Raw genomic sequence first — 1,060,500 nt, 5'->3', positions numbered from 1 at the left:
AAACAAGAGCACGAACACAAAATGCCATTTGGCTGTATCATTCTATGGATTGCTTTTGTTGAAATAAATACCATTTTGGAACTTCCGTGGTGGTCCACTGCCTAAGACTCCCATGCTCCCAATACATGGGGCCCGGGTTCAATCCCTGCTTGAGGAACTAGATCCCACATATCACAACTAAAGATCCTGTGTGCTGCAACAAAGATCAAAGATCCTGTGTGCCCCAACTAAGACCCAGTGCCCCCAAATAAATAAATATAAATATTTAAAAAATACACCATTTTGTTAAATTTGATCCACAACACTTCTGAAATGTATTTAAGATATTGTGTAAATGAGCATTTTTCTGATAAGCATATCCACAGTTTTCACCATGTCTCACAGTAGTTATCTGTCCCCACACTGACGAGCTCGAGGGGCTCAAGAAAGTGGTACTAGGTCAATGCCTTAACCATATCAGAGTTGCTGGTAACTTGTTATTTTCTTTTAATAAGTTGTCTAAAAGTGTTTGAGTTTTCGTGAAGAGTCTTGGCACTGAGTATTTGCTAAACTGATTGCTGTAGGAATGAGTGGGTGTGTATGGATGGTAGCCAGAAGACCTAGGTGTAAATGTAATAGCTATGTGTCCCTCATCTCCACGCAACTCCTCAAACCCATGCACCAAGATAAAAAGTGTTTAGCAAAATATTTGTGGTCATATAATTGCAGGGACAAATATAAACAACCTCAGATATGTAGATGATACCACTCTAATGGCAGAAGGTGAAGAGGAACTAAAGAGCCTCTTGATGAGCGTAAAAGGGGAGAGTGAAAAAGCTCGCTTAAAACTCAACATTCAAAAAATGAAAATCATGGCATCTGGTTCCATCACTTCATGACAAATAGAAGGGGAAAAAGTGGAAGCAGTGACAGAATTTATTTTCTTGGGCTCCAAAATCATTGAGGATAGTGACTGCAGCCATGAAATTAAAAGACATTTGCTCCTTGGAAGGAAAGCCCTGACAAAACTAGATAGCGTATTAAGAAACAAAGACATCACTTTGCTGACAAATGTCCATATAGTCAAAGCTGTGGTTTTTCCAGTAGTCATGTACAGATGTCAGAGTTAGACCATAAAGAAGTCTGAGTGCTGAAGAATTGATGCTTTCGAACTGTGCTGCTGGAGAACACTCTTGGGAGTCCCTTGCACAGCAAGGAGATCAAACCAGTCAATCCTAAAAGAAATCAAGCCTGAATATTCATTGGAAGGACTGATGCTGAAAGCTGATGCTCCAATACTTTGTCCACCTGATGTGAAGAGCCAACTGACTGGAAAAGACTCTGAATCTGGGAATGATTGAAGGCAAAAGGAGAAGAGGGCGGTAGAGGATGAGATGGTTAGATAGCAGCACCAACTCAATGGACATGAATTTGAGCAAACTCTGGGAGATAGTGAAGGACAGGGAAGTGTAGCATGCTGCAGTCTGTGGGGTTGCACGACTTAGCAACTGAACAACAACAGCAACAACAAAGCAGTTCCCTACCAGAGTCAGTCATTTGCCTCTGCTTATTTTTTTATTCCTCAAAGAAAAATAGTTTATTGGTCAATGGAGATGCTAGCCATATAAAACTTTCTATGTAAACATATATCAAAAGAGTTCATTTGTTAGGGTAATGTGAGCCAAGCTTCTTGTGATTACAGAAAGTTTCTAGTCTCCTGTGAGTGTCACCTGTGACTCATTTTCCTCCAAGAGTTCCTGGTTTGTATCAGGTCTAGGTTTCTACAGATTGCAACGTCAGCAGCTTGCAATGTGAGGGATAAGCCATAGAACACTCTTCTCTTTTTGATTCACTAACCGAAGAGTGGGCTTTGGTTTCTGTGGAACTGAAAATAACCTGGTAGATAGCTATCTTAAAAACCTGCATATTGACTCGATTATAAAAGAAAATCCTTGGTAATAAGCACCTTCATTTTTAAAAGAGGGTCATGTAATAGGAAAAATAAAATGCCCATTTAAGATGCATTGGCAGCGTGTAGTTGGTTTAAATTATCATTTACTGAGTTCTTACCATTTTTCACTCTCTCAACTTGGTTAGCATTGGAGACTTCCTTATTGATGGTCTATAAACTACCAGTAGTTAGCAATATGACTGCAAGTGAAAGACTGAATAGCAAAATAATCTTGTCTTTAGAAAGGAACTTTTAACTTCTCCCTTCTTGTATTCCCAGTGGAAACACTGTGTTCTTTGGTAGAAAAACTTATGTTAGGTAAAGAACTGGTTAAATAAATCATGACACATCCATATGATGGACTGTATGTAGCTGTTCAAAATTATGACATGGACTCATAAATATTGACATGGAAAGTTATCCAAACTGAATTATAAGAGAAATAGAGCAAGTTGCAGAACAATATGTAAAGTATGATCCTTGTTTGAAATATATATTTTCTTTTATATGTTCAGAAAATAAGATCTAGGAGATTATTCACTAATTTGCTTAAAGTGGATTATTTATGTCGTGAGGAAGACAGTATATTGCAGTGCAAGGGGACTTGTATTTTCTACTTTATATGTTTTTCTGTTGTCTGGATTTTTTATGAGAATGTAATCTGAATAAATTGTGATATAAAGGAACATATGTTGGCGCAATCCTGTGAGACCTTCATAATGCTGAATATAATTGTTGCTCAGTATAATCAATTCTGGCATTCATCTTGAATAGACCAAAGCTAAAGAAAACCAATTAGTTAACTTATATCCTTTGTACATTTGAAGCTGTTTACAATATTAAAAGACCTGAAGTGGAACAAGAAAAATAAATGTATAAACTAAAAATGACAAATTGTTGAGAAGAAATGAAATAACCATTTGGAGGGAATGAGATAACTGTATTGGAAATATGGAATGACTTTTCTATTAAATAAAACACAGGGTTTAGCTCTGAGGTTTCTGGTTCCGAACCAAAAATGGTAATTAGGTTTGCTCGGTTGTTTGTATATATATACTGAAGGAAAATACTTAAAGAAATTTATTGTATGGTGTCTTATATAAGCAACATTAAGTGACATATTAGACAGTAGTTTTTATGTTTATCAAAGACACAGAAACTTCTGGCTGAATGTTTTCTTCACTTACCCTGTTAAAAATGGAGCCAAAATGTCAAATCATAACTCTGTCGCAGAAAAAAATCTCTTTGTGGAAACTGAGGGGATATAGTCCAAATACATATTTATTTTCCTGATGATTCAAACAAATTGTTGTGAAATGAGGATTCACATCAGAATCAACTAGGGGGAGGCATTTAGATATTCCAGTTCCCTGGTTCACCGTGCATCTTTAGAGATTCTCATTCTGAAGATCTTGCACTGGGCTCGAGAATCTGTAGTTCTTGGTGTTTTGTCCATATTCTAGTGCAATCTTGGTTTGAGAACCATTGATCTGTGATACACAATAAGCATAGCACATTTGCCTTTAGTGTATGTTTTATTCAAAGATAAATAATGTTTACTCTATTAAAATGGATTAATTATTAAGCTGAATTCAAATATTACATTAATTTTTGAAATAAATATCAGCCTTAGACATTTGATGCTTTCAAATTGTGGTGCTGGAGAAGACTCTTGAGAGTCCCTTGGACTGCAAGGAGATCAAACCAGCCCATCCTAAAGGAAATCAATCCTGAATATATATTGGAAGGACTGATGCTGAAGCTGAAGCTCCAATACTTTGGCCACATGTTGTGAAGAGCTGACTCATTAGAAAAGGCCCTGATGCTGGGCAAGATTGAAGGCAGGATAAGAAGGGGACAACAGAGGATGAGATGGTGGGATGGAATCACTGACTCAATGGACATGAGTTTGAGCAAGCTCTGGGAGATGGTAAAGGACAGGGAAGCTTGGTGTGCTGCAGTCCATGGGGTCACAAAGAGTTGGACACAAAGAGTACATCATGAAAAACGCTGGGCTGGAAGAAGCACAAGCTGTAATCAAGATTGCCGGGAGAAATATCAATAACCTCAGATAGGCAGATGACACCACCCTTATAGCAGAAAGTGAAGAGGAACTAAAAAGCCTCTTGATGAAAGTGAAAGAGGAGAGATAAAAAGTTGGCTTAAAGCTCAACATTCAGAAAATGAAGATCATGGCATCTGGTCCCATCACTTCATGGCAAATAGATGGGGAAGAAATGGAAACAGTGATAGACTTTATTTTGGGGGGCTCCCAAATCACTGCAGATGGTGACTGCAGCCATGAAAAGAAAAGACGCTTGCTCCTTGGAAGAAAAGTTATGTCCAACCTAGACAGCATATTAAAGAGCAGGGACATTGCTTTGCAAACCAAGGTCTGTCTAGTCAAAGATATGGTGTTTCCAGTAGTCATGTATGGATGTGAGAGTTGGACTATAAAGAAAGCTGAATGCCGAAGAATTGATGCTTTTGACCTGTGGTGTTGGAGAAGACTCTTGAGTCCCTTGGACTGAAAGGAGATCCAACCAGTCCATCCTAAAGGAAATTAGTCCTGAATATTCATTGGAAGGACTGATGTTGAAGCTGAAACTCCAATACTTTGGCCACCTGATTGGAAGAACTGACTCATCTGAAAAGACCCTGATGCTGGGAAAGATTGAAGGCGGGAGGAGAAGGGGACGACAGAGGATGAGATGGTTGAATGGCATCACCGACTCAATGGTTATGAGTTTGAGTAAACTCTGGGAGTTGGTGATGGACAGGGAGGCCTGGCATACTGCAGTCCATGGGGTTGCAAAGAGTAGGACATGACTGAGTGACTGAACTGAACTGATAAAATAGCTAACTCAACACTAAAATAAGCACAGCTGCCCTTAGCACACAGACATCTGGCACAGTGTTGCTCCAGTAAGGCATCACTAGTACTTTGGGAAGGGGCTTCCCAGGTGGTGCTAGTGGTCAAGAATCTACCTGTCAGTGCAGGAGATGTAACAGATGTGAGTTCCACCCTTGTGTTGGGAAGATCCCCTGGAGGAGAGCATGGCAACTTATTCCAGTGTTCTTGCCTGGAGAATCCCATGGCTAGAGAAGCCTGCTGCTGCTGCTGCTAAGTCGCTTCAGTCGTGTCCGACTCTGTGCAACCCCACAGACGGCAGCCTACCAGGCTCCCCCGTCCCTGGGATTCTCCAGGCAAGAACACTGGAGTGGGTTGCCATTTCCTTCTCCAATGCAAGAAAGTGAAAAGTGAAAGTGAAGTCGCTCAGTCGTGTCCGACTCTTAGCGACCCCATGGAGCTGCAGTCCATGGGGTCGCTAAGAGTCGGACACGACTGAGTGACTGAGCATGCATCATGTTGTACTTTGGGAGAGACTGTCCTTCATTGGAAAAAGCTGTCCAAAGTAGCTCTGAAACCATCCCTTGGAGAAGCTGGGGTTCTGCTCTCATCCATGGTATGACTCTGAATAGGGATGCTGCTTCTCTGGTGCCCCCCCCACCACCAATTTAACTGGGTATCCTAGATTTTTATTTGCTGAATCACTTTATATTCTAGATGAATTTTGGAAGTTTAAGCAAGCATCTTATATTGTGCTTTTTTCCTGAGAAGTCTTGTAGAAACATTCAGGTTATTTTATAGACTGAGGCATCTGCAGGGATGGCACCATGAGAAGCCCTTCCTGTGACTGACTTCCTACTTTTCTTATTTGGCTCAAGGGCTGGCTGATTAGGAGACCTGATCAAGGTCAGAGGCTTTAGTTAATAAATGGATTTCCCATATTGGGTTTTTTATGTTAATGAATGAGTTTCCCATATTTTCAATCAGTCTCTCCCAACAGGAAGCTTCCATAAGCCTCTTATCCTTATCTGTCAGATGGAAGACAAGATGAAAACCACAATCACAGAAAACTAATCAAAACAATCACATGGACCACAGCCTTGTCTAACTCAGCGAAACTATGAGATATGCCATGTAAGGCCACCCAAGATGGACAGGTCATAGTGAAGATTTGTGACAGCACATGGTCCACTGGAGAAGGGAATGGCAAAACACTTCAGTACTCTTGCCTTGAGAACCCTATGAACAGTATGAAAAGGCAAAAAGATATGACACTGAAAGATGAAGTCCCCTGGTTGCTAGGTGCCCAATATGCTACTGGAGAAGAGTGGAGAAATAACTCCAGAAACAATGTAGAGATGGAGCCAAAGTGAAAACAACATCCAGTTGTGGATGTGACTGGTGATGGAAGTAAGTCCAATGCTGTAAAGAACAATGTTGCATAGCGACTCTGGAGTGTTAGGTCCATGAATCAAGGTAAATTAGTAGTGGTCAAACAGGAGTTGGCCAGAGTGATCATGGACATTTTAGGAATCAGTGAAATAAAATGTTCTGGAATGGGCGAATTTAACTCAGATGACCATTATATCTACTACTGTGGGCAAGAATCCCTTAGAAGAAATGGAGTATCCCTCATAGTCAACAAAAGATTCCAAAATGCAGTTCTTGGGGTTAAACTAAAAAATGACCGAATGATCTCTGTTTGTTTCCAAGGAAAGCCATTCTATATTACAGTAATCCAGGCCTATGCCCCAACCAGTAATGCTGAAGAAGCTGAAGTTGAACGGTTCTATGAAGACCTACAATACCTTTTAGAACTAACACCCAAAAAGTATGTCCTTTCCATTATAGGAGACTGGAATGTAAAAGCAGGAAGTCAAGAGATACCTGGAGTAGCAGTGAAGTTTGGCGAAAATGAAGCAAAATGAAGCACGGCAAAGGCTAACAGAGTATTTTTGCCAAGAGAATGCACTGGTTATAGCAAACACCCGCTTCTAACAACACAAGAGAAGACTCTACACATGGACATCACCAGATGGTAAATACTGAAATTAGATTGATTGTATTCTTTGCAGTCAAAGATGGAGAAGTTCTATACAGTTAGCAAGAGCAAGACCAAGAGCTGACTGTGGTTCAGATCATGAACTCCTTATTGCCAAATCCAGACCTCAATTGAAGAATGTAGGGAAAACCATTAGACCATTCAGTTCAGTTTAGTTCAGTTCAGTCACTCAGTCATGTCCAACTCTTTGTGACCCCATGGAGTGTAGCACACCAGGCCTCCCTGTCCATCACCAACACCCAGAGTTAACCCAAACTCATGTCTACTGAGTTGGTGATGCCAGCCAACCATCTCATCCTCTGTTGGCCACTTCTCCTCCCGCCTTCAATCTTTCCCAACATCAGGGTCTTTTCCAAAGAGTCAGCTCTTCACATCAGGTGGCCAAAGTATTGGAGTTTCATCTTCAACATCAGTCCTTCCAATGAACACTCAGGACTGATCTCCTTTAGGGTGGACTGGTTGGATCTCCTTGCAGTCCAAGGGACTCTGAAGAGTCTTCTCCAACACCACAGTTCAAAAGCATCATTTCTTTGGTGCTCAGCTTTCTTGTAGTCTAACTCTCACAATCATACATGACTACTGGAAAGACCATAGCCTTGACTAGATGGACCTTTGTTGGCCAAGTAATGTCTCTACTTTTTAATATGCTGTCTAGGTTAGTCATAACTTTCCTTCCAAGGAGTAAGCATCTTTTAATTTCATGGCTACAGTCACCATCTGCAGTGATTTTGGAGCCCCCCAAAATAAAGTCTGAAACTGTTTCCACTGCTTCCCCATCTATTTGGCATGAAGTGATGGCACCACCTTTATGGCAGAAAGTGAAGAGGAACTAAAAAGCCTCTTGATGAAAGTGAAAGTGGAGAGTGAAAAAGTTGGCTTAAAGCTCAACATTCAGAAAATGAAGATCATGGCATCTGGTCCCATCACTTCACTTTCCTGTGGTCATGTATGGATGTGAGAGTTGGACTGTGAAGAAGGCTGAGCGCCGAAGAATTGATGCTTTTGAACTGTGGTGTTGGAGAAGACTCTTGAGAGTCCCTTCGACTGCAAGGAGATCCAACCAGTCCATTCTGAAGGAGATCAGCCCTGGGATTTCTTTGGAAGGAATGATGCTAAAGCTGAAACTCCAGTACTTTGGCCACCTCATGCAAAAAGTTGACTCATTGGAAAAGACTCTGATGCTGGGAGGGATTGGGGGCAGGAGGAGAAGGAGACGACAGAGGATGAGATGGCTGGATGGCATCACTGACTCGATGGACGTGAGTCTGGGTGAACTCCGGGAGTTGGTGATGGACAGGGAGGCCTGGCGTGCTGCGATTCATGGGGTCGCAAAGAGTCGGACATGACTGAGCAACTGAAGTGAACTGAACCAAACTGATGGGACCAGATGCTATGATCTTAATTTTCTAAATGTTGAGCTTTAGGCCAACTTTTCACTCTCCTCTTTCACTTTCATCAAGAGGCTCTTTAGTTCTTCTTCACGTTCCGCCATAAGGGTGGTGTCATCTGCATATCTGAGGTTATTGATATTTTTCCTGGCAATCTTGATTCCAGCTTGTGCTTCATGCAGCCCAGCATTTCTCATGGTGTACTCTACATATAAGTTAAATAAGCAGAGTGACAATACACAGCCTTGATATACTCCTTTTCCTATTTGGAACCAGTCTGTTGTTCCATGTCCAGTTCTAACTGTTGCTTCCTGACCTGCATACAGATTTCTCAAGAGGCAGATCAGGTTGTCTGGTATTGCCATCTCTTTCAGAATTTTCCATTTTATTATGATACACACAGTCAAAGGCTTTGGCATAGTCAATAAAGTAGAAGTAGATGTTTCTCTGGAACTCTCTTGCTTTTTTGATGATCCAGCAGATGTTGGCAATTTGATCTTTGGTTCTTTTGCCTTTTCTAAATCCAGCTTGAACATCTGGAAGTTCACAGTTCACATATTGCTGAAGCCTGGCTTGGAGAATTTTGAGCATTACTTGACTAGCATGTGAGATGAGTGCAATTGTGTGGTAGTTTGAACATTCTTTGGCATTGTCTTTCTTTGGGATTGGAATGAAAACTGACCTTTTCCAGTCCTGTGGTCACTGCTGAGTTTTCCAAATTTGCTGGCATATTGAGTGCCACACTTTCACAGCATCATCTTTCAGGATTTGGAATAGCTCAGCTGGAATTCTATCACCTCCACTAGCTTTGTTCATACTGATGCTTCCTAAGGCCCACTTGACTTCGCATTTCAGGATGTCTGCTTCTAGGTGAGTGATGACACCATCATGATTATCTGGGTTGTGAAGATCTTTTTTGTATAGTTCTTCTGTGTATTCTTGCCACCTCTTCTTAATATCTTCTGCTTCTGTTAGGTCCATATCACTTCTGTCCTTTGTTGAGCCCATCTTTGCATGAAATGTTCCCTTGGTATCTCTAATTTTCTTGAAGAGATCTCCAGTCTTTCCTTTTCTATTGTTTTCCTCTATATTTGCACTGATCACTGAGGAAGGCTTTCTTATCTCTCCTTGCTATTCTTTGGAACACTGCATTCAAATGGGTATATCTATCCCTTTCTCCTTTGCTTTTCGCTTCTCTTCTTTTCACAGCTATTTGTAAGGCCTCCTCAGAGAGCCGTTTTCAGATTTCTTTTTCTTGCAGATGGTTTTGATCCCTCTCTCCTGTACAGTGTCAAGAATCACCATCCATAGTTCATCAGGCACTCTATCTATCTATCTAGTCCCTTAAATATATTTCTCACTTCCATTGTATAATCGTAAGGGATTTGATTTAGGTCATACCTGAATGGTCTAGTGGTTTTCTCAGGTATGACCTAAATCAAATCCCTTATGATTATACGGTGGAAGTGACAAATAAATTCAAGGGATTAGATCTGATAGAGTGCCTGAAGAACTATGGACGGAAAGTCATGACACTGTTCAGGAGGCAGTGATCAAGACCACCCCCAAGAAAAAGAAATGCAAAAAGGCAAAACGGTTGTCTGAGGAGGCCTTACAAATAGCTGAGAAAAGAAGAGAAGCTAAAGGCACAGGAAAAAAAGAAAGATATACCTATTTAAATGCAGAGTTCCAAAGAATAGCAAGGAGAGATAAGAAAGCCTTCTTCAGTGATCTGTGCAAAGAAATAGAGGAAAACAATAGAAATGGAAAGACTAGAGATCTCTTCAAGAAAATAAGAGATACCAAGGGAACATTTCATGCAAAGATGGGCTCAATAAAGGACAGAAATGGTAGGGACCTAACAGAAGCAGAAGATATTAAGAAGAGGTAGCAAGAATACACTGAGGAACTATACAAAAAAATCTTCATGACACAGATAACTATGATGGTGTGATCACTCACCTAGAACCAGACATCCTGGAATGCAAAGTCAGGTGGGCCTTAGGAAACATCACTGTGAACAAAGCTAGTGGAGGTGATGGAATTCCAATTCAGCTATTTCAAATTCTAAAAGATGATGCTGAGAATGTGCTGCACTCAATATGCCAGCAAATTTTGAAAATCTCAGCAGTAGCCACACTGGAAAAGGTCAGTTTTCATTCCAATCCCAAAGAAAGACAATGCCAAAGAATGTTCAAACTACCACACAATTACACTCATCTCACATGCTAGTAAAGTGATGCTCCAAATTCTCCAAGCCAGGCTTCAAAGTACATGAACCAGGAACTTCCAGATGTACAAGATGGATTTAGAAAAGGCAGAGGAACCAGAGATTAGATTGTCAACATCTGTTGGATCATCAAAAAAGCAAGAGAATACCAGGAAAACATCTACTTCTGCCTTATTGATTATGCCAAACCTTTGACTGTGTAGGTCACAACAAGCTGGAAAATTTCGACAGCGATGGGACTACCAAACCACCTTCTCCTCCTGATAAATCTGTATGCAGGTCAGGAAACAACAGTTAGAACTGGACACGGAAAATTGGTTCCAAATTGGGAAAGGAGTACATCAAGGCTGTATATAGTCACCCTGCTTATTTAAGTTATATGCAGAGTATATCATGAAAAATGCCAGGATGGATGAAGCACAGGCTGGAATCAAGATTGCCAGGAGAAATATCAATAACCTCAGATACGCAGATGACAGCACCCTTATGGCAGAAAGTGAAGAAGAACTAAAGAGCCTCTTGATGAAAGTGATAAGAAGGGAGTGAAAATGCTGGCTTAAAACTCAACTTTCAAAAAACTAAAATCATAGCACCCATCACTTCATGGCAAATAGATGGGGAATCAATGGAAACAGTGACAGACATTATTTTGGGGGGCTCCGAAATCACTGCAGTTGGTGACTGTAGCCATGAAATTAAAAGATGCTTACTCCTTGGCAGAAAAGTTATGACCAACCTAGACAGCATCATAAAAAGCAGACACATGACTTTGCTGGCAAAAGTCTATGTAGTCAAAGCTATGGTTTTTCCAGTAGTCATGTATGGTTGTGAGTGAAAGTGAAAGTCACTCAGTCATGTTGGACTCTTTGCAACCCCAGGAACTATACAGTCCATGGAATTCTCCAGGCCAGAATCCTGGAGTGGGTAGCCTTTCCCTTTCCAGGGGATCTCCCAACCCAGGGATTGAACCCAGGTCTCCTGCATTGCATTCATATTCTTTACCAGCTGAGCCCTATCCCTTCTCCAGGGGATCTTCCCAAACCAGGAACTGAACCGGGGTCTACTGCATTGCAGGCAGATTCTTTACCAACTGAGCTACTAGGCAAGCTCATGGATGTGAAAGTTGAACTATAAAGAAAGCTGAACGCTGAAGAATTGATGCGTTTGAACTGTGGTGTCAGTGAATACTCTTGACAGTCCCTTGGACTGCAAGGAGATCAAACCAATCAATCCTAAAGGAAATCAGTCTTGAATGTTCATTGGAAGGACTGTTGATGAGACTGAAATTCCAATACTTTGGCCACCTGATGCGAAGAACTTACTCACTGGAAAAGACCCTAATGCTGGGAGGGATTGAAGGTGGGAGAAGAAGGGGATGACAGAGGATGAGATGGTTGGGTGGCATCACTGACTCGATGGAAATGAGTTTGAGTAAGCACCGTTAGTTGGTGATGGACAGGGAAGCCTGGCGTGCTACAGTCCATGGGGTCACAAAGAGTCAGACATGACTGAGCGACTGAACTGAACTGAACTGAACTAAAAAGATAAATCAAAGGGATTCAGGACCCCAGGCCCTGTGTTGACCCCTAGTTGACACTCAGATAAAAGTTGAGGAATATAGACTTCGCCTTCTCTTTAGCTTGGCTTAGAGTCACTTTCTCAAGTGCCAGACTTCCATAAGACAGCAGATTTGACTGTCTTGTCCCCAAAGCAAAATATAACCCCCAAAAGAGGTGCTTGTACTTTCTAAATGAATTCATACTCTATCATATTTCATGCTTTCCGATGGAGATGAGGATCCAAAGAGTTTATGAGATGAGTAGTTTAAAACGGAGGCTTGGCATTTCTCAAACAAAAAGAGCTATATTTGTTCATTGTGGTTGCTTTACAATTATAGTGACAAATCACACGAGGGAGCTGTGGGCAAAGGGAACTAACAGAGGGTGCTGGGGAAGAATACTTCACCGTGGAAACAGTAACAGACACTGGCCGACTTGCTGTTTGAGCAAGGGTGACTGCTTGCCCTTGATTGCACAGCTGATCTGAAAATAGAAGAACAGTAGGAACCTCTGCCAACTCCTCAATCCCAAATCCAAACCGATTCAAACAACAGGTAGCTAGGGCCCAAATGCTAAATTTTGAGATGACATTTTCCTCCCAAATTAAATACAAGGTTATGTGACTATCTGATGTTTATGGCTAGGATTTGAAAGGATGGATTACTGAATTCTGACACATTGCTATTTGATTAACAAACATAATAATGTTAAAAGACAAGAATAGAAACCCAAAGACTCTATCAGGAGGTAACAAAAATCACATTTGTGCCTAATTGTAAGATTATTCGCTGTTAATCAGCCCTTTATAGTTTGCAAGTATTACCCAATCATTAATTAATTAATGTAATCTAGCAAACGGGCGAGTAGTTTATTATGCTTTGCTGACCAGAGCCTAATCAGTGCAGAAGCCATTTTACTTTAGATAAAACCATACTCATGTGGAAATTTTCTGCTTTATATTTTACTGCCACATAAGTTCATCCCCCATTGCATTTCACAGATCAGGTGAATTTATCAATATTAATCACAGAAGTGGAATAGATCTCAGCCAATTATCCAAAGTAATTAACCAGCAAAGAATTAAAAAGGAGCTCTGTGTTTCCCTGTGCCCAGAACCCACACACAGCAGAGACCTTTGTCCCGGTTGCAAATTTGATCATGAGGAGAAATTTGCTAAAGCAGCTTTTGCACACGCAGTGGCATCAGTGGGTCTGGCCACTGCTGTGCTTCTTTGCCAACAACAGCTATTCAACATTTGCCACCTTCCCTGCTGTTGTCGAGGTTCAGGATTAGATGCAGGGAGGCCAGCAGCCCTCACAACTTCATCTGTTGGCTCAGCAGGCAGGCAGGAGCCAAGCAGCATGGCAGAGGAGAAACCTTTGAAATCATCAATTTGAAGACCCTGCCTCAAATAGGCAAGTCTGGAGGGGAGGGGAATAAACAGCACTGGAAGTCAAAAGGCCAACAATGGCTCCTGAGAGAGAGAGGGGACAGGTCTTGGGGAGCAGGTTGGGTAGAGTGGGACACTCTTCTGATGGGGAGAGTAGTGGAGACAGATGCAGTTTGGATCCTGTAGCACAAAGGGTCTCAGCTTGGGCACCAGGGGCCCATACTTCTCTTTGTGCACTCTAGCAGGTTTGGCAGCATCCCTGGCCCTTCCTCACTAGATGCCAGTAGCACCTTACAGAACTTTTGCTCCACCAAACGGGAGAACAGAACTGTCTCCAGACACTGCCAAGTGTCTCCCAGGGATCAGAATCGCCCAGGTTGAGATATTCTGGTGTGACATAGTAAAGCCTTTTCAGCAGGCTGTGTTTTGGATTTTTGTACCAAACGTGGCCTAATTCACCTCTGTTCTAAGTTGAACTGAGTCACCCCCAAAAGATGTTGAGGTCCCAACCCTTAGTACTTCAGTATGTGACTTTACTTGGAAATAAGGTTGCTGCAGATGTAATTAGTTAAGATGAGGTTATAGTGGTATAAGGTGGGCCCTAATCAATGACCAATGCCCTTATAAGAAGACAGAGAGCCACAGAAGAAGGCCATGTGAGGAGGGAGGCAGAGGTTGGAGTGAACACAGGGACTGCCAACAGCATGAGAAGCTGCGAGAAAGTGCCCTGCTGACACCTTGGTCTGGGACTCTGCCCTCCAGATGTGTGAGATGATCCATTTCTCCTGTTTAAGCTGTTTTGTGGTACCTGTTTTGATGGCAGCTCTAGCAAACAAATACAACCTTCCTGCTAAGGTTGGTGTGTTAACAAAGTCACATCACAGGGAAGATGTTTCCAGGCAGGGGTTTGGAACAGTCTCTCAGCGGCCTGCTAGGTCTCTCCTGCCCCTACCTGGCATGTGGCCTCTTAATTTAACTCCTCCTCTGCCTTGGCACGGCCACCTGGGCACACAGACAAATCTATTGTTTCAAAGTGGAATAGAAGTAGCAGTGGGAGTAATTATATGGAGCACAGTCTTACTTTTTTTCCTCAAAAATTGGGATGTGGGGACACATGATAACAGCTCCCATTTCATTTGTGCTTTCGATGGGCCAGGCACTTCACAGACTTGCCTCGTGGAGTTATGAAAACTACCCTTAGGAGATGGAGATCTTAGGATCTGTTTTTAGATGATGTAACTGAGCCTCAAAGCTATGGTTTTTCCAGAAGTCATGTATGGTGAGAATTGGACCATAAAGAAGGCTGCTGCTGCTGCTGCTAAGTCTCTTCAGTCGTGTCCGTCTCTGTGCAACCCCAGAGACGGCAGCCCACCAGGCTTCCCCGTCCCTGGGATTCTCCAGGCAAGAACACTGGAGTGGGTTGCCGGTTCCTTCTCCAATGCTGGCTCGCCCTTACCTCTCCTGCAAGGCCTAGAGGTCTCCCCATTGTGGGTGAGTGGAGCGACCTGGAGAACCTGGATGCAGTAGGTAGAATGCTCCACCCCGACAAAGATGTCCAGAACCTGTGAATACGTTACCTTACAGGGTGTTGGGGGTTAATTGTGTCCCCTCAGAAGATATGTTGGTGCCCTAATCCCAGACACCTCAGAGTGTGACCTCAGTTGGGAATAGGGTCCTTGCAGATGTAGTTACTTAAGTTAGGTTGAAGTCATATGTTCCCCTAGCCCAGAATTACTGACATCCTTACAGAAAGAGGGTAGTTTGGACACAGGGATATAGAGGAGAATGCCACATGACACGGGAGGCATGGAGACTGAAGAGATCAAGGAGTGCAGCCTCAAGCCCCAGAACACCTGCGACTGCCAGAAACTAAAGAGGCAAGTGAAAGGTTGTTGCTACGAGCCTTGAATGATGCCAGGATTCTTGGCCTCCAGAGGAGAGGAATTCGATCTGCAGCCACTGACGAGGCTTGATCACTCAGAGCTTTTGTGTAATAAAGTTTTATTAAAGTATATAAGAGATAGAGAAAACTTCCAACATAGACATCAGAAGGGGGCAGAAAGAGTGCCCCCTTACTAATTTATAGCATAGAGACAAGAAATGCCTCAAAACTGAGAGAGCCACACCAGACCCCTCACCCACAACATGCATTTTGAGATAGCACTGGCATGAGGTGAGTCATCCTGGGCCATAAAACAATTGACATGAATCTTGAAGATAGGCAGGTTTCCAAGCAAATACATAGTTTCATTAACACAGCTTAAGAGAATATTTCCAGTGTGTCTGCCCTCTGATGCCCTCTTGCAACACCTACCGTCTTACTTGGGTTTCTCTTACCTTGGACGTGGGGTATCTCTTCACAGCTGCTCCAACAAAGTGCAGCCACTGCTCCTTACCTTGGACGAGCGGTATCTCCTCACGGCCGTCCCTCCCGACCTTGAACGTGGAATAGCTCCTCTAGGCCCTCCGGCGCCCACACAGCCACCGCTCCTTGGACATGGGGCAGCTCCTCTCAGCCGCCACCCCTGACCTCGGATGTGGGGCAGCTCCTCTCGGCCGCTGCCCCTCGGGCATGGGGTTCTCCTGGTTTCTGCCCCCTACCTCGGACATGGGCGGCTGTGACAGTGCCATAGGACCCAGCAATCCCACTGCTGGGCATACACATTGAGGAAACCAGAACTGAAAGAGACACGTGTACCCCAATGTTCATCGCAGCACTGTTTATAATAGCCAGGACATGGAAGCAACCTAGATGCCCATCAGCAGATGAATGGATAAGAAAGCTGTGGTATATATACACAATGGAATATTACTCAGCCATTAAAAAGAGTACATTTGAATCAGTTCTAATGAGGTGGATGAAACTGGAGCCTATTATACAGAATGAAGTAAGCCAGAAAGAAAAACACCAGTACAGTATACTACGCATATATATGGGATTTATAAAGATGGTAATGATAACCTTGTATGCGAGACAGCAAAAGAGACACAGATGTATAGAACAGTCTTTTGGACTCTGTGGGGGAAGGCGATGGTGGGATGATTTGAGAGAATAGCATTGAACATGTATATTATCATATGTGAAACAGATCACCAGTGCAGGTTCAATGCATGAGACAGGGTGCTCAGGGCTGATGCACTGGGATGACCCTGAGGGATGCAATGGGGAGGGAGGTGGGGGCGGGGTTCAGGATAGGGAATACACATACACCTGTGGCTTATTCATGTCAATGTAAGGCAAAACCACTACAATATTGTAAAGTAATTAGCCTCCAATTAAAATAAATACATTTAAAAAAAAGAGAAAACTGAGTTTCAGAGAGGTTAAGTTACTTGCTCAAGATCACAGAGTTAGTAACTGGCAGAGCTGGGACTTAAAGATACACACTCTCATTCTAAGTAGAAGTCTTTTCTACTAAATCACACCTTCTGCCAATATAGTAATGTTTGCTGAAAAATACTCATATAGTGGATACAAATTTCATAGTGCACACAACTCAGTTTCTCGACTTGGTTTACTATTTTTCTAAGTGAATTTGGCTTCTTTCTCAAGTCCTGAATTTGCTAGATGGTGCAAAGTGCAATGTCAGTTACTTTTAGGTCTTTGCTCACATCAGGATCCTTCTTCCCATTCCCTCCCCTTGACTGCCTTCTAGGTTATGAAAGTGAAAGTGAAAGTCCGTCAGTTGTGTCTGACTTTTTGCGACCCCCATGGACTATACAGTCCATGGAATTCTCCAGGCCAGAATACTGGAGTGGGTAGCTGTTCTTTTCTCCAGGGGATCTTCCTAACCCAGGGATCAAACCCAGGTCTCCGCATTGGAGGCAGATTCTTTACCAGCTGAGCCACAAGGGAAGCCCCTAGGTTATAGGGGGTTTATGAAACTTTATGGCATGGGTCATGCCAGCTGTTCCCGTGAGGTCCATCATCCCCTATGATTTTTGTCCACTGTCACCTCCATGGAGCATCCTCTGAGACTGTCCCCATGGCCTCCCATTGTATGGTGCATGCTACTTTATCCAGCATTGTCCCCTCCTCACAACGATATGATTCTTTTGGGCCCACCAGCTCATACTTTCTCTCGGGAATAAGGGGATATCCTCCTCTCTCTCTCACACACACCATTTCTGGTTATCACAGGGTTTAATTTCACCCCTTTGTAATCTGTACTGTTCTGGCACTAATCCGTATGGTTCCTATGCTGTGGTAGTACAGGGAACTCCTGCCAGACTGTCTCCTTACAGGTATGTCTGCCATGGGCTTCAAAAGCTGAAATTCAAGAGGGGACCACTCGCGTCTCTCTTCTCTACCTCTCTGCAGTGACAGTACTAACTCGAAGGCAGTGTGTGTGGAATGCTCCAGAAGTTTGGGCTTGTGTAGTGCAGGGATATGTGAATGTGGAAAAACACCAGGGAATATTTCAGAATATTCTACCAGCAAGTCATCTTAGCTCAGTTAACAACTATGTGGAAATGTGGTCCAGTTCAGGATGTTTTGCCATGACAGCCTATGAAAAAACACTCACTTCAGAATAATTAATTGGTCTTGCTCTATACACATAATTTAATGGCCATTATATCTTGGTGAAATCACTTAATTTCACTTAGCCTCAGTTGCTGTCTGGAGGTTATCAAGGTCAGATCCAGGTTTTATGTGGCTCAAGATTACACTGTTTGGGTTCTCCTCTTGAAAAAGTAATAAAAAAAATCACAAAAACAAAGTGAAGTGTAAGAGAGGGATATTTGATTCATTAGTACAGAGAATCCACCTCTAGGGAAACAACAACCTCTGAGTACCTGCTTCAGGATTGGTGAGGATCCCAGAAGTAGTGAATGTGAGAATGCTTTGTAAACTGCAGAGTGTGGTAGGTCTATGAGAGTGGAACAAACTTTAGAATGCTTAATTTGATGTCTTACATAGAAATTTCTAGTTGAAGTGATGACATGGAGGACATTTTAACTGATCTCTTTTCTGAGATATCATTTCATGTTATCTCAGAAATGATAGTATGAATGCAAAAGTGAAATCAGTCAAAGGGGACCTTAGAACTTAAGGATTAAAACAGATGATTTATCTCAACAAACTATTATGAAATAGAAAAGAAAAAAAAAAACAAAAGAAAAATGTACAGTTTGGGGAGGTGGCAGTACCATTTCTCTGTATAAGGAGCATTGTTTCAGAATTGGAGTGCAGTGGAGTGAACCTGGAATTGCGGGTCAGAAGAGTTGAATTCAAGTCTGGTTTTGCCCTAACTTACTGTGTGACCTTGAAATAGTGTGTTATCGGATCTCAGTTTCATTTTCTTACATGTAAAATGAAATAGTTATACTAGATAGTCCCCAAAGTTACTTCCTCATTCATCATTCAAAATTTTTAAACAATTAGAAATGTTTTGTTATAAAGGAAAATTTCTAATTATAAATAACGTAAAGAATACAAAAAAGTACAAAAAGAATGTTATAAAATCATCTTAAAATAATTGGAATTAAAAATTCAGTGACTATATTAGAAGATTAAACACAGTTAGAAAACAAACTCATGAATTGTAAGATAGACGTGAAGAAGTCCTCCATAATATAGTTCAGAAATACAGAGACGGGAAACATGAAAGCTATACCAAAGACATGGAGGACTAAATGAGAGGCTTAATGTAATTGGTGCTTTTGTTGGAGATAATAAAGTAAAAAGCAATATTAAAGAATTAACTGCTGAAAATTTTCCAAAATTGCTGAGAGAAACCAATCCTCAGATCCAGTAAGCCAAAATGAATTCTAAGCAATAAAACAAAATCCCCATCTAGACATATTGCAGTCAACCCACAGAACACCTACAGAACAATACATCTTCACACTTCCTACTCATTAGACAGCTTTCTGAGACTCAGGAGAGGCCTGGGAGACTAAAGTAAGAGCCTTCTACTTCAAAATACAGGGACATGGGAGCTTGTATAAGGTTTCAGTCCCCCCTTTTCTTAGATACTCCTCAATCTTGAAAGAAACAGATTAGGATAAGAAAAGGAATAATGCTTTGGATACAGATTGTGCTCAGTCGCTCAGTCATGTCCAACTCTTTGCAACCCCCTGGACTGAGGCTCCTCTGTCCATGTAATTTTTCAGGCAAGAACACTGGAATAGGTTGCCATTTCCTCCTCCAGGGAATCTTCCCCATCCAGAGATCGAACCCATGTCTCTTGTGTCTCCTGCATTGGCAGGCAGATTCTTTACCACTGAGCCACCTGGGAAACCCCCTGGATAGAGAAGTGAGTGAAAGTCTTTCATTTGTGTCTGACTCTTTGCCACCCCATGGACTATATAGTCCATAGAATTCTCCAGGCCAGAATACTGGAGTGGGTAGCTGTTCCCTTCTCCAGGGGATCTTCCCAACCCAGGGATCGAACCAAGGTCTCCTGCATTGAAGGCAGATTCTTTATCAGCTGAGCCACCAGAGAAGCCCCTGAATAGAGAAGGGTTTCACAATCATAAACTCGGCAAAGGGACTTGCTTTTAGGGGCACTCGGTTTCAAGTTTAGTGTTGTTTTTTCTTTTTTTTCCAGCACTGTATAGTCTCCTTGCTTTTACGACAAAGTAATTTTCCATCCATACCTCTTTGACACCCAAGTATTTGGTTAGAAGGTAGCATTTGGATCTGATGTTGGACTCCTGTCTGTTGATTATCATGTCAGTGGCACTGAGTCTACAGCCACCTCAGGGGGATGAGCTCAGGATATCTGAGCAGATTAGGCAATTTGAGATCGCATCTTCATGACTTGCACCCCACTCTGAAGGGAGCCTCCAGTGAACTGGAAAATAGCTTTCTTCCTCCCAGGAGTCACTTCAAACACCAGGTCTCAAAAGTCTCTGACCCTTGACTGCCTGAGGGTCATGTAACCTTGGAGTAACCCAAGACTGTTGTTTGCCTAATTGACAAGAGAGATCCTTTTAAGTTCGTGAGACTCTGTAGATGAAGGTCAATTGTCTGGTGTAGCATTAGAACAGTGGTTAACTTCTGTGGTAGTTTTGACACTTTTAATGAGAGATTTGACATTTGATGGAGAGGTTGGTGAGGAACCTGTTGGGGACTTTGGTGGTCAAAACAGCAATAAAATATTGTTATAGCAATAGTTTATGCTGGCTTGAGGTAGGAATGCTGGCTGCAGAATTTAGAAAGAAACCACCTGTGAGTTAATCTTTAGAGATTTTAGGAAATGGGACTCTCCAAGACACCAGCTAGATGACTGGCATCCATTGGAGATAATTGAGTTGGCTATACCTTTGAAATAAAAGTTGCTCTTGGATGGAAGAAAAGGTCCCCAAAAAACCTTGACATTCTCGTAATGATATTTACTCACACAACTCAACTTGACTCTATATCATGTATGAATTTTTACTTAAAACAGGTCTTGATTAGCTGTTGCATATTATTTTAAAAATATTTTCCTTGCTGATTACTTCTACTTATCTTTCTCATACTCAGCTCAGATGACACTTTTTGTAAGAAGTATTATCAAGCCTCCATGTCTGGGAGAGTTGTCCCCTTTTTATGTTCTCATACTTACTAGCACGGAATACTATGGTGTAATTTTCTCTTTAGTTGTATCTGTACCCCTGAGCCCTGTGCCTGGCACATAGCCAACTTCAGTGAATTATCAGTTGAATGAATGAAAAAAATGAATAAGTGAATTGAATGGATTGCAAGTAAATTTTTGTGAGGGTTTGTAGAAGAAAGAATTTGCATCTAATTGGGTAGAATATAGGATACTCCTTAAAGGATATGAGAGTCTCTTGGACTGCTAGGAGATCAAACTAGTCAGTCCTAAAGGAAATCAGTCTTGAGAATTCATTGGAAGGACTGATGCTGAAACTGAAACTCCAATACTTTGACCACCTGATACGAAGAACTGACTCATTGGAAAAGACCCTGATGCTGGGAAAGATTGAAGGCAGGAGGAGAAGGGGACAACACAGGATGAGATGGTTGGATGGCATCACTGACTAGATGGACATTTGAGTTTGAGTAAGCTCCGTTAGTTGGTGATGGACAGAGAAGCCTGGCATGCTGCAGTCCATGAGGTTGCAAAGAGTCGAACATGGCCGAGCAACTGAACTGAACTGAAAGGATATATCATTAGACATATGTTTCAAGAATATGTAGGCGTTTAAAAGACTGTTCTATACAGTCTTTTGGACTCTGTGGGAGAGGGCGAGGGTGGGATGATTTGGGAAAATGGCATTGAAATATGTATATTATCATATGTGAAATGAATCACCAGTCCAGGTTCGATGCATGATACAGGGTGCTTGGGGCTGGTCCACTGGCATGACCCAGAGGGAGGGGATGGGGAGGGAGGTGGGAGGGGGTTCAGGATGGGAAACACATGTACACCTGTGGGGGATTCATGTCAATGTTTGGCAAAACCAATACAGTATTGTAAAGTAATTAGCCTCCAATTTAAAATAAATACATTTATATTAAAAAAGAATATGTAGGAGTTTATAAGGGGGAAAAGGCAAGAGAAATTCCGAAGGAAACATCATTAGGGAACCACAGAGGCAGAAGTATCATTATGTAACAGCTAGTTCAGCTAGGTTAGATTAGTGCTTCATAAACTTGAGTTGCAGTAGGACCCCCTGAAAGACTTCTTAAAACCCAGTTTTCTGGGCTCCACTCCTAGAGTATTTGACTCAGTGGTTCTGTGGTGGGCTCCAGTAATGTGCATTTTTAATACTTTCCCAGGTGCTGCTGGTCCAAAGACCACACTTTGAGAACTACTGAGCTGGAGAGCAGTATATTTGGAAGGAATCGTGGCAGATAAAGCTGGAAAGGTAGATTGGGGTGCACTGTGGAAGGTGTTTAAATGATAAGTTGATGTTTTATTTTGTTGATTTTATTGGTGGAGAGGAAGCATTAGTGATTCCTGAATGTGGAAGTGATTTGATTAGAGCTATTGCTTTAGGAAGGCTTCCCTGGTGGCTCAGTGGTAAAAAATTCACCTCCAATGCAGGAGCCACAGGAGACCTGGGTTCGATCCCTGGGCCAGGAAGATCCCCTGGAGGAGGAAATGGCAACCCACTCCAGTATTTTTGCCTGGAGAATTCTGTGGACAGAGGAGCCTGGTGGGCTACAGTCCATGGGGTCGCAAAGAGTCGGCCATGACTGAAGTGACTTAGCACAGCAAATTATTTTAGGAAAATTAATCTTGTAGTAACCCAAAGAATGACTTGATGGAGGTGGGTAGTTGGGGGCTGGGAGGAGAGACTGGACACAGAAGACTAGGTAGAAGGTGACTTCAATAATCCATTCTCTATTGCTGAAATTTACCTTTTAAAATGTTAATCATTTTGGATGGCAATCTTCCTAAAATATATTTCACACTCTCTGCTCTCCTACAGAGAGAATCCTGAATATAATGCATTCTTTTGGTGACTCCAAGTTATCGTTCTGAACATTGATGATTGCACTGACTTGTAACACAGTGTGCTCTCATGGGTATGGAGGTGTAAAGAGCTTTGTGCCCAATTCTAATGCCCTAGAACTGCTGTGAATTTTTAGTTTCGTGTTTTCTATTGATAATATTTCTATCTCTCCCTTGGTAGCTCCTCTTTCCATTCTAATTGGCTGATCCTAATCTGCAATGGGCTGGAAAACCAGATATAATTGTGTAATGTAAGAGTACGTTACACACAGTAGAGTGTGGCTGAAGTACTCTTCTATGAATAGTCTATAAGCTTTGGAGTGTGAACTCTGCAACATTTATTTGGGCAGCTTATAGGTCTCTCAAAGTTCTTCCTATTTATGGCTCCATTCTGAGTAAGTGAGATTGCCAGGAATATGAGAAGCAATGTGTTGTCAATGGGAGTATCATGTATTTTTATTTTTCAAATAAGAATTCTTGGAAGACTTCATAAAAGTCATGATCCTGAGTAAATTGAGTTCAATAAAAGGAGGATATAGCATTTTAATAGATAAATTGGTTGTTTTCAGATCACTCACTCCACCCCCTAGTTTTCCCTACAGTGGTAGTCACTGAAACTACAGTCTAGACCAAGGGTTCCCAACGTCTGGGTCACAGACCGGTACCTCCCATCAGATCAGTGGTGGCATTAGATCAGAAATAAAGTGTGTGCACAATAAATTTAATGCACTTGAATCATTCTGAAATCATCTCCCCCTACCCCAGTCTGGGGAAAAATTGTCTTCCACAAAATTGGTCCCTGGCGCCAAAAAGGTTGGAGACTGTTGCTCTAGACCACAAGTCATTTGTGATATTCCTCTTGAGAAGCCACCATAAAAGATGAAGAAATGTTTCCAATGTTTGAGATTATGAGAATGCTTGTTAAAGTGATAAGACAAACCATTTCCTTGATAGATTGTTGGGAGGTAGGAAGGTAGGGGAGAATACCATTTGGTAGCATGTTGAGTCTCCAAATAGCCTGCCTCTTTTCAGAGGAAGTCAGTCCCGTGGAAAGTCTTTAGACAATTGCATATGGGCCCTGTGGAGTTTATTAACTTGTTTTCCACCAAAGTGTAAATGCTGGAGAGCCAAATAACAGCAGTTGGGGGAGGGGAAGGGAAGAGAGGATGCTGGACTGGAATAGTTATCACCACAGTGACATGGTAAAGAACTTGGGCACCATTTATGTTTGATTTTATGTATATACGTATATATATGAAATTGCTTATGAAGTCATCAAATTTTTATCCTTAAAAGAAAAAGCCAGAAAACAAGACCACAAATGACAAAACATCCTAGTTAGAGCCCAGATGGCTGCATAAAATAAATAGCCATTTCCTTGATGGAAGCATAGGCAATTTGGCTGTGTGAAGCTGCAATTCCAGCAGAGATCCTTGAAACAGATGTTGATATTGCTTGTGCATCAAAACTTTCCAAAACAACAAGATGTTCAGGTACTATGAGAACAAATAACTGGTGCCTTCAAATCCTTACATCAGTATCATGGGGAGACAGTGTTCTCCCAGAGGAAGATTGCCTTGAGATACCTGCAGAGGAAAAAAATCTAGGAAAGATGGAATTTTTCTGTAGTTCTGTTAAGGACTGGGAACATCTCCCAAATCTCCACGTTCCTCCTGCTCATTTCCATCCTCCCATTCTACCTCTCTGTATCACGCTGTCTCTCTGAAGTCATGTCGAGAGCATACTACATCAGCTGTCCTTTGAGGAGGATACAGGGACTGTAGGAAGGAGAGTGAAATTCTCTCATTTCAGGGTTAGTTGCCTATGTAAGGATGGTTAGGACTCTGCTAGATGGAGATAGGTGAGGAAAAGCCTTCCAGGTAACAGGAAGGGCAGAAGCATGGACCAGAGTTGAATAGAGTGTGATATGTTCATAGGTTGGTGACCAGAGAAAAATTTGTAGGAGGGAACAGAAGGTTGAAAAGAAGACTGGGAAAACAGCATGAAAAACAATGATTGGCAAAAAATAAATTAAAAAATATTATTTCAAGTAATCCCATGAAACGTGATAAATTGCTTATCATTTCCCATTTTACTTGGGAGAATCACTGGATTTTAGTAACTTCAAAAACACTTACCCTTAGAATTGAAACAAGTATCAAAATATTTAAAAGTATGATGTATTGTAAAAATAAATAAAAGTAAGATAAATTTAGAAAGAATTCAGTTATCAGAATAAGTGTTTTTTTTTTTTTTTAACAAATGGAAATCATATATCTTTTTATACCTGTCCTGTAAAATAAATATGATTGGCTATGAAAAAGATGTCACTAAATATGCCTCAGATACTTAAAAGAATAATACATTATTATGAGGAATAGGATGTTGATAAGTTAGAAAATTTAGATAAAATGGATGAATTCCTAGAAAACATAACATACCCAAATTCATTTGACAAGAGTTAGAAACCAAAGAATTGAATCACTATTCAGGAGCCTTCCCACAAAGAAAACTCCAGGCCCAGATGGCTTCACTGGCAAGTCCTACCAAATATTCAAGCAAGAAAAAAATCCAGTTTTGCACAAAACCTTCCAGAGAACACAAAATGAGTGAATAGTCCCAGACTTACTTCATGAGGCCAGCTTAATTCTGATGGACAAAAACATTAAAAGAAAGGGAAAATGGAGGGTGACCTCATTCATTGTGATAGATATAAAAACTTTAACCAAATATTAACAAATAGAATTCAGCAACATATAAATAGGATAAATCATCATGACAAAGTAGGCTATATCCCAGGAATACAAGATCACCATTAGAAACTCAAACAGTGTCATTCACTACATCAGTAAATTAAAGGGGGGAAATCACATGATCATCTCAATAGATGCAGATAAACCATGTGATAAATTCAACATTCTTTTATGATAAAAATTCTTAGCCAACTAGGAACACAAGAGAATACTTAGGAGGCCAGGCCCATGTGGTAGGCTATGAGAAAATCCTGACTTCAAACCAAAGGAGATGAGATATCACTTTTAGTGAGAATAAAAACTGATGGGACTACTTTGGAAAATAATTTGACATTTTCTAAGAAGTAGAAAATGAAGTACAACTATCACTCAGAAAGTCTATTACTATGTATATTCCCTAAATCCACACATGCTCATAATCATGGTAACATGATTCCCAATTGTGAAAAACTAGAAACAAACCAAATGGCCATCAATAGATTGTGTAGGTAAACTGTGGAATATTAATAAAAACCAAATTAAATACAGCAAAATATGGCATAGATGAATCTTATAACATTATGCTGAGTGAAAAAAAAAGCAAGACCAAAAGAAACACATGGTGATTTCATTTATAGAAAATTCAAAACCATGGAAAACTATACTGAAAGAATTGGTACTGCATATATATGTGGTTAAATCACATAGAAAAACAGGGAACTAGTTACTGTACAATTTAGGATAGTGACATCTGTCATGGTCCAGGCGCAGGCTGGAAAATAATTTCCAGACATGAGACAGAATGAGAGGGAAATAAAGTTTATTAGAATGGGAGACGCTATTAGAACAGCGGGCCAGCTCAAGGGAGAACCAACGTTGAACAGGGCTCCTTAGTCCAACTTTATACCCAGGGTACAAGGAATGGGATAGGGGTCTTGCAGGTCATTTGCTGACTGGATGAGGCATGTATACTAGGTGGGGAAGAGTATGACAAATACCTTCTCCCTATGGGGTAGGAGGGGAGACAGGTCATACTGCTCAGGAGTACCTGAAATCCGTTAATAGTTACAACATGGGGGAGGGAAGGACAATAAGGGTCTCTGGTTTTTCCATTCTTGCATTCCAAGACCCTCCTTAGTTTTATCTGCGCTTTCATCCTTGAGTCACCACAACATCTGGGACAGTGATGATCTGTAGAGGATACAGGGGCTTCTGGGTAGCAGATGTGATATTGTGATTTATAAGAAATATACATTTGGTCATTCAGGTAACCAAAATATTGTTGTTGTTGTTGTTGTTCAGTCGCTCAGTCATGTCTGACTCTTTGTGACCACATGGACTGCAGCACGCCAGGCTTCCCTGTCCTTCACCATCTCCAGGAGCTTGCTCAAGCTCATGTCCATTGAGTTGGTGATGCCATCTAACCATCTCATTCTCTGTCGTCCCCTTCTCCTCCTGCCTTCAATCTTTCCCAGCATCGGGGGCCAAAATATATTTCTCATATATAGCCTTAAAAACATTTTTTTTAATGGAAAGATAATTGCTTTACAGAATTTTGTGGTTTTCTGTCATACATCAACAAGAATCAGCCATAGGTACACCCATGTCCCCTCCCTCCTGAATCTCATATATAGTCTTTGTTCATGGATCCTGGCTCTCAGATTCTAAAACCCTTGGAATGTCCGGTGATAAGAGCCATAAAAATTGATGGAGAAGGTTCTTAAGAGTCCCTTGGACAGCAAGGAGATCCAATAAGTCAATCCTAAAGCAAATCAGTCCTGAATATTCATTGGAAAGATTGATGCTGAAACTCCAATACTTTGGCCACCTGATGCAAAGAACTGACTCATTTGAAAATAAATGTGATTGGGAAAGATTGAAGGTGGGAGGAGAAGGAGATGACAGAGGATAAGATGGTTGAATGGCATCACTAACTCAATGGACATAATTTTGAGTAAACTCTGGGAGTTGGTGATGGACAGGGAGGCCTGGTGTGCTGCAGTCCATGGGGTTGCAAACAGTCGGACACGACTGAGCCACTGAACTGAACTGAAGAGCCATAAAGGTGTTGTCTGTTATGTTAATGAGGTAGCTCTTGGAAAGCCCTTAGGTGTAGGAGGCTTCTTGCCAGGAGCCTTAACCAAGTGATTAGAGGGTTGCAACTTTCAGTCCTTTCTCCCCCACCTCTGGGAAACAGTGATGGGTTGTAGATTGAGTTCAGTTACCAGTGGTCAGTAATTTAGCCCATCATATGAATACAAAGAAGTCTCCATAAAAACCTGAAAAGACAGGGTCGGAGAGCTTCTGGGGTGGTGACTACATGGAGGTGAGGGGGGCACCTGGAGAAGTCATGGAAACCCTGCTTCCATTCCCCAGGCCTTGCCCTCAGCTTCCCTCTCATCTGGCTGTGCCTGAGTTATATCATTTTATGATCAACTGAGGGTCTTGTAAGTAACATGTTTTCTCTGAATTCTGTGAGCTGCTTTAGTAAATTAGTTGAACCTGTGGGGGCTGGAGTGGTGGTGAATCACTGGGACCTTCAGTCTGTAGCTGATTGGTCAGAAGTGAGGGTGATAACTTGGGCTTGAAACTGGCATCTGAAGTGGTGGGAAGGCAATATTGTAGGACTGAGCCCTTAACCCGGGGAATCTGCTGCCTGGGGAATGCAAGGAGGGGAGTTTCAGTAGCAGGGAGCCTCTGCCAGGACTGACTCTGGAACTGAGGGAGGAGCTGCCAAATTCTATCAGCACTTGGATAGTGCCCAGTAAAGAGCTCTTGACAGAGAGCTGTTCGGTTTGTGGACTGCAGTTCCATGGTGAATGGATGACATCCTGTTTCAGAGGCCTCCACTCCAATAGAAGAAGGTAAAACAAAATCAGTCATCTCAGTGGGCTGAATTGCATGCTATTTTCCCAGCAGTGATGGAAGAACTGAAAAGTGGTAAAGAAAAAAAAAAAAAAAGCCCCTGTGTTTGGCTCTTTACTGACTCCTAGGCAGTGGCCAGTGGTCTGGCCCTGTGGTCAAGCAGAAGGGTGGTAGAAACCTGGCCTATTACATGATTGTCTGTGTGAGACACAGCCCTGCGGAAATCGGAGGGCTACATCAAAGTAGGAAAGTTGAGGCCCATCAGAAGCACCCCTTCAGGTTGGGAAGGTGATTGGAATTCTCAAGCAGATATTCCCATGTGCTCACTTAAGGCAGCTGCCTGGGTCCATGAGATAAGTGGACACCAGGGGTTGGCAGCAATGTGCAGACAGACAGACTGAATCTAGACATAGTCCTCTTGCAGCCTCTGAGGCAGAACTTGCCAATAAGGACTGTTGTGTGTGCCAGCAGCAGACAGAGACTGCAGATGGCTCTACGGTCAGACTGTGGCTGGTGGCCCTGGAGGCTGCTAATGAGTCCTGCCAGCAATAGACAGAGACCCTCGATGGGGCTTACAGGTGGCAGATGCAGATGCTCTGAGTGCCCTAAAAGAACCAGAAGATGGTGCACCAGTTTGGACTGCAGAGCGTCATTTCTTCAGAGCAAGGACATCACCTTATAGCTGATAATGTCCAGTGATGGGCAGAGAGATCTCGGAGAGTAATAGTTTGGTGGAGAATGGGAATGGGCAGTTGAAACGTTGGTTGTCTAAAATGGAGAAATCAAGGCATGAAAGGCTGGGTTACAGGCCTTCATGAGTGTGTACTCACACTCAACATGAATAGGAGTGGGGCTAAAGGATGGTCTCCACTGGAGAGATTTCCATCTTCCTAGTGGATCTGGGGAAGACGGTGTGAGGAAGGTGTGTGTACATCCTTCCCTGTATCACTGCAGTTTTTTTTTTCTCCTTACTTGGTGCTATGGTCACAGGACCAGGGCTGCAGCTATCACACAAGGTCTGGAAACAAGGATGACCCCTTACCGCCTAACAATCCTGTAAGTCAAGATAGTGACACCTTCCTAGATTCTCACTCAGTCATTAATAACTCTCCAATCCTTCATCACGTCTTATGAAAATGTCTCCCAGGATGAAGCCACTCAGGTCTGCACGTTTCTATTCAATCTGGTCAGGTTCCAGGAGAGGAGTAGTCTCAGCAATACACATGTGTCTGATCTTTAGACACAATTCCTAAGGACCTGAAGGGGCAGGCTGTGCCTTCATCCCATCTGTCAAATTGGGACTAACAGTAATTCAGCCTGGCCGTAAAAATAGCCCACTAGTTGCATCTTTGTAACCTATGTAATGTTACTCTGTGTGAACAAGAGTGTTGCTGCCTGCTATTGCTTTCTATTACTTGCTAAACTACTATTGCTGCCAGCACAGTGTCTCTTAGGTTTGGGACATTAGGTGGAAAAGTGTGGGTATAAATGGAGAGAAGAAAAAAAAAAAAGTTGCTGATGAATAAATAAAAGGGTTATGTTATGTAATGAGGGAAATCCAATATTACAGTAACATCTATTTCAAAAGAGGGTCAGAACCGGAGATGATATTGTCTCTTAGCTGGAGTACGTCAGGTGCCTGAAAGAATAAAGCCATGTACTGCCAAGACTACTCCTGCTTTTGGAACCTAACCTAGACGGTAGGGTAGACAGGTCATACTCGTGAGCGAGGCCTATTAATGGAGTGATCACTGCTTTTAATGTATCCAACACTGCACTCAGAATCCCACTTCTGATTTCCAGTACATATAAAACACTTTATAAAATGCTCTTGAGGGCAGCCAGGAAGATTACTATAAAAAACATGAGCATTTTTCAGCACTGTCCCTAAGTTATTCTCAGGGGAAAGATGTCTGAATGTAAGGCAGTATCTTTAAGACCCTGGCTTGCGCTAACTATCTGATTTTGCCCTTTCCAAACATTCACCATTATAAAAAGCTCAACCTCAGATAATGCCTGCCCGTCCACTTTTAGTTTCTGATCTTCAGCTACTAAAGCAGTACTGGAGACTGAAACACAAATGAAAACACATTTTTTTCCCCACCATTCTAACCTCTGACCAGGCTGCCTCCACTCAGAAGTAATGTAGTTGGCTCGAGGTGTCTTTAGAGCACAATTTCATCACTGGTGCTTCTTTGAATATCCAGAGAAAGAATTCTTTCTGGGATAGGGTTAAACTGGTAAGGATTTCAGGCTCTCAAGTCTGATCTCTTGAAAATCTTCTGTGCATCCTTAAGTTTTTCCCTTGATCTTCAAATAGGCACTGATTAGATTTGTGGTGGCAAGGAACAGGGCATGGGCAGATAGAAATCGGAGGACCAAGGAGGGGCCGTAGCTTTGGAATATCATCTTACTTCACACAATGCACACCACTGATGCAATGTGAATGATCCAACTGAAAAGAGGATGGGTCCTAGGGTCACCATGCATCCTTCACATGGGCTCATATTCTCTCTCCTCTTTTCTCTTCTGGGGAAATGTGAATGGATGAAAATGAAATGAGATGAACTACATGGATTTCTTTGCTGATATTCAGTGTAAGTACTTAGCTTTTTCCTCTTCCTTTTAACAAATCCATTGCAGGATAAGTCTGGTGGATCATAGTGCCTATCCTGGTGTCTATCCTATTGTGCTCTCAGATTTCTGCCTGCAGTGTGGGAAACCTGGATTCGATCCCTGGGTTGGGATGATCTCCTGGAGAAGGAAATGGCAACCCACTCAAGTATTCTTGCCTGGAGAAATTCCATGGATGGAGGAGCCTGGCAAGCTACAGTCCATGGGATCACCAAGAGTCGGACACGACTGAATGACTTCACTTTTACTTTCATCCTGGTGCCTATCCCATTGTGCTCTTAGGAGATTTCTCAGAACCATAACAGGGGATACTCTGGACACTCTATCCCAATGTAATGAGAACAACTCCACTTCCTTCATTTAGTCATTGAGGAAGTATTTTCATGATGAGTATTGTATATTGGTCCCCCCTCTTTCTGTATGTGTGTGTTTGTGTGTGCATACATGAGAAGTCCCAGTGGCAACAGAGAACACGAGTCTTTGGGAGCACTGAAAGGGGGGCCAGGATGCCTGAGTGAAGTGTAAGCATGGGGAAGGTGAGAGGGAGCAGTGAAAGTATGCTTTATTATATGTGATGGATCCCAGGTCTTTGGACTCACTAGATGTTATTTTCTTGGCACTGGAGAGACTTATCCACGTCTGTCTCAATAGTCTGGTATCTCCGAATACATTTGAGAGAATAACTAGGAGGGGGTGAGGTGCCTTCAATAAAAGTGATTTATTTTATTTTAAAACTAAATTAAAAAATCATATTTAAAATTTAATTTGTAACTATTTCAATTTGTTGACCAAAGCTTTATGCCCACTGATTAATAACTTCTCCCTTTCTGGGAAACCACCATTCTACAGCTTGACTCTACGAATTTGACTACTTTGATACATCATATAATGAAAGTGACCCCGCAAGAGACTGACCCAGACTTGCCTGTGAGTGTCCAGGACTCTCCAGCAGAGGTGTGGGTCGGCGGTGGCCTGCTGCAGGGTGGGGGGCACTGAGTGTAGCAGTGTCTGAATGGGACCTTTTGAAGGAGGTCGCCATTAACTTCATTACCTCCACCATAGTTTGGCCCCAGGTGAAAAACAGGGGGGGAACACAGCCCCACCCATCAACAGAACATTGGATTAAAGATTTACTTAGCAAGGCCCCGCCTATCAGAACAAGATCCAGTTTCCCCCTCAGTCTGTCTCTTCCATCAGGAAGCTTCCATAAGCCTCTTATCCTTATCCATCAGAGGGTGAAGTGAAGTGAAGTGAAGTCACTCAGTTGTGTCCGACTCTTTGTGACCCCATGGACTGTAGCCTACCAGGCTCTTCTGCCTATGGGATTTTCCAGGCAATAGTACTGGAGTGGATTGCCATTTCCTTCTCCAGGGGATCTTCTCCACCCAGGGATTGAACCCGGGTCTCCCACATTGTAGGCAGATGCTTTACCGTCTGAGCCACCAGGGAAGTCCTTATCAATCTGATGACATGGACCACAGCCTTGTCTAACTCAATGAAACTATGAGCCATGCTGTTTAGGGCCACCCAAGATGGATGGGTCATGGAAGAGAGTTCTGACAACACGTGGTTCACTGGAGAAGGGAATGGAAAACCACTTTAGTATTCTTGCCTTGAGAACCCCATGAAGAGTATGAAAAGGCAAAAAGATAGGACACTGAAAGATGAACTCCCCAGGTCTGTAGGTGCCCAAAATGCTACTGGAGATCAGTGGAGAAATAACTCCAGAAACAATGAAGAGACGGAGCCAAAGCAAAAACAACAACCAGTTGCAGATATGACTGGTGACAGAAGTAAAGTCTGATGCTGTAAAGAGCAATATTGCATAGGAACCTGAAATGTTAGGTTCATGAATCAAGGCAAATTGGAACTGGTCAAACAGGAGATGGCAAGCATGAATGACGACATTTTAGGAATCAGCTAACTAAAATGGACTGGAATGGGTGAATTTTACTCAGATGACCATTATATCTACTACTGTGGGTAAGAATCCCTTAGAAGAAATGGAGTAGCCATCATAGTCAACAAAAGAGTCCAAAATGCAGTAGTTGGATACAATCTAAAAACCACAGAATGATCTCTGTTCATTTCCAAGGCAAACCATTCAATATCACAGTAATCCAAGTCTATGACCTGACCAGTAATGCTGAAGAAGCTGAAGTTGAATGGTTCTGTAAAGACCTACAAGACCTTCTAGAACTAACACCCTAAAAAAATGTCCTTTTCATTATAGGGGACTGAAATGCAAAAGTAGGAAGTCAAGAAACACCTGGAATAACAGGCAAATTTGGCCTTGGTGTACAGAATGAAGCAGGGCAAAGGCTAATAGAGGTTTGCCAAGAGAATGCACTGGTCATGGCAAACACCCTCTTCCAACAATACAAGAGAAGACTCTACATATGGGCATCGCCAAATGGTCAATACTGAAATCAGATTGATTATATTCTTTGAAGCCAAAGATGGAGAAGCTCTATACGGTCAGCAAAATCAAGACCAGGAGCTGACTATGGCTCAGATCATGAACTCCTTATTGCCAAATTCAGACTGAATTGAAGAAAGTAGGGAAAACCACTAAACCATTCAAATATGACCTAAATCAAATCCTTTATGATTACACACTGGCATGGAGAAATAGATTCAAGGGATTAGATCTCATAGAGTGCCTGAAGAATTATGGACAGAAATTCATGACATTGTACAGGAGGCAGGGATCAAGACCATCCCCAAGAAAAACAAATGCAAAAAGGCAAAATGGCTGTCTGAAGAGGCATTACAAATAGCTGAGAAAAGAAGAGAAACTAAAGGCAAAGGAGAAAAGGAAAGATATACCCATTTGAATGCAGAGTTCCAAAGTATACCAAGGAGAGATAAGACAGCCTTCCTAGTTATCACTGCAAGGAAATAGAGGAAAACAATAGAATAGGAAAGACTAGAAATCTCCACAAGAAAATTAGAGATACCAAGGGAACATTTCATGCAAAGATGGGCACAATAAAGGACAGAAATGGTAGGGACCTAACAGAAGCAGAAGATATTAAGAAGAGGTGGCAAGAATACACAGAAGAACTATTCAAAAAAGATCTTCATGACCCAGATAATCACGATGATGTGATCACTCAGCTAGAGCCAGACATCCTGGAATGCAAAGTTAAGTGGGTCTTAGGAAGCATCACTGTGAACAAAGCTAACGAAAGTGATGGAATTCCAGTTGAGCTATTTCAAATCCTAAAGGATGATGCTGTGAAAGTGTGGCACTCAAAATGCCAGCAAATTTGGAAAAACCCAGCAGTGGCCACACTGGAAAATGTCAGTTTTCATTCCAATCCCAAAGAAAGGTAATGCCAAAGAATGCTCTAAATACTGCACAATTGCACTCATCTCACACACTAGGAAAGTAATGCTCAAAATTCTCCAAGCCAGGCTTCAACAGTGCATGAAACATGAATTTCCAGATGTTCAAGCTGGATTTAAAAAAGGCAGAGGAACCAGAGATCAAATTGCCAACATCCGCTGGATCATCAAAAAAGCAAGAGAGTTCCAGAAAAAATATCTATTTCTGCTTTATTGACTATGCCAAGCTTTTGACCGTGTCGATCACCACAAACTGTGGAAAATTCTGAAAAAGATGGGAACACCAGACCACCTGACCTGCCTCCAGAGAAATCTGTATGCAGGTCAGGAAGCAAGCGTTAGAACTGGACATGGAACAGCAGATTGGTTCCAAATCGGGAAAGGAGTATGTCAAGGCTGTATATTGTCACCCTGCTTATTTAACCTATGTACAGAGTACATCATGAGAAGCGCTGGGCTGGATGAAGCACAGCTGGAGTTAAGATTGCCGGGAGAAATATCAATAACCTCAGATATGCAGATGACACGACCCTTATGGCAGAAAGCGAAGAACTAAAGAGCCTCTTGATGAAAGTGAAAGAGGAGAGTGAATAAGTTGGCTTAAAGCTTAACATTCAGAAATCTAAGATCATGGCATCCAGTCCCATCACTTCATGGCAAAAAGATGGAGAAAGAGTGGAAACTGTGTCAGACTCTATCTTTTTGGGCTCCAAAATCACTGCAGATTGTGACTGCAGCCATGAAATTAAGACACTTACTCCTTGGAAGGAAAGTTATGACCAACCTAGACAGCATATTAAAAAGCAGAGACATTACTTTGCCAACAAAGGTCCGTCTAGTCAAGGCTATGGTTTTTCCAGTGGTCATGCATGGATGTGAGAGTTGGACTGTGAAGAAAGCTGAACACTGAAGAATTGATGCTTTTGAACTGTGGTGCTGGAGAAGACTCTTGAGAGTCCCTTGGACTGCAAGGAGATCCATCCAGTCCATCCTAAAGGAGATCAGTCCTGGGTGTTCATTGGAAGGACTGATGTTGAAGCTGAAACTCCAATACTTTGGCCACCTGATGTGAAGAGTTGACTCATTTGAAAAGACCGTGATGCTGGGAGGGATTGGGGGCAGGAGGAGAAGGGGACGACAGAGCATGAGATGGCTGGATGGTATCACTGACCTGATGGACATGAGTTTGGGTTAACTCCGGGAATTGTTGATGGACAGGGAGGCCTGGCATGCTGCGGTTCATGGGGTCACAAAGAGTCGGACATGACTGAGTTACTGAACTGAACTGATTTATTTATTTATTTATTTTTCCTCCCCATTATGTTGTCGTTTGAGGTTCCAAAACTCCCCACAGACCTGCTGGTGAGAGGGTTTCCTGGTGTTTGGAAACTTCTCCTCTTTTAAGACTCCCTTCCCAGGACGGGTCTCCATCTCTAACTCTTTTGTCTCTCTTTTTATCTTTTATATTTTGTCCTATCTCTATTTGAAGATAATGGGCTGCCTTTCTGGGTGCCTGATGTCCTCTTCCAGCATTCAGAAGTTGTTTTGTGCAATTTGCTCAGTGTTCAAATGTTCTTTCGATGAATTTGTGGGGGAGAAAGTGGTCTCCCTGTCCTATTCCTCTGCCATCACAGGACTGCCCTCGGTTCTTCAAAAATTAAACACAGAATTGTCATATGATCTAGCATTCCCACTTGTAGGCATTTATCCAAAAGAATTGAAGATATCACAGTGGTATTAGTGTTCCTGTGTCCATTTTAGTACTGTTCATGGTAGCCAAGATGTAGGAAACAACCTACATGTCCATCAACAGAGGAAGGGATAAAGGGCTCTTGATAATGAGATGGTGTGCAGACAGGGAGAGTACTATAGATCATAACCTCCAGGTCTTAGATTTAATAATCTGAATTTTTTGAGTTGGTTCAAATCCAGCCATGTAATTTGCTTAAAGTGTGTCTCCTAATGTAGCTTTTTGTATGCAAGACCCATGTTTGTGTATTTTACTTATTTACTGCCTGGCTACACACTAGTATTCAGTAGATGCTCAGGAAGTATACTAGTTGGATGAATGAATAAATGGATGAATGAATGAATATTGTCCCAGAGAAATTTGTCAAATGCAAATGTGAAAATGTGAAATTTCTAGAAATCGATTCCATGGGAATCAGGTACCAAAGTGAATACATTGCTTTGGCACAATGGATCTATTTCCTCCATAAATGGAGTGATTGCAGGGTTTTAGGGATGACTTCATGAAGGAGGGGATGACTAAGATAAATTTTAAAAGGTAAGAAGGAGTGAGATGGTAGAAAGGATGGTCGAAGGAGTGGCAACCTAGCATGAGAAAGGTGTGTGGAGTATGAGACAGTATGGTGCAGTCAAGGAATTGCCAGGAGTTTGGGATGGTGCTCATGAGAAAGGGGACAGAAGTGAGACTGGAGAGGTGATGAAGGCCAGATTGTGAACAGCCTCAGTGCCACATCTTGAGCAACATGGAGCCACTGAAAAGTGTTTTAGCTATGAGAGTGACACAATCACATTTGTGTTCAGGAAAGATGTAAGGTGGAGAGTATATTGGTTTCATAGGAAAAGGGCAAGACGGGAGGCAGAGAGAATATTTATGAATCTAGGGCAGTGCTAGAGGCAAGAGTTCTGTTTTGGACATTCTCAATTTTATGTGCCTACATCATAGTTACACAGAGCTGTCTAGTACTCTGTTGGATATTTTGATAGAGGCTTGTAGTCCTCACCCATATCCAGTTTGCCTGTTCTTACCAGCACATTGGAGGATTCCATTTGAAGTTAGATGGGGTGTTGTGACAATTTCTAACCAACAGGCTATGAGTGGTAATAATGTGAGTTGCTTCTGGGCCAAAGTATTGATTTAGCAGCATAACTCTCCAGTCTCTCTTCCCCTGTTGCATTGACCAAGCAGACTGAGTCTCCTATCACATGTAAAGTGAAGGTGAAAGTCGCTCACTTGTGTCCAACTTTTTGAGACCCCATGGACTATATGAAGCTTCCCAGGTATCTCAGACAGTAAAGAGTCTGCCTGCAATGCCAGAGACCCAGGTTCGATCCCTGGATTGGGAAGATCCCCTGGAGAAGGAAATGGCAAACCACTCCAGTATTCTTGCCTGGAAAATCCCATGGATGGAAGAACCTGGCTATAGCCCATGGGGTCACAAAGAGTCGGACACGACTGAGAAAATAGTCCATGGAATTCTCCAGGCCAGAATACTGGAGAATAAAGGGAATAGCCTTTATTCAGAATAAATGGAAAAGCCTTTCCCTTTTCCAGGGGATCTTCCCAACTCAGGGATCGAACCCAGGTCTCCCACATTGCAGGTAGATTCTTTACCAGCTGAGACACAAGGGAAGCCCAATAATACTGGAGTGGGTAGCCTGTTCTTTATCTAGTAGATTTCTGACCCAGGAATTGAACCAGGGTCTCCTGCATTGCAGGCAGATTCTTTACCAACTGAGCTATCAGGGAAGTCCCATCATGTGTAGGTCCAGATAACGGCATTTCCATCACTCTGAACACTTGGAGGACAGAGCTTTGGAATGTTATCCAGATGTATGTTACAGTGTCCATAGGAAATCAACATTTGTGAAACCACTGAGGTTTTGAATTGTTTAAACCAAATTGTAACCTATTGCATCTTGACTAATGCAGAAATGCATATCTAAAGTTAAGGAATGATATCTGGGCTATCCATGAAGATTGAGAATCACTGATATACAGATGTAGCTGAAGCCATAGAGATGTATGGGACCACTCTGGACAGGGAGATGGGTAGAATAGAAGAGCCATGGGCTGAGAACAGGAACAAAGCTCCAGAATTTAAGGATAAGGTAGAAGAAGATAAGCCAACAAAGAAGAATTAGAACAATGAGTCAGAGAGATGGGAAGAAAGAAAAGAGAACTGAGGTGCCATGGGAATGAAGTGAGGAGTGAAGTGAAGTTTCCAGACGAGTGGTCAACAAAATCAGATATAGCAGGGAGGTCAAGTCTGATGAAGTCCCGGGACACGTGCAGATGACTTGGCAGCTAGGAGATGTTTAGAGGGCTGGGTGGGACCATTTTCAGAGGATGACTGAGAATCCAAGTTCACTTTGAACTGGTGAATGGGGATCATGATAGTGACTAAACAACAACATAGATGAAAGGAGTAAGTAGAATGTAGGTGAGTGAGTGAGTGAGTGAAGTCGCTCAGTTGTGTCCGACTCTTTGCGACCACGTGGACTGTAGCCTACCAGGCTCCTCCGTCCATGAAATTCTCCAAGTAAGAGTACTGGAGTGGGTTGCCATTTCCTTCTCCAGGGGATCTTCCCGACCCAGGGATCAAACCTGGGTCTCCCACATTGCAGGCAGATACTTTACCATCTGAGCCACCAGGGAAGCCATCTGTAATAGCTGAAGTGACTTAGCTTAAGAGATCTTAACTGCCATCGGTCTTTAATTAGTCATGTAATTTGCTTAAAGTCTGTCTCCTAATGTAGCTTTTTGTATGCAAGGCCCATGTCTGCGTATTTTACTTATTTATTGCCTGGCTACACACTAGTATTCAGTATATGGTCAAGAAGTATACTAGCTGGATGAATGAATGAATGGATGAATGAATGAATGTTGTCCCAGAGAAATTTGTCAAATGCAAATGTGAACTTCCAGATGACAGTGGAGGACAAGATTAGCAATTGTTATGAGATCAAGTTTGTTTGGAGCCAATATGACTAGCTTTTGTTTTTCTTGATCATAAAATAAATATATGCTCATTGTAGACAAAACATATAAAGTCATAAAGTGATTTAATAATTTCACCACAAAGAAATACTTATTGATACTTTGGCTCTTTCCTTCCAGTCTTTTACACACACACACACACACACACACCTGTACACACATTTTCTTCTTTGTGAATTGCTCTACCTTGATCTCTCTTTCTGTTGGGGTCATAGTGTTTTCCTTTTCAATTTGTATTTGTTATTTATATATTAAGGATAATCACCTCTTCTACATTTGTTATTAGTCATTTCCTTAGTTTATTATTTGCATTTTAATTGTTTATGGTCTTGGACATGCTGAAGTATAAGATTTGCATGCAGCCAATATCTGGCTCTTTTTCTCAAAGAGGTGTAACTTTTTTTTTCATCGAGAGTGTAACTTTGAGTTGGAAATTGGACTCTGCCAACTGTTAGCTTGGTGACCTCGGGCAACTACTTACCTTATATTTCTATGAGTTGGCTCCATTACCTATAAAATATGGGTGTGCTGTGCTTAGTTGCTTAGTCGTGGCCAACTTTTTGTGACCCCATGGAGTGTAGCCTGCCAGGCTCCTCTGTCCATGGGGATTCTGCAGGCAAGAATACTGGAGTGAGTTGCTATGCCCTCCTCCAGGGGATCTTTCCAACCCAGGGATTGAACCCAGTCTCCCACATTGCAGGCAGATTCTTTACCATCTGAGCCACCAGGACTACCTAAATTATGGTTTGTGGGGAATATATATTTTGTACTTCCTAGCTTTAATGTGAAAGGTTAAATGAGATAATGCACACAAAAAGTTAGTGCAGTGCCTGGTACATGATGTGTTCAATGTGAGCTATTATTCCTCTACTGAATTTACCCATAGGGATTGTTTTTCATTCTGTCAGAGAATACTCATATATATATATTTTTTATGTTTATCATATATATATATATATTTAAAAATCGTTATCTATTTTTCCTTTGTCTCTTCAATCTATTTGGAATTTGGTTTGGAGTGATATAGCTCTCCCACCTGAATTACTGGAAAGTTTATTGTTTGTTGTTTGGTTGGTTGAAAATCCTCCAGCTTTTTTTGGTCATTTCTGAGAATCTGAGACGTTTTCTAAATTTTGTGTTGATGTTTGTAGGAGCTGATGAATCAGAATCTGCTGTGGGTATAGGTTTGTGACAAGGTATTCATGATGTAGGTTTTTTTTTCTGCGGTGTATGTCACTAAAAGTAATTGTAAATGGAACAACACATTTTCTATTCAGAAAATCTATTTGGTCATTGTTTGGGGTTTGGCTAAGCAAGGCCCGAGCTCCCATAATGGACCTGCAGTATCAGCATAGTGTGGGAGCTTGTTAGAAATGCAGAATCTCAGGCTGTGCTCTGGACCTGCTGAATCAGAATCTGCATTTTAACAAGAGCCCAGAAAAGTCTGAGTAATAGTAAGCTAGACCATACTTTAATATGTATAAATGCACACATATAAACACACTCCTCCAACCACCTGTAGTTAGTTCCTATGAATACTGTATTTTCCTCTAGAGTTTTAGTCATTATTTTTAAATTGGCATATCAGTGTTCATATGGCTGTGCATCCAGATTATTACTTGGCATTTCCACATGTACCAAGTGTTCTTTACAATAATGATTTTTAGTGGCCACACAATGACCCATCCTGTGGATAAGGTGTCATTTTCTCAGCCTTAACTCCGTTGTTAAATAGTCCAGTTGTTTCCATCTCTTTGGTATTGTGCTGTAAACACTCTTGAACATGTATTTTGAATAAATACCTCATTGACTCCTACAGATATAGTCCTATAGGATTAAAGAATAGGAATGATGGTAGGAATCTCGATATATATATAGCCTAATGGTTGCAACAATTTGCCCTTCATGGCAGTGAACAAACATGTCTGCTATGATATCTCTACCAGCCAGCATTTCTTTAAGTTCTTTATTTTGAAATGATTATAGATTCATAGGAAGTTGGAAAAGTAGTACTAGAGTCCTTTGAGCCCTTCACTCAGTCTCCCAATGGTGATATCTTATATAACTGTAGTACAATATCAAAATCAAGAAATTGACATCCACTGGTACAATACAGTTGACTACAGATGTTATTCAGATCCTTGCCAGTTTTTATGTGCACGTGTGTGTGTGTGTTTGTGTGTGTGTGTATGCATAGGTCTAGGCCATTTGATCCGTATATAAATTTGTGTAATCTCCACCATAGGCAGGATATGGGACTGTTCTTTCACTCTAACAGAACTCCCTTGTGCGTCCCCTTTAAAGTCATGCTCGTCTCCTGCTTCAGTCTCTGTCCCCTGACAACTATGAATCTCTCTTCCAGCTTTATGGTTTTGTCATTTCAAGGATGTTATATAAATGCAAGCATACAGTATGTAACCTTTTGAAATTGGCTTTTTTTCCAGTCAAAATGATGCACTTGGGATCCATTCAAGCTAATGCATGTATCAATATTTCATTCCTTTTTATTGCTAAGTAGTATTCCATTATGGATATGTAATAGACTTTCTATCAGGGATGTTTTGGTTGCTTCTATTTTTCAACTACTATGAATAAAGCTTCATGAACATTCATGTATAGGTTTTTGAGTTGACCTGAGTTTTCATTTCTCTGAGATAAATGCCAACGAATGCAATCATTGGGTTGAATGGTAAACGGATATATAGATTTATGAGAAACTGCCATACTCTTTCTAGAGTGGCTATGCCATTTTACATTCCCATCAGCAACGTATGAATGATCCAGTTTCTTCACATTCTCACCACTTTTGGTGTCACTCTCTTTGATTTTAGCCGTTCTGATAGGTAGGTATGATACCTTAATGTCCATTTCCCTCCTAGCCAGTCTTCATATTTTCCCATGTGTTTATTTGCCACCCATAGCTTCTTCTTGGTGAATTATCTGTTCATTTCTTTTGTACAATTTCACATTGGATTTTCTTTTTATTGTTGAATGTTAATAGTATTTATCTACTCTGTTTAAGAATGCTCAAACTACCACACAATTGCACTCATCTCACATGCTAGTAAAGTAATGCCCAAAATTCTCCAAGCCAGGCTTCAGCAATATGTGAACCGTGAACTTCCTGATGTTCAAGCTGGTTTTAGAAAAGGCAGAGGAACCAGAGATCAAATTGCCAACATCCGCTGGATCATGGAAAAAGCAAGAGAGTTCCAGAAAAACATCTACTTCTGCTTTATTGACTATGCCAAAGCCTTTGACTGTGTGGATCACAAGAAACTGTGGAAAATTCTTCAAGAGGTGGAAACACCAGACCACGTGACCTCCTTTTGAGAAATCTGTATGCAGGTCAGGAAGCAACAGTTAGAACTGGACATGGAACAACAGACTGGTTCCAAATAGGAAAAGGAGCACGTCAAGGCTGTATATTGCCATCCCGCTTATTTAATTTATATGCAGAGTACATCATGAGAAATGCTGGACTGGAAGAAGCACAAGCTGGAATCAAGATTGCCAGAAGAAATATCAATAACCTCAGATATGCAGATGACACCACCCTTATGGCAGAAAGTGAAGAGGAACCAAAAAGCCTCTTGATGAAAGTGAAAATGGAGAGTGAAAAAGTTGGCTTAAAGCTCAACATTAAGAAAATGAAGATCACGGCATCCGGTCCCATCACTTCATGGGAAATAGATGTGGAAACAGTGTCAGACTTTAATTTTTGGACTCCAAAATCACTGCAGATGGTGATTGCAGCCATGAAATTAAAAGACACTTCTTGGAAGGAAAGTTATGACCAACTTAGCATATTCAAAAGCAGAAACATTGCTTTGCTAACAAAGGTCCATCTACTCAAGGCTATGGTTTTTCCAGTGGTCATGTATGGATCTGAGAGTTGGACTGTAAAGAAAGCTGAGTGCTGAAGAATTGATGCTTTTGAACTGTGGTGTTGGAAAAGACTCTTGAGAGTCCGTTGGACTGCAAGGAGATCCAACCGGTCTATTCTGAAGGAGATCAGCCCTGGGATTTCTTTGGAAGGAATGATGCTAAAGCTGAAACTCCAGTACTTTGGCCACCTCATGCGAAGAGTTGACTCATTGGAAAAGACTCTGATGCTGGGAGGGATTGGGGGCAGGAGGAGAAGGGGACGACAGAGGATGAGATGGCTGGATGGCATCACCGACTCGATGGACGTCAGTCTGAATGAACTCCGGGGGTTGGTGATGGACAGGGAGGCCTGGCGTGCTGCGATTTATGGGGTCGCAAAGAGTTGGACACGACTGAGCGACTGAACTGAACTGAACTCTGTTTAATGTCTGTAGTCTAGTTAACAGTATTGTACTGATGTCAGTTTCCTGATTTTGTTGCTGTTGTAGAATTACAGAAGACACCACCATTGGTGGAGACTGGGTTAAGAGTACTGGGGACTCCAGTACTGAAGTGGTTAACTTTTTCAGATATGGTGTTGCAAATACTTCCCCCAGTTTGTAGTTTTGCTTTTTTTTTTTTAAATTTTATTTTATTTTTAAACTTTACATAATTGTATTAGTTTTGCCAAATATCAAAATGAATCCGCCACAGGCATACATGTGCTTTTTAATCGTCCTAACAGAGTCTTCACTTTTTAAAAACAGAGCAACCATTTTACCCAGTTTACTGAGAAGAATGGGCTTCCCTGGTGGCTCAGACGGTAAAGAATCTGCCTGCAATTCAGAAGACGCTGGTTCGATCCCTGGGTCAGGAAGATCCCCTGGAGAAGGAAATGGCAACCCACTCCAGTGTTCTTGCCTGGAGAATCCCATGGACAGAAGAGACTGGTGGGCTACAGTCCATGGGGTTGCAAAGAGTTGGACAAGACTGAGTGATTAACACATTCACTTTCACCATGAGAAGAACAGACAGGAACCTGCACGTGGAGTGTGGAGAAATGCAAAGAAGCACTACTGTTGACCAGCTGAACCGATATCCCTCTTGTAGTCTCCTTAGCAGATGTGCAAACGTCCCTCATCATCTCAGTGGTGTTGCACTGATGTGGTCTTATCTGCCTCCCTTGCAGGGCCCACGCTGCTTTGAGATTCCTCCCTTGGGCAGAGAGTATATAAAGTTCCCCTGCCGCAGGAAGCCTTCAACTTCTTGTCCAGTTCCAATCTTCTTTTACTATTTTTTCATTTTCTATTTTTAACTTTTTGGCCGCACTGTGCAACCAGGGACTGAACCCGAGCCCCTCACAGTGGAGGCCTGGAGTCCCAAGCACTGGATGACCAGGGAAGTGCACTGCCCCCCCACTGCCCACCTCACCCTGGTTCCATTCCTTCTACTAGACGTTTCTCGATCTCTTGGTGTATAAATCTCTCTGCTTGGCATAATGCCTCCACAAGCCTGTGTTCCTGCCTCTCTCTGGTGGCTGGCACTGGCCCAGTGCCAGTCTTCTTCCTTTGCTTACTCCTCTGGTCTTGGCTTCTTACACACCTAATCTGTGGTGTCTGCTGAGCTGAACTAGAATCATCCATAGTTACACAGACTAGTACAATAGTGATTTTAACACTAGACAGCTCAGGCTGGGAAAAACTGAAAGATTCAGTTCCAGTCTACACGATGGTCAACGTTGAGGATGGCATCTGTGCTTCACCCACCAGTGGCCAGGGATAAAAACATAGAAGGCGCATGGACATGACACCGCACCTTGTAGGTTCCCTGCCATTCTCTACTTGAAAGAAGAGAAAATATACGAGAGAGACAAGTGCATAGATGGGGGAAACAATCACATCTGCAGCACTTGGGCTTCCCAGGGGGCTCAGTGGTAAGGAATGCGTCTGCCAATGCAGGAGATTCAGGAGATGCGAGTTCTATCCCTGGGTCAGGAAGATCCCCTGAAGGAAGGTAAGGCAACCCATGCTAGTATTCCTGCCTGGAAAATCCCATGGACAGAGGAGCCAGGTGGGCTATAGTCCATGGAGTCACAAAGAATCGGACATGACTGAGCACTCAACGCTCATTCAATCATATTTATTCTGTGTTCAGTTATCAAGAAGCATATACAGAGCCAGGATCTGCTTTTGTTTAATTAACATGATGAATCCTACAAATGAACAGTCATTAATTAGAGGAAAATGCATTCCTCCTCCCTGTCTTCCAATCCCAGACTTAAGGCTAATCTGTGAATGTAGGAAATGGTTCTAGAATGCCAGTGGTGTGCTGGACCCAGCTTGTACCTTCCAGCAAGAACTAGCTGTGTGCATCTCTTCCCAGTTCTGCCTTTAGGGACGTGATATTGGTAACGTAAACCAGCCATGGTGGGAATATTTACACTGTGAAATCAGCAAACACCACATATCGGGGTTTTTATTTTTTCTTGGAGAGTCAATTGAGCAACACACAGCAGGTCATTCCTGAGTGCCTACCAGTGGGTGTTGTATACACTCTGGGACATGAGACACAATCTCACTCTTGGGGGCCTCAATATCTAGGAGTCACAGTCTTCTTTTGGATCCCCAACCTCTTCTGTCAGCTCTTCTCTGCAGTAGCCCCACCTTGGCCCACCTCCCTTTCCCTCTTCTCAGTCCTTCCTCTTTGCATCCGAGAACTCCCTTTTCATGGTGAAGCAGCTTCCTTATAATCTCAGACTTTCTCTAACCACTTCTAGCATCTCCTCGCCTTGACTGAAGGTTGGATTTTTGAGGGAACCCCCTTTTTTTGCCATTATAATAACATTATAGCCCTCTCAAGTGGAGCCCAGGCTCCCACGCCCCCGGCAGCTTCCATTCTGTTGGCCTCCAGTGGCTGTTTCCAGACCGTTATGACATCATTTTTATTTAACAGTCCCTCTTCAAGTACTATCCAGTGAGACTTATTGTTTAGTCATGTCTGACTCTTTGCAACCCCATGGGCTGTAGCCCGCCCGGCTCCTCTGTCCATGGGTTTCCCAGGCAAGAATACTGGAGTGGGTTGTCATGCCCTCCTCCAGGGGGATCTTTCTGACCAAGGAATAGAATCCACATCTCCTGCAATGGCAGGCAGATTGTTTATTGCTGAGCCACCAGGGAAGCCCTCCACTTAGACTACCCTCCTTTTATCAACCCAGAGAGGGAGCACAGTGGGAGGAGCAGGAGATTTTGACATGGAAGGTGCTGGTGGCAGGTTCTGCTAGGACATCCAGGTGGAAGCTGTGTAGCTACCAGGGGTCTTTGTAAGCAAGCAACTTGGTGAGATTCTCCTGGGATCAGTCTGGGGGATCCATTTATTCTTCCTACTTTTATACTCATGGTAGTGGATAAGGAAAAGACAATGGTCTATCAGAAATAAGGCAAGAGTTTGTTTTATTCTACAGATAATTAAGTTACAATAAATTTATATTCAGGGTCATTTCAGTGATGTATATTTTATTTTCCCTCTTCAGAAATGGAGAATTCATTGGTATATGGCATTCAGTGGTAGTTCACAAATCATAGTGCCTTTCTGAATCATCTGGGATGGGTATAAAAAATTCACATCCTTGGCAGTAGATGTTCACTTCACTGGAAAAACATTTTCTGACTCTTCTGGTTAATTAAAGTACACTTCAGTGCATAGGTCCAGGACAGCAAAATTAAAGATTGCACTTTGATAACCACAATTTATTTCATCACAAATAACACAGGAAAGAAGAGAGGGCATCACACTGTCCACTGGGACCTGGCCCCCTTTCAGCTCACAAGTTCATCCTGAGAATGCACAGCTCTGTTTGATACAGGCACTTTAGCGGCTCCCCTCTTTTTTCCCCAGGAGTGCACTGAATGACATTATAATATCGAGAACTTTTTGACAGATTTCTTAGGGGAAAAATCCTTACCTCACAGCATTATTTTCCCCGTCCTACTAATTACTATCTAAAGGCTTTCAAATTTTGAAAGAGCTAGGCGAGAACATGATACAGTTATCAGTCCAAGTGCTTTAAATACATTCTTCTGTCACCAAAGTGGCTTTTGTTGTTCTTTTATCAGCAATCCAGATTTTATAAAGTGTGTGCTCTATTAATAATAGACCAGGTTGATGAGTTCCCTTGCTATCAATCCATTTGCTGAGCAATCATCATTACAAACCACTTAATCTCCATTGTGACAGCTTGTGATAACGCCAGAAGAACTTCCACGATTAATTTACAATCAGTTTGCAGTCCATATACATCAAACAGATAGTGCATGTAGTAACATTTGCCACAGTTAATACAAGAAGTGAAGGCAGTAAAACAGCTTCATTATGATGTGGAAATGCATCATTCTAGGGAGAAACAAGGATCTGAAGTAGAGTCATATATCTAGCTTGTATGGGATTCTCCCTGTATCTTTTGGGTTGTACATGCCATTCAGCCTTACACATCCATGTCTCATGAATATTTAGCATCCTAAAAAATATTGACCCCATTTTACACAAATCGAAATCAAAGCACAGAAAAAAGTTTTTCAACATCTTATAGATAAGTAGCATATAATTCTACATTCTTGCTTCTAACCTAGCTTTTGAGTGGTATTTTTAAAATATTTATGTATTTATTCATCTGTGTTAGGCTTTAGTTGCATTGGATCATGTGGGATCTTTCATTGCAATGCACAGACTCTCTAGTTGTGGCCCACGGGCTTAGTCGCTCCATGGTATGTGTGATCCTAGTTCCCCTACCAGGGACCAAACCCACATTCCTTGCATTGCAAGGCGGATTCTTAACCACTGGACCACCAGGGAAGTCCCTGAGTAGTATTTTTTTTAATTAACTAACTTATCTGGCTGCACCAGGTCTTACTTGTGGCACGCAGGATCTTTCAGTTGTGGTGGCTGGGATTTAGCTCCCTGATCAGGGATTGAACCCTGGGCCCCCTGCATTGGGAGTGTGGAGTCTGAGCCATTGGACCACCTGGGAAGTCCCTTCTGAGTGGTATTGATGAGATAGAAATGTAAGCCCCAACAATAATTGTACTGGCTTAGAGGAAACCTGGAGACATTTTATTTTTCATTTCCTTTGCAAAACTATTAGGATGAGATGAAGTATAAAATAGTGGTTAAGAGAATGGCCTTGAGCAGGACATCTTCTGGGTTCAAATTTCAGTTCCAATATTGCTTAGTGTGATTTCTACATGTCTTAGTTTCTTCATCTTCATAGCGATGATGGTGATAATGGTGATGCCTGCATCATTGGATTGCTAAAAAATTTAAACAGTCAGTATTTAAGGTGCTTAGAACAGTGTCTGGCAAATGTTAAGTGCTGGATAAGTTATTAGCTTACATTGAGTTGGCCAAAAAACTTTGGATTTTTGGAAAGATGGTGTATATATATATTGCAGATCCCTTAATTTGTTGGTAAATGTCTTCTGATTGATTTTTGTAGCATGTCGAGACCAATTACTTTTATTTATTTGTCTTGTTCTAACCAGAATAGTCATTCTTGTTGCTATATGTCATCCTCCTTCATTTACTTCTTGAAGATTATTAAGTTCCCTCTTAGAGTTTCTTGCTTCAGGTTTAAATAACTACAGACCTTTTCATTTCTCACTATAGTATGTACCTTCTTATGCCTTCTCCATCTATTTCTTGTGCCTTTAAGTCATTCTTAGAAACTAGTTTTCCCTTTGAGTATAAGTCTGGAGGGCTTTTGTAATGGAATAATGGCCTGTCAAAACTCATGAAAGGCCCATGAAAGATGGTCTAAGGCCATGTTCCTCCAAATGTGGTGTGTGTCAGAGTCACAGTGCTTCTCAACACCAATGAGGCTGCTTTGGAGCCACTCTGAGAATTCTGGTTCAGGAGATCTGTTGGGGGGCTCAGACAGCAGTGTTTTACCAACCCTTATAGGTGATTCTGAAGTAGAAATGTTGAGAGCCACTGCACTAGGGTATATGCTTCTCTATAGACAGAACCAGCCAGAACTACTAGATTCAAAACTCAAAAGATACTCTTCCATGGGAAGCTGACACTTAATAGAGTCAGCCATTACCATTTTGTGTTCTCAAGGGGTTCTGTGATTATCATCGTTAGTGTTGTTGTTGCTGTTCAGTTGGTCAGTCGTGTCTGACTCTTTGTGACCTCATGGACTGCAACAGGCCAGGCTTCCCTGTCTTTCACTGTCTCCTGGAGTTTGCTCAAACTCATGTCCATTGAGTTGGTGATACCATCCATCCATCTCATCCTCTGTTGCCCTCTTCTCCTCCTGCCTTAAATCTTTCCCAACTCTTCGGACTAGGTGGCCAAAGTATTGAAACTTCAGCTTCAGCGCCAGTCCTTCCAATGAATATTCAGGGAATCTCCTTGCTGTTCAAGGGACTCTCAAGAGTCTTCTCCAGCACCGCAGTTCAAAAGCATCAGTTCTTTGGTGCTCATCGTTGTCTATAGTCCAACTCTCCCATCGGTGCATGACTACTGGAAAAACCATAGATTTGACTAATCATAACTACTAACAGTATAAAATGGAATAATAAATGTTTAACATTTATATAGTACTTAGTATGCACCATACAATGTTCAAAGTAGTACATTATGTTGACATACATAAATCAAGACACTTTAATCTCCAAAACCGTGTGGAGGTAGGAGCTCCCTATCTTATCTTATTCAGCAGAACTACCTACCATCCTTGTTTTCAAGTACAGAACCAGAGATCCAGAGAAGATACTTGCTGACCTTATTGATCACTGACCCTCTGCCAGGTGCTGGGCTCAATGATTCCTACACATGCATTTAATTCTCACAGCAATTAATGAGGACAGTGAGGCCTCAGTGAGGTAAGTTCTTTTGCATAGTTCGTGCTGCTGGTAGGTGACAGCACCATGATAGGAGCTTAGGTTTGCACTGATCTGAAAGTCTGTGGGCTCTGCTTGTCAAAATAGGTTATTGGTTTTTTCTTTCAATAATATGGAGAGTAATAATGGGAGTATAATTGTCACTGACTTGTAGACTCTTTCATGAAAAGATAAAGGAGTTGGGGAAAACGGCATTCTTTGAAAATCCTTTGGAAGTCCTGTCTTGATGAAAGTGGGAGGAATTTCATTCAATATGTTCTGGAGCCAGGTCCCCCTGAGTGTGATTCCAACAACTTAAGACAGGAACCTCTGTCATGCCTCCTTCAAAGGGGTCTTTACAGAAATTTTCATGAAACCCTGGCATTTTAAGAAAAGGAAACTATAGAGGATGCTTCCTGGCTGAGAGTTTTCACTTCCTCCTAAGTCCTGAAAATTTTCTGAAACAAATCTCAGAACACATGACAAGTCTTTGTGATGTATCTAGATATAAGAGGCAATACTGTTGGGTGACAAAATGCTGAAATTTAGGGAAAATGTTTTGCTGGCTTAAGGAGACTGAAAACCCTTGAAGTTGGAACTGGACTGGGAAATCAGTTCACTGTGTACTAGTTGGGAGGCTTAGTCAGGAGAAAGATTTTGAATTCTTCCTCTGAGAATTGTGTGCTCTAGAGACACAACAGGCAGGCCCTTTGTGTAGTTCTTGGAGTGCCTCGAGGACCGGCAATATTGTTCTCCTGGGCAGAGTTTTGGATTACAGTTAGTTGCATTTTGGGACTGGACATGATTCCACAGACTCAAGGAGAAAAAACAATTTCTTTGGGATAAAGGTATTTGTTGTCCTCCAATAAAGATAAGATCATAAAAAAAGCACAGACAACATGAATGAGAAGCAATGATAGATAAACAGTAGAATAGCATACAATAAATAAATAATCTATCAATGCATGGCAGAAAGAAAGAAAAGAAGCCAACAGGGTAAAAGAACAAATAAGCTGGCAAAGGTCACATACATCTGTGGTGATGAACCTGGGCTCCTTTGCAGGAGAGTGTAGACGGCTTCCTACTTGAAGTATGATCCGTAGACAAGCCATATTGGCCTTACATGGGAGCTTACAATGCAGAAACTCAGGCCCTATCCTAGACCTACCAAATCCATGATCTGCATTGTAACAGGCTTGGCAGATCGTTTGCTTTCACATTAAAGTTTGATATGTACTGGACTAGAAGACTTATTTAAGGTCTCTCTTATGTTTGTGGTTCCTTTTTGTATTTCCTCTAGGAAGAAATTCTTTTTTCTAAAACAAACAAAAAATTTTTAATTAATTTATTTGGCTTGGCTGGGTCTTAGCTGTGGCTTGTGGAATTTTTAGTTGTGGCATGCAGGATTTTTTCAGTTGCAGCATGTGAACTCTTAGTTGCGACATATAGGTTCTAGTTCCCTGACCAGGGCTTGAACCCAGGCCCTCTGCATTGGAAGCAGAGTCTTACTCACTGGACCACCAGGGAAGTCCCAGAAATCCCTTTTTGTGGGGTAGAATGAACCTCTTGAGGGGTGAATGTGGAGCCCAATCTTGGAAAAATCATGAAGACTTATTACTGTTTCCTTCTCTGGTCCTGACAGTGAAAGAAAAACCAGGCAATGACAAGGCCTTTCTGTTTACATTACTCTACATGTTGTAAATAGGAATACAAAGAGCATCATCACCCTCACTCTCCACAAACATCTATGGGCAAGGCTTTGTGGCTGTGACAGTTACTTGGCTGTGACAGTTCATAGTGGAAAAGTACTGAGAAGCATCGCTAAATTGGCTCCAATCTTGGAGTAGGGGAGGAACTGCTGGGGGGAGTTAAGTGAAGTTGGTAAAAAATCATTCTGACAGGATAGGTGTTAAGACTAAACAATTGTGGGATGCTGTGGGAGCCTGGAGCACTGATATAATTGAAAACCTGAAGTTCCCTCTTGTAACACAAGTTGACAGCAATGGCTTCATAGTTGAAAGTATTCTAAAGTTGTTTTCAGCATATATAGGGATTCTGTCTTATATTAAAAGGCACTGCTATGAAACCTTTTGTTTTTATTTAGTAGACTGTTGACAAATGGGATCTGTGTGGCTTTCTCATCACAGAACTGAAAGAAAATACCAGCTACATGGTTTGGATTCTGACTGTGGTTAAGTATATATTTTAGTAAAGTGGTATGGGCAGTCAAAAATTCAAGGAATTTGGAATTCTCCCTAGCACTGGGAATGGAGCTGTACTTCCAAATATGATGCTATTTTGAAGCAAAGAATACCATGAAACAAGGCTTATAAGTCCATTGTCATATTGAGGCAGTTTCTAAACAGCATCTACATACAGATGATAGCTGGACTTCAGATATTCAATAAAGTGATAAAGTTTGTTGATAGTGTTGCTAAGTCTGTGACTGCCAGGGATTCAGCCACAGCTGAAGTTTCTTGAGAATACTTTGGGGGATGTGATCAGGATTTGAATTCAGATCCAACTTATTCAAGACCTCACAGCTGTTTTCTATAAGAGAGTCATGAGCAATGGATGAATGACCTTATTTGGTTAGACTTCCTGAAAAGAACTGAAGAAGTATACTTTCACCGAGGAAAACCTACCAATGAGCCAATCTACCAACTATCCAGTCAGTTTACCTGAATACCAACCACCCACCCAACCGACCAAATCAATTCAATTACACAAAACAAATTCTTAAGCTCTTATACAGGATACTGTGCTAGGTGAGGATAGTATAAAATTCAATAAGGTAATATTGCTGCTCTTGAGAAAAATATAGACATTTAATGAAAATATTATATGCTAAATGATAAAATAGAGGAAACAAGATTTTCTGCCTGGAAATAGTGATGAGGTAGGAGGGGACAGGTTCGGGTAAGACACAGAAAGGAGATGACATTTCAACTTTTTTTATTTAATTGATTGTGCTGGGTCCTTGTAACTGTGCATGGGCTTTCTTTACTTGAAACAAGTAGGGGTTACTCTCTAGTTGTGGTTATGTGGCTTTTTGCAGTGGCTTTTCTTGTTGAGGAGCATGGGCTTTAAGGCATATCAGTTCAGTTCAGTCACTCAGTCGTGTCTGACTCTTTGTGACCCCATGAACCACAGTACGCCAGGCCTCCCTGTCCATCACCAACTCCCGGAGTCCACCCAAACCCATGTCAATTGTGTCCGTGATGCAATCCAACCATCTCATCCTCTGTCGTCCCCTTCTCCTCCTGCCCTCAATCTTTCCCAGCATCAGGGTCTTTTCAAAGGAGTCAGCTTTCTGCATCAGGTGGCCAAAGTACTGGAGTTTTAGCTTCAACGTCAGTCCCTCCAATGAACACCCAGGACTGATCTCCTTTAGGATGGACTGGATGGATCTCCTGGCAGTCCAAGGGACGCTCAAGAGTCTTCTCCAACACCACAGTTCAAAAGCATCAATTCTTGGGTGCTCAGCTTTTTTTATAGTCCAACTCTCACATCCATACATGACTACTGGAAAAACCATAGCCTTGACTAGATGGGCCTTTGTTGGCAAAGCAATGTCTCTGCTTTTTAATATGCTGTCTAGGTTGGTCATGACTTTCCTTACAAGGAGTAAGTGTCTTTTAATTTCATGGCTGAAATCACCATCCACAGTGATTCTGGAGCCCAGAAAAGTAAAGTCAGCCACTGTTTCCACTGTTTCCACATCTATTTGCCATGAAGTGATGGGACTGGATGCCATGATCTTAGTTTTCTGAATGTTGAGCTTTAAGCCAACTTTTTCACTCTCCTCTTTCACTTTCATCTAGAGTCTCTTTAGTTCTTCTTCATTTTCTGCCATAAGGGTGGTGTCATCTGCATATCTGAGGTTATTGATAGTTCTCCCGGCAGTCTTGATTCCAGCTTGTGCTTCTTCCAGCCCAGCGTTTCTCATGATGTACTCTGCATAGACGTTAAATAAGGCATATGGGCTTTCATAATTGTGGCACGTGGGCTTAGTTGCCCCATGGCATGTGGGATCTTCCCAAATCGGAAATTGAATTAGTGTCTCCTGTATTGCAAGGCAGATTTTTAACTTCTGAGGACTAGCAGGGAAGCCCTCAACTTTGAGGAATGGTTTAGAAAACAGTAAGGACTGAAGGTAACATGGGTGTGAGAAAGTCATGTCCAGTAAGTGCCATCTTCCACATGTTAAACAGGTTAATCTGAGCTCACATTACAGCTCTTCTGTAGCTAGATTTCTCTATAATAATGTCATCAGGCATGAAAAATTGTCATTTCCCACATGGAAGGATTAAACCCCCTATTAAGCCAAGTGTCTTCATCTGAATATTGAGGGGTTTGAGTAGCTAGGTCATCTCTAAGAGCTCTTCCAGCCTTGCCATTTTCATCCATGTTTATGTATGAAAGGTAGGTAATTTCATGGAAATGTTTAAACCTTAAAGGAAGAAAGGTATATTTCAAACTGAAATGTATCATTAGACATTTTACTCTGTTCTCGATTTCTGTCTCTGTGTCACAGCTCTGAGATATTAGTTTGAATTCTTCAGTTATTCTTAAACTTGATAAAGATGTAATGGAGTATGCATTGGTAACCTTTTTCTCTATGTTGTGTTTAATTTTTCTGGTTTAAAGAATGGGTTGTAATGAAAATACATTCAAGTGTCCCTGGTGTGTATGGTGTTGTGCTGATTTGCAGGAGACCTCTTAGCTGCATGATGATTGGAGATAAGAAAGAACTCCTGGACATAGAATAGAGAACTGTTATAAAACGTCATTAAAGATGATTCATCATACAGATGACCAGGCTTGTGTTCAGGCATATTGACCAAGAGGAAATTTACCTGTGATACTGTCTAACTTCCCCTTTTGATATTCTTGTCTTCTTCATTTTCACTTTCCTTGGATAGTACCATGTAATCATCTGGAGAGAAGAGATATTTTTGACGAGAAATTCATTGGAATCCCTTGTGTATCATTACATGGATAACCACTTATTCTACCTACTTACACGTTGAGCCTTGGAGAGGCTGGCCTGCTTGTTAAGATAGTCAGATGTCTTGACAAAGATTTCCTTCTTAACCAAATTTTGGTCAGGTTCCTCTGATCCCTCTTCTCCATTAGGCCTTGACCTTGGCCTGCCCATCCCAGTTTTAGCAAAGAATCTTGCTAAGCCAGCTTACTGTGAACACCCTCACCTTGGATATCTAATCAAGCCCTTTTCTCCTATCTTTTATGTATGACCAAGCTCCTCATCCTCTACCCTCTATACGTAAGTTTTTGGCCTGCCTTTAGCAAGAATCCTATTCAGTCAGTTTAGTAAGACTCTCCCTAACTTTGACATCTAATTAAGTTACTTAGTAATTTTCCATCCACTGATCTCTTCACTATTCTCATTGACTGTAAATCCCCAACTAACTTTGCTGTATTGAGAATTGAATCCAGTTTCTCCCCTTTATTGCAGAAATCTCTCCCCTATTCCAATAATCTTGAATAAAGTCTTCCTTACTATGTTATAAGTGCCAGAATAATTTCTCTTTGACAATCTGCATGTCTTTACAGAAGGCAGAGTTCCAAGATAGTGTTCATGACCTTTACCATCCCCACCCGGTGTTGTTGTTGTTCAGTTGCTAAGTTGTGTACAACTCTTTCTGACCACATGAAATACAGCACACCAAGCTTCCCTGTTCTTCACTATTTCCCAGAGTTTGCTCAAACTCATGTCCACTGAGTCAGTGATGCTATCTAACCATCTCATCCTCTGTTGCTCCCTTCTCCTCTTGCTCTCAATCTTTCCCAGCATCAGGGTCTTTTCCAGTGAGTTGGCTCTTTGCATCAGGTGGCTAAAATATTGGAGCTTTGGTAACCTAGTGTTACTCCCGTGGTTATATTATTACATGGCAAAAGGAGTTTTGCAGGTGTAATTAAGGTTATTAATCAGTTGATCTTAAGATAAGGAAATTGTGCAGGCTGGCCTAGCATGATCATTTGAGTACTTTAAAAGCAGAGTTGTTTTTTTTTTTTTTTCCATCTGGTAACAAAAGAGCAAGTCATTCATACAGATTTCAAGCATGAGAAAGGATTTGATACTCTTCTGCTGATGTGAATATGGAGGAGCTGTGTAGGAAGGATCTCAGAGTGGCCTCTAGGAGTTGAAAGTGGTCCCTGGCCAACAGCCGGTAAGAAAATGGTACGCCAGTTCTATAGCTACCGAAAACTGAATTCTACCAACAACTTGAATGAGCTGAGAGGTTCTGCCAGAACCTCCAGATAAGAGCCCAGCCCAGCTCACCTTGATTTTCCAGTTGTTGCTACCTTGATTTTGGTCTAGTGAGATCCTAAACAGATAACCTAGATGATAAGCCTGCCTAGACTCTTGAATTACACAACAGTGAACTAATAAATAAATGGGTATTGTTTGAACTCACCAAGTCGTGGTAATTTTTACATAGCAATAGAAAGTTAATGTATTTTGATCGTGTATCAGGGACAGAATTGATTGACTGCCAACTTCTAGTCAGCTCTACAGTCCTCTCTGTATGTCATGAAACCATAAGGCCAGGTTTTCCTTTAATTCAATTATCTCAGCTCTCTTATTTAAAAGATAGGTAAACTTTAGTGTCTAGGATTAGATATAGAGATTTAGCTGTGCATGCATGCTCAATTGCTCAGTTATGTCCAACTCTTTGTGAACCCGTGGACTGTAGCCTGCCAGGCTCCGCTGTCCATGGGATTTCTGAGGCAAATTCCATGAGTACTGGAGTGAGTTGCCACATCCTCTTTCAGGAGATCTTCCCAACCCCAGGGATCGAACCCATGTCTCCTGCGTCCCCTGCATTGGCAGGTGGATTCTTTATCACTGTGCTACCTGGGAAGCCAATAGAGATTTCAGTTCAGTTCAGTCGCTCAGTCGTGTCCAACTCTTTGTGAACCCGTGAATCCCAGCATGCCAGGCCTCCCTGTCCATCACCAACTCCTGGAGTTTTCTCAGACTCACGTCCATTGAGTTAGTGATACCATCCAGCCATCTCATCCTCTGTCATCCCCTTCTCCTCCTGCCCCCAATCCCTCCCAGCATCAGAGTCTTTTCCAATGAGTCAACTCTTCGCATGAGGTGGCCAAAGTACTGGAGTTTCAGCTTTAGCATCAGTCCTTCCAATGAACACCCAGGACCGGTCTCCTTTACAATGGACTGGTTGGATCTCCTTGCAGTCCAAGGGACTCTCAAGAGTCTTCTCCAATACCACAGTTCAAAAGCATCAATTCTTTAGTGCTCAGCTTTCTTCACAGTCCAAATCTCACATCCATACATGACCACTGGAAAAACCATAGCCTTGACTAGACGGACCTTTGTTGGCAAAGTAATGTCTCTGCTTTTGAATATGCTATCTAGGTTGGTCATAACTTTCCTTCCAAGGAGTAAGCGTCTTTTAATTACATGGCTACAATCACCATCCACAGTGATTTTGGAGCCCAGAAAAATAAAGTCAGCCACTGTTTCCACTGTTTCCCCGTCTATTTCCCATGAAGTGATGGGACCAGATGCCATGATCTTCGTTTTCTGAATGTTGAGCTTTAAGCCAACTTTTTCACTCTCTACTTTCACTTTCATCAAGAGGCTTTTTAGTTCCTCTTCACTTTCTGCCATAAGGGTGGTGTCATCTGCATATCTGAGGTTACTGACGTTTCTCCTGGGAATCTTGATTCCAGCTTGTGCTTCTTCCAGCCCAGCATTTCTCATGATGTACTCTCCATATAAATTAAATAAGCAGGGTGACAATATACAGCCTTGACGAAATCCTTTTCCTATTTGGAACCTGTTGTTCCATGTCCAGTTCTAACTGTTGCTTCCTGACCTGCATATAGGTTTCTCAAGAGGCAGGTCAGGTGGTCTGGTATTCCCATCTCTTGAAGAATTTTCCACAGTTTATTGTGATCCACATAGTCAAAGGCTTTGGCATAGTCAGTAAAGCAGAAATAGATGTTTTTCGGGAACTCTCTTGCTTTTTCCATGATCCAGCGGACGTTGGCAATTCGATCTCTCGTTCCTCTGCCTTTTCTAAAACCAGCTTCAACATCTGGAAGTTCACGGTTCATGTACTGCTGAAGCCTGGCTTGGAGAATTTTGAGCATTACTTTACTAGCGTGTGAGGTGAGTGCAACTGTGCAGTAGTTTGAGCATTCTTTGGCATTGCCTTTCTTTGGGATTGGAATGAAAACTGACCTTTTCCAGTCCTGTGGCCACTGCTGAGTTTTCCAAACTTGCTGGCATATTGAGTGGAGCACTTTCACAGCATCATCTTTTAGGATTTGAAATAGCTCAGCTGGGATTCCATCACCTCCACTAGCTTTGTTTGTAGTGATGCTTTCTAAGGCCCACTTGACTTCACATTCCAGGATGTCTGGTTATAGGTGAGTGGTCACACCATTGTGATTATCTGGGATTTAGATATAAATATATATAGATAAATGTAGATTAATGTATTTATTTTTATCTCTATATCTACCTATCTATCCAGCTATCAAGAGATTTATTTTAAGGAATTGGCTCATGTAGTCATGGAGGCTTGGTAAGTCCAAAATCTGCAGGGTAGATCATCAGGCTATAGATTCATGAAAGAGTTGCAATTCAAATTTAAAAACCACTACAATATTGTAAAGTAATTAGCCTCCAATTAAAATTAATTAATTAATTTAAAAAATTAAAGGCAGTCTGCTGGCAGAATTTCATATTCTTTGGGGGAGGCAGTTTTTTTTCTCTTCAGTTCAGTTCAGTCACTCAGTCGTTTCTGACTCTTTGAGACCCCATGGACTGCAGCATGCCAGGCTTCCCTGTCCATCACCAACTCCTGGAGCTTGCTCAATTTCATGTCCATTGAAGTGGTGATGCCATCCAACCATCTCATCCTCTGTCGTCCCCTTCTCCCACCTTCAATCTTTCCCAGCATCAAGGTCTTTTCCAATGCATCAGTTCTTTGCATCAGGTGGCCAAAATATTACAGTTTCAGCTTCAGCATCAGTCTTTCCAATGAATATTCAGGACTGATTTCCTTTAGGAATGACTTGTTTGATCTCCTTGGAGTCCAACGGACTCTCAAGAGTCTTCTCCAACACCACAGTTCACAAGCATCGATTCTTTGGTGCTCAGCTTTCTTTATAGTCCAACTCTCACATCCATACATGACTACTGAAAAAAACATTGCTGTGACTAGACAGACCTTTGTAGGCAAAGTAATGGCTCTGCTTTTTAATAAGCTGTCTAGGTTGGTCATAACTTTTCTTCCAAGGAGCAAGCATCTTTTAATTTCATGGCTGCAGTCACCATCTGCAGTGATTTTGGAGCCCCCAAAATAAAGTCTGACACTGTTTACAATGTTTCCCCATCTATTTACCATGAATTGATGGGACCAGATGCCATGATTTTAGTTTTCTGAATGTTTAGTTTTAGGCCAACTTTTTCCCTCTCTTCTTTCACTTTCATCAAGGCCTTTTTCTCTTAAGGCCTTCAACTGAGTGGTATTCTGCTTTCACAAAACAAGGGTGTGCATATCTACCTCACAAGGCTTTTGGGAGCATGGTTTGAGACATCATATGAAAAGCACTTCAGACAGTGCTTCGAACATGCTAGGAGATCAAACTGAAGTTTCTGTTAAGAGAATTGTAGCGGTTCCAGCAGGAGAAATACCAGAAACGGAGGGCGTGTGAAATGAGTTTATTCTTTAACACCTACTGATGAGTGTTGGCTTATTTATAGATCCACTCACCTTTGCCAGTTGATAACACATGGCAAGCAATGGATCTTTTCTCAATCCTTCCTTCTTTTCTCATAAGTGACATTAATGGGATGTGTACACAAGAAATAAATATGAAAAATCAAAAGTACATATATAATTTACCCAGCACATATTTGCTATCTCATATTATACCATGACTTTTGTATCAAGCTCTGACCTTGAATGAAAACAGCAAGTTACTTTGGATTTAATTGTTATAATTTATTGCTTTTTCTACCTTCAGCTGCTGACTGTAAATTTTTGTAGAGAAACACAAAATCACTTCCTGTTCTTGACACATAAAGGGCTTTTTCCTCCTAGTTATGCTCATAATTTTATGTTGGGTGACCTTTGCATCTGTGGCTTGGTTTTATGATTTAAAAACTGTGCTTTGGCTGACAGACAATTCTGGAAATGATTTTCTTTTACCTAATGCAAATTGCCTGGACCCAAAACATAATGCAAGTTCCTCTCTTTATATTTCCTGTTAGTATTACCAGCACCGTGTGGACTATAAATCAATTAATCTGCCTTGGATGAGAAGCTCAAGTTCTGTGAAAACGCGGCTTGAGAAAGTACCTTTGTCTCTACCACCTTTCATTTCCAACATGGAATTCCTATAAAATCACACTAAAAGCAGTTGGAAATTAGAAACAATCAATGCATTTCTTGTTTAAATAAAAGGCTCAGTTCTAATCTATAAGAAGGTCTGTGAGAGTGGGGGAGAAGAATTTCCTATTGACATTACTTGCTTGTGCCTCAAACCTGACCCTCTCTTTCCTCCCCTGTTGTGTGAAGACAAGAAGTACCATAAGTAAAGGGTACGTGTAACTCCTGCCAGCTTTTGAATGTGAAACACAGTCCAAGGCCTGAGCATCTTTTGACTCAGTTGAACATATGGAAAGCTTGGAGATTCACCCTCATCAGCAGGTTAAAATTTGGCAACTTGAGTTTATGAAATTTAATATGCATATGAATAAATAATAAGGAAGAAAACATATTTATCCCCTAAAAACTTAAATATTTTTTTCCTTTCACAAAAATGTAATAAAAGCAAAATTAAAAGAAGTATTTTATTTCCTCATAAGCACTAATGAACAAGGGCAAAGTGCTCCTGGACTGGGAACTGTAGCTCATAAGTCCTGGTTAAGGCTCTATCACCCATAACCCCTTAGCAGGCCAATTTCCTGTTGAAATCCATGGGGAATTCACAGACTTCTGGAGGAGAAGATCAAGTCCAGGAGAGACTTTTGCTTGTAAATTCATTCACTCCCTTCTCCTCTTTTTATGGTCCATATATTATGATGATCACTTGTTATTACTGCTAGAACCATTTAAGAGAAAAGAGGCTGGCAGATGATAAAGGAGGGCCGTGTCCAATGGTGAAGTTAGTTGAGTATCTCAAAGGCCTTGCAAAAGCCCAGTGCTGACTTACATACAGACTCATGGGATTTTGTATTCATTTAAAGATATATACTTAACATGGGGAACAAAATATGAAAATAAGGGGGCAGAGCAGACATTAAGGGGTTGAAAGCAGTTTCAGAGCAGTGTCTTGTCAGCTGTCCAGCACCCTCTGACTTAGCAAGAGCCAGATACTCACAGCTGGTGCATATTTTGATGCCAGATGACTGGCATGGCTGGAATTGGAAGTCACCATATCTCCCTATATCAGTTTCCTCATGGCTCTATGTAAACTTCTGAACATAAGTTTGGATTTTAAAGAGAAAATTTTTTTTGAGGCTTTTGAGCTCAAGTCTAGGCCAAGTGAATGTATAGCTGAGAAGTAAAGTGAAATGAAAATCCTGCTAAGTGCCTGCTTTAAAGTTGCCAACCAGGGATGTGCTAGAGCTATTGGCAGAATTTCAGGCTTTTCCAAACAAGGTCAGCCTACCAATCTCTGAGTCAAGGACAGCAAGAGAATTACATGCTTGCTCTCTCTCTACATGGCCCATTTAAGTTTGGGTCACCCATTTTTAATAGGAATCATTCTTTCAGTTCAGTTCAGTTCAGTCACTCAGTCATGTCTGACTCTTTGAGACCCCATGGACTGCAGCACAGAGTCATTCTTTAATAGGAATCAACATCCACCTAAAAAGAGCATGGCCAAATTTGGAATTCTTAAGGGCCACCAGGAGAACAAGGGAGCAACTGCAATTATACAAACAGAGTGGTTGAGTTAGATGGGGACAAGAGTGGAGGTGTGTTTATCCGAGAAAAGGTGTTCTTTGTGTCTGTGATTCATGGAGTCAGTTTGAATAGTGAGAATGAAAGCATAAAATGATCTTGGAGGTTTCCAAATCACATGTGCACAAATGTATGTGTGCATATGCACACTCATGATGTCTATGTTTACAAAAGTGTGTATCTCATGATGTCCTGTTGACATCATCTTTTGGAGAGAAATACCTTTATTTGGACTATCTATGGGGTATGATCTCAGAGAAGGCAATGGCACCCCACTCTAGTACTCTTGCCTGGAAAATCCCATGGACGGAGGAACCTGGTAGGCTGCAGTCCATGGGGTCGCTAAGAGTTGGACACGACTGAGCGACTTCACTTTCACTTTCACTTTCATGCATTGGAGAAGGAAATGGCAACCCACTCCAGTGTTCTTGCCTGGAGAATCCCAGGGACGGGGGAGCCTGGGGGGCTGCCGTCTATGGGGTCACACAGAGTCGGACACGACTGAAGCAACTTAGCAGCAGCAGCAGCAACGTGGGGTATGGTCTATGGGCTATCTATGGGTATCCCTGGTGGCTCAGCTGGTAAAGAATCTGCCTTCATTGCAGGAGACCTAGGTTCAATCACTGGGTCAGGAAGATCCACTGGAGAAGGGAATGGTAACACACTCTAGTATTCTTGCCTGGAGAATTCCATAGACAGAGGAGCCTGGCAGGCTACAGTTCATGGGGTCACAAAAAGTTGGAGATGACTGAGAGACTTTCACTTTCATGGAGGTACTGAAGCCTAAGTCCAGTCTAGATTCTGAGCCTCCTAAATGTGAGCAGGGCCAAAAGACCCTTGTTGTTGCTGGATTTTAGAATTAGCCTCATTTTCGTTAACCCTGAACATCTAGTGTGCTTGGTGGTGTTCCATGTTCCCTCATGCTCACCAAATAACAGCCTGCCCATTTCCACCATGTTAGTCTAGTCTCTCTGCCTGAGTTCATGTTTTTGTTTCAAGTTCCTCACTGGGACTAGGTTCGTTTTGAATACTTGCCCACTTGGCTGGGTTCTTATACCTAGATATTGACTCTTCCTTTACCACGCCATGCATTTAAGAGCTCCTATAAACTTAAGCAGGGACATTACTTTGCCAACAAAGGTTCGTCTAGTCAAGGTTATGGTTTTTCCTGTGGTCATGTATGGATGTGATAGTTGGACTGTGAGGAAGGCAGAGCGCCGAAGAATTGATGCTTTTGAACTGTGGTGTTGGAGAAGACTTTTGAGAATCCCTTGGACTGCAAGGAGATCCATCCAGTCCACCCTAAAGGAGATCAGTCCTGGGTGTTCATTGGAAGGACTGATGTTGAAGCTGAAACTCCAATACTTTGGCCACCTGATGAGAAGAGCTGACTCATTTGAAAAGACACTGATGCTGGGAAAGATCGGGGCAGGAGAAGAAGGGGATGACAGAGGATGAGATAGTTGGATGGCATCACCGACTCAATGGACATGAGTTTGGGTAAACTCCAGGAGTTGGTGATGGACAGGCAGGCCTGGTGTGCTTCAGTCCATGGAGTCGCAAAGAGTTGGACACGACAGAGCAACTAAACTGAACTGAACTGAATGCTCTTCAGGTCCATACATGTTGTTGCAAATGGCAAAATTTAATTCTTTTTTTTTTTGGTTGAGTAGTATTCCACTGAGTGTGTCTCTGTGTGTGTGTAAACACACCTTTATCCATTTATCTGTTGATGGACAGGTAGGTTTCTTCCATATCTTGGCTATTGTAAATAATGCTGCTATGAACATTGGAGTGCATGTACCTTTTTGAATTAGTGTTTTTGTCTTTTTTTTCAGGTATATATCCAGAATGGGAATTATATGGTAGTTCTATTTTTAGTTTTTAGAGAAACCTCCATACTGTTGTCCACAATGACGGCACCAATCTACAGTCCCACCAACAGTGTACAAAGGTCCCCTTTTCTCCACATCCTCACCAGCACCTGTTACTTGTGGTCTTTTTGATGATAGCTATTCTGACAGGTGTGAGGTGATAACTCACTGTGGTTTAGATGCTCATTTCCATGATGGTTAGTGGTGTTGAGTGTCTTTTTGTGTGCCTTTTGGCCAAGTCTGCAGAACAATTCTTGTGCAGACTCTGGCTCTGTGTGTGCTTATGTTTACTTGTTGAAACTGTTTGTTTATGCTGTTGACTAAGAAGAGCTAAAATTAAGACTGAATGGGGCTAAAATGTCAAGCTGAGACAGATTCCTGAGCATAGAATTGTACATGTGAGGTCACTACTCCAGTACTTGTGTGTTGGGCTCAATTAAATGTCAGGAGAGGCTCAGGTACATGCTCTCCTCCAGGTACGAGGGGAGGGACATTGTATAATCAGAAAAAGAGGGCGTGGAGTATATCCCATGGTGATAACACTTTACCATTTGGTGCTGAGTCCTGTTTGGTATACTCTTGTCTGAATTTTAACAAGCAGAAGGAATACAGTTAGGCAATATGTGCTTATACTCTTACAAGACTTACAGTTGTAATTTTAACAATGAAATGAAGACCTAAAGTTGAAGTTGTTATGGAAAACAAAAATAAATTTGGTTGTTTTGAAATTTCCAGGGACTACCTGATAGATAGGCCCTGAGATATCACATATATTTTTATGAGGATGCTGTCTGAACAAGGTATATTAGGAAGCCAATTTTGCCAAATAGTGAAGATTTAAACTGGTTCTTGGGTTTTCCAGGTGGTGCAATGGTAAAGAATCTGCCTGCTAATACAGGAAACATAAGAGATGTGGGTTCAATCCCTAGTTCGGGAAGATCCTCTGGAGAAGGAAATGGTTACCCACTCCAGTATTCTTGCCTGAAAAATCCCATGGACAGAGGAGCCTTGTGGGCTACAGGCCTTGGGGCCACAAAGAGTCAGATATGACTGAGCACACACACAAGCTGGTTCTGATTTCCATTCATGGTTTAAATTCATATTTAGCATTTTTCAGTTCAGGTTTTTAGCAGTTGCTAAATCATGTTGCTGATTCAACTTCCAAAGAAGCATTTCCTCTGTAGAAGGCAATGGTTAAGAGCACAGATTCTGGCAGCAGACTAGCTGTGTCACCTTGAGTATATTTCGTAATCTCCTTTGTCTTAGTTTCCTTATCTTTTACAAATGGTGAGTTTAGACACAACTACCTCATGGGTTATTAGTAGAATTCACTGAGTTAATATACATGGAGTCCTTGGAAAAACACCTGGTACATAAGGAATATTTTGAGCAGTGGCTATTGTTATCACCCACTGTTCAAGCTTTTGGATCACTTTAGTTGAAGTACAATGCTGATATTTTGAGGCAACTTTAAAAAAAAGCTATGGTGGCTCAGACAGTAAAGAATCCACCTGCAGTGCAGGAGACCTGGGTTTGATCCCTGGGTCAGGAAGATCCCCTGGAGGAGGAAATGGCAACCCATTCTGGTATTCTTTCCTGGAGAACTCCATGGACAGAGGATCCTGGTGGACTATAGTCCACGGACTCACAAAGAGTCGGACACGACTGAGCGACTAACGTTTTCATTTTCATGTCATTTACAGATACTTATCTATATGAATTATACTTTTCTGATACTAGGCAACCAAAGGAAGTCCAGAAACAAATTAGATGTTGAGGCTAATGTCAGTTCAGTTGACAACCATGACCCAAGATTTCAAAAGTTCATGTATATTCAGACAGTTTTATTCTTGTCATTAACTGACTTAAAGAAATAGTTAGGGACTTTCCTGGTGGTCCAGTGGTTAAGACTTTATCTTCCAATACAGGACATATGGATTTGATCCCTGGTTGGGAACTAAGATCCCGTATGCCTCATGGTGAGGCCAGAAAAAAGAAGAAGAAATTAATATGAAATTGGAAAGCAAATGTACTTCAATAAAATTTAAAAAAATAGTTACACTTTTGAACTTGCACAGTACGTGTCTACTAATAAAATCAGTTTGATAAAGTTCCACGTAAGATTATGTTTAAAAAAAAAATCCACTGGTGAAAAACCAAAAAGCTTTAAGGCTCACTGATCTAAAGAAAATAGTCTTTTACTGTAATGATAATGATGATAATAATAATATTATTTTTATAAAGTACGACCTTAGCTACCATCTCATCTGTTACAACAAACTGATAAAATAGGTAAGGTGGGAATTATCATTTCTACTTTAATGATGAGAAAATTAAAGCTCACAAAATTAAAGTGACTGAGTCACATGGTTATTGTGGCCCAAAGCCAGGATTCCAGTCCAATTATTCATTCTTTCATTCAGTGTTTTTTACCCTTCTTGTCTCACCTGCCTAAGTATTCCCATTCTGAAGTGGAAGGCATTTTTTTCGTGGATGCTTTTGATACTATGGTTCACAGTGAGGTGCTCTTTCTGTCCCAACATGAGGGAGATTCTTGGTGCACTTTGGTTCTGATGGCCCAGAGAAGTGAATTGGGTGGTGCCACGCTGGACTTTAATGGTAATGTGAGCATAAGATGAAAAATTAATTAGGCCTTTCGATATCCAATGACATTTCACATAATTTATCACCAGTAGAGAGCACTATAAGATTACAATTAATGGCAGCCCTTGGATAAAGAAAGGATTGTTTGTATCATGAATGTATTACAGAGGTAGACTTCAAGTGATTGATTTTAAGCAAGCATGATCTGCGCTTGTGATAGTAGATCATCTCCCATCAGTTGAATCTTTAGAGAACAGTCATTGCAAACTTGGATTTCCATGTAATCACAGTATGAAAATAAATAGGCACTATTTGCTTGCTGAAGTTAAATTGAAGCGGTTCAATTCTGAATCAGAACCCAGGCTCGCCTGCTTTCTCCTGAAGATCTTGCTTTCAAAGCACTGTTGGAGTGTTCATAGCATAGAGCACCTCCTCTCCTCCAGCTCCTGAGTTGCATATGGGACTTTACACATGCTGAATAACCTCTAATGTTGGTTGAAAATATTACAGGACTTCATTCTGACTGCCTTTATTTCTCTTGCTTGGAATTTGTGACTGTTGAGTTTTCTTCGAACCTTGTTCTCGTTGTAAATACAAAATCTAGATTCATTTCATAAGTAGCCTTGAGTGTATTCATTGTATTCATATAGTTTACCGACATGCAGTACATACAAATCAGCGCCCAAAGTCGATGGACTGAAATATTGGCATTTAGTTGCAACCCTATTACATTATTTTGCTCCTCTAAACACTCAGATGCATCACACAATGACTTTTGTGCTGCAGAAAGCTTTGAAATGGATCTGCCTTAAAGATAGATGCATTTACACTTCATATGTTTTCCATCATTTTTTTTTACCCTTTTGCCAGTTTCCCCAACTAGCTGTATTTAAACAAATTCTTCCCCCACAGCCATTTTGTTCTCTGATTTCACCCTCCCGTGAAGTCTCAATGTGAAATTGGCGATAGCATGATTGATCATTTAGCTGACAGCATGATCATGAGCATGGGCAGAAACTTAGCTCCACATCCAGTAAGAGGAGAAGCTGGAATGCAGAGGTATTAAAATACGAACATCTCAAATGAAAACAGAGGTAACAGGAGAGCTTTAATGTTTGCATAAATCTTTCCCCCCTGATAAATGTGCTTTCCTCTTCAGTTTGGTTTTAGTACTTAGGCTTTCTTATAAATAGTATATTTATTGAGCAATGCTCTCTTCCTTGCCCGCCTTCTCTATAACAGCAGTAAATGAATACCCCCTCCAGCCCCTCCTTGCAAAGGAGCCTGAGAATTCTCTCTCCTCTGAGCCCTTAGTGACTTGTTTGCCCGAATGAGAAAGGGGCATGTCTGAAGCAATATTGCATGTTGGATGAGCCCCACTCAGAAAACAATCACAGCCAGGGTTCTGTTTATACAGGTGCCATTAGGTGGACTTACTATCACAGCCAGAAGTTAGCTAGCTAGCCAGGTGCACTGCATATGGGAGTGAAGATTTTTCATTTTTAAAAAGTGTAAAGAAGCTAACTGCTGGCATGAAAATTGTGTCCCCCAAACATAGGTTCTATTGTTTCATTTTCCCAAAGGGGCTCTATCTTCACTTTACTATAGTATACTGAGCCACTCTACCCATTGTTGCTATTGAGTACCAAGTCCATTAACAAAGATTTTTATGGCCTCCAATGGGGCTTTCAATTGGGAGTTGTTTTTAATTTTGCCTTTCCTGTAAGGATTGGCATTTTAAATCTACTGTGAAAGTTAATTTAATGACAGTAATAGAAAGCATCTATGAAATATGGAATATGTTTGCTTAGATATGTTAGTGTGGGCATCCACATATCAGAAGACTGTATGACAAAAAGTTTCAAATTATCTGTGTTAAATATCCAGGGAGACAATGGCTGTGAATGCCCTTTATGTCCTCTAGAGTGCCACTACAGCAAGTGCCACTATAGCATTTTTAACAATGATTTTTTGAACCTTACATATTTTGAATATATTATTTGGGGCTGACAATTTTATGTATCAATGTGCGGCTCTGAAGTGAAGGTGTGATCAGACATTACGTGATAAGCTGACATGGCAAATGATAGGTACTTCCATTCACTCTGCATGGAGAAAGAGGGTATGAAAATCTGGAAGGTATTGTGAGGTTTTCCGCAAGGTGCAAAACCCTTGGTCTTTCTAGCCCTTTTGAATTCACTTTTACTCTTATTCAAGTTGTTCAACAATTGCTTACTGTTTTTGTTTCTATTTGACTTATTGTCTTGTTTCCACAGTGAGCTTATAAATGATGAATAAAAAGTGTGAGCTAAGAAACTTACCAGAAGCTTCCATCACTAAACAGATTTTGAGGGTGTGGTTCACTTGCTTTTATGTAATTTTTGTTCTCTTTTCAGGCCAACCTGGTTTTCCTGAGAACTTGCAGCTACTGTTATTCTAAGTAATTTCTTAGTTCAGGTTCCAGCAATACACATGTGTGGGGCTTTAAAAAAAGTCCTTCTTGTGCTTGAACCTCTAACATTACACCTCAGAGTTCTGGGCATCAGGAGCAGTAGACAGGACTTGAGACAGCTCAATGTTTTTCTTATCTGGAAGATCTTACATTACATGCTAATAGGAAAGTAGAAGATTCGGAGTCAGAACATGACATATGGGTCTTCAAACATCTGTAGAGGTCATAGAATGGAAGTTGGCAGAATGCACTTGGACCAGGTCCAGTCGTGTTCATTTACTGGTGGTGCTAGAAACAATTTGGTGAATCATGAACTTGCTACTACCAAGCAGTTCCGTGGCTCTGACCCTAAGGATGGTGTAACAATGGAACTTTAGTGGGTTATATAGAGGGAAAGACAGAAAAAATATGTATGGGAATGTAGGGAATGACCTTATCTATGTCCTTGTCATTGCCCGCCCCAAGCCCCTCCACAGTGTTTAAACACTTTCTTTTGTTTAGTTGTTCACATCTGTAGACTAGAATTTATGTTTGTCTCAGTGACTCTATGACTCTTAAGGTTTTCTCAAAATTGACTTCAGGAAAAATCTGTTACATCTTTCTGCCATCATAGGCAGGGCTACTTAGTAGGTACTCAAAACATTTTCTTTCTAGTAATTAATGAAAGCATCTGTCAAGATGAAAACAAGAATTTCTGAATTATATTCATTTTGCTGACCCTTTACTTTTGGTACATCTAAGTTTCTTTTCTCCCTTGAAAGATCATTCTTAAGCAATATTATTGCTGTTTCTAATTTTAAATTAGCCACCTCCTACATTAACAGAGAAAATGTTAACGGAGTGCTGGTACAAATCTTGACACAGGGTAGGCAGGCACTGTTAGAATCAAAGTTTGTTGACACTCATGTGACTTCTACTGATAGGTTCAATTGTATTAAATAAAGCAAACAAAAAAAGACTCCTGATTATGGCATCTAGAAACTGTAATGCAAAGAAACTGTAGAGATACTGATTAGCCTTATACTACATTGAAAGAAAAAAAGATGAAAAGGAAGAAAAGTCAAGAAAAGAAAGGAAGGAAAGAAAAATTGTTTCAGCCTCCTTTTGGTTAAAATTCCGCCTCATTTTGGACAAAATATTGTCTTTCGTTATTCTTTTTGTTTAAATTTATTCTTTAATTGGAGGAAAATTGCTTTGTAATGTTGTGTTGGTTTCTGCCATATAAAATGCAAATCGGCCATAATTATATATATACATATGCCCTCCCTCTTGAACCTCCCTCCCCTCCCCTTATCCTATCCTTCCAGGTCATCACAGAACATTATACTTTTCTGACATTTAAAAAAATGTGATACATTACACATAATATAGAATTTACCATTTTAGCCTTTGTAAAGTGTAGAATATAGTACATTCACAATGTTGTACAATAGTCACCACTGTCTAGTTCCAGGACACTTTTATCACCCGAAAAGGAAACCCATTCCTATGAAGCTCACTTCCCATTTTCTTTTCTCAGTCCCTAGTAACCACGAATCTGCTTTCTATTTCTATGGATTTACCTACTGTGAATATTTGATGTAACTGGAATCATACTGTATGGGAAATTAAATAATTTATATATAACATATATAGTATATATAATATATATATATATCATATATAGTATATATATATACACACATATATATATATATATATATATATAATGTTGCTGTTGTTAAGTCACTTCAGTCATGTCCTGTAATTTCCCATATTATCTGATTCCAGCCACAAATTTTCCCATATTACATGATATATATTTTTATGGGAATTTTATATATATATGTAATTTCCCATATTGTCTGTGTGTGCATAGGAGTGGAATTTCTGGGGTCATATGGTAACTCTATTAAAAGCTTATTGTGGAACTACCACAGTGTTTTCCAAGGCAGCTGGATCATTTTACATTCCAGCAATGTTTGAGGGTTCCAAATCCTCTGCATCCACATCCACACTTATTCTTTTCCATTTTTTAAAAATTGTACCATCCTAGTGCATGTAATTCTTCCTTACAATAAATGTTCTCCCCTACACTCACATAGGAAGTGTGTAGTATTGTACAAGGCACGCATGAGGTAGTTTGGTTGTCCCTTCGTATCTGCAGGTTCTAAATTCTTGGATTCAACAAAGTGTGGATTGACAATATGTTTTTAAAAATTCCAGAAAGTTCCCCAAAGCAAAATTTGAATTCGCTGTGCTCTGGCAACTACTTACATAGCATTTACATTGTATTTACAAGTATTTACATAGCATTTGCATTGTATTAGATATTATAAAGAATCTAGAGATTATTGAAAGTAGACTAGAGGATGTGCATAGGTTATATGCAAATACTACACCGTTTTATATAAGGGACTTGAGCATCTTGGATTTTGTTTTCCTTGGGGTTCCTGAAACCAGTTGGCCCTGCCGATATCAAGGAATGACCATATGTACCATCAGTGCTGGCTGAGGGCCAAACGGTGAAGGTGGCACTATTTGGCCTTCATGCCTCTACGTCTTCATCGTGAATTACATTATTTTTTAAGAGCTAGGGAGTAGACAGTGGCTCGCCATAAGGGACTATCATACACAGTGGTCATGAGCTCATGTTTGTTGACTGGATAAATGAGTGATGCCCAGTGTGAATAAGGATCACACCCTAAAGCATGGAAAGGAATCTTCATCAACTGTCGGGAGAGCAGTCAGTTGTTGAATAAAAATTGGCCAAATGCTTACTTTGTGTCAGGCACTGGGCAAGGAACTGCTGGTTGAATTGAGGCTGGATCTTCCCCTCAAGGAGCTTGTGTTAGCATGTTTCTACAAGCAGTCGGGCTTGTGTTATGGGGGTCCATGTTATTCTCTGATAGGACTACCTTGTGAGTTGTGGTGAACACATGTTCAGTGGCTGGCCATGTATACAAATATAGTCTGTGCCCCTGGAAAAAGCAAAATTAACTCAGCGATACTGTGAACCTATGACTCATACACCAACACTTTGACTGCCATTTCTCACACCCAAGACCTGTACTATCTAATGCAGTACCCGTATGTGGCATTTGAGCCCTGAAATGTGGATAGTGCAAATGAGGAACTGAACTTTGAATTATAATTAATTAAAACATTTTCAATTATAAAACACAGTGTTATCAACTATAGTCACCATGTTTTACATTAGATCCTCAGACCTTATTTATGTTTTAGCTAAAGTTTGTATCCTCTTACCTCTCCCTATTTCCCTATCCCCAGCCCCTGACAACCATTCTTCCACTCTGTTTTTATGAGTTTGACTTTTTATTTAGATTCCACATGCAAGTGATAGCATGCAGCATTTGTCTTTCTGGTTTCTTAGCATCATGCCCTCAGGGTATTCTTGCCTAGAGAATCCCATGGACAGAGTAGCCTTGGTGAGCTTCAGTCCATGGAGCTGCAAAGCACTGGACACAACTGGCCAACTGAGCTCACAATAAAACAAAACAAAAAAAAAAACAAAAAAACACCAGGTTTCAGAGATTTAGTGTGAAAAAAGAATGGAAATGGTATCCTTAATAATTTTTATACACATTACATTTGAAATGATAATATCACCGATTCAATGGATATGAACTTGGGCAAACTCCAAGAGATGGTGAGGGACAGGGAGGCCTGGTGTGTTGCAGTCCATGGGGTCACAAAGAGTTGGACACAACTTGGCAACTGAACAACCACCACTGAGTTAAAGAAAAAACAAATTTATTTTTTTCTATTTCCTTTTCCTTTTAAAAATCTGGCTACTAGAATATTTAAGATTACTTCTGTGACTCACACTGAGTTTCTAGTGGACAATACTGCTTTAGAAGAACACTAGGGTCAGACTTTATTTTTTGGGGCTCCAAAATCACTGCAGATGGTGATTGTAGCCATGAAATTAAAAGACGTTTACTCCTTGGAAGAAAAGTTATGACCAACCTAGATAGCATATTGAAAAGCAGAGACATTACTTTGCCAACAAAGGTCTGTCTAGTCAAGGCTATGGTTTTTCCAGTGGTCATATATGGATGCGAGAGTTGGACTGTGAAAAAAACTGAGCACCGAAGAATTGATGCTTTTGAACTGTGGTGTTGGAGAAGACTTTTGAGAGTCCCTTGGACTGCAAGGAGATCCAACCAGGCCATTCTGAAGGAGATCAGCCCTGGGTGTTCTTTGGAAGGAATGATGCTAAAGCTGAAACTCCAGTACTTTGGCCACCTCATGCGAAGAGTTGACTCATTGGAAAAGACTCTGATGCTGGGAGGGATTGGGGGCAGGAGGAAAAGGGGATGACAGAGGATGAGATGGCTGGATGGCATCACTGACTCGATGGACATGAGTCTGAGTGAACTCCGGGAGTTGGTGATGGACAGGGAGGCCTGGCACGCTGTGATTCATGGGGTCACAAAGAGTCGGACACGACTGAGCGACTGAACTGAACTGAGGGTCATCTAATCCTATTTAATGCAAGTGTATCTGGAGTAAAGCTCCCCTGTGGAATTCTACCTTCTTCCATTGTAACTCCAAGGATACCATCACTTTACCAAGCTTCTCAAAATGACAAAGAAGTGAAGCTATGTCTGAGGGGTCTCTCAGAGCCAGCTCTCTAAAGGCATCCTCACCCTCACCCTTTCAGCGCATGCCCAGGCTTACTTGTAGGTTCAATGTGCTCAAATCAAGCCCCCACCCACCCTTGCCAACCAGGTTCTACTTTGGTGATGAAGCCATCCAGTAGAGTAATTCACACTAAAATGATCTTAGTTGAATGTGTTGTTACTCACATACTTGCACTTAAAATTTTTTAGCCACACTGTGACCTCTAAATTTGAGAGCTACTCTGTCAAGGGGACCTTCTTGACTAATTTCCTAGTTATAATCAAAACAAACAAAATCCCAGGTCTTCCTCAAGATTCTTTCCCTGTCCCTACCTCCTGCCTCATGAGATACTAGCCATTGGTAGATAAATGATCCTTTGCTTTAGATAAATTTATCTTTTTCATATTGATAAGTGGATATTTATGGCTACTCAGAGGCAAGATGTAGAACAAATTAATGTGCCTTTAATTTCTTTCTCTGTTTTAGAAATGATACTGATGAGCAGTTTCCCTTTCATGAGACTGCCAGCTCCTCTAGGGTTGTCTGCCTGGAACTGAAAATACCAAATAAGTATTCAGTCAATTCATTTGACTTTATTTTTTATGAACTCATTTATAAAAAAAAAAAAATGCATCTAATCTCAGTGGAGCAAAACCTGTTAGCATGAAGAATTCAGGGGAAAGTGATGGTCATTCTTTACTCTTTCCAAGCTCATTTATGGCTGAAAAACTGGACGACTGTTTAAAGTATAACCTACAGCATGGACTGTGTCTCCGTATTTTATTAGGGAATATGTGATCGTAGGTATGATGGAATGGAGAGTGTCCTTCCCAATATAGGATAAATGTGTATTATGTATGTGAATTTCTCTTAGTTCCTTAAAATACTTTCTTTTGATGGAAGACTGATCTTTTGTATTTTTCTTTGAGAGTTGACAGAGAGTGAAAGAATTTATGTTTCTTTTCTTGGAGCTGACCTGGAGAAGGAAATGGCAACCCACTCCCGGATTCTTGCCTGGAGAGTCCCATGGACAGAGGAGCCTGGTGGGCTACAGTGCATGAGTCGCAAAGAGTCGGACATGACTGAGAGACTTCACTTTCACTTTTTTCACTTCTTGGGGCTGAAGTGGGGGGACCCCTTTGAACTGCAAAGGCAGGAAGAGCCTTAGGACTTTGTGGTTACATCGTACCTGTCAAGAATACACGGATGTGATTTGGGAGCACCCCTGGGAGTATGTATTTTTGTACCCACTGCCAGTGGAGAACTTGAGACAGAATAGGGTTAAGCAGTTTCCCAGTGTTCCACAGTAAATTGGCAGTTGAATTGGGATTAGAATCTAGGTCTCCAAACCTTGGGGACTTCTCCATTAGCTCAGATCATGTACGGCTCAGCAGTTTCTTTCACAAGACCCTCCTGACATGACACATGCCATCAGTCTTATTTCATAACAGATGTTTTGAGGGTGGAGCAGATGGTCTCTTCCCTTCACCCTCCTAGCCCTTGACTCCAGAGAGTTGGATCATGTCAGAGATGGCACTCACAGCCCTCTTTCCCCAGAGGTCCACCTCCCCTTCTGCTCATTCTTTTCCATGCGCTCAGCTTTCCCATGCTCAGGAAAACACGGTTCTTACTGTTCCGTTTTCATATGAGGCTGTGTAGTTCCCCCTGAAGCTTTTTCTGTCATGTGTGTCCTTGTCCTGACTCTTGAATTTTTCATAGTCTGGTCAGTGGGCAGATCACTGCCCTCTCAGACCTGGGGCTCCACATCCTATCGTGTCTCTTGATGTCATGGGGGATTGTGTGACGCACTGCTTTCTTCCTTCATGGACCAACTTTGAGTCTGTGGAGGACCCCTGGGAATACCACTTGAGGAACCTCTGTCCTAAAGTGCTTTGAAGTTCAGAGAAAAACACCAAGGCTCCACTGACAGGTTCCTGATGGTCCATTGAATGTTTCTGCCATTGTTTACATGGGGGAGGGGCTTTACTCTCTACAGGACCACTTTTGTTTGTGAATGTCACTCTTCCTACATTCTTCATCTTGAACATCTTAAAATGACCTACTGACATTTATTTCTTTTCTTTTTTTTGCTAACCAGCAAAGCTTACTTTGACTTGAGGGAACCCAGATGTATATGTGTGTGTTTGTGTGTGTGTGCCTGCATGTTCGTGTGTTCATGCTTGTCCACTCATTTCAGGGGATTATGTTTACTTGTAGAGACCTTGATTCTGGAGATGCTTTTAGTGCCCATCTTGATGCTTACAAGCCACGTGACTTTGGGAAGGTCCTTTTACTTCTTTCCTATGTAGACAGTCAGGGCTTTGTGTTGTTGTGGGGAAGCAATAGAAGAAACAAGCTGTATTAGGAAAAGCATGCATGACAAAAAGAGGAAAAAGGATTCCTCACTGGTGAGCCATGGTCTTCAGTAAGGAACTACTACCTACTCCCCGTCCCCCTGCCTCAAAGCGGGCAGTCCTGAGTGGATGAAGAAATTAGGTTACATGTGAACTTGTTTCATTCTGAAAACTCTTAGAGAAACTAGTCAGGCTTTCTTTCAATACTATAAACATACTATCTCATTTACATTTTAATGCAAGCAGTGGTTGGAAATGATGGCTGTTTGCCTCTGACCATAACCAGGCTCATTCAGTTTTTTAAAATTTTTGCTATGTTATTACAAACAGAACAACCTTATAATTAATCCCAATGTACTTTCCTGTGTTGGGCTGAGTGGATGTAATCAGAGTCGGGATGTTGAATTATAAACCAAAAGATCCTCATTTTCCTGGCGAATCTATCACAAAGCCCTCGTGTGCCCCTTTGTCTTTTATCTGCAGCCAGTAATGGGCCTTGTTTCCACTCTCCTCTGTCCTAACTGGGGATTCAGTTGCCTTTTATTCTCTGCTTATCTTTGTTTGAGGAAGTACGGAATGCAGATGGAAAGGGCTGATTCTCCTTGGACATAACCTTGAAGTTGGACCCTAGAGGGTCCTAGGAATTTTCTAATTATTTATTCCAGTGTTAACATGTTTTATGATCTCCCTGGGCTCTTCTCTGCTCATACTATCTCTGGTTAGGAGATTGGATCAAGTGACCTCTCATTAAGTGAATACTATTGCCCTTGGTTTCTTAATTAGGCTGCTGGCCAGTATCTGTTCCTTTCTACCTTTGGGTCTAAAGTGTGTCACCTTTGGGTCTGAAGCTGATGCTTGGATTATTTCAAGTCAGAAAGGTTTGTTTAAAACAATTGAAAGAATCTTTCATTTTTAAAGACTTCATATTATTTGGTCATTGCTTCATACTCTTTTCAAAGTCTTTTTTTAAAAAAATTCCTGTATAATGGCCAGGAAACCTTGTGGGAGCACTGGCTCTCCTGAATGTATAGCCACCTTGAAATACACTGATTAAAAAAAAAATTTATTTATTTTAATTGGAGGATAATTACTTTACAATATTGTAATGGTTTTTGCCATATATCATGAACTGGCCATAGGCATTCATTTGTCCCCTCCATCCTACACCCCCTCCCACCTCCCTCACCATTCCATCCCTTCAGGTTATCACAGAGCATCGGCTTTGGTTGCCTTGTGGAAATATACTGATTTTTTATTTTTGTATGATCTTAAGAACTAGAGGATATTTCATGATATCATTGAAGCCAGATTCTGCTTTTGAGACCTCTTCTTAAATTCTCCATGATAGATAGTTGCTCTCTGAGGGTTCACAATTCTCTAAGAACATTTGAGAGCATATTCCAGTGTCTGGGCAGTTGAGAAGTGGAGACTCCTCAGATCTTGTTGTGGTGCACTAGAAAATAAATGAGATTCTCACTCAATTTCTTTGAGTTAACAGAACACCAGCCAATCATCTGTTCACAGAGCCTCAGCTGTAAGGATTGTGACATTGCTCACTAGAGTTGATTCAGCTGCTCTAGCAGACTCAGAGGCTGTGCTCTTCCTCCCTTGGTGCTCTGGGCTCAGCTGAAGATCAGCCTTCCTAGTTATTTACAATGTCATGGTAACAGGTCATAATACCAAGCATCAGCCTGTGAGCTCGAGTTCGTGAAAGTCTTATTATCCTACATAAGGGCATACCAGGAATTTGAGTCCTTACAAGCACCAGAAGGGCCGCATAATGTTGCTTGTCTTGCCAACATCGACTCCTGTGGAATGCATTTGGTGTGCAGTTTTCCAATGGTGCTCCAGGGACTCTCTACTTCATTACTTCCTTTGGCACCTTCTCAGTTCTTTACAATGCAACCCACTCCAGTACTCTTACCTGGAAAATCCCATGGATGGAGGATCCTGGCAGGCTACAGTCCATGGGGTCATGAAGAATCAGACACTCACTGAGTGACTTCACTTTCACTTTTCACTTTCATGCATTGGAGGAGGAAATGGAAACTCACTCCAGTGTTCTTGCCTGGAGAATCCCAGGGACGGTGGAGCCTGGTGGGCTGCCATCTATGGGTCGCACAGAGTTGGACAAGACTGAAGCAACTTAGCAGCAGCAGCAGCAGCAGCATATCTTTACTGATTTGGGCCATGCCTCAGTGCTCCCAGAAAGAAGGCTTAGAATTGGTTTCCATGTGCTAGGCTGCTTGGGGGGCAATTTTAATACTTCAGAAAATTTTCCTTCTGGTCCTTTATTAAGTCCCACAACTTTCAATTTTTGTGTGTTACCCTGAAGAGTTGGAGAAGGAAATGGCACCCCACTCCAGTGTTCTTGCCTGGAGAATCCCAGGGATGGGGGAGCCTGGTGGGCTGCCATCTATGGGGTCGCACAGAGTCGGACACGACTGAAGCGACTTAGCAGCGGCAGCAGCAGCAGCACCCTGAAGAGACGACTTGCATGAGCCTTGCCATTGCTGATGATGTGGTGGAAATAAAGATGTGGCTGTCCTCAACTTGGCCGTGGATCCCTAACTTGGGGCTGACCTACCTCTCAGGCCATGCCTCTCGTCACTTTCTTCATTAGGGATATTCTCTTCATAGGCCTTCATACCTGTTGGTTTCCTATTTCCTTGTTTTTGAAGTGCTTTCCTTTTTATTACCTGACAGTCTCATCTGCCTGGTTAGTTCCACTGTCCAGACTTATATGCCACCTCCTCAAGGCTGCATTTCTCAACACCAGAGATTATGTCAGGACTTCCTGGACCATGTATGTCCTTGGGAGGCCTTGTCTGAGAGGGCAGTTATAGCTTTAGTTGCATTATCACTTCATATGTTGAGGAATGGAAAGCAGCAAAGCTTCCCCTACAGTCGGATGCTGGGCTGGGCAAAGGGATATGCTTTTTTGTAGCTCATGCTAATACACGTGTACTTCTGAAAGATTCTTGGGTCACTAAAGACACTTGCTCCTTGGAAGAAAAGCTATGACAAACCTAGACAGCATATTAAAAAGCAGAGACATCACATTGCTGACAAAGGTCCATATAGTCAAAGCTATGTTTTTTCCAGTAGTCGTGTATGAATATGAGAGTTGAACCATAAAGGGGGTTGAGTGCTGAAGAATTGATGTCTTTGAACTGTGGTACTGGAGAAGACTCCTGAGAATCCCCTGGATTTCAAGGGTATCAAACCAGCCAATCCTAAAGGAAATCAACACTGAATATTCATTGGAAGGACTGATGCTGAAGCTGAACTTCCAATACTTTGTCCACCTGATGTGAAGAGCTGTCTCATTGGAAAAGACCCTGATGCTGGGAAAGATTGAGAGTAGGAGGAGAAGGGGACAACAGAGGATGAGATAGTCGGATGGCATCACCAACTCAATAGACATGAGACTGAGAAAACTCTGGGAGATAGTGAAGGACAGGAAAGTCTGGCGTGTTGCAGTCCATGGGGTCGCAGAATCAGACATGCCTTTGCGATTAAACAATAAAACCAACATTAAGTCTTTGAATGCCAACAGACTGTGAGGGTCTGTTGTATGATTTTAATCTGGATGGCATGTAGAGGAACATTTGATATGTTTTGTTTCAAGTTAAATCAGTGATTATCAAACACCCATGTGCAGTTCTGTGCTAGGTATGTTGAAATAGAAACAAATATATAAGACATGAGTCCTACCTTGTGCGCTGCTTGTGTTAGTTTTGTGATTTGGTTGAGATGAGACAGACAACACACTCAAAAAATTAATGACTAGTGTAGGTTATTTACTTTCATAGCACTTTGAGCTTTTCCTTCATAACACTCTTCCAGTTTGCTACTATAGTGAGCAGAATTCTATGGTGGTCCCCATGCTCCCCACCTCCTGGTGATCAGACTTTCAAATATTATTCTCTCCTTGAATATGGGCGTGGCTTATGATTTGCTTCTTACCAATAAAATATAGAAAAGGAGATGGTTTGTCTCTGACTACATGTCCATGATCGCATAATCCAGCCTGTCTTGATAGAGTCTCTTTGTGTTTTTGGCTTTGAGGAACCAAGCTACCATGAATCCTATGGCCAGGTGCAAAAGAAATTAATTTCGTCAGCAACCGGAGGGACCTTGAAAGTAGATCCTTCCTCCCTGGAGCTTTTAGATGAGATCCCAGCCCTGGTCAGCACCTTACTTGTGACCTTGTGAGAGACCCTCAGCAGAGGGCCTGGGAGCTTTGTCCAGACTCCTGATCCATAGAAATTGTGAAATAAGTGTGTGCTGTTTTAAGCCTCTGAGTTTGTGGTAATTTGTTACATAGCATTGAAAAGTAATACAGCTATTGAATACTTATTTGCATAATTACAGTCCAATGTTTATCTCATATTTTATGAGTCCTTTGTGGAAAGGAACATGTCTCTCTCTCTTACTGCTTTATCCTCTGTGCATACTATAATCCCAGACAGTGTTACCATTAAGTAAATACTGGCTGAATGGATACACTTATGAATATATGAACAAACGAATTGAAGCATCAGGCTTGTTTTTGTGCATGGAGAGACACATTTAGCCAATTTTTGGATCTTCAATGGAAGGTTGGAAGATGCTGGATGTAAAGTAGAGTGTGTGTGTGGTGGTGGTGGTGGTAATGGGGTTAATGATTATAGCTGTCCTTTAAGGATTATTCTGTGAGGTGGTACTAAATTCCATGTCACTTGAGGTGCTTAATAAAAGAAGGGCAGAGGAGGCAGTCCTAAGAAGGCAGAGGAATAGGATGGGGAGACCACTTTCTCCCCCACAAATTCATCGAAAGAACATTTGAACGCTGAGAAAATTCCACAAAACAACTTCTGAATGTTGGCAGAGGACATCAGCACCCAGAAAGGCAGCCCATTGTCTTCAAAGGAGGTAGGACAAAATATAAAAGAAAAAAAGAGAGACAAAAGAGGTAGGGACAGAGATCCATCCCGGGAAGAAGTCTTAAAAGAGAAGTTTCCAAACACCAGGAAACATTCTCATCGGTGGGTCTGTGGGAAGTCTTGGAATCTCAGAGGGCAACATAACCTGGAGGAAAAATAAATAAACAAATAATTAAACCCTACAGGTTATGTGCCTAACGGCAACTCCCAGGGCTCGCAGCCGCCACCAGCAAGTGGAGGCTGAACAGGGAGGCGTGGGATGCATTGCTTAGGGTAAGGACCGGGCCCGAATGCCCTGAGGGCAATCTGAGGGAACTAACATGAGATAGCAACCCAAACTGCTGGACAGCCAGAGAGAGACAGAGAGAAAAAAAGAGAGAGAGAGAGAGAGAACTATCCCACAAAAAGCCCTAACCTAAGACACTGCCAGGCCCCCTCACAGAACAAAGGACTGAGCAAATACCAGAGGAGAGCTAGCCAGCTGAGGACCGGCCCATCCCCCACCAGAGACAAGCAGGTGGGGGATGGGGGTGGGGCAGCCAGAGCCAGAAAGGGGCAATTGCAACATCAGAGAGGCATCCTCTACCAAACTGAAAGCAGGCTTCATTGCTAACCAAGACTTCTTGGGATTCTGGAAGGTTGACATCCACCAGGAGGGTCGCAGACAGAGATCAGCTCCCCAGAAGAGACACAGGGCACACCTGAGAAGGCACGCCCATTGTACACCCAGAAAACCGAGTGGCTGGGACTGGGGAGGCAATAAGACGCACCGCCCACCTGGGGATGACTGCACTCCTCAAGCACCTGGTCACCTGAGCTGCTCGGACCTGGGAAGGGCACAAAACGTAGGCCCAACCGAGTCTGTGCCTTTGTGGAGTACCTGAGAACCTGAACCTGAGTGGCTTAGTCCTGGGAAATGCACGCAACCCAGGGCCTGCCTCAGACAGTTCCCAGCAGAGCAACCTAGAGCCTGACAAGTGTACACCATGAAAGCACACATGCTATGAGTGGGGGCAAACCCAGTGTGTTTGAAACACTGCAAGCACTCCCACACAAATGCCGGAGATATTTGTTTGCAGTGTTCCTCCCTCCCCACAGCATGGCTGAACAAGTGAGCCCAAATAAGTGACCAACATCGCCACCTTGTGTCAGGGCGGAAACTAGACACTGAAGAGACCACCAAAGAGAAGAAGCTAAAATAAACAGAGGGAACAGCTTTGGAAGTCACAGGTACAACAGATTAAAACCCTGTAGTTAGCACACACTACATTGGAAGGGGCCTATAGATCTTGAGAAGTATAAGCTGGAACAAGGAACTATCTGAAACTGAACTGATCCCACTGTCCACAACAGCTCCAGAGAAATTCCTAGATATATTTTCACTATTATCAGTTTTTAAATTTTTTCTATTTTTAAGTCCTCTATTACTCCTTTAATTTTCATTTTTATAACCTACTATTACCTTGGAAAAAAAGACCCTATTTTTTAAAGCAAACTTCATATATATACTTTATAATTTTTGTGACTTTATTTTTTTTTAATATTGTATTTTTGAGAGTCTAACCTCTACTCTAGATGTTTAATCTTTGCTTTTTGGTATTTGTTACCAATTTTGTACCTTTAAGAACCCAAACTTCAGTATCCATTTTTACTTGGGAATGTGATTACTGGCTTGAATGCTCTCTCCACCTTTGGACTCTCCTTTTTCTCCACCAGGTCATCTCTATCTCCTTACTCCCCCTTCTCTTTTCTACCCAACTCTGTGAATGTCTTTGTGTGTTCCGGGCTGTGGAGAACACTTAGGGAACTGATTACTGGCTGGATCTGTCTCTCTCCTTTTGATTCCCTCTTTTCTCCTCCTGGTCACCTGTATCTCCTTCCTCCCTCTTCTCTTCTCTGTGTAATTCTGTGAACATCTCTGAGGGATCAAGACTGTGGAGAGCATAGAGGGAATTGATTACTGGCTAGCTTGCTCTCTCCCCTTTTGATTCCAGCTCTTCTCCTCTTGGTCACCTCTATCTCCCTCCTCCCTCTTCTCTTCTCCATGTAACTTATTGAACCTCTCTGGGTGTCCCTCACTGTGGAGAAACTTTTCATCATTAACCTAGATGTTTTATCATCGGTGCTGTATAGATGGAGGAGTCTTGAGGCTACTGTATGAATAAGACTGAAAACCAGAGGCAGGAGGCTTAAGTCCAAAACCTGAGAATACAAGAGAACTCCTGACTCCAGGGAACATTAATAATTAATAGCTCATCCTAAAGCCTCCATACCTATACTGAAACCAAGCACCACCCAAGGGCCAACAAGTTCCAGAGCAAGACATACCACACAAATTCTTCAGCAACACAGGAACATAGCCCTGAGATTCAGTATACAGGCTGCCCAAAGTCACACCTACTGATATCTAAAAATTCTCTACTGGACACTTCATAGCACTCCAGAGACAAGAAATCCAGCTCCACCCACCAGAACACCGAGACAAGCTTCCCTAACCAGGAAACCTTGACAAGCCACCCATCCAACCCCACCCACAGCGAGGAACCTCCACAATAAAGAGGAACCACAAACTGCCAGAGTATAGAAAGGCCACCCCAAACACAGCAATATAAACAAGATGAAAAGGCAAAGAAATACTCAGCAGGTAAAGGAACAGGATAAATGCCCACCAAACCAAACAAAAGAGGAAGAGATAGGGAATCTACCTGAAAAAAATTCAGAATAATGATAGTGAAAATGATCCAAAATCTTGAAAACAAAATGGAGAAACAGATAAATAGCCTGAAGACAAGGATTGAGAAGATGCAAGAAATGTTTAACAAGGACCTAGAAGAAATAAAAAAGAGTCAATATATAATGAATAATGCAATAAATGAGATCAAAAACACTCTGGAAGGAACCAACAGTAGAATAACGGAGGCAGAAGATAGGATAAGTGAGGTAGAAGATAGAATGGTAGAAATAAATGAAGAAGAGAGGAAAAAAGAAAAAAAAATTAAAAGAAATGAGGACAACTTCAGAGACCTCTGGGACAATGTTAAATGCCTTAACATTCGAATCATAGGAGTCCCAGAAGAAGAAGACAAAAAGAAAGGCCATGAGAAAATACTCGAGGAGATAATAGTTGAAAACTTCCCTAAAATGGGGAAGGAAATAATCACCCAAGTCCAAGAAACCCAGAGAGTTCCAAACAGGATAAACCCAAGGCGAAACATGCCAAGACACATATTAATCAAATTAACAAAGATCAAACACAAAGAACAAATATTAAAAGCATCAAGGGAAAAACAACAAATAACACACAAGGGGATTCCAATAAGGATAACAGCTGATCTTTCAATAGAAACTCTTCAGGCCAGAAGGGAATGGCAGGACGTACTTAGAGTGATGAAAGAGAAAAACCTACAACCCAGATTACTGTACCCAGCAAGGATCTCATTCAAATATGAAGGAGAAATCAAAAGCTTTACAGACAAGCAAAACCTGAGAGAATTCAGTACCACCAAACCAGCTTTTCAACAAATGTTAAAGGATCTTCTCTAGACAGGAAACACTGAAAGGGGGTATAAACTTAAACCCAAACCAACAAAGTAAATGGCAACGGGATCATACTTATCAATAATTACCTTAAATGTAAATGTGTTGAATGTCTCAACCAAAAGACAAAGACTGGCTGAATGGATACAAAACCAAGACCCGTATATATGCTGACTACGAGACACATACAGACTGAAAGTGAAGGGCTGGAAAAAGATATTCCATGCAAATAAAGACCAAAGAAAAGCAGGAGTAGCAATACTGATATCAGATAAAATATACTTTAAAATAATGGCCTTGAAAAGAGACAAAGAAGGATACTACATAATAATCAAAAGATCAATCCAAGAAGAAGATATAACAATTATAAATATATATGCACCCAACATAGGAGCACCACAATATGTAAGACAAATGCTAACAAGTATGAAAGGGGAAATTAACAATAACACAATAATAGTGGGAGACTTTAATACCCCACTCACACCTATGGATAGATCAACTAAACAGAAAATTAGCAAGGAAACACAAACTTTAAATGATACAATAGAACAGTTAGACCTAATTGATATCTATAGGACATTTCACCCCAAAACAATGAATTTCACCTTTTGCTCAAGTGCACACGGAACCTTCTCCAGGATAGATCACACCCTGCGCCATAAACCTAGCCTTGGTAAATTCAGAAAAATTGAAATCATTCCAAGCATCTTTTCTGACCACAATGCAGTAATATTAGATGTCAATTATAGGAGAAAAACTATTACAAATTCCAACATATGGAAGCTGAATAACATGCTTCTTAATAACCAACAAATCACAGAAGAAATCAAAAAAGAAATCAAAATATGCATAGAAATGAATGAAAATGAAAACACAACATCCCCAAACCCATGGGACACTGTAAAAGCAGTGCTAAGGGGAAGATTCATAGCAATACAGGTTTACCTCAAGAAACAAGAAAAAAGTCAAATAAATAACCGAACTCTACATCTAAAGCAACTAGAAAAGGAAGAAATGAAGAACCCCAGTGTTAGTAGAAGGAAAGAAATCTTAAAAATCAGTGAAGAAATAAATGTAAAAACCAAAAGAGACCATAGCAAAAATCAACAAAGGTAAAAGCTGGTTCTTTGAGAAGATAAATAAATTGACAAACTTTTAGTCAGAAGCCTCAAGAAATAAAGGGTGAAGAATCAAATCAACAAAATTAGAAATGACAATGGAGAAATCACAACAGACAACACAGAAATACAAAGGATCATAAGAGACTACTATTAGCAAAACTATATGCCAATAAAATGGACAACTTGGAGGAAATGGACTAATTCTTAGAAAAGTACAACTTTCCACAACTGAACCAGGAAGAAGTAGAAAATCTTAACAGACTGATCACAAGCATGGAAATCGACACTGTAATCAGAGATCTTCCAGCAAACAAAAGCCCAGGACCAGACAGCTTCAAAGCTGAATTCTACCAAAAATTTAGAGAAGAGCGAGCACTTATGCTACTCAAACTCTTGCAGAAAATTGCATAGGAAGGTAAACTTCCATACTCATTCTATGAGGCCACCATCACCCTAATACCAAAACCAGACAAAGATGCCACAAAAAAAGAAAACTACAGGCCAATACACTGATGAACATAGTTGCAAAATTCCTTAACAAAATTCTAGCAAACAGAATCCAACAACATATTAAAAAGACCATACATCATGACGAAGTGGGCTTTATCCCAGGGATGCAAGGATTCTTCAATATCCACAAATCAATCAATGTAATACACCACATTAACAAATTGAAAGATAAAAGCCATATGATTATCTCAATAGATGCAGAGAAAGCCTTTGACAAAATTCAACATCCATTTATGATAAAAACCCTCCAGAAAGCAGGCATAGAAGGAACATACCTCAACATAATAAAAGCTATATATGACAAATCCACAGCAAACATTATCCTCAATGGTGAAAAATTGAAAGCATTTCCCCTAAAGTCAGGAACAAGACAAGGGTGTCCACTCTCACCACTACTATTCAACATAGTTTTGGAAGTTATGGCCACAGCAATCAGAGCAGAAATAAATAAAAGGAATCCAGATTGGAAAAGAAGAAGTAAAACTCTCACTGTTTGCAGATGAAATGATCCTCTACATAGAAAACCCTAAAGACTCCACCAGAAAATTACTAGAGCTAATCAATGAATACAGTAAAGTTGCAGGATATGAAATTAACACACAGAAATCCCTTGAATTCCTATACACTAACAATGAGAAAACAGAAAGAGAAATTAAGGAAACAATTCCATTCACCATTGCAACAAAAAGAATAAAATAGTTAGGAATAAATCTACTGAAATAAACAAAAGACCTCTATATGGAAAACTACAAAACACTGATGAAAGAAGTCAAAGAGGACACAAATAGATGGAGAAATATACCATGTTCATGGATCGGAAGAATCAATACAGTGAATATAAGTATACTACCCAAAGCTGGATTAGGGTTGAAACGGAGAAGGCAATGGCACCCCACTCCAGTACTCTTGCCTGGAAAATCCCATGGATGGAGGAGCCTGGTGGGCTGCAGTCCATGGGGTCCCTAAGAGTCGGACACAACTTCACTTTCACTTTCACTTTCACCCAAAGCAAACCATAGATTCAATGCAATCCCTATCAAGCTACCAACGGTATTTTTCACAGAACTAGAACAAATAATTTCACAATTTGTATGGAAATACAAAAACCTCAAATAGCCAAAGCAATCTTGAGAATGAAGAATGGAACTGGAGGAATCAACCTGCCTGACTTCAGGCTCTACTAAAAAACCACAGTCATCAAGACAGTATGGTACTGTCACAAACACAGAAATATAAATCAATGGAACAAAATAGAAAACCCAGAGATAAATCCACACACCTATGGACACCTTATCTTTTCAAAGGAGGTAAGAATATACAATGGAGAAAAGACAATCTTTTTAAAAAGTGGTGCTGGGAAAACTGGTCAACCACTTGTAAAAGAATGAAACTAGAACACTTTCTAACACCATACACACAAACTCAAAATGGATTAAAGATCTAAACGTAAGACCAGAAACTATAAAACTCCCAGAGGAAAACATAGGCAAAACACTCTTTGACATAAATCACAGCAGGATCCTCTATGACCCAACTCACAGAGTAATGGAAATTAAAGCAAAAAAAAAAAGACAAATGGGACCTAATTAAACTTAAAAGCTTTTGCACAACGAAGGAAACTATAAGCAAGGTGAAAAGACAGCCTTCAGAATGGGAGAAAAGAATAGCAAACAAAGCAACTGACAAAGAATTAACCTCAAAAATATTCAACTAACTCCTGAAGTTCAATTTCAGGAAAATAAACGACCCAATCAAAAAATGGGCCAAAGAACTAAACAGACATTTTTCCAAAGAAGACATACAGATGGCTAACAAAGACATGAAAAGATTCTCAACATCACTAATTATCAGAGAAATGCAAATCAAAACCACAACGAGGTATCATTTCACACCAGTCAGAATGGCTGCTATCCAAAAGTCTACAAACAGTAAATGCTGGAGAGAGTGCAGAGAAAAGGGAACCCTCTTACACTGTTGGTGGGAATGCAAACTAGTACAGCCACTATAGAGAACAATGTGGAGATTCCTTAAAAAACTGGAAATAAAACTGCCATATGACCCAGCAATCCCACTGCTGGGCACACACATTGAGGAAACAAAAACTGAAAGAGACACGTGTACCCCAGTGTTCTTCGCAGCACTGTTTATGATAGCTAGGACATGGAAGCACCCTAGATGTCCATCAGCAGATGAATGGATAAGAAAGCTGCGGTACATATACACAATGGAGTATTACTCAGCCATTAAAAAGAGTACATTTAAATCAGTTCTAATGAAGTGGATGAAACTGGAGCCTATTATACAGAGTGAAGTAAGCCAGAAAGGAAAACACCAATACAGTATACTAACTAGTGAAAATCAGGAAACTAAAAGATACGAGATATTCCGAGTGCTTTTGAAGGTCACAGTAAACATATGCCGGATACAGTTATTTTATCAAAACCCTTTTGCAAAAAAAAAAAAAAAAAAAAGCATATATATGGAATTTAGAAAGATGGTAGCGATACCCCTATATGTGAGACAGCAAAAGAGACACAGATGTATAGAACAGTCCTTTGGACTCTGTGGAAGAGGGCGAGGGTTGGATGATTTGGGAGATTGGGATTGAAACATGTATTTTATCATATATGAAATGGATCACCAGTCCAGGTTCGAAGCATGAGACAGGGTGCTTGGGGCTGGTGCACTGGGATGACCCAGAGGGATGGGATGGGAAGGGATGTGGGAGGGGGGTTCAGGATGAGGAACACATGTACACCCGTGGCAGATTCATGGCAATGTATGGGAAAACCAATACAATATTGTAAAATAAATAGCCTCCAATTAAAATTAAAAAAATTATAAATAATAAAATAGCAAAAAAAAAAAAAAAAAAGAGAAAGAGAGAGAGAAGGGCAACCACGTTTTAAGGCTGTTCTAAAGGGGATAACTACTTAAGTGACTTACTGTCCAGTTTGGAAAGAAGAAATATATGGATAGAAGATAAATACCAGCAAGATGTTATACTGTATGTCAAATGATATGCAGACAGCAACTCAAATCTGAAATACTTTGTAGGGTGACATGGCCTGTAAGACTGAGCAATTTGTGGAATAGTTTGTGGAAGAGACTGTGTTTGCAAGAATACGCCTCAGATACGTGAATCCAATGGGTGGGGGGGCGGGTAATTTCATCCAAGAGTAAGAACGTGTACAAAAGGTGAGCACACTCTAACAATGTAACTAGATCTACCTGGCCATGTCCTGTTTAAAACCATTAGTTTACAACCATTAGTAGGCTGTATTCTCTGATTGCCAACCCTTTCTCTAGAATGCTTGGTGGGTACCCCTCTTCTTTCCACTCAGATACCCCAGCTTCTCTGGGCCTAAAATTGCATAGACTACCAGAACTTATTGGTAGCTATGTGGGTTTCTTTTTCAATTATGAATGAGATTATACTTCAGCTGAAAACACAGAGTCATTAGTCATGTGCTTTTCCAGACACAGCAGTGAATGAATGTGAGATTTGAATACATTTCTTAGCTCCCTGATTTTTTAATTTTTGTTACAAAATGGTAATGCATCTTGGTTTCTCACTGAAACCTTAGTGTGCCAAGTATTAACTAAGGAGAAATAGCAGTAACTGGCACGCTCTCGGTTAACTCTATTACCAAAGATGTCATCAACAGGCATGATTCCTAGGCCTTCATTCCTATCCACCATGGTGGGTTTTTTAGAGAGCTGGGATTCCAGGGAAAGAATTGCTGAAGGCTGGTGAGGAAGTATTCTTTTCAGATGGAAAAAAGAATTTTCCCTATTTCAGAGTGATTTCTTGCCTTTTAATGTTGGGTTAGTTACTGATTTATGGAGGAGCTTCTGACAACACTGAGGCCTAGAATTCTCTTTACAGCGTGGTTACCAGCAGCCTGAACTTCTTCCCTACCCTACCCCCAGGAACTTTGACCCCCAAAGGACCGTCCTCATACTTCTCCAAAGCGAAACATATATGTCATTCTATGTTGCCAGACCATGTTAAAGCAAAATAATGTAATTTAAGATCACCTGTCTGGGAAAATATCTATTTGGGTAACAGCCAAATTCTTAATGCATGGACTTTCCCACTGATTGGAAATTTGGAACTGTCTTTTCTTGTGTGGTGGCAAGGGGCTGTGTCTGGGAACACAGATGAATGGTCTTTGTCCAGAAACTTTCTCCATTAACTTCCTTCGGCTTTTACCTAGATTTTGTTGACTTCATAATATAGTTTATATTGTTTTTCATATTTCTATCCTTGAAGTCAAGCACTCCTTGTACTATTTTAACTTAGATGTGATATACTGCCTTAATGTATTATGAGCTTATTTTTTTTTTTTTTATGCAATAGGTTTCAATCCTATGGAAAGAAAAAAAAATTAATAATTGAAGATCAGCAGATGGTGACTTCAGCCATGAAATTGAAAGACGCTTACTCCTTGGAAGGAAAGTTATGACCAACCTAGATAGCATATTCAAAAGCAGAGACATTACTTTGCCAACAAAGGTCCGTCTAGTCAAGGCTATGGTTTTTCCTGTGGTCATGTATGGGTGTGAGAGTTGGACTGTGAAGAAGGCTGAGCACCGAAGAATTGACACTTTTGAACTGTGGTGTTGGAGAAGACTCTTGAGAGTCCCTTGGACTGCAAGGAGATCCAACCAGGCCATTCTGAATGAGATCAGCCCTGGGATATCTTTGGAAGGAATGATGCTAAAGCTGAAACTCCAGTACTTGGCCACCTCATGCGAAGAGTTGACTCATTGGAAAAGACTCTGATGCTGGGAGGGATTGGGGGCAGGAGGAGAGGGGGACAACAGAGGATGAGATGGCTGGATGGCATCACTGACTCGATGGACGTAAGTCTGAGTGAACTCCGGGAGTTGGTGATGGACAGGGAGGCCTGGTGTGCTGAGATGCATGGGGTCGCAAAGAGTAGGACACGACTGAGTGACTGAACTGAACTGAAGTAAACATAGGGATATTACCACTAAGGGCAAATAGGGAGGTCTGTGTGAGCAAGACAGAACAAAGAGATGTGTATAGGTGGGCAAAGATTAAGAAGGCAAGAGTGTGGTCTATTGTTTGGGTTAAGCTAAATAAGCTTGATCTAGCAACACTTAGACTGGAAAATAGATGCCCCTTATTAGGTCAAGCATGATTCTTCAATGATGAAACACCATTCTTTAGAACGGAAATGTTATTCTATCTCTGGCATCTATCACAGTGCCTGGAACACAATATAGGCTTAGAAAATACTCAAAGAAATAATGAATAAGTTAGTCTTTCAATTTATTTGTAGCTCTGGCTGTGACTTCAGTCTTGAAAATACTTTAGATCAAAAGGATTCTTTTTACAGGAAGTGGTGACTAGAATATTCTGGTCTTTGAATCTATGAGTAATTGGTACATACTAAGTTTTGATAATTATTTTCCAAATGTAGCTTTTAGTGAAGATTCTTACTGTTCTTCAACTTCCAAGATAACCCCCCTCCCAATTTTGTTTGGTTATTCCCATGAACTTTTGTGCAAAGATCAAGTTATTTTATACCCAAAGGGAGAAAAATCTCTTGGTGTATGTAGTATAGAGTATATCATGGATTGGACTGGTACTCCCACTCCAATGATAAAATGAATGCACATACAAATTATGCAGAAAATTAAAATTGGGGGTGGGTCAGGATGCTGGTGAGCTAAAAATAGTGGTTGTGGCCAAAAGAAAAGAGATGAGTGGAGAAATGTTCTCTTTGTTGGAAAATATGGGTAGTATAAATAACATTTCATGAATAAAAATCATATTCTTCAAGATGCTCTTTATATACATACCTGTCTTTACCAGTTAGATGAATGGGCAGTGATGAATGTCAGTCATGGGTGATTTAAACTTGCACTTGCATCACGCCAGTGGCTTGTAACAAGAAAGTAATTGCAAAAAGTCAGCATCCATTGTTAGATGAATTTAGGAAATAAGTTCTTAGTGCAATTATAATGTAGTTTAGAAGGATAGTCTTGGATTTTCTCTAGTATCTGTGCTGAAAAAGCAATGGTCACCTTCATGGCCCTCATACTCATTGAAAAACAGCAACCATTGTTTATCTAGAGCAGATTTTCTCAAAATGTGATTCTCCATTGGAACCAATGGCAAACATATTAAAAGTGCAGATCCCTTTAGAGAGAGAATTAGAGAAATGCAAATAAAACCACAAAGAGATACCACCTCACATCCATTGGGATGGCTGCTATTTAAAAAAAAAAAGTCAGAAAATAAGTCTTGTTAAGGATATGGAGAAATTGGAACCCTGGTGCACTGCTGGTGGGAATGTAAAATGGTACAGCTGCTGTAGAAATTAGTATTGTGGTTCCTAAAAAAACAAACAAAAAAAAAACTGTTGCGTAATCTGGAAACACTACTTGTATATATTCAAAATAATGGACAGATCATGAAATATTAATATTACACATCTATGTACATAGAAGCATTATTCATAATATCCAAGAGGTGGAAGCAATCCATTTGTCCATCAACCAATGAATGGATAAATAAAAATGTGATTTTGATATATATACAATAGAATATTACTCAGCTTTAAGAAATGAAGGGAATTCTGATCCATCCTGTAACCTGGATGGACCTTAAGGATGTTAGACTAAATGAAATAAGCCAGTCACAAAAAAAGAAATGTTATATGATTGCACTTGTATGAGGTATGGAAAGAAGCCGAATTTATAAAAAGAGAAAATAGAAAGGAGGTTGTCAGGGGCTTGGGGGGAAGGGAAGCAGAGAGCTGGGGATCAAGCTCTGTAAATCTGTTGTACAACAAAGTGAATATACTTAGCACTACCGAACTGTACACTTAAAAAATCAGTGAAGATGGTCAATTTTATGTTGTTTTTTAAACCACAATTTTTTTAAAAAAAAGAAAACCCCAGAACCCTATTGCCATCCTGCTTACCCAAGTCTCTGTGGCAGTGGCACTGGGAATGTACATTTAAACAAGCTCCCTAGTAGGATTTCCCTCAGGGTCCAGTGGTTAAGACTCCATACTGCCAACAAGCACAGGTTCGATCCCTGGTTGGGGAACTAAGATCCCACATGCTGTGCTGCACAGCCAAATGATTAAAAAAAAAAAAAAGAAAGAAAGAAAGAAAGCTCCTTGGTGATTTCTAAGGACACATCAGCTTCTGAGAAGAACTAAGCTTGGCCTTTTCAATTCGCAGGGTTCTTTCCGCTTGAATTTTCTCATTTGATACACCAACTCTGTAGATGCCTGTTATTGTAATCATTATTTTGCTAATATGGAGGGTCAGAGAAGCTAAGTGGGTAGCCTCAGGTCCCCGAGTGCTGGAGCTGGGGTTCACCTGTCATCACACTCATCTTCCTTTCGTGTGTATTTCAACTTGCGATGCCTGCATGCTTAAGTTTCACTTTGGACATAAAATTTAGACTTGATCTGATCGCCTTCATGTGTCTGACAAAATATTGAATATCTCAGTGGTTTTTGTTTTGAATTCTTGTGGTTACTCACATTAGCATTTTTAGAGGATGCTCATTCTTATTTATTACCGTGTCACTCGCTCTGATGCATAGGTGGTTTTGATTGTACCTGAGTTTTTCTTCTATTTGGATTGATTATCTCCATGTTTGATCACTCCGTGTATGTAACTCATGTGGTTCCCTATGTAGATTCATCTGAGGTTTCCTGTATTTTTTTCTCTCTAACTTTTAGATATAACTTTCAGTTCTGTTGATATCTCTCACAAGTAGTTACTGTAATTTATGTCAATCTACTCACAAATCTTTAGTGACTCTTGAGTAAAATTCTACCAAATTGACTACTTAATACAGTAGTGTCCAAATTCCTAACCTGGTATGAGGGACCTCTAAAATCTGCCTTTCAGATATTTTTGTAGTTTTTTCTTTTCCATGTGCCCAACATTATGTCTAATTGCATCTGGAATATTTCTCATCTCATGAATATGCACTGGATTTTCCTACCTACCTGCATTTGCTCCTAGAATCCCCAGTATTTAGAATATTCATCTCTTACAACCATATTCACTCATCTTTAGAAATCTGACCCAATTCTATTTCTCTGTGACTTTCTTTGCATATTACCCCCTCCTAAAGTGATTCCTCATCTCGTGTATTTTTACTGCATTTAATGTGTTCTAGGCATAAGATACTTTTAATCAACTGCCTTATATTATTGCAGTTTGCATGTGTACCCAATTTTCTCTATTCAAATATAAGAACTTCAGGACATAGACCTTGAATTTACAGTCCTTAGTTGAACAGCATTACTTTTGATCCTAATATGTGTCACCCACTCTGCCATGAGGGCCACTGAGATGAAAGGCAGTTTCTGCCTTCATGGTGTTCAGAGCCTAAAAGAAGAGGCACAGAAGTAAAAAAATTGTTTATTTTACACAAATATACCCCCTTGGATTCACCCTTAGAAATGCCACTCTGTACATATCCTTAAACTTTAATAGGCTGGTCAATAATTTAATTTCTTTGATAATTGATTAAATGTTTCCATCAGATCAAAAACTAGTCAGAAATGACTTAGAACTTCTGAGCTGACACCAAATTTAAGTGGAAATTCACTTAAGTGGCCTCAGGTAATTGAATTCACATTTCTAAACTTGAATGTGACCTGCCAATCCCTCTTCAATAGTGAATAAACTTTTTGCACTGAAGAATAAACATTGGAGAGTGACTATTTCTTATGTACCAATAGATGGCTATGGATCTGATATTGACTTATTTAGTCAGATTTTCTTTATAACATATGATTGTGCTCACATGTAAGTATGAAAAACAAATCAATATGGTATTGGACTGGTTTTGGATGGGAGGAGGGTGGATTGGGGAAACAAGAAAAGATCAGACCCAAATACAGTGACTTCATGAGAAAGAATTACAAACAGATAAATACAGGCTGAGAAAGCCCTAGAGTGAAGCTGATATCCCTCCTGTATTCATGTTTTTTTTTTTTTTTTTTTTTATCATTTGTAATGAAGCTTAACAAAACCTTTCTTAGGCCTAAGAAAATTGTCCCCATGGACCATACACTTAAGATATGTCTGTTGGTTTAGCAGTATCTATATTCTAAGTGATGGAAAGTTTATTGTAAACGAAAAATAACAAGAAGCTTGGAGTGTTTGGAGGCTTTTGTTACTGGAAATGGCAATAGGTAGTGTTCTTGGGTGTTGCCCTACTATTTCTCGAAAAAGAGCGAGGCTGTCATTGGGGCCCCAGGCCCTCTGGGGGAGATGGTTATCTCTATTACTGTGTATTTGTTTAGCACTCCATGCTGTCAAAGCCCTTTCTTTGTTCACTTGCTGGATATGTCAGATGTATTAGTGAGATGTTTTAAGTCACAATTCATTGGTTTCTTTCCATTTTTGGCTCATGATGAATGTTAAAGGTGGAATTACTGACTGGGTCTAAGATCACACAATATCTTTAATTAATGGAGTGCCTTGGCAAACAGAAACACTTCTGACACACACACACAAAACTGTATTTAATGATACTCCTCAGCTTGCTAAAACTCTTTGAGATTTTCCCAGGGAAACTGATTCTATTTTTAGGCTTCATGTTCATCCATTTAAGTCCCAGGTAAATGATGAATATGCACACATGTTTATATATGTGCACACATATGCCTCTTTTTTGTTTTGCCTGGCCCTTCAAACTCAGCTAACCCATTTGCATGCTCCATCTGGAAACTGTGGAATATCTTTGAAGATTCTAGATATTCAGTGATCACCTAGACTGGCAGTCCCCAACCATTTTGGCACCAGGGACTGGTTTTGTGGAAGACAATTTTTCCATGGACTAGGGTGGGATGGGGATGGTGTCGGGAGGATTCAAGTGCAGTAGGGTTTGAGCTCCTATGAGAATTTAATGCTGCCACTGATCTGACAGGAGGCAGAACTCAGGTGGTAACGTGAGCCATGATTGGGAGCAGATGTAAATACAGTTAAGTTCAGTCACTCAGTTGTGTCTGATTCTTTGTGACCCCATGGACTGCAGCACACCAGGCCTCCCTGTCCATCACCAACTCCTGGAGTTCACTCAAACTCATGTCCATTGAGTCAGTGATGCCATCCAACCATCTCATCCTCTGTCGTCCCCTTCTTCTCCTGCCTTCAATCTTTTCTGGCATCAGGGTCTTTTCCAATGAGTCAGTTCTTTCAATTAGGTGGCCAAAGTATTGGAGTTTCAGCTTCAGCATCAGTCCTTTCAATGAATATTCTGTACTGATTTCCTTTAGGATGGACTGGTTGGATCTCCTTGCAGTCCAAGGGACTTTCAAGAATCTTCTCCAATTTGGTAAAATTAATACAATTTTGTAAAGTTTAAAAATAAAATAAAATTAAAAAAAAAAGGAAAAAAAAAAAAAAGGAATCTTCTTCAACACCACAGTTCAAAAGCATTATTTCAGTGCTCAGCTTTCTTTATAGTCCAACTCTCACATCCATACATGACTACTGGAAAAACCACAGCTTTGACTAGATGGACCTTTGTTGGCACAATACTATCTCTGCTTTTTAATATGCTGTCTAGGTTGGCCATAACTTTTCTTTCAAGGAGCAAGCGTCTTTTAATTTCATGGCTGCAGTCACCATGTGCCGTGATTTTGGAGCCCTCCAAAATAAAGTCTGTCACTGTTTCCTCTGTTTCCCCATCTATTCACCAAGAAGTGATAGGACCGGATGCCATGATTTAGTTTTCTGAATGTTGGGTTTTAAGCCAACTTTTTCACTCTCGTCTTTCACTTTCATCAAGAGGCTCTTTAGTTCTTCACTTTCTGCCATAAGGGTGGTGTCATCTGCATATCTGAGGTTATTGATATTTCTCCCAGAAATCTTATTCCAGCTTGTGATTCATCCAGCCCAGTGTTTCTCATGATGTACCCTGAAGAGGAAGCTTCAGTCACTCAATGACTGCTTACCTCCTGCTGTGAGGTCCTGTTTGTAACAGGACATGGGATGTTTCTGGTCTGTGGCTTGGGGGTTGGGGACCCCTGACCTAGGCTGTCCTCCTACTCATTCCCCATTTGATTTTGACCTTGACTCTTTTCTCCTTTATTCTATAGCCTGCCTCCTTTCATTTCTCTGGTCACCTTGGGCTTTGACATCCTTCCTTTTGGATCCTCGTCTCACCCTAATATATTGTCATTTTCACATGATGTTTTAGCTCTTGTGAGTTCACTTAACCATAGTGTTTTTGTTACCTTATAAAAGAAACCTCCTGCTCTAGCCTTGCTGGTTGAGTCAGAAAATAAGAGGGGTAGGGGGTGAAAACACGGAAACAATATGGCATTTCACTTTGTGTGGGGCCTCAATCTATATTTAATCACTGATAAAATCGTTTATTGAACTGAACAACCATCTGGAATACTTCTGTCTTCATTTCTTCAATCCTTTAGTCCAAGTACCACACAGCAGTAGAGTGATTTTATAACCATAGAAATCAGATACTGCCACTCACTGGAGCTGAACCCTCCACTGGAAAATGGGATAAGAGCAATTTCTTAACTGTGGTCTATGAAGCTCTATATGATGTGGCCCCTGCCTACCTCTCCACCTCATCCTTGCCCTCTCTCCACTCTGCTTGCTCTGCTTCAGCCTCCATGGTCTTCTTGATGTTCCACAAAAACACCAAACTGTTTCCTACTTGAAAGCTTTGCATCTGCTTTTTAGTCTTTCTGAAATACCCTGCCCTCTGATCTTCACACAATGGATTCCTTCTTGTCATTCAGATTTCAGTTAAGATGTCACCTCTTTGGAGAGTTTTTCAGCCACTTAATTGGTGTGCCTCCTAGTCACCCTCTACCACACCATCCTATTTTCATCATATGTTCTTATTCATTCATATATTAAACTGTTTACTGTCACTAGTGTTTGAATTCTTTTTTTTTTTTTAGTTTTTTTCTTTTTTTTAAATTTTATTTTATTTTTAAACTTTACAAATTGTATTAGTTTTGCCAAATATCATCTTATAGAATTCAAACACTAGTGACAGCAACTAGAACAATGCCTGGCATTGAGTGGGATTCAACAAGTATTCTTTTTATTAATTGCTTCTCACAATGGGCCTGTAAGATAATGACATAATCTCCATTACATAGATTAGGAAACTAAGGTCCAAAGTGTGAAGTGATATACATGCATAGGAGGAAGTGGTGCTAGCGTTGGACTCCAGGTGTATATGATGCTATATTAGTTTTCTGTTGCTGCATTACAAATTTCCACAAACATAGCAACTTGACATGACATTCATTTATTAACTCACAATTTCTGTAGGTCAGACATTCAGGTGTAGCTTTGTTAGGTTCTCTGCTCAAGGTTTCACAAGACTATAATCAAGGTATCGTCTGGGCTGCATTCTCATCTGGAAGTTCACTTAGGGAAGGACCCACTCTCAGGCTCTGATTGTTGGCAGAATTAATTTCTTATGTCTGTAGAATACATGCCAGCTTGCTTCTGCTAATCCAGCAATGAATAGAGACAGTGTCTCTGGTCCTTCAAGTCTCTGACTTCCAGGAGAGTTGAGATCGTGCTTTAAAGGGCTCACCCAGCTAGGTCAGGTCCACCTAGGATTATCTCCCTTCCAACTAACTAAAGTCAACTAATTAGGGACCTTAGTTACATATGCAAAATTCTATCACCTCTGCCACATTCTACTGATTAGAAATAGGTTACAGGTTCTGCGCATACTCAAGAGTAGGAGATTATGCAGGGATGTGGATCAGTGGGGGTCATCTTAAAATTGTGCCTACCACATGGTACCAAAGACCATGCTCTTTCTATTCTATTCTAATCTGGGTGAAAGACTGGGATCAAGATCCTTTAGAATTTTTTTTAAATTTTATTTTATTTTTAAACTTTACATAATTGTATTAGTTTTGCCAAATATCAAAATGAATCCGCCACAGGTATACATGTGTTCCCCATCCTGAACCCTCCTCCCTCCTCCTTCCCCATACCATCCCTCTGGGTCGTCCCAGTGCACTAGCCCCAAGCATCCAGTATCGTGCATCAAACCTGGACTGGCATCTCGTTTCATACATGACATTTCACATGTTTCAATGCCATTCTCCCAAATCTTCCCACCCTCTCCCTCTCCAACAGAGTCCATAAGACTGTTCTATACATCAGTGTCTCTTTTGCTGTCTCGTACACAGGGTTATTGTTACCATCTTTCTAAATTCCATATATATGCATTATTATACTGTATTGGTGTTTTTCCTTCTGGCTTACTTCACTCTGTATAATAGGCTCCAGTTTCATCCACCTCATTAGAACTGATTCAAATGTATTCTTTTTAATGGCTGAGTAAAGATCCTTTAGAATTTTAAGATATTGTAATTGCATCAATAAAAATGAGAAGGAATAACTCCCAAGTGAGTGAATGGTTTGAGAAGAGCTTCCCCAAACTGTTGTGCTTAAACAAAGAATGCAAATCACAGGAACTGGATGGAATGTTGTGGAAGATCCAGTCTAAGAGAATGACCCCCACTTTGCGGTTTGGATCACAGTTTGCTTTGCAGTAGTCCAGTCTTCCTGGCCATCTCATTTTGTCATTTGAAATGGAGCCACTCCACTTTAGAGGTAAACTCGTGTTGTCAGATGTGTGCCTTACTGAAGCAAAAAGATGGCCTCTATGAGAAGTGAGCAGATTTAACCAGGCAGCTGCAGTAAAGACAGGCATTTGAAATGCCTTTTTGAATTTTCTGCTTTGAAGACTAGAAAAAAGGGATGAACCGTGTCTAGAGAGTCCACCTGTATTCATTCAGTGAACTTGTGCAGGATACCTACCAGGCACCAGACCCATAGAGCCTAGGCGCAGAGGCACAGAGATGTAAGAAGAGGGCGCCTCAGTTGAGGAGCTTTCTGTTGAGTGGGAGAAATAGACCTGTCAGATGTGTGTGAAAAGAGGTCTGACACTGTGGGAGTGGCCCTGGATTGTGCTATGAGTGGCCTCATTCAGGAGTAAGCCCCCCGATCACACTCAGTGATGACGGGTCATAGTCTGCCATTATATGCTCCTGTTAAGAATTATTCGGAGAAGGCGATGGCACCCCACTCCAGTACACTTGCCTGGAAAATCCCATGGACGGAGGAGCCTGGTGGGCTGCAGTCCATGGGGTCACTCAGAGTCAGACAGGACTGAGCGACTTCACTTTCACTTTTCACTTTCATGCATTGGAGAAGGAAATGGCAACCCACTCCAGTGTTCTTGCCTGGAGAATCCCAGGAACGGGGGAGCCTGGTGGGCTGCCGTCTATGGGGTCACACAGAGTCGGACATGACTGAAGTGACTTAGCAGCAGCAGCAACAAGAATTATTTGCTAATTTAAGTAGCATGGTGCCAGCGATGCCCAAGGATGCCCTGTGGAGGGTGTGGTGATGTTGGGGACTTCCTTCTATAAAGCCAATCAATGAAACCTGTGAAACTCCTAACACTGCTTTTGCTTTTCATACCATTTCAATGGAAATCATGTATTTGCTCCATCCTAAATAACCAACACTGACAGTTTTATAAAATTGCAGTGTATGGGAAATAAAAGATATACTTTATTTCTATTAATTTCTTACCCAATGAAGACCAAAAAAGTTATCCATTTGAGTTTATAATATTAAATGTCTTTCAGCATGAATGTGCTTGCTTTTATATTAATAAGAAATACATGAAATTGATGGAAGGAACTGAAAGAGCACGCAAGACCCTGGTATGCCTCTTAACGCTCAATGGGTGATTCTCATGGCGGTGCTGTGAATGAGTGATGCCGGGCTGGGGTTTGCAGTAGGGATTTCAAATGACTCTAAACCTGAAACTCAGGAGGCCAATAGCCTGGGTATATGTGTCTGCATTTACAGAGGTGTGAGAGGATGGCAGCAAAGTTGAAAATGAGCTCAAGACACATAGCTCCATCACTTAAAGTAATGTTCCACAAAGATTCCTTTTTTCTTTTTCTTAAAGAGTAATTCATAATTGACAGATAACATGAAAAACTTGTAAGAAGGTCAGGATTGGGAACGTGCCAGATTCTCCCATTTCCTAGCTATTTTTTCTTGTGGATTTGGGGAAGCCACTCACTCACCTTCAGCAAATTCCCACTTCCTTGATTCTAAAATGTGAATATTTGCTTCAAATTTTCACTAAATTATGTGACAGCATCAAGAACAATGAGAGCACACACTTTGGAATTATTTCTTTATTCAGTAAGCACTGAGAACCATAAGAACTTATGGTTACCTGGGGGGAAGGGTAGGGGGAAGGGATAATTAGGGAGTTTGGGATGGACATGTATACACTGCTGTATTTAAAATGGATAACCAACAAGGTCCTACTATATAGCATAGGGAACTCTGCTCAATGTCATGTAGCAGCAGATGGGACGGCGGTTTGGGGGACAAGGAACACATGTCCCTTCACTATTCATCTGAAACCTCTCAACATTGTTAATTGGCCATACCCCAATTCAAAATAAAAAGTTAAATCCCATTATTGCCATGAGAAATTTAAAGTATTTGGGGCTGATACTACAAACTATTCTGGATTGAGGTTCTGTGGATTTTCCAGTGCCTTCTCTGGTGTTTCAGAACATTGAGGCTCCCCTCTACTCTGCCCTCAACCCATTTAAGCTCAAGGGATAATATTAACTTCAGCATTCTAAGACCATGTAATTGTAGCCCCTGCAGAAGCTTAATATGAAATCTGTTCCAACCTCCTTAATTTACCAGTGAGAAACAGAGGGTGATTGATGCCAGCAAGGACCATAACCCTGCCCTTCTGACTCTAAGTTGACTGATCCTTCTACCTTCTCACGACTGCCTTACACAATGAAGGAAAAATGTAGCAGATGTCCTGCAAACAGTATATGACACAAAGTGAATGGTGCCTTAATATGCCCGCATGTAGACTGATAGCAAAAAAGGATTGCTTTTTAAAGGGATGTTTGTCATCAAGGTTATTGATACTGACTCTAGTTTTGTAGTTTTTGTGTTGGGGAGGCTCAACTGTAGTTGGTTTCTGCTTTCTGTTTAGTTATTGGGATCTAGGACATCAACATAAGTCTGGTTTGTGATTAGCTAATTTATTGAGTTGGCCAAAAAGTTCATGCAGGTGTTTCAGGAACATGTGATGGAAAACCCAAATGAACTTTTTGGCCAACCCAGTATATTTTCTGCTGCCTATTTTACTTTGACCTTCAGCTGTAGAATGGCATCGTGAAAACACACAGATTCTGAAACCAGTGACAGTGTGGACTCAAATCCCTGTGCTCTCATTTATCCCCTGTGTGGGTGACTTGAGGCATGTTGCATAACATCTCTGAGCCTCAGTTTCACATAAGTAAAACCCAATTAACAGTATTGTGCGGTTGTGGTAAGGGATAGATGAATTAATCCATGTAATGTGCTTAGACTATTACCTGATACCTAATATGCACTTAATAAATATTAGCCATTAAGAGCTTCCTGTCCGTGGGGTCGTGAAGAGTCAGACATGACTGAACGACTTTCACTTTCACTTTGGGCTTCCTTCATAAGTCAGTTGGTAAAGAATCTGCTTGCAGTGCAGGAGACCTGGGTTCAATTCCTGGGTCGGTAAGATCCCCTGGAGAAGGAAATGGTAACCAGTATTCTTGCCTGGAGAATCCCATGGACAGAGGAGCCTGGAGGGCTACAGTCCATGGGGTTGCAAGAGTCAGACATGACTTAGTGACTAAACCACCATTGTTAATGTACCCATATTTATGTACAAGACCATCACTTGGCAATTGCTACCATTTTAGATTTGATGCTATATTGAGAAGCATGGGCTTTGCTGGTGGCTCAGTGGTAAAGAATTCGCCTGCAATGCAGGAAACGCAGGCGATGCAGGTTTGATCCTTGGGTCAGGAAGATTCCCAAAGAAGGAAATGGCAACCCACTCCAGTATTCTTGCCTGTGAAATCCCATGGGCAGAGGAGCCTGGCAGGCTACAGTCCTTGGGGTTGCAGAGTCAGATGCAACTTAGTGACTAAACAACAATTGAGAAGCATGAAACTTTGAAACTCTTTTGCTATGGAGATATGTTTTCATATCACCTTAGCCTTGGACAACACTCTCACTTTCTAATCTTTCCATGTGTTAGTAAATATGGATTGAGTGCCTTGTCTGTGCCAGGCACTGTTATATCCCTGTGGAAAGAGGTGGGATCAGTGTAATTATCTCCATCTGAAAAAGGAGAAAGCACGTATACCAAGAAAGTAGTGGATTTGCTTCAGGTCATGCTGTTTTTAGTGGTCTGGTGGGGCTGGAGCTCAGATCTCCGGACTTTCTATCTGAAGCCCTTCCAGCCTTATCCTGCTTTTGAGCCTAGCACAATGGGTCTGGCCAGAGGCAAGCTAAGTGAGTATCAGGGATGCTCCAAGGGGACTGCTAATAAAGAAGGCTAGGAGCCACAAAGAGCTAGAGGAGAGTCAGAAAAGTAAAGTCCGGGAGGAGAGTAGAGTTCAGAGGAGCAGGGAGCAGTCAGGTGCCCAGAGTGCAATAGGGGGATGATTGCAAGGTGAAGCCGAGGACTTTTACGGATGGCCTGGCTGACGTGGGTGGGCTTCCTGTCTCAGCGGCAGCTTTTGTCCTGAGGCAGAGCAGGACTTCTGGCCCTGCACAGGTGCTTGCTTTTCCTTCAAATCTGCCTCCACGTCGAGGCAAACCTTTCTCTTGGCAGGGTTTCTATTGCCTTGATGACAATAAAACAGACTAACATCACTACAAATCCACAGAGTTTTATCATTACAGGCTAATTACAGGTGAACCCAGGAACTGCAGACAACTCTGGCAGTCATGATGCCAGTGAATGAAGTTCAATGTGGGAGAGGAAAATCCAGCAAAATGAAATGAGCTGTCCTGCATGTCTCAAGATGGCTCTCCTGATTTCCCATCGTCCCTCACAGCCACAAGGATGGGCTGTACGGATCTGGCCACATTTTCCTCTTAGCTCCCGTGGTGACCAACAGCACCATTTGCCAGATGGTTCAGTGGGGTGAGGGGACAGCATGCGGCTGTGACATGTGATGGAGTGAAGTTCACTGACCCATATGGGAATTGGACTGATAGCTTTCATATAAGGCTTTCAGAATCTCATTTCACAAAAACTATAGAATTAAACCAAAGGTTATGTAAACAGATCCAAACCAATTAACTTTGGAGTGAAAAAAAAAAAACCACAACAGCATTCATTTTGACTTCTAATTCTTGTCAAATTTTTAGACAGATGTCTGGGGTTAGGGGTCTAGACGAAGACTTAGTTTGAAAATGACTGGGCCCTCATATGGACGTCAGGAGGCCTTAGGTTCCTATCAGTTGCTAGCTAGTGAGAATATACTGTTGGCCCTGAGCAGGCAACTTTAAATGTCAAGAGGTTCAGGAGTAAAGGGCTGAATATCCCCTAAGTCAGAGTCTTCAAATCTCAAGATTCTTAACCCAATTGGTCTTGATCCGCGGCGTCTCTGCAGAAGAAAACACTGGCTTTAAAGAGCTTCTTGAATTTCTTGAAGTATGAAATTCCTCTCCACGTTGTAAGTTCTTTTCCATTTCTGTGCTGCACATCTACAGAAGCATGGGAAGCAAAGCCAAACACACAGTCGCACAGAAAGTTCAAGTTCCACATTTTGTGGCAGGTAAGGAGTCTGCTCCGGAGAAGGCAATGGCACCCCACTCCAGTACTCTTGCCTGGAAAATCCATGGACAGAGGAGCCTGGTAGGCTGTAGTCCATGGGGTCGCTAAGAGTTGGGGACGACTGAGCGACTTCCCTTTCACTTTTCACTTTCATGCATTGGAAAAGGAAATGGCAACCCACTCCAGTGTTCTTGCCTGGAGAATCCCAGGGACGGGAAGCCTGGTGGGCTGCCATCTATGGGGTCGCACAGAGTCAGACATGACTGAAGTGACTTAGCAGCAGCAGCAGCAGCAGCAAGGAGTCTGCTCTGCAGTTATCTCTGGTGTCTTCCCACCCCCAGTCCTACTCTTGGGGCTCACAAAACACAAAGCCAGCAGCAGCATTTTCAGGGGCTCTGTGGTGTCATCCTTACCCCTGGCCTCCTCCTCTTTGCCTTCCTCCTCTGCCACCCCTCACCCCGACTTGCAGGGGTAGAGACTGGATTGAAATTCACTTGTCCTTCCATGTCCGTAAAAACATTTCCTCCTTTCCTTCTCTACAGTGTCTCTAAATCTAGCCCAGTTTTTATAGTAAGGCTTCCCCACCTGCTTTCAGTTGCAGAATGACCTTGAAATCTTTCTCTGGGGGACATCTTTTGCCTTGTGGCTAGTCATTAGTGTCACATGATGTAAAGTGCACAGGTTATGGATAGAGCTAGGAACGGTGAGGCATGCTTTTGGCTTGGAAATGTTCACATCATGCGATAATTGGGAAACTTGAGCGGTGATCCCATGCTACTATATGTATAGTACAAACATGTATATAGAATGTGTACATGTAAATATGCATACCTCTCTACATACACACATACACATCTAATTTGTGATAGGATATGGCTAAGGTGAAACTCGCCCTCATCCTTCCATTTGGAGCCTAGTTTCTTCACACTGCAGTATTCGTTTGGATAACCGTGCAGAGACAGATGGCATTTTGTCCTCCTTCCAGAACAGAGGAATAGTTTGCCGAGCTATAGCTGGTATAATGAGGAGCCGTGTAAGTTGAAGCTGAGGTGAAAGCAGAGCATCTGTCAGTCCTCGCGTGCCAGATTGGAGATGCTGCAGACAAACTAATATTTCAACAAAAAGTTGAAGCGAGTATAGATTTGTGACCAAAATGATTGCATTTGATAACAATGCCATAGCAGATGTCCTAGAGTTCATGCTTGGTTTTTATTACTGCTCTGTGAGTGTTTTTGGAAGCGAGACCTACCGGCACAGCTTGTATGGAGCGTGTTCGTTATAAAATTTTATTTTACAGAAAACAATGAGATGGAAAATTTGTAGCTAATTTGGTACTTTCCTACTCTGTCATGTTTCTTCACTTATTATTTAGGGAAAGAGTCTATTCTTGTTTGATTTACATTGGCGCTTCCTTGCCTAATGAAAGAACATCATGTTAATTTGAAATAGAGAATGAGAAGCCCACATTAATGTTCATATCTAATATTATGTTTTTGGTATGGACCCCGGGAAGACGTACCTTAACCTCTTCAGCACCCTCCTGTTCAGCCTTTCAGACTTTTGTGTTTTGTTACTGAGGATAATTTTCTAAATGCTTTTTTAAAGGATTCCCTGATTAGAAGAGAAAGTGGGGAAATATGATTTGCCGACTTTCATCGATAGTGTGATTAATAGTTGATATTGCCTCAGGAAAGCACTTGTTTTTGATTCAGATGATTTAAGGTCTTGGCATATGGTGAAGAATGTGTTGTAAGTGTACAACATCCTTTTGGGGCTGAGTGCTACACAAGGCAGTGTTAACATGACCATGTAGGAAAGTCCCTTACTCAGAACCCAGTTCCCCCAACGTGTGCATTATAGGAAGGGCCTTTACTCTGGGTTGCGGTGGAATGGGAAATAACTATATAACCTGATTGCTTTCGAACAGATTCCTTATTGGGAGAAGGCAATTATTTTCAAAGGTTGTTGAATGTTAATAAAATGTTACACATGGTAGTCAAAATATTACAGCATCAAGTTTCCAGATAGGGAGATAGTCCAGTTCCATAGAGAAATGTTCCCTATTCCAGGGCTGTTAGGACCATGCCTGTGCCATCTCTTGTAAGTGAACTGTATTCACAGACTTGTGTTCCTGTCTTCGTACATCTCAATGGCTTTGGGGAAACATATGTTTTAATTTCTGGCAGTCTTCTTTTTGTTTCCCTTTGAGGTCTTATATTATTCTATGTCCTGGCATTTTGGGGTGTGGAGTCTTTGGGTTACTGTGAAAGCAATAGGGCATAGTTTGCCTGAATGGGTTGATATGCAGTTGTTTTGTGAAGTGCTAAACCATACTCTCGACAATTCTCAGTTTGAATTGGAAATGTTATGATGTGGTAACACACTAGTGTGTTAAAATAGATATGTGTGTAATTAAATAAACATGTCTAAGCTGAAAGAAAAAAAAAACAACCCATTCAATTTTACTCTCATCTACTTAAAGACAGTCTCTCGCTTGTCTGTTGTCCTTACATTGCCTGTTTTCTCAAAGCTCTTTTATTAAATGATTTTTTGTTTTGTTTTGTTTTGTTTTTTTAAAGGATTGACTCTTGTGTTTTTTTAGACAATGAATCTACCCTGAGTAATTATCAAATACATCTAATGTTATGAACAGCATATCTAAGGCATGAGGCTTCTGCAGCTTTTAAGTAATTTAAATTTGTTTTTCTGAAAATGTTTACATTGCATTGCAGAGAAGTTTGGTGTAGTTTAAACTGTCATACTATAGAGAAATTCCTTCTCCTTTCCCTGGATCTGATCAGATCACTTACTTGCTTATAAAAATTCAAAGACCAGAGGAGAAACCCAGCCTAGAGGAGAAGCTTCTTTGTACAGCATTCAGAATCTTTCACACCTGCCTCCTACCTTCCTAATCGGCCCTGACTCTCACCACCCTCCTCTATCCATCTCCCACACGTCACACCCTGCCCTCCAGTCCTCAAAACCCAAGTCACGCCAAGGCTTCCTCATGCTCCAACCCTCCCACCTAGGAACATACCATAGCCTCTGAGTAAATTGTCCTTTCTCTTCCCTACCCTCTGTTCTCTCCTTTAATTGCCCCATGAGACATGATGGGCTTCCCAGGGGACGCTAGAGGTAAACTACTTACCTGCTAACGCATGAGACATAAGAGACACAGGTTCGATCCCTGGGTAGGGAAGATCCCCTGGCACAGGGCATGGCAACCGACTCCAGTATTCTTGTCTGGAGAATCCCATGGACAGAGGAGCCTGGCGGGTATGGTCCATAGGTTTGCAAAGAGTCAGACACGAGTGAAGTGACTTAGTATGCATGCATACATAGATGAAAAAGTTGGGGCTCAAGGAAGTTAAGTAGCATGTTTAAGGTTAAAAGGTAAGTTAAGTCCTATATTTGGGGCCAGAACCTGTTTCTGACTGTGCCTCTCCTTTAGATTTCTGCTTTTGGATTTTAAAAATATTTATTTATTTGGCTGTGCCAGGTCTTAGTTTGCGGCATGTGGGATCTAGTTCCCTGACCAGGGTTGGAACCCGTGCCCCCTGCATTGAGACTGCGGAGTCTCAGCCACTGGACAATCAGGGGAGTCCCTGCTTTTGTATTTTGGATTGTTTTTTTGTTTTTGCCCTCCAGTCCTTGGCTCTGCCCTTCCCTCAAACCTCGGCCCATACTATGTGCTCTCTGTTCTCTCAGCTGCCTGGGAGGTGCACTCCATCTGGCTGACCCCTCAAGGTCCAACTCTGACCACTGGGCTCACAGCAGAGGCAGGGAGGGGTGGGCCAGGCCACTTTTGGACCCATTTTGATTAAAAAAAAAATACAAACAACTGGAAGACCACTTTCTCCTAAATGACTTTTCATGTTATGATCAAATAGACATCATTTTTCCTTTTCCTTTTCCTCCTTTTCCTCTAAGTAATTATTTAAACCCAAGATAGAAAGTAAATTGTTTTTCTGCTATATCTGCCCAGATGTGAGTATGCAACTAGGAACCAGGTTGATGATTCTCTGTCCATGTGGACAGTTGCCGTGCTCAGGGACTTACCTTTAGAATGACTTTTGCCGTTTGGCCACTTATTAAGCAAAACATGCTAATTAAAAATAAGAAATCAAAGACAGTTTGTGAAAGGAACTGCCTGCAGGGTAGGAAGAGGGCAGATTGTACTCTCTCAAGGCCAGCCCTCAGGTGTGGTTTCTTATTAGATAAATAAATGGCATAGGCACAAGGATGACCCAGGAAAATAGGAACAACCTCATTTCGTCTTCTGATAACTTAATCCTGTGCATAATGTTAACCTCAGGCCTTGCGGTATTGCTTTTGCAAGACCAGGGCTGGCTTGAAAAACAAAGAAACAGTACATTAAATTCAGAATTGAAAGAAATTATTTGAATCTCCCCTTTTGTGGGGTCAAGATAGGCATATTCACACCCCCAAAATAAACTCAGTGATACTAACAAAGTTTACAAATAAGTGACTTGGCAGAATCTATCCATTCTTTCCTCAAAGTAACATAATTTTAGATTGGGTAAGATTCTCTTAGGAGTGCTATAAAGGAAGTTTCACATAAAAATGGGTAGCGATATTAAAGAGATATTTGTACCCTCCATGTTCAGTATTATTGACAATAGCCAAGATATGGAAACAAGAGTCCACCAATGGATAAAGAAATGTGGTATATGCATACAATGGAATGTTTTTCAGCCACTAGAAAGAAGGAAATCCTGCTATTTGCAATAACATGGATGGACCGGGTGGGGGGGGGGGGCATTATGCTATGTGAAATAAGTCATACAAAGAAAGACAAATACTTTATGGTATCATTTATATGTGGAGTGTTTAAAAAAAAGGTAAAAATCATAGAAACACACAGTAGAAAAGTGGTTGTCAGGGGGAAATTGGGAGAACTTGGTAAAAGGGTACAAAACTTTCAGCTATATGATGCATAAGGTCTGAGCATCTAATGTGAAACGTTACTACAGTTGATGACACTGTATTGTATAATTTGCTAAGAGTGTGGAGTCTTTCCACAACATATCTGTATATTGAATCATCACTACACACACTTTAAATATCTTACAGCTTTGTAAATTATACCCTCAACAAAGCTGAAATAAAAACAAAAACAAAAACAAAAAACTGGGTAGCATATCTCAGAGTTATCTACTGTATTAAGTTTGGTGAGTCTCATTTCTGGGGATCTGCTGAGGCAATTCTGGACTGTTTACAGTGAAGAGCTCACAGCCAGCCGTGGTCCATGTCACCATTCCTTTACAATCCCTGTGCCTTAGTAGTAACACATGGCCACTATTAGAAGAGTTTCCATTATTTAGATCACCATTTTAGACTAACATTCAGATGACTTCTTTGCATGTTGCTGACTTTGGGTAGATCACGTCTTTTCTTTGCACCAAGTATGGCATTTCTACATTTTACTTTGTTAACTCCTATTTTCACTATTATTTTTTATTAGTGTCCATTGAAAGAAATTGACCTGTTAGTTTGGAACAAATATTTAAGTGTTTCTACAAATAATAAAATATATATTATGCAAATCTGTAGTTTTGTGCTTCAGAATGCCAAGTCACATGGATCTGTACACTAGGTGCAAATCAATGGAGAACCAGAGAGTGTGCACATGTTTTAGGTAAACGGTAGCACACTTTATATTTATTTCTGTATCCTACTTTTATCATTGAAAAAACTCAGAAAGTGGGGGATGTTTGCAGACATACTTCCATGTCCAAAAAAAGAAAATCATCTTTTTTGTTGGCTACATGCTAGTCCAGTGTGTAATTTATTTAACCTGTCCACATTTGGAATTTTTTTAGTTTTTTCCTATTCATAACATTGCTATGAATATGGGTTTTTGTTTTTTGTGCTTGCCTCCTTGGGGCTGACAGAATTCACGCTTGCTTACTGGGGAAATAAGTGAGCAAAAATATTCAATTGCAGTTTTTAATTTGTGCTGTTTAGATGATTATTGAAGTTGAGTATACTTTCATATGCTTTCCACTTGCTTTGCTATTCTTATTTTATAAAACACCTTTTGGCATTTTTTTCAGTTTTAATATTTTTCTTCTTACATTTTCAGTTTATAAGAGCTTATTGTATATAATACCAATATACAATGAGCTTCTTAAAATACAATTAGTTCTTTTGTTTTTATCATGTGGTTGAAAATATTTTCTTCAGTTTGTCATTTTCCTTTAAATTTTGAGATGTTGTTTAACTCTATATTAATTTTTAATCTCTGTATATTCAAATTCTCCAGACTTTTAAATTATGGTTTCTGGTTCTTGTGACATGTTAGGCATTTCTCACCTCAAGCTTTTGAGAAAAATTTAACCAAATGATCTTTTATAACCTTGATGATATTGTTTTTTGTTGTTATATTTTAGATCCATCTGAATTGAATTTGATATGAAGAATCAGGAAGAGTTTTAACTAGTATGTAGCTTTTGATTTCATCTCATACACAAAATTTAGTAGTTTAGTTGAGGCTGACTTTTTAAAAATCTTGACTTTTCTCCCATTTGCTATCCAGTTAACCAAATATGATTTATTAAATAATAATTCTTTTCCTAAATGATTTATTATATATGTACATATGATAAAATTACCATATATGGTAGGTTCTATTTCTAGACTGTATTTAATGTAATTTTTGTATTTACTTTAGAAGACTGTATAACCTATTAGAAAAAGCATAAGTTTGAGGCCAGTCATATTAGGTATGTTTATATCATTTTGAAGAGAACATTTTTTGAGTGCCTCCTACCTTATATATGATTTTATAATCTCTAAACTCTTTGACCTTTAGCTAGGTACTTAAGTTCCCTGATCTTCCCCCGTGACATTTGGCTCATATACCTACACCCAAGGCTTTTTGTGAGTCTCACATGAAATAATAGAAGGCAGTCCTTGCTTTGCACAGTAGTGCAGAACCATACAAGTGACAAGTGGTAAGGTGAAACCATGCCACATGTTCCCACTGATTAATGGGAAAACCATGACAGTTCTGTGACCTTTAAAAATTTTGTAAAAACACTGCAGACTCTTTTATTGTCAGCTACAAATATATAGGGGAATTAAATAAAACTGTAAATGAATATGTATTTAGTATTCTATGATTTAAAACAGTAGAAACATTGCAAGTAAAAGTCTTTATTAAATTTTTCTTTACTAAAGAAGTATCGAGAGTACTCTAAACAGTGTTTGCCTTTTTCTTGTGTAACTTACAATAGGGAGCAACCATCTTTTCTATGCCTTGGTGAGTTGTCATACTCTTTTTCAAGTTTGGATCAGTTTTCAGTATTTTAAACTTTGTATTTTCAGTATAGTGAAATATCTCCAAGAGTCTCTTTGATGTGAAAATTTCGCCACTGTCACTTGCTCCAGAACAACTACTTTTCATGGTTTATCAATAGCCCAGACGGAGGCAACACAACAGGGACACACTTTGCTGTATGTCCTTGAACTAAATAACACACTCAGTGACCAACCACAGACTTTGAAAGAAGTGACGTAATTCATCACTAGTCATGAGGCACAGGTGTTATTTCTGTGGTGATTTATGGGCTGAAGAGCTAGCAGTGAAGTTTGTACTTCATGTAATTACTCACAACTCGTAAACTGTAATAACTGAAATTCGAACTGTGTTGTTGGGGACTATTGTCCCTTAACTGAACTGAGGTGACTCAAATTTGTGCATATCAGAATTGTGTAAAATAAGGACTACCTGCAAAATATATACCACAATGCTTGACATGCAGTGTTAGTCCCTCAGTTGTATCTGATTCTTTGCAACCCCAGGGACTCTAGCCCACCAGGCTCCTCTGTCCATGGGATTCTCCAGGCAAGAATGCTGGAGTGGGTTGCCATTCCCTTCTCCAGGGGATCTTCCCCACCCAGGGATCGAGATGCTCATAAAAGATAAGCTCTCTTTTTGACTCTAAATAGCCCTACCCAGAACTTTGGTGTTGATTGGGGTTAAGTCATTGAGTTATTATTTGAGTAAAGGAGATAGATAAGTTTGGAAGGAAATCTGTGAGTATATGACCTAAACCATATGTTTCTATTTCCATATTATGCATGATTTTTGCACCCTAAATATAGCCTTTTTCTTCAGCTACTACTAACGTCCCCACACTCCCTCCTATCTTGGGGGTTTCCTTCCCCAGTTTGGCGCATTCATTTATAATATTTTCAGGTTGATTTCTGCTATCCAGCCTGACAATTTTTGACAAAATTCAAGCACATATTGGGCTTCACATCTAACATTTTCCAACCATCATTTAGAAATACGTGAGTTTTAAAATTAAATCTTCTCCCTCAGAAACCCAAATGTTCTCCAAATCCCATATGCATTGTTAAGAGAACAAGTGTGTTTTATCAATAGGAGCAGAACGAGGTAGGTGACCAAGCAGGAAGTTAATTCTAGTGACAATGTTTGAAAGTATTACTTTTAATGATATTGGATTTGAATTATTTATGGGCTGTAGGAGACTAGAGTCTTGAATTTATTGTGGACCTTTGAAATGTCTTACTGTTCTTTTTGCTAGCACCTTGGGACAGGTACACTGTTGTCTCAGTGCCACTTCTTCCCCTGTCAGTTTTCATTTAGTGTAAGAAATGACTCCGAAATACAAATTGGAGACACATCACGGTTTCTCTTCCACAGAAAGGTAGACCACCATTTTGCCATTCTTCCCTGAGATTCCAATTGCTGTTAAGTTAAACTTGCTAGAAACAATAGTAGTTCTCTGGCATGATGACTCTCATGGCCATCTGTTAGGGTGGCACTGTGCCCACCCATAGGGTGGTATGCCAGTTTCAACAGGGCACAGGTGCCAGCCAAACATAGGTTTAGAAGGATAGCCTGCAAGAACTCGGCAAGGAGATCCTCCAAGTGGTTAGTGATGCCAAATTAGACCCACATGCTTCATTACAATGGAGCACATCTGTTGATGCTTGTGGGCATTATATTGTCAATTAAAGCTTTCTTGTTCTGTTTCTTTATTCATTCCAACTCTGGACAGGGAATACAGAAAATCTGGGGCAAAATTCATCCTTGGCCAGCAAAACAATCAGTATTTCCCATATCTTCCCCTGATGTCTGTCTTCTGCAAACCCAAACTTTATTCTGAATTATGTGACTACTAGGGGACAGATGACATTAGCTTACGAGGCTCTCTGTTATTAAAGATAACACTTAGGAAACAACCAACCAACTCAGTCTCAGATTATCAGCAACATTTTCAGAATTTATCTGCTAGAACTAGAGACCGTGATTCCAGTTAAGCATGTGTCTTATGTATAATCTGTTATTTCATTATTGAAAGATTATTTTCAACCAAGAATGAGACAGACCATAATGAGTCATTCATTATCCAGGGTTCTTGTTCAGGTCTGGGCTGCAGTGCATGGCTTGACTCCAGAAGAGTGTTATTACACCTTTGTGTGTTTCAAATGACATTACAGGTTAGGTACATGAGGCATAAGGGAAACACAGCTATCTGTGCAATAGAGAAAGACAGAAAGCTTGAAACAAACATTTTGGAGATTTAGTACAGGCAGGGCGACGGTAGGAGGTCTTATTACTGCGGTAGTAAGAACCCATCCTTTAATTATGGGGTGAAATTTAAAAGGTTATGTCAGCCACTTTCCTCTCCTCCAACTGTTTGTGCACCCAGATTACAGATAAATTCATGAAAAGTCAATAATATCATAACTTTCATGGAAAAGACCCGACAGGATTTGGGGATTTATTCCTGACCTTTGTAGCTGCTACTTTGCTGTGGCAAGTTTTTTTTTTTTCTTTTTCTCTTCCCATTTTCCCTGGTATCACAACCATAAGCAGAAATCAGAATTAGCATGAAAACAGCCTCAAGGGATGTGGATGGTGGGATGGAGGAGAAGAAGGATACAATGGTAAGCACACCAGGCATTGGCATCGCAGAGACCTGGGTTTGATTCCCAACTTTATTAATTATGAATGCTCCTATTAAGGCTACTACCAGCTTGGGGAAACCATTGAAACTCTCTGGTCCTCAGTTATCTTATCTGTAAAATAAAGAAAATAATACATATATAACGTATCTGGCACATAGTTGGCACTCAACAAATAGCAGTTATTAGTATTGTTTGTTTGTTTGTTGTTTGGTCGCTTCAGTTGGGTCTGGCTCTTTGCAACCCCCTGGACTGTAGCCCACTGGGCTCCTTTGTCCATGGGATGCTTCAGGCAAGAATACTGGAGTGTGTTGCCATTTCCTTCTCCAGGGGATCTTCCCTACCCAGGGATTGAACCCAAATCTCCTGCACTGGTAGGCAGATTCTTTACCACAGGGCCACTGGGTATGAGTATTAGGGCTATGATTATTAGTGTGTAGAGTCAGGAAAGGAAGGGGTGGCAAAATAATGATTTGTTTTGTCAGCATAGAGCCCAAGAGAGCCCTCTGGGCCCTTCCCCAGAAGTATTTTGGAAAGCTGGTGATTTCCTGTGACATTCCCCACACCCACAGTGGTTGTCCTACGTGCTCGTCCTTCTCCACCAGCCTCTAATCTGAGCATGATGCCTCTCACCATGCACAGCTGACCACTGTCCTTTTCTGTGTAATTACCCTCTCTATTTTTTGTTATATTGGGTTGGCCAAAAAGTTCATTTGGGTTTTTCAAGACGGTACAGAAAACCTGAACAAACATTTTGGCCAACCCATTATTTGATACACAAGTGAATATATAGACAGATATAATAATGTTTATTATTATAAACATTGTTGGAGAAGGAAATGGCAACCCACTCCAGTATTCTTGCCTGGAGAATCCCATGGACGGAGGAGCCTGGGGGGCTATAGTCCACGGGGTCGCAAAGAGTCGGACATGACTGAGCGACTTCACTCACTCAATAATGTTTATATTGGGTATAAAGAAAATTGATGGGCTTCCCAGGTGACACTAGTGGTAAAGAAACTGCCTGCCAATGCAGGAGATGTAAGAGATGTGGGTTCAGTCTCCGGGTTGGGAAGATCCCCTGGAGGAGGGCGTGGCAACCCACTCCAGTATTCCTGCCTGGAGAATCCCATGGACAGAGGAGCCTGGAGGGCTACAGTCCATGGGGTTGCAATGAGTTGGACATGACTGAAGTGACTTAGCACACACACACTCACATAAAGAAAATTGTGATGAACACCCATGTACCCCTCCTGAAGCTTAAGAAACTAACATTACAAACATCACCAAAGCTTCCTGTGTGCCACCTCAACCTCATTTTGCCCTCTTTGTCCCCACAGTGGCCAGCACTGCTCTGAATATTTGTTTTAATCATTTCTGTTACTTTCTGTTATAATGTTATCACATACATGTGATTACTTGTCTATGCTTTTGAACATTATATGCGTGGTGTCATACTGCCTCTTTTTTCTTCTGCAAGTTGCTTTTCTCAACATTATGTTTGTGCAGTTCATCCATGTAGTTCTAGTTCATCTATTCCCATTGACACAGTATTTCATAAAAATAAGTGTAACATGATTAACTATCCATTCTTGCCTTGATGGCCATTTGGATTGTTTCATACTTTTTTTGCTGCTAGTGAAACTCAAACATACGTCTTTGTATTCATGTGCAAGAGTTTATTTAGGTGCACACCTAGGAGAGAAAACAATGAGTTTTAGGGTACATTTGTCAGTAATTTTTCAAGAAAATTCCAAACTGTTTTAAAAAACAACATCAGTTAATACATCCACCAGCATCACACAAACTTCTCTCAGCTCCACAGCCTTACCAGATCTTAGTCTTGTTGGACTTTGAAAGTCTTACAAATGTGCTGTTGTAAAATCACACTTCATTGTGGTTCTAATTTGTGTTTCCCTTATTACTAAAGAGAGTGGGATTTTCCCACATTTATTGGCTATTCGTGTTTATTATTTGGTGAAATGCCTGTTAATCTATTTTGCCCACTTTTCTGCTGGCTTGCTTGAAGTGATTCTCTTCAGTAATATTTTTGCCTAATAGTTGATTTTATCTGATGTTAATGAATGATTCCAGCTTTCTTTGAGGTAGCAGCAGCACAGTGCAGCTTTTCCCTCTCTGTCATTTTAAACATAAAAATGTTTATTTTTATTTATTTGTGCCCAGTGTTAGTTATAGCACACAGGATCTTTGATCTTCACTGCGGCATGTAGGATCCAGTTCCCCAACCAGGGATTGAACCCAGGCCCCCTGCATAAGGAACCCAGAGCCTTAGCCACTGGACCACCAGGGAGGGAAGTCCTCTCATCGTATGTTTTAGATAAGTCTCCTGTAACTAGTAGATAGTTTTTTTTTAAAAATTCAGACAATTGTTAACTTTTAACTGAAGCATTTAGTTCATTTATATTTAATGTAATTAATGACATATTTGAGTTTAAAAAAACCTATTGTTTTTATACTTTAGTCTTGCCTTTTCTATTTAATTTTCCTTGCATTAATGGCTACCTTTCAGAGTGCATGCTTGTATTTTCATTCTGTCTTCCCACATCTACTTGTTAAGAAGTTATATGCCCTATATTTACTATGCTAATTATATATTTTACTTCTATTAATTTAGGTTATCATAAGCATATCAAACTTAATAAAGCCTAATGGCAATGAATAATTTTACCTTTCCCCTGGGGAGTACAAAGAACGTCAGACATTTTTACTCCTTTCATCCTCCTTCCAACTTATACTATGATCAAATATTTTATTTCTGTCTTGTTTTTAAGCCTACTAGATGTCATGACTAGTGACAGTCAGTGCTCATTACATTTGCCCACACATTTACTATTTCTTTTTTTAATACTTCTTGCAGCTCAGACCTTCCATCTGTGATCACTACCCTTCTGCTCAAAGTATATGTTTTTGTAGAATTTCCTTTAGTGAATCTCTCTCTGCTGGTGGTAAATTCAGTTTTGGTTTATTTTTAAATGTCTTTATTTCTCCTTCATTCTTGTAATATATTTTTCTGGGTAAGGCACTTTTTGGCATGTTGAAATTTTTATTACTCTCTCCTCTGGCTTCCATTGTTGGTATTTCTCTGGTTTCTTTAAAAGATTTCTCTTTGTCCTGTGATGTGTCTGGGTATAGATTTCTCTCTCTCTCTCTCTTTTTCCTACTTAGGAGTCGTTGTGCTTCTGGAATCTGCAGATTAGAGTTTCTAGTTATAGAAAATTCTCAACCATTATTTTTCAGACATTGCTTCTCCTCCATTCTTTCTAGTTTTCCCCTCAGAGTAGACTTAGGCTAAACCTTTTTATACTGTATTCCAGAACTCTTATCTTCTCTTTCATATTTTCTCTGTGCTATAGTATAGATTATTTTTCCAATCATTGTTTTAGTTTATCATTTCTATCTTTAGCTATATTTAATCTGTTCCTTAAACCACCCGTTAAAACTTTATATGAATGGTTGTATTTATTTTTAGTTCTGTTTTTAATTCTCATATCTTCATGTTCATTGTTGATAGTCTTATTTTCTCCCATTTTTTGTTTCTGTGTTGTTTTTTCAAGATTCATATTATTGTCTATTTTCCCTTATAGTAATATTTATATTCCTTAAAGGTTTAACTTTGTCCTTTCTTGTTTCTTCTGAGTCTTGTTCATTGTAACTTGTTCCTTGTGTGTTGGTGATTATTACTGTGTGTTTCTATTTAGCTGAACTTACTCGTCTGTGAGACTCCTGTAGATCTGGGTTGAGGAAGCTTCAATCATAGATGATTTATGTGCTTTTGCTGGTTAACCAAGGTGCTACTATACTGAAATAACTTCTAGGCTTGGTGTTTCTCAATCATGGTGGTTGAATAAATTAAAATTTCAATTTCCTTCTGAAGCAGATCTCTAGAAACAAATTCTTGGGGTATAGTAGAGACTCCTACTGCTATTACTATTACTGATTTCTGTTCATCTGTTACTGAGGTGAAGAAGGGTTTCTTTGTGGCCTTGCTCTGCAGGCTACCAGGTTTTGTTTCTGGACTGCCTTTCACTGATGAGGGTGTGCCTTCAGGAGGGTCAGGTTTAAGTAAGGATCTCAGTGCAGTTTTTCCATTTGCCTAAGCCCAAGGATTCAAACTCATTTCTAGCTCCCAAAATTCTAGGTTGCTGGATTCTTGTCAGACTGGGTCCTATTTGCTTGCTACTCTGCTCTGCTTTCAGATTTCTCCTTCTCCTATTTCCAACTCCTCCTGCCTTCCCCTGCCTCTCTTCATCCCCTGTCTCCCCTCTTCCCCTTCCCATTGTCCTTCCTCTACTCCACCAGCTTGGGTTTCCCTGATTTTCCTGTGAGCTCAGCAATGCATTTAAAAATATATTGTTATAATTCATCCAGCATTTAGGAGTTTTGAAGTAGGAGGGCTATTTAGAGTATCTTATTCACAGTGTTGCAAAAGCAGAAGTCTACTTTTCTCTTAATTTGCAACTCTCAAATTATAGTGCCTTTTTCTTGCAAGGTAACACCTCTTCTTGTGTTCTTGATCTTGTCTCTCCTACCTCCTCTGGAACCTCATTTTATTATGTCTCTCACAAGTCTCTTTCACTTTCAGCCTTCTTCCCTTCTATATTCAAACACACTTGGGTCTCTTCCCTCCCAAGATAAGTTTCCTACAACCCTGGTACCTATTAAACTACTGTTATCTCTCATTTAATTAATTAATCAATATTATTATTATAAATTTGTTATGTACTAGGTACTACACTGGGTTTTAGATGTTGTCAGATAAGACAGTTAAGGTCCCTTCCAAAAGTGGAACTCAGGTTTTTCTTACTTTGAAGTCTAGAATCTTTCTGCTACAGCTCACTTCACAGTTTAAGAATGTTCAGATGTATATTAACTTAAGCAAATATTTAATGAATGCCTATTGTGTATCAGATAATCTAGGGGTTATAATACAATGGTCAGAAAAGATGAAACATGGTCCTCACTCTAATGGAGCATGTGGGGAGCAGTTAAACAGGAGATGTACAAGGTGTAGAAGTAGAAAGCGTATATCAAGAGTGGTTGATCCTTTTTACTTATACTTCCTTAACACTGGTTCAGCATGTCTCTAAAATGCTGTCTTGAGGGTTATTAATGAAGCTCAAATGTCTGAATCTCATGACTTTTTTTCTACTTTGCTTTTTGAATGTCTCTGTGGCAGATAGTGTTATTTGACACCAACCCTAACCTGCCTGCCAAAGCAGGAGATGAAGGTTTGATCCCCAGGAAGATCCTCTAGAGGAGGAAATGACAACCCATTCCAGTATTCTTGCCCATAGAATCCTGTGGACAGAGGAGCCTGGTGGGCTATAGTCCATGGGGTCGCAGAGAGTCAGACACAACTGAAGTGACTTAGCATGCATGCATGCTCTCCCTTCTTTAAGTCCTTGAAATTAGTCTTTGAATTTCTCCCTTATTTATATGCAGGTTGCTCAATCTTATATGAAAGGCCTTCCTCTGCAACATATTTTATAGCCAGTATTTTCTTTTAAAAAATTATTGATTTTTGCCTGCACCAGGTCTTCATTGCTGTCAGGGCTTTTCTACAGTTGGGGCGAGCAGAGGCTACTCTCTAGTTGCGGTGCTCAGGCTTCTCACTGTGGTGGCTTCTCTTGTTGCAGAGCATGGGCTCTAGAGCACAGGCTCAGTAGTTGTGCATGGGCTTAGTTGCCCCATGGCATGTGGAATCTTCCAGGACCAGGGATCAAACCTGTGTCCCCTACATTGGTAGGCATATTCTTTACCACTGGACCACCAGGGAAGTCACCCTAGCCAATGTTTTCTGTCCCAGAAAATGGCTCTAGTTAGGGAACTTATCATCCTTGGACTAACTTTTTGTTACATTTTTTGATTCTAGCATGCAGCTCTGAATGTGATCTGTTGCTCTAATCTCATGGCTCTCACACTTTGAAGTGCATCAGAATCCCCTGGAAGGCTTATTCAGACAGAGGGCTGGCTCGACCCCCAGCTTTTCTAAGTCAGTGAGCCTGCAGCAGGCCTTCAGTTCTCACAAGTTCTAGAATTAGGAGGATGGGGCTGGGCCAGGGACCACAACTCTAATTCTGTAGCCATTGCCAAGTTTTCCTAAACAAGAGGTCTCATAGTGTCACTCTCCTGCCATAAAACCTTCAAGGGCTGCCTGTGAGCTATCAAAATAAGTACAGACCATTCATCATGGTTTTCAAAGCATTTTACCACCTGGTCCTCGATTCCTATCCTGTTATATTTCCAGTTATTTCTCTGCACCAACCATGCAGGAATATTGGCCCTTCTTTAAACACACATGACACTGTCTTAAATTCATGTATCTGCTCATGTTGTGATCTTGGCTGATACTTATTCCCATGTGTTCACCTGTTGGAATTCCAACCATCCTTCAGGTTATGTTGTATACCTCCCACAATGATACTTGCTTACTTCACTCCCCAGCTCCCAATACACACATACCTATTCACATCCTCTCTCAGTCAGTCACTCAGTCATCTCACTCAGTATCACAATTTTCCCATTCCTCAAAGGGATCTCCCAGAATCTTTGTGCGAGAGCTGCCCAACATAATCTTCAGCCTTAAGCCTGTCTTCAGGCTTAAGCTTCCTCCATCCCAGCCAACTAAATTATACATGCCTTGAAGGTAAGGAAAGTGTCCATACTCAGTCACTAAGTCATGTCCAACTCTTTGCTACCCCATGGACTGTAGTCCACCAGGCTCCTCTGTCCAGGGGATTTCCCAGACAAGAATACTAGTGAGTTACCATTTCCTTCTCCAGAGGTTCTTTCCAACCCAGGGATTGAACATGTGTCTCCTACATTGGCAGAAGGACTCTTTACCACTGAGCCACCAGGGAAGCCCAAGGTAAGGAATGCTTTGTATTTATTAGGTTGGCAAAAAAGTTTGCTCGGGTTTTTTCCATACAATCTTATGGAGAACACCAAACAAAGTTTTTGGCCAACCCAATATCTTCTTATCTGGGGCTTCCCTGGTGGCTCAGATGGTAAAGAATCTGCCTACAATGCGGGAGACCCAGGTTTGATCTCTGGGTTGGGAAGATCCCCTGGAGAAGGAAATGGCAACCCACTCCAGTATTCTTGCCTGGGAAATCCCATGGACAGAGGATCCTGGTGGGGTATAGTCCATGGGGTCCTAAAGAGTCAGACACATCTGTGCAACTAACGCTTTCACTTTCACTCAAAGTGTGGTCCAAGGCCCAGGAGCACTGGCTCTCCCGCGAATACTCACTAGGGATGTGAAATCCCAGATCTCACCCCAGAAGTACTGAAACAGAATCTGCTTTTAGAGAATCTCTGGGTGAATCTTATTAAAGCGTGAGAAGAGGCGCTATAGTGCCTAGAACAGCTTGGCACATAGTGAGTCGGTGGTAAACATTAGCTGACTTGAATTACCCAGAATAGAAAGGACAGCAGAATAAATCAGTGCTTTTCCCACCTCCCTCGGGGATGCAGCTCTTCAAACTGCTTCCTGCATCTTTTTGGCAATAAACAGTAGGACTCATGGAGTCAGGACTGTGTCAGCACCCAGGATTAGGTGCACTGGGGACATAACCGAAAGCAGGACTACTTCTCTGGAAGATTGTGTGATCTAACTCAGCAGGTTCGCTGGAAGGAGCATGTCACTTTGGGGCGACTAGATCATAGCCTGGTTACAGAACATTTCTGCCCAAACATGCCAAGGCCCCACCACCTGTGGGCCTGAAGCACGATGAGGAGTGTTTCTCTCTTTCTGGAGTTTTGGGCACCTCTCTTCTTCAACTCTTTGACTTTTTATTCAGAATCCTAGGAGAGAGAAATTAATCAGCAGGAGTATTGCCTGGTACCGGTTAGCCCCTCAGAGTAAGGGACTGCCCTGAATTTGTACATATCAAGTCAATGAATAGGATTATCTGCCAGACATTTTCTTGTTCCACACTTGGTACAATCTGTGTACACAGTCCCCATTGCTGGCTTTCATGGACAGAGATAAAATGTTCACTTAATTACTTTTAAAACATTTATTTAAACTCTTTCATTGAAAACATTTCAATGAACATTTCTGCAAAGGGCTTGAGACAGTTTACAACTTAACCATCTCTATGTGAATCATGTGTGAGGAAAGTAGACATGAAACATTTTAAAACTCAAGTCTGTAGAAAGAATAACACTCAGACATAGACATATTCTGAATCTATCCATACATGAAGCTTTTAATAAATATTTGTTAAATAGGTGAAAGCAAAATTTGTATGGAAGATTAGGTCAAAATAGGATACTTCAAAATAGTTCATGCTTGTTGCTGGTGTCATCACAGGAAAATACAGTTAGACCCTTCTGCAGCTAGGGCACTTTAGTGGGAAAATTTAAGACATACTGAAATAGTTGTGACTCAACTCAACAAAGCGACCACTTCTACTCATGTGGAAGGCATAGTTCTTCCTTCATTCATTTACCTATTCCTTTGTCTACCCAACCATGAGGTCAAAAAAGATGTATTACGTACCCAGTTACTGGTGCCCCAAATGAGAACAAATAAGTTTTGATGATCATATATCTGCTTTTTGTTATAAATATTACCAGCAAGAATGGTGAAAAAATAAATGAACTAGCTATTTGATGTGCAAACAACTAAAGTTCGATGTACAAATTAACTGCTCTTTTTCTCTCATTGAGATGATTGGCCTCATACAGTCACCAAAATAACTTGCATTGGTTTGCTGTTTTTATCTTTTACTTTTTAAGATGGCTCCCTTCACTGTTTTCTCAGTGTCATGGCTGTATCTCAATATTAGAAGAGACATTTCCATCTTTCATTGGCTGATATCCCCAACTGCCTCCAATTAACTTGTGGAACCTAGTGACTTTTTTTACCCTCTTCATGCTACAGACGGAGAAGGCAATGGCACCCCACTCCAGTACTCTTGCCTGGAAAATTCCATGGACGGAGGAGCCTGGTAGGCTGCAGTCCATGGGGGTCGCTAGAGTCCTACACGACTGAGCGACTTCACTTTCACTTTTCACTTTCATGCATTGGAGAAAGAAATGGCAACCCACTCCAGTATTCTTGCCTGGAGAATCCCACGGACGGGAAGCCTGGTGTGCTGCGGTCTATGGGGTCACACGGAGTCGGACACGACTGAAGCGCCTTAGCAGCAGCAGCAGCATGCTACAGAATGAATTTTCAATGGCTGTGCTTCTTAAATAACCACACAGCATTTTTTGAGAGAGGAGATAAGTGGGACATCAAATAAAATAACAACAAGATAAGGTGCTGTACTCTAAAAGATTGGAAATTACTCATGTTTTCTTTTTAGAGTCAGCTTCCATCCACGATCCTCTCTCTCTCTCCTTTTGTCTCTTTCAGAAAAATCACAGCCTGACCCTGTCTGTAAACAACGAATATGTTACTCTAAATTCAATAATATTTCAGCTTAAAAAATAATACATGATCACTTCTTTGTTGTTAATCACTTGCCCTACTTAATTCATTCATTATACTCTGTAGCTCTGAGATTAAGCCCCCAGGCTGGAGAGCTTCATATGAATCCTTTCTGTTTTATCTGTTCCAAGTTAGATTAAGTCTAGGTCCTGTTTAATGAGGTGCCACTTGCTGGGTTTTCATGCAGAAAGAATTCCTCATCCTCAATGATATGTATATAGCAAATAAATTATCATTTTAAAAAGATTTCCGTCTACTGCTTCCTGTAGGAATGACTATCATTATGAGCTCCCTGGGATCTGGGCAGCTGGATTGCTTTGATTTGGATTTTTTTCCTTTCATGAAAACCCTATCCTGTTTTTCATTATATTTAGGGGGTGTGAGATTCTGAAGTGATTTCTAGGCAGCATTAAGCTCCATGCCATGGTGAACATGGGGAGTGGGGTATGGATATTAGAGACGAGTCAAGTTATGGGACTCCCCATGCTCCAGGATATTTGTACTCTTTTTGGTAAAACTTCCTTTAAAATGAGCACAACTGCTTCATGTTTCAGCCCCAAATCCTATCATGTGTGTGTGTGCGCATGCACATGTGGATGTTGAGGGGAGGAGGTATTTTTTCACTCATTATTGTACACACAGAGTCAATAAATGGATTTCCCCTTAAATGCTACCCTTTGCTGAACATCCTGGCTCCAGACTCAGAAGGCCCACGTGGGAGTGTTTGTAGAGTGCACCACATCCTGTCAAAGACTAGACTCATAAGGTTCTATTATCACAACCATGAGTCATTGTCCTGGCTCTGCAGACGTGTTCATGCCAGCTGCCGACACAATGGTGGTACTTCCCCATAGGCTTGCTTGGCTAGACTGGGACTCAATAGCACCACTGTAAGGCTGGAACTAGTCAGGGAGACAGAAAACAGAGCAAAAGCATTGAAGGTGGAGGTCAAAGAGAAGAGGTTCCTATGACAGGCACCAAGATCCAGTAGTGCCCTCCCATGACCCCCAGTGGTACCACTCCCAGCCCATCCTAGACAACCTGGATCTTCAGCTCACATTACTGTGTTTGGTAAGAACCCAGTAGTAATGCTTCCGTGGTGGCTTTCCTGGTGGCTCAGACAGTAAAGAATCTGCCTGCAATGTGGGAGACCCAGGTTCAATCCCTAGGTTAGGAAGATCTCCTGGTGAAGGGAGTGGCTACACACTCCAGTATTCTTGTCTGGAGTATCCCCTGGACAGAAGAGCCTGGTGGGCTACAGTCCATAGGGTTTGCAAAGAGTTGGACACGATCGAGCAACTAACATTTTCACTTTCACTGGTGATGAGGCCAGCATCACAGGTGATGTTATTATATGGTCTACTTAGTTTTGTATAAAGGAAAAATCATTTCTACACACTGTTACTGCCACTAATCACCAACTAAGAAAACCAAGAGAAAATGCAAATGGTGGAGTGCAGACTACCAGTCACAACTGGAAACCAAACCTAGAAGCAGGATATATATGATTAAAGCCTGTTCTCACAAAACAAATTGTAAAACAACAAATGGATATTACCATGCTTAATATTCAGCTGTTTTAGGGGTCTGTCTTAGCAATGGCATTCTAGAGCAGTGCTTCCTCAACTTTTTCACACGATGGAACAGCTAGACTGTAATAGTGTCTTTTCAGCCTTCATGGGTAGCCAGAAGAAGCTGCACATGATCAGAAAAGACAGGCCCAGGGGCCTGACTGCCTCAGGTCTCAACCCAGCACCATGAAGACTGGAGGGATCAACATAGGGGCAGTGTAATAATGCTAAAGCTGAAACTCCAGTACTTTGGCCACCTCATGCGAAGAGTTGACTCATTGGAAAAGACTCTGATGCTGGGAGGGATTGGGGGCAGGAGGAGAAGGGGATGACAGAGGATGAGATGGCTGGATGGCATCACTGATTCGATGGACATGAGTTTGAGTGAACTTCGGGAGTTGGTGATGGACAGGGAGGCCTGGCATGCTGCAATTCATGGGGTCGCAGAGTTGGACACGACTGAGCGACTGGTATGATGATATGAATCACTAACTGGATGAGCTCTGTTCTACAGCATTTCAACACAATGGGGTTCTAGCACTTCATTTTGAAATCAGTTTTGAAAGGATTACTCTACCAACCACATTTATCTATTAATATTTAACATTTTGGATTGTGTGTGCATTCATGTGTGTGTGTGTGTGTACATATACGTATTTCTGTGAATACATTTTTATTTTCCCTTAAATCATTCCTCTTTCAAATTTCTACTTCCAAGACTGAGTCAGTCATGAGGTTTATTGCCTCAAGGAAGGAGAGGGCCAAAGCTGCCCAAAGCAAAGAGGTTGTTGATCAGCTTTAAGTCTCAAAATTGACTATTTTAAAACCAGAGAAAAAGCATTGTTTTGAAAGCCCTGCTCTGTTGAGAGAGAAAATGATTTCCTAAATCCCTTTAGCTCTCATTTAACATATGACAAACTGGTCACAGCTGACTGGATCATGGATGTTTACTATATTCTCAAAATAGAACTCAGGATATGAGAAAAGAAGTAGAAAACCTTTTCCTTCTGGTCCTGGTGGAGAAAGGAGAGAGGAGGGGAGGAAGGAGTTCGATGTGGGGGTCTTTGTTTTCCTACTCTCTGGGAATGCAGGTTAGAGTAAGTTGGGCATCTAGAAGTCTCTGAGTTGGTATGGAGGAATCTGGAAACCTCAGGAGGTAGAGTCAAGGTATTCTTGTTGTAGTTTCAGGAGGCCTCAGGTGACTGGTGGAAGGCCTACCCAGGGCCACAGCCAACATGCTGAGGGAGGACCAGTGCTGTGGGAGGAGCAGTGCAGCACTAGCTGAGGAAGGCAGGCAGACCAGAGTTCCTGTGGACGGACTGCAGAAGCTGGAAGATTGCTGTACCTGAGCTAGGGAGTGAGGTCGGGCCAAGGATGCCTGGAGTTAGAACAGAACTGACTTTCTGAATGAGGAACCCAATTTGGAGGAAAATGACGATGGATGTGAGCTGGTTGCCCCAAACCGTCAGATGGAGCTCAGTCTACATGAGCAGATGTCATCAGGCCAAGGAGCAGAGCACAGTGCTCTGCTAGAGATACTTGCTAGGATCTGGGGGACACTGTATGGACCCCAGACTCTGTCTTTGCTACTGCCGTCATGAATATGACAAAGAGGCTCTAAGATGGTCCCCCTGTGTCCCAGCTGCTGGTTCACAACCTTGTATAATACTCTCCACCTGAGTGTGGTGGGGGTGGGGGCTTGTGATTTGCTTCTAACCAACAGAATGGTGATGGGGTGACACTCCCATCATAATGTCAACAATGAAGTTATGTCATGGCTGTGATAATGCTACATTATGTAAGACTTCATCTTGCAAATTATCTCTAGTCTCTTAGCCCTGTTGCTGACTTTGAAGAAGAAAGCTGTCATCAATTGTCCCACCAGAGAGAAATAAATTCTGGCGATAGTCCAAGTGATCTTGGAAGCCGATCCTTCCCCAGTTGAGCCTGAGATGAAAAACCTCAGCTGCAGCTTAAGGAACAGCTTAATTGTAGACTTGTGAGATACTGGGCAGAGGACCTAGTTAGGCAGTACCCAGACGTCTAACTCACAGAGACATTCAGATAATGAAAGTGTTTTATTTTAAGCCAATGAGGTTGTGGTATTTTGTTACACAGTATAGGAAACAAATATGCATAGTATCATATGACCCTCAGCCCTCTTACACACCATCTTTAAGAGAAGGCGAGTAGGAGAGAATCTGGAAGATCTAAGAGAGACTGAGTTAAAAAGAGACAATTAACAACAGACTTCCCCAGAAGTCCAGTGGTTAAGACTCCATTCTTTCAATGCAGAGGTCGAGAGTTTGATCCCTGGTTAGGGAACTAAGATCCCATGTATTGTGTGTCATGATGAAAAACAAAACAAAGCATCTGAAGAGACTGGATCAGACTGAGTTTATGCAACTGCAGAGAAATTTGTTAGAATATCCAGGAATGTGGGATGGCTAGAATAATGGGAAAGTTTTGATCAACTATAGAGAATTATGGCAACTTATGTACATCTGAGACTACTGGGAGTCAATGATACACACACACACAAACACATGAGCCATAGTATTACAGTTGTCTTGGAATTTATGTCTCGGGTCACTTAGGGGGCAGCCATCCTTCTTGGATCCATTGTTATGTCTAAGATACCTCTTTACTACAACCTGATATTACATAGAGATCAACCTGTGAATATAGAGGAGAATGAAATAGATTAAAGAGCCCCATAAACATACTGTTTCTTTGAACACAGTTCAGTAAAATGAATAAAGCCCAATATTGATGGCTTTTGTTTGTGAGATTTGGACACCTCAGTATAATGAGCCCTCATTTGGGAAATTGTATCTTCATTTGTAAGAAATCTTAAGATATGGAGAGAGCATGAAGTTGATTAATTTACACTTGGATGGAGTTCAGATTTGTTCATGGCAGTGCATCTGGGAAACAGGACCCAGTGACAGAGTTCAGGCGTTCTTCAGCAGCCATGTGGCTCGTGTTGACAGGGTGAAATGAAGGTTTTGCCCTCTTACAGGGACACCAGGATAGATCACAAGCAGAGTTCAGATTGTTCACTTGGCTGTCCCTTGGCAGATGTAGATCTCTCCAAAAATATAGCAGCTGATGGAGTGGTGTTGTTGTTCAGTCGCTCAGTCACGTCTGATTCTTTGTGACCCTATGGACTGCAGCACACCAGGCTTCCCTGTCCTCTATCTCCCAGAGTTTGCCCAAGTTCATGTCCATTGAAACAGTAAAATGAAGGTTGGCACAGTGATTGGTTTTCCCACCCAGCTCTCCTCCCTGTCACATTTCAGAGGGTCTAACTGTTGTTGAATGCTGGGTTCTGTGCCTCCCTGACACCTCGCTTCATGTGGGCAAGATCAGTGAGTCCCCATCCATCTGATACCTGGGGAAAGATTCATTTCCAGAATCCTCCAGTGATGATCCAGGATCCCGGGGAGACCTGGGCTAAGAACACGTCTCTGGGCAAGCATGGGCTGGAAGGAGACAAGAGGATGTACCATTGTCCTTACAGAAATGGACATTAAAATGAGGTAGAAGGACTCAATGGTGGAGGGTGCACCTGTCAGTGGCCACACCAGCAACTGGCAACTCCACCAGGTGGCAAGCCGTGGGCGCCGCTCAGGGCCGTCAGTGAGGAGAGCGAGGGGAGGACAAACCAGGCACAGGGTTCTGTTGTGAGGGTCTTCCACCTTCCAGTTCACATTCAGCAAAGTTTTTTCTCACATTTATACACATCACTAAGAAAGAAGGACTGCTGCACAATAGATGCGCCCTGAGTTCTGTTCATTTCCTCAAAAATAGCATCTTGAATGAGAAAATGGTCCTGTTGAGACAGTGTGATGGTAAGAGAGAGGATGCTTTAAGATATCTGAAAGTACGATGAGGGTTTCCCTGGTAGTCCAGTGGGTGAGATTCTGTGCTCCCAATGCATGAGGCCCGGGTCTGATTCCTGGCCGGGGAACTAGATCCCACATACCACAACTAAGTTCCTGCATGGCACAACTAAAGATCCCAGACACTGCGAGGAAGATGGAAAATCTGTGTGTCACAACTAAGACCCAGCACGGTGTAGCCAAATAAATAAGATATTTTTAAAAGGTACGATGAATTGATTTACTTTTCCATGAAAAAGTTTAAGTTAGAGATGGTGGCCATAAAGGTATGGAAAGGAGAAATAATTACTTATCTCCATGTGTCTGTGTCCGTGACTGTGTCACGTGTGTGTGTGTGTGTTTGTGTGTGTGTATTTTCTAAAAACAGCTACACTGCTTTGGGTATTGCCCCATTCATATATTACCTTTTCAAGAGCTGAAGCAGTCTGTTTGTTCAGGAGGAATAGCAAAACCTTCACCTCATTCAGTGTCTGGGTACTGTATTGGCAGTGCTGTGCAGGAGGCCCGCTTCCCACTGACTTCTTTAGAGAAAAGAACAGTAATATTTCAGCTCCATAGTGGGCTGTTATCAAATATTTTGAACTATAATCTTGTAATTACTATTAATGTTGCATTAAAAGATTATTTAATGAAGGAGATCATGCCGGGAATAAGCATTATAATGGCTCCAAGCAGCCTGCCTCCCACATACCTGGAAGAATTCCCTACTGTTGTGGAAAGTGAAGACGAGCCAGTTCTAAACAATAGGCTTCGTACTAAATGTGTTAAGACCTGTTGCTTTTGGCAAACACACACACAGGCACACAGACACACACCTTGAAGACATGATTAAAAAAATTGATACTGGTGGCTCAAGACAAGTTGACACAACTTCTAGTGTCTAAAATCTCAGTGTTTATTCTGAGGTTGTTGTTGTTTAGCTGCTAAGTTGTGTCTGACTCTTTGTGACCCCATTGGCTATAGAGTCCACCAGGTTCCTCTGTCCATGGGATTATCCCATGCAAGATTACTGGAGTGGGTTGCCCCTTCCTTCTCCAGGAGATCTTCCTGACCCAGGGATTGAACTTGTGACTCCTGCATTGCTGTCAGATTCTTTACCACTGAGCCACCTGGGAAGCCCCTTAATCTGAGGTAGTTAGGCCAAAACTTCACATGGAGAAACTTGGTAGAGTTGTCTTCAGGTGCATTTTATCGCAAGAAGGATTTCCCCAGGGACTTCCCTAGTGGCTCATTGGTAAAGAATGGAGGAGACATGGGTTCAGTCCCTAATCCGGGAAGATCCCATGTGCCATGGAGCAACTAAGCTTGTGAGTGTCAGTTGCTCAGTCGTGTTCAACTCTTTGCGACCCCGTGGACTGTAGCCCACCAGACCCCTCTGTCCATGGGATTTCTCAGACAAGAACACTGGAGTGGGTTGCCATTACCTTCTCCAGGGGATCTTCCCAACCCAGAGATCAAACCCAGTTCTCCTGCATTGCAGGCAGATTCTTTACTGTCTGAGCCACAATATGTGACCTGCCATAAATAAATAAATAAAATTGGGGGGAAAAAGTGGATTTCCCCAGCTGATCTCCACCAGTCTCTGGGTCCTATTTTCTTTCAGAGTCAAGTTTTCAGAGCCTGGTGCCTAATTTTGGAGTAAACGCCATGGCTATGTGTCTCATAGAGGAACTGGGTGACAAGGCAGGGAAACTGCCCAACTGCAAACTAGTAGAGGTGTTTATTTCTGCAGAAATTGGTTTCTGTTTGGGGCAAAATGGCTTTTTAGGACGTATGTTTGATCGGTGTAGTTTACAATCCTTGCTTGGGGATCTCAGTTGAACATTCACTTGTGTGGATGGAGAAAAGAAATTTCTGCAGACCAAGCCGGGAGTTTGGTTTCTGTAAGCAAGTCCTCTGGGCACCAAGAGCTTGCCTGTAGGTGCCAAGGGAAAAGGAAAGGGACCATCCTTTACTGAACACCGACATGTTCAGTAGCTGTGCTGTGCCCTGTTGATATCTGGGGCTAGATGACTCTTTGTTGTGAGAAACTGTCAAGTGCCTTGTAGGATATCGAGAGGATCAATGATCTGCACCCACTAGATGCCCATAGCAGTCCCTGCCCAGTCCTGACAACTGAAAACACCTCCAGACTTTGTCCTCTAGTGGGCGGAGCCAAGGTGCCCCCAGTGGGGAAGCACTGTTCTGGTGTGATCCTCCAACTTTTTGGAGCGTGTGCTATGATTTGCCCCATTTTCTGGATAGGGCAGCTGAAGCTCTAAGAGGTGGTGATTCACCAAGGTCACACAGCTCATGTGTGGCAGAATCCCCAGCTCCTTCTGCTCTGCTGGTGTCTCCAGGCCATCAAATCATGAGGACAGCAAAGTGGGCCTGAGTGTCAGCTTTCAGCCACCTGGAAAGCAGGTCACTTCACATGTTGAGGCCTGAGTTTCTGTCCAGTGGAGGTGAGGTGACTCTGGCTTTAGAGGGAGAGCCCTAGAATCACAACTAGGAGCTTGGGGTCCTGCCCAGAATCATGTGCTTCAGATTCAGCAGTGGCCGTCATCATTGTGATCATCATCACTGGGGTGAATTCCTCTCTAGAGCTAGGTCCTGTTGTCTTTCTGGATGTCTGGGATCCACTTCAATCCAAATAGAAAGAAGAGGGGTGAAGCCTTAGGAGGACTGGGTTCTGATCCTGTGGGACTCTGTACAAGGTCTTGCCCTTCTCTGGACCTCACTTGGACATGCGTATAAGGATAGGGTGAGATTGATCTCAAAAGGCCATTTCAGGTCCATTTGTCTTACTAGAAGGCTTAGCCAGTATTAATCCTACATGTCTTAGGTGCCCCTGGGGTCCCACATTACTGGCTTACTGGCTATGGATTGGGTGAGTAGCTTGGTGAAGACTTTTTTTTTCTGGCCACACTTCATGTGGGATCTTTGTTCCCTGACCAGGGACTGAACCCATGTCCCCTGCACTGGTAGCTGGGAGTCTTAACCACTGGACTGCCAGGGAAGTCTCGAGACTTATTAAAGAGTGATTGAAGATCCCTCTCTTCAGCAGGACCTAGGCACAATCCAGTTCTAGGAAAAATGCACAGAGAGGAGAATTCTGTGTCACTGCTTGCTTTTTCTATGTTTTTAAAACTCTCACCATCAACCTGGGGAAATGCCACTGACTTGGTGTCATAAAAAGAGTGTAAAGACTTTTTCTCATACAGCTGTGTTTTTTTATTAGGGTGCTAGGGAAAGAGCAACAGAGCACTTCTTATTATATATCTTCAGGTCAGAATTTTATTGCTTTTGGCCAAAGGCCATTGCAAGACATATAGAGTCAAGAGTACATACGATAGGATTTTTCAAAAGAAATTAGATTGAAGCAAAATTAAGTTACAGTCAATCTCTGAGTGTAAGAGCTGGAAACATTTTAGCATTGTTTTCAGAAAAAGAATCATCCTCTCTAGGTTTTAAATAGGGTCTATAATAGCTCAGGCTTCAGTAGTTGAAGAATTCAATACACATAGATGCTTGAAATATATGCCTGCAAAATATAATGAGTGGTTAAAATTAGCCCCCAAACTTTTTAGTTATTTCCAGAAACGGATCTTTTTGTGTATAAGTAGGGCTTCACACATGTGTGTGGGTTACCCAGGCTAGGGGATTCTGGTTGGCATTGCCTTCCATCATGGAAGTGAGGGTATTTCAGCAATAGAGTTCTGTAATGCAGTGGTCCTCCACCTTGACCACTTATCTGAAGCCCCTGGGGAGTTTTAGAAACTACTGTTGCCTGCGTCCCACTGCCTGTGATTCTGAGTTAACTGGTCTGGCATGTGGCCTAAGCATCAAGGTTTTAAAAAGTCTTGCCAGTGACTCTAATGAACAGCCAACATAAATATTTGTGCTTATGAAGGTTTGTCTCTGAAAGGTAAGCTTTCCCAACTAATTTCTTTTCATTATTCCACAATTACCTGGGAAATAATAAGTGAAAGTTGCCCAGTCATGTCTGACTCTTTGTGACCCCATGGACTATAAAGTCCATGGAATTCTCCAGGCCAGAATCCTGGAGTGGGTAGCCTTTCCCTTCTCCAGGGGATCTTCCCAACCCAGGGATCAAACCCAGGTCTCCCACATTGCAGGCAGATTCTTTACCAGCTGAGTCACCAGGGAATTCCAAGAATAGTGGGTAGCCTATCCCTTCTCCAGCAGATATTCCTGACTCAGGAATTGAACTGGGGTCTCCTGCATTGCAGGGGGGTTCTTTACCAACTGAGATATTAGGGAAGCCCTGGGAAATGATATGTGGCATGCTAGTAGTTCTGGGCACATAAGGAGTACTGAGTCAATGTGCATTCTGTCTGCAACTCCATCAAACGGGTATGTGATCAAAGATCTCTTTGTGCTTCCACTTCTCACCTCAGCTCCATTTCTCTACATGCAGTTTTTCAATGGACACCCTCTTCCATTCTGTATGCTTGAGCCCCAGCTCATGATCATCCTTCTCAAAACCTCTTCCTCTTTTGGGACTCTCCATGGGCAATGAGAGACACTATCACCTAACCATCGTCTGACTCTTGAATCTCAACTCTCATATCCATTCAACCAGAGCCTCTTCAATTCTACATTAGCAATGTCTCTTTCATTGGTCTCCTCTTTCCTTTTTTCTTCATCTCCATTATCGTTGTTTTAATACAAGCACATCTCCTCATTGATTGTTGGAGTCCCTGGAGATCACATTTCTGGCTGTTCATTGGAACCATCTAGGGGAAATTTGAAACCATCCTGTTGTCTGAGATCACTTCCAGATACTAGTTGCAAATGCTCTGACATGGGTTGGTGCATAGGCATGTTTTAAAAAACTTCCTACTTTCTAATATGTGACCAGGGTCATGTAAACTTCTTTTAACAGCCTCCCTGCCCCCAAACATGTATATTCTGTTACCATCAGACATGATCTTAGGCCAATTCCCATTTATGTCCTTCAATGTCTCCTCTTGACCTCTACGGTAAAGTCCCCACTCCTTTGCATGGCACTAATGATCCTTGGAGATCTGGACCCAGACAACTTTTTGTCCTGTCCCTCACCATTTCCCTTTCACACTCTGCTCCATTGGCTCATATACCTATCAGTTTGTTCCCACTGCGCCCTCTCCCCTGAGTGCCTTTTCATCCTTCTCTGCCCAGCATTAATTCGTCAAGATCCCTATTGGGATCCCCAAAGCACATTGCTCGTCCTTTCTTTTAGTAATGATTATACTGAAGACTAATTAAAATAGCTTACATGTTTATTTCTCCACCTCTTTCCACTCCAACTGATTGTGATCTCTTCGAGGATGGGGACTATGTTGTATTCACTTGGTATTCCCATTGCTTGGGTCACGGCATTGTGCATTGTAGAGATTCAATAAATCGATTTAACTAATAAGCTAGTGCCTACCCTGACCCTTAAATCAAAGATAATAGAATAGAACTGACACAACACACAAATTATTCATAAAATTTGTTCTTCCTATTGTGAAACAGAAACCAACATAAATTTAAGACTTAGTTCTCGAGGGAAAATGGCTAGATTTTATTATGGTCCCATGAATACAGAGTCTGATATAAATCCAAAAAGACTGAATTAGTGCTTCTGAGGTACTGAGAGGTGGTGGTGTTGGTAAACACAAGTGTTTTTAGGAACCATTTTGTAATGTTTCCAGGTTTGCACTCTGTTGATTGTCCCAGTCCCATTCCTTTGTTCAGATAGAATTTGGGTCACTAAATATTACCATGGAAGTGTTTTAGAGAAAGATCGATTAAGTGGCCCCCCTTCGATGCAAGAGAGTTTCTGTCTGTCTCCTCCAGCTTTAGTGACTGTGGCCTTTAATGTCTTAGTATGTCATTTCCCAGAAAGTGCTTAGTTAAAATAAATACCTAGCTGCTATTTAAGTACCCAGTGCCAATCAATTGACTGATAATATAGAGCTCATCAAATTGCTGGTTTGCCCCCTCCAAATCATCAATTTTCTTTTTGGGTAATTAATATTTAATGAGGATTCTTTAAGTAAATCATACCACCTGGAAATATATATATATATATATATATATAACACATATTCCTAAGTGAATATGTTTAGATATATTTACACTACTCATTTTACACAAGACAAAAATTACATAAAAATTAGGGAAAAATAGGGAATTGTAAAGGCTATAAGCTGTTATAAAATATTAGCAAACATGAGGGTAGAGATTCTAGATAAAGTTGAGTGAGGAAAAATACTGAGCAAGGTATCATAGCTTTGACAATTTGTCATTAGATGATTACCCTGGATCTTATAGAATAAATTATGCTGGCTGTTTTATAAAATATTTGTTAAGATGGAAAAAGTTTCACAGCTGCTTAGTCTGTATTGTTTTGATTTACACATTAAAGTTGCAAACAAGGATGATTAGTAGTATCCACTCAGTGCTTTTTTAGGATCCCGTGTCCAAGCAACAAGTTGAAATGCTCTTCACTGCTACCTTGGCAGGCCAGCCCAGGACTGGGGATACTCACTTTTTTAAAGAGACAGAAAATATAAAGAGCAGAGAAAAGTCATGAGGAATAGCTACTGCAGTAAATAAACTGAATAATAAAAGCAGACCTAAAACTTAAATTTTATATCTTACACACAACAGCGATTTAGAAATTGTATTGAGGTAATGAAATACCTTGTAATCTGATTTCAAGATTAAGTATGTCATTAAGGTGAAGGTTGAATAGAAGCTGGATTATGATATGCCCTTGCTTCAACCCTTGGTCAAAGAACTGGAAACTCCTGCCATTATTTTATCAGGGGTGCCAGTGAGAACCTGCTAAAGGAGAACTAAGAGATGCCTACCAATGATGCGGCAAGGCCATCAGGCCGGAGCTGATTTCTGGTAACAAAATCAAAGACTGCGGTGAAATCTACAAATGCAGCAGAGTTGTGTTTAATAGGGCTTCGTGTACTTTGTTGCACAAAACAGCAAAGAATTGTTTTATTATCTATAAAATTCCATGGGCACTGAGAGCAAGTCATGCTAAACTAAACTTAATGCCTTTAAAAAGAGTTTACAAGGCTATTACTGGACCCTTAGGTCAGCAGAATGCTATAGATGTAATATTTAATACATTAAGTTTTCTGCACAGTGTTTGATATTTAGTCATTCAGAAAATATTTATTAAATCACTACTATCTGCTAGTCTGTGCCACACACTCTTCTAGGTACTTGTTGTACAGCAGTTTACAAAACAGTCCAAAATCCATGTTTCTTGGAGCTGACATTCTAGAGGGGAAGAGAGAAAACTAAACAACCAAATTGTATGTCTGTTGATGTTAAGTGCTGTGGGCTAGAGGGACCACAGGAGCTGAGGATGGAGCAGGGGATACTATTTATTATAGGGTGACCAGGGAAGGCCCTCTAATAAGGCGCCTGTGAACAGAGACCTGAAGGAAGGGTGAGAACAAGACACATGTGTGTCTGGGTAGAGCATCCAGACCAGAGGGACAAGCAAGTGCAAAGATCCTGAATTGTAAAGGTGGGCATTTCAGAACTGGCAAGAAGGCCAGCATGCCTGGAGCTGACTGAGCCAGGAGGAGAGTGAAGGGAGAGGAGGAGGGGGATGGCAGGCGATGGGAAGTAGGGGGCACGTCAATTTGTTCAGTCATTGTGGGAGCCTTGGACTTTACTGTAAAGAGAACAGGGTGCTGGGGTCTCTTATGGCATCTTGAAGATGGAGAAATGAATACTGGCTGGAAGTACATTAAGTGAGTTTCTGGCTGGTGGAGCCACTACATCCCATGTTGATTACTGGGACAATGTAAAAGTAGAGGGAGATCTTTAAGTGGCGTCCCCTGAAGCTCTGCACTTAGCTACACCATCATACACGAGGCTGTCCATTGACTTGGGTTAAACAATCGTGCTTATACTAATAATACGAATACTTAAATAGAACCTAGTTCAAGCCAAGTACAGTTCCAATTGCTTTACATGTATCCACGCATTAAATTCTTACAGCAGCTGTGTGAGTAAGCAGTATTGTTAGCATCCCTTCACCAGTGAGGCAACAGAAGTACTGAAAGGCAAAACAAAGAGCCCAAGGTCACAAGGCTAGCAACATGGTGGCTGGGCTCCAGATGCCATCCTTGTAATCATCCTACCGTACTCTCAGTATACAACACAGAAATGGTCACCAAATTTTCAGATAAAACAACACTAGACTAAGTGCTAATGTATTAGTTGACAAAAGCAGGGCTCATATGAAGGACACTTTTACACTGTCATCTAGAACACAAACACATATACACACAATCTCTTAAACACAAGTTCTATATGACAGTACTTACTTATACTATGTGAGATGATCTCTGATTCCTTCTTCTCTAATTTTATTTTGTTTAAAGAGGACATAACAGCCAAACGAATTTCACATTTCAGTAATGGGTCCCAGCCCACAATTTGAAAAACACTGACCTAGAGCAATGTACTTGTGGAGCCTAATCCTCCCAGGATGCAGCTTACCCTTGCATTTGTCACCTGACCCACCAACACACTTCCTATCCAGGTATTTTCTGGGAATTGCATTCACTAACTGAATAAAGAGGAGCTGTATGAATGGGATGAGTGGAGAACAGCATTTTGACGATATAGAAATTTGCCCCATGGAGTAGAGGGACAATGACCAGTTTTCTTGTTAGCATAGCTGAACCAGTGGGGACAACAGGAAGGCATTTCTGAATCTATTTGTGTAGCACAGGATGGACCATGGACTGTATTGTCCCGTCCAGTGTCAATGACTTGGCAGTTGCAGTTGGTAGACATTACCTCAGGATTTTGACAGTAGACCTGCCAACAGACTAGTGTTTCATCCTTTCTTGAATGTCTTTATAGAACTTTTAAGAGAGAAAAAGCTGATGATCTCTATTGTGATGTGGTAGATGATTTTTGCTAAATTTCAATATTTATTATTGAATTCAGTAGTAATATAATTTGGTAGTTTTAGATTCCAATTCCTTCCCTCCCTCCCTCCTTTCCTTTGTGACATAGCAAACCATCATCTGGGTCCCAATCATTAATTTTTACTTTACAACAGAGAACTAGATTTGGGGTGTCTCACTGTGGCTCAGACAGTAAAGAATATGCCTGCAATGCAGGAGACCCAGGTTCGATCCCTGGGTTGGGAAGATCCCCTGGAGGAGAGCATGGCAACCTACTCCAGTACTCTTGCCTGGAGAATCCCATGGACAGAGGAGCTTGGTGGGCTGCAGTCCATAGGGTCACAAAGAGTGGGACACAACTGAAGTGACTAAGAAGCAGCAGCAGATTTTGGGTTATCATGTATTCATTTGAAGAAACAATAAATTTAATATCCTTAAATACAACATATTAATGTAGAAAAATGTCATTTAATGAGAACTTCACCTTTTACATATTTAAAAATACCATTAATTTAACAGCTTGGCAGGGACATCTCTTTGCAGAGTGAGTGTGCAGTGCCTGCTTTGCTGCAGCAACTTGGGTACTTGCTGCATCTATAGGACCAAGGCCATGTGGCATCTCCACCCTTGTTGCCCTTGGTCCTCTTTGTATTACCCTCTTTTCTCTTGGTCTTCCATCATGGCATTTGACCTTCACTTGGTACCAAAGTTCTTATATTAAAACTCAAGTGTGAGTTTTGAGAGTCTATTCTAATACTTAGCTATGAAGTGGCCACCAGATGAAAGTGATTCCTTTAGATTATAATAACTAATGAAAATACACAACTAAAAATTCTTATAAAGCTTCAGGATCCTGGAGATTTTGTCATCTGATCTCAGTTTCAGATACATCTAGTTACACAAATCATGTTTCTAAGGAAAGACACTACTATTTCTTCAAAGGAAACAAAGCATTTCATGGTGAGGAAGTTTAAGTGTCTCCATGGTTGGTACAGCAAAACCAAGGCTGAGTGTCATATAGTTCTTTCTCATGACATTATGAGCTCATTGAAAATGACTTTGATGGGGCAAAGGCATAGTGGTTGAAGCAGGCACCATGCTGGTGGCTGGGCTTGATCTCAGGGGAGAACACAGAGAAGGAAGAAAGGTGTCTGGTAGGTAATTCAGCATGGGGTCAGGGTGACACTGTGCTTTGAGAGCAAAGGCTGCCAAAAAAAAAAAAAAAAAAACCAACAAACAACCTCATAGGTTATAGAGTCACAGATGAGTTTTAAATCCTGGCTCTATATCCTAGGCCAGTCTCTGTTATTTTCTCATTAGCCTGAGACACTTAAAATATTTTTAATTGGCACCAGTGTGACTGTAAAGACAAAAGCCAACATGGGAGCTGAAATCAGAAGGCAATGCCCAGCTAGAGGTGGTCATCCAGATAGTTGGTAAAATGCTTATAGGTGATATAATTTTTTAAATCTTTTGATTGGAATTAAAACTCCTGCTTTAAGACATTATTATGGAATTACAGAACCCTAAGAACATGACAGTGGACTTTAGGTAACAGTGCATTAGATAAGGCTTGTTAGACCCATCAGAGTTGGATGACCAGGGTCCAGCTCTAGAGCTAGAAAGAGAATTTAGTCAACCCTGAAATGGATAAGGAGTGGGCTGGGGGAAGCCCTAAAATTTTGTGGCAAACCTTGAGTCAAAAGGGACCTTGCCTTTTTTGAGGATAACTGAACTGAACTGAATGAAGCCTAAGATCTAACAAAACAATATATTTAAACAAGACCAAGAAAGAGTATACCTTACAGCTTGGCTTCTCTCACTGTAATGTGCACAGGAGTCTCAGTGCCTCTTGTCAGATGCAGATTCTTATTCTGTAAAACTGGAGCTGAGCCTGAGATCCTGCCTTCCTGAGTCCACAGGTCATGTTGGTGCTGCCAGTCTTGAGTAGTGATGGTTTAGAGCTCTGGTTCTCATATTTGACTACCCATTACAATCACCCAGAAAGATTCAAAATACCCTGGGGTGACATCTGAGGCTCATCTCCGGTGATTCTGACCCAACCGATATGGAGTTTGACCCGGGCATCATGATTTGTAAAAGAGTTCTGAATGATTTTTATTATGCAGCCAAGTATGAGAAACACTGCATTATAGACAGCTTACAAAAATGGGCAGACGGAGGGGTGACAAAGGTCTAGAAATCATGCGACATACATCACACAAATTGATGGCTTCTGACCCATTGGGCTGTCCCACAGAGGAACAAGCTATCCCAGAAGGTGGTAAGCTCCTTATCACTCGAAGTGTGGTCCCCTAGCTGGGTTTCAGAAGGATTCGCTTCAGAGCACAAGGTTTTGGACTTGTATGACCTCTAAGGGGCTCGTGGAAACCCCTGAGTGGACCCCAGCATCTGCCCTAACCATGCATGTCAGGTTTTCACTCTTGCACTTATTTTATTTTTCACAAGTTTTAGTGACTTGGGATATAGATATAGCCAAAGAGACCTCATTATCTGACTAGGCCTTTAATTATACAATTACTTTCTTTTCTTTTAAATTTGAATGGTACATCATTTTTATGCAGTTGATTAAATAATAAACCTACCTTCTCACCCTTATTTGTGATTGCATTCATAAGCCATGAATAATTAGAAATAATATTTGAAACAAAGGCCTTCTGGGCTTATCTCTTGAAAAAAATAATTAAACCATAATGAAACTTTGTAAGAATAATCAGCTTCCCTACCCCCACTCCTAAAGACCACACACACATGCACATACACCCCACTATGTTTAATATGTCTCAGAACCAGGAGAATCAGTGTAAGTAATTTGTTATTCCTTGTGAGGCATGTGTTCTGAGCACTGTAGGTGATTCAACTGAGCCCTGTTAGAGTCACCTTCATTTTGTGTTGACTAAGTGGGCCAGTCTCAGCCCTCTCCAGAGAAGTAGTGCAAAGGAAAGAGACTGGGGCTGGGGGTCAGAGGGTACTGGGGTGAACCCTGGGGCTGCCATCTCTTAGTTGCCCCATGGTCTTGGGCACTGCTTAATGCTTCTAAGTCATGGCAGCAATACTGCCTTTATAGGGCAGTGTCCATGATCACCGACATAACACCAGGTAATTATCTAGTGCAGTGCTGGGCATGTTTTGGGGCTCAACCAAGGGCAGCTTGTGCTACACTGACATTAGTGTTTAAACCCCTGACTCCCAGACACCTCAGACATATAAATGAGTGCTGCAAAATACTGAATTGTAGCTGCCCTTCTTGCCTCAATGTGGCCACTGTTTTTCTGTTGCTGATTGAGAACACCTGGAAAGTGATGAACCTAAAGATATGCCTTTACTGTGCAGATATGGAAAATTAACAAATCCTCCTATCTAGGTCTCTTCCAGTTCCTACTGTCATGGAGGGCAGAAGTGATGCTAAAGATGAAGTCAGCAGCAGTAACCACGGACTTAGAATTCCTTCCTTTCCTTTTCAATTTTTTTTCAGTTTTATTGAGATATAACTGATATACAGCACTGAATGAGTTTCAGACATACAGTATAAAAATTTGACTTACTACATACATTGTGAAATGATGATCAAAGTTAGTTAGCATCCATCATCTCATACAGATTGGATAACAAGAAATGGAGATTTTGTTTTTTCTCCTTATAAGAGAACTCTTAGGATCTACTCTCTTAACTTTCATTAAAGCATACAGCAGTATTAACTGTCATCAGCATGTTATGCTTTACATCCTTAGTATTTCTTTGTTTTTTAACTGGAAGTTTGTACATTTTCACCACCTTCATCCAGTTCCTCCACTCCCCTCCCCCTTTCTCTGGGAACCACAAGTGGGATCTTCTTATATGAGTATTGTTTTCTTAAGATCCCACATACACATGGAGCATATAGTATCTGTCTTTGTCTATCTGGCTTATTTTGCTTAGTATAATGCCCTCAAGGTTCCTTGCATGTTGTTAACAAATATCAGAATTGGAAGATGGTGGAGGAATAGGATGGGGAGACCACTTTCTAACCCACAAATTCATCGAAAGATCATTTGAATGCTGAGCAAATTTCACAAAACAAATTCTGAATGTTGGCGGAGGACACCAGGCACCCAGAAAGGCAGCCCAATCTCTTTGAAAGGAGGTGGGACAAAACATAAAAGATAAAAAGAGAGACAAAAGAGTTAGAGATGGAGATCTGTCCTGGGGAGGGAGTTGTGAAGGAGGAGAAGTTTCCAAACATTAGGAAACCCTCTCACTGGTGGGTCTGTGGGGAGTTTTGAAATCTCAGAGGGCACCATAACCTGGAGGAAAAAAACAAAACAAAACCACAGATTATGTGCCTAACTCCAACTCCCAGGGGAGAAGTAGCCCAGATGCTTGTGTCCGCCAGCAGGAGCAGGGGCTGAACAGGGAGGTGCGGGCTGCATGCTTAGGGTAAGGACCGGGCCTGAATTCCCTGAGGACAATCTGAGGGAGCTAACGTGAGATAGTAACCCAAACTGTGGGATAGCCAAAGAGAGGGAAAAAGAGAGAGAGAGAGAGAACTTTCTCGCGAAAAGCTATAAGGCACAACCTGGCCCACTCACAGAACAAAGAATTGAGTGAACACCAGAGGAGAGCTAGCCAGTTGCGGACTGGCCCCTTCCCCTGCCAGAGGCAGAGAGGCAGGCAGGTGGAAGGTGAGAGGAAATCTCGGCCCCAGAGATGGCATCCTCCACCAAACTGTGAGCAGGCTCCCAGTTGCTAACCAAGTCTTCCTGGGATCCTGGATGGTTGACATCTGGGAGAAATCAGCTCCCCAGAGGAGACACAGGGCACACCTGAGATGGCACCCCCACTGCACACCCAGGAAACCGAGGGGCTGGGAATGGGGAGGTGATAAGATGCACTGCCCACTTGGGGAGAGTGCGATCGCCAAGTACCTGGTTGCCTGAGCTGCTCAAACCTGGAAAGGACACAAAACGCATGCCCAACCAAGTCTGTGCCTTTGTGGAGTACCCAAGAACCTGAACCTGAGCAGCTTAGTCCTGGGTAATGCACGCAACCCAGGGCCTGCTTTAGACAGTTCCCCTGCAGAACAACCTGGAGCCTGAACAGACTAGACTGGAAAAGTACACACGCTGTGACTGGGGGCAAACCCAGTGTGGCCCAGACACTGTGAGCACTCCCCACACATGCCAGTGATATTTATTTGCAGTGTTCCTTCCTCCCCACAGCACAACTGAGCAAGTGAGCCTAAATAAGTGATCACCTTCACCCCCTTGTGTCAGGGCAGAAATTAGACACTGAAGAGACTTGCAAACAGAGGAAGCCAAAATAAACAAAGAAGAGGGAACAGCTTTGGAAGTGACAGGTGCAACAGATTGAAACCCTGTAGTTAGAACCAACTACATTGGAAGTGGCCTATAGACCTTGAGAAGAAGTATAATCTGAAAAAAGGAACTATCTGAAACTGAATAGACCACACACTGCCCTCAACAGATCCAAAGAAATTCCTAGATATATTTCCTTACTATCACTTATTAAATTTTTTTTAAATTTTAAAGTTCTTTATTACTCCTTTAATTTTCATTTTTTAAACCTATTACCTTGCCAAAAAAAGATGCTATTTGTAAAGCAAGCTATATAAATTTCATATATATATATTTAAAATAATTTTTGTGATTTTTGTTTTGATTTTTTAATATTGTATTTTTGAGAGTCTACCCTCTACTCTAGATTTTCAATCTTTGCTTTTAGGTATATGTTATCAATTTTGTACCTTTAAGAATTCAGTATTCAGTACCTATATTTACTTAGGAGTGTGATTACTGACTTCATTGCTCTCTCCCCCTTTTGATTCTCCTTTTTCTCCCCCAGGCCACCTCTATCTCCTCCCTCCACCTACTCTTCTCTACCCAACTGTGTGAATCTTTCTCGGTGTTCTGGGCTGTGGAGAACGCTTAGGGAACCGATTACTGGCTAGATCTGTCTCTCTCCTTTTGACTCCCCCTCTTCTCTTCCTGGTCACCTCTATCTCCTTCCTTCACCCCCTTCTCTTCTCTATGTAACTCTGTGAAACTCTCTGAGTGTTCCAGATGGTGAAGAGCACATAGGGAACTGATTACTGGCTAGATTGCTCTCTCCGCTTTTGATTCCCCCTCTTCTCTTCCTGGTCACCTCTATCTGCCTCCTCCCTCTTCTCTTCTCCATGTAACTGTGAAGATAGGATAAGTGAGGTAGAAGATGGAATGGTGGAAATAAATGAAGCAGAGAGGGAAAAAGAAAAAAGAATTAAAAGAAATGAGTACAACGTCAGAGACCTCTGGGACAATGTCAAATGCCCAAACATTCGAATCATAGGAGTCCCAGAAAAAGAAGACAAAAAGAAAGGCCATAAGAAAATACTTGAGGAAATAATAGTTGAAAATGTCCCTAAAATGGGGAAGGAAATAGTCACCCAAGTCTAAGAAACCCAGAGAGTTCCAAACAGGATAAACCCAAGGCAAAACACTCCAAGACACATATTAATCAAATTAACAAAGATCAAACACAAGGAACAAATATTAAAAGCAGCAAGGGGAAAACAACAAATAACCCGCAAGGGGATTCCCATAAGGATAACAGCTGATCTTTCAATAGAAACTCTTCAGGTCAGAAGGGAATGGTAAGACATACCTAAAGTGGTGAAGAAGAAAAACCTACAACCCAGATTACTGTACCCAGCAAGGATCTCATTCATATATGAAGGAGAAATCAAAAGCTTCTCAGACAAGCAAAAGCTGAGAGAATTCAGCACGACTAAACCAGCTCTTCAACAAATGCTAAAGGATCTTCACTAGACAGGAAACACAGAAAGGGGGTATCAACTCAAACCCAAAACAACAAAGTAAATGGCAACAGGACTATACTTATCAATAATTACCATAAATGTAAATGGGTTGAATGCCCCAACAAAAGGACAAAGACTGGCTGAATGGAGACAAAAACAAGACCCCTATATTTGTTGTCTACAAGAGACCCACCTCAAAACAAGGGACACATACAGACTGAAAGTGAAGGGCTGGTAAAAGATATTCCACACAAATAGAGACCAAAAGAAAGCAGGAGTAGCAATACTCATATCAGAATAAATAGACTTTAAAATAAAAGCTGTGAAAAGACCCAAAGAAGGACACTACATAATGATCAAAGGATCAATCCAAGAAGAAGATATAACAATTATAAATATATATGCACCCAACATAGGAGAACCAAAATATGTAAGGCAAATGCTAGCAAGTATGAAAGGGGAAATTAACGGTAACACAATAGTGGGAGACTTTAATACCCCACTCACACTTATGGATAGATCAAATAAATAAAATTAGCAAGGAAACACAAGCTTTAAATGATACAGTGGACCAGTTAGACCTAGTTGATATCTGTAGGACATTTCACCCCAAAGCAATGAATTTCACTTTTCTCTCAAATGCACACGGAACCTTCTCCAGGATAGGTCACATCCTGGACCATAAATCTAGCCTTGGTAAATTAAAAAAAAATTGAAATCATCTCAAGCATCTTTTCTGATCACAGTGAGGTAAGATTAGATGTCAACTACAGGGAAAAAACTGTTAAAAATACAAAGATGTGGAGGCTAAACAACACGCTTCTGAATAACCAACAAATCACAGAAGAAACCAAAAAATAAATTAAAATATGCATATAAAAGAAGGAAAATGAAAACACAACAACCCAAAACCTATGGGATTCAGTAAAAGCAGTGCTAAGGGGAAGGTTCATAGCAATACAAGCTTACCTCAAGAAACAAGAGAAAAATCAATCAATAACCTAACTCTACACCTAAAGCAACTAGAAAAGGAAGAAATGAAGAACCCCAGGGGTAGTAGAAGGAAAGAAATAATAAAAAATAGGGGAAAAATTAATGAAAAAGAAACAAAGGAGACCATAGCAAAACTCAACAAAGCTAAAAGCTGGCTCTTTGAGAAGATAAATAAAATTAACAAACCATTAGCCAGACTTATCAAGAAAAAAAGGGAGAAGAATCAAATCAACAAAATTAGAAATGATAAATAAAATTAACAAACCATTAGCCAGACTTATCAAGAAAAAAAGGGAGAAGAATCAAATCAACAAAATTAGAAATGAAAATGGAGAAATCACAACAGACAACACAGAAATACAAAGGATCATAAGAGACTACTACCAGCAACTGTATGCCAATAAAATGGACAACTTGGAAGAAATGGACAAATTCTTAGAAAAGTATATCTTTCCAAAACTGAACCAGGAAGAAATAGAAAACTTAACAGATCCATTACAAGCACAGAAATTGAAACTGTAAACAGAAATCTTGCAGCAAACAAAAGCCCAGGACCAGATGGCTTCACAGCTGAATTCTACCAAAAATTTAGAGAACAGCTAACACTTATGCTACTCAAACTCTTTCAGAAAATTGCAGAGGAAGGTAAACTTCCAAACTCATTCTATGAGGCCACCATCACCCTAATACCAAAACCAGAGAAAGATGCCCCCAAAAAGAAAACTACAGGCCAATATCATTGATGAACATAGATGCAAAAATCCTTAACAAAATTCTAGCAAACAGAATCCAACAACATATTAAAAAGATCATACAGCATGACCAAGCGGGCTTTATCCCAAGGATGTAAAGATTCTTCAATATCCACAAATCAATCAATGTAATGCACCACATTAACAAATTGAAAGATAAAAACCATATGGTTATCTCAATAGATGCAGAGAAAGCCTTTGACAAAATTCAACATCCATTTATGAAAAAAAAAGACCCTCCAGAAAGCAGGCCTAGAAGGAACATACCTCAACATAATAAAAGCCATATATGACAAACCCACAGCAAACATTATCCTCAATGGTAAAAATTTGAAAGCATTTCCCCTAAAGTCAGAGACAAGGGTGCCCACTCTCACCACTACTATTCAACATGGTTGTCAAAGTTTTAGCCACAGCAGTCAGAGCAGAAAAAGAAATAAAAGAAATCCAGATTGGAAAAGAAGTAAAACTCTCACTGTTTGCAGATTGCATGATCCTCTACATAGAAAACCCTAAAAACTCCACCAGAAAATGACTAGAGCTAATCAATGAATACAGTAAAGTTGAAGGATATAAAATTAACACACAGAAATCCCTTGCATTCCCATACACTAACAATGAAAAAATAGAAAGAGAAATTAAGGAAACAATTCTATTCACCATTGCAACAAAAAGAATAAAATACTTAGGAATAAATCTACTGAAAGAAACAAAATACCTATATATATAGAAACCTATAAAACACTAATGAAAGAAATTAAAGAGGACACAAATAGATGGAGAAATATACCATGTTCATGGATCGGAAAAATCAATATAGTGAAAATGAGTATACTACCCAAAGCAATCCATAGAGTCAATGCAATCCCTATCAAGCTACCAAAGGTATATTTCAGAGAACTAGAACAAATAATTTCACAATTTGTATGGAAACACAAAAAACTTCAAATAGCCAAAGCAATCTTGAGAAAGAAGAATGGAAGTGAAGGAATCATCCTGCCTGACTTCAGACTATGCTACAAAGTGACAGTCATCAAGACAGTATGGTACTGGCACAAATACAGAAATATAGATCAATGGAACAAAATAGAAAACCCAGAGATAAATCCACTCACCTATGGACATCTTATATTTGACAAAGGAGGCAAGAATAAACAATGGAGAAAAGGTAATCTCTTTAACAAGTGGTGCTGGGAAAACTGGTCAACCACTTGTAAAAGAATGAAACTAGAATACTTTCTAACACCATACACACAAATAAACTCAATATGGATTAAAGATCTAAATGTAAGACCAGAAACTATAAAACTCCTAGAGGAAAACATAGGCAAGACACTCTGACATAATTCACAGCAGGATCCTCTATGACCCACCTCCCAGAGTAATGAACATAAAAGCAAAAATAAATGAATTGGACCTAAATTAAAGTTAAAACCTTTGCACAACGAAGGAATCTATAAGCAAGGTGAAAAGACAGCCTTCAGAATGGGAGAAAATAATAGCAAATGAAGCAACTGACAAAGAATTAATCTCAAAAATATACAAGTAACTTCCGCAGCTCAATTCCAGAAAAATAAACAATCCAATCAAAAAATTCGCTAAAGAACCAAAATGTACTAAAGAATTAAATTTCTCCAAAGAAGACATACAGGTGGCTAACAAACACATGAAAAGATGCTCAGCATCACTCATTATCTGAGAAATGCAAATCAAAACCACAATGAGGTACCATTTCATGCCAGTCAGAATGGCTGCTATCCAAAAGTCTATAAGCAATAAATGCTGGAGAAGGTGCAGAGAAAAGGCAATCCTCTTACACTGTTGATGGGAATGCAAACTAGTACAGCCACTATGGAGAACAGTGCAGGGATTCCTTAAAAAATTGGAAATAGAACTGCCATATGACCCAGCAATCCCACTGCTGGGCATACACACTGAGGAAACCAGAATTGAAAGAGACACGTGTACCCCAATGTTCATTGCAGCACTGTTTGTAATAGCCAGGACGTGGAAGCAACCTAGATATCCATTGGCAGATGAATGGATAAGAAAGCCATGGTACATATACACAATGGAATATTACTCAGCCATTAAAAAGAATGCATTCAAATCAGTTCTAATGAGGTGGATGAAACTGGAGCCTAACATGCAAAGTGAAATAATTGAGAAAGAAAAACACCAGTATAGTATACTAACGCATATATATGGAATTTACAAAGATGGTAACAATAACCCTATATGTGAGACAGCAAAAGAGACACAGGTGTAAAGAACAGTCTTTTGGACTCTGTGGTTGAAGGTGAGGGTGGGATGATTTGAGAGAATGGCATTGAAACATGTATATTATCATATATGAAATGGATCGCCAGTTCCAATTCAAAGCATGAGACAGGATGCTCAGGGCTGGTGCACTGGGATGACCCTGAGGGATGGGATGAGGAGGGAAGTGAGAGGGAGGTCCAGAACGGGGAACACATGTACACCCATGGCTGATTCATGTCAATGTATGACAAAACCACTACAATATTGTAAAGTAAGTAGCTTCTAATTAAAATAAATTATTTAATTAAAAAAGCAAGTATCAGAATTGGAAATACCATTTTTCATGGCTGAATAATATTCCTGTGTGTGTGTGTGTGTGTGTGTGTGTGTGTGTGTGTGTGTGTGTGTGTATACATATATATATAGTATATATACGGAGAAGGCAATGGCAGCCCACTCCAGTACTCTTGCCTGGCAAATCCCATGGAAGGAGGAGACCCTATATGCGAGACAGCAAAAGAGACACAGATGTAAAGAACAGTCTTTTGGACTCTGTGGTTGAAGGTGAATGTGGGATGATTTGAGAGAATAGCATTGAAACATGTATATTATCATATGTGAAATGGATTGCCAGTTCCAATTCAAAGCATGAGACAGGATGCCCAGGGCTGGTGCGCTGGGATGACTCTGAGGGATAGGATGAGGAGGGAGGTGAGAGGGAGGTTCAGAATGGGGAACACATGTACACCCATGGCTGATTCATGTCAATGTATGGCAAAACCACTAAAATATTGCAAAGGAATTAGCCTCCAATTAAAATAAATAAAATAATTTAAAAAAATATCAAAATTGGAAATACCATTTTTAGTGACTGAATAATATTCCACTGTGTATGTGTGTGTGTGTATATATATATATATATATATATATAGTATATATATGGAGAAGGCAATGGCAGCCCACTCCAGTACTCTTGCCTGGCAAATCCCATGGATGGAGGAGCCTGGTGGGCTGCAGCCCATGGGGTCGCTAGGAGTCTGACATGACTGAGCGACTTCACTTTCACTTTTCACTTTCATGTATTGGAGAAGGAAATGGCAACCCACTCCAGTGTTCTTGCCTGGAGAATCCCAGGGATGGGGGAGCCTGGTGGGCTGCCGTCTATGGGGTCTCACAGAGTTGGACATGACTGAAGCGACTTAGCAGCAGCATAGTATATATATATATATACATATATATGTGTATATATATATACATACATATATATACACATATATACATACATATATACACATATATATACATGTATATATATACTATATATATACATGTATGTATATATCACAACTTCTTTAACCATTAGATAAATATATATAGTATATATTTATATATAGTATAATATATTTATAATATATTATATATAAATATAAATATTATTTATATATTATTCACATATAATATATATATATAATATATATAAATAAATATATATAAATATAGGTGTATATATTATATATAAATATATTTATAATAAATATATTTATTTATAGTATATATATACATACATATATACATACATATATATATCTATACACACTATATATATACAATGTATATATATATATCACAACTTCTTTAACCATTAGATAAATGATTGTCAATAGACACTTAGGTGCAATAACGTTTCTTGAGCTCTTTTTATATCAGGCACTGCTCAAAGCTTTCTGCATATTGGCTCCTTTATTATTGCATTTCACAGATGAGGCAAATGAGGCCCAATTAGGTGAGGAAATTGCCCAGGAATGAATAGTTGGTAATGTGTACATGAAGGTATAGCGTCACAATCTCTCATCTATAATTCTGAAATCCAATGTGGATAGGAAGCTGGATCTTTTGGCAAGTTTCCAGCAAACTTGTTTCATGGCAAAAGTTGACCTGCACTGACTGTAAGTTTATTTAGAAACTGTTTATCCTATTTCATCTGAGAAATCACCTTCTTCACCTCAGGAAGGTTATTTACTGTATTGATTACTGGATGCTGCTCCCAATCCCAATTGGGCATTACATCATATAAAGTATATATATTGAGCTCCATTGCTGAAATCCAGATAGTTCTTATTTCTGAAACATTAGGCAGAAAGCATTTTAGGTGAGGAATTGTGACCCTGCTATTGGAAATATCATTATTTAGGCTACCTGTAGGTCAGTTCAGTTCAGTCCATTCACTTAGTTGTGTCCGACTCTTTGCGACCCCATGAACTGCAGCACACCAGACCTCCCTGTCCATCACCAACTCCTGGAGTCCACCCAAACTCATGTCCATCAAGTCGATGATGCCACTCAACCATCTCATTCTCTGTTGTACCCTTCTCCGCCTGCCCTAAATCTTTCCCAGCATCAGGGTCTTTTCCAGTGAGTCAGCTCTTTGCACCAGGTGGCCAAAGTATTGGAGTTTCAGCTTCAACATCAGTCCTTCCAATGAATACCCAGGACTGATCTCCTTTAGGATGGACTGGTTGGATCTCCTGGCAGTCCAAGGGACTCTCAAGAGTCTTCTCCAACACCACAGTTCAAAAGCATCAATTCTTCGGCGCTCAGCTTTCTTAACAGTCCAACTCTCACATCCACTGGAAAAACCATAGCCTTGACTAGATGAAAGACCTTTGTTGGCAAAATAATGTCTCTGCTTTTTAATATGCTGTCTAGGTTGGTCATAACTTTCCTTGTGGGTCAGTTAACCATTTTTGAGCTGGACTGGTGAGCTTACCATGTAAGGTAACGACTGACCACTGGAATTTTGGGACAGAATCCTTCTTTAAATTAGCTTCTCTACCTACAAAATCCAAGGAGAATAGATTATCTGAGCCCTGTCCTCTGTAATGTGCTGGTGTTGAAGAAAACTTCTACTAGGATACAAGATCAAGGACAAGGAAACCCAACTTGCAAACAGCTGCAAGGAACACAGTCTTATTTCCATAAAGTTAAAGAGGTTTGGAGAACAAATATCCTATGACATTGCTTATATGTGGAATCAAAAAAGAATTGTACAGAACAGAATAGAGTTACAGATATAGAAAACAATCTTATGGTTACAAGGGGGAAAAGGGTGGGGAGGGATAAACTGGGAGATAAGGATTGACATATGGGCTTCTCCGGTGGCTCACACTGTAAAGCGTCTGCCTACAATGTGGGAGACCCAGGTTTGATCCCTGGGTCAAGAAGATCCTCTGGAGAAGGAAACGGCAACCCACTCCTGTATTCTTGCCTGGGAAATCCCATGGATGGAGGAACATGGTAGGCTACAGTCCACGGGGTCGCAGAGAGTCGGACATGACTGAGCGACTTCACTATACACACTACTGTGTATAAAATAGATAACTAATAAGGACCTACCCATATAGCACAGGGAGCTCTACTCAATACTGTATGCTGCTACTGCTGCTGCTAAGTCGCTTCAGTCGTGTCTGACTCTTTGTGACCCCATAAACGGAGTGGGTTGCCATTGCCTTCAATACTGTATACCACATAGGTAATGACCTATGTGGGAAAAGAATCTTAAAAAGACTGGGTAGAGTGGAGATATATATATATATATATATATATATATATATATATATATATATATAAAAGTGAAAGTTGCTCAGTCATGTCCTACACTTTGGGACCCCATGCACTATACAGTCCACGGAATTCTCCAGGCCAGAATACTAGAGTGGATAGTCTTTTCCTTCTCCAGGGGATCTTCCCGACTCAGGCATCGAACCAGGGTCTCTTTACCAACTAAGCTATCAGGGAAGCCCTAATATATATGTATATATATGTGTGTGTGTGTGTACATATATATATGTATATGCATATACATATATGTGTTTGTGTGTGTGTAACTGATTCACTTTACTGTGAAGAAGAAACTAACATGACATTGTAAATCGGCTATACTCCGATTTAAAAAGAAGAAATTTGGGAAGGTTAGAAGTGCAATTTCATTCCTCAGCTTCTTGAAATACTTCTACATTTCCTGTTAGCCTTTGCTGCTAGGATTGTGGTAGAAACTAAGTGGTGTGCAGAGAGAGGTAGCACAAAGCTGTCATTTCTTTTATTTTTTTAAATTGGATATATAATTGCTTTACAATGTTGTGTTAGTTTCTGCTGTGCAGCAACATAAATCAGCTATATGTATACATATATTCCCTCCCCCTTTTTAAAATTTTTATTTATTTATTTTTGGCTGTGCTGGGTCTTCATTGCTGTGCGAACTTTTCTCTAGTTATGCAAGTTGGGGCTACTCTTAGTTGCAGTGCATGGGCTTCTTCTTGCAGTGACTTCTCTTGTGGAGCACAGGTTCTAGAGCACACAGGCCTCAGTAGTTGTGTTGTGTGGGCTCAGTAGTTGCATCTCCCAGGCTCTAGAGCACAGGTTCAGGAGTTGCAGCACATGGGCTTAGTTGCTGTACAGCATGTGGGTCTTCCTGGACCAGGTATCCAACCCGTGTCTCGGCAGGAGGATTCTTTACAACTAAGCCACCAGGCAAGCCCCATCCTGTCCCTCTTGAGCCTCCCTTCCTCTGTCCTCCATCCCCCCCCACCACCCCCCCAACCCCAAGATGGTCACTGAGCCCTAGACAGGGCTTCCTGTGCTATACAGCAGCTTCCCATAGGCTATCTATTTTACACATGGGAGTACATATACATCGATTCTATTCTCTCAATTCATCCTACCTTCTTTCCCTGCTGTGTCCACATGTCTGTTCTCTACGCCTGCAGCTGTGTTCCTGCCCTGCAAATAGGTTCATCAGGGCCATTTGTGTAGATTCCAAAGCTGTCCTTTTTTTATCCCACAGCTACAGCTGTCCCTCAGCCAATCAACACCTGCTTTGGGGGCATTCTTTTGGGATTTACCTAGGACCACGCACTAGGAAAGTTGCTGTCGTAAGTTGCTGCAACATGTCTGCTCCTATCTTGTATGTGAACTTCTGCTTTGCAGATTTCAACAGGATTTATTTGGCTGAGGAAGTAGCTCAAGGTTTTGAAGGAGAGAGAGAGGGAGGGCAAGGCGTGGAGGAGGGGCCACCCAGGCAAGACATAGGCAGAGCATCTCCCTGAGGATTAATCGATTCCTTAAACACAAACAGGATGAGGTCTTTTCCCACTGCAGTTGGTATTTCCCACCAAAATATTGGTTTTATTTTGCTTCTGTTTTTCTCTCATTTCTCCTGGGCGACTTGGCACTTCTAGCTGTGTGTTTCAGGTGACAGGATGAAGGGGACTTAACGACTTTCAGGAAAACACAATAAAATCAGGAGTGAAAATTGAATGTGATTTCTTGTGGTGCCCAAACAAGAACCAATATCCCGAGTCTGTTCTAGTACATTCTTTCTAAACTTTTAAAGTGTAAAAACAGCTAACGTGTGCTCAGAGCTGATCTTGTGCCAGGCATGCTTCTTGGTACTTTATTTATTTATGCCAAAAAACAACCTAAGGCAGTGAGGCAGTATTTTTTTTTTTTTTTACACAGATTCATAGAGGCATAATTCACATACAATCTGATTCATCTATTAAAGTATACCATTCACTATTTTTTAGTGTGTTTACAGATATGTGTAACAGTCAACACAAGCAATTTGAGAACTGTTTATCACCCCCCAAAGGAACCCCATATTCAATAGTAGTCACTCCTTAGTACCCCTCCCCTCACCCCTAGAAAACATGAGTCTATTTTCTTTCTCCATACATTTCCTTACTTTGAACATTTCATATAACTTGAGTCATGTAATATGTGACTATTTGTGCATGGCTTCTACCATGGAAGATAATGTGTTTGAGGTTCATCCATGTAGTAGCATGTACCATACTTCATTCCTTTGTATGGCTGAATAATATTCCACTAGCACATTTGGGTTGTTTCCAGTGTTTGGCTATTGTCAATAATGCTGCCATACACATTCCCATCCAAGTTTTTGTGTGAAGGTGAAGTTGCTCAGTCATGTCCAACTCTTTGCGACCCCATGGACTGTAGCCTGCCAGGCTCCTCCGTCCATGAGATTTTCCAGGCAAGCATAATGGAGTAGGTTGCCATTTTCTTCTCCAAGTTTTTGTGTAAATAAATGTTTTTATTTCTCTTGGGTATAGACTGAGGACTGGAAGAGAATATCTTCATTATCCTTATTTTACAGATGAGAGAAGTGGATAGTCGAGAGCAAAAGGCATGGAACCCAGGAATGGTGGTGTGGGAACTCACACTGGCTATAATCCACTAGGTTGCAAATCTCTTTTTCATTGGAAAGGCAGTGCATTGAGTTTCATGGCTCTAGTTGAGCATACTGGCTTTAGAGTTACACTGATGTGATTTTAAATGCTGACCGTCTCACTTAATTACCATGTGATGTTGGACAAGTCAGTTTATCTCCATGAGCTTCGGTTGCCTGTTCTGTAGAACTGCACTGAAAACAATATTGCTGCATCATGGACCACTGTTTCTGTGAGGATTACAGGAGATATTACATGTGAAATGCTGAGCATAAGACTTGCCTGGTGCACAGTGCTCAGTAGGTGTTAGCTACGATTATTGTCTGCCTCTCCCACAGCACTTAAGATGGTACCAGTAAAGCTCAGTTGGAAGTAACATTATCAATGTTGAGCTGTCACTGAGTGGCAATGGTCTCTGTGCTCTAAAGGAAAATGGTCTTTATGAATTGCAGGAAATCCAGTAAGCACCCTCTGAGCTTGAAGACTGATCCAGAGGCAGAGGAGCCCACGACTGAGCCATCAGGAACACCACTCTGGATGGACTTGGTGAGCAGACCAGGAGGCCAGCTCAGTAGCCATCATAAAGGCTTTCCTACCAGCCAATCAGTGTTTTCAGGAAGTCCTGGCACCTCAGTAAGGTTTCTCGTACATACTTGATGTACGTTGTTGACACAAGTGATATTGTATGATGGGATGCATAAAGGCAGAGACTCTGGCATCACAGCATTTGTATTCAATGCTGCTTTATCACTTACTTGCTGTGGGAAGTTGGGTGAGTCACTTAACCTCTCTGTGCCTCACTTCCCTCACTGGTGAAGTGAGAATAATTATACTGCCTACGTCACAGGCCTGTTGTGCGAATTAGAGGAATTCATAGATAGAAATCAGTAAGAACACTGCCCAGCACAGGTTAAATCCTATATTCGGGCCCATTGTTGCCACAGTTCCAGACCCCTATCCTGTTGACTTGTAGCCGAGGGTTCTAAAGGCTTGTGGGCCCTGTGAGATGATGATTACGTGGATTGCTTCTTCTATTACTATTGTGCTGCATGCTAAATCACTCAATTGTGTATGACTCTGTGCGACTCTATGGACTGTAGCCCGCCAGTCTCCTCTTGTCCATGGAATTCTTCTGGCAAGAATACTGGAGTGGGTTGCCATGCCCTCCTTCAGGGGATCTTCCCAACCCAGGAAGACCTGTGTCTCTTGCATCTTCTGCATTGGCAGGTGGGTTCTTTACCACTAGTGCCACCTGGGAAGCTGTAGCCCCTGTTACTCTTACTGCAGAATAAATGACCCCAAAACTTAGTGGCTTAAAATTAACAACCATTTTATTAAGCTGCCAGATCCTGTGGGCCAAGAATTAAGGTGATGCTTTTCCTCCTCGTGGCATCAACTAATGTTCTTTAATGGCATTCAGCTAGTGTATAGATTGGTCTGGAGTACTTCTGATGCCATTGCTTCTGTCTCCAGTGGCTGGACGGGGATGGCTCCAACAAGAACCGCCCCCAGAGCACCTTCACCTTGCCTCCCCTTGTGGCCTGGGCTTCCTCACAGTGCAGCAGACTCTTACAGGGAAGCTCATAGCTCTGTACATGAATGCTCACTTGCACAGATAAAAGGTGCATGACCTTTGTGACTGAGCCTGGGCAGTCACACAGCATCACCTTGCCATGGAGCTTATAGCTTGTAAAGCCAGGATTTGAACACCCATCTGTTTGGCAGCAGAGGTTGTATTTGTAATGAGCCTTTCTCCTTGCTCTGGGGAAAAAATAGGATGTGTAGAAAGATTTCTTATTGATATGGTATAATGACAACCACACATGGCAGTTTTCACAGAAATTATTCTCTTGATTTCCTCCCATGGTCACTTTATTACAGATAAATTCAGCTGATAGTTCCATTGCATGTGATATGATTTTGAGAGAGGGGGAGGGAAACAAAAGGAATTCCTTTTTCTCAAAGACAGTCAGGTTTATTCTTGCTCCCAGAGAGCTCTTAGTTTTCACTTAACTAAAAAGAGAGAGAGAGAGAGAGAGAGAAACCCATGAACCAGTTTAAGGAAGCAGCAGTTGGGAGCTGCTAAGATACATTTCTCTGAATTACCAAGTGTTATGTGTAAGGGGAAAATGGATTTATTGAAATGCAAAAATATACAGTACATGTTATGCTAAAAAGTGCCTATGGTGTAATTTAAATTTGGTATGCTACCTCCCTGCCCCCCAAAATGTATTGTGGAGCAGGCTCACTTTTTCTGTCTTGAGATTGTCTGTCTTTAGATTGTCTGCCCCTAATATAATAATTATCATGATTACAGAATAATTGTTTAGAGGAATCAATGATTTTTAATATAACTGATGTCATGTGTAGTGAGGTCTTTGAAAACATTATGCTTGTGAATGACACAAGGCCACGTGCTGTTGAAATGTGACTATGTTCAGGTTTCTTTGTTTCATTAAGAAGACTTTGGTAACATGAAAAAGCAATTTATATCATCTGTTTAGCAATTTTAGTACATAGGGTGTTGAATGTGAGCTTCACCAAGCCCTCAAGAAGAAGAGGGTTGAGGATTTAAGGTTATCAGATTTTATTAGGTGATGGTTCAAGAGACATTCTCCGTGGATTGAGATTCTGGTAATATTTCTTGAGTCCCTTCTTTGTTCCTGGCACTATGCTAGGTCTTTTCACCTGTGCTAGCTCAATGACCCTTCCTCACAACTGTTGGTGATCACCATGATCAGCTCTGGTTTTGTAGATGAGGCAACTGAGACTCAGAGGACTCTTTTGGTGGGGAGTACCACCTTTGTGATCCTGAGCAGCCTCATTGTCCTCAGTCTTGTTTCACCTCTGCTCCTTCTTCAGCTGCTCAGAGCTCTCCACTCTGTTTCTTTTTTTAAATTTTTATCAGAGTATAGTTTGTTTACACTGCTGTGTTAGTTTTTGCTGTACAGCAAAGTGAATCAGTTATACATATATGTATATCTGGGCTTCCTTGAAAGAAAAGCTATGACCAATTTACACAGCATACTAAAAAGCAGAGACATTACTTTGCCGACAAAGGTCCATCTAGTCAAAGTTATGGTTTTTCCAGTGGTCATGTACGGATGTGAGAGGTGGACTATAAAGAAATCTGAACGCTGAAGAACTGATGCTTTTGAACTGTAGTGTTGGAGAAAACTCTTGAGAGTCCCTTGAACTGCAAGGAGATCCAACCAGTCAATCCTAAAGGAAATCAGTCCTGAATATTCATTGGAAGGACTGATTCTGAAGCTGAAACTCCAATACTTTGACCACTTGTTGTGAAGAACTGACTCATTGGATAAGACTCTGATGCTGGGAAAGATTGAAGACGGGAGGAGAAGGGGACGATAGAGGATGAGATGGTTGGATGGCATCACCAACTCAATGGACATGAGTTTGAGCAAGCTCTGGGAGTTGGTGATAGTCAGGGAAGCCTGGCGTGCTGCAGTCCATAGGGCTGCAAAGAGTTGGACTCGACTGAGTGACTGAACTGACTGACTGACACATAAATCCACTCTTTTTCAGAATTCTCCCCTCTTGAACCTACTCTGTTCTTTTTCAATTCTCAGTTTCAGACCTTGGTTTCCTCTGCCTGGAAGACTTTTCCCAACTTGCAGAGATCCTTCAAGTCTGGAAATCTCCCTTCTCCAGGGGATCTTCCCAATCCAGGGATCAAACTCAGGTCTCTCCCACATTGCAGGCAGATTCTTTACCAGCTGAGCCACCAGGGAAGCCCAAGAATACTGGATAGGGTAGCCTATCCCTTCTCCTGTGGATCTTCCTGACCCAGGAATGGAACTGGGGTCTCCTGCATTACAGGGAGTTTCTTTACCAACTATCAGGGAAGTTACGCATATACATATATTCACTTTTTCTCAGAATTCTCCACTCTTGAACCTACTCTGTTCTTTTTCAATTCTCAGTTTCAGACCTTTGGTTTCTTCTGCCTTGAAAGGCTTTTCCCATCTTGTGGAGATCCTTCAAGTCTCGGTTTGAATGATCCTGTCCAAAGACCTCTTCCCCAACTCCTCAGATGGAGCTAGGCCTTCCTGCCATTTGCCTCCAGAATGTCCGTACTGCGTGTTCATTCACAGTTCTTTGCATAATTATTAAAGGACCTGGGTGATTCCTTGGTTACTTTGTTTCTCTCACTAGCATTTATTGTCTAGCATTTCAGGGGCTTTTGCCTGCCTTGTGCTTCACTGAGTCTTCAGTACCTAGCCCATTGTCTAGCACATGAAATTGTTAGTCGCTCAGTTGTGTCTAACTCTTTGTGACTCCATGGACTGTAGCCCACCAGGCTCCTCTGTCCATGGAATTCTCCAGGCAAGAATAGTGGAGTGAGTAGCCACTCACTTCTCCAGGGGATCTTCCTGACCCAGGGATTGAATCCAGGGTCTCCTGCACCACAGGCAGATTCTTTATCATCTGAGCCACCAGGGAAGCCCTGGCACATAGTAGGTGCTCAGTAGATATGAATTGGCAAACTGATCCATGGAGAATGATTGACTTATCCAGGACCACATAGTTGGCATCTGCAACAAGGAAGAAAAATTAGCAAATTAATGATTCATGTTTCTGTGCTCCATGATTCATTGCTGTACTCCAGCAATAAACTAATAGTTTAAGGATTAGATTCTGCCTAATCACAAGTGTAAGTTCCAGTGGCTGAGTCAGGTTTCAAGCTAAGAAGTGTTGAGGCATGAAAAATAGAAATCAAGTTTTCTTTTTTAAAAAAACTTTTATATTGCAGTATGCTATGCTATGCTATGCTAAGTCACTTCAGTCGTGTCTGACTCTGTGCGACCCCATAAACGGCAGCCCACCAGGCTCCCCCATCCCTGGGATTCTCCAGGCAAGAACACTGGAGTGGGCTGCCATTTCCTTCTCCAATGCATGAAAGTGAAAAGTGAAAGTGAAGTCGCTCAGTTGTGTCCGACTCTTAGCGACCCCATGGATTGCAGCCTAACAGGCTCCTCCATCCATGGGATTTTCCAAGCAAGAGTACTGGAGTGGGGTGCCACTGCCTTCTCCGATATTGCAGTATAGTTGATTTATAATGTTGTGTTAGTTTCAGGGGTTCAACAAAGTGACTTAGTTTTACATATACATGTATCTATTCTTTTTCAGATTTTTTTTCTGTGTGGGTTCTTACAGAATATTGAGTACGATTCCCTGTGCTATATAGTAGATCCTTGTTGGTTATCCATTTTATACATAGTAGTGTGTGTATGCTAATCTCAAACTTCTAGTTTATGTCCCCCCTCCAACCTTCCCCCTTTGGTAACCATCAGATTGTTTTCTAAGTCTGTGAGTCTGTTTTGTAAATAAGTTCATTTGTGTCATTTTTTAGATTCCAAGTTAGTTTTGATGTTAGAGAAGGTTCTTGCAGTGGTTTAGAACATGGCTTTTGGAGCCAGACTGGGTTTGAATTCAGTGCTAGTATTTGCTGTGTGTGACCCCAGGCAAGTTACTTAGCCTCCCTGTACCTCAGTTTCCTTATCTATAAAACAGGGATAATCATAATAGTATCTACCTCATAGGATAAAATGATTTAATACAAATAAAATACTTAGAAACATACTCGGCATAAAGTGCTTTACAAGTGGTATTTGTAGTTCGTTGAATAGTGTCCCTCAAAAAGTTGTGTCCAGCCTGAACCTCAGAATGTAACCTTAGTTAGAAATGGTGTTTTGGCAAATGTAATTAGTTAAGGATATTGAGATGAAATACTCCTGGATTTTCTGTGGGCCCTGCCTCCAGGGACTCATGCTCTTATAAGGAAGGGAGATGATGCAGACACACAGAAAATGGAGTCACATGGAGATGGAGGCAGAGACTGGAGTTACACATCTATAAACCAAGGAGTGTCACGGATTGCTGGCAAGCACTAGAAGCTGGGAGAGATGCCCGGGACAGACTTCCCCAGTGAGAGGGAGGGGCAGCTGAGTGCCAGATTATCAAATAGAGTGAGCTGTTACCCCTGTGGCCTTTCCAGCTCCACCAGTGCCCACCTTGCAAGGCCTCCCCAGCCAGCTCCTCTCTGCCTTCTTGTCACCACATTCCCTCTGTGTTTCCTTCTCTTCACTTTTACTCCCTTGGCAACCTGACCTTCCTGCCAGTGGTTTTCGCTGGGCCCCATTGCAGGCTTTGACCTGGGCTTAGCTGCTTTCCTTACAGAAACAACCTCTTCATGGAATGGTCTCCTCACTTCAAACCTGCCTCCAATAGGAGCTGCCCATTGTTCATGGGGTTAGGAGTCCTTTCCCCAGTTCCCCGTTGACACATGTTTCCTGTGGTGCTGCAACCAAGTGCCATCAATTTTGGGGCTTAGAACAAAAGAAATGTATTTTCTCACAGTTTTGAAGGCTAGAAGTGTTAAATAGTTTCAGAGGGCTGAGATCAAGATGTCGGCAGGTCTGTACTCCCTGTGGAGGCTCTAGGGGAGAATCATTCCTTGTCTCTTCCAGGTGGTTGCCACCAGTCCTTGGTTTATGGCCCGATCACTCCAATCTCCACTTCTGCAAGCACGTTGACTTCTCTTCTTCTGTGTTTCTGGTTGTCTCCCTCTGCCTCTGTCTTAGCAGGACTCTTGTGATGTCATTTAGGGCTTGCCTAAGATATTCCAGGATAATCTCATCTCGAAATCCATAATTTAATCATATATGCAGGATCCCTTTTTACCAATAAATCAGTATTCCTAAATTCTAGGGATTAGCCTGCAGATAGATGTTTGGGAACCACTGTAGTCCTCTCACACAACTTCTTATCCTCCTTGGTGGCAGACACCATCACTCTGGTGCTGAACCACCTCCCGGCAGTCACCTGTGGTGCTGTGGTCCTGCCCTCACAGTTCCTCCTCAGGGGCTTATTCTCTACTCTAAGCCCAACCATGTCCTGGGTGGCTTCAGTCTTCATGCCAATAGTCCACCCACCAGGCATGTCTCTCTGGCCCCTTACAGCCTCATGAGCATGTACACTCTATGAGACTGATGTGCTACCTACTGTACCACTGAGGCACCTATGAGCATCTATATTCTAGGTGCTTCTCAAATTCATCATCAATATCCCCTTGAAAATGGAAACAGCAGCATTTCATTCTCTGGCCACTCCACTCATCTGTCCTCTTTCTCACACCCTTACCTCTCTATTCCTGCTTAAAAAAATAAAATGTTAATAACATTTAGCCAAGTATGAGGCCCCGACGGCTCAGCAGATAAAGAATCTGCCTCCAATGCTGGAGGCACAGGAGAAACAGGTTTGATCCCTGGGTTGGGAAGATCCCCTAGGGAGGAGGAAGATGCCAATATACTCCAGTATTCTTGCCTGGAGAATCCCATGGACAGGGGAAGCTGATGGGCTATATAGTCCATGGGGTTGCAAAGAGTTGAACACACCTTAGTGAGTAAGCACACACACACACCCAGAGTATTATCATTTCCATGTGGAATCCATTTACAAAAGTATTAATGAGAGATTTTACTTTGTTTACTTTATGCAAAATGCTTAAAATTCAGAGTGTATGTTGTACTTATGGCATGTCTTAATTTGATGCTAAGTTTTCATTGGAAATACTTGATATGATTTTCAATGTGGTTGGCTAATGCACCTGAGGAACTAAATTTTTTATTTTAATTTTAAAAATTAGACTAGATTTAATTTTAAAAATTGCAATTTGTTCCATTATTGGAACACTTGCAACTCTCTGTCTGGGACAACTCAGATATATGAACCTTTTGCTGTTTGTTTGATCACTATTTGACATCTGGTCCAGTTACCCCCCATCTTGGCTTCACTGCCATGAATGGTCCGGCTTTCCAATGATCCTTTTTGCCTTTTGGCACATGTGTCTCTTCTTTTTTTTGTGACATCTACCCTGTAAAATTCAGGATTAGCTCAATCATCCAAATTCTTGGCCCCCATACTCACTTGGGCCAGTGAGGATGGCCAGAGGAAAAGCACAGTTCTGTGGAGAAGGGGCCATAGTGACATCAGAGGCCCCAGCATCACCTGGGGCCTGGTAGTCCTTCCCTGACTTCTAGTTAGTGTCCTTGTCCATGCCCCAGAGCAGTGAGTTCAGATACCTGTTTCCTACTAAAGCCATATGCCCTTGGGCTATGATGACCTTACTGGGCATCTGGATTATCTGGGAGAGGTTTTATAAATCAGAACTCTCAGCTCCTACTCTAATAGACCCTGTACTCTCTCGACTTAGACATTCCTAGTGGCTTTTAATCATCCCTGATGTGTTTTATATAAGGAGGTCAATGCATTTGTGTGTGTATATGTGTGTGCTCAGTCTGTTCAGTCACGTCTGATTCTTTGCAACTCTATGGACTGTAGCCAACTGGGCTCCTCTCTCCATGGGATTCTCTGGCAAGAATACTGGAATGGGTTGCCATTTCCTTTCCAGGGGATCTTCCCAACCTAGGGATAGAACCCACATCTCCTCCATCTCCTGTATTGGCAGGCAGATTCTTTACCACTGAGCCACCTGGGAAGCCCATCAGTGAATTTACATTTTGCTAGTTATCCTCTTACTATCCTATAGGGGAAAGTAGCAATTGAGCACTGTTAAAATACAAAACAACAAAGCTGAACTGTGATATTTGAATCCCAACCGAACTTGGGTAAAGATGCAAATACCTAGACTCTCAATATGTTTAACCTGGCCTCCTACAGGATGAGAAAAATACATATAAGTAGGAAATGGTTGTTCTATATAAATGTAACTTTAACTTTATCAATTGGTTCTTCTTCGTTCTGTGTATAAGTCTTCCAAAGAAAGTTAATGTTTGAACTCCCCTGGCAGTCTGTCCAATGATTAAGATTCCTTGATCCCACTGCAGGGGGCAGGGGTTCTAACAATGGGTGAACTAAGATACTGCATGCTGTGTGGCCAAAACAAAGAAAGGCAATGTATCTTTATTTTGCAGCCTCATTTTACTGATGTAGGGAGAGGTGGGAATGTTGGAGTCCAAACAATTTCTGTAGCAATAGAGCTCTGCAACACCATCCTCTGTCCCTTTGAGCTACCCCTACTGCTGGAATTGGTACCTCTGAAACAGCACATGGAAGTTTCCTTATACAGTTTTATCTCATCCATTGCATTCCCCGTTCTTGATTTAGACTTGGGGACATTCCAACAAATGAAATAAAAATAACCCAAAGAATTCCTGCAGTGATAAAACCAGGCCTCCAAGACCGAATTGCACTCTGTTCTGGTGCTGAATTTACTGTGAGCCTCTACCCAGCAATGCAAGCCCTTCCCTCCATTCTTGGTCTTTATGGATAGCTTGTTTTAGATCTTCCCTCAAAGATATGGATTCAGCTGTCCATACTGGGGCTAGGTTTCATATACAAGGCTTTCAGTATTCTAACATTTTATTCAGAACCTGCCTTGTCCAAGGTACTGAGCTGGGTACACAGATATGACTAAAGATATGGCATCTTCCTGCAAGGAGCCTGTATAGTTCTATGGGGAATGGTAGCAGAGATGCGCTGAATCTAGTTTGAGCCAGCTCAAAAGACCTCATCATTAAATTTTTAGGAATTTTGAGAACAGGTTGTTAAACACATCTATTATTGAAAATTAGATTATGTAAGCCTATAATAAATATGTTTTAAAGAAAACAGATAATTCATTCATTTCTCATTGTTTTCCTCTATTTTATTATTGTCTATACTCTTGAGAGTATTAACCTCTATTGTATCTGCATGGTGGAGATACTATATAATTGTTTACTACCAAACATTTTTTTCTTCATAACTCTGTGTTCAGTGAGTGACATCAGATTGATAACTTGAGATTGACCACAGTGGAAATATTTCCATCATGGAAATTGGCAAACACTGTAAATAAGGGCTTTTTTCCCCCCAGAGTCTAGTGTTAAATATGTACAAGTGCACCACTGGGTTGGGTGGGGAAGGAGTGAGAGAAATGTCTCAGTAAGGAGTGCCATTATAGAAGTTCAGAACAACTTCTCTGTTACAATTAGGGAAAATGCTTCAGGGAGGTGAAGATATTTGAGAAAGACCTTGAAGGACGGATCAGATTTTAGCAGGCAGAGATTGATAGGTCTGGTATTCTTGACAGAGGGAATACTGAATAAGTTCATGAAGGTAAGAAAGCACTGGACACACTTGGGGAAGAGCTAGGAATGTATATGGCTGACATATGAGGCTAGTGTAAGGTGGTGCTAAAGATAAGGGTGGGAAAGCCTGTCGAAGCCTAATCGGGGAGGGCTTAACAGTCACAGTGAGGAACTTGTACAAAAGTCAGTGGGAAATGGAGAATCAGGAGATTTCTGAGCAGAAGCATAACCACTTGAAAGCTGTGCGTTTGGATGATTACTGTCCCCAGTATAATCAATGGGGCTGGAAGTAGGCGGTCCTTACCTAGTTGGAAGTCATTGCTTCAGTGCTGTGCAGTTAATAAGGACATGACTAGAGGTACTGGTTTAAGAAGGAGAAAGGAGATCTAGATTCAAGAGACATTGTCAACGTAGATTCCACAAGTCTTGGCTTGTGATCATCTACCTTGTGATGCCAGCAGTTGTATAAATTTGCACTATTATCTGGTCTCTTGGCCATTTGATAAAAATATATATCATCAGATAATATTCATGCTTTTAATGGGAGCTATCAAAGAGTGTTTTAGTCATCACTTTTGATTCAACTTTCCAAAAGGAGATGTGCCTGATACCTTTAAAATGCGTTCAGGAGAATGAATAACAGGATTTAAAATCTTTTGTATGGCTAAACTAATTCTAGGAGTCAGCATATTAGGCAGCTCCTATGGCCATGGTTCCATAACTTGACCTTTAGAAAACTAGTATGGTAAAATGTTAATGTGGGGCCTGGAAAAACTTCTCTGTCCCCCTCTTCCTCCCTGTCCCTCTCCCCACCTCCTTTATTTTTCCCTGAAAATTACATCCATGTTCTTTTTTCTTTAGCAATATCCATGTGGAGCCATTGGATTCCAGGAGAGGGGTTTGGGTGTCCTCACCACTCCCTAAGAGGGGAAAAATTAAATTAAGTATCAAAAATTTCATTCCAAGAAGAATTGTGTGTACAATCTATCTTTTTTGCCTCCTTTCTTCCCTTTTATTGAAAATTCAGGAATCTCATTTGTGTCAAAAGGTGGTGGTGGTTTGACAAATTCATCACCAGACATCGGCAGACATGCATTTGGCACATTCAGTCCCTCAAGAACACCAAGCTTCATGCTTTACTTCTGAGATTTCTTAGCAAAGGCAGCTCCCCATATTCCTCTATCTTAAAACATAGATAAAACTGTTGCTGGCACCAAGGATGATTGTGCCTACATTTAATGAAGGGACTTCTGGAGAAAGGATATGAGGAAGACCTGCTGGCCTGGTGGTCTGTTTGACATTTGAGTCCTGGGACCTGGCACCCTGGAAGTAGGGTTGTTTTCAGAAGGTTGCTCTGGGAAGTAGATTTCAGGAGGGATGTGACAGACTGAATGTTTGTGTCCCCTATCCCAAATTCACATGTTGAAATCCTAATCCTGAAGAGGATGGCATTTGGAGATGGGGGCCGTTGGGAGATGATCGAATCATGAGGTGGTGCTGTCATGAATTAGGACTCTTAGAAGAGGAGGCCAGAGCCCTCTGTTGTATTTTTCCATCTTGTGAAGTTGCACTGTAAAGCTGGTAGTCTGCAACACAAAGAAGGTCCTGACTAGAATGCCGCCACGCTGGCATCCTGACCTTGAACTCTGAGAAATACATTTGTTATTTAGAAGCCACTCCGTTGGTGGTACTTGGTGACAGCAGCCTGAATGGGCTAAGACAGAGGGTGATGGGGGCGCAGGGGGAACAGTTAGGTGACTACTGGAGAGAGGCCTGCTGACAGTGGTCGGGAGCCTGACTAGTGAAGCATCTCGAAGCTGGACAGTAATCATTGTGACAACAGGTTCTGAGGGCCGTGAGAAGAAGGGAAGCTGAAGAAAGAAATTTTAGAAATTTTAGACATTGGATACATCTATTTGATGCTGGAAAGGGTCAGTGGCACATACAAAGCTAGGACCCTCAGTGCCAGAGTGTGGTAACTTCAGGTAATGACGGTCATGGTCTGTGTGACTGGTGGCTCATGGGCCATGCACCATCTTTGAACCCTGTTTTCCTGAACTCACCTGGACCAGATGTGCTTCCAAATGGCAGTTACCTCTGGAGTGGGTACCAACCTTTTCCTCTTTGTGTTTCATTTATTCCAAAGCCGACCTCAGGTTCTGTCTCCACATGGTTTCCTAAATTCCTGGCCTGATGTCCTTGGGGCCGCCCCTGGAGAGGCCCAGAAAGCCTCAGCTTTGGCAGAGAGTTGGGTGGGATTGTGGAAAGCCCAGCACAAAAACACTTCTTCCTTATGTGTCAGGCTGGCTTTGGGCTCTATATGTGAGCTTCCTAGAACAATTTGAGAAAACTCCTTTGTCCTTGGCTTACAAAGGTAACATAGTGACAGGGTAACCCAGTTCTCTTTCCCTGAAAACCAGATTTGTGCCTGCTGTCACTGTCTGTATGTAATTCAAGGTGCAGGTTTCACACTCCAATTCCCAGAATAAAACTGCCATTCCAGCAGGAATCTCTGTGACAGAGTCCCCAAACCTAGTTGGTGGTGTACTTATTCCAAGTAGCCATCAGTGTACTTATTCCAAGACACCATCATGACATTCCAGGGCCATAGAAGTGCCTGGACCATGTCTTGGACTTGTTATAACCAAATTTAGTTGTAGAGTCAGCCAACGCCAAGCCAGCTTGGATCCTCCACTGAATTGGAGCATGGTTCTCACCTGAGGTGAGGAAGCTTCTCATTGCCTGTCCCTGAATTGATCACAACGGTAGAAAAGTCCACCTTTTCCAGTATTGTGTTGGGCAGCGGATATAGTTACCTGGTAACCTTTATTTCATCCTGAAGCCAGGCCTTGGTTTGGCTTCTGTTATTCCAAGAGCAGGTGGCACTAGTGATAAAGAACCCGCCTGCCAATGTAGGAGACATGAGATGGGAGTTTGATCCCTGGGTTGGGAAGGTTCCATGGAAGAGGGCATGACAACCCACTCCAGTATTCTTGCCAGGAGAATCTCATGGACAGAGGAGCCTGGCAAGTGACAGCCCACGGGGTCACAAAGAGTTGGACATGACTGAAGTGACTTAGCACACAGTACATAGCACATTACAAGAGCCATAACAAGAGGAGCAGTGAGAAGAGGGAAGGGAAAGTTTGGCAGCAAGAGATATTAGTGGAGGGGAGAACTTCCCTGCTGGTCCAGTGGTTAAGATCCCACGCTTCCATTTCAGGGGGCCCAGAGTTTGATCCCTGTTTAGGGGACAAGATCCCACCAGCTATGGGGTGCAGCCAAAAAAAAAAAAAAAGAGAGAAAGACTATTGGAGATTTCAGAGGGAAATCATTTGTGAACTATGTCTTTTATAATAATTTCCTTTGTTCTCATTATAAACCTTGCATTGCAGATTCTTAACCTCTCCTACCCACAGGAGATGGGGAGTGTTTTGCTACTGTTCTTTGCTTATGCCTTGGCCACCTGAGTGCTGCTTATTTGTTTGATGACTTTTCAGTGGTTGCTTCTTGATGGCCACAGTTCACCAGCATTTATTTTGGCTTAATGGCTCATCACCCCATTTTATGTTTCCTAACACAGTAAAACCTGAATTATTAGGTGAAAGAACTCAAATTTGCTTTAGGTCATAGTTTCTCCATTCACAGTGATCTCCTACCCCTTTGCTGGAGGGGCTGGTTTAGGTGCAAAAGTGAAAGAAGTGAAAGTGTTAGTCACTCAGTCCTGTTGGACTTTTTGCGACCGCCATGGACTGTAGCCCACCAGGCTCCACTGTCCATGGAACTCTGCGGGCAAGAATTTTGGAGCAGGTTGCCATTTCCTACTCCAGGGCATTTTCCCAACCCAGGGACTGAACTCAGGTCTCCAGCTTGGCTGGCAGATTCTTTACCACTGTGGGAAGTATAAATGGGTTTCCCTGATGAATGAATGAAAGTCGCTCAGTCGTGTCCGACTCTTTGCAACCCTATGGACTATACAGTCCGTGGAATTCTCCAGGCCAGAATACTGAAGTGGGTAGCCATTCCCTTCTCCAGGCAATCTTCCCAACCCAGGGATCGAACTCAGGTCTCCCGCATTGCAGGCAGATTCTTTATCAGCTGAGCCACCAGGGAAGCCTAAGAATACTGGAGTGGGTAGCCCATCCCTTCTCCAGCAGATTTTCCTAACCTAGGAATTGAACCGGGATCTCCTTCATTGCAGGCTGATTCTTTACCAACTAGGCTATCAGGGAAGCCCAGATAGCCCATAGTGGGTAGTTTCATATAAACCTTGATTATTTTCCATTGCTGAGCTTGTGCAATCATAATCTTTTCATCTAACATATACCATCCCCTTAGACTTATTAACCCCCTATTTTTAGCCCAGCTTTCTTCTTTGGTATAGCAAGGTTGTGACATTTCCTCTATCAAGCTTAGGACTTTTAAAACTGCCTGTGTTTTATTTGTTGGTATGTAAACTGCTTTCTTTGCTTCTTGGTCAGCTCAGTGATTTCCCTTTCCAATTTCAGACCTGGGAATCTGAGACTTATGTCCCCTACAATGAACAACAGCTATTTCTTGAGGATATTGTGTAGTAACCACTGCTGGACCTCTTGGGCCAGACCTGGAACCTCGATATTCCACATTCCAGGGCCTATTAAGTCTTTTATCTCAACTTCAGATTCAAGCTGTCCCTTTCTTTTTTCCGTTAAAATCGTTTGATGATGAGGGTGGTTCCTTTGCCCTTCCAGAAACAGAGTGGCCCCTAACTTAGTTAATAAATCTCTTCTCATTAAAGGGATGGGGCAATCAGGCACAAACAGAAATGAATGTAAAACCAACTGACAATTAGCATTGCACAAAACAGGCTCCAGAAAATTGTCCCTGACAACCCCATTACATATTCTTATGATTGCTAAGGTTTCCAGTCATTTAGGTTAAGACTGGGAAGGTTGGACCAGTGTCTATAAGAAATTATATCAAGTGTCCAGCCACATCAATGATCACCCAAAGCTGGACATTAATTATGTAGACAGTATCTCTAGGCAGAGCCACTTTTGGCTTTGGGTCCCATTGATATTCTGATTGCAAAACCATCAATGGCTGAGGAGCCCCCATCACTTTCTGGTGTCTAGGGCATTCCCTGATGGCTCAGTGGTAAAAGGGTCCGCCTGCCAATGCAGAAGGTGCAGGAGATGCACATTTGATCCCTGGGTTAGGAAGATCCCCTGGAGGAGGGCATGGCAAGCCACTCCAGTATTTTTGCCTAGGCAATCACGTGGATGGAGGAGCCTGATGGGCCCCAGTGCATAGTGTCACAAAGAAGTGGACACAACTTAGCAACTGAGCATGCACACAGGTTTTAAGATGAGCTGTGCCAATAGCTATGCAAGGAGATCCAACCAGTCCATCCTAAAGGAAATCAGTCCTAAATATTCATTGGAAGGATTGATGCTGAAGCTGAAACTCCAATACTTTGGCCACCTGATGTGAAGAACCAACTCATTGGAAAAGACCCTGGTGCTGGGAAAGATTGAAGGCAGGAGAAGAGGATGACAGAGGATGAGATGGTTGGATGGCATCACTGATACAATGGACATGAGTTTGAGTAGGCTCCAGGAGTTGGTGATGAACAGGAAAGCCTGGCATGCTGCAGTCCATGGGGTCACAAAGAGTCGGACATGACTGATCGACTGAACTGAACTGTGCCAATAGAGTCCTTTATTCTTCCAAGGTAGATAAAGGGAACAGTTGATTCTTTCTGTCTCGGGTGACTTCCAGAGAGTAACTTAAAGACAAAATGCATTCATCTTCGAGTAAACCTTACAAAGCCTAGGCCCCTTCTCCCAAGGATATTCCTTATACCTCTTGAGTTTGCCTTTCCCCAAATCATTGAGTTGGCCACTTGTCATTCATTGCCTGAGTCACATACCATTGCTTACTCCAGTAGTAAATTGTGCCCTGTCTTTTTTGTCCAAAACAATCTCTCACCCCATATGTAGAAGTTCCAGTGGAGGTGATGGCCACGTCTGTCCTGAGAGATGCTGAGGGAGGCTGGGCCACGTCCCAGGACAGGCTCCACATACATCCATTGTGGCCACAGTAACACTGCTGTGTCACTGAAGGCTCATGAACTTCCCAAAGGCTTTCCCATAAACTGTGCATTTCCTTGAGGACTGTTTGAAGAAGCTGACTCCCAAATGGGATATGTAGGCTGCTTACTGACTGCAGAAAGGAAAACTAATTTTGTATCTCCTAAAGCCACTAAACCTTGACTATAAGAACTTAGGAACCCTGATTTCTAGCACTCAGCTGTTTGCTGCCTGACAAACAAGATTATTCTTCTCATTGTTCTTGAATTCCCTTTTAGGTTTCTATAAATATATTTGTACTATTTGTTGGAATATAAATGTGCCTCCCAAGAATATGATTTTCTGTTGCCTTATTCCTTTAGCGATGGTTATTGTTACTGTGGTGAACCTTACAGAAAGACAGGGTATCAATGGGAAGGTTGTGTTCATTTTCAAAGGAATGAAAGCACAGAACACCATTAAGCTCAGGCAGCCTATAATATGAGCTTACAGCTGCAAATTTCTTACAATCTTAATTATGTTTATTTATGTTCTTCGTGTTTTATCACCTTTCAGATGCCATTGTCAAAGCAATTAAGACTCCTAGGAACTTAACCATTTGAAGATCTCATTCCTGATCTGAGGAAACTGATAAGTGACATCATTTATTGTGAGAGCAGTTTGAATTTTTTTTTTTTTTGCTTCCCAGTCAACATATTTGCAAGCATCCCTGTACTTCCGGCTATTAATTTTAGGGATTACCATAGTTAGTATTCGGCCATTCTTCACTCAAGAAATTAATGTCCTTCATGAATGAGAAAGTATGTGCCAAACTGGAAAGTACTGGATAGCTACGAGGATTTGGAGAGTCAGGGAAACAAAAGCCCAAATCCTTGCTAAAGCAAGCTGTTCTGATCTCTTTCCTGCAAAATCTCTCCTGTTTCCTCTTAGCCCCCATCTTGTATATCCCAAACCCAAATGCCTTATTGCTGTGAATAAGAAATCCTCTACAAAAAAGACAGGGCACGATTTACTACTGGAGCAGCCAATGGTATGTGACTCAGGCAATGAATGAAGAGGAAGTCCTGGCAGGGAGGGGAGAGCCTGGCCTGGCTGCAGCTGTGGGGGTTCTTCAAGGCTGAAGTCTGTGGGGGAAGTGTGTCTTGCCCAGAACATCTGGGGCCAGGAAAATCAACGAGGGGTGCATCCTGAGGGAGAGGGTCATGGCTGAGGTCAGGACACCAGAGCAGGTCATTAGAAATAGAGAAAGGTTGAGAAGTTACTGTGGCGACAGAGAAGAAGGGAGCTGGGTTCGGGGGGAGGCGGTGCGCGGTCAGAGGTCATGGGTTCAGAGGTAAGCGAGTGGGTGGGCCTGGGAAAATTCTTATGTGGTAGGGGCAGGGAGTTGTGACATACATCTGGCTTTTTATTTGCTTTTCTTGCCATGTGCATGGGAGAACCAATCACATTTCCAAGCGTGGTCAATGACCCCAATCAACTCTGTCCTGGACAGGGCAATCACATGCCTTCCTCCAGGGGCGAGCAAACCTTTGTTCATGGGAAATCATTTTAGAAAATAAAAGTATCTCTTGACTTCATGTTTCCCCATTCAAAATGAAAATTGCTATATGGAGTTCATGGTAAAAAATTCAAATGCTTAAAACTTAGCTTGAAGTGAAGTGAAAGTCTCTCAGTTGTGTCCAACTCTTTGTGACCCCATGGACTATACAGTCCGTGGAACTCTCCAGGCCAGAATACTGAAGTGGGTAGCCTTTTCCTTCTCCAGGGATCTCCCCAACACTGGGATCGAATCCAGGTCTTTCGCATTGCAGGCAGATTCTTTACCAGCTGAGCCACAAGGGAAGCCCAGATTTCCCTCTGCTCCAGCTAAATTCATCAGAGGAAAATGAGATTTTAGAACATGGTCTGGACTTTGAAAATTTCATTCACAGTAACTCATTAGGTCATGTCCCAATCTAGGGATCGAACCTAGGTCTCTCACACTGCAGGTGCATTCTTTACCAGCTGAGCCACCAGGGAAGCCCAAGAGTACTGGAGTGAGTTAGCCTATCCCTTCTCCAGCAGATCTTCCTGACCCAGGAATTGAACCAGGATCTCCTGCATTGCAGGCGGATTCTTTAAAACTTAGCTTCCCAACTTTATTAAAGAACATGTATGAGAAAATCAGCACTGCTTTTGAGTCACTGAAGTGAGTATCTGGACACACTTGAGAAATTGCTCACTGGATGGCTCCCTTATAATATTTCCTCCTGAGGTGGGAGAACAGGCCCTCCATTTGCCTACAAGTCCTGAGTAGCTCCTGGGGTTTCCCAGGTGGTGCTTATAGTAAAGAACCCGCCTGCCAATGCAGAAGACATAAGAGATGCGGTTACATCCCTGTGTTGGGAAGATCCCCTAGAGGAGGAAATGGCAATGCATTTCAGTATTCTTGCCTGGGAAATCCCATAGGCAGAGGAGCCTGGAAGGCTACAGTCCACAGGGTCACAAAGAGTCGGACACGACTGAAGCAACATAGCACACACATCTGAGTTGCTCATCACTCTCGGTTGCACCAGAATGAGTGCTGGATATACTCCGAAATGGTTCCTGATTGGTTGCTAGGGCAATAATGGTCTCCAGAGTTCTGGAAAGCAGACCTCAATGAGAAGGTAATATTCAAGGAAGATTTATAGGAAGTGAGGACTTGACCCAAGAGGACGTCTGTGGAAGAATATCCCAGGCAGAGAGAATAGTAAGTATAAAGGCCCTGAGACAGAATCTTTCCTGGCCTCTTTGATGAACAGTAAGGAGGCCAATGTGATGTGCTCCCTGGGCACTCTTCACAAAGATGGGAGTGCTACCAAGTGGGGAAATCCTTTGGCCAAAAGCATTTTTCATTCTTGTCATTGGCACCATCTGAGGCCCTGAGTAGGTGAGAGATGGAGGACTCTGGAATTCACTGGTGACAGACAGTTAAAATGAAGAGACACAGAAAACTGGTGAAAAGCAGAGGCTTTGTAAAATTTTTTTCCAAGTTGCTCTGTAGAAGACATGTAAGAGAATGAAAAGATAAGCCAAGACTAAGAGAAAATATTTGCAAGTTGCACATCTGAAAAAAAGACTTGTGCCAAGACCATATAAAGAAACCCAACAGCAAGAAAAGAAACCAAGCAATTTTTAAAAGGGCAAAATAGATACACAGATGGCCAATAAGCACATGCAAATTAAGACAACAAGGAGATACTAGTACATACCTATTAGAGTGGCTGAAATCCCAAACACTGACAGCACCAAATGCTGTGAGGATGTAGAGGAACAGGAACTATCATTCATTGCTGGTGGAGATGCAAACTGGTACAGCCATTTTGGAAGACAGTTTGGTGGCCTATTATAAGGTTGAACATATGACCTAGCAATCACACTCTTAGATATTTATTCAAGTGAATTGAAAACTTATGTCCACAGCTCTTGAATGTTTATAGTAGTTTCATTCATAATCACAAAAAAATGGAAACAACTAAGATGTTCTTTTCAGTAGGTGAATGGATAAACAAATTGTGGCACACCCAGACAGTGATATACTAATCAGTGATTTAAAAAAATAGAATGAACTATTGGGACTTCCCTGGCAGTCCAGTGGTTAAGACTGCAGGCGTCCAATGCAGAGGATTCAGGTTTGATCCCTGGTCAGGGAACTAAGATCCTATGTGCCATGAGGCAATAAATAAATAAAATATAATCATACATCCCTTGTATTAAAAAAGAATAAGAATCTTATAGAGCTTTCCTGGTGGTCCACTGGTTAAGAATCTGCCTTGCAATGCAAGGGACACTGGTTCGATCTCTGGTCCAGGAAGATCCCACATGCCATGGAGCAATGAAGACCATCCACCACAATTACTGAGCCTGAGTGGCCTAGAGCCTGTGCTCCTCAACAAGAGAAGCCACGTCAATAAGAAGACTGTGCACAGCAACAAAGACCCAGAGCAGCCAAAAATAAAATAAATAAATTTTTAAAAAAATTAAAAGAAGATTCTTATAAACTCAAAAACTTGAATGAATCTTAAGTGAATATTGCTAAGTGAAAGAAATCAGCTGAAAAGTGACAGTTTTGGAAAAGCAAAACTGTGGAAACAGGAAACAGATCAGGGGTTTCCAGGGATTTGGTGAAAAGGGAGGGTTACTAGATGAAGTGCAGAGAATATTCTTGAGATGGTAGAACTATTGTGTGCAATATTATACTGGTGTATTTGACTATCTATTTATCAAGACCCACAGAAATTTACAACACAAACAATAAACCTTAATGTACACAAATTTTAAAAAATCATCTTGAAAGTGGGAGAATCCCAGGGTAGAACACAGACCATCATAGAAGACTCTAACTGCACTGATAAGTATATGAAGTCACTTCATTGTAGGGGATGGGGAGGAAGGTACTGACCTGGGTAACTTTGGAAATTTGTGGAATTTTTAAGAATATGGCCATAAGCACTAAATTCTAGCTAAGAAGTTGTTTACTACAGAGATGGTGGTTGTTTAGTTACTAAATCCTGTCCGACTCTTTGTGACTCCATGGACTACAGCATACCAGGCTCCCCTGTCCTTCACTGTCTCCTAGAGTTGGTTCAAATTCACGTCCGTTGTGTCGGTGATGCTGTCTAACCATCTCATCCTCTGCTGCCCCCTTCTCCTTTTGCCTTCAGTTTTTCCCAGCATCAGGATCTTTTCTAATGAGTTGGCCCTTTGCATTAGGTGGCCAAAATATTGGAGCTTCAGCTACAGCATCAGTTCTTTCAATGCATATTCAGGGTTGATTTCTTTTAGGGTTGACTAGTTTGATCTCCTTGCAGCACAGGAGACTCTCAAGAGTCTTCTCCAGCACCACAGTTTAAAAGCATCAGTTCTTCACCACTCAGCCTTCTTTATGGTCCAACTCTCACACCCATACATGACTACTGGAAAAACCATAGCTTTGACTATATGGACCTTTGTCTGCTAAGTGATGTCTCTGCTTTTTAATATACTGTCTAGATTTGTCAGCTTTCCTTCCAAAGAACAAGTGTATTTTAATTTCATGGCTGCAGTCAGTGTCTGCAGTGATTTTGGAGCCCAAGAAAATAAAATCTGCCACTGCTTCCACTTTTTCATGGATTAACAATTCAGATACTACTAAACATATATCCTGGAATAGCCCTGCAAAGTAAATGGATGGCAGGTGATGGGCACCAGGATCTCCCTGTTGGAATGAGAGGAATTCAGATGAGCAAAGGGAGAAAGCTAGAATGATCCATGGGATAATGAATTGAAGTTGGAGACATCAATAGGAGCTCATGTCTAGCTTTATATATATATATGAAGATGGTTACACACAGAGCTGTTTACAAATATGTGTGTATCCATGGATAAACTATTCCATCTCATTGGGCCTTTGTTTTATTCACAAAATAAAAGTAGAAGAAATTTGACCTGATAGAGTTGTTGTGAGAAATGTCATGAGGCAAATGGGACAGCATGTGTAATCCACATGGCCATGTTAGAAAACATTCAATGAGTGGTATGTATGGGTTCAAGTCATGGGTGTTTCTGCTCCCCAGTGGGGAAGCAGGGGATCCTGGGGTACCTGAGGGTCACCCTAAAATGGAGTCAAAGCAGGGAAAAGGGCCTGCCAGCAGCATCACCCTGAAGCAGAGTATGGAGCCAGGAAATGGGGATGGAGTTGAGAATCTGAGACTGTGTAGTCAGTCCAGCCCAGTTTAGCGTCTCTCCAAAGTCTTGCTTACTGGAAGGCCACCTGTGTTTACACACTCCCTGGTGGGTGAGCCAGTGAGCAAACTGCTTAAAGCGGCACTGTCATTGTCTCAATCAGTCTTTCTCTCATCTGCTCCCTCTTTTATTATTCTTTAATCTTTTGGTCTCATTCGATCCGATGCCAGTCTTTCTAGTGGGATGAAAATAAAGCCATGGCTCAGAGATCTGAAGATCTGTTGCTTATTTATATTATTTGAAGGGAAGTGTCATGGGCAATATATTATATGGTTCCAGCTTGGGTAATAGTAGCCAGGGTCTCAAAATATACAGAGGCCAGGCTCCAAATTTGCATGTACAGAGTTACTCTTTGAAAATGAGCTCTACCGGTCCTTGCTTCATTAACTTTGTGGTGCTTACTTCATTAACTAATCTCATTTTCACTTCATTAATTTGCCCAGAATCTCCTTAACTTTTTCCATGCCAGCAGCAATTCCTTGTCCACATCTACATAATGAAAATGCACCCTTGCATTACCCTTCCCCCCTTTCTCTCTTTCTTCTGAAGTCTCCTATGCATACCATACTTGATTTTGCAACTTGCTAATTATCCCTGGGAAATATTTAATCCCAGTGTTTGTTCTCAGTGTTCCCAGGATAGTTTTTTTTTTTTTTTTTTCCCCTGTGTTTAGTTTTCATGTGCAGGGGCAGAGCCTAAAAAAAGACCTAAAATGTTTTGGCTATAACATCAAGGTCAATGCCCCTGAATTAGATGTTTCTGGGACTTTGAATCTAGTTTCTTACCTCTTCTAAAAAAGGGAGAATGTCATTTTGCTCTTTTGAATTCATGCTGTGCCTATAATGTAATAATGACCCACGCAGATACTAGGCATCCATGCTCAGTCTCAGTTGTGTCTGGAGCTTTGTGACCTCATGGACTGTAGCCTGCCAGACTCCTCTGTTCATGGAACTTCCCAGGCAAGAATACTGGAGTGGGTTGCCATTTTCTACTCCAGGGTATGTCTGCTGTGTCTCCTGCATTGGCAGGCAGATTCTTGACCACTGCACCACCTGGAAAGCCCCAGATACTATGCATCAGGCACTAAATACTAGCAGGGGGAAATCCCTTTATAAAATCCAAACCTAATTTGCAATGGGAGAAGAGAATTATAGAAAAGCTCAGAGTCTGCACTTGAAGGTGACAGTTCAGACTGTGCTTTTTATACAGTGTGTCTCACTGGGTATCTAGAAGGAGGTACGAAACAGGGAGAAGTCAGGTGCACAAGTTGAGCACTTCATACTCACATGAACTCAGCCCATGGGATAGTATCCGCCCTATAGAAAAAGTGTTGGTCTTCTGAACTCTATTGGGATTCAAGTTGCTCAGGAACAAAAGGAGTCCCTTGTTATCTCATTGCTTCACAGCAAATGCTGTTCTTTGCCAAAGAACTGAGCCAAGACCTTCTTTGGTGGGCTTTTATAATTTAGACTTGATTATTCGTTGTCAGTTCTGCCTAGTTTTTTTTTTGAAAGAACATTTTCTGATGTATCCCACAGCTGAAATCAAAGGCTGAACTTAGTAGAAATTTTCAAAGAAATATCATCTATTTTAAGAAATTACTATGGGAAGCCCCACATACCAGACTGGATGGATGATTTGCCTGACCTGCTAGGGCTTTCCTATTTGCAAAATAGCCCACCATGTGTGTTCCTCAACAGGGGTGGTATATATGGGAGTATGCAATAAATCTTGGTAGAGCAAATGGAACTATTATAGAATGCAATTTGGTGCTTGTTATATATGCTATAGAAAATTGACATTTGAGAAGTTTTAGAAGAATTTGCATCCTGGCTAAAGACAGATTAAAGGAAGAATAAGTAGCAACATATTAGATTTCCTTCCTGTACAAGTGAGACTCTGTGTTGAGAACAGCCTCTTAGTCAATGAAAGCTGCTTCATTTCCAAGCTGAGTTTGATACTCACTGGTGAAGCATTTATAATATAGGCAGGTTCATCCCATTTTTCTTGGTTTATGACATTTTGTAATGCAGGAGGACCTAATTAAACAATAGCTAGCTTTTAGACTAGGAATATATTCTCAAACCCAGTGAGTTAATTAAATGCAACAAATTAATTTGATCTTTTTTTTTTTTTCTACTTGGCTAATATTTGACATTTGGTATATTAGTTGTAAAATTATCAACTCCAAATTTTGACTACAAAATTAAAGGGTTGTTTTCTTGTCCTTTTCCTTTTTTTAAACCAAAGAACCAGAATTTTTTTCACTCTAAATGAGTATCATTCTTCAGACTAGTCTCCTTGATAAAAACACACTCATTCCAATGATGTCGCAATTGGGCAAACCATTTTTGGAGCTCTTCTCTTCATCTGTTTATCCCATAAGCATTTATTAAGTGCCTGCTTTGTGTCAGGCACTTTGATGGGTCCTGAAGACAGGAGAACAAGACCTGGCCTCTGACTTCTCACTTTTCAATCTAGCCTCATAGTACTGCCTCCAGACAGCTATGGTCCTCATAAGAAAACTACTTCATCTAACACTTTTTCTTGCCAAATTCTATCAGATGATTCCCCACCTGATTCATTACACATGTGTCTGAGTCAGTTTTTACAAGACAACAAAACAAAAAGAAATGACCACTTTGGTATCTTTGTTTCTTTCTAGTACCCTGCCTCTTCTGGATTAATGTGACTAGTCTCCCTACTCACTACCATTTAAGCACCTTCAAAGGCTCCCCATTCATTACTCAAAAGAGAAAGTAAGCACTACATTTCTGGTATCATCTCTTGCCTCATCTCCTTATTTTCATGCTTAGTAATCTGGGCCACCTCTTTATTGGGCCTGGTGCATTATCTAAGACCTTGAAGACCTCAGGCTACCCTTCTCTTACTTTTACATGTTTTTTTTTTTTTTTCCATCACTGTTTTTCTCCAAATTTTTTTTTAAATTTTATTTTATTTTTAAACTTTACAAATTGTATTAGTTTTGCCAAATATCAAAATGAATCCACCACAGGTATACATGTGTTCCCCATCCTGAACCCTCCTCCCTTCTCCCTCCCCATACCATCGCTCTGGGTCATCCCAGAGCACCAGCCCCAAGCATCCAGTATCGTGCATCGAACCTGGACTGGCAACTCGTTTCATACATAATATTATACATGTTTCAATGCCATTCTCCCAAATCTTCCCACCCTCTCCCTCTGCAACAGAGTCCATAAGACTGTTCTATACATCAGTGTCTCTTTTGCTGTCTCGTACACAGGGTTATTGTTAGCATCTTTCTAAATTCCATATATATGTGTTAGTATACTGTATTGGTGTTTTTCTTTCTGGCTTACTTCACTCTGTAAAATAGGCTCCAGTTTCATCCACCTCATTAGAACTGATTCAAATGTATTCTTTCTAATGGCTGAGTAATACTCCATTGTGTATATGTACCACAGCTTTCTTATCCATTCATCTGCTGATGGACATCTAGGTTGCTTCCATGTCCTGGCTATTATAAACAGTGCTGCGATGAACATTGGGGTACATGTGTCTCTTTCCCTTCTGGTTTCCTCAGTGTGTATGCCCAGCATTGGGATTGCTGGATCATAAGGCAAAAGCTTTGCTGAGTCTAAATTCTTAGGTCACCAGAATGACCTACTCTCTCAAAATCCTGTGGATATTGCTCCTTTGTCTTTTGGTGATTTTCATTAAGAGTAAAGCATGGCTACTTTGATTTGAGTGTTTATTTATTACTTGAATGCCAACAGGAGTCTTTTCAACAATTTTCCAGGACATATCTGGATATATACTGATCTCTGTTTCATAATTTTGTTTATAATATGGAACATGGTGAGGTTCTCCGATATCCAATCTCAGTAATTTTTCTAAATGAGAAAGCTTTCTTGTATTATAACCTTGATTATTATTTCTAATTCATTTTCTCCATTTACTATGTCAGAGACATCTGGTACTGGTAGGTAGGTTGTGTGACCTACCTTCCACAATGATTATTTTTTCTCTAATCTCTACAGAGCACTTTAGTGATATGTCTTGCATTGATTTGTTTACTTCAGTAATAAAGATTTCTGTGATGTCTAGTATATTCAGTGCTTCTGATTAATTTTTTTTCATCTTGATTATTGCAGTTTTTTGTTTGGTTGCATCACAGGTATGGAAGATGGATAAATGTCTAAATAAATATATAATATGATCGTTTTCTGTTTTTACTTTGGTTGCAGAGAAGACTCATTTTCCCCCCGATTGTCTCAGTTCAGTTCAGTTCAGTCGCTCAGTCATGTCCGACTCTTTGCAACCCCATGGACTGCAGCACACCAGCCTGATTGTCTCATAGCATTATTAATGGTGATTTGGGGGAGAGATTTTAAGGTGACCTCACTCATCTCTCTGTCTTCTTGGAAGACATTTAAACACAATACAAGTACTGAATTCTGAAAATTGTATTACCATATTTTAAAAGCACAGGTATGCGTTTGCTGCATGAGCCATCACCTGGATAGGGCCCCCATTTTCTGTAACTATATTGCTAGCCCTTCACTGTCAGTTATAGTACTTCATTCTGGTTATTATCTTTGGACAGATCATACATGGGCACAAAATCATTTTTCCTCTCCTTGTTTGTACTATTTTCTTATCCTCTCCATGTCTCTGTTCCTTATTTCATAATGATTTCAGCACCATATGTAATTCTGCTAATAGCTCTATTAAAATACTACATGAAATTTTGATCATTTAATTTGCCTTTTCCCAGTTGAAAGTGACTTCATTGTTTTTCTGATTACAAAAGTAATACATACATATCCTATAAAAACAAACAATATGGAAGCAGATTACTTGTTCTAAAAAAGTTCATAGAAGGGATAAATGATATAATATAGATGATAATTTTACTTCTGGGGAGGTATTAATGGAAATAAATTATGATGCCTAGGAAAGAAGTATTTAGATAGGTACTGTTTTTATTCATTGTATGAAAGCCTTAAAATAATGTTTAGGCTTCGAGAATAATCAGGAAAATCTTTTGTCTGGCAACTCTCAGAAACTGCTAAATGTTTAGAAAACACAAATATATAATGCTCAAGAAGTATGTAATTCAGCTATCCATTTTAAACTGTGATCCTGGGCATGTTTCTAACTAGCTAGGCTGCCTGCATGTTTATGAGAGAGTGAACATTTAATGGGGTTGGACAGACTGGAGTTCTCGACTCCAAAATACAGATGATGAATTGCAAATTCCTCAACTTGATCCCTATGGGTTATGGTTTCCTCCTTAAAAGCTGTATTTGAATGATATATAGTGGCTAGTAATAGCATCCGGCTCTAACCTTGGAACTCCCTTTGGGACTTTGTAAAGCTTATGGGTTTTGTTCATATTCCTTTATTTTAAAACTATAGCTTCCATGTTCTTCTCCAAATGAGTATTATTTGAGGCAGCAGTTAGTTGGGCAGTTAATAAGTCCTTTCAGACATAAATGTGTATGTATGCAGATGTAAATGTAAATACATATATTGATAATGTACATTTTCAAGAAACACAGAAACTTACCTTTGACCAGTTGCATGATAGCTTAGCACCAACTGAATGACTGATGAAGTCATTCTGATCTTATTTTCATTTTTAATGTAAATGTATACCTTTTGCTACCCAGTTGATTATCCATAACTTCCAGAGAGCATGAAATTTGCCATGGTAATGTTGTTTCTCTGCTCATTCATTCCTTTACTTATCCATTTAATGAGACCCTGTTATGTGCTAGGCAATATGGCAGCTTCTGGGTAAACAGACATAAAGGAGAAGGGATTTTGTTTTCTGTAAGCTAGTAATACTCTAATGGAGCCTATGGATAATCACAACACAGTGTGCTAAATTCAAGGACAAAGATGGCTCCATGATGCCAAGGGAGCACATAGTAGGGACATCTCAGAATGAGAGACTAAGATGCAAAATGTCTTCTTATCAATGACAACCATTGGTTGAGTTTCTATCATAAGAAGGATCCCATGTGGAGTTCTGAGTATCCAAGGGCTATGTGACCTCAAGTTGCTTAAGACCAAGTTGGTGAGAAGGAGGATTTTCATGTTTAAAGAGTAATGAATAGAGAGGTAGTATACAGGACTCTTGTAGGGTAATGCTGCTAAGTCGCTTCAGTCGTGTCCGACTCTGTGCGACCCCATGGGCTGCAGCCCACCAGGCTCCTCCGTCCCTGGGATTCTCCAGGCAAGAACATTGGAGTGGGTTGCCATTTCCTTCTCCAACGCATGAAAGTGAAAAGTGAAAGTGAAGTTGCTCAGTCATGTCCGACTTAGCGACCCCATGGACTGCAGCCTACCAGGCTCCTCCATCCATGGGGTTTTCCAGGCAAGAGTACTGGAGTGGGGTGCCATTGCCTTCTCTGTGTAGGGTAATAGTAGGAAATAAAGTTGAGGAGGTATTTTAGGGCCACACTGTGGAGAGCCCTGAATGTTACACTAAGAGTTTTATACTGTATTCAGTGTGCTCACTAGTGAGGGCGAGTTGGAGGATTTTGAGAGGGGATGAACATGAACATCTAGTTTCTCTGCTGTAATACAACTCGAAGAATTAAGAGGCCATGCCTCCCTTGCTTATCACTGTCAGTCCAGAGCCCATTGTAGTACTTAGCACATACTATGTACTCAATAAATATTTGTTGAGCAACTGTATTGCCTGTATACAAAAGTGTGTCTTAGGAAGACAAGACTTGCTACTGTTAATAGCATGTATTGAGTGACAGACTAGAGTCAGGAAAACCAGTCTGGGTGCCTTTGAGCAAGTAATGAAGACCTGGACTTCAGTGGCATTATCAGAAATAGAATGAGGAAATGATTGCGAAGAGGAAATGGATAGTACTTTATAACCGGAGAGGTAGTGGGCAAGGGACCTGGAGGAAACAAGGATTATCCCAAAGTTTTGAGAGGGTAGCAGAAATGAGGTGTTGGCAGAAATGGGGAGCCCAGTGAGGAAGCTAATTTGGGGAGAAAGATTATGAGCATAGAGTTTAAAAATGTGAAGACATAGCGTTAGATACCAGTCCACAAGTTTTCCACTAACATTCAATAAACTAGTCATGGAGATTGCAAGTTACTTGTCTTGTCTCTTCTCATATGACATAGTGGTTATATCTGAGCCATCAGTTATAGGTATGGCCTGATGCCAAGGCCATAGTATTTTTCACATATGTGACAGTAGGCAGAAAGGCCAATGTGCCTTCCAAGATTGAAGCTTTTGAAATGTGAAAAATGAAATGAAAGTTGCTCAGTCATGTCCGACCCTTTGAGAGCCCTTGGACTGTAGCCTGCCAGGCTCCTCTGTCCATGGAATTCTCCAGGCAATACTGGAGTGGGTTGCCATTCCCTTCTCCAGGGGATCTTCCTGACCCAGTGACTGAACCTGGGTCTCCTGAATTGCAGGCAGATTCTTTACCATCTGAGCTACCAAAGAACCCAATGTGGAACAAACTGATCGATTAGGTGAAAGTGGAAGCAACTCCCACAGCAACTCAGTAAGAATGATAACAATAATAACAATAATAAAAATCACCCACTATATTTGAAAAGCCTAACCATTGGAATACCATCTTTTGAAATGCAGTACTGTAATTTCAAGGTCCAGTTCCATTAACTAGCATAATGAGGAAAAAATGCTATGTATGTCCTTATAGAGAACTAGCAGTTGAATAGTGTTTAAAAAATAGTAATAAAAAGACAACAGCCATTTGCTAAAGCAATATGTCATAACTTTGATTATACAAACAGTGAAGTGGAGTGTAGTGAATTTGAGGTCAACTTTTTAAACAAGTCATCAGGGGGAAAATAAGAAAAGTGCCAAAGAGCTAAATATGCATGAAGCTGCTATTGAAGTTTAATGGAAAAACGGGGCTCTTGTTAGCTAGCTGAGTACTTAATAATGTTAACACCACTACAAACAAGTTGTGGTTTATTGCTTCAATTTCCTACGTACTGGCAAGAGAATTAACAAGACTGATGTATTAAGATCTTAGATTTCAGTCAAATTAGGTGACTAAGAGGGTGATGAAAAAACACTTGTTCTCAAAGGGAACACAACTCTATCAGGAACTTGTTACATTCTGCCTCTGATCATTGGATGAGCTGCTGATTTAACAGTTATGCTGAAAAGGAAACCCCTTAATCAATTTTTTTTTTTTGGTACTGGAGCTATTATGTATTAGGTGATTTAAAGGAATACTATGCAGAAGTAGGGAGCACAGGTACATCTCTGAATATGTGTGTGTGAATTCAGAGAGATGAATAAAATAACAGAGCCTTTGTGAATATCCCTGTTTCATTTAGAAGGTAAGATACTATCAAAGTAGAGTTTTTAAAGGTGAACTTGCTTTCATTTTCTCTCAGATTTCATGGGGGATCTCCAAGCAATTAAATGACTCATCAGGAATCTCTAGGTCAGATAGAGGCTTTTGCCTTCAAGTCCTTTCTCAGAGCCAGTGTGGATGACAATTGTCTCTGTTACCCTCAAGCATCTACCTTTTCTGGTTTGTAAACTAGACAGAGAAAAAAATGGATTGGGCCGTTATAAAATAGAGCACACATCTGACCTCTTCAGAAAAAAAGGGGGTGCAAACAAAAGATGAGAATAGTAGACTGATTGATGGAGGGTTTAAGATGCTGATGAGACAATGATTTCAGCTTCTTCAGTGAAAAATATCCATGTTGTGTACTTGAATCAATTAAAAATCACTTCATCATAGTATGTGGAGGGAAAAAGAGACTGTCATTGTCCAGATATTAAGTTTCCCCTGTAGAATATGGGAGACCTATCCTAATTTGCAAGTTGATATTTTCTCTGCAAGATTCATCGTTTGATTCTTTTATTGGAATCAAAGTTACAGATTCATTGATTCATGAATTGTTGGACCTTAAAGGCCAGTGATTTAAAATTTTTCATGGCAGAATTCTTTGTAAACCAAGACCTTGCACGAAAGCCCATTATATGTATGGATGAAAAGAGAGCTGCTTCAGGAAAAATGGGGGAGAGCTCTGTATCCAACAGGTGTCCCTCCAGTTCTGCAGCATCTTAGAGGAGCCATAAACTAGCAGATGTGAGTAGGAAACACCAATTTCATACATGATCAAACTAAATCCCAGAGTAGTTAAATGACTTGGCTAAGGTCATACAAACAGCAAGGTTGGGGTAGCAGTTAGCATTAGACGCCAGGTCTTCTAAGTTTGGATAAAGATAAGATGTTAATGGGCTTCCCTGGTGGCTTAGATGGTAAAGAATCTGCCTACAATGAGAAAGACCCGGGTTAGATCCCTGGGTCAGGAAGATCCCCTGGAGAAGGGAATGGCAACCCACTCCAGTATTCTTGCCTGGGAAATCCCATGGACAGAGGAGCCTGGCAGGCTACAGTCCATGGGGTCATAAAGAGATAGACACAATCAAGTGATAAACATTTTCACTTTACTTTCACTTTGAAGATATTAACAGCCACCTGCTGGATAGTGAAAAGGTGGCTTACTTTTCTAGGCTTCTCAAGCTGTCAGTCTGTGGCACTTTTAGAAATGATGAACACAAAGGAGAAGTCATGTTAATTTCTGTCCCCTTAAATAGGTGCTTTAGGAGTAAAAGGCAAAACAGCTTTAGATTAGTGTGTGTTAGCTCTCAATTGCATGGAGGAAAGGAAGAGGTCAGGCCCAGTCATTAAAAAGGCTTCTTAGAGAAGCTGAAGTTGCTTGGGAAATTGCAGAACCATTGACTAGAATACATCAAGTACAAAAGGGAGATGTAATAATAGACGTTATGTGCCTAAGTCCTGAAATGTAATGTTACATCCATCCTGAGAGGTAATAACTCCTGTCATTACTAAGCTCTACCATTGCTCAGTCTGGCATGACAGACGGTTTCCAGCTCAGCCTCATCACAGGTGGATCTTGCTTCAGAACCCCAGGCTCTTATGGCTCAAATGGGGTTCAGGCAGAGGAGAGGAATAGCCACCCTGGCAGTTTTCCACTGACCTTTAGGTATTGGTTATAGGCCTACTTAATTGAAATAAATGATTTTATTTCATTAGTGCTTTATGGAGCCATTTAAAATTATAATCTTTCCTGTCCAAGAATTAGTTTAATATGATCCACTATGATTACTTCTAATTGGATTTAATTTAGATTGAAATGTTTGAGCTCCTATTATGGAGAGGTCTCTATGGCTGTGTGTGTGTGTGTGTGTGTCTATGTTTTCAAATTTCAGGAGATTGATTTTTCTTCCTATCGACTGTTGCAATTGTATGTTACTAAACCCTGGGCTAGCAAAACACCCAGAATGTTATTTTATTCCAAAGATAGTTTGTCCTTGTTGAAAGTTGTAGTTAGAGAACATACAGTGTACTAAAATTCTATCTTTGGAAGGAACAAAATCGGAGTTGCAGGATTCTCTTGTCTCCCTCCTCTTACTCTCAGCCCTGAGGGTACCTTGTGAAGTGTATTTTTGTATCTTCACATCTCTCTAAACTCTGGAGGGTTGGTTGGCCATCTCTAGCGTGGCAGAAGCATTTAACTGGGGGAATCGACTTGGAGAAAATAGTCCAGGGCTCTAAACACTGGAGAAGGAAATGGCAACCCACTCCAGTATTCTTGCCTGGAGAATCCCATGGACGGAGGAGCTTGGTGGGCTACAGTCCACGGGTCGCAAAGAGTCGGACACAACTTCACTTTCACTTCTAAACACTGGTAAAACGCTCTTGCTTGTGAAAGACCAGGGTCTAATGGTTGGTGTTACGTGAATCCGCTCCCAGCACCTAACAGCGCTGTTTGCTTTCTGCTTGCTTCTAGGTGCTGAATAGATTTTTCCTTGTGTCTTGCTGTTTCTTTCCTGTATGAAGGCTATAAAATGACTTTGTCTTACCATAATCAAGTGACTAAAACATTTTGGTGCTTTTCCAAACATGTATTTTTAAAGCCATTTACACAGTGACACTGAGTCTTCAGAGCTCGGAGTCTCACCAGGGGCCTGGCCCTCACAGCTCACTAATGTGCTGACCCAGCTCCCTTTCTCACAGGAGGCACCAGCTAAAAGCCTGTTCCCACCTCAGGTTCATTGGCGCTAAAATCCAACTGGCCCAGACAAGAATTATTTTAGTGATTAAGACTTCACATGGATTACCCCCGACTCGGGTGCGTGGGTGAATTTGGTTATCACAGTGTGCAGATTGAAGGCTTGCTATTGAAAACCACAGAGATGAGTTATGAAGACGGCTCCCTATAAGATTGGAAGCACTGTGTACCAACCAGACCTTCAAATGACACCAAGAAAGGGCAGGAAGAGAAAATCTGGTTCCAAACCCAATGGGTTTCTGACCAATCTTTCCTAGCTTTCTGGGAGCTAGAATTCACAGCCTTGGAAATCTATTATAATGGGTTTCAGAATATTGTAGGATTGAAAAAATAAGAAATTGAGGGGGAAAGTCGTACCTTCACAGAACCAGGCAAATATACTGTTACTTCCTTTACTGTGACTTTGCTCCACCTGAAGACATTCAGGCACTAGGGCAGTAGAGAAATAATTTTATCTGGACAAGTGAGTTGCTAGCATTACTACCGACAGGTTGGTCCTGAAAACCCAGAAGGAAGAGCAGAAAGTTGATAAATTGTCTTTTATCTTTCAGAGACTGATTCTCCTCAGAAAAAATTACCCTCAGGGTGAGATGCTGATAGTAACCAGACTTTGCATTTTACCATGGGATTTTTCTCTCTTTGTTTAAGGATAGACAGGAGGCCTCAAGGCAGATGCCATTGTTGTCAAGAGGAATGGGTGATCCTCATTCACTATGGAGAGAGGAGGTAGTCCAGTTTTCTTTTCCTTCTGTGAGATGGAATAAATAAAAAACTGAACAACTCTCAAAGACCGTCTGGATGCTTCTATTTACAGCCAAGGGTAAGGTTCAGTATGAAGGGAAAGGTAGGTATATATTTTGGAACTTAGATAATTTAATAAACTAGCTACTGAACAAAATAAATGAGGGAAAGTAGAATTTTAATAGTAGTAAGGAACTGGTAGCACAAATAAATAGTTTTCTGGGTGGTCAGGAACTTAGTTGTTCATATAAATCCAATCTATATTGTGAACTAGGGATTCCATTTCTTCTGTAGTTGAGATGCTGTGTTCAGTACCCTTCATGCCAGCCCCTTAACTCTGAATCAGAGTAGTAAGTGACATGTATATGTTAAATTTCTCATTAAAGTGAACATGCATTATTGTCAGATGGACAAATAGAATCTTAACATTCTCTTTAAGATAATCAGAGGCACTCTGAGGTGTCACAAAACCAATATTGGGAAACTGAACTACGTGTTCTGTTAAATTTGGTTTAAAGGGATGGTGACATTCAAATTTGTAATAAGTATGTTTAGAAATCATGAGGACACACTTCCTTTGGGTTTTAACCAATTTCACCTTTTACTACAGCTCTTCCAGAACTGCAGCCATCTGTTTTGAAGTGGGACTGATTAAGTCCCACAGGGAACTTCAAATTTTTATCTTTTTTTTTTTTTTTTTGGTGTAAGAGACATCCTGGTCTTGGATCCAGATCTTCAATGAATAGCATTCATATTAGAAGTCACATTTGGTGATTTTCTGCATCTGAATGGACAAAATAAGGACCTGCCATGTGGTACTGGTTGATTATTAGCGCAGCCAGTCGCAGAGACCGTAGCCATGACACATCGTTTGATTTTGAAAAGGGTGAAAGGAAGATGAATATGACCAGTGGAAGCTGTTATTGTCATGTTTATCATCATCATTGTTATAAAATAATGCACATATCAAAAATTCTAATAAATCTTAAAACATAAAAAGTAAAGTCTCGCCAACTCTCACCTCCTCCAGTATACTTCCCAGAGAAGCTACTTAACGGTTTTAAAGATTCTGGAAGACATCACCAAAATGATAAATAATATGACACTCTTTGTTGATTTGTCAATTTTCGATATTACATAGTAGCTATGTTTTCTATTGGAATGACAAATGAGGAATTTCACATACTACACTATTTTCCACATCTCTCCTTCCTTCAACATCTTTTATTTCAATATTTATTTTTCCATCAAATGTATTGCAAACTGTTTTTTTTTTTTTTTTAATTGGCCATGCTGTGTAGCTTGCAGGATCTTAGTTTCCCAACCAAGGATCGAACCTGTGAACCCTGCAGTGATTTCATGTGCAAACTTTGAACAATGTCCATCTAGTTCTATATCTTGTTTCATCCAATGTTGACACTGTGCATTTGCTGCATGCCTTGTAAACAAAGGAAGCTAGCAGGTGCACACCTATCACCACATCCCCTTCTCCCCTCTGCCTCCTGATGGTTGTCTCCCATGTCATTACTTTTATGTTGTCAAGGTTTATAACATTTACAATCTATTCTGTGACTGCTGAGTTGAATCATATGAAGTTATCATTTTTGTATATCAAAATAGCCAAACCCCAGACATTTCCTGTGGTTCTATCTAATATATTTTCTGTGCTTCTCAATAGCTTAATTCTAAACATTGAAAACCAATAAACATTCATAATAATGGATACTTGGATGTAAGCAGAGTCATTGGACTCATGTTTTTAAATGCTATTTAATGCCTCCTAAATATAGATCCTCACAAACAACCTCTATTGTGAAGTACAGACTCATCATCTAATTACCTATTTGATACATGTGTGTCTACCTGCCATCTTAAACCTGTCAAACAGTTTTTCATGTCTAGCCTGCAAATCTCTCCATTTTTTTTGCCATTAAATGGCACTATTACCATAGCTCAGTTGGTAAAGAATCTGCCTGCAATGCAGGAGACCCTGGTTCGATTCCTGGATCGGGAAGATCTGCTGGAGACGGGATAGGCTACCCACTCCAGTATTCTTGGGCTTCCCTTGCAGCTCAGCTGGTAAATAATCCGCCTGCAATACAGGAGACCTGGGTTTGGTCCCTGGGTTGGGAAGATCCCCTGAGAAGGGAAAGGCTGACCATTCCAGTATTCTGGCCTGGAGAATTCCATGGACTGTATAGTCTGTGGGTTTGCAAAGAGTCGGACACGACTGAACGACTTTCACTTTCACCCATCAAACTCCATACTCTGAGATCAGAGTCGTCTCAGATGGCTACCTTTTGCACCCTACTCTGCCCTTAGATGAATGTATTGACTCCTCCTTTAAAATATATCCTGAATTGGTGAATTCTCAGTTCTTCTAGTACAACACCCTCATTTGAAAGACCGTCATCTTTCCTAGCACACTCCAATAGTCACCTAACTCCCTGTTTCTATCCTTGTTCCCTCCCTACAATCCCTCTGCAGTTCATATTTCAAAGTGTAGTGACATGGTTCAGAGAAGGTCCTTTATATTTATGAATGAAGAAGTACATTGGTTAGAACAGTAGCTGGCGTGAGTTTCTTTTATAGTAGGGTGTGTACATATCTTCAACAGGCTGTTCTCTGGACTGGGAGTACTGAATGTAGACTGTGGAAGGGAGCTGGGCTGGTCAATTGGCAGCTTCTCTTTATGGTGTCTTAGTGGATAGAAGGTAGGCTGACTGAGGAGTCCTCCACAGAAGTGATAGATTAAGGAGGGCTTGGAAGTGTTTCAGAGTATTTCAGATTTTGTTCTAGAAGTAGAAGACTTTAATGTATTTCATTTCTTGGTGGGGTTGCTTTTCCTTGTTTTCTTTTTTTCTTCCCCAGATGAGGTGTAGTGTACCCTAATCTGTACCCTGCCTTTTTACTTATGGTAACACCCATACTGTTGGTCCTCTCCAGACAGATATTCTACTCTGATAAGGAAACTGTTCTTGGGAGGCAAGCTTGGAGCATATGTTATAGTTAACTACTAGTGTACATGAAGGGGAGCAGAGAACAACTGGCTGTGTTACCCATTGTCAGTTCTCTAAGGTGACCACCCCGATTGCTGCCCCACAGCCATCTTTTGCTCCTATTATCTTCTGACTCTGAATTCGGAGCCTCTCAGGGGCTCTGCCAAAAATGTATCTCCCACCTCCCTTAAATCTTCTTCCATATATATATTTGTCTGACACCAGGGAGTTTGGTCCCAACCCATATGCTATGCTGCTTCTCAACAGGGCATCACGTTAGTTCCTAGGTTTTCTGAGCCTCTGCTTCCTCATCTGGCAAGTGGGGATCTTCAGATCAGATCAGATCAGTAGCTCAGTCATGTCCGACTCTTTGCGACTCCATGAATCACAGCACGCCAGGCCTCCCTGTCCATCACCAACACCTGGAGTTCACTGAGACTCACATCCATTAAGTCAGTGATGCCATCCAACCATCTCATCCTCTGTTGTCCCCTTCTCCTCCTGCCCCCAATCCTTCCCAGCATCAGAGTCTTTTCCAACAAGTCAACTCTTTGCATGAGGTGGCCAAAGTACTGGAGTTTCAGCTTCAGCATCATTCCTTCCAAAGAAATCCCAGGGCTGATCTCCTTCAGAATGGACCGGTTGGATCTCCTTGCAGTCCAAGGGACTCTCAAGAGTCTTCTCCAACACCACATTTCAAAAGCATCAATTCTTCGGCACTCAGCCTTCTTCACAGTCCAACTCTCACATCCATACATGACCACTGGAAAAACCATAGCCTTGACTGGATGAACCTTTGTTGGCAAAGTAATGTCTCTGCTTTTGAATATGCTATCTAGGTTGGTCATAACTTTCCTTCCAAGGAGTAAGCGTCTTTTAATTTCGTGGCTGCAGTCACCATCTGTAGTGATTTTGGAGCGCAGAAAAATAAAGTCTGACACTGTTTCCACTGTTTCCCCATCTATTTCCCATGAAGTGGTGGGACCAGATGCCATGATCTTCGTTTTCTGAATGTTGAGCTTTAAGCCAACTTTTTCACTCTCCACTTTCACTTTCATCAAGAGGCCCTTTAGTTCCTCTTCACTTTCTGCCATAAGGGTGGTGTCATCTGCATATCTGAGGTTATTGATATTTCTCCCGGCAATCTTGATTCCAGCTTGTGTTTCTTCCAGTCCAGCATTTCTCATGATGTACTCTGCATATAAGTTAAATAAACAGGGTGACAATATACAGCCTTGACGTACTCCTTTTCCTATTTGGAACCAGTCTGTTGTTCCATGTCCAGTTCTAACTGTTGCTTCCTGACCTGCATACAAATTTCTCAAGAGGCAGATCAGGTGGTCTGGTATTCCCATCTCTTTCAGAATTTTCCGGTTTCTTGTGATCCACACAGTCAAAGGCTTTGGCATAGTCAATAAAGCAGAAATAGATGTTTTTTCTGGAACTCTCTTGCTTTTTCCATGATCCAGTGGATGTTGACAATTTGATCTCTGGTTCCTCTGCCTTTTCTAAAACCAGCTTGAACATCAGGAAGTTCACGGTTCACATATTGCTGAAGCCTGGCTTGGAGAATTTTGAGCATTACTTTACTAGCATGTGAGATGAGTGCAATTGTGCGGTAGTTTGAGCATTCTTTGGCATTGCCTTTCTTTGGGATTGGAATGAAAACTGACCTTTTCCAGTCCTGTGGCCACTGATGAGTTTTCCAAATTTGCTGGCATATTGAGTGCAGCACTTTCACAGCATCATCTTTCAGGATTTGGAATAGTTCAACTGGAATTCCATCACCTCCACTAGCTTTGTTCATAGTGATGCTTTCTAAGGCCCACTTGACTTCACATTCCAGGATGTCTGGCTCTAGATCAGTGATCACACCATCGTGATTATCTGGGTCATGAAGCTCCTTTTTGTACAGTTCTTCTGTGTATTCTTGCCATCTCTTCTTAATATCTTTTGCTTCTGTTAGGTCCACACCATTTCTGTCCTTTATCGAGCTCATCTTTGCATGAAATGTTCCTTTGGTATCTCTGATTTTCTTGAAGAGATCCCTAGTCTTTCCCATTCTGTTGTTTTCCTCTATTTCTTTGCATTGATCGCTGAAGAAGGCTTTCTTATCTCTTCTTATATTATTCACCTCATAAAGCTGCTGAGGATCTTAAATGAAATATCCATGGAGGGCACAGACCAGTACTTGTCTCCCCAGCCCTAGCATCCATTTTCATTCACCAGAAAGAAAGCAAAGGTGAGCCTGTGGTGGGATCTATAGCTGGAGGTTAAGGACAGAATGTTAAAGAGAGTTTGATAGAGTAAACATACGACTAAAAAATTGGAAAGACAAGAAAACACTGTAGTTAAAATTGGAACATGGCCTCGGGACTTCTGGTTCCACATGGCTGTCTGAGCACATGTGTTTACTTCTCTGTCCTGCAGGACAGAGTTTATTCATCGTCAGTGGCTGACCGGGCCTGGAATCCAAGTCTATTCAACTTCATTATTTTTTTTAATTTATTTAATTGGAGGCTAATTACTTTACAATATTGTATTGGTTTTGCCATACATCAGCATGAATCAACTTCATTCTTCTGTACGTCCCATTACCTCCTACTCCTTCCCCGCCTCTTTACCATTGTCCTCCACCATAGCATACAATTCTGGTCAACTTAACTGTTATCTTTGTCAGCATTCAAAATAAAAATTAGAGTGTGAACTTGGTTTGTCTGAAAACCATTTTTATAAGCTTTAATTGGTGACTGTCTAGGTTTCTTAGTATTTTACCATCTTTATTCTTCATCTATGAAACATTTGTTGTTGGTTCAGTCACTAAGTTGTATCTGACCCTTTGCAACCCCTTGGACTGTATGTAGCCCACCAGGCTCCTCTGTCCTCTACTATGAAATACATTGTTTCTCAACTTTTATGTTTTCTCTGTGTGGTGGCTGATACTCTGTGCTCCTTCTTTCTTTCATAGATTGAACTAATAGTCTATGAAATTCTACTGAAGAGGATGGTTGTGTTAGTACTTCTGGTCGAGCATAGTCCAAGTTTGCATTTCAGGCAGTGGCTCAGTTTTTCCAAATAGACAGCTTTTATTGACTAGGAGAGTGGCTATCCTAAAAGAGGTCGGTGGTTGCTGTCCAGCCGTAACCAGCCAGATTCTCTGGACATGTGCTCAGTTGTGGAGCTTTGGCCATACCCAAAAAACAAAGATCCAAATAGATCAAGAGAAGTGTGTGTTGTACAACTCAGAAAAGAATGCCGGCTGTAGCAGGAGTGACCCCCGTATCGGGGCCGCAGAGGGGAGCTAGTCACTCCTCTCCATTTTGCAGCCTCTTCACTGACTGTTACTGGACCCCTCCCAGTCCCACGTGCAAGCACCCAGAGAACCCAGGGCGTGCACCGTACAGTGACTGCAGCAGCCACTCGTAGTTGCTGGAACAGTGACATTTGGGTGTTGGTGAGGCTGCTTCTGGCCCTCTGTGACTCCCTTTCGTGCCCCCATTTCCCTCTCCTTCAGTGAATTTTCCTATGTTATTGGGGACTGTAGAGTTCAGGTGCAACGACCTTACGTCTGTTGTAGACCTTATATCGGGTTGGCCGAAAAGTTCGTTTTGAGTTTTCCCAAAAGATAGTATGAAAAAACCTGAACGAACCTTTTGGCCATCCCAACAAATATTTATTCCGTGCAGGCTACTTGTCAGGCATCGAGTCTGAGGACAGGATGAGGTGAGTGAGGCACTCCACTCTGGGGGCTAAATTGAAGGAGTGCAAAAAAATAAAAACAAACTCAATCATCAAGATGATACCACCTAAATTCAGTAAAATTTTAAAAAAAATCAAAGTGAATGTAAAAAGTTTCATGATGAACAAAAATCCTACAAAGTCAAATAAAGACAGGATGTGACAGGTCTGGGTTGTTGGAGAGGTGAGCGAGAGAAGCTGCACAAGTGCAGCCGCTGATCCTGTCAAAATGCTTTCTTAAAACTTGAAACAAGAGCAAGAAATGTCCTTTTAGGACTTTCAATGAGAAAGAAATCTCCAAGTGTTTTCAAAAGATCTTAAGTGTGATAGAAATGCAAAATATCACTGTGTTGCTATAATCATTTGTAATCAATAATGACTGCCTGGTTGGATTGACATTTTCAACAAGTCTGTTCAAGTCTTTGTATCACCAAAGATTTACACTAATTTGACTCTTTTTTTCCCTCTAAGTCATACAGAAAACAATGAGGTGGCAAATGTATGCTGTAAATGTCACTCTAAGTAGGAAGAATGCCATCTATTAGGGAGCCTTCAATTCAACTTGCCACCCCTTCTTTCTTTTCTTAATTACCATTTACTTAAAACTCCAAACAGAGGGCAACCGGCTGCTGGCTCCCAGTCACAGTTAGGCAGATGCTATTTGCAGTCCCACACTGAGAACAGAGAAGATGGCAGTTGCATTTTATAAGTAATCAGAAGAACCTCTGGACTTTCCACACTCTCTTGTGACTTGGCATCTTGGTGAAATATAAAAGATTTTAATGTTATTGCTGAAAGATGGTAAGAATCATGTCTTGTGATGTAGAAAATGGAAGTTCCTTCCAAAGCGGTATTAATGAGCCAATTTACCTAAACTTCATTAAGCCAACTGTAGCTGCTGTTCAGTTCTGGCCTGTCCTGTGGTTATTAGAAAATGGTGTCAAAGCAGCAAAGATTTAGAATTGACAACTTAAGACTTAGTGTTCAACTCCAGCCTTTGAACTACCTTGAAGTTATCTTCTAATTTAATTAAGGGTATTTGTGAATTCAACAAGCTACCTGTCTCATGTCTTGGAGTGCATTGCAGGTAGTCTAGGAAGAGAAGAGAGAAATGAAATTATGTTTATACAAATACAGCATACCACAGGTGTTACTGGCTCCTAGAGATACTGGATTCCTGTGAATGAACATACCATAGCAGGGATTTCAGACAAGCCTAGAAAATTACAGACTAGATAATTATAAAATAGTGAAAAGAGCTAAAGCTAATGTAAGGAAATCAAAATTAGCATTAGAGTGGGGAGTGTGTTCAATGAACTGTATGTAGCCTGAAAGTACAAAATAAAACTGCCCCCCTAATTGAGATAGCTCAGATGGACAGGGAGGCCCGGCGTGCTGCGATTCATGGGGTCACAAAGAGTCGGACATGACTGAGCGACTGAACTGAACTGAACTGAAGTTTGTCTCTGCAGAAGCATGGCATTCTCTGTTGTTCCTCTTGTGATCCATTACCTAGGGGCATTCAGAAGAATGAAGGTCAGCCATCTTCCTTTACATCAATTATAGTTGTAAGGAGGCCGGTTCTTAAAGATGCTCATTTCTATGTTCCTGTGTTCACACTTGGAAATGAACATTTCTACTAAATATCCATTTAAACAATCCTATGTTTTACTGGGCATTAAAAACACCTCATTTATATGCATTTCTAGTTTTTAAATTGGAGTATAGTTGATTTACAATATTTTGTTAGTTTCAGGTATACAGCAAAGTGATTCAGTTATACATATACATATATCTATTCTTTTTTAGATTCTTTCCCCATATAAGGTATTACAGAATACTGAGTAGATGAAAACTCAGATAATACTTCTCACTGGTTCTCATGCATTCATGTAAAATTTATTGGGTGCCTCCTCCATCCTGTGCCCTTTGCATACAGAGGTGAATATGCTACGGTCTGAACTTTTAGGGGATCACAGTCTAGGGAGCAGTCAGACTTAGAAATGGATAATTAAATAATAGTGTGATTAGTTCTATTAGTCTCTGCCAGGTTGGGACAAGGCTGAGGCATATGAGGTGCTTGCCTAGGACACACAATTTAAGAAGGCTTCAAAACTCACTATTGATCATGGAGTCATTTCCTTTGATGATTAACAACATTTTAATGCAATATTTTTTAAAATTCAAAATTACTGCCAAAAAAAATCCATGATGAACAACAGTGCTCTTTTTTGACTTCTAGGGTAACACATTCACTGGTTCCAGGGATTAGATCAGGGGCATCTTGGCAGAGGAGGCAGTATTCAACCTCCTACAGATACTGAAATGAGGGAGGTACTTTGTGGGACAGTGCCTGTGAGAGGCAACACTTGTCTTCCCATTGAGTCTTCTAGCTGTTAGGGGTGTTGGCAATGGCTTAGCTTTGGGTGGAGGTCTGTAGGATTGTTTGTCTTGCCAAAACAGACTAGGCAGTGATCGAATTTGGCAATCGTTGCTCTGGGAAATAAAAGCAGGGGCTTTCTTAGAAATGCTCCACCTTGACAGGATGCTAGCTAAATGCAGCATGACGGCCATCTGGAGAGATGACTAGCGATGGGGGTTCCATATGTGCTCAGGGGAATATTTTTTTGGATTGGTCAAGGCAGCAACTGCTGTGGTGTCTGAAAGGGGCAAGACTGAAATGTGTGAGTAGATCAGAGCTGTTGCCTTCAGAATGGCATCCTTCGGACTCTGTTTCACTAAGTTACTGAGGGCCATAGTGGACAAGGGGATGCGTGTGAATTCAGAGGCAAATTAGTGCAAATTTTAGAGGCAGCTTCTAATTGGCAGCAGCTTGAATTGAGTTCTATAAGGTTAGCTTGCTTGCATCAGAGAAGGCAATGGCACCCCACTCCAGTACTCTTGCCTGGAAAATCCCATGGATGGAGGAGCCTGGTAGGCTGCAGTCCATGGGGTCGTGAAAAGTCGGACACGACTGAGAGACTTCACTTTCACTTTTCACTTTCCTGCATTGGAGAAAGAAATGGCAACCCACTCCAGTGTTCTTGCCTGGAGAATCCCAGGGACGGGGGAGCCTGGTGGACTGCCATCTATGGGGTCGCACAGAGTCGGACATGACTGAAGTGACTTAGCAGCAGCAGCAGCTTGCTTGCATTGAAAAGAATTGGTCTTAGTTTGCTTCACTTTCAGCATAAGATCCATAGCAGTGTGATTCTGATCCAGTTAGAGCAGATCCTGCAAAGGGCCAGGTTCCCTAACTCACATGTCTCCTCTCCTGCCCTGCTTCCACACTCCATCCACATGGCATCCACCTGGTGGGGAAGCCTATCAGAAGGTACGAGTTTCATTTCCCCAACAGAAATGATTTTCACAGGCTTCTAGAAGATCCTTATTCATACTGCATATCTACTCCAAGTCAGGGCCACCTCAAGATCAGCTAAGAAACCTCTTATTTTTTTAATGCAGTTTTCCATTACAAAAGTCACAAATATTCATTATAGAAAACTGGGCAAACATAAAAAAAATGAGACAAAAGGAGAGATCATATAATCTGACCTTTGAAAGTTGATCATTGATAATGTTTTTTAGAAGATTTTTATTCAGTTATTTTCTATGCATCAGAATATATGCATATATGTATATGTAGCTATAGATTTGCATATGTATATATATGTATATATGTGTGTCCAAATAGTTTATAAACACACACATATGTATAATTCAGGATGGTTCCAATTTTTTGCTTTATTTTTTTTAACTTACCGTTCTTTGCTCTCATCAGCCCACACAGTCAACCACTTCCTTCTTGAAACTCTCACTTCCCTTGGCTTCTCCTAGGTTTCCTCTGATTCACTTCTGACTTGTTAAGCGTCGTTTGTCTGACCATCAAATGTTGGGATTCTGCAGAGCCAAGGTCTTCCCCTTCTTCTCTTTTTACTTTGCATTCATGTTTTCAGTGACTTTACCCATTGTCATGACTTTAAATATAATTGACAAACAGATATGTCCCACATTTCTATCTCTAGCACAGACTTCTTTAAGATCCATGTTCACACATCCTGACGCCTACTTGACATCTCAACCCTGAACGTTTCCCTGGCATCTCAAACCTAGCAAGTCTCCAGGGAGATCTTGACTTCCTCTTCTTGTTCCTTGCTCCTCAGTCTTACCCATCTCAGCAAATGGTACCACTCTCCACCAGTCACTCCATCCAAAAACTAAGGAATCATCCTTCATGTCTCTGTTTCCTTTATGTCTCACATCTAGTCCATCACCCACTCCAGCCTTCTCTACTCTAAATTATATCTTGAACCGACTCACTCCTTTAGAACTCAATTGCTACCCCTTGGGCTTAAGAAATATCTTTTTTACCTAACTGTTATCCCCTCCAACCCATTCCCTACACATTCATAATCATCTTTCTAAAAGATAAATCATATTATGTGATAAAAATCCTTAAATAGCTAACCATTGACTGGTTAAATGTGCCGTGCTACAAATGGAAAGAGCTCTAGGATATATTATCAAGTGAAAAAAATCAGTGTATAGAGGAGTATATATGGCATGTCACTTCTGGCATATGACATAGAGACAAATCAACAATATGTATTTGTATCTGCATTGAAATTCTGAAAGGATTCATAAGAAACTAATAAAAATGGTTACCTGTGAGAGAATTCAATGGTGGTCCAGTGCTTAAGACCTTATGATTTCACTGCTGAGGGTCCAGGTTCAATCCCTGGTCAGGGGAGTAGGAGCTCATAAGCCATGGTGTGGCCAAAAAAATGGTTGCTTGTGGATGAGTAGGGAAAAATATCCAGTGGATAAGTACAAGGGCTGAGAGAGAGCAAGATTCATCACTAATCAAAAAAGTAAATCTTTTTTATACTGTTTGGATTTTTGAACCATCTGGATATATTCCCTATTCAAAAAATAAAAAATAGAATTATCCTCCCATTGCACTTAGAATTCAACTAATACTCTGTGCCATGACCTACAAAACCCTGCCTGGTCAAGCCTCTGCTCACCTCTCTACTTTTCTCTTCTATCATCCCTGTTACTTTCTTACTGCTCCCAAATTATCTTCTTTCAATTAATCAAACTCAGCCTTTGTGTTTTCCTCTCAGTGCTTTTGCACTGTCTTTTTCCTTTGCCTTGACTGCCATTTCAACTGATCTTCACAAGTCTATTATCTTTTCATCTGTAAATCTCTGCCATCTAAGAGATATCTTCACTGGCTGCTTCATCTCAGTATATTCACCCCATCCTACCTTTTATTCTCAGTCATAGCACCATGGTCTCTTTCTCTATAGCATTCCACACCATTGTTTATTGTTGATTTAAGTGAATTATTCATTTTGTTGTTCATCCACCAGAGACTAAGCTTCATGAGAGTTGGAACCATTTATATAATTTTCACTGCTGTATAACCATCCTCTGCCCAGCGCTTGGTGCATAGTAGGTGATCAGTAAGTGTTGACTCAATGTATAATTGTAGATGTCTATGTCATGAATGATCTTACCTGGTGGCTCAGTCGGTAAAGAATCTGCCTGCAATGTGGGAGACCTGGGTTTGACCCCAGGGTCTGGAAGATCCCCTGGAGAAGGGAATGGCAACCCACTCTAGTATTCTTGCCTGAAGAATTCCATGGACAGAGGAGCCTGGTGAACTACAGCCCATGCAGTTGCAAAGAGTCCAACATGACTGGGAAACTAACACACACACACACACACACACACACACACACACGTCATGAACATTTACCCATGTCATTACAAAATTTTTAGAAGTATCCTTGTAACAGTTGCATAATATTCCATCCAGTGGATTTAGCACAGTTAACATAACCATTTTTATATTTGTTGACAATTAGGTGGCTATTGAAACTATATAAGAGTAGGTTTAACTTCAAAATTGTTAGTATGCCATATTGTTGCATTTAAAATATTTTGATTCCTATAATATCTTGAAAAGTGATATCTTCAAAAAATTTTAATTTGTATTTCGTTGATTACTGATAGTTCTACTTTTTTTCCATATTAACCACTCAGATTTCTTTTATGGATTATCCACAACACCTTTTGAATTACGTCCTTCTATTTCCCCAGTGCTGTTGTCTTAAGCCAGGTTCTTACCATTTATAACCTGAATTGCTTTCACAACTTCCATATTGGTCTCATGACCTCTGATCTTGCCTCCCTCCAATGCATCCTTTCTCCTGAAGTCACAATTGTTTTTTCTAAAATGCATATTTGTTTATAGTTTTGCCTACTTACAACTCTTGGACTCTCCATTGCCTAGAAAATAAAAGGTAAGGTCTGCCATGTTCTGGCCTATAAGTTTAGCTTTAGTGGGCTCCAGCTGAAAATCTCACCTTCATCTAACCTCACACATCATGCCTCTTGATCTACTTAAAGTTGCTCTTTCTTTCTGAAATATCCTTACGCAGCATCTCCTGTACAACTATGGAACATCTACTCATCTTTCAAAACTTCTTCCATGAAACTTGAGTTCCCCAAACTTGGTAAACCTTCTTTTTGTTACACTTCTACCTCATTCAGGCTTCTATCATCACAACTCTGATGCTTGGTTGTGCCACTTTTTAAAATTTAAAAAAAAAAATTAATGTTTAATCTCTCTGTAGATTTTAAGCACTTCAAGAGACAGATCGGTTTTTATAAACTTTATATAAACTTTATATTCTCCAGTGTCTAGCACATGTCTTGAAATATAGTCTGTATCCAGTGACTGTTTGTTCAGTTTTGTATCTGGTTATTTGAGTATTAGTGCTTTCCTTATATATTTTGTATGAATTATTTAAATGGTTAAAATAATACTATTTATTATGAATTTTTTTAATCAGTTTTCAAATTGCCTTTTATGTTTAATTATGAGGTGATTGAATAGCTTGGTCTTAAGAGAAGTTTTTAATAGGTAAAAAGTCAAATGTATTAATTTTCTAAGTTATTCTTCCATTATTTCTAAATTTAGAAATTTTTATTTCTATTAGTGATTTGATAAATACTTATTTCTGTTTTATTCTGGCTTTATCATTTGAAGTTTGTGAACATTTGATTCAATAATTCATCTAAAAATTACTTAATGCTGTTTACTAATAATTTTATTTATTTTTCCTGAGATATTTAACCACATTTTCCAATATCATTTATTCAGTTCAGTTCAGTTCAGTCGCTCAGTCATGTCCGACTCTTTGCGATCCCATAAATTGCAGCACGCCAGGCCTCCCTGTCCATCACCAACTCCTGGAGTTCACTCAAACTCATGTCCATCGAGTTGGTGATACCATCCAGCCATCTCATCCTCTGTCATCCCCTTCTCCTCCCTCCCCCAATCCCTCCCAGCATCAGAGTCTTTTCCAATGAGTCAACTTTTCACATGAGGTGGCCAAAGTACTGGAGTTTCAGCTTTAGCATCATTCCTTCCAAAGAACACCCAGGACTGATCTCCTTTAGGATGGACTCATTGGATCTCCTTGCAGTCCAAGGGACTCTCAAGAGTCTTCTCCAACACCACAGTTCAAAAGCACCAATTCTTTGGCGCTCAGCTTTCTTCACAGTCCAACCCTCACATCCATACATGACTACTGGAAAAACCATAGCTAACCTTTTTCTTCCTCCTTTTTTGAGATGCCTTCTTTATCAGTATTGGTTTCAAATATGTAGTAGGATCAGCATTGGGGATATATAGGATTCCATTGATTTGTATGTCTAAATTTGTTCCAGTATCCTAGTCTTTTAATAATTGTAGATGTATAGTGTGTATTTTGAACGCAGTAGACTATAAAAAAAAAAATAATGTCTGATAGGGCTAATTCCAGGGTTTTCCTGGTAGTTCAGCTGGTAAAGAATCCACCTGCAATGCAGAAGACCCTGGTTTGATTCCTGGGTCAGGAAGATCCCCTGGAGAAGGGATAGGCTACTCACTCTAGTATCCTTGAGCTTCCCTGGTGGCTCAGATGGTAAAGAATCCACCTGCAGAGCAGGAGATCTGGGTTTGATCCCTGGGTCGGGAAGATCCCTTGGAGGAGGGCATGGCAACCCACTCCAATATTCTTGCCTGGAGAATCCCCATGGACAGAAGAGCCTGGCAGGCTACAGTCTATGGGGTTGCAAAGAGTCGGACATGACTGAGTGACTAAGCACAAGCACAGGGCTAATTCCATTCCATTTCATTACTTTTCTTTTTCAAAAGTTTTCTGTGCACTTTTATTGCATTTATTTTTCCTACTAAATCTTGGGATCATTTTGCTAAGTCCCCCAAAGAATCCTGTTAGTGTTTTGATTGGAATTCAACTAAAATTATAAATAATTTAAGAACAAATTGATTTCTCTTTACCACATTCAGCCTTCCAATTGCAGAACATGGTATGTCTCCTTACTTATTCAAGTCTCTTTTAATATATTTCTCAGTAAAGTTTTACAGTTCTCTTTTTGTAGGTCTCACATGGTTCTAATTAAAGTTACTCCTAGGCATTTTGGATTTCATTTAGCAGACTTCTCTGGTATGACTGAGAATGCCCATGCAGCCCACATAAATCTAATCCAGAGTATTGGGGTGCATATTTTGTAGGCCAGGTGGTCTGACAGTAATTGAGGCCATATAGTATAGTGGCGTCTAGGCAGATCTGTTTCTGAATCCTGGTTCTGTCACTTATTAGCTATGTAACGTTGGGCAAAATACCTAAACTCTCTGTAAACTCTGTCTCAGTGGATTTACCTGTAGAATGGGCTACCCCTGCCAGGAGCTTAGGGTGTGCAGGTTAATGAAAGGGAAGGTTTAGCCTGGCACTTGGCACATGATAAGTGCTCAACAAATGTGAACTATGGTGCTGATGATGGTGATTGATAGGAATTGAGCATTCAGAGCATTCAAACTGGAAACAGGACTGTCTAGAGCAGTTCAGATTGTCAAAATCATAGAGAAGTGAAAAAGAAGAAAGACCTAAAAAAGAATGAAAGACGAAGAGAGAAGAAAGAGGGAAAAGGGAGTTGCTTGGGGTTGGGAGTTGTAAGACCCCTCTTCTCATGGGAAGAGCATGTATGGGAAAAGACTGCATTATTGTTGAAACACATAGGAGGACCATCCTGGGGCAACCCCCAGAGCCTGGGGAGAGGTAAAGGGAAGCAACAAAACACCTGGAGAGTTGTTATTCACACAGCTGCCCACCTGCCCACTCAGCTGGGCCTCCATCCAGGATGGAGAGAGAAGCTCACCTGAGAGTTGGTGGAGGGATGTGTCCTGGTAGGCATGGGAAACTGCAGAGCCAGATTTCCACTTGCAAGAGATGCTTCTTTGGGATTGTGGAAGTCCGAGTGCAGCTGACTGATTCTCTGAGAGCAGCTGCAAAGGGAGGCCAGCGTGGCTCTTGGAAAGAGATGGAAAAGATAGCCCAACCCTTTAAGCTGGGAGGGCATGGATTTGGCTCATTATGATCTTACTAATCGGGCTTCTCTGGTGGCTCAGATGGTAAAGCGTCTTTCTGCAATGCGGGAGACCCAGGTTCGATTCCTAGTTCGGGAAGATCCCCTGGAGAAGGAAATGGCAATCCACTCCAGCACTCTTGCCTGGAAAATCCCATGGATGGAGGAGCCTGATAGGCTACAGTCCATGGGGTTGCAAAGAATCATAGCATATGTTGCTTGAGAGTGTTGGTGCCATTTAACTAGGCCAAATCATTTCTTAAATGGTGATGAGCATGAGGTAGGGAGTGGGGAGGATGGAAGGGAGGGAGGAGAGAGAAAAGAAGAAGAGAGGTTGCTGTCTCTATGGGAATGCTTACATAACTATAGATTCGATTTAGCTGTATGCACAGCACAGCATGAGTTTTCCTATGTAGGTGTTTTTACACAGCCAGCTGCAAGCAGGAAGCTTTATTTACTGTGTGTGGCATTGTTTTGGGACAAATAGAACTAACATCCTTAATTTAATTGGAGGTACAAATGGGAAGCTGAAGGGCAAAGATCCCTGTAAAGAGAATATGAGAAACATCCTATTGCCTAATGATTCCTGTTCTAATTCTGTTATATTCCCAAGAACATCCTCAAGACGCTAGTCAACAATGATTTTTCCTGATAAAAGTTCCATTATTAAAGAGCAGATATTTGAGAGATTCTTGGATATCATCATATCCTGTAACATTAGCACTGGAAATGCCCTTTGAGACCAACCAGTGGAGCCAGTGAGCCCCAGCAGAAAGAAATGACTCATGTATGGGTGTGTAATGAGCTGGTGGCAGAGCCACAACCAAAACTCCTGGCTCACAGTGCCCTTTCTTTCCTCTGTGACATTGAGTCCATGTACTTAAAACAAAACAAAACAAAAAAACACTTTTTATTTTGTATTGGGTTATAGTTGATTAACAATGTTGTGAGAGTTTCAGGTGAACAGTGAAGGGACTCATATATGATGTATATGTACATATACATGTATCCATTCTCCCCAAACTCCCCTCCCATCCACATAACACTGAGCAGAGTTCCCTGTGCTGTACAGCAGTTCCTTGTTAGTTATCCATTTTAAATATAACTATATGTACATGCCCAGCCCAAACTCCCTAACTATCCCTTCCCCTCATCTTTTTCCCCTGGGAACCATAAGTTTGTTCTCTAAGTCTGAGCCTCTTTCTGTTTTGTAAATAAGTTCATCTGTATCATTTCTCTTTAGACTCCATGTATAAGGGGTGTCATACAATATTTCTTGAATTTGCCTACTTTTGGAAGCTTCTAAGACATCCTGTCTCTTAGCACTTCCTCAGCCTTTGCCCTGTGACCTTCTAGAGCATTTGGAACCTGTGTTATAAACCCACCCATGTGATTTTCTTTCTTCGGAGGAATAGGGTCATGGGAGCATCATATGGCCCACATATGGAAAAGGAAGGAATATTTTCCTGAAGCTGAATTATCTTTTTATCTTCTTTTCCCCTCTAGAGATATTTCTGAAGAGATACTTTACATTGTATAAACATTTTCATTTCACAGCATAAAGACTGGCTCGTGCAGGTAAGGTTTCTCATGTGGTCTGGAGCACAACTTCTGATGTTACCTGTCCCACTGTGCACTCCAGTACTCTTGCCTGGAAAATCCCATGGATGGAGGAGCCTGGTAGGCTGCAGTCCATGGGGTTGCTAAGAGTCGGACATGACTGAGAGACTTCACTTTCAATTTTCACTTTCATTGGAGGAGGAAGTGGCAACCCACTCCAGTGTTCTTGCCTGGAGAATCCCAGGGACAGCGGGGCCTGGTGGGCTGCCATCTATGGGGTCGCACAGAGTCGGACACGACTGAAGTGACTTAGCAGCAGTAGCAGCAGCATAGCACTGAGCACAGCATTCTCAGTCTTTGACCTAGCTTTGATCTCTTGCAGGACCAGCATGGGGCCTGATTCCCTATCCCCAGTGAGGGGCAAGGACCCAGGAAATAGCTTTGAATTGAATCCAGGAGCAGAGGGGATGTTAGGAAGAAGCTCAGATTTTAGGCTTGTAAATTTGTCGTGTAGCCTCAGGTCAGTCCATGAACCCTTCTCAGCATTGTTCTCCTTTATGTAAAGGGATATTGATGCTAGCACCACCACTACCTCCAAGAGGAATGTGAGGATGAATGAGACTGTGGTTACCAATACTCTCTGTGAACTGAAAGGGCCACCTACAGAAAAAATAGCGTTTGACAGTAGTGGCTAACATTCTAGGAGCACTTGTTGAGTGCCAGAAAGCACCTTCAACTAGCACAAGAGTCCTATGAGGAAAAGGCTACTGTTATTCTGTTTTATAGATGGGAAAACTGAGGTACATGGAAGTGAGACAATTTTTACAGGATCCTATATCCCCAAGGACACAGAGCTAGTAAGTGGTTATGATATTATAAGCTAATGAGAGGTTATAACTTGCTCAGACTGACACAGCCAAGTTTCAGAGACAGCATTTAAATCTAGGTCTCTTCGAAAAGGGAGCCCTCTTACATTGTTGGTAGGAATGCAAACTAGTACAGCCACTATGGAGAACAGTGTGGAGATTCCTTAAAAAACTGGAAATAGAACTGCCATACGACCCAGCAATCCCACTGCTGGGCGTACACATTGAGGAAACAAGAACTGAAAGAGACATGTGTATCCCAATGTTCATTGCAGCACTGTTTATAATAGTCAGGACATGGAAGCAACCTAGATGTCCATCAGCAGACGAATGGATAAGAAAGCAGTGGTACATATACACAATGGAGTATTATTCAGCCATTAAAAAGAATACATTTGAATCAGTTCTAATGAGGTGGATGAAACTGGAGCCTATTATACAGAGTGAAGTAAGCCAGAAAGAAAAATACCAATACAGTATACTAACACATATATATGGAATTTAGAAAGATGGTAATGATAACCCTGTATGTGAGATAGCAAAAGAGACACAGATGTATAGAACAGTCTTTTGGACTCTGTGGGAGAGAGCGAGGGTTGGATGATTTGGGAGAATGACATTGAAACATGTATAATATCATATGTGAAACGAAACACCAGTCCAGGTTCGATGGAGAATACAGGATGCTCAGGGCTGGTGCACTGGGATGCCTCAGAGCGATGGTATGGGAAGGGAGGTGGGAGGGGGTTCAGGATGGGGAACCGTGTATACTCGTGGCAGATTCATGTTGATGTATGGCAAAACCAATACAATATTGTAAAGTAATTAGCCTGTAATTAAAATAAATAAATTTATATTAAAAAAATCTAGGTCTCTTGACTCCTGGTCCAGTGTTCTGTCTACTGAGCCTGATGCATGATGTGCTGGGAAAACCATACCTGGTATGTCCTACGGAAGCATGCTTGGGGTAAGGTACTCCTCTGCTCTGAATATGTCCTCTTGCCTGAGGAAAAGGTATAGCAAGTGGAAATGAAAAGTTCTCCCTGGGTTGAAGAACTTCAAATCATGGGTCAGTTTTCAAAAGGAGCCACTGGGGGCCTGGGGGAAGGTGTGTCATCCCAGGTGGGTTGGTGAAAATGAATAAGCGCAGTTGGTCTAGAAAGAAATGACACATTTCTCTCTTATCTGTATTTCTATCCTAAACAACCTAGGTCCGGATCATATATATATATATATTTTTTTTTTTCATGTCAACTTGCTGAAAGGATATTTTTAAATAAGATATGACACCAGTATAACTTGGCCAATAGCAAGCACCTTTGTAAAACAATTTGACATGCTTCCCTGGTGGCTCAGAGGTTAAAGCGTCTGCCTGCAATGTGGGAGACCTGGGTTCGATCCCTGGGTCGGGAAGATCCTCTGAAGAAGGAAATGGCAACCCACTCCAGTATTCTTGCCTGGAGAATCCAATGAACGGAAGAGCTTGGTGGGCTACAGTCCACGGGGTCACAAAGAGTCGGACACGACTGAGCGACTTCACTTTCACTTTCAATAAACACCCAATGATGTGGGGCTTATTACCTGGCCTTTGTGTATGAAGCTAGGACCTTCATTCTGTTTCTGAAAATAAAGCCCACTGTTTGGTGCCAATCTAAAGATCCTTTACACACTGTAAGGGCATACAGTCACACTGTATGCCCATTTCTGGGACACCTACTCTGAAGTCTGTATGTTGAGGATACAGGGGTACAAGGAAGTGATGTACAGTTCCTGTCCTCTCAAAGCTCAGCATTAAGTGAGAGTGAAATGGCTCTTACCCACAGAACACTAGTTTTCTTCAAAGTCTGTAATAAGAATTATAATAATGGTGCCCACAGAAGGATTTACAGGTTTCAAAATACACACATTCTATTCTAAATAACTGTATTGATTTTCTGCTTACAGATGTGTTTTGTCTTTTAAAAAGTCATGAGGACTATAGTAACATACAAGATAGACAGTGAGTGTCCTCCATAATCCCACATCATCTGAGGTAGTCATCTCGGTTAACCATCTAGGGTGTATATCCTGTAGACTTTGTTCTCTCTCTCTCTCTCTCTCTCTATATATATATATATATATATATATATATATATAGTTTATGGATATTACAAAAAGGGGAACATGCAATGTAAGGAGTTTTGCACTTGTTTTCTTTCACTTATCTCAGAAGGCTTTCCATCCCCTTAAGAGGTGGGAAGGGAAGAACAAGCAAAGGGAAGAGATTGTGTTGTTGATCTGAATGACAGCAAAAAGACCTTAATGGCAGGCACCAGTGGGGATCACTTCCTTTAAGCCAGGCACTGGGTCAAGAGCATACCTGCAATTACCTTAGTGAAGCAAATCCTGGCCTTGTGCTTTCATGGCAGAGTGGCCTCAGCTCAGTCCCATAACCTGTCTGGGCCTCCCTTTCTTCAACTATAAAATGGGAACAATGTCACAGGCCTCACAGGTGGATGTGCTCAGTGTGTGCTCAGTTGTGTCTGACTCTTTGTGGCCCCATGTCCTCCAGGCATCCCCATCCATGGGCTTTCCCAGGTAGGAATACTGGAGTTGGGTGCCATTTCCTTCTCCAGGTGATCTTCCCAACCCAGGGATTTAACCTGCATCTCTAGCATCTCCTGCATTGGCAGGCAGATTCTTTACCACTTGCGCCACCTGTGAAGCCCTCACAGGTGGATGGAGAGGGTTAAATAAATAAAGTACTTGTAAGAGTGCTGAGAACATTGCCCGGTGCATTCCCAGTACATGTTACCCATTGTCATCTTTGTTGCTATCATCATTATAGTTGTTTGCCTAGGACTTGGGGTGCTTTTATTATTCCTGCTTTACAGATGATAAAACTAAGGTTCAGGGGATTTGCAGGACTTCTCCGGAGTTTTATGGCAAGTATGTTAGAAGAACAGTGATTCTGATCCCGAGTGAGAGCTCAAACACTACTTTCTACTCCAGGCCTTCTCCACCTTCTGTGTGCAGATATATCACCCATGTGGCCTGTTTAAATGTAGGTTTTTGGTCTTCAGGCCTGTGGAGGGGCCTGAGAGTGTGCACTTCTGAGGGTCTACAAGGGGATGCTGAGGCTGCTGGTCCTCTGGCCATGTCTTGAGGGGCTGGGCTCTGTTGCCTCTCTGTTGGAGACCTGAGTCTTCACACCAAATAGATTCTTCTTAAGAACCTCTAGCTGAATTTCCCAACTCTCTCTTCATTGAGTTTAGAACATTAGCTGTCAGGGTTTCTGCATGTAGATAACAGGTCTCATAGGATTCAATTCAGCTTATCCTATAGGTCGCCTTCATTTTCAGACGTGCCGTTTGAATCAGCAATACATTAGCACTCACTGAGCTATCCCTGCTTTGTCTGTCAATTGCTTTTAGTACTTATCAGATTCATTTCAGCAATGACAGTTTCACGTTGTTAATTAATACCATTTTAATTTTCTGAAAAGTAATGCTAGGTATTTTCTTTGCTTCTTTTCCTAATCCTTCATTTAACAAATCCATATTATGTCCCTATGGTGGGCCAGGCACTGTTCTAGGCACTCAGGATAGACCAATGAACAGAGACAGAAGTGCCTGTGTTCAGGGAGCTTACATTCTGCTAACAGGGAAGGCATGAAACAGATCAGCAAAAACACTGAATAGTGTGTCAGATGAGAAGTCCCAATAGAAATAAGTTAATCAAGGCTGGGTAGGGAGAGAAGGCTGGGTTGGGAGATGCTCTTTCCTGTAGACCAGTAGATGGTAGGGAAGGCTCACAGCTAAGAGGGTATTTATGCAGGACCCTCAGGGAGCTGAGAAAGCATGGAGTGTGCATGCTTACTGTGCCTGACTCTTTGTGACCCCCCTGGACTGTAGCCCGCCAGGCTCCTCTGTCCATGGGATTCCCCAGGCAAGAATACTGAGGTAGGTTACCATTTCCTTATCCAGGGGAAAGAGCATAGCAAATGGCTATTTGGGAAAAGAGTATTTCAGGTAGGAGGAGCTGCAAATGCAAAGAACCCAGAGCAGAATTCTGCTAGCCAGTTTGGAGAACAGCCTGGAAGAGATTGTGGGGGTGAGAGAGAGAAGAGGAGTAAGAAGCAAGTCTGCAGAAGTCCTGGGTGGTGGGTCAGGCTGGAGAAGAACCTTAGAGAGCCTTGTGAGGATCTGGATTTTTTTTCCTGATATGGGAACCATGGCAGGATATATATATATTTTTTTTTTTAATGTATATTTATTTATTTGGCTTTACCAGGACCTTCAGTTACAGCATGTGAATGCTTAGTTGCCTCATGTATTCCCTGACATGGGATCAAACCTGGGCCATCTGCCTTGAGAGCAAGAAGTCTTAGCCACTGGACCCCCAGGGAAGTCCCCATTGTAAGATTTTGAACAGGCAAATTTCTGTAAGATCACTGTGGCTTCTGTATGAAAAATAATGGGAGGGGAGAGTTTGTGTTGTCGGTTCGGAATGGAATAGAGACAGCAGCAAGAGATTGGAAATATTTGCTTTACAATCTTTCCTGATGTAATTAAGCATTTAAAAACTGACAGAGTGACTGGGACGAACTCTGTCTAAAGCATTCACAGTAAGGACATTAACAGCTAGCACTAACTGCAGACCTACTCTCTTCTGAGCACATGGATTATGGCTTCACATGCTGTGATTTCATGGAATCCTTGCCACAACTTTATCTAGTAGGCCACTGCCCCTTTCAGAGAAGTAAACTAAAGTTCAGAAAGGTTAGTCCATTTGCTCAAGGTCACACAGCTAAGAAAGGGCAGAATCAGGAGTCAAGCTTTGGTCTCTAGTCTACAATGCTTCCCTTCCATCTCTCATCCTAGGGATCACACTTGAAGAAAGATTGAAACCACTCTCTACTCTGCAATTTATCTTTATTATCTATCTTTAATACTTAAAAAAAAATATCTATGTCTACTCCCCTGATTTTATGACTAGCTTTTAAGTTAGAGTGCTGTAAAAGAATACTATCAGTGCAAGGCCCTAGGTTGGGAAATTGGGCCCAGTTTCATCTGGCGCATCCCCTGGCAAAGGAGAAAAAGACTCTGTTCTTAGCTGACAGATGAGCTTTCCCAGGCCTTTCATCAGGACAAGCACATTTGTGTGTTTCCTTGACTCGAATTCAGGTAATTTCCTCAGCTACTTATATGAAAAGTAAGTGACCAGTCCCCCCTCTAGACACTACTGGTTAGTGTATGCTGGAGACCTTGTCGTCAGCTTGGCTATGTAAGTGTATTACCTTTCTGAAATGACATTAAAAGAAGGCAAAAGCAAAGCAAGGTTCATATTGTTTTTGAAGCCTGCTGTTGGAGTAGTATCCACAGTGGGTCATATGCTCATAGAATTTGCTGTAACTTTTTAAGAACTCTATAGTGCACCCGCTGCATCTTGGAAATTTAACTTAGTTATCAGAAGTGAAATTTACTGCTATAATTTTTAAGGTCACATCCAATTGGAAAAACTGGAAACTTAAATAGGGAAAAGATATTTTGCTTCTAGGTAGAATAAATATACTAAGAGATCCACTTAATTCAATCCTTCCCTGCTCTTTGGAGCATGTGTGCACACTTGCACACACACACAGACACAGGCACAGACGCACACACAGGAAAGGCTGCAAGCTGTCTTTATAGACTTTCTATTGCTTCAGAAGCCACTTCCTGGCCTGCACTTTCATCTGAAATCTCGGTATGATATCTCGGCCCTGAAGGCAGTTATTTCTGTTGGTCTCTGGTTGAGAGATAGGCAACGTCCCGTCTTAGAAGCTTTACTCTGAGGGTTGAATAGCCATGCTGCCCCTCACCCCCACCCCATGAACGTGAAATGAAGAATGAAAAGTGTGTCCACATAACTTTTTTCTAAGACTGAAAATCCTTACTATCTCTTGCCAGTGAATCAGCATCCTGTGGATTTGCATGTGTTTTTCTGGCAAATGCTCAGACATACATGCCCAGCTGTTGCCTAAATTCCAGGGCCTAATGTGTTCCTTCTGGGCAAAAACTTCAAACCTTTTATCTGGAAGATGGCAAGCAAACCTTAAGGCTTTGTCACTTAACTGCCTTGTGACCACAAGCATGTCACTTCAGCTCTCTGAGCCAGTGACCTCATTGGTAAATGAGGGAAATGGTGCACTGCTCATCTGTACCCTGCTGGCCCTCACTTGCTCCAGGGAAGGTCTTCTGGTTTGGTGGTCAGTTTCCCACTCTGACTTATCTTGAGTGCAGTCTACAGATAAAAGGAAAGGAGGAAGTGGCAGGCGAGAGCAAAGACCTGGTCGGCCATATGCTCCTTGAAGCCACAAGAATCCTTGGGCCCACATCATGTCCCTTGGTTAGAACACAGGTCTCCTGCGACCTTGCAGAGACACTGAGAACTCAGCCTGTGGAGGAGGGTGTGCTGTGTCAAGTGATCCGAGGGCAGAGCCCCACAGGCCAAGGTAAGGGTATTCTGGACTTCTGGGCAGAGCTTTTCACTTTAAACTTTTACCATTCTCAATCTCTTTTAAGCCTTCCAGAGTGCATGACAGAGGCAGGGCAGGTGACACTATGCCCATTTTTACAGATAAATAACCTGATACACAGAAAATTGAAAGGATTTGCTCTTGGACACAAGAGTCAAGTCCTGGAGACCAGCTTCCTTTACCATAAAGGAAGTGCCTTTTCATTGGATCCCTACCTCACTGCTATGTCTGTCCATAAATCTGAAATAGTAATGTGGCTCCTTTCCCTCCATAATGTGTGTGGGAGAAATGATGGGAGCTTGAAAGTCTTCTCTGTCTACATTTAGTTGCTCATGATCTCATGGCTTGAAATGCTATTGACATACTGATGGCTCCTCCAGTGTGGACTCCTCTAGAGCTCCTGATTAATCTATCCAAAACTGCCTACCTACTGGGCATCTCCACTGAAGTTGCTAGGAGACATTTCAAATTTGTCAGATCCCAAACTAATCCTGATCTTCTCCAGCCCCGTGCCCTCAATGGACCATTTCTACAGTTTCTCAGGCCAAAACCCCTGGACTCACCTTTTGTCACCTCAAGCTCTCACATCCCACATCCAGGCTATCAGCAGGTCCTATTTTTCTATACCTTCAAAGCATATTCCACAGTCTAAGCATTTCTTCACCCTCCACTTCTGCCAGCCTGGTCTGAGCCACCATCATCTCTCACCTATCAATACATCACTGTAGTAACCTCCTACTCTTCTGCTCTCCCCTCCTCAACACTTTATTTCTCCTAGTCAGTCAGTTCAGTCATTCAGTCGTGTCTGACTCTTTGCAACCCCATGGACTACAGCATACCAGTCTTCCCTGTCCATCACCAACTCCCAGAGCTTACTCAAACTCATGTCCATTTAGTGAGTGATGCCATCCAACCATCTCATCCTCAGTTGTCCCCTTCTCCTGCCACCTTCAATGTTTCCCAGCATCAGGGTCTTTTCCAGTGATTCTTCCCAAAGCAGCCAGAATTCATGATAAAATGTGAATCAGAGCATGACCCTCATCTATGCAAAATCCTCTTGTGGTCTCCCAACTCACTCAGAGTACAAGTCACCAGTGGTGGCTGCTGAGGCCTAATTTGGTCCAGCCATCTTATTACCTCTCAGACCTTCTCTCCTATTATTCCTCCTTCGCTGCTCTTGCCACTCAGTCTATTCTGCCCATCGAGCCCACCAAGCATGCTGCTACATCAGGGCCTTTGCCTTACTCAGCTGGTCCCTTTGTCTGGACCACTTACAGTCTTCACCCCAGTGTCCTCAGACCTACCATCCTCAGCTCTCAACTGTTTGCTCATGTCTTACTAGGTCAGCAAGACCTCCCCAAGTTATCCTACTTATAATGTCACCTATATCCAATCAGGCCTCACTGTGGTCTATTTTTCTCTTAGTCCTTATAACTCTCTAACATATAGAATTAACTTGAGTATTTGTTGTCTGTCTTACACCTCCCATTAAAGTATAAGATCCACATACATGGATTTTTTTCATCTTGAACACTGATGAATCCCAAATGCTTAAAACAATGTCTTCCCCCAAAATTGTGACTTGAGACATTTTGTTGAATATTTTTTGAAGGTAGAAAGAGAGAGAGAAAGCCAGTGAGTGTCATAGATGAAGAATGAAGGGCACCCTGTCATGCTATTCATGCTGATATCTTAGTATTTGCCCTGTTGCATTGTAAGCTATGGGTTTGCATATGTGAATGAGTCAAGGTTAGGGTCATGATTAGAGACAGACACCTTCTAGGCTTCATCTTTGAAACCCTGGCTTCTAGCACAGTTATTAGGGTACACTGAGTGCTGTAGGAAATGTATTTTTTAAAGTGAAGAAGTAAAAGTCACTCAGTCATGTCCAACTCTTTGGGACCCCATGGACTACACAGTCCTTGGAATTCTCCAGGCCAGAATACTGGAGTGGGTAGCTGTTCCCTTCTCTAGGGGATCTTCCCAACCCAGCGACTGAACCCAAGTCTCCTGCACTGCAGGTGGATTCTTTACCAGCTGAGCCACCAGACAAGCCCAAGAATACTGGAGTGGGTAGCCTATCCCTTTTCCAGTGGACCTTGCTGACCCAGGAATCAAACCGGGGTTTCCTGCAATGCAGGCAGATTCTTTACCAGCTGAGCTACCAGGGAAGTATTTTTTAAATGTATTTATTTATTTTTATTGGTGGATAATTGCTTTATAAGAATCATTTTAATAAAAATAAAATTCAAAAATAATAGCAATATTTACTTCTAAATAGTATGAGGGTTAAGAACATTTATCCTGGATCAGACTGCTTTATGTATATTAACTCATCTCATTCTAAAGTAACCTTCTGAGTTACATATGTATTATTATCCTCATTTTCCTAATGAAGAAGCTCAAGTACTTCAGAGTTAAGAAACTTGACCATGACCATGTGTGGCTAGTTAACTTTAAAGGTAGGATTTGAACCTAGGCAGTCTGATCCAGAATAAATATTCTGAACTCTCATACTATTTAGAAGTAAATAGTGTTAATATTTTTGAACTTTATTTATTATTAAAATGATTCTTATAAGATTATTATAAAGTATTTACACTATTTTCACATGCTAGAGAAGATTAAAGAGGTGGTAACACTAGTAGACTTCAGTATTTTCCACTGTTTTTGATACGTTTATTAGACTGAACTTTTAGGTTGCCTTCTTGTCTAATGTTTGACAAGCTGTGGTATAATGTTTTTTTCTTGACTAATGTTTGACAAGCTGTAGTATAGTGTACTATTTTACTTGCTGTTTTTTAAGCTCATTGAAATGTATGGGTTTGCATACTTCTGTGAGTCAAGGTTAGGATAATATTTGGAATTAGGGTTAGGAGTTGCCCCTCAAGAGCAGGAACCTCATTTGCTTCATCTTTGAGACTCTAGCTGCTAGCACAGAGGAGCCATTGTTAAAAGAAGGATATAAAAGTAAATGGCTTTGTTCATATGCCCTCCTGAAAATATCATTGCTGGACCATGAAATGGGCTGCCTTTGACCTAGACTAGAATGTCATCTATCAAAGTACAGGAGTAGAAAGTATGTAAACTTGGGAATTGTTTTGAGGCCCAAAGACTAAAATGCTATGGAATTGCCATACAGTAAAAAAACTCCACCAAGATGAGTACATATTTATGCCAAGCAAGAGGAAATTATTGGTGTTTTACTTTTGGTGTTTGTTCTTTGAACATCCTGGGGAGATAGGTTAACAAAATTTATATGCATTCTTTCGAAGCCTTTTAAAAACATGGCACTATTACTGGAAAGATGAAGGGACTCAGAAGTGTTCAATGTTGTTATCTTTAGATTGCATGATTTAATGTACGGAATTTTAAAGCTAGATTTCCATTATAGTATTCCTTTCAGCTGGTAAAAACATTACAAGTGCAGTGAAAATTGTATCAATGAGATCATATTATATATAGTCTGTTGCACACCTTCATTGACCAAAGTACAATGAAGAGGGCTGTGTTGTGGTTTTATGTGATTCTGTCTGGGTGGTTCTCTTGAATAAGTATATTCTTAGACAAGTTAATACTTTCTGTTAAATATGTATAGACAATAGTGAACAATAGGTCCAATAGATTACAACCTAAGCTTCGTGCTACATTCTCTGTTTCTATGGCCATCTGTGCTTCAGTAGAAATGACTGGACCAGGTGATTTGGACACAGGAGGTGTCCTGTGCATTATGTTGAGAGACAAAAAGAATGAAAGAGTTGAACAATACCCTTGGGTAGTGGCTCCTGCAACTTGCTCTGGTTTTGCATTCCAAGGTACTGGACCTATGGACAATGTTTTACTAACTTGGCAGAATGTATTTCTGTTACGTGTAGTTTCTGATGTAGAGGTTGTCCTCGTACCTCATATACAAATGACGTCATTCATCCCCATTCAACAGCCAATTACATAGTGTCTGCTCTGTGCCTGGCCCTGTGCTGGGCTCTGGGGGCACAGAGATGGAAAGGCTTAGTCCTGGTCCAACTTGCAGCACTTCTCTGGGCTTTGAAAGAGTATCTAATAGCTTTAGCGTCCAGTGAGAAGCTGATTTGTTGCTCTGAAAGGTAAAGGTTTCGTTTGCCTTGAGGAGGAAGGACTTATCAGGATGTTCTGATTCGATTGCCTGACGTTTTCTCCTTCACATTTTCACCAGTGAACAATGGCTTTCTGTGCAGAAGTGAGACAAGTTGGCAATTTGTAATGTGGGTGATTAAGGATTTTCCTAAGACATGTGGAGTTGACAACAGCTATAAATAAAGGTTTAACTATTCATAATTAATCTAGTCATAGTTTATGTACTACTACAAATGTTAGTAATGTCACTTGTAAATGTATTATTGACTTGAAAATAGAAATGACTCACTGAATTTTTTGTTCATTCTCTATCAATGCAAAATTGTTCCCCCTGTGTTTTCTTAATTGTTTAAATCAATCAGTCATGTTCTTAATGACTTGATATATTAATAAATTAAGGTTTGGGACCCACAGAGGGAAAATGTATACACATATTAGAGTTGGATTATCCTTACAGGAGATTATATTTCTGCCAATATAGGAAATATTTGCTTTGAAGAAAAACAAAGGAGACTAAATTTTGGAAATGATGTTGAGCTTAATATAAAGGCTAGCAAGCAAATTATAGTTATTTATAGGCCTTTCATTTGAGTAAAATGAACACAATTTAATACTTTACCTAATCTTGTGACAATATTTTTGTTCCTTTTAGTATTGTGGTTACATTTTGGGTACCATGTGCCTCGGGAGTTTTTCAAAACATCCTTGAATAAATGAAAGAACAATTGATTGCTTGGGATATGGGGTGATTCTTCATCTTTAGTATCCCTGCCTTTAGCTAATACACAGTAAAGTTCCAGGTTTTTCACACTATTCTCATGCTGTGAACTCCAGTATCCTAATTATTACCCCTAAACACAGTCTGTTGTGTCCTATGGGTCACTAATCAATCAATCTCTTTCTTTCTCTTTCTCTCTCTCTCTCAGTTGGTTCCCTTCTTATTTCAGTACATCTTTCACCTTCTCAGCTGGTGCCCAACGTAGAAAAATAACCTTTGGACAGAGCCAATTAAGCAACTATTAATACAAATCTCAAAAATTAGTCCAAGAATAAATGAATAGAAGGTCAATGATTGGACTTGAGTGTAATAGAAAGCATGAATTAATTGGGATACATATAGTCTTTAAAATACGGGGTGTTCAGTGCTGTGTGACAACATAGAGGGGTGGGATGGGTTGGGAGATGGGAAGGAGATTCAAGAGGGAGGGGACATAAATGTATACCTGTGGCTCATTCATGTTTATGTATGGCAGAAACCAACACAATATTGTAAAACAATTATCCTCCAATAAAAATTTTTAAAAACAACATGGGATATTTCCCAATACCCCAAATCATTAGACATTTATATGAGACTTTGTTTTCTTCAACACTTTGAGTACAAAGAACTTTGTGGGAAACAAAAGCAAACATAAAGACCAATGGATGAAGTTCAAGCTGGAATCAAGACTGTGGGGAGAAATCGCAATAACCTCAGATATGAAGATGACACCCTTATGGCAGAAAGCAAAAAGGGTCTAAAGAACCTCTTGATGAAGCTGAAAAAGAAGATTGAAAAAGCTGGTTTAAAGCTCAACATTCAAAAAAGGAAGATCATGGCATCTGGTGCCATCACTCTATGGCAAACAGATGGGGAAACAATGGAAACAGTGACAGACTTTATTTTCTTAGACTCCAAAACTACTTTGGATGGAGACTGCAGCCATGAAATTAAAAGATGCTTACTCCTTGGAAGAAAAGCTATGACAAACCTAGACAGGATATTAAAACCCAAAGACATTACTTGGCTGACAAAGGCCTGTAGAGTCAAAGCTATGTTTTTTTTTTTTTTCAGTAGCCATGTGTGGATGTGAGAGTTGGACCATCAAGAAGGCTGAGTGCTGAAGAATTGATGCTTTCAAAGTATGGTGCTGGAGAAGACTCTTGAGAGTCCCTAAGACTGCAAGGAGGTTAATCCAGTTAATCGTAAAGGATATCAACCCTGAATATTCATTGGAAAGACTAGGCTGAAACTGAAGCTCCAGTACTTTGGCCACCTGATGCAAAGGGCTAACTCACTGGAAAACATCCTGATTGTGGGAAAGATTGAAGGAAGAAGGAGAAGGGAGAAACAGAGGATGAGAAGGTTGGATGGCATCGTCGATTCAATGGACATGAGTTTGAGCAAACTCTAGGAGATAGTGAAGGACAGGGAAGCCTGGCATGCTGCAGTTCATGGGGTCACAGAGACAAAGTGACTGAATAACAACCAGTCAAAGGGCAGAAATTTTCAGTTATAAGAAGAATAAGTTCTAAGGATCTAAGATACAACATGGTGACTCTAGTTAATAATATGGTATTGTGTACTTGAAAATTGCTGAGTAGTCTGAAGCATTCTCGTCACATACACACTGTTTCAAACACACTTCTTTTCAAACAGTGAAAAGAAGTTCACTGTTTGAGCTGTTGGATTGTGCTAATTATCTTGATCTTAGTAATCATTCTGCAATATATGTGTATATGAAATCATGTTTTAGACTTTAAATGCATACTATCATGTTTGTCAATTATTCCCAGTTATACTTCAATAAAGTTAAAAAAGAGACTGTGGTATATAAACACAAGGGAATGCTATTCATCCATAAGAAGGAAGGAAATCCAGCCCTTTGTGACAAGATGGATGGACCTTAAGGCCATTATGCTTAGTGAAATAAGAGAAAGACAAAGACTGTACGATCCTACTTATATGTGAAATCTAAAAAGAAAACCACCAAACTTGGGACTTCCCTGGTGGTCCAGTGGTTAAGACTTTGCCTTCCAATGCTCGGGATGTAGATTTGATCTCTTGTCAGGGACCTAAGGTCCCAACTTCCTCGGGGTATGGCCAAAAATTAAATAAAACAAAACAAAAACAAACTCGTAGAAACAGAGAGTAGATTGGGATGGGCTGTGGGGGAAATGGGTGAAGATGGGCAAAGGGTACAAACTCTCAGTTATGAGTAAGTTCTGGGGATTTGATGTACAGCATGGTGACTGTAGTTAACAATGCTGTACTGGATACTTGAAAGTTGCTAAGAGAGTAGACCTTAAAAGTTATCACCCCCCCAAAAAAAGTTAACTATGAGATGATGGATTTCTTAACTAACTTCATTGCGGTAATAATTTCACAATATATATGTATATCACATCATCACATTGTACACTTTAGTGTTAGTCGCTCAATCGGGTCTGACTATTTGCAAGCCCATGGACTGAAGCCTGCCAGGCTCCTCTAGAATACTGGAGTGGGTAGTCATTTCCTTCTCCAGGGGATCTTCATGACCCAGGGATCAAACTTTAGTCTCCTGCATTGCAGGTGGATTCTTTACCTTCTGGACCACCAGGGAAGCCCTGTGTATACTTTAAACTTATACAATGCTATATGTCCATTATAAGTTTAAAGTGTACAATATGATGATTTGATATAAATAAATATTGTGAAATGACAATGTTGTATGTCCATTATGGGTTTTCCAGGTGGCGCTAGTTGTAAAGTACCTCCTGCCAATGCAGAAGACATAAGAGATGCAGGTTTGATCCCTGGGTCAGGAATATCCCCTGGGGAATGAAATGGCAACCACTCCAGTATTCTTGCCTGGAGAATCCCATGCACAGAGGAGACTGGTGGGCTACAGTCCATAAAGTCACAGAGTCAAACGTAACTGAAGCAACTGAACACACATCCACACATGTCATTTTGAATACTGTAGCTTTGTAGTAGAATCTGCAGACAGGTAGTGTGATATCCTCCAACTTTGTTCTTCTTTATCAAGATTGTCTTGGCTATTCAGGGTGCTTTGTGGTTCCATATGACTTTTAAGATTATTTGTTCTTAGTTCTGTGAAAAATGTCATGGGTATTTTGATAGAGATTGTATTAACTGTGTAGATTGTTTTGGATAGTATGACCATTTTAACAATATTAATTATTCTTATCCAAGAGCATAGAATATCTTTCCATTTCTTTGTGTCATGTTAAATTTCCTTCATCAGTGTCTTATAGTCTTCAGAGTATCGGTTTCACCTTCTTGGTTAAGTTTATCCCTAGGTATTTTATTTTATCTTTAACATGATTTTAAATGTTATTTAAAAAAAACTTTCTCTTTTTGATATTACATTATTAGTGTGTAGAAATCTGACAGATTTCTGTGTGTTAATCTTGTATCCTGAAACTTTGCTGAATTCATTTATTGGTTCTAATAATTTTGAGGTGGAGACTTTAGGGTTTTCGATATAAAATATCATGTCATCTGAAAAATAGTTTTACTTCTTTCCTTCTAATTTAGATGCATTTTATTTATTTTTCTTTTTGGATTGTTGTGCATAGGACTTCCAATATTATGTTAAATAGCAGTGATGAGAGTGGACATTGTTGTCTTGTTTTTGAATTTAGAGGAAAGACTGTCAGCTTTTTACCACTGAGCATATTAGTTGTAGGTTTGTCATAATGGCCTTTATTCTGATCTTCAGAACCATTTTATCTTCCAGCTCACTGATTAGTTCTTCTGTTTCAGATATTCTGCTATTGATTCCTTCTAGAGTATTTTTTAATTTCAGTAATTGTATTGTTTGTCTCTGTATGTTTATTCTTTAATTATTTTAGGTCTTTGTTAATTGATTCTTGCATTTTCTCCATTCTGTTTTCAAGGTTTTTGATCATCTTTACTACCATTATTCTTTTTCAAGTTTGCCTATTTCTGCTTAATTAATTTGGACTTCTGTGTTTCTACTTTGTTCCTTCATTTGTGTAGTATAGTATCCCTCTGCCTTTTCATTATTTTTTTTAACTTCTTGTGTTTGAGATCTCCTTTTCCCAGACTTCAGGGTTGAATTCTTTCTTTCTTTTGGTTTCTGCCCTTCTAAGGTTGGTCCATTGATTTGTGTAAGCTTTGTATAGGCTGAGATTTGTGCTGAGTTTTTTTTTTTTTTTCCCTCTGATAGGCAATCCTGTCTGATGATGATTGGGTTTGTATTTTTGTTTTGTTTGTTGTTTAGATGAGGCATCCTGCACAGAGTGCTACTCGTGGTTGGGTGATGTCAGTTCTTGTATTCAAGTGGTTTCCTTTGTGTGAGTTCTCACTATTTGATACTCCCTAGGGTTAGTTCTCTGGTAGTCTAGGTCTTGGAATCAGTGAGCCCATTCCAAAGGCTCAGGGCTTGATCTCTTCATCTAGGACTGATGAGATGAAAATGACTTCTTTGTTTTTTAGACTTCTTGTTGTAGTTATTTCCAAAATCTGGTTCACTATATCTTCAGTTTCTCTACATCCAGTGTGCCTCAGCCTTTATATGATCAATGGCCTTTATTATGTTGAAATATATTCTTTCAATACCCAGTTTGATGAGAATTGGTATCATGAACTACCATATGAACAAGCAATTCCACTCCTGGGTATATATCCAGAAAGAAACAGAAACATCACTGGAAAAGATACATGTACCACAATGTTCATAGCAGCACTATTTATAATAGCCACAATATGAAAGCAATCTAAGTGCCCAGCAACAGATGAATGGAGAAAATGTTTGTGTGTATGTATATATACAATGGAATATTAATCAGCCATAAAAAAAATGAAATTCTACAATCTGCAGCAACATGGATGGACATAGAGATTATTATGTTCAGAAAGACAAATATTGTATGACATCAGTGGGAAGAGGGACACTTCATCCATATTTGTCTAGGCAAGAAATAAGATTCTAGGATATTGGTACAGGAATCAAAAAGTCTTTGTCACTCGGATGGTCTCTTCCCTCCATGCAGATTTTCCCTTGTATTGCTCTTGTTGTGTCCATTGGACTCAAGGAGGGCATCATGCGTTGGTTCTCTATGGCCCATGGCAATGATGCACTTTCAGATAGAACTGGCTTGGATTCCTAGGACCCTGTTCTTTTGCCACACTATGCTGTTTCTGTTGAATACAGTGTTATTTTAAAAGTTGTCTTCATTATTTGTAACCCCTGGAATAGGAAACAGCAACTTGCTCCAGTATTCTTGCCTGGAAAATTCCATGGGCAGGGCTGCAGGGCCGCAGAGAATCAGACACGACTCAGTGACTAAACACATCATTATTTTTAAATTGCTGATTAACAATTTTCTCTGTACTTTGTACATTCTGTCTGACAGTTTCATTTGGAGCTGGCGTCTGCATATGAGATCAATCTGAGGGCCTGGGTTCTCCCGGCCCAGATGTCTAAAACAGTCTGCCTTTTTCTCTCCACTCCCCATGCACCTCTTATCACTCAGGTCTACTGTCTTTAAATACTTATCACCACTTAAAATTTTCTTAAGTTTTTTACTTATTCATGATCTGACTCCTCTACCAGACTTTGAGCCCCATGAAGATATGAAATTTCTCTGTTCTATTCCTACAACTATATCCAAAATTCTTAGAACAGTGCCTGGCACCCAGAAAGCCTTGGATAGGCCATACCAGGAGTCTATAAGAATTTGATACTTGTCCATTCCCAAGGAATAGAATTTGTAATAAATACAGAACTCCATAAAAGGTGATTTTTATAAAGTGTCATGTGTGTTTGTTTATTCATCCTTTAAATAAATTATTGAATTAACAGTATGGGGTATATACTGAGCCAGGTGTTTAGAGTATAACAAATATATGACATATATGACTGTCTTCAATGAAGGCTTCCCTGGTGGCTAAGAGAGTAAAGGAACTGCCTGCAATGCAGGAGACCCAAGTTGGATCCCTGCATTGGGTAGATCCCCTAGAGGAGGGCATGGCAACCCACTCCAGTATTCTTGCCTAGAGAATCCCATGGCCAGAGGAGCCTGATGGGCTACAGTCCATGGAGTCTCAAATAGTCAGACATGACTAAGAAACTAATACACACACTACCTTCAAGGAACTCATACACTAAGAAGGAAAGAGACATAATAAAAAATGGATATAGATGATAAAAAGTACCATCTTCAAAGTCTCTTTGACTTCATTAGAACTATCCAGAGAGGCTTAAAAGATACTGATGCCCAAAAGAAGCCAGACACAAAGTACACATTCAGTTGCTCAGTTGTGTCCAACTCTTTGTGACCCCAGGGATTGTAGCCCACCAGGCTTCTCTGTCTATGGGATTTTCCAGGCAAGAATCCTGGAGTGGGTTGCCATTTCTTTCTCCAGGGGATATTCCTCACCCAGGGATCTAACCTGCATCTCCTGCATTTTATGCAGATTTGTTACCACTGTGCCACCTGCAGGATCTTAGTTCACAGATTAGGGATCAAATCTGTGCCCCTTGCATTGGGAGCTCAGAGTCTTAAACACTGGACTACCATGGAAGTCCTTCTTCAGCCTTCTTATAATCTTGAAGCACTAAAATATGAAGTTCTCAAATAGTTCCATATTGATAATGTTCAGCCCTCACTTCTCTGTTGGCATGCTGCCTTCTAACTATAAATGCCATGCCAGAGGTCCCTTCTAGCAAGCCTACATATTTTGAAGGGAGCCATGAAGTGACCAGGGAACTGGTGTCAGAATGTTTTTTTACAAGTCTTATAATTTCCTCATGACAAACTGCCAAAGCCTCCAGATTTCACTTCTTTTCTGCCACTTTTATTCCTGTGCACCAATGTCTTTTAGCATCATCTTCCCTTATACACAATTGTGAAAGATTCTGATGAACTCTTCTTCTATGTGTGCCTCTTCTGCCCTGACACTTTTCCATTTGTGTCCCATGTTTATAGGTCCGTGCTTTGTTTTAGCAATGTAAGCCTACTCTAGACATTTTGAATCCATGCTGCCTTTCTTCTGCTGCTCTTGCCACAGTGATGTAACACATCAACTCAGTCAGCTGTGACTGGGGTGGCTGGTCAAAGGAAGCAATGACCTGGGCCAAAAAGGAAACCTCCTAGTGCAAGTGTAGAAAAGTGGAGATTACCCCATGAGATTCAGCCAAGTAAGAATTTCAAGTTTTCAAAAAGTTGACATTGGGTCCAGATATACACTCTGTATAGTGTAAGTTATCCCTGGGTGCTGAATACTAAATGTCTTAGTCATCTCAGGCTGCCATGACAAAATACCACAGACTGCATGGCTTAAACAACAGAAGAGTATTTTCCATGGTTCTTGAGGCCAGAAGTCTGAGATTAGGGTGTTGGCAAAGTTGGGTACTAGTTAGGACTTGCATTTCAGCTTGTAGGTGACCATCTTCCTGTTGTGAATGCACGTGGTATTTCCTCTGGGTGCATGGAGAGAGGGAGAGTGAGTTCCCTGGTGTCTGGCACTAATCCCATCATGAGGGCCCCACCCTCACGACCTCACCTAACCCTAATCACCTCCCAAAGGCCCCATCTCTAAATACCATCACATTGGGGGTTAAAGCTTCAACAGTGAGGCTCTGCCTCACTCCTCACTTCCCATTTATTTCTCTTCCCACCCACTTTTATAACTTTTCTGACTGTCGATTCTGGGCATGTAATTGCTTTGACATTGACTAAGTCATTTATTTATTCATTGACTAAGTCATTTCGCCTCTCTTGAAATATTTTAAGTATCTTATATGTGTTTTGTATGGTTCTGTGCAGAGTGTAGAGCTGTCAACAACAGAGGCAAAAACTCTTCCCTTGTGACACTGGCATTAGATAGAGGTATTAGATAGACTGTACCAGTGTGGTGGGGGAAACGATGCAAGTGGGACTGGCTGGTAAGAAGTTCTGGGGGTTACTTTAAACAGGGTGGTCACTTCACCACAACTGGAAGAGAAAGTCAAGGTTTGTTGAGGATCAGATTAATTTTTCTTTACTTACCCATAGTATCCTTTCTAATCTCCCTCTGTGTACATTTTCTACTGTGTCTCAAGTTCAAGCCTACCAGTTATCTCTGGATAAGTCCCACTGATAGCCTTGCCTGATCTTGGGTCTAGGTTTGCTGCTAATTTAACGTAGCTCACATTCAGTAATGCCAGTGGTATCCAATTTTTTATATCCCTCATCTCTCTGTGAAAAACTGTTGTCAAACCCAATAGCAACACCAAGAGCTATTATATAACAAATGCCTACCCTGTGCTAGATACTTTACAGATGCTGTATCACCCAACAATTAATCAACAATTTAACATTTAAGATAGTTATTGTTATTAACCCTTTACAGATGAGCATTCTGGGAGAATGAACTCCTTGTCCAAGTTATAAAGTCAGACTAGAAACCCACATCAAAAGCTTTTTTTCTTTTCACCACACCAGGTTTCAGTTCTCCTAAGATAGGTCAGTTCCCCATACTAGAGTTCCACAGAGTTCATCCTGGAGACTAGCTCTTAATGGTGCATATCTTGAGACCTTGACAACTTTGTATTCTCAGAGCAGGTCCTACCACTCCCTAACATCTTAGAAAACACATAAGCTTCATGTTCTTTGATCTTTTCTATCACCATAATTTAAATTCTGCTCTGTTCTAATAGTAGTGTATATCTGTTCCCTATATCCATGTCAAGTGTCTGTCTTTTGAGAATTTCATTTCAGTTATTACTAGATTATAATCAGAAAAGTCAGGCCCTTTCCCTTTTGATTACACACTACCTATTCTAGTATTCATTTCCCAGTCATTCTGCTAACCTACTTATTTTTTTGGTAACTTTTTTCCACAGAGGATATTGGTAGATAGCCTTCATTTCCAGATTCATATATGCCAATTCTAAATCTTTGGCATGTTTTTGCTGCTTTCAACATTATCATCCTTTTTTCATTGATATAATTAATGATTGCCTCCCACCGTCACTCTTCAATCAAGAAACCTGTGATATATCTCCTATTTACCGTGCTGCTACTGCTGCTAAGTCGCTTCAGTTGTGTCTGACTCTGTGAGACCCCATAGATGGCAGCCCACCAGCCTCCCCCGTCCCTGGGATTCTCCAGGCAAGAATACTGGAGTGGGTTGCCATTTCCTTCTCCAATGCATGAAAGTGAAAAGTGAAAGTGAAGTTGCTCAGTCGTGGCTGACCCTCAGCAACCCCATTGACTGGGGCCTTCCAGGCTCCTCCGTCCATGGGATTTTCCAGGCAAGAGTACTGGAGTGGGGTGCCATTGCCTTCTTCCCTCTTTGCCATACATTTTGCCTTTTCATACTGTTCATGGGGTTCTCAAGGCAAGAATGCTGAAGTGGTTTGCCATTTCATTCTCTAGTTTGCCTACAAAGATCTGTATAGTCAAAGCTATGTTTTTTCCAGTAGTCATGTATGGATGTGAGAGTTCGATCCTAAAGAAGGCTGATCACTGAAGAATTGATGCCTTTGAACTGTGGTGTTGGAGAAGACTCCTGAGAGTCCCCTGGACTGCAAGGAAATCAAACCAGTCAATCCTAAAGGAAATCAACCCTGAATATTCATTGGAAGGACTGATTCTGAAGCTGATCCAATAATTTGGCCACCTGATGTGAAGAGCCAACTCATTGGAAAAGACCCTGATGCTGGGAAAGACTGAAGGCAGGAGGAGAATGGGATGACAGAGGATGAGATAGTTGGATGGCATCACTGATTCAATGGATATGAATTTGAGCAAACTCCAGAAGATGGTGACTGACAGGGAAACCTGGCACGCAACAGTCCATAGAGATACAAAGAGTCAGACACAACTGAGTGACTGAACAACAACAACAAGCACACATTTTAGGGATTAAAGGGTGATATCCATTCCCAATGTTGATCTTTTCCACTCTCATATCTGTGTGCATGTGTATCAAGTACCCAAGCAATATACCTTTCCTTCTTCTAAAATCATAATGCCCTGTTAAATCCTCCATCACCCTCTGCCATTAAATCAGTGGATTTCAGTGCTTCAAAAAGGAGCATTACTTTTTAAAAATAGTCATTACTAGGCTTCCATCATCAAGTTAGGTATGTTTACGTCCTTTGGGAGACAGTGGCCTTTAGAGTCAGGAAACTAAATTTCCAAAATTCCTTTTATATGTCAAAAGGAAAAACTGTGATATTCACTTGGACAACTATAGCAAAAGACTGATCATCTAAGTGCTGGTGTGGATACAGGGCTAAAGCTGCATTGCTTGTGGGAGCATAAAATATTGCAGCTACTTTGAAAAAGTGTCACAGTTCCTCAAAAATTAAACATGGAGTTTTCTATGACCCAGCAATTCAGTCCTTGATATATTCCCAAGAAAAAGGAAAATCTATGTTCAAAGAAAAGCCCAGATATGGATGTTCATAGAAGCATTATTTATACCATCCCATACACCTGTCTATCAGCTGATGATTGGAATTACAACATGTGATCTGTCAGCACTGTGGAATATTATTCAGCCACAGAAAGGAATGGATTCTGGTACAGGCTGCAACAGGGATGATCCTTGAAAGCATTGTGCTAAGTGAAAAAAACAGCCACTAAACGTTGTGTATTGTGTGATTCCATTTATGTGAAATGTCCAGATTAGGAAAATCCGTAGAGACCAAAAGTAGAATAATGGTTGCCAGGTACTGTAGAGGGAGTGGAATAGGAACTGCTAATGGATGTGTGGTTTCTTTTGAGCTTTTGAAATTGTTCTAAAATCAGATAGTGGTGAGGGTTGTATAACACTGAATATACTATAAACCTCTGAATTGTATTTTTAAAAGGGTAGCTTTTATATAGTAAGTGAATTATATCTAAATAAGGCTGTGAAGGAAGGAAAGAAAGAATGGCAAAAGGGAGGGATAGAGTGAGGAGGGGAAAGGGAAGAAACAAAGGAAGGGGCAAGACTTCTTAAATGGGGCCCTAGAGCTTTACTCTAAGGCATCAATTGAGAAAACCCAGAATATCTATGAGGCAAGCAAAGGAACAAAAGTGGAGTACACTGAAAAGTGCCAGAGAGAGAAGTGAAAGTATGAGTAAGAAATCAGATAGTGGTGTGCCACCTCTACCAGCCACTCCATATTGATTAGTGCAACCTGGAAGATGAGAGGTGGAGGTCTGACCAAAGTGTTGCCTACAAAGTTTAAGGAAGAATTGACAACAGACTGGACTGAAGCCATCTTTTCTCTCTAGGACCCTGGAAGACCACTGTTCAGAGAGCTCCTCCTCAACAAGGAGCAATCATAATAGAGGAGAAATCCATGCACAAGGGAGAGCCACTTGTCCCTCTGCTCCTGCCTGGCACAGAGGGATCCAGATGTTTCCATGTGATCCCAGTGGAGGACCTGGAAGGGCCCTGAATGTTGAGATCCAACAGGTCTGCCATGGGACCACTGTTGGGAGGGGAGAGGTGGCCCCAGGGCAGAAGCTGCAGGTGGACAAATTAATCCAGGGGCTGAATGGAGGATGTGCTGAGACTCTGAGGACCTGAAGGATAGTCATAGGCTGAGGTAGAGCCACGTCATCCATGTGGAACACAGCATCGGGCCAGCACTGGCCCATGAGAATGGACTCTACATTTTGCAAGCCCTGAATCTCATCATTGGATGCCAGGAAGGTGCTCAGTGATAGAGTGGGGATATCTGGGGGCATTACTGTAGAGGCTAGTGAGTAGCCACAGAGGGAACCCCATATCTACCTCTGTCACCATCTTGGGGAGATTGATATATAAGGTTAGGCTTGGAAACCCTGTAACACTGAGCCTTTACCCAAAGGTACTGAGTTAACCCAGAAGAGACTCTCTCTGATGGACAGAGAACTGAGTTTACATTCATTAGGAGGTTGAAAGATACCCCTTGTCACCACCATCCATAGGAATAGCGATTCCACGTGGAGATGAGAATACTTACCAAGGTTTCTTGTCCTTGGCACCACTGATGCTTTTGGTTCCATTAACCTTTGGTGTGTGGGTGTTCCTGGGCACTGTAAGATGTTTAGCAGCATCCGTGGCCTCTACTCACTAGATGCCAGTAGCACCCACCCTACTCCAGTCATGACCATCTGACTTCTGGGGGACAAAACTGCTCTCAGTCAAGAACCACTTCATTCTTGCAATAAAGAAGGTTATGCATCATAGACATCTCTCTACATACATGTGCTGCTCCGGTCTCAGATATGCTGTATGATGTGAGCCAGACAAACTTCCTCTCCTGTCTGACTTCCTCCCCCTGTTGACCACTGCAAAGAGCCTGCAAGCCACGTCCTTTCATACATAATACATGTCCTTCTTTGTATTCAGTCTTGTTTTTTACACTAAAATTACATCCTTTTTCTTTGCTCTCAGAGCCCCACAGGCTCTGTCTTGAGCTTCCAATTATTTGTACTACCTGTTCTAAGATGCACCCCCAAGCCCTACCCCATGGTGTTATTTTAATTAGCCCTTCCAGGTTTCTTCTTACCTCTCCCATCTTTCCTCCTCTTGCCTCCACTTACCTGCTACCCTTCCTTCTGCCTCTTCCTTCTCAAACTGGGCCCTTCTCTATGGGCTCATCTCCATTCTCTTCTTCTCTCTGGGTTTCTTGGATGCCCCAACCTGCCCTACCTCCATCTGCTGCCTCCTCTATGGATGAACCTTCTCTTCCCAGGGAAGGCTGAGCCTGCCCTGCCTGTCCCCACCTCTCCTCTTTCTCCCTAGCTTCTTTCTCTATTTTTATTCTTTGTTTCCCTGCAAGCTGAAATTCAGCTTCCTTCTTCTTTTCTATTTGTTCTGTGTGTCTGTGGCCCTCCCTGTGTCTGCAGCCAGAGATGGCCAGCCAGGTGCTGGGAGGAGCACAGTACTGGTGTCAGTCACGCAGATATACAGAATGAGACTGTACACTTGATGTCAACCGGATGTGCAGTGAATATTTGTCAAGTAGCTGAAAAGTCTCATCACTAATATCTTGCCCAAGGCCTGGAGCACAGGAAGTGCTCAAGGCAAAAATGCCCTTGAATTGAACTCAGTAGCACTCTCCCTCTCACATTAGATTAGACAGTCCCGACCTCAAATCCGAATCATACTCTCTTCCTATGTCACACAGCCTCTTCTTTTTTAGGTTGAACCTTTCCTGCATCTATGATTTGACTCCTCAAAAAACCAAAGACATTGCCTGAACCTACCACACAGAATCCTCCTTAAACCATCCTGCTGCTTTTTCTCTCAGTGCACTTTCTAAAATCAATTCTTCTGCTGATCTGAAGCTTATATCAAATGCCTTTACTTTCTGGGAATTTAATTATGACAAATATGTCCCCAGGGTTCCCGCCAATTGGATTAGTAATCTGTGTCCCCAGAACAGGATCTCCGTGTACCGTTGGAAGTAGACCCGCTCATCAAATCTTCCCTTGAAGGACTATCCCCACTCACCACCTCCCCACTTTCCTCCGTGCAAAGGCTTTCATATCTTCTCTCCTTCTCTGCCTTCCTTTCTGCCTGCAGCTCTCTCAGATGCAGCATTACCTGCTTTTTTGCCTCTTCCTTCTTGTTGCTCCTCATTCTTTACTTTTGTATCCCCTCCTCACCCTGCTACCATTCTCCAGCTTTTTTTTTTGATTTTTAAAGTCTATTTAATCCCCTTGGATAAATTAAGCAGTTGGTATTAGCTCCATTGGCAGATGAGGAAACTGAACCAAGAAGCAATTAAGTGACTTGGCACATCACTGCCAGAGCTGAGATTACAAGTGAAAGCCCTGCTGCTTAGCCTGTGACTGTTTCACTTTGTCTCACCTATATTGCTGTGTTTATTTATTTATTTTCTGTGGCCACCCACAACCTGGTATGTGGGATGTTAGTTCCCCAACCAGGGATCAAACTCATGCACCTATCAGTGGAAGCACACGGTCTTAACCACTGGACCACTAAGAAAGTGCCCCAAATGCTCTGTTTTTATTCTTTTTTTTTTTCTAGACTGTCCTTTATTGACAAAGTAATGTCTCTGCTCTTTAACATGCTGTCTAGGTTGGTCATAACTTTCCTTCCAAGGAGTAAGCGTCTCTTAATTTCATGGCTGCAGTCACCATCTGCAGTGATTTTGGAGCCCCAAAAAATAAAGTCTGACACTGTTCCCCATCTATTTCCCATGAAGTGATGGGACCGGATTTTTTTTTTATTCTTAAAGGTTAATACCAATAATAATGAAAGAATTTGTGAATTCTCTCTAATATTTGTATAGAGTGGTGCTCAAGATCATTAATTATTTCCACCCACTTTTGTCATTTGTTCTTTCAAAAATCATTTAAATAGTAAATAAGAAATGGTTATTATAAATTCATAGCACTTCAAATCAATAAAGTCCTTTCAGAAGCCATCATTTCATTAGAATCCTCAAAACAATCTTAAAAGAGGGCCTTATTAGATCCATTGTACAGATTATGAAACTGAGGCTCAGAAAACTTCAATGATTAATGTAAGACGCAGCTGGGACATGCAGTGCAGTGAGTTCAACACTTTTCCTCTTGACTCTGGAGTTCATATTCTTTCAATTTTAGCATCCTACTTCACACATGAAGGGGCTGCATTTGTAAAACCCATTTAGCTTAGAGTATGAATATTTATTGCTAAGAGTAGAAATGCATCAAATTTACAGACAAACAAGGTAAAGGCAAGCCAGTAATATTATGTTTAGCTATTGATATAAGATGGAGCTGCTTGCAAAATTAGAATTCATTAGAGGCAATAGATCTTTTTCATGACTAAGCTGTGCTGGATCTTATTATCTTGTAAATAGCACCAAAATAAAAGACTTGGGGTTTAATAGGGTAATGAGACAAGGCGATTTAGGCCCCAGTTGAGCGTGGTGGGCCAAGGTCTGCCTGAAAGCTCACTCATAGTTCCCAAGAGGGCTGTGGCAGAGCCTGGGGGACGAGACTGGGCTCTGCTGAGTTGTATGTGAGTCACCTGCATTTTTGCCACTGGAAGCTTGATCAGGATTTCTGTAATGAAGTAAGAAGCCATGAAGATTGGAAACTGGACTATATAGCTGTTTGAAAGTTTAAGATTCGTTTCTATAAATCAAAGAAATAGAGTTATACCCCACGTTAAAATACCATATGCCTGAATCCACTTGGTACAAGATGTGGTTCCCTCTACATCAGAGATTCTGCATGTTTGGTCTGTGGATGGACTTCAGGTGGCATGTGAAAGCGCTGGCCATTAGGGGCCCCACCGAGTGGGCTTAAGTGTGTGTTTCTGCATAGAGCCTTTGTAACGTTTGTCTGTCCCACCAAGGGGGCAGTGAATGGTTACCCACAACTAGAGAAAGCAGTGGGAGCCTAGGGCACGAGTGAGCCCACCTGAAGGGAGTGGGGTCAGGAGAGGGTCCAAGCAGAACCTTGGAGATCAACCAATGATATGCCAGATGTTTTCATAAAATGATTCTCAAGTCAGTGTCACATCAATCATTTCATGATGAAGGGTGATTATTGGTAACTCTTGACCTGGGGCCTATGCATGCTCCGTGGGAAGTTCATAAACTCCCTGAAACTCAGAGGTGACATTTTGCATGTCTGTTTGTGAATGAATTTCTAAGACGACCTCCTGCTTTTATAAGAGGCCTAGGGAGGCTCCTTGGTCCCTGAAGTTTAAGAACCACTGAAGTGGAAGAACTGGTCATGAAGCTGGGAGCTTCTGGCAATGACAGTGATTTGGGCTCCTTTCTTTCTTTTTATTTTTTTAAAATATAAATTTATTTATTTTAATTGGAGGCTAATTATTTACAATATTGTACTGGTATTGCCATACATCAATATGAATCCGCCATGGGTGTATACATGTTCCCCATCTTGAAACCTCCTCCCACCTCCCTCCCCATACCATCGCTCTGGGTCATCCCAGTGCACCAGCCCCGAGCATCCTGTATCATGCATCGAACCTGGACTGGCGATTTGTTTCACATATGATATTATACATGTTTCAATGCCATTCTCCCAAATCATCCCACTCTCGCCCTCTCCCACAGAGTCCAAAAGACTGTCCTATACATTTGCGTCTCTTTTGCTGTCTCACATACAGGGTTATCATTACCATCTTTCTAAATTCCATATATATGCGTTAGTATATGGTATTGGTGTTTCTTTTTTTTTTTTTTCTGGCTTACTTCACTCTGTATAATAGGCTCCAGTTTCATCCACCTCATTAGAACTGATTCAAATGCATTTTTTTAATGGCTGAGTAATACTCCGTTGTGTATATGTACCACTGCTTTCTTATCTATTCGTCTGCTGATGGACATCTAGGTTGCTTCCATGTCCTGGCTATTATAAACAGTGCTGTAATGAACATTGGGGTACACGTGTCTCTTTCAATTCTGGTTTCCTTGGTGTGTATGCCCAGCAGTGGGATTGCTGGATCGTAAGGCAGTTCTATGTCCAGTTTTTTTAAGGAATCTCCACACTGTTCTCCATAGTGGCTGTATTAGTTTGCATTCCCACCAACAGTTTAAGAGGGTTCCCTTTTCTCCACACCCTCTCCAGCATTTATTGATTGTAGACTTTTGGATAGCAGCCATTCTGACTGGCATGAAATGGTACCTCATTGTAGTTTTGATTTGCATTTCTCTGATAATGAGTGATGTTGAGCATCTTTTCATGTGTTTGTTAGCCATCTGTATGTCTTCTTTGGAGAAATGTCTGTTTAGTTCTTCAGCAAATTTTTTGATTGGGTCGTTTATTTTTCTGGAATTGAGCTGCAGGAGCTGCTTGTATATTTTTGAGATTAATTCTTTGTCAGTTGCTTCATTTGCTATTATTTTCTCCCATTCTGAAGGCTGTCTTTTAACCTTTTTTATAGTTTCCTTTGTTGTGCAGAAGCTTTTATTTTTAATTAGGTCCCATTTGTTTATTTTTGCTTTTATTTCCAATATTTTGGGAGGTGGGTCATAGAGGATCCTGCTGTGATTTATGTTGGAGAGTGTTCTGCCTCTGTCTTCCTCTAGGAGTTTTATAGTTTCTGGCCTTATGTTTAGATCTTTAATCCATTTTGAGTTTATTTTTGCATATGGGGTTAGACAGTGTTCTAGTTTCATTCTTTTACAAGTGGTTGACCACTTTTCCCAGCAGCACTTGTTAAAGAGATTGTCTTTAATCCATTATATATTCTTTCCTCCTTTGTCAAAGATAAGGTATCCATAGGTGCATGGATTTATCTCTGGGCTTTCTATTTTGTTCCATTGATCTATAGTTCTGTCTTTGTGCCAGTACCATACTGTCTTGATGACTGTAGCTTTGTCCTATAGCCTGAAGTCAGGCAGGTTGATTCCTCAAGTTCCATTCTTTCTCAAGATTGCTTTGGCTATTCAAGGTTTTTTGTATTTCCATACAAATTGTGAAATTATTTGTTCTAGCTCTGTGAAAAATACCATTGGTAGCTTGATAGGGATTGCATTGAATCTATAGATTGCTTTGGGTAGTATACTCATTTTCAATATATTGATTCTTCTGATCCATGAACACGGTATATTTCTCCATCTATTAGTGTCCTCTTTGATTTCTTTCACCAGTGTTTTATAGTTTTCTATATAAAGGTCTTTTGTTCTTTAGGTAGATATATTCCTAAGTATTTTATTCTTTTCATTGCAATGGTGAATGGAATTGTTTCCTTAATTTCTCTTTCTATTTTCTCATTGTTAGTGTATAGGAATGCAAAGGATTTCTGTGTGTTGACTTTATATCCTGCAACTTTACTATATTCATTGATTAGCTCTAGTCATTTTCTGGTGGAGTCTTTAGGGTTTTCTATGTAGAGGATCATGTCTTCTGCAAACAATGAGAGTTTTACTGCTTCTTTTCCAATTTGGATTCCTTTTATTTCTTTTTCTGCTCTGATGGCTGTGGCCAAAACTTCCAAAACTATGTTGAACAGTAATGGTGAAAGTGGGCACCTTTGTCTTGTTCCTGACTTTAGGGGAAATGGTTTCAATTTTTCACCATTGAGGATAATGTTTGCTGTGAATTTGTCATATATAGCTTTTATTATGTTGAGGTATGTTCCTTCTATTCCTGCTTTCTGGAGAGTTTTGATCATAAATGGATGTTGAATTTTGTCAAAGGCTTTCTCTGCATCTATTGAGATAATCATATGACTTTTATTTTTCAATTTGTTAATGTAGTGTATTACATTGATTGGTTTGCAGATATTGAAGAATCCTTGCATCCCTGGGATAAAGCCCACTTGGTCATGGTGTATGATCTTTTTAATGTGTTGTTGGATTCGGATTGCTAGAATTTTGTTAATAATTTTTGCATCTATATTCATCAGTGATATTGGCCTATAGTTTTCTTTTATTGTGGGATCTTTGTTAGGTTTTGGTATTAGGGTGATGGTGGCCTCATAGAATGAGTTTGGAAGTTTACCTTCCTCTGCAATTTTCTGGAAGAGTTTGAGTAGGATAGGTGTTAGCTCTTCTCTAAATTTTTGGTAGAATTCAGCTGTGAAGCCGTCTGGACCTGAGCTTTTGTTTGCTGGAAGATTTCTGATTACAGTTTCAATTTCCGTGTTTGTGATGGGTCTGTTAAGGTTTTCTATTTCTTCCTGGTTCAGTTTTGGAAAGTTGTACTTTTCTAAGAATTTTTCCATTTCTTCCAAGTTGTCCACTTTATTGGCATATAATTGCTGATAGTAGTCTCTTATGATCCATTGTATTTCTGTGTTGTCTGTTGTGATCTCCCCATTTTCATTTCTAATTTTATTGATTTGATTTTTCTCCCTTTGTTTCTTGATGAGTCTGGCTAATGATTTGTCAATTTTATTTATCCTGTCAAAGAACTTTGGCTTTGTTGATTTTTGCTATGGTCTCTGTTTCTTTTGCATTTATTTCTTCCTTAATTTTTAAGATTTCTTTCCTTCTACTAACCCTGGGGTTCTTCACTTCTTCCTTTTCTAGTTGCTTTAGCTGTAGAGTTAGTTATTTATTTGACTTTTTTCTTGTTTCTTGAGGTATGCCTGTATTGCTATGAACCTTCCCCTTAGCACTGCTTTTACACTGTCCCACAGGATTTGGGTTGTTGTGTTTTCATTTTCATTCATTTCTATCTGTAATTTTGATTTCATTTTTGATTTCTTCTGTGATTTGTTGGTTATTCAGCAGCGTGTTGTTCAGCCTCCATATGTTGGAATTTTTAATAGTTTTTCTCCTGTAATTGAGATCTAATCTTACTGCATTGTGGTCAGAAAAGATGCTTGGAATGATTTCAATTTTTTTAAATTTATCAAGGCTAGATTTATGGCCCAGGATGTGATCTTTCCTGGAGAAGGTTCTGTGTGCACTTGAGAAAAAGGTAAAATTCATTGTTTTAGGGTGAAATGTCCTATAGATATCAATTAGGTCTAACTGGTCTACTATATTATTTAAAGTTTGTGTTTCCTTGTCAATTTTCTGTTTAGTTCATCTATCCATAGGTGTGAGTGGGGTATTAAAGTCTCCCATTATTATTGTGTTATTGTTAGTTTTCCCTTTCATACTTGTTAGCATTTGCCTTACATATTGCAGTGCTCCTATGTTGGGTGCATATATATTTATAATTGTTATATCTTCTTCTTGGATTGATCCTTTGATCATTATGTAGTGTCCTTATTTGTCTCTTTTCACAGCCTTTGTTTTAAAGTCTATTTTATCTGATATGAGTATTGTTACTCCTGCTTTCTTTTGGTCTCTATTTGTGTGGAATATCTTTTTCCAGCCCTTCACTTTCAATCTGTATGTGTCCCTTGTTTTGAGATGGGCCTCTTGTAGACAACATATGTAGGGGTCGTGTTTTTGTATCCATTCAGCTAGTCTTTGTCTTTTGGTTGGGGCATTCAACCCATTTATGTTTAAGGTAATTATTCATAAGTATGATCCTGTTGCTATTTACTTTATTGTTTTGGGTTAGAGTTTATACCCCCTTTTTGTGTTTCCTGTCTAGAGAAGATCCTTTAGCATTTGTTGGAGAGCTGGTTTGGTGGTGCTGAGTTCTCTCAGCTTTTGTTTGTAAAGCTTTTGATTTCTCCTTCATATTTGAGTGAGATCCTTGCTGGGTACAGTAATCTGGGCTGTAAGTTTTTTTCTTTCATCACTGTAAGTATGTCCTGCCATGCCCTCCTGGCCTGAAGAGTTTCTAGTGAAAGATCAGCTGTTAGCCTTATGGGAATTCCCTTGTGTGTTATTTGTTGTTTTTCCCTTGCTGCTTTTAATATTTGTTCTTTGTGTTTGATCTTTGTTAATTTGATTAATATGTGTCTTGGAGTGTTTCGCCTTGGGTTTATCCTGTTTGGGGCTCTCTGGGTTTCTTGGACTTGGGTGATTATTTCCTTCCCCATTTTAGGGAAGTTTTAAACTATTATCCCCTCAAGTATTTTCTCATGGTCTTTCTGTCTCCTTCTTCTGGGACTCCTATGATTCGAATGTTGGGGCGTTTACCATTGTCCCAGAGGTCTCTGAGATTGTCCTCTTTTAATTCGTTTTTCTTTTTTCTTCTCTGATTCATTTATTTCTACCATTCTATCTTCTATCTCATTTATCCTATCTTCTGCCTCCATTATTCTACTGTTGGTTCCCTCCAGAGTGTTTCTGATATCATTTATTGCATTATTCATTATTGATTGACTCTTTTTATTTCTTCTAGGTCCTCATTAAACCTTTCTTGCATCTTCTCAATCCTTGTCTCTAGGCTATTTATCTGTGATTCCATTTTGTTTCCAAGATTTTGGATCATTTTCACCATCATTATTCAGAATTGTTTATCAGGTAGATTCCCTATCTCTTCCTCTTTTGTTTGGTTTGATGGGCATTTATCCTGTTCCTTTATCTGCTGGGTATTCCTCTGTCTCTTAATCTTGTTTATATTGCTGTGTTTGGGGTGGCCTTTCTGTATTCTGACAGTTTGTGGAGTTCTCTTTATTGTGGAGTTTCCTTGCTGTGGGTGGGGTTGTATAGGTGGCTTGTCAAGGTTTCCTGGTTAGGGAAGCTTGTGTCAGTGTTCTCGTGGGTGGAGCTGGATTTCTTCTCTCTGGAGTGCAATAAAGTGTCCACTAATGAGTTATGAGATGTCAATGGGTTTGGAGTGACTTTGGGCAGCCTGTATATTGAAGCTCAGGGCTATGTTCCCGTGTTGCTGGCGAATTTGCATGGTATGTCTTGCTCTGGAACTTGATGGCCCTTGGGTGGTGCTTGGTTTCAGTGTAGGTATGGAGGTGTTTGATGAGCTCCTGTCGGTTAATGTTCCCTGGAGTCAGGAGTTCTCTGGTGTTCTCAGGATTTGGACTTATGCCTCCTGCTTCTGGTTTTCAGTCTTATTTTTACAGTAGCCTCAAGACTTCTCCATCTCCTTTTGAAGACAATGGGCTGCTTTTCTGGTGGCTGATGTCCTCTCCTGGCATTCAGAAGTTGTTTTGTGGAATTTACTCAGGATTCAAATGTTCTTTTGATGAATTTGTTGGGGAGAAAGTGGTCTCCCTGTCCTATTCCTCTGCCATCTTCCGGGCTCCTTTCTATGTTCCAGTCCCACCTTGATAGAATCACTTTTCCATCTCTCTTTTCACTGGCCAAAGCAGTGTGCTAAGTGCAGAATAATGCAGTCCAACTACAATACATAAGAGCTGAGAAGGAAGAGCTCAAGGGGAGATTCTGAAGGGGTTAATCCAAGACTTCTTAGAAGAGGCCTTTTTTGAAGTGAGGTTTAGCGGATCTGCTCAGCAGAGTCCTGAACTAGCACACCAGAAGAAGCCATGTGGGCTGAAAGGCATGGACGGGTGGGCTGGGGCTGACCATGGAGTTGAGTATTGAATTCACATGCAAGACGAGGGTTTTCCCCTTTGACTGTGCAAGACATTTGAAATGAGGAAGGTCATTGCCACACGGAGCACTTCATGGGCTATTTATCACTATAAAGCATTCAGGAGAAATTGTCTGACCTGGTGGGTTAATCAGAATTCTGAGCAATGGCTTCATTACATGATAATTCAGCACACAAGATTTATACAGCCCCTGACTTCATTAATGATATAAATATTTCTTTAAAGTAACATTTTGGAACTGAACACAGAATCATAATATGTTTCTTCCCTCACTGAACTGCTCTGAATTGATTCTCACCTAGTTGTGGGGATGGAACTTTGGCTCCAGCATTCCCAAGAACCAGCTACCAGGCATGAGTTACTGTGCTATCATTCATTCCTTGCCAGGGTTTCTAGCTCTCATAAAAGAGTTGTCTTTGGCATCCACGGGTGATCTCCAGGAAAAGACTGGCTCTGTGACAGGCCTGCCTCAGAATAATCTGGAATCCAAATGGTGCTCTCGAGCATACCGATTCATTCCCAGTAAGAGCTGGAGGCTGCTGCTGGTAATGTTCTCATTTATGTCATAGATGTGCTTCTGAAAATAATGGAGTAGATTACAAACAGATACAAATATCATGAAGCTTTGAGTTAAGAGAATGTAGTCCCTATTGCATGACAAGGTTTTGAAAAGTGCACTGGCTTTCTGTATTGTGAATCTCACCACTGATTTTATAAGCATGGGTTTTTGTATACTGACTTTGCTTAAACTGAAAACAAGTTATATGTGCTGTCTTCATGTGTTCAAGCTGATTGGGTCAATATTTTCATAGACTCTCTCACTGTTATAAATTGGGAGCAGATAGTCCTGTCGCATGAATAATAAGATGAAAATTGAGCACAAAAGAAAAAATTAATATTTATTTTCTCCTTGCAAAGAAGAAAGGGAAAAATATACCCAACTGAATTCAGAGTTCCAGAGAATGGCAAGAAGAGATAAGAAAGCCTTTTTAAGTGAACAATGCAAAGAAATAGAGGAAAACAATAGAATGGGAAAGACTAGAGATCTCTTTAAGAAAAGTGGCGATATCAAGGGGAAATTTTCATGAAAAGATGGACACAATAAAGGGCAGAAATGGCAAGGACCTAACAGAAGCAGAAGAGATTAAGAAGAGGTGGCAAGAATACACAAAAGAACTATACAAAAAAGATCTTCATGACCCAGATAATCACAGTGGTGTAGTCACTTACCTAAAGCCAGACATCCTGGAGTGCAAAGTCAAGTGGGCCTTAGGAAGCATCACTATGAACAAAACTATTGAAGGTGATGGAATTCCAGCTGAGCTAGTTCAAATCCTAAAAGATGATGCTGTTAAAGTGCTGCACCCAATATGCCAGTAAATTTGGAAAACTCAGCAGTGTCCCCAGGACTAGAAAAGAACAGTTTTCATTACAACCCCAAATAAAAGAAATGCCAAAGAATGTTCAACCTACCATACAATTGCACTCATTTTGTGTACTAGCAAGGTAATACTCAAAATCCTTCAAGCTATTTTTCAACAGTACGTAAACTGAGGACTTCCAGATGTTCAAACTGGTTTTAGAAAAGGCAAAGGAACCAGAGATCAAATTGCCAACATCTGTTAGATCATAGAAAAAGCAAGGGAATTCCAGAAAAACATCTACTTCTACTTCATTGACTACACTAAAGCCTTTGACTGTGTGGATCATAACAAACTGTGGAAAATTCTTAAAGGGGTGGGAATACCAGACCACCTTACCTGTCTCCTGAGAAACCTGTTTGCCGGGCAAGAAGCAACAGTTAGAAGGATGTGGAACAAAGGACTGGTAAAAAAGTGGGAAATAATTACATCAAGGCTGTATCTGGTCACCCTGCTTATTTAACTTATAGGCAGAGTACATCATGTGAAATGCCAGACTGGATGAGTCACAAGCTGGAATCAAGACTGCAGGAAGAAATATCAACAACCTCAGATAGGCAGATGATATCACTCTAATGACAGAAAGCTAAGAGGAACTAAAGAGCCTCTTGATGAGGGTAAAAGAGGAGAGTGAAAAAACTGGCTTAAAATTCAACATTCAAAACTCTGAGATCATGGCATACAGTCCCATCACTTCATAGCAATTAGATGGGGGAAAAATGGAAATAGTGCCAGATTTTATTTTTTGTGCCTCAAAATCACTGTGGACAGTGAGTGTAGTCATGAAATTAAAATATGCTTGCTCCTTGGAAGAAATGCTATGACAAACCTGGTTGTTATTGTTGTTCAGTCACTCAGTCATTTACAACTCTTTGTGACCCCATGAACTGCAGCATGCCAGGCTTCTCTATCCTTCATCATCTCTTGGAGCTTGCTCAAACTCATGTCCATTGAGTCAGTGATGCCATCCAACCATCTCATCCTTTGTCATCCCCTTATCCTCTTGCCTTCAATCTTTCCCAAGATCAGGATCTTTTTCAGTGAGTTGGCTTTTTGCATCAGGTGACCAAAGTATTGGAGCTTCAGCTTCAGCATCAGTCCTTCCAATGAATATTAAGGATTGATTTTCTGACAAACCTAGACAGCATATTAAAAATCAGAGCCATCACTGTGTTGACAAAGGTCTGTATAGTCAAAGCTATAGTTTCTCCAGTAGTCATATACAGATGTGAGAGTTGGACCCTAAAGAAGATTGAGTGCTGAAGAATTGATGCTTTCGAACTGTGGTGCTGGAGAAGACTCTTGAGAGCCTTTTGGAAGAAAGGAGATCAAACGAGTCAATCCTAAAGGAAATCAACCCTGAATATTCATTGGAAGGACTAATGCTCCAATCTTGAAGCTGAAGCTCAAGAAGCTGAAGCTGAAGCTCCAATACTTTGGCCACTTGTTTTGAAGAGCCAACTCATTGGAAAAGACCCTGATGCTACTAAAGATTGAAGGAAGGAGGAGAAGGGTGTGACAGAGGATGGGATGGTTAGATAGCATCATTGACTCAATGGACACATGTTTGAGCAAACTCCAGGGGATAGTGCAAGACAGGGAAGCCTGGCATTTTTCAGTCTATGGGGTCACAATGAGTTCAAACATGACTTAGAGACTGAACAACAGCAGCAACACTCTTCACTGCCACTCTACCCAGAGTCTCACATTCATTTCTGGATTCCTTCATTTGTTCAAAGCTTAGTACTCAACACCTACCAGGAGAAAGCACAGAAAGCTGCATGGGAGATGCAGCAGACCTGGTGCTCCAGCAGAGAAGGTCACAGTCGAGGGACGCACATACCAGCGGGGATCTAGGTGGACAGTGCCAATTGGATACAAGAGGTTCAACTGGTCCAGTGATGCTCTCTTGTTACCTCCCCTTTCCCAGATGAGTTTCACACATTCTTTTTCCAGAGTCCTTCAATACCTCTTGCCCCATCCTCGCTCTCAGTCAGTGACTTTACTTTTTTTTTTAACTTCATTGAAAACAGTACAAAGAGAACTTTTGCAAGTTTCCATGATCATCTCTCCCCAAATACCAGCATTTGAACCATGTACTCACCTTCTTTCCCATTATACTGCATAAGTTAGTCAGGGTTCTCCAGACAAACAGAACAATAGGTTGTGCACATATGTGTGTGTGTGAGAAAGATGTATATAATTATATATGCTTGCCTGCCTGCTTAGTCACTCAGTCATGTCTAACTCTTTGCAGCACTATAGACTATAGCCTGCCAGGCTCCTCTGTCCATAGGATTATCCAGGCAAGAATATTGGAGTGGGTTGCCATTCCCTTGTTCAGGGGATTTTCCCAACCCAGGAATCAAACCTGAGTCTCCTGTGTCTCCTGCATTGCTGGCAGATTCTTTACCTGCTGAGCCATTGGGGAAGCCTATGATTATGCATATTTATATATAGATATATTTTAAATATTTATTTTATTATGTTGCCTTGGCCAAAATGTTCTAATTCTTCCAGAAGGTGTTTCAGAAGCATCTTGAGCCTTGAGAGGGAGGGGAGCATGGGGACTCAGAGGACCTTGGAAAACTGTTGTGACTGGAGAATCAGGGCAGCACAAGAGCATGCCAGATGAGACTGGTCAAAGATGGAGGGTCTTGTGTATTTCACAAACAATGCCTAAGGCAACACTTCCACAGCTTTGTGTCTAAGAGCCAAGTGTTAAAATGCAGGTTATGGTTCAACAGATCTGGAATGGGACTTATGATTTGCATTTCACACAAGCTCCAGAGTGATGTCTAAGTAGCAAGTGTCACATGCCATCTGGAAAGTAGAAAGGCATGGTCTCATTAGAGCTGAGTGTTTGGATGAGGAGCTTCAAGGGGAGGAAGGAATCAAGGATTATTCTGGGCTTCTAACTTGAGTAGCTCTCTGGTGTCTCTTACTGGGAAGGGCAGACCAGGGACCAAGGAAGTTTCAGTAGGAGAGGATGAATTAAGTCTTTGAGTTGAATGTGTGATGTCTGTGGGACATTTACATGTAGATGAGCAGGTAGTTGAATATTCAGGATTGAAGCTAGAATGTGGGAAAGGGAGGTTGGATTAAGGAATGGTTTTTCAAAAGTAGATGAGTGAGACATGAATATTTTTATAGGCTTAGAGGAACATATCAGTGATAGGTCAGAATGTTATGAGGGGAAGTCCAGAGAGTTTGCTACCCTTGGGCAGAAAGGGGTGGGGTATGACAGGTATGAATAGGTATGTATGCAAATGTGTTGGGTGGGGCTTGAGAATATTCTCACTGCTAGCCTCTAATTTTGTGACAAAGGAAGCAAGGCCTATGAAGGGATAAGGTTGATAAAAGAAGAAGGGGAAGAATGAATTTATGGCATGTGTACATGTGTCAGTATATGCACTAAATATCAAAAATTTTCATCATCTTATAAATTTGTATTTTATTATACTTCAAAGAACCTGGTTAAGTGGTGTTTTGGAAAAACCATGGAACTTAGAAAGAATCAGCAAAATTGCTATTGTCCTACTATTTGACCCTTGGCAAATCCTTTCCCTTCTCATTCTGGGCCTCAATTTCCTCACTTGTAAAATGAGAGAAAATATTGCTCTCTAAAGTGTCATTCAGTTTAATGGTTCTGACTCAATACAACAAAAGATTTTAAATTTAGCATAAAGATAAAGAAATAATAGAAATATTTACATTTTATCTTGGATCTTAATGAGGAATACTTTCTCTGCCTAGAATTGGATGACAGTCAAATAAACATTTCATTTCAAATCACCCTAAAGGGATTCAATGCATTATAAAGGATAAGAAATATGTAGGGATTTAAGTCTTGCAGAATTTTCTGACTAAGGGTACATGATACTATACAACACTTATAATCTTCAAAGTGTTTGGTAATTGTGAATCTGTCTTCATGAAATGCCCTGGGAGATTGTTACTTCCTTTTAAAATGGTGTAACTGAAACAAGGAAATTGTGACTTGTCTAGGGCTTTGGAGGGAATCTTGCAATCCTGTTCATTAAAAGTAGGGACTGAAGAAGAGTCATAAACATGGCTGATTTTCTTTACTTGAAATGACAGGGCTCTTATGGAAGCCCATGGGGGACCTGGGCCCCATCACCTTCACCTTCATGTAATGACATAAAGTATATCCTGTCAACAGGGTTTCCTTCTTTCAGGGGTATTTGAGAAGCTCCTGTAGAGCTGGCACCATGTACAATTCATGTTGGTATTTCCTACAGTAGTTGAATAAGAATGTTTTTCTTTTTAAGCACTATTTTTTAGAATGAGAAAATTAGATTTTTCCCAGTTAAGGTCTGGCTACAATCAGAAAAGCAATGACTATTCCTCAGGTTCTGAGTTTTGCTTACAGAGAATGTGGTTCTTAAACTGAGTTCCTGGCAAGAAACTGGTTTTTGCCCAGTCTCCTTTCTGGAATAAGAAAGAGGATTGGTCTTTCTCTAAGTTCTATTTTCCCATCTAGAAATCCAGAGCTATAGGGCTTCCTTCTGTCGACCTCAAAGGCTTTTGTGAAGATATAACTATGCTGAGCTCTTAGGAAAAAAAAAAGTGTTTTATCTATATGCAAAGTATTATCATATATACACACTAGTTTATATCCAAGATAAATTTTAAAACCAAAATTAAAAAAAGTTTGTAAAGTACTTGTTAATAAATATAACTGGATATACGGGGACGTATCTGTTTCACAGGGGAATTGAAAGAAGTAATTGATGCTTATAAAGTTCCTTGAAGTCTTTGAATTACAGAGTCTAGAATTTGCAAGCTATGATTACCTTCTGTATTATAAATGGTATAATTAATATGCACACATATTTTCCTCAGATGCAGAGCTAGGACTTGTTCATAATGAACAAACCATTTAAAATGAATATTTTGGGGAGTAGCCTCTGTACCCCTCCAGAGTTCTGACTCATTTGGGTGGGCATCAATTGATAGGGATTCTGGTCTCACCCACCAGAATTTACCACCTGTATTTTGTAATTTTAGTAATCTGCCTTGCATTTGCATCAGGAAGAACTGAAATAACCTTGTGTTATGATTTATTCAAACTTGACAGAAATCAGGAGCTAAATAAAAGGGAAAACAGTTATTTCTCCATCTAACAAGGTTACCTCAGATTGCTTGATGTTCTCTGTGACATTTGCTTAAAAAATATTCCTCCAGCTTCATTAAACTGTCTTTGGTAGGCAGCAACTAAATATTCCCTGGAGTTTACATTTTCACATTCCCAAATGCTTGACCGTGGAGTTGGAAGGAGAAGACAGATACACGAGTGGATGGGCTGGAATTGAAACAGACAGTGGGGCCAGTCATGGGGCTGAGTGACCAGTGGTCTTTAATCAGCAAAGACCTTTGGAAATTTTGAGGAAAAACACTCTAATATTTACAGTCATTTGCTGAGGAAGTAGATACATTTTGTTCAGATTACAAACAGCTGTCCAATCTAGCTACATACTGTTCAGGACAGAGAATGGAATGCCTCTGTGCAAGCTCGCCTGGTCAGTGTACTAGAGCAATATCAGAAAGAGACCATTGCTTTTCTCATTCCAAAACACTTGAATGCTGTTTGTTGTAGAAGTCTTTCAAGGTGGCTATAGATTTGAAGGTTTTTAAATATTGGAAGAAAAAGATAAAATAATACCTCATTACTTCTATTCCAAGACCACTTCTCCTTGCCCGAGACCTCATCAAATACATAGAATAGGAACTCCCCAGTGGCGCAGTGGGTAAAGAATCTGCCTGCAATGTAGGAGACACAGGAGACATGGGTTTGATCTCTGGGTCAGGAAGATCCCCTGGAGAAGGGCACGGCAACCCACTCCAGTGTTCTTGCCTGGAGAATCCCATGGATAGAGGAGACTGCAGGCTACAGTACATGAGGTCACAGAGTCAGACACAACTGAAGTAAAAGACTATGTACACACAGATATATTTAATTGAATTGTAAGTTATATATTCTAGAATGTTCTTTGCACTTCTAAAGTGAAGATTAGGCATTTCTCTTCCATCATCTATGGTGGTGGTGGTTTAGTCACTAAGTCATGTCCTACTCTTGCGACACCATGGACTGTAGCCTTCCAGGCTCCTCTGTCCATGGGATTCTCTAGGCAAGAGTACTGGAGTGGGTTGCCATTTCCTTCTCCAGGGGATCTTCCTGACCCAGGAATCAAACCTGGGTCTCCTGCATTGCAGGCAGATTCTTTACTGACTGAGCTTTGAGGAAAGCCCATCATCTAAAGAAATGACAGTAAGGTTATTAGAGGCATGCATGGTAACAGGTCCTTAAATATATTAATCATACAGGAAATAGGAAAGATAATGACAGACCTTCACATACCTATTATTAAATACCTAAGTAGCCAAAGGTGACCTGAGATTTTCCTTTTTGGAGATGGGTGAGAGGGAAAGGGGGAGGGGGAAAACAGTTTGACAGGACATTTAAAAAGGCAGTGGTTGTCATTGTATCGTGTACCAGGTGGGTTCTTTAAAAACGTGGATTGACTATTTAAAAAGTCAGTTAACTGAATCTCATTGTTGAATTATTTTTGAAATTATGAATACTGTATTTTCCAAACCCCAAACTGGGACACATACTTTGAAAATTGGACTACCTGTAAAATTCTGGATGGGTGATATACCAGTGCTCTGATTCCAGCCTGTCTCTTTGGACTTCCTAGGGATGAAAGAAAACATTTGCAGTGAAGTTCTAGGAAGATTTGACATGAATCTCATTTTATATTGAGGGACAATTGGCGTTTTGAATTGGAGCCCTGGAGCTGAAAGCACGTGTGCCTAATGTAAATATCTTAATTATCATTCATTATGTGTCTTCGGGAGGTACATTATTATACATAATTATGCATATGCTTCTAAAGAGGTAAGCTCCTACCTACAAGTGACCACATTTCCCAAATCCCAAACCACGAAGTGTAATTTCAAATGTGGTCTGACAAAGAGATTGGATTTTTTAAAAAACTCTGGGCTGTCCTGGAAAAGCTCAAATATCCCTTGGCAGTCGCTATGCCCCATGTGCATGCACTTTTTCAACTAAGTACTAGGAGACTTTAAGCTACGCTCAAATCTTCAAGACCTTAAAGCAAGGCGGAGAGGGCCTGTTCTCCACTAGGAAAAGGTCAGAAGGAGGTCATGACTGAGTGACCCCAGAGCCATTTGGTTGTGTATCCTTTGCAGCTGGGGAGAGTGGGGGAGTCCCATAACGGAAGTTTCAGGAACCAAAGAACAAGGTCTCCTTTCGGAAGGGAGGAGACAGGCAGAGGAGGAAAAAGCAACTAGTATTTCCAAGGGCAGGCAGTGCCATGGGAAGAACCTCAGTGAGGCTGGGGCTGGGGCCCTGGGCTCACTCTGTATGGGCATGCCAGCTGTTATGTGCAGAATCACACCCCCTCCCCCGGACTCCAGATCCCACAAAATTTCTATGTGGAAGTCCTAATAGCCAGCACCTCAGAATGTGACTGTATCTGGAGGCAGGGTCTTTAAAGAGTAATTACATTAAAATGACATCATTAGTCCGGGCCCTAATTTAATCTGAATGGTGTCTTTATAAGAAGAGGAGATTAGGACACACACACAGAGGGAAGAGCACGTGAAGAAACAGGGCAGAGAGGCCTCAGAAGCAACTGACTCTGTCAAACCTTTGATCTCCAACTTCCAGCCTACAGACCTGGGAGACAATATATTTCTGTTCTTTAAGCCCCCCAGTCTGTGGGACTTGGTTACGAAGCCCTAGTGGACTACTGCATAGGCATAATATTGATGCGATGCAGAAAGTCCAACAGGAAGGAAGCCACATGCCCCTGGGACGGAATAGGCTGTCCGGGCTGGCTTGGCCCTGATGTTGTCCTCAACTGTTCCTTACAGCAAACTTCCAGGAGAAACTTCTTAGAAAATGGAACACTTCCTGAGGCCTTACAGCCTGTGAGCTTTCTACCCCTGGCTTCAGCTTCTCCAGAGTGATTTGAGCATCAGGTGCATCCCGTATGAAGCTGGACCACGACCCACAATGTATATGAAGCCAACTTGCGAAGACTCCGAGAAGCTTGTATGGGATCCACAGTGATCAAGGTGATAAATGTTCCCCTTAGGACCCTTAAAGAGGGCCACGGGATTGTGAAATGGCATCATCTTCAACTGACACTCCAAGAGCTACATGTGTTTGATCACGCAGAAAACACTGTTTTGTTTTAGTTAGCTCACTTTCATCAGTTCCTAGGATACCTGCTTTTTCCCTGAAGATGTGGGATTGAAGTTAACCAAGACATCTCTTGACTGGGCACAGTGTGAAGTCTGGGCTTGTCAGTATGAGAAGACAAAGGCTGAGAGGGAAAAGGATGCAGGGAGGCAGACAAGAAGGAAGGGAATGAGAGGTGCCTCCTGACCTCCCCTTTCTCCCTCCTCCAAGTGTCCCCTGTACAGGGCTGCTCTAGATGTGCTCTGTCTGCTTTCCTTCTCCCATCCAGTGTACAAAGTAAGGTAAGGTAAGTCACTTCAGTCGTGTCCGACTCTGTGCGACCCCATAGACGGCAGCCCACCAGGCTCCCCCGTCCCTGGGATTCTCCAGGCAAGAACACTGGAGTGGGTTGCCATTTCCTTCTCCAATGAATGAAAGTGAAAAGTGAAAGTGAAGTCGCTCAGTCATGTCCGACTCTTAGCGACCACATGGACTGCAGCCTACCTGGCTCCTCCGTCCATGGGATTTTCCAGGCAAGAGTACTGGAGTGGGGTGCCATCGCCTTGGAGGCTCTCATAATCCACATTTTTTAGGCGAGAAAACAGAGGCTCAGAGAGTGAAAGGACCAAGGGGCAGAAGACTGATCCACATGAGTCAAAGTTTCTGCCCCTCATTACACTGCTTGCCACCTTCCCCCTTAACGGATGTAAATAGATCATCCTAGACATAGTCATTAAATGCTGGGATACTGAAACAAAAGACCAACTTCCTTCTGGAAACTCCTTGTACCTATCCTGAAACTGAAAGGAGATACTTGAGGATTAATTAAAGGTGGTCGGTCATCTTTGTGTCATGGGAAACAAAAATACTACTTGTTTTTTTAACCTCAAGTTGTAAAGCCTCGAAAGATTGGCTTGAGAGGGTTTAGATCAGGCCTCTGGACACCAAGAGGGTAGAAATGGGGGAATGGCTAAGTCTCAAAGCAAAACAAACAAAAGCGCTCCAAACCTGACAGAGGATTTATATATAATCCCCCTAGGACTGTGCAGGCAGCCAAAGCCACAAGTGCTTTGACCTTGGGGTGAAGTTTTTGTTGAGTCCATCAATTCGGGCTTTAGACTGGTAATTTAGCCTCATCTTTGCAACTGTCATAGCTAACTGGTCTTGGGCTCTCCCTGCATGCCAGTCTCTGTTCGACCTCACTGAATCTTCTCAGCAATCCTGAGACCCTGACTATCATCGCCTCCATGGTACAGATTGAGAAACTTGAGACCATCTCACTCTGACAAGAAACTGATTGGGAGCTCCCCGATTCTTTTAGAATTCATTTTGTTAAAAGGGAAAATTTAATTAATTATTACTCCAGAAGTGCAGTTAGTAAAGAAAGTTATTCAAATAATTAATTGCAGGTTGATACAATGAATCGTTTTAAAATGTCTGCCTCCCAATGGGGGGAAAAACCTAAAAAAAGATGATGATGAAAAGATGGAGCTGTTTGCTGGCTTAGATCTTGTCATGAGTGATAGCTTCACCCTGGACTAGTAGGAGGTCCAGGAAGTGTAGAATAAACCCCAGCTTTGAGGGGCCACTTCTAGGAGAGCAGCGATCACATTCACTTACAACTCGTCCCATGGAGTCTCTGAGCTGGCTGAGACATGGAATGACCTATTTCTGATGTAAAAGCTCAGAATATACGAGATCAGTCATCCTATACCACCAAGATAACTCTAAGATCCAGAAACATGCACAGAAAGATCAACATGTACAATAAATCTGTGACTCGGGCCTCATTCCTACACTAGAATTCACCACTCTCACCCCCTCTTCTACTTACTGTCACAGGCTACACTTTGATCTAAACCTCCGAACCATTGGGGGTGGAAATCCCAAGCATAGCAACAGTGTCCAAGCAGAAGCAGCAGTCAAATGTCCTTAACTAGCAGGGGGAAGGCCTGAGTAATGATAATTAAGCTCAGAAGCTGGATCAGAAGTGGGTTCAGTTATAGCAGAGATGACTGGGGAGCCATGGGGGCCATGAGGGAGAGGAATATGAAGGAGGGGCAGGCAGGCCGTGGCTTTTAGGTTTTTGCACTGAATCTAGGAAAATTTTGTGCTTCTTGGCAGCCAGTTGAATGCACCCCAGCTAGCCACGAGAAACCACTGTCAGAGAGGGCCTAATATTCCTCAGAAGTAACAATAATTGCCATTGAGAGATGACGTACCATATGCCAGATATTATTGTAAGCATGCATTATCTCATTTAATTTTACTAAGGGATAAACAACAACCTTATGAGTCAGACACAGGTGATATACCCCATTTTACATATGTGGAAACTGAGGCTCAGGAAGGGCAAGTAACTTCTGATGTGACACAACTTCACAGTAGCAGGATGAAATTTCTAATCTTGGTATATGTGAATTCTGAGTCCAACTCTTTACCCACTAGGCCAGGGGATAGCAAACTTTTCTGTAAAGGACCAGGTAGTAAATATTCTCAGATTCACAGACCACATGGTCTCTGTCACAGCTACTTAACTCTGTTATCACAGTGCAAAAGCAGCCAGAGACAGTGTTAACAAATAGGTGTGGCTGTGTTCCAATAAAACTTTATTTAAAAGGACAGCAGTGGGCCAGCTTTGGCAGTAGTTTGCCAAGCCCTGAACTAGGTAAGACACTTCCCTAATTGTCTACAGCAGCAAGTTATTGTGGTCCTGGAATTACACATTCTAAAATCAGAGACAGTGATCTAATGGAATGAAAGTAAACTGAACTGAAGAGTTTGGGCTCAAGCCCCAGTAGTGCCACTAACTTTCTGTGGGAATTTTGTCAAGTTAGGTAAAGCCTTTGTGCCTTAGTTTCCCTATTTGCAAATTAAAACAATCACTCTCTGGAATATATGTTTTCAGGAGGATGGGAAAAACACAGATGGCCTGCATGCTGAAAAATGGAATTACCTTTCAAATCTTAGGTGCTTACTTTTCTTTTTTTTTTTTAATTTTATTTTATTTTTAAACTTTACATATTCTTAGGTGCTTACTTTTCTTAAACTGGGGAGTGGCCAGCTGTCTGAAGCCCCAAGCCGCAATTTTCCCAGATATCACATTCTAGGCCTGGTGCCTTTGGAGGAGCAGCAGGTGAGTATCCATATGAAAGTCAATTCCTATGGCAACAAACAGAATCAGAAGCTGCTCCCATGCTGTGCCAAAGAACAACGGGAGGATAGCAAACCCAAAAGCAAAAATCAGACAAGATAGGGAATTGCACGGAGAGACGGTTGAGCCCAGCTTGAGTGGCTGGTGCTGATACCAGAGTAAACTGCTGATGCTGATAATGTGCCATCTCACTAAGTGATAGCAATTGTTTTCATCGAGTGAGAGAGAGCTCTTGCTTTGTCAAAGCATGTGTTTGTGACACCATTAAACACTCAAATAATATACTCCTTCCTGTCTGAGGAGCTCTCCTCAGAGCCAGTCACCAAAAGAAAGCATTTCCTTTTGCATTTCTGTCACATCTGGGCATGGGGACGAAGCTCTCCAACTAGTCCCAGAAAGCTCAGCCCCTAGAAAGACGTTGCAGAGAGGGGCTCAGAAGACCAGCACACTTGAGTTGTAATGGCCTGGAGAGATGATTTGTCTAATGCTTTATGTTTCCAGTAGAGAAACTGAGGCCTGAGAAATGATTGGTTGAAGTCCGTCAGGTGTGAATAGCCCTTGCATTAGAACCCAGGTCTCCTGACTCTTCCTCCCGGTGAATTGTCCCATAGTTGGAATCTGAAATATCTGTTTCAATATACTTCTGTGCATTGCAGATGTTTTCACTGACACTCGTTGATATTGGCAAGCAAACCCAAGGCAAGAATTTCCATACATGTGATTTATTTCTGCAGATTTTCAATGCACAGCCAATTATTGGACCTCTTTTGTTCAAAAGAAATACAGGAAAAGGTTTTCTACGCCTCTGTGTTCCCATGAAGTAGTCTGAACAATTAGGTTGTAAGCAGCATCTTGTTCTTTTCTCTTTGTTCCAGTTGTTATTACTTAAGGTGACATTGAAATAGTTGACACTACTCTTCAATGTTTTAAGAGAACAAGTAGTATTGACTGTAAGATAACTTTGCTAGAACTTTCCTTAACTAATAATTGGTAGATCCAACTACTGTGCAGTACCTTTCAACTAATAGTCTATTAGGCCATTGAAGTTACCAAACAATAAAGTATTTTCTCCCAGCTCTGATGGTCTATGAAGAAAAACAACAAACCCTCTCAGTGTCTGGACATAGCAAGCAGTGAGAGTTCACTTTTCTGCTAATTAGCTTCTTGACATCTGTGCTTGTTTGCACAGAGCTTCATTTTTTTTCTAATATATCCAGGTATGATATTTTCTGAATATTGCCAAGGTGTTCATTTGTATCTTATGCATTGTATACTTGGGGAAATGTGGGATCAAGAAGAGGTTAAATACAGTGGTTAAATATTGACATGTGGGATTTGGAATCAGAGTGGAGTTCAAGCCTCAGCTCCTCTATTTTCCTAGTTGTGTGACTGTGGGAGAATCATTCAAATGGCATCCTCAGTTTTCTCAGTGATGAACTGAGGAGAAGGATTGTACCAGCTTCCTAGGATGGAGTTGCAGGTGAGATGAGCGGATGCAGGCAGGACTTGGTGGAGGTGTGCTCAATAGTGGTAGCCATTTTCTCCTTGGGGAGCCTGGGAAGTTTATAACTACTGATTTTCTATGATACAGGAAGAAATAGAAAATATTTATTTGAAGCCATGAATAATGTTTGATGAAAATATAGAAATGCCGACTGTTAGTGCTGACATACACACCCTCTGTGTTAAGCCTACTTAAAGTCAATTTCTTCATCAAAATTTCCGTGCTGTGAAACAATTTTTTTCTCTTTCAGCCGAATGCCTTCCTGTTTTCAATGTAACTGGTGTGCTTTATTATTGCCACATTATTTTCCACTGAAACATCGTTCCTCTGGAGCATATGACGTCATTTATAGCTATTGGCAAACATTTTTTCCATAGTTTGTCAATTAAGCATGTCACAGGATTTAATATTTACAGTCTTGTATGGTTCACTGAGCTACTTGGAGGAAAAGACAAGGAGAACAAAACCAGAGATTCTACTCTCAGCACCAAAGAACTGAGGATAGAATCCTACCCTGTTGATTTCATTGTTCAGTCACTAAGTTGTGTCTGACTCTTTGCAACCCCATGGACTGCAGCATGCTAGGCCTCCCTGTCCCTCATAATCTCCTGGACTTTGATTTCATTAGTGAATATTAAATATAATTATGAGGCTTGTAATGAACATACTCATAACTTTGGTAAGCATTTCAAATAACAAATTAATATTTGATATCTGGAACTCAAACTTTTACACTGAAGCTTGCCAGTTTTCTCATAACAGACAAGACTTGCCTTGAGAAGCAGATGGCACATCATGCTCGTGCAAGGTAAAATTGCTTATTGCCAAAACCTGGGTGGTACAGAGGCAAATTCATGTTGGTGAGATTGGTGTGGTAACATGGGCAGGTCACAGAATTCCTTGGTTTTGATGTAAGTAGTTATGTCTGAAATATTTTCCCTTTTACTTCACGTGTTGCAATCCTAATTCCCAGTACCTCAGAACAGAGCTGTGTTTGGAGACAGGTCTTTGGGAGGTGATTGAGTTAAAATGATGTCATTAGGATGGGCCCTAATCCAATATGGCTGGTGTCCTAAAAAAAGAGATGTCGCCACAGACAGAAACAGAGGGAAGAGCATGTGAAGATGCAGGGAGAAGACAGCTGTCTACAAAGCAAGGTGAGAGGCCTCAGAAGAAATCAATCCATCTGACACTTTGATCTGGGACTTCCAGCTTACAGAACTGTGAGGAAATAATACATTTCCGTTGTTTCAGCCACCCAGTCTCTGGTACTTTGTTATGGCAGCCCCAGGAAACTAATACATAAGCCCAGTCACTGATACCTAGACTGCTTCAGTTGAGGCAGAGAGTCATGTTGGTTTTGTGTTTGCATATCCTCTACTTCAGTGACTCAGTGAGTGAGGAGGAAAGCTGTCACAACACTCATCCAGCCCTGGCTGAATGGCTGCCCCTCAGATAACAGAAGAGCTGGGTGTTTCAAACAGAGGTCAGGCATGGGACACCAGAGAAGGGTCAGGAGGTCAAAAATCGAGGTGGGCAAGGCACAGGCTAAAGCAACAGGAAGTGTCAGGAGTCAAGGTAGAAAGAAGGGCTGTGTTCCAGGGTGGTGGTGGGGGGAGACTAGTGACAAACCCTCCCCCATAGAAAATGTGAATCTCAAAGGATTATACTCTGATGGAAGGTAGAAACCAAAGGCACTCTTCTTCAGGATTAGCAAGGGCAGTGGAAATATAAGAAGGAAAACTTGTCACTGAGAATTGTGGCCACGGTCCTGTCCTCACATAGCCTGGATTTGCATTGCCTGAGTTGTTCAAATATCAAGCTGTGAACTTGATTGAAGATGGTACTAGACTGGTAATGCTCCCAAGCACATGGCAGAAGTGTACACAAATCCTTCGGGAAGAAACTACCTTCATCTTCAGGCTAAAAATTTTCCATAAGTGATTCTTTTATCACAAGGAGTTGTATATTCCTATTTACTCCTATTCTGGTTTAAAGAAAAATATTTAGGCAACACATTAACCAAATGTGACCTAATAGATTATATATAAAATATGAATATTCACAGCTTTAGAATGTTCATTCTTTTCATGCACATATGGAATATTTAAAAACTTTGACAACACCTTTCGCCAAAAGCAAATCTAAACACATTTCAAAGTACTGCAGTCAGCTCAATGCAATAAGTAGAAATCAATAGGAAAAATACAACTAGCATAGCCCCATATGTATGGGCTTTATATTTTTTCATCACTTAACTTTAATTTAAACTGTAGACATTAAAGTATGACACCATTTTTACATTCTTTTGAAATTTCTTCATTTTCCATTGAACTACAATATGCATACAGTCATATATAAAGTGCCATATTCTTTGGTGTATGGCTTTATTTTTTATTTCTAGAATTGTTGTTGGTCGCTCAGTCGTGTCTGACTCTTCTGTGACCCCATGGACTACATTCCACCAGGCTCCTCTTTCCATAGAATTTTCCATGCAAGAATACTGGAGCGGGTTGCCATTTCCTTCTCCAGGGGATCTTCCCGACCCAGGGATGAAACCTGTGTCTCCTCCATTGGCAAGGGAGTTTTATTTACCATTGAATGATGAGGGAAGCCCATTTTTAGAATTAACAGAGAGCAAAATGGATTCTTTTGGTGTACAGTTATATTAATTTTATGCCATTTATAAATTCATTTAACTGCCACCACAATCAAAATACAGAATTGTTCTATCATGCTACCTCTAACCCTTGGCAACCACTGATCCCTTCCCCATTATTAGTTTAAATTTTGTCTTTTCAAGAATGTCATTAAAATGTCACAGAAATACATATATTACATAATCTTTGAAGACTGGCTTTTTTCAATCAGCATAAATCCCTCCAGATCCATCTAAATTGCTGTGTATATCAATAGTTCATTCCTTTGCATTGCTGAGTCATATTCTACAGTATGGATATATTAATAGTATAATTTTTAAAAGTTATTTGCTCATTGAAAGACACATGGGTTTTATTTTAAGTTTCAGTTCATTTCAGTTCAGTTGCTCAGTCATGTCCGACTCTTGGCGACCCCATGAACTGCAGCATGCCAGGCCTTCCTGTCCATCACCAACTCCCGGAGTTCACTCAAACTCATGTCCATCTAGTCAGTGATGCCATCCAGCCACCTCATCCTCTGTCGTCCCCTTCTCCTCCTGCCCCAGTCCCTCCCAGCATCAGAGTCTTTTCCAATGAGTCAACTCTTCACATGAGGTGGCCAAAGTACTGGAGTTTCAGCTTTAGCATCATTCCTTCAAAAGAAATCCCAGGGCTGATCTCCTTTAGAATGGACTGGTTGGATCTCCTTGCAGTCCAAGGGACTCTCAAGCGTCTTCTCCAACACCACAGTTCAAAAGCATCAATTCTTCGGCGCTCAGCTTTCTTCACAGTCCAACTCTCACATCCATACATGACCACTGGAAAAACCAAGTTTGGGGTGTTATTAATAGAGTGATTATAACCATTTATGTGCACATTTTTATTTGGATACACATCTTCATTTCTCTAACCTAAATGCCCATGAATAATTCAATGAGTTATTTAATTACTGGGTTATATGTCTTATCTATGTTTAATTTCATGGGAAACTGTCAAACTGATTTCTAGAGTGGCTGTAACATTTTAAATTCACACCAGTAGTATCTGAGTGATAACAATTGTTCTGTATCCTTGCCAGTACTTTAAAATTTCAATATGCTTTTTAAAAAAAAATTTTTGATGTGAACTCTTTGGTTGCTTGGATGGTAAAGACTCTGCCTGCAATGCTAGGAGACCTGGGTTCAATCTCTGGGTTGGAAAGATCCCTTGGAGAAGGAAATGGCAACCCATTCCAGTATTCTTGCCTGGAAAACTCCATGGATGGAGGAGCCTGGCAGGTTATAGTCCATGGGGTCACAAAGCATCAGACATAACTAAGCAACTTTCACTTTTCATTTTTAAAAAATCTTTATGGAATTTGTTACAATATTGCTTGTGGGTTTTTTATGGTTTAGTTTTTTTTTTTTTTTCTTTTTTGGCCACAAGGCATATGGGATCTTAGCTCCCTAACCAGGGATCAAATGTGCACCCCCTTCATTGGAAGGTGAAGTCTTAATCAGTGGACATGAGGGAAGTTCCTAGTTAGACTAGTTTGTACTGATCTGCTTTCCATCCTAGTTTCTTCTGAAATCCTTTTTGAAATTTTTTATTTGCATACATTCTTTGTTATATATATTTCTATGGTCATGCATCCACAACCATTGACAAGAAGGAAAAGACCCATCACTCTAAAGCTTCCTTTGTACAGCTCTGGTTGCATTCAGTTATTCCTGACAATCACTGATAAGTTTTCCATATCTAAATTTTCGCCTTTTTCAGAATATCATATAAATGGAATCATAGACTATATAGACAACATATAGTCTATCTGACCTTTTTTCACTTTGCAATATACATTTATGATTCGTCCATGTTATGTGGATTAATAGCTCATTCATTTTTATCACCAAATAGGAAAAGGAGTTCGTCAAGGTTCTATATTGTCATCCTGTTTATTTAACTTCTATGCAGAGTACATCATGAGAAATGCTGGACTGGAAGAAACACAAGCTGGAATCAAGATTGCCGGGAGAAATATCAGTAACCTCAGATATGCAGATGACACCACCCTTATGGCAGAAAGTGAAGAGGAACTAAAAAGCCTCTTGATGAAAGTCAAAGTGGAGACTGAAAAAGTTGGCTTAAAGCTCAACATTCAGAAAACAAAGATCATGGCATCCGGTCCCATCACTTCATGGAAAATAGATGGAGAAACAGTGGAAAAAGTGTCAGACTTTATTTTCTGGGGCTCCAAAATCACTGCAGATAGTGATTGCAGCCATGAAATTAAAAGACGCTTACCCCTTGGAAGGAAAGTTATGACCAACCTAAAAGCAGAGACATTACTTTGCCAACAAAGATCCATCTTGTCAAGGTTATGGTTTTTCCAGTGGTCATGTATGGATGTGAGAGTTGGACTGTGAAGAAAGCTGAGCGCTGAAGAATTGATGCTTTTGAACTGTGGTGTTGGAGAAGACTCTTGAGAGTCCCTTGGACTGCAAGAAGATCCAACCAGTCCATTCTAAAGATCAGCCCTGGGATTTCTTTTGAAGGAATGATGCTAAAGCTGAAACTCCAGTACTTTGGCCACTTCATGCAAAGACTGGACTCATTGGAAAAGACTCTGATGCTGGGAGGGATTGGGGGCAAGAGGAGAAGGAGATGACAGAGGATGAGATGGCTGGATGGCATCACTGACTCGATGGACGTGAGTCTCAGTGAACTCCAGGAGTTGGTGATGGACAGGGAGGCCTGACATGCTGCAATTCATGGGGTAGCAAAGAGTCAGACACGACTGAGCGACTGAACTGAACTGAACTGAATGACTAATGAGGGCTTCCCTGGTGGCTCAGTGGTAAAGAACCCTCCTGTCAATGCAGGAAATGCAAGAGACAAGGGTTCGATCCCAAATAGGGAAGATCTCCTGGAGAATGAAATGGCAACCCACTCAAGTATTCTTGCCTGGACAATCCCATGGACAGAGGAACCTGGCAGGTTACAATTCATGAGGTTGCAAGAGTCAGACATGACTTAGCAATAAACCACCACCACAATGGCTGATGAACATCTTTTCATGTGTTTATTTGCTTATATCCTCTTCAGTGAAGTTTCAGTTCAAGCATGTTGCTGATTCCTAGTTGGGTAGTTGTTTTCTTACTATAGAGTTTTTAGAGTTCTTGGCATATTCTGGATTCAAGTAATTTGTTGGATATGTGGTTTATAGGTATATTATCCCAATCTGTGGTTTGTCTTTTTATTTTACTGACAGTGTTTTTGACAGAACAAAAGTTTTTAATTTTTACAAAAGTCAACTTATTTTTTGCCATGTTTGAAATCTCATCTCCTAACTATGTCATGAAGACTTTCTTCTGAGTTACTATTAAAAGTTTTATTTCTTAGGTTATGCATTTAAGTTTATTGTCCATTTTGAGCTAAGCTTATATAAAATGGGATCTAGATTCAGAATCGTGGGTTTGTTTGTGTTTTGCCTGAGTGTGTATATGTTAGTTGCTCAGTTGTGTCCTGCTCTTTGCGATCCTGTGGACTGTTGCCTGCCCAGCTCCTTTTATCCATGGAATTCTCCAGGCAAGAATACTGGAGTGGGTAGCCATTCCCTTCTCCAGGGGCTCTTCCCTGTCCAGGGATCAAATCTGGTTCTCTCGTGTTGCAGGCAGATTCTTTACCATCTGAGCCACAAGGGTTTTGTTTTCCTTTAGATATCCAATTTCTCCAGCATCATTTGTTGAAAAGACTATCTTTCTTCCATTAAATTCTCATATTCTCTTGTTAAAAGTCAGTTGGTCATACTTGGAGGGTCTATTTCTGGGTTTTCTATTCTGTTCCACTGGTCTATGTATTTATTCCTCAGCCAGTACCATGCTCTCTTGAGTGCTATACACTAAGTCTTAAAATCAGATAGAATGGTTCCTCCACTTCATTCTTTTTCAAAATTGCTTTGGCTGTTCTTGTTCCTTTTTTGTTGTTTTTCAGTTGCTAAATTGTGTCTAACTCTTTGTGATCCCATGGAGTGGCAGCATGCCAGACTCCTCTGTCCTCCACTATCTACCAGAGTTTGCTGAAATTCATGTCCATTGACTTGGTGATGCTATCTAACCATCTCATCCTCCATCATCCCCTTCTCCTCCTGCCCTCAATCTTTCCCAGCATCAGTGTCTTTTCCAATGAGTCAGCTCTTCTCATCAGTTGGCCAAAATATTGCAGCTTCAGCATCAGTCCTTCCAATGAAAATTCAGGGTTGATTTCCTTGTTCCTTTACCTTTCCATATATATTTTCAAATCATCTTTTCTATATCTACAAAATAAGCCTTCTGGCATTTTGATAGGAATTGTATTAAACCTATGTATGAATCTGGGGAGCATTGACATCCTTACTATGTGTGTGCATGAATGCTCAGTTGCTTCAGCCGTGTGTGATTCTTTGCAACCCCATGAACTGAAGCCTGCCAGGCTCTTCTGTTCATGGAGATTCTCCAGACAAGAATACTGGAGTGGGTTGTCATGCTGTCCTCCAGGGGATCTTCCAGACCTGGGGATCGAACTTGCATCTCTTATGTCTCCTGGATTGGCAGGCATGTTCTTTACCACTAGTGCCATCTGGGACGAGTCTTCCAATTCATGAACATAGTCTGTATCTCCCTTACTTAGTTTTTTTTTCCTCTCTTTCTTTCATCATCATTGTTTATTTTTCAGAATATAGATTTTGTGCATTTTTAAAAATTGGATTTATACATAAGTAGAGAAAAGAGGGGGGCTTCCCAGGTGGCTCAGTGGTAAAGAATCTGCCTGCCAATGCAGGAGACCCAGGTTTGATCCCTGGATTGGGAAGATCCCCTGGAGAAGGAAACGGCAACCCATCCCAGTATTCTTGCCTGGGAAATCCCATTGACACAGGAGCCTGGTGGACTACAGTCCATGGGGTTGTAAAGAGTCAGACAGGACTGAGCAACTGAGCCCACACAAACACACACACATAGGAAAGAGCAGGGCAATAGTGTTCCAATTTCTGGTAGGATAGTCAAGGTGATATTTGCAAAATCATTTGAAACACATGAGACAGTTAGTCATGGCAATATCTGGGAGAAGAGCTTTTCTAGTAGTGCAAAAGCTTCGCCAGTGCAAAATCTCCAAGGCAGGAGCATTCTAGCCATGGGGATACCAAGAAAGCTAAGGCAGCAGGATAGGGTGAATGAAAGAGAGCGTAGTAGGAGAGATATTGAGAGAGAGAATGGAGCGGAAGGACTGTAGCAAGGGTCCCCAGCCCTGGGCCATAGACTGTATCAATTCATGGCTTATTAGGAACCAGGCTATATAGCAGGAGGTGAGTGGCAGGTGGGTGGGTGGGCAAGCAAAGCTTCATCTGTATTTAGAGTTGCTCTCTATTGCTCATATTGACACCTGAGTTCTACCTCCTCTGAAATCAGCAGTGGGATTAGATTCTCATCAGAGCTCGAACACTACTGTGAACTGTGCATGTGAGGGATCTAGAATGCATACTCCTTATGAGCATCATCCCGAAACCACCCCACTCCTCAAGTCCATTGAAAACTTGTCTTTCTCTTGAAACTGATCCCTGGTGCCAAAAAGGTTGAGGACTGCTGCTTTATGGGATCTTCCAGTTCAAGCCTCATGTAAGACTTTGGCTTTTATCCCTATCCTGAGTGAAATGTGAGCTCCTGGAGGAATCTGTGAAGGGCATGGCCATGATCTGACTTTGCTTTTAAGAGAAGCCCTCTGGCAGCAGTGTTGAGAATGGACTGTAAGTGATTAAGGATGGAAGAAGCAACACTATTTTAGGAGGCAATCGCAGTGAGCCAGAAGTGTTAGTTCATTCAACCAATAAGCACTGACCAATGGTGGAGGCTGTAAGAAGTTATCAACATAGCCACCAAAACTCAGGCAATGATCTGGTAAGTGACAACTGTGAAACCAAATTAGGGAAGGAAAAATACAACAGCATGAATAAACCATCTAATTATAGGTGTTAAAACTAATTAGTATTCAGTTTATCACACCTAAGGTGCAAACAGCAGCGTGTGGGAAGCCTCGGATGCTGTTGGTCCCAGCCTCTTCACTTGGATTAACAGCAGAGTCTCTATTGTCTGCAATGGATCTCTGCAGAACTATGTGTAGTGTGTCTACTAGCTTTGCAAAATGGTAAGGACTCAGCAGGAGAAATTAGGCAATTGATTTGTTCAAAATAGCACTATGCCATTGGGTTATTCCTTAAGAAAACCAAAACTTGAATTAAACTGAGGCAGTCCTGTTCATTTGAGGAGAAAAGCAGAATTTTACTTAGCTTTGTTTCTAATCCTCAGCTGATGATTTGTGATCCCAAATCACACCTCTGGTTTTTGGTGTGTGCATTCATAAATGCTTATCAGGGGCCCTGATATAATTAAATGGATTTTCAAATGTTTTTCGAGGTACATTGCCCCTCCATCCTCAGAGTACTATGACCATTATATCATAGATCCTCATTAGGCAAAAGCTTACAAATCTTCAGTGACTTCATAAGGATGAATTATAAAATTAAATCAGGGTTTTTAATGTTGAAACTTATGAGCTGTAATTTTATTAGGGCATATTTTTCTTCCTCCTTCTTCACGTATCTGCAAATAGCATATACTCTTTGTATAATCCCAGTACTAGTTATAGACTATTTACTTCTTTTAAAAAGTAATTTAAACTGGAATGAATAACTGTGCCTTAATGGATATAAAATATGTTGCAGTTATTTCTTTGATTAGTTCATCATTTTTTTTTTGGCATGGAATTTTCCATAAGGTGACTTAAAACCTAATGGAAGCCCCCTGAAATAATGAAATAATAACTGGATTCTCTAGCTCGTTATGGAGTCATTGGGTAATACCATCTTAGAAAGACACTTAACTATTATCTAGACCAATATTTTCCAAAGAAACGAATTCTTCCCCCAATTTCCCTAAGAATTAGTCATCAAGCCTCTGTTCATACATTTTCATCAATGGGGAGCTCACCATTGGAACAATCCAGTCTTATCAAATCTGTCTTGCCAGCCCTTCCACTTACTGGCCCTGCTGGAATAAATCAGAGCTGATCTACACCATCTTCCACTGGAGAGGTCTTCAAATACTTGAAATCCACTGTCATTGCCGTTGAGAACTTTCCCCAAACTGGTTGTCTTTTATTGGAGGTGTGTATGGTAAACTTTCTTCCTCCCTATTGATATCCTTTGTTTGATTTTTTTGGAGGGAGTTAATTGACATACAGCACTAAGTTTAAGGTGTACAGCATAATGATTTGACTTACATGCATCACAATATCATTGACTTTGAATACCAAACACTTTGGTATCTCAGTTGAACCTTCCTGGAGCTCCCTATGGTTTCTATATCAGAAGTCCATTTACCTTAATAAGAAAAAAATTTCTGCAATGTTTTCAGCTCTGAAAGGGGAGGGAACCCAACCATCTCAAAGCCAACCTAGCTAAGAATAATGCAGGATAGTCTCCAAATGTGCACAAGAAGCCAAAAAATGAGAGTACAACAAAGTGTTTGCATACTCCTACACCAGAGAAGGCACTGGCGACCCACTCCGGTACTCTTGCCTGGAAAATCCCACGGACCAAGGAGCCTGGTAGGCGGCAGTCCATAGAATCGTGAAGAGACGGACACGGCAACTTCACTTTCACTTTTCTCTTTCATGCATTGGAGAAGGAAATGGCAACCCACACCAGTATTCTTGCCTGGAGAATCCCCGGGACGGAGGAGCCTGGTGGACTACCGTCTATGGGGTCACACAGAGTCAGACACGACTGAAGTGGCTTAGCAGCAGCAGCACTCCTACACAATGCCCTCCCCAAGTCTAATCAACCAAATGCATTTGCTTGAATCTTCTGAAACCTTCCTGTACTGTAGCTAATTGCTAGCTGTTTTATTTGATGGTAGTGAATTAGACAAGTAAAAGTCCTATTTGATTACTAAGGTGATATAACTGGCCCATAAATAGTTAGGGTAAGGTTACCTTAGGCTTCTCAAGGGCTGAACTGGATCAATTAATCAGCCATTTGGTCTGTTCTTCAGTGACTGACCATCAGGAGCAAATGCTAATTAGTGTGGTTTGGGTTCATTAATAATACCTAATATTTATTTATTGCTTATTATGTGCAAGATAATGTGTTAAGCATTAGGTCATGTAATTCTCATAACAACTTTATTAGGGAAGTTTCATCATCCACATTTTACAGATGAAAAACTGAATGTTCAGAGAGGTCAAGGGACTTGCCCTGGGTTACACAGTCAGTAAATAGCATACAGAGAATTCAAATCTGAATCTGTCTCACGGCAGAAGCTCAAGCACTTGATCTTTATATATTTTGTCATACCGTGTGGAATACAGTTTTATAGTTGTAACATCAGGCTTAAAGCTCATTGTGCAAGTCTGTGGCTAGGGTAGAAGTAGAGAGTTCTGAATAAGTGAATAAATAGCAGAGATTGTGTTAGTTCATCATTAACTTTTTTTTTAGCTGTGCCTCAGGGCTTGTGGTATCTTAGTTCCCCAACCAGGGATTGAACACAGGCCCTTGGCAGTGAAAGCGCAGAGTCCTAACCACTGGACTGCCAGGGAATTCCTAGTTCATTATTAACTATTTTTCTATTTTCACCCTCAGTGTCATTATTCAGGACCTGCTAGGGCATCATTTCCACTCCCACCCCTCATTACTGGATATCATCCTTCACCAAAAAGTTCTCTCTGAATTCCAACATGTGAAATATATCATAGGATAAACAAATTCATCCTGATATGTGGACAGGAGATGGCTAGAGTACATATAAATCAGACTCTTCCTTCCCCTCTCTGGTAACATGTTCATATTTAATGGGAGACTTCTGGATTCATGCTTCCATGTTAGATATGTAACCTTCAACAATGACTTAAATGCTGAGAGTTTCAATGAGGGAAACTCCCCAGCTAGTAGGTGGAGGAGGTATGTTGGATCAGGTATTCCTTTGGGAGCCTTCATTGATTGAATCTCTTCATAAAACTATGAAGGTCATCAGTTAAGAATTTGTGTATTACATCCACTTTGCATAAGGACATACCTTTTACATACAGAGGTTGGGCAATATTTTCATCTGTGATAAAGCCACTGATCAAGCAAGCCACTTAACTAGGTTAATCAGGTTCTTTGGTTTCCTATCACAAAAATTATACTGAATAATAATGCTAGCTGGTTGTTTACAGTATAAAAGACAAGATGCTATGTGTGTGTGTGTTTAAATACATTTTGGATAATAAGATAACCAGATTATTATCACAAAAGTCCAGGGTATATTGGCCATAAAGTAATATACTAAATATCACTTCCCAATTTTCAGTTGTAAGGTATGAAATAGATAAAGTACATACTTTTATCAACAGCATTACAAAATCAAATCTACTGGAATAGCAATAAGAAGTACCTGGTGTTAATGAAAAGAAACCCCTTTAAAAGAAATAATAGATGTTGGGAATTCTTTCTTACCAAAGATCTGTTTCAGAAGGTTAAAGTTTATTTTTGCAATTGACTCCATGTGGAGAACAGTTTTCCAGGAATGGTTCTCATGTTGTTCCAAAGTGAGCAAAGGGGGATATGTAGAAACTAGGATTCTAAGGAAGCAAAACAACAGAAAAATGATAAACCCAGGGGAGCAAGTGGAATTAATGTAACAAATAACAAATACTTTAGCTTGAAGGTCCACTCTGCATAGTGGATATCTCTAGATAGTTTATTATGAATAAACACTATAACATAATTACAGCTTCATGAGAAGTTTTAAAAAATGATGTGATTACACATTTGGGGCATCCATCCAGAATGGCTTGGTATTACAACTCCATTCTTAAACAGAAAAGCCAAAGTAATTTTTGTTCAATGGGACACTAACTTTGTTCCATAAGGCAAGCCAGAACAAGTGTCTATTAATTTCCTAAGGTTGCCATTACAAATTGCAGCAAACTTTGGTGGATTATAGCATTAGAAATTTCTGGTGTCACAGTACTAGAGGCTAGAAGTCTGACCGTGTCAACAGGGCCATGCTGCTCTGAAGCCTTTAGAGGGAGGATCCTTCCTTCTTCTTCTAGGTTTAGGTGTTGCCTGCAATCCTTGGTATTCCTTGGCTTGGAGATGCATCACTCTAATCTCTGCCTCTGTCATCACATGGCCTTTCCCTCTGTGTGTCTGTGTTTCTGTGTCTACATTTCCACTCCTCTTATAAGGACACCAGTCATTGGATTTAGGGCCTACACTAATCTATTACGATCTCATCGTAACTTGATGATATCTACAAACAACTTGTTTCCAAAAAAGGTCACATTCATAGGTACTGGGGATTAGGACTCCAATATATCTTTTGGTGAGAGACAATTCAGTTTACAAGTGTCCTATAAAAGAACTGTCTTAATGGCTGTATCAGCTTACACGCCTATCAACAATGTAAGAGGGTTCCCTTTTCTCCATACCTTCTGCAACATTTGTTGTTTGTAGATTTTTCGATGATGGCTATTCTGACCAAAGTGAGGTGACACGTTATTGTGGTTTTGATTTGCATTTTTCTAATAATGAGTGACAGTGAGCATTTTTTCCTCTGGTTTATTGGCCCTCTGTATGTCTTTTTTGAATAAATGTCTGTTTAGGTCTTCTGCCCATTTTTTTTTTTTTTTTTTTGTTTGGGCTATTTGTTTTTCTGATACTGAGCTGCATGAGCTGCATATATAGTTGAAGATTAACCCTATGTCAGTTGCTTCCTTTGCAATTATTTTCTCCCATTCTGAGGGTTGTCTTTTTTTTTGTTTAAAGACAACTATAAACAACTATAGATATAAACAAGATATAAACAACTATATCTTATTTATAGTTTCCTTTGCTGTGCAAAAGCTTTTAACTTTTATTGGGTCTCATTTGTTTATTTTTGTTTTTATTTCCATTAATCTAGGAAGTGGATCAGAGAGAATCATGCTGTAATTTATGTCAGAGTGTACTTTCTATGTTTTTCTCTAAGAGCTTTATAGTTTCTGGACTTACATTTAAGACTTTAATCCATTTTGAGTTTATTTTTGTGTATGGTGTTATGGAGTGTTCTAATTTCATTCTTTTACATGTAGCTGTCCAGTTTTCCCAGCACCACTTATTGAAGAGGCTGTCTTCTCTCCATTGTATATTCTTGCCTCCTTTGTCAAAAATAAGGTGCCCATAGGTGCATGGGTTTATCTCTGGGCTTTCTATCTTGTTCCATTGATCTATATTTCTGTTTTTGTGCCAGTACCATAATGTCTTGATGACTGTAGCTTTGTAGTATAATTTGAAGTCAGAAAGGTTGGTTCTTCCAGCTCCATTTTTCTTTCTCAAGATTGCTGTGGCTAATCAGGTTCTTTTTTGTTTCCATAGAGATTGTGAAATTTTCTTGCTCTAATTTGGTGAAAAATGCCATTGATAATTTGATAGGATTGCATTGAATCTGTAGATTGCTTTGGGCAGTATGGTCATTTTGACAATACTAATTCTTGTAATCCAAGAAGATGGTATATCTCTCCATCTGTTTGTGTTGTCTTTGATTTCTTCCATCAATGTCTTATGGTTTTCTGCATACAAGTCTTTTGTATCTTTAGGTAGGTTTATCCTTAGGTATGGAAATTCCTTAAAAAAAACTAGGAATAAATCTACCATATGACCCAGCAATCCCACTACTGGTCATATACTCTGAGAGAACTACAATTCTAAAAGATATGTGTACCCCAATGTTCATTGCATCAATATTTACAATAGCCAGGACATGGAAGCAACCTAGATGCGTGTCAACATATGAATGGATAGAGAAGTTGTGGTACATTTAAACAATGGAATATTACTCAGCAATAAGAAGGAATGAACTTGAGTCAGTTGTATTGCAGGGAGGTGGATAAACCTAGAGTCTCTTATACACAGTGAAGTAAGTCAGAAAGAGAAAAAGCAGTATCATGTATTAACACATATATATGGAATCTAGAAAAATGGTCCTGATGAACCTAGTAGAGAATGGAGTTGTGGACACAGTGGGGAAAGGTGAGGGTGGGACGAATTGTAAAAGTGACATTGACCTATATACACTATCATGTGTAAAATAGTGGGAAGTTGCTAAATAACACAGGGAGCCCAGCCTGGTGCTCTATAACAAGCTAGAGGGGTGGGATGGGGCAGGAGAAGGAGGCTCAGGAGGGAAGGGATATAAAAATATATAATTATGATGTATTTGTCTTGTTGTACAGCAGAAACCAACACAAAATTGTAAAGTGATTGTTTACCACTTAAAAAATAAAGAAAATGTAAAAAGAGAAGAAATTTTTAAATATATGTAAATGTTCTTTCTGTATAAATATAAATATTCCCAGACACACACACACACACACACACACACACACAAGCACTGTCTTTTTGGAAACCTCTTTATGAAAGAGATGACAAAGAATTGCCCTTCAAGGATGGGGTATCTGCAGGACAGACTTGAGAAACTTGAATGAGAAATTAATAAAGGGCAAAAAATAGAACTTAGAGGAAAAAATGGGTAAATATCTTTGAAGTGACCACACATCCCATCTCTGAGTTTTATCTGATCCCCATTTCTTATAGCACTCCTGATTAAGGGCACTGGCACTGGAGTCTGATTATTTAGCTTCAAATTTCAGCTCCCCCTGAACCTACTAACTGATCCTGCCTCTCAGTACCAAGTACCAGGCAAACTGGACGGGCTGGCACTTTTTTTTTTTTTTAAGTTGGATTTCTTATAAATTAAGTTGTTTAGTGAATTCCATCATCTGGAATCAGACTAACTGCCACAAACTCATTATCTTTGGGACACTTAATTTTTTATTTTTATGTTTTCATCAAAGAAAAACACAGTTCTTGATGCAGTACATTCTTTTATTCACACAAGACTGGATGTCTAGCTCTCTGTTCTAACCTGCTGTTCAGCGTGTGTTCTGGCCCACTGACCTTTGCAATCTTGTGGAGATCAGCATAAAAATATTTGGGGGTGAGTTCTTTTTTCTAAATATTATTTTTGACAAGTGCTGGATATTTTAACTGATCTTTGCCTTAAACCCTGGCAGTCTTATCTTTTATGTCCTCCTTTGCTCTTGTGGATGCGTTAGGATAATTATTCTGAAAAGAATGTCAAAACATAGCAAATGGTTTAGAATAACTCTGTTTATATCCCTTAGAGTGAGAGGGGAAAGGTCTTGAGAGAGAATTTATAATGTCCTATAGCTGCTTGCAGGGGACATCAGACAAATTGATAGTGATCTTGTTTTTACTGCAAGATCGTACTAAATTCATAAAGACAAAGTAAAGCTGCAGAGACAGAGGCTCAGACCAGATGTAGGGGGTGTTCTGTGTGGGTCTGGGCTGTTCATTTGCGTAGGATGGGAATTCAGAGACGAGATGGGTGGTCAGTAGATTCATTGGAAAAATATATTTATGGATGAGAATTTATAGTCAGCAGCAGAGTATATTTGCTTTTGTCGACATTGTGAAATTATTCTGAACAATTTTGAAAATCACTGGCTTCCATCTGCATCTCATGGGAACGCTTCCAAGCCACTTTGAAAGGAGCTTTATCTTGTTCTTCTCCTAGGTCACTGCGGATTAATGGGACAGATCATCATTCCATGGCATGAGTGTGTGTATCAGAAAACAGGAAGTCGCCCTTTAATCAAATAAGAAAGCACCGATATTTTCTCAGAAGGAATCACAATCTTTTTTTTTTTTTTTAATGAGTTCTGATAAAGTCACAGAAGATTCAGGGCTTTCTTCGCTTCTCTCAGGTCAGTTGGGGATCTTTGACTATTATTTCCAGGAGACCTTCTCTGCCTCCTGGCCTTCCAAAGAACCCCACCTCTACCCAGGGAACCCTATTTTACTTCTAAAGCACAAAGTGCCATGAAAGCTTGACCTCCAGGGCAGGAAATGGCATGAATGCACCCTCAGTTCAATGTAGATGTTGTAAGAAGAAAATAGTTGTCATTTCCCAACAAAACTTGCCCCTGGAGGGGGACAGCAATTTCCAGAGACCTAGGTAGAGAGGCAGGTGCCCAGGTTCCCAATTCAGCCTTCTCATCGGTGCCCTGTGTGACCACATGCAGGCTGTTGTTAGTTTCCCCACATACAACATGAACAGGTTTGACTACGTGAAAGAGAAGGAGCTTTCTAGCTCTAAAGCTGAGGAGCATCTGGTGTCCTGAAGTGGATTTTTGGGTTCACTTCTGGAGCCAGGCTCTGTCCCAGGCTTCTTCAGAGCCTCCCCGTGCTCTACCATCTTTCTCATGGTTCCGTTGCTATGGTTGGAGTGTGGGGAGGCGGTTCCCCCAAGTCAGCCAACCATTGTAGCCTGTTAGGCTCTGGAGCATCATTCTATAAAGGAGAAACCAAACTAAATGCATACCAGGAGAATCCCAGAACTGTCAAAAATGGCAGGGAAATCATGATACCTAAAACCTGGGCTTGAGTCAGAAACTAATTTGGGGTTAAAAAAAAAAAGACTCAGTAAAATAGACTTTTAGCATTCATACAATAAACTATCAAATAAACTTGGCAATTGTCATAATATTTGGTTTCATTGAGAACACAGCCTGTTAGCAACATGGAACAACTTAATCTGTTAATTGAATGCAAAATTCAGTTCTCATAAAAACATAATAATTAGCCTTTTCTTACCTTAATATATGTTTGTCAGCAAACAAGAATTTCTCAAGAAGGGAAATAAGGATGTTCTTAGGTCTGCAGTGCTCAGCATGGCTTTGGCACTGTAGCTTTGCAAGTTCAGTACTCAGACTTTTCCTTAGATGCTTTTCTTGCAATTAGGGTACGCTACGTGACAGTTGATGACTCAGTTAAATTCATCTTGGTTGAGCTACAAAAGATTCATATATTTTAAGCAAGAGTCTTGCTGAGAATTTCTACTGCTTTTAAACCCAACCAACCTGTGTGTGTGTGGGGGGGGGGGGTGGTTAGTCGCTCAGTCACGTCCAACTCTTTGTGACCGCATGGACTGTAGCCTGGCAGGCTTTTCTGTCCATGGGATTTCCCAGGCAAGAATAGTGGAGTGGGTTATCATTTCCTTCTCCAGGGGATCTTCCTGGCCCAGGTCTCCTTCATTTCAGGCAGATTTATTTTACATCTGAGCCATCAGGGAAGCCCAACCAAACTTTGCCCACCCCCTAAAATTCATATTAACTTTAAGAAGCAAATTAAGTGACCATTAACTGGTAAAGTGGCTAATTATGTAGAATAAGATTGAAAGGATAAACATTTGACACTGAGAATGATTTGTAGAGGAGGAGTGGTACTGTGGCTATGCAGCCGGGAAATAAAAATATCTGGCTTCACAACTGAACTCTTCCACTTATTTAGCCTCAAGGCCAGAGGTGGGCCACTTCTATAACATCTTGAAGCCTCCTCCCCTGTGTGTGTGTGTGCTAAGTTGCTTCAGTTGACTATGGACTGTAGCCTTCCAGGTTCCTCTCTCCATGGGATTTTCCAGGCAAGAATACTGGAGTGGGTTGCCATGCCCTCTTCCAGGGGATCTTCCCAACCCAGGGATTGAACCTGCATCTCTTGCATTGCAGGTGGATTCTTTACCCACTGAGCCACCTGGGAAGTCCCTCCTCCCCTGGTCTGTGGGTAATTATATGTATGTCTTGTAGTACCACAGTTGTGAAAATAAGCAAGAGAGGGTGAATGAAGCTTTGGCACAGAGCCCTAGGAGCACAGTGGTGGCCCTGTGTTCCCATCTTTGAACTACACGTGGTTTTCCACAAAATCCAGGCTCTCTCTTGTCCTTCTCAAGGTCTTATAGTCCTTTTCTACTCAGCCAGAAACAGAAATTGCTCTGCCCGTCGCTTTCTCCTGGCTCCCTCCTCTGTGTTCACAAGGCATGTCTTTTTGTGCCACCGTGCTTAAGAAGTCTTCCTCACTATGAATTAAGAAGTCTTCCTCTTTGTGAACTGAGTTTTCCACTTTCCTCAAAGAATGGAATTTCCAACTTCTCCCAACAACTTTAAGCTGCAGCTTTGGTTTAACAGATGTGTTCAGAACACTTCCTTAACAGTTTCCCAGCAATGACTGTGGCTTCCAGAACCATCATTTTCTAGGTTTTGAATATAAATTTAAGGCATGTTTATGACAGTGTTGGTAGTGCTGCCTATAGGTCTCCCAAACATCTGCTTTCCTGGCACTTTTAGATTATGAATAAAAGCATAAAAGTATATTGATAATACATAGTGTGTTTCTGAAGATCCAAACCCTGATGGCAGGATCCATTACATTTTGTTGTCAAAACTCTCTAGCACTGTTTTGCCCATCTTGAAGCACTGAGGTCTTTCATTATCACATAACTAAAGACAAGTCGGTCAGTCATTTAACAGATGTCTTTAAACTCGTGTGCCAGGCTCCATCCTAGGGACCAGGAATATAGTAGGGGACCAAGCATACAAACGCCTCTGCCCTCATGGAACGTACATTTTGGAGAGTTCCACCAGTCTCATTTTAGAGATGCAAACATCACAGTCGACTAAAGAAGATGCACAATGTAAGAGTTGCGAGTTAAGTTTTATTTGGGGCAAAATGAGGCCTGCAACCCAGGAGACAGCACCTCAGATAGCTCTGAGGTATCGGGGGAAGGACAGTATATACGATTTTGGTGAAGGGGGAGTTCATGCAATCAAACTCTTATTTTGCAAAAGGTTTTCTGCTAGTCACAAGGAGCTGATGTCACCATGAAGGGATTTAGTGCTTTTCTAGATACAAGGAGATGCAAGGATTGGAGTCATGAAATCAGTTCCTGAAAATATCCAGCTATCTAAAGCCCTGTTCCACCAGCTTTCCTGGAGCAAAGAGTGCCTCACTGTCCACCCTGAACTGTCTTCAAGGCATGTTGAAGGTCAGTAGCTGGAGAGGCACAGGGATCAGTCTCCTCAGAGGCAGATGGCATATGTCCCTTGGCAAGTGCCAATTTGTAGTTGACCCCTGGTATTGGAAGTTCTCATTGGAGTTGTTCATTCTTTTTTTATTATCTCTCTCTCTTTTTTTTTTTCCTTCTTCCCATGCCGCTCGGCTTGAGGGATCTTAGTTCCCCAACCAGGGATCAAACCCAGGCCCCAACAGTGAAAGTGCCAAGGCCTAACCACTGGACCACCAGGAAGGTCCAAGAGTTGGTCATTCTTACACTACACTCCTCCCTTCTCACCTGCTGGTCAGGAACCTTGGCATCATCATTTTCTCTCCTTTCTGCATCATCCATTTTCTTTTCACTACTGGATCATTTGCATCCCCATCCCCATATCACAGTTTTTCTCAATTAAGGAAGAACTCTCGATGCCACCTTCCTCTCTGGTTACCACTCTTTCTTTACCTCTCAACAGAGTAAAAACAGGAAAAACTCCCAAAAGAAGTTGCCTGTGCTCCCCATCTCCATTTTCTCTCCTCCTGGATGGTCACTTGCTCTTCTCTCATCTTCCCTAGAATCCAGTTGTCTCAGCCTTTCAACTCCACACAAATGGCTTTTCTCATGGTCCCCTCTGACCTTTACTCTGTTAAACCCAATGATCCACTCCAAGTTCTTATTTTAATTGACCCACCAGAAGCATTTGACTAAGTTGATCAGTTTCTTCTCTCTGAAACTCACTGAGAACACCACAGTTTCCTGAGCTTTCTCTTCCCTTACTAGCCATTCCTCTTAGTTTCTTTTGCTGGCCCACCCTCTTCTCCCCATTTTTTATCTTACTCCATCTGCACTCCTCCCCTCCTTCTGCTCATGGCTTTAAATACCATCTTTGTGCCCATATCTCTCTCTCCCTGAGACCTCTCCCACGAGCTCTCAGTGCAGACTTCCATCTGTTTGCTTACCATCCCTCCCTTGGTGTCTAGTAGATGTCTTCAGCTTCACAGAACTCCTACTGACCTCCTGATCCTTCACTCCCCAAATATGCTCCTTCTGGAGTGTTTTCCATCTCTATAAATGGCAATTCTCTCCTACCATTTTCCCAGTCAAAAAACCTCAAGTCCTGCCTCAATCCCTTCTCTCTCTTGCCCATGTCCAATCCTCTGGCAAATCCTTTCAATATTCTGTTAAAAATATATCTAGAACTCGACCATTCTTCTGACCTCTGCCTCTCCCATGTTGGTCCACGCCAGCATCATCTTTTGCTTGAATTGTTATTAATACAGTAGCCTCATAAATTACCTACGTGCCTTACTCTTACCCTCTGCACTTAATTCTGTTCAAAGCAGCCAGAGTGGATGTGTTAGAATATAAGTCAGATCCTCTCATTCCCTGCAGAGCCTTCCCATGGCTTCCTATCTCATTTACAGTAAAAGTCAAGTTTCTACAATTGCCTCTAAAAGCCCCTGCATTTGTTGTTCCTTCTGCCTCTAATACTTTTCCCATACACAGGAAGCTTGATCCTGCTCCTCCTTCTGGTCTTCATTCAAATGTCACCTTCTCAGTAAGACTTCCCATGACCATCCCATTGAAAAGTACCACCTTCATATCCACCCCACTTCCTACCCCCTCCGCCATTTCATTTTTATCCATAGCACTTGCCGTCATGTAACATACTGCATATTTTATTTTCCTGTTTATTGTCCACTCTCCCCACCAAAGCACACACTGAGAATGTAAACACCAGAAGTGTTAGGGATCTTTATCTGTTTTATTCATTGCTGAATACCCAGTGCATAGAACAACGTCTGGCACTTGGTAGGCACTCAGTAAATAGTTATCAATGACCTATATGAATGAGTGGGCACTTATGCATAGGAGATACAGTAATTGACAAGACATGGTCCTTGCCCCAAGAAGCTCACAGTCTAAAGAGGAAAAATAGAAAAAGGTGAACAGCATTTCTTCTCAGTACGTTAATTGCAATACTAGGGATGCATGTCAAGAGGGCTATGGGACTACATGGTAGACATTCTTGTTATATGTTGAAAGAATGATTTCTGATTAGTTTTATTAATATCAACAGAAATGCTTCTCCTGAAACACTAGCACCCTCCTAATGACTTCTGTCCTTTTTGGCCCCTGGGGAATGGCTAGAAGCAAAAGAAACTCTATTGATACAACCTTGTCCAGAGCTTCCGTGCAAAACCTAAGGCATTGATCTTTGTTACTTGTTAAAATCACAAAGAGGAAATAGAGTGAAACCAAAAGCAAAAGACAAAAATGTGCCACAATAGGTGGTTTGCAAGAGAATTGCAAGGGGACATATTACTCTGCATTAAGATGTAAATCGCATAGTCCTTTGAGTCAATGTGTGCTGATTGTATATTTCTTTTAGCCAAAGGTGAGTCAGTTTGAGGAGGGGAAAAGAAAATAAGAGCTTAAATTGCTGAAATGGAACCTTCTCCCTGCTGCTAAAACTTTGCACTGAAGCTGTGTCTGACAACAAAGCAATAGGTTGAAAAATGAAAAATTGAGTCAACCAATTGTTCTGTCCACATGACACATCCTCTGACTTCTTTCTCCACTGAATTGATATTGTGTATATGTGGTTTGAAGGGTAGAAAATGTGCCAGTGGAGAGGAGGGTATTATGAGAGGTATTTGGTTCCAGATCCTTCTCTGTCTCCCATTGTCTGGCTTTTTCTGGGTGGTGGGAGATTGGGAGTCAACAAAGTGTTCTGCAGCTATCTTGAGCATAGTTTGCAGATTGAGGTCCCAGGTATTCCTGTTTCACTTTTCTTTACATCCTGGGAATAGTACACCTTGATCTGTACTAGAAACAGAACAAGATGTTGCCTAGGCCATTGGTAGTTGGTGTGATAGAATAGGGATGCAGAGTGCAGAGAGTGGAAAAAGAAGAGGACTGAGGCTGGATTCTTGGGAACATGGATGTTGAAGGGGCCCAGAAGAGAGTATGAGGAGAGAAGTCAGAGGAGGTGGAAGAGTGGTCCATTTCAATAGGCAAGGGAACAAAGGATTGATAAGGGAGGAGAGCAGTGTCATATGCCTCTGAAAGGGCAAAAAAGACGAAGACCAGCCAAAAAAGAAGCAACATCAATTTGTTGTTGTTTAGACTCTCAGTCATGTCTGACTCTTTGTAGTCCACTAGGCTCCTCTGTCCATGGGATTCTCCAGGCAAGAATACTGGAGTGGGTATCTTCAGTATTTTCCAGGGCATCTTCCGGACCCAGGAATTAAATCTGGATCTCCTGTGGCTCTTGCATTGCAGATTCTTTACTGCTGAGCCACTAAAGATGCCCCATATATGTAATCTCTTCAATAGGTAAATCCATACATACAAGAAAGCATATTCTTGGTTGCCAGGAGCTGAGGGGAAGGGGGGGGCGGTCTGGGGAGAGACTGATTATTGGTTACAGAGCCTCTTTTCAGTAGGATAGAAAATGAAAGTACTAAATGCCACTGAACTGTACCCTGTCAAATGGTTCAGTTCAGTTCGGTTCGGTCCTTCAGTCATGTCCGACTCTTTGCGACCCCATGAATCGCAGCACACCAGGCCTCCCTGTCCATCACCAACTCCTGGAGTTCACCCAAACTCATGTACATTGAGTCGGTGATGCCATCCAGCCATCTCATCCTCTGTCGTCCCCTTCTCCTCCTGCCCCCAATCTCTCCCAGCATCAGGGTCTTTTCCAAAGAGTCAGCTCTTCACATGAGGTGGCCAAAATATTAGAATTTCAGCCTCAGCATCAGTCCTTCCAATGAACACCCAGGATTGGTCTCCTTTAGGATGGACTGGTTGGATCTCTTTGCAGTCCAAGGGACTCACAAGAGTCTTCTCCAACATCACAGTTCAAAAGCATCAATTCTTCGGTGCTTAGCTTTATTCACAGTCCAACTCTCACATCCATACATGACCACTGGAAAAACCATAGCCTTGACTAAACAGACCTTTGTTGGCAAAGTAATGTCTCTGCTTTTGAATATGCTATCTAGGTTGGTCATAACTTTCCTTCCAAGGAGTAAGCGTCTTTTAATTTCATGGCCACAGTCACCATCTGCAGTGATTTTGGAGCCCCCAAAATTAAAGTCTGCCACTGTTTCCACTGTTTTCCCATCTATTTCCCATGAAGTGATGGGACCAGATGCCATGATCTTCATTTTCTAAATGTTGAGCTTTAAGCCAACTTTTTCACTCTCCTCTTTCACTTTCATCAAGAGGCTTTTCAGTTCCCCTTCACTTTCTGCCATAAGGGTGGTGTCATCTGCATATCTGAGGTTAACTTTATCTAAATGTGAATTTGACCTCAATTGAAAAAAAAAAAAAAAGGTGAGGACTGAGATGTGGTCATTGGATTAAGAAGTTGTGAAGACTTCTGTGAGAGCAGCATCAGTGATGTGGTGGGAGCAGAAGTCAGACTCCAGGCAGGTGAGGCATGGCTGAGGTTGTGGAGAATGGGGATACAAGGAATACAGAGAAATCTTTCAAGAAACAGGAAGATAGCATTAGAGTTGGAGAAGGTTAAGGGAGTGTGTTGTTTCTTGGCTCAGTGCATGTTAGTCGCTTAGTCATGTCCGACTCTTTTTGACATCATAGACTGTAGCCCACCAGGCTCCTTTGTCTATGGAATTCTCCAGGCAAGAATACTGGAGTGGATTGCCATTTCCTTTTCCAAGGGATCTTCCTGACCCAGGGATTGAACCCAGGTCTCTTGCATTGCAGGCAGATTCCTTACCATCAAATCTTTGTATTAAACAAAGAGAAGGAGCCAGTAGAGAGAGAGGGGTTGAAGGTTCAGAGTGACATTGGCTGTGTGATGAAGCAAGGTCCCTATGGAGGGAGGAGCCTTACTTAAATGGAAGGCAGGACTATGCCTTCCCTCACAGGGAAGGCAGGAAGAAGGGGTACCAAGGTAGATGGGAATGTGGAAAGGAACTTGAGGATGTTCCCATCTACTGGCATTGTCTCCATGAGATAGGGAGCCAGGGGAATATGAAGGTGAATGATTTCAGCTGGCCACTTGACATACCTCATACGGTTCCCACAAGCAAAGTATCTTCCTTTCCTATAATCCTTAATGAGGGAACGAAAATATGTCTCCAGAGTCTTTCATTTTGGTTTATTTCAGTTGTCTTTATTGGGCTCATATTTTTTGATCTTATAACTCCTTAGGCCACCACACATATGAATTTAAATTTTGAATTCCATTTGTCTCATGAACAAACATAATTGTAGTGATAAAAATCACAGTAAGTTCTGTGAGTACTCCAGTTGTAATAATCTTAGAGTACAGCATCTGAGGCATCTAAAGTTCAGTACCTTAGAGAGTTAATTAAGCCAAGTTAATTGGAAAAGGTCTAATCTCCAGATAGGTAGCATAGTTGATTATCTTATTTATGCTTAAATAGAGTAGCAGAGGTCATTACAAGACTTTAGAAGATTATTGATTGATATATAATTTCTTAATTAATTTTTATTGACAATATCTCTTGCTGCTTGAATCCACCGTCCCCCCTTTTGGAATCTCCTCAACATGACTGATCTATGGAAATCATGATGATTTAGTGAATGGTTTATTTGTATAAGCTAGTTTTAACATATTCAAAACCCCTGGCATTAGGCCTTTGACTGACTCTGTAAACCAGCAATATCACACACATGCTCTGCCCAGGGCAGAACTGGGAAGACGGGAATTTCTTGGAGCAGTGGAGGTATCAGTGGGTGGTTGGAACAAGACTTTTAGTCAACTTTAAGGTTCATGGCTTTTCCCCACTCCCCAGCCACGTCAAGTAAACACACACTCCATGGTAAGCACAACATGCTTGCTTGGCAAGTGCATTTTCAAGACAAGTCTCCTCTTCCCAACCAGTCTGCTCTAGAGAAATGCTAGTACCATTTCTGGCTACTCTGCAAGGCACCCATTTCTAGCAATGGATCTGGAACAGGCTGCTCTGTCATTGGATGGTGCTGTATGCAGGACACAGCATCTGCTTGGGAGCCTCTAGAAGCAGTTTCTAGTTTGGATAGGAGTCTAGACTAACGTGATCTTCTGGGTGCGTTTCATTTTTAATTCTTTATTTCCAAGATTGACGATAAAATTGAAGCAAAGAGGTCTTGAAATCATTCAAATTTAACTATGTGTGTGTATCTGTGTGTGTGTATGTGTGTATTTCACCAAGATCTCAGCAGTATGATGTTACAACTATTAAGATTCTTGGTCATCTAGATCCCTCTTTTTTTTTCCAAAATATTACTTAACCATAACATTTATTTTCCTTTTTAAAAAAATAACAATAGCTATTTATAAAAATAAATCCCTAAAATAAGTTCTGAGGGCAAATGAACTTTCTTTTCTGGAATATTCCATATATGAAGGATAATGATTTCAAAACATTTATCTGGGAGAAACTTTTGGAGTAAAGAACCTCATGTGAATTCTAACTCGCTTTGGAGTGCTCACTTCCGCATTTGCCTGTTACCTTCACTAAGTGTCTGCTAGTCTGGCCATTTTCAAAGTATAAAAGCTGCAGTCCAAAGGATCAAATTGAAAAGATTGGAGAAAATTGAGAATAATACATAAAGCAGCTGTGTGTTGAAAAAGAAACCTTGAAATATTCCCCACCTCATCACTGGCACAGCTGTAGGGGAAACTGCTGTAAATGAGCTTGTTTTACATTTGGACAGGATAATGAATTTTCCCATAACACTTAAGCAATTAACTAAGCATTGGTGTTTTACATAGGATTTTGTTCTTGTTATAATAAAAAAATTTCTTACATGTTTATATCACTTCAGAGTTTACAATGTGCTTTCATGTATATTGTCTCACTTTAACAAGTTATCCAATGATTTCTCTGTGCCAGGCATTCGAGGCACTGAATCCTCTATCTCATTTAACCCTCACAACAGCCCCAAGCAATACAGCCTGTGATCTCAGCTTAGGAACGGGCAGACTGAAGCATGGCTTGGCTGAGTGCCTTGTGCCTGCTGATGCAGGTAGGAGGCATTGCCCGACTAATAACTGATCCACATGACCCATGGCCCATCCTCTTCACCACCAGGGTCTATGGCCTCTGAACTTTGACCTCTCTTTTCTGCCTGATTTATCCCCACCTCTTACTAACTGGGGGTCCCTTTTACTATAAAAGCTTTATTGCTAGTCACTGTGGAGAAGGAGTCCTATGAAAAAGAAAAGTGCTACACAATGACAAACTGAATTATAACAGTAATAACAGTAGTTAATATTTATTGAGGGCAACTGACCATGTGGCACTGAGTGGGGGCTTTTGATTTATCTTATTGAGTCCTCACATCATCCCTGTGTTGCATTTGAACCTTACTCAGTCCTAGAAGGCTGACAGAGCTAGCATCATCCTTCACTGTACAGACCAGAGGTTCCTTGAGGTTAAAGGACATGTCTAAGGTCATAGTCCTTAGTAGGATGGATACGAGCATCTACGTTGTGTATCTTCCTGTCAGCTACCCTTCCTCTCTGTGTACCTCTCACAGATGCCAGCGCTTGGCCCCTGGGTACTGCAGATGATACTCTCTATGTTTGTTTTACCATTTTATTGCTACAGCAGGCACCAACAGTAGAGCAAAATTAATGATTGTGTTCCTTTTTAGTGCTCATCTATTCAAATTGCTTTTGCCCCAAGGATAAGCCAGTGATGTCCTCTCTGCGCATCTGTGTCTCTTTTTCATTTCATCTTATTCCCGACAACAAATTGAACTTCTGATGGGGATAGATAACGATTCTGACTCACTGAGCTGTGAGGTAAGAGTGACTCAGTAGATTGAATGTGTTCTCTGGTAAGTCTAGAGAAGTGCTCTTAAGAAGAGTATGTACTAAGAAAACTGTTTTTCTCCCCAGGAAGAGTGGCTGACTCACTGCCCCAAAGCATATAATCCATTCAGTCCAAGGTTCCGTGAGACACTGAAGTACTTTGTTTCCCTTGTCAAGGAGGAAGCAAAAGCTCAGGGGACAAGAGAAATGGGTTCTAGGCCCAGGTTCAAACATACTAGCTGTTTGAGCTCTCCTTTAAGCCTAAGTCTCTTCACTGGTAAAAGGAAGAAATTGTACTAAGTCAGCCCTAAATGCCTTCCTGCTTTAAGCATAATGATAGCTAAAGTGTTTTACAAAAGCTTTTTTTTTTTTTTACTGTTATTTCTTTCTTTATTTTTTTGCTGTGCTGGGTCTTCCTTGCTGCATGGGGCTCTTCTCTAGCTTTGGTGAGCAAGGGCCCTAGAGCATTCAAGCATTAGTAGTTGTGGCACATGGACTCAGTAGTTGCGGCTCCCGGGCTCCAGAGCACAGGCTGAATAGTTGTGGCACACGGGCTTAGCAGCCCCGCAGCATGTGGGATCGTCGTGGATTAGGGATTGAACCCATGTCCCCTGCATTGTCAGGCAGATTCTTTACCACTGAGCCACCAGGGAAGTCTGATAGCTGAGGTTTGTAGAAGTCTTTATAAGCCACTTCCATAAACCCCATCTCCTTTGCTCATCATTACAATCTTGTTTTTCTCCATTTTACAGATGAGGAAAAGAAAAAGACAAAGGCTCAAAAGCATAAGGAACTGATCTAAGGTCAGAGTTAGAAGTGGTGGAGTTAGGAATTAAACTCATCTCTCTTTGATCTTGAACTCCATCTTCTTTTCACTATCACACATCTACATCTGCTTATCCTATTTTCATACAATTGTGCTAAATATTTGTCTAGATGTTACTGATTGATGTGACAGTCCCAACAGTAGATTCAGTTGTTTGTATAGATTTTTCTTTTGCTAAATGGCCAATCATTACCTTAATTTGTTCACTTTCAAGGTAGTACAGAATATGCTATAATTTTGTGGGAGAATAACCTTTTTAGGTAGGGGCAACAGAGAAAGTAAATAATCTCCTGAAAAAAGTTGATTTTTAAAATTGGAGTATAATTGCTTTACAATGTTGTGTTAGTGTATGCTGTACCACAGGGTGAATCAGTTATTATTTTTTTTTACTTTTTGTTAGTCACTCAGTTGTGTCTGACTCTTTGTGACTCCATGGACTGCAGCCCACCAGGCTCCTCTGTCTGTGGGATTCTCCAGGCAAAAATTCTGGAGTGGGTTACCATTTCCTTCTCCAGGATCTTCCCAATCCAGGGATCAAACCCAGGTCTCCAGCATTGCAGGCAGATTCTTAACCATCTGAGACAAGTATGCATATATCCTCTTCCTCTTGGACTCTCTCCCATTCCTCTAGGTCATCACAGAGCAGTGAGCTGAGCTCCCTGTGCCATAGAGCAGCTTCCCACTAGCTATCTATTTTACAGACAATAGTGTATACTTGTCAATCCAGAAGCTGATATTTACAAACATTTTCCTATATTTGGGACTTCGGCTTACTCAGAATGCAATGCACACAGAAGAGAATTTCTCCCTTGCAAAGCCAACCAAGAACTTCTTCTCAATTTATTGCAACCTCTACTTTCCACACAAAAGCCTGAGATACAGACTCTGGCTGATACATAGCACATCATTCATATCTGTGACAGAGCCCTGGGGGATGCAGGTACAGCCAGAGAAACAGCTAGATGGATTTTGGCTGAGTTTCTATAAGGGAATTCCATCTTCTCTAAAGCAGAAATAGAAAAGTCACTCAGTCGTGTCTGACTCTTTTGAGAGTCCATGGACTGTAGCCCTCAGGTTCCTCTGTCCATGGGATTTCCCATGCAAGAATACTGGAGTGGATTGCCATTTCTTCCTCAGGAGATCTCCCTGATCCAGGGATCGAACCCTCATCTCCTGCATTGGCAGGCGGATTCTTTACCACTGAGCCACCAGGGAAGCCTGTGGTCCATGTGGGGTTTAAGAAAGAAAACCTAGGTAGTAGAATGGAAAAAAGAATTAGTGGGCAGGGGAGATACAGGGAAAATTTAAAGTAATTATGAAATTATGGGATGATGAGGAGATTTTTTTTTGAAAGCCTGAATGGCAGTCATGATGGACATATAGATATGAATGCATTTTTTTCAGTAGTTTTACACTGAGTGGAATAATTTAATCATTTGGAGATGGATGTGATCTAGAGTGACTTTCAGATTTGGGGCCTTGGGAAGTGGGTCAGTGACTTAATTCCACCAACAATAAAAATAATGACAATTTTAGCAAAACCCCTACACAGTACTTACTCTAAGCCAGATCCTATTCTAAGTGCTTTATGTAAATGAACTTATTTCATCTTCACAGACTACTATGAGATAGAGCCAGTTATCATCCTCACTTTATTGCAAGAAGAAAGTGAGGTGAAGAAAGATATGATTATCTGACCAAATTCACACAGATAGCTTTCTGATAAAATTGGGATTAGGATCCAGGCATGTTGATTCTTGAAATCCATGCTTTTTAAACCACTGTACTATGGAGCCAATTGGAGAAGGAAATGGCAACACGCTCTAGTATTCTTGCCTGGAGAATCCCATGGACAGAGGAGCCTGGTGGGCTACTGTTCATGGGGTCACAAAGAGTTGGACACGACTGAGTGACTAAGCACAGGACAGAGCCAATTGTATGTGAGAGTGCCTGTAGACCTATAGCTTTGAATATACTTTATATAATGTCAACAATGAACGCTGATGTAAGTATAAACATCTTATTGTTCTTTGAATTTATATATTTGGTTGATCGAAAAGGTTGTTAAGGTTTCCCATAGTATCCTATGGGGAAATGTAAACAAAACTTTATGGCCAATCCAATATTTTTATTGTTGGTAAGATGCAACAGCTTTCATACACTTATTTGCCATTTAAAATGTGTACTGCCTGGTTGTATTTTTTGCTCAGTTCCTTACTGGGTTTTTTTCAACATTGTAGAGCTCTTTATAAATGAAGAACATTAGGTCTTCATTATATATATATATATATATATATATATATATTAGATTGAATAATATGGAATTGCCAATATTTGACTGTTTGACCTACAAAAATGGTAATTTCATATGGCTGGCCTAATGTAGTCATTTAATTAGTCATAATAACTGATATTTACTTAGTACTTATTATGTACAAAACACTGTGGTTTCTTTACATGCATTGCATGCATACGTGCTAAGCTGCTGTCACATAACTCCAGTAACTAAGCCCCTCTGGTTACTTTGTGCCACTTTCTTCTGGAAGAATCTATTTGGCTTTGGTTATTTGGCAGCCACTATGCTGTGAAACCTCCTGCAATGTGGAAGACCTGGGTTCGATCCCTGGATTGGGGAGATCCCCTAGAGAAGGGCATGGCAACCCACTCCAGTATTCTTGCCTGGAGAATTCCATGGACAGAGGAGCCTGGCGGGCAACAGTCCATGGGGTTGCAAAGAGTCGGACATGACTGAACAACTTAGCAGAGCAGGGCACATGCTCAGAGGGCAGGGAGAGAGCTTCACTAGCTTCTCTTATGGTCTTTGGCTCTTCTTTATATACCCTTTACCTCCACACATCTTCTCAGGATGGTCCTTTCTAAGGGTTTGGCTAGTATCTTAATTCTCTTGAAATGTTTACTCTTATGCTGGGATATCTAGAACCAGGGCAGGCCTGGATTGGGATATTGACCATTTCCTGGCTATCTGTTTTCCTTTTGTTTTGGTAGCTTAGATGTCTGTTCTGGTAATGGGAAGACAGAGGGAGGGAGAGGTGAGAATGAACAGGTCACTGTTTTTTTCTTTTTTAAAAGAGATCAGTCAGTAAAAATATAGACATTGGAGAGAGATCCAGGTATAGCTCCAGCTTCTTCCACTTTTTAGGTCTGTGGTGTGGGTCTGGTTACTTAGTCTTTCTGACCTTCAGTTCCCTCATCTGTATAATGAAAATGACATCATTTTATGAGCATGGATATGAGCAAACAAACTTACCAAAAATGGTGAATATTTTTTCATCTTGTTATAAAGAAATTTTTTATAAAAAGCACAAATGGTCACAGAAGTTGTCTAGTTGAAAGCACTGTGGATTTGGGACACACACAGACCTGGGCTGTTGTCTGGGCTGCGTGACACTGAGGCAGTCACATAGAATTTCAGAGCCCTAGTGGCATTCTGGGTGTTCATCTTCTTACATTGAATTGAAGTCAATATAAAGGACACAGGAAATCTCTAGTGCAGCTTTTGACACATAACAGGCCCTCAGCAATTGTTGTTCAGTCGCTCAGTCATGTCCAACTCTTTGTGACCCCATGGACTGCAGCACACCAGGCCTCGCTATCCTTCACCAACTCCTGGAGCTTGCTCAAACTCATGTCCATCAAGTTGGTGATGCCATCCACCATCTCATCCTCTGTCGGCCCCTTCTCCCTCCTGCCCTCAATCTTTCCCAGCATCAGGATCTTTACCAAAGAGTCAGCTCAGCAATTATTAGCTATTATTTTGATCACCATCTTCATCCTCATCATTGTAGTCACCATCATCATTGTTTATGAAAGGTGATCCAAGCAGGGAGATTATGAGTTTTGGAATGTACACTAAACATCTTCGCGTTGCCAGTTTGAGTGTGTCAATAACAGCAACAAACATTTATTTGATGCTTATTCTATTCAAACACGTATCTTCTGTCATCCCAGTTATTAATTAATAGTTGAATAGTCTTGAGTAATGGGGGAAAAAAGCTCTGTAGTGGTTTGGTTTGTGATATCTTGTCATCACCTGCCAAGATGACATACTATATATAGAAAGCACCTGGAAGTCTTTGTCCTCAAAAACATGAGTCCTTCAGCATCACAGGGAACAGGTAGTGTCAGCAGATCCTGAAGCAATTGCTATCTATTTTTAGTTCCTACATTAAAGGGTTTTCTTCCCTGCTCTTTTGTATGCATATGTGATGAGTGGAGTTGTTCAAGAAACCGAGATTGAGGATGGAAATGGGCTAGATCTCTTCCCTCTTTGTCATTTAGGAAAATGATTCAACTTTCCATTTTGGGGTATATTTAAGGGTCACCTTTAGCCAATTATGATTCATTTTCTGTTTTTGTGTTATATTTTAAGACTTGAAAATTTATACTAATGGGATCTTTTCTATATGTATTCTTAATGTTGGTGGTGACTAAAACTCACTAAAAATGAATGACTTGTGTGAGGGTGTCACTTAAATTTGGAAAAAGGATATGTTTTATAGAAAATGAAATTCTTTTATAGGTAGTAGTAATTCACTCTCCTCTGATAATGCCAAGGGAGTGAAAGAATTATTTCAGATATTTTAAAAAATGGATAGGCTTAATTTTTCACATCCTGAATTGTTAACAAAAGAACAATAACAAGAAATGTTTCAGTATGCAGACATGTGAATCCACCTGGGACCAATTAAATATTTTTCCTTCCTCTTAATCAGAACACCAGGGCTCCTGTCTCTCATAGCGGACCTACATTCTCCAATTTTTAGTTTTTGTAAAATGCTGTTTTTAACAAGCCAAATTCACTGGATTTATTTAAATCTAATTTAAATGTATTTAAATCAAAGACGAACACCTCACATTTGGATTGATTTTACAAATTTCAAATGTCTTCCATGTGTTATTTCATTTGATATTCAGGATAGATCACAGACAATAATAATAATACTCTTGTAAGGTAAGCTGGCCAGGCAGTTTTATCTTCCCATTTTATAGGTGGAGGAAACAATTTTACACAGTATAGGATCACACATTACAGAGAGTCAGGCTCAAGTCTGGGTCATGTGACTGCCTAACCCAGGGCTCTTCCAAATGCACTTCCACACTACTTCTTGGTTATTCTTTGTTTCCTTTCTACTTCTTTAAAATCTTGAGAAGGAATTGTATTAGTTTTCTGTAGAGTCTATAACCAAGTGTCACAAACTTGATGGCTTACAACAAAAGTGTATTCTTTCATGGTTCTGGAAGCCAGAAGTCCAAAATCAAGAGTGCAGTAGAGCTAAGCTTCCGCTAAAGACTTTTGTTGTTGTTCAGTCACTCAACTGTATTTGACTCTTCAAGACCCCATTGCAACATGCCAGGCTTCCCTGTCCTTCATTATCTCCCAGAGTTTGCTCAAACTCATGTCCATTGAGTTGATGATGCCATCCAAACTGTTCATCCTCTGTCGTCCCCTTCTCCTCCTGCCCTCAGTCTTTCCCAGCATCAGTGTCTTTTCCAAGGAGTCAGCTGTTTGCATCAGGTAGCCAAAGGATTAGAGCTTCACCTTTAGCAACAATCCTTCACTCAAGAAATGAATATTTCCTCTCTTCTTCCTAGTTTATGGTGGTTCCTGGCAATCCTTGTCATTCCCTGGCTTAAAACTGCATCATTCCCCTCACTGCCTCCATTATCATATGACCTTCTCCCCATTTGTCTCTATGTCTGTGCCCAACTTTCTCTCTTTTCCTAAAATCACTCAGTCAGTTCATTCAGTCAGTCCTGTCCGACTCTTTGTGACCCCATGAACTGCATCACGCCAGGCCTCGCTGTCTTTCACCAGCTCCTGGAGCTTGCTCAAATTCATGTCCGTTGCGTCAGTAATACCATCCCACCATTTCATCCTCTGTTGTCCCCTTCTCTTCCCGCCTTCAATCTTTCCCAGCATTAGGATCTTTTCCAATGAGTCGGTTCTTTGCATCAGGTGGCCAAAGTATTGGAGTTTCAGCCTCAGCATCAGTCCTTCCAAAGAACATCCAGGACTGATCTCCTTTAGGATGGACTGGTTGGATCTCCTTGCAGTCCAAGAGACTCTCAAGAGTCTTCTCCAACACCACACTTCAAAAGCATCAATTCTTCAGCGCTCAGCTTTCTTCACAGTGCAACTCTCACATCCATAGGTGACTACTGGAAAAACCATAGCTTTGACTAGATGGACCTTTGTTGGTAAAGTAATGTCTCTGCTTTTGAATATGCTGTCTAGGTTGGTCATAGCTTTTCTTCCAAGGAGCAAGCATCTTTTAATTTCATAGCTGCAGTTACATCTGTAGTGATTTTGGAACCCCCAAAACTAAAGTATCTCACCGTTTCCACTGTTTCCCCATCTATTTGCCATGAACTGATGGGACCAGATGGCATGACCTTAGTTTTCTGAATGTTGAGTTTTAAGCCAACTTTTTCACTCTCCTCTTTCACTTTCATCAAGAGGCTCTTTAGTTCTTCACTTTCTGCCATAAGGGTGGTGTCACCTGTGTATCTGAGGTTATTGATATTTCTCCCAGCAATCTTGATTTCAGCTTGTGCTTCATCCAGCCTGGCATTTCTCATGATGTACTCTGCATATAAGTTAAATAAGCAGGGTGACAATATACAGCCTTGATGTACTCCTTTCCTGATTTGGAACCAGTCCCTTGTTCCATGTTCAGTTCTAACTGTTGCTTCTTGACCTGCATACAGATATCTCAGGAGGCAGGTCAGGTGGTCTGGTACTCCCATCTCTTGAAGAATTTTCCACAGTTGGTTGTGGTTCACACAGTCAAAGGCTTTGGCATAGTCAATAAAGCAAAAGTAGATGTTTTTCTGGAACTCTCTTGCTTTTTCAATGATTCAGTGGATGTTGGCAATTTGATCTCTGGTTCCTCTGCCTTTTCTAAATCCAGCTTGAACATCTGGAATTTCACGGTTCACATACTGTTGAAGCCAGGCTTGGAGAATTTTGAGCATTACTTTGCTAGCATGTGAGATGAGTGCAATTGTGTGGTAGTTTGAACATTCTTTTGCATTGCCTTTCTTTGGGATTGGAATGAAAACTGACCTTTTATAGTCCTGTGGCCACTGCTGAGTTTTCCAGATTTGCTGGCATATTGAATACAGCACTTTAACAGCATCATCTTTTAGGATTTGAAATAGCTCAACTGGAATTCCATCACCTTCACTAGCTTTGTTTGTAGTGATGCTTCCTAAGACCTACTTGTCTTCGCATTCCAGATGTCTGGCTCTAGGTGAGTGGTCACACCAACATGGTCATCTGGGTCATGAAGATCTTTTTTAAAGTCACTAATGACATTGAACGAGGGCCCACCCTGATCCAGTATAATATTATCTTAACTAATTACATATACACCAAAGCTGTTTCCAAATAGGATCACATTCTGATATACTAGGGGTTAGGACTTTACTTCAATCATATGGAGATGCACAACTTAACCCGTAACAGGAATGAACCTTGGCTTCTTTTTCTGAAGTATAATTTGATAAATTATACTAAAGACCATAATATGTTAAGACAGATAGAATGGGAGGACAAATACAAATACTGACAATAATCACACAAAAATAATTTAATCAGAGGTAAGTTGTTTGGTGATTGGAATCAATACCACAAATGACAAGTGGATTGGTACTTTCTGGGCATTCTCTTGTGTGGGAGCATGCTTTCTCCCATCACTTGTCCCATCTTCTTTAAAGGGTACAAAACCCTTTTAGTTCCCAATGGGCAGGGATGTTACTAAGTTTGGATATTTTTTGGAAAATTTCTTAGGTATTTATTTGCATCTTTCATAATGCTTATCTGGATATCATGGGAGCTGGAAATGATTTGGTGTGGGTATCATTTCTCTTTGAGTATGATTCTTTGAAACAGTTGCCTTTGGAGGGTGCTTGGACAGATTTTGTAGTTAAAGAGCAGTCATCAGAAGGTGTCACCTTCCAGCTGCAGCAGGAGGGAAAGTTCAGCTTTGAAGGATGGCCCTGGTCAGGGTTTTGTAGTGCAAATCTCCATGACATCAGTGACCTCTGGCCTCACAGAAGGCCTCTGTATAAATAGCAGGATTCAGTGTAATGAACATTTATTGAGTAGTTATGTTGTGGCTACTGAAAGGAGACAACCCTGGCCTTTACCATCCAGAGAATCTACCCATCTTTTGCTTACAAAATACTGGCAACTTCCTGTGTGTCACAAACTGTAAAGGCACCAGTGATGTGAAGGAGAAGAAAGAGGCAGGAAAACTTCCAGGAGGTGCTTGACTTCTAGTGGGTGGGGGAAGGCAAATCAGAGGTCATGTAGAATGTTCTGGACCTACCTAGAACAGTAGGTCTAGGCTATGGGAGGACAGAAGAGGTGCATGTAAGAGAAGCTGGGACCTCAGGCAGGGCCACTGCATTGCATGACTCTGAGGGACTTCAATCACATGACTGGGGACCTGAGAATTTCTGCTTAGTAACAGGTAGAGGGCAGAGATACCTGCCACTAGCTCACACCTTTCTCCATAGTGGTTGCACCACTCCCATCATCAATGCAAAAGGGCTCCCTTTTCTCTTCACCCTCTCCAGCATTCTACCTTATGTAAAGCACCCTCCCTATTGCTCTGCTCTTACCCACCTCCAGTTGCCTGCATAGTGTGAAGCTCCCCCTTCCTTCTTAAGAGGACACTGATTTTGTTCATGTATTTACCCCTCTGAGTCTTAAGGGAAGAGGTCCAGGGATGGGCATGCTTGTTCTACAGCTTACTGCATTTTCCTTGCCAGTGATTGATGGAGGAATGGGCATGTGAACCAACTCTGGAAAACTCATTTTTCACTCAACAGGTATTTTATGCACACTGTCCTATGTCATGGGGATATAGAAATGAACAAAACAAATAAAAATATCTGCCTTCATGAAGCTTACATTTTAGTAGGGGAAAGAGGCAAAGACCAAGGGCCAAAATACGGTGAGTGACTGGAAGTTTATTGCAATAATCCAGGTCAGAGATGATGACTGTGGTGACAGTAAAAAGTGAGAAGTTGTAGATTCTGGCTATATTTTAAGGTGTGCATCTGTGCATGCTAAGTACTTCAGTCGTGTCCGTCTCTTTGCTATACAATGGACTGTAGTCCACCAGGCCCCTTCATCCATGGAATTTTTCAGGCAAGAATACTGGAGTGGGTTGCCATGCCCTCCTCGAGGGGAGTCTTCCTGACCAGAGGTCAAACCAGTGTCTCTTATGTCTCCTTCATTGGCAGGCGGGTTCTTTACCACTACTGCTACATGGGAAACCCCATTTTAAGGTATAGCCAATAGAATTTCCTGATATATTCAATGTGAGGAACAAATAAAAGAGAGAAGTCAATGATGATGCCAAGATTATTTTGCTGTCAGTAACTGGATGAGGCAAATGGAAGCTGCAATGGTCTGAATGCTTATATCCCCCTCAAAAATGTAAATGTTGAAATCCCAGGTGGGGCTCCAGGTGATGGTATTAGGAATGGGGCCTTTGGGAGATGATTAAGTCATGAGGGCACAGTTCTCATAATTTTGATCAGTTCCTTGATAGAAGATGCCACAGAGTCCTATCTGTTGCCCCTCAGCTATGCGAGGTTATAGTGAAAAGTCAGCCATATATGAGGAAGTGGGTCTCAGCAGACACTGAATCTGCCAGCATCATAATCCTGGACTCCTCAGTCTTCAGAACTGTGAGGTGTAAATGTTTGTTGTTTGTAAGCCATCTAGTTTAACATATTTTTGTATCACAAACAAAAAATATGTCCAAACAGACTTATGGCACGATAGGCTGGGTTTGGGGGCAGGGTGGGCTGGGGTGGTCAGGAGTTCCATTTCAGACATTTAAGTTTGAAATGCCTGTTAGACATATATAGGAGGAGATGTCAAATAACAATTGGTTATAGAGGTTCTAAGGATCCAGATTGGAGATATAAATTTGAGAGCCACTAGCATTTAGGTGATGATTTAAACTTGAGACTAGCTGATAGGACCATGACACTGACTTGATGGAGAAGAGAAAAGGACTAAAAAATGAACCCTTAAGCTCAGATGTACAGGAAATGAGAACGAGCAAAGGCAACATGAAAGATGATCAGAAAGGTAGAAAGAAAACTAATATGGGCTCCTGCAGGTCAAGTGAAGAAAGTGTTTACAGGAGAACAACGTGATCAATTGTTTCAAATGCTACCGAGAGGTCAAGTCAAATGGAAATGGCGAAATGACCATCAGATTTACTCACATAGAAGTCACTGTTGAGCTTGACGAGCATTTGGGTTACAGGTAGGGTGAGTTTGATTGGAAGGGATGGGAAAGAGAAGTAATAGAAGAGAAACTGAAGACTAGGAGCATAGGCTAGTCTTTCAGATGTTTCACTGAAAAAGGGAGGAGAGAAATTTGGTAGTACCTGGAGGGGAAATCAGCTTCCCAGGAGGCGCAGTGGTAAAGAACCCACCTGCCAATGCAGGAGACACAGGTTCAATCCCTGGGTCGGGAAGATCCCCTAGAGTAGGAAATGGCAACCCACTCCAGTATCCTTGCCTGGAAAATTCCATGGACAGAAGAGCCTGGCAGGCTACACAGTTCATGGGGGTCTCAAAGAGTTGGACATGACTCAGCACGCATGCACAGAGGGGAAATTAGAGTCAAAAGAAGGTTTAGGCTTTAAATACAATACTGTAAAGCTAAAAAATAAAATAAAAAAATTTGTCAGATGGGAGAAATAACAACATATTTTTATGCTAATAAGAATGATCCAAGAGAGGAGAACTTGAGATGGAGGAGAGAGGAGAAATTTGTAGGAACAAAGTTTCTGGTTCTGTGAGAGGGGACAAAGTCTACTGCACACTCCATTCATAGCATCTGAGCAGAGGATCTGGGTGCAAATGCAAGTATTAATAGGTGGGAGCCCATGGAAAGCCTCTTCTGTTTTCTCATTGAAATAGGAAGCAAGGTCACCAGGTAAGATGGGGCTCTGGGAAGAAGGGTGGGAGGTATGAGGAAAGAAAGGAAGCTATAAAAGAATTTTCCAGGACAGTGGAAGAGAGACTGGACTAGGAAAATATGATTGCCAGGCAACATTAAGTGTTCATGTATGGTAAGGACCATCAGCTTCAAATGAGACCAATCACTATGGTTGCAAGGTTTTCTGCTGGGACATTCTACCGAGAGGGTAGAGGGTAAGTATGAGAAAAGACGGATAGGATGAGACACGAGGACAAGCCTACCACAGGACTCTGGGAAAGTGGTCCTCTCATTCGAGTAGCACACTCAGGTGGTGTAGGAATTGCAGCTTTCATAGTTTGAGGTGGGTATTCATTGTGAAAAACAATACAAAATTGCAAATATAAAATTATTTCTAAAACTTGATATTTAGATGAGACAATATATCACAAGTTAAGGGCTTTGTGAAATTTGATCTCACAAGATTAGCAGAACAACTACCCAGCAGATTACTCTAATTTTTTTTCTGAATATTCTTTGATCACCTCTTTTAAGGATAATGATTGTATAATATTTTCTTTGCAAAGATGAACTAGTCCCTTTCTCTAATGTGATTAAATTTTTATTTCTCATCATTAGCAATTTAAAAACAATGCTTTCAGCATTACCGCTTGATGTTAGTAACATCAAATAGATTTTTGGAACTGTCATATTTGGAGAAAACCTCTATCAAGTTTCTTTCATATATGATGAAAGACTTTCCAGGTTTTCTTAGGCAGAGGTCACTATGAATTGATCACATTCATGCACGTGTTTGTGGAATGTCCTAGTAGTGGCAAATCAAGTTTTATATTTTCTTAGTCAATGTCCTAATTTCATGGCAAGTCAAAAAAAATTTTACTTTAAATATTTTCCTATATGCCTATGTGTTTCATTCCTCTTCATTAAGTGGAAATCAAAAAATCCAAGGTTTTTCCTTGGATGTTTATAATTAGTGATCATGCTGATGAATGAGAACTTCCTTTTTGTTAGTTTTAAATGAAAACCAAGTTTTCCCTTATAAGTTTACATTTTTGATAGTTGGAACAGTTTTCCACAGACTAGCTTCTAGCTCTGAATGTACCTTGTTTCTTCTTCAAAATCCACATGTTTCTGGGGCTGGGCTTGGTAGGACCTAAAATACCATGATATGATTTTTGTCCAACACCTTCATTTCATGATACAATGTAAGGCACTGCAGTGGTCAGTGGGATAAGTTAAGTATGTGCAAAAGTAACTGAGAAAACATAAAACTGTATCGCTCAATCCATACTAAATGTATCAACAAGTCAGCTCTCCCCTAGTAAGATCCCCAAAATTCCCATGGCCATTCCAGTGCCACCTGTCATAAGGGAAAGTGGGACAGAAGGGATGTGAGTGGAAGGAGACAGAGGACTTAACTTAAAGTGGTTAAAATCTCTTATCTTTTAAAATTTTACAAAAACCTATGACCATGTGAACACATTGCTAGGCCCTCCCCAGGGCTTTGGAAAGAGTTGGTGCCCATGAAGGATCCAAAGCTTCACCAAGCTTCATTAGCAGCACAATAAACCTTTCTCTGGTCTTGTGAGAGGCCGAGTAGAAGGATGTTTCACTCTCCTGGACATTGTCCCATCTCCTGTTAATACTTAGAACTGGAGCAGCATCTTGCTTCCAAGCCAGAGAATGAAGCCAGTCTTAAAATGATAGAGCAGAGATGGAGACTATTCAGATCCTCGATGGTATTGTTGAGCCATCAATGAAACAACCTTGGAGCCTGTCTTAGTTCTGGATTTCCTGTGACGTGAGATAATGCATGATTTTACTGTTTCAATCATTTGTGTTTCTGCTAAATATATCTGAAAACATCGTGATTCACTATTTATTTTTGTCACAGTATTTATTATTCCTTAAAATCATCTTTTGAGTTTACTTGGTGTTTTAGGGGGCTTATTTTGGTATACCTAAATGTTAGTTCCATAAGACTTTATCTTGTTTGATGTGGTATCTATATAACTTAAATCAGTGCTCAGCTCATAGTAAGTGATAGGTAAATATTTGTGGAATTGGACGAGTGAATGGAGTGCAGCATTAGTAGTGAGGGAGGCTGGCAATCAGTTTTCACTTTCATTATGTTTTACACTCCCAGCTATGGACCTTCACAGAAGGGAACCCATGTCACTAAAGATATTCTCCTGGTATTTTGAGGTTGCTATGCTGAGGCGCTGTCATTGCAGACATTGCTCCACTCAAGGCCAGTGACTCATTGATTTCATCCTGTCGACAAGGCCCAGAGCTGCATTGTTTTGTCTCCTATGAGAACTAAATTATGGGCTATCTAACAGTTAAAGAAACTAGACTTCTTGGTGGGGGAAAGAAGCAAATTTTCTTCGGTGAGTAACTTTTGGCTCTTAAGTATGCTTTGTTCCTCACATCCCATCTGTCCACCATGTTCTGACATTTCTCCAAACAGAACATCATCTGTGTTTGCCCTCTTCTCTTTATTCCCTGAGTTGGCTCCTTTCTGGAATTATCTAGTATCCTTAGCACTTTCAGAAATATTCTCCAGCAATTCACTCTCCATCTTTGGCCAGTTTCCCCCTTAGTTTTCTACCTCAATAAGTGCTTTCTAAAAGAGCCTTTAGTCGTTCCCTGGAGTTTTGGGGGTTAAGGTCACATTTGTTTCCTCTCAGCTTTAAGAAAAAGTTGTTGGATTCCCTAGAAACAACGACTGGGGTGTGTAGTGCTAGTGCTAGTGATGACAGGCCATTCCTATTAGAAGCTTAGCAAGGCATAGGACCATACTGCAGACTGGAGAATACCACCTAGGTATGGACCTGTCTCTTTCTTCCTTCCTCCCTCTCTCCATCTTTATGACCCTCTGCATCTCTTTCTTTCTTTCTCTTTCTTTCCTTTCTCATTTATGATGTGTCAGACACTATGGTCAGAGCTGAGGATACAGAAAAGAATGACAGAGTCCTTGCCATTAAGGTGCTCACTGTCTAGTGAAGGAGACAGACACATAAGCTGTTGTTTACAATGCAGTGTGATGAGGGTATGCATTAAGTTTTATGAGATCCTTTAGAAGGGGCATCAGGCCCACTTCTGGTTACTCAAGGAGTGTTCAGAGAAGTTGAATACAATGGTAATCTATCTATCAAGGATGAGTAGATTAGTTCAGTTTTGGTAGAGTATTGAGAGCTTCCCTGGTGGCTCAGATGGTAACAAATCCACCTGCAATGGGGGAGACCTGGGTTCGATCCCTGGGTTGGGAAGATCCCCTGGAGGAGGGCATGGCCACCCACTCCAGTATTCTTGCCTGGAGAATCCCCACGGACAGAGGAGTCTGGTGGGCTGTAGTCCATGGGGTCACAAAGAGTCTAAGGGACTAAACACACAACATAGAGTATTGATGGAAGATATTCCAGAAAGACAAAGCAGCATGAACAAAGGTCCCAAGCAAGAAAGTATATGGCACATTCAAGGAACTAACAAAATCACTATATCACCATAGTAAGTTAAAGAGCTGGGAGAATAAGGTTGGCAGAGTGGCATTGGACAAAACAAAAGAGGGATGAAAAACCATAGCCTAGAAGACTCCAGGAGAAATGGATAGGCATTCATGGGTTTTCAGCAAGGAAGAGACATGGTAAGAGTGGTGTTTCAGAAATGTCATTATGGCTAGTGTAGAGAATGGATTGGAAAGGATTCTCATAATAGGAAATCTAGTTAGGAAGTTGGTGCAGTAGCTTAGGTGAGAGATATGGTGGCTCGACCTGGGATGATAGCAGTAGATGTAGAAAATACTGAACATATTGGAATTTATTTTGGAGGCATGGTTTATGGAGGAATTGGTACTAGTTGTTGAGTTGAAGGAGAGGGAGAAATCAAAATGAAGATGCAGGTAGGCAAGCATATCTTAAATGTGACATACATTAAAAGCTATAAAATGAAAGATTGATATATTGACTTCATTAATGTTAAGAACTTCTATTCATCCAGAGATGCCATTCAGAGAGTGAAAAGGTGAGCAAAAGACTAGAAGACACCCACATACCTATGTCTACTGGATAATTCATGTTTGAATATATAAAGAAATACTACACATCAAGAAAAAAAGGCAACCCAATTTAAGGTTTGGGTAAAAGAGTTGAATAATCACTTAACAAGAAGACTTTCAAATGGCCAATAAAAGTATGAAAAGGTGCTCAGCCTTATTAGTCACTAGGTAAATATGCATTAAAACCACAATGAGATACCACTACCCACCTACCAGAAAGCTGAGCACCGAAGAACTGATGCTTTTGAACTGTGGTGTTGGAGAAGACTCTTGAGAGTCACTTGGACTGCAAGGTGATCCAACCAGTCCATTCTGAAGGAGATCAGCCCTGGGATTTCTTTGGAGGGAATGATGCTGAAGCTGAAAGTCCAGTACTTTGGCCACCTCATGCGAAGAGTTGACTCATTGGAAAAGACTCTGATGCTGGGAGGGATTGGGGGCAGGAGGAGAAGGGGACGACAGAGGATGAGATGGCTGGATGGCATCACTGACTCGATGGGCGTGAGTCTGAGTGAACTCTGGGAGTTGGTGATGGACAGGGAGGCCTGGCGTGCTGCGATTCATGGGGTCGCAAAGAGTCGGACACGACTGAGCGACTGAACTGAACTGAACTGAACCTACCAGAATGGCTAAAATGGCTACAATAACAAAATGTTCATAAGAATGTGAAACAATTACCCCTCTCATATACTTCTGTAGAAGTTTAAATTGGTACAAGAACTTTGGAAAATTGTTTGATAGCATCTACTAAAGGTAAACATATATATTTTGAGACTCAATGGTTCCACTTCTGGATATATACCTGGGATAAATAAATGGCTGTGCTTACCAAAAACTTGTAAAAAATGTTCATATCGTTGTTATTCACAAAAGTGCCAAATGTCCACAAACAACCCAAATGTCTATCAACAGTGCAATGGATAAATGAATTTGGGTAATAGACATACAATGGAACACTACTGAGCAACACAAAGAACAAGCTATTGACAAAAGCAATAATGTGGATGATTCTCAAGGATAGAAAGTTAGTGAAAGACAAAAGAGTACCTACAGTGCGAACCCACTCATGTGAGCTGGGAAAACTAATCAAATGTGATGGAGTCAGACTAGTGGTTATCTTTGGATGTTGGGAAGGGGCACTAGGGCACCTTCTAGGTACTACAAATAGTCCATATCTTGATACAGGTGGTGGTTACATAGGTGTTTATATATGTAAATATTCATTGAGCTTTATATATAAATTGTTTTCATTTTACTTTATGTATATAATACCTCAGACATAATGAAATAGGAATCAAGGATGATTTGCATATTTCTAATTTGAGCAACAGAGTGGATGGCGGTGTCACTGGCTGATTTGAGGAATATAACTGTACTAGGCTGGGGCCAGCAGAAGGGTTTCAGGGAGAGGAGGTCAGATGTGGACACTGAGTTGTAGATGCCTAAACATCCTGAGATGTATCCAACTGAAACTTAGGAGAAAGACCCAGGCGGGATTCCTCAAATTAGTGAGTATTTTCACATACAAGTGTATATCGCAGCCATAAAACCTGATAAAAGCATGGAGCCCCTAAGATTCACAGTCATGAATGATCTCTGCTTTTACACACCTTCATGCAGAAAATAGCATGGAGTAATGAATAACACTGGTGAAAAATAGTGAGGCTAGTTGATGAAGGGTCTTAAATCTTAATCTGAGGAATTGAGAATTGATTCAAGATGTTGTGGGAAGCCATTATGGGTTCTTGAGCCTATGGAGGAATCTAATCAAAATTCTCCTTAAGAGAGATTATCCTTGTAGCCATATGAAAGATGTGCACAAGACGGCCATGACTGGAAAGGAGAAGGCTAATGAGGAGGTCAGTGGTCATTCAGGCTTGAGGTCAGAGTGCCTGGCTGGAGGAGTGCCACCAGTAATGAAGGGGAGAGGATACCAGACCCAGAAATGGTGAGGAAGAGTCAATAGCACTTGATGGCTGATGATGTAGGGATGTGAGAAAGAAACAGTCTAGCTGCACCTGAAATAATATGAGTTAGCAGACTTCTTCAAACCAGCACTTGAACCTATTTCATAATTATTGAGCATATTTAATAAGGTAACACGTGTAGAGTAGTTAGCACAATGCCTGATACATGCTAAGCATTCAATTAAGTTAGCTGCTATTATTCTATCCACAGCTGCTTACTGCTGGAAGAATTCATACAACAAGACAAGTTGGTTTCGCTTTAAATTCATTGTTACCAACCTCAAGTGGGTCTTCAACACAGCTTACTCCTTCACTCGCTGTACCCACTGTTTCAGATCTTTTCTGCCTTCCTCAAGGGGCGTGCCCCCACTTAACCCTTTCATTCTTGATATATGACCTAGCCTCTTGCATTACAGGCAAAATAGATACCATCAGAAAACAGTCTCTGTCAACAATTCACCACCCCATTCACGTGTTTGACAGCATCTGTCCCCCCCTCTCCCCAACACTTGCTGTTTCCATAGAGAGGTGTGGTACCTCTACTGCCTGCCTACTCTGGATCTTTAGGAAGCCATGGATCAACCTATCACCTTTATCTTTAACCTCTTTGTCTCTAGAGCAAAGGGAGTAAATGCAAGGGCTCTTACCACCTGAGTTCACACTCTGACTCTGTCACTTACTAACTGTGGGATCCTGGGCCAGTCTCTTAATCAGTGCCACCATGACCTCAAACTGTCAACAGTTATCAGCTGTGAACAAGCACCACCTTATTGGGTTGCTGTGAGCCTTCGATGAGACCATCCATGAAAAGTACTTAGCCAGTGACCTGTATGCATGGTATTCATTACTGCTTGGGTCTATCAGAATTTGAATATTCTCAAGTGTTTCCCATCTAAAAACAAAAACTAAAAGCCCTTGTAGACCCCACATGCTCCTCCAACTATTGCCTCATTTATTTGTTGTAATATAACAAATGAATGAATAAGCTGTACATATTATACATGACTCCTCCCCTCCAATTCGTTCTTTAAATCTTTCCAGTTTTTTCAGGGTTGTGGGATCCAACAGACACCCCTCTGCCCTCATCTGATTTTACCTTTCAGCAGAACTTCCATGCCTTTTGAGCATGCCATCATGCTTTACTGTCTCAATAACTTTGTTTTCAGAGTCTACCATGATCTTAGTTCTTCTTCTACTATTTTGGCAGGTGCTGCACAATTTCTCTTAAATTTTATTATTTTTTAAAGACTTCTTTGATGTGAACCATTATGAAAGTCTTTATTGAATTTGTTACAGTGTTGCTTCTGTTTTATGTTCTGGTTTTTCGGCCAGGAGGGGTGTGGGTCCTTAGCTCCCTGACCAGGGATTAAACCTGCACTGCTTGCATAGGAAGGTGAAGTCTTAACCACTGAACCACCAAGGAAGTCCTGCTGCACAATTTTTGTTGCCCAGTGTTCCTCTAGTTCTCAAAGTTCTGTCCTAGACCCTCCTGTCATTTTAATTCTCTTTGGCATTAGTATGGCCTGTGTTATGCTATGGCCACAAATTAGTCTTGAAATCTCAGGAGCTCAACATTCAGAAAACGAAGATCATGGCATCTGGTCCCATCACTTCATGGGAAATAGATGGGGAAACAGTGGAAACAGTGTCAGACTTTATTTTTGGGGCTCCAAAATCACTGCAGACGGTGATTGCAGCCATGAAATTAAAAGACGCTTACTCCTTGGAAGGAAAGTTTTGACCAACCTAGATAGCATATTCAAAAGCAGAGACATTACTTCGCCAACAAAGGTCCATCTAGTCAAGGCTATGGTTTTTCCAGTGGTCATGTATGGATGTGAGAGTTGGACTGTGAAGAAAGCTGAGCACCGAAGAATTGATGCTTTTGAACTGTGGTGTTGGAGAAGACTCTTGAGAGTCCCTTGGACTGCAAGGAGATCCAACCAGTCCATTCTAAAGGAGATCAGTCCTGGGTGTTCTTTGGAAGGACTGATGCTGAGGCTGAAACTCCAATACTTTGGCCACCTCATGCAAAGAGTTGACTCATTGGAAAAGACCCTGATGCTGGGAGGGATTGGGGGCAAGAGGAGAAGGGGACGACAGAGGATGAGATGGCTGGATGGCATCACTGACTCAATGAACATGAGTTTGGGTGAACTCCAGGAGTTGGTGATGGACAGGGAGGCCTGGTGTGCTGTGATTCATGGGGTCTCAAAGAGTCGGACACGACTGAGCAACTGAACTTAACTGAACTGAACTGAACACATAACCTTGTGAAACACAATTTTTCACAAACTTTTCACACTTCCTCCACCAACCTCTATCTCCTTCTTGGAGGAGACTATCCAGTCAATCACCAAGTTTCTATTTATTTCAAAGCCAAAATAGTTCTTGAATCCCACCTCTTCTCACAGAAATGGTCACGCTACTCCCCTACCCCGCCGCCCCGCTCAAAACTATTGAAGGACTTCTCGTTACTCCAGGATAAACCCAAACTTTCTCCCATGAACTGCATGGCTATGAGTGATGCCAACATTTCTTCAGTTCCTTGAACACACCTCAGACTCTCTCCTTTGGACCTTGTTTGTTCTTCCCCAAATACTCCTTTTCCACCTCTGTGCAATTTAATTTCAATAGGCAGTGTAGCATCCTGGTGGCAAGAGCAAGTTCTTCAGCTTCAGAATCTAGGAGAACTACCTACATTTTCTATGCCTCAGTTTCTCCATTTGTGCAATATGACACACAGATGCCTTCTGTGAGGGTTAAATGTAAAGCCTGTAAAGCCTGGCACATAGCAAGTGCCCAGTAAACAGGTTCTTTTCTTATTCATTCCTTTTGGCCCAGTTTCAGTGTCCAGTCTTTAGGGATGACCCCTATATCAGGACCATGGCAGATGTGACTGCAGGCCTCTCTGTGTATCTTCACCTCCCTGAAGTGAGAGTTCATCCCTTCACAGGTCATATGCTTCTGGTGGTTAAACACAACATTTTAACACAAATCATGAAACAAAGTCATACACATACCTCACACCACTCACTCCACTGAGATATCATCATACACACTAATATGTGCCCTGAGCTCTGTAACAGAGTTTCAACACTTATCTTCAAATAAAGTAGTACATGGAAAAAAAAGTAGTATCCTATGAAACACAGGGTATCACAGAGATTTTACCAGAATGAATCATTTGTATGCCTAGCTCTGTGAAAGAGGCTTCCAGGTGGCTCAGTGGTAAAGAATATTCCTGCCAATGCAGGAGATACAGGAGACAGAGTTTCCAGCCTTGGGTCCGGAAGATCCCCTGGAGGAGGAAATGGCAACCTACTCCAGTATTCTTGCCTGGAGAATCCCATGGACACAGGAGCCTGGCAGGGCTACAGTCCAATGAGTTGCAAAGAGTCAGACACGACTGAGTACACATGCACCTCTGTGAGAAATGGTTTCATTGTGTGTCCCTTACTGAAGTATGGTGATTCTAAACAGTTTCACACAGATACCACTGTAGGGAGGCATTCATGCACCTGGCTGTGTTAAGCACTCTTTCAGTATATGTCATTAGAGACAATAGTGTGTGTACCACTCATTGCAAAACACAGCATCTCACAGAGATCACACTATGTTGAATAACACATGCATATAGTTCTCTTGAACAGAGTATCTTTGGTGGGAATATTTGGGAAGGAAGGAGTGGTCATTGTGTATTCCTGAGGCTGCTGCTCCTTTGTCTTGCCTATACCTTCTTGCTGCTCCCATTTCCACTGGCTGCAGCTCCCATAGGACTGTTTCTGTAGTCCACGTGACTATCAGTGAAAAAAATTAATCTACAGTCTATGTAAGAAAGAAATGGAAAACTTTATTTGAGCCAACCTGAGGATTATAACTTAGGAGACAGTCTTTCAGGAAGCTCTGAGGACTATTCCTCCTGTTAAAGATCAAAGCACAGCTATCTAAGTTTTGGAGACAAAGAGTTGTGTGTCAAATGACTTATTGATAGTTTACACAATTCAGATCGACATGTACTAAATGAGTAGTGTGTCATCATGATCTCTTAGAAGATTAATGAGGAAAGTAGGTTCCTAAGGAGTTACAGAGTTGAGTTGTGGGTTGCCGTGACTCTATAAGATTAAGAAGGTATGTCGTGTCCTAAGGAAGTCTGGTGAATGCAGATGAACAACACACACTGAAGGGGAGGGAAGAGGCCTGGCTGAGCAGAGAAAATTTTTGTGTTTAAATTTGTCTTGGCTTGCCACCAAAAAAATGAATTTTATTTCAACAGGAAAGCTTACATAAGCTTTCATAGGACATCCACTTGTGGGTTCACTCCAGTGCTTAGGAATGTTTCATGGTCCTCAGGCTGGAGCCCTGCACAGCCCCCATCTCCACAGAGAGTACCTCCACCATCATATCTCATGTGTGGGCCCCCACACAGATTTAGAGATGGTCACCCTTACCCAGAGGGACTGAGCAGGCCCTCAGTAGAACCCATGCCTTCCCCACTGGGCAACAATGACTGCCCACAGCTCACATCCCAAACTGAGGTCTTGTTTGGGAATAAACCATGGGGCATAGGTCAGGGGCTTCCTCAGAACCCCCAGACAGGTGACAGCTCTCTGCTGTCAGGCCCTGTGACAGCTTCCCCCTGGACTGAAAGGCTCACTTCATGCCTTTGCCTTCCAGGTGATCTGATGGGTACTTATTGGAAAGAGACACAAGCATGTTTACAGACCTATGCACATCCCCAAAGGACCCATACAGCTTCTCCAAACAGGGTTGTCTACATCCTTATTAAGGAAGAGTCACATTTCCTGATTCCAGTGATCAGCCCAGCTGACCCAGGAACACCGTGGAGGTAGTATTTACTCTCTTATGCAGAGCTGGGTCAGTCCCCTTTGTTCCTTTTTAGTGGTTCCAAGATTTTGCCTGGGGGGCCTGTAGGCGCAGAAGAAATGGAAGCCATTACCAGGCTGCTTACCTCTTAATGGCTGTCACTTAGCTACACAAACACCTGGGAAGCCTTAAAATGAGAAGGGTTTCCTTTGTCTGGCCTTTTTGAGTGTAGTCCCTTTACTGGGCAGGGTGCTCAGCTGTCATCTCAGTGGGCCCAGGGGACTCCAAAATGAGAGGTCAGTGTCTCGTTGCCTAAGTAACTGCCTAGGGTGGAGATGCTGATGCAACAACCTATAAAGTGATTTCAATGATTATCTGTCTTTGCCTCAGACTGGATCCTCCATGTTTGTCCCCATCTCCTAGTGCCTGGCACATAGTAAGTGCTTAAAGAATATTTAGTCAGTGAACGAATCCCTAGAAGTGTGAGTAGGTGATTATACTTTAGAGATAAGTGATGAAAGAATTGGGAGACTTGAAGTCTCAGGCAGGGCTGGTGGTACAGGCTACATAGTGAGCAGAAAGGAGACTAGCTGAGTTCACTAAGTGTTAAGGACCAGGTGGTAAAGGACTCTAGCTAGGAGGTGATTTTGTATAGGATTTGTGCTGCCAGTCATCATTAGTCCAGGTATGGAGGTCAAGTCTAGAGGTTCAGGGCTGGAATGAGGACAGAAACTCAGCATCATGAAGTGGCAACTTTCCCAGGGAGTAGATGAATGCCAGGAGGAAACGGGTGAGTCTCAGAGGCTTGAGCAATCAACCTGGTGGAGAAACAGTCCTGGAAAACACAGAGCTGGATGTTGGCACTCAGAGAAGCTGGTAACAGGAAGCTGATCTGTAGGCCCAGATCAACTCATTGACAAAAGTCACCAATTCGTATATCCAGAACATGGATCCTAAGCATAGAAGTATGGTGTCTGAGCAACAGGCCCAGAGCAAGCAGCAACACTTAATATTGTTGTGAGATGGAGGTTGTGCATCTGGTCTAAGGACAGTACTAGGCACCAAGTGTCAGCTGCATGGAGCCCCCAAGTGGAAACTGGCTTGCCTGTGGGTAAGTTTACCAATGGAGGGCAGGGCCAGCAGAGGATCATGGGATTAAAAAGAGCACCTGAATTTTTCTGACCTCTTTGCATGGTCTCTTTATTCCTACTCATGTTCTTTTGCTTTTGCTCTTCTCTTTCCACCTTTACATCAATTCCGTTCTGTTACTTCTATTATTATTAAATGGGTAATCTATGAATACCTTTTTATATTCATTTATAGAAGATTCTGACTTACTGTTCCTCCTCTGAAGTCTAGTTCAAGATCAATTTGTTCTCAGAAGCCTTTCTGACCCTGACCCCATTCTGATGTTTTCACGTGTATCCTTGGAACTTCTGTGAATAATTCTATTCTTTGTTGGGGAGTTCCCATTACTAAGAAAGAGGAGAGTGAAAAAGCTAGCATAAAACTCAACATTCAAAAAACAAGATCATGGCATCCAGTCCTATCACTTCATGGCAGATAGAAGGGGAAACAGTGGAAACAGTGACAGACTTTTTTTGGGGAGGCTCCAAAATCACTGCGGATGGTGACTACAGCCGTGAAACTAAAAGATGCTTGCTTCTTGGAAAAAAGCTATGATAAATTTAGACAGCATATTAAAAAGCAGAGACATTACTTTGCTGACAAAGGTCCATCTAGTCAAAGTTATGGTTTTTCCAATAGTCATACACAGATATGAGAGTTTGACCATAAAGAAGGCTGAGCACTGAAGAATTGATGCTTTTGAACTGCAGTGCTGGAGAAGACTCTTGGGAATGACTTCGACAGCAAGGAGATCAAACCAGTCAATTCTAAAGGAAATCAACTCTGAATATTCATTGGAAGGACTGAATATTTATTGGAAAAGACCCTGATGCTGGGAAAGATTGAGGGCAGGAGGAGAAGGGGATGACGGAGGATGAGATGGTTGGATAGCATCTCTGACTTGATAGACATGAGTTTAGCAAACTCATGAATACTGAAGGAGATACTGAAGGACAGGCAAGCCTGGAGTGCTGCAGTCCATGGGGTTGCAAAGAGTCGAACATGACTTAGCCACTGAACCACAACCATTACTATGATGTCAATTACTGTCACTTTGGAAATTTTCTAGAATTTCATTTATGGTCACCACAAGCTTTCAAGGACAGAGTCTATTTCCTGAGTAAACCCATCATCAATTCATTCATTCAAAGTATCTGTTGACTATTCTCTACTGGGTGTTCTTCAATCTTCAGATTGTTTTCAGAAGGAATAGCTGCTGACTAACACAAAATATATTTATTGTCAGATCTCTTTTTTAAAAAAAACAATGAAAGACGAATGTAGTTAATATTGTGAATGCTGATTAAACAACCAGGATGAGTCCCATTTTCATTAAGGAGTAATAGCTGGTCCAGCCTAACTGGTTTGGCCTTTTGCCAGTTCTTTTAGCACAACCTCAAGTCAAGCCCTTTGATACCTGTTCCCCAACAGGAAAGTTAGCTGTTCTTGCTAAAGGTCATCATTATTGCAGGCTGCTGTAGTTTATTGCTCTTAACCTGGGAGAATTCCCTTTAAGAGGTTCAATTTTCATAAAGTCTTTTCTCCTTTTTGGAGCAGCCATAATTTAGTGCCCCTAATTAATCGAGGAAGCTAAAATTTCATACATAGTTAACTACACCTTCAATCAGTATTTGGTGCCTAGAAAATAAGTCCCCAATGGACATTTGCCCCTATGAGTCATGCTGCACTGAAATATTGGGGCCCGATTGCAGACTGTTTCTCCTTCAAATGTTCAAGTTCAGCAATGATAGCAGGAGGCCAGGTGGAGAGTATTTCCAAGAAAAAGAGCACTCAATGCCACTCTAGGGTATCTGGCAGAGAAATGGAAGTGACTTTAACTTCCTCCAGGTAGATGAGTCAATGGTTGTAATGTCCACTCTTCAACCCATGCTAAATGAGTGAAGGTCCCCAAGAAACTATTTTTTTCCAATGGGTTACAAATGTTTGGTAGAAGCAGTTACTCAAGCCAGTGGCTGACAAGCCCTCACCCATTATAGAGTGTTCAGATATGGCAGCTTACCCTCTGTACTCCTTCAAACTCCTGGGAAGAAATATTTTTGAAATGTTCACACAAATCTCTGACCAAGATGGCCACTGTGCGGCAGGGACCGAGTCCTGGCTGGGAACTCAAGAGCTCTGGGCTCTGGATACATCCCTGCACTGACTCCTTGCTTGAGCTTGAGTCTGGCCCTTCCCCAAATCCTGGCTCTTTTTCCCTAACTCCAGGACACTGATCTCTGCCAGCCATCACTACTCACTGTGAGAGGATTTAAAATAGGCCCACACAATGAATGCTCATAACTGCATTGTTCATAATAGTCCAAAAATGGAAACAACCGAAATGTCCATCAACTGGCAAATGGATATACAAAACACAATATGTCCACACAAGGGAATATTATTCAGCCAAAATGAGGAATGGAATTCTGGTACATGTAACAACATGGGTGAGGTTTGAAGACATCGTGCAAATGGAAAGAAGCCAGATACATCCTATGATTCCATTTACATGAAGTGTGAAAAATAGGCCAATTCATAGAGACAGAAAGTAGATTAGTGGTTGCTGGAATTGAAGGAGGGGGAATGAGGGGCAACTGCCCAGTGATTATGCTGTTTCCTTGTGGGGAAGATGAAAACGTTCTGGAATTGGACGCTGGGGATGGTTGCACAACTTTGTGACTATACTCAAAACCACTCAACTGTACTCTTTCAAGTAAAATACTCCCCAGAGAAAATTATTGAAAACTGAGATTCCAGTCCCCTCCTTTATAGATATGGTGGGGAGAAAATCAAGGGTGGGTGCTCAGTACAGTTCAGTCACTCAGTCGTGTCTGACTCTTTGTGACCTCATGGACTGCAGCACGCCAAGCTTCCCTGTCCATCACGAACTCCTGAAGCTTGCTCAAACTCATGTCCATTGAGTCAGTGATGCCATCCAACCATTTTATCCTCTGTCGTCTCCTTCTCCTCCTGCCTTCAATCTTTCCCAGCATCGGGGTCTTTCCTAAGTAGTCAGTTCTTCACATCAGGTGGCCAAAGTATTGGAGCTTCAGCTTCAGCATCAGTTCTTCCAGTGAATATTCAGGACTGATTTCCTTTAGGACTGACTGGTTTGATCACCTTGCTGTCCAAGGAGACAAGGGGGTGGGTGCTGGATATGCTATATTGTTAACAAGTGGCCTGGTAACTCCAATGTCCAGATAGGTTTATAAGGCACTGTGGTAATGACTTTTTCCTGAGGGTTCATTCAGGTTTCTACTACTTTTACAAAATAAATATTTATTTATTTGGTTGTGTTGGGTCTTAGATGTGGCATGTGGGATCTAGTTCCCCAACCAGGGATTGAACCCCAGGCCCCCTGCATTGGGAGCATGGAGTCTTAGCCACTGGACCACCTGGGAAGTCCCCAGGTCTCTATTTGACTTCTTTGCTAATCAAATAATTCATTTGGTTATGATGTGCCATGCTCTGTGCACTTGAATCAGCATACCAGACACCTCTCCTGCCCCTACCCCACTCCTGCCAGAGGTAGAGGTGGATGGTGTCCACAGTGTTTTTCCTCATGGAACTTACATTTAGTTCTTTGAGTACCGGGGATGCTTCTAAATGCCTTTTATATTTTAATTCACTTTCTTTCAAACACCCTACCAAGCTGCTAGAAAGACAGAGTCCAGCACATCTACATCTACTTAATAAAATCTTTTTTAAGTGGAAAAAAAAAAGATTCAGGATATCCAATGTGGCTTTCAACCAAATTATTCTCCTTTGGTCTAGTGCCGCTGAGTTCATGGCTGACTTTCACAATCCCTTTGGTTAAATTACTGAGAGGCTGCCTGGTCTTTTGGGGGAGCACAATAATATGGACGACTCCACACTGAGACATCATTTCTGAGGCAGCTTTAGTCGCTGGCAGCACAGAAAGCTGAATACATTGGAGCTTTGGGGGAAAGCCGCCCCAGCTCCCTAGCTGGAGGGGGCTTGTAGCAGATGCCTCTCTTGGCTCTCAGAAGGAGCTGCTTCTCACAGTATCAGTCGCTGTCACAAAGCCTGGAAAATTCTAAGGTTGCCTTGAGAAAGATATGAAACCGCTACACAATGGTGAGATGGAAATTTCAGAAAGGGTGTCATTCTATTAATACTTAAGGTTTGGAGACACATTGCCTGCAATGAGGCTGATAGTTTCAAATGCAATAGAAAAACGTCTATTCTCAATCAAGAGTATGCACTCAGTAAATTTTTACAATTGAGGAAAAAGACAATAGAAGGCTTAAAATAAGGGAGGGGGTGCTGCTCCAAGGATTCACAGAGTACCAAATTCCTGGTTAATTCTGGTGTCCATTTTCTGGGCATTTTGTGACCTGTGTGGTCTTCACAGGGGCTCTACATGGCTATAGGAGCAAGGTTACAGGAGAAGGAGAGAATGATGTAACCAAAGCATTCACTTTTCCTGCAAAGTGTTCTGCTTTGGATAGAGCTATTGAAGACCATCTTCTTTTAAAACTAGAATTCTGGGAGGCTCAAGAAGCTCTTCTGGTTCAATCCACTCTGTCTCTTGACAGAACTAGGATGGGCAAACTGCAGCAGGAAGACCCTATCCGGGGACTTGTATCACTGTGCAGGGACCAACCCTATTTCTCTGCCTGCCCTTTCTCCCTCTGTTCCACTTCTCTTCTTCCCTTTTCTTTTTGTCTGTGATCTGGGGAGCAAGGAGCCAGAGATGAGTTACCCTGGTCCTTGACCATAGGGAGACCTGCCGTCTGTGGAGGGATACAGCAGACAAATGAATACCAGGCAAAATGATCCCTGCCTAACAGCCCTGTGGATAGGAGCCTAGACCTTTATGCATTTGTGTGAGTCTTTCCAGGAAAGTAAGATGCAAAGGAAACTGACTTACCGGCTTCCACTGGGGACTAGTAGTCCAACTTTTTTTGCTTCTTTCTTTGCTTTTTTGCCAGTTTATTGCTGCAAGCATCTTAGAAAGTATTGTTTATGGGCGATTTATTAAACATTTCAAATTAAATGCTGGAAATAAAATGGTGGAAAGAAAGTGAAGTCGCTCAGTCATGTCTGACTCTTTGCGACCTCACGGACTGTAGCCCACCAGGTTCCTCCATCCATGGAATTTTCTAGGCAAGAGTATTGGAGTGGGTTGCATTTCCTTCTCCAGGGGATCTTCTCCACCCAGGGATCAAACCCAGGTCTCCCATGTTGTGGGCAGATGCTTTACCATCTGAGCCACCAGGGAATCCCACTGTCTGTGGAGGGTTATAGAAAGTTTGTTTTAAGCAGCAGGGGAGTCTTTTCTTTTTAAAGAAAAGGCTGCCCTAATTCCCAGAATGCCATGAAGTAAGGACACCTGTTTCTTTCCTTGGAGGCAATGCTTTTCAAAAGCAAGACACCTTTCAAATTGCTGAAAGCTCCTTGGTTCTTAGATGGTTGTTACATGAATGTTTTCAGGATAGGAATATGCCTGGGCTTCTCAGGTAGCTCAGCTGGTAAAGAATCTGCCTGCAATGCCAGAGACCTGGGTTCAATTTCTGGGTCTGGGAGATCCCCTGGAGAACGATAGGCTACCCACTCCAGTATTCTTGGGCTTCCCTAGTGGCTCAGATGGTAAAGAATCTGCCTGCAATGTGGTAGACCTGGGTTCGATCCCTGGGTTGAGAAGATCCCCTGAAGGAGGGCATGGAAAGCCACTGCAGTATTCTTGCCTGGAGAATCCCCATGGACAGAGGAGCCTGGAGGGCTACAGTCCATGGGGTCTCAAAGAGTCCGACGTGACTGAGTGACAAAGCACAGCACAGCACAAAAATCATAGAATAATAAGGCATCTCTCTGACTACTAGATACTTGGGCTGTGGACTCTTCGATGTGACAAGCTAGAATTAAGGCCCTGAAGTTCGCCTTCTGTCTCGTGTGCTACAGATCTGACAGTGCTGGGGAGCTTGGTAATTCACACAGGGCTGTTGTGTCACCCCCAGCTAGTTCTGAGAAGTCGGAGCAGGCTAGTACGCATTGTCTGAGAGCTTACCTCTAGCCTGACTTCGAGTTCAGGTCGATTCATATTGGTTCAGATTTTATCTAGCAGAATCCTTGATTGTAGAGAATTGGGAAACTTAGGCCTGGACAAACCCTGCAAGATCTTCTTCCTGGGACTGAGACTGTTAATTAGGTCCTTTCAGTCTACTTTAAGCTCATCAAGCCCTGCTTACATATGCGTTATTATTTTCCTCTTTAGATAAAATCTGAAGAAATGGTAATACAGTCATGAGATACTGCAAGTAATTCGATGAGAAAAACAGAGACATATTGCTTATTTCTCACTTTTTTCTCATGTTACTGAATGCCCTTCCCTCCTCTAGTTGTTTCCTTGTGATTTTGTGCCACAGTTTAACACTGCACATGTCCTAATTCTTCAGTACGGTTTGCTGGGTATCTCTAGGCGTGGAGAATAGAGCTGAAATAAAATGTATTTTTAGCCCACAGTTAACTCCTGATTGACTGTGCACAGAGATGCAGTGCTACCAAGGACATGGGCTTTGGCAGGGAGCAGAAGCTGTGTAAGGACCTCAGTCCTGCCCTTCAGGTAGCAAATATTCGTTGAACAGCTGCCATTTTTCACTTCTTCATGTGTAACATACTTAACCTTTCTGAAACTTGGTTTCTTCATCGGTAACATGTAATGGTAGCTATCACTTAGTATGTACTGGGCATTGTTCTGATTCCTTTATATACATAAAGTCCCTACATCAGAAAAACAACTCTATGGTGTAGTTATAGTTAATATTATTATTCCCATTTTACAGGGGAAGAAACAGACACACAATCAAGTTTCTTCCCCAAGTATGTAAATTACTTAATCTTTTTGAACCTCAGTTTCTTCATCTATAACATGTGATAAGTGCCAAATTTATGAGATTATTGTAAGGATTAAGTAGGCTAAGTAGATTAAGCCACTTAAAACAATGCTTGGCATAGAGGTCTACCAGATATCTATTTTATTAACTTTAAGGCACATGGCACTTTCTGAAATTACCTTATATATATATATATATATATATTTACTTGCTTATTTTCAGTCTCTTTTACTAACTGTGAAGTCCCATCAGATCAGGGCCTCTGTCTGGGTTCTTCCCTGTTATATCTCTAATGCCTACAGTAGTGGCTGTAGTTATTAATTATTTTATGAGTGAATTTATGACTATGTTAATGACTTCTACAATTATCTGTCAGGGAAATGACAAATTTGCCACATTTCCATTTCATTCCTCCACCATAGCTAGCCTGACTCTTTGCAACCTTATGGACTGTAGCCCTCCAGGCTCCTCTGTCCATGGAATTTCCCATGCAAGAATACTGGAGTGGGTTGCCATTTCCTTCTCCAGAGGATCTTCCTGACCCCAGCATCAAACACATGTCTCCTGTGTCTCCTGAGTTACAGGCAGATTCTATACCAGCTGAGCCATGGGGGGACCCCAACGTAGTACATAGCCCAGGACAGATGTAAATTTGAATCACAGCAAGGCTCCCCAAGGTTGGAACCATGAGTCCAGGGAATCTGGCAGGGGAGCATGGATAAATGATTGGAGATAGGGATATGTTAGGGACCCAGTCACTTTGGGATGTGAGTCCAAAAGTACAAGCAAGATCTGGAAATTAATTTATGACAACAAAGGATAGGGAGTTTGGTCCAGTGGCCCAAATTTTGGAAGTGTAGTTGATTAATGAGGAACCAGGCCACTGATTGGTGAGGAGAGGTCTAGTGAGAAAATTAAGGATAGGGGTAAAAATGCACTTGCTGGGATAAACTGGGTTGTTGTTGTTGCTCAGCCACTAAGTCATGTCCTACTCTTTGTGACCCCATGGTCTGCAACATGCCAGGCATCCCTGTCCTTCAGTATGTCCTGGAACTTGCGCAAACTCGTGTCCATTGAGTCAGTGATGCCATCCAACCATCTCATCCTCTGTCGTCCTCTTCTCCTCCTGCCTTCAATCTTTCCCAGCATCAGGGTCCTTTCCCAATGAGTCGGCTCTTCACATAAGGCGGCCAAAGTATTGGAGCTTCAGCATCAGTCCTTCAAGTGAATATTCAGGGTTGATTTCCTTTAGGATTGACTGGTTTGATCTTCTTGCAGTCCAAATTCTCAAGAGTTTTGAGAGTCTTGATGTGCCAAGGTCTTCTCCAGCACCACAATTCAAGAATATCAATTCTTTGGTGCTCTGCCTTCTTTATGGTCCAAATGGGTTACTTATCATAATGAACATCATTACGTCCCTTCCATGTTCAGACTCCTCCAATGTCTTCCCATCACACTCAGAATAACATCTGAAGTCCTTAACATGGCCTGGGCAGCGTTTCAGAAACTATCCTGGAGGTAAGAACTATCCAGAGTTTTTGTTAAAAGTTTTTAATATCACTCCAAAAGACAGTATCTCCCCTGTACCAAAATGTTGTTTTCTTCTCCCAGTCCTTGGGTGACTAGACCTAGTTTCTTTTTTTCTTTTTTGATGAGTTTAGCTCCTAGCTCACTGTCACTCTCTAATACTACTCTTGTATTAATTATCGTATTAATTATTGGTGATTTCAATAGTGACATAATTAATCCTTTTGACACTCTGGCCTCTCAGTTTCTTGACCTCTTCTGTCCTCAGGTGACCTGGATCCATGGCCATACCCTTACTCATGTTGTAACAAATAACCACAATCCTTACAACTACAGTTTTTTTTTACATCCTATTCTCTTCCCACCACTTTCTATCTTCAAGGCTTATTCCCTCCATTGCCTGATCGCCAACCATCTCTTCAACCATAGCAGACCCTATCACCCATTGATTCTAAAAACTTTTCACTGTCTTTCACCCATCTCATATCCTCTCTCCTCCTGAATTCCATGGTCAAGCACTATAATTGCTTTGTGTATATATCCTCAATAACTGTGCTCCCCTATCACTTTTCTTAGGAAGACTACCACCTACTTTGCAACTGTAAATGACTAGGGAAAACCTCACCAAGATGCTGGCTGGTCTTACTTGAATTTCACAGTCATGTGCCTAAAGTGGACCCTTAATATTGCTCAGCAGTTGTGCACTATTTGTTAGGTCTTATACTCTCCACTGCCCAAGATGACCATTTCATACATTCTTCTCACTCCCCAAGTTTCTATCTCTTCCTTTCCATCTTAACTTTCACCTGATAACCATGCTTCCTCTCCCTGGAGAAAATGGAGGCAGTCAGAAGAGTTTCTGTAGACTCCACCCCATCCACCTGCCTGTCTTCCCTCCTGTTAAACTCATAAGATCTTGGTGCCAAATCTCATGGACAATTTTTAGTTCTCTTCTTACCTGACCCAGAAACAACTTGTTGACACAGCTGAGCATTTGCTTCTTCTGGAAATGCCTTTTTCACTTAACAGTCAGGACACCAGACTCTTGTTTTTTCTCCTCACTCACTTGCTGGCTACTTGTCCTCAGTCTCTTTTACTGACTCCACCTCACTCCCCCAATCTCCAAACACTGAAGTGGCCCAGAATCAGTCCTTGGACTTCTTCTCTATCTATGCTCATCCCCTTGGTAATCTTAGCCAGTCTCACAGCTTTCAGTCCTCATCTACATGCAGACAACTCCTCAGTGTCTATCCCCAACCCAGACTTGATCATCCTGTACACAGTTGCAACCCATGGACCAATATCTAATGTACAATATGATTTTAAAGATGTTTATATTCTGTCTTCCCTATTAGACTATGCCTCATTGAGACAGAAAATTTTTGTCTGTGGGTTTTTTTCTTTTGACATATCCTTAGTGCTCCACATGGCACCTCCCATATAGTATGTGTTGACACTATTGAATTCAAATTTCTAGAGGAAAAGCCCTTGTAATCAGTTTATTTAACAGGGGCTCAAGGTAATTGCCATGCATATCAGGGAAGTTGGGGGAATCCTGACCTAATCAACTCCTCTATTAGCTAGTTTCTCCTATTCTCCCTGACCTAATTTTATCCTTTCTCTCCACTGCTCATATTGCTTAATACCCTGAAATTTTCCTGCTTTCTATAGCATTCCAAATATCTTCCTAACCCCAGGGCCTTTGCACTTGATAGTCTCTCAGCTTGGAATGTTCTTTACATGACTTGCTCATTCAGGTTAATCAGAATGATATTTAATTTATTCACTTGAATTCAGTTTATTTACAGCTAATAAATATTCAGGACTATGCTTAAAAGACCTCTGTGGGGATCTTTCCTGTTCCCATCATTCTCAGTCTCCTCTGTGCTTTATTGTTCTTCCTAGCACTTTTCACTGCCTGGAATTAGGTAATATGTTTGGTATTTTGCCCTTGTAGATAACATTGTAAAAATAATACTAGCTAACAGTTGCTACTGTCCAGATACTATTAAGACTCCTTTGCATATAATACTTTCTTTTTTCCTTCACAACAACTCCAACGTCAATTATTACTGATACCATACTCATTTTGTAGATGTTGAAATCTACACAGAGAGGTTGAATAGCTATCCCAAGGCCACATAGAGAGTCAGTATTAGAGCCAGGGCAATTTAGTGCCTGAGTCAGCCTCTTGTTAGGTGACTTAAAAATCAGCATTTATGTCTATTTTCTTTTCTTTTAAATATTCAGCAATTATTTAATTAATTATTATCATTTTTTTATTTTTGGCTGCATCATATTTGGGATCTTAGATCCCCAAGCAGGGATCAAAACTGTGCCCCTTACACTGGAAGTGCAGAGTCTTCACCACTGGACCACCGGGGAAGTCCCTGTGTCTATTTTCTTTACCATTGTCTCTCCATGTGCTCCATAGCTGGGCAAATAAGAGGTGCTCAATAAATAATTGTTAAATGTTGAATCACTGTGTCTTTTATTAACTTGTTAGGGCTGTTTTAACAAAATACCACAGATAAGTGTTTTTTAAAAGAGAAAGCTATTTTGTCACAGTTCTGGATGCTGGAAGTCCAAGAAAGTGTCCTGAAGTTTGGTTTCTCCTGAGGCCTCTCTCCCTGGCTTGCAGGTGGCCACCTTCTTACTGTGTCTTCACGTGGCCTTTCTTCTGTGTGTGATAGACCCTTGGTGTCTCTTCCTCTTTTTGTAAGGATACCCGTCCTATTGGATTAGGGCCCCACCCTTAAGACCTTATTGAACTTTAATTAATTACCTTTTTAAAGGCCTTATTCCAAATACAGTCACATTGGAATTAGAGCTTTAACATATGAAATCCGGGAAGATACAGTTCACTCTGTAATAGGGCTGAAACCCAACTCCTGGAGAATTAGGATACCTGGGTCAGAATTGCTACCAAGGACAGGACATGCCAGGACATGTAGAGAAATTTCTACACTATGTAGTCCATTGGTTTTCAAGCTTTTGTTTTTTAGAGACTTAGTCCTTTCTCAAAAGAATCCCCCCATGGAAGCCTACCATAGCAAAGATGCAAACAGGGGCTGCAGTACCGGGAGCTGAGGTGGGTGGTCACATAGACCCTCTGTGAGCACTGTCACTGGGAGGTACCCTAACAAGTCCTGGCACTTCATGTTATAGAAAAGGTGTGTGAGTCTATAAAGCAACTCAGGAACTCCACATTTCCTGTGTCTAACAACAGGCTTGATTTTGGCTCAGAGAGGGTGGCCTCACCCCCAACTCTGGATCTGCCCACTCCAGCTGGAAGCCTGGAGACCTTGGCAGCAGGATTATAGGTGGCCTTTAAACCTAGGGAGCCAGGAAGGTGCCCATCATGACTGTAGCAGGTACAGCTGCAGAAGATCGACCTCGCCCAATCAGAATAATGACCAGGCTGCTGGGCCCTTTGTATTATTAGCAAGTCATCATTTTTAATGAAAGGTTTAGGCTGGATTGGAGTGAGACAAAACACTTCAGTTCAAGTTCTCCGATTGTATAGCTCCATATCGCCTTCATTCGAAAGCACAGGAACTGTTGAAAACATTATAAATCACTCCCAAGTGCCTCAGTTCAAATATTATTTCAGTATGCAAATTACAGTCATAAAGCATAATGAAGCACATTTGAATATCTAGTACAAAAGTCACCATATAAATATAAAATAGGAGTGAATGAATATGGTCAATGTTTTATTTTATAAATGCAATTTGCCTCCTGAAGCCTTTAGAGAGCTTTTGGCCAATATTTGGAGGGCCCAGCCAAATTCCATGACCAGAAATTTCATTGCTGTAATTATGAAAGAAGAAAGAATATGAATATATTTTTATCTGTGTATGCATAAAGATATAGATATACACATCATTTTGCCCTCTTCTCTAAATTTCATACTACCTTCTGGATTTGAGGTAGATTGTCTTGGCTGTTTCTTGACTCAGGGATTCTTACTTTGGAAATCAGAAGTATACCTTGGACCACCTTGCTGGCAGGGCTGGGATGTGGGGAGATCTCAGAGAAGGAAGGCTGCAGGGACATGTGAAAGCACTGAATATGAGGCTGCCTTGTGGAGTGGGCTCCCGAGTAACAGCCGTCACACTGAAGAGCCCATGGGGACTGGGACAACTTTTGTCCCAGGAAATTCTAAAGGCATAATCTAGAATCCTACTCAAAACTTGTGTGTTAAGTCCCTTGGTGCGTGTGTGTGTGCTAAGTTGCTTCAGTCCTGTCTGACTCTTTGTGACCCCATGGACTGTAGCTTGCCAAACTTCTCTGTCCTTAGGATTCTGCAGGCAAGAATACTGGAGTGGGTTGCCATTTCCTTCTCCAGGGGATCTTCCTGGCCCAGGAATTGAACCTGAGTCTCTTTTGGTTTCCTGCATTAGCAGGTGGGTAATTTACCACCAGCACCAACTGGGAAGCCCTAAGTTCCTTGGATTTTTGTTTAATTCCAATTGGAATTAAAAGATGACTGAGTTTGGAGAGCCTACCATTCCAGGAGCATAGCATCTTGGAAGTGGAATTGAGATAGTTTAAAGAGAATATTAAAAAGATATGACTCCAAAAAATCTCTCATGTCCTCCTACCCATATCTGTGTCCATCTCTGAACATAAATGAGAGTGAAGGTCTTATCCTTGGTCTTAGATTTGCTTTCATTCTTCTTTTTCCTTCCTTCTCTTTGTCAATTATGTCCTATTATATCTCTTATATTGCATTCATATTATATAAGATTCTGAACTTACCATTGCTTCTGTCAAGACCCAGCTCAAGATTGATATTTTCTAAGAAATCTTGCCCACCCTGATCCCTATCTCATGTCTTAATGTCTGGCTCTTTGGAACTTTAGATATTAGTTTATTCTCTATTATCAAGATTCATTATCTATCATTTTGAAAATATTTTGGAGTTTCACTCACACATTTTATCTCTCAGATTATCATCTTTACAAGCAAAAGGCTATATAAGAGCCTTTTATTTAGTAAATAAAGTCTTGTGCTCAAGTCAGTAATTCAAAGCATTGTGGAGAGCTGGTTTTGTGCAAAACAATGCATTAGATCCTTTTAAAATTAATGAACAGAATAATTGTTTATGGAAAGAGAAGCTTATGATCCGGTTTGGAAGAAGAGAGCCTCGAGGACCGAATTATTCAAGCTTCATGACCTTTGCTGACCTTGTGGTCACTCCCTTTGCCCCTAGATCTAGAAGGTTCTATGTTTCTTGGCTTTAGACAATCTATCTTTGTCCCTGGACCATTCTCTGTCCTTTACTATTTGTCTGAAGCTGAGTCTCTGTTCATTGGTAAAGCCAGCCAAGCCATTACGAAATGTATCTTTACTCTTTGTTCTAAACTGTGGTTTGGATCACTCTCTCTCGTATGAGTTCTCTTGAAATGTGGTCCAATCCCTTAGTATGCTAATGCAGATTCCCAAGCCCACTCCTGGACCTTCAAAATAATACCTGTGATGGGACCAGAGGATCTGCATCTTCACATATTTACCCCAAGTGATTCTAAAGCACACCAGTATTTGAGAGCCCTCTCTAGTAGCTCTGTAGCCACTGTGGTGAGGTCTGTTCGATTCTCACTGTCACTGCTTTGTCTCCTCTTCCTTCACCCAGAGAACATACGGCCTCCTCTTTCTGAATAGCTCTCTCTAGTCTGGGAAATTAGCTCTTGCCTAGATGCAAAGCAGATCTGCCAAACAAAGAATGTACTCAGTGGCCAAGCAAACCCATGGTTGATATAGCCATGTCTACTGCTCATTTCTCTGGCTATTTTTCATGCATTTCAGAACCCAGCTCTTTTCAGGGGGATGGTCTTCCAGAGGCTTTCATAATTGGGGCTATACTCTAATATTTTAAACGAGCATTAGCCATGATGTAAGCAGCAATCTCCCCAAGGAAAGAGGAAGTTCTATGGATGTTTAAAGTCATATACTGACACAGAAACCATTGCCAACATATTCAAAGCACTGTATATGTGCAGTAATTTCAGTACCATTTATCTTGGGTGCTTTAAGTGCTGGATAATATGCTAGGCAATATGGAGCTTTAAAAAAGTATTAAGGAGCAATTCTTACACGTGGTCAATATCTTCACATTCTGATTGTTGTTTGGCTTCTCAGCTTCTGAAAGAGTTGAGTCAAAAGGAAAGAAACCGATCCTTTATTCAGTAAATATTTAACAAACACCAGGCACTGTGTTGGGTCCTGGGGGCATGGTGGTAACCAAGACAGACATGATTGTGGCCCTCTTGGAAATGACACTGTAATGTGGTATATAGGTAATAAATAGACAAATGAACTAAAATGATTACATGTTGTGAAATGCATATATGCAATACAAAATACTATATGGTATATTCTACAGGCTAGAGCAGAGATGAAGAGAAGTGGATGGATTCAAGGTATATTTTGGAAATGGTGCCATCTAGAAAGATAACCCACATCCAAGGGCAAAGGAGAAGACCCAGCAAGACAGTCCATCAATCAGTCAGCCAGTTCTGTCTCTCAGTCGTGGCTGACTATTTATGACCCCATGGACTGCAGCATGCCAGGCTTCCCTGTCCATCACCAACTCCTGGAGCTTGCTCAAACTCATGTTCAGGTTCCAAATCGGGAAAGAAGTAAGTCAAGGCTGTGTATTATCACCCTGTTTATTTAACTTATATGCAGAGTACATCATGAGAAACTCTGGGCTGGATGAAGGACAAGCTGGAATCAAGATTGCCGGGAGTTCCAGATTTGGAACCAGTCTGTTGTTCCACGTCCAGTTCTAACTGTTGCTTCTTCACCTGCATACAGATTTCTCAGGACGCAGGACAGATGGTCTGGTATTCCCATCTCTTGAAGAATTTTCCAGTTTGTTGTGATCCACACAAAGGCTTTGGCATAATCAATAAAGCAGAAGTACATATTTTTCTGGAACTCTTCTGCTTTTCGATGATCCAATGGATGTTAGCAATTTGATCTCTGCTTCCTCTGCCTTTTCTAAATCCAGCTTGAATATCTGGAAGTTCACAGTTCATGTACTGTTGAAGCCTGGCTTGGAGAATTTTGAGCATTACTTTGCTAGCTAGTGAGATGAGTGCAATTGTGCAGTAGTTTGACCATTCTTTGGCATTGCCTTTCTTTGAGATCAGAATGAAAACTGACATTTTCCAGGCCTGTGGCCACTTCTGAGTTTTCCAAATTTGCTGGCATATTGAGTGCAGCACTTTCACAGCATCATCTTTTAGGATTTGAAATAGCTCAACTGGAATTCCATTACCTCCACTAGCTTTGTTTATTGTGATACTTCCTAAGGCCACTTGAAATCGCATTCCAGGATGTCTGGCTCTAGGTGAGTGATCACACCATTGTGATTATCTGGGTCATGAAGATCTTTTTTGTACAGTTCTTCTGTGTATTCTTGCCACCTCTTCTTAATATGTTCTGCTTCTGTTAAGTCCATACAATTTCTGTCCTTTATTGCGCCTATCTTTGCATCAAATGTTCCCTGGGTATCACTCATTTTCTTGAATGGATCTCTGCTGCTGCTGCTGCTGCTGCTAAGTCGATTCAGTCGTGTCCGACTCTGTGCAACCCCATAGACGGCAACCTACCAGGTTCCCCCATCCCTGGGATTCTCCAGGCAAGAACACTGGAGTGGGTTGCCATTTCCTTCTCCAATGCAGGAAAGTGAAAAGTGAAAGTGAAGTCGCTCAGTCGTGTCAGACTCTTAGCGACCCCATGGACTGCAGCCCACCAGGGTTCTCCATCCATGGGGTTTTCCAGGCAAGAGTACTGGAGTGGGGTGCCATTGCCTTCTCCGGAATGGATCTCTAGTCTTTCCCATTCTATTGTTTTCCTCTATTTCTTTGCAGTGATCACTGAGGAAGGCTTTCTTATCTCTCCTTGCTATTCTTGAGAACTCTGCATTCTAATGGGTATATCTTTCCTTTTCTCCTTTGCCTTTTGCATTTTTTCTTTTCTCAGCTATTTGTAAGGCCTCTTCAGAAAACCATTTTGCCTTTTTGCATTTCTTTATCTTGAGGATGGTCTTGATCCCTGCCTCTTGTACAAAGTCACTAACCTCCATCCATAGTTCTTCAAGCACTCTGTCTATCAGATCTAATCCTTTGAATCTATTTCTCACTATCACTGTAAAATAGTAAGGGATTTGATGTAGGTTATCCCTGAATGGTCTAGTGGTTTTCCCTACTTTCTTCAATTTAAGCCTGAATTTGGCAATAAGGAGTTCATGATCTGAGCCACCGTCAGCTCCTGGTCTTGTTTTTGCTGACTGTGTAGAGCTTCTCCATCTTTGGCTGCAAAGAATATAATCAATTAGTAAGCAAGATGGTAGCAGGGAGGAAATTGCATTTAGGATCAAACCCCATACCTACCAGAGATGCTCAGAGGGCTTAAACAAATCTTGTGTGCACCAGAACCCAGAGACCCCAAAGAGACTGAGACAGGACTGTGTTTGAGTGTCTCCTGCAGAGGTACAGGTCAGCAGTGGACTGCTGCAGCGGCAGGGGTTCTACTGCATGCAGTAGACCTGGGTATGGCATAAGCCTTCTTGGAGCAGGTCTCCATTAACCCCACCATAGAGCTGCCAGAACTTACACAGGACTGGGGAAAAAGACTCTTGGAGGACACAAACAGGACCTTGTGTGCACCAGGACCCAGGAGAAAGGAGCAGAGACTGACCCAGACTTGCATATGAGTGTCCAGGAGTCGCTGGTGGAGGCCTGGGTCAGTGGTGGCCTGCTGCAGGGTCGGGGGAAATGAGTGCACAACTGCGTGCATGGGACCTTTTGAAGGAGGTCGCCATTATCTTCATTACCTCCACCATAGTTTGGCCTCAGGTCAAATACCAGGGAGGGAACATAACCCCTTCCATCAACAGAACATTGGATTAAAAATTTACTGATAATGGCCCTGCCTTTCATAACAAGATCCACTTTTCCCCTCAGTCAGTCTCTCCCATCATGATGCTTCCATAAGCCTCTTTTCCTTCTCCATCAGAGGGCAGACAGAATGAAAACCACAGTCACAGAAGACTAACCAATCTGATCACATAGACCACAGTTCAGTTCAGTTCAGTCATTCAGTCGTGTCCAACTCTGTGACCCCATGAACCGCAGCATGCCAGGCCTCCCTGTGCATCACCAACTCCCAGAGTTTACCCAAACTCATGTCCATTGAGTTGGTGATGCCATCCAGCCATCTCATCCTCTGTCATCCCCTTCTCCTCCTGCCCCCAATCCCTCCCAGCATCAGGATCTTTTCCAATGAGTCAACTCTTCCCATCAGGTGGCCAAAATATTGGAGTTTCAGCCTTAACATCAGTCCTTCCAATGAACACCCAGGACTGATCTTTAGGATGGACTGGTTGGATTTCCTTGCAGCCCAAGGGACTCTCAAGAGTCTTCTCCAACACCACAGTTCAAAAGCATCAATTCTTTGGCACTCAGCTTTCTTCACAGTCCAACTCTCACATCCCGACTTGACCACTGGAAAAACCATAGCCTTGACAAGACAGACCTTTGTTGGCAAAGTAATGTCTCTGCTTTTGAATATGCTATCTATGTTGGTCATAACTTTCCTCCCAAGGAGTAAGCATCTTTTAATTTCATGGCTGCAATCACCATCTGCAGCGATTCTGGAGCCCAAAAAAATAAAGTCTGCCACTGTTTCCACTGTTTCCCCATCTATTTCCCATGAAGTGATGGGACCAGATGCCATGATCTTCGTTTTTTGAATGTTGAGCTTTAAGCCAACTTTCTCATTCTCCTCTTTCACTTTCATCAAGAGGCTTTTTAATTCCTCTTCACTTTCTGCCATAAGGGTGGTGTCATCTGCATATCTGAGGTTATTGATATTTCTCCCAGAAATCTTGATTCCAGCTTGTGCTTCTTCCAGCCCAGCGTTTCTCATGATGTACACTGCATATGAGTTAAATAAGCAGGGTGACAATATACAGCCTTGACGTACTCCTTTTCCTATTTGGAACCAGTCTGTTGTTCCATGTCCGGTTCTAACTATTGCTTCCTAACCTGCATACAGGTTTCTCAAGAGGCAGGTCAGGTGGTCTGGTATGCCCATCTATTTCAGAATTTTCCACAGTTTATTGTGATCTACATAGTCAAAAGCTTTGGCATAGTCAATAAAGCAGAAATAGATGTTTTTCTGGAACACTCTTGCTTTTTCCATGATCCAGTGGATGTTGGCAATTTGATCTCTGGTTCCTCTGCCTTTTCTAAAACCAGCTCGAACCTCTGGAAGTTCACGGTTCACGTATTGCTGAAGCCTGGCTTGGAGAATTTTGAGCATTGCTTTACTAGTGTGTGAGATGAGTGCAATTGTGCAGTAGTTTGAGCATTCTCTGGCATTTCCTTTCTTTGGGATTGGAATGAAAACTGACCTTTTCCAGTCCTGTGGCCACTGCTGAGTTTTCCAAATTTGCTGGCATATGGAGTGCAGCACTTTCACAGCATCATCTTTCAGGATTTGAAATAGCTCAACTGGAATGCTATCACCTCCACTAGATCTGTTCGTAGTGATGCTTTCTAAGGCCCACTTGACTTCACATTCCAGGATGTCTGTCTCTAGGTGAGTGATCACACCATCGTGATTATCTGGGTTGTGAAGATCTTTTTTGTACAGTTCTTCTGTGTATTCTTGCCACCTCTTCTTAATATCTTCTGCTTCTGTTAGGTCCATACCATTTCTGTCCTTTATCGAGCCCATCTTTGCATGAAATGTTCCCTTGGTATGTCTAATTTTCTTGAAGAGATCTCTAGTCTTTCCCATTCTGTTGTTTTCCTCTAATTCTTTGCACTGATTGCTGAGGAAGGCTTTCTTATCTCTCCTTGCTATTCTTTGGAACTCTGCATTCAGATGCTTATATCTTTCCTTTTCTCCTTTGCTTTTCACTTCTCTTCTTTTCTCAGCTATTTGTAAGGCCTCCTCAGACAGCCATTTTGCTTTTTTGCATTTCTTTTCTGTGGGGATAGTCTTGATCCCTGTCCCCTGTACAATGTCATGAACCTCCATTCATAATTCATCAGGCACTCTGTCTATCAGATCTAGTCCCTTAAATCTGTTTCTCACTTCCACTGTATAATCATAAGGGATATGATTTAGGTCATACCTGAATGGTCTAGTGGTTTTCCCTACTTTTTCAATTTCAGTCTGAATTTGGCAATAAGGAGTTCATGATCTGAGCCACAGTCGGCTCCTGGTCTTGTTTTGGCTGACTGTATAGAGCTTCTCTTGGAGAAGGCAATGGCACCCCACTCCAGTACTCTTGCTTGGAAAATCCCATGGATGGAGGAGCCTGGTAGGCTGCAGTCCATGGGGTTGCTAAGAGTCGGAGATGACTGAGCGACTTCACTTTCACTTTCCTGCATTGGAGAAGGAAATGGCAACCCACTCCAGTGTTCTTGCCTGGAGAATCCCAGGGATGGAGGAGCCTGGTGGGCTGCCGTCCATGGGGTCGCACAGAGTCGGACACGACTGAAGTGGCTTAGCAGCAGCAGCAGCATAGAGCTTCTCTGTCTTTGGCTGCAAAGATTATAATCAATCTGATTTCAGTGTTTGCTATGACCAGTGTGTTCTCTTGGCAAAACCCTATTAGCCTTTGCCCTGCTTCATTCCATATTCCAAGGCCAAATTTGCCTGTTACCCCAGGTGTTTCTTGACTTCCTCCTTTTGCATTCCAGTCCCCTATAATGAAAAAGACATTTTTGGGGGGTGTTAGTTCTAAAAGGTCTTGTAGGTCTTCATAGAACTGTTCAACTTCAGCTTCTTCAGCATTACTCGTTGGGGCATAGGCGTGGATCACCTTGATATTGAATCGTTTGCCTTGAAAACGAACAGAGATCATTCTGTCATCTTTGAGATTGTATCCAAGTACTGCATTTTGGACTCTTTTGTTGACCATGATGGTTACTCCATTTCTTATAAGGGATTCCTGCCCACAGTAGTAGATATAATGGTCATCTGAGTTAAATTCACCCATTCCAGTCCATTTCAGTTCACTGATTCCTAGAATGTCGACGTTCACTCTTGCCATCTCCTGTTTGACCACTTCCAATTTGCCTTGATTCATGGACCTAACATTCCAGGTTCCTATGCAATATTGCTGTTTACAGCATTGGACCTTGCTTCTATCACCAGTTACATTCACAACTGGGTATTGTTTTTGCTTTGGCTCCTTCCCTTCATTCTTTCTGGAGTTATTTCTCCACTGATTTCCTGTAGCATATTGGGCACTTATCGACCTGGGTGCTCAAACTCACTAATGATAAAAATGAGATCACCCAATGGGAAACATAAACTTTAAAAAGTGAGAAATGCCAATTATCAGTGAAGATGTAAGGTTTAGTAGCCCTCAGGTACTACTGGCAGGAGTGGAGACTGGATCAGCCATTTGGGATGGCAATGTGGTAATACATAGTGAAATTAAACATGTACTCCATGACTTATCAGTTCAGTTCCTGGTGTGCAGCTGAAAAGGTCGATGGGAGACACTTGCAAGGATGTTCAGGGCAGCGCTAAAAATCACAGTGGTTGTGGTGACCTGGCGATAATCTATGTGCCTACCTTCGGGGGAGTGGACAGGCAAGACGTGGTGTGAGTAAGCACCCCATGAAATAGCACGCAACAGTAAGGAACAGACCATATGAATCTAACTGGTGTTGAGTAAAAAAAGTACAAAACAGTATGCCACCTATAAAGCAATACCATTTACGTAAGTGAAAGTTTATATATACAAGATGACTCTCTGTATTTTATAAGAACACATGTAAATAAAAGGATAGACACTGAGTACATAAGAATGGTTGTCCACGCAGCCAAAGGGAAATGATATTGGGACATGGTGTTGAAAGGGAGTAAATATATAAAGCAAGAAAAGGGCCTTGTGCAGGCTAGTGATAATGGGCCATGACCTGAGGACTAATAAAGCCCAATCTTCCACAGGTTCCAGTAAAAATGAGAAAAAAAAAATGAGAAAAGCAAATTCCAGAGTGAAGAGAAGCAGCTTTTAGAAGTTAGAAGAGGTGAATGCATGAGTTCACTGGGTAGGTGTCATGTCCACTAGGCCTAAGAATACATGCATGAAGTATTTACGTGTTGGTTCCCTGTGGGAGGTCAGTGGTTTCTCCCTTCCTGTTTTTTGGATCTCCAACCACTCCCACCCCACCAAGGTATTTATGTTTTAACTCTGGAGATAAACGATACATAAGTCAGAATAAGCATTTCTGATTTATCTCAGGAGACACTACCCTTCAACATTGTAGGAATAAATGCTGTAGTGTGCTAAGTCCATCTGTTGTGACTGACTCTGTGCGACCCTGTGGATTATAGCCCACCAGGCTCCTCTGTCCATGGGATTCTCCAGGCAAGAATACTGGAGTGGGTTGCTGTTTCCTACTCCAGGGGATCTTCCCAACCCAGGGATTGAAGCTGCATCTCTTATGTCTCCTGCATTGGCAGGTGGGTTCTTTACAATTAGTGCAACCTGGGAAGCCCTAAGAGTAAATGCGGCTACAAAAATAGGTTTGTGCCCCAATTCTCTCAGACATGAAATGGCAATCACTTGACCCTCCTAATCTCTTGCCTGGACTATACCAACAGCCTCTGAATTGATTCTCTTGCTTGAGAGTTCTCTCCTCCAATCCACCCTCTACGTTGCGAGGATGAAAGTTCTAAAATTACAAATGCGATCTAGTCATTCCCCTCCATAAAACTTGTGTGACTCACCAATGTCTTCAGGAAAAATATGCCCTGCCTGGAGCAAGGCATTATGATATCAGAAGACCAGGGTCTTGGGGGTTAGACAGGGCAACTCCACCATTAATTGGCTGTATGATCTATGTAAGTTATTGCACCTCTGTGAATTTAGTTTTTATACCTGCACAATATGAGATAGGAATTCCTACTTAGAAGACAGTGTTACTCACATTGCCTTAGAAGCCACTGGAGGGCTTGCTAAAAGAGTACTGGGACCACCCCACCCCCAGCCCCTCCCAGAGCTCCTGGTTCTGTAGGTTGGGGATGAACTTAAGAAGCTGCATTTCTTATAGGTTACCAGGTGATGCTGATGCTCCTGGACCCAGGATCGCATTTGCTGAACCACTGTTCCAGGTTATTTTGAGTAGGAGAAATGATGCATGTCAAGAGGCTCCCTGCTCTGCTCTCTGTAAATGGAAGTGGCTCTTGGTGCTTTCATGCCCCTCCACTGCGTGGTCTCCACTTCTCCAGTTTCATTGCCCACCACCAGCCTGCACACATCCTGTTCCCACTCATTGTTCCCTGAACCTTCTGTACAGTTTTCACCCTTGGGGGCCTTTGCCCATTCTAGTCTTTCTGACAAGAAGGTCCCTGCCCCTTCTCCCACACACTTTGGAAGAACCTCCTCCTCTTCAAGGCCAAGCTCAAATGCCCAGGAAGTTTTTGCAAAGCTTCTCCAGTTGGGATTAATTGGTCTTTCATCCATCTGTTCATTTATTCATGCATTTAGTAAATATTTAGTGAGTGTCTACTCTGTGCCAGCCTCTATGCTAGCTGCTGGGAATGCAGTGGTGAGCAGAAACAAAATCTTTACTGCTCTCAAGGAGCTCAAAACCTTAGAGGAGAAAAGGGATATTATTCAAATAAACACAAATGATTTTCATATTAGAGTAGTGAGAAGCAATTGGCAGGGATCAGTGGGAGCAGATTGATCCCCTTGAAGCACTTAGAGGAAGGGTCACAGAAATTTAAAATGGGTCTTTCCACATATAAATTGTTGAACTTTGTAAGGTTGGAATGGAAGAACCATCCAAAATTGTTTGGGCTGGTTTAGTGCCTTTTGTAGCCACCAGATGGTAAAGAATCTGCCTGCAAGGCAGGAGACCCAGATTCAATTCCTGGGTGAGGAAGATTCCCTGGAGAAGGGAATGGCTACCCACTCTGGTATTCTTGCCTAGAGAATCCCATGGACAGAGGAGCCTGGCAAGCTAGAGTCAATGGGGTTGCAAAGAGTCAACACATGCCTTTTATGCAATGAACTTATTTTTTCTGGCCCATTATGAAGTGTATTTCATTAATTCTCATAATAGCACAATAAGTAATCTCCAGCTAACACTTAACACATACTATGTCCAGAGTGGTATTCTTGCTAGTGTCAGAGGTGTCAAGAGAACTGAGACATTGCTCTTGCTTTCAAGTTGCTCATAGTCCAGTGGGAGGGGCTGTACTGCACACCAAACTCAGCCTCAAGGTGTGACAGGAGAAAAAGTGGAATCACCTCCTCCTCCCATTCCCCATCACAGTTCAAGCCCCAGGCAGAGAGTGCTGGTTTTCTACTTGGTGTCAAGACCAGTACCTAGCGGACAGTGGACACTCACTCACTCACCTCTGTGAGGTGAATGGATCCATCCCTATCTCCCATACTTGCTTCCCTAACTCTTCATGTTTCACTGAGACTGCAACCTGGAATACCTGACTCTGGAGGTGCTGCCTTCAATCCATCCCTCATTAAAAAGCAAAAACAAAACACAACCAGGCAACTCTCCCTTTATGCAAAAAAAAAAAAAAAACCTTTCAGTTGCCTCCTCAGGGTTCTCTAGATTCCTCAGGTGGGCTATAAGACCCTTGAGGTTTGGATCTGATATGTAGTTTCTGCCTCTGTGCTCCACATGTATTCCAGTCAGAGTCGTGCTCCCTTGAATGTGCCAGACTCTTTCTCTTCTGGAAACTCCACCCCTCACTCCCATGTCCATTGGCCACTGCTGGTGAATACAAGTTAAAAGCTGAATTTCCCTACTTTGGGAAAAATGTGCCAAAGACTTCCTCCTATCCTTTCCTACATTCTCTCTTTCAATCTTGGGGGTGGGAGAATGGAGTTATTGATTAATGATGGTGTCATTAACAAGGGAAAGAGAATTCCAATGTCTTACAGAACCCCAGTCAGTTGTTAAGTTCAGTTCACTTGTTCAATCACGTCCGACTCTTTGTGAACCCATGGACTACAGCACGCTGGGCTTCCCTGTCCACCACCAACTCCTGGAGCTTGCTCAAACTCATATCCACAGAGTCGGTGATGCCAGTCAGTTGTAGCTCCTGATTTAACAATCCTTTTCTCAAATTCATTTCAGATGAAAATGCAATAGTTTGATGAGTGAACACAAGAGTCTCCACAGAAGTGAGGTAAGTAACAATGACCAGTCTTTAAAGAGAAGCTTCCCTACATGGGAATCAATAATGGACCTACAGCCTTGTCCCCTGGGCTCTGCTAGGGACAGAGAATATCTCTGCATTTCAATTTTCTCAACTTACATATGGAAAATCGATGTCTCTTTACCCACAGAATGCCTTAGGATCCCAAAGGGATCTCCTCCATAAATTCAAAGCCTAGTATAGAAAAAGGCAAACATGAAAGTCATGGCCAGATCATGTGGCTGCTCCTTGAGGGAAGGTTCCAGTCTCTTAGGAATGTCTGTACCCTCTTCCTGCCGTGTTGTTGACTGTTAGCAGCTGGTTTCCAGTGCCACAAGAAGAAACTGCATTAAAGTATTTTGGCACTTCTGCTTTTAGTAGAACTGGAAGGCTGTGAAGCATGCAAACAGGGCATGAAAATAAAATACATCCTGAGGAAGGTTATGAAACTTTTTCAGACCCAAGAAAAGTTTCACTTCAGTCTGCATTTGGTTTGGGTGGGAATCTGCACAATTTCCTTCACTTAAGCCCACAGATCCTCAGCTATGTTCTGACTAACCTCTTCTTGGCTAGGATGGCCTATTGACATTCTTGGGAAGGACTTGGGCCCAACAATGTAGAGAAAGGCCACTGTGGTCCATCATCCCTGTCCTAAAAAGTCAGACTGTAAAGACTGATTCACAGACTTCTGAGCAACAAGTCTGTGAGCTTAACTAACCCTGAGTGATCAGGTTGCTGTTGCTGAGTTGTGTCCAACTCTTTGCAACACCATGGACAGCAGCACTTCAGGCTTCCCTGTCCTTCAGTGTTTCCTGGTGTTTGCTCAGATTCACGTCCACTGAGTGCAGGATGCCATCCAACCATCCCATCCTCTGTTGCCCCCTTCTCCTCCTGCCTTCAATCTTTCCCAGCATCAGGAACTTTTCCAATGAGTCAACTGTCTGCATCAGGTGGCCAATGTATTGGAGCTTCAGCTTCAGCATAAGTCCTTCCAGTGAATATTCAGAGTTGATTTTCTTTTAGGATTGACTGGTTTGATCTCCATCAGGAGGGTACCCTCAAAGGAGCCGCAGGCACCAGTCAATCTTTATCTCACAGTAGGGTTGTCTGTGTGCCCGTTTCTCCACTAGCATGTGAGACTTGGTAAGGCAAGGGTTCTCATCAGTCTTTGAGTTTCTTCTCTTTCAACCTTTACCACAGCCACTCCACTCCCACCTGCTACTCTCCGTTTCTGCACAGTGCCTTATAGATCTTCAGGAAATTTGTTTAATTTAAATAGGTTATATTTTGGACTTCCTTGGCAGTCCAGTGGTTAAGACTTTGCCCTCCAATGTAGGGGGTACAGGTTCAATCTCTGTTTGGGAAGCTAAGATCCCATATATCTTGTGACCCACCCCCCAAAATAACAACAACAAAATAAAACATAAAGCAGAATCAATATTGTAACAAATTCAATAAAGACTCTAAATAAAACAAAATAGCTTCTCTTCATGTTGATACACTGACCCCTTACCACAGATCCACTTGCATTTGTTGTAGAGTAGAATATTGTCTGGGACCTCATTCTTCCAGTGGGTTAATAGTGAAGCTCCAGAAAGATTTTTCAAATCACAGCCCCTGAGTCTAACATAGTAGGGAAGCTTCCAAATGGCAAAAGTATGCCTATTTCCCTCAAGGTTTCCTTTTCATTCAATTAGCAAAAAAAATCTGGTTACTATTTTTCTTACTTTCTTGTAATGATGAGAAATATGATTGCCATATCATCCACTTATAAATATATTGACAATGAAATATCGGGATGCTGAATTTTTCTATTCTTTTGTCATATTTGAATCCTCTTTATGAAATCACTTCACCTAAACAAAAGAAATGGTCCCTGCCATTCCTCTGTTACTGCTAGTCTGGAAGGTGACACATGAGTTCCTGGACACATCCAGGCAAGACCTGGAAGCATAGAATGTTCTAGGGTTGCAAATGATGTGGGGAAACCATTCTGCCACAGCCAATAGGTAACAGCACAAGAAGCCCTGGACACTGCATTCTGATAGGCTGCTGGTGCTGAAATGTACACAGTATTCCATGTCCTCTCTGTTTCTAATGATGATGTAATGATTATGAAGTGGCAAACCATAACATTTGGATGCTTAGATAACTGCATTTTTGATGAGCATCCATTTTATATGTGAGGGGGGCTGGGAGCTAAATCAGATGAAAAGGTTCTAGAGATTCCCATTCAAAAACCATTTTGGAAGTTTGAACTTGTTATGTGCCTGGAAATACCCTGTGAGTAATTTTCATCTTACCTACTCATTGTTGCTCTGGTTACCAAATGCTAGCAGTGAAAACTAACACAGAAATAGATCTCTACATCAGAAAATTGAAAAATTGTTGGCTCACATCTGAGCTGATGGTTCCTAGTCTGACTGGGTCTTTTATTTCAGCTCTCCAGTTCCTCTGATCAAAAATTTTGGAGTGATCCTTGAATCCATCACACAGTCCAAATCCAACACATCAAGGAATCCTATTGGGTTTACCCTCAAAATATGTCCAGAACCTAACCAATTCTAACTACCTGTACTGCTATTACTCTAAACAACTATGGACTCTCACCTGGATTACTCAGTGGCCCCTTTCTTAGATATGTGGGTTTATAGTTTACGTCAGAATTGGAAATTTTTTGATGATTAACTCATCAAAATGTTTCCTGCCCCCTCTCTCTTCTCTTTGGGGACTTCAATTACATAGACACTAGGCAGGTGGAAGTTGTCTCATGGCTCATCTATGCTCTGCTTACTTTGGGGGTGGCTTAATTCTAGGTTTCACTTTGGATGATTCTTATTTCCTTGTCTAACAAATTGGTTAATCTTTTCTCATTCAATGTCTAATCTGTTGTTAATCCTAATCCAAGGTATATTTCATTGTTTTCATCTCTAGAAGTTCAATTTGTATCTTTTTTATATGCTTCACTTCTTTATTTAACATGTTCAGTCTTTCCTCTGGCTTCTTGAGCATATGGAAAAAAAAAATGAAAGTTAATCACTCAGTTGTGACCAACTCTTTGTGAGTTCATGGACTGTAGCCTACCAGGCTTCTCTGTCCATGGGATTCTCCAGGCAAGAATACTGAGCATATGGAGTACAGTTTTAATGTCCTGATCTATTGGGTTGGCCAAAAAATTTGTTCAGGTTTTTTCGTAACATCTTACAGCCAACCTAATACTAATTTTGTCATCTGTGTTAATTCTGGGTCAGTTTCAGTTGGTTGATTTTCCTCCTCATTCTCTATAGTATTTTTCTCCCTCTTTACATGCCTGATCATTTGTAATAGGATGCCATACTTTGTAATGTTTTTCCTTTGTAAGGTGCTGTGTATTTTTGTTTTCCTATAGAGATTCTTGAGCTTTGTAATGACCACAGTTCAGCTTTTGGTTGTGGGGGGGTGGGGCGTGGGTTGCTATATTTGTAGGCATCGCCATGGTACCTGCAAACTTTTCCACTAAATACCTAATGTTACTGTGGGGTTTGGGGCTTTGGCAGAAACAACAGTCTACAAACTATCTCATGCTCCTTGATTGCTTTTCACATCTTATGGGGGTTTTTATACTGGCATTGGCACTTCTCAATTTACCTCCTTTCCATCTTTGCCTCTTCCCTATGCATTTATCCCCTCATGATCCATGCAGTTGTTTGTGGTCCTGGCCTGTGAGTGTTAATGAGCAGGGCTAAAAGGCCTGGCCAGATTCAAACTCTGTGATACTACATGTAGGTATTCGATAGTCCCTGAAAGGCCTGAAAACATCAGGAGTATCCACTTCAGGTGCAACATTTAAGGCATCATTAAAACAAAACAAAACAAAAAGACTAGACGTGGATATCTTAATACAAAGAACATGATTATAAGCAGGATTTTCCACATTTCTAGAAAATATCTACTCTATCTGCTTCTGATGCATTTATCATAATCAGTATTTTAGTAAGGACTGCACTTTAAATATTCATCATTTTCAAGCACACACACATCATGTTTGTTAAGGGAGGAATGAAAGATGACAAATGGAATGGAACCGTAGCATTTCTTGAATCCAGACTATTGAAATCTGCTGTAATGTGTAAAACAATAGGTGTCACAAATGTATTCCATCTTGAAAGGCTTGAGTTGTATAATTTCTGTGTGGGGGGAAAAAAGGATAGATGACAGTTAATACTTTTTGTAAATGGAAACAGCATGTAGTGTCTGCCTGAGGAAGAATTGTCTATGAAGATTATATTTCTGAATAAAAACAGGATTTCCTTTGTGGTTTAATTCAATGAGCAATTATGGTACAACATTATTAATTCATATATACTCATTTTCAAAATGTGGTCTTTTGGACACAGTGGACTGAAGCTTTTCTTTTTGTCTAGCAAACTTCTTCATTATGATTTTTAGATACTTCTCATTGCTGCCATTTCTTTGGTAATTATTCATAAGTTTGTCTTATTAAGGTCCCATTCCTGATAATCCTGTTTTCTTTGTTACCATGCTAGCTGCCTACCCTTCCATGTGGTGCCTTTGTGACTCATGTTCTTATCTTGATATCAAAGCCAGGACCCTATGAGCCACCTTGATAGTGATCCTTCAGAAGTAGAGTACTTTTCACTTTCCAAAGACTTTAAATTTGTATTTCATTTAATCTTCACAAGTTCTTCTCCTCCCCATTTTACAGATGTCAACACTGCAATTCCATGTGGTAGTCATTAATACCGCTCACCAAATGTTTCTACTTCTCCCCCTCACATGTAGCTGCTAGGATGGCATTTCTTAGCTTGTTATGGTTGTGTGACTGATACTCACCAATAAGTATTGGGTTGGTCAAAAAGTTTGTTCAGGATTTTCCATAACATTTTCTGGAAAAAATGTAAACTTATTAGCCAACCCAATAGTTAGTGGAAGTAACACACATGTCTGGGCTGAATACTCAGTTACCAATGCCATACCCTCTAGAACTCTTTTCCTTTTGCCGCAGAGACTGGCAGTGTTGGCACCAGCATCTCCTAATACTAGCATGAACTATTGGGATTTGGGGGTTCTAAAAAAGCCTTCCTCAGCGATCAGTGCAAAGAAATAGAGGAAAACAACAGAATGGGAAAGACTAGAGATCTCTTCAAAAAAATTAGAAATACCAAGGGAACATTTCATGCAAAGATGGGCTCAATAAAGGACAGAAATAGTATGGACCTAACAGAAGCAGAAGATATCAAGAAGAGGTGGCAAGAATACACAGAAGAACTGTACAAAAAAGATCTTCACGACTCAGATAATCACAATAGTGTGGTCACTGACCTTGAGCCAGACATCCTGGAATGTGAAGTCAAGGGGGCCTTAGAAAGCATCACTACGAACAAAGCTAGTGGAGGTGATGGAATTCCAGTTGAGCTCTTTCAAATCCTGAAAGATGATGCTGTGAAAGTGCTGCACTCCATATGCCAGCAAATTTGGAAAACTCAGCAGTGGCCACAGGACTGGAAAAGGTCAGTTTTCCTTCCAATCCCAAAGAAAGGCAATGCCAAAGAATGCTCAAACTACTGCACAATTGCACTCATCTCACACACTAGTAAAGCAATGCTCAAAATTCTCCAAGCCAGGCTTCAGCAATACGTGAACCATGAACTTCCTGATGTTCAAGCTGGTTTTAGAAAAGGCAGAGGAACCAGAGATCAAATTGCCGACATCTGCTGGATCATGGAAAAAGCAAGAGAATTCCAGAAAAACATCTATTTCTACTTTATTGACTATGCCATAGCCTTTGACTGTGTGGATCACAATAAACTGTGGAAAATTCTGAAAGAGATGGGCATACCAGACCACCGGACCTGCATCTTGAGAAATTTGTATGCAGGTCAGCAAGCAACAGTTAGAACTGCACATGGAACAACAGACTGGTTCCAAATAGGAAAAGGAGTACATCAAGGCTGTATATTGTCACCCTGCTTATTTAACTTCTATGCAGAGTACATCATGAGAAATGCTGGACTGGAAGAAACACAAGCTGGAATCAAGATTGCCGGGAGAAATATCAATAACCTCAGATATTTAGATGACACCACCCTTATGGCAGAAAGTGAAGAACTAAAGAGCCTCTTGATGAAAGGAAAGAGGAGAGTGAAAAAGTTGGCTTAAAGCTCAACATTCAGAAAACGAAGATCATGGCATCTGGTCCCATCACTTCATGGGAAATGGATGGGGAAATAGTGGAAACAGTGTCAGACTTTATTTTTCTGGGCTCCAAAATCACTGCAGATGGTGATTGCAGCCATGAAATTAAAAGAAGCTTACTCCTTGGAAGGAAAGTTATGACCAACCTAGATAGCATATTCAAAAGCAGAGACATTACTCTGCCAGCAAAGTTTCATCTAGTCAAGGCTACGGTTTTTCCTGTGGTCATGTATGGATGTGAGAGTTGGACTGTGAAGAAGGCTGAGCACCAAAGAATTGATGCTTTTGAACTGTGGTGTTGGAGAAGTCTCTTGCGAGTCCCTTGGACTGCAAGGAGATCCAACCAGTCCATTGTAAAGGAGATCAGCCCTGGGATTTCTTTTGAAGGAATGATGCTAAAGCTGAAACTCCAGTACTTTGGCCACCTCATGCTAAGAGTTGATTCTTTGGAAAAGACTCTGATGCTGGGAGGGATTGGGGGCAGGAGGAAAAGGGGACGACAGACGATGAGATGGCTGGATGGCATCACTGACTCGATGGACGTGAGTCTGGGTGAACTCCGGGAGTTGGTGATGGACAGGGAGGCCTGGCGTGCTGCGATTCATGGGGTTGCAAAGAGTCGGACACGACTGAGCGACTGAACTGAACTGAACTGAACTGAAGTTATTGTAAGCATCCTGATTGCTTTACTTTGTAATAAATATAAGCTGGACCATAATGCAAGTGTCCTTGCCCATTCTACTTCCCACTACACTAGTGTCTCCAGAAAACAAAAATGTCTTTTAGTTGACAATACAGTGTTCTGTTTAACTTTGTATGTCCTGTTCTCTAAATATAAAGATGAACTGTGGATGTCTAAGATGTAAATAGCATACAAAACTTTCCAAAATTATTTAAGCAGAAAACCTATCTTTTCTTGCATAGTAACTTGCAGGATTAGCTTCTGAAGAGCATAATTTGGGATATGGTGCACTAGATGCCCTGTGCTAGTCTTCATGTGCCTCTCTTCACCTTCCTGTGGTTAAGGGCTTTGGTTAGAGATCTGGTTAGGGAAGTTAAGTGGAGGTCTAGAGGGAGAGTAGGGTTAGAGTGAAGATCACTTACCAGCAAGATCAGCTCAAGCTGTGTAGGGCAGTGGCTAGGGGGAAGATCTAAAGAAGCAAGACTAAGACAAGCTGTCAGTTAAAGCACAGGGTGAACGTGAAGGGAGGAGGGCAGTGGCCTCGAGAAAAGGACAGATGATGACCCATCAAGTGATCCTCCAAAAGACTCTGTTTATGGAAGAATCTGTGGATAAAGCAGTATGCCCATCAGTCAATGAGCATGGGAAAGGCAGGGTCAGAGATGGAGCCTTACAAACAGCTACTATAACAATCAGGGAAGTCCCCATTTGGAGAACTCACTCAGTGCTAGCTACTTTGATTAACACTTTACACATTTCATCACTTAATCCTACAGGCACCGTTAGTAGCCCCGTGTTACAGCCCAGGAGCTTAGCCAGTATCACCCGCATCACGACTTGCATCCATATTGGTCTAATTTCAACACCAGGTTTTTAGTCACTATGCCCTACTGTCCCCTGCCCCCATAGTTCATAAGATACAGTTCTTACCAAAGATATTTCCTGCTTCTTTGGCTTTTCTCCTAACTAGCCCAATTAGTGGCATCTGTGTGCATTAGCAATGGAGAACCTAGAACAGTAGCTAGTTTTCATCTCAAAAGTCAGTCTCACAGATAAATAATCTTCCAAAATGGTGGTAGGCAGTAAACAAAATACCTTCAAAATACCTTTTATGAATAGAATCACTTTCTAATTTAAGTCAAATTCATTTTGATGTTGAAAAGAAACTCCAGTGTGGTTTATGACAGAAGCAGAAACCGGTGACAAACCAATCTTTCTTCTGCAGATGGTTTTGGTCATTTGTAATTGGAAAAGTAAGTTTTAAATTGCTAGGCCTCTAAAACAGGTGATTTTTTCTAATTCAAAAACTCTTTATTCTTTCTGCTAAAAGGCTGGATTTGGATCATTTAGTTTCCCCCTCTACATTTAGTTTCTGTGATTAGGTTCACAGAGGTCAAGAGACATGAGTCATAAACTTTGAAATTAAAAGGTCTCTGATTCATCTAGAATTTGTTGAGTAGATGAGTCAGTGTATTGATTAACTTGAGTGGCTACTGGACTTTTCCCTTTCATTACTGGTCATCCAGACCCAGAATTTGTGGTGAGATACTATTTTGTACTTCTTAATCCTCAGATTTTGTTTGCTTGGTTTGGTAAGGTTTTTAAAACTTTCTTGGTTGGCTCTTCAGTGCTGAAAATCAAGCTACAAACTAAGGGATTGATTGACTCGGTAAGTTGAATCACTTGGTGTTTAATTACAAACTACTTGGAGATGGTTAAAAATTCATGCAGTCTTGTATTTGTGGCAGTACAGGTTTAAAAGTCATTAAGAAACAGCATGACTAGCTTAGATAATTAATATTTGGCTTGAAAAATAAAAACACTGCAATTATGAACAGCATGACCCATGGTCAATTATCTATCACATTTTTTTTTGCAGTGAACACCACAATTCAAAGGGGCTTCCCCAATGACTCAGGTGGTAAAGAGTCTGCCTGCAAGAGACTATTTTGAAAGGAGACCTGTGTTTGATCCCTGGGTCTGGAAGATCCCCTGGAGAAGGAAATGGCAACCCACTCCAGTATTCTTGTCTGGGAAGTCCACCAGACAGAGGAGCCTGGCCACTGTATGGTCCATAGTGTTGCAAAGAATTGGACATGACTGAGTAACTTTCACGCACATCCACAATTCAAATAGATTTATGATGAAATCATTCATTCAACAAGCATTTATTATTAATTACTAGATGTTAGGAACTGTGGCAAAGTTTCAAGGACATAGAGACAAACAAAATCCTCTCTTGTCCTCAAAGAGCTTATCTAGCAGAAGAGTTAAAATCTCTCCCCACAAAACACACTTTAATACAAGATATATGTAGAAAATTATTAATAACAGTAAAACACCAAGGTAGTTCAGATATTGTACTTGTGAGGGGAGAGAGAGAAATAAGAGAATCTTCATAGTATATATTTGATTCTGAGAAGCAATAATAGAGAAATCAAGAAGTCATGAAATGCAAGGAATATTCAGGAACCAAAACTATAATATTTTAACAACTACAGATGCATAGTGAAGGGCAGTGCCTGCCAAACTCTATCATTTGTAAGAATCATCTAAAGATCTTGTTGTTCATTTTTTTATGTTTTAACATTTTACTCAGATTCTTTTTTGGTCAATCCAGAGTGGAGTATACAAGTGTGTATTTCTAACCAGCTCCCAAGTGATATCCATGCTTTTAGTCCATGGACCACATTTTGAGTAACAAGATCCTGGAGAAAAAGTGTAAGTGTTAGCCGCTCAGTCACATCCAGATTTTTGCAACCCCATGAACTATAGCCTGGCTATAGAGGAGAACCATGCTCCTCTGTCCATGAAATTCTCTAGGCAAGAATACTGGATTGGGTTACCATTTCTTTCTCCAGGGGATCTTCCAAACCCAGGGATCAAACCCAGGTCTGCTACATTGCAGGCAGATTCTTTACCATCTGGTCCACCAAGGAAGCCCAGCAAGGTCCTATGGTACTGCATTAGGAGTGAAAGACCAAGGTGTGAGGGTGGTCAGCAGTATGAGATAGATGGTAGGAACTATCAGATTGTATACAAAGGTGAAGTTAATGAAAACTGGAGTGGGTAGAGAATGTTTCATAGAAGTAGAGCTAGGGTGAAAGTGTGAAAGAATAGAGGACTCAGTCAAACATGTTGAGGAGGCAGAGATTCTAGGCATGTAAAATATGGTAGATGAATATACAGAGGAAGGGATGTATAGGATGTATCCAGGCAACAATAAGCAGACCAGTTGGACTGGAGAGAAGGCATAGTGGAGGGGATTAGTGGATTATAATGCTAAAAGCATAAGGTTAGTCTGGATCATGAACGGGCTTGATAGACTAAGACGCTTGGATATGAGCTTATATACATCAGGCTTGGCATGATGAGAGTACTCATCAAAAAGTCAGCAGAAACTGCAAAAAAGTACCATCACATTATTAAGCCATGTACCCACCGTGCTGTGCCTGCAAGAAAGGGGCACTTTTTCTATTTTGTACAGAGCTGCCAATGTGAACATGGCAAGGAAGATTAGTTAAGTGAGGCTGGTTAGTCTGAGTATATTCGCTAATACTTAATACTACTGTCAGAGAAGGCAATGGAACCCCACTCCGGTACTGTTGCCCAGAAAATCCCATGGATGGAGGAGCCTGGTAGGCTGCAGTCCATGGGGTCGCTGGGAGTCGGAGACGACTGAGCGACTTCACTTTCACTTTCCACTTTCCTGCATTGGAGAAGGAAATGGCAACCCACTTCAGTGTTCTTGCCTGGAGAATCCCATGGACGGAGAAGCCTGGTAGGCTGCAGTCCATGGGGTTGCAGAGAGTCAGACACGAATGAAGCGACTTAGTAGTAGTAGTAGTAGTAGTAGTAATACTACTGCATATTAGGAGGTCACATTAAGAGTCAGCTAGACTTAAAGGACTGAAGATAAGGAAGAAGGTCAGATGGAAAATTAAGATTTAGAAGGCTATCATTTCAGCCTTGGAGGATGATGAAATTACCCAAGGAGGAAGTAAAGAACAGGAGTTAATAAATTCTGGAGGATCATGGACCCTTCTGAAATCTGATGAAAGTTTTGGACTCTTTTGCCCCAATGAATACACAGGTGCATATGCAAACACAATCTGGCATAAACTCACCCAGGTTTCCTAAAACTTTCTGAAGCTTGTTTATTCAGAGAATAAACTGTCTGAAGCTTGTTTACTCTCTTTATTTCTAAGTTTAGAAACTCTAGCTTCTGAAAAGGAATAGAAAAGAGGTGGAAGTATGAAGGCTTGGAAGAGGAAGCCATAAAAACAAAGAAGAGTAAGAAGAGAATATAAATACTTTAGTATAGGATTTCTAGAGCCAAGGGGAAAGAAGAGTTTCTAGAAGGGAACAGGGCATGTCAGTATTATCACGGGTCGGTAAGGAAGAGCACATTGGATCAGGCAAAGTCAAGGTTGATGTGCAAAAGAAATTTCAATAACATGTTGAGAACATAAAACCCTACTAAGAGTTAAGGAGTAAGTAGGCAAGGAGGGAGTAGAGTTAGAGAGAAAGGTTTGAAACAGAGAGAGATCCTAGAAGAGATGAGCAAGACAGAGAGGAATTCTATGAAGAATAGAAAGAAAAAGTTCATCTCAGTCATTCAGAGGGAGAAGTCAACTGTGGATGGTGTATAGAATTGGCAGCTTGAGAAAATATTGGAACTGGCCATTGTGAACCTAGGGAGTCCATCTCAGATGAAACAAAGATTTGCTGTCAATATTTGATAGAATACTAAGGAAGAAATGGCTCGTGCATTTGAGTTTGCAATGTTTTTCTGTGCCAAGTGCTTCCCAAGGATCAACCACATATATGTAATGTGGCCAAATGCAGGGCTAAATTCTTGGGACAAAATTCTGGGCATACGTGCTCCAAGATATACTCATCTCATGTTTCTGTGAGTCTGTTTTCTGTAAACAACTTTCCAAGAGTGGTTACATCATCCTTCTAGTCAAATTCTCCCCATGGCAAGGCAGCGTTATCTGTATAACTGACCCACTGGAGAGGGGGCCATTGTCAGTGAAATAAATACCACACCTATTGTACTTAATTCACTAAATTGAAATGACTTTATAAGCATGCATATGGGGTACACTTTGATATAAAAGTGTGAATGTAAATCATGAGACTCAGATAGCCCATCAGCAGGAATTTGGAAGATATAATGGTTATTGGCATACTACCCAGTGTAGTGATAACAGTCCAATTTGGAGAGGACTGAATATAGGCAGATTTTGGCTTCCTCTGCTTCCTGAATATGGGTCTGAAGGTCCTGAGGGGGATGTTATGTGGATCAGAATGGATAAGGGACTGATCCTGGCTAACACGGTGAGGCACACATGCATTTTGCAGACAGAATATCAGTTTGTGCCTTCCGCAATTGGGAATGGATTTGTAAGATTGATTGAAATGTAACAATTGCCTCCAGTGTAGACAGTCTAAAATCATCCCATTTGGCTGTTATCAGCTCTGATGTGCAGTGCCCACGAAGAGGGTGTGCAGAAGGCACCTGGCTTGGGCTTGGTATGCACTGCAGATTCTTAAGGAGGCCACTTTTTTCATTCTCCCTTTTAATTGCTGATTGCAGGAAGAAAGTGCTGCTGTTTTGATAACAGCACAGTGAATCCAGCTTCAGCAATTAAGGTTTCTACCCCTGGTAAAACTGAAATTTAATTTTAATTCATAAATAGTTAGATTTTTTGAGCCTCCACACAAATTTTGTCGACATTTGTCCACATTACAAAAACACGACGCCAGATGACACATCTTGGCACTGCATTTCATCTCCATTTGAGAGACAGAGAATTGTAATGGGGAGTTGGCAGAGGTGTGTATCTGCATTTTGAGCTGGTGGTAGCATTCTGTTCCTCTTTGAAGCTCTAAAAATTCATCAGTTCTCTAAAGCTGTGAGACAACGACTGGACTCTCCAAGGTGTCAATAGTTTACCAGAATCAATTCATCCAGGACCTGAGAACATGCTCCTCAGCCATCTCTGGCATTCTAACAAAATAACCAAAGCAGAGAGCTGTAAAATTTGGTGCCGCAGCCTACTGACCACTCAGCACAACATTGTCTCCATCAAAAAACATTTGCTAAACACCTAATTGCCATTTTGGGGTGATTCTAGGAAGACAAGGGCATAGAACCAAAATCTTTCAAGAGGAGAACATGGGCCCTGAGCCCTTGGAGATGACAAATGCCCACAGGGTCAGTGAAACACAGTGACAGTGGGCTCAGGAAACGTGCTTGGCCATGTGTGACTGTCTAGTCAAGCATGTGGCATGGAGAACTTCCTCATTTGACATCTTCTCTCCTTTCTGGTGTCTCACAATCAGTTAAAGATTATTTTTGAGGGCCTGCTACGGGCCAGGTCCCAGGTTTGTTTCTGTGGTGATCTCCTCAACTGGCTGGACTCTGAAAAGACAACCTGGTGGCCCTTGTTAAAACGTACACTATTTTCTCTGGAATTTTCTAAGCTTTGGATGAAAGGATAAGGAGGAGTGATGGAAACATGAGCTTGATGTTTTCCTTAATTTAAAGAAATATATAAGGCAGACAGAATCTTGTCATTAAAATATTTGTTATTAATGTTAAGATAGGCTTCCTAGGTAGTGCTAGTGGTAAAGAACCTGCCTGCAGGAGACTTAAGAGACACGAGTTTGATCCCTGGTTGGGAAGATCCCCTGTAGGAGGGCATGGCAACCCACTGTAGTATTCTTGCCTGGAGAATCCCATGGACAGAGGAGCCTGCTGGGCTACATTCCATAGGGTCACAAAAAGTCAGACATGACTGAGTGACTAAACAACAACATTTATATATATTCAGGTCAGGAAGCAACAGTTAGAACTGGACATGGACCAACAGACTGGTTCCAAATAGGAAAAGGCGTATGTCAAGGGTGTATATTGTCACCCTGCTTATTTAACTTCTATGCAGAGTACATCATGAGAAACGCTGGGCTGGTAGAAGCACAAGCTAGAATCAAGATTGCTGGGAGAAATATCAATAACCTCAGATATGCAGATGACACCATCCTTATGGCAGAAAGCGAAAAACTAAAGATCCTCTTGATGAAAGTGAAAGAGGAGAGTGAAAAAGTTGGCTTAAAGCTCAACATTCAGAAAACGAAGATCATGGCATCTGGTCCCATCACTTCATGGGAAATAGATGGGGAAACAGTGGCAGACTTTATTTTTCTGGGCTCCAAAATCACTACAGATGGTGACTGCACCCATGAAATTGAAAGACACTTACTCCTGGGAAGGAAAGTTATGACTAACCTAGAGAGTATATTAAAAACCAGAGATATTACTTTGCCAGCAAAGGTGCATCTAGTCAAGGCTATGGTTTTTCCAGTAGTCATGTATAGATGTGAGAGTGGACTATAAAGAAAGCTGAGCACCCAAGAATTGATGCTTTTGAACTGTGATGTTGGAGAAGACTCTTCAGAGTCCCTTGGACTGCAAGGAGATCCAACCAGTCCATCCTAAAGGAAATCAGTACTGAATAATCATTGGAAAATCATTCAGCTTCATGCTGAAGCTGAAACTCCAATACTTTGGCCACCTAATGTGAAGAACTGACTCATTTGAAAATACCCTGATGCTGGGAAAGATTGAAGGCGGGAGGAGAAGGGGATGACAGAGGATGAGATGGTTGGATGGCATCACTGACTCAATAGGCATGAGTTTGGGTAGACTCCGGGAGTTTGTGATGGACAGGAGGGCTTGGCATGATGCAGTCCATGGGGTCACAAAGAGTTGGACAAGACTGAGCGACCGAACTGAACTGATACATACAAACATATACATACATACATATTATATATATATTTATACATAAAATACTACACCCATATTCCATTTTCTTCATGGCCATAGTGAAAGGATGCTACTGAGGAAATGAGATCCAAATTCTGAGCTTCAGAATTTCCGAATCAGTTCCCCATTACCCACTCCCTGGATATATATTCTCTGAGAGGTGAAACATGACTGGCAGATACAAGCCGTATGAATTCAAATCCCTTCTCCACAACCTACTAGCTTCATGAGCTTAGCAAGACCCTTAACCTCTCTATGCCTCATTTCCCTGTCAGCAATATGGTGATAACAGTACTATATACCTCAGTGGGTTAGTCTGAGGATTCAGTTTGTATTTAAGACAGTACATGGTGTATAATAATAGCCATCATTCTATCAGTGCTGATCATTCTTAGGTGGGGGGAAAGGAGAGGGAGTGAGGGGAAGCAAGAGGGTCTGTCCCTGAGATGTTGACCCAGATCCCCAGCTTTGAGGTAGGGGTGGAGGAGGATAGGATTATGGGAACTGAGAGAAAGTTCTGGGATTTCAAGAACACACATGACTTATGCTGCAGTTTGTAGATGGTGCTCTGGGTGTTAGCAAGCCCCAGGGTAATTTTCCTCCTAGCCCAGCATGACTCAGGAGAAAAAGTTTAGAAACTCCTGGGGGGAGGTCCCTAGGCTGAAGACACAGAGGCAGACTTACAGTCTCCATCAGCTAAAGAGCAGCCCAAAAAATCAGTTGATGCAGAATTCACAGCTGAGAAAGAGCCAGGGTGGGGAGAGGGTCCACAGTGGGGTGTGAGGGCTAGAGCAGTGGCAGCTTGTACAGATGCCAGCAGGGGAGGAGACTTCCCTCCCATGACTGGATGCACTTCATCCCGGCACCCCAGTGCTAAGTGAGGAGAGAGAACCCCTGAACTGACTGAGACAATGTGTCTGCCACAGAGAAAAATAGGGATCAGAAAAGAATTAATTTATAGAAAAAGAAGTCACAAATCCTGCACACCTGTGTTGAGGCCTGAGAGTCACACCTGAGATGCATATTTAGTTCTTTTAATAGTCACAACCATGCTAGGCGTTGGTTATTACTCTCCTCACTTCATAGATGAGGGATGTGAAGCCCACCCAGGAAGGTGTAGTAACTTACCCAAGTTCATGAGGCTAGCAAGTGACAGAGCTAGGACTCGGCCAAGTCTTAGCACCCTAAGGCCTAGAGGGACTGTGCGGGTCCAGATCTCAGTAAAGTCGGACTAAGTTGTGTGCATGTGTGCTCAGTCACTTAGTAGTGTCCAACTTTTTGCAACTCTATGGACTGTAGCACGCCAGGCTCCTCTGTCCATAGAGTTCTCCAAGCAAGAATACAGGACCAAGTTGGTCTCCACCAAATGACAGGAAGCACACAATGTGCCTTCTGCCGGGTTTGTGTCAGAATGAACCACCCAGCCAGGCGAGTCACCTCCGCTCTGTTCGCCTTTCAAAGCTCATCTGGCAGGTTTCCCAGAACAAAACAAGGCAGGGTCATTTCATTGCCCAGAAAGGAGCTAGATAACACTCATTCGAGCTATTTTCATGTGGTGCTATTTCTCACTTTATGAAATAAATATGTCAGGCATAAGACTCTCAGTGACAAGAAATCTCCAAGAACATCTTGGATACTGTTTTTGAAAAAAGGTTTAATCCAGAGATCGGTGTGTCATTGGAACAAAGATACCTTAAACCCTTAAGCCTAGAATTGTTTTGGCAGCTAAGCTGTGTGCCACCTTCTGATTCAGACAATTCCTCTGATTGATTTGTATCTCTACAGGCCTCTGTCTTACCTTTAATGTTGTGCCTTCTTGAATATAGCTTCTGATAATTTCACATATTAATGTACATATGAATCATAGCTCAAAAACTTGATTAAAAGACATTGAACACTGGACAGGAAAAATTTGATACTAACACAATGATCTGGTAACAAAGGAAACCCCAGTTCCAGCATCCACCCTGATAATTAGAGATTGGGTGAACCCAAGAGGAGAAGGGCAAGCATTGGAAGGCATGGGCCACATGTCTGGCATTGAAAAGGCCCCTGGTAGATAGTCATTACCTCAGTTGAGTTTACTGGATTTTCATCAAGCTCTACACAGATATTAGTATCTAAGCCACAGAATTTAAACACATGGTAGAAGCACACATAATACGTGAGGCGTTTTTATTTGTAAAAATCTCCCCAACTTATGCACAGAATCGAGTCAGTTCAGTTCAGTTGCTTTGTCGTGTTCAACTCTCTGCGACCCCATGGACTGCAGCACACCATGCAGCCCTGTCCATTACCAACTCCCAGAGCTTGCTCAAACTCATGTCCATTGAGTCAGTGATGCACATAATATTGAAATTTATTTCCTTTCTGTTTTTGGAATTCTGGCTGAGCTTATTTAAATCTTCCCTGATGTACCTTTAAGCAGAATCTCATTTGAATGCTTTCATTGCCTAATGCTAATAGTACAGTTTTTTTGGCAGTGGGGTGGTGGGAAAGAGGAGAAGGAAGGATTTATTACTTATATCAAGTGAGGAGAACCACAAGGATCTCTTCCCAAAGCAGCATCTTCCCCCAATAGTAGTGTTTTTCTAGATGTTTTTGGTTTTATTTTGCTTCATCATAGGCTATGTCATTTACAGGTGTAAATGATTAAAAGCAAAATAATGCAATAAGGGATTTAGATACACAGATAAATACTTTGTGCTTTCTGTAGATGGTAAGACGCTCCCCTCAGTTATGAAGGCATAACAAGAGTGAACGGATATAACGCTCACCTTCTGCCTATAGTATAATAGAGTCAACTCCTGCCTAGCCTAGATCTTCTCCCCTATGTGAATTGAGTTAATTTTCGTAGTGCCTGTATCATCTTCTCACAACCCCATTCTCTTTTCTCCCAGACCATCTCTTCCCATTAACTGGAATTGTTTACAGTCTCGTTTAATGGGGATACCGACTAAAGTTAAAAACATGAGACAGAATTAGGAAAGTAGGATAAATTAAAAGACAAAATGTCCTAACCTAAGATAGTACACTTCCAAAGCCAAATAGAAATGACTTTGGGCTTCAGACATCTTGATTTATCTGTACTACAATTCCTTTCCCTTTTATGGGTTATGGAGCATTGGCTGCAATTGCCATTTGGTGTCGAATCATGCACATATGAGCAGACTTAAGCCAGGAAACATGTACATCTTCCATATGGAGCTGTTACAAAAATTACCTAGCTGATGTTGAAACAGTGAAAATAAGAGGCTGATCTTGCTGGAATGGTTGAAATAAAGATAAAAGACCAGAGGATAGAAAAGTTGACCTCCATTTTCTTCTTTTTCCTCTGTTACTCATTTTTGTTCTGCTTTTCAAATAAAAATACCTGTTAGATATATAGATTTGGGTGAAAATTCATTAAAAGCTGCATTCTAATTCTTCAGCCACAAAAATGAAATATTGCCATTTTCCACAACAGAATGGACCTACAAAACCTTATATTTAGTGAAATAAGTCAGACAGAGAAAGACAAATACTCTATGATATCACTGATGAAAGTGTTAGTAGCTCAGTTGTGTCCGACTCTTTGCGACCCTATGGATTGTAGCCCACCAGGCTCCTCTGTCCATGGAACTCTCCAGGCAAGAATACTGGAGTAGGTAGCCGTTTCCTTCTCCAGGGGATCTTTCTGACCCAGATATCAAACTCAGGTCTCCTGCACTGCAGGGAGATTCTTTGCCATCTGAGCCACCAAATGTGAAACTAAAAAATAATACAGATGGGCTTATATACACATGTATACCTGTGGCGGATTCATTTCGATATTTGGCAAAACTAATACAATTATGTAAAGTTTAAAAATAAAATAAAATTAAAAAAATAAAAATAAAAATTAAAAATTAAAAAAAAAAACACAAAAAACAGAAACAGACCCACAGACATAGAACACAAAGCAGTGGTTACCAAAGGGGACAAGGAGGTAGGGGAAGGAAAAATTAGGAATATGAGATTAACAGATACAGACTACTATGCATAAAAGAGATATGCAACAAGAATTTACTTTATAGCCCAGGAAATTATACCCCAGATCTTGTAATAAGCTATAATGGAATATAATGTGCAAAAAAAAAAAAAAAAAAATCAAGCACTATGGTGTACATCTGAAACTAACACAACATTGTAAATCAATTATACTTCAAAAAAAGTTGAATGCTAGAGGGCAAAGAAAAGAGAGCACTTCAGCACCTGTGCACATGTTGGCATCTCTCTGAATAGCTGGGCACAGTGAACTAAGTAAACTGTGTTTGTGCCATGATTAACTTAGAAAACCATTCTTCAGGTATCTGTGAAAAGTTCAAATGCCTTTTCTCAAACTCTGTTGTATATGGAAAAGTGAATCTGCGTATCTGAGAAAAATACTTAAGGAGATGTTATGTATTGTCTAAGTAATGTGTTAAGCCTTTTAATAAGATTTTTCTTGGAGACTAGTCATCGTGTTAGGTAAAATCATACAGACTTAAAATAAGTTTATGTTCATCCAAGACAAACTTGGAAACTGGTATTGGTTGTAAACTTTGGTTAAATTCATTCTCACTTTTTTACTCTGGGTCTTTTTTTAGAAGTCCATTAAGAACATATTTAGTCAATACCTTTAAGCAGTATCTCAGTTGAATGGTATCATTGCCTAATACTAATTTTACAAGTTTTCTTGATGTTTTTGGTTTCACCTTCCTATTACCAAGGAGAAGGAAGAAGAAAGTCTAACAGTGGGGTTTGTTTTTCTATCTATCTTGGTTTCATCTGACCTTACATGGCTATGACAGAAATATCAGAGTTATTGTTTTTTTGTATTATCTGTTGACATTGCTTTTATAGGTAAATAGTATCATGATTGTGCTATTGGCAATCAGTTCTTGCCTTTGGGACCTGTCTAGCTTATGTCCAACTGGAAAAGCATGAGAGCTAGCACAAGAATGACAAGATGTTTTCTTTACTGACAGGAACAGTGAGCCAAAACACTTGATGTTGCATTAATTCCTTTGAAATATTGGTTCCAAGCAGACCACAGGATTGAGACTTGAAGTTTTGCAGCATGAGAGAGGAAGTAAACAAGTCCGAAGCACATCATTTCAAAATGACCCATGAAGTGGTCCAGGAAATAGCCTGAAGGGGTGGAAAGAGCAATGGGTGAGGACCCAGGAAACCTGAGGCCAAACCCTATTGCTTTCACTAAGAAGCCAGAGGACTTTGGACAAGTCACTTCCCCTCTCTGAGTTCAAGTTTCTCATCTGCAAAGTAGATGAGAAATGTCTCCTGTTTTCTTGTGAGAGTAAAATGGAAGAGTTTTGCAAACCATAAAATACCAGAGAGTTGTACTGGATTCTTATTATTGAGAAAAGGTATTGCTATTCTTCTAAGAGAATGAAGAAACTGTTTGTTGTTTATCTTTATGTCAAATGTAATATATGACATGTTGTTGTTTAATAACTATAGAATGTTTATACTCCACTAGGATGCCAGCTGGCGGAGTTTACACTGAAGTCAAAACAGATAAATAAGGAAATGGATCATATTAGAAGGAAGAGGAGGAGGATTCTTAAGTGTTATATGTTAATGGTTATACCTAAATCAGTTTTTATGTCTCATTGTTTAGTTAATAATTTATGAAAAGTGGTTTGGTTTCTTTGACCTTCTAAATTCTATTCGGATGCACTGTTGTTCCCCAATTGAAGTTCCCTCATTTTGAAAGCTTATAAACCATTAATAGCCTTTGCAATTCAGTTCCCAGAATTTGCAGTGTGCTCTAGGTATTATCAATTGATGTTACTCAGGAAGGAATCATGTCATTTTTGTCCTCATCTTTTTTTCCAGTGGCACAATACCACTGTGACATTCTCAGCCTCTTAATCACTCAGGTCAGACAGTGTCACTGTTTCTATATGCTGTGCTTTACATGCAAACTCCCCACACTTCCACTGAACACTCCATGTCACCTTTCCAAACACCCACACATCTGGGTGTGGCTTGGTACCCCTTCCTCAAGTCACTTTAGTCTTAAGTGAAACAGACTGGTCAGAAGGAGAAAACATTTGAAACTCCATGTCTTGGTTATAGTAGGTAGTCTTAAAGGATTAGTTACAATTGCTGTTATTTTGGAAGCACTTGAGCTGATAATATCCTTTGATGTATTTTCTAGAACTCCTAGTGACAACTATTCTGGAAGCATTAGCAGATATTGCTGGTTGGCAAATTCAACAGCCATTTTCAACTCCCTTTTCACTGCTGCCTGTAGATCCTGGAAAGTGAGGTTTGGCCACAGGATTCAGTTCTGACAATGAGACATAGAGAGAATCTGTTGTATGAGTTGGAGGAATGCTTGTTGTCTCCTGATAACAAGACACATATGACTTCTCCTTTTCATTCTTTCTACTAAAATTCAGACAAGATGTCTGAAGCTATGGCAGCCTTCTTGTAACTATGATCTGATAAGACATCATCACCTCCTACACATTTATACACTTTGAGTGTAACATAGAGATGAAAAGAGCCAAAATCCGTGAGTCCGTGAGGACATTGTTGAGCTATCTGCCCAACTATGAGGCTGCCTTACTTCATACCTGCTTTTAAATGGCAGGTAAATATCCTTGTACTTTCACCTAATATTCATCAGGTATTAGTTACTTTTAGCCAAAAACATTCCCAATGAATATATAACCCAAGACTGAATGACAGTTTCAGAAATCTGAAGATACTTTTCCATATAAATACCCATGACTTCTAGCTCCTGGTTTGCCAAAGAAGCTATACAAAGTATACTTCAAGGATATGTCTGATGGTAGAATGTTTTCATGAGACATAATTTTTATATCTAAAATGTAAATTGTCTCTTGCCAGTGGGTAGTCCTCCTACCCCAATTTTAAATCCTTATACCTTATTCTCTTTATTCTCCATTGAATTGTAGGAACATTGCTGTTCTTTATTATTCCCATCTGCAAAAGGGAGCAAAGTTAGTTTTTTGTAATTTGGAATAAAAAGCACCCTTAAATTGCTTTTTAGTTAGTAAACACAGACATCAGGTATATGACAAAGATTACAGCATAACTACCTGCTTCCTAATACATGCTACCACAGTGATTAAAAGAAAAAAAAAGATATTTGAAAGGGAATCTACATGAAAACCAGACTGATGCTGAAGCCAAATACTCTGGCAACCAGATGCAAAGAGCCAACTCATTGGAAAAGACCCTGATGCTGGGAAAGATTGAAGGTAGGAGGAAAAATGGGTGACAGAGGAGGATATGGTTGGATGGCATCATCGACTCAGTGGACATGAGTTTGAGCAAGCTCCAGGAGATGGTGAAGGAAAAGGAAGCCTGGTATACTGCCGTCCATGGGGTCACAAAGAGTTGGAGCCAACTGATGACTGAGAAACTACAACATGAAAACCATGCCTTTTTTTTTTTTTTTTTTTTGAAAACCATGCCTTTAGCATAACTTGAAGACAAAGAATGTGCCCAAACTTCAAACAACTGTAAGTGAAAAGAGAAAATTCACCAATTCCCACGGTGTGATCTGTTATAGTTCTGGCACTTGCCTGGACTACTGTGAGGCTCTATGGCAAACAAAGATAGACCAAAAAAATCTTAAAGGAAAACCGAACAGAGAAGTTAGCAAAAGGTCTCAAGTTTATTGTAAATCTAATGCCAGAATGTCTAAGTCCACACTGAGTCTGAAAATACTAGAAGTAAAAGGTTCTAGGAAGACCAGAGCTTGAACTGTAAAGAAGGAACTTCGAATTATACATGATTTAGAGGGGGTACATGTGGTTTAAAGTGTTCAAGCCCTATCTAAACAAGGAGGAATGATGTAAAAGGACAGGCATGATGTGAATGAGCAGTTTTCAACATTCATAGCTTTGATGGGGGAAGAAAAAGCACAACAAGGAAGGAAGTATTCAAAAGGACTAAAAAGGAAAAGGGGGAAGTTTAGGGTCCTGCAAGAAAAAGAGAACCACAAGACCTAAAAACTTCCAACAGCCACCACCACTACAGAATTAGATGCTCTTCTTTCAGTAGAGCAAAGCCTGTATTAAGGCAGCTTGGGCTATCACAAGAAATACCGTAGACTGAGTGGCTTCTGAACTATAGACATTCATTTTCTGATAGTACTGGAGCCTGGAAAGTCCAAGAACAAAGTCTGGTAGGGTTCAGTTTCTTCTGAGAATTCTCTTCCTGGCTTACAGACAGCTGCCTTCTCACTGTATCCTCACGTGGCCATCTTCTGTGTCAATGAGGGCTCTACTCAAGACCTCTATTAACCTAATTACCTCTTTAAAGACCTCATCTCCAAATACAGTCACACTGGGGGTTAGGGCTTCAACATATAAGGCTTCCCCTCGTGGGTCAGATGGTAAAGAATCAGCCTGCAATGTAGGAGACCAGAGTTCAATCCCTGAGTCAGGAAGATCCCCTGGAGAAATAAATGGCTACCCACTCCAATATTCTGGCCTGGAGAATTCCATGGACAGAGGAGCCTGGTGGGCTAGAGTCCATGGGGTTGCAAATAGTGGGACTTAACTGAACGACTAACACTTTCATATAAATTTTGAGGGAACACAATTCAGTCAATAGTGGCACCATTAAATTAGTCTTGTAAAAAGCCTTAATACCATAAAAATGAACAAGAAAGCTATGGCAGAAAATCAGGAAATAAAATATTATATACATGAACTGAGGATAATATCACTCTTCAAATAAAACAAGACAAAACACGAAGCATAAAAAACCTATATGTCATCCACCACACATCCAAAAATATACTCAAACAAGATCTTAATAAGGTTTTAAAAAACTATGTTGAATCAAATTCAAAAACTAAAAGAAGTAATGGATTGAAAATAAGGAGAAATAGAGAGATTTGAATGGACTTTGGAAATAATGAAAGAAAAAACCAAAATTATCTCACAAAAGAAAAATAAATTTAGAAAGGGCTCAAGGAAGGGAGAATTGGTTGAAATGAAAAATTTCAAAAGGAAGGGATTAAAAAAAACAAGAGGATAAAAATGCCACAAAGAAATAAGTAAAAATGGTCAGAGAGAAGACAGTGGAAAGGGAAGAGATACAAAGGCAAAGATTAATATTTGTGTTATTGGAGTTCATGGAGAAAAAAAAGCAGAAAAACTGATGCCAAGCTAAGATTTAAAATGATAAAGCAAGAAAACTTCCCAGAAATAGAAAAAGACCTGAAATGACCCATGGGTACCTAGAGAAATTAATAGATAATGATCAGCTCCATGACATGATCCAATAAAAGTATTAGATTTCAAAAACAAAAATAAAATATTCAAGGGCTCCAGACAAAAAAAAATCAATTAACATATGAAGCAATTAGACTGACTTTCACTTTTTTCAAAACCACATGCAAAGCAGGGCAACAATGGAGCAACATTTAAAAGAAAAACAATGAAAGAAAGTATATATCCAGTCAGGCTGTCCTTTGAGTTTCAAGACTGTAGAAGAATAGTTTTCAACATACAAGAACTCAGGGAATTCAGAAGTCATCAGCTTACTTTGAGGATATACTAGGGGATGAACTTCATCCAATCATGTTACTACTGGGAAACTTCTGTAAAAGAACTAATGGTAAGCATATAAAAATATATCTAAGACCAAAAGTAAGAATGATGGCAGATTATTAATGCAAAGAATTATGAATTTTGACAAAGTAGAAATAATACTGGAAAAGAGGAAAAGCTCTCTGCTATATAAGCAATATGGCTTCCCAAGTGGCACTAGTGGTGAAGAATCCACCTGCCAATGCAGGAGACATAAGAGATGCAGGTTCGATCCCTATGTTGGAAAGATCCCTTGGAGGAGGGCATGGCAACCCACTCCAGTATTCTTGCCTGGAGAATCCCAAGGACAGAGGAGCATGGTGGGCTATCGTCCATAGGCTCACAAAGAATCAGACATGAATGAAGCGACTTAGCGTGCAGGCATGCATATAGGCAACAGGTATATTTTAAAGGAATTGGAAAACAAACAGGTAAACCAAATAGTAAAAGGTGAAGTGAGAAATCCAGGCAGGAAGTACATTTTTCAAAGAAGTGTAACAACAACAGTATATATAAAATTAAAGTACAAACTTTGGTACACAATCAGTTCAGTTCAGTTGCTCAGTTGTGTCCGACTCTTTGTGACCCCATGAATCCCAGCACACCAGGCCTCCCTGTCCATCACCAACTCCCAGAGTTTACCCAAACTCATGTACATTGAGTTGGTGATGTCATCCAGCCATCTCATCCTCTGTCATCCCCTTCTCCTCCTGCCCCCAATCCCTCCCAGCATCAGAGTCTTTTTCAATGAATCAGCTCTTTGCATGAGGTGGCCAAAGTATTGGAGTTTCAGCCTCAGCATCAGTCCTTCCAATGAACACCCAGAACTGGTCTCCTTTAGGATGGACTGGTTGGATCTCCTTGCAGTCCATGGGACTCTCAAGAGTCTTCTCCAACACCACAGTTCAAAAGCATCAATTCTTCATGCTCAGCTTTCTTCACCCACTCCAGTGTTCTTGCCTTGAGAATTCCAGGGACAGGGGAGCCTGGTGGGCTGCCATCTATGGGGTCGCACAGAGTCGGACACGACTGATGTGACTTAGCAGTAGCAGCAGTAGCAGCTTTCTTCACAGTCCAACTCTCACATCCATACGTGACCACTGGAAAAACCATAGCCTTGACTAGACGGACATTTGTTGGCAAAGTAATATCTCTGCTTTTTAATATGCTATATAGTCATAACTTTCCTTCCAAGGAGTAAGCATCTTAATTTCATGGCTACAACCACCATCTGCAGTGATTTTGGAGCCCCAAAATAAAAGTCTGACACTGTTTCCATTGTTTCCCCATCTACTTCCCATGAAGTGATGGGACCAGATGCCATGACCTTAGTTTTCTGAATGTTGAGCTTTAAGCCAACTTTTTCACTGTCCTCTTTCACTTCATCAAGAGGCTCTTTAGTTCTTCTTCACTTTCTGCTATAAGGGTGGTGTCATCTGCATATCTGAGGTTATTGATATTTCTCCCGGCAATCTTGATTCCAGCTTGTGCTTCTTCCAGCCCAGCATTTCTCATGATGTACTCGGCATATAAGTTAAATAAGTAGGGTGACAATATATAGCCTTGATGTACTCCTTTTCCTATTTGGAACCAGTCTGTTGTTCCATATCCAGTTCTAACTGTTGCTTCCTGATCTGCATATAGGTTTCTCAAGAGGCAGATCAGGTGGTCTGGTATTCCCATCTCTTTCAGAATTTTCCACAGTTTATTGTGATCCACATAGTCAAAGGCTTTGTCATAGTCAATAAAGCAGAAATAAATGTTTTTCTGGAACTCTCTTGCTTTTTCGATGATCTAGTGGTACACAATAGAAGAAAATTATTTTAAAAGAATTTATATCTTATAGAGAAAGACAGAAATATAGCAAAATTAATGATACAATATCAAAGCAGATTTGAGAAAAAATTAATAATATCAGTAAATGAAAACAAGTAACTCAATTAATTCTTTTTTTTTTGTCCCAGCCACATGTCATGTGGAATCTTACTTCCCCATCAAGGATTGAACCTGGGCCCCAGCAGTGAAAGTGCTTAGTTCTAACCACTGGATTACCAGGGAATTCCCCAGTTAATTTTTAATTAACACTTTAATTGGCTGGGTTTCCCTGATAGCTCAGTTGGTAACGAATCCGCCCGCACTGTGGGAGACCTGGGTTCGATCTCTGGGTTGGGAAGATCCCCTGGAGAAGGAAAAGCTACCCACTCCAATATTCTGGCCTAGAGAATTCCATGGACTGTATAGTCCATGGGGTCACAGAGAGTTGGACATGACTGAGCGACTTTCACTTTACTTTCATTGGCTCACAACAGAAGATACTACTACAAGCCGTATATAAAGCTGGACCTTAAACAACCTGACTTGGAAAGGCTAAAAATAAATAGATGGATAAAAAAATAGCAGACAAATGGCAATCAAAGGAGATAGTTAGGACTTCCCTGGTGGTCCAGTGGTTAAAGACTTTGCCCTTCCAAGATGGGGGCTCCAGTTTTATCACTAGTTGGGGAACTAGGTTCCCATAGGCTGTGGTGCTTGGCCCCCAAATTTAAAAAAGATAGTCATACTGATACCAGACAAAGATGATTTCAGACCACAAAGCATTAAATGTAAAGTAGTAGATGACTTTATTCTTGTTAGTTTTTTCTTGGCCAGAGTTTTATCAATTTTATTACTCTTTTCAGAGAACCATCTTTTGGTTTCATTGGTTTTTCTTTATTCTGTTTCTGTTTTCAATATAATTGATCTCTGTTCTAACATTTATTATTTACTTTCTTTGCTTTGGGTTTTATTTGGTCTTCTTTATCTAGTTATTTAAGGTGAAATCTCAAGTTACCAATTTTAGATCTTTTTTTCCAGTTTATATGTTTACTGCAAAAAATTTTCCTCTGCCACTGCATTAACTGTGTCCCACAGATTTTGATATGCTGTCTTCTTACTTGTATTCAGTTCCAAATACCTTTTTATTTTCCTCTGAGAATACCTCATTGACCTGTGGGATATTTAGAAGTATATTATTTCCAAATACTGTGTATTTTCTAGGTATTTTTGTTATTTGACTTCTATATAAAAACTGTTACAGTCTAAGAACATGCCTTTATTATTTCTATTCTTTTGACTGAATTAGTTTTGTCTTTTGGCTCAGAATATAGTCCGTCATCATGAATAGTCCATGTGCACTTAGAAAGAAAGTATATTGTGTTGTTGCTAGGTGGAGCATTCTATTAATATCAGTTAGGTAGAGTTGGTTGATAGTGTTGTTCAGGCTAGTTCGATGCTTTCCGATTGTCTGCCTACTTGTTTTATCAATTACTAAGAGAGGAATATTGAAGTCTCCAACTCTAAGTATGGATTTGTCTACTTATCCTTTCAGATTGATCAGTGTGTTTGCATCATGTATTTTGAAGTTCTGTTTTTGGTGTATAAACATTTAAGATTGTTCTGTCTTCTTAAAGAGTTGATTTTTTATTGTTATATAATGTCACCTTTTATCCCTGATAATGTTCTGTAGTCTGCTTTTTCTTTGAAGTTAATATAGCTTCCTTTTAGTTGGTAGTTTCATGTTATATTTTTCTACTTATTTTAATTTTAGTCTATTCATTTATTTATATTTAAAGTGGGTTTTTTATAGGCAAAAGAATACATATTAGTGCAATGTCATAATTCACAATAGATATATCAGTTATGAATATTTATGCACAAAGTAAGACATCAACCACCTTCATGAAGCAAAAACTACAGGAGATGACACTAATAATGGAGAGATGAATAAACCCTCCCAGTACAAAAAAAGATGAGGTGGAACAAAATTAAGTAGGTAGAAAGAAGATCTAAATAACATAATCAATTGGGTGGATTTTATAGTGAATTCCATTATAACAGCAAATACACATTCTCTCAATAAACCATGGCAGAGGCATTATATTGATCAATGCTAGAAAGTAGAGAAAATATCAGTAGCTTCTATAAAATAAAAATATTACATGCAACACTCTCTAATCATAGTTTAATTAAAATAGACTTGTGGCCGCACCACACAGTGTGAGGGATCTTAATTCCCCAACCAGGTTTTGAACTCATGCCCCCTGCAATGGAAGCACAAAGTCTTAAACACTGGACCACCAGGAAAATCCTGTAGACATTGTTAAAAAAAAAACACAAAAGACAGGAAATGCTTTTCAATCTTAAATTGAACAGCTATTAAAACTATCTCAGCTCTTGAGTGAAATAGACACTCAATATTTAAGCTTACATTACAGAATTAAAATAATACAATAACTACATTGAATGTGCTACATGTCAGAATCTATGGAATTGATTCAAAACAGTGATCAGAGAATAATTCATTGTACTATACACTTTAATCAATAAAAATGAAAAAATTAATTGCTTGCCTTAAAAAAACTAGAAAAATACTAGACGCAAACCAAAAAATTGAACAAACAAGGAAGAAAATAATAAAGTTAAAAACAAATTTATGAGGCATAGAACAGAAAAAGAGTAGAATTAATAAACCAAAATCATTGAAGATTTTTCCTTTAAAAATGTCAAAATTAAGTCAATAACTAAAGGAAAAAAGGAGAAATTAAAATTGTACAAAACAAGTAATGACAAGATGGAAGAAATCTAAATACAGCCTGAGATATTACTTTTTAAACCTATGTAAATATACTTGAAAAACTAAGTAAAATGGATGATTTCTTATGAAAATTCAGGTTACTGAAAGTGAAGTTTTGGATTTAGAAAGCTTAAATCTTAAATAGAAGAAAGAAATTTTAAGGATTTACGACCACCTGCCCCCAACCCCCCAAAAAAACCAAATACCAGGCTCAGACAGTTTTACTGGGGAATTCTACCAAATCTTCAAATATCTTTTTGTTCCAATGCACTGTAAATTATCCCTGAGGCTGAAAAGGAAGAAAATCTTTGTAATTCCTTTTATGAAGTGAGTATAGCATAGATACCTAAATCAGATTCAGTTCAGTTCAGTTCAGTCGCTTAGTCATGTCCTACTCTTTGAGATCCCATGGACTGCAAACACGCCAGGCTTCCCTGTCCGTCACCAACTTCCGGAGCTTGCTCAAACTCATGTCCGTCAAGTTGGTTATGCCATCCAACCATCTCATCCTCTGTCGCCCCCTTCTCCTTCTGTCTTCAATCTTTCCCAACATCGGGGTCTTTTCCAATAAGTCGGCTCTTCACATCAGCTGTCAAAGTATTAGAGCTTTTTCATAAGTATTTCTGGGAAAACTGGGAAGTCATTTTAAAAAAGATGAATTATATACTCATCTCACGTAAAAAATGTGAACAGACTCCAAATGGATAGGGATTAAAATGAAACCATGTGAGTACTGGACAAATACTAAATGAACACCTCTTTAACCTTGGGGTATGGAAGCCTTTCTAAATGTGACTCAAAATTCAGAACCAATAAAATAAAAGTTCAATTAGCTTGACTACATACAATAAAAAATCCATGGCAAAGAACAGTATATACAAAATCAAAGACAAATGATAAACTTAGAGAAAAATATTTGCAATGTATACCATGGGCAAAAAGGCTTCTGCCATTATGTAAATAACTCTTAAAAACTGAGGAACAAACTATGCAAGAACCCAATATAATAATGGGAAAACAGACAAAAAGAGAAAATTCACACACATACACACACACGCTTCCTAGCTCTGTCTACAGAGAGGATCAAGGTGCAGTGATACCCCAGTAGCGATGAAAGAGATATTGTACCGTGGTCTCTTGGTCTCTAAATACCTTGCTCCCATAAAATAAGTCAGGGATCCTGAAAGAAATGGTTGATTCCAGAGCTGGAGCAAAGAAAATACAAGACAAGCCTGGAACATCTTGTGATAATGAAAAATAATGATGCACATAAGAAGGAAAATAGATTCCAAAAATGGAAGAGCTCTCCATGGCCAAAGGTGAAACAATGTGAGAGAGAAACCAAAGAAATTATGACAGTGTTAGATTATAACTCATAAAATATGTGTCTGTGAGTCTAAATAATTCCATATATGGGGAGCAGCTTTTCCTTAGAGAATGATGCCAAATCATAAATGTAGAAGCATCAATTCCCTGGCTGTCCAGTGTTTAGGACTCAGTGCTTTCATCACCGAGGACCCCACGTTAAATCCCAGTCGGGGAACTAAGATCCTGTAAGCTGGTGTGGCAAAACAATTTTAGAATAACTGTAGAAGCGAAGAGGGAAATAAAAATTTCCATGATAACATCACAATAATAAGTGTTGCAGCAAAATCCACTGCTAGATGTTAAAATTAGTGAGCAAAGATTTGAGGAGAAACATGATTTCCATAGTCTGAAAGTATCTTCCTTCAGATATTTATTAATTACAAAGGGAAAATCATTACTTCAGAATTGGTGGGAAACCCAGCGGATATTTTAAATACGTGATCATAGTGATAATCAGATAGTATCATGAACTAAGAAAGGTACAGTATTACTCGTGTAATATTCTTGGCAGCAATGCATGACCTCAGTCTAAACATGAGAAAATATAATATGAAGCCAAATTGAAGGACATTCTCCAAATAAGTCATCAGTACTCTTTAAGACTGCCAAGGTCACAAAAATCTAGGAAAGAGTGAGGAACCATCATAGATTGGAGATTAAGGTCACAGGATGTCTAAATACAAAGTGGGATCTCAGATTGGATTTTTGAACAGAAAAAATTTGACATTGAGAGAAAAGTAGTGACACCAGGATAATTTCTGTAGTTTAGTTACTAGTATTGTACCAATTTTAATTTCTTGTTTTTGATCATTTATAAGATGTTGACATTATGGGAAGTTGGTTGAATGAAGGGTATACAGCAGCTTTCCATAATGTTTTTACAATTGTTTTGTATGTCTAAAGTCATTTGAAAATAAAAAGTAAAAAACTAAAAAGAGAGACATCAATACTCCCCTTCTGAAGCTATCATCCTGATGGGAAAAACAAACAAACAAACAAAAAACCTACTAAGTTAAAAAGAAAACTGAACCTACCCTCTCAGGAAATACAGAGATAACCTGGGGTAATGGACAGTCTTAAGCCTTTGGTGTGACAGGCAGACTGGAATTCCTGCACTTTGATAATTTCTGTTTGCAGACTTGAGTTGCTCTGTGGTTCTTTTAGGAATTTTTGCTGAGTTTTTGACGTTAATATGAATATATGGGGGCTTTCCAGGTGGCACAAGTGGTGAAGAACCTGCCTGCCAATGTAGGTAGAGGTAAGAGACGTGGGTTTGATTCCTGCTTGGAAAGATCCTTTGGAGGAGGGCATGGCAACCCATGCCAGTATGTCCTGGAGAATCCCGTGGACAGAGAAGCCTGGTGGGCTACGATCCATAGGGTCACAAAGAGGCACGACTGAAGCGACTTAGCATGCATGCACATGAATATATGGAACTCTAAAAAGTTTGCATCAAGAGCAACAAAGACGTTGTTCCTGGTTTCCCCCACCTCTTTCAACTTTCTTTGATGGAGTCTTTCTGAAATCTCCTAATATCCATCTCTTAGAGAAAAGGAGGCAGATTCTTGATATCCAAAAATTAGAAATTGACCCTGGGGGATTCTGAGGAGGCCCTACTGAATTGAATTTTAGAGCATAATTAAAATTTTCATATTAAAGCTTATTGTAAGTTTTTTTTTTTTTAAGTTTAAAAGGTAATACAGGAGAATTATAAAAACTTTGGAAAACACAGAAATGTGGAGGAAAAAAGATCACCAAAATGTCACTTTCTCACCTCCTGAGAGAGACTACTGTTCACTTTTTGGTATATTTGATTTTTGTCTTCTACCTATGTATCTGTTTTTTGTGTAGTTCAGAAACATAATGCTTATATACTTGTGTAATATACATTTTACCTTCAGTAAAACAAAATAAAACTTTTCTTTTGGATTACTACAAATATTTTGTAAACAGACTATAATGAATGAATGGTATTAATATTTCTTCTTGTGGCTGTAGCCTCTTATGGAGGAGTCACTCAGCACTCTTCCAGAGGATGTCAATTACAGGAGAGTTTTCTGGACAAGCATGTGAAGGAGAGGAATGAGCACTGGATTTGACCCAGGAGACAGAGGTCCTATAATAAGGATATTTTTTAGTTAAACATTTCTGTGAGGTTGTCAGCAATTTCTAAAATTTTGTATATCATATGTCAATATTGATATTGACATGTTGATACATCAAAGTTTATTTAGGACATATTTATATTGTTCCTAAGGCAAGGGAATGCTACCTATGTAGTTTTTGTTTTGCTAGGAGGCACACTCTTTAGCACCTGAAAACTCAAAAAACTTTGGAAGGTTTTATATATATTATCTCCTATTTTATAGAAAGCCCTAGGTTTTATATTCCACCAGGTCTTTTGACTAATGGACTCACCATGAGAAGTTTGCTCCTTGTTTTATGGTTATCTTCAAGCTTCCTAGAGACTGGGAACTTCTTGTCACTATAAACCATCCTGATGCCTCTTTAACTTTAAAAAATGTTAATGATAAGCACAATTCTTAGAGAAAGTTTCTATCATCATCTTACCAGTGAACTTCTAGAAATTACATTTTGGTGAGTGCTATGCATAGATTCTAATCGGCTACTTGGAAGCCTATTAATATAGGTTGATGAATCTGTAAAAAAAAAAAATCTACACGCTAATAATTGCTTTAGATTGGAGGCAGATACTCTGAGCCAAACTGTATCTGTGCATCCTTCACTAGCTCTTGAATATGAGATTACAGGAGTAAAAATAAAAAGGAAAAGATTTTCTTCACATATATCACCTTTGTCTCTGATACACTTGAAGTAGAGAAGAAAAGCAAGCAAATGTTTTGCCTGTCTCAGAGATAGAATATTACTGCCAGTTGGTCTTGACGAAACACTTGCCCAAATATAATGAGGTAAAGCAGAATGGAGAAGGAAAAATTCTATCCTGATAGAAAGGAAAGGATGGATTTGGGGAAACAGAAAGCAGCCTGTGTATGGGTCCTACATTGGCAAGATTTTTATCACCCACATATACTCTGTAAAAGGTACCATGTTGGAGAAAACACATTATTGACGAGATTGATGGAAAACGGAAGTCTAGCCAGAACATTTCCCTCTCCAGAGACTGTGGCTTTGCTTTTGGTTTTCTTCTTAATTGAGAACGATTGATACTTTGGCACCTTACACTCAATAGAGCCAGTATAATTAATTCCAGGAAGACCTGCTTTAAATAAAGGGAATTGGATGTCTTTTCTAAGTAGAGCTTACCATTTTCTTGTTTCGAGCAGTGCTATGGGGCAGTGTCTGCGGTACTTGGGAACTTTAAGAACTTAATGAACACTTGTTGATGATTATTGACTAGAGAGAGTATCGACCTTCAAAAAATACCCCACCCCAAACCAAAACAAAACATCAATAATTATCTTACAGACACTTATGTAGAAATTTGAGTATTTTCCAAAGGTCAAGATTTTCCTTAATTAATAGGTCAAATAACAATTATTTTATGATGTAATTAAGAATAGTGCCAGTTGCAATGTTTTAAAATTTCAGGATTGCATGACAGATATTCAACTGAGACTTAGGAGATCTGGTTATAGTTCTGACTCTGATGTAACTAGCTGCATGATCTTGGTGAGCAATCTGGGCTTTTGTTGGTCTAGAGATAGTCAATAAGTTTCCTGGTCATGCTGATAGCCTATGATTCCATGGTATATAAAACTAAGCTCTGGTTGAAATTAAAAAGGTGATGTTGGAGGCACCATCCTGCTGATAAATTTAAATTTAACTTTGAAAATGTCATGATCTAATAAATCACAAAGTGTGGAGAGTTGACATGAGGAAAATACTACTGAGGCTGAAATGGGACACCTTGGAGTGTAGCTTGGTTAGGAGTGTGGTCCCACTTTTGGCTGTAGTGCCTCAGAAGTTTGTGAAGATACTATGGGGATTGGAAGACATCCTTTAATTAGATCCCTTAGAGCAAAGCAAAGTGGACCCCCAGGTAGATGCACTTGAGGCTTCACAGTAGATCCTGTTGTCATTGGCAGTGGATCCAGAGGCACCTGATTCATTGAAGTGGTTGGAAGTTAAGGGAAAAAGGGCCCAAGTGGGGCCATTGGGTGAGTGGTGGAAAGCCTTCTCGACCACGCATCTGCAATGGTCCAGGCCAACCTGGGTCTCTTCTCCATGATCTGCTTCAGTTGCTGTGAAAGAACCACTGAGTGGAAAGGCACCATGGCCTCTTTGTGTTTTCTCATTTGTTTGTTTTCTCTTAAATTTTATTGGAATAGAGTTGATTTACAATATTGTTTTAGTTTCTGATGTACAGCAAAAAGATTCAGTTATGCATATATATATATATATATATATAGTTTTTTAGATTCTTTTCCCATATAGGCCATTACAGAGCATTGAGTAGAGCTCCTTGTGCTGTACAATAGGTCATTATTAGTTATCTATTTATATATAGCAGTGTGTGCATGTCAGTCCCAATCTCCCAATTTATCACCCCCACCTACCTTATCCCTCAGTATCCACGTCTGTAACTCTATCTCTGTTTTGTGGATAAGTTTATTTGTAGCCTTTTTTAAAGATCCCACACACCAGCAATATTATATGGTGTTTGTCTTTCTCTTCTGACTTACTTAGGTCCATCGACATTGCTGCAAATGGCATGATTTCATTGTTTTATGGCTGAGTAATATCCCAATGTAGACATATACCACATCTTCTTTATCCATTCATCCATCAATGGACATTTAGGTTGCTTCCATGTTCTGGCTATTGTACATAGTGCTTCTATGAATATTGAGGTACGTATATCCTTTTGAATTATCGTGTTGTCTGGGTATATGAAAAGGAGTGGGATCAGCATGGCCTCTTTGGAGCAGCAGTTCCCAGGAGGTCATGTGATTAGGCAAGAGTTCCCTAGGCTGAAGCTTCTGCTCTCCCTTCTTCCAGGGAAAAATTGTACTATATGTCCATCTCTGAAACTTTCAGTTATAAGATGAATACGTTCTGGGGATCTAATGTAGAAGGAATGTACAGAGATCTAATATACAGATCTAATGGTATCCATAGTTAATAATGTTGTATTGTATACGTGAAATTTGCTAAGAAAGTGGATCTTAAGTGTTCTCATCATATACACACACACACACAATGGCAACTGTGGGAGGTGATGGCTGTGCTAAGTAGCTTGATTGTGGTTATCATTTCATGATATATATACATATCAAACCATCACTTTGTACACTTTGCATGCTTAGTTGCTCAGTCATGTCAGATTCTTTGCAACACATAGACTATAGCCTACCAGGCTTCTCTTCCCATGGGATTCTCCAGGCAAGAATATGGGAGTGTGTAGCCATTCCCTTCTCCAGGGGATCTTCCTGACTCAGGGATTGAACCTGGGTCTCCTGCATTGTAGACAGATTCTTTACCATCTGAGCTACCAGTGAAGCCCCTTGTACACCTTAAATATGTACAAATTTTGTCAACTATACCTCACAAAGGCTGAAAAAAGAATAATTCAAAGCTGGAGGGCCTTATCAGTGCATTCTACTTTCTGAAAATAGACAGAAGCAGCTAAAAGTTGACTTTAAGTGATCTTTTCGTTTCTTCTAATGTCATTAGTGATGATTTGGTTGTTAGCAACTTAATAGAAAATCCAGGTTCATGTGATACTAAGATATGGGAAGTCTTAAACAAAATCACTTTTAAAAGTTTCACTGTGAAGATCAGTGGCCTGAACTGCCTCCAAAAAATGATTGGTGCATAAAAAGAAGCTTAAACTTCTTAATACTGTTTTGACAGCATCAAAACTTACAACTTATTAACCAGGCTCTGGGACCCATGGCATGTGTCCCCATTTGCCAGACAAACAAACAGAAATAAAAATCTAAAAAGAAAGAAAAACCTTACAAGTACAGCCAGCACACTCAACACTGCTGACCTCAGCTGACAGAGAAAGCTCTGAGATAGCAACCCTAGGGATGGTGAGAGCGTGCACTTATATGGGGCTTTTTACCATTTACAAAGCACTTTTGTATACATTAGGTTCCCTCTCTGGCTGCTGGGAAAATGCTTGACTTTCCTCTGGAATCCAGCCCTTCAACCCTGCAGAGGGGGCTCTGGGAAGAGACTCTTGGCAGCCACAGTGCAGAATGGGTTTATAAGGGCAGCCTGGGGACAGGGCTCTGAGCTGCAGGAAGCAGATGTCTCAATCACCGGATCAGGAATGGAGATGATGTATCTGGGTAATGGAGGTGAGTCTTCACTTTACCTCCCTCATCACTATAAATGAGCAGTCTGCTTTGGTCATGGACGGAAGGTTGAGTAAAGGGACTTCAAATCAAAGAGGCATAGAATGTCAGAGCTGGAGTCGTTCCCAATGCCCTGAATTTATAGACAAGGGAGTGGAGCCTTCGAGAAGTTAGGAGAGAGCCACAGATTTGCAGTTCCCCAGCTACACAGTCTTGCCCAGAAGAATTCCCCATCACCACCAGCAGCCCACTACCATGCCCTCCCGCACAGTAGACTGAAGAGGTATCTTAGCTCTAGATTTCTAATCTCCAGGAAAAAAAGCCCATCTGAGTCTCCTTAAATGATGAAGCAAGAATTACTCCACCATCTTCTTGCTTCCTGTTGCCTATCTGACTGACTTTCTTTAATATGAGGGCACGGGTCAGCCAACTGCCTTCCCCCAATTCAGCCACAGTTGAGATCAGGGAAATTGCACCATGATAGTTTTTTTTTTTTTTTTTTAATCCAACAGTAAACTGATGCCACTGCAGTCCCAGACTTCCAGAGTGTTCACTAGAGTGGCCTTGGGATTATAAACAATAACGTGGTTCACAGAATGAGCACTGAACTTGTGCCTAGATGACAGCTGCCCGCCCCCCCCTCAGCAGCTCTACCAACTTGTGATCCTGGCAACGTCACTTCACTTGTTTCCTCAACTGTCAAATAGAGATGATGGTTCTTTCCTTGCTTACTTTCCCTGGGGTATAGTGATATGAAACCCTTCATTCGGACAGAATGGAGACACTGGGGAAAGCTTGGATAAATACAGGTACTTAGGTAGGGAATAAACTTGGGGCCAGCACCCAGCTACAGCACTTGTGAGCTGTCACTCTGGGCAAGTGCTGAGCCACTTAGAGCCTCAGTTTCCTGTTGCAAAATAGGTGTGATACTAGTGACTACCTGAGAGAATTATGGTGAGGTGTAAATGAGATAATGTCTGTAAAATGCTGAGCACTCTGTCTGATATGTAAAAAGACTCAATCCATGTTATCTCTGTTTATTGTTATGCTCAATATGTACAAGGAATCATAGCAATACAGCATATAAAATCTGAATAGCATCATCTTCAAGTACTGTAAACCTAGTTAAGAAGTGACTGACATAAAATTATATGGTCTTTCTCCCTCACACCATACACAGAATAAACTCCAAATGGCTTAAAGACTTAAATTTAAGATGTGACACCATAAAGCTCCTAGAAGATGATATAAGCAAACCATTCTCTGATATAGATCGTACCAGTGTTTTCTTAGGTCAGTCTCCCAAGGCAATAGAAATAAAAGGAAAAAATAAACAAATGGGACCTAATAAAACTTACAGGTTCTGGAAGTACTGACATGAAACAAGTAAGAACAGACATTCTCTGAAGTTAGAAAAGAAGATGCTCCTTCCGTAAAGGATTGTTCTAGATACTGTGGATCATGTGTGGAAACTGCCCCATGTTCACAGTCTAATTGGTCCACTGAAACTCACAGCAGTACCATGCTGCACTACCAGAGGGAGATCCCCAGTAATGGGAGTTGATACTTCCCAAAGGAGCCCATGGAATTTTTCAATCTTCCTCAGATGAGCTGTAACCTTGATCATAATTTTCTCCTAGAAAGTAACTCAGCCTGACTGCACACCAGGTCAGAAACAAATACTTAATATTTTAAGTTGAAATCACAGGTATGATAGGATGACACATGAATCATATGCTGTCAGTTTGTTCATTTCGTGGAGCTGACATTCACAGTGAAATTTTCTTAAATTAATCTTAATTTGTAGACACTATCTACCAGATTCAGAATGACAGTGCCTTTATTCCAACTATAAGAATGGAGGAGTTCCAGTTCTTTGAAATGAAGATCAGTACCTGGAGACTCCAAATTAAACTCCTTTGAAGTAATTCAAGTCCAAAATCCCAGTTCAGAAAGTCTGAGAATCATCATTTGCATACAATCAAGCCTCTTAGAATGATTTCTGGTTTTACCTCAAGAGATTGGGCCATGGAGTCTTACTTTTGATTCTGTCCTCTCTGAAACAATGGTTTGCTCTTGACCCAGTGGTCCTCCAGGAGGTCTCTGATGAGGAGATTGGTGAGGTAAGGAGGGGGCCCTAAGAGAGAGCGTGGGAGAAGCCTACAGAGAGCAGGGTCAAAGGGGAGAGGTTACAACTGCAGAAATACTGGGTTGAGCTGAGAGTTGTGTTGTGAGATCGGAGAGGGGCTTTTCCAGGCAAAGCCAGGACAGAAGCCTGAGCCACAGGAACCTTCCACCTTTGCTAAGATGCCCCAGAGAGTGGAATGAGAGGGCAGCAACCTGACCTGTGGGAACTAGATGGCAGAGCTGCCAGAGTGACAGCAGCAGTGAGCTCTGATTCCAGATCGCCTTTTTACTTCCTGTTGATTTTGCTCTCCCTGCAACTTGCTTTTCCTTCCCTCCTGCCAGTATGCTGGAGGATACAGGGCTTGGATGGCTGTCTGAAGGTTCACTGAAGAGCCCAGTTCTAAGGCTCCTGGCTCCATTAGAGTTGAGAATGGGCAAGAAGAGGAGGAGGAAGAGAGAAGGTGAAGGTTGTCCTCTGCCCAGGAGCAGATGTTCAGACGGTGAGCTGGGCTTGGGCTGGATGGCTGGCCTTAGAGATAGCCTGGTCCCTTCAGAGCTGCCTCTCCCAGCTTCCTCCCTGTTCCAGGAGGGTGGCTGGGAGTGGGAACTCCTTCCACCCAGAGCAGCCTCCCCTCTTGGTTTTGATCTCTGGAAGGAAAAGCCCCAGCCCCTTTTTTGAAATGGCAGCCGGCACCACTTGTCTCTTCTCTCCTTCCCGCAGGCACTTCTGTTCCGAGTGCTGCCTCTCGCTGGTTCCTTCTGCTTCTGCTTGGTCCTCCCGCTGATTGGGAAGAAAGTGCACCAGTGGGGTGATGGGGGTCTGGAACTCTTAAAGGAGCAGCTTTAGTTCTCTTGAAAATTTATTTATCTAGCACATAATTTTTTTCTGTCTTCCTCCAATCAATATAATCTGGCGAGAAAAGTGAATCAGATACAAAGTGACCATAATCACCATTTAAATGTTAATTGTAGATGTTCTGGTTTTCCTCTAAAGATTTTCAAGCAGATCAAGCATTAGCCCAGGCGACAATCATTATTAGCAATCAAATCCAATTGGAGGATCATTTACTAAGGGAATTAAGGTTGGGAGCTGTGGATCTGAGCAAGGAAGTCTCTGTTGCCTCAAGGGCTCACAGTCTCCAGCTGAAGACTGGAACTCCACAAGTAAAGAAGGCACAGACAGAATCTGAAAATCTCTGGCACCATTTTTACCAATAGCTCTTTTGCCCTGGAGTCTTTGACTAGACGAGTTTACAAGTAGCCAAACTGAAAAGGCGATTTGAAATGCAGTCTTCCCTTGGCTGCCCATTGGTTGATCTGCAGTCAGTTAACTAGTTCTGTTAAGAACTTGGCCCTATGGAAAATAAATAAACAAAGCAAAGTATCATCGGATGCCAGAGTTGCAGAATCTTAGTGTCTTGTCTGTGTATGTGGGTGATGTGCTTTTTCCCGTACAAAGAATAGGAGAGAGACGGAACTCGGGGCTCCTTCAAGCTAAGATTCTCAAGTCCTCCACCTCTTGGAGCTGTAGCACCTTTCACTGAGTTCAGCCCTCCCTAAATGGGCTTCCCAGATGCTTCGTTCTAATCTCTGTTCCCCCTTTAGGAGAAATGTCAGATCCTGGGCAAATTACCCAGTCTCAGAGCCTCAGTTTCCTCCGGAAAAAAAAAAAAAGTAAAGAGAAATTATTAAGATGATTTTGAGAATACGAGATAATATTAGAGAAGCATGTTCAAATAGAAAGCAGAAAGCTGGAGGTGCAGGAGCCAGATGGCGGCTCTGTCAAGTCTCTGTCTTTTACAAAACGAGCCTCAGAGAAGAGACTTGCTAGAGTCACACGCAGAGCCAGTGACAGAATCAGAGTCAGAACTGGCACCCAGCTCTTGTCAGCACTCAGTCTACCGCTTTGCTAGAGGGTCCTCACCTTAGAATTTCAATGATGCGCCAATACTATCTTGCCTGCGCAAGGACCTGGGGAAGGTCTGGGACTCCGGGTGCTCCTGCTCCCCGAAGTGTCAGACTCCGCCCCTTCTGACGCCGCTTTGGGCATCAGAGGCTGGGAAAGCTTTCCCAAGGGTGTTGGCTAAAGAGGTCCACCGGTCCTGGACCACCAGTGGAGGCTGAAGGGAGGGAGGCGGCTGCACGCAGAGAGAGACTCTCTGGCCAGAGGGAGACAGGCAGCCAGAGGGTGGGACAGTGGGCACACTCTGTGGGATTTCCCATCTCCCAGAGTAGGGAGTGCTGACGCCTTCTGCCCAAGGCACGTGGTGGTTGTGCCTAGAAGGTGGTAGTGCCACCCAGTTTCCAGGGTCCTAAGGCGAACCTGAGGATCGCCCAGGGTGGTCATTTATGCCGACCCTTGCAGCCTACAGAATCCAGGGCCCAGAGCTTGCGGACCTACTAGGTGCGCACCGCGCCCTGCAGTGCGGCCACGGCGGCACTGCGGCATGCCTGGCCGGCCTGGGTGCAGACAAGCGGCTCCGGGGAAGGTGAAGGTGACCGCCTTCTTCTTCCTGGCCTCGAGGGCTGTGCGCTGCGGGGCCGAGGGATGCTCAGGCCCACCAAAGTTTGCTCCCAGTGGTCGGGGGTCCCAAGAAGCGTCCCGGGGCAGGGACTGTGCGCGCCGCAGCGGGGGGTGGACCCCCATCCCCGCGGCACTTTGTGCGCTCTTTTCGGGTTCCGAATCTTAACTCGCAGGGGTGGGAGTAGGTGGGGGTTCCGAGAGAGGTTCTCCTTCCGGAAGCAGGTCGCCTGGCCCCGCCGGGCCCCCGCCCGCCTCAGTGCAGCTGCCCCTCCGGCCCGGCCCCAGGGCGAGAGTCCCCAGGTCTGCGGCCGCTCCCACCAGCTGATTTTGACAGAGGGGGGTCTCGGGCGGCGCGGACGGAGGGGCGAGCCCCTGCCAGATCCGGGGATGATAACGCCGGCTCCATGTCGCGGCTTCGGGCTGTCCAGGCTCCGCCCCCTGTGAGTGTGTAAGTGTGTGATGCTGCCGCGGCCGCCGCCGCCGCCGCCTGTGCAGCCGCCGCCGCTGCCGCCCCGGCTGCCGAGCCGCGCCGCGCCGCTGCCGCTGCCCCGGCCGCCCCTGCCGCCGCCACCGCCTCCGCCAGCCCGCAGCCCGCCAGGCGGGCGGCCCCGCCGGCTCGAGCCCGCCGCGCCTGCCGCCGCAGCGTCGGGGCGCTGGGCGCGCGGGCAGCCGCGGACCGAGCAGACCCGAGCGGGCGGTCAGGCACTTGCCCGCCCGCTGCCGCTGCCGCCGCCGCCGCCACCGCCCCGAAGCTCAGGACCCGGCACCTCCGGCGCCCGCCCTCGCCGCCCATGCGGCCCGGGCACTTTTAGCCGGGCAGGAGGGCCGGAGATCCGGACTGCCGAGAGCAGCGCGCGAGCCGCGCCGAGAGCCGCGCAGACCCGCCGCGAGCAGCGACGGACGCCCGCCCGCCGCCGCCACCGCCGCCGCCCGGCCGTTATGGATCTATTCGACTTTTTCAGGGACTGGGACCTGGAGCAGCAGTGGTAGGTGTTGCTTTTTGCCTTCTCCTTTGCTGCGCGGGTCCCCGCGCTGGGGCTGGGCTTTCCGCCTTTGTTAAGAGGAGCCGGGGCTTGGTGGGGGCGCCCCGGACGCCCTCCCACTTGCTCTCGGCCACCTCTGGCCCCAGCCGCCGCGACTCCTCGGTCGGGTGCCCGGGTGGGGGTAGGTGCGGATGAGGGGGGAATGCGGGTCCGGAAGGCGTCGCTTTGCACTCCAAGTCCGAAGAGTTGCGTTTGGCCCAAATCGGATGCACTGCTGTCCGGGGTCTGAGCCGCGCGACCTCCGCCCGGGATTTTCTCCCCTAACAGCTGGCTTGGCGGCCTCCCAGCGCACCGGATGCTGCCGCTCGAAATGCCCCCAACTTTCCCAGGTGCCCGACGCTGACGGCGGGTCGCGGGGGGACAGGCAGCGGCCAGGTGTCACCGGCGGCCCTCCACGTCCCCGGCGGCCACCGCCCCCGCCGCCACCTCGGTCCCCGCGCGGCGCGGTGCGCACACCTTCCCTTCCACCCGCTCGCAATCGGGAGCCTGGCGGCGGCTTCGGGAGCCACTGCGTGGGGGACCCCGGGGTCCAGGCCGACTGCGGCGTTGGCTTTCAGTATTGCGGGGTTTTGAAGTTGGCCCCTAAAGTTGGCTGCTCCGAAGTCAAAGCACATTTCATTAACCCCTGGGTCCTGTCCGCACCACCGCCCCCCACCCCCCACTGGGAGGCAGCCACCCGTTTGTGTCATGGGTACCCAGCTCGGATTCAAAGGTTTAGTCAGCTCTTCTCCAAATACCGTCAACTTGTCGCCGAGAGGGCTGTCTGTGAAAGACGGTGCAGAGGTGACTGAGAGCTGGAAAGTTGTTACTCTGCGTGCTGTGCGCGCGCGCGTGCATCAACAGCGATGCACATATCTATTAACTTTTACAAAAGCCTCACCTCCTGCACCAACGTTATCACTGTTCATTTGTCATAACATTTTCTCCTATCAGTTTGCCCCCACAGCCTATGGAATTAGATGAGGGGAAGGCACTGCGGTAGCGCCTTAGACTTAGAATTGCACACTTCGCTATTGGCTTTTTAAATGGAGTTGGAATAATCTATAGTACCGACCGGCAGTGCGAAATCTTTTGCAACGTTAAACTCCTGGCAGCCGTTGACTCTGAATGCTGTGTATTTTTACAAGGATTTCCCTCGCTGATGTGATATTTTAGGCAATTTCCTTCTTTAGAAAAGGGTCACACTCTTAGCCAATAGCTTCATTATGCCAATCATGACTCCTTTAGTTGAAAATCCAAGATAATCAGAACTTTAAAACATTTTATTTTATAGCAATTCGGGGTAAATCCTTGAAGCCACAAATCACGCTGTATCAGTATTAATCTATAAGGCATTTTTGATACCATGCAGGGTTTTATCAGCTCTGCAGAAGAACATTTTGCAATTTTTAATAACCACGCTGTTGTTATTTAAAAGTAAAGATCACAATAAAATTACTGCTCCATTAAATATTACGCTCCTGCACACAGCCTTTACTCTGTTTCACTAATTTATTTTGCAGGCACCTGATAACCACAGCATTACTATTTGCATACAATTTGCCTAATATACGGTGTGGGTAACATCATTAACAGACGTTGTTATAATTGCTTTTGTGGGCGTAGTTCAAATGTTAAACATATATACAATGTATTAGGTTTTTTAAAAACATGTTTATTATACTATTTTAATTTCAGTTTAATCTTAGGCACATGCAGTTGCATATTTAAACGGGTGGGCTCTTTTGATTTGTCTTTTCAGAAGAATACATCTCTCTCCCTTTTCGGAAACTATCTTTTATTATATTAAGGAAAATGCAAAACCTGATTTCCTCTAGATGCCTAACTGTGCCACATCAGTTAAGAAACATGTGGACTCAGACACTCCATGGATATTATGTGAATACTGATGAATTAGTATAACATGTCTGCATAAATCAGCCAGCCTTTTCCCTCTGTGCACACATCCCAGGAAAATTTCTCCTTCGATTGTGAGAGGCAAGCTTCCTTCTACATCTGTGTTTGTAAACATTTGTAATGCTGCGGTTGTGCATCTGTGTGTTGTACACCCCCACAGAGAAAAGGAACAGAAATGTGAATAGTGGGTGAACTAAAGAGCTTGCTATTGCCTTGAATGAAAGTCTGTACCTTTCCAAACTCTCTTGCATATCCAGAGCATGGCAATGGCATGTTCATTACATGTTTACTTCCCCTCCTGGGGAGTAAGTCGTTGATTAGAGTGATGGCATCCATTGCTCCCCACCCCAAACCTTCCAAGGAGGCCTAGAAGGAAAAAGGCACCAGCCAAGTTAAGGATCTCATTTCCATTGGACCTCTTCTCAGCATTCACTTGTGGAACAGAGAGCTCTGAGCCATCTCTACCGCAACCTTATATGTCTGACATAATAACCGGATCAGGCCAGCTAAAAAACAAACTCATCTTCCAAGATCTAATGGAGAAAGACTTTACAGAAACAGGCATATGTGTCACTTACAGACAGTAGACTATAGTAAACAAAAAGTGTGTGCCCATTTAGAAACATCCACATTCCTCAGGAGGAATGCAAATGGGCTGCACGAGGCATGGGTGACACTTCCCAGCCTGGGTGGCTAAGAGTGCTCGGCAGTAACGGAACAGAGCCCTGGACTTCATACACGACAAGAATCTCTTAATGGGTCATGCTCTCGACTCGATTAAAGGGCCAAAGCTCTCATTCTTGAAGATTCCTGGGTGAATGAGCAGTGTTCACCTATGTCTGAATTTAATATGAACCATTCTGTTGAAAAGAGGAAGGTGCAGATGGCTGTGTGCACCAAAGATACCACTTGCTCTTAAAAAGTGAAAAAAGGATAAAGGAAAAAATAATCAAATTTGATCGTTTAAATCATTGCATACAGTTGCCTTGCTAACCCAGTAAATGAATTCTTGAGGTGTCTGGAGATCACGTGGCTAGATTTGGACTCCTTTACCAGCAGGATCTGAGGGCCTGCCAAGTGTCCAGCCTTTCTGTTGGCAGGCACCCCTCCCGTATTGATGAGATGTTGCTTTGTGACAGGCCGAGGTTCTTTGCAGGGGTGCTTATCATCATTTTATTATTGAAAAAGAAAGACAGAAGGAAGGAAAGACAGATACAGGAGAAGGGAAGACAGATACAGGAAGGGGCTCACACTGAAAAATAAAAATGGACAAGCAAATCACCATGAGAGCAAAATCACCATGTTCCAAAGCTTGATGACAATTGTAGTTAAGCCAGGATGACAGTGGCCGACTTTCTGCCTGTGAAGGACAGAGGCCAGCATCCATGGTTTGTAGTTTTTATGTGATGTCTCACAAGTAGCCTAATTAGAGGCAAGCTTGCAAACGGGCAGTTATACAGGAAGAGAGTTAAACTCACTAAACTGTTAGATAAATAGAAAGTTCAAAGGTCTGTGTGGGGCTGTCTAGGCTGGGAAGGGGCCATGTGCGGGCCAGGCTTCTCCTCCCCTCCCCCTCATTCGCTGCCCCAGCGGCCCCTACTTTGCCCAGGTTCCCTCAGCCTTGTGGGAGGCGGGGACCCTGCTCTCCAGACAAAAGTGAACTGTTTCAGCTTCAGTTGGGCATGGCCCATGCATGGCGGCAGCCCGGCTGCCTCTGCCCGTTCTACATGCAGAGATCTGGGAGGCCTCCTTCTCTTCCATCCTCTGAAAGAATGACAGAAGCCTGTTGGTGAATGGGAATGTCAGGGAGAGACTGAGAAGGCAGCCCACCTCTACCTGGGGTTGGCAGGAATGTGGAGGGGGCCGAGGGGTAGCCCCTGGATCTTGTTCTGACCAAGGCCTACAGGTCGCTAGGGTCTCTCTTTCTCTACCTGCATCTATTTATCTTTCCCCCTTCCCCTCTGTTTGTTTTCCAATGAAATGGAGACAGTCAGTGGTCTCTTTTTTCTTGCTGGTACAATATTCATTCTCCAGTGTGTCTAAGCTTTCATTCCGAAAACCGCTTGAGCTTGAGCTTATGGTGGGGTGGAGAGTAAGACTCAAGGTGGTGAAATTAGCTACTGATAAGGTCTGCTCTACACCCGGCTGAAACCCCCCAAAGAATAAATGCTATCTCTGTAAATCTTAAAACGCATGTCTGTTGGACAAGGAAGAAAATTATCTCATGTTAGAAATCAGTTTAATGATACATGAATTGTTTTGCTAATGATTCAGTCAAGCATTTAACAAGTCTAAAATATACAAATCAAGATTGAAAATGACTGCCTCAAATATGAATCTGTCATTATAGACATAAACGAGATTCCAAACATTTAAGCATGTTGTAGATGGATAAAAATTATATTGTATTTAAACATGCTAATTATTGTTGAATAGAAGTGGTTTTAATGTGCTGAACCTTTATTTCATGCCCATTATTCTTAGCTAAGACTATTGCTTGCATGCAGAATCTGCACATATTTAACACAATTGAAAAAATCATAAAAGCCCAATAAAATGGCCATCTCTGGAACAAACTAGGAACTGTACTCCCATGAGCTTATAGCTGTAGGTTGTACCTCAGAAAGGGAAACCGCCACATGCTTGATGAGCTTGTCACATAGACAAAACAATTGGTACAGTGAGTACATTTTTCACTCTTAATTTTGTTTTTTTCTGATTCCTGTGGGATAAAGAAAGAGATTTAAGACTTGTTTACTGAGAATAGAAAGAAGTTTATTGCTAATATAAGAACCCAAGACCACAATCTGGAGAAATCTTTTTGAGGAGTGTGTGTATGTGTGTGTTTCACCCGTGTATGTGATAAGTCGCATCATCATCATTGTTGCTGTTATTTGGGTATCTACTCAGTGCCCCAAACATGACTGACTAGCTCATGCTTTAAATACTCAATTTTACTTAATCCTTTAGACAACTTTGTAAGATGGGTCCTAATACGACCTCCATTTTTAGATGAAGAAATGGAGGCACTGGCTCCTCATTTATGCAGTTCAGATTCCAGCCTAGATGGAGCTGACCCCTGAGTCTGCATCAGCAACTGACATCTTATCTGAGCCTTTCCAACAGGTGCCATCCTTCCTTGTACATCATCTCTTTCCATCATTGTGCATTAGAATGCACAGGTGTTATTCCCATTTTCCAGACGAACAAACAGCGCTAGATAGGTTGATTGACTCACCTAAGTTCACACAGCCTGATTTGTATCAATGGTAGGGCTGAATCAGAAATCCACGTCTCCCACTTTCCAGCTTAATTGCCTTCCCGCACACTCTCATTGCCTATTTTTTATTATTATCGCCTAATATTTATTGTTACTGGGTGAGCTGGAGCATTTGGCTCTCACTGAAACAAACGGATTGGATTGTGTATGTTATGCTTGTGTAAAAAAAAATTGCTGTGGAATGACCATGTAATCAACTAGCCATGGAACTCTGCTTTTTTCTCTTAATCAAATAAGGAGCAGTTTATGTAATGATACAATCTCTTAGCACTTTTTTATGGATGCTTCTTTAATGAGAAGGTATGAATAGCACATTATAATATATGTATGTTGTAATTTTCCATTCATATATGTATAGTATGTATCATATATATATATATATATATATATATAATTTCCATATATATATATGGCAAAACTCAAATCCTTGAGAACTGTCTATTTAAGTTCAAATACCCTAATTTTGAAGATTCAGTACTTGAACTTAAAGAAGACCACGGTATATCTGTCTACTTAATTGGAAGCCTCAATGCTGGGTGTAAGGGGTAGATTGCATTTATTTCCAAAGCTTTGTAACTTACCACATCTGTCATTTGATTTGATCCTCACAATAACCTTGTGGGTTTTCCATGACTGGTCTTACTGGCTTCATTTTGTAGATGGCAAAAATGGCAGTTCAGAGAGGTTAACTGGCTTGCCTAAGTTTTCAGTGTGTGGATGGTCTTAGGATTTTTGTTTATTGTTTTTTTTCACTGTGTCACTACTGTTGCATTAAGTCATTTGTGTTTAAATATTCACACACCCTCTCACATCATCTCGGACAGTGCCTTTTTCATTACAAGTGCTCAAGAAACATCTGTTAACACGAGAACCCCATCAGCTCCAAGAGTGGTCTATGCAAATACTCCTGTCATTCAAAGATAGTTGCAAAAGTTCTGGTGGTAATACCACCCCTCTACCTCTTTGATAGTGTTTCAATTGTTTTGTAATTTTTTGAAGGTCTCTTAGCCAGTCTGGTCTCTTTTGAGGAAAGGAATGAGAAAGAATGATGGTAACCCAAAAAATGCTTAATAGGAAAAGGCAAAATTAGAACTCCTGTTACTTACCCGTGTGCTTAAAAAAAGAAAACCAGATTCCTATAAATTCTAAGATATGCTTAGAACTGCAAACTCCAGCTTTGAAGGTTGAGGAGTCCAGGACTATATTGTGTCTCAATCTGTGTGGAGAACGTTAAAGAAGAATGTGTGATAAAAATCTGAAGAAGAATTGACTGATCGGAGGCTTGGGATTCCTCCAGCTTTCCTTGAGTTTCAGCCTTTATGACTTGTATTTCATCATGAGAAGGCTGTTTTTCTACTTAACTGTAGCAGATCCACGCCATAAATTATCATGACTGTTAAACAAAGGTCCAGCACTGGGTTCCTCTAATGTAAAACTTTTATGTTGCACTTTAATGAAATTTTATATGCATGTTCAAAGCGAAGCACACTTTATACCATGGAGAGGGCAATGCTCTGAATTGTTGAATTTATTTTAAGGTAAATCTTTTCGATGACCTTAGCTGCTAACATCCACCTACTTACTGAGCTGAGAAAAATAATCTGAGTGCTTAAATAAAATGGCATGATTTAAGCAGAGCTGACACTAGCCCTCCAGCTAGAATCTGATTTTTATTATGGATTGCTTAGTTTATGGAATGCTATTTTTCATATACCTGTGCATTTTGCTTCATTTGGAAAAGAAAATCAGCCAGTGATTGAAAGTTATCTTTGATGTGGTTGTTTGATAGGCGTGTGCTGGTCTTGGAAGGTGTAAAGGCCACACACTGGGAAATAGCTAAGGAAACTTGAAATCGCTCATCTGTTTATTTTTTCAATGTTCATTTTATTGGAGAAAAGGAAAAGAAGAAACACATCACTTCCATCCCATAAAGAGTGGTTTGTTTTCTTAGATTTCTAAATAACAGTTGTCTGTATCATCGACCAGCTTCAGTGAAAACCAGATCTCAATAGCAGGTATGTATGGTGGCATTGATGAAACCCTATTTCTGGAATCCAAATTTTGTGTTTTGGAGGCCACATATCTCCTGTCAGTAGCATTGAAATGGTCTCTTTTTTATATGAATAAAAAATAAAATCCTACTCATCTTGTAGTGGCACTGCAGTTGCAGCCTGGGTTTTGATAGTCACCAGGAGAACTTTCTTAGGAGTCTGACGTCTCCTTGGTCTTTGGGTCTCTAGTATGATTTGATCAAACCACCCTGCTGGAAGGAGTGTGTTTTGAGGACAGTTTAACCTTCTGACTGTGGCAATATGTACAGGATGACCTAACTGTCTGCTGAACAATGAGAAATGCAATTGCAGAGGCTTTATTTCTCCCTCCAGGATGTCAGTCAATGAATTTTTTTAATAAATTAATTTTCCAAAGGGACTGGTGGTTTCACACCAGGTCGGCACAGCCACAGTAACTAAATTAAATTCCAGCTTGATGGATGTTTCTGATGAAGTGCCATGGAATCCTGGAGAGGTCTCATCAATTAGCCATTACTTATTTGCTGGCAGAAGTCTTGGCTTAGGTGTGTAGATATTAATCAATTCCTTGAACCTGTTTCAAGACTGGAGGGCTTCACCATCATCTGGTTCAGCCTCTTCATTGTACAGATGAGGAGACTGAGGCCAAGGATGGGGAAATAACTTGCCCAAGGATGTATAGTCCACATGTGACATTGTTGGGTTGGGTCTGGAGCCCTTGTGCCCTGGTTCAGTATTTGTCACTCTCTCCAGAATGGTTTCCAGGGTTTCCCAGGTGGTGCTAGTGGTAAAGAACCTGCCTGCTACTTCAGGAGACATAAGAGACTTGAGTTCAATCCCTGGGTTGGGGAGATCCCTTGGAGGAAGAAATGGCAACTCACTTCAATATTCATGCCTAGAGAATCCCATGGACAGAGGAGCCTGGTGGGCTGCAGTCCATAGGGTTGCAAAGAGTTGGATGTGACTGAAGCGACTTAGCATGCACGACAGAGGTGTTTACTTCGTGTACCAGCTCTGTGCCCAGTGCTTTGCTAGGCAGTCACTCTTAGGGGGAGAGGAAAGGAATGTAGAAGGTGACCTCTGGCCCCAGTGACTTGACATTGGAATGTAGAACTAGTTTGGGGGAAATAGTAGGACATGGATGTAAGTAAAGTAAGAATTCAGGGAGAGAGAGACTGTGGGCTAGAGGAGGAGAAGCAGTCTTCCTCAAGGCCAAGAGTGAAATGGAAAACCAGAAATGTGGGCTGTTTAGAAGACCAGGAGCAGCCAACACTTGCTCTTCAACAGCTGTCTTTGGACCCACAGTTATCTGGTTGGATAGTCACTCACAGTCATCACATAATTGCTGAAGTTATGTTTTGCTATGTGAACAGAGTATTGTCATCACCCACTGACCACCACTGGCTGTGAGATAACCACAAAATTCTGGACAATTATTTAACTGTCTGAATTATGTAAATATTGATGCAAGCATTCTTCAAAGAAATACCAAATTAAAGTTTGTTTTCCCGAATCAGTTGAAACAAATGTTTGTCAATTGGCACCACTGCTGGCAAAGTTGCTATTTTTGAAAGATGCATATATTGTGGCTCTTGAGATGTACCCAGATACATTTGTTCTTTTGTTCTTTTTCTTTTGAAAAAATTATTAGCTTATTTTTCTGAAAGGTGTGTATTGATGTTTTTCCTTTTGCCGTTTTTTTTTCCCCTAAAGGGTAAGTTGGTGCCTTGGTACCATCTGATTGGCATTTATGTCTATGTTTATAATGGCCACCAAATAATTCATTGTCTGGCTGTCTCCTCCTTTGAATCTGAGCTCTGTCTTGGAGAAGCCACTGGCTATAATTCTTCTGCTTCTCTGCCCCTAAACTCACATACTCTTGTCCCGTTGGGTTAGATACCCCTCCTCTGAGCTGCCACGCTGCCCTGACTAGATTTCCAGTGCATCTGAGTTGTTTAGAGGGATGAGAACATGTCTTTTATTGATGTAATCCTAGTTAGTGTCTGGCCCAGAGTAATAGCCTAATGAAGCCAATCCAAGGTGCACCATCCTTTGCTTATCTGAGTCATTCAGGCATTGCACTAGGTCTTCCAAATATTATGTCTAGGTGGGAAGCCATCATAATAAGTCATATTAATAATAGTGAGTGAAAATAACAATCAGAGCCAGCATTTCCTCTGTGACAGGCTCTGATTTGTGTTCTCTGAGTTCCCCATTTTGCAGGGCATGGAATCTGGGACAGAGAGGTTCGGCAACTGAGAGTAGGCTGCAGAGCTGAAATGAACACACAGGCTGTGTGAATCCTTCACTGCACTGCTTGCCCATGATAATACCCTGGCAGAGATGCTAAAGTAGTGGCAAGCCCTGCGTGCCGTGGGGCTTGGCAGCGGACGAGGCTGACGAGGCCTTTGTCACTCTTCTTTAGCATTTACAAGCCAGCATCGGGTTTTCATCCATAACCATATACAAGATCTAACTGGCCTGATATCTACTTCAGCAAGAGACACTCAATTCTGCTCCTCTTTGGTGTAAGCATGAGATTCAGTGCTTGGGAGGAAGATGCATTCAATATGGGCTCCATGAAGGTGGAGTCTTTTTAGGGGTGGTATGATTTACTACTGCAGCTTCACTGCTTAGAACAGTGGCACACAGTATACTGTTTGATATACAGTAACCTGCTTAATGTTTTGTGTGATCAGCTTTGTGAGCAGAGCTGAGAGGTGCAGACTGAGGTCTAAGAGAAGAGCTAAAATCACGGTGGTCAGACAGGCCAGTACAGGTAGATATGTTCCTGAAACAGCATGCTTATTAAAGTTTTATAAAGTCAGTCTCTCTATGTGCATCTTGCTTGCCAGAAATCCTGCGGGGAATTCTTTGTTGATGAGAGTAATCGCTCCTAACAACCCTAAACTTACCAGTTTTGTGATTTTAGGTAGTTACGCAGAGCATTTTCTTTCTGCGAGGTATACCTACATTTAGTATATACAACAATACCGTGAGGGTAATTTTGTGAACTTTTTTTAAAAAAAAAGGTGTCTTAAATTGTTATTGTCACCAGAAAGAGGCTTTCCTCTAGTTCAAAGTGGGGGGTGGGTGGTGGTAGAAGAACATGCCTTCAACATTTGCTCAATATTTTTCTCCCCACTTTTATACCATGGTCTCCTCTGAGGTAGATGCCTTATTTGTTTTTTGTTCGTCTTTCTTTCTTTTAAAAATAGCTCCTGCTTTGGAGGCTAACCTGGGATTTGGATTTTCCTAGCATATTTGGGGCTTCCCAGGTGGCGCAGTTGTAAAGAATCTGCCTGCCAGTGCAAGAGATGAAGGAGACATGGGTTCGATCCCTGGGTTGGGAAGATCCCCTGATGGAGGAAATGGCAGTCCACTCCAGTATTCTTGCCTGGAGAATCCCATGGACAGAAGAGCCTGGTGGGCTACTGTCCATGGGGTCACAAAGAGTCAGATATGACTGAGCAACACACACATGCAACGTGCAACATATTTTTAGACCAAACACATTTTATGCCTCTGAAGGATTCAGATTGCAATTTCATCTCAAGGATGTGCAGGAACATTTCCCTGTGTGTTCATTTTGCAGCACTCTGTAAGATGGTTTGAGTGCCAGCATAAGAGAAGTAGCATATTTCCAAGCACTGTGTTCCATGTTTTACACACATCACCTTATTGAGCAAGCATCCCCAGAAGATAGATGTTTTTTCCCACTGCTTTCAAAGAGTTGGACATCAGCTGTCTCAGAGTTCATGGGTAACTTCAAACTTCAAGATTAATTAAAGTTAATCTTGGGGGGGAACCCTCTAAATGCTATTTATTGTTTTTACAGTATACATTTAAAGGTCACGAGATTCAAGTCAAGAAAGAAAGATAAAAGGCGTTAAAGAAATCTAGGACATTTTTGTAGAGATAAAGTACACAGTTAAATTAGCTTGACATTAAGGTACATATTTTGAGGAGAAATTTTAGGTACTTACGAGTTTTTTTTTTTTTTTTTTTTACTTACGAGTTTTTAATAAATTAGGTCTCATATCAGAAAGGAAACATATCCAAGTATTAACAATCCAGGAGGAACGCAAGAGCCATGACAGTCTTTAAAAAAAAACTGCTAAATATTAACTATATCCCTTTTGGTATAATTAGACATTTTGGCTCATTAGTTTTTTGCAATTCTAAAACAGTTTAAACTTCAGTGGTGCACGTATATTCAGACTGCGAGGGATAAAGTTCCTATCAAGAATGATGAAGACTGTTATGGCTGGATTCTGATTAGCATTTTACCCTGAAATTACAATGAAATGCCAATGCACACTCTACTGCCATTGAAAAATGACACCCATGGCAGACTTATACCATACAGGCTTTTGTAAACAGTTGCAGTTACTCACATTATTTTGAAAAAAATTGAAATGTGATGAACCTATCTCAAGAGGCTTGAAAAGTTAAAGTGAATTTTAACTGTAGATTAGTTGCAAATGGTGACAGCAGCACCAGCATTACCTCAGCTGATTAATTTGTAGGGATACTGGTCAATGATTTTAACCAACAGCTACGCATAGTAGAATCCTAATGGGATCTGTCTGTTAAAATTACATAAAGTAGGGCATTTGATTTATTTCATAGTTTCTCAAAGCTCAATTTTAACTTCATACAAATAATGCATTAGTCACCCAGAATAAATGACACATTGAATAAAGTTGTGATTTTGTCTGCTTCTCCTAATCTGATTTAGCACAGGACCACATCTGGCTCCCTAGTGTCTTCCTATTCTGAACGTTTGTAGTAGAGTGGGATCTTTACATATCTCATCAGAGGGGACTGGATCATGTAGGCCTTGCCCTGACCCTGGGTTTCTTGGGTGTGTAAAGAAGGCTTACTGCTTTGGGTGTAGCATTAACAACTGCCATTACTACAGCGAGATGCACAAGTGTTTATAGACATTGCTGCTCTTAGCACACAATCAACTGAAAGATTGCATTTTAAGTTGGTAACCAATTTGAGACTGGTTAAGTATCAAATCTGAAATATGTATTATGAAAAGTAAACTTAGTAAAATAGGACTAAAATCCCTAAAATTCACTTTACCATGTTAAAATGTGAGAGTACACCAAACTTTGCCTAGGTGCCCAGACCAATTCTAGCCCACCAGTTATGCTTGTACCCTTGACCCTGGAGCTGGGGAGTCTTTTCCTTGGGCTGTGAGTGCCTCACAACATCACCTCCACCATCCAGTTTTAGTGCCCGAGATGTGACTACCTTGTACACTCTGATCGCTGTTATTGTCATCTTTCTTTCGGTTCATTACGTCCATGGAAGATGGAAAGGTGAGTTTGTCCAATAGAAAAACTTTGAAATCTGCTCAGCCTGCAATTGCACACCAAAATTGGAAGGTGGCGGGGGAGGTTTTAAATTCATGGCTGGCTGGAAATATGTAGGTTTATATTTTTAAGATTTGAAAAACACGATTAGTAAAAAGCCCGTAGAACTTTGTGGACGTCAAATAACTCTTAAAAAACGAAGGCAAATGATGAAGTATGGGGTAAGTTTCCTGAAATTGAACATAATCATAAAAATCCAAGGAAAAGCAATATATTCTGCAAAATTTATGAGTTTTTTGGTGGGGAGAGTTTGCAAAGCTTGACAACCCCCAGTGCATCTGGCCTGGCACATTCCTATTTGTAATGAGAACCTTATGGGGTGCCGGGCCTCAGTTTTCTTAGGCAGGCCTGCTCCCCAGGGGTATCATAAATGATACGCGAGTCAGAAACTTCATGGCTCATGGCATTTCGCAGAGATGTTTTAGTTAAGCTGCCTCACCCAACTACAGGGGCAGAAGGTGGGAAACAAGTCCCCTCGTAAATCTTCATTGAGCTTTAATTAGTTAATTTTGTTTTTTCTGTTGTTCATAGGAATTAGAAAGGGGAAGAGTAACTGAGTGAATGTGCCTACATGACTCCACAGATATGGTCCAAGTTATCGGGGGTTCCTGTGGCTTTTATTATTTCATGGACACACATTCATTTAACAACAACAATGACAAAAACCCAGAAAACCTCAGAGGTGTAAATACTGGTAACAAAAAGTTGCCAAAAACAGAAGAAAAGGGGCAATGCTAGTGTTAGGGCTACTTTTCCAGTTTTCTGCAGTCTCCTCTTTCCTTTTATTCCCCACATGCTATGCGAGTTTGAAATGTGTCCCAGTCTTACTTGTGAACTTGGGCCTCACCTTGTGGGCTGTGTGGGGTGGTATGGCTGGTAGGTCATGAAATGGAGATTTGTGAATTCGTGTTTGTTCAAATGCGTTCCAGCACCTGGATTTCCTGAATGAAGTTCTGATGTTACTTTTTTCTCAAAAGGAGTTCCAGCCATGTTGGTGGTGTGGTTGGGGGTGGGGAAGTTCCACCTTGAATGGGCCTGTATATTATCGATCCTTTAACTCACTCTGCCTCTCCTGTGACTTTGGGCTTCTCTCTCAATAGGCCTGGAGAAGCCCAATGTTATTTTTGACTCCTTAGTGCTCTGTCACCTCCCCTTCCGTCTCTGCCTTTTGGATTCCTGACATTTATTCCTATGAATGGCTTAGTAGCTGCAGTTTTATTCCCTTCTTTGGGTAGGTCTAATGCATTGAGAACAGGACTGCCCATCACATGAGCATCATTGACCTCCTCATTGTCTTCCTTTTAATCATATCTGTTACATGCGATAAATTTTCAGACTTGTTTACCCTCTATTAGTGAGCTGGGATACTTATGGCAGTTTTTTGAAAGGGGAAAAACAACAATGCTTTCTGGGAGCCATTTAACTAATTTCTCCTGAAGACTATTTATGCATTTTATGAGAGGAATGTTTAAAAGGTTGTCGTGAATGAGGCAGCCGACACTGAATGAGAAGATTTGACAAAAGGAAACATTTTTTTTTTTTCAGAGGAAAAAGAAGCAGTTTTTACATTTCGTAAGCTTATTTTGAAAGGGTAATAGAGAAATTGCTCTGTTTCCTCACTGGAAAAAAAAAGAAAAAAGAAGACATATTCTGGGGACAGAAGCCTTTAATATCTTGCAAGCTGTTTCAATGAATTCCAAGTTTCAGGTCCAAAACTCTTGTGGCTAATGGAGATTTATGCTCCATCAGTTTTAAAAATCCAAGAAGGCATCTTGAATTTAAATTGTCAAATTATTAGACCTTCATTTTCAACGAAATGGAAAGACATTGGAAATTCTAGCCGTTTTGCCCTGGCAAATTAAGCCACACTTGTTGGTGTTGATGGAGTTTAATAATAAGGCAGAATTTTCATAAATAGACAATGGGTATTGAAGCCTTCCTCCATGACAATTAAGTAGAAAATTAAGGCTCTCTGTGTGCCTCAGTTTTTTTTTTTTTTCCCCATAATGATAATCTCCCATTTAAAACCTGAATTGTAAGAATTGGAAAAGGTATAAAAATCTAAAGAGGAATAGGATCAGTTTTCATGAATCAACGTGAACTCCTTAGAGTTGTGTGATGGTGGAGGGAGAGCAGATGTGGGTCTGCTTCTCTGGAACACTGGCTCCCAGGTCCATGTCCCCATGCTTTTCTTAGAGCTTCAGACCTTCAGGGGAATGGGGCCTCAGTGGGGGCCTCAGCCAGCTCCTTGGCCATGCCCTTCCCTTGCTCTCCCTAGCAGTGCTTACCCAGCTTCTGTCAGCCCAAAAAGCAAACCAGAAAATGGGAGGAGAATAAAACCTCCTCTCAAAGCAGCCAGTTCTTTCCTGTCTGGGAAGTTCAGCTACACATTCCATCATCTGTGTGAAAAGGCCTCTCAAGCTTCCAGCCCTTGGTTCTAGTTCTTCCCTGAAAGCCACACAAAGGACGTATCATTGCCTTGGCTCACGTCAGCCCTCCTGGGTCTGAGGGCAGCCCTCCTGTGTTCACTGTGTTCTCATTTCTCAGGGTGGAACATTCCAGTATGAAGATAACGACCTGCAGGGACTCATGGTTGTCCTTGTATAGATATGTGGAGCGGAGGTGGCCAGGCCTGGCAGGCTGGAGCATCTTGTTCCAAGATAGGGATTGGATCTGAATAGCATCCCATTCTGACCCTACATTCTTGAATGGTCCCACTCTCCTTGCAATATGTGCCACAGCCAACCTTTGCAATGGGTAAAATCTTAAGTGTTATGGGGATCTTAGGGTTTCCCTGGTGGCTCAGATGATAAAGAATCTGCCTGCAATGTGGGGGGATCTGGTTTCGATCCCTGGGTCAGGGAGATCCCCTGGAGAAGGAAATGTCAACCCTCTTCAGAGTTCTTGCCTGGAGAATTCCATGGACAGAGGAGCCTGATAGTCCATGGAGTTGCAAGAGTCAGACACGACTGAGTGACTAAACCACCACCTCCACCATGGAGATCTTATGTGGCCATTGCCTACATGGCCCCTGGAGCCAGATCATTAAATGCTTAAACTAGGATGAGAGTTGGGCAGAGGTCCATTGCTTCTGCAAGGCACCCAAGGTCATATCTGAAGATCCTTCCAATTGCAGGGATTACAGCCCTCTTTAAGATGACAAAAACAGATACTCCTTGCCCAGCCTTCAGGACCAGGGCCCTGGTTGATTCCTGCAGGAGATTTACGTGAAGGAGATTGACATGACAAAGAGGATTGGCTGGAGCCACAGCAAACCATTTCCAAAGACACTGTTCTGAAAGGGCTTGAGTCATCAATCATATGGTGAAACGCATGGCACAGGGCATCTGGCTTTCTTTTTGGCTGCCAGGAAGCTAGGCTGACCCAGCACTGCCTTGAGTAATTTCTTCAATGTCTAGTACTCATTATTTCCACCTGCTGCATGAGAGGGAGCTTAAGTCAAAATCTAGCCCCCATGACATTGCACCAAATTGTTGATTACTGCAACCTTTCCGTCAGTATTCAGCAAACCACTTCCTGTACTGCACTATTGATGAGTATTGTCAACTTTTGAATTCAGCTGTACAGTATTGAGTCTTTTTGCTAAAAGGACTCTAAATTGGAAAAGAATTTTTTTCACTCATCTTTTTCACAGCTCTTCATGGGGCATCCTAAGATGAATTTTTTTTTTTTTTTTGCTACCAAATGCCTTTTAGAAATATTCAGTTTAGATTTCAGACTCAAGACTCGTCTTGACTTGGGCGAATACTCTTTTAAAGAGACTTTAGATTCCATTTTGTTCTGGGCAAGTTTTGGCACTGGAGTGTGGATTTTGCTAATAAGACCGAACAGAGCCAGCTGTGTTCTTCCAGAGGGCCACCTTGAGTATCAGCGTGGATGACAGATGACAGCCTGTGCATTAAGAAGTTTATTGTATGCAATTGGGCTGCGGTCTGTTGTATTTGCAGTGCTTGGCGTGGTCTGTCCCTCCCACAAGAGACAGAATGACTGTGGGTCATTTATTTCAAGAGCATAAGCATCTTCTTTGCTCTGCCCAGAACAATGACCCCACAGATGACTGCACTTTGATGGGGAGGGGAAGGGATAGTGTGTGGTGTCAGGTCACTTTCCACTTGAGTGGATGTTACCTTGTGGAGTTTTAGGTAGAGAAGTATACATGTCTGGTATTTAAGCTAAGACTAGATGACCCTTATCAGGAATGCTGTAGAGGGGATTCCAGCATTAGATAAAGGCTGAACTAGATGACCTTTGAGGTTGTTTCAACTGCTGAGTTTTTATGATGCTTTAAAATTCCTCAGGAGAAAAGTTGCAGCAGAGGGCACATTGGCTGTGAATCTCAAGCTTGCAATTGTCAGAAAATAATGCTTACATCAGATCACCTTAAATTCACTTTAAATTTCAAAAATAGAGAGCTCACAATGTTTTGCCTGATTTGGGGGAGGAAATGTGAGCAGGAAAACATGAAGAAGATTACTGCCACATAAAATACAACAAACCATGAAAATAGCATCAGCAGTCCAAATTAAAAAAAAAAAAGTTTTAATTAAAAGGATTGGGAATCACTGACACATATAGGCTTTTAAAATTTTTCTTGGCTCATTTGTGAGCTCAACACATGGAGCCTATTAATTCCTATTGCCTCCTATTGGCATTTTAATGGCACCTTATATAAATAGAGGCAGAGAAGCTAGTGGCTGCTCTGCCCAGACTCCTCACTTTTGCATTCCTGGCTTCGTGCTGGAGCCTGACTCCATTTTGCTATTGACAGACTTGTTACAGAAGGTGTTGACCGTTCTCTGGTCAGGAGTGATGCGTCAACATCCTCCACAAAGGAGAATGGATATTTATCTCCTCCTTCTCCACTCACTTCCTGTGTATCTGTGAAATAAAACCTACACATCTTTTTCATCTTGGTTTGTCACATCATGGAATAAATATTGCAGTCTTTAAACACATTTTTTGGTGAAATCCCTGATAGCCATTTCCAGTTCAGATTGGCTAGTAATGACTTTCTGTCCTCCAGTTGTATAGATGTGAAAATAATACAAAGCAGAAGGGACTACAAATTTAAGAAAGCAAAAATGATAAAAAGAGAACTTAAACATTCAAAGAGGGATTTGAACTGTTCCTTGTGTCCATGGCTACAAACTCCGCATATAGCAGTAGAATGGGCCCTTCAAGACCTATCTAAGGAAATAAGTTAATAATGTTTACCTATCTGTGTATATGTGTGTGTGTGTGCATATATATATATATATATATATAGGTACTTACACTCACATGTATATATACACATATCTGTACACACACAGACGTGCATGCCTCCCTAAGCTAGCTGTGGATTCTAGGCTTTTGTGAAACTTGAACTCTTAAGATATATGGCCCTGATACCATATCCCACCACCCTCCTCCGTATATACAAACAACCTTTCTTACTCTGTTAGCCTTTGTCTGGTTGAGGACTGTTTTGTCTAAACAAATTATGCCATTATTTTATTTTAAACACTTTTTTTTAGAATAAAATAATCATAATCAATGCCAGATGCCCTGAACACTTGTGCATTGAAGGGAAAAAATAATCAAATAAAACAAACTTACATCTGAGATGCTTCAAAGAGGGAACCTTAACTATCCAACATTTTTCAAACGTATAAAATCCATTAATGTCCAGGGTGCATTCTGGGCCTACTGCCTGCCTAGAACTATTTTCAAATACTTTTGCATTCAGGGAAACCCAAATGCATATTGCCTCAAGCCCTTTTCCCCCTCTTTAATTTTGAGACCCCTCTGTGTTCAGAGGGAAATGTAATCCATATGTTTTTGATTCATTTACACTTAACTCATCAAAATGTTGTTTGTAAGAGCCATTTGATGTTCTAGAAGCATCTGTGCATTTAAAAAAATAAGCTTTTTAGAACTCCTCCCACCAACCTCCCTCCCACTTCCCACAAGAAAGGTGTATTTGGCCAGGGGATAAAATATGATGCATAAATGCCCAAACAGATCAAGTTCACTTCTGAATTCATTAGTGTGTCAGGGGCCTTCAGGTGGCAGATACTGGGCTGCCATGTTTCTATGCTGGGTTGACCAGACTTACAGCTAACAGGCCTCTTTTGGTTCTTCTTAACACTAGCTCAGCTGCCTCTGTTTTGAATGTAATAGAATGCTTTCTAAATAAATTAAAATGGAACAGGGAATTGACTCCCCTCTACCAGAACTTTCATTCAGCTCTTCACAGAGGGAAGGCATTTGTCCTAGTTCGCCATCTGAAATTAAAGGTCTTAAAGTGGAAATAACTTCCATGCCTCATTATAGTGTGTCTTTTACTGTAGACATTAAAGCTTTTGCAAAAATGGTTATCACTTCACCTGCAGTTACTTCTCTTTTTTTTTCCATTTAATAAGGAATCTGATATAAAATGATCAGAAACAGTCTTGACAAATCTTTTTTGGCTGCTGGTGGCTCTGGTCTTTTTCCTAAAGTAATTTGTTTATGGTTACAATTACAAAGCCCTCTGACAAGCCCATTCTGTAATGACCCAAACAGCGCCCCTGAGAAGAAGTCTTTGTGTGAAAGTCAAACAGTTGAGTGGAGCATAAAGGCGACACCCATGGCTCAGGCCGCTGCAGTCTGTCTTCTGTGTGTGGCCTACTATGCACTGGAAATGAACTTTGAATAGACGCGGCCCTAAACCTGCTTCCTGCTCACGGGCTGTGGTTTGGGAGAAGCTGGCCTTACAAGACACAGACAAGGGAGGGTAGAGGCAGAATACCAGACCAGGTAACGTCCCAAAGGAGCCTTGGATGGTGCCACTGTTACCCTCCCTGCCCCCTCTTACAACACAGAGGACTGGCCAACGGCAAACCCAGTGCAGCCTCTAACAAACACTCCAGCTTCAGGTACATTCAGGTGTAACTCAGGTTCTGCAGCCTGTGGGGTGGGGTGGGGCACTTTTAGCCTCCAATTAAAGTAAATAAAAAAAATAGTATTTCTGCTTTCAGGAATTAACACTTAAACATATTTCATATGAGGTCATTTTTGTTAACAAGACATAGTCACTCTAGATCATAAACATTAAGAAGGTCTAGAACCAAGTTATATATCCGTGCTCGTGTGAGAAAGAGAGAGAGAGAGAGAAATAGAGAGAGAGAGAGAGATCTTCAGGGATTTCCAACCCTGCTAATGCCAGTCCTTGGACTTGTCCTGATGTGAGAGCCAGTGATGTGACGTGACCACTGAAGTTCTCAGTTGGGGCCACGGGGAATTGCACTTGAATATTTCAAATCAGACTGGACCTCATTGTAATTCTCATTTTTCTGCTTTTGAGTGTGTGGATTCCGTGTAGAAGAGGGAGAGAGCACAGGTTGGGAAGGCACTGCGTCTGTGGACCAGGCCTTGCTCCCCCAACGACCAGCCTGCAGTCCCCTCTGTTCCATCCTTTTTCTGCAGAGTTCATGCCATTGCCAGATCAGGGCAGTCAACAGGGACAGGGAGTTTCCCTTGTGATCTCTGCCAGGGCACCTTGCCTGGGGTGCTGAGGGCTGTCCAGACCCCACAGCTGGCTTCCCTGGGCCCCAAGGGACTTGAGCATGCCTTTGGACGCCCTTAGCCTCCCCCGCTGTTCTTTTCCTAAGTGTGCCCTGAAAAAAATCTCATGCAAAAGAGTCAAACTGTGGTTGCTGTTTGCTGGCCACCTGTCCTGATGACAAGAGGAAATTGGGTTACCCCGCTGGACCTCAAGTCTTCACTTCTTCCCCAAAAGTTGCAGGTGTGCAGCATACTATCTTTAACCCTGTGGCTGTCACAGGAGCACTTGACAAGGCTGTGCACCCATTTGTGTGGGGCATGATGACCAGGTCATCTCCAACCCATCTGTTGATAAGCACAGTTTCACATTCTCTGTGTTTTCTCGGGCATTTTGTCTCAAGCGGTGGGCATGCGCTGTCTTGTTTATGGAAACAGGCATACCTCATGTCTACAAAGGACAAAAAAAAAAAGGCTTTGAGGGAAAACCTCAGTTCCTTCCTGCTGGGGGACCATGCTGCAGGACTTTGTCAGTTTTGTACTCACTGTTTTACTATTTGTTTTAGGGCTACAGCGAGTAGGCATCCAATTTTAAATGCACATCAGGGCTTTCAAAAGACTTTTAATGTACAGTGGCTGGTGCAGTTCCTTTGCATTGTAAAATTGCACCGTTTCTTACGGTTCATGTGTATTTCCAGTGATTCAGGCCAGTGGCATCACTAGCTTTGTCCCAGTTTTTGTCAAAAACCCTCAGCAACCCGATTTTATTAAGATATTCCTATCTTGTTGATATGATCATGTTTGTATGTTCATTTATTGCAACTTAAGCCTTTTGGCATATATTCATTTATGAACCATCCCAATACCTTAGTGTAAAGAACCGGGCTATGTCATCACACACACACACACACACACACACACACACACACACACACACACACAGACTAAAAAAAAAAAAAAGAGAGAGAGAAACTTAGGCACAGAGAAATCATTGAACTTTGCTGAGACCGAAATTTCGTGTCAATGAGAACATGGAGAAAACATCTCTGGTGAAATTGGAATTTGACTCCAGTCGTTAAAACACTCGCTCCCGGCAGCATCTTTGTGGAATGCAAAGGTGATGTATATGCATATAAATCTTTATTAAGATGAAAGTGAGATATTATTCTGTTAATGTTAATATGTATTTTCAACATTAATAACCAAATGAGCAAAACGAGGCCAATAGATCTACGTTCTGTATGTGATTAAAATGATATATTTTCATTTTCAGTGAAAATGTTAAGTCAACTGCATGGTTTCCTTTGGATTTGTGATAGCGACATTGTAAAACATACACGTACACACATACCCCATTCATGTAATGAAATCGATTCATCAAACATACTGTTAAAGAATCTCTTAAATGTGTGGGACAGAGGATTAATTAACTCAGAAGCATGTAAACTCAAAAAGTTTGTCAGTCTATTTTCATTATACATATGCTCCTCCATGTATGATTGGTGACAGCTTAAGGACAGATGGCCCAGTGATTTAAAACTCTGACTTCAATTATATACCATGGAGCTCAAGCGAAAATAGCTCTCTTGCAGCACAGATAGAGATGTTAGCAGCCATTTATAAGAAGGGTCCTGAAATTCAGATCAAAGTCGAAGGCTGCTTGGTTTGATTTCATGCAAAAAGAAAAATTTGGGAATGCCTGTTCCTAAAATAATCCCCCAATATTAATCTCTGTTCCTTGGTGGCTTTAAACTTTTTCAAGTTTAAAAGTGAATTATAACTTCTTTGCTTATCTTTCGTGTAGTTCATAACAGAGATTTCAGCCTTCTCACTGCTTCAGAAAATCTGTGGATCCAGTTCCTCCAGATTGAGAAAGAAATAACATACTCCTGAGGGTCATCATCTGGGCCGGGAGGAGGAGGGTGGGAGAGGGGAGAGAATTCTCTTCTGTATACCAGACCCTTTGATTTTGAAAGTGGCTCTTAGCTGTCAATGTGATTCACATTCAAAGCATGGGACACCACAGAAGAAGAGCCTTGTTTCTTGCCATTTAAACTTACTGTTAGCATTTCAGTACTAGTCAGCAACATAGCTTAAAGTACTCTGTGTGTGGTTGAGGTGGTCATCGTGGTGATGGTGGTTTGAGAATTTTCTGTGTCCCTCCTACAGACTTTAACCTAGACTTTCAATTTGGGAGAGGGGAGGTTAAAAAGTACATAAATGCCCCCAGGGAGAGCAGGAGTCATATATTTTTACCTTTCCCATTTTTAATTTGCCCATTTTATAAATATTGTTCCACAAGGCTTTGTATGACTTTATACTTTCCAGAAATAGTCTATTTTGGGAGGCTAATGGTTTAGTTTACTTCTCATTTCTTCATTGCCTTTCAGATAAGTACTTCCCCAGGAACTTAGTATTAAAATTTGCCTTTCCAAATGTACCATATGGAATTCCCAAAGGAAATTATTTTTAAAGTGTCAGTCTCACTCATGAATTTGGCTGTAGAATTGAGTTCTTTTCCTAGCACAACCCCTCTCCTCAATTGAAAACGTTTTCATAAATAAAGATACAGAGGGACTGAAAAAAGGATCCCTGGTACTTGATTTCCATGCACATTTAGTCGTGTCAAATTTTCCAGAATATTTCCACCATAAAGGGAATGTAGAGACAAAATCTGAACTGACAAACTTACAACTACACAAGAAGCCAGGTGTAAAGAACATTTTCTCATTCTCAAGGCTGTTTTCATACAGAAACTAAGAGGCATTTTATACCCAGGCTTCTGCAAGCAGCAAGCAGCATGCCTGTCTTCTTGACTCGGAGCTGTGGCTGCCACATCACCATTTGGAGCCACGACTTATGAAGTACTCAGTCAACTTGTCGACAACTGTTGTGGGCACCTCTCCCTTTTAAGTGTTGTTCTAAAGTAACGAGTTTTGAGAAATTAGGTCAGTTGAATTTTCTAGTATTTTTGGAATGCAAATTACCCATACAGAAAGATTCAACTGCAGTTGTAATTGTAGCTTGTTAAAAGTGAAAAACAGAGATGTCAGAATTCTATTAGGAAGAAATAGTTTGAGTAATATTTTCCTGCTATATTGGCCATGCTAACTGTATAAAAGCAAGTAAGTACAAAAATTTCATTTGTCTCTGTGTGTGTCTCTGTGTGTGTGTGTGTGAGAGAGAGAATGTAATTAAGAGTCAGTCACTGCCTTCCTTTTCTTCCTTTCCATAACCAAACATAAAACATTAAAAGAGCTTTGACATAACATTTAAAATCTAAACTACAGCCAATGTCAATATTGTACAGCTAATATTGACTTTAATCAAAAAGGTCTGGCTAATGTTAAAGCTTATAAAGAATAAACAAAATTGAGACACTTATCACTAAACTACCAATGTACAAGTATGTGGGTGATAATCTCAGTCCAGTGAATGAGCCGACTTTCAGAGAGAACAGTGACATTAGTCAGATTGGGGCATTTTCCTTATCTATATTATATAGAAATAGTTTATATTTAAATAATCTGAATGGAAGACTTCATAAATAGATATTGGATCTTTGGCTATAGATTTCAACACTATCTGCCTATAGATATGACTACTATAAAGAGATGGAGGTTGTAAGTTAACACTCATGTGTTTTTTAGTATCATTGAAAGGGATCACATCTGAGCCATAATTATTAAGATTTTAGATGTTAGAAAAACAAACGAATTGTGAAATCCACAGCCGAAGACTGGAAGGACATTCTGAATAATTCATCCAGTTTGGAGATGAATTAAGGAAGCAACAGGACTATATTTCCATATGTGTGTATGAAGACCCAGAGTTAGCAGGCTAAAATGACATGAGGATCTGGAAGTCCTGAGTGCTGTGATGTTCAGAACCTCTGCAGAGTACCAGATCTTCATTGCCAAGTTCACGACTTCCAAGACTCTGAAATCACCAAGGCATACCAGTCACAACTTAGAGAGACCAACCCTTAGATCTGGTGACATCTGCAGATGTTTCTGAGAGCAGTTGCAGGAATTGTTTTGATTCAATGAAATGATCTTCAGAGCACAAGAAAATATTGGCAGAAACGGAAGAGGAAAAATGGGCAAAAAGCTTGGTTTCTACTCTAAGCTCACTCTTGGATTTGTTTCTGTACTTAATCAGTGGATTATTATTTTATTCAGTCAGTTAATATATAGATATATAGTACTATCATGAGTTATATTTATTTGTTTTTAAAATTTGAGATAATTGTAGATTCATTTGCAGTTGCAAGAAATAATATAGAGAGATCCTGTGTACCCTTATCCAGTTTTCCACATGATAATAATATCTTACAAAACTATAGTACAATGCCACAACCTCATTTTTTTTTGTTTGATGTATAAATTATCTCAGACTTCACGCATGGGAGCACCTTCAAGTTGGCTTCTGTGTCCTTTGAACACTTAATTTCTGGCATAAAAAATAGCTCCAGGCTCATCATGTGCTTCTCTACTACAGCTCTGAAATCAGCCATTTCTCTTAGGACCCTTGATTCCTTTTATTGGAAAATGGTTTTAGAGAACAAAATGTGGAGGCCAGGTGTGCATTTTACTACCAGAGTGTCATAATTTCTAAGCCACTCTGCAGACACAGGTAGGAGATATTTATATATGCATATTCACATACTTATACACATACTTATGTTTCTATATATGTATATATATGTTTCTATATATGTATGTGTGTGTGTGTGTGTGTATATATATATATATATACACACCATATTGACATAGGGATACCACCTATTTCAAACACATACTACTACATTGCAGTCTTCCTCCTTTTCTTACTTGTAACTCCCTTCTATAAAAGTGAGAGACTTAGCTCTCATTATCCACAGTATACTTATTTATGTGCTCAGTCCACATGTACTAACCCAGACTACTGTGAGAAATTGATTCAGGCAGGAATCATTGATGGAATCTAAAGACAGTGGTTGAAAGTTTGAGGAGTAATGGGATATTTACATAATTTCTAAGTAGTTCCCCACAAAACATATATTAATGTCAGGAGGAAGAAATAGTAATCTGAGGGTAAAGAATCCTGGGAGATACTACCTTCCTCAAGTGATCAAAGGTACCACCCTCATATTGACTTCATGTGCCTCCTGACTGAGGTATTGAAAAGGACACATCACTTCTGCCAAATGTGTGTAACCTGAATCTAATCCTGAAGATACCTCAGACAGCAAGCCCAAATTAAAGAGCATTCTACAAAATAAGTGACCTACATTGTTCAAAATTGTCATGGTCATGAAAACCAGAAAGGAACAGAAGAGCTTGCCCAGGCTAAAAGAAACTAAAGAGATGTGACAACTGAATGGAAGGTATAAACCTATATGGGGGCTTCCCAGGTGGCTCAGTGGGTAAAGAATCTGTCTGCAATACAGGAGATATGGGTTCGATCCCTGGGTCAAGAAGATCCCCTGGAGAAGGGCATGGTAAACCACTCCAGTATTCTTGCCTGGAGAATTCCAGGGACAGAGGAGCCTAGTGTGCTGCAGTCCATGCAGTCACAAAGAGTCACACGTGACTGAGCACAAGGCCATCTTGACTAAGCACACATGTGCAAGGCCATCTTGACTGCTTGCCTTAACTCTGGTTTTGGCTCAGATGAGCTGACCTCTAGATTGCATTTCTCCTGTTGACTTCATGCCTCTCTGGACTGCATAAAAACAATTGACGGGCAATGTACATACACACTGCCCCTTCCCTTGCCTCTCTTTACCAGCTCTAAAGTGACCATGTGCCTCTGGGTGGCCCATGAAAGTGATGATGCTGCAAACCATAGGTAAATAGTCCTGTAATTGCAGATTATAGCTTCTTTGATATATCCAAAGTAGCATGAGCAGGTAACCATTGTGCCAGGCGGAGAGGACAGAACATGGTAATTCACTTTACTTCTTAAGTTCACCTATGCTGCTGCTGCTAAGTCACTTCAGTCATGTCCGACTCTGTGCGACCCCATAGACGACAACCCACCAGGCTCCCCCGTCCCTGGGATTCTCCAGGCAGGAACACTGGAGTGGGTTGCCATTTCCTTCTCCAATGCATGAAAGTGAAAAGTGAAAGTGAAGTAGCTCAGTCGTGTCCGACTCCTAGCAACCCCATGGACTGCAGCCTACCAGGCTCCTCCATCCATGGGATTTGCCAGGCAAGAGTAAGTTCACCTATAGTAAAGGAAAAACAAAAGGGCAAATAAAAACTGGAGTGACTTGTTAGTTTATTAGATATTTGCCCTCACAGGTATACCTTAGTTTATGTATAATCAGCTTTGGGAAATCTTTAGCACATTAATAAATTGTATACTGCTTTTAACTGAGTGTAGTGGGCTTCCTATTTAAAGTGGAATTTAGATACATACTTTTGTAAAGGGCTTCCCTGGTGGCTCAGATGGTAAATCGTCTGCCTGCAATGTGGGAGACCAAGGTTTGATACCTGGCTCAGGAATATCCCCTGGAGAAGAAAATGGCAACCCACTCTAGGACTCTTGGCTGGAAAATTCCATGGACGGAGGAGACTGGTGGGCTACAGTCCATGGGGTCGCAAAGAGTTGGACATGAGTCAGTGACTTCACTTCACTTCTTCACTTTTGTAAAACTAGTCATCCCGTCCTACTTTTGACAACAGAAATCCTCATGGTATTCTTGGTGTCCAGCCTGAGACCCTAGACAGACTCCTGCTCACAGGGTCTTGAAAGGTAGAGAGTGAAAATTGGCACTGGTCATGATGCTATAGGAATCATCTGGACCAGAAAACATTCTAGAACTGGTGAAGGGGTGGGGAGACAGAGCCTTCCCAGTAACATTTTGGATTCATTTCAGTTTATTGTTTTCTGTTAGTAGTTATAGTTGTTTAAAACAATGAATATTTCTAAAAGAAACTATTGGTTCTTAACTCACTTAATCCAGGGTATTTCAAAAGCCACCTAGGTGCTATTTTTCATTCAGAGGATTACACAGCTGGCTAGGAAATTTGCTTCAACTAGGAATTTGCTTCAACTTTACCATGAATGCAAGTGGCCCCTATTTTTTTTAATGTGTTTTTTTGTGGAGCTGGGAAAGAAAAGGAAGATACCCAGCCTGTGTGCACATCCATACAGACACCATTCAAATGACTGAACTGGAAAATACCACATGCTGATAAATTCTTTTAGAGACTTTGCTTCTGTAGTTTCTTCACTTTCATTTCTCTGCTCATAAAGTAGAAACTCATAACCTAAAATTATATTGATACAAATTTTGTCAGAGATTCCACAAATGAAATCTCACTCAATATCAAGGTTTTCACATGAGCAGCTGAAAAAAGCTGATCTGCTCCAAGGGTGTCAGAAAGTCCATACTGTGTTCATGGGTTGGAAGAATCAATATAGGGAAAATGAATATACTACCCAAAGTAGTCTATAGATTCAATGCAATCCCTATCAAGCTACCAATGGTATTTTTCAGAGAACTAGAACAAATAATTTCACAATTTGTAAGGAAATACAAAAAATCTCGAATAGCCAAAGCAATCTTGAGAAAGAAGAATGGAACTGGAGGAATCAACCTGCCTGACTTCAGGCTATACTACAAAGCCACAGTCATCAAGACAGTATGGTACTGGCACAAAGACAGAAATATAGATCAATGGAACAAAATAGAAAGCCCAGAGATAAATCCATGCACCTATGGACACCTTATCTTTGACAAAAGAGGCAAGAATGTACAATGGAGAAAAGACAGTCTCTTTAACAAGTGGTGCTGGGAAAACTGGTCATCCACTTGTAAAAGAATGAAACTAGAACACTTTCTAACACCATACACAAAAATAAAGTCAAACTGGATTAAAGATCTAAACATAAGACCAGAAACTATAAAACTCCTAGAGGAAAATATAGGCAAAACACTTTCCGACATAAATCACAGCAGGATCTTCTATGGCCCACCTCCCAGAATATTGGAAATAAAAGCAAAAATAAATAAATGGGGCCTAATTAAAATTAAAAGCTTCTGCACAACAAAGGAAACTATCAGCAAGGTGAAAAGACAGCCTTCAGAATGGGAGAAAATAATAGCAAATGAAGCAACAAAGAATTAATCTCAAAAATATACAAGCAACTCCTGCAACTCAATTCCAGAAAAATAAATGACCCAATCAAAAAGTGGGCCAAAGAACTAAATAGACATTTCTCCAAAGAAGACATACAGATGGCTAACAAGCACATGAAAAGATGCTCAACACCACTCATTATCAGAGAAATGCAAACCAAAACCACAATGAGGTACTATTTCACGCCAGTCAGAATGGCTGCTATCCAAAAGTCTACAAGCAATAAATGCTGGAAAGGATGTGGAGAAAAGGGAACCCTCTTACACTGTTGGTGGGAACGCAAACTAGTACAGCCACTATGGAGAACAGTGTGGAGATTCCTTAAAAAACTGGAAGTAGAACTGCCTTATGACCCAGCAATCCCACTGCTGGGCATACACACTGAGGAAACCAGAATTGAAAGAGACACGTGTACCTCAATGTTCATCACAGCACTATTTACAATAGCCAGGATATTTAAGCAACCTAGATATCCATCAGCAGACAAAGGGATAAGAAAGCTGTGGTACATATACATAATGGAATATTACTCAGTTATTAAAAAGAATACATTTGAATCAGTTCTAATGAGGTGGATGAAACTCGAGCCTATTATACAGAGTGAAGCGAATTGAAGTGAAGTCGCTCAGTCTCGTCCGACTCTTTGTGAACCCATGGACTGTAGTGAAGTAAGTCAAAAAGAAAAACACCAGTACAGTATATTAATGCATATATATGGAATTTAGAAAGATGGTGATGATAACCCTGTATGTGAGACAGCAAAAGAGACACAGATGTATAGAACAGTCTTTTGGACTCTGTGGGAGAGGGCAAGGGTGGGATGATATGGGAGAATGGCATTGAAACATGTAAATTATCATATGTGAAATGAATCGCCAGTCTAGGTTCGATGCATAAGACAGTGCTCTGGGCTGGTGCACTGGGATGACCCAGAGGGATGGGATGGGGAGAGAGGTGGGAGGGGGGTTCAGGATGGGGAACACATGTATACCCGTGGCAGATTCATGTCAATGTATGGCAAAACCAATACAATATTGTAAAGTAAAAAAAAAATAAATAAGAAATAAAAAATAATAATAATCAGAAAAAAAAGAAAAAGAAAATCCATGCCAGCCGGGAGCTGGGAGAGTGATGGCTGCAGCCAGCCCCACAAGTTTCGTGCCAGTTCGGCCAAGCTTTCCTTTAGTCTTCCTCATCCTTCATGGGTGACACGTGGCTGTGTCGACTAGGCGTCAAGAGGCTGCCACCCGCTGGCCCTGGGCCTCAGCTTCTGGTGGGGGATCAGAGAATTTCTCAGGCACCTTTTCTGTTTCTATTTAATGGGGCCTTTCTACACAAACACAAGGTATAGATAAACACAGCCCTGGCGACTGGCCGAGGAGGAAATGAGTAGACAGTCACTGTGTTGACATTTCTGTTTCCAAACCTAATCATTTGTTTGTTTAACTGATGGTTGTTAACATATCACAACTGAGCTTGAGAAAGTGATAAATCGGGTGCGTGTTTATTCTCTTGTCTCTGATGCAAAATGAGTTTTGAACAACCACTTTTTGATGTGCCCAGATCCTCCAGTGGGGCAAGAGGGGGAAATGAATGATGCCCCTAATAGGCGGGGTCCCACCATGTGGCAAGGTGCTTTGAAGTTCCAGGTACCCTCAGCACCAACCAGGTTTCCAAACCGAAGAAGGATGCATCTTGGAAACCCATCCAGGTTTTCCTAAGCATTACCAAGTGGTCTCAAAGATTATTAAAACAAAATTGTAATGCCTTTTTTTAACCTCTGTTGCTGGAAACGAAGAGACATAAGTGGTTCTCTGGGAACAGCTCACTGCTTCCTTGTCACCCTGGCTCATGGGGTGCTTGTGGCTATTGAATATGTAAAAATACCAAGAAGCATGCCTGGAAGGTGGCAATAGCAGGACCTTCCTCACAGGGCTTTTGCGAGTGTTAGATTCCGAATTTGGAGAAGGCGATGGCACCCCACTCCAGTACTCTTGCCTGGAAAATCCCATGGACAGAGGGGCCTGGTGGGCTGCAGTCTGTGGGGTCGCTAGGAGTTGGACACGACTGAGTGACTTCACTTTCACTTTTCACTTTCATGCATTGGAGAAGGAAATGGCAACCCACTCCAGTGTTCCTGCCTGGAGAATCCCAGGGACGGGGGAGCCTGGTGGGCTGCTGTCTATGGGGTCGCACAGAGTCGGACACGACTGAAGCGACTTAGCAGCAGCAGCAGCAGCAGATTCCGAATTTATACCTGTCAAGCGTCTAGAACAGTTCGTGGGTCATACTGAACACTCAAGAAATATTAGCGGCTGTTATAATTATTATCTTTTTCAGGTCATCTGTGGGCAGGTTTGCTGCTGGTTTCAACATAAGAGTAGGTGCTCGATAAATGGTAGCTATAATTATTCTATAATCTTATGCTTGGCAGGTAATAACTCCTCAATACATATTAGCATCATTACTATTAAAGTTATTACTGCACTAAGAAAATGCCCAAGAATATCCTGTTTCATTGGGCTGAAGACATTTTCCAAAGTAGATGACCCGACAAGTGTCACCACTGTATTTATTTCCCTGTGATGTCTTCTGAGAGAATTAACTGTGTTGAGATCTCCTTGATGTGGTTGCCTTTAGCCTGATTGCAGTGTATAGTACAGTGAAGCTGCATTTCCCTGTGTCTCCAGCAGGGGCTGACGTCTACCCCTCAGATTTCAGCCTCAACATTTAAGATTGGAAGCTCGGAATTCAGGGAAACAAATAACGGTTGTACTTGGTCCATGATGGAACTTGTGTAAAATGAATTGGCCCACGGCAAGGAATGCTGTAGGTGTGGTTCCCTGACTATTTTTGTGAGAGTATTTAAAGCTGAAAATCTCTGGTTTTTGTCTGTTGGGTCACTTAGCAGATGTTTGAGAGTCTACTGTCTGCAAGGTGCTCAGCTAAGTCCTCTGGGAATGGATGATAAGGAAAAGTAGAAAATAGATATTAACCTTGCCCTGGGTTTTTCTTTCTCTATAGGCACACACACAGGAAAAGTGGTTTTCATGGTATTTCATTCAGAAAAAATAGAGCTTCTGTTTATTAAAACAGACTTTCTTTTTTAAAAGTATATCAGCAAGATGAAAGCAAAGATATATAGTACAAGTCAGAATATAACATTCAAATGGACCTTGGGATGGTGAGGTGGAGGTGAATCCAGGTGCTGCAATATCTCTCCCTCCCCCATCTGAAATAGTCTTCACAAAGTACTGAATTTACTAGGAGGATATTTAGTTTCACAAAAGAAGGCAGAAATAAAATGACCAAGTAAAATGAACGATCTGGAAATTTTCCTACTGTAGCTTTCATGTGGCAATGATATATATCTCAGTTTTCTAACCTGTCCTTTGTATCTTATATAAGATGAAATATTCTTCAGCATCACCAGGAATGTTACCATGAATTCCACTAGGGCAAGAGGAATATATTAATAAATATGCATTCATTTGTGCATGACCACTTCCTATAGGGAAAGCCTGATGTACAGGGAGGTACATGGGACCTCTATGAGCCTGAATCTTTTCATCTGTGTGATGGGATTGTTGCGAAGGTCCTAGAAGGCAGGGTAGGTGAAAAAGCACTTGTAGACTCTTAGGTCAGAGAAGGCAATGATACCCCACTCCAGTACTCTTGCCTGGAAAATCCCATGGATGGAGGAGCCTGGTGGGTTGCCATCTATGGGGTCGCACAGAGTCAGACACGACTGAAGCGACTTAGCAGCAGCAGCAGCAGCAGCAGCAGACTCTTCAGTAATATACAAATATGGAGGGGTGGTTAAGGGGTTAATGCTTTTCCAAGTATTGGTTTTGTATTTGGAAACATTATGGTTGATTATACAGCATCTGAGCAACTTCACTTTTCACTTTTGTGCATTGGAGAAGGAAATGACAACCCACTCCAGTGTTCTTGCCTGGAGAATCCCAGGGACGGGGGAGCCTGGTGGGCTGCTGTCTATGGGGTCACACAGAGTCGGACACGACTGAAGTGACTTAGCAGCAGCAGCAGCAGGGCTTCCCAGGTTGGGCAGTGGTAAAGAATCTGCCTGCCAATGCAGAAGACACAAGAGACACAGGTTCAATCCCTGAGTTGGAAAGATCCCCTGGAGAAGGAAATGGCAATCCACGCCAGTATTCTTGCCTGGAAAATTCCATGGACAGAATAGCCTGGCAGGCCACAATCCATGGGGTCACAAGGAGTCGGACACAACTGAGCACGCACCCCATGCTATGCAATACAGCATCTGTCCATCTATGTAAGTTGGAAATATCAGTATTTGTATTACCAGAGATCAGATATTTGGTTGCTTTAAAATCTACAGAATTCAGCTGGATTTCCTCAACTTTTATTTTTATTTAATTTTTATAATGCTTGTGTAAGCATGTGGGAAGAATAAGTATTTACAAGAGATTGTGATTTGCCCTTTAAAAAACAAAATATTGGACAAGCATCTGCCTGTCTTATTTGTTCAAGTGTTGTCAACATTCTTTGATGGTGGTTTTTAATCAGTTCATCACCACCACCAAAAAGTACATCACTGAAATCTAGATTTAGTAACAAAGCAAGGCAGGACATACCAATTGACATTTGTACATTTTTTTTATTCCCATTTTGTGCAAAGCTAACTTAAGATGCCAATGACTCATAAAACATATTGTTTAAACATGTTCAGATTGCTAACAGACCATACTGTTATGCCTTTTAGATTCCAATAAACCATATGAAAATGCTAATTATTGAGTCTACATTAATTTGTATAAATTATGCAAATTGAGTAGCAATTAAGCACTACTGTGGTTGAGGTGGATTCCATGCTATTTTTTAACTTAATGTTGGACTGACATAGACTCTGTTCACTAAAATAAATTGTTTTATTGTTGAGTGTTTACAAAGCAATTGCTGATGGTAATTGGTTGTAGATGACACTATTGTGCATTTCAGTAAGATTTATTTAACCATATGCACCACAACCAAAACACACACAGAAAGAGTGGTCAAGGCATGGATTTATGGCCGTTCATTCAGAAAAAAAATAGAGCTTCTGTCCATTAACAGAGGCATTCTTTATGAAAGTTACTTTAGAAAGATGAAACAAATAAAGGTAAACGGAGAGTGCCTGAGAGATGTAGTTAATAATATTTGAAAAAAGTAGAATGTAGCAAGAGGTCAAGGCATCTCACTCAGTCTTTTGAGTAGAATATTAGGAAGTAAGTGTAATTATGGATGCCTCCTAGGTTTGTGGATGAGACATGCAACCCTGATTTGGTAAAACCAGTTGTGTGTTTTTATTTGGGCACATAATGGTTTTTTCCCAAATCACTTAGGAATATTCAAGCAGATATAGCGTGCTTGAATGCACTCCTGTGTGTGTGTTTGTGTTTAGCAGTGAATAGCACACCATCATTATACTCTATCAAACGTAAGTTAAATTAAGTGTTGGTGTCTTGGGAGCAGCTTAGCCAGTTTTCAGTGGTGGTTCCCAGAGGGCTAACTTTGGAAGACATCATCTCAACCCATTTGTTTGGGAAATAGGAATCTGCAGACCTGTTCTGTTATCTCTGAACAGAACTCAAGGCCATCTTTCTGTCTCTGAAATTCAGATTGCATTTTTCAGATGCAAAGGTTAAACATGTTGATGCGATAATTATGAAAGGAAAATAAATCCTTCCTTTTGCCAAAAATTATTGTGTGAAGGAGTGTGTGACTCATGATTTGCAAGCGTTGGTAATGGCTTTAATGTTGAAATGTGGCATTGTGGTGTTGAGTAGATCATGTCAATCTTTGGTAATGTATTTCATTTTAGCTTCTCTAATTGGCAATGAATTTGGGGAATCTAGATTCATAGCAAGTGATCTTCCTGAGAGTTTAACCGAAATAAGGAGAATATGTTATGGATTTCCCACTAAGGTCATATTTATGCCATTATTCTAATAAGAACTTTAGCAAGACAGATCTACAAATTGATTAGTTTTACTGCCTTCATAAATTTATTTTCCATAATCTCAAAACCGATTTCATTTGCTTTGGGTTAAAATATATCAGTACTCAGAAAAATGTGAAGAGTAAATCATTATATTCAGTATTTGTTACTTAATATCTTAATAATGAATGATAAATCTCCTGAAGCACTTTTTCAGTTAAATTTTATGGTTTGACATACAGCTCAGTACATCCTTTGGTTTTCTTTTACAAGCCACACTTAAATTGTAATCTCTGTTGTTTAAGTGAAAATTACTTAGTCATGTCCCACTCTTTGGGACCCCATGGCCTGTACAGTCCATGGAATTCTCCAGGTCAGAATACTGGAGTGGGTAGCCTTTCCCTTCTCCAGGGGATCTTCCCAACCGAGGGATCGAATCTAGGTCTTTCGCATTGCAGGCAGATTCTTTACCAGCTGAGCCACAAGGGAAGCCCCGATTTCCCTCTGCTCCAGCTAAATTCATCGGAGGAAAAAGATTTTAGAACATGATCTGGACTTTGAAAATTTCATTCACACTAACTCATTAGGTCATGTCGAGCCAAAGGATTTGAGAGGAATTTAGCCTTTGGTGAAAGGGGTATATATGGGGATATGGGTCCGAGCTTTGTTGCCTTCCTCAGATAGGATAACTGGATGCTATGGTGGGCCAGCCCTGAGCCAAGAGACCAAAGACCTCTGTCTAGCACTAGCTTCCTGGATTTAGGCAGGTTGTTCAAAACTCTCTGTGCCCATGTATCCTCATCCATGGTGAAGCTCTTTGGAAATCTGTAAAGGATGTGTAAATGCACAGATGACGTATGACTTAGCTAATAGAGCAAGGTTTTGCAAAGCAGGCATCACGTGTTGGATAAAGATCTAACTCTAGCACCCGATAGCACTCCCCCTGTTGAGATGTGCAGTCATGGATGTGTAATTTAGGTCTTTCGGCCTCAGGTTCCGTGTCTGTGAAATAACAGTATCCACCTTTTAAGATTGTTTTAAGTATCGAACCAATTGTTGTGTGGCACGTAAAAGGCACTTAATAGAGGTTAGCTGCTACTCCTGGGACACACGGTGTTGATGATGACAGAATAAAACTACTTCTACTTTGATAGGTACTGAAAGATGTCTGATAAAGTTTTATTTCTTTTGTATTCATTGTCTACCTCCCAGGAGTCTAGATCCTCACAACTTGATGAAATTCTCTAGGCTATCCTAGATTGGCCAGCATAGTTCTGTTTTGTTTCTAAATCAGGGATCCCGTCTCGTGATCTGTTTGCTCACTGGAATAGGATGGCTCCACAAGGGACATCCTGAGAGGTTGTATAAAGAAATGATAAAAAAAAAAACATGGCTCTGTGGTTCAAGAGACAAGAATGCAGATGCCTGCTCTTCCCCTTACTGTCCAGGAGACCTTGGAAAAGTTGCTTCAATTCTTCATGCCTCAGTTTCCTCATTAGTAGAATGGAGATACCTAATGGTACCCAAGACATAGGACTCTTGATTGTGAGGTGATTGACACAGAGACTTGCCATAATACTTCATCATGATCACTGCTCCCATTATCACTGTGGTTATTCTTCTAAAGATAATATTTTGATTAAGAATTATCAGTACATCTGAACTCTGGAGACTGGCATTTCATAGACAGCATTAACTTACATGCAGCTTTGTTTTTTCATTTTACCTTGTTGCCCCAGGTCCTGTAAAAGTTATTTCAAAACCAAAAGAGGAGATATTGACCTGGCCTAATTTTTTCTTTGGTCTCTGTACGTGACTCATAGATACCCATTATGACATCTGCACTTTTGTTTAAAAGAGACTAAGCCAATAGAAAAAAAAAAAAAAAAAAAAAGATCTTTACCCATCTCAGTGAGCAGTGAAATCTGAATCTATAGCTTGCAATTGAAACTATTTTTTCCAAAGCCTTTGAGGGCTGTTAATCAGTCTGGTGTAAACAATTTATTGTTAAAGTCCTAGAATATTTGCATTTTAATTAAGGAAAAGTTTAATTAAACTGGAAACTTTACTCAGAAAAGGCAAGTTCGGGCAGCTAGTGCCCTTGCATGCTAAGGCACTTCTTCAAAATGCCACCTACTCTGGGAATTCTGTGCTTGTGTAAGACCACATGCATGCGTACATGCTAAGTCACTTCAGTCATGTCTGACTCTTTGTGACCCATGGGGGGATCTTCCCAATCCAGGGATCAAACCCTCATTTCTTATGTCCCCTGCATTGGCAGGCAGGTTCTTTACCACTAGAGCCACCTGGGAAGCCCCCAAATGGCATATGAGTCTGTCTTGCTAACTTAGGTGAAAATATCTCTCGGGAGCCTTTGGGGACACTCGGGTGAGGGAGGCTGACCCCTGAAAGACTGCAGACTGACTAGGGGCTGAGATGTTTTAGACAGACAGATAAGGAGATGACAAATCAAAATATCTTTTGTGTGGCTAAGTTAGATATTGAAAATATTTATGCCTACCTTCACCGTGAAAAATAAATTTGATAGTCCTGAAATTAAATATTCTTGCTAAATAGCCTCATCAACAATTGCTCAGCATGACCTGGAGGTATGGAAGTGGCCCAGGACCTCTAAAAGGGAGGAGGCAACTTTCAGGCCAAAGTTCTGCCCCTGAAAAGCTGTGTGACTTTGGCCAGGCCATAGAATAAAGATTGTAGAGCTCACACCCCTCTGGACTTTGGTGTCCCCAGCAGTGAAATGCAAATGGTAACTTTTGCCCTGCCCACTCCACAGAGGTTGTGTGATATTCAAAGGATATCACGCATCTAGAGACACATGCAAACACAAGCACAGAACGTGTGTGATACCATTTAAAAATATTTTGGTAAGATGTCTGAGCAAATTTAACAGAAAGTACAAAAACGGAATTATTTAACCTTTAGGGGGAAGTTGCTTTTGTTTCTAAATGTAGTCATGAGACTGAAAATTCTTAATATCCTGCAAGCAAATTCAGTAGAAAGGGCAACAGATATCAAAAAGAGGGCCTGGTGAAGCAAGAGTGAAGTTCAAGGACGGACAGAGCTTGGGACAGTGGTCTGTATACACAGGGACAAACATTTTCCGAACATCCAGGCCCTTGGTTACAAGAGATCAAAGATAAGACTTTCTGAGATGATTTGCATGGTTCAGGTGTAAGCCACTGAGAGCCTGCTCTGCGATGGAAGCTGAGGGATTGGAAGTTAAAGGAGGAGGAAGAGATGCCTAAATTTGGTTTGTCCACCATGTTCTATCTCAAGAATGCTTATGTAATTGGGAGCCCTTGGATCCTACCATGGCGCTTCAGGGAAAATAACACGCAGTGGAGGTCCTTGTTTATTTCTAGGAGCTTTGACTGAGGTTCATTCTGGCCAGCCCCTGGCGGCAGCTCTGCGTCTCCTCCCTGCTGCTTAGCTCCCAGCTGTGGAGAGAGCTCAGCTCTGTTGGGGACGTGGGAATAATGAGGGAGACCCCTTTGTCCCATCCTCCTGAAATGAAGCACTGAGAGAAGAGGGGGAAAAGGCAGTGGGTTAGTGAAAAGCAGAAATGGCCCCATCAGTAGCATAAGATTAAACAATTCTCACATCTAATGATAGGAAAGGAGGCATTTTCTGTGAGGCAGGCTCTGATAGCCATGTCCTTGTGTTCCCGCACAGGACGTGATGGGGTGTAGGTGGTTTGTAATGAAGTAAGTTAAGATAGACTCAGAAGTGGGCCATCTTTCTCCTCCCCCAGAGGCGGATTGAGGTGTGATTAGACCAACCTCCCACCTACTATCAGAGTCTCTTAGAGACATTGACAGATCTTTGACTCAATCCAAGAAAATCTACCCTTTCTGATATAGGAACTCTTCACCAGGAGTTGAAATCAAACAGATGTTATGGGGTATGTATTGAATGTTTGGGCTTCCCTGGTAGCTCAGATGGCAAAGAATCCACTTGCAGTGTGGGAGACCTGGGTTCAATCCCTGGGTCAGGAAGATCCTCTGTAGGAGGGCATGGCAACCCACCCTAATATTCTTGCCTGGAGAATCTCATGGACAGAGGAGCCTGGCAGGCTATAGTTCACAGGGTTGCAAAGAGTCAGACATGACTGAGCGACTAAGCACACGCACACTGAATGTTTACTATGTGAAAGGTGCTGGCCCTCACACAATTCCAACCGCCTCCCACCCCGGACAACTAGAAACATACAGATTGCTGGGACCAGCCCCAGACTTTCTTGGTTCACTGGATCTGGGTCAGAGCCCCAGAGGCTGCTTACAGTTTTCAAGATCTATTGAGTTGTGATCTGCTTTTTTTTAACCCCTTAAGATCTGCTGGATCATTGAAAAAGCATGAGAATTCCAGAAAAAACATCTATTTCTGCTTTATGACTATGCCAAAGTCTATGACTGTGTGGATCACAATAAACTGTGGAAATTCTTCAAGAGATGGGAATACCAGACCACCTGACCTGCCTCTTGAGAAACCTGCATGCAGGTCAGGAAGCAACAGTTAGAACTGGACATGGAACAACAGACTGGTCCCAAATAGGAAAAGGAGTACATCAAGGATGTATATTGTCACCCTGCTTATTTAACTTCTATGCAGAGTACATCATGAGAAACACTGGGCTGGAAGAAGCACAAGCTGCAATCAAGATTGCCAGGAGAAATATCGATAACCTCAGATATGCAGATGACACCACCCTTATGGCAGAAAGTGAAGAAAAACTAAAGAGCCTTGATGAAAGTGAAAGAGGAGAGTGAAAAAGCTGGCTTAAAGCTCAATATTCAGAAAACTAAGATCATGGCATCTGGTCCCATCACTTCATGGGAAATAGATGGGGAAACAGTGGGAACAGTGGCTGACTTTATTTTGGGGGGCTCCAAAATCACTGCAGATGGTGACTGCAGCCATGAAATTAATAGACACTTACTCCTTGGAAAGAAAGTTATGACCAACCTAGACAGCATATTAAAAAGCAGAGATATTACTTTGTCAACAAATGTCCGTCTAGTCAAAGTTTTTTCCAGTAGTCACATATGGATGTGAGAGTTGGACTATAAAGAAAGCTGAGTGCTGAAAAATTGATGCTTTTGAACTGTGGTGTTGAAGAAGACTCTTGAGAGTCCCTTGGACTGCAAGGAGATCCAAACAGTCCATACTAAAGGAGATCAGTCCTGAGTGTTCATTGGAAGGACTCATGTTGAAGCTGAAGCTCCAATACTTTGGCCACCCAACGTAAAGAGCTGAGTTGTTTGAAAAGACCCTGATGCTGGGAAAGATTGAAGGCAGGAGAAGAAGGGGACGACAGAGGATGAGATGGTTGGATGGCATCACCGACTCAATGGACATGAGTTTGGGTTAACTCCGGGAGTTGGTGATGGACAAGGAGGCCTGGCGTGCTGCAGTCCCTGGGGTCACAAAGAGTCGGACACGACTGAGCGACTAAACTGAACTGAAAGTTTGAGAAGTACATTGGTGCTTCTAACGGGCCCTACAGCCTTGCTATTCCAAGTGTGGTCCAGGGGTTAAAAAAATGCAAAGCCCATTGATGTGCTTGGCAGACCAGTTGGATCCTGATCTGTCAAGACCAGCTTTTAAAAAGACTGGACTTCCCTGGTGGTCCAGTGGTTAAGAATCTGCCTACCAATGCAGGGGTTGTTGGTTAAATCCCTGGTTTGGGAACTAAGATCCCACATTCCATGGGAAACTTGTGCACTGTAATAAAGACCCAGTGCAGCCAAAAAAAGTGATAAAGCAACCTTCAATCCCCAAATTACTAATTATGAATCCTTACAGGGGCAAAATCTAGTGCTAGATGCCCTGTGTGCCTTATCCCATTTAGTCCTGACTAGAATTTATTAAATGAAGACAACCTCCATTTTACAGATGAAACAACTGAGCCTCAGAAAAGAGATCACTCAGGCTACGCGCATGTGTGCTCTGTCGCTCAGTTATGTTTGATTCTTTTGTGACCCCATGGACTGTGTAGCCCACCAAGCTTCTCTGTGCATGGGATTTCCCAAGGAAGAATACTGGACTGGGTCACCATTTCCTTCTCCAGGGGATCTTCCTGACCCAGGATTGAACCTGCATCTCCTGTATCTCCTACATTACTGCTGAGTGGGAAGTCCCCACTCAGGGTGCACAGCTAAGGAAATGGCTCCAGGTCTGAATGCAGGTGTGGCTGATCTTAAAGTCCCGTGACTTCTCTTTGCTACCATCCTCTTTCCCTTAATAGCTATGCAGTATCCACTCTGAAGACATTCATTTGATATTCAAACTATCTGCCCTCTGTCAGTCATGTCCCTTTCTGGTCCCTCTTTGACGTGTTCTCAGCTAAACAGAATCTTTATGGCTCCACACAGATAAACAGACAGCCTCTGCCAACTAGATTTTTTTTTTTTTTTTGATCCTCCAATAAACATGTGGTGGGTTATAGAACTGTCATTTTTCTTAAACTCTAGGCAGTCTTCAAATTTAGTTTGTTGTAGGATAATTATGGGCAGAGAAATCAGTATCATGTATTAAGCCTTATTATATACCTTGTGCTTACCTGTTTGCTTTTTTAACTCTGCTTACCACCCTGAAGGTAAGAATTATCTTCCCCATTTTACCAATAACAACTAGAGACATTACTGACCCACTCAGTATCATACAGCTAGAGAGAGCCTGAGGTGTGACTGGAAGCCAGCTCCCTGGGATTCCAAGGCCATTCTCTTTCCCCTGTGCCGTACTGCCTCTCAGTTTCCTCATCTGTGAAATGGGCACAATAAAAGACATTACACACAAATCATAATACCTGGCATTCATGTGGTGGTCAATACTGGTAGCTATGTTTTGCTTTTATTATTTTGATGAGACTCAATGTGGACTGGAAGCAGAATAGATCCACTGAAATTCTCCACCAGAGTCCTCACTCCTCCCCCCACCCAAGAATCTCTAAGATTGAAATATACCCTCCCTAGCCTACAGTTGGGCTTCCCTGGTGGCTCAGCTGGTAAAGAATCTGCCTGTAATGTGGGAGACCTGGGTTCGACCCCTGGGTTGGGAAGATTCCTTAGAGAAGGGAAAGGCTACCCATTCCAATATTTGGCCTGGAGAATTCCATGGACTGTGTAGTCCATGGGGTTACAAAGAGTCGGACACGACTGAGTGACTTTCACACAGCTTACAGTTTGGACATACGTGTCTTCAGGTTAGTAGCTTTTACTCTTGCCCTCACAACTTCAAAGAGTACCATTTGCTTCCCATTGATGAAGGGCAAATGCCACATGTCACTTTGAAAGTTTCAGTGTTACATTTTGCTTGTACTTGAAGGACACGATCTGAGTCGCTAGATATGAGACGTCATTTGTTTTCTTCTCCCATAGCCCACCACACCAGCTTGTTTCAATTAGAAATAACTGTAAGGCATCTGCCAAAAGTATGTGCACTTTCGTTAATCTGGGGTTACTCAAGAGAATGGCAAAGGGGTTTATATATTACATTTGCTAATAAAGAGAAATGTTAAATATAAACAGTATTTCAAGATGAGGACGAAAATGAAATACCTAAAACCTTACCAAGTCCAGCTGGTTCATATTTACATTGCCAGAAGGAGGGATTAGGGAAGCACTGCAAATACGCACCACCTTCTGAATTCTTAAAATTAAAGGGACAAATCGTTATCTGCCATGAGCTGCGTGCCAGAGGGGGAAACGCTAACGATATCAGCAGGAACAAAGACCATCACTGACCAGCTCAAGATTGACTGGTTTTTTTCATTTTCTCTGATTCTGAAAGAATAAATCCCATTAAATTGCATTGTAAGATAGGACCAAAATATAACAAAGAAAAGCCGCTCCAGTCACAGATGTCAGGTTTCTACTCCTCACAGCAGAGATCTTCCTGGAGTATAATTCACATCAACCCAGCCCCTCCCTCCCTGGAGCAGACACCACTTCCTGGGAGTAAATGAAGCATTTTTGGTAGCTGCTTTCCCTGTTGGCCTCAGGTCACCAGGGTCCCATTCAGTTAGTTATTGCTTCAGGACACTTAACAGTGCCCTAGTGGCCCAAAGTGAATGAATGCAGCTTCTGAAACGTCCTAACTACCAGGAGAAACCTGAGTACTGGGAAAATCGGTTTCCTCCAACGGTGTGCCAAACACACACCAAGACATACTCCAGAAGCTTCCAGAATCCTGTTAGTTCCAATGCAGAGCTATGAAGCAGCCATACTGTGTACCTTGTTTAATAAGAATCACTGATATCCTTGAGGAAAGTTGCCAAGATGTATGGAGAAAAAAGGGGAAAGGAAAGGTCTACAGATTTAAGACCTTTCAGCTACACCAGATGCTTTTGAAAAGAAAGAACTCAGTCATTCAAACAGCCTGATTTTATGAAGTGACATTTTAGATTATGATATGACATTGCAGATTTGACATGATTGTGCTAATTGTGAGAAAATATGCTACTCTGATCAGACTAAAAGGAAGGAAATAAAAAGACATTGTGGTTCTACTTGTAATAAAGAAAAGCTCATCCTCACAGCTTTTTGATTGTTGCCATAGCTATCTCTTCAACATGGCATGTATAATACACTTAACATTGCATTACCAGTAGCCTGTTGCGCGCTTATTGTTAAAAGAAATTTAACTTACAAGCTTTCGTACGGGTGGTTCTCCTAATTCTGATTCTTCATGTTGACTGGCATGGGACAAGGAGCTGGACTGTATTTAACTGGTTTTATTGTGACGTGACTATGATGGATGTGACAAGGGCCTCTATTATTCTCTGGGGAGCGTGGCCATTAATGAAGCCATTAGCTGAGCTAAGGGAAGTGAAGAAAATAGGGAAATTACCATTATTCTGAAGCCATTAAGTTGTAATCCACCACTTTCTCTCCTTTCTCAGAAAGGCATCTTTTTTTTAAGGCCTCCCTGACTGTCCTTTAAAGATTCATTAATTCATTAACTTTCCAAGGAGATGGGGGTGGATGGCAGAGTTAAAATTTTAATCAGTCTGGCATATCATATTATTACCATTCTGCTGGTGTCTGCATTCATTGCCTGGCACATCAGGTTAATTTTAAACAAACCGAGTTATAGCAGATGTTGTTCTGTTCCACAGGTAACAGAGAGAGCTTCCATTTGTAGCGGATTTCAGAATTCACAGAGCTCTTTCAGGCTCAGTAGGTACACAGGGCAGGCTCTGTGGTCCTGTTACAGATGAGCGAACTGGTGCTCAATGAACCTAAAGGGCCTAAGGAGTGGCGGTGAGCTGGGTGGAAGTGGGCTTCACACTTCCATCCTCCTGGAACCTTTGCTTTATGACGTGTGCCTTCTCCACGTGTATTCTTTACCGGAAAAGGAAACCAACCTCTAGTGAGCACAGCTCTTTGGAAAATGAATGACTTGTGTTGTATTCTGTGCTCAGTGTATGCCACCCATCATTAAATCTCTCTTTAGTCAGAGGCTAACCAGAGCTAGGCATGTTTTGTTCAACAATGGTTGTGTGCTAGTTTTGGCTCCTAGGAGCACAGTCTGCTACTTCTGCATTTATTTTGAGGACAGGCATTGCTGGGTACACGAGTCATATATGCAGCACCAGGAAGCATGGTCTATGGGTGGTTTCAGTTGCCTCCAAAAAAAGGTGTTTTTTTTTTTTTTCATAGTCAAATTGAGTGAAGTCTTGTTTAGTTGCTAAGTCGTATCTGACTCTTTGCCACCCCATGGACAGTAGACAGCCAGGTTCCTCTGTCCATGGCATTTCCCAAGCAAGTATACTGGAGTGGGTTGTCATTCCCTTTTCCAGAGGATCTTCCCAACCCAGGGTTTGAACCTGTGTCTCCTGCTTTGGCAGGTGGATTCTTTACCACTGTGCCACCTGGGAAGCCCTGTGTCTACTTCTTGGCAAAGCAGAGTGTCCTTAAAGACATAGACCTGGGTCCTAAGCCCTTAGGAAGTCATCATTTCCCAAGCCGCATTTAGAATACTTTCTCCTTTAGAGAGGGGATGGTAACTCACTCCAGTATTCTTGCCTGGATGGAGGAGCCTGGCAGGCTACAGTCCACAGGGTCTTAAAGAGCCAGACACGACTGAGTGACTAACACTTTGACTTTTTTCTCCTTTAGAGGGAGGTGCAGTTGGTCCCTTGCCGAGTCATGGAGGTACTCAGGAAATTTGCCCCCAGGAGCCCAGGCCTCAGCTCACTATCCTAGCATGCCCCCAAATGGAGTTTTCAGACCCAGGAGTGAAGGTGCATTGCACATGTAATGATTACACACTTCAAGGTAGCTTGTCTACACTGGGGCATGGTTCTTTCAAAAGGGAGGTAGTGGATCCACAGCGCCCCCCTTTGGTTGGTATCCATCTGTGCACATACGTTCTGGTGGGCTGAAGGGCAGTCAGAGGACAGTAGGAAGTGGGATGGGAACTGAAACTTAAGAATATTTCTCGTCTTATTTTTATGAGTTTCCCTTGGTGGAGCGAGAGCCTAGCCCCAAAGAGCAATTCAGTACATATTTGTTACAGAAATGCACGAGAAGGACAAGGACATTGATGAGAGTTCAGCCAGCCATCAGTATTTTGGGGGGCCATCCCCGTCTTCTTCACCAGAGCCCACGTGTGGAAATGGAGCTGGGTCCCCCGCATCACTTGGTGAATCACCTGGGGTAGAGCTGCAATGAAATCCCACATTCCCCTCAGGCCCGAATCTCACCACCTGGCCTTGGCATCATAGTGTGAGTTAATGCTTTCCTGACACTTTCCCGACAACTTTTCATACTCTGCACACAGAGCCGTGGCTGGAGTGTGGGCTTCCTGAATTCTAGACCCTGGCTGTTCAAAGCAACTCATAGATCAGCAGTGCCAGCCTTGCTTGGTGTAGCTTGTTAGAGACGTCCAGCATCAGCCCAGCCCAACCCCCTGAGCTGCCAGCAGTGTCACAAGACCTGCAGGTGACGTAGATGTCGCACTTTAGTGCACTCTGATGATAAAGCTTGACATCCATTGAAACCTAAATCTTGTAGCAAATGAGCAAAGCTTACGTCCTTTTGCTTTACTTTTGAAAAAGAATGGAAAGGGAGCTGATCTTTAAAAAACATATATTTTATATTAGAGTATAGTTGGTTTACAATTTTGTGTTAGTTCAGGTGTACAGCCAAGTGGTTCTTCTATACATATGCATATATCCATTTTAAAAATGTTTATTTTATATTGGAGCATAGTTGATTAACAATGTTGTGTTATTTTCAATTGTACAATAAAGTAATTCGATTATACATATACATATATCTACACATATCCATTCTTTCCCCTTATATGTTATTTCCCAATATTGAATATAGTTCCCTATGCTCTACAGTAGGACCATATCTATTTTATATGTAATAGTGTGTATCTGTTAATCCCAAGCTCCTAATTTATCCCTTCTCCACTCTTTTCCCCTTTGGTAATCATAAGTTTGTTTACTTTGTGAGTCTGTTTTCTTTCTGTTTTGAAAATAAGCTCATTTGTATCAGTTTTTTTTTCAATTCCACATATAGGTGCTAACGTGTGATATTTATCTTTCTCTGTCTGACTTAACTTCGTTGAGTATGATGACCTCTGGGTCCATACATGTTGCTGCAAATGGCAATATTTCATTCTTTTATGGGTGAGTAGTATCCCATTGTATACACACACACACACACACCACATCTTCTTTATCCATTCATCTGTCATTGGAAATTTAGCTTGCCGGGGCTGATTTTGACTGAGCCCCAGTACCCAAATGTTCTTGGCTTATTAGAGACGTGTTTGTCAGCCTTCCAACTACCCTGTGTGTAAGCATTAAATTTCTCGTTTTACAGGCAGGGAACCGAGGCTGAAGGGCACAAAGCAGCATGCCTATGGTCCCAGAGGATCTGGCAAACCTGGGATTTGAACCCACTTTTGTGAGACAAGGTTCTAAAGCCTTCCTAGGATAGCATGCAGTAGGAGGGAGCAGAGAGACACCATTTGGAAGACACAGAATGACCTAGTTCTTCAGGGGATATCTCTGGAGGAATGATGTCATTATTGTTATTTACTAGCCCCAATGATTAGGGTGATATTTTTTATAGCAGCTTTCAGCATCTGCTGATAAACATGCAAGAATCGTTATTTGGTGGTATTGTGAAAAATCCCGTTGGGCTCAAAAGGTGTTTGAGGATAGATGCTTCAGCTGAGTGCTCAATTATCTGCTCATCTTACTTTCCACTCTTTATGAACAGGGTTAAAGTAGGTGATCAAACCCTTTGCTGCCACCATCTCTTTCATTTATTTATTTTTGTCCCTCCATGTTTCATGAAGGCAGAAGTCTTTTAAGCCACAGCATCTAATTACCTCCCATGGGAGGGAGCTGGAAAGACAAAAAGTATATAAAAGGGCAAGTCTGTTTAAGCTGAGGATTTGCCACTGTCTGAGGTGAGGTTGTCGCTTTCAAAATTGAAGTGAATGGTCAGTAAGCAGGAAGACTCACAGGGCCATCCTCTGCATCAGGCATTGCATTGTATTTCTTGGCCTCTCTGCCCAAACTCATTCTATGGTTACATTTTTCCTGAACAAAATACTTACTGCTTTAAAGTTAAACGAACCCTTTCCTGCTGCTGCTAAGTCGCTTCAGTCATGTCCAACTCTGTGCAACCCCATAGACGGCAGCCCACCAGGCTCCCCCGTCCCTGGGATTCTCCAGGCAAGAACACTGGAGTGGGTTGCCATTTCCTTCTCCAATGCATGAAAGTGAAAAGTGAAACTGAAGTCGCCCAGTCGTGTCCTACTCTTAGCGACCCCATGGACTGGAGCCTACCAGGCTCCTCTGTCCATGGGATCCTCAAGGCAAGAGTACTGGAGTGGGGTGGCATTGCCTTGGGATTCCGTGTTTGCATTACCCACATGATTTCTTTCTTTACTTCTAACTATTTCTTAAAGGCATCCTGAGAGGGGGGCCTTCCCTGGTGGTCCAGTGCTTAGGGCTCTGGGCTTCTACTGCAGGGGTCATAGGTTTGATCCTTGGTTGGGGAACTAAGATCCCACATGCCACATGGCATGGCAAAAAAAAAAAAAAAAAAAAAAAATCATCCTAGGATCCTAGGTGGGAAATGACTTGATGCTCTAAAAACAGACAAGCAGGTGAGTTTCTATCTCTTTTTGGTGGGGAATTTCTGCCACCAAAATCCCCTGGGATTCCCTGGTAAAGAATCTGCCTGCAATGCAGGAGACCTGGGTTCAGTCCCTGGGTTGGGAAGATCCCCTGCAGAAGGGAATGGCTACCCACTGCAGTATTTTGGTCTGGAGAATTCCAAGGACTATTCCATGAGGTCGCAAAGAGTCAGACACAACTGAGCGACTTTCACTTTCTGCCACTGAGACTGAGTCAGAATCTCAAAATGGGTACCTGTTTATGGGGGTGCCTGTCTGTACACATCTGCATCCCAGTCTTTGTTTAAGGCTTTGGGGCTGCTGCAGAGCAGATTGTGACAGCGAAGTTCCCCTACATGTTCATTGCTCACAAGTTTAGTATTTTCTTTTGCATGATATAGGACAATTCTGTACGAACGATAATCTTTTTTTTTTTTTTCATATTTTGAGACTTTGCCAGCTGCCATGCTACCAGGCTCAGGAATTTCTAAGAAGTCATCTTCTCACAAAGTTTTTAGTGAGAAAGACATGAGACTGGGAGTCAGTCCACTGAGCTCTGTTTGTATGGCTGTTGGCAGAGCGAATGGCTCCATGGGACAGTCTGCACAGTCAAGCGCTGTGCCCTACCTCCACAGACTCTCTCATTAGGTTTGGGGTGGGGCCCTAGAATGGATGCTTACAATAAGCTCTGAGGTGATGCCAGTGCTGCCTTTGGGGGACCCCTTTGGAGAATGGTGCCCTAAGCCTTGGACAGCCATTCACAGGGGAATGGATGAATGGATGTATGAAGGCTGTCTGCTGTGTGACAGGCACTGTCCTGCTTGGTGAGGGGCAGATAGTCAGTGAGGCAAGTGAACAGTGGCAAGCACAAAGTGCCCTGCGAGTGGACGCCAGAGGCCCCTGATGTATTAATAGATCTGGGACCCCTGTACCTGAACTCTGAGAACAAGGCAATATTAAGGTTCTGGTACCTTATGAAAATTTTTTTCTAGTCCATTCTACAAGTATGGTGACAATTCAATTAATTGGACACCAGCCAACTGAGAATCCAAATTGACATTTTTCTACTCTTGACTTTTATTTACATTCAGGAGATCAGGAAACAATTGCTATCAGTGGCTCCCAGCATGGGCAGGCAGTATTCATCTCAGTTCTAAGCACAATAAATAAATACATAGATACTTGCTAAGTTGAACTGGATTCTATTTCTCTGTTATGTCATGGAATAAGGCTAGACTTATTCTGTTCTGCTCCCCATCTGCATGTACAGGATGATACATACCTTATTACTGGTCTTATTAACGCAGAAAAGTAGAAGGGATATGACACGTTTTCAAAGGAATTTTAACAATAAGGCATGGAATGAAAATTTTTCAAGTCTTTCACCTAACAAGAAAGTGCATTAGGACAACCTATCTTTCAAACACTGTATTAAAATTAGCTTTCCTTGGGGCTTCATAGCTTATATATAGTGATGGGGGTGTTAGTTTTTCATAATACCACCAGGAAGAGTATTTCACAGGTCAATCACTCTAGCCATGTGTATTTGCAGTAAGAGTCTAACCTTCAAACTCTGTTCTCAACAGGATTTACGTTTGCTTTGGAATCTTCCTTGAACATTATTTATCCTTATATCACCTGGTTTGTGGACACAGTGATAAGATCTCAAGCTGACATCATGGTTGTTGGGTGTCTAGGATCTTGCTTGTGTTAGGGATACTTTTTCAGGGCTGAGTATTTGTCATGGGCTCCTTCCCTGTCAATTAACCAGAACTAACAACAGATATTCTGTACTGTGCCTGTTTTTTACAGCTGACATGGAAACAGAAATGGTGGGCCTCATCACCTCCAGAGCTAGAAACGTACTGTGTGATGAGTATGTTGATTAGCATCAGGAAACTTTTAACTTGTAGGTAGTATTCTTTGTTACTAGAATGTAATCTTTTATACCTTGGCCTGATGCCATGGGATATATTTATTTTAAAATATTCTTCACTTTTCCCAACTAGTAAATTATGTTTATAGAGATATAGTTAGTGATACAGGTAAGATAGTAGTAATAGCACTGCTAATTATATTATTGTACATAAAAAGTGATATCAATATTTTCAAGTACCATTAATAGTCCTAAATGGTGTCAGATACAGCCACCTTTGATTTAAATATAGCTTGTAAACCTTGCCAAACCTTTTCCTCTTCTACAGATTTTCAAGTTTTCATTGGCTCTCATTTTTGTTTAAAGGGAAACAGAATCACTTAGAAGAACCAACATATCTGCATTTATAGCAGTGGCTTTGGGGACACAGTTGGCACCTGCCCTCCTAGATGGCCTGGGTAAATGGCTGTTCTGTCTGGTTGGCTAAAGACATAAACTAATCTTGTGCACTGTTCCTCATGTGGAGGAGATGCTCAAGATGGATGTGTGTACACACACCACTGACTCTGATGATGACCACACACTTAGCAATCTTTCGTTTTGCTTTTCCTTGATAGAAGCCAGTGTTCTCCAATGGCATCTCCAGCTTTTAAGTGGCTGCCATATGTGTTTTGCATTGCTCCCCATGTAGGAGAAGAATGTACAAGAAGAAACTAAAGCCAGAACTGAATTTGAGACTCAGCGTTTATTGTTTTCTCTCTTGGACCATGCCACATGGCATGTGGTATCTTAGTTCCTTGACCAGGGATCAAACCTGGGCCACATCTGTGGATGTGCAGAGTCCTAACCCATACTGGACTGCCAGAGAATTCTGAAGACCTACTGTCTATTGTATCCATCTGGAAGTTCTCAATTCGAGAACTATTGAAGCTCTACTTGAAGGGTTTTGAGCATAACCTTACTAGCACGGGAAGTAAGCACAATTGTTTGTGTGTTACCAGATGTGCATTTATTGAGCAGCTAGTAAGTGCAAGGGGCTGTGAAAAATAAACACATGACTAAGACATTGACTTTGCCTTCAAGGAATTTACACTCTGGTCAGAGAGATGAGACAGCTCACAATCACATAAAAGTAGACAGAGTTAAGAGCTGTTACCAGGAGCTTCAAAGAGCCTGCTGGGAAATCAAAGGAAGGGCTGCTCCCTTCCCATGCAGAATGGCCCTGAGATTGACTTTGTCCATGAGGAGATAAGGAAGGACAGTTTAAGTAGAAGCTACAGAGGGAAAAAGGCAAAATATCTATATCTATATCTATATCTATATCTATCTCCAGGGAGCTGTTGCATATTCATTTGGCTGGCTGCAAGAGAGGGACTGTGACAGGAGACCATGGGTCCATGGTGTGTGTGTGCATGAGTGTGTATGTGAGTAGGGAGTTGTTGGCTGCAGGCAGACAGTAGCAGAAGGTGAGGGTAGCATGCAGCATTGTGGCCACACTGTTAGCAACCTTGGCTATTCAGGCCGAGAATGCAGACCCTAGGAGCTACTGTAAGTGAGCAGGGAGGGGCATTAGACCTGTGGTCTAGGGCAATTTCATTTATGTCCTGAGTCAGAGGGATGGGACCAGGAAGTCCAGTTTGGCAACTAGTTGGAAAAGGGAAGGTGATGGTTTTAGCAATCAATATATTTATAAGTATAGGCATTCAGAACCTCCCTGTGGTTTTGGAATGAGCCATTTCTCCTCAGTGGAGGTTTCTGTCTGAATATAGTTGTTTGAAAGTGTAATATAAATGATCTGGAATAGGGAACTATGTGCGTGCTTGGGATCCATCCTGATTGAATGGGTCTCAAGCCCTCGGGAGAATTTTTGATTCTCTGATATGGGGGGTGGCCCAGGCCTCTGCACATGGGTCATTCTGAGGCTCTGCCCTTGGCACGTTGAGAAATATTGTTCCTGGCTACTGTGCATGTAAAAAGGCATGTGTCCCTACCTACCAGTGACCCACCTGCCACAGAGGCCGGAGAGACCTGGACATGTGGAGGACCAGTGCCCCTGCCATGGGTCCCTGACTGTGCTAGGCGTCTTCTATACCTTCTCTCGTTTCACTCCCACAGTGGTTCTGAGGAAGGAAATTCTTTATTCTCACCTTTCAGGAAGGCCTGTGAATACTTTTCAAGAGCAGAGCTCCCAACATACTTCCTAGAAGAATGTGGGGTCATTGAGCAGTGACCCAGGAAGTTTCCATGATGTGGGTCTGATTCCCAGGCTCCTCTATGAAGTTGGATGTGTTCAAGAGAGAAATGTTGACTTTTCAAGTGTCCAGGTTTAACCAAGTTCAAAGAAAAAAGCCCTTCCTTGGAAACAGGATTTTAGCTGGAGGCATTACCTTTGCTTTGGTGCTACCCAGCCAGCTAGCAGTGTCCCAAGAAGAGAACCCCACCTCCTCTTCATCCTCCATCTGTCACTCTTGTCTGCTCTCACTGCCGAGCTCTGGCCACTGGACATCTCCTTGCGATTTGATCAGAGGCCATGTGCTAAGCAGGACTACAGTGCTGTGTGGCCCATTTGACTCAGTCCTCTTGCCATTGCAAGTCTATCGCGGTTGCCTAAAATAGCTCAGCAAGCTTTGTGCTATCTCCATGTCATGCTTTGGGACACTCCTGGGTTGGAGGGCCGAGATCAATTCCTTCTGTTCCTACCACCACCCACGGCCATCGAACTGTGCCCTCTGCCCAGTGGGTCTCACCAGCAGACATCCTGTGGTGGGGAGATTGGAGAAAATGTTTGATTTCCAGACACTCCTTTCCAGTGATGGCCATAAACAGAGTTCTCATGATTTGCATTTTGTCTCTGCCTGCTTCTGCAGTGTTCATACATGTCTAAGGATGCGGCCATATAAAGAAGCCATTTCCCATTTCCTTTGAAACATGTCTAGTGTTCTGGTCAGCATCACCATAAGACAGGAGTACCTTTAATGGAATGGATTCTCACCAATTAGCTCATAGACTCAGGACAAGGCTCAAAATGTCATCTTTTTACATGTGTGTGCCTTCACGTACACTGGCTAGATAGATCTTTTACTTTTTTTCCCCAACTTTACAAAGATCTTTGTTTCATGGATTTAAGCCACTCATTTTGTCTGATAAAAAATTAGAGGTGAACAATGGATTACATTTTAAAAATAGATCAACAGTGTTACTCCCCTAGTTCCATAAAAACAGTGTTGATAAAAGAGATTTGTACATCTTGCTGATGAATTCATATAATGCTCTAATTCCTTGATCCTTTGATTTCCTCTCTTCTACCATTTTTTAAAAGACTTCAAATATAATCTCTCATTTAAAAATTGATTGGTATAAAATATTTGTTTTTTATAATTTTTTGTTTTGCTTTGTTAAACAGTAAGCTTCATACAACTTAAAGGAAGTTTTAGAGATTATCTGACTTGTCCTCACAATATAGGGCTTAACCATTCTAGGCAAGGCTTCTCAGGTGACGCTAGTGATAAAGAACCCACCTGCCAATGCAGAAGACATAAGAGACATGAGTTCGATCCCTGGGTCGGGAAGATCCCCTGGTGGAGGAAATGGCAACCCACTCTGGTATTCTTGCCTAGAGAATCCCATGGACAGAGGAGCCTGGCGGGCTATAGTCCAAAGGGTCACAAAGAGTTGGATATGCCTGAAGTGACTTAGCACACATGCAGGCATTCTAGGGAAATGGAAGTGCCCTTTGCTTCCAAAGGTGTCCTGAGAAAGTTTTCATAACCTTGAGGGTGGGGCTATGGCAATTATTTCTGTATTTCCTTTCTTAACTGAAAATAGCAGGGGCTCACATATGTGAACAAGCCTTTATTGGAACCGTATTGAATTGTCTAGCAAGTAAGTTTTGAGCGTTTATTTGTGGAATGGATGCCCAGATGAAAGAAAGGATGGACAGCCACTCGGATATTTTCCACTATAGCTAAGCCAATTTCCTCATGTCACAGATAAATCAATTTCTTCTTATTCTGTTTGCTGAGTGTTTAAGTTAATCTCTGCCATTGCTCACCACCCTTTCTGTGTTTGAAAGAAGTTATGAATTCTTCCCTTGGTCTACACTTCTGGCTGTATCATCACAGCCTTGTTTCCCTTTCCTCATAGGTTCATCTTTCCAGGCCTGTAGCTGTCTCTGTGGCTCTCTGATCCCTGGGTACATGGTAATACTGTCTCAGTTGTGGATTCCAGGCCTGGATATGCCAAAGCAAGATTTACAGAGGATTAGTGAGCATTTTGCATCTTAACCTGGATGATGACAATCAGTCCTCATTAGTACATGAAGATAATCATAAGACAGTGGAGGTTTTGTGAAGAGTTTTTTCAAACTCTGGTTTGACCATTCTTGGCTCTTCCTTTCCCTAGTTGCTATTTCTAGAACTCATGATTTTGATCAGACAGCATCAGAAAAGGAGGCTCCTGCCTTTCCCTCTTGGTTATTGAAACCGATATGCTTAATAGTTTATTAAGCATCTTCGAATAGCTTCCTCTAAGGACTGGAGGAAGATTTTCCCTCTCCCATATAATTCTGTGGCTCCAAAATGGTCCTTTAACTTGAAGATATTGATTTGCTATTGTTTAGCCCCTAGTGAATTGTTTCTTATCTCCAAGACTGGATTTTTGTTAGAATGAGAGTTGACAGAATTCAGATTTAGCCTAGTGAAGTATGTCAGGGTCAGTAAAATGTTAAAGATTGAGAACAAATGGAATATTAACCAAGAAATTCCATGTGAATGTTGTGAAAAGAAGTGATATCAGGAATCAAGACCTTTGTGGTGTACATTTGTAGAAGATATTTAAATGCCCAAGTCTCCTTGCAGAGGTAGGGAGTTGATTTCCATGGCTGTGTTTAAGCAAGTTCAATCATAAAGCAGGCCTAAAATGGGAAACAGTCCAAAGTTTCAGCAGTCACAGAAGAAACACATCAAATTTGGCACATCCATATACTGGGCATTGGATTTTCTTCTTTGGACTTCTTTGAAATTTCTGATGTTGCTTGACAATGACTGTATGTTACTTGTATACATACTGATATAATAAATGAGTGAATTCTAGTGAATGAGACCTTGTTCCTGAGGCTGGTCTCAGGTACCCCTGATCCAGCCACATGCCCTCTAACTCATAGACAGTGAGCGGTAAGGTTACAGTTGAATCGTGGTGTGAAGACCCCACACCTGTGGCCTTGCCCCATGTGTGCCAGCTCCAGTTTGCTGGCTGGCTGGCCAGAACTGGCCACTTGGCCCTTCTGGAGTCAGGGTCTTCCTGGGCCAGAGGGTTGGTGGACTAATGGCCCCAGTGGGAGCTGGCTTCTGGCCAAGGACCCCGTCTTTCCCGTGGAATCACAGCCATGAGGGTGCAGTGGCCACATAGCCTTTGCCAGGCAAGCAGGGCGAAAGTGGGGTCTTTGGTTCTAGTATGTTCTGAGCGGGGTTCCTGATGGCCCACCCCACTCGCTGGGCTGCTCAGTTGGCTGCTTTGTGTTCAGGTGGAGGGACAAAATTTAATATGACAGACTCAGTCCTGGCTTCACAGTGCAGATTCCTTTGTATGAATGAAAAATCAAATCTAGGAGGACGGAAGACTTTCTGGTTTTCTAGTTATCTCAAATATGTTTTGTTCAAAGCCTGTTTACCTCTAGATGTGGAAATCAGTACATCCCTTACTCATGACCTCTGTGGGGATGGCTGCTAAGTCAATGAGGGTCTTGGCTCCATTCTGAGTATTTGTTGCCTTGTGGGAGGTAAAGCAAAACAATAGGAAATGAGAGAGTTTTCCCTCAGTAGTTTGATCTTGGTGGTGAGGCAGGGAATTGCACCAAAGACCTAACATCTAATAGGATTTTAAAAATGCACAGGGTGGTTTTCCCCTTTATGTAAGAATAATCTTTGAGGATGAAAAAAAGATTAAGATTCTTCTGTAGCCATCTTTCTCTCTCTGCCATGTATGTATGTGTGTGATTTTTTAAAACTGAACTTTAACACACACAATAAAATGCACAGATCTTAAGTCTTCAGTATAATTTTTGACAATTGCATGCACCCAGGTGACTATCACACCAAACAGCAATCAATGCAAGCCACATATGTCATTTAGAATTTTCTAGTAGCCACATTAGAAAAAGTAAAAAAAGAAACAGGTGAAATTGAGATACTCTATCTTTAATTCTGTGTATTTAAAATGTTATTATTTCAGCAGAAAATTAATGTAGAAATTATAACAAGACATTTTATACTTCTTGGGTAACACGTCTTTGAAACTTGATATATCGTTTATACTTATAACATCTCAACTAGGATGCTGACTTAAAAAAATGTATTAACTACATGTAACATCAAGTTTACTATGACCGTCTCTGAAAGGGCTATAGTAAAGTGCAGGAGCTGGATAAATAGCGACTTGCTCAAACAGAATGCTCTCCCTGGATTTCCATTTTCCAGTGACACTGAATTTGAAGTCCCTGTGAACAGAGGCAGACATGTGACACGATCTGAAGACCCAAACTGTACCTGAGCTGTTCATTTCATCCCCATTCTCACTCCTCAGTTTCCTTCTACGAATATTCCTGAATGCTTTCTAAGTACAGGGCATCCTTGGAGTACTGCAAGAGAAAAAAAATCACCTTGTCCAGGCCCCAGAGTGGCTCACAAGCCAGTGGAAGAGGATACTTCTAAGCACCATTTCAGAGAAATATGACACAGCTCTTGGGCTAGAAGAAACTTCTGGAACACCTTTAAAACATGGTCAGAAATTGATGAGGCAAAGGGACCAGAGAAAGAACAGGGACTAAGAATGAATAGAGCAAGAGTTAACAGTCAGACTGATGGCCAGCTCTACCATTTACTGGCTGTGTCCTGCCTTGGGCCAATTGATCACACCTCTGGGCCTCTTTTCCATCATCTGTAAAACAGTGATAATGATACTTACCTACCAGAGATGTCAAACAAGAAATCAAACAAGATTGTTAAAAATCTGTTACCATTATTGGCTCCTGCATTCATTCATTTAGCAGATACTTGAAAACACCTACCCTGTGCCTGATGTTGGGCTAGTTGCTAGGGATACCACAGCATGGTCTGTAGCCTCCTAAAACTTGATATCCATTTGAGGGGTTAGTGAACAGTAGTTGTTTTCTCAGGAGGAAAAGCAGACCTGAGAAAGGCCATGGGCTACTGGGGAAGACTTGAGAGATTTCAGTCAGGTTTACATGTGCCTGGTGTGTGTGTCGGGGTGTTGGGATTAGTGGAGGGAGGTAGCAGTGGAGAGGTAGAATGGGGACCCTCTCACAGTCTCACTCCTACTGAAAACATTTTGAAAATCTTCTTCAATATTTACCAATAGTTGGGATTATTCAAGTATTTAAATAAAACCAGAATAACTTGTTCACTTGTAGGGATAACGGAGAAGACACTGGGGTTGAATTTGCATTTGCCACATTTTACCTTTCAGATTTCAGACTCTCTGCGCTTAGGGACTATACCATACTCAGTCTGTCACCCCATTCCTCTACACAGTCCTTCTACAGTGCTGCCTGGGTTTCAGTTTTGATTGACGTCACTGAAGTGTAACCATTGGCACCAAGCCTGGCACACGATGTTTGCTCTAGATGTGTGTTGGACGGCTACATGGGCCAGTGGGTGGACTGCTGCCCATGACCATCAGCAGAGTCAGTGAAGCACTTCCAGGGTGCTCTGCTGATTCAGCACCTACAGAGGTGAGGCCTCTTGCTGCCCCACAAATGGAACCCTGGCCTGGAAGTTGGGATATCTGGATTCTAGCCCTTTTTCTGCCACTCACTGGCTTTGTGATCTGGGGCAAGTCACTTAACTGTTCTGTGCCTGTTCCCCAACCTGCAGAATAATGGGTTCAACTCCATGACCTCTGGGATCATGTGTCACTTTCCATGATCACCTGGCTCCCAGGATTCATTTCTTTCACTGCCCAGCCTCTGGCTTCCACACATTGTGTGAGAGCTCACAGTGTTCTAGTCTGGGGAACTGAACTCCTGCCAGTTAAGAACAGAGCACGTTCAGGAGAATTTTGGTGGAGATGGCTGATTCCACTGTTGCTACAAAGGCTAGTGAAAGGACAGCAAGAGGATTCTAGGCTCTCTTGGAACCTATGTTTTGCCCTTTCTCTTCTCATCATTCATCTACTGAATACCTGATCATTGATGTGCACCATGAAGAGGGAGAATGCCCCCTCATCTGACGTGTGTTTGAAAGTACATATTGTCTTAGAGTGAGTGGAAGTTCTGCCCTGAGAACGTGGTTTCCTCCACCTTTTCCATATGTAACAAGTTCTGCTTCCTGACTGGAGCACCAGGCTTGGATTCGTCAAGATATGTTCTAAACCAAGACTGACATTTCTTTTTGGGGACAGTGACAAAACTGTTTAAGCTCCCAACACTGGGGAGATGGGCATGGAGAAAAACCACAAAACCAAAAGATGACAGCAACCAATGACTTTGTGTCCCATCCCAGTCAGTCCTCCCATGAAACACTAGCATCACCAAAAAAAATTTTCTGCATGTGTAAGAGCCTGCATTTTCAGCCCTGGAATATTCATTCAGTTTTTATGCATGAAATTATGCACATACCAATAACCTTCTAATTTACTGATGCTTGCTATTAGGTTTTGTTTAAACGAGTACTTTCCAAAAGGAACCAGCTTCTGTTCTGAAGAAATGAATAAACCACACAAGGTGAACTTTCATACAACTGATTTTCTACACGGAGTTTTCAGGTGTAATTTAGACATAGCCCTGGTGGTTTATGAGCACAGAAAGTGTGGGAGGCTACACGGATGTACTCGTGAGTGACTGGAAGCCAGAGGGCAGAGGGAGAGATCCAGGGATGGGGATTTCAGCTCAGTTTCACATTCTACCCTAAGGCATTAGATGCTGCTAATTCTTCAAAAGCCGAAGATTTGTTTTACAGAAAAAATTCTGATTTGATTAAGATATTGCTTCCAGACCTAATGTTCCTTTAGCAAATCATGCCTACATCCATGATTGGAAATAAACTGCATGTTATCTAAGCATAAAAACCACATGATTTGGAACTATTCTACAGAAGTAACATTTAGTGTAATTACAGTACATTTAGATTAATTATAGCACTGGTTCAGGGTGCCACCATCCTTAAGGTCATATCAGCATTTTCGTTATTAACCCTGTATGGAAGAAGTTCTCTTCTTCTGTGTACTGTTTCCTTCAAAAATATTTGCGTTCTATATATCTGGCTAGATCTCAGTGGAATGGCCTTTCCACTTTAGGGTAACTTTAAAAAGAGATGATTTCAGAGGGATTATTATTGCTGAGATTGCTGTTTCTATGTAGATGCTCAAAGTAGGCAGAGAATAATTTTCAAAAAGTGGAAATGGTCACAATGTTTAATTAGGAAATAGACTTGCTATAAATGGCTGTAGGTCTCCTAATGTTAACGGGAAAGTGGCTGATATTTAACAGCCACGTTCAGAACAAAGGTACCTGTCCAGCCTGAGTTTGGCTCTATCCAAAGTGATATCCTCCAGATTGGTAAGAGTTGGCAATTTTGTCTTTGTGAGTGGCTTTTGAAATCTGTGCATTGTTCTTTTTGAATATCATTCTCGGCCTCAGATTTTCATCTCCTGAGAGCAGTGTTTTGTTTTGTTTTGTTTTGTTTTTTCCATGAAACAACCAAATGTCATTTGGAGCCAGATTTGGCCAGTAAGGAGGCTGATAAGGTCGAATACACATTTTACTGAAGAATGAATGAACTGGAAAATAATGAGCCTCATTTTCATGCCTGGTTCATAACTATTCTTGAAGGTAATTCCCTCGGAGGAATTCCAAACTCGGTTGAGCAATGTCTGTCTCCTTGAAAACAGGGTACAGTTTCCTCATGGTGCTGCTTGGAAGGTGCTGGCATTCATTTGAATGTCAAATGTCTGCTAGTTTGTTATCTGAAGAGCCTCATTAATTTATGATTCTACTCAATTTAAATAAAAGGAGGTTTCTTAATTCTCAGTGGTAGACTGTCATGACACTAAAAATTGTCGTGACCTGTTGTACCTGTTAAGAACAGTTCCTAAAGTATATCTTTATATAAATGAATGTAAATATTCTCAAAAGTGTCTGTTAATAGTAGTAGCATTTTGTTGAATATTTACCATGACTCAGGCAGTGTGTTTGCTATGTTTCATTAACCCATGGCTTTTTGAGAACCTTAGGCACTCATCTTTTCCAAAGGTGCCAACATTAAGTAACTTGCCCAGGGTACACAGCTCATAAAGGGCCAGGGTGAGATTTGAACTCGGGCTGATGTAAGCTTTCACCCCATCTGATGCTTAACTGCCTTTAACAAACACGTGGGTCTTGGATAGAGTCACATCTCATTGGTCCCCAGCATTTGAGCTGGTCCCTTGGAGGATGAAGGCAAAAACTGGGACTGTTGAGGCCAGTTTTACAGAGCAAGTTGTATTAAATGAACAAAAGAAGCAGAGCAAGAGCAGTGAATTTGTCAAGTCCTCACTTGGTTTGATTTTTCTTTTCCCTTTCTAGTTTGCCCTGCTAGGTTATATTTTACCTTCTCCTGGTAGAGTTTTGCAGGCGAGTAGTTCTTATCAGGAACAAATGATGCCGTAAATCCGGACTGAAATCAATGAGGTTATGAGCTCTAAGAGTGAGAGGCAGTTTTGTGGGCCTAAGTGTTTTCCCTGCTCACCATGCTGTATCTTTGAAGCCAGAAGCCAGAGGCTCATTTACAGACCTATCTATAGCAGCTCTGTCATCAAGCTGGGTTCCCAAGGCCCACCTTCCCCTTTTAAACAAGAGGAATATTTAGAAGAAATAATAGAGAGCACATATGCTCTCATGTCTGTCTCCAAATGTATAAGAAACGGAAAGGGATGTGCCAAACAAAACCACCTCTTGGTAATAAGATTGTAATGTAAAAATTATAGCCTGGAATTCTTGGAAATGACTCTATCCCCCCTCCCCCTTGAAGAGACTGGCACCAGCTCTTTAGCTTTACTTAGCTAAAGGGAGCTTCTTTACCAGTGCCAAATGTATTCATATAGTAAAATGGAGGAAAATAGTAATGGATGCCATTCAACTTTCTGATGAGGAGGGATGACCATTTTTTTGGAGTACTGACTTCACTTAGAGGAAAGCCATTAAGAGACACCAGAAATCCAGGGAGCTGGCTGTTGAATGCTGTGTGTTCAGTTCTTGGTGCCCTGTGTGTGTTAGATAATAGAGGGCACATAGGATTTCCAGGTGGCGCTATTGGTAAAGAACCCCCCTGTCAATGCAGGAGACATAAGAGACCCAGGGTCGGGAAGATCCTCTGGAGGAAGGCATGGCAACCCACTCCAGCATTCTGTCCGTGAAGAATCCCATGGACAGAGGAGCCTGGTGGGCTACAGTCCATGGGGTCACAAAGAGGCGGACATGACTGAGCGACTAAGTATACACGAGTGATCAGTGAGGTTCCTACATCAAGAAGCCAGGTTTGACTCTGCCAAGTAGTGCCAGGGAAGTGAGTTTAGTAGTTCTTGTTGGTCTGTTCTAGTTGACTAGGTGGAAAAATGGACTGATTGTCTACCCCTCATCACACACATTGCTTGGCTTAGGGAAGGTCTATGACTAGGGGGAGGCAGGTCCATCACCCCAACCCAGCATTTCAGGTAGCATCAGTCATTGAGACAGTAATATTTTAATAGAGTCTTTGTGAAAAATCAAAATTAAAAAAAATCCACAATGAAAAAAAAAAGATCTAATTTTTAAATGATGACAGAATCAGAATGTTCTCAGGGACATTGGAGCCTGAGGCAAAAGGAAAAAAAATTGCATTAATTTTGATTTTTAAGAATTTGCCTTAAAATTCTAATGTACTTGATGACTGAGTTTTGGGTACCTCCTGCTCACCCTGAAAGCCCAATTCTAATGCCCCCTCTCTCGAGTTTTCCTAATTCCTTTCTCTCCCCCTCCATGGGCTTCTTGGTGACAGTGTATTTTACCTCTGGGCTTCCCTAACACTTTCTGCAGCTCTCCCGACAGCGTGATTATTTGTTTGCAGTATTTTCCTCTTTCAGAGGACTCTGGCTTCCTTGAGGATCAATGCCATGTCTTAGGCTCTTTGTATCCACTGTGCCAGCCTGACATTCAGTAGGTACTCAAAAATATTTCATGGTTGTTCAAAACAACAACTGAGTGAAGAAGGAGTTCAGTGAATAAGTGAAATCAGCCTTTGAGTCTTTGAGAACTTGACCTGTTTTCCATGGTGATTCCTATATACAGCCCTGGTTCAGGTGGCGACGCTGTTTGGGAAACACGAGTCCCATGGAGGGAACCACTTCTAGAGACTGTTCCTTGTGAGGGTGCACAGGGAGTCAGGTTCAAGGAGTGGTGATGATGTGCCCTTGGTGACCCCATTCCCATGCCCATCTTGCTTCCTAAGAAGGATTCAGTCCCAGCTCAGGGGGCAGGCAGGGGAGGGGCGGTTCAGAGATGGGGTAGGGGTTTCCCCAACGTGCCAGGAACTTGGTGCTTGTTTCCATGGAGCTTACATTCTAGTCCGAGTGGGCAGATGTGAAAAAAGCAACAGATGCTCTCATTTTCGATTTCTGTACATTATTTGAAGACAGTCAGATTGGATGGTGTGATGCAGTTACGGAAGTGGAGGAGGCCGACTATAGCCGGGTGGTCTGAGAAGACCCTGGTGGAGCTGAGACCTCAATGATGAGAAGAAGCCAACGAAGCAAGGATCTTCAGGCAGCTCTTCAAGGAGATGGCAGCACAATACAAAAGGCCCTGAGGAAGGGGCATGCTTGGCTTTTTCGAGGAAAAAAATGAACCTTGTTAAGGAGGGTAACCTTCCAGAGGCTGAGGTCATGGAGGTACACAAGGACCAAATTGGTGGGTACTTCAAAGACTGAGATGAGGAAATTGAATTTTATTCCATCTGCAGTGGGAAGCCATTGGAGGAGTTGAAGGGGGAAATATCATGAGGCAATTCACATATTATAAGGGCACCTTTGGAGAACACACTGGAGGGAGGCCAGATCTTGAGGCTGTTGCAGTGGGGCAGGCGAGTGATGATGCACGTGGATGGAGAGAAGTGCATGGATGCAGGAGAGGTGTTAGAGGTGGAGTCAGTAATGGTTGCTGATGGATCCCATGTGTGTCTCTGGAGGGGGAAGGTTGACTGAAAGGGAGGAATTGAGCATATCCTCTCAATTTTTGTCTTGAGTGGCCAGGCGGACTGTGGTGCTTTATGTCTATATAACTACAGGCTCTTGAAATGTTTTTTTTTTTCTATAATAAAGGACTAGCCTTTGCAAAATAGTGATTGAAGTTTTATCTTTGGTGAGACAAGAACAAAATAAAACTGTTTGTAAGCAAGCCAGTGGGAAAAACCTTTTACCCCTCCATTCCATGCACTCATTTGTAAACCTGCAAACATCTCTGTACTGAATTTCACCCTAGGCTGTCTCCCCAACAAGACTGCTTGAGGGTAGAGTGGGAACACTTTCTTATATCTTCTGGTGCATCGAGTATCCAAGTTGGTGTCTGGCACATGACAGGCATTTGGTAAATGCTTGGTGAAAGGCAGGAAGGAATGACAACAGACCCTCTTTGAACTTGTCTACCTCTTCTTTCCAGAGGTTAACACAAAACTGAAGGTGATACCAAAAAGTTAATCAAGTTAGGGAAACTCTGCAGACTGACACAGAAACCTCCATATACCCAGAAAGCTACAATTGAAGAAAACAGCAAACATGCTGTAAATGATGTTTCTTTTACTGTGGAAAGACTTAATAAATCCATCGTGACAGTTACCTGTCTGGCAGTAGCAGTGTTTTAGGACTAAATTGCAACTCTATTTGATCATTTGAATTCAATCCCAGATATATTTTAAATATACATTTTGGTCATGTCTAAGGCACTTAGGATGACAGATATACTATATCATTAGACTGTAAGTAAGTAAGTGAAGTCATTCAGTCATGTCCGATTCTTTGAGACCCCATGGACTGCAGCCTGCCAGGCTCCTCTGTCCATGGGATTCTCCAGGCAAGAATAGTGGAGTGGGTTGCCATTTCCTTCTCCATCATTAGACTGTATTCAGTAACTAATAAAGAAATTGGTAAGAAAGTGAAGTCCAAAATGCCTTTAATTATAGAGGAGCTGCCTCATTCATTTGATGCAAGAGAGGCAATGAACTGTCTGGAAGACAGGTGTTTTTCTACAAAGCATTTGGTAGTTCTTTCTTGATTAGAGAAAAAAGCATTAAGAGTACTCAGCATACTATTTTGGAGGCATTGATGTGGCCTCATCTGCCCTTTCTCACCACACCTTTTGCTCTGCCATTTCATACTTGTAATTACTTATTTTTTGTTCTTTCCTTCCTCATCTGTGCCTTTACTCTTGCTCTTCCAGTGGTCAGGAAGAGGTCTTTCTCACCTTCTCCATCACTGCTAACCTAATCATCCTTCAATGTTCAACCCAAGCGCAGCCTTCTCCAAGCAGCCTTCCTGGATTTCTCCAAGCTGAACTTATACCTTCCTTCCTCCATGTTTCCTCTGGTTTATGTTTTGTTGAGCATTATGCTAATGACTGGCCAGTTATTGTCAACCCGGGAAACTCTCAGTGCTTGACTTTGTGACTACAGCCTAAGAGTTTGCCATAGTATATAATTGAACATTTCTCTGCTTGAAGGAACATTAAGTTATTTATTTTATATATATATACACACATATATATGTGTGTATATATATATACACATATATATATATATATGATAAAAACTCATGCTATCTCCCCTGTATTGTATTTTCTTAGGTTGTAGGAGACTGATTCTTTCAAACACTTTAGTCAGTATTTCCCTAAAGGCAGCAGCAGCAAAAATTTGTGAATATATTTTTATCAGAGATGATTAGGTTTTTACTCCTAGGAAACAGAAAAAAATTTAAGGTCATTGTTATTGTTGTTTAATCACTAAGTCATGTCTCTTTTCTACCCCGTGACCTGAAGCATGCCAGGCTTCCCTGTCCTTCACTACCTCTTGGAGTTTGCTCAAACTCATGTGCACTGAGTCAGTGATACCATCCAACCATTTAATTCTCTGCTGCCCCCTTGTCCTCTTGCTCTCAGTCTTTCCCAGCATCAAGATATTTTCTGAGTTGGCTCTTCCCATCAGGTGGCCAAAATACTGGAGCTTCAGCTTCAGCATCAGTCCTTCCAGTGAATATTCAGGGTTGATTTCTTTTAGGATTGACTGGTAGCCATAATAATTTATAATACATAGTCATTTGAGGATGTTAGCTTTAGCTTTTAGGTTCTTTTGCTATCTTTAGCTTTCTCCATTTTATTTTAATAATGATAAAAATGTCATATTTGTTAACTTTTTTCATTCTAACCTGTTTACCAAACTTTAAGGATGCAAATACAATGTAGTTATTCATATGCTTGCAACTAGGTTTATGGCCCTGAGAGCATTCAATTACAATGATTTCTATTTCATTGATGTTGCTCAGAGTCAACAGAAGGATTGGGTCCCAAGGTAATGGGTTGTATTTAAAAATAAGAAAAAAGAGTGCAAAGGTGGAGGTGTTCAGCTGCACTAATATGGTTATTGTTAGAGAATGTTTGAAACAACGTATGGGAACACCTGGCTGTAATAGTCTAACCAGATAGGTAACATGCATAGGCTAGTGAGTATAATTGACAGTGGCATTTGGGACTAAAGAGAAATTGGTTACAGATAAAATCAAGGGATCACCAACATTGTGAACAGATCAGAGTTTCTGCTGACAGATCCAACACTCAGAAATGTTTCCTCCTTTCTTAGGAGATTGGAAAGGCAGGTAAGAGTATTGTCTTCCCAATAAAGAGAAGGAGAAAATCAAGTGAGGACCAACAGTGAAAAATGGGTATACAGGCCTGGTCTGGTTATCTTGAGAAAGCTGCCTCCTTCAATGGCTGTTCACCTCAAGTTCTGAAAATTTGTATTTTTAGGTCAGCAGTTTGTGTGCAGGTCCAGCCAGGGCTTGACACTTTCTTTAGATGTGATACGTGAATCCAAGTGTGTATTCCTTGGAGTCTGGCAACACAATTGGTTAATAGTATCTGATAGGGGCCTTCCCAACGGGGCTGAAGGGAGTCTTTCTGGAGGTGTATTGTCCAATAGATGAAATCTCTAGGTTGTAAGGAGTGATGTTTAAGGTCTTCGTCTCCAGAGAATATGAAAGATGGGAGACACTGTGAAAAGACTGTACTTCTAAAACATGGTAATTTTCAACAGAAGCAAGCAATTAAGCCTTTACAATATTGAAGTCTGATCTCCTTTTATCAGTTGTGGATCAAAAGAAGCAGAAGCCAGGTGCATTGGGCATCCTGTGATTATCTCAAAAGGTGAGATTTTATGGGTTCCAAAAGGGTTTGGACCTGAGATTTAGAAGGACTGATTACAGCGCCTTTGGCCAGGGTACTACAAATGGAAAGGTTTTTCACAAATTTTGTGAATTGAGTCTTAACGTTGCCGTTAGTGCATCAGACCAGCCCTGAGGATTGAGGGTGAGAAGTGTGGTGAAAATGCGGTAGGACTGGCCAAACAATACAGACTTGTTGTGATATTTGACCAGTAAAATGAGTTCCCTGGTCACTATGGAGCTCAAGAGGAGTTCCGCAGGTAAGGATAATCTTTTCTAAAAGAATTTTACGCACAGAAGAGGCAGTAGCTTGTCTACATGGGAAGTCTTAGACCCAGTGGGAAAACATATAAACGATGACTAAAGCATATTTATATCCATGAGATGGGGGAAATTGAGTAAAATCTACTTCCCAAACCTCTAGTGTCCATTGGACAATTTAAAGCGTTCAGGAACACTGCCAACAGGTTTTCCTGAATTATATATGTTTTGGGCAGATGGGACAAGCAAAATAGGCACTTTTTGTGGCCTTATTGTTATCTCCCACCAGTGTTGATCATTTTATCTGTGTTTATCATTTTATCTGTGGACCAATGGTTTAATGCATATACAGTAATGAGAATTTTAGAGTCCTTGGCTAGACCGGATTGTTACTTGGCCCAAACCAGAGTTCTCCCTTTTATTGAGCCAACAGTTACTAGATTTCCAATCTTCTATTTCCTTTTCTGGAGCCAATTCTTGGGCTCCTCAAACTGATTTCTCTAGGTTATCATTTGTCAATTTGGACATGACAGAGGTTTGATCTTTCATTCCTTTGAGGGCAGCATTCTTGGTGGAAATGTCAGCAATGTGGTTTCCTTTAGCTTCCAGGGAGTCAGGTTTGGAATACCCACGGACCTTAATCATAGCTGAAGTGGCTGACAAGAATGTGGCCTCTAATGGACATAAGAGCCATTGAAAATTTTATCGCCACTAGAAGTAAAGAGGACTTGCTGTTTCCACAGCACTTTGAAGTCATGGGCTACTCCAAAGGCATATTTAGTGTCTGCTGTTTTGCCCTTTGATGAAATTCTGTCCCAAGTAGGATCATATATTTCAACCTGTTGGGCTGAGGTAGCCAAAGGCAAAAGTCCCACCTTGATGATTTTAAAAGGAGTTGAAACTACATATCCAGCACAATATTTACCATTTTAATTCTTTAAGAACCATTTGTAAACCATGAAAACAGCATTGGTTAGAGGAGTTTCCTGTGTATCGTGGCAAGGGGGCAAAAGATGATCTGTCAGAGTCAGTCATGAGGAGTGTAGTCCTTAGAGGAGGGAAGAAGGGTGGCAGAACTAAGGTGATCACAATGAGAGAGTTATATGAAGAGTGATTACTATGAGGATTTCCTAGAAAGTAAGATGACTGGCTGAAGGGTTTTGAGACTGATGAGAATTCAGGAGGGCTCTACTGCATGGGGTACAAAGATGGTTAGAAGGGATCCCATGACTATCTCTTGGTGGCCTTAAGTAAAAGGAATGTGACAGAAATGGCTCCGAGGTGAGGAGTGTCCTCATACCATAGGCTCTGTCTGCTGGCTGTAGTACCTTATGGGGTATTGGTGAACCCCGTGTTTCTGGGTGACTATTCCGAGAGTACTTGTCTCCTTCTCCAATATAAAGTTGATAATTAGAATGTCCATGGGTAGGAAGATGTATTAAAAGCTGGGTCATGCAGATCTTCCCAAGCAGTAAGAGTCAGGTTTGCTGTTCTTTAGTGGGGCATATAAAGACTGGGCCGTGAAAGAGTTCAGAATCCAGTTCTAACAATAAATAACCAACCCAACCTCAAAACTGAGTTTGGTATTGGGCTTTGGGAAGTTCAGGATGCCATGAAGCTTATCTGGGTTTGGGTGCCCAGCTGCTCTCCCATGACCAGGTGCCGCAAATAACGAACTTGGGTTTGAACAAACTGTAGTTTCTCCCAAGCTTCAACAGGTGGATGCTGTCTTCCTAAAAAAAGATCTGGGAAGGGGAGCAGAGAAGCAAGTCATCTATATACTGTAATAAAGTAGAGCCTCCAGAACATTTTATATAACCTCAATCAGCTTTCAAGATTTGTGAGATGTAAGAAGGACTTTTGGTAAAATCTTTGGTCATTACTGTCCAGGTATATTGTTGTCCTTCCCAAATAAAGGCAAAGAGATATTGACTAGCATTATCTGTAGGGATCCTAAAGAAGGTGCTACATATTAATAAATCACTCACAGTGAGAAATTTGCCTTTGGTGGGTATGAGGCTGCAAAAGTATTGGAATTGGAAACAACAGAGTGACAAGGGATGACAGTATAGTTTATGGCCTGGAGATCTTGGACAAATCTCCATCCTTGGCCTTTGGGTTTCTCTTCAGGTAAAACAGGGATGTTGCAGGGACCATTTTTGTTGTTTAGTTGCTAATTTCATGTCCAACTCTTCGCAACCCCATGATCTGCAGCCTATCAGGCTCCTCTCTCTATGGGATTTTCCAGGCAAGAATACTGGAGTCGGTTGCCTTTCCTTCTCCAGGGGATCTTCCTGACCCAGGGCTTGAACCCACATGTCCTGCATTGGCAGGCAGATTCTTTACCACTGAGCCACCTGGGAAGCCTGTTGCAGGGACTAGTGTACCAGATAATGAGACCCTGGGCCATATAATTATCCATTATTGGCTTAATGCCCTGGAGGGCCTCTTTATTTATAGGGTATTGGTTAATTCTGGGGAGAGGCTTTGACGGATCTATTTGCATCTTAATAGGAGGGATCTGCCAATATCAGTTGAGGATTTTGCCCATAAGGGGTGGCAGCTGATCTTATAGGGACAAATGATTAGTTTCCTTAGAATTAGGTTCAGTGCCATCAGAGACAGAGAAGGCAATGACACCCCACTCCAGTACTCTTGCCTGGAAAATCCCATGGACGGAGGAGCCTGGTGGGCTGCAGTCCATGGTGTCACTAAGAGTCGGACACAACTGAGTGACTTCACTTTTACTTTTCACTTTCATGCAGTGGAGAAGGAAATAGCAACCCACTCCAGTGTTCTTGCCTGGAGAATCCCAGGGACAGGGGAGCCTGGTGGGCTGCCGTCTATGGGGTCGCACAGAGTCGGACACGACTGAAGCGACTTAGCAGCAGCAGCCATCAGAGATGGAGCAAATAAAAGATGTTCAAGGGTCATATGATTCACTAAGTAGGTGGCTATTTTGGTTGTTGTTATTAAATTCTAGAATTATTCTCCATTTTTGGGGAGAAAGAAAATCCAGAATATTTTTCTAGGAAATCTCAACCCAGAAAATGAGTAAGAGTGGGGGAACTAAGAAGCAAATGCTGGGTATCTTTTAGAGGGCCTAAATCGAAAGAGATAGGTTTATTTTTTTTAATTTTATTTTATTTTTAAACTTTACAAATTGTATTAGTTTTGCCAAATATCAAAATGAATCCGCCACAGGTATACATGTGTTCCCCATCTTTTAGAAACAAGAACCTGTTGACTTTTATTTGGGATCACCACTATTTGACCTTTTTAATACTCTGAGGCAGGCACTGGTTAATAACAGTGGGGTAAAGCACTGAGAGTGTAACTCTGGTGTCAATTAAGGTCATAGAAATATTCATTCCCAATCTAGAGAGTGATTTCTTCAAGCTGATTAAGAGGGAGGATTTGGAAGCACACTTAAGGCTTCCCAGGTGGTCCTCTTGGTAAAAAACCTGCCTGCCAGTGTAGGAGACATAAGAGACACAGGTTTGATCTCTGGGTTGGGAAGATCCCCTGGAGGAAGGCAAGGCAACCCACTCCAGTATTCTTACCTGGAGAAGCCCATTGACAGAGGAGCCTGGCAGGCCTACAGTCCATCAGGTTGCAAAGAGTCAGATGCTACTAAAGGGACTTAGCATGCACTCACGCTGTAGTTCCTCAAAGCCCCATCATTGGGGGTTAGGAGGGCATTGGAAAGGCTGGTTGGAGGGCTGAAGGTACCTGGAGTGCTTAAACTTGTAACAGTCTTTTTCCCAATGTCCTGGCTTTTGGCAGTGATGGCTGAAAAACCAGGAGGTTTGTTTTATTTGCTTATGGACCTCCATTAGTTGGAGTTAGAAAGTGAAGATTTTAGTGGTCTTCCTTTTAGTTGAATCATGCTGGATTTAGACAAACTTGTTTGCTAAATTAATTAAATGTGGCATAGATGTAGTTTCCCATTCCACCCTGGTCATTTTAACTGGAAGAGAAAGATCCTGGTTTAGCCCTTAATTAACATAGAGTTAAAGCCTACCTGAGTGGATTCAACATCCATAGACCAGAATTGTCCTTAAAAATAATTTGGAGTTGACTGTGATAGTTGTGCAGAGGTTCATTTGGGTTTCTGAGTTCAAGTCTGAATCTCATTTCAGTTAATAGGTTTTGGGAAAGGCCTAGAAGTTGCCAAATGGTGTCACTTGGCAGTTCCCCGAGTTTGATCATATAATAGAGAATTGGCCTCCTGGTTGTACTCCTAGGAACTCTTTTGGATTTACCCAACTAGCAGTTTTTAATCCAGTATTCAGCTTGATCTTCACTGACACGCATGTGAAATAGCAGATATAAGTCAGAGAAACCAGGCTGATAAGTATGAATGTCCATATTAAATTCCTCAGCAAATTTGTGGGGATCCTCAATTACTTTGGGAAAATCTGACTATAGCTTGTAGTTCAGCATTAGTACAAGGAACACAAGAAATTACAGATTTATCATTTGAATCTTCAGTGGGCCTAATTTAAAAGGGAAGATTTTAATAGGTTCAGGTAAGGTGGAAGTAGGGAGAAGTTCATAGAAAATAGGAAGTTCAGTGAAAAGAATAGAATGAGAAGGTAGAACAGCACTGAGGAAAAAAGGAAAATGGCACCAGGGTAAAGACCTTGGCACAAGATGGCTCCTGTGTACCTGGAGACATAGAGGGTAGGGGAGGGCGAAAAGAGACCTTAGTAGCTTTTTAATTTTTTCCAATTGTTTATTTTCCTCAATTAATTTAGAAATAGTATTTTGTAAAGAGGTGATTTTAGAGTCTTGAATGCATTTGGAAGCCTCCTGCTGCTGCTGCAGCTAAGTTGCTTCAGTCATGTCCGAGTCTGTGCAACCCCATAGATGGCAGCCCACCAGGCTCCCCTGTCCCTGGGATTCTCCAGGCAAGAACACTGGAGTGGGTTGCCATTTCCTTCTCCAATGCATGAAAGTGAAAAGTGAAAGTGAAGTCGCTCAGTCGTGTCTGACTCAGCGACCCCATGGACTGGAGCCTACCAGGCTCCTCCGTCCATGGGGATTTCCAGGCAAGAGTACTGGAGTGGGGTGCCATTGCCTACTCTGAGCTGTAATTTGAGAGATGTGGTCTTCTAATTTAGTTTTGAGAAAAACAAATTTGGGGAGGTCAAAAGTTCCCCATAATGGCCATTGGAATTCTAAATTATTTTGGTCAAATTGGTCCATTTAGTTAAAATGTGCATAAGGAGGGACCATAGCTTTTAAACATAAAACCAGCTGGGGTCCCAGAAGGGGGACACTCTCGAGATAGTTGAGGAGAGTTTGATCCCACTGCTCAAAACTCTGAAGTTTAGAAAACAGAAGAGTACTCACCAGAAAGGGAAGTGCCTTCATGAAAACAAAAACTGGTCCCAAATAAAGTCAGAGAGCTTGACCAAAGGAAGGGAGCTTGGATCAAAGAAAAGGCTTACTCAATTTAATAGAAAAAGATAACTCACAGAGGGAGAGAGTACGAGCTGCTCAAGTGGGTACTCCAGACAGTTCTAGGAGTCATTATTTCCTCAGGAGATTGTCATCTTTGGATCCCACTTCTGACACCATGAAATGTCAACCTTAAAAATAAAATAGCTAGTTATTTTACCAGCAAAATTAGTTTGAGAATAGCAGAGGAATTGCAGTCAGCATAAGCAAACTATGTCATGCCATAGGCAAGCCTGGAGAACAAAGAAGAGGAGCATACTTTTATAGAGGAAAGGAGGAGGTTGGGAAGGGTTGTTTACAATGAAAGTTCATTGGAGTAAAGCATGAGTTCAAGGTGGTGGCGACTTCTGATTGGCTAAATGTGGTGTTTTCTTATTGGCTGGACTGTTGCTAGGCCAAGAGAAAATCTCTCTTCCTCCAACAAGAATGTGTAAACTTCTTGTAGTTTGTAAATATAAGGTACACTTCTTCCTGCTGAGGTCTGCAAGTGGCAGAGAGTGGTAGTGCAGTGGCAGAGAGTCCCCTTTCAGGGCTTCCTGACTCCATTTTAAATGAGGTTTCCTTTATTTTCACAGTAGCAATAAGGTAGGAAGAAATACACACATACATGTTTATAAAATATGTATAAAAGTATAGGTCAGTTAAAAGTGCATTTTCAGGTGTGTGCATATCCTAAGCCTTTGTTTTCTGTATGTTTACTCTGTGCCAAATAGTTTACATGTATTATCTCATTTAACATTTGCAACAACCTCATGAGTTATTATTATCCCCATTTCACAGGTACAAAACCAAGACTCAGAATGTTGTATGATTTACCCAAGTTTATACAGTAATAGGTGGTGCAGTTAGGGTTCAAACTCAGTGTGTTTGATTTCAAAGTTCATGCCCTTTATCAATATACATTTGTAAGTGTCTCTTTTTTTAACCAGATACCAACTTTTATTCAGAATAAAAGCAAAAGAATGAAAAATATGAAAATGATTATGGTCGTGTGAATAGCAAAACCGGATCACCATGAATACCAAGTATTTATTTTATTGTTTATGTGTTTTATGAGTAGAGAGTTAGTCCTCAGACTCTGGTGCTCAGTCTGTATTGGATTCAGAGCATGTAATACAGCATTTTAGTGCAGTTGCATCCCCTCCTCTCCGAGTTTAAGACCACTTTATGGGTGAGTTACTTTATGATGTGGTCCTTTCGATATCTTGGTAGCTAAGATGCAATTCTCAGAGTTATAATATGTTTAAACACCAGATGAGCCACCAAAGTCTGAAAGCCTTCATTTTTAAGAATTTCCAGATTGAGAAAGCCATTATCCTGAACAGCTGAATCATTCACCTGTCAAAATTTCTGATAAGTCCCGTGATTTTGCAAAACAGGTACACGTTTCAGGATAATTTTCATCTGAAGCCATTCACCTCTCAAGATCTCTGACAGTTCCACGATTTTACAGTGCACGAATTTCAAGTTAATTTCATCTGAAGTGAAAACCCTACTTTATATCTCTTTATAAACAATGTGCTAGAAAAACACCCAGGTATCTCTGTGACCCCTTAGACCCTACATTAGAGTCCCTCTTAGGCAGTCGGTCCTTTTGCTTCATAGGTTTTCTTACTGTTGTAGTTCATTGTGTGAGTATTTGTTTAATGCCTGTCTCCCATGCTGGACTATGAACTCCGGGTGGACAGGGACTGTGTGTATTGCTCAATGCCACATGTTACCTACAGTGCTTGAAACCCCATGTGTGGCAAATAGTTGACACTCAATTTTTATTGAGGCAGGAATAAATGAATGGAGTGTGATAGAAGAGTAGACACATGCAACCAGGTAGCGGATTTAATCTTGATTTATGCCACAGAGATTCCCATTCTTAGTTTTTAAGCACGACCCTAGTTCAGTACCTCTTTCATGACCTAACAGCTCTGGGGGTTTTCTGTGATGGAGGGAAAGTCTGTTTGCTTGATGATTACAAGAGGACAGATACAATATTTACTAGACTTAGCAACTCTTGAGCAAATGTGGTCCCTGGAGAAGGGCACGTGATAATAATTCAGGGAAACCCAGTTGTTATCTCAAAGCTAAGCCACACAGGCATCAAGGCCATGACTCATGTTCCTGTGGTCAGGAGCCATAGAGTTTTCAAGGATAATTTATGGTGATGCTGATGAGACAGAGTTCATTTAAATACTGTAACTGCTGAAGTATTCTGAAGTGGAAAAGTCAGCCTGTGGTGGGGTAAATACCTTGTTGACCCCTTTTCCCTCTCCAATACACTATTGTTTCAAGTATTTACTCTAAAATACTTGAGTCTTAAAGTGACCCAGGAGAGATGAACTGACCATGGCTGCTTAATGCACGTTAAGATTTGATTTCTGAACACGAAGGACACGCTCATCTTTACTCAGCCCATTGTTCTTTGATCGGTTAAATGATGCTATAAATGGAGGAGAGTGATAGCAAAAAATAAATGTTTTATACAGTGCTAGAAAAAGCTTTAGGGGAAAATTTTCGCAAAAGAACAGATTCTTTCTTGTTTCTATAGAAACCAGTAGCGATCAGGAGGAGCGAGGTGTTCTTTCAAGTGTACATGGTGGTAAGGCCAGCTCAGCAGTCCCCAGCACACTAGAGGGCTGGTTAAAGACTCACTGTCGGGCGGGGGGGAGCCTCTGTCTGTGTCCCTTTGATCTCACTGGCAGTAGGGGACGTCTTGCTGGAAATCCCGGCTTCCCCATGGGCTGAGTAGGGCTGCGGTCCACAGTCGCTCAGCATCATAAAGCCAGAAAGACTCTTAACAGGAATCTCTTGTTGAAAGAAGAAGAAAAAGATAAACATAAGGAAAGCTCTAATATCAGTTGTCAACAGGCCTTTCAATGTGCTCCTTACCATCGAGCAGTAAATGTCCTGGTCATCTCCTGCCCAGATAACTGATAAACTGGCAAAAGCAGGCATTTGAGCCCTTGATGGTAAGATAATTTGTTGCTCTTCCAATTTGTCTCCTTCTATAAAATCTTTTTTTTTTTTTCAAATGAAATTAGAATGAAATGCCTCCTTTTTGGTTTCATTTGTAAAGCTGTTACCTTCCTGACAAGTGAATGTTGAGCAAGACTTAAATCAAATTCCAAGGCAAATACTTTTCTAAAGCCTAATCAATACTACAGGTTTAAAATGAATTCTCCAGTCTTTTAAATGAAGTTTAGGTCAAATGTAATGACAGGATGAAGCAGGCACATTTTGCTTCAATTTGACAGGTCCCAGAAGGTAAGAGGAATATCTAGTAACTGACAAAAGGGTTTTCCCTTTGTTTGACATTTACTTTGTATGTAAACAATCCAGTATATTGGCATGTCAATGTATTAGTTGGTGGTGGTCCCAGAACACAATGTAAATTCAGATAGTATTTCTTTCTGCTCACAAATACACTCTTGATCAACAAGAATGCATTTATTGCAGTCTTGCCTTGCAGTTGGCAGAACAAAATGAATCATTTTGAAATATAAACTTTCTCAGATCTAAAATATATCACTGGAAAACACAGACATAGGAGGAGAAGATTATGAAATAAAAGAAAGGTATTTAGGAGTCTATAAGTCATAAACATAATACACGTTCACTAATAAAGTACTGGGGTTCCCTGGTGGCTTAGACGGTAAAGAATCTGCCTGCAATGTGGGAAACCCAAGTTCGGTCCCTGGGTTGGGAAGAACCCCTGGAAGAGGGCATGGCAGCCCATTCCAGTATTCTTGCCTGGAGAATCCCCATGTACAGACGTGCCTGGCGGGCTACAGTCCATGGTGCTGCAAAGAGTCGGACATAACTGAGTGACTAAGCACAGCAATAAAATACTGGGACAAATGTACAAGACTACATATAATGAGGAGGTGTTAAAAGCTGGATATACCTTTCTTGAAGCTGTAAGTTTGAAGCAGCATTTTGCAGTGTGGGAGAGTATGAAGTGGCCTCTTGCTGGGTGTGTGACCTTAGGGAAGTCACTTCCCCTCTCTGAACTTCAGTCTCCTCATGGTAATAATGGTAATAATACAAATGATGGCGATGGTGATGATGATGAGGAGGAGGAGATGGAGGAGAAAGGTGTCTCCCTCCTAGGGTTCTATAAGGTTTAAGAGAATTCTAGAAAACTCTGCACAAAAGAAGTACATAATATATGCCACATTCCTTTTCCCCTACCCCAAAAGTAAACAGGTTAGTATTGAGCAGTTCTTTTTTACCAAGCTTTCAGCCATCGTTTTTCTGCTGTTCAATGAGAACTAAATTTTTGTTAAAATATATTTTGTCAGAAAAGTAAGCAAACTTTCTTAAATTGGAGACATACATGGAATGAGAAATACCATGTGTTTTCTAGACACGTTTTGTTTTGGTTTCTTTTTCCCTGGGAGTAAAGTTTGGGTGAAAATCTCTTAAGTCCTTATACGTATTTAAGATGAAAAAAACCTTTAGATTTGCTGTGACAGACCCAAAGCTTTTCTGGAGAACTGTGTGTGTTTGACCTCTCAGGCTGAAGTCACCATATCAGCTTCATCTGACATCATTATTTAGAAGCTCTTCTTACTGGGTGTGCCTTGGTTGCCTATTACATGTAATAAGGGCTCAATAGATAGCTGCCTAATGAATAAATGACAATATCATGAAATAAAGTTAAGAATGTAATGCTTACCAAACAAGTCTTGATAAATTTGTTTCAGTGATCTTTTTCTTCCCACACAATTGTGTGTAATATCATCCTACAGGCAATGTATGAAAAAGGGGTAATGGTAGATAAAATGGAAAGAATCCTTGCCTCTATTTAACTGGCCTCATTAATTTATAGCAGTACAGACTTGATTCATTGTAGCAGTATTTGGCTTAAATTTGACTGGATCAGGATGCAGATTATTTACAGTTTCTACCAACCCAAAGTGCCTAGTATATATTTGCAGTGATTTATAATCTACAGACAGTCATTATCACTGTCATTTAGCTTTATTTTGATCCCCACTAGTTACACAGCCTCACAATACCTACGTGGTTATAGCCCTTCAATATGCCTATGATGAAATTTCATATCACCCAATAAGACATCCTCATTATTTATAAAGAATGAGTTGGGGGTGAGAAGGCGGTGATGATTTCTTCACTGATTTCTTGACTTATTTAGCTCACAGCCTCATCAATTCGACCCAGACAACCATTACTCTTCCTTTATTACACACCAGACACACAGCCAGAATGAGACTTAAAGTCTCAGAACATTTAGTAAAGTAAAAATGTGCATCTTCAGACAAGAAATGTGGGGTGTATACCATGTATTGTTCCTTTTCATTTCCAAGATGTTACTACTGACTGTGCTGATGGTCTTGGCGTGCCAGCAGCACTGGAATGACCACAATCCTTCCACCTGAGATACCCAAAGTCCTTCCTTTGCATGCTGCACGGAGCTGTGAATTCATTTTCTTAGGCTGCCATGACAAAACACCACAAACTGAGTTTGTGGGTTAGAACAGCAGAACTGTTTTGTCTCCCAATTTTGAAGGCTAGAAGTTTGAAGTCAAGGTGTTAGTGTGGCCATGCTCCCTCCAAAGGCTCTAGAGAAAGAGCCTCAGCTGTTCATTGGCTTGTAGATACATCACGCTAATCGTCTTTCACATCACCACCTTTTTCCTGTGTCATCACATGGATTTTCCCCTGTGCATGCCCATCTCTGTGTCCCAATCCCCCCCCCCCCCGCTTTTTTAAAGGACACCAGTCATTTTGGATTAGGGTCCAGCCTAAGGACCTCATCTTAACTTGATCATCTCTGTAAAGACCCTGCTTTCAAATAGTTAGATTCTGAGGTCTTGGGAGTTAGGGGTCCAACATAGTGTTTCTTTTCAGAGACAGACATAATTGAATCCCTAGTCTGTCATCCCAGATGTTTATGTGCAGCTATGCTTCTGATACTTGTGGTCCATATGAAGCTGTAGATGAGAAAAGCAACTCCAAGCCTGTGGGCTACTTCATTGTTTCCCAGGCCCTACAGTTTGGCCACTTGACCTGAGACCTTGCTTCTGTGGATCCTTAAGAGGGATATGATGACCATGCCTAATTAGCTACTGCAGTATTACTTTCCAAATATGCTGAAAGTCAGTTTGGTTACAAATTCAGCCTGGATTGCTCTCTACCCTGCCCCTCAGTGTACTTAGTCTGAGTTGGTAAGCTTAACTAGATCCAAATGATAGCAAGAAATTTTAAACTTTTAGACAAATTTAATTTAATGGGAAACCAGATGGTACAGCTGTCTTGGAGTGTAAAGTAAAAGGTAGTATTGATTAAAGAGAGGATTTCTAAAAGTCTTGCAGCTAGACTGCATTCCTATGGGAAAAGCTGCTAACCCAAATCCTCCTGGCCAAATAACACCAATTTTTTAAAAAAAGTGCTGAGTTTACTTGCTCAAAAGCAGGTATTCACAATGCAGCATGATCATTGTAAAGCTACAAAAAGTTTTCTGGGAAGTTTGAGGCATTTCTTTGTCCTAAGGACAGATGGACACCTCATAAAGTATTTATGGTCCAGTCTAACTAACTAGGATGGACTTGCCAGGTGGCACAGGGGTAAAGAATCCTTGCTTGCAATGCGGGAGGGATGGGTTTGATCCCTGGGTTGGGAAGATCCCCTGGAGAAGGAAATGTCAACCCACTCTAGTATTCTTGCTGGAAAATCTCATGGACAGAGGGAGCCTGGTAGACTACAGTCCATGGGGTTGCAAAGAGTCAGACATGACTGAGTGACTGAGCAGGCACTAACTAAGGATTAACACGGGGTCAGAGGGTCATTGTTAGTAAAACTATATCTCTAGGTCCATCTACATATAGGAAGCACTTTTAGAAACTATGAAAAAATATTATTCGGCCTGAGGCATTAGAGATTATTTTAATTAAAATTATGTGTGTGCATCTCCTGTGTCTTCTGCATTGCAGGTAGATTCTTTACCACTGGTCCACCTGGTAAGTGCCAAAGCACCTATCAAAAAATTGATAGGGAACTTCAAACAACATCATCAAGAAAGTAAAAAGATGTTTTAGAATGGGAGAAAATATTTGCACATATCTGATGAGGTATTGGTATATAAAGAAAAAATATAACTCAATAATCAAAAGAGAAATGACCCAGTCAAAAATGAGCAAAACCTCTGAATAGATTTTTTTCCAAAGAGGGTATGCAAAGGACCAAAAAACACATGAAAAGATGTTCAACATCCTTAGCTATCAGGGAAATGCAAATCAGAACCACAATGAGCTACCACTTCACACACTCTAGGATGGCACTGCTCTAAGAGATAAGACACTAAAAAGTGTTGGTAAAGATGCAAAGATATTGGAATCCTTATACATTGCTGATAGGAATGTAAAGTGCAGCTACTGTGGAAATTAGGCAGTTACTCAAAAAGTTAAACACAGAGTTACTTTGCTTTGCTGTGCTGTGCTCAGTCATTCAGTCATGTCTGACTCTGTGACCCCATAGACTGCAGCCTGCCAGGCTCCTCTGTCCATGGAGTTTTCCAGGCAAGAATACTAGAATTACCATATGACACAGCAATTCTACTCCTAGTTATATATCCAACAGAGTTGAAAACATATGTCCTCGCAAAACTTTGTATACCAGTGTTCATAGCAGTATTATTCACAGTGGCCAAAATATAGGAACAATGCAAATGTCCATCACCTAATGAAAAGATATGCAAAATAATATTTTATCCATACAATGGGATATTATCCAGCCACAAAAATGAATAAAGTATTGATACATGCTACAACATGGATGAACCTTGAAAATGTTATGCTAAGCGGTAGATGGCAGATCCAAGGGTGATATATTGTACAATTTCATTTATGTAAAATAACCAGAATAGACAAATCCATAGAGTAGTTACCAGGAGTTGGGGAAAGGGCCGAATGGAGGGTGACTGCTAATAGGTACAAGAATTTTTTGGAGGGGGTGATGGAATGCTCTGGAACTAGATAGTGGTGTTGAGTGCACATCTCTGTGACTGTACAAGAGCCACTGAAGTCTATACTTTAAAATGGTGAATTGTATTTTTATGAATTATATCTCAGTAAAACTGTTTCTGTTGCCAAAACTCAGCCTCTGTTCACCAGTGCTGAATAGAAATATGGAGATGGACTTTTGGGTGAAGTAGAAAAGAGTAGCTTTTATTGCTTTGCCAGGCAAAGGGGGCCACAGTGGGCTAATGCCCTAAAGACTGTGTGACCCACCCTGGAGGGGGTAGTGGGGAGTTTTATAGTGTTCAAGGGCGTGATCAGTTTGTGGATAGTTCTTGAATCCGTTGGCATCAAGGTGAAGTTTCAAATATCATCAACCTTCTGGTTTCAGCCAGTCTAGGGTCTATGTTCTTGTGGTCAGTAGTTTTCATCTGGAGGGGGGTCTGCTTCCTGTGAAAACAACTTAGGAATGTGTGTCAAGCCTTTATCTGTATCTTTCAGGGAACTGGGAGTTTGGGGGTGGTTCTGCTATGTGGCAGAATTATAGTCTAAATTGTTACCAGTTCCCTAGTCCAACAGCACTTCTTTGTTTCTACATCTTTACGTTTCCCAATCATCACCTCTTGAGTCAGCATTTTACTTCAAAGTACAAGGACACAGAGGCTTGTACACAGTTCCATTGCCAAAAAAAGTTTCACTTGCTAGTTTTACTGTTCATTGATGATTCATTGAAACAGTACCTAGATTCTTTGCTTACAACTTAGCCCAACACAATTTTTTCCAAGGAGGGGTATTTTATCACTGGCATTTAGAATTGCTACAGCATAGTGATAATAAATAGCAGGCAGAGTTAGAAATTTGTTAGGGAAATCACATTGGAACACATTAAGCAGTCTAGTTAGATAAGAGTCACCGTCTTCCGGAAGAAGATAGACAGAAAGGTTTCAGTGTTGGGCCAGCGAGCAGTGGCAGTCAACACGCAGTGGTTTGCTGTCTTTCCAGTTGGACAATCAATTTAGCCTCCTTTAAGCCTCTGGGACCCTGGTGCCCAGCACCTCCACTAGAGGGGGAGCAAGCTAGATAAAGAATGCCTCAGATGGGTGTGGTGAGTTAAAAGCCTGGGGGAAAGATTGTGGAATGGAGAGGAACTTGGAATTCTAGGCTACTGTATAGCTTCTTATGTGTGTCTGTGAAATGCAAGTCGATACCAACCTTGTGCTCTTTAAAATGGTGATAAAAATTTTTGTCCCCAAGAATAGCATAGAAAAGACATTGAAATTAGAATCTGTTTGAATTAAACATCAGGTTTATTATGGGTTACTTTTTTGTTGGTTTTTTTAAAGCATGTGCGGAGGAAGGTTACCATCTCTCTTATTTCCACACATGGGGAACTTTAGTGTTTTTTGCAGTCCTGGAAACAAGTTTAGGTTCAATAATGTCAAGATTTTAAATTTTATCCTCTAGAAAGTGAAGCTTAAAAGATGCCAAACATTGGAATATTTTGTATAATTTGAGGAGAAAGAAAAGTCATAATTTAACAAGAAACTCAGTGTTAACCGTCACATTCTGATCTGACAATTGTAACTAAAAATATTTGGCAAATTTTCATTTCATGAAATCCATACTGAAAAGCATAGAGCTGTATTTTTCCCCCTTAGCCTCATGTACTCTGCGCTGATAAGGAAGAGACAAAGAATAAGCCAACAATCTTTTAAGAGAATAAATAGAGGTTATATCAGAAGGATAGTGGAGATTTAGCCCAATCTCTATTTCCCACAGCAGTGTCAGGGTTTATGATGACCTGAATCATCCAAAGAGAGGATAAATAATGTTCAGTAAGGATTTAGCCACAACTAGATTTTATTATTGTCTGAATCCTAAAAATCAGTAACCTGTCTGTTGTGTCCTGATGGCTCATGAAAATATGCAGTGATCTGCAATAGCTTGTTCATTCTCGACAGTATATCTTTAATTCTCACCAATATATGAACCAAACTGTCTGATATGTGGAGTACTTCTGGCTCTTCCACCCTGGTGACAAAAGGGAGTACTGGGGCTTTGTGAATGGAGCTGATTGAATAGCCCTAGAAGTGCTGGTGTTGACAAAGCCAAAGTTAGTGGCTTCTTCATTATGATTCATGGCCTCTTGTAGGCAGCAGCACAACAAACTTAGCCCTGGCCACAGCTCTTGGTCTTGTCGCTTTGATCCCCGTCAGTGACCTGGAAATTGCTCTTTATAATAGGAACGCAAGGACTTGTTCTGTAGCCCGGCAACTTGTTTATTCTTGTTTGGGTCAAACTGTTCATGGAAGGGGATGTGACTGAGTATGCTGCTTCTCCGACAGGGGATGGTGGGCTGAATCGGTGGTGCTGTTCCCTGCCTGCATGTTTCGTGAAATGACTGAACAATTCAGTGCCAAGTGGCTTTGACCTTAGCCTCACTCACCTGTTAATATCTAATAATAACTACAATTTCCTGGTACTGGACCATGCTTTTTACTTACCTTGTTATTTAAGGCTCAGCAAAAAACTAAGAAGTACACATTAGTATTTCCATCTTGGAGATGATGAAACAGGGTTTCAGAAGTCCTTATGGAAAGTATTACCTGCCCCTGTTGGGATATTGTGCAGATTAGTGAATACATGCATAGTGCTGATGGACTGGGGGTGTTTGTGTGTGCCTCATAGCTGAGCACCATGCCTGGGACATGAGAAGGACACGAAGCCCCTCAGTAAATGAGAGCCATACTTCTTTTGTCTTGAACAGCACTGAGTATTTTGCCTAACAGGTTCAATAGATAGTAGTTGAATTGAATTAAAATATCACTAAATAGATTTTGCAAGTTGGCTTTCCTGCTGTAATTAGCTTTCTGACAATTTGAGTGGTAATTGGTTGATGGGAAGAATAATTAATAATAAAGGCTGTTTATTTGTGGGGTAAGCATTTATCACAGTTTTCACTCCTTTCCATCAGCATTTAATTCACAAAAAGGCTCATAAGTTAACTATAGAGAAATTATATTACTAAATATTGAATAGTAATTATAATACACGATATGTTTTCCCTTTAATTAGCAAATAGACTGTTCATTATGTTTTAGATAATTGTTACATATCATTTGATTTTATTTCTTTATCACTTGTGGCAGGTGATTACATTTCCACAGGGTATAATTTTTTATCACATTATTTTGAAATTTGATTACAAGATTATGCAGTGCAGAATTCAGTGTATTCAAATCACCCTGATTTCTCTCACATTCTTTGCTTCTGGAAAATTTGCACTCCTTTTTTCCACCCTGTATGTGCGTGATAAATAAGAACACAGTATTAATGAAGCTGAATAAGTGTGTAAATCTCTGTAAGTGTCTTAAATTAGAGACCTTGGAACTTCTACTTGGAAATTTTGACTCGTGTCTCATTGCAATAGTAATCTCTTTGAAAATCAGTCTCCTTTACTAATAAAGACAAAGAATAATATAATATCTGGTAATCTAAAATGATATATAATAATATAACATGTCATATAAGCATTACACAGTACTCTAATGCAATATACAATTATAATAAATGCAAATGAAAATAAATGCAAATGTTGTATCTAAGCATCTGTGACCCTGAAGGAGCTCAAGAGCATGTAGTGATAGCTGCTCGCTTCCCTCCTCATCTTTGAGTAATTGGGCTGATAACACCCCTCATTGCCCTGCTGCAGGTTTGACACTGTGAGTTTAGCTTTGACAGGAAATCAGTAGCAGTGTGCATGTTGCTTGACTACGCTCAGACCTCCCTGCCTCTGCTTTGATAATGTTATTTATGATGAAGGCAAGATCACAGGCTGTACAAATTATGGTTATTGTGGTATTCAGCCATTGGCGGGTATGGCACCCAGCTGCCTAGTCACAATTTGTCTTATTAACTTGATTATCTGATTTCCTCCAAGTTCTGCAGTGTTGAAATGGCAGCCTTTGAGGGGAAAGTTTCATAGAAATGAGTGCTGTCCTATGCAAGGCAACCGAGTTGGTTGAAAATAAGATCCTATCAGAGGAATGAGCAGAGGCTACACTTTTATGGTCTTACAAAGATTGTAAAGATATTAAATGTGAAGCAAAACTCTTGCATTTGCTCATTGCATTTTGTTTCAAGGAGTTTAAATAATACTGCTTAATGCTATCAGGACGATGTCAGGACTTAGAGGGAATAACTTTCCTATTTAGGTTTGGTCATGCAGTCTGTTTAACAGCTATTCCCTTTCTAACGGTATGTTGCAGTTCACAGCATTCCTCAGGGCATGCAGGGAGAATGGCATGGACCTCTTGAATAATTAATATGATTTTCAGAGCAGTAGTCATGGAAACCCAAGCAGTGCCACATATTTGGATTATAAGAATTAGGCACATTTTGAATATAACATTTAACCAAAAGAGGTGGCTGTCCCCTAAAGACAAATGCATTCTCCCCAATTCCTCAAGCTCAATGCAGTGAATATGGGCCTATTTATATGTTTGTTTTGAAGAGTATGAAACTAATCCATGCTTCATCATACATTATTTTCGTATCTTCGTGTTTGAATCACTTAATTGGTTTCTTTCCCTGTGTATTTGGACTCTGTTTAATTGAGATGTTTTCACATGCAAACTTCTGTTTTCATACTTTCTCTAGTGCTGTTCATGATCACAGGTTATTACTTTTTTATTAAAGAGAAAATGTAGAACTTAATTTACAAGAAAATAGCATAGACCACTCACTGTGTTGAGTATCTCTAAGGTATCACATCCTTTCTAACACTGCCCCAAACCTCTGGTGATATTAGGATGGAGGATTTTCAAGTATTAGACAATTGCTATTCACCAAAAAGACTACAGTTTTCCCATGAAGTTTATAGACTGTTCTGTTAGAGCAGTTGCATGGCTCTTTTATTTGTCTCAAAAAGTGTCTCTTCAGAATCAATATCATCATTACCTTGTGTGTGTGTGTGTGTGTGTGTGTGTGTGTGTGTGTAAGAAGTCAACCAGGCAAGAGCAAAAAGCTATCATCCAGTCTTCAGTAGTAGAGTACGTGTAAAGAATAAAAATAAATGGAAGTTATTTATAGAGTACAAACCCTCTGGTTTCATAAACCATGTTATACTGTTATTTGCTCAGGTTTATTCCACAAACAGCTTCCAGTGTCTAAGACTCCCAAGCTTCTGCTTTCCTAGACTGATAAAGGAAGTGATTAGCAAGACCATTAACCAAGACTAGAAGATTAAAAAGGATTAAGGAAAGCAAAGACCTATTTTTGTTACTACTTCAAGTTTTCTGCTTGCATTTAAAAAATGGGCTTTCTCAGGGAAATGTGGACTATTTGGTTCTGTGGTCCCGCCTGCCAAGTACCCCTGAGCCGTGGGGTCCTCCTTGGAGCCCTTGATTCTCCTCTTGTCTTCGGAAGATCCTTTCGCTCCGGTGAATTCGTGCAGCTGTATTGTCTTTCCCCCAGATGTCCTGACAACAATGCCACAGTGTCTCACTTGCTTGAGGCCCCACCTCCTTTGCACCTCTCAGACTGCGCCTGGGCTTTAATTAGGATTCCGACTGCATTGCTGGCCCGGCTTCCATCCATCTGTTGATAAGTTGCAGCTCCTCTGCGATTCTTTTTGGAATTACCAAACGCTGTGCCGAGGCTGCAGCAGAAGCCCCCAGTCCTTTCTCTGGTCCCGCAGTCAGTGCATTATCTTACAGTTTCGATTTAGTCATGTGTTTGTGTTGCACTTAGTGTAGCTTTTTGGCCTTTTTAAAAAAAAATATATATATATGAACTGATTCAGTCAGAAAATTCCAAATACCTCGAATTCCAAGTGCTCTTTCTGGTATCATTTTGCTCATGGTTTTTGGTTTTGGAAATGTGAGCTGTGTTTATGCAATTTACCTGTTTGCAAGGGCTTGTTGACTTATTCCCAGGTTCCTCTGCTGTATCCTTAAGGCCGTGTCTTTATACTCCCTCACCCCAATCCTTCCTCTCCTTCATTGTTTCTGAAGGACAATGGCGGCCCAGCACCTTCCCTCTCCCTCATCACTTTTTCTAGCTTTTTCCTACTGATCTGGGAAGGTAGTGTTTGAGGATCATCTCTTCTTTCTCGTGGTACCCACCCCTCCCATACAGAACCAGATGCCTGTGAGCAGCCTCTGCCCAGCCCCGGCAGGTGTGTGAAACTGCAAGGTTCTTAAGGACAAGGACCTTTCTTCTTTCTTTTTCTATCCCTACCCCTTTAGACAGTGTCTAGCATGAAGGAGTTGCCCCATATCGCTCCTAGCCCTGTTGGTTCCATTTCAAACTCTGTGAAGATTTGTCAGGCTGGTTTTTTTTTCTGACCTTGGGTGATTTGGGCGACCTCTAGATGTGGTCTAGTTTGGGGAAAAGAAAACCACATCATGGGACATCAGATTTGTCACCTAGGTAGCACTCTGCAAGACAAAGATATTTAAATACAGACTGTGAAACATATTGATTTTAAAAATGGGGCTATTTTGAAATTTCTCACTGTAGGACTTTTCACTGAAGGAACAAAAAAAAAAAAAAGGTAGAGAATGTCCAGTGACGTAAATATTACTAGAATCTGAACTCTTAAGCAAGTGTTTTAGAAAGATACGCCTCTCCCCCCAAAATGGCCACTGTCACCTTAATTAATTACAAGTGAAAAGATCTCCCCTGGAGACCTGCTCTAGGAGCTCCCCAGGAAATGACACCTTTTCCCAGAGGCTGAGCTTGAGTACTACCTAAGTTGCAGACTTTGTTTCTAGGCTGGGGTCAGCTCCCCTGGAGCCATGCCGCACGAGAGCTGTAGCTGACCTGTTTTGAAGGATCAGACACCAGGGCCCTTGTAAACTTATGGAAAATGTGTCTCTGATCAGAAATGCAGCCGCAGACACAATCAAAGAGTAATTCGAAATAAAAATGTTTTTGTTGTGACAGTTAAGCACCACTGTTAGTCTCCATATGTTGAAGTGAAAATCCAAGTTTGTCTGTAATTGATGACTGAAATGGCTGAATATAGCCTCTGTATTTGTTACCAGATTGTCTCCAATATATTTTGTCTGTAAATAACATTGGAGTCATACACGCATCTCTGTGGAGCTAAATTTTACCTGAGCTGCATGTGCACAATTTTCTCTGAGTTCAGTGCAAGGCCAAGCACAATTTAGTTCAGGGAATAACAAGCTTTTATCAGCGACATGTATATCACAGCCACCCGTGTTCGGAAAAATAAAGTGATTGTTGTCATTTGCCATTGTAAAAAGAGAGTTGTCTGTAGTAATATATTTAAATGATGCTATTAGTCATTTATGCCCCCAACATAAATGCTGTTTCATGTTTGTTAAACATAATAGTATAGCAAGAATCTTTTGATGCACACAGACCTACATGAAAACTGGACTAAATAAAATTAAAGAGCGATCATGGTACACAGCGTGTGGAAACCAGGTTAAAGATAGTTTTATGTTTTGTGACTGTGCCTAGAAAGCTTGTCATGAAACTACTGGCTTGGCTTTATTGCATTCAGTCTGCAAGGTAGTTGAACAACCATGATAAAATGTGAATATTTCTTTAGCGTCAGTATTGTGAGGTGCTATGAATGACAAGCAGAAAGGGCAGGATTCGGTGTGGGGTTCTTCTTGTGCTGGGGGTGACACAGAGAAGATGGGAAGCATTTCTTTTGCAGTTACGTTAAGCTAATTTCCTTTGGGCTCTGAATCTCTAGCATATATTTTAGGGATAACATGTGGCTTTAAAATTTTTCCAATGCTAAGCTATCTCCTCGCCTGCCAAGTTGGTATTTGCTCAGAGACTTCAATCTGAGCCAGACATGCTCTGCTGCTTATAACTAAGGTACTGCTATGAAACTAGCACTTAAGTTGTTTCTCCAAGAAGGGCCAGATTGGCCTGGGTGAACTTGTCTGTTCATACTCAGTGTCCTTGTGCCCAATGCTTCCTAGTTGCCAGATGGCTGCTACTGGTTATGAGCCATTGAGGTCTGTGTTTATCACACTGAGCTCGGCTTGTGAGAGTCTCAGCTTCTAGGGGGCTTATCCTTAGAGTAAGCACATGCACTTTTTGTAAAAGAATCCCCTCCCCCCAAAATTCAGGTCATTGGATGTTTCTTTTAAGGTAAAAATTGTTCAAATGAAAAATATAATTTTCATGTTCTTTAAAATGATGGTTTAATCGAGTTGTGGAAAGGCCAGAATTTTTTTAAGGAAATTACTTGAAGTTAGTAACTTTGTTGAAGGAAAAAGCTCCTAACAGCTATATTTGAAAAAGAAGAACTTAGTGGGTAAAAATTAAACAACTTAAATCTTAATGTAAATAACAAGAAAGATGAGCTATACACTATTATTAAAGTTCACTTTTTTCTTTTTTTTAAAATTTTATTTCATTTTTAAACTTTACATAATTGTATTAGTTTTGCCAAATATCAAAATGAATCCGCCACAGGTATACATGTGCTTTCAGACATACAGAAAAATTGCAATATACATGTGCTTTCAGACATACGGAAAAATTGCAAGAATTGTGCAAAGAATTCCCATATACCTGTCACCCAGCTTCCCCTGGTGTTATCATTTTACCACATCTGCTTTCTTCTCTGCCTCTGTCATTTATCTAACTTTTTCTGAATTGAGAATAAGTTATAAACATGGTACTCTTTACCCCTAAATAGTCGAATGTATATTTCCTGAAAAGAAAGACATTCTCTTACATAAACAAAGTTAATAATGGTATAATATATTCTCTAATTTAGAGATAGTCAGGTTTTATAAACTTTCCCAATACTGTCCTTTTATAGTAATAGAAACTTGAGGAGCATGTGTTACATGCAATCTTTATGTCCTCTTTAGTCTCCTTTAATCTGGAAACATTTCTTAGTTTTTCTTTGTTATTTTGTGACCTTCATATTTTTGAAGATTACAGGCTGGTTATTTTTCAGAGTGTCCTTCATGTTGGGTTTGTCTGACGTTTTCCTATGATTAGATTCAGCTTATGTACTATTGGCAGTAATATCACAGAAGTGAGCTTTTGTTCTTCTCACTGCTTCATGTCAGGGGGCACATACTGTTGGCTCGTACCATACTGGTAAGATTAACTTTGAGCACCACGTTAAGGTGTTCCCCTGTACAGATTCCTACATGTAAAGTAAGTACTTTCTCTTTTGTAATTTATAAGTATCTTGTAGGGAGATACTTTGAGACTATGTAAATTATCTTGCTTCTCCTCAAAGCTTCACCCACTACCCAATTTAAAAATGGGTAAAGCATGTGAATAGACATTTCATCAAAGAAGATATACAAATGGCCAATAAGTACATAAAAAGATACTCAACATAATTAATCATCAGGAAATGCAAATCAAAACCACAATGAGATCTCTCTTTACACCCACTGGAATGACTAGAACCCAAAAGATATTCAATAAGAAGTGTTGATGAGGAAATGGAGAAATTGGAGTCCTCATAAATTGTTTGTGAGAATATAAAGTGGTACAGCTGCTGTGGAAAAATGTTTGGTGGTTTATCAAAAAGTTCAATGTAAAATTTCCATATGATCCAGAAATTATTATACTCCTAGGAATATATCCAAGAGGATTGAAAACACACATCCACACCAACCCTTGTACATGAGCATTATTCATATAGCCCCAAAGTGGAAATAGTCTAAATGCCCATCAGTTCATGAATGGATAAAAAATACTATGCTGTATGTATAAAATGGATTATGATTTACCTTAAAAAGAAATGCAATTCTAATACATGCTACAACATGGATGAACCTTGAAAACATCATGCTAAGTGAGAGAAGCCAGTCATAAACAGCCATATATTATATGATTCCATTTATGTGAAATGTCCAGAATAAATAAGTCTATAGAGACAGAAAGTACATTTGTGGTTGTCAGGAACTGAGGGAGGAGGAGTAGGGAGTAACTGCTTGATGGGTACAGAGTTTTCCTTGGAGTAATAAAAAATGTGCTGCAATTAGTGGTGATGGCTGCACAATCTTGTGAATATATTAAAATCCACTGAATTAGCATTTGTTGATGATTCATTAATGATTCCATTGAATCAGTTATTGTGGTGGATGCCAAATGCTGATTTTTAAAATTTCATAGTTCTTTTGATATTTCTGTTTGCTCTCTACAGTGAAGACAAACTTTCTTCTCTTCCCTTTCCCCTCCCTCCCTCCTTCCTTCCCTTCCTTTTTTTCCCTGTCTTTCACTGTGGATTCTGACATTTTTCAATGGGTTGTAATCCTTTATTGTTATGTGTTTTGATGCTCGAATTGTTCCCAGTTTGAGTGAGAGCCCGAATAACGTGGTTTGCATGTCCTTTTGACACAACTCCATCATTCTTTAAGTCTTTCTTTACTTTATGCATAAAATACCCTGGGTCATCTTGTACTTTCTCTGTTCCAGCCCTGAAATCAGCTGTTTTTCAAAGAAGACCTTCAGTGGAAAATGACATTTAAAAACCAAGCTCTGGGCACTCCATGTGCTTATTGCTACTAAGATGCAATTGGTTCTAAGCCTTTTTAGCAGATAAAGCTAGAACATACATGTGTACAGATGTATACATATGTACATACACACATGTATTCATACATCTATTATGCATTTCTGTATTTATCTGTCTTTCATGTAGACTTCAGTATATATTCATATAAACTTCAATATGTATATATTGTACACACATAGGCACCACACGTTAAAAACCATGAGTTTGGACTCATTCCTCTAATTACCATCTGACACCACAGAGTTCACTCTGTCCTTTTCCTTATCCATATTTATAATCTTATTTTCTGATATAAAAAAACCTGGATCCCATTACTTTCCATATATTATTTGCTCAATTCTAGAATACACCAAAAGAAGTTCCAGAATTGGTAACCCATGGCACTATGAAAAGAAGCCTACTGACTAGAATACAGCATTTACTTAGATTTTTTTTCTTTAGCCTAAAGGTACATTGTAAAAACTGTCTCCCCCCAGCTCCTTGCACAGTGCGGTTATGTTATTTATTTGAAATACAGTTCAGTTCATTTGTTTCTTTTGGAGTCTTGGAATTTATTATTCTTCTTTTGAAATCATTGTGAAACATTAACATGGTTCCAAGTGTTAGAACTTTTCACTTGAAAATATTATCCTGGACCTTACTCCAAATCAGTTCATAGAGCTTGTCCTCATTTTAAAGCTTATTTTAATTAAACAAAGCTCTAATAAAGGAATTTCAAATAATTTATTGCTTCTTTACCTAAAAAGGTCATTTTGTCTTCTGAAACTTATTTTCAAATTCCAGAATCCAGGACACGTTTTAAACTGATAGCAGATAATACAGAGGAAACAATATCATCCAAAAGAGAAAACTAGGAAAATGGCTGATGTAATAATTGAATAATCAAGGAAAGAATTGAAAACCTGAATTTTATTACGTCTGCTTAACAGCTGCAAAAGAGTGGTGCCAAGGTCAGCTTGACCTAGTTATGTGTCCCGGGGGTTAAATCAAATCATCACTTTTTTACTGAGTTTCTACTTTGTGCCAAGTGCTCTTTAGGATATAAAAGAAACATGAGATGCAGGCCCTGACCTTAAAGAGCATCAGATCTAATTGGAGAAAGAAGCCAAACATGAACAAAAAGAAAGTCAGATCTTTCAGAATTCAAGAAAACAGAGGCTCTGTTCCAGGATATTAGATAATTATACGATAAATGGAGCGTCCCAGTTTCCAAGGAGGTCATGAGTTGAAGAGCTCCAAGGACTGGCCTGGGAGGCGGATGTCCAAAGGATGAGATTTGAGATGATTTGCAGAGCACACGGATAGGTGAGGGGTAGGGAAAGCCGTGGAGGGAGGTGGGACAGAGAGTGGGTACCAACAGAGGCAGTATATCTCAGTAGTTTTGAGGAGAGCACGGGAGCTGGTCTACCTGGATTTCACCATTGGCTCTGCCATCTTTTAACACAGTTGTTATAGTCAAGTCCCAGGTGGCACTAGTGGTAAATAACCCACCTGCCAATGAGGGAGAAGCAAGAGACACAGGATCCCTGAGTCAAGAAGATCCCCTGGAGGAGGGCGTGGCAACCCAGTCCAGTATTCTTGCCTGGAGAATCCCCATGGACAGAGGAGCCTAGCAGGCTACAGTCCATGGGGTCACAAAGAGTTGGACAAGACTGAAGCGATCTAGCATGCATGCATGCATGGTCAAGTCTGTTACCCTCCCATGTGTCAGTTACCTTCGTCGGTAAAATGGAAGGAGAATGGTGCCTTTCACACAGAGATGGTGTGAAGATTAAATGAGGTAATCCATGCAACATTTAGCACAGTGCTTGGCACATAATATGCTCTCCATAAATATTTGCTATTTATAGCACAAAGCACAAAGGTAGGAAAGCAGGGGCTATACCTTAAGAAGCATGAATAAGCCAGAATGTTCAAGATGGGAGCAGTCAGAAACAGAGCCCCAAATTATGTTGAGACTCCACTGTGATGGGAGCAACATAGAAGCTAATATTTATATGGGGCTTCCTGTGTGCTGGTCACTCTTCTATGTGGTTTCCATGTATCTATTCACTTACTCCTCTCACCAACTCTGTGAAATAAGTATCACTGGTATCCCCAGTTGACAAATGAGGGCAAATTGAGTCACAGGGACGTTAAGTGATTTGTACAAGGTCACACAACTTCTAAGTGGAGGATCCTAGGTATCAGATCAAGGAGTTTGAATTTATTCTGTGGGTAATGGAGTGCTATTGGTGACTTCGAATTAATGTATAGGTGTCTGTGTCGGGGGGTGGTATTTATATGAACTCCCTTGAGTTAAATCATTGCTTAACCAGCTTCTGCTGTTACATGAAGAAAAGAGAGAAGGAGAGAGAAAGGGAAGGAGAGACCAAAAAAGACAGAGAGAAAGAGAGACAGAGACATAGAATGAGAGGGAAGTAAAGAGATACCAGTCGGTCAGTGGCCCTAGGACAAAGCAGATGAATGAATAATGCTAGTTCCTCACTTCTGGTCAATTCCTTTAGCACCTATCAAGTGAAGTGAAAATCATTCAGTTGTGTCTGACTCTTTTGGCCACCCCATAGGCTATACAGTCCATGGAATTCTCCAGGCCAGAATACTGGAGTGAGTAGCCATTCCCTTTTCCAGGGGATCTTCCCAACTCAGGGATCAAACCCAGGTCTCCCTCACTGTAGGTGGATTCTTTACCAGCTGAGCCACCAGGGAAGCCCCTTAGCATCTGTAGTGGGATATAATGGAGAAAGCATCTCATTGGGATACCGTACAACTGTGAGCACACCAGGAACCTGGTTTTGGTAGATGTGCATTCAGATGAACTGTATGATTTTAGAATATTTTTCTAAACTTGAGCAAATATTCATGTTGTAATATAAGTACTAGATCTGCAAACACACAGTATCAACTAGCCTTGACTTCTAGTGGTTTTGGAGACTTGGAGAAACTTAAATGTCCTCACTTCTGGGAGATGACCATTTTGGAAGTGGGGGAATTAGTGGCAGCAGTGCTTTAAATAGCAGAAGATAATCTCAGTCACACCATGATGAAAATGCTTTTTAAGCTTTGTGAGTTTCAGGAGATTGATATTCCACATGTGTTCATTTCAGGAGACATGAGCTTTCTTTCTTCTTATTAGTATACATTATTTCAAGAGGATGATACTGAAATTGTTGAACTTGAGTAGTGATAAGTGTTTTAGTAAACCTATGGAAACACTTATGAATCTGAGCTCTGTCAGTCTACAAATTAAGCAAATATATACCCAGTTCATCTTTCCAGTGCAGTTTAAATATTTGAAATAAAGAATTCTCTAGTGTTTGGAAAATGGGACAGATACTGGACTAATAAGGGGTGCTCTTCTGAATACTTTTACATATTCATGAGTGAGCAAAATACTTTTTTATTATCTGTATTCCATTGACATCAGTGGACAATTTACATCTCAGAATCATAGATGTAATTCTGTAAATCATAGAGGTAATCCACCTTTTAGAGGTGGCAGGATTAGAAATAATCTGGTCCACCCTCCTCATTTGACCCAATGAGGGGTGAAGCTTAGATGATCAGTGACTTGCCCAAAGCCACACATCAAGTTCAGCCTTTCTTCCTTCCCTTTCTCCCTCCCTTTCTCCTTCTCTCTTTTTCTTTCCTCCCTTTCTTCTTTCTCTGTTCCCTCTCTGTCTTCCTCCCTCCCTTTTGTTTCCCTGCTTCCTGAGTTTCTTCCAAGAAATGTTTGTGAACTGGGCACCTTCTAGGAGGCACTCTATTCTGGGTACTGGGGATCCAGCAGTGAAGGAGGTGGCAATGCCCACTACTCTTACAACCCCAGCCGGAGATTCTTACTGCCTGTCTTCTACACTGGAGCTCACACATTCGTCTGTCCCTCTGCTAGGGATTCACTGACTAAGACAACCTAGAAGGGGAGATGGCTTTTGTATTAAACAAAAACACTTGTAACATAATGTGACCAGCACTTTGCATATTTTAAAAGATTGGTAGGTACAGGCAGGAGCTATTAGTTTTACCTTGATCCTAACGATATTTTCAAAGCCAGAAAGGCCGACCACTCCAAAAGTGGATGACCAATGGGAAATTACTTCTAAACATATTACTCATGATGAAAAAGCATGCATTTTACTGTATGAATATTTTATTGATCAAAGTGCCCGTGAGTAGCTTCTGAATTTTTGTAATATGCAGCATGAAATATGTAGTAAATTTCATAATTGAAAAAAGAAAGGAGATTATGAAAGTATGGCTTTACAGGGGCTAATAACCCTTAAAAAGCACACAGCAGTGCATAACTGTGGAGCATTACAGCACTAGATCACAAAAAAAGGGCCTGTCCTGAAAGTTTGAGTCCTTAAAAGGAAACATCACTCTGAAGTTACATTCAGGTCTTTGCCAAGGGAAAGAAGCTCTAGGGTGGAAAGTGGCTGAACTCGACTGCACAGCCTGGCTCACCCAAAACACCTTTGAGAAAGGACAGATAGAATTCAGAGTTCTGAGCCCTCTTATTGAAAAAAGCAGATGTATTGGTTTAGAGATTTGTTTGTTTTCCATGCATGCTTAGAGGTCCACTCAGTGTTTTCTTAGATGTTAGTCCAAGTCTGTGTGTTCACGTCCCATACCCTCCTGGTTAGCCTGCATACATTTGGCAGTAGGAGATGTCCCAGGCAGGCTTGTTGATTACGTCTGATTTTCATGGAGTTCTGCTTCCCCTCAAGGGCAGTCTGCAAGGTCGTGTTCAGGGAGCAGCAGTGTATGTCAGCTTTGGTGTCTTCACAAGTCCTGACACTGTTTTTTTGGATGTCGTTAGTGACTTTTTAAATTTTCTTTTTTAATTGGAGTGTAATTGCTTTACAATGTTGTGTTAGTTTCTGCTCTACAACAATGCGAGTCAGCTATATGTATACATATATCCCCTTCCTCTTGAATCTCCCTCCTATCCCCCCATTGCTCTAAGTCATCACAGAGCCCTGAGCTGGGCTCCCTGTGCTAGACAGCAGCTTCCCACTAGCTATCTGTTTCACACATGGTAGTGCATATATGTCAGTGCTACTCTCTCAGTTCATCCCACCCTCTCCTTTCCCCTACCCCTGTATCCACAAGTCCGTTCTCTATGTCTGCATCTGCATTGCCACACTGCAACTAGGGTCATCAGTACCATCTGATATATAGATTCCATATATATGCGTTAATGGACAATCTTTTTTTCTCATTCTGACTTCTTATTTTGCTCTGTATAACAGGCTCTAGGTTCATCTACCTCACTAGAACTGACTCAAACTCATTCCTTTTTATGGCTGAGTAATATTCCATTACTATATATGTAGCACAGCTTCTTTATCCATTCCTCTGTCGATGGACATCTAGGTTCCTTCCATGTCCTGGCTGTTGTAAATGGTGCTACAATGAATTTTTAACAGCAGGAAAATAGCATGCTCTTTTGCTGTCTCCAGCATCAGCTCTTGGGCAGTACATGTATTTGTGTGGACATATACATAGCATAGGAGAAGGCAATGGCACCCCACTCCAGTACTCTTGCCTGGGAAATCCCATGGATGGAGGAGCCTGGTAGGCTGCAGTCCATGGGGTTGCAGAGTCGGACTCGACTGAGCGACATCACTTTCACTTTTCACTTTCATGCACTGGAGAAGAAAATGGCAACCCACTCCAATATTGTTGCCTGGAGAATCCCAGGGATGGGAGCCTGGTGGGCTGCCGTCTATGGGGCCGCACAGAGTCGGACACGACTGAAGTGACTTAGCAGCAGCAGCATACATAGCATAACTTTCCAAGTTCATAAAATGTCAATATTAATACAGAAGCAGCAATATTTGTTCATATGTGTCAAATGTAGACATCTCTAATGCAGTTATGGGAGGCAGCCATGGTCACTATTTGAAACAATGGAGTCTCAGTAGTGCTGTTGCTTTAAGAGTTTCATTTTAGGAACCTGGCAGAGGCCTGATTGTGCTGCAGGCAGTGCGAGTCCCACAGCTGTCACTTCATCAGGCCTCCCCTTTGTTAGCCCTTCTGACTTTTGAATTTGCCACTTTGCACCAAGAGATCAAACCAGGAGGAACATTCTGTAAGCAAGAGAAGGGACTGACCTATGACTTCTAGATTCCAATAAAGAACACTGTGAGGCCGTGCAGTTGTTCAGTGATTCAAGATAAATGGTCACGTGAACTTTTTTCCCCCAGACCAATCATTTCCTGTCCGCATGAGAGAAAAATCACAACTTGAGTGTAAATGGATGAGTAGGCTTTCCTTTCACTGGGAAAAGTTGTGCTATAAGTGAAGACAGAAATATCAAAGCATGAGACACTTGACACTAACTTACCAGGGCAAAGTCATGTTTATTTGGTCACCTGTGGGCCCCTGTCTTCTTTTTTCTAATCATCTGCCCTGGAATTGCCTGGAGAATCCCAGGGACGGGGGAGCCTGGTGGTCTGCAGTATATGGGGTCACATAGAGTCGGACACAACTGAAGCAACTTAGCAATAGCAGCAGCAGCAGCCCTGGAATGTTTGAGAGAACTGATGTGAGGCTACATTGAAGTGTGTACTAGGACCCCTGGTCTGTCTTTCAATGGAGAGTCACCAGTCAGGCTTGTAGGAATGCAATGAGGTACTCAGAGTTCGGCCCTCCATGCTCACCGTGCAGATCAGATGGGCCTCTGTCTGTCATTGACTAAAACAGACAGAGCCCAGGCCATCCATGGATGTTTGTGGCACATGGCCAGTGAAGAGCCAAACCAGGTTGGAATTCACAGCAGGAGAGTTGGAAAAGTGCCCTGCTCCTACCTAGCCCAGCAGGTCTCAGTGCAGTGACAAGACAATCACTGTGGCAGGCTTCAAGAACTTTCCTCTTTCAACAGAAGGGGGAAACACGGAGGCAGTGAGGGGCCTTGCTCTGTGCTGATGTGACTTTTTCAATTTGCTGTCACTGGTGCCATGGATGTTAATTCTGGCAGGGTTAATTGTGAGAAATTAAAAAGCCACTCTGAACAGACTGTACCCTTCGCTCTCAGAGAAAGAGTAGGCTCTGGCATGAGCACGTTTCTTCATTAATACCTATCCCCAAAGGGCTACTCCATGCAGGTTCCGAATATGAATGCACAAGCCAGGGAGCTCAGACTTAGAGGAGGGTGACTGTCACTTCTACCCTTTCAGGAAAATACGGCAGCGCCTGCGTGGGAATCACCCAGCTGGTGACATTTGGAAAGGAGAATTTATTTATTTGCATGTTGGCATGTTATGAGGTTTGAAATATGGTTTGTACTGTGTTTCGTGTAGATACCACTGCATCCGGGTTCTTGGGGTGGCCGTGTAATCCATGCACCCACTCACAGGTAGGTTTGTGGAAGCCCTGGGATTGTCTGCCACTTAGTCTATCACCTGGGGCTCTAGAGTATGCATTTCTTGCTAGGAAAATCTCACCAGCTCCTTAATAACTAGGCTGTCTTCCACCAGCTTCATATTACACTAAAGAACAATCTTGTTACCCCAAATATGTTGTAGAAAGTCACCTGTGAAAAAAATACCAATATAAATAGTGTAGCTGTGAGGCAGATGCTTAATTTATAGGATTGTAACCTCAAAAGGCCACATTATGGAGGAACCCACCTAGAAATGCAGGAAGGTAAACCAATCAAACGCTGCAGCATTTACCTTTCAGCAAAACCAGTGGATTCGGCACCGAGGCGGGTCACAGAACTGCTCTCCACATCAAGAAGGTTCCAGAACATGAGTGTAGTTCTCCCTTAGCAAAGACATCTGCTAATCATTACCACAAAACACGCAGTTGGATAGACATTAAAATATACTACCTTCCACTGAGAGCTGAGTTGGCAGTGTGAACAGAGCTATTCTTGGATTTGCTGGCTGTCTGAGAAGACGAGACAGCCATTGGCTATTCGGAAAAAAAGGAAAGAAGCAAATCCATCAATATGTAATTAGACCTTCCCTTTTGTCTAAAGATTAGATTGCTCAGGGGGCCTAGACAAGACACCACTGCTTTTCTATCTCTGTGTCTCTTTAAGCCTCTCCTGTCCTGATGAGTGGGCATCTGCCCAGGCTTGGCTTCTGGCTCTGCACCATGTGCTGTGAGTGCCACGCTCTCTGTTCACTTTTAGGTGTTTCTTTCCCTCTTTCCTTCCTTCTCTCCCCCCCTCTCTTTTCTTTCTGCCTTTCATCTCTGGAGCCCTGGGAATGTTGGTGATTCTCCATGAACACATTCTCTCTTACCCCCATTCTCTGCTAAGAACTGGTGGTGAACACTGACATTGCCTCACTCAGGGCCCCAGACTGGCACAGAGTGTGGGGTTGCTCTCTTTAGAAGCCCCAGAGAATCATGAGGATGAGGCAGAAGAGAGCCCAAGGGGAACCAATAACCAAAGTAAGGAATTTTCACCTTTAATTTGTTTCTTTTCTTTAAGAAATGCTTCCTACCCACAAGACTCAGGAAAATGGATACTTTTCATTATGATTTGATAGAAGGGTAAACATAGGCAGGGGGAGGGTCACATGTGCAGAACGACTGGATCATCATCTGGAAGCCACACAGATGTTACGTTCAGAGTATTTATGCATGCCGGTCAGCGAGGGGGTGCACTTTATATTCTAGAACCCCTGTTTCTGATTGCCTGCAATGCAGGAGATGGTTCTTTTTCTTTCTCTTTTAATTACTCTTGCTGCCAACCTGGTGTTACAGAGATATCCATATTAATGAACTTGTACGTTCATCAAAACATTAACAATCCTCATCTAAAACTGTTCAGTCTAATTTTCCTTCCCCTGAGCTTCCTGTTCTTGCTGTGCAGCTGTCACTGGTGGTGCTATCAAAAGATAATATTTAATCGAAGGTCCAGCCACACACATGAGCCACCAGGAGTAGGGGAAAATTGTTGTTGTTGAGTTGCTAAGGCTTGTCCAACTCTTTGTGACCCGCATGGTCTATAGCCCACCAGGCTCCCCTTTCCACGGGATTTCCCAGGCAAGAGTACTGGAGGGGAGCATATTTCCTTCTCCAGGGGATCTTCCCAACCCTAGAATTGAACCCGTGTCTCCTGCATTGGAAGGTGGATTCTTTACTGCCGAGCCACCAGGGAAGCCCAGGGGGAACATAGGTTATCATAGTTAGCTGATGTCAAGTTTTGTAGGCAGTGCTTGAAGTGAGAGAAGACTTAAATGTGTCTGGAAGCTTATCCACAAGTCTGTCCCCCTGGCTCAACTGTAAGGGCAAAGAGTTCCAGAGCTCTGGAGGCTGGAGTCCTGGGTTCCAGACCCAGCCCCAGTCCTAACAGCTCTGGGTCTTCAGCTAAGTTAATTCTCTTATAAGAGCCTTAGTTTCTCTCTGTCTGGAATCAAGCTGATAGTCATTTCTACCCTGCTCTTCTCACTAAGCTTGAGACCAAATACAGTTCCAAGTGCTTTAAATAGCAAAAAGTGCCAGGCATATGTTGGTGATTCTTGTGGCATGTATATTATTATCTAAATCCTTATGTAATGGCTTCCAACCATGATCAACTCCTTCGAGGCATGTACTGGATTTATTGCATCATTAGCGAAGAAGCTTCCTTTTCTGAGAGGGCCAAGATGACGTTCTGTGTCACGTGGCCTTCTCTAGAAGCGCCCCCTTTGAAGTACTAATTTTATGTGCTCTTGAGCATTTGGCCAATGAAGTGGAACTGTTTGAAACAAACATCTTTCCATTCAGACAATTGTTTCAAAACATGGACCTATCATTTCTGATCAGAGCAAGACAACACACCATTTTCAACAGGACTTCTTTTTTTTCCCCTCCCGTTAATAATGCAGCTCACTCACAACTTGTTCCTGTCTAACGAAGACGCTTACCGCCACATTTCCTTGTTAGCTTTGCCTAAGACAGACGCCGGTGTCACAGCTGATGGAGCCTTTATGAGCCTTTTAGCCAAATGACTGATGTTTGCCTCGTTATGTCAGATCTGAGGTTACTCCTGGCATCTCTCTTTATTCCCTGTCTAACACCATCAATCGAGCAGCTGCCGTGCACCCATGATCAGGCTGATTATGAAAATGTGCTCAGGAGCTTGACGCTGCCAATTGTCTTTTATCCTAAGAGGCCAGTAGATGCTGCCTAGGGCTTGCAGTTCTGTGAACAGCAGATTTTGTTCCAAGATGGGCAAATGAGAATCACCCGGGGCTGGAGGAACTAGGTGAAGGCCCTGCAGCTTCATTTTGGTTTAGTATGGAAGAAGCTCCTTGAAGGATGATGTTCCTTTGAGCCATTTTTCTCTTCACCCCACAGAAGATACTTTGGTCCTTTTATTTTGATTTCATGTGTGGACAAGGTCACTATGCTGAGGGTCATGGAAAGAAAGCTTGTTAAGCCCATGGCCCATTAATAGGAAATCTACTTTTTTTCCAAGTGCACTTTTCAAAAATGAAGAGAAACATTTGTTAATGGAACATGTCAAATTCCAGCTGGACCTTCATGAAGTTTCCCTGAATGTATGACGGCAGCTTTCGTTTGTTGCTAAAGATATGAATGTGAGGTTCTGGGATTCTGGGCCTGCTCCAGGCTGGCCTGACCATATGTGATGGGTCCTGAGTTTTCTTTGGACCCCCAGGTTACCCCTCCCCACCCCCACAGCTATGTACCTCCCGGGGAGTCAGTTCTGTGACCTTGACCTCCTCAACTGCATGTGCTCTCAGCTGTGCTCAGCCCCTGACATCAGTGATATTGGGCTGCCCATTGCTTTTCCGCTTCTGTCTTCTTTTCCCCACAAAGTGGCCATGAGGTATTTTCCCCCTTGCCCCCTTATCCAGCTTCCCTTTGTATCCTTCTGGCTTGCAAGACCAGAAGCCTGTCTGAGATAATTTAGTTCAGCTCCTCAGCCTGCCCTAACAGTGTTTGCAATAGATCATTCTGCAGACCCTGTAGGGGGCCCAGGCTGACCACACAGAATGACCTCCCCGTGTGTTCAGGAAAACTTGGCAAGACCGTAGCTGGAACTTGACATGCTCATTTCTACTCATTTCTGACCAGCTAGGACTTGTTGAGACCAGCGAGTTCCTGCAGTGGTCAAATAGTGGGCAGGGGCAGCACTTTTTATGTTTGTTTAACACTTTTTTCTAAGTAGTATATCAGGATCACATTTCTCTGTACTGACCAAGAGTCTAGAACACAGGTGTGAATAAGGGCCTGGTGGTAGATGAAATACTCAGTTCAAGGCCACCTGTGAACTGAAGAGGGAGTTTGGTAAAGAGCATAGCTTTGCAATGTGGACGTAGCATCAGCTCGCCTAGGGAGCCTGGGAAATACACTCGTGTCCAGAATCCATCTGGAGCAGTTAAGTCCAAATCTCTGGGGAATGCCTTTCTGTGGAGGTGTTCCCCCAGCTCCCTGGGAAATTTGATTGTGTATCCAGCCTTGAGAAACACGTGTGTGGTAGCCTGAGGTTCTGAGTCAAAGACGAGAGTTCTTAGCCTGGTCTCTGTCCCTGGTTGGCATTGTGAACTTTGATAAACCATTTCATTTAAAAACTCCCTTTTTAAAAAGGTTTTTTAATTAAAAAAATATTGAGATATAACTGCTTTACAATGTTGTGTTAGTTTCTGCTACACAAGGAAGTAAATCAGTCATATGTATACATGTATTTGCTCCCTCTTGAGCCTCCCTCCCATTCCACCCTGTCCTCCCCCTCACCCAGGTCATCACAGAGCACCGAGCTGAGATCCCTGTGCTATACAGCAGCTTCCCGGAAGTTCTCTATTTTACACATGGTAGTGTGTATGTGTCAATCCCAGTCTCCCAGTTTGTCCCACCTTCCCGCCTTGTCTATGTGTCTGTTTGCTACGTCTGCATCTCTAGTCCTGCCCTGCAAAAAAGTTCTTGAATACATTTTACTAGATTCCACATATATGTGTTAATATATGATGACCCTGTTTTGACCGTCATAGTGGCTGAGTAACATCCCATTGTGAATCTCAGGATTTTCATTTGTTGAATGGGAATCAGGGTAATAGCTAATATGTATCCAGGGCTCCCCATGTACCAGCCACATGCTGACTGCTTCGCAGGTGTGATTGTTTTCAGTCTTCCTCAAACCCTCAGGATGTTTGAATATGATAGCCATCTCCATTATATAGGAAGCTCAGAGACAGTGGCTAATTTGTCCAGGGTCAGGGTCATACAAATAATGAATGTGAAAGCCAGACTCTAACCCAGGTGATGCCGAGTCCAGAGCTGAAGCTCTTAACCATCATTGTGGAAAGTAAAGATGACCACCATCATGATGGTTTCTATGAGTCGATATATATTTTAGTACTCTGTAAACTGTACAAGGATATGCATGTGAAGTGGTTTATTAGCAGTGATCATAGTAGGAAGAAGACCAGTCTGGGGATTTCAGCTGATGAGATGTCAGCCTCAGCTGAAGAGCTGAGGACATGTGTGCACAACTGTGAGTAGGATGCCCTCAACATCCATGGACTCTGTGCCTCACTTCGAATTACAGGACAGCCCTTTGGAGCCATTCCGCCTGGGCCAGGCTCAGTAAGGTCTGGAATCAATTCAGAAATGCATCTGGGACATTCGCTTCAGGACCTCCTTTATATTTATGTTTATGTCTGCTCAATTTCAGGTTCTTGCTCAGTTTACAAAGCTAACTGTGTAATATCAAGCACATAATTAATGTTTGAGAGAGAGAGAGGCTTATGATTGTCATATGTGAATTAGCTGCTTTGAATTGTTTCAGTGGTAGATTGATCACATACATCTAATTTCATTCCCTCTCAAAACTACACTAAAACTACTATAAAGGGACATTTCAAGGGAATAAATCCCAAAGGACTTGGAAGATGGGAGAGGAAATAACAAAACTTGGGAAGTTTGAAAACCTTGGACAAATAGTTACCTAGACCCAGATCTAGGAATTGTAGTCCTAAGTTGGCAGAGGGAAAAGCTGATAATTGATCCATGTCACACAGCTGTTAAAAGCCCAGTAGTTGGTGGTACCAGATTTCCCTGCAAGTGGGAGTGAATAAGATTTAAAATATAGAGGACTGGTTGAAAGCTGTGTAAGACCTTAGATCCCTAATTCCCCTCCCTCACTCTTGGACCCTTCCATCTCACCCCCCCTGGCAGAAAATGGGGGAGAGGGTAAGGCAGAAGATGGTTGTCTTGGGGTTCTTCCCTCCTAACAGGAACATGAGTGATCATATGCCTCCAGCAGCACTGCATTCAGAGACTGCCAGTCTGGTTCCCCCAGGCCTCATTGTCACATTCCAGACAAAAGGAGATAAAGAGAAATTTCCAGAAGCTTCCAGTGGGAAGGAGGGAGAGACATGGAGGGGGAGGAAGGAATGGAAGGAAGGAGGGAGGAGAGAGAGAGAGTGCACGCAGGAGAGCAAGCATGTATCATACAAAGTGATGGAAATCAGAATGGGTTTGACTATATAGCAACACTGGAAGCTAGAAGGCACTTCTCAAGGAAAACCCCTTCCACCCTAAGAGTCCTACCTATCCAAATACTCAGTCAAGTGGGAGGGTAGTAGGAAGACATTTTCAGACACTCAGGATCACAAAGCAAAATTTACTGCCAACCAGTCAGTAAGCTATCAGATGTCTTTGTTCAGCAGAGTGACAGTGAAAGCTCAGTTGTGTCTGACTCTCTGCGACCCCATGGACTGTAGCCTGCCAGGCTCTTCTGTCCATGTGATTCTCCAGGCAAGAATACTAGAGTGGGTTGCCATTTCCTCCTCCATAGGATCTTCCCAACCCAGGGATTGCACCCTAGTCTGTTATGGCTCCTGCGCTACCAGGCAGATTCTTTAACACTAGAGCCACCTGGGAAGCTTGTTCAGCAAAATAAAAGAATAAATTAAGGAACAGGATGGCTTGTGTACAGGAAACAGGAGCACCAACACAGGCAATATTTGCTGCTGCATGATGGCAGAGAAATAGAGGAAAATAACAGAATGGGAAAGACTAGAGATCTCAAATAAATTAGAGATACCAAGGGAACATTTCATGCAAAGACGGGCTTGATAAAGGACAGAAATGGTATGGACTGAACAGAAGCAGAAGATATTAAGAAGAGGTGGCAAGAATACACAGAACTATACAAAAAAGATCTTCACGACCCAGATAATCACGATGGTGTGATCACTCACCTAGAGCCAGACATCCTGGAATGTGAAGTCAAGTGGGCCTTAGAAAGCATCACTATGAACAAAGCTAGTGGAGGTGATGGAATTCCAGTTGAGCTATTTCAAATCCTGAAAGATGATGCTGTGAAAGTGCTGCACTCAATATGTCAGCAAATCTGGAAAACTCAGCAGTGGCCACAGGATTGGAAAAGGTCAGTTTTCATTCCAATCCCAAAGAAAGGCAATGCCAAAGAATGCTCAAACTACCGCACAATTGCACTTATCTCACACGCTAGTAAAGTAATGCTCAAAATTCTCCAAGCCAGGCTTCAGCAGTACATGAACTGTGAACTTCCAAATGTTCAAGCTGGTTTTAGAAAAGGCAGAGGAACCAGAGATCAAATTGCCAACATCAGCTGGGTCATCAAAAAAGCAAGAGAGTTCCAGAAAAACATCTATTTCTGCTTTCTTGTATATGCCAAAGCCTTTGACTGTGTGGATCACAGTAAGCTGTGGAAAATTCTGAAAGAAATGGGAATACCAGACCACCTGACTTGCCTCTTGAGAAACCTGTATGCAGGTCAGGAAGCAACGGTTAGAACTGGACATGGAACAACAGACTGGTTCCAAATAGGAAAAGGAGTACGTCAAGGCTGTATATTGTCACCCTGCTTATTTAATTTATATGCAGAGTATATCATGAGAAATGCTGGGCTGGATGAAGCACAAGCTGGAATCAAGATTGCCAGGAGAAATATCGATAACCTCAGATATGCAGATGACACCGCACTTATGGCAGAAAGTGAAGAGGAACTAAAAAGCCTCTTGATGAAAGTGAAAGAGGAGAGTGAAAAAGTTGGCTTAAAGCTCAACATTCAGAAAACAAAGATCATGGCATCTGGTCTCATCACTTCATGAGAAATAGATGGGGAAACAGTGGAAACAGTGTCAGACTTTATTTTTGGGGGCTCTAAAATCACTGCAGATGGTGACTGCAGCCATGAAATTAAAAGACGCTTACTCCTTGGAAGAAAAGTTATGACCAACATAGACAGCATATTAAAAAGCATAGACATTACTTTGCCAACAAAGGTCCATCTAGTCAAGGCTATGGTTTTTCCAGTAGTCATATATGGATGTGAGTGTTGGACTGTGAAGAAAGCTGAGCGCTGAAGAATTGATGCTTTTGAACTGTGGTATTGGAGAAGACTCTTGAGAGTCCCTTGGACTTCAAGGAGATCGAACCAGTCCATCTTAAAGGAGATCAGTCCTGGGTGTTCATTGGAAGGACTGATGTTGAAGCTGAAACTCCAATACTTTGGCCACCTCATGCGAAGAGTTTACTCATTGGAAAAGACTCTGATGCTGGGAGGGATTGGGGGCAGGAGGAGGAGGGGATGACAGAGGATGAGATGGTTGGATGGCATCACTGACTCAATGGACGTGAGTTTGAGTGAACTCCGGGAGTTGGTGATGGACAGGGAGGCCTGGCGTGCTGTGATTCATGAGGTCACAAAGAGTCAGACGTGATTGAGTGAGTGAACTGACTGACTCACTGAACTGATGGCAGAGAGAAGCCCAGATGAGGAGGGGACCAGACTAGGTTAGAGCAGGTCCAAAAGCTGTGGATGAAATTTATCAAGAAGATGAAATTGGTCAAGAGTTGGGGGTTTCATCACTGATAAGTGCACAGAAAATTAAGCCAAACACCAAAACAAGCCAAAGATGATGAACTCCAGAGAGTTGTGCAGGAAAGGAAAATCATGGCATGGTATATGGTTTAGTGGAGAATAGCATATTAAGGATGTAAAAATAAATGTTCAGGTAACTGAGCTTTTGATAGAAATATGTTGGAAAGCTAGAGGGATAGAAAGAACTTCACTGTGCGATTGGCGAAGGGGAAAGGAAGAAGGCTAAGTGCTCATCTTCTGCACAGGGAAGTCAGTAGAAAATACCTGAAACTGGAAAATCGAGAAACAGCAATAGAGTTGTGTTATTCAGAGGAAGGGGGGCAAGTGATCCCAAAATGACCAGACGAAAAGTTGCACTAGTTGCCTCTTGAGAAGGGGGAGGAAGACCGGGGTGATGTGCAGAGCGGGAGACAGCAGTTCATCTTCACAAATCTTTTTGGAAGGACTTGATGCTTTATCTCCATGTGCGTACAGACATTGGATAAAATCCCAAGCATCTGCTGCTTCCTTTGGAAAATACAAAAATAGAAAATACCCTAAGATAGAAAATGAACCAAGTAACAACAGAAACTTCTACTAAGCAGGTGATGACCAGTAAGAAAGAAAGAAGGGAGGAAGGAAAAAGAAGCAGAGAGTGAAAAAAAGATGAAAAGTCCACCAGCAGAGAAGCAAAGCCTTCCTTAAATGTTAATTCTGAAGGAGAAACCAAGGAAACGGTTGCCAGTGCACCAAAGGGAGCCCACCCCACCACTTTAGGGCCACTAGGTTTGACTGTGTAGCTCAGGGAACAGGAAAACGGCACAAAGAGCCCTTCTTCTGACCAGGTCTCTCCTTTAATTGTTCTCAAATCCAATGGAACCAACCTGAATATAGTGGGCACTTGAGAGGTTGCCTCTGAAAAGAGCATGGAGTGGATCTGTGATGTCTCTACCTCCTCTGTCAAGGATTCCAGGCATTTCAGCTCTCTCAATTAGCCCACCTAGTGACACCTTGAACCGTGGGGCACACCCTAACCTCCAATTAGCAGAGTTTAATGAAATCTAAGAACTCAGTGTTCTTAGTGAAAAATGCTGGGCTGGATGAAGCACAAGCTGGAATCAAGATTGCCAGGAGAAATATCAATAACCTCAGATATGCAGATGACACCACCCTTATGGCAGAAAGCGAAGAAAAACTAAAGAGCTTCTTGATGAAAGTGAAAGAGGAGAGTAAAAAAGTTGGCCTAAAACACAACATTCCAAAAACTAAGATCATGGCATCTGGTCCCATTACTTCATGGGAAATAGATGGGGAAAGAGTGGAAACCGCTGATTTTATATTTGGGGGCTCCAAAATCACTGCAGATGGTGACTACAGCCATGAAATTAAAAGACACTTACTCCTTGGAAGGAAAGTTATGAGCAACCTAGACAGCACATTAAAAAGCAGAGACATCACTTTGTCAACAAATGTCTGTCTAGTCAAAGTTTTTCCAGTAGTCATGTATGGATGTGAGAGTTGGACTGAGATGTGAGAGAAAGCTGAGCGCCGAAGAATTGATGCTTTTGAACTGTGGTGTTGGAGAAGACTCTTGAGAGTCCCTTGGACTGCAAGATAGAACCAGTCCATCCTAAGGGAGATCAGTCCTGGGTGTTCATTGGAAAGACTGGTGTTGGAGCTGAAACTCCAATACTTTGGCCACCTCATGCGAAGAACTGACTCATTTGAAAAGACCCTGATGCTGGGAGAGATTGAAGGTGGCAGGAGAAAGGGGATGACAGAGGATGAGATGGTTGGATGGCATCACTGACTCAATGGATATGAATTTGAGTAAACTCTGGGAGTTGATGATGGACAGGGAGGCCTAGTGTGCTGCAGTCCATGGGGTCGCAAAGAGTCAGACACAACTGAGCGACTAAACTGAACTGAAGAACTCAGTGTACAGGCAAATTATATTGACAGATATTTGTAGACGTTCACATCATTGGCGCAACTCAGTAGTTTTAACTGGGAGGATATTGGAATATTTGTTCCTGTTTTCACTTCCTTATGTATTACTGCACAGTGACAACTGACATGGTGATGGCGATAACCGTATATATTGTCTAGCTCCTTGGGGATTGTGATATATCTTGTGACAGTGAACACTTCCTAGTACACTCAGGGTCAGTAATGAATGACTCAGTGACAATGTGATGTCAACACTTCCTGCCTGTCCCCAGGCACAACCAAGGGGTTACTACAGCTGGCCTCTAGAGAAAAGGGTTAGCAACATGGCATAATGCTGCTAAGGATGAAAGAGCTGCCATATTTCCTAGGCTGAAATTCCAGTCGGTTTGGTGGAGTTTACCAGGAACCTCTGCTCCAAAGCCTTGCCACATAGAGAAGAAACTTTTAAGCTGAAAACTGCTTAATAGCATTGAAAACTCTCCAGCCCTGCTGTTTTGGTGTGTTGCCAAAGAAAGGCGCTAGAAGCAGGTGGGGAAGCAGAGGTGAGTGAAGAAGGCAGTGCCAAGGAGCTGGCCAGTGACTTCCTCCCTGTGCACCAGGTAAAATCCACCCAGGAACCCTTAATCGCATGTTGTTCTATGGTGTTATTAAGTGAATACATTTTTCATGGCCCACCTGCTAGTGTAACTAATTAACAGCCATTCTCATTAATTACATTGATCGGGATCATAAAATAATTTCAGATTGCTGAACATGATCAGCAGGAGTAAAATGATTTCACTTTAATCCCTGAATGATTTTTTTCATGTTTAATCAAACGAAATATATGTAGTTATTTGAGCCACTTTTTTCATCTTGGAACTGCAACTCAGGGCAATTACAGCAGACATAAAGTTGATGCAAACAGAACTGCATTTCAGGCAGTGGCTAATTAAGCAATAAGGCACAATGGGGTGGGGGTGTATGATTATCAGGAGATAATCACCCCCCTGAGGAGTCACAAAGCGAAAGGTGCAGTTGAGTACCTCTTCTGCCATGGGCCTCTGATTACTCTGGATCACCTCACACCCTGCTAATCGGAAACTCTTTCCATTTTATGCAGAAATAAATTGAGGGAAAATGAGTTTGATCATAGGTAATGGTTCACTACTGCATAGTGAAAGTGAAAGTCACTCAGTCCTGTCCAACTCTTTGTGATCCCACAGACTATACAGTCCATGGAATTCTCCAGGCCAGCATATTGGAGTGGGTAGCCTTTCCCTTCTCCAGGGGATCTTCCCAACCCAGGGACAGAACCCAGGTCTCCTGCACTGCAGGCAGATTCTTTACTGGATGAGCCATAAGGAAGTCCACTGTATAGGGGTTTCATCTATTAATAGGGATAATGCCCATGCATGATTCAGAAGATTGAAACAGTCCATCGTGCTGTTCTCACACCACCTGTGAGGGTTCAGGGCAACTTTCAATTTATCATTTCCACTTTGGCAAATGTCTGCATTTGGTGGTTTGGGTGTGTGAAGTGTCACCTTCAGATATACAGACATCTAATCATGTTTTATCCAATGGGAAAGTTCTTGCATTGAAGGTCCTCAACCTTTTTTGGAATGAAACCATAGAAGAATAGGATGGTCACTTATAAAGTCGAAGAAAGAGAAAAAAATCCATCTGCTCGGTTTCAGCCATGATCTCTCAGGTTGCTTCCACCTCTGAGACTTTTGATGCACTCTAGCCAGCTCTGGATGTGACAACAGGCAAGCATGGCCCTTTAAGCAGGAGAGAAGATCCTGGCACTTTCTAGGACATAGTTCCTCTCCCTTTCTTCCAAAGGAAAAAGGAATGAAAAAAAAAATCAAACCCACACAAACCAAAACACAGTAAAATGACCAATATCCTTCCTGTGTCAGTGCCAGCTGGTAGACACTGTTTATGCACGAATTTCTCTGTCCTGGCCTGAGTTCAGCCCAACAACCAGGCCTAATTATTTCTTCCTTTAGGGAACATCATAGGCTTAGAGCAGGGGTCACACAAAAGAAAAGCAAAATAAACAAAACTCCCACCGCTCTCACCAGCGGCTTATAAACAACAAAAAGGAGGGACTAACACCTGACAGGGTACCTGGCAGTGCAGTGTTCACATTTACTGTCCAGGAGAATTTCATTCTTGTTGACTATAAAGATAGAAACCTCGTAAACTTTTTATAAACCTTGTAAACTTTATTTTGACCAATTACACTTCCCTTTGTATTATTAAAAAATCACTATATTTATCTGAGTTGTACCTAAAATGATCAGATTTATTTCATTTCACATCCATCCTCCCAAAATCATTAGGGCTTTCTCAAAAGTGTGTGTGTTTTCATTTTGTTGTTGTGCTCAGTCGCTCAGTCGTGTGTGACTCTTGGTGACCGCATGGACCGTAACCCGCCAGGCTCCTCTGTCCAAAGGATTTCCCAGGCAAGGATACTCGAGTGGGGAGCCATTTCCTCCTCCAGGGGATCTTCCTGACCCAGGGATCAAACCCAAGTTTCCTGTGTCTCCTGCGTTGGCAGTCAGATTCTTTACCCCTGAGCTACCTGGGAAGCCCTTGTTACTCGAAGATGTTCTTCCAAATTGGCCCAGGCTTGTTTGCAAATGCAGATGCTGTGTGGTTCAGTGTCTGTGGACATCCTGAGTAAAATTTGGCCATGTACTTATTGTGACCCTGTGAAATGAAGATGCATTGTCACATGCAGGATGCATTACTGATTTTATGACATGCGATGTGCAGAAATTTGACAGTTGAGTGCATGCCTTCCATAAAAGTACCCTTTGATTGCTTGTGTTGTACTTTTAGTGTAACTTTGTTAACAGTGTAATGCGTTGAAAAATATGTAGGTAAAGCAGTTGGACATCAGATCCAGGGTTTTCCTTTTAAGTGTCGGTTAGTGCTGTTTCCAAAAAGCAGTCTCCTTTAACCTCTCTAAACATTCAGTTCAGGCCGTATGGCCTGATGAAGTCAAAGCATTTGGCTCTAAGTGGCTCTGCTTGGCACGGGGTTCTGTACCACACAGAAATACTCTTTGGTCAGGGTGAAGAATGAACTAGACGTTATTGAAAAACAAAATAGGCACAAGATGGGTGAATAGTATGATCTTGAAACATTGGCTTCATACGGAGTCTCCTGGTCTCTTGGTCTCCAGGCTTATCTCAGGCTCACAAAGGTCCTCAGACTTACATATGCATTACAAAAAGGAAATGCCAGTCATTAACTTAAGTAGCATAGGTGCGAATTGTTAAAGGGCTTTTAAAGTGCCAAACGCTAAAAAAGGAAATTAAATGTAGTTATTTATGATAGAGTTTTAGAAATACTTTGAATTGTTCTTGGGAGACCTGGCATTTTTGCTTGTAAATTGCGTGTGGTCTTCAAAGTGGCACAATTCATGTAAAAATAATAATAGGCAGTTTTCCCTATAATCATCTTAAGTTTGCAAGTGTGCATTTGGTCAAGGATTTTTCTTCCCCAAAGCAATCAACCATCACAACTTTAGCCTTCTCTAAATGTAAAAAAAACATCATTGTATCTGATGAGTTGAAATACGGCCAGGTGAAACTTAAACAAATGAAAAGCTTTGTCAGTTGAAAGTAAAGTTTTTGGCTTTAAGTCCTGCTACTCATCAACTTTTGGTAGAGATTGTCTAGAGCAAGAGTCCCCAACCTCTGGGATCTAATGCCTGATGATCTGAGATGGAGCTGATGTAATGATAATAGAAATAAAGTGCACAATAAATGTAATGTGTTTGAATTATCCCCAAACCATCCCCACCCCAGTCTGTGGAAAAATTGTCTTCCATGAAACCCTGGTGCCAAAAAGCTTAGGGACCAATGCCCTAGAAGAACATTTGCACCTGTAATCATTGCAGGGGTTTTGATCTTTCTAGGCTAACTAAGCAGAGCTGAGAAAGTCTTGTGCAGAATCTAGCAACACAATACGTCTTTAGGTAGATAGCCTGCCTGGTAATGAAGTACCATTGAGCAATTGCTCATTGGCCCAAACGAATAGGGGAGGGATGGCCTGATGAGACAGATGGAAAGGGCTGCTTTAAGAAGGGATCAGAAAAGGCACTGCTCTTCCGCTGGCCTAAATCCACTAATCTGATGTTATTATTAGCGATAAGGAGCAGTGGCCAGAAGAAAATCTCATTCTCTGCAAATGTCATTTAAATAGGACTCTGATATTTTCCGATCAAGTCTACAGGCTTTAGTCAAATAGTGAGCACTTTATTTGTAAATGCGGGAGGGAAAGAAAAGCTTCAGTTCAGCAGTTCTTAGGATGTCAGCTTACCAGTATTGATTAATCGTTCAGTAGTGGCAGCTGCTTCGTTATTAAATGTGCAGCTCGCCATACAAAAGATATCAGGTGTAGGAAATGTTTGCTGACAATTCACCTCTTCTCCTGATGTGGGGGAATAGACTTCTACATGCTCCTCAATGACCATTCTTGGGAATTCACCTCCTTCCCTCTCTACATGTCCCCCACCCCCAAACTCCCAGCTGACCCCCATGAGTTAGTTACTAGGGTGAACCTCCCCTAAAGAATTAAAAAAAAAAAAAATCTTTGGAAATATTCAATCTCTGAATTCAAATCTTTGGATAGTCAAAAAAAAATCCAGTTTTTTTTGGGGGTCATTGTTTTGCTCTGTGTGAAGATCTTGCTACTTAAGTACTAGTTATAATTACAGATCTAGCACATATATCAGTGAGGAATCATGTTATCAGAACTGTGATGCTACTCCTGGCTTGTGGAATGAAGCATCCTAAAAAAGCTGAAGGAACTCTTTGAAACCACTAGGGGTACTATTTAGCAAGCTATCTGCTTCATGTTTTTAAATTGTACCCCAGGAAGGGCAAAGCCTTTCTGAACTTTCCTAACACGGTTGGAGGAGATTTTTCACACTTTAGAAGAATCTGGCATATATGTAACTCTTCAATGGGTTTACCCCAAATGCACATTTAAGAAACACAAATCCAATACAAAAACTTTCTAACCCTTTACCATCCCATCAGTTTTCCATTTGTTTGCCTTTAGGATTTCCCAGTTCCTTTAAATTCCTTTGGCATTTAACTTCTGTGGCCCTCACTTGGCACTCAGTGTAAATGACATGTGCATGTATTATAGGAATCTCTTCCCCCCTTCCAATTAGAGTGTCAGAACTTCTTCAAGCAATGGCTTTGACACTTGAAATCCATATATTATGAATTTCTAAGTATAGTTTATTTTAGAAGATTTTAGCAAAGTTCCATAAACCATCCAAATGACTCAGAAATTTCCATGTCTCAGTATGCTAACAACCAATTCTAACCAAGCAGACTAACAGCTTGCTTCTTTCAGCAGGCAGCGCTAAGATGTTTTGTTAGGCCCTATTTCTCCATTGAAAAGACCCTGATGCTGGAAAAGATTGAAGGCAGGAGGAGAAGGGGATGACAGAGGATGAGATGGTTTGATGGCATCACTGACTCAATGGACATGAGTTTGAGTAAACTCTGGGACTTGGTGATGGACAGGGAGGCCTGGAGTCCTGCAGTCCATGGGGTCGCAAAGAGTCAGACATGACTGAGAGACTGAACTGAATTGATTTCTCCATTATTGATATACAAAATATGGCCAATATATTGATTATTCATTCCTCATTCAATAAATTTATATTGAGTGGCTACTGTCTGCTCCATGTTCTAGGTACTTGTTCTTCAGTCACTCAGTCGTGTCCAACTCTTTGGGACACCATGGACTGCAGCACCCCAGGCTTCCCTTGTCCTTCACCATCACCATCTTCTAATTTCATGGCTGCAGTCACTATCCACAGTGATTTTGGAGCCCAAGAAAATAAAGTCTGTCACTGTTTCCATTGTTTCCCATCTATTTGCCATGAAGTGATGGGATCAGATGCCATGATCTTCATTTTTTGAATGTAGAGTTTTAAGCCAGCTTTTTCACTCTTCTCTTTACCTTCAACAAGAGGCTCTTTAGATCTTCTTCAGTTTCTCCTATAAGAGTGGTGTCATCTGCATATCTGAGGTTATTGATATTTCTCCTGGCAATCTTGATTCCAGCTTGTGCTTCATCCAGACTGGCATTTCATATGATGGCTTCTCTGGTGGCTCAGATGGTAAAGAATCTACCTGCAATGTGGGAGACCTGGGTTTGATCCCTGAGTTGGGAAGATCCCCTGGAGAAAGAAATGGCAGCCCACTCCAGTATTCTTGCCCGGACATTCCCCATGGACAGAAGAGTCTGGCAGGCTTCAGTCCATGGGGTGCCAAGAGTCAGACATGACTGAGCAACAAAGCACAGCACTTTGCATATAAGTTAAATAAGCAGGGTGACAATATACAGCCTTGATGTACTCCTTTCCCACTTTTGAACCAGTCTGCTGTTTCATGTCCAGTTCTAACTGTTGCTTCTTGAGCTTCACACAGGTTTCACAGGAGGCAGGTAAGGTGGTCTGATATCCCCATCTCTTTAAGAATTTTCCACAGTTTGTTATGATCCACACAGTCAAAGGTTTTAGCATAGTCAATGAAGCAGAAGTAAATGTATTTCTGGAATTCTCTTTCTTTTTACTATGAGCCAACAAATGTAGGCAATTTGATCTCTGGTTCTTGTCCCTTTTCTAAATCCAGCTTGAACATCTGGAAATTCTTCGTTCACATACAGTTGAAGGATCACTTGAAGGATTTTGAGCATTACTTTTCTAGCATGTGAAATGCATGCAATTGTATGGTAGTTTGAACGTTCTTTGGCATTGCCCTTCTTTGGGACTGGAATGAATAGTGGCCTTTTCCAGTCCTGTGGCCACTGCTGAGTTTTCCAAACTTGCTGGCATATTGAGTGCAACATTTTCATAGCATCATCTTTTAGGATTTGAACTAACTCCACTGGAATTCCATCATCTCCACTAGCTTTGTTCGTAGTGATACTCTCTAAGGCCCACTTGACTTCACACTCCAGGATGTCTGTGTCTAGGTGAGTGATCACACCATTCTGGTTATCTGGGTCATGAAGATCTTTTTTATAGTTCTTCTGTGTATTATTGCCACTTCTTAATATCTTCTGCTTCTGTTAGGTCCCTACCATTTCTGTCCTTTATTGTGCCTATCTTTGCATGAAATATTCCCTTGGTACTGTAACTTTCTTGAAGAGATCTCTAGTTGTTCCCATTCTATTGTTTTCCTCTATTTCTTTGCATCATTCATTTAAAAAGGTGTTCTTTTCTCTTGAGGATACAGTAAATGGCAAGATACAGCAAAAGGTGGTAACTGCCATGGACGAAGAAGCATTGGCTAATGTGCTAGGGAGGGATTGGGTGAGATGGAGGAGTGGAGGCACTACCTTCGATAGAGTGCTCAGGAATGGTCTTTCAGAGGAGGGGATATTTGAGCAGAAATCTGAAGGAAGAGCCAGGAGAAGAGTATGGCACCAACTGTACAGCAAAGACAAAGGTTCTAAAGTGTGAGTGAGCTTAACATTGTTGACAAAGAGAAAGGAGGCCAGTATTGACAGGAAGAGAGTTGAGTTGGAGTTGGAGTTGGAATGTGGTATGAGATGCAGTGAGGAGGGAAGTAGGCAGGGACAGATAGATTTCATTCTGAGCACCATGGGAAACCATTGGAGAATTTAAGTCAGGCAGTGACAAGATTTGATTTCTGTTTTATTAATAAAAATTTGCTCCGGCTTCAGTGTGGAGAATGAACTGGAGGGGGTGATAGTGGAAGCAGGCAATTATTCAGATGAGAGTTGATTCTGGCTTGGACCAGTCATGGAATTACAGATGGAGGAAAAAGGAATCCATTTAGGAGAGAAATATGAAACTTGCTCAGGGGGTTGAGGGAACATGAGGAATTAAGGGCGACTTGTGTGTGGCTGTTGAGGCCATGTAGTAAGCCGAGGATGAAAAAAGTGGGCAGTGTTGAGTCACAGCTAGGAGCTCCAACTTTGGAATGGAATGGCCTTGTTTTGGATCCTTGGGCAAGTTAATTGGCTTCTCTGTGCCTCATTTTCCTCATCTGTAAAAGGTGGATAATAGCAGCTATTCCACAGATTTTTAAAATGTAATCTGTAGGAACTAATGCCAATAAAATGAGCACAGTTCATCATTAATACATGCTCAGAAGATACTTAACAACCAAGTATTAGGAGACAGACAGCTTTGAAACTTTGTGTGAATTTTATTAAATAACTGATGAGGACCCCCCTCAATGTAAAATTTCTCGTGTGGCATATTTAAGTCAAGTCAGAAATTACACTGATCCGAGGGCAAATGTCAGCAGCGTAGCTGGCTATCTTGAAATATTTTCCCACAAACCATGAGAAATCACAACAGAAGAAAAGTAAGTTTTACACTAAACCAGACACCCAGCATCACTGGGAGAAAGGTAATGCCAAAAATGTGAAAAGGCTGTTAAGTAAAAAGGTAAAAACTGCCAAATCATAGCACATGATCTCAGGCTTCTGCCCCACCCCTGCTGTGATACAAGGCTTTGCATTGATCAACGGGAGACTGAAAAAAAGTTCAAAAAGAGCTGACGACCACAGAATTCCCTAACTTCATGTATGATGAGACATTTTTCTGTCTGTAGCCTTGATATAACAGACTTGAATTGCATACTGGCTAGATACAAAATCTAGTGACTTTATTTCATTGAATTTTTTTTTTTTAATGCTGCTCCACTGTTCCCTTGGTTTTGTAAACTCTGATACCAGTCTCATTCTCTTGCTTTTGTAAGTTATTTGATGGTTTTTGTCTAGAGGCCTTGAAACTTTGTCTTTGTTTTTCAAATCTAGTAACTTTACTACCGTATATCTTTACACTGATCATTCTGGATAATTTTCCCAAGTATGTCGTGAGCTCATTCAGTGAATTGATTTAGGTCTTTATCTATGTTAGGAACATTTTCTTGCATTATAATTTTAAATGTTATCTGTTCCAGCATTTTGTTTTTCTTTTCTAGGAACTCCAGTCATATGAATATTATTTTTTCTTTGCCTTCCTTCCATTTCCACTACTTTTTCTTTAATACTTTTACTTTTTTCCCCCTGTGTCATTTAAATTTTCTTGGTTGTTTCCTACCTTTCTTCAATATCTCTTGTTAAATTGTTATTTGAATATATTCTCCCCTCTGCATCTTTATTTGATACTTTGATTTCTTCCATATCTCTCCTGTATTTCATCAACTCACTTTTCATTCTTTTCTGTTTTTCTTGTGCATTTAGAAGTTTAATTTCTGAATTTCTGATTCATGGTGGTTTTTCATATCTTCAGATGCCTTTTTTATAATAATTTTTGAGTATATACCATTCTTTTTCAGTGTTGGCTTACAGTTTTTTTGTGCTTTGTGATTATTTCTTGAAAGGGGAATTTCCTCAGTTGATAAGTGTAAAATTTCACTTTCATGTAATGACACATTCACAAAAAAATTTATTATGTATTATGTCACAAAGCAAACACCATCATTTTCATAAAGTAGAAATGGTATACATAAGACTCTCCAACCACAATGTAATAAAACTAGAGGCCACTAATAAAAACTAGAATTCCACTTTTATCCAGAAATTTTAAAAGTTCCAGTTAAACAGCTCCTGCATGGAAGAGGAAATACAAAGATTATTGATTGAAAAAAATGGAAGCTAAAAAACTACATATAAAAATCTATGTGATGCATTTGAGACAATGATCAGAGGAAAATTAATTGCAGTGAACACTTTTACTAATAAAAATGAAAGACTGGAAATAAATGGGAAAATACCCAGATCAAAAACTAGGGAAAGAACAACAAAGTACATCAAAAGAAAGCACAAGGAAGGAAGTAACAAAGATTAAAATGGAACATAATGAGATAGAGAACAGAAAAAAAAAAGATCTAATCCATAAATCAAAATCCATATCTTTAAAAAATTATGCAAATAGAGAAATCACTAGTGAACTTATCAAAGGAGAAGCAAAACTAGCAAGTGAAATATGAAAATAAAGAAATATCCACTTGAAAAAATAATTTAACAAATCACAAGAGACTATTCTGACATCTGTGCAAACTTAAGCTTAGATAAAATTGATAATTTCCTAGACAAATATGGATTGCCTAAAGTTAGATCATTTAGAAAGTTTAAACAGATCAATATCCATAAAAGAAATAGAGAACATTATTAATGAATTACCTCACAAAAGAGCACCAGGCCCAGATATTTTCATAGTTCTGAAACTATATGTATATTAAGGTTGATTAAACATGTGAGTATATTGTAGATAACAAGTATAGTTTTCTCACTGTTGGAAAAGGGAGTTACAAACAAGCAAAGAGTAAAAGCTAGAATCAAGCTTGAAATTGGAAGTATCAATATAAACTCATGTATTTTAGATAGATAAATAGAAGATAGATGAACAGCTGATAGATAGATAGTGTACATTCATATTGTGTTTTCTAGCTTGATCTGCTGTTGAGAGCCTAAAAGTAAATAACATGCTCATAGCAGTGAGAGTACCTAGCACTCAGATCTTAGTTTCAAAATGCTATATTTAATAAGTTGAGCCAGGAACACTTTGTAAAGTGATTGATTTCAGCTGGGACAAGAAAAGTATAAAGTAAGTCTGGATGATCTTATGGTGCTAGAAGTACGTGAGTCTAAAAAATGATCAAGGCATGTCAAAAGGTCACAGGAACCAACATGTAAAAGTGCAAAATGGTCAAATCCTGGACAATGTAAACAATAAAATAAATAATGATAGTAATGGGGTATAACTCATAGAACAAAATAAGTATCCATGAGTCCATAGTGCTGTGAATTGAGTGAATGAATGATGAATGAAATACAAAGTCATGATTTGAGAAGAACCATGGTATAATTGTGGTAGGCATTATCCACCAACAGATACTAAAATCTTTGAATGAATGAGAAGAAGCAAGATGTTAGTGTAATCTCAAAGTATCTCCTCCAAATTTTGATCAGTTGCAAAGGAAATGAATAGTAATTTTAGCAAACTAGCAGACATCTCCTTAACAAATGATGAAGGTTCACATCACCAGTAATAAGGTATATTGACATCACAACTCCCTGTGGTGATGTACTGAGAAAAGGTACGATAACTTCAATGTCACTGCTGTGGTATACTTGCTGAAATTCATAAGCCCCATATAATCATGATAAAATGCCTGATAAACCAAAATTGAGAGACTTTTTGCAAAATAATTGACCAGTATTCATCAAAAAAGTCAAGGTCATGAAAGACAAGGAAAGATGTAGAATTGTCACAGATTGGAGGCGACCAAGGAGACACAACTAAATAAAATTCAGAATCCTGAATGGGATCTTGTAATGCAAAAACAGACATTAGGGGGAAACCTGGTGAAATGTAATGGTGTTTTAATAATTTTGACTCCCTGTTCTTTTGATAATTGTATTGCAGTTATGTACGTTGTTAACATTATGGGCAGAGGATGTACGTGAATTCTCTGTACTATGCTTGCAACTTTTCTATAAGGTCTAATGTTCTTTCAAAATAATAAAAGAAACTAAGTCAGCTTTGCAGATAGATTTATTACACTTTTTAAAACCAGCTCACTTTCTAGCAGCCTTCATATTTTACATTATGTTCCCAAGCCATAGTGTATTGTTATGAACAGAATGTTTATACCTTCCGACAATTTGTATGTTGAAGCCCTTCCCTCCAATGTGATAGAATTTGGTGGTGAAGCCTTTTGGAAGTCATGATGACGTCATGAGGGTGGAGCCTCTTGAATGCGATTAGCGCCCTTAAAAGACTTGCCTCCTCTGTGCTCACCTCCTGTGGGGACACAAGAAGGTGGCTGCCTGCAGCCCTGAAGAGGGCCCTCACCAGAACCTGACCATGCTGCCACCCTGATATTGGATTTCCAGCATTCAGAACTGTGGGAAATAAATGTCTGTTGTTTAAGCCACCTGGTCTATGGTATTTTTGGCATAGCAGCCCAAGCTAAGATACATACCAAGGGCCTGAAGCAAATTTTTTTCAATTTCTGTACCATACAAAGATTCCCCATTTTCAGTCACTTAATGCCAAAACTTGATTGGATATAATTGAGTCTTTTGCCGATTTGGGTGACACTTGATGTCTCAGAGGGTAAAGTGTCTGCCCACAATGCAGGAGACCTGGGTTCAATCCCTGGGTGGGGAAGATCCCCTGGAGAAGGAAAAGGCAACCCACTCCAGTACTCTTGCCTGGAAAATCCCATGGACGGAGAAGCCTGGTAGGCTACAGTCCATAGGGTTGCAAAGAGTCGGACATGACTGAATGACTTCACTTTCCAAATTTTGCAGTACCTCCAGGTCATGATTATGAGCCTTCAATTATCATTGTACTGCAGAAGAGATACACACAGCAGTGCCAATTAACAGAGATTGCTGGTTGACACAATGCCACATAAATGAGATTTTTCCTTATTTAGGCTTGAGTTAATGAGAGTGAAATAAATAACTTGCTCTCTTTTTTTAAAAAAAAGCATTCATTCTGAGGGCACTTGACCTCATTTCTGGGCCTTCGACGCCTCTATTGCTCTAAGGCCATGATAAGAATTTGGCTTCATGTGACAAGCACTTTTTTAGGGTTACATGCATCAAGATGGAAAAAAAGATCACTGAGATCTTACTGTGAGCTGAGTATTCCAAGAGGAGGAAACAAAATCTCAGAAAGGTGGAGTAACTGACTGCCATGCTCACTCAGCTAGTATATGAACCTTTCACCCAAATCTTCCAGATCCGCAAACCCAGGTTCTTTGCATTATCCCAGGTTGTTTCTAGAATGGGATACAAAATCTTTTGATGACTTGGCTCATCCAGACTAGAGGGCAACATCAAAGTAGCACACCCACCACTCTTTCCAAATGCCTGAGGAATGTCCTATGTGTCACGGATACATGATGTACTACCAACCGTTTCTTTCATCGTCTGAAAATTCATATCAATGAGTTTATTTTGTATTTCATTGTAGGGGAACAAGTCTCTTTGACACGGTTCTAAAACTCTGTGTGGTTTCTTTTCTCTTCCAGAAGTTCTATACTGGTAGCATGCCTGTAGGCCTTTGCTGTCTGATCATACCTAGAAGAGGGTTTGGACTGAAAATGTCTTTTATCCGCCACATGCAGTTTTTCTAATAGGAAGAATAGGATGAGTTCTTGTAAGAAGTTGATGATGCCTTGCTGTCTTTAGAACTTCAGCTGAAAGGGAATATTTAACATATTCTGTAAAGAGGACATTGTATTATGTGCACTGCTGCTGCTGCTGCTAAGTTGCTTCAGTCGTGTCCGACTCTGTGGGACCCCAGAGACGGCAGCCCCCCAGGCTCCTCCATCCCTGGGATTCTCCAGGCAAGAACACTGGAGTGGGTTGCCATTTCCTTCTCCATTATGTGCTCTAGGAGTCAACATACAGCTGTAATCTAGCCTTGTTGTCTTTATGGAGACCCAGGGGGAAATAGACCCATGAGGCTTGGGTCCTCATCATTACTGACCTCTCTCTCTATCTGGTATTTGATTAGGAAGGTTAACAACAGAGTCATGATTGGTTATTGGATTATATAGTCTGGCAAGGCTAACTCTGGAATTCTCAGCCCTAGTTTGAACATGCCCCATTGCATCAATGGATTTGCCCACATGGTGTAATAAAGTTATCCGAAGATTCTCAAAGCAAAATTAATTTTAATTTTTTTAAAAGATATATAAAACCATGAAGTATCTCTCTAAAGGAATGGGGAGGGTGTCATGAAATCTGAGAAACAGGGAATTTGAAGTCTGAGAAACAGGGACTGCTGTCCACAGAATCGCTGGGAAATTCCAGCTGCCTGGTGACTTTGGGAAAGTTGCCTGGCTCTGGAGGAGGCAAGGGTTTTGTTTGTTTATTTTTGGTAGATGAGTTGGTGAAATACTTTAAACTCTTCTGCAGTTGCCCCTGACGCCTGTATTTTACATCTTGTCCTGAAATTCGATCTTAGTTGGCATATATGTGTAAAGGTGCTTTTAACAATAGGAATGTTTAGTGCAGTGTAGCAAGTCTTTGGGCCAAATCCTGCCTTCAATGTGCACTTAAGTTTCCATTAAAGGAGAGCAGCAACTGAGCTTACAGAGCTGAGGGTAAAATTTGAATTCTGTTGTAGGAAATCAGAGTATTAGGACCTGGGATATTGAATTTCACTTTTCCCCATGCTGACATTGACTTTCCTCTGGAGCATCACCAACTAGTGAGATCTAATTCAGTTGCATGATTTTTTATTTTTTTCTCCACTAACCCAAATCCAGAGATACAAATCCAGAGCTTAGGGGGGTCTCATGTAGATTTGTAATATTCCTGAGGGTCTGTGGGATCTTAATCACTTTCATATTTTATTTATAAAGCAAATGTTCCATGACATTGAAACATTAAATGGATTATACTCAGCCATGTGCAATGTATAATTTTCTAAAATCTCTGATTAATTTAATATGGGTGATTTTCATTCTTTGATATGTGACCTTGCTGTAATTTATAACAACCTATAAATATTTGAAATGCCGTGGAAATGTGGTTTGGGGAATAGTATTAACACCTGCCTTATATGCTCGTTGGGTTCTGTTGCTCTGAATGTTCATGGGTTTGTTTCTGGGATGCTGTTTGTTCTGTGCCCCATCTGAACCTCTGTGTATGATTGGCTGGATTATAAGGGGTTCTCACTCTTTTCTTAGCTTTTCATCCAGAACCAAGACTAAATTTGGGGAACTTTATGACAACATTCCTTCTTTTCTGCACATCTTAATTCTTGTCAAAGCAGAGCTGCCAGAGGACTTCCCTTGCAGACTTTTCCCTACTTCCCACATGCTCCCAACTCAGCCTGCGCATCAGAACCAGGACAGAGGAAATGCAGTCCCTGGCTGAGCCTATACCCCGAGACACAGACAACCGGGTGACCCACCCTGGGAACAAGGATGAGGACCATCACCCCATCTGATCCTTCCCTCCCTCGCTGGAAAGGCAGCTTCCAGCCAAGGAGATGAGACTTCTCTCTGAGATCAGTGGCCTGCCCCTCCCACATCCAGCATGTCCTTAGGAAGACACGGAGTGAGTGCAAAGCAGGACACGTGAGAGCTTTTGGCTGTTTCCTCAGTGCTTTCCTGGCCCTGCCACTGAGTGATCTGAACTTCACAGAACCTCACATCCCTTATCTTGTAAACTCAGCTGGATTGTTCTAAGAACTGGGACTGCACACAAAGAGAGAGTGAGAGCCTAATCCATAGTATGGGTGCATTATTATCATTGCTGATGTTCATTTTCTGATTGGAAATGACTTAGTACTGAGTCTCAGGTGGTGCAAATGGTCTGTGTGTTATGACTTCGCAACTTGTAATAACAGCCAATCCATTAAGAGAATCTAGGATGCCTGAGTCCTGGTTCAGGGTTTATTCTACTTAATCATGTTGTTCTCTGCCCTCTCAGTGTTCAGTGGCAGGTGATGGCTTTTTATGTATTTCTTCTCAAAAAAAAAAAAAAAAAAAACCAGAAAACAATGGTCCTTGCCAATAATTAACATTTAGTGAGGGTCTGGAGAGTTGTACTTCTGTTTTCTGCTTTTTACCTTTTATTTTGAAGGAGCATAAAAGATATGGCATTACTTCTTTTGTAGTCTGCAAGATGAATGATTTATGGAATCAGCTGGGGGTTGATTCCGTCAAGTGAATTTCTGCCTTTCCAACTGCATGTCTAGCAGGTAATGTGCCTGAGAAGCTTGGGAATTGATGTAGCCAATATGCCAGGTGCTGCTACCACCTGGCATTTGAAAAATGGCATCAGGTTATCACTAGTCACATCAGCCTTTGTGATGTCCTCTGTGTCAAGAGTTAGAATAAAATCTATTTTTCATATATGTTAGTCTCCACATAAACAATACCTTCCCTTTAAAAGGTAATTCAGGGAGCTTGTTAAACAGGAAATAAAGCTAAGGAAGAAAAAAGCCTTTAAAGAAACCGTATGAGTGAGCCCTGAAAGCAGTATCTTATTAAAATTCTTATTACTCAGCACAGCGTGTTACTCTGTCTTCCTAGTGTTCCCAGTGGGAAATAGGAAACACACCCATTTAGGAATCACATAACATGACTTTGATTAGACAGACAGCTGAAGCTTGAACATTCAGGGTCTAGTGTGCCAGCAGGCAGGGAAGGCCTTGGCTGAGTACCTGTTGCTCTAGGCAATGGAGAAGTCTCCATGCTGCATTCTTGAGATACAGCTTTCTAATTCATGCGAATTGACAACAGCTGATGCTCTGAGAGTGGCATGACCTTGAGGATGTTATTCCTTGGAAGGTGACACTGCCAGGAAGGTGGTTGAATTTTGGAAGGCATTCTCTTGAGAGAAGCTGGCTTGTCACCTCTTCCTTCTGGATGGCTCTCAATCAATATCTTCTTGTCTTGTCTATAGTTAGTCACATTTTTTTAAAAAATCAGGTACTGTGTTCTAATGATTAGCATCATAAATCTATGAAAATGAGGAGTATGTGTGTACACACATAGGCAGTATTAGTTTTCAATGGCTGCTGTAATATCACCACACAGTTAGTGGCTTCAAACAACACACATATATTATCTTACAGTTCTGAAGGGCAGAAATCTAAAATGGTTCTTCACGGCTGTGTTTCTTCTGAGACGCTAGGGGAGAATCCCTTTTCTTGCCTTTCCCCCCAGTTCCTAGAGGCTGCCAGTGTTTCCTGGCTGTTGACCCTGCTTCCAACATTTTTCCTTCAGGACTCTGCTTTACTCTTAGACACGCCCATGTGATAACATTGGGCTGCCCAGATAATCCAGGATCATTTCAACACATCGAGATTCATAACTTAATCAATCACCTCTGCAAAGTCCATTTGGCCAGGTAAGGTAACAGGATGACAATGTCTAGGGATTAGGATGTGGATCTCTTTTGGGGCTTCCCTGGTGGCTCAGCTGGTAAAGAATCCACCTGCAATGTTGGAAACCTGGGTTTGATCACTGGGTTGGGAAGATCCCCTGGAGAAGGGAAAGGCTCAGTATTCTGGCCGGGAGAATTGCATGGACTGTATAGTCCATGGGGTTGCAAAGAGTCGGACATGACTGAGCGACTTTCACTTTTCATCTTTTGCGGGGACATGATCCAGCCTGCCAACAAAGGTCCGTCTAGTCAAGGCTATGGTTTTTCCAGTAGTCATGTATGGATGTGGGAGTTGGACTATAAACAAAGCTGAGTGCCACAGAATTGATGCTTCTGAGCTGTGGTGTTGGAGCAGACTCTTGATAGCCCCTTGGACTACAAGGAGATCCAACCAGTCCATCCTAAAGGAAATCAGTCCTGAATATTCATTGGAAGGACTGATGCTGAAGCTGAAACTCCAACACTTTGGCCACCTGATGCGAAGAATTGACTCATTGGAAAAGACCCTTATCTGGGAAAGATTGAAGGAGGAGAAGGGGATGACAGAGGATGAGATGGCTGGATGGCATCACCAACTCAATGGACATGAATTTGAGCAAACTCCGGGAGTTGGTGATGGATGGGGAGGCCTGGCATGCTGCAGTCCATGGGGTCGTAAAGAGTTGGACACGACTGAGCGACTGAACTGAACTGATCCAGCCTGCCACACATACAACTGACCTTGTACCCCCATTTTCTTCATTTGTAAAGGACTGGCTCAAACGCCCATTCATCTTCCCGTTTCCTTAAGGTTTAGTGAAATACCTTTCTTGAAATGCCATAAGCACCTTGGAGGATGATTTCTATGTAAATAAAAAGTGGTTAATGATGATACACCGGATGAAATCTGAGAATTGGTCAATCCAGACGTTTCTTGATCTCTCCCACTGACCATGTGGTACTGCAGCTTTTTTCTGTTTGTCCTCTCTTTCTCTTCCTGTTGTCTCTTTCCAAATAGGAAAAAGCTGTAGTGTGACATGGTCAGTGGGAGATATCAAATAACAAGTGAAAGGTCAGGAAATAAAACAAGGTGAAACAAGATGCACCACCCCCCAGAAAAAACCTTGACTTTCCCCAACTTGTCTTCCTCTGCTGCCCTAAATTGGCTCTTTCTTTAGACAGGTTCGGGTGCTCGGCATTCCCTGAGCAGGCTGGGTGCTGTCCTAGCCTGGGATCTCGTGGCATCTCTGTCCCCAGGCCACCTCCAACATCCTGCCCATCTCGCGCGGCTCCAGTTTCGACTCCTCCATGAAGCCCACTCCAGCCTTCAAGGATTTTCCCTTTTCTGAGACCTCCGGTAGTGATCTATAGCCCTCATTTGGCAGTTGTGAGGAGGTGTCTAATTTGGTTAATCATCTTTATGTGTCCGTAGGTCTTATTTCTCCAAATAATTATAATCTTGAGATCAAGGGCCAGATCTTCCACATTGGCAAACTCTCCACTCAGCATTTAGCACCCAGTAAGCCTTAAATACATATTTCTGGATAGCAGTTGTGTGTGAATAGGGATTAGCTTTGCAGGCCTTTTCTTCTGGGATTTATTTTCCTGTGCTTTTAATCAGGCACTTTATGTCATTTACATATATTGACATTTAATTTCTTAGCTTGCACATGGAGGCCCCCCTCTGTCTCCTATAGAAAATGATGTCCTGGCTCATTTTTAAGACTGCACAACTATACAGAAGTTCATGTAAGTTCTACGCTAAGCTAGACAGACACCTCTTAAGAGTTCTGACAATAGAGACCTTGCCTAAGCTTCAGTCTATATGGACAGACGAGACCCATCTAAGGAGATTTTGAATCAATGAAAATTTGTTTCCCCAGCTGAATATGTCTGAATCCCCTGTTAACAAAGTCCCCTCTTCTTTTTTTTTTAAATATGTATTTTTTTTTTACTTTACAATATTGTATTGGTTTAAAAAATTTGTTGTTGTTGTTCAGTCACTAAGTAGTGTCAGATTCTTTGCAACAATTTAAAAATGGTCCACATAAAAAAAATAAATATTTTTTAAACTCTGTATTGAATTTGTTACAATATCACTTCTGTTTTATGTTTTGGTATTTTGGCCATGAGGCATGTGGGATCCAGTTTCCCAACCAGGGATCGAACCTGACCCTCCCACCCTGTATTAGAAGTGCAGAGTCTTAACTGCTGGACTGCCAGGGAATTCCCAAAGCCCTCTCTTCTTGAGCACTGTTTCTGTAAGGGGAGTCTTGTCATTCCCTCCAAGGATGCTTCCCATATAAGGACATCAACTCTCTAGTCTAACAAAGTTATGAAAGATGCACCACTGTCTCCAGAGACCTGCCGCCGCTGCTATTGTTGCCAAACTGAAAAGTCTATACAGCCATAGTAGCCACTGGGGAGACTTTAAAGACAGACACTGAATGTGGAGGAAAAAACATCTCTGGAGGTTCTGCCCTAGGTCTGTGGCCTCTTTAAGAGTTGGGTGTGTGACTTGCTTCTTCTCTGGTGGCAGCCCACTTACACAAGAAGACAGGACTGGATGTTTGGTACAAGGCGATTTTCTGTTCAGTAAAAGACATAGGTAATGTGCACATATTTATGAGCCTGTGGGTGAAAATCCCCAGCTCTTTTGAGGCCCTGGAAAATGCAGCCTTCATGATAGGCGCTTTTTAAAAATGTGGCCCTTGAAAAGGAGAAGGGGAAAAAGGGAGGTGGTGGTCCTCCACTGAAGTTACAGAATAATTGCTGTATTTGTGTCCAAGCTGCCTTTTGAGGCTCTAATAATGATCACAACGCCGATTTTAAGATGGTCTTTCATTCACATTTGTAAATTGGAGAGGTTCTTTCTGGGACACTCAATGGTGACCATAAGGATCGTTTTTAGACTTCATTATGGCCTGCCTCCATTTTACACTCTCGAATATACGAGGCCATAGAAATCAGAAGTGTGAATACAGCTTTTCATTTATCATTGCCGTTCCCCACTTATCGTTAAATCCTTAATTTTGAAGGCTCAAGTGGCCTATTGTGCTGGCAATTAGCCAATTGCAGGTGCAGAATCTTGAAGGCATCTGTCGGGAGGTCGTGGTGGGATTCGTCTGAAGAAATGGATTAAGATGCCGTCCTAGGAAAGAATTGCTGAAGCGAGTGAAAATGAACATGAAATGCCTTGTCTGAGGGTTGACCTTATTTGACGAAGCCAAAGAAACCATTCACCCTAAGTCCTTTACAATGGAGACGTTTAGAGGTGTACTCCGGCTCTGCCATCTGTCTATAAGAGCTCAGTAAGGGTGCAGCCTTCCACCCCTCTCCCTCTCATTCAAAATCAAGACCAGATGTTTGGGCTTGGAATTTGAACCCCAGCACAGCTTTGTCTCCCATCACAGTCTCTTGGGAATCCTGTGCTCTAGTCTCCCTTTTTTCCTTCAGCTGTTCCCTGTTTGGAAATGCTTTTCCCTGCATTATTTGCCTTAACTAACCTGTCAGGATCCACCTTAAATCCCCATTTCTTCTGAGAAAGTTTTCTAGGTCCTTCTTGCCAAGGGGAAAATCATCTGCTATGTTCCTGCAGCACTTGGCACCTTTTTAAAAATTCTTGTTCTTAGCCTGAATTAGAGCGATTTATGTCTCATTCATGTGTATGGTCCTGTAAATCCTAGCCTGGTGCTTTGGCACCAGTTCATTACATTAATAACAACAACCATATATCCAGCTTAGGAAAAAATTGGCATAAGCAAGTCTGAGCACATTTCTTTAAATAAAATATATAAAGAGTTAGCAGCTCATTAAGGATAATGGAAAGGCTGGGGATGAGGGAGCACATCTGAGACACAGAACTGAATGGGCAGGATAAACTATCAATTGGTGATCAATTGGAAATAAAGACCAACCATTTTAAAAATGATGGTGAATGAGAAGGTGGAAATTGACGATAGTTTAAATTACATTCAACTTTGCAAGAACACAGCGTCACATGGACCTGTGACACCGATGAGCTATATTTTATTTGTTTTTAGCCTCCTATGCCTTTCTGAAATCACAGGCATTGTAGAGTTAGATGGAAAGCTGACTTGTCCTTTTGATGAACAATAGTGTATGTTAATTTCATGTGTGGATCTGATGCTGTGGGCCAGATTTAACAAATGAGATACAGGAGTCCAGTTTGCACCCCCTCTGAGGAATGTTCCCCTACTTGTAGGGTGAACATTTACCAAAATTCCCTCTTACCCTTCTTTCCAGGCAAAGATAAAGAACGAATCCATTTTCTCAAATGAATGATTCTGTGCAAGAGATATATGCCATTTCCCCATACTCGCTTTCTTTTTATATTCTCCCAGTGAAAGTTCATTTCTGTTAACTAGAATTATTTTTTGCTCAGCTCGAAAAATGTGGTCGTCAGTTCTTGAGTGTCTGCAGCAAGTTTATATGGCCTTTGCCACCTGGTACAATCTGTGCCTGCCTCTTCCTCCTGTCATTTCCCTGCTGAGGGAATTCAAGCCCATTTTTGGTTAAGAGAGTAAATACACAGTAAACAGAATCATAAACCCCAAGAATGCTCTCAGAAGCCAAGGACAAGCTCTGCTGAGCTCAGGCACTATTGCTGAGCCTCTTTGTCACTGACTGACTTGCATGTAAGAGGCTGGAAAGAGTTACAGTGGAACTTTACACTGGCAGTGTCATTCTGGGCATTTTCCAGTTTAGACAGAGTTGTCAACCCATTATCATGGCTTTGCATCATAATCCCCAAAAGAGAATTACGGTATGTGAAATTAAAATGAATCGTTTCCGATTTTCCCATCTCTTTTCTATTTGTGCCTTTAGGGGGCCTTTAAGGACTAGAAGGCAGAATATTATGAAAGGAGATATATTTATTCTACTCATGAGAAGGCTGGATGCTCTTGGCTTCACAGCCTGTGAATCATCATGTCTTTCCTCCCTTAAAGGATAAATATGGCATTCATTCCAACCCATTTAGCCCATTATTCTTTTGTATATAAAATAGGCCCAATTAAGACATTCTTGTGTTAATTTCTGCATTCTATGTATAGCTAGAAAGAGTTTAAAAATATCCATCACAGCAAACATCTCAAAATGCTTCATGCATACAGAACATACCACCCTGGCTCCCCTCCCCAACCAAAGGCAATAATTCACCCAGTCATGGAGATTTATGATTTTTCTCTTTTCCACTTACCTACATTAAGCTTTGTCTATGCACAATCCAATATTTAGATGAAAACATGTATTTGTAAATATCTGGAGTTTCGATGAAAAAATTTCAGTTTTCATCCAGATGTCTGGCATTGTAGAGACCCAGACTAAGATTCTACTCTGCATGCGTTAACTCATTCATGGTTACCCAAGTGCACAAACAGAAAGTGACAGGCCTGCCTTGTCCTTCCTTCCCTCATCTGTCTCTGCCCCCCTCCTTTCCTCACTGATGAGAGGGAAGGCTCATCACTTTCAGAGGTGTCCAACTGAAATGCCATTTGGGGTCTCCCACTGGTTATGCTAATTCATTAGACAAACCATATTGGGCAAGTCTGGAAGCCTGAGCTCTAATCCTTCTCCCACCACTCACTAGCTGTGTCATCTTTGGAAACTCATTTAACTTCTCTAGAGATCTGGCTTCTTCAATTTTGGAAGCTGTGGGGGCCCATGGAAGATTTGGGACCCTATAACCGCTGAGACCCCATTTCTACCCAAAATTATGTGAATCTGCTTTGCTCTACCCTGCATATGGAAATTGTTAATAAAAATTACCATGCAAGTGTCCTTTCTGGGATCCCTTATCCTACTTTGATGTTGTTTTGGCATTTTGTGGGTAAGTTGCTGGAGGATACAATAACTGAGAACATGGGTTTCAAAATTTTAAAATGAAAGGGCAGCATTTTTAAAGACACTTGGGTTTTTTAATGTTGATGTGATCCACAGTTGCCTTACATTACTACTTGTAAAATCTTTCTCCTGTATACTTTTTGATGAACTCCACATATAAGAACCTCATAGAAAATATCTATCCCCAGGATGCCCTAATATTTTGTTACTAGAAAGATCAGCTGCCAGAAGAGATCCAACATAGTTCTTCTGAATTAAGATATAAAGCTTTGAATTTCAAAATGTTGCTTTCCATTGAAAAGTATCTTACAGGGAGAAAGCAATAAACCTTTAAAGAGACGTGACATTCCGTGAGAGTATGTCGAGTATGTACAATAAACACACAGCTCTCGCTCTCTCTCTCCCTATATATGTATGTGTGTGTGTGTGTGTGTGTGTGTGTATACACACACATATAATTTGTATTTATTCTATTTCTCCTGTAACTAACTTTTACAAAATTCTAAATATCCATTTGAGCCAGTAAACATAACTCATTTTCTTATTATGGGACAATTGAAGCTTATAAGATTTGAGACTGAATGAATCTAATTTTTTAAAAATGTACCTTTTCATTCTTTTATGGATCTTTTCCTGTCTGATGAAATCAGCAGAAATTGGTACCTGGTAGATTTTACAAGGGGGCCTCGTTTTACCTGGGAGGGTTTATTTAGGCTTGGTTGTAATGTTTAAATGAAAAAAACAATTGGACCAAACAAGTGGATTCTGCCATTGGAAGACTTGGGTAAGTCATACACAGAAGTGATTTCTACCCCAAATGGATGCCTACTGACCAAGACTTTGGGAATTTAACAGTTTGTAGCCCCTTGTGTTCTGATCATAGACCCACTCACTGCCATCAGGATAAGAGGATTATCCATGCTACTGAGGGGGGTTAGGGCCCAACTGTTCAGAGGCAAAACCTGTTCAATGCGAATCCAATACCCAAGGATTTTGGAGGCATTGAGATGATGAGTGTTTTCTGTTTCTTCCTCAGTGTCTTATATTCTGTTTTCCTTCACCAAGGCTGGTTATTCCTCTTTGAAATCCCTCAAGCTAGGAGTTTTGGAGGATTCCACAAATAGCCCTACATACAATCCCTTCTGGCTTTCAGAAAGATCCAATACTTTGTCCTGCAGGAGTCCCTTCTGACCTCTCTTATCCTAGGACTACAGACTTTCCTGCAAATGGCTCAAGTGCCAATGTCAGCAAGGCAGAGCCGGCCATGGCTGTGGATGCTGAACTGGACTGGAGCAGGGACTTTTAACCAAATGCATGGCTGAGCCCTGAGGTTGCACGATGCAAATGAAATCCCCAACTGTACCTCTTGAACTGATTTTTCCAGAAAGCTCCAATGTGTTTGCTGTACAATCTGTGTAGAAGAGCTGTTGACAAAGAAATGGAGAGAAAAATGAGTTCCAACTTTCATTCCTGCTCCTAATCTTCTAAAAGGTGGTAGGGTGGCCAGAAGATGAGCAATGGGTGAAAGAGGAAATGCAGTGTTAATCGAAGACTTCTCTATGTCTGTCCCCTGCATATGAATGAGGTCTGTTTCGAGAGTGCATTCGTTAAGCCTAATTTGTTCATAAGTCCAACAAAGTTAGCCTAGGTGCCCAACTAACATAGTCAGCTACATAGTACTGCACTGTAATAGGTTTGTAATACCTTTCACACAAATAACACATACAAGACAAACACAAAAGATAGAGAAAACATTTTTAATCTTACACTGCAGTACCTTGAAAGGTGCACTAGTACAGTACAACAGCAGCACTTCTTAGCAGTACCAGCCACATCACCACTGCTCTTATGTTTTCTTCCAGACATCCTGGGCTTGAAATGAAGACACTGCACTACTGTACTCTATATAGTACTGTACCGTAAAGTACACAAAAGCACAACCATTTGTACAGGATGCACATATGTGACAATGTACACCAGACCTGTGAACTAACTTAACTTGCCTGGACACACAAACACACGTTTGCATCTTTGAAAGTTCACAATTTGAAGGCTCTTGTGTAAGGGACTTGGGCTTCGCTTGTGACTCAGCATTAAAGACTCTACCTGCAATGCAGGAGGACTCAGGTTTGATTCCTGAGTTGGAGAAGGAAATGGCAACCCACTCCAATATTCTTGTCTGGGAAATCCCATGGACAAAGGAGCCTGGGGGCCATAGTCCTTGGGGTTGAAAAAGAGATGGACACTACTGAGAGAACTAAACCAACATCAACAACAAGGCAGGGGACTTACAGCATAACCCACATGTATATTCTGTAAACAGCCACGTGGGAAAGATGTATTGTCTGTGTATCTGAGCTCCCAGCTACACCAGCTCCATAGAGAAATCAAGGAAAAGATATATATCGAAATACATAGCACCTGTTTTTTGCCATCTTGCCTCTCTGGGTGACTCACCCAATTGTGACTGCTGTTTCACACTCGACTATAGGGTTTTCTGAGTTCTGTGTGATCTACCAGCACATTTTTGTTTGTTCTAGCAATTTTGTCAAGAAATTCTTAATTGGGATTATTGTCCTGACAAAGCATTTTGCTCAATGTGATTACAAGTTCATCATTTAGGAGAATAACAGTAACTACCACCTCAACACAGGTCCTTTAGTGCTTAGCTTGGGCGGACTGAGTCCTCAGCCCATCACTAACATGAGCGTGCAGATATAGTCAGTTTTGTCAAACTCTGATATTCGGTCTGGGCAGAACCATCACCAGGACAGGAGCCAAAGGCGTTCGTTTTTCTTGGGGAACTGTGCCTCAGGCCACTCACTGGTTGTCAAAAATAAGGCTCATCTCTCATTCCTACTTGTGGTCTAGTAAGTGATTTTGGTCTAGTAAGTGATTTTCTTAGGAAATTCATACTTGGTGGTTTGTGGCTGGCAAATGTGAAGGGACTGAGCAAGATGGCAGGAGACTTCGGTTTGTGATAAACATTGTTTTCATTTTCTCAAGAATTCTTCTCTCTCATTGCATTCTTCTTTATAGCTCTACCTTGAAACTCTCCTCTAAGTATAAGGTTAAGATCATAGAAAAAAAAAAATCTGTGTTAATCCATTAATTTAGGAGACACTGAAATTATACATTGCTGCATTTTTTTCTCGCCTGATTAATTTCTGAATCACTTAGCATAGTTATGGGTTCAATATAGAATATGGCCAGATCCTCTTTTTATGGTGATTTTGGGTTGTGACTTAGAATGGCCTTACTCTGCAAAAGATGTCCAGATTGGAAGAGCTGGATTCTGCTAAGATTGTGATCATGCTTTGTGATTTTGAGCAAGTTAGTTTGCATCTCTACTGGGTCTTAGCTCCCATGCCTCTGCAGGGGCTCTTTTTTTATTTTTTCATCTGTAGATTTCAGCCCCCTCTTGTCCCTAATGTAAAAGCAATGCCTATTTATTGTCCAAATTTTAGCCCCAACTGTGGTAACCACATGTTTCATGAAAGCCTTTATCATAGCTGCTGACTTATACCAGAAAGGATGGATGGGCCTTGTCAATTCTTCTCTTTCCTGGTCTGCCCTCCGTTGGTGCTATCAATGAGTGTTCTAATGATAGAAAGCACTCACAGGAGAGCTGTCCAAGGCAGTTAACATTTATGGACCAAACAGACTTCTGGGGTCAGAAGAGGCAGTCTCAGAAGCTGGCCTGGTCATGCAGGAGGTAAGGACATCCTGTTTCTGAACTATGATCCCTGTATTAGAGCAGATGCCCTCCTATTGGATGAGATCAGGTCCAGTAGTTGGTTGACTAATCAAAAAGTCAGAGAAGGGAATTACTGAATGATGGTAATATATAAAATATTTTACTTTAACTTAACATGTGTAGCATATGTCTTTATATGCTATTTTTTAAAGCATTGGTGTCTGATTAGTGTTCCATGTTGACTCATGTATGAACCACAGCATAATCCATTTCCAGTTTATTTCTTTGAAGGGCAACAAATGCTTAAAGACCCTTAATAGGCCACTTCATCCCTGAAGTCTTCTGAATTTTTTACCGTTTTTTTTTTTTAAAGCAATCCTTGACAGTTGTCTAATCCACAACTAATTTGACAGCAATTAGTGATTATTTCCGAAAAGGCAATGGCAACCCACTCCAGTGTTCTTGCCTGGAGAATCCCGGGGACAGGGGAGCCTGGTGGGCTTCCATCCATGGGGTCGCACAGAGTCGGACACGACTGAAGCGACTTAGCACCAGCAGCAGCAGTGATTATTAAAAAAAGAAGTTTTTCCAATCATTAAGCTCAGTTTTTAACAGTAAGTCTGTTTTTCCACTCTTTTAAAATCAGTATTTACTTAGTATTTGTTTAGTTAGGTAATCATGCAAGCAAATACAACTGGCATAAACAAGTTGGAGAACAAACAGAAAATCCTTGTGATAAGCATTCAACTCAACTACTGGGAATAGATGTGCCCAAGTACTCTATGGAGGTGCCCCATAGCAATGGTTGTTGGGCGTTTTTTTTTTTTTTTTTTTTTTTAAGCAAATTAGTTAAGATAATCTGTTGGTGTATTCATCCTATTTATTGAGCACTTACTCTGTATCAGGTACTCTGGTAGGTGCTGGGAACATATTTGTGAATGAAACGAACAACCATCAGCCAGGGGGTTACGTTCTTGTGGGACAGACAGAAAATAAACAACTCAATATAGATGTAGAGGTTTATCTGATTTACTTGGGTTCATGTTGTATGACTTACAGTTACTATTTTATGATGTCAAATAACTTTGGGAACAATAAGTCTGGACCACTAATTTCCCCTTAACATTTTAAGTATTTAAAATTTTAACTATTTTCCCTTTAACATTGTCAATTCTTTACTTAAAATATAGCTCCTGAGTGACTAAAAAGTTATGTATTCTCAAACTGGAAAAAGTCAAGGTGAGGTGCGATGTGTTCCTTATGTATCTATACCATGATGCTGAAGGAGGAAGTGGAGGCACAGCTGAGGTGGGCCCTTCTGAGAGCTCTGTCAGTGGTTTCTGTTTATTCAGTGCACACAGGTTGAGCACTGTATTAGTCAGGGTTCTCCAGGGAAACAAACAACAGGAGATATTATCTATATGTGTATGTAAAAAGTTTACAGACAAGGAGAGAGAGAGATTGAAGAAATTGGCCCATGCAGTTGTGGGGGCTACTAAATCTGAAATTTGTATGGCAGGCCAGCAGCCTGGAAATTTGGATGAGACTTTATGTTACAGTCCTGGGTCCAAAGATTGGAAACTTAGAACTCCTCTGTTGCAGTCTTGAGACAGAATTCCTTCTACTCTTGGAGACCTCAGTCTTTGCTCTTCAGGTCATCAACAGATTGGCTGAGGCTCACCCACATTATGGAAGTTGATCTGTAGTCAAAGTCCACTGATTGTAAACATTAATCACAGCTACAAAATACCTTCATGGCATCAATTAGACTAGTGTTTGATCAAACAACTGAGTATCATAGTCTAGCCAAATTGACACACAGAATTTCACCTTCTCTCTGACGGTGCAGTACTCAGTGCTGGGAGCAGAGAAACCAAGCTCAGTCTCTGTCCTCAAGGGTTGGGGCCTTCTAAGTCTGGATTCTCTGTCATGAGTCCCAGAACCCTTCAGCGTAGAAGAAGTCCATTACCAATAACCTGTGCTGATGCGGTGCCTAGACAGCTGTGCTAGAATGTGACCTAGGCTGTGTTTTCCTGCTTCTGTCTTCCTCCTCTTCTCCATGTCTCAGCTTCATTCTCTTGATCCTTGCACTCAGCACACTGTTGGCCAGCCGAGCTCAGTACAGTGCACCAGCTCAATCGTCACTAACCTTTCCTTCCAACTATACTGTAAGCACCTCAAAGACATTGTGAGTTGGCATCCAGGTAAGGGGATGGATGAAGTCGGGGTTGGTGGCATAATTGAGATGCATTGTATAGCCACTAGTTCTAGGAGGAGTTGCCCAAAATTAAAAACATAATAAAAAGCTTTCAAGTTAGCCTTAAAGGCTTATGATGGCTTCATAAAACATAACAGTAGGGCTCAGGAGATCTGAACTGTCTTTCTGGTCAAATCAGTGCCCCCTCTCTGGCCCTTAGTCTTCTCACAAGTGAAATGAAAAGTCCAGATGAAGTATTCTCTTAGCTAGTGATTTGAGTTGACTTCCATGCAGAAGACTGTGAATAGTCACTAATACTGGGTTGGCCAAAAGATTCGTTTGTATTTTTCCATAAGATGTTAGGGAAAACCTGAATGAAATTTTTGGCCAGGCCAATGTTAAAAGACTCACAAAGACTTTGTTTTCGAAACATTTGAGAAGCTTAGAGCTTGAAAGACATCGTTGTACTTAAGATATGTAGGAAGGCGTGCATAGTTGCTCAGTCGTGTCTGACTCTTTGCAATCCCATGTTCCTCAAAAAGGTGAAATGATGCACGCTTCCTCTCGTTCCATTGTGCTGACCTTAGTACCTGGCATGGGGAAGATGCATGTTACTGTTAGCAGAGACTGACTGAAGGAGGAACCTAGGAATTGGAGAGTTTCTTTTAGTTCTAATGTTTTATATGGATGTATTATCATGTCCATTAGGTAGTGTGTATATATCTCCCACTCCAGTATTTGAATAAAGATATGTTCCTTTTCCACTTGGTCTAAAATGAATGATCATATGTTTAAAACCACCTCAAGTAATTTGAGGAACAGGGGAAGCTGTAACAATAAAGGTAAGTAAAATAATAAAGATAAACAGATAACCCTAGGTAGGGAAGACCTACATAGGGTAGAGTCATGAGCATAAAAGAAGCTGCAGCTTTTCATAGTCTGTGGAGTAAGCACAGCTCCTGTGGAAACCCGGCCTCTTTTAACATGAAGTTTCATTATTTGGCCAACACGTGTGCCCTTTACAGCCTCCAGGGTCGGTGGAAGGTCTGCCATAAGCTGACAGTTTTATATTCAGATCGTGATTCTGTAAGTGCAATTTGACAAATGCCACACATTTAATTTAATTCTTAAGTTGTTTCTAAACCAGTAGCTCTAGACGTAGCAAGCTAATGATCAATATCGTAGGATAGGCTTTATTTTTTAAAGGGCCAAGTCTTTAAAATTTGTGTTTTATTGGGCAATTTTGAAGTGTTGAGTGATGAGTCTTCTCAAAGTTAAGCTCTTTCGAATCAGCAGAGGTTTTGCAGTCCGCAGCCCCTCCCCCATCAACACCTCTAAACTTGTCACCAGCCACTCTTTCATTTAGATTGCTCTCCTTTGAGGCTTCCCTGGTGGCTCGGATGGTACTTTTCCCAAAAACTATTGTACATACAAAACTGTAATGATCTAGTTCTAAATGTTTTTGGTTCCAACACGAGTTTTTTTGTTTTTTTTTTTTTTAAGATTTCTCTGAATATAATATCATTAAAGTTGCTTCCACCTTTTAAAGGCAATGAAGCCATATTGCCAGCATTATTTTACTTTCTAAACCTGCATCAATATACCTCTTATATTGCCTATGCAGATCAAATTTCATTTTCTGATCATAAAAGGATGAGTTTTAACTGATTTTTACATTTTTCCCTTTAGGTATAGGTCTACTTTTTATAGGACAGTAATGATCAGAAGGAACTAAGACTAGATTGTTCAAAATCAATGCACTTAATCTCCATTTTTCTTTACATTTCATTTTGCTTATACATCAATAGGATTTATAATGCCAAAATAATATTCACAGTCACTTTCAATATAAGAAAAATGACTGCTGCTGAAAGCAGACTACAGGGCACCCAACATCCAGATTGGAACTAAAATTTCTGTCATGTGTCTAATTTCCTCTATATGATGACAATCCTCTTTATATTTGGAGATTATCTACATCTTAAAATCATATTCAGAAAAATAGAGGCACCTCAGAACAAAGTTACAAAAACTGCCCAGGATGTCTTCAATTTTGTTTGTACTCAGCTGAGAACAAAATACAAGTGGACAGAGGAAACCACAAATCACTTGCAAAATGTTGAATCTCTGGTTAGGAACTTCATTTGCTCCACTGTTCTCACCCTTCCCATGTTAATCAGATGACCTGCCCCTTGTAGGGTTACTAGGCTTTTGAGCAACCTCCTTGCAACTAGGAGGGACCTAGGGCTTCCCAAGTGGCTCAGCAGTAAAGAATCTGCCTGCCAATGCAGGAGACCTGGGTTCCATCCCTGGGTCAAGATCCCCTGGAGATGGAAATGGCAACCCACTCCAGTATTCTTGCCTGGGAAATTCCGTAGACAGAGGAGCCTGGTGGGCTACAGTCCACGGGGTCACAAGAGTCGGACATAACTGAGTGACTGACCATGCAGGCACAGAAGGGACCTACCACTCTTCACTGAATTTGTCCTAGTAATTCGCTTCCTGTGCAGGCTTTGCTTGTCCACAGGGATGAGCTACTCCAAAGAAGGGAAAGCTAAGTTGGATCTCTCAGCCCAGCAGCCTGGTCTGGTCTTTAGCTGTGAATTCAGACCTCTAGGCATTGAGCGGCAAGATTGATGTGTCTGTCACCAGTTGAACGTGCTGGGCACTTCTGAAACCAATGTGACTTGTGGAATTGTTATTTTGTCAGTGATAGATACACTTAGTGGTGGTGACTTTTGACCCACTTCTCCCCTGTAAAAGGTCAAAGGAGCAAAAGGAAACTTCAAAGCACAGGAGTATCGTCAGCCTTTGCAGACAGAAAGAGCATGCCCCATCATCAGCTTCATTATCAGTCACATCTTGCCTCGTGCTAATCGGAAGACACTTTATTTAGTGATCAAGTACTGCATGTCCTTTACGCCTCTGGACTGGACATCAAAGACTTCAGATTCTTTCATTTCTCTAGTCATACTAATATGCTGCAAAAAAAAAAAAAAACTCATGCTTTCTTTCCACTGTTGGAAAAATACCTTTGTTCCTAAAGATAGAGGATCCTTCAGCCATTCTGACTTCGAAGGAGAAGGTAAAATGCATTAGTTCAATTTAAGCACAAAAGCCAGTTATCAGCGATGACCTGTTTCAGTAGGGCAGATAGTAGGGATTAATGACAGACTCAGGGGAGCGAATGACCCACAGTAAAACCAAAGGGCCATTAACCCCCATCAGTCATTTAATTCCAGGGGAAAACTCATTCAGAGGTAATTATTGCTGCTATAACCCCCCCCCCCCAAAAAAAAATCAGAGGTGCATGGGTTATGTGAATAAGCCCTGATCATTTTCTTTTATATTGTTAGCCCAAGACAAAAGTAAATGGATTTTTAAAATGAGAGTTTCCCTCTTTAATTTGGAAGGAAATACTCTTCCAGAAAATTTGGTTGTCCCAAGATAAGCCTCAAAGTTTGGCCACTCCCTTGCCTCTTCTCGGTTCAGCTCCTAATCCCAGACATCATGGACCACAAAGACATTGACGCCAGGTTGTGTTGTTTTCAAATGTCATCTCTGTACTGTTTACTTTGGATTGGATGTTTGGGTTCAGCATAGGGCTGAGGAGTGTCAATTTCAGACACGCCTTCTGCTTTCCAGCTTACGCGCAAGTCTCTTCCCCCTACTGGAGTGGATTGAGGCCTCTTCTTCACTCCTTCCTGCTTTCTCTCTTTTGCTCAATGATATTAAGTGAACATCCATACTCACTGAAGGTGCTGTGGTCTGTGGGGTGGGGCTGATGAGAAAAATGCATTATAAAGGAAAAGGAAGTTAAGGGCTAGGATTTCTGAGAAGGAGGGGTTTATTCATTTCGTAGGATGGCTATAACAAATTGACACAGACCTGGTGTCTTAAATAAGATATCTGTGTCTCCTTCACAGTTGGGGAAGCCAGAAGTCCAACATAAAGGTGTTGGTAGGGCCTGCATCTGGTGAAGACTCTAGGATAGAATCATTGCCTGTTTCTTCCTGCTTATGGTGGCCCCAGGTGTTCCCTGACTTGCATCCACATCAGTCTGATCTCTCCCTCTGTCTTCACATCACCCTCTTCTCAGTGACTCCAATCTCCCTCTGATTAGAACACCATTTGAACAGTATTCAAGTATACAGTTTACTGTCATCAAGTGTCTTCACATGTACTTGGACATAGGGCCCAGGAATTCCAGGATGTTTTTACTGACCCCCTTAACTGATGCCATCTATACTGAAATGACCTTATTTCCAAATAAGTTCCTGTTCACAGGTTCTGAGGGGCCAGATCTTTCGGAGGTTTCCATTCAACATGCTCTAAGGAGCACACGCTAGGCGTGGACATCAGAGAAGACTGAATGGAAGAGGTGTCCTTGTTTAGACATGTAGAAGAAGGGTCTTTCCAGGTGGGAGTTCATGAATACAGAGACACGACAGTGGAGGGATTGGGGCAGGGTTGGATGGAGAAGGACTGGATGAAGATCAAGTTTCCTGGGCCCAGGATAGAGATACTGGGGGGAGACAGACTGGGTCCATTTCATAACCACTGGCCTGGAAAAGACTGAATGCTGTCAAATCAGGCAGGAGAGTGTGTGAGTACTTGGAAGAGAAAGGTAACAGAAACTTGAATGAGAGCAATAGCACTAGGACTGATGGGGAGGTTTGGCTTCTGAAGGTGAAATGGCCTGGAAACATGTACATGTCCTAGAAGGAGGAGAGGGTGGCCTGGGAAAGAGCAAAGGAGGGGAGAGAGGCCCGGGTGACTGTGAAATCGATGAAAGGAATGAACAGCACAGGAAGAGGACCAAGCAGGGGCAGAAAGGTAGACAATAGGAACATGGAGTCATTGGAAGGTCAGGCAGAGAGGCCTCTCAGCCAGATGAGATGTAGGGGCTTGAGTTCAGGAGGGCAGGAATCTTTTATGTGCACTCCTCCTCCGAGCCTTGAGACTGGCCGAGGTGGGAAAGTGTGAGACTGGAGAGAGACAGCAGGTACAGAGAGAGGCTTGGGGACTTGGTCACTTATGGGATGGAGGAGCAGGCGCTGTCAGGATGCACAGCTGCTGGTCTCCACTTTCCAGAAGCCAGGCATGAGCGTGCCAGGAAAGTGGGGGAGGACAGATGTTTGGAAGTAGACAGTGGTGATGGCTCCCCGACCTTGTGAGTATACTCAAGGCCAGTGAACTGTATGCTTGAAAATGGGTAAAATGGTAAATTTTCTACATAAGTTATAGTTTATATATATATATATATATATATCTACAATTTGAAAAAATTAATCATGTAATATACCACCCACCCCAAAGTGGAACTGCTTAACAGTGTCACATACTGTGGATGAGTTTGAGGGAATGAGAATTAGAAAGAAGAAGAGGAAGCAAACTACTTTGACAGTATTTGCCAGGATATTTGCCAGGCCTGAGAACCAGGATTAGAAAGGTCATTTAGTTGCCCCCACTTGTTCTACTTTCTTTGGTCATTCAGGAAACATACTTGCATAGTGGGTTGCCTCCTGTGTTGCATAGCTTGCCTTAGCACAGAGTACTAAAGTCCCCAGGGCTGTGGATTCATGGCCTCTTTAGAGCCAGAGGGGTCACATTCATGTTTAAAGTGCAGAGAAACAGAAGGTAGCTGGGAGACAGGACTTTGGAGCAGCATGCCAAGGCTTCTAGATAATGAGATGCTAATTGCCATAAAGATAGAGCAGCAGTTTCTTCAAGACTTTGCCACCTTCTCTGGATTGATGTAACAGCTGCACTGTAGTGGAAAACTCAATTTTGCCTTGGCAGATGAACTGTGGCAGTCTCCAGCAGGCACTTCTTGGTATGCTAAGATGCCAGTTTTACTTGAACTTCTTTTTGATGTGTTAGCTGGCATCGCCCATAGGAACAAGTATTTACAACATATATAAATGTACTTTTAAAAATAACTATCATATTTCTATTCAGTTCAGTTTAGTTCAGTCACTCAGTTGTGTCCGACTCTGTGACCCCATGAACCGCAGCACGCCAGGCCTCCCTGTCCATCACCAACTCCCAGAGTCCACCTAAACCCATGTCCATTGAGTCGGTGATGCCATCCAACCATCACATCCTCTGTTGTCACCTTCTCCTCCTGCCCTCCATCTTTCTCAGCATCAGGGTCTTTTCAAATGAGTCAGCTCTTCACATCAGGTGGCCAAAGGACTGGAGTTTCAGCTTCAACATCAGTCCTTCCAATGAATACCCAGGACTGATCTCCTTTAGGATAGACTGGTTGGATCTCCTTGCAGTCCAAGGGACTCTTAAGAGTCTTCTCCAACACCACAGTTGAAAAGCATCAATTCTTCGTTGCTCAGCTTTCCTTATAGTCCAACTCTCACATACATACCTGACCACTGAAAAACAATAGCTTTGACTACTCGGACCTTTGTTGGCAAAGTAATGTCTCTGCTTTTTAATATGCCGTCTAGGTTGATCAAAACTTTCCTTCCAAGGACTAAGTGTCTTTTAATTTCATGGCTGCAATCACCATCTGCAGTGATTTTGGAGCCCCCCAAAATAAAGTCTGACACTGTTTCCACTGTTTCCCCATCTATTTGCCATGAAGTGATGGGACCGGATGCCATGATCTTAGTTTTCAGAATGTTGAGCTTTAAGCCAACTTTTTCACTCTCTTCTTTCACTTTCATCAAGAGGCTCTTTAGTTCCTCTTCACTTTCTGCCATAAGGGTGTTGTCATCTGCATATCTGAGGTTATTGATATTTCTCCCAGCAATCTTGATTCCAGCTTGTGCTTCCTCCAGCCCAGCATTTCTCATGATGTACTCTGCATATAAGTTAAATAAGCAGGGTGACAATATACAGCCTTGACATACTCCTTTTCCTATTTGGAACCAGTCTGTTGTTCCATGTCCAGTTCTAACTGTTGCTTCCTGACCTGCATACAGATTTCTCAAGAGGCAGATCAGGTGGTCTGGTATTCCCATCTCTTTCAGAATTTTCCACAGTTTATTGTGATCCACTCAGTCAAAAGCTTTGGCATAGTCAATAAAGCAGAAACAGATGTTTTTCTGGAACTCTCTTGCTTTTTCGATGATCCAGTGGATGTTGGCAATTTGATCTCTGGTTCCTCTGCCTTTTGTAAAACCAGCTTGAACATCAGGAAGTTCACGGTTCACATATTGCTGAAGCCTGGCTTGGAGAATTTTAAGCATCATTTTACTAGCATGTGAGATGAGTGCAATTGTGTGGTAGTTTGAGCATTCTTTGGCATTGCCTTTCTTTGGGATTGGAATGAAAGCTGACCTTTTCCAGTCCTGTGGCCACTGCTGAGTTTTCCACTGCTGACATATTGAGTGCAGCACTTTCACAGCATCATCTTTCAGGATTTGAAATAGCTGAACTGGAATTCCCTCACCTCCACTAGCTTTGCTATTTCTATTAGACCTATTGAAATAAAATATGCATTTCACAAAGTATATCCTTTTTTAAAACAATTTTCTAAGGTCTATAGAAACCTCATAAAAGTATTAATTGTCCTCATGTGATTTACAAGAGCATAGTGAGAATTTGTGTGTGAGGGGCGGGGAATTACAGGGCTAAGAGGTGATGAACTTTTTGGGTCTCAGTTTATTCTTATCTGTAAATGAGGGTATAGGACCAATTGACCTCTGAGAATACTTTCTACTGTAAATATTATGTGCTCCTAATATTGTGAATAGAGGCAGCCACAGATACGCCTCAGAGTTTGAGATAAAGCTTTATAGGCTTTCAAGTGGCAAATTGTTATTTTAATGAATCAAAACTTAAAAAAGTCAAATATTTGATGAATTGCACCATTAATCCATTAATCTGTTCCTATAAGTCGATTGAAATAAATTGTTTATTAAGTTAATTTCCAGCTGGTAATACGTAAATGTGTACTTTAATTAAAATCCCATTATGTATTTTCTTAAGATCAAAGGCACACTGATACATAGTTCATTGAGTGAAGCATAGCTAATACTGAGACTTCAGCTCAGTTGCCAGAATCGTGGTCCCTTACCAAGTTTTCTGCAGAGCAGAGATGGGCCAGGCACCTCTAAGAATTGTAAAAAAGTAGCTTTTTAATGAATATGGGTTCCATCTCACACTGACCAGGGAGTATGGCTCACACTGTCGTCGGAGAATCTGAAAATGACAATTGCAGAAGCCAGTAGCCTTCCCAAGACTCTTAGGTTCTTGCCTTCTTATTGGATTCAGTCCCTCCCAATCTAGCAGTCCTGCCACCTGTGCTGGAGCTCCAGTGTCACCTCTGTCCCCTCTCCCGTGCCCTTCAGAGATGGAAATGCAGAGCCCCCCAAGTCTTATCTTTTTTAAGGCAAAGCATCCCCAGCTGCTCCAACCAGCATCTACAGACCAGTGTTGTGAGCCATGTCTGCATCTTTGGAGCTGAGCACACCCTGAGAATGTGCTAGTGCCCCCTGGAAATGCTCCCTGTGGGGAGTCAGAGCAACAGATTTGACTGACTTCCTGAGGGGCCTTCCTGTGAGTCTGGACAGCTTTCTGATGAGGGGGCAGATTGCCTACAAAACACCCTCAGTGAGGGTTTTTGTTCCTCACTGGACTTCTAAATGCCCTGTGGAGTGGAGGGCTGGCTTCAGTTTTGATTTTCTGGATAAGCGTGGGGACCAGTTGTTGGGGACATAAACAGCATTTGTGCTTCCTGTGTAATTAGAGGCCTTTGGAGAAATATTTCTCTTTGTTGTCCTCAGAGATGGCCCTCCCTAATTCTTGCAGCAGAGAAGGCAATGGCATCCCACTCCAGTACTCTTGCCTGGCAAATCCCGTGGACGGAGGAGCCTGATAGGCTGCAGTCCATGGGGTTGCTAGGAGTCGGACACGATTGAGCGACTTCACTTTCACTTTTCACTTTCATGCATTGGAGAAGGAAATGGCAGCCCACTCCAGTGTTGTTGCCTGGAGAATCCCAGGGATGGGGGAGCCTATTGGGCTGCTGTCTATGCGGTCGCACAGAGTTGGACACGACTGAAGTGACTTAGCAGCAGCAGCAGCAGCAGCATTCTTGCAGGTGGAAACACTGGAGGCCACCTGGGTGCCGGCTCTAGTGATGGATGTTGCCAAGATGGGGGACAGCTGCCCCCCACCACTCCATCCCCCTCCCCAATCTGCTCTAGGTCAAGGTTACAAAGTTTCCCTGGGCACCTCCCTTTGCTTGCAGGGTCCCATTCCAGAGGAACCTTGCAGACAGGCTCCTGCCCCTTCTGGAACCTTCCTGTCCCTAGCCAGACAGACACCCTTGTTTCTTTTCACTCAGGTTTCTGGGCAGAAAGAAAGGAAAACCTTCTGGCAAAGTCTGGATAGATTCATCCTCACTAACATTCCTGGGCCCTTCCTCCCTGCTACTGGGCAAGTCTCTTGTTCAGCCTGAGGTTGTCTTCATAGCTGTCCTTCCAGACCTCCCCTCTCCCCATGATCCAAGGTCACCCCCTCTTCCTGAAGCCGTGAGCAGATGAACTCATCTTCTCTCTCTCAGGAGATCAGAGCTGTTTGGTCATCGACCATAAGTTTGTTAATCTTTGTTCGTCTCCACAAGACACAGTACCTTGCACTGCTGCCAAGTAGCTGTGGCTCGCTGGCTCCCTTCTCACTTTCCACCTCAGGACAAGGATCCTGCCACCTTTTCCAACTGACCCCTCTGTTTCAGAATGCTGGGTTTGGGTTTCCCCTTTTATTAGGGTTCAGGCTTCTAGAGAATTTGATTTGCTTGAAGACTGACCACTCAATGCTGAATGAAGAAACCCTTCTCCAGCTAAGAATGTGTAGTAAGATTATATCAATAAACTGTTTCTGCTTTTACCCATGAAGAAAGGAGAAAACAGATTCCTACTTTTGCATAAGATTGCTTTAAGGAAGTTTTCATAGAGGCATAACACATGTGACTGTCAAGCGCACACACACACACACACACACACACACACACAAGACAAGGACAAGACAAAGGGTGATTGACCTGGTTGGAAAAAAGTACAGCAAGACCCCTTCAGATTGAGCTGCTTCAGTCCTTCCATAGACAGTGGGATGAAGGATGAGCCAAAGAGGCCAGGGCTCGACCTCCGCACCTCCACACCCCCGCACCCCACACATTTAAAGGGAAGCAGAGAGAGCCATGGGATACCCCTTGGCTGAAGAGTTCCTTCTAGATGCAGGTAAGGGATTTTTCACTCCACAGCGCCATTCAAAGGGGGCTGGGGAGTGGATTGTCCAGAACCCAAGAACTGATGAAAAACTGCCTCCTGACAGTCTTCTGGAGGAGACAGGGAGGTGAGTGGGACAGGCCTCAGGGCAGCTCCTCACAGGCCTCAAGCCCTCTCATATTTTCAGAGGATCCCAAGGCTTTTAACAGTCACATCAGCTGTGGGTCACGGCGTTGCTTACGTGCAAGGTCACCAGCTCGCTGTGGCAGCGCCATGTTCCTACAACAGGAAAGGAGCAGATAAAGCATAGATAGATAACAATGTTGTGTCTTTAGTGTCTGTTTAAAAGCCTGCCTCTGTGAGCCGTTGATTGTGTTGAAACGAGGCTATCATTTTGGGTTTCCCGCACTATGAGCCCAGTAGTGACAGATCCCAAACTAATTTCTATCTAACTTAAATGCTAACTTAATAATCATATAAATACCTTCATGTTTAATGCTTAAGCAGAATGTCATTAAAATGTCTTTGACGTTAAGCCAAATTTTGAAGTGAATTGGAACTGGCTTGCATTTCTTAAATTGGTCTTTCTTTGGAAATAATGAAAAAGTGTTAGAGTCTTGGCCGAATTCCAGTGACTGTGACTCAACTTGTTAAAGTTAAATTTTAATATTTACACATTACATAGTATAATATTTATACTAGGAAACAGATTGGGAGTGTAGAATTCAAAATAGGATACACTTTGACTTGGAATTACAGTGTGGTAGTCATTACACCCAGAGGATGGGGGGTTATCTAATACTGAGACTGGGGCAACTTGAGCAATGGACTCTGATATATGAAATAAACACTGCTAAGCATGCAGTTCTAGCTCATACTTGTGTGTTGGGTTTTGTGGTCATGTACACTTTGTATTCTGGCTGATTTCTGTCCATTTTTTTTCTTTTTCCTTTTTTTATTTTTAAGTTGAGGTATAGTTAATTTGTGCTCAGTCATTTCAGTCATGTCTGATTCTTTGCGACCCCATGGACTGTAGCCCATCAGGCTCCTTTGTCCATGGGATTCACCAAGCAGGAATACTGGAGTGGGTTGCCATACCCTCTTCCAGGGGATCCTCTCGACTCTGGGATTGATCCTGCATGTCCTGACCCTCCTGCATTGTAGGTGTATTCTTTACCCACCTGCAAATGTATGTATGTATGTACATACACATATGTATGTACACATATGTACACACACACATATACATAAACACACACACATATATATGTATTCTTATTCAGATACTTCTCCCTTATAGGTTATTATATGATATTGAATATAGTTCCCTATGCTATACAGTAGGTCCTTTTTGGTTATATATATAGTAGTATATATCTGTTAATCCCATACTTTTAATTTATCCCTCCCCCTAACCTTTTCCCCATTGGTAATCATAAGTTTGTTTTCTTTGTCTATGGGTCTGTTTCTGTTTTGTAAATAAGTTCATTTGTATGATTTTTTTAGATTCCACATATAAGTGATTGTTATATGATATTTGTCTTTCTCTGCCTGACTTACTTCACTTAGCATAATAATCTCTAGGCCCATCCATGTTGCTGCAAATGGCATTATTTCATCCTTTTTATGGCTGAGTAGTATTCCATTGTATATATTTACTACATTCTTTATCCATTCATCTGTCGATGGACATTTAGGTTGCCTAATGTTTGGGCTATTGTAAACAGTACTGTGATGAACACAGGGATGCATATATCCTTTTGAACCATGATTTTCTCCAGATATATGCCCAGGAGTGGGATTGTAGGATCATATGGTAGCTCTGAGAGGGTAACAGTCAGAAAGGCCAGGGGTCTCCAAATGGAGGAAATAGGCTGCAAGTGTAAGACATTTTTTTTTAATCTCTCTCTTAAGTGGCAGGAAGAAACAAACTAGTGTAACATTTTTTCCCCTTCTCTATACAAATTTAAAAAGAGATTTCTCTTAAAATTCTGTGTTGCCATAATGACACCTGGCTCCCCTTAAACTTAACTTTTCTCAAACCCTGTGCTAACCAATGCATTTAATGTTTGTCTTAAGCTATGTTAATGTACTATGCATTTCCCCGACTCTGTCTTCAAGTAGGTTCTGCCTAAAGGCTCAGAAAAGACTTGACAAACCAGTAAGTTATACTCATACTTGTTCTCCTAATCTATATTAATGAAACTATGTATTTGTATGGGAATCTGCCTTTCTTCAAGATTCATGTCAATCGTTTTATGGCCCAGGATGACTCACTTGGTGCCAAGATTATCTCAAAATGCATCTTGTGGGTAAGATGCTTGGTACCATTCTCTGAGTTTTGAGACATTTCCTTTCTTTAATTAGCAGACTGCTAGTAGCTATAACATCCACCTAAGGACTAGCAGGGGAGTATTCTGTCTGCCCCCTTCTGATGTCTATGTCAGAAGCTTTCTCTATCTCTTTTATACTTTAATAAAACTTTATCACACAAAAGCTCCACGCGATCAAGCCTCGTCTCTGGCCCGGTATTGAATTTTTCTCCTACGGAGGCCAAGAATGCCAGTGTCTTTCGTGGTTCAGCAATAGCCTTTCAGCTCTAGTTTTAGTTTCTTCAGGAACCTCCATACTGTTTTCCATAGAGGCTGTGTCAATTTACATTCCCACCAATAGTGTAGGAGGGGTCCTTTTTCTCCACATCTTCTCTGACATTTATTTGTAGACTTTTTGATGCTGGCCATTCTCACCTGTGTGAAGTGGTACCTCATAGTTTTGATTTCCATTTCTCTAGTAATTAGCGGTGTTGAGCAACTTTTCGTGTCCCTGTTGGTCATCTGTGTGTCTGGTTTCAGTCTTATTGAGATACTTAGGTGCATACACAACACCATCCACTAGTTTGGGTGGTAGTGGAGTCTGTGAGGCCTTGATGAGCATGCCAGGAGCTAGGCTGGCTCAGGGGTGGTGCAAAAGGGACAAGCTTACAGTCAGAGGAGGTAGAGGAAGTTACCAGAAGGTGAGTGCAATTAGAGAAGGGCCCTGGAAATTATCCAGTACAAATGCTGTGTTTTCTATGTGAGGACACTGAGGTCCAAAGGGGTTAAGTAATTAGCTTGAGGTCACCAAGCTAGTGAGTGATGTATCTGAGATGGGAACCCAGGTCTCCAGACTTCAATCAAGGTAGAAGCCCATGTGCACTTCCCTGAGGTTTATCAGTTTGCAAATGTAAAAATAAATGGCAGGGTCAAACACCCTTAGATTCCTTGGAAAGGATGTTGTAAAGGGCATTTTCAGAGTCAGTTGGAGGGTGTAGTGCAAGTGGATGACATATCTGTTCCTCTCAAAACCCTCAAAATCAGGGTTCCAGGGGTGCTGTGGCTTTCCCTGATAGCTCAGTTGGTTAAGAATCTGCCTGCAATGCGGGAGACCCGGGTTCAATTCCTGGGTCAGGGAAGATCCCCTGGAGAAAGGATAGGCTACCCACTCCAGTATTCTGGCCTGGAGAATTCCATGGACTGTATAGTCTATGGGGTTGCAAAGAGTTGGGCATGACTGAGCAACTTACAGTTTCACTTTCAGGGGTGCTGTAAAAAGTCCCAGCAAGTGCTAGTGGGTGTGGTCTCCGAACTTTGGGTGCAGGGCCAGGAGGGGCAGGGTTTTCACCCAGCCACAGGCATGTGGACATGGATCTCTGGCCAACCTATGAGGTCATGAGCACCCTTAGCATGCATTTGCCACTTATTAGAAGAGGATTTGGGGAACTGATTTCTGTGGACTTGTCCCTTCAGAGAGGCTCTCCTATAAATCGGCCTTGTCCCTCAGATGTGGGTGTGTATGCGCACACACACTCAGGCTGGATATTGGAGTGATGCAGCTGACCTTCCGTCGTGTTAGTGTGTTTAGTTGCTCAGTCGTGTCTGACTATTTGTGACCCCATGGACTGTAGTTCACCAGGCTTCTCTGTCCATGGGATTTCCCAGGCAAGAACACTGGAGTGGGGTGCCATTCTCCAGGGAATCTTCCCAACCCAGGGATCAAACCTGGGTTCCCTGCATTGAAGACAGATTCTTTACTGGAGTGTACCAATCCTGACATTCAGCCAGGTCCGTGGCCTCAGGCTGTGCATACTATACGGCACGGAGACACCAGTCACCAAGGTGACATTCAAGGCCCTGCTTGGCCAAAGAGTCCACACCTCTTTTATTTACTAACTCTCTCTGCCTTGTGCCAAACCATGGGCTTTCCTGGGCAGCTTCCAAGTTGCTCCTCTCCAGAAGGAATCCCACACAGTCTGGAATATGACAGCCTTTTCACATGCAGTGGGTTGCTTGCAGATGCTGAGTCCTGTTTAGTGATTCACGAACACATTCCCAAACCCATTTGATATGTCTGGCCTCCTCTTAGAAACCACAGGAGAAAGGGCACACTCCTTTCACTTCCTCTTCCACTTCCCGTTTCTCTGCCAAAGCAGTGAGCTGAGAGCACAGAATAAGGGTCAGGAAGCCCAAAGCATGGTACAGTGAGGAGAGCTCTCCATGAAGAGTCAGGAGACCGGGGCTCCTGTCCAAGTCCAGGCTCTGACCAGGTGGATGACATTGGGCAACCCGCTTGTCCTCTTTGTACTTGATTTTCCCTGTAATAGAAAATGAAGGCTTTGATCTCCATCCCCTCTAAAGACCCTTTGATTGAAGGTTGTTTTCATGCTCAATTTTCTCCTGTTTTCACGCTCCCGGTTGAACCACAATAAAGTGTTTTGCAGGTGTGTGGTGCCTTTCAGGATAATTTCACTTCTGTGGGAAGATGTATTGTCATGTCTGTTGTTGTAATGTCACAGAACCCTCTTATTAATCAATAAAATTGATGGGTTAATGTGTAGGGTTTTATAAATGCGTAACCACAGATTTCATCCTGCTGGAATATGTAAACATGACGAATCCATCTTGTATTGTTGTACTCAGCTACCACATAAGAGGGCAAGTGTGGCCCCACTTATCTTGAGCAATTGAGCATCTAGTTATTTGAAGTAATTTCAATGTCTTGTGTCAGTCTTTTAAGCTGCTTGCATATGAATAGGAAACATAGTTTCAGGTCACTTTCAGATGGTTATTTCTATTTAGTTTTACTGAGTAATAACACCTTACATCTCTATACAAGTGGGACCTTTCCCTCTTATGTCCCTCTCTCCAAGATCTAGTGTCTCTTCTCTTAGTGATGCAAGGATGATGCTGAATATCATGGAGAAAGCCATTTACCTTCATAGGCATAGTCACATATGTTCTCTTATTTGAGGGTCACAGCAGTTCCCAGAGACACTTACTGGCGAGCAAAGTTGCACCTCGGAGAGCTGAAGTGGCAGTACGTGACAGAGCAGGTGTGGATGAACAGGGGCCTCACCCACTGGGTGCTCTTCACATGTGAGATACTTTTCAGAAGAGACATTTGAAAGCTTTAATGAATCATTTTTATGAGTTCATTCAACTCTGCTAAGAATATCTCAGCCCTAATATTTGTCATGTAATGGTCTTAGGCAACAGGAGGATAAGAGTGATGCAAGTGTTGTACCTTTGGTAGGCAGAAGAATATCCCCCTGCAAAGGTCCATGTCCTAAACCCCCAAACCTGTGAAAGTGTTAATCACTCAGTGGTGTCTGACTTCACAACCCAATGGACTGTAGCCCACCAAGCTCCTCTGTCCATAGAATTTTCCAGGCAAGGATACTGGAATGGGTTGCCATTTCCTCCTCCCAGGGAATCTTCCCGACCCAGGGATAGAAACCAGATCTCCTGCATTACAGGCAGATTCTTCACTGTCTGAGCCACCAGGAAAGCACCGAAGCCCCAATGCCCCCAAACCTGGGAATATGTTATTTAAAAGAGGGACTTTGCAAGTGTGATTAAGTAAAGGGTCTTAAGCTGGGGAGATGTTCCTGGATGTTCTTATAATCACAAGAGTCTGCATAAGAGGGGGGCAGGAAGGAGGGTCAGAGTCAGAAGAGATGTGATGCTGGAAGCAGAGGTGAGAGAGAGACTTGAAGATGCTCTGCTACTGCTCTTGAAGATGCCAGAAAGGGCTGTGAGCCAAGGAATGAAGGCAACCCTTAGAAGCTAGAAAAGACAAGAAAACAGACTCTCCCTCAGGACCTTTAGAAGGAACAAGCCCTACTGACACCTTTGTTTTTAGCTTAGGGAGATCCATTTCAGACATCAGAGCTGCAGAACTATAAGAGATTTGTGTTGTTAGAAGCCATCATGTTTGTGTTGACTTGTAACTGCTCCAATAGGAAATGGACACAGTGCCTGTCTCAAGAAACTCACCTTCTGTTTGGCAGTGGACAGTTTCCTGAGGTGGGAGAGGAGCTTCAGAGTGCTAGGAGTTGAGACGAGCAAATCCATACCCAGCCTGGATGGAAGGTACCATGTTAGGTGCGGCTTGCTCAAGGAGGCAATGAGGAAGATGAGTCACAAACCTCTGGGCACAATTTTTTTGTGTCACTGTGCCCTAGGTAGAGCCACTCTAGAAGGAAATGAATAGCCTGAAGTTTCCATTTGTCCGCTGGATGAGGGACAGAGCAGTAAAGGACCAAATGTACCTGAGAAATCTGTACCCTGGCCCCATCGTGGCAGAGTAATCCCACCTGTTTCCTTGGAGGCAAGTCCACTAGGTGGTCATCAATTATAGACCTGTGTGAAATCTACAGACGTGCAATATATACGAGTGGCATATATATAACTCTCTAAAGGTCCATCTAGAGCAACACAGAATATAGATCAGCATCATATTCAACATCCATTAGCTTACAGACACACTGTGGAACTTGAAGCAGCTGAAGCTTGAAGTTGATCATCTCCTTGCATTACGATGAATGGAAGCAATTATAGGCGGATTCAATGGCAGTGCCATCATTTATTGAAGTATAATTCCTCTAGCCAATCAGTGCTCTAAGTAACAATAAATTATATTAGATTTCCAGTACTACTTGAACATGTAAGGGGCTATGGATCAATGGGTAGCTGATACTGGGAAAGCTTCACCATTCAGTTCTTGTTGAATCTGTAATTAACAAATGAAACTCAACTAATCATCGTAGATTGTTCATCTGACGACATTCTTGTTTTTGAGCACACTGTGTGCTGGAGAACAGGAGTGTGAAGTGCCACTGAGTGTGGGCCTGTGTTATTCCCTGTCGTGGTGCCCAGCAGCAAATGAATGCATCTATCAGTGCATTCGAATGGTGTATTACTGTGATAAAACGCTTCATCCTTGCAGGCTGCTGATTCATCTGGCTTGAACAGTGTGTGCTAATCAATGATTGTTTTATATTAAAAGGCAGAGTTTAATTTTGCTACAGATTGGTTGGCAGTTTCCCAAGAAAATATCAGTAAACTGAGGAGTCTTGAAAGTAATGTGTGAAATATATGTGAAACAGGTAGAAAGAAACTGCTGGTGGCTTCTGCTAATCAAAATTCTTCCCTGCTCCTCCAAGCACCTGGGGAAGAAAAGAAGCATAAAAAGCTTTACAATCGCACCAAGTTTCGACTTAAAGACACCGTTATTGGTAGATTAAGTTCCACTCTATTATTTATTCTCTCTAGTTTCTCTACCTGAAAAATACCTTCATCTTGTAAAATGATATTTACGTTAAGCCTGAATAGTGCTTAGGCTCACTGCAAGTTTCAGAGAAGGGTGGGTGCTGAGGCCCACATGCTAGCACAGTGTTTGCAATGCTCGTTACAAATATTAGGGACCACGATGTTCAGTAACTACTTAGCATAATTTTGTTTCACTTGTTTACTATGCACCAGTGATACTCAATTGAGTCTTAGCATTAATACACTCATAATATACAGTGCAGTGCCTCCATATGGTGCATTGGGTAGAAGCATATTAAACATATTACACAAACAGAGCTCAAAACCTCACATATTATTGATCAACAATGCACCAATTAGACAATACAGCAGTCATGAAAATAAACACTGGCATATGTGCCCAAGGTCTAAATGAAAATCAGATGGAGGGGAAAAATGAGAATAGAGAAGGGGGAATAGCAGAACAGGATCACATAGGTTAGATTGTTGCAATGAACCCAAAGGCACAGGGTCTTCTGTTGTCTGGAGACAGAGCACTGAAACCAGTGTGGTTTATGTGAAGTGGGTTATTCAGTAGACCTAGAAAAATCTCTCTTTTTAGGCCAGTACTGCCCAGCAGAAATATGATGGGAGCCACAAACATAATTCACATTCATTTAGTTTCAATTTTCTAGTAGCCACATTTTTAAAACGTGAGAAGAAACAGGTGAGATTGCTTTTCATAACACTTGATTGAACTCAATGTATGCCAGATATCATTTCAACATGGAATCTGTTTAAAATTATTAATTCTAAACTTAATACTATTTTCATACCAAGTCTGAAATCCAATGTGTATTTTATACTTATAGCACAGCTCAGTTCAGACTAGGCATGTTGCCCATGCTCAGCTTGGCTAGGGGCTACCGTGTTCATGCAGTTTTCGATTTGCCATTATAGTTCATCTCCTCCTCCCATACTGTGTGTTCTTCTGGATCAGTGGCTCTTGGAGGACTGTGAGCAGCCCAGTGACTTGCTCAAGGTCGTTCAAACTTTAGGTGGCAAAATCACTCTCTGAGGTCTTTCCACTAGAGAGTCTCCTCCTTGCATCCATCTGGTATGCGTCTCTCCATTTCATTGTTTTTCAACAAAGGCACATTTATGGATTATTAGTGCATTAATAATGATGATCCATCAAAAGCTATTTTCTAAAACCCTTAAAATAATGACCCTTTGCTCTAACACTTAGCAACTTTTCTAGAATTAACAAGCATTTTACAGTTAGAGCACAAAGTCTTATAGTAGGAAAAAAATAAACTGCTCCTGCATACAGACAGCTTGTCTTCGTTTCTGTTCCTGCCCTTCACTAGCTGAGCGACAGTGTGAACATTGGGCAGTCAGCCCTTCTGGGTCTCAGTGTCTTCGTCTGTGAAATGGGAGGTCATAGTGCCCAGCCGGCCTATTTGCCAAGTTTGCTGTAAGTCTCAGATCAGATCAGACTTGTGGCAGTGCTTTGTGAAGTGACAAGTACCATGCAAATGTGAAGGTCTGTTGCTTTTCAAGAGAGAAGTCAAATGTTTAAATCCTGGTATACACCAGATGCATGCATTTATTTTTTTGTAGGGAGATCAATGATATATGAATCCACTCACCGACAAAAAAAATTACACCACTATGAGAAGACTAAGCCTTTCTCAACCAGCCCCCACTCTCTGCTCCTCCACCTTAGCACCCAGTGCCAGTCTTTCCTAGGCAGGCATTTTGTCAAGGTGTGGACACTTGGGTGAAGGCCCAGCTCTAGATACGAAACAAGCCGTCAGCACACGCATGCTTTTAAATGGGGTTGAGCTGGTAACCTCAAGTGAGCAGAGGGCCCTCACCTCCACAGCAGGGCATATCTATACCGATGCCACGTGGAACCTGCTTACTATGTACAGATGGGGATGTGCACAGGCACTGTGCTGAGACTTAAGCATGGCTTACGTACTGATGGGTGAATCCCCTGGATGAGACGCCAAGGACAGACCTGCCTCTTGTATTGACTCAAGCATTTGTCTCAAGATCTGGTAAAAAATGAAAACCCGGAGCTTTTGTTCTTATATTAATTGGCAGACATGTTGGCTATTACACCTACAGTGGCAGTATTTGCTGTAGAGAATTTTTTCTTTATTCCATGAAGACAGCAGAGCGGAAGAAAAATCTGCTACTCACCACTATCATGGCATCTTAAGTAGTAATAAAGATAATGATGATTAGAATGATAAAAATAGGAGCTGTTATTTGATCAACAATAAGAAGTCCTTTAGGTTTCAATGTGAGATACTAAAATCTTAAATTGCAAGGTATTGTCCGTTTTCATTCACTGCTCCTCAGAGAGCCAGTGCAAAGCGACAGAAGGATTTTAATAACAATAGCAAGCATACCTAGAATGAGCATCGTTAACCAAATTATTATCACAGATGTCATTAACGTGTGTCATGTTTGAAAAGATGAACGTGTTGTTTTAATTCACTTTTGAAATATCCGCAACTGGGTCTCCAAGCACTTAAATAAAACAGAAACAGTTCATTAGAACAGAAGGAAACTATCCGGATGCATTGGTCACAACTTGCTTGCAAGCATTTCTGACAGCAGCCCTCCGTTGAAGGGGAAATTGCCCAAATTGCCAGTTATTATCATTTTTGATAAATAAGCCTTCTATCTCCTCCCGCCCTCCTTCTCTCCCTCCCTCTGGCTTCTCAGCAATTGTGTTCAACAAGCATATTTTCAGTGGGACCATTTCTATTACCGAGTGATTGAGCTCTGATTTACACATCAATTACCCACCTTCATGGAGATTTTCATGCTCCCCGAGCTGACATCAATGAAGCATAACTGCGTAAACGCTTTATTTCATACCAGTTTTGGATAACTGAGACTGATAACTAATCATATTGAGAGACAATGTGCTCAAATACAGGAAACAATAAACGCTTCCCTTGGAAATCTCATCTATTCTTTATGAGCTCACCATTCACATGCTTATCTCAATCATCCATTTCTCTGTGTGCAGCTCTTCTTCTCACTGGGTATCACAAGTGCAATTTGGGTTTGACCCTTGAATCCAAGCATTTGCAAAGACCAAACTCCTTTTCCAGCTTCCTCAAACAGCAGCAAATCTTGCTGTCTTCCCACCTCTGTTGTAGGCCAGTTTTGCCAAACACGGCCAGTCAGAGAGACTGAACTTGGTTGCATCTTTCATCTCTTGTTTACTCACCTGTGTTTGTCCCATGGGACCTTCTTCAGTGTCACTTGGTTAGTGTGTACTTGAACAAGCTGATGTGTAGACTGGGGACTCTTCTGCTTAAGGCCTGGACCGCAGCAGCCTGGTTTTGCCTCTCCACCCCAGGCCAACCTGAGAGTGTGCACAGGACACTTTGTTCCTATGGCTACAATGTGTGTTACCCTGCATGGTGATGATTTTAGAATGGACTTGCCTCCTCTCCTGGCCTTTGAATTTCCTGAAGACTCATACTATTCCTTATTTTTTTTTTTCTGAGCACCAAACATGGTCTGTGGTGTGATGTAGGCACCCAATAAATGCTTGTTGATTAAATAGACAAATTAATTAATAGCTTTGTCAACATTTGTCACTGAACTTGGGCAGATAAAAATGTTTATCTGTCATTTGTTCATTCATTCAGTCAAATAATATTTATTGAGAGCTGAACACTGAGCATGGCACGTTTCCAAATAAATGGGAAGCAGAAATGCGTGATTCCTCTCCAGTGACAGTTTCATTTAGCACCCATGGTTCTCTTAGAGCAGGAAAAGGGAAAAGAAGCCCAATAGGAAAGTCTAAGGAGATTTGCGCTGGGATTGAAGCGAGAGGGGTGGGTGTCATGTCCCTGGAGTAAAATATATCATTTCTAAGGTCTTTATTATTCATATTTACTGTAGTGAGGGCTGTGAACTGACTCAGTAATGCCATCCAAGGGTGTAAGGGGTCTGCCAGCACCTCCATAACTGAGTCCCATAAACTGGGAGGCTTAAACCACAGAGATTTTTCTCTCTTGGTTCTGGAAGCTCAAAGTCTGAATTCAAGGCTTGGGCAGGGTTGGTTCCCTCCAAGGGCTGAGAGGGAAAACATGTCCCAGGCCTCTCTCCCAGCTTCCAGTGGTTTACTGGCCACGTGGCATGTTCCTTGGCTTGTATAAGCACTATCCCATCTGTCTTCATCTTCCCATGTGGTTCTCTCTCTCTCTGTGTCCACGTTTCCTCTTTGTATAAGGACACCAGTCATGGTGAATGAGTGACCACTCTGCTCCAGTATGACATCTCATGTTTACTCATTACATCTGCATGATCCTATTTCCAAAGAAGGTCCCATTTGGAGGTCCTGGGGGTCGGGACTCCACTATACGAGCATTGAAGGAATACACTTCAATTCAAAATGGGGGGAGAGGCGGTAGCACCTTGTCTGGCACCTCATCAAAATAAGAGGGAGAAGTGTGACCCAGGAGCAAGTCCCAATTAGGTCCATGGGACCAGGTGGGAAAGGAGCCGGGAGTCATGAGGATGCAGAAGGCAGGAGAAGCAAACAGTGCCCGGGGGCTCTTTGCCATGGTCCCCATCTCATGCCCCGGCTGTGTGCTCAGGCTGGAGCTCCATGGGGTGGATGTGCCAGGGAGGGGCAGGGGCCCAAAGAGGAAGCCTTTAGGGGGTGGAATTTGCCTGGGCCGAGTTTAGTGAGTACACATGGATCAAAGGGTTTGGTGAGACATGAAAATGGAGTCCGCTTATGACTGTCAATTGTAAACTGCTTGTTAAGAGCATTAATTTCCTTAGTTTAAAAGTAATTAAGAATGCAGTTTCTGAGAAAATATTGCTTTAAATTAAGTAGTTATTGAACTCGTCTTGCTCATAGCTCACTGAAAATAAAACACCTTTTAAAAGTGTCATTTATGAGAAGCCAGGTTATATTAAGACTTTGACTTGCAAAAGAATTCCTGATATTTAATGGGGATGGAGAGGAAAGACTTCAGGCAGCTTTTTCCTAATTTGAAAGACAGAGTTGTTCTGTGTAGGTTGGCAGCAGAAGCAACAGGTACTGAGCAGGGGACGTGGCCCATGGGATAGCGCCAGGATCCTCAGAGGCTGGACCAGGGATGATCAGGGGCAGAGGGCCAGGCCAGGCACCCTGCCTGCCACGAGGCAGAGTTGAAACCACTAAGAATAATCAAAGCGGGACACCGCCTCCTCTTGCATGGATCCACAGAACCGTTTCTGATTAGGAAAAATGAAGGATCAAGATTTAGATCTTGCAGCTCTTTAAAGCTCAGCATTAGCATGGACTCTGATTCATTCAAAGAGAGAATTAGAAATGAGATAATTTCAAGTTGACACTAAGAAGCACAGGAGGAAGCACTGGATGAATACAAAGAGGACAATGAAAATTCTTACTTCTGATTGTCATTGGGGAACAGGGTAGATGCTGACAAGAGGGGCAGTGAGAATATTCTATCATTTTGATTTTTCTCTAGTTTTAATTTTTGAAGCAATCCAAAGAGAAACACATACATAAATATACTTACTGTGTTCACTCTCAGAGTGTATATTACTTGGCTTGTGTTATCCATTCCGGGCCCCTACTTGTCTTCAGGAAGTGTTTTTGAAAGCTTTTGAGTCATGCAATTATGCAGCTCTCTCGGCATGGCCACAGAGAATGTTAGATGCTTGTAAGACATTGGTTTGTGTTACCGATAGGTCGGTGAGCCAGAAGGAGTGATGGTGAAGTCTCGTTTTTAATGGATAGGTCAGAACTAGAGTTCTTTTTAAACAATTTTCTATGAAAATGGAAATCAGACACCTAGGCTAAGAAAATATCACAAAAGCGGAAAAGGAATTCCGGCTGCATAGATATCTATGGTGCAATGGTGTCTTCTTGTACCGTGTGGTCCCTGAGTGCAGAGGAGGAGGGTGCTTGAAGGAAGATTCAAAGGAGATAAGGCACAACCTGGGCTGCTGGTGGAGGAGGGAAAGAACACTTGTTAGGGAGACAGATCTCTCTCTCCATCAGACAGGGATATTGTCTAAGGACAAAAGAATTTAATTTTACTGGAAAGATTGCTTTTAAAGTGCATTTTAACAGACTTCTAGAAAGTTATTGATATGTTGAGTACAACTGCAGGCAGACCTTTGGGTTGCCAGAGTCATGGTCATTCTATAAAAAAGTGGCATTTCCATTAAAATGGAATCCACTCAAAAATGAAAATTTTGTGCACTCTTACAATACTGTTGCCAATCATTACCCATCTGAGTATCTACCATGCTCCAAGAGCCCCCTCCAAGCTGAGGTTTCTGCTCAGATCATCTGAAGCAGGGAGTTGAGATTTTTGATGACCCACCTTGATCAACTGTTCTGTGCTGTCCTGTGTGTGTGTGTTAGTCGCTTCAGTCATGTCCAGCTCTTTGCAACACCATGGACTATAGGCCACCAGGCTTCTCTGTCCATGGAATTTCCCAGGCAAGAATACTGGAGTGGGTTGCCATTTCCTTCCCCAAGGGATCTTCCTGACCTGTCCCTGATCGAACTTGTGTCTTTTGCACTGGCAGGCAGATTCTTTACCACTGCACCACCTGGGAAGCCTTTTTACCATTCCTAGATATATTCAATTATCTTCACACCTTGAGTTGGTGTATGTTAGAGGTATTGCATCATTTGGGGAGTTTGGTAGGCTAGTCAAAATAATTTTGCCCTAAGCTTAAAGTCAAATACTTTTTAAAAGTGTCTTCCTCACAATATCTATATTTAGCATTGCTTATTTATATATAAGAAGATTTGCTGTGCTCAGCTGTAGCATGCTGTCAGTGACTTAGAAGTCATGGACCTTTTCCTTAAAGAGTAAAATGTCTAATGGGACACATAGAGAACCCCAGTTAAATCATTATCAACGCACAATATTGAACCTCCTGAATGAGCATGGTATAACTTAGGACCAGGAATCCAACAGTAGAATATTATTTAGATATGAAAAAAAAAAAAAGGAATGGAGTATTGATCCATGCTACAACGTGGATGAACCTTGAAAACATTTTGATAAGTGAAAGAAGTCAGGTATAAAAGCCTACATCATGTGAATGAAATATCCAGGAAAAGCAAATTCATTCAGAGAGAAAGGAAATTAGTGGTTGCTTTGGGCTGGCCTGGAAGGGAGGATTCAGGTTGCAGAGTAATGCCTAAAAGGTACATGGCTGCTTTTGGGAGTCAGACAAATATTCTAAAATTATATCATGGTGATAGTTGTGAAATGTTATGAATATACTGAAAACCACTGGTTATATACTTGAAATGGGTGAATTGAATGGTTTGTGAATTATATCTCAATAGAGTTGTTATAATTATTTTTAAAACTGGGTGGGGAGTAGAAGAGAAGGAGGGTAGGAGGGTAGGTGAGACAAAAATAAAACATTAGGGGTGGTTCCTGAATTATCTGCCTGACCCCACTGGATTTGACAAACCTCCAGGGTGAACTGAATCTGCTTCGTCTTTCAGAAGTAGAGGAACTGGGGTCTCCTCAAGGTGCCAATATTCAGGGGAATATTAAACCTGTTTCCATGCAGGACTTCTGGAAGCACAGATTTAAGGGAACTCTCAGAATGAGCACTGGCCTACTTCCCTAAGACCTAAAGAAATTGGCATGACTGGGTGGGCAGCTGGATGTGGAGAGTAAATGTCTCGTGTATTTTCTGTCCTTTCATTCCTATCTTGATTTTTTTTTTTTCTTTTTAATGAGAACCATTGTCTGTGAGGATGAGGGTCCATTTGCTGAAGAGAGTGGTTGTATGTATGTTTGTATGTATGTAACATTAGAGGTTCTACCAATATTATTAGAAACCCATTTTCAAGGTCATGTTCATATCTCCAGATCCAAGGTTCTCTTGTATTTTTCCCTATCTGTGCAAAATAATGATAGCCTGTTTTTAGCTTTTTAGACTAGTTTGCAAATAGCACTTCACATTGAAATGCTCATGGATATTAGCAGATACAATGAGAAGTTAACTTGAAGTTGATTTTGAATGTATTAAATGGCAGAGGTTTTCTTTTTAATTAATTAATTTATTTTAATTGGAGGCTACTTGCTTTACAATATTGTGGTGGCTTTTTATCACACTTCAACATGAATCAGCCACAGGCATACATATGTCCCCCCATCCTGAACCCCCCTCCCACTTCCCTCTCCACCCCATCCTTCTGGGTTGTCCCAGAGCCCTGGCTTTGGTTGCCCAGCTTCATGCATCGAACTTGCACTGGTCATCTATTTTACATATGGTAATATACAGGTTTCAGAGCTATTCTCTCAAATCATCCCACCCTTGCCTTCTCCCACATAGTCCAAAAGTCTGTTCTTTACATCTTTGTCACTTTTGCTGCCTTGCATATAGGATCATCGTTACCGTCTTTCTAAATTCTGTATGTATGCGTTAATATACCATATTGGTTTTTCTCTTTCTGATTTAATTAACTCTGTATAACAGGCTCCAATTTCATCCATCTCATTAGAACTGACTCAAATGTGTTCTTTTTTATGGCTGAGTAGTATTCCATTGTGTATATGTACCACATTTCTTTGTCCATTCATCTGCCGATGGACATCTAGGTTGCTTCCATTTCCTAGCTATTGTAAACAGTGCTATAATGAACATTGGGGTACATGTGTCTCTTTCAATTCTGGTTTCCTCAGAGTGTATGCCCAGCAGTGGGATTGCTGGGTTGTGTGGCAGTTCTATTCCCAGGTTTTTAAGGAATCTGCACACTGTTCTCCATAGTGGCTGAACCAGTTTGCATTCTCACCAACAGTGTAAGAGGGTTCCCTTTACTCCACACCCACTCCAGCATTTATTGTTTGTAAACTTTTTGATGGCAGCCATTCTGACCAGTGCAAGATGATACCTCGTTGTGGCTTTGATTTGCATTTCTCTAATAATGATTGATTTTTTAAAACTGAGAGAAGCTGTATAGACATTAGATCAGTGTTAAATTCAAAATAGGGCTAGATATTGAAAAAATATGAGATGGTTGGATGGCATCACTGACTTGATGGACATGAGTTTTCACAAACTCTGGGAGTTGGTGATGGATAGGGAAGCTTGGCATGCTGCAGTCCATGGGGTCGCAAAGAGTTGGACATGACTGAGTGACTGAACTTGGAAATGGATTGAAAAAAAAAGTGCCACTTGGAATTCTGGAACATGCAGTAAACATAAATATCCACACATTTTATAGAAGGCAGAAATTCATTCAGGAGAACCACAAAGAGTGAGTTATAGCTTATGTTTTTCCCTCGGGTGAATTAAATATGTATTTTTATGCTTTTACAAAGACATTAACCAAAATAAAGGTGTTTTAGTTCCAGCTGGATTAGAAAACAAGTGAGACTGAGTTATTTACCTCCATGTACATTGTTACTACTGTAAATCCTATATTAGCAGTATAAACAACCTTGTTTTAAAATACCAGTTTTTTTTAATGTTTTCCCAACTAGCTTTGTAAAATAACCAAATTAGGTAAGCAATGATGATTAAACTTCATGAAATATACAAACCAAATGGACTTAAACTGGTTTTTACTCTCACTTGCTCAGCTTCTTCCCACAGATGTAGTTAATTTTTACAATCCCTTTAGGCTCTGTACATTTTGGTATAAGGAAACTAATGGTTTTTCTATACTCACTTGCATCCAAATTAAACTCCTAAGTTTTTCCTACTGGCAATTTCCAATAAAATACCATCCTAAGGAAAGTTGACCAACAGTGTAAATGGGACTAGTATTTATTCTTGAGGGTGATGCAAACATGGAGTCAGAAGGGACAAACCTTGGGGTATTAGCAAGAGGGCTAGTTTGGGAATCAGAAAACCTGAGTTCTACCTCACAGTTCTGCTACAGACATCTTGTGAGGCCCATTGCCTTTCTGAGCTCAATTTCCTCATCTGGAAAATGAAGAGACAAGAACAAGATGATGGTGACAGCTGAGTCTGCATTGTCAGCCCGGGTGTTCTACTGCTGTGAGCTAATGAAGACAGCAGAATTGAACTTCCTCCATCTCAGTGAAGCTATTTACATGTGTCCTAGCTTTTATCTCCCCACAAATGCACCTGTGGCTTCTAATGATGAAAGTAGGAATTGCCTGAGTCCAAGATCTGGTTTAAGGATGAAGATAGGAGAATATCTGAGAGAAGGAGAAGAAATCACTTGAACTTAAAGATGAAAGAGACACGGATTGGCATCTTCCTTTGCCACTCCCCTGATGAGGCCTTGGGCTGGCTCCATTCCTATCCAGAGGGTCATATTTCCCTCTTGTGTTAGGAGGGCAGGTTCTCTGTAATTGGAGGCCAGGGAGACCAATGGGTGGGTGAAACCAGAGCTAATATGAAAGATCCATTCTAGAGAGTAACTTCTCATCACTGCCTTGTGTTGGAATGAGTAACAGAGTACAGTTGGCCTTTGAACAAGGCAGGCTAAGGGGCACCAGCCCTTTGTATCTTCAGTCCCTTTCTATTTGTGATTCTGCATCGGTGGATACAGCCAACCTTGGGTTCAACCACCTGTGGATTGTGTGGTACTTTACTATTTACTATTGAAAAAACCCACATGTAACTGGACCCATGCAGCTCCAACTGGTGTAGTTCAAGGTCTTGGTGACTTAACTGTATTTAGTTGAATGGAGCTTGTTCTTTTTTCTGTCCTTTCTCTGTCAGCTAGTAGAGATGTCAGTGAAGCAGAGACTCCAAAAAGATAGGCTGTACAGAGAAAAAACCAAGGCCTTTGTTCAATGAAGAGTAAACTGAGGTGGCTTTTTTTAAATGCATGTTTAAATTGAGATATAGTTGATTTACAATATTATATTTGTTTCAGATGTCAAACATGACAGGCTCAACATTTTATAGATTATACTCCATTTGGAGATATTATCAAATATTGGCTATAGTCTCTGTGCTCTATAAAAGATCCTTTTAGCTTGTCTATTTTACATATAGTAGTTTGTATCTCTTGGTCCCATTCCCTGATATGGCCCTCCCCCTGGATTTTGAGTGTTCAGTGTCACCATAATGTGCCAAATTCCCTTCTATCCTGTAGGAAACAGTTGGAAGAACATTCTTCCTTGTTAAGAGTGTAGAGGCCTCAAGTTGTGCTTTGGGGCCCAACTTCCTAATGTGAAAGTGAGTTTTCACACTGAGAGGACTAGTTCACTCTGCCTTCATCAGTGTGAGGAAAGTTGAATTGTTCAGACCAGTAACGTGGGGATGAATTCTGATTTCTGGCTTGAGCATGTCTTCGTGGGCCACGGAGCAACCCCCTGCCTTTTTTTCATGGGAAGACAAGCCTAGGCGTGTAACAGGGCATCAGATCTTCAAGGGACAGACATCGACTTTCCTGTGGTCTCTGTGGGGCTCACAGGTTCAAACACAACCTCCCAGAATCTGAAGAACTTTAATTGAGTAGATAAAGGGGTCCTCGTGATTATAAACTGCAGTAGGTGCAACAAGAGGCTAAATACATAGATGGGGTTTTAATTAGCTGGTGCTTCATATTAGTCATTTTGGTTTCAGTCAGAAATCAGTGACGTTCTGTACTGTGAAAGCCTCATCACCATATAGTTCGTTCCTCATTATACCTCATCGGGTGAAGCTTTCAGTACAACACCGTGCTGAGTGAGAAAGGAAAAAATTGGAGAGAGTTGGTTGCCTTCCAGGAGCAGCAGAACTCAATGGAGATGAAATTCACTCTCGCCAGAGATATGAGAATTAACTGTTCTTTGTTGTATGTGTTAAAAAATGCAGCAGGCAGTTTGCTCGCCACAGATAACACCCATGTGCACGCTCAATCTACTATTCAGATTTCTCGTCTGGAATCTGGTAGCTTAATGAACTGATGCAAAATGCAGTCGAGAGCCTCCTAACATGTCCAGCCTGGGTTGAAAGCACCAAGTGCCCTGAGTGCCGGCCGTTGAAAGGGTTGTCATGCATGTTGAAGCACATGTCCTTTCTTCTTGTCCTTTCTTTCCTTCGGGATTTTAATTATCTTGGCCCTTAGAGCCGGAGAGAGGTAGTTTGCAAAGCCAAGAGACCGAAGTCCTGCCATGCTCCTTGTGGGAGAATGAAATGCAATCCCCGGGCCTGTCATTCTGGGCTGTCAGGTGCATAGAATGGAAAACTGACATCTTGCTCATGTTCCTTGGAAGCATGACGCTTTGGTGCTCGTGTTTACGTGGAGGGTCATGGCTGCTGAGGGCAAAGAAATGAAGCATCTTTCTTCTCTGCAGCAAACCTTCCTCCCAGCCTCCCGCTCCCACTAAATATTGCTTTAACTTGTCCCCCATCCCACCCTGGACACCCCATCATTGTTCGGTTTTGGCAAATTGATGATGGGCTTGGGTTACACATGGCCAGTACGTGATGCTGAGTCTTGTGCTCCACCCTTCACGCACCCAAAATGTTACTGTTGACCACACGTCAGCATCCAATACGAAGACACTGTGTCACATGGAAGAGGTTTGGGGTTCTGATCTCAACTTGTGAATGGAAATGACAGGTGATGCCAACAAACGTAGTATCTGTGGATGGCATCTAGGCTGTGAAGGATGGGCCAGCTTCCAGTACCTGGACTCGGTGTCTTTTTTGACCAGGCAGGGCCCAGATGTAGGGCCTAGGCTTTGGGTGGACCTCTGGATGATCTTTGATTTTCCGAGGCAGTGATAACATTTGCTGGGCATACTCATGAGTGATCCAGGGAGCTCTTTTGTACCTGGCGTTTTTGCATTATGAAAGGATAGCTGTTGTTGTTGTTCAGCCATGTCTGACTCTTTTGCGACCCCATGGACTGTAGCCCACCAGGCTCCTCTGTCCATAGGATTTTCCAGGCAAGAATACTAAAGTGGGTTGCCATTTCCTTCTTCAGGGCATTTTCCTGACCCAGGGATTGAACCTGCATCTTCTGTATTGGCAGGCAGCTTCTTTATCACTGAGCCCAAACATCCTATAAACATTGCCATGATTTTAAAATGGGGAAATGAAGTGTTGTTTATACAGGAGATAAAACTGTCAAAGTCACTTAGAGTTTGTCAGTTCAAGTATTCTTGTGGAGAAAGGTGGATGGTTAAGTGTATTGTCCTCTTCCACTCCATCTATACCAATATCTAGTTAAACTGCCATGGATATCACATACTCTGGGCTCTTATTTTGTAAATTAACATTATGTGATACTCATGGGCAAAGTGGAGAAGGCAATGGCACCCCACTCCAGTACTCTTTCTTGGAAAATCCCATGGATGGAGGAGCCTGGTAGGCTGCAGTCCGTGGGGTCACAAAGAGTCGGACACGACTGAGCGACTTCACTTTCACTTTTCACTTTCATGCATTGGAGAAGGAAATGGCAACCCACTCCAGTGTTCTTGCCAGGAGAATCCCAGGGACGGTGGAGCCTGGTGGGCTGCCATCTACGGGGTCGCACAAAGTCGGACGTGACTGAAGCGACTTAGCAGCAGCAGCAGCAACAGCAGCAGCATGGGCAAAGTAGGCTACCAGTGATAGGTATTAAGGTTTGAAATGTATTCAAAACCTGTTGACTGTACTTATATATTATATCAGTATATCTCTTGTAGTTCCTTTAGCTACTATGTTCTCTTCCATGCTAATTACCTAATTAAATCTTCACATGACATTACAGGTTTCATCCGGTAGCTGAAAGTAGAGTGTTACTATAAAAACTTTAATAAGCAAAATGGTGTAAAAGTGAAGAGTATCCCCCACTTTCTGAAAGTTCTCATTATGCTACTTTGCTTTTATTAAAGACCTACATTAGTAAGGGAATGATGTTTTCTGTAAAAGTGAAAATTCCCTTTGAATTACTTTTGGTTAGCGCAAATAGGTACTAACATAGGTCTCTTGTAAAAGTGGCTTAAGGCAAACATTTGGAAAGCAGGGGATACCTGTATTAACATGAGCAAGGAAAGCAGCATTAATTCAGCACCTTCTAGGCACTTTATGTACATGTATATAATTAAAATTTTCCCAGCGTATGTGTGCTCACCTTGAGTAGGATTATAATCAAAAGCAGGAGGGAAAACCCAATGAACAAAATAAAGCCCACTAGTGGGAGACTCTTGCCTGGCAAATCCCATGGACGGAGGAGCCTGGTAGGCTGCAGTCCATGGGGTCGCTAGGAGTTGGACACGACTGAGCGACTTCACTTTCACTTTTCACTTTCATGCATTGGAGAAGGAAATGGCAACCCACTCCAGTGTTCTTGCCTGGAGAATCCCAGGGACGGGGGAGCCTGGTAGGCTGCCGTCTATGGGGTCGCACAGAGTCGGACACGACTGAAGCGACTTAGCAGTAGCAGCAGCAGTGGGAGACTTACAGATTATAGTTTAATACACATAGTCTTGTATGATGAAGAAAATAATTGTGTTCTTATTGAGGAAGTATTCCATTCTATAAAGTCCAAGGACCCAGAATGTATCTTTGATATAGTACTGATTTTCCAAAGGGAAAGCCTGAAATGTGATGAGAGTCAGAGTAACATAGTGTTCATAAAACATTTGTGCCTTAAGGTCATTTAAATCTTTTGGCATCTCTTTTCATTAATGGCAATTTGTTGATCAACTCAGACCCCCTAAAAGACTTCTAGTCACCTATGATGCAAACTGTGGGAAGAATAACAACAAAAACAAAAGGAGTGTGACTCACTGGGTGATTTGGGTTTTTTGTGGACTTTCAAAGATGTTCTTAAACTCTCCTTTGAGTTTTTCTTTTGGCCATGCCATGTGGCATGTGGGATTCGTAGTTCTTTAACCAGGTCTGGAACCTGTGCCCTCTGTGATTGAAGCTTGGAGTCCAAGTCCAGTAGTTAGGACTAACCACTGTCAGGGAAATCCTTCTCCTTCGACTTCATTACAACAGACTATTACTGGCTGTGGGCTCAGGACAGAATTCCCGTTTATCTGCAATAATGTGTTTGATAATTCCTTTCCCTTTGGACTTGGTGACATCTGTGAATTCTGAGCCCTAGATAGTTGGCAACAGTGAAACCTGAATTCAGTACTCTTTTGCACAGTGGACTGACTTCGGGGTAGGCTGTAGTAATCAAGCCAGGACAAGGGAAGTGGATTATACCGTACTTAAATGGTCATGACTACAATGTCTCATAAGCCAATTTCTGTTTCCTTTCGGATTCTGAAGAACTGGTCAGGATCTGTAATCTACTAGGAATAAAGAAAAGGAGGTTGGCTCTCAATACAGTATCAGTTTGGGTAGCCTCAACTTGGTTTTTTTCTTCTTATTGATAACATGGCTTCCATGACTAATTCATCTTTGTCTCCTTTTGTCTTTTTCTTTGCACATCAGTCACTATGAACAAGACCGTAATGCACTTAAGAAAAGGGAATGGGAGCGGAGGAATCAAGAAGTCCAGCAAGAAGACGATCTCTTTTCTTCAGGCTTTGATCTTTTTGGGGAGCCCTACAAGGTAGCTGAATATGTATGTAATTTATCTTTCTGCAAAATGGTTGCTTGTTATATTTTTGAATGCACTAATCAACAATCTATTTTTAAAACACCCAAATCATTTCCAAGAGAATCTATTTTATGAATGAAATATATACCTGTGTATTTGGGGCCATGACAAGTTTCTGAGGAAGTCTTCAGAGACAAATTCCATCTTCTTGGGGGAACACAGTAAGATTTGAAAAGGACTTATGAAACTGCCTGTCTCCAAGGGATTCTTTCCTGCCCAGCACTACCTCTAGCAAGGAAAGCCCCCTGATGCTTGATCTCACTTTGATTATCATCAGCGAGGCAGCCCCTGAAGACTTCATCAGAAAGTCAGTGGAGATGTCTGTGTCTCCTCCCAGTTGGTGCCATACATCGCAAAGCCACTGCTGTTTCCATTTCAGGTTGTTAGCAGCTGTTCAGTGGTTTGAGGGCTCTTTGAAAATCACTGTTCTAGGACAAAGGGAAAAAGCCAATCATTTTTTGCTGGTGATTAATAATCATGGGTTAGGCGATTGCCTCAACCACAGGGGGTAGTGTAGCTTGGTTGATTTTCTAATGGACTTCTGGCTAGTGTGTAGGTCCAATAAAGATCATACTTCTAATCTTCAAGTGTCAATTTCACAATGACTGCCTCTGAACTTTCTATTTGGAGTGGAGGTTGGGAGAAGAATCCTGTTGAATTGCTAGCAGCTGATTGGATTTTATTGAAATTTAGTAGCAGTGTAATTTTCTTCAGTGAAACAAAAATGGTGTAAGAGGTAAAACAACCATAGAGAAAATGATCAAGAGCTGTAATGTTAGAAGAGCACCATTTAGGGGATACTGACTGATGTAGACAGTGAGCTGTCTGGATCAGTGACTAGTGAGACCAGAGTCTTTGCTGCCCTGTTCAGACTAAGCAAGAAGCTCTTGATTGAGATGCTCAGGTGCTTTCCAAATTTGGTAAGTCTGACAAAGAGACTACTAGTCTTCAATTTGTCAATAGTAGTGTAATTTTTAATGATCCATTTTTCCTATTTCAATTGGTTTACTTTCTGTATTGCTATTGAATGTGTACGTGGTGAGATATGGTTAGTTTGACCAGCATTTATTGAAGGCCCATTGTGTGTCAGCCATGTCTTAGACTAGTGTCCAAAGGGAAATAAGATCTAGTTCCTGCTTCAAGGAATTCCTTGTCCAGTGCAGAGATCATCACGAATGAGTGAGGGCATGACTGCATGGTAACTGCTGAAGAGATAGGCAGGAGAACAGATGCCTGAAGACTTTGAATACCTAGGTGTCTGGACCTGAGTCTGTACATGAAGAGAAGTCATCGCCAATTTTAAGGTCAGGAAATGGCAAAGACAGATGAAGACTTGTAAAGATGATGTTGGAAGTGTGGGGAGTGGTGGATTGGAGAGAAGGGAAACTAAAGGGTGAAGACACAGGAGGGAGAGGTACTGATGAGCAGAGCAAGGTCCCAGAGCAGATGAGTAAATACAAAATTGAGAACATGTGTTGAGTCATGAGCCTTGGGTAGGAAAGTGGGAATGGAATATTAGGATGAGAATAAAGAAGGAGTGTGGAAGACAAGAAGTTGTGGCCTCCGTTTTTCTCAGAAAATGGAAGCGAGGTCAAAGGATGACAGATACCTCCTCCCTTCTTTGGTGTTTTTGTTTGTTTGTTTGTTTTTGCCACACCATGCGGCATGAAAGAACTTAATTCTGTGACCAGGGATCAAACTCATGCTCCCTGCTGTGGAAGTTCAGAGTCTTAACCACTGGACACCAGGGAATTCCCAACCTTATCCCTCCTTGAGAAAGAGGAATGGCCAGCTGAGTTTCACCTCTTATCTTTCAATGGGTTAGAAAAATGAGCTTTAGTCAAGGGCTCATTCTTAAAATTCAGTATCTACTCCATACTTGACACTATTATGAGGTGTAGAGCAGTTTAATTATTTCCCCCTTTATAATTTAAAGTCTTGTTGAGTTAATGTCCTTGTACCTTTAAGGGAAATGCCATCTCTTATTAATAAGCCTGTAATGTAGATGAATACTTATTTTTATTTTTTTTTGAATACTTATTTTTAGATATAAATAGTGTCATTTTGAGTAGGCAGTTAAAGAACCTGTTATCAACATTGTCATAAGTTTTCAAAAGCCATCTGTCTTGATACAACAGGAGTCTGTCAGGTAGAGACACAGATGGGACTATTAGTCTAGGGCCAGGCCAGGCCAGGCCTGATGTGTGATTAGTAGCCTGGTGCCTTTAGGCTTCTTGATGGGGAAGAGCCTTTGCTTTGGAGTAGAGACTATGAAGGAAAGGAATAATGCTAACAGTTGATGACCTAGTCATTGTCTTTCTTTCACTGTTGCTTTGATGACTGACTGCCATCTTATGCTGTGTACATGTTCAGGGTTCCCTGGGAGATCACTGGGCAGTATGCTTCTCCTTTTCCCTATATCATGATACTAGAAGCGAGGTACACCTCCAAGAGCTCCCTAGACCCAACTGGTGTGGACACCCTTGAAATATCTGGACATGCTGGTGGCAGTGGGAGTTCTAGAGCTGGCCCACGTCAACTGTAGAAATGAAGATTTTCCTACACAACTCTTGCTGAGGGTTGTGGCAGGAATGCTTGCAAAATTAAAAATCAAAATTCCTGGTGGTTCATCAGGACTTTCAGGAAACTTCTTGCTACTCTAAATCTTAAAGCATGACCTGATTGCTTATCTGATGGCATTGGTAGTTCATAAACTGTCCAATGAGCACCTGTCCCTAGGACCTGCTGTCCTTTCTTGGCTTCACTTCTATTACTCCCAGAGTGGAAAGAATGCTTACCACCTCTCAATTGGGGTGATGGTGGGTAACATCCCTTTGTGGCTGCTTTTTTCATTTATATTAGTAACTTTCAAATCTGAGTTTGTACTGTGCTGCAGAAAAGGATGTGTTCAAAAGTGCTTGAGAAATATGAAGCCATTTGACATGTGTAGATTAGTGTGGAAAGATGGGGAAGGACGAGGAACTGGCATGTACCAAGTGCCTCCTCTGTGCTAGAACTTTCTACAGATGCTTCTTTAGTCCCTACAGCAACTGGCTACACATTTTCCTCATGTTTCCCATGAGGAATTCAAAGCTCAGGAATTGAGGTGGCTTCTCTGCAGCTTTATATCCCCATAAGTGTGCTTCTTTACCTGTAACAGGAAGCTGTTTACCCTCTGACAGGAAGTCAGAAGACCCGATAAGCTTACCCTGTGTCACTTTAGGGAAGAAACTTTATTTCTCTGACCTAAAGTTTCCTTGTCTCTGAAGTGAATAATAATACCTGATAGAAAAAATGATACCTGTTAATAGCAATAGCAACTGACATTTTATGGCTCTTCACAGATCAACAAGAATGAAGAAAGTGAGACACAGAGACGTTAAGTTGCTTATCCATGGTCATTTGGGTCCGGGCACGTAGAAGGCAGATTAGACCAGAACGGCTCTGCCGACTCACATGGTGGCTGTGAGAATCAAGCCAAACAGCCAGGGGAAGCCTTGCTTTGAAATATGTAATGTGCTGTACAAATTCAAGGTATCATGGTTATTATAATTAGAGAAAGAAATAGCAACTCACAGCTTAAAGAGATTAATTGTAAAAATATTAGAGTTCAAAAAAAAAAGGAATTACTAAATCACATACATTAGCCATAATGAAATAAAAGAAAAAAATAAACCCAAAAACTTAAATTATTTTGCTACTTTTATTAAAAAGAAATACCCTGGTACCATAATCTCCTAACACATTAGTCTTGCAATGAAATTATACTACTGATTTGTAGATAACATTAGAAGCAAACTGAGGCAACTCTGTGTTTCTCAAAGTAATGAGAGGCAAAAAGCTTAAATGAAGGAGTGCTGTTAGTCATGAGCCACAAACCAGACACGTAATTTATGCCTGAAAATACTTGGAAATGCATTTCCTTGATGATTGAGAAATTGTGATTACTTAGAAAATAATGGCTGTGGAGGTTACCTTTAAGGTATCAATCAATTATCTAGAACGGGAAGTAAAGAATTGGCCAAATTGAAAGAAGCCTATAATTGATTGAAATGGCTAAATTTCCATTTTTGCCATGCTTATAATGTGCAATCAGGACTGCTAAGAATCCCTTGCTACTTAAAAGGGTTGCTAAGACTCTGGAGGATGAAGAAGATTTAGTGTGAGCCAGAAGTTGCTATGGTATATAATGAGCATCCATCATGCAAGTATAAATAAATGGATTTTCTATCCAGTGGATCTCATCTTGACATCTTGAGAAATTTAAAAACTGGTTGACAGTTACCTACCTCCTGTGGTGACCACCTGGTCTGTATTGTTAATTATTTTGAGGTTGTTGAATGGTGGACTTCTTGAAGCTGTGTGTCTATGTGTCCTTCATGCCTCACCCTGGCTCTTGAGTGTTTGAAATTTACCAGTGTGTGTCTGAAGAATGACCCTGGTAATTGCTACTTGTAGCCACAGCACGTCTGTTACGGATCTTCCGTCAATCAGCAACTCAAAACTGTCTCCAGTGAACTCAACCTTGAACTATCTGCTATCCAGTTCCAGTCACAAGTCCCTCTGACAGTTGCTGTGTGGGGAAACTAGTCGAAGGGAGCTGACCTCCTTCCACTCCCCCAGGTTATCCCAGCTTCATCCGTTATGCCATTAGTGTACAGGAAAGCCCCACACTTGGAGCTGTGAGCCTGACCTCTAACTCCATGTGCAGACATGCACTGAGTTAGACTTCAGCAGTCCAGTGCTCTTGCTTTTTAGTCATCATAAGGAAACGTGAGGAACATCTTTGCATCTCTTGTAAAACTGGTACTGAAAAAAAGACCTATTTTTTTCCCCAAAGGTTCTTGTAACCAAACCAAACCAAACCAGTGAGAGGAATCCCTTTTCACTTGTTGGTATCCAGCAAACATGGGTTTCATTTAATGAATTAGGATGTGCTTCCTGCCATCAGACAAAGAGAATTCTATATGCTATGAGAATTTCCTGTTGGCCTTTAGCTACCAAGCAGCTCAATCTGATATTCAATCACAGTAACCAAATTAGCTTAACTTTTGCTTTTCTAATTATGTACCTTTGACTCCAAGCCATTGCAAATCCTTTTTTTTTTTGATATAAACAGGGTATGAATTATTATTTGATTCTGTTCAATTTAGCAGCATTTTGCTGAGGACCTCATATGCACCAGACATGGTGCTAAGTGTTGAGGGTATGATGAATAAAAGGTGGTCTCTAGTCTTGACGAAAAGCTCATAGTTTTGTGCTGGAAGAGAAATCACAAGTGTAGTAGACCTTGAACAGTAGGAGGTGAATTTTCTATTTTATTCAGAACTTTCAGTTTTCTTCTAATTTTAATCATGTACACAACAGTTTTAGACATTGGCCAGCTTAGAAATTCTCCTAATTTCAAGCATATTTTAAAACCTGGAGATGGAAAAAAAAAATTTCTAAGCAACCATCAGAAACCCAGGTCAGTATAACAATAAACTGAAGAGATGTTAAAACCTAACCAGGATCTCTCCACTGAAGATAAAATGAACATGTCCCTTTTATTTACTGCTAAAATAGGAACAGGGATGTGACTAGCTTACTGGCAAACCAGTGGGCCTTGAGATTCTTGAGTCCTGATGATGTTGGCCTAGAGAGAATGAATGTCTTTTCAGAACTTTGAGATACTATGGCATTCTCTGTGACATCAGGGGGCAAAGTTTTTATTCCAGTACAACTGTCTTTCAACGAAAGTTCAATGAACTTTCAATGAGAGGTCAATAACTGAGCTTCCTGGTAGCTAAGACCAAAAGGTAAAGGTTATAGAATTCTCTTTGTCTAATGTAGGAAGCTTATCTTATTCATTAAAGGAGACAGTAAAAATGGAAGCATTTAAAATGAGGAATAAAATGGTCTTGTTTCCCCTTGTTGGGTCACATCTTTGAAGACAGCAAGTATTAGTGTTTATTAGGCAGTCATCTGACGTAAGAGGTTAACTATTTCAGGGACCAGAACAACCCTGCAAGTTTAAAAACGTGCATCAAATTCTACTGGGCCTTCACAACGATGAAATCTCTTTGTTCTGAATTTAGGGATTGAATAGAGGTCTGGATTTGGCTACTGCCTAGCTGGTTCGTTGTGCAACTCCATTGAAGGAGAACACTGTGTACAATGTGTTTATTCCTGCCTTAGCTGCAAAATAATTTCTGCCTTTAAAATTGAAAAGCCTAGGGACTTTCAGGGAATAAAAGTGATTTCTCCCTTTATTTATTAAATTAGGCCTTTCAAATGCACTTCTGAAAATGGAGTGATTATTCAGGTAAAGATTATTTGGAACTGTAATTGTTTAATCACTTCTTCAGCACCGAGGTTGCATGTGATGCAGTATAAGATGTTCTTGATAAGAAAACTGAAACTGACAGGTATTTATTTGATTTCTAAAATTTCCCATCCCCCACAGAGCCCTCAGTATACATTTTGCATACTTTTCCTTAGTCTTTGAAATCATATTTCTGTACATGCCCTCATTTCTTTGAAAGTGTCCTATATGATTTACCATGTGATCTGTGTTGAATACTATATACAATCTGTGGCAGTTATGCTAACAATGAGGCCAAGGTTCTCAGCTTGATTCCCTCTCTGGTTGCTCTTTCTCATTATCCTTTGCTGGCTCCTCCTCTTCTCCTGAGCCTGGTGATGGTAGCTCAGACAGTAAAGAATCTGCCTGCAATGCAGGAGACCCAGGTTCGATCCCTGGGTCGGGAAGATTCCCTGGAGAAGGGGATGGTCTTCTCCTAGTCTCTTAAAGGTTGATGTTCCACAGGGCTCCCTCCTGAGCCTTATCTTCTCATTCCTCATTTCCTTTCCCTGTGTGATTTCATTCATTTCCAGCTCTTCACCCTCTATTTATTCACACACTCTCCCATCTTCATTTACAGATAACAGCACTCAGCCATACATCTGAGGCTTAGCCTGAGATGTCTGGTGTGAATAGGCATACTCCTGGGCTCCACATTAGCTGTTAAGGGCAGTAAGCAACCTTATATGTTAAACGTCAATCTCCAATGGTGGTCATACTAATGAGGAGAAGGTCATCCCCTCCTGTTCATGGAGAACATGCATCTGACCCTTGGGACAAGGAGACTACCAGGGTGGGCATTTTCCCCATGCACTGGCCCTGCTGCCAGATGGCTCCACAGATGCAAGCAGCTTTCCTTCATTGCAATGGTAGTGCAGCCTAGGCAAGAAGCCCTTTGCCTTTCTGACTTCAGCAGCTGGTTTTGATAACACCTTTGGCAGGTAAAGAGAATAATAAAAAGGCATGTTCAAAGATGAAGAGCCAAACTTTTGACAGTCATTTCCAAGTATATGGAGCTCCACTTTTTAGCTATGAAAGCTATTCTTTACTATGTTACAAAAGCTCATGGAAATCTTAATTATTTAAAAAAACAATCACAACCACTTTGGTAGGTGGTGTTGTCCATAGAATGATGTAGTTGCCAGCCTCACTTTAAAATTTAACTTTGTTTTAATTTAAACAACAGCTTAAATTCTTGAATAAATTTTTCTAAACCCTTGAAAAGACACAGGCGAGCTTGAGTCACTGTTGATGAACAATTGCACCATTTTAAAGTAAACGAGTATGAATCACCAATATGTAAACATGGTTGTCCCCAGAATATGTAGGCAGACACCAATAATTTACACACTCTTTGATTAAAAGGAATTGGATTCACTTTAGTCATAAGTTAGCTCAATTTGTTATTGTTTAAGCCCATGCCTTTTCTAAACTGAACATAGCCATGATAGCACAGTTTAATTGACTTCCTTATCCAAAGGGCTAAGAATTTTCATGGTATAATGTAGCACAAAGGGCTACATTATATGTCAAGAACAAATATTAATTGAACATTCTATTATAATTCCAATGATCAGTAAGTGGAAGTTGTTAAAGTGTAGCATGTAGCAGTTCAACTCATTGGACCTAAAATAAGTTATTTTGCTAATAAAATTCATAAGCAACATAATTTAAAACTCTCCCCCACCCCATGAGCATATTTAAGAACAGGCCAGGGAGTATATAGACATTCATCACACAGTTCATTCCAAGAGGCTCTTTCAATAGTGTTATTGATTTTTTTTCTTACATTGAACATGAGAAGTATGAAATTCTATGGCAGCATGAGAATTTTAAAGAACCCTATATGTTAGTCTACTTAGGACATCGGTTTGAAACATGAACAGTAGGAAACACAAACCTATTCATTCTCTCTCCTCCCACCCCCATCTTTTTGTTATTTTAGACAAACAAAGGTGATGCACTCGCGAACCGAGTCCAGAACACGCTGGGAAATTACGATGAAATGAAGGATTTGCTAACTAACCATTCTAATCAGAATCATCTAGTGGGAATCCCAAAGAATTCCATGCCCCAGACTCCCACCAACAAAAATGAACCCAGCTTTTTTCCAGAACAAAAGCACCGAATGGTCCCAGTGCACCAGCAGGACAACACTCACTCCTCGGCGCCAATGCCTCCACCTTCTGTCGTGATACTGAATTCAACTCTAATACACAGCAACCGGAAGTCAAAACCTGACTGGTCACGAGATAGTCAGAACACTAGCATTGTAGCAGCCAGCCAAGTCACTAGTCAGCCCAACAAGATGCAGCCGCCAACCCCAGACCAGCCCCCAGCCAGATTGGAAGACTTCTTTGTCTACCCAGCTGAACAGCCTCAAGTTGGAGCAGTTGAAGAATCAAACCCACTGGCAAAGGAAGACAATACTCTCAAGTCCAGTGGAGGGGATACTTTCAAAGAAATCTATCAGTCCAACTCACCAGAAGCAGCGGAATTTACAGTGCAAGCGCCTGGATCTCCCCTAGTTGCCTCGTCTCTATTAGCTCCCAGCAGTGGCCTTTCGGTTCAAAACTTCCCACCAGGGCTTTACTGCAAAACAAGCATGGGGCAGCAAAAACCAACCGCCTATGTCCGACCCATGGATGGTCAGGACCAGGCCCCGGACATCTCTCCCACACTGAAACCTTCGATTGAATTTGACAACAGCTTTGGGAATCTGTCGTTTGGATCACTCTTGGATGGCAAACCCAGTGCACCCAGTTCAAAGACTAAACAGCCAAAGTTCACGATTCTTCAAACAAGTGAAGTAAGTAATTTTTAAAGTTTTGCTTTGTTTCATTTCTTCTTATTTATTTTTTTTAGTTCATTGCTCTAACCTCTATAATCGGGGCTTCCCAAGCAGCTCTTATTTACCTTCTGGAGCTGTAGATGAGACTCTTCAAGGTCAGAGTCTTGATCTTCTGTTGCTTGTGACTTGATCTATTTACACTCTGCAAATACAGCTAAATCTCCATAATTTGGAATGATAAAAGACAAGGTCTGTCTGAGTGAATGAAAAGTTGGAGTTATAAAATAGTTTCAGAGACAGCATTTGTAGTAATATTACGTATAAATGAATCACATTGGAGATTTTCATTGGTCTTAAGCAGGATGAGATACATGAAAAGATAGTGGGTCACCCTAGGCCTTCACTAACAGATAGCATATCAGAAACATAAAATGTAGAAGTTTCTTAAGGTACAAGGATGTGAAAGTGTGATTTTCTGGAAACAGAAGTGTAAGGCATTCTTTAAGAACCATAGTTTCTTGAGCACTTGCAGGGCTGTTCCATGGCGAGACCTTAATATTAACTTCCGTATCCCTCAGTCTTACCTTCTGCATCACCTTCTTCAAGTGCCTACCTAACCCTCTTGTATTACCTTGATCCCTTCTGTCAAAGCCAAAAGCATGATCCTCAACCAAAATCCCACTGGGTTTAGAATGACTAACAATTTTACCTATCTCAGGAAGCATTGCCTTATAAAAGGGAAGTCCAGGGGGACAAAAACCTTTCCCAGAGGAATGAATCGCTTAATGATTGGATCCCAGGCCTTATGCTCCCTGGGTGGGGGGTAGAGATTGGGTGCCCCTCAGAGGCCACCATGTAAGCAGCTGTCTACTGCATCTCAAGCGCTTGATTGGAAGAAACCTCTGCTTTTACTGGTGACGAAAGGCTTGAAAAGACACAGAGGAAGAAAGTAGGTTGAAATTCTCACTCGCTAGGAGTCACAGTGTGTCTGATTTGTCGCAGAGTCCAAGTTAGTGGTGTCTGAATTAGAGAAGTCTGACCCTATGTGCCCTCCAGCTCTTCTTCCTTTATTCATGCTCAGCAGATGCACTGATTGCGTGGGATGATGGGCACCCAAGGGGTGGGAGGACTGGGGCTGTTGGCTGTATTTTCTGGATGCATGTTTAGAGTATTGTTTCATTTCTCAGACAGTTCTGCTGTTTGTATCATCATGCCTCATCAGTTCAGTTAGTTCAGTTCAGTCGCTTAGTCGTGTCTGACTCTTTGCAACCCCATGAACTGCAGCACTCCGGGCCTCCTTGTCCATCACCAACTTCCGGAGTTTACTCAAACTCATGTTCATTGAGTCAGTGATACCATCCAAACATCTCATCCTCTTGTCCCCTTCTCCTCTCATCTTCAGTCTTTCCCAGCATCAGGGTCTTTTCCAATGAGTCAGTTCTTCACATCAGGTGGCCAAAGTATTGGAGTTTCAGCTTCAGCATCAGTCTTTCCAATGAACACCCAGGACTCATCTCCTTTAGGATGGACTGGTTGGATTTCTCTGCAGTCCAAGGGACTCTTAAGAGTCTTCTCCAGCACCACAGTTCAAAAGCATCAATTCTTTGGTGCTCAGCTTTCTGTATAGTCCAACTCTCACATCCATATATGATTATTGGAAAAACCATAGCTTTGACTAGATGGACCTTTGTTGGCAAAATAATGTCTCTGCTTTTTAATATGCTGTCTAGGTTGGTCATAACTTTCCTTCCAAGGAGTAAGCGTCTTTTAATTTCATGGCTGCAATCACCATCTGCAGTAATTTTGGAGCCCAAAAAAATAAAGTCTGACACTGTTTCCCCACCTATTTGCCATGAAGTGATGGGGCCAGATGCCATGATCCTAGTTTTCTGAATGTTGAGCTTTAAGCCAACTTTTTCACTCTCCTCTTTCACTTTCATCAAGAGGCACTTTAGTTTTTCTTCAGTTTCTGCCATAAGGGTGGTGTCATCTGCATATCTGAGGTTATTGATATTTCTCCCAGCAATCTTGATTCTAGCTTATGCTTCATCCAGCCCAGCGTTTCTCATGATATAATCTGCATATACGTTAAATAAGCAGGGTGACAATATACAGCCTTGATGTGCTCCTTTTCCTATTTGGAACCAGTCTGTTGTTCCATGTCCAGTTCTAACTGTTGCTTCCTGACCTGCATACAGATTTCTCAAGAGGCAGGTCAGGTGGCTGGTATTCCCATCTCTTTCAGAATTTTCCACAGTGTATTGTGATCCACATAGTCAAAGGCTTTGGCATAGTCAATAAAGCAGAAGTAGATGCTTTTCTGGAATTCTCTTGCTTTTTCCATGATCCAATGGATGTTGGCAATTTGATCTCTGGTTCCTCTGCCTTTTGTAAAACCAGCTTGAACATCTGGAAGTTCACGGTTCATGTATTACTGAAGCCTGGCTTAGAGAATTTTGAGCATTACTTTACTAGTGTGTGAGATGAGTGCAATTGTGTGGTAGTTTGAGTATTCTTTGACATTGCTTTTCTTAGGGATTGGAATGAAAACTGACCTTTTCCAGTCCTGTGGCCACTGCTGAGTTTTCCAAATTTGCTGGTATATTGAGTACAACACTTTCACAGCATCATCTTTTAGGATTTGAGATAGCTCAACTGGAATTCCATCACCTCCACTAGCTTTGTTCGTAATGATGGCCCACTTGACTTCACATTCCAGGATGTCTGGCTTAGGTGAGTGATCACACCATCGTGATTATCTGGGTCATGAAGATCTTTTCTGTTCCGTTCTTCCATGTATTCTTGCCACCTCTTCTTAATATCTTCTGCTTCTGTTAGGTCCATACCATTTCTGTCCTTTATTGAGCCCGTCTTTGTGTGAAATGTTCCCTTGGTATCTCTAATTTTATTGAAGAGATCTCTAGTCTTTCCTATTCTATTGTTTTCTTCTATTTCTTTCATTGATCGCTGAGGAAGGCTTTCTCATCCCTCATCACGTCTTGTCAAGTATCTCTCCAGTCTGTGGCCTCTTCACCCTCACCACCTTCCAAGCTCCTGTGAGTGTCTCTTGCCTAGGCCATCTCCTGTCTGGTGTCCCCCCTTCTAGTCTCACCTCTCTTTCAAACCATTCTCCATTTAGGCTGATCTGATGGGAAGATCTGATCATGTCACTCCCTCCCTTGGAGTCTTCCATGTCTTCTCATTGTTTCCAGGAAAAAGTCCACTTTCTTAGTCCCACATTCAGTGCTCTTCACTCTGTGATTTCGTACTCCTTACCTGATCTCATATCTCACCGCTTCGTCATATGAAGATGAGATCTTGGCCATGCAGAGAGACTTGTGGCTCCCCATCATGGCATGCTTTGTCACACTTCCTTGCTTTTGTGCTTGCTGTCTACTCAACCTAGACTGTCTCTCCCTTTGCTCCTCAATCTTCCCAGTGAAGTCTTGTTTCTTCTTCAAGTCTACTCGGTCATCACTGTCTTCATAAATGCTTCACTGATGCCACCAGGCTTAAGGACAAGCTCCTTTCTCTGGGCTCACCCAAGCGCCTTCTATACACTTTGGCTCTTCTCTCATTGTATTGTAGTTATTCATTTATGTGTCTGTCTCTTCTATTAGACTGTGAGCTCCCTGAGGACAAGGAATATCTCATTTCTTTTCTGTATCCCAAGTGCCTAGCAAACACCTGACACATAGTAGATACTCAATAAATGTTTGTTGAATGAATGAACTTCAAAAATGGTTACTTGATTACATTTTCTAAACCACAGTGTTAATCAAATATGCGGACAAAGGTAAACCTTCGCTAGAAAATCCATCCTCGGATATATTTCCTTAGTTTCACCCAGACTGCCTGTGCCTTACTTTGCTCTTGTCCTGCATGGTCATTTGGAAATCCTAAACTTCATTTTCCCTGGATGACTTTATACAGGAGTGTGATACTTAAAAGGCAGAAAGCAACCTACTTTGAAAGAAGGGGCATCTAATGGGAGGCTGCCCCTCCCATTCTTGCCCCTTCTCTTGTCCTGGTATCTGCTGCTGTTCCCTCTTTACATGGCAGTTCCGTGACTAAGGACTAGTTTGGAAATAATAGCACTGGCCCATCAAGAGCTGGCAGCATGTATCAACACCTCACTGACAGAACAAGAGGCACAGAAACAGTGAGATCCACTCCAGTGTAATCTTCTCTCTTACACATTCACAACACAGTTGTCCCAGATATGGAAGAAACCCAGTGTTTTCGCTCAGTGCTCAGGTACACCAACTAGATGTACATTTCCAAAAAGAGTCTGAGCTGTCATCTGCTCTAGAGATGATGACCCAGGAGCAGCCTGTGTGCACGCATAATATGGGTCTCTAGGAAGGACTTGAGGGAGGGCTGGAGAAAAGCTTGGGCCCCTAAGGTTAGGAGAATATACAGGCTTCAAGGGCAGTGTGGAAACCAAAAATAGGCAGAAAGGGAATGAGAAGCTAGCTAGCCTAAGAGACAATTTAGAAGGGTGTAGATTAAAACATGGGCAGCAATATAGACAGGGTGGGGCCTTATGGAGCTTTGAACCTAATGGAATTGATGTGGCTAAAACTCTGACCAAGTCTGGAAATTCATCCTATTAAATCTTGATGCACTTTTCAAAAGCACTTACCATTAGAATTCAGCCCCAGTTCCTGGCGCCAAGAGTTCCAAGCGTGAGGTTCTGAGTCCCTAGTCAAAGTAGCCATCTTTGATGACTTGTAGCATTATTTTGAATTATTACTGAAAAAGCTTGTCCATAGAGAGGTCATGATATTTCTTTGAGTTTTCCTGGCTCTTGCTAGGAGGCTGATGTGTGTTTGTGAAGTGCATTTGGCTGCAGTAAGGGGTTGAATCATCAGGAAAAAGAGACATTCTAAGATATACAAATAAGCAGATATGATGATATTAGTGTGTTGAGAGACCAGAAACGATTACTGAAATTAAATGTACATGCGTGTGTGCTCATATTTGTTGCTGTGTCTATACTTATTTACATAGTGGGGACATTTTAGTTTCCATCCTTGAAAGTTTCCTTCCTTCTTATAATTTCTGTGTTGATAATAATGATATTAATAAATACTAATAAAATCCAACCCACTTTATTGCCAAAGGTCAGCATTTCAATTGAATCATGCTTTTTAAAGAAATGACATATTTAAAAACAATCTATTATCATTCCAGGCAATCAAAAGAAAAAAAAAAAACTGTTCTGCAGTTGCACTTAGAAGAATTTTTGGGGAACTACATCTGAAAATAGTAAAAGACCTATTTATATCAAGTGGAAACTGAGGGTTGCTCGCAGGTGGTGTTTTATTAGGAAATGAATTTGCTAATAAATGTAACGTTATACCTGGTTTAATTACAGATGTTTTGCTTCTTTTTTCATTAGGATTAAAAAAAATCTGGTGTAGATAGTTTTGCATTTTGGTACAATGTGTTATTAGTATCTTTTGGGACGTAAATAATTCCATGCAAATGGAAGGATCAGTGACACATTAAGCATTTTCATCCTAGCTCAATAGGCTTTCAGAAGTACAGTAAGAATGTGTAGAGTGTCATCACCATAAAGGATCATTTGCCCTCCAAGGTGCTCTTGGCTGTGACCTAAAACTATCTGAGGCTCCAACTGCCTCCAAATTGGAAGCCTTTAGAAAAGTTGAACGAAACTGATATGAATAATGGGATTTGGCTTTAGCTTATTTTAGTGGCTAGCTTTGTCAACCAGCTGAAAAGTTATTGTTCACAGTTGTGACTGCGCTTGCTTTGTTTTATATCAGATGCAGTGAACACTGGGGGGTAATTAGCTTTATGTATTGTAAGTGAATAGGAAGCTCAGGTCCCTCATGCGAGAACAATAGAGAATGCTGGGAACTTACCATTCGTGTACTGGTTGCATCCGAGCAGCTACACAGAAACCACTGAGGCAGATCCTTCAAAGAATGGAAGGCCATTTAGCTGCTGTGTGCAAGCCATGCTAAGCATTTCTTTACTTGATATACATTGCGAATTTATTTCTTTGTCCATTCTTATGGAAATAAGATAGTATTCAGTCTATGACTGTAACTGGTGTAATTCCCACCTCATTGGTAAAAAATGGAGACACCTTGGAAAGGCCTCACATTTCAAGGGTGCCAGCAGAGACTTTGACCTTCAGATTTATTCCATTGAAGTATAAGAACCAGAAAGCTTTGTATATTCTCTGCCAGTCCATTATCTAGTGGTTACTTTTTTCTTTATGCTTTGGACTAACTCTTCCAATTTCTTGATCTCATTGGGATTAAAATTCCTTTTCCTTACCACACCTCTTTATCTGCCCCTGCCTCAACTTTAGTGTCCCCCTAAGCTGAATGAAGTGACCTTCACTGAGCATCTGAAAAGAATAGTCAATAATGGAAGTAGGACTTGGAGCCTCACATTCTTTGTGATGGAGAGGTCAGAGCTGCTAGGAGAGGATTTAATTAAGATTGTCATGTTTCAATAATTCAAAAAGATGTTTTGGGGAGGGGTGGCTGAGACCCTCCTCACATTCATAAAGCTGTCTCACCAGAAAGTGATGCATAGAAGTAACCCTGGAAGGTTTCACAGAGATGGAATGCAAGATAGAGGTTTTAATTTAATTTTTTATTTTATATTGGAGTAGAGTTGATTTACAATGTTGTGTTAGTTTCAGGTGTACAGCAAAGTGATTCAGTTATACATATACATATATGTATTCTTTTACAGATTCTTTTCCCTTATATTCCTATTATAGAATATTGAGTAAAGCTTGCTATACAGTAAGTCCTTGTTGATTATCTTTTTTTATATATATAATAGTGAGAGAAGGCAATGGCACCCTCCTCCAGTACTCTTGTCTGGAAAATCCCATGGATGGATGAGCCTGGTAGGCTGTAGTCCATGAGGTCAAGAAGAGTTGGACACGACTGAGCGACTTCACTTTCACTTTTCACTTTCATGCATTGGAGAAGGAAATGGCAACCCACTCCAGTGTTCTTGCCTGGAGAATCCCAGGGATGGAGGAGCCTGGTGGGCTGCTGTCCATGGGGTCGCACAGAGTCGGACATGATTGAAGTGACACAGCAGCAGTGTCTATATGGTAATACCAAGATCCTAAGTTTTCCTTACTCCCCTTCCCCCTTTGGTAACCATAAATGTTTTCAAAGTCTGTGAATCTGTTTCTTTTTAGTGAAGTCAGACAGAAAGACAAATATCATATGATATCACTTATATACAAAATCTAAAAAGATGATACAAATTTACAAAGCAAGATAGATTTTGAACTTGACCTTGAATACTGGGTGGAATCACAATAGATGAAGAGGGATCTGGAGGGCAGAACAGTTCACATGTATGCAAATGAGTGATGGGTGGAGAGACTTGCAGGTAAAAAAAAAAGATAAGAACATGCGAGATATATTCTGATGATAGACTGCTGTGTCTGCAACTGCGGGTTGGGACCAGAGTGAGACAGAGCTCAGAAAGCCAGAGTTGGTAATGTCTAGAATGCCTGGGCGATGTGGCATCCAGACTATGATGCTGGACTTGAAGCTCCATTATCCCAGTGGCTTCATGGGGGCTGACCTAGGAACTCAGGCCAGTCACTGTCACCGACTTGAGCAGTTATTTCTGAGCTACTGTGTTCTCCATTCCATTACCTGAAAGCACATCACATTTCTTGTTCTGTGGGCATCGGTTTCCTCACATGCTTTCTGGAGGCTCTAAAGTCGTGCTGAAATGGTTGGTCTAAACCACTCTTCTCCCTTGTCCTCTGTTAGCCCATCTCCCTTCATTCTCTCTAGCCAAACTCAGGAAGAGAGGTCAACTTTGGCTTCCTAAAGATTATGTAAATACCTAACTCTCTTTTTTTTTTCCTTCTCATTTCCTCAAGTCCTCTTCTTTAGCATATATATATATATTTCTTTTCTAAGGCTGTATGTAACTGACTCCACCATTAGCATCCCAGAACCAAGTTAGCTATTTCAACATTCCATTTTTTAAAAATTAATTTCAATGATTTGGTTCAATGCAATGATCTTGGAGTTCTGTGCTTGTAAATCCCTTGTCACTTTGAACATTTTTTTTCCAGTTGGAAAGATTGATTTATTCTTAATATGAAAAAAACCTTTAATTTTTATACTATGCCAATTTAAATCATCACTAATAATGATAAAACATCATGATTTATTAGTACTTGTATTAATTCTTTGTGAGCTAACTGGAAGTAAGTATTATGGGGATGAATGTGTGGTGTATCACAAAGTATAGTTTGAATGAGGTTTGCTGAGTTGTGGTTCCTATTCTAGCCTGGACTTGCTTGGTGAACTTGAGTGATTTTACCAGTGTAGGCCTCTTGTTATTGGGGGTGTTTAGATTAGCTCATCTGTGAGGTTTCTTCTAGCCGTACATCTCTTAGGATATGCTTCTCCTTTGTGGTTAAGGTGAAGGCCACCTTGTTTGTAAATTTCCTTCAGCCATTGCCTCCCTCCCACCTACCCTCTAAGAGCATGTGCCTCAGAATGACATGGAGGGTGTGAGGCCTGCCTGCCTGCCGCTCACTACCATCCTTCAGAACACTTGGGAGATTTTGAAGACTATGTCAATACAGGCAAACAAGAATTGGATCTTCTTTTGGGGTTGGATGCCAATTCCTCCTGGATTATTAGTATATTTCAACTCATTTTTTTTAAAGAAAAAAAATAATAAAACAATTATAGGCTGCATTTTACTGGAAAACACCAAACTGTACACTCAGGAAATAGCCTGCTAATACTTTTGTCACCACCCACTAACATAATGAAAGATGGAGAACTTCTATTTTCACATTACTTCTAGGAAAATATTTTGACAGATTCAGTATGCAGTAAAGTGATAAGCTTTTGTTCCGTGTGTTCCAAATCATCCTGTTATCACTGGATATATCGATTAGCTTAGTACATTCTGAGTCAGTCATAAAACAGACTGCTCACATTCTGTGTTCAAGAATAAGAAAAATTGACAGGTAGATAACCATATTGATTCATGCCAAATAGTGAATGTGAAGGGTTTTATAGAGGAGTTATAAAAGTCTTTATGGCTATTGTAAGTCTCTTAAGCATTTTTTAATTGCCATGAAAGCAAATGATCTTTAATTATCTTTTTAAAAAGTGCTATGCTTTGGTTACTGAATAGAGTTTATAATATAGGTGACAATAACAAAAATCTATTGCCTTTTATACTTAGAGTTTAAAGTCATTTTCATATAATTTTTCTAGCTTTATTGAGGTATAGTTGACAACTAACAATTGTATATGTTTACAGTGTACAGCTTGATATTTTGATATACATAAACATTGTAAAATAACCTCTACAATAATGCTAATGAACATATCCATCACCTCACACAGCTACCATTGTGTGTGTGTGTGTGTGTGTGTGTGTGTGTGTGTGTGCACATGTGGTGAGAATACTTAAGATCTATCTTCTTAGCAAGTCTCAAGTGTACAATATGGTATTATTAACTAGAGCCACCATGCTATATATTGTCTCTAGAATTTATTCATCCTGCATCACTGAAACTTTGTACCCCTTTACCAATATCTCCCCATTTCCCCAAACCCCAGCCATCCTACTTTGACTAGATTCTCACAGAGCCTGGGATTATCATCATTCTCTTTTCACAAGGGCAGACATGTAGACTCAGAGAAAGTAAGAGTTACTAACCTATAATCACTCAGTCAGCAAATGGCAATGCTGGGACAAGAACCCAGGTCACTAGTGCTATCTCCATGATGCTATTTGGTGTCCAGTGTGCTGCTTAATATGTATGGATTAATTTTCTAAAATCAGCTTCTCTAATGGCACATGAGGGGCAAGAGAATAATGAGCTGAATCCAGCTTAAGTTGAAATTCCCCTGATGGGTTCATATTTCAAAAGTCAGGGGCCAAACCTTCCAACAGAGCAATTTTCCCTATGGTAGTACAGGTTACACTCATGTGTTTTTGATTTACAAATATGGTGAGAAGTAGTGCTTTTGCAATATTCCTCAATGAGTAACATATGACACAACTTGTTAGAGGACCTTTTCTTGGTTCATAAAGTTTTGTTTTTTTGTCTATTTGGTAGGATAATTTTAGCAGAATGCTCAGACAACAGAGCTAAAATCTGGATTTCTGCAGCTGAAACAACTATATTCTAGATAAACATTAGATGTGAATGAGGGATCAATTAAAAGTGGGCATGTAAAGAATTGTTATAGGAGGAACAAGATGTATCTCAAATGTTTGAGGCCCCCCTGAGTACAGTAATGGGAAAAACTTACAGATCATTGAATTCCAAGAGTAGTCAGCAAGGAACAGGAAGGCTCCCTTGCTTTTATCTACATGTTGAATAGGTAAGTCTCCCTGTACCTTAGCAAAAGAGGACAGGGAATCCATATACTGCCTACTCAGAAAATCACTGAGAATCCATGAACTAAATAGTTGTGAAAGGTCTTTGAAATTTTTACCATATTCTGGAAATGGGAGATGTATTGGGTTGGCCAAAAAGTTTATTCAGAATTTTCCAGAAGATGTTAGAAAAATGCAAATGAACTTTTTGGCCAACACAATATTAGTTTTCCATACGTGGTGTAACAAAAGTATCATAAACTGGGCAGGTTAAAACACCAGAAGTTATCCTTTCACAGTTATGGAGGCTATAAATCCAAAAATATATTGGCAGGGTTGAGCACTCTCCAAAGGTTCTAGAACAGGATCCTTCCTAGCCTCTTCCAGTTTCTGGTGGCCCCAGGCATTCCTTGGCTTGTAGCCACATCATTACACTCTCCACCTTTGTCTCCACATGGCCTTCTTCTCTGTATGTCTCTCTGTGCCCTCTCCTTTTCTTATAAGGGCATCAGTAATTGACTGTAGGGCCCACTCTGTATCCAAGATGACTTCATGTCTAGATCCTTAACTAATTACATCTGCAAAGCCCGTATTTCCAAGTAGTGTTACAGTTTGAAGTTCTAGGTAGACATGAGTTGTAGGGGGCCATCAGTCAACCCACTATGAGAACTGCAATCCTTCACATTTCCCAGACTGAAGATGGAGGGGGGCCAGCAGAGTTCATTAGGAAAAACCTTAGCCAGTCCACAAGAGGGAGGTGGGCTTCCACACCTCACAACTAAAATCAGGTTTACTCCTCAAAGGTTCTGAGCCAGATTCTCTTTAAGCTCTTAAATTTGACTGTGGATAAACTGTTAAATCCAATTGTGGAGAAGTGACTTTTAAAAATCCTTTAGAATAGTAACTATAATGTTTCTTTCTAATTAAGTAATAGAGAAAAAATAATTTTTCAATGCAGTTGCCTTGATTATGAGCTTGAGCTTAGGTGGGCAATTTTTTTCCATGAAGTAAATATTTTCAGTCATGTAAGCCATACAGTCTGAGGCAGATCCTCAACTGTGTCACTGTAGCATGAGAACGGCCATAGACAATACATCAGTGAAAGGGAAAGGCTATATGCCAAAATTTTATATGTGAATACCAAAACTCAAATGTCCTCTGTTTTCATGTGTCACAAAATATCCTTTTGATTTCTTTCAACCATCTTGCAATGTAGAAACCATTCTTAGCCTGTGAGCCATACCAAACAACAACAACAACAACAAAAAAAAAACCAGGTGGTTGGCTACATGTGACTTGCAAATCAATGTGCTGACTTGTGGCCTAGATCAAGACAAAGCTTCAGACAAAAAACATTGGCTTGCTCTACTTGTCATCAATAGGAAGATGGCTTTGAGTAGAGAGGTGAAGAAGGTCAGTTGTGCAACTTGCAGAATCCTAGAGAAGAGAGGTGTGTCAATAGTGGAGGTAGGACCTGCCAGTTGAAGACAGGCTCCCTCAGGCTTATAAGCAGATGGAGGAGAAGGCTTGATACTCAGGATTATAAATAGTCTTCACACCACAAATCACATCTCTGTTCAAGGGGATTCTCTTTCCTTATTGACTCATGGGAAGAAGGGCATTTGATCTTTTGCTTTCTTAGAATTGGCATGGCTCAGCCCCTAGGGCAGGGGACCATTTGTGTGCCCACGCTGGGCTTAGAATCACAGGATACAGAGATGATCTCAGAGATAACCACTAAAAGGAAGCTGATCATATCATTTTGTCTAGGGAAAAGAACCTAGTGTAAACACAATTAGGATTCTGGAATCCCTTATGGATTGGGAGGATTAAAGTGTGTATTTGACTTGGATGTGGGGTGGGAGGGATTTCCAAGTTTCGAGGAATAGCAAGTCCTCTCACACAGCCTGAGAATTTGGATTAAATGGAATGAAAAGGCCGCTGGTTTGTGGAAGCCTCTTAGACTCTTTGTAACTGGCATGTGGGGTATTGTGTATGCATGTGTACATATACATGTGCCATTGTCTGTGTGTCTCTCTAGGGGAACCACAGAAAGCCAGTGGAATTCTGGGAGGAGAAGGCTAGAGAATGATGGCTTTCTTGGTACTTCATGAAGTTCTTGCCCAGCCTCCAAGGCAGTACTGTATCTAAGTTTTGAGGTGACTTGGAATGAAGAAATAATGGAGGAAAGGATCTATTCTGTTGACGTTTCAAAGGTGAAATGAGGTTGAGCTAAAGCTTCAAGCTAAGATGCATGGGGAAAAAAAAAAAAAAGATATCGTATCTTAGCCAAATGAATGAATCTGATAGCCCACTGCTTAAAGACTGTATCATTGAAGAATGTTACAGCTGTGTTGCAATTTCATTAACTAGGTTGGCAAAGGGAGAAGTAGCTACCATCTTGCAGTTTTAGGCATCATCATTCACATAGGCTACAGTGGGACTGATGACTTCTGAAACTGGTTAAGGAGATGACCCTGGCTTTATGGCAGACCTTACTCTGCCTGTCATCATCTCCTGTTCATTCAGGTCTTGATGCAAACTTACTGGGGGAGCCAGCTTCCCAAGGGACATCCAGATATGCCCTCCTGGACACCTGCTGGAAATGAAGACCATGTTGCTGCTCTGAGTGGAGTCTTGTCACATGGTCTCTCCTTTGTATTGAGACACGGAAACAATATCTCTGCGGCTCTGTGATATGTATTTGAACAAATGTGGCCTCAGGATCCTTGGAAAAATGGGAAGATGTAATATCCCTTCCCAGGCAAGATTGATGGGTAAAAAGGACCCATATGAGAGAGCTAAGTCTGAATCCACAATCCACCTAAAATAAGTCTCAAAGAAAATAGTTTTTTTTGGATATACAAGTCCAAAACCTGGCCCAAGGACAAACATATAAACAACAGTGTAATATTTCAAGTTGTTTATATTCAGCCTGATGTTATGAATTGGGATGATTTAAATCTGAAAATATTATTATATCTATTGTTGGAAAGACCCATTAGAAGAGAATGCCTGTAAGACCTCATATCTTCTTTGATTGATTGATTGATTGGATTTATTTACTGTGTTCCTCCCATTGTGCTAAAAGCTGGAAAACTGAAATGCTGAAGGCATGTTGCTTGATATTAAGTAGCTTAAGTCAGGGAATATGGACACAAAAGCAGAAAAATCACAGTGAAATATAATATTAATAGATGATTGTTCAGTATTATGTGGGAGTGGAGAGAGCGACTAAGGGTGTGTGAAATGTTCAGGAAAGCTTCTTAAAGGAGGAAGTACCTTGCAGTGTGATTAGAAGTTCTCTTGGTGAAGAAGTGGCTGTACAGGCATTTCCTACCATGTAAGCCCACATCAAGTTATAAGTGGGCCCATTGACTCCTGGGATTCATGAGACACAAAACAATCAGCTGTGTTTGGGGAGTTAGGAGGGGATATTGCTTGGGAAGATCAGGATCTTCATGTCAGCTCTAGGTAAGGAGGAGACTTTGAATGCTACAAGTATAGCAGATAATGTTTTAGAAAAGTCACGCTGGTGGGGGAATTGCCTGGGGAATGGGGGTAAGGGGTGGTCAGTGTGATAGGGCTTGTAAGGTTTGAGGCAGAAAGACCCTGAGAAGGCTGTTGAAATATTCCAGGCCAGAAATTCTAGCAGTTTGAATTAGAGCCAATTTTGAGATAGATTTTTTTTAATATGAACCATTTTTAAAATCTTTATTGAATTTGCTGCAATATTGTTTCTGTTTTATGTTTTGTTTCTTTAACCATGAGGCATGTGGGCAAGGCTCCCCAACCAGGAATCAAACTTGTACCCCTGAACTGAAAGGTGGATTCTTAACCACTGGACCACCAGGGAAGCCCTGAGATAGATTTTAAAGGTTGATTTGATGAGATTTGATGCCTAATTCAGTTTCAGTTCAGTCGCTCAATCGTGTCCGACTATTTGCAACCCCATGGAATGCAGCACGCCAAGCTTCCCTGTCCATCACCAACTCCCAGAGCTTGCTCAGACTCATGTCCGTTGAGTCGGTGATGCTATCCAACCATCTCATCCTCTTGTCGTCCCCTTCACCTCCTGCCTTCAATCTTTCCCAGCATCAGGGTCTTTTCCAATGAGTTTGTTCTTCCCATCAGGTGGCCAAAGGATTGGACTCTCAGCTTCAGAATCAGTCCTTCCAATGAAATTCAGGACTGATTTCCTTTAGGATTGACTGGCTGGATCTCCTTGCAGTCCAAGCGAATCTCAAGCATCTTCTCCGACACCACAGTTGAAAAGCATCAATTTTTCGGTGCTCAGCCTTCTTTATGGTCCAACTCTCACATCCCTATGTGGCTACTGATAAAGCCATAGCTTTGACTAGATGGACCTTTGTTGGCAAAGTACTATCTCTGCTTTTTAATCTGCTATCTAGATTGGTCATAGCTTTTGTTCCAAGGAGCAAGCGTCTTTTAATTTCATGGTTGCGGTCACCATCTGCAGTGATGTTGGAGCCCAGGAAAATAAAGTCCCTCACTGTTTCCATTGTTTCCCCATCTATTTGCCATGAAGTGATGGGACCGGATGCCATGATCTTAGTTTTTTTTCAATTTTGAGTTTTAAGCCAGCTTTTTCTCTCTCCTCTTTCATTTTCATCAAGAGACTCTTTAGTTCCTCTTTGCTTTCTGCCATAAGGGTGGTTTAATCTGCATATCTGAGGTTATTGATATTTCTCACAGCAGTCTTGATTCCAGCTTGTGCTTCATCCAGCCCAGCATTTTGCATGGTGTACTCTGCATATAAGTTAAATAAGCAGGGTAACAATATACAGCCCTGACATATTCCTTTCCCAATTTGGAACCAGTTTGTTGTTCCATGTCTGTTTCTAACTGTTGCTTCTAGACCTTCATACAGATTTCTCAGGAGGCAGGTAAGGTGGTCTGATGTTCCCATCTCTTGAAGAATTTTACAGTTTGTTGTGATCCACACAGTCAAAGGCTTTAGAATAGTCAATGAAGCAGATTTGGTGAGATGAGAGTTGATTTGATGAGATTTGGTGACTAATTAGATGGGCCATTGAGAGGAAGCCCACTGAGAGGATCTAAAATGACTCAGGTTTCAGGCTAGGGCAACCAATGGCTGGTAAACACCATTATCTAAGATTCTTTTCTTTGACACACAAATCTTCACAAAGCAGAAAAGCTTCTTCTTTTATCTCTTTTATCGTCATGCTGTCATGATATTATAGACTTTGAATGTCATGATATTTGATTAATGTTTGCACAGTGCTGTTTGTTCAAAGCTTTGTTTGAAAAAATCATGATTATTTTCTTATGCTCCAATGAAGGATTTCCTATAAATGGCCTTTTTTGATTCACCACTTAAAATTAATAACTCATAAAGATTTTATTAGTACTTTAGAAAGCATAGGAAAATATGCTGAATACCTTCTTAGAAAGCACAGAAAATAAGTGAATTTTCCTATAAGTTATTGAGTATATTAAATGTTAAATTATGTTTTGTATTTTGTAATTTTTGGAAGTCAAATGAGCACATTACCAGTTGCGTTTCTCTTGTAGTGATAGCTGTGGGCTTTGCTATGATCTTTCCTGAGTTTTTTTTTTTTTTTTTTTCCCTTTGGACTCAAGCTGTGTACACAGGGCATCTGCTTCAAATAGAGAGTTGGGGTTAACTTCCAACCCTGCATCATTCTCCCCAACCCCCCACTCTAAGAAATAATCTTTAGTAATAAAGCACATCTTTTGTTTTTGGCAGACTTGAGAGTGAAAGTGTTAGTCACTCAGTTGTGTCCAGCTCTTTGTGACTCCATGGACTGTAGCCCACTGGGCTCCTCTGTCCATGGAATTCTCCAGGTAAGAATAGTGAAGTGGGTAGCCATTCCCTTCTCCAGAGGATCTTCCCAACTCAGGGATCGAACCTGGGTCTCCTGCACTGCAGGCAAATTCATTACCATCTGAGGCACCAGCAAGCCCTGGTAGACTTGGTGTAGGATTATTACAACTGACCATCTGTATAAATTGTTACCTGGAAAATTGTTCAGCTCAACTTCCTTGCCTTTGTTTGGTGGACATGTAGATTGCCATTCAGTTAAGGTCATGAATTTCTGGAGTGGAGGCAGAAGAAAGGACTAGAATTGAGTTTACAACATTTTTGCAGTTCATAGTTACTGGGATTAAAATTGTGTTTTTCAATTATTGGAGAATTAATCATAATATATTTACCTTATTTTGCTTATCTACTCCTTTTCTCAACTGTTTGAAATTATCTCTGTAACTTCTTGATACTTTCCTGTTCAGAAAGTATTCTAAACAGGGAGAGATTGGGAGCTGAGAGCCTCACATTTTGCAGTGAAGAACATGGAAAGCAGGTGTGAGAGGTCTCAGTGAAGACCACACCATGACTACTTACTGAGCTGAGCCTTGAACTCTAGACTTGTAACTCAGTACATTAAGTTCAAAGAACAAAGCCATCAGCATCTTAAAGAACAATGGTGCAATTTATAGAATTACAGACTCTTGATGCTGGAAGGAGTCTGCAAAGCCAACAATGTCAACTGGCTTAATAGAATTGCATTAGTTGGCTCTTCAGTTCAGTTCAGTTCGGTTGCTCAATCATGTCCGACTTTTTGTGACCCCATGAACTGCAGCATGCCAGGTCTGCCTGTCCATCACCAACTCCTGGAATTTACTCAGTCTCATGTCCATTGAGTCGGTGATGCCATCCAACCATCTCATCCTCTGTCATCCCCTTCTCCTCCTGCCTTCAATCCACATAAATATGTTCATTCCTCCTACCTTCAGTCTTTCCCAGCATCAGGGTCTTTTCAAATGAGTCAGCTCTTAGGCTGCACATTTCTCACCCAGGAATGGGAAAGTCCTTAAAAGCCACAGATGATAACTTCATGTGAGAGCACGTGCATCAAAAATAATCAAGTGCAAAGTGGCACTTGGCCACTTTCCACAACTCAAAGTTATGGATAAAAGTCCTTAGTTGGGACACTCCAGCAAATATGTTAGTCATAGGAAAAAAACAACATCTTGCTTCTGTATTTTGACTTATGAAAGAAGCAGCATGCCCACCACATAAATATGTTCATTTCACCTTCTGGGAAGAAAAGAAATGAAATTGCAGCTGCAGTGTGTTATTGAATCTTCCTGAAATTAGCCTTTAGAGTTTGCAAGATTGAAAGATTGAATGCCAGTGCTTTCTACACAGGCAAAACCACAATAAAAAGGCATTTTCTACATTTTCTTATTACTGTTTCAACTCTTAAGTAGAATTAATGCAAATTGCTGTTAAAAATCACCATGTGTTATATAGCAATGCTTTATCATGTTAAAATACATATTGAGTTGGAGATAAATTATGAACAAACATAATAATAGATTTAGTTTGTGGATTTTAATTGCTACATCATTCCTTAAGTGATTTACATAGGTAGACATAAATATATTTCTCTCCAAACCATATAACAATATACACATAAAAGCCGTATAATAAAACAAGCCAAAATTACACTTAATCACTGCTGAGCAAAGATGACCGTTAATTTTTTAATGGTAATCTTGTAGTAAAGTCAAATGGTATAGGGAAAAAGAAGCTTCACCAAGAGAAGTTTTTAAAAAATTGCATCTTCATAAATCAAGAGGAGATAGCACTTCAAGCTCAGAATAACAGTGTTGTGCTTCCTGTTTTGAATAAGCCATTAGGCATTTTTGTCTTTGCATTTTCTATTTAACCTGTACAGCATTATTTATTGCAATAATTAGTGTTAACTTTCTTGGCAGTAGGCAATATAATTACCTTTAAAATTTAAATGGGATTAAAAAAGCCTTGAGAACATGGTTTAAGAAAACTCTTAATATGTATTTTCAGTCTCCTCTTTAATTATTCATTTGTGTAGTATTTGAAAAAGAAGACTCTTGAGAAGTGGAAGGGCCCTGACAGAATACCATCCCAGATGAATGGCCTCAGTTTTTCTGTTGGTTGGGTAACATCCTGGACAGCTAAGATGTTAGTGATGCCGAGTGGAAGCTCCACGACCCGCTCACCTTGCCAAACTAAACACATTTCATTAGAACACTCCACACTGCTTTTTCTTATTCTGATTCTTCTTAAAATAAGTTTCCATCACCCCTGCTCTCCTCCCTTCCTAGGTATGTAAAATCCCAAGGTTGTAGGTCACAGAATTATCAGCTTTGACACCTCCATCCCCAAGGTAAGGAGGCAATAACTTCAGCTTATTTGAAGATTCTCAGTGCCATTTATGTGACTCCAGATTTCAAATATAAATATGAAGGTCATTACTTTATTAACTCTGTAAATTAATTAGAAAGTGTTTTTTAAGTTTAATAAATCCCATAATCCTGAACAATCACACTAGTTTCAGAGCAAATCAATGTTTCTAAAGATGGAAGGAATAAAATGAGCCCATTCTGAACTATTAGGAAGAACAAAAGCAATCTCAAGGTAAGATGGATAGTTATTCATTCATTTATTATGTATCAGGCACATTTACATGCATAATGTAATTTCAATCTTTATCAGGTATCTGAAGGTGTTAGAAGAAGAGATGACTGGATTTTTGCCAATTCCAGTCAGAGTTCTTGGCAAAGAGTAGGTGTTCATTAAACATGTGCCGAATAAGTTAACTAGGCCTCTGAAGAATGGATGAGTCCATAGTATATTTGAGGCAATTAGATGGTAGTCAGAAGAACATGTATATTCAGTTGTGTGATAACAAGGTACAGATATCAGGGCATTTTGCATGCAGCCCTTTCTTGAAGATGAAGGCCCTGAGACTGGCCAACAATGCAGGCTAGGATTTGAAGAGGTGAGGTTTCTGGATGAGGGGAATTGGATGACCCAATAGCAAGAAGAGAAGTAAGAACAGTTTTGATAACAAACCAGTCACAAAATCAGCCTCTTTTGACCTTTGTCAAGGAACACTTATGTATAGAGGACTGTTCTGGGGCTTTGAGGGAGACGAAGTTAAGCAAGATTGTGCCCTATATTCCAGAAATTTACTTCTAGCAAGGCAGCTGAGATTCATATTCAAGTAACAAAGCAAGGTAAAATGTCAGGGAATATGCAGAGTGCTATGGGAGGCCAGAGGAAGTAGAGGTGCAGGCTGGTCTAGAGAAGTATTGCCATGTGCACCAGGTCCTGTGGAGCATTAGGGTGAAGTCACTGTAGCTCACTGTTTTGTGTGGTCTTAGGCATGAGGTTGCAAAGTCAGGCCTGACAGAGTGACTAAACAATAACAGCAAGACTATTTTGAGAAGCTGATGAAATATATAGCTATCCCATCCAGCAAAATGGGCAAAAGGATATACCCAGTTTTGTATACCATTGGTTAGACTTTCTGAAAACAATCTGTGGACCCTTCGAGGAATCCATGTGTACAAAATGAAACCTTTGGTATAATGGAGGAAAATGGTGGACGGTAGAGCCATATTTGAACAGCAGCTCCATCGCCTCTAGTTTTGTGACTGGGGTAGGTTTCTCAAGCTCTCAGAGTGTCAGTTTCCTCATCTATAAAGCAAGGACAGTGACCCCTACTTCATGGTACTGAGGCATCACATGAGATCACTGAAGTCACATGGGTCCATGGCTAGGTGCCAGGCACATGCTGCTTCTCACAATGCTGAGAGCAGTGGCTTGGGGCTTACTTAGGGTATTTTATTGAGAGCTCTTTCTCCTCTTTCTAGTCCCACCAGTCAACAAACTACTGGTGCTTTAAAAGAATCCCCAATATTTAAAAGAGAAATTAACAAATAGAATCCCACACTGGATTCCTAACATAAGCAAATTCTAAAATGAGCCTTCTATTTGGATGTTGATCGTCATGTGCTCCATGGGGTTTTAGGGTCTGTCTCCCCCTCTACTGAGGGCTCTGTGCTTTCAAACCTTTCACAGATACCCACGATCATCATCTGTGTTTGGCATGTTTTTGTTTTGATGTACTGATGGATACCTCAAGATTTAGGTAGGAGCACCCATACTCACACACACAAACCCAAATGTGTACACATATACACACAAAAACCTGTGTAACAGAACAGAAGCAGCAGGTGACAAATGCATACTGTAGTTGTTGTACAAACTTATTCTGTAGCTTTACAAACATGATATTTAGTGAAGGAATAAAAGGAGGGTGGCAATGGGTGGTTGGGTTTCAAATCAAAAGTTACTCAGCTGGTCATCATACAGGTGACTCAGGTTGGCTTTGTGTATGGTGAACGTTTTGATTGCAGGGCTTAAACATATGTAATCCTAATTTTAAGAAAATTGGTAGAATAAATACTCATTATACAAACAAAAGACCTTCCATTCAGCTTTTCATTGCTTTGCACTTTTTTTGTCCAAAATAAAACGAGTAATTATTCGAAAAGACTTAGCACACACACACCGTGTGGGCTAAGCTTGTTCCTGACATCTACAATCCTTTGAATGGAAGTGGCAACGGCCCCCTGCCACCGTGGGCCACAGCCAAGAGTCATGTGAATGAGTTTCTCAGATTACCTGAGCAAGAAAGGGCTGCTGGACCAGTCCGCTCCTGAGAAAGATGCAAAATGCAGGCACTAGAGAAGAGCAATGAGGTCTTGTCCAAGACTAGACACCAAGTAGGTATTTCATAGCTGTACGTTGGTGACTGGGTGCATGGGTGAACAGGTGGGTGGATGGATAGATGGATGGATGGATGGAGGATGGTAGGCGTTTCAAGCAAGGATACTGATATAGCAAGATTGAAATCTTCATTATAGATCAAGGCATGCTTATTCACTTCCATGAAAAAGGAAATGCTTTTTCAAAACAAAATTTTTGTGATTTGGTTTACAATAGTTAACTCTGTACTTTTGAATCAAAAATTTATATTAAATGATCCTTACCTCTATTATTTCAGAGAGTTTTTTGGCTGGTGATTTGGATAGGCCGTAATTCCTAAACCTCAGGTCTTTGGTAAACTATCTTGAAAAATATCTGCTCAGGAAATAGCAGATATTATTATTTCCATTTTTGTTATTATTAGAAGGACAATAGTTCTGGAGGGACGGGAATGACAGTGGATATGCGTCTTGCCACACCAAACCCTTGCTGGAGGCGAACTGAGTGGAGGGATCAGAAGAGAACTTGACCATCCATCATCCAGCTGATCTAAGTTGAGGTTTGGGGTCTTCTGATATTGGTCATACATACCAAATCCCTTCTCTGAGCTGAATCTTTCTCACCTCTATCAGAGGGAGAAGGAATCCCAGCTCTAATTTTCTTAAAAGGCTATATGAAAATATACTGAGGTCATGGATGTTCAAGCTCTATTTAAACTGTAAAGTGAATTGTGCATGCAAGGCTAGAGCTTCCCAGACCCTTTTATCTGTCCAAGAGGAGTGCCATGTGTGTTCTTAATCACTGTGGTGTTATGAGCAGGACCATATCAGTCTAACGGAATGGATTGACATTTGAGGTTAAAATGCCGTGTATTGAACTCTAACTTGGGGTGTTTATGAACTCCGAGTTGCCCATGTGGAATTACTTTTTTCCATTTTACTTTTTTTGTGTGTGGATAGGGGGCAGGGTCTGGAGTGGCACTGAATGACTGCTATGTTAATTTTGCTCATACCAGTGTTAGGTAGGAGATATGTCTTTTAAGCATAGAGTTTGTATCCAGGGCCTGTTTCTCCCATCTGCATTGTTAAGTTGTAACTGCAGTTCTTGTTTGGAAGGTTTCCAAACCTGGCTGACCTTCATTCCACTCAGCCTTCATCTTGAGAAAACACCAGCCCCACATGCTTTGCTTATCCCTTGTCAACGTTTAGCCTTGAGCCCTTCCAAGGGTGAGAGACTTTCAGTTGGCTTGTTGCCTCTCAGAAGACCACTTTTCTGGCATCACTGACTTGTGCTGGCTGTTGAGATTTGGGGAACTATTTAAAGCATTTCTCCTTATGAGGCAACTTGTCCAAGAGAAACTTGCTTTCTGTTGACTTCTCATCATTAAAATGAATTTGTGCCTGACATATATTACTTCCACCCATACCTAGCTGCCCAGAAGTTACCCTGTGTGTAAGCCTTTGCAAATATTTTAAATGAAGATAGACTGATGTACAAGCTAGATCTGAAAAGCATTTAAAAATGTAAAAGCATCATCATTGAGAGGACATGATGGAGGCTATCTTTTTAAAAAGTAGAATCATTATTGTTATAAAATAATGAATGACTAGACTTACCCCTTACTAATCAGAAGGCTTTTGAATTGGTTAGAGTCAGCCCTTAGAATTACAGCTTCTTTGAATTTAGCCATGTCTAATAGTTTTGATTTTGAAGGAAGCTTTTGGTTGACCTTTAAATTTGTATGTGTGGCTTCAAATACAGAATGTTTTTGCAATGTTACATGGGAGCCCCAACAGCATTTGTGAGAAATGGAATACATTTCTGCAAAACAGTTTTAGAAGGTGAGATAGCAAGTCTGACTGATTAAAGGGATCACCTGTAAGCACACTGTTAATGAGCCAGAGTCCCAGTTTCCTAACCTGGGCCCTCTATTCAGAGCACAAATTCCTGTAACCACTCAAAACAGCGGCAAGGCACTTAGAACAAATCTATGCCTGGCCACCTACACACGTATTTGATTTTCAAAATGTCAGAGTGGTGCTTCTAAGTTTGAAAGTGTCCCTCAGTCAGCAAGTATCAATTTCCAGAGTGAGCACCCCAGTAGCTAAATTGAGAAATGCAATTGTAATTATTTGGTAAAGTAGAAATCAGGTCATTGCAGCTGCACTTTGTTGTACAATACACTCAAAAGGGAAATGTCTTCATTTTGACTAACCTTGCTCTCTTTTAACCTTGAGTTTGTTAGAACCTGTTTTTCCATAGGCATTATCTGTATTATACATGTTTAGAAACCAAAGCAGTTCTTAACTCCAGCGGCTAAGTGGAAGTAAATGTGTACTTGAAAAAAAAAATAAGCTTTTCCGATTCAAGTAGCGTAAATTAGAAGAGGATTCCAGGTTAGACATTTCTGTCTAAAGGCACTTCTGGAGGTGCTTAAGTTCAAATGAAATGTGTTAAAACCCAAATTAAAGTCCACACCAATGCAAGCCAATTGACTCTGAACCACAATACTGAGCAGTGTGGAGTGATCTGTTAGGTCATGGTGAACTCAGATCCCGGTGCTGACTCCAGCCAGGAGAGTGGGTGAAGGAGGTGGAAGGGTTGTGACCAGTGGCTAAAAGGAATTTAATAATTACCTTCATACTAGTTACTTCCCGCGTTATTTAAACAAAACTAGGAATGTTCTCAACCTAGTGAGTTGTGCCTATTTCATGGCAGGACCTAGCGGAGTATGCCAAAGGGTCATGTAGACTATTTGATAGCAATGTTAAGGTTTCATTCCTGATTAGCACAATTACTTCAAGTGATGACTTAATTTTGGGATGAGTTTGATTTTTTAAACATTGGATAAGGTATTCAGAATGATAAATACCTAAATGAAAGCCCCAAACTCTCGAATTGAAGGATAAAATACCATTGAACACATGGCTATTCTTTTTATAATGAATAACAACAATTCTGGTGAACTGCCAATATAAATGTGAGCCATTTCCGAGTTTACATTCACATGTGTGTAAGGATTTTGGAATTTAATGCTCAAAACTGCCAAATATCTTTCATGTAGTTCATAGCTCCCTCCTAGATTCCTACCAGAATATGACTATCTTTCATTTTTAAATTGCAGTTCTATTTAACAATTTTGTAAACTTTTGGAACTTTAATATAGAATGTGCCTGGTAAGAAAATCTATTCTCTCACCCTCCACTCCTCTCTTTTTCCCACCCTCCCCCACACTCACACATAGGTATGTATTTCCATTTGTTTCTTTGAAGCCCAAAAGCCTATGCTTTTTTCTTTTTTGTTTTTTTTTTTTTTTTCAATTTCAGAGACTGCTGACAAAGAATTAAGTAGAATATTGGTGGTAGAAATGTTCAAATCTATGATTTTTAGCAAAAATTGAAACGATTCTGTGATAACTAATAAAAATGATAATGAAATGGTAAGTTTCTGTGATGGTTTGCATCCTAACCAACTCCTGACAATTTCATATATATCTGAAGCCGAAATTATGGAATGAGGTGAAGTCATTGATCTCATTTTCCAGGTGATGGATAATAGACTGGGATAGAGAAATGCTGTGGAGTTTACATCAGCGATGGGCCCTTCTCTTTGCTGTCTATATGGAATCAGGGAATCCTGCCACATGCAGGAACTGAGCACCCCATTCTGTGCTAAATATTGAGTGCATAGAACCATATGAGTTCTTGTTCTCAGTGGGACACTTTTCAAAGCAAAAGGGGACGTGAACCAGTCCAACAGGCACTTGACCTCAGCTGAAGGACATTCAGACAAGTGATTTAGCATCTCTGAACCTCACTTTCTCCAGCTGTGGGTGAGAATAACATCTGGTATGTGGACCATGCCCAACCATGCCCCGTGCAGAGTATCACCTCCAAAAAAGAGTTCATTTCATTCTCTTCCTTGGAAGGATTCCCATGCCTGGAATCCTGTACAGTTTTGTCCCATGCTTGATGACACTTAGTGAAGGCTCCTTCTGTTGGGATACTTTGGGTTTCTTTGTGTTTTTTTCTAAGGCTGCATGGATCATAATTCATGGGAGAGCTGGGTCTATGCCTTATTTATCTTTGCATTTACTATCAAACCATTGGTTAATTAATTTATTAGGTAGCTACAGATTACCCACTCCAGTGTTCTTGCCTGGAGAATCCCATGGACAGAGGAGCCTGGTGGGCTGCCGTCTATGGGGTCGCGCAGAGTCGGACACGACTGAAGTGACTTAGCAGCAGCAGCAGCAGCTACAGCTTGAACACCTTCCTTTAATAAGCAAAAATGTTTTAGAAACAAGATAGGTATAGATACACAGGCAGGTAAAATCTTTATTTTTATGCATGCCTGCATCGAAGGAATATACAAAGACCTGGAGGCTTAAAAAGTTGATGTGATCTCTAAAGACACTTTAGTCTAATGCTCAAGCAGTCACTTATGACGAGGGCAATTTTCCTGACTTCATTCAGACTTAGGAATCATCAGTTTTGTTTTCATAAAACATTCATTGGCATTTTCATTGGAACAGAGAGATAGTAAATAACTAACCACCTCTATATCACAGGGTTGCCATTTCTTAAAAAAAAAAAAAATTATCAGGTTTCAGTTTCAACTCTTTAAAAAATATCTTGCCAACAGCTTGTTTTAAAACCTGTAATTTTGTCCATTTTGGGATGGGTTTGAACTTTTTAGACATTTAAAAATAACTTAACAGAGATGACAGATATTGAAAGTTTTCTCACAGTGGTGGTGTTGTTTCTTAATTTTTAATTAAAGTCAAATTAGATGCACATCAACGTGTTGATTTGGGAGCAGCAGAAAATTTAGTAGTGCCTTTCATAGTAGAAAAAATAATGTTAAAAAGTGCATCTTCAAATGTCATTTAGTTGATGAGATTTAGAGTTTTCTACATATTTAGTTTGCTCCTTAAGATGATATTGGTACTTAGGTAAGAGCTCATTATCTAGAGACTTTGATTTCCCTTCTACTTGTTCCTGCTGTGAAAGCAGAGGCTTGTGTCTCTAACTTCCTGGGCTCTTTCTATACAGGGTTTTCCCTTCGTGACACAGTTCATGATGTAGGGAGGTGTGCCAACGGGTTTCGTGGACATTGATGTTGAAACACTGAAAGTTTTAAAGAAAACCAGCAGGGTGATGGATTCAGACTTAATGTAGGGTAAATCTCGTGACCTTCCGCCTTTCTCCTCCTCCCCGCCACCTGCCTCCCTGTCCTCTGTAGAATACCTGCTACATGCTAGACATCAGATATGCATATGCAGCTGCCATGGAGACATCTGGACTCAGATGTTCTCATAGGCACCCCCAACACAACACAGCCAGCACTGAACAGTTGATGGCACTACTGTCAATTCCAGAAACTGGCGGCATCCCTCGAGCTCCCTCCTGCTCTCTCATCTACCGTCAAGTCCTCCCTCCCTCGTTCACTTGGCAACTATTGGCCCTCACCTTACACCAGCTGAGCATTGTGTCTCACCTGGTTTCTGCACCTGGTTTTCTGGCCTCTGGTCCCGCCCGTCCCCACTGTACCTTCTTCACCTGACAACCAGGCTGAGCTTTTAGTCCCTTCCAGTGCCTAAGGACATAGATGAATGTCTGGAAATGCCTTGACCTGACCTGCAACGACTGGCTTCTTCTCTCAGCACTTCCTCATCCACTGCCTTCTGCCCTCACTCTGCACTTAACACTCTCTCGGAAGACTTCCCAAGTCAGGCACTCCTCTTCACCACATTCTATTTTGATTGCCTCTTTATATATGTTTCTTTTCCAATAGCCTGGAAACTCCTTGAAAGCAGAGAGCGTAGATCAGGTGGCTGATCACTGTATACCCAGCACCTTGCACAGCACCTAGCACTTCGGTGGGGCCCAGTCAATGCTGGCCACTGTGTTTTTGCTGTATTAGTCTACTTGGGCTGTCAGGACGAAGTACCACAGACCAGAGGGCTTAAACACAGACATCTATTTTCTCCCAAAATCAAGGCTAGAAATCCAAGATCAAGGGGTAGGCAGGGTCGGTTTTTTCTGGACCTTCTCCCTGTGTCTTCACATGGTCTCCCATCGTGTGTCTTTGTTTCCTGGTCTCCTCTTATAAGGACACTGCTTATATTGGATGAAGGCTTGCCGTTGACCTCATTTTAACTTAATCATGTCTTTAAAGACCCTGTGTCCAAACACAGTCACATTCTGTGGTCCTGGAGATTAGGGCTTCCGCATATAATTTTGAGCAGGCACAGTTCAATTCACACTTGCCTTTCTGATACAGGCAGTCTGGCAGACAATTGTCCTGCCTAAGGCCTGTTTTCATATGTATGGGAGTGAGATTCTCACAGTGGGCTCCTGGGGTGTTGGGGAGGCCCCAGGTTTTAAGTGCATGTGTGCTCTGCAAGACCACTGCCAGGCAGCGAATCTCCCTTTTTCTAGTTCAGCTGAGTTGGCTCGAGCAGCGATGCCACTAGGTTGTTGTGGACACCAGAGGTGGACTACGGATGTCCCTTAGTGATGTCAGTGGTACTGCCGGTTGCAGAGGGCTGTGCCCTTACCCTCAGTACCCAAAGCTATTTTACCTGTTTCATATGTGCCTATTAGCAGAATGCCATCTTTACATGATCAAATCTTATCATTTACTCTTTACAAGGATATTTGGAAAACTTTATCCTTAACTCCTCTGAGTTGGCTTGCTGCTGTAGAGCACACTTGGATACTCAGAAAAGAGTTGGCTGACCTTGGAACATTTGTCACCTTATAGATGCATGGGATCTATTGGTTATTTGTTCATTGGGAAACATTATCAATAACCCATTGTCTCTCTGGTGTATTTGATTGAATGGTGTTGTGTGCAGTCTCTAAAGGATTCTTGGTGTGCATAAAATTCCAGACATACCTGCAGATGAGATATGAAATTAAAATGTTACTGGAAGACTCAGCCTTTCTCAACCAGGCCTGGCAGCTAATCCAATGGAAGGGCTGTTTGAATCAATGGGCCCCTCATGTCATGTGACCCAGATGGCAGAAGAAAAACTGCCTAGGATCATAGCTCTTCTAGAGGAAAGGGGATGGTTGCCTGCACTGACTGACATTTGCAGAGAAGGATTGTCAGCAAGAGGGAACCTGGTAAATGCAGCTGTAGTCATCAAATAATTGGGAAAGAGGATGATTCAGATAAGTTTTTATTCAGTACCCTGGGTAAAAACTTTTGGTTTCTCACTGGACCTATCCTTACAATCAGTTCTTTAGCCATTTGGACTGTTGACTCCTTGAACCACATGGAATAAAGGAAGGATCCATAGGAAAGCCATCTAGTCCAAACCTCTCACTTAGGCATTTGAGTAAAATGAGGCCCAAAGAGCATCAGGGAATTCCTTGCAGCAATGTGTTGCACCAGTAAAAACATCAGGAAACAGGATTTAGGTGTCATGACCCTCAGTTCAGCCATCTTTCTGCATCATGTCAGAGTGTTTGGAACTCTGCCAGCCCTCACTTGCGGGAGGGTGGCTGAGCATCTCAGCTGAGAGACAGTAGAGCATGGTGGATAAGAGCATTCACTCAAGAACCAAGCTACCTGAGTTTGAATCCCATATTAGCTGTATGACCTTCAACAATGTACTTCATGTCTGTATTAGTTTGCTAGGCTGCAGACTGGGTGACTTAACAAGCAGTAATTTATTTCCTTATGGTTCTAGAGGCTAGAAGTCCAAAGTCAAGGTGTTGGCAGAGTTGGTTTCTTCTGAAGGCCCCTCGACTTGTAGATGGCAGTTTTGGTCTCAGGTTTTCATGTGGTTCTCCTCTATGTGCCTGTGTCCTAATCTCTTCTTATAAAGATACCAGTCCTGTTGGATTAGGGCCAATCACACTGACCTTATTTAACCTTAATTACTTCTTTAAAGACCATGTTTGCAAATATAATTACATTTTGAGATGCTGGAGGTTAGGATACCAACATATGAATTTTGCAGGACTCTGTTCAGTTCAGTTCAGTCACTCAGTCGTGTCCGACTCTGCGCGACCCCATGAACCCCAGCACGACAGGCCTCCCTGTCCATCACCAACTCCCAGAGTCTACCCAAACCCGTGTCTATCGAGTTGGTGATGCCATCCAACCATCTCATCTTCTGTCATCCCCTTCTCCTCCTGCCTTCAATTTTTCCCAGCATCAGGGTCTTTTCAAATGAGTCAGCTCTTCTCATCAGGTGGCTAAAGTACTGGAGTTTCAGCTTCAACATCAGTCTCTCCAATGAACACCCAGGACTGATCTCCTTTAGGATGGACTGGTTGGATCTCCTTGCAGTCCAAGGGACTCTCAAGAGTCTTCTCCAACACCACAGTTCAAAAGCATCAATTCTTCGGCGCTCAGCCTTCTTCACAGTCCAATTCTCACATCCATACATGACCACAGGAAAAACCATAGCCTTGACTAGACGGACCTTTGTTGGCAAAGTAACGTCTCTGCTTTTTAATATGCTGTCTATGTTGGTCATAACTTTCCTTCCAATGAGTAAGCATCTTTTCATTTCATGGCTGCAATCACCATCTGCACTGATTTTGGAGCCCAGAAAAATAAAGTCAGCCATTGTGTCCACTGTTTCCCCATCTACTTCCCATGAAGTGAATGATGGGACCAGATGCCATGATCCTAGTTTTCTGAATGCTGAGCTTTAAGCCAACTTTTTCACTCTCCTTTTTCACTTTCATCAAGAGGCTCTTTAGTTCTTCTTCACTTTCTGCCATAAGGGTGGTGTCATATGCATATCTGAGGTCATTGATATTTCTCCCCGCAATCTTGATTCCAGCTTGTGCTTCATCCAGCCCAGCGTTTCTCATGATGTACTTTGCATATAAGTTAAATAAGCAGGGTGACAATATACAGCCTTGACGTACTCCTTTTCCTATTTGGAACCAGTCTGTTGTTCCATGTCCAGTTCTAACTGTTGCTTCCTGACCTGCATACAGGTTTCTCAAGAGTCAGGTCAGGTGGTCTGGTATTTCCATCTCTTTCAGAATTTTCCACAGTTTATTGTGATCCACACAGTCAAAGGCTTAGGCATAGTCAATAAAGCAGAAATAGATGTTTTTCTGGAACTCTCTTGCTTTTTTGATGATCCAGCAGATGTTGGCAACTTGATCTCTGGTTCCTCTGCCTGGACTCATTTCAGCTCCAAAACCATGACTCTAGGCCTTGGTTATATTATCCAGAAAACTAGAATGATATTAGATCCTACCTCCAAGGAGTGTGGAGATTGAGTTGGTTTAATGTGCTTAGAAATGTAGCATGTTTAGAATAGCAACTAGTGTGTGGTAAGCCCTCGTGGACCCATAGATAATATTCTGGAAAGCTAGGTTCATAATAATTTTGAAACTGTTTTGTTGTTGACTCTATGGATATAGCAGTAGTTTTTCTCCTCATTTCCAGTGGGTCTTTAATTCATAAACTGACCAAAACAGGATCTAAAGCTCTTTGTTAAGCTATATTGTTCCAAATGGGTCAGTATAATTGGAACTTTCATACAGAGGGTTATGAGAGCTGGAAACATAGTATGCATGTTTAAAGACAGTCCTAGATAGTGTCCCTGAAAGGTAAAAATAATTAACAGAGGATGGAATAATCACTATGTTTGTGCTTCTTGTCCCACGGGCTATTGTTTAATAAAGCCTCCCTTCTTGATTTGTTGACTAGTACTGGAAATATGTTTTGGGCCTAGGACCCCTAAGAAATGCGGACTTAAAATGTAAATATATGTCCTACTTTAATTCATTTATTTAACAAGCATAGGGGAGTATAAATGAGGCACACAGTATGTACAAAGGCTTGTGCTTACATGCTTAGTCACTCAGTCGTGTCTGACTCTTTATGACCCCATGGACTGTAGCACACCAGGCTCCTCGGTCCATGGAATTCTCCAGGCAAGAATACTCAAGTGGGTAGCCATTACCTTCTCCAGGGGATCTTCCTGACCAAAAGATTGAACCCAAATCTCCTGCATTGCAGATGGATTCTTTACTATCTGAGCCTCCAGGGAAGCCCATACACAAAGGCTAGGGAGTGCACGGTGGTGCATGGAGCCAGTGTAGTTTGCTATGGCTGGATTATCGGATGTGCTGGGCAAAATGGTATGCAATGAGAGAGAATTCTGTGTTGTCTCAGGAGGTTAGACTTATATCCTGTATGTTAGAGTTGGCTGTCAGTGATGACCAATTGATAGCAGCACTCATTCCCTGGGTGCCTGAGTAAAGCCTTAGAGCCCATGGCAACATAGCCATTACTAATTGACTGGAGGTGGCCTCTATCCCAGCTGGAGGCAATGGCAATTATTAATGAAAAAATTAAGCCAGAAACATTTGTTTTACCTAAAAAAAATAGTCTTGGAAATCAGAGTCTAAAATTATGTCATTTTTAATTTTCAAAAATTTTCTTCCTTGCATGATTTGTAGATGTGACACAAGCATTCTTCAGAAAGGACTGGAGTTAGATCACATATAGCAATTTGGGTTTACAAGAGTTTCCTGAAAAAAAAAAAAAGTAAAGGTAAAACTGTCCCCCCATGTTCATCTGAATTTATAAGGTTCTTAAATGTTCAGATAACATCATCATTTCGTGGGCATGGGAATCTTGGCCTAAAAGTCAGCAGTGAAAAGTTTCAAAGAATGATTCATCATAGTATTTTTGCTTTTACTCTGAGGGATAAGTGATTTTCCTTACAATTTCAAATAAAACAAAATCCCTGGGATTACTCTCTATTATAATAAGGTAAACATGTAGAACACAGTAGGTTGATCAGCATTACCAATTTGTTTCTCAAGGCCCCTGGGCTGTACATGATATTTTGGAAATTTTGCCCTGTTTTTCTATGTGCTCCTTCCATACCCATGTTTTTGTTCAGAAAAGATGTTTTTATTAAGGTAAATTAAACTTAAATATCCACTTTTGGTTTTGTGGAGTTTTATGTAAATTTTTAAAATCATGCACTATTCATTTCTAGCAATATAAAATCACATTTACTTTAGTGCTATGCATATATTATATATAACCATATAAAACCTAAGATATAGTTGCATATGCTATTTACATTCTTATGTTGTGCCATATAAGTAGGCAGAGACAAAAGGATACTATTAACCTATAGTGATGCTCAGTTCAGTTCAGTTGCTCAGTCATGTCCGACTCTTTGTGACCCCATGGACTGCAGCATGCTAGGCTTTCCTGTCCATCACCAACTCCCGGAGTTTACTCAAACTCATGTCCATTGTGTTGGTGATGCTATCCAACCATCTCATCCTCTGTCTTCCCCTTCTCTTCCCACCTTCAATCTTTCCCAGCATCAGGATCTTTTCCAGTGGGTCAGTTTTTGCATCAGGTGGCCAAAGGATTGGAGTTTCAGCTTCACCATCAGTCCTTCCAATGAAATTCAGGACTGATTTCCTTCAGGATGGACTGATTGGATCTTTTTGCAGTCCAAGGGACTCTCAAGAGTCTCCTTCAACAACACAGTTCAAAAGCATCAATTCTTTGGTGCTCAGCTTTCTTTATAGTCCAACTCTCACACCCATACATGACTACTGGAAAAACCATAGCTTTGACTAGATGGATCAGTTTCCCCAGGAAGTCAACTCTGAGATGGAGATTTGTATATGGGAAGTTTTTTGAGGAGTGTTTTTAGAACCAAAACTTATGAAAGAGGAAAGAAAGTGAAATAGCCCTTCAGAGTTGTCCTGAATGAAAGTCACGTGCCAGGCCTTTAAACCCTTGCATCAACCAGTTACTGGATGTTGGCTGTCCCCAAAGAGTGGGTGCATCTTTGGACGAGGGACTTTCTTAGGGCTAGGGCTATTCCAGGAAAGATGACTCAATTGAGACCAACCAGCAGCCAACTCTGCCAGCTGTTGGAGGACTGTGTGCTTCTGTCTGGAATAGAGGCAGGGATCTGGGACAGTGGGGACATGACATGGACACATGTTTCTATATAAATATGCATATCCCTTGCATCTGATGGAGAGTGATCTTAACATTGATGGTGGTGCATTTAATAGATGTTTCACTTATGACTTTTCATGCCTATTTTTAGTTCTTCCACCATTTGTTTCTGGAGTAGCCTGATGTGTGTGTCATTTCATTTTAACTTCTTCAATTGACCCAAACTGATACTTGTTTCTGGCCTTCTGGACCAAGCCACTTGAGGAAGGGCCATCATTTTCTATATATGGACATAGTTCTTTCTTTTCTATACTCGTGAGAACCAAAGTTCATTGGTTGTACCTTTCAATGGAGGGGAAACTGTTGAATTTCCCAGAAAAAAATCTGTTCTTTCAACTGGTCTCCTCTGGCAATAAGTTGTCATTTGGTGACAACTGACATTGAATTCAAGTCCCTCTCCTCCTGCCACCCCTTCAAAACGCAAGTCAAATCGGAGTCCTATTTAAAAATTAAATACCCAAGGACAGAAAGTTGTGCAGTTGGCAAAGACCAGCCTATTGATGATGCCTTATGAAGAAGTCTCTGTTAGCTGGAGGAGACCCTTAACTAAGTCAGAGCTCTAGGGCCCTACTCTTTTTGAACTTGAAGGCATTGTTGCTTATAGTCTAATGTCCACCAACCTTGCCAGGTGAGGGAGGGAGGGGTGGGCAGGGATGGGAGTGAAATTCTTAAAGTTCCAAAGCTACACTTGAGCAAAATGTTTTAGTATTTTCAATCTTGTTAGTAAAAAAAAAAAAAATACTGCCTTTGTTGGGCTCAGATCACCTGGGGTTTATTTGAATGTTTTCATGTTCTAACGTTGAAGAGATACATACACGTAAGCATTTTGCATTTATACTGCAATTGTCATGTAATTATAATGAATGGGTTTAGGAAAATTACTTGCTTAAACATTTCTAGGAAGGGTTTTGAGAATTTCTATTTAATTTTTACAGTGGAAAATAGAATGTCTGTTTTGAACTATGAATGGTGCATTATAAGCACATTTTTAACAACCGTGCAACCTGTCCACTCAGTCACCATTTATGTCGACTAGGTTTTACTTCTAGCCTCATTTCCACTTTACACATATCTCTCGAGTGTCTCCTAAGTAGAAAGCAGTATTTGAACTATCATACCCCATTTAGTGGCAGGTAGTGAAGCTGGCCATTTGGATGGTACAGATACCTGGTCATGATAGAACCTGTACCATTGGAGACAGGGTCCCAACTCTGTCTGAGATCATGATCCTCTCATCTAATGCGTGTATATAGAGTCTGAAGACAGGCCTGATGAACAACAGTACCATCTGACAGCAAATAATCAACGCAGGAAATTTAGGCCACAGCAGCCTCCTTGCTCTCTAAACTGTCATGGTTGATTGGTTATTCTCATCACCCTTTGTTTAAAATCATTTCAGAATTAATTGGCATTCATTAACGAAAGTCTTTGCAGTAGAATTGCAGAAACAGTCATTAATGTAGCTAATAAACATAAAAAAGAAAAAAAGGTCCTATTACTGGGTCCCTACAGGCTGTTAACTAACATTTTGAGTAAGAATACATAAACATAAATTAAACATTTTTCAAACTGCTAAGAATGTGGGAATTTCATATGGTGGTCTGTAATAACACTTTGAATGAATTTGTTCCTTTTAAAAAAGCTGTACTCCAGAGAAAGTGGTTCTTGTTAGGTTTCATCAGGTGGGCGAGCTGTCAGAAAGCCAGGACAAGATGGGAGGTAAACCATCCATGAGCCAGTAGAATTTACCTGAAAGTAGAGCTTTTTGATGTAAGTAAGACAAAAGCTGATGCTAACATCATGGCATTATTTGACCATACAGACCAATACAGACCATGGCATTATCAGACCATACAGTACTGACCTAAGGAAAGTACTTTAATGAGATGTAGAAAAAGACTCATTTTACAAGACACAAACAAATCTCTCTTTTTGATCTCACTTCTTTTTTTAAAGTTATTTTATATTGGAGTATAGTTGATCTCTGTATATTATCATGGGTTTCCTTGGCTTCCCTCATAGCTCAGTCGGTAAAAAATCTGCCTGCAATGCACGAGACCTGGGTTCAATTCCTGGGTTGGGAAGATCCCCTGGAGAAGGAAATGGCGATACATTTCAGTATCCTTGCCTGGAAAATCCCATGGAGAGAGGAGCCTGGCAGGATATAGTCCATGGAGTCTCAAGAGTTGGACACAACTTAGTGACTAAACCACCACTACCATACTTGATTAACAATGTTGTGTTAGTTTAAGGTGTACCTCATAGTAGTTCAGTTATACATATACATGTATCTATTCTTTTTCAAACTCATTTCCCATTTAGGTTAATACAGAATATTGAGCAGAGTTCCCTGTGCTGTACAGTAGATATTTGTTGTTATCTATTTCAAATATAGCAGTGTGTACATGTCCATCCCAAACTCCCTAACTATCCCTTCCACACACCCTCCCTCCATCCCTTGGTAACCATAAGATCATGCTCTAAGCCTGTGAATCTGTTTCTCTTTTGTAAATAAGTTCATTTGTATTAATTTTTTAGAATCCACATATAAGTAATATCATATTAATTTATTTGTCTTTCTTTGTCTAACTGACTTCACCAATTATGAAAATCTCCACGTCCATCCATGCTAATGCAAAAGAAATTATTTCATTCCTTCTAATAACTGAGTAGTATTCCATTGTATATATGTACCATATCTTCTTTATCCATTTGTCTGTTGATGGACATTTGTACATTTAGAAGAAGAGATGCTTTCTTGACGAAACATCTCCATTGTGGCTTCAGTCCATCAGTCAGTTCTGTTGCTCAGTCGTGTCCAACTCTTTGCGATCCCATGAACCACAGCACACCAGGCTTTCCTGTCCATCACCAACTCCTGGAGTTTACCCAAACCCATGTCCATTGAGTCGGTGATGCCATCCAACCATCTCATCCTCTGTCGTCCCCTTCTCCTCCTACCCTCAATCTTTCCTAGCATCAGAGACTTTACCACTGAGTCAGCTCTTCGCATTAGATGGCCAAAATGTTGGAGTTTCAGCTTCAGCATCAGTCCCTCCAATGAAAAGACCCAGTCTGATTTCCTTTAGGATGGACTGGTTGGATCTCCTTGCAGTCCAAGGGACTCTCAAGAGTCTTCTCCAACACCACAGTTCAAAAGCATCAATTCTTCAGTGCTCAGCTTGCTTCACAGTCCAACTTTCACATACATACATGACCACTGGAAAAACCATAACCTTGACTAGACGAACCTTTGTTGACAAAGTCATGTCTCTGCTTTTCAATATGCTGTCTATGTTGGTCATAACTTTCCTTCCAAAGAGTAAGGAAGGAAATCACCATCTGCACTGATTTTGGAGCCCGGAAAAATAAAGTCTGACACTGTTTCCCCATCTATTTGCCATGAAGTGGTGGGACCGGATGCCATGATCTTAGTTTTCTGAATGCTGGGCTTTAAGCCAACTTTTTCACTCTCCTCTTTCACTTCATCAAGAGGCTTTTTAGTTCTTCTTCACTTTCTGCCATAAGGGTGGTGTCATCTAAATATCTGAGGTCATTGATATTTCTCCCCGCAATCTTGATTCCAGCTTGTGCTTCATCCAGCCCAGCATTTCTCATGATGTACTCTGCATATATGTTAAATAAGCAGGGTGACAATATACAGCCTTGACGTACTCCTTTTCCTATTTGGAACCAGTTGTTCCATGTCCAGTTCTAACTGTTGCTTCCTGAACTGCATACAGATTTCTCAAGAGGCAGGTCAGGTGGTCTGGTATTCCCATCTCTTTCAGAATTTTCCACAGTTTATTGTGATCCACACAGTCAAAGGCTTTGACATAGTTAAGAAAGCAGAAATAGATGTTTTTCTCGAACTCTCTTGCTTTTTCGATGATCCAGCAGATGCTGGAAATTTGATCTCTGGTTCCTCTGCCTTTTCTAAAAGCAGCTTGAACATCTGGAAGTTCATGGTTCACGTCTTGCTGAAGCCTGGCTTCGAGAATTTTAAGCATTACTTTACTAGAGTGTGAGATGAGTGCAACTGTGTGGTAGTTTGAGTATTCTTTGGCATTGCTTTTCTTTGGGATTAGAATGAAAACTGACCTTTTCCAGTCCTGTGGCCACTGCTGAGTTTTCCAAATTTGCTGGCATATTGAGTGTAGCACTTTCACAGCATCATCTTTCAGGATTTGAAATAGCTCCACTGGAATTCCATCACCTCCACTAGCTTTGTTCATAGGAATGCTTCTTAAAGCCCACTTGACTTCGCATTCCAGGATGTCTGGCTCTAGGTGAATGATCACACCATTGTGATTATCTGGGTCATGAAAATCTTTTTTGTACAGTTCTTCTGTGTATTCTTGCCACCTCTTCTTAATATCTTCTGCTTCTGTTAGGTCCGTACCATTTCTGTCCTTTATTGAGCCCATCTTTGCGTGAAATGTTCCCTTGGTATGTCTAATTTTCTTGAAGAGATCTCTAGTCTTTCCCATTCTAATGTTTTCCTCTATTTCTTTGCATCGGTCACTGAGGAAGGCTTTCTTATCTCTCCTTGCTATTCTTTTGAACTCTGAATTCAAATGGGTATATCTTTCCTTTTCTCCTTTGCTTTTTGCTTCCCTTCTTTTCACAGCCATTGTGGCTTAGCTGTCTTATAATGCCAAATTTTCTACCACATCTCATGAGAACAAACTCCAGGAAAACATTACATTATTTTGGAATGATTCTGACCTCTGTTTCTGTCCAAGGGCCAGGGACTAGGGCTTGTGAAGATTTTCAAGAGTTTTTAATGTGTCTCTCTGTACACTGTCATAGGCTTCCCTGGTGACTCAGAGGTAAAGAATCTGCCTGCCAATGCAGGAGACACAAGTTCCATCCCAGAGTTGGGAAGATTTCCCTGGGGTAGGAAATGGCAATGCCCTCCAGTATTCTTGCCTGGGAAATCCCATGGACAGAAGAGCCTAGCAAGCTACAGTCTATGGAGTCTCAAAGAGTCAGACATGACTTGGCGACTGAACAACAACAACTGCATATCTTCATAGGCACAGCTCCAGTTAACTCCCGAATGTATACCATTCTATCAGTGATCTACAACCAGGCTAAGGAATCCATCAAAATTCCTCATTCCAAATTCAAACTTTAAATATAGTTTTTTTTTTTTAATTTTATTTTTAAACTTTACATAATTGTATTAGTTTTGCCAAATATCAAAATGAATCCGCCACAGGTATACATGTGTTCCCCATCCTGAACCCTCCTCCCTCCTCCCTCCCCATACCATCCCTCTGGGTCATCCCAGTGCACTAGCCCCAAGCATCCAGTGTCGTGTATCGAACCTGGACTGGCAACTCGTTTCTTACATGATATTTTACATGTTTCAATGTCATTCTCTCAAATCTTCCCACCCTCTCCTTCTCCCTCTCCCACAGAGTCCATAAGACTGTTCTATACATCAGTGTCTCTTTTGCTGTCTCGTACACCGGGTTATTGCAGATTTACTTCACTACTCAAAAGATATTTGTATCTTGTGGCAGTGTTGTGCTTTTAAGAGCAGGGCAAGGAGTAGGAATGGGAAGAACCTTTGCTCCAGTACTCAATACCAGGGAAGCAGCTACCTTCACTTGCCCTCACCCAGTTGAGAACTTGCAAGATTAGCCAGTACGCTATGCCCTGTGGGGAATCTACTCCCCTGATGTCTGCAGTAATGGCCTGAGGCAACTTGAGGTCCACCTGCTGCTTCTGCTCCTGCCAGTTGAATTGTCTGGCAAGTGGGAGTTCATTGTCTTTGTTTTTCCCAGTCCTGTTAATGCCAGCTGTACCTAATATTGTAATTCTGTCATTTAATTCAGAACTGCACAAAGCAAAGAAAAATGAGTGTGAAATGAAGTTGAATATTCTGGAAAAACTCAGTTTTATTAGTTCCTTATTGCTGCTGTCACAAATGACCACAAACTTAGTGGCTTAGAACAATTCATTTATTCTCTTAGATTTCTGGGGATCGTAAATCTGAGATGGGAATTATCAGGCTAAAATAAACATGCCAACAGGGCTCTGTTCCTGCTGGAGGCTTTAGGGGAAATTTTGGTTCTTGCCTTTTTTAGCTTCTAGAGGCTACTTGTATTCGCTGGCTTATAACCCCTTCCTCTGTCTTCCAAGCCAGCAGTGTACTAACTTCAAATCTTTCTCTCTCTGACCTCTGCTCCCATCCTCACATGCCCCGCTCTGCCTCTGCTCATGGTGTAATGTGGCCTTCTCTTACACTGACTCTTCTGCCTCCCTCTTCCACCTTAGAGGACTAGTGATTATATTGGTGTGGGATAGTCTGGAACAATCTCCTCATCTCAAGATCCTTAACCACATCTGCAAAGTCCCTTTTGCAACATAAGGTCACATATTCAAACGTTCTGGGGATTGAGATGGACATCTTTTGGGGCATCTACCACAGTCCAGTCTCTGGCCCCCAAAGATTCATGTCCATCCCACATGCAAAACACACTCCCTCCATCCCAACATTCCCACAAGTTTCAACCTGTCACAACAGTCAAGTTCAATTGATTAGAAAACTGCAATCAAAATAGGCATTGAGGAGACAGTCACTAAAGATTGAGGAAAAATTATAACAATCTAAAAGATTTTGCACTCACATTGCCTCTTACGTGTCTTTAAGTTCTTAGTTCATTTTTAAAGAATCTCAAAGGAGAAATTATTGAGGATACATTGTAGGTTTTGTTTATGTGAGAAGTATGTGGTGGAAGCCCAGCCTGTGATCTGTGCTCCAAAGCCTTGGCCTTGGATTAAAAGATTTGTGAATGAATGAACAATTTTATGGGTGAAATTATGACATAGATTTTGATGTACCAAAATTTGTGATACCCCATTTAAATAATATCCTTTGATTCAAGGGCCAACTCAGGGTTGTAATCAAGTTCAGTTGAAAGAGCTTCTCTAACTATAGAGGGTCAGCATTCTAGACTGAGGGCTACTGTCCTAGATGAATGAATAAAGTTGGGAATTACAGCTCTTGTGTTTATGTCTTGCCACTACATTTTCTACAGCTGCCAGATCGGGCCATCCAGCAACCCCCAGACTCTTCTGGCACATTTTTTTCTCCCTACCATTGTTCATACCACTTTCTCTTGCTTGAAAAGCCTTCTACTCCTCCCATTTTTCAGTCTCTCTCCTTCCTCTCCAACAGGAGACATTTATCTTATCTATAGTTCCTTTTTAAAAGGAGTCAGTTTAAGTATATTTACTATTATGAACATTGCCAATTTGATGAATAGTCTTCATACCTGAGTAGCTGAAGTCATTGGGTTCACAAGGACCTGGTGGGGTGTTGTGTCTCTGATAGACCAGAGTCCAACCCAGATCTCTCAGTCTTTTGTCTACTGAGCATGATTTCAGAACATCTAGAAATGATACAACTACAGCTCTTTTGTAATATGTGTCATAGTTTTAGCCTAGAAAAATGTTTTGCTAATATATTTGAACATAAAATACCAGGACAGGTAATTTTTAAAGGGATGTTGATACACTTTTAATAAATGCCAAATCCCCTCAGAAGTACAAATGCTGAATGTGTTGCAATGAAACATACTTTTATTTTGGCAACAAACACACACGTGTGTATCTAGAGTAGACATGTAATTGTAGGCATCATAGTACAAGGGATTTAATATTTAACTCTTAACTACAACTAAAGTTGGTCCTGATGTGATTAAAAAAAAATATGTGTTAACCTTTGGTAATTAGAATATAAAACCAGGAGGACTAAAAATTGTTAGTCTAACTTTTGTTTATTGACTAGAACATCTAAATGGCTTTAGACATCACAAAACAATAAAAAATGGGGCTTCCTATTGGGTCTTTGATCCATTTTAATTTATTTTTGATGCTATATGCAGTTTCTGAATATCTTTTGTGGCTTGTAATAAAATAGCCACAGTGCAATTTTGCATGTATGTCAAGCGACGCGTGACCTGCTATGCAAATTTAATACCAAGGTGCCAAAGCTGAATTCATAATGTTTCCCAGCTACAGAGCTGTTTAAGGCAGTTTAGAAATCAATGAATATGTAATATGAAGGTGATAAGACCTAAATAAAAACCCTATTTAGCTACTATGAAAAAGTATTTATACACAGAATACTTAGCACAAGCAGAAAATGGACAGAGTTTCCAATTATATGGTTTGCATAAACAAATGTTAGACTGCGTGCCCTGCATATATGATAATGTAGGCAGTCTCTCTGCATTGTGCTTGAAACTTTGAAAATATTTACAGATGTGCGCCTCCCTCTTAGGATATAAATAAAATGAAATGTGCAGCTGAAACAGTGAGTGTCCTTTGAATTCCAGTATTTCTTCTGCCTAGTATGTTAACCTAGATTGTATACTTGATATAGGACTGAATTTCTTTAAAACCAAGGAAAGCAGATATGTGTTTTTATGGAGTCTTGCAGTTTATTTCGCAATAAGAGAGATCAATTGACACCAATTGATGAGAGTGAGAAAATCTTTTTCCCAGGGGGTTTTGGAGCGTGTAGTATTATATGGACCTCAACTTTTGATATGCCACATTTCAAGTCGATATAATGCTACTGTTTCTGATGGAGTACCAAGGCCATAATTCGAGTAAACATTTCAGGAGTTTGCTGACTGCTGCTGTGGGGAGAGATGGATAGGGGTAGACAGGGCTTGATTGATTGATGGGAATCAATTCTAGCTTTTTATCATGAGAAAAATATATTTCTGCTTCTCCCTAGGGAGAGGTAGAAAGCAGCCTCATGCATTTGGGTGTGTGCACACTCGCATATGTGTGAGTGCATGTGCGTGCACACACACACACATACACACTCAGTCTGCACTGTTTTATGACACCCCTGCCAGTCAGATTCCAGACACATTTATATCTTTGGCTTAGAGTAAGCTGCTACGATAATGACTAATCATGTGTACAGCAGTCAAGGAAAATGTAGGAGTGGGATTTGAAAAAGGCATCTATAATGCTATGTGGGTGGCACTGATACTTGGAAGAGCTGGGAAGGCTGTATCTGGAGGCCAAGTGCCATCATAACAAAGTCAGAATAAAGTGATAGGGAAAGTCATGACTCTTGGTAGATCATGACGAACTCTCACACTGGGTCTGTGTTTGGGTGTTTCAGGGGGAAAAATCAGTTTTAGAAATTTAGCACAGTGAAAGCCACAATTTGTCCTTAGACAAGCTGCCAGAATAGGCACTACTGCTAGGAAACTGGTGGGTCCCTGCCTTTGCATTTTCACTTGCCATATGTTTCCTTTGGAAAGCAGCTTACTCACCAAGAGTGCTGCAAAATCAGACAGTATTTCTAAGGAAGGACAAAATAAAGACTAAATATAGACAATAGCATCTCAAGGTTTTAATATCAAATTTTGTTTGTATTGGTCTTTGTCTTTGTATTTTCTGTTAAAGCTTAAACACACAGTAATTTATGCATTTCACCTGAAGGTTACATATTGCTTTCTAAGTGAGATGTGATGTCAGGCGCTGTTCATCTTATTTAACAAATGGGGAAAGTGTCAGGGTAAGTGATGTGATCCTCAAAAGATCGGTGACATATTTGGGTCGTGGAGACTGGTGAAATGGAGATTTGGCAATTATCTGGGTCATTTCATCAACAGAGACAGCCAAACTTGATAATTCAGACAAAAAATAATCTACCTTGGCCACTTTGATTGAACAGATGAACTGCAAAATTGCCAAATCTCTACTTCCTGATGCTTTGTTCAAACTAGCATTCTCTGCAACAGGGCCAGGCAAGCAGGCTGTCACCTAGGGTAGGTGCTCGTTCTACTTAGCTTAATTAAATGTATCAGGCACCTGAAGTGATGGAGTTCCCCTAGAGAGTCTTTGAGCCCCTATTGATCTAAAGAGGGGTGTGCTGTGGAAGTGGAGAGATCCCATTCTTAGGGACCACTATATTCCTCACCCAGCCCCCACTCCTGTCTTGCCTCTGAAGCCCCTTTGCCTCTGCAGACTCCCCTTCCCTGCTCAATTCTTCCCCATAAGCTATTCTGACCTTGGCCTTTTGCCAAGGCTTCCAGGAAGACGCTCACAAGGGGTGTTTTGGAATATAAGTGCAGAAGAGCATTGAAAAATTGTTCTGTTGTTGTTTAGAAAGAACATCTGTGGACTCAATTATTTTTCAAGATTCTAATTTACTGCTGTGCAAACAACAGGCCAAATTATATTATCTGTATTTAGCCCTACTCTGTTGCTGTACTCCTGAGGATTTAATTGGCAAGCAAATGTCCTATCAAAAATGTTTTTTCTGTGGCTAGAAATTTTTCTAACTCTTAGAGATTAGAAAGCTCCAGATTAACTAGAATTCCCCTAATAGAATTTCAGTTAGTCATGTAGGACCTTTGTCCTTTGTATTCTGTGAAAGACATTCTTTTGTAGATAGCATGATAGGGTGTGTGTGAGTGTGTGTGTGTGTGTGTGTGTGTTGTGCCCATGTGCCTACACCATTATGGTAAATTGCCTCAGTTATAAATTCCACTCGGCTGTATGAAAATCTGTAATGCTGGCAGAACAATTATGTCATATTCATAATATTGAAATGGACCTCCTAGGTTTAGAAAAAAATGGTGTTTGGATGGGCAGACGAAATTGTGTTTTCAGTGATGGGCTAGTAAGCATTTTGATGAGCCTGAGCTTACATGTGAAAAATATTTGACCTGTCTCTCAATGCCTGGGTGAACACTGGCCAGCTTTAGCATTTCACATGCTTTTTTTTTTTTTTATAAGACTTTAAAAACTGTGTAGGTCCCTCCATCTGTCTGACATCCACTCCTTCAAGGAAAAGAAAAATGTGTTCATTGCTCTATTAGTTATTGCCATGATAAATGACAGAACTTTAAGAGAATCCATATAAAGCCTGAATGAAAAAGCTAATCCACAGGGACTCAGCATTGAAAATAGAACACACTGATTATCTGCAATGATTATCCATGATTTGAGATGTTCAGAAATAGCAACAATATTTTTAAATGATCAGTATGCTTACCCAGAGGAGATCACTATTTTCCTGAAGATGATTTTTTTCTAGACTTGTTGCTTTAGAATATAGTTTCAGTGCATCATATGGAATTACCTTGTGGCACATTCATGCACTCATTTATAATCCCAAAGAGTAATTTACTTAGCAGTTAAATTGATTTTATTTGTGGTTGTGTTTCTGTAAGTTAGCCTGTGACTTACTGTGAAATTTGCCATCTTTGACATGACAAACCCATGAAATTTATCATCTGTCTTTCTGATTTACATAAAACTCCATTTATAATCATCAAACCCAATTCACAAGTGAGAAGTGTTAGACTAAACTCCTCAACATGGTAGCATTTTGACTTTGTATTTGTTGTGCAATGAAAAGGTACATTATGAGAAGAAACCATGTATAGATATTTTGACATTTATATTTTTAGGTTTCATTTGATCTTAAGTGTGCCATCATTATGAATTCATTTGCTATTACCGGAAAAGTACTTAGTATAATGGATTCATTTGGTATCCATGTGGATGTCACATGTTCTTTTATACATGTTCTATAATTTTATTTCAATTCCACTTTAATTTAGAATTGGTTAATGGATTCTATCATAACTATAGTTCATTTTTAAAAAGCCAAACCTCCTAACTAAATTTCCTCATACTTAAAGCTGTTGAACTGTATTGCTCAGAATAGGAAATTTTACTTGATCCTTGTCAGAAATATTGAGTCACAGCAGCTCCATTAGAATGATGTGCATTGTTGAAAACTGGGCACAATGTGGCATAAATGTAGAAATGGTATTAAAGAAACATTGGTGGGGGAACAGAAGAAATAAGCACCATTTCCAGGCACATTTTTCTGTAAGTGATATTTTTTCTTTTAAATGCTGCCAAACCAATCCCTAATTTGTTCTTGTTTTTCCTATCTCTTTTTGGGGGGAGGCCATGCTATTCAACACATGGAATCTTAGTTCCCCAACCAGGGATGGAACCTATGCCACCTGCAGTGGAAGCGTGGAGTCTTAACCACTGGACTTTCAGGGAAGTCCTGTTTTTTTTCTCCAATCTTAATGCTCTTTCCCTTCAGTGTTTCAGTAGGGGCACAGGTGGTTCATTTCACCTGGTGAAGGAATATTTAACATGGTCAGGGGTCTCCCACGAAAGCCCTTGCTGGTGTCTCAAGACCAGGCTGATTTGTCATTCCCTTGCCAAGGATTCTTCTGAGTCACTTGGACACAGTGAAACCTAAACAGCAGAATTACCCAAACCCACCCAATGAATGACAAATCTTCCTAACTCATCTTAAACAAGAGTGGCTTCATATCCAATTACACTGGAAAGGGCTAACAGGCTGCGTCAAAGCTTCGGATTGTGAGAAACAATGGCATCAGGTCATAATTTTAGCTTGTTTGTAGAGCTGTAGTGAACTCTTTGCCCATGATTCCATCTTAGGTAAACAAACCGCTCCAGACTCACTGGGAACAGCCAGGAAACCCACTGAAGTTCTCTGCCTTTTAGGCTTGGGATGAAAAGTGAGGTTGAAAGGTGCCAGTATTTATATATTGTATTTGACTTGGTTGTTTTATCTTATGGTAAAACCAGTCAGGGGGAGACAGAGATTTAGAGGACCAGAACAAACAAAAGTACATATACAAGTATTTAATCAGCGTACGGTGTCAAGGCGTTTAGACCTCTCTGTCCTGCTGTCAGCATTTCTTGTTGCCTTTAACAATATGCTATTTTTCTACTCTAATATCTACTATATTCAGGAGCAAATTATATACCAAAGTTCTTTTCATATTACAGGGCCATGAAAACAAAGTAATGCCAAGCTTTGACCAGGATAGTTTAGGGAATGGTTTACTTTTTTGCCCTGTACTCATCATTAAACAGGAACTGCTCCTCCCATCCATAAACAGAGAACATGTGCCATACCGAATGGTTCCTTTAAAATGAAACCTGTTTCCAATATTATGGCTGGATTCAGGTCCCAGGGAAAATGACCCTCATGACTTGTGTGCAGCCTTTGAGGTACATTCACCCTGGAAAGTAAAACTGTAGGTTTATCCTAGGTGAGTCATGGATTTTGACATTTCGTTTTGGCTTCATAGCTGTTTGTGGGTAAATCCCTTGCTTTGTAATGACTGATCCACTGGATAGGTGGGATGTCCATGGTGAGTCTAATGTGACAGAATTCACCAGGGTGAACTATATGGTCCTCTCCCTGTCACCCAGGTTGATGATACCCTACTCAGATCTCCTGTCCACACTCAAATTTCCAACTACATGTTGTATTTTCACGTGGATGCTTCACACATGCTAAAAAAACAGCTATTTTATTCTTAACAGTTACAGTTAGAGAATGAGATATAATTATTAATGGAACCTTGTATAAGTTGGAAAAAATATAGCTCCGTTTTCTCTTATAATGGCATTTTCCCCATTTCTGTGTCCTGGAGGACCACCGTCTATCTCCACAGGCCTCCAGGCTCCTCCCCTCAACACCCAATCATTTCATGTCCATCAATTTACCCGCATGGCTCCGCCCCCAGCCACCCTCACCTCCATTAGTTCTTCAGCCCAAGCTTCCTCCCCTCTTGTCTGAATGACTTCAACAGCCTGTCTGACCAGTGGCCCTGCTAGCAGTTTTCTACTTTCTCTTCCATCTAAGTCATTTTTCATATTCTTTAATTGATGATTGTTTTTCAAAAACATGTCTCATCATTTAGTTCTCTGCTCAAAACCCTGGATGGAATGGTGTTTCCTGCGGAACAAAGTCCAAAGTTATCCAGACCCTCAGCCAGCAGCTTTAGTTCTATCCACCCACGAGCCTTTGCTCCCACCTGCAGTGTCCTTGGGCTCACTAATGCTTTCACACCTCTGTGCTTTGGCACAAATTTACTTTCATTGGAATAACTTTCTATCAAAATTCTATTAACCTTTTTTTGCCACTTTATTTATTTTTTTTTAATTGAAGGATAATTGCTTTACAGAATTTTGTGGTTTTCTGTGAAATATCAACAAGAAAATTCTATTAACCTTTTAAAGTCATTGACAATAGTTCCTCCTTCTTCTGGGCCATTTTTAGCGTCCCCACAGCTCCTAAGCAGAGCTGACGATGCTTTCTTCTTTAGACCTTCTTGAATATTTTAGTCATAACATATATCACACCTTAATTTTTTATGGTAGCACTTCTGTCTTTCCTTCTAGAGTATGTGTTCCCTGAGTAGGTCCTTTGTTGTACTCATCAAGGTATCCCAAATCCCTAACTGTATCCTTCCTTCGCAACGTAGGTACTTCATAAATATTTGTACATTAAATCTACTAAAATTAAATGGGATCCAAGTAAGTAGCAGAAGGTTAAGGTGTAATAGGCATGACTTTATGGAGAAGGCAGTCAGCTTCTTCATGGTTTTTGTGGGATATTGTGCTTTATTGTGATCAAAACGGCAGCCTCATAATTGGTGAGTTGAAAGAATCTTGCAGAAGGACAGTGGTCACTGCAGTTGGCACTGTACTTTTAAAACTGTGACGTGAGAGTTTCACTGAGGCCTGGGTGCCCCACAGTTAATGGGACCACAAACTGGAATGAGTTAGGAGGAAGGGGAGGGCTCCAAGTTTTATCACATGAAGCAGAATCAGAGGACTCAGGGCAACAGGAGAGCTTTCAGCCTACAGCTGACAGTCTGTCGAATGGAAGGAAGAAGGAAGTAAGCTTGTTTTGGGTGGTTCTGAGGGATGGAATCCCAGTCATCTGCGGAAAGCTCCAGGGAGGCCGATTTTGTCTGAGTGTCCGGAAATGGAAGCCTCAGCTTGAGGCACAGGAAGCCTGAGTTCCTTATCGGGGGAAGGACATGAACTCGAGAGCTCTTTGATAAGAGAGGCTGCTCAAGAGAATCCAGAGGATTTCAGCGAGGTGACCACAGTTTCAGCCCTGCAATCACATGGTTCTCTGTGTCTGGGAGGGGTGCTCTGTATCAGCTCATACAGTATTTATGGACTCAAGTTGTTGATGGACATTTTAATCCTCCGTCCAACAACTGGGTTTCTCCACCCCCTTCATTGGTTCATTGGGTTTATAAAGTATCTGGCTTCTGATGTCACACTCTTAATGTCAACATCAGAAGCACCCACACCCTCCAATGAACTCGGGAAACTTTGTTTCTCAGAGCCCTGCCTCACAGTTGCAACTTCAGAGGTGAGTGCTCCCTGAGGCGATCTTGGCTTTATCTCTTCCTTGGACCCTGTCCATCTAACAAGGAAACAAGGGTTTAACTTTGGCATATGGAGCAGTAGGAGCATAGGTGAGAAGGAGATGTTCATGATTTCTGTGAACGATCGCCCACTGTCATGTCCATCAGCATTCCTCTTAGCATAGAAGCTCCATATCACAGTAAGATGAACTTACTTTGAGAAACCCACACATTGTCACTCGTTAATGGCACACACAACGTAAGCAGAACTCCCACGACTGTAATGCCTGCACTTTAACTGAGTTGTCCCAGATACGTTTAAATAGCTGTGTGTTTCATTTTCCAGACTGAAGATCTTCAGGTTAGGACCATGGGGTGTATTGATGTCAGATCTAGCTTGTAACCCATGAATAGCTTTTAGCGTAGAAAGAATAAAATGGGAGAACTCATTTGAAAAGAATATGGCTCTCTGTATTTCTATTTCTGCTTCACTGCCCATTTGCAAGGCTCTTCCACAGTGCATGAATGAAACTCACTCTTAAGTGTAGTGGGGAAAATTCATCAGCCAATTTAAACAGTAACTGTCTACAAATGTGGATGTCTGATTTACACATAGACAGAAGATTCTTATTTTAGGATAGATAACATTCTTTCGTCTGTCTGGTTTTAGAGCCAAGCTGCCTCTCTCAGTAGTCTGTCACCTCCTTGAGGGCAGAGATTATGTCTTGTTTTTGCTTGTGTCCACAGAGCCTATGAGAGTCACTTGCATCCATAGTAAGGGCTTTGGAGTTGTTGGCTGGAGTGATTTGTTTTCATTGAATTTAGAAAGTTTTGATCTGTTCTAGCTTTAAATTTGGTTTTAGATTCATACCAATAGGTCCAATTTGCAAACTGGAAGAGCCTAGACTGTTAGAAGAATCTCAGAATGCATTAAAAAACTACAGAGAGACAATCTAATTCTTATTTCTAGAAATAATAATAAGGTGACCTCAGACATTCCTCTCAATACATTTCTTTGAGAATTAAAATGGCTGTGCTTTCCATATTTGTACAAAGATATCTTTTAATAAAATTTTATCTATTCTAGAGACTAGGATTCATGTATGGTAATCATTAACATATTAATCTGCTTTAGTTCTCCAAAATCGAATCTCTTTGGCACTTTTGTGTTTGGAAATTCAATCACATAATTTGGCATATTTATTGCCTTAAAAAGAGTATACCATTACAGAATTTGAAATAACAGATTGTTTTTTCTTTTTGGTCATTTAGGGAAAAGAAGGTAAATTACATTTATTGAGTATGTCGTATGTGCCTCAAGGTGTGGTAGGTTTTTGTATGAGTCATGTCATTTATTTTTGTGATTCTTTGAAGCAAGTACAGTAAAAAAAAAAAAAAAAAAATCCGTGTCCTAATGTTATTAATGTCAAAACCAAGGCTGCAGGTATGAAATTATTTGGCCTGAGGTCACAGAATAATGGATTTGAACCCAAATCTATCCATTTTCAATACCAGTGTTTCTTTAGACTGCGGCATACCCATTCAGCTCAACTTCCAGCCAATGGCATGGTGTTTTCATTGTGTTTCAGACTTTGCAATGCCGGTCATTATTTCCAAGAACAGCTAACATAAAAAAAGATGCCTAAAGGATTGTCTCTCGAATTTTAATGGTGATGGTGTCAGGGGCTGGGATTTCAAATGACTGAAAACATAAAGTAAACTTAAAAAATAACAATAATAAACCATGCTTTCAGAATTACTGTGCAGGACCTCAAATCTTTTAAGGTGTATTAATTTATAGTTGCATTTGTTGGCTATCATTGTTGGCACTGCGCCTGATGAACTGTGGACAGAGGTTCATGACGTTGTACAGGAGACAGGGATCAAGACCATCCCCAAGAAAAAGAAATGCAAAAAAGAAAAATTGCTGTCTGAGGAGGCCTTACAAATAGCTGTGAAAAGAAAAGAAGTGAAAAGCAAAGGAGAAAAGGAAAGATATAAGCATCTGAATGCAGAGTTCCAAAGAATAGCAAGGAGAGATAAGAAAGCCTTCCTCAGTGATCAATGCAAAGAAATAGAGGAAAACAATAGAATGGGAAAGACTAGAGATCTCTTCAAGAAAATTAGACATACCAAGGGAACATTTCATGCAAAGATGGGCTCAATAAAGGACAGAAATGGTAGGGACCTAACAGAAGCAGAAGATATTAAGAAGAAGTGGCAAGGATACACAGAAGAACTCTACACAAAAAGATCTTCACGATGCAGATAATCACGATGGTGTGATCACTCACCTAGAGCCAGACATCCTGGAAGGTGAAGTCAAATGGGCCTTAGGAAGCATCACTACGAACAAAGCTAGTGGAAGTGATGGAATTCCAGTTGAGCTATTTCAAATCCTGAAAGATGATGCTGTGAAAGTGCTGCACTTAATATGCCAGCAAATTTGGAAAACTCAGCAGTGACCACAGGACTGGAAAAGGTCAGCTTTCATTCCAATCCCAAAGATAGGCAATGCCAAAGCATTCTCAAACTACTGCACAATTGCACTCATCTCACACGTAAAGTAATGCTCAAAATTCTTCAAGCCAGGCTTCAGCAATACGTGAACCGTGAACTTCCAGATGTTCAAGCTGGATATAGAAAAGGCAGAGGAACCAGAGATCAAATTGTCAACATCTGCTGGATCTTTGAAAAAGCAAGAGAGTTCCAGAAAAACTATTTCTACTTTCTTGACTATGCCAAAGCCTTTGACTGTGTGGATCACAATCAACTGTGGAAAATTCTGAAAGAGATGGGAATATCAGACCGCCTGACCTGCCTCTTGAGAAATCTGTATGCAGATCAGGAAGCAACAGTTAGAACTGGACATGGAACAACAGACTGGTTCCATATAGGAAAAGGAGTACGTCAAGGCTGTATATTGTCACCCTGCTTATTTAACGTATATGCAGAGTACATCATGAGAAACACTGGGCTGGAAGAAGCACAAATTGGACTCAAGATTGCTGGGAGAAATATCAATAAACTCAGATATGCAGATGACACCACCCTTATGGCAGAAAGTGAAGAAGAACTAAAGAGCCTCTTGATGAAGTGAAAGAGGATAGGGAAAAGGTTGGATTAAAACTCAACATTCTGAAAACTAAGATCATGGCATCTGGTCCCATCACTTCATGGCAAATAGATGGCAAAACAGTGGAAACAGTGGCTTACTTTATTTTGGGGGCTCCAAAATCACTGCATATGGTGATTGCAGCCATGAAATGAAAAGATGCTTACTCCTTGGAAGGAAAGTTATGACCAACATAGACAGCATATTAAAAGGCAGAGACATTACTTTGCCAACAAAGGTCCGTCTAGTCAAGGCTATGATTTTTTCCGTGGTCATGTATGGATGTGAGAGTTGGACTATGAAGAAAGCTCAGCACCGAAGAATTTATGCTTTTGAACTGTGGTGTTGAAGAAGACTCTTGAGAGTCCCTTGGACTGCAAGGATATCCAACCAGTCCATCCTAAAGGAGATCAGGCCTGAGTGTTCATTGGAAGGACTGATGTTGAAGCTGAAACTCCAATCCTTTGGCCACCTGATGCGAAGAGCTGACTCATTTGAAAAGACCCTGATGCTGGGAAAGATTGAAGGCAGGAGGAAAAGGGGACCACAGAGGATGAGATGGCTGGATGGCATCACCGACTCAACGAGCATGGGTTTGGCTGGACTCTGGGAGTTGGTGATGGACAGGGAGGCCTGGTGTGCTGTGGTTTATGGGGTTGCAAAGAGTCAGGCATGACTGAGCAACTGAACTGAACTGAATTGTTAGCAATCTGATATTTTATTCTTTCACGCATGCCTGGTCATTGCAAAACGTTCTGGTAATTATATCCTTAAAAATCCTCAGAATACAGGATTTCCCCCTTATCTGCAGGAAGGTCCAATCCAAGACCACCAGTGGATGCCTGAGAATGCACGTAGTACTGAAATCTATGTATACTATGTTTGTTCCTCTACATACATACCTATGACAACATGTAGTTTATGGATTAGGCACAATAAGAAAATATCCGAATTGCCAGCTTCACTCCTCTTGCAGTTTGGGGCCATAGTTAAGTAAAATAAGGGTGACTTGAACACAAGCACTGTGATACCACGACAATCAATCTGATACCTTAGCTGACTACTAAGGGACTAATGGCAGGCACACACTGGCCAGAAGGATGCTTCCCATTCTGGGTGGGTTTGGAGCAGCATGGCATGATACTTCATCATGCTCCTCAGAATGGTGTGCAATTCAAAACTAGTGAATTGTTTATTTCTGGAATTTTCACTTTAATATTATGGGTCTCTGGTTGACTGAGGGTAACTGAAACCCCAGAAAGCAAAATCATGGATAAGGAGGCGACTCCTGTATTATAGATGAGCTTGTCTGTAAATTTGCATGGATTAGAGCCTGAACTGTATATTTTAACATAGAGATATTTACAGCATCCTATAAAGCTATGCCATGGAATAAAAACAAGTAAAAATGAAGATTTACATTGCCTCATGTCACTCCATTAGAGACAACTACTCATATACACCATTGTAGTCCAACTGAAGAATGAGTTTTACAAGTAATCACTTTCTTACATACTTTGATCAAGTAAACTCAGTTGGAAATGCACAAGCAATAAGCAGATCTTCTGCAGGTTAACTCTTTGCCTTTCTTCTAATCTAAATGAATATATTGCAGCTACTTCAGTTTGAAAGAGAAGTCTAGAAGTGTGATGCAAACCAGACCACTTCAGACCAAGATTTTATGAGTTAGCTTTTATGGTTAATCCAATTTTGGGTTAAGTGGATCCTTAGCCAAATGTCCTGGAGTCATTTAACTGACAGCTATTAACTTGAATGTGAAAAGATAGGGTTAGAATAAGTACAGTGACTATTTTCAAACATGCCTTCATATATCTTTAGAATCTAGCACAGGGGCTGGCACTCAATAAATGTCTATTTCCTGACTGCATGAATTGGTCTTTTTAATGTGAGCACCTCCCAGGGTAAAACACAATCTATTATGTACCACCTCTGCAAAACTATACTGTAGCTATCTCATAGAGTTGGTCTAAGGCTAAAATTATATAATTATGTAAAGTCACATGGATAGTATGTGGAATGCTGTAATCACTCAGTAAATATTCGTGTATAAGGTATATAGTAGAGTAATGGCTTCTTGTAATGACTTTGCTGTTGAAACTAACAGACACAGGCACACGCACATGCACACATAGCTATGCAGAGTGGCATACCAGAAATGGTAACATACTAGTGGCCTGGAGAACTGCATTCTAATACCCATTCCACAGTCTGCATGTTCCCTGACCTCGGAAGACATCATTACCTATATTGCTTCAATTGCCTTTCCTGTAAAATACGAATTAGAATACTTGAACTGCTTGAAGGAAAGCTTTTAAGACAGCCCCTCTCTAGAGGACTTTCCTAAGATACTTAATGGCCATGAGTCAGTGATAAGCTTAATATAAATTGTCAAAGCCTGATAGGAGACTGGATTGATTATCTATAAATACTCAATCTCAAATATGTCATTGTCATGATGATCAGAGGCTCTACAACGGTCGTAGATTATTTGAACTGAAAGGATTCCTCAGACAACAGATTTGGAAATTGAGATCCAATTAAATAACATAAAATTTCCAAGGCTGGTCATGATTTAAAGGTAAGATTCTAGATTAGAAATTAGGCATTTAACCTGTGATGAGCTTGATCAAGTTATTCGCGTTGCATCAGTGACTTGGATGAAAAAAATGGCACCACAGAACTGAAGACAAATAAGGCTCTAAAAACATATGCAGTGATAAAATGGATCTCTTGGAAAATGGATGATTCCCACTACCCTTCCTCTCTGCCTCCCTTGATAGCAGTTTCCATCCATCATACAGGCAATATAGATCTGAGAGCAACATTTATAATTTTCCCAGGGTTCTTTCTATCTTCCTGCTTAGATGAATGGAAACATTTAAATTCTTATGGTTTTATAAATAGCTAGCATTTAAAACTTTTTCATTGTGGTAATTATATCAGTTCAGTTCAGTTCAGTCACTCAGTCTTGTCCGACTCTTTGCAACCCCATGAACCACAGCACGATAGGCCTCCCTGTCCAGCACCAACTCCCAGAGTCCACCCAACCCCGTGTCCATTGAGTTGGTGATACCATCCAACCATCTCATCCTCTGTCGTCCCCTTCTCCTCCTGCCCTCAATCTTTCCCAGCATCAGGGTCTTTTTAAATGAATCAGCTCTTCGCATCAGGTGGCCAAAACTGGAGTTTCAGCTTCAACATCATTCCTACCAATGAACACCCAGGACTTATCTCCTTTAGGATGGACTGGTTGGATCTCCTTCAAGTCCAAGGAACTCACAAGAGTCTTGTCCAACACCACAGTTCAAAAGCATCAGTTCTTCATTGCTCAGCTTTTTTATAGTCCAACTCTCATATCCATACATGACCACTGGAAAAACCATAGCCTTGACTAGACAGACCTTTGTTGGCAAAGTAATGTCTCTGCTTTTTAATATGCTGTCTATGTTGGTCATAACTTTCCTTCCAAGGAGTAAGTGTCTTTTCATTTCATGGCTGCAGTTACCATCTCCAGTGATTTTGGAGCCCAGAAAAATAAATTCAGCCACTGTTTCCACTGTTTCCCCATCTATTTCCCATGAAGTGGTGGGACTGGATGCCATGATCCTAGTTTTCAGAATGTTGAGCTTTAAGCCAACTTTTGTACTCTCCTCTTTCACTTCCTTAAGAGGCTCTTTAGTTCTTCTTCACTTTCTGCCATAAGGGTGTTGTCATCAGCATATCTGAGGTTATTGATATTTTTCCTGGCAATCTTGATTCCAGCTTGTGCTTCTTCCAGCCCAGCATTTCTCATTATGTACTCTGCATATACGTTAAATAAGCAGGGTGGCAATATACAGCCTTGACATACTCCTTTTCCTATATGGAACCAGTCTGTTGTTCCATGTCCAGTTCTTACTGTTGCTTCCTGACCTGCATACATGTTTGTCAAGAGGCAGATCAGTTGGTCTGGTATTCCCATCTCTTTCAGAATTTTCCACAGTTGATTGTGATCCACACAGTCAAAGGCTTTGGCATAGTCAAGAAAGTAGAAATAGATGTTTTTCTGGAACTCTCTTGCTTTTTCCATGATCCAGTGGATGTTGGCAATTTGATCTCTGGTTCCTCTGCCTTTTCTATATCCAGCTTGAACATCTGGAAGTTCACGGTTCACGTATTGCTGAAGCCTGGCTTGGAGAATTCTGAGCATTAATTTACTAGCATGTGAGATGAGTGCAATTGTGCAGTAGTTTGAGCATTCTTTGGCATTGCCTTTCTTTGGGTTTGGAATGAAAACGGACTTTTTCCAGTCCTGTGGCCACTGTTGAGTTTTCCAAATTTGCTGGCATATTGAGTGCAGCACTTTCACAGCATCATCTTTCAGGATTTGAAATAGCTCTACTGGAATTCCATCACTTCCACTAGCTTTGTTCGTAGTGATGCTTCCTAAGGCCTACTTGACTTGACATTCCAGAATGTCTTCTGTGTATTCTTGCCACCTCTTCTTCATATCTTCTGCTTGTGTTAGATCCCTACCATTTCTGTCCTTTATAAAAGCATCAAGTTGGCCACTTTAATCCTTTTTTGATGCACAGTTCCATGGCATTAAGTACATTTGCAGTGTTGTGTAACCAGCACCGCTATCATTTCCAAAACTTTCAGTATCCAGCAGAAATGCTGCAATAGAGTATTTGGGGAAATAAAATACATATTGAATTTTGGAAAATTGTGTTGGGAGAGTGTATTATTTCCACATTGATCATTTGCACAGTGGGTTTATTTTATGTCTTTTCCCTTGCTAAATTCTATTTAAATAATCAGTTTTATCTTCTAGGCATAAGCCATATTCAGCAGAGGGAGTTTTTGTGTTTTTACATCTGTGAGATCTTCACAGTTCCATAGGATGGGAGGATGGAAGTTTTAGGCCAGTTGGCTTGCTGACCTATCATTATTATCTATCTTGAAAATAATGACAGGGATCATTTTAGTATTCTTTGTACTGATTGCTGTTTTTATATCTTGTTAAATTATTTAGAAACCTCCTTTTTGATTAACAAATTACACCTGATGAAGTTACAGACATTAATGTGTGTTTAATTGTGCCAACCATAGTGAAATATAATTGTTAAAATGCTTAATATTCCAAGTTTAGACAGCAAAGTCAAGAGTGAGTAAACAAAGAATGAAGATGTTGATTCCACGTAGAATAGTTTTACCCTTGCTTGAATGTGTCATAGGTAACAAAATCTCTAAGAGAGAACAGCAACTCTTCTATTTGGCTCTAGGGAAAAAAAAATCATTCTGTCACATGGGTAAACTGCCATTTTCCTCACCTAGTGATTCATCATGTATTTCTAAATTCTGTTAGGAATTGTTACAAGTCTTTTCTATGGCATTATTTCAAAATCTACATTATTATGTATGACAGACCATGTCAAAATAATTGTGTGTGGGACTAGTCTAGGTTAAGGGGAATCATATTTGATGTTACTAATTTTCACATTATTTCACCCATAAAAATTCTTCTAGCAGCAAAAGTTTTATTGCACTGTATTTCAGAGTCTCTAATTTATTCATGGGATAAATGTTTCATATAATGAATTTTCAGGCAAATGCATTCTGAAATTCATGCATAACCACGGCTGCTGTAAAACCATAAAAATTTGGTTAAAATTGAGGCGTCTCTCCATTCCCCTTGGAAGGTGCAGTGGGGAACCTGGAAGATTTTATGCTAATGAAGACAATATTGTTCAGCTTTCCTTTTTATCCAATATATCCCTTTTATTGAGTTCAAGCCATTATCACAATTAATAACTTTAAATGGAAGCACTTCATCAATTGGATTGAGCCACTACTGCTGCTTAAGGAGTGGTATGTGCTAGGCCCATTTAGTGTCATTTAACACAGGCCTCTTGCTAGAGAAATGCTCTCTATGTTGTCTTCTGAATGTCTCGTGTGGGACAAATTCAAGAGCGTTCTGCCATTTGGTCTTATACCAACCCTTCTTCCCTCCTCACCCCATCTACACTTCTGGATTTTTGTGGAGGTGGTGGTGGTCACTCAGCTATCCATTGAACTAGAGTCTATGGTCATTGCTAAGAAGCATCTCCCACCATGATCCACCTACAATAGACATGAAGATGAGTAATGGTTTCAAGCACTTGGTTATACCTGCCTCATCCTCACCTAGAAGATTACTCAGATTACTTCACCAGAGATTATATTCTAGTCTTTTTCAACTCACAGATGTAAGAAGTAATCATGGGATTTGGAAGAATAGGGTCTGTGTTTATCATCAATGTAAAACTTGAAATAACGTGTGCCTCTCTACCTAGACAGCCTCTTCAGTTTGGAATCCCTGCCCTGTAAGGTGAACAATGGTCAGAATGAAACGTTAAACCCCTTCCTCAATTAAAAAACATAAAATTATCTATAACACATAGTTTTTCATGAATTTAACATTTTAACAGATTGGTGTCATTTGAACAGAGGTACTATTATATGTTCATTTTCATCCGTTCATTAAGTCAGCAGTCTTTATTGTGAACCTGCTGTGTGCCTGTCACTTTTCTAGGCACTGGAGATAAAATGACAAATAAAACAAGCCAAGTCCCTGCCCTCATCCATGTTATATTCCACGGAGGGGTGTGGATGGGAGAAGAAAATAAAATACTTATGCAAACTATAGAATATTCAGGATGGTGATAAGTGCAATGGAAAACAAGAAGGGAGTGAGGATGTTGGGGTGTGGCCCCAGTTCCAGTTCCAGTCCAGTCGCTCAGTCGTGTCTGAATCTTTGTGACTCCATGAACTGCAGTACACCAGGCCTCCCTGTCCAGCACCAACTCCCAGAGTTTACCCAAACCCATGTGCATTAAGTCGGTGATGCCATCCAGCTATCTCATCCTCTATCATCACCTTCTCCTCCCACCTTCAATCTTTCCCAGCATCAGAGTCTTTTCAAATGAGTCAGCTCTTCGCATCAGGTGGCCAAAGTATTGGAGTTTCAGCTTCAACATCAGTGCTTCCAATGAACACCCAGGACTGATCTCCTTTAGGATGGAATGGTTGGATCTCCTTGCAGCCCAAGGGACTCACAAGAGTCTTCTCCAACACCACAGTTCAAAAGCATCAATTCTTTGGCGCTCAGCTTTCTTCACAGTCCAACTCTCACGTCCATACATGACCACTGAAAAAACCATAGCCTTGACTAGATGGACCTTTGTTGACAAAGTAATGTCTCTGCTTTTTAATATGCTGTCTAGGTTTGTCATAACTTTTCTTCCAAGGAGTAAGTATCTTTTAATTTCATGGCTGCAATCACCATCTGCAGGGATTTTGGAGCCCCAAAAAATAAAGTCAGCCACTGTTCCCACCATTTCCCCATCTAGTGGGGGCTTCCCTGGTGGCTCAGCAGTAAAAAATCTGCCTGCAATGCAGACAATCCAGGTTGAATCCCTGGATTGGGAAGATCCCCTGGAGGAGGACAACCCCCTCCAGTAGTCTTGCTTGAAGAATCCTATGGACAGAGGAGTCTGGCAGGCTACAGTCCATAGGGTCTCACAGAGTTGGACATGACTGAAGCGACTAAGCAGCAGCAGTAAAGAACCCACCTGCCAATGCAGGAGATGCAGATTTGATCCCTGGGTGGAAAGATCCCCTGGAGGAGGAAATGGCAACTCACTCCAGTGTTCTTGACTGGGAAATCCCATGGATGGAGAAGGCTGGCTGACTACAGTCCATGGGGTCACAAAAAGTTGTCTACTACTTAGCAACTAAACAACAACAAAAAGTATAGGCCCCGAAAGATGAGCCTTGAGTGCATGGGACTCTGTGTGGCAAAAGCCTGCCAGACAAGGGGTACAGCACGTGCAAGGCTATGTGTGCAAGAAATAGAAGCAAGCTAATGGGGGTGGAGCAGGCACTCGAGGGGGCAACAGGAAGGTGGAGGCTGGGCTGACAGCAGGTCGTGAAGCATCTAACAGGAAATCTGTAAGCATCCTGGATTTGACTATAAGTAACATGGAGAGTTTTGAGTGACATGAGCTAGACGTGGCATTTTGGTGAATAAAAAAATGCATCAAGTTTAGTTCTTTCCCTTGATAGGATAACGTCAACCTTGGTAAGAGAATTTCCTATACACCCTGTGTCCTGGAACAAGTACTGTCAGTGATGGGGGAGATCAGCCTTGCCACGAAGGATGCACAGTTTGCCCTGATCTTAAATAATTAGCAGTAGATTTCATAGGAAATGCCTCTAGTATAGAATTTCCAGTGCTTCCTATTGCACTAGATACGCAAAATTTCTAACAATAAATTACATTCCGGAAACCACCAAAGTCAGCCTAATTAATTATAGACATCTAAATGATCCCTTCTATCCATCAGCAGAAATAAACTTGAAAAGGCTGCCTAGTTATTGACACTAGTCCAGGAATCAATGTGAGGTAGTCAGTTCTCAAATAGAAGGGGCTGAGAAGAAAGCAGGAAAAAGATTGAAAAATCTCCTTCAGAAATGGCAGGAAGAAAACATTTGCAATCTTCAGGGCATATTTCCTAGTAGCCTGTCTTTTAAGGGCCTTATTTAGGTAAATGAGTTCATCTGAGCCTGTTCAAGGAGTTCTGTTACAGTGGTGCTTCCAGGGTATGAAAATATAAAGAGGTGACTCTTTGGGTGACCAGATGCATGGAAGCATGTTTTAAATGACTACAGTGTAATTGATATATGCTGCTATCAGTTGTGACCCAGGTAATAGTGGAGCTAAAACAATTTCAAGTGGGTCAGGCTATCCCAGGAGTACTTGTGGCTATGATAGAAAATCTCCCCACAATGTGTCTTAAGTCCTGTAAATCATGTTAGACTTAATGAAACCGTCTGCAGGAACATTCCATTTCTATGATGCATTTAACGACAGTTGTTGACATGTTGTATCTGGATTGAAGAAATATGTAAACTTTTAAGTAATTGCTATGGTACTAGGTCATACCTGTATGGTCTAGTGGTTTTCCCTACTTTCTTCAATTTAAGTCTGAATTTGGCAATAAGGAGTTCATGATCTGAGCTACAGTCGGCTCCTGGTCTTGTTTTTGCTGACTGTATAGAGCTTCTCCATCTTTGGCTGCAAAGAATATAATCAATCTGATTTCGGTGTTGATCATCTGGTGATGTCCATGTGTAGAGTCTTCTCTTGTGTTGTTGGAAGAGGGTGTTTGTTATGATCAGTGCATTTTCTTGGCAAAACTCTATTAGTCTTTGCCCTGCTTCATTCCGTATTCCAAGGCCGAATTTGCCTGTTACTCCAGGTGTTTCTTGACTTCCTACTTTTGCATTCCAGTCCCCTATAATGAAAAGGACATATTTTTTGGGTGTTAGTTCTAAAAGGTCTTGTATGTCTTCATAGAACCATTCAACTTCAGCTTCTTCAGCATTACTGGTTGGGGCATAGACTTGGATTACTGTGATATTGAATGGTTTGCCTTGGAAACAAACAGAGATCATTCTGTCGTTTTTGAGATTGCATCCAAGTACTGCATTTCAGACTCTTTTGTTGAGCATGATGGCTACTCCATTTCTTCTAAGGGATTCCTGCCTGCAGTAGTGGATATAATGGTCATCTGAGTTAAATTCACCCATTCCAGTCCATTTTAGTTCGCTGACTCCTAGAATGTTGACATTCATTCTTGCCATCTCCTGTTTGACCACTTCCAATTTGCCTTGATTCATGGACCTGACATTCCAGGTTCCTATGCAATATTGCTCTTTACAGCATCGGACCTTGCTTCTATCACCAGTCACATCCACAGCTGGATATTGTTTTTGCTTTGGCATCTGGTCCCATCACTTCATGGGAAATAGATGGGGAAACAGTGGAAACAGTGTCAGACTTTATTTTGGGCTCCAAAATCACTGCAGATAGTGATTGTAGCCATGAAATTAAAAGACGCTTACTCCTTGGAAGGAAAGTTATGACCAACCTAGATAGCATATTCAAAAGCAGAGACATTACTTTGCCAACAAAGGTTCGTCTAGTCAGTGCTATGGTTTTTCCTGTGGTCATGTATGGATGTGAGAGTTGGACTGTGAAGAAGGCTGAGCACCGAAGAATTGATGCCTTTGAACTGTGCTGTTGGAGAAGACTCTGAAGCGTCCCTTGGACTGCAAGGAGATCCAACCAGTCCATTCTGAAGGAGATGAGCCCTGGGATTTCTTTGGAAGGAATGATGCTAAAGCTGAAACTCCAGTACTTTGGCCACCTCATGTGAAGAGTTGACTCATTGGAAAAGACTCTGATGCTGGGAGGGATTGGGGGCAAGAGGAGAAGGGGATGACAGAGAATGAAATGGCTGGATGGCATCACTGACTCGATGGGCTGAGTCTGGGTGAACTCCAGGAGTTGGTGATGGACACGGAGGCCTGGAGTGTTGCGATTCATGCGGTCACAAAGAGTCGGACACAACTGAGCGACTGAACTGAACTGATGGTACTAGGAAGATAAAATATCCAGAACACCAATTTTTAAAGGAAGATTCAGGGTCTGTGTCTTTATGTATAGTTGCTCCCTAATTATTTAAACATGCTCCCTTAGATTGTGTCTTCCTCCTTAGACTAATATTTGCATCTCTACTTTGTGGCTTTAGTTGTGATGCGTATTCTTTAAGATAAAAAACTCTGAAACTCATGTTTGAACTAAAGTTGATTTTTATTGATTTGACATAGTTGGGTTTGATTTTAAAATAATGCTAGTTCAATTGGGTTCTGTCAGATGGCTCCAGGGACTGTGGTTTGCCTACTATTTGCAACTTGGTGTTCATGAAGCATCTTCATGCAGACTCTTCAAAATGAAACACTGTGTACCATGGCCCTAATATAAGAAGGTTACTAAGAACCAAAATTTTATGTCAGTGATCTGTTTACAGTCTCCTTCCCTCAGAATATCACCTTCTAGATCCAAAGTCTCTATGTGGACAGCCATTGATCACAATTGGAATCTCATAGATCTTCTTCAGTTATCTATGGTCAGGAGTTTCATGTGTCTTGTTCACTACTATGTTCCCAGCCAAGCTGACACATAAATTAACCATCTCAGTGCTTGACACATACTGCTTTAAAAAAGTGAATAAATGCAAGAGTGAATATTACTGAATGGCTGTAAGCTGGAATGAGAGGTGAGTAAGTCAAAGTTCCTGCCCTCAAATTAGTTCAGAGTCTGGATGGAGTGAGGAAGGAGACTGAAGATGAAGACAGGTATCAGAGAAAGATAAGTGAAGTGTAGCATGAGCATGCAGGGTAAAGAGTGAGGACAGAAAACAGCAGAAACCTGAGATGCCTTCACCATGGTGGCGACCTTCAGGAGGCTTCTCAGTGACCTTGAGCAGTAGAGGGTGGAAAAAACCGGTCTGTGCTAGCAGAGTGGCACTGATAGAAGTGTTGAGATGGGAAAGGATGTGTTATGTTTGTTGAACAGCAAGGGATCTCGGATAATCACCAGGTGATGTGTGAAAATGGATTTCAATAACCATGTTCTTCTAGTACCTTTTCTATTACTGAATTCAGTTTCTGGAGAACAAGTTCAGTAGGTGTTCCTCCAAGAAAGCCTAAAGCTCAGTATGTATATGTGTATTTCCCCAGTCCCTCCAAACTTTTGCATGTGTATGAATACATGCACACACATGCACACACACACACACACACACAGACTGCTTTTAAGTGCAGCTTTTCCCTGATGCTGCCAGACTAGGCCCCATCTTCTGGTGATAGAGAGCAGACCACAGAGAAGGCTCTTGCACATCTCCCAACACAGTCTATACGTATGTGTTAAAAGAGGCCAAGGATCACGCAAACACTTATGTCCAAAGAGAATCTGTGATATTTGGTTGAAGTCAGTAGCTGTCCTTGTATAGACTTTGGAATCTAGATGGATGAATTCACTGTTTGATAGCCTAGGCGTGAAATTTTTCAATCTGTTTCCTATGAACCAAGATTTTAAATGTGGCCACATCACCTCTCCAAGAGCTCATCTTCTGGACAGATCATCTTTATTGCCCAGGTCTCACCACCGAAGTTGTCTGTGGAAGGCTTTCATTTTAGACAGTCTATGTGATTTTAGATGTTGTCTGCACTGTGAAATTCTTGCAGCATGCATCCTTTGATTACAGGATGAAACATTTTGCTACCATAGAATTAATAAGAAAAGTATTAAGTGCTAGGCAAAAAGAGAGAAATAGTTTGGCAATACTGCAAAAAGTTAAATATCAACTTACCATTTGACCTAGAAATCCGCTCCTAGGTATGTATCCAAGAGAACTGAAAACACATCCACACAGAAACTTGTACACAAATCTTCAAACAGCATTATTCATGATAGCCAAACACTGAAAGCAGCCCAGATGTCTATCAATGAATTAATGGATAAACAAATGTGCTTTATCCATACAATGGGATATTATTTAGCCATGAAAAGTAACAAAGTACTGATTCTTCCTATAATGTGGATGAACTTTTATGACATTATGCTAAGTGAAAGGAGCCAGACACAAAAGGTCATGTATTGTATGATATCATTTATATGAATTGCCCAGAATAGACAGATCCATGGAGACAGAAAACAGATTAGAGGTTGCCAGGGGCTGGAAGTAGGGAAAATGAGGAATGATTGCTTAAAAACTACAGGGTTTCTTTTTAGGGTGATTAAAATTGAGGCAATCAGGTGACCTGAGAAGAACAGGAGATTGAGGAAGAGAAGTGTGGGTTTGAGGCCCAACCCTTGGGTCTGTCAGCTAGACAGCTTTGGACAAGACACTTAACCTCAGGGCTGAAGGAACATATTCATCTAGAGGTGAAGATACTATACCTCCCTATCTCATGGGGTAATATTAGGGATCATATGAATCAAAGATGTGAAAAATCATTGAGAACTATTGTTTGTTTACATAAATAAAAAATATTGTTGTTGTTCACTTAGTCGTGTCCGACTCTGCGACCCTATGAACTGCAGCACGCCCAGTCATTGTTATTAGTCATCAAATATAAAAGCTGTAATTCAGAAAACTTAAAATCTTATATCCTTCCTCTCTAGAGCATCTGTTGGTATTTATATGTTGATAAGGATTGTTTTATTTTATCACAGCACACATGTAGAGACTCTGACTTCTTACATGTCTTGGTCATCTCTGTGCCCAGGCAACCAGCAGAGAGAGCGAGCACACTAGGAGTTCAGTTAGGTTCCACTGAGTAAATGGATAAAGAAACCAACTGTGTTTTTAGTTACACATATCAAGTAATTGCATACAGGGTCCTAGGATCGACCAGGGACCCTGTCTGATTGGGAAATTGAGCACTCATGTGTCCACGAATGGACAGGGCAAGTTCACAACCCAGGGTTGAAGTTGACATGATGTCATGATTGGCTTCTTTGCTGTCACCTAAAATGAAGAACATGGTGAGTCCACAGTATTTTGGGGGGCCAGTAGACCTAGGCTCAGAGAAGGCAATGGCACCCCACTCCAGTACTCTTGCCTGGAAAATCCCATGGGCAGAGGAACCTGGTAGGCTGCAGTCCATGGGGTCTCGAAGAGTCGGACACGACTGAGCGACTTCACTTTCACTTTTCACTTTCATGCATTGGAGAAGGAAATGGCAACCCACTCCAGTGTTCTTGCCCAGAGAATCCCAGGGACAGAGGAGCCTGGTGGGCTGCCGTCTATGGGGTCGCACGGAATCAGACACGACTGAAGCGACTTAGCAGCAGCAGCAGCAGCAGACCTAGGCTGCTTGGATCAGTATATATGAGTTTTGGTGGTGGGGACCCAGAGGAAAATCACAGTGTCACATTTGTGTGTTCCAGTAGAAGAGTGGCTTCACCTCTTTCTGTTGGTCTGCAAAATTCTAAAGGTGGCTCCATGTTCCTGACTTTCTTCAAGAGGAAGATGGGAACTATGAGTAGAAGATCTGCCACCAGCCAATGCCTTGAGGAGCTTTCTTCCCTCTTTATACTTAAAACCGTGAGTTGTTCATCAGAGTGAGATGATTCCTTTGGCTTAACAGTATCCAAAACACAGTCTTAAATTCATTTCCTTGTAGGTAAAATTTTGTGGCTCCTCAGCTCACTAAGCAAGGAAGCTCAGACAAGCATTAGTCAAAGGAGTGGGGATGGTGAGAACCGGCTGGCTGTCCCTTATAGAACTAAAGAAAACCAGGGCTTAGTGGATTGCATCTGAAACCCTCAAGTCATAACAGTGGACAGAAACAAAGTGGATATCATTTTGAGATTTCATTGAAGGATCATTTCTGTTTACTCCTCTTTCAAATAGTGACAGTAATCCTTGCCCCACCAAGTGGTTGTGGGGATCAAAACAAAAACAAGCCATTTATCTGCTCTTTAACTGCCTATGCATCTGAGAATGATGGAATGAGCTAACATCACAGGGTTGAGGTCATCATTAGTGTCTTCATTATCACCTAGATTTGTTATTTTCTCAATACCAACAATGACAATAGCTATGAAACAGCATATGTGAGCATGTAGCTGAGCGCCTGGCGCATAATAGATGCTCATTGGTAAGAAATACAGATGAGCTGCAAGGAGCAATGCTTGGCAGTGAGCATATGGAATGTTACAGAACACTCATTGTGCCCAGTTAGATGGCTTTGGACTATTGCTTCTATGTTCTCTCCCTGCCTCTTTTCTTCCCCTCATCCTCTTCCCCTCCTGCACTTTCCCTCTTCTCTGTAGTCTTTTTATCTAACTCTTCCCTTCAACTCCACTTTCTCTCCCACTGCCATCTTTGGCTTGGTTTGCCAGTGAGAGTGATAGACAGCGTACATCCCATCCACAGTGATCCTCCTGCCTGAAATGGCTGCTGAGTTATATTTCAAAGAAAGAGTGTTTATTTCTTTTTGGTGGGGAGAGGTTGTTGCTGGACAACTCATGGAAAAGGAGCTCTCATTTCTGGGAATTTCTGGAGGCCACAAATCCATACCCATGGGCACCATCTCCTTGCTCCCCTCTTCCTTTCTTTTCATCAGTCATCTATCCGTATTCCTATATACACATCTATTTCATCTTTTGTTTGCAACTCTTGTTGGTTCTTTGTCTTTTCCCCTTTGAGCTTAATAAGTGTCTATGGTCAATGCTCCATAAATGTTTCTTATGAGTAACAGTGATAATAGTGGAAGGAAGAGCAACATATGTGCTATTCCTCATTGCTTTTTATCTGATGTATCAAATTAAACATTCATGTTGCCATCAATTACTCCCCAAAAGATGATGGAAGCATATTTGTTAGTAATATTTTGATAATAACTATATAAACAGAGATTTGTCATGCTATTCTGACTCCTACATCTTCATTCACAGAAGAACATTTTATTTACATTGTCAAGTAAGAGGGTGGCAATTTAAGTGAGACTTGCAATTTATCACTTGCTTTGCTTTCCAAGGGAGGTCTTGGGAATTGTGGGGTGTTTGGGTTTTTTTTTTTTTTTTTTTCTGAAATAGATCTAGGATTATTCTCTTGAAATGTGTGTTTTCTGGGATGCTCAGATGGGGAAAAATCTATATTGATATATTTATATCTATATCCATATCTATATAACCTCTCTCAGGACCCTGGAATACTTCCCATATCTCAGGAAGCTGAGTTGGTTACAATCTACCAGGGTGACAACACATCGAATTTCCTCTTGACATTATAGGCTTAAAACCTATAATGTTAAGAGATTTCATCTCATTTGGTAGAGGGTGACTTTTAGAGTATATTTTATGATCAAAGCAAATATGTTCCACAATATAAAGGAATCTTTCACAGAGGATATAGCATAAAACCAAATAAAACTGGGCAAAGTGAAAAATAATTCTATACAGAGAAATGGCAACTTGAACATGACAGTGAAGAGTACAGGCTGTGGAGTGAAACCTAACTGACTTTACCACTTATTTGCTACATGGCATTGGAGAAAGCCCTTCTCTGGGCCACTGTTTGCTCACATGTAAAGTGGACATATTGGATATTGCCTTGTGGTGTGATCATTAAGTGCAAATGAGATGAGTGCGTTTAAAGTCAGATGTAAGGATCATACGAGAGAATATTCATCCAACGGTTGTCACATGGAATCTACTAATAACTGAGAGCAATTATTATTATGGTCCCAGGAGATAGGTTGTCTATGTTAGCCCCCTATAAGGAGAGTACCATTCACCTAAGACTAGCAATGGAGAGCAAGGAAGGACTGTGAACTGATGAATCATTTGGGGGTTTAAGAATGGATCATTTCAGGCTTGAAGAGAAAAGTTAAGCTTCATGGAGAAGGCATTATTTTATTTGATTGTTTCAGTTCACAAGTTTATTTGTTTGCTAGGGCTACTGTAAAAATGAACCACAAGCCAAGTGACATCAAAAACAAAAATGTATCACCTCACAGTTCTGGAGGCTGGCTGTCCAAAGTCAAGGTGATGGCAGAAACACTCACACCGAAGACTCCGGGAGAGGGTCCTTCCTTGCCTCTTCCAGCTTCTGTTGCCTCCACGTGTTCCTTGACTACTAACCGTCAGCACTTCCGGCTTGGCCTCCATCCATTCTCAGCCTCCATTATCACGTGGTGGTCTGTCTCTCTCTGCGTGTCTGTGTCTGTATTTCTTTTTGTAAAATTTTCCATCATATCGAATTTAGGGCCCAACTTGTTCCACTATGACTTAATCTAAACCTCATTAAGTGTATCTTCAATGGCCCTGTTTCCAAATCAGATCAGTCATATTCAGGGGAACTGGGGGTGAGGACTTTAATGTATCTTGTGGGGGGCACAGTTCACCTGGAGCAGCAAGTAGCTAGGAAGGTCCTACTCTGTGCTGAGTGCTGCTCTGAATCCTGAAGGACTAGTAGGCAGCACTGAGGAAGGAGGGCTTGTACGTGATGGACATTATGTGAGCTGAAAGAATAAGAAAGAGAGGTTTTGTTCAGGAAGTAGCACACTGATGTTCTCTGTTGTTCTTCAGTTGCTCAGTCATGTCTGACTCTTTGTGACCCCATGGACTGCAGCACGCCAGGCTTCCCTGTCCTTCACCATCTCCCAGAGCCTGCTCAAACTCTTGTCCATCGAGTCAGTGATACCACCCAACTATCTCATCCTCTGTCATCCCTTTCTCCTCCTGCCTTCAATCTTTCCCAGCATCAGGGTCTTTTCCAATGAGTCGGCTCTTCACATCTTATGGCTCAGCTGATAAAGAATCTGCCTGCAATGTGGGAGACCTGGGTTTGATCCCTGGGTTGGGAAGATCCCCTGGAGAAGGGAAAGGCTACCCACTCCAGTATTCTGGCCTGGAGAATTCCATCTCTCAATCTTGGTATATTTGATTTCCCTTGTGGCTCAGCTGATAAAGAATCCACCTGCAATGCAAGAGACCCCAGTTCGATTCCTGGGCCAGGAAGATCCCCTGGAGATGGGATATACTACCCACCCCAGTATTCTTGGGCTTCCCTTGTGGCTCAGCTGATAAAGAATCTGCCTGCAATGCGGGAGACCTGGGTTCAAGCCCTGGGTTGGGAAGATTCCCTGGAGAAGGGAAAGGCTACCCACTCCAGTATTCTGGCCTAGAGAATTCCAATGACTGTATAGTCCGTGGGGTTGCAAAGAGTCAGACATGACTGAGTGACTTACACTTTCACACTTTCATATAAGATGGCCAAAGTATTGAAGTTTCAGCTTCAGCATCAGTCCTTCCAATGAATATTCAGGGTTGATTTCCTTTAGGATTGACTAAGGTTTGATCTCCTTGCAGTCCAAGGGACTCTAAAGAGTCTTCTCCAATGTGCTTGGAAAAGTAGAAGTTTTGCTCTTGAGCATGGTGGGAGGTTTTGCTGGTATGGTGGGCTCTGTGACATGTGCCCAAGCCATGTGACATTGGGACTCACAATGGCTGACTCCTTGTGCCTTATTCTTCAACATGAGAACTGGCCTTGCCTTCACTCAGGCTTGTGTGAATGAAAGCTGCAACAGCTTCTAGACATCCTACCTATTCCCACTTCCATGAGCTCCTCTTTAAAGGTCCATCATTACAGGCGATCGAGCTGATCTTCGTCTCCCTGTGCCCTTCCTGCTGGGAACACAGCCACTTCTTTTTCATATGGTTCTCTGCCTCCAGCCTCTTCTCCCTTGTGGACCCTCCATACTACCACAGAGATGAGCACATTGACCCCCTGTTGAAAACCCCTTCAGAGATTCTCCAACACTGGATATGATACAGTTCAGACTCTTTAAGTCATTTCAGTTGCTCAGTTGTGTCTTTGCATCATGTCAGTTGCTCAGTCTTTGTGAGCCCATGGACTGCAGCACGCCAGGCTTCCCTGTCCATCACCAACTTCCAGAGCTTGCTCAAACTCACGTCCATCAAGTTGGTGATGCTATCAAACCATCTCATCCTCTGTCATCCCCTTCTCCTCCTGCCTTCAGTCTTTCCCAGTATCAGAGTCTTTTATAATGAGTCAGTCCTTCACATTAAGTGGCCAAAGTGTTGGAGCTTCATATTCAGCATCAGTCCTTCCAATGAATATTCAGGACTGATTTCCCTTAGGATTGACTGGTTTGACCTCCTTGCCATCCAAGTCACTCTCAAGAGTCTTCTTGAACACCACAGTTCAAATATATCAAGTATTTGGCCTTCAGACTCCTGGGTCTAGTACAAATGCCACACAAGCCCACCTTTCCACCTGCCGGGTGCCATTTCCCCATAAGCACCCTTCATTCCCGTCATGCTAAACTATGTCCTCTAGAGCCTCAAAGACAGCATTCTATGTCATGTTCAATGCCTTGCTCTACCCTGTCGCTCTGAGGAACTCCTTCCTTTCTTGAGTTTCCTGGTCTTGTTAATTCCCTTTCAATGTTCATCACTCAGCTATCCCATCCAGGAAACAGTCTGCTCTGTGATAGGTGCTGCTGCTTCTCAAGCTTCAGGACTAGAGAGCTCTTGCTACCTCCCCGCCATTTCACACAGCCCAGTGTGCACAGCCCTGGTCAACTCGGATTCCACTCCATCACACAGCGAGGGCTTGAGAAGGGCCTGTGGTTCATGCCTGTCTGTGGCCCTCAGGTCTAGTGCTGGGCCCAGCCCAGGGAAGGTGGCCAGCAAGTGTTTGGGGGCTGGGGAGTGGAGAGGCAGAGGTGGGCCAACCTCATGGTCGGCGAGTTACCCCTGAGAGGACCGACCCCTTCGTCTCCTCTGGCAGAACTTCAGATAGAAACATCTTCTACACCACCTACAAACACTGTGATGAAGGAGGAATTTAATGCAACTGAGAGATAAGGAGAGAATCTTTCTAATTATACAGCCCACGGGCCTTGGCATTTGGCAGGAATTGTATGCTGTGCTCACGTGTCTCTGTTTTAATTCACCATTTCCCAAAGTCTAATTATTGAGAACACATTAGGCAGAAGATGGGGAATGGAAACAAACACACAAACAAACCTTCCGTAGACAATCACCTTGTAAACATCTTGTGATGGGGCTGGCGATTAAACAGGAATGCTCGGTACCAACTGAAGCTCAGGCGAGTTTAGCCAAGCAAATCAATGCAAGTTAATCTTTCAGTGTCAGCTGGCTGAGTTTTGGACGAGTGATGAATGCCTTGACTGGAAAGATGGAATGCTGGAATGCCAGCCAGTGCTCTGACAGCTACAGATGGTGCCAATTACTGCCAGTGGAGCCTGTCCTGCTGTGAGCCCGAGATGTCTGATTTGTGGCCACAGGAAAATGAAAAAGAGGCTTTCCAGCTGGGCCTGTCACCTGTCCTTTATTGTTCTGTAACCAAAATTGTATTCAGGTGTGAACACCTTTTTTATTTTTGGTGAAGGAGGGGTGGGAGGAAAGGGGCCCGTTGCCTCATATTAATTACACAGCCATGTTAATTACCAAACAGCTGAGAAGGGTGGGGCAAGTCTGACCAACTACCAAGCTCAAGGTCAGCCACTTCTTTCTACTCCATTCCCAGGAAAAAAAAGACTAATTGTAAATCATCCTGGAATATGGACAAAGGCAAATGAAAGTGTCCCACATCCGCATGATTTCCATGGGCCTTTATACACACCAGCATCGTCTGGTGCATTGTTTAAAAGAATGGCCTTACTAGAAGGATTGCTGTGATTCTTTGCTGGGGCAGACTTCTCATGTTTAGATCCTGGTAACAAATGAGCCCACGGTACAGGTCTGGGGTCTAGTTCCCTAGTGGCCTAGTGGTTAGGATTCCAGGCTTTCACTGCGAGGGCCCAGATTCAATTCCTGGTCAGGGAACTGAGACCCCACGAGCCGTGTGCCAAAAAAAAGTAGATTGGGGTCTGGTACCCAAAGGCCCACTAGGTTGCTCCTCCTCTGAGAGAGTACTTTGAATTCATACTCTGGACATTCATACTCTGTGACAAAGGTTGATATCTTGGCATAAATTGCATCATCGCTGTAGGAGGAATGTTAAAATAATTTCAAAAATAATATTATCAACAACATCTGTAGTCACTCTCATTGATTGAGAGCTTTTGATGAGCTCTATATACATTATCCTTCATCTTTCCAATGACATGGCCTGAGAGACTTTGTGACCCCATTTTAAAACGCAGAGACCGAGTAACAGAGTGGTTAAATGGCTTGCTCAAGGCCACAGAATTAGTGAGTGATGCCACCTACCTTTGAGTACAGTTTTCCAAACCTTAAGAATGAATACGGTCAAGAACAGAAGACAACTAGTTTCAATGTCACAGATTTCAAGAGTAGCATGCTCAATAAATATTGGGAGGAACAGTAAAGGTATTAATACTGAACTGGTTCATAAGAGTAGAGTAGCCATGGGAGGCAATGAGGCAAGAGAAGTTGTAGGAGTTAATACAGCATTTAAATTTGCACTGTTATTATTGGGAGCCACATTTTATTTTTAATGTGTATGTGTGTGTGTTTAGTTGTTAATGGGCCACCACTAAATGTTATGATCCTGGCCCTAGACAATGGCTGGGTTCTGAGCGAGTTTTTCATGAATCAAGTGAGGAGATAGGCACAGCTGGCACCCAGTAGTTTGAGTCAACAGGAGACACCAGCCTACTGAACTTGCTGATCCTACTGAACTTGGAAGGGTGGCATTGGACCCTTCCACAACACCTGAAAGCAGCCACTCTAGCCATACTCATCAACAGTTCCATCAGTCCCAGGAGAGGCCCTTAGATGTGCAGGGAGGAGCACAGAAACCAGTCCCAAAGCCCTACCGCAGGGAGCCTGGGACCAGTGTCACCCCCAAGTGGCCTGGCCTTCTCAGCTTTGCCCACCCAGATGTTGCCCTCTCCCTGGAGGTGGAGTTGGCTGTGGATATCTGCTGGGGTCCTTTCCTGAGGATTTATGGGTACAGATCCTGGGTCTGGAAGATTGGATATTCCTTTAGCAAATGATTTCCCTTTCAGTAAAACGAAAAGCAGAATCAGGCTCCAGAGATCTCTGGGAAGCCTCAGAAACTTAGCACAGCCTTTTAAAGGGTGTTCTGTCCCCTCCTCAGACAAGCAGAGATGAAGCCTGCATCCTAAGAAAACTTGGCTCACTAAGAAATGGCAATGGCTGGTGTCTTCAGGACATTTTCATTTTTGTGACATGATGTGCAGCACTGATAAACTTTCAGTACAGTTCTCCCTTTTCCTACTTTTTCCTATGTTTTTTTTTTTTTTCTTATTCAACACAAATGATCACTTACTGAATGGTTTCTTTCCCTTTGTAATAATCAATGGAATTAGTCTAGACATCTGTAATTTCTAATAGCTTTCCCCCCAAAAGGTAATTAGTTAGAAGAACTTGAGCAACTCAGAATTGTTTTATTTGTCAAATTGAAACCTTTGTAAACAGAGTATCTGGGTCACTTTAATTTGCTTTCCTGGCTTTTCAAGATAGCTAAGGGTATGCTGTCTAGAGTATGATGCAGAACTAGCAGCAAATATATTTTTGAAGAATTTTATGTAAAAATAATCCAGTGTCTGAAGGGCAACAGGCCAGTTGTCCTCAGTAATGGCCACATGCGGATGGTTTCAGGGGTTTTTGAGATCAGCCAAGGGTCATTGGCTTGCTAGAAGGGCTCTTAGGACTTAGCATATAGTCATATTCATGGCTCATATTTATTCTCAAAGCACATCAAGGCTATACAGCCAGGGCTGTAGGGAAAAGATAATCAGTAAGACACTGGGGAAATCCATATTCAGGCTTCCTATGCTGTTTCCCTCCCGTGACGGGCCACACAAACACTCTGTCGCTAGCTGCAAAAATGCAGCAACACATGTGAGACGGGCCCAGGGAAGCCGTTCTGAGACTTAATGCCCAAGGCTTTTATTGGGGTCTGGTCTCATAGGCCCACTCTTCTTAGTGACTTTCAGAATTTCAGATTCCCAGAATCTGAGGGTGTTCAGTATCCCAAGCAGGCAAAACAGCCTCACCACTGAGGGAAAGTTTCCTATCAGTGTAGGGAATCCTAGCAGCTTACCTTACAAAGCTGACTGACTTCCTTCTTCAGTTTCCCCTAGGAGACTTTGCAACCTGGCCTGGGGCATCGGTTCAGATATAACATAACTCTGGCCAGAAGTCTGAGTGGACCTGAGCGCCTGCCGTGACTGAGATGGTGTCATGAGAGGGGACACACAGGAAGTACAATTCCTGAGAGTATACATGGTCCCCCTGTAGGACAGGTTAGCAGAGTTCCCAGTGTGGCCTCAAAGGTAGGAGGAAGGCTTTATAGTCAGATATAGATGTTTGTCTAGTATTCATTTAAAATTAATAATGACCAGTAGGTCATTCAGTCAGTCAGTCAGTTCAGTCGCTCAGTCGTGTCCGACTCTTTGCGACCCCATGAATCAGAGCATGCCAGGCCTCCCTGTCCATCACCAACTCTCGGAGTTCACTCAGACTCACATCCATCAAGTCGGTGATGCCATCCAGCCATCTCATCCTCTGTCGTCCCCTTCTCCTCCTGCCCCCAATCCCTCCCAGCATCAGAGTCTTTTCCAATGAGTCAACTCTTCGCATGAAGTGGCCAAAGTACTGGAGTTTCAGCTTTAGCATCATTCCTTCCAAAGAAATCCCAGGGCTGATCTCCTTTATTTATTTATTTTTAAAATTTTTTTTTAAATTTTATTTTATTTTTAAACTTTACAAAATTGTATTAGTTTTGCCAAATATCGAAGTGAATCCGCCACAGGTATACATGTGTTCCCCATCCTGAACCCTCCTCCCTCCCCATACCATCCCTCTGGGTGGTCCCAGTGCACCAGCCCCAAGCATCCAGTATCGTGCATCGAACCTGGACTGGCAACTTGTTTCATACATGATATTATACATGTTTCAATGCCATTCTCCCAAATCTTCCCACCCTCTCCCTCTCCAACAGAGTCCATAAGACTGTTCTATACATCAGTGTCTCTTTTGCTGTCTCATACACAGGGTTATTGTTACCATCTTTCTAAATTCCATATGGACTGGTTGGATCTCCTTGCAGTCCAAGGGACTCTCAAGAGTCTTCTCCAACACCACAGTTCAAAAGCATCAATTCTTCGGCATGCAGCTTTCTTCACAGTCCAACTCTCACATCCATACATGACCACTGGAAAAATCATAGCCTTGACTAGCCGGACCTTTGTTGGCAAAGTAATGTCTCTGATTGTCAATATGCTATCTAGGTAGGTCATTAACCCTACTCAAACGTAATAAGATAGAGATTGGAGATCTGCACCTTTCTCCTTTAAATCATCTGTCTGGAATTACCTAACTAACTGCTAAGAGTTTGTAAATTGAGGTAGAGAAGGAGGCATTTTTGTTCACAGTTTATGAAATCTGACTGGTAGGAATTGAGCTCTTTTGCCCAACATTTCCAACATACATAGTTACTAAATTTTAAGATCCATTTAACAATAGAAATATATCAGTAGACAAATGGTCCTATAAAAATGACCATCTAAGCATCTGAGAGTCAGGTCAGAGGTTCCAGATAAGACTTTGTTTGCCAGTTGCGCACATTACATTTGAGACCATAACACTTTGAAGAATTGGTAGTTGCTGCTCCAAATGACTATGAATGCTAAATTGCAGTCCCTTTAATGAGAAATTGGCTTTGACATTAGAACATTTGGAAATTAAGATGAATGGACAAAGGGGAAAAATGGGTCCATAATGACATAGCACTTTATAGTTTATGAAGCATCATCCCGTGGATTCCACCACTGTCCCCTGAAGGTGGCATTTTCATTCCCACTTTATAGGTCAAAAAAAAAAAAAAAAATGGAGCTTGGAAAATACTGACAATCACTCCCAAGAAACAACAGAGTTCAGATTCAAATACAGATACTTTGATTTCCAACTCTGCATGCTTTTCACTCCAACCTCAGGGCTAGCTTTTGAACTCTCAACCCCTCATTTTGCTTCAGCATGGAAACAGCTTCCGACATAGAAAGCCTAGATGGTTCTTTGGTAGCTGTGTTTACAGCCTCCGAGTGTCCCAAGGCTGAAATTTCTGTTACAGATATTTCTCACCTTTTCAATTCAAGGATCAGCAGAGTTCCTATAGGAAGAGGTAATGTTCTGTAGGTTTTTTTGGTAGTTGACGGTGTCCATGTTTCTGGTAGAGTGCTATAGAAGAGCTGTTGGAACAGGGAAGAAGTTGCAAGACACAGACCTGGAAAGACTTACCAAATAGTATCCAGAGGGCAGAGCTAGTTGGGCTTGAAGATAGGACCTCTGGATGTCAGAGGGACGGGAGAAGCTTGGGGCTGGCCAACACTTCTGTCCACAGAGATGGTCACCTACAAGGCTCTTGGGTCTGTTTGCCTCACTAGTAAAAAACAAAAAGAAAACGCTGCTCTAAGGTACTGCAGGTTGAAAACATGGATACAGCAAAATGACCAAATTCCTTCTCTTAATCGTTTGATGATGCATAGCTAGCTAAGGATGGAAACTGCATGCAATTCTCATTCCAAACAGAGTTGCTCTCATCACATTGCCAGGTTGACTGGCCATTTTCCTTTGTTTTAGGCTATTTAACAACAAATCTCCAGACTGTAGCCTTCCCCAGACCTGGCTTCTTGTTAATGGCATCTCTGCCGTCTCCTGAACCCATTTTCATTTCCTGCCAGCAAGAAGAGAGGGTATAAAATTGGCGCAGTCCACAGGCCAGAGGCCCCATGTGGACACTTTTCTGGGGAGCTGGGAAGGACAATGGGCGTGTTTCTGTAACACTACACCCAGGCGGGCACTTCCCCACTTTGCTTTGGTCCAGCGCGTCTAGGACTTGGCACAAATTCGTGTGTTTGCGTTTCATTCCACTTGGCCCCTGGCCAGGAGGGATAATCTATTTTCATTTTGAAATTTCACTTGGCAGATCCTTAAAAGTCACCGGAGAACTTTTCCTGAGTAATAAAAAGCAACTTTTATTGAAAACTAATTATGTTTTTAGATGAATATGCCAGCTGTTTGAAAATGTTCTGGTCATGTTAAAGCATATTTTAATGGTGTGCTTACAAATGCAGATCCAATTGTGAAATCCTTTTTGACAGTAACTTATAAGCACGTTATTCCAAAGTGCCTCTAAGCCTAGTTCCATGCAGCTCGAGAAATCTGATAAATGGAAAAAATATCCAGTCATTGAGTAAATCAATGATTTGGGGAATGGGCAAAGATTGTAAAATTCAATACAGAACTTAACAATGTTTTTTCCTTAGGAGCTAAGACAGACGAAATACACGCAGATTTCATTCACTGAGCAGTTTTAAGCTTTTAGAAGGAATCAGAATTTCATGATTTAAGAATGTTTGGATTATTTTGGGTATGCTTGATTTTGTGTCTTATGACTGAGAGCACCTTTGTATCTTTGGCTGATGTGCACACACACAGGGTTATTGTGTGTTTCCTGTGTTCTAGGCTCTGCACTAACCCCACTGAAACATGAAGATGAATTAGACATTGTTATTGCTCACCAGGAATTTACAGTTTCATGGGTGGATCAGAAAAGGGGTGAGAACAGAAATGGAAACAAGCCAATAGGATGTATGTATAAAATAAAGGTAGAAGAGAAATCCTGGGCTTGCAGAGCTTGGGGAAGCAGAGACTTCTGCTTGAAGGGACTGAGGAGGAGCACGATTGGGGCGAGGCCTTGAAGGGTGTGATTCCTATTGATGGGTAGAATATGGAGCAAGGCCATTTCTCATTGGAGGAACAATGACAGAGCACGATGAGGTGGATGGGCATGGTGTCCAGAAGAGCATGTGAAAGGAGATGAGGCAGTATGGAGTGGATGGTGGAGGTCTCAATGTCCCCTCCAGAGCTTAGAGTCTTTTCTGTAGAGGTTTGTGAGAAGGAGACCAGCATGCTCAGGCTTTGTTTGAATTTTGGTGGCGGGTGGGGCTGGGTCTGGAGGGGCCTGAAGATGGGGAAACAGACCAGCAAGCTATTGCAGTGGTTCTAGGGAGAAGTGATGAGGGCTGGAAGGGGGAATGAGAACAATTATCCAGTACATTTAATCCACACAGAGACTGATCCTGGCTAATTCTGGGTGATGGCAGGGATGGAGGCAGTTTTCAATCACTGGTTTTTATTGGCTTGACTTGGGAACGTATCATCTCAACTCTCCACTTTGCTCTGCCTATGTCACAGCCAGTGTACACTTGGACAATTACTTGGTATCTCTAGGTTTCCTTTTCACCAGTTGTAAAACAGGGAGAATAATTCTTGCCATCAATGGTAATTGCCTTGTAGGAATGCTCAATGCATTTGTGTGAGTGCTAGCATATTCTTGGCATGAAATTATCATTAATAACATTGCTAATACGTCTGCTAACATACTTCAAGATCTTCAGAAAAGTCAACACCCCCCCCAGTACTGAATATTTTAAATATGAGGAAACATTCAGAAGTAATAAAAGGGTGACCCTATTTTGTTAAGCAATAATCCCTGATGGCTTCCCTCTCATTTGCAAATCCTCTGTGATTCATTTTCATTGAATTCACAGAATTTCATTTCATAAGACAAATGCAACCTCCAAAGTTGCCTTGAGAATTCCTGTTACCAGCTCAGAGGATGTTCGAAGCTCCTTAGACTGCTAAGTGGTGAGTTTCCCTATCTGTCTGTGGGTCTCAGATGAAGTTCAGGAGTGTCTCAGAGCTTGGCAGACCTCTTTGCCTGTGGCCCAAGGGCCCAGTGATTGAAAGGTGCTTTGTTTTTTGGGTTTTGTGTGTGTGTGTGTGTGTGTTTTGCTTTGTTATTTTTCAAGATGGTTATGGCAACTTTGAGGACAAAATGCCTTTGTTAACTGACCTCAGGCTATTATAGTGGGTTAAGGAAATAAATTGGCCAAATTCAGGGAAGACTTAGATTACATTTTACTTCAGGAAACCAGCCTACTCCCCTGTGCCCTCTCCCCAAAAGGCAAAAGTACTCATTCACAAGACGCACATGTGTTGTGATATGTTGACGTCAGAACTGCGTTTCTCAAAACGTCTGGAGTTGGCTGGCCAGTATTAGCTAGGCTGAAAGAAAAAAAAAAAAACATCTAAAGCCAATGGTGCATGTCAGCTTTGCCACCAGCAAACAAACAAGTGAAACTATTCTTGAGACTTAATACCAATTCAGGTTTTAGGAGTTTGAGATTAACAGATACACACTACTATATATAAAACAGATAACCAACAAGGACCTAGTATGTAGCACAGGAAACTATACTCAGTATCTTATAATAACCTATAAGGGAAGATAATCTGTAAAAGGGTGTGTGTGTGACACAACTGAATCTCTTTGCTGTATATCTGAAGCTAACACAACACTGTAAATAAATTATACTTCAATTAAAAAATATATAGAAAACAAAGCAAAAATGTTGCTACCTTGGTTTAGGTCCTTTTAGACTGGTCCTTCACCAAAAAACAGATGAAATAAGAAATTCAGTTAAGTGAGTACTGAGCCCCACACTGCCAAGAAACGTGACTTTCTGATGGTGGTGTGCCCTCAGGAAGGGAGGCTAGGGAAGAAACTCCATTTGGGCCACTGGCACCCCAGATAATGCTGAAGCACCTGACTCCAAGATGAGGAGTTCAGGAGCCAAGAGGATTGTCTGCACAATCCTCTTGTATGGGTGGGACCCCAGTGGCCACTCTGCTAGAAATCAGCTCTTTCCAACAAGTCATTTCAGTGAAACTATGACCTCTAGGTGTGGCATCCAGTTCCTCCAGTGGCCTGAATTTCCCTGATGCTTCTCTACCCCCCAAAGACTCCAAAGGATCTGTCCCTGAGCTTCTTCAGGTGCCTTCCAGAGCAGCATTTCTCTGCACGTGTCTACACATCAGGACTTGGCCGTACTGAGCCAAGTTGCCTGTACACCTTCCCAGCTGGTTTCTGGTGAAGGAGCAGTCCCAAAGGACCTAAACCAAGATGGCCGACATTTGAATCCATCCAAATGGGTTGCTTTAATAGGAATGGGAAGATTTAGTCTCTGAGAGTGTGGGACTGGCCTTGACTTGAAATCAAACCACTGGTTCACTGTTTATTCCCCACCCTCAAGCAGCTAAGAAGTAGAATTTCTCTTCAGAGCATAACCTCCACCTTCTCTTTGAAGTAACAGAAGAAAGGAAGCATTTGGGACATAGCACTTACTTCTGAACAGAAAGCCCTGTTTCTCTTTAGAAAGGAAGGGTTTAGAAGGCAGTTTGAATACAGATTCAAAAGCCCCAGGGTGCAGTGAGCCCCAGGTGCTCATTTTTTTTATTACTGTGATTTGGAGTCAATCATTTCAGCATTTTGATCTTCTATCTCATATAAAATGGGACAGTCTGATATCTGTCCCACCAGCCTCTTAGCATTAGTTGGAGGACTGAAGATGTCCACTCCATACTATTTTTTTGAAAACTCTCAAGGATTATTTATTTGGAAGTTTCTGTTTAAGATTAAGAATGTATTTGGAGCAAAGGGCGCATGCTTATCCAGGTTAATTACCTGTCACTAAAGGCAGGAAGAAATCAATAAGCAGACCACTCTTGTAGTCAAACAATACTGAATGAATGTTTGTGGCTTCCTTTCTCCTTATGTCTAAATAGCACCATATTAGAAATGACTTGTTTTTTTTTTTTCCATTTTAAGCAATTTACATTTATTAACTCATTTAATCCTACATCAATTAATACACAATTATGACACTTACAGTAAAATGAGGAAACTTAAGTATAGATGATTTAGATAATTTATCCAGAATTACAGGACTAAAATTACAGTGGTAAAAGATGTGATTTAAACTGAGGAAGCATGATTTGATCTTTGGTCAAGAGGTTATTACTGACCCTGGTTTAGACATGCAGTTAACTTTCCATCAATGACAGTGGTCGACCTCAAACAATTATAATAATTATTCTTTTCCCTACAAGGTTTCATCTGGAGGTGGGTTCACTATTTCTTCCCATCAATGAACTGGCAAGAATAAAATTGTCAAATGTTGGCTTATTTTCACCACTCATGCCACATATTGCCCACGTGCTTTACATTATCCATTTAGGACGTTTGATTATGGACAGGTGAAACTGTCATGAACTTAGTCAAAAATATTTGTGACACAACTCTCAAGTCCCTAGCACTGTCACCTTAGGTACCAAATACTGTATGATCTTTCTGCCATAAAATACTATGTTTCTGAAGCCTAGTATACGTTTCTTTCTATTTTTGTAAATATCCAAATGAATGGTTATTTCATCTAAGGAACTGAGCTGGTACTCTGCAGGTGGGGGAGGGGTTCAGTAGGCTTATATATGATCCCTGACATGGAGGGGTCCATACAGGGATTTTTCTGAAAATGAAACAGAACACTGCTGATGAGCAAAAATCCAATTTGATGAAAGCAAAAGCCACACTTCCAGAGATGCCATGACTTGTGTGTTTCTGCCTGTAGGTTGTTTTCTTTCCCCTTTGGAGTGTTGCCATGGTGTTGACCAGTAGAGGCACCACCCACCAGCAGATACAATTAATGCTTGGAAATTGAGGCTTTCAGTCTCACCAAGCACAGGGAAATGTCTTAATTTGACAGTGGGCCTGACCAAATGCTAATTTGTTCAGGGAGATAAAAGTAGCCAGTTATGTAGCTGTGTGGTGTATTGTCTATAATCTAAAGGGAAGGAGACCAACACCTACCCAGCTATTTTCATGTGTGGCCTCAGTTCTAACAACAGGGCTGTTCTCAGTAAGACTAGTAAATATCCTTACATGGCATCACCTTATAGAAATAAAACAGTGTGGGACTAGAAGCCTCTGTTCACCCCATGGGGACATCCTGGGCCACACAAGGCTCTCATAGGAAGGGTGCTCTGTAACCACTCTGCTCCCAGATGTTGTCCATGGAGTCATTTTCTATAAGAGGCCCTTCTTTGGCTCTTGACCTTGACATCTTATCTGATCTCAGCTCAGGAGATTGACCCAAGTTTGGAGCAGGGGCGATGGGGATAGTGGTACTTTGAGATGAGCCACTGAAAATGGAAGAGACTAGGATTAAAGTTACTGATTATCAACTATGTGCTTGGCACTGTGCTAGGTCTGCATGCCTGCCATCTCATTAGAACCTCTCAACACCCTAGGAAGTAGGACTATTAGATTTCCACTGAGTGATCAGCCAGTATTCCCAAAGCCATGAAGTAAGCATGGAACCAGAATTCAAGCCCAAGTCCACGTAGACTTCCCACCTTGTGATCTCTTCACTACATCAAGGAAACTCCCACTCCATCTTTCCCTGTTGAATCCCAAAATGACACAGATGATAGCTACTAAGGACAGGCCCTTCTCTTGGTTGCCCATTGTCTTTATGTTGAGCATGTTCACCAAAAGCATTTTAGAAATCAAGATTTTAAAAGTCCAGCTCAGTGTTTACCAATGAAAAGAGGCCCCTTTCCCTGCTACTTCCACCAAATAATGAAGGTAATGAAAACTGTCTACCAAAATGTTGTTGCTATTTAGTAGCTAAGTCATGTCTGACTCTTTTGTGACCCCATGGACAGCAGCCCACCAGGCTCCTCTGTCCATGGGATTTCCCAGGTTAAGAATACTGGAGAAGGTTGCCATTTCCTCATTCAGGGGATCTTCCTGACCCATGGATCGAATTCACGTCTCCTAAATTGGCAGGTGGATTCTCTACCGCTGAGCCACCAGGGAAGACCAATCTACCCAAACAGTCCCTTTTGAACCTGGTTTTCTATAAGTTATTTGCCTTTATATTTTTGTGTGACTTCAAACTTTTTGAATATATATAGAGAAACAGGTATGACAATGGGAAAAACCCTCTGAGAGCACCTACTGTGTCTGATGGGTGAGTCAACCTGGATCCAGAGAAGGAGATGGTTATTTCCTCCAAAGTAACACAGCAAGCAAGTGGGAGCACTAGAACCTGACTCTGAAGAAAATCTCAGTGTATGCCTACAGCTATAAATTAGATCACCCAAACTCTTTAGGGGGAGGTTCAGATAAGAATAGACTGTTGAATTCTACAGTGGCTTGACAGATCAGAACAAGTGACTTGTGTGGGAACCACATACATCTTAGGCATTAAAGCAAGCATTACAGTGTGTTATCTTTGATGGTAAGAAAAACCAAAGAGCTGGTAAAATAATTATTCCTGCAAGAATGAGGACAAAAATATTATCTAAGATTGTCTGATACCCAGTTCTGTTTGAGGCTCTTTGGCTATTTTTGTACATAACTATCCTTTCTTTAGTTATTCTGCCTTTCAGTCCTGCATTTAGCTCTTTGGAATTTTAACACAGTCTGTGTTTTTTATTTCATTCTCTCTTGCATTTTGTTAAAACACAGTAACACTGCACTGGGGGTGGAACATGGCTAAATCATATAGTGGTCCTATCATAGTTTATCATTTTTTAAAGAGGTCAAAGGGTTGGTACATATTAGAATATTAAAATTTGTTTTTCCAATATCTCCACCTTTTTCCTATATTTAAAGAAATGAATGCAGTCCATCAGAGATGATGCATTTCTCTTTGTGCACATGAGTTACAATCAAGACTGTAGCTCCATATGTTCCAATGTATTAACTTCAAGACTTCTGTGATAAAATGCATATGCATACCTGACAGTGTTTTCCTGTGTGTGGATGTTTCACTCTCCATGTCTTGTTAAACAATAAAAACTTACATTCAGTAATGACCCTTTGAACTGTGGGTGAGGGGTGGGTGTGTTTGTGAATATGTCAGAGGGGTACACATGATGAATTTCCTCTTTTCTTCCTCTTTCTGCTCTCTGCATTTTACTGGAGGTCTCTGAGTTCTTTCATCTCCTAAACAGGTCTACTCACCCAACAACACTGAGGATATGCCCATGTAGAAAAGGCAGAAGCTCTAATGTGATCTGTAAAAAGGCCTTTGTTTGAGGATCACAGGAGGGCATATTAATTATATGATTGAAAATGGAGTCCTTCAATGGTTTCTATCACAGGTAGATTCCTAAGTGATTAGGGGTGTGGCATCTTGGCAAAGAATGGAAAAAAAAAAACCACTAAATATAGAATGGATTAGTTTGAAAGATTTTTTTTTTTAAAGAGTTGAAGTGAAAGTTGCTCATTTGTGTCCGACTCTTTGCGATCCAATGAACTACACAGTCCATGGAATTCTCCAGGCCAGAATACTGGAGTGGATAGCCTTTCCCTTCTCCAGGGGAATCTCCCCAACCCAGGGATTGAACCCAGATCTTCCACATTGCAGGCAGATTCTTTAACAGATGAGCCACCTGAGCCTCTAGAGAATGGATTATTTTGAAAGACTTTTAAAACAGGATGTAGAAGCATAAATAAACGTGTTCATAAGAAATGTATAGAAAGAAATCTGTAAATGTGTGGTTTTATTACATTCTTTTCACTTTACTGGGATTTCTGTATAGTAACAGCATAAGAAATCCAGTAAGAGGTGGGGTTAGGGCTAGAACTTGGCTTGTAACCAAGTGTCTTACCTGCTTTTCCTGATAAAACTTTATTATTATATAATGTTAAGTACTCTGCATGTATACAAGGTATATAGAAGAAAACAAAGTTAAGGCATAATATTACCACCCAGAAATATTGCCCTGATGGCTTATTTGTACATGTATGTGCATCTAGGAGACAAGAATTGGGATTTTCATTGCAATCAGCTTTGCACTTTGTTTAGCTCCTCTTAAAGTAGTATCGTGAACGTTATCCCATGTCATCTGATTGCTTCAGAATTATCATTTGAAGCTCTCAGTGCCTTTCTCCTAGCATGTGCCACCCCTTTGCAAGGTAACAGTGCTCCAATGGAAACATGTCATTTGCTAATGTTCTAAGCACTTTTGAATATTTACAAAAAAATGTATTGTTGTATGGAAGAGTCACCTTAGTGTTTCCTTTTTGTTTCTGTTTTGTTTTTGCATCAGGTCCAAAGAAGAAAGATATGGAGGGGGAGTCTCTATAGCCGTTTGGCTTTAAGCTGGCTTGGCTTCCTTTTTACCCCCAGACTTGTCATAATCACCTTCTGGTTTCTTATCTATAAAGTAGGAGTGCCCCTCACTGGTGAAGGGAGGATTCAATGAAGATTCTGGATCCTTTAACATATAGGACTTCAGCTAAGTAAAAGACAAACTAGGATTTCCCAAGCTGTCTCTATATGGCATGGCAAGGGGTGATCTTTGTGCCCAGCTCCCTGCTTTACTTAGATGGGCTCTTGCAGATTATTGCTCTGGTAAATTTTCCTTTATCAATGTCCTTTTGTATTATAGATCAACTAATGATCAGCACTCCTAGGTTTCCATGTTTGCATATTTCTCATCACTCTATGACCTTGAACCAGTCATTTCCTGTCTGTGCCTTCCTCTCTAAAACATTGGAGTGTCTTGGGATTTCCCTGATGGTCCAGTGATTAAGTCTCCATGCTTCCAAAACCAGAGGCACAGGTTCAATCTCTGATCAGGTAACTGAGATCCCATATGCCATATGGCACTGCCAAAAAATAAACAAATAAATAAAATGTTGGACTGTCTAAAGATTTGGACTAACTGATCTCCCCAGACCTACAAGTTCTAAAATTGTTGTCCATCTATTGTATTCTATACAGTGAATGGCTGACCACATGTGAGCATATGATGTTCCATAGGCAGATATGGGGAAGTGGAAGACATTTTCTAATTTCCACTCACCACTTGCTCCATGGACCACCCTCCCTCCCCTGCCCTGGATTTCCTCTAGAAGTCAAGTGCTTCTTGGCTTCTTGCAAAACAACATTTTGATGAGTTAATTTAAAATGGATCAGCAACATATCGACTTTATTTTACTTGAAATGTCCATTGGTTAAAATGAAACAAAGACTTTGGCAAATGTTTTTAAAAGTATTTTGAAACTTAACCCAGACTTCCTGCACCAGTGCCTTTATATGACTGTTAATGTTTACTGCTCTCATCTCTTTAAATCCTGAGGCCTGCAGTGTCTATGACAATTGTTGTTGTTCAGTTGCTAAGTTGTGTCTGACTCTTCATGACCCTATGGACTGTAGGCTGCCTATATGTGCACTAAGAACCAGTAGATATAAGCTGACAGTCAAACTGTTTTATTGGCAGGAAAAAAAGCATGCAGTGTGTCGCTTGTCAATGTAAAACAACAGTAGCTAAAGCTGAAAGTGAAGAAATATCAGTAGAAATGGCTCCTTTGTTAGTAGCGTGTGATGTTGCTACAGGCAGACGAGGAGCATAGTCTTCTCTCTTATGTCTATTCTTCATTAATCTTGGATCCCAGATAGGTTTTTCATTGAAAATTCTTTTTCTCCTTTGGATACCGGCTCGTGTTTATAAGATGTGGCTTAGTTTTCACTCAGCTATGGACTAACCTTTTCTCTCTCAAGCCTTTAAAAATGAATATTTCATAGCATCATTCGCCTTCCTTTATACTCAGAGTGTTTTGGAAGATGAATAAGAGAACACAGGTTGCAAAGCCAGACAGAATCCCTTCTCTTATTTTCATTGTATCAATCCGAGTGTTGGTTTTGCTAAAAGGATCAATGCCATTTATCTGTTGGAGCACATTAAACCCCTGCCTAAAGGATTTAGGTTAGTGTTTTCCCTTCTACAAAGGAATTACCACTGACTTACAAACAGCATAGTAAGAGGTTTAAGGCATTTTATCGATTTACTTCATTCATTCATTCATTCATTCTGCATTCCCTGATATCTTCCGTCTCATGTAGAAGACAGACAAGTAAATGAGCCATGGTAATACCATGCCCTCTAACAGAGAAATGGCCAGGATGCTGTGGGAATTCAAGCAATGAGGGACTCTGCCATCAGGGATGGTTTCTCAGATTCGATTTGCTTCTTGAAGACTGAGGGCCAACTCACTGGTAGAAACCTGTTGGGAATGACGTCCTAGTAGGTAGAAATAGATTGTACCAAAGCACAGAAATGTGAAAGGATCAGTTGAGTTTGGAAAGAAGGAAATTCAGCCTGTGTAGTCATTGGTATGCTGGCAGAGAGGCAGACAGAGTGGGGTGGGGTTCCTGGACGCAAGAGAAGCTTTAGACATTTGATTATTTCTGTTAGAAAAAACTTCCCAGATAGCTCAGTCAGTAAAGAATCTGCCTGCAATGCAGGAGACCTGGGTTCAATCCCTGGGTTGGGAAGATTCCCTGGAGAAGGGAAGGGCTACCCATTCCAGTATTCTGACCTGGAGAATTCCATGGACTACAGACCATGGTGTCACAAAGAGTTGGACACAACTAAGTGACTTTCACTTAGAAAAACACAAAGCTCATTCAAGTACATATTTCACTGTGATCCTCTGGTTCTGCATGAAGCCTTTCTGATTCACATGCAGAGACAAAGGTATCGAGAAAACTTATGTTGGCAGGAAAGTAGGCTATTCCTCACGAACTCCTGCTCACCCTTCAAGACCTAGCTGAAATGACATTTGCAAGGAAGTCTCCCTTGATCCTTGACTTGCTGGTATCCTCACAAAGCACTTACCACGCATTATAGGTGTCACTTGTGTGTGTGTGTGTGTGTGTGTGTGTGTTTTGCCACACCACACAGTATGTGGAACCTTAGTTTCTCAACAGGGATCAAACCTGTGCCCACTGCAGTGGAAATACAGAGTCTTAACCACTGAACCACCACTGAAGTCCCAGGTGCCACTTTTTTGAGTTGCCTGTCTTGCTTATTGCTGTATCTCAAGGCCCAGTGTAGTTCCTGACTCACAGAAGAAGGTTAATAGATATATATTTTTTTTTCTTAATTTTAGTAATTTTTGAATATACATTAAGCCCACTAAAACTCTCTGAAGGATGCAAGTACAACCTTGAGCATGTATGCCAGAAATCAATCTGTTAGCTCAGAGAGCCAGGGAAAGGGACACAGTTTGAACCTTTATATATAAGACATGAACTATAAAGCATGAAGTTGAAGGGTTTTGGTTTTCCATTTGCCTTTCACAGCCCAGGGTCACATCCCAAATATTTCTGCCTGGGAATATTTTGTTGTTTGCAGGGTTTTTTTTTTTTGTTGTTGTTGTTGTTGTTGTTGTTTTCTTGCTGTTATTTTAATCAACAACCAATACTTTAATATGATGCTAAACTGAGTTATATTAGATCAGCTAGAAATCTTTTAGGCTTTCAAATCATGGACATTACATATTCAAAACAGGACCTAATGTTTCAGAGCTTCATATTCTACTATAATTATATGGTTCAATGCAAGTGATTATATCTCTTCTTCAGTAACGGGTTGAAAAGTTTTGGTTTGCTGGTTCCCTCATAATTTACTGCCTAGGTATAATAGGCCAGTCTTGCGGAAAAAAAGATGATAAATGATGCTGGCTAGGATTCATAGATTTATTAAATTTCTATCAAACAGTGCAACAAAAAAAATCTGCTTAAGTTAGAAATGGGCTCAAATTTTTTAATCAAAATTCATGAGTCCTGATGCTTGGTTCAGTAGGTCCAAGGAAGGCTTGAATTGAAGACTGATTAAAGAAAATAAAAGGCTTATTTGAAGTAATTTTTCAATGACAGCTTTTAATTGGATGTTAAATCAAATTCTTATCTGCCTTTGTGCAGATAGCACATTATATAAAATACAGTTAGTGCCACTACTACTGTAACGGATACACTGAATAACAATTCACTTCTCACTTTACATTGAGGGGGAGAAGGGCTGCGGTTGTCAGCCTGTCAGAAATTAAGTATGTAAATTAATGCTTAAGTGTATGAATATGAATATGATTTACAAGAGGCTCGGAATGTTGTTGGGGGGAAATCCTGAGGTTTCTCTTTTCCCTTCAAGGTTAACAAGTGCTTGGTGACCTTTATGGACTGCGCGTGTGGGCATGGGTGTGCCCACGTGTGCACTTGGCCACCGAGCTTTGGCCGGGAGCTGAAATTCTCCCGAAGAGCAAATCCTGGACTCATTCCAAAACGTCCCTTTCTGCCATCCATGAATATCAGCCCATAAAAGCAATTTCATTAGCATTTCCTCATTTTCCAGTCTAAGCAGTGAGTGGGGCCTGTTAGTATGGGCCCCCATCCATTCTTTGCAGAGGATGGGTGCTGTGCCTTAGAGAGGGAGGGTGCTGGGGGGTGCAGTGGGTCAGGGAGCATACCTGTCAGCAAATGGGAGCACATGGGACCCTGTTTGGAGACAGCGGTGGACGTTTCTGGAAAAGCACGTTTCCCATTGGAGGCCGGTGGTGGGGGAGGGGAGAACAAATGCATCTTTCACAGCTGACTGAGATCTGGGCAGTTTGCAACAGTTAATGGAACTTTCCTAAGTGCTGAGTTTAACTCCCAGGATAGCGTTTACAAGTGGAGGGAATGGAGTTTGCATAGACCGGTTTTCTCATATACATTTTTAATGGTAGATCTTTAGTAGACAGCTCATTAATTTCATGGTTCTTTATTGCCAAGAATAATATCCTTTAGGCTTGGGAAAAGTTTCTCCCATTTTTGTTCTAATTTTCAGAGGAACTGTAAAAGCTGTGCTTCATAGCATTTTAAAAGGGGAAACCCCAGCCCAAAGTTCAGCCACAAATACATCTTCATTTTCCTATTCTCCTAAATAGAATTGCATGTGTATTGGCATTCCATGTTTGAGATTATACACAAAGTAATCATTCTGCTGCTTGAAAATTGTTCAAGATAGTGAAATTTATGTTGCTTGACAAGTCTGTTTTTATTGCATATTTTGTTGACTTTTTTTGAGAGTAGACTTTAGTTTAATTGCAGATTTTAATTTCATTAATTATTATACTAACATCTGTTCCACAGTCCTTTAGCACCTACTTTGGGCAGGCTGCTGCTGCTGCTAAGTCACTTCAGTCATATCTGACGCTGTGCGACCCCATAGATGGCAGCCCACCAGGCTCCCCGTCCCTGGGATTCTCCAGGCAAGAACACTGGAGTGGGTTGCCATTTCCTTCTCCAATGCATGAAAGTGAAAAGTGAAAGTGAAGTCGCTCAGTCGTGTCCGACTCCTAGCGACCCCATGGACTGCAGCCTACCAGGCACCTCCGTCCATGGGGTTTTCCAGGCAAGGGTACTGGAGTGGGGTTGGGCAGGCTAGTTATTTTATAAAACCTGGAGCGTCTGAAGAATGGCCCGAGGCCACATGGGTGGGAGTGACCAAGCTGGCACTGCGACCCCACTTGCCCTGAACCCAGACCCAATGCTCTACAACCCCATGCAGCACACTTTCCTTCCTCATTTTCTCACAGCGTCTACAAGGTAGCTGGCATTGAAGCCCATTTTACAGATGAGAAAACTGATGCTTGAGAAGGTTAAGTGATTAAGAGTGTAGCAAATAAGATACTGATATGGAATCTGAGCCAAAATCTTTCTGTTTCCTCCCTTCACTCCTGTCACCTCCCCTCCTTACATTGTGGGCACTTTCCTCACCACAGTGTTGGATCTCACACCTCTAACATTCATTCAGAGTGATCCCTTTTGTTATCTCATCTTTCTTGATTTTCTTTTGTGAGGGGGGAACATTTCCCACCCCTCTTTGGAGGACTCTTTGCTTGCCATTGTGTGTTGCTTGTTCTCATCTCCCCTTCCCGTCTGTCATCCAGTGTCTTTCCTTGCCCCAGCCTGCGGGATCATTTCAGTGTTTTGACCATGAGCAAACTCAGCCATCAGATTTCTTCATTCCCAGTGTGTCAATTATCTTAACCAGGTAGTTGACCTGTGCCATCTCTCCCAGACTCCCTTCTTGCACTTCCAGTTGTCTTCTGCTTGCACCAGATTAGGATTTAAATCTGGATTGTACAAAGTACTTAACTGTATGACATTGAGAAGGGCAATGGACATCTCTAAGTCATACATTTCCCAATTGCAAACTAGAAATAATGAGTGCCTCATAGAGGTTTTGCAACAATTGAAAATGAGATAATGGAGGTAGAAGATTGAGCCCAGTACCTGGCACACAATAAGCACTTAGCAAATGGTAGCTGTTGTTTCTGTTTCTGTCTGTTTCTGTTATTAGCACTCTCACTATTAGGCCACATGTCACAACCTGCCTTGTTATTCTTTTATATGTTTATTTATTTAATTGAAATATTGTTGATTTATAATATTGTGTTAGTTTCAAATGTACAGCAAAGCAATTCAGTTATACTATATGTGTGTGTGTGTGTGTGTGTGTGTGTGTGTGTGTGTATAGACACATTCACATACATATATATTTTTTTTAGCTTCTTAATGTCTGTGTCTCATCTCCCTGAGAGACCTTGAGCAACTTGAACTGGAGATATCTGTATATCAATCTGCCTCCATAAAGCAGCATACCCTTGACTCCTCTTTTGATGGCAAGCATTTACAGGATTCATTTTCATTCTCTGAACCAAGTATAACAATTTATGCATATTTCCCAATTCTCGAGTGTTTACAGATCATAATTGAAAGTACATAAAGATACCATGTTTACAGCACAGACATGTTTAATATTCTGCACTAGCACGGTTGCCTAATATTTCAAGGAAAGAGCCAGTTTCTGTACAGAACTGCTAGTCTCACTGACATTTTTGATGCAGTTACCGACTTGCTTTGGTCACATGTGGCCAGTTCACAATGCTGGATTTGAAGTGCTGTGCAGCTAATAAATTAGCTGGATAGCCATTTGGGTCCTTTCCCCCATCTTGTTGTTGTTCAGTCGCCCAGTCATGTCCGACTCTTCTGAACAGCTAATTCATTAGCTGCATTGTGATATATGTGAGAGTGAGATCTTTCCCTCTATGCTCTCATGGTATTTCTCAAATAAAATTGCCCCGGGAATGTGAGAGTGTGGTACTAGGATTCCTAGACTCGTGGTACGTTTCTGCACAGCTCTAAGATGCCCTACTGACCATGGCAGACAGTGTGTGGCCGGGTCAGCTTTCCTCTAGGAGAAGGCACATTAGAGCATGAGAAGGTACTGAGCCAGCTCTGGGAGACAGCACATGTGACTTGAGCATCATTGTGTATGTGGGTACCAGTGGACACAGAAGCTTCTGAATACAGAAGCCACCATCTTGTTTTGGGTGGCCACATGTCTAAATAATTGTGACATAGACATCCCTCACCTTCTTAACGAGGCCTCTTGGATTCTACCATGACCTGTTTGTTCACTCTCCAGGCCCTACTTTTCTCACTCCTTCTTCTCCACTAATTCATAGCCGCCTTCCAAATACAACAGAGCCAATGAGTTATTATATGAACTTTGTGAGTTCTAGCCTTTATCCACTGCTAGACTGTGCACCGATCTCCATATGTCCAGTACTCAGCATGATTCCTTGGACCAAGGATGAGCTTTCTCGGTGTTTATAGGTAGAAGGAAGAGAGTAGGGGAAGGGGGTAGAGTGAGGAAGGCAGGCTTGAAAGGGGCAATTTAGTCAAACCACTGGGGGATCAAACAACTCATTTAACAACTATGGAATTTGCACATCTAGTTTTATTCCTGAAGAGCATCCCAATTTAAAAAAAAAAACTGTATTTCAAGTGAGAGAATGTCATGGTCACATTAGTATTGAAGGAGCCACAACACACCCCTGATTTAATCATGTTGTGTGAAAATTTAAACAGTGATGTAAGGACATAGCCCTTTTGGGGCATTTGCTGTTTTTTAATTTAACCTTTGTGGCAGCTGAAACCATCTCCTCAATAAGGCAACATTATCTGGTGAAGACCCTAATGACCATTGGCAAAAATTCCTGTTTTTCTTTTAATGGCAGAGAAGAAAAGTAGCGTGTTACTTGCACAGATATGTCTCTAATTATAGTTTTTGCATTATAACATTTTAATTGTCTTCTTAAATGCAGGATTTGACGTTCTGCCAAGAACTTCTCAATGATTTCTTCATTAAGAAGAGGATTTGTAGACATCGAGTCCATTTTTAAAAAACTGTACCTTTTAACAACGTTCAAATCCCCTCTCTCCTCCCAGAGTCCCGTTGAAGCCGATGCTTCTCCTTTCCCAGGACACCTCACCCCCTGTGCCCAGATGCAAAAGCCAGAGTCGGGAGTGCTTGAGCAGCCATTAGTAAGGCTCAATTCTCCTTTTTCAGCGCTAAGACCTGGGGGGTGATGTGGTGCCGTAGCTGTTGGTCTGTGGGGGAAGAAATAGGATGAAATTAAACTCGACCAGAATCACTCAAGTCCACAGTTTCATAATATGCATAATCTTCTTTTTTTCCTTGTCTGGAAGTCATGAAACATGTCCTTTATTTCTTGTTTTACAAAAATAACTGCCCCCGAGTGTTGATAATGCTAGTTTAAATTCTTCAAAAGAATCCGAGAATTGTAACTGCTCTGATAGTTTTGCAGCTATTTTTAAGTTTGTGTTTTGACTCAGAAAATTATACACTGTGGGGTAAATTGTGTGCACAATTATATATTGCTGGAGGAAACTTTTGAGTCAATAACCTAAATGGACTTAGGAAGCCACCTCCCAGTCACAGGGCCCAGCTGATTTTGTCACGTATGCGTCTGGTGTTATATGCTGTGAAAGTGAAGTCGCTCAGCCGTGTCCGACTGTTAGCGACCCCATGGACTGCAGCCTACCAGGCTCCTCCGTCCGTGGGATTTTCCAGGCAAGAGTACTGGAGTGGGGTGCCATTGCCTTCTCCAGTTATATGCTGTGGCACATCTTTATTTATCGCATTAGTCTGGCATTTTTTTCCTGTGATAGCTTTTCTGATTTCTTTGGTTGGCAAAGCATCAACATTGGTCTTTTGAGGGAAGACAGCGCTGTGTCTATTTTGGTCTCCTGGAGTGCTGATGTGTATCCTGCATTTTACCAGGTGGCAGAGGGCCCCTTGTCGTTGTTGATTATGACTGGGATGGCTAGTGGACTTTGAGGGTCTATACAATGCCCTGAACTGAAAACTTTTTTCCTAGATCACTGATACCACGTTGACGGTTTGTTCTAAATTCCATGGAAGCCATTCCTACCTGGTCTGCCACTTAAGACTTTCAAACACCTTTCCCACTCTTTCTGGAAAAGTCATCATCTTCCAATCTTCCTAAATGTTTCTAGCTAAGATGTACATAATGTAAACTCCAAAATGGCCCTGTATTTTACCAAATGCTTTTTTTGTTTTTTTGCACCTGAAGGAACAATGTGATATGGGCCTTCTGTTTCTGGTCAAGATCTTCCCTTTCAATCAATCAGGGCTGCGATCAAGAGTAGACCAGGAAAGCAGAAAGCACAGCTGTAAGCTTCCAAAATCACTGGACCTAGTCAAATGATTTTCCAAATCCTATAAAAGAGCACTAATGTGCAATACACATTGATTATATGAGCCCTCATTATCCTACATATAGTAAGCGATACATACTAGCAGCCATACCATTAAGACTTTTTTGTCTGTATTAATCTAATAAGTTAATTTTAATAAGCATTAATTCAACTTTTAATTACCAATAATTGTGTTTGGCTTCTTAGAGTCCTAAGGAACTTTGGGGAATTGATTTAGTTTTCCAGATCTCTGAAAAGTATTTTTTTTTTTTTTCTGGGAAATGAAAGCTGGTATCTGGTTTTTTTCTTCTTTATAAATTTCCCTGTATCAAAGACCATCAGAATCATGCCCTTGACCTGAGAATTGCCCTCATATGTATACTCGTTCTTTAGAAATAGCCATTGTAAAATCAAAACCCCTGGAGATCTCAGAAGGAGTTTCATGGTAACAGTCTGGGGACCAGAATACTCTTGATCTTATTTTCTGGGTTTTAAACCTCTTCAACCCCTCAAGATAACACCCTAAAAAATTGAGGTTTATCTCTGAAGCGACTGGAAATCACAAAATATCAATTCTTGTGGTGGTGGAAAAAGGAGGGAAAAAAAGGGTGGGGGGAGGGGGAGACGATTTATTTGTTTGCCTTGAGGATCCAAGGGCTGTTTATGGGCTCCTTGTATGCATCCAAACATCTGACATTTCTTTATGCCAACTAATGGAATGAGTCAACTTTGACCCTTCTTTCTGCTCTGCCCCTCCCCCATTTCCTTTCCCAGAACCAGTAGGGTGGAGCCCTGTTAGAAAATCCTTTAGGCCTTAGTGTATTGGTTATACATTGTTGAGGGAACCATTACCCATTGTTGAAGTGGTTGTGTAAAAGTGCTGAAATGTGGTAACTTCTCATGAGTAGAGGCCCTTTTCTTTCCTATTGAGAAACTGTTCAATTTAAATGTGCCATTAAGGAATACAGGAGGAATAATATGTTAACCCCTGTCCCCCTCGCCCCAGAAATCATAATCTATTTGGAGGGCTAAGAGAAATATACAAAGAATTATGATGAAATAAGTAACAGGGCTGTCCCCATAGCATCTTTATGGGTTGTGGCTAAATCTGATGAAGACATGGACATGCTGATTGGGTTCAAGCTTGTAGATGGGGTTTTTTCATATTGATTGTAGTGGTGATTACATTTTTGCAGTTGTCAGAGCAAGTTGACTTAAGGGGATAGATTAATATTTGAAACTTCCTGCTCGCTTTCCACCTTGGCATCAGGTTGTTGTTTTACCTGCACTCACACCAGAAACTCTCATGTTCAGTCACTTCTTTCCATGTTATGTATTTACTCCTGTCTTGATCATGACTGAAACTACTTTTTTCACTTCTGTTTGGAAATCATTGTGATGCTGAGGCAGTTCAAGGCTTAATCTTGTCTGTGCTTAATTATGATATTTAGTTACAGAAAAACATTTCTGTTTTTCCCAATCTATGTTAATTAGAGCCTTGGGTCTGACCTCCTAGCTGTGGATCCCAGGGTATTTGTTCCTTAACAAATTAGCTGAGAGTTCCTGTTCAAGTTACACTAAATCACAAACTGATGAGGGTGACAGCTTCTACAGTGAGCTGGAATTGCATGTTTTGTTGATTTTTGACTCTATGGGCCAAATTTCTCGACAGAAAACATAAAAGACAGAAGAGGTATTGCACATCTGCAGATAGTCTGAAGTAAGATCACAGTACCACAGTGACAGCATCTTATTCTTTAGGCAAAGGAAATATTTAGAATTTTCTAACAACAGTATCCAAAATATGTAAACATTGTTAAAAATATTATATAGTGAAATATCCATGTATATGTTTATATTCATGGGTAGATGTTTATGTAAATTAATACTTATATATATAATATATTATTAAGTATATAAATATTAATTATTATATTGGTGATTATATATAAAATATTATATATTATTAATTGATATTTTATAAATAATATATAATATCATACTCTTTGTGACCCCATGGACTGTAGCCTGCCAGGCTCTTCTGTTCATGGAATTCTCCAGGCAAGAGTACTGGAGTGGATTGCCATTTCTTGCTCCAGGTGATCTTCCTGACCCAGGGGTCAAACCTGGGTCTCCTTCATTGTAGAGAAATTCTTTACCATCTGGGCCACAAGGGGAACACACACACACACACACACACACACACACGTGTATATATCCATCTCTCTGTCCGTTTCTGTCTACCAAGCCATCTTATGGGACATTTCTTAAATTTTGCTTGGAATTCCTAAATACTTTCCCTAAAACAAACATGCCATTGGTCATCTGAGCCCTTTGCTCCTTCAAGCAAAATTAGTAAAGCAAAACAGCTGAAGTTGGAATATCGACTAGATGTCAGGTTTATGATTAATGATTATTTACAAGTTTGAGGTACTGGGGTTGACAAAATATTGAAAGAGTGGGCCTGTATCAGTGAGGAGCAGTGTAAGAGGATTAGAATATACTAGGCTTTGGAGTACAACAGCCTGCATTTACATCCAGGGGCTGCCTCATACTCCTGTGGGCAAGATATTTAATTGCCCTGAGTCTCATTTTTATTATCTGTAAAATGGGGATAATAATAGCACCTACCTTAGAGGATCAGTAAGGATTACACAGAATAAACCTTGTGAAATACTTAGCACAAAAGGTTAGCTGTGTTTTATATGGTTTATATACCATACCTTATGGTTTATATGGTTTTATATACTGTTCAAATAGAGCTGCCTTGGCCAAAGAACAGAGCTGACTGAAGCTAGCAGACAGCAAGAACAGTTGGATGAGTACAGTAAATGCCCCTCCTCATTGTGCCATGTGCCTTGAACTGGGATCGCATATGAAAGAGTTACCCATGCTTGCATCTTAGCTGGGGAAGTATGAGTCTTCGGAGTTTGATGCCTTTGGGAGGTTAACATTTCATGTGATAGTGGTTATTTGTGTCCTTTATAATTAATAAAGAACTATTGGAAATAAAAAAGAAGACAGTTAAAAATTGACTTATTTCCCTATGTTACCTTGATAATAGTGAATCTGAGTACTTACTTACCATGTCTGAATAGTATTGAAACCTGCCTGGGGACAGTGACTGAAAGTATAATTTTGAATTTTAAATGTAAAATCAGTGAAACAAATGTTTCGTGGTGAAAGCTTCCTCGCTTTCTGGCTGATTAGATCTAGATGGCTGAGAATGAATATTTTGAGGGCTCATGTGACAGTGTTGCACGATGTCTGTTCTTGGAAGTTAGTTTTGGAAAGCAAGTAGCATATATGAAACTGGTGCTAGGTGCTTAGTCGCTCAGTTGTGTCCAACTTTTTGCAACACCATGGACAGTAGCCCACCAGTCCATGGGATTTTCCAGGCAAGAATATTGGAGCGGGTTGCCATTTCCTTCCCCAGGGGATCTTCATGACCCAGGGATTGAACTCACATCTCCTGTGTCTCCTGCACTGGTAGGCACATTCTTTATCACTGAGCCACCTGGGGTGCCCCCCGCCATGTGAAACTGAGATACTAAATATAAGGAATGAACTCAACCTCTCATCATTCCATTTGACCCACTGACCCTGGTCACAGTGAATGTTCAGAAATGTCAGGGAGCCATTGCATGAGTACATAGTGTTCAATGAAAGGGTCTGAAGACAAGTTCTGGTCTTCCAAAAGGGAAGAAGAATAGGAAGAAATCCAACTGTAGAAGTCTATCCCCTCCAATTCCATTCTGCGTATATAGGGAATTTCATTCTATGGCAATATTGCCTCAGGATATAACTTTTTGCAGAGAAGGCAATGGCACCCCACTCCAGTGTTCTTGCCTGGAGAATCCCAGAGACAGGGGAGCCTGGTGGGCTGCCGTCTATGGGGTCGCACAGAGTCGGACACGACTGAAGCGACTTAGCAGCAGCATAACTTTTTGGTGTGGCCAGTACTATATTCAATTATTTAAACAAATTTTTAAACCATTTTATTGACACATTGAAAGCAGTCCATATTTAATGTATACAACTTGATGAGTTTAGGGTTTAGTATACACCATGGAACCATCACAGCAATCTACGCCATAAACATTTCCATCACTTCCCAGTTTCTTCCTGTCGTGTTCCTCTAAAATCAATGTCCACATCCTGTTTTTTTTTTCCTTTCAAATTTAATTTTATTTCAGCTTTAGTGAGGTATGACATATAAAATTATGATAAATTTAAAGTGTATATTCATCATAATCATTTGATATACATATTTATTTTTAAAGGACTTCCCTCCGTCAAGTCAATTAACACATCCATACCTCAAATATTTATCTCTGTAGTTTTCTATTTTTTGGTGAGGAAGTTCTATTCTCTTAGTAAATTTCAGATACAGTAGTGTTATCTATCAACTATAGTCACCATGTTTTACATTAGATCCTCACAGCTTATTCATCTCGATAGCTGAAAGTTTGTACCCTTTTGCCTCTCCCTATTTCCCCAGCCCCAGCCCCTGACAACCACTCTTCTACTCTTTTTTTTATGAGTTTGACTTTTTATCATTCAGATTCCACATATAAGCAATACCGTGTGGTATTTGTCTTTCTTTGTCTTATTTCACTTAGCATCATGCTGTCAAAGTCCATCAATGTTGTCGCAAATGGCAGGATTTCTTACTTTCTCATGACTGAATAGTATTCCATTATAGACATAGATATGCATGCATGGTAAGTCACTTCAGTCATGTCCAACTCTTGGAGACCCTCTGGACTGTAGCCCACCAGGCTCCTCTGTCCGTGGGGATTTTCCAGGCAAGAATACTGGAGTGGATTGCCATCCCCTCCTCCAGGGGATCTTCCCAACCCAGGCATTGAACCCAGATCTCCTGTATTGCAGGTGGATTCTTTACTGTCTGAGCTACCAGGGAAGCCCCATGTATATATAATATGCATGTAATACACACATATATATACATACATATATGTGTGAGCATATATGCATGCATGGGCTTCCCTGGTGGATCTCTGAGTCATGAAGATCTTCTGGAGAAGGGAATGGCAATCCACTCCAGTATTCTTGCCTGGAGAATCCCATGAACAGAGGAGCCTAGTGGGCTACAGTCCATGGGGTCACAAAGAATTGGACATGACTGAGCCACTAACACTTTCTCTTTTTCATATGCATGCATACATATGCATGTATATATAATACACATGTAATATATACATATTGGGGATTCCCAAGTGGCTCAATGGTAAAGAATCAGTCTGCCAATGCAAGGAGACACAGGAAACCCAGGTTCGATCCCTGGGTAGGAAAGATCTCCTAGAAGGAGAAATAGCAACTCACTGCAATATCCTTGCCTGGAGAATCTCATGGACAGAGGACGCTGGCAGGCTATAGTCCATAGGGTCGCGAAGAGTTGGAAATGACAGAACGACTAAGCACACACACACAGATATTTAAATTTTAGAGCAGCATACATTCAATATTAATTAGAAAACAATATATTAATATATGGAGTTGGGCTTCCCAGTTGGTGCTAGTGGCAAGGAATCCACCTGCTAATGCAGGAGATACAAGAGATGTAGGTTTGATACCTGGAATGGGAAGATCCCCTGGAGAAGGGAATGACAATCCACTCCAGTATTCTTGTCTGAAGCATTCCATGGGCAGAGGAGCCTGGCAGGCTACATTCCATGAAGCCACAAAGAGTCGGACATGGCTTAGCACATATATAGATTACTATGTCATGCTCCTAACATGGTTGTTGTTTAGTCCCTCAGTCATGTCTAACACTTTGTGACCCCCATGGACTATATATAGCCTGCTAGGCTTCTCTGTCCATGGGATCCTCCAGGCAAGAATACTGGAATGGGTAGCCATTCCCTTCTCAAGGGGATCTTCCAGACCTAGAGATTGAACCCAGGTCTCCTGCTTCAGGTTTCCGTTATTCAGCATTGTAAATAGAACTTCAGTAAGCAGTATTATGCAGGTCTGGCTTTTTTTCCTAGAGGATAAAATTCTAGAAGTGGAAATATTGGATCAGGGGTTATGAACATTTTTATTGCTGAGTGGACTGCAAGGAGATCCAACCAGTGCATCCTAAAGGAAATCAGTCCTGGATATTCACTGGAAGAGCTAATGCTGAAGCTGAAACTCCAATACTTTGGCCAGCTGATGCAAAGAATGGACTCATTGGAAAAGACCCTGATGCTGGGAAAGATTGAAGGCAGGAGGAGAAGGGGATGACAGAGGATGAGATGGTTGCATGGCATCACTGACTCAATGGACATGAGTTTGAGTAAACTCCGGGAGTTGGTGATGGACAGGGAGGCCTGGCGTGCTGCAGTCTGTGGGGTCGCAAAGAGTCGGACATGCCTGAGCAACTGAACTGAACTGAACTGACTGAATATTACATTGTACATATAGACACCACATCTTTTTTATCCATTCATCTGTCAATGGGAATTTAGGTTTGCTTCCATGTCTTAGCTCTTGTAAATAGTGCTGCTGTGAACATTGGGGTACATGTATCTTTTTGAATTAGAGTTTTCTCAGTATATATGCTCAGGAATGGTATTGCTGGGTCATATGGTGGCTGTATTTTTAGGTTTTTAAGGCACCTTCATACTGTTTTCCCAGCTCCCAGGGTGGCTCTGCAGTAAAGAACCTGCCTGCAATGCAGGAGCTGCAGGAGTTATGGGTCCGATCCCTGGGTCAGGAAGATCTCCTAGAGAAGGAAATGGCAACCCACTCCAGTATTCTTGCCTGGAGAATCCCCATGAACAGAGGAGCCTATAGACTAGGCTATAGTCCTTAGTGTTGTAAAGAGTCAGACATGACTGAAGCAACTTAGCACATAGGCACGCATACATAGTGGCTGCACCAATTTACATTCCCACCAACAGTATATAGGAAGCTTCCCTTTTCTCCAGCCCCACCCCAGCATTTGTTATTTGCAGACTTTTAGCATCCCCTGAAAAGTTTTGCTGTTTTTTTTTTATAATGTTATTTATTTATTTATTTATTTATTTTTGGTTTTAATTTTATTTTATTTTTAAACTTTACATAATTGTATTAGTTTTGCCAAACATCAAAATGAATCCACCACAGGAGGAGGGTTCAGGATGGGGAACACAAGTTTTGCTGTTTTGACAATTTAAAGATATCAGGAGTTTCTAAGTGTTTATTCCAAAATATTTTCCCTTACTTCTCTGTTAGCTATTACTGATGCATTTGGAGATGTTCCAGTGTATAAGGCTGAATATTTGCCATTCAGGAAGTTTTGTGGACAGGGTGTCTCTCAAAAATAAGAACACCCTATCCCTCCTTATTCTTGCCACTTGAGCCTAGGCCCAGGCAGTGATTCAGCCCCTGCTGCCAGGGAAGGAGGGTATGTCTGGGTAGAAGAGTATGTCCTGGGTATGTTCTGCATTTTCAGTGCTATTCTAGATAGTCCCAGAGAAAGCAGAACGGTTGTTTGCCTTGTTTCTCTTGATGTCACTGGGTCACTGGACGTGGATCCTGGAAATGTCAGACAGCTGGTTTGTCATATGAAGGGAGCCCTTCCGGAAAGGTATATTTCTGTGGAAGAGTCTTTGTCTTGGCTCATGTGATTCTTGAAGATATTTACAAAATTATAACCCATTCTCCTTCAGGAACTTTCAAAAGTTTTCATACTGGACTTAATTATTTGCATGACTTTATGGGTTCTGGGGCCCATTTTATCTCTTTTGAACTATGACCAAAAGCCACACTGAAACCCAAACCAGAAATAATGAAGGATTTTGGCTGCTCAAGAAATATTGTGAATGGAGTTCAAGGATTGTTACTGAGATAAGAAGGAATGAACACAGCGTGACAATGAGGGTGCAATGTGTTTGGAGGAGCAATGTGGTTCTGAAAGTGGCATTTTCTGCCATTGTTCTTAGCTGACATTATTGTAATCACAGAATGCATTGTGCACAGTGTTGATTCCAAATCACAGAAGGGGAAATCAACTGTAGAGACATTTTTCATTATGGTTTGAGGATGGAAGGATCATTACATTATCCTATAGATGGTTTTGTTCAAGGAAATGCCCCCGATCCTCCCTATATCCATCATAAATAGATTCCAGTCGCTTCAGGGACATTGATCTGGGTCTCACTTCACTTCCCCTACGTCCTGTGATTATGAGAAACCCAAGCCACGCTCTGTCTCGGATGAGAAATCATTGTCCCACCAAGTGAATCCAGTAATTTTATCAATTCTCAGGCTCCTCGTGAAAGAACCCGTTAAGCAGCTGACTAATGCAAACTGCAGAGCTCCTCCGTGTTTCTGAAAGAGAATTTCTTGACGTCAGTGCTTTGAGCCACACGTAGAGAGCAGAGAGGGTGGAAAATTCACCTGAAAGCACTTCTTCATTTTTCTAACCAAACTGTCTGCCCCAAAACCAATTTTACCCTTTCCATAACAATAAATAGCATGTTAAAGTTAAAAAACAAAACATGGAAACTAGGCCATTTGTGATTTTCTTCATTCCAATGCACAAAAATTGGAATTTTCATCTGATTGGAAAAGTCTCTCACTCCCAAGCTGAGACCTACCTAATATGCCAGGTTTAATAACCAAACTGCTGCTGCTGCTAAGTCGCCTAAGTCATGTCTGACTGTGCGACCCCACAGATGGCAGCCCAACAGGCTCCCCCGTCCCTGGGATTCTCCAGGCAACAACACTGGAGTGGGGTGCCATTTCCTTTTCCAGTGCATGAAAGTGAAAAGTGAAAGTGAAGTTGCTCAGTCGTGTCTGACTCTTAGCGACCCCATGGACTGCAGCCTTCCAGGCTCCTCCGTCCATGGGATTTTCCAGGCAAGAGTACTGGAGTAGGGTGCCATCGCCTTCTCCGAATAACCAAACTAGGACCTCCCCAAGCCAGGGTTTAGAATGAAAACAGTGACATACCTCTTGAAGACTGGGAGGCAGCCTTGAATGGAGCTGCTTCAAAAGCCAAAGTGGAGTTCTGATGGGCCTTCTCTGAAAGAATTCTAATTCCCACTGCTATTACCTAATTACAGAAAGCAGCATAAAGAGTGAATCAGAGATGTCACCTTTCTTCCTTCTTTTCTGACAGAATTCACAAACATTTCCTCTGGCTTTCAACAGAGTCTCTCAGTGTGTCCTCAGGGAGAAATATGGCCTTCAGTCATTGTCACGTATCAACAGGGAGAGAGGAATAAGTGCCAACTGCATACTCACGGCTGGACGGACTCTATGAATTACCGCACAATGACAGGGCCAGCTGTTAGTATTGTTGAGAAGAAGCAAAATCCCTGAAAAGAAATTGGAAATTTTGTGTGTGTCAAAGAGTAAAATACTCTGATGTGTAGAATGCACCCTGAGAGTTTATATCCTTCACTGACTTGAATGAACACTTAGAGCATTTTCAAAGTGCCTTAAGCAATGCACCGTTGGTGAGTTTGTCAATACAGTAAATAGCATATGCAGCTCTTATTAAAGTTTGAAATCATGTCTTCCAAATATACATATTCAGGCTTTTTCAATATGCCTATATTAAGCTTACATGCAGTGCCAAGCCTACAATTATAGAACCTAAGATCCTCTATTTGCCAAGAGAAGATGTCAGTGTAACTCTTCTGCTTCTGGCTGTTTCCACGTTTCTTTCTCCATCCATGCAGCCTTAGAAGAAAAATGTAAAGCATAGTCTTACGTTTGAATAACACTGTGTGTTCTGGCCTCAGTTACTTGATCTGAAAACAGCTTTATATCTCCCTGCCTCTTCCTGGATTTGTGATGATAATCAAGAGCAATGTTATAGACAAAAGTGTGGGTGGTACCTGCTGTGTTCCCTCTTGTATCCTCAGGGTCAAGCCCATAACAGGTGCCCATGAGAAATTTAAAAAAAAATGTTTTATTGCTCTTGTACTTTCAAATAAGTTGGCTTTGATTGTTTTTCTAAAATCACAGAAATAAATATTTCCTAAGGAAAAAAAAAAGTGTGGGTGGTTATAGCTTCAACTACAGTTGAAATATTTAGCTATTTGGAAACATTTAGGGATTGCAATATTTTTTTAACTTTTTATTTTGTATTAGAGTACAGCCAGTTAACAATGTTGGAATAGCTTCAGGTGAACAACAAATGGAATCAGCCAAACATATGTATGTATCCATTATCCCCCAAACTCCCCTTGCATCCAGGTTGCCGCATAACATTGAGCAGAGTTCCCTATGCTGTACAGTAGGTCCTTGTTAGTTATCCATTTTAAACAGAGCAGGTGTACATCTCCATCCAAACTCCTTAACTATCCCTTTCCCCCTGGCAACTCTAAGTTTGTTCTCTAAGTCTGTAAGTCTTTTTCTGTTTTGTAAGTTCATTTGTACCATTTCTTTTTAGAGTCCACATATAAGGGATGCCATATAATATTTCTCCCTCTCTGTATTATTTTTTTTTAATATTTTTAAACTATCGATATTTTTTGGTATTTTGCTGTTTGAAGAAAAAATCATCATACTTATAGCTTAGGCCTCTGTATCTATATTAGTTGGAGATGGGGACACAGAGTTATAAATAAATTGGATGACTGTGACTGTACACCCTTCAACTGTTTGTCAAAAACAAGCCCCAATGCCTCTTCCAATATTTCCTCAAGTGAAAGAATTCATTCTTGCTGTTTCCAGTTCCATTCAAGCCCTGATGTTAGTTCAGCTTCCTGTGATTCACTGACTCTAAATTCGTTCATTGATTTCTTCCACAAATGTTTGCTGCTGCTGCTAAGTCGCTTCAGTCATATCCAACTCTATGTGACCCCATGGACAGCAGCCCACCAGGCTCTCCCATTCCTGGGATTCTCCAGGCAAGAACACTGGAGTGGGTTGCCATTTCCTTCTCCAATGCATGAAAGTGAAAAGTGAAAGTGAAGTCGCTCAGTTGTGTCCAACTCTTCGCGACTCCACGGACTGCAGCCTACCAGGCTCCTCCGTCCATGGGATTTTCCAGGCAAGAGTACTGGAGTGGATTGCCACTGTGTTTATGGAGCCCTAATTCTATGCCAGGCTCTGTGCTGTGTTCTGGGAACATCGCAGTGAACACAGCAGATACTGTCACTGTCTTCATGGAGTGGGAACAAAACCTGGATCTTCCATCGTGTTTGCCCCAGTGCTCAGCGTAGTGTCTGCCGCACAGGAGAACTTAGCCATGTTTGATGAATAGATGACAAACAGTTGAATGAATTAGTATATGACTGAGAAAGTGAGTGATATGGTTCTCTGCAAGTTTAGACTTCGTTAGCTCCTGGCACCTTTGTCTGCCAATTATGAACCTCACTGTACAGTTTACCATATTATGGTGCCACTTAGGCATGAGCTGTTGAAGAGTCAGGAAAGCAAGTTTCTCTGTGTAAAGAAAAGGGTTCATCCTGAGTATCTAATTGGCTGGTTCTCATGTCAGCATCTTCTGCATCTCCCAGCCTCTTGGGAGCCCCTCTTTACTCTGGCTGCCAGGAAACAGCGCCTCCTTTTTGAGCCCCTGGAGTGACTATCCAGACTTTTGTAGAAAGCATGTGGGTTACTTAATCTTAATCTAATCCCACCGTCTATATTTGTTCTGTTTTTTTATGTCATTCTATTATGTTTATCTTCTCAAGCAGCCTCACATTTTGTGACAGAACAAGACTGACTTATAAAATATCACATAGAAGTGCATGTGACATGAAGCCATTGACCTTCACAACCCAGACTGATGAAGCTTTTCTGGTTAGCTTACTTCTTGAACTCTGAACGTACTTTGCTGAATTACTTTATATTTTCAAATAAATGTACCATGTAGACTCAAATCAACAGATATGAATTTTCAAAAATCTTCTGGGGTATTGAGAATCTAAAAGCATTTTACAGGCTCAAGGAGAGTTGGACTATAAGGAAAGCTGAGTGCCAAAGAATTGATGCTTTTGAACTGTGGTGATGCTTTTGAACTTTGGGCAAATCCAGATTTGCCCATATTCTCCTGCTGAAATATTTTCTAGTACTTGGTAGTGTGGTAGGCAATCAAAAAATATTTGCTGAATTGAATTATACTGCATGTTTTCAGTTCAGTTCAGTTCAGTTCAATCACTTAGTCATGTCTGACTCTTTGCGACCCCATGGACTGCAGCAAGCCAGGCCTCCCTGTCCATCACCAACTCCCGGAGTTTACTCAAACCCATGTCCATTGAGTTGGTGATGCCATCCAACCATCTCATCCTCTGTCATCCCCTTCTCCTCCTGCCTTCAATCTTTCCCAGCATCAGAGTCTTTTCAAATGAGCCAGTTCTTCACATCAGGTGGCCCAAGTATTGGAGTTTCAGCTTCAACATCAATCCTTCCAATGACAATTCAGGACTGATTCCCTTTAGGATGAACTGGTTGGATCTCCTTGCAGTCCAAGGGACTCTCAAGAGTCTTCTCCAGCACCACAGTTCAAAAGCATCAATTCTTTGGCACTCAGCTTTCTTTATAGTCCAACTCTCACATCCATACATGACCACTGGAAAAACCATAGCCTTGACTGGATGGACCTTTGTTGGCAAAATAATGGCTCTGCTTTGTAATATGCTCTCTAGGTTTGTCATAACTTTTCTTCTAAGGAGTAAGTGTCTTTTTATTTCATGGCTTCAGTCACCATCTGCAGTGATTTTGGAGCCCCCAAAAATGATGACTGCCACTGATTCCACTGTTTCCCCATATATTTCCAGTGAAGTGATTTGACCAGATGCCATGACCTTAGTTTTCTGAATGTTGAGCTTTAAGCCAACTTTTTCACTCTCCTCCTTCACTTTCATCAAGAGGCTTTTTAGTTCTCCATCACTTTCTGCCATAAGGGTGGTGTCATCTGCATATATGGGGTTATTGATATTTCACCTGGCAATCTTGATTCCAGCTTGTGCTTCTTCCAGCCCAGCATTTCTCATGATGTACTCTGCATATAAGTTAAATAAGCAGGGTGACAATATACAGCCTTGACGTACTCCTTTTCCTATTTGGAACCAGTCTGTTGTTCCATGTCCAGTTCTAACTGTTGCTTCCTGACCTGCATACAGGTTTCTCAAGAGGCAGGTCAGGTGGTCTGGTATTCCCATCTCTTTCAGAGTTTTACAGTTTGTTGTAATCCACACAGTCAAAGGCTTTGGCATCATAGTCAATAGAGCAGAAATAGATGTTTTTCTGGAACTCTCTTGCTTTTTTGATAATCCACTGGATGTTAGCAATTTAATCTCTGGTTCCTCTGCCTTTTCTAAAACCAGCTTGAACATCTGGAAGTTTATGGTTCATATATTGTTGAAGCCTTGCTTAGAGAATTTTAAGCATTACTTTGTTAGTGTGTGAGATGAGTGCAATTGTGCAGTAGTTTGAGCATTCTTTGGCATTGCCTTTCTTTGGGATTGGAATGAAAACTGACCTTCTCCAGTACTGTGGCCACTGCTGAGTTTTCCAAATTTGTTGGCCTATTGGGTACAGCACTTCCACTGCGTCATCTTTCAGGATTTGAAATAGCTCAACTGGAATTCTATCACCCCCACTAGCTTTGTTTTTGGTGATGCTTTCTAAGGCCTACTAGACTTCACACTCCAGGATGTTTGGCTCTAGGTGAGTGATCATACTGTCATGATTATCTGGGTCATCAAGATCTTTTTTGTACAGTTCTTCTGTGTATTTTTGCCACCTCGTCTTAATATCTTCTGCTTCTGTTAGGTCCATACCATTTCTGTCCGTTATTGAGCCCATGTTTGCATGAAATATTCCCTTGGTATCTCTAATTTTCTGGAAGAAATCTCTAGTCTTTCCCATTCTATTGTTTTCCTCTATTTCTTTGCACTGATCACTGAAGAAGGCTTTCATATCTTTCCATGCTATTCTTTGGAACTCTGCATTCAAATGGGTGTATCTTTCCTTTACTCCTTTGCCTTTAGCTTCTCTTCTTTTCTCAGCTATTTGTAATGCCTCCTCAGACAGCCATTTTGCCTTTTTGCATTTCTTTTTCTTGGGGACGTTCTTAATCACTGCCTCCTTTTCAATGTCACAAACCTCTGTCCATAGTGCTTCAGGCACTCTGTCTATCAGATCTAGTCCTTTAAATCTATTTCTCACTTCCACCGTATAATCATAAGAGATTTGATTTAGGTCATAACTGAATGGTCTTGTGGTTTTCCCTACTTTCTTCAATTTAAGTCTGGATTTGGCAATAAGGAGTTCATGTTCTGAGCCACAGTCAGGTCCTGGTCTTGTTTTTGCTGACTGTATAGAGCTTCTCCATTTGGCTGCAAAGAATATAATCAATCTGATTTCAGTGTTGACCATCTGGTGATGTCCATGTGTAGAGTCTTCTTTTGTGTTGTTGGAAGGAGTTGTTTGCTATGACCAGTGCGTTCTCTTGGCAAAATTCTATTAGCCTTTGCCTTGCTTCATTCTGTGCTCCAAGGACAAATTTGCCTGTTACTCCAGGTGTTTCTTGACTTCCTACTTTTACATTCCAGTCCCCTGTAATGAAAAGGACATCTTTTTTGGATGTTAGTTCTAGAAGGTCTTGTAGGTTTTCCTAGAACCATTCAACTTCAGCTTCTTCAGCATTACTGGTTGGGGCATAGACTTGGATTACTGTGATATTGAATGGTTTGCTTTGGAAACGAACAGAGATCATTCTGTCGTTTTTGAGATTGCATCCAAGCACTGCATTTCAGACTCTTTTGTTGACTATGATGGCCACTCCATTTCTTCTAAGGGATTCCTGCCCACAGTAGTAGATATAATGGTCATCTGAATTAAATTCACCCATTCCAGTCCATTTTAGTTCGCTGATTCCTAGAATGTCGACGTTCATTTTTGCCATCTCCTGTTTGACCACTTCCAATTTGCCTTGATTCATGGACCTGACATTCCAGGTTCCTAGGCAATATTGCTCTTTACAGCATCAGACCTTGCTTCCAGCACCAGTCACTTCCACAACTGGGTGTTGTTTTTGCTTTGGCTCTGTCTCTTCATGTTTTCTGGAGTTATTTCTCCACTGATCTCCAGTAGCATATTGGGCACCTACCGACCTGAGGAGTTCATCTTTCAGTGTCCTATCTTTTTGCCTTTTCATACTGTTCATGGGTTTCTCAAGGCAAGAATACTGAAGCGGTTTGCCATCCCCTTCTCCAGTGGACCACATTCTGTCAGACCTCTCCACCATGACCCATTTGTCTTGGGTGGCCCTACACAGCATGGCTCATAGTTTCATTGAGTTAGACAAGGCTGTGGTCCATGTGGTTAGATTGGTTAGTTTTCTGTGATTGTGGTTTTCAGTCTTCCCTCTGATGGAGAAGGATAAGAGGCTTACTAAAACTTCATGTTTTACCTCCTGGGATTTTCTAGGGAAGTAAAACCCCAAACCCCAAATCCTGGTTCTGAGATAAGTGTAGAACATGTTCATGGAGGGTTAAAATTCAGATCTGTCAGTGAATCCAAGAACTGTTGTTTCTTTTATGATTGTTGTTTAGTTGCTCAGTCATGTCCCACTCTTTGCAACCCGTGGACTGTAGCCTGCCAGGCTCCTCTGTCCATGGGATTTCCCAGGTAAGAATGCTGGAGTGGGTTGCCATTTGCTTCTCCAGGGGATCTTCCTGACCCAGGGTTCGACCTGAGTCTTTTGTGTGTCCTACATTGCCCGGCAGATTCTTTACCACTTAGCCGGCAGGGAAGTCCTTCTTTTATGATGCCACACCCCAAATGGTTTCTAATTTGAATGAGTGAGAAGACCTTATGACAGGTCTGATTTGCTCTCTTCCACTTCTTTTTACCTGATTATGCTTATGAAAGAGCAAAGCAGGAAATTACTAACAGAAACTGAGGATGAACGCAGTGATGCTCAGGTTCTGGATCTCCAGATACATAGCTTTGATACCCAAGTGATTAATTTTAATTCTTACTACCCTGTCTATAGTGATGCCAGTTAGAAGCATGGCATGCAAGGTGTCACCCAATAAAGGAATTTTCTCAGGGAATAAACTAACAGCCAGAAGGTTTTCCTTGGAGTGGAGGGAGTAATTAGAGCAATAACTTTTAAATACTTCATTTCAGAAAAGTTCATGCTTTAATATTCAAATAATAATTACATTGGTCTGTAGATTAGTCAGCTGAAATATTAAATCCTTTGGCAAAGGCTTAATGAAAATTGTCATAACAATGCCAAAAAGAAGTCTTATGGTTGCCTTTTAAATACTAAAGGAATTCCCCATTGTTGTGATAAAATACAGATGTGGCTTAGAAAGAAAGTTGCATAGTGAGCAGAAATAGAATATATAATTAGAACAAAGAGGGCTTAAATCAAATTAATCTTCATCTGACAGGAACAGTTACATTTACATCACTGAGTGCAAAGTCATAGCCAAAATTGAAATTAGAAACAGATAATTATGATAAGAGACGACACTTATGCTGACTTTTCTCATGCATAATTGGAAAGCATACAAAATGCAATGCTTGTTCTAATTAGAATTAGCATTAAAAGATGCCAGTTTTGATGAATTCTGGGTTTTGCTGTAAAATAAGTTGTTTAAATAATTGAACTCTGGACATGCAGATTTATTTGCCTGTTTGTTCAAGATCAGAACAGGAAGTGAGTTCAAGAATACAGCCTTAATAGTAGCAGTGATAGGAATTATGTTCATTTTTTTTCTGTTGATGGCTTAGTATAATTTTGCTGACTTTGTTTTGTTTCTTTTTGTGAGAATCTGCCTTTCATCTCCTTTTGCAAAGTCTCTTTTTGTATGTGTACCTACATACACACATGCATTATAAAAATTAAGGGTCCAGTCATTCACTTGGCATGTACAATAAGTGTTTTTGACAGTTTCAGAAATGCAGATGTCAAAAGACCTTGTGAAACAGTCCTGTTTTTTCATCTTGAAGTTCAAATTTGCTATTTCTGAATGACTGTACTCAAAGGGAAATTTTGCTTCCCATTGACAAAGCCTTTTGAAACAGTTGTTCCTGAATTCCTCACTGGAATCAGTCTCTTTGACTGAGTGACATTTCCAGTGATCCCAGCAGTTGAGAGAAGCAGGGTGAGGTGCTGACCCAAGTTCTGGGGCTTCTGAGTTATTGCTCTACTACTCTGTATTCTTTGCTTTTCTCAATCTCTTGTCCTGTTTCTCTCCTCTTATTTTCTTTTTTCCTTCTCAACTTTTCTTTCTTCCAAGATGAAGCTTCCAGTCTCTTCAATAGCGGTGGTAGGCTTAACTGCCTACCTAGATCTCCAAGGCTGCTTAGGGGTAATTTCATTCTTTTCCATTAGATTCACTTTATTATATTGTGGTGCATGTTACTGTGGATTGTGAAATGCCTGACGCCATCTTTGTTGGAAATGTATCGGTTCTGGCAAGAGAGGTGGACCCAGACACACCAAAGGAATATTTTTCCAAAGTCCCTTACTTCCTTATTGTGGGCAAAGAGTTTTATCTCTGCATAAGCAAAGTATACCTTAGTTGCTTTCCAAAAGTAGATGGATTGGGGTTTATAGAACCCCTTTTTGCATAGCATATCAGAGTTATGTCTAGAGTAACATTGAATGCCTTGCCATCTAGGGCCCTTTGTAACATTGCTAAGGATTGCTATGTGAGGTTGTAGATTTTCTTCCTCAGAAGCTGTGAGGGTTCTGATCTGTCAAGGGTTATTTATTTAGGGTTATTCTGCCCAAGGTTTCTCTAATTCTGTGATCCTGATCATTGTCAGCTTTCTTTGCTTAGTGTTCTTTCAGAATTTTCCAATGCTCAGAAATGCCAGAAGTACAGACGTGTGGATTTCCCCTTGATTATGGGTAGCATTATTTTTCCTTGGTCACCACATTTTTGTTTGGGTTCTGTTTTTGTTTATTTCATTAGTTTTGGCCAAAGGGCAAAAAGCAGAAGAGAAAGTAACTAGTATCTGATTTTAAGGATCACAGCCATAGATATCCCAAATGCCATCTGAATATAACTTCTCAGATGATTATTATGTAGGTGATACAATTATTGCCAACATGGATTATAGAAATGATTCCTTTATTGTACTTGGTGTTTTTAAAAAGGCATTCAGAAAGGAAAGAGGATATTCAAGGCCAAAATGAAAAATGATGATTTATCGTAAGGTCCAATTTGTATTAACGCAGATTATGTAGATTAAATGATTGCAGTCAATTAAGAGGTAGTTATAAAAGCTAAGCATTTATAAGTTCTTAAGTAAAAGGACTTTGAGAAAACTACATCATGGAAGAAAGCATGACTGTGACGTAATGAATGGCATCAATGTGACCATCCCAGGAAGATTTCTACTGTGAAGAAGCAAACAAAACACCTCCAATGCTGGACTCAGAAGAGAGTTTTCAGTTGAGAGATTTAGATGTAGAGGCTCACCAACAAAGGCCTCTAGCATCCTAAAGCCCTGTCTTAATGGAGAGAGGCATTCCAAAGCCTGTGATTCCCTATATCCCTGAAACCACATGCTGAACAAATGAATTTGCTGAGAACTTAAAAAAGGCTGACAAACAAATCACAGCCATCTTGATAGAGGGTGATTATTGGCATTACCAGCTCAGTTGCTTATTCTTAATGAAATAAGACAGCTTGATTTTCACAACTTGGCTTGTAATGGAGGTGAAGGATATTGAATGCCTTTTTAATGAGTGATACTACACAGCTATATAGCCTTTTACATTTGCAGATATCATCCAAGGCAACTGTATTTCATTTTTTTTCGAGGGCTTCTGTGAAGTAAGTCATGATAACCATACCCATTGTATAGAAAGAATGATTGTAAATTGTGGCTCCAATATAATGAGATTTGATAATATAATCGGAACACTTATCTCCTAATGGCCAGGGTCCCTAGGAGGCTGGCTATTAAAACACTGGTTGGTGCCTCTCTCAGGCCACATGCCTCATTTGGGTTGTTCCTTCTGCTTGGGACATTGCACTTGGGCTCTCCCCACTCTCCTGCTTGAGTGAGTGAGTGAGTGAAAGTCGCTCAGTTGTGTCCAACTCTTTGTGACTCCATGGACTACACAGTCCATGGCATTTTCCAGGCTGGAATGCTGGAGTGGGTAGCCTTTCCCTTCTCCAGGGGATCTTCCCAACACAGGTGTTAAACCCAGGTCTTCTTCATGGCAGGCAGATTCTTTACCAGCTGAGCCCCAAGGGAAGCCCAAGAATACTGGAGTGGGTAGTCTATCCCTTCTCTAGAGGATCTTCCCAACCCAGGAATTGAACTGGAGTCTCCTGCATTGCAGGTGGATTCTTTACCAACTGAGCTATCAGGGAAGCCCTACTCCCCTGCTTGGTGAACTCTTACTCGCTGTACAAAAGCCTTCTTCTGGTCTCCTTCCTGAAGTTTTCTCTGTTCCCTTCCCAGCACCATGCCAGCTGTTCCTTCCTGTCTTCCCTGGCCCTGCCTCCCTCTGTTCCTATGGCTGTTAGTGTATCCATCATGTAGACTACAGCCATCTCCTCACCTGGACTGCCCAGACTAAACCAGTAAAGCCTTGTGGCCCCTGAATCTGGGACTTGTGTCCTATGTATATGCAGCTGGCCCTCTTCCTCAAACTAGGAGCTGAGATTAAGGTTTTCATTAATTCACCCCTCCAGAACTGTACTCACAGGTCCTCAGAGATGCAAGGCTGCTGTCCCAACTGCTGTCCTTACTGAGGATTTCATAGAGTATCTTGTTGACGGGTGAGTTCTTTTTCCAAATGGAACAAAACTGTGTGTGCGTGCGTGTGTGTGCACACACACATGCATGCACGCACACACACACACATTTCTAAGTCATTGTGGTCTGTAGGACCTTTTAGTTTGAGAGGACTAATGGCTTAGGCTACAGATAAGTGGCTTAGGCTACAGATAAGGCTTTTCCATAGATATCACAGGAGGAATAAATTCCAAAGAAAAGTTGCTGTCTCAGGTAGAGACTGGGACAAGACAAAAGTGCAACGTTTGGGGTGCACTGACCAAGATGTCTTTGCTTTGGTGAAAAGTTACAGGGATATGTTTTTGTTTACTTTTATTATTTTAATAGCCCATGTGGTAGTCATTACCCTCCCTATTTTATTTATATTTATTTATTATAATTTTTCTGGCTGCACTGTGTCTTTGCTGTAGTGCTCAGGCTTCTCTTGTTGCAGAACAGGTTCTCTAGAGCCCGGGCTCAGTAGTTGCAGTGCACAGTCTTCTCTACTTGTGGTACACAGGCTCAGTGGCTCCATAGCATGTGGCATCTTAGTTCCCCAACCAGGGATTGAACCCGAGTCCCCTGCATTGGAAGGTGAATTCTTAACCCCTGGACCTCCAGGAAAGTCCCATTTTGTTTATTTTTATTCAGTGGCATGTGATTCCTCCCAGACGACCCAGACTTATGAATCAGATCTTGCTTACATCTCACTTCTTTTTTATCCCAGACTTTCTTCTTGAATTCTCCTCTACAGCCCTTTGAAAGAGGTGGTGTTCCCTCCCACTTGCTTCCATGGTTAGGGGTGTCTAACTCTTTGCGACCCTATGGACCATAGCCCACCAGGCTCCTATGTCGATAGAATTCTCGAGGCAACAATACTGGAGTGGGTTGCCATTTCCTCCTCCACATACACATGAGAAAGTTGAGCTCCAGAGAGGCCAAGGAGCTTGATGTCCGTGCAGCTGGAGTGCACATCACATGGACCTGGCACACGGGCAGCCTTTGCTTGGAGACTCTGCTTCTCCTCATCTCTCTCAACAAAGTGGAGCGGGCACCCTGCTGGAGGGAAACTTGATTGATGAAAACTCATACTATAAAACATGAATTAGGTTTCTTTTTAATCGCACAAAGGTGTGCCATAAAAACCTTGACGATGTGGACTTGCTTGGTGGAAAGCAAGATGCACCTTCCATGTGCAGGGACTCTTCTGAATACCTGGGAGAAGAGGCAGTGATGGTGACTGGTTTTCATGAATGGCCAGAACACAAATCTGTAACAGAAGAGACTAAGGTGACAGATAGGGTGTCAGGCAGTGCTGACAGTGATTATTCTTGTTCCCTATGGATAAACTTTAAACAGTTTTTTAATGCCTGCTGCTTTATGTCCAAATGTGTCCCTGGGTGATTTGGTCAGAGATGTAGAGCCATTTCTTAGTACACAAGGGACTGCCCTTCCACCCTGGATGTGGCTCCCATTCCCCTCTGGGACTATCATTTCATTGGGAATCCAGAACAGATGCTCTGAACATTTGTGGAGCACACCAGGCATTTTGGAGTCACGTGGAAAACCATGTTCCTCCGACTCTGGTCTCGAAATTGATTTAATAGCTTCCAAACCTAGGCCCCTTCTCATTACTCTGATATGAAATTTGGGGTTGACTTCCAAGAAAGATCCCGAGATTTTTAGCTGTCCAAATGGGAAGTTCATTCCAAAGAAGTCCGTTTTACATTCAAGTAAAAACGTTTTTAGAACACTGCCATCTCTGCTGCTGCAGGCAGTGCTTTCCCTGTGAATGTGTCCTTTCTCTCTGAGTCCAGTTATCAAAACAAAATTCATCCAGGCCAGTTCAAAGCCTTTCCAAGTTATTTGCTCATCCATCCATCTAGCATACACTTGGGTAGTGCCTACTATGTGCGAGTACTGGAGTAGATGTCAGTAATGTGTGGTGGGGGGAGGCCTGAGAGAACAGAAACTTATCCTGATTGGACTGGACCCTGCCTTCATCCAGCTTGCAGATTAGAAGGGAAAATCATGTGTGTGGCAAGATATGTGCACAAACCACTATAATTCAAGCTAGAAACTGCTATGAGAGATACAGATGAACTCCATCCAGGGTTATTGGGGAAGATCTCAGAAGTGGGAAATTATATTTGATCTGAATTTTGAAATATCTGTGACATTTCTAATTGTGGAGTTGGAGGGAAGTATGTGGTTTCAAGGGCAAAAGGCACCCCAAGTGGAGTAAAAATAATGAAGAGAAGGATGAATGGTGGTGTGTGTGTGTGTACTCAGATGTGTCCAACTCTTTGTGGCCCCATGGACTATAGCCTGCCAGGCTCCTCTGTCCATGGAATTCTCCAGGCAAGAATACTCAAGTGGATAGCCATTCCCTAATCCAGGGGATCTTCCCCCACCAAGGATTGAACCTACATCTCTTATGTCTCCTGCATTGGTGGGCAGATTCTTTACTGCTGAGTCACCTGGGAAGCCCATGAATGGTGGAATCCCATGCAAATTTCAGTTGCATCATAAGTGATATTACTAAGGTCATCTATGATCCAGTGAGAAATCGAAGGGATGACCAAGGCTCCTGTAGTCTGGAAAGGCCTCAAAGAAGTCTTGAATGCAACATTTGAGGGGGCTGAATGGGGCAAGCCACTCATGAGGATTGATTTTAAAACATATTTTAACACGGAGACTCCCTTGGCCTGCTTGGGATGCCTTCTGGTTTGCACACTGCAATTATTTGCAGTTCATACAGTATAAATGCATTTCATTGCAAGTGTATTCATGCAAAAACTAGTGAACATTGCAGTATTGAAACCGGAATCTTTAGAAGAGCCTCTTGTCTGGCCTCTGGGAACTTGGCTTTGAAGACATTCCCTAACTGAAAAATTTGGCTCATTGGGCCTAGACTGTTCCTGCAAACAATGTGATTTATGTTAAACACCTACTTTCTTTCTGGGAGTCTGGAATTTAGGTATGGGTTAGGCAGAGTGCCCACGTGGCCAGCCCCCACACCTTGAGTGCCAAGTCTCCAATGGGCTGCCCTCAGCAGAGGCATCACAGGCCTGTGACCACATTTTCACTGTTGGGACAGAATTTACTCTGTGTGGCCCTTTGTGGAAGGGAAAGAACATAAAGAAGCCTGCACATGGATTTCTCCAGATGCCACTTGTGTCTTTCCCCTTATTATACCATCAGTAACCTTAGCCGTGACTATAACTCTATGTTGAGTTCTCCGCCAGTGTGGATGATTTTATGGACATGGCAGAACAGGAGTACAATGTGCATGGGACTAAATGGCTTCTTTGTGTCATCTAAGAGAAGGAAATATCAGTTTTCAAATACAAAGTAATAGAAGGACCTAATGATTTGCCACAAACAGGACCAAGACTTGCATCTCCCCTTGTTACCACTTTCTCCTCTTTTCCATCTGTAGTTCCAAGAAGATGACTCCTCATTTCCATATTGTACTGTGGTAATGAACATTCCTCCAACCCATTGAATTCCCAGAATAGAAGCCACCTTTGAGCCCCTTCACCGTTTTGTCTGTGTTGTGACTGGCAGTAATCCAAGTAAAGACAGTAGTAAATATTTTTTCCTCCTTTCACACCAGGTGATCTTCAGTCAATCTGGTTGCTGACTCATTTGCTCTCTAGCTGTAACAGATGTTGCATTTGGAGATGGAAATCAATGCTACAAAATATTACAAGAGGAGAACTTACAGAAAAGTGAACCCAAATGACTTCCTGCTTATTTAATACAGCAGGATCTTGGCCTCTTGTTATCTTGGGTTTTTTTAATAAATTTCAAGGGAGGTAATTTTAGGTAGTCAGTTAGTTCTCTGAAGCCCATACATGTGTCCCAGATATCTGGGAGTTGTGAAGATGGGAAGACGACCCCAAATTGATAAAGGAAAGATCGAAAGTTTACTTGCAAAAGACACCTGCAGAATTCATGCAAGACTGGATGTAGGCAGGGGACTGCTGGCCCTGCAAATGTGTTTTTTGACCCATAATAGGTTACAGCCTTATTTAATAGGTCACATTTCACTGCTTTTATGGGCACCCTTACATCTTCTTTTCAGCGTAATTATCTCAACACACATCTGATGTGGCAATGTAATTGACTCTTGCTTTGGTACAGTTATAGGTTAATGAACCAGACTGACATTTTTAGATTAAATCACTCATGTTTTGTTTTTGAAATGAAATAGAAATGTATTTAGAAGGCAATGCTTGATACATTAAAAATTCTCAGATGGCTGACAACTTTGATTTCTCATCCTTTATGCATCACAGTGTGTAGCCATGAAGAAAGGATTATAGAGGCATCTGAAAGCAGCTTGGATGTTTGAAATGTAGAATCCAAGAGGAAAGAATGGCAAAATGCTGTTTTTGATGAGTTTAACGTTGGCTGTTGAAAATACCATGTGATTATTATAGAAGAGTGGTTTTCATTTTCAAGGTTTTTCTTTTCACCTGAGCACCCTATGAATTTCAGGTATAACATTTGGTTACTTTAAAATTTACATCAAAAAGCCTTTTCAAAAGTCTGTTTGGGATGTAATCTTTTTATCCTCTAATGAAAGCTATGTGATGATTTCTTTATCATGAGTTTCCAAATAGTTGAAGGCAATGAAGAAATAAGAGATATCTAGGCTTAAAATTGTGACTGAGAAAAAAGATGCCTTATACATTTTAACTTACATTTGTTTGTACTGTGGATTCCAAACCAACATAAGACAAAGTATAGTATCTAATCATCCACCCATTGATTAAGGAGCAATTGTTATGTATGGTATAATCATTTTATGTTTTAAAAATATGTATGTTTAAAAACAAAAACACTAGAAGACCATATGCGAAGATGCTAATTCTAGTAATTTCTAGGTAGAAGTCTATAAAGTCTTCTTTTTCATTACCTGTATTTCCTAAATTTTATATAAATACCATGCCCTTCTTGTCATAAGATAAAATACGATTATATATCTTGTTTTTAAAAAGAAGTAATTCATGTGGTAAACTATGAAAGTAATAATAACTATACATTTAATTGTGGTTACTTTTTTTTCTCAAATCTTTCTGAGGAGAAAGTGACCCTCCAATGAAGGCCATTTCCAGCTCTTATTAACTAGCCTCTTATAACCAAATTGAGGGCCAGGGCAATTTCATAAGCACTTATGAAGAAGATAGCCTCCAGAGTAGTAAATGAGATTCATTCCTGAAATATGCAAAATTGGGAAGAGAATTAATCAGAATGACAAATGCAAATGATGAGTATGCTATAGAGATGTAAAGCTGCTGTTGAAAAAAAAAACTGTTGTCAAAGAGTTGGTGAAATTGGCTCCCATTTCAGGTGCAGGGAGATTTTCTGGTGGAAAATAAGTCAGAAGGTAGTTTTTTCTCTTTGTGCAGGGTGAAAACCATCTAGGAAAGGATGTTAGCTTTCCAATATTCCTCCTTATTAGAAATATATAGAAAACAGGGGTGAGGAGGCCCCCAAATTCACAGGAAACTAGTTTTCTCTCTGGAAATCACAGTTAGAAGTCGTTCATCTTGGGAAAGGTTAAAGTGTGGGAGACGAGTGACCTCCATGAAGGAAATATTGAAGGAAATAACTTTCAATAAGTTATTTCACATAGACGGTTTTGAGCTTTGGGGAGAAAAACCTCTATTTCAGAGTTTTCTCTTCAAATGAAGATGCTGGACACATCTTGAGTTATTGTGGACACAACCAGGAGCACATATTGGTCAGAAATGGTGAGTCAGGATTACTGTCTATATCCTCTCATTTTTTAACTCACTTACTATTAGTGGTATATGTCCCAGCTTTCTCCAAAAATGAATTAATGCAGCCAAAAAACTTAAGAGGAATATTATCACAGACAATTGACATAATGACTTAAAAGTTATACAAATTATTTAGGAGGAAGGGACATGTCAAGAACCTCATATACAATCACCAGCCACAATTGGCACTTATTTGAGTTCTGATGGTTGTCTTTTAGCATGAGATAGATAGTATTTTCTCCTTGTTGGAGGACAGACTGACGTGGAAGAAAATAAGAGTCTGGAGAGATTTGTGTCTAATGCCCTATTGACCCATACAGTTTTCCTGTACTTAGTGACAAACACTTTAATGGTCTTCTCTCTTCCTCTACTTCTCCCTCTTTCTCCCCACTTTGCTGACTTCTTATCCTCCCTTATTCCTTAACCTTTCTTGTCTTTCCCATCAGATTTAAATCTGTACAAATACACGTAGACTATATAGTTAGCAACTGCTATTGGAATACTGATAGCCATTGCTTTAAAAAGAACAACCAGATAGTTAAAGAGCAACCTGTATAATCCTGGAATTCCTCTTTCCTTCTCTGTTATGTTTAGGGGAACATAGTCATTTTGCCTGGCGGGAAATTTCATTTCTTTGGCCTCAGACCAGTAGGTTGGAAGTGCAGTCGATTACTAACTGGTCAGGCTGCTCTCCGCAGAGCAATTACCCAGTGCTATTTCTTGTTCTTAAGCCAAATGTCAGGAAAAAAATCAGTAACTGTTTCATCATGTAATGAACTTTGGGGGCCTTTTGAGCTATTGGAAAGAGTGAGTTGGATTTTATTGGACTGGAACCTGTAGAGTATTTTTCATCGATTGATTTGTTCAGCTCTTTGGCTTGATTCATTGTAATTATGAACAATCAACACATCCTTATTTTGAGTGATTATTCATGCAAATGGATCTGCCTTCAGTAAAAAGTTCCATCTTGTAGTGGAACCTCCTTTGTTCTTTTAGATATGGTTGATATCAAGAAAGGCATTTGTTATAAAAGTTGATTAACGTGGCCAGGAAAGAGTTGTTCACTTCTTTCAGTTCACAAATTCCTGCAAGTTATGCAAATAAATTCTACATGAGATGCATTTCTTTCGCATTATCTGAAAATAGCTTATAAAATTAGAACTACTGAAACTGACAGGCTGGAATAGTTATGACCCCTGTGCTAATGTGTCTATTGCTGTCCTCAGTAACACATGATAAGTGCTATGTAAGCACTACCCTTTTTTAGTCTTACTCATTTGGAAGCTTATCACATTGAATCTGTGAGGCTAGCTAACCCCATTTTCTAGCTGAGCAAAGTGAGGTCCAAATTGTTTAGTTTCTGATGGCTGCTGTAATAAGTTACCCCGAACTGAGTGGCTTAAAACAACAGAAATTTATTCTCTAAGAGTTCTAGAGGTTAGGAATAAAAGCTGAAGGTATCTGCAGCGCCCTCTGGGGGCTCCAGGGGAGAATCATTCCTTGTCTTTCCAGCTGGCTGCTGACAGTCTTTGGCTTATGGCCCCATCACTCTGATCTCTGCCTCCATCTCCATTAGCAACTTCTCCTCTGTGTTTATATGTCTTCTACTCTTCTGTCTGTGTCTCTCCTCAAACTCCTGTCTCTCTCTTGTAAGATTATATGTGATTGTATTGATACTTAGGGCCCACCCAGATAATCCAGGATAAGCTCCTTCTCTCAAGATTCTTGACCTAATCACATCTTTTGCCATAGAAATTAATGTTCAGAGAATTGGACAGGGATAGACCTTTCAGAGACCATTTTGGGTTCTGCCACAAAGCAGATCCAACCAATAAATGGCAGAATTGAGACCAACTATCTGATGCTGGGAGGGACTGGGGGCAGGAGGAGAAGGGGATGACAGAGAATGAGATGGCTGGATGGCATCACTGACTCGATGGACGTGAGTCTGAGTGAACTCCGGGAGTTGGCGATGGACAGGGAGGCCTGGCATGCTGCAATTCATGGGGTCGCAAAGAGTTGGACACGACTGAGCGACTGAACTGAACTGACTGAGAAACTAGTATTTTTTAAAAGCCTGTGTTTTTTCAAATGCTGTCTGAAACTATATCTTATCTGTACCCTAGAATGAGTTTGGAGACCAATCAATGTTACCACCTTTTAAAGGTTAGGACACTGACTCCACCTGAGGAGAAATGTTTTGGAAATAATATTTTCAAATCATAATAACAAACATAAAAACAAATTGGAGTCTCAGTTAATAGAGCAGAGCATTATTTTTCCACTTCTCTGTAAGGAAGTAAGTGTTTTGCTTGATATATTTCATACTAAAGACTTTCAGATATGATTGGGACTAAACTAAGCTAAAAAATATTTTATTTCATTATGCATTTTAGTGAGCTTATCATCAGTAATATGTTTAGCATAAAATTTATTAGTGACATGCCCTTTAATTTAGCCTGTCTAATTGGTGCTAATTTAGTTAGATTGCATTAAATTACACCATTTAATGTAGCTATACGTGGGTCAAGAAATCTATTCCAACCAGTTAGGTAATTTTTCATGCAGCTGAACAGTGAAAAAAAAAATGGCATTGAGATGGCTGAAAAATGCCAATATCCCCAAATAATAATTTTCCTGGAGTCTTGTTGGAAAGAGCTTAGCACACAGAGCTTATCTTCTGTCTCCACTCATTTTCCCAGTCCGTAAAAATTAGCCAAAGTACAAATGAGGAAAAGTGGATTGACACTTTTTAGCACACCAAAATCTTTAGAAATGATCCTTGTTCCAGCCTTCATTTCTGATTTGCCATGCTATGGAGGAGAGAACACTGTGGGGAGGAAAAAAAAAAAAAAAGGTTCTTCCCATCTTTGATCTGAATGTCTTTCTATTTGAATCTTATTGGCTGGATGACAGAAGTATGAAGCTATTGACATTTTCCCCTCAGTGCTTTAAAAAGAAAAATTGGCATTCAGAAAACAAACACAAAAGCAAAACATAACCCAAACCCTCTTGGTAGTTAAACAAAGGACAAAGAGCAGGCACATGCCTCCTGTGTCTTCTGACCTCTGCTACATATAGCACTAAGCACACATCTCCTGCAGATGACTAATGCTCATTCTAGAAGGTAATAACCATCTCCAGATGTGACATTTTGGTGTTTTTAGTGGAGTATAGTTGGTTTACAATATTGTATTAGTTTCTGCCATACAGCAAAGCAAATCAGCAATATATGTGCATATATCTCCTCCTTTTTTGGAATTCCTTCCCATTTAGGTCACCATAGAGTATTGAGTAGAGTTCCCTGTGCTATACAGTAGATTCTCATTAGTTATCTATTCATACATAGTAGTGTATATATTTCAGTCCCAATCTCCCAATCGATTTCATCCCCCTTCTGCCCTTGGTATCCATATGTTTGTTCTCTATATCTGTGTCTCTATTTCTGCTCTGCAAATGGGTTCATCTTTACCATTTTTTTCTAGATTTCACATATATGCATTAATATGTGGTATTTTTTTCTCTTTCTGACTTACTTCACTCTATATGACAGTCTCTAAGTCCATCCATATGTCTGCAAATGACACTACTTTGTTCATTTTTTATGGCTGAGTAATATTCCATCATATATATGGACCACATCTTCTTTATCCATCCCTCTGTTGATGGACATTTAACAGATGTGACTTTTTAACCTATCTCTAGAAGGAAGAACTGCCTTCATTTGCAGAGGACCTCCAAAAATTCAAATTAGACCATAGGTGGGTTTTTCTTCTGTTTCTTTTTAGATGCCATCACACTGGGCAGTACTGATGAACTATGTACAGATTTGACCGGGATTTGTAGCTTCTCCTGAAGGTATCTGTCAGGTAACAGGAGAGTCAAGCACTGGGCCACTTGAGAACAGAGTGGGCACTGTGAAGTGGTTGCAGCAGCAGCAGCTACCCTGGTCTCTGCATGGGTGTCCAGCACATTCTAGCTTCCACACTCTCTTCCTGAGCAGTCCACAGTAATGGGCCCAATTGGTTTTGCCATGGTGCCTGTCTGAAACCCACACCTTAAGTGAATGTCCTTCGAGTCACTCACTGAGACTGAGGGTGACAAGAGAGCAGAATAGATGGAGGACATTGTGCCTGATGTCAGAGAACTAGGAAGGTGCCAGCCATGACTGCCAGAATCTGACAGTGTTGTCACTCCTGGCTTTGTCCTGCTCACTGGGGCCTGGCTGTGGGTATCACCTGGCACTGCCATGGCATTTTCTGGCCTTTTCCTTGCAGGAAGCAGGTGAAGTGATGTCTTTGTTCAGCCTCTAGTACTGGTCTGGGTCACCCAACCCAAGACTCAAGAGAGAGAGGGCTCTGTTAGGGAAAGCCACAGGGAGTAAGTGAATTAGTAGCAGCGTTTTAAAGGAGAGGCAAAAACTGTTGGGAAGGGCACCCCAGGCTGGGGCAGGCAGGGCTGGGGGAGAGGGTGCAGGGTGGCAGTGTTCCTGCAGGGCCGGCTGTGTTTACTGAACCCTGCAGCTGAATCCCTGCAGGATTCAGATGCACCCTTTCAAAGCACCTAGTGCTGGAGTGCTTAAGGATTAGATACCTTTCGCCGAGTGCTATTCCTTCTAATAATAAAATTAATTTGACCATTTGGAACAAGATTTAGTAATGGGCCTCTTCCAAGCCTCTAAATATGCATATTCCACTTTGGAACCGTACATAATTGCTCAATTGCACCTGCAAATCATGTTGTTAGCTTACTAATTATTCAAATAGTGGGGGCAATTCCACAATTGTGTGTGTAATTGTGTTCATTGTTAATGCAGTTAGGTACAGGTGCACCGTGACTAATTACACGTGCAAAAGCCACTCCCCAGCAGCCCACTGTCTCCAGGCCTGGGCCATTCCTCTCTGAGACAGACATAAGTGGGGGACACACACAAAGCCACAGGCCATCAGCAGGGCTCAATCTGGTGCAGCTTTCACTTGGAACTCAACATATACATTTGAGAAACAATCAGATATTTGACTGAATTCAGCTGTTTATGCTTTGGCTTCTCTTGGGCCCAGCCCCACAGCAGACAGAGATAGGACAAACAGACACACACACACACACACACACACTCGTTTGTGAAGCTGGCCTTACTTGTCTTTTCACTGACGGTTCCTCTGCCTGGTGAGATTAGCTTTTAGGCAGGGGTTTTATTACTATCTTTCCCAGTCACCCATAAGGTTTTAGGAATCTTTATTTCTCTGAATCCAATATCCAAATATTTATTCCACCTCTAGGGTAAGATGCATCCTGGGAGTGAAATTTAGGTGATTTCTGGGACATTCTGATGTTTTATGTCAGTAGCACTGAAATAGGGACTCCTGCCACACCCACACTCCACCTTTTGGCTCCTGTCCTCACCTGGTTCAGCATCGTTTCACTTGTGTGCTGGGTGCAAGGTACTGGTAAGAGCTTTCCCAGTCTCAAGACAACTCTGATAAATGCTGGAGTTTTCTGTGTCTGTGGGTCAGGAGCCCAGTGTGTATCTCGTGCTGTGGATGATATACAGTAGATATGCCCTCAGTTTGTCAAGACTGACCTAATTTCAGATATTCTGCCCAGTAATCCCACAAACCAGAAGTTTTTAACTTCTGATGAATTGCAGTCTGTTTTGAAAGTCTGATCAAAATGACAGAACCTCTGGCCAGAAAATGCACATAGGCGTGTACACACAATTTAGCATAGATTTCGGACCCCTTTAGGCCCATTCATGGATCCCAGGTTATGAAGCCATTCCACAAACTCTCAAAGTCTTGGTACCTAGCAAAGTGCCCAGTTTATAGAAGAGGTTTGATTGAATGAAATATATTTTATATGAATTTTACATTATATGATAACTGAATGAAGTTTGTAAGAATTACAAAACAAATATACTCAACTTCCTCCTTCCCCCCTTACCTCTATTTCTCTCCTCTCTCTCTCACTCCCTCACAGACACACACAACAAAGAACTTTCAGATGATAATTTCTACTTTTTTGTTTGGAAAGATATGGTCAGCATAGCTATAGGTTTCTGTTATTGTCACTACCATCTGTTAGTTTCATAACACAGTTGGTAAATTTAAAAATGAGTGTTCACAGCCAAGTACACATTTGATGATCTGGAGCTTGTGTGCTTGCAAGGGAGGGAAGAGAAGATGAGTTGGTGGAGGGGGGTGAGGAGTGGGCTGCAGGGGAGATGTTTATGGGCTTGTGTAGCCAGAGACCCACTTGTACACAATGTGGGACTCCCAGGCTTCATGTGCCACATGCACACTGTACCTCAGGCCCTTCTAGCAATCAACATCTATTTATTATTTTGACTTTGTGGTCTACACGCCTAGCTCTAAGGCACTGGCTCTCTTAGGAGAATCTCTACATACCCTCCCCGCTATAAGGAAGTCAGGTCAGCTGTAAAAAAAAAAAATAATTAGCACTGGTTTGTGAGCCCAATGTCAAAACGAACATGGATCACACATAAGACACGTAAGTCTGTGACCAATACAGCAGAACCTTTTTAGGGAGCACAGAGGTTAAGGACAAGGGGAGGCCCTAATTGTGGGCTTGATCTAGAAGAAGAGACGCTCTCTGTATCACCGCTGTATGGGAAACAGGATTGCACCACCACCCCTACTTCCCAGGTCTGGGGCCCCACAGATGCCCAGTGACACATAGGGGTACTGCTAGAACTCACGTCACAGGGTTGCTGTGAGGATTAGATGAGATAATCCTTGTGCAGCATTTAGCACAGTGCTGAGCACATATTAAGTATTTTGTAAATGTGGCTGTGATTTGTTATCATTATTATCATTATGGTTATTGCTGTTATTATTTCTATTGTTATCATTTTAATCTGTAAATATGAGAAATTAACCCTGCAGTGCTGTTGTCCCCTCCCGCCTCCCCCAGGCATTAACTGTATCCCTCCTGCCTTTAAAATATTGTTCATGTCTCTCTTTGGTCATGTTCCATAGCCTGCCTTGTAGTGCAGGCCTTCACCTAGTCATCTTATCCCACCACCTAGGCTATATGACTGAATTAATTTGCTCAGGCAGCTGTAAGGAAATCCCACAGACCGGGGGCTGAAACAACAGAAATGTTTTGTCCCCCAATTCTGGAGGCTGGGAGTCCAAGATCAAGGTGTGGGTCCTCTGTCTGGAGGCCATGAGGGCACGGTCTGTTCCAGGCCTCTGTCCTGGGCTTGTGGTTGACTGTCTTCTGCCTGTGTCTTCATAGTCTTCCCTCTATGCATGTCTTTGTCCAAATTTTCCTCTTATAAGGATGCTAGTCATATTGGATCAGGGCCTTTAGTAATTGAGCTGGTTTTAGCTTGACTATATCTGAAAAGATGCTATCTCCGAATAAAGTCATATTCTGAGGTCCTGGCGATTAAAACTCCAACATGAACTGGGGAAGGGGCACAATTCAACCCATAACAATGACCATAAGTGATATGATCTGTGTTTTATATGTCTTTGAAAGTCATAACTGTCTAGTGCCATACCTGGACTGCAATTGGAGAAGCAATGGGCCTGAAGTGGTGGAGACCAACAGATTGGGTTCTAATCTCATGTCTTTCTACTCATGGGCCAGTTACCTGGTCTAAGTCTAATCCCCTCTCTAAATTCCTGTATCATGGGTATTATGAACATTATAGCACACCTACATGGACATATATGTATATATCATGTACCTCCACATAATAGATGCTTACTACAGGGTAGTTATTATTCACAGATGTTTACTGAATAAATGAATGAAAAGAATGTATGGATGTGTCTAGTCACAACAGTTGGCTAGAATTAGATTTTCAACTTCTTTGTTAAGGTGGTTTGTCATCGCATTTCTTAGTTTTATGCCCAATACTTGTGTGATGGGAAGGACTTTGGGCAGTGGTTTAGAATGGTGTCAAAAGTTAGTCAGCTTTCTAAACTGACTTTTTGAACAACAATCAATACTATGACCCTGTGTGTGTGTGTGTGTGTGTGTGTGTGTGTGTGTTTGAGCAATCTAAGTTGCCTCCTTGAGATGTGATATTTTATTTTTGGACAGGCAACACCAGTTTTATCATGACTCCAAACTGAAACATGTCTCCTAAATTTCATAAATATGCGTTATTCTGTAACAAAAGAAAAAACTTCCTGTAACAATAATGTATCATAGATTGGCCACAACATCCAATAGTTCAGAAGCAGGACATAGGCACTTGTGAGACTAGGAAAATTGAAAGTTCACATTGACCTTGTTCTTCATTCTAGTCTCAATTCATTAGCACAGGAGTGTCAAAAATCCAATCCAGATTTCCTTTTGCCTCCTTGTCTCAACATTGCAACAGTGCCTTAATGTGCATCATTTGCTATTTGGTTGAAATAGATCAGAAAATCACTAACACCAAAAAACCAACCTCATCATCACTGATTTTGAACACTGTGTCAATTGCTGTAAATCACACAGATATAGCTGTGTGTAGTTGTCATGTTGAAGGTGATTAAAGCTGCTGAATCTCTAATCACTACAATGAAAAAGGTTGTCATCAATAAGGAGACTCCAGAGCTGGGGAGTCATATTGATCTGAGCAGAGGAATTTGCAAAGTCTCTTTCTCAGTTATTAATATCTTGTCCTTTCGCAACTGAACCAGACACTTTTAAAAATACAGGAGCACATTTGGTGGAAGAAGAAAGTCCTTATGTTAGTTAAGGGGACTTGGTTCATTTTCAGCTTCCCGGTCCTAATGTGAGCCCTCTTATTGGATGGCTAGATCATCATCGGTGTTATCTAAAAGTGGATCTATCTCTGCCTACTAAGCCCAGCTCCGGTACATCTGGCTGCACATTCTAATTGACTTAGACCTCACAGAAAACTCATTTTTGGTTAGGTGGGGTTGGGGGAGACTTAGCAGTTGTTTATCTTTTGTCAGCATTATCCATAGGCGGTGATGGCTTTCATTCTCACTTGAAAGCAGTACAGAACAATGTGTAAAAATGCATACTAAACGGCCTAATGCAAGAAAAATGAAGCCTGAGAGCCATCCTCCTATTAGGTTTTCTGGTTTCAGGAGTTCCACAAAGCCATGTCTCAAGAACTGTGTCTGTGCAGATCCCTATTCATATGAAATCTGTGTGATTCCAGGTCCCAGGGGCCATGACTATTTCTATTTATGGCCTAAACCGGCTTTCTCTGTGCCAAGTCGGCCCACCTTGCCACCGTCCTGCCCCTGCCCTCGCCCCCCTCTTCTGTATGCTTGGGTGGTCATATTTTGAAATTTCCCCAGGCCCCGTTTGTCATTCAGTCACGTTTCTCATCACATCTGAAGGGTGTTGTGCTTGGCATGGCAATGAGGCCCTCTTTGTTTCAGCGGCTGCTCTGCTCTCGGTGTGTCCCATCAGCTCCTGCAGTCTGGGGGCCAGGATTGTGGTGGCCCAGCCCTGGAGGGCCTCTCAGAGTAAACAACTCACCTATTACTCGCTTGGGTTTTTAAAAACTGATTTACATCTGTTTCAGGTTTTAAGCTGCTTTGTTTACTGTGGTTGATTTTTTTTTTTTTCCAACATACTAAAACAATTTCTGAGCATCGTACTCGAGCCTTGCCTGTGTGGCCTGTGTGTGTTTGCCCAGATTATTATGCCCATGTATACAACTTCCTGAATAATTACAAAAGAGGCTGAACTCAGTGACACCCACTTGAATCTGTTCTAAGAAGGGAAATGACACTCCTGGAAGGCATTAATTCCTTGATGAATTTAGGAGCTGGGATGGTATATTTCCCACCAGAATTGCTGAAGAATATGATCTTCTGTCTTCTCTTGAAATGATTGTTATTTGGTTTTAAACTGCTTTGAAATGTATCCTAAAAACATGTTCCTCTACAGACATGCAGTCTGTCAATTTCATAAACTATGTACATGTACCTTATCTCAGAAATTCCAAATCTACTCTCGCAGCTCTTATCTAGACCCCAGAAAATGAGTGGGAACTCAGCACAGGAAAAGGATGGTGAATTTGAGTTTTCTATGGTCCCATTTTTTTTCCCCCACTGGCTGATCGTACCACTGTTCTAATAGGGTCTGTGTCCCCTGAATTAGGACAGTAATACTGGTTATTGCCAAAGGTGATGATTTCACCATAAAACTTCATGAGGCTTTAAGAATCATAATTATATAGGCCCTTATATAATATAAAAGCTAGAATAGACTGCAGAGAGAATCAGACCCCTTCATTTTGTAGTGAGGAGACATTGGCCCAGAGAACAGAGGTGATTCACACAAGACACACAGCCAGATAAATGACACTTGATGAAAAATGGCTCCCAACTACCTGAATAAATAGTGAGGGATGGTTCAAATGGCATATTTTGAGGCTCTGAAAAGTTGCCTTGACAAAATAAAGGTTTAACAGCCTAGCCTTTATGGAGTGTTCTGGATGAAAACATAACATGCCCTCCTAAAAGATACCATTACTTGTACATTACTATAAAAGTACTTACAGTCTTACTGATGATTGGTATCATTAATCTATTTGATCACCAGTCACAATCTTAGTTTGGGAAGCTCTGAAAATTTGGAGATACTCGCTCCTCCAGTCTGTTCATTTCATGGGTGAAAAAGCTGAGAGAGATCTAGAGAGAAGACTAGGACCAGAGTCCTCTGACCTCACCTGCAGGGTTCTCTTGGCTACCCCTCTCCTCCCATACTAACCCATACAATTAAAAAGTTCCCACTTATGGGTGGAATTAGGCAGGACCAGTATGAGATATATTTATTGTCCAACCTAAATCTCCAGAAACAGAGATGGAAATATAATTCTATTGGTATTTTGAATTGACCAGAGTGAAACTGGTTGGCAGAGGGTCAGCCTGGCCATGATCAAGGTCAAAGAAGCATTTCAAACATGATTGGACTACAAGATCTCTTCACTTTGAAAGCTTTGGGTGATAATAATACTGGAAAGAGTATATTTTCTCTGATTAGAGTCAAATGGATTAAACAATTAGTAGTAAACCCATTAGTGGGAACATGTGAGAAAGGCAGCCTTTGAAAAATTAGGCTTTGAAATTCTCCTGAGGGTCCATTTTGCCTTTAAATGATCAATTGTGGACTGATGCATATTTAGTCTCGATAATACATTATCACATTTCACGTTTCACGTTTGCTAAGACAAACACCGTTTGCTGAGACAAACACCAAAGTTTCAAATACAGAAAGCCACAGCAGGTCAATTAAATCTTTTTTAAACTCTCACTCCTGAATTGCTTGTCCTTATTCAGCAGTCTCTACATAATCTTACCTTCTGGTTTGACTTAATTTGTTATATAGAAAGAAAATGGCACCAAATTATCTCCTGGCCACTTTAATCAGTTTCTCTTTGAGGTCTTATGAAATAGCTCATTGAGCTACACATTGTACTTTATATAGATTAAATTGGGTTGGTTTTATTGGCCATAGTAGTTGTGAAAGCAAAGAAATAACCATATTATCTTGTTTATCCTACAGAGCCATGTATATATAACCTTAGGCTCATCAGAACAATGGAAAAATTGGGCTCATTGAACTCCAACTTGTATTTCATGTTCACTACATTATGTTATATTGGCACAACACAAGAATTTTGCAGAGTGAAAATAGCAGAACTCATATTTTTTAATAGGGGGTACTATATCCCTTACTTTTTGATAATACAATTGAGAATCAATCTTCTTATAACATAAGAACACAGGTTTGAAGTCATAGAGACATGGTTTTCTAACTTGACTTTATCACATCTGAACTGTGTGACCCTTGGCAAATTATTTATCCTCTCTGAACCTCACTTTCATCATTTATAAAATAAGGATAATGATTCCTACATCATACTATTGTCATGGAGATTAAGTGGACCAGACCAGTCTGACCCATTGTTAAGCACTCAACAATAGTCATTTATATGATGATTTTAATAGTAAAACTATAACAACCAATTTGTTGACACATAATTTGCATTTTTGCACCTTACCTCAAACTCAGTATTGTAAGCATTGTGAAAATAATTATGTAAAATGTCAATGCTCAGGTGATCTGCAGGTAGTATTCAGTGTGCCCTGGGGGCAGCTGCCACCAAGCATTCATTCCAGAGTCTGGATGGACTAAGCCTGGAGGTTGCTATTAGGCCAGGGTTTGGATGATGGCATATACTGGATGTGTAACTAGGGAGCCCCATTGAAACTGATCATTTCCCCATTGATGTGGCTCTTCCATTTAAGGGCTGGGTGTTAAGGCCACATTAGTGAAATTAGGTAGACAAGGAAAAGAAAGGAAGGAGATTAAACAGTTGCCTAACCTTTCAGAAATACCACTTAATGTGCCCAGTTTCACTTTTGAAGTAAATGCCACTAGATAGGAGTCAGGGGTGGATCATTTACAGAAGTGGGGGCATTTGCTCCAATGAATGTCTCTCTAGAAGTGAACAATTACTGTTATTCTCTGCATTTAAGTCATAATTTACAAAACAGATTTATTCATTTAGCCTTCTCTTCTCAATATTTCCAGTTTGTTTGCTTTGTATTTCCTCATCTCCTTGCTTGGATTGGCTCAGTTGTTTAGACTGAACATGGTGCTATAGACGCCAAGGCAATGACCATGACCCATATGTCCCAGTGAACTTCACTGTGTTCTACAGAGAAAGAATCTAATTTGGAGCTCCATCCAGCCTATTGTATAACATACCTGGCTCAAGGCAAAGCTGGATTCTGACTTCCTGATGATGAAGCTGTTGGTGGTGATGGCAGGTGGTAGGGGGTGGCGAGGGGATTCTGCATTGCTGAATGCCTGGAGAGCAAACCTATCAAAAAGGTGTCAGACTTTTCCTCCCTCTTCTGCTCTTGCTTGTCCACTGCTTTCTCAGACACTTTTTCATCACAGTCTTAATAATCATCATGCCATCACCCTATTTAAACTTTTTGAAGAGTTGTTCCATTTAGATACCGTTTTCAGAGGTAAGACACAACTCCCCTGCCCTCACTGCCCAACAGAATACAAAGGGGACTGTGTGGATAGATCTTCCAGTAGAAGAAGCTCAGAGCTTCTTGAGTTGCTTCATTGAATTAAAATAAATTGATTTAAATCAAATAGAATCTTGAAATGAGTCCCCTGTCTTGGGAACTATGTCAGCAGTGGTTGTGTAATATGACAACAAAACCTTGACCTTTTCAGCCCAATAGACCAAAGGCAATCTCAAGCCTTCCATTTGCATGGCTGTGTGAGCTTGGGCATGTCCTTTCACTTCTCTGTACTTCATTTGTCCCCATCCTTTAAAATGGGCTGCACATTAGAGCTTGGAGTGTATAACCTCCAGGGCCCTTTCTTTGTTAAGAGTCTATCGGGAAAGGAATGTATCCATTATTGGACAAGTAACTGGAAAGTGTTCCATTGAAAAGGAACCAGTAGCTTTGCATGGGACAGATGGCACATTTATCATAGTTATTTGATTTCTTACCTGGTCCCTCTCCTCTCTGCCCTCCAGCAAATTAAATAGATCATGGTCAGAGCTTTAATGCTTTGGACCAAAGGCCTCTGTCTACCTGTAATGGCTATCAGGAGCAGGCTTTTTTCAATGTGTCCATCTTACTCTGGGTAACCAAATTTCTCAGGATGGAAGCGTTGCCCATGCCAGCTCTATTTGGCTATCTCTCCATATCCTTGAGTAGAATGATAAAAGGGGAAGGGTATGTTGTGTTGAATGAGCAAGTGTCTTTCTTCATTCCAGCCTTGACATGGAGCCAATAAGTTCATTTTCCCACCGATCCATGACTCCTCAAATCAACACAGATTCAGGTGTGTGTGGCAGGCCAGTTTTTATGGCTTATCTGGACAGCCAGTGAACCTGTAGGAACTTCCTTCAATTGGTTGTAAAATGGCCGAGAAGCAAAAGCTAAAGGAGGAAACAATTAGCAGAGGAGTGAGGTGTTGACTTACCCTTGAACCTGAGTCCTGAGTGCTTAGTGAGGGTGGAGGCCTGGCTAGAGGAAGGAGCTGGCCTACTAGTGATGTTGTTGTTGTTCGGTGGCCAAGCCGTGTCCGACCCTGTGACTCCATGGACTGCAGCATGCCAGGCTTCCCTGTCCTTCACCATCTCCTGGAACTTGCTCACACTCATGTCCATTGAGTCGGTGATGCCATCCAACCATCTCATCCTCTGTTGTAGCAGGTGCTCTTCAAAGCCCAGACTCTGAGTCATGATGGAACAGGTGATGTTCCTCAAGATGCTCTTTCTCCTCCCTTAACTTTTCAATGTGCCATTTTGGACATCTCACTTTAGATCCCTAGGGGTTTTTTGCCTTGTATGTTGGTAGCCAGTTTGGAATTGGTGATGACATTATTTGCCCTGTAACAGAGATGAGTATCATCTCATCTTAGAAGGGAACCTTCACTGTGGTTCACATACTTGGCTTCTGAGTTCCTCAGGCTCTAGTGGGCACTCTGTGAGTAAGTCTGTGTTTACAGACTAGAAACATGAAATAGTGAAAGACACACTGGACTGGGAAGCTGAAAATCCAGGGGCTAGCCTTCACCACTAAGTGGTCATAAAACCTCAGACAAGTCATGTAACCTTTTGAAGTCAAGGATGTTTTTTCATCTTTGAAATGAAACTCATTGTATCTTCTTCTTTTTTTTTTTTTAATTATCTACTTATTTGCTTATTTGGCTGCACCAGTCTCAGTTGCGGCACATGGGATCTTAATTCTGGCATACAGGATCTTTAGTTGCTCCATATGGGATATAGTTCCCTGACCAGGGATGGAACCCAGGCCTCCTGCATTGGGAACTAGGAATCTTAGCCACTGAACTACCAAGGAAGACCCCCTCATTGTATCATCTTTGCCTACTTTCATAGGATTGTCATGAGGAACAAATGATACAGGGCAGAGATGGGCAGCAGAAATGATGTGAAAGGACTTTGTAATCCAGCAAGGATCAAAATTTCCGAGAAATTATGTGTATGAGCCTTGGTCTTAGTAGCAATACTAGTAAAACATATTCTTAATATCACCATCATATAAATGGCCTCATCCCTTTTGTTTTCATATGCCACAAGGGTGCTGTTCTTAGAGTTTTGAATTAATGGGTTAATTTACTCACATTAAGGATTTGGAAGATCTCACTTGGGGTTAGATTATCATTTAGAGAGAAGAGAAACTGAGAATATTGAAAATGCTAATTGTGAAGCTTATCTTGACAAAATAGATGTTAGATGCTGCCTAAAAGCCTTGTAGCACCCTGATAAGGTGTCATGCTTTCCTTTTGAGCACAGATTGTAAAACAAAGACAAAACATTTAGAAATTAATGAAATGCATTTTAGAAGTATACCTAAGTGCTCAGCTAGATAATTTCAAGATTAGTGTGATCATAATCCATTTTTATTTACAGCCAGCCCTCAGCCCAGAGCCCTTCAGGTACCCAACTAAATACACATGAAGTATTCATAATTGTATCATTTAAATTGGTGTATCATTTTAAATTTAAAAAGTCCCTCTTCTTTATGATAATTCATTTGAATGAAGAAATACCTTCAAAGTGATTCTAAAGATCTTCAAATAACACTTTATAGTGTAATATATATCAGTGGATTTATTTATCTTGTGTTGGGAGCTTTTATAGATTCCAGCTATATGTCTTCACCACAAATCTTGTTTTTTGTGCTCATGGCCTCCGTGAGAATAAATGGAAGTTGAGGAGTCCACAAAGGCCACTGGAGGGAATTTCTCAACCTCCTAATATATCAGTGTCTCTTCGTGCCTGTTTATGATGGGGTCCAACAGCAGGTCAACATCCTTAGGTAAAGAAAGGCTTCCTGAGCCTGAGCTGCAGTCATTGAAAGTAAATTAATGAAAGCTAGTGACTGCTGATCTATTTGACAAAAAGGAATTCTTGCTGCCAACATTTAGAAACCACTGAAAGTGGTCTCCATTGGAAACCAGGTTTCGACTTTCTGCCTTGGGCTGCCAAAAGTATTGCGGTAGAAAATGCGAAAGTAAGTTGAACTTTGAATTATAATTTCAATGACTGTCTAGCGAAATGGATTCGCACTCTGGCACTGCCCCTTTGAGGCTTTGGGTTGATTCGCAGAAGATAAAAATCTGTCTGGTCTGACAGTTGAAAAGGTTGCAAGCACACTTGACGTCTGGTGGTCCCAGTACATTCCCAAATCTTGATTAAAAATGGAAGATGTAGGAACTATTTTGGGACTTTTCAAAAGCTTTTTAACCAGAGCCATTACTACATGCTTTGGCTTCAAGTATATGAACTTAGCCAAGTATAGATTATCTTTTCATTACCATTCAGCAAGAACTTCTAACTCAACAAGCAGCCCTCATATAATTGAGGCACTCTGTCTTTGGGGCCAACGTGTTATTTTTGAAAATGACATCTAATTGTCATTGCAGTCTCCCTGATATGAGAAATGGTACTGTCCACATGTTAATGTTTCCACTGAAACATTAAAAGTGTGTTATCTGCTTCCATGTTGAAAATATTTGCCAGGATGACTTGACATTTGTACTTCTGTAGATTATGGCACAGGCTCTGTACCTGTACAATTTATAGCTTTTGATTGGAGACTTCTTTTAACTAGAGATCAACTGGTGAACATAAGTAGAAGTTTTGAAATTAATTTGCTTTGGACCACAGACTGAAACTCATTTTAATGGATTGGAGTTGCTTTAGAGCCTAGATTCTAGCTAACCCTTTGATTTTATAGCTAGAGAAGCTGTGGCTAGCCCAAAGTTATACAGTGCCATATTCACTGTATACATCTCTTCTTATTCAAAGTTAAGGTCAGGTCCCACTTCCTTGCCTGACTACCCCAGAGCCATGGGCAGTTTCTTCTCCTGCAACTTCCTGTTACAGGTATTGTCAAAACCATTCATCTGTCTTTTAAAAGTAGTATCACTGCTTTGTCTGGGATTTCTAGGAGAGTCCTGATTTGATATAATCATTTTCATCCTCCTCTTATTAGATAGTCTGGACTTTCCCATATTTGGCCATCTAAGTCATGTCATCCCCAAATTAAAATTCCCCTTCTGTGCATGTGCCTGATTTAGGGATCAGGAAATATGTGCTAACTTATACTATCATTTCTCACTTTTGGTATGTATGTCCTGTCTACTTTTGAGTAGATGTTCCCTGTGGGACGTTTATTCTTTATCATCTACCGAATTTCCCATAACACTTAGTGCATTGTACTGTGCATAGTGTGGATGTGATGTATAGTTTTCATTTAGGACAATTTTCTTAATGTGAACAGATTTTCCAAGCGGCACATTTGGACATACCTCAACACATTGATCCTGGTCAGGAGTAAGTGTGGTTATTTCACTGGATGTATTTTATTTGTATCAGTAAACTGTTTTCATTGTACCTGGAATCATAAACACCTTCCAACATGTCTGTTTATCCTGGCTACTTTCACAGCTAAGAAATCATCAGTCCCTGGTTTTCATGTGGAAGCAAGACTAGCTAGGATTGTGGGGGCCCTGCATATGCTTCTCATGTTAATTGGTGTAAACTGTTTAGCTCCATAAAACTCGGGACACCATGTATCATTCTGTCTCTGATCTTCAGTGGACAGTGACATGGCATCAAGGGTCTGTGTTTGCAGAGTGACCTTCTGGAAAAGTGCCACGCCCTTCCATGAGCCAAGAGTTTCAGAGTGTCCCATAAATGCTGGGCAGAAGGGACCCTGGGGATACTAGCTAAGGAGATACTATAGCTAACTGGAGATACTAAGTAAGGCCCAGGGGAAGTTTAAGAAATGGGAACTTCTTGTATTTGCTCAATTGTTTTTTCTGCCAACAAAGAAATGTAACACATCATGGTGTTTTCAAATAAAAGCATCAGGAATAAACTCCAATTCTAGAGAGCTATTTCCTGGACACACATGCAGGTGTATTTGAGGGAAGGCTGGATGAAGCCAGAGACAGGTAACCATGCCAGGTTGGTAAGAGCCAGGGTCGTGAATCATTATTTATTATTGAACAAAGTAGTGACTTTGCCAACTGTCCGTTCTCAAATATGACACCCTCTTCGTGGTAATCAAAATATTACTCTGACAAGGTTTCCTTTTCAGACCAATCTGGGATTGTGACCTGAAAATGGAGGTTGTCTTTTAACTTATTTGAATTGCAAACTGGCGAGACAACCTATAGCTATGGTGGCATATTTTTTTAAAGCAAAGCCAAGCACCTACATGGACCTCCTATTTACATTTCTTTGAGAAGAAAAAAAATCACATAAAAGCTATCAAGAAACACATTTCACAGCAGGCAAATTAATTGGTTTTACAGTATTTGAATGGAGGGTTTGTCAAATAAAACATGCCGTGACAGTTAATAGTGTCATTTAGAGCCAGAAAATTATTGGCTTATTTGTTATTGGATAAAAGGAAGGCAAACATTTTGTATTAGGAAGTTTTAATGTGTTTAAAATCCTCATTAGGGATTAATGGACATGCTTGCTTAGCATAGCGCCTCATTAATTTGAGGCTAAACAGTTACTTCTGTGTTTCAATCTCAGTGTTGTTTCTTAACATTTTTTTTTTTTACTTCTCTTTAATTAGATCTTGCCATTGAGTTTGGTCTCTACACCATTGGAGATGTAGAATTAATTAATGAGATTTATAAATCTAATGGAAGGGAGTTATTCTTAGCTATCGTTTCATTTTAGTGAGCAGTTAAACCACAGATCTGAGAGATTTCAGAAGTCTAGAAAAAAATGTGAACTTCCCTGAATATATTTAGTAGTGTCACTTGGCATTAATAGATAAAAGTGTTTTAATTAGAGTTATAAATAATAGGGGAGCTGGCGAGGATTCACTTCGTGTGCACAGGGCTTGTTCTCCCAGATCATCACTGTCAGAGAAGAGCAATTGTAGGTCTGTTTCTGTGGCATCACGGTGTCATCCACTGGCAATTAAGACAATCCTAAGTGCAGGATTTAGAGAGTCAAGAAGGCGCCAAGTTCCTTAGAGGTTAGTCTGAAAGTGGAGCCACTTTCTACCAAGTGTATTCTGTTGTCACCTTTTTATTGAGGACATGTGTGGGTACAATTTATAAAGTCTATTCCACTGATGTTGCTTTAAGGAAAATGTAGCTAGAGCAAAATCAAACTGAAATCTGGGTTTCTTGTTTTAAAGGAGACATTTAAAGTCATTAGCCGTGTATTTAGAAGACAGAGGTGTTTCTTTAAGGTGAGGGATTGTGAATGTCAAGGGAAGACCTTTCATTTCTGAAAGATTCTCAGAAAATAAGAGACAAAGATACATATTTAAAAGGTTCTTTTCTAAATGGAGTTATAGCACGTAATTTAAGACCCCATCATATGCCTGCGGCAATGTCTTCAGAAGCTACCAGAAAAACCTGAGCTCCCATTTTGTTCCCCTCCACCCCCCTCCGGTGAGGAAGTCTTGTATCTTTTAGAAACCATAAATCCGTAGAAGAATTTGTCAATCCAAGATGTATTAGAGAAGATAATCGTATTTTAAAATGTTTCAAGCTAACATAGTAAATGGGTAAAGCGTTTGCTTAAAGACAAAATATGTGAGTACTTAAAAACAGCTCTTTAAACATTTTGGAAACTCCTATGTTATCTGAGAATGGTCTCTGACAGGAGGATACAGTTTAATCAAAATCTCTACTTCCTGCCAGACAGAATTGAATTCGTCTAATCCCTAGAGAGGCATTCCTCAGGCCCAGGGCTTCCCTTCATCCAGGCTTCTGGGTAATGTGAGGAGATTCACCACTGTGGGATCCCAGAAAATCATCACTCCTGCTCCTGGGTGCTCTGCTTGTTCCATTCAGAAGGAAGCCCTTATAGATGAGAACAGTTGGAGGATTGTGAACTGTGGTTAATTAGCTAATCAGTGTTGCAAAGTGCAGCGGCTAATGGTGGGGAGCAGAGTGTCACCTCCTTCTAAATCTCCAGGGGCTATTTGGCCTCCAATTCTCTCCTTTCCCCCACTTCCTCCTTCCTTTATCGCCAAACTGAGGGCATACAGCATCTCCTTTAGTGTTTCACTGATAACTCGCTCTTTCTTGCCCTAAACATTGCCAGAGAGTTCTATTATACTTTCCCAGCATACCCTGTTCCTATTTTCCAACAGAACCATTTTCCACCTTACCTTTCTCCTCATGTTTCCAATAACCACCCCGTTCTCCACTGATGACCTTGCCACATACTTCATGGAGCAAAATAGATACAATCAGACAAGTACCCCCTCATCTTCTCATCTTTAATTTCTCCAAGCCAACTGCTTCTGTACCTAAAGCATTCTGCCTTCCCTCCTGTTACAATGGAAGAAGTATCCAGGCTCTTCTTTCAGGCCAGCCTCTCCAGTTGTGTCCTAGTCTGCTGGCTCCTGCTCAAGGACTTGCTTTGACAATCATGCATTTTTTTCTTTTGCGATACTTTTTGTCTCTCCACTGAGTTACACCATTGGTATATAAATAGGCCTTAATATCATCCCTCTTACAAAACAAAGAAGAACCTTGATAGTGCATCACCACATCCTATCACCCCATCTCTCTGCTCCCTGTCACAGCAGGAATTGTTTCTCCCCTCTCTGCATCTACCCCTCCCACTCCTTTCTTAGCACACTCCAGTCAGCTTCACATCTGCAGCATGCGACTGAAACAGCTCTGACCAGTGTGGCCAATGGTCTAGATCATACCAAACCCAACTGTCCATTCTGCATCCTTATCTCACTGAATGGTTTATTTTCCTTTGAAGCACTTTCTTCTCCAGGTTCCTGGGACACCACACTTGCCTGCTTGGCTTGCTTCCTCCCTGGCTGCTCCTAAGAATTCATGGGTGGCTTTGAAATGCATCATGCAAGATGGATCAGATGCTGTGCCATATGGAATGTGGACTCCTCACACAAGGGACAGTAAATGGTCTTCTGGTTCAGTTTCATCTTAGGATGACTGAGGTGTGAAACGAGTTTCACAGATGAGGCCTATGGTACAGGTATGCTGCCTGTCATGTTACATAAGACTTGCCTGCTTTCTCATATTTGTATTAGTTAGTACAAAAATTAGTTTGCATTCTCCATGAATTTGAAAACTGTCAGTGAGAGAAGAGGAAATGCACCCAGGTTTTGACAATTAGCTTCAGTAAGAAAATCACTGGAGTTGGGAAGTGAATACTACATAGAGTACAATACACGTAATAGAACAGGACAAAATAGAAGGTGAATAAAATCATAGAACCCAAAATATACTGAGAGGATCATCTTGCTTGGCAACTGGTCCAAGGTGAAGGTGCTGTTATTCTGTGGCGAAATAGGAAATGTAAGACCAATGGTATGTGTGAGTTTGTTTGATGGTGGCATAAGATTGTTGTCATATTGTGTATAACAGATACGTAACTTTTGGAACTTATATCCTTCCTACCTTTTGGCTGTTGCTTCTGTAATGTCCTTTCAGAACAAGAAGGGGTAATTATATGTAGACCTCCTATTAGTTTTGTGAAGTACAAGGCACCAAATCTTGTAACAGATCCCATGCCATGGTTGTGTCACCTGGAGAGTGAGGAAATGAACTGTCCCAAATAATACATCTAATTAGTTGTAAAATTTGGACAGGGAAGTATTTCCTGACTATCAGGATGTTTTCCTTTTAATGACTTTTTAAGATCATAGTTATCAGCAATTGTTCCAAAGTATGAGAGCTTACTCTGTCCCTAGAACTGTCAGGAGCATAAAAAAACTCTGAAAACCCCAACATTCACTCTTCAGTGGACAAAATTCAAAAGTGAATTTGCTTCCTGATGCATCATTTTTATATATTTAGATCATGTGTTGTTAACTTTGTTTACAATGGCCAAGGATAGGGGTTCAGAAATTGCCTTACATGACTCTACTCTGCACATCTGTATTTTTACAGTATCTTCTTTTACTAGAAGAGATCATGGACCTGCACACAAGATAGCCAGTAATGTTAATAGGAGTGCCTTAAGTAGGGATTTCATGGAATCAAGACTTTGATCTTAAATGGTCCTTGATTTCAGCACTAGGACCTGGACTGGCCAGAAGTGGGCATCTTGCGAGCCCTGAGGAGTCCAGGGCATGCCTAGGAATTTCAAAAGGCAGGGACCATGGCTGGAAGGTCTTTGGGTTGTAGGGCAGACACGGAGGGCAGACAGAAGGCTAAGAAGAGCACAGGCAGGAAGGGGCAAGCAAATTGGGTCAGAGTGTGGGAAGCCAGCAATGAGAGGAGGAGGAGGGTGCAGCTTGAGTGAGAGCAGTGAGATTAAGGCACCTGGATGAGGCCTGGAGAAAGGGGGGGAGGGGCTCTGTCCCTGGGGAGCCCACTCAGCACAGCCCAGGCATGTGTCTGGGAGCAGAGACAGCCAACAGAGCGACCTCCCTGCCCAGCTCAGGTGACTAGAGGCAGGGCGTCCTGGGGGAACTGGGGCTCAGGCAGCCAGCATCTTCCAGGCGGGCTCTTGGTTTCCTAGTGTAATCTTTCTAGACATGTACCTTATTTTTCTTTAAGACTGTCACCCCCCTCCCCGTTTGTACCTCATTCTTCTATAGAAACTAGTTATTAGACCAAATAAATGAACAGTGAGCTAATGGCTATTCAGAGCCCACTGAATTAAGCACTCTTCACTTTAAATTCCATCTGCCGTTAGGTCCTCCTCGGGCTGATGATGGGCCTTTCTGCATATGCATTCTGCTGTTGCCCATACCTAATGAAGCCCACCCTTCCCCTCCCCCACCCCGCCCCCACTCCCCCTTGGCTTTCTGTTGTCTTACCCCCTCAAGTCCCATCTCCAGCCTCCTTTGTCACCTTCAGTAAGAGCCACCAGATGGAGCAGCAGCCTGAGGCTCGTTATACACTGGGCCCCCAAGTAGGATTTCACAATTAATGGCATTCACAAGATGTCATGAGGGCCAGTTTCCAAGGGGACTAAACTAGGTACTCAGTGGTCCCAAGGCTCAGGGTGCTGACTTTCCAAGAGCCTTAGAGGGAACTTAGAATAAAAGGTGCTGATGGAGGCTTCAGATGCACCCACTGCCAGGCTAAGGTGCTTTTATATGCCTCACTTCATCTCAACCTCATACAGTCCTTGAAGTGGAATTTTATTCCCCTTATATAGACAGAGAAACAGAGGCTCAAAGAAGTTCAAGTGTCTTGCCCAAGTTGACAGAGCAAGTATCAGAGCTGGGATTAAATTTCAAGTCTGTCCAGCTTCAAAGCCCATGCTATTTACACCCCCAGAAAATATGGTAAATGATCCTATTGATTTGCTCAAATAAATAAAATGTGATCGCTGAGTCCTTCTTTTCAGTTTTAGTTCCATGTAAGGTTCTAGACACAGGGTCACTTCCTGTACTTGGCTTAAAATGTTAAGTCATAAATTCCTTTAATCTTCATGCTCTATTTTTTTCTTGCTTCTCTTCTTAGAGGGAATAGTGAATATTAGCTTGCTTTACATGAGGTATTTTGACCATGGGATACCCTTTAAAATTAGCTGGAAGCAGTATTTTAAACACCAACTCCTTGGACACCCAGGACTTTTGCTATATTAAAATGAAATGGGAAGATGAGCTGGTTGGCTGGACCAAGTCACAGTTGTGAAATCTTTTTTGTTTTGATTGAAGTTCTATCACTTGAGGATTTCTGTCTGCAGTTTATGTAATATTAACTGTTCCCGTTTAACCAGAGACTTATGCATACAAACTAGAACAGGGCCAGGTTAAGATGTGACAGGAAACCAGGGACAGAAAGGTCTTAACCTGAACTTATCAGGGACTTGCTGGATGGGGAAGACAGATAAGGAAATCTCAAATCCTGTGCAAATAGAACTTCAGAGGCTGCTGCTCCTTGTTTGCACAAATGACTGATCATGAGGGTTAAACATTTAAAAAAGATGGAAAACTCATTTCTTAGTAGAATATCATAACCTGTTTGCATTTTGTTAGTAATGCCGTGTCAGGGGATGTCTGTCAATCATGCGGATGAATGTGCCAATTTGTTATTGAAAATACAAATGGAATTAGTTTGGAAGCTGCCAGCAGTGTCAGTCATGGATATTGTTTAACTGGGCCAGTAGCATGGATTTTGGTGTTAGTGATGTGTCACTCAGTGTCACTTGCGCTTGTTGGGAGAATCCAGGCATTCACTGGCAATTAAACGTGAGATTTGTGACTTTCACTGGGGGAAGTCTTTGTCAAGGTGAAATGTGGGTAGAATAGGGCACTTTGATGGCAAAAGGATGATTTTAGAAAAACTGACCTCTCTTCCCTCGCAATCCCTTAATAATAATGTGCTCAGAGACACGCATCACACTCCCCCCAGTTAACTATGTGATGATCATGACTCTTTTAATGTTTCACATGAATCTTCATGTTTTCTATTAGTGTCTCTCAATGCCACAATCAGGGTATTTTTGATATCTTGTATTACCCTAATCGCCAAGAAGTATGCTCCAAACTGATTAATTCCAGAATGATTAAAATATCCTATGCAATTCATTTATTGTTGCTTCAGTTAATTGAATATTTGATGATTTAAAGGTACCTTGATTATTTCCTAGGATATGTCTTGATCACCAGGCAGATGATCTGCACGTGGTCTGCCTGTGGCTACATGCGGTGGCCGCCTGCACTGTCACACGCAGAGAGGGTAGGCACTTGGGAGGGCTCTTGGTCAACTCACACCTGCCCGACGCAGACGCCCGCCCCTCCTAGCCCTCAGAGGACCACATCCGTGCCCAGCCTGAGAGAGAGGGTCGTCTGGGGCAAGGAGTGAGAGCACAGCTTCCCGGGCGGCATGCCGCTTGCTTTCTGCTCCTGGAGGAGGGGGCGGAGAGGGGGATGCACAGGGACGCAGGCTCTGAGTGGCTAACTTGCGCTTTGTGGACTATCTGAATACTCAAGAGTGCATTGAAAGGGAGGGAAGGTGGCTCTGGAATGAAGCGGCTGCTTGGCAACTCATCGGGCAGCAGTTCTAATCCCAGTGTCCCCACTAGTTCTCCTCCTGTCTCCTGTCACACCTGTCCGAGTGACTCCTCCACAGTTCCTGCGAGAGGAGGAGGGGTGTGGGAGACAGACAGACAGACAGAGCAACGGGCAGCCGGGGCCAAGCCCTCAGCCTGAGCCCAGCTTCTGTCCAGAGCGCAGCGTGGCCCGGCATTGCTCGGCCATGTCAGATCCTGGGCCTCTCACCCCCTTGTGGGGCGAGGACTACGGTGGGGACCTCGGCGGCTGGGAGCTCCTGTCGGATGTGGCTCTGTCCGTGAACCCGGTAGGTACTCTCTCCCTGACACCCAAGTCAGACCTCCTGTTCCGTATTGTCTGTTTGCTCCGTAACTGTTTGTCTCTCCCAAGTTACGTGGAGCCGCAAAGGAAGAAATTACGTTGCCTTCAGTGTCTTTAAATCCTCCCATGGAACCATCCTGAGCACAGTGTAAGCTCAATCAGGATTTGTTGTCTAAAGAAATAAATGGGAGAACTGATGAATAGGCGGACGGGCGAATGAATGTGATCCTATTACCCTTGTCACCAGCACCTGACAATGTACCTCCCGGTGGGTCTCTAATTGTTTGTTTTCCTGTCCCATCTAGACGTTTACCTCTGAGAGAAAGTGGCCAAGTCTGATAGTTCTTTGTGTCGCTGACCCCCCTCGCCCAGCACTCTTCTAGGCACAGAGGAAATGCTCGCTGGTTAATTCAAAAGCATTTGCAGGGGAGGGGGGAAATACAGCTCAAATGTGGTCTTGGCGGTGAAAAGATCCGCAGGGCAGGGCTAGATGAGTTTGTGGGACTGGTGACTCCATGTCAATGCTGGATTCCAGTATTTTCTGAAAAAGAAAAAAAAAATCTGAACACTCGGTATGGATGCATATTTCTTTGCCTGCCTGTGTCTGCAGAGTTCTTCCCCAGAGTCCACAACTCTTTGTATTTTGACAGCATTTCCCCATAAGGAAATGGATATTTATAATACCAGGTGTAGAGATGATATTTGCAGTTGGCAAGAGTGAGTCAGATCTTACCTTGAGCAGACAAGAAGACTGGGCTTCGGAAGATGCGGTTAGGAGACCAGCAGGGCAGAGGTTCATAACCTGACGCACTACATGGGTCTTTTCCGGTTACAAAGCAGGTTTGCATACCTTATATTTCATTTGCTGCTCACAGAAACCCTGTGAGATTTTAAAACAGCTGGTATTATTATTATCGTTCTTTTATTTTACTAAATTTTATTTTTATAGTTGGGCAAACTGGAACTCAGAGGGTTAGGTGATAAAGTCCTATTCCTGAGGGATAGAGCCAGGCCTCCCACCCAACTCTTTAAACGCACAGGCAAATATTCTTGCTGTGTCTGCATGTTTCTGATATTTTTTCCTATTTTTATTCCAAAGTTAACATTTGTGTGTTTGCATAGAAAAAGAAAAAATTAAGACTTTTTTTGTGTGAGATTGAGCCATATATGTTTAGCCTGGGCAGCCCAGCTGATTCAGTGCAACAGCTATACTGAAAATTTAAGTCTTGGCTATAATCATTTTGACTTTTGTGTTTCAGGAAGATATACATTAGTTCAACAACTATCTTAGAAAATACAGTTGCTGGAGCCTTGAGCAATGAAATGAGAGTTTATTTGCTGTTATGAATCATCAGTTAAGTTCTATAATCCTGTAATATGTTAGACCAGTCTCTTCTAGCATATATTCTGCAAACACCCATTCTATGGAACAGTAATCATTGTTAATTGGAAAAAAAAAAGAGAACTAAAACCCCAACAATTCAATGTCAAGAGAGTTGGGAATATGCTGCTTTAAACTGATTTGATAGATGTCTCAGAGCCTTTAATCTGCATCATGGACTGCCAAGACGGAAGTTGGTCTACATTTATTTGGACACAGAACGTTTCATTTTGCAGGAATGGTTATAATGGTCTGTTAACTGTGATTCTTCACACCTCCCTTCCTCCTGAGTCTGCAGACTCCACAAGGGGAGAAACTGTGCCTCCTTTTGCTTCTTCCCATTGCATCTTTGTTGAACACAAGCCTGGTGGCACAGTGCCTGGCCCTTAAAAAAAGATTTGTTGAATGAATGAATGAATCAACTCTGCTAGATCAAACCACCTGTGGTTGCTTATCAAAAACCTGTATTTAAAGTTCTTTACAATGTCTGCCCGGCCAGTTTGTCAGCCTTTCCTTCTACTGTACTTCCCACTCAGCACTCAAGTATTTGTGTTCTTGGAAGGATGACTATATAATTTATCATCCAAATCGGGACATTTTTGAGGATGAAATTGGACACCAGAGTAACACATGTACACTGGAACCATACCAGTTGACTCAGGCTAGATGGCCCCCTCATTGCTGGTGACTCTCTAATCCCCACTAGGGATTTTCTGGTGCTTAGAGCAGCAACTTTTATATGGAGAAGAAGAAAAAAAAGAAGAAGAATACACATTGGTTGAAATTAATGTATCAGTATGTACAGGAGTGACTGTTACACTTATTTCATATTTATTGATAATTGTATTTTTTTAAGATTGAGGGCAACTGATGCCATATTCTCTCCCCCATTTCCCCAAATATAGTTGTATTTAGACTTGAATCTATCAGAGTAACTAGGGGATTAGGACTTAATTGCCCTTGTGAGAGATCTGGAACCTATAGCCCCTGTGGCAGTACTCTCTTTACAGGACTGGCCTTTCACCTCCCAAGGCAGTGAATGAAAACCAAATGCTCTCCCTATTGGAACTGGAGGGAAGTGGAGGTGATCAAATTGCCAACCTGGAGTGGGTAAAGGTGTGAAGGAGAGAGTTTGGAAGTTTGGGGAATGCCCGTACCTGCGCAGGCGACAGCATGCCCCGTAGGCCTTCCTCCAGGTAGTGGTCCCACTCCCAGGTCCCTCATCACGCCCAGCTATTGATTTGATGTCACTCTTTGGCATTTGACTTCTTGCTTTCACCGACTATGGAGCTCCTGGAGGAAAATGCATGTGCCAGATGCAGAGTAAGTCCTCAGTACAGTTCTGCTAGTTGGTTGAATTTTGATTGATTAGAAAGGTGTAAGTCACACTGAGAAAAAAAGCCCATGGCATTCGGTGTGGATATTTGTAAGATTCTGCGTACGAGGGCAAGCATGCAATTTATACAAGAGTTTGGCCTTAGTGTTTTGGACAAGAATTGTAGGCATCTGATTGGACTCCTGAATTAAAAGGGGACTTAATTTAGTCACAAAACTGTTTCATATAGTTGCCTTCTTTTACAAATCTGTGGTTATGAATAATATGGTGAACTTCTATGTCAGAGAGTGGAAGAGGCCTCAAAGATCAGGAAGGTGAGCTCTTTTTTTGGAAGGATGAACAAAGAGAAGCCCAGGTGATGGGGAAGGATGGCTCCACATCTCAGAGCAAATTGGTGACAGAACAAGACTGTCTCCGCATCTTGCAGTGTGGTCTTACTGCTTCATTAAAGGAAAACAAAATTGGCCATTTGCTGATATTTACTGCATTGTATTTACTAGTAGGAAAATCCACATCTACTGCTGTATTTACTTTCTTTACATTTTTTCCCACAAGGTAAAATATTACACTATCTGCTTTACTGAGAATAACTAGATTATGCTTCATTTTCTTTTCTTTGTTTGCTTATTTTGTTTTAGGTAAGCCTTCCCAGTGACCCAAGCTGTGTTGAAGAAATCTTGCGGGTGAGTTTAAACCTCTATTTCTCTGCCTTTGAATAATGAAGTAATATATCTGCCTAAGCTGCTTAAAGTAATTCCTCTTCTGTTTCCAGGAGTGTCATGATGGGGAAATCCTTGCATTCCACTTCAAGACTCTTCTGTTTACATCTCCTGTCTCATTTCTCACTTCTCCCTCTCTAGTCAAGCTAGTCTCCTGATCTGCCCCCTTCTTGCATCATTCTGGCTCTTTCTTTTGAGGTTTTGAACAGAGACATCCCACCTCCTTTGGGAAGCATTCCTTATTCAAGCATCCTACCCGCAACCTTTGCCTTTTTGTTCTCTGGGATCTCAGGTCAGCCCCATTGCTGCCCATGTTACATCATTGATGGGACCGGGTCATGGAGATCGTGGCCTGTAATGAATGGATGAGATGTGGCAGGGTGGAGGGAGGGGAGGAGAGAGTTGAGAATGATGGCAAGTTGTGGGAAATGTTCCTCATGGATGTGACTTGGTTCATGAGAATGGCATGGAGGCAGCACAGAGCTGCTAAAGGTGGGAACGACCTCTCCCAAAATACGTGATTAAACCAAAAGGAAAAACCAAAGCCAAGGCAGAAGCATGTATCTCCCTCCCATCTCTGGCTGCTGGCATCTTAAGGTGATGAAGAATCAGAGTTGTGGAGTGAGTTCTGTCTCCAGTTGTCACTTCTGTGATTGGACAGATAACTTCATCTTTTTGAATCTCCCTTCCTTGTCTGTAAAAGAGGACAATAATGCCTGTCCTAATTCTGTTATAAGCTGTCTAGCTGTATATAAATGCTTCTTATTATGAGAAATGGTCAGTGTGGCCCAGAGAAAACTGTGCCAACTTTCCATTGAGGAAAGAAAACAACCTCTGTGCCAGTGAAAATGCTGCATCCCCTTTAGTCACTTACCCAAGTCTCCTCTGCTCCCCCAACACATCCCCTGCTAAGTGCCTTAGTGCTGGAAGCAAACCCTGTGGAAATACACCCAAAGGAATAAAAAGAGCAGAAACCTGTTTGTCATCTAGCTGACTGGCCATCTGATTTCCCCTACTGTGAATATTCGTGTGCCTTTTTTCAGCCCAAGATCGATCGTTGTTGTTGACTGTTAAAGAGAAGAGTCTGATGGCATTTGTCCCTAGGATCCGGGTCGGGGGGCAGGGAATGTGGGCAGCTGCTGTGAAATCCACAGTGTGATGCACCCTGGGAACCCAGCCACTTGCTCCCTGCCTCAGGTGTAGATGTCTCTGATGTACCCAATACACCAGACTGTGAGGGTCCTGGCCACCTGCCTTTTTAAAAAAAGGTGATGCTGAAATAAACCTCCCCATCTAGTCCCTACAGGAGTCTTGCTTTTCCAAATTAAGGCCATGGTCTTTTCTGAACTCCCCAAAGAATGTCAGACCCATTTCACAATCACCACCTCATTTGTGACAGTTGAAATTCTGCACTTCAGAGCAGCCCAGCCCTGGTGCCTAGGTGGCCCATACAGTGACTGAGCTAGGGAAGACAGCTGGACACCTGGCGGAGCCTGGCAACTCCAGTCTGCCGGAAGAGCCACTTAGAGAAACAACAGAATGTCACTTAAACACGGAAAGAAAAGTAGTTGCCTTAATAAGCTCATAAAAGATAGCACCCTTTAAGAAAGTAACAAAAGACTTTCTGTTGTTCTTGAAAGAGAATCTAGAGGAATGGCTTTTTTATTTTTTTGAAGGGCTATAGATTGTATAGAATTCTGGGGGGCTTTTTTGTTTTGTTTTGTTTTATTGACAATACCGTTAATGAGTAGGCTTTCCTTTATTGAAGAATGACACATTTCAATCCCCATGCTTGGAATAAAAATCAGCTTTCTGAAGTTTATGGCTTATTCTTAAATTTTTATAAACCACATTACATGGCACAACAGAGTGCTTACTGAACATTTTTTGTTCTGGCAAGTTCACGTGCCTGTTTGCAGGCCTTGGAGCCCTGTGGACAATTCCACAGTGAGTCTGGTGGTCACCTTGCTCCCCATCTGCCTCCTTCTAGCGAGGGTGGGGAGATAACTTTTCTCTGTCTCTCCTCTTCTCTCTGACCGCCTCAGCACTTTTCCATCTAAGCAGAGTCCAGAGCGAGGTCACGCTCTCTCTTTCTCAGTGAAGGGGGCTCTGTGGAGGAAGGTACACTAGCTCCAGATGAGATCTTGCCTCCACTTGCTCCTGACATGATATCACTTCCTAACTGCAGGGCTTTTCACTTTCCTTGTTTGGGAAACAGGGCATCATTCTTCATCCTCCCCACCGCCCTCCCCCCACCATGAAAGAGTCTGTAAAGTGTGCACAATAAACTATTGGTGTGTGTGATGTGGAGAGAGCGCCTCTGTCCACTCACCTAATTTCCCCACGTCCTTGACTCCCCCCTTTTACCCTCTACAGCCCGTCAGACCAAGCCACTTCATCTCACACTGGGTCAGTCTTTAACTAACCAAGTGCGACACAACTGGCCTCTCTCTGCTCTCAGCCCCTCAGTACTCAGGCAATGGAAATACTTTGGCCTAATGTACTGGATTTTGGTGCCCCACCCCCCTTTTCAAAACTCTGTTCAAATTCAAACTAGGGGGCTTCCTTTGAAAGTTCCTCTCACCATTTCTCCCCTTCAGACCCACTTTCCTCCTTCTCTTCCCACACTGGGGCTGCTTCTCATTCTACCCCAAAGCCCATGTTTTCTGGTCTTCCAAGGCCCACTTGCCCTGATATGGTGACCTTGTGTCCTAGCACGTGACCACCTTTCAGAGTACTTGAACCTCATTCTCTTATTTTGATCACAGGAAACACGGTAGTCCCTAATTATTTCAGGAAATTGGGGCCCAGAGAGGTTATACATGTCCTGCCTCTGTGGGTAAGGCTAGAATATGGCAGAAGCAGAAGGAGAATGTGATCTTCACTTTGCACTTTGCACTTAACTGTCCACTGCCCTGTCACAAACCTACAATGAGAAGCTCCGGATTCAAAACAAATGGCCTGGGTGGCTTGGCAGACTTAACTTCCAGCAACTGTAACTGGGGATCTCAGCAAACTAATGTAATTCGAGCCAGTCTTAGAAATGAGTTCTTTCTTCCCACCATCTTGAATATTTTCAAATCTCATTTCAGATAATACAACTGTAGCAATAACAAATTACTGCTACTAACTAAAAATATTAATAGTACTGTGCCACTTTATGCATTTAGAGTTCTTAAGTACTTCATGTCATTTACTTTTCACAACAAAGCTGAAAGATTGTGTTATTAGTTACTTATTATAGATATCCAGAGAAGTTTAGTAATTTGTTCCCAGGGAAAACAACTGGCTTCAGTGACCCTCATGCTGTCCATTCCTTCTGCTTTCTGTTCCTGTTGACTTAGCTGAACCCATCCTTATTTGATAAGCTCTGGTCTATTTTATGATTGACATTAAAATGGCACCAACCAACAGTTCATTTCAGCTTCTGTTGCTTCCTTAATTCATACACATTCAATTATGCCAAAATAATTCCACATAGTTTCTCCAACAAACCAGAATATACCAGCCCACAACACCTTTCCCACCACCTGCCCTTTCCTGCCACCTGCCCTTTTCCCATAAGACAAGCTGTGGAAATTCAGATGGCTTTGCTTCTTGTCAAATATATTATTGCTTATTATAAATTTTACAGATCAGAAACTTAAAAGCAGCAGTCTGTGCAGTGCAGTCAATCCTGCGTACCTGTTTCCATCAGCATGTCATTTTCTCTTTAGAGTCAAGCTACCCTCGAGTACAAACAGAAATGAAAAATAATAACAACTCTGGCCCTAGTGATGGCGTTCTGCAGTTACAATTCATTTATCATATGAGGGATTCCTAAGCTGCTCGTATGTAATAATCTGGGTGGCAGCAGCAGCTTCTTTTCTAGCTCTGCAGGGTTTTATGGGTCCTAGAGTAATCATTTCTGGTAGAGTTAAGCCAAGGAGAGCAGCATGCACTAAATGCTACTAGCTGAGGATGCATGCTCAATGATTATTTGTTCTGCAGTGGATGATTTATTTGTTCTTAGCAAGAATTTACTTAAAAATATCAACAGACTATCAATTACATCCTTTCAAGAGTCAAAAATGCAGATACAGCGCTTCTCTTCAATCTGACGCTGAACAGATTGTGTTTCCTAGCAGAGTACCTTCCATAGTTGATAATTTCATAAGCAAACATCTGTATGGGTAATTCACTGTTTATGAGGGATGCTGAATTTGCTAGCTAGGGTTTAGGGAACTTGATTTGATAAACTGTAGCATCTTACAGATCTCTTCCTGCCATATGGATCAGGTTTGTAAACACCGACATGGGCACCTCTTTTTGATTGCAGCATGATCTGTGTTTACAGCATTCTAAGTTATCGCAGTTCTGCTTATTAGGTCTGTGTTTAAGTACACAGTTTTAGCATGGAAAGGACTTACCAAATATTACAGGATGACCATGTACAGTCCTTGCTATTTTTTTACTTTTAAAGGGGAAACAGTGAAAAAGCCCATCTCAAGAGTGAGGGGGAAAATTGGATCTGGAAGCAAAATTGGTCAGACAATTATGTCTGAAAGGAAATTTGATTATATTATCATAACTATGCAGCATAATCAAGCACCTTTCAGTAGAATTTCTTTGATAAATTTAACCAATAATTAGGCAATTGATTTTATATCCTGTCAAATTAATGTATAAATAATATTCAAATTGGAGTCATGCAAACGATTTTCTATATAGCCATCTTAAATACTAATCCTTCCAGGATGGTTCAAAAAGCATCTATCCTATTCTGCTGTGGACTTTCAAAATTATAGTTTCTTGAAATAGTAATATAGTTTTCTGTCTAAGAAAGACAACAATTGCTAAATATAATTTAGACTATAATTAATGTTAACATTGATGAAGTCAAATAAATGAACTAACTACTGATTGCACCTCGCTATTCTGATGACTAGCTCTTACCTAATGACATTGGGAAATATGTAAATTTGTCAGCAGGTGAAAATGCCCTTGACTGGGTAAATTATGTGGAGTATTACCTTTTCTGAAGCTAATTCAAAGCACTAATGGACTTAATACATACTATGCATGTGTGAGGTGAGCTATTCATGGAACCAAATTGGCCCATAAGAGATATTACCCATTATTTGCCTCCCAGTAATCATTTCTTCTTTTCTTATATACAAACCAACCCAGAAGAAAGATGATAAATTTAATTATAACAACTATTATGTGAACAATATAGGTAAGCCATCCAGTGGGCTCCCAAATGCTCTTAGAGCCTGTCAAGCAGAACAAATATTTTCACGTGGAATCTGAGGGTTTGCAGCTAGTGTATGATGTGAATTTTAAATGATTATCCAGACGTTGTTGGGTAAATGAGGAACATGAGTAACGAGGTGACTGGCCCAGTGAATCATGGGAACCTGTCAAACCCAGGACATGTCAGGGAAGAGATGATGTCAAATACCAGTAACTTAGCAATTCAGCATTTAGCTGTCCAGGGAGTGAGCAAGAGTAGGCCCTTTAAAATAGCTGAGTAAATATATGAGTTTGTATATATTTGGGGTATGGTATAAAAATCAGTCTGTTTTCTGTCAACCTGTTTCTTTTTCTGAATATGGTGATTTATTATTTTCTATTGAATTGAATGAAAGCAGGTGAGAATTTAAGCCACATGTAGAATTTACACCTGCTTTCTCTATCTGGGATGTACTGGGATGGTAATGAAATGATGTATTAGTTTGCCAAAAAGCAGTCTAGGCTTATCTGAAAGAAGTAATAGCTTCCAACTGTTGTTTAAGAACCAGTCTTTTTGTCCTAGCTGTGTTAGTGGGATTGGGTTGGGAAAACTATTATAATGCAAGGAGGTTAACCACTCTGTTTGCATCTGTGTAAAGGTAAAACCAGTGTCTCTGAAAAATGCATGGGGAGAGTAGCCTCTCAAAATCAGTTTGATAGGCATCTTAGAGTTGTAATGAAAGTATCAAGCATGATTTGCTCCACTCTCTTTTTGATCACCAAAAAGTATTATGGAGAATGAGAAAAAGAAATGTAAACTCCATAATTGCTCTAACTAGAAGACATCCATAAGCCAAAGTCACAATTTTGTAAAGATCAAACAGGGAAGAATCCAAGAGGTGATTCCATGGTCATAGATCTGGGGCATAGATGATGAGGCACTGATTTTCAGTGGCATACCACAGAAGACAAAAATGATATTGCAATAATGGGAGTGGGCTTAAAGGTTTGTGATGGGAAGTTCTGTGGACCAACTCTGAGACATGCAGATTTTGAGAAGTAGGAAAGGCAAAATTGAAAGAGAAGTTACACAATTAATCCACATTTGTGGAAAGCACTTTGTTGCTAAGATAAGATGGAAGAGCCAGATGCTGCTGGAGAGCAGCCTGCAGAGCTGATGTCTCATGATAAAGCAGAAGTAAAAGCCCAAACACTTGGTCACACACCCTGAAATTCAGAAGTGAATGCCTGCTAGTCTGGTATTAAACTATGGCCCTTACTGCCACAAACACATCCTGCAAATAACTGATCCAGGAAGAATTCCTGTCCCTAAAAAAATTACTAATAATCAAAAAAGAATCAGTACAAGAGCTATGCAAAACTATGTAGCAGAAAGAATGTAGCTACGGGACAAATTGAAGCTGTGACCAGTAAAGTAGCATGAACTGTTTGAAAATGAAGCAGTTTTATCTAAAAGACAAGAGCCACACAGTGATACAAGAGCTTAAAGATACTATTTAAAAAGTGCATAAATACAGAACTGCAAAGTAATGGATTAAGAACAGAAAATTATTAGAATTAGCACACTTAAGATCTGTATTTTTGCCTAAAAAAGAGTAACAGCAATAAATAATTTTGGTATCCTTATCAAGAAAAAAAATATCAAAAGCACAAAACATGAAACAAGGAAAGATAAAGAAAAATAACCTCCCAGATACAGAGAAAATTAAATAATCATGAATAACAATTTACTCACCTATGTACAAATAAATGTAAGCATCTAGATGAGATAGATGATTTTTCTAGTGAAATATAATCATAATCAACTGAAATTGACTTCAAAAGAGAAAATCTAAATAGAGTTATCACTATCAATGAAATGGAGACTAATCCTGCCCATTACTGAAATCAAACCGTCTCTCCCAGATTTCATAGGGAAATTCAACCAAACCATTAAGGTATAATGTGGCTCAGCTGTTCCAGAACATAGACTAAGAAACATTTGCAAAGTATTTTTCTTAGAAAAGCTAAACTAATACATAATATTGATACCAAAATCTGACAAAAACAGCATATGAAAAAGAAAATTACAGAATGATATCACTTGTGAATCTTGATGCAAATTTCTTTAATGAAATATTAACAAAGAGAATCAGATAGTATTTTAAAGGATATGTACCAGTGGATTTTATTCCAGGAATATAAAGCTAGTTCAATATTAAGAAATACATTAATATAAGGTCTCTTATGAGTAGAATAAGAAAGAAAAAAATACATGATCATCTTTGTAAATGTTAAAAGATACTTGATAAAACTCAACACTTATACTTGATAGAAATAGACGGAAACATCATTAATATGATAAAATATATCCATCTCAACTCAAAATCTAGTGTCACATTTCACAGAGAAAGTCTGGAGACATTCCCATTATAGTTAAGAAAAAGCCTAGATATTCTTTATCATCCTTATTATTTAATACTGTTCTGGAGATTAGCCAAGGTGATTAAACAAACTAAAGAAATAAGAGGTATTAAAACAGGAGAGAATGTGTAAAATGATTATTTGTAGATTATATATATATTATTTTCCTGAAAACCCCAAGAGAATTAACCAAAACTATTGTTATGAACAATACAATTTTGCACAGTTTCAGTATGCAAAATAAATATATAGAAATCATCTTTATATGTAAAGCAACCAAGTGCCACTATTGGTAAAGAACTTGCCTGCCAGTGTAGGAAACTTAGGAAACGTGAGTTTGATCCCTGGATCATGAAAATCCCCTGGAGAAGGGCATGGCAACCCACTCCAGTATTCTTACCTGGAGAATCCCATGGACAGAGGAGCCTGGTGGGCTACAGTCCATGGGGCCACAAAGAGTCAGACACGACTGAAGTGACATAGCACACAACTAACTCTAAGAAACAATGGGCAAAAACACTTCATTTATATCTTATGTGTTCATTTACAAGAAATGTGCCAGAGTTATAGGAACACACGAAGTACTAGGAGAGATACCAAAGAATAATTAAATGAATGGAAAGTCATACCATTCTGAGATAGGAAAATGATATTCTAAACATCTTTATTCTCTCTACCTTAATCTTGAATCCTTTCCTCACACCGTACAGCAATATTATTTCCAAATGTGTGAAAGGTTAAAAACACATAAAATATCAATATTAGAAGTAACTGTGGGAGAATTTTTACATTTTTCATTTCCAGCCTGTCTCCTGATAAGCTGGCAGGGGTAGGAGGCAGTCAGGGGAAAGTTCAGAAGTTTGAGGAGATTGGAGGTTTGAAATAGTCATTGAAACAGAGAGCGGGAGCTAGCTAAATGATACATTATGAGGCAACCTCAAGGATCCAGGTGATCCTGAAGACAAAATTTGTACAGGTTCCAATTTGTAGATTGTGTGATTTTTCTCCAGCAGTGTTCAGCTCATTTTCAGAGACCACTGATTAATGGGTCAAGGGCAGCCTCGAGGCCTCAAAGAAGCTGAATAAATTGCTCCAGATCACTTAATCATATAGCTACTAAACAGATGAAACAGGATTGGAACTCAGGTTGTTCTGAATGGAATGTGCACACTAGTAATAATATCAAGCAGTTAAATAACAGGTTTTTTTGGTACCTGGCACTGTTCTAAGGATTTTACATATAGTAACTCATATAAAAATCATACCAATGAACAAATACTGTTATCAGCCTCCCCCCACCCCCTGCCCCAGCCACACGTAATGAAATGGAAGTACTTTGGGCTTAAGTGACTTTTCAACAGCTAACTAGTAAGATCTCAACCCAAGCATTCTGGCTTCAGAATCCATGTTGTTAACTGTTTTGTATTCTGCCTTTCACCGTGAGGATAGAGGGCTGAAAGAGTAGATTTTAAGTGATTATTACAGGGCTCAGACCCTGACCCAGTGGATAACAATGAAGCTAGGTGAGATTGCTGATAATGCTATGGGTCAAATTCAGGAAAAAAGCTTACCAGATGGACTAATTCTAATAGAATGAAATTTCATAGAAGTATAACTATATAGTAATTTACTTGAGTCCACCAATGTTCTTAGACCAGAAAAAGTTTAGCAGTAACATATACTGCTATCTAAAAATGTATTAACTGAAGACAAGCATCTAGAGCAGGGCTTTCCTGTAAAGGGGAGTTTTCCTATAAAGGGACAGATTATAAATACATTTGACTTTTTAGGTCATATGATCTCAGTCTAGACTACTCAACTATATTTTGGCATGAAAACATCCATAGAAAATAATGCTTGTGATGGTGTGGCAATAAAACTTTATCAACAAAAACAGGCATGGGGCCAGATTTGGCCTATGAGGGGAAGTTGGCTGACCCCTCATCTAGAACACCTAGCAATAAGAAGGAGACAACGCCCCTTGGCTCTGTTCTATTTAGACCACATTTGGCATTTGGTATTGATTTCTGGCCAGCATGTTAAAAAAATTAAATTCAGTAAAATTTCTGTTTTATTTTTTTGTTACCCTTCTTTGAGTTTAAAATTTTGCACAGATTCCTGTAATCACCACCTTTAACAGAATATTAATACAAACAATTCCAATATCCCAAAGAATTCCTTCACATTACCCTTGTACAGTCAGACTCTCCTCCTTTAGCAACCATTGATCTGTTCTCTGTCCCTACAGTGTTGTCTTTGCCAGAGTGTCGTGTAAACAGTGCCGTGTGTAATCTTTCCATAGTGAGTCTTTCAGTTAGCATATAACTTTGAAATTCATTCAGGTGGTTGCACATAGCAATTGTTTGTTACTTTCTGAGTGAGAATCCATTACATGGATGTACCATGGTTTGTTTATCCTTTCATACATTGGAAAATCTTTGGGTTGCTTCTAGTTTTTTGTGATTATTAATAATGTTGCTATCAATAATCATGTCCAGATTTTTGTGTGAACATATGTTTTCACTTATCTTGTTATGTACCTAAGAATGGGACTGCTGGGTCAAGTGCATGTTTAACCTTATAAAAAGTGCTGAATTGTTTACCAGAATGGCTGTACCATTTCCAGAGTGGCTGTTTATATGAGACACAGTTCATAACAAGGATGTTCACATCCTTGTTAACCATTGCTTGATCTTGTTGTCATTTTTTACGTAAGCCTTTCAAATAGGTATATAGTAGCAGATCATTGTGGTTTTACATTGCATTTCACAAATGACAAAAGATGTTGAGCATTCTTTCATGTGCTTATTTTTATTTTTGTATATCTTCCATTAAAATCTTTTGCCCAGTTTTAAAATTAATTTTTATTGTGGTAACATTGGCTTATAACACTATATAATATTATTTTTATTTCTGTATACACGACAGCGTGCTCACCACTAAATTTGAGTATCACATGGATTGATTTATGGATGTTGAAACATCCTTGCACCCCTGGAATAAATAACACTTGATCACAGTGTACAATCCTTTTAATGTATTGATGGATTCTGTTAATATTTTGTTGAGGATTTTTGCATCTATGCTCTCAGAGACACTAGCCTGTAATTTTCTTTTTTGTGTTGTGTTTGTCTTGTTTTGGAGTCAGGGTAATGTTGGCCTCACAAAATGAGTTAGGAAGCATTCCCTTCTCTTTAGTTTTTTGTAAGAGTTTGTGAAAGATAGGCATTAAATTTTTTTTTAATTTTATTTTATTTTTAAACTTTACATAATTGTATTAGTTTTGCCAAATATCGAAATGAATCCGCCACAGGTATACATGTGTTCCCCATCCTGAACCCTCCTCCCTCCTCCCTTCCCATACCATCCCTCTGGGTCATCCCAGTGCACTAGCCCCAAGCATCCAGTATCATGCATCGAACCTGGACTGGCAACTCGTTTCTTACATGATATTTTACATGTTTCAATGTCATTCTCCCAAATCTTCCCACCCTCTCCCTCTCCCATTAAATTTTTTTGAATATTTGGTAGAATTGGCCAAATTCTAACGTTGTCTAATTCTAAGAACTCATCCATCTCTTCTGTGCTGTACTTAGTCGCTCAGTTGTGTCCAACTCTCTGCAACACTATGGACTATAGCCCACCCAGCTCCTCTGTCCATGGGGATTCTCCAGGGAAGAATACTGGAGTGGGTTGTCATGCCCTCCTCCAGGGGATCTTCCCAACCCAGGGACTGAACTCAAGTCTCCCACATTGCAGGCAGATTCTTTACCATCTGAGCTACCAGGGAAGCCCAAGAATACTGGAGTGGATAGCCTATCCCTTCTCCAGGGGATCTTTCTAACCCAGGAATTTAACCAATGTCTCCTGCATTGCAGGTGGATTCTTTACCAGCTGAGATACCAGAAAAGCCATCACTTCCATGTTGTCCAATTTATTGGTATATGGCTGTTCATAATATTCTCTTAAATTCTTTGTTTTTCTGTGGTGTCCAGTGTTTTTTCTCTCTTTCATTTCTGATTTTATTTATCACAGAATTCTTTGTTTTGTTCTTAGTGAGTCTGGCTAAAAGTTTGTCAATTTAGTTTATCTTTTTCGAAGAACCAGAGCTTAGTTTCATTGATCTTTTGTCTTTTCAATCGTTTTTTCATGCATTTCCACTCTGATCTTTACTGATTCCTTCTTACTGACAGTGGGCTCGTTTGTTATTTGTTTAATTCCTCTAGGTGTAGGTTTAGATTGTTTATTTGAGATTTTCCTTGTTTGTTGAGGTGGACCTGTATTGCTATAAGTGAAGTCGCTCAGTCGTGCCCGACTCTTTGCGACCCCATGGATAGTAGCCTGCACCAAGCTCCTCCGTCCATGGGATTTTCAAGGCAAGAGTACTGGAGTGAGTTGCCGTTTCCTTCTCCAGGGAATCTTCCCAACCCAGGGATCGAACCCAGGTCTCTCACATTGTAGACAGACGCTTGACTGTCTGAGCCACCAGGGAAGTCATGTATTGCTATAAACTTCCCTCTTATTACTGCTTTTGCCGCATTCTATACATTGTAGTATGTCATATTTTCATTTTTATTTATCTTCAGGTATTTTTTGATTTCTCCTTTGATTTCTTCATTGACTCAGTAGTTGTTCAGTAGAGTGTTTTCAGTGTCAACATATTTGTGATTTTTCCATCTTTCTTCTTATAGTTGATCTCTAGTATCATACCATTGTGATCAGAAGAGATGCTTGATATCATTTCAGACTTCTTAAATATATTGAGATGTGTTTCGTGTCCCAACATATGGTCTCCCCATGAGAAAGATCCATATGAACTTGAGAAGAATGCATATTCTGCTACATTTGGATGGAATATTCTGTAGAAACCTTTCAAATCCATCTGGTCTAATGTTTCATTTATGGCCTCTATTTTCTTTGTTGACTTTCTATCTGGGTGATTTATACATTGATGTATGGCAGTGGAATGTTAACATTCCCTACTATTATCGTGTTGTTGTCAATATCTCCCTTGAAGACTGTTAATAATTGCTTTATATATCTGGTACACCTATGTTATGTGCATATATATTAATAACTGTTATGTATTCTTGATGAATTACCCACTTTATCATTATGTACCATCCGTCTTTGTCTCTTGTTTCTTTTTTTGGCTCAAAGTCTGTTTTTTCTGGTATGAATATGGCTATACCCACTTTCTTTTGATTGAAATTTGCTTGGAGTATCATCATCCATCCCTTCACAGTCTATACAACTGAAGTGAGTTTCCTGGAAGCAACATACAGTATATGGATCTTGTATTTTAATCCATTCAGCCACCCTGAGTCTTTTGATTCAATTCATTTTCATTTAGAGTGATGAATAATAGATGAGGACTTGGTATTGACATTTTATCTTTTGTTTTCTTGTTCTAAATGTCCATTTTTTCCTTTTCCTTATGTTTCTATCTGCCATTTTGGTTTAGTGGTTTTCTACAATTTTTTTTTTCAGTTTCCTCTTGTTTTATGCTTCATGTCTCTGCTTTATATTTATGTTTTGAGATATTTATGTTTTGAGGTTACTATGAAGTTTATATAAAACATCTCATAGCCCTTTTTCTGCTGATAGTCTCTTATCTTCATTTGCCTATACAGGTTCCATCCTTTTCTTTTTTCCTTAGTTTGCTTTTTATTATTTATTATTATCTTGCTGTTGTTTAGTCTCTAAGCTGTGTCAACTCTTTGCGGCCACATGGACGGTAGCCCACCAGGCTCCTTTATCTGTGGGATTTCCCAGGCAAGAACACTGGAGTGGGTTGCCATCTCCTTCTCCATCTTTTGCTCATTTTAAAAATCAGGTTTTTTTTTTTTTTTATCTTCCTGCTGAATTTTGAAGTTCTTCATATATTCTGGACATAAATCTTTGGTCAAATATGTTATTTGAAAATATTTTCTCCCAGTTTGTGGCTTGTCTTTTCATTCCCTTGATGGGGCCTTTATAAGAACAAAAGTTCTTAATTTGATGATGCCAAATTTATGATGCTTTTCTTTAATGGATTGTGATTTTTTGGTGTCAAGACTATAAACTTGTTGTTTAACCCAAGGTAATAAAAATTTTCTTCCATGTTTTATTCTAAGAGTTTTAGAGTGTTATTTTTTACATTTATGTCTTTCATCTGTTTTGAATTAATGTTGGTATGTGGTGTGAGGTGTAGGTTTAATCTTATTTTGTTCATTGTGTTATAGCACCATTTGTTGAAAAGACTATCTTTCACTCTTGAGTTGATTTTGAATTTTTGTCAGAAGTAAATTGACCTTATTTATATGGATCTATTTCTGGACTCTGTGGTCTCCTTTTTGGTCCGTATCCCTGGCCTTTCACCAATACCATAGTGTCTTGAATATTGCAGCTTTATAGTTAGTCTTCAGTTCAGTTCAGTCACCCAGTCGTGTCTGACTTTTTGTGACCCCATGAACCACAGCATGCTGGGCCTCCCTGTACATCACCAACTCCCAGAGTCCACCCAAACCCATGTCCATTGAGTCGGTGATGCCATCCAACCATCTCATCCTCTGTCGTCCCCTTCTCCTCCTGCCCTCAATCTTTCCCAGCATCAGGGTCTTTTCTAATGAGTCAGCTCTTCGCATCAGGTGGCCAAAGTATTGGAGTTTCAGCTTCAACATCAGTCCTTCCAATGAACACCCAGGACTGATGTCCTTTAGGATGGACTGGTTGGATCTCCTTGCAGCCCAAGGGACTCTCAAGAGTCCAACACCACAGTAAAAAGCATCAATTCTTTGGCGCTCAGCTTTCTTCACAGTCCAACTCTCACATCCATACATGACCACTGGAAAAACCATAGCCTTGACTAGATGGACCTTTGTTGGCAAAGTAATGTCTCTGGTTTTTAATATGCTGTCTAGGTTGGTCAAACTTTCCTTCCAAGGAGTAAGTGTTTTTTAATTTCATGGCTGCAATCACCATCTGCAGTGATTTTGGAGCCCAGAAAAATAAAGTCAGCCACTGTGTCCACTGTTTCCCCATCTATTTGCCATGAAGTGATGCGACCAGATGCCATGATCTTAGTTTTCTGAATGTTGGGCTTTAAGCCAACCTTTTCACTCTCCTCTTTCACTTTCATCAATAGGCTCTTTAATTCTTCTTCACTTCCTGCCATAAGGGTGGTATCGTCTGCATATCTCAGGTTATTAATATTTCTCCCAGCAATCTTGATTCCAGCTTGTGCTTCCTCCAGCCCAGCATTTCTCATGGTGTACTCTTAAAATAGGGTAATGTGAATCCTCCAATTTTGTTCTTTTTCTAAAATGGTTTGGCTATTATAGTTCCCTTTCCTTTCCATACGAATTTTAAAAACATGTTGTCTACATTTACAAAGAATCTGTAGGTCGATTTGGGAAGAACTGACATCTTTACCTTGTATCTTTTGATTCATGAATACGGTATTCCTCCCCATTTATTTATGTTGGCCACCTTGTTTTTAGAGGGACATTAATAATTTATCATCCCATTTTGGGCAACATATGCCATGGGGGAAATTCAAATCCTTAAATAACTACATGATTATTACAATATTATTTGTAATAGTAAAAAATGCTACTATATAGCCAATGTGGAGAAGGAAATGGTAACCCACTCCAGTATTCTTGCCTGGAAAATACTATGGACAGAGGAGCCTGGTGGGCTACATTCCATGGGATCGCAAGAGTTGGACATGACTTAGCAACTAAACCAAACTAACCATATATCTGATGTGTTGTTTAGTTGCTGAGTTGCATCCAACTCTTCTTTCGACTCCAAGGACTGTAGCCTGCCAGGACTCTGTCCTCCTTTTGTCCCAGGCAAGAATACTAGAGTGGATTGCCATTTCCTTCTCCAGGGGATCTTTGTGGACCAGGGATCGGATCGAACCTACATCTCCTGCATTGGCAGGCAGATTCTTTACACTGAGCCATCAGGAAAGCTCATATATCCAACAATAGGGGAATAGTTAGGCAAATTCTGAGTTATACACTCAGAAAAAGAATTAACCATTAAAAAGGTTGCTTTGAAGATGATGTAACAACATGGGGAAAAAACGTTATGATATAATGTTAAATGTTAAAAACCAGAATATAACATTTTGTGTGCTTAAATTTTATAGATATATAAAACTATGAATAAAAGAAACTAAAGAAAAAAACTGACATAATAGCTCTTATTGTGTTAGAGTGATAGGATTTTGGGTGAGTTTTTTCTTTTCTAAATTTTCTCAACTTCTGTGATTTACATTACTTTCATTAAAAAGTTTTTAAGATGCATGCTGCTGAACTAAAATACATTTAGCAAAGACTAAGCAGAATAGTGAGTGGATTCACAATCAGAATCACTGACTAGATAAGCTCACCACAAGGAAATTGAACTAGAAGAGGGAGAAGGCTGTAGCTGCTTAAGGGACTTACCATGTGGAAGTGAGACTCAGAGGCTGGATTTAGACTGGGAAACATCAAATGATGGAACCCCTGAGGGGCAGGTACAGGGGGATAAGTAGTTGAGCAATAAAAGGAAGAATGTTCTAGAGAGACATGGTTAAGAAAGTGGAGCTTGGCTCTTCTCCCCAGCTGAACATTCTTGGGTAACTTAAGCATTCTTGAATATCATTTACAAAATTGGGATATTACTGCCTAATTTTCAGGATTAGTGAGAGGGTTGAATGAGATGATATATGTGAAGCTCAATTAATGTTAGCTCCTCCCTCTCTCCCTGCTCTAAGTTGTGCATCTAAGGATTGAAGGGAGGTGAGGTCTCTGTCACCAAAGGTATTCAAGCAGAGATATTGTGCTTCCCTAGTGCCTAGAGGATAAAGTCCCAAATCCTGATCTTGGCAGTCCAGGTCCATCCTTTATGGCATCATTCAGGCCTACCTCATCTCTTGTCACTTTTCCCAGTAATGTGCCCTTTTGTCCATCCTCCACAGACTTCTTTCCTTTCATCAGATATGCCATCCGCCTGTTCCATGGGCCTCTGTGTTGGCCCCTCCCTCTGCCTGGAACCCCATCCACTCTTGTCTGCCTAATGAACTACTGCTCACACCACGTAAGACCCAACACAGAGGTCACTTCTTCTCTGAAGCTCTAACACTGTCTGAATGAAAGCAATCTGTCTCTTCATCTCCTGGGTCCCCTCAGCACTTTTTCTGCATCTACACCTGTCACCTTTGTGTGTTGGGGGAGCTGCTTCTCATGGTATAATGTGAAGTCCCTTAGAGTAGAGTCAGTGTCAAACTCATCTCTCTGTCCCTTTATCCCAGCCCAGCATCCCCTCCCCGCCACACACACATAGACATATGCACACAAAGGTAATAAGTGTAGGTGTATAAAAAGTGCATACAACAGGTGCTCTGTGTTTGTTGAATGACTTAAATTTGTAGATAAATGGTTAGAGAAAATCACTTCATAGTGTTATTTCCACCCACAGATAATAAAATAATTATTTGATTTTCTATGAAGATATTTTACGTTAATAAGCAAATAATAGTGTTTAGTGAGTAGAATATTTATACAAATATTAGACATTATAATGACCCCACTTCTTATTTATCCAAATAATATATTTAGCCCTGCTTTTTGTGCTGTTTTTCTATTTCCAATTATTATTTAATATCGTTGCTCGAGACTATTTTTACTATTGCTCTTCAAAGTTCAATAATGTTGGCATTATTGCTTTAAATGAGGCATTGATGAAAGGCCAAGGTGGGGCCCCATATGCTCCTATACCCAGAGAGAGGAGACACGGTAACATTCACTGTGTTTATTATTATTGTGCTCATAAGAAAGAAGCTTCTATGAGATGTGCTCTTTCCTCCAGAGTGACTTTCCCCGACCATGTTGTTGCTGGAAGCCTTTGTGTTGCTTCCATTAACACTCTCAGCCTCACAGCCAAAATGGTGTCAAACACAGCAGAGCCCCAAAGTCCTCCATCCCGGGGATGAATTTGCCAACACCAGCAGACTCACCCAGCTCTCTCCTGGTACTAGGTTAATTAGAAGTGGCTGAATCACAAAATAAAGAATGGAGGCCAGTCTACAAATAGGGCAGACAAAAGCAGCATGGCTGTCTGGGCCTCTGATTGGTTTTTTATTCAATTTGCTCTCAACTTCTCAGGACCTGTTGGAACTGGAAGAAACCTGAGAAGCTTGTCTACCCTCAAACTCTGTAGCTTCTTTCCTGCTCTTTAATGCAGGGCACCCATTACAGCCTCACACATCCAGTACTTACTATACAAAAGTGAATAATGGTCTGATACGGAGGCTCCACTCAGATATTGTCAGAGTCTGGTCTGTGTTACAGAGTAAAAGACTGCATAGCGCCTGTCTTTGGGAGAACTGGGATTGAGAAGAAAGCTAGGTGGCAATGACAGCGGACTGGGCATCAAGGGACGTCAAAGCTCTCCTGACTCTTCTTCCACTGCCTTATTTTATAACGCTTGGCAAGTCTCTTAACCATTACATTCTTCACAATTTCCATCTGTAAAATTGAAGTGTTGACTGTTTTGAGTAGTTCAATATGGTAATAGCCACATGTGGTTGGTTATTTAAATTTAGCTACATTTTAATAAAAGTATAGTTTCTCAGTCCATTAGGCACACTGCACATGCTCAGAAGCCACATGTGGCCAGTGGTAGTCATTGGAGAAAACAAAATACAGTGTTTGCATCATTGCAGAAAGTTCTGGTGAACAAAACTGTCCCTAGATTATCTCTTAAGATCTGCTTTAGGTCTTTATTCTGAGTCTTACCAAATAAAACCAAGTCCAGTTTTACCTTTTTAACTATGTACCTTTTGCCATGTTTAGAGTATATCTGAATAATTTCCACCTGAGATTTCTGTAGAATATATTGGTCAAATGTTACTCTAGTTCTGAGCAGTGCCCCTACTACATAAAAAAGAACCAAAAATCAGGCTAAGTAGATAGAAGGAGATAAGGAATATTTTCTTGCCAAAGAGAGATGAGGGACATTTCAGGCATATATGCTAGGCTTTGTGGGCAGTGCAGGGAAGTGCCCAGCTGCACTTCAGTCCTCGAGCAAGTTCAATGGGAATGATGCTGCCTTCATCCCCAGGCTCTGGGAAGGAAAGAGCATAGGAGCCTTTGGAAGGGCCCTCCCCCTCAAAGCACTACTATCAAATTCCAGAACTTGTTTCATTTTCACTCCCTCTTTCCCTCCCTCTCTTTCACGCTCCCTTTCCTACCCTCTCCAGCTTGTGCATCACTTGAGATATTCACCTAAGGTACATGCTTAATGAAAGGACCACATCAGGTCTTGGACAGCTCCATAGACTATAGATGACCCATGACTTGATGGAATCTTATCAGAGACCCTTAATTCAATCGCCGAGTCATGTCAAACTCTTTACAACCCCATGGACTTCAGCACACCAGGCTTCCCTGTCCATCACCAACTCCCAGAGCTTGCTCAAACTCATGTCCACTGAGTCGGTGATGCCATCCAACCATCTCATCCTCTCGTCCCCTTCTCCTCCTGCCCTCAATCTTTCCCAGCATCAGGGTCTTTTCCAGTGAGTCAGTTCTTTGCATCAGCTGGCCAAAATATTGGAGCTTCAGCTTCAGCTTCAGCATCAGTCCTTCATTCAGGACTGATTTCCTTTAGGATGGACTGGTTTGACCTCCTTGCAGTCCAAGGGACTCTCCAACACCACAGTTCAAAAGCATCAATTCTTAAGTGCTCAGCTTTCTTTATGGAACAACTCTCCCATCCATACATAACTACTGGAAAAACCATATCTTTGACTATACGGACCTTTGTTGGTAAAGTAATGTCTCTTCTTTTTAATATGCTGTCTAAGTTTGTCATAGCTTTTCTTCCAAGGAGCAAGTGTCTTTTAATTTCATGGCTGCAGCCACCATCTGTAGTGATTTTAGAGCCCAAGAAAATAAAGTCTGTCACTGTTTCCGTTGTTTCCCTGTCTGTTTGCCATGAAGTGATGGGACTGGATGCCACGATCTTTGTTTTTTGAATCTTGAGTTTTAAGCTAGCTTTCTCACTCTCCTCTTTCACCTTCATCAAGAGGCTCTTTAGTTTCTCTTCATTTTCTGGCATAGGGGTAGTGTCATCTGCATATTGGTGTTTATTGATATTTCTCCCAGCAGTCTTGATTCCAGCTTGTGCTTCATCCAGCCTGGCATTTCGCATGATGTACTCTGCATATAAGTTAAATAAGCAGGGTGACTATACAGCCTTGACGTACTCCTTTCCCAATTGGGAACCAGTCCATTGTGCCATGTCCAGTTCTAACTGTTGCTTCTTGACCTGCATACAGATTTCTCAGGAGGCAGGTCAGGTGGTCTGGTATTCCCATCTCTTTAAGAATTCTCCACAATTTGTTTTGTTCCACACAGTCTAAGGCTTTAGCATAGTCTGTGAAGCAGAAATAGATGTTTTTTTTTTTTTTTTTTTCTGGAACTCTCTTGCTTTTTCTATGATCCAGTGGATGTTGGCAATTTGATCTCTGGTTCCTCTGCCTTTTCTTAATCCAGTTGAACATCTGGAAGTTCTCAATTCACACACTGTTGAAGCCTGGCTTGGAGAATTTTGAGCATTACTTTGCTAGCACATGAGATGAGTACAATTGTGCAGTAGTTTGAACATTTTTGGCATTGCCTTTCTTTGGGATTGGAATGAAAACTGACCTTTTGCAGTCCTGTTTGGCCACTGCTGTTTTCCAAATTTGCTGGCATATTGAGTGCACCACTTTAACAGCATCGTCTTTTAGGGTTTGAAATAGCTCAGCTAGAATTCTATCACTTCCACTAGCTTTGTTTATAGTGATGCTTCCTAAGGCCCGCTTGACTTCACATTTCAGGATGTCTGGCTCTAGGTGAGTGATCACACCATTATGGTTATCTGGGTCATTAAGAGCTTTTTTGTATGGTTCTTCTGTGTATTGTTGCCACCTCTTCTTAATATTTTCTGCTTCTGTTAGATACACACTGTTTCTGTCCTTTATTGTTCACATGAAATGCAAAGGGACCCTAGAGCTGGAGTATTGACCTTGATATTGTCTAAGTCCTGTGAACTGCCATTCATGGCACTGTATTCTGGTGACAAGGTACATTTAATAAATCCAGGTTCCTTAGAGATTAACTTGTTTTCTTCAACTTGCCATCCAGGTTGTACAGCCCTCACATATGACAATGACTTGAGAAAGTGGCATGAGTAAGGGCCATGCTTTCCAAACAATTATAAGATACCTCCTCAAACCACCCAGGTGTCCTTGGCATACAGGAAGCTAAGAAAGCCTGGTTCCTGCCACACCTTCTACAACATTCCCTTTTAGAGGGCCCATCCTTATGGAGTAAGATGGTGGTGAAAAAAGTTCAGTGTGCAAAGCCAGACCCCTGGATGCTGGTCCTTGACATGGCGCATGCTGGTCATATGACTTTATGCCAGCAAATCCTCTTCTCTGAGACTCAGGAGTTGGATCTGTGAAGTGAGAACAAGAAAAATGCCTTCCTCAGATTCTTGAGTGGATTAAATACGATAATGTAAATGGAATTTGGTTCATTCTATCCCCTAGATACACGAAAGTGTCTAGTGGATTTTACTGTGATTCTTCCTATTGTTGTTCAGCAAGTTCAAATATTTTCCAAGTGTGATGATGAATTCCATGCTTCAAGCCTTCACAGACTCCCAATCTGGTTTTGCTGAGGAGTTTAAATTGCCCCTGTGATGGTTTTCTTAGTTATTAAATGTGTAAGCCCCTTTCATGTCATCAATACAGTGCAAAGTTTCTCTTTTCTTTTTCATTTTTGACCATTCTGTGCTTCACAAGGCACTTAGCAGCTTTTTCAAATTGTCACATTTGTTTAATTAGCCCAGAGACCCTGCCATGTTCATTTCTGTCAGCCATACAACAGTCTCTGTGGGTAGCTTGCAGACCCCTGACGAGGACTTTTGAAAAATGATTTTGCACATTTCTTTCCTTTCTCAAAGCAAATGAGGGAGAGGTGAGGGGAGCAGGAGCAAGCGGAAGAGAGGGGCAAACTACCCTAGCATGGGGAAGAAAGATGTGACTAGAGCCCGCTATAAAACCATTGACCCTCGGCTTTGGACAAGAAATACAAATTGATTACACACCACAGTCTGAAGCCGAGGCCTAAGACAGGCAGTTTATTCGGGAGAGTCCTCCACGTGCTATTTATTTATCTTGAGCCCAATGTGACTTTCCCTCGCTGTACCCTCTCCAGGAAAGGGCTTGGCATTCCCAGCTTCCAACCTTCTCTGTGGTGCTTTACTAAATTTATAACAGGGAATAAAGTATCGACCTGGTGACCCCAAGAGATGGTCTAGGTGGAAAACACATACAGGTTTAAAGAGGATTTAGAGATATCCATGGGCAATGGATTCCCACGGTGTCATTAGGCATCTCCTCCTCGTGGTGAACAAATGAGAGTACAGGTGTCGATGCCTCAGAGTTCAATGGGAAACACTTAATAAAAGACACTTTGATGATAGACTTCAAGTGCAATTGTTAACTTTTTATTAAAAAAAAAAAATGACTAGGGCGTGAAATCCAAGTATTGGATTGGATTTCTGCTTAGCAAATGCTTGGTGTGAATTATCTCATTGCTACGTGCTATGATTTCCAAAGATGTGTCGTGTCAGTAGCTTTTCCTTGCTTATGCAGTTTGGCAAGTGGCTGTTTCTCCTGAGGCAGAGAGAACCTTCTTGGCTGATTTGAACACAGGACTGAAGCTTTATAGCAAGCCTATGGGGCAGGGTTTTCCTCCCATACCACCTGTTCCTGGTGCTTTTTATACTGAGGTGAGAATGTTCTCTTTCTCCGTTAGTCAGACATGCCTTTAGAAAAAGATAGGACTCTCACTTGTGCCACTTCTGTGTGGAATAAAGAAACCATTTATTTCCCATTATTTGAAATAATTGCAGAAAAAAACTAATCTGGAGAGAGGAGAGGCTGTCCAGGCATTCAGGAATACTCAGCCTCTCGGGCCTGGAATATTCCGAGGGGGCTCTCTGAATATTTCACTGGGGCTTAGTTGTGGTTTTGATGTTAAATTCAGGCTATTGCAAAGAGTTTGATGCCTCTGTTGGTTTATTTTTCTGTTTATTGGGGGAGTGTGTGTGGCGGGAAGGTGGGCCTGGTGGTGTTCAGTTCGACTGACATCTTGTGATCAATTTGCGAGTTAATGTCATGTGAATGGGACAAACCGCTTCTCTTTCGGCCCCTAGCACTGCGATTCTATAGTTCTCAGACTGAAATAGACAATTCCATGCAAATCATATTGGCTGAAGTTTCAGCTGTATTAGTGGTCTGCTGCTTTATTTTTACTGAGCTCAGAAATAATGAGAGAGCAAAGCTACAGCCAAGTCATTCACTGGAGGCCTCTTTCCATGAAAATAGATATTACTTCTTTTTTCCTCAGCAACTGAAGCTTTGTTCATTTTCAAAGCAGTTGTCATGAACTCATTATCATTTTTCTTAATATGATAAGTGTAAACTAAAGAATGCTATAATGTTTGAAAAGCTACAGCCGCCCTCAGAAATGGAATACTAATGCCTTGTGTAAGTCTTTGATTGAGAGAAATGTATCCTTCTGTCTCCATTTGCCTGGAATTGTCATTCTCCAGTGCCTTTCACTTATAGCATAAGCTGGCTTCCTAAATGACTGCTCTGTTGGTGCATGTACACTGTGTATTTGTCCAGCAGTGAAAGATCAGCAAATCACTTTGGTAATTTTTGGAAGATGGTAACATATTGCATGTTACTCTTAAAGAAAAAAAAAAAAAAAAAAACTCTGAAAAGTTTATTTTAGTTCTACTTTTGAATCTGTCAGCAACGCAGGAGACAGGAGTTCGATCCCTGGGTTGGAAAGATGGCCTGGAGAAGGAAATGTGGAGAGGGAATGGAGAGAAAGGAATGTGGAAAAGCAAATGGAGAAGGGAATTCTCCACTCCAGTATTCTTGCTTGGAGATCCACAGTCAGAGGAGCTTGGTGGGCTATAGTGCATGGGGTTGCAAAGGGTCAGACACAGCTGAGCAGCTAACACACTTTCACTTTGAATGATAACTAATAATTGTCATTATCTTACACTGATTCTGATTATAAAGATTCTAACTACCAAGAGTCCATACACACCCTGAGCCTGGACTTCATCTAGCTCTAGCTGCCCAGCCACCAGAGAAGCCTAGAGAGTAGACACTCTGATAAATGTTTTTAGAATGAATGAAATAAAATGTAGATCGTTTAGGATGGTGCTAGGGGAGAAGCGAGGGAAGGTGCAAATTGGAGGTTAACCATAAAGAAATATCTCATGCTATGAGGATATAGCATGTCATTCCGCCCAGTAATATGGCTCTGAAAAAAAAAGACCAAAAAATATGTTTGTAACATTAGGAAAGCTTGGGAAATTGTTTCCAGCCAGTATATTTAAATTCATTTTTTTTCTTTATTGAAGCATAATTTATTTACAATGTTGTATTACTTTCATGTATACAGCAAAGTGATTCGGTTATATATATTTATATATATAACATATATATACATGTATATATATATATATATACTTTTTTCAATTCTTTCCATTACTGGTTATTACAATATACATAATATAATTCCCTATGCTATTCAGTAGGCCCTTGTTGTTTATCTAAAGAGCACACCAAGCTTTGCAGCACACCAGGCTTCCTCGTCCTTCACCATCTCCTGAAATTTGCTAAAACTTATGTCCATTGAGTTGGTGATGCTATCCAACCATCTCGTCCTCTGTGGTCCCCTTTTCCTACTGCCTTCAATCTTTCCCAGCATCAGGGTCTTTTCTAATGAGTCAGGTCTTCGCATCAGGTGGCCAAAGTATTGGAGCTTCAGCATCAGTCCTTCCAATGAATATTCAGGACTGATTTCTTTAGGATGGACTGGTTTGATCTCCTTGCAGTCCAAGGGACTCTCAAGAGTCTTCTCCAACACCACAGTTTGAACACATCAATTCTTTGGCGCTTAGCCTTCATTATGGTCCAACTCTCACATCCATACATGACTACTGAAAAATCATGACTTTGACTAGATGAACCATTGTTGGCAAAGTAATATCTCTGCTTTTAATACACTGTCTAGGTTTGTCATAGCTTTTCTTCCAAGGAACAAGTGTCTTTTAATTTCATGGCTACAGTCACCATCTGCAGTGATTTTGGAGCCCAAGAAAATAAAGTCTGTCACTGTTTCCATTGTTTTCCCATCTATTTGCCATGAAGTGATGGGCGTGGATGCCATAATCTTCATTTTTTGAATCTTGAGTTTTAAGCCAGCTTTTTCACTCTCCTCTTTCACTTTCATCAAGAGGCTCTTTAGTTCCTCTTCACTTTCTGCCATGAGGGTGGTGTCATCTGTGTATCTGAGGTTATTGATATTTCCCCAGAAATCTTGATTCCATCTTGTGCTTCATCCAGCCCGGCATTTCACATGATGTATTCTGCATATAAGTTAAATAAGCTGAGTGTCAATATACAGCCCTGATGTACTCCTTTCCCAATTTGGAACCCGTCCGTTGTTCCATGTCCAGTTCTAACTGTTGCTTCTTGACCTGCATACAGATTTCTCAGGAGGCAGGTCAGGTGGTCTGGTATTCATTCCCATCTCTTGAAGAATTTTCCACAGTTTGTTGTTGTGTATATGCTACTCCCAAATACCTAATTTATCCCCTGCCCAACCTTTCCCCTTTGGTAACCATAAGTTTGTTTTCTATGTCTGAGAGTCTGTTTCCATTTTGTAAATAAGTTTATTTGTATCATTTTTTAAGGTTCCAAATATAAGTGATGTCATATGATATTTGCCTTTAATCTGTCTGACTTACTTCACCTAGTATGATAATTTCTAGGTCTATCCATGTTGCTGCAAATGGCATTATTTCATTCTTTTTTTAATGGATGAGTAGTATTCCATAAACAAAACAAAAAGACAGCATACAGAAAGTGAGAAAATATTTGTGAATGATGCAAACAGTTTATACAGCTCAATATTAAAAAATAGTCCTATCAAAAAATGGACAGAAGATCTAAATAGACATTTCTTCAAAGAAGACATGCAGATGGCCAATAGGCACAAGAAAAGATGCTGAACATTGCTTATTATTAGAGAAATACAAATCAAAACAACAATGAGTATCACCTCATACCAGTCAGAATGGCCATGATCAAAAAGTCTACAAATAATAAATGCTGGAGAGAATGTAGGAAAAAGGGAATGTAATTAGGTGCAGCCATTATGGGGAACAGTATGAAAGTTCCTTTAACGAGTAATAATAGAGTTACCATATGATCCAGCAATCCCACTCCTGGGCATATATCTGGACAAAACCATAATTTGAAAATATACATAGACCCCAATATTCATTGCAGCACTATTAAGATAGGCAGGAGATGGAAGCAACTTAAAAGTCCAGGGTTGGAAGCAACTTAAATGTCCAGGGTTGGAAGCATGGATAAAGAAAATTTACATATATATGTATGTATACACACACACATACATGCATAATGAAATACTACACAGCCATAAAAAAAAGAATAAAATAATGTCATCTGCAGCAAGATGGATATACACACATAGATACAATCAAACCAGTATATTTTAAATAATGGTCACTTGGATGTACTTAATGGTAAAATAATTTGAAAAAGAAGAGCTAAACACTTGACAATGAGGTTAAAAAATAGTTTTGAAAAGAGTAGCTTACACATTTCCAAGTTAACTTACAAATGAGGAGAACAGATTCACGGGGTGAAAAAAAAGCTAAGAAATGGCCTTTGGGTAACATCAGATTCCTCTGATGCCTGCATTGGACTCTTAAGCAAAAGCTCTCCACCGAGGTTTCCTCCTCCTGATCTTCCCAAAACATTTCTCAATGGCCAGTTCTTAAATTTCTTACTCTTGAATTCGTGCTAATACTGACTTTACCAAAGAAGGCAATTTCGATCTAACCACATTTCCTACTGGGCTGGCCCATTTTCTGTTCTGATGGTTTCAACTGATTGAGATAAATGTCCTGATAAGGATTGATATTTTCAAAGCAATCATCTATTGAGGGCTCATCCAATTAGTTGCATGGGCTGTGGCCTTGTGTTGCTCTTGCTAAAATATGCAGAATTTGATGGATCTGGTTGAACTCTGCCCAGTATGTCACTATGGTGGTCTTGCCCCCTTTTGCTGCCTTTTGTGGTATTTCTTTGTAGCATTTAAATGTGGAGTGCCTGAGGAGTAACTGGTCCAAAGGAATTTGCATGGCTAAGCCCTGCCTATGGCCATCCACATCCCCATTATATTCAGTAGATGAAATGGAATTGATTGCATTTGGCAATGGCAAGAAGATGAATTGATTGATTGAATGAGCACATGGTGAAGCTCGGGGTCACTGATAATCGCTCCCCAATTGTAAATTAGAATCAGGCTCTTTTTTAGTGGAACCCTGGTTTGGGGGCTGCCAGGACAAAGGCAGCCTGTGTGAGCTAGATGTTTTGCATGTACACTCCTAGGGCCAATGGAAAAAATTTCCAGCTTCCCTGAGACAACTGCCAGTACTAAGGAGTTTTGAATAAAATAGTCAATTATTTATTTGAAAGAATATTGCCAGAATTTCTATACATGTCAATGAAATCATATTTTACTGTTAGAAACTTTAAAAATCATATTCTACTGTTAGAAACTTTAGCTTCTTGTTTGTTTGTTTTCCTAGTGGATTGCATTTTGTGTGTTGGCTCATTGTTGGGAAGTTGTTTAATGTAACAGTTGATTTTCTACTTCTTCCTAACCAGAATTTGCATAGACATCAGAGATACAAGCTCAGGAGGCTGTCTTAAGAGCATTCCAAACAGAAGAATATTCATTAAATTAAGTGGAACAGGGTTTTGAGACTACAGGAGAGGTTTGGTAGGAGTGTTAGTTATGACGCCCAGGAAAATCTACGGTTCCACCGTTGTTGGACTTCCCGAGACCTGAGCAAATAATCAGATGAATTGGGTTGTTCGCTGTCTCACTGTGAGATAGTAGGCTCCCCTGGCACTTGCCCACCACCCCCAAGACCGTGATGAATTTCCTTAGCCAGTTTGATCAGTCATGTTTACATGTCATGTGAAAGATCCTACTGCTCCAGATTCAGTTTTGTATCATCTCATCAATATCATTGATTTTACAGAGAGAAAGAATAGAATCACACAATTATATAAGGCAATGTAGTTAGTCCATGAGCCCCACCCGGCCCCCCAACTTTATAGGAATCCCTTTTCTGGTACCCTAGGCAGGGGCTGTCTTGCCTTTAGAGATGGGTTACTCATTGCCTTCTGAAGCAGTAGGCTCTGTGGTTGGAAAGCTCACCTGATTGGAAATTCTTCCTTAGTTAGAGTTAAAATTATTTCCCTGGTAACTTCGATCCATAGGGCTTGTCCTAACCTCTTGGTCCACAGAGTGGGTTCCCTTCAGGTATCTGAATGCACCACTCAGACCTTCCCTCAACTTCCCTTTCCTGTAGACTAAACTTTCCTCATTCTCTTGAAGGGCATTCATAAGTGTGATGAGCTTTCAAAGCTCTGATGGTTCTGGTAACTATCCCTTTTAAGAGCTTGCAGTATTCCAGTGCCCCTGCTGGTATGGGTCATCTAGGATGGTAAACTCTTGTCTTGTACAATGCACTGTTATGGTATAACCAACAGTTGCCTTCCACATTATGAGCATCATGCTAACCTACATATCACCTGAGCTGGCATTGGCAGTCAAAAGAACTGCCAAATCCCTCAAATTGACTTAAGGGTTAACTAAAATATTTGAGGTTTTAGCCATGAATTACACTAAGTCTTTCTCATTTTACAGTTTTACACTTGGTTTGTGGAATATAATTGCAGTTTTCATTTACCTCTGTTAAAATTCATCTCATCAGCTTCAGGCCAGTTTTGCAGGATCTCTCTGAATTTGAATGCTCACAGTTTACTGTCACCTGCAATTTTGATAAGCAGGCATTCTATATGTTTAAGTTATTGATTGAATGAGATAATTTTTCTGAAAGCATTCATTTCAACCAAAGCCCCAACGTAATTCATCAGTATTATTATCATTATTTACACCACACAGAGACACATGTACATGCACAGACACTGCTCCTCTTGCCTTCACCACAAAGCCTTTCCCAGGACCTCGCACAGTGAAATCTTCGCTGACAGCTTAGTGTTAAGCAGAGTGACCTCTTTGTGGAAGAACTTTGACTTTTAATGCTTTCTGGATCCTGGTGACTGGTACATAAGAGTACAAGTTAGTAGAACAAAAATGCAGGGAATCCATCAAAGGGAATTCTTTGCGTCTGTTTCCTCATCTGCCCAATGAATGCGATGCTAATCCCTGCCTCTATAGTTTATGGCACAGAAAGGCCAAGTGTGGGAACTAAGTGGCTGACACACTTGTTGTTTTTATTCAGTCGCTCAGTCCTGTCCAACTTTTTGCCACCCCATGGACTGCAGCACGCCAAGCTTCCCTGTTCTTCACCATCTCCTGGAGCTTGCTCAAACTTATGTTCATTGAGTCAGTGATGTCATCCAACCATCTCATCCTCTGTCATCCCCTTTTCCTCCTGCCTTCAATCTTTCCCAGCATCAGGGTCTTTTCTAATGAGTCAGGTCTTCCCATCAGGTGGCCAAAGTATTGGAGCTTCAGCATCAGTCCTTCCAATGAATATTTGGGACTGATTTCCTTTAGGATGGACTGGTTTGATCTCCTTGCAGTCCAAGGGACTCTCAAGAGTCCTTGTGGTCTCAAGGACACCACAGTTCAGAAGCATCAATTCTTCGGCACTCAGGATTCTTTATGGTCCAACTCTCACATCCATACATGACTACTGGAAAAACCATAGTTTTGACTAGACCAACCTTTGTCAGCAAAGTAATGTCTCTGCTTTTTAATATGATGTCTAGTTTGGTCATAGCTTTTCTTCCAAGGAGCAAGCGTCTTTTAACTTCTTGGCTGTGGTCACCATCTGCAGTGATTTTGGAGCCCAAGAAAATAAAGTCTGTCACTGTTTCCATTGTTTCCCCATCTATTTGCCATGAAGGGCACAACAAAACCTTGTGCGCACCAGGACCCAGGAGAAAGGAGCTTTGACACACTTGTAATGACTAGATAAATCTTGATATTTTTGTTATTGTTAATAATAATGATAATTCACACATAGAAACTTCAGAGACTAATAATAATATCTCACAATAGCCAGTTACTATGTCCTAGGCACTAGAGATAGAAAGGTGAATGAGATAAGGCTTGGCCAACAGAGTAGACACTTGTAAAAACAGCCAGCTGTGTGTTGGATTAATCTGGGACATAACTGAGACCAGCAGGGTCTGGAATTCTGACTATTTCTGCCCCTCAGAGTGTGGAGCACCCAGCTTCTGTTTCTAAGTCAGGCAAAGCAAGTCTCCCCACAAGCTGTTTTGGATTTGCTCAGGCCCTAGTGCTGGAGGATCTGGTTGGAAAATAATTGCTAGTGGAAAATGGGCCTTTTCTGATTTATTCTGTGTTTGGCTAGGGAGTCTTCAGATCACAGGAGGGTAAGCATCTGCCCTATTTTTAGAAACTGCATAGAATTCTCTATTGCTTGTGAAGTACTGCAAAATAAAACAGCATTGCTTGCTTAGTCCTTTCTCCATAAACCAAAGTTGACCTCACAAAGGGGAGATGCATCTAGTGTCATGGAAAGAGTCTGTGCCATGTACCTGGTCCCCGGCAGTCGCTTCTGGCCAGTGTGAGGCCCCACGTCTCAGAACCTCCACTACATTGATGGCCTAGTGCAGGGATGAATCCCTGCTTTATCTTTCTCAGGGAGGATCATAGGAGCCCAGAGATGGAGTTTCAGACCAATCTCACGTGCGTGCGTGTGTAATTTTTGTGGTTAACGGAGCAGTGATGCTTGGTATTGAGTACAGGTGCTCAGCCCTGGAGCATGTTGTCAAAGCTTTGGCAACACTTTGGAGCAGGTGCTCATTCCCACTTGAAGAACATGCAGATTACTACAGTTGGATAAGGGGGTGTGCATGTTCTTATCTTGGGAATAACAAGAACATAAAAATAGATTAATATCCTTCAAGTGTGAATGAAAAGAATTACAATGAAAAATCTGCTGTGAGCTTCGCACACGTTCTAGGTCTAACTCATTTTGAAAGCGGAAGAGCTTATGCCAAGGTTCCTTGCTGAAGATAGTCTTTCAGTAAATTATATTCCTTTCAGCTGCCTCCTCCCTGTCTTAATCAAATGCATCGATGGTACCATGGAGCCAGTTTGCCATTTCATGAAATCTCACAATTTCAGTGACTCAGTCATCATTGAAAATGTGCAAGTATATGTAGCTTCATGTGGATTGGCCAGCAGAGAAGCACACTCCAAAAGTAATTCAGGATCAGATTCTGCCACTAAGTAAATATAGCAGACCTGAGGGAGAGGGTACACCTTCAAGAAGTGAGTCATCCATCTAGGTGTCTGAAACACCTTTGAATAAACCCAGATGCACACCTCTAAAGCCAGTGGTGGAAAGGTATGGATAACTAAGTTTCTCATTGATCAAAGCTTCCTCCCCGGTTGCTGAAGAAACAACACTCTTATCCCAGGCTGAGGCTTACTGTATCAATAGGACCTGTGTCTTTTAAATGATGAGACTAATATTGGAAAAGACCGGTCTTACTCAGGAAACACTATCTAAATTTTCAAAGAAATCACTGTGTATTTTAAAGACACAGAGTAACTAGAATTCAGCTTGAAGCTGTTGTCATGTATAGTTACATTGGACCAGTTTTGATGAATACATAAGTAGCGTTTGTCATGAATGTTATCAACTGCATACAAATGCACAACTAGAAAACACTTGGAAATAGTCTATCTTTTAAGTAGGTTAAGCATCCCCTTTAAATCTGGTATGCATTTTTAATGTACTTACCGCCTCCTTTTAAATAGTGCCAGGTAGAATCCAATCTGTGTCAGGGCTCCTCTGAATCATACTTACAGATTCTGCTTCAGCGGTTCCGCTGTGAATGAATCTGTGAAGTATCTTCTTGCATTACAGCTCTTCAGACATCAAAGACTCTTTTTGAACTGGATAATTATAGAAGGGGGAAAAAAAACATGGTTTAGTGCTACCTGAAAGTTCTTATTAATATTACCTTTGAAATGACTAATTATGTTACCCATAAAGATTGGGGAAAAGTATTATATAACTGACTCATTAAAAAGGCCTTTCATAAACTTTGATCCCCTCCTCCCAAGTTTGCCTTTATTTCCATCATTACATTGATTTTTAGATTTAATGTCCATATACCAAAATGTTTGATGAATCCAGCATAGTCCGACACCGTCCAGCTTCACAAACTTTGTCATCTCTCTTGGGATGTCGAGCATGTGATTTAATTATCCTCACTATTTGGGGAACGTACCATGAGTCCTAAGACTCCAGCAAGATTTGAACAGCACCTCTTTTAAAAGCGAGTGTTTAAAAGAACTGAGGACCTACCCTCTCTGCTCGTGGAGAGTGGGCACCTGAGGGGCCATGCCAACATTAAGACTTCAGCTCAAAAACGCACTGTGTCAATAGCATGGTCCTAAACTTGTCACTAACAGTTAGGCTACATCAAGAGAAATGAATATCAGAGCATCCAGAATGAGGTGGTGATCGTGCTGCCCTGCCCTGAGCTGGCAGATCACACCTGAAACAGGAGATCATGAGTCAGAAGAGCCCCAGGCAGTCCTGAGTCCCTCCTGGGAGCACCTGAGATAGTTGACAGAACACAGAATTCAGGCATTAGAAGAGAAGTTGAAGGTTCCCTATCAATGAATGAACAAGTTTCCAATGTCTCTGACTGGAGAAAAGATGGCACCAGAGGATCAGGCTGCTGTCTTCCAACAGCTTGTCAGGAGAAAGAAGAAACAATGTGTTCTGTGTGGCTCCAAAGGGCGATCCTGAGGTAGAACCTCTTGGGAGACAGATTTTTTTAGCTCCCGGCTGGAAAGAATAGTGTGATCAGGCTGTCTGAACATGAAACTGGCTGCTTTGAACAGTAGTGAACTCCCCATCACTGGCAATGTACAAGTGGATGTGGAATGGCCCTTTGTCTCAAAGATAGGCTTTAAGCAGCAGTGTGGAGCAGGGGAATGGACTGAATGACTTTAAGTTCCCCTGAAAAAATTTAAGCCAATTAAGTCAGTAAGTATATAGAAAGGGCCTACCATGTTTAGTGCCAAGAAAGTGTTTCATTTTTTGAAGTTCCTGCGAATAAAGTTGCTTTGTTTTTCCTCATCAGGAGATGACCCATCCCTGGCCTACTCCTCTCACTGCCATGCATACTCCCGGAAATTCTGAGCAGAGCACACTTTCCATCCCAGGACAGGTCAGTGATCTTCTTGCTCCATTTCCCTTGCTATGGTGTTAGTTATACCAATCTTCCCATTGGAATCTTAAAAACAGAAGTGGCCTTGGTGTTCTACGGCCATAATATCTAGACTCTTTCGTGTCCCTCAGGATGTTAATACAAATAGCATATTTATTGAAAGAGCGTCTTTAAGAGAATGTCCACCAGATGCTAGCTTGTAGATCATTATTCCTAGAGCACCACCACTGGCTGAGCTACTGTCCCCTGAGCTGATGGACCAGAGAGAAGAGTGAACTCACCCCTTAAGAAAGACCCAATAGATGATGGAACAACATCCCAGACTGTTTTAATTAAAAAACCCAGTACTCTTCAGCCTAATGGATCAGTTTTCACTTTCATGTATCACTTCTAGTCCTCGCCCACAAGCAGACAGATTCTCACATGCCAACAAATCATATTGACAGAACCTTTTCTCCTACAGTTCTAGTGTAGAACTGTCAAGTGTTTCATATAAATGAAATATATGAAACATATATGTCAAGTATTTCATATACATTTTTCCTCACTTGCTCTCAGTAAGAATTTTTTCTCATCATTATTTTTAAAAATGCCTGAGTAGTTGTGGATATTCCAATAACACATTTTAAAAGAAAAATAATGTCTTCTTTTCTCCCATCCAATTAGCTATCTATCCATCCAGCCATCCATTCATCTATTCATCTACCCACCCATCCAGCCATCCATGCATTCACCCATCCACCTACCCATCCACCCATGCATCCATCCACCTATCTATTTACCCATCCATCCATCCACCCACCCTTCCATCCACCCACCCATCCATCCATCCACCCATCTCCCTATTCATCTACCCACCCATTCATCCACCCATCTGTCCATCCACCCATCCATCCATTTATTCAGAAACCACTTACCGAGGACATACAATAAAGTTAAGGGTGAAGAAAAACATGAAATGACAAAGCAATGTAGCATGTGCCTTAATAGAGAATAAAGGCCCTGAGAAGGATTTCATACTCCCTGGGGCAGTGACCAAGTGCTTAAAGGTGACATTACCTGGAGGCTGCTTACAACTTTGACAGGTAGAGAAGGGCCCAAGAGAAGAACTCTCCATGCAGAACAGGAGAGCAAGGCACCTAGAGAGATCATGGTGGGATGTAGACTATATGGTCTCAAGTGAACCCCAGGCACATAAGTGCATCTTTGGGAAAGGCCTTGAATGCCAACAAAGGATATTGGACTTTATTTGTAGGAGAAACCCAATCACATCCTTTAATTTTAGAGTCATTGTTTTGAGAGTAACATTGGCCTAAACTGTGTTTAATCATCCCCTTCCACCTTTGAAAGGGATCAGAACTAAGTGAGCAGGGTCCATGGTGTGTCATTCCTTCCTGAAGTCCAACTCTCCGTGGTCAGGCTGCCCTGGGTTTGATATCCTTCTCCCTGGCATCGCAGCCAAGTGATCAATTCATCTGTTTCAGGTGTTGAATCCAACATTTGTACAATGATTGCAGTGTTTTCAGCTATATTTTTCCAATTTTGCAGATAATTCATGCAAGTCGCAATTTTGACATTTGCAAGTGTTTACAGTAGAACTGGTTGTTGAAATGGGCTTTTATAGTAAGTGCAAAATTTGAAATCAGGCCTGATCTGCATTTTCTGTCAATTATCTGTGCTACCATCAACCCCACGATAAAGGTAAACGCAAGTGGGATAAAATGGTGAAACCAGTATGGCTACCCAGCCACTCTTTTGTTTCCCTTGATTCCTGCCAAAACGTTGATTTGAAAGAAAAGTACATTTTAAATAATAATAACAACATGAATAGCGCATATAATGCTGTTGTGTACCTCGCTTGGTTCTGAGCACTGACTACATAGTAAATAATTCAATCCTCACTATATTGGCGGACTTCCCATTGGCTCAGTGGTAAAGAATCCAGGAGCAGTGCAGGAGACTGGGTTCAATCCCTGGGTCAAGAAGATCCCCTGGACAAGGGAGTGGCTATGCACTGCAATATTCTTGCCTGGGAAATTCCATGGACAGAGGAGCCTGTTGGGCTACAGTCCATGTGTTTGCGAAAGAGTCGGACACTGCTGAAGTGATTTAGCATGTACACATGCACTATGTTGGTAATTTGAATGTCCCTAGTTTACAGAGGAGAAAACTGAGGCACACAGTCAAGAAATGTGTTCAGAATCACTCAGCTGATAAATGAGTGAGCCTGTCTTTAGTTCTGGGTGTTCTAGTGATATGTTTATCACACCAGTTTATAGATGCACCAGTTCAGATTCCATCTTCCAAAACGCGGGTATTCTCCAGCAAATACATGTACCTGGGGTGCTGGTCCTTTCCTTGTGCTTGCACCAGGACTAGGTGACACCATCCTCTCAGAAAGCATCCGTTTCTTCCTTTCACTACAGAGCTTTCATGGAGGAAAGGGTCTTAGGAGCTGAAGACCTGGCTGTTCTTAATCCTGGTTCTGCCATTTGCTGGCTGTGTGGTTCTGTCCAAATTCTTCTAAGCATCAGTTTCCTCATTTGTACTGTGTGTGTGTGCGTGCATGAACATGTGTGCTATGTGTAACTCCAATGGATTTTCCAGGCCAAATAATCTATGATTCTATAAACTTACAAAAACCAATACGCTTGAAAATCCTCAACTTAGTGAAATTTACTTATCCATCTCAAATTGAAATGCCATATTTTCAGATGGAAAATGGAAAAACTCTATGCCACATTGAGGGAGCTAGTTATGTCCCTTGGGGAAAGTCCCTTTAGACAGAAGTTGGCAAATGACAGCCCATGGCTTTTTAGATTTTTAAATGGCTAAGATTTTCCAAAGAATATGAAAATTACTAGTAATATGAATGCCATGAGATGCTATGAGTGATATGGAACTCAAATTTCAGTGTCTATAAATCAAGCTTTCATGGAATCTAACCACACCAATTCATGTATGTCTTATCTATGACTGCCATCACACTAAAATGGCAAGGTTAGATAGTTATGACAGACACTATAGGCCCCTCAAAGCCTAAAATATTTACTGTCTGGCCCTTTATAGGAGAGGTTTGCCAACCCCTGCTCTAGAATCTAAATCCTACAGGAGCCTCTGATTTTACAATTAAGGCTATTATTTAAAATAGCCTGACATAAGTTTGTGAAAACATTTTGGCATTGTTATATTCTACTCCTAAAATTATTGGTGTGACATGTCCATACAAGAAATGCACAGATCAAAGTCAGACATTTGAAAAAATTTGTATGACGTGAATCAACAATTACTATATGAACAATGCAAATTCTCCCCATGACCAAGCTATTTTTCAGTCAGGATTGGGTATGTATGCAAAGGAACTTGGGTAATATCCAAAGATATTTCATTGGTTTGGAATTCTGGTTTGAAACAGTCTTACCCAGCTAAACATTAAAAACTGTATCAAGAATACATAACACAGTTGAGTCAAATTCACTCAAAAATATAACCCTCCAATTTGTTTCATGCATCACTGCTCTGAAGCCTCAAACAACTGACTGTTTGGGTCTGATGTCCACGATACGTGGATGAAGGGTAAAAACTCAATCCAGATTTCTGGGAGCAGTACAAAGGCTGGCCATAATCAGAGATACCATTTACTTGACTCTGAATGCTGTTGTTTAATTCCTGAAGCTATGCCAGACCAAACTTGTCCTATACAATTGTAATGAAATTTGTTTTTTAAATAATGAGCATATAGTTATGAACAAATGGTTAACTACTCATTTATTTGGCACTCTGGGAAATGTGATGCTCTGGATAACTGAAATTCTTGGATAACAAAAGGCTATCCTTCCATCAGTCAGTTCAGTTCAGTTGCTCAGTTGTGTCTGACTGTTTGCAACCCCATGGACTATATACTCCATGGAATTCTCTAGGCCAGAATACTGGAGTGGGTAGTCTTTCCCTTCTCCAGGGGATCTTCCCAACCCAGGGATTGAACCCAGGTCTTCCGTATTGCAGGCGGATTCTTTACCAGCTGAGCCATAAGGGAAGCCTTAGTTATTGCAGCATGCTGTAATATTATGTGCTTTGTCATTCAGTTGCATCTGACTCTTTGTGACTCCATGGACTGTAGCCCGCCAGACCCCTCTGTCCATGGGATTCTCCAGGCAAGAATACTGGAGCGGGTTGCAATGTCCTCCTCGAGGGCATCTTCCCAGCCCAAGGATCGAACCCAGGTCTCCTGCATTGCAGGCAGATTCTTTACCATCTGAGCCACCAAGGAAGTCCAAGTAATATTATACTATGCTGTAATTGTGTCCTCCGGAGCTATTGACATGGCTAGGAATGCTTGCCTGTATATTAAATGGCCATAGACTCTGGTGTATTTTCAGTTCTGACTGTGCTGTGTCATATGCTTTGGCCCCCTGTGCTGTCAGGTTTCATGTCTCAATGTTTCTAGTGGCTGTGTTTTTAGAAATGTTTCCCCTTCCTCACCATGTAATTTGCTAAGGGGTGGGAATCAAATGGCGAAGCTTATTAGGGTCTTTTCTCAAAAGTTAGTTGTCTAGCAGACTGGGGAAAGGATGGCAGTGTAGGGTGGAGAAGCCCTTGAGCAGCAAACTACCTGGGCTTAGTGTCAGCCCTTTGCTTGAGAGGCCTTTCTCATGTCTTGTGGAGTTTCTGCTCATCTTCTGGTGTGGTGATCATGCCAGAAGATAAGTGTCTTGAGTAACAGAATCATGCTACATAGATTTGAAAACTCACTTTCAATTTAAACACAACATCATCATCATTCTAGCTCACTTCTTTTACATAATATTATGCTGTGATCTTATTTTTACTCTATAGGGTGGTAAGATTAAGCTTAAAGAATAGATTACTTGCAGCAGATTGATATAATTCTTTTAAAGAATTTTTTAATTGAAACTATAGTTGATTTACAATGTTTTTTTAGTTTTACATGAACAGCAAAGTGAGTCAGTTATGTAGACATGTGTGTGTGTCTATGTGTGTGTGTGTGTGTATGTTCTTGATATAATTAATTATTGTATTTATTTGAATTCATTGTCTCTGGTTGGAAACAGTTGCTTTGCCTTTGAAATTCCCTCCTTCCTCCACACATGTGTCCATGCTCCCAGAAGGCCTGATGTGTGCAAATCCAGATTTCTTAACACACTTATAAGTCACGTTGAGGGTGACTTTCAAGTAAAATTGAAATCTCTTTAGATCACATGCTCCACTCGCATAGTTGGAATTGCTTCCTATACATCTCCAACTTGGCAATGAAGTTTTAAGAATACTTTTCTTGTAAAAATAAGAGACATCTATTACATATGTGTCACCGTCAAGGTAGAAAGTTGGACTTGTTTCTATAAAATGGAACAACTGAGCCAGTCTGCTAATTACAGTGTTATTTATACCTCTACCAAAGTCATGATCCTTTGTTTGAACCGAGTCCCCTTTACTTCCATAGAGGCATCATTGCCTAGCTAAGTGAGAAATTATACATTTGAATCTCACACATGGGTCATTTGTTCCCACATTGCACACATTTCCGAACAGATACCAGTCTTATGTGTAATTCTGATAAAATGGCACTTATGGTCAAGTTGTAGCAGGTTTAGCTGGCAAATGTCTATCCTTTAAGTAGAGCTACTGACAGTAACCTAATTAATGGACTCCTTAACAGTGGTTTCCTATTTGCCAACATTAGTCAAGTTATATATTCAGCAGTAACAAATAGACCTTTTGTTTCTTTTGTATCATTTAACTAATGTTTGTATTGTCTGTGTTCTTCCTTATAGGAATCCCAACATCTGACTCCAGGATTTGCCTTACAAAGTAAGTGTTTTGAAAAAAAATCTTTCATGGTCAAAACCATTATCTCCTCTCCTCCCTCACTTTCTTCTCTTTCCTACCTAATATCATGCAAACATGAAATAACAATAAGAAAAAGTCACATTGTGATATATCCAATTGGTTTCCTTTTTACTTCATCTGTTACACATGGCAGGATTCTGTGAAAAAGTGTAACTGGAAGGGCTGCATGTTCAAAACCAATGTTGTTCAGAATTATCATTTGACAGTAGAAAACGTGGACAGTAAATGTCTGTGCGCTTTCTTTTCAGAGTGGAGTGACCCGACCAGCAGAGCTTCTACAAAGTGAGTACCATTCAAGTCCCGAGTATTCAGGTTTCTGAAACAGGCTTCTTCAGGGGCATTTGGCAAGGAAAATGTGCTTTGGTGCTGAGGGAATCTTGTTCTCTCTGCTGCTCCTTGAAAATAGGAAACTTGCCTCTTAACAATGTGGACTGTGATTAGTGGGGAGAGTGAGACTTCCCACGATAAGCCAATAATGGCCAAAATGAATGAAATCACCATTAGGCTCTCTAGCATTGTAGATACAAGCTGGGTCAAAAATAACTGTGATTCTTGAGTTGTTTGAGCTATGTGAGTTGTTTGAACTGTGAGTCTTCAGTTGTCTAGTTGTTTGAGCATTGTGTCACTTCAGCCACAGACATCTTTATATGTAACATTCAGCCACCACTGACTAGGATGGAGAAAGAAGCCACCTAAGTAGCGGTGTTTGAACATGAGGGCTTGAGTGCATTGTTCTGGCCAGTCAGCCTGGGACCTCGCTGTTCACAGGTCATCTGGTGACTGTATATTAAAGATAAACAAGGGCAGCCAGCAAGAGATGGAATAAGAGATTGCATGATACTAGGTTCAGAAGCCAGGGCCCTGCAATTCACTCCACACTGTTTTCATTTTTTACTAATGTTCACTGAAGGAGGGGCCTGGAGAAACCAATTTCCTCAGATTAACTATTGTAGATTTTGTAATATCCATTTGTCCAAGAGCGTATCAAGGGAGTAGTTCTCTCACAACTTCTTTCATTCCTAATAATAGAAAATGGAAGCCAACTTTTCTGTGTGAGTAATAGTCACATACTTGAAAATTTTCAAAATGAAATAATGTACGTCATTTGAGTGGCCTAATGGCACACTTGAAGTGAATTGCTCACCTTTTGGAAGATCACGAATAATTGCACAAAACAACTGGGAATGACTCCCAAACAGACCAAGGCTCTGAGAAAGTCAGTGGTATTTCCATGGTCTTAGTTCTGTTTAGTACTAAATTCCCACAAACGCTGACCTCATCATCAGTCCTCTTGGTTTTCTGGCCTGATCCGTGCCTTATAAGTCAAGGTTCCATTTCAATACCCCAGAATTCTCCATTTAAAGAATCCAGGGAAAAAGAGAAAAGAGGAAAATAAAACTATAACCTTGATTTAAGGGCCAAATTACATGGAAATGTGGTAATTGAAAAAAAGTTTTTTTGGCTGTGTTGGGTCCTTGTTGTGGTGCTTGGATTTCTCTCAAGTTGTGGCTTGCAGGCTCCAAATCGCATGGGCTCAGTAGTTGTGGTACACAAGCTTAGTTCCCCCATGGCAGGTGGGATCTTAGTTCCCCAACTAAGGGTCAAACCTACGTCCCCTGCATTGCAAGGTGGATTCTTAACCATTGGACCACCGGGGAAGTCCCAAAATCATCTTTGATATTGTTCATTCCAGCTTTTCCAGTCATCATTTTGCATTGACGTCCCCCTTGTTATCCTAGTAGACAATAAACCTTATTCTCCTTCCCTCTACTCCTAACTTGCTCCACTCTTATTCCAAACCCAGTATAATTCACATACACATACGCATACACTCACACACGCACACAGTCGAGCATTCAGGAAATCAGTGCAGGTTTCCCAACATGAAAACTTATAAGAATATTTTTTTTTCCATTGTAAAATGATTCTACTCCTAAAGCAAGAGTTTTAGGCTCCTGCTGTGAAATATGCTGATTTCCATATAGACCATAAAATGCAGTATTTCGGTAGTTTGTAACTAACAGAAATAAACTTGTCAATTGTGGTTTATAGCTAGAGGCTGCATCTGCAGACAGTAGCACTGGGTATACAGTGCATTTAGTAGGGCTAATGTGCTCTATAGGCCTTGTTGATAAAAATGGAAGACACTGAGTCTGTTTACTGAGTGAACCCCTCTTCTTTTAGTTGCTTGATCTAAAGTCTAAGCATTGTTTGTCAGACTCCAGCTGGAATAAATGACCTTCTTGTGGTAGGGTATAGGTTTAACACAGGAAAGATCAGAGCTATAATAATTATTTTCACTTTTAGCTTCCAAATTATTATCAACTTAGCCATTATAGTCATTCTCCCTTATTTTACTACACTGTGCTTTTTAAGTCAGTTTCTAGGCTTTTTCGTCTGGCAAGGTCATCCTCCAGGCATCTGAGAACATCCTGCATGTAGACAGACTGTTAGTGGCTGGAGGTTGGTGGGAAGCAGCCCCAAGACAGCCCTTCTGCAGGAGAGACACCCTCCTAAGGCTTACGAATGTCCTGGGCAAGCCCCTAGCCCTCACTGCAGTAGGAAGACATGAGAGCCCTGTAAATCAAAGCCCCTTTGCTACTGGACTACTTGATTGTTTTCCTCATTTTGGCCTCATTTCCCCAAATGACGAAATGCCGATCTTCCATTTGGGCCTGGGTTGTTTATAAGGACTACACGGATCAGCACCAGGACTGAAAACACCAGCTCAGGGTTCCCCGAGTGCAAGCTCGGAACTAACCAGACTCTGTGATGCAGTGGGATCACTGGCCTTGGGAAGATGGAAGCTCTTCTCGCCCCAGCATGCTCCATTGACACACAGTGCTTTCTATAGGGTGTCCATCTAAGTGGTGACATCCTACCTGTTCCAGCTGGAACCCTAACTTCCCAGGAGGCCAGAGCATGCAACTGGGAGAGTTTCAAGATCCAGGCTTGAGTCTCTGTTCCATGACACTGATGGCATTGGGGGAAAGCATTGACCTTGGATTGAGAGGATTCAAGTTTAAATCAAGGGGGAATTTATTTTTATTTCAGAGTATAGAGATAGAGCCCCTTGAGGGACATGAGGCAAAATAACAAACATATGTATATATGCATACTGGTATACATGCAAACACTTGCCACAATTCAAATGTAAACAGTTATACTTTCTAGTAATTCAACTCAACCTCAAAGTTCATTGAATGTAAACCCTTAATAATTTCTGGAGGAAAGAAGACCCAGAAGGTTTTGTTTCCCTCAGCCTGTATAAGTCAGAGTATTATAGTCTTGGAACAGGCCTCACCCAGGTCTTCTAAATCCAGTGGAGTTTCTAGCCTCCTTCAAAAATGGTCTTTTTCCCCCAGAAGAGTGGGACATGGGCTATTGAAGGTCAAGTTGTATTTCTCAGGCTGTAGAGTTGTGTAGTTCTACAGTGATACCATGTCTGTCCTGCCTCTAAAGCACCCATTTATTTCAGGGAAAAGATTCAGAGATTGAAGGGACACCCCAGATAATGGGTTACCTTCTAGTTTCTTTATGGCACCATTAAAGAACAATGGAGGAGCAAATGGAAATCAAATCCAAAAAACTTGAATTTTCTTCATTGAGTTAGATGTCTTCATCTAGTTGACTCTATCAGCTTGTCAATTATTTGTCAGTGCAGTAGCTTTACCAAAATACATGACTTTGTTGGTCTTTTATGAGCCATCCTGAATAGGGACAGATCAAATTCTTCCTGTCAATCAGTTTCAGACAGCAACCATGAACTCAAGAGTATCCCTCTAGTCTTGCCTTGACTTTAGCTCATTTTGTAAGGACCAGTGAGAAGATGGCAGCTCCATATATGGATGTTTGGGTATTTCCTTTGTCATCCTTGGTTGTTTGCATTTGGATTCTGTCAAGTTGGAAATCATGCAGACCCCCTTTTTATCAGGTGTCTCCTGTGTTTTAGGTCGTGCTGTTGAGAATTTCTGGATAGTTTCCACAAAAGCCCAACATAAAGGTTCAGTTCAGTTCAGTTGCTCAGTCGTGTCCAACTCTTTGAAACCCAATGAATTGCAGCACGCCAGGCCTCCCTGTCCATCACCAACTCCCGGAGTTCACTCAGACTCACGTCCATCGAGTTGGTGATGCCATCCAGCCATCCAGCCATCTCATCCTCTGTCGTCCCCTTCTCTTCCTGCCCCCTGTCCCTCCCAGCATCAGAGTCTTTTCCAATGAGTCAACTCTTCGCATGAGGTGGCCAAAGTACTGGAGTTTCAGCTTTAGCATCATTCCTTCTAAAGAAATCCCAGGGCTGATCTCCTTCAGAATGGACTGGTTGGATCTCCTTGCAGTCCAAGGGACTCTCAAGAGTCTTCTCCAACACCACAGTTCAAAAGCATCAATTCTTCGGCGCTCAGCCTTCTTCACAGTCCAACTCTCACATCCATACATGACCACTGGAAATGTAACCATAAGTCTGCTCTTTCCTTGCCATGAAACCAGTTTCTTCATTTATGGCACTAGCTACAAGTCTGAAAACTTCCCAGCCATGGACCCAGACAGTTGACAAAAGGCCTGAAAAAAAGAGTCTAGTTGTGGCCAGTTTACCTGTGGGTGACAACAATGCATACCACATGGACAAATTCTTGAATGTAGCACCAGATAGGAGGACAGGAAGTTACACTCTCACAGGAATGGTAGACATTTGTGACAATAATCACTCTGCTGGTGGATCATGGGTGAGGCTAGGTGTCAGGTCTCATGCCAGGTGCTTTTATATACACCACCCTATTATATTTAGCAGGGCTTCCCTGGTGGCTCAGATGGTAAAGAATCTGCCTAAAATGCAGGAGGCCTGGGTTTGATCCCTGGGTCAGGAAGATCCCCTGGAGGAGGAAATGGCTACCCATTACAGTATTCTTGCCTGGAGAATCCCATGGACAGAGAAGCCTAGCAGACTATAGTCCATGGAATCGCAAAGAGTCGGACACGACTGAGCGACTTCACTTTTCACTTTAAAGAGGGTCTAAGAGGCGCCTGGTGGGCTACAGTCCATGCCAACCTGGAGGGGCTCCCAATAATTACCATTTTACAGATGAGAAAAATGACATTAGAATATCATCCCTCCTTACGAAGTATACAAGGTTTCAGTGGGAGGACAAACTGTTTATCTTGAACAGACATGTTAGCTATGAGTACACAGGAGGGCAGAGTAAGTTACATTGCTCTTCGTGGGAAATCTTGCATGCTCAAAGCCTTCTCTTTTCCCACTGAGTTGTCCCTCCTTGTGGAATCTGATGCAGTCAGGGATTTGGTCACCAAATTTGGCATTTTGTACCTGGACACAAACCTTCAAATAGACTTGAAGAGCTGAAGTTGATGATTCCAAACCTGGTTAAAGTTGCTTGATTTAACTGAAAGAGCATTATTTCTCATCTTTTCTCTATAGGGTATGAAGACTTCGTTATCACAGGAAATAGAAAGATAATAAGATTGTTTTCTAGTTTGATATGACCAGTAGCAAGTGCTACATAATTTCTTAGATGAATTTTTAAACAATTTTTTTTTATCAGTAAAACTCCAAAACACAAAAAACATGCATGAAAATTTTGACCATCTTTCTACAAAAACTTTCATCATGGAAAATGTTTCCTTTGAGAATCTGATTTGAGATTTGAGCAATTTCATATGTTCTTTCCTAAGCACTTAATTTGGTCTTCTACTTAGATACAATTTCTGGAGCAAAATAAATGTGTAATGAGGCAGGGGGAAAATGACTGTTATTTTCATAATCAGATTAATTCTTAATCAGAATAGATGATTTGGTACTTGGAATTTAGAAATACTACTAATAAGTTTAAGGCTTACAAAAGCCAAACTAAACTCTCCCAATAAACTGGTAATCTTGGTGACTGTCACTGGTCGCAGCCATTCCAACTTTCAAACTGAGACATATGCCAACTCTTGCATTTAACCCATCTTGTATGCCCTGCATCTTAGAGCATGCCAACTTTTCCTAAGGACTTAATATATTTTTGGAAGTTCTCCACTACATCAGGGACAGCCACCTGGGAGCAGAGAAAACAAAATTTGGCAGCCTTTTCAAGCTGTGAATTAAAGGTAATTCACAGTTTGAAATGAATCAGCATGAGGTCCTTAAGAAGAGTAATCAGACATCAAGAGGATTTTATTTTGAGGACTGTATATTGGCTAATGTGACAACAAGCAATATTGGCATTTGCAATGTGCACGTCAAGAAGTATTGAAGCTGCTGGTGCTTGACGGGTGCCAAGACTGAAAACTGGGGCACCTTTGACAGGAGCTGTGGATTTCTGCTTTCATTACAAAAGCTGCAAACATAGATGTTTGTGCTCAGGGAGCATAAATCTTGAAAGATCAGATTTGCTTTTTGTGTCTTTGTTCAGGTGCCCAAGATTTGTATGTTTCAGGTGGATTTTGAGACATGTCTGTAATTAGAAGCAAACATCTTTCTCTCAGGAAAAAGTCAAGTATGTCATCTTTTCTACCTGATTTGCATCCATATTTATATTCATTCATTCACTACTTCATTCCTTACAACAAAAATGCTTTGAGCCCCTATTATGTGTAAGGCTCTGGGCAACGCAGGGTAGTAACTCATAGTGAAACCATGCACACTCCCCACCAATGAGCCCACAGGTTAGTGAAAACTTCCATGGATAACACCAGTATCTCAACCAGCTCCTGCCCACTGAGCATCTACAGCAAGTATGTCAGGAACTTTCGCTCTTTACAGACCCATGGGAGTCAGCACCTTATATTCTACAGCAGCAGAAACCAAAACTCAAGGATTTTGAGTGAGTCACCCTATGGGCCACAGTAATAGAACCACAATTGGACAGACTCCAGAGCACATACTCTTGACATGCACTTAAGCCATCCCCTTGGAATTCACCTACGATCTTTCCCTGGTATCAAACCAAAGTAGACTGAACACTTGCATGCATGCTCAGTCATTTGTCTTCATGACCCATGGACTGTAGCCCACCAGGCTTCTCTGTCCATGGGATTTCCCAGGCAAGAATACTGGAGTGGGTAGCCATTTCCTCCTCCAGGGGATCTTCCTAACCCAGGAATCGAACCCTGTGTCTTCTGCATTGGCAGGTGGATTCTTTACCACTGTGCCACCAGGGAAGCCCAAGCACAGTGTGGGCTAAAATGGACCCTGTCATTTGCTTTCTCTCAGGGAAAGGATTAGATCAGAACACTGTCATTGAGTCAGGCTCTCTGACACAGCACATACTCATGGGTGCTGATGGGGATACTCTGTAGATACCTCAGCCTCAGCTCAGGGCCTGGAGAAGGCAATGGCACCCCACTACAGTACTCTTGCGTGGAAAATCCCATGGACGGAGGAGCCTGGTAGGCTGCAGTCCATGGGGTCACGAAGAGTCAGACACGACTGAGCAACTTCACTTTCACTTTTCACTTTCATGCATTGGAGAAGGAAATGGCAACCTACTCCAGTGTTGTTGCCTGGAGAATCCCAGGGACGGGGGAGCCTGGTGGGCTGCTGTCTATGGGGTCCCACAGAGTCGGACATGACTGAAGTGACTCAGCAGCAGCAGCAGCAGCTGCTCAGGGCCAGCAGCCAGATTTTGTCACATGCCTGGAAGATGCTTCCTTTGGTGAGGTGGGGTAGTCCAAACCTGTAAGGGACTTCACCACTCCTAGCAATTCCCACAAGGGTGATTTCGGTAGCCTGTGATGGTAACAACATTTCTCTCTAGAAATCTCTATTTTCATATATGAAAGTAAAAAGAACAGAACTAATACTTGGGTTGGTTTTTATGACAGTTTTGTCCATCACCTTTCATGCTTACCAATGTGGAAATTGCTTTATTTTATTGAAAAGTTGCTTTATTTTACAACCTTATTTTAAAAAATTTTTAATTATTCCCAGTGTTATCAATTGATGGCCCTATTTCTAAGTTCTCCTAGAGATTTTCAATAGTAAATGGGAGTGAAACAAATAAGGCTGGCGGGAGTTGCTTCAAGTGAATAAGCAAGAGACCAAAATAAAAATAACACTGGGCACAATAAAGGACAGAAATGGTATGGACCTAAGAGGAGCAGAAGAGGTTAAGAAGGGTGGCAAGAATACACAGAAGAAGTATACAAAAAAGATCTTAACGATCCAGATATCCACGATGGTGTGATCACTTACCTATATCCAGACATCCTGGAATGTGAAGTCAAAGTGGGCCTTATGAAGTATTACTGCAAACAAAACTAGTGGAATTAATGGAATTCCAGCTGAGCTATTTCAAATCCCAAAAGATGATGCTGTTAAAGCACTTCACTCAGTATGCCAGCAAATTTGGAAAACTCAGCAGTGGCTACAGGAATGGAAAAGGTCAGTTATCATTCTAATCCCAAAGAAGGGCAATACCAAATAATGTTCAAACTATTGGACAATTGCACTCATTTCACATGCTAACAAGATGATGCTCAAAATCCCTCAAGCTAAACTTCAACAGTACATGAACCGAGAACTTCCAGATGTACAAGCTGAATTTAGAAAAAGCAGAGGAACCAGAGATCAAATTGCCAACATCTCTTGGATCATAGAAAAAGCAAGGAATTTCCAGATAAATATCTACTTCTACTTCATTGACTAAACTAAAGCCTTTGGCTGTGTGGATCACAACAAACTGTGGAAAATTCTCAAAGAGATGGGAATAACAGACCACCTTACCTGCCTCATGTGAAACCTGTATGCAAATCAAGAAGCAACAGAACTAGACATCAAACAATGGACTGGTTCAAAATTGGGAAAAGAGTACGTCAGGGCTGTATATTGTCACCTTGCTTATTTAACTTATATGGAGAATACATCATGCAAAGTACTGTGCTGGAGGAAGCACAAGCTGGAATCAAGATTGCCGGGAGAAATATCAATAACCTCAGATATGCAGATGACACCATCTTAATGGCAGAAAATGAAGAGGAACTAAAGCTCCTCTTGACGAAGGTGAAAGAAGAGAGTGAAAAAGCTGGCTTAAAATTCAGCATTCCAAAAACTAAGATCATGGCATCCAGTCCTATCATTTCATGGCAAAGAGATGGGGAAAGAATGGATACAATGACAGACTTTATTTTCTTGGGCTCCAAAATCACTGCAGATGGTGACTATAGCCATGAATTTAAAAGACACTTTCTCCTTGGAAGAAAAGCTATGACAAACGTAGACAGTGTATTAAGAAGCAGAGACATCACTTTGCCAACATAGGTCCGTCTACTCAAAGCTATGTTTTTTCCAGTAGTCATGTACAGATGTGAAAGTGGACCATAAAGAAGACTGAGCACTAAAGAACTGATGCTTTCAAACTGTGGTGCTGGAGAAGACTCTTGAGAGTCCCTTGGACTGCAAGGAGATCAAACCAGTCAATCCTAAAGAGAATCAGTCCTGACTGTTCATTGAAGGACTGATGCTGAAGCTGAAGCTCCAATACTTTGGCCACATTATATGAAGAGCCGACTCATTGGAAAAGACCCTGATGCTGGGAAGGATTGAAGGCAGGAGGACAAGGGGATGACAGGGGATGAGATGGTTGGATTACAACACCAACTCAATGGACGTGAGTTTGAGCAATTCCCCAGAGATAGTGAAGGACAGGAAAGCCTGGTGTGCTGTAGCCCATGGGGTCGAGTCAGACACGACTGAGCAACTGAGCAAGAACAATCATTGAATGTAATGTTTTGATCTCTCTCTCTCTCTCTCTCACACACACACACATGTGCACATCCTGTCTCCCGGAGTATCAAACCCCTCTAATGCATCTGATCTAATGAGATGCTTGCACAGATGTGCACATTCTTTTATCAATTACTAGGTTGTAAAATACCATGACCAGGACTACTTTTCACATGCCCAGTGATTGCAAATTTGATAGCACTTTCACACAATATATTAACATTATGTGAGTGTTACAACAATCCTATTAGATAGCCAGGTGCAAAGAAGCCAGGCTCAGGGAGTGAAAGATATTCACCAGACTCCCCCAGCTACGCAGTGGTGGAACTGGGCCTGGAAGCACGGATTCTGCCTTTCATCAGAGTGTGCTGCCTTGTCCCCATGTTCTCCAGATGCTATGGGGCCAGAACTCATCAGTCAGAGCATAGACAAGTCTTCCAGGATCAGGTGAAGAAAATATAGCTGCAGTGCAAAAAGCCCCATGGATCATTCCTAGAAATTAAAAAGAAACAAACAACCCCTCCTGAAAAAAACAAACAAAAAAACAAAACGAAACCCTACCCAACTGAACCTGGAATAGATGAGAATGGATATCCACCCTGCTTCTGAGCTATTCATTCTGCTTTTCCATCCTATCAAACATTTCACAGTCAGCCACATACTTTGCCCCAATTACAGTATCAGGAACATTCTGTTTAAGTGGTCTGCTCTTGACATCTTCTCAGAGCTGCTGAAAAGCCCTTCTACTTTACTAATGAGTGGGTAGCAATGTCAGTAGAACATGGCAGGTGCTTGCATGATCATAGCCACAAAATTAGTAGAAAAATCATAGAAATGCCTTTTTCTGTGGTTCATGCTTCCACTGCTATGTGAAGACCAGAAAAGGAAAAGGTCTCAAAACTATTTGATTGACATTTGCAAATGTGCTGCCAGTGTTGGGACAGAGAACGGCGGGGTTGGAATATGCTTTGTGATACCCAGTGGGACACAGTTGTTTTTCTTTGCTGCCCTGTGAGATTTTGGCATCCAAGTACAACCCCTAATATACCACTTGGTCCTCAGCGAAGTTCTGGGGTGCCTGAGAGAGGGATGAGGAAGCAAAGGTCATTGAAGGTCATGATTTACAGAGCAACCAACAGTCCTGTCACCACCACTGCCTATGTTCAGGAGTTACCTCGTTTTTGCAACAGTTGCCCACTTTTTAAAAATCCCCATTAGATAACTCAGTATCATAACTATGTGGGATATGTCTATATTTTCAAGAGAAAAATCCAGAAAAGGATGTAGTGCTTGTAATTTCTAGAAATTGTCTACAGTATCTAGAAATTGCAAGGGTCATTCTATATTTCTCCAAAATCATTCTCATATATCATGTAACATGGGCCAAAGGGAAGCAGACTAACTGCATGTGAGCTGTGTGCCTGTGTCATGAAGAGTCACCTTTGGTTTTGTCTGTGGTGGGTCTTTTTTGCAGCTGCAGGTTTGTTCTCTCTCTAGTTGTGGTATGCAGGGACTTCTCTAGTGGCAGCATGAGGGCTTTTCTTATTGCAGTACAAGGGCTCTGTAGTTGCAGTGCACAGAGTTCTATACTTTTGGTGCCTAGGCTTAGTTGACCCGCCATATGTGGGATCTTAGTTCCTAGACCAGGGATTGAACCTGCATCCCCTGCATTAGAAGGCAGATTCTTAACCACTGGACCACCAGGGAAGTCCTTAGAGTCATCATTTGCAGGCACCATCTGTGGGCCAGGCGCTGGGGCCAACATTTCACAAGCATTGGCTGTGTCATCCTCACAGCATCTCTGAGGTGGGATGTCATCATCTCCACTCCCAAGATTGCTCTCTCAAAGGCTCAAAGAGGGCACCTAGCAAACACCCCAGACACCTACGGACAGACAGCCAATGCCGGTGATAATGCTGGAACCAGGCCTGCTTGAAGTCCTCTGGCTGTGCCACACTGCTCTACTTCACTTGTTTCCTCACCTGCTGTCTTCACTGCCCCTTTGTAAAAGGAAACTGATTTTATGGAGAAGGAAATTGCATCTCAGAGCCTTTCAATGACTGTTTCAAGATGACAAAGCCAGGTATGATTGAAGACAGAATCTCACTCTAGGATTCTTGGAGTACAAAACTCTAACTTTTCTTTCTGAGGCCCTATCTTCGACACTTGTATAAAGTTTCAATTGAACAATTATGAATTAAGTACAGAGACAGACAATACTCTTCTGGTTCTATGACATCTTCTGTTTCCACACAGGGCATTATCTTTGTTACATTTGGGCTTGACTCAATTCTGGGAGCCAGAAGACAGAGGAGGGGGCCTCAGCTGCTGGGCCTGCACTTCCAGGTGGCTCAAACTGCAGCTCTCACTCTTCCTGCCATGTGACTTGATGAAGTCACCTGGCATTTTTCTGAGCCTTTGTTTCAACAGATGTAACACAGAGATGTGCTGTTGCTCAGACTCCATCATGAAATGCACCAACATCGGGGGACTCCTGAATGGGCTTTGCCAATCATCATTTGGCATTAATTCTCGCCTCATGTTATCACTGAGGAAAGTCGTGCTCAGATGGCATAAGCATGGGCCCTAAGCTCACACAACTCACTGTCGCAAGGCTCGGTCCCACTTCTTGGGCCCTAATTGAGTTCTCTTTTTGCTAGTATCTGCCATGACTTCGTACAATTGTTTTGTTGATGTGGTTTGGATCAAAGGATCAATTCCCAATGCAGACAAGAGAGTGATGCTGGACCAGAAGCCAGTTGTATGTGGACCACTCTTCTACTTAGCTTAGATGTCCCCAGCACACTTCTGGATGCTCCACCCACAAAGGATCATTCATTATTTGGTTCATTGACAGTTTGAGCATTTGAAGAAGAATCTGAGTAGTTGTTGTTGTTGTTTTTAATCATATACATTTTTTCAATCTCACTGTCTTAGATAATGGAATTTGGGAGTTAGATTTACCCTATCTTCATGCTTTTGAGGAGAGGGGCTGTTTTATTCTGAGGTTGAAGAGGACCTGAAGTCAGTGACCTGTCTTGACCTTTACAACTGGAGTAAAATTCCAGGTTGCTACTGTGGTAACCATACCTTGAAAATTAGATCCTGACAGTCACAAGAAATTTAAAAGTTCACTGCTGCCATGAACTTTGAAGAAAGGTCACTTAAGATTGTTAGAGACAGCCTCTTGATTTAAATAATCTGCCTTTCTGTCTGGTATGTGTGTGTATGTGTGTGTGTGTGTGTGTGTTTGGAGGGTGGCACAAAGAGATAATATCTTGATGAATTTTTTAAATATAAAAAATGGTTGTGGTTTGAAGCAGAGCAGTTTTCTGCATGAAATTTAAATCAGCGTCAGTTCAATGTATAGTATTCACAGAGAGTTGTGATATTCAGGGTGGCAGGAAGCCAAGAGACACAGAAAAGATGTAAAGACACTGAGAAAAGATACTCCTGGGCGGTCCTTTGCAGACAAACCTCAGTGGCCCATGGTCCAAATGGCAGCCACTGTCAAACCACAGGCTACTGGGCCCAGGATTCTGCAGAGGAGGGAAATAACAGAGCAGGCACATGACAGACTTGCAGATCAAGACAGCAGGCAGGCTCTGATTTGCCCAGTGGCATAAAGAGCTGCTCCCAAAGCGAGGGCAGTAGGAACCAAGCAATATGGGGCCTCTCACTACTGAAGCAGATGAGGGATTGAGGAATTTGAAATTCCAGAAATTCTCCATCCTTCCTTTTGTATTTCTCTCTCAAGACAAGCAGTTCATAGTGACTCTGGCTTTATAATTAGTTGTGGGTTCTGTCTGTGGTTCCATAACAGGCTTCTAAAAATTTTGATTGGGCTTTTTTTGACACGCTACAACAGGATTGGAATGTGTTTCTTAGGCAACACATTAAAAAATACCTCTTTAACGCTCTGAAAGGAGCAGTTTCCCACCAGAAGTGATGATCTCACTCTGGGAAAGTTGGCAGACTCTTTCCCACACAACAGAGAGCAGATATTCATCCTGTTGGACGATATCAGGTAGCTGGGGAAAGGATGGGAGGCAACAGGATGATATCAGGTAATTGGGGGAGGGATGTGAAGCAACAGGAACTCTCGCCTTCCACAGAGGGGCGGCTCTGGCTGAAGACCTGAAGGGATAACGTCTCGTATCCCTTGAGTGTCTCTTCAGCCTGGTTTGGTCAGTCTGTGTGCCAAGGAGACTGGGAGTATGATGACGGAATTGCGATATTCCTACAACCCAAGAAATGCTTAGGAAAGCCCAGCAAACACTACCAGTATTCCCCTTGAGAGGGTTCTAGAACCTCAGGTAACACCTTGGGCTCTACTGACATAATAGGTTTACAAATCTCTCCTTAGGGACAAGGGTGGTATGGATTCACCTGTGCTTTCTTAGCAACTAGTACACAACCTGCTGCATAGTAGATAACCAGAAATTGTTCTCGAGTGAATAGTACATAGTCAAATAAGGATCCAGAAGGTGTCAGCTATTCTGAATTAAAAATTACATTTTTTGAGATCTTTTATTTTTACATTCCTCAATCCATATTGAGAAGTGTCATAAGAAGAAATATAAATATGTGAGTGTGTGCACGTGTGTGTGTCTAAGTGGTTTAGTCATGGAAATCCATGTAATGTAGAGATTGAAGTGGACAGGCTTCAGAACCTGGGTTCAAGTCCCAGTTTCACTGATAGCTCAGTTGGTAAAGAATCTGCCTGCAGTGTTGGATACCTGGGTTGGGAAGATCCCTGGAGAAGGGAACAGTTACCCACTCCAGTATTCTAGCCTGGAGAATTTCATGGACTGTATAATCCATGGGATCACAAAGAGACATGACTGAACGACTTTCACTTCACTTTGGCCAAGCTACTTAACCTTTCTGTCACTCAGTTTCTTCATCTGTAAAATGGGGATGAAAATAGCACCTGCATGATAGCACTAAATGATTGAACTGCTTATTATAGTGCTTGATACATAGGCAGTTCTCATTAGACATTAACTGTTTTATTCTTTATGCTTAAAGTTAATACTGTCATTATTACTGTATGCTCTGAGGCAGAGCCCTTTATGCTGCATTCCACTCTTCAGTCATTTGGGGAGTCCTTCCTTCCATTTCCCTGAATTCTCCCAGAGGCTCCCAGTTCAAGGAAGACCTCTCCAGAATGAACCTTTCCTCTGTGGACTCACTTACCCCAGGACCCAAGGGTAAAAATGAAGAATAGTGGAAATGTGTCAAATTCATCCACTTTGGGAACTAAGCACTTTCTTCTTCTTGGGAGCTCACTACAGCATCTTATCACAGCCACACTTGTGCTTTTAATCCTGTGATTATTTAAAAACAAAACAAAACAAAAAAAGCTAGGACTTAACGATGTCTAGGTACTCTGCTGAATGTTTTATGTCCACTAGCTAATTGAATATTCACAATCCAGTGAGATGTTGGCACCACTCTCACCCACATTTTACCCAGAAGAAACTAAGGTTCATGAATGGAAACTAAGTTCTTCCAGCCAATAATGGTGTCTTCATGTCTTGAGCCTATGTCAGGCTGACTCCAGTAAGAGACTCCTGAAATGCCACCTTGCTGCCAATCCTGGAATCTACCAGACTCCATTGTCTTGCAAATGCAACACCTTCTCAGAGATAACAGAGGGCCAGAACTTGACCCAAGATGTTTTCTGTCTCTGATTCCCAGGATAGCTTCTCACCTTCGGTAAAATCACCACTGGGGTAATTTCATAATTGTGGATTGCTTGGTTGACATCTATATGAATGACTATTTCTGAAATATTAGAGCAACACGTTGGCAGTGTTCTAATCAAGCAACACAGAACCCTTTTCTGAATTTTCTCTTTTTTTTTGGCATGCATAAAGGATTCGTCTGAATAACAACAACAAGAAAAAAAATGAATAAAATTTCATGAACAAGCCACCACCATTCTGTGAAATAAGCACTCTAATCCCTTGCCTGGTCGAATCATTCCTGATGCTGCATATCTGTTTCCTTGGTCTTAAAAGACATTTCAGACTCTGCCTTTAATTATGATCAGACTTGACTTTGAATCCCTTGAGAAATAAGCTTGTTTTTGCTGAGAGTAAAGGTAAAGTAACATTCAAATAGGTTTTAAAAATAAGAATGAAATTTCAGAAGACACACTATTGTAGGACATACTGTATATCAAAATATATCAGCACATACTTGTAACAGTAGTTCAGTAAACACATTACTGAGTGAACTATGATAAATAATCCACTGAGGTACTATTTGGCTCAGTCCTAAGCACTGGGTTAAGAGTATATCACCATAAAGTAGATAGGCAGTGTTGAAAAATATTTGTTTATGTGTCTTTTTTTAGAACATCTCTTTCAGGCCCAACAGACTAATTGTTTTTCTTCCCTTGCTAGGAAAATATACTATAAGGAATTTAGTTAAGTGGTATAATAAGTGAAGATCTAAAACTTTTAGAAGATAAAAATTCTGAGCAAAGAATTATCTTTAGCAATTTGATTGTGAATGTGACAGAAATTAAATATAAAACACAATCAAAGGAGGTTCAATGAAATCTTTCCAATCTGTAGCCTAATTTAGAATCCGGCATCACTTTTATTGTCTACTGGCACCTCTATTATTATAAGAACCTGAAACTGTAGGTAAAATAAATGTATCAGTACAAGTGAATGAATTTCCATGTTCTGGAGAGTGATTTTTTTCCTCTGGACAGCCTGAATTATTCTGGTTAAGAGACCACCTCTGTGGAAGAGCAGGGCTCCTGAAGACCATTCTTTTGCATAGAGTTTTATATTAAATTCCTAGAAGCCCTGTTCCAAAATTATAGAATAATAGGAAGTATTTTTATAGAACACTCTTCTATTACTCTTGCTAAAACTTTTAGATCTAAACTAAAGTAACTTGACTCTTAAAATCATGGTTCAGGTCAGATTTGTTGCCTTTTAATTCCATGTAAATAAGTGTGATGAGACATAATGAGACATTATGCACATCAGAGCATGTCAAACCAGGTCCAGTTTAAAGCCATAAGAAAATTTCCCCCGTTTGAACCTAGTTTGAAGCTATTTTCTTAGTTTAATTCCATAACGTGAATGGTGCATATATACAAAGGTTTCAAAGCAGTGTTTCTCAGAAACAGCATTTCAATAGCTCCTCCTCTGCAAAAGAAAGCAAGGGACAAAGTTGACAAATCATGACAGTCTCTCATAATGAAAACCTGAGAATATGCACATCCACGTGCCCGCTCCATCCCAGTGTAGTCTGGCTGAATGATGGTTATCACTGAATGACTGTGGCTCACAATTTTACGTGGGAGAGAAGAAAGGACGTATAGAAAGATGTTTTCCCACTTGAAGCAAACCTGTCACAAAATTCTCGCATATATTTCCAAACAGATAAAAAGGTAATTTTTTACCCTTAAAAAGAATCCTTCACTTTGAAAATGATTCACTGCAGGTTTCCTCTAAATAGTAAGTTCATCTCATGCATTCACAATATGGTTTGATTTTCAAAACATCAATTTACATGCACTTTCCAGAAACAAATCTATTGTGCAAAGTGATGCTCACTTGTATAGCATAAAAAGGTAAAAATATGTTTAAAAAAATCAGGGTCCATAGTTTATAGAGTGTACTCATCATTAATATTAATTATATATAGTCCAGCAGCTTTCACTAACACAAGTAGAGATGGAGATGCCACAGGCTGCCTCAGAGGTGGTTCCATAATGCTCATTCATAATTAGAGAAATGCCGTTATTTCGACAGCAGTCAATCAAACACAGCCTTGTTCTTGTTCTCATGGGAACCTAATCCTTCAGTCCCTTCTTCCCCCTTCAGTTTGCCTGGTTCACGGACATTCCATGAGCTGAAACTCTAACAATAAATTAGGGACAAAATTAGAGCCATTTTTATTATGACTAACATTGGGAATGGAATGTAATCCTTGGAGTGCAGAGTATTCACAGCCAACGTGAAATGAACTGATCAGTAACTAGAGCCGTGGTGTAGCATCTCTCAGATCAAGAATTCTCTAAAGAACCCTGGCAGACAATGTGGAAAGGTTACCTGGAATCGTCATTTAGAATAGAGCAAAATGCCATTGAAAAAGGAGCCAGGGCTGAGCTCCCTGCATTCATTGTGATGCTTTCATTCAGGTGCTGATGGCTTGGCTTTTTTAACAACAGAGGTGCTTAGTCTCCGTTAGAGAGAGGGTCAGACCACGCAGGAAAACTGACAGCAACACAGAGATTGACATTCTGTGGATTTGCTTGTCTTCTAAGACGATATCTCTGGGAAACTTGTCTTCGTCTGCATGAAATTAAGCAGCCTCAGAAACAAAGGAAAACCATCACTTGGCCAAACACAGTTTTGAACTTCCCTATGGAATTCAGCTTGAACAGCTTTATCAAAGGTTTTGCTGAGCTGATCGATCATACAGGATAAATTTTGGGTCTTTGATTTGTAGAGCACTAATTTCAGACTGATTCTCAGAGAATTTCCAGGAACACAGTGAGTTTCTCCACTTAAAAGGTCTATTTCTGCATTCATTTGTGACCACTAGGCAGGTCTGGTGGGAGAGTCATAAATGTAGCTCTGGGTGATTACTTTGAGAATTTCAGCACGTTGGTTGTCATCGCCTAATTGAAAATCAGAGTTTTTTACTGTGACTTAAAAAAAAATCTTATTAGTGTCAAACAACTTCCCTTGGAAACTTTGGCTGTATAGTCTTATTTACGCTATGCAAATGTTGTGAATATTTGAGACAAATCAATTCAGAGGGAAAGAAAATAACCTCGCTTTTCTATCAATTATGCAGATATGTAAGGTAAAATTCTTTTAGATATGAAATTTCTAAATTTCACTTTTTCCTAAGTGCTTTAGCATAAAATATTAGTATAAAAGGATTACCATAGAATAGTAGCTGTTATTCAGAAAAAAAAGGAGTTTTATGATCCAATATATTTGGAAAACAGCGGGTTAAAAAAACCTAATGAGTCTTTTCATTGTAGGAATTCTTTGGGCCTTTAATATGCTAATGTTAGCTGTGTTTCTACGATAGGGGTGTAGAATGGAAAAGGTTTCTATGAATTGGCCATAGAATTTTTTTGCCCAGCATAACTTGGGCTGTGCCCATCCAGAGAACAACATCATCGTGGAGTTCTCTGTACATATATCATATATCTAGACACAGCTTCGACATGTACCTGGAGTGGTAATACTCCTTTTTTATCTTTCCACCCTCACTCTATTTCTCCTCCAGTTGCCCCACCAGATCAGAGAGGATGTTTAAAATCAAATGGTCCTCTTAGGCAGTTTAGTGAAATGACAATTTGTATGAAAAAAATCATGGAGGCTTTATTTTTGAATTCACAGTATGGAGAGTGTTCTGAAAGCTCACCAACTTTCTTCCTAAAGATTTCTTTGGTGGGAGCCTTTCCTTCCTCCTGCAGACCACCTGCAGCTAGAAGCTGTCTCAGGGGTGGCTGACTCCAACACTGCCCATCATCTTCCCCCACCAAGGGGAGAAAAGCTGGCTGAATAGAGAAAGAAACGCTGCCGACTCACCGAACATTCTTGGGAGATCATTTACTGCATGTTTTATAAAACCAGGGACTGGATGTGCTTAAGAGCTTTTTATTAGATATTGCCGAGAGAGATAATAGTCCTATTATCCTGGTGACTTTTGAGACCATTCTGAATGCTGCTATTATTGAAAATGCAGTAATGAAGTCACCTCTCAAATCTAAGCGGGTGGATTGTCCACTTCAAACTGTGGCTGCCCCAGCTGGCTGGCTTCCCTCCTCCCTCTGTGGGAATGCGTTTTGAGAATGCAAACTTGCATAACCTTAGATTGAGAAAAAACACAATTAAAAGAGAATTTATTTTTCAGTGTAGGGAGGGAGGTTGGATCACACCAATCCAGAGTCTAAAGGAAAGCATTCCCCACATTGCCCTTGTTTTCTGTGTGCTGCTTGGCTCTAAAAACACCAGTCCTCCAGAGCTGATGTATTCCCTTCCATACAGCCAAATCATATTTTCAACGAGGCCAAGAATGTGTCCTTAACTTTAAGTACTTTCTTGATAACAGATCTCCTATTATGAGGAATATTTACGATGTAGTTAAACTGGGATTATAACCCCTACATTGGTATTTCTGGTCTTTTGAGCTACACACTTAAAACAAGATGTTTCTGTGTACACAGTACTCCATTTAATTATCATTTTAATTACTTTATTGACATAAACATTAGTTTGGAACACATTTTACAATAATGAATATAACATACAAGCAATTTATAATTTTCATTATGTCTTATCTCACGCACATTGTGTGAGGCTTGATGGTAGATAATTAGTTGATTGGATATGAAAGCACCCAAAATACTGATGGGTAGCAGAGATGAGTTCTGATTAGTTGGTTCTTTCTGCCATCATCAATTATATATTGTTCTCGTATTTATTCTTGATGGATACTGAGTAACAGGCAGCTTGCAAAATTTGTAGAGAGATGGTACAGTGATTGTATTTGGAAGATATTATAACACCTACTTTGTAATATGGAGAAATTCAAATATTATTTCAGAAATTAACTCTCTGCCTTTAGATTTTCTCAAGCATCGTTATCACTACTGATTTTATGCACAGGTGTCACAGATGCATTTTTGTAAATACCATGTTTCTCAGCATACTAGTAGGGTTAAAATAAGAAATCCAGCAATAGGAGGGTGAGGTACACACCCAAAATAGCAAAGATGAAAATAAAAAGTGCTCTGAGAGAGTGGTACAATACTCCTGTTTGTAAGACTGTGCCCTCCTCCAGGTTGGAAGTGGGTGAGGTAAGATGGTGACCGTCACACACGTGATCTTGCTAAACTCACTGTCCAGACATCAGAGCTCTTCTTTACATTATCTTGGTAACTGGACTAGGAAGTGGCCATCTAGTCACCTTTAGTGTTTTCAAAATCTGTGCATCGATTGCTTATTCTCTGAAGTCTGGTATCTCAGATTGAACCATCATCTGAGTAGCAAGTTACTTTTTCAAGGGCATAAAAGATGCACCAGTAAACTTCCGATGTAGATTCATGGTTATTCTTTGAGGATTTACTGAGCGTAGATCCATAGACACAGCTTACCTTGCCAAGTTGTGAAGTTTTGTAGGATGCTTCTTACTGCCAGTTGAGCCTTCTTATGCTGTCCTTATGTTGGGTTGGCCAAAAAGTACGTTTGGGTTTTTCTGTGAGATGGTACAGAAAAACCCAAATGAACTTTCTGGCCAACCCAATACTTTGCTTTGTCCACAGGGAGAAGAGGATAGGGTGGGATTGAGGCTGGAAATCCAGGGGCCATGTGAAAAGGAATTCAGGGTTTCCCAGGTAGTGCTGGTGGTCAAGAACCTACCTGCCAATGCAGGTGACATAAGAGACGTGGATTCGATCTCCAGGTCAGGAAGATCCCCTGGACAAGGCAATGGCTACCCACTCCACTATTCTTGCCTGGAGAATCCCATGAACAGAGGAGCCTGGCGGGCTATGTTCCATAGGATCGCAAAGAGTCAGACATGATAGTAGCAACATCACACACACATTTTCATTTACAAAGAGAAGTAGAAGTTCAATTTGTAGAAGTTGGGAGATTTTTAGGTTTGCCATTAGATAAAATTATGCCAGCAAATGCATCCGAGGGTAGATCTGGCCTTGGAGTATAAATTCCTGATTTTGCTTTTCTTTCTCTGAGACTGAGTTCTGATGAAAGCCAAGGAAGAAATAAATGGAAAAGTATCACACCAGGGCTCAGGGCTTCACTGCTGCTTCTCTCTGTCATTTATTAAGGTCCAGTGCCCTCTGAGCACGTCTTCATCATTTGGTACATAGCAATGAGGGATATTTTACTCAAAGAGAAGCAGGCAGCATGCTGATTGAATGTCATACTGCCAGTTGACATACCTTAAAATACCAGAGTGGATGTGGTTTTTCAAAGGGATATCCAGTTCCGACTGGTTGGGGTGCAACTCAGCGACCTGAGATTGGCCAAAAAAGGGTGGAACGGCCTCCCTGCAATGGAGACATAGAAGACTCAATGGTGTGGTTAGTATAGACAATGTGTATTGCCTCTGGAGAAGTGAATATTTCTATTTGAGGTGAAGCCCGGTGGTTTGACTTTTCCCCAGATTCCACCTACACAGCAGTCTGAATGTATTGCTTTTTCACAAACATGCATTCCACTGTCCTATACACAGGTATAGATTTATGCAGATTAATTTGGCATAGTGCATCCAATTGTTGCTGTGAGATACATTTTAGAATACTTCCTAGCTCAGGCTAATGGTGAGAATCAAATAAGACATAAAAGTAGGTTTACATAGATTGTTTTATAAATCAGATAAAGCTTTCTATTACCTACCATTGGAACTGGATGCATTTTTGCAAACAACATAAGGGTTGTGCATGTAATACTTTCATTATTTCCAGCAAAAGTAAAACAAAATAGAAACAAGTCCATTGAATTTCACCACCATTAACTACTATTAACTGTAATTTTTCTTGACAAGCTCTCTCATCTGATGAAGAGTGGTAACATTGGGAAAAGTCTCCTGAAAAATTGCATAAACGTTAATGAAATATGCCCTTGGATTTTAAGTATGCCCAGTTCAGACATTTAAAATAGAGCAATTTATAATGTGTTAACAGTCAGAACTCCATCTTGTTTTAAATAAATTTATTTTTCTACTTCTTGTGAGACTCTAACTCACTCTGAGAAGACTCATGACATTTCACTGCATGAGGCGGGTCACAAATTGAATAATGTGAAATAACATTATTAGAGAACTGAAGAAAATGATATGGCAATAATGCGTTTTACAGTAAAATTTGATAGTCCTCTAAAGATCAATGAGTGTGTTTGTTTACTTTGAAGTGAAAGGACAAAAGGCTTCATAATGGAATCTAAAAAAACAGCCGAATTAAAGGAATCTTTGCCAGATGAAATGAACAGATTTCCTAGTCTGCAGTGAATTCAGAAAATATACCACATACTTGGCAGTAGGAAGAAATAGCGTAGGCACCGTCTGTGATAATGTGTCATTATAAAGCTACCCTGGAATGAATGAAGTTCTCTCCTGGCCACACAGAATAAAACAAGCTGCAAGTCACAAGGGTCCTGTCCTGTCCCAAACATTGATTGAAAGGGCACTTTATAAAGAGAGAAAGAAACAGCAGGACACCTTCATTTGCATGACCAAACGCTAATGATGGAGGCGCTTTTATGGACCCACTGTATACACAGAATAGGTTCAATTAAAAAGAAGCTATTTTACACTGGCCTTTACCTCACCAGGATTAAAAAGAGAGAGAGAAAACAAAGACCATTTATCTAGGTAACAATACATTACTTTTTAGAAAAATGAAGCAGAATATAGGGTAACAAGAAGCGTGGGTCTCCCATGGTTTTATCTTTGCCACTTCTCTTGATCAGGGCATCTTAACACCTCACGAAGATTTTTCTTTCTGAATAGAGTAAGTATGAATGACGGTGAGAGTGTACAGGAATATAGTAGCGGATCCTGACTAAAAACAGAATTCGGAACTTCTTATGAGTTGAAAATCAAGCTGCATTAGCAGGGACCAACATGAAATGCTTTCTGATATTTTGGGGCTTGATAAAATGAGTCGGGGTGTTAGAGTTCAATGCCTATGGACAGATGTTCCACAGACAAAAAACGAGGCTCTTAATTGGCTCTAATTAGCACCCTTGTTGGCAGAAAGGATTGACAAGGTTATTTCTATGACACCCCCCACCCGTGACTCCCAGAGCTGTTCTTTCCAGGACAAGGGGAGGGAAATGTAGGTAAACTTACGCTCTTAGTCTTCAAGGATTATTTGTGCCCCTAAACAAAGAGAGGCTTCACATTTCTAAGCTGTCAACTTAGTAAGATTCTTTGCCTAGGATATACATTGGCTTTTATTTTTAATTAAATAAAGCATAATTAGTGGAAAAACAATACAGCAGAGTGACAGGCACTTTTTTGTGGGTTTGTTTGTCTCTGCTTAAAGAAGCAGAAGCAAAAAGGAAAAAAAAAAAAAGAAGAAGCTGTATTGGATGAGAAAAACAATCTCAGCACATTCTAGATGTTCACAGTAGTATAGAACATAGAAGATGCTTTGTACTGGTGCAGACCTCAGCAACATGCTGTGTGATACATCTTTTCAATGCTCTGTCTCTAATCACTCGCATCTGTAAAATGGGAAGTACCATCAGCCTTGGAAGAGGGCTGAAATATCGCGAGAACAAGTGATGGTGGAGAGTCAGCATGTGATAAAGGAGTCTGTGGCCCTGTTTTAATAAATATTAAGCGAAACTCTGTGGAAAGATGTTTGACATTTCAGCAAAGGCTTCTTGCTATATAATTGCATACTTGGGAAATATACAAAAGTTGTTATTTTTGCATTTATTTAATTTAGTGCTAATAAACAACTCAAAGAATGAATTAAAACCATTGTTAGTAATGTAACAGATTTTTCTGATGTTGTAGCATGATGGTGTACATTTCTGAAGAGCTGGAGAGGATATTAAATATGGATTAAGCCCTTACTTTCTCCTAAAAAGACTGAGGGATTAGATCTTAAAAATGAAATAGACCCAAAGAATTCCCATCAACAAGACCCATGGGTGTGAGACACCATATGTGGAGTTAGGGTGGTTTGATGTCAGGATACCTAGAAGCTGGCCTTTCCTAAGAATGTGTGTTTAAGGAAAAACCTTTAAGAAATAGAAGATGGATAGAAGACAGCCAAGCAAAGAGCCTGGGTGTAGCCTGATCCCATGGAGGACCTTTGTGCCTTAGTCATTGGATGGGGGCTTCCTAGCCAAGAGCCAGGTGGCTCTGTCTGCTAAGGGCAGTTCTCTAGGGAAGAGCTCATCTGGGGAGGACCCACAGTGGCTAGAGGGAGGGAGCATTTGGTGACAGGGATGTGGGAAGGCTCCGGGGCTACAGGCTGGTAAAGTTAGGCAGCCCTCTCCCTAAGTGGGGCCTTGTGGTGAGTGAGCGACTTTCAGAAGAGCTGGAATGCATTCAGCAGAACAAAGTCCATCCCAACTAACACAATTATAGTAGCCTTTCATGACCAGCATAGTCTGCATGTAGATGAGCCCAACAGTTTTTTCTTTCACATGAACAGTCCTGTTTTAAGTGTAAGAGGGCAACCTGGTAGTTACGTGGGGTTCTGATGTGCTCATATGTTATAGAGACAGAGGAGATGGCAGTACCGCCGATGAGCTCTGCTCTTTCCTCCCAGCCTGCACCTCATGTGGCACACTTCATCTCTCAAGTACTTCTTTTGTAGTCATCCCTCAGGGTGGCACACCAACACCTGACCATCCCAGCCAGAAGGCTCTCTGGATGCTGCATAAACACCTCTTGTTCCCAAGGCAAAGGGATGTTCCTCTTACCAGGAACCCTGGGAGCATGCTGTGATGCTGACCCTAGATCCCATTCAAGTCCCACACAAGTCCCAATACATTCTGGTGCCAGTCACTCCCTCCCACCAGCCCATTTCCAGACCTGTGAAAGAACCTCCTCCAGAGGCCCCAGGCCCCAGTTCCCTCAAGGCCACACCCCCTTACAGATTCTAGACCTCCCAAGACTGCTACCCTCCAAGTAGAGTCACATGGCCAGAGTCATGCTATAGAAAGATCACTGTGGCCCAGGAGAGAGATGCTGAAGGCTTTTGATAAGGTGTCAGTCAAGAAGAGGGGATACAGAGAGAAAGGATGGTCTGTGGTCCCATCACGAGGAGTAAGTGATTGACAAGATATATGATCTGAGGGCTAGAGTAGAAATTTTGAAGTAACTGCCAGTGTTCTTGCCTGGAGAATCCCAGGGATGAGGGAGCCTGATGAGCTGACATCTATGGGGTCACACAGAGTCGGACATGACTGAAGCGACTTAGCAGCAGCAGCCAGTTTTCTTGCTTTAAAACATGGGTGGATGGTGACTGTATGGAGACAGGTAGAACGTGAAGCTTGGGGCTGAAGTGTTAATCCATGCAATGACATGGGCGAACCTCAGAAACTTTGTGCTAAGTGAAAGAAACCAGACACAAAAGTCCATCTATTGTATGATCCTGACTAGGCAAATCAAGAGAGGCTAGAGGTTAGGCTGCAGGTTAGAGGTTGCTTAGGGATGGAGAGAAGCAAGGGTGGGGGAGGGGGATAGGAAAAGGGAATGGGATTTCCTTTTGGAGTGCTCAAAATATCCTGCAACAAGATAATGGTGGTGGCTGCACAACACTGTGAATGCACTAAAAAGCACTAAATAGTTTGTTTTAAAAGGGTGAACTTTCTGTTATGTGTATTTAACTACAACAGTGGATGGGCAGATAGATAAAACAAAATGAATGCTTAAATGAAACAAACCAGGAGGAGGAGGAGGCTAAAGATGATGGGTTTAATTTTTGCTTTCTGGGACTCCAGGTTTTTGTGGGCCATGGTTGTGGAACTGTCTAGCAGAGAGCTGGATTTGTGAGTCCAGAGCTCAGGGAAATGTCTGGGCTGAAGATGGAGATGTGGGGGCAGGGCAGTAGATGGTGTCTCCCAAGAAGAGCGGAAAAGCAAGGAGCTCAGGGGGAAGAGTGTCATTGCAGATGGGCAGGCAGAGGAAGAGAAAGCAGGTGGGATGGCCCGCATGGAGCAGCCCAAGCAGGGCAGCTCAGAACTATGTCTACAGCCGCATGCTCAATCATTCCTGGCGGGAAAATGATAAGCCCCGTTGCTGGCTGTGCCTCGGGCATCAGTGATTATCTTGCATTCTGTGCTGGGCTTTTCACTGACATCATACTCTCTGGCATTTCACCTCTCACGCTGTGTGACTCAGCCCTTAGTCTACGGTCTGCCGAGTGTGTGCCAAAAGGGTGACATGGTAAGCTCTCCAGGGGACAAATCCATGCTATAAGAATGCTTTCAGTTCTAAAATTAATACTACTCATTTAAAGAGTTAGAATCTGCCCTCAGATGGCATTATCAGAAGTCACTGGAAGCCACACTCAGCTTTACCACTGACAAGAATAGAGGTAAAATCAATGAGGATTACCAAACAAAATAACAATGCTCTCTCTTCACTTGAAGACCCTCCTAAACAGGGTGAGGTGTGACCTGGAGTTTGCTTACATTTTAGTTTTGGAGATGATATGGCAATTGAGAGGCTCAGATGACCCAAGTTTCACTTATTTTTCACTTTAGAAAACTGGTCCCTGGGATTCCCCTCCCCAGCCACCTCAGTTGCTCCTTTCTTTGAGCAAGCCTGTTTGTGTCACCCCCCCAACAACTGCTTCTTTCCCCAGGTCATTAGGTGGTAAGGCGAGTATGTGAAAAGAGTAAAAAGATACCCATTCCCCTCCAATCCACATATTTGGAGGCCCTGGATATAATCCTGTATTCGTTTGCTGGGGCTGATGTAACAGTCCCACATGCTGGGGGCTGAAACACCAGAAATGCATTGTCCCCCAGTTATGGAGACTAGAAGCTCGAGATCAAGGTGTGAGTAGTTGTTGGTCCCTTCTGAGAGCTATGAGGGCAGGATCTGTTCCAGGCGTCTCTCCTGAGCTTGTGTAGATGGACATCTCATGCTGCTATCTCTTCATATCACCATCCATATACAGGTATTTCTGTATCCCAATTTCCTCTTCTTATCAGAACACCAGTTGTGTCTAATGGGGGCCCACCTTCATGAACTCACTTTCATTTCATCACCTCTGTAAAAACCCTGTCTCCAAATATGGTCACATGCAGAGGTACCCATAATCAGCCTGTTGCCTGAATTTCCCTTTCCTTCATGGCACCGGTCTCATGACCTTTGTTAGATGGGCTCCTTCAGATGGCAGGACATAGTGATGGGCTGCTGGGTTCTGTCCCAACCCCGCCAGGGGGAAGCCTCATGAACATGAAATCTGCGCCTCCCCCAGCCCACACACACACCCGCCCAACCCAGGAAAGCCACGCTGAGCTCCCTTCTCCTCCGCCCTCTCAGAATGACTCCGGTGTAGGGAGCTGACTCAGGCCGCATCTGCAAACAGTAATTTCCAGATAACATTGTTACTGCAATTACCAAGTTAAGAAAAGGCTGCTCAGCCGCTACTTGGGCAATGGAGAAAGTAATGAAAAAAAACAAACAGATTTGCTTTTCTCCTGTGGAGACAGTGCATTCAGAGGAAGCAGCCCCCGCCTTCTCTGCCAGCAGCTCTGAAGCAACCCTTCAGACCGGTCTTCTTCCTGGGGGCCGATCGTTCTTGGGCTTTGCGGTTGGAGGCTGTGCCAAGAGAGCCCGCTGGAGACCCAGAGACAAATCTGGCTGTTGCCCCACATTCTCTCCCCACTAAATCACAGTTTTCTTTCACGGAAAGGTGGTTATTGTGTGGCTGTCAAACTGAGGCAAGTGAAACGTGCCCTAGTGACGGCACGCATTAGCAATAGCAGCTCCCTCTGTCACATGCAAGCTCTGAGGCAGTGACAAGGCAATTTGGCCCTGATAGGTAGGTGATTAAAAATAACAAAAGGCATAAAGAATGAGAGGGGAAAGCTCCTATTACCTTGTGGTCCCCAAACCAACAGGGTGGCCAAATACTCCCCACGTGAACAGAACCCCCAGTCGGAGGGGCAGATCCCAGGGCAGGGCATCGTCCCTGAACCAGCCGTGGATGGTTTCCTTGACCAGGTCTGGGAACGCAAGGTGGGTGGTGAGGGAGATAGCAGCAAGATCTAGGTTGGGTTCAAGGTCTGGGTCAAGACCTAAAAGTCTATGGTTAGAAACAGTGTTCCTGGCGGGGTGTGTGTGTGCTGGGGACTCCTGAGTGCGCTCAAGACTTGTGGACATTTCTCACAGTGTCATGTCTCAAATGGGGAAGCTTAGATGATAGCCAACCGGAAGAGGATTAAAGGCAAATTATCTCTCAGCTCAAGGGAACCCCGGTTTAAATTGGATTTGTGATCTAACATTTGCATGAGTGTAAGAACCACATCACCAGTGTGGGGTCCTGATGGGAGCCCACCTACCTAATCCCATGTGTCAGAATCTGGAAAATCGATTAGGTAGCAGAGCACTAGGCATGGAGAGGTCTCAACAGAAGAGAAATTGCCACAGTCCTGGGCAGACTACACATCAGGCCAGAACCTTTTCCCCACCTCAAAATATGGAAAAGGAGTTTTAGAGTCCCAGTTTCCCTGTGCTTAATGAACCTCTGTATATAATGATCAGTGAGCACCAAGTCTACATTCTCACCCTGGCTTCTCCTGTAACCACTAAAATGTGAGCCTCCTGCCACGGGTCCTAATTGTCTATTTAAATCACCTCGTCCACACCGTCAGGCCACATGACACACGTGCCTGCCTATGGGTTCATTGTGAGAGGACAGGTGATTTGTCCTGTGAGAGGAGACCTTCGTGCAGATGCATTCCTGTCTTTACTACCCTCCGGTTTGGAAATTCTAAAGTCAGAGAGGGACAGAGCATCTTTGCTAAAGGGTTCTGGGCTTGGTCCCCACACCATCCAGAGAGCTGTCTCTTTAATATAATGCTTTGTCTCCCCTGGAAAGACAAAGCCCTTTTCCCCTGGTTAAGCTTCTGCTGGCTGTATCAACTGCAGTTTTAACATAGAAAAAATGGAAGGAGAAAGGGATTGTGTGTGGGGAAAAATAGCTCTTTTTCTCAAGGCAGTTTTCTCCATGGATGTGAGTTGTAATGTATGTGAGAGCTCCTGTCAATCTCCATCAAGCAGGGCAGTTAGTGGAGTGGTTAGAGACATAGGCTTTGGCATCAGGCAAGTGCAGGCGGTCATCTCACCTCTCCCTCCTCCCACTCACCCAGCTGTGTGACCTTTAAAAAAAACAGCTTTATTGAGATTTAGGTACCATAAAATAACCTTTTAAAGTGTACAATTCAGTGATTTGTGGTAGTCACAGACTTATGCCATCATCACCACTGTCTAATCCCAGAATATGTTCATCACCCCAAAAAGAATTCTTGTGCCATGAGTACTCATTCCTCACTCCCCAAACCCCCAGCCCCTGGCAACTCGTAATCAACTTTCTATCTCTATAGCTATGCCTATTGTGTACATTTAATGTACATGGAATCATTCAACATGTGGTCTTTTGTATCTGGCTTCTTTCACTCAGCATAGTGTTTTCAAGATGCCTCTTTGTTGTAGCATGTACCAGTACTGTGTTCCCTGTTATGGCCGAATAATATTCTATGCTCTGGCTATACCACGTGCTGTTTGTCCACTCATCATTTCATGGATATTTCAGTTGTTTTCACTTTATGTCTATTTCCTCATGGCTGACGATGTTCTGCATCTTTTCACCTGCTTGTTGCCCATTCGTATATCCTCCTTGGAGAAACATCCATTCAGATCCCTTGCCAATTTTTTAATTGTGTTCAATTCAGTTCAGTCACTCAGTCATGTCCAACTCTTTGACACCCCATGGACTGCAGCACGCCAGGCATCCCTGTCCATCACCAACTCCCGGAGCTTGCTCAAACTCATGTCCATTGAGTCGGTGATGCCATCCAACCATCTCATCCTCTGTCATCCCCTTCTCCTCCTGCCTTCAATCTTTCCCAGCGTCCGGGTTTTCTAGTGAGTCAGCTCTTTGCATCAGGTGGCCAAATTGTTGGAGCTTCACCTTCAGCACCAGTCTTTCCAATGAATGTTCAGGACTGATTTCCTTTAGGATTGACTGGTTGGATCTCCTGGCAGGTCAAGGGACTCTCAAGAGTCTTCTCTAACTCTTCTCTAAGTCTTCTCTAACTCTCTAACCACAGTTCAAAAACATCAGTTCTTTGGCGCTTAGCTTTCTTTATGGTCCAACTCTCACATCTATACATGACTACTGGAAAAACCATAGCTTTGACTAGATGGACCTTTGTTGACAAAGTAATGTCTCTGCTTTTTAATATGCTGTCTAGTTTGGTCATAGCTTTTCTTCCAAGGAGCAAGCGTCTTTTAATTTCATGCCTGCATTTTTATGGTTTCAGTTCCAGGCTTCTTTATATATTTTTGATACTAGACTGTTACCAGATATATGAAGCACAACTGTTTTTCTCCCATTCTGTGGAGACATTTCTTGACTTTTCTGAGTTTCCTTAACTAAAAAAAGAAACTACGAGTGCAGCCTCCCAGATTTTTTAAAAAGAGTCAATGAAGTCATCCATTGGCACATGTGGCAGAGTGAGTGTCTGGCACACAGTGAACTTACCTCAGTAAGTCTTGTGATCATTCACTAGGATCAGCCAACTTAGATTCATGGTGAGACCGAGGCAAGGTGGGAGCCCTGGAGCCCTTAGTTTACATCTAATGAGTGTGATGTTCAAAGAGCTTTGAATTGACTAACGTGTTATTCCTAGAATGACTGGAGCTGTTTTATTTCAGATGATTACACTTGTATTCTAAATATATTTTATAGTTTTAGAAATTAACTGATAATTCCTGGCCAGTATTGGGATCTGCCACTTTCCATGTCTATATTTATAGCTCTTTCTGTTTTTCTCTCTATCTAAACAGCTAGCTGCCCATATACCACAAATGAGTCTATGAACAATAGGATAGAAATAGCCTAGTGTTGGGACAAATATTTAGAATTGGCACTTTCTTACTTAAGGCAAATCATGAAAGGATAGACCTCCAATTTCTTAATATGTTTGCCAACAGTATGTAAAACCTACTTATGACTCTGTTGTGGCTGAAACTGCTTTGTTCAACCAGAGATCTGGTAATTTCATATGCAGGGATTCTTTTAATACTGCTTCTGAATGCATTGGTATAAGAACCAGGATCCAATTTGTCCTAATACCATAATAGAAGTGGTAGCATTTATTAAGCACTCACCATCATACTCTTTTCACATTGCTCTTCCCAAAATGCATGCAAAATAGATATCAGGGACCTTGTTTTAAAGAGCCAAAAATGGAGGCTCAGAGAGGTCAATCAGTTTGCCTACATTTGCACAGCTAGTAAATGCAAGAGCCCAGACTGGACCCCTAGTCCACGCAATTTCCAAATCTTTGTTCTCTCCTTTGTATGGCCTTATACCTCTTGGGAGCTTATACTTACCAGAGTTCTTATTCATTAATTATCTGGGTTATTTCTGTGTTTCAGAATCAGAAAGTCAATCCCTCCTAATCCACTGATAAAATGGTAGTACATAAAACCTGGTGTGCTGCAGTCCATGGGGTTGGAAAGAGTCAGACACAACATAGCAGCTGAACAACAACACAGAACAATTTAGATCTGTGTGTCACTCATTATCTTGAGAATCTTTTCATCTCAGAACTTCAACTTTTCTTTTGGAGTCAATGGAAGTTCTAAGATATTGGCTTTACATGGCTTCAGCAGGATCCCAGGGTTAAGAAACACCCACACTGTGTTGGTGAGCCACAGATAATTCATTTGCACCAGGCTGAAGTTTGGAGAGAGATGGCCAAAATGATTCAACATGGCTGGCTTTCCACATCAATGTGATTGTGCCATGTGCTGTAATTTATAGTGTAAACAAGTTTTCTGCAGAAGCTAAATTTATCATGCAACTAATTTAACATGCACAGAAGGAGCTGTTAAATTATTTCAGTCCCATTACTCAAAATGTTCAGAAAATTCCTCTGTATTAGAGCCAGTGCAGGATTGGCTCTGCAGCCAAGTGCATCAACATAAATGTTGAATTCCCTGGAGAAAATGCTTGCCTCATACTGTTACTTAGGGGAAATTTATGCCCAGACACTGTGGAGCCCCTTCTAAAACAATTCTCATTTTGTTAAAACAATAGGATCAAATTTTCTATCAAGTTACCCAGCATCTCTACATTTATAAAACTTGTAGGCAGACACAAATGTCAATACAATGGTGATGTGTTTTTAAAGGATTAATACTTTAGGAAATGTGGAAGTGGAACCTGAGGGTTTTCCTGTGACTTTCTAATTTTGTCTTTACCTACATGGGAAGAATTCCTCATGGAAGCCATATGTGATGCCTCAAAACTGTTTAAATTGGAGTAATTATCAGAACAAATGGTGTCATTGGATGATATTAGTCTGTTTGTGTTCCTTCTGCCTACCCAATGAATCAACATTAATACAGATTTTTAGAAACACTTGAAATAGTCATCTGTGATTCCAGTTTTATTTTAAAATACAAGTTTAAAAATTGATTTAACGTTTTTACCTATTAAAACATACCTTTAGATTGACAGTTTCCATTACATAGTCCTTATCCAGAAAAGATGGATCCTTTTCTACCCAGTTTTTAAAGCTCTGAATCAGGAATAGGCATGAAATTTTATCTGGTGTGTGTTTGGCATCTGTTGAGATGATCGTATTTTTTTTATCATTTTATTTGTCAATGACATGATGTAGTATACGAATAGACTTCTCAATATCAAGCATTTTTATGCACTCCTGAAATCTGGTAGATTAATATTTTATGATATGCAGTTCAGTTTTATTTTATGTATATTTGAATTTTATAGATTTGATAATGTTGATATAATATTAATAGACTTTGTACTAAAAAAAATGGATCTACTTCTACCTCTGATGTGAGAAAACTATTTGGGGCTGAAGTACAGTTCTTTTCCTTTCTGCAACTTTCACATTAACGTGAAAACACACTTCTCTAGTTTTACTTGGTTCCAAGTAAAAATGACATCTAATGTATTCAGGATAATCCAGGCTGAGTTATCTTGAGCCAATAATCACAATAGATGATAAAGGTGGGGTGATTCCCATGTGCTAGCATTGTCTCATTTAATAATTACAACAATCCTATAAGGTGTTAGTGTTAGGAGTCCTCTCTCACCAAGGACCCACTTGGAAGTTCAAGGGATTTGAGCTAAGGTGATGCAGCCAGTGAGGGTTTCAACTTGGGCCTGACTGCAGAGCAGACTCAGGCCTTACACTCAACCCCTGCCTGTGCTCAGAAACCACATGCAACTCAGCTGGCTCTGCAAAGAGGCAAGTCACTGGTCTCTGAGGACTCTAACACAGGCTAGTTCTTGAAGATGTGTGTCCTTGTACTTGAGCTATGGCTGGCTTAGTTCACATTCATCACTCCTAGCAGAGACAAGTCCATTAGCTGTTGTTCCGCTTATAGTAATGAAGTACAATATGGGCATCATGTTTGATGGGAAAACTTCGTAAATGAGCGTATTCAGCATGGCCCCCAAGTCTGTACAGCTGGTCTCATAGGGAGCAGGGAGCCACTGACTAGGATTTCCAGTAGTGTAGGGGAAGAGCTCTGCCAAGGCACTGTGAACACCCCACAGATATTCAAATAGGCTGTGTAGGCCGAGGCTTGAGCCACAGATAATCTGAGTCTTGGCAGAACACCTAGTGATCTTCCATGAATGGGAGAGCACAAGACGATCTCAAGATGTACTTCAAGGCTATCTCCCACTTGCCTCCCCTCCCGTCTCCTCTGGGAGCCTGTCATGACACAATTTCCCATGGCTTCCCGGGGACTGGGGAGATATAGAACATTCTGTGCCACCACCACCGCCCCCACACACACACCCCGAGGAAGAGAACTGCAGCCCATAAAACCCCTTAACTGAGGTCTAGAATGGGCTTCTCCACCACAGACTGCTTACTCTGCCAATGTCCGGTTCCAGTGGTCTTGATGGTGTCCTTTTTGGTGTGAGGGTCAAAGATCTAGGGGCAGCTCGTAGGTCTTCCTTGCTTTCATTATGTAAGTATGTAACTGCCTGACTCTAAAAGTAGCTGGCTGGATCTTTAGCAGTCCCATCACCCGGGCTTCACCCTGTCTTATATGTGTTGCCTGACAGGTGCTCATCTGTGCTCACCTGATGGGACACTCACAGGGACCCTGGGCTCTGTGTGCCCCAAGAAAGTCCAGCTGTAGGATTTTATAGGGTTGAAACACTGTCAGTATGGGTTAGAAGACAATCTGCCTCTTTTACCCTAAACAAACTGTGGGGATGTGTGTTTGTTGGAGAGGGTGTTCTTTTGATGCAAGAAAGAGCTGAACATATCAATCAGGTGAGCTTTTCATAAGCAACCGAGCAACATTGCTGTCAAGGTTTTATGTAGGCCTCAATGGTTAGGTTTGACTATTGTGCTTCAACAATCTGAAAGACAATGTGGATTATTTATGCTTTGGCCTCCAGGAAATCCTATCTGCCGTGTCAGTTCAGGTAAACAGTCCTTTTTGACAACCTTTCTCTAGAAAGGGGTTTGAGTAACAGTTTAAAGCACTCCAAGCTACAGTGCTGTGTTATCAGCAGCTAAGGATCTCACTAAGAACAGCCCCCAGCTCCCATCAAGTTTCATGGAAAGCACAGGGACTGCCAGCAGGCACCAGTTGTAGGGTGCTTAATAGAACCTTAATATTTTCAGTTTTGAAGAGTTTCCTTAGATGGAGATTAATGGACCAGCTCGATAAAGGAGTTCTTTACTTAATCCTTTAACAATTAGGAGCTGATGGGAAGAGAGAAGTAATGAAGTGCCCTGTGTGATTGGGACATTCTTGGCAGGAACCACAGGGGTTTCTGCTCTCTTTCAGCCACGGTTGCTCTAAGGAGCCTTCATGGAACGATATCTGCCTTACCTCATCAGTGGGGAATGGAATTTATGAGTCGTGTCTTCAGAGAGAGGAAGGTTGAATATGAGAGACCATTCCCTCCCCTGGTCCTAGGGCAGGTATGCGAGCCATGGGAGCAGCAGGAGATACTCGTGAACAGAGAGGGACAGCCTAGTGTGAGGGGTGTGTGTGTGTTTTGGAGATGGGCAGAGTTCAGTGCCCTCAGAGTGGCTGGGAAGACATTGGGCATCAGGATCATCAGTGTCCCAACCCCGCTGATTCTAACCCCAACATTTCTGTAGAATCTGGTCCCTTCTCTCTCCCAAGCTGACTGTCAGTGTCCTGGTTCCCTGGACTATGACAACGGTGGTCTCACAGATGTCTGTGCTGCCTCCTTCTCCCAGTCCATCTATGGGTCCTTTGCTTTCAGAGATCTCTACGTCTGGCTCCCCATGTCCCTCTCCTGCTTAAAAACTGTGGTTCTTTCCTCTCTCTGTTCTTCTTCAGAATGAGGTAAGGTTTGGTTTGGTCTCACCCCAACCTACCTCCTTAGACTCAGCCCTTTTCATTGGTGCTGACACACAGTATATTCCAACCAGACCAAGTGCCCCACTCTTCCCCAAACCTCAAGTCTCTTGTTACTTCTGCTTGTTCTCCTTAGGCTGCTCTTTCCTTCTTCCTCCCCTGGCAGTTCGTTCTGCCTCAGAGACATTGCTCAAAGACTACTGCTTCTGGGTAGCCTTCACCAGACTCTCTGAGTAGACATCAACATTCCTTCTTTTGAGTCCCTTCTTACATGCCTCTAACATTGAACTTACAACATTACATTGTTATTGTTTGTTTATCAAGTCTTATCCTTCTTAAGGTGTGAGTTTTTTTAGGGGAAGAGGCCATGTCATCTCACTGTTGCCTCCCCAGGGGCAAGCACAGTCATGGCAAGTAGTAATGATAGTTACAGTAATCACAGAGTGTCTACCAACCATCTCACATACATAATCTCACCTAATCCTCATACCAGCCTTCTGAAATAGGTACTATTATTGCTTCCATTGTACAGATTAGGAAACTGAAGCTATGATAAATAACTTGCCCTAGTCCACACTCAGTATGCTTTAGAAAGTGCAAATGTTAGTTGCTCAATTGTGTCCAACTCTTTGAGACCCTATGAACTGTAGTCTGCCAGGTTCCTCTCTCCATAGGATTTCTCAGGCAAGAATACTGGAGTGGGTTGCTGTGCCCTTCTCCAGGGGATCTCCCCAACCCAGGGATCAAACCCAGGTCTCCTGTATTGCAGACAGATTCTTTACTGAATGAACCACCAGAGAAGCCTGTTTTAGCACTAGGGTTCAAATTCAGCACAGCCCAACTGCAAAATCTGTGCTCTTGTGTGCTCCAACATTGTCTCACCCACAAATACCAAGCCCAGTAAATGATCCTGAATGAATCCCTATTACTCCGTATGAATGACTCTCCACAATTCATTCAAGATGACTCGGACAGTCCTACTGAAGAGTTGGCACCATCTACTATTAAGCTGTATGCTTGGGATATTTTTTAAAACAAAAGATTCTCTTTTTCCCTTTGGAATGATCCCAGAAGCTGTTGTCAGGTCTAGGTTGGCCCACTGGGTTATGATCTTCTCTAGGGAAATCCACTCTTAGATGTTTTCACACACACCCTGAAAAATGATACAATAATGTTTGGGTGTGTGTAACATTCTTGAAAGCCATCTGAATTCTATTAGGCAGTTTGTCTTTTGCATGATAACTTGAGTTCCCACATTTGGAGAAAATGTCATAACCCAGAGAAATATACCAAGAAAATGAAAATCAAATTCAAAATAAATCCCATGGAGGAGAAAATTGGTATTGTGCTGAATTTATGTGATCAATTCAACAGAAGTCCAAGGTTGAAGAGGTGGCAGTTTGATACAAGTCAATAATCATATACATCAAGGCTCATTCTATGAGCTTGGGCTTATGTATATGGTATAGATATAAATCCATACATGCCATGCGTGTGGATAGAAATCAGATACTTACTCTTTTGTTTCCTACCTTTGCCTTGTATGTATGTACTCAGGACTCAAGCCAAACAGACTAGTCTGCATCCTTTGAATCTCTGAGATAGATATTATTTTTATGCCTACTGCACAGAGAAGTAAACTGAGGTTCAGAAAAATTAAGTAACTTAACTCATGTTCTCTAACAAAATCCTGTATAATATCCATGGAGCCATAATTACCCCCAACATATGACTTGACCAGATGAGTTGTTTTCACAATATATTCATCATCCCTGGGGTACCCCAGAGGTTCCCAAACCTGGCTGTGAGCCAAGCAGAATGACTCTTTTATTTGGAATTCCTGATACGATTTCACCTGGCAAGGGAGGAATCTTGGGTATGGGAAAGTTTGAAAACCATTGGTTTACAGCACAAGTCAGCAGACTTTATTACGCTCAGATAGTAAATATTTCAGGCTTTGGGGGCCCTATCTTCTCCATTATAGCTACTGAACCTGGCCACTGTGGCATAAAAGCTCAGTTAATATGTACATGAATGGGTGTGACTATGTTACAATATGACTTTGAATTTGAATGCCATATAATTTTCATATGTCATGAAATATTATTCTTCTCTGGATTTTTTCTCAACCATTTCGAAATGTAAAACCAGTTTTAACTCACAGGCAGTATAAGAGCAGAAGGAAGGCTAGTTTGGACTGAAGGCCTCAGTTTGCCAACCCCTGGACTAGATAGATGGTCCCTAAGGGACCTCTCAATTCTCTCACTAAGGAACCAGAGTAACCTTGTGAGATGCCCTATTTTCTGAAACCCCAAGAAGACCATCATCTATAAAAGATACTCCTTCTCTGGTCTGTATGTCCATGGAAGGGTGCGTGATCTAGTTGGGACCCAGGCTGTGGACCCACTGGGTGACACTGGGCTAGAGGTCCCACCTAATACATCTTGGAGACTTATCCCCATAGAATACAATCTGATCTTCAAACTATTTGTCACTGCCCCAGCCCTCAGACTCGGAATTTCCAGGATTCCCAGTGGGTTGGTCATAAAATCGGACTTTTAAGTTAAAACCTTGAGAAAATTAAATGCAGCTTCTCCAGAGAAAAGAGCCTTTACCTTGGGGAAACAGAATGAATCCTTTGAAAAATATCACAGCCTCTTCCTCATCGCCTGCCTCACTATCCACAAATGCTTCAGTGCTGCCGAGACTACACAGCACTAGGTAGGGAAATAGACAATTTCCTGAGTAGTTCTAGTCCAGTCATATTTCATTTCCCCAACCTACTTTATGAAGAGGAAGTGTCTTTTAAGGAGTCAGTAAGACTAAGATACTATTCTAGAAAAGGGTCCACAGTAAGAGGCTGCCTGACAAGAAAGCTCAGGTCTTCAGGCACCCCTGGACTCTCTGGAATGCCCAGCCCAGCTCTGCTGTGTTATTCATTTGGAGAAAAAAATGAATACACTTACTCTGATTGCTATCAGCTATGAATATTTATGAGGACAATGGTAATTTAAGCTAGTCCCCTGAAAACCCCAAAATAATTGAGAGAGAAGCTATGGTTCTCAGTTTTTGAGTGCGTAAAACCTGACTGAAACAGCCTCCTCCCCTCCCCCACACAATGGAACTACCTCCCAAGCCCATTGCACGTCCAGTGTCCAAGTGTGGGCTACAGAGAACAGCACTCAGGCTGCCAGATGGAAGCTCTGAGATAGCACAGGGCAACTCCTAACTGGTAGAACTGAAAATAGTTAAAGCTACAGTAGAAACAAACGTCTGACAGCACGAGACAAAGGCTGTAGCCGTACATGGGCGATGTTGTAGGTACCTCCTCTGGGTGACAGGTGACAGAGGTAACGCTTTAGGCACTTCCAGCTGGAAGAGCCATGGTCCGTCTATGCATCATCCACCAATATGGCAGCTACTTCCATTCTGGAAGCCAGAATCCAGCCCATATCAAGTAGTGCACCTGATGATCTGTCTGCCCAGAGGGGCCTCATTTTGTAATTCACAGAAAGGCACTGTGCAGGCTGCAGAACCACTCGGGGTTCAGAAGGTTGCTTCTGAGCAAGGATTCTGGGTCAAGTAACAGCTCATGAAGCCCAGTCTTGCATGTGAAGGTTAAAGTCAGGCGTGTCTTGGAACCACCTCCTGAGAGTGGTAGGCTCAAAGACAGAACCCAAGGTGAGCACAATGTCCAATGGGGGCCATCCTTGACCTCTTTCTCTGGGTCCACAGGTCACTTTGCAGATATAGGAGCAGGTAATCAAAGACAGGCCTTTTTTTTTTTTTTTTTTTAACTCTCACTTGGAACTACCTAGGTATTTCCTCTTGCAACTGGCCTTCTAATTCTCCAGGGGATCTTAGTCACTCTGGAGGATTTCAGGAAACCTAAAACAACCACGACGTGTTTAGAACATTGTAGAAGAATAAATCCAAACCCTGAAACTTCCCAAACTCCTTAAGGATCTTTGAACCTCTCCTCACCTGGTCAAGGGCTTCCAATGATGCCTGCTAGCTGATGCCTTTGCCAGTCTTTGGGTTACCATCAGAACTTTCTTGGTATTATTCAAATGTTTACAGCACCATTGCTCAGGTACTAATAGCAACAATAGTAATAATAGCCAAGATGAAAGCAAAAGCCACCTGTATTGACTCCAAGGCAATTTGTATAAGCTTTATTTTTGAAATCCTTCCAAAATTTCTCCAAAATAGGTATTATTATTGCTCATTTTAACATGTGAGAAAATTTAGATTCCAAGAGTTTTATTAACTAGTTCAAGACTACAAACCCATTAGAAAATCCAGTATTTGAACTCAGATGTGTCTGACTCTTAAGCCCTTGATCTGAGACTCAAGCTGCCACAACTAAAGGCTTCATTTTCATGGAACCTTCTGGAATAATGTTTCAAGCTCTCTGTTTTTTCCACTTCAAAGTCACCTGAGCATTCCACTCTGTGAAGTGGCAAGGTTTCTAGACAACAGATGTTACAGTTGCAAGTAATATGAGGCCTGTCACACCATAGTGTCCTAGGGTTTCCTGGTGCCAAGAGCCCTCTGAGGCCACCAGGATCCGCTCAAAGCCCAGAGAATTAGGAACAGAGAAGACCCTGAACATGGCTCTTCCTTCCTCCTCCAAGGCCTCCCAAGTCTTCTTTTTGTTCATCCCATCTCATCTGTCCCAACCTTCAGCATCTAAGCTTTTCTAGACCAGGACTTGTTTTTGTTGACACAATCTAATGAATTATTTTATTTCTTAATACTCAAGAAATGATGTCATAGATAAAATGAAAACAGAATTTTCACACAAAGGCAGACCCCGTGAAGCACTAGATCCTGAAAAAAAACATCTAAAGTCACAAAGGATCACTGATTTGTTCTGTTTTCATCTACAGCAAGTCCCCCTGTTCTGAGAGTGTGTTCATAAGTCCAATTTATTTGTAAGTCTGACAAAGTTAGCCTAGGTACCCAACTAAAATGATCAACTGTACAGTACTGTACTGCAGTAGGTTTACAAAACTGTCCCATGTGGCTCAACTGGTAAAGAATCCACCTGCAATGAGGCAGACATGGGTTCGATCCCAGGGTTGGTAAGATCCCCTAGAAAAGGGAAAGGCTACTCACTCCAGTATTCTGCCCTGGAGAATTCCACGGGCTACAGTCCATGAGGTCGCAGAGTCGGACATAACTGAGCAACTTTCACTTTCACTTTTCACACAAATAATACTTAAAAACAAACACACAAAACATAAAGAAAACATTTTTTAATCTTACAGAATAGTACCTGGAAAAGTACAATAGTATAGTCAAACAGCTGGCATACAGGGGCAAGTTCACATCTTTGAAAGTTCACAACTTGAAGGCTTCTATGTAGGGATTTACTGTAATTGAGAAATGGGAGAACAACTGTTGTTGTCATTGTTGATGACCACACACGTGGGCAGACATTCACCTCAGTGTGGTCTGTTCACATATGGGGCTCTCCAGTGTGTGCTGAATCTGTCTCTGGAACTATAATCTCATGAAAAGAGATTACCATTTTTCTGCTGAGACCACCTGAACTGCAATGGGCATGAATGGTGCTGCTATAATAATTAAATCCCAAATCTTTCAATAATCCTCCACTTTCCCTAGAGTAATGTTCAGCATTAGTTCGAGATGGAAATGCAAACAAGTACATGTAGATTCAATAATAAAGCTTAATAGATCAGGGAAGGAGTGGGATGAAATGAATGCTTAACACCTCCAGAGATAACTCATGATCATTTGCCTTTCTAGTCATTTCCTTGACTTGTGTTTGCCAGGACTTGAATCTATGCATTAGACTGTCCTTTATTTTATTAACAACCAGCTCCACACCAAGCTTGTTGCACGGGAAGTGTTTAATGTCAATCATTATACAGATTGGCCGACTATTTCTAGAACTGTTCACTGGAGGGCCTTTCATTTCCATGTTAAGATCTTATCAAGTTGATTGGAGAGTCGAATCAGTGCTGAGTTCTGCTCTCCATGCCCTGGTTGTAACTGAAGGAGAGTAGCTTAAAGATCATGAGCCCATTTCTGGATCTTAGAGACCCCTGAGACATTTCCTGAGTCACCACAGCAAACTTTGGTTTGGTTGGCAAAATGAGATGAGAGAAACAAAGTCTCACTAAGACTTTGCTTGTGATGATTTGGTAACAGTTATTTCTAACTGGCAATTTATTTCCAAACTAACTGCATTGCTTTATGTTTTCATTCCTCATACATTGCTTCATGTTATGCTCACTGCCACCACCCTGCAAGGAGTTTAATTATTAATATTATCCCATTTAACTGATGAGGGACATAGATGAGGTACAGAGACGTAAATGACTTACCAATTGTATCAGAGTTTATAATTAACCTGCAGTTGAATTCAACATTTTGATTCCACGTCAGTTTTGTTTTGTGGGATTGTTGTTGCTGTTGATTTTCTTTCTTATTCTTCCCTTTGTAAGTTACATCCTCTAAGAAAACATTACATACTCTGGCTGGAGATGTTATGGCTGGAGATGGTCTGGGTTCTGTGTTTGCCGCCATGATTTATGAGCTGTGTGACCGTGAGCAGGTTCCTTAACCTCTCTAGACCTCACTGTAGCCCCTACTTTCCAGGAGGGGCTAATAATCAGCCCCACCTGAAAATGGGGCTAATTATTATTTTGAGAACTTCCCTCATAAGATCCAAATTACATGCTGCTAGTCAAATAGTTAGGGCTTCCCTGGTGGCTCAGTGGTAAAGAATCTGCCTACCAATGCAGAAGACATGGGTTCGATCCCTAAGTCGGGAAGATTCCATTGGAGAATGACATGGCAACCCACTCCAGTATTCTTGCCTGGAGAATCCCATGGACAGAGGAGCCTGGTGGGCTACAGTCCATGGGGTTGCAAAGAGTCAGACACAACTGAGCGACTAAACAACAACAACAATCAAATACTTAGCACCTTCCCTGACACAGAAATAGACTCTCTAAAGGGTTAGAATCATTTAAACATTTATCATTTATTTTGCTGAACCCTTACATGTAAACTAACACATAGACGTTGCCTACCGGAACACACACACAGAAAATGAAGCCCATCACAGGTCGTTTTTAAATGTTTGAGTTCTATTCCTTATGAGAATGATACAGTCTTCATTTACCACAATGGGTTGTAAAGAATTATTTGTTCAGTCATAAGCCTGCAACTTCAAAAGAAATGGTAAAATACATTTTGTCTACTTCTCTAAAATCTTCCAAACATCCACTAGTCTCTTGAAGGACAGTCATAAATCCTGCAAATTTCACTCATCTGAAACCAACTCTAACAACTATCTTTCCCACGAATCATCCTTTATATCCATCTTCCAGTTTCAGTGAACACATTCTGGTCTTAGGTTATTGAGCACAAAACTGGAGGAACTGGACTTTCGTTGGAGATTTTCTGAAACCCACTGTGACCTGAATCCCTTTCTAACATTTGGACATAACCTCCAAAATAATGTGCTCTCCTAGTTATCAAATTAGAAGTTGCTTTTTGCCTTCCAGCTTCCCTTCTGGAAAATGCACACAAGTGGGAATCAGGAGATGGGAGTTTTAGGATGGGATGTAGCACTAATTAGCTGTGTGACCTTGAACAAAACACTTGGCTTCCCTGAACTTTTCTTTGCTTGTCTGCAAAATGAGGCTGGTGGGCTACATCATTTCTGGGAAGACATTGTGTGGAAGGCCGAGGTGGATAAGTTGCCACACCTGTGTACATGGGACCTGCGGACTGGGGGGTGCTCAGTGGACAGCCAGTGCTGGGATCAGCCAGAGCTGGCAGGGGGGAGAGGGAAAGAGGATTCTTTCTGAGATGGAGATTCTTTCTCAGAAGCTTTTGTGAAGGAGGTGGGATCTGACTGAGCTGTCTAGGAAAAAATAGAACTTTCAGAGTTGAAGAAGGGACTTCTAGCCAGGGAGTGGAGCCTGATGCTGAGTCTGAAAGCAAGAAAGAGCCAAGTATGCTCAGAAACTAGTAATCAGTCCAGCGAAGCTGGGGCTGGCTCCACTTGAAGCCTGGGGATGAGGTCAAAACTTGTGTTTAAGAAATAAAAATAGTAACACCAGTTGGGCTTTGAAAAGAGTGTAACTGGAATTCTAAGACAGTAAGTCACTCTTCATGGTGTAGCTCAAGTTTGGAGTTAGAAAGCGGGTGGCACTGGAATTAATATCCCTATAGAAACAGAAAGGCTCTGCCTGCTCGATAAACAATTTTGAAAGTGCTAGTTCATCACCCAAATTCTGACCACTCATATTTTTCAGGTACCTTGCCTTAGGAGAGAAAGATTTCTTATACATATCGTGGGCTTACATCTCTGGGATCAAATTTTACAGGAAGAGATCGGTCATATATCAAAAGGTTAATGACGAGCCATTTCTCACCCAGCTATTTTGTAGCCACCGAGCTGCCACAGTGCAGAGGGCACTGGAAGGCAACGGAAGTTCACTGGGCCTTTTGCCTCGGTCATCCATAGAGCCCCAGCAGGCTCCAACAACAGCCTCTCCAGCCAGGGGCTGCCCTCATGCCCCTGTTCTTTCATGGGAGACTCAAAGCATCTTTTCTTGTAGAGATCCACCGCCACATTCTGCCTCCACAATGATTGATCAGTACATTTATTACGCTTTCAGTAGTAAAAATATATAGACTCCAGTCATCTCTGGAGATGCTGAAATAGTCCTTTTTTCCCCTTGATTTAGGGGAAGGTAGAGAGGGAGGATGTGTGCAGAGTCAGACATAAATATAAGAGCTCAAATATCTAATTAGCTGAAAGAATCTTGGTTCCCTCTGCACCTTTGACAGAATTGCAGCTGTCAGATTGGAGCATCAATATTTTATCCTCGTCTCAAGATGTATCTGAGGATGATTTAGAAAAGACGCTTTCTAACGTCAGTGCCACTGGTGTTTTTTTTTTTTTTTTGTAGGATGCTTGAAGATGACTTGAAGCTGAGCAGTGATGAAGATGACCTTGAGCCCATGAAGACCTTGACCACTCAGTGCACTGCCACTGAGCTCTACCAGGTAGGAACAGCATAGGGCTCATTCTGGACCGGCAGGGAGGGAGCTGAAGGAACTGGAATGGTTTTGCCATCCACAAGCCTACCTGCTGCTTCATCACTGGGCTTTGGAGCAAGGGAAACAAGCAAGGGCAGGCAGAGTGTTCTGGACCAGGTCAACTCAGCTCACACTTTCAGTGAAGAGATGCTGAGCTCTTAAAATTCACTGCTTTCACCCCTGCCTTTGCTCCCTCCTCACCATATACACCTACTGGTCATCAAAAGCAGTACAGATCGTCTTTCCCTATCCTGGGCTAAGTATGGTCTTGAGTGCAGTGTAACTTTCCCATAGTGACTCCAGCCAAGACTTAGCACCCAGACTCATCCATCCCTTAGAGTATAAATGTGACTACCCACATGAGCCTTTAGGCAAAAGACATTTGGCAAAAAGTTGTTGCTACCCTGATTTCTTCCATTTTGCATCATTAATATTTACAGGACTTAACACCAAATTAGACGGCAAGAATGTGTGTTTGCAGCATTTCCAATGAGCCCAGACCTGTTGATTTAAAAAGGTCAGGTGTCATATATGAATCATGAGAATGGCAGTGGAGTGTGTAGTATCAGTGATGCTCATGTGTGTCCTTTAGGACAGAAACCTGTCTTGCCTGTGGGGTCCTCCTGGGTGTCCCAAGAATCTCAAATAAACACAGAACAGTTACCTTAGGAAAAAAAAAAAAAAAGCTAAGACCTAATCATGTTCTTTCTATAGTGAAGTCTGCTGAGTTTATAAAACTGAAACCAGGGTGTTTCAAGGCATGCTCAAGCGCTAGTATTTCAAGGTAGTTAACCAGTACATAATTCCACATTCACTAAATATTTTGTGAGGAGCCTGCAAAGAAAACCTTAGGAAAAACTCTCCAAGGCTCACCGACTCCATTCTCATCTATAATTGTTGACCCCACGAGAATGCTTACCATTTAGTATAATTTTAAAATTGAGTACATCTTCAATGTTAGGTGGCCAAAATTCCCCTCTCCCTTATTTTCTCCACTTTATTCGGCTTGTATTTTGGATAATATGTAAAAATTGCATCTTTGTAACTTTGATGCTTTATAAAGACCAAGCACCTTTGTCTCCCAGGAGCTTGTGGTATGTTTCCTGAATGCAAGCAATCCCTTTCCTACTTGGGCTCCAGAGCAAATGGAAAATGCACACTTACATTCCCGTGTGTGCCACTCCTGCTTTCAGTGTTTAATATGCCAGTGACCAGAACATTATAATGGCAAATAACCCCTCCAAAAAAATCCTAGGTCATTGATTTTGACAGATGCAACATGACTTTTTAATGAACCCACTTCCAGCAAGTCATCAACAGTAAGCGAAAGTAGAGTTTGGAGGTTGACTTCTTCATGTGATTATGCAAGTGCAGTCTGCTCTTTTGGCTTCTCGAGTTATTGTTTTCTGTATTTATCTGAAGAAGTGGCATTAGGTCAGTTGTCCTGAATCCTTTAGGGGTTTAAGATGTTTCAGGTGTGTGTGTCAATGCCTTGACCCTCAGGTAATCCCTGCTGGTGAGTTTGTGGTGCTCCATGGCACACTGCCCTTGGCCTGGTCATGCCTTCCCCAACAGAGGTTCTCATTTGAAGAGGGAGTCGACCTGGGATATCTAAAGTAAGGCAAAATAACAACTTATTCCCTCTAACTGAGTCTAGCAAGAAGTGGGCATAAAGTTATAAACATTTGCAAATGAACCCTCCTTATAGTCTGAGGACTAGTTACGAAGCCTGAAGGCTCAAGGTCAGGAGACAATGCTCCTGTGGTAGAAGGCAGGCGCTGTGACACCAAGTTTTGATGAGTTCTGGCTTTCTGGGACCAAATATTCTTTTTCAAAAATGCATGGGTTAACATCATTTTCCTTTTTTTGTCATTGTGGTAAAACCCAAATAACATAAAATCAACTATTTTAAAGTCTAAAATTCAGTGGCATTGAGTCCATTCACAAGCTTGTGGATCCAACACCAGTTCTAAAATATTTTTGTCACCCCACAAGGAAATCATACACTGAGCTGCTACTCCCCAGCTCCCCTACCTCCCAGCCCTTGACAACCACTAGTCTACTTTCTGTCTCCGTGGATTTGCCTTTTTCATTTGAATGAAATCATACAATACATGACCTTTTGTGTCTGGCTTATTTCACTCAGCATTGTGTATTTTAGGTGCATCCATGTTGTGGCCTGGATCAATACTTTCATTTTTTATGGCTAAATACTATTCTGCTGCCTTTTGTTCATCCATTCCTCAAGTGATGGACACTGGGCTCCACCTTTTGGCTATCAGAAATAGAGTTGCCGTGAGCCTTGGTGTATATGTTCTTGTTGAACACCTGTTTTCAGTTCTTTTGAATTGAATCTCTCAATTCTTTCAGTCGTTCCCCCCCTAGAAGTGGAATTGTTGAATCATATGGTAATTTATGTTTAACTTACTGAGGAACAACCAAAATCATTTTCTTTTCCAATGAGATAACATGGCACCACATAGGTCATATGGTACTATTCCCTCATCTTTTAATTGAGCCCATCACATTTCCAGCAACATTAGAAGTTCTGAGCACTCCCACTGATCTGTGCCAGACATTAAGTTAGGTGGTTGGTCTTACTCAAACCTCATGGCAAATGTTAGTGGTAGATTTGGGCCTCCAGTCCGAGCTGTGGAATTGCAGAATCATTCTATTTTGGGCAGGATGGTTGGAGGGAAAGCATCCAAACAAATGCACAGGTGCGATAAATGACGTGTCCTAGGGATCAGACCACTCCATGGGTTTGAGCCGGCATTATGCATAGAAACTTTCTCAGAACCCAGTAACTACATTCAGACACACATAGTTAAATTAAAAAAAAAAGCGTTTAGCTTTCTGGAGACTTCTTCAGATCATCTCATTCATAATCATTGCACCTGTGCTCACCTAAGGAGACCCAAATTGCCCAGATTTGGTGAGTATACATGAATCTTTTCCCTAAAGCTCCTAAGACCATATGCTATGGTTTGTGATATAAAGAATCCCGAAAGAATGCATTGTAAATGCTTGTATGAAGAGGAAGCATGGGTTCAAGATGTGTCAGCTTCTAATTTGACCTTTCATTCCAAGTTCTCTCCTAATCAGAACGCTGTGCCCTCTCCCTGCCCCTCTACGGGCACCCTCCATGGCAGTATTGGCTGTTCTGAGTGGGTCCTCTGCACAGACACCAATAGAACCATTAGGATGTGTTTAAATGCTAACTATTACTCCTGCAAACAGGGAAATACAGCAGGAAGCCTTAAGGGGAAGATCTTCATACATACATACAAATTAAAGATGCCAAATGCTCAGCTATGGAGACCCAGGAATATAAATATATTTTTTACAAGATATTTTACCTTCTGGTGACTCTTTAAAGTCAGAGATGCATGATCATATATGCACATGGTTTCAGTTTAAAAGCCCTGGTGATTGTACCCTGAAAATATTTGTTAAAAGTTTGCATACTCTCTCCACATTCCCCACTGCACTTCACTGTCTTGGTTGGGACAGTTTGGGAGGCAACTGAGTCCACAGGTGAACACAGGTGGCCTCATGGAGGAGAGTGAGCAAGAGCATAGGTGTGTAGTCTGACAGGCTTGAATCCTAGCTCTGTCACTTGTCTGGTGATCTTGGGATAAAGACCTAAGTATCTATAAAATGGAGGTAATCGAGGTAACAATAGCTCCTTCTTCATTGGATCATAGTGAAGGTTCAATGAGTAAGTGAATTAATACAGGCCAAATCATGTGAAATTATGGTTAGCACTTAGTACTCACCCTTTACATCATCATCATCTGTTACTATTACTACTAATGATCTAAAGTGTCTCATATTTGAAAGAATAGATACGTTACTTTCTCTTTTCTTGCGAGGAATTGAAGGTGAAAGAGAGTTGCTGAATTAACTATCTGGAAAAGAGTCAGTTTGTGGCAAACTTGAATGAAAAGATCTGTCTTTTCCTAACACATATTAGCTGTGTGCACCTTGCCATGAGGAATTGTAAATGTAGTCATTGGGAGCATAGCTTTTGCAAATTTATAGTTACTAAAGGGAACAGGATTGGGGAGGGATAAATTAGGAGCTTGGGATTAGCAGATACACACTACTAGGTATAAAATAGATAAATAACAAGTACCTACTGTATAGCACAGGAAACTCTATTCAGTATCTTGTAATAACCTATAGTGGAAAAGAGTCTGAAAAAGCATATATATATATAACCGAATCACTTTGCTGTAATTAACACAAATTGAAAAAAAAATAGTTTTAAAAGAGCATGGTTTTTCGACTAGAGCAGCCTGGACTTTAATCTCATTAATAAACTGGAATAACCAGTCTCATCTAACTCTGAGGACAAGATGAAGATTGTGTATAAGAAAATGCTTTGAAAAACACAATCGCTACACAAATTGGTCGTTGTCCTTCCTTATGGCCCTTTTAAACATGAGTTGGAAGCCCCTTCTTAGGGGTCCATTGGTAAATAGATCTTGCCCTTCATTTTGGCCTTAGCATTCAGTGGGATCTATTAGGAACTGCGTTGAATGTCCTAACTGCACCCAAAAACATCTATTGGGTATGGATGACTCTTCCTCGCCTCTGAGCCCCGACGAGTTTTAACCCAGATATCCCAGGAAGAAAGGCCAGGTTGCCAATGACACTGCCCAAAGTCCTCCAGGAAAATTATGTCTAAAACAGAGCTTTTCTTCAAAGGACTAACATGGGTGCAGAGTTGAGTCATACCAGTTCTTATTTCTCTTTCTGAGTTCTTGCTGTGCCCTAGAGAAAGACTGTAGGGTTTACTGTGAAGCTGTAGTCATCCTGGTTTTCTCTCAGGGGCTTCCTATGAATGGGAAATAAATAATAACTTCAAGTTGGCATTGGACATTAGAATGTTCAAGAACAATGCTTGAACTGGATGCAGTGTTTTGAATTTAGTCTGCATGAACATACATGTTGCAATGAGTTCTGTTTTGTTTTTGAAGTCAGCTATCAATAATATGGTTGGGTGTATAGCAGAGTGATTCAGTTATAGATACATATATATTTTGTAAATCAATGATGGTGTGCTTCGGTTCATGGGGTCACAAAGAGTTGGACACGACTGAGTGACTGAACTGAATTGAACTGATATTTCAATAAAAGTTTTAAAAAGTAACATGGTTGGGATGGGAGGGCTCCGTATGTCCATTACCTAGCTGACTGTATTTTTCCTTCTCAGCTGCCACTCTTGGCATCATAAATATAAAACCCAGCAACGGCCTTCCCCATCCAACACTTACTGGGTTGCCATTTTCCAGCCAGTCATGGAGGGTGGGCAGTGACACTGTGGTGAGTCCCCTGGGGTTTGGCTGGAGAGTAGCACAGCCCAGTAGGGCGGGCTTCCTGCAAGTGTAGGTGTGGGGTTTTCTGCACACCCTCATCCCTCATACCACTGAGCCTGCGGTTTTCCTTTTGGTCCATTTTCCTTCTTCTATTTCTTGGGATTAAATGAGGGGTTAAACCTTGAATCAATTTTCATTTACAGCTGAGAAGCAGTTATTGATGCTGTGTTTGCAGTTCAATAAAAGATCTAAAGATATAGACCCAGTGCTTCTCTTTCAATATAAGCCACCTAATCAGTCGCAAATATTTTTTTAACAAATAAATTGTATGGAGAGGTTTATTAAAATTGCTGTTTTTAAAGTTTTAAGCTATCCACAACTTGATCAATTCCAAAGGCTTCTAGCATGTGTAGTGTCCAAACTCCAGAGCCCCCTCTGGTACATATTCATAGAAGTGGGTAAATACCTTCTTGATGTTTCCTTGAATGTTATCCTGATGCTTGATTTATGCAGCTCGAAGCATGTAATGTCTGTTAAACTCTGGCAGTAGGGTAGTCTGTGATACTTGGGTTTTGATGCCAAGTTATATCTGGGCATGGCTCTCTGGTGACCTAATCATCTCCGATTGACATTAGCAGCATCAGAGTTTAGCATTATAAAAGCCATAAAAGAAATAGGTATTGTTAGAAACAACCTTTAGAGAATTTTAATATTAATACCATCTTAATGATTAATGTGAATGAGACTGAAACCTTAGGTGAGTTCATTTAACCCAGTTAGAAATTCAGAAAATGGGTACTATGGTGGAAATGTTCAATTAGTGGCAGTCTCAGCTAAAGGACTCTAGGTAAAGCTTGGAGTGGTGTGTTGGTGCTTTAAAAACGGAACTGAACAATTTCAATTTGCTTTGAGCACAAAGACATTCTAATGAGTTGTGTCTGGACACATTATTGTAAGTAGCTCCGATGTACCCAATTTTATTTAAACCAATCTTCTTTCTTTTTCCGCCTAGGGATTGCCCTTAGAAATGAGGTACTCAATTCAAAGCATGTAACTGGGGATGTGTGGACTTTTCAACAGATGCTAATAACAGAGCTGCACCTCAAGCCTGTTATCATTTACAGAAAAATATTGTCCTGAAGCTCTTCTCCTCCACTTCATAATTTTACTTTTTATCTGAAGATCACTAATTACCTCACAGACACAAAACAGCTTGTTTTTAATCCAGTTTCTTGACACCAGTGTGGGTGTTATACTGGGTTTGTTTTTGTTTGTTAGTTTCTGTTCTTATGGTGGGGCCCTTTTGCTGAGTAGGTTGCTATTTGATGCATGAATGTTGTGTCAGTTGTGTCTGACTCTCTGCGGCCCCATGGACTCTGTCCTTGGGATTTCCCAGGCAAGAATACTGGAGTGGATAGCCATTCCCTTCTCCAGGTGATCTTCCCGACCCAGAGATCAAACCCACATCTCTTAGGTCTCCTGCATTGGTGGGCAAATTCTTTACCACTAGTACCACCTGGGAAGTGAAAGTGAAGTCACTCAGTCATGTCTGACTTTTTGCGACCTCATGGACCATAGCCTGCCAGGCTCCTCCATCCATGGGATTTTCCAGGCAAGATTACTGGAGTGTGTTGCCATTTCCTTCTCCAGGAGATCTTCCTGTCCCAGAAGTTGAATCCAGGTCTCCTGAATTGCAGGCAGACTCTTTACCATCTGAGCCACCAGGGAATCACCACCTGTGAAGCCCACTGTTATTTGATAATTGCACATGAAGTGATTTACATGGGAGCAGAAAACCTGAACATTCTGGGAGATTTGAGATGCATTCCTTGCACCTGTGATGTATACTGAACTTTCCAAACCTAGCGACCAAGAGAAATTCTGGCCTGCTTTTCTGATTAAAGTTTGCTAATGGAAAGGGCAGAGGGCATACATTTTACTGCCTCTCTCAGCTGGCCCCTGACATGCTATAGTGAATTCATTCATTGTGACAACAGATACTCTACCCTGCTGTAATGGTTCCGATTTTTTAGCCACAGTTCTTCCCTTATCATGCTGAACAAGTTGTTACCTCCCCAAGATTTCTCTGCATTTCCATTTACTTTGTTATATGCAGAAAGGCTGGGGAAGGCCTCTTCCATAATGACATCTATGTGGCATCCACAGCAAGAAAGATCAGCCTGTCAGAGCTATAGAAACAGCAGATGGATTAGGAGGAAACCAGGTGCAAAATAACTTTGATAGAGTCTTTTAATGTAAACAGTTTATCTGTCATTGCCTTTCATTGAAATCCCACGCAGAATGAGGACATTCAGGCTGTTCAGGCTGCAGAAGGTAGCAGAATAAAATCCATACGTTGTCATACTCTTAACTCTCCAGCAATTAGAGAATGAGAAGATATTTTAATTTATTCATTAAAGACAGGAAAGTAAATAGGATAACATATAAGGTTAATAGAATAACATTGGCCTTCATATTCCCAAGATTGTGTTTCCCATTTGGCTGTATTAGCATAGAGACTAGATTAATAAGAAACTGCTTAGGGCTTGTATGATGTGATTTTTAATATGCTGCAGGCAAGTCTGTGACTGTTTAGAAACCTGCTGAATTTTTTCATTGTAATTAGGTCTTCTACATTAAGTATGAAATATTTTGACTTGTAATCTCCATAGATTGTCTTTTTTATTGTAATCGCCATACAATGCTTTGAACACTCAGAGATGCAGAGGAGCACATTTTCACACATGTTGTGTCCATCACCACTGATGACCCAATCCTGACTAATGTCCACGACCACGTATGAATTGTCCATCTATGAGCATTTCCATGGCAAACCCAATGGCTGTTTTGCTTAGCTGAACGTTTTCTCACCATGACTGTACATCAGACATTGGTAAGGATGTACTGCTTATCCCAAGGTCCAAGTGGAAACAAAAATGGGTACAGTCTGTTGTTTCAGAAACAATAACTCTCCTGTAGGACATGAATGACCACAGCCTTTTGTCCACAAAGAACACATGACACATATCTGCCTCTGTAGAGAGGGCGGGAGGGGAGTAACAGCCACCTCCACGAAGCTGAGGATCATGAAGTCTGTGTGAGTCAAAGTGCTGGAAGGAACAGCACCATGTTACTCTTGTCACTGCCTAGGCTGGGCTAGGAAGGAAGTGGCTGGGCTGGGCTGGCCTGAAGGAAGCGGCTGGGTCGCGCTGGTCCTCTCACTACTCTCACCTTCACTCTGTTTGGTCCAAGCTTGCTCTTTTCCTTTTTTTTTTTTTCCTAAGTCACTTCAGTCGTGTCCGACTCTGCGCGACCCCATAGACGGCAGCCCACCAGGCTTCCCTGTCCTTGGGATTCTCCAGGCAAGAATACTGGAGTGGGTTGCCATTTCTTTCTCCAGTGCATGGAAGTGAAGAGTGAAAGTGAAGTCATTCAGTCGTGTCCGACTCAGCGACCCCATGGACTGCAGCCTACCAGGCTCCTCCATCCATGGGATTTTCTAGGCAAGAGTACTGGAGTGGGGTGCCATTGCCTTCTCTGGCTCTTTTCCTTAGGCCCCTTCATTGCCCCAGCTGGGTCCTGAATCCATGGCTGGAGCCTGAATGTTCGGTCTTAGTCATCAGCTAACAACCCCCAGGCAGTGTACCATGTGTACCTAATTTTTGGTGGTTCTAGCATCTATTAGAGTGGTATGAATGCCTCCAGTAATAAAACTTTTGGTCACACTGACAATGTAAGATTTTGAAATTTAGCTGCTGGCTTGGAAAAGTATACTGGGGCTTTGGTTTAGGGCCTAGGAATGGTTTATTCTGTCCCCCCAAATATATGCCATCTGCTGGAAAATCTAGCAGGCAGGCTGAAAACACCCAAGCACCTTGTCGTGAATGGAAAGCAGAATCTGTCTTCTTCTTAAGCAGGTGTATTTATTTTTTTCTATTTATTTAGCAAGAGCAAAGAGCATAAGCATTGTAAACACACAGAACATGTATCCAAATTTGAGATTAGCTATCAATCCCAGGTTAAGGATTCAAAATTCAAGGGGATGGGCAGGTAAGGACAGCAGGCCTTTCCAAAATGTATGGCATGGTGTAGCCTATGTGTCATGAAGGAGTTCCCAGGAATCTCTGAAACATTAGATATAAACATTTATAAATTTGCTGATAGATCTTATTTCTTGCTAATAGAGGTGAACTCCATAACAGAGATTCCGTATTTATCCCTGAATCATACATGTATGTATATGTGTGTGTGTATATATTGGAATAAAATAGTTTTGTATATTAAAATATAGCATACCAGACCTTAAAATGGTCATGGAGAGTCCTTATTCCAGCCAACAAGGACACTGAGGCATGGAGAAGTCAGTTGTACTGTGAGGTAATAGAAAATATATTAATACATAGTGGTCTCTGCCCCAGGTTCCCGGTACAGAGCTCCTGAATTCCTTTTAGTTTCTTAAGTAGTAAGACCAATAAGAGCATCTTTTGTTCTAATATTTGCTCTCTGGGTGATAGGGACGTCTTTTATTCTAATGAGATGACTGTGTGGGCTCCTGGACTGTGGTCACCAAAGAGGCCAAGCCATGATTGGAAGCTTGGAATTTCCAGCCCTACCCTTCCATTCTCTACAGAGGGGAGAGGGGCTAGAAACAGAGTCAGAAGTCACTCATGTCTATGTAAGGGAGCCTACAAAAAATCCCAATAGTGTGGGATTCAGAGGGCTTCCCTGTGGCTCAGGGTTAAAGAATCCACCTGCAGTGCAGGAGATATAAGAGACATGGGTTCAATCCCTGGATTTGGAAGATCCTCTGATGGAGGAAATCACAACCCATTCCAGTATTCTTGCTGGGGTAGTCCCATGGACAGAGGAACCTGGTGGGCTACAGTCCATGGGGTCACAAAGACTCTAACACAACGGAGCAACTAAACAACAACAGTGGGGTTCAGAGACTTTCCAGGTGGATGAACACATCCATGTACATGAAGTGTGACATGCCCCAGTGCCGGAGGGACAGAAGCTCCTACCTGTGGGATCCTCCTAGACTTCACCCTATGTCTCTCTTCATCTCTCTGTTCATTTGTATCCTTTGCCATATCCTTTAATGAACTGGTAAGCATAAGTCACTGTTTCCCTGTGTTCTCTGAGCCACTCTAGCAAATTAATCAAACCCAAAGAGGGGGCCATTGGAACCTCTGGTGTCTAAGCCAATTGGTCAGAAGCACAGGTGACAACTTGGGCTGGCAACTGGTATCTGAGGCGGGGGGAGGCAGTCTCATGAGACTGAGCCCTTAACTGGTTGTATGTGATTCTCCAGGTAGACAGTGTCAGAATTGAGTTACATGGTATAATACCCAGCTGGCGTTGCAGAAATGTACTTGGTATGGGATGAGCCCACACACGTCTGGTGTCAGAGTATTGTGAGTGTGGTCGTAGTATGAGAATAAAGGAGAAACTCGAGTGGAAACATTACTGGGTTTTATAATATAGATTGATAATAAAAATGGCTGTAGCATCTTGCCCAGAGTAGAATAAATATTGTAAAGTAATTAGCCTCCAATTAAAATGAATAAATTTATAATAAAAAAAAAGAACACACTCTAAAGGGACAGAAACCCTGAACAGGCTAGTATGCTAGTACTGAAAATGCATCATCAGTACTCACTCCCATGTAGGTTTTGGAAAACATATTATTGAGTACCTCTATACACTAAAAATATGCTTCCCATTTCCCTGGTCCCACACATAGTAAGAAGAGAGCCTCTATTAGGTCTTGATTGTCTCCCAGCAAAGGACACAGGCCATTTTGTGAGGGGGTCCTCCTTAGTATCAGGGCGAGAGGGCTTCAATTGGCTAGGGGAAAGAAAATTGAATTTTCAAATCCACAAACCTCAGGAGAACAGAGTAATCAAATGCCACTTACCTTGGCCCTTCTAATATGGAGAATAAAGAAGCCAACACTGAGATGCTCTGCCTCGTGTCTCCATATTTACTCCACTTAGAGAATAATTAGTGTGAATAGATGACTCAGGAGTGAAATGTGCTTCTTCACCAAAGATAGTGCATTTTTCATGAAGTTACAATATACCAAAACTTGAGTTATAAACAAAATTTCCAGTTGACAAGTGAATCTTACTGAAGGGTTTTATATCCAGCAAAAGAGCTAGCCTGGAGGGAGCAAGCTTTCATGGAATGCTGGCACTTCTAAATTCTGTTATCATATCATCTTTGGACAAGATGCTCAAAAAAAACTCCTGCAGGTTGCCCTGTTGGTGAAATACACATGTAAGGACAGGTAGGACCCACTACAAGGCCTTTATTCAACTGGTGTTGGCACGGTCATGAGAGGGTGAAGATGATCAAGAATTCAATGAGACTTGGGAAGCCATGAAGGATTCATGATCAAAAGGGAGCATACAATGGGGTAACAATAGGGAGACCAGTGGCCCAAAGAAGAGGCCAGAGCTATTGTCCTGATGAGAAATAAGAGGTCTCCAGTGAGGCTATAGTTGCAGGAAGAGTGAAGAAGGAATGGACATGTACCGTGTCCAGTCTGCTCTGCACTCCCTCTTCACTGGGGTGTGAAGTCAAGCCTCGTGGGCAGCTGCAGGATGGATCCAGAAACATGTGATCCTGGAGCCCAGCTTTTGCTCTTTTCTCCTCTGCACAGAGCTGGTTACCTACCGGCACTGTCTCATACCCAGAGCAGTCAGGCTCTCAGACTCCACAATCAGACCCAGATATTTAACCCAGTCTGTGTTTATTGAGTGGCTATTAGGTGCCAGACACCTGAAGCAAATTTCTTCCAGTATCTGCCTGTCAAAATTCAAATCCTGCACCCATCATGTCCAGCACAGGCCTGCCTTATATATGCATCAAAAACAATGATTTAGGGCTTCCCCAGTGGCTGAGTGGTAATGAATCCACCTGCCAATGCAGGAGAGACACAGGTTCAATCCCTGGTCCAGGAGGATTGCACATGCTGCAAAGCAAATAATCCCATGAGCCGCAACTACTGAGCCTGGGTTCTAGACCCTGGGAACTGCAAGTTTTGAAGCCTGAGTGCCTAGGGTGTGTGCTCCACAAGAGAAGCCACTGAAGTGAGAAGCTCGAGCACCATAACTAGAGAGTAGCCCCCACTCATTGCAACTAGAGAAGGCCTGCAAAGCAGTGAAGACCCAGCAAGCCAAAAGTAAACAAATAATTAAAAGCTTTTTTAATGGATTAAATTAAAATGGGAGTAGCCTGATACCCCAAAGCTAGGGAAGATGTGTTGCCATACCTGGGTGTAGTGTCAGAAATTCAGGCAGGCATCCAGGTGTTGTGAAATGCTGAGTGCCATTTTCTCCTCTTCAGCTGCAATCCTGGCTGTGTGTGCATGCTGCCAGCTGATAACTCAGCCTATAGGATATGATATAAGCCTCTTGCTGTTTCACTCATTCCAGTGAACTCTATTTAAATGCTGTAATTAAGCAAATCATTTTTATATTTGGGCAAGTGCTCTCAGGATATGTCTCTTTAATTGATTTAACCAATTCTGTAGGTATTGATTTTTAACCATCTGAATACCCTAATGGTGAGTTCATTTGTTCATAGAGGAGTTTCTCTTTTGAACTTAGGCAATCAATTCAATTTACCAACACATGCCATTAGATAAAAGTATGGCTAGGTCTCGCAGAGCAGCCCCATGAAAAGTTAAAGATAAAACATAGAAACAGAAAACCAATGCAGTTGACTGCTCGTCTCTTTTTTTCCATGAAGTATAATATCTAGTTATTTGAAATTATCTGAAAGGTTGACTTTTCATTTTTTAATCAAGAAATGTAATATATAGACGCAACTTGGGTGTATCTGCTAGTAACAAAAAACAAACATATAAACAGGGAATGTAAAAGGCATGTAGAGCAATAGTAATAGAATCACATTTTATGCTTCACTGACAGTATGGTTATTGATTAAGAAGATAAGCAGTCCCCAACTCTGTAGCCTTGCAAAATGAATCCATGGCTTCAATCGCTCTAGGCCTTCTGCGTGCTTACTTTTGACGAACAGGAAACATACTGCACTGAGTTTGTTTTCTGTCAGTCTCAGCGGGTATAATGGCATAAGTCTGGATATAAATATTCAGCTCATGCTTCTTAAAAGCCCCAAAAGATCCTCTAAATATTTTTGTGACTATAATATACATGTCTATTGAACTAGAATAACACAGCATGATATTAATAACTAGGGCAGGATTACCTTACCAAAGAATTTTGACAAAGTTCAATCAGTATATAGCAGATGACTAGCAAAATTTCCTAAGTGCTTTCTAGGTAGATTTGTCTCCCTAAAGAAATATGATGTTCTGTCTACACAGGAGGATGGGACTCAATAGAGAGCCACCTTCCTTCCTTCCTTTTTCTTTCATTTTCTCTGTTTTTTCATGAGAACTACATTTGATGGTTCATGTAATTCAGAGTGGTCCTTGAGTCACTTCAGCTTTGGTGCAGCAAAAGGATTCTCTACCTCACAGAGAGACAAGGCCGTTCTTTTTAGGAAGTTAGATTTAATGAGGGAGCAACTTAAGCATGTCCTTAGCCACATCATTCCTCCTGAGGAAATAAATTTGCTGCTTAGCAGGATACCACCAAGAGTACAACACTGGTAATGATGGAAGAATTAGGTCATGAGCACTCCTTGGAAGGAGACAACTTCTTCTCCCTGGGAATATAATTTCTTGAGCTCCTATATCATGGAGGAAGTTCATCCCTGGAGCTTCCCAACCTCAGGGTCAAATGTTAGTGCAAAAGCAAAGAGCCTTCCTGATGGAGTAAGGTATGAAAGGAAAGGAAGTGAACGTTGCTCAGTCATGACTGACTGTTTGCGACCCCATGGACTATACAGTCCGTGGAAATCTCCGGGCCAGAATGCTGGAGTGGGTAGCCTTTCCCTTCTCCAGGAGATCTTCCCAACCCAGGGATAGAACCCAGGTCTCCCTCATTAGAGATGGATTCTTTACCAGCTGAGCTCACCAGCTGAGCCACCAGGGAAGCCCAAGAATACTGGAGTGGGTAGCCTATCCCTTCTCCAGCGGATCTTCCTGACCCAGGAATAGAACTGGGGTCTCCTGCATTGCAGGTGGATTCTTTACCAACTGAGCTGCCAGGGAAGCCCATGAGAGGAGGGACAGCTAAAGGAGGGGTCACCCAGAAAAGAATGATGCTTCCTAGGCTTCCTTGTAGGGGAAGAGAGAGTGAGGAGAGTGGCATGCACTTGTGCCTCCACAGCATCTCAAGTGTCTTGACCTCTCTACCACCAACACAAACCCCAGCCGAGGTTCGGAGGCCTGTATGAAGGTAGAGGGCCCTCTCTCCTGCTGGGCTAGGTCTGGCAGGATCTAAACACATCAAAGTCTTTCTCAAGTAGGACTTTGCAGACAGAAGCATTCTGTTCAGCCCAGAACTACTACTGATATGGAGAGAGGAGCAGAATGGCTTCTATAATCCTAGTTGGATTAACTGCGTAGATTTGATACTGCAACCTGGTCAGTGGTCAGAAAGCCTATCAACTCTCTGGCTGTAAAAAATATAGGAATCTGTGGGAGAAATAAATAAGGAGTTCGAGATGAACAGATACACACTGCTGGATATAAAATAGGTAAAAAACAAGGACCTGCTGTGTAGCACAGGGAACTCTATGCAATATCCTGTAATAAACTATAATGAAAAAATATCTGAAAATAATATATATCCGAACCACTTTACTGTCCACCTGAAACTAAGACAACATTGTAAATCAACAATTAAAAATTCAGTTAGTTAAAATAAAAATGTATGCACCAATACCAATTCCCATGTGGAATGCAGTCACAATCAAGATGCACCTTTTTGCTTAGTATGCTGTGTTTTCTAGAACACTGTCATTGATGTTGGCTACTCACAACCACTCTTGGTGTAGACAGGGCAGGAATGATGGTCTTCATTTTTAAAATGAGGAAACTGAGGTTCACTGGTGTTAACTGCGTCACCAATGTCATGATGATGGAAATGTCATGATTAGGAAATGGCAAACCTGGTAATAGAACCCAGGTTTGTGGATTTCTAGCACAGCATTCTTTCCACATATAGCTCATTGCCTCTCATTGCACCATATTGGACTATGGTTTTTAACATCTTAATTTATCATCCTATCTTAGGCTAGAACTTCCTTGATGGAAAGATAAGTATCATGTTGGGGAAACATGACAGCAAATAAGTAGAATATAGGTTTTAAAAAGCATATAGACATTACAAATTAAAGCAGCGTAAGTGTTAACTATCTAACCTCCATTTTCCAATCAGTTTAAATTACTTTAATGTATGTTTTTAAACTCAAAATTAGCTGTAATCCCAATATGTAATCCTCTTAATGCTCACTGACTTAACGCTGTATCATTTCACTTTGACTTCCCTCGTCTTTTCCTGTCCCAAGATTTCAAAAGAGGAATTTTCTCCTTGTATATTTTGTAGACTTAATTATTTTCCCTTAAAGTATTTTTATTTGCCCTAAAGTATTAATGTATATTTTGCACACAAATAATTCACTTAATTTTTCTTTGTAGTCTCTTAAGAATTCCTTATATTATATATAAAACAAAGTCAAAATACAGTGAAAGTGGAGAACACAAATGATGAGCTGTTTCTCGTGCCTGGAAGACATTCCCTGCAACCATATCGTTTGGAGATGAGCACATGGGAAGATGACAGGAGAGCATCTGACTAGAGCTGTGGGGACTCTGAAATGATCTTGGGTTAAATACCAAAGGGGAAAAAAAAGAAAACCTCTGAGCATAGATATTTTCCATCAATAGCCAAGCAACCCAGAAAAAATTAATTTGAATGAAGTTATTTTCCTATAATGGCTGTATAAAAAGACATATGTTTGAAAGAGACTGGCCTTGAACATGATTATGTACCTCCTGATCAGAGGGAAATAACTGGGTCTAATTGAAAGTCCTGATGCACAGAGAAGAGAGGACATTTTCAAAAGCATGTCACTGAATCAAAGCTAGGTTAAGCAATGTCACTTTGATTTTTCTCCTTCCCATCTCCTGCCAGTGGCATGCTCAGCCCGTCACATCCAGCTTGCTTTAAAAGGAAACCACAGGGACTTCCCTGACAGTCCACTGCAGGGAGCACGGGTTCCATCCCAGGTCAGGGAACTAAGATCCTGAATGCCCCGTGGCACAGCCAAAATAATAGTAATAAAAAAGGAAAACCACTGGAACCCCATGCCCATTATTTCATGGTAACCTTTCTTCTTCAGGAACAGATTAGTTTGGATTTTAAGGGATTTGGAAAAGTAGATTCATGTGATTCCCACAATGGCTTCTCTTCAGCCCACTGCCATGTCTTATTCCACAAGCTGGCAGTGGGGGAGAAAAGGTGGTAGAGAAGGCAGACGTGGGTATGCAGCCTGGCTACATTCTGTAGTGATAGTCAAGGTCTTGCCCCTACTCCTTGCCAGACACTGGTTCTTCCTTTCAGCACCCTTTAAGGGATTGCTCAGAGATAGGCATTCATATCTTAAACACTTGTAAGAGATGACGGGCCAGCCAGACACTGTCCTTGTTTCCTCATTTTCACCTGTTACCTCATTCCCTCACTTTCTTGTGATTCCACCATTTGTGAAAATTCAACCTCAGGCACAGATGGTGAGAAAATAACTTTTGCCTATCAAGCCAAAGTGAAAAGTGAAAGTGTTTGTCACTCAGTCATGTCTGACTCTTTGCAACCCCATGGACTGTAGCCACCAGACTCCTCTGTCCATGGAATTCTCCAGCAAGAATACTGGAATGGGTTGCCATTTCCTTCTCCAAGAGATCTTCCTGACCCAGGGATTAAACCTGGGTCTCCTGCATTGCAGGCAGATTCTTTACCCTCTGAGCCACCAGGGAAGAAAAAGTACCCAAATATTAATGGATATTTATCTAACAATAGAATCTGAGACTTAATGGAAGAAAAGGACTTGGATTTCCAACAATAATGTCTAAACTGAGGAAACATTTCATCGATTTCAAACAAATTGCTTCCAAGTGCATTGGGTTGTTGTTATGGATTGAAAGTTTCTATATGCTTATGCACTGGTCACTCGGAATGTCAATCCAATGTTAGATTATAAATCGTCTCTGTTACACATGGTTGCTTCTGCCTTTGAATTTGTAACAGTATTCTCTTCATCTCTTAGCCATCACCCACTCCAGGGTTCACAAATATAAAGGTCTCCAAGTGTATACCTTTTAAAAGGGTCTGAAGAACCTCGAGGTTGGCGAACCACTGCTTCAACGCTTACCATTCTGAATGTTATTTCTACAGTCTAAAAGAATCTGGGGGAGTACAAGTTTGGTTCTGATTACACAATTATGCTACAGAAGTATGAAAAAAATCATCACTAAAACCCTCCAGGTGCTTAAACAGTTTGATAGACTGTAGCCATTCTGCCATCAGCACCCCCAGCTGTGTTGCTTAGCAACATTTTAATTCCAGAAGAATCGAAGGAGATGCAATCCCTGTGGAGAGGGAAACAGAAATAAGAGGGCTGTTGACAGATGATCTGAGTTGTTTCTTCTAATATACTGTGAAGATCACTAGCTCTTTTCATGAATGATAAATGGACTGTACACAGATCAATGGGTTCAGCAATAAAGTGGGACCAGGCTCCATGTCTAAGGGACGCAGGCCGAGAGGCCCAGAGATTTCCTCATTTCGATGATTTGGTGTGTGTTTTCTTAAAGGTTCCATGGAAGGAAATTGATCGGAGCTGTCTGTCAGCTCTTGCCTTTTTGTGGTATCTACTAATAAAAATGATTTTAGAAATGGGTACTTTGGCCTTTCTATCACCAAGCAGGTGCAGCCAGGTGGCTGGAGCAATACAGGGTATAGAGTTTCCCATCCTAGATCTAAAAATCCCCAGATGTTCCCATGACCATTCCCTCTGTGCTTCCCTCCCCATCCTGTCATAAGCCAAGCAGGTGTATGTGGAGGAGGAGGATATTTCTGAAATATGGTGTGTGTGCCTGCATGCTGGGTCACTTAGTCATGTCTGAGTCTTTGTGACTCCATGGACTGTGGCCTGCCAGACTCCTCTGTCCATGGGATTTTCCAGGCAAGAATACTAGAGTGGGTTGCCATTTACTCCTTCAGGGGATCTTCCTGACCCAGGGATTAAACTGGCATCTGTCTCCTTCATTGCAGGCAGATTCTTTACCAACTGAGTCACCTGGGAAGCCCCTCTGAAGTATTGGGAATGGCCAATTATATGAATACTTATCTCTTATCTCTAAGTCAATCACAATAAAGCTCCTTTAGTGTAAGGGATTTAAAATCTAACTTTCTAACACCATACACAAAAATAAAGTCAAAATGGATTAAAGATCTAAACATAAGACCAGAAACTATAAAACTCCTAGAGGAGAACATAGGCAAAACACTCTCTGACATACATCACAGCAGGATCCTCTATGACCCACCTCCCAGAATATCGGAAATAAAAGCAAAAATAAACAAATGGGACCTAATTAACCTTAAAAGCTTCTGCACATCAAAGGAAACTATCAGCAAGGTGAAAAGACAGCCTTCAGAATGGGAGAAAATAATAGCAAATGAAGCAACTGACAAACAACTAATCTCAAAAATATACAAGCAACTCCTCCAGCTCAACTCCAGAAAAATAAATGACCCAATCAAAAAATGGGCCAAAGAACTAAATAGACATTTCTCCAAAGAAGACATACAGATGGCTAACAAACACATGAAAAGATGCTCAACATCACTCATTATCAGAGAAATGCAAATCAAGACCACTATGAGGTACCATTTCACACCAGTCAGAATGGCTGCGATCCAAAAGTCTACAAATAATAAATGTTGGAGAGGGTGTGGAGGAAAGGGAACCCTCTTACACTGTTGGTGGGAATGCAAACTAGTACAGCCACTATGGAGAACAGTGTGGAGATTCCTTAAAAAACTGGAAATAGAACTGCCTTATGATCCAGCAATCCCACTGCTGGGCATACACACTGAGGAAACCAGAAGGGAAAGAGACACGTGTACCCCAATGTTCATCACAGCACTGTTTATAATAGCCAGGACATGGAAACAACCTAGATGTCCATCAGCAGATGAATGGATAAGAAAGCTGTGGTACATATACACAATGGAGTATTACTCAGCCATTAAAAAGAATACATTTGAATCAGTTCTAATGAGGTGGATGAAACTGGAGCCTATTATACAGAGTGAAGTAAGCCAGAAGGAAAAACACCAATACAGTATACTAACGCATATATATGGAATTTAGAAAGATGATAACAATAACCCTGTGTACGAGACAGCAAAAGTGACGCTGATGCATGGAACAGTCTTATGGACTCTGTGGGAGAGGGAGAGGGTGGGAAGATTTGGGAGAATGGCATTGAAACATGTAAAATATCATGTATGAAACGAGATGCCAGTCCAGGTTCGATGCACGATACTGGATGCTTGGGGCTAGTGCACTGGGACGACCCAGAGGGATGGTATGGGGAGGGAGGAGGGAGGAGGGTTCAGGATGGGGAGCACATGTATACCTGTGATGGATTCATTTTGATATTTGGCAAAACTAATACAATTATGTAAAGTTTAAAAATAAAATAAAATTTAAAAAAATAGTAAATATGTAAAAAAAATAAAATAAAATAAAATCTAATTGGTTAGTATTATCCAGAGGTAGGAAAATATTGCATATTCACATAATTAGAGGGAAAGACTCTTCCGAATTATAGACATATAAACATACAGACAGACACAGAGAGCTTATAGTTTTCATTCTAAAATTTCAGTCCTAAGTCAAGCATAAACAAAGTTCACAGGTCCATTTCAAACACCTGGTCTCTCCTTAGTGGGTATACATCTCAATTTATTTGAGCTGAAAACACACAAACAGAAAAAAAGAAACAATAAACCAGAGTCTCTGTCCTCTTTTACCCAAGAGACAAGATCTCTGTAAGTCATCAGTCCCTTTACAGTGATCAACAGATGGTCAGACCAAATAGAAAGGCAAACCATGCAGAAAATTTAGGGGCATCAGGAGGAAGGATGGACTGAGTCTCAGCATGTGGACGGCAGTGTGGTCCTTTTTGAAATTAGCTGTTTTCCAGAACATGAAAGGATGGAGTAGAGTGGGGGAGTTCTTCATGATCTCTGTTTTCCAGAAGCAGAGGGCTCAGGTTTAAAAAATATGGAAGGAAAAGATGAGAAGAGGAGGAAGGAGTCATGAGCCTAAGGGCCCACTCGCATGGGCACCGCTGAACTTCCCAGGCGACTGTGGCTATGCTTGCCTGTGTCTGAAAGCTGTACTTGGACTGGTAACCATGCTCCCCAGGAGACGGAAATTGCTTTCTGCACCTCCAGTCTGCTTATCTCCAGCAGCCTGCCTTGGTTAACTCCTCATGTTTCTGAAGAGCATTTTATATTGCTTATTGTTTTGGTAACTAGTTGCAAAGATTATGCCTGCTAATGTTGTCTAATTGCATTTTTTTCTTCTGTTCACAGGCTGTTGAAAAGGCAAAACCTAAGAATAATCCTGTGAAGTAAGTTATTTTTTTTATTAGTTGGAAATGTTAATTTGAATGGACTCCAAGCATGTGAAAAAGGTCATAAAAGAGACCTTGATTTTGAGTTCATCTCTATTTGTGACGATTTAAAAACAAAAACCAAAACAAGCAAGGAAAAAAAAAACCTTCAATGAGCAGGGACCAGCTTTTCAATTTTTCCTGTGGTCCTGATGAGAAAGTGCTCCAAGTTATGCCTGGTTTACATAAATTAATATGTGCCATCCATGAATAGTTGCCAAATACTATTATAATCATATTCAATGCATAGTACTTCAAGCCTTTGGGTTTTGCACATGCTAAAAAGATTACATTTTTAATTGCAAACCTTGGACCTATGACAGAGACGTAAGTGACTAAAAATGTGCCAAGTGATTTCCAGCCACGTGGGGAGCTTTGGCACCTCGGCATCAAGGCCTCGGCACTCTGTTAATGAAAAGCTCATAAAAATATATTTAACTGAAGGTTTTTCTAGCTAACAGAGAGCTATTTCCAAGGCATTTTATGAGACACTCTTAAATTATAAACAAGCCACACAGCAGTCTTTTAAATATAGTACATCCTGTCTCCTCCAGAAGGGAGACTTTGCAATTAAAGATGTCTGTCTTGTCATTTGGCTTCATGACATCTGATTACCATGTTATGATGCATACCAGTCCACCAGCATGTGGGCTAGGGAAGACCTGCTCTATTTGCTGGGTTACTACGGGTCAAGTAACATCACGTCTCTAGGAACTACAACGTGTTAATTTATGTCAGCCAACTTCCACTATAGTAGATACCAAATGCAGAAATAGAAGTGCATTGATTTATTTTTTTTAATTTGTAGCTTTTAATATAGTGTGTCTCCTGTGGATGGCATATAGTTAAATCTTGTTTTTTCCCCAGTCTGGCAGTCTCTGCCTTTTGGCTAGATTGTTGAATCCATTCACATTTAATGTTACTATTGATAGGGTTGGATATATATAGTTATATAGTTGGGAGTACACTGGATTTTTAATAGTTTCTGGGAGAATGGATCAGCTAATGCCAATGACAGAGGGCTGCTTGTGTTTTGTAAAAGTAATTAACTTTTCCAAATCACCAGGGTTGTGTTTAGCACACCATTAAATGTAAGTTCCAATTCATTTTTCCAAAAGGTTTTCTTTTGTACTTTGTGTTTAAATTTTGTTTTCTGAGGCCTCAGAATATTCCTTATCAGTTTTTTATAGCTTCTGGAGGGCTATCTGTGGTCTGGAGATGTATTTTGCTATAGTTGTTTATGGGAGCATTTTTAGTAGCCCAATTGTTGTCTGGTTGTTTGATAGGGGGTGAAATCGTCTCTGCAGCCTGATTTCTTTTCTGTCTATGCCTGGAAGGCTTCTCTACTGCGAGCCTGTGGTAGGCAAGCTCCGTGGATTAGAGGATGGTGCTAATGAGGCCAAGGCCAGAACTTGAGTCCCTCCGTGGGCCATTAATGATCTTCTTTCCCACAGTCCAACTGTACCCCTTTCTCCAGTCCACCCACAGGCAGATGCATGCCCTAGGTCACAAGGGTTGGGGCAGGGACTGGAGGAGTGTAAATCTGGCCCTCAGTGGGACAAACATCTCCAAGTTCAAGCGTGCCCAATAGGAAGTGAATCCCAAGCTCCATCTTTGCATGCAGAAGACAGCCCATTGGCAACATACAGGGCTGCGTTTAATCATACTCTAATGGCCAGGAAGTAGGACCAGTTTTCTGTCTATTCCTTGTGAGAATTCTACCCTACAGATAATTACATTTTTTATGAGTTCTGGTTAATTCACAGTACAGACTGTATCTAATGTCTATCACTTTAAGGAATGTTGTAAAGAGAAAACAGGAAAAGTAGAAGAGCCAAAGGATTACTAATAGAACATAAAACAATATTTTATTTTTAAATATATTTGAAAATCTAATAATAAGCCTAAATCACAACCAACTGGTAGGTGTTTAAAATTGTCTTCTAATTAAGTAAGATACCACTCTCAGTGTGAGTCTGAGTGTCTTATTGTGTTTGGTACCTAATACCTGCTACCTAATTCAGTTGCCTAGCCACAACCGTCTGAGGACTCTAAAAAGAGAGGCTTCTTCAAGACCTCAGCTCAGGGACAAGAATCTCAGCTCAGAGAATGGTTCAATTACACTGCCTGATGGCAAAGCAGAAACAAGGCTTTAAAAAGTTTTGTGTATGGCAGTCCTCTTTCCGTTTCTAATATGTCTCAGTCAGACATAATGCACAGCTACCCGAAGTAGGGTTAGGGTTTGATATGCGTTTTTTTAATTAATAGACAAGTAAACAAATTGAGTGCGTCCTAGAAAGCAATCCTTTCAGGAACCTAGCCTGGAGGCTTAATAAGACCCTAGTGGAGCATCAGGACTGAAGGGCTCTTGTGTTGTAACTGAGCAAGGTGTCCGTCTCTTCTGACTTGTGTTGTTCAGTTGCTAAATCGTATCTGACTCTGTGACCCCATGGACTGCAGCATGCCAGACTTCCCTGTCCTTCAACATCTCCCTGAGTTTGCTCAAGCTCATGTCCATTGTGTAGATGATGCCACCCAACCATCTCATCCTCCATCATCCCCTTTTCCTCCTGCCCTTAATCTCTCCCAGCATCAGGGTCTTTTCCAGTGAGTCGGCTCTTCACATCAAGTTGCCAAAGTATTGGAGCTTCAGCTTCACCATCAGTCCTTCCAATGAATATTCAGGGTTGGTTTTCTTTAGGACTGACTTATTTGATCTCCTTGCTGTCCAAGGGACTCTCAAGAGTCTTCTGACTCATGCCACACGTAAAATATTACCACATTGATACTAACTGCATTGCCTTTGACCAGTTATTGGCTTGATCTTGTATATGAGAATTAACACACAATCGTTTGTGGGAGCATACATTGGAAAGAATGTTCAGCCTTGTTGGAAAAGTGGAGGTCTAGAGGCGTTTACAACTCAGGATGAACACAGATAGGTACAGATGATCATTATGTGTGATTGGTGCAGAGTTTGGCAAGTGGTGGGGAAAAAATTCAAGAGAAGACTATTTCATGAGATGTAAAAATTATATTAAGTTCAAATTTCAGTGTCCATAAAAGAAGTTTTATGGCACACAGCTACACTCATTTGTTCCCAAATCGTCTGTAGCTCCATTTGTGTTACAGTGACAGAATTGAGACTGTGCAAACCACCAAACCAAAAATATTCTTATCTGGCTCTTTACAGTTTGCTGACCCCTGCTCTGGCTAGTCAGGTAGGCAAAAGTGCACATGTAAGCTTTTCTCTGATGGTGAGTGTTAAACTATGAACCCTTTCTCTTTTTGCCCTCTAAAACACTGAGTGCTCAATGGCTCAGTCATGTCTGACTCTTTGTGACCCCATGAACTGTAGCCTACCAGACTCCTCTGTCCGTGAGATTTTCCAGGCAGGAACAGTGGAGTGGGTTGCTATTTCCTTCTCCAAAAACATTGAGTAGGTACTGTATTTACTGAGCTCTCATCTTGTGTTCGGAACTTTCTGGGGCCGATGTATCACCTAATCCTCATTCAGAGTATAGAAACCACTCCAAATTCAAGATCTTTGAAGATCATCATGGATATGAGATCCATTCATGGGACAGTGATGCCTCAGAAACTAGTCAACACACAGCTACAGTATACTGATAGTTTTCCAAGTTGTGTGTAGATGGATATCTTGCAAAAGCCATTTTTTATAATTCTATTACTTCCCAAGATTTAACTAAGGCTGAGTAAGCTTTCAGTTCAAGTGAGGGTAAATGATTCACAATATTATTTAGTTTGCATATTTTCTTCTCTAAAGCTTCATCTCCTCCCTCCCTATTTCTCAACCACTTGTTTAATTTCTTTTTAATAACTTCATGGTTGTAAGCTTCTTTCATCACCATAGGGAGAGGGTGGTACATGTTAATTATACTCCATACAAAGGAGAAATTAAGTATATGCTTAGTGACTATAAGCACATAATGTACCTGGATACACTAATGACATTACCTTGAAGCATTCAGTATTACCTCTGAGGATAAGAATCAAAATTGTGCATTCTTAAGATCAGTGATCAGGACAAGAGATACTGGTGTACTTATCAGTCAATTGGAACCATGCCAGTATCAAAGCTTGATTAGTATGTTCAAACTGTGCCTCTTTAATGTGTCAGAGAGACTTTCACTTGTATGTGAACATTCTGCAGCAATTATCTTCAAGCTTCGTTGTGGAAATAAGGCCTGAGAGATGTACAGATTTCTTTTACCATATGTGACTTATCACATACATTTTTTTAAAAAACACATTTCTGTTATTAAGACATATGTGATAGTACACTTCTGCAAATGTGAATTGCTTTTGGCTAAAAGCCATGCACTAATAAGTTGAGTTGAATCTAACCGAGGTTGACATCTGTTACCAAAAGAGAGAGAGAAGGGGGTGGAAGGAGAAGCAGTTATCAAGCATAAAATTCTTCCTTGCATTTACACGTTAACAAAGTTAAACAACGTGATGGTTGTCTTTCACAAATCAGGATCTGAATCCACTCTGCTTAGGAAATTACAGCTTTATTTAGGAACCTATCCATCTTACAGATACGGTGATTTCATTATTGAAAATGACAAATGGCCACGAAGATTTTCCTGACCATGATGTGTGTACATTATTCATTTATTCATCCAATGAATATTTATTGAGGATCTCCAGCATTCCGGGAACTGTGATAGATGCTGAGGGAATTAAAAATAAATCTGACACAGGTCTTACCCTCGAGGAGTTTAGAGTCCACGAGGAGAGATAGAATCGGTTTGTAAAGAACTAAATACAAGATAGAGAGAGGTTTGCTAAGTGGGGGACAGATAAAGTACATGGGAAGCTCTCAAGACAGAAGTGCTTCCAGTTATCACTATTGGAGAAGCTGGGGGAGGGGAGCAGAGGAAGAGACATTAGCACCAGGACTTCAGAGAGTGCTGGCTTGAGAAACTGGTGCTGAGGTGGCAGACAGTAAAGGGACCGGCTGGAAACTGAGGCTCCAAAGAAATGATGGCTTAGGGCCCTCAGAGCTTATCCGGATAAAAGAATGAGCTTGGTAGAGTTGGACAGCATTGAAGACCTCTACCTTTTTACTGGACTCATCATTAGTCCGCTAGTTAGTTATTAAGCATAAACGAACCACCCCTGGACCTGGGGTCTAATCCTGAACCTAACACTAGCTCATAGTATGAGACTGGATATGTCCCTTCCTTGCTACAGACCTCAGCGACATTATATATATGGTTCTTACACCTCTTGAACATTAGCCAAAGCTTGAAATTGTGTTTTACAGTGATGTTTATTTGAGGAAATACTTGATGTTAGTTTCATGGAGATGCATACAAGCACATGCATTATAAACATTACACATATACAATACATGTATTTATATACACACATGGACATATACACATAATACTTTTTCTGTTAATTTCTGCCTTATGCATTCATGAAATGAGGGACAAACCACATTGTTTAAGTTTTAAAGGAATATGTTAGATTAATATAGCTTCGAGGATGTTGGGTCGAGCCTCTTAGATGAGCCCTATGAACAAAGGTGATTTTGTGATTGGAGTCCATATCTCTTTGGTCGTCTTGGACACACACATCACAGACATGCAGAACATCCCCCTCTCTGGATGCTAAGGCCTTGGATTCTGCACTGTGTTCTGCTGAGTCAGGTGGGATTGCTTTCCTTAGGAACAAAAGGCTCCAGCACCACGGGGCTTTGGCAGACATTGCACCATCCCCTTCCTGGACTGCCTTGTGAATACTGCAGCCTCAGGGAGGTCCTGAGTTGGCCAACTTATCTTTGCCTTACCCAAGTTTTCCCAAATGTGTTGGAGCAGAGGGCACTTTTATCCAGCACCATTGTCATGGGACACAGAATCAGATGCTCTGGTCCATGTGAAATAAAAGGACCATGTGGAGGCCTGGCCTCTGTAGGTAGTTTGGGAAACCTAGGACCTAAAAATTGGTATCCAGTCTCTAACAGGAGTATTCAAGATGAGCAGATTATTGAAAAAGTCAACCACAGAAGAGAAAGAAATCCCCCAGGTCTGAAATGATAGACTACTTCCTGTGTCTATTACAAGTGTCATACTCTCAATGATTTTTATCACTTGTAGGTGTCCTGAGGAGCAGTTCTCAATGATGGTCAGGGACATTGAAGGTTGGGTCCCTCGGAATGAAATCCCTGAAGCCAGAAGTCATCAGTGTGCTCTCTATCATGTCAACTAAAGTATAGTGGACCTCCAATCAGCTCTGGCCATTTTAAGGGTAGTTAAAGGGAAATGAAAGTGAAAGTCGATCGGTTGTGTCTGATTCTTTGCGACCCCATGAACTGTAGTCCATGGAATTTTCCAGGCTAGCATACTGGAGTGGGTAGCCTTTCCCTTCTCCATGGGATCTTCCCAACCCAGGAATCAAACCCAGGTCTCCTGTGTTGCAGGCGGATTCTTTACCAGCTGAGCTACAAGGGAAGCCCAAGAATACTGGAGTGGGTAGCCTATCCCTTCTCCAGCTAATCTTCCTGACCCAGGAAATAAACTGGGGTCTCCTGCATTGCAGGCGAATTCTTTACCGACTGAGCTATCAAGGAAAGATAACAATAAAACCTTTTTCTAAACAGCTCTGTAAAATAAATGGTGCTCTCTATGTTATCCAGATAGCTATAATTGGAGGCAGAAGGTTCTAGCAGTCATCTTGACAGCTAATGAAACTTGAACAGATTTCTGGACACCCGCCTTTTCCTTGGTGGTTGGAATTGCATCACCTAGGCCATCTCAGAGGACACAGCTGAGATCCAGAGAGCTGAATGCCCAGAACCCTGACATTTCAGCAGCTCCCTCCATATTGAACCCACCACCTTGTTCTCATCACCTGCTGGCACCCACATGGAAACTTTCAATGCCTGTAAATCTGTTGCTGACTTTAAAAGTCTTACTATCTAACTTTGGTAACAGTTTGGTTTCTGAGAATATGGCAAGAAATGCTTCAAAAATTAATGACTCAGCACAGTTGCAGGGACTTTAACCATCATAAGAAAGAGTTTCTGCAAAACTTCAGGCTTGCTGCTTTGTCTCATTATCAGCATTCATCTTTCTAAGAGTTTGGTGAGAACCTTTTTTTTTTCTTTAAGTGGTGAATTGATACTAAGAACCATGACAATAACATAGAAATAGAAAGCATAGAAATAAAAGCACCCATTTTTTGGTGCAGCACAATGGCTTCAAACTAGCCAGCCAAGGTGCAATCAAACGATTTTTAAAGGAAATTCAGCCACATTTTAAGGGACAACATTCGCAAAACACGTTGCCATCCAATAATTCATAAAGTAGCATGTATTTTCTAACTCTGAGCTTATTAGCATTTGCTGCTTAGACAAGAATGGATGAGTTTGTTTAATTTATGCACAGAAGTCAACTCAGTCTTTGTTTTTAATTTATGTTGACTGTGCTGGATCTTCATTGCTGCTTGGGCTTTTCTCTAGTTGCGGTGAGCACGGGCTACGCATTGTGGTGGCTTCTTGTGTTTCGGAGCACGAGCTCTAGGGCACGTGGCATTTAGTAGTTGCAGCATGAGGGCTCAGTAGTTGCAGCTCCCGGGCTCTAGAGCACAGGCTCAGTAGTTGTGGTGCATGGGCTTAGTTGCTCTGCTGCATGTGCCATCTTCCCAGATCAGAAATCAAACCCATGTTTCCTGCATTGGCAGACAGATTCTTTAGCACTCAGCCAGAAGGGAAGCCCCAACTCAGTTTTTGAGATGTAAGACTTACACCTAGAATTTTAACATTACCATTCAGTGATCTTTCAGAAAACTTGAAAACTCAGAAGCTCATGGCTGGTCTGCTCAAGATTCCAACAAATCATGTAATGTGTTCTTTTACAAACATGAATTGTGCAACTATTCTGTGCCAGGCTCCGTTGATAGAGAAAGGAGTTAAGGAAAGTCTCTGCCAGGAAAGCTGCGCTCTCTGGGAGGAAATGGACCATCGTCACCATATAGAATACACAGGCTCTGCAACTGAAGCGCGGGCAGCATCCTCAGAGATTGGGATGCAGGAATCCCAGTGAACAGTGGGGGTGAAACCATTCAGAAGAGAACAACACTTGCAAAATGCATGACAACAGAAAAGCACATGCGTGTTTTGAGCAGCATCTGGGAGGTCAAGGCAGCTAAGGAAAGGAGGTGTATATCACAGGAGCAGGAAACACCAGGTTTACCAGAAGTATCACACTGCCAAAGACTGGGGCCCCACTTTGGGCATGGAGAGGATAGTAGCACAGTAGACACAATTAAGAAAATGCTAAAAGGATTCTTTAGTTCTAGAAAGTTAAAGGTGGGAATTAGTTAGGAATGGACTATAAGGCACCCTTTTAAAAATGTTTGCAGAGAAATAGACATCAAATCTTTCTGATTACATCAGGCTAATCCTATGTAAATCTGAGCTCCTGCAGGGCATCTCTGAGCCTCCAGCTGTTCCCTTGTGTCTTTACGGACCCTGGATTGTTTTTTACATTTGAAAAAAAATTTCACACAGTGCCTTTCACGTTATTCAAACATGTAGACTACAATGAAACTTAGTGTTTTTGGTAGGCACGACACATAACAGTATTATTCTAGCTTCATTTTCTGAATCTGTTCTACAAATATAAAAATTCTTTCTGAATGTATTTTTATCAATCTACAAATGTAAGCACAGTGGTGAAGTGGTGAAGTGAAAGTCACTCAGTCGTGTCTGACTCTTTGCACAGTAGGGCTATTTTTGTTTCTAGAGAAATGACACATGCCACCTTGGTAACATGCACAGGGCTCTGGACACTAAATCTATCTTCCATCTACCACAGCACACATTTAAAGTCAGGAGCCAGGGGTCATAAGTTATTTAGTTGACTACCAGATTGGGGAGACTGAGAACAGAGGAATGACTTACTTTGGCCCTGGAATGAAATAAGAAACACATAGTTTCTACTTTATTAAAGCTTTTGCCTAAACCAACAGCAGTTATGTAGAGAGTCGACATTAAAAAAAAAAAAAAGGTAAAATCACTCTTCCACAGGAAAATGTTTCCATTTGTAGAATTTACAGCATGGCAATAGATTGGGTGACATTATGATCCAGTTTTTACATGCACATACATTTATACACTCTGTACATCCATCTACCCTCATGGTCCATGATAAGTAAATCCGAGACAGAATCATTGCTGGTGATGCTGCAGATCTCTTTTTCAGTGTCCATTCCTCTGTCCTCACCACCCCCTAATATTTTGACTGCTTTCCTCCTTCTCTTAGTCCCACATTCCCATATGTGGGGTTCAAGTAGTCAGAAAAGTATTTCAGAAAACACAAGGCATTTTGCCTATTTTGTTAGCAGCTTCAGGGAGTGAATGGCTGTCTACCTCCACGGCAGTCCTGTGAGTTACTGACAGGGAAGCCCTGAACAATCAGGGAGCTCCTCCACACCCATTGGTCTCTGCGTTATCAAATCCTACAATGAGAGTGTCCAGGAATCTGCTAATAACAGCATCTCCCTGGAGAAGCACACCCTATTCATCTCTCTGCCACCAGCTGGAGATGTGTATTACTACCCATATTGGCTAAGTGAAAGGTAAATTGCCCTCAAAAGAAGATGTGTGGGTTTACTAAGCAAATTAGACCAGCTGGCACTTGCTTTGAAGATCTCTGTAGATTTGTATATACTCTCTCTGAACACATACATTCATTCATATATAATTTAAGCCCCACCTACTTCTGAAGATGAATTTGATGTGATTGAAACAAGATTGTAGAGGAGGACATTTAAAAGATACAGGAAGAATCTACTATTTCCTAGTACAGAAACATCTGTGTTCATATGTGATGCAACTAGAAAATGATACATGTTTTTAAATCCACCCAAATGAGGTCTATCCTGCAATCACAGAGCTAAGCACTGCTGGGCCCATCTTCAGTGACATCACGGTGGCACAGAGACAGTGGGAAGATCCTCTTGGGGAGTTCCACCATGAACATGAGGCTCTTCTGCTGGTCCTTAGTGATGGGTGGCAGACCTTTGAATTGGGGTTGAAGTTTTGAAAACTAATCCAGGACAATGATTTAGAGTCATGGGTGTTGAAAAAGTGGTTAATCAAGACAATGAGGGCTTCCCAGGTGGCTCAGTGGTAAAGAATCAAGCTGCAATGCAGGAGATTCAGGTTCAATCCCTGGGTCAGGAAGATCCCCTGGAGCAGGAAATGGCAACCCACTCCAGTAGAGGAGCCTTACAGGCTAGAGTCCATGGGATCACAAAGAGTCAAGCAGGATTGAGCGACTAAACAAAAAGAAACTTAGTACCTCAGCAGTGCCTGCATCCAGTGCAAGTGTTAACTCGCTCAGTCATGTCCAACTCTTTGTAAGCTGGCATACAGTAGGAGCTCAGTATTTGTTGAATCAATGAGTGCAGGTGTCTATGGATATGATTTTGAACTTTTACTCTTGTGGTTCATGAGTATGAGTTTAGTCTCACAGGAAGCCTGATTTTATACTGCCATTTGGACAATCACTGAATCCTTGTTAGTCCTCATGTGAGTTACTAACTTTTCCTAGAAAGGAAACCAGCTTTCTTTTAAAAGCATCAATATTCCATATAGGCTTAACGCTGAGGCATTTTAACATTACTTGTCCTGTGTTTACAGAGCTAGAATTTTCCATCTCAGATGAAGTTTCTGGTCTCTACCCACCCTTCTCAGGGTATAGTCCTGCTTTGGATTTTGAAGGGAATGTGTGGTGGGGGAAATGAAGGAGCTTCTGTGGTGGCTCAGATGGTAAAGAATCCGCCTGCAATACAGGAGATGTTTGTTTGATCCCTGGGTCAGGAAGATCCCCTGGAGAAGGGAATGGCAACCCACTCCAGTATTCTTGCCTGGGGAATTCCATGGGCAGAAGAGCCTGGCGGGTACAGTTCATGGGGCTGCAAAGAGTCAAATGTGACTGAGTGAAAACAGAGAGGTCATTCAGTTAACAGTTGACAACACATGATAGTTCTGAGTTTTTGAAAGGCCATCTTGATGCTCAGAAACTAGCAGGATGGGACACCCACATGCTTGTCCTTGTTCTTAGTGCTGGGAAATATGACAAACTTCTGATCTCCATTCCTCCTCCCTGACACACTTCACCATCACAGCATGAAGAAGCCTTTGGTCACCATTGGCTGATAGTCCCAAAGTGAGCATCTCTAAGGGAGCTGGGCTTTAAGCCACAAGGGTTTAGACAATAACTCTGTGGAGCAGTGAAACGAAACAAGCCTACTTTCATCTCATATTATTTTCATGAATATGAAAGTAATTAAATTCTTTGGTCACATCTCAGTGGATGGAGTTTAAAAAACAAATTCCTCACTGAATATCGATGTGTCTGAAAGAAACTAAAAAACAAGACTGTGTTTTCAGGAAATAACACTGCTTCAAGGTTCATTTTGCCTCATATAGCATTTCCTAGGATTGAATTGCCTGATCTCCTCCCTCGGGGATCGCGCTTATGCTTGCAAAAATCGAGGCTGATTTTATTGGAAAATCATCGCTGGATGAGGAATGTACTCCAGAGGAAACTTTGCACGGGACGAACTGGTTTCTGGTGCCTGTGGCATGTTATCCAGGCCGCTGCTGTGTGAGTTTGCAATCTTTCATCTTTCTGTTCATTCAGGCAGCACATTCATTAGCAATCCTTCCAGCAGGGTGAAAGGACCAGACAGATTAAGGAAATTTACTTTGAATTGTTTTGGGAACTTATTGACTAACAGGTCAGTAATCAAATTCTAGCTTTTAACATACACATTAAGTATTTGACTCGTCGTGGCAGGACTCCCTGTAGTTTCTACTTCATCTGCTGATCGTAAAAGCAATTCGGCACAGAGATATAGCACTGGTTGCAGATCTGGGATGGATGACAGGGCAGAATTATGGAAGGGGGATGGTGACACTAGCAGGGAAGCTCTCACACTACCTTAGTAGGCATGGCTCATCCATCAATCATTTCCTGCTTGTTGACGTTTTTAATTATAAAGAGAATCCAGAGTTATCTTGACAGAACAGTGCAGCCCAACTGAACAGGAGACCCCAATTCAGAAATGTAGCTCAGCTCCCAAACTCCAGCAAGGGCAAACTGAAAACAGTATAGACAGGATACATTGAACCTCCAGGGTGGAGGAGAGGAAGGGGGAAACTGATGGAGAAGCCACACATCTTTCAAGGCTCTGGTAACCTTGGGGTGACATTGCTTCTGAAGACTGAAGAAAAGGTACTCAGAAGCTTATTTGATTCATGAATATTGGGGAGTTGGTTGGGGGGAGATGGAAAAGATAGTTATATGAACAAGAGCAGGAGACAGAACAGAGTGGATGCTCAAAGTATATACTACATCTTAACCCTTGAACTTCTTAGGCAAAATCTATATTAGGAAGAAGACAACAGCAACTTGTGTAGCTGTTCAAAGTCTCTCTGCTTAGCACTGATCAGAGTACAAGAAAACTTGATCGGAGATGATGGGCCCAGTGCCCAATACTCGGTTTAAAATAATTCAGACATTAAGTGTAAAAGCCAAAATGTCAGTCTGTGCTGACTGGTTGGGGCCATTCTTTTATGAATTTTGTGCCCAGATTATTACTAAGATTTACTTTAACCAAGAGAAGGAACGTAAAACAATTCCCAGGATCCAGCAGTCACAGAAAGCTCTTTTAACTACTGACGTAGGTGACATATGGCTTAATACTTGGGTTTTCAGCAATCAAGAAGCAGCCCTGTGCAATATCTCCAGAGCGCAGTCCCCAGTGGGCATAACGGAGATGATTAGATATATTGAGTTCTTTGTGTCATTCAAAGAAAGCAGAATCTCATACACGTCGGTGTTAGCTTCCTCTCACTTCATTTCAATTTTCAATAACCAGTGTCATCACATGTAACAGTTTCTTCATAATGAAACTTCATGTCGAATTGGATTTGTCTTTCAAATGAAAGCACATTTTTGAAGGCTTCTGAAATCTGATCCTTGAAAGAATTTTTACTGCTACAAAAATCTTCAATATACCTCAAGTTCCCCAAAACAAGAATAAAAGCAGCAAATAAATAATAAAAACAAAATGTCTGTGTTTGAAAAAAAAAAAAAAACTTCTATGTCTGAAGTGCTCTGGTTAATCAAAATAATTTGATTAATGAAACTACCACATATAGAGAGAATGTTTTTCAAGGAGTTAGAAGAATGTCGATACCCTGATCCAGAAACAGTGCAACACATAATCTAATCCTTCTTCCGTGATTTAGGAAGACCATGCAAGATCATCACAATGAACAGTTCTTATTGTGCCATTTGCATGGGAATTCTGCTTGCTCAGATTTCTAGATGCTTACTTACCTGTGTGTGTGTGTGTGTGCGTGCTCAGTCACTCAGTTGTGTCCCGCTCTTTGCAATCCCATGGACTGTAGCCCACCAGGCTCCTCTGTCCATGGAATTTTCCAGGCAAGAATACTTGGGTTGCCTTTTTCTGCTCCAGGGGATCTTCCCAACCCAGGGATCAAACCTGTGTCTCCTACATCTCTTGCAGTGGCGGATTCTTTACCACTGAACCACCTAGGAAGTGCAGCCACGATGGAGAACAGTATGGAAGTTCCTTAAAAAAAATAAATAAATAAAATAAAGGGCTTCCCTAGTGGTCCAGTGGTTAAGAATCTGTCTTGCAGTGCCGAGGACACTAGGTCGATTCCTGATTCAGGAAGATCCCACATGCCTCGGAGCAACTAAGCCCCTGCTACTGAGCCCATGTGCTGCAACTACTGAAGCCCTTACACCCTAGATCCTGGGCTCGAAAACAACAGAAACCACCATGGTTAGAAGCCCGAGCATTGCAACTAGAGAAGGCCTGTGCACAGCAAAGAAGACCCAGCACAGACAGAAATAAAAATAAGTAAATAAATAAAACACTGCCTTTATAAAAACAAAAAAATTAGCTACCTTTTAGATCCTGCAATCCCACTCCTGGGAATATACCCAGACAAAATCATAATTCAAAAAGATACATGCACCCCAATGTTCATTGCAGCAGTATTCACAATAGCCAAGACATGGAAGCCACCTAAGTGCCCATCAACAGATGGATGGATAAAGAAGATGTGATGTATGTACAATTGACTCTGAACAGCAGAGGGTTTGGGGCTCCCATCACCACTCCATGCAGTCAGAATCCAGGTATAACTACAGTCAAATTCAACCAACTGTGCGTCATGTAGTACATGTTTAGTGGGGAAAATAATCCACATATAAGTGGCCCTATGCAGTTCCAACCCATGTTGTTCAAGGGTCAACTTTATATCTGATGGAATCTTATTCAGCCACACAAAAAAGAAAAAAATCCTGTCACTTTTGACAGTATGGGTGAAACTTGAGGTCATTATGCTAATGAAATAAGACAGAGAAAGTCAAATACGGTATGATCTCACTTATATGTGGAATCTAAAAAAAAAAAAATAGAAATAGAGAGTAGATAAGAAGCTGCCAGAGGAGGCAGGTGCAGGGAAAATGGGTGAAGGTGATCAAAGAGTACAGACTTCCAGTTTTAAGCTGAATGAGTTCTGGGGATGTACTGTACAGCATGGTGACTGTAGTTAACAATGCTATACTGGATACTCGAAAGTTGCTAAGAGAGTAGATCTTAAAAGTTATCACCACACAGACCAAAAAAAGAGAAAAGGTAATTATTTGAGGTGATGGATATGTTAACTAACCTTATTGTGGTATTTTGCAATATAATATGTCAGATCATCACGTCATACACCTTGGTAGTGGTGGTTTAGTCCCTAAGCCATGTCTGACCCTTGAACCCCCACAGACTGTAGCCCCCCAGGCTCCTCTGTCCATGGGGTTTTCCAGGCAGAATATTGGAGTGGGTTGCCATTTCCTTCTCCAGAGGATCTTCCCAACCCAAGGATCGAACCCTGGTATCCTGCATTACAGGCAGATTCTTTACCAACTGAGCTACCAGAAAAGCCCTTTATACACCTTAAACTTTCACAATGATATATGTTAACTATATCTCACTAAAGATGGGAAAAAACACCTAGCTATGTAGGTGCAACCATGCTGAATCTCACTTCTCATAAAACCTAGTTGTGTTCCTGGATTTGACAATTTGGTATTTAATCAACCCTATGCTGGGCTGGATGAAGCACAAGCTAGAATCAAGATTGCCAAGAGAAATATCAATAACCTCAGATATGCAGATGATACCACCTTATGGCAGAAGGTGAAGAAGAACTAAAGCGCCTCTTGATGAAAGTGAAAGAGGAGAGTGAAAAAGTTGGCTTAAAGCTCAACATTCTGAAAACTAAGATCATGGCATCTGGTCCCATCACTTCATGGCAAATAGATGGGGAAACAGTGGAAACAGTGTCAGACTTTATTTTGGGGGGCTCCAAAATCACTGCAGATGGTGATTGCAGCCATGAAATTAAAAGACGTTTACTCCTTGGAAGGAAAGTTATGACCAAACTAGATAGCATATTGAAAAGCAGAGAAATTACTTTGCAAACAAAGGTCCATCTCGTCAAGGCTATGGTTTTTCCAGTAGTCATGTATGGATGTGAGAGTTGGACTATAAACAAAGCTGAGCCCTGAAGAATTGCTGCTTTTGAACTGTGGTGTTGGAGAAGACTCTTGAGAGTCCCTCGGACTGCAAGGAGATCCAACCAGTCCATCCTAAAGGAGATCAGTCCTGGGTGTTCATTGGAAGGACTATGTTGAAGCTGAAACTCCAATACTTTGGCCACCTGATGCAAAGAGCTGACTCATTTGAAAAGACCCTGATGCTGGGAAAGATTGAGGGCAGGAGGAGAAGGCGACGACAGAGGATGAGATGGTTGGATGGCATCACCGACTCCATGGAGATGAGTTTCACCAGGAGTTGGTGGTGGACAGGGAGGCCTGTCATGCTGTGGTCCATGGGGTCACGAAGAGTCAGGCACGACTGAGCAACTGAACTGAACTGAACTGATGCTTTACCTGTTTCCTACCACTTCAATGAAACTATAGTCAGTCTCTACACAAATTCTCGAATATCCAGATTAGGGTGGTTTTGCAATGGGTGTTTTAAAACAGAACTTCCCCACATTTTTTTAGTGGCATACATTGCAGAAATTCAGGTCTACTGATCCTTGTAACACTTGGGCTGGCAGGACCCAGGAGCCCTGAGGTCTCTTGACTACAAGTCATTCTATTCCAGTCCTTTTCTGTGTGGACCAAGGTGTGGAAAAGGTTAGAAAACACTGTTGTTTGTATTTTAGCATTATGTTTTTTTTCTTGGATAACAAAAGTGCAGTGACCCATTTATTAAAGAGATGCCCTTTTGACATTGACTTTTTAATTAGAGGATAATTGCTTTACAATACCGTGTTGGCTTTTGTGATGCAACAATGTGATGCTATAAAACAAAATAATGTACTCAGATGCTGAAACCTTCAAGGTCATAGTTTTCTCTTCCTTTCACCAATTGTTGATGGGCTAAGTTAGTGTTTCCCAAAGAGTGGTCCATGGATTCTGTTTTGAAGGATAATAGGTGTTATGCAGGAAACAAAAGAAACAGGTGCATGTGTGGGTGTGTGTGTGTTTGGTGCAGAGTGACCAAATAAATATGGGGAATGCTGGGTTTGAAAGTTTTCTTCTAAGTTGAATTTTGAGTCTTTTTTTTTAACTGTGCTGCACAGAATATGAGGTCTTAGTTCCCCAACCAGGAATGGAACCCATGCCCCCTGAAGTGGAAGTGCTGAGCCTTAACCTCTGGACCACCAAAGAAGTCCCAACCCTTAATATTCTAATGGGCATTGTGCATATCTCAGAAGAGGAATATAAGTTACTGTGGTGTTTCCCAAGCATATTTGACCTGGAAGCCTTTTGTCTAAAGAATATAAAAATCTACTTAGAGACATGCTGGGATCAGTAAACTTAGGTTGTATTAATAAGTTAAGCAAATTCATACTCATTTGACAATATCTCACTGAGCCAGAAACAAGTTTCTTTGGCCAAACTGCTGTTGATATATGGAGTCACTGGGGGGCACAACCTGGAAGGTTCATTAACTTACCAAGGGGGTCACTAAAGGGGCCACTGGTCTGAATCAACTGGACGGCAAACCTAAGCAGAGTCTTCAAGCCCCAGCCCATTTTAAGCAGGTAAAGTGATCGGAAAACAGGAGTTATGGCATGATGAATTACATCAATATGAATATCAATTTTATGTAGATCAGCATCTTCTGTAATGTCTATTGCTCTCTTAAATTTTTTCTCTATTTTAAACATATAAAATGGTGTTATTTAGATGATGACACACTTTAAAAATAGCTATTTTGTGAAAGTGCTGCACTCAATATGCCAGCAAACTTGAAAAACTCAGCAGTGGCCACAGGACTGGAAAAGGTCAGTTTTCATTCCAATCCCAAAGAAAGGCAATGCCAAAGAATGCTCTAACTACCGCACAATTGCACTCATCTCACATGCTATTAAAGTCATGCTCAAAACTCTCCAAGCCAGGCTTCAGCAATATGTGAACTGTGAACTTCCAGGTGTTCAAGCTGGTTTTAGAAAAGGCAGAGGAACCAGAAATCAAATGGCCAACATCCACTGGATCATGGAAAAAGCAAGACAGTTCCAGAAAAACATCTATTTCTGCTTTATTGACTATGCCAAAGCCTTTGACTGTGTGGATCACAATAAACTGTGGGAAATTCTGAAAGAGATGGGAATACCAGACCACCTGACCTGCCTCTTGAGAAACCTATATGCAGGTCAGGAAGCAACAGTTAGAACTGGACATGGAACAACAGACTGGTTCCAAATAGGAAAAGGAGTATGTCAAGGCTGTATATTGTCACCCTGCTTATTTAACTTATATGCAGAGTACATCATGAGAAACGCTGGACTGGAAGAAACATAAGCTGGAATCAAGATTGCGGGGAGAAATATCAATAACCTCAGATATGTAGATGACACCGCCCTTATGGCAGAAAGCGAAGAGGAACTAAAGAGCCTCTTGATGAAAGTGAAAGTGGAGAGTGAAAAAGTTGGCTTAAAGCTCAACATTCAGAAAACGAAGATCATGGCATCCGGTCCCATCACTTCATGGCAAATAGATGGGGAAACAGTGGAAACAGTGTCAGACTTTATTTTGGGGGGCTCCAAAATCACTGCAGATGGTGACTGCAGCCATGAAATTAAAAGACGTTTACTCCTTGGAAGGAAAGTTATGACCAAACTAGATAGCATATTCAAAAGCACAGACATTACTTTGCCATCTAGTCAAGGCTATGGTTTTTCCTGTGGTCATGTATGGGTGTGAGAGTTGGACTGTGAAGAAGGCTGAGCACTGAAGAATTGATGCTTTTGAACTGTGGTGTTGGAGAAGACTCTTGACAGTCCCTTGGACTGCAAGGAGATCCAACCAGTCCATCCTAAAGGAGATCAGTCCTGGGTGTTCATTGTAAGGGCTGATGTTGTAGCTGAAGAGATCTCTAGTCTTTCCCATTCTATTGTTTTCCTCTCTTTCTTTGCATTGATCACTGAGGAAGGCTTTCTTATCTCTCCTTGGAAGGAAAGTTATGACCAAACTAGATAGCATATTCAAAAGCAGAGACATTACTTTGCCAACAAAGGTCCGTCTAGTCAAGGCTATGGTTTTTCATGTAGTCATGTATGGATGTGAGAGTTGGACTGTGAAGAAAGCTGAGCACCGAAAAATTGATGCTTTTAATCTGTGGTGTTGGAGAAGACTCTTGAGAGTCCCTTGGACTGCAAGGAGATCCAACCAGTCCATCCTAAAGGAGATCAGTCCTGGGTTTCATTGGAAGGACTGATGTTGAAGCTTAAACTCCAATACTTTGGCCACCTGATGCAAAGAGCTGACTCATTTGAAAGGACCCTGATGCTCGGAAAGATTGAGGGCAGGAGGAGAAGGCGATGACAGAGGATGAGATGGTTGGTTGGCATCACCAACTCCATGGAGATGAGAGGAGGCAAGGAAAGATATACCCATTTGAATGCAGAGTTCCAAAGAATAGCAAGGAGAGATAAGAAAGCCTTCCTCAGTGATCAATACTTACTCATTGGAAAAGACCCTGATGCTGGGAGGGATTGGGGGTAGGAGGAGAAGGGGGCGACAGGCTGAGATGGCTGGATGGCATCACTGACTCGATGGACGTGAGTCTGAGTGAACTCCGGGAGTTGGTGATGGACAGGGAGGCCTGGCGTGCTGCGATTCATGGGATTCCAAAGAGTCGGACACGACTGAGTGACTGAACTGAACTGAACTGATTTTGAGATGTAATTCACATAATATATTCACAGATTTGTATGACAGTCACTACAATCAACATCTCCATCATCCTAAAAGGAAACCCTGTGTCCATTCAGCAGTCACTTGCCATTTAGCCCTCCACTCAGCCCTTACCACTAACCTACTTTTTGTCTCTATGGGTTTTCCTTTTTCATTTGAATGAAATCATATAATATGCAACATGTTTGCAAGGTTCATTCATGTTGTAGCATGAATCAGTACTTCATTCCATTTTATGGCTGTATCAGTTCAGTTCAGTCACTCAGTCATGTCTGACTCTTTACAACCCATGCACACCAGGCCTCCCTGTCCATCACCAACTCCTGCAGTTTACCTAATCTCACATCCATTGAGTTGGTGATGCCATCCAACCATCTCATCCTCTGTCATCCTCTGTCGTTCCCTTCTCCTCCTGCCATCAATCTGTCAAGCATCAGAGTCTCTTCAAATGAGTCACCTCTCCATATCAGGTGGCCAAAGTATTGAAGTTTCAGCTTCAGCATCAGTCCTTCCAATGAACAACCAGGACTGATCTCCTTTAGGATGGACTCGTTGGATCTCCTTGCAGTCCAAGGAACTCTCAAGAGTCTTCTCTAACACCACAGTTCAAAAGCATCAATTCTTCGGTGCTCAGCTTTCTTCACAGTCGAACTCTCACATCCATACATGACTACTGGAAAAACCATAGCCTTGATGAGATAGACCTTTGTTGGCAAAGTAATGTCTCTGCTTTTTAATATGCTGTCTAGTTTGGTCAAAACTTTCCTTCCAAGGAGTAAGCATCTTTTAATTTTGTGGCTGCAGTCACCATCTGCAGTGATTTTGGAAACCAAAAAAATAAAGTCAGCCACTTTTTCCACTGTTTCCCCATCTATTTGCCATGAAGTGATGAGACCAGATGCCATGATCTTAGTTTTCAGAACGTTGAGCTTTAAGCCAACTTTTTCACTCTCCACTTTCACTTTCATCAAGAGGCTCTTTAGTTCCTCTTCGCTTTCTGCCATAAGGGCAGTGTCATCTACATATCTGAGGTTATTGATATTTCTCCCACCAGTCTTGATTCCAGCTTGTGTTTCATCCAGCCTTGCATTTCTCATGATGTACTCTGCATATAAGTCAAATAAGAAGGGCACAATATACAGCCTTGACATACTCCTTCTCTGATTTGGAACCAGTCTGTTGTTCCATGTCCAGTTCTAACTGTTGCTTCCTGACCTGCATATAGGTTTCTCAAGAGGCAGGTCAGGTGGTCTGGTATTCCCATCTCTTTCAGAATTTCCCACAGTTTATTGTGATCCACACAGTCAAAGGCTTTGGCATAGTCAATAAGGCAGAAACAGATGTTTTACTGGAACTCTCTTGGTTTTTCAATGATTCAGCAGATGTTGGACATTTGGTCTCTGGTTCCTCTGACTTTTTTGAAACCAGCTTGAACATCTGGAAGTTCACAGTTCACATATTGCTGAAGCCTGGCTTGGAGAGTTTTGAGCATGACTTTAATAGCATGTGAGATGAGTGCAATTGTGCAGTAGTTTGAGCATTCTTTGGAAATGCCTTTCTTTGAGATTGGAATAAAAACTGACCTTTTCCAGTCCTGTGGCCACTGCTGAGTTTTCCAAATTGGCTGACATGTTGAGTGCAGCACTTTAATAGCATCATCGTTTAGGATTTGAAACAGCTCAACTGGAATTCCATCACCTCCACTAGCTTTGTTCATAGTGATGCTTCCTAAGGTCCACTTGACTTCACATTCCAGGATGTTTGGCTGTAGGTGAGTAATCACACCATCGTGATTATCTTGGTCGTGAAGAATTTTTTTGTACAGTTCTTCTGTGTATTCTTGCCACCTCTTCTTAATATCTTCTGCTTCTGTTAGGTCCATACCATTTCTGGCCTTTATTGAGCCCATCTTTGCCTGAAATGTTCCTTTGGTATCTCTAATTTTCTTGAAGAGATCTCTAGTCTTTCCCATTCTATTGTTTTCCTCTGTTTCTTTGCATTGATCACTGAGGAGGGCTTTCTTATCTCTCCTTGCTATTCTTTAGAACTCTGCATTCAAATGGGTATATGTTTCCTTTCCTCCTTAGCTTTTCACTTCTCTTCTTTTCACAGCTATTTGTAAGCATGCCTCAGACAGCCATTTTGCTTTTTTGCATTTCTTTTTCTTGGGGATGTTCTTGATCCCTGTCTCCTGTACAATGTCACGAACCTCCATCCATAGTTCATCAGGCACTCTTATCTATCAGATCTAGTCCCTTAAATCTATTTCTCACTTCCACTGTATAATCATAAGGGATTTGATTTAGGCCATACCTGAATGGTCTAGTGGTTTTCCCCACTTTCTTCAATTTAAGTCTGAATTTGGCAATAAGAAGTTCATGGTCTGAGCCACAGTCAGCTCCTGGTCTTGTTTTTGCTGATTGTATAGAATTTCTCCACCTTTGGCTGCAAAGAATATAATCAATCTGATTTCAGTGTTGACCATCTGGTGATGTCCATGCGTAGCGTCTTCTCTTGTGTTGTTTGAAGAGGGTGTTTGCTATGACCAGTGCATTCTCTTGGCAAAACTCTATTTGCCTTTGTCCTGCTTCATTCTGTGCTCCAAGGCCAAATTTGCCTGTTACTCCTGGTGTTTCTTGACTTCTTACTTTTGCATTCCAGTCCCATATAATGAAAAGGACATCTTATTTGGGTGTTAGTTCTAGGTCTTGTAGGTCTTCCTAGGACCGTTCAACTTCAGCTTCTTCAGCATTACTGGTTGTGGCATAGACTTGGGTTACTGTGATATTAAATGGTTTGCCTTGGAAATGGACAGAGATCATTCTGTCGTTTTTGAGATTGCATCCAAGTACTGCATTTCAGACTCTTTTGTTGACTATGATGGCTACTCCATTTCTTCTAAGGGATTCCTGCCCACAGTAGTAGATATAATGGTCATCTAGGTTAAATTCACCCATTCCAGTCCATCTTAGTTCGCTGATTCCTAGAATGTCAACGTTCATTCTTGCCATCTCCTGTTTGACCACTTCCAATTTGCCTTGATTCATGGACCTAACATTCCAAGTTCCTAGGCAATATTGCTCTTTACAGCATCAGACCTTGCTTATGGCTGTTTAATATTCCATTTTATCAGTAGATGATAGACCACATCATGTTTGTCCCGCCATCAGTTTAGGGACATTTGGATTGCTGTCACCTTTATGGCTGTTGTGAATAGTGCTGCTATGAACATTGATGCTCAAGTTTTTGTGTAGTCATTCTTTTAGGTATATACCTAGGAATGGAAATGCTGAATCGTATGGTAATTCTATGATTAGCCTTTTGAGAACCTGCTAGACTATTTTCTACAGTCGCTGCATCATTTACATTCTTACTAGCAGTGTATGAGGCCTGTAATTTCTTGACACAATTACCAATATTTGTTATTATCTGCCTTTTGTTTATTGTCAAGGCTTCCCTGGTGGCTCAAACGGTAAAGCATCTGCGTACAATGCAGGAGACCTGAGTTCCATCCCTGGTTCAGGAAGATCCTCTGGAGAAGGAAATGGCAACCCACTCCAGTATTCTTGCCTGGGAAATTCCATGGACAGAGGAACTTTTGAGAACCTGCTAGACTATTTTCTACAGTTATTATCTGCCTTTTGTTTATTGTCATCTGAGCTGGTGTGACGTGAAATCTCTCTATGGTTTTGATTTGCATTTTCCTGATGGCTAATGATGTTAAGCATTTTTTCATGTGTCTATTGGCCAATTCTATATTTTCTCTGTAGAGATACCTATTCAGATCCTGTCTTTTTGTTATCAAACTGTGATAATTGTTTATATGTTTTCTTTTTTTAAAACATACTTTCAATACCAGTCCCTTATCATATATGATTTGCAACACTTTTCTTCTACTCTGTGTGTTGTCCTTTAACTTTTTAATGATGTCTTTTGAAGCACAAAAGTTTCTAATTTTTTTGAAATCTAACTTACCGATTTTTTCTCTTTTGTTTCCTGTGCTTTTGGTCTCATATCTGAGAACCCATTGTCTAACCCAAGGTGGTGAAGGTTTTCACCTCTGATTTTTTTCTAAGAGTTTTGAGTTTTTGGTCTTATTTTTATGTCTTGAATCCGTTTTGATTTGATTTTTATATATGGTGTGAGGTAAGAGGTCCAAATTCATTATTTTGCATGTAGAAACACAATTGTCTCAGCCCTATTTGTTGAAAAGACATAATTATGAGAGTTTATTTCTGGACGATTTCTGGTCCATTGATCTATATAGCTATCCTTATTCCAGTACCACACTATCTTGATTACTATAGCTTCGTAGTAGGTTTTGAAATTGGAAAGTGTGGTTCCTCCCAATTTGTTCTTTTTCAAGGGTTTGTTTTTTTTTTTTTTTTTTGCTATTGTGGATCCCAATTACACATTGTTTTAACTCATTTTACTTGTATAAACAGTTTCAGTTTTAAAAGCTAAACCAAAGAGTAGGTATTTAGACTTTGCACATGTGACACAAAGACAGAAGCCTTAGCAGTGCAGAAATGGTTATGTCCAATTCTGAATCCAAGAACCCTAAGAGAAGGGGATTGGGAATCAGGCCTCATATCTATTCAGTTGTCTGTGAACTAGGGAGTAATCAAGGACCTCTCCAAGCCTGTGTGTTTACACTCATGAATCACTGTGATTTGGATTTCTCTTCCAACTATGCTGGAAACTGCAAGTCCCCACAGCCTCCATTGTGGACGAGAACCACTAGCTGACTCTAACTAGGGAATACCATGAGAAAAAAAAAATCTTCCCTTCCCTACATTCCAAATGTATAGCAAGGAGGAATTAATAGCATTTATAGTATATTGAGAGACTTTGCAACAAAAGAAAGTATTACTTGCTATGTTTAAAAATATAATAAAATTATGTGGATCTAACATTTTATGGGCTGATAAACTCATGTGATGTATGAAATGCATTCTTCAATCCTATAAACTGTTCATTCTACTTATAAAATGGGGGTGGGGTGGATATTGCTATTGTATCACATATCCAAGGCTTCCCCATCCGTGTTCTTACTTCTTGGCATTTTTCTATAATTTTATGAAATATTTTAATATGACAAAGTCACTTCAATTACACAGTCATTATAAGTTTTGCCAAGGTTGAGTGTGGATCGTTTTGTGTTCATTAGAGCACAAAATTGGAATTTTCATTGCTGCAACTGTAAACACTGTTTGGCTCAAAGGAATCAAACATTTTCTCATAAAATCTCGGAGAGCTGATAATTGGTATTTTCCCTGTTTTCCAGCGTATTTTAATTTTTTGAAACTATTTTCTGTTTTCCTTCCCTTGGTATATTTCTTTTGGCCTGGAAGTTGCATAAGTGTTTCTCTTCCAAATGGATGGCATCGCACACAGCACCTGAACTAGTGGGCACAACGAGAACCATCCCTAGAGTCAGGAAAAAGAGAATAAATTATTTCTTTAATTTTCTCAGCTTTAGTTGGCCCAAAGTCTAGCAGTTAGACCTGAGTAAGTCTGGGAAAACCATCTGGCACACCTACATCTGTTCTCACATTTGCTAATCAGGATTTATCAAAAATCAATGGCTCAAAAGCATGAAGCTCTTAAGAGGTGCTAATTTGTGGCTAAAGACTAATTCAAATGCCACACCATTTGGTCCTCTTGGAGTTTAGTTTCAGTTTGGGGGAATTCGATGAATCTGTTTCATCTTACTCTCTTATATTTTATGGAAAAACAAGAAAAAGTAAAAAGAAGTTCATATCTGTGCATGCATGTGTGCTCAGTCGTATCCGACTCTGCAACCTCATGGACTGTAGCCTGCCCGGCTCCTCTGTCCGTGGGATTCTCCAGGCAAGAATACTGGAGTGGGTTGCCATTTCCTTCTCCAGGGGATCTTTCTGACCCAAGGATTGAATCTGCATCTCCTGCATTGGCAGGCAGATTCTTTACCACTGAGCCATGTGGGAAGCTGTAGTTCATATCTAAGGACCCTCTTTTCCCTCCCTTTGTCTTTTCAGATACAAGAATGACTTTGCCTAGGGGGTTTAGATACCTCAGTGCTGTTTATTAATGAGCACGCAGACATCCCTGCTCTGTCCTTGGTGATTAGGATGTTCTCAGCAAAACATCAACACTGGAGTCTAAGTCATTTCCCACTTACCGTCCCTGTTCTCCAATTTTCTGCCTGCCCCTCAAAGTGAGGAACCCCTCCCATCCCCCCTCCCTCCTCACCAGCAATGGGGAGAGCTCATTCATTATTCATTGTGATGCTTCCTCTCTGCCAAGGTATATTCTCTTGCTTCAAACTCAAAAGAGCTCATTGGCTTGTGGGGAATCCAATAGCCACGGGTGGTAGAGCAAGTTTATTATGGGAAGCACATGGCTCTGCCAGATTTCACTGGCAGATTTTGGAGCCAAAACAAGCAATCGGCTGGCACTCTCCATGTATGAATGTCCTTTGGCCCTCACCATGCTCATTGTTACACAGGTGCCCCTTATAAAGTACAGAGACATTTTTCAGATAACCAAACAAATAATACCATTCACATAACAACAACTATAGGGAATTGATGCCTCAAAACCAAATCTATACTATGATGGTCTACATGTAATAGACTAAATTATAGTTTGATGCAATTAGAGATTGCTTTTATCGGACTTTGTTGATTGGGGGATTAAAATCATTTACTTTTGTACATCATATGCTTGGCACAAGAAGTTTTGTCTCTGAGCTAGTAATAGTACCTTGTTACAAGGTGGTTTCACTAAAGATGCCATTCTTCAATATTACCTCTAGGGTCAGCTTTAGGATATGAGATGTAAGTACAGGAATAGTAAACTGTACTACTGCATGCTAAAATTTGGGAACAGAAACACAGCAAAGCATATCTAAGTCACTAGTAAGTAAAAACAAAGCATGCATGATAGTTAAAATATAGGCATGTTAAAAATCGCAGCATGCATTAGCCGAGTTGAACACGGTCCCACAGAGAGAGCCTAGGGACTCGAAAAATCCTTTAATTCCTAAGAAAACACAGGTTTGTTTGCTTTGTAGGACATATATACCCTTTACTTAGAAGAGTTTTCTTTTCTGCCAGGAAATCCACAGTGTACCCAAATTGCATTTTAAATCCAACCAAAAGCTTATCTGATTGCATGTGTTTATCAGGTTGGTGAATGTCTAGACCTTAGAAGTAAGACAACTGTTCATGTGTAGTAGTTCTTACAGAAAAGAAAGTGAAGGGGGATTCTCTGGGGCTGTTTTTCTTTTGTGAAAAGGTAGAATAGGTCAAAATGGAGCCACAGCTGAGACTTTGGCAGTTGTTGGCAGATACATGGGGCCTAGTTACATTGAAGACTTCAGTTCTATTGACAGAGATAATAACATTAGAAACGACCACCAAATTTTAGATTTTTCTATAAAAAGTGAATTGAATCTCACCTTTATATAGATGGATGAGTCTCAAATCCTCTTAGTAGAGTGGTGACTATGGGAACTCAAAATGTGAAACCCTTTTACTGTCTGCACTTTGATTTGTTTCAGGGACGTAATTAATTATCAAAGATAGTGATTAAACCTTCCAGCTAATGAAAAGAGACTACAATGCGACCTACAGAAAAATCCATGGTGTGTATATTTGTGTATGCATGTGTACGTACTTTCAGCAAACATGAATTTTCTGTCACTGAAGCAAAGCTGTTTAGCTTCAGGTTCTTACCTGCATCTCATGCTATCTAGATCAGCAATGCTACATTTTTATGGGATTCTGCAAATGGAGATAACTTGGACAATTAGAACCTCTCCCAGGAAAGCATTCTGCATGATTCTTGGACTGGAATTGAAATGTGTTGAGTTTCTACTCTGCTCAACCCTGAAGCAGAGGCTGAAGTGAGGATGTCAGTCCCTGGCCAGTGGAGTTCTGTTGTGGGGTGGAGGAGGGGAGCTCAGATACACAGAAGCGTCCAGTTCTGGATAGATGTCAACCCAAGTGTAATAGAGAATAATTTTTTAATGTTAGGATGAAACCAAACCTCCCCCACAAATCCTGCCAGTTCCAGCAACCCTTGGGTAACGTGGAGTTGCATTGCTTCTGTTGAGTTCTAATTTCTGTGCTCTTCACCCCTCTCAGATTTTACCAGAAGGTTCTTCATAGGGTGAGTATCAATAAAGAGCCCAGCAAGATTTATTCAATAAGTAAATGCATATAACAAGACACTTGCACACACATCCAGACATAACCCTTCCACAGACAGTGATAAAAAGTAGGTCCACATGGAATCTGCATACTATTAGATGGAATTATTTTAGCAATTAGCTTTTAAGAGTAGCTGTCTGGTTAGCCTCCATTTTCTCTTGACTCCAATGAGAGAAGCACCTGCTGGGCTGTAAGGCTCCAGGCAGCTTTCATCCTGTCTAATCTATGGATCCTTTCTGCTAATGTGTAGTTTCCTGTCAGTGGACAGCCACAGGGATAAATTTGAGGATATCTAGTTGTTTCATCCCAAATTTTAAAGATACCATCCTAAGGACACAGTGTTATCATCTCTAAATTTTAGAAAAAATTAGAAAAATTGGAAAAATAGTTTGACCTTTTTTTTTTGAACCAATTTATGAAGAGTAAATGCCTAGCACAAGGTAGACATTTAATGTTTGTTTGGATGAATGGATAAAATAAATAGTGAAGTTGATCTCAGCCTTTAGGATACACACACACATACACACACATTTGTCTTAAGGGATGCTAATAGGTCACCTTCACAGCAAAGTACTGGCTACTGGCCCTAGCCTCAGAAGTGTAGACCCTCTGCAAGGCTTTTCAAAGAACCCAAGGCATAGTCTAAAGAAGTTTGAAGTCTGGGTTCAAAACTTAATTCTGTTCCTTCCCCACTGGGTGTGTGCATGCATGCTCACTCTCTTTAGTCATGTCCAACTCTTTGCGACTCTATGGACTGTAGCCTTCCATCCGGGATGGACAGCCTGCCTCTGTCCATGGGATTCTCCAGGCAAGGATACTGGAGTGTGTTGCCGTACCCTCCTCCAGGGCATCTTCCCGACCCAGGGATCAAACAGGTCTCCTGCATTACAGGTGACTTCTTTACCACTGAGCCACTGGGGAAGCCCTCCCCACTGGGTAGCTTTGGGCAAATGGCTACACCTCTCTTTGCCTCCCTTTCCTCATCTATAAAATGGGAATAATGGTAGGACCTGCTTCATAGGCTGTGATGGAGATTAAGTGAGTTGATATGCATTCTTGGAATAGTTAGCTATGCAAGTGTCTGCTGTGATGTTCATCCCTCTATTGGAAAGCCTACCAGCTGGGTTCAGGTTCAGTGGTAAGAGCTCCGGACTTGGCCTTGAGTGATTTTCTTAACTTTTCTCAGGCTTTGTTTCCTTATTTCTAAAATAAGATAATGCCCCTTATCATGCGGATAAAAATCCCAGATATATGGTAAGTGCTGGCTAAACATCTGCTGAAGCTGCTGGATGCGGTTTCTTAGTGCACTTGCTACAAAAGATGCTACAGTTCAATGGGTCAGATGTTTCTAGTATTTTCCTTGCCTTGTCTTGCAGTTCTCCTGCTTCCCATGAACTGTGCCTTTATGTAAAGAGTAAGATCAGGGCTAGGGAAGCATCAAGGCTGGACTGAAAGTTCCATTTTTGTTCTAAACTTGCTATGGCATAAAAGAAAATAACAAAGTATGTGTTGGTGTCCTTTGCCAAAAGCAGCCTCACCACATCAAAGCCTGACAAGTCTTTTTATTTGGTCTCTTCTGAGATGAAAACAGTGAGTAGAAATTCTCCCACTCTGCTTCACAGTGGTTGCATGAGCTCCCTACTATGGGCACCAGCTGACCGATAGTGTAATTCAGAAGGTAGACAACCCCTCAAGTCACATCACCTTTCCTATGCAAAATAGAAAGGGAAGTCTCTCAAGTTCATGAGTCATTCTTGTTGAGGATCTATGGGGAAATCAGTTTCATTGAAGAGCTGAGATGGAAGTGGCTGTGGTTTCTAAATGAAGATGTAGCATATGGAGAACACAGAGTGGAATTTATAGCTCATAATTATAGAGGAGATGGGGTAGAGTCCATCTTGCTGGTGTTTGCTGCAATACACTCATTCCCACATCAAAGCCTTCCCCAATTGCAATGACCTCCTTGCCATTTTCCCAGCGACTGAATCTTGCATACCACTTCAATCCATATTCATTGATTTTTGCTGCTCAAATGGAAGCTTATTGGTGGATCTATTGGGGTGACCTCTTAGAATAAAAAACTTGATGTCACATGTAAAGTAAAGTGTTCTCCCCTGATGCTCTGATTGAAAATTGTACAAAGCAATCAGTTGGTGCCCTCCTCACAGTTCTGTTTCTTCCCTTATAATTTAATATTCTCCAACCCTGAGCCCTAAGGTCTCATTTTCTTTAGTGATGTGTTTGAGTTGTTTTTTTTTTTTAATGAATTCTAGTCATCGGTTTACCTTTTGGTGCCACTTTGAGTAATGCTGAGGTTTTTTTTTTTTTTAATGGTAGGCTTGAGACTTACACTTTTCAATTTATCCAGAGAGCTAATAGATTCTGGAAGGAAGAGAAATTGGGACCTTGAACATAGACATTTATTAATAACTACTAATGCAATGTCTGGAGAATTCTTTAGAGAGAGAGAGTGCAGCTGAGGCAGGGTTCAAGATAGGAAATATGTCTTGGCAGAGACCTTAGAGCAGCCAGGCCAATAAGCTTCATAATTTTCCTATTTAAATAAAGGACTCTATTACCACAAATCATCCTTCCCTTTCTACTTTCTTCTCTCCCCTTTCTCTCTTGTATTATGTTTTCTCTTTCTTTTTCCTCTCTGCCTGCCTTCCCACTCTTACCCATTTCCTCAGAGTCTTTCCTTTCCTCTTGCTCCAGGACTGAAACTCAGCCTTGCTCTCATCACACTGTCTGTAGAACAAAGGCAGAAATAACTGAAGGCTGGACTAGAGGTGCGAGGCCACCGACTAGTCTCTTGCATTTGGTTATTATTTTGAGCACCAGACAGCTATTCAGTCAACCTCGTGTTCCACATCCCAGCCAGATGTTGGCTTCTTTCATGGAGGGTCATGAGAAATGTTTATAACAAAAGCCCTGCAAAGCTTCCTACTTTAGTAGACTGAACAAATGATGTTACAATGTTTTTCTATCTTCCCAGTTAAATTGCACCTCATTTGAATGTAACAGCATTAGAGAAAGAATGACTAAGTAGACCAAATTGTCATTTTTCGGGCAGTATTTCCATGTGCTGAGTTTATGAGATGAATGCCAAGATGATTAGAGATTTTCTGTGTATCCTAGAACATAGAAATGGTATCCAACATCTCCTCCATGGAAGCTTTGGCTCTGTTTTTCATAAGCTTCCCACTCTGTTCATATACAATACTGTATCTTAAATATAAACTTATCATCAGATTTAGCAAATCAATACCATAAGAGTGTGAAATGGTCCCTGGAACTCTCCACAAGGGCATTTCACAGTAAAAGCAATTGAAAAAGAAGCGGCAATGGAATATCTTATGAGATAGCCATTTAGATCACACAAGGGCCATAAAAGTCACAAGCAGTTTGTGTGAAGCAAGGTTCATAATATAACCATACAGGACTTGCTGGGAAGAAAGAGGAAAATTGCAAACCAATTTGTGGTTATAGCCTTTTCTGTCAATTGTATTGGGATTTAAAACTTGTAAAAGGTAGAAACTTCTGCCAGCTTACATTACGGAGAGAGTGTGTAGCTATAATCATAGCAGCCAAACAAACACCAATTATTTGAAGCCAATAAAGTCTTTATTAACTTCAAAGCAATTAGTGCTTCTTGGGTTCATTTAGCCACAGAATGGGAAGTTGCCACCCTAGAACATTTGTTGGGAACAAATTTGGGCATCATCTCAGGATGTTTCATTTACATCTTTCAAAAACAGTTTTACAAATGATGGATGAGTAGTTGTGTAATGAGTATATAAAAGTGTGGATCTGCTTTTGGGAGCTAGTAGAGACTCTAAGATTGTAAGATGGCGTGCAGAGGCAGGCCGTCCTGGGTATTTCCTACTGTCAGACAGCTGGCCTTGTCCATTGTGTCAGACTCTGCAGACATAGCTCGCCTTAGAAAGTAATCCCAGCTGTGAAAGTGAAAGTGTAGTCACTTGGTCATGTCTAACTCTTTGTGACTGTAACCTGCCATGCTCCTCTGTCCATGGGATTCTCCAGGCAAGAATATTGGAGTGGGTTGCCATACCCTCCTCCAGGGGGTCTTCCTGACCCAGGGATCAAACCCGGGCCTCCCACATCACAGGCATACTGCTGTCTATGCTGAGCAACTGCTGGGCATGACACATTTATATGCCTCATCTCTCATTAGCTCAGCAACTCTGCAAGAGTCTGTCCTCTTCCTTCATAGGAAAAAGCTGAGGTTTAGAAGGTTAATTCATAGTAGTTGAGAATCCAACCCAAATTTGCTTGGGTTACCCACTTGGGGTCTTACCAGGACACTAGGCTTTTCCTCCACTTGATGGCCAGAGCCACATACCTTACACATCTTGCTACTTTGGTCACTCTTGATATTGCCACACTGAGATTTAATCTTCAAGTTCTCCCAGACTGGAGATAGAAGCCAAAAGATCTCCTGGTTATGTAGTATTCTGCATTTCTTGTGCTGGCTCTAAATTAATCTCTCCAAACAGTAAAGAAAACTAATTAGATTACATTTGCAAGTTATTCAACATGAATCTTTATGATTCACTGTCGATTATAAGCTAATGCTTTGCCAGTCTATGCAGGTCTTTATTTTCATCTGACCAATGTCTGGTCAGCCTGATCCTGTGACTAAAGGGTGCTCTCTGCAGATGGCTCTCTAGTCTGCACTGGACTGGAGGCCAGTCCAGAATCTGGGGTCCAGTGGGTGTTATCCCCTTTCCTTGCCTGCAAAACCAAAGATGGAAAAAGGCCCAGATTCATAGGTAGTCCAGAAGCCTTCTGGAAGTTTCCAGCCAGAGCTCATAGCCAGCATCTGCCAGGCCCTACCCAATGGGTCAAGCCCAAGTTCACGAAGTGGGTGGGCATCCACTGCCTGGACCACTTAAAAGCATGAAGCCAGCACACCTTGCCCGGTTGTGCCACACAGCATCACCACCTCCATCAGAGCTCTGCCACAAGAAGCCAAGTATCTGACAGACCCAGGCCATCCTCACACTGCTTTGTACTAGCTCTGTGGTCTTGAACTAGTCTAGTTTCATTCAGGACCATCAGTTTGTTCATTGGTAAATGGGGGTATAATCTCTGCACTGACTCCTTCACAAGGATACTTCAAGGAACAAGAAATAATGTTATTTGTCCAAATGATGTGTAAACTCTAAGAAGCTATAAACTAACATGAGATTATTCTCATTCTCATCTCATGTTGACTGGGAAGATGGATAACACACTGGGCCTCAACATGTCCCGGCTTCCAAGGGACATTAGGGAAAGTCCCTTGACCATCTGGGAACTTCTCACCTTTATCCACACCAGCAGCTCTCGGCAAGGATGGAGATGGCAGTCACGCAGGACCCTTGCCATCTCTATGCTGGAAAAGAGGTACTCAGGGGCTAGCAGAGAGTCTGTTGTGACCTGTGTGGAGTCGGATGTCCTGGCATTCCTTCTGCAGCGTGGAAACCAGTTTGCCTCAAGTTCAGTTCAGTTCAGTCATCCAGTCATATCTGACTCTTTGTGACCCCATGAACCGCAGCATGCCAGGCCTCCCTGTCCATCACCAACTCCCAGAGTTTACCCAAACTCATGTCCATTGAGTCAGTGATGCCATCCAACTATCTCATCCTCTGTCATCCCCTTCTCTTCCTGTCCTCAATCTTTCCCAGCATCAGGGTCTTTTCAAATGAGTCAGCTCTTCACATCAGGTGGCCAAAGTATTGTAGTTTCAGCTTCAACATCAGTCCTTCCAATGAACACTCAGGACTGATCTCCTTTAAGATGGACTGGTTGGATCTCCTTGCAGTCCAAGGGACTCACAAGAGTCTTCTCCAGCACCACAGTTCAAAAGCATCAATCCTCAAGTAGCCAGGGCCAATTAGTGCCACGCCTGCAAGTCACCCTCTCTGTCCTCCATCCCATTCACCCCTGGTGTTATAACCTGTGGATTTCAATTGCATTGGTCCCAACCCATATACATACGTCACAAATAAAGCAAAGACTCTTTGAGGCCCCTGCCTAGTGGAATTGGAAAAATGCCTGTCATCTTGTGAGTAACCTATCTATGGATGTTGGAGGTTTAAATAACCCAGCACTTCCTGTCCCCTGGCCACTGAAGCAGTGCTATTTCGGCAGCTGTGGCTGGCTGACTTCAAATGGGGACTCTTAGGATGAGTGAAATTTTTGCAAACTGCAAATGCCTCTGAGTAATGGGTTTCATTCATTTCCTTGAAGACTACGTGCATTTTCCAAGTGGTTGTGCTAATAGGAGAATTTGAAAATTCATACACAAGCCATGGTTGTGACTTGCATTGTCAATACCGAATTATTTCACAGTCGATGCCTACAGCAGTGCACTGATATTTTAAACAATAGCTCTGCTTCTTAGAGTACAAAGGGGGAAAATGTGAAAATTTTAATAGTCACTATAATCCATTTATCAGAGTGGTACAGTTATAAATAGTACTTCTCCAATTAATTGGTGGCCTTAGTCATTAGAAAAACAAATCACACCACACTAGCATCTTCTAATTTCCACATCTTGCACCACTTTTATCATCTATAATGAGTAATTTTGTTGAAATAAATTTATTAACATGACTCAGAAAGACGAAGACAAATTATCTTATTTTCCTTTGGGATCATTAAGAAAAAGAAGGGTGAAATGAGTGGTTTTATCCTGCTCCAAGTACTGTATCATACTTGGAGTGGGGGTGGGGTTCTCTTTCTCAAAGAGAGAGTAGAGTCTTTGGACTGGCTAAGCACCAGAGGACTAGCCCAAACACTGTTATGGGCAAGATCCACTTCAAAAGGAAAGGAGACGTGATCACAGTGTGTTCATCCTTAAACCCAATCATTTGTGTCATTTGTTTGCTATTTATGTGTAAGTGGGGCTTTATTTCTGTCTTCTTTGCTGCTGCTACTGCTATGGCTGAGGTCAAGAAACACGACTCGGACCATGGTCAGCCTCAGTATGGCGAATATATAGTAGACACCACTGGAAGCCAAGAGACCAGCCATCTCCCACCAAATCTTCCCCCTTGCCTCCCCTCTCTGGGCCCCAGTTTATTCTGCTGTAAAGCCAAAGGAACAGATGAGACATTCTCCAAGTGCAGTTCTCTAAACTTCCATGTGCATGCTATGATTTTAGGTTTACTTTTGAGGATGAATCCCATGGGACTGAAGGTAGCATAGTTCTAGATTGGGTATGGTTGGAGGCCACTTCAACTCCTGGGAATTTTCCAGATTAGAAACAAGCAAGGGCTGCTCTTGGTTTCTTGGGCTTCCCAGATGGCACTAGTGGTAAAGATATGCCTGCCAATGCAGGAGACATAAGAGATGCCTGTTCAATCCCTGGGTCGGGAAGATTCCCCTGGAGAAAGGTATGGCAACCACGCTAGTATACTTGCCTGAAGAATCCCATGGATAGAGGAGCCTGATGGGCTACAGTCCATGGTGTCACGAAGAGTTGGACGACTGAAGACTTAGCATGGTACTCTAGGTTTCTTGGGGCAGCTCACTCTTTTTTAGGTGTGGAATGAATGAGCCATATGGGCACCTTCCACTCTCTTTATTTCTCCCTTCTGCATATTAGTCAGAGCTCTGGAGTCAGGCCAACCTGGAGTTGAACAGGAGCTCTTCCAATGATTAACCGTGTGATCTCAGGCAAGGTTACTCAAGCTACCTGAGTCTTGGTGTCTTGGAAGCTGGATCCATCTGCATACATTCTGATGAACCTTCCCTGCCTGCCCTGCAACATCAAACTCATACATCCTCTCCCTCCAGTTGGGTTCAACTGGGTCCCATCTCTTCAGAGAATTGCTGTGAGGGTTACAGTTACTGTGTTAGGTACTCAGCCCCTAGCATAGCATAGTTGCTCACTAAGCAGGCATTCATTCCTGTGTCAGTCATTGAATCCACCAACCTTACCTAATTCACAAAACACACACTTACATTGATTCACAGGTGGTGCTAGTGGTAAAGAACCTGCCTGCCAATGTAGGAGACATAGGACATATGCGTTCAATCCCTGGGTCGAGAAGATCCCCTGGAAGACGGCATGACACCCCACTCCAGTATTCTTGCGTGGAGAATCCCATGGACAGGGGAGCCTGGGGGGCTACAGTCCATGGGGTTGCAAAAGAGTCAGACAGGACTGAAGTGACTTAGCATGCACACACACACACACACACACACACACACACACACATTGATTCACATGTATTCAAGCATCAAATATTTACGGAACACCTCCTAGATGCCACACAGTGTTGTAAGAGCTGGAGGCACAGCAGGGAACAAAAACAATCCAAAGCTCTGTCCTTATTGAGTTGACATTCTATTGGGTATAAACAGACACAATATGACATCAATATATTGTGATAAAAAACATGTTGGAAGGTGATAAGTGCTACTGAGAGAAATCAGGGGAGAGTGCTTTTCTCGAGAGGGATGGAGTTGAGTTGTAGGTTTAAATGGGGTGGTCAGGGAAGGCCCCACAGAGAGCTGGCATCTGAACAAAGATCTAAAGGAAACAAGACAATGAACCCACAGAGATTTGGGGAAAAGAGCAATAGCACATGCAAAGGCCCTGAGACAGGAGGGTATCTGGTGTCCCTCAAAACGGTAAAGAAGATAGTTCCGTTGAAGCAGAGTGAGAATGAGGTTGAAGTGTTCACTGGGAGCCATTGTACAAGAGCAGGTAGCCCTTGGAAAGGCTTTGGCTTTGACTCTGAGTTGGAAGGCACTGGAAGATTTTCAGTCTAGGAGCGATCTGATTTATGTCATAACATGATCACACTGTGGCTATTGAGGAGTGACTATGGGAGTCAGGAGTGGAAAGAAAGGGAACATTCTGTAAGGAGACTATTGTCATAATCTAGGTAAGAATAATGGTGGCTTGGAGCAGGGTAATGGTGGTGAGGGTTAAAAAGAGTGGGTGAATTTAGAGATATATTTTGAAACAACACATCAGATTCGTCAACAGTTTGATTGAATGGAGATATGAAAAAAATATACAAGTCAAGAATTAATCCACAATTTTTAGCCTGTGATTCCAATGTTTTTACTCTGAGCAGTTGCAAAAAATGCTATTGCTATTTATAAATCATTGTAATCATGTTTAACAACATGGTAAACCAGATAGAAATATGTGAATAATTTTTATAATACAAGACTAGAAGAATGTTAGTTGCTTATTATCTTTCTAATACTGATACTAAAGGAGAAATGCCCCCCAAGAAATAAGGACATTTCTCTAAAGCCAGTCGCTGTTCAATTTAGACATACAACAGAATTACCTATGAAGCTTGTTAAGAAATCTAGATATGAGGTCACCCCCAAACCTGTGGAATCAGATTCTCTGTTTTAAGCACATACCCACACATACAGCTACACACATCATGTTGTCACTGTTATGTTTTTATATGTTTGAGTCAGTCAAGTGCCTGGTTTGTGACTGATCACTGACCAGCTTTCAAAATAAAATAGCTGCTTGTTTTAAATAAAGTATTTTTTCTCTCTGGGTTGTCTGTAGTCATCAGCTCCTGCCTACCATCAAAATAGAATGGCCCCAGCTGATTTTTTCAAGATGGGGATTTGGGATGTTCATTGACTCACCCATATGACCTTCAGTTCACTTAACATACTAATAATTGGCCTCAGTTTCTCTTCTGAGAATTCAGAGAGACATGGATTACGAATTCCCAGGATCCTTTATAGCAGTATGATTCTATGATACTATGATTCTGCTGTTATTATGAAATTTTATTAGAAGGCCATTTGCCTCTTCAAACTGAGCATTTACAAAACCAGAAATATAAATGATGGTGATAGTTATTTTACTTAAATTACATATTGAAATTAACCCCAAGTCAATTCAGTATAGTGTTTTGCAGAAGATCACAGCCTTTGGAATCAGAAAGACCCTCATTCAAATCTGGGAGCAACTTGCTTCACCTCTGTAAGCCTCAGTTTTCTCACCTGTAAAATGAAGATAACAGTATGTATACCATAAAGCTGTTGTGAGGATTGAGATTTCATGAAAAGTGCTTGGCATGAGGCCTGGAACAGAATATGAGTGTAACAAATAGTCATCATCACCACCACCACCACCATCAGCATCATCACTGCTATCACCACCACCACCATCATCTTCATCATTGCTATTCCTAAACATTATGCCTTTTCTGTTGTCATTAAAGAAGGCTGCAGATAAGTTTATGAAAGCATGCATTTAAATAATTTAGTACTTGTTTTCCAATAGATCTGTCTGAAAGTACACATATGGATAGAAGATTGGCTAAAATAGAGCAAAACTTTTCACACTGTGTTCTGGTCGAACAAACAGAAAAACAACCAAAAAGTGGGATTGTTTCCTCCTAGCCACTTACTGGCTATGAGATCCTGGACAAGTCATGGTACATATTAAGAACTGGATAAAATGAAATACTAGACGTCTTATCATTATGACATAAAATCTGGGTGGTAAGAGTAATAAAAGATTTTGGTAGTAAGAGCATGTTAGACAAAAGACGTATATGCATCAGATCCTAACAACGTGTATAGCTCTTGCACTCAGGCACCAAACTCAGAAGAGAGAGAAATCTCCCCTATTCTGAAGTTATATTTGAGACTTTCTTTTTGTAAGCTATGGGTTATTAATAGATTAACAATGCACTTCATCTTTTATTCTCATTTGAAATTATATGTGTATTAAGAATCCATGCGTTTTTAGACAGTTCTTAGCCCAGATTTCACATTCCTGCCATTCTTCTCTATTTCAGTAGCTCATTTTCAGGAGTGATGCTTATGGTGATCTCTATTCTCCAGAGCAAGTCTCCCGGACTTTCCCGCAGCCCTCTCAGCAGAGCCCCACCCCAACTCTGATCTTCAGTTGCAGGTGAATTCAACTCCCCCTAGAGGAAGGCGTAAGGAAAGGAAAGGAGGAAGCACAGCGTCCATGTCCCTGCCATGTAATCAGAAGCTTGCCTGCAATTTGAGTATTTCACCATAATTGCCATGTTTTCAATATGAATGATAAAAAGGCAGATATAAAGGCAAATATCAAGGCCTCTGGCTGACAAAAGCAGATTTCAGAGAGAAATGTGAATATAGCAACTTACTTCAGCAATAAAGAGAGTATATTTTATACTCTAGCTTTTTTTCTCCCCTGTTTTGTAAAATCATGACTTTCTAGTAAATGACATCCCAGAAGATATTTATCAAAGCAGGAAAGCTGTGGAAAGGAGTACCTCACATTCGCTTTAATATTTCGCCTTTTCTTTTGACATTTTCTTGCCTAGAGATCTAATTCCATTAAACATGTACATTTTTTTTTTTTTTTTGGCTGGAAGTCTTCTTCATGTATCTTTCAGATAAATCTTAAAAGTACATAAGGTCTGGAGGGCAGCTTTTTTTAAAGTGCAAATGAGACACACAGTGGAATATTGTCTATGAGGGTTTCCAAATTATTGATATTCCTGCAGAGCTTTCTCTTGCACTTTCTGTGATAATGATAAGGGAACAAACAGGTAAGGTTCCAAGGCACCTTCTGTGGACCACTGTCACACCACATTAGGCATATTTCATATCTGACATGTAGGAACTTACTTTGGCTGATCACTTCTTTGATTGGCTTTATTAAGCATGGTCATGACTGAAACTTTGCCCAATGGACAAGGTAAATAAACGTGTAACAAAGAGTCAAGGTAGCCGTACATTGAATAATATGCCATTATGCTTTTGCCAACGGACATGGGTTGCCTACTCTGCTTCAGCACTGGACTCCTCTAGGACCTTGGAGTGTGAGTGTTTGCTAAAGTGGAAGAATTACATTCCAGATTCTATAAACACTGTGAGTGAATTGGTATGTCTTCTAGTAGACCTTTTGAGCCTAAAAACTTGCATCCATAATTTCTTCTCTTGATTTTATTTTTCATTCCCTCCATCTTCAATTATTTCCTATGCTTATATGAAATCAAACTCCCAGCATAAGGATTGACAAACATGAGATTTTTTTTTAACAGATGTGTATTTCTTATTGTTCAGCACACTGGAATTTCAACATAAATGAGAAAGTCTATGAGGAATTAAGATTGTTGAATTTGTTCTTCTACTGTGCTGGTCGCCGCCCACCCTGCCCCTGACTTCCCCACTCCCTCCCCTTTCTAAGGCAGCCGTGGAAAAGGAAGCATGTACAGGATACTGTTGATGAACCCAGGGGAACAGAAACCATTCTGGAATTTTCTGTTCATTCACCTTTCAGGCCTGCAACGGTCTGGATGAGCAAGCCCCATTTGGGGTTTCATGAGATCTTTAAGTTTATGTCTTTCACCCAATTTGTGACATTAAAACATGGAGTTTTAGAATGTCATCTTTTATGAGTAGTCACTTTGGGTGGAGTGCGAGTTGTAGAGAAGGATAATCTAGATTTGTTTTCTGCTGTACAGCAGAACTACTGCTTTGTTACTACATTATTTTCTGGGTGTTATCTTTACAGCAGGTAAGACCTCAGTGAAATGAGACAATGCCAAGTCATTGGATAATTAAAGTTAGTTATAGCACCGAAAAGCTACTGCAGGGCTGGGATATTCAGGTGGGCATGTGACGTCACTCAGAAGCTCAGGATTGCAGTGCAGGCTCCATTGTCCTCAGGGGAGCCAACTTAACTGATGCCTCCTGGCCTGTGTCCCTGGGGTACAGGGGAAGAGACCATAGGTAAAAGTCATTTTCCCTTTGCATTCTGAGACCAGGGAACAAGTCTCTGTGTTATAAGGTTCTCTGCTTTCAGATGACCCATCTGAAGATGACACATAGAGCAGATCTTAAATGTCCTCAACACACACAAACACACACACACACACACATTGTAATTCTGTGAGCTGATGGAGTGATGGAGGTGTTAACTAATCCTAGTGTGGTCGTCATTTCACAATATATGCACATACCAAATAACCATGTTGTTGTTGTTCAGTCATTCAGTCGTGTCCAACTCTTTCCAATCCCATGGACTGCAGCACACCAGGATTCCCTGTCCTTTACCATCTCCCAGAGGTTGCTCAGACTCGTGTGCATTGAGTCGGTGAGGCCATCCAACCATCTCATCCTCTGTTACACACCTCTGTTACATCCATCTCACCATGTTATACACCTCAAACTTCCATGATGTTATGTCACTTATATCTCAATAAAGCTGAAAAAAAAAAAAACACAAAGAGACAAGACATTAGCAAGACAAATGTGAGAACCCAGAGGAAGGGCAAAAGAAAGGGGAAAAAGATCTCCTGTCCTAAATATAAATAAACCGTATCCCCCATGCATCTGAGACAGTTGGTTTGTCAAAGCTCTTTCATGAGAAAAGCTGGGTTTTTGTTTCCCTCTGCCCATGTCATACAGCTCTGTGTCTTCTCTTGTTATTGGATAATCACCATAGCTTAACTCAACTCATTTTTCTATCACTGAAGATAAGGGTGTGTTGAAGTTACTGCATGGTGGAGGGGATGGTGGGAAGGAAGGGAGCAGGCAAAATCTGTTGCTTTTGCAAAATTGTCATGGAAAGGATAGCCAGAACATAAATGATACTGTTTTGGCTTCAAAGGGTAAGCAGGTGTCTTCGAAGTCCCAAATGAGCTGTGTACAAGCTTGTACAAACAAGTGCAGAATCAGGCCTGTTTGTTATTCACACAAACAGAGTTGAAACCATCTGAATTCTACAGTTCCCAGAATTCAGATGGTGCACAATGGTCCATAATGAGCAGCACCTGTGCTTACCTCAATTACCAGACAGTTCTGAACAACGGCAGAAAGGGCTTACTAGATTTTTTTTTCAATAATAGATTTAGTTATGTCTTTCATAATTGGATTCAAAAGCTCAAAATTTCATTTTGCAACTTGTTCATAAAATGTGTATGAAAAAGTCTGGCATTTATTCAAAAGAAATAGTCTATGAAGGAAAAATTGCAAAACAGCCAACCGCTGGTAACTAAAGCAGCCAGATTATAGTCCAAGCACTTGGCAAATACACCATCTTTTTATTATTTCAGTAATTGAATTTCTGTTAAAGCATGGAGCATAATTTAACATGAGGAATTTATTTATAATACAATAGCATTTCAGTAATAAATGCATTATTATTGTCACTTTTAATGGAGTCTTATGTATTCCCTCTGAGACTGTGCGGCAGACTTGAAGAGAGCCACTGCACCAGTGTTGTTTGTAGACAATTGAATTAATTGGAGACAGGGTCATTAACTCGACCTGAATACCTCTGATTGCTTCTGTAAATAAGGTTAGAGAGCAAATGGCTAATCTTCATTGTCATTATAGATTCCTCTTACATTTTCACACTGCCTTGTATATTAAGATCATTTTGCTAAGCAGCTTTTTAGACTCTCCTCATATTTACAGTATTGTCTTGTGTGGCACATAACCATAATTGTATCAGACTTATATTACATTCTCCATATCTTTATAAAACACCATACTCGAAAGGAACCTATGTTGAATCACAACTCATAAAAAGCATCAGACCAATACATGAATAAACTACAGTGTATAAACCATCATATTAAAGGAAAGTAAAATCATGGAGCAAAAGTGGCTTTGGTCTCCTCTTGCAGATCCGTGTACAATTTGGAAACACAATTAACACAGGCTGTGCTTCCAACCTCTAAAGCAAAAGCACAGCAAGAAAAGCAGTGATTAACATCTCTTCATGTTGCAGTTGATGCCATGCCCTTTCTTGCCCTTCTCAAACGACATTCATAATATGCAAATTATAGGAGGTTGGATTCTTTCTCCCTGCTCATTCTAGGTTGGAGTCAACTAAGAACTATTTGAAATAGAAATGTTAAAAAACTTTTAAATTTTGAGTTGTTCTTTTGCATAGTATTCTCCTGTTATAGGGCTTCGCAGGTGGCGCTAGTGGTAAAGAACCCACCTGCCAATGCAGGAGACTTAAGAGATGCAGGTTAGATCCCTGGGTCAGGAAGATTCCCCAGAGAAGGAAATGGCAACCCACTCCAGTATTCTTCCCTGGAGAATCCCATGGACAGATAAGCCTGGCAGGTTATAGTCCATGGGGTTGCAAAGAGTCAGATATGATTGAAGTGACTTAGTACACCTCCTTCTATAGGCAAACATGATATTTAGAAGGAATTGGGGAAAAAAATTCTCCCATTCTGACTCAAATAATTTTAAAAAATATTCTGGAAACATTTCTATAAGTGAACTTCGTCAGGTCCTTTTGTAATACAATTCAGAAATAAAGGACCATTAAAAATGGACAGTATTATGAATATTGAGACTTTTACAAGTAAGATGCCAGAAAGAGAGAAGGAGGAGGAGGGGAAAGAAGAAATAAGGAAAAAAGTAATGCTATACTTTGGTATTTTTTCTTGACAAGATTTGTTTAATTACTGAAAATATCAAAGATGTCATCAAATCCTAGGTCTATACTGGATCATTTATACTCCTGGAAGAGTAGGTTGCTTCTACAGAAACCATAGCTCCAGCATCAGGAATTTATCATTGTCCTATGACCAATCGGAAGCTTATCAGTTTTTCCCCCAGCTTTACTGAACTCTGATGGACAAATAAAAATTGTATATATTTAAGGTACACAATGTGAGGTTTTCATATGCACATACATTGTGAAATGATTGGCACAATCAAGCTAACAAACACATCCATCACCTCATCTGATAACCTTTTCTTGTGGTGAAAATGCTTGAGATCTACTCTCTTGGCAAGTTGCAAGTATACAATGCAGTATCATTAACTAGAGCCACCATGATGCACATTAGGTCTCCAGAACATATTCATCATATAACTGAAGGTTTATACCTTTTGACCAATTTTTCACCTACCTTCCAGCTCCTGGAAACTACCATTCTATGCTCCATTACTATGAATTGGATTTTTTCTTTAGATTCCATATATAAGTGAGAATATGTAGTATTTTTGTTTGTGTCTGGTTTATTCACTTGGCATAACATCCTCCAAGTTTATTCATGTTGTTGCAAATGGCAGGATTTCCCACTTTTTTAAGACTGAATAATATTCCTATCCGTTAGATAGATTGATTGATAGACTGTAGCTTGGTGTGCTACAGTCCATGGGATTGCAAAGAGTCAGACACAACGACTGAACAACAACAAAATAGATAACACATTTTCTTTAAACACTCATCTGTCAATGAACACTTCAGTTGTTTCCATATATTGGAAGCATACCACTTTTCATGAGTTTCATGGCTAACTGAAAGAGTTGACATTTACCTTGAATATTTAATGAGTCATTTGACACATAGAAAAATAGCCACCAGTTCAGTTCTTTTGGACTTTTTGCCTTTATACATTCTTATTTCTACAACTAATTTTTGCATATATGATGAGAACCTTAATAGTATTTGACTTTCCATACATGTGAATATACATTTGTGCATGCTATCAAAACATGGCTAGAACCCACATGAATATTAATGTAAACAATGAACAACAACAGTATCTTCTTTATTCGATGACTTAATGCCCAGTGTGTGCTACAGAAGTCAACATTTCTGTTCTTAGCCAATTAATAGCAGCACTACTTTTAAAATCAACATTGTGCACCTCATTTGAAGAATGGTATTTCTCTCAATATTGTTTTTTAGGTGTGCATGCAAAGTTGTTTCAGTCATGTCTTACTCTTTGCATCCCTATGTACTGTAACTCACCAGGCTTCTCTGTCCATGGGATTTCCCAGGCAAGAATACTGTAGTGGGTTGCCGTTTCCTTCTCCAGGGGATCTTCCTGACCCAGGGAACCCACATCTCCTGCACTGGTAGGCGGGTTCTTTACCACTAGTGCCATCTGAGGATCCCTTAGGCAACTAACTTAATTCATGCTGAAATTATTTTACTTGTCTTGGTATCAGCCATCTTGGATTTTAGCCAATAGATGCATCCACGCAGTCACAGGCATGTACACACATTCACACTTGGGTACACACATTCTCTATCATTAACATACCTTGAATGTAGGCATAGTTGTCTGAAATACATAGTGAAATATAATTGTAGTCAAAGGGAACATTTTTAGCATATACTTGCCCACCAAATTTTTGCCCAAGTTTCCAGCCAGCAGAGTAGTATATATAGGTCTTGTCATTATAAAGCCCAAGTAGTGCAGGCTGGTGGAATTTGACATCAGGCTAGAGAACATATCTCACTAAAAGTACACATCTCATGTGGTTTGTAAGTGAGCATATTTTTCATGCTTTGGACATTTAAAACCCCGGCCCCCAACCCCACCTTGTGATGCCTTTCTTCACTGTAATTCCTAAGATGTACACTTGTTTGGGCTTAGCTGGTAGGGACCCTGTATAATGCTGACTTGCTACTGACATGCTCTCAGGATAGGCAGATTCCCGGGTTTTCACATGACCACAAATGTAACTTGCTTAATTTCTGAATGTATTTTTAATTGTCTGTTTAATCCTTTTTATTCTAGATTCTGCCTTCTTCAGAATGGCTAAATGTCCCAAATTCCTCTGCATGACAAGTTCCTCCACATGACAAATTCCTCTTAATGACAAAACCAAACACCCTGACCTTGTTATTACTAGTCTGTCATTATTACAGATCCTGCAAGTTCTTGGAGAAATGCCTACATTTGTTTCCATTTCTTTCTAGGTCAGCTTTTAAGTGGCTCTGGGTTCGTTTGTCATACAGGATTGCTGTTCTTACTGCCATTGATCTAGATTCAAGTGTAAACCCTGCCATTCCACATACAGGAATCTATGTTGAATAAGGCTGCCTGTACTTAGCTATCTTATTTCTGGTGGCCATGATCAGACTTTTCCTCTTGGCGTCAAAAGCATGTTAGGCTTAAGATCAAAGGAGCTCCCAGAGTATGAAGAAAGTGTGGGCCCCTCTTCTTCTCTCATTTACACTTGACCTCCTTTAATTTAGCCTTGATGAGAAGGGAGACTGTTAGCTGGAAGGCAAGATTTTCAGGCAGATAGCATTACAGGATTAAAGATCCAGTATTTCCTTTGCTGTCATTCAAAATAACAGGCATAGGAAATTCTGTTTAAAATAGCTGGGCTTTTTGACTTAGAGGGCTTCTGTAGAGAAGATTTAAGATGTCAGCTTTAAACATGACATTGATAGTCTTAGGCAAAGAATGGGAGTGAATTCTTGTAGAAACTGTCTTTTTTTCTCCCTGCCTGTTTATTAATGATCTTTGTGATTTATTGTAAATGCTGGGGATGATTTTCAGGCCCATTTATCATGGGAAGTGAACACCTTCTTGTTCTTAATGTGAGTATGTCATAATTAGCAATGCATGTGGGCTAGGAGATTTAGTTCTGTCTTTTGTGAAAGTCCTTCAACCTCAAATTTAATCCCAAATTGATTGAATACTTTTTCTTCCATGAGGAAATTAATTATGCCACTAGAAAAACCATCAACTAGAAAGGGAGTTAATATCATGCACAGTGTAGACCAGGCTGGTTAATGTATCAAAATGATATGATGAGGGTAGCTCACGTTTCAGACAAATCAGAATAACGGAATCACCATTTTAATTAAAAGTGGGAAAGTCTGTGTATAGATAGCATTCATTTTCAGTAAGAGCCACATCATTTATTTCTTATGTTCATGCATGTACATTGCACTCTGCACCCCATTGACAGCTATTGCTCAAGATACCAATTACATTGAAACTGTCTATCCAAATGGCGCAGTGGTAAACAATCCACTTGCCAAGCAGGAAATGAGGGTTCAATCCCTGGGTCGGGAAGATCCCCTGGAAAAGGGCATGACACCCCACTCCAGTATTCTTGCCTGGAGAATCCGATGGACAGAGGTGCCTGGAGGGCTACAGTCCATGGGGTCACAAAGAGTCAGGCACGACTGAGTGACCGAGCATGCACACATGTCCAGTCAAATATGTTATATTTTATCAGTGGAACTGAAGCTGAAGGAAAGGTTGGGCTAACAGCCATCCAACCAATTGAAAGGTTACAAATCCATCATCGGGCAACCTATTTGCTTATGTTCATCAAATTAATTCTGATCAGGATGTTTTGATGTTGGGTGGGCTGGCCCAAGTATGACTTCTTTTGAGAGTCAGCTGTCCATAGACATTTCATAATTACGTGTTGTTCTTTACCAGGTGATCTTGTTTGTGCTAATTTTCTGTTCATTGTGAGGCCATTCAGAGTGTTTTTTCATAACAAGAAGAGTATATACAAGTTACTTTGCCAGTCAGCCTAGGGATACACAGAGTGATGGTATAGTCTTGCCCCAGCCATCAAGGCATGTGCAATTTTAGGTTAGCAGGCAAAATGTTAGCACAGTGTCATAATTTGAAAATAATTAAGTGATAAACTGTGATGAAGTTAGTGAAAAGAAATCAAAACAGGGAAATATCTGGGAGAATTAAAGTCATAGAGAAGATCCATGGTATTTGAATATGAGCTTAAAAGATGATTTAAGGAAACAAAAGAGAAAGAAAAAGTGTCATTCTAGACAGAATAGACAGGGTAAACAAAGGCATGGGAAATAAAGAGAAAGAAATAAAGACTTGTCCTAAAGTAGAGGGGTAATGGAAAAAGAGCTCTGAAAATCCTATAGGAAAAAAAACTGCATCTCCTCACCAGGAGGTCATGGCAAATTCTGAAACCAGGAGATCTCAAGCTGTATATTGTCAATGGGACCAAGTACAAAACAATCAAAGCTTTCAGTCTAACATGGAGTGAAAAGTATGGCAAGAACATCTGATTTGCAGCAGGGAGTAGGCGGGACAAGGGTTGTTGATGGCAATTGGGACAAAGAGCTACAAAGCCTGATTGCTGGGCCTATACAAGTTTCTAGGTGTGAGGAAATGGCTCCATCGCGTGTTGACCACACCTTGAAGCAGTGTCCTGGTGGAGAACAGTCGGCGAACTGTTTCCTCATGTGGAACCTGCAGCCTGGTCTCACCCAGAGCAGCTTCTGCCCCTCACGGCTCTGGGCTACATTCCTGCCTCTTCTTCACACTAGGATATGACACCACAATTTTCCAAGCTGCAATTTTTGCCTTTCACTTAGGTCCTGCAATGCTCATGTGTATATTTCAGACATAAGAATGAAGGCACATTCAGTAACGAAACTGTAGAAGTTTTATTTTATAAATTGTATATATGACTTGGAATGCCATTCATCGAATGCCCTATCATCCCATATACAGGAATTTTATTTTTTAGGAATAACTTTTATTATTTATTTATTTTTTGGGCTGTGCTGGGTCTTTGTTGCTGTGCGGGCTTTTTCTAGTTTCGTCAAGTTGGGGCCACTTTCTAGTTGCAGGGTGCAGGCTTCTTATTGTGGTGGCTTCTCTTGGTGCAGAGTTCGGGCTTCAGTAGCTGTGTTGTGTGGGCTCAGTAGTTGTGGCTCCCAGGCTCTAGAGCACAGGCTCAGTAGTTGGAGCACATGGGCTTAGTTGCCCTACAGCATGTGAGATCTTCCTGGACCAGGGATCAAATCTATGTCCCCTGCTTTGGCAGGTGGATTCTTAACCACTGGACCATGAGGAAAGCTCTACTTTTATAATTTAAAATACTTTCATTGAAAAGCATACCTAGCAATATTCATAGAATATTATGAATCTGCCTGCAATGTCGGAGATCCAGGTTAAAGAATCTGCCTGCAATGCAGGAGACCTGGCTTCAACCCATGGGTTGAGAAGACCCCTGGAGGAGAAAATGACAACCCACTCCAGTATTCTTGCCTGGAGAATTTCATGGACAGAGAGGCCTAGCAGGCTACAGTCCATGGGGTTGCAAAGAGTTGGATATGACTGAGCTACTAACACTTCACTTCGTTATTGGAGGAAACATAAGAAACTGATAATAGTGGAGAACATTGGGAAATTGTATAACATGACAGTAGAGGGGCAGAAGATGTACTTTCCATTGTATCCCTTACTGTAGCTTTTGAATTCAGTACCATGTTTATTACCTATTTAAAGACAAATACAAGTTTTGAATAAACACAAGGATGTGAAGCATAAAAGTCACTTACATTTCCCCTATTTAATCTTTACAAACTACTACTCTGTGTGGAAATAGTTATCATCTGTAAACTGGAAACATTTTCCTCTAGACTCAGTGAGTTTTGACATTTGAAGGAGTCAAATGCAACAAGGTTTTCTTAGCCTACAGGTGGATGGCCTTCAGTGTTTTGAACACTGAATTCTTGCAACGCATCTCATTAGGTCACTTAAAGAAAGCATTTGGGATTAATTCTGCATTCTGGTTGCCTTTTGGTATGATTACAGGGTGGATTTTGTACTGGTTCCTGTATTCTTTTCCATTCCTCAAGCTAGACTTGCAGTTTAAGAAAGAGTCCCAGTAGCCTGAAGAAATCATCCCCCCCTCCCTCACTCAGAGCCCAGCCTCATGACTTTGGCTAAAAGGTCCTGGAGCATTATGGGTAAAGTAGGAGGATACCTATTCCATCTCTCCCTCTGTCCCTGTCCAATGTTCTTGTAGCAATCAAATGAGGTCATAGGAGTGAAAATACTGGAATATTATCAAGTGCTCTGCAATTAAAAGTTATTTGGTCTGGTTGATACAATGATGACTGCTTATTGGGACCATAGGCAGTGGGTGCACCCAGGGACAGTTCTCCCAGAGGGGCGTGGAGAAGACCTCTTTATGGCTATATTCTAGGGGGTCTTAGGCATACCAAACATCGTACAGAGTTTGTGTGTGGTTGATGAAGCCTCTGGCCTTAAAAGCCTACCCTCCAATCAAGTGTCTCTGATATATCAGGTAACAAATCAGATGTGAAGGGGAGAAGACAATACTGATAAGGTGATTGGCATTGAGAGACATCAAAGAAGAAATGTAGTCTAGGGGTATTGGAAGAGGGATGCCTGCTTTCCCAGTTGTGAGGCAGCTCTGAGTATTATGGGCAACAGAAAAAAAAAAAAAAAAAACTCAAGCAAAGAAAACGCAGCTCTGAGCCTCTCAGCAGCCTGCTTTGTACTCCTCTAGGGACTCAGACTGCCCATGGCTGGGGCTCTGATGGAAGTTGGGCTCCATCTCCAGACCACTCCCATAGACACAATGGGGAGATTCCTACAGAGAAGCAGCTTCTGGGTTTAAGTCACCCAGTCATAATACTTCCCTGCTCCACCTAGGATTTGTAACTGAGGGAGTTCTAATGGGAAGGCTTTGACTTTGTTATGCATTCCTGACTTCTGACCGTCCCTGGGCTTCTTATGAAGGTGAGCTGTCAACCTTTCATTCTCTGCTTTGCTGGAGACAGGGTCGTGGGAGTCCAAGTTCCATCCACTTGCTTACCTTCATTCTGTCTCTTGCCCCCATTTTAAAAAATAGACTTTAAAGGCAAAAAATACCTGTCTGTATTGATTTTTCCCCCATCTGCTTGCTGTTTGTTGAAACAGCTCTGACCAATAGCAAAGAAGTCAGGATGACTTTTAATTATTTCTAGAAAAATTTGAATACTGCTTTATTTTCCCTAATGCAAGTTGTGATGTTCTCAAGACATTGGAAAAGATCCTGATGCTGAAAAAGACTGAGGGCAAGAAGAGAAGGGGATGACAGAAGATGAGACGGTTGGATGGCATCACTGACTCAGTGGACATGAGTTTGAGCAAACTCTGGAAGATATCGTGAAGGACAGAGGAGCCTGGTGTGCTGCAGTCCATCGGGTTGCAAAGAGTTGGACATGGCTTAGCAACTGAATAGACAAAAAAATAAGACATAAATGGCTTATTAGCCAGCACTGGCCAGCCTTGCTGGGAACACACTGGCCCCCTCCACACTGCCATATCATTTCATACTGCAGTGAGGTGGGATCCAGACACCTTGGCTTTTTCCATTCCTTTGAAAGTATCCTTAAATCTATTTTTCAGCTTGATATTGTTGGTACTAAGTCTCAGTATTTTCAGCCATAAGATGGAGTAGTAAGAGCATTGGACTCAGGGGGAACTGTTGTGAGGACTGAAAGAGGAGATGCAGGAAAGGTGCTGAACTTGCTTCCTGGTGCATCGCGCATGCTCCATCTCTATTTGGTTCAGTTCAATTCAGGCACTCAGTCATGTGTGACTCTTTGCGACCCCATGGACTGCAGCACGCCAGGCTTCTCTGTCCATCACCAACTCCCGGAGCTTGCTCAAACTCAGGTCCGTTGAGTCGGTGATGCCATCCAACCATCTCATCCTCTGTTGTACCCTTCTCCTCCTGCCTTCAATCTTTCCCAGCATCAGGGTCTTTTCAAATGAGTCAGCTCTTTGCAGCAGGTGGCCAAAGTATTGGAGTTTCAGCTTCAGCATCAGACCTTCCAATGAACATTCAGGAATGATTTCCTTTAGGATTGACCGGTTGGATCTCCTTGCAGTCCAAGGGACTCTCAAGAGTCTTCTCCAACACCACAGCTCAAAAGCATCAATTCTTCAGCGCTCAGCTTTCTTTACAGTCCAACTCTCGCATCCATACATGACCACTGGAAAAATCATAGCTTTGACTAGACATACCTTTGTTGGCAAAGTAATGTTTGCTTTTTACCATGCTGTCTAGGTTTGTCATAGCTTTTCTTCCAAGGAGCAAGTGTCTCTTAATTTCATGGCTGCAGTCACCATCTGCAGTGATTTTGGAGCCCAAGAAAATAAACTCTGTCACTGTTTCCATTGTTTCCCCATCTATTTGCCATGAAGTGATGGGACCAGATGCCATGATCTTCATTTTTTGAATGTTGAGTTTTTGTTTTTTTTTTTACTTTACAATATTGTATTGGTTTTGCCATACATCAACATGAATGTGCCACGGGTATACACGTGTTCCCCATCCTGATCCCCCCTCCCACCTCCCTCCCCATACCATCCCTCTGGGTCATCCCTGTGCACCAGCCCCAAGCATTCTGTTTCATGCATCAAACCTGGACTGGCGATTCGTTTCATATATGATATTATACATGTTTCAATGCCATTCTCCCAAATCATCCCACCCTCTCCCTCTCCCACAGAGTCCAAAAGACTGTTCTATACATCTGTGTCTCTTTTGCTGTCTTGCATACAGTGTTATCGTTACCATCTTTCTAAATTCCATATATATGCGTTAGTATACTGTATTGGACTCCTTGGAAAAAAGTTATGACCAACCTAGATAGCATATTGAAAAGCAGAGACATTACTTTGCCAACAAAGGTTCGTCTAGTCAAGGCTATGGTTTTTCCAGTGGTCATGTATGGATGCGAGAGTTGGACTGTGAAGAAAGCTGAGTGCTGAAGAATTGATGCTTTTGAACTGTGGTGTTGGAGAAGACTCTTGAGAGTCCCTTGGACTGCAAGGAGATCCAACCAGTCCATTCTAAAGGAGTTCAGCCCTGGATGTTCTTTAGAAGGAATGATGCTAAAGCTGAAACTCCAGTATTTTGGCCACCTCATGCAAAGAGTTGACTCATTTGAAAAGACTCTGATGCTGGGAGGGATTGGGGGCAGGAGGAAAAGGGGATGACAGAGGATGAGATGGCTGGATGGCATCACCGACTCGATGGACGTGAGTTTGAGTGAACTCCGGGAGATGGTGATGGACAGGGAGGCCTGGCATGCTGCGATTCATGGGGTCGCAAAGAGTCGGACACGACCGAGAGACTGAACTGAACTGAACTGATACTGTATTGGTGTTTTTCTTTCTGGCTTACTTCACTCTGTATAATAGGCTCCAGTTTCATCCACCTCCAAAGAACTAAACAGACATTTCTCCAAAGAAGACATACAGATGGCTAACAAACACATGAAAAGATGCTCAACATCACTCATTATCAGAGAAATGCAAATCAAAACCACTATGAGGTACCATTTCATGCCAGTCAGAATGTCTGCTATCCAAAAGTCTACAAGCAATAAATGCTGGAGAGGGTGTGGAGAAAAGGGAACCCTCTTACACTGTTGGGGGGAATGCAAACTAGCACAGCCACTACGGAGAACAGTGTGGAGATTCCTTAAAAAACTGGAATTAGAACTTCCTTATGACTCAGCAATCCCACTGCTGGGCATACACACCAAGGAAACCAGAATTGAAAGAGACACATGTACCCCAAGGTTCATCACAGCACTGTTTATAATAGCCAGGACATGGAAGCAACCTAGATGTCCATCAGCAGATGAATGGATAAGAAAGCTGTGGTACATATACACAATGGAGTATTAATCAGCCATTAAAAAGAATACATTTGAATCAATTCTAATGAGGTGGATGAATGTTGAGTTTTAAGCCAACTTTTTCACTCTCCTCTTTGACTTCATCAAGAGGCTCTTTAGTTCCTTTTTGCTTTCTGACATAAGGGTGGTATCATCTATGTATCTGAGGTTATTTATATTTCTCCCAGAAATCTTGATTCTGGCTTGTGCTTCATCCAGCCCAGTAGTTTGCTTGATGTACTCTGCATATAAGTTAAATAAGCAGTGTGACATTATACAGCCTTGATGTACTCCTTTCCCAATTTGCAACCAGTCTGTTGTTCCATGCCCAGTTCTAATTGTTGCTTCTTGACCTGCATACAGATGTCTCAGGAGCCAGGTAAGGTGGTCTGGAATTACCATCTCTTGAAGAGTTTTCCACAGTTTGTTGTGATTCACACAGTCAAAGGCTTTGGTGTAGTCAATAAAGCAGAAGTAGATTTTTTTTTCTAGAACTCTCTTGTTTTTTCTGTGATCCAACAGATGTTGGAAATTTGATCTCTGGTTCCTCTACCTTTTCTAAATCCACCTTGAACATCTGGAAATTCTTGGTTCATGTACTGTTGAAGCCTTGGTTGGAGAATTTTGAGCATTACTTTGCTAGAGTATAAGATGAGTGCAATTGAACATTCTTTGGCATTGCCTTTCTTTGAAATTGGAATGAAAACTGACCTTTTCCAGTCCTGTGGCCACAGCTGAGTTTTCCAAGTTTGCTGGTATATTGAGTGCAGCACTTTCACAGCATCATCTTTTAGGATTTTTAATAGCTTAGCTGGAATTCCAACACCTCCATCTCTATTAGCCATTATGAATCATGCTTAGGGCCCCAGCCATGACCATGAATGTACTCTAATACCACCTTGACACTTGGCGGGGACAGTGGCAAGCCCTGGTGACCCTTGGGACACATTTGGAGGAAAGAATTATGTACTTGGTCAAGTACAGGTGCAGGCAAGTAGTCTCAGGAAAATTATAAGTTGAAGTCAGTGCTTATTAGAAGGATTCTGATAAAACCTGTTCAGGAATAATTGCCCAAAGAGAGCTTCAACTTGATCAGGTTAGATTCAAAGTGATATAAGGCAGTCAACTTTCTTTGTTGCTAAAGAAGGGCAGAATAATTATGGAGGAAAAATCCACAGTTGATCTCAAAACTGTATTTTAGCCATTAGTTTCCAGTCCAGATCACCAACTTATTTTTTGTCAGCAGTTTATATCTGAATAGCCTCTGTACCCTTGGTCCTCTCAGTGTGGTTCACTGACCAGGACCATCTGTAGCACCTGGGAATGTGTTAGAAATTCAGAACTCAGGACCCATTCCAGGCCTCTGTAACTAAAATCTTCACGTGCAGGAGATCTCCAGGTGATTCTAATGTACATTAAAGTTTGAGAAGTACTTGTTAATAGAGTTCTCTCACCTAAATTTCCTAGCTTGGTCCTCTTATAAGCCTATGCGATATATTACCCCATTTTACAAATGAGGAAACTGAGATGCTTGTGTTAAGTGCTTAGTCTGCTGCTGCTGCTGCTGCTAAGTCGCTTCAGTCGTGTCCAACTTTGTGCGACCCCATAGACGGCAGCCCACCAGGCTCTGCCATCCCTGGGATTCTCCAGGCAAGAACACTGGAGTGGGTTGCTGTTTCCTTCTCCAATGTATGGAAGTGAAAAGTGAAAGTGAAGTCGCTCAGTTGTATCCGACTCTTCGCGACTCCATGGACTGCAGCCTAGCAGGCTCCTCCGTCCATGGGATTTTCCAGGCAAGTGCTTAGTCTAAGGTCACACAAAAATAAAGTATCCAAGGTGACATTCAAAAAAGATCATCTGACTCCCAATCTCATGCTCCTCTAAATTAACTAAAGCTACCTCTTTAAAACCAATAGGGAAAATGTAGCTATTTACATATGTGACTGAAGATGGGAGAAAAGGCACAGGCAGGAAAAGAAGACAAGAGCTGAGTCTAGTCAGTCCATCAAAAGGGTAAGAAAGCCATGATAGATTGTGAGTCAAATGTAACTCTGAAAAGCCATTGCCAAAATCACTCAGCATTATGGTCTCAGAAAGGAAGTAAGATGCCAGGTAAGTTAGGAGAAATACCTAACTGCTGGTGATTAAAAAATGTGAGGAGCTACTCATTTCTGATTATCATGAAAATTTCAAATGGTCAACTTGCAGCTTCCTGGGAAGCTGTAACCACTTTGATTGCCCATTGCTGTGGCAGTAATCTACTAGAGCCTTCCTTACACCAAGCTCTGGTTCCCAGAGATCCTGGGATAACACTGGGGTCATCTAAATGATCCAGGACCATATCCCCATCTCAAGATCCTGAATGTATTCGTATCTGCAAAACCTCTTTTTCCACATGGGGTATCATGTTCACAGGTTCAAGATTGGAGTGTGGACATCTTTGATCATCATTTTCACCAACCACAGATCTCTTCAGTCAGTCAGGGCTTTAATCTATATCACATATGGTAACTCGCCCATGAAAATGAATGTGGGTGGATAGGTGTACATCACCTTATGTTTTGCAAGTAAATTGAGCAGACTCAATTTCAAACACCAGAATCAGACAAAAGGACAAATTCCCAGTGTACACACTCACTGGACAAAGATTATCTCCTCAGAGCCATGCCAGAGTGTAGCTTCAATTACAAGTGGATGGTAATCTGCTCATCAGTAGCATCATTGCATTAACACAGAACATACTTGATCCTGAGTTGCTTGTGAGAATATTGGTATATGCAGTCTTTTATTTTCAAAGTGTGCTGAGGGGCCATCCAGGGAGGAGGAAAAGCTGCTGGGAGAAATAGAGCAAACCTGGTTTTGTCTGTCTTATGTATTATGCTTCTGCCTACCCGCCCCCACCCCCAGCCGGTGGCTCAGCTGGTGAAGAATCTGCCTGCAATGCAGGAGACCCAGGTTCAATCCCTGGGTTGGGAAGATCCCCTAGAGAAGGGATAGGCTACCCACTCCAGTATTCTGGCCTGGAGAATTCCATGGACTATATAGTCCATGGGGTAGCAAAGAGTTGGACACGACTGAGCAACTTTCACTTCACTTCACTCACAGTTTCTATTGGACAACTGAGCTGAATGGATTTTCTGGGGTGGGTGGGGTAGATTTCAAAGCTACTAACTCAGACCAAAATAAATTCCTCCCATCCTCTGACTGGAACAGGCTCAGGGCTCAGAGTGTCTACCCCTAGTGGCCTACTGTGGTAAATCCAATAGATTGTTTCAGTTTTTAGACCCAGAGTTCAAAGAGGAAAAGGAGGAAGAGAGGAAAGATCAGGTAAAAATGTTGATTCCTTTGCCCCAGGGCCAAACCTTTCCAACTTAATGAAGGAATCAAGTAAAGAAGCATTTCAAATTATCTTGTAGATAGACATTTGATCTCCATAAAACCAGAAAAGGGTCACATTGATGAAATTTTTACAAGTCTCAACCAAAGACAAGGGTTTAATACAAGAGTCCCCCATCAAGCATCTCATGCTATGTCTCTTTGGCAATTACGGGGTCTTGTAAAATATGCTGCCAAGATCCATACCCTGTGGACTTGCTTGTCAAATCCTTCCTGTATATGTTTCCACTTAGAAAGTCATTACCCCTTCTGGAACCTTTCCCTTCTGATGCCCATGCAGCTTGATTGAGCAGAATGGCCAATTTATCATCCCTGTTTATCTCCTGAGAGAGGAATTTACAGTGAAATTAAGAATCGAGTCAGATAGCACTGGTGCAGATGTTTGGTTTTCTGTAGGCTGTTAATCTGAATTAGTGAAAAGTCTGATTTATGAAATAGCCCTGCAGAAAGGCAGCTTTAATCTTCTGTGGTTCATATAAGAGCCGTGTTGCCAAGAGTAGGTCATTTCAGACCTGCCTTAATGAGATGACTGGGCAAAGGTCTCCTCACAATTTTCTCTAAGGTCCAAACAGTCTCCCCTAAAATCCCCTACACATTTTTGTTTCATGAGGATCATAATCTTTGAGTTGGAAGACACTTTAAAGATCACTGAACTCCATTGTAGATCAATAATAGGAATCTTAATTGCCAGCTATCTGTTCACCTAAAGGTATCAAGCTCATAGGCCTACAAAGCAATGGCTTCTTCCTGTGGCCAACTGTAGATTTTTTAAGGCTTTTCTGATGTTGAAGTGAGAACTTTCCTGGCTACATCTCGAACTCATTGATCCTAGTTTTACCTTGGAAGGCCTTCAGAGCTAGCCCACTCCCTTACTGAACAGACCTTCCAGTTTTTAAAGACTGTTGTCACATGAACTACCCTCCTCCCTGCCCCAGAATCTTCTCCAGGCAAAGAAGTCCCTGTTCCTTCATATGGCTTCCAGACTATCTTATAGTATCACATATTCAGCCTTTTATTGCAGAAGAGGCTCGGTCAGTATAAGCTTAGAGAGACTGACATCTGTTCCCCTGGTGCTCACAAGCCTTCCACACCAGGGTCAATGCTGTCTGGAGGAGGCATCTTAAAGGCTTCCCAAACTTCTCCCTCACTGGCCTGCTTTTTGATCCCCTTCCCTCACCCTGGACTTCCCCACTAGGATCATTGACTTGCTAAGCCAACTTCTTTGCCCTTAGTCTGGCCCATGACCATGAAGACCTACTGAATGGGGTTAGGATTAAAATGAGGCTACGCTACACTTGGTACAGACTGCTCACCCCAGTGAACACAGTAGCAAAATCTGATCTTTGAAAAGGTTGAACAGTTCACTTTGAAGTTGTCCACATTTGTCCTTTGAGCAGTTTTATTACATTCAGGGTGAAGTCACAGAGTACACTTTTAATATTTACAGACTATAGAGTAGATAGTTTAATATATTAAATGTTAATGATTTTTGATATCATCTATTATCTTTGTTGTAACCACTAGCATTCTTTTTAAAAGCAGTTTATTAAAATACAAGAGTAAATGGTGTATGGGAAATAATTCTACTGCAGTTTGATAAATGAAGAATATGGAAATTGCACATTCGTCCTTCATCTTCTCAGCGGAATCAAGAGTTGTGTTTCCTAGTGTTGCTCATAGCCAGTTTAATATACATTTGAAAAATAAATTAGTGACACATGAAAGTAAATGTAGCAAAAGTGGGAATTTAACTAACTGAACAGCTAACGTGCTTCAGGGAAGAACTGAAAGTGAAATATGGTAATGATTTGCTAACTTGAAATCTCCACAGTGGATTCTAGACAAGAATGTGGTCCTCAGTCAATCCTGATATTGAGGTTTGTCCTGCTTGTGAAGACAGTGTTTTGGATTTGTACTCACTTTTTGGCCCTCGGAGGGGCCCCAGCTGGGTGCAAGGTGGGCCCACAGGAAGTGAGGGTCAGACTCAGAGGTGTGCCCTATGTCCCTTAGCAGGCTGGGTGCAGCCAGATTGTCCACCAACCATGGGAAGAGCAGATGGATCGTGGAGGCAGAGGAATGTACTGCGGAGGGCAGTTTTACTTCCATTTTAAGCAATGCCATTTCCTCCCACCAATGCTGACTCTTCCTTGTTTCCAACTGTGCAACTGCCCGGAGAAAGCAATTCTTTCTCATTAAGATGCTGAAGTCCTTCACCCCCAACTTGAGTTCTCATGGTGTCCTCTCTGAATTCAAGTCCACCGCCCCCCTCATCCCCAAGTATTTATGTCCATCAGTGTGAGTATGAAAAACTCGTGTACCTCTCCCTGTTCTTTCTATATTTGTTTCCCCTGAGTGGTCATTGTCAACGTTGACTGGCCGTAGGATCCTTCCTGAGAACACGGCAATACATTTACCTGTAAGAAGACTTAGGGAAAATAATTTCAGGCCTCATTTCACTGGTTCTCAGTCAAGGTTACGCTTAGGTTTCAAGTCATCTTTATTTTGTATCTGTGTCTGTATATCTATATTTACTCATAAAAATAGTTAATTTTTTTCATATGTGATTTCTGTCCATGTCTACAATCTCTTAATCACAATTCTGAAATTCAGAAGATTTGGACAACTGTTGTTTTCAGTGACTTTGAGCCATTTGATGACAAAACCTGACCTAAACTGTTGTGCAGGTATTAATTTCAAGTTTTTATGACTGTGACTGTTAACTGCAGCAGTATTAATGAGTTTTATTAAAGGATGCTACCCTGAATCCACTGGGGGGTATTATAGATGTGGTATAGCTACCATATGACTTGTTTAATTAAAAATCTAAATATAAAAATTCATCTTGCTTCCAAAAGTCTTTGGATAAGGAACACTTGTATACAAACACATAGACACACACAAGCCAGAATTTAATGCATAGATAGGAAACAAAAGTAGGAAACAAAAGTAGGAAACAGTCTTTTCATTTGAAAATCATAAATATGGGAGTACACATTAGATCTTAACTGTCAATCCACCAGCTAGGAGTCTCAGTATTGCCAATGCTCTATGCTGTATCTGAAACTTTACTTGGGGGGAATTGAGGTCAAGTTAGCAAGCCTCTGGATTAGTCTGACTTAAATCTGTTGCCTCAGTCTTTAGTTAGTAATCAAAGACAAAAACAATTGATTAGATTTAGAGGGTACTTTTCTTAAATATGGATTCATTATACTGCAAAGGAATACAGAGAACGAGGCACACTGAGTTGTATATATAGATCCCTGGCCCCACTGTCTCTCTCTCTCTCTCACACACACACACATACACACATACACACACACTTTCCCAGGGGGTGTAGGCCCCTGTTTCTTCTGCTTCTCCTAATTACTTGGTGTATTTGGCAGACGAATGTACTTGCAGATAGCATTTACTTAGCAGATAGCCTTTTAAAAGGAGCTTTGGCTATATGAAAGAGAATAGCTACCTGGGAGACGAAAGGGGCCGTCTTCGGGGGCACGAGGCACATGTAAGGAAAAGGCTCTCCGAGTTGGACGAGGCGCCCATGCTGGTTTGAAAGGGATCCTCTGCCTTCCAAGGCAAGAGCTATTATGTTGAAAATGAGGCTTTGGTAAGAGGATGAAGTCGGGGCAGGTGAGGAATAATGGTCTGTGATTCCAGAGTCTTGGCCACAGGAGGGCCCTTGGAGTCCCTCTCTGCCAAAACTTGCAGGTGGAGCCACAAGACCAGGTGTCCTCCAGGGCCAGGACTGGGTTTTCTGGGAAAAGCCAGGCAAGGAGCTGGGAGTCTGAGAGGCAGTGAGGTTCAGACAGCCAGCCAGACAGGTAGGAGGACCAGTCCAGCACTGTAGCAAAGATGCTCTGGCCCCCAGGCCACCCCTCTCTGTGATTTAAACTTCTCTCCAAAGAGGAGCCTGAGCTGATGAGACAGAGGCAGATGAGAACCCTCCCTCGACTTTAGAACCCCATGTCAGAGCAAAAACAGGAAAACTAGCCCCCAAAGATGATGAGCAAAAGGACAGAAAGGCAGTGACATACCCCAAAGTGCCAAGAGACAGCTGAGGTTGATTTGTTATGGGGCACAGAGGGCAAACGATTAGTAAGGAAGAACATGGATTATCAATAAAGACAGAGTGGCAAATGGTGTCAATTTCCTTGTGCTTTGCTTGGTCAGCTTTATAGATTTAAAATCAGCCATTAGAGATGGTTGGTCCTGTATGATCATACTTCCTAGTTGGAGTTGTCTGAAGAGGTTACAGAAATTCCGGTGGAGGAGGCTGTGCAGTGTGCCCTCTCATCTCCATGGTAACACAGTCAGCCCTGCTCACCTTGGGGCTGGGCACTGGGCACCTGGCTGCCAGTGACTTTACTCAACCCTGCCCTTTGAGGGAGCTGGGAGGCCATGCTCCCAGTTTCACACCTCTATCTAGCTGTGAGGCTGCAGCAAGAACCCCCCTCCTCTGAACCTCAGTTTTCTATGACAAAAGTGAGGATTCAACTCACCCCTTCTTACTGAGAGGACTGTACTGCACGTATAACTAAGATCAGAGCCCCTATACAAACCTGGGGATTTCTGAACAAGATAGCAACTGAAAATGTATCTTAACAGAAAAAGAAAGGAAAAAAAAACAACTTGGGACTGTGGGTCACTCCCTGGGCCTCCTGAGCCTCATAGTTCCCATCTGTGAAATGGAACGGCACACTCCACTCCGCCTGGCCCTCACAGATGATCAGTCTTCATGCCCACCTGGACTCTTTTCCAGCCAGTTTGGGAGTAAAAGAGGCAATCAATGGTGTCATTTTCCTTTCAGCCCACTCTTGGCCACGCCCCAACCCCCACCTGCAGCGCCCACCAGTGGGGGATCCGGCAGCTCCAGTGACTCAGAGAGCAGCTCAGAGTCTGACTCAGACACTGAAAGCAGCACCACTGACAGCGAAGCCAATGAGGCGCCGCGAGTGACCACTCCAGAGGTGGGTGAGGAGCCAGGGCCCCGACACAGCACCCCCGACATGCACACACAATAATGCGATAATAATAACATTCCAGCACAGTCATGACTTCGGCACACTAAATACTTCAGAAAAGCACTCAGGTATTTGATAGGGCTTTTTTCTTCTAACACATGTCTTTGTAAAGTTTCTAACGGAGATTTCTTGCCATGTGACTGATGTGCCATGTGACTCACTCAGCTACTCTGAGCCTTGAGCTTCCCCATTACTATTATACTGGAATAGTGATCACTGAGCTCAAAACTTCCCTTTCGAGAGAACCAACGAAGCAAGTCAAGACCCACTTCTAGGTCTGGGGACACCACCCCTTCCTCTAAGTTGAAGTGATGAATTGTCACTGGGCAAGTAAGATCCAAGAAGTGTGATGGTTGAAAGGTCACAGGTTTTTTTTTTTTTTTTTTCAAAGAATAGTTTTCAAATGTACTCAATGGTAATTCATGAAAACATTTAACATAGCCCCACAAAACACCAAAATTATAATTTTGAGATCAAAGCCATGCCTTTCCCCTCCATCTTCTTTGACTGCCAGCCTCTCAGTTCTCCTGAGCCGGCACCTCGTACAGCAAGCTGATCCCTCAATGGCTCTGGACACATTGTTTGTCAATAGTCAGAAAAGAATAACAGAAGAAGATGCCACAGTGACATTACTGCTGTTTGTAAGAGCCCACGCTTCGTGAATGTGGATCATGTGCCAGGCTCCATGAGAAGCTCGTGACTTGCATTTTCTCATTTCATGCTCATGACAACCCTATGGGGTCCTGGCTATCATTATACCATTTTATAGATGAAAGAATAAGGTTCTGAGAAGGTAAGAAAGAACTTTCCCATGATCTCACAGGAAGGGCTGAAACCAGGGTGTGCGCTACGAGAGTTGGGGCCCCTAACCTCGAGCTCTGCTGCCAACAGTAGCAGCTGCTCCAATGGCCTCGACCCTTACCCACCACTGCTCTGTGCCGGTTGGAATCATGGCTACTCAAAACGTTTTGAATTCTGTCATCCTCTATTGGCTGGTGCCATAAGCCTCAACTGATGGCTTGCAAAAAACAGAGCAGTTCTAATAAAAAATGATGGCTCTTTTAGTTCAACAGGCAGAATTCAGATTTGGGAATCAAGCACCCGAATTGTACGCATCATTTCCATGGCTTAACAGCAGATGCTAATGTCTGCAAGCATGTCCACATAAACTGATTATTGCCCATACACCAAGGAAAGTGCAGTGGTTTTTTTGGAAGTCAAATCTTTTCATCCTTCAGTAAAAATACAAAAGGCCTCTTCTTTTTGCAGCAAATTACAACATCGTATAGGAGGCCCTGACACTTTAGCAGAGAAAGACTTTCCTTTTGAATTACATTTGAGGCACACTCACATTTCTTTTCAGAACCAGAGATCATTCTCTCAGCCTCATGGTGAGAGGCTGAGTAATGAGCCCCACCAAAAGATTTTGGGAACTGGTTTCCCTCCCCAGCTCTCTACCCACTCTCTGGAAAAACTCTCTGTGAAAAATTCTTTCCTTGCTGGCCAGAGTAGGGGATAGTTTCAGAAAAAGAGTGGAACTTTGTATAGTGGAGCCACTTTGTAAAGTATTTGGCTGTCTAGGGAATGTGATAGATATGAATTTCACGTATGTTTCTAAATGTGTGAATGGTCACTTGACAGCCAAAGCTTTTACCAGGCAACAGTCAGTACACTGAAGGTCCTCCTGACTTCTTCCCAAAGGTGACATTCATTCTTGCCACCGTTTCTCACTCCACAGCCTGAGCCGCCCTCCACTAACAAGTGGCAGTTGGACAAATGGCTTAACAAAGTGACTTCTCAAAACAAATCTTTTATTTGTGGCCAAAATGAAACACCCATGGAGACGATTTCTGTGCCTCCTCCAGTCATTCAGCCAATGGAAGTCCAGGTCAAGGTGAAGGCAAACCCCAGCCAGGTCCTGCCTGAACCCAAAGAGAGGCCTCTCCTTGGTCTTATCAGGGAGAAAGCCCGTCCACGACCCACCCTGAAAACTCCAGAAACAAAGGCTCTGAAGCATAAGTTGTCCACAACTGTTGAGACAGCATCTCAAAGGACAGTTGGGAAAAAACAGCCCAAAAGGGTCGAGAAGAACACCAGCGTTGAGGAATTTACCTGGCCCAAACCAAATATCACCAGCAGCACTCCCAAAGAAAAGGAAAGCGGGGAGCTTCCTGACCTCCCTAGAGGGCGCAGCAAAGCCGTTGCCCACAAGCCGGTTCCCAGGAAAGAACCGAGGGCCAGCATCCCCTTGGCTCCCGAGAAGAAAAAGTACCGAGGGCCTGGCAAGACGGTTCCAAAGTCCCGGGAATTCATTGAGACCGATTCGTCTACATCTGATTCCAACACGGATCAGGAAGAGCCCCTGCAGATCAAAGTCCTGCCTCCATGCATGGCTCCAGGGGGCAACACGACCAAATCCAAGGAAGCCGGAGGGGCCAGCCTGACCCTCAGCAGCTTTCTCAGCAGTGGCAATGGCAACAACCCACCAGTCCCGAGTGAGGAACCTACTCAGTCACCGGTCCCTGTCACACAAACTGAGGTTCTATCTCCTGTCCGAGATCAGGAGAATCTGAAAAATCTCTGGGTGAAGATTGACCTTGACCTACTGTCTCGAGTGCCTGGCCAGAACTCACTCCAGGCAACGTCAGCCAAGCTAGACCACAAGGAGACAGCCTCAAAGCCCAAGCGGCAGACGGCTGCGGTGCCTGCAGAGAAAGCCGCCCCCAAGGGCAAGCGTAAGCACAAGGTAAGCCGTCCACCCACTCTGGCCAGCCACGTGATCGGGAGCAGTGGCTGTCTGGTCTACTTTGATCTTGAGTCTCCGTTTCCAGCAGGCTGGAGGCAGTGGATTGCAGTCTTTGGTGAAAGCACAGATATTAATACTTTCCCTGGGGAATGTAGTATTTGAGATGACCAGGGAGGAAGTGTTAGAGATAATCATGGTTTTATAACCAATGTCAAGAATTTCCAGTATGGCACTTGAGGGATTATGATGTGTAGCAACAAAGAATATGAAGTCTCCTTCCCCAGGCAGCCAGTCTGTCAGGTTGGCTATTTAAGCTGCTCCTGCTTCCCGGATTCATAGGTCACTATTCTACAGTCTCCTGCCGGCAGCAGCAGGGCACCCAGGACTCATAAGGTCAAATGCATCCTCTAGGCCTTGTTAATTTCTACATACAAACATCCCTGCCACCCAGTTCCATTTTGATTACCCTGGCTCCTACTAGACACAGGTTCTGTCCAGCCTGCTTGGCCCCCTGACCTGTGTGGTTGGCTTGACTCATGATAATCTCTCCTGCAGGACATTTGGGTTGGATTCCCAGGCTACAAATGTAATCAGAAGGTGAAACCCAGAATGGCCTTTTCCATTGCACATCTATCTGGGGAACTGAGTTTGTATCCAGTAGGTTCATTGCATGCATCTCTGGGTGTCACAGTAGATTTTTAGCATAACATCATCTCATGGTGATTCTTGAGTAATATTTTGAATAAGCTGCCTTGGGAACTCCTGCAATGATGATTTAAGTCATCGTTCAGCTTTAAAGATTCACAGGTGGTTTTATCTCTGAGCTGTGGTGCCACCTTAACTAATGAGAGTATTCCAAAATAGGGAACAAAGTCTGGGGCCCTTGCCCTATCACTGTTTCCCTGCTCTTAGTGATGACAGCAGTGCAACTAGGAGTAAAAGTGTACCTTCAGAACCAATACATGAAGGTCCAAAGGTGTGCCTTGCACATGGTTAATTTCCTTGCATACTGTTGGTTGTACACGTGACCTTTGTGTGTTACCCCCAACCCCCATGTTGCTTGGACAGGACTTATGCCATGTTAGAATTGCAGTGTTGGTTTCTAAACTACTCATTTGTGGGGGTATTGTTGCTGGAAGTGTCTGAAAATGATAGATTCTCTTTACTTCTGGTATGAGATCTCTGTGCCCCCCGATCAGAGGGTGACATCACAGCTTCAACCTCTCTGATGCCAGCTTCTTGGTTGGAGTAGGCGGGGCAAGATGTATCAGTTTTCCATCTGATCAAAGGTGTACTTTTAAGGCTCCTACCTAATCTAGGACTTAAAACAGAAGCACACTGTCTCCCTTGCTTATTGTTTTAAAATGTCTACCTGTTCCATGGATTTCAAACTTTGTGTATTCTTTTTTTCCTGTTAAAGCCAACAGAAGTTGCAGGGAAAATCCCTGAGAAGAAGCAGCGCCTGGAGGAGGCAGCCACCATCTGCCTGCTGCCACCTTGCATCTCGCCAGCTCCCCCCCAGAAGCCTCCCAGCACTAAAGAGTGAGTTTGCCCTGATTCTATACTTTGCTGGTTTGGACTTCTAAGAAATCTCAAATGAACCCTTGAGGGTAGGGAGTCCTATCCCAAAAGAATGTTAGGTAAGAAACAGAAGTCATTCAGTTTTGTCCTGACAGCTGTCTCTGGCCACCAGCCTAACACAGGTGGGATAAACGGTGGCCTTCAGGCTGCAAGGTTTGGGTGACCACTTGAGCTTTTTAGCAACATTTCTTTACTCCAACTCAGATGGATGGCCAAAATCGGCCAAAGTGGACTTTTAGCACTGAGTGAAGGGTAAAAGGAAGTAAACCAATTTAAAGGACACCTGCCCCTTGAGCCAAATCACCTCCCTCTGGGCAACTTCCAGTTCTGATAGGGATGAAACCATCTCCCTTGGCCTCAACAGAATGACACAGCAGAGGCTTCCTCTTTGCTGTCAAATCATAGTGCTCATATGAAGCTTGAGGACCAGCAAGTTTGTCCTGAACTCCTCAGAGGCCAAGGGGATGACATGTCTGGGGAGGCCAGGGACATGAGCTGTCTAGGAGTGCCCCACACCCCCAGGCAGTTCTGTGCTGGGAAAAGCCAGCTCGGGGTGGACAAATTAATGCCAATCAGCTGGCAGCTCTTCTCCTGTCTGTCTCTTTGCAGAAGGTGCCAGTCAGGCAGGAGGCCTCCTTGTCCCCTACTCACTTACAGGACTCCAGCCTTCCCTACCAAGCATGGTGACAGAGTTCTTCTGTCTTTCACACATCACTTCCCTAACAATCTAGTGGGTAGCTATTCCCTTCTCCAGGGGATCTTCCCAACCCAGGAATCAAACCCAAGTCTCCCTCATTGCAAGCAGATTCTTTATTGTCTGAGCCACCAGGGAAGCCCTCCCTAACAAACATGTCAGCTCCTGGAACTATTCTGTTTAGATAATTATTGTCATAAATTCACTCAGCATTAGAGGTAACTTCCATCAACGACCAGTTTTGGAACCTATTAGCAGCCCAGAGTGGAGAGGCAATCTGGCTAACTGCTGCTAACAATGGATTTCACAGATTACTGTTTAACATCAGTGACAGGGCATCGGTCTGCCACAGATAAGATGTTGGAAATAAGTTATCAGTTTACATTTGTTTGGATCCTTGTTGTTTAGAGATGAAAGGTAAGAAAAGATCAATGACCACTAGATCTGCTCGATAAACTAAGGAAATTTGGTCATGGGCTGCCAGGACCTGCCAGCCCAGATTTGGTCCCAGGCTGCTGTCTCCCTGAGGACCCATAGCTCTTTGTGACATGCATTTATATTCCACGGTATAATTTGATATGAAAGGTGGACGTGAGTCTGAGTGAACTCCAGGAGTTGGTGATGGACAGGGAGGCCTGGCGTGCTGTGATTCATGGGGTTGCAAAGAGTCGGACATGACTGAGCAACTGAACTGAACTGAACTGATCCCTTCAGATACTTGGAGTTCTCAGAACTAGACACTCTTCTAGTAGAGCAAGCCAGCCCTCTTATTGAGGAGGTACCACCACTACAAGGATGTCATTTTAGGTTCCTCCTTGGAAAGTAGGAGGGCCCTGGAAGGATGGTGTTTAACCATTGGGAAAGAAGCCTATTTCCCTGCTTCCAGGCATGGTGGTGGGCTTCCCTGGGGGCTCAGACAGTATAGCATCTACCTGGAATGCATAAAACCCCTATTTGTTCGATTCCTGGGTTGGGAAGACCCCCTGGAGAAGGGATAGGCTACCCACTCCAGTATTCTTGGGCCTCCCTGGTGGCTCAGTGGTAAAGAATCCACCAGCAATGAGGGAGACCTGGGTTCAATCCCTGGTCAAGAAGATCCCCTGGAGGAGGGCATGGCAACACACTCTACTGTTCTTGTCTGGAAAATCCCCATGGATGGAGGAGCTGAGCAGGCTATAGCCCATGGGGTGGCAAAGAGTTGGACAGGACTGAGAGACTAAGCACAGCACAGGACAGACATGGTGGTACCTCCTCGGTTCCCAGGCTCTCATCTCTTTGGGCCAGGCCACCAAAAGGCACAAGGAAGAGCTAGAGGGCTGTGGGATATTGCCACACCATCAGTCCCCATTACAAGCCTGCTTCAATGACCCAGTAATCCCTCTCGTTCCCCATTTCATAGAAGACAGATGATTGAGTATTAGGCAAATGTTTAATCCAAATACGTTCTCATAAAACGGTGTTTCGCCTCATGGTCCTTATGATCTTTCTGTCTAGGAGAGCAATGTTTACCTAGTAGCCTTTACCATTCAGGAAGGACCTGAATTGGGTTCTTATATGGGAAAATTTCGAGATTTGAGGGAGAAGGAAACCAGAACAGGCCTCTTGGAGCTCTTCTCCTTGGAGCCCTCTCCTTGAGTTTTCTCTGCTCCTTGGTGCTTTGTTGACCTTTCAAATCCTTGGAAATTTTCATGATACAAAATTCACTTTCACAATGAGCATTTTAAACCTAGCAAAGGATGCTACGCCAGCCTGACAACTAGGGTTTCCCATCATCACCTAGAAGGGCACTGATGCATTCCTTTTCCCTTCTTTGGAGTTGGAACCATCATAAGAGCCTCTGAGGCATGAAAGGGGATACTCTTTTTTCCTTCTGTCCTCTTCTGGCCTATACAAAAGATGCCCTTATAGTAAGAAGTCATAATGAACAGAGTAGTCCCTAGAAAATACCCCCTGGGTATCTTTCACCCAGGAAGTTATTAAAGGCCTCATGGTTCCAGGTCGCTATCATGCAGAAGGAAAGGGGGCCAGATGACAGTGGCCACTGCACCAAATGTACTGTACTGTGTATGACGTACTGTGTACAGTGGCAGATGGGAGGACCTAGCCCAATGACTATGGCCAGTGGCAGGTTGACTGCCTCTAGGGAACAGCTCTTCCCCTTGCAGCCCCCATCCCCTTCTCCAGCAGTTCAGGTAGGCCAGGAGTGGTCAAGTGGTCATAGGTAAGGAACCAGTCACTCCCATAGATGCCACAGCAATACTTGACTCCTTTCCATGTAAATTCTCCAAAGTGCAATTCCTCTGTAACGATTATACTCAGTGTGGTCTGATGTTGCTGGAGCATCTTCGTCAAAAAGCATCCTAACCTGTATTTTCACCATTATTTTCATCAGGCTTCATCATTATGTTAAAATGGTTCTCCATGTCAAAGCAATTTTAAAAATCCACTGACAAATACTTTGTAATTAATTTTAATCCATTAAAATAATGACAGAAACAGTGAATTTTCTAAAAATTTGGCTGCCTGACAGAAATTGACATAGGACTGTGTTTATGAAACAGAAGACAGAGAAGATAGCAAATATTATTACAACTGGCAAATTTGGGCAACACAGCAGAAGTGGAATGAGGGGATTGCATTGGTGTCTACCATTTCAGGAAATCAAAACACTTGAGTGCTTGTTCATCTTTGATTTGTTGCTTTGAGATATTGTAAATCTATATTTCTAGACACTGACTGAAATTGACTAAGAGGAAAACATAAATTCTTGTTGACTTAATTTGCTATTGAAAATTTTAGTCAATAATCATGAAAAGTAAATGGCTGCACAGTGCAATATTAGTTGTCTAAGAAAAGATTAAAATTCAAGTAATCTTCATTGATTAGTCGAAGACAGTAACTAAAATAAAAATCCATGGCCCAATTACCATGTTAAGCAGCTAGCATAAGGTTTTAGTTGTTCTGTTTTATTTGAAGTCTCAGTTTATTTGATGATGCCCGTTTAATGGGCAGATAAATCAGTTTGGAAGCATGGGAGCACTTCTAGGACCACATATATTTTGTGGCAAAATGACAAAATATTTTTCAAATGGAGTTTTGTAAAGCGGAGTACATCAGTACTTCAGTATAACAACTTAAGGTCAGGGGCTCATTATGCCTCCAGTAGAACAGTTGGAATATACAATCCAGTGTGTCCCAGAAGTATTTAGTGCATTATTTATTTCTGGGTAATGTCTAAGTACTGTATTTCTTAAGAAAATATCCTTCCACTAATTGTTTATTGTACCATTTATTGTGTGACTGTGCAGTTAAGTCCTAGAGCAGAATAAGTAGGAACCATCCTAAAAAATGATGGGATTAAAGTCTGCATTGGATTTTCCATAAAAATCTAATTAACAGTAATCTTGAAAGGTTGCAAATATCACACTGGGGCAACACACCATTAGACATTTCCATTTATCATGGAGTTCTGTTTCAAAGACCCGTGCTTATTCTTAGATTTTTGCATTTATCTATGGCTCAATCTCTAGGGAGGGCCACCTCTCTATAGACATCTATGTGTCTACGCATTTTCTATATACTCCACCCCAGGTAAAGGACCATCAACCAACATATTACTTTAGCTAAACGTAGCAGCATCATGCAAAAGATCAGAATAAAGAGAGACAGAGTTTTCTGACACCCTGTACTTTCTGTTTACACAGAAATAATTCATCCAGGAGAGCAAATAGAAGAAAAGAAGAAAAGCTGTTTCCTCCTCCACTTTCCCCACTGCCAGAGGACCCTCCACGTCGCAGGAACATCAGCGGCAATAATGGTCCCTTCAGTCGAGACAAAACCATTCCTTTGATTGGACAGATCACCTCGACCAAACCTAAGAGGAATGAAGGCAAATTCTGTGCTACTTTCAAAGGGATAGCTGTAAACGTAAGCATCATAGAAGGAATCTTCTCATTGTCAGGTAGAAACAAGTTGACCCAGCTTATCTAAGTCAACTTGACCTCATGGAGATGTTGCAGGGGGGTGGAAGGAAGGGGCAGAGAGAAAATATTAATATAAGTGTGTGTGTACACAAATACACAAACTCTCCATTAGTTCCAATCTTGATTCTGTTAACTTCAAATGAATTTTTCATTCCAGTCTTACTTCTCCAAACAGATGATTATGCAGAGATTCAGGGCCTCAGACATCCTTTGGTCCAATCCCTTCAGATCTTGGGGCTGGGGGACACTTACACAATGCTGACCACAGCACATGGCAGGCACAGAATCTTTAGTGAAAGGCCAAATGGATGGAATTGCTCAAGGTGAGGGAACTGGTGCTGGAACTCCAAGTTAATGTCTTTCCACACCCAACTTGGCTGATATGAATTGTGTTTTAAAATAATGACTCAAAAGGATGGAGTTTAAAAGGCAAATCTGTGGCTAAAATCACACAATTGTGGTTCTCTAAGCCCGACTAAAGGATTTTCCTGTCCTTTGGATTTTCTGCACTGCTGCCTGATTAGCATAAATGATTGAGAATTTGTATCCCTTTTCACATTCATACACAATGTATTTTTATCTGCCCCAGGTATATGTACATGAACCATGGAAACCATGAGTGATAGTGTCACTAGTGAATATTAATGGCAAATCTATCTGCCTTTTCGTGTAGATGCATGTATATGCAAATACGTACGCACTTGATCCTTCAGTTCAGTCACTCAGTCATGTCCAACTCTTTGCGACCCCATGGACTGCAGCACACCAGGCCTCCCTGTCCATCACCAACTCCCAGAGTTTACTCAAACTCACGTCCATTAAGTCGGTGATGCCATCCAACCATCTCATCCTCTGTCGTCCCCTTCTCCTCTTGCCCTCAATCTTTCCCAGCATCAGGGTCTTTTCAAATGAGTCAGCTCTTCGCATCAGGTGGCCAAAGTATCGGAGTTTCAGCTTCAACATCAGTCCTTCCAATGAACATTCAGGACTGATTTCCTTTAGGATGGACTTGTTGGATCTCCTTGCAGTTCAAGATCCTTCAAATGTAATATAAAAAGCAAACAAGTGAAAATCAATGAGTTTTCAAATGTCTAGCACCAATCTGGTAGCCCCTGAACCAAAAGCACCCATTTAACACTTCATGAAAAGCCATGAGGCCTCTGAGCTTTAAGGACCACAATTTATGGTCCTGCATCATCTGAGATAACTAGATGACATACATACCTAGGTAAATATTATTGGTGATATAAAGAAATGGCTCTATTATAAAGTTGTGATTTTCCAAATGAAATTTGGATGTATGTGTGCCCAGATTATATTTGCATTCACATTTAAAGATGCTGAGTTACAGTGTTAGGAATGAAGCCATCTATTCTAAGCAATAATTACGAAATCAGTCCTGTTTTTCATACTGAATATAATTAATGTGATAAACTTCAACTGAGGCTTTTTCTACTGCAAGCTTTTGGAGGACACATGCCCTACCTATCTAGGCAATTCTGTTCATATAGCACCTAGTACATGGTCACAAATAATTAGGTGCTTAACATGTATGTTCTTATGACAATGGTAATAAGAGGATCTGCAAAGGCATTTCTGAAAGCTCTCAAAACTACTGGGAAAATCTGATAAATATGATTACATTTGCACCTAGAAAACCTAGAAATGGATCATTTTCTTAAGGAAATCACTAGAATTCTCCATGATATGACTTAGTACTCCTTATGTCTTCTTTGGCCATGGCCTGCAATCTGAGAGACTGTGGAAATTAAGAGACTTGCTTGAAACATAGTGCTAACACTGCAACAAATCTGTTCTGTGACCTTGAGCAAATTATGACACCTCTCTGAGTCCATGAAATGAGTAGATTTGACTAGGTGATCTATACAGCTTCTTCCAGTTCCAAAAGTGTTTTCCATTTTGCACTATTAGAGTCTTCTCTGTTCCATGTAACCATGAAGTCCTGTTTATTGACTCAGTGGATGGGTGAGGGTCAACAGAGGACGTATTTATATGACTTAGATGATTGTGGCTGAACGCAGTCATTTCCAGTCAGAAGTGCCAGGACTGACATCAGTGCCATTTGTGTGGTGGACGTGGTGTTTCAAGGTTCTTGTCACCTATCTTGGTCATAGAAACACATGGCGCTCTCACTGGGGCTGGCCTGCTGTTCGGTCTGGGCCCTCGGGCATTAGCAATAGAAGTGTGGAGCTGGCTTAGGAGTTCAGAAAGCTCTTAGTTTTTATGCGTTTGGGTTGAATAAAATCTGTGATGGACTTGAAACAATTTTCTCAATATCCATCATAACCACTTTTAAATGTGCAGTCTCTCAGCACAGTTATCATAATGAGCTCATCATGGTGAGAATTTTGATAATTTGGAGGTTTGGGATGAAGTGGAAAAGATGAGACTTCCATGGATATAAGAAATGTTCACATTTGACTTTTAGCTGAAAAGTGACCCTTTTGATTAAGGCCGGTAGGCCTGCAGTCAGCAAATCACTGAGCACACTGGGCAGTGGGGTGATGGGACAGGGTGTGTCGGGGTGTGTGTCACAAATCAGAGATGGCCCCAGCGCTGAAAGGGCTCTCACTCTAAGGTGAACAATGAAACATGCTCGATGAACTTAGATACAAAATAGCTGCTGATTGGTGTCTTAGGGGAGGCTTGAGACACACCTCTCCCACCTCCTTGTCTGTACTGTGGTGTCCGACTCTTTGTGACCTTAGGGACTGTAGCCTACCAGGAGCCTGTGTCCATGGGATTTCCCAGGCAAGAATACTGCAGTGGGTTGACATTTCCTTCTTCAAAAGGACCCATCTCTAAAGGGACAAGAAAGGTTTAAAGCACTTCCAGCCATAGACATAGGCAGTTTTCCTGAGAAGGCATTTGTTGATCTGGGTTGAACTGAGAGTATTAAGAGAGATAAGGAGGGTTTAGAAATGAAGGGAAGTGGTTAAACAGTGTACGGTTTAAATTCACAGTGGAATCTTACCCAGTCTTAAAAAGGAAGGAAATTCTGCCATGTGCTACAACCTTGAGCTTTGAGGATGTCATGCTAGATGAAATCAGCCAGTCACAGACAAATAGTGTATGATTCCATTTGCATGTGGTAACTCAAGGAGTCAGATTTTCAAAGACAGAAATTAGAAGGGTGGTTGCCAGGGCCTGGGGAGATGGCAATGGAGAGTTATGGTCTAATGGGCACAAAGTTACAGCTTTTCAGAGTCCTGGAGATTGGTTGGAGGACAATGTAAATGTGCTTAACACTACTGAACTGGATATTTTAAAATGGTTGAGATGGTAGATTGGATATTATGTGTATTTTACCTCTATTTTAAAAATGAAAAATACAATACATTATAGCAAGGTGAAAGAAAGTAACGAGGAGGAGGCTTTTTCTACCCTAAGGCTTCAAGGGAACCAAAGCAGGACAGTGGAGAAATCACAATGAGTTCAGTGTGGTGACAGGTTCGTGGAAGGGAGCTGGGAAGGGTGAAGTCAGGTCTGAAGTCATGAGAGCCTGCCCTTTGAGGTGTCAGAGGTCGAAGGGACAGATGTAAGAGACACTGGAGAGAGGGAGTGAATAGCACTTTGTAATGGATTGGGTGAGGGTAATGGAGAGGGAGAAATATGAGATGAAATCGAGCAGTGGTTTTCAAAAAGTTTCAGGAGCATGATTCTGTTTTGAAATAATTTACGGAACTTCAATATCTAAATATGATTAAAGCAGAGCAGCTCAGATGGAAGGCATGGTGGGAAGAACCCTGGTTTATTTGTTCATGGCCCAGGGATGACTGGTTTGCTGCACTAGATCTGGCATTTTGCAGAGTAACAAGAGGCTTGGTGTTCGGTGTCATCGTAGAAAAGCTGGTGACTGCCAGAGTTCATGACATATACCAGGATCACCTGTGTATCCTCAAGCCATGTGCATTGTTGTCTTTTCTCTCGCCTTGTTTCCTAGGGTGATTGACATGCAAAGCATTTATGAAAACATACTCTAAAAATCTGAACCTAATGGAAACTCTTTGTCCTCCTTTTTCCCAGGAGGGAGACACTCCAAAAAAGGCAGCCCCTGGCACTGTCACCAACACTGCTATCGCCTCTGCCACTGCCACTGCCATTGTCACCAGCACTGCCACAGCCACTGCCACGGCCACTACCACAACCACTACCACAACCATTTCCACCACCACCTCCGCCATCACCACTGGCCTCATGGATAGCAGTCACCTGGAGATGACATCGTGGGCGGCCCTGCCCCTTCTGTCCACCAGCACCACCAATGTCCGGAGACCCAAGCTCACTTTTGATGACTCGTATGTTGTCCCCAGATTCTCTGGACCCAGTTGGGGAGCAGTGGATGGGGGTGGGGGCAGTATGGCTTTTCGAGCACCATGCATATGTCACCTGAAATAAGACCTTAGCTGCAGCTGTGCAGCTCGTATAGCCTTAAAAGTATATTCCTCCTCCTCACATACATCCTTATCCCCACCTAGAAATGTCATTGGCTGATTTTAAACACAGAGCTCTGTTACTGTTTCCAAAGGCAGGTGCTGAATCCTAGGTTGCTTAGTCCTCCTTGCTTACCCATGTCCTCAGGTAGAACTGTGTGCCAACAAAGAGAATTACAGCTAGATTCTATTGGATCTGTTTGGGCAACTTGAGTGGTTGGGGTTGGAGGATGTAGGTATTTATCCTAATGGGCCATTAGGAACTGATCTCACTCACTGGATTATTTCAAGCTTGGTTATTATATGCGTGACAAGCATCCATCAGCCCTGTTCAAGGCATTGTATAGGAATGGATTTATAGCCCCCCAAAGTATGACAATTCAGTCTTTTAATGAAAAGATGAAACATTGCTTTCTGAATGAGCTCATTTCGTTTGTTTAGGGTTCACAATGCTGATTATTACATGCAAGAGGCTAAGAAGCTGAAGCACAAAGCCGATGCACTGGTAGGTTTCCTTATTGCTGCTCTGACATAGGGAGATTGGAGCTGGTTAATTCCTTAGCCTGGTGCAGAGTCCCCAAGTTCTTGGCGCCATGTTGCCCTGCCATTCTTGGTTTTCCCACTCTTCTTCCCCTTGTTCCAACTTCAGAGGTGCCGAGGCTTATGCTACCTTTCAATTGAATTTGAAATGACTTTTGAAACTGCCCTGGAGAAGGTGGGTGCTCCCATGGTTTCTAATGAACTCCAAACTGGTGTAGGCAGGGAGAGAGTTGCTGAGAGCTGGTTAAGTGCCTCAAGCATTGGCTTTGGGAAATTCAGGTCTGTAGAAAAAACTTGACTGCTTGCTGCATTAGATAACCTAGGGCCCTGCACAGAGAAAGTATGTTCTGGTTTCTGGATTTCCCAGGACACTTGGCCCTGCTGCCTCCAAGGGTGGTGGGTACCTAGACCAGGAGAAACCAGGCACAGAGAGCTATTTGATTGACTAAGCAACCTAACAGAGGGTCTCAATCGTGTGTGTTACAGTCACTTGGGGAGCTTTAAAATAGCCCTCATGCTCAGGCCACACCCCAGAGAAATGGAATCAGAATTTCTGAGAGTGGGACCAGATGTGAGTGTCAAAACTCCCAGGTGATTCCCAAGTACAGCCAGTGTTGAGAACCACTGCCCTAGAGAAGACCCTGAATTCAGAATCCCTACCTTCAACTAAAGCCCAGCATAATTTAAGATGTCTGTTCAATTCCATTGGGTTAAAAAAAATCATATCCTCCATCATTGCATTGTGTCCAGCCAAGACTTGGCTGCCCCGTGCTGCTTGCCTCTGGGAGGGCTATAATGAAGGACCACAATGGTTTCTGCACCATCACTTGTGAGTGGCCACCATCCACTGCCCTCTCAAGGGCCACAGTACATAAGGAGATAATTGGTATATCTTTAGTATTAAAATCTCAATGGGGTGTGTGGGAAAAAAAGTCTAAAAAAATTCACTGAGTGGTAGGGGAGGGGGGAGGGAATGATAATGGGGGGAGGGGAAGGTTGAGCAATACTCATTCAGAGGAAGATGTCTGTGCCAGTCTTACATCTATACCAGAGTTAGACACTTCTTCGGAGTTCAAGCCCCTCAGTTATAAATAAGGAAACCGAGGCCCAGAAGAGGGTGTGACTCAGCCACTCATTAGCACTATGGCCCATATAGTCCTCTCTCTGGACTTCAGTTTTTCCTTTTGGAAAAATAGGGATTTGGACCAGGTGCTTTTTAAGGATCCTTCCAGCTATGGGTTTGTGAATGAAAAGTCAGTTTCAAAAATCAGGATGTAGATTTCCTGATTTCCAGATTTCCTGTAGACTTCCTTAATTTCCACAGGAGAGAGCCAATCAGAGTTGGATGACCTGAGGAAGTTATCTTGTAAGGCAAGAGAAGAAGGAGATAACTTGCATATATACACAAAGGTTTTCATAAAATCAGTTTGAATTGGGCTGAAACTGATGTTTTTCCACAACAGCTTACAGAAAGGAAAGCACCAAATTCCTGCAGTACATAAAAGGGGAAGAACATTTATTGTAAAAAGAGTCATTTACAGCAAGAGATTCTGCAAGACTTGTAACTCATCATTTTATAGTTGTACTTAATCCTTTGCTAGAGACAGCTACTCTGCTGTTTTGAGAATTGAAACCTTCACAGTTGCATAGAAAATATTTTGATAAAAGGTATATAAGAAAATTAAAATTGGTCAATCTGCATTCTATTGGTTCTTTCACATAAAATTCCATATTAGTGAAATTCTTCCATCCAGCTATCAAAAATTGAAAATGTTAAATACTGTTATAAAATACTCACTATAAAACTGTCATATATAATATTCATTACACATAAAAAAGAAATCAGTATGTCTAAGTCAGTTTAATCGTGACCATTATCAGGGCTAAAACCTTTTGCAATAAAATTTTACTAAACTAAAATATTTAGTAGTGCTATATTTGGGAGCTTTTTGACTCACTACTTCAGACCATCATTTACAATGAAAGTGATGTGATTATTGTCACCAGTCACACTGCAGCTTCCCATTTTTCATGACAGTAGCATCCATTTGTTACTCTTCTCCTGGGGATGGGGTTGACATGCTATGCTAGAGTTCCAAGGAAAGACTAGATGTGCTAGTTGTCCAGGAAGCTTGTAAAAAGTGGAGTTTCACTGCGAACTTTGTCTAGACCAGCTATCCACAACCTTTTTGGCACCAGGGGCCGGTTTCCTGGAAGACAATTTTTGCACAGACTGGAATGGGGAGGGGGGCAGGGATGGTTTCAGGATGACTCAAGCACATTTCATTGATTGTGCACTTTATGTCTATTAGTATTACATCAGCTGCACCTCAGATCATCAGGCATTAGATCCTGGAGGTTGGGGATCCCTGTTCTAAGGACATTACGATGACCAGTCTAGTAAATGTGGTCAATAGAAACTAGTCGAGGCAGTGATTTGAATTCTGCTCCACCAAAAAGATAACAAAAATAGGAATACCACAAAGACATGATACCTTGGCTACAGTTTTCTCTTCTCACCCAGCCTCCATGTCATGACAACAGAACCTGAAATAAGTTACATCCTTGTCGAGACAAATTCCTAATTGCCCCCACCATATCTCGACCTTGGCACTATTGAGCCAGGCACTTCTCCACAATGGGAGCTGTCCTGGGCATTGCAGATGTTTAGCAGCATCTCCAGCCTCTGTCCACTAGATGCCCCCTATCGCTAATGGGGACAACCAAAGAGGTCTCCAGACATTGCCAAATGTTCCCTGGGGGAGGGGTGTGAAGTTTCCCAGGATTGAGCACCACTGCTTTCGATGAAGGAGAGAAGAGGAACTGTCATGATGATGAGTCTTCTTCCTGTTTCAGTTCGAGAAATTTGGCAAAGCCGTGAATTACGCGGATGCAGCCCTGTCCTTCACTGAATGTGGCAACGCGATGGAGAGAGACCCTCTGGAAGCCAAGTCTCCATACACCATGTACTCCGAGACTGTGGAACTCCTCAGGTTCATGCTTTTCTGCTACCTTCTTCCTAAGCTCTCTCCACTCATAATTAGAAGCTACTGTGTTTTTGAAAAATATCTTTTCCACCTAGTAATGATTCATCCAAGGCACCTTCTTCTCAGAAGTTACCATAATTAGTTTTTGCCATTTGATTCATGTCATGGAAAATTTATAACTGATGGACACTGCTTTTTATCAGTTATCCCCTTCAGAGGTTCTAATGTGAGTGTTATAATTTGCGATATTCATAAAATGGAAAGGTAGTGGGTGGAAATAAAGGATCATCATTTCATGGTGTCAAGCGGGCCCTTGTCTTTTCAAAGCACAGTTTCATAATTCACAGAAAGCAGTCCTGTTGGGATTTCTGTTATAAATCATGTTTTCTAAGAATTTCTGCCTCTGTTATGAAAAAGAGAGGGGCACTGTTCCAACATCAGGGGTGGAATAGACTTTCCAGGCATCTAGAATTTGAGGGACAGTCAAGCTGGTAGCAGGGAAGCCTAGAAGAGGCTGACACTAGGGAATGGTGTATTAACAGCAGAGATTATTGGTTTCATTTGCATTTTGAATGAAATTTTCTGGACTGTTGGTCTTGGTGCAGTGGAGTTTGTGGGCAATCAAAAAATTCCTGTAAGAAGGGAAAGGAGAAGAAATGATACGCATTTGAGTGCCTTCCTGTAATCTGTAGGTATTTGTGAAAAGAATTTCATCCACCTCTGAATAGTGGATAAGCACTCACCCTCATTTGCTGGATGGACAACATCATGGTTTTTGACTTAGCAGTTCTTCACATGATAGGCCCTTATATCCCAGGCACCTCTGGCTCGATTAGCTGATAATGCCAGGCCTGCTTTTTATTGTGTTCTTGCATCTGCAATAAACTGTTACAAATCTGAAGACAATTGTACCTAAACCTTCAGACAGGCATCAGACTGAAGCATGCATATTTTCTGAGGAAAGCACTTGAAAAGATCAAAAGAATGGGAACCATTATAAAGAAGGAAAAAACAACAAAAACTATGATTACGTAGACTCATAAGATTTAGCTAAAGCTGCCGAAGTAGGGAAAGGATGAGGAAAGTTCCAGCCTTACTCTGCCAGGCCAGGCAGCCATCTTTGCTTTTCGCTGCTCTGACAAGCATATAAAGTATCTCTCAGACTTACTTTATGTGAAAGCTGCCACCGCCATTTGTAGCTTTTAAGGGGAAATTGATTTCTCAGTGTCTATCCAAGACTGCCTGCAATTTTCAAAGATGTACAAGATAAAAATACTGGGAAAAAATGAGGAATCAAAATGGAAGGGAAACTTTAATGAATAAACAAGAAGAAAAGCTTCACCTTCTATTCATCCCCAAACACAATTTAAGGCACTTTTAAATTAACAAGGAAATGTAAAAATGTTAGCACAGGCTTCCCTTGTAGCTCAGTTGATAAAAGAATCTGCATGCAATGTAGGAGTCCGGGGTTTAATTCCTGGGTTGGGAAGATCCCGCGGAGAAGGGCATGGCAACCCACTCCAGTATTCTTGCCTGGAGAATCCCAGGGACAGAGGAGCCTGGCAGGCTACAGTCCATGGGGTCACAAGAGTTGGGCACGAATTAACCACTAAAGCACAATGTTAGCACACACACAAAATTATGGTGAAGTGGACCTCTACCATGCTGATGGTGGGAACGGAAATTGATCCTTGTAAATTGAGGGCAATTTGGCATCGTGTGGGAAAACCTATACAAGTGAGCATTCATATCTTTGAAGCCACTAATTCTAGAAATCTGAACTTCCCGTACTGACGAAAAGAATTGTAAGAGGAGAATGAGTTATCCATAGAGTGTTCAGTTTGGCCTATGTTATAGCACCCAATTTGAAGCAAAGCAAATCATCGATAACAGAAGGGTAATTAATTACATCACAGTACTCTCAACAGAATAATTTGCAGCCATTGAAATGCAGCAGTGATGGAGACCATGTAGCTGCATGAAAATGTTTATGAGTTATAGACTCACTACATTTCTGACCACAAAAAGCATGCTTCTGCATGTGGACCAACTTGGAAGGGAAACAAGATCATAACTGTAATTGGGGGTGAAATAACACCCATAACCTCACCCCCAATTACAGTTATTTATATATATATATATATATATATATATACACACACACACACATATTTTTCTTACACATGCACTCAGAATAGAAAAGCAAAACCTCACAGTTCATTTTTGGTAAAAATACAATGTGAATCACTGAGTAATATTTATTTCCTTTAGAAAACACTTCCTTTCCCTTTTTATTATTTACAATTTCTTTTCTTTTTCTCCAAGCAGGTTTTTTCCATGATATGATAGTTTACTCCCCCCATAGGGTATATTTTCAGTGGAACCTGGTAAAACTCAGTGGATAACTTAGAGACATTCACTTTAAAGGCAGTCTTTTGAAACTATCTTTTCAGATCATTGTAGATTCACATGCAGTTGTAAGAAATGATACGGGAAGTTCATGTGTCCCTCTCCCCCCATATCCCCTCATGGTACTGTCCAGCATAGCTCTAGTCCAAGATCATGGAGGACACAGACATTGGTACATTCCATCCACCTTGCTCAGATGTCATCAGGTCTTTTATCCCCAAATTTCACCAGTTCTATGTGCAATCCTTTATGTGCCCTCTATATATAGAATTATATATTTTCTGCCTAGTGTATGTGTGTGTATAATTTTCTTTGGAGAGAAATTTCAGTTGGGAATAAAATGAACTGAGGCAACTAAGTCTTCTTGCCCACGTAAGCAATTGGAACTCCACTATCAAGGCGTTTCAACAGTGGCTGCAATTAGAGGGTGACTGTAATAAGAACATAGTTTTTAGTAGCAAATTTTATGCCGAAGAGATTTTTACTATACTCTCCTTAATGGTAGAGCACCCTATGTTTTTCAGTGAAGTAATTTTGGTTGCTCTCAGCCTTGGGAATCTGCAGTAGAAATATACTTGTGAAAACAAGTGGGGCATCACAACGACTGGCATTTAAGTGATCCAGAATGACTGACATTTAAGTGATCCAGCTGTCAAACACAGATTTATGATGTCATAAAAACCCTTTTTGCTTAATATGGCAACAACAGGAGGAACCCACAGCAAGTGCATGAGTCCTTTTGTCAGAAAATGTTCATTGGACAGAACTGTGGCAGTAATAGGGAGAGCGGGGTGATAGGGGGCATGGTGTTCTGGGGAGGCTGCTGAAAGTGTGGGCTCACCAATGCCTTGTCATGATGAAGAGCTAGTCCAGGCTGCCTGAACATCTTCAGCTTCCTTCTGCAACAGTAAACTCTGCTACTTATTCCACCACGAGTTCCTGTGAAATTGCATTAAAGCTCAGACAATGATTTTATGCAATGAATTGATTTTCAAGAGTCTAAATGCCCAGAATGGAATGTGCTCAGCTCAAAGAACAAAAATGGGAACTATTCAACCTTTGATTGCCCTGGTGTGGAATGGTAACTATTAAAGAAAATGGAAAGACAAAATATGCAAGCACCATAAATTAGGGGTGCTCAGACCTTCACCTGCTGTGAAATTGACCACCCTTAAAAAAACAAAACCACTTCCTACAGGAATATATTCCACACCTGAGCCATTAGAAATGCCCTCTATAACTGTGTCGGAGGCCTCGCCATGCTCGTGTCAGACATCATTGTGTGATTGTTTACCGCAGGTGTCAAAAATTCAACTGAGACTGACATTTGTGTCCATCTCTCGTGGAAAGATAATAATGTTGTTTAGCTGGAGTATTCTTAGAAACATTATTTTTCCAGCATTTATACACAGGTGAAACCCACAGTAATTCCACAGCACTGTTCTAGAGCATGGGCTCTAAATTTAACTGGCTTCTCCAGAGCGAGCTTCCATTGGTCACATCAGTGCTATTGTGACACACCTGTGGTCATCATTTTGTGAATGTTTTCAGGAAAGCACTCTTGTGCCCACATGGCCTTCTCAGTCCTCCTGCCAGAACCAATGTGGGCCTAGCTCATTCAAGTGATGACAATACCAATGGTGTTGGGGCTTTATGAACAGTCAGACAGATTCCATTTGAGCTTGTCCTTTCTCTTCAAAGGTATGCCATGAGGCTGAAGAATTTTGCAAGCCCCCTGGCTTCAGATGGGGACAAAAAGCTGGCTGTACTATGGTAAGTCTCATGGAGGTGACCAGGAAATAGCTGAAATGTCGCAAAAAATTTGAAAACTCAACTTAAGCTGCTTAAATCATTATTCCTGTTTTCTGCTAAACTCTGAAAAATTAACTAATGGATTTCTTCAGTTGCTGACTAAACATCTAATCTCCACATTTATACTCTTATCAAGATGGAATTTTAATGCTTATCCTTTCTTTTTTAAAAAAATAAAGCCACATAAATTTATTTTCTTGCAGTTCTGAAGGTCAGAAGTCTGAAGTGTGTTTCACTAGGCTAAACTCAGGGCATCAACATGGCTGCTTCCCTCCCAGAGGCTCTAGGGAGAATCCACTTCCGCCTTTTCCAGAGGAGGTCTGCATTCCTGGGCTTAGGGCCTCTTCCTCCATCAAGAAGTCAGCAATGTATCTTAACATGTCTCCCTGACTTTGACCTTCTGCCTCCTTTTTCCATCTTTTGTGAACTCTCTTTTTCTTTTTTTTAAAATGTTACTGAAATATAATTGATATACACTGGTGTGTTAATTTCTAGTGTACAGCAAAGTGACAGTTCAGTACAGTTCAGAAGCTCAGTTGTGTCCGACTCTTTGTGACCCCATGGACTGCAGCATGCCAGGTTTCCTTGTCCAACACCAACTCCCAGAGCTTGTTCAAACTCATGTCCATCGAGTTGGTGATGCCATCCAACCATCTCATCCTCTGTCGTCCCCTTCTCGTCCTGCCTTCAATCTTTCCCACCATCAGGGTCTTTTCTAAGGAGTCAGTTCTTCAGATCAGGTGGCCAAAGTTTTGGAGTTTCAACTTCAGCATCAGTCCTTCCAATAAATATTCAGGACTGATTTCCTTTAGGATTGACAAGTTTGATCTCCTTGCAGTCCAAGGGACCCTCAAGAGTCTTCTCCAACACCAGAGTTCAAAAGCATCAGTTCTCCGCACTCAACTTTTTTATGGTCCAACTCTCACATCCATATATAACTACTGGAAAAAACATAGTTTGACTAAACGGACCTTTGTCAACAAAGTAATGTCTCTGCTTTTTAATATGGTGTCTAGGTTTGTCTTAGCTTGTCTTCCAAGGAACAAATGTCTTTAATTTCATGACTTCAGTCACCATCTGCAGTGATTTTGGACCCCAAGCAAATGAAGTCTCTCACTGTTTTCATTGTTTCCCCATCTATTTGCCATGAAGTGATGGGACTGGGTGCCATGATCTTAGTTTTCTGAATGTTGAGTTTTAAGCCAACTTTTTCACTCTCCTCTTTGACGTTCATCAACAGGGTCTTTAGTTCTTCTTCACTTTCTGCCCTAAGGGTGGTGTCATCTGTTTATCTGAGGTTATTTATATCTCTCCCGCAATCTTGATTCCAGTTTGTGTGACTCAGTTATACATATATCTTCTCTTCCATATTCTTTGCCATTATGGTTTACAGTTTATCACATGATGTTGAATATAGTTCCCTGTACTATGCTTATTCCTTCTTTTTAAAAAAATTTCTTTTTTTCACTTATGTTCCTCGGTAACCATAGGAGAGGTGCTGCAGATGGGAGCTGTTTTTTAATGAATAGGTCTGAGGAAGTGTTGGCATTAATGTGCTCCTTTCCCCATCATCACAGCTACAGATGCCTGTCACTTCTCTACCTGAGGATGTTCAAACTGAAGAAGGACCATGCCATGAAGTACTCCAGATCACTGATGGAATATTTTAAGGTAATATGTACTTTGTGTAATTTATAGGTCCTGGGTGATTAAATCACTAATGAGACATGGCAGGCATGTTATGAAATGTCACGGTTGTCACAGCTGAAGGCTGAACTTTCTGCATCCTGGCTGGCCATGGCCGTCTCACCTCTCCTTTGGAGCTCAGCAGAGAGCTTGGGTTTGATCCAGTTCCAGGGAGAGAAGGTACCATAGTTCAATCCCCTGATGATGCTCTGGAGTGAACAAGTGAGCCTGGGCGCCTTCCTGGGTCTAGTCAGGATGGTGATCCCTTCTGCCTGCACTGTGGACTGCCTGCAGAACATGGCTCATGTTACATGACATGCCAGCCTAGAAATTTCTCAGCAGTGAGAGCAGTCACCACAGCCACCCTAGGCTCTGAGGGCACAGCCACACCCCCAGGGGCCCTTTGGCCATGGGGAGTGTTGAAGATAGTGGTTGCAGTTGAAGACAACTGATAACTTTGGCTGTCAAAATAAACCAACAATAAATAAACAAACTCATCCACTCAGGGAGCTGGTGTTTTTGATTTGCAAGAAAAATGAAATATTTGAACCACAAGATGCAATGCCAAGACGTGGGAACAAGCCCAGATAAAAACGGCAAGCCTGGAGCTGGGCCTGGCAACCATGTCGGGTGTCATTGGCTGAGGCTCCGTGGACCTTCTGCTGCTTCCTTCCACCCGTCATTGCTGATCATGTGTTAGAGTTGAGGGCTCAAGGTTGCTATTGGGCAGGTCTTGAAAGAAAAGGATAATTTTATTTATTTAGTCATATTATTTTTTGCCAAGTGCGTCAGCTGACATGGCTCAGTTGCATCAAAGCAGTTGTTTGAAATGAATCAAATCCTGACCTTACCTCAGACATTCAAAGCCAGTGGGTAGGGGTGCACGATTATGCGGGAATGCCCACTCAGTTAGGAAAAGAGCAGCTCTCATGTGGTGTGGCCATGATAAAGCTAGTGCTTGTGAATGCAGTCAAATGCAGCAGCTGCCCTTGACCATGTGTCTACAGTCTCCACCTGGGCTCTGGAAAGGCGTCTTGACGCTGGTGGTCCGGGACAGGTCCTAAGAATGGGCATTTGAACAAGTTCCTGAGCGATGCTGATGCTGGTCCTTTGAGGGCACTCTGAGCCACAGCCCTGGCCTCCATTCTCTGTGGCCTGTTCTGCGCAGTGTTCAGTGCACTGCAAAATACCAAACTGATGTTAAGTAACTCACTCCTCTGGCAGAGCGTTGAGCTTCTTTGAGGTTCAAAACGGGAAGCTCCCACCTGCTGAGGTCATTCTAATGAGCTGATCTTTTTCTAGTGAGGCGGTGCTGAGTGTCAGGATTTCCCATGCTCCACAAGTGTACAGCCATGAAAAAAGAGGAGGCCCATTCTTTTCTTAAAATGGATTGTGTTGAAGTATAGTTGATATGCAGTGTTGTGTTAATTTCTGCTGCACAGCAAAGTGATTCAGTTATACACACATATACATTCTTTTTCATGTTCTTTTTCCATTCTGGTTTATAGGAGGATATTGAATATAGTTCCCTGTGCTAAACAGTAGGACCTTGTTGTTTATCCGTCCTATTTATAATAGTTTACCTCTGCTAATTCCAAACTCCTATTCCTTCTCTTCCCCAACTCCCTCCCCCTTGACAACCACAAGTCTATTCACTATGTCTGTGAGTCTATTTCTAGTCCTTAGATATGTTCATTTGTGTCATTTTAGATTCCACATATAAGAGATGTGATATGGTGTTTGTTTTTCTCTTTCTGACTTACTTCACTTAGTATGATGTTGATCCCTAGGTCCATCCATGTTGCTGCCAGTGGCAGCAATAGTTCATTGTATATATGTACCACATCTTCTTTATTCATTCCTCTGTCAACAAACATTTAGGTGTGTTTCCATGTCTTGACTACTGCAAATAGTGCTGCTGTGAATATAGGGATGGATGTATCTTTTCAAATTAGATGTTCTTCCTGATATATGCCCCAAAATGGGATTGCTGGATCATATGGCCATTCTATTCTTAGTTTTTTGAGGCACCTCCATACTGTTCTCCATAGTGGCTGCACCAATTTACATTTCCACCAGCAGTGTAGGAGGGTTCCCTTTTAAAGGAGGCCCATTCTTTAAACCGGCCCATCAGAGGGAAAAGAAGGTTTAGCATTCCACTTCAGGGCAGCCCTGAGCCGGTTACACTGCTCAACAGGGAAAACCATCAGCCATGAGGATATGTACGTGATGATAGCAAATCCAGGTGATACATAGACACACACACAGTGTGTGGTTCTTGGTTCTGGCTGCTTGGTTCTGCTGCTTGGTTCTGGCCAGTTCCTGGGATTTTAGAAATGATAAGCCAACTTGCATCCCAGGGAAAAAGTTTGCAACTAGAGCTAAAGGTGAAAAGCTTGTCTGTACTCTGAAGAGCTTGTTTTGCAGAATAAATTTCAGATGAGGATAATTAAACCACTTCTTGGAGAACTGAGTCTGATTTCACTGGGCCTTTTAGTATATAAGATCTTTCATCAAGTGACTTTCACGGTCCTGATTGGAGCCCACTAATTATCCTAACCAGCTATTTTCATCGAGTGTGCATCGTGGTGTGCTGACGTGCACATACATCCCAGCTCTGCTAACGAAACAGGAGGCATCCCAAAATGCTGCAATCAATATTAATGTACTCTAAATCACACTTCCATCTGTTTCTGAATTAATAAAACACAAAATAGATGTCCTCATTTCCCTCTCTGTTTCTCTCTTTTAGCAAAATGCTTCAAAAGTCGCTCAGATACCATCTCCATGGGTAGGCAATGGAAAGTAAGTATCTTCTGAAAATTGCTTTTTCATGAAAATTAGTGATTGAATAGACCCCAAATATTTGGTATTGACAAGCCAGGCACAAAGGTTAATTCTGAGATTACAGTAATTTGGGTGCACACAGAATTCTAGTCAGGTTTCTGCTAATGGTAGGACAGAAAATTTTAACATGATGTGATTCCAAATTTCTTTCACTATTTGATCTTTAAGCCAAATGACGGCCATAAAAATATCAGTTAATGAGATGGCAAGCACCATGCCATTTCGGGGAGGCAGGGTAGAGTTACCTCCACTGAAGTGATTTTTCAATGATTCACTCAGTAATGAAAGACCAATGAAATATTCATTGATATATGGTAAGTGCTTTAATAAAACCGAAGGCATAATAGTGCTGAAAATGTGAAGGCACTTCGTCAGCCAATTATCTGAGCCTTCATGATGATTTTTATATTAATACTAAAATACTCTGCCCTAAAATATAAAAGCATCTACTATACTGCCGGCCTGAGGCTCAATGAACTCACCCACTCCACAACTGTCCTTAGAGCCGTATCTGCTTGGAGGAGCTGAGGCCTCCAGCAGCAGGGTGGGAGCTGGTAAACCAGTTGACCCAGGCCCAAGGCTGCCCTCAGTTCCAAGGATAAAAGTTAAGAGAGCCCTTTCTCTCTGCAATGAAAGGCCAGACCCAATGACATCGGAGCCTCCTCTGAAGAGAGGTTCCTTTTCAGAGGGCAATTCAGAATCCTAGTTCTGTCTCAGCCCTGAACTAGCTATGTGCCCACACTTACCTGAGCATTCGTTTCTCCTGAGTCCAATACCTCTCTGACCACTGCAAGCCCACTTTCCACCAGTAGATGTATTCTTTTGAAAAGAGCTGCTTTTCCCCCCATTTTTCACCACTTCAAAATTCTTATGTCTCTGATCAAAACACTTTCTTGAACAGTGAAATAGTCTCCTTTGCCGCTTTATAAATATCTACAAAGCACACTCCCAAAGGAGTGAAACTGTGAACTCTAAGATCATAAAAAACATTCAGAATGAGGGAACAGATCCATTAAAAACTATGCGCCAACTCAATTACTCTATTGAAAGGAAGTACCGTTTAAATTGTTGAATTAGGTCTCTCTCTTATATTGACGGACAAAAGCGAGACCACAGGCCCAGAGAAAGCTGTTTTCTCTGAACACGGAGTAAAGCAAGGGCAAATTCAGGTAAGCACCCATTCAAGAATCACTGGGAAAAAGTTTTTTAATTCTGCAGAAAGAACTCAAACACATTCTAAGCTTGTGAAGTCACATTAAAAGCCTCCTGAAATGATTTTTTAAAGCAGCTTCTATCTGAAGAAAGCACACTCCTTTTGGTAGGTCAGAGAGCTTTTGAATGAGGCAACTCAAAACGGTTGCCCAGGGGTTACAGCCCATTCATTCAGCACATACTTTGGGTGCATTTCCCTATGAGAGGCTGGGGATGCACTGAATGCCATAGGCTCCGTGTACTCCAGAAGCACGTGGTCCAGTGGCAGGAGGGGACAGATCTGAACAAAGTTCTGTGGACACCCAAGAAAAAGAGATCTTGGGCCTCCCTGGGTGGCCAAGGAGGGCTTCTTTGCCTGCTAGCAGCACTATAGCTTGCATCCCCCAGTGGATGAGGATGGTTGGCCCCACACCAGACCTCTCATGATCCTTCCAGAAGAAGCCTCCCCTGACCCTGACTGTGAAGACAGTGCAAAGAATAAGTTGGAAGAAGAAGAAAAACCTACTCGAGATAGAGCAAGGGTCAGCAAATTTTTGCTGCAGAGAGCCAGATAATACACATTTGGGGCTTTGCCAGTCCAGAAAAAAACTGAGGTTGTTACGTAAAAAGAATATGAGATAAAACAAGTTTCCACAAAAATCTTACTGATGAAATTCAGAATATAATAGCAGTTTTAGAATACAAGTTTGTTAAGGAGAAGAAAGGAATTTTGGAAAAATAGAATTTTGTGTTCTTGGGGTTCAAATGTAGCGTTCTCATTCATCAAATTGATTGCATATGTTCATCTTTTCAAAACATTTGTAGCTCACAGGCCATGCAGAAACGGGGTGCACCAGTGCTTTCAGTCCCAATAGAGAGTCATGGTAACCACATCGTGGAGACGCTAAAAAAGGGAGGGGCAGCAGTCCCAGATGTCAGGCAGAGAGAATAAAAAAGAAGGCTATGGAAGGAGGAAAGAACAAGGCCATTTGAGGCCTTTAGAAGAGCTGTTTCTGTACACTGGAGGCCTTGGGTGCTATATCGAAAGGGTCTGAAGAGAAGAGATATCTCCCCTTGTTGGGGACATTGGCCAATAAAAGGACTGCAAAGAGTTTTGGTTGTCACTGGAGGGAACATTTCTATCAAGCAAAACTTCTCCCCAAGCTTAGGGAGGGCTATGCCTGTGCAAACATGGGAAGAGCCCAGGGAGAGTAGTAGGAACAAGCCAACATGGACTCAAGGGTGAGCTCGAGGTGGACACCCACATCAAGGGAAACCTAGTAGAGGGAAGGTAGGACTTGGAGGTAAGTTAGCGGAATGGAAGGAAAATGGACTTTGCAGGAAAACAGACCTTTCAAATCGCAGCTCTTTGGCCATCTGCTGTGTGGCTCTCAAAAAAGGAAGTGATCTTTTCTGAGCCCTCTTGTCATCTGTGAAACAGTGACAGCAGAAACTCACCCACAGAGTTGTCATGAGGCTTAGAGATAATAATCAGTGAAGCCCAGAGCACCATGCTTGGTGCACAGCAACTTTAACAAATAGCAGTTGTTGCCACTGCCATGCTTTGTTATCATTATTACCTTTTTAAGTTGGGAGACATAAGTGATCTTCCCCCTAGAACTCCCACAGCTCTTGGTCTACACGTCACTTTTGGCACTTATCCTAGTTTGCCAGAAATTAATGGATTCTTCTCCCCATTAGACTCTTTGCTCTTTTCAATAAGGAATTGCTCATTCTTTAATTCATCAAAGATTTGTTGCCTGCCTACTGTGTATGAGACACTCTGCCAGGCATTTTACCAAAGTATTTATCCCCTATCCGTGTGCTGCTCTACATTATTTTTCTTCCCTCTCCAGAGCACCTCATACATAGTGGATACCATATAATAACAGAGAGATCACTGGAAGGCACTCCATTCACTTATCTCACTGGTATTAAGTACATGTTATGTATACCAGGCACTGTTCTATATGCTGGGAATGGCACTGGATGAAATAGACAATTCCTGTCTATTTCACATTCTTTCAGAAGAAAAAGACAGTAGAAAAAGAATGCATATGCTAAATGATAAATGTCTTAGAGGAAATTAAAACAAGGAAGGGGAAGAGAAAGGGCTGCTTGGCTTGGGGGAGGAGGATCCTCAATAGGGACATTAGGGAAGGATGATGAGAGAATGAGCTATGCAGATCCCTGGGGGAAGTGCATTCCAAGCAGCCAGACACCACCACCTTCTTAGATAGGGGCGTGGCTAGTGACTACCAGGGGCAGCAGGGGGCGAGTGTGGCTGGAAGGCAAGAGAGGATGGTGGGAATCTAGACTGCTCCTGCTGTGGGTGGTGGAAACCTGTGCTGGTGTGTGCACACTTATGGCCATGTGCCGTGGACATGAAGAAAAGCATAAAATCTGAAGCAGATCCACAGAGGGAGAACTCAAGAATGAAGCCCCAGCTGTGGGGAGAACCAAGATGGAGCTGAAGGCACACTAAGAGGAGTACTGCAACAGCCCTTCCAGCCAGAGGAGCACTGTCTTAGGCAGGCTTTGATTGGTGGATTTCACGTGTATGATGTGGTGTTCTGGGAGTTCAGGCATTCTCCACACCAGATCAGCTCACAGAGCCTCATGTCAGGTCAGTCATGACCAAAGGCAAACCATGCCCTCATTCTCCTCGCCTCCACCACTGATTATTTAAAAGAAAGCACCAAGTGGAAAGGAAAGAAAGCCCCTCACCAGCTCCTCAATGTTATAAACTGAAAAGGCCTTTTCAGGAAATATGAGGTAAACAGAGGTGATGTGTTTCCCCTTGAGATTTCTGGGCATAGTTGGAAATCATTGAATCTAGCCTTTTCTTGCAGTCCATGAAGGCTCCAGCAAGGGGAGGGGCTCAGGAGCCCCAGGCTGGAGTCTCAGTCCCTGGGATTCCAGAACTTTTCAAGCACCACATGGTCCCCGTCTCAATGTTTGTGATCTTCTCTAGAGATTATAAATGAGGACATTTTCCTTTCTTGCTGTAAATTGACATTTAAGGATTATTGAGCACCACTGGGGTGGGGACAGGGGAGAGACTGCTGCTGCTGCTAAGTCGCTTCAGTTGTGTCCAACTCTGTGCAACCCCATAGACAGCAGCCCACCAGGCTCCCCCGTCCCTGGGATTCTCTAGGCAAGAACACTGGAGTGGGTTGCCATTTCCTTCTCCAATGCATGAAAGTGAAGTCGCTCAGTCGTGTCCGAGTCTTTGAGACCCCATGGACTGCAGCCTACCAGGCTTCTCCATCCATGGGATTTTCCAGGCAAGAGTACTGGAGTGGGGTGCCATTGCCTTCTCTGAGGAGAGAGACTAGATAATAGCATTTCCAACCTGCCATGAAAAAAAAATCCAGCATTCACTGCTTTTATGTTAACCTTCTGTGCCCAGGTCCCTGAGTTTACCTATCCCTCTGTCCCCACCCTACCTTGAAAATAAATCTTTCCATCATGAAGTATCACACATCTCAGAAGTTATAAACAGAGCAGGCAAACCTTCACACCCTCTTACATCACACAAGTGCAGAGCAATTGTGGGGATTCACTTTAACCCTCATACTAGAATATACCAGAAGATATACTCTGTTTGTAGAAGTGGACCAAAGCTGTCATGATGGACAGCCTGTGTGAATCTCATGTGACCATATCAGTTCAATTGCTCCCAGATTGAGTCATCCCCACTTCAGCATTTTGGTACATGGGGGTAGCTGTTCCCCCAAATCTTCTATGGGTGCCTGTCAGGGTGCACATGTATTCTAGGAGCAGGTTGGCTCTGAGGAATACAGCCACCCTGGAATGTAGTTGGCAACAAGTGGCTGGTAAAGTGGAGGGAGAGTGAGAGAAGGTTCCTGATGATGGGAGTAGTGTGTTTGGAGGAAGAAGGAGTCCCAGAAACAGCTTTCTCCCATTTCTGTTACTCCCCCAAATGATCAATCATAATAAAGTGTGCATTTTACTGGACATTCAAAGCCAGGTTTGAAAGAAGATGGGGAGAGCAGAGATGTATATTGACCTGGCTGGTAGGCACAGGCAGCAACCCAGCCTTTGGGACTGTCCATGACCTAAGTCCTCGCCCTCCATGCAAAGTGCAGCCAGCAGGTGACTTCTTGTTACTGATATTAAAGAATTAAACAAAAATCTATCTCCAAACAATGATACTGCCCAAAGTAGGAATTCCCAAGACATTTCTTTATAACCCAGTCTGCAGGTGAACTGTCAGCAATTAACAGCCATCCTGTAGCAGGTCTTAAAGAATCCTAAAGTGATATTCAGAATCTTACTTATTTCCAGCTTCCCTACTACTGCTCCTTGGGGGCCTTTTAAGGATCATACTTTGCTTATTGTGGTGACTGTATTTGGAGCAAACTGTCACTGTGGTTTCCACAAAACATTTTGATAACAGACCAATATAGCACATCAAGTTTTTCTAAGTGCCAATATCCATTCTGGCAGCAGGTAGAGAAAGCATCATAACTCTGAGCTGATTCTTTCTCTGGAACATCAAAAGACTTGTTATATGTATTCAAAGTAAGAGCTACATTTGTGGGTAGAATTAATGCCAGAGAAAGATTCACCCAGCTCTCTCTCTGGTATTTTAAAACAAAGTAGCAACATGCACAGAGTCATCAATGGTTGCCAAAGGCAGTCAGACTTCTGTGTTTAAAGTTAGAAAAGGAGAAGGATGGCTCTTTCTACAGCCTGGCACTGTAGCCCTGGGTGGGTTGGTCTGATGAAGCAGAAACAGTGGGGAGAGGGAAAACTACTGTGTGGGTGAAAGCTGTAGGATGTCCTCTGAGAAGAGCTGGTGGGATGCGAGAGCAAGCTTCATAGGTGTTCATCATGCCAAACCTCACTGTGGCAAATCACGTCCTCAAAAGGTCCCAGTATGAGGCAGGGCTCAAATGCTATTGTCACTCTCCCCTAGCAGCCTAACAAGGCCTGTCTCTTCCCATCCCCCAGGAATACTCCATCCCCAGTGTCTCTCAACAACGTCTCTCCCATCAACACAATGGGGAACTGTAACAACGGCCCAGTCACCATCCCACAGCGCATTCACCACATGGCCGCCAGCCACGTCAACATCACGAGCAATGTGTTACGGGGCTATGAACACTGGGACATGGCTGACAAACTGACAAGAGAGAACAAAGGTAAGTATGCTGATCTGTTCACCTGGTTGCTCTCGGGCCATGGTGGATTCAACCTGCTTTGAAGGGCTTGAGTTTCTCATGATGACCTTCTCTTTCTGTTGGTCTAATTTCTAAGGCTAGATGAGGGAAGAGAGGGTGAGATCAGGGTTGACTCAGTGACCAGTTTTTGTGAAGAGAGTGAAAAGATCTAGACTCAAGTTCTCCTTTAAAACTTAAAGTCACATGAATTATGATGTATTGTCAAATGTCTTTTCCAGATTTTCACTCAATGATAAGGATCAACATAGAGAAACAAAGCAAAGCAAAAAAGAATGATTTGCAAATTAATTGGGATCAAGATACTATTGGCTTTTTTTTTCTTTAAGAGAAGTGAGGTAGCACCACAGCCTTCTATCTTCATTGTATTCATCAGCTCCAGGGACTTCCCTGGGGGTCCAGTGGTTCAGACTCTGAGCTTCCAATGCAAGGGGCCCAGGTTCAATCCCTGGTCAGGGAACTAGATCCCACATGCTGCATGGTGCAGCCAAAATATATATTTTTTTAATTATTGAAGATAATAATCATCAGTTCCAGGGCACTTGATAATGTGGCTTGCATTCAGAAACCAGCATCAAGGCTCAGCTAGTGTTTTTCACCCACTGACACTTTGAATGAAGGATCAAGGCCCCATTCATAAGAACACATGAGGTTTGCTGCAAAACAAATGCAGGGAGGACCCTGCTTCACCAGAGGCTGAGTCAGTGGTCCTCCACCACTCATGCTGCATCTGTGACCCTAGCTGCCACCCAGGTTCACCCTGAAGTCTCACTATCCTAATGAAGATAGTAAGTTCAAAGAAACCATACTTTGGCCCTGGCCATTCAGTGGACGTTGATGATTCTGGAGCAGCAGTTAGCAAAAGACCCACTGTAGTTAAGGTGGGGACAGATGTGGGTCTTTCAGATCAGATTGCAAAGAGTAGCCGAGTTTTAGAGCAACAGAAACATCTGGCCAGATACAGACAAAAAATTCATGGCCCACACACCCTGGTGGCTCCTGCCAGGACATGACATGGTACAAGCTGCATGGAGTGGGCTTGGGTCCCAGGCAGTAACAGGGATTTCATGGAATCAGGCTGGAGCTGCAGGCCACTGAGATGCAGAGGGAAGTTCCTATGAGTTACTGGCCCCTTCTCCGGGCTGCATCTCTACTGTGGGATCACTCAGCAGGTGGGGGAACAGTCCCACAGAACTAGAAAGGGTGCAGATTTTGAAGCCTTATCATTTAAGCTTGAATCATGTCAGTTACTGGCTGGGTGATCTCAGACAGTTACTGAAATCCGTGAGCTACTCCTGAGCTTCCATTTCTATAATGGATATAATGAAGACAGGATGACAATGAAACTACCCACAAGGATGATAAGAGATGGGTGGAATAAAACAAGATTTGTCAATCAGCTAGCATAAAATATCAGGTGCAAGGTAGAAATCCCAGAAATATTTCTTTCTCTTTCCTTATTCCATATGATGACATATAATTCAGATTCTGTGGCTATCAAAGCATATTCCATAATTTGGGACTTCAACCCTCGACCCAACTATTAACAGAGTCCTGGGGTTATTTGCATGTGTTGTTTCTGTGTGTTCATGCAGCAGTTTCTACATACCAGGCGCTGTACTCTGTTTTATCATTTGTCATCTCATTTATCCCCATTTCCTAGATGTAGAAACTGAGGCTCAATGAGGTTCAGAAATTCACCCATGATATCACAGCTCATCATATTAAAAGCATAAATTGAATGAAGAACTATCAGATTTCAGAGTCTGAGCTGTTAACTTACAGGATGCACTGCCCATCTAGAGGGCAGAATTAATAATGCATCCTCAGAAACCTTCAGTGAGTTCTCAGTTATCTGAGTAAGAGACAGTTCTTAACTTTCCCTCAGCTTCTGAAAATCCAAAGACAACTGGCCCAGACAAGTAGGCCAATCCACGAGTTCTAGAATTGCTCATGAAGGCATAAGCATCTCAAGTCTTGCCTAGATTATCTTCCTCCACTCTTCTGTGTCTTATGTTGCACTGGCAACTGGAGGGCAGTTCAATATTTATGGATTTCCTTCATAATTGCATACATTTTCAAATCTGGTAAAGTAACTCCTTCTAAATTTACTACAGAACTTTCCAGGAGCACTGTAGTGGCTGGGCTGATGTTTGATTGAGATGGTACTCATCTTGTCTTCAGCACCTGTGTCAGGGAGTTGTTCAAGTCCCTGCGTACTGAGTCAACATGATTCTGTCACTCCACCAGCATAAACGCACTGCACCCTGCCGGCATGGTCCAGAGGCTGTTCAGGGGCCTGGACAGAGGACCTAGTTTAGAATCTTCTTTTTGCGGCCTTGAGTTTCACACACTTTGTCATTTCTGAGCTGCTCAGAGTGAAGGACTTCCCACATCTGTCTTGTCCCCATAGATATGTGGAAACTGAGGCGCTTCCTTTTTGAGTGAAACTCTCCTCCCCCCAGAGACCACCATGTATGTGCACCTTTTCCCACCCAGTCATGCAGTAGAAACTGCTGAGGTTGGCTGTTCCAGTGGAAGGTCTCCACCCCTGCCCCCTGTCTGTGTGCCTGTATAGCTGCAGATGGCTCATTGCAGAAGATGGGCCAATAGGGCTGATTCTGCCCTCTGGCCTTTGTTCTAGAAGCCCAGTTCCCTATCTTCCCAGCTGCCAACTTGAAGCACTTATTAAAGTGGTGACCTGGGTACTTAGTTAAGAATGCCACCATGGGCTGTGTGCAGAATACCCAAGGGGCATCTCATTCACATTCATTCAACAGCAACTGGATCCTTTAACATTTCCCTTAATATTGTATTACAGAAGACGGTATTTTCAGTGCCCAAAATAATTCACTCCTTTATCAGCAGAAATTACTTTTATTGCATAGTACAGGTTAAACAGTATCACATAATCAAATGAACCTGATACATGGAGAAGGAGCCCATATGTTATATATAACATGAAAAATCAATGCATTGTTTAGTGAAACACCATCTGCTGAGCAATCAAGCACACATAATCCATGCATGGAAATTGCTTTACAGGAAGGCAGGAGAGCATCCCAACCACTTTAGGGTAGTCTCCAACACCTCCTCCCTCTCCCTCCGCAAAGATACCTCACCCCCAGCCAGCATAGGAGCCATTTTGTCATGAACAAGAGCCTGCTTCTTATGGAGATCAATACAGTGTCAGTCCAATCAATTCAGACATACAAAGGGGAAGCCTAGCTGGTTTCTGAACATCAAAGAATTTTTCCAATATACTCCCCCCACCCTACCCCAAAGCAGACAGGCTGAGACTCTGGTCCCACTGCTTAGTGGCAGGGGGTGCTCAGTGCTGTTCCTTGCCTGAGTCAGCTGGCGGGGGAATCAGCAAGGCACTCTTACCATCCATGTCCCAGGGGGCCAGGGGACATGCTGTGTGACAGATCCTTACAGGTTATTTTCTTTCCCTAAAGGAATAAGACGAACCAAGTCAGATGCCTCCTAGACAGTGACTTGGCCTTAGATACCGATGGTGCTAATGCTGGTCGAGGCTCACTGGTTATATCTACATCAAGCCAAGAAACATCAGTGAAGTTACTTCATTTAGACAAAAGGAAAAGAGAGTATTTTCAATTGCATAACACACAGAGTGAGAAACAGCTTGGTATCATATACCATTTTCTGTATAAAGACACCTTTCTAACTATAAAGTTATAATATATAAAAATATAAATTCAATATTTTTATAAAATATATTTAGATATATAACTTTATGTGTAGATTTTCAATTTATAAATATTATATATGTTTCTATAAACATATATGTAAATATATAGGCAAATATATTTTATGTGTAATATATGCATATTGTGATATATGTGTGTGTATCTCACAAACCTCCACAGGATTGTACTGTATTTTTAGAGGTCACAGTCTAAGAAAATGTATAGTAATTTGAAAAAACTTACTATGAATTAACAGATTTGAGTGAATTTGTGTTTTCTTAATCACAGTAATACAGACATGATTTATGCTATGGAGTTTGGGGAGCTAACAAAAGATTAAAACCATAGTGCTTAATATCCATATGAAGTTTGGATCACCTTGTAGGTACTCTGGAAATTGATGTCTAATGAATGAATGAATGAACCAAGAATAACTCATCCAATGCCCGTGTGCTTGGGGTGCTGCTTATGGCCCTGCTGTCATTTAAAGGCCTGACTAAGGTCTGCTCTGATTTTCAGAATTCTTTGGCGATCTGGACACGTTGATGGGGCCCCTGACGCAGCACAGCAGCATGACCAATCTCGTCCGCTACGTTCGCCAGGGACTGTGCTGGCTGCGCATCGACGCCCACTTGTTGTAGTGGCTGTGCCCCCATCTCCAGCCTTGCCACCCATCACGCTACCTCTACCAGAGCGCCGATGGGCACTGGTGGAACTCCACTCATTTGGGAAAGTTCTCTTTGATTATGTATGTTTTGATGCTTCTTTTGATATCTGTGAAAAACAGAAGTCATTGTAAGTGGACACTACACCTTCAGAGCAGTGTATCTTTTATCACTTAGTCATTTTTCTGTATTTTCTATGCATTTCACAGATCCCACCATCGTTTTGTGCTTGATGGAATGACAGTCCCTACAGTATTTTTTTAGGCCCACACTACCCAAAAGAAAGAATGGAAAGCAATTGTGAGAACAGGTTCCTGAGAAGTGAAACAAAATGTCATATATATATATATACATATATGTGTGTGTGTGTGTATGTGTGTGTGTATATATATATATATATATATATGTCATATGTCATGTATATGTCTATGTATGAACGCAGACACAGAGGACCTGCAAAGATTCAAATTTTCAGCAGTAGCCATTCCCCAAACTGTGCTGTTCTGTCCAGATAAGAACGTATTTCAGTATCCGTTGTTAAACTTTTGTGATTCCCACAGACTCAGTTTTCAGATGAGAATTTTCATTGTTGAAACCCACTGGTTAGATATTTTAGCAACATCGGAAAGTTAAGAGTGTTAAGAAAATTCATGAGCACAGCAATGCCACTCTGGAACGGTACTCTGGCATGCAGCCAGAGGAGTTTTTAGTTAGTATCCCTTTCCTGACTCTCTATTTGAAAAATGTCAAGGATGAGAAGGAGTGGCAACATTTATATCAACAACTTTAAGGCATCAGCTGGCATAAGTCGTTTTGAACTCCATGATTTGAAGCGTAAATCCTCACCCGTGATTCTCTTTGTGTAAAGCTCTCCTTTGAAGGGCAGTTCAGTGGTGCATGCCCTAGTAGCCTAGATGCTACAACCCAGTTTAGAGACGAGAGATGAGAGGGCTCTGGCAACTGTCCAGGGAATGCACACCTCTGCCTCTTTTGCAGTTGATTGGTGGGTCCATAACTGGCAGGACTTTTTTTTTTTTTAACTGTGTTTTGCTCAAATCTCTGGAAACCAAAGTCAAGTTCTCACTACTAGAAGTAGTCATATACAGTTTGCTTCCTAATGGCTTTAAAATATGGACTTCCCCAATTATTATCACATTTGCTATTTTACAGAATTTCTTTTGACTTCTTTCTGTTTTCTTCTACCTTTTTCTTTTGTTTCTTTTGATTTTGGCTCATTAGCTTTTGACTGAAATACAATCACTGATTTTATTCGTCTATATTATCTTGAATCATTTCCATGAAAATCCCAATGAAAATTCCAAACTCTCTTAAGTTGTAGCTAGTCTTTTAACAAAAAATGAGCTGGGGTAGTGCTTCACCCTAGGGTGGTTTTAAAAGAGCTCTGAAGATGGGGAACAGTTCCATTGATTTGGAGATATTCCAGAGTCACTTGAGACTATTCCCACCCCTTATGATCCTCTACATTCATTTTGTGTCCCTAAACATCACAATGTAAATATCATCTTTGGGGTTCCAACCCACTAGAAGAATCCCACACACATGGTAAAAACTATCCATACATTAGTTAGTTCCTTGTAATTACCTGCTGGTATCTAATTCCATGTAGCCTTTTATCAGCTGAATTATTGGATTCTTTTCACTGAGTTATGACCAGATAAATAATAGATACATGCCCATCAAAGATGCAAACTTGTATGATTTTTGAAAGCAAGTCATGCAAGTGATAGGAATAGCAAAGGATCCCCTCTACACTCTCACTGTCAAGGTTAGCTATTATCCCCAGTTGCAAAAGAGCCAGATTTGAGCTCCGCTCTGGTCATCTTTGAGCTGAAGGCCCTTTGTGGTATTATAAGGGCTGTGGACGTTGTTTTCCAGTGGCTGAGGCCACGTTGTGAAGACGACAGCTGGGAGCATCCAAGCAGCTGACCCCGCACTTTTCATGCCCCCAGTGTGGTTGAGCTGGACGTTGGCAGTCTCAGCATCAACCCTAACACACACAGACACACACTGACCGATGCAACCCAAAAGAAATCTTTTCTGAACCTCTTAAGTGAGGAGCATGATCCTATGAACGACTCCAGATACCCAAAGTGGGTGTCACTTACACAGATGAAGCTGATGGCTCTGCAGTGACTCAAGGTCTCTGTTTGTTTCCCACGGCTTACCAGGTGGAGTGCCTAACTATGACTATATAATGAAGCCCACTGGTCTGACTTGCGTGTTCAATCTAGCCATGATCCTAGACCATCATGGATTTATGAGTAGATTCTTCTTGAAATTCAACCTCCAGGAACTAGACAGGGACAGTTTCCTGGGGATACAAGTATATTGCCTCATGAATGAAAGACTCGTATCTCTAGTTTCAGTGAGTCGTTCTACCTACCTGACACACAACAGGGAGACAGCAGAGCAGCCTGCCTGCTGCCTGACGTGTCACCTCTGGTGGCTGAGTGTAAAGTGTGTCCAGATCAGCAGCACGATGATCAAACCTGACAGGCAAGCTCAGGATCACCACCTGATTATTTAGCAGACCCATTTGTAAAGCAGAAACCAATTAAACATGGAGGATGAATTGCCTTCCTCTCCCTGGAGATGAGACATCTTTCAGTTTCCTGATTAAGGATTGTTGCTGTTTTCTAGGCGCTCTTTTCATCACGTTGTAAATGGTGATGTGTGTCGTAGGTGTGCAGCATTTTGAGGGACTGAAATAATATTTTGTCAAGTAAACCTCTTCAGTATACCAGTTTGTGGGAGAGATATGAGACATGTGGATGGTGGTGAGAGATCCTGCTTCAGACTGTGATGGAGGCTTGATGAGACACATCTCACAGAAAGCACATGGAGTTAGGGTCATGGGCAAAGAAATGGGCAGCTCCACCGAGCGAGCAAGTTCACAAAAGGATCTCAGCCCTGCAAACGGGACCCACATAGGGCCACCACTATGCCTTCACTTGTCACCCAAGCTCCAACCACAGAGAGTTTGACAAGTTTATGTTATGATATTGGCTTGGCTTTGTATTTTAATTAACCTTGGATTTTTTAGTGGTTTTGTCATATTACTGTCTGAGTTCAGTAGGTAGGATTAATTTGAAAAGAGTATACTAGTGTGTTCCTCGGGGTAGAATTTAGCCGTGAGCATGTTGTTAGCCAGCCTGTAGACTGTTAATTACTTAATAATCTCATTGGGAAAATGCTAGTAGTTTTCTATTTGGATAACAGAATTGGAAAAGCAGATTAGCTGCTGCTAACTTTTCAAAGACTTGAGGTTGGGATGCCTTTTTTCCATGTAATGACATTAAATGATTCAAATCTCTGGTCGATAACCAAGTTGCTCAATTTGAAACCATTGGCTGAAATGTGTTTTGTTGAGTTTCCAAATGGATGAATTTTCCTTTGAATAGCACCTTACTAGGTGTGTTGGACTGCGTCTTCATTGGGAAGATACTTGTCCTCTCAATATCTTTCTCAAAGTTATTTAATTTGGATTGTGTTTTATTGAAATTTGCATCCCAGAGGTTGAAGTTGGAAAGCATTTCTGAAGGCAGAATCTATGTAGATGTGGGGGTGGAGTCCTCACATATTTCGCAATAGACATGATAAAATTCACCTGCACGAGCTGGCAGGTGGGAGACACCAAACTGGATCACTGGGTAGGACTACTCAGTAAGGCAATGAACTGCTTGCTTAGAGAAGCATCACCCTCCCCATTGAGAAAACGTGTGGCGAGACACTAGCGCTACACAGCATTGAATGGATGGGTCGATTCCACGCCCCCAGATTCAGTTCTGTGGGGAAAAAATATGGAGCCCGTTGTCGCTTGCTCTATTGTGCGACTGGCGGACTAAATTCTTCTTCGTCGTCGTTATCGTTGTTGTTGTTGTTGTTGCTGTTGTTGTTCTCATTTCCACTCGCACAGCCTTATTCTCATAATGAAACTCTGATTCATTTGCTCTTTGGTGTTTGCAAACTCCAACAACAGAACTGGCATCTGTGTATTGATAATCAGCAATGACCCTGGCAGGAGGCTAATCGGACAGGCTGGTCTCAGACGTCAATCCTACCATGTGATATTTTCGGGGAAAGAAAAAGTATGAATTCCTTTTCCGTTCTCCTCCTCACAAGCCTAGAAGCCCCCTTTCCCAAGAGCATCATGTTTCCGTCTGTAATCCATCAACTCAAAGAAAATTGCATTGTGGGGAGGGCTGAGGGGGTGGGGTGGGGGTTAGAGGGTAGGGAAGCCCTTCCAGACCAGGCTGCAGTTCTTGCCCCTTTCTGCTTCTGACCTGAGATGGTAATGACTCCATCAGGCTCACCATGGGTTTAGGGGACACAGAACTGCTGTTCCGATCCATGATCAATCATCGTTCTAAGAGATTGGAGCTTTGCTGTTTCATTAACTGTGCAGTGTAGACTAATGGTGTTTAATAAAAATCATTCAAAATTTCAAACTCTTTTGCCAGTGACCTCAATTTTGTTGGCTCTTCGTTTTGTACCAGACTTTGAGGAGGGAAGGGGGAACACAGGAAGCCTGCTGCCAGGCCCCTGGCTCAATGCTGCAGGGAGCACCCCCAGGGCCCACCAGCACTTGCTGGTCAGGTGCCACGTGCAGACCAACTGGGAACCCTCGTGAAGAAAGAATGTCCCTGTGGATGCTTGTAGCTGGGACTAGTGTGCTCCTACTGAGGGTATCATTATTCTCCAGCCTCTGCAGCATGAAGCCAGCTGCTGGATCAGGCGCTTAATCAGAACTGCAACCTGTTCAGTTCTGGCCTGCATCACCCTTGTATCTCTGAATAGGGGAAACATCTCAGAGCCTAGGGTCCAGCAGGGTGCACAAGGCCAGCCAAATGCCCCCCCTACCCCAGATGCTGGTGCCCTTCTGTGGTTCTGCAGTACTTACGACATCAATGGGAGAGGAGCCCTTGGGCAGGAAGCAGCCTTGGGGAAACCCCCAAAGAGGCTGAATTGGTATCATGTTGCCCAGATCCAGAGTTAGCTTCTCCTTTGATCTGCTCAACATGCTACCAGTGATCCATTGCTTAAACGTTTAACAAGCTCTCTAAGAACAGAAAGCAGTTGATTTGTAGCATTTGCTAATCACCATGGTGTAACCGCTCCCACCATAGCCTATTTCCAGCCACGTCACTGAACACAGAGTTGGAAAGAGATAGACGTGAAGTTGGGAGACCAGGCAAACCAGCTCTGACACAGAACTGATTGCAGCCAATCAAAGGGTCTCAGAGTTCACACTTATGTTCTGTGCACACACACACACACACTTTAATGACAAACTATTACATCATTTTCAAATATGGGTCAATCTTCTAGGAAATGTGGATAGTCTATGATGAGACCCTGGAGGTGTGGGTTTTAAGCTGGAGAGAATGAAGCCCTCTTGAGCCCAAAGCACAGATGCATTGGCAGGAGTATGTGGGTCGTCTCCACATCTGCAAGGTAAAATGGAAGTGAAATAAGCGCTTAGAAAACTGTCATGGTTGGTTAAAAATAAAGATAGGTGAGTATTGTTATTATTGCATTATTATCATTTTATTATTATTAAAATGCCCAAGTAAGTACTTCAAACTTGTAACTGTCACTTGGATAAATGATTTACTATTGCTCCTACTAATGACAGCCTTCATCTAGTTAGAAAACATTAGGCCCTCTGTGGAGAAAGCACAATTCAAAATGCACTGTGTTGTTTTCTTACTATATGGCAACTCAGTAATTCTCCCATCTCCCTGTTGTTCAGAAGGTTTTTGCTTTTGCTATTAGTAATTGAAGTTATTTAGCATATGTTTTAATTTAAAGTATCTATTTACTATCCTTGCTCCGAAATAAAACTAAAATGTCTCCTGGATCAGTTCCATGATTAATATTTAGAAATTATCATCCAAAGCAAAACAATTCCCTTTTCTACCCAATATAAAGAAAGCAGTGACACAAACAAGAAGACATAAAGTGCAGTGTATTTTTCTAAGACAACGAGGTTTTTGTTAAAAACACACACACACACAAAATCTTTTTTTTTTCAAATTAGACCTCATCATAAATCAATTGAGAGTAGAACAGAAAGTCTCAAAGGACCTGTTCTCCTGGTCCCATGAATCTTCTACAGTTAATAAGAGGTTTGTATCTGGAAAGGTTGAAGAACTTGCTGTAAAATCCTATTTTTCTTTAAACATTTCCATGATCTGTCTGGGCCTGTGTCCACAGTCAAGTGTTAGCCCTGAAGGATACCCGTATCTTTTATGCATTCTTTCCGGCCCCTCTCTATCTCCCTTGCCTCTGCAGTTCTTTCTGTGACCAGCATGATAACATGGTTGAGCAGGGGGTTCTTCAAGCCCCTCATGGTATTCCTGCAACATTTGTCCTGACTGGGTATGGTCCCATCTGGGTCTGGTTAATTGCTGTCACACTCACACGGGGACTTGGTGTCCCCCAAGGCCATGGACCAGTTTGCATGGAGACAGAGAGCTAGAAATGTCTTCATCATCATCTGGTGATTTTCTATTTCAAAACCATCCTCATGAATCAATCATATTCACCCACAAATATTACAAATGAGATTGATTCTGCCTCAAGACAGTTTGTCAAGTAGTTTTCTTCCTGGATGACTCTACTCTCTGGGTATTTTAGAAAGGGAAACATCTGAGATGAAATCCCCCACATTTGTTCAATTCCACAAATAGCTGTTTTTATTCCTGTTTTACTCAGAATAAATAATGCTTCTAAAAATGGTTTGATGTAGTGTTGTCTTTGGATAAAATAAACCATTTAAAAGTGAGCCTGGTGGAGCTACTGTGCTCAGAATGCCCCTGGGGATCAGAAGATCCCTCTGATTCTTCCCCTGAACACACTTGATGGGCTGACTGCCATATCCATAGGCTCCTCCAAGAAGAGACTGGTTTCTGTTCTGTTCTGTGCTGGTGATCGTGGTGGCTGTGGCTGTTCCTTGTCTCTCTCTGTCTTGCTTATCTGGCTCTGGCTTTCACTTTCCTGCTTGGGCTCTTTCTGTCTCTAAACGAATAGTTGAATTCAATGTGAGCTTCTCAACTGTAACTTGTTCTTTCTTTTAAGACATAACAGATTAATAAAAATAAGTGTTCTGATTTCAAACATGCCACCTGGAGAGGCATGCTGTATTCTGAAACCGTGATACTATAACAACTGCATTATCATATGGCAGTATACTCATCTGTTGAATTCATTTGTCCGGTTGTAGAACCTTGTGGAGCAGTGTTGTGACCTTGACGATGCCATTTTGGAGCAAGTGCAGTGGCTGCAGGCAGATGAGACACTTTACATCAGGATTTTTCAATGAACTTTAGCTGGAGGCCTGGCGATGGCAAACATTTTCAGATGTTGCTGTAACCATGATAAATGTGAAGCACAAATTTCTGTTCCAGAAATTTCCCAGAACTCTTCAGTCAAGGTGGTTTTATTTTAGGTTCATCTTTTTCTTTTTTTTTCTTCCTCTTTTTCCTTTTTTTTTTTTTATTTTGAAGGGGTTTGTTATTATTGACTGAAGAAATATTTTGACCGTACTGTGTATTTCTCCTGTCTTTCCCTCTCTTTCTCTCTCCCCTCTCCTTCCCTTGTTAAAATATTTAAATCTGGAGTCTTTTGCAAATCTGCATCAGATCAGGCCAGGAATGAAGTCTGAGTCTAAGCAGACATTGATGGGTTTTCAAAGAGGAATGTTCCCTATCCCTGTGGCCCTTCCACGCCCCACACTGAAGAACCAAAGGGCACTTTTCTAACATCGTTTGAGACCGAATGCAGTTTAACAAATGACTCCATGTTTTTCCAGTACTCATTTGACTGAAACTTGAAAAATACGCCCGAGACTTATCAGGGGTGTCTTCTGCCTGGTCTATAGCGTGTGTGTTTGCTTTGTATCTTAGAGGCATATTCCTGTCTTGTGTGCTCATTTGAAGTATCTCCTCACATTCACATTAGCCTGTATATAAAAACCAGAGAGATAATCCCCCCACATGTTGTAAATGAAGATGTGACTCTATAAAACTTTCTCTCCTTCTTGAAAATAAGAAGACATTTTCATGCATATTTTAAACAGAAAGTTTGTATATTTAAGTGTCATGGAAATATTTATTGAGTAACCAGGATACAAAAGGGAATTTAATTGTCATCATATGCTTTGTGTGTGTGTGTGTGGGGGGGTGGCTCACCAGCACTGTGTCACTGGACAATTGTGGCTAGCCAGAGTTGCCCACATAGAACATGTCATCTGTGTCTGTGTGTGGGTGGGGGGGGGGCACACATGTGCAACACGTCTGGCTTGCTGTTCTTCATGGGATTTTAGCTTTTTCTTCTTGAAAAACATTGTTGTACAGTTCCAGGAAGGCCATGGCTCCATTGCTATGTGAAGGCTATTTGAAATATAAACTCCTGTTCCCTCGGAAGCTATTATCATGGTGTTATGGCTCAACTGCATGGATTCCATTGGCCTTTGTGAGGGGAAAAAAGTGAAAGTGAAAGTCATTCAGTCCTGTCTGACTCTTTGAGACCCCATGGACTGTAGCCTGCCAGGCTCCTCTGTCCATGGGATTTCCCAGGCAAGAATACTGGAGTGGGGTGCCATTTCCTTCTCCAGGGGATCTTCCTGACCCAGGGATCGAACCCACGTCTCCCCCATCTTATATGTTGCTGATGGATTCTTTACCGTCCAAATCACTAGGGAAGCTCAAGAGGCTCTGTTCAAATCCAGCTAAGTTTCCAAGACAAAACCAAAGGCCAAGATACACAGGGAGGCAGAAAGATGCAGGCTGCAGCATTTGAGCTGAGTTGAGCCCTTAAGGTTGGTGTGAACTTGCCCTTGAGCTGCAGCTCAGTTCCCTGAGGCTAGTGTCCTGGCCTGGGCTCCCTCCATGTCAGTAGATGAGCAGAACCATCAGAAATAGCCTGGCCTGGTTCCTGAGAGGTTCTACCCCTAGTGAAAGACCCTTTTCACACTGGGGGCACCCCAAGTGGCCATAAAAATTTGATGGTCACTCACAAAGCGCCTCCTTTGTTTTACCAAAATCCAATTCAGCTTTTGAATCACTTTTTCTTGGGTGCAGATTTCTAATATTCATACTCATTGCAGATTCACTGACTGTCACTGTTCTTAACAAGCATGCTCATCTCATCAGAATTTCAGTCAGTTCTGATGTTCTGTATCGACTAAGGTAACTGTTCAAACATCAAGCAATGAATGAAATGGTACCTGGTTCCTCAAAACTGGTTTCATGTGCTTTATGTGAAGGAAACTGTATCTGCCTGTGTTGCTTTGCATTTCAAATGTGTGGCGCACAGGCATTTTGTTGGTGCTTTGTTCTCAGTACAGTAACTCTGTGTACAAACGTTTTCATGTAGTTTTGTTGTTTTCCAACATGATGTCTCTGTAAAAATTATATTAGCTAAGCTGGTGCGTTGGTTTTTCTCATAGAGGCATTAACTATACTGCCAATGCATTGAATTATTGAAAAATGCAAAATAAAATTTTTATGAAAATCTCATATCAGACATGTAGATGATTCTGCTTACAGACTTTCCAGCCATAAGTACCAAATTACCACTCCTTTTGTGTTCTAAGGCATAGTCAACCCCCCATCCAATTACCTCAACAGCTTTAAAACAGAGCCAGAAAGAATAACTCTCACAAAGCCAATTCATTTGACGAGAGACCCTTGGTCTAGCATTCAAAGCCCATTGAAGAGAACATGATCAAGTGTTTAGTTATCTGAGTTCCTAGTACACAGCACAAAAAGGCTTGCAAAATATAAAGTCATAATTGCAATGGTTTTTAAATTATAAAGCTAGACTCAAAACTTAAAAGCACAGCCAATGACTATGGCCATTTCCGGTGGAGGCGTGCAGTCACTGGCCTGGGAGGGCAGCATAAGCAATCATTTTAGGTGACAATAATGATGTCAAGTCATCAGGAAAAAGTTCAATTATTTTACGTATATCCTTTTTACTAAGGCAGGAGAGCCAAACATTTAGAACTATTACCTTCAAAATGTTTAACATTTTCCAGGCAGTGCCAAGGATGTTTCAGCTACCTATAATTTTCATTTATAAAGAATCTCTTCCCTAGGCATGCAAAATGAGCAATTGCAATGCTAAGACACTACACGGCACAAAGCACTTGTATGTGAACATGAAATTAACAACCAGCTGAGTTGAACTTCCTGTGAGCCAGTGAAATGCACTTGGCGTGGCCGGATATTCTGACCCTGCTGAAATAATCCAGGTAAGAACACTGCTGTAGCTAACTGGCTGAAACTGAAGCTTGTAACACTATCACCAAGCATTCCGAATTCTTTCCATAATTTGAAGTCCACAATGTCGGTAAATATGAGCATTGTTCTTAGGAGATAATGAAGAAATATTTAATCTGAGTAAATAGAGCTAAACAGTATAAATTTGTTCTTGAGCAACCAAGTTGTTTTCGCCTTCACTTGAAAAAACAGATGTCATAAATTATAATCATGCCTAGGTAAATGTGAGCCTGCATGCAGAGAAGACCCAGGAAGAAAAAGGCAGAGGGACATTTTTCAAAATTGGAGTACTGGGATTATGCCAACTGATCAGTTTATGTAGTGGTTACTGTGTGCTGGGCCCTGTTCTAGCACTTTCTTATATTAACTTATGTAATCCTCTAATGACCCTATGAGATAAGTATCAATACTATTATATTCCTGTTCCATAGATGATAAGACAGAGGTACAAGATTAAGCAGCTTGCATAACGTCACACAATCAGAATTTGGACAGTACGGCCCCAAAGCCCTTGATCTTAACCATTACCATCTACTGCTTCTTACTATCCTTTAGAGTCAGAGGACTCTAAAGGAGAGGCCTTGGGGCCAGTCTTCCAGAAATGCCTCATTCCATGAAGACTGAGATCAGGACCTGGCTGGAGACAGCAACTCAGGAGAGAGGTGGTGAGATGGGACTCCTTATGCCTGGAAGTAGCAAATAGAAGAGAGAGCACCATCTTGTCAGCCAGCTGGACGCTCTGGTTGGGGTCATGATTAGGTCTTTGGCTGTCTGAGCTTTAAATCAGTCCTCTTGGAAGGCAGACCTGGTGTGGCTTAACTCCTGTGACCCGTATGCACAGAAGGGAGGCAGAACATCCCTGGGGAGCAAGTGTCCTGGGCTTTGAAAGAGGATTTTTAGGTCAGGCTCTTACTGCCTAATAAAGGAAACTCTTAACCTGTCTATGCCCCACTTCCTTCTTCTACAAAATGGAGTTGATAATATCAATATTCTCCCCACTTTCCAGAGATAAGCAAGCTGTCATCAGTGTAGGTGTTTCTCATCCTACATCCCCTCCTAGCAACTCTGAGGACTGTGTTGCCCAAAAGAATTTCCCCCAACATGCTGCCATTATCAAGGTCAGCAAACTTCACCCCTGAGGGTGTTAATGGGGCAACCACCTGGTTGCCTCGCTGGCTGGGGCTGTGCCACAACTGGGTAGATGTGGCAGAATGTTCCACACAGGCATAGTGTGGAGGCAGGAAGCACTGAGACTCTTGCTTTGGTCCAAGAATATGTTGAGATTTGTGAGTTTCTCCAGGAAACACCTTTCAGGCTTAGTGGGCAATTTTATCCCCTGTCCCCCTTTTTAGTAAAGGAAATAAAATCTAAAATCTTTAGCTGTGATACAGGTAGGATCTACGTAATTTCTTAAGGGGAATTTTGCCCATAAGTTTCAGGTATGGACCTTGGAAAGTGACATGCATTCTCCGGGCCCTTGGCACGTGGGATGGATTCTGTGTGGCTTGTGAACTGGGGGTCTACTGGGACTGAGACTCATAGGACCAGGAGGCAAGTGGAAGGCAGGAAATGACCTTCGAGCCCTGTCTTTCTAGTGGTGGCTCTCCACCCTTCATTCTACCCACTTCCTTGGGGTGGGGGAAGAAGAATTTGAGAGTTAAGAGGGAATAGAAGGTGATGGTGACTGTAGTGCCCTAGAGAAAACATCCAGTAGGAACCCAAGCTCAGAGTCCTCTTCTCCAGGAAAGGGAATGTGTCCCCCGCTTTTGTAACTCTCCAGGAATTTCCCAGATAGTTCCGACCACAGTTCACTTGAACATATTCTCATTTCCCAAATAAGACAGACCCTGCAGTGACCCAGAGATGTGAGATTAGCCCGAGAAGGGGCGGCTGTACCTCTCTGGAAACACTGTCCTGGGCAGGGCTGGACCTGGGCAGAGGCTGATGGGTGGTGAGCTGAGATTCTCTCAGAATTCCTGACTTTGAGGACACAGTATAATCCAGGGAGCAGGAGGAGAGCGTCCCTCATTGAGGTTCTGTTGGCTGAAACTCGTTAGCTCAAAAGCCCGCTGATGAAAAGCTCAAACATTTTACACATCCATTTGTTTCAGGTAGAGCCCAGACAAGCACATATTTCCCTTTGGAGAGCATGCTTTACAGAGCCTAGAAACTGCCCAACGTCTGATTGCCCTAGATAAGGAAAACCCCAGGGCTTTAAAGACCCCAAGGCACTGAGCACATCACTGAGATACTTCCACCCACACTCTGACCACCTCCTGGGAATTCTGTTGTTTTCTTCCGATCCTGAGTGGAAGCTGGAAGCCTCTGGAAGGTCTCATCCTGTGAGGGACACCTCACCCCCACACAAAAACGTGCCAGAGGGGCCCTGAGATGAAGCCTGCTGTGAGCTACAGCTACCTGGTGGCCGTGTCTTCTTCCTCACTCACAGGCCCCCACCCCCCAAGCCCTCATCCCCACCTGCCCCCCAACCCCCCGCCAATCCCTTGAACTCACTATATCCAGGTGGCAGAAAGAATCCTGAAGGATCAAGTGACAGGGAGTGGTGGTAGACTCCACATGGGGTCCCCTCCTGATAGCCTCCTAGCACCCCAGACACCCCCTAAACTGGCCCAGTCTTGGCCTCGACTCACTGAACCGAGTCCTGCGCCAGCCACCAAACACATCCTGAAGCAGAGCTCTCACTGGGAAAGAGCCAGCTCCCCTCAAGAGTGGCCTAGACAACCCTGGCGCCCCTGATCACTCAGGCCTAGCTTGCACCCTACTGTCTGCCCCCCCAGCCACCACCCTCCAGCTTGTGGGGTAGGGAGACTCTGCATAGGCTCTGGACTTAGGGCCCAGCTCATCTCCAGCCCTCTGGGCAGAGGCACCTCAACCTTGACTGGGTTGGATGGCTTACCAATTCCTGGGGTCCACCCCCAGAGAATCTGATTTTTGATTTGGGCCCACCCTCAAGGGTGGCGCTAGTGGTTAAAAAAAAAAAAAAAAAAAAACACCTGCCAATGCAGGAGACATAAAAGACGTGGGTTCAATCATTCTTGCCTGGAGAATCCCATGGGGAGAGGAGCCTGGTGGGTTACAGTCCATGGGATCACACAACTGAAATGACTTAGCACTCACTTGAGCACTCAGGGGAGCTTCCAAAGGGCATGCACACTGTAGGAGGGGGTCTGGGGGGGCTGTCTTAGCCTCCCACCCACCACACATCTCTTGGGCCCCAGAAGACCACCTCCTGCTCAGTGAACTCTTCGCCCTCCCCATGACCTCTGGAGCAGTGGACCTGGGGCTTCTGGAACTCAGACCCTGCCATCCATGTGGGCCTTTTCTCTCTGCCTTAGTTTCTCCAAGCAGAAAACTATTCAAGCAAGCCTTACTTCTGTGCTACTTAGAGGAGCATAACAAATTAATGAATTAATTGTGTTAAGCTCATTAGTTGGAAGAAAAGTGCTATCAAATGCAAATTATTATTATTATTTTGAAATCCTGTGGCTGTCATTGCAGAGTTTGCACTTAGTTATTAGACACTGTACCTTTGCCATCTCTCAGCCCCCAGTTCAAAAACAATGCCCCTGTTTTGCTTCAAACCATTAATTTGAAAATAACCACCTTGGTTCTCATGATGTGCTGATGGGGAATGATCTGCCCTGGGAACTTGCCAGCAATTATAAAAAGAGATTCACATTAGCTGAAGTTCAAAGAGGAGAACCAGCCTGAAAGCAGGGGGGAAATATCCACATCCGATGCCACCTCCCCTTCCAGGGGCTGCATAATGACGATGTGGTATACTGGCTTTAGCACCTTGCAACTCCCGCAGGGGCCTCAGGGTCTCCATGCGAGACATGCAGCCCAAGCGGCCTTTCCTTTTGACTACAGCTGCAGCTGCCCTAGGATAATTGGAGGTTTCTTGGCCTGGGAACTCGTCAGGGGCAACTTGCCTTCCTGGCCCCTGCTTCCCAGGCCCTCCCAGAAGAGCTGAGCTGTACTCCCCAGATAGACTCACCAAGGGGCCAGGCCTTATTCCTCCGAGCCTCTGTCTCAAGTTCCTGCACACTTCTGTCCCTTTCCCTTGGGCTCTGCATCCCCTCTGGAGCTGTGTTCTTGCAACACTGTCTCCCGTGTGGGTTCTGTGGGCTTTCTGTTCAATGGGCTTAGCCCTCATCCCTTGGGGAAGTGCCCACCTCATTCCCAGTTCGACACAATCCTCCTGAGTCCATTCTCTTCCTCAAGAATGCTCCCCAAGGCCCAGCCTCTGCCTCCCTAGCCCACTGTGGGAACTAGTGGTCAACTGTGGGACAGAGGACTGGGTAGAACTGTGGTAGGACTTGCCACGGGCTCTGCTCAGGCTCTTAGATGGCCCTCAAACATGCCCATCAGCTTCACAGTCCACACAACAGTGCCATTTAGCACTTGTCTCCTCTGTGAGGGCACCCCCGAAGGACCTTTCATTGATTGCATCTATCACCAGGGAAGGGAAATTGAGATGAGAAAAAAGCCTGAAAGCTGAGGCGAAAATGGGAGTGTCCAGACACTGGCTTCCATTCTCAGCAACTTGGGTCCATGAGACCTGCTCTTATGCACAGCAGAGGTGTCATGATTCAGAGTTATGAGGTTGACATGGATCGGAATCACCCCTCTGCTGCTTGCCAAGTTGTCTTGAACATATCACTTAACCTTTCCAAGTCTCAGTTTTCTCATCTGGAAAAGAGGGAGGGTGGTCAAAAAGATATCTCCCAGTATTGAACCCATTTAAAGGGTATAACACAGGAGAAATCACTCCTAAGTATATGATCATTAACAGAGACATCCTACACCCTGCACCACCACTACACTCACATGTGGGATTGGGTTTGGGATTGGTTCTGGGACCAGCAGACAAACCTTACCCACAAGGGTAAACCTGCTTAGACCGATAGATTGCTAGCAGACCACAGGTGGTACAGGGTGACAAGTCAGGACAAGCAAGTTGAGCTCCTGCAGAAGAGGGCATCTCCCATCAGGGCAAGGGCCAGTGGGATGAGGCTGTAGCAGCAGAGGTGGAGAGACAGGGCTAGGGCCTCCTTGGGGAATCAGGAAGCCAGCTGCTCCCTGGACCTGTCCCCAACCCAGCCGGGGCCTGGCCCACCACCTCTGCCCATGTGGCTGTATTTCCTTCCTACCTTTCAGGGCCTATAATTTATGGCCCAGCAAACTCTGACTTCTTTGTAGTGGAGCCATTGTTGTTTGTTAGCATAATCATTTCTCAGAAAGCATGTCAATAAAGGCTGGGGAGTGAAACAGAAGCCACCACCCCACCACCACCCCAACTGCTAAATAATTTCTGGAATGAGTTGTCAGGAACCTTTTATTTACTGATTTCGCGCATTTCATTTATTTCTGGCATGGGGCCAACCTTCCTGACAGTTAAGATTTATTGATTTAATTGCCTAGGGTAACCATGCAATAAAATCATCTCAAAGATAAATTTTCATGGCACTGTGCAGCATGGAGGTAATTTTTCAAATGCTACGGCTATATTTCTGCAGGTTACAGGTGCAAAATTTGCTTAAAGCAGGGATGTCTCATTACTACAGTATGGGAACATCAGGGGGCCAGCTATTTGGTGGAAAGTCTTTAGAGAGAGAAAGAGCAAGTGAGAGAGGAGATAAAGAGGGGGTTGAAGAGAGAGAGGGAGGGAGGAAGGGAAGGAGGGAAACAGCCCTTTCAGGAAAGAAATGATATTTCCTTAATTGGTTCATAGATTCAATGCCCATGAGAAAGTGGAGCTTCACTTTAATTAGGAGTGGGCTTGGAGGTTATTTACAGTGTTCCGAGGAATCATTTGTTTCCAGCTGTGCAACGCTTTGTACTGCAGGAGCGTGGCAAGGTAGATGATTGCCACTTGTGACACTCGAGTTTATTGCTTCTTTAGATCTTTTTATTTACCCTGTTAAAGTGATCATTATGGCTCTGAACAATGGGTAAATGAAAAACTCTGATTAACTCCCAGGTTAATGGTAACATTTAAGGAAGTCAGAAATAGCATAAACTTTTAACAATGTGAAATCTTTTCTTATCTCTCTTGATTTATTTTACAGTGTTTTTGCTTTGATTGCAGGTTTCAGATGGTGCTGTTTAATAGCTTATTAAACTTGCAGCCTAGCAGCTTTGCTGTTTGGATAAAATTTTCTTTTTGCTCAGGTGTAAATTTTGGAGCAGGTAGGACTTATTTTTTCCACCTCATTGCATTCCCAGGGCTTGGATCTGGTTGCTTTTCTTGGATGCTCCTGGTGGTCCATGGGATCCTGAAGGAGACAGTCTGAACCTGTTGTCCTGGAAACCTCACCCTTGCCCATCATCGTGGGCAGGGTGACAAGTGGGGACTGGGGAAGGTGAACCTGGATGAGGAGCCAAGGACCACATGGTGCATTTGAATCCCAGCCCAAGCCTCTCATTGCTCAGATAGGGAAACTGAGGCCCAGGGAGTTCGGAGCAGCGAGAGGTCTAAAGCAGATCTCCGGACACTCTGGGTGGCCTTCCCATCTTCCTCCTTGCTGGGCTGTCCTCTTCCCCTTGTGCAGTCGTACAGTCCAACTATGCATAGTTCCTGAACTTCAGTTTCCCTGTTGACAGATGAAGGGGGTTGGAACGGATGTATCTTAAGTGCTCACCCAGCTCTGACGTCTGCAGCTGGAAGATGTATGCACATCTGGCCAGCCTCACCCCTCCACCCAGCCACTAGTACAACTGAACCCCGGTCCCTCTGAATGACTGGACCCCTCATGAGTTCAATACCCACACTCCCCAGTGGTCCAGGCTCACACCAGCACTGTATCACAGTTACATTTTCTCTCCCAATAGAGTGGTCATGGCACAATGCAGAGGCTGTGATTTTCAGAACTACAACAGAGGCATCTTTCTAACATGCAAATCTGATTATACCATTCCCCACTTCAAATCCTTCACAGACTCCCCATTAGCCCAAGATAAAGTCTAGAAGCCTAAGCATGACCTGACAAAGCCTGGAGAACCTGGCCCTTGCCTTGCTCTCCAGCTGTTTTCCCCCCATTTTGTCCAACCAATTACCAGCTCCTTTAGAGCTTCATTGAATAGACCAGCAATCAACTCAGGAACTCACAGATGCACAGACACACACACGTGCACACATGCACACACATGTTATCTTGCATTTTCCCCTTGCCATAAACATTGACGTCTAATGCATCAGTAAGTCCTATGAACTCTACCTCCAATACCACTTCCTGTCTCCACGTCCACTGCCTCCACTCTGGTTCAAGCCACCATCATATCTCACTTGCATGTTAGCATATTAAAGACTCTTCAAATTCCCTGGAAGAGGGATATGCTTAGTCACTCAGTCATGGCCAACTCTTTGTGACTCTATGGACTGTAGCCCGCCAGGCTTCTCTGTCCATGGGGATTCTTCAGGCAAGAATACTGGAGTGGGTTGCCATGCCCTCCTCCAGGAGATCTTCCCAACTCAGGGACTAAAGCCAGGTCTCCCACATTGCAGGTGAATTCTTTACTGTCTGAGTCACCAGGGAAGCCCCAAAATACTGGAGTGGGTACCCTATTCTTTCTCCAGGGGATCTTCCCAACCCAGGAATCAAACCAGGGTCTCCTGCATTGCAGGTGGATTCTTTACCAGCTGAGCTACCAGGGGAAAGGGATGATTTATGGTTAACCCTCAAATTCTCAAAGGTGTTTGACAATGGCTTTTGTTGAACAGTTATTAACTTAATTCAGAAACCATTGGTTGAGTGCTTTCTTAGCACTTTGAGTTATCTAGGTGTTGAGAATAGATCACTGCAAACAAAAAGACAAAATGAACAGTGACTGTGGAGAACAGTGTGAACGTTCCTTAAAAAACTAAAAATAGAACTACCATATGACCCAGCAATCCCACTCTTGGGCATATATCTAGACAAAACTCTAATCTAAAACACACATGAACCCCAATGTTCATAGCAGCACTATTCACAATAGTCAAGACATGGAGGCCACCTAAGTGTTCATTGACAGAGGAATGGATAAAGAAAATGTGGTACATATATACAATGGAATAGTACTCAGTCATGAAAATGAACAAAATAATGCCATTTGCAGCAACATGGATGGACCTAGGGATTGCCATACTGAGTGAAGTAACTCAGACACAGAAAGACAAATATCCTATGATATTTGTTATATGTAGAAAAATTGTAAAAGGGTACAAATGAACTTATATACAAAACAGAAGTAGAGTCACTGATGTAGAAAACAAACATGGCTACCAGAGGATAAGTGGGGGCAGGGATAAACTGGGAGTTTGCAATTGACATATACACACTGCTATATTTAGATAACCAACAAGGAATGCTGCTCAATATTCTGTAATAACCTAAATGGGAAAATAATATGAAAAAGAGCAGATGCATGTGTGTGTGTATATATATATATATATGACTGAATCACTTCGCTATACACTTGAAACTAACACAACATTGTTGAACAACCAAACAAAATGACATAGTGAAGGTCGTGGAGATTCTGTTCAGGTGACAAAGACAGGCAGAGGACAATCTCAGCTGGCTTCTCTAATGCTGTTGTCAGTGCTGCTAAAGCAGGCATTGAGGATGGTAGGAGAGGGGATAGATCGGAAAAGTGGGAGCTGTGTGCTGGACGGGAGCACCGATGGTCCAGCCATGATACCAGAAGGGAAGGCAGTGCATGTGGGTCCACACAGCTTAGAACAAAATATTCCAGCTGAGTCTTCCACTGATCTCAGCTCTCATCACCCACCTCCCCAAGCTGTCCCTCAGACATGCACTCCACTCCAGCCATACCCAACCACTTTCCACTTTCCAAAGAAAATATCCTCTTTGACCACATTATTCTCCTGACCTGAAATGCCCAGCCCTCCATCTCTGCCTGGCAAATGCAACACTTTTATGTCCCCCATCTCCTTCTTCCTGGCAGTTAGCACAAGGCCTTGCCCAGAGTTGATGCTCTGAAAGGGACTCTTACCTGAAAATCTCCTACTGTTTCCTCTGTCTAGTTAATACCTCCTTTCTCGGAGCCACACTTATTTTTTGAAAGAGAAAGCTAAGCTTCCCAAAAAGATCACCCACAAACAGGCTATCACGTCCCGCTTAAATACCAAATGATATCATAAACCACTGGCCTTGCAGGGCCCCAAATCTCCCTGGGAGGAAGTTCTGTATGAGGCCTGGGAAGCTCAGGGTTGCTGTACCCCTCCCCCACAAGTCCCAACAGCCAAAACCAGCACACCCAAGTCTCTGGTCCTTTCCACTCCGGCCTGGTTTACTACAGAGGGACATGCAAAAGCCATCAAGGTCCTTCCACAAACAAATAAAACAATGGCCAATAAAGGACCAGCTCATGCCAAGAGAGGGGTTTGGGGACCACAGAGGGGTCAGGCAGAAAACCAATCCCCATGAGAGTTTCTGGGAGCTTATTAGCACCCAGTGAGTCCAAGGTGAGGGGCGGAAAAATTGAAGGTCTTCCTCATAGGGAAGATGTTAAGATTATAAGGCAGGAAGTTCATGGTGGGGAGGATATTAAAAAGCACATACGTAGGCTAATTTGGAAGCAGTCGGTTGGAAGAATATGCAGGAACAGGACAGACCTGGCTCTCTGGCCTAGAAAGCTAGGGGCATATTTCTCAATGATCCAGTTCCTATGGGCGTTGGGCAGACTTCAGCTGCTGCCCCATCAAACAATTGCCCAAATTCCAAATGCACCAAAGCTTTTATGGCTCTGCATTAATATTTTAAAATATATTGAGACATTTCTGTCTAATTAAAAAATTTCTATTGTCTGGGGTGCTAGGCTCTGGCCCAGCCAAACCATGAAAGACCTTTTCAGGGTGGCAACCTTTCTACACCTATGTGGCAGGAATGGCTGGGGTCCTTAGCTTGTCTACGTGGGAACTTGATTAATGTATTTGGCCTGTTGCACATGACAGTGGTCATTACAGAGCATGCATGATGCAGGTAAATTCAGGCCAGAAGCAATTAAATAAGTCACCCTGGCACAATGTCAAGCCTTGTCTGTTGCCGAGTGGGTTCCACTCAGAGGCATGTGTCCATGCAGATCCTGTGTGAACCTGGTGAGTATGGTGGCAGCAACCAGATGATGCCCATTTCCCTTTGAATTGTGTCATTGCTACAGAGCCAAGCAAAGCACATCAGATGAGGTTTCATCATTCTGTGACAGTCCTTCCCAGGGTATCTATGACTCAACCTGGCCAGTGGGATCAGCCTGAGAGAAGCCAAAGGCATAGGCAACACGTGTCAAGGAGCTGGACTGGGGCTTCAGGTACAGGCTCATTGGTGAGTCCCATCCAGGCCTGACTTCATGATCTGCCAGACTTCTCAGCCTCCGTCTTCTCTGAAGCTCTCCAGTGTTTTCTCCACTTATTTCTCCATGACCTCAACAGTCACAGGATGCCCTCTATGTGCTAGGCGCTATGCCAAATGTGGAGGACACAGAAATGAATGCAACAGGCTGCCCTCCTCAAGCAGAGGCAGACAAGAGGTTCCCACACCACCTGTGCTAAGTGATCTGTGGGTTTTAACGGCTCACTCCTTCCTCTCCAACAGTAGATCTCAAGCTTTTTCCTAACATGGGACCTTTTTATATTCTTCAAAATTATTGAGGACCCCCAAAGAGTTTGTATTTTTTATGTGCATTATGTGTGTTACATCCAGCATCATCTATTATTAAATATTAAAGCTGAGATTAAAAAATATTAATGTGTTAATTCATTTTAAAATAAAAGAAACTCTGTACCTGGTAACATAAATAACATCTTTTTTAAGAAGAATAACTCTATTTTCCAAAATAAAAACAACTTGGTGACAAGAGAAGAGTTATAATATTTTACAGTCTTGCAAACTTTTAATATTCTCCTTCTGCACTGAATCTGTTAAAATATGTTGTTCTAGTTGAAGTCTAAGAGGAAAATACACACAGATATGCATTTGGAAAAGTAAGAGCTATTTAAATAGATTTTCAGATAATCGTGGATATTCTTCTCTGCTACAACATGAGAATGTCAACAACAGGAAGAGTTTTGGAAAAGTTAGTAACAATAAAGATCTGAAACCACAGTGATAAAAAAAAATTACACTCTGCCGTGTTAAAATCCACTGGTCTCTCTTTCACTTTGAATAGGTCTTTTGAGCCATCATGATGTTGTAATGTTGCGCACGGGTCACTTGGAAAACACTGGTGCCCTGACTTATGCCCATCTTCCAAATGGTGACCCCTTCTGCCATGCAATACCTACAGGTCACTTTTGTTAATAGCACTACCAATCTGATGGGGAGAGTCTAAGTCCTGGAAACCATCAAGCTCACAGTGGTGAATCCAAGTTTTCCAAACTTCTGATTTTTGCTGGAAATTTCAGATATTATCATTGGAAAAAGGTGAGTACCAGTTGTTTTCCCTAAAGTGACAGGCTCACTTTGTTCATTTCCAGGAAGATATCTACTAAATGCCCAACTCTATATAACCATGGTCTGTCCCTCATTCTGTCAAGAAAAAAGAAAAAATAAAGTTCCATGAAAAAATGAAAGCCAGCCTGTTTAGCTCATAGCTCAATAGCACAAGTTATTTACTTTGAGTCAACAATGGTACCACGCCACATAATGATGGCTTTACAGAGTTCCTGCCAGACACAGACTCAAGGTTTGAGCTTTCATAAGATTAGTAATTGTTTTTCTACTTTATCAAGGACATTCTTAAGTGAAACTGCTTTTTTTTTTTTTTGCTAACTGCAAGTGCATAGTGAAGAATATAAACACTCCTAGTACATTTTAGGCAGAGAAGGCAATGGCAACCCACTCCAGTACTCTTGCCTGGAAAATCCCATGGACAGAGGAGCCTGGTAGGCTGCAGTCCATGGGGTCGCTAGGAGTTGGACACGACTGAGTGACTTCACTTTCACTTTTCACTTTCATGCATTGGAGAAGGAAATGGAAACCCACTCCAGTGTTCTTGCCTGGAGAATCCCAGGGATGGGGGAGCCTGGTGGGCTGCCATCTTTGGGGTTGCACAGAGTCGGACACAACTGAAGCAATTTAGCAGCAGCAGCAGGAGCAGTACATTTTAGGGCCACTGGCTTGATTCACGCTCAACGACTAGCAGTGGTCCTAAAAGCGCTCACTAAATGGGAACTTGGTTGAGAAAATGAAAACTCCACTCTTTTTCTTGGCAAGGTCATTTCTTTCATGTGCACTTACTGGTGATGCTGGCCTAATGAAATCTGAGTGACAGAGGAGAAGGCAAGGGAGGCCCCTCAGGCAGAGAGGCTGCACCTGAAGGGTGGGTTGGAAGGATCCTCAAGGAGCCTCTCTCCAGAGAGCCTCGGACAGGAAAGCCACCATGAGAACAAATTCCATGTCTCAAAGGGAGATCACAGAGGTCGCACAAGAAGCAGGAACCATGGGCAGGAGACATGGCGACCTGCTAGGAGGTTTCCCCCTGTTCTGAGCTTCATGTAAGCCGGCACAGCCAATGTGGGTGTTGGGGAATACGGGGGTCATATCTGATGTGGGAGACCTTCTCCCCAGCTTGGCCGATGCTGGACTCCTCTCTACACAAACAGTTTGATGAAAAACAGGTACAACAAACTTCATGGGCCTTTGAATCACTGTTCAAAGTATAGTGAACTGGTGCTTAAGATTTAGGACAATGGGGAGAGAAGAAGGAGTTCCCTGTGTGCTTGTTGTCCTGTCAGTACATGTGGGGTCCATGTAGGGTTCAGGCTTCATGTCTTCCTGTTCATGTCCAGGAACCACCTCTTCGTGTTCCTTATTGTCTAGGGCATGGTGCATGGATAATTCAACATCTCCCACTAAGAAGAAAAGGAAGTATTGCTGTTGTTACTCACATGCCATGGCTCTGCAGGTCCCTGATGTCATCAGCTCAATGCTGGCTACACCATTCATGGTGATGCTGCCATGATCCATCAGGCCACCTGTGGACACCATCTCTGAACTGACTCTCAGACATGGTGACTATGATTCATGGACGATGACCACAAACACAAGCCTTCCCCAGACTATGTAGGAAAGTGTAAATGATAAGTCGTTTTCTGGTCAATTTGTTCTTTGAATTTTGTAATGTAAATGGAGAACAGCACATCTTCCAACTATGTCCTCTCTTGAGCTCCCCAGGATGTAATCACTGCATTCCTAGAATGGGAACTTTCTCCATGTTGAACACACCCTGCATTCCACATACCACCACCAGAAGAGAGGACAGCTGAGGATACTATCTTTAGAGCAAGAACAGTGGTCCCATTTATGTAAGGAATGAACGTGACATCATCAAATGATTGTAAATGAAAGAGAACATTTATCAGAAGGGCCCATGGAGAAATGAGGCAACCATCACCTCCATATGAGTTCTTCACAAATGTCACAGACTCACAGAAGGGATGGTATCCTGGTGACAAGAGGACACATCAGCACTCCTGCTACTACCTCCTGCCCAGCTGCTATAGACTGGAGATGATCAAGGGCCCATAAACAGACTCACACATTCAACTCAAGCCCAATGGTTGGTGGTGGATGGACAAGAGCCCAGAGCCCTGAATTCATCTTGTGTCAGTCACAAATGAGAGTCACATCAAGCCAGCATGTCACATAATTATCACAACCCAATCTTGCACAATGCTGTGAAAGAAATGTCACACAACACGACCCATGGATATGAGTCCAGGAGCTTCTTGGGGCCTCTGGTTGCCCCTACAATCCAGAGTGAGGGTACCATAGTGAAATCATTGAAGGGTGCACAGAAATAAGAAATGAGGACTGGGACCGGCCTGGGTCTCCGTCCAGAATCACAGTGCCCTTCTCAGATGGAACTGCCCATTTGACTGGTCCCTGGAAGGGGACTAAGACATTTCAAGGAAGGCGTTTGTAGTGATCAGAACCACCAAGGACTTATCCCAGGCCTGGGATACCATGGTTAGGGGGCACTGCTGGCCCTGGCTAGTCCCACGCACAGGAAGGGGATCTTAAAAAATGTCAGAAAGTGCTCCTAATTAGATGATCTCCTGAGGGATGGGAACTGGCACAGATGACATGCTCATTCATGTCTGAGGGAGGGATTACAACACAAGACTGGATTTAAAGCTCTCCTTACATCTACGTGGGGTTAGACCAGTTCCCATCAATGGAATGAATGGAATGGGAGTCAGTTGTTTCCAGACCAAGCTGGGTAAAGAGCAGGTAGGACTTGTGAAACTTTTATTTCCACTTCTGTCAGCTGGAAGGAGAGTTGTCTGAGGTCTTAGCTGTAGCATAGCCACAAGATAGAAAGGTTCTGGGTTACCAGGTAGCGCTAGTTGTAAAGAACCCACCTGCCAATGGAGGAGACATAAGAGATGCAGATTCAATCCCTGGGTCAGGAAGATCCCCTGAAGGAGGGCATGGCAACCCACTCCTGTATTCTTCCCTGGGAAATTCCATGGACAGAGGAGCCTGGTGGGGCTACAGTCCATATGGTTGCAAAGAGTTGGAAGCGACTGAGCTGCCCGTCAGCAATGTGCATGGTGCACTGTTACTGGAATGAGAAACACTGATTGTGTTAAACTGTTGACATTGGGCGGGGGGGTGTTGTTTGTTAGAGAACCAAGTGTTACCCAAAATGTACAGCCCAAGTTTATATGTCTTACCTTTACAATGGGCATGATACAGTGTTAAAGTTCTCCAAGTGTGTCTTCTAGCATCGTGATAACTAGTGACCTCATTAAGGCTGCTGCAGCTTGAGATGCAACAGCACTGAGGTAGGTGAAAATACCAAATCCCTGGATGTCACAGCTCAGGGAAGAAGGATTAGCAGGAGTGGTAGGTCTGTCTTTTAGCTTGTTTGCATCTCTAGCTGTACAGTGAAAAACTGACTTTGCTCTTCTAAGTTCAGATAGCAGAGTCTCAGTTCTCCACAAAATTCCCCCAAAGTTCAGGAACTATTTCAGAAACAGAGGATCTAGAACAATGAGCGGTTAACTCTGAGGCCAAAGAAACAGATGGAGAGAGGTACTGAGGTTGATTTGCATTCCCTGATTTTCGTAGGCAAAGCTTTGATTGACTACATGATTTCTTGGCCCTTCATAGTAACCATTTGTCTGTGAAATACAGCAGATAGACTCTAATAATGGATGATATTGATTTAATGGGGGATTTTCATGAAGAACAGACTTTTACAAGATGCTACAATACTTATTTGAAACATATTGACATTTTTAGTGGTTGACAGCATCCATGCTGAGCAGCTTCCAGATTTATAGGGATACACACTTGTAATGGGGAAAAAGACCATGAAGATCATTAAGAATCTGAAATTAAATTGGGAATCTTTAAGAACTTTAAAGTCTTAGTCAGAAAGTAGCTGTCAAGAGGGCCCCAGGTATGAACTCTGGGATTTCCAGCCATAGCATGATTGCCTTAGAAAACAAGAAAGGACAATTCATTGTTAGCTGTTTTAACACAAGAACTCATCCCAAAAGGAAATGTCCTGGCTTTACTCCAACTTTGGGAATCTTCAGCAAGTGTTATTGTTGCTTTTGTGGTCACCCAGCTATCAGAGGACTACCAAGATGGCGGAGTAGAAGGACATGTGCTCATCTTCTCCTGCAAGACCATCAAAATTGCAACTAGCTGTTAAACAATCATTGACAAGAGGACGTTAAGACCCACCAGAAAAAGATACCCCTCATCTAAGGACAAAGGAGAAGCTGCAATGAGATGGCAGGATGAGCACAATCACATTAAAATCAAATGCCATACTCACCGAGTGGGAGACCCACAAACTGGAGGACAATAATACCAAAGAAATTATTGCACTGCTGCGAAGCTTCTAGGCTCCCACATCAGACTTCCCAACTTGGGGATCTGGCAAAGGGACTGGGAACCCCCAGGGAATCTGAATTTGAAGGACAGCAGGATTTGATTACAGAATTTCCACAGGACTGTGGGAAACAGACACTCTCGGAGGATGAAACTTTGTGCACACCAAGACCCAGGTGAAAGGAGGAGTGACCTCACAAGAGACTGATCCAGACCTACCCATGACTGAGGGTCTCCTGCAGAGGAGGAGGTCAGCAGTGACCTGCTGTGAGGATGAGAACACTGGCAACAACAGGCCTGGGAGGCACATGTTGGCATAAGTTCTCTTGGAGGTCGCCACTAGCCATACCCTAGAGCCTGTAGACTCCAGGACTGGGTCATCTCAGGCCAAACAACAGGGAGGGAGCACAGGCCCATCTGTCAGCAGACAACTGGAACAAAGATTTACTGAGCATGGCTCTACCCACTAGAGCAAGACCCATTTCCCCCACAGCCAGTACCCCCCATCAGGAAGCTTGCACAAGCCTCTTATCCTCACCCATCAGAGGGCAGACAGAAGACCCAAGAACTATGATACCACATCCTCCAGAACAAAAACCACAATCACAGAAAGCTAACTGAAATGATCATATAGATCACAGCCTTGTGTAACTTAATGAAACTGTGAGCCATGCCTTACAGGGCCACTCAAGACAGATAGGTCATGGTGGAGAGTTCTGACAAAATGTGGTCCACTGGAGAAGGTAATGGCAAACCACTCCAGCATTCTTGTGTCAAGAACCCCATGAATAGTATGAAAAGGCAAAAAAAAAAAAAAAAGTGATACTGGAAGAAGAGCCCCTTAGGTCTACAGGTGTCCAATATGCCACTGTGGAAGAGCAGAGGACAATTACTAAGAGCTTCAGAAAGAATAAAGAGGCTGGGTCAAAGCAGAAACAACACTGAACATGTCTGGTGGTCAAAGTAAAGTCCCATGCTATAAAGAGCAATATTGCATCAGGACCTGGAAGGGTAGGTTCAGGAATCAAGGTAAATTGGACATGGTCAAATAGGAGATGGCAAGAGTGAACACTGACATTTTAGGAATCAGTGAACTAAAATGAACCAGAATAAGCGAATTTAATTCAGATGGCCATTATATCTACTATTATGGGCAAGAATTTTTCCATAGTTTGTTGTGATCCACACAGTCAAAGGCTTTGGCATAGTCAATAAAGGAGAAGTAGATGTTTTTCTGGAACTCTCTTGCTTTTTTGATGATCCAACAGATGTTGGCAATTTGCTCTCTGGTTCCTCTGCCTTTTCTAAATCCAGCTTGACCATCTGGAAGTTCACTGTTCATGTACCGATGAAGCCTGGCTTGGATCACAACAAACAAAACTCTGTGGATCACAACAAACTGTGGAAAATTCTTTAAAAGATGGGAATACCACACCACCTGACCTGCCTCCTGAGAAATCTGTATACAGGTCAAGAAGCAACAGTTAGAACTGGACATGGAACAATAGACTGTTTCCAAATCAGGAAAGAAGTATGTCAAGGCTGCATATTGACACCCTGCTTATTTAACTTACATGCAGAGTACATCATGCAAAATTCCAGGCTGGATGAAGCACAAGCTGAAATCAAGATTGCTTGGAGAAATGTCAATAATCTCAGACATGCAGATGACACCACCCTTATGGCAGAAAGTGAAGAACTAAAGATCCTCTTGATGAAAGTGAAAGAGGAGAGTGAAAAAGTTGGCTTAAAACTCAATATTTAGAAAGCTAAGATCATGGCATTTGGTCCCATCACTTCATGGCAAATAGGGAAACAACGGAAACAGTGAGAGACTTTATTTGGGGGTGTTCCAAAATCACTGCAGATAGTGACTACAGCCATGAAATTAAAAGACGCCTGTTCCTTGGAAGGAAAGCTATGATCAACTTAGACAACATATTAAAAAACAGAGCCATTGCTTTGCCAACAAAGATCCATCTAGTCAAAGCTAAGGTTTTTCCAGTAGTTATATATGGATGTGAGAGTTGGATTATAAAGAAAGTTGAGTGGTGAAGAATTGAAGCTTTTGAACTGTGGTGCTGGAGAAGACTCTTGAGAATCCCTTGGACTGCAAGGAGATCCAACCTGTCCATCCTAAAGGAAATCAGTCCTGAATATTCATTAGAAGGACTGATGTTGAAGTTGAAACTCCAATACTTTGGCCACCTGATGCGAAGAACCAACTCACTGGAAAAGACCCTGATGGTTTGGAAAGATTGAAAGTGGGAGGAGAAGGGGACGACAGAGGATGAGATGGTTGGATGGCATCACTGACTTGATGGACATGAGTATGAGTAAGCTCCGAGAGTTGATGATGGACAGGGAAGCCTGGCATGCTGCAGTTCATGGGGTCACAAAGAGTCAGACATGACTGAGCGACTGAACGGACTGATGGACAAGAATCCCTTAGAAGAAATGGCATAACCTTCATTGTCAACAAAAGAGTCCAAAATGCAGTACTTGGGTGCAATCTCAAAAACAGCAGAATGATCTCAGTTCATTTCCAAGGTAAACCATTCAACATCACAGTGGTCCAAGTCTATGCTCCAACCACTGATGCTGAAGAAGTTGAAGTTGACTGATTCTATGAAGACCTACAAGACTTTCTAGAGCTAACACCAAAAAAGATGTACTTTTCATCACAGGAGATTAGAAGGCAAAAGTAAGACATCAAGACATACCTAGAATAACAGGCAAGTTTGGCCTTGGAGTACAAAATGAAGCAGGGCAAAGGCTAACAGAGTTTTGTCAAGAGAACACACTGGTCATAACAAACACTCTTTTCTAACAATACAAGAGACAACTCTACACATGGACATCACCAGATGGTCAATACCAAAATCATATTGATTATATTCTTTGTAGCCAAAGATGGAGAACTTGGACTCTGTATGGAGATGGACTCTATATAGTCAGCAAAAGCAAAACATGGAGCTACCTGTGGCTCATATCATCAGCTCCTTATTGCAAAATTCAGACTTAAATAGAAGAAAGTAGGGAAAACCAATAGTACACCACTAGTATGCCAATCGATATTACCTAAATCAAATCCATTATGATTGTACAGTGGATGTGACAAATAGAGTCAAGGGATTAGATCTGGTAGACAGAACGTCTGAAGAACTGTGAACAGAGGTTCATAACATTGTACAAGAGGTGGTGACCAAACCATCCAAAAGACAAAGAAATGAAAGAAGGCAAAGTGGTTGTGTGAGGAGGCCTTACAGATATCTGAAAAAAGAAGAGAAGCAAAAAGCAAAGGAGAAAGGGAAAAGATATACCCAACTGAATGTAAAGTTCCAGAGAATAGCAAGGGCAGATTTTTTTAAAGTCTTCTTTAAATGAACAATGCAAGGAAATAGGAAAACAATACAATGGGAAAGACCAGAGATCTCTTCAAGAAAACTGGAGATACCAAGGGAACATTTTATACAAAGATGGGCACATTAAAGGACAGAAATGTCAAGGACCTAACAGAAACAGAAGATATTAAGAAAAGGTGGCAAGAATACACAGAATAACTATACAAAAAAGGTCTTAATGATCCAGATAACCATGATGGTGTGGTCATTTACCAAGAGCCAGACATCCTGGAGTGTGAATTCAAGTGGGCCTTAGGATGCATTACCACAATGCTGGAAAAGATTGAAGGAGGAGGAGAAGGAGGCAACAGAGGATAAGACAGTTGGATGGCATCATTGACTCAATGAACATGAATTTGTGCAAACTCCAGGTGATAGTGAAGGACAGGGAAGCCTGAAGTGCTCCAGTCCATCGAGTTCCAAAGAAACCAACACGACTTAGTGACAGAACAGCAACCAAACAACAACAACAGCTATCAGAGTCCAAGAAACACTACAGAGCTAAATGATGGAGTTATATGAGCAAGACAAAGAGAGACAGCATGAAAAGTAACACCTTCATCACCAACTGAGTTTTCATCTTCTAAATATATCACTAGTCCCCTTGCCTGGAATAGTCTCAGCTATCCATGCTTGAACATCCCTGTAAGCAATTACACAATAAGTCTAACTTGAAGTGCACACATTGAGTTAAAGTTCACATTCATTGACTCGTTCATTCATTCAATACCTATTCCCTGAGGCCTGCTCTGTGATAGGCCCTGGGGATACAGAAAGAGATGAACAAAGCCTCATCGAAGCCTCAGGTATCATAGTCTAGCAGGGGATATACATGCAGATAAGAACAATCCAGTTTGAGCAGCATGAATAGAAGTGTGCTGTTGTAGAATATTTAATGGCACATGGAAATGTTCAGTATATAGCAGATTATAAAAAAAGATAGAAAACACTGATTCACCATTATACAAAAAATGATAATGCAAGAGTATTTTTGCCAAGAAAAATTTGGAGATGCCATTGTAAGTTCATACTTTCAGATGTCTGGCCACATCATCCTTTCCTGTCCCATTCTGCACACACACCAATGTGAAATGACACATAGAGAGAAAATATAAAAGAATATATCGCCACACTCCAAAACAAAATAACATCTCTGGACTTAAAATGGTATAGAAAAAGTAGTGAGCAGGGATGAAGTGTCCAGAAGGGTCCACAGGGCACTGGTTTTGAAAGCAACCAGAAGTGTCTAGGAGTTCACTACCTGATGGGTCATGAGTACAGGAATACAGCACACAATATAGAAAAGGAGCAAGGCTTTCTGCTTGAGAAAAGAGGTTGAAACCAATGATTCACTGTACCTGCAGCTACCGCTTATATAAAGCTGCACCAAACATCCAGGCAGAGAAGCAGAATAAACTACTCATCCAAGTCTTGGGCCAGGATGCTCATGGTCTTATGGTTGGACCTGCAATAGTCCCAGTATCACAGACGAGAGGGGAGCCCTATGCTAGACTCTGGGCCTGGGAGCCTGGATGGAGGCAAGTGCAAAATCATGAGATGGGGACTTTCAAATAAGTATGTTTCTAGTCCTCTAAGAGAGAAAGGGCTTCCCTGGTGGTCAGTGGTAAAGAATCTGCCTGCAATACAAGATACAGGGGTTCAATCCCTGGTTTAGGAAGATCCCTGTTCCAGTATTCTGGCCTGGGAAATCCGAAGGACTGTGGAGCCTGGAGGGCTACAGACCATGGGTTCGCAAAGACTTGGACATGACTTAGTGACTAAATGACAACAACAGAAAGAGAAAGGGAAGAGTAACTGATAAAATGAACAACAAATTATGAAAAAGATATATGGAGAAATAAAATATTTATACATTAGAAATAGAAATGATATATGAATATATATAGAAAATACATATAGAAAGAGGGACAGATACAAAGACAGAGACAGAGACAGAGAGGCACTTATATGGAGACTAAAATAAAACTCAATAGATGGGAAAGAGGTAAGAGTCAAACAGCAAATTAGTAACCTGGAGGATAACACTGAAGAACCCGTCTAAAAGTCAGCACAGAGAAAAAAAGATTAAAAAAAAAAATGAAAATTTGTCATTTGCAACAACATGGATGTGGCAACAGTGTCAAACTTTATTTTAGGGGGCTCTAAAATCACTGCACATGGTGACTGTAGCCATTAAATTAAAAGACTCTTATTCCTTGGAAGGAAAGTTATGACCAACCTAGATAGCATATTCAAAAGCAGAGACATTACTTTGGCAACAAAGGTCCGTCTAGTCAAGGCTATGGTTTTTCCTGTGGTCATGTATGGATGTGAGAGTTGGACTGTGAAGAAAGCTGAGCACCGAAGAATTGATGCTTTTGAACTGTGGTGTTGGAGAAGACTCTTGAGAGTCCCTTGGACTGCAAGGAGATCCAACCAGTCCATTCTGAAGGAGATCAGCCCTGGGATTTCTTCGGAGGGAATGATGCTGAAGCTGAAACTCCAGTACTTTGGCCACCTCATGGGAAGAGTTGACTCATTGGAAAAGACTCTGATACTGGGAGGGATTGGGGGCAGGAGGAGAAGGGGACGACAGAGGATGAGATGGCTGGATGGCATCACTGACTCGATGGACGTGAGTCTGAGTGAACTCCGGGAGTTGGTGATGGACAGGGAGGCCTGGCGTGCTGCTGTTCATGGGGTCGCAAAGAGTCGGACACGACTGAGTGACTGAACTGAACTGAACTGATGCTAAGTGAAATAAGTGAGGTAGAGAAAGATAAATATTGTATGATACTTATATGTAGAATCTATAAAATAAAACAAACTAGTAAATACAACAGAAAGAAACAGACTCATGAATATAGAGAACAAACTAGTGTTTACCAGTGGGGAGAAGGAAGTAGGTAGGGGAAATATAGGGGTAAGGAGTTAAGAGATACAATGTATTGTGTATAAAATTGTACTAAGATCATGGCATCTGGCCCATCACTTCATGGCAAATAGATGGGGAAGAAATGGAAATAGTGACAGACTTTATTTTCTTGGGCTCCCAAATCACTGCAGATGGTGACTGCAGTCATGAAATTAAAAGATCTCTGCTCCTTGAAAGAAAAGCTATGACAAACCTAGACAGCATATTAAAAAGCAGAGACATTACTTTGCCAGCAAAGGTCCATATCATCAAACCTATGGTTTTTCCAGTAGTCATATACAGATGTAAGAGTTGGACCATAAGGAAGGCTGAGTGCTGAAGAATTGATGCTTTTGAACTGTGGTGTTGGAGAAGACTCTTAAGAGTCCCTTGGACAGCAAAGGAGATCAATCCAGTCCATCCTAAAGGAAATCAACACCGAATATTCATTGGAAGGACTGATGCTGAAGCTGAAGCTCCAATACTTTGGCCACCTGATGTGAAGAGTTGATTCATTGGAAAAGACCCTGATGCTGGGAAATACTGAAGGCAGGAAGAGAAGGGGGTGATAGAGGATAGATAGTTGGATGGCATCACTGACTCAATGGACATGAATTTGAGCAAACTCCAGGAGATAGTGAAGGACAGGGAAGCCTGGTGTGCAGCATGCAGTCCATGGGGTCGCAAAAAGTCAGACGTGAATGAGTGACTGAACAACAACAACAAATGTATAAAATATATAAGCTACAAGGATGTATTTGTACAGCACAGCCAGTATTTTATAATAACTATAAATGATGTATAACTTTCAAACATTGTGAATCACTGTATTGTATACCTATAATTTATATAACATTGTACATCAACTATAGCTCACAAAAAATAATCATAATGTTTTTCAAATGGCCCCTTATAGGGAAAGAGGGGACACAGGATGAGAGTAAAGAGATAAAAGTCATACCTCTTGGACTTATATATTCAGATTGCATATTGAATGGAATGATATAAATTTTTTGAAAATTTATAATTTAAATTTAATTATAAGGCAAAATTAAATGAAACTGAAAACGAAAACCATTCCTATAAACTGAAAATGAACTTGAACAAATGAACTGTGTTATTGAGTCGGTGGCAGAAACACACAGAATGGAATTGTTCCAAGTGGCAGTAATTTCACTGTTCATCCCTAGTGGGATATACTCTAGGATCAAAAAAAAAAAAAAAACTAACCAAACAAGAACAACAAAAAAACACACAACCAAACCCCAAACCCCCAGAACAGCAAAACAAGCAAACAAACAAAAAACTTCTTGTACTGTCTTCAGTTATCATATTGGTAATTGACAAACTGGTTTCATTGAAGATTTCCTTGGTGGTCTAGTAGTTAAAAATCCACCTTGCAATGCAGGGAACATGGATTCAATCCCTGGTCAAGGAAGTGAGATCTTAAATGTTGCACATCGCAACTAGAGAGAAGCCCACATGCTGCAACTAAGACCCAATGGAGCCAAAAATAAATGAATTTTTTTTAAATTGGTATTATTCTTCTGAATCTATTATACATTTATCTATCAATAGGTTATAAAGCAAGTAAGAACTTATGTCAATGTCATTAGCAATTGGGATTTTCTGTACAAGACAGCAGTAATAGAAACATACTTTTTAAAAAAGTATAAAACCTATAATCCTGAGTTTGAATTGCAATATTAGTATAAATTTATAATGTATTTGGATTCTGATTTGAATAAACCAAGTGTAGGTGGTGCCAGTGGAAAAGAATCCACCTGCCAATGCAGGAGCCGCAGAAGTGCGTTTGATCCCTGGGTCAGGAGGATACTTTGAAGTAGGAAATGGCAACCCACTCCAGTATTCTTGCCTGGAGAATCCCATGGACAGAGGAGCCTGGTGGGCTATGGAGTGTCATATGGAGTGGAGTAAGTCAGAAAGAGAAAAAGAAATATCGTATATTAACACATATATATGAAATCTAGAAAAATGGTATAGATGATCCTATTTATAAAGCAAAAAGAGAGACACAGACATAGAGAACAAATGTGTGGATATAAAGGGGGAAAGGAGGTCGGAAGAACTGGGAGACTGGAATTTACATAAATACACTACTATGTATAAAATAGATAATTAATGATAACCTACTGTATAGCACCGGGAACTCTACTCAGTGCTCTGTGGTGACCTGAATGGGAAGAAAGTTCAAAAAGGAGGGGATACATGTCTATGTATGGCTGATTGATTTTGCAGTACAGCAAAAACTAATACAACATTGTAAAGCAACTATACTCCAATAACATTAATTTTTAAAATGTCAATGAAAAGGAATGAAAATTTGCCATTTGTAGAAACATGGATGGACTTGGAGGGTTTTATGCTTGGACAAATAAGTCAGAGAAAGAAAAATGCACATGTTATCACTTATATGTGGAATGTAAAAAATAAACTAGAGAATACAACAAAACAGATTTCACAGATATATAAAACAAATTAGTGGTTAACAGTGAGAAGAAGAAAGGGGAACAAATGCTAGACAGAGGTAGGGCATTAAGAGATATAAAGTACAAGGTATAAAATTAGCTACAAATATATATTGTACAGCTCAGGGAGTATAGCCAATATTTTATAGTAACTATATAGTCTTTAAAAGTTGTTAATCACTATGTTGTACACATGAAACTTATATAAAATTATGAATAAACTATACCTCATTTTTTTTTAATGAAATAAAAATTTTAATCCAGAAAAAAAAAAAAAGTCAATGAGAAGTTAATATGTTTTAAAAGTTTATAGCCTGGGAGTAAGCAAAATCATTCACTATAACAAGAGTTCATATCAAGATAAACTGGTATAGCATTTAAGTCTAAACGTAAGATAAAAACATGTTTTTTTCATGTAAGAAATAAGAGAGGCTTCCACCAACACTCATGGTAGAGCTTCTCCCTCCCACACTTCCTTCCTGGAAGGGGCTTTGGGAAGTCATAAGAAAGAGTTGGAGGCCTTTGATGTAAAATCTCAGACAATTATTCCATAAACACTGGTAAATATCAGCTAAAGTTTTGCTTATTTATAGATATTTCACTGAGGGCTTTTTCCTTCCAGGTTGATCAAGAGGAAAACAGGAAGAAATCAACATGGTCTGAGTGAGAGAGGCCTATGGAGAGGCCAGAGGACAAACCAAACTAAGACCGAAAAGTAGAGACATGAGAATGCTCAGTGAAGTTCATGTTGTTTTAGATTCAGGAAAAGAAGAAAAACAGAGCAAAACAAAACAAGACAAAGGGTGAAGAGAGATTTTCAAATGCCTACAAGTGCTTATCATGTGATTATTGGTGATTTTTGATTTTCTTTCTTTTTCTGTGTTTTCGTAAGTTTTGAGCATTATGACATGTTTTTAATAATAACAATAAAGATATTTCTTCAAATATGAAAGAAAAGCAAAATTTAAAAACTACCTTTATCTTTCTAGAATCCTGAGGGATAGAGTTGTTGAATACGGTATGATCCCTTTTTATCCTCCTCCAACACTTCCCTACCCTCTTTTGAAGCTCAGTCATATCCTACTCTTTGTGACACCATGGACCATACAGTCCATGGAATTCTCCATGCCAGAATACTGTGGGTAGCCTTTCCCTTCTCCAGGGGATCTTCCCAACCCAGGGATCGAACTCAGGTCTCTTGCATTGCAGGCAGATTCTTTACCAGCTGAGCCACCAGGGAAGCCCTCTTTTGAAGCTAGGTTTGGTTATGTGACTTTATTGGCCCATGCGATATGAGTGCCAGTTAACTTGCCACTTCTGGGTGAAATTTGCTGAATTCTCCTCTTACTGAGGTTATGATGAGATCTCATGCTGAGATGAGACCTCCATTGTCCTGAGTCTCAGAAAGGCTGTGACCAGTATAGGAACTCTGCTGACCCCTGGTGAACACACAGTAGGAGCAAAACCCAGACCTGTGTTATATTGTACCACTCAGACTGGGGAGCTCTGCTCATCACAGCCATACAGAGATCCTCTTGAGAAATGCGTGCAGGTGATGTCCTATTGTAGTTCAGGTTTCCCATTTTCCTCCTGATAAATTTGAGAATCAAATGAACTGGAGCAGAGAATAGGCCTCACCTATCGTCTTTCCAATTTCAGGCTTAGGATCACCTGATGACTTAGGTGTAAATTTTTAAGCGCTTCATGCTTAGAAGATTTGCTCCAATGGCCAAGGCTTCAGAAGGATCGGTTCCTGTTATTTACTCATGAAATGTCTCCAGTGCTCACAGAGCAAAAATATCTCAGGATTGCTGCACATTAAGCCTTCTTTTTCTCCACACAAATGGCTAATTGCCTTGGAATCCCAGAGGCAGTGCAAGGCAGAAGGGAGATGGAGAATAAAAGAAAATTGCTTTAAATGGGCTAAATATACCTATGAAGGAAAAAAAAAAAGCAAATTTTCCTACAAGGCAAGTGCATCAATTAAACCTTTCAATGGGGAGATCTTACTTATGCTCTCGGCATTAGTCTGGAATATATATTACGGAACTCTATTTACTCCTCTAATTAATATAAATGAGCAGTTACCATAGCAATTATTGCATTATATGATGCACATAAAACTCTGGCTATGCTTAGAGCTAGGGTCAACATTTTAAATCACTCTTGACTCATCATGAATCAAATGTCCCTTTCCAGATATTCCGATGTGCGAAGGTTGAGCATTTATTAGTAATAATGGAATGTAGAATTAATGTAGCACATTAGATCTTCAAAGTGCTTCAACCATTTTAACTAGCGAAACTCCACAGTGCCTTTTCTGTGAGCCTCTGCATTGCCCATCTTTCCAATAGGGAGCTAGAATGAGGCCTGCTGAAGGGCCCAGGAGTCATTCCCGTAGAGAGGAGTGACACTCTTTCCTATAGTTTGGAAATGCAAAGTAGAGGGTTTTATTATTTGTCACAGGAATGACAGAAGAAATAAGAGTTTACATCTCACCAAAATTCACAGCGTCATTTTGGTCTATGCTTGAGGAGATGTTAGAAGCCTGGAGTAGCCAGGTGGAGGTAATGGGGGAGGGGGTTTGGCCTGGAATCCAGACCCATGGGCTGGGACTCTGGGTAGCTGCCCACGCATCTGAGTTGAGAAGGGCTCTGGGCTTGGCTTAATGTTCTCTGGCCACTGTCTTGAAATTCTAAATCAGTTCATCTCTGACTTTACATTTCGTAAGTGAAGTCTGGTGGGCTAGTAAACCTGGGAGCCTCACCTCACCTCACCTCATCTCCCATCCCTCATTCACCTCCCTGCTTCTGGGGCCCTGGTCCTCCTGGGCACCACCTGGCCTCTCCCTCCATGCCCCTCCCAGAAACCACTCCTGCCTTTTATCCCCAGCTGGAGCTGGGAGTAGGCAGGGGGAAGGGCAGAACTAGGCATGCATGTACTATGTAGTGTCAGGGTGGGATGTGGCAGCTACAGTCCCCACTCCAGGCTGGCAGCATCACAATATATTCAGCAAGTAGGCAGAGGTGAGCCTGTATCTGCCTTGAGCCAGGGATTGAGTCTGTCCTGGAGTGGAAGTCTCCTGTATGCCATGGGGGTGGAGTGGTGATTGGGTGGCAAAGAGAAATGCCCAGCTTGACTTCCTGCCCTCAAGCCCCAGGCCAGGGCCCTGTGTGGACATCTGCCAGCTAGGTGGGAGAAAGAATCTGGCAGCTGGGCATTGTGTGCCCTCACGGCACCTTCAAGGGTCTATACTTGCCTCACAAGTATCAAGTGAATGTGACATTAAAGAATAAATAAAGATCACCAGTATAGGTCCAGAGAGATGGTGGGAGAAAGGAAATAAGTTTTATATTTTTGTTACTTTAATGGCACCTTAACCTGACTTTTGAACAAGGGGCCTCAAGTTTTAAATTGTTCTGGGTATTGCAAGTTAGGTAGCTGACCCTGGCCTCAGCAGAGATTGATCAATAATAGTAGCTATTATTTATTGAGCAATTAACCTGGTTAGGCATTGTGCTGGGTGATTTACATGCATCATCTCACCTAATCCTTAAGACAAGCTTGAGAGGTAGATATCATTTCTTACTACCTCTATAACTCTTGAATTTGGGGTCCAAGTTACTTAGCTTTTATATGCCTCAGTTTTTTCATCTGTAAAATAGGCTGTATTAGGTTAATTCTATGAAATTGTATTTTTGTAGGTCAGAAATGGTCAAATAATGGTAATTTTGTATGATTCAACTTAACATTACCTTGCTCATTGAATTGCAGGGAATATTCAATGATACAGCCCAGGAAAAGTTTTGAGAAAAACAAAAATCCTCAACTCAGGATAAGCACTCAACTAATATTCACTACTGGGCTTTTATTATTAGTGGTCATCTTATTAGTAGTGTAAAGATTGTTTTATACAAAACAGGGACTCCTAGAAGTTAAGTGACTCAGCTAGAAAGTGATGGATCTGAGATGGGAACCCAGGCCTTCATACCTGGGCAGCATCACCTTGATCCTTTGTAGTGTTTGGAGAAAGCACAGGGCTCTTCCCATCCTGGTACGACCTTGGCTTAGGGAAATGTGTCCCAAGGTGAGGTGTATCCTGTGTCTGAGGCTGACCCAGAGTTTAGAATCCGACCTTCATGCTGTCCCTCAAAGCACATTGCTTTTTCCTCGTCTCTAAAATGAGAGCACTTTCTGCAACCTGAAAGTGCAGTGTGTTTGCATGCATTGAGGGAGGGAGGTCAGCTCGCCAGAAAGGTATTGTCTACAGAGATTATGGGGTTCCCTTGTGGTTCATCTGGTAAAGAATTCGCCTGCAATGAGGGAGACCTGGGTTCGATTCCTGGGTTGGGAAGATCCCCTGGAGAAGGGAAAGGCTACCCACTCCAGTATTCCAGCCTGGAGAATTTCATGGGGGAATTCCTATAGTGCATAGGGGCACAAAGAGTCAGACATGACTGAGAGACTTTCACTCACTGGTTTATTTCTATTAGCTGAGGATGAACTGGAAAAAAGAGTAAAAGTTCATGTTGGATAAATCCTCAAAAGTTCAGAAAGCTCCCAAGACTCCCACTAAATTTTCTTAATCTTCAACTGCTTTGCATTCTGTGTGATGATCCACATTTGCAAAGAGGAGCTGCTCTTCCCTGAGGGTGCCAGGCCTCAGAGTGGACTCCATTCAAATCACAGAGCTGATGGTCAGGGGCCAGTGGGGAAAAGGTCCTGAAATTAAGGAGATTTAAAAAACTAAAGGACTCTGGAAAAAATGAATGTGATACTAAATCTTCCTGGTATGATCTGAGTTATGGTCACTGTTTCTCTTACTCATGGAAGAGTGAACAAAAACGTCTTTTCCACTCTCATTTCCAAGGGTTTCCTGATACAGTCATTCCAGCAGTCTTGTGGAGTAGTTTTGAAAAGCACATTTTCACCCAGCCTCAGTCCTCAGACACTGCTCTTGACGAGCAAGGGAGGAGGTAGGTAAAGTGACTTTAAAATGCCTCATGTTGAATTGTCCTTCGACCTGAGGCAGTCGTGGGTGGGAAAGCTCATGGTGCCATCTTAGAGTCATGAGCCCCACTTCCATGCCCTCACCCCATTCCCTTTCCTGGATCTGTTTCTCCATCAGGAAAGTGAGGGCCTGGATGCAGTGTCTAAACAATCCTTCAGATTCAACATCTTACTTCAAAACTTTCAGCAACAGTAATAATCATAATAATCATGTAAGAATAGAGCATGTTATTAAGAATTTATGATACGCACTGTCAGCACTTGTGTGAATTTAGGGCAAGTTACCTATGTTCTGTGTGTCTCAGTTTCCTCATCTGCAAAAGGCGGAAACCTGACTCACCTCCCACATAGACAGTTGTCATGAGAATTAAATGAATTCATCCGGGTAAAATCCTATGTGCCTGCCACGTCAGAAGGCCTCAAGAAATGTTCCCTGTTATTAGTATGGGGCTCCAGGTATAATGTGATGTGTTTCGTGCAGATGTAGACTGTCTCTGCCTCTTCCCCTAATGCCAAAATCACTGCTCAAATTAGTGAATCTGGATGTGGGGAAATAGGATGCCTGCAGGGCAACAGAATCAGCAAAAAAAATAAGGATACTTTAATTAAAAAACTAGATTTTTAAACACTTTAAATGTCTTTATTATTTAATCTACACTCAAAGATAAATGTCCATGGAAAGGAGTAGTGTCTTCACAAAAATTCTGGGAGCCGCAGCTCCTGAACTGCATGTGTCCCCAGCTAGGAATACTTGGCCAAGATGATGTCAACTGACTTTCCTGCTGTGACTTCTTTGGGGAGCCTGGGACAGATTTAGGTAGAGTAGAAAGTGTGTAAGAGCCTGGGTCCTCCTCCCAGCTCTACTGTCTCTAGCTTTGGGCCTGGGAGTAAGGCTTCTCTTCTTTGAGCCTTCATTTCTGACTAGGAAATGAGGGGCAGACCAGCCAGTCTTAAAGATCAGTCTTGCCACCATAAGATTGAATAGTTATAAGTGAAATTGTATTCATAAACTTGTACTGATGGCTCTGACTTCTTTAAGGAAATTGCTACTTTCTTTAACAATATAAAATTTACATCCTTCCAGGCTGGCAATCCCTGTTATAAACTGACTGTATTCCTCCCAAATTCATATGCTGAAGCCCTAATCCCCAACATAATGGTATTGGAGGTGGGGCCTTTGGGAGTCAATTAGGTCATGAGGGTGGAGCCCTCAGGATGAGATTAGAGCCCTTACAAGGAGAGACACTGAGGAGACAACCAGCCCTTGTCTTTTCCCTGTGAAGATACAATAAGAAGACAGCCATCTATAAACAAGAAGAGGGCTCGCACCAGAAGCAACCATCATGGCACCCTGATCTTGGATTTCCAGCTTCCAGAACTATGAAACATATAATTGGGTTGTTTAAGCCCACCCATTGTATGATATTTTTCTCAGAGCAGCCTGAGCTGACTAAGACAAGCCTCACACGAGAGGGAGACCCTTCAAGTGAAAACATTGACTCTCCAAGCTATACCTTACCCTGAACTGAAACCCAAAAGCCCCATTCATCATCTGACCTTCTGATGGTTTCCTGATGTGGCTCATACATTGGCCTTGTTGGAGGCTGAGAGTGGGCATGGTGGTGGCAGTGGGCCTGTCCTGTTATCCATCATTCTGGCTTGAGTGTAGACATGGGACTTTGCCCGCAACAGAGACATGGCTGGCGCATTTGCATAAGACTTTATAGGACTTTATTAAGGACTCAAGAATAGCAATGGGGAAATTAACAAAACTAGGCTAGGAATCTAGACATTTATCTTGCAACTTTTGTTTTATTCTCTGGAGAGTATCTTGGCCCTGTCCCATCTTAGTTCCCAGCCCACCTACAATCCCCACAAAAACAATCTCAGCAAGCACCCAGGAGTAGTAGCTCAGAGAGACGACTCTAACCAGGAGACTCAGAAATGCCAGTTTAAAGAGAGCTCATGTCCCCTTACCCTTTGCTGCCTTCCACAAGGCCACTACCTACTTATCATCTAAGAATCCACCTTTTCTAAGGATAGACCCAGGGAATCAGGGCAGAACACAGCTACCAGGACTCAGACCACTGGATTGGAATGGAACACAGTGATGGCTCCTTACAGCTACAATAACAGCTGACAAATGTGAGTATCTGTGATGTCCTGGGATTGTTCTAAGCATGTTACACATGGCAGCTAATGTACTTCTCATAACAAGGCTATGGGATTGATACTATTATCCTCATTTAACATATGAGAAAATTGAGGCCCAGAGAGTGGTAGTAGCTTGTCCAAGGTCACAAAGCAAATCATAATAGAGCTGGGATTCAAGCCCAGGCAGTCTGGCTCCAGAGCCCACATGTATAACTGCTACACTGTGTGGACACACACCCAGAAACAGCGCAGAGCTAAGCAGGCCCTGAGGTGAATTAGAGCAAAGGGCTCAGATCTAGTAGGTGTTAGAAAAATAGCCACCTTACCTCACACTGCTCAGAAGCTAGAGAAGAGAGACAGACATGTAGACGACTAACAGCAATATGATGCCACATAGCCAGGGGCCAGTTACTGCTCCCCTTGCAGTGTTTACAGAGAGCATCAAAGAAGAGGAGATTTCTATGTCCACAGACAGAAGAATGGATAAAGATGTAGTCTATATATACAATGGAATATTCCTCAGCCACCAAAAAAAAAAAAAAAAAATAATGCCACCTACAGCAACATGGGTGGACCTATAGATTATTATACTAAGTGAAGTAAGCCAAGGACAAATATTATATTATATTGCTTATATGTGGAATCTAGAAAATGATGCAAATGAACTTATTTACAAGACAGAAACAGACTCATAGACTTAGAAAACAAGCTTATGGTTACCAAAGGGGAAACAGGGAAAGGATAAATTAAGAGTTTTGGATTAAAAGATATAAACTATTAGATATAAAGTGCATAAACAATAACATCCTACTTTACAGCAAAGGGAAGTATATTCAATATTCTGTGATAAGCCATATGGAATATATATATATATATATATCTGAATCACTTTGCTGTATACATGAAATTAACACAACATTGTAAATCAACTATACTCCAATAAATAAATAATTTTTTTAAAAAAGAGAAGGAGACTTTTGCATTAGAGGTAAAGATTAAAATAACTTAAAACAACAACTACTGGGGCTTTCCTCCAGAGTAAGCAGACCAAGTCTCCCAGAGGCACTGCTGACACACACACAGGGTATATTGTCCCTCAGTATTTTGATGAAATTCTGTAAAGTAGTCCACATTTCATATGTTAAGAAATTATTACAGAAAAAAAAAGAAATTTAAAATGCTTAAATATCCTCATACCCATTAGGAGAGCTACTATGAAAAAATAGGAAATAACATGTGTTAGTGAAGATATGGAGAAAATGTAACCCCTAAGGGGCAGAATATAAACTGGTGTCAATGCTATGGAATATGCTACAGCAGTTCCTCAAAAAATTAACCAGAGAATTTCCCTATCATCCAGCAAGTCCACCTTTGGGTATATACCCAAAAGAATTGAAAGCAATATCTTAAAGAGATATTTGCACATCTGTGTTCATAGGAGAATTATTTACAATACACAAGAGGTGGAAGCAACAAGTGTGCATCAGAGGACCAACAGACACACAAAATGCAGTGTATATGCACAGTATACTATGATTCAGCCTCAAAAAAGTAGAAAATTCTGTCACATGGTACAACAAGGATGAAACTTGAGAACACTATGCTCAGTGAAATAAGGCAGTCACAGACAAAGACTGTATGATTCTGCTAATTTGAAGTAGTTGGAGTAGTCAAATTCATGGAGACAGAAGCATGGTGGTTGCCAGTGGCTGGGGGTGGGGGGAATGTGGAGTGGCTACAGCATTGGAATAGAGTCTCAGCTTTGCAATATGCAAAAGTTCTGGAGATTGCTTTAGATATCGTGAATATACATAACACTACTGAACTGCCTACTTTCACATGGTTAAGATGGTAAATTTTATGTTAATGTGTTTCTTACAATTTTTTAGAAGTACACTATAAACCATGGCACTGTGCTGCAATTCTGATTGAATACAAAACCATTCTGAAGTGATGTCTACAGTATTGCTGATTGCTAAGGGACTTGTGTTCACACTGATGCTACCTTGATTTCTAAGCTTAGCCTGAAATGGCAGCCAAATTCACCAGGAATCCACAAGTGACTCCCACTTTGCCCTTCTTTTGTAGCTAAAAGTTTTTTTTCCCCCCATATTAACACGTTATTAGTAACATAACATGCCACCTGTTCAGTCAAGAAGACTCAGCTACACCTTAATGATCGATGGGTTCAATAACCATAACGGTATTTATCCTGGATGAGATAAAGATCACCAGTCTTGTAACAGGCTTCAAACATGGAACCAATCATCTTCCCATTTAAATTGGAAAGAGGTACCTACAATCTGTGATGCATGTAAAACAATCAAAGCCATTAAAAAGGCAAAAAACCACCCCATGGAGTGAAGACTGGGATCTCCCAGCACTTGACTCCAGCTTGATCCCTACCAGCATCCAGTCAAGAGGTCTTGGGGGTGAACCGAGTGTTGGAAGGTTTCTGGCTGACCAGGCTGTCAGTCACCTCGGACTCACTTGAGTAGGGTGGGGATCTTGAGAAAATCTCTGATTGAGCTCCTGCTCTCAGGAAGAATGTAGTCTCATTGGGAAAGATAATGATGGGATGGCTTCTGGAGTCCAAAAACTCCAGATTCAAATTTCAACCCTTTCTACCTAATGCTGCTGCTGCTGCTGCTAAGTCGCCTCAGTCGTGTCCGACTCTGTGGGACCCCAGAGATGGCAGCCCACCAGGCTCCCCTGTCCCTGGGATTCTCCAGGCATGAACACTGGAGTGGGTTGCCATTTCCTTCTCCAATGCATGAAAGTGAAAAGTGAAAGTGAAGTCGCTCAGTCATGTCGGACTCTTAGCGACCCCATGGACTGGAGCCTACCAGGCTCCTCCATCCATGGGATTTTCCAGGCAAGAGTACTGGAGTGGGGTGCCATTGCCTTCTCTGTTCTACCTAATAGTAGCATGTGATTAGAAAAATAATTTTCCTCTGCGTTTCAATTTCCTTATCAGTAAAATATGAATAAGAGGACCAGGCTCACAAAGTTTTTGTGAAGATTGATGGGTTGTACATGTGAAGCACTTAGCATAGTACCATTACATCCTTAATATATTTTGTGTATGTGTGCTCAAATTGCTCAGTCATCTGCAACTCTTTTGCAATTACATAGACCGTAGGCCTCCAGGTTCCTCTGTCCCTTGGACCACAAGGAGATCCAACCAGTCAATCCTGAAAGAAACCAGTCCTGAATGTTCATTGGAAGGACTGATGCTGAAGCTGAAACTCCAATACTTTGGTCACCTGATGTGAAGAACTGACTCATTAAAACAGACCCTGATACTGGTAAAGACTGAAGGCAGAAGGATAAGGGGATGACAGAGGATGAGATGGTGGGATGGCAACACCAACTCGATGGACATGAGTTTGAGCAAGCTCCAGGAGTTGGTGATGGACAGGGAAGCCTGAGGTTCTGTAGTCCATGGGGTCGGAAAGAGTTGGACACGACTGAGTGACTGAACTGAGCTGAGTCAACCCACATGACTCCTCAACATTGCCACAGCATTTGCCAAGCTGCAGGGCTTGGTGTCAGCAATAGAAAGACCTAAAAGCCAAGGTCTCCATCCTAGAGCCAATGCAGGTGTTTCTAGATCAGCCTTGAATGGCCAGACCACCACAGACAGAAACCCTTCCTCGCCTGCTAGAGCTTAGTCCCTCCTCAAAAAATTACTAGGATTCCTCAGACCTGTTGGGCAGCTGTTTGGCTCCAGGCTGCACTTGGAATAGACCAGGTCTTAATTATTTATTTCAGCATGTAGGATCTTAATTTCCCTGACCAGAGATCGAACCCAGGGCCCCTGTCATGGAAGCATGGAGTCTTAACCACTAGACCACCACGGAAGTCCCAAGTTTTCAAAATTTTAAATAGTATCTTTCATTCCCAAAGCATTTGTTCCAAGTCAGGAATAATTCTAAGTACTTAATGTGTATTTACTCACTTAATGCTCACAAACAGCCCTATGAAGTAGATGCTCAAAGAGGTCAAGTCTTCCAGCAATCCTTCTCTAGACCGCAGCTGGAATGAGGTTCCTGTAGCTACTCAGTTTCTCAATCAGCAAAATAACCCTGATGTAGGAGATGCTGCTAAGTCATCTTCCCAGTCCAGACAAACTGCCCTCTGCTTGTGAACTGAGGTCAACAGAGATTAAGATTAAAAAAAAAAAAAAAAAACACCACAAACAGGAGAAGCATTATTTTTGGGGAAATGAGTTATGTAAATGAGGTGGAACCCCATCATCTGGTCTATATCCCAGCATAGAAAATAACACTGAGAAAGTATATGTAGGCCAGGTGAACAAGTGAGTGAATGAATGAAGCATGCTATTTTTTCAGCAAAGTTTTATGGTAAATAATTCACACTATGGTCCAAATGCTTGTGTCTTCCCCAAGTTCATATGTTGAAATCCTAACCACCAAGGTAATGGTATTAAGAGGTTGGACTCTTGGGAAGTGATTAGATCACGAGGATGGAGCCCTTTAAAAAGATTAGTGCCCTTATAAAAGAAGCTGAGCAGAGATCCCTCACCCCTTCCTTCGCATGAGGAAAAGCAGGTCCAATGTCTGTAACTCAGAAGAAGGCTCTCACCAGAACATGACCATGTGGCACACTGATCTTGGACACCCTGTCTCCAGAACCCTGAGAAATAACATTCTGCTATTTATAAAGCATCCAATCTGTGGTATTTGGTTATAGCAGCCTGAACAGGCTGAGACAATCCAATAGCTAAATATACCAATAGAAGCGTGTAAGTAAGAAGAGGGTTTTCGTTTCTACCTTTATAGGGCACAGAGAAATAATGCCTTGGTTCCCAAATCTCTGCTGTGGCTTGAATTGGAAATGGGAGAGGAACTGAGGACTCAGGAACAGAGGTGCATGATGCTAGGGGCAGCCAGGCACTGAAGGATGAGACAATAAAGGTGGAAGTTGGTGAGGCCCTGACCCCTCTATCACCAGAGATGCTGAACAGGAAGTTGGGGGATGGCTGCAGGCCTCCCAGGGTCTTGCCTCTGGCCAGAACCCCCTGAAAGCCTTATTGTCATAATGCTATTTCCCAGGGAACTGCCTTCACGAGAAAGTCATCACAGTCCTGAGATAATAGCTTCAGACGATCTGGGTGATGCAGCTTTGTCATCCTTTATCTAGCGAGTCAGCCTGATCCCCAGGAAAAGCTCTTTGAATCCTGGTTTCAGTAAACATCTTCTCTCTAATCTGTAAGCTATTTATCAAATATGAATGCACTTTTTGAAATGAGTAACTCGTTTCCCTGGTGTTTTTGTTCCAAAAATAATTGGAAGTGACAATACAAAGAATTACACATGGAGTTGAGTCATCATAAAATAAACATAAAGTTGGAACTGCCCTCGGAGGCTGACTCTCTGGTGTAGCTTCCTCTCGGAGGAGCCACGGGTACTTCCATAGGCAGAGCTGTGTTCCATTATTGATTAGCTTTTAGACTCTTGTTACACAGTAGATTAGGATGGCTCTGTGAATAGAGAAGGAATAATCCAACCGCACATACAAACATCTTAAGAAAGAGCTTCTAACATGATATTTTTGTAAAAAAGAAAACCTCATTTGGGCAAAATTGGAGAAAATGACAGTGTCCGTTAAACCCATGCTCTGGGTGACTGCTTACATTCGTGTTCTGTTCTTCACAGAATGAAGCTCAAGATTGCTTTTACCCGGTTTGGCACATTGGCATATGTGAGTGATTATATGTGTGTGTGTGTGATTTTGTGTGTGTATGTACATGTGTATGCATGTCAACCACTTAGGGCAATTTGAAATGCAGGTATTAGATAATATGCTCAGGGAGAATAAAAGATGCATATTATGAGACTACATTTTTAGATTAAGCCATTAAAACTCAAAATGTATATTTAAAGGGGGTTTCAAACTCAAATAGTCTGAATTGAGCCAAAAACATTTGGTAGCACCTCTTTGTTTTGCCTCCTCTCCCTCTCCTGATATTAGTTTTCCTTTCCTGTTATTGGAGGTATATCTGCCTTAGAAACTGCCTGGGCAAGGGACCAGTGAGCTTTGGAAAGTTGTGTGGGCTCAGACGGTCCAATGTCCCAACAACTGACTGGATGTGTGTCTGTTTCACAAAATCCTGATGGTTGGCTTGAACTCCGCTTTACTCATTCTAGAATTCATTTCTACTGGTTAGAAAGGCACAGACTATCCCTTGATGCATCATTATTGTCCTCTAGTAGGGAGAATAAGCTTCCTGACCAGGTCTTTGTTGATCAATAGCTGAGCTTGTACTGGTTTATATGACTGCTGGAACAAATTAGCAGAAGTTTAGTGGCTTAAACCAACAGAAATTTATTATCCTCCAGTTGTGGGGGCCAGAAGTCTCACATGGGTCTCATTGGGCTAAGACAGAGGTATTAGCAGGGCTGTGCTCCTCTCCAGAGGCTCTGGAGGAGCATCTGTTTCCTTGCTCTTTTTAGCTTCTAGAGACTGTCTGCACTCCTTGGCTTATGGCTCCTTCGTCAGTCTTCAAAGTCAACAATATTGCATCTCTCTGACCCTTCTTCCATTGTGACATCTCTTGCTGACTACAGTCAGAAAATATTCTCTGCTTTTAAGGACTTGTGATCGGAGTCAAGCCAGTCCAGGATCATCTCCCCATCTCAAGGTCTTTAACTTTACTCATATTTGCAAATTCCCTTCAGCCATGTAAGGTAACATATTCACAGGTCTTGGATTTAGGACATAGATAACTTTGGGGGCCATTATTCTGCCTTTCACAGAGCTCCATCATTTTTGTTGGTGTTGATTTTCTTAGGAGATCCACCTCACTACCAATGCATCTGGAAAGAACACCACGGCTTACTCAATTCAGTGAACTTAGGAAGGACTTCTACTCTTTTGATCACCATGGTGGTCATTAAGATCCTCATTGGCCAAGGCCCAGCAGCAAGGTGAGAAGCTCATCTAGTTGGCTCTGACGGGCTGTCACACTTAGGCCCTTCAGTGTTTGGGGCCCATGAGACAATCTGGCTACCTAATAGCTCTTCCTTCCTGAGTTGAGAAATTGTTTCTGCATGGATGGACATTTTTAACTTCCCTTTAAATGCCTACTCAATGGCAATGTAATTTGTATAGAGGGAAGAGGATGCAAAACTCAGTTGAGATGCCATAATCGCCTTTTAAGTCAAATTACTAAGCTTTCATTGAATCAGGATTCCAGGGCAGTTAAATGTTATGGCTGATGTTCAGCAGGAGATCAATTGCATTTTCAACACAGGGAAGTAACGTATTTGCCCTCAAAAAGCATTTAGGTAATAAAATATTTCACATTACAAACTGGCTAGCAGGGGAAGGGGAGGCAGTAATTCCCAGGTAGGCTCAGTGCAGGAGTTGATCAAGGCGTTGCAACTCACACACACAAATCCAGGCTGCCAAGTCCAGAGGACTGGCATTGTCTTGCACATTTTGGCAGTTCACACTGTATAATTCAGGTTGAAAAAATAAAAAATCCGCCTATCTTTCATTTCCTGTGTAATTAAGGAAAGCACCGACTTTGTGGCCTGTGTAATTACAGACCTGGGGGGCCTGACCTCAGGCTGTCTATATCAGTGCCAAGAGAATCACTGGAAAAGTGAAAAATATCAGACAATCAACTGGTGGCTTTGTCACACAACTGGTTTATATGATTTCCTTCTGCCTGTCTCTTTCAAACTAGGGACAGAAGTTCTATTGCCCTGAAGTATCTGATTTGGACCTGCACTCTACATCACTTGCACACATACCTGACAAGGACACTCTCGGGTGTCTGGCATTTTACACAAGCTGGCTGCCTCGTCAACCCAAACCTCATGATGACAGTTATTTCCTCTTGTGTTCCTACTTTATTGAGGAAATGGAGAGAAAAGGCATGTATTTTTACTTCAACTTCCCTCTGCCCATCTGCTAGTATATTCTCTAGGCCCATCCTTAATTCTGTCCCTCTTATTAGTTGTGTGACCTTGGACAAGTCATTTCACACCATCGAACCTCAGTTTGTCTTCTGTAAATAGGGGCGATTTGAAGGTGCACTTACATTTAGTGCCATAGGAAATTTGAACGAGGAGGACAAGGGTGTTGTGGTCACGCTGACTCTGCTGTCTCCTGAGGGAAGGAAAAAAGAGACACTTGCCCCTTTCTCCACCTCTCCACCCTGCATCCCATCTCAACTCACTCCCAGAGGGGAGAGAAGTGGAAATAGTCAATATATGGAATGCAGAGAATCTTTGGGGCCATGAACTCCCTTTCCCTTGGAAAAGACTATATTGAATGGGAAGATGTGAGAAGAAGAGAATTTTGGAGCTGGATGCATCTTCTGGCTGGACAGTGGCCCAGGCTGGTCCAAGAGAGTAGCCTCTGCCTCCTGCTTCTTGGTTCTGAGCCAGCCTGGAAGCGATCATGTCACCATTCTGTTCTCTCCCCCGAGAAGAAGGATACAGATTTCATCTTGTGCAAAACAATGATCTTTACTTTATTGTCGTCTCTTCAAGTTTTATCTGTCAGAAAACCTCCAGATTATGAAACCCAGAAAGAAAAAAAATAATCACAAAAGCAGAACCATCAACTTCATAATCCAAATATGCAAACCAAACAGGAGTTACAAAATCATAGCATTTCTCTATGACCTGGTTCCTGTAATTAAGGTAGAGAAAGGAACACTGGGGTGTGCTTTGAAGGTTTAATTTCTCATGTACAAATCTCTATGATATTGGGCTACTCAGTTTACCTTGAGAAGCCTTGGTAGTCTCACCTTTAAAATGGGTGAGATTATAGGTGTTCCCCCACTCCAATACTCTTGCCTGGAAAATCCCATGGATGGAGGAGCCTGGTAGGCTACAGTCCATGGGGTTGCTGAGGGTCAGCCACGACTGAGCGACTTCCCTTTCACTTTTCACTTTCATGCATTGGAGAAGGAAATGGCAACCCACTCCAATGTTCTTGCCTGGAGAATCCCAGAGACAGGGGAGCCTGGTGGGCTGCCGTCTATGGGGTCGCACAGAGTCGGACATGGCTGAAGTGACTTAGCAGCAGCAGCAGCAGCAGCAGCAGCATAGGTGTTCTGGGCTTCCCAGGTGTCTCAATAGTAAAGCCAATGCAGGAGACATAAGAGACACTGGTTTGATCCTTGGATTGGGAAGATCCTCTGGAGGAGGAAATGGGAACTCACTGTAGTATTCTTGCCTGACATAATCCCATGGACAGAGGAGCCAAGCGGGCTACAGTCTGTGGGGTCACAAAGCCTCAGACATGACTAAGCAACTGAGCACAGCACACAGGAGCTACTTAGGAACAAATGGAACACAGTTATACCTTATTTTTTGTTTTAAATTAAATTTTAACTTTAGAATAGTTACAGATTTACAGAAAGATTATAAAGATAGTACAAACAGTTCTTTTGTATTCCACGTCAGTTTTCTCCAATTGTTAATGTCTTACATTAGTACATTTATCACAACTCATGAACCATTACTGATGCATTATTATCACTGAGGCCCATATTTTAATCAGATTTTCCCAAGTTTTTACTCAATGTCCTTTTTCTGACTCAGAAGCCCTATAGGATTAGGTGGAGTTGTCATGACTCCTTAGGTGTCTCTTGACTGTTATAGTTTTGCAGACTTTCCTTGTTTTGGTGACATTGACAGTTTTATAGAGAGCTGATCAGGTATTTTGTCAAAAGATACTCAGCTGGGATTTATCTGATATTTTTCAGAAGATTAGACAGGGCTTATGAGCTTTGGGGAGGAAGATCACAGAGGCAAAGTATAATTTTGCATTTCAGCATACCAACAGAACATATTATCAACATGACTTTTCACTGTTGACTTTGACCCCAGTCACCTGGCCGAGGTAGTGTTCATCAGGTTTCTCCACTGCTTTCCTCTTCTTCATATTGTCCTCATTGGAAGGAAGTCGCCATACATAGCCTACAGTTAAGGGATGGCGAGTGATGCTCTACTTCCCTGTGAGGGTAGTAACTATATAAAATATTGGACTTCTTCTGTAAGGGAGATTTGTTCTCTTTCATTTAATTTTTGATTCAATCATTTATTTATGTCAGTATAGACTCTTGAATGATTATTTAATGTTTTGAGTTATAATCTAATATTCCCTTACTTATTGCATTGTTTAGTTTCAGTTTTGGCCATTGGGAGCTTTTTCAGGTTGGCTCCTATGTCACTTTGACATGTCCCGATCCTTTTGTATTTTTGAGCATCTCCTTACTTTATAGCCCTACAAGATGCTCCAGGCCAGTCTTACATATTTCCTTCCCTTGCCCTGGAATCTGCCATTTCTCAAAGGAACCCTGGTTTCTTTCTTTGGACAATGGAATTAGAAACTAAATTCTGGTTTGCTTATTACTATTAAGGTGTCATTGCTTCTAGTCTGTCTCTCTAGTGGAGAGAGGCACGTAGTATATCTATACATATGAACCTGTGTATATACATATTAATATATTTGTAGTTATTTATCTGTCGATCTGTGCATGTATCTCCATCCATATCTATATCAAGCTAAACATGAGTTTGCACTATTGTCTCTGACTCTATTCCAGGGCCAGGGGGTTCATTCCAGCCTTCCTTCCTTGGTTGTCTGTATCCTCTCACTCAAACACTGAGAAATATGGCTCATACCATATGCTGTTCATTTATTATTTTTTTAAACACATTATACATGAACAGGGATTTGAGAATTGTTAACTCACATAATGGGAAACGACTTCAACTAGAACACAGTGCTGTGTACAGTTCTTTTTGTCTTTAGACTTAACACTTCCACTCATTTCCAAAGTTACTTAGGTCAGCACCCTTATCCCTTACCCACTTCAGTGCAGGTATTTTGTACATTTGTAATACTGTTATTTCGTCACAGTCTGCCAGTTGGGGTTTGTGATCTACCAATCAATTAAAAAAAAAGATTCATACTTTGTGCTGTCTGGTTCTGTGGATTTTGACAAACACACATTGCTGTGTATCCACCACTACTGTACCATAGAATAGTTACACGAGCCTAAGATAAGACATCCCCTGTGCTTCACCTATTCAGTGTCACCTCCTCCCCAAACTTCTGACAACTACTCAGCTATTGTGTGTCTCTTGTCTTTTTCTGAATGTCATGGAAATTGAATCATACAGTGTGTATCCTTTGCAGACTAGTTTACTTCATAGCACATTCCTTTTTATCATTGAATTGCATTTTATTGCTGGCTGTACCACAGTTTGTTGATCCATTTGCCTCCCAAATAACATCTAGGTTGTTTTCAGTTTGGGGGGATTATGAATAAAGCTGCTTTATTCATATGATTATGAATAAATATTCATACATTCCATAAATAAACTGTATCTGACTGATTATGAATAAACATGTGTGTACAGGTTTTTGTGTAAAATAAGGTTTCAAATCAGTTGGGTAAATATCTAGGAGCACCATTGGTGGATTGTATGATAAAAGTATATTCAGCTTTCCAAGTGAGTGAGTGAAGTCACTCAGTCGTGTCTGACTGTGACCCCATGGACTGTAGCCTACCAGGTTACTCCATCCATGGGATTTTCCAGGCAAGAATACTGGAGTGGGTTGCCATTTCCTTCTGCAGGAGATCTTCCTGACCCAGGGATTGAACCCGGCTCTCCCACACTGTAGGCAGACACTTTACTGTCTGAGCCACCAGGTAAGTCCACTTTCCAAAGGACTGCCAAACTGTCAAAGTGGCTGTCCCACTTTCCATTCCCTGCAGCAATGAATGAGAGTTTCTATTGCTTTGCATCCTCACTGGCAATTGGAATTGTTAGTTTTTTGGATTTCAGCCATGCTAAGATGTGTTAGTGGTATCTCGTTGTTTTGATTTACAACTCCGTAATGACCGATGATATTGGGTCTCTTTTCACATACTTATTTGCTATCTCTATGCCTTCTTTGGTGAGGTATTGGGTCAGATCTTTAATAGTTCTTTGTGTATTTTGGATACAAGTTATAACTTTGGATTTTCCTAAGAGTGTATTTTACAGAGCAAAATATTTTAATGTCAGTAAAAAAGTCAAAGTTATTCACGTTTCATTTCATGGATCATGTTCTTCTTTTTCAGGATTGTGTTGGCTACTATAGGTCTTTTGCTTGCTGTGTAAGTTTTAGAATTACCTTGACAATATCTAAAACCTTCCCTGAAGAAAGCCTTGCTAGGTATTTAATTTGGATTATGCTGAACCTACAGATCAAATTGAAAAGAACTGGTCTCATTACAATATTGTCCTATAATCCATTAACATGAACTAGCTCTCAATTTCTTTAGATCTAGCTTGATTTCTTTTATCAGTATTTTATTGTTTCTGTGCACAGATCCCACACATACTTTATTAAACTAATAATACCTTAGTATGTCATTTTGGGGTGCTATTATAAGTACTGTTTTCCTATAAAATCTAATGTGAATTTTTCATTGCTGGCATATAGGAAAGCATTTGACTTCTGTATATTGAGTTGTACCCTGCCATCTTCATATATTCACTCATTAGTTTCAGGGGTATTTTGTGAAGTATTTGTGGTTTCCTATAGACAATCATATATCTTTGAATGAAGGAATTATTGCTCTCCAGTCTCTACACATTTTATTTCTTGGTCTCATTTTATTGACCTAATTAGAACTTCCAGTACAATGTTGAATAGGAGTGGTGAGAGAGGACATCCTTGTTTATTGCTTATCTTAGGGAGAAAGGATCCAGTCATTCTCCATTGAGTATCATTTAGCTATAGGTTTTTCATATATATATATATATACATATACATATATATATATACACTTTATTATGATAATAAAATTCCCTTCTAGTTCTAGATTTTTGAGAGTTTTTATCATAAAGTATGTAGAACTTTGTCATATGCATTGTCTGCATACATTAATAATCACATTGCCTTTCTTATTCAATCTGTTAATATGCTGACTTGAACTGATTGATTTATTAATGTTAAAACAGCTGTACATTCTAGGAATGAACTCCACTTAGTTACAATCCATTACAATCTCTTTATGTATTGTTGGATTCAATTTGCTAGTATTTTATTGAGAATTTTTACATCTATGTTCATGAGAAATGGTAGTATATGGTTTTCTTATCTTGAAATGTCTTATTATTTTGATATTAGGGCAATGCTTACCTCATAAGATGCATTGTGAAGTGTTCCCTCTTTTATTTTCTGGAAGAGATATTGTCAAATTGGTATTAAGTCTTCCTCAAGTTTTTGACAGAACATACAAGGATAACCATCTGGACCAGGTGTTCTTTATTTTTGGAAGGTTTTCAAGTACTAATTCAATTTATTTTAATGAATATAATACTTTCAGGTTATCTGTTTCTCATTGAGTTAATATTCATAATTTGTGCCTTCCAAAAAATTGGTTCATTTTATCTAAGTTATTAACTTTGTGTGGCTGTACAGTTGTTCACAGCTTTCCTGTACTATCTTTTTAATATCCATGGGGTCAGTACTGATGAACTTTTTTAAAATTCCTGATATTGGTAATTTGGGTCTCTCTTACTTGTATTCATTAGACTGACTAGAAAATTATCAATTTTATTCACCTTTTCAAAGAAGCACCTTTTAGCATTCTTGATTTTCCCTAATATTTTTCTGTTTTCAATTTCATGGATTTCTGACTTATTTTTTTATTATTCCCTTTCTTCTGCTTACTTTAGTTTAATTTGTTGTTCTTTCCCTATTTCTTTTTTTTAAATACAATAAGGCATTATTTATTGAGGTCTTAAGTCTCAGCCCTGGACTTTGATGGGATGAGGCATTTGAAAACAGGTTGGAGGAGACAAAACAAAGCCAAGGGACCTTGAGGCCACTACCTAGGCAAGGACTTAGACATCCTAAAGGAACCCAGATCTGGATACTGGGCTGCAGGAAGGGAACATTCCTGGGAGGTTCCAATTTCTGGGCAGGAGCATAGAGCTGCTCTGTGTGAGGGTGGGGGATTGGGAGGAGGGGAGAGGGAGAGGTGCCACAACTACTTTGGTTTGCATCTTCAACTAATCTCTCTTCCATTTGCAAGCTCATCTCACCATGCCTTACCCAGCAGGAACACTGGTTCTCCTTCTGGTCCTCTCCTTTCACACATTCCCCTGCCTACTATTCCCCTGCCTACCAGTTATTAGCTTCTCCCCCAGTCACTGCCATAGCACTCATCCCTCCTTCTTCACACTAATTGCACCCAAGAGACACTTTGCTAGGAAACCAGATCTTATCACTCAGATAACCCCAAGACCAAGGACCCTTGGATTCTTCTGCCCCCCTGGAAGAAGCTGGATGAGGGAATGGGGTGAGAATGGAGATGAGATAACCAGTACAGAGGTCTGCAACCCTCCAACAAAAACCCTACAAACAAGTCCCAAGCAAACAAGGACCCAGACCATTTCCAGCCCTACTCATTTCTTTCTCTGGTCTGGCCATCCTCCACTTTATCCTCTTCCTTAATAGTCTGGGAGTCTGGACCAAAGTGTTCAGGCTGTGGGCAGATCCCATCTGTAGCTGCCCCATATTTCATAGCTGCAATCTCCATCTCCTTCATGCTATTTGCACCATCATCCTCATCAGTCTCTCTGGCTGTAGTCAGTCCATTGACTCTGACCTTACACTTTCTTTGCGTGATGAGAGAGGCCATCACCTTCAGAGCAGCCCTATCACTCCTCTGGAAGTGGTGGAACATGGTCTGTAGCTGCTGACTCACCTGGGGCAGACTCCCACCCCCCACAACTGTATTAAACTCATTTTTCATTAGCTCCCTGAGGAAGTCCTTCACCTCATCTAGCTCCAAGTCAGCATTGTGGAAGAAGTACTCCTCCACTGCACTCCCCAGCCATTCAGCCTTCTCCCAGCTGTGCACAAAGCCATTCTCCACAGCGATCTGCAAGGTGGGCCAGGCCTCCAGCGATGTGCAGACCGCAGTCCCTAAGAGCCTCTTTCTTTATTTCTTAAAATAGAAATGGGTTATTAATTTTAGATCATTCTTCTTTTCTAATATTTGCATGTAATTCTATAAATGTCCCTCTAAATATTATTTTAACTCTATCACAAAGTTTGATAGGTTGTATTTTCATTCTCATTTAGTTCAATATGTTGAGACTTGTTCTTTGCCCCATGGTTTATTTAGAAGTGTGTATTTTAATTTCCAAACATGGGGATTTTCCAGCCCTCTTTCTTTTATTGATTTGTAGTTTAATTACAGTTTTGTCAGAGAATATACTTTGTATGATTTCTATTCTTTTAGATTTCTTAAGGTATGTTTTATGACCTAGAATGTAGTCTGCCTTGGTGAATGTTTCATGTGAACCTCCGAAGAATGTCTATTCTGTTGTTGGATGGATTATGCTATAAATGTCACTTAGATCAAGTTGATTGATAGTACCCTTCAGGCCATCCATATCTTTATTGATTTTCTGCTTGCTGGATCTATCAATTAATGACACAGGAGTTGAAATCTCCAACTGTAATGGTGGACTATTTCTCCTTCAAGTTCTATCATTTTGCTTCATGGATTTTGATGCTCTGTTGTTAGGTACATAAATGTTAAGGACTGCTATGTGTCTTTGTAAAAGTAACTTGTTTACCATTATATAATGTCCCTCATTATCCCCTGTTAATCTTTTTTATTTTGAAGTATGCTTTGTCTAAATTTAAGATAGCCCTCCAGCTTTCTTTTGATTAGTGTTGGCATGATGTTGTTTTCTCCATCTTTACTTTTCACTGACTATGAATCTTCATAATTAAAGTGGGTTTCTTGTACACAGCATGTACTTTGGTTTTGTGTTTTGTTGTTGCTATTGTTGTGTCCTATCCATTCTGACAATCTCTGCCTTGGACTGGTATAGGTAGAGAATTCACATTTAGAGTAATTAATGATCTATCATCTTTGTGACTGCTTTCTATTCATTACTTTCAATTTTTTCTTTGATTCTTTCTGTCTCTTTCTTGTTTCTCCTATTTTAATTGAACATTTTTTATGATTATAGTTTAGATCCTTTTCTGATTAAAAAAACATGTATTTCATTTTTTTAAAATTTTAGTGTTAAAATATGACTTACAATATACATTTTAAAATAATATATGCCCACCCTCAATTGGAACAATAGACTGGACATGGAACAACAGACTGGTTCCATATAAGAAAAGGAGTATGTCAACACAGTATATTGGCACCTTGCTTATTTAACTTATATGTAGAGTAAATCATGTATGTAGGTGTACTATACATATATGTACTGTACTTATATGTAGATGTGCTTTACATATATGCACTATACTTATATGTAGAGTATATCAGCTGGGCTGGATGAAACACAAACTGGAATCAAGATTGCTGGGAGAAATATCAATAACCTCAGATATGCAGAGGACACCACCCTTATGGCAGAAAGTGAAGAGGAACTAAAAAGCCTCTTGATGAAAGTGAAAGAGGAGAGTGAAAAAGTTGGCTTAAAGCTCAACATTCAGAAAACGAAGATCATGGCATCTGGTCCCATCACTTCATGGGAAATAGATGGGGAAACAGTGGAAACAGTGTCAGACTTTATATTTTTGGGCTCCAAAATCACTGCAGATGGTGACTGCAGCCATGAACTTAAAAGACGCTTACTCCTTGAAAGGAAAGTTATGACCAACCTAAACAGTATATTAAAAAGTAGAGACATTACTTTGCCAGCAAAGGTCTGTCTAGTCAAAGCTATGGTTTTTCCAGTAGTCATGTACAGATGTGAGAGTTGGACTATAAAGAAAGCTGAGTGCTGAAGAACTGATGGTTTTGAACTGTGGTGTTGGAAAAGACTCTTGAGAATCCCTTGGGCTGCAAGGAGATCCAACCAGTCCATCCTAAAGGAAATCAGTCCTGAATATTCAGTGGAAGGACTGATGCTAAAGCTGAAACACTAATACTTTGGCCACCTGATGCAAAGAACTGACTTCTTTGAAAAGACCCTGATGCTGGAAAAGATTGAAGGCAGAAGGAGAAGGGGACCACAGAGGATGAAATGGTTGGATGGCATCACTGACTCAATGGACATGAGTTTGAGTAAACTCCGGGAGTGGTGAGGAACAGGGAGGCCTGGCATCCTGCAGTCCATGGGGTCTCAAAGAGTTGGACACGACTGAACAACTGAACTGAACCCTCAAATGACATTATATCAATTCTCATAAAATTAGTGGAGTATTCTTAGTTCCTTCATTCTTTGTTTTGTGATATTGCAGCCATATACTTATTCATTTGTTATAAACAATTGATGCTGTAATTGCTTTAAACGAACATTTGTGCATGCGCATTAAGACACTTCAACCATGTCCAACTCTTTGTGACCCTATGGATTGTAGTCCTCCAGGCTCTTCTGTCTGTGGGACGCTCTAGGCAAGAATACTGGAGTGGGTTGCCATGCTTTCCTCCAGAGGATCTTCCTGACACAGAGATGGAGCTCAAGTATGCTACAGCCCCTACATTGCAGGTGGATTCTTTACTGCTGAGCCAAAATATATGTTGTGTACAGGAAACTGACTTTAATTATGAAGATTCATAATCAGTGAAAAGTAAAAATGGAGAAGCCCAAACAAGCATTTATCTTTTACCAATTAAGAATAAGAAAAATGCTTCATTTTATTTTACTTTCATTTATTTATTTATTTTATGACACTTTTTCTTTCTTAACTCATAGTTTCTGTTTAATATCATCTTATCCGGTGGAAATAACTTATTTTAACATTTCTTACAGACAAGATAACTGTTAAGAGTAAATTGTCTTATTTTTTGTTCATATAACAATATCTATTTCTCCTTTATTTTTGAAGGGTAATTTTCCTGGACATAGAAGTCAAGTTTAGTGAGATTTTTTAGCTTTTTATTTATTGACATGTTGTCCATGTACCATGAATTTACCAGTTAAAATGTACAATTCATTGATTTGTAATTTATGCATAGGTTACATAACCATAACCGCTACCATATTCTAGAATATTTTCATCACTCCAGTGGGAAACGCTATACAGTTGGCAGACATTTTCCATTTCTCCTTTCATCTGGCCCTTCACATCCACTACTCTATTTTCTGTCTTTAGAGAATTACCTAATCTTGGACATATTCATTTATATGAACAGAATAATGCAATATGCAGCCTTTTGTGCCTGGCTTCTTTTAATTAACACAATCATTTCAGAGGTATAGCACGTTATAGCATGTATCAGAGCTCCGTTCATTTTATGGTCAAATAATATTACATTGCACGTTTTATTTATTTGATCACCAGTTGGTGGACATTTGAGTTGCTTCAACTTTTTGACTATTAGAAAGAGGACTGTTATAAACATTCACGTTCAAGTCCTTGGATAAACATTTTTTTCATTCTTTTTGGTGTATACCTAGGAGTGGGATTGCTGGGTCATATAGTAACCCAATGTTTAACTTTTTAAGCAACTTCCAAAGTGTTTTCCACCAGGGCTATACTATTTTGTATTCCCATAAATGGTGTATGAAAGTTCAAATTTTTTCACATCTTCATCACACTTGTTCTTGTCTGTTCTCACTAGAGCCATCATCTTGGTGTGCAGTGCTTAGTTGTCATCTGTATATCTTTATTTAGTGAATTTCCTGTCCAAATCTTTTGTCCATTTTTTTGCATTGTTGCCTTTCATATATTTTACCAGATTCTTAAGTTTTTCATACTTAAATGTTATTGTTAATGTTACTATTTTATTTTAATTTTCAATTGTCTATCCTACTATATAGAAAATAATTAATTGGATTTCATATATCAACTGTATATCTTGCAACATTGCTTAAATTACTTCTTAGTTTTTGTTATTTGTTGTTGTTGTAGATTTCATTGGGTATTCTACACTGATGTCGCCTGCAAATAAAAACGGTTTAATTTTTTTCCAAACTGGATAACTTCTCATACATTTTCTAATATGATTTCAGGGACAGAAATTCAGTACAATGAGAGTGGACACCTTTTTGTTATTTTGATCTTAGAAGAAAAGCACTCAGTCTTCTACTTAGAGAGTCAATTCCTAGGAAGGTTGATAAGAAGTTCAGGGTCCCCAAGGAGGAAAAAGGGATCCAGGTTCTCAAGGAAGAGAAAAGGACAAACATTTTTTTCTACATTGCTTTGTCTTAGTTAATATAACAATGTATCCTGCTCAAGGATATGTTTCTCTTAAACAAGAACCTTCTGACTAACCTTGTTATCTTAAAACTTGTATACTGCAGGAGTGGGTCTGGTAAGATCTTTCTATTGTTAGTTTTAATCCTATCATCTTAAAATGTAAATTGTGAGAGTGGGTCTAGATCTTTACAATCTTGAGACATCCTTTTGATTTATTGTAATAACCAATTGAAAAAGTATATAACTCCCTTTTCTAAGAGTAGCGAGTGGGGCACTCTTTGTCTCCCTTCTGATGTCTATGTCAGAAGCTCTCTCTGTCCTCTTGCACTTTAATAAAACTCTGTTACACAGAAGCTCTTGAGTGGTCAAGTCTGGTCCCTGGACCTAAAGCTAAATCTTCTTCTTTGGAGATCACGAATCTGACATCACTCTCCATAATCTATCTTCTTGGGGGCTCGTCTGGGATCTTCAGGACAAGGTAAGAACGTTCAGAGCTCTAGCCTCCCTGATTTCTCAGTATATACGTTTTCTGCTTTACTTTACTAACTCTTTGGTGTGCTTGTGTGAATGAATGACATGCCCCGCGTGAAGCAATTGATGAGTCCTGTTCTGCGGTTTTGAGGTGCCTTGTAATGACTGAAGGCAGCCCCCAAAAGGGGAGCCTTGTCAGGGGTTTATATGGACCTGCCAATGCCAAGAGACACCCAAGGTCCCTGTGAAGGGAGTGGCCAGAAATGGGCAAAGTGTGTGGTCCAAACTTTATTTTCTTGATCACCTTTTCCTGGTCTGTTTGACCATTTCATAATTGCGTGGGGAATTAGAACTACTAACCTACTCTGTCAGATCATAGACTTCCAAGGGACTTGTGATCCATGAAGTTACTGTATACTTTTACTTAGACCCCTTGTATAGAAGTGCCTAGCCTTGCTAGGAGCCAAAAGTTACAAGAGCACGTTTGGGAGTGAGGCGGGGCTCTAGCTCCAGGAACGTCTCTCAGGCTAGAGGTCCATCTCTTGGCTGCCTGCTTCAAGGGCCAGCAACCTAAAAGTGAGTCTTTGTCATGGCTGTGCTTCTGATCTGTGTGGATACAAGCATCGCTGGTAACCATGAGGTTTTTGAGGACACAGATAGGGAACTGCAGGACCTGGTTAGATTGGAAGTGCAGTGGGCTTCTTCCTTTGGTAGTGCTAGCTCTTAACAGACCAGAGAAAGCTCTTGAATGGCCTCTGTCTCAACTTTTTAGATATTTCTTTTGTGAAAGCTGTGGAAATGAACTGGAAGCATTGACCCTAGTAACTTGAGGACAAAAATCACTTTTTCCTCACTGGCTGACCTCATATATACTGCTGTGGTGACACTCATAAGGGACATCTTGGTTGTTGTTCACCCCTTTATGACTCACCACTTCTACTATGGTCAGGACGGTACTCAGGAATGTGCATGGGCACATGTAAGATGGATGCTTCCCCTAGTAGTCCTAGCTTGGGAAACATTCTGGAAATCTACTCTGTGCCAACCTGAGTGGCATCAGAAGAAAAGGGCAAATTAAACAAAGGTCGTGGTGGTAAGGAACTGAAAATCAATCTGGGATGCCATCAGGTCTACCTTGATGCATCTCCACCCTTCCTCAGTGGTAGAACCAGGAGGGATGAGTAAGGTGCCTGCGTCGGTTAGGGAAAGACTAAGTCTGGCCAGGGAAGGAAAGCTTTGGTGGAAAGTCTGTCTACACCCCCCATCTAAAGCAGAGAGGGACACCTCCAGTGGAAAGAAGCCATGGCTGTGGATGCCACTTTTTTCTCTCTTACAGACGGGAGCTACAAGTTCCAGAACCAATCCTTTAAAAAGTATTTTTAAAAAACTGGGACAAGTTTGATCCTCCGAACTTAAAAAGACATGCCTGATATTCTGTGATACTGAATGGCCACAATATCCTTTGTGAGACGGGAAACACTGGCCAGCTGAAGGGTCTCTTAATTATAATACTGTTTTACAATTAGATCGGTTCTGTAGAAAACAAGAGAAATGGATAGAAGTGCCATATGTGTTGCTCTTTATCTCTCTGCAAGACATGCCAGACTTATGTCCTAAGGGTACAGATTTGAGTATGAAACCTACAGCAGCTGCCTCCTGTCCTCTTACTTTGACCCTGTATTTGGGGTTCCCAACTGAACAGGCTGAGAATAGGGGCACCCTTTCAGGAGGGGTTGCCTCGGTCTTGGTAGAAATGCAAGGAGTACCAATTGTGGTCAACACTATCTAGAGGATCCAGAAAAGTTCATAGAAGCCTTTATGGAACTAATTTTACTTTATGACCTTTCTTGGAGAAATGTAATGTATGCCTTGGGGCAGACGCTGATTCCTGACTCAAAAACTCAAGTTTTAGGGGAAGCTACTCTTTTTGGTGTTGGTGATGGACAGGGAAGCCTGGTGTGCTGCATTCCATGGGGTCACAAAAAGTCAGACACGACTGAGTGACTGAACTAACTGAAATGCTTTTGGAGATGAATGACTTAAGCGTGAGGCAAGGAAAAAAGGGAACATGAAATAGCCCTCCTTCTTACTGGGAGCCAAACAGTTTCAATAACAGAGCCGGTTTGCTGGATGTATTCTTGAAGGACCTAAGCAAGCACGTGCTAAGACTTTAAACTATGCTAAATTGGCTGACATAGAACAGGGAAAGAAGGAAACTCCTGGTAAATTCCTATATAGACTATGGGAGGCTCTCCATAAGTTTACTGACGTTGATTCTGAAAGTCAGAGGGAAAAATAATCTTGAAAGATAGATTTCTCACTCAGTCGGCTCCAGATATCTGCTGTAAGCTACTAAAACAGGCATCAGACCAAATCAGTCTTTAGAAAAACTGTTGCAGCTAGCTCAGATACTATATTATGGTAGAGAATATGAGGAGGAAAATAAGAGCCAAAAAATAAATAAATAAATAAATAACCAGGCAATAGACTGAAGCCCCAACAATGGCTGTTTGACCTGCTCTGAAACAGCCTGAGGAAAAATATCCAGAGGAAGCCAGGTGAAAAGGGATGGACTTGTTATTACTGTGGAAAGGATGGGCATCTCAAGTGGGATTGCCTTCAGGCATCTAAGATGCCCCAGCTCCTTGTCTGGTCTGCAAAGGACCATATTGGAGAAGAGACTGCCCTCCAAGGTGTAGGCCCCAGGGGTCAGACTCTCAAGACAATTGGGACTGAAGGTGCCCCAGGGTCCCCACAACAACCTCCCATCCTAATTACACTTGAGGAACCCTGGGTTTTAATTACTGTGGAGGGGGTACCAATCAGTCAATTTCTTTTGGACACTGGAGTAACTTTCTCTGTGCTCACTGAAGCCCCTTGTCTGCTTTCTTTCCAATCCACTACTATAATGGGACTGTCTGGATGAGTCAAATGTTATTATTTTAGTTGTCCTTTAAGCTGCAACTAGGACTCTGTACTACTTTCTTGAGTTTCTAATCATGCCAGAGTCTACCTCACCCCTTCTGGGGAGGGATACACTGAGCAAGGTCCAGGCCTCTGTTTTCATGAATATGGAGCCTGCTCTTTCTCTCCCCTTAATTGAACAAAATGTAAATCCTAGAGTGTGGACTGATGGAAAAACTGGGTAGAACACAAAATGCTGTGTCTATCATTATCAAGCTCAATGACCCTCACCTATTTTCACATCAAAAGCAGTATCCATTAAATCCTGAGGTTAAGGGTTAAAATCCATCATTTAAAATTTAAAGGAACAGGGGCTATTAATTTCCTGTAATAATCCATCCAACACTCCTATTTTGGGTGTGAAAAAGTCAAATGATAAATGAAGACTTGCTCAAGATATACAAATAATAGGTGCCTAATCCTTATACTTTATTGTCTGAAATTCCTAAACAAGCCAAATATGACTTTAAGACAATTGAGAGGATTTTGGGGATCACAGGCTATTGCTGCATTTGGATTCTGGGTTATGGGGAACTTGCCTGGCTTTTATATAAACTTATAACTGAAACTCAGCAGGGCCAAACCAACAAGCTGGTTTGGTCCCCCAAGACTCAAAAGGCTTTTAAGACTCTTCAAACTGCTCACTTGCAGGCTCCAACTTTGAGCTTGCCCACAGGATCGGAGTTTAGTTTTAGTGAAAAAAGGCTATGGCCACATTTCTTAAGGGAAATCGCTGCTATTGTTTTGCTAATGCCTAAAGCTCATAAGTTTACTAATGGACAAAATCTTACTGTACTGACTTCTCATGAATGGGATCTTAAACTCTAAAGTTCAGAGCAACAATGCTCTTTCTTTAAAGTTACTGTAACTCAAGGGGTGTCAAAAGCTCTAGGAATAAAATATCACTTACACTGTTTCTGGAGACCCCAATCTTCAGAAAGGGTTGAAAAGGCTAATGACATTATTAAGAGGCATCTGTGTAAGCTAACTCAGGAAACACAAGACAGTTGGTTTAAAGTTTTACCCATAGCTCTAACAAGGGCTTGAACTGTTCCTAAGAAGGGATTGTCTCTATGGTAGACCGTTTTTGTGCACAGATATTGTCATAGATATCATAGATCCTTCATAGATCCTGAAGCCTTGAAATTAACTATGTGACTAAACTTTTAGCTTTTCAATAGACATTCCCAGGAGGCTAACTCCTGACCCAGCCTTTGAGTCAAACAAGCTGCTGTTTGAGACAGGCACCAAGGTCCTGATAAAAACATTGGGATCTGGAGGGCAATCTTTTAAGGCCCTCTGGGAAGGCCCTTACCAGTTTATTCTTTCTTCTCCCACAGCTGTCAAGGTGCCAGGAATTGATTCCTGGGTGCACCACACTTGAGTTAAAAGCTGGCACCCTGACCAAAACTAAAACAATGTTATTTCATGTCTTTATCCTCTATGCATTCACCTTTTACTTTTCAAATAGACCTGATAATCTATGTGGGCCTGCATCTGCTGACTCCAAAAGTCCTGAGTCTGCCATTTGACATTCAAGACAATGCCTTCCTGTCGTAGGCTCATTCTTATGCTGCATTCCATAATTGGTCTAATTGCTGGGTCTTCGGAGTGCTCCCCTCATCATCAATTAAAGGTTTCACATGGAGGGTTTCTCTGCTTCAAGGGAAGGACTTTCTTCAACTCTGCATATACCTTCACCAACACCAATCAAATGTGACGTCTCTTCTTGATCTGATGACATCTAACAGTCCTAAGATGGACTGATGTAACTATGGACATAATGTAACTTTTAATTTTGATTATATTTTAACTTGGTTTAATGACTATTTCACCTTACATCTGTAACTGTATAACGGGATTTGTTTCTAACCGTTTGAAAGCTTCTAAGTTACAAATGGTTGTTCAAGTTCCTATGAGTGCTACAGCCTCCTTCAACTATTATTTGGGACCCCTGAATCAGAGATCCTCAATATGAGGGTTAGAAGAATATGTTGCTTCAAAAATTTAGGGACAATGCCCCTCAGCAGCAGGAAGTAATTATGGAATGAAAACAATGCCCCTCTCCCTTGGTAAAATAATTCTCCTAAAAGAAAAGGGGGGAATGAGAGAGTCAATTCCTAGGTAGGTTGATAAGAAGTCCAGGATCCCCAAGGAGGAGAAAGAGGCCCAGGGCCCTCGAGAAGTAGAAAGGAGTCTGAGGCTCTCAAGGAGGAGAAAAGGACAAACTTTTTTTTTTTCTGCATTGCTTTGTATCTTGCTCAAGGATATGTTTCTCCTTAACAAAAACCTTCTGACTAATCTTGTTATCTTAAAACTTGTATACTGTGGGAGTGTGTCTGGTAAGATCTTTCTATTGTTAGTTCTAATCCTGTCATCTTAAAATGTAAATTGTGTGAGTGGATCCAGTAAGATCTTTTACATCCTTGAGACATTCTTTTGATTTATTGTAATAACCAATTGAAAAAGTATATAACTCCCTTTTCTAAGAGTAGCAGTGGGGCACTCTTTGTCCCCCTTCTGATGTCTATGTCAGAAGATTTCTCTGTTCTCTCCCACTTTAATAAAACTCTGCTGCACAAAATCTCTTGAGTGATCAAGCCTGGTCCCTGGTAAGTGTGATGTTAGTTATACTGTTTATTATCTTCATCAGTTTGAGGAGGTTTTCTGTTTCTAGTTTGCTGAGAGTTTTTATACACAATGTGCTCAGTCACTTAGTCATGTCAAACTCTTTGTGACCCCATGGACTGTAGCCCGCCAGGCTCCTCTGTCCATGGGGATTCTCCAGGCAAGAATACTAGAGTGGGTTGCCATGCCTCCACCAGAGGATCTTCCCAGTCCAGGAATTGAACCCAGATCTCCCGCATGGCAGGCAGATTCTTTACCATATGAGCCACCAGGGAAGACCAGGAATACTGGAGAGGGTAGCCTATCCCTTCTCCAGCAGATCTTCCCAATAGAGGAAGATGTTAGACTTTATCAAATTATTTTTCTGCATTTATTGTGATGACCCTACAGCTTTTCATTTTTAGTTCTTTTTGTTCATTTCTGTTCAGTCTCTCAGTCATGTCCAATTCTTTACGATCCCAGGGACTGCAGCATGCCAGGCTTCCCAATATATTACCAACTTCCAGAGTTACTAAAATGCATGTCCATGGCTGGTGCCATCCAACCATCTCAGCATTTGTCATCCCCTTCTCTTTCTACATTCAATCTTTCACTGGATCAAGGCATTTTCTAATGAGTCACTTCTTCACATCAATTGGTCTAAATATTGGAGCTCAGCTTCAGTACCTATTTAGTTCTTTAGTAAGATGAACTACACAGAATGATTTTCAAATGTTTAACCAATCCTGCATTCTTGGGGGTTGGGGGACAAAACTCAATATATCATGGTGTGTCATACTTTGTATATATTGATGGACTTAGTGCTTCATTCTGGACACATTCTACTGCCACCTCTTCAAGTGCACAGTTTACACCAGCTTCCCTGTTTAATCTGTCATCTATTCTATCCACTGTTTTTGTCAACTGACGTGACAGCTTTCATATCTATAAGATCAATTTAGGTCTACTTTATGGTTTTCAGGTTTCTATTTAACTTTCAGTTCAGTTCAGTTCAGTTCAGTCCAGTTGCTCCATCGTGTCTGACTCTTTGCGACCCCATGAATCACAGCACGCCAGGCCTCCCTGTCCATCACAACTCCCGGAGTTCACCCAGACTCAAGTCCATCGAGTCAGTGATGCCATCCAGCCATCTCATCCTCTGTCGTCCCCTTCTCCTTCTGCCCCCAATCCCTCCCAGCATCAGTCTTTTCCAATGAGTCAGCTCTTTGCATGAGGTGGCCAAAGTACTGGAGTTTCAGCTTCAGCATCATTCCCTCCCAAAAAATCCCAGGGCTGATCTCCTTCAGAATGGGCTGGCTGGATCTCCTTGCAGTCCAAGGGACTCTCAAGAGTCTTCTCCAACACCACAGTTCAAAAGCATCAATTCTTCGGCACACAGCTTTCTTCACAGTCCAACTCTCACATCCATACATGACCACTGGAAAAATCATAGCCTTGACTAGATGGACCTTTGTTGGTAAAGTAATGTCTCTGCTTTTGAATATGCTATCTAGGTTGGTCATAACTTTCCTTCCAAGGAGTAAGCGTCTTTTAATTTCATGGCTGCAATCACCATCTGCAGTGATATTGGAGACCCAAAAAATAAAGTCTGACACTGTTTCCACTGTTTCCCCATCTATTTCCCATGAAGTGATGGGACCAGATGCCATGATCTTCGTTTTCTGAATGTTGAGCTTTAAGCCAACTTTTTCACTCTCCACTTTCACTTTCATCAAGAGGCTTTTTAGTTCCTCTTCACTTTCTGCCATAAGGGTGGTGTCATCTGCATATCTGAGGTTATTGATATTTCTCCCCACAATCTTGATTCCAGCTTGTGTTTCTTCCAGTCCAGCGTTTCTCATGATGTACTCTGCATATAAGTTAAGTAACCAGGGTGACAATATACAGACTTGACGAACTCCTTTTCCTATTTGGAACCAGTCTGTTGTTCCATGTTCAGTTCTAACTGTTGCTTCCTGACCTGCATACAGATTTCTCAAGAGGCAGATCAGGTGGTCTGGTATTCCCATCTCTTTCAGAATTTTCCACAGTTTATTGTGATCCACACAGTCAAAGGCTTTGGCATAGTCAATAAAGCAGAAATAGATGTTTTTCTGGAACTCTCTTGCTTTTTCCATGATCCAGTGGATGTTGGCAATTTGATCTCTGGTTCTTCTGCCTTTTCTAAAACCAGCTTGAACATCAGGAAGTTCATGGTTCACGTATTGCTGAAGCCTGGCTTGGAGAATTTTGAGCATTACTTTACTAGCATGTGAGATGAGTGCAATTGTGCGGTAGTTTGAGCATTCTTTGGCATTGCCTTTCTTTGGGATTGGAATGAAAACTGACCTTTTCCAGTCCTGTGGCCACTGCTGAGTCTTCCAAATTTGCTGGCATATTGAGTGGAGCACTTTCACAGCATCATCTTTCAGGATTTGAAAGAGCTCAACTGGAATTCCATCACCTCCACTAGCTTTGTTCATAGTGATGCTTTCTAAGGCCCACTGGACTTCACATTCCAGGATGTCTGGCTCTCGGTGAGTGATCAGACCATTGTGATTATCTGTGTCGTGAAGATCTTTTTTGTACAGTTCTTCTGTGTATTCTTGCCACCTCTTCTTTTTTTTTTTTTAAATACCACCTCTTCTTAAAATCTTCTGCTTCTGTTAGGTCCATATCATTTCTGTCCTTTATCGAGCCCATCTTTGCATGAAATGTTCCCTTGGTATCTCTAATTTTCTTGAAGAGATCTCTAGTCTTTCCCATTCTGTTATTTTCCTCTATTTCTTTGCATTGATCACTGAGGAAGGCTTTCCTATCTCTTCTTGCCATTCTTTGGAACTCTGCATTCAGATGCTTATATTTTTCCTTTTCTCCTTTGCTTTTCGCTTCTCTTCTTCTCACAGCTATTTGTAAGGCCTCCCCAGACAGCCATTTTCTGCATTTCTTTTCCATGGGGATGGTCTTGATCCCTGTCTCCTGTACAATGTCACGAACCTCATTCCATAGTTCATCAGGCACTCTATCAGATCTAGGCCATTAAATCTATTTCTCACTTCCACTGTATAATCATAAGGGATTTGGTTTAGGTCATACCTGAATGGTCTAGTGGTTTTCCCTACTTTCTTCAATTTAAGTCTGAATTTGGCAATAAGGAGTTCATGATCTGAGCCACAGTCAGCTTCCAGTCTTGTTTTTGTTGACTGTATAGAGCTTCTCCATCTTTGGCTGCAAAGAACATAATCAATCTGATTTTGGTGTTGACCATCTGGTGATGTCCATGTGTAGAGTCTTCTCCTGTGTTGTTGGAAGATGGTGTTTGCTATGACCAGTGCGTTCTCTTGGCAAAACTCTATTAGTCTTTGCCCTGCTTCATTCCGTATTCCAAGGCCAAATTTGCCTGTTACTCCAGGTGTTTCTTGACTTTCTACTTTTGCATTCCAGTCCCCTATAATGAAAACGACATCTTTCTTGGGTGTTAGTTCTAAAAGGTCTTGTAGGTCTTCATAGAACCATTCAACTTCAGCTTCTTCAGCGTTACTGGTTGGGGCATAGACTTAGATTACTGTGATATTGAGTGATTTGCCTTGGAAACGAACAGAGATCATTCTGTCTTTTTTGAGATTGCATCCAAGTACTGCATTTCGGACTCTTTTGTTGACCATGATGGCTACTCCATTTCTTCTGAGGGATTCCTGCCCGCAGTAGTAGATATAATGGTCATCTGAGTTAAATTCACCCATTCCAGTCCATTTTAGTTCGCTGATTCCTAGAATGTCGACATTCACTTTTGCCATCTCCTGTTTGACCACTTCCAATTTGCCTTGATTCATGGACCTGACATTCCAGGTTCCTATGCAATATTGCTCTTTACAGCATCGGACCTTGCTTCTATCACCAGTCACATCCACAGCTGGGTATTCTTTTTGCTTTGGCTCCATCCCTTCATTCTTTCTGGAGTTATTTCTCCACTGATCTCTACTGATCTATATCAGTAGCATATTGGGCACCTACTGACCTGGGGAGTTCCTCTTTCAGTATCCTATCATTTTGCCTTTTCATACTGTTCTATTTAACTTTAGAACATACAAAACAGAATTATTCCAAGTATTTTAATGTCTCTGTCTGCAAATTCTAAAATATAGGCCACTTCTGGGTCATTTTGATTTTTCAAGGGAATTTTAATTTGATTTTTCTTACCTTACTGAGATTAAATATCTTTCTAATGTGGTTAGGGGCTAGTTCCATACCTTTCTTGTGAATTGGCTGCTCATGTCTTTTAAACATTTCTTAATAAAGTTAAAGGTCAGTGCTACATTTTTCTTATAAACTGTTGTGGCTTGTATGTTTTTCATATTTTTCTATCAGGTTTTAGGTTCCTTGTTCTAAAGATTTTAAGAGTCATCATTTGGGCTTGTTTTTGGTGTGCTTTGTTCTACCTCTTAAATTTTAGACACTGTGATTCATCCTGCATGAATAAGCAACCAGTGGATACTAGGAAGTGAGCACTTCACAGGAAACCCAGGAAGTCCCACTAAGCCAAAAAACTGTCCCCACGGGCACACCTCAGGCTGGCTGACCCTGCTAGCCAATTAGGAACACAAGGAGTATGGTGAAGCACACAAACTCATTCCCCTTTCCTCCAGAGCCAACAACCTTAAAGAGAGACTTTGGGAACTAGATGGGCAGGACATGATTACTCAGTGTTTCCTCCAAGAAGCTGGAAGCTTGTGTTAGCTATTCATGGAAATGAATTCCCCCATGGTCTCAACCGTGAGGTAAGCTCCAATGGAGCTGCCAGCAGGAAAACAAGGTGAGAAAAGAGATTTGTGCAGGCACATGTTGAGAAAACCTTTGCACACGAGGCTCACACACCTCTGGGCAAGCTCCACCCCTTCCTGGGAATGCTAATCAGTCTCAGGTTGTCATTTCCTGAATGGGATCACCCAGAACAACCTGAAGCATGCATTTATCTGCCTCATCCCCATCACCCTGTTAAAACCCAAGCCTGGGTAGTACCCCTAGTGAAGTGACCATGACTCCTAGACTTGAAACAAGACAGATGCAAATGGAGCAAAAGCAAGTGTATTCAGTACAGTCTCACAGCCTGAAGACAGGGGTTTTAGACTAGAAACTAGAAAACTGAGGAGAGCTATGTGAACACTGAGAGAAGGAGGTGGGATGGAAAAGGTTTCTGGTAGGTGGCCCAGAATTAAATTCTTAAAGGTGCATTAAGGCCACCTTGTACAAGAAAAGTGGAGTGATTCTCATTTCCACAGACACTTAAATACAGCCTAATTACCATGGAAGGATTTTAGGCAAGATATTAAAAACTAGATAATGGTGAAAGGTGAGAGAACAGAATGAAACTCTGAATAGTGTGGCTGTGAGGCAAGGTTTGGAGGAGACACACTCTCCCTGCCATGTGACACATCAGAGTTGACTTAGAGAGATGAGGATGGCAGGTGAGTTTGGAGGGCTCTTTAGGGGCATTAAAAATGCCTCATTTCTCCCACCAAAATGTCTGAGTTGCTCTCCATCCTCCCCTAGAGGTGTCAAGATGGGGCTTTGTGATGTCAAGGCTCACCCAGGGCCACCATTGACTGGGGAAATGACTTGCTGACCTCATAAAGCATAAGGGTGTGGCCCTCTGGGGAGGAGTATATATGTATAGGGGTGCTCAGGGGCTCTGCAGAAGACCACTGGGAGACTTCAAAATGACCAAGGTGACTGGGAAGCCACAAAGTTCTGGAGAGGTTATGGAGCAGCCAACTCCAGACACCCAGGACAAAAAGATGAAGACCTCCTGTCAACTGAGGTCCAAAGGAAGTGTCAAGGCGAGCTGAATCCACCCAAGCTCCTCTTGCCCATTGACACCATCCCATAAGACCCCCTCCCCTGTCCTTGCCTGGCACATACCCCTTCTCTGCCCACACCCATTCTCCTGAAGCTGTCATTCCCATCCATCTTCACCCTCTTCCCTAAACCAATGCCATTCTGTGCTCCCTCTCTTGTTTTCTCCAGGTGACCAGGGCAACCGTGAAGATGAATAAGTACATTCAAGAAAAAGTGGCCAACAAAGCTTCTCAAAAAACTGCCACCTCAAAGAAACTTAAAATCAGAGGTTCAAAGTTCTGTAGCCAGTGTTCCAAGGTGAACGAAGAGCTGAATCAGAACAAACTGGAGGAGGTCCCAGAGATCATGGAGACCCCTGCCGATCCAGCTGGACCAGTGGGCAGCCAGGGACCTCAGAGCATGGCTAAAGACCTCAGAAATCTTCAGAAGTCTCACCATTAAGAAATGACCAACAGTACAGACATTGAAACTTATACCAACAGCAGCATTAATGAGGAAAAGTAAATAAAATCAACCTGCTGTTAAATTATGTATGTCTCTGAGCTCTCTGATAGATAGTGTGGTGCAGAGAGGGCAGGGAAGGCATGTGTGTGAGGAGGGAGGGAGATGGGTCCTGTGGAGTTGGAGATGGGACCAGAAGGTCCAGTTAGCCAGAAAGTAGGGGGAAGAACTGGGTCCGGACTGAGCCCCAAAGATAAACTTACTATGGGAGAAGAGGCAGAGGACTTGGTGTTTCTGTGTGAGAGTGCAGAGGTGGGAACTTAGCTGGGGAGCCGTGTCATGTGTGGGGTGGCAGTGCCATTTCCTAAAAAGGCATACAAAGTAGTTGCTCCTAGGGCACCTACCTTATAGTAGTGCTATTACACCTCAAGATATGATGTCAGCAACTAACAGCCTCAAAAACTCAATCTTGCTTACTGAAAGATAGTCCTTATGAGTAAAATAATGGTGGTTTTAAGTATGGAGATTTCTTAAAACACTAAAAATAGAACAGCACATGACCTAGCAATTTCACTTTGGTTATATATTTTTAAAAAACCCACAACATTAATTCAAAAGACACATGTACCCCAATGTTCCTTGAAGCACACCATTCACCAAGACATGGAAGCAACCTAAATGTCCATCATATAATAGATGAATGGATAAAGATGTGGCATATATGTACTATGGGGCACTCATTGTTGTCCAGTTACTAAGTTATGTCCCACTCTTTGTGACCCCATCCAGGCTCCTCTGTCCATGGAATTTTCCAGGCAAGAATACTCCAGTGGGTTGCCATTTCCTTCTCCAAGGGATCTTCCTTACCTAGGGATTGAACCCACATCTCCTGCTTGACAGGCAGATTCTTTGCCACTGAGCCACCAAGAAAGACCTATGGAATACTACTCAGCCATAAAAATAATGAAATAATGCCCTTTTCAACAACATGGAGGGTATAATACTAAGTAGAGTAACTTAGAGAAAGGCAAATACTCTATGATGTCACTCATAGAACCTAAAAATACAATAAAATAGAAAATATAACAAAAATGGAGACTCAGAGATAAAGATAACAATCTACTGGTTACCAGAGGGGAGGGGGAGGGGGAGGGACAATATAAAGGTAGGGGAGTGGGAGGCACAAAATGTTAGGTGTAAGATGAGCTTAAGGATGTATTTTGCAACATGGGAAATAGAGCCGGTATTTTGTAATAACTATAAGTGGAAGATAAACTTTAACAATTGTATAATAAGAAAGAAAAGGAAAGAAAGAAGGGGGAGGAAGGAGGGAAGAAAGGAAGGAAAATAGTGGGGTTTTTGGAGGTCACAAAGCCAACATTGATTAGGCCCTTTTTTGCTAAGGAATTTCGGAGAAGGCAGTGGCACCCCACTCCAGTACTCTTGCCTGGAAAATCCCATGGATGGAGGAGCCTGGTAGGCTGCAGTCCATGGGGTCGCTGAGGGTTGGACACGACTGAGCGACTTCGCTTTCACTTTTCACTTTCATGCATTGGAGAAGGAAATGCCAACCCACTCCAGTGTTCTTGCCTGGAGAATCCCAGGGATGGGGGAGCCTGGCGGGCTGCCGTCTATGGGGTCGCACGTAGTCGGACACGACTGAAGTGACTTAGCAGCAGCTAAGGAATTTAGAATGAAGCAGTGGACACCCACAGGTGGGGCAGGGGGAGTGATCCACATCCAGTGCAGGCAATACTGGGGTTCATTGCCCATGAAGAGTTTTATTACAAGAATAAAACCAAATCAAAGCTGTTTCTGTTTTAATTACCATCTCCATAATCCAGTATTCTAAAATAATGTCAGTAATTAAATACTTTTCCTCTGCAAAACCAAATTTTGTTGGTTTAAATTTTAAAGTTTGTTGTCATTTATGTCACGTTTTAATATTTTATGTATTATTCACAAGGTACTAAATTTTAGTATATATATGTGTATGTGTATATGTGTGTGTGTATATATATATATATGTGTGTGTATATATATATATATATATATATAATTTCATACAACCACAGTTTTAGTAGTTATCTTTAAAAATTCATTATCTTCTATGAGGGAGTTAGTTAAGATAAGTCCCTGTTAGATGGCTGCCATCAACACAGGCCGCCATGGTTACCACTGCTCCATTCCACAGAGCATCCTTAATAGTTTGAAAGGCCTTGAGACCACTTCCTGCACAGCCTGCAGTCCCTGAGGGAAGGTACTAAGAGACACCCCACGTTCAAACAGTTGATTCTAAATACACAGTGATACCATAAAGATTGTCAAGGTAAAGACACACAATGTGCTTTTATTTATGTCTAAATCAGTGAAACAAAGTATTCACTGCAAGGTACAAAATTTTTGAGCTTGAAAAGTAAAACATCTTCTTATATTTGAACATAAATATCTTGCTGATGTTGAAAAATATGCTTTATAGTGAAATTCATTAATTGTCAGTTATTTTGAGACTATGGAACAAAGAAAATAAAATCATATTAATTGGGGCTGCTTAAACTGTATCTTTTCAGGTATTTTTTCTTAAAAATTCCCTTACACTTTTACAGATTATAATTAGATATAAAATGATCAATAGATTTTATACTATGTTTATTTTCTGGACATTATTATTTCCTTTATTTTGTGAATTATAAATAGAAAATTGTTCTATTGAATGGGTATTAAAAATTACTCCTCTCTCTTGTGTGGAATACACTGTTTACTGTTGGGAGAGATTTTATTGCCTAAAACCTTTATAATTCAGCTCTAGTGTCTAAGGCTTTTTGTTTTCCTTTGTTTAGGCTGAGAATTTTCTCATCTATTTCTGGTTTCTTAAGAGTTTCTGTGAGGAATGTTTGCTTGTTGCTTAGTCATGGTTGATTCTTTTTTGACCCCCTGCTCTTCAGACCACCAGGCTCCTCTGTCCATGGGATTTACCAGGCAAGAATACTGGAGTGGATTGCTACTTCCTTCTCCAGGGGATCATCCTGACCCTGGGATCGAACCTCCCTCTCCTGCATTGGCAGGCACATTCATCACCACTGAGCCACCAGGAATGCCCAAGGAACGTGCATTGTATATTGTCAAATACTCTTTCTTCATCTATTGATATGATCATATTCATTTAATTTATAGCTTGTTAATGACATGAATTACATTGATTTTCAAATGTTAAACCAACCCTGCATTCCTGGTACAAACTCCACTTGATCTTGGTGTATTATCCTTTGTATACATTGATGGACACTCAGTGTTTCATTCTAGATGGCTCCTACTGCTAAGTGTTCAAGCACACAAACCTTTCCTTCTGTTATGCCTGTGGTTGTTGTTCTTGTTGTTCAGTTGGTAAGTTGCAACACATCAACTGCGGCGTGTCATTTCCTTCACTATTTCCCGGAGTTTGCTTGAACTCATGTCCACTGAGTGGGTGATGCTATCCAACCATCTCATACTCCATCACCATCTTTTCCTCCTGCCCTCAATCTTTCCCAGCATCAGGGTCTTTTCCGGTGAGTCGGCTCTTCACAACAGGTTGCTAAATTATTGGAGGTTCAACCTCAGCATCAGTCCTTCCAATGAATATTCAGGGTTAACTTACTTTAGTATTGACTGGCTTGATCTCCTTGCTGTCCAAGGGACTCACAAGAGTCTTCTCCAGAACCACAAATCGAAAGCATCAATCCTTCAGTGCTCAGTCTTCTTTATGGTCCAACTCTCATATCCATATATGAGTACCGGAAAAAACCATAGCTTTGACTAGATGGACCTTTGTCAGCAAAGTGATGTCTCTGCTTTTTAACACACTGCCTAGGTTTGTCATAGCTTTATTTCCAAGGAGCAAACATCTTTTAATTTTATGGCTGCAATCACCATCTGCAGTGATTTTGGAGCCCAGAAAATAAAATCAGCCACTGTTTCCACTTTTTCCCTTTGTATTTGCAGTAAGTGATGGGACTGGATGCCATGATCTTAGTTTTTTGAATGCTGAGTTTAAGCCAGCTTTTTCACTCTCCTCTTTCATTTTCATCAAGAGGCTCTTTAGTTCCTCTTTACTTTCTGCCATTAAAGTGGTATCATCTGCATATCTGAGGTTATTATTTCTCCTGACAATCTTGATTCCAGCTTGTGAGTGATCCAGCCCAGTATTTCATATGATGTACTCTGCATATAAGTTAAATAAGCAGAGTGACAATATAGAGCCTTGACATACTTTTCCCAATTTGGAACCAGTCCATTGTTCCATGTCCACTTCTAACTGTTGCTTCTTGACCTGCAAACAGGTTCCTCAGGAGGCAGGTAAGGTGGTCTGGTATTCTCATCTCATTAAGAATTTTCCATAGTTTGTTGTGATCCACACAGTCAAAGGCTTTAGTGGAATCAATGAAGCAGAAGTAGGTGTTTTTCTGGAATTCCCTTGCTTTTTCTATGATACAATGGATGTTGGCAGTTTGATCTCTGGTTCCTCTGACTTTTACTAAATCCAGCTTGTATATCTGGAAGTTCTCGTTTTACATATTGCTGAAGCCTAGCTTGAAGGACTTGACCTTTACTTTGCTAGCATGTGAAATGAGTGCAATTGTGTGGCAATTTGAAAATTCTTTGGCATTGCCTTTCTTTGGGATTGGAATGAAAACTGAGCTTTTCCAGTCCTGTGGCCACTCCTGAGTTTTCCAAATTTGCTGGCATATTGAGTGCAGCACTTTCACAGCATCATGTTTTAGGATTTACAATAGCTCAGTTGGAGTTCTATCACCTCTACTAGTTTTGTTTGCAGTAATGCTTTCTAAGGCCCACTTGATTTCACACTACAAGGTGTCGGTTCTAGGTGAGTGACCACACAGTTGTGGTTATCTTGGTCATTAAGAACTTTTTGTACAGTTCTTCTGTGTATTCTTGCCACCTCTTCTTAATCTCATCTGCTTCTGTTAGGTCCCTGCTGTTTTTGTCCTTTATTGTGCCTATCTTTGTATGAAATATTCACTTGGAATCTCCAAGTCTTTTAAAGAGAACTCTAGTCTTTCCCATTCTATTGTTTTCCCTAATCTGGCAGGCATGCAAAACCAGGATGCCAGCTGTTGGGGCCTCCTAATGTATCTGAAACGTGTTTCTTCCCTCACCGATTGAACCCATATCTTGAAACCCAGGGCAGCCCTATAAGGGGACAATATGAACTTCCTGCCAGAGTTGTGCTCCTCGAAGACTCTGGACTTCAAACTTCGGAAATGAAGCCGAAGCAGTGGTGGCTCTGCTTCTGAGTCAGAAAAAAGGGGCTAGTGAAGGTTTTGTCAATTATCACGATGTCAAAAGGCCCTTAGACCTTTTTATCATACTAAATGATTCAGCTACATCTGAATGAAATTTCGCCTCAATACTCACACATTTTAACCTGAGGAAAGGGAAGGAGCAAAATAAGCAAGTCAGACTCCAAAAGCATCAAGGCTGTGGGGACCCCAGATGAAACTGCCCTGGACTCACCCATGTGCAGTTCAAGCCACATGGAAGTGCTTTGCCCTTTTTGGAAAGCCCATTTCTCACCATCCATCCTAACAGCCTTTGGGATAGGAGAAAGCAGATTTCAGACTCTAATGACCACACGCTCTTGAGGGTGATGTTCAGGGTACCCACAGCTACTCCTTTCATACTTTTCATTTTCTAACAGATTGGAGCTCTCACCTGCCATGCAGAACAGAAGCCATGTTCTCTATTTCCTGTTGTAAGTCGAAAGTGATCCAATTACAGAAATGCACAGTTTGCACCTGCCGGACACTTCCCCTGGAGCAGCTCCCTCTGCACTGTGTCCTCCGCTAAGCCTCTTCCAAGGTGAAGGAGTAGCTTGAGAGTCCTGCTTCTTATGTGGCTCCTGGCACAAAAGCACTAGCTCATACTAGAATTCCCATGTCTGCTTCTATTTCAGCATTTCTCTTAATGAGTTGAGCAGGAACATCTGAAATTTGGAAGAGAATGGATTTTGTTGTCCCTCTCCCCCACCTCCCGACCCCCCCTCCACCAGTGTCTAGAGCTGAAGCACCGTGACAGTGGGCTTGGCAGTGGTGACCATTGGTAGTATTGTCTCTGGCGGGCATTTCAATTCTGACCAGTGACAGTGCTCCTGGGAGTGCTGGATGAATCAGTCCTTCATTTATGAAACAGTCCTTCATTTATGAATCAGGCTCCTTCATTTATGGCTTGTAGTCAGAGAGGCGCATTCACAGGAGTGGTTGACTTTTCATGTGAAAGAAAAGGAAAGAGCCCATTTTCAGTTGTTGGAGCCTTGAACCTGGTTTGTGAACCACTATTGTCACCATTTCTCACCAACAGGAGGAGGCCCATTTAACTGAAAATACAGTCCAATATCAGTCATCAGAGAGCAATCTCTGAGGCAAGTTGGGCCAGTTTTTTCCAACCCTCAACACAGCTTTCTCTCATCAGAGAGACCAGTTCCCATAAGTGCATGAATCTCCGGAAGGCAATTGATTCTTATTCTATTCCTTATCAGGAATAAGGTCACAGTACAAACAAATATGGTCCACACTGGGAAGGCAGAAAAGTAAACACAAATCCCTTTCAAAGACAAAAAAGCCACGAAATCATGTGGTGTCCCCCATGGTACTTTGTCTCTCTTGCCTCTAAGGATCTTGCCCCACTCCTGCAATATGCAAAAATGCAGTAGGCAAAAAATATAATAAGACTGAACCACACTTCCTAGTATGGTCATTATTTTGTGCTATGTTCAGTTGCTCAGTCTGACTCTTTGTGACACCATGAACTGTTGCCCACTAGGCTCCTCTGTCCGTGAAGTTTTTCCAGGTGAGAATACTGGAGTGGCTTGTCATGCCCTTCTCCAAACCCACATCTCTTATGTCTACTGCATTGGCAGGCACATTCTTTACCACTAGCACTAGGGTCATTATTTTAAAAATCAACAAATAAACTCAAAAACCCAGAAAATAACAAGAGTTGGCAAGGATGTGGAAAATTGAAAACTTTATACATGGTTGCTAAGGATGTAAATTTGTAAAGCCATTATAGAAAGTAGTATGGAGACTCCCTTCATAATGAGAAATAAGCTGTCGTGAGAGCCAGCAATGCCGCTACTGGGTATATAGCCAAAAGAATTCAACACAGGCTCTCAAAGAGATATTTATGCTCCCATGTCCACTGCAGCATTATTCACAATAGCCAAGAGGTGGAAACAACTTAAATATCTATCAATTGATGAATGGATTTTTTTTAAATGGTCTATACATAAAATGGAATATTGTTCAGCCTTAAAAAATAAAAGCCTATCCTATGTGACAACATGGATTAAATTGAAGGCCATTATGCTGAGTGAAATGGGGCTTCCCAGGTGGCACTAGTGGTAAAGAACCCGCCTGCCAATGCAGGAGATGCAAGAGATGCGTGTTTGACTTCTGGATGGGGAAGATCCCTTGGAGAAGGAAAGGGCACCCTACTCCAGTATTCTTTCCTGGGAAATCCTGTGAACAGAGCCTGGTGGGCTAGAGTCCATGGGGGTGCAAAAGAGTCAGACATGACTGAAGTGACTTAGCACAGTACACATCATGTTGAGTGAAGTAATTCAGTCACAGAAGGACAAATACTGCATGATTCTACTTCTATGAGGGACCTAAAGTAGTCAAACTCACAGAAATAGAAAGTAGAATGGTGGATGTCATTCTACTTGGGGGAGTAGAGCTTGGGGGATGGGAAATGGGTTGTTGTGCAACAGAGTTTCAGTCATGCAGCATAACAAAACTCTGGATCAGCTGTCCATTGTCATGCCATGGAAGACAATAATGTAGTGTTCAATGAGCATTTTAAGAGGATAAATTTCATGTTATAGCAGATGATATTCCCCGAACCAGAAGAGTCAGGGGCATGGATCCCACTACCCTGCCATCTTCCCCTACTTTTCATGATTGGTTAGAAGATATCATTCTTCCCCTTAAACGAGGCAGATTAGAAGTGTAGAAGCATGGAGAAAGGCCGCTTGAATCACCTACGCTTTCAAACACAACTCAAGTGCAACGTGGACCCCTGCAGGCTCCAGGGGGAGGTGCTGCTGTAAGAGAAGATTGGGAATAAAGTGCAGAGCCCAGACTTTGGACTTCACCCATGGATCTCCAAGTTCTACTGAGACTGCAGCCAGCTGATTTCCAGGCAGTTTCTAGCTGAGATGGCTAGGGTTTGCTGAGGATGGTCCCACATTTCCTAGCTGGAAAGGATTACTTGACTGAGCTCATGTCTGTCATTCATGATTCTGTCCCCTTGTGCATCATCCCCCACACACTGGCACATACTATGTGTGTGCCTGATACTGTGCTGGGCCCAGAGGAAGTGGCAGAGGGCGGTGACTGGAGATGCACGAGAGAAGTAGATTCATTGGCCTGGACTCGAGACCACTGTTTCCCAACCTGCAAAACTGTGGGTCTTTGGTGTTAATGCAGAGGGTTCAGCATGGAAAGTGGGCATCAATCCTGGACTGAATACATCACACATGCGCTTCATAAAGGTACTATACTAGGTGGTCAAGAGCATGGCCTTGAAGCTGGACCCCTGAGTTCAATCTCAGTTCTGATATTTTAGCAGGTTCCTCACTTTGCCCTGCCAGTTCCCTCATCCATGTAATAGAGATAAACAATCATATGTACCCAGGAGTCAGCATACGTGAAGGCTATTAATAATTTGATCACTATTACATGCATATCACACATTTTCAACTGTCTATGCTGCTGCTGCTGCTGCTAAGTCGCTTCAGTCGTGTCCGACTCTGTGCGACCCCATAGAAGGCAGCCCACCAGGGCCCGCCATCCCTTGGATTCTCCAGGCAAGAACACTGAAGTGGGTTGCCATTTCCTCCTCCAACAACTGTCTATAGTACTATTATAATAAATAAAACATACATTTGTTTCAAAATAGAACTGAGTCTGAAGTAGTTTATTGTCATTCTGTATTTTCTCAATCAACTTTTGCAAAAAATGTATAATTACTGCCAAGTTAGGATGGACAACATAAATGATCACAGGCCTCCTTCATGCCATTGCCTCTGTGACCCTGGGGTTTCTCCAGCCATTTCTCTAGCTGAACAGAGTCTGAGGTTAGGTTTTTGTTGGGCCCAGACTCTCATCCCACCTCCACTCCTCTGTCAATCATTCAAAAATATTCATTAGAACCTAATTATACTAGATCCAAGTTGAGAAAATACTTCTTAGCTGGGAAACTTGCAGCAAGTCATTTCACCTGTGAAATGAACTTCTAACTTCCAGTTGGTTTTGAAAAGTAGATGAATAACATGTGTAAAATCATCTGGCACAATGCCTGGCACAGACAAGATACTCAGTAAGTGTCTGTTTTCTTCTAGTTCCTGACATGACAATTGGAAAAAAACCTATATAACTTGCCTCATCTCCTAAACATGAGAAATCATGTATGGTATCATGGTAGTTAGGAGAACTGGCATGTATCCTACCCTCCTCAAGCAGGGGCTGGGGATGCAATAAAAATTAGATTCCACTAAGCAGATCTTAGTCAAGGGCTACTACTGTCTTTTGTAGGAAAAAAAATCTAGCATGCAAGCACTGGAAGAAGAGATCCTAGACTGGAATTGCTCAATTACTCAGAATTTAATCAGGTTGCGTGTCAACATTTAGTTATGGATATGACTCCTATGGCCTTCCCTGGTGGCTCAGCTGGTAAAGAATCTGCCTACAATGCAGGAGACCTGGGTTCAGTCCCTGGGTTGTGAAGATCCCCTGGAGAAGGCTACCCATTCTAGTATTCTGGCCTGGAAATTTCCATGGATTGTATAGTTCATGGGGTCACAAAGAGTCAGACATGACTGAGTGACTTTCACTTCCACGACTCCTAAAGGAACTCTGATCTACATCAATATCCTTTAGAGAAATGTTTGGCCTGAAGGCCAAAGGGAGGAGGAGTGGGACTCTCAGTGCTGGGATGAAGAATAGGATTGATGGAGGGAGACCAAGAACATCCATTAACCCCAGGCACAGAACACTAATTTATAATCTCATCCTGTAGTTTGCATGACATTCAAGGGTATGCATAAATAACATGGCAGTAATGATGATAAATCCCCACTGAAGCAGGCATCAGGGTGGCATATGTTATTAGCTTTCTAGAAGCTAGTTACCCAACCTAGTACAGGGGATACAAATTGGGCAAAGATCCTGCCCTCAAGGAGCCTGCAGTCTAGTCAGGAGACAGGTAAAAAACCACAGCTATATAATATCCTAGGTTAATAAGCACCATGAAACAAAATGAATCAGGGTGAGGGGTCAGTGAATGACACAGTAAGTGAGGCTGGTGGTAGAGGCGCCATTTTTGGAGAGAGTGGTCAAGGAAAGTGTCTATGAAGATATGGCTTTTGAACAGAACAGAGAATTTGGCAATGGAGCCAGCCCTGTGAAGATCTGGGGAAAGTATTACAGTCAGATGACCCAGCAAGTGCAAAGACTTCGAGGTATGAATGAGCTAATGATCAGGAATAGTGACGAAAGTAATTTAATCAGAAAGCCTAAAAGTCAGTGCCAGGCATGAGAATTTTTTTTTAAAACAATCCTCAGGTGATCCCAACGTGAGGCAAAATTTTTAGTCCCCAAAGGTAACTGAGGTCCCCTTCACTGGGGAAAACACAGGATAGTGGCCCCAGATAGCTGAGGTACATATCAAAGGAATGATTTCAGTGAGCTAAACTCTTGCATCTTCCCATACATAGTAAAGCACTAAATTCCTTAATTTGGGATATCTGATTTCCCTTTATTTCACAATAATTTTTTGATGTTCAGACTACTTGTCCTTTGTTGCAAACTCCTATATATCCTTGCTCCCTGCTTGCCTCCTCAGAGTAGTTCTCTCAGGGTTACTTGAGATGCTCTCAGGCTTGAAGTTCCTAAAAATTCCCTCCAAATAAAACATAACTCTCCAAAAAATCATTAAAGTTATACAAAATGTAAGAATAATCTGACAAAAAATATAAGTCATCTGTACAGATAACTGTAAAATAATATTGTGATAAATTGAAGAATATGGAAACAGATGGGGAGATATTCCATGTTCATGGAATGAAAGATTCTACATTACAAATGTATTAATTAATTAATTCTCCAAAACAATCTGTAGATTCAGTGCCAATTCTATTCAACAAAGGGTTGTATGTGGGGAGGAGGTGTAGAACCTGACATGGTGATTCTAAATGCATATGAAAAGGCATACGGCCAAGAATATGAATTGAAAAGAACAATATGGGAGGATTTTTCTATATCATATTTGAAAAGAAAAATGAAATTGGGCCTGTCCCTCATTTATGCACAGAAGTCAATTATTAGTGTGTCATAGAGTTAAATGTGAAGGCAAATAATAAAGCTTTTAGAAATTAATATTGGAGTATATCTTCATAGACTGAGAATTCAAAATAATTAAAAATGGGATACAAAAAGCACTAAACAATCAAGGAAAAGATAAGTTGGAACACAGTAAACTGATTTTTATGAAAAATGAAGTGAAAGTGTAAGTCACTCAGTCACGTCTGACTCTTTGCGACCCCATAGTATGTAGCCCACCAAGATCCTCTGTCCATGGAACTGTACAGGCAAGAATAGTGGGGTGGGTATCCATTCCCCTCTCCAGGGGATCTTCCTGACCCAGGGATTGAACCTGGGTCTCCTGCTTTGCAGGAAGATTCTTTACTGTTTGAGCCATATGAAAAGACCTCATTAAAAGTGAAGAGGCAAGCAATGTGTTCACCCTTACTGCTTCTACTCAATTATGCATACTGCAGACAGTGATCACTGAAAAATAGAAATCAGATTATATCACTCCCTTGCTTATGTTGAAAAAAAAAATGCACAATGTGAGAACTGCAAGTTAAGTTTTATTTGGGGCAGAATGAGGACTGCACCTTAGGAGACAGTGTTTCAGGTCTCTGGGAAACTGCTCTGAGAAGGCAAGGGGAGAGCTAGGATATATAGGACTTTTGCAACAAAGGGCAGGTAGTCTGAATGTCAAAAGATTATTGTTAATTAAAGAAAAGTTGTGTAAGAGTCTAGGCTCACTGAAATCATTCCTTTGATATGCACCTCAGCTATCTGGGGCCAGTTTCCTATGTTTTCACATCCTGAGTTTCCTCAGGGCTCTCCACAGGGAGTGGCTGCACTCTGATGGCTGCTAGATGACAGATACTCTATTCTTTCTTGAATTTTCTCAGGCTCTCTGGCTCACTTTGGAGAGCTATAATCCTTCATGACTGACATCCTTGTTTACTGATATGGAAAGAAATATTCTGTTTCTGACTTAAAACCTTGCAAACTTCTTACCCTAGCTTATACTTCATTCAGTACCATTATCTTTTGTCCATTATAAAGGACCTATGAGAATTTGTTTACTCTGTCTCTCTTCCACTTTTCACTTGACCCTTCCACTCTAATTCTTCAGAGCTCACCTTCAATGTCTCCACCCCAGAAAAGACTTCTTTGACCATCTTATTTAAGCAGGTCTCCCCATTATCTCTTAGAATGTCCTGGCCTTTTCCTTCATACTTAGTATATATTCTCGTTGTATATATCAGATATTTTACTTGTCCACTGCCTTTCTGTTTGTATTGGACTTATAAAGTATAGTGGGCTTCCCTGGTGGCTTAGCTGGTAAAAAATCTGCCTGCAATATGGGAGACCTGGGTTCGATCCCTGTGTTAGGAAGATCCCCTGGAGAAGGGAATGGCTACCCACTCTAGTATTCTGCCTGGAGAATTCCAGGGACTGTTTAGTCCATGGGGTAGCAAAGAGACATGACTGAGTGACTTTCACTTTCACAGTATATTTACAATGTTAATTTCTGCATACACCAAAGTGATTCAAATATATATATATATATATATATATATATATATACACCTATGTGTGTGCATACATTCTTTTTCATATTCTTTTCCCTTATGGCTTATTATGGGATATTGAATATAGCTCCCTGTGCTATACAGTAGGACATTATTGGTTACACATTGTGTATATAATAGTTTGCATCTGCTAACCCCAAAACTCCCACTCCATCCCTCCCCCACTCCTCTCCCCCTTGGCAACCACAATTCTGTTCTCTACAACAAATGTTTTTGAAGGGACTACTTGAATAAGTGGACGTGGGTCAAGCCATTGAATGAGCAGATTTAGGATCGAAAAGAGAAGCCTGAGGTCATAGCGAGACTATTATGTACATATACACTTTAAGGTCCCATAGAAATATGATTCAAAACACAGTTTTCTGTGTTTCAGCTGTGGCTTTCTTCACAGTCAAGAAAGAGACGGCAACACGTTCTGTAATGTCAACAAGTTTTATTCCCCTAAATTTGCAAATGAGTCATCAGTTACTTCTGTCGATTTTCTCAAGTATCATATAACAGCTGCAGTTTGGAAATTACATTGTTTACTGAGTCAACTGTTGTTTCCTGTGATTGTCTAAAAGTGGTGTGTGAACCATTTTGGCAGACAGTCTTCCAAGATATCTTACTAGTGGGCAAAAAAAAAAAAAAACCAAAAAACTGTCAAGGGAAATTAAGACAGTGGTAAAATATGGCTGTGAATTGTTTTACGCTCTTCCCATTGAGATATGGAGTCCATGCTCCCTTTAAGTGTGGGTGGGCCTGTGACTTCTTTGACAATTAGAGAGTATGGAAGAAGTGACACTGTGTTCTAAGACCAGTTCATAAAAGGCCATGTAGATTCTGCCTGAAAGTGAAAGCATTAGTTGCTCAGTCATGTCGGACTCTTTACAACCCCCTGGACTATTGTTGCCTCTGTCCAAAGAATTCTCCAGACAAGAATAATGGAGTGGGTTGCCATTCCTTCTCCAGGGGATCTTCCCTCTTTTGAAATAGTTGCTTTCGTTGAAAGCTCCATCCTGGGATGTTCCTTCTCAGAAAACAGCTGTCATATGATGAGTTGCAGTTCACATGTAGGTGCTCTAGTCACCTGTCCCAGCTGCATCTACCCTCGAAGACATCATAGCCCAGGTGTTAGATGTGTGAGTGAACAACCTTCCAGGTAATTCCAGTTCCTCATCAGCTATTCAAGTCTCCCTGGTCATATGAGTCTTCCCAGCTAAGGCCCTAGAAAATGTGGAACAATCCTCACTGTGTCCTGTCCAGGTCCTTGACCCACAGACTCCATGAGCACAAATAATGAATGGTTGTTGTTTCATAGGTTGGTTAGGGTAGTTTACTATGCAGTAGTAGTAATTGGAACAGAATGAGAGAACGGATATTTTGGCTGAAGCACTGAAAGATGGCCACATCTTAATATGGAATGTTGAAAGATTAATAAATAAATGAATAGATTATATAAAGTTTCACAAGGCAGAGTGGGAAACATGGCTTGGCAGCAAAAGCCTCATTTTCAAGGTTAAATTATTGGATAATGCCCCTGGGTTATGGGACTATTAGCATTTGACCCATAGTGTATACATGTGTGTGTGCTCAGTCACTTTAGTCATGTCCAACTCTTGTGATCCCCATGGACCACAGCCCACCAGGCTACTCTGTCCATGGGATTCTCTAGGCAAGAATACTAGGAAGGGTTGCCATGCCCTCCTCCAGGGGATCTTCCTGACCCAGGGATCAAACCCACATCTCCTGCATTGGCAGGTGGAATCTTTACCACTGAGCCACCAGGGAAGTCCTTGACCTAGAGTTTAGGAAGAATCAAACCCTCTATTATTTTAATTATCCAAAGGTCAGTGTTCACCCTCAGGCATCTGGAACACAGCCATAAATCTAGAAGTGAAAATAGCTATGTATACAGTCATCATCATCAACAACAAACCATACATGATGAATTGATGGATGAGTAGAAGGATAGATAGATAGGTGAATATACAAGTATAGTGATAAAGTAAGTATAGTAAAAGATTAATTGTAGAATATACATACATGGGAGTACATTATATCTATTGCTGTATAAACAAATAACTCTAAAAGTTAATGTCTTAAAATAGCACACATTATTTCTAAGTTTCTGTGAGCCAGGAATAAGGGCATGGCTTATTCCTGGGGTCTTCTGGCACAGAGTCTGTCACCAAGTTCCAATCAGTACTGCAGGCATTTTAAAGCTTGACTGAGGTTGGATCAAGTTTATTCAAGAGGTTACTGATGGGATTCAATTCCTCCCAGACTAATGGCCAGAGACTTCCCTTGGTTCTTTGTCACATGGGCTCCTTCCTAGGGTGGCTCACAACAAGGCGACTGGCTTTCCTCAGGGTGATGCAGTGACTGAGCAAGAGAGAATGCTAGCAAGACAGAAGTCATGGTCTTCTGTAATCTAATCTTGGGAATGATACCTAATCACATTAACCCCATTCTACAAATGATAAGTGAGTTATCAGGTCCAGCTCACCCTCAAATTAAAGGGAATGACTATACAAAGTCGTCAATACCAGAATGGGGGGATCACAGGAGAGGGGTTATCTTGGAAGGCTACCTTCTATAGGGGGTCTGCTATAAAGTGAACATTTACATTATAAAATATAAAAAAATATAAAATCTGAGGAGCATTTACATTATGAAATGCTTGGGGTAAATTATTATATATCTCTCTACTTGTTCTATACTCTGTGGGAAGCCAGAGCAAACTTCAGGCTTTCATGTGATCAGTTATACAAAGTAAGGCATCAACTTAGCAGCATTAAGGCCTGTACACAAAGAGAAAAGCAACAATTAATATACAAATTAAAGGAAGTGATACATGTCTTTCTGACTTGCTTCACTCTGTAAGACTGTGTCTAGGTCTATCCATGGCATTGAAAATGGCACTGTTGAGAGACAGAGAGACAGAGAGAGAAGGAAAAAGTTATCTGGGACTATGTACTTCTCAGGCAAAAAATTCCACTGAGTGCATTGCTGGTTGTAGGTAAATTAGAAGACAATAAAATAACAATAAACAATACCCAGAAAACACCATTGAAAACCCTTTACACAGATTAAGAGATTTAGCCCACATAACAAAACAATGAGGAAGGTAATATTAATATCCTCATTTACAGATGAGGAATTTGAGGCACAGAAGGGTTAAATAATTTTCCCAAGGTCATAATGTAACTCTGAAATCATCAAGATGAATTTATATTCATCCTTTTAAGAGGGCAAGGAAGCATGTACTATGCTTTAGAAACATTTCCAACAGAAACAGATCAAATAAAAGCATTCTTGAGCTGAAGCCTATAAACTTGAGTTATCCGCAATGTTCCCTTCTATGGAACCGCAGCATTCTACTGCTTCTGAAGAGGCATTCCTTGACCTCTGAAGATTCCCTTCTTCCTTCTTAAACCCCTGCCTTTCTGTTCCAGCATCCTTGCAGCCATGGCAACACACCAAGCTTGTGATCCTTACCTAGGGTTGTGAGATAAAATATAAAACTCAGGATAAATTGACATTTCAGATGAATAACAAATACTTTTTAAAGTGTAACAATGTCCCAAATCTTGCACAGAACACATATGAAAAAGTATTCATTGTTTATCTGAAAGTAGACTTTAACTAGACACCCCAAATCTTTATTTACTCATCTGGCCACCCAATCTATCATAGAACTTTGTTGTGGAAGCCCCTGAACCTCCCATGCCCCTTCTCTTTGATTCCCTCCAGGACTTTCCACCTTCCAGCTGAAGGAAAGAGGGACTGGGGAGTTTAGGCTCCAGCTGCCAGAGGCTAGAAAGAGCTGAGGAGTTGCTCCCAGCATCCACAAATAGCTTGGGGAGCACATTTTCCCATGAAAACAATTATTTTAATGGCGCCTGGCTCCCTAGTGCTATGGGCCCTATAATCCAGCCATATTCTGCGTTAAATAGGCTTTTACCCACTGGCCTGTGAACCTTCTCATCATTTGTAACATTGTTTCCATGGGAAAAATGCTTCTCCAGTTTCAAGCAACTGACTTACAAACAAACTTTTGGAACAAAATGGTAAATTGGGGAAGACCATCCACTCTCCTAGAGTCATTCAAAGGCCTGTAACTTCACTCCAAGATGTAAGCATCCTTTAGGACTACTTAGCATACCAAAGGGAGCCCACTGGGTTTGCCAAAGAAACTTTAATAAGCAAACAGACAAGATTGACAGATCTATAATAGACAGTCTGACTCCACATTTGATTGGCTGCACAGGCCAGTATTTACAAGGAATGATTTTTCCTTAATCAAGCGCAGGCCTTATCTGGACAGGCGGGACACTTATCCAACTAAGTGGGTGGTTATTGAGATAGCAGGTACTCCGTAGCTAATCGTATGTGGAGTACCCTTTCACAGACACCAGCTCCAGAGGAAAAGACAAGTTGATTTTTTTCCCTCCATTGTCTGAGACTTTCAATGTTTCACTGGTTCATTCACCTTCATGAAAACAGAGCAATTATGCAGCTTTCATCTGCTTCTTTGAAAGACATATGGAAAATTCTGCTTTCAGGAATAAAATGTTAATTCCAAAAAAGTACTTCAAGTCATTCGGAGATTCAGCCTCCCATATTGCTGAAAATACAGGCAGCTCCGGTGCATTTGCATAGCAAATGTGACAGGAAGGTTACTTCAGAGACGCAAACCAGAGGAATAAAATGTACAACTCCACCTCCTTTCTCATTAATTATTATTCCAAAAGAAATGGAATGCCAGGAGCAGAGGGTGCCAGAAGTAGAAGACAGAAATATAGCATCACGTATTTAAAACCCTTTACAGAGTATAATAATAATTAAGAAATTATGACACTACTGATCTTTTAGAAGTAATGTGGCCACCTGTTCTCACCTTTATTAATCACCAGTTTTCTTCTTCCTTAATGCTGCACAGCAAAGATGGTTAAAGGGAAGAATCCAAGAATGGAGGAGACATAATTTATATCTTATAGCAAAGTATATTAAAATGCATCATTTTAATTAAGACTTTCACTAGAAGAGAAAGTCATATTTTAGGTCTGGTTTATAGCAAAATATAATTTGATGTAAAAGAATAGCAATGTCTATTAGTAATTATTATTGTTGATGTTATTAATTTGCTCTAAAATGAGCTCTAAGAGATTTTTTTTTCTCCTTGGAGTAGCAAGCAATCACTGCTGTAAAAGTGTGTTCACTGGGTGATTCAAGGGATGTATTCAGTCAGGGCTGTCAGCAGGGGAAAGGAAGGTACTGAGTTTCTCAAGGGTGGAGGGGTGAACTAGCATGCTGTGCAGGAAAGCTTGATCCCTGCAACAAATTGGCCGAGTTCCTGCCCAGGTAACTAACTGGTGTGCTACCTGACCCTTAATGCTGGGGAGACATTGTGCCTCGTGATGCCGAAAACCCAGCCTCTGTGCACAGGTGCCAAATTGAATCTCAGAGACAGATTTGGGTGAAGTAGAAAAGAATGGCTTTATTGCTTTGCCAGGCAAAGAGGGACACAGTGCCCCTCAAAACTGTGTGTCCCAACCTGATGGGGACATGATGAGGAGTTTTATTGAAATTTTCAAGGGTGGGGTTGCTGATAACGATCAGGGCCTGCACTCCTTTAATCTGCCCTCAGTTGGTCTCCTGATGAGCTTATCAAGGTTTTCTGGAATAGAATGCTGACATTTTCCATTTATCGGGGTTTTTAGTTCTATAAAGAGCACAAAAGATATCTTTAGGTGTTTCCCTTGAGGTGGAACCAGGACCCTGCCCAAGATTGCATTATTGTTTCTTGACTGCTCCTCCCTTGTCTCTGCATTCTCTCCCTTCCCTGATTAGGATAGTTCAGATCTGCCCTTTGGAACTCAGGGATGCTCTTGGAGGCTGAAGGCTATTCCCTACAAACAAGAAAAGGGGGACACAGAAAGGGCTTTGTGCCCAGGAGTCCCACAGGGTCCTGCTCAGTTTCAGTGATAGCAACAAAATGCCTGGGAAGGAAGTGGCAGCTGGGTAAGTTACTCAACCTCCTTCAGACTCAATTACTTTGATTTTTCTTTTTGTAGAATCTCTCCAAATTTTTACAGGGCTTCCCTGGTAGCTCAGCTTGTAGAGCATCTGCCTGCAATGCAGGAGACCCTGGTTCGATTCCTAGGTCAGGAAGATCCACTAAAGAAAGGATAGGCTACCCACTTCAGTATTCTTGGGTTTCCCTTGTGGCTCAGTTGGTGAAGAATCTGCCCACAGTGTGGGAGACCTGGGTTCTATCCTTTGGAGAAGGGAATGGCTACCTACTCCAGCATTCTGGCCTGGAGAATTCCATGAACTATATATCCATGGGGCTGCAAAGAGTCGGACACGACTGAGTGACTTTCACTTTCACTTTTTTTTTTCCTCCCAATTTTATTGAAAACATCCCAAAGGTCTTGGCTATTGTTATTTTAAAAATTATTAACTTGGAAATTGCTTGCTAACAAAAGCAATTGAGATATATTATAGCAATAATGATCATATAGGGAATTCTCTGGTTGCTCAGTAATGAAGAATCAGCCTGCCAATTCAGGGGACAAGGGTTCGATCCCTGGTCCTGGAAGATCCTACATGCCACAGGGCAACTAAGCCCGTGTGTCACTGTTGTAGCCACACGTTCCAGGAAACAAATTCACTCAGAAGGACAATGCAGATAGTGGAATGCAGTTTGTTATACTGGTGGGTGCAAGGCAGAGTCTCCTTTTAGCCAAAGACCCCGACCAGTTTTTGTGAAAACCTTTACTTGCTCAAACCCACCTCCCCAAATTCCTTGAAACTAGTCTGGACAAGGTAAAAGGGAGATACGATCAAAGTTAACCCATGATTCATGTGTCACAAGACTAGATAAACAGTGGATATTTGTCAACAGGCCTGTGGTCATATCCCAATAAACATAATGGAATTTACCACTTTGTTCTGTTACAGAGATAATTGGCATATTCTTTTAGGCAACGGAGAGTCCAAGTACAAGTCCTGAGGCTCTTTTATCCAGGGGTCCGGTTTTCCATTGGTATGCCATTTCTATAGACACTGGGCACAAAATTCAGAGTCCATTGGGAGGGTGACCGTGCGTGTAGCCTAATGTTCGCAGCCTGGCCTAAGATGGAGTCCAGCTCTGTCTGTTTCCTCCTTCATCATGACTACTGAGCCTGTGCTGTAGAGCCCAGGGGATGCAACTAATGAAGCCCACTGGCCCTAGAGCTCATGCTCCGCAACAAGAGAAGCCAGCGTAATGACAAGCCCATGCACCACAACTGCAGAGTAGCTCCCACTCTCTGAAACTAAAAAAACCCTTGCAGCAACAAAGACCCAGGACAGCCAAAAAGAAATAAATAAATTTATTTATTTAAAAAATCATCATACAAGCATTAACATGCTTTATAGGTTGAATCACAAAAAAAAGTAAAGTCGCTCAGTCATGTCCGACTCTTTGTCACCCCATGGACTGTAGCCTACCATGCTCCTCCGTCCATGGGATTTTCCAGGCAAGAGTGCTGGAGTGGGTTGCCATTTCCTTCTCCAGAGTATCTTCCCAACCCAGGGATCAAATCTGGGTCTCCCGCATTGTAGGCAGACGCTTTACCATCTGAGCCACCAGGGAAGATGCTTATTTTAAGTTAAAGTCAAATTGACTTTGAGGGTGTATAGTTATGTGAAATGGACAAGAGTTTGAGCAAGCTCTGGGAGCTGGTGACAGACATGGAAGCCTGGCATGCTGCAGTCCATGGGATCACAAAGACTGGGACATGACGGAGCAACTGAACTGAATTATGTGAATCTTAACACACATATGAAAGTTAAAGTGTTAGTCACTCAGTCGTGTCTGACTCTTTGCGACCTGATGGATTGTAGCCCACCAGGCTCTTCTGTCCATGGAATTCTCCAGGCAAGAATACTGGAGTGGGTTGCCATTTCCTTCTCCAGGGGACTTTCCCAACCCAGGGATTGAACCTGGGTCTCCCGCATTGTAGGCAGACTCTACCGACTGAGCCACCAGGGAAGACCTTAACACACATAAAAATTCATGTAACTACCAGCACAATCAGGACACAGAACAATTCTATCACTACATAAAGCTCCTCTCACTCCTGCTATCCCTTTATAATGACACTCCCCTGACACTAGACCCTGGCAACCACTGATCTGTTCTCTACAACTACAGTTTTATCTTTTCAAGACTGTCATATAAATGGACTCACACAACATACAATCTTTTTGAAACTGGCTTCTGTCACTTGGCATGCCTTTGCCATTCATCCAAGTTGTGTGTATCAATGGATCTTCCCTTTTTATGGCTTTGTGATATTCCATTGTGTATGTGTACTACAATTTCTTTCAATTACCCACTGAAGGACTAGTTTATGTTTCCAGTTGACTACCCAAGTGATTATGAATGGATTCAAACATTCATGTGCAGGTCATGTGTGATGCATGAAGAGAACTTTTTTGTTTGGTTGGGTTTTTAAAATTTATTTATTTTTAATTGAAGAATAACTGCTTTACAATATTGCATTGTTTTCTGCCATACATCAACATGAATCATCCATAGGCATACATATGTCACCTTCTTCTTGAACCTCCCTCCCACCTCCCACTCCTCTAAGTTGTCACAGAGCCCTGGTTTGAGTTCCCTGAATCATACAGCGAATTCCTACTGGATATCTATGTTACATATGGTAGTGTATATGTTTCTATGCTACTCTCTCCATTCGTCCCAGCTTCTCCATTCCCCTGTGTCCACAAGTCTGTTCTCTGTGTCTGCATCTCCACTGCTGCCCTGCAAGTAGGTTCATCAGTGCCATCTTTCTAGATTCCATATATATGTGTTAATAGACGATATTTGTTTTTCTCTTTCTGACTTACTTCACTCGGTATAATAGGCTCTATATGCATCCACCTCATTAGAACTGACTCAAATGTGTTCTTTTTATGGCTGAGTAATATTCCATTGCATATATGTACCACAGCTTCTTTATCCATTCAACTATTCATGGACATTTAGGTCGCTTCCATGTCCTAGCTATTGTAAATAGTACTGCAATGAACATTGGGGTACATGTGTTTTTTTTTTTTTCAATTTTGGTTTCCTCAGGGTTTATGGCCAGTAGTGGGATTGTTGGATCATATAGTAGTTTTTTTTATTTATTTATTTTTTTTATTTTTAAACTTTACATAATTGTATTAGTTTTGCCAAATATCAAAATGAATCCGCCACAGGTATACATGTGTTCCGCATATAATAGTTTTATTTCTAGTTTTTTAAGTGATCTCCATACTGTCTTCCATAGTGACTATTAAATTTATCAGTTTACATTACCACCAACAGTGCAAGAGGGTTCTCTTTTCTCCACACCCTCTCCATCATTTATTTGTAGATTTTTTGATGATAGCCATTCTTACTGATGTGAGGTGCTGTGTAAACATAACTTTTCACTTCTCTAGGGAAAGGTTATTGTTGAACCATATGGAAAGTATATGTTTAACTATATAGAAATTGCCTGTTTTTCAGTGTTGACCCTACAATTTTGCATTTCCATCAGCAATACATAAGAGTTCCAGTGTTTCTGCATTCTTGCCAGTACTTCATATTGTTAATTTTTTTTTCATTTTAGTCATTTAATAGGTTTGTAAACATTATTATTTATATATATTTTTATTATTTATATTTTACTAATGCCTGATGATGTTGATAATCTTTTCATGTTCTTACTTTCTATCTATATATCTTCACTGGTGATGTTTCTGTTGAAGTATTTTGCCCATTTTTTCCCCAATTAAGTTGTTTCCTTAATGTTGAGTTTTGAGAATTCAATATGTATTCTGCATACAAATCCTTAGTCAGATATGTGTTTTAAAAATATTTTCTCCCAGTCTGTGATTGCCTTTTTATTATCTTGACAGGGCCTTTGACAAAGCAACAATGTTTAATTTTGATGAAGTCTGATTTATCATTCTTTTCTTTTGGGGATTGTGTTTTTGGTGTTGTGTCGAAGAATTTTTTGCCTAAATTCAGTCCAATTTTTCTTTTTTTTTTTTTTCAAAGCTTTTGCCGTTTTAGGTTTTACATTTAGATCTATGATACATTCCAGTTAATTTTTATATAAAGTAGAAAAATTAAGTCAAAGTTTATTGTTTTGCCTATGTATGTCCAATTGCTCCAGCACCATTTATTGAAAAGGCTATTCTTCCTGCACTTAATTGTTTTTGCACTGTTGTCAAAAGTAAATTGGCAACATAATCTCTTGCCTAGACCAGAGATCAGCAAACTATGGCCATGGACCAAATTTGGCCCCCCATCTATTTCTGTATATACAGTTTTAGTGGAATGACTATACAGATAGTCATTTGTTTATGAATTGTTTAGATATTGCTGAAGACTGCTCTCAGGCTACAAGAGCAGAATTACATAGTTGTGACAGAGCCCATATAGCTTACAAAGCCAAAACTCTTTTCTGTTTGGCCGTTTATGAAAAAGTTGGTTAATCCCTGGTCTAGGCCACTGTGGTAGCCCCTGAAGTGCAAGGAGCAGAACTATCAGACTATGACCTTAATAGTTCACCCTCCGTTGCCCAAAGAATGAACTACCCGGGGATGAGGGCTCCCTCTTCTCCTGGAAGGGAAGGGACTGTACCAAAACTAGGTTTCCATGAGACTGGTATCTTCTTTACTCCTGCAGTGGAGATTGTAATATTCCTTTGGGCAGCTAGCAGTCCCAGAAAACTCCTGTAAACCATTGGCACCCCAACTCCAGTTTGCCTGTTGCTCAGTGTCTTGTGTAGCATCCCCTCCATGGACAAGACTACTCCTTCATGTCTGCTCTATAAAAAGGGGGACTGTCAGGGGATATGTTCTCCTTGCTGAAACTGAGTAGTGCTCTGGGTCACTGCTCCATGGAATGACAGGAGACTATTTACAAAACCCTAAAATAGCTGACCCATGTATTATGTCTAAATTTTATAGCTACAGTCAATAGGAGAGACAGGGTGGAGTGTGGTGACTTCATCTTACCTGAAACCAAGACTCTCAGCCTCAATTCAGCCACTGGAGAACTGAAACTACCTATAGGCATACAGTTTAACTGGATTAAGAACATGATTTACTTTCCATGAAATTCTTATCCAGGAAGATGAAATTAAATATAGCTTTTTGAATGTTTCAAGGGTTTAAAATTCATTTATTTGAACAAAAGAATACTCAAGTAATCCTCACTGGAGGATTTTCCCTTCTCAAAAAGATAGGTCTTTCAATAAACTTATATGATTGTTATTCTTCAAGGCTTGCTTCAAAACTCTCACCTCACTATGTCTACCAGTTCCAAACTATTAATATATCACAAACTATGTCCAATCTTAATCATGCCTCTGCACTGCATAACCTACATTACATCAGACTTTGCTTGATCAGCAGATTATTATGATGGTGGGTTCTTTTTTGAGGTTACTGGTTGACAGATGCTATCCTAAAACAGTCTCAAGGAACCAAAGTAGCAATGAAAGACCCTTACCATTACTTTCTGCTTTCACAAAAATAAAGCAGTTAAGACAGACCACTAAATAAAGATCTCAACAGGAATTTATGCAACACAAATGAGAGACATGAGACTGGCCAATTCATTTACACACACCAACCTTTACTAACTGGAAATTCCATGGATCTCAGTCTCCCAGCATTGCCAATTAAAGGTTTCTACATTTGTGCTGCTGTGTTATACGTGATATGGAGGAGGTAATTGTATTTTTATGTCTAGTTCTCCATTCAAGAACTTTCATTGATTAAAGTCATGTGGTTTACTTCCACATTTTGGGTCTTGCCCAAGCTCCCAACACCCACCTCAAAGCACATGTTAATTTCTCTTCCCTTTGTCATCAAACCAATGCTTTGTTGCAAACCAAGCCATAATTATTATATGCTTGCCTTGCAAATGCCACACACTAGTATTTTAATATAGGCATGTGTGTAATTAAATAAATATGTCTAGGCTAAAGGAAGAAGAATAGCTCATTCACACCATACTTCAGTTTAATTACAGGTAACTGTGCTTGTCTATTCTTATTTTGCCTAATTCTTCAAAGGTTCATTTCTCCCCTTTTTGCTTTTTCTTTTCAAGAGGACTAACACTTTAGAAAATTATCATGAAATATCATGTTAGGCATGGTGTTATCAAGATGTGAGGGACTGTGGTTCATTTTGATATCTTTGCCTTTAAATTTTTGCTTCACATTTTAGAGCTGTTTTCCATAGTTCTAACTCTCCCGTTTCATTCCCTACCCCATAAGCTCCATTCTCCCTACATTCCCCACCTCTATCGGGAATGACTCACATCTACTCACACGGATTTATGGGTAAGTATACAGAGATAAAGCTAGGTACGGTACAATTTTGCTTGAAGGGAACTCACAGTGGGAAGAGGATTTGTATAATTCCATTTGGTGGGGGAGGAGGAGGGGACTTTATTTCTGTTCTCTGGGCTTCTTATCAAACAAATTCACAGGGCTCTTCTGTATAATATTCTCATTCCCCTGTTTACAAATAACTTCCACATGCATTTGATCCTCACAAGGACTGCTTGAGATGGAACACCATTGCTCTTTCTGAACCAACTAGAAAACTGAGGCTCACCCAAGAAAGAGGGTACCGTGAGCCATGTGCTAAACCAGGCAGCTTGCTCATGATCACTTCTGAATTTATCCATCATTTATTCACTAGGTATCTTCTGCACTTTTAGAATGTGCTAGTTTCTGTGCCAGGTGAGAGGCCCAGCTTCTGTGTTACACTGAGATCCTGAAGCAGACAGATGCCATATCTTCTTCTATAATTTAGGCAACAAGATTTTTTGGCTTAACTGATTTGTTATTTCCAGATCAAGCCCAGTTATATTTCAACTCACCCCAAGGTGAATTGGAAATTAATGAAAAGAGGCAGAAATAGCCAACTGGGGCTCAGGATTCAGCCTTTAACTGCAAGTCTGAGCTTAGACATCACCATGGGCCTCAGTTTCTCCATTTTTAAAGGGAAATGTTATACTAAGGATATTGATAACTCTAAGAATCTGTCTTTAAAGATTCATGTTAATTGGCTCTTAGGATCTATTCAAAGATACACTAGGTCGTTGACTCTCAGTGAGGACTAGGGGCTACATTCCCCCAAGGTGGGGGCATGTCAGATTCTGGAGTTGTGGAATTTGAAAAGGCACTCTAAATATTATGGCATCATCGATGGCATCATTGACTCAATGGACACGAGTTTGAACAAACTCCCAGAGACAGTGAAGGACAGGGAAGCCCGGCGTGCTGCAGTCCATGGGAGTCACAAAGAGTCGGACATCACTGAGCAGTTGAACAACAACTTTAAATATTATAATTGAACATTTAAAAGGTGGGGAGTGGGGAACCCATGGGCTTTCTATTGCAAACTGCAGAATGCAAAGTTACTGGAGCCTTCTGGACTCATGAGAACATATACACAATTTTAGAGGTAAGGTAGGGGTGGGAGGACCAGCAGACTATGTGTTGACCTAAAGGGTCTTGGGTTTTATTCACAAAAAGTGGAGGATGCTCTGCTTGGCTGCAGACCTCTTGGCCACTCCTTCACCCCTCGGAGTCTCTGGTGGACTGTGTGCTGGAGATGACTCCCTCCTCCTTTCTTGAGGTCCCTGCCTGTCACGTGGGGGTTAGAGGAGGGATTTCTCCTGCAGCCCTTCCCCTGCCACAGCATTCCCTCCCCACTGAATTCCTGATTGAATTCCTGCCTGCCAAGTGTCTGATGACTTAATGACCATTTACCTTGTTTTGCTGTCTTCCTTTATAGACAATTTAATTTCGGTTTTGATCTCCACATTGTGCTTTTTCCTGTTTGGTCTCCCAACTTGTTGATTTCAGTGCGTATGGCCTTGCTGCCCAATCCACTCTTTATTTCCTCTCTCATTGCATTTCACTCATTTGTTTACACTGGCATTCACTCTTACTATTTTTCATCTCTGCTTGGCCAATGATCACTTTGGTTTACACCCCCTCACCCATCCTCATGAGCAGCTTTTGTCTAGCTAGCATTCATCCATCCATAGCTTTCTGTCATATTCACCAGACCTGAATCATTGATTTTCCCCCCTTTTGCCTGAGAAAATAGTTACTAGCTAAATGATTGTGCTTTTCAAGCTTCCTGTATGAGAAGCCCACAAATGATCATTGATCAAGGATTTTCATTAAGGGCATCATTAAGCAAACACTATTCTGTAACACACCAGAAATGTGTCTTTCCCAGAAGAAAGGAGAGGGGGAGAAGAGCAGGGCAATTCTGGTGTTAAGTTCTTCATCCAAATGCAGCATGAAGAGCAGCCCTTCATCTCGATGGGGTTCTCTCTGGTCTCCACATGAGCACATCACCGACAGTGACATAAATCAATTTTGTACGGATTAACACAGGCTTCCGTGCAGAAGACAGGCAGGGTTCCTGGTGACTCGCGTCTGAAGAATGCTCCCGATTTCTTTTCTTGCCCCCTTTAACATGAAATAAATGCCAAAGTTTGGAGTTGAAAGTCTCCTGAATGCTGCCCAAGGTCTGTTGAACAGAGCCCCTCGCCACACACTGCTGAAATATCCTTGGTCCCGGAAATGCCCCTCAGCCACCTTCCAAACCTCGGTGGCATGCCTTTGAAAAGCCATTGTTTCTATTTCAACAACACAACATGCCCACTGACTCCTCATTTACCCATTTGAAGCTCAGCAAAAAGGGGATGTTGGAAGCAGGAAAGCACCTGGGAGAAGCCACCCAACAACAAACTTCAAACTGTCATCACTCGGCCTGGGAGGAGGGGGGAAAATCAGGGAGACCCAGGGGGAACCAATAGCATGGGTTTTTTATTCCTGAAACTCCAGCAGGCTTCACTCTGCCCAGAGCAACTTTTGAAATGGAAAGGAGAAAAAAGAAAAAGGGGATGATTAACAAAGAATAAAAGCCATGCTTAGATGATGCTTTTATTTCCCAAGTCCACCTTTCCTGCCTCGTTAATCTAATATACCTTTGGAGTGGATGAAAGTACTTGGCATCCGAAGCAGGTAGTAATGGTCCATCAAGAGATGTCATGTCAGTTTCCTAATGCTTTCTCAAAGGTTTATTGAAGAATCCAGTCATCTTGCTACTCTCGCTGATTTTAAACAGCTACATGAAGACAAATGAAATGCCCCTTTCCCTCATGCATTTTTTCCCAACCATTTCTGACAATATATTTCATGTATAAATCATACTTCTCTGATAGCATTTGGCTGAGTCTATGATATTAACAGTGGGACTGAGACAAGGCCAGAGGTCTGAGGAAATGTGTTTCGTTCATTTAAAGATGCAGAAGTGTCTTCACAGCGTATTAACCCCCAGAGAGCAGCGGGCTGTGTAGCAGCAAGCTACAGTATCACTCATGCTGGAACTTGTGATTTGCAGATTGGAGAAGGAAATGGCAACCCACTTAGTATCCTTGCCTGGAAAATCCCATGGACAGAGGAGTCTGGCAGGCTACAGTCCATGAGATCGCAAAGAGTTGGACACAACTGAGTGACTAACATATAAATATATTATTGGGAGCTATTTTGATAGATGGAATTGTGACTATGTTATTAACAACCATAAAATGGAGAAGCTCTGCTTACAGAGGTTTTATTCAACCCAAGCTTAAGTGATTTTTTACGTATTTGTCCCCGTGTAGTAGTAGAAGCAATTTCACCCGTGTGCCCAGACTGGGAGGCTCAGTTCTCCAGACACTAGCAGTGGGTCTGAAGTCTCTTATGTACTAAAGACCATCGCATCATCACCCTGCTTGTTCATCTGGCCCCAGGCATTGAACCATCTTTGGCTCCTTCCTATTCTTTGTTCTCTGCATCTCATCTTGTTTCTAAGCTGTATAGATGTTACTGGCTGCTCCATCTTCTGTGGCTGTTCCAGTCAGCATCACCCCCTGGTGGGATACTGTAGTGATCTCCCTGAGTGTCCCTGCACCCCTGCCATTCTACCCAATGGTTGAATCTGTGCTGCCACTCACCACACGATGGCTGAGTGCCTCTCCTGAAATACAGCCCTATGCACAGGCCTCCTTACTCACACCACTTCCATGGCAAAACCTTCAAAGGTTTCAATTAGTTTGCAATTAAAAACAAAAAAAGCCCTACTGCCTTGTCCTGGCATTCAAAATCATCCTTCACGGGAGTCTAGACAGCTCAAAAGCACCACCTTTCTGTATCAATATTTTGCTGTTATCATCCCCCGCTTCATGTAGTATCTCTTCCATCCAAACTAAGCTGCTTGCTGTTCCCCATACACATCACAGGATTTCCAAGCCTTAACTTGCTGCTTAAGCTCATCCTTCCCTCTTTCACATCCAGCCCCCAACCCAGTGCTGCATATTCACATCTCTTCCATCCTTCAAGACTCCATTCAAAGGTTGGTTCCCCCAGGAAGTCTTCTGTATTCCACATCCAGATGTGGTTGCTCCCTCTTCTGACCCTCCCCCCGAAATACTTGCTCTTTGCCCCTGTTGTGTGCTGTCACTGTTTAGCTTGTATTCCCATCATTCCTCCTTCACATACAACAACATTATTTTATTTTAAAACACTGTCCTATATCATATGATCTTCTTAAAAACCCTGTGAGATAGGTAGGCTTTGCTATCCCTATTTTACAGATAAAGAAATTGAGGCTTAAAATGATAAAAGGACTTATCCAAGGTTCCACAGTGTGGGGCAGAGTCAGGAGCTAAATCCTCCAATTCCAAGTCTTTATAATTTCTGCTTGTCAATATGCAAAACAAATGTGGTCAAAGTTTCTTTTTGACAAGAGAGACAGATTCTTTTCTTTTCCTTTTCATTTTTTTTAAGTTGAAGTATATGGTTAGATAGCTTCACTGACTCAATGGGCATGAGTTTGAGCAAGTTCCAGGAGACAATGAAGGACAGGGAAGTTTGGGATGCTGCAGTCCATGGGGTCGCAAAGAGTCGGACACGACTGAGCAACTGAACAGCAACAATAGTTGATTTACCATGTTGTGTTAATTTCTACCATACAACAAAGTGATTTAGTTATACATTAGCTATATATATACATATATATATACACACACACACACATATATATATATATATACATACATACACATTCTTTTTCCTATTCTTTTCCATGATGGTTTATCACAGAATATTAAATACAGTTCCCTGTGTTATACAGTAGGACCTTATTGTTAATCCAGTCTGTATATACTAGTTTGCATCTGTTAACCCCAAACTCCCAAACCATCCTCTCCCATCCCCTCCCCCTTGGCAACTACAAGTCTGTTCTCTATGTCTGTGGGTCTGTTTCTGTTTTGCAGATAGGTTCACTTGCGTCATATTTTACATTTCATATATAAGTGATATCACAGGATATTTGTCTTTCTGACTCCCTTCACTTAGTGTAATAATCTCTAGGTCTATCCATGTTGTTTCAAATGACATTATTTCATTCTTTTGTATGGCTGAGTAATATCCCATTGTGCATATGTGTGTGTGTGCATGCATGCTAAGTCCCTTTAGTTGTGTCTGACTCTTTTCGACCCTATGGACTATAGCCTGCCAGGCTCCTTTGTCCATGGGATTCTCCAGGCAAGAATACTGGAGAGCGTTGCCATGCCCTCCTCCAGGGGATCTCGATCCAGATATCAAACCCACATCTTCTGTATCTCCTGCATTGCAGGCAGATTACTGCTGAGCCACCCAGAAAGTCCACGTATGTATGCATGCATATATGTATACCATCTTCTATATCCATTCATCTTTTGATGGACATTTAGGTTGTCTCCATGTCTTGGCAACTGTCAATTTTTGTGCTGCTGTGAACATAGGATATATGCCCATGAGTGGATTGCTGGATCATAGGGCAACTCTATTTTTACTTTTTTGAGTAACCTCCATACTGTTCTCCATAGTGGTTATATAAAGTTACATTCTCACAAGCCATGTAGGAGGGTTCCCTTTTCTCCACATGCTCTTCAGCATGTTATTTTTAGACTTTTTAAGGATGACCATTCTGACTGTAATGTGTGAGTGTGAGATGGTACCTCATTGTAGTTTTTAATTTGCATTAAGAGAGACAAATTTTAATTTGAATGATAATTAGTTATTTGACTCAATTCATCTACCTATATCCTCCCTCTAAGTGATTTGGGTATATAATACCATAGGCTAAGTTTTAAACTATGTTCTGCCACCTTCAACTCACACGTTCTTGGTGAACTACTTTCTTGCTCTGGTTTTCATTTTCATGATCTGTGAAATGGACATAAATGTGCTTACTTAGCCAGGACCAAGAGGAGAATATATTTGCTAAGCAAATATTGTGGCTCAGATGGTAAAGAATCTGCCTGCAATGCAGGAGACCTGGGTTCAATCCCTGAGTCAGGAAGATCCACTGGAGAAGGGAATGGCAACCCATTCCAGTATTCTTGCCTAGAGAATTCCATGGACTGAGGAGACTGGCAAGCTACAGTCCACAGGGTCGCAAAGAATCGGACATGACTGAGTGACTAACACTGTGTGTGTGCACTCAATTGCTCAGTCAAGTCCAACTTGTTGCAACGCTGTTAACTCTAGCCCACCAGGCTCCTCTGTCCATGGAATTTTCCACACAAGAATACTGGAGTGGGTTGCCATTTCCTTGTCCAGGAGATCTTCCCAATCCAGGGATTGAACCCAGGTCTCCTACATTACAGGCAGATTCTTTACCAGTGAGCCACCTGGGAAGCCCAAGCACATATGTGATATTCAACAAACATCAGAGGATCAGTTACCACCACCCTTTTGCTAATGTGCCCTGGGAGTTTCGTGGGGCCAAAGGAATTCATTGCACTGCTCCATACCCTTTGGGAAATGAAGAGTGAGGAGAGAAACACTCTTACCCTTACATAAACTTTTATCTGACTTTGGTCCTGGGGTAAATCAATGCAGTAAGTTGCTTTCTGACCTTTTCTAAGTGAGATGTGCTATGAAGTATCCCAAAGAGCCAATTTTCTGTTTTAGAAGCCACTTCATACAAATGATAAGGCTTTGCTCATAGGTCTGACCAGAGCACATCCAGGGCTTGGAGTAAATCATTTGGATTTGATGCAAAAGACCAGTTTGTGATAGGGCCACATTGTAGGGACAGCTTAATTTATTTCAATAATTTAAAGCACACAATACTCAACAGAAGTTCCAGATTGATCTACGTGTGGGCCACTTGGCCATGTAGCATCCAGTCTCTTGCTACTTTGTCATAGAACCTTTCTCCTGGCCAGCTAGCAGGAAACTGAATGATCGATTCAAAGTGTGAATCAAAGAGACAGAAATCAGAGGAAAATAGGGTAAGATTTTTTTAAAGTACAGTATACATACAAAGGGGCTTCCCTGGTGGCTCAGTGGTAAATAACTCACCTGTCAATGTAGGAGACGAAGGTTCGATCCCTGGGTCAGGAAGATCCCTGGGAGAAGGAAATGGCAACCGACTCCAGTATTCTTGCCTGGGAAATCCCAAACAGAGTAGCCTGGTGGGCTACAGTCCACGGGGTTGCAAAGAGTCAGACAAACTGAGCAACTAAACAAAAATGACATACATACAAAATTATAAGAACTGATGGATTTCAAAGTGAACTCCATCCAGGTCAAGAAATAGAAGGCTACCTGGATCCCCAAGGTCTTCCTCATGTCCTCTTCTAACTCTACTCTCTATTCTAGGGAGGATTAATTTTGCAAAAAGCCAGATCAGGAAGGGGTGAAACATCTAAAAGGCCATCACTATAGAAGGTGAGACATAGAGCAAGGAGTAGGCCATGAGCATATGGTCCTTAACTGTCAGGCTGGTCTGTCTCTAGTCACACAGTTCCATGGCAGCCTAGGATAGTGCAGTGAGACCTGGATGTGCTGGCAGTGTGAATGCAGACAAGTTACTTCTCTCTTCTCATTTCCCCCCATTGTAAAAAGGAGAAAGAAGAATGTCTACCTTGAAGGCTGCTGAAACAATTAAGTAAAATCATGCCTTTCTATTTTACTGTATAAGCTTAGTAGGTGCTCAATGGATAGGAACTGTTGATTTGTCATTATTTTATTGCTGAGCTACATGATGCAGCAGGACGCCAAACCCAAGACTTGTGTGCTGCTGGAAGGACAGGCTATGGTTACCTTCATCTACTACAAAAAGCATGTTATTTGAGCACCCTATTTTTTACTGTTTATTTAAACCCTATCAAGTGTCTTGAGTGGAGAGTGCTGAGTGCAATTTGAAAGTTGATGCTGCAGTCTAACAACTGGCTTGTGCATTTTATTTAGCAAGCAATTATCCTTATTAATCGTCAAGAAGTAAAGTTTTCATTCCATTTCACAAAAATTGTTATTTGAGGACTGTGTCTTTGGGGTGACACCAGTAAAAAACAGCAGTGACCTTTCTACACACGTGGGCTTGTTTGACATCTTGGAGATTACCTCCCTTTATTTCAACAGGCCTCAGCCTCAACCCCTGAGAGTCCCCTTCACTAGAGCTTCAATTGACACCCCAGTTTTAATCTATGTCAATGGTAGGGGCTGCAAGAGGTGAAGCCTTGTGGCTGCGCTCACCAACAGATATGAGGGTGGTTCCTACACACATTCCTGATGGCCAGGCTACAGACACTCAAGGGTTAATTCCTCCTGCTTCATCAAGTAACTGACACGTTTCTAGGCAATCAAAGCCCAATCTCAGACCTGCCACTAGCAATTAGTTAGGACTGCAGACAAACATTGAGCAGAGATGGACAGCAATTCCCCATGGGGAGAGCTGCAGGAGCTCTGCAGGAGTGCTGGGGAAAGAAGAGAACACAGAAGGTCCAAGGGCTGTGATGGGTAACCTGAAAAAAGCAGGGTGTTGTGTTCAGAATGTCTTCCGCAAACCATCTTTGTGAGTTACTCAAATCTTGTCAGGGTCATTTCTTTTTAGTCACATGGATTGGGATGGGTTGAGAAATGTGCTCCCTCTTTTGTTCTTCCAAAGTATACAGAAACAGGTGGGGGTCATGACTGGTTCAAATCCATTTTAACAATTAATGACACTAGTCATGGCCTCCTTTTTCAACAAATGGTGCTGGGAAAGCTGACTATCCACTTGCAGAAGAACGAAATTGGATTCTTACCTAAAACAGATACAAAAATGAACTCAAAATGGATCAAGGACCTAAATGTCAGACCTCAGACAAAACAAAAGCTTCACAATATTGGATTTGGCAATGATTTTTTGGATATGATACCAAAAGCACAGGTAACAATGACATCAACAAACATAGACAAACTGGACTTTGTGAGATTATAGTTTTGTGCATCAAAAGGGCTTCGCAGGTGGCACTAGTGGTAAAGAACCCACCTGCCAGTGCAGGAGACATAAGAGATCTGGGTTGGAAAGATACTCGGGAGGAGGGCATGGCAACCCATTCCAGTATTCTTGCCTGGAGAATCCCATGGACAGAGGAGCCTGGTGGGCTACAGTCCACGGGGTCACAAAGAGTTGGACACAAATGAGCAACTTAGCATGCAAGCACGTGCATCAAAAAACTGTCCAAAGAATAAAAAGGCCATCCACAGAATATGAGAGAATATCTGCAATCATATATATTATAAGAGACTAGTATCTGGACTATGTAGATAACCCCTAAAACTCAACCACAAAATTCCAAACAACTTGATTCAAAAATGGGCAAAGGACTGGAATAGACATTTTCCCGAGGATATCCAAATAGCCAATAACATGAAAAACTGCTCAACATCACTAATCATCAGGAAAATGAAAATCAAAACCACAGTGAGATACCACCTTACACCCTAAGGACGCTACTATCAAAATATCATAAAACAATGTATTGATGGGGATTTGGAGAAATTAGAACCCCTATGCACTCTTGGTGGCAATCGTACAGTTGCTATGTAAAGCAGTATAGCAGTTCCTCAAAATATTAAAAATAGAATTACCATACGATCCAGCAATTCCGCTTTGTGGTATATACCCAAAAGAATGGACAACTGTCTTGAAAAAGTGTTTGTATGATCAGGTTCATAGCAGCATTATTCATAATAGCTAAAATGCAGAAGTAATCTGTATCTATTGACCAATGAATGGATGAACAAGATGTGGTCCATCCACACAATGGAATATTATTCAGCCTTAAAAAGGGAAATTCTGACACATGCTACAAGATGGATGAACGCTGAGGACATCATGCTAGGTGAAATAAGCCAGTCATAAAATACAAATACTGTGTGATTCCACTTGAATGAGCTATTTACAGTAGTCAAAGTCATAAGGACAGAAAGTATAATGGTGATTGCCAGGGGTTTGGGGAGTGGAGAATTGGGAATTATTGTTTAATGGGTGTAGAGTTTCAATTTTACAAGATGAAAAGAGTTACAGGGTGGATGGTGGTAATGGTTGCATAACAAAGTGAATGAATTTAATATTTCTCAAATGTACACTTAAAATAGTTAAGATGCCAAATTTTATGTTATGTATATTTTATCACAATGAAAAAAAATTTTTTAAATAACTATGGATTCCATGATCCTTCACTCCAAGCCTTCAAAATAGATATTGGTAATATCTGGTCAGATGCTTCTTGCCCTGAGAAGAAAGGAAAGATATATTCTCTGCTTTCTGGCTTCCTTATTACAATGCCCAGCCTCTCCTCCCCATTCAGTTCCATCTCATCTTTGAGCCCATCCTACCTGAAGCTCCTCGAAGCCCCTCTCCTTCCCTTACACAGTCCCGACTCTGCAGGGCCACATATACTGTGATTTTCACTTAAGGTGGTTTGGAGGCTCCTCTTTGTAAACACTGTGATCCTTGGCAAACCTTTGATTTTCACAGAGATGAGATCCAGCTCATGTTTCTGCCCCTATGAGAAGCTTTCCTGAGCCTACATGAGAAAACTCAATCCTTGCCCTCCTTGCTGCCACCTTTACAGGCCCCAGAGCCCAGCACTGACCCCTTTGCATGGGAATGGATTGTTTATGTCTTTGTCTCACACTCTGTGAGCCCCTGAGGGCTAGGGGCACTGTTTTATTACTCTACTCTACTTCTGCAGCTTCGAGTCCAGTGCATGGCACATACAAGGCACATGGCCATCACCTAGGTTGATGGATGGATGAGTATCTGTGCTGATCATTCACCATACAAATGTCAGGCACCTGCTTCTTTTGTCTAAATTCCCCCCCCCCCCCCGGATTTGTATCTAGAGAAAATCATAATTTGAAAAGATTCATGCATACCAATGTTCATAGCAGCAATGTTTACAATAGCTAAGACATGGAAACAACATATATGTCCATTGACAGAGGAATGGATAAAGAAGGCATGGTACATATATATAGTAGAATATTATTTAGCCATTAAAAAGAATGAAATAATGTCATTTGTAGCAACATGGATGGGCCTAGAGATTATCATACTAAGTGAAGTAAGTCAGACAGATAGAGACAAATAATTCTAATATTTATATGTGGAATCTAAAAAAAAATGATACAAATGAATCTACATACAAATTGGAAACTGACTCACAGACATAGAAAACAAACTTATGGTTATCAAAGGGGAGAGGGGTGGGAGATAAATTAGGAGTTTGGGATTAACATATGCACACATAAAAAAGATAAAGATATACACACTATTATACATAAAATAGATAAACAACAAGGACCTGCTGTATAGCATAGGGAGCTCTACTCAATAGTTTGTAACAACCTGTAAGGGGAAAGAATCTGAAAAAGATTGTTTATATATGTATGAATCACTTTGTGGTACACTTGAAAATAATGCAACTTTGTAAATCACCTATACTTCAATAAACAAAGAAAAAAACCAAAACCAAGTTCAGTTCAGTTCAGCTCAGTCACTCATTCGTGTCTGACTCTTTGCGACCCCATGAATCGCAGCACGCCAGGCCTCCCTGTCCATCACCAACTCCCGGAGTTCGCTCAGACTCACGTTCATCGAGTCAGTGATGCCATCCAGCCATCTCATCCTCTGTCGTCCCCTTCTCCTCCTGCCCCCAATCCCTCCCAGCATCAGAGTCTTTTCCAATGAGTCAACTCTTCGCATGAGGTGGCCAAAGTACTCGAGTTTCAGCTTTAGCATCATTCCTTCCAAAGAAATCCCAGGGCTGATCTCCTTCAGAATGGACTGGTTGGATCTCCTTGCAGTCCAAGGGACTCTCAAGAGTCTTCTCCAACACCACAGTTCAAAAGCATAGATTCTTCAGTGCTCAGCCTTCTTCACAGTCCAACTCTCACATCCATACATGACCACTGGAAAAACCATAGCCTTGACTAGACGGACCTTAGTTGGCAAAGTAATGTCTCTGCTTTTAAATATGCTATCTAGGTTGGTCATAACTTTTCTTCCAAGCAGTAAGCGTCTTTTAATTTCATGGCTGTAGTCACCATCTGCAGTGATTTTGGAGCCCAAAAATATAAAGTCTGACACTGTTTCCACTGTTTCCCCATCTATTTCCCATGAAGTGATGGAACCAGATGCCATGATCTTCGTTTTCTGAATGTTGAGTTTTAAGCCAACTTTTTCACTCTCCTCTTTCACTTTCATCAAGAGGCTTTTTAGTTCCTCTTCATTTTCTGCCATAAGGGTGGTGTCATCTGCATATCTGAGGTTATTGATATTTCTCCCGGCAATCTTGATTCCAGCTTGTGGTTCTTCCAGTCCAGCGTTTTTCATGATGTACTCTGCATATAAGTTAAATAAGCAGGGTGACAATATACAGCCTTGACGTACTCCTTTTCGTATTTGGAACCAGTCTGTTGTTCCATGTCCAGTTCTAACTGTTGCTTCCTGACCTGCATACAAATTTCTCAAGAGGCAGGTCAGGTGGTCTGGTATTCCCATCTCTTTCAGAATTTTCCACAGTTGATTGTGATCCACACAGTCAAAGGCTTTGGCATAGTCAAGAAAGCAGCAATAGATGTGTTTCTGGAACTCTTGCTTTTTCCATGATACGGCGGATGTTGACAATTTGATCTCTGGTTCCTCTGCCTTTTCTAAAAGCAGCTTGAACATCAGGAAGTACATGGTTCACGTATTGCTGAAGCCTGGCTTGGAGAATTTTGAGCATTACTTTACTAACATGTGAGATGAGTGCAACTGTGCAGTAGTTTGAGCATTCTTTGGCATTGCCTTTCTTTGGGATTGGAATGAAAACTGATCTTTTCCAGTCCTGTGGCCACTGCTGAGTTTTCCAAATTTGCTGGCATATTGAGTGTAGCACTTTCACAGCATCATCTTTTAGGATTTGAAATAGCTCAACTGGAATTCCATCACCTCCACTAGCTTATTCATAGTGATGTTTTCTAAGGCCCACTTGACTTCACATTCCAGGATGTCTGGCTCTAGGTCAGTGATCACACCATCATGATTATCTGGGTTGTGAAGATCTTTTTTGTACAGTTCTTCTGTGTATTCTTGCCACCTCTTCTTAATGTCTTCTGCTTCTGTTAGGTCCATACCATTTCTGTCCTTTATCGAGCCCATCTTTGCATGAAATGTCCCCTTGGTATCTCTAATTTTCTTGAAGAGATCTCTAGTCTTTCCCATTCTGTTATTTTCCTCTATTTCTTTGCACTGATCTCTGAGGAAGGCTTTCTTATCTCTTCTTGCTATTCTTTGGAACTCTGCATTCAGATGCTTATATCTTTCCTTTTCTCTTTGCTTTTTGCTTCTCTTCTTTTCACAGCTATTTGTAAGGCCTCCCCAGACAGCCATTTTGCTTTTTTGCATTTCTTTTCCATGGGGATGGTCTTGATCCTTGTCTCGAACCTCAATCCATAGTTCATCAGGCACTCTACCTATCAGATCTAGGCCCTTAAATCTATTTCTCACTTCCACTGTATAATCATAAGGGATTGGATTTAGGTCATACCTGAATGGTTTAGTCATTTTCCATACTTTCCTCAATTTAAGTCTGAATTTGGTAATACATTTCCATTAATCCCTACCACCCACCGACCCCACTAGCCTCCCTTCTCTTTGGCCAGCCTTACTTCCCTCTTTCATTCCAGCTCCCCCAACTGACCACATTGGGCCTAGTATTATAGACGCATCACATTCCTTGACTTTAACTATTTGACTGTATGCCTGCAGGGCTGGAAGAGTAACATTCAACTGTCACATCAGCCAACATCCAGCATTGTCCTACAATTTGACCCCCAAGCTACTTATTCAGCTTTGTATCACAGCACCTTCTTTTATAACATAGATCATCAATTTTCATGTCTTCATACTTTTGTTCAAACTGGTCACTCCTGTAACTTCCTCCCTTGTCCTTTGGGCTCCCTGCCATCTTATTCTGGTTCATACCAACCTCTAATGTTATCTCCACCATAGAATGAAACTTCTCCTTCTCTATGTGTCCCTAACACTTTGTATACACTCCCCCTATTGCATGTATCTTTTCTATCTTAAAGCATTGCTATTCATGTGCCTGCCTGCTGGCTGCACTAGTCTCCATAATTCTGTCCTCTCCCTGTCAGCATCTCTGGTAACCGTCCCGAGTGGCTACCCAGTGAATGCTTTTTAAACCAAAAGACCCATAATTTGTCCTCCAAATGTCATTTTATGTAACATAGATTTTAGAAAACTTAAGACGTGCTTATATAAAATCAACAGAGTGTAACTTTGAAACAGAATTTCTCTATTAACTTTTTCTGACAACAGTTTTACTTATCAAGACAAAGCAAGTCCATCATCATTAGCTGGGAATTCTTTTGTAAGATTTTTTCAAATTAGTTAAGATGTCATTAGCTGAATCACACAACCCTCATTCTTTTATCACATGTGACAATGATTCAAATGTCATTAAATAAGAATTAAAATATTTTTTGGATGATCTTGATTTTAACACACAGTTTAATATGTATTGATGGTGATCTAATGAGGACTCTAGGCAGTAGAGTCACCATAGATTAGAAATCATTTTTTAGCTAATGCCAATTATTAAGGGTCAATTGACATTTTCCTCTTCAGATGTGATTTTCAGGTACAACTGGCCCAGAGATGCGAGCTGAATATGAAATACTTGATTCTGAAAGGCAAGTCACAGAAACCGTGCTGTTTTGGGAGATTAAAAATTGTTGCCTTCTTTGGGGTCAGCAGAGAAAAGAAATAGCCACGTACAGAATGACTTCTCTTTGGGGAAATTGCTTTGTTTTTTAGTAGTTAAACCAGATTTATCTTCAGAAATGAAATGTTTCTCTCAATAATGTCTGAGGGATGCACTGCGATTGAAGCTTGCCCATTTGGCAATCAGTTTCCCCTTTCATATCATGCCATGCTCACTCACAGCCTTCCCATAAACCAAGTAACCAGTAGCCTCCTGCCAGTAAGAAGAGATGGAAAAATATACTGATGACTTCTCCCCACTAGGTCTCTGGTTCAGAAACTCCCCCAACCAAGTCAAGGGGAAAGCCTGTTTGAGGTTCCTGAGCTGTTTTCTATCCATTTAGGTCACTTAACACCTTATCAAGCCAAGTCATTTAGAGAGCATTAAAATTAATGTCCGAGAACATTAAATGTAAGTGAACATATCCGGGAGATTTAATCACTCTGTCTAATCAACCAAAAGGCTCTAAAAGCTAAACAAGTAGTCCATGCCAGGACTTCCAGCAGAAAGATCAACAGGCGCCGACATCCCTAACACCAGATCCCAAACTTCAAAACAAGGGCCAGTCAAAAGTGACAGATTCCAGCCACAGTGATCTATGGAGACTTTCTCGGGTGACCTGAGGTGGCAACTCCCAATGTAATGACTCATCAGTGAGGAAGAAACAGTGGAGAGGGTTCAGGAAAACAGTAATCTGGTTCTAACATGTAATGTATGCCCCAAAACGAGTGTCAATTTCACCCAGATGGCCTTTTTAGCCTTGAAAAATTGGATCAACACAAATGAATGGAGTTCTGAAAGTTCAAAAGGTTTTCTTTGAGAAAAAAAAAAATAGATTGCTTCCTTAAAATCAAGCACTCAGATCTGCAATGCTATTTCTTCCAAATGTCTCTCATTACCACTCTGAATATTTTTGTCTCGGATTGACAGCAGTTTCAGTATGTTTTCCCTCAAATCTTTGTTTATCCAAAGAACCCCTTATTTGTAACTTGCAAAAAAAATTAATTCCCCACAGATACTCAAAGGCCATTGGTACCTACTGCAAATTCTACTTTCAAATGGGATTCCACTTTGAGTCAGTTTCAACCTGAATCTTTTTGTTCCGTGTGGTGGAAACACGGATTCATATTTCCACTGCCTTTTGTACTTTTCTTGTTAAGACTTCTAGGCCCTGAATCAGAAATTCAAGCTTTTGAAAGCAAATTAATAAAAAATTAGGAACAAGAAAACATTTCTGTTCTCAAGAACACACATAGCTACCCTGAAGTCTCTGGGAGCAGTGGGTATGAGAAGACTGGAGTCTGACTTGGCAGACAAATGTCTTTATTGCATTTACATCTTAGGCATGTGGATTGAAAAGACAAAGTCACTTAACAATTCACTTATGCAACCAAAACCCCAAGACCTGTTTCATCTTGGAAGATGTTCACTTGCCTTCCAGATGCTGACAACATGAGTAATCATGAAGCCTGTTGTGTGTGGTGGGGGTGAGAGATGGGGGGTAGGAGGTAGCAGAAGGTGTCCCTCAGGAGATTCATCACTGGAGTGGCTTTTGAGTAGCAGTAGTGTGCTAGGTAGTCTTTGTGTTGGTTGGAAGACTTTTAAAATGCAGAGTTTGCAGAGAGAGATGATAAGACAGAGTGGCCCCAGCCCATCCACTGTATAATTAGCTTCTGCTGATATTCAAGGCTCTTCAGGGATATGTTATCTTGTTGTCAAGTTGAAAATGATTGCAAGAGATTTAACTCAAATCGCACTATCCCTATCCTGCCCACCCTCCACACACATCGCCCACCCCAACACACACATGCACACACAGACACACATGAAGGATCTGTAGGTTCCATTTAGAGTAGGTTTGCCCTTCCCCCATCCTGCTGAGTAAAATCTGCTACTTCTTTTGCAAAGTGGATAGTCGTTAGTCAGATCAATATAGACGAAAGCTATACACTCAAGAAGCCCACGTGTAAAATTTTCCTTTGAGTTGTAACTCATACTATTCTCCTTATATTTAGTCCTAACAAATGTAGCTTCCAGCCAGCTGGAGCTAGCTCAGTTTCTAAGAGTGTTAGAGATAGCCCACTTTTTTTGGTGGGGGGAGGGCTATTGTACTTTAGTTACACTGAAGATTTGAGACTTTGAAGTGATTCCCTGGGTTCATTTCCAGGTTGGGGGCAGGGTGAGGTGGGGATGGGAGGTCGGTTCAGGCTGGTTTCCAATCCAATCCTGTTTGCAAGGGAAACCTGATCTCGCATACACAGAACTCCTCAGAGCAGACCTTTGCTCTTAGAGGTGGGGGTCTCCAGTTTCAATTATTTTTTAAAAAGGGAAAACCTGGACTCAATCCATCTAAGTGAAGGGCAGGTTTTTTTTTTTTAGCTTATTTAAGTCTCAAAGGAAAAAAAAAAATCTCCCTTAGACATATCTCTTTGGTTACAAATCTATTTTAACCTTTTCCAGGCAAGACACATTTCCCTCCCCAGTTTCCAATCTGTAAATCTAAGGAACAGGGCTGTGCACAGGAACAGCCCTTTCAGATCATTAAAACATGAAGTTAGTTGTTCCTCTATCATGCGTTGGCCAAGATGGCATCCTTACAACACACACTGTGCTAACTTCTAACAGATTGTTGTCCTTGAATGTGACTACCTGACTCATCTGTGGGATTATTTGCCTCTCTTAGAGCATATATTACTGGAATTCTCAAGAGTTGAAAATGTCCAGACAGAAGGGAATCTTCCACAAAGCAAAGGGAAAATGAATTAGCAGAAAACCAGCAAGAAGTGAATGAAAATCTAAACTGCATTTCATAGATATATGTATACTTGGCTGAAACATGGCAAAGTGGAGCCAAAAATGGAATGTTTTTAATCTAAATACTGCATCAATCCACTGGTTTAATATAATATCTCGCTCCTTATAAATATGGTTAAAAGTGATGAGCACAATCCTGAAAAATAATCACAGCCAACAATGAATGCTTAAGAGATGGGCTGCTGGGTTTAAGGCACTGAGTCTGTCAGGCAGGAAGGAGAAAGCTCCTCTGGGAGAAGAGAGACTGTTACATCATTTGTAAATTGGTCCTGCTCATTTTATGAGGTATGTGACAGAGTTAAAAAATCGTTTATGCACAAATGTGTGGCCCATAAATCAATAAACAGAGGTATCATATCATTTCTAAAGGATAGTGCAACACAGATTCAATGACTTTTCCTTACTAATAATAACTTCAGAAATTGTTTCCATTTATTGCAGATTTTTATGAGGAGAATTTACAACCAGATCTCCATAATATTTCATGCAAGACAGCTTCGTTGGAGGGAACATTGCATTGGGCCACAGTGCATTGGCTCAGATCTGACTCGGTGTCTTGACTTCTTGGAATTGGCTAATAGAAGACCAGGGTGAGCACCTCCAAGCCATGCCCCAAGAGACTCTGGAATCAAGGTCAGTGCTCCACAAACAGGCTTCAAGACATTTTAAAAGATCAGGTGGAGAAAGGGTACTAAAAATGATCCGACGTGGAGGCAGGGTGGCATACTGGTTCCACATATGGATCTCAAAACCCAACTGTCTAGGTTCGAATCCAAGCTCTCCTGCCATATGAACACGGACAACTTAATGCTCCCAACCTCCAGTTTTCTCATCTGTAAACTGAAGAGCATCACACCTGCCTGAGAAGATTGTTGTAAACATAAAATGAGGTTACACATATAAAGCACTCACAAGGTGACACAGAGTAAGCACTAAGTGAGTGTTTAGCTCTTGTTTTTTGCCATTGGATAGGGGAAGTACCCTGACTACTGCTGGAAGAGGAATTCACACACGGCTGCCTCTGAGATTGTATTCACAGGGTGTGTGCATGCTAAGTCACTTCAGTCGTGTCCGACTCTTTGCGACCCTATGGACTGTAGCCCACCAGGTTCCTCTGTCCATGTGGATTCTCCAGGCAAGAATACTGGAGTGGGTTGCCATGTATCCTCCAGGGGCTCTTCCTGACCCAGGGATCAAACTGCATCTCTTTTGTCTCCTGCATTGGCAGGTGGGTTCCTTTCCACTAGCACCACCTGGGAAACCCATCCGCAGGGTCTTACTGGTCAAATTCTCCTTCTGGCATCAATATAAGAGCAAGAAAGGATGCAAATCAACTATACTTCAATAAAATAAAAAATAAAAGAAACCAATTGACCACATTAAAATAAAAAGAGGAGCAGGAAAAGAGAAGCATGAAGGCATAACTGGTACCTTCTTGCTGGGCAATGAGTGCTTTTTTCCACTCAGTTTTTGAGCAATAGATATGGCTCTGGGACAAGTAATATACCAATGAAACAAATAGATGTCATCCCTTGATGGGTGAGTCTTATAATCTACCTCTTCCTCCCACTTGTGGGCTTGAGGAATCTGGAATAATCTTCTGCCACACAGAGATCACCATATCCCTCCTCTGGAGCCCCTATGGTTTGGGACACAAGCCCCCAGACAGTTCACAATATAACACAGAACCAGCTGCTTTCAAAGTTTCAGGGGTTAGTGGAAAATGAACAGGCAATATCTTGATAATTTCTATGCTGTTTACTTATGTTTATGTATTTGTTATTTTAAAACTGCCTAGTTCTCCAAAGGTCGTGAGCCAACATAAATCATATCCTCTACAATAAGACAAAAATAAAGTGGAGGCTTGGCTCAAGATAGCAGATTAAGAACATACTTCTTCAACCCTTTCTGCCTAACATCATTAGAAAGTACAGAAGAATATGTTTTATAGGAAGGTAATAAATGTAAAGCAGTGCTGATAAACAAGAAAGATTGCCATCAGGAGACCAGAAATGTTCAGGAATCTCTGGAAGATAAAAAGCAGATTGGACTGAAACTAAAGCCAATATATGCACATGAGATCATTCCAAGCTCACAGACAATAGACAGAAGTAGCTGGAGGGGCTCCAGGATAACTCTTGGGGTAATTAACTGGGCAACTGTTTCCAATAACAATTCTAGAAAAAGAGATGAGAGAGATGACAGAGGGAAAAGAATAAAGAAATAATGGAAGAAATTTTCACAGAGCTAAAGACAGACATGACGCTTTAGTGATCCAAAGGACTACCAAGTATCAGAGAGAATGAATGAAAAAAACACTCACTTAGATGTGTCCTGGTGAAATTTCAGAATCCCAAAGATAAATAAAAAACCCTAAAAGCTGTCAGAGAGTACACACAAAAGAACAAGAATCAGATTCACATCAGACTTCTCATCAATAATGTTGGAAGTTAGAGGATAATGAGATAATGAAAATGAAAATTAGTTTGAATCTTATCCCTAGCCAAATAAGCTTTGATGCAGAAAGGTAAAATAATTTCCAGGCATACTTGGACTCAGAAAGATTTCAATCCACAGTCACTTTTGAAATTCTTGATGCTGTAGTTCAGCAAAATAAGTAATACAGTACAGGGATTATAGTCCATCATTTCAGTTCAGTCACTCGGTCATGTCCGACTCTTTGTGACCCCATGGACTGCAGCACGCCAGGCTTCCCTGTCCATCATCAACTCCTGGAGCTTACTCAAACTCATGTCCATTGAGTAGGTGATGCCATCCAACCATCTCATCTTCTGTTGTCCCCTTCTCCTCTCGCCTTCAATCTTTCCCAGCAACAGGGTCTTTTACAATGGGTCAACTCTTCGCATGAGGTGGCCAAAGTATTGGAGCTTTAGCTTCAGCATCAGTCCTTCCAATGAATATTCAGGACTGATTTCCTTTAGGATGGACTGATTTGGTCTCCTCGCAGTCCAAGGGACTCTCAAGAGTCTTATCCAACACTATAGTTAGTTGTATAACTTCCTACTTATATTTAGATAAGTATGCAAAAATAAAGTACAAATATGACATGATGGAAAGAAAGATGTACCATGTTCCTGGAAAGAAAAAGTGAACATTATAAAGATGTGAATTTTCCTGAAACTAGTCTACATATTTTGTTCAGTTCTCATCAAAATTCTAATGGGATGGGTTGGGAGATGGGAGGAGGGTTCAGGAGGGAGGGGACATATGTATACCTTGTCTGATTCATATTGATGTATGGCAGAGGCCAACATCATCAGATCAGATCAGATCAGATCAGTCGCTCAGTCGTGTCCAACTCTTTGCAACATGATATTGTACAACAATTATCCTCCAATAAAAAAATAAAAATAATAATTTTTTAAAATTCTGATAAGATTTTTAAAAAGTTTATTGGAATATTATTGCTTTACAGTGTTTTGTTAGTTTCTGCTGTATAACATTGTGAATCAGCTATACATATACATATATCCCCTCCCTCTTGAATCTCCCTTCTACCCATCTAGGTCATCACAGAGCACTGAGCTGAGTTCTCTGTGCTATACAATTGCTTTAAGGAATTTCTGGATGTTAATCTTCATACAAAACATCATGCCAACTTCACCTTGAAGGGGGTCAATTCAGACTCTTCTAGTTAAAGAACCGATCACTAAAATGCCCCACTTGAGCAGGTCTCTCAAAGTCAGAATGGTCTTCACTGGCGTTGTTTTTGTGTCTTGAAGAGAGCCCATCCTTTGTTGCAAAAACACATGTAGCATCTTTACTTTAAAATTGAAGTATAGTTGATTTACAGTGTTGTGTTAATTTCTGCTGTACAGCAAAGTGACTCAGTTATACATACATATACATTCTTTAACACATGTAGCATCTTGTCCCTTGACAGCCATCATACTTCAACTTAGAAAAGCAGTGTCTTGAATTCACTGCTTAATTCATCTCACAATAGTCAAGAAGGAAGTGAAATCCAAGGCCATGTTTTGATCATATTTCTGATCGTCACACTTCCTTTAAAAACTGAGACACAATCAGGAAACAGGTTGTTAACCATCAGTTGTTTTCCATGAATAAATCTGCTCGGGTGTTCAGGCACAACCTTTAATTTCTTTGTTTTCCAACACCCTTCCTTGCTGTACACATCACAGATTCTCTACCAAGACTCACCCAGATGCACTGTTTTCCCCAGTTAAAATCATCACTCACAAAATAATCACTAATTAAATGAAGAAAAAACACTCTCCTTCTGTACTCTGGGTTGGCAGTGATAAACAGAACAATAATAAAAATCATTGAATGCAACAATCATATATGCCCCACACATATGCCAAGAGTTGATTTATGCTCTAAATCAGTGGTTTCATTTAAGTATAGTGTGAAATGCCTGCTTTCAGGTACACGTGATAGTAATTGCTCTTCCTTTTGTTTGCAGTTGATGTTTTGTAATATCCAACAGTGTTGTTTAACACCTTTTTTATTCTTTCTGTCTAAACAGAATATTTGTCATTAAATTTGCAGCTGCTACTGCAATCTTCTGGGCAATCAAATAGCCTATACCTGGGTATTAAGTCTGAGTATGTGCTTAACTCCATGAAATAAAGACTAAAATTAACAGAGGCTTCAACAGAGTAGTAGTTGACTTCTATCTCATATAATAGTCTGGACTTTTAGAAGGCTCAAGATTGCCCCGGAGGCTCTGTTTCAGCGAGTCATCCAGAGATCAAGGCTCCTCCTAGCCTATTATCCTGCCTTCTCTCAAGTGTTGGCCTCACCTAGATGGTCCAAGATGGCTCACCACCACATCCACATCTCAGGCAAGAGATGAAAGGTGTCCCTTTAAAAATACACCCTAAAAGTTGCATGCATCACTTTCCCTCAAATCCCATTGGCTAAAATTCAGTCACATGATACATGGCTTCAAAGAAACTGAGCACTTGTGTATTTATTCTGATTGTCCATGTACCCAATTAACACATCAATTTCTCTTTCTGCAAATGAAAGGGGAACACGGATCTGAATGACCTCTAGGAGCCTCTGTCACATCCTGATTCTGCTATAAGGTGGAAATCCTTGAATAATGCACCTTTAGTTTGGCATATTCTTTGCTTTAATGAAAAAATATTAATTTGTTACTAAAAAAGCATTATAATATACTTGCATTGGAAATATTCAATATTGTGTGATTTGTTAAAAAAGGACGCAAAAGCTGTGATACCTTTATGCAAACCCTCATGCAAAGTTTTATTTTTAAACTTAGTCATCAGCATATTTCCTAGTCACACTTTTCTCTTTTTTTTTTGGCTGCTTATGTGAAAAGCAAAATCACACATTTACTTGTTACAGAACACACAGATACACAGTCTATATTTGTAATTGAGTCCTGCTCACTAAGTTTACACTATTTTTAGTTATATGTGTATTACTATTTTCTTGAGTTCTTTTATACTTCATTGGACCATTTAGAGTCATTGATTCAGTTTTTTGAATTGAGGACATATGAGCACAATAAACAACAGAAACAACAAAAAATATAACATCCAGGAAATAACATACAAAAGCAAACAGCCATCTTGTAACTGAATGATTAGGCAAGGCAAGCTGATAATTCTGTCCCTTAAGACTTTAATGATCTTTAGGAACATTAAAGAATTTCTGTGACCATTATAATTGATCTTATATTTTTAATCTTGGGAATATATGTGAATGAATTAATTTCATTGCCTTTTCCATAAAACTATGATACTCTCTCAGAACCACTTGAGGGAGACCATCAGGGACCCATTAGTGGTCTGAGGCCTGCACTTTGAGAAACACTGTTTCTTTAAGTTGGCCCTAATGTGGTTAATGTATTTATTTGCAGGGCTCAACTAATCAATTTCAGTCTTTGTGAGGCAGGAGGGTGTATGTCTCTGTTTGGGATGGAGGTGGGGGTGTGGTGGGAGATTAGGAGCAAGGGAGGGAGTCAATCCATAATATTAAACTCCTATTTAAATAAAAATTCCATTAACAGAGATTTTAATAGCTCAGAAAATTAGCTTGAACCAGTCAGTGTCATAGTGTTTTACAAATTGACCTTTGCTACCCAGTTGTTGCTCTTTTCCATCTTTACAAAGTTTTGGAGAGATACTTTAGATAAATATGCAATCTAAATTTCAATGATCCTTGAGCTGTTTAAGTCTCTAGCAGCACTACTAATGGACTGACGTTCCAAGAGTCAAGTCCTTACGAAAAACAGAGATCAAAATAATTGTCGACCTACCAGTCTTCCCTTGTGGACTTCATAGTGTGGGGAATTTGCACAAATGGAATGTAATCTGCTAAAGACCATCTCCCTGGCATGTACTAAAGTTGAGGAACGCATGGCTAGGGAATGGCTTCCCTCTGGAACCTGGAAAGAAACTGGGTCACTTTGCTCAGTTTCCTTCTCTGGACCTTCGCTGAATCATAGCTCCAGTGCTTTGGGGAGCCTTCACCAAACTTTTGGAGATGATTAAGTTTATCTAGAGCAGCAGCAGTATAGATAGTTATTTTCCAATTTGAAAGAAATCTGAAAGATTCTGAGCAGCTAGAGTGAGATTGATACCTACTTTAATACACTTGATTCAATAAAGTATTTTTCTGATTGAACTAAAATTGTGAAAATTGATGGACCAAAAGCCATTTGCTCACTCCACAAATTGGAGAATCTCAGGGCTATAAGAGACTCTAGATGTATGTATAATCAAACTTTTCTTCTACTCTACTCCACCTGGTAGTAGTGATTATAATATGGTACTGGTATCATATGGTGTGATACTGGTATGATTATATGGTACTGGTACTATGTAACTTAGACGTTATAGTATATGTAAGGTTCTTTGACATTCTAGCGGGTATATCATTAGATCTTATGGAGAAAAATGAGGAAATCAGATTAGCACTGCCATTCTGTAATACTAACACCACACACTTTTGTTTTTGAGCTCTGGAAAACTAAACAAGTAGTCTCCAAATCCCAAAATAGGAAGTAGCTCTCAGACACTAGTGCCTTGAAGAATGATCTCAAAATAATTTACCAATATTTTGGACTATATGCTCTTGCAGGACATTGCTTCTCCCCTACCGACAGGTGGAGTGTATTTCCCCTCTTTCTGAACCTGTCAGGCTTTTGTTACTGCCTTCACAATGTAGGCCAGGTCCTAAAAGGCAATATGATTTCCACCTGCCCATTCCATCCCTCTCTTGGGATGCTTGCTCTTGGAACTCAGCCAGCATGATGTGAGTAAGCCATGTGGTCACATGGAAAGGCTACTTGTGGGCAACTGCAAGACATTGTGAGTGAATAGGCCCTCTGATGATTTCAGCCTCCAGCTTTAGAGGCAATTGGCTGAGGCCAAATAGAGCAGAACCCTACTCAAACTGCATACTTATGAGCAAAATAAATGTTGTTATGTTAAGCCACTATCTTGAGATATTTGTTATGAAGCAATAGATAACTGGAACATAAGGATAGCAGAGAGATTTGGCAGCAGCTTGAGGGATTGTGGGGACAAGGGAGAATGGAGATGGAAGTTAACAGAGGATGTGTTGAGAGGTGCAGAAGGGTAATGATGAGTTTGGTTTTAGGTGTGCTGTGTGTGAACTGCCTGAGAGGAGTATCTGAATAGAAATATCCAATAAGCATTTGGATATAATTGGTCAGAGAAGTAATATATAATGGGTGAGAGAAGTTACCTCTCTGAAAAGAATATTAGCCTGGGAGGTGAGAGACCTTGGTTAATTTCTGACTCAGCTACTAACTTGCTTGATGGACAAGCTCTTCTTCATCTCTCAGAATCACTGTCTCTTGTGTACATTAAAAGATGTGGAATTTTAACATCCTTTTCTTCTCTAACAAATCTAACTTGAATTTCTCAAAGTAATGTCTCCAATGACCACATAAGAAGCTCTTGTATATTCAGAGAATATAATTTGCCCTGAAAATATCAACCTTAGGAAGTTCTCATCTTATAGTGTGCTGCTCCAGCTGCAAACAGGAATAATACACTTCTACTTTTCTAAGCATTCCTAACCTAGACAGGTTGGAACATGTTGTAACCATTACTCTCAAACTGATTATACTCAATAGTTTCCAAAGTTGGCTTCCTGCCTTTATCCATGGAGCTATTCCCCATATCATGAGTTCAATGTGATTCTTAACTTTTGGGGAATTTTTATGAAAGCTAGGTGGATTCTCTCCAGAACAATGAACATATATTTTTACACAACTTTTTGAAGAATCTTGATTAGTTCACAGACCCTTCTCCCCATGTTGAAGCCAGAATGCAGGCCAGCAGGCTCAGACCTTACATGAATTAAGAGCATTCCATGATCTTTACTAGTAGTTTGACTTCTAAACAATACTTACTGTGTAAACATGGGGAGGTTTCTTAAATTTCCTGCCCTCTTGTCTCATTTATTGTTTCACTATAATCTTTTTTTGAATTTATTTTATATTTTAGAACAGTTTACAGTTCACAGCAAAATCAAGTAGAAAGCACAGAGTTCTCATATACTCCCTGCCTACATACACTCCCAACTCCCTACACTATTAAACTCCCAAACGACGTGGTACATTTGTTACAATCAGTGAACCTATGCTGACACAACACTATCACTCAGAGTCCATGGACTGCATTAGGGTTCACTCTTGGTGTTGTACCTTCTATGCAGTTTGACAAATGTAAAATGACACGTATCCACTATCATAGGTATCACAAAGAAGAGTTTCACTACGCTGCAAATCTTCTGTGATCTTCCTATTCATCCCTCCCTCCCTAATTCTTGACACCACTGATCTTATAATGTCTCCATAGTTTTGCCTTTTAAAGAATGTCATATAGTTGGAATCACACAGTTTATAGCCTCTCCAAATCATCTCATATCACTTAGTTTTCATCTATGCCTTTTCATGTCTTGATAACACATTCCTTTTTGGCACAAAATAACATTGCATCACCTCAATGGACCACAGGATCCATCCACTTCCTAAAGGACATCATGGTTGCTTCCAAGTTTTAGCAATTATGAATAAAGCTGTTATAAACATCCCTGTGCAGGTTTTCATGTGAACAGAAGCTTCCAAATATCTGAGAAGCAAACTGCTGGGTTTCTAAATAAGATTATATTTAGTTTTGTAGAAAAGTACCAAACTGTCTTCCAAAGATGCATTTTGCATTCTTACCAGCAAAGAAAGAGAGTTCCTATTGCTCCACATCCTCACAGGCATTTGGTGTTATCAGTGTTTTAGATTTTGGCCATTCTAATAGGTGTATACTCAGGCGGAGAAAGACAAATATCTTATGATATCATTTGCATATAGAATGTAAAATATTATACAAATTAACTTATTAACAAAAAAAAATAGGTTCACAGACATAGAAAACAAACTTAAGGTAATCAAAGGGAAAAGAGGGTTCAGTTCAGTCCATTTCAGTTAAGTTGCTCAGTTATGTCCGACTCTTTGTGACCCCATGGACTGCAGCACGCCAGGCCTCCCTGTCCATCACCACTCCTGGAGCTTACTCAAACTCATGTCCATTGAGTCGGTGATGTCAATCAACCATCTCATCCTCTGTTGTCCCCTTCTCCTCCTGCCTTCAATCTTTCCCAGCATCAGGGTCTTTTCAGATGAGTCAGTTCTTTGCATCAGGTGGCCAAAGTATTGGAGTTTCAGCTTCAGCATCAGTCCTTCCAATGAATATTCAGGACTGATTCCCATTAGGATGGACTGGTTGGATTTCCATGCAGTCCAAGGGACTCTCATGAGTCTTCTCCAACACCACAGTTCAAAAGCATCAGTTCTTCAGCACTCAGCTTTCTTAATAGTCCATCTCTCACATCCATACATGACTACTGGAAAAACTACAGCTTTGACTAGACGGACCTTTGCTGGCAAAGTAATGTCTCTGCTTTTCAATAAGCTGTCTAGGTTGATCATAACTTTTCTTCCAAGGAGCAAGCGTCTTTTAATTTTATGGATGCAGTCACCATCTGCACTGATTTTGGAGCCCCCCCCAGAAATAAAGTCTGTCACTGTTTCCATTGTTTCCCCATCTATTTGCTATGAAGTGATGGGACCAGATGCCATGATCTTAGTTTTCTGAATGTTGAGTTTTAAGCCAAAATTTCACTCTCCTCTTTCACTTTCATCAAGAGGCTCTGTAGATCTTCTTCACTTTTTGCCATAAGGGTTGTGTCATCTGCATATCTGAGGTTATTGATATTTCTCCTGGCAATCTTGATTCCAGCTTGTGTTTCATCCAGCCTGGTATTTCTCATGATGTACTCTGCATATAAGTCAAATAAGCAGGGTGACAATATACAGCCTTAATGTACTCCTTTCCCAATTTAGAACCAGTCTGTTGTTCCATGTCCAGTTATAACTGTTGCTTCTTGACCTGCCTATAGATTTTTCAGGAGGCAGGTCAGGTGGTCTGGTAGTCCCATCTCTTTCAGAATTTTCCACAGCTTGTGGTAATCCACACAATCAAAGTCTTTGGCATAGTCAATAAAGCAGAAGTAGATGTTTTTCTAGAACTCTCTTGCTTTCTCAATGATCCAACAGATGTTGGCAATTTGATCTCTGGCTCCTCTGCCTTTTCTAAATCCAGCTTGAACATCTGGAAGTTCATCATTCACATACTTTTGAAGTCTGGCTTGGACAATTTTGAGCATTGCTTTACTAGCGTGTGAGATGAGTGCAATTGTGCAGTAATTTGACCATTCTTTGGCATTTCCTTTCTTTGGAACTGAAATTAAAACTGACCTTTTCCAGTCCTGTGGCCACTGCTGAGTTTTCAAATTTGCCAGCATATTGAGTGCAGTGCTTTCACAGCATCATCTTTCAGGATTTGAAATAGCTCAACTGGAATTCCATCACCTCCACTAGCTTTGTTCATAGTGATACTTCCTAAAGCCCACTTGACTTCACATTCCAGGATGTCTGGCTCTAGGTGAGTCATCACACCATCTTGATTATCTGGGTCATGAAGATCTTTTTAATATAGTTGTTCTGTCTATTCTTACCACCTCTTATTAATATCTTCTGCTTCTGTTAGGTCTATACCATTTCTGTCCTTTATTGTGCCTATCTTTGCATAAAATTTTCCCCTGGTATCTCTAATTTTCTTGAAGAGATCTCTAGTCTTTCCCATTCTATTGTTTTCCTCTATTTCTTTGCACTGATCACTGAGGAAGGCTTTCTTATCTCTCCTTGCTAGTGTTTGGAACTCTGCATTCAAATGGGTATGTCTTTCCATTTCTCCTTCGCCTTTCACTTCTCTTCTTTTCATAGCTGTCTGTATGGCCTCCTCAGACAACAATTTTGCCTTTTTACATTTCTTTTTCTTGGGGATGGTCTTGATCACTGCCTCCTGTACAATGTCATGAACCTCTGTCCATAGTTCTTTGGGCACTCTGTCTAGCAGATCTAATCCCTTGAATCTACTTCTCACTTCTACTGTATAGTCATAAGGGATTTGATTTTGGGTCATACCTGAATGGTCTAGTGGTTTTCCCTACTTTATTCAATTTAAGTCTGAATATGGCAATAAGGAGTTCATGATCTGAGCCATAGTCAGCTTCCAGTCTTGTTTTTGCTGGCTGTATAGAGCTTCTCCATCTTTGGCTGCAAAGAATATAATCAATCTGATTTCAGTATTGACCATCTGGTGATGTCCATGTGTGGAGTCTTCTCTTGTGTTGTTGAAAGAGGGTGTTTGCTATGACCAGTGCATTCTCTTGGCAAAACTCTTTTAGCCTTTGTCCTGCTTCATTCTGTACCCCAAGGCCAAATTTGTCCATTACTCCAGGAACGAGGGTAGGGAGGGATAAATTAGGAGTTTGGGATTAGAAGATACAAATTACTATATATAAAACAGATAAACAACAAATTCCTACTATATAGCACAGAGACAGCATTTTCAATATCTTATCATAAACCATAATGGAAAAGAATATGAAGAAAGATATAGATACACACACACACACACACACACACACACACATATTGTAACACTGAATCAGCTGTACACCAGAAACTAGCCCAACATTGTAAATCAACTATACGTCAATTTAAAAATTAACTAGGGACTTCCCTAGTGGTCCAGCAGCTAAGACTCTGCACTCCCAAAGCAGGGGGCCCAGGTTTGATCCCTGGCCAGGGAACTAGTTCCCACATGCCACAACTAAGAATTTATGTGCTACGAGTAAAAGTCCTGCTTGCCCAGATGAAGACTGAAGATGCTGTGTGCCACAACTAAGACCTGCCACAGCCAGATAAATACATAAATATTTTAAAACTTAAGTGAAAGCAAAAATATAAGAATAAATTTAGCCTGTTGTGATGGATTATCACTTGTTTTAAAAGCAGTAATTAAATAAGGAAAATAATATCTACCTTGTGGTGTCAATTTAAGATCTAAATTGAATAATATTATACACATAAGGGGCCTAGCATCACGCCTGGCATGTAGTAGGAGCTCAGTAACTGGTAGCTTCTTCCTTTTGAACCTCTCCCACAATTGAAAACCACTGATACTGAAGCCCAGTTCCCAATCTACTCCCAGGGAGGCTCTGAATCCCCTGCCATAAGAATATTCTGGCATTGAGAGGAAGCTACCACCATATTACAACCTTAGCCCTCTGATTCTTGAAAACTTATCACAAAGCAGGTCTCATGGTGCAGTGCCTGTATCGTGTAATTGAAACAATTCTTGTCAATACATCTCCAATAGCAAACCCCAAAGGAGCAAAATCTGTCTGAAAATCTCTAGTTTCCAGAAGTATGAAGTTCACTTCTTTGGAACACTAGTTTCTCACCTGACTATAAAAGCTCACATAGTTTTCTCATGCTTAGTAGGACGAGCATCTACCAAAATCATTAGAATCAGCTGATAAATGGATTTGACCTTATAATTTGTGAAGTACCACGCTGGCACAGTGGAACAAAAATCCATGGCTTAGAGTCCACCGATATTTGATTCATCTCAGAGAGTGTTTGCAGGGGACCAGATCCAGGGCAGTGACTCAATGCAGCTTTCAAACATGTTGGCCAGAAAAAGCATAGGCTCCAATAGGAGTGTTGTCAGTGGTAAATCACCTGCACACTTCGGGAAACAGTGTGAGAAAGGGTAAATGTTTTCCTGGGCTGGTTGTCATGGCATTCGGAAACAGGCACACTTGAAAGATTAGGGCTTGTCTGTTCCGTCTTCTATATCCTGATGTTGCATATACAACAGAACAAGGGTGTCACATGGAGTAGGTTCAAGCCAAAATCTACCAGAAAATATCCTAAGGCCAATTTGGATCTTCCCTGTGGGTCCCAGAGCCAGGCCCGCCCTCTGAGGAGCCCTGCCAGGGGCCTCTATGCCTTTGTGTGTGGGTTGCGGTCTGCTGAGTCATTGCTCTTTATTATCATTGCAACTCATGAGGCGCTGCTTTGTAGGCAATTTTGTGATCCTTCCTTCAGTTTCCCTAGTTTGGAAGTAACTCAGAATTCTAAGAGAGGCTGCCTTCTTCCTGAATTTATGGGTCTATGGAAAGGTGTTGTCCTATGCCAGAGGCACCAGAGAAACTATCACAGCAAAAGTCATTTCTCACTCCATGCAGTAAACATCCACGGGCAGTCCAGGAAATGGGCACAGCCGTTGTCCTTGCAGAGCCTACGTGGAATCATCAGCGATGAAAACAACTAGTTGGAAAACCAAGTGGACCTGGGAAATCTCCAAAAAGCCTTGTATGTAAATACTGTCAGCCCCAGGAAAAGAAGGCCATCTCTCCTTATGCCATTTCTCTATGAGCATTTTGCCACAGCTCTGAGGAACTTTGAGAAAACAACTCAAATTTAAATCATTACTCTCTATAAGTTACTCCATTCTACTTTCTTCCCAGCTTTATTGAAGTACCATTGGCATATAATGTCAAAGTATAAGGTGCAAAACGTGATTATTTGATACATGTGAATATTGCAAAATGATACCACAGTAAGGTTAATACCTCCATCACCTCGTGTATTTAGTGTGAATTTTAGTTTTGTTTTTGGTGAGAACAGGTAAGAGTTACTCTCATGTACACAATATAGTATTGTGAACTGTAGTCACCATGCTGCATAATAGATCCTCAGAACTTATTCAAAGAACATGAATGAGTGCTTTGTATGGCTGGTGGCACTTTGAAACTCTTCTAGGCCAATATAATTTCTGCTGTGGCTTAGGTTGTGGAACTAGATGAAGTAGCTGTGAAGAACATGCTCAGTTGCTTTAGTTGTGTCCAACTCTCTGTAACCCATGGACTGTAACCCACCAGGCTCCTCTGTCCATGGGGTTTTCCAGGCAAGAATACTGGAGTGGATTGCCATGCCCTCCTCCAGGGGATCTTCCAGACCCAGGGATTGAACCCATGTCTCTTATGTCTCCTGCATTAGCAGGCAGGTTCCTTACCACTAGCACCATCTGGGAAGCCTGCTGTGAAGGCATCATGGTTAAAGCGTGGATGCCAAAGCCAGATTGTCTGACTTCAATTTTTGGCTCTGCTACTTACTAGCTGTGTTATCTTAGGTAAGTTATTTAAGATATCTGTGCCTTAATCTTCTAATCTATAAAATAGAGACAGTTACAGTACTTATCCCATAGTATGAGCAGCATTGTCAGCAAAATTCTGTCTAAAATGAGAACTCTTTATTATTATTGAAGTACAGTTGATTTACAATGTTGTCTTAGTTTCTGGTGTACAACACAGTGAATCCGTCATATATATATATATATATATATATATATTCTTTTTCATGTTCTTATCCATTATGGTTTATTACAGGATATTGATTATAGTTCTCTGTGCCATACACTAGGTCATTGCTATCTACTTTGTATATAGCAGTTTGTATCTGTTAATCCCAAACTCCTAATTTATCTCTCCCTTACCCTAAAAGGTGAACTTTTATCTGGGTAAAAATACTGGTCTGTAAAATTAGCTTTAATAACATTATCTACTTGTCTATAAGTTAAATTATATCATTCTTACCTTAATCAACTAAACAGAATACTGAAGATATTACAGAGCCACAATCTTGAACTGTATCTAGTAAAACTCTAGTAAAGGAAGTGTGAAAATTAGAAACAGAAATATATGAAACATGTTATTCATATACACCTCTAGGTGTTGTAGTCTTCCACCTTTATTAATTTAGATTTTAACAAGACAAAAAGCAGCCTACTGAATGGGAAAAGATATTTGCAACTGATGTGTTTGATAAGTTGTTAATAGTCAAAATGTATAAAGAACTCATACAAATCAATGTCAACAAAACAATCTGAATAAAAAATGGGCAGAGGACCTGAATAGACATTTTTTCAAAGAAGACATACAGATGGCCAATAGGCACATGAAAAGATGTTCATCACTAATCACCAGGGAAATTCAAATCAAAACCACAATGAGATATCACTTCACACCTGTCAAATGGCTATTATCAAAAAGACAACATATAACAAGTTTAAGTGAGGCAGTAGAGAAAAGGAAAACCTTGTGCACTGTTGGTGTGATCAATGGATATAATTGAATATGAAAGATTCATTAATATGGTTTCAGAGTACACATTTTAAATTTTAAGAAACTACAACTTGAGTTTGGTAAAATATAAAAGAATATCCACATTTACATAAAAAAGCTATTAGAATATACATCAGTTTTCCAACTATGTATCTGTGTGAGGCCAGATTTCTTTTATAGATACTTCAGCCAAAACAATATAATGCAACAGATTGAATACAAAAGCAGTTATGACAAACTATCTGTTATTAAACCAGACATTAAAGAGATTTGCAAAGAACTTAATGCAGTTTTGATCAAATGTGTATGGATTCAAGGTGATTCCAATAAAATTTCTGATTTTTCCCAGAGGAAGTTAAATTGATTCTAAATTTTATATGAAAAGAGCAAATATCTTAAAATAGTCAATACACTCCTAAAGAAGAACAAGGTAGGGAGACTTACCTGATATCAAGATCGAATTTTAATCTACACTATAAAAAATAAGTTTAGTATTGGCCCCAGTTTAAGCAAATATACTACACCTGATCTTAACCAAAAGGCCAAGAAGTGATAAGATAAGCAAATATACTAGTGGAACACAGCAGATATCCCAGGAATCAACTTACACATAGGTTAAAATGATATGTGACTGAATTTTCATTGCAGACCACTGGGAAAAATATCATTAAACAACTATTACAGATAAATTAGCTATTCAAATAAATAAAAATGTAAAATTAGATCCTTATCTCAGCATACTAAAACATCAATTCCAAGTGAAGTAATAACGACTTGCTTGTAAACCGTTGTTGTTCGGTCACTCAGTAGTCCAACTCTTTGAGACCCCATGGACTGAAACACGCCAGGCCTCCCTGTCCATCACCAACTCTTGGAGCTTGCTCAAGCTCATGTCCATTGAGTCGGTGATGCCATCCAACCATCTCATCCTCTGTATCCCCTTCTCCTCCATCCTTCAATCTTTCCCAGAATCAGGGTCTTTTCTTTTTTTTTTTTTAATTTTGTTTTTTAACTTTACAATATTGTATTGGTTTTGCCATATATCAAAGAATCCGCCACAGGTATACATGTGTTCCCCATCCTGAACCCTCCTCCTCCTCCCTCCCCATACCATCCCTCTGGGTCGTCCCAGTGCACCAGCCCCAAGCATCCAGTATCATGCATCGAACCTGGACTGGTGACTCATTTCATATATGATATTATACATATTTCAATGCCATTCTCCCAAATCATCCCACCCTCTCCCTCTCCCACAGAGTCCAAAAGACTGTTCTATACATCAGTGTCTTTTCTAATGAGTCAGCTCTTTGTAGCAGGTGGCCAAAGTATTGGAGTTTCAGCTTCTGCATCAGTCCTTCCAATGAATGTTCAGGATCAATTTCCTTTAGGATTGACTGGTTTGATTTCTTTGCAGTCCAAGGGACTCTCAAGAGTCTTTTCCAACACCACAGTTCAAAAGCATCAATTCTTCAGCTCTCAGCCTTCTTTATGGTCCAACTCTCACATCTATACATGACTACTGGAAAAACCATAGCTTTGACTAGATGGACCTTTGTTGGCAAAGTAATGTCTCTGCTTTGTAATATGCTGTCTAGGTTTGTCATACCTTTCCTCCAAGGAGCAAGCATCTATTAATTTCATGGCTGTAGTCATCACCTGCAGTGATTTTTGGAGCCTAAGAAAATAAAGTCTGTCATTATTTCCCCATCTATTTGCTATGAAGTGATGGGACCAGATGCCATGATCTTAGTTTTTTCAAACTGTAAAACAATGTAAACTTTTGACAACAATATTGACAGATATCTTTACAACCTCAGAGTAGGGAAATTTTCAAACAACTTACAAAAGGCACAAATTATAAAGAAATCAACTAATAAATACATAAATTAAGATCTTTGGTTCAGTAAAGAAGGTAGAAAAACATCTACCTAATGATATCTATCTATAAATGTTTATAACTGCTATTACATACAAGTACTTCATATCCAAAATATATAAAAGACTCTTACAAATCAATCATAAAAATACACACAACCTAATAGGTTAAAAATGGGGAAAAGAACTGAATAGGCAGTTTACAGAAGATTAAATATAAATGACCCATAAGCATCTCTCTCACATATGTAGAGATTGGTAAATATTAAACCATTGGTAAATATTAAAAAGTCTGACAACACTGTCAACAAGATTGTAGAGAAATAGGAATTCTCATCCACTGGTGGGAGCATAAATTGGTGCAGCCAATGACTGTGGCAACCACAGAAGTGTGCCATTCATCCTCCCTTCAGGACAGCCTGCTGCAGACAACATGGCCGATGGCTGAGCATTACAGGGGTACTAGCGGTGGATCATCCCTGTTTAGAGGCAGGACATCTCTAACTGTGGAGTTGATACAGGAAAACCTCATCGGTCTGAGACTCTTCCTACTCAGTTCTCTTCCTTTCTCTCCTTTCACAGAGTCCAGAGCAACATTGAGGTCTGAAGGCTCTCTCTGCTTACACCTCTCTGCTCTTTCCCCTTTTCCCTTCCTAGGCATTCCCTCAATAGATCCTTTGCGCATTTGCTCCTCCTCCCCATGAACTGTAGCCAGCCCAGGAATTTTCCAGGCAAGAATACTGGAGTGGATTGCCATTTCCTACTCCAGGAAATCTTCCTGACCCAGGGATTGACCCTGAGTCTCTTGCATCTCATGTGTTGGCAGGCAGATTCTTTGCCACTGTGCCACCTGGGAAGCCCATTATAGTTATAAATGAATGTTATCTTAATAAAAAAATCTAAAATTTAAACAATACACTGGTTAGAGTGCCAGTGTACAAATGCAAAAATGAAAAAGAGCAAAAGAATGACAGATAGAAAATTTAAGAGAAAGGTTACTTCTGGGGTGGAGGTGGAGGGACAGGGAATACAGGAGCCTCTAAGTTACAGGCAATGTTCCATGGCATAACGTAGGTGGTGGGTTCTAGTTATTAATTATTATTATTTTTTGTGGATATTTCACAATATTTGGAAGGCATTGGAGCCCCAGGTCATAACAATTTAAAACAACCTATTTGCTACTCCCTCTTAAAAACCAGCACTAATGAATTTCAGCATATCCTTTCCTAGGTTGGGGCTAGACCTGATTCGGGGAGAGGAATGATAAGCAGTTGCTCATGCCAATTTCCATATTTCTCCTCTTCACGCACAGTGAACACAATCTCTGGGGAGCAGAGATCACAGCAGATGAAACAGGTGTGCTGCCCCATGCTTCTCTCAAGTCCCAATTAGTCATGCAGGAAAAGGAACTCAGAATAAAGAAGGCGCATGCTCTGTTGCCACTTAATAGTTCTAAAGGCTTTTTTTTTTTTTTTTTTAAAGTATCATGTGTGAATGTTGTCCTTTCAGAGTTAGAGAATGTGAGGAGATGGGTTGATTAGGGAGCTCTGTCATAAGATGCCACTGCAGAAATGAACCCTCCCCTCATTTCCACAGACAGAATTGTTTCCAGGCTGAAACCTTCCTTGGGCCTCAGGCTGGGTATGGCCAGTTGCTGGAGTCCTGTTCCAAGATTTTTAGCATCCTCCACAGCCCTGGGGTGAAGATGCTCCATGAAGGTCTCCCACAAGGACAGGAATGCCTCCACTGAGTGAGAACTTTCCAGACTGATCCTGTGTTTCAAGCAGCCTGAGACCTCCAACTGCTGCAATCATTGCCCCTAACTTTGTTGTCCTGGTAACAATATCAATATACTTTTGACAGAATTATCACATTGAAAGATAAGAAAAGAGAATGTTTCCTCAAATCTAGTTTTCATAGCAGTCTTATGAAGTAGACATTTATTGTCCCCATTTTGCAGATAAGAAAACTGAGGCACCAGAGGGGAAGTAACATGCCCAAGGGCACCCAACTTATGAGAGGTATAGACCTCATAGCATTTGATCTCAGAGCTCAGTTTTAGGCTCGAGCCCATCCAGCATGATACTATATTCTGTGGACTCTGTACCTCAAGCCTCTCATCTATCTTCTCCTTTCCATTCCTACCTGCACTCACTTCCCTAAGTCTCTCAACACTTTTTGATTTGACTGTTGCAAAAGCCTTCCAAAGACTTCTTTCTGGCCTCTTCTGTTCCTCTACCAGCTTGTTCAATGACTGCCTTCTCTATGTAGCCACCATGAACTGCACCTCACATTCCTTCCTTTGACCTCCCATGGCACTATGCTTAAACCACTTTTGAGGACTTATTTCATCCAGCTTTGTACACAGCTACCTCTCCCAAATCTAACCCTTCATATACCAATCTAGGTAATGCAAATTCATTGTGTCTTTTTAGCATCAGTGTTAGTTTTAGTTCCAGTGCATCTGAATCAGGGGTCATTCCTACTGACAATAATGTGAAAGAAAGAGAACAGAAAAGAGGAAACTAGCAGAAGGTAAAAGAAAGGGGAGATAAAGAGAAAGACAAAATAATTGAGAGTCTGGTAAGGAAGCCTGGGAGAAAGGAAAGAAGCTGAGGAAGGGTTAAGCAAGGTCAAGATCAGTACGTTTGGCCTTGCAATTACCCCACACAAAGCCAAGGCCAGTTAAGGCTCTATATTACAGAGGCATCAGCAATACCTCTACCATTGTGGAGATTAGGGCAAATGGAAGTTGTCTAATGAGGCGAGGAACCCATTGGTGGGAGTCTCTACAGCCTTAGATCAACCTGAAGAGCATGATTCCTGATCTCAGTCCCCTTAACCCGTGAGTCTAAAAATCTTCAGGAATGAAGAATTCTGTGTAAGTAAACATACTAATAGCAGCTTCAATTCATTTAATATTTACTGTGTGCAGGCACTGCTGAAATGCTTTGTGCACATTATCTCATGAATGCTCACAACACAAACAAGTTAGGCATGATCATTTTCTTCACTTAATAGCAGAAGCAAGTGAGGTTTGACAGATGTAGTACCTTGCCCAAGGTCACAGCTCATGCAGGGAAGTTCTAGAATTTGAACCCAGAATCCTGGGATTATAACACCCATAAGGCTCTGATGTCTCCCAGAATATATTCCAGGGAGAATGAGACCAGAGTGACAATGGAGTACCCTGCAACAATGCTGTGGGGTGGGGGTGGGGCAGGAAGAGATTGTTTCCGACTGGGTAAATCCAGAAAGACTTTGAGGAGGAGGTAGGTTTCAATGAAATACACTGTCATTAGAGACACCTCTGAACTGCTGCCCCTGGCAGGGTCAATCCTGTTGATTTCCTCTAATAGAGACCATCAGGAGCACATCCACAGTTAAAGAAATCAGCGTTATTGACTCTTTGCAATGAGGTGATCACATACCATAGGGATCTGTGTGATGTAACATAAGAGACAGATAGCGGTCGTTATAACATTTTTGATTTCAGTAGGTAATTTTGGGAAGGGTTCAAAGAAGTGGACTCTGCTGTGAATTGGATGCTATCAGTAAACTGGGGTAATTTTATGACTGAGAATAATAATATTTATCTAGAAGGTGGGAAAAACAGAATGAGGCTAAGGCTGTAAATTTTTTTTAAGCAGCAGTTATTCACGTCCCCCAGGATAGTGAGATGTTCAGTCCATTTAGTGGTTTGAACAATGCTCTTGTTTCTGCCTGTGCTCAGATTTGATTACAAGTAGTTTTGATCTTGTCCTGATCCACCAGAGTCACAGAATGTATTGTATGATGTTGATGCTCTATGAAATTGCTTCTGTTCAACACCATTAGCATGTATTTATGATTATAGCTATTTTATACTTTTATAATTTAAATTCTACACAAGGATTAAAAGTAGTTTAGGCACCATTACTATATGATTACAGGATTCTGTATTTGCCTATGTGTTTACTTTTACCAGAGAGTTTTGTATTTCTGTATGCTTTTTGCTCTCTAGCTAGCATCCTTCTGTTTCAACTTGGAAGACTCCATTTAGCATTTCTTGTAAGGCAGTTCTAGGTATAATAGACTCTCAGCTTTTATCTGGGAAGAATGGATATCTTTATTTCTCCTTCATTTCTGAGGGGCACTGTTGATGGATATGATATTCATGGCTAGCATCGTTTTTTTCCTTTCAGCATTTTGAAAATGCCTCTTCACTCCCTTCTGGCCTGTAATATTTCTGTCAAGAAATTCCCTAACAATCTTATGGGAGCTTCCTTGTACGTGATGAGTCACTTTTATCTTGCTGCTTTCAAGATTATTTCTTTGTGACGTTGACAGTTTGGTTATAATGTGTCTTGGTGTAGGCCTCTTTGTGTCCATCCTACTTTGCAGTCCTTTGACTTTTTAAAATTTAGATGTTCATTTCCATTTTCACATTTGAGAAATGTGCACAATATTGTAAAGCAATTATCTTGCAATAATTCTGTTTTTAAATTTGGGGAAATATTCAGCCATTATTTCAAATAAGCTTTCTGTTCCTTTCTCTTTCTCTCTTCCTCCTGGATTGCCTTAATGTATGTATTAACCAATTTGATAGTGTCACATAAGTTCCTTGGGCTTTTTACACTTCATTCCATTTTCATTATGTTCCTCTGACTTGATAATTTCAAATGACTTGTCTTCGAGCTTGCTGGTTCTTTCTTATGATTGATCAAGTTTTATTAAATCCCTCTGGTGAAATTTCAGTTCAATTATTGTATTCTTCAGCTCAATAATTTCTATTTATTACTTTTTAAATAATTTCTATCTCTTTGCTGATTTTTTCATTTTGTTCATGCATCATTTTCCTGATTTCATTCAACTGTCTTTCTATGACCTCTTATAATTCATTGTTTCCTTAAGATTGATTATTTTTACCTCTTTGTTAGGTTATTCATAGATTTCTTTCTTTAGGGTCATTTTCTGGGGATTTATTGTGTTTCTTGGATTGGGCTATGTTTACCTGTCTCTTTATATACCTCATTTTTTTTTTTCTTTTGTTGGAATTTGTACATTTTGAAAAAACAGCCAACTCTCCAGGTCTTTATGGACTGGCTTCACACAGGGGAAGAATTTCAGCCATCAGCATGGAGAGATTCCATATGTCTCTCAATCTTTTTCTGGGGATGCCTCTTATCTAACAATTGTATGAAATTTCCCAGTTAGGTTAGCATGTTTCCTTTCTAGAAGCTCATAATCCCTTGCTGCCTCTAGTGTTTGTGTGCAGTACTGCAGGTTCTCTGTTGGGGCAACAAGCCACTGAGCCCTCTGTTCTTAGAAGCTCTCAGACATCCAAAGTATGCCAGTTCTCCATCGTTGCTCTGAGTCAGACAAATCAGAAACCAGTCCCTCAGGCAGCTCTCCCAAAAGCTGGAACATCAGACGCACTTTTCTCTTTCCCTCTCAAGGGAGAAGCTATAAGTTAGGTATTTTCTCTGATTAAATGCAGTGGATTTTCTCACTGATTTTAATGTGACTATTCTTGGATTCGTGTTTGCCTGAAGGTACTGCAATGTCTTAGCTGATTTCTGGAATTCTCATAAAGGATTTTTGGATCAGATATTGTTGTAAGGTTGGCATCTCTGTATGGGAACAAAGTCTGGGGCTTTTTATTCCATCATCTTCTATCACCGTACCTTTTAAGGGACAATGAATTTGAGACTTAGAGAGATTAGATGAATTCCCCAAAAATGCACAATGAGAAAGTTTCAGAACTGAATTCTGAAAGAGGAATAATCTGAGCACCAGTCTGTGCTTGGCATCTGCACCCTATTATGCAACTGGCAGTCAAAGAAAAGGAGAATCATGCAGTCTGAGGCCATTCTGTGCAGGGGCAAAAAGAGCTATGATGCTGAGTCAAATAGGAAAAGGTCTCCTTTTCTACTTGGCATTTTGTTTACTTAGACAAATTAATAAGTTTTTCAAATGAAATTAAGAGGTCTCCAATTGCGAATCTAGACAGTCTTCTTTTTAATAAAGTGGATTCAATTTTATTACATGTTATTAGGTATCAAGCTGGTGAAAGTGAAAGTGAAAGTCACTCAGTCATGTCCAATTCTTTGTGACCTCGTGGACTATACAGTCCATTGAATTTTCCAGGCCAGAACACTGGATGGGTAGCCTGTCCCTTTTCCAGGGGATCTTGCCAACCCAGGGATCAAACCCAGGTCTCCCACATTACGGGCAGATTCTTTATCAGCTGCACCACAAGGGAAGCCCAAGAATACTGGGGTGGGTAGCCTATCCCTCTCCAGCAGATCTTTCCAACCCAGGAATCGAACCAGGGTCTCCTGCATAGCAGGTGGATTCTTTACCAACTGAGCTATCAGGGAAGCTGATAAGGCTGCTGAAAGGATATATAAATTTTGACTCATGAATTTCTTTTTATTGAAGTATAATTAATATAATATTTACATTAGTTTCAAGCATAAAATATAATGATTCAATATTTGTATATGTTGCAAAATGACCAACATGTTAGCATCCATCACCATGCAGATTTATAGTCTTTTCTTGTGATAACTTTGAAGATTTACTGTCTTCAGGTCAGTTCAGTTGCTCAGTCATATCTGACTCTTTGTGATCCCATGGACTGCAGCACACCAGCTCTCTCTGTCCATCGCCAACTCCCGGAGTTTACTCAAACTCATGTCCACTGAGTTGGTAATGCCATCTAATCATCTCATTCTCTGTCATCTGCTTCTCCTCCCACCTTCAATCTTTCCCAGCATCAGTGTCTTTTCAAATGAGTCAGTTCTTCACATCAGGTGGCCAAAGTATTGGAGTTTCAGCTTCAGCATCAGTCCTTCCAATGAATATTCAGGACTGATTCCCTTTAGGATGGACTGGTTGGATCTCCTTGCAGTCCAAGGGACTCTCAAGAGTCTTTTCCAACACCACAGTTCAAAAGCATCAATTCTTCGGTGCTCAGCTTTCTTTATAGTCCAACTCTCACATCCATACATGACTACTGGAAAAAATATGGCTTTGACTAGATGGACCTTTGTCAGCAAAGTAATATCTCGCTTTTTAATATGCTGTCTAGGTTTGTCATAACTTTCCCTCCAAGGAGCAAACGTCTTTTAATTTCATGGATGCAGACACTATCTGCAGGGATTTTGGAGCACCCCCAAAATAAAGCCTCTAACTGTTTCCACTGTTTCCCCATCTATTTGCCATGAAGTGATGGGACCAGATGCCGTGATCTTCGTTTTCTGAATGTTGAGCTTTAAGCCACTTTTTTCACTCTCCTCTTTCACTTTCATCAAGAGGCTTTTAAGTTCCTCTTCATTTTCTGCCGTAAGGGTGGTGTCATCTGCATATCTGAGGTTATTGATATTTCTCCTAGCAATCTTGACTCCACCTTGTGCTTCATCCAGTCTAGCATTTCTCATGATGTACTCTGAATATAAGTTAAATAAGTAGAGTGACAATATACAGCCTTGATGTATTCCTTTCCCTATTTGGAACTAGTCTGTTGTTCCATGTCCAGTTCTAACTGTTGCTTCCTGAACTGCATACAGATTTCTCAAGAGGCGTGTCAGGTGGTCTGGTATTCCCATTTCTTTAAGAATTTTCCAGAGTTTGTTGTGGTCCACTCAGTCAAAGGCTTTGGCATAGTCAATAAAGCAGAAGTAGATGTTTTTCTGGAACTCTCTTGTTTTTTCAATGATCCAACGGATGTTGGCAATTTGATCTCTGGTTCTTCTGCCTTTTCTAAATCCAGCTTGAACATCTGGAAGTTCACAGTTCACATAATGTTGAAGCCTGGCTTGGAGAATTTTTAGCTGTCTGCTTTAAAATATAATACGGTATTATTAACTATAGTCACCGTGCTGTACATTATACCCCCAAGATATAGATGGCTTCTGAGTGGTTTACATTGATATATTTTCTACATAAAATGTTATTTTCTAAAGTTTGAAAAAGGATAGTCTTTAGGGTTTTCTTCAAATCACTTATTTTAAAGGTGCTTTTTACCCTAGTCCATTGCCACCTCCCCATATAACCTACAGCAAGTCACATGGCTAGGAAGTGAGCCTGGTTATAAACCTGTAAGCTACAAGTTCTTACATTTTTTCTTCTTTTTTTCCTTCCCTTGGGCCTTCCTTCCATCTTTCCTTTCTCCTTTCCTTCCTTCCTTCCTTTCTTAAGTAAGGGCTTCTTTGCTCATCACTATAACAAATAGATTTGGGGGGGGGGGTAGTGGATAAGAAACATGCAACATGGGGGAAAAAACAAAGTTCACAAAATGTTCTCCTAGTCATGGTTGCTGGGTTACACTCACTGAATTCTTTGATGAAGGATGTCCCTGATTTCCTTTTTCTCCAGGTATAAACTTATTGTGACTATTGTTGCATCAATAACATTACAGAAATCAAAAGCAAAATAATTCTCCTGTGATTCCACCAGCAAAAGGAATAAAAGAGAATTCTATAGTCAGAAGACAATTAGATTTTGAGTCCTGAACCTGCCACTTCCTAGAAATGCACTGTGCAGCTGCAGAATAAGCAGAAGAAGACTGACCTCCCAGTGTTGTTGTGAGCATTTGATAAAATAATGTGCATAAAAGTACCTCATAACTGTAGGTTACTGGGTACTTTGGTTATAATTGTTTTTGCCTTTTATATTATCTTCCAGATCTTCCCCACAGGCATACAAACCTTTCCCAGCTATGATAGTCACACACAGAAGTTCATTGCTTGCCACTTACACTTACTGTGGACTTGCTTGCCTCTTTCTACACCATCACTATCATCATTTGTTAAGGTAGTGTGCTCTCTTAAGTGGATGTGCCAAAACGCATCAAGCCATTTCTCCCCTCTTGGGTGGTGTGTCTATTCCTGAAGTTTCACTATATAAATAGATAACAATGAGCATCGTTTAATGGTTTGTATTCTTTGTACATCAATAGGAAATGTTAAACTCTAACTTAGAGGTCTGTAAGGGTTTCCCTGTGGCTCACCTGGTAAAGAATCTGCCTGCAATGCAGGAGACCCCGGTTCAATTCCTGGGCTGGGAAGATCTGCTGGAGAAGGGATATGCTACCCCCTCCAGTGTTCTTGGGCTTCCCTTGTGGCTCAGCTGGTAAAGAATTAGCCTGCAATGTGGGGGACCTGGGTTCTATTTTTGGGTTGGGAAGATCCCCTGGAGAAGGAAAGGCTACCCACTCCAGTATTCTGGCCTGGAGAATTCCATGGACTGTATAGTCCGTGGGGTCGCAAAGAGTCGCACACGACTAAGTGACTTTCACTTCACTAAGGGCTAAAAAACGTTCTTCTGAGAACATAATTGGCCAAAGTCAGCCTTGCAGCCAGTAAGACTTTCACAAGCCAGAGCCTCAGGACCCATCAAGGGTGCCTTGTGCCCCTGCAGAGTCAGGAAAGAAACAGAGAGGGGCTTGGACAGCGATTTTTCAATGTAAGTGTGGGAACTGCTGTGTCTGTAGCTGGGAGCAGTCATTTAGAGATAGGAATAGATGTAAACACAACTTTCAAGGACAAAAAGCCAAAGTCTTGGTCTGCAGAGGTTACAATTCAAAATAGTCTAATTGGGTGTGGGAACAATGGCAAAATGTTCCAGGCTGACAAGTCACAAGGCGTATAAAGATGGAATCAGTGCTCTCTGAGGCTTCACCTGGAGGCAGGTCTGAGACTAGCCAGAGTTAGAGGAGCCATCGGATGAAAAAGAGGCCAGAACCAAGCTTCGTTTTGGGTAGGAAAGGCTCAAGGAGAAGAGGCAGTGCAAGAGGAATCACAATTCATTCACAGGGAAAGAGGCCTTTTGTAAGCTGCCTCATTAGGACAGAGCAGGGGGAGTGGAGGCAAGTGGCCTCTCCTGGGAATGGGAAGAAACTCAGATGGCAAGTGGGTCAGGAATTTGTTGGTCATAACATATGGAAGTGGGCCCATAGGATGAAGGTGCCAACAATCAAATAAGCTCAGGACAGGTCCATGCTCAGCCTGGTTCCCTCTGCTGTGACACATGGAAGAGGTAACGGGAGCAGAAGCAATCATAGGCCAACCAGACAGTGTCATCTCTGTGCAAAAAACTCTTCAAAGCAGCCCCTTTGTTCTTAGGATATGGTCTGACTCCACCCTGTGCCAGCCTCCTGTTTTCCCTCCACCAGTGCACTGGCTCAGGGTCTTAAATCGTGAAAAAATCTAGTTTGTGGTCAAGTCTATGATCCACATTTCCCTGGTACAGATCCACCACACTGAAGGGCTAGAGTACAGGCACTGGTGAGAGGTACTGAATGGGTACAGCGGAAAGGGTAGAGGACAGGGAGACAGGTTAGGGTGCCAACTCCAGCTCTGCTGTGCAACTTTGGGCACCTCTCTTGTCCCGGCTAGGCCTCTGATTTCCCTGCAGATAAATCCTTTTCATTGTAGTGTCATATGGTTTGATAGGCAGCTTGGATACACAGTTGCATTATGGGGGATGATCCACCCCAAGGCTTCTGCTAGCCTTTATGTAAACATGAAAAAAGGCACTCTTTTCACTAGACATTTTACTTACTTAAGTTAGAAAATTATTCTAAAAAATATATAATCTTTGCTATCTACTAAAGGAAGAGCATCCACTAGGATGGTGTATTATAAAATCTACAAATTTTCAGCAACCCTGGACCCACATGGTACTCATGTCAGAAATTAGGGGCTGGTTATGGAGAACAGTATAGAAGATCCTTAGAAAACTAAAAAAAGAACTACCATATGATCCTGCATTCTCATTCCTGGGCATATGTCCATAGAAAAACCGTAATCTGAAAAGATACATGCACCCCAATGTTCACTGCAGCACTATTTACAATAGCCAAGACATGAAACAACCCAAATGTCCATCAACAGATGAATGGATAAAGAAGATGTGGTACATATATACAATGGAATACTTCTCAGCCAAGAAAAAGAATGGTATAATTCCATGTGCAGCAACATGGATGTATTTGGGAATTACCAGACTAAGTGAAGTAAGTCAGAGAAAGAGAAATACTATAAGATATTGCTTGTATACAGAATCTAAAAAAAATGCAAATGAACTGTAATAGAAATAGGCCCACAGATAGAAAACAAATTTATGGTACTAAAGGGGAAAGTGGGGGAGGGATGAATTAGGAGTTTGGGATTAACACATACACACTATTATACTTAAAATAGATAATCAACAAGGATCTATTGTATAACACAGGGAACTCTACACAATACTCTGTAAGAATCTATAAGGGAAAAGAGTCTGAAAAAGAATACACACACACATATAAATAACTGAATCACTTTTCTGTACACCTGAAACTAACACAACATTGTAAATCAACCATACTTCAGTTAAAAAATAATTTGGCTTTTTTTTTTTTTAAACAAAAGAAATCAGGGGCTGGGAAGGCCATCAGTCTGGCCCAGTGAGGCATATCTTACTGGTCCAGGACCAATAAGGAAGAATGTGACTTTTGAACTGAGCATAGTAGATTTGAGGAGTCTACCATTAGGCAAGAACCAGAAGAAATCTCATCAACAGAGTGATGGTGATAGTCCCACAGACATCTCTTCTTTGTGGGCCAAGCAAAGCTCTCCAAAATGGCCCAGCCAGAGGCTACAGGTCGATATGGGATTGGGCTTGGGGAGGGAGGAAGGTCATTCCTCGAATGGCCTGATTGCTGACATGATGGGAAACGACTACTTTTCTGTCACTGACCCCTTTCTGGATGACAACAAATACTTGACCAGGTCCTCTCATGCAAGACTTTCTCAAGGTCATTTCAAACAGGCCCTAGACTCTGGAGACCTCTTCAGACACCTCAGATGCCCAGACATAGTGAGAAAGAGTGGACTTGACACAGAAGTCTCCTAAACATTTTAAAGAACTGGTGTTTCTTCCTACCAAAGAAACTTCCATAGACACGATGGGTACATATATCTAGCATGGACTTATTTACCAGCAACAAACACATGAAATTAGCTGGTCCCTAAAGGCAATTTTGTGTTTCCCTGCCTGATGCTTTAATAAATCTTCCCAATCAGGGAGGTCAGGAGGTGTTGGGGGAAGGTACCACATTTGCTTTCCATAGTCTCACATTCTGCATGAGCAAGCAGTTTTCCATTTAGGGTCTGTGGTGATCCCCTTGAGTCCGTCTGTATGATCGTGTGATTTCTAGTTTCTGAGGGCCTGGCCATGTGTTTGCCTTGGCCAACTATAACAGGAAACTTTCTTTCACATTTTTCTGTTTCAAAATTTAAAGTCCTGGGAATATTTTAGAAACAGGCCCCTGACCAGGACAATGTTTCTACTGTAATACAGCCTAAAAGGGATGATTCTCAGGAGCATAATCCTTCTCCTTCCCCAGCCACACTTTTGAAGAGAGCAAAAGAGACTTGATTTGAATGTTCATATTTCAGTCCATGCCTTGGCTGCTGTGAGAAATGTGAGTGGGCACAAAGCACTCTCTTCTTGTGCTGACAATCCAGGAGCTCCAGAAGATGCTATTTTTTTCTGCCAAATAGTAAACTGAGGAGCTGCTAGGAGAAAGAAAGACTTAACATGGTCTGGCCCTGAGGATGAACATAGCAGCAGTTTATATTCCAGTGGCGGTTCAGTGATAGTGATGGTGGTGGGGATGATGATGGAGGCGGGGATGGTCATGGTGGTGGGGATGATGATGGAGGTGGGGATGGTCATGGTGGTGGGAATGATGATGGAGATGAGGATGATGACTGTGGTGGGCACGGTGATGGTGGTAGGAATGGCTGTGCTAAGATTAAAGGGGTCTTTCTTCTGGACTGAGGGGATGGGGGGAACCTATAAACTGTAAGCCTTAGCAATCCATCTGGAAATATAGGCAATGTGCAATCTGTCTGGGACTCCTGAAGCGAGGAGTTCATGATCTCTGGTAACTCTGCACTGCAATGGAAGGAGGCACCGCAAATCACTGGTACATCCTGAGGCTTTTGAAAGCCAAGAAGACATGAAAGCAAAAGGTCCTTGGCTTACCTTGGTCCCTCTTCTTAGGTCGGCATTGCAATAACTGAATTGGAATTTCCGTATTAGATATTTGTATTTTCTTGTATTTTTGTGTCTGTGTGTGTTTTTAACAAATGAGAATCCCTGTTTCCAGGATCTGGGAATGAGGCAGCTCATTACCCATTATGATCTTACAGGGCATTCTTCTATCTAAAAACAAGTCACTAAATCTTTTGCTATCCCTTCAAAAAAAATTCCACAAATCAAATCATCACTCATGTAATTTGATAGCTATTTCCCCTCTAAAATTATGGTCATTGTTCAAAAATCCTTGATAAAGAAGTACATATGCTACTGTATCACAGTGTGTTAAAACATTTTATAAATATGTTTCAGCATTATTGCTTCCTTTTTTAATCTCCTGTATTTTATACATTTAAAGACCTTTCTGAAACTATAGGCTTCAGCAGACCACTGAGGGGCCAGGGCACAACCAGGTTAAGACCTCCTGCATGCTAAGTCACTTCAGCTGTGTCTGACTCTTTGTGACCCTATGGACATAGCCCACCAGGCTCCTCTGTCCACGGGATTCTCCAGGCAAGAAAACTAGAGTGGGTTGCCATTCCTTCTACAGGGGATCTTCCTGACCCAGGAATTGAACCTGCATCTCCTGTGTTTCCTGCATTAGCAGTTAGGTTCTTTATCACTAGTGCCACCTGGGAAACACTAAGACCTTATGCCTCACAATAAATGGCACTGTTGGTCCCAGAAAGGCTAACCTCCAAGGCTGAACAGTTTAATACAAACTCATCACAAGAGTAGCACAACTCAGAGCTGTTCTGTAATCGCATGCTGCTCACAGGCTTGACTCAAGGAAGGAGCAGCACTCATGCTGGAGGAACTAAAATCATGCCATCCATCAACACCAAGCCATAGCCACAAATCCAGTCCCTTCTAAGTAATCCCACAGGAGGTTTGCTACATGATCTCCTGGGCTGCAGTGTCAGCCTGTGTAGACTGAGTTCTGCCCCTCAGTGGGCCAGAAAAAGGCAAAACCTGATTCTTCATTCTAGCAAGAAATGATTGTCCCTGGACTTCTGCAAAGAGCATTATTTCAAAACAACTGGTGAATAGAAACAAACTAAATGTCCATCAACAGATGAATGGATAAAGCAGATGTGGTACATATATAAAATGGAATATTACTCAGCCTTAAAAAAGAATGAAATAATGCCATTTGCAGTTAACACCATGGATGGACCTAGAGATTATCATATGATATCACTTATACGTGAAATCTAAAATATGACACAAATGATACAAAACAAAAATAGATCAAAAGACATAGAAAACAAACTTACAGTTACCAAAGAGGAAAGGTGGGGAGGGATAAATTAGGAGTTTGAGATTAACAGATACACATTACTATATATAAAATAGGTAAGCAACAAGGGCCTAGTGTACAGCACAGAGAACTACATCCAATATCCTGTGATAAGCCATAATAAAGATTGGAGGCAAGAGAAGAAGGGGATGACAGAGGATGAGATAGATGATTGGATGGCATCACTGATTCGATGGACATGAGTTGGAACAAGCTTCAGGAGTTGCTGATGGACAGGGAAGCCTGGCGTGCTGCAGTCCATGGGGTCACAAAGAGTTGGACACAACTGAGTGACTGAACTGAACTGAAGCCATAATGAAAAAGCATATGTAAAATAATGTATCTTATGGGCATCCTGGTGGCTCAGATGGAAAAGAATCTGCCTGCTATGCAGGAGACCTAAGTTCAAACCTTGGATCAGGAAGATCCCCTGGATAAGGGAAAGACTACCCAATCTAGTATTTGTGCCTGGAGAATTCCATATATCTGAGTAAGTTTGTTGTACAGCAGAAATTAACACATTATAAATTATAATAAAATAAAATTTAAAAAATAATAACAAATACAGTTCAGTCTATGCCCCTGTAAAACCTCCTCACCAAGGTTGGACATTGAGAGTGAGTGGGGAGAATGCACCTAACTCTGGTACTTGAAGAATGCTTCTCACTGGCACCATCACCCTGTCCCTTACTGCCCCCTCCCTTCCCTTTCACTGAGTTTGTGCACACTGCAATTGGTCATACTGGGAGATAATGGGGTGCATTCCTCAGGGGGGAAGGTAAAACTGTGAAAAATGTGCATTGTCTGTCATCTTCCCTCATCTTCCAATATTTATTTTTAATCCAAGAAGTAATGCTTTCTTCATGCATTCAACCAACACATGGATTCCTATTATAGCAGGATCTGCTTTTATATACATTATTTCCTCATCTGGACAGAAAACAGTCTAATTTTCATATGAGAGAAATTCCCACAGGGTAAGTGAGGATGTAGCAACAGTTTCTGTAAAGGAGTGGCTGTACATAAAGTACTAGAGGAGCATTTCACACTTTAGACATGTTACAAACATCACCCTAATTAATCTGCCTGACTCTGTCTCCACTTTAGATAGACAAAGCGATAAAGTCACTTGCCTTGCCCAAGTTCACATGGACAGCAGGAGCAGAGCTAGCACTTGGACTTGGCTCTCTCACCAAGAGTCTCCATGTGGCCCAACAGCTCCAGGTTATTGCACTTTTACGATGGTGCTGAGAAAGAAGACAGCCACACTAGTCCTGTCTCACTAGTAGATGGGGTTCTCTTCCAAATCCTAAGATGTCTGTCTAGAGACATGCCCAGAGTCCTAGGGCAATTCAGATAGGAATTTTCCAATTGGAAGCACAGAATAAGAGCAACAGAGTAATTAAGGGATGGGCCATTTAAAGGTTCCCACCAAACTTTCTCTCTGGATATATCTATCTGTGGTTCCTACGGCAGTCTGATGGGAAATGTCCAGAATACACCTGTAAATACTCAACTGCTGGTACAATTATAGGAGTGAGTGGACCATCTGTCATTTGGAGAAACAACTGTCTAATTGCATCCTTAACTGATTATTTGCAGATGTGTTCAATACGTGCAAAAGAGAAAGCCACTCGGAGTCATGACCAAGGGTTTCATTATCACATTAGCAAATCCTTCTTCAACAGCCCAGAAGAGACCTGCAAGTCAGAAGCTTTCCCCCAGATCAGGCATCCTAGTGGGACAGAGAGAAGAATGGGAGTTGGACAGAGAATGAGAGAAAAAAAGAGAGCAAGTCAGGTTCTCCTTCAAGGGCCTGAGCCAGGCTTCTGGAGTGGTCAGCCACAACCAGGCACACTTTCTGCAGGAGATTGACCCAAAATCCTGGGCTGGGGAAGGAGAAGGGAGGGCAACTGGCCTCCCACGTCCTCAGACCAGGTGTGAGACAATAGCACTGGGCCAACACATGTAAAGTTCGGTCAGATCCTCCAGAGCAACCCTGCCTTCATTAACAATATTAACTGAAAGATGACTGTGGCTCTGAATTGCTAGATCTACCCACAGAACTGCCTGGGAGCATGTGATACTTAAAAATGACAGAGATGCCCAAGATTTGACTCAGACAGTCTTTTCTTTTATGGTCACTGAAAGAATCTCAAAAGGGCTTCACCTGCCCGTGTGTCTCTCAGTACCATGGTCACACTTACCTGTTGGTCAGACAGCTGCTGCCTGTCCCACCTGACAAATCAGAGTCGAGAAATGCCAGAGCTGGGAGGGCCCTTGGTGAGCACTAGGGCCACCCTCATTTATTTTACAGATGAAAAAGTAGAAGTGGGGAGAGAAGAGGCTTGTCTGAGGTTACACAGAAAGTTAGGGGCAAGATCAAGACTAGAATCTAGGTCTCCTGGGGCAGGGGTCAGGACGCCATGTGCTTACCGGTTGCTGTCTAATATTAGGCAGATATGTGTGATGGATCCTTGACAGAGCCAAGACATGTCACCTCCGGCCTCCTCCCCCTTTCAAACCTGTCCTGAGGGGCACCTCAGTTCTGATGAATATTTGTCAGATGGAATTTCCTGTACCTGTGTTGTCCCAAAGTTTTCCTAAAGCTAATGGCACTGGAAATATGCACCAATTAATGAGGACTGTAGATGACAGAATCTTGTAGCAGACAAAGCCATAAAAATCTAGAAGAATCTTCCCTAGGTGTAGATATAAAAACTCCTCTGGGAACATCTCTGCAAGAAGAGTGTTTCTATGACACCAAGTTAAAATCTAAATTACATTATTCAGTGCTCTGCAAGTGTGGACTAGTAAATAACACATAAACTAAAGCAGCACTTTATGAGGAAGGCTCATCTGATATTTCAAGGATTTTCCCACTCTTCAATTCATTATATAATATGGACACTTTGAGCCACAAAATTTCTAGAGTTTATTCAATACTTTTTATGTGCTTTACAAGGTCATTAGAGAATGTATTTGCTCTTTCCCTTACAGATTGGAAGGTGGGTAGTGATATATGAGGTTTCACATTTTATTTATTCACCAAACTGTTCCAGATGTGGTCCCATCATTTATCCACTGACACATCAAACCTGCTGGGTGCCCTGCACACTGACCTCCTCCCCACGTTCACTTTCATGCTCTTAAAGTTATAGCACAGCTCGCTTCGATGAGAAGACAAGAGAATTGCTATTTGGGGAGAGTTAGGTGGCAGGAGGGAGGCGATCAAACTTTGGTAATAAAAAATTTAATTGCTCGGCTACAATTTGAAAACGATATCCAGGTGGAAAACTGACCCAGTACCTTTCCGCCCAAACCATTGCTTCCCACTTGCCCTCCAACCAGGACTGTGTGCCTCAGATTTGGAATGTGCAGGATCTGAATAAACGGAGTTGAGCAGATACTAAATCATTTTCCCCTTCTCCTAGTGATTTGTCACCGTAATAAGCATTCTGAGGGTGATAGACCTTTTATTACTCTACACTGTTCAGCAGGAAGGAGGCTGCAATGGATTCCTGGTGCTCTTTAGGGAAAATAATTATCCCATGCCGACATTTTTTTAAAATATCGATTTAACAGAAAGAGTTATATTTAAACCCAAGTGCTTATTTAGTGTAAAATATGAAACTCTATTGTGTTTGTATTGGAGATACATACCATAGTCAACGAGATACAATCCATACTTTTCCCAAACACTTCCTATATATTGTTTGGTGAGGACAAAGGGAGCAAGGGGTGTTGTCACTGCAGGAGCCCCTCTCTAATGCCAGCTCTGCTGGATACTATAGCATATACTACACCATATATAAATCCTGGTAAGGCCACCTGATATTTATAATTTGCCAGTGTCATGTGCATCAACACATCTGACCCCTACAATATTCCCTTGAGGGCTTCAGGGCTCATGTTATTAGTCCCGTTTTCCAGAGGAGAAGACTGAGGCTCAGAGAGACTGAAATGAGGATACAAAAAGTATACACAGAAATGGTGCTATAGCTTGGGTTTCCAAACTTAGCAAAAAAAAAAAAAAAAAAAGGAAAAAAGAAGGAAATAAAACATATTATATGGGACAAACTTACACTAAAAAATTATTTATTGTTTAGTTGAAATCCAAATTTAAGTAGACATCATGTATTTTATCTGACAGCCCTAGGTAGAAAGGAGATGCCCTAGCCCCTTTCTGCCCTCATGACTTTGTTAAGAAAGCATGGGTGGTTTGCCCACAATCCCATGCCAAGTAAATGGCAGAGATGAGAATTGAGTCCATTTCTGTGACTTCTCAGCTGAGTAATTTCAAATTCTCCCTTACTTCCCCACCTTCCCCCCAGGACCAAAGACAGGAGAGCTGGCACAGGCTGTGACACACTCAGCCTGACTAGGTGGGAAATAGTTTTGTTATGGGCCTTTGAGGTCCCCAGGCACACACAGCTGCCCTGCCCCAAAGACAACCTTGGTCTAGCATCCCCCACACTTAACCCAGTAGAGCGGCATCTGAATACAACCAGAGTACTCGAATGAATGGTTCTCTTAATGTGGGACCAAGAAAATACACTCGGTTTCCCGAACAAACACAGAAATGTACCTCAAAGCCATACAATATCATTTTCTGCTTAGTGGATCAGCAAAACACAAGGCTCTGTTATACTCCATGCTGGTGCAGCCAGGTGGAAGCAGGCCTCTCACACAGAGTTAGTGAAAGTGTAAAGAGATGCCATCTTTCTAGGGATCAGTGTGGCACTTACCTACAGCAATTTAAAACTCACATACCCTCTGGCCCAGCAATTTCACACTACTGGAAATTAACTTGCCCACGCAGATGTTTACACAGTCCAGCCCTATCCATTGGCCAAGAGGCCTAACTAGACAAATTCAACATGACCTTCTTTGTCCCGCCAACAACAGCACCCACCATTAGCACCAGGCACAAGGCCACGTTCTCCACACAAGTTTATTTCATGTAAGCCCACAGTCTTTACCAATATAAACCCCATTGTACTTGGATGGAAACTGACATGTCAAGACATTCAGAACTCAGTTCAGATCACATAATGAGCAAGTGGAGGAGCAGGTATCAGAACCCAAATTAGTTTCACACTGAATTCTGTTCCTTACCCCTTTCCGCACTGAGGCTCAGGGAGAAAGTGATGAGGGAATGAGCCATAGCAGTAGATTTCCATGAGAACAGGAAATAGCTATTCCTCTCCTTGGTTGGGTTGTGGTATTTTCTGTTATGGTTCAGATGCTCAAACTTCTGGAACAAGTCATTAACAGGTAGGGGAAGTCTGCACAGAATCTAGGGTCCCCAGTGACTCTCCTGGGGAAGAAAAGTACAAAATGAATGAATGCATCAGTAATAGATTTCTGCTTGCCAAAGAAATCCATTTCTTTGGTTTCAGTAAAAAACAATACAGCAATCCTTTCTATTTTATTTTTTGTAGTCATTTCATCAAAAGCAAATGACAGGATGGTATAAACTGTAAATTTTGAGGTGTCAGTCTGAGGAAACACTGAAAACATTTGAAAGGGCTGACATTCCTGTGATCAGAGGGAAAAATATTTTAAAAACTAATCCAGTGACATTGATTAACCCTAAAAGTAAAAATGATGTAAACTTGGTAGGTTAGTTTGTTATTTTATGAAGTAAAATATGAATGGCTTTAAATGAGCAAACATTGAAACATTTCAACTCTCTTTCCAAGCAAAAAGAAAAAGAAATGGTGATTGAGTACTTACAGTATGCAAGAAAGACATTGTGACAGGCTTATGCCCTAACACACTGTCATAGTCCTGCCCTGACACATGTCTTAAACCACAAATCAAAGCAATATAGGTGGGACTTCCCTGATGGTCCAGTGGTAAAGAATCTGTCTTCCAATGCAGCACCTAAGCTAAGTCGCTTCAGTCGTGTCCGACTCTGTGCAACCCCATAGATGGCAGCCCACCAGGCTCTGCCATCCCTGGGATTCTCCAGGCAAGAATACTGGAGTGGGTTGCCATTTCCTTCTCCAATGCATAAAAGAGAAAAGTGAAAGTGAAGTCGTTCAGTCGTGTCCGACTCTTAGCTACCCCATGAATTGCAGCCTACCAGGCTCCTCCATTCATGGATTTTCTAGGCAAGAGTACTGGAGTGGTGTGCCGTTGCCTTCTCCGCCAATGCAGCAGACACAGGTTCAATTCCTAAGATCGCATATGCAACTAGAGAAGCCCACACCACAACTACTGAGCCTGCACACTCCTAGGGGAGCCTGAACACTGCAACAAAGACCCAGTGCAGCCGAATTCAGTAAATAAAAGTGCAATACAGTTGAGTGCAAAGGCTTTAGATGAATTACTGTGTCCTCAGAAAAAATTTCTGGAGAGCTCAAATGCCATGGGTTGCAGAGGATGTCATTTATAAGTGGCGGATGGCTCATGTCCAGGCATCCTTGGGCTGCCTTGAAGGCTGGAGTGTCATGTGTTAATTGCACCTACTAGAATGGTCCACTCCTACTGAAGTGTCCCCAGGGAGCTTCTATGGATTATTGACCGTTGCTATAATTTCCTTTTCGTGTCTTGTAATTGTGGTATAATTGAGATATAATAAATTGCATTTATTTAAACTATACTCTTGTTTTTGAATATATAAAATGCTTTAAATGTTGCAATACTTTTGTATTATATCTGCTTCACCTGTTAAGTCAAACTTCTATGTACATTTCCTCATCATAGATTTATATTTCTTCTTGTGTAGCCTGCTCAGGAAAACTTTGCTCTTTGTGGCTATTGACTTTGTATTTAGGTTTTCATTAGTTTTCACTCTGTGTAAAATAGAAGCATGTGGGGGGACTTCCTTGGTGGTCCAGTGGTTAGGACTCCACTATTCCACTGCCAAGGGCTCAGATTCAGTCCCTGGTCAGGAAACTAAGATCCCACAAGCCACACCATATGGCCAAATAAATAAATGAAATAAGAGTATTTTTGCACACAATTTCACTTTATCAGTTTATAGATGTTTATTTTTTGTCATCTCTATAATAATAATTGTGATTTATTTATAATCTTTTACTACCCACATCAATTCATCTACCATCAAAACATAACCACTGCACAACCATACTTTGAATTTTCCCAATTTAGTAGGTCTTCTTCAGGAAATAATTTAAGTACTAAACTACTAGTGTACTAACTGAAAAATAGAAGAATTTAGGTATGGCAGTTTAGGGCTTCCCCAGTGGCTCAATGGTAAAGAATCTGCCTGAAATGCAGGAGACCCGGGTTTGATCCGTGGATAAGGAAGATCCCCTGGAGGAGGAAATGGCAATCAGCTCCAGTATCTTTGCCTGGAGAATCCCATGGACAGAGGAGCCTATAGTCCACAGGGACACAAAGAGTCAGACATGACTGAAGTGACTTAGCGTGTGTGGCAGTTTAATGTTTTTCCTCTACAGATAATACAGTATTTCTGAGTGTACCCCAAAGCTGTCTGCAGGGAGGTTGCCAAAGCCTATGCCCAACTCAGGGCTGATGTGAGAATCACATGCCGCTATGAAGAGACAGTCTTTGTGCTCTGGACAGTGCTCTCCCCATGTGAAGAATCATTTTTACCTAAGCCACTCATACTGTCAGCAAGAGGAATCACACTTTCAGCTTCAGAAGGCCAAAGATGGCAGTATCCAGGAAGACACCACCATGCTGTTGAATTCAGAGTTGTGGACACCGGTCTCAGATCACAGGTGCTGAGTTCTGCAAAGGTTTCTCTTCCACACAGCCAGGGCCTTTTGATGTGTTTCATGACTCACCAAGCCACACGACTATGACCCAGCTCCCTTCACCCTGTAGCTGTTTGTGGTACAGACCCATCTCACTTGAAGCTGGTGAATGCAATTCAATGACCTAAGAGCAAACTGAATCAGACAGTGGCTAAGTTGATGGCCTATTTTTGTCCAGTGATGAAACACATGCTTGGCAACTGACATCCTGGGATACAGGAAGAATGATTCTCTAAGGGAAGAGCATAGAGCCTGGGAAAGCCTGGATATGAGGGACTGACTCAACATACTCAAAGACCAGAGAGGCCCTTGTGATACCAGCAAGTCTCCTACTTTCTAGAAGTCTCCTCATTGTCAGCTTTGTGGTCTGAGGACAGGATATTGCAACACTCAGGTGAGAAGTGATGGTGGCCCTGACTCAAGCAGCTAGCTGTAGGGACAAATGGGAGAGGAAACAGTGAGAGCTATGCTGAGAACAGCAACCCCAGTCCTCACTTGCCTGTCTGCACCATACAGTTTTAAATAGATCCAAGCATGGAATGTTTATAACTAAAGCAAAACCCAACTTGAACTTGAGGCCAGGGAGAGTCATAATCTTCATCTATCCCACATAATGTGAATATTCACACATTTTACTGCAGAAGCATCACTTGTTTGATGACGGGGTGCTGCCCTAGTATTAGGTAATACACAAAATAGTGCAATATATTCTCTTTCTAACATTTGAAATGTAACTCTCTGAACCACACCTGGCTCTTAGGTAATAATAATCTAATATCTGTGTGACTTAGGGTAAGTTATGTCACCTCTCTAAGCACTGGTGAAGATAACTGGGTTGCTGTGAAAATTAAGTGAACAAACATACATCCAGGGCTAGAAGGTGCTTGACAGTATGAAGAATGACCTGGGGACAACTGGCATAAACCAGGAAGCCAGGCTCCTGCATGCTTAGAGCTCTCAGACATTATGAAGGAGGTGAGTGCTACTGAGGACCCTGGACTCCGGAAGGGAGCAAAAGGAAGTGGTTACTGGTAAAATTAAACATCAATTGCCATCTCTTGAGGGTATAATATTTGAGACCTGATGCATTCTTTGTGTTCTAGACTTAACTCCAATACCATTTTATGCTGTTACCTTGAGCATGCCACTTGCCCTCCCTCCTCTGGATCTTTGGAAAGAAAAGGGTAAATTCAATTTCTAAAAGCTGTCCAGCTTGAACACATTGACTCCAACAG

The 1,060,500-nt window shown here is 41.4% G+C and overlaps 1 protein-coding gene and 2 pseudogenes across 8 annotated transcripts; 1 reads left to right on the top strand and 2 right to left on the bottom strand.

Moving 5' to 3' along the window:
- The first annotated feature begins 373,066 nt into the window (after positions 1 to 373,066).
- AFF2 (AF4/FMR2 family member 2) lies at positions 373,067 to 907,531 on the top strand. Of its 8 annotated transcripts, none has more exons than XM_027533305.1 (22): positions 373,067 to 373,388; positions 542,983 to 543,103; positions 551,440 to 552,303; positions 645,020 to 645,115; positions 700,486 to 700,530; positions 733,532 to 733,618; positions 739,411 to 739,447; positions 739,735 to 739,768; positions 784,289 to 784,385; positions 805,291 to 805,328; positions 866,334 to 866,493; positions 868,286 to 869,293; positions 870,714 to 870,835; positions 875,273 to 875,495; positions 879,599 to 879,870; positions 880,447 to 880,510; positions 883,402 to 883,538; positions 887,643 to 887,714; positions 889,331 to 889,424; positions 892,192 to 892,244; positions 898,458 to 898,648; positions 902,914 to 907,531. In XM_027533305.1, exons 1-22 carry the CDS (start codon positions 373,342 to 373,344, stop codon positions 903,033 to 903,035), a joined length of 3,984 nt encoding a protein of 1,327 aa, XP_027389106.1. In that variant the 5' UTR covers positions 373,067 to 373,341; the 3' UTR covers positions 903,036 to 907,531. The 8 variants fall into 8 exon arrangements, with proteins under 8 accessions (XP_027389106.1, XP_027389105.1, XP_027389109.1 ...); XM_027533304.1 differs by having other exon boundaries at positions 542,983 to 543,115; XM_027533312.1 differs by lacking the exon at positions 373,067 to 373,388 and adding an exon at positions 453,836 to 453,974.
- A 52,136-nt stretch (positions 907,532 to 959,667) lies between these two features.
- LOC113888171 lies at positions 959,668 to 1,050,311 on the bottom strand (annotated as a pseudogene).
- Positions 1,035,664 to 1,035,819, bottom strand: LOC113888308 (annotated as a pseudogene).
- Positions 1,050,312 to 1,060,500: the final 10,189 nt, after the last annotated feature.

Source organism: Bos indicus x Bos taurus, chromosome X (assembly GCF_003369695.1).
Source record: "Bos indicus x Bos taurus breed Angus x Brahman F1 hybrid chromosome X, Bos_hybrid_MaternalHap_v2.0, whole genome shotgun sequence".
Lineage (NCBI taxonomy): Eukaryota > Metazoa > Chordata > Mammalia > Artiodactyla > Bovidae > Bos > Bos indicus x Bos taurus.
This window is presented reverse-complemented; position numbering and strand designations above follow the sequence as displayed.

Coding starts and splice junctions, on each gene's coding strand:
- AFF2 (XM_027533304.1), top strand. CDS start 373,342: ATGGATCTATTCGACTTTTTCAGGGACTGGGACCTGGAGCAGCAGTG. Junction 869,294..870,713: donor AGGGCAAGCGTAAGCACAAG/GTAAGCCGTCCA, acceptor TTCCTGTTAAAG/CCAACAGAAGTTGCAGGGAA. Junction 887,715..889,330: donor AAAAAGCTGGCTGTACTATG/GTAAGTCTCATG, acceptor CCATCATCACAG/CTACAGATGCCTGTCACTTC.